The 1,153,433-nt window shown below is 47.5% G+C and overlaps 16 protein-coding genes, 2 long non-coding RNA genes and 2 pseudogenes across 47 annotated transcripts; 8 read left to right on the top strand and 12 right to left on the bottom strand.

Moving 5' to 3' along the window:
* Nucleotides 1–79,328: 79,328 nt before the first annotated feature.
* LOC134380464 (uncharacterized) lies at nucleotides 79,329–87,126 on the bottom strand. Its single transcript, XR_010023880.1, has 3 exons — nucleotides 86,978–87,126; nucleotides 80,895–81,046; nucleotides 79,329–80,445 (listed from the first exon to the last, which is right to left on the bottom strand). It is a non-coding gene; the product is annotated as an uncharacterized LOC134380464 (long non-coding RNA).
* A 16,585-nt stretch (nucleotides 87,127–103,711) lies between these two features.
* Nucleotides 103,712–123,784, top strand: KDM8 (lysine demethylase 8). Of its 4 annotated transcripts, none has more exons than XM_063100552.1 (9): nucleotides 103,741–103,826; nucleotides 110,411–110,582; nucleotides 111,010–111,539; nucleotides 113,673–113,839; nucleotides 114,955–115,087; nucleotides 115,496–115,540; nucleotides 120,788–120,937; nucleotides 121,830–121,922; nucleotides 122,010–123,784. In XM_063100552.1, the coding sequence occupies exons 3-9, from the start codon at nucleotides 111,042–111,044 to the stop codon at nucleotides 122,172–122,174; spliced, it is 1,251 nt and encodes a 416-aa protein (XP_062956622.1). In that variant the 5' UTR covers nucleotides 103,741–103,826; nucleotides 110,411–110,582; nucleotides 111,010–111,041; the 3' UTR covers nucleotides 122,175–123,784. The 4 variants fall into 4 exon arrangements, with proteins under 4 accessions (XP_062956621.1, XP_062956624.1, XP_062956622.1 ...); XM_063100553.1 differs by having other exon boundaries at nucleotides 110,411–110,590; XM_063100551.1 differs by lacking the exon at nucleotides 110,411–110,582 and having other exon boundaries at nucleotides 103,712–103,826.
* Nucleotides 123,785–128,923: 5,139 nt separating this feature from the next.
* On the bottom strand, nucleotides 128,924–161,190 carry NSMCE1 (NSE1 homolog, SMC5-SMC6 complex component). Of its 4 annotated transcripts, XM_063100316.1 has the most exons (9): nucleotides 160,919–161,126; nucleotides 157,343–157,397; nucleotides 153,721–153,867; nucleotides 137,558–137,679; nucleotides 136,471–136,548; nucleotides 135,141–135,287; nucleotides 130,328–130,444; nucleotides 129,417–129,537; nucleotides 128,924–129,159 (listed from the first exon to the last, which is right to left on the bottom strand). In XM_063100316.1, exons 2-9 carry the CDS (start codon nucleotides 157,383–157,385, stop codon nucleotides 129,080–129,082), a joined length of 855 nt encoding a protein of 284 aa, XP_062956386.1. In that variant the 5' UTR covers nucleotides 157,386–157,397; nucleotides 160,919–161,126; the 3' UTR covers nucleotides 128,924–129,079. The 4 variants fall into 4 exon arrangements, with proteins under 4 accessions (XP_062956386.1, XP_062956385.1, XP_062956387.1 ...); XM_063100315.1 differs by lacking the exons at nucleotides 157,343–157,397; nucleotides 160,919–161,126 and adding an exon at nucleotides 161,133–161,190; XM_063100317.1 differs by lacking the exon at nucleotides 157,343–157,397.
* Nucleotides 161,191–182,066: 20,876 nt separating this feature from the next.
* On the top strand, nucleotides 182,067–182,637 carry LOC134381174 (large ribosomal subunit protein eL14-like; annotated as a pseudogene).
* A 24,600-nt stretch (nucleotides 182,638–207,237) lies between these two features.
* Nucleotides 207,238–243,947, top strand: IL4R (interleukin 4 receptor). 3 transcript variants are annotated; one of them, XM_063099737.1, is made up of 10 exons: nucleotides 207,238–207,344; nucleotides 224,663–224,750; nucleotides 225,926–226,064; nucleotides 227,542–227,693; nucleotides 228,829–228,980; nucleotides 234,177–234,333; nucleotides 236,984–237,083; nucleotides 239,062–239,140; nucleotides 240,484–240,533; nucleotides 241,356–243,947. In XM_063099737.1, the coding sequence occupies exons 2-10, from the start codon at nucleotides 224,681–224,683 to the stop codon at nucleotides 242,926–242,928; spliced, it is 2,472 nt and encodes an 823-aa protein (XP_062955807.1). In that variant the 5' UTR covers nucleotides 207,238–207,344; nucleotides 224,663–224,680; the 3' UTR covers nucleotides 242,929–243,947. The 3 variants fall into 3 exon arrangements, with proteins under 3 accessions (XP_062955807.1, XP_062955808.1, XP_062955809.1); XM_063099738.1 differs by having other exon boundaries at nucleotides 224,660–224,750; XM_063099739.1 differs by lacking the exon at nucleotides 207,238–207,344 and adding an exon at nucleotides 207,701–207,720.
* A 26,934-nt stretch (nucleotides 243,948–270,881) lies between these two features.
* Nucleotides 270,882–303,939, top strand: IL21R (interleukin 21 receptor). The gene is made up of 9 exons (XM_063101309.1): nucleotides 270,882–270,930; nucleotides 290,055–290,113; nucleotides 293,298–293,400; nucleotides 295,512–295,711; nucleotides 298,849–299,003; nucleotides 299,828–300,005; nucleotides 300,467–300,569; nucleotides 301,160–301,238; nucleotides 303,220–303,939. Exons 2-9 carry the CDS (start codon nucleotides 290,068–290,070, stop codon nucleotides 303,937–303,939), a joined length of 1,584 nt encoding a protein of 527 aa, XP_062957379.1. The 5' UTR covers nucleotides 270,882–270,930; nucleotides 290,055–290,067.
* An 8,836-nt stretch (nucleotides 303,940–312,775) lies between these two features.
* GTF3C1 (general transcription factor IIIC subunit 1) lies at nucleotides 312,776–394,224 on the bottom strand. Its single transcript, XM_063099730.1, is given in 39 exon segments — nucleotides 312,776–313,893; nucleotides 314,743–314,935; nucleotides 316,104–316,155; nucleotides 316,895–317,384; nucleotides 318,766–319,046; nucleotides 323,099–323,358; nucleotides 324,110–324,394; nucleotides 325,468–325,640; nucleotides 330,553–330,646; nucleotides 331,405–331,467; nucleotides 333,537–333,649; nucleotides 335,560–335,641; nucleotides 337,891–338,033; nucleotides 339,403–339,560; nucleotides 341,318–341,506; nucleotides 341,645–341,726; nucleotides 342,171–342,306; nucleotides 342,714–342,855; nucleotides 345,634–345,811; nucleotides 345,927–346,023; nucleotides 346,465–346,562; nucleotides 347,688–347,833; nucleotides 348,113–348,391; nucleotides 349,820–350,004; nucleotides 350,785–350,888; nucleotides 353,462–353,615; nucleotides 354,795–354,922; nucleotides 357,511–357,731; nucleotides 358,266–358,578; nucleotides 359,663–359,778; nucleotides 361,948–362,115; nucleotides 377,626–377,749; nucleotides 382,628–382,724; nucleotides 385,789–385,932; nucleotides 386,202–386,242; nucleotides 386,244–386,356; nucleotides 386,359–386,378; nucleotides 390,729–390,938; nucleotides 393,994–394,224. Coding segments are annotated over 39 exon segments (6,330 nt in total). The 5' UTR covers nucleotides 394,215–394,224; the 3' UTR covers nucleotides 312,776–313,656.
* A 267-nt stretch (nucleotides 394,225–394,491) lies between these two features.
* KATNIP (katanin interacting protein) lies at nucleotides 394,492–575,210 on the top strand. The gene is made up of 28 exons (XM_063100158.1): nucleotides 394,492–394,505; nucleotides 412,038–412,093; nucleotides 441,215–441,291; nucleotides 449,339–449,508; nucleotides 451,167–451,264; nucleotides 468,647–468,778; nucleotides 488,571–488,838; nucleotides 496,644–496,775; nucleotides 508,450–508,622; nucleotides 509,212–509,277; nucleotides 510,616–510,722; nucleotides 512,323–512,425; nucleotides 516,141–516,356; nucleotides 527,390–527,527; nucleotides 541,854–542,733; nucleotides 549,167–549,892; nucleotides 550,655–550,860; nucleotides 552,758–552,836; nucleotides 557,923–558,100; nucleotides 562,418–562,583; nucleotides 566,406–566,563; nucleotides 568,172–568,236; nucleotides 569,355–569,465; nucleotides 571,259–571,398; nucleotides 573,216–573,317; nucleotides 573,803–573,963; nucleotides 574,052–574,140; nucleotides 574,634–575,210. Exons 1-28 carry the CDS (start codon nucleotides 394,499–394,501, stop codon nucleotides 574,687–574,689), a joined length of 4,860 nt encoding a protein of 1,619 aa, XP_062956228.1. The 5' UTR covers nucleotides 394,492–394,498; the 3' UTR covers nucleotides 574,690–575,210.
* Nucleotides 575,211–584,868: 9,658 nt separating this feature from the next.
* On the bottom strand, nucleotides 584,869–801,722 carry GSG1L (GSG1 like). 3 transcript variants are annotated; one of them, XM_063101198.1, is made up of 7 exons: nucleotides 801,380–801,722; nucleotides 731,805–731,852; nucleotides 671,217–671,369; nucleotides 627,966–628,077; nucleotides 614,951–615,118; nucleotides 599,919–599,989; nucleotides 584,869–584,966 (listed from the first exon to the last, which is right to left on the bottom strand). In XM_063101198.1, exons 1-7 carry the CDS (start codon nucleotides 801,720–801,722, stop codon nucleotides 584,869–584,871), a joined length of 993 nt encoding a protein of 330 aa, XP_062957268.1. The 3 variants fall into 3 exon arrangements, with proteins under 3 accessions (XP_062957268.1, XP_062957270.1, XP_062957269.1); XM_063101200.1 differs by lacking the exon at nucleotides 671,217–671,369; XM_063101199.1 differs by lacking the exon at nucleotides 731,805–731,852.
* Nucleotides 801,723–829,336: 27,614 nt separating this feature from the next.
* XPO6 (exportin 6) lies at nucleotides 829,337–938,432 on the bottom strand. Of its 7 annotated transcripts, none has more exons than XM_063100332.1 (24): nucleotides 938,308–938,432; nucleotides 907,145–907,235; nucleotides 903,741–903,853; nucleotides 902,349–902,546; nucleotides 897,119–897,278; nucleotides 894,470–894,547; nucleotides 885,269–885,722; nucleotides 881,833–881,959; nucleotides 876,520–876,629; nucleotides 863,647–863,755; nucleotides 862,122–862,214; nucleotides 860,943–861,012; nucleotides 854,232–854,391; nucleotides 850,502–850,594; nucleotides 846,781–846,925; nucleotides 845,123–845,269; nucleotides 843,909–844,098; nucleotides 839,561–839,716; nucleotides 838,321–838,435; nucleotides 837,980–838,151; nucleotides 836,050–836,211; nucleotides 833,130–833,228; nucleotides 832,669–832,959; nucleotides 829,337–830,044 (listed from the first exon to the last, which is right to left on the bottom strand). In XM_063100332.1, the coding sequence occupies exons 1-24, from the start codon at nucleotides 938,308–938,310 to the stop codon at nucleotides 829,943–829,945; spliced, it is 3,438 nt and encodes a 1,145-aa protein (XP_062956402.1). In that variant the 5' UTR covers nucleotides 938,311–938,432; the 3' UTR covers nucleotides 829,337–829,942. The 7 variants fall into 7 exon arrangements, 5 of the variants coding, with proteins under 5 accessions (XP_062956402.1, XP_062956405.1, XP_062956404.1 ...); XM_063100335.1 differs by having other exon boundaries at nucleotides 832,729–832,959; XM_063100334.1 differs by having other exon boundaries at nucleotides 862,122–862,211.
* On the bottom strand, nucleotides 841,518–843,817 carry LOC134380085 (EKC/KEOPS complex subunit TPRKB-like; annotated as a pseudogene).
* Nucleotides 938,433–967,053: 28,621 nt separating the features above from the next.
* Nucleotides 967,054–1,021,599, top strand: SBK1 (SH3 domain binding kinase 1). Its single transcript, XM_063100846.1, has 4 exons — nucleotides 967,054–967,831; nucleotides 1,015,384–1,015,616; nucleotides 1,017,061–1,017,263; nucleotides 1,018,004–1,021,599. Exons 1-4 carry the CDS (start codon nucleotides 967,737–967,739, stop codon nucleotides 1,018,817–1,018,819), a joined length of 1,347 nt encoding a protein of 448 aa, XP_062956916.1. The 5' UTR covers nucleotides 967,054–967,736; the 3' UTR covers nucleotides 1,018,820–1,021,599.
* Nucleotides 1,021,600–1,057,831: 36,232 nt separating this feature from the next.
* On the bottom strand, nucleotides 1,057,832–1,062,350 carry LAT (linker for activation of T cells). 2 transcript variants are annotated; one of them, XM_063098963.1, is made up of 13 exons: nucleotides 1,062,274–1,062,323; nucleotides 1,062,054–1,062,096; nucleotides 1,061,659–1,061,761; nucleotides 1,061,482–1,061,509; nucleotides 1,061,344–1,061,378; nucleotides 1,061,004–1,061,091; nucleotides 1,060,795–1,060,859; nucleotides 1,060,522–1,060,702; nucleotides 1,060,356–1,060,450; nucleotides 1,058,701–1,058,763; nucleotides 1,058,491–1,058,553; nucleotides 1,058,313–1,058,406; nucleotides 1,057,832–1,058,123 (listed from the first exon to the last, which is right to left on the bottom strand). In XM_063098963.1, the coding sequence occupies exons 1-12, from the start codon at nucleotides 1,062,321–1,062,323 to the stop codon at nucleotides 1,058,318–1,058,320; spliced, it is 903 nt and encodes a 300-aa protein (XP_062955033.1). In that variant the 3' UTR covers nucleotides 1,057,832–1,058,123; nucleotides 1,058,313–1,058,317. The 2 variants fall into 2 exon arrangements, with proteins under 2 accessions (XP_062955033.1, XP_062955034.1); XM_063098964.1 differs by lacking the exon at nucleotides 1,062,054–1,062,096 and having other exon boundaries at nucleotides 1,062,274–1,062,350.
* A 296-nt stretch (nucleotides 1,062,351–1,062,646) lies between these two features.
* SPNS1 (SPNS lysolipid transporter 1, lysophospholipid) lies at nucleotides 1,062,647–1,070,733 on the bottom strand. 2 transcript variants are annotated; one of them, XM_063098961.1, is made up of 13 exons: nucleotides 1,070,612–1,070,733; nucleotides 1,070,065–1,070,356; nucleotides 1,069,899–1,069,964; nucleotides 1,067,845–1,067,981; nucleotides 1,066,559–1,066,710; nucleotides 1,066,397–1,066,463; nucleotides 1,065,478–1,065,623; nucleotides 1,065,019–1,065,174; nucleotides 1,064,509–1,064,698; nucleotides 1,064,096–1,064,161; nucleotides 1,063,759–1,063,857; nucleotides 1,063,239–1,063,410; nucleotides 1,062,647–1,062,986 (listed from the first exon to the last, which is right to left on the bottom strand). In XM_063098961.1, exons 1-13 carry the CDS (start codon nucleotides 1,070,672–1,070,674, stop codon nucleotides 1,062,892–1,062,894), a joined length of 1,701 nt encoding a protein of 566 aa, XP_062955031.1. In that variant the 5' UTR covers nucleotides 1,070,675–1,070,733; the 3' UTR covers nucleotides 1,062,647–1,062,891. The 2 variants fall into 2 exon arrangements, with proteins under 2 accessions (XP_062955031.1, XP_062955032.1); XM_063098962.1 differs by having other exon boundaries at nucleotides 1,070,065–1,070,273; nucleotides 1,070,612–1,070,669.
* Nucleotides 1,070,734–1,077,044: 6,311 nt separating this feature from the next.
* On the bottom strand, nucleotides 1,077,045–1,088,129 carry NFATC2IP (nuclear factor of activated T cells 2 interacting protein). The gene is made up of 8 exons (XM_063100125.1): nucleotides 1,087,728–1,088,129; nucleotides 1,086,926–1,086,998; nucleotides 1,085,335–1,085,452; nucleotides 1,084,267–1,084,341; nucleotides 1,083,987–1,084,173; nucleotides 1,082,876–1,083,020; nucleotides 1,082,633–1,082,742; nucleotides 1,077,045–1,079,045 (listed from the first exon to the last, which is right to left on the bottom strand). The coding sequence occupies exons 1-8, from the start codon at nucleotides 1,088,100–1,088,102 to the stop codon at nucleotides 1,078,887–1,078,889; spliced, it is 1,242 nt and encodes a 413-aa protein (XP_062956195.1). The 5' UTR covers nucleotides 1,088,103–1,088,129; the 3' UTR covers nucleotides 1,077,045–1,078,886.
* A 6,615-nt stretch (nucleotides 1,088,130–1,094,744) lies between these two features.
* Nucleotides 1,094,745–1,100,966, bottom strand: CD19 (CD19 molecule). The gene is made up of 15 exons (XM_063100473.1): nucleotides 1,100,879–1,100,966; nucleotides 1,100,378–1,100,644; nucleotides 1,099,843–1,100,049; nucleotides 1,099,414–1,099,707; nucleotides 1,098,260–1,098,370; nucleotides 1,097,931–1,097,979; nucleotides 1,097,550–1,097,638; nucleotides 1,096,998–1,097,111; nucleotides 1,096,662–1,096,763; nucleotides 1,096,513–1,096,581; nucleotides 1,096,352–1,096,405; nucleotides 1,096,211–1,096,267; nucleotides 1,095,272–1,095,364; nucleotides 1,095,069–1,095,175; nucleotides 1,094,745–1,094,909 (listed from the first exon to the last, which is right to left on the bottom strand). Exons 1-14 carry the CDS (start codon nucleotides 1,100,964–1,100,966, stop codon nucleotides 1,095,084–1,095,086), a joined length of 1,686 nt encoding a protein of 561 aa, XP_062956543.1. The 3' UTR covers nucleotides 1,094,745–1,094,909; nucleotides 1,095,069–1,095,083.
* A 4,144-nt stretch (nucleotides 1,100,967–1,105,110) lies between these two features.
* Nucleotides 1,105,111–1,117,051, top strand: RABEP2 (rabaptin, RAB GTPase binding effector protein 2). Of its 4 annotated transcripts, XM_063099067.1 has the most exons (13): nucleotides 1,105,111–1,105,752; nucleotides 1,106,238–1,106,447; nucleotides 1,109,168–1,109,325; nucleotides 1,111,398–1,111,508; nucleotides 1,111,595–1,111,945; nucleotides 1,112,776–1,112,871; nucleotides 1,112,946–1,113,044; nucleotides 1,113,858–1,114,013; nucleotides 1,115,124–1,115,301; nucleotides 1,115,445–1,115,456; nucleotides 1,115,545–1,115,600; nucleotides 1,115,853–1,115,969; nucleotides 1,116,398–1,117,051. In XM_063099067.1, exons 1-13 carry the CDS (start codon nucleotides 1,105,695–1,105,697, stop codon nucleotides 1,116,497–1,116,499), a joined length of 1,704 nt encoding a protein of 567 aa, XP_062955137.1. In that variant the 5' UTR covers nucleotides 1,105,111–1,105,694; the 3' UTR covers nucleotides 1,116,500–1,117,051. The 4 variants fall into 4 exon arrangements, with proteins under 4 accessions (XP_062955137.1, XP_062955138.1, XP_062955140.1 ...); XM_063099068.1 differs by lacking the exon at nucleotides 1,115,445–1,115,456; XM_063099070.1 differs by lacking the exons at nucleotides 1,115,853–1,115,969; nucleotides 1,116,398–1,117,051 and having other exon boundaries at nucleotides 1,115,558–1,115,577.
* On the bottom strand, nucleotides 1,117,008–1,132,468 carry ATP2A1 (ATPase sarcoplasmic/endoplasmic reticulum Ca2+ transporting 1). 2 transcript variants are annotated; one of them, XM_063099063.1, is made up of 23 exons: nucleotides 1,132,200–1,132,468; nucleotides 1,131,869–1,131,886; nucleotides 1,131,407–1,131,489; nucleotides 1,129,889–1,129,993; nucleotides 1,129,016–1,129,154; nucleotides 1,127,063–1,127,143; nucleotides 1,126,089–1,126,174; nucleotides 1,125,639–1,125,936; nucleotides 1,125,286–1,125,452; nucleotides 1,123,362–1,123,450; nucleotides 1,122,987–1,123,089; nucleotides 1,122,625–1,122,756; nucleotides 1,121,138–1,121,263; nucleotides 1,120,792–1,121,010; nucleotides 1,119,708–1,120,043; nucleotides 1,119,344–1,119,564; nucleotides 1,119,040–1,119,242; nucleotides 1,118,766–1,118,851; nucleotides 1,118,547–1,118,680; nucleotides 1,118,297–1,118,414; nucleotides 1,118,039–1,118,156; nucleotides 1,117,722–1,117,765; nucleotides 1,117,008–1,117,293 (listed from the first exon to the last, which is right to left on the bottom strand). In XM_063099063.1, exons 1-22 carry the CDS (start codon nucleotides 1,132,315–1,132,317, stop codon nucleotides 1,117,761–1,117,763), a joined length of 2,985 nt encoding a protein of 994 aa, XP_062955133.1. In that variant the 5' UTR covers nucleotides 1,132,318–1,132,468; the 3' UTR covers nucleotides 1,117,008–1,117,293; nucleotides 1,117,722–1,117,760. The 2 variants fall into 2 exon arrangements, with proteins under 2 accessions (XP_062955133.1, XP_062955132.1); XM_063099062.1 differs by lacking the exon at nucleotides 1,117,722–1,117,765.
* LOC134379832 (uncharacterized) lies at nucleotides 1,131,101–1,138,549 on the top strand. Of its 6 annotated transcripts, XR_010023840.1 has the most exons (6): nucleotides 1,131,101–1,131,506; nucleotides 1,131,881–1,131,968; nucleotides 1,135,870–1,136,349; nucleotides 1,137,272–1,137,346; nucleotides 1,137,919–1,138,125; nucleotides 1,138,212–1,138,547. It is a non-coding gene; the product is annotated as an uncharacterized LOC134379832 (long non-coding RNA). The 6 variants fall into 6 exon arrangements; XR_010023838.1 differs by having other exon boundaries at nucleotides 1,137,919–1,138,549; XR_010023836.1 differs by lacking the exons at nucleotides 1,137,272–1,137,346; nucleotides 1,137,919–1,138,125; nucleotides 1,138,212–1,138,547 and having other exon boundaries at nucleotides 1,131,101–1,131,448; nucleotides 1,135,870–1,136,494.
* SH2B1 (SH2B adaptor protein 1) lies at nucleotides 1,137,070–1,145,089 on the bottom strand. 3 transcript variants are annotated; one of them, XM_063099066.1, is made up of 11 exons: nucleotides 1,145,009–1,145,089; nucleotides 1,143,361–1,143,757; nucleotides 1,141,983–1,143,007; nucleotides 1,141,608–1,141,709; nucleotides 1,141,249–1,141,340; nucleotides 1,140,962–1,141,137; nucleotides 1,138,653–1,138,856; nucleotides 1,138,237–1,138,448; nucleotides 1,137,934–1,138,105; nucleotides 1,137,369–1,137,468; nucleotides 1,137,070–1,137,188 (listed from the first exon to the last, which is right to left on the bottom strand). In XM_063099066.1, exons 3-11 carry the CDS (start codon nucleotides 1,142,916–1,142,918, stop codon nucleotides 1,137,170–1,137,172), a joined length of 2,013 nt encoding a protein of 670 aa, XP_062955136.1. In that variant the 5' UTR covers nucleotides 1,142,919–1,143,007; nucleotides 1,143,361–1,143,757; nucleotides 1,145,009–1,145,089; the 3' UTR covers nucleotides 1,137,070–1,137,169. The 3 variants fall into 3 exon arrangements, with proteins under 3 accessions (XP_062955136.1, XP_062955134.1, XP_062955135.1); XM_063099064.1 differs by having other exon boundaries at nucleotides 1,137,099–1,137,188; nucleotides 1,137,881–1,138,105; XM_063099065.1 differs by lacking the exon at nucleotides 1,143,361–1,143,757 and having other exon boundaries at nucleotides 1,137,099–1,137,188; nucleotides 1,137,881–1,138,105; nucleotides 1,145,009–1,145,087.
* Nucleotides 1,145,090–1,153,433: the final 8,344 nt, after the last annotated feature.

The following is a 1,153,433-nucleotide window of genomic DNA, read 5'->3' as shown; positions in this document are numbered from 1 at the left end:
CAGGCATTACGTAGCCGACTGCTCCTGCTAGAAGCTGAGCGACCTCAGGCCTGTTACTTACCCTTTCTGTCCCCAGTTTCCTCATCTGAAAATGAGATGACAGATAGCACCTGCTTTAGCCCCACACGTGTGGTCCCAAGCATGTGATAGGAAGCCCTCAACATGATTCTCATGACCCCACCACCTGGTGTTGGTGCCCTCATGTGGCACCTTAAGTTTGGGCCAGACTTAGTGACCGGCTTCTATCAAATAGAGAATATGGCAAAAACGATAGGATGTCACTTCTGAGATTAGGTTACAAACGCATATGACTTCCATTTTACTATCACCATTTTTCTCTCTGGAGCTGTTGCTCTTGGAGGAGGAAGTCACCATGGTGTGGGCTGTCCTATGGAGAGGTCCATGTGGCAAGGAACTGATGTCTCCAGCTGACCACCAGCAAGGCCCTGAGCCCTGCCCTCAGCCAGAGGAGTGAGCCCATGGTAACTGCAGCCTCGGGAGAGACCCTCAACCCGAGGACCCCATGAATATGCACCAAATCGTTATGTAGCAATTAACACCTGGTATAGATCTTGATACCTGGAAGTGGGGTGACGCCATCTTGCAAAAAATATGCAAAATGTGAGAATGCCTTTGGAAGCAGGCAAGAGGAGAGGCTGGAAGGACATTAAGGCGTGTGTCGGAGAGGTCATACAGAGACCTACAACTCACTCCTCCTCACACCTATTTTGTAGAAGAAGGAACTGATCCCTATAGAGATGCTGGCTGGCCCAAGATCACTCAGCAAGACAGTCTTGGAACTCCTGGGCCCTATCTAGGGCTCTGCCTCCCTGGGCGTGTTTCCTGCTCTCCACACTGCTAAACAAGACAAGAGCATTGCGGAGCTTTCTGTCACTGTCTGACAAGAATCTCCCTTTCTCAATAACACGTTCCTCGTTTACTTTAGAGCCCTCACCCTCAGGACCCTCACGGTCCAGATTTCAGTACAGTCTGTCCAAGTCAATTTCGCCTCTCTCCCTGGGTGAGGCTGTGTCTCCCACATTCCCCAGGGGGAATGGGAGGGGGGCCTCTGTGGGTCTGGCTCAATTTCCTGTGGATAATCACCGTTATCCAACCCTGAATCCCTGCACTGCCCATCACCATCAGGACAGTGAGTTCACAGGATTCTTGCCCCACTCCCCCTCCTGGAAAATGCTTAGGCCAAAGAAATTAGGGGCAGGCTTTAAAAGTTGCTGGAATACTGAAATAACAAAAGTAGGGAGCCCTGGATACATCTCCCCAACAGCAAGATGTGAAGAAACTAGATCAGCGATAGAAAGATGAATTGATAATCCTCACAGCCTTAACCTCACGTGACCCTCCTGCTCAAAGATATCCCTTCATGACCTCCCTCTTCCTTGGGCCACCTCCGCCTCAAGTCAGCCAGTATTTTTCAGCAGTAATATTGGGGAGCAGTAGAAGAAGAAGAGTTCTTGGAGTTAGCCAGAGGCCAAATCAGGTAGGGTCGTATGAGCCATAGTAAGGAGTTTGGATTTTATTCTAGGCACCATGGGAAGCCATTAGAGGCATCTGAGCAAAGGAGTGTCCTGATTTGACTTGGATTTTTAAAGCACAATTCTTTCTGTTGGGTGGTAAATAGACCATATAGGCAGGATCAGAGAGACTAGTTAGGATCCTACTTCAGTGGTTCACATGAACCAAGAGTGAGAGAGGACTGGTCCACCCAGAAGATGCTCAGCAGACAAGATCATAGACCCAAGCATCTTGCTTTCTCTATGCATCCATTAGCTACTGCCCTAATATTGCCGTGCAGCAAGCCCCACCAAAAATCAATGGATTCAAACAATAATCAATCTTTTCTTCTCTAGCTCACGGGGATGTAGGTTGGCTGGGGCAGCTCTGCTCCATGAGACACACGCTGAGATCCAGGCTACAGGTGGTCAGTGCCTACCTGAGGAAGTTTGTCCATAGCATAGATTAGGAGCCCCCAGAGAGGCCAGCAGAAATGCATGCCGCCTCTTAAGGCCTGAATGCAGAACCCCCACACCATCACCTCAGACTACCCTCCGTTGACCAAAACACGTCCATGACCAAGCCTGGCGTCTGAGCTGGGGTGTCGATATTTTCTTAACAACTATCTAATCCACCGTGGTGCCTGGGTGCCCCTCGATCCTTAGCTGCTCTCTGTGGCCCTCATTCTTTGTTCCTGCCCTGAGTAGTCCCTTCCTGAGCCAACCACTCCCTTCCTGCTCAGTGGTAATCAAAGTTAACACTTGTTAAGTGTTCACCATGTGTTCAGTGATTTCCATATGTTACCTCCTTTAGTCCTCACAATTCTGGGAGGTACACTTGCTTTTCTCCATTTTATAGATGAGGAAACTGAAGGTCAGGGAGGTGACATCATTTATCGAAGATAATCCAGGTAGTATCGGAGCCAGGATTTGAACCCAGAAAAGCCACCTCCACGGTCTGGGGGATATTAACCAGCTACACTCTTGTGCTTCCTCAGACCTAATGCACAATTTTAGGATGGAGTTCCCACTTCTAAGGATCCAGAATCCACATGCTGTGAACAGTGAGAAGCTAGTACTATTAAAAATAAATCTAGGGGACAGTGGCCTATAGGATGTTGGCACCAAAGGAGGCAAAGGGGTCTCTTTCCAGGACCACCATGTTTGTCAACTCCACGTCATGCTCTCTGCCACCTGCCTCTCCAAATAATCACAGGTGATCCACAGCCAGGGATAATTACGTCAACAGTGTTCGTGAGGAGGATCCTGCCTCATGATTATAGTCAACAGTGTTCATTTTCTGAGTACCGTAATCTGTTATGTTGACCAAAAAAACAGCCTGTTGAGTGTTACAAGCCTATTTTGCAGATGCAGTTAATTCCTTGAGCATTAAATTGTCTTTTCCTAATTGTCCACATGGATGCCCAGGCAGAAGGAGAAAGGGACAGAATGCAAAGGCTGTTAATGTCACTTTTATGCCCATGATGAGCTGTGCTGGTGGGAGACTCAAAGCTGTCCAGAGGCTGCAGTAGAAACCAGATTTGTGTCCACCGATACTTCACTCAGTCTGAGGACATTCCCCAGGGCCTCCCACATGCATGCTTGTGTCCACTGTGGTACCGTGGGATGGAGCAACTTACCTACATGTGTTTCCTGAGGCTCCCGAGGCATCCGCAGGGAGATGCCAGATCCCAGGGCTGTGGCATGCTCCTCCAAGCCTCAGGTCTTCCGGTTGTGGGCATATTTCCAGTCAAGGCTGTGAGCCAGGCCTGACCACTTTGGCAGCACCATCTCACCAGCAGATGGAGTCTTGCTGGTCCAGGCTGAGTATCAAATGTGCCTATGGAAGACCTTGACAGCTACACCCACAGGGCCCCAGCCTCTCCCAACCCTGGCCTGGTTCACCCAGCAGTGCTTCTCTCTGAATTACTGCCTAGGCTTCCCTTCTGCCACCTTCTTGGCCATTCCCTGACCTTCTCAACTTAGCTACACCCTGAGCCACTCATGGTCACCAAAACCAGCAAGGCTGGTCCAGCCTACAAGCCCCCCTCCTCTCGAAAACTGCCCCTCCACCCATCGCCATGTTATACCACATGACCCTGACACACACACACCCATAAGCTGATAAAAGTAGGTCAATCACACCCTATTTCTGTATTCATATGGACTCCTGATTGCAATTCAAAGTGCTTAAGCAAAATTAGAATGTAATCGTTCATGTAAGTGAAAAATCCAGGAGGAAAGAGCTTCAGGCACAGCTGGACCCAGATGCTCAGAAAAAAATGCTACTGAGACTCTGTCCTGGCTCTGCCTGCATCTGTGCTGGCTTTATTCTTCAGTGGCATGCATGACTCCTAGCAGCTCTAGGATGACATCCTGCCCCCTTTGCAACTCAGGACAAAAAGAATGCTTTCCTTCCAAAATTCCCAGCAAAAGCCCCAAGGTGAGGACCTTACTTAATTTATGGAACCGTCCTGGAAAAAAAAAAAAATCCCGTGGCCAGGTGCTAGAATATGCTGATTGATGCTGCCTGGATCACAGGTTCATTTCTACAGCTGGAGGTGGGAGGAGGGGAGGATCCTGCCTCAACTACATGGATTCAGTGGTGAAAGGTGGGAGAAGGCATTCTCCAAAGGAAAACCAAGGATCTGCTACTAGAAGCAGGTAAATGGATGCAGACAGACCCTAACAGACTTTCTGCACCACCTCCTGGGAGTTGGGATGCAATATTTTTCAACGTGGGCTTGTCACATGAGTGGAGACATTGGATAAGAATCTGCAAGACAATGATGTGTGTAGAAAGGCAGAGAAAGCCTGTCTGCAGAGCAAGAAAAATCAAGTAGAATGTACAGAGTAAAGAGACAAAGAGCAAAAGTTCTCCCCAGATCACTGAACATTTTCAACTTTCTGGTCTCTTGTGAAGCCAGACTCGGATGACATACCCATTAACTCCAGGAGGGCAGAGATCGTGTCCAGCATCTGCTTTCTTTGGGAAGCAATGTCTGCATTCCCCTTTATGAAGCCACTTCCTCCTCTCCCAGTTCATGTGGTTCAGTGCAGGCTGACCCCACTTCTCCCCACCAAACCCAGTGGAGGGCACATGACCCAGGCCTGGCCAATCAGCTCCTCCCAAGTTCTCCCTGGCCAGTGATTGGTCCAGAGACCAGTGAACGAACAAAGCCAACAAGACTCCATTTTCAGGACCTTTGTCTGAACTTCTGGGACAAAGAAGATCTTTCCCCAGGACTAATCAAATGACAGCTCATGTGATCCTAGAGTTGCTGAAAGCCATGATAGAGCCTGAGGACAGGAGCAGAGGAAAGAGGCAATGAAAGATAGAGACATATTCTGAAGACACTGTTTAAGCCTCTGGATCCAGCTATGCCTGAAGGCAGACTCCACCCTGTGGAGTTTTGACTGCGTGAAGCAATAAATTCCCTTCTTTTGCTTAAGCAAGTTAAAGTCGGAATTTCTGTCACTTGTGATTCAGAAAGTCCTGATTAATAGACTCTCCCTCAAGCCATTTTCCCCACTTCATTGCTACTGTTCACTTAGTCATCCATAGGAGGCAGATTGAAATCAGAACGAGTAGTAGGAGCCTGAGCAGGGTGTCTCTCTCCTGAGCCTCAGTACCAGGCCCCTGATACATCTGTCTGCCAGATCCAACCTCCCCTATCTGAGTCAAGTCCCACTGAGTGGCACGTGCCCCAGCAGCTTTGTCCCCACACAGGTGGGTGTTAGAGTCAAATCTCCCATCAAGATACAGGTGCAAAGCCTCCCTTGGCTTCACACCACAAACCAAGGACCCCACCCTCCCTTGACTCCATACCCAAGCTTCTTTCGCTACCAATTGCACCATGAATCAGACTGAAGTTCAGACCCCACAGCACTGCCAGATTCCTCCTTGTCTCTCTAGATAGATTATAGAAGGATACTGGTCCTGAGTCTTCCTCCTGCTGGTGCCTCATGCTGCCATTTTGTGGACAACTTGGGTTATGGTCTGCCTGACTTACAGATTCAACAGTCTCCTGGATTCTGCTCCTACTACATCCCTCCCACCAGAGTAGAGCTCCTGGAACCCAAGGTTGTTAGATTACACCATAGGTGTTTATTGTACCCTTTGTGAAGTAGCAAGATGCATGTGGTACAAGGGACACAGGCTGAAGGCAGACAGATCTGGGACCACAGACAAGTCGCTTGTCCTCTCTGAGACTTAATTCCCTCACTTGTGAGGTAGAGGGGATGATGCCTGTCTCATAGGAAACTGTAAGAAATGGGTGAGAGGCAGGTGCCTCACACAGAGCCTGGCACAGAGTAAGCCCTGAATAAATATGTGTTGCGTGAAAGGAAGGAAGGAAAGAAGAGAGGGAGGGTGGGAGGGAGAGCAGGAGCCAGCCTAACACTCGGAATACTGCAGATGTTGTATATTTCCTCACCATTCCCTCCCGCCGTATCTCCCACTTTGCATGCGAACAACCCAGCCACTCTGTGCAATTTCCCAGGTTTTGTCCTCCTGTCCAGCCCTGACTCCACACCCTGAACCTCCCACCAGCCCTGTCATGGATCACCCTGTGGTCACACACCCCAGTCCACCTACTTGAGCCACAGCTGCTTTGCTGCCAAGGAGAATGGGAAACACCCAGCCAAATGGCTGTGAGCCACGAAAGCCCCAGAGACAATCTTGCAGATGCAGTTTAGCCTCCATGCCCACAGGCTTCCTTGTCCGCCCTGGAAATCTGGGGCCGGTCAACGGCACATGCTTCCCAACACATCCCTTGAGCATTACCCACTCAAGACATCAGACAGTAGGAGCAGGTGCTTCTGTTTACAGAACACCTATTTTGTGCCAGGTTGCCAACTGTTGTAAACTCAGTCCAGCCAACAGGTGCATTTTGCTTGGTCTGAAAGGTGTTTAAATATTTGAATAATTCACCAACATTTAAGTGTCAGAAAAATCTCATTTTAAAATATCTTTCAACAATCTAAAGATCTGGATTCACGCTCCCACATAACTGGGTAGCATCAGGCTCCTTTGACCAGTGTGGGCTCCCATTTGCCACAGTCTCCACCAAACTGGCCCCTTCAGGCATTTAGGTGTAGGATTTCTGATATAATAATAATAAATTCCAGATATTTACATTATCTGTACAAATTAGGAAGGAAGAAATAAAACTCTCTCTATTTGCAAGTGACATGATTAAATGCGTAGAAAATTCCAAGGAACCTACCCACATACACACACACACACAACTCCTAGAACTAATATGTGAGTTCAGCAAGGTTATAGGATACATGATCAACACACAAAGATCAATTGTACTTCTATATACTAGCAATGACAAGAGTAAACTGAAATTAAAAACATAATACCATTTACAATTGTTCAGAAAAATGAAATACTTAGGAATGAATCTAGCAAAATATCTCAGGGTTTGTACGCTGAAAACTACAAAATGTTGATGAAAGAAATCAAAGAAGATCAAAATAAGTGAGAAACATACCATGTTCATGGACTGGAAGACTCAACATAGTAGAAATGTCAATTTCCCCCAAACTAATATACAGGTTTAAAAAAATCCCTATCATGAGTCCAGCAAGACATTTGTAGATATAGACAAGCTTACTCTAAAATTTATATGGAAAGGCGAAAGAACTAGGATATCTAAAACAGTCTTGAAAAACAGTAAAGTGGGAGAAATCTTTGAAGTTTTGAAGACTTACTATAGAGCTACAGTAATCAAGAGAGTGTGGTATAGGCAGAAGGATAGACACAGATCAGTGGAACAGAACAGAAAACCCAGCAATTTCCACCCACAAGTATGGTCAACTTGTGTTTGACAGAGGTGCGAAGACAGTTCACTGGAGGAAGGATGGTCCTTTCAACAAATGATGCTGAAGTATTTGGACATCCATAGGAAAAAATAATAGTAATAAAATTCTATGAGAGAAAGGAGTTCACTCTGTTTTGTTCACAGTTCCATCCCAGGCACCTACAACAGTACCTGGCACTTCAAAAGTGCTTGATAAATATTTGTTGACTAGTTATAAAAGCTACCATTTTCTAGCACTGTCTGTGTCCCAGGCACTATTTAAATGCTTGACTCAGCTAACATTTTTAAATTTTTATTTATAATTAGCATATTCATTCTTACAGATCGTGATATTTCTTTATGCCCTTTGCATGAAATATCACTTCCCAAACCCCATCTTTCCCTCCCGCCATCTCTAGAATCCTTAGGTTTGTTCTCTCCTTCTGAAAGTTTAACTTATTGTTAACAACCCAATGGAATGGGTGCTGCCATTATCTCCACATGATAGAAGGGAAATTGGAAGCATAGAGAGGTCAGATCACTTGCCCAACATCTCACAGCATATAAGAGGTAGAGCCAATAAAGGATATATAGGATCTAATCCTTCAATCAATCCTTTGGGTGGGTACGTGGCCCCCTTTCCACTGATGAAGAAACTCAAGTTCAGAGGGACTGCGTGAATTTCTGAAGCCCCACAGCTAGCAGGGGCAGAGCCAAAGATCCATCAAGAATCTGTCTGACCCAGGACACCTGCCACTTCTTTCCACAGCTTCTGTGGGTGTGGTTCCCAGGCTAACACTAGCCTCAGCAAACACTAGCCTTTCCCTTATTCATTCAGAGTCTGCTTGGCATATGTGGCTTAAATATCGGGTCTCCCAGCAGGGAGTAGTTCACTGAGCCAGCTCATTTATTCATTAATTTGTTTTCCATATTTCCAAACAGAAAGTGGCCATTGCAGGCAAGGCAAATCGATATTGCGCTGGGTGATTCATCTTCATTCTGGCCACATCCCCACACCCTCCTGGGTGCTTCTCACCCAGGCTCCTAGTGATGGGTTCCTGGACGCTGACGAATAGGATTCTTGGAGGCAGCTACGCCAAGTTAACAGATTAAATCATTAATATCTGCATCGGTCATTTTTACGAGCCTCCCTTACCCCGACCTCCTCACCACCCTGGTGTTGAGTACGTTGTTAGTGATGCAGGTGGACACAGTGAGGATGAAATTGCCACTTCTGAGATTTTATTGGCTGCAAGCTTCAAGATATTGATTTTTTTTCCTTCTTTTCTAAAATCATATATTGCCCAGAGTTGCAGAATTATTGAGATGGGGGCCGAATACAGACTTGCTGATTCCACTAGCACCATTTGCCAGAGGGTTTTCTTGTTTTCCTGGAAAGCACGGAATGGTGGTTTCCTGAAATTCATTTTATAGTTACAGTTTAGAATTGAGCCTTACTATTTGCCAATTAAGCATCATACAAACCATACTTATTTAGGCCTCCCAGCAACCCAAAGAGGTGGGAATTAGCACTGGCTCTTTCACTGATGTTCTGAGATTTCCCCAAGATTACAGGGAGCTTGAACTCAGGTGTGGCTAACTCCAGAGACTGTGCTGCTGATGCACTACCTGCACTGCCCAGCTACCCCTCATGAGTTCTGAGACAGGAACAGGTAGAAAGATAACAGATGTTGGGTGTTGTGGACTGAATGTTTGTGTCCCCCAGAATTCATACGCTGAAGCCCTAACCCCCCATGTGATGGTATTTTGTTGGTGGCAAGCTTCGAAATATTGATTTTTTTTTTCTGCTTTTCTAAAATCAGGTATATTGCCTACAGTTGCAGAAATTATTGAAACTGAGATTTTTGAGGCCTTTGGGAGGTAATTAAGTTTAGATGAGTTCATGAGAGTGGGGTGCCCGTGATGGAATTAGTGTCCTTATAAGAAGACGAAGAAACCAGAGTATTCTCTCTCTGCCATGTGAAGACACAGAGAGAAGGTGGCCATCTGCAAGGCAGGAACAACGATGCTAACACACTGATCTTGGACTTCCTGTCTTCCAAAACTGTGAGAGACAATTGTCTGTTGTTTAAGCCACCCAGTCTATGGCACTTTGTTACAGCAGCCCAAGCAGACTAAGACATCAGGAGCATCACCATTTCCTGGAGAAGGGTTGCAGGTCAGCCCAAGGAGGCAGGGATGAGTAGGACCAGGTGCTAGAAACCTGAGCACAGTGTGGATCTGCACACACTTACACCTTCTTTGCCTACAGACATTTCCACAGATCTGAACTTCCCCACCCTTCCAAGCAGGAGAGAATTGAATGTATTTCTTCTTAAGTTCCAGAAGGTCTACCTTTATCTCTAAAGGAGCAATAACAAATATTTAAAGCTGTGTGGGCCACACAGTCTCTGTCACAAATACTCAACTCTACCATTGTAGCACTAAAGTGACCACAAAGCATAGGTGAATGAATAGGCATGACTATGTTCTGGTAAGACTTTATTTACAAAAGCAGGCAGCAGGCTAGACATGGTCTACATATCCTCCTGTCCTAGAGGATGAGACTTTAGGAGCAAGTTTTAATGGTTTCTGAGTCAGTGATGCTGACCTGTCTTGCACCACTCAGTGTGGCCATAGCGTAGGACATGTTTACCCAGGGAGGGGAGAAACAAGGTGCACACTGCAAGTGCAGATGAGATGCAAAACCTCTTCCATGGAGTGGGAGTCAGACTGGAGTTGCCCAGGGAAACACAGCAGAAAGTGAGTCTAAGAATAATAAATGATAAAAGTAAAAGCAAAAATCCTTATAGTGGTCTACAAGGCCCACCCCACTCCCTCTCTGATCTTCTACTGCAATGGCCTTCTGCCTCTTCCTCAAACATCCAAGTTTGCTCTCCCCTTGGAGTCTCTGTACCTCCTCTTCCCTCTGCCTGGACCCAAATCCAGTGGGCTAGCCTGCCAGAAGATGAGAGACCACATGGTGCACAGACAAACTGTCCCAACTGAGGCCATCCTAGACCAGCTAGGTCCCAGGCAATGCACCAGCTGACTGTGAATGACTCCAGTCCAAATTAGCCAAACCTGGCCCTGATCAGTGGAACAATCTAACCAGATTTCAGCCTCATGAGAAATAATAAGTCTTCATCTTGGAGTTCTTTCTTACACAGCAATAACTGACAGATATAAGAGGCTGTGCTACCAACTTGCTATATGACTATAATACATTTACTCAATCTGAAAATTCATCGTCAGGAAAACAAGAGAGGCAGAATAAGTTTAGCCCTTCCCTCACGTGATGTTTCAGCAATATTTGGCACTTTTTCCATACCCCCTTTTTCCAATACTTTTCTTTCCCTTGGCTTTTGTGCAGTTGCATGGCTCTCCGCTCACTTCTCCAGCTGTTCTGTTTCTTCTGCAGAATCGTTCTCCCATGCTGGCCATGAAACACTGAAGTTACTCAAGGCTTGGATCTCAGCCCTCATCTGCCCTCATTATACATCTCCCCAGGTAACCTCGTTCACATGCATGGTTTCACTGGCCTGATCCAGGGCACACTAGTCAATAAGGGGGAGAGGAATTGTCATGGTTTGGCTTAAACCAGTTATGGTCCATGGCTTGGGCCTGGGCAAGAAACTCAGCCTGAGCACAAAATGGAGCTAGACATTGAAGGGAAAAAGGGAAAATGACTTAGGTGGGCAGTTCACGGTGAATGCCACACAGAAATGAAGATCTCTTTCTTAACCTCTCCATCTAACAGTTCCTTACCCCACACCTAATCCCTTACTGAGTCCTGCGTATTTTACTTCCTTTACATCTCTCAAATCCATTTTGTTGTTGATGTTCATGGTCAAGGATGAGCTGCAGGCATATTTATGCTTTCAAAGCCCCCAAATGATTCTAATAAGCAACCAGAGCTGAGAGCACAGCCCTAATCCAACAGGATAGCTTAGCGTTCTGCACAGTCCCCACGTTGTCCCTCACCCCTGTGCCCATCCATCCCCACTCCTGCAACACCTCCCCCTCTCCCTGCTTCACATGAAAAACACCGATTTGTTCCTTAAAACTCAGCTCCATGGAACCTTCTCTGTCCCCAGCTTCCCAGTCTGAGTTAGGAGCTTTCTCTTGAGTTCTCACAGTCACCTTTGCTGAACACTATCAGCACATTTATCACGCTGAATGTCAACTGTTTGTACCACTTCAAATAAGTGGTGACTTGGTGGTGGTGACTTTGTGATGGTGACTGTGGGGGGTGGGGGGTCTTTCATCACTACAACACCAAGGCCTAGCACAGTGGTCTCCCATTAGATGACTCAATACATGTTTGTTGAATGAATGATCCTCACTCCTCTCTGGCCATGAGGGTAGAAACTTTGTTGTCTTTTCGCTTCTCTAGTTTGATGCCAGTGAACATAGTAAGTACTCGATAAATATTTGTTGGCTGAATTAATAAATGTAAGACATGAGAGACGACCATCCCCTTTGTCCTCATTTTTACAGGAGCGCGCTAGGGAGCAGAGACAAATCAACTTGAACTTCCTACAGTTTTGCTAAAATGGAATTTGCCAAAGACGCCCTGAAAAATGGATTTAATTAGGCCCGTTAATAGGAGAGTCATTGGTGGCTAAGATTTAAAGTTGGGGCTGGAAAAGGTATCAATAATTTTACCATTTTAAATTACATAGGAGGTTATTTCTCACTCTCGCCTTAATTATAAGAATGCATCTCGATGAAACCTCAGCTTTGGAGGGAAACAAAACCAAAGATAGAGGCAAAACCTGATATTTCATTGAAATGGAGCATCAGAGGTATCACAGCACAAACCCAGCTGGCTCAGCCAGGTGCGCCCACCGTGGGGGAGAAGGGGATTAGTGGCACTGCACAGCCAGATCTCATTATGTTAACTATTGTCAGTACAACACAACGTGGCTTTTAATTGCAAGAAACATCCAGGAGAGGGAAAGGTGCTGTGGTCTCTAATGATGGAATGAAATTCTGCACAGGTTTTCAGAGCCCTGTGGATCGCTTGCATTCCCCTGTCCCATTAGGCAGTTTTAGAGATTCAAGTTCTAATTGGTTCCACAATCAGATCCTGGAAGGGACACACCCTTAGTTTTCAGCTCACCGCTATCAGAAATACTCAGCTGCCCCCAAATTATGGGGCCATGTAAAAGCAGCTTCATTGGGGATTCTAGCTTCCTTCTGATATGAGGAGACTCCAATATCCCTTGGGGTGCAGTCTCTTCTCTGGGGACCCAGAAAGTGAGTCTTGATGTATAATGGGGCATCATTCACTCTAAAAATCTTTATTGAATGTCACCATGTGACACTGCATGGTCTAGGCAAGGCCAGGACCAGGGCGAGACAAGTGAAGCACTCACCTCAGGGGCCAAAATTTCAGGAAGTGCCAAAAAAACAACTAACCAAGATCAATATTTTAATACAATGTTATTAAAAATAAAAATTAATCCAAAAATATCCATGAGGAACAAAATATCAAAATTTTCACTAAGGACGGGCTCCAAGCCTGCACCTGTGGGACCTGCCTCCCATTGCCCCTGTCCCAGCCAGGGTTCCGGGCACTGGGATTCAGCAGTGAACCGAGCCAAAGCCCTCCCTTGTGTGAATTCTAGGGCGGGTGGGGGACAATGAACAAAATAGCTGAGTAAAGTACGTAGGGATGGTGAAGTGTGTCGTGGAGAGAAAGCAGAAACGGGAGGAATTCCATAATCACTGTCTCAAAACTCCCTCCCCAGCCCAGACTTTCAGCCACTTGGTATAGCAGAAAGAACTCGGACTCCGGGTCAGTCCAAGGGCAGATCCTGGCCCCACTGCCCATTTGCGCTGCGTCTTAGGGAAAGTCCCTCACTCTCCAGGCTTCATGCTCGCACTCTACAATCAGAGGAATGCAAATACGAAAGTTATAATGAAGAATGATGTGACATAGGATATATATAAACAAAACATTAAATAACATTAGTGAGCAGTCACTGCACACATGGAGCCCGATGCTAAACTTACTACGTGCATCCCTCATTTAACCCTCGTGTCATCCAGGGAGGGGGTATTTCTACCACGTGTTTCTACATGAGACTTGAGATTAAACATCTTGCCCACCGTCCCATGCCAGTAAATAGGGAGAATGAGCTTTTGAGGTCCTTCAGCCCAAGTTCCCAGCCATAATGCTCTACACCTCAAACCAAAGCAAGGTTCTGCCACTAAGTGACCTTGAGCAAGTCTCTGGAACCTTCTGAGCCTTGTCATCCTCATCTGCAAAATGGGGATAATAACCTGGTTCCCCACCCCGACCCCCAGGACCCTATGTGGCATATATTAGGGGCCCCTCTTGCCCCTGCACCTGCTCCTGCCCTGACACCTGCCCTGGGTGGCAACCCCAGTCTCCAGGTCGATGGGGCAGTGCAGCAGGTGAAGTCCAAATGCAGCCCATTTCGTATTTTCCTGACAGCCTATTTCATGGATCACAGAGACCCAAGTACAGCTGCTTATTCAACGGAGGAAAATATGAATTCATTTTCATTCCTTAATACCCGATGTGACCTATTCTATGTTGATCTCTCCTTTCCGAGGCTGCAGCCCTTCCCGTGGACTTTCAATTTGGCCAGAGAGAGAGAACATACCATAATGACAGAATGTCCTGCCTGGAGAATGCTGGGAGCCGAATCACAGCCGTGCTGGTAATAAGTCCAAATGAAAGATATTATGTCACCTCGTTTGAATTAAACAGATGAACTATAGTCCTAGACCATTAAAAATGAACCAATCTGCTGGACGGCTTCCAAGTGCTCAGTGCTGAATGCCCCAAAAAGGTGCTAGGCTCCAGCGGGGTTTTATATCCTCATTTTCTGCCAATAATTTCTCCTCTCTGCGAGCATGGAGGAAGAATTTGATGCAAAGGCCGCTCACGCTCCATGACTCCGGGCCAGCCTAGCCCCAGCTGGCCAGGCAGGGAGTCTATACTAATTGAGAAGCTCCAGGGGGCCACAGAGCCGGCAGCCAAGTGTGTCTGGGGACTGGGTGACAATTAACTTCCCCCGGCAGTGTCTTCTCCTCTGAGAAGCACCCCAGCCACACCCCAGAAGCCCCAGAGGGGGGCACAGTTGACTGCATTGTCTCCCCTTACAAATGAGGAAACTGAGGCTCCAGAAACCAGGACAGTTGGGGTCACACCACTGAGTCCACCGTGCCCAGGTGCCAAAAACACAGGGCCCTTTGAGTTCAACTTCCCTATCCCTATCTCAAGATGCCCTTCTCTCTGAGCATCCAGATCCCAGGCACCTTCACCCCACCTTCCACAACACGAGTGGCCTCTCCCTCAATCTGCCGCCCACTTGCCTCATGGCCCAGCCCTGCTTCCCTCTCTGAGAACCTCTTTCTCCATCTGCAAGCCTTGAATTCAGGGGGGCACTCTCAGATTTAGACTGGACTGGGAGTCACCAAACCCAGGTCGAATCCCAGGTCTGCTGCTTACAAACAGTGCAGCTTTAGGAAAACTCTTTCCCCTCACCTGAGCCTCAGTTTCCTCATCTGCAAATTGGGACTTGAGAAGCAAGGGCTGTTCTTCACAGGTCCCTCTGTCCCTAACACTCACCGCATGTCCAGAATCCCATCCAACACGCATTTGACATCCTTCCAACTTGAGGACTTAGCACCAAGGTAAGATATAACTCTGCTTTCTCATTTAATCCACCCCAAAAATGAACAAATCTAGTTTGCCTTATATTGACGATAAAAAGAATAAAACAAAACAGAATAATGGTAACTAAGCCTACTGAACTTTCCCTAACTTTCCGAATGTGAAGCACATGGCTCTAAGTGCTTGACATTCATTCATTCAGCAAAACTTTATGGAACGCTAGAGCCTCTTCTGAGCACCAGGAACTCAGCTGTGGCAAAATACACACTCTCTGATCTCAAGGATATCAACAGCTAACATTCACTAGCCCCATTTTACAGAGGAGGACACTGAGGCTGAGAGGACTTGAATAACTTGCTCGGATAGCGCAGCTGGTAGGAGGCTGAGCCCAGAATCTACACAATTGGTGGCAAAGCCCTCTGGGGTCAGAGACACTTGAAACCGCCCTCCCCTCCCCCCCCCAGGACCCACCACCAAGGACAGAGCTCCACTTGTCACATTCTCCTTAATGCCCCCTACTGGCTTTCCTTCATTCCCTGTCTCGCTGCCCATCTTCCTGCCTGGGCTTCCTGGAATTACCTCCCAAATACACTACTGGTGCCCAATTCCGTGGCTTAAGATCTGCTTTTGATGGAACACAAACTGAGACAGAAAAATTAGGTAATGTGCCCAAGGTCATGCAGCTGACAGTGGCAGATCCTGGACTTGAACTCGGACATCGGGCTTCATATACCATGTGCTAGTTACTTTGCTCTACAGTTCTCACTCTTGATCATGCTCCTCCACGCTCCCCAGGCAGCTTCTCCCACCTCCTCCCTTCCAGCGTTCGCATGAGGAGCCCACAGTGAAGAGCACAAGGCAATTATTTGACCACAGATCACAGGAAGCAGCGTGACGAGCCCTGGACAGAGGGGATGGGCACATGGCTGGTGGCACTCAGTCCTCGGAGAGGCTCACCCCCTTTTCAGCCACCCTAGCCTCCTCCCAGCTCCTGCGCCCCCAACCCCTCATCTCACCCAGCTGGGTTAACTCTGTGACCTCATCCTCAGCTGAAGCCAAACATTCTGAAATGGCCTTGTTTTATGATCCAATAACACAGGCAACAGATATCCCTGTGATTCTTCCCAGCCCTGGGCTCTACCTCACAGAGACAGACACAAGATGAGGCCTGAGGGATGGGGAGGTCTGCTATACGTGTTATGTGCAATTAAAACCGAAGCTTGCACAGTCAGTTTGGGGGGAGCTTCTCAGAAATCCTCGGGGAAATGTCATTTAATGGAGACACCTAAAGGGATCTTTATTACAGGAGGAAAAAGGAAAATAACCTGAATGCCCATCGATAGAACGGGTTAACTATGACATTCATCAACAGAATACAGTAGTGAAAATGAATGTGAGTTACACATACAAGCACACATGAACCTCACAAATGTAACACTGAACATAAGCAAGTTGTAGGAGGTCACATGACGAATGTCAGTTATATCAAAATCAATAGCACGCAAACTATTCCATGTCTGTTTAGGGACACGTCTCTTTATACTTGAAGTATAAAAATGAGCATGACAATGAGCATGCAGTCAGTATTGCCGTGGCAGATGCGATGTGGACAGTGAAGAGGCCTGGGCTCTACCAGTAATGCCTAATTTCTTGAATTGAGTGATGAGCACATGACTGTTCACTTTATGGTCCCCTCCCCCCAACCTTTTTTTTTTTTTTTTTTTTTTTTTTTTTTGGTGTGCTTTAGGTAATAAAAAAAAGTGGAACAAAAAAATCAATCATGTGGCTACCCAGAGGAAGAATTACCTTTCTTCCTGGACGGATCACTCCTCCAGGCCCTGGCAGAACTGGTTCTCTCTGAAGAAGGCATAGAGCCCCAGGTCCTGATCACAGGCACCCACGTCCACCCCTAGAGTCCACCTGTTCTTGCTCCAATGCCAAGGGGACCTGAATGGGGGGTACCCTCTTGGCCCACAGAAGTGCCTCCCACTACCCACAGGACAAGCCTTGTCTTGCAGCCCAGTCGAGCAGTTAGGAGCATAGGCTTCAGGGTAAATAGAGCTGGATTATGAGCTGTGTGACCTCAGGCAAGTTGCCAAACCTGTCTGTTCCTTGCTTATCCTGCAGAATGCAGATGCCAATAAGAGCCACTTCATAAAGCTACTGTAAGGATGAAATGAGGTAGTAGTGCGTGCGAGCATTTGGCACAGTGCCCGGCACGCAGCTGGCCCTCCATAAATGGTCACTCTACTGCTCCAACTGCAGTACAGGGAGGAACCCCCAAGCTGGGAGTTGGCCCCAAGTTCCAGTGCCAGCCCTGTGCAGACCTGCTGTGCAGGACCCTGTCTTCTAAGGGGCACTCACCCCCCGCATGTGCTCAGGGACTCTCTAAAGTGAACAAGGTCCTCGCCCAGACTGGGACTTGACAATAGAGACGCCCAGGAAGATATGAAGGCGTCCGTCTCAGCCTGGCAGGGCAGGCTCTAGGATAAGAGTGCTCTGTGTGGAGAACCTGGGAGGGAAGGTACCCCCAGTGGGTGATGCTGAGGGCAAGTGGGTTTTGTGGTTTTCAAAAAAGTACATATATATGTACATGTATGTGTATATATGTGCTCATATGTGTATTCATGTATGTTTACTTATATATTCACATATATGCTTGTGTATATATGCACATACGCTTATGCATGCATTCATTTATATATGCACAAACATTACATATACTCTGTTGTAAAGCAGAGGGCCCTGTTAGAGTTGGGCAACACCGCCACGTGACGGAGCCTACAGGGGCAGACCCTGTCCTGGGCACTTCCTGTCAGTCTCACAGCATCCCTCCAAGGAGTGACATTATCAACGTTACTACTCCATTTCCCAGGTGGGGAAGCTAAGGTTCATAGAGGTTACATTGATGACAGAATGTCACCTTGTGGTGGTCACAGGAATTGAGCCACAGCATGCCAGACTCCAGAGTCCTTGATCTAGCTGGTGTCACACGATGGAGAGGGGCCGTGACACTATCTACCGAGCACTGTCTCAACCCTATCTGCCCTCACTCCCTCCCCACGCCCGCCGCGCCCGTTGCGTTTTCTCTGCAGCACTTCTCACTACCTGAAGTCTGTTCTTGGTCTGTGTCCCCACTCTAGATGAGGTCCCTATAGGAGAGGCTTGTCTGTTTTCTTCATAGCTGTCTTTCCAGGGTCTAGCAGGGGGCTTCCCATTTGCTTATTCTCAGCTCATGTTTGTGGAGCATTTAATCCTCCCCACCCATCCGTGGTGGTGGAAGGAAATGGAGAAACCGAGGCTGGCACCCTAGTCAGTCTCACTCCCTAATTGCCAGGTGCATGCCACCCCACAGAGTCCAAGAAGGGGCTGTGCTGTTTCTAGAAGGCAGTCCAGCCCCTGACTCTGAGGCTCCTCAACCCCACAGCTAGCCATGAGCCTCCTCTTCCTCTCATCCCCCATCCAACCCCTGCAAATCATGAAGCTGTCTCTAAAATATATCCAGACTCCTACCACTTCCTCATCTCGACAGCGGCTCCCTGATCCAAGCCGTCCCATCACAGCCAGGATCATTTTGCCTACCACCAAGGGCGTCCTGTCTGTCTCTCCCCTGCCAGCCTTAGTGAGGACATAGGGCTGTGGGGATAGGAAGTCAGATAGCTATGATAATGCTCCTGCCCAGAAGGATCAGAATTCCTGGAGCCAAAGAGACTCCTCCCTGTACAGCAGAGAGAAGCTGATTGGCCCCAGGTGATGAAGAAGGAATTCGTAATAAAAAGAACAGTGATAATTAGCAATGATGTGCTGATGACTGTCAAGGGGCTGGCAGCTCTCTTCAAGGAGAGATCCCCCACCCTGCATCCCAAATAGAGCAGCTAGCCTCTCCAGACCTATTAGGGTCAGGCTCAACACCACTGTCTCCCAAATGCTAAATCAAGGGTTGCATCGAATATTTATGCTTCTCGATTTGGGGGGAATCGTGGATACCCTTGAGAATTTGATGAAAGCTACCTTAAGGGAAAGAAAGTGTGTACCATGTATAGCTCACTGCAAATTTTGCATACAATTTTAATGAATTCTCAAAGTTTTAAAAACCCATCCATGAAGTCTTTAGGGGTCAATGAATATCTTCATTCCATCAGCCACTCAATAAGCATCTATCAAGTGTCTGCTCATAAGTGGCACGTGGGGGCTTTTCATCTACAGCATCATCAGAGTTGCATATCAGAAGCACCTAGAGAAAGTGCACGTGGCAGCGCTTCTGTTCCAGCACAGCAGTTCTCAATGCCAGCTGCACATTGGAATCACCTGGAAATTAGAATTCTGTTGCCCACGCCTCATCCCAGACTAATTAACTCAGAACCTCTGGGGGTGCAGGGCACGGGACTCAGGTATCCCTGGGTGATTCCTGTGGACAGCCAAGGGCAAGAACCATGGTCCTAGGAGGTTGTGATGCACGCCCCAGGACAGAGCATTGATTCATTCATTCACGCAGTGTCTGATGAGCTTCTGCTACGGGCCAGACACTGTGCTGACCATTGGGGGTATAGCAGAGAATAAGAAATCAAAATTTTTGCCCTCAAGTTTACGTTCTGACAGAGGGAACTGGCAATAAATAACCAATGCATAATTCATTAACATCACAGTGAGCATAAATTAGGAAGTGGCATGAAGAATACTACGGGGATCTTCTTGGGGAGGTCAGGGGAAGTGCCTGAGGAAGGGACACCTCAGCTGAAGCCTGGAGGATGAGGGGCCAAAGGAAGAGCATTGTGGGTGGTGGAAACAGCCAGTGTAAAGGCCCTGCAGCAGGTACGAGCTCAGAAAAAGAAAGAGACCAGCGTGACTGGGCGTCCGAGGGGAGGAAGGGGTAAGGCGTGCTGTGGGACGAGGCTGGGGCCTTGGAGATCTGGCCAGGAATTTATGTTCAACGGCTGCCTATGACATTCTCTCCCGTCCTCACAACCCCCTCAGCAAGGAGACAGAGGCTCAGAAGGTGAAGACACACAGGTCATAAGTCAGTGGCTCAGCTGCGCCAGGTCTCCTGGCCTGCTCCTGGAAAGCAGAGGCCACAAGCCCCTCGGAAAGGTGGTGCTCACCCCCTCTAGCCATGAGCTCCTTTTCTGCCTGACCCCCGCCCTCCAGGGCAGGCCACTGAGGTCACAGGAGCCAGGACAGCATTGTTCTCCCTCCTGGCCCCACCCCCCACCCCTGCCTCACAGACCCCATCACCATGGGAACCGAGCCAGCCAATCAGAACACTCAGCCTCCGAAGAGCGACCTTATAAATCGAGTCACCTCTCCCTGGACAGGCCACAACCAACATCCAGAGGCCTCCCAGGCCTCCTCCTCCTGGACACATCAATTCAGCTGCCCTCCATTTTCCTTGAGGGAGAAAAAGGGGAGTCTTCTGCCTGCAATGCTCAGGAGCAAGCGCCAAGCCCACAGTCACTGGATCTAGAGTGCCAATCACACACACAGCCACACCATGCAGGCGCCACTCAGGAGCCCGTGAAACTGTCCTGTAGTAACCAGGGGAGCACCCGGAGCAGCGAGAGCCATGTGCAGAGCCATTCACAGCCCGAGCTGGAGGAAAGCAGTAACACCAGCCTGCTGAGCAGCGGGTACGCGGGGGACGAAGACAGCAGCCAGCTCAGCTTGGTGGGCAGCAGGCGCGTCTCGAGGTTGAACAGAAGGCCCAACACCCAGGGCGGCAGGACCCAGACTCGACTGCGGTACACTGCCCCCTCTTCAAGCCACCTAAAGCGCCGGCCAGCCAGCCAAGCCCACAGCGCCAAGCAGACTGGAGGGGAAAAGTGAGACCAGCCTGGCGGGCAGTGGTGTCAGCAGCCTCACTAGCATCACCTTCCTCAGCCCGGGCAGCAGCATGCTGACCTTCCAGGTGAGCAGCGGGCTGCTCACTCCCACAGGCAGCCTTCCCTCCAGCCAGCACGGCAGCTGCCAGAGCATCCAGGTGGACGGCACCATGCCAGGTGCACTGAGCAGCAGCACCAATCTTCAGGAGGACAAGACTGGGGGCAACGTGAAAAACAGCAACCAAGTCGCCGAGGGTGAGCAACCTGCCCCGAAGTGCTGCCTGCATGAGAAGTCTCCCCGGCAAACAGGTCATCCCTAAAAACCACAGCTGTGAGGGCCCAGTAAACCCAGACTTCACCCAGAGCAGTTACTGTCAAAACAGGTAGGAAAGGTCTTTAAAAAAGTACACAATGACTGTGTCAAAAGCCATCGATAGGTGGTCCCATCTGTAGTAACAACTGTCAGCAGGCGGGTCGCAGGTGGCAAGAACTGTTGTTGCTGAGACCATCTATACTGAGAATCAGAAGTCAGTGTTGAGACCACCGACGCTGAGCACCATTGTTGATAGAAAGAGCTGTATCAAGAGGCATCAGTGCTGGGACCACCTGTGTCTAAACCGCCAGTGGTAGGAACTTCAGTACTGTGAACCTCAGTGATGAGCCATTCGTAACGTGTTCCATCCAAGGCAAAACCACCTGTGGTGAGTGCAATGATGGTGGGACCACCTGCACCAGAACTCATCAGCGGTGACAACGGTTGTCAGTGGCAAGTGCTGACTATAGCAAGAACCGTCAAAAACCATCCTAAGTGATGGACGCTGTCTACAACCAACGCCAACCATGATGAGCTCAGAAGAGACCAGCACCAATCATGGTGGGGACTGTCCACGTGGAGAGCCATCTGGATTGAGCCTTTGCTCGCTACTGAGCTCCATAGCACATGCAGTCCGTGGCAGATGCTGCCCACAGGAGCACCTCCATGACTCTTGGGACCCCCAGTGGCACAGCCCACAGTGACTGCCACCAGGAAAGGACCATGGCCATGAGTGCCACCAACCCACAGGGAGCAGCACCTAGAGGGAACACCTGTGGGGGCTGTGTCAAGGGAGCCCCGTCCTGAACAGCAGCATGCAAGGGAGGTTTTTTATGCTTCCTATCCGAGCACTATTCCTGGGCAGCTTCAGCCCAGAGTCTTCCCAGGAGCAAAGGCTCCCTGACATCCCACTCATGCCTCTATGCAGATCAGAGGAGGAAAAGAGACAAGGAAGGAGGCCTGGAATCGTCCTTTGTTCAGATGGCAGGACATTGCCAGATAAATGCTAGATGGTGACAGATTCCAACCCTGCCGGGTATGGCTGCCATGGGAAAGCTCTGGGCCATTTAGTGACCATCATCTAGGTGGGTGGGAGGGCTGAGGTCTCTACCCCTCCCCTTCTCAGGATAGTAAAGCCCCTCCCTGGGCTGACCTCACAATGAGCAGGTCCGCAAAGGAGAGGAGACCAGAAACAGTCATGCAGACACCCATCAGGTACCAGAAGGAAAGTGAGAGCCACCAAGACAATAAAAGGTGTCTGGAGAGGCCACACGTGTGTGTCTGTGAGTGCATTCCTGGCTGATGCTGGGTGGGGGCTGCGGGCGGTGGAGAAACGTACAAAAAGCCTTGGAGAGAGTAAGGCTTAGTGACCACCTCTAAGCTGGCCATCTGGGGCAACTTTCAGAGCCTCAGTTTCCTCACCTGGAAACTGGGGACAGTAGCCCCTGTTTCATACATAGAATGGTTATATGGATTACATGAAAATGTATATTAATGAGTAATGGATGCCAAAGTGATGGGTACTAAATAAATGCTTCCTTCCCTTTCCTTGCTTATCTGTAAAATGGTTTCTGTCTTGCTTCACTCAGGCACATGAAGGACAGTTACTGCTAATAGAAAAAGATATTGACATCCCACCCAAAAAAAAAAAAAAAAAAGAAAGGATGGAGCTGTAGCATTTGCCACATAGCATCTCTCCTAGGAGGCAAGATGTTTTGGCAGAGGGTTTTGACAGGTTTGAGGAAGGGGGTGACTGGTTCTGGTGGGAGGGCACCACATGTCTGGTTTGGTGACTCTCCTCTTCTGAGCATGAGCACCCCTTTTGAGCACATTCTCCCCACTTTCCTCCAGGCAGTGTCACTCAGCAGGTCCTGAGTACCCATGAGCCAGGCAGACAAGAGAAGGGCTTCCCGCCCCTGCCCAAGTGTCTTAGTCCTTTCAGGCTGCAATAACAAAATACCATAGACTGGGTGGCTTACCAGCAACAGAGATGTATTGCTCACATTTCTGGAGCTGCAAAGTCCCAGATCAAGATGCCAGCAGATTTGGTGTCCGGTGGGGGCCCACTTGTCATAGACGGCCGTCTTGGCAATGTAACCTCAGATGGTGGGAGGGGTGAAGGAGCTCTCAGGGGCCTCTTTTATACAGTCACTAATCCCATTCATGAGGGCTCCACCCATGTGCCCTAATCACCTGGCAAAGACCCCACGTCCTAATACCATCACACTGGGGGAATAGGTTTCAACCCATGAATTTTACGGGAACACAAACACTCAGTCCACAGCACCAAGTTGAGTCTCTGTCTTCTGCAGTATGGCTCTGGGGGAAGGCTGGCCACCTCATCTCCCCTCCCGGGCTTCATCATCCCCCTAGACCAATGGTCCTCAGCTCTGGCTGCATGTTAGAATCACCTGGGGATGTTGGGAAAATGCAGGTGCTCAGTCTACCCCCAGCAACTTGGACTGGGCACCAGGACCTTTTAAAGTTCCCCAGGTGATGGTAATGTTCAGGCACAATTGGGAAATCCACTGCCCTGGATCCCAACCTCCTATCAACCATTTTCAACCCTTGGGGTCAAAACCTGACACCTGCTGGGGCCAGGAAGGGACACAGGGAGTGGGGTTGTGGCTTTTGCAGAGCATGTGTCCTATCTGAAGAGAAACCAGGACTCTGAATTCTGTGAAAAATCTCTTGATTTTTAAATGTTGGTCACAAATTCAAAGGCTTTAAAAAACACCACCAGGCAAATGAAAACATTTCTGGAGGCAGGATCAGGCCCATACACCCAAGTCTTCTGCTTCTATAGTTTTTTAGTTTTTTCCTTTTGGGGGGCACAGGGTATGGCTGGCCAGTACAGGGATTCAAACCCTTGACCTTGGTGATACTACACTGTGCTCTACCCAACTGAGTTCACCAGCCAGCCTCTTCTGCTTCTAAACAGAGACTAGAGCATATTTCTGAAACAAAAATCTGCTTCTATTCCTCAACTGCTTAAAAACTTGTGATGTTTTCCCACTGTCCAAAGCCTCCAGCATGGCATTCAAGGCTCTTCACAAACTGACCCAGATATGTTTTCCCTACCTCCTCCCACTTCCTCCTAAAACTCTGCATACCAACTCAGACCTGAGGTCAAGCCTGTGCCTCTGCACGTGCCATTCCCTCTGCTGGCATAACTTACATGCAGTGAAATTCACTCTTCCTCGTGTACACTTCTATGGTTTTTGACAAACACACAAACACACACACACACACACACACAGGTATCCACCACCACAGTCAGAGTACCAAATAGTTCCATCACCTCCAAAAGTCCCCTCATCCCCCTTTGTAGTCAACCCCTCCTCCCACCCCAGCAACGACTGACCAGTTTTCTGTCCCTACAGTTTTCCAGAATGTCATCTACATGGAAACATACAGCAGGCAGCCTCTTGAGTCTAGCTTCTTTCCCTTAATATAATGCATTTGTGACTCACCCGTGTCATTCATGTTTATTGCTGAGTGTGTGCCATAGTGAATCGGTTCCCTGATGGGAAGGCATTTGGACTGGTTTTTATATAAGCATGAGTTTTTCATTTCATTTGGATAAACACCTAGGAGTGGGATTGTTGAGTGGTGTGGTAAGTGCGTTTCACTTTATAAGAAACTGCCCAATCATTTTCTAAAGGTAGCCCGCACTTTGTATTTGTCAGAGTTTGGGTTTTCTGTTTTAACCACAGAGGAGCTAGTTTGTATCAGTCTCCCACTATTAATTCCATTTTACATAAGGAGAAACTGAGGCACAGAAAGGCTAACTGTGTAAGTAAGTGGCAGGGCTGAAATTTGAACCCAGGCAGTCTGGCCCCAGGCTCCGTGTTCCTCTACCATTAACATCTCTACCTTTTCTCTGTGCTTTGGACACTTTGGCCCCCAGGATACCCAGGCGGCAGGCCAAACCCATACACAGAGCCTGCAGTCAGCAGTTTGTCATCTAAGTGTGTGCCTCTCACTGCCTGGTGCCTGAGAGTGCACGCGTCCACCTCCCTGAGGGGAGGTGCTACTCCCCACCCTTCTCTGTACCCTTGATGCCTGCTTCTGTGTCGGCAGCATCAGTGATTACAGAATGAATGAATGAGTGGGCTCAGGATAAATGGCTGAATTGGAGGAAGAGAGCTGGGCCTTGCAAGGCCTGCTCTCTGGTGACTGCAACCCACTGTCCAAAAACAAATGTGGCTCAGGATCCAAAGTTAAAATAATGCTGGTGTGCAGGCCTGCAGCCCCCAGGACCGCTTCCTCCTTCCCTCACTGTGTGCCCGCAGATATGTCTCAGCCTGGCTCTCCCACCCAAGCACTGGGGATCCAGAAAGCACTTGAAGTGAGGACCATTTTTCAAGCCAGTTCAGTGATTTTTTTCTTTCCTGCCCACTAGCATGGCGTTCGGGGTGGCAGCAAGGTTGGAATGATGGGTTGGCTGCAGGCACTGGCTCCTGAATTATTAACTAGGCTGGGGAGAGAGTTGCTTACACATGCTGTCCATTCAGCGGGCTGCAGCAGCCCATAGACTTCAAACAGGCCTAGAGCAGGTAGGCAGGAAGGGGAGGGATCTGGTCGGTGGCCCTCACTCACTTAATGAATCAGAGACCTCTCTTTCCAAGTGCTCCTTGGCCTCCATCCTCTAGCCAGGAAGGATGCACACAGCATCTTCACCCTGCAGTGCCTGTTTCTGTTGGGTTTGGGCTCCTGACCTTTACTCTTCTCCCCACTGCAAAACCAGTGGATGAAATAGATTGAGTGTCCCAATTATGACTCCTTCTGAGCCGGGAGCTTGCTGGGCACACTGGATTCTCGCTCAGCGGCTCATCATGGGCAGGGAGGGGGCAGGAGGGGTCTTAGGTTGGGTGCCCTAGGAGCAGAACCTGAGTAGGGATGCTTGTGAGAGCTATTGAGGGGTGTGCCCAGGAGAAGTGAAGTGAGGGAAGCAGGATGGGGGAGAAGGCAGTGCTGGGGTCTCAGCTGGAGACAGGGTTCATCCTGACCCCATGGGGAGCTCTGGAGTGTGAATTGCACCACAGAGCTTGTCCCACCCTCAGTCAAAGGGGGCCAGCCTTTCAGGCCCCCATACCCTGGGTAGGGGGAATATAACCTCCTGGGTGAAATGTCTCACATCCAGCCAAGAGCGATTTTGCGGGGGCAGGTATGAGCCACTAGCAGAAACCCTATGGGCACTGCAAGGTGGTATGGTGGCTCCACAAAGTGATTAGAGGCCATCTCCTTCCAGTTCTCCATTCCATCATCCGTAGGATGAGGCCCCCAGCCTCATGGCCCACGATGGTGCCTAAGCTCCATCCAACACATCTGCTTTCAAGGAAAGCATAGAGAGAAGAGAATAAAGTCTTGATTCTTTTTTTTGTTTTGTTTTAGAGAGAGACTTCCTAAGAGTCCCACACAACAGAGCTACATCTAGTTATAAGGGAGATGAGAAAAGTTGGTCTTTGTTCCAGGAAACAGTGTGTAGGAATAAAAGTTGGCATTCTGTTACTAATAACAGAATCTAAGCATTGTAAAGGAATGGATACTGAGGTAGGCAATTATAGTGTCTGCTATAGAGACTGCTCCAATCCATTCTCCCCACAGCAGCTTAAAGGGACCTTTTTACCCTCTAATAAAATCACCATTTTGCTTAAGAACCTTTGGGGTAGCTGGAAAAAATGGCTGCAGTACTTAGCAACTCCTCCCATGAAGAGGAGAAGTCTATTTCCCCACACCCTGAATCTGGGCTGAGCTTGCGATTTGCTGGGACCAATAAAAAGTGGCAGGAGTGATGCTCTGCAGTTCTGAGACCTTGCAGCCTCTGCGCTCACACTCTTCCAGCTCTGTAACCACCATATGAACAAGACTGGGCTATGGTTTAATAATGAAAAACCACATGGAAAAAGTCCCTAGTCCCCCCAGCCATCCCTGTCAAGGTCATCACAAACCAGCCAGCCTCAGATGACCCACCAGCTGCACACACACACACAGACAAGCCCAGCTCAGATCAGCTGAGCCTAACCCAGACCAGAAGAACCACCAACTGAGCCCAACCAAACTGCTGAGCCACAGGTTGCTAAGCTTAATACAAGGTGGTTGTTTTAAGCCACTATGTTCTGAGCTAATTTGTTACATGGCTAAAGCTAACTGATAACACTGTCATAAATTTCTGTTGCTCTCAGGTTAAATAAAAGAAAATTCTTACCATGACCACCAAGGGCCTGGCCTTTGCAGACCATTCTGACCTCATCACAAACCACATTCCCCTCGCTCTCTGTGACAACTTCATTTCCTCAGACCTGCTTATCCCAGAACCTCAGCACCAGTGGTTCCCTGCCTAGAATATGCTCCACTCTCTTCACATAGTCACTTCTGCTCGCCCTTCAGAACCCATCTCACACGCCACTTTACTGGGGAAGGTTTTCCTGGCCCCCTGGCTAGATCCTGTATGCATGCTCGGGGCACCTTGTTCCTCTCTTTGACAGCCCTTAATTATAGTTGTACCTTTACACTTATTGGTGTGATTCTTTGATTAAAATCTGCCTCTCTCATGAATTTTTACCTCCATCATGGCAGGGACTGTGTCTATCTTGCCCATGATTTTGTTCCCAGAACCTAGAACAGTGCCTTTCCACAGTAGGTGCATCACTGTGTCCCCAGCATCTAGAAACAAGCCATGCACACAGTAGGTGCACAGTAAACACTCTTGAATGAAGGAATTGAATCTAAGCATTGTAAAGGGCTATCTCCAATAGAAAATAGTCAACCTTGATTGGAATGTTAGTTCTTAAAACACAAAAGGTGCTCAAATAAGAGCCTTAAAAGTGTTGAAATTACCATGCACATGTACACACCCCAAGTTTGGCAACTTAATGATGTCCAAAGGTCATAAAAGTCACTGTTGACTGACTTACCCCTTGGGCTCACTGTGAGTCCCTAGGGCCACCTGCTCTCCCCAATGGATGCCAGTGGTGGTTTATGAGAATCCACCTAGCATCTCTTTCTTTCTGATGAAAATCCTTCACGTACATGTCACATTAACCAAGAAGAGCACAAAATGGCCTCATTTTTGGTCCTGGAATTCACAGTGGTCAACAGAATAGACTTTGGGATCAGAATCCCTGGGCGAGAGTTCAGGATTGGACACACACACCCACTGTGTATCTTGGAGCATATGTCATAACTAACTTTTCTAATCCTCAATGTCATTATTTGTAAACAGGGATGATAATAGTACCTTCTAGGCCATGAGGAATAAACAGAATCCTTTGTGCAAAGCACTTTTCTCAATGCACATAGTAGGCCCCAGATCAACAGCAGCCTTTGTGGGGTTTTTTGTTTTTGATTTTTGGTGGCTGGCTGGTGTGGGGATCTGAACCCTCAACCTTAGTGTTATAACACTGAGCTCAACCAACTGAGCTAGCCGGTCAGCCCATCAGCAGCCTTTGTTACAGTGGATCCCGGACTGGCATGGCCCTCCTCAGAGGCAGCTCACACACAGCTCAGGTTGTTTACTCATACTGTTTACGTGTCTTTCTGCCCTGCCCAGCCCCAGTCCCCTAGCTCAGGGCCTGGTACAAAGTGGCTGGTGATAAATGTTGAATAAAGACATGAGAACTTGAAGAGGAATGAAGGAACTCAGCTCATTCACTCATTCAGCATCCCCTGGGTGCATAGCCCTGTGTGCTAGGTGGCAGAGAACAAAATGAGAATTAGACACCATTTCTGCCCTCAAGTTGCTTATAGCCTGGGCCAGAAGTTCAAAATCATTAGTCCACAGGAGATTTCACTTAAAGATCCAAACTGCCAGCTGCCTGAGATCTGGAGACCCTGGTCCTATACCCACCTGGCAATAAGCATCTGGAGCTGAGTTCCCTCTGCCCCAAATGTTTGCTTGGCCTGAGAGCTGCAATCCCAGTCTAGAGGGAGAGGTAGACGGGTGGACAGTGCAGTAACAGGAGCAGGGCAGCTCCGTGGAGGGCAGGAGCACAGAGCAGAGGCCCCTCCCCCAACCTGGGCTGGAAGGGGAAGGCAGGGAAGGAAGGAGACAGGCTTTGTTTCCATACTGGACACACACGGTGACAATAAGCAGGTCAGTCCCCTTCCCTGGACTTTAGTTTTTCCCAGAGGTGCATGAGGGGGTTCTAGCAGATCAATAGTTTTTAAACATTTTTTAAAAGCAGCTGAAACCATCCACCCACCTCCACTACAAGTAAAAACAGGCACACACACAGAAGCAGAGTTGCCTAGGGGAAGTGTGGGGCAGTGGGTAGGTCCCAAGCCAATTTGTCCCCTTCATGGAGGACATTCCCCATTCTCCACATTTGTCCCTCTCATGGAGGCCTGGGCCACCTCCTTGAACCACAGGGGTCTGAGAAAAACAATTGGAAAAGATGGTTCTGCCACTTGGTATTCTGAAGCCATGTTCCATCAGTCCTGACTGAGACTTGAACCCAGGGACTGCAAACACCAGTGCCCAGGCCCAACAGGTAACACAAGTGAGTGGGGACACAGCAGATATACTCAGAAAGCATTTTCAGTTGTCCTCTTTCTACCCAGACCCATTGCGTTTGTATATCAAACCCTTAATTATTCTTTATTTCCATCAAGAAATATGCACTCTCCCATTTGTCATCAATAAGTGGCCCTCCTGGTTCACCTTTTGATGGAGATGTAGCCATCAAGAAATAGTTCCTTTTCCTCCTTGCTTTGTAGAAGAAAAATGGTGGTACAAGAATGGTAAAGCTGCCACCAGCCTCAGGATGGGGAGGCAATGGGGAGTAGTGGAGACTGGGGTAAACTGGCACATGTGGGCCATGTCCAAGGAGCAGCTACCACCCAGAACCAGTCAATGGCTGCCTTACAGGAAGTTGCTACCAGTGTTGCCATGTGTGATATTTTAAGAAAATCAGAAGTCCAGACATTTTATGAGAAATCTCCTGATTTTTAAATACTGATGATTATTTTAGTCTGCTCAGGCTACCATAAACAAACAGCTCATGCTGTTTAGACAGGGTAGTTGAAACAACAGAAATTTATTTTCTCACAGTTCTGAGGCAAGTCCAATATCAAGATGCCAGCAGCTGGTCTCTGATGCGGCCTCTCTTTTCTGGCTTGCAGACGGCCACCTTCTTGCTGTGTCCTCAGATGGCGGGGGTGGGGGGAGAGAGAGAGAGTTCACTGATGTCTCTTCTTAGAAGGGCACTAATCTCATCACAAGGGCTCTACCCTCGTAACCTCATCTAAATCTAATTACCTCCCAAAGTCCCCATCTCCAAATACCATCAAATTGGGGGTTAGAACTTCAACAAACCAATTTAAGAGAACACAATTCAGCTCATAGAAATGATTATTTCTAATTTTTTATTCTAAACAAAACACTGTTCCAAAAAATTATGTTCATAGGTCTAGATTTATCCCAGGGCCACCAATTTGAGGCCACGTACTCTAATAAGTCTGGCCTGTGAAGACAGTTCCCCTTGGAGACTGGCTGCCCTCCTACCTCCAACTTGGCAGGATCAGGTTTGAGCTCACAGCTCGTCAAAAGAGGTGAGTGGAGGGTCCTTCTTGGAAGCCCCACACACACTCCCTCCTGCCCCCCACAGAAAATAGATGTAATGGATAAATAGAAACATGAAGGTAGCTTCAGATTGGATGGACTTTAGAAATATTAAGCCTTCAATGGCTCCCAGTTGCCCTCAGGGCAAAGTCCAAATGCAGATGCCTTACTTGACTTTAAGCCTTCCAGGATCTAGCCTCTTATTCTGCCCCTCCAATACATGCCCTGGAACCCGTACAGTCCCCACAAACGCACCTTTTTTCTCTCTCTTCTGGGGCTCTTTACACACTGTTCTCTCCACTCGAAGCACCCACCTTCTCTCTTTTCCTACCCATCTCTCTCCGTAGGACTCAATTCACATGTCCCTTCCACCAGAAAGCCTTCCCTGAACACACCTTGGGCTGAATTTAGGAATCCATTCCCTGCACTCTCACCATAACTTCTGCTTCTCTCTGTCTTTGTCCTTGTCACCCTGGATTATAATTGTCTATTTCCCGCACAGTTTTCTCCACTGCAGGGACAATATCCCCAGTGCTTAGCACAGACTAGGCACACAGTAAGTGTATGCTAAAGAAAGGAAGAAGAAAGGTCTGGATATAGAATGGGCTGCCGTCCTACCGACACTTTGGGGTATAGTTCTCCCTGGAAACCGAGGCCTCAGTGCCTGCACAAGTTTCTTTCCTTTGCTTGGATCTCAAAAGTTATGGTCAGTTCAAAGGTGGCAGGACTCCTACTCGAGAGGGACTGAATTTATCAATGACCACACAGCAGCATGCAGGCAAGACAGTGACAAAAAGTCAGATCGGAACTCTTCTGCGTTGCTTGCTCTTACTATTTCCCTGACGCCCCTTCCCTTCCAGGGGGTCAGAAAAAGTCGAGGTGACAGAGGTGGTGGCAGTGGTGGGGAGGACAGACACAGAAGGAATTTTCTCTTCGAGGTCTTCATGAGCATTGGCCCCATGAATTATTCATCAGGAAATCAGCTTGAGGTACTGTCTTAGTCTTAATTTTCAATTCCCCTAAATGCTGGCCAACTCTCTGCTGAAAACCTCTCAATTATTCATGTTTCTAAAACAATATTTGTTTTCTCTGCATCTAGCAACAAGTCGGGGCCTCATAGCTAGTTATCCTGCCCTGAAATTCCCAGAGAGAGCCTTGACTTGCTGAGGAGGCATTTCAAAGGGGCCAGGGGTATGCTAGGCTGCAACAGCAGCCAGAGCAAAAACAGCCCATGTGGACACAGATACTTAAAGGTTTCCCTGCTATCAGGAACTCCCAGGACAGAAGAAACCATAAGAATAGCAAAAGCAGTTACCACGTATTTCTCTCTTACGTGCCAAGCATGAGGCTAAAGACTTCAGTTTTGCTTATTTAATTCTTACAAAATCTCCGTGGGATAAGATTTATCATTCCCATTTTACAGCTGAGAACAGGGAGACTCAGCAAGGCCCAATCTTTGACCACGGTTCCACAGCTCACACGTGAGAACAGGGCTTGGACTCAATTCCATATGACCCCATGGCCAGTACATTCTCCACCATGACCTGGTGGTGCTGCCTGTGATTTTAGATGTGAAGCAGATACAAGGAAGAACTTTCTGGAAGCATACTGTATTACTCTCAAAGGGCATTTGGAGCAAGGCATTGTTGGAAGAGAGATGTGAATGAGACAGAATCTAGAGGTGGGGGCAGTGGACCTCAGGAAGCCAGAGTCCCTAGGAGGGACCGCTCTCCTTTAGGATGATGCAACCTAGACCATCCCAGGTTAGGGGAAGGGTAGAAGACAGTTTCCTTAAACCATGATAAAGGCAGTTGTCTGTGTGCCACCTTTAACACTCAGATGCAATCATGGACAAAGGGCACGGTGGTGGTGTGACAGCTGGCAGCATAAAAGGACCCGGGCTTCAGAGTGGGCCAGCCTAGGAGAGCACCCAGCTGAGCCATCTCTGAGCCAGTCCCTTAATCTCTCTCTCACTTTGCCATCTCTGTGCAATGGGGGATGCCAGCCCTCCCCCACAGGATCGTTGTGTGACACGTGGGATGAGCCGGGTACACAGTGAGAGACCGGCAAATGCCAGCCTCCTTTCCCTTCCCTCAGCTGAGTGAGAGGCTGACATTTTCAAAAAGACTTGCTAATGAATAAGAGGAAGGCCAGCAAGGAAACAAACAGCAAATGTAATTCTTTCTCAAGGCTCTTTGGTTGCAAGGGTAAAAATCCACTCAAAACATCTGAGGCAGAAGGAAGAAGAGGCCTAGAAAAACGAGTCGCTTGTTGCAGGGACAGCACATGTCTCGCAGCACACAGGGTGGGACCAGCCGAGCCTCGTAGGGCGAAGCCAGAGCTGTGGCTCTTGGTGTCTCCATGTCTCGATCTCTTTCTCTGCAACTTCAGTGCCTTGTTTTCCTGTATCTGCCTTCCACTCCACACTGCAGACTGGCTTTCCCTGCTTCTCTGTGCAGGGAGATGAACATCTCATGGCTCCCTGGTTTTTGTGTATTTTTAGCAGCCGGCCAGTCTGGGGATCCAAGCCCTTGACCCTGGTGTTATAACACGGTGCTCTAAACAACTAAGCTAACCAGCCAGTTCTCCTCCCACTGCCCACCCACTTTTTAAGTCCTTCTCATGTGCTCAGCTGCCTAAGCCACATCATTCCAAAGTCTGATTGGCCCAGCTTATTGTCAAATATGCATCCCGAGCCAATCAGGTGGGCTGTGGGTGGGACCACTAACTACCAACTCGGCTGCAGGACTCCCTCTAGGGAGAGATGACTGACTGCTCAGGTGTGGTAGGCAGCCTCCAGAATGGCCCCAATGACGACACCTCCTCATGTCCTCCATCCCCCTTGAATGTGGGCTGGGCCCAATAACACTTTTAATGAGTAGGACATTGCAAAACTGATGGGATGCCTCTTCCAAGATTAGGTTAGAGAAGGCGCTGGCTTCCCTCTGCTGGCCTTCTCCTGCCTCTCTTGCTTTTTCCACGTGCTCACTTCTTGACAGAAGCCACCTGCCATGTTGTCAGCTTCGTGTGAAGAGGCCCACCTGGCAAGAAACTATTGTGTCCAGTCAGCAGACCTGAGGCCTGCCAGTAGCAATGTGAGAGACCTTGGAAGTGGGTCCTTCCAGAATTGAGCGTGAGATGACCTTGGCTCTGGCTAATATCTTGATTGCAGCCTTAGGAAAGACTCTACGTAAGAGGGCCCCACTAAGCCACACCCAGATTTCTGACCCACAGAAACTGAGATAAAATATGTTGCTTTAAGCCAGCAAGTTTGGGGGTAATTTGTTTTGCAGCAATAAATAATACATTGGGGAGAGGGATTATAGTCTTGGCAGACACCAGAAAAGGTTTCTCCTTCTTTCAATAAATGCAACAGTAAGCTTTCCACAACTGGAAGTCAGACTCCCTGGAACAAACTCACAAGGCCTTCTGCTGTTTCACCCTAACTTGGGAATCCCTGCTGCCTGAGTGGGAATTAGTGCATAATAGCAGTCCTCAGGGGGAAAGGGAGAGAGTCCCAGTCACGTTCCTTGGGTTTACAAGGGCAAATCATCCCTGGGAACTGCAGTATTAAAAATACATTGTGAGTCATCAGGGGAATGCAACTTAAAACCACAATGAGAATCCACTACACTCCCACCAGAATGGCTAAAATTAAAAGGACTGATGTTAACAAATGATGGCGAGGCTATGCAGAAATGATGTGTCTCATACACTGCTACTGTGAGTGTGAAATAGTTCATCCACTTGCAAAAATTGTTTGGCAGTATCTGTCAAAGCTAAATATAACCCTGCCCTTTAACCCAGCAATTCCACTCCCGGGTATGTACGTAAGAGAAATGATCGCTCATTTCCACCAAAAAAAATACATGAAAATGTTCATAGATGCCCCAAACTAGAAACAATCCAAATATCCACCAAAAGTAAAATAGATAAATTGTGGTATACAATGGAATATTGCATAGCAATGAAAAAATAATGAGCTACTGCCACACACAACTACACAGATGAATATCTCCAGTATAACATTTAGCAAAAGAAGCCATATACGAAAGGGTACATACTATATAATTCTGTTTACATAAAAACTTAGTAGTGATAGAGAACATAATATGGATTGTCACCGACATAACATATGAAAAGAAGCCATACACAAAAGGGTACATACTATATGATTCCATTTGCATAAAAACTTATCAGTGGTGGTAGAGACCATAATATGGGTTGTCTCAGGGGAGTGTCGATGGGAAGAGTGCACAAGGGAGCCTCCTGGGGTGTTGTAAATGTTCTATGTCTTTTTTTGGTGGTGATTGTATCTAAAAAATCATCAGGCTGAACATTTAAGATTTGTGCCTTTTCCTATATGTTATTCCTCAATAAAAAAGAAGAAAAAGTTGATTACCATAACACATAGAAGTATGGAATCAATTACATAACCACCCAACCCTATCAACCACACAGTCACCTCTGTCTGAACTAGAGATAAGCCTGGGATGGGAGGATGGGTGGGTGGATGGGTGGATGGGTGGGTGGATAGATGCATTATATATGCATATGTATACCTGTTTTACATAGAGGGGGAGAGGTCAAATGTGAATCGCCCAGAGGACTACCAAGTGGAGATGTCAGAACACATGGCTCTCCTGCTATCTTAGACTGGGTGCCCTGGAGACAGATTCTCGGACAGGGGATTGGTGAGACCTATGGGGAGAGTTCTCAGGAGATGCTCCGTATGGAAGTGAGGAAGACAGGAAGGCAGATTTGGCCGAGGGGAAAGCTGACCTGCAGTGTGGTTGCAACTGAGGCTGCTGCTGTCCCACATTAAGCCCTGGAGCTAGATGGCTCTTCAGAGTAGCTCTGAATCAAGGCAAAGAGACCAGGCCATTGTATCCCCCACCAGCCCTTCACTGGCCACCACTGCTGCTGGGAGGGCAGATCCCTAGGCAAAGCAGTTCCCTGTACGAGGACAGTTCCTAGTGAGCAGGGCTGCTGTGAGGTGCAGCCGTGACTCGTCAGCAGCTTACAGACCCAGCAGCTGAGAGTGCCAGCCCTGAAGAAGTGCTTTGGGCAAAGCCCCTGCCCTGTTTCCAGTCAGTGTCCCATTCTGGCTCCGTGGAGGGCCAGGGCTGTGAGAATCAGATGGTCTCCAGCTCTCCCTCCCTCACCTGTGTCGGGGAGGCACTGAGGACATGGCATGGTCCTCGCTCTCCCGCTGTCTGCTCTGCCTGCTCTTCCCACGAAAACAGCTCCTTCTAATGTATTTTTTATAAAAAGAGCTGGGTTTTCCTTTGATGCAAACACTTGAAGCAATTAGAGCTGCTTGTTACCACAATTCCTGTTTAGTAGCTGATGTCTGGAGCAATGGGGCAGGTGTCATCAGCACAAGCAGAAGCACAAAAGCCCATTGCAGGAGCTTCCAGGGCCAGGGGCTGCCTCCCAACACTGGACAAGTTTACTCTAGTGAGGGTCTCTCCCATCCTATATCCGATTCGTTAGCAAATCTCACTGGGTCCACCTTCACAGTAAATCCAGGATTCACTTTCTCACCACTTCCTCTACCACCCTGGTCCAAGCCACCAGCACCTCTCACCTGACCCACTGCAGCTGCCTCTTTGCTGGTCTTCCTGCTTCTCCCCGACCCTTGCCTCTCTACAGTGTCATCTCAGCACAGCAGCCAGACTGAGATGTTCAAACCTAAGTCAGATTATGTCCCTCCTCTGCTCAAAATCCTGCCCATGGCTCTCACCCCACAGAAAAAGTCCATCCAATGGCCTTTTTGAGCTCATTTCTACTTCCCTCCCCCTCGCTCATTCTGCTTCCAGTACATTCACCTTCTCCAAACTCACCACGCACACTCCTGCCCCAGGACCCTGGCACATCCTGCCACTTCCCCTCACACCTGCTGTTCCCTCTGCTCTTCTCATGGCCAGCTCCTTCTCCAGCTCAATGTTGCCTCCTCGGACAGGCCTTCCCTGACCTTCCTGCTTCTAAGTTACTGTCACTTCATTTCCTTCACAACCCATTGGACATTCCGAAATTACCTCCTGCCTGCCTGTTGGGTGCAGTCAAAGTGATGGAGGCTCAGCAGGGGTGCGGTTTGGAGGCAGGGAAGTCCCTGGAGACAACCTCAGGCTCAGAGCAACAGTGTCCTCTTGCAGGACACTTAGAACTGCATAGAAAATCAACTTGCCAAATGACCAATTTACCAGGTAATTGATTCACTAAATATTTGTTTCTATCCTACTTTTATGAAATTTCAGTAATTTGTGTTGCAAAATCATCTTGGCATTCTTGGAGGATTTTTTTTTTTTTTTTTTGAAGTTTGAGTCTCACTGTAGCCAGAGGGAGGGGATATCCCTGAACCAGCCCCACATGCCTGCCTCCCACCCTCGGAACAGCTGGGAATGTATCCCAAGGCCTCCTTTCACACGGCTGCTATGCCACAGCCCTCGGGCAGGGAATGGGAAGGGATAGCCTCCTGACCAGGACTCGCGCAGCTGGATTCACCACAAACACGTGCTCCTGGGCCAGAGGGCATTGCCACACCAGGCTGGGTCATTTCAAAGGCCGCATGAACCAGGGCCGGGATTCAGGTGAGGAAGGTGAGGCATCTGCCTCGAGTATAATATTTAGGGGGCTCAAAAAACCTCAAAAACATTTTAATGCCATGTTTTTAAAAATCAAAATTAATGCAAAGAGTTGTGATGAACAAAATAAAAACATTTTTTTTAAAGAGACAGGATCAGTAACAGTGCTGGGTTGAGCCACAGTGCAGCACAAGAAAAAAGGGAAAGTCAGTAAAACTGATCCTGTCTGTATCTGCAATGCTTGTATTGTTCACTTGGGTTTTTCTGCATGAATTTTTATTTTTAAAACTATTGCATTAAAATATTATTTATTGACTTATGCTTCCAGGAAGATGAAGTAAACACACTTCTCCCTATTATGCCCATTAAGTTAGGCTACAAAACCTGGCCATTGTATATAAAATCATCATTAGATTCTTCAGGGCAGAGAGAAGACGACAGAATGGCTAAATTTATTAGGACCCAAGAAATATTGCAGTGGTGAGTTTTCTGGGTTTTCTTTTTGCCTCATTTATCCCAGACTTGAAGCTAAAGAAGCCAGAAATCCAGAAACATCATCAGGCACAGACAAAAAAAAAACCCCAACAAAAGCTAGTTCTTTCTCGTGAAAGAAGTAGGAAAGGGGCAGCCTAGCAAGGCAGAACATTTTTTGACAGCAGCCACTCTACTCCAGACACACATCACAGAAAAGCGCTGTGCCCTGCCCCCATCCATTCCAGCGAAGGCTGAGTGGGAAGCCTGGACTAGCACCCCCACCAGGCTGTAACAAGGCCCCCACCCCTCTCCCAGGGTATGAGAGAAGGTTGAATAGGGAACTTTTATCCCCAAACAGTGGTAAAGAGCCCTCATCATCCACGGTATCAATGGAGACCACATGGAGAATCTAGACTTCCATCAGACAATAATGAGGCACCTATCACTGTCCCTGAGTGAGAATCACACTTCTGTCCTGTGAGAATGAGGCTGCCATGCCCATGGTGCCATTAAAGGCCAAGTGTGGAGTAAAGATGAGGCACTCCTACCCCTCCCAGCCAGGGAGTTCTGTAAGTGGAGGCCTAGTGAGTTGCTGGACTCCTGCCCCTGCCCAGCAGTAACAAGGACCCCCTCCCCTGTTGAGAGTCAACAGAGGTCAAGTGGGGAACCTAGACTGTTGCCCCACCTGGAAATAGTGAGGTGGGACCCTATCTCCTGCTGGAGTAGTGTCAAGGAAGCCAGCTAAAACAGAAGGTTTAAGTAAGATACAGGGTCTCATAATACACTGCAAAAATGTTCAGGTTTCAATAAAAAAATCACTCATCATACCAAGAACTAGGAAGATCTCAAATTGAATGAAAAAAAGATTATCAACAGATGTCAACCCTGATATGACAGAACTATTAGAATTACTTGACAAAGAAAGTCCTGACAAAGGGCTGAAAAATCATTCAAAGATTTTAAAGGAGCCATCATAAAAGAATTACAAACACACTTGAAACAGGAATAAATAGAAAGTCTAAGCAAATAAACAAAGTCTTAGCAAAGATACAGAAGATATAAAAGAGAACCACCTGGAAATTTTAGAACTAAAAAAATATAATAAATGAAATTAAGGAACTCAATGGATAGGTTCAACCATAGAAAGGGGAGGACAGAGGAAAGAATGAACTTTAAGATAAAATAATATAAATTACCTAATCTGAGGAACAGAGAGAAAACATACTTAAAAAACCTAAACAGAGCTTCAAGGACCTTTGTGTCTGCAACAAAAGATACAACACTAGAGATCCAGAAGAAGAGGAGAAAGGGAATGTGGCTGAAAAAAATCACTCAAAGATGTAAGGGTAGAAAACTTCCCAGATTTAGCAAAATACATAAACCTACAGATTCAACAAACTCAGCAATCCCCAAACAGAAAAAAAAAAAAAAAGAAGAATAAAAGAAATCCACACAAAAACACATCATAGGCAACTTCTAAAAACTACAGAAAAAATTTTTGGAAGTGGTGAGAGAAACAATACCTATGGGGATAAACAATTTCAATGACATTGGATTTCTCATTAGAATCCATGAAGGCCAGAAGGAAATAGCACATTTTTCTAGTGCTATAAGAAAAAAACTGTCAACTCAAAATTCTATGTCTGAAATTTTATAGCATAATAGCCTTCAGGGATGAAGGAAAATCAAGATTCTCACGTGAAGGAAAACTAAGATAATTTGTCACCAGCTGACCTACTTTGAAAGAATAACTAAAAGTAGTTCTCTAAACAGAAAGGAAATGATAAGAGGAGGAAACTTGGAACATTGGGAAGGAAAAAAGAAATAGAAAGAATAAAGATACGGATAAATGCAATATGTTTTTCTTCTCCTCTTGAGTTTTCTAAACTATGTTTGATGGTTGATTCAAAAATTATAATTAAATAAAATTATAATGTGTTAATAATAATTAAACACAACATTTGATGTGTTTCTAAATGTAAGTAGAAGAATATTGATGGCAATTATATTGTAAAGGGGATGGATGAAGGAATGAAACAGGAGAAAAGTTTTCTGTACCGCACTTGAACTGGTGAAATATTTACACCAGTAGACTGTTATAAATATGTGTGTATAATGTAATACCCAGGTCAATCACTAAAAGAGCCTTACAAAGAAATATACTCAAAAACACTACAGATAAATAAAAATGGAATTCTAAAAATTGTTCCAGTAATCCAGAGGAAGGCAGAAAATAGCAAATAAAAAACAGGGAGAACAAATATTAAAATAAAATGGCAGGGGGCTGGCCAATTAGCTCAGTTGATAGACTGTGGTGTTAATAACACCAAGGTCAAGGGTTCAGATCCCCATACCCACGAGCCACCAAAATATTAACTAAATAATAAATAAAATGGCAGACTTAAGCCCTAATATTCAAATAATTAAATTTGATGTAAGTAGTCTAAATACATCAATTAAAAGGCAGAGATTGGCAAAGTGACCCAACTATATGCTCACTACAAAAACTCTCCTCAAATATGATAATATAGGTAGGTTGAAAGTAAAAGGATGAATAAATATGTATCCTGCAAGCATTAATCAAAAAAGCAAGATTTATTAATATCAGACAAAACAGACTTCAGAGCAAAAATAATTACCAGAGACAGAAAGGAACACTATATGAACCTCAAAGGTCAGTCTACCAGGAAGACATAACAATCCTATACATGCAAACAACCGAGCTACAAAATACGTGCAGCAAAAATTGCTAAGAACCAAAAGGAGAAATAGACAAATACACAATCATAGATGTAGGCATCAACACCCTCTCTTAACAATTAATAAAACAACAGGTCAGAAAATCAGCCAAGACATAAATGAACTCAACAATGCCATTAACCAACAGGACTGACATTTGTAGAAAACTCCACCCAACATCAGCAGAATATACATTCTAAGTGCCCACAAAATATATTCCCAAATAGACTATATCCTATCCCATAAAACAAACCTTAATCATTTCAAACAAATTTAAATCATACAGTGTTCTCTGACTGCAGTGGAATCAAATTAGAAATCAATAACAGAAAAAAAACAATAAAATCTCCAAATATTTGGAAACTAAACAAACTTCTAAAAAATTGTGGGTCAAAAAGGAAATCTCAAAGGAAATTTTAAAATACATTGAATGGAATGAAAATACAGTATAACAGAATTTGTGGGCATAGCTAAAGCAGTGTTAAAAGGGATATCTGTAGCACTAAATGCTGACATGAGAAAAGAGTAAAACTCTCAAATAATAATCTAAGCCACCATCTCAAGAACTTAGGGAAAAAAAGAGCAAAATAAACCCAAAGGAAGCAGAAGAAAGGTAAGAATAAAAATCAATAAAATTGAAAACAAAAATAATAGAGAAAATCAATTAAACAAAAAGGTGGTTCTTTGAAAAGATCAGTAAAATTGACAAACTTCTAGGAAGGCTAACAAAACAAAAAGAGAAAAGACACAAATTGCCAACTTCAGGGCTGAAACAAAGATATCATACAGTCCCCACAGATATCAACATGATGATAACAAAGGAATACTACAAACAACTCTACATGCACAAATTTGACAGCTTAAATTAAGTGAACCAATTTCTTGAAAAGCACAAAGTACCAGAACTCACCCAATACAAAATATGTAATTTGACACATGTACAATCAACTGTTTCAATTTTTAAAAAATTAATTAATTTTTAAAAAATAAGGAAGCTCAATGTAAATATCATTATCTCAAAAAAAAAGAAATAGGTAATTTGAATAACCCTGTAACTATTAAGAAAATTAAATTTGTAATTTAAAAACTCTCAAGAAAATAAGTCTCCAAGCCCAGATGATTTCACTGGAGAATTCACTCTCACCACTCTTATGCAACATAGTGCTAAAATGTATGAGTACAGCAAGTGCATTTAGGCAAGAAAATGAAACGAAAGGCATGTACATCAGAAAGGAAGAAATAAAATAGTCCCTATTTGCAGATGACATGAGTATACAAAATCCCAAAGAATCTACAAAAGAAAAACTAGAACTAATAAGTTCATCAAGTTTTCAGGACGCAGGAAAATATATAAAAGTCTATTGCATTTCTGTATACAATTTGAGTAAACTTCATTCAAAATGCTTGGGGCCAGAAGTGTGTTGGATTTCAGATATTTCTGGATTTGGGAATATTTGCAGCGCTTAATGGTTGAGCATCCCTACTCTGGAAATTCTAACTCTGAAATGTTCCTTTCACCATCATGTCAGTGCTCAAAAGTTTCAGATTTCAGATCATTTCAGATTTCGGATTTTCAGATTAGGGATGCTCAATCTGTACTAGCAATAAACACATGGACACCAAAATTAAAAATAGAATACCACGAAAATCAGCTACATTGTATATTGATAAATTTAAATAAATAAATAAAAATAAATTTAAAAATAAAAAATAATGATAATGCAAAATACAATACCATTTGCAGTTGCCTTCCCCTCAAACAATGAAATACGTAGGTATAAATCTAACAAAACACATATAGTACTTTTGTGCTAAAAACTACAAATCTTCTTACTCGCCATAGTCCTGGTCTTGGTATAAACTGCCCTAGACTCTATTTAAGATCTTCTGATGCTGGTAAATTGACCATTAGAAGGATGACTGATTCTCGGTGAATCATTTTTGGCACTTTGGCTTTGTATGAATTGACCTACACTCCTTGATGCTGAGGGGTAGAGGAAAAGGCTGGTGGTATAAGTAAGGACTGGATATTAACAGCCCTCAGAAGCCATTTTAAGGAAGGTGGACTCTCTCCTCAGAAGGGAAGTACATTAATTTGCTGGGGCTGCCATCACAAAGTACCACAGAGTGGGTGGCTTTAACAACAGAAATGTATTTTCTCACAGTTCTGGAGGCAGGAAGTCTGAGATCCAGATGGCAACAGGGTTAGTGTTTCCCGAGGCCCCTCTCCTTGGCTTGTTGAAATCTGTCTTCTCACTGTTTCCTCACATGGTCTGCCCTCTGTGGGTCTCTGTGTCCTAATCTTCCCTTCTTATGAGGACACCAGCCATAGTGGATTAGGGATGACCCCGGTGACCTCATTTTAACTTAACCTCCAAATACAGTCACTTTCTGAGGTACTGGAGGTTAGGACTTCAACGTATGCATTTGGGGGGACACAATTCAGCCCATAACAGGGAGTTATTAAAGGGCCGAAGCACGGGGCTGGTGAGATGGGTCACCGTGCTGTTCTTTGCTGTCCTCTGGCTTCGGTGTGGAACCCGCAGAAGGTGAAAGAGGAGGTGGAGATGCTGTTACTGCCTCTCAGGTAAAAGAAGATGGGGGTCTGTGCTGGGGCAGAAGCCTAGCAAGTGGAGAGAAATTTACAAGTTCAAGGGTGTCTTAGCCAAGGCTCCCCTAAAAGCAGACCACAAGCAAGGGCTTGGATGCAGGTAATTTATTTGGGAAGTGGCATGAGGAAGCACAGCGAGGAAGTAGGAAAAATGAGACAGGGAGGGGAGATAAGCCAATAGAAACCTATTCCAAAGAACAGGTTACCCCTGTGGGCACCTGGGGCTCCATGCCACTGGAGACCGACGGAGAAACCAAATAGAAGTGCTCGCTGGAGACAGAATTGGTCCACTGAAGGACAGGGAGCCTGAGAAATTCATCTACCAACTTCCACCCCACATCAGTTGAAGGGAGCCCCCAGGAGCGTGAGCTCTCCCACACTCTGGATTGTGTGTACACACAGCTGAGTGACTTTAGAGTCTTTGGAGCAGCACCATCTTCTACAACTTTCTGCAAGGATGGAAATGTTCTGAAACCGTGCTGTCCGATACAATCACCACCAGCCACAAGTGGCTACTCAGCATGTGGAATGTGGCCAGTGCAACTGGGGAACTGAATTTTAAATTTTATTTCATTTTACTCACTTAAATTTATACAGTCATAAGTGGTGGTGGCTACCACATTGTGCAGCACAGCTTTGGAGAAAGCAAAGCAGAGACCTCACAGTGCACTGTGATATGGCACGAAAGCAGGCAAGCTGAGGGGGCGGGAAGCCATGTGTCTGCCACAAAGAGGAGGAGAATCAACACGACTTGGTATTTAATTGGATATGGGGGTGAGCGGCTCCAGGTAGGGTGTCTTTGTCTGTTTTGTGACACTATAATAAAGATACCTGAAACTAGGTGATTTATAAAGAATGGGAAGTTGTTTTCTCACAGTTCTGGAGGCTGGGAGGTCCAAGATTAAGGCACTGGCAGGTTCAGTTGTCTTGTGGGAGCTGCTCTCCGCTTCCAAGATGGCACCTCCATGGTGCATCGTCTGGAGGGGAGGAATGCTGTGTCCTCACAAGGCAGAAGGTAAAAGTGATAAAGTCACCCGTCAAGTTTATAAGGGCACCTAATCCCATTCATGAGGGCTCTATCCCCATGGCTTAATGACCTCCTGAAGTCCCCCTCTCTTAATACCGTTACGCTGACAATTAAGTTTCAACATGAATTTTGGAGGGGACACAAACATTCAAACCATAGTGTAGGGTGTGCTACGGATGGCCAAAGATTATGCAGGTAATGTCTACAGGGTCTGAGCTAATGAGTGCCATAGGGCACATGTTAGCCCCTTATGCCCACTGTTAGAAGGGGCCAGAGAAGCAGCAAATGGTCCTCTCACTGCTCTTCCAAGCAAGGCTAAGCCTCTGCCACAAATAGCAGCATAGCTGATCGTGTAGGAGGGGAGTTTAAGGGGAGAAGTACTAGTATATTTGGTGTCTCTCACTGATATTTCATAGTGCTTTAAAAGTGAACATAATTAAAAGTATTTCTTCCAGAAAAGCAAAACTAGGTCCACACCAAAAGAAAGTGATGTGGGTAGACCAGTGTTGATGATAGACTTGGCAGTACCCTTGCAGTTTTTCATCCCCACACATTATAATTTTTTCTTGATAGTTAGACATACTCTGTTGTTGTTCAATGTGACTCCTTTGAAACTCTTGCCAGTAACCCAATTAAACAGTTAGGTAAGAATATTAATGGCACATTGCTGTCTATTTGGCCCTAATGAGGTTTATAAGAAATGCATTTCCCAGACCAAAAAAGGCTCAAAAAGTGGAAATTGCTGGTGACTTGGCTCTCCTTGGCCCCAGCCACTAGCCCCTGGCAAGCCATCCCTAAGAAAGAGGCTCTAGCTAAACCAAGATGCCAGACCGAGAGCAAGGAGATGGAAAACTGCCTTGTTTTCCCCAAGTGGAATAAACAGTCCTTGGGTCTGCTTGAGCTACCATAACAAAATACTACAGATTGAGTAGCTTAAACAACAGAAATTCATTTTCTTACAGTTCTGGAGGTTGGAAGTCCATGATCAAAGTGCCTGAAAATTCAGTTTCTGGTGAGGACTCTCTCCCTGCCTTACAGACAGCCACCTTCTTGCTATGTCCTCAAATAGCCCTTCCTCTGCGTTCATGAGGAAAAAGAGAGAGCTCTCTGGTGTCTCTTCCTCTTCCTATAAGGACACCAGGCTTAGATTAGGAACCTACCCTCTGACCTCATTTAACTTTAATTATCTCCTTAAAGAACCTATCTCCAAATACAGTCACATGGGAGGTTAGGATTTCAACATATAAATTTGGGGTTGGGAGGGAAGTGGACACATTTCAGTCTATAACAGGATGGTTGAAGACAAATGGCTCAGATACACCACCAGCTGGGACAAGCAAGAGAGCAAAAGGGATCTTAGTCACCTCGGCTTAGAAGGGTGCATCTGTAGACTGGCCTTGGGTAGTATAGTGGCCAGAGGATCCCAAGTCATACCACTAATGCTTCTTGAGCACCTACTGTATGCCAGACATTGAGCCAGGTGCTGCAGCCACAGTGGCGAGCAGGAGGAGCTTCCTGCTCTTGGAGTCTAGTACATCCGAGAGAAAGTGCAGGAAACCATGAGAACACATCAGTGCATCACCAGTCCTGACTTGGAGAGCCCTAGAAGGTGTCTGCAAGGAAGCAACATTTAAGCTGAAAGCCAAAACATAATCATGAATTTTCCAGGTGAAGGAAGTGAGTATGGAGGTGAAGTGTTCCCAGCAACGGGGACAAAATCTATGCAAAGACCTTGAGTTAAGAGAGCATGGCACATCGAAGAACAGAAAGTTCGTCATGTCTAGGGCAAGTCTATTCCTTCCCAGCCCACCACAGCTCAGGGCTTCACAGGCTTCCACCCCACAGGTCAGCTGCTGGGTCTCGCTAAGATTCTCACTGACAAAAGGTTCAGGCTTTATTTTCTAAAATTCTCTCTGGCCCTGAGAGGATAAGAAAATGTGGTGAGCAGTGTCCTTTCACATCAGGGAGGCAGGTGGGATCTCACCAGAGAGGACCTTACTAGTCTGAACCTGGGTAGGTGGCCTCTTAAGTCTAGTAGTGACTCCCAAAATACCTGCTTCGAGAGACCAGGTGCAGTCAGGCAATTGGCTTTTATCAAGCAAGTTAAGAGGCAGCACTTTTGACATGACCACATCTTCGGGCAGCACCCCAGAACCCCAGGACACAGCCCCCAGATCAGTACCATGAATGAAAACTGGGCACTGGAGCCAGAAAGACCGAGATCTGAGTCCTGGTTCTGGCTCTTCTGGCAGTGGGACCTTGGAACATTGCTGATCTCTCTGAGTCTCAGTTGCCCCATCTACAAAGTGGGAATTCATTTCACAATAAATATTGTCTGCCTACTATGTGACAGATACTATGAGGGGTGTTGATGATATAGTAATAAACCCAATAGATATGGCCACTGCCATCAGATCACTTACAGTCTAGGAGGGGAGACACACAGTCAACAAATAGATAATGATAAAATGTGCCTGGCTTATGGGCAGAGCTCAAAAAATACTCACTTTATCACCATCTGCTATGTGATGAGGATGAAAACATGTATCTCACAGGATGCTATAAAGATTGAGGTGTATGTGTGGCAGCTCAGACGGAGTAGACCCATTATAAATGGTGGTTATCGAGATGACAAACACACCATCCCAGGTAACTGAGCTCCAGGTGCCTGACACTTGGCCACCTTCTGTGGGGATAGACTGAGGAAGTGGCTTGCAGCTTCCAAAAGCTCATGCTCTGCAGGCAGCTGCTACCACCCAGGATGGTGTAGGCCAGCTTACTCTTTACTCTCAGACATCTCTGGTCCAGAAATAGTCCCTCTGGAAAAATGACTGGATTGAACTAAACTAGGTAAAAATTCTTCATTGAATTCTAGTGGGCAGAGAATATGCAAACACAAACAGCAAAAACAACTCAATACAGGAGCAAAACAGCCCAATAGCAAAATGGACAAGGTATATAAACAGGTAGCTCACAATAAAGACTAACAACCAATATGAGAAGATCATGGGAATAAAAATTAAATGAGAACCCTGTCAGTCCTATCACATGGTCAAACAATGTACAGATTGAAGGTGTCCCAGGTTGATGGAAATTAAAAAATGGTAGATTTGGAGAGGGCAATTTGACAATGTCCATTAAAATTTGAAATGAGGATACTCTTTTAGCCACTGCTAAGTGAGTATCCTAGAGAAATAGTCATATACAGCCCATAAAGGCAAAAGCTTCCAGATCCACAAAGTCCTCCAGATGGCTGTACTTCCTAGGAATCAGCACCATGATGGCAGCGGAGAAAAGCATAGGACAGACCCAAGGGGACCTGAGGACAGAATCAGCACCGTCTGGTCTTTCTCTCTGACAAAACCTTGGCCATTACAGGTGTAGAGTGAAGAAGGACCAAAGGAAGACCCTTTGTCTTCCTCAAATTGTAGCTCTAGAAAGGTCTTCACACATATCCAATCCAACCTCTTTGCTTTGCATATAAGGAAACTGAGCTCAGTAAAAGTTAAAGCAGGAATGAAGCAAGAATCCATATCTCCTGACAGACTCCAGTCTTGTTCATAGAACCCAGCACAGTTCTTGATACACGTAGTTGAAGCTCAATAAATATTTGTTTAATTAATTTTTAATTGATCTAATTTATTTCAACTAAATGACTAAACTCTCCGTGCCTTTAAACTGAAGAAAGAGAAAAGGAAATGATCACATCTACAGGTAGGTATGGAGAGCATTCCAGAGTTAAGGAAAGAGCTGGTTCACAGGCAGAAATGGGAAAGCAGAGCTGAGAAGCAGCCCCAGCCGGTTTGGAAGCCACTCGCCTTTGCAGAAAGTCACTCCTTTGTGGCATCTTGACTGTTCCTTATGCGGCTGCCCTGACCTCTCTCTACGCCTGGCTTCTTCTGTGACTCAGGTGTCCAACATGGCAGCTCCGACCCTGAATTTACTTGACATTCAAGTCCAATTGGGAATTTCCCTGAGTCGTAGTTAAAATTCCACGGGAGAATCTGATTGGCCAAGCCCATCACTGCACACAAGTGATAGGTGGTGGGCCATATAGAGAGGCTGTCCTCGGGTCACATGGCCACTGCTGGTCTAATCAGCAATGGCAGGGAAAGGAGAAACACCTGTCACAGATGATGGCAAGGGCTGTAAAGAGGGAAGTTTCCCACAGAAGGGGGTGGACGGCAGGTGAAAATTAGCATCTCTCATCCTCTTAGTCTCTATTCTCCTTAGAGCAACTGCCTCCTGGGATCTGAGCAAGAGGGTCAGGAGTGTGGTGGTCAGCATGACTGTCTTTTAGAATACATATCTCAAGCCAAAAGAATGAACATGACAATAATTAAGAGTATTGGCTGTAGAGTCATTCAGACAGCAATGTAATCCTTCATCTGACACAATAGCTGTGTGTACTTGGGCAGGTTACTAAACCTCTCTGAGCCTTCATGTCCTCAGCTGCATAGTGTAATTGATGGTAGAACCTACCCCATGGATCAAATGTGAAGGAGCATGATGTAAAGTGTTAGCACTGTGCCTAGAACAAAGTAAATGTTCAATACATGTCAATTTGTTCTTCTGAACAGAGAGCCCTCATCCACAGATACCAGACCATAGCCTTTGAGCACCTAGATGCAGCCGTGCCTGAGGTTGTTTGCCCTGGACTTTTTGTATAAATAAATAAACTTCCTTTTGTTCGCACAAGCCTGTTTTAACTTGCAGCCAAAGAGTGTTCTTACAAAAACACTTTCAAAAAGTTACTCTCACTTACTTGCTTTCAGATTAGTTTCCTTGCACAGGAAAAGAAAGCAGCAGATACATAGCTAGTCACTGGGAATTGCACTAACCCAGAGTCTGTCTCATCTGTGCTTCTGATCACAAGCTGAATGTGCCATAACAAGATATGCATGTGGATGCCATTTGCCATGTGGGTCAGAGTGGGAGGTTGAGAACCACTGGTTTAGAACAAGTGTGTGGATCTGGTGACACCCTCTCTTGGGAATGAGATGACACATTGGAAATCCACCAACTCAAACCTGCCTCCTCTTACCCAGACCAAAACACAGCCCCTAACGGTATAAGTACCAAATTCTCCCCATACCTCTCTCTCTCTCTCCACCCCCCCCCCCCAGACTGAGACCCTGGGCATTTCTGACAGTGCCAGTCAATAGGCGAGATTGGGATACCAGCTCAGGCCATCTGGATTCCCCAGGGTGAATAGCACTTTGTTCTTCTACGGGCCATTCTACTATTCATTTAATTACTCATTCTGCTTCCCACTGCACACCTCCTCTGTACCAAGCTCTGTGTTGGGCACAGGGGACACAGATGAATGACTTCCATCCTGAAGAATGAAAGCTGACAGTCAAACAGAGAAATCAGCCATGAGTATAAGCAGCACTGCATGATGCAGCAGGTGCCAGAGGAGGAAAACAGATACATATCTACACTTTCAAAAGTAAATACCAGGACTCCCAGTCTCACGAGTACAGTCACATTCATGGGGACATGATCAAGGATGCGGAGACCTTGAGGGAAGGGGTATGGCCAGGGATGGGTGCAGACAAGGACCTGGTTGGAAATGGGGATGTAGTCAGGAGTGGGAATGTGGTCAATGTGAAAGTCATTCGGGTTGTTCAGAAATATTCAGTCTCTCCTCCTTCTGGTTATGTGGTAGGATTGATCACATTTCCTTTTACATTAGATGTGGTCATGTGACTTGATTTAGCCATGATGTATAAGAAGAAATGATATGTCGCTTTTGAGTGGGCAACTTATGATGCCCCAGATGGTAGAGTCTCTGTCCACCAGGGTCCCTGAGTGATGAAGAATTGAACAGAGCCCCCATCAGACCTAGGAGGGACATGGAGCATGAGTGGGAAGGAAGCCCTTGTGGCTATAAGTGACTGAGACTGAGCTGTGGGGTTGCTTGTTACTGCCGCAGAACATGGTCTGCCCTGACTGATAAAGTCTGAATGGGGATGAGATGGGGGACATCACTTGAGAAGGGATGGGGAAGAGAAACGACCCAGACTCAGTAGCTCCTTCCCCTTTCCTTTTTGTTCCCCAAGCCTGTCCCTGCAGACACAGTTGCTGTCTGAGCCACAGCCACTTCCAGGCCCTTGACACTAAGGAAGACAGACAGGAAAAGACACCCATTATCTTCATCTTCATTCCAAAAATTTCACTTGATTTCCCTGGAAGGGGCCTGGGGAGCTCTCTCTCTCTTTCTCTTTATTACATTCTGAAGATTCCTCATTCCCTCTGTAGAGCCAGCGTTAATCCTGAGCTCTATCAGCTCCACCAAGCAGCCATAAACCGGGAGCTGTCACAAAGAGAATCCACAGAGAAGGAAGTCAAAGCCAGATTCTTGGGTGCAGAAGGGGCCTCTGAGAACACAGTTCCCAGGATGATGCCAGCTCTTCCCCACCAGCAGGCTCTCCAGGGAGTCCAGGCCCCCCCCGCCGAAGCAGCTAAACATGGCAAACTCTGCCTCCCAGGATCCACAGGGACCATATTTCAGCAAATCTAAGATGCCATTGATTGTAGGGTGCATCTTTATACACCACTAAGAAAGAAAAAACACTGCCAATTAAACCAAGACATGATGCTTTATTATCACTTAGAATTTTTATTATATATGTATTGAAAAGACTTCCCTAGACTTGTTTAGACATAGATTTTTATCATATATCACTACTGTGTGTATATAAAATAGGAAATATCAGCAAAATAAATTGGTCAAGGTATTGTAAAACATCTTCATGTCCAGAGTTTGACTCTTGTGAATGAATCTCTTTTCAACTCTGAGTCATTGATGTTTGTGTTTTTCACACAATAACATAAAAAGTGTAGAGGATGCAACGTTACTTAAAAGAGTGTTCTGCCGTTGCCTCTGAGGTTTATTTCAAGCAGACACTCATTCTTCAAGTTTGGATGCTGGCATTTTTTTTTTTTTTTAATCTTGCCTAAAGATATAAGACAAAGACAATTGTATCACACGAACAGCAGGCCAACAACGATTGTGAGGTGCCATTGATTATAAGATTAAATCTGATTTCAGAAATGCTAAAATGGGGAAGTGGGGGGTAGTGGGTCCTTGAACCAATGGAACCTGCACTCATCTTCCCTGATTCTGCTTCTAATGCAATAGATAAAAGTCTGTGGTCAGAAAGGTCTGAGTTCCTCAACCACACCACTTCCTAGCTGTGTGATGCATGAGTCAAGGGAGGCTGGGCTCTGCTGCAGTAACCAACAATCCCAAAATTCAAGTGGCTTACCACGATAAAAGTTATTTGTCTTCATGCAAGTCTGCTGCAGGTCAGGGCAACTTGGCAACACAGCCCGGTCCTCCAGGTGCTAACTCCTTGGAACTAGTGTTTCTACCACCTCAACCAAGCCTCACCCACCAACACCAGGGTGGGAGGAGAGAACGGCTGGATAATTACAAAAGGGCTCTTCCCTGATTCACCCCAGAAGTGACCTAGTCACTTCCACCCACGTTTCATTGCCAGAGCTAGTTGCATGGCCCTGCCTAGCAGCAAGGGGCTGGAAAATGTACTTCTCTGTGTGCTCAGAAAGGAAAGAAGACCAAAATATTCATGCCAAGAGTCAAGTCTAGCACAGTGACCTTAAACAATTTGCTAAACCTCTCAATCTTCATTTCTTGTGAAAAGGAAAGTCCTGTCTGTACCTATTTCATTGGGCTGCCTGGCATATTTTAAGTGCTCAATGAACACTGGCTGTAATGTTTCATAACCTCCTAAAGTCACACAGAACACCCTTGCTGCTTCCCACTAGGAAAGGACTATTCGGGCTCCCACTTCCTCCCTGGAGGTATCTCTTCTCTTAGATGAAAGAGTCCCACCTCCCCCATCTGCTTCTCAAGACCCTCATAAGAATAAATCACTCCCTCTATGTGTGTCTGATATCTCACAGCCCTATTTCTCCAAACATTTGCTGTGTGACCCTCATCAAGTTCTAGCCCTCTCTGGGCCTCAGCTTGCTCATCTGTAAAATAGAGTCTCAGCAGAGCTCCCCACCTCTAATGTGCCAGAGGCCAGGAGGGAACATCAGGGAGTGACTTGGGCCAGGAGAGTCTGTCATGAACTGGAAAAGGCTCACACCATTGTCTGAAGAGAGACGGTCACTCGTCCCACTAGTGCCAGGTCCATATTGCCAGAGTTTTGTTCTTTCAAAAGAAGATGAAAATCCCCATTTTTGTGTGCAATCTACCAGTTTTTGTTTTGTTTTGTTTTTAATGTTGACAGCTACTTCTTAGGAAAAACAATTAATTCTATGCATACCAAACAAAATGTGTCCGTGCAGGAGGTGTGGCCAGCTTACAAGCTCTGGTGACACCTCGGGTGTGTGAGAAGCCAGAGCTAGGACATTTCCCCTTTTAATAAATGATCCTAGGGCCAGGACCTTACTGTTTCCCTTTCAGGAGAGGAGATGCCAACACCCAGAAGCAGTCTCACCCAGAAGGGTCACTGGACATCAGGGCGTAGGGGATAGGGGTGTATGTGGGGGGAGGGGTCGAATTTGTAGGTGACCACGTCAGCTGGTTTGATCAAAAGCAAGACCTAACAGCAAAAACTTACACCAGCGCCTACTCCAGGCCAGGCTCCAGACACTCAGAGAAGAATCAGACCTAAGACCAGCAGTTGGGGAGCTCCCACACAGCTGAGAAGACAGGCGGGAAACTGCCAGCTGCAAGAGAGACTGCGGGGGGCAGTAGAGGAATACCGATTGCCTGGGGAGTGTGGCCAGGGAAGGGGCATCAGCGCAGGGTCTGAGGAGTGAGGTGCTTTCCAGGCATCTGTAAAGCACGCCAGGCAGGGGGCCCCCTGTGCAGAGGAGTGCCTGGGGTGTGAGTGTACTTGGCATTGATGCAGGAGTCTCCCAGATGTGTAGGGGAGTGGGAGGAGGGCAGAACGGCGAGTGGGCACAGGGCAGTTAAGTCCCCACTCCCCTACCTCCCCCCAGCCCGCTCGCCTGGCACAGAGCCTGGCACTAGTTGTCATCAGTCAAAAACGAGGCTGGCTGTGCCCTCCAGCCCCGAGCATCGGGCTCTCGTCGTTGGGCCACGCCTTGAGTGAGATCCACCCGCAGCAGCCCTGTGAGGCTGGGCCTGGTCTCCTCCTTTGCCGAAAGGGCGACGCAGACACTTTAACCCCCTGCCAGAGACACTAGGCTGGCGGTGGAGTTTGCAATTCGTCCGACTCCAGAATCCAGAAGCAAGGACGGGAGGGAGGGAAGAAAAAGGGATGGAAGGAAGGAGGGAGGGAGGGAGAGAGGAAGTTGGCGGGATGGATGGATGGATGGACAGAAGAATGGATGGGTGGTGGGTGGCGGCGGAAAGGAAGAGGGAGGAATGAATGGAGGAAGAGGGGGAAGAGAAGGGGGAAATGACGGGAGAGAGGGAGGGAAAGGAGGAGGGGTGAAGGAAGAAAGGATGAATGAATGAATGAACTACTGAAGAGACGAAAGAGGGGAGGAGGGAGGTGCATGAGCCTCTGCCCTGGGAGAGCTCCGGTCCCGGGGACCACGGGACGTGGTCTGCGTCCGTGACTCCGCGCGGGCGGCGTCCGCGGAGCCTTGCTGCCCCCTAGCGCCGGCGGCGGCGGCGGGACCCGGCGCGACCGTGCCTCCCGGGGCCGCGCGTTCCCCAGCAACCCGCCCGGACGCCGCCTCCCCGGCTGCCGCGGCGCCGCGCCCGCTGCAAACTTCAGCAGCGCCTCCCGGGGCTGTCTCTTCCCTCCTCCGTGAAAAAGGATAACGAGGTGGGGTTGGGCAAGGAAATGGTTTAAGTTCATTTAAACTGTGTCTGCCGCGGGCATCAATCCAAGAAAGGTTGTCCGCTTTTTTTTGAAGTCCCGTTTGCAGCATTGATAGAAGCTCTCTGCTGCAGCCCAGCGGCCACTGATAGAGCCTGGGAAGTCCAGGTGGAGAAGCCGCTTAGAGAGGGTCCCCGCGGTGCAACTGGACCGAGGCTTGGCCGCTGGGATCGCTGGGGACAAGGGCGCAGCTGATACTGACTGAGGGCTTCCTCTTTGTCATGCACTTTTCATAGGCGGACTCATCTTATCCGCTGGAAGCCGTGAAGTGGGCAATATTTATCCCCACTTCGCAGATAGGAAACCGAGGCCCAGAGAGTTAAGGGCACACAGCCAGTAAGGGGCGATGCGGAAGTTTTAAGCTTTTAAGGCCCAGCCAGAACCCGCAGGCTTCAGGGCTCCACCATACCGCTAAAAGTGGATGCTATGGTCCTCCCAGCCTACAAATAATGACGCTGGGGCCCCCAAGAGGCCACTTGTCTACAATCTGCTCCCCGGACCCCCCATCCCACCCTCTCAGTGAGACGTTCCCTTGAACTACAGGAGCCAACCTCAAACAGCTGCCAGGGAGTTGGGGGAGCCAGCCCCCAAAGTGGCCCGAGGGTGCAGTCCCTGCCAGCATCCCTAACAGCCGCAACCATATGCAGAGCCCTGGGGTCAGAGAGGCTCAGAGCCCACACAATCCCTCCCACCTGTCTCCCACCACTCTCCTCCACATCAGGAGGCACAGCACTGACACACAAGGCCTCTTGTCACCCAACAACTCAGTCATACATTCAACGATGTTTGTGGAATGTCCACTAGATGCCAGGCACTATGTCAGTGAGGAAATGGTGGTGAGTGTGGTACTTAGTGATAAAGACAGGCAAATGCACAGGATGATTTTGGATGTTAATAAGTACTGAAAAATAAATAAAATGAGATGATGCACTAAAAAGTGACTGGGATGGGGGCCACCATTACCATCACTCTTATCTAAATCCACCTTTACAATTGCACCTGTTGCATTCTGGGGTATGTGACTATGTCTGCATCTGTCTCTCCCACCAGATGTGACAGCTCAAAGGCAAAGCCTGTCCCTGCCCCCCTACCCTCAGGGCCTGGTGCCCAGCAGCATCAAGCGGAAGAGAACAGAGTTGATCTGGTATTTGCTAAGGGAGCCCTGAGATGGCTGAGGAGTCTCCCTCAAGGTATTTGAACTTTGCACTGCTTTCGGGAAGGAGGATCACAGTGATAGTCAAAGTACTCTGAGCCCTTGCCCTGCTCAGGCATCTGCATGCCTCATCTCCACCAATCCTTGCAACAGGCCTTTGAAGTAGATACTATTAGTAATCCATTTTGCAGATATGAAAACCAAGGTCACACCTCCATTAAAGGAGAGGCAAGATTTGAATGAAGACAGCCTGGTTTCAGCACCCATGCTTCTAACCATGCACTCCACAATCTGCTACCCAGCGGACCTTACACTCAGTGGGAAATGTTTTAGGAAAGAGAGAGGGGTGGGGTCTGTTACTCTGAGCAAGTCACTTCCCCTCTCTGAGCCTCCATTTCCTCAGGTCTGCAAAACAGGGTGAAACAGGACACCTATCCTGGCTGGGTTGTTCATTGAGGAGAGTAAATAAGATAATGCGAGTAACTTGGCCACCCAGCAAGAAGCCTGGAGTTCAGGAATGGGTTGTTGAATTAAAGAATGAGTAAATGAATGAGTCTCATAAATGTTAGTCCCCTTCCTTGTCTCCCAACTTTTTATTCTTGTTTGTTTGTTTGTTTGTTTGTTTGGCATCTGGTGGGTAGGGGGATCCAAAACCTTGACCTTGGTATTATAACACAGCTCTAACCAACTGAGCTAACTGGACAGCCCAGCCCCTATTCTTTAATAATGAAATAAAGAAAGGAAAATCTCCTGGGTTTCTGCATCTGCCCACATTCCCACATGCCACAGATGGCCATGTGTTTCCACTAGGTAGTCCCAAACAACAAGTGCTCATCAACAATGTGATTGCAGCCTGTCTCTTGAGCAGAGCTCATCAGGCAGTACAAGCACAAGCTTGTGGCTGAAGACTAAGTCAAGAGATCCCACCTGTCATTCTATACAGGGTGTCCTTGAATCAGACAGACCCAGATCCAAATCCCCACCTGCCACCTACTTGAAGTGTGACCTTGGGCAGATACTTAACCTCTCTGATTCCTGAATCTTTCCCCTATAAAGAATACACCTGCCATGAGGGTTTTCCTAAGGATTTGGTCCAAATCCCCTTTCTCCGTGAGGCGGGGAAGGTGGGAAAGGGGCAAGTCCAGAGGGTGAATGTTTCACATGCATATGGCTGTGTGCTTCCTGAACTGCCAGTGAGGTTGACATTGAGCTGTCCTTCTGTCCTCTTCCTCACGCTCCTTTGCCACGTGGCCGTACTCCACCCCATGCCCAATCCACCCATCATCGCCCACCTGAACAACTTGAACAGCCTCCAAACTGCCACGCCCCTCCTTACACAACCCCCTCTCCAGACAGCAGCCAAAGAGGTAATCGTAATTCCAGATCAGAGCCCTCCCCAGCTGAAATCCTCCAGCAGCTTCTCATCAAACTTAGGAAAAAATGCACGCTGCTACCACCGCTTACCCCAAGGTGCCAGATAATCCCTGTTTGTCCTCCAGCTCCCTCTCCAGCCTCCTCCACCCTGTCCAGTGCTCAGACTTGACCTGTATCTAGAGGCTGACCTTCAGGGACTGCATCAACCTTTGCCCTCTGCCCTCTAGCTTCTGGTTGAGTTCGACCAATAAGAGGTGCCCGCAGGAAATCAGCGGGTGGGTGGCGAGGCAGGTGGAGGTATTACAGCCCCAGCTTCCCTTCTGCTTGGCCAAGCATGGCGGTGGCTGGGTCCCTCTGATGAAAGCTGCAGGCATCTCCTGGCCCCATCAGCACAAGGGGTGGTAACAAGGGTCCCCTGCTGCTGGTCCTAGGGTACTTCATCACCCCTTACTAGTTTCCCTCAACCCCATGCACATCTCCGTAAAGAGTCCTTTCACTAAAATTTCATCAGTTACCTCCTCTGTGTGTGCTGTCAGTTTCCTGCCTGGACAGCGACTGCCACTAAGACCCTCGTGATCTAGCCCCTGCCTGGCTTTCCATCCATCCTCCTCTCACACAATTCTCACTCTTTCACAACATTATGGCTACACCTGGCTCCTTTCTGTCTCTCAAACACACCAAGCCTGTGGCCTCCTTGGTGCCCCTGCACATGCTGTTCCACCTAGCCTGGGACTCTGTTTCCAGATCTCAGCCCAAATGTTACTCTCCAGGGAGGCTTCCCCAATCCTGGCATGAGGGCAGGGCAGTCACACACATTAATCCATCTCCTTCATTTGACTTATGCTAGTCCAAAATTAGTCTCCTTATTTATTTATTTGTTGGCTTTTTGTGTATGTGTGTCTGTAATTCCACCTATAATAATTTTAGTTCCACAGGTGCAGTCTTTTTGTTTACTAGTCTCTTTGTTCACTGCTATAGCCCCAGCAGCTAGTACAGTGCCTGGACCATAGACAGTCTCGGTAAGTGTTTGTGGAATTAATACATGAGCTTTGTGTTCACTTTGACAGAGAGACCAAGGACACCCACTCTGGAGCTCTTGAAGTTAGAGGGAGCACTTGGGTATCTTTTCCAGGACCTGAGCATGACTTCGTTGCCTCAAACCCCTCCACATGTCCTCTCAGGACCCAGAACTCTTATAGTTCAGTACCATTCCCAGGTGTGCCTCATGAGAAGAGGCTGGGCATTGAGTGATGAGCCTCCACTCAGGAGTCAGGCACATCTGCTATGCCCCTCACCCCTCTATACCTCAATTTCACCACCAATTAAAAAGGAAACACAAATGGCACCTAACATACAGGGGTCATCATGAGGAGCAATGAGATCAGGTGCATTAGGCGGCCAGCACTGCCCTGCCGCCATGCCAGGATTGGGGAAGAAGAAGAATTCAAAGAGAAGCAAAAAGAATGGGATGCTGTTGAGTCCCTAAGAAAGCGGCCCAGGGTCCTCCCCATGCAGGCTGAGCCCCAGGTAGGGGCGGTAGGCACACCTGTGCTGCCACTCCTGGGTGGGGGCCCAGGCTGACACAGCTGAGAAAGGCTTATGGAGATGTCCAGGCACAAGCTGACAGGAGCAGGGGCATGAGCCCCAGGCACACAAGAGCAATGTGGGCATGGTGAAGGGCCTCAGGAAGGCTCAGGAAGGTTCACCAGCTTCCCAGAGGCATCTTGCTGAACTTAGAATGGGGCACCCTCCTGATTCCAGTGCACCCAGGAGTTGGCACACAGGGGAGGCAAGAAGCATCCCTCAACTGTACAGAGCCATACCTGCCGCCACAGCAGCCTGTATGGCCTGACATTCAAGGTCACTGAGAAGCTCCGTGGATCGTGGGTTTCCCCTCCCCTACACCTTGACCCTCTGCAGAACTTACAACTCCAAGGGAAGAAGAAATCCTAAATTGATTGAGATTTGTTTTCCCCACCGCCCAGGAGGATGGGCTCAAATCAAAAGCTATGATGAACTAAATGAATGAAGAGAGTAATATTTCTTGCACACCTGAGTTGTAGACTGAGACTATTTTCTACAACATGGCACGTGGCCAGGACTCTCCGTAGGGCAGTGTCTTCCTTGCAACTTGAAGGAGTCTCGAGAGGTCCTGGCCCTCCGAAGGGCTGTCCTGGGTCAGGGGCAATTCTGCAAGACTCTGGATGGGGAAGAGTGGAGACAGCCTGGGGCGGAATGTTTTCTGATTCATCACAAGAAGACGAGTGTTGTCTGACTGATCACAAGGGGAAGCTCCTCACAGATGGAGCTACCCAGTGATGAAGGGACCACTTTGAGAGGAAGTGAGTTTCCTGTCCCTGCAGGTATGCAAGTGATACTATTAGAGGGAGGTACGGGGAGGTAACTCCTACCTGGGGATGTGGCCTGACTAATATAACATGGGGGCCCCTTTGAAGCTTAAGAGACTAGAGTCTACAAGCAATGCCCAGGGTGATGGTGGGTGAACCAACTCATGGAGTTAGCTGAATGCATGGGGAAGGGAGGAGAGGAGGAGAAGAAAGAGGAATAGGAGAAGGATAAAAAGGAGAAGAAAAAGAAAAAGAAAGTAAGGGTCTAGATGGGAAGGTGGTGTAATTCTAGAAGTCCAATACTGATGAAGAGCTCTTCAGAGATAGTATTCCCCAAGTGTGGCCACATGTCCACAATAGTCAGAACAGCCCAAGCTCTGCTGCAGTAACAAGTGAACTCTGAAATCTCAGTGCCTTGACACAATAAGTTTATTTCTCACTCATGCAAAGTCTGGATGTCCCTGTGGCTATGATATTTAGAACAGATGGCCTCCAAGCAAGAGGGACATGGAGGAAGTCCATCAGCACTTAACTGCTGTGGCCAAAAACTGATACACATCACTTCCACTCACAGGCCATTGTTCAGAAGTAGTCACATGATCTTAACCATCTGCAAAGAAAGCAGAGAAGTTTAGAGAAGAAAATATTTGGAGAGCACTAATTCTTTCTACCATTGACACCGACCCATAATGGAAGGCAATTTTAAATGGTACCGAGACCATTTTTGGTGAAAATAGTTACAGCATTAAGTAATGTTGAATTGCATAATGAGAAAATTGTTGCCAGATCAATTATCTCAAAAGCCTTGTAATTATGAGAAAGTTTAATCTTGGTGATAATACTCATGTGCGTTTAACACCTCTCTAACACTTTAACACCACTAGTCTCCTTTCTCAATAAATAAAGAGCTGGCCTCAGATTCAGAGCCTTCAAGAGAAAAAGGAATATTTTACTAAGCTTAGAAAACACTATTTTTTCCCATCACATTCATTTTTGTGCTTATTTCCTATATATGGCAAATGATACCAATTTTCCGTGTAGGATGGCAAAATATAGTTTCCTCATAAATAATTTTTTTTTAATTTGAGTCTGAAAAAGAAGATTAAGTTAGTAATAGTATAGGTGGTACCTGAATATGGCCAAAAATGTTGAAGATGGATTGAAGTCTGGAAAATTCTGCTCCAAGTCAAACTTTACAGCATACATATTTGGGGGGGAGAGTTGTTCAATATTTAATTGACAAAAAAAAGATTGTGTATATTCAAGATGTACAACATGATGATTTGATACACATATGTGCTGTGTCATGGTTACTACAACCAAATTAATTAACATATCCATCACCATCCATGCTGTACCTTAGTTCCCCAGAACTTGTTCATCTTATAACTGAATGTTTGTATCCTCTGACCAGCATCTCCCCATATCCCCCATGCCCCAGCCCCTGGTAACCACTGTTCTAGTGTCTACTCCTATTAATTCAACTTTTTTAGATTCCACATAGAAGTGAAGTATTTGTCTTTCTGTGTCTACTTATTTCACTTAGCATAATATCCACCAGGTTCATTCATGTTCTCACAAATGGCAGGATTTCCTTCTTTTTTATGGCTGAATAATATTCCATTGTGCATATACACATATGTATATATGTATGTATATACATACGTACACATGTATATACATACATACACATGTATATAACATTTTCTTTATCATTTATCTGTTGATGGACACTTTGGTTGATTCCATATCTTGGTTACTGTGAATAATGCTGCAATGTACATGAAGGTGCAGACATCTCTCTGAGATACTGATTTCATTTCCTTTGTATACATATCTAGAAGTGGATTGCTGGATCATATGATAGTTGTGTTTTTAATTTTTGAGGAACCTCTGTACTGTTTTCTATAATGGCTGTACCAATTTATATTCCCACCAACAGTGTACGAGGGTTCTCTTTTCTTCACGCCCCTGCCCAACACTTGTCAACTCTTGTTGTTTTGATAACAGCCATTCTAACAGGTGTGAGGTCATATCTCATTGTGGTTTTGATTTGTCTTTCCCTGATGATTAGTGACATTGAGCACCTTTTCATACATGTGTCGGCCATTTGTATGTCTTCTCTGGAAAAATGTTTATCAGGTCCTTTGCCCATTTTTAATAGGGTTATTTGGGGAATTTTTTGCTATTGATTTGTGTGAGTTCCTTATATTTTTTAGATATTAACCACTTATTAGATATGTGGTTCACAAATATTTTTTCCCATTCCATACATTGCCTGTTTATGTTGTTGATTGTTTCCTTTGCTGTGCAGAAGCTTTTTAGTTTGATGTAGTCCCTCTTGTTTATATTGGCTTTTGTTTCAGCTTTTCCTTTGACTATTTGTGCTTTTGGTGTCATTTCCAAAAAATCATTGCCAAGACCTATGTCAAGGAGCTTTTTCTCTATATTTTTTCTAAGAGTTTTATGATTTCAGATCTTACATTTAAGTCCATGGGACTCTGCTGGGGCTGAGTCTGTCCTGGGTCCCTGATAAACACATGACCCATGCCTGGCCAATCAGAGCACTCCATCTCGCTGGATACAGTGATTGACTCAGTGATAAGCATGTGACCTAAAAATGATCCAATAAGATTCTCTCTCCCAAGAATTTGAATCTTGAATGAAGTGCACAGGATGGAGAATGATTACAGCTAATTCATCCTGATGGTGAATCTGTGAGGACAGCACTGCCCAGGGCCTGCCAACGAGTCCCCCAAGCTGGCCTGGCAGTTTGGCAGCTCCTCCAGCACTCTGAGCCCCCCACATCCTCGCAATAAAGCCTGTGTTTTCTTCATGTGTTGCTTTCTCTCGCTTGCAACCACAGAATGGACTTTGTTGGATTAAGCCATGGAGATACCTGGGTTTATTTGCTACAGCAGCAAAGCCTATCATATCCTGACTAACATACCCCATATTCTAGTGTTAAGGTTGCGTTCCTCACACACATCTCTAGATGTGAGATGGAGAGAGCAGGCATCCTTTATTCCCTAAAATAGGGAGGGGATGAGACTCTCAGGACAACTTTTTGTAAAGCTATCTTCCTCCCAAATTCTTTATCCCCCTCTTCCTTCTCAATTCTTTTGTATTTCTAAAGTAGGTAGAAGGGGATTGGAAGTTGTGGTACATGTTTCCAACTATCTTGTGAAAATCTGCATACAGTGATTGGCACCTCACTTTGAAATGTCACATCTACCTTATCTTGGTGCCTCATTGAAACTTCCATTTTAACATCCTGTTACACAAAACTGTTCCACATATAAGACTGAATAATATTAATTAGACTTTCAGGAGTTAAGTTGTGCAAGGCAAATAATTCTCATCACCTTTAATCCTCACAGCAACTCTGACAGACGAGTTGCTTTTGTTATGATCCCATTTTACAGATGAGGAAACTGTGGGTTGTGAGAGGTCAGTGACCTGCCCAAAGACACACACTAGGAAGTAGCAGAATAGGGATTTCAACCCACGCTGGGTGGGCATCAAAGTCTCTGCTGTGAAGACACATAACCCTTCCTACCCTGAGCTTCTTCAGTAACAAAGTCAGAAGGCTGAGATCGTTACCTGTCTATCTGCTGGTCAGCAGCAGTTGTGATAATCCCAATATCTGTACCCAGCTACACATCACTGAAGCTGGTGACAGCACTACCTCCATGTTTGTCAGGCATCCAGCACATAGTAGATACACGATAATGTCAGCACCCCCTTCCATCCACAGGAATATTAACTTTGTAACTGACCTGGTGACTTTCCTTTCAAGGAGCCCCAATCTCTCTGGCAGATCCAGCAGATATATCCAGGGTGTCTTAGGATTTACACCTCTCCCGCCCCATCTCATTTCCATGGCTGTCCCTTAAGAACCACCACACACACACACACACACACACACACACACACATACCCCCATTTTACACTTTACTCCCCTTGGAAAGATCTATTCCTGTTCCTCCCCTCCCAGCCACTGCCCAACACCGCTATCCACCCCAGCGCTCACTCCAGATATATTATTCATGGGGAACTCATTTGTCCCTAACGCAGATGTAAGATGTAATTCCCCGAGAATTCAAATGTAATTTAAAGTTATTTTCCAATATCTAATTTGCCTTTTATTTATTTAAGGCAATATTTCAGCGGGAGCCTCCCAGCCAAAGTGCCAGGGTTTGTTTACAGTGCCAGGCCCAGCAACGGCAGGAAGCCACGCGCCCCAGACACAGACATTACCGATTAAAAAAGTAATTACAACATTGAGCACAGCCTTAAATAAAAGAGAGAATGCAGGAGACAGGAGGGGAAGCAAAAACATAAACTGGGAACAATGCAGTTTTCCCCAGACGTTTTGTAATATTTGCAGCCTGCCTGGAACTGGCGCCCTGCCCTGGCTGCATCAGATGCAAGCAAAAGCATTCAGCAAGGAGGGACAGGGTGGCTGTGCCCTGTAAAGAGGTGGAAAGAAGTTTCTAATTATCAGAGATCATCCTTCTGCCTGTATGCTTTTTTGTTAACATCTACCTCTAGTGAGAGCCCTCTTGCACCAGTTCTTAGGGGATGAAGTACCCATAGTATACTATATTATGACACGTGACCAAAACCCAACCCCACTCAAACTAACTTAACTAGAAAGTGGGTATGTTCTGGCTCATGAAAGACCATCAGTAGTTCTCGCTTCAGGCACAGTTGGATCCAGGTGCTCAACATGATGCAGAACTCTCTGTCTCTATCTCTTGGCTCTGCTTTCCACAAAGTTGACCTCATTGTCAGTCAGATTCTCTCCACCTGCTGACTAAGGTAGAAGCCAAGCAGCTTCAAGCTTACATTCTACCAGCTTATCATTCACATCAGAAAGGGAGAGCTTCTTTTCCCATGGTTCTACCAAAAATCTCAAGTCAGCCTCTCATTGGCCCTACTTGGGTCATGTGCTGATCCTTGAAGAGTTTCAGTTCACTGATTGGCTAGCCTGGGTAAGATTCCCACCTACTGAGAACAGAGATTGGACCTGTCTCACCTAAACTGAGACTGAGAGTGTGGTAGAGGTGATTCCCCAAAAGAAAATTGGGGTTCTGTTGAGAGTTGAAGGAGCAACAGGACACTTCACAGGCAAACACAACTGATTTCAACCACAGATATGAACAAATTCTATCTTTTTTAACATTTGTGCTTTCTCTACATTATATCCAGACCACATTTTTAGACTTGGGAGTGTAGCAGGGTACTCTACGCTCCATTGTTGGGAATATAATAGGACTGTCCCATGGAATAACAAACTTGTGGATTTCTTCCTCAATTTTATTCTTAAAAATCTGCCAACTACAGCATAGCATGACTGGGAACTGATGACATTTTGTAATCACTGAGGGTAGCCCACCTCAGGAAGGGTACAAAGCAAGTGGCCCAGGATTTTCTTCAAGATGGATATGACAAGAGCTTTCAGGTTTGCATAAGTCAAATAATTGCTATCTAATTGTCTAACAATTAGGTCACAGTGGAGGCAAGAAGTAGCAGTAATGAGGCTGTGAGGGAGTCAGGATCCCCAGTTTGCAAACAGCCTATCTTGGGACTTCTCAGCCTTCATAATCCCCAATTCCTTTAATAAATCCCCTCTCATATATTTATATTCATATCCTATTGGTTTTGTCTCTCTGGAAAACCCTGATGCACTAGACATTCTCCAGGAAGGAAGCTCCCTGCTCAACAGGGCTGGCAGGGTCTTATCCTCACCCCGACTCTCCTGAGACATCACTGAATCCACCCTTCACTTCCCAAGAAATGAAGTCTGTGCACCCTCCAGGGCCCTCAAAGGGACCCCCCAGCTCTGCTAGCTGGGTCCACCCAAGAGGAGAGCTGTCTGGGATAAGATTGTGATGCCAGGTGATTCAGAGGAGAAAAGAGAGACAAAGAGATGGACAGACAGAAAGACAGTGACACAGAACAGAGAGAGAAACAGGAAAGAGGGGAGAATAAGGAGGGAGAGGAGAGAAAGGGGGGTGTAGAGGGAAAAGTCAAGGGGGGAATGAATAGGAAGCAAGAAGGAAGGAAGCAGGGTGGGAAAGGGGGTCGCAGAGGATGAGGAGAGAGGGGAGGAGGAGAGAGGGGTGTAAACATAACATAATTTTTGTGGAAAATTTAAAGTTTTTTCTTAAATATATTCAGTTCCTAATCTGTACCCATGTCTGTATCAAACATTGCAAAGATAAAGTGCGGACTCTCAAGCCCCTAAATTCACAATTGTAAAATGACGCATAATCAGTGCTCTGAGGTGGAGGACCCGGATTCCCCCAGACACGTCAGGTTAGTCTTCGTGGAGCTGTAGGTGGGGTCCCAAGAGCGAGGAACAATTTTCCATGTGGAAAGGGGAGGAAAGGCATTCCAGACAAAGGGAACAGCACACACAGGTCAGGACTGTAAGAGAGTGTGGATCATCCGGGAATAGCAAGGAGCTATTTAAGGCTGCAGGAAGGAACAGGAGAGGGCTAGAAACAAGGCAGGGCTGGATCCCACTAGAGACTGGATTTCATCTTGAAGACCAGTGCTTAAAACTGTCATTGAAGGATTCCTGAGTTTTCTGATTTACACTTAGAGATTTATGAGCGCTCAGCAAGAACTTATTAAATTTTGGTATGTTTGCCAAATACTAGCACATTCCAGATCATCTCCCTGACAATCAGCATAGAATCCAGACAAGATTTTTATTTGTGATCACTTTGGGGTCTAGCAGTATTGTTTTCATTGTCCCAGGACAAGGAGAAAAATAAAAGGGATAGACTTGATACCTACATGATTTGGGCTATCGATTGGAGGTTCTCCCCCACTCCCATTCCCATTGTAACTGTTGAAGGTGGGAAATCCTATCACGGTCATTGAAAGGTGGGGCCTTGAAGAGGTGATTAGATTGTGGGACCATGCCATAGTGAATGGATTAATAATGGAAGTCAGGGACGTGGTTCTGAGGGCTTTAAAAGAAGAGCACATGAGAGTCTCTCCCTCTCTGCTCTGCCATGTCTGCAATGTGAGACCCCTGCGTCACTGTTACCACCACCAAGACCCTCAACAGATGTGTTGCCTGAACTGTGGACTTCTCAGTCGAGAAAACTGTAAGCAATAAATTCCGTTTTCTTACAAAGTACCCAGTTCCAGGTATTTCTGTTATAAGCAGCAGAAATAGACTAATACAATTTGTTTGTGCCGATAAACAATGTTATGGCTTGCAGTGCCATTAAAGGTTCTAAGGGAGGAAAAGGGTAGGAGAACTGAGTCTCCACACCACCCAAAGCAAAAAAGACAGTCAAGCCTAAACCAACCTGTGCCAGAGCAGCAACTCATTGAGAGTAACTGGCAGTTTTGTGTCAGCAAAACAGCATCATCTATCATATTCAATAAGTAATACTAATTTGAATTTTATTACATTCATCCATTTAGTTTCTAATTTGTTTTAGTCTTATAGTCGTTTATGAACTTCTTTTGTCATTGATACTAAAACATAATTTTTTTCACATTTTAACTCTGAAATTGGGACGCATCTTAAAACCTCTAGCCTCTCTCAGTTACACCTGACAGCACTTTTTCCCGCTTGATGCTACATAAAATAATAATGCATCTTACAATTGATGGTATTTTAAATTCAGTGAAGTATAGTTTACGCAAAATAAATTGATAACTAGTTTTGTTTGTAAATAACTAAGTAACGTTAAAATTTAAGATGTTTAGGTTAATACAGGGGTCTGTAGGTTTTTCATAGGAACAGTTTATGTACTAATCGATGAGGTGATGATGACAACGAGGTGACAAGAAGTTTCCATCCAGAAGTGACATGGTCAGATTTCCACATCAGAAAGATGCTCTAGCACTATGTTGGGTAGAAATAGAGACATGAGTTTTGCAGTAGATCAAGTGAGAAATTGTCAGGACCTGGACTGAGGAAGTACTCGTATAAAGACAAGGACATAATTTGAAGAGATATGCAGGATTTAGTGATGGATTAGATGTGTGTGGGAGGGCAAGGATGTGTGGAGAAGGAAACAGGGGAAAGGCGAATCCAAGTATGGCACTGGGTTTCTGGATGGAAGTGGGTAGCAAGGTACAGAAAGGTAATGAAGGTTGAGAAGGCGTGGTTATGGCCATAATGAGAGTGACAGTGATACCAGTGTTGAAGGCTGTGGTGATGGTGGTGATGATGGGTGTTGGTGATGATGGTGATGGTGGGTGGTGGCGATGATGGAAGGGGTGATGGTGGAGGTGATAATGACAGTGGTAATGGTGTGATAGTGGTAAAACCGGCTTGAGTAGTGATAAAGGTACTGGTGGTAGTGGTGGTGGTAATTCGTGGTAGTGGTAGTTATAATGGTGATTAATATAGCAGAATTATCATCATAATATATTTTTTTATTGTTTTGTTTTATTTTTATTGGTTATGAATATTCATGGGGTACAAAGCAAATTGTCACTAATCGTGCCTAAGATGTTAAGGCCAGATCCATACTGGCAGCATGACTATTACCACAAATTGTGATTATACCCCATGTCCCCGACCCAATTATCCCCTCAATTATCCCCGACCTCCCTCCCCAGCCCCCTCTCCCCCACTCCACTTTGTATTCCTAGGTATGTTCTCTCCCTCTGCAAGTCCAACTCACCACTGTGGTCTTTCTTTCCTTCCTTCTTTCTCTCTTGGCTCCCACTTATGAATGAGTATGTGTGGTATTTATCCCTCTGTGCTTTGCTTATTTCACTCAACATAAGTTTCTCCAGGCTCATCCATGTTGTTGCAAATGGGAGAATTTCATTCTTTTTTATGGCAGACTAGTATTCCATGGTGTATATATACCACAGTTTCCTTATCCAATCATCCATTGATGGACATTTAGGTTGGTTCCATATCTTGGCTATTGTGAACAGGGCTGCGATGAACATAGGAATGCAGATGTTCCTTTGACATGATGATTTCCTTTCCTTTGGGTATATACCCAGAAGTGGGACTGCTGGATCATATGGAGGACCTATCTGTACTTGTCTGAGAAACCTCCATACTGTTTTCCACAGGGGTTGTACTACTTTACAGTCCCACCAGCAGTGTAGGAGCATTCCCTTCTCTCCACACCCTCGCCAGTACTTGTTATTCTCATTCTTTTTGACTATAGCCAGTCTAACTGGGGTGAGATGATATCGCAGTGTGGTTTTAATTTGCATTTCCCTTATGACTAGTGATCATCGTAATATTTTAACCAGGAGGCCTAGAAGTAACAATGGCCACACTGGGGGTTGGCCCCACCAGCTGCCCCACCTTGACAATAAGCACCTACTAGGGAAGATCTTACCTTCTGCAGGTCTTGTCCAAGAAGTGAGTGTCACTCCTCTTTCTTCCTATCATGACTGAAGGTATCACTCTCACTCTCTAATCACACAATGGGAAGTAAATTATCAGTAAATGCTGGAACCAATGGATCCCCCCCACAGCAGGGAATATCCATTATTTACCCATAAAAATATTTCAAGGATTATTAGCATGTGAACTGTGATTAATTAAATTCACAAAAATTGTTTCTGATGCATGCAAATGAGGTGGTTCCTGCTAGGTGAGACTGAGGCTTAGCTCTCCTGTGGCTGGAGGAGACAATTGCAGGGAGTTACTCAACTCATCTCCTACTTCAGAAACTTTGGAAAAGATAAGGCTATAGGGTCCATCTCAAATGTGGTTCTGCTCTCAGCTCTTCCAGACATATCTTTCTAGGTTGGGTCTACACAGTTAAGGGGATAAGTCTGGATGGTGGTGTCCCTATTTGGGAATTTATTCACACCCATGAGCCCTGATGGGGTCTGAAGGTCATGGAGCTTGTGGGAACTAGATGGGACAAAATCAGCTCTCGGTCCACTCTGAATATTGAGCCCAGGAAGGGGCCAAGACTAGCTCAAAGTTACGTTGACTACTTTCCAGCACTTTCTGTATTCCATCCTAAATTTCTACAGGGTTTTCATGAGGTCAACAAGAGCATGGATTGCACACCCAGAAGAAGCCGGACCAGAATTTATGACCAGAAGAAAGGGGCAAAGGAAGGTGGAGGGACTAGATTGGGTTGTAGTGACCTCTGGGACCTGAAGGGTTTGTTCACTCTCTCTGTGTTTTAAGTCTCCAAAGATCCACCTGGCTGAATCCCCAGGAGTTTCAGTTATGTAAGGACATGTCCAGGTCTCCAGTGCCCACCCTGGTGTAGACATGGTACTCAACAAGAGCTGTACTTCCTACAGCCTCTCCAGCCTCCTGCGAGCTCCCTTCTGTCATTTGCTACCCTGATACCTCCAGCCCCATCTCCACCCTGAACTCCATATACAACTGTCCACTGGTCATTTATACCTGGAGATCCCTTGGGTCCCTTGGGTTCAACCAACCTCATAATCTCTCCACCACCATCTTCAGTTTCTCTTCTTGTATCTCTACCTTGGCTCCCCTATCCACTCGGTTGTCCAAGTGCTATTCTTGACCCCTCCCTTCTCTTTCCCCACAGTCGATCACCACGTTCTGTTGATTCGGCCTGTTGGTTCAACATCTCTGCATTCTGACAACGCCTCCCTCTTTCCACTTCTGCCATCTCACTTCAGCCAATGTCCTCTCCAGCTCGCATGGACACAGTGGCTTCCTAACTGGTCTCCTGCCTCCACATTTACCTCCTTCTGTTAACCCTTCATAACAACCTCCAGGGTCATCTCCTGGGATGGCTAATTTTATGTGTCAACTTGACTGGGCTAAGAGATGTCCAGCTAGCTGGTAAAACATGATTTCCAAGTGTTTCTGGAAGAGATCAGAATTTGAATCAGTAGCCTGAGTAAAGAAGACTCACCCTCATCAACATAGGTGGGCATTGTCCAATCCATTGAGGGCCCAGATAGAACAAAAAGGAGGTGGAAGGGTGAATTTCCTCTCTCTCCTTGAGCCATGATATCCATCCTCTCCTGCTTCAGACATGGGAGCTTCCTGATTCTAGCACATTTGCACTCTGGCCTTTATACCACCACCCCTCCTCTTCGCCACCAGCTCTTGGTCCTTTGGCCTCGGAATGAATTACACCACCAGCTTTCCTGGTTTTCCAGCCTGCAGACAGATATCATGGAGGACTTCTCTGCCTCCCTAATCACATGGACCAATTCCCCAAGTAAATCTCTTCTTCTATATCTGTATACAAACGCTCCTCAACCTGCGGTGGGGTTATGTCTGATACACCCATCGTAAGTTGAAAATATCATTAAGTCAAAAATGTATCTAATACACCTGACTTACCAAACATCCCAGCTTAGCCCAGTCTGCTCAGAACACTTACATTAGCCTTCAGTTGAGCAAAATCATCTAACGCAAAGCCTGTTATATAAGGAAGTGTTGAGTCTCTCACTTAGTTTACTGAATGCTGTACCCAAAGTGAAAATCAGGATGGTTGGCTGGGTACTTGAGGTATGGTTTCTACTGAATGCCCATCCTTCTTGCACCATTGCAAAGTGAAAAATCAATTCAAACCATCGTAAGTCGGGGCCTGTCTGTATTGGTTCTCTTTCTCTGATACATCTCCCATCACAGAACAGTGATCACGGTTTATGATCTCTCTCTTCTTTTAAAGCCCCTATTAAGTAAAGAAAAACCTCACTCCCCAGCCTGAGATTTGAGACTAATCACAAGTGACTGCTGCCTCTTGTCCAGCTCCATCCCTCACCCTCTGCTCCCCTCACTTCGATATCTTCAGCCACTTCCACCCCTCCGAGCCTCTTGGCAGGTCACGCCCTCCCTGTCCTGTCCAGCAATACTGTCCCTCTTGACACCCAGCTTTCATGGTGGTCCAGGCAGCACCACTTCCTCCTCGAGCCCCTGCAGTGCTCTGCCGCCCCTTCTTTGGTAGTGTTCACCATGTCCATGTCCCCGTGGCTCATGCGGCCTTCCCCCCCACCCCCATTATACCAGGAGCAGCGTGACGTGCCTTGTGGAGTGGAGAGAGCACAGGCTTGGAGACACACCGGTTGGGTTTTAAAAACCCTTCTCTGTCTCCAGCCATCTCAGGGATCTTGGCACATTACTGTATTCCTCCTTCCTTCGGTGGGCATTTACTGAGCACCTGCTACATACCATCCCCATGTTGGGGGAGGTAGGAGCACATACACACAAATAAGACCCATCTTTGCTAAACTTTGAACCATGGGGTTCTCACCTAAACCCACTTCCCAGAGTTGAAATGAGGTCTCCCAAAGTGGGGATGGGTGGGGTGAGACCCGTCCTGCCCGAGGTCCCCAAACCAGCAATCACATGCACCCTGCAATCTGCGCCTCTCCCAGACTATGGTCTTACGGCTCCTTCCTTCTCTCCTAACTCCAGGACCTGAAACCTGAGAGGCCGTGAGTCCAGTCTTTGTTTCTCCCAACCCCAACAGTGCCCACCTCAGCCAGACACCAGGCTGGACCCAGGCCCACCTGCCCCTCTCGAGTTGTCTAGAGAGGGGAAGGACTGTGTGTGTCTGGATAGAAGCCCCAGCCAGGTATGCACCTCAGAAACACACCCTCCTCCTGCTGGGCCCCGCTCACATCCAGAAGCAACTTACACTCAGCACACACCTGCCACAGGCCAGACACTCTGCTGTGCATTTCTACACGCGTCCCTGTAAGGTACGGCATTGCTCAGGTTCTACAGGAATAGATTGACCACACCTTGAGGACGCCACTGTGTCAGGTGCATTCAACAAGGCATGCAAACTCTCCAGACAGTTCTGTGTCAGAGGACACAGGCCCAAACACCCCATCCCGTGGACTGCATAACAAGATGAGGGCCAGATAGTTTCGCTCCCCCCAGACATGTCCTTAATAATTGAGGGTGGCCTTTGGCCCAGTGTCCTACTGCCTGGCTGCCAATCCTAGTCCTCTGCACCATTTCTCCAAGAGGCTAGTAAAACTATTTTGAGTGAGGCCCTCTGGAAGTTTTCAGATGCAACTCCCCTGCAGAAAGGGGAGAGGGTAGGATCAAGAGAAGGAAACAGAAAGACTGAGGCCCAAAGTCAGGACAAAAGAGTCAGGGAGAACAAGAGCTGGGGCCAGGACAGGTCCACAGAGATGTAACTGTCCCTAAGGCCACGGAGTTGCTCAACAGGTCCACTGGGACCTCAAGACATCCTGACTCAGCTCCCACCCCAGGAGGCCTTGAAGATCAGGACACCAGGAACCACCAGACTGGGAGGAACCCCCTTGTGACAGCCTCAGACAGCCGCAGGGCTCTGTGGAGAGGGAGAATTGACGAGTTAGGATTGCAGCGGCCCCAGAATAACCACAGGGACGCCTAATAGTTAACAGAACGGGAAGGAACGAGGCAGAATGACAGCAGGAAAACATTCGGATCTCCTTTGCGTCTAGACCACTTACTCCCTGAGCAATTTTTTTTTTTTTTTTTTTTTTTTTTTTTTAGCATCTGGCCTGCTCAGGGATCTGAACCCCTTGACCTTGGTGTTATAACACCATGGTCTAACCAGGCAACCCACTCTGTGAGTCTTCTTCCTAGACTGGCATTCTCCGGCTTCTTTTGTCCTCCTGGTATGCAACCAATTTCTTTAAAAGATCCGACCTCTGCTATTTCCCCAAGTCTTTCCTGCCCGTAAAGTTTTGGAGTCCTCTTATGAAGACCTAGCCATATTAGCACATAAATAACATTCAGGTAACCTGGGGTCTTCCCATACTCAGTGTTGAAGTTGCACTTGACTGAGCTGGTGTCATGGAGCGGGTGATGGTTCCAAAACCTGGTGGGTTGTCTGAATCACCTGGGGATATGTTTTTCTACTATTAACAAAAAAAAAGGTTTACATAAGAGATGTATATGGTACTAAATTGAAGCAACATCAAAGGACATAGAGTCTAAAGGTAAATTTCCCACCTAACTCAGCAGCCACCCTGTTCCCATTTCCAATCCCCACAGTAGCAATTTTAGGGGGATCCCTCTACAGAGAGTCACATATATACAAGTGTACATGAATATATCCCCCAACTTCTGATCCTCGAGTGCAGACACACTTAATAAATATTCATTGCTTTTTTCACTTAATATTTATTGGAAACTATGCCATAATAACATGTGTAAATCTGTCTCATAATTTTTTTTTTTTTTTTGTCTTTTTCGTGACCGGCACTCAGCCAGTGAGTGCACCAGCCATTCCTATATAGGATCCGAACCCGCGGCGGGAGCGTCGCTGCGCTCCCAGCGCCGCACTCTCTCGAGTGCGCCACGGGCTCGGCCCTGTCTCATAACTTTTAACAGTTATGGATGTATTATAATTTATCTAATGGTCCCCCTCGGACAGACCTTTGGTAAGTTATTAAACATCATGCCTGATCCTCACAGCAGTCTCTTGAGATGCGTGTTATTCCTTCATACCACCTAAAATGATTAAAACAGGAGTCCTCAATCCCAGCTTCCCCGTACTCACCCAGGGACCCAGGCTGCCCCTCAGAGGGTATAGTCCAAGTGATGGACTTTCTACATCCTGTCTGGCCTCAGCTGCTGTGTGAGCTGCTCAGAGCCTGTGGAAGGCATGGTCAGGCTTTGCAGTAATCCTTCCATCCATTTTAATTTTGCAATAAAGTCGCTATTCTCGCCTGCTGCTGCTACCTCTAGGCTATTTCTCAGGATGTTTACCTTTATGGCGTTCCTCTGCCTCTTTTCCTGGGGGTTGTATTTGACTCCCCCCCCAGAAGATCTGGAGACAGACCCACTGCAGCAACAGTGACAGGGTAGTTCACACTCTGGGACCCTGGAAGGGCTGGCCTTCCCAATGGGGACTGGTGTCCTCTGGTTCAGATTGTGATTTGGAGCCAGACACAAATGCAGAGAAAGACACAGAGAAGAGTAGAGAGAACAGACAGTGAGAGAGAGAGAGAGAGAAGAGAAAGGGGAGACAGAGAGCTGCAACCCTATCCCCAACTATACGAAGATGGCTTGTATGAATTGTCTCAAGACCATTTCCATCAGGCAAACACATAAGTAAATTATGTATTAAGACAATGCTATCAACAGAAATTGCTACTATCATTGAGTGCCTACTGGATGCCAAAGGAAACATAGACGTCATCTCTGGTTCTTTCTGAAACCCTACAAGGAGGTATTATTGTGGGGGAACTATGACCCAGAGAAGTAAATGCCTTGGTTCAAGTGCATCAGTCAGTGCAGGCTAGGTTATGCTGTGGTAACAAGCAATCCCAAAAATTTCACTGGCATAAAACAACAGAGAGCAGATTAGCCCTCACTCAAGCTTCATGCCCATCAACGGTTGGCAATGACTCTGCCCCTGTCACCTCCTTTCATGGAAACTGTACTCCACCACCAAGATAACCCCAAAGGCATCAAAGGACCTATTCTGCAATGATGTGCTGATGTTTAATAACAGTTCTCTGGGAGAAAACAATGTGTGTGTGCATGTTACCAATTTTACTGGTATAAAGTAGTTGATTCTATCAGCTACTAGTCTTTATACCTCTTCTGGCAAGGCCCACTGCCCATCTCAGAGTGAGGCTAAGGAGAGACTTGGAGCTGGGCCTGGGACCCAAAACCATGCAGGTCTGCAGGGCAGGGAGGAGCAGCCAGCAGGAATCATGATCGGGGATGGAGTGCTCAGACTGGCCAGGCCTGGGTCTCATGCCCATCTCTGGGCTGTACATCCCCAAGGCCAAGCTCAATGCCTAGTGAAGACTAGGCACTCACTAAATACCTGGTGATTGTTTCAGTTTTAGTGGCTTAAAACAACAATCACTTTCTTTAGCTTTAATAGGTTTGCTGGGCTGGCGCACTGGGGTTGGGTGGTCTCAGGGGGCTCACTCACAGGTGAGCAGGCTGGTTCTGGGAGCAACAGCTGGGCCAGCTTGAATGTGCTCCATGGGGTCTCTCATCACCCAGCAGGCTAGGCAGGCCTCTTCATAAAGAGATCTAGCAGCAGCAAGGAAAAACCAGCCTCAACATGCAAGGGCTTTTCCAGCCTCTGCTAGCATTGTGTCTGCTAACATCACATTGGCCAAAGGCTATCCCATAGCCAAGCTGAAATTTAAAATCTGAAAAACTAGACTTCTTGATGGGAGAAACATATTGCAAAGAGACCTACAAACAGGCATAGGAAGAATGCATGCCCGTTTTTGCAGCAGTCTACCACAGTGATTGAGTGCATGAGTAGGTGAACGAATACAAAGGAAGAAAGGAACCAACAAAAAGGTCAAGACCAAATTGAGCCCCTGAATTCCAACCGACCCCAGAACCTCTTACATTCCTCTGTCCATGGCAAGGGGCTGGGGGTAGAGCAAAGCCCGCAGATGAGATCTGGAGGGTGTAAAAAGGACAGCAGGAGCTAGGACCCAGGTGAGTCTGTGTGCTCAGCTGAACCTGGGTCTCTGGCAAATGCTGCTCCCCACAGCCCAGGCCCAGCTAGGCCAGAGAGGAGAAGCATGCTGGTGTGGTCAGCAAGCCCCTCTTCCCCAGGAGCCACACTGCCTGCCTCTTGCCTGAAACATCCCTCTGCCCACCTGGAGCATTTTTCCAAATCCCCATTGTGCCCCATGTGATGCACGACGCTGGGGAGTGTAATTGCTGTAGTGATTACCTACAGCCATTACATTAAGTTTTAAAATGTTCCCTTCAAATTGAACAATGTTTTTTCAAAGTCAACAGCTGGTTCACAGCTTGAATGCAACCGTTAGGATAAATTAAATAAAAAGGGTAATAAAATCACAGTCTAAATTTAATTTCTGAAGAGTGCATAGGCTCGAAAAAAAGAAAGCATTTTAAAATGCCTTTAAAATATAGCCAGAAAAAAAATAAAATAAAATAAAATAAAATATAGCCAGAAAAGCGGAAGTTAATTCTCTCCCTGTTTTTGTCAGCTAACGGACACACTGGTGCAATTAACTCCATAATTGTCCTGGTGTAGACAAAGCCCTGAGGTCACTCCCAGGGTTCTGCTATACAGGCTTCAGGTCCATGTGGGAAGGGGTTTTCTTACAGGGGGCTTGTATATGCAGACATTTCCACAAAGCTCAGTAAAGAGTTTGCATCCCTTGAAGCAAAATAACAAGGAAGGTGATGTCCGAGGCCAGCCTTCATCCCATCACATCTTCCTGTTGCCTGCAGCTACCTGGAGCCATCTCTCTGGCAGGAAGGTGAGATGTCAGGATGGTAGGGGCTCCTTTGCACTTGCTTATACACAAGTTGCAAAATTCAGCAATCGAAACCCTTTGTCTCAAAGGCAACTTATTTTGTGATCCATCTAAAGAGACCCATCCAGCCCTTCCCCCAGGCAACCCCACCTTCCAAGCTTTGGAGTCAGCTTGGAGTTGAACTCCACAGCTGACTCCCCACAGAGCCAGGCTCTGGCACAGGTGCCCAGGAGACTGCAGTGCACCAACAGATGGAAATCCCCACCTGAAGGAGACTGTGTGCTAGTAGGGGAGACAAACAACAAACAAGATCAGGAAGCAATTTGTAGAGAACGGGAGAAGATAATCAGTGATTTGGGGAAAATAAAATAGGGAAAGGGGATAAGGAATGGTGGTGTAATTTTTGTATCAAGTGTTTGGGAAGGCCCCACTGAGAAGGGGGGGGGGTGGAGTAAAAACCTGAAGGAGGGAAGGGAGACAGCCATGTGGATATCTGGGTGAAGAGTGTCCAGGGAAAGGAAATGTGCAAAGGCCCTGAGGTGGGAATGCACCTGGAAGCGGCCCAGGAACAGCTAGGAGGCCAGAGTGCCTGGAGCACAGAGAGACCAGCAGGAGATAAAGTCAGAGTGCTACAGGGGATTATAAGAAGATCCAATTCACCGGCCTAATTCATATATTCAATTAGTATTTACTGAGTGCTTAATTTGCATCACACAGAGGGTCATTGTGAGGATTAAATCAGATAAAGCAACGGTGGTTCCTGGCACAGAGTAACAGCTCAATAAATGTTAACTATTAAAGGTGGACTCCCCGGTATCCTGGAAAGGTGGAGGCATAGACAGTGCTCAGTAGAACCTGGGTTCCGGATCTGTTTTCTCGCTCTGGGGGAGGAGGCAGCCTCAATGCCAGCAAATCTGTTAGAGCCCAAAGTTGTCAATGTCCCTTTAATAATAGAAGTGCTCAAGTTATTAGGGTAAGTTCTCCCCAGCTGTCAGTCCAAGCATGTGAGGTCTAGGCCACAGCAAGAACTCTGCTGTTCTCTCGGCTCTGGAAGGATTGTAACTACATAGAGAGAGGCACAGGAAGCTGACCCCCATGGAAGGAGCCAGGGGGATATCATGGCATATAGACAGAACTTCCTCCTACTCTAACCACCTTCGTGCAGCTCTGGCTAAAGAATGGGCAACTTATACAGGGGTGTGCATGTGTGTGTATGGACTCCCCTCTCCATATCTGTAGCCCACTTGTGATGCTGCAATCACAAGAGGTCTTCAAAAAGTTCATAGAAGATGTGTGCAATGAAAAAACTATTCACCAAAATTTTCTTTTGCACCAAAATAAACTCACACTAACTTGTTATAACATGTCTGAACAGGATCTAGTTGGTGGCTCTAAAAAGGATAAGACAGTTTGAAATCAGCCCCTATCCGAGCAACATGGATTCTGCTAAAATTGTAGCAAGAACAAACATCAAATTTATGGAGAAGCTTGGGAAGAAGAATGGTGAAATCATTGATCCTTTATGAAAAGTTTATGGGGACAATGCCCCAAAGAAATCAGCAGTTTACAAATGGATAACTCATTTTAAGAAGGGAGGAGACAATGTTGAAGATGAAGGCTGCAGCAGCAGACCATCCACATCAATTCACAAGGAAAAATTAATCTTGTTCATGCCCTAATTGAAGAGGATGAATGTTAACAGCAGAAACAGTAGCCAACGCCATAAACATCACAATTGGTTCAGCTTACACAACTCTTACTGAAAAATTACAATTGAGCAAACTTCCTGTTCAATGGGTGCCAGAACTCTTGCATCCAGATCAGCTGCAGACAAGAGCAGAGCTTTCCATGAAAATTTTAAGCAAGTGGGATCAAGATCCTGAAGCATTTCTTCAAAGGATTTTAACAGGAGATGACACATGGCTTTACCAGTACAATCCTGAAGACAAAGCACAATCAAAGCCATGGCTACCAAGAGGTGGAAGTGCTCCTGTCAAAGCCAAAGTGGACCCATCAAAAGCAAAGGTCACAGCAACAATATTTTAGGATGCTCAAGGCATTTTGCTTGTTGACTTTCTGCAGGGCCAAGGAATGATAACATCTGCTTATAACAAGAGTGTTTTGAGAAAGGATTAGTGGGAAAATGCCCAGGAGAGCTTCACCAGAGACTCCTTCTCCACCACAACAATGCTCCTGCTCATTCCTCTCATCAAACAAGGACAATTTTGTGAGTTTTAATGGTAAATCATTAGGCATTCACCTTCCAGTCCTGATTTGGCTCCTTCTGACTTCTTTTTGTTTCCTAATCTTGAAAAATCTTTAAAAGGCACCCACTTTTCAGTTAATAATGTAAAAAAGACTGGATTGACATGGTTAAATTCACAGGACCCTCAGTTCTTTAGTGATGGACTAAATGGCTGTTATCATTACTTACAAAAGCATCTTGAACTTGATGGAGCTTATGTTGAGAAATAAAGTTTATATTTTTAATATTTTATTTTAATTCCATTTTTCCACGAACTTTTGAAGTCCCCTGGTATTTACCTTTATTTCCCTTGTCATCACCCAGCCTGGGCACCCATTCCACTCACTACCCAGGTCGGCCACCAGGGGGCGCCCAAGGCTCCCCTTTCTCCACCTCACAACATCTTGAACCACAGACCTAGGGGCTGCATGTGTGGTACAAAAAGGGTTAAAATCTTCGTGTTCCATAAATGTCCCACATCCCCACCCCACACACACCTCCTCCATCTTCCATTCCTTCTCAATTGTCACTCTTGAAAGTCCTGGTACCAGGACTGGTGTCATAAGAGATCAGCTGGGCTCTCCTGCTTTTTAGGAAGTTCCACCTGAGAAGGCCTGGGGTGGGTCGCAAACACTGGGACAAATGCTTTCTTATTCCACTACTGTCCCTTGAGGTTGTCCTTCACCTAAGATAGGACCTACAACAAAAAGTCACAGATGCATTCCTCCTTTGAGATTCGGGGCAGATGAGACTCGGTGCTGTTCCCTCTCTCTTAGGCTATGGTGTAGAAAACATTGTCCAGGAAAGCTCTTCTCAAACTTCTCAATGCACATGAACCCCTTGGGGATGTCGTTAAAATGCAAACTCTGGCTCGGCAGCTCTGGCATTTCTTACAAGCTCCTGAGTGCTACCCATGCAGCTGGGCTGCAGACTGCACTTTGAGTGGTAAGTGGGGGCTTATGAGCAATCTCCACCCTAGTGGTGGCCAGACTATTCCCTTTCTCTCCATCTAGACAGATACCAATTATGCATGAAGAACCATTTATAAGAAACAGAACATTTGAAACAACCCAAGTATCCATGTACAGAAGACCAGTTAACTAAACTAATATATTCATACAATGGGCAGTGTATCAAATGTTGACCAAGGAAGCCCTCAGGTATAGAGTTTGCCCCCTTCTGTTGTGCAAATACTACCACCGTGGCCCATTCCAGCCACCTACATGAAGTTGATCAGCCCAAAAAATATCTGAACGCTTAACAATCAGTTCTTCAGAACCAGTACAAGCTGATTCCAGCACATCCCACTATGCAGTTGTAAAAGATATTGATAATAATGAGGAAGCTCTCTGTGTACTGATATGGAAAGATCTCCAGAATATACTGTTAGTGGAAAAAAGCAAGATACAGAACCATATGTATAGTTCGCTACCTTTTGTTTGATAAAGGAGGGAGAATGCGCACACACACACACACACACACACACACACACACGTGCACCCACACACACACACCTGATTGTTGTATTTGGATAAAGAACCACTAGAAGGATACACAGAAAATTCTAAATGTAGCCATCTGAGGAGGGAGGGAGAACACAGTGAACAAGGTTAGGAAAGGGAAGGTACATTTGTTTTGGTTTTTTAACTATATAAATACAATGTCATATCTACTCGAAAAATTAAATTAAAAAAGAAAGCAAATCCGAAACGCAATCAAGTGACTTTGGCATTCTTATGGGGGCCACAGGTATAAACTGCTTCAGAACTCTTGAGGTGCAAGATATGTTCCATTTCTGGGCTGGCTGGTTAGCTCAGTTGGTTAGAGCGAGTCTTATAACACCACGGTCATGGGTTTATGGCCAGCCACCATAAAAAAATAATAATAAAGATATGACTCATTTCTTTACTTTTCTAAATCAAGTCATACCTTTTCATGTAGACAGTAAGTTCAACAATGATCAATTTCAGAGTCCTCTCCTCTCTGTGGATCTTATAAATATCCCAGGATTTGGTCCAAAATTAGAAAGGATTCAGTGTTCAGTTCGTGTGGTCACCGTCTGCACAGTTTCTGCTTGAGGTTATTGAGTACAGGGTCAAGAACAGACTCTACAGCTTGCTGCCTGAATTCAAATCCTGGCTGTGCCACTCACTGGCTGAGCGACCTTGGGTAAGTTGCTATACTTCTCTGTGCCTCGGTTTCCTCATCTGTAAAATGGGAGTAATAACAAAACCAATGACTTAGTGTATTGAACACAGTGAGACTAGCGCCTGGCACTCAGTGAACAGCTGATAAATGTTTGCTACTGATATTGTCATCATGATGCATAAGGCCCCTGCCAATAACTGCCCCTTAGGACGGGTGACAGATGACACTTAAGCGTCCTCTCCACTGATGCAGGCCTGTTTCAGGCACCACGGACAACATTCCCAAGGCTTCAGGATTGAGAGTCCAGCTTCCACAGCCCTCACAGAGCCACTCCTACTGAAAACCTGCTCTTTGCAAATAAGCCCACCCACATCACCACCACCCTCACCTCTGCCTCCCAGACAAGCTAGCTAAATTCTCTTCCATGGACCTCAAACATCCAACATTCTTACCACCCACATCAGAGTCCCCTACAGTGCCTCCTTAAAATGCAGGGTCCTGGGCCCACCTCAGAATCTAGATGGCAGGACCCTGGAGTTTGTATTTTCAGCCAGCTCCTTGGGTAATTCTTTTGCACACTGGAACTTGAAAACCTCTGCGTTTATAGCAAGGTCCTAGGGAAATGGGAGAAAAGATTTCTTTCATTCCTTTCTGATCAGCCTAAAGCAGAGAAAAAAAAGGAAAAAAGACACCAATTAATTTTTCTATAATTCACGCTGGCTGCTCCCTAGAATAACTTTGAACCAGCTCTAATTTTGTTAAATTAATATGTTCCTCAAAGTTGGTACTTTACTTTTAATATAAAATGATTATGATCAACCTCACCTCTGATTGCAGGCCCCACCACAAATTGGGAGGCCAGTGCTAGGATGTGAACTTTTCAACCCTCAGAAACCTTCCTGCCTACCCAGCCTTGTCCAGAACCCCAAAACAGTGCATCCCATTTTACGTAAATTTGCATTATGTGACTTAGAAATCGGGCTATTTAAAAATATTAATAAAGACACCGTATGCTCAAATTTTGAAATAATGCAGATCTTGCTTTACATTTATCCCTCTGGGGAATTTATTCTTCAATAATGCATAGCTTCAGGAATGAATCCTTTGCATAAATCTGATAAAAGCTGATCTGTTCAATGGGGAGAGGTGAGGGGGACCCACCAGTTAACCCTCTCTTCCCCTCCCTCTAAAGCCCCCAAGCCTCCCACCAGTACCTGCAGCCCGGGTGCTGTTTTGGTGCTCATTTAGATTTTCAGCTAAGATTTCTCGAACTAGCCAGTCTGCTAAATTCATTCAAATCTGTTAAGCACCTTCTGTGTACCTGTACTGTAATGTGGGTACATCATGGTAAGCAAGATGGGCAAGTTCCTTTACATGGGGCTCTAGTCACCCCAACAACCTGAGAAGCCAGTACTACTATATTCCTGTTTTGAGATGAGGAAACTGAGGCTCAGTCTAAGGTCAGAATGAGATCACGTGTGTACAATAAGCACTGGGAGGGGAGTGATGCTCACGTCTCATTGGCCAGGCCTGCATCATGTAACCTCCTAGCTGCGAGGAGCTTGGGGAGGTATCAGCTGAGCACCCCACTGATTTCCTCCCTTCCCCACTCCATAAAAAACATACATTCATTGGAGTCTGATATCAGAAGGGGAAATGGATATTCAGTCAGTAACCTAGAGTGTCTGCCGCAGAGAGGACGCTAGAGGACGGGACTTAAAGATTGAGTGGGAATGTTCCAATTGGACAAGGGTGTGGGAAAAGATAAAAGACCAGCACAGTTGAAAGTTCAGAGGCAGGAGAAGGCGTCTGCTGTCCTTGGAGACCCTGAGAAGGAGGAGGGGTGGCTGGAGACTGCTGGCAGACCACAGGACAGATGGAAGATCTGGCTCTCAGGCAGATTCTACGAGAAAACACGGCCAGAACCTCCCATTCCCAGCAGGCAGGGCCCCAGATGGGCAGGAAAAGGGGTCTGTGCTTCTCACCCCACAGGCACAGACCTTATAATGGACGCTACCCCATGTGGATGTGTTTCGAGCTCCCCATGGATTAAGCCTCCTATGCAGAAGGGCATGGGATTTCTCCCTCAAAAAAGTCTGTATTCTGTGAAACATACTTTGCTTCTGCAAAACTGACCCCAAGGCTTTCTTGTTATTCTCACTTTGAATTCTGTATGTATTTATTTAGAGCCCAGTCTGCAACTGCAGATAAAGAGAAACGGCAGGCTGCACTGGGATCCTGGTGCTTGGGGTGAGTGAAGCAGTTCCATTCCCTGCCTGGTACTTCACAGACGCTGCATAAATGATCATCTAACCCTCGGCTCTCCAGGCTACTTCCCTGATTAGCAGTAGTGACTCAGATTATCTGCTTTTACAAAAATTTTGGCTTCAAGAGTCCAATCTTTCCATTAGAAGTATTTATGGGATCGCCCAAAGGGTTCTTGCAGGGACTCACAAATATATCTGAGCCCACTGGGAGCAGCTGCTACCTTGCCAGGCACCCCCCACCACCCCAGACCTCCCGGCATCACTGCTGTGAGATGCTCTGTGGTGGGGAGGAAAACTGATTTTTTTTTTTTTTAATTCACTGTGTTACAGTGGCCTCATATCAGAGCCACTCGGGTGCAGTGTACTCCAGAGTTTGGTGAAACAGCTCTTTCTGTCTTTACCTTCTCTCCCATCCTGGACTGAGACCGGCTCCCACAGGGAGGGACCACCAAAAAGATCTGAGTGGCCTCTTTGGTTTCCACGGTAATAATCTTCCTGACTATGGCAGACCCTTGAGGACATCTGCCCAGCTCACAGTGAGTTCTCCTTCCCAGCAGAAATATGTGTACCTGGTAACTGAACTCCTTGGACGCAGTGATGGAAGCAGCATGGGAAACTGACCCAAGTCAGGCCAACCAGAACTCTTTCTCACAAGAATTTGGTGCTGGGGCCATGAGACATGGGGTCTGTTTCTGCGATGGCTGGAACTCATAAACTTGGGGGCTGTGATGTATACCCCATGTAAACAGAAAATCTGAGAAAGCACATCTGTGCGATTGGCAAGAGAAACAGAGATACGAGGTAGAAAGTAGCATGTTCGCACCTGTCCACTCCCCAGCTCCAGGCCTTTCTTAAGTCTCAGTGACATTCCTGCCCTGAACTGTCATATGACACCTCCATATTGTCTACGCTAGTCAGGGCTTTTGGTTGCCAGCAACCGACTCCACCATGGCTGGTTTAGATAACAAAGGCGTTTATCAAATGATATTCGCTGAGTCTCCAGAAGAGCCGGAGAATCAAGCTTGGAGCCCACAAAGCCAGGAACAATCCCCAAACAGAGCAAGAATGTTACAACCAGGACTGTAGAGCTACCACTCAGGCTGCCAGGCCTTTCCTCACACTGCCCCTGAGAGCTTGGTCCTGCACCCGATGACAAGAGAAGCTGCAAGATTGCACTCCTGCCTTCTACCGTGAGCAGACAGGGATCATTAGGAAGGAGATTTCCCAAAGGTGTTCAAAAGAAACCACATGGCACTACAAATGTCTGCTGTATCACCGTAGTAAAGATTTTCTTTTTACTGCTCTGTGTGGCTGCTACAGGGTGTTAATTTAAACCGCCCCAGCTCTGACCACAGGAGCACGCAGTGTAAGTCAGGCTTCTTACCAGGGCCGGGAATAGGGAGAGACAAAGGGAGTGCTCAGAACGCAAAACTTATGGAGGCCCTCACTCTCAGGCTCATCAAGTGCAGGGTGGCACCTGAGAGTGAGGGCCTCCTTACATGTCGTGCCCAGGCTGCCTCGCTTGTCTTACCCTTCTCCAGGCCCCACTTCTTGCTGCTCTTTTTTTTTTTTTAATTTTTATTATTTATTATCAGCATATTCATTATTGAAAATCATAACTTTTCTTTGTGCCCTTTACCCAACCTATCACTTCCCAAACCCCCTCCCCCCCATCTCTAATATCCTTAGGTTTGTTCTCTCCTTCTGAAACTTCAATGAATTGTTGTTGTCTTTTCTTTCCTTCTTTCCTTCCTTCCTTCTTTGCATCCACTTATGAGTGAGAACATGTGGTATTTCTCTTTCCTTGTCTGATTTATTACATTTAACATAATTTTCTCCATACTCATCCATGTTGCTGCAAATGGCAGGATTTCATTCTTTTTTACGGCTGAGTAGTATTCCATTGAGTATATATACCACATTTTCCTTATCCAGTCATCCGACAATGGACATTTATGTTGGTTCCAACTCTTGGCTATTGTAAATAGAGCCGTGGAACATGGGAGTGCAGGTGTCCCTTTGACATGATGATTTCCATTCGTTTGGGTATACAACCAGCAGTGGGATTACTAGATCATATGGTAGCTCTATCTACAGTTGTTTGAGGAACTCCATACTGTTTTCCATAATGGCTGTGCTAATTTACAGTCCCACCAACAGAGCAGGAGGCTTCCCCTTTCTCTGCATCCTCACTAGCATTTGCTATTCTCTGTCTTTTTAATAATGGCCAGTCTAACTGGAGTGAGATGATATCTCAGTGTGGTTTCAATTTGCTTTTTTCTGATGGCTGGTGATGCTGAGCATTTTTTCATGTACCTGTTGGCCATTTGTATGTCTTCCTTCTCTTGAAGCGGTTTGCTCTCCGGATATTTCTCAGTCCTCATGCAAACACGGGTGGGTGGCCCACCCCTGCCAGCCTTCCTGGCACATCCCAACATATTGGAATCCACCTAGAATCCATTGGAGTCCCTGTTACCTTTGTTTGATTGATGGATTAATTAATGACAAAACCAGGAAGCACTGCTTGCACACTGCCCTGTGCCAAGCACTCGGGTATTTAATCACCACCACAGCTCTATAAGGTAGTCACCATGATTATCCCCATTTTACAACTTCTGAGGCACAGAGAGGTTAAGGGGCTTGCCCAAGGTCACACAGCTGGTAAGTAGCAGAAACAAGACTTGTACCCAAATCTCCCCACTGCCTCTGTCAAGCCCCTTCAAGGAAAGCAGCTGCCTGGCCATGAGAGCCACAGAATAGTGGAAATAATAATTATTAACTCACTGAAGTCCTGTTAAAATGACCATGTGACTATTGAATCCTCAGTCCCTAAGTCTGCTAATTACTGTTGTAATTAGTAGCCTTAGTGTTAGTGCTAGTACTATTCCTATTACCATGACCGTGACGATGGAGCAATTACTCTGGGCTGACTTTAGGTGGAAGATCTCACGTAACTCTCAGTACAAACAGAACAGGTAGATGGTATTATTATCCCTATTTTACATATAAGGAAACTGAAGCAGCAAAAAGTTAAGTAAGTTGCCCACATTCACACAGCTGGGAAGTAATAGAGTACACCAGCACACAGTAGGAGGTGGAGTGCAGGGGGCCGCGGGAGGGGCAGGGGGCTGAGAAGAGCCAACCAAGCATATTGAGTCCACCAATCTCAGCCTCTTGCAATGGACAGAAATCTGCCTCCTCCTGACCGGTCATTTGGGGCCAGACCCCCAGCTCAGCACCTCTTTCTTCTCTGTGGCCCAGTTGGAAGGATAAAATGTTTTCCTTGGAATTCCCACCCAGTCCTCCAAAGACAACAGCCTTCCAGAGGCCTGACACAACCTTGGCAATGGGAAGCAGATTTTTTTGACCTTCTGCTTTTAGCCAAGTGACATTTAACTAAGGTTCATAAAACCCACCTAACATGATAATAATCACATCACCACATTGACTCTGGGAAGCATTAAAGCCCATGTCGAGTTGGTTAAAGACAGGCATGAAGAGGCCTGGAAAGGAATGGGAGAGGGAAAAAGATTCCCTCTGGTAACCCCAGGACAAAGCCAACGAGGAATCTGCAGGTTGGGCTGGGCTGTGGGACAAATGGAAGGGAAGAAGGAGCTGGGCTCTAGGGCAGGTTTTGGTATCAGTGGACTCACGCTGATTTCTCACCCCATATAGCTCCTAGATCCAGTAACCTAACCCAATATAGCTCACCCAGTATAGCTTCCCTTCACCCAATGCAGCTCCTAGATCCAGGCAAGAGGAGCCCCACACCTTAAAGGATGCTGCCCAGCTCTCCCCAACCACCACGTTCTGCACAGGACCCAAAAGAGGCAGAGAAGTCCTAATGCAAACCAGGGCTTCCATGTCACTACAAAGAGTCATTTCCAGGGCCGGAGGACAAAGTGTATTTCATCTAATAGTGTTGTTAGCTTGATTTATAACATCAAAATATTGGACATAGGGTATGCGGATCTCCATTTATGCTCTTACCCCGGGCCTGCCAAGAGTGGGTTAGGGGACTGTTGGTCACCCTAGGCTCAGGGCAATGACCCTGAAGCCAGACCACCTGGATCTGAATCCCAGCTCTGCCACTGACCAACTGTGGGATCATGAGCAATTTACTTAGACCTTTTGCCTCGATTTCCCCATCTGTAAAATGAAAATAATAACGCTACCAACCTCATAGCATTGTGGTGGGCATTTAATTGAGTTAAAATTTGTGAAGCGCTTAGCACTGTGCCTGGCACTTGGTCAATGTTCTGTCAAATAAATAAATAACCCCCTACCCCATCCTGCTGCCGCGGACCCCAGCCTCTCCCCTCACCTCGAGGGAAACGCCAAACGAATCCACGAAGTTGTAAGCTCATAGCTTTTCTTTTCTCTCTGAAAGTAATAGCCCCGAGGTGGCAGTTACTGCCTCTTGCCGGTCCTACAAAGCGACCTGTTCAAATGCCAACTGCTGCATGTCATCCGAGCTGGTGGAAAGTTGTTCCACCTGGTAATAGCCCAGAAATGATGACGCTGCGCTGTTCTACATGAAACAACAGGCCGGGGCGATTTGTAAGCTTTGGCACCTGCCACTCTCGGCAGAGCAGATGGCAGAGATAAAAATCCAAGGCCAGTCAGGCTGATGAAGAGCCTACCTTCATTCCACCAGCACTTCCACGAGACGGTCCTCAGCTGAGATTGAAATGCAGCGACCCATCCTGAGGTGCCCTCCTGCTCTCAAAGGACACAGGGGTTGGTCTCTTCTGTCTTGCTGCTCAGCTCCTGATGATTGAAAATAGAGGGGCGAGACCCAGGAAGGGGCTAAAGGTCAACCTCTGCCCCAGCCCACTCTAAAGGCCTCCTCCAAATTAGACATCCTGGACCCCTTCACTCCTTAAGTAAAGAGGGGATATTAATTGGTCCATTCTGAATGAAAGTCAGTATCACAGACCAGTGGTTCTCAAGCCTGGCTACATATTAAAATGACGAAGGAGGGCTGGCAAGTTAGCCCAGTTGGTTAGCACACCACCTTGTTATACCAAGGTCAAGGGTTTAGATCCCAGTACCTGTCAGCTGCCAAAAATAAAGTAAAATGACCAGGGAGGTTTTTATAAAATACTTGTGCTCTGAGCTCACTCCATATAAATGAATCAGACCTTCTTAGGATGGGGACCTGACATTGCTCAATTTTAAAAGCTCCCCAGGTGACTCAAATGTGCAGTCATGAGTAAGAACCCCAGACTTAGATTTTGATTCACGTGTTGAGTGCCTGTTTGGGCCAGGCCGTAGTATCTCATTTTACCCTCACAAATAACCTGGTAAGATAGGTTTCACCATCTTGGCATTAAAATAAACCAAGGCTCAGAGAGAAGTGACTTGCCCAGGGCCACACAGCTAAAAGTGGCAGCAAAGGTCTTCAAACCCCATCTCTGGGCTCCAGGCCCAGTCTCTACCCACTGTCGCCTCTAATATAGCTTCCTGTTCCTGGATTATGGGGAGCCTGATTGACAATGTTCCCCTTGCTGCTCTTAGGTTTTTCCATCTGCCTTTCCCCTCTTCTTCCACAGGAGGCCAGGAAGCATTGTGAGTAGGAGCCAGGAGGCCCAGGATTGAGTGCCAGCCAGTCCAGCAGTTTAGCAACTGTCTTAATGACATCTCCTTCTGAGGTTTAAATGGCATTCGTGCCTGCAAATAGCCCAAGCAGAGGCTACCACGAGATCAGCAAATCCCATTTCCTGTTTCCCAGGGGTACACAGACCACATCTCCCAGCCTCCCTCACAGTTCAGTGTGATCATGTGACTGAGTTCTGGCCAGTGGAAGTGAGAAGAGGTGATGTCATCACTTCCAGACCCCACCCAGTGAAGCCTCTCAGAGGAGCTCTCTTTCTTTGCCAGGGGATCCCTGTTCCTTGCCTGTAAAAGGGCAGCGATGAGGGTCACGTGCATATGGTAAGGACTGAATGACAATACGTGTAAAGCACGCAGTGAATGCTGTGAGAGTGTGAGCTGTTACTGTTACTCCTCCACCTGAGAGAGGAGGCAGGTAGGCACCCCCACCTCCCTCCCACCTTACCCACTCTTCCCACTGTTTATGTCACCTCTGCAAGGTCAGGGATGTGCTTGTGGTTGGACTTGGCTTCACAGGAAAGGCAAAGGGAGTGGGCAGTGGTGAGGAGCTCGGGCAGGTGGACCCATGTCCCAACCCCAGCTCTGCCCCTCAAGGGTTGTGTTACCCTGAGCAGATTAACCTCTTCGGCCTCTTTTTTTCCTTCTTCAAAAAAAGAGATGATAGACCCCAGATAATAAGATTGTGAAAACTAATTAAGATGATTCTCTAAAAATGAGTGTTTCTCAAAGAGCAGCTTCTAAGTCACCTGGAAACTTGAAATGCAGATTCTTGGGCCCCACCCCAGACCTGCTGAGCTGGAGATCCTGAGGCTGGGCCCAGCGATCTGTGTGTTACAGCCCTTCGGGTGGTGCCGATGCGCCTCAAGTGTGAGACTACACACGGCTGCTATGATGGGCTGTCCACTGTGTGATAAGCCCTCCTAAAAATGGTACTTTGTGCCTTTGTGGGGGATGAGCTGGACCCTGAAGAATGAGTAATGTATGGGACAGCTTTGCATCTCATCCACAAACAAGTTGCTCAAGAAATACGTCACTTTTTAAAATGTTCTGGAGGGCCAGCCCGTGGCTCACTTGGGAGAGTGTGGTGCTGATAACACCAAGGCCACGGGTTCGGATCCCTATATAGGGATGGCCGGTTAGCTCACTGGGTGAGTGTGGTGCTGATAACACCAAGTCAAGGGTTAAGATCCCCTTATCGGTCATCTTTATAAAAAATAAATAAATAAATAAAAAATAAAAATGTTCTGGAACCCACTGAATCTCTGACTCTTACCTTCCATTTTGTTGTGCTGGCATCAAAGTGAACTTCTGTCCTTCTTGACTTTTCTATTCCTGTCTGGTGTTGGGCCTTGGCACTTGGGTTTCCCCGTATATTGGGCTGTTACCATCGGTTTTGGGGGGAGTGGGTCCTCTATCCACCTGCGTGACCAGTAGGATCCCCATCCTTCCTGTCCACACGACCCCATCCGAAGCAGAAGCTCTCTGCTGCTCTCATAGCACAGTGGGGACCCAGAACCACCACTGAACCAGGACACTCAGGACAGGCCTCTCTGAGGAGGTGACGTTTGAGCTGTAACCTGAAGGATAAAAGAGCCAGCCACAGAACCAACCATTGAGCAGGCATTCCAAGAAGAGGAAACAGTAAGTGTAAAGGCCCCAAGGTATGTTCAAAGGACACAAGAGGCCCAGCACAGCGAGTTGGGGGAGAGGACGGCGGGTGAGGCAGGAGGCGACCGGCAATAGTAGGGGTTAGGATTTTGTGCCACTTGGAGAGTAGTGAGCAAGCATAAGGCATGATCTGATTGACAGTTTTATGAGATCCCTCTGGCTGCTCTGTGCAGGACAAACTGTAGGGGGCACAAGAGTGGCAGCTGGGACCCCCACCCACACCAGGAGCTGTTGTCGTCTGGAAGGAAGTGATGGTGGTTAGCCTCCTGGTCTTAGGGCCAGGCGGCTGATGGAGGAACTGGGGACCAGTGCTTTGATGCAAAGCATATTTTGGAAGTGCTGTTGGTTGGACTTGCTGGCAGTGGGCATGGAAAAAAAAGGATTAGTGATGACTGCTTGTTTTTTGCCTGAACATTGTTGAGTATCAGTTTGGGTCATTCAGTCAATCAAGAAGTATTTATTGAATGCCTACTGTGTGCCAGGCACTGGGGTAGGTCCTGGGGAGCCAGAAAGATCAGGAATACAGGGTTGGTGTCCTCAGGGGACCAACCTAAGTGACTTGGGCTTTCTGTGACCCCCAAGTTGCAGATAGGGAGAGTAAAAACGGGCAATGTGTTCCCCCAAATGAAAAATGCATGCATTGATTCAGCGAGCATTTACTGAGCACCTATTATGTATGTGCCATGTACACTTCAACAGGGAGCAAAACAGACAAGGTCTCTGCCATCGCAAAGCCTCTATGGAGCAGACAGAAAATAACCATTTTAAAAAATGTATATATGTTAGAAAGGTTGCAAGTGATAGGGAGAAAAGTAAAACAGAGGGAGAGAGGAGGTGCCATAATGTGACTGTATATGTCCCTCCAAAATTCATATGGTGAAACCTAATCACCAAGGGGACGGTGTTAAAAGGTGGGCCCATGGGAGGTGATCAGGGCATGAGGGCACCGCAAGAATGGGATTAATGCCTTACGAGAGAGGCTTCAGAGCGCTGCCTGGCTCTTCAATCTCTGCTGCTGTGTGAGGACACAATGAGGAGGCACCATCTGGAAGCAGAGAGCAGCCCCCACCAGGCACCGAATCTGTCAGCACCTTGATCTTGGACTCCCCAGCCTCCAGAACTGTGAGAAAATAACTTTTATTATTTATAAATTGCCCAGTCAGTGGTATTTTATTACGGCAGCTCAAAGGGACTGAGACAGGAGGGGATGCTGGCATTGGAGAAGGAGGTGACAATGTGAAATAGTAGATTATGACAAGTGATGTCTGAACACAGGTTTGAAGGAGGTGAGGGAATGAGCCCAGTGGAGATCGGAGACAGGGGGCAGCGGGGACAGAGCCTCAGAGGCCCTGAGGAGGGGAGCACCTGGCACGTTCTAGGAGCACCAGGAGCCAGTGTGGCTGGAGCAGACCGAGGGAGGCAGACTGAGAGCAGTGGGAGGTGAGGGTAGAGGAGTAGCTGGGGCCACATTGGCAGGGCCATGTGGACCACAGTGAGGACTTTGGATTTCACCCTGAGTGCAGTGGGAACTCATCAGAGGCTCCAACTCACCAAGGTCCACTCCCCTCAGCTACCCCACTGCCCCCACACACACACCCATCATCCCCCTTGAATCACAGGGAGGGCCAGACACAGTGACCCGCTCTCACAAGCTCTTCCGGCTCACCCCGTTTGTCCGCCATCTCTCTGGGGCTAGCAGTGTATGGGATTTACAAGTCCCTCCCCGGGATTGTGTATTTGGGGGCATCTGTTCCATTTTTATTGCTTCTGGCTGGGGCTTTGGTGCTCCTTCACAGATCAAATCACCGCCTCCCTTCCCTGCTAATTCAAACAGCTGGTTACCACTCACCAATTCCCCCACTCTAATTGCCAAGGGAAGAATTATAAATAAATGTGTACAAGCAAACAGATGCTGTCGTTTAAAAAAATCGATCCATCTAGCAAAAATGCCCCACTTAGGACTGAAGTGGCATACTGCAGAGCACGTGTCTCAATGGCATTTTAATCAAATCAGAAAAAAACGATGGCAGAGCTCACTAATAGATTCCAAAGGAGCAAATGGACAAGGACAGAGGGAGGGAAGAAAGGACAGGAACCCACTCTGTGGCTCCAACATCTAGGACCCCAGAGCCACAGGAAAGAGGCAAGGCTCCCTCTCTGCTGGGCACCTGCTTCTCACCTTTCTCCTTCTTCCAACCTTCCCCCACCTCTTCAACCTGTTTTTGACATCAAGTCATTCACACTCATTCATTATCTTTTCAGTAGTCTCAGAAGGAGTTAGGGTTAGGGTTAGAAACCTAACTCCAAGGCAAAGTGCTGCTTCTGCTACTTGCTGTCCTGTGCACACAGCTAGACCACATCTCCCAGCCTTCCTCATGGTCAGGAATGTACCAAGAGGCCAATGGAATGGGAACAAAAGTGACCATTGCCAGGCCTGGCCCATAAAACCTCTCACAGGTGGTCTGCCATGATCTTTCCCCATCCATAGGCAGAAGAAGGAGGACTTTGAGGCCCCTACAAGGGTTGAAGCCTCAGGTGGAAAAATCATAGGTCCCTGAATGACCACATGGAGCATAGCCTCCCATGCATCTATGTCGGGATACAATGGGAGAGAAAAATAACTTTAATATGTCAGGCCACTGAAATGTGGGGGCAATTTGTTACTGCAGGGATTCTACTCACACACACAATTAGTTCCAGAATTCATTTGTTCATTCATTATTTATTTATCAACTGAGCTCGTAGCAAAGATAGTATCTAATTATCTCCTTCAGACATCACAACGTTTCTTTCAGCTGGTGAAAGGAATGGCATGAGCCCATTCTTCAGATGGAGAAACTGAGGTTCAGAAAGGTGAAGTAACCTGCTGAAAGACACATGGCTGATGATAACAACAGCTTTCCTTTCCTAAACATGTGTTATGTGCCAAACTTTGTGCTACATGCCTCGTATGCCCTATCTTCTTTACTTCTCACAAAAATTCTCATGAGGTAGGTACTGTTATCCCTATTTTGCAGATGAGGAAACTGAGGCTTAGAGAGATTAATTCACTTGCTCAAGAGACAGAGGGGGAGAGAGAAGGGAAGGGGAGGCGTGGGAAGAATAAATGGAAGCAGTAGAATTCAAACTAGAAAGCTAATACTATTTGTTTGAATCCCAAGGACGAGTCTCTAATAATAAGATAACCACATTGCATCTTAAAATGCCAAATTACTTCTAATCAGGCCACCCTTAGAGAACTGGGAAGCTACACACACACACACACACACACACACACACACACACACACACACACATGCACGCATGCATTCACTCTCACTCCATAAAGGTTAAAACCATTACATCAAAATAAAACATATGGCCACCCAAATCTGCATTTATTAAATCTAATTGGAAGAGACACAGTCAAGTGCATGAATATTTTAGTAGTTTCCAACATGCAAATCACCATGCCAAGACCCAATTACTCGTTCACCAGCACATGCCTGGCTTTGGGTGTGTTTTTCTTGGAATGACACTCCATTCTTCTGCTCTTGGCTGTGGCGTTTGGGTGGTCTTTAATTTTGAGTCACTGTCATTTGCTTCTGCTTTAAAGAGCACCCCATGAACAGAAAGACTTGAAACATTCCTTCTCACCAGGTTTATACCCTTGATTATTGTCTGGGGACCACTATAGGCAAAGGCAAGCTATTTGGCTCTAAAATCAAATAGAAAATTGAGAACTTTTAATGTAATGTAATCTCTGACTAATAAGCTATAATGAAGAGATTTTGGTGATTGTTGTTTAAGCCATAGGATGTACAGTGAACAAATGGGCCTTAACAGAGATTTATTTCTGGCCATTTCCAGTAAAGGCCAGAGTTCCCATGCAGACAGTGAGATGAGAACATGGTGGTGGTATTTTCCCAAATGTTGGTCATTAGGGTCCTTGCCTTCAGGATTTTCACCATCCCTGAGTATCACCCAGCAAATTATGCATTTTTCTAGCAAATATTTATGATATTTTTCTTTGAATCAACTCACTTTTTTTTTCTTTTTTGGTAAATTTTGCATCATTATGTACATGAAAATCCAGTATCATTTGCTCTTTTTAAAAAATGTATCAGTCAGGAGAGGTTAGGCAATGCAGCCATAACAACTAATCCCAAGTGTTCAAAGGTTTAACACAACAAACATTGCATATCCAGTGTGGGCTGGTGGAGGGCTCTGCTCTCTCAGTCTGTCAGAGACTTGGGTAGAGAGCAGCAATGTCATCTTAGAGCATGTGGCCTCCTTGGTCACTGAACAGGAGATGAGAGAGCTGGAGGACAGCTCACTGGGTTTTAAATCTTTCACCCAGAGCCCACTGGCCAAGAATAGTCACATGGCCCTTCCTAACTGCAAGGGGACCAGGGGACGTAGCGGTGCGCATGCATATGGGGAAGCAGCAAATGTCTCTGCTGCAGAGGGTGGCTGCAAGAGCAAATAAAACAATAGGATTAAATTCTACCTTGAATGCTGTGCTGTAAGAATGCTCTCAGCCAGAACACTAAAAAAGAAATTAGCAAGTGTTATAACCCTGTTAAAGACATTTATAGCATCAAGCTGAAACTTACTCCTTGACTCCAATGAAAGGATTAGGAGAGAATTGAAAAGGAAATGACTTTCTCACCATGTGACTCCATGTTATTTAATGTTGGTTCCTGTATCAACTAAAACCATCTTCAGGAAATACCAAACCCGAAAGAGTGTCTCTGAAGCAATACAGAAACCAGACAGGGATGAAAGGTGTGTTAAGTAAAACACGAATCCTTGAGTGGGCAATGACATCTCTGGCACGACAGAAGGCATTTTCCAAAGATGATGACAACAACATATCCCATTGCACAAACTCTTACAATGTGACAAAGACCTTTACCAAGAGGTGGGGAGGTGGTCTGTGTTCTCTCGCTTGATTCTTTCTGAGTGGGCTTGTGATTATGGCAGAAGAGAACTCCATGACTTCGAAGGCTGTGTTTAAAAAGGTCATTTACCCCAGCAGCAACGAGCACATCTGGCACCCAGATCTTGGTTTCTAATACCATTCTTCAGTAAAAGGAACCAGGCTTCTTGGAGAAAAGACTGATTCTAGGACTGATGCAAGAAATATACATGATGAGCCTGGAGCATCTTATAGCTCCAAAAAGTAAACAAGTGCTCAGGCACACATACCCAGGAACCAACCCAAAAGACCTCCCAATGGCCAATGCTGGAAAGATTCAAGCAACAGAATAGAATAGTATTAGATTATAACTCAAAGTGTGAAATAAATAACCATGAGTCAATACTGATATTAATAAATGATTGCATAAATAAATAGGGGAGAAGAGAGAAATTGTCATGCAGAAGAATTCCAAACAATTGGTTAGATACTCCACCTTTGTGGAAGTGGAGCATGATTTCCTACTCCTCAAGCATGGTTGCCCATAGTGACTTCCTACCAAAGATATGGTATGGAAAAGGGGACAAAGAGTGATTTTATAGTGGAGAAACCCAACAGACATTACCTCTGCCAAGCAATCAAGATTAACATCAACGGAGATAAGTCATGTTGATAGTATGTGTCCTTGATTTGATGTGATAAGAAGGGCACTCCACCCAAAATCCCATAACCCCAGCCTCATCATGAGGAAAACATAAGAAAAGTCCCAAATGAGGCACATTCTACAAAATACCTCACTAGTACTCAAAATCATTAAGGTCATGAAAAACAAGGAAAGTATGAGAAACTGTCACAGCCAAGAGAAGTCTAAAGAGACATGACAACTAAATGTAATGGGGTTGCATTTACATCCAGGGTAAATGGGATGGGATCCTGGAACAGAAAAAGGACATTAGGTAAAAACTAAGGAAATCTGAACAAAGTGTGGGCTTTAGTTATAAAAAGGTATCAATATTGGTTCATTCATTGAGACAGCTTTCCCATATTACAAAAGATATTAATAACACAGAAACGAAGTGTGGGGTATATGGGAACTCTCTGTATCTTTGCAATTTTTCTATAAATCTAAAGCTATTCTAAAATTAATTTTTTAATTTTTAAAAAAGTCATATGGCTTCTGCCTCGTACTCTCTTTCTTGGGGCATAAACCTTGGGTGCCCTGAGCTGACATGTAGAAGTCTAGCTCCCTGAAGCCATTCTATTGGAGAGATCCCAGGGGACACTCCACAGAGAGAGAGAGAGAGAGAGAGAGAGAGAGAGAGAGAGGCCCAAGGAGCCCCAGCTATTCCATATTCCAGCTCCCAGATGTTTGAGTCTTCCTGGCCCAGCTGCCAGACATGTGTGTGAGGGGGCCTATAGGATGCATTCAGTGCCTGGGTTTGTTTCCAGCTGCCCCAGCTGACACCAAGTGAAAATAAACAAGCCGTCTCCACTAAGCCCTACTCAAATTATTGCTCAAAATTAATGTTATTTTAAGTCACTAGATGTTGTGCTGGTTTGTTACACAGCATCAGATAAATGGAACAACCGGACAGCAAAATCAGTGATTGATGATTGATTGATTTCTTCTACGCCTATGCATTAACCTCTGCTAGGCAACAAAGAGAGTCACAGGATGTGGTCCCTGCCCTTGAAGAACTTCCAGTGGAAGAAACTGAGCTCCATGAGCATGAGAACAAGTGATAACAATACCGGATTCGAACAAAGCGATGAACACAGTATTTTAGAAACACTTAGAAAAGAGCAAATGACTCGGGATCTTGAGGATATGAGAAGAGTGGAGCGATCAGGCGTTTATTGAGGACCTCATATATACACAGTTCTAAATGTGTTACAACATTTATCAGAATTAATCCTCCCAATTAACCCTATGATGTCATTATTATGACCATTTTAGAGATGAGGAAACTGAGGCACAGAAAAGTGAAGAGATTGCTCAGGGTCTGCCAAGTGGCAGAGGTGGGATTTGAAAGATCTGCCCAGTTATCCCATGTATAAAATGAGGGTACTGTATAAGATGAGCTCCACACCCTTTCTGCCTCTGAGGCTTGTGGTATGGGAGTGTGGGTTCTGCCCACCCAGCAGCCATTCCCCATCTTCTGGTAGCAACACCCCAGTTCTTGTGAGCAGAACTGCCCAACCTCCACTCTCAGTTAAGGATGGACACATACCCAGTCTTGGCCGGTCACAGCATTACAAACACCATACACAGCAAACGGCTCAAGCACGTACATGTGACTTATGCCAAGCCCGTGGCAGTCTTCTCAGGGACTTTAGCTACAACTCTTGGGAAATAGGTGCTCTATTCCTCCTTGGGTTGCTAAAATGGAGTTTCCAGGGACCACCATCAGAAGAGAGTCTACCTGGGAATAAAGTCAGTTCAGAGGAAAAGAGTCCAAGAGATGATGCAAAAGTGGCTGAGATGTGACAACATCACCTGAGCACCTCGATCCAGCCTTGCCTGAAGCCAGACCAATCCCTGGGATTTTCTGTCACGTGATTTGATAAATTTCTGCTTCCTTGCTTATGATCATTTGAGTTGGATTTCCATAATTTATAACCGAAAGATTCCTAACACCATTCAGTGATGATGACATGTACTAGGGTTTATGTCTTTGTTTTTATTCTCCCGATTAATGGTAAACTCCCAGAGGGCCTAAAATGTGCCTTTTTGTCTTTGTAGCTTCTCTACATCCCCACCAGTGTCTAACAGTGCCTGGCACACAGCAGGACTTGGGGAAATGTTTGTGGAATTCCACTGATAGGCATCATTGATCACTTTGACCCTAAGCTTCTCCGGTTCCATCCTTAGATAAAAGCCTTCTGAGGGGCCTTAGCTTTGGTCCGATTCCTACAGAACACGAGGCTCTAAGTTTTTTTCAGGCATGGTTAGGGCATGAGAGCATGTCAACGCAAGAGTTCTGGAGAGCACCAGCTTTGAAATCACACATATCAGGGGCTGTATCTTTTCCCATGTCTTATTATCTGTGTGGCCTTGGGCAGGTTACTGCCTGAGCTTCATTGCTCTCATCTTTAAAATGGACTTGTTACTACCCATATCTCTAGGACCACCCAAAGATAAAATTAGACATTGTATTTAAAACACCCAGCTCTTGGGAAATATTCAAGAAATGGCAACTATTTCTACTGCAGCAAACCATCATCATCATAATCATAATGATAGTGATTATGATGTTAAAGGTCCCTTCCAGTCCCCATGGAAAATCAGCTAAGCTCTTTGTCCCTATCTGCCCCTCTCGCTGATGACGGCCTCTCATGGTGGTCACAGGATGAGGACAGGACATATCATTCCACCCTTCCTTCTACTGCATTGTCAAAGGTATCAACACACCAGGTTGGGCACAGCTCCCAGAAACCTCCTGCAGCTGGCAACACAGGGCAAAGAGGCAGCCAGGCTGAGATGTCTTTGCAGTAGCATCCAGTGAGGAGGGGATGGGAATGCTCTGTGAGAAGCAGAGGCCAGGCTGCTCCCCATCAAGACAGCGCAGAGCTTCGAGCTTCCTCCCTCCCCTGCTCTCATTCTGGACTGAAATTCCCAGAGAAAGAGCAGTAGTCTCCAAAATCCCAGGCCCGTGAAGGTTTTCAGGATCCTGGTGTGCACTGGAGATATAAAAAGCACAAGGCTGGGCCTGGGGTCAGCCCAACTCGGTTATGCCTGCGGGGCAGTCTGCAGGGATGACCACAAGCCTCCCTCGCCATCTCCCGGACCTTTGCCACATGCCCACTCCCACACCACAGATCTTTGAATTCTTCCCAAGCTTCTCCCATTCACAAACTTTCTTTGCAACTTTTGCCATCTTCTGCCAACCCCTAATATGACTTGTTACGCCTCTTTATTCTAAGAGGCATTTTTTTTCACATCTTAACATCAAATTGGGGTGCATCTGCAGACAATACCATCATGCAATTGCTGTAGACCAGGTGGCAGTTGTGACACAATCATCATTGCCTGCACATGCACAAACTTGGGTGAAATTCCTGATGGAATGAGTGGACGACAGAAACCTCCCAGTTTTCCCTCCACATGGAGGAAGATGCCTCCCACAGGCCCCCGTGTACCATGGGCAGGAGCACCCACATTTTGGGGAACTTTGCTTCAAGTCACACCATAGTCTCTCCTGCCTCCTCCTCTGCAGACGGGCTATTTCCTCTGCCTGGACCAATCCCCTCCCTGTGGCAAGGTATCTGAATTACCCCTTTTCCAGTTACTTGTTGCTGTGCTATCCTAAAACTTAGTAGCATACCATAACTATTATCTCATGCTTGTAGACTCTGTGGGTTTGGAAATGGCATGGCAGAGACAGCTTGTCTCTGCTCCATGATGTCAAGGGCTCAGCTGGGAGGTTGCATATGAATGGGAGCTGGGATCTTCTGAAGGCCTGGGATGGTCAGAGTTCTTAGTTGGCAACTCCAGGCTCCTTGAATGCTCCAGCAAACAAAACAGAAGCTCACTGCTTTCTGTAACCGAGCTTCAGATGTCCCACTGTGCCATTTCTGCCATATTCCTTTGGTCCAAGGGTCACAAGCCTCCCAAACTTGAGAAGAGGAACACAGAATTGTCAAAGAGTTTGTGGCCAAGTTTCAAAACTGCCATGCCCCTCCTCATCTTTGATCAGAACCCGTGATATGTGCTTGTGTTCTCTATATCACCTACCATGACACCCCTCATACTTATTGCTATTTATTACTCCTGTAATAAACACTCTGTGTCTGGCTTCCCCTCTAGACTGTGAGCTCCTAATTCCTAACTCAGATCACATCCCTTTTCTGCCCAAAACTCTCCAAGGACTCCCCATTTCACCCACAGTAGAAGCCTAACTCCTAACAAAGGCCGGCAAAGCTCTCCATGATTTAGCCCCCAGTTATTTTTTGCCCTTGTCTGCTCCTACTTCCCTCCCCCACTCAGACCCCAGCAGCCTCTGTGCTGTACCTTTAAAAGCCCAGCACACTTGCTGTTCCCTCTGCCTGGAACTCTCTTCCTGCAGATGACCACGTGATTCAGTCTCACTTCCTTCAGGTCACTGCTCCGGTGTCACCTATCAGAGAGGTTTGGAGCATCCTGTGTACCCACCCCACACACTTCTGACACCATTGTTCTGCCTCCCCTGCTTCATTTATAATATATATAACTTTTTAATTTTCTGTTTCCCAGCACCAGAACATGGGGAGGTATCTGTCTGTTTTCTGCAATCACACCAAAACTTGCTGTAATTCCTCACCCTCCCTCTATCCAAGCCTCTTGCAATGTAACTGAACATCCCTCCCATCAGGCAGTGGATTCTGTCCTTACCCCTGGAGTCTCACTAGCCTTGTGACTTGTTTTGGCCAATAGAATGTACTTGATTTAACCAAGAGAAGTGATGTGCTTCTTATGGTAATAGACAACTGATACAAGCACTCAGCCCAATGCCCGGCAAGGAACACATGCTCAGTAACTGCAGCACAAATGAATCAACGAGTGAGAAAAATGAAAACATCCACCGTATTGGTCATTTAATAATGACCAAGCACACAAGCACAATGCTTGACAAATACCTGTTGAATGAATGAGTAGGGAGTGGCAGGTCTTATTATGGAGAGGAAGGAATCAAATAACACCCTTTGTCTTTCAAGGGCTTAGAATAGCTCCTGGGGTGCACTGGGGGAGAGAAGGCAGTAGCATTTCTCTCTCAAGGAGCTAATGTCTGAGCCTGTCTTGACCAGGAGCTCTGGGCTGGCCATGGCTGTGTAACTGCTCTGTGTAACAACACAGAGAAGTACTGACATAGGTCTTGCAACAAGCAGCACAGAGGACCCAGCCCCAGCTATGAGGCTCAGGGCTTGACCCTCAGCTTTATACAGCTGCCTGAACCCTCTAACACCTCTAACCCCACCTCTCCAGATGTCTGTAAGCCCCATGGCTGTGTTTCTCCACATGTGGTTGTCATCTACCTCTGAGTTTTCTGGAAAGCTAGTGAAAATGCAGAATCCTGGGCCTGACCCCAGAACTACTGAATGGGAATCTCCAGAAGAGGTGTCCAAGAACCTGCATTTTAAGAGGTTCCTTATAGGGCTGCCTGGTTGGCTCAGTTGGTTAGAGCGCAGCCTTCTAACACCAAGCTCACGGGTTTGGATCCCCGTACCAGCCAGCTGCCAAAAAACCGAAACAAAAAAAAAGAGTTTCCACGCTGTCCCTGGGTCCTTGCACACATAACAGCAGGGACAACCTCTGCCATTACCAGCAGGTGAATGGGGGATGGAATGAATGGATTCTGGGACAGACAGGAGATTGAGGTGTTTAGCTGTTGTATCTAATCCTCACTGCCTTCTTGGGAGGTAGGTAATCACAGCCATCTCATGAAGAAGGACACTGAGGACCTTAGAGAGACAGCAAGTATCCCAGGCTGCCTAACTTCACGTCAGGAGCTTTTCACTTGCACCTCAGGGGAACCCACACAATACCAGTCTTTTGTTCCAAGTCTTCACACATGGTCATTTAAGGCTCACTAGCTCCCGGCTGAGGCAGTGAAGGTCACCTGTGGAAGTGGAACAAGTGAGTGGCCAGCCCTAAAGCACACGGGGGAAGAGCCAGGATGTGGGAGGTTTTCACACCCATCTTTAAGCAACTGGAGTAAATTAAACGTCTCTTTCATGGCCAAGCTAAATGCTTTTCAAATTTGGAGTTTTGTTTGTATATGTATATTTTAAATAAATTTGATAATTAAGCTACAAATGTTCCCAGCACACTTGGATGTATTTAAATTACAAGCTTCTGATCAAATGGAGAAAGATCACAAATTGGGCATAAATGATGCCTATCGCTTGTTCAGAGCCTTTCGCAGCACTCAGATGGGTCTGTCAGCTTAATGGCTCACTTCAAGGCTGCCAGGAATGTGGGGTGTGGGGGTTGGCACTGAGACAACAGGAAGTGAAACCCCCTGGTGCAAACCGTGGTTCTTTTCTTTCAAAATATTTCACCTGCACCTGTAATTCATCTCAACAAGCCAGTTTTGAAAACATAAAAAAGCTGGCAAAAGGGGTATTTTTCTCTTCCTGGCTGACAGCACTCCATACTCTCTGTTAACAGCCAGAACCTCATTCTTTATCATTGCAGAAGAGGGCTTCTGGAATCAGGGGGTCCTGGGTTCAAACTCCTCTGGCCCTTGCTGTAGGGGCCGTCTGGGCAACTTGGGGCCTAGTGCGCACCCTACTGCAGTCTCTGTATAGTAACTGCCACCTACTATCAAATAAAGCACAGATTCAGGCATAGTAAAGATAGACTTTTGATACAGGGGGAGGGAGACTGCTACAATAGAGAGAATGCTGTAACCAAAAGGTCTGTAAGCCTCTAGTGAGTTCAGCTAAAATAGCTTTTCCTTTATAGGAAGGAGAAGACAAGGCTAGAAAGAACTAAGAAATGAGATGAAAAGGTGGCATAATGGGATAGTAAATCAGAGACTAGTTTACCCTGAAGCCAGCCTACCCCAGAGGCTCTGCTGGCTCAGGCTGAAGGTGGGCCAAAGTTCAGGGGTCTGGAGGAACGAGAGAAGCTTGACCAAAGTTTGGTTAACAAGCATTTCATTTCAGTCGATAGTGGGACAAGCCATTCAGCTAGTCACTTATGGGACAAAGAATGGGAATTTGGAGGTCTGTGTCTTGTCCTGGGTAAACATGGGGAGCATCCATGAGTCTTACCTAAGTCCTGTGGGGAAAGGTGGGTCTTTACAGTAAGCTGTTTTCCAGAACACAAAAGGGTGAAATTTCTTTTACCTTCACTGTCCCTGTTTTCCAGGAGCACAGGGCACAGGTAAAATCAAAACTGTCACCACTCAAAAGAAACAACCTATTGTGGCAAATAAGCACGTGGTCTCTGGACCCGTGACTGCCGGGCTCAAACACCTGCATCCTAGTGAGCCTGGTGGGTTATGAGACCTTTCTGTGCTTCGCGTCTTCTCTCCCTAAACTGGGAGTAATCGTTATAATAGTTGCTATGATTTTAATATTTTTAAAGTGCTTTTTTTTTTTTTTTTTTTTTTTTTTTTGGTGATAGCGCAGTACCTAAAATCCACTGATCTGTTGAACTGGCTTTGAGCAAGCCTGTTTCCTCACCTGTAAATAAGACACAATAATCCCCACCTCATGGGACTGTTGAGAGGATTAAGTGAGATTGCAGAGTCTAAGGGGCCCAGACAGTGCCTGACACATCCCTGGTGACCGTAAATGAATTTCCTTCCCTTTTCTACTCAGACTCCAAACCCAGTGTGAGCAGAATTTTGTACTGCCCAGTTCAATGCTGTAGAAGACCCGCGTCCTCAGATACCACAGGGAAACTGTGCTCGAAAAACAAAACTCCGGGCGATCCCCACATCATTCACATCAAGGTGGAGGTGACAGAAGGGTGTCCCCTGCCCATTTGCCTGCTGCCAGTACTGAAACCCACGCTTTCCTGAACAGGACGTGGATGCAGCACTGGTTTGTGGTTTCACATTCTGGATCTGTGACTTTCCAAAAGTACAAGTATGTGGCCACTTTATCTCACTCGGCCTCAGTTTACCTGTCTGTAAAATGGGGAGATCAAATCATCCTAGCTGTAGGGCTTAGATAACATGGTGGATGTGAAAGTGCTCTGTACGATGTTGCTATCGTAGCAGATAAGGAGCCGACGTTACCCCCAGTGAAGCAAGGAAGTGAAAAAAAAGCCAAAGCCTTCGCGGTCGCCTCGGTCCTCGGGTCTTTTAAGCCAGGGGGCGGAGCCACGGCATCGATCACTCGGCGCTCCTCTAGACGCTCCATCGGGATCAGACGAGTGGGGAGTGATCGATGCTCCCAGTGCCAGCCTGCTCGGACGAGAGAGCCGGACTGCTCGGACCACACGGAGCAAGTCGCCGCCAGTCCCGGCACGACTCAACACCGTCCAGACGTAGGAGAGGTTAGTTTGAACAACTCCAGAGCGCGGGGATCTCTAGCTTCGTAGAAATAAAGAGGGATCGGCCTGGAGGGCAGGACCGCGCAGACGTCACACTGAGGGGCGAAGCGAGAGAACGGCTCCGCGCGTGCGCCCGTGCTAAGCCCCCTCCCGTGACTCTAGAGGGCGCATGCGCCCTGAGAACCCAGTTTAGTGAGGCTCTCCCCCTCTCTGCCAGATAGGAGAAAAGCTCCGCGCGTGCCTAGTGCTCTCCTAGGGCAATCGCTTTGCGCATGCGTGAGTTTGGTTCTGCGCCATGCTGTTTTCCGCCTGGGCGTTTTTTGGTGTCGCGTCGATGCAACGCTAGTGCGCTTGCGCGATATTCTGTTTTCCGTGGTGTGCTTGTGGACCGGCCTCTTGGCCTTTGTCGTGGGCCTGCAGCTAGGGTGATTGGAAACGTTTGAGCCATCAGTCCTGATTATGAGCCTTGAGAAATGAAGCCCCGGGGAAGGCGCGGTGAGGGAAAGGGGCCACACCCACAGCCCGAGACCCAAACCTGAAACCATCTGGCCTTTAGAGAGCCAGAGGTGCCCTCGTGCCTCTGAATGAAGCTGTACGGAAAGTTTTACAAAGGTCATGCTTTTGCACAGTTTCGGAGGAATACTGCAGCAATAAAATTGAGCCAATTACTGTCCAGGCAGCCTGTTCCCGGAAAGCCAGGTAGAGGCTGGTATGTCCTGGAAGCCCCCTTTGGAAGGCTTTCTCATGATCATCATGGGGCTCTCAGGGTGACTGTTTCATCTGGCCAACCTGAGACCATCTAAGAATCACGGCGACGTTTTCCAAGAGCACATTTCACCCAGCCCACTTGAAGACTACTCTGGGAGATGCTTTAAAGGGGCTGATTTTTAGAAAGAGTTTAAGAATTTTGGAATGGCTGCACAGTGGCTTCCTGGAAAGCTGTGTTGTATAGCCATCAGGAACCCACTTGGGCTTTTTACTAACAGCCAACCAAAGGCCAGATTGCATAGTGAACTCTGGTTTGTGAATTTATGAAATCGGGACCTGATCCCTTTAGGGCTCCATTATACAGCCCATACTTGGTTCCTTTGTGTTTCATGTGACCAACAAGAAGCCTTTTAAGGCTCATCTTTGGCTGATTGATAAAGCCAAGACAAAAACCGTTGTGACGGGTCACCTCATACAACCTTTATCTTACTCTTTTTCCAAGAAGTTTTATACACCATCAGACAAGCCTATATGTAATGAGCTTTTAGGGGCTGAACTACTAAGTCCAAGGGGGAAAGTCTTATGCAACCCCTACCTCACCTTCCCTCTGAAAGTTGTCCCATGTCACGAGGCCAATACGTGAGGCACTCTGGAAGGCCAGTTTACAAAGCCGGGACACAAGACCACTTAGGCTTTTTCTGTAACTAACATCCTCTGCCCCTTCAAAAAAAAAAAAAAGACTTCTATTAGCAACAAGAGGTCTTTTAAGGCCAATACCTGTTAAGCTCTGGAAGAACAACTTGTAAGGTCAAAATACAAGATACAAAGCCACTCAAGCTTTTTCACTCTGTGTGGGTGACCGTATGTGTCAGTTTGCCTGGAATAACCCCAGTTTTTTACTTGTCTACGTATAAATATTGATAGCATTCTGGTTTGGATAACAAATTATATAATTAACCCACCTATAGCTGACCATTGGAAGGCTGTTGATACAGCTCACAGTAAACCCTTTTATGTGAGCTCTGGGAGGCCAGTTTAAAGGCCAGTCTGTGATACCACGCTGAAGACTTCCACACGTTACACTTGATTCCCTCTTCTGGAAGGCTATTTGTTTGATACAACCTTTTGTAAAAGGCAATTCAGTGAGGAGTTCCAGGAAGCTAATCAATAAAGCCAGGCCACAGGGCTTACTCAGGCTGGTCCCTTCTGGAAAACTGCTTGATATAACTATCAAGCCTTTTTATCAGACCAGTATGTGGGAATGCTGGAAGGCTGATGTGTAAAGCCTGGACCTAAGGCCTTTCAGAAAGGCAGTTTCATGTAGCCTGAAGCTGACCTACACTGGCTGTTCATCTCAAATGGTTGGTTATGTGAAGGCTGCTTCTTATAGCCCACATGAGGCCAGCTCCTCTGGAAGATTGTTTGTAGACTGTTCCATGCAGCCACACTGAGGCTTAATCCTGTAAGGCCATTTCACACAGGTAACAGGAGCCAACAGGAGGTTGCTCCCTGGAGGGTCAATTGATAAAACAAATACAACACTTCCCTGGCACTAAAGAAACCATGGAAGATCGGTTCATAAAACTAAGACATCTGATTTCACCTGCCCACAGACGAGCCCCAGTCAATAAGGATTCGAGTTTTTAAAATGGGTCACAAGTCCACTTTGGTTTTACATCCCAGCATATGGCACCTCTCCCGAAGGCTGTTTGATATGGCAACTGTTTAAAAGGCCAAATTGCGAGAGGTTCTGGGGAGCCTGTGGAACCAGACTGTAAGACTGATAGGGCCAGCACGTCACTTCACCATGGAAAGTTTCTTCATGCTGCCAACATAAGGCCCTCTAGGAAGCTCATGTTCAAGATCAATCATGAGGGCTTTGGGGAGCCATGTCAAGTGGCTCATACAGAGACAATCTGAAAAGCCATTTTGAAAACCAAGACACATAGGGCTGTCCTAAAGCTCCCACTCTGGAAGACTCATGAAGTGTCGATATAAGTATCTGTGAAGGCCTTTTTATAAGGCCATTCACTGAGAAGCTCTGCATTTTAAAAAAAAAAAAAAGGCTTATTTTATGTGGCCAAGAGGAGACTGTTTTGTACTGAGGCTCTCTTTCCCAGAAAGCTGTCTCACATAATCTTCAACATGAGGTCCTGTCCAAGGCCAATGTGCAAAGTAGCACATAGGCCACTTTAGGAGGCCATTTATGAGACCAAACATTAGGTCACCTTGGGAGGACGGGTTACAAAGCGCACATGAAACCACCTTGAAAAGCTTGCTTTGCAAGGGCTACATGAGCCTCAGGAGGGGCCATTTCATAAGATCACCCTGGGATGCCAGCTTACAAAGTCCATAATCTACATCCCAGGGGACTGGTTAATAGCCCATTTGAAACCCTCTGGAAGACCATTTTATAACACCACTGAGAGACCAGTTTACAGAGCTGGTACATAGTCCCCAGTGGAAGCCATTTTTACAGTAAGGCACATAAGTGGTTTCCTGGGAGGCCTTTTCATAGCCTTTCTGAGAAGCCAGGATATGAGGCCTGTGAGGTCTTTTAGATATGCAAGATGAGGCTTCTTGATGTTGCTTTATGAGACTCTTATGTAAGACACTTGAGCGATGAGCCATGAGGCCACCAAGGAGGCCAGCTGATGGGTCCCATGTGCTGTCTTGCACAGGGTAGTGGATAAGATCATGTTGGAAGGTTGGACTGTGAAACTCTCTAAGAAGGCTGTTAGTGAGACAAGACATTTATGAACCTTCTAGGAGGCTAGAGATAGAAACCATCCTGGCATGTTGGGGCCAGGCCATGGGGGCTCTCTGAGTCCCATCACCCATTGAGTGGACAGGGAAGGATATCTACTGTGAACCAGGAGCTGAACTAGGCCCTGCAGATAGAAAGGGCCAAAAATCTAATGCAGTGCTCAGTCCTGAAGCTGATGAGTATTCTGGGTAGACACTGCCACATACTGTTTTGGACAAACTGCTTAACTGCTCAAATCTCGCTTTATTCATCTGTAAAATCTCACATCGTAGGATTGCAAAAGATGTTAGATGATGTACAGAAAGCATATGGCATTGGCATGGCACATAGGAAAGGAAACCAAGATTGACCGGAAGTTAAGCCCTGTTTCTGCACAAGTGATTAACCATAGGGCTTTGGGCAAGTCATGTCATTTTTTTGTGGCCTTAGTTTCCACATCAGCAAAGTGGGAGGGTGGGAAAATTGTAGGGGAAATGGTCAAAGCCCTGTCCACCTCACAGCACTGTGAGGAACAAGTAAAATTAGAGGGGAAGCGTTGGTTTGGAAACCATGATCTAGGCTGAGAACTGAGAACAACTCTAAAGTATTACTGTTATTTTAGGAAAGGCCCAGGAAGGGGTACTTCAAAACCAATAACAAGTTAGAAAGTGTGAAGTGATAGGGTTTTCCCATCTGTGGAATGGGGATAGTAATTTCTTCCTCGCAGAGTTTTCTCAAGAATCGAGTAACCCAGGTGCCCAGCTTCCTGAAATGCTGGTGTATGACTGTGTGGTCCAGATCCTTCATCTATGAGGTCATGGATTTTGGAGCCAGACTGCCTAAGTTTAAAATCTCCGCTGCACCACTTTACTAGCTGAATTGCTTTGGGCAAGTTGGTTTACTTCCCGGCTTCAGGTTCCTTATCTGTAAAATGGGGGCAATCATCCTTTCTTAGGGTCACTGTAAGAACAAAGCAGTGTATAAAGTGCCAAGAGCATTACTGGCTTCTAGTAAATGTTTTATAAGTATGTCAACTGCTTTGTGGGCTCATTGGGGGGTCAAATGAGGTAATCCATGAAATACTCTCCATTCTCTGCCTGCTGTTATTGTTATTCCTGAGCTGGGGGTGGAATGAACTGAAGTGCAGCCCAAGGAGAGAGATGGGGATGTCTAGATCCCTTCAGGGACCATATCTCTAGCGTTCTGTAGATGTCTTTGCCTCCCTATCTGCTCTCCATACACATTAGAGCTAATGGAAGTTGTGTGTTCTCCTCTTCTTTTGTATGAATTACTGAGTCCCAGAGTGTCCAGTAAGTCTGGATAGGTATATTTATTACATCTATTGCTGCATAACAAATCACCATAAATTTCATGGCTTAAGACAACATACACGTATTAACTCAGTTTCCATGGACCAGGAGTGTGGGTGTGGCTTAACTAGGTCCCCTGCATCATGATCTCTTGCCAGGCTGCAATCATGAGTTGATCAGGGCTATGTGCTCATCTGAAGGCTCAGCTGGACAAGGATCTAAACTCCCGTAGTTGCTGGCAGAATCGAGTTCCTGGAGGGCTGCTGGACTGAGGGCCCCAGCCCTCGCTTGTGTGATGGCTCTAGGCCACCCTCAAGTCTTTGCCGTGTGGTGTCTCCAGCATTGCCGCTTATGTGCCAGCTGCGAAGGCAGTGGAAGTTCTGCTAACAAGATGTAAGTTACAAGCTCATGTCATCTAATCACAGACATGGCATCCCAGCACCTTTGCCCTATTCTGTTGGTTAAAAACAGGTTGTATTCTTTTACTGCTGCTGAAACAAAGTACCACAAACTTGGTGGCTTAAAATGTTGCAAATTTATTGTCTTACAGGTTGTATGTTAGAAGTTGGACACCGGTCTTGCTGGGCTAAAATCAAGGTCTCTACAATGCTGCATTCCCTTCTGGAGGCTCTAGGGGAGAATCCATTTCCTTGCCATTTTGGGCCTCTAGAGGCCACCTGCATTGCTTGGCTTGTAACTGCCTTCCTCTGTCTTCAACGCTAGCTTGCAGTGCTGCATAGCTCTGGCCACACTTCCACAATCACATGTCCTTCTGACTCTGACTTTAGCTGGGAAAGATTCTTCTAAGGACTCGTGTTAAATTGGGCCCATGCAGATAATCCAGGATAATCTTCCCATCTCAAGCCTTGTTCTTAATCACATCTACAAAGTTCCTTTTGCCACGTTAGGTAACATATTCATGGGTTCTGGGGATTAGGATATGGACATCTTTGGGGAGCCATTATTAGAAATAATAATAATAGACAGAAGTCGCTGTCTTAGGGCAGGCTAACTGTTGTAACAAGCGTCATTGACATTTTAGTGGCTATACACAATACAAGTTTATTTTTTGCCCATGAAGCATTCCAGCATGGATATTCCTCGTTGGATGGCAGCTCTTCTCCAGTGAGGAGAAGCTTCCTTCCGTCTGTGGCTCTCCTCCCCTAGAGCCTCAGAGTTCTTCACTTACAGCCAGTGGGTAGGGAAAGTGTGTGGAGGACCAGGTAGGAAGTGTTTCTGGGCCAGCCTGGAAGTGGCCTACATCATGGCCATTCACATTAGCTGGAACTCAGCGTGATCACATCTGATTGCAAGTGAGACTGGGAAATGCAGTCTAACTGTGTGTCCAGAAAGAAGACAAAGGATTTTGGAAAGCATAGAGCAGGGGTTGGCAAACTACATCTGGCCCACCATCTGCTTTTGTAAATAAAGTTTTATTGGAACACAGCCATGCCCATTTGTTTACATATGGTACATGGCTGCTTTCATGCTACAATGGCAGAGTAGTAGCAACAGTGACTGTATGCCTAAAATATTTGCTATCTGACCTTTACAGAAAAAGTTTGCTGGCCCCTAGCATAGAGCATTATCTGCAAAAAGCACGATGGTCTCTATCTCTTAGTGTCAAATAAGATAGGGGATGGAACAACTGTTAGGATAATACCTAGAACATAGCAGCACAAATAGAGAACTGTAATTGTTTGTGAGCAGTGGAGCTTATTCATATATTAGTATTTATCCTAAGGACTGGCTGCCATCCATAAATGATGCCCAGGCTGATGCCACCAAAAGCACCAACTGTGATGTTTTTCCTTTCTGTATAGGTTTTATGCATTTCCAAGTTTCTTCCTGAGAAGTTAAAATGTCATTCCTTCAATACCTTTATTGAGTGCCTTCTATGATCCAGACTCTGCTTTTAGGATCTTGAGAAATGTAGAGAAATGAGCCATGTTCTTGCCCTGGAAGAGCTCACAGTCTAGCGTTGGAGAGACACATGTAAGCAGGTATTTGTAGTACACGTGACAAGTGCTCTAAGAGAAGCTCGAGGACTGTGGGGATGCAAAACACTGTAAGAGTCTTGGCAGGCTTTACATAGGGGATCATTTAAGATGGGCCTTAAAGGTTGGGTAGGAGTTTGCCAGGCAGAGGAAGGCCATTGGAGGCATTCCAGACAAGGGCAACCCACATTCCTCTCTGAACAAGCATTTATCCAGTGCTCACTGAGTGTCAGGTGTTGTGCCAGGCCCTGAAGATATAGCAGTGACCCCAGATGTGGGGGCCCCTGCCCTTGCAGCGCTTGTGCCTAGCAGAGACCGTTGTTGAGAACTCACTGTTACAGATAAGATGTGGGAAGCTGTGGGAAGCTGTGGGAGGACACAAAGGATCTGCATGGTCTCTAACCCATGTCTCCTCCTGCCCCCAGGCACTTCAGTGACTGAGCTAGTGGCAGGCCAGATGGCAGAAGGCACCAGCTGTCTTGGAGACCCCCCTGCGGGAGCAGGTGCTCTCTGGGAGACCCTCAGTGCACTCCTGCCACACACTAAAGAAGAACTGAAGTTGGACCTCAGCGACAGCATAGAGAGGAGCGTAGTGACGTTGCTGCAGCAAGCCACCGAGCTCTTCTATGAGGGCAGGAGGGATGAGTGTCTGCAGACGAGTGAGGTGATCCTGGACTACTCTTGGGAGAAGCTCAACACGGGGACATGGCGGGACGTGGACAAAGACTGGCGACGGGTCTACGCCTTTGGCTGCCTGCTAAAAGCCGTCTGTCTGTGCAAGGCACCTGGGGATGCCACCACCCTGGCTGCAGCCCTGAGGGTGTGTGACCTGGGCCTGCTGATGGGGGCGGCCATCCTTGGGGACATCCTCATTAAAGTCGCTGCTATCCTCCAGACACACCTCTCTGGAAAAAGGCCCGCCCAAGGCGTGGCCCAGGAGCAGCCCAGCACAAAGGTATCTGGGTGAGATTGTCCCAGCTGCACTAACAGTCCAACAGCCCTGCTTTTCTAGAAGTATTGAGGCGGCTCTCCTCTGTGGGAGGCCTCATGGCAGGCAGCCTCTCTGGCTGAAAATAGCATCTCCATTGATTTGAGGAGTGGAGCAGCCCAAGAGCTGCGGCCAGCAGTAGCTTGTTTCTTTCAGCTTCCTGTTGGTTGGCATGTTGAAGTGTCACTCACCTTTCTGGCTGTTCCATCTCTGTGCTGCTGAGTTTGGATGAGATGCTACAAGTAGCTGACTCCTTTTCACAGGACCAGTCTGTCCTGCCCCTGTGCCCCCGCATGTGTTGTGACTGGCCTTTCAGTGCCTGTGCCAAGGAGCATATGCCTGCCAGGCACAGAGCATGGTTTCCTCAGGAGGCTTCAAATCCCAGTGTCAGCACACAGACCTCACCTACACCCTCCAGGCAGGTCAGGTACCTCCTATGAGCGTCAGTTTCCTCATCTGTAAAATGGCAGCTAGAGTACCAACCCCCAGATAAGACTGAGACTGTACTGGATACTGGGTAGTGGAATTATGGGGTGTTTCTGGCATTTTTCTAAATGCTCTCCTGTGTTTTTGGAATTTCCTACAGTGAGTATTATTTTTATGTAAGAAAAATGAGAATGGATGTCATTAAACACACATGCGTGTAACCAAACCAAAACGAAATACTCCAAACAGGGAAGAGAAATTCTCAGCAAATCTGTCAGAGAGTGAATATCTCTACTATGTAAGGAATATCACAAATCAATAGGAAAAAAAACTTGAGCTCCAGGAGGTAGAGGACCAGAAACACGAGCAGGCTGTTCACAAGAAGGAAATAGATCTATTAAACAAATGTGGAAAAATGTTCACCCTCACCTCTTGTTAAAAAATGAGAGAAAGATGCAAATAGCAGAAACAGTGAGGTGGTCGTTTTGGATGTTAAATTAATGAATGAGGTTTTACATGATACCTAGTATTGCCAAGTACTGTGGGGCCAAGGACATGGAGTGTGGGTTGACATTTTAGAGGGCAGGATAGACATGCAGAGTGAAGGACAGAGATATCTGTCCCCTTTAACCCAGGGATCGCCATCCCCCCCCCACCAAGTCCATCCCAAGGGAATACAGAGGTGGCTCCAATGCCCAAGGTGGTCCTTTTGGTGTGGGGCAGTGTACATAGCAAAAGGGCGAGAGCTCAGGCTCTAGAGTTAACCTGCCTGGGGTCCCATTCCCATGCCAGTACCCACTGTCTGTGACTTGGGCAATTGTCAACTGTCTCAGCCTCTCGGTGCCTCCTCGTTCACTTGCCTGTAAGATGGGGTTTGCCCAGCATCTTTATTGAGCACCAGCCATGGCCCAGATGTGCCAGGGCTGAGCATCTGGCACTGAATGGCCCTGCCCCTGCCCTCCCGGAGCATACGTTCTAGGAGGGCTGAAGAAGAGTTTCTTCTGCGGGGGGTGCTGCTTGATGACAGAGTATTTGAAAGGCACAGCCTCTCTCAGAGGACTGTGACAGCATAGAGAGTGTGGAGCTGACACGCACCGGGCGGGGGTCCTGGGCACCTCAAATGTGTGATCTTTTCTCCCAGTGGTTTCACAGATGAGGAAACTGAGGCTTAGGGACAGTAAGTAACTTGCTCAGGTCACCCACTCAGGAAATGGTCAGGTAAGTTATGATGCTTCTCACATAAGAAATGGTGAGCACTGGGTGGCCACATAGAAGCTGCTTTAGATAAATGATTGGATGGAAGAAGCAGGGTCGCTTGTGCATCACATCTGTTGCCACCAGTGGTTCAGAGATGTGTGTGTCGGTGGGAAAGGAATAGATGGGAATGAAGGTGCTGGAGTTTGGGATCGTAACTTCTTTATTGCAGAATTCCTGTGAAAGTACTATATTATGTTTACAATTGAGCAAATATATTTAATGAAATGATCAAGAAGAAAAACCTTGACTTCATGAGGAGCAAATAGTCATAGCAGTGATACTAATACATGCCATCTGTTTTCATTGTTGTTAATGACACCTAAGTTGTCCTACCACTGATGCAAATTCCTACCAATATACCTCGGATTTTGACCTTCAAAGGTTGTTGCCATTTTGTTTTCTTTTGATTTTAAACAGAAAGCAAGGACGGACCATGTTGTGATTCCAGAAGTGAAGTTAGAAAGAACAGTCCCACGGCTTCACCGTCCATCCCTCCAGTATTTCAGGGAGCATTTTTTGGTTCCAGAGAGGCCTGTGATCTTGGAAGGCGTGGCTGATCACTGGCCGTGCTTGAGGAAGTGGAGGTGGGTGGTTGCTGAAGGACGCTGAGGTCCCTCTTCCCATTTCACCCTCCAGGACTCCCTGAATTCCTCCTCCCATCCTCCAAGTCAGTACAGCCTGCAGACTCTTCCCTACCAGCCCCAGGACTGATTGCCTAGGGGTTAAACAAGAACTAAAAGTAAGGTGCTCTGAAATTATGCCAAAGGTTATGAGATTCTTACCTTCCACAGCTCGCTTGCCCTGAGCAATTTTTTAAGGAGCACCTAAGTGGCTTGCTTATGATGAGTCTATTATGCAATTCTTCAGGATTGTAGGACCTTCTCAGGGCCCTGAGGCTAAGCGTAGGAATAATTCCTCCTGCTCAGCGCTGCTCTGTGGTCTCTAGTCTTGTCTGCTTCTAGTTCCTCCTCAGATTCATAGTGCCAAGATGAGATCAGGCAGCTAGAGAGAGGCCATAATGCCTCAGTTGTGCACAACTGAGGAACTGAGGCAGTATATCTCAGGGAAAGTTGACCAAGTCAGCCTGTTTTGTAGTAGCTTTGAAAAGGGAGTGGTTCTCACTAAGGCTTGTGCATGGAGCCATCGGCACAGAGGACATTCATTCTGTTTTACCAGGTGCCAGGACAGGCTCTTGCCGTGTTTTATCCCATTTTATCCTCCCTGGTTCCCATGAAACAGGCACTTTCAGCACCGAACAGGGGCTCAGAAAGGTTAAGTAACTTGCTGATGGTCCCCTGGTCTATAACTGAGGAGACCTGGACCAGTCGCAGGCCACCAGCATTCAGAGTCCAGGTACATCACTACTGCCCACCATTTGTTCAAAGCTTAGTGAGAAGATGAGCAAAGAGAGAAGTTAGGAGGCTCTTGGCAAGCAGGAAAATAGAACAACCCAGCAAACCAGAGTTATTGGATCTGTCTGCAAAGCTGCATGGCACTGTGTATTAGCTGTGTGACCTTGGGAGAGTACCCTCACCTCTCTGTGCCTGAGTTTCCTCAGCAGTAAAGTGCAGGATAATGGTAGCCTCTGCCTCATGAGGTTTTGGGAGGATCAAGGAATAAAAGGGACCACACATAAAGCACACTTAGCACCATGCCTGACAAATGTCAGTAATGATGACAATGCACATGTTTCTAATAGTTTGGAGTATATCCGAGAGATTGCTGGCTGCCGAACAGTCCCAGTGGAAGTTGGTTCCAGGTACACAGACGAGGAGTGGTCCCAGACACTCATGACAGTCAACGAGTTCATCAGCAGATACATCGTGGGCGAGGTATGTCATTGGGACTCCTTTTCCCTGATACTTAAAAGGGAGAGAACACAGTCCATTTGGGCAGCTCGCCTCCATGAGCTGCAGTGGGGGGTTCTGAAAGAGTCAGTTTGTGAGAGTCTGTGGTCAGCACGCTGCCCAGAGCAAGGAAGGCAGGCAGCTTAGCCGCAGCAAGGCATATGAGACATAAGACATGAGGGATTCATTTAAGCTGCTTTTACTTCCTAGGGGTGGGAGGGTACAATTCAGTGTTTTTTAGTATATATTAATAAGACAGATTGTGCAACAATCACCACTATCTAGTTCCAAAATGTTTTCATCACCCCCAAAGAGACCCTGTACTCATTAGTAATCATTTTCCATTCCCACATCTCCCATCCTGACAACCGCTATTCTGCTCCTGTGGACTAGTCAAGGGACATCGGGTACCTTGCTCAGCACCAACTCTTTGACCAGGTGAGTCTGAGACCTGTCACCTCACCTTCTCTCCTCCCTTCCTGGGCTCTGATGCGAGAATGTGGGGAGGAGTACACCATGCTCACCTGCCACCCCTGATGCCCTTCCCTACAGTGAGCACAGGAGACCTCCTGTGGCCACCCTGTCCCCTCCTCACCACTGCACAGTATGAGAGCAGGCAAGGCAGGCCACCAGCATTGGGGTGGTCCCTAAGGGTGGGGATACTGAGAAGTCCAGGTGTGGTCAGGAACTGGCCCCAGAGAGCCAGGCGAGGACACAGGCTCCGAAAGGCCATGAAAGGGCTAAAGGCCGCTTCCTCTAACAGCTCTCTGGGCATGCCCGCATACTGTCCTTACCATATCTCAAGTGTCCCCAACGCCTGGGCCTGCCTGGGGGCTTCTAGGTGCTCAGCCCTGACCGGCTGGATGGAAGACCCTCAGGATAGACTTGCTGAAGACTGGGAGAGGAGGTGGGACTTGGCTGGAGCTGACATGGTCGAGCAGGAGCTCCCAAGGCCAGAGGCAGGAGGACATTCCCAGCGAGAAGCATCCCACGCATGGAGGCACGGGCAGCGAGGCACAGAAGGCCAGCCGAGAGGGTTTGCTTAGAAGAGAGGAGGCAGAAGCCAAAGAGGAGGCCTGGGGCCAAATCGTAGGGGCCTTGAAGGCCAGGCCAAAAACTCATATCTTATCTGTTAGGTGGAGAAGAGCCCTGGGAGGCTTTTGAGCAAAGGGTCCCACAAGAGCCTAGCAGGAGAGCTGGGGCAGTTGCGAGGGAGGGTGCTCAGGGGACAGGAGTGCTGCCCTGGCTCTTTCTCCCCCGGATAGGCCCGTTAGGGACAGACCACAGTAAAACTCCAGAGTCTGCCTCTCCCAGTGCAGCCTCCAACCCAGCGCTGGCATCCCCAGGAGCCCTTAGAAACGCAATGTCGACCCCAGGCCCACCCCAGACCGGCTGCATCAGAATCGACCTGCCACTTGAGGCCCAGTGGCTGGGCACACGGCGAGGTGTGGGACACAGTGCTCACCAAGGGGTCATGGGAGCTCGGGGCTGCCTGGTCAGGGCGCAGTGAGGAAGTCAGAGCACATAATTATATACAGAACCACCTCTGTGTTGGAAAGAACGGGAGGAAATAGCACAGAAGAGTCATGGTGGTGGTGGGTGGCAAGATGGTGAGTGGGTTTTTCCTTCTCTTTTCTGTAGTTTCCCAATCACCTATGAGTATATGTAGTCACCATAATGGGAAAAAAATAGACTTTATTTTTAAATGTAGACAAAACAAGAGAACAAAGCAAAGTGTACCAGAAATCAGATTGTGTTTGCCATTTTCACAGCTGTCTAGTTAAGATGCTGGAGAAGAGGAGGGCTCATCCTGGGGGGCTTTCTGTCCCACCTGCTCCAGCCCCCACTCACTCCTCTAGGGCCTTGACCAAGGCGCACATGGGAACTGCCACAGGGCCCTGAGATTCTTTGTGACAGAGTCACTTCCCTGCCCCAGTGGACCTAAAAATCAAAACACACTAGATGGTGATGAGTGCCCCAGAGAAAATAAAAGGGTGGCCTTGTAGCAGGTGGCAGGGGAAGAGAGAGGGTACCTTAGATCGGGTGGCCAGGGAAGGGCTCTTGAGAAGGTGACATTTGAACAGTGGCCCGAAAGCTGAGCAGTAGCCAGCTGTGTGGGGAGATGAGAGAAGGGTTGTGCCAGCTTGGGGGAGCAGCAAGTTCAAATGTGGGAAGACGGGCGTGAGCCTTCATGGTCAAGGGCAGACAAGCTCAGCATGACTGGAGCATCTGCATGGGGGAGGGAGGAGGGACTGGGTGATGAGGCCAGTGTTCCTGGTGTGGCAGGAGATGTTGGACGGGTATCAGCATTCAAAGGGTCGCTGGCCACCATTGAGAGCTGAGCTGGGGTGGGCAGAAGCAGGGAGGCCAGTTAGGCTGTCGCACAGGTCCAGGGAGAGGTAGTGCCCAGCATGTGGGGAGGTTTGTGTGAACTGCTGGCACCTGGACTTGGGCGCAGGTGTGGGGATTGAGGCAACAGGAGCAGTCAGGGAAGGCTACTAGATTTGGGACCCAAAAAACTCGATAGATGAAGCTGGGGAATGCAGGAGGGACTTCACTGGTGTGGTCACAGCCAGGCCTGACGCTCCTCATGGTAGGCACAGCTGAAATGCTTAAGGAGGCAGCACATGGCAAGATTCAAAGACAGGGCCAGGACATGTGCCCCAAACAGGAAAACCGGAGTCTGTCAGGGTTAGCATCACAGCCGGGGGGAAGCCAGGGCCCCACCTCTGCAGACTCTGAGGTGCAGCCGTGTCTACTTCTGAGGCCAGATCCACTTGGAGCTGTGCCAGATTCAAGGGGCCTCCATGTCTGAAGTTGAAGTGGGTAGGGTTGAGTGGGTGGACTGTGTTCTTTTCCCAGGCCTCCCTGTATTAGGACTTGTAAATCCTGCCTCCTCTGTGATCCCGAGAGACCAGTCTCTCCGCTGACCCCAGGCATACTGGGGCACAGCCTCCCTGGGGACAGTCAGCCATGGGCAGGGACCCTCAATGCTACCGTTAAGCTTAGCTCCCCGTCCTGGAGCAGCCATTTCATATCTCACTAGAACAAGAGGACGTATATTTAGCAGCAGAAGCCGGAGCTCTCAGTCCCTTTACGATAAACCAGGACTTTGAAGATGTTTCAGCCAGTCACGGGCCTCCTGCTCTTCAGAGCTCTCAGTGAGAAGTCTGAGCTGCCCTCATCCCTGGGGCCATCAGCAGTGTGGCACAGCCTGCTTTCTGGGACCTTCTCTGCCTACAGGAAGCTCAGTGGCTCCCACCAAATTCTTGCCCAAGAATCTGTTCCTGACTTTCTTCCCACGGACTCTGCGTTTTGGAAGATTTTGGAAACCATTTTAGGCCTGTCTTCAATTATCAGTCACATCCTGGGAGCATTTGTTCTCTTGGGGTCTCTGAATCCTCAGCCAGTGATTCTGATCACATGATCTGGTCAGCCAGTCACCCTTCACAAATCCCGATGGTGTCATCAGGAGCAAATCAGAGTCTGTGCTCAGCATTCCGCAGGGCCAGGTCTGGTGTCACCCCAGCCAGAAGCAACAGTGATGTGAGAGCCCAGGTTCTGAGAGGACTTTGGAGTCTTACTGGTAGCTGAAGGACCCCCCAGTTTGTGAACTTCTACGTTAGTCCAAAGCAACAGACACAGCCGCATTTCTTCATCTCTACACAGGTGACTGGAGACAGACTTAGAGTACAGAACGAGCCATCTGGGCCCAGGCTCCCTGCAGGGAGAACGTTCCAGCCTTTTTAGGTGGCCCTTGGATTCTTGGCCAGTGACCTGAAGTGACAGTAACTGCTCCAGAAGGAATGGCAAGCATCTGCCTGCATGTGCCCCTTGGGCTGGAAGGCTCACTTTCTGAAAAGACCTGAGTCCCCCAGGCATTCCTATTTTCATACTTCTCAAGCTTGAAAAACACTACTGGGTCCAACCAGGGTCTTGGGAAGGATCCAGGTGCCTTGGGGGCACGGGCTGGCGGCCACCCTGGAGGGTTCAGTCCTGGAGGTCACCACGGTTCCTGCTGAGGGTCTGGCCAGGAAGTGCTTCAGTCACAGCAAGTGCTTTCTGCACTCCAAGACCCTAGTTCTTTCCAGAGGAAGCTGAGCCCCGCCCACCTAAACCTCCAGGGTTGCCTGATGTGTGGGCAGGTGGCTCTGTCTGCAGCTTTGGGGACTTGTGCCATGCTCACTGCACTGTGCAGATCCAGGAGCACACACCCAGGTGGTGTCTTTGCCCAGCCCCTGTTTCTGCCCAGTGTAGAAACAAATGCTCTGTGCCCACCCTGAGCTTGCAGGGTAGGACGCCAAGAACCCACGCCTTTGTAGGTATTCTCTCACAAAGATGTCAGAGTGCCTCGCTGCCCAAGAGAGGGCGCGTGGGCATAAGCAAACACTAGGGGGACAGTGATCGCTGTTTCCCCACACCCTCTCAGCACGTTTTCATCACCGCCAACCCCTGAGGGCCACCTCGTCCCTCTGTGGCCCTCAAGAGGTGGCCCGCATGTCATGGCCTCTTGAGGCCCCCTTAGCTCTTCCTCAAAGAGGCTCACTCCTCAGCAAGGAGCCCAGCTGTGCCTCACAGACACACCTGCACCTCCGCATCTCTGCACAGGTGACTTGAGGCAGACTCTTAGAGTGCAGAACGTGGCATCTGGGCAGGTTCCCCGCTGGGAGAACGTTCCAGCCTTTCTAGGTGGGTCTCTTCTACCTGGGTCACACTGAGCTCTGAAAACTTCTAACATTACCACGTTGCTGTCTTAATAGCTTTACCACTTGATGTCTCCAGCAGCCCTGCCTGAAAGTGTTCCTTTTACCACATCCTCGCCACCGCTGGGGCTTATCATAATCTTCAATCTTTGCTTATTTGATTGATTAGTGGGAAATGATGACTCATTGTTGACTTAATTTGGGTTTATTTGCTAATATGATGGAAACCCTTATATCTAATTCATTTCTATATGTTATCTGTTTTTTTCCTTTATTTGTGTAATTTATGTATTGAGAACTTAGTGCTTTCTTTATTAATTTGTATAACCTCTGTATATTAACCCCTCATTCACCACAGTTAGTTCAAATAAGTTTCCTGATTTGTTGGTCTTTATAGTAATTAATTTAGTTAAAACGTACCAATTGTGATTTCTTTACCATTAGTAAATTTTGGAAAATCTTCCCCTCCAGAGATTTGATAAATATTCAATCCCATTTTCTTTTTTTTCTTTAATTTGATTTTTTAAATTTTTTTAATATTTAACTCTTTAGAAAATGGCAAGCTGGTTTATTCTTAAGTACAAAGCACTGGGATCAGGTTTTGTTTTTGTTTTTGTTTTTGTTTTTTGTGACCGGTAAGGGGATCGCAGCCCTTGGTTTGGTGTCGCCCGCACCACACTCAGCCAGTGAGCGCACCGGCCATGCCTATATAGGACCCGAACCCGCAGCACCGCGCTCTCCTGAGTGAGACACGGGGTCGGCCCTGGGATCAGGTTTTTAAAAAGGAAACAAATATGAAAATAAAATTACAACTCTTTCCTCTTAATTATTTTTTTTTTTAATTATTTCTTAAACCCCTAGCCATTACAATATGGATATAGTAGTGGCGTGCATGTGACTCTTCGCTAGACAGTGCGTTGGCCTCTGGGCTACTGTGTCCCAGGCCTGGCTTTACCTTCCATGTCTGCCCTGACACCCACAGATCCCAGAGTTGAAGCAGGACATCAGTATCCCGGATTACTGCAGCCTGGGCGACGGGGAGGAAGATGAGATCACCATTAATGCCTGGTTTGGTCCCCAAGGAACCGTCTCCCCACTTCATCAGGACCCCCAGCAAAACTTCCTAGCCCAGGTTGGAGTTGCTGCTGGGACAGTGGTCTTGCCCATCCTCCCAACCCAGCCACGTGGCCTGGCCACATTATCTACCTTTAAACACCAGGCTTTTCAAAAGAGAAACAAGAATTTCTGTAAGGGATGCGGACAAAAATGAGAACAGATGTGGGACCAGGCCCGAGGGTGTGCCCTCCCCAGTCGGGCTGCTTCCAGCAGTGGTTCCTCCTGGACTGGGTTCATCCTATGAGATCCCAGGGCAGAGGAGTGTCCTCAGGGGATGGAGCCCAGGCTGCCCTCTGCCTGCCCTCTGCCAGCCAGCCATCCAAACCAGGATGGCTTTTACCTGAGACCCGGGCAGAGGAGCATGTGTGTTAACTGCAGGGGGATGGCTGTTTGTCCGCTGTCATAGGACACCTTCTTCTAGCCCAGTGGACCAGTCCAAATAGGAAATACAGGTAGAGGCTAAGAGCTGGGGTTTGGGAACTAGACTGCCTGGCAGGAACACCAGCTGTCTGTCACCTGTCAGCTTTGTGAACCTGGGCAGTTCATTTAACCTCTCTATGCTTCAGTTTCCTCACCTATATAATGGGGGTGAAGATACACCACCTCAGAGGGTTGTCATGGGGATTAAATGAGTTAACGCACAGAAAGCACTTACACAGTGCCTGGCACATTCATGTGCTTAATTACTGTCAGCTACGATAATGGAGTTACTGATTCACAATATATTTGGAGGAAAAACGCACTTGGAGTTCTCAGCACGTGTGTGGTGGGAAGGGCAGGCCAGGCACAGGGAACAACATGAGAGGCACAGAGAGATGAGGGGGCTGTCGGGTCCTGGGACTACAGGGCCAGCGTGGGCAGCTACAGGAGGTGAATCCACCAACCAACTGAGGGGTCTCTCTTCCCAGGTGATTGGCAGGAAATATATCCGCCTGTATTCCCCCCAGGACTCGGAGGCTTTATATCCTCATGACTCGCACCTTCTTCATAACACAAGCCAGGTGGGAACTCGGGGACCCAGTGTGACGTGGCCTATCCTCCCCCACTGTGCCTGGGGACCAGCAAATGATGTCTTCTGCTTTCTTCAGGTTGATGTGGAGAATCCTGACTTAGAGAAGTTCCCCAGGTTTGCCGAGGCTCCATTCCTGTCCTGCATCCTGTCTCCTGGAGAGATCCTGTTTATCCCAGTGAAGTACTGGCATTATGTGCGCGCTCTGGATTTGAGTTTCTCAGTCAGCTTCTGGTGGTCATAGCCGGGTTGAAAGGGCCCAAATCACAAACGGCAGTCAGCGATTTGCCCACTTGCTGCTCTGTGCCTAGCCTGCCACCAGGTCCTGTGATCCAGAGACAAGCAGGACTGAGCCTGTGTCCTGAGGAAGCCTCTGCTGCCCAGTGGCAGCCCTGGGCGATGAGCGTGGGCACTGGGCAGACAGAGCAGAAGAGCCCAGGAAGGGCACACAGAATGAGTGTGGCAGCCTGCACCAAGGCTTGCAGCATCTGAGGCCTAACGTGGTGGGAGACAGGCAGGTGGCGTGTGCCCATCAGCAGTATAGCATGGCTCTGCGGGCAGCTCCTGGATCCACACCAGCCCCAGTGCTCAACTGCTGTGTGACTTAGGCCAGGACACCGTGCGCATGTGCAGGCAGCAGGGCTGCTGTCACTGATCTCGGTAACTCCAGTCATTGCAGACCTCCTTGTCATGCCTGGGCCCATGGGACACCACAGCCTGCAGACTAGAGGGGGGCAGTGGCCATGCTCAGGATCCCAGAGCACTGTGGGGCAATGGGAGGTGTCCTTGTCACAGAAGTGTAACCTGCCTGCAGAGAAGAGTGCAGATCTTCCATCACCAGGATGAGGAAGCCCCCCTCCTATGCCCTCTGGTCACCACCCACCCCAGGACTAACTACTATCCAGGGGAGGGCTGGAGGCCAGGGAGAGCCCCAGGCTTCAGGCTTTCTGTAATCATTGGTTTGTTATGTTTATGTTTTGGCCAATAAAACTTTCTCCAGCCCTCTGACTGAAGATGGGCAGGCCTGTCCCAGCAGCTGCCACCACAAAACTCCCCTCTCCCATTTCTGGGAGAATCCCAAATTGGTGGATATTTCTATAGTATTGTCTGGATTTTGACAACATTTATCACACCTGTGACCATGAGGTAAAGAGGTAATCATTCCAAATCAGTCACAAAACAAATTTAAAAAGTTAATAAACCTAAAAAAAAAAAAAAAAACATTACGACTCACTAATATGCAAAGATATGTCCATTAAAACAAAGGTCCCTACTAAATTAGCGAAGATGTTTCCAGTGTTGACAAGGGTGGGTCTCCTGCTGGTGGCAGTTCAAGTTGGCAGAATTTTAGTAAAAACCAAGAACTTGAATGTTCGTGCACACCTCTGGGTCTAATGATCCCATCATTAGGAATCCACCCCCAGGAAACCACAGAAAGATGGTCAGGGATATATGTACAGGGGTGACCATCATGGCATTATTAGTCGTAGCAAGAAACTGGAGTGCTGGCAAGTTAGCTCAGTTGGTTACAGCACCACCTTGTAACACCAAGGTCAAGGGTTCAGATCTCCCTACAGACCAGCCACAAAAAAAAAAAAAAAAGGAGTCATGCTGGATTGGGTGGGTAAGAAATGGCCCATCAACACAATGGAATATTATTCGGCCATTAAACAGACTTTTTTAAGGTCATGAAGAAATGCTTTTTAAGGTCATGTTGAGTGAAATGCATGATGTTCCTAACTCAGGTACTGATGGTTGTACATACACATACGCGTGTGTGTGCATGTGTGACCACACGTGTGCATGTGCACATCCCAAAGGAAAGGCTCCTAATAAACTGGTGTTTCTAGCCCAGTGGTAGACTATGGAGATTAATTTCTTTAAATATTTCTTTAAAATTTCAGATTTTCTCAATAATGTAAGTAACCTGAAAAAAAAATGTAATTTTATTTTTTAAATTATTTGTTAAACGAAATTTCCTTGCTGCTTTTTGCGCGACAGCCAGCATAGGAGCTGCCAGAGAGAGCCCAGGATGCGCGCCATCATCAGGGAGCACTCAGGGGAGATGACATGTTCGTGGTGATCAGTCCTGAGTGTGGGACATCCTGCCGGAGGGTGAAGCCTGGTGAGATGGTCCCACAAAGGAGCGGAAAAGGTGGGATCAAGAAGTAGAGGCCAGAGCTGGATCTGGAAGGATACGTTGGAATTGCCAAGGAGACAGGGAGTGGGCTGGAGGCAGAGGGATGTGCACAGTGAGCGGGGGCCACAGGAGCCCGGGGTGGGATGAGGGAGTGAGATGAGATGCGATCACAGGTACAGTGAGAGTCCAGATTGTGTGGGCCCTGAGTGCTGGATGGCTGGTACTCACCTGTTGTGGCAGAAACCCAACAAAATACAAAAAATACAGATGCACTGGCCCCCACAGCAGGGGAGATGCTGGGGTGCTCCTGGAACTGCAGGAGCAGCTGTGGGAGGAAGCCCTGCTTCAGGCCTCCCACCTGGCCAGTCTCCCCACCGGCTGCCTCATCCCTGATCATCTCAGTTTGGTTTCATTCCTTCCCCTTTTGAAACGAGACCTTCTCCCCAGGGGGAAGAGATGGCCCAGGCAGGCTCAACTCCATGCACTTCCAGCACCATGATCTACAGGCTCAGCTGCTTGTCCTTCAGTCCAAATCAAGAAGCCCCAGGGAAGATTCTGGTTGGCCCGGCCTGGGACCTGTGCCCAACCCTGGTGTGGTCCCTGGAGCCAAGGGGATGGTTGACCTGCTTGGCTGGGCTTGGCTCCCACACTTGCGCTAGGGCAGTGAGGAGGGGAGAGGGATAGGGAAGCTATCGTGTCCTCTGGAACCAGGCGGAGGGATTCGAACTCTATCGTGTAGGTCCTGGGGGAGCGGCTCAGAGCTTTGAGCAGGATGTGCATTCTAGAAAGCTGGCTGTGGGCAGGGAGGAGGACGTGCAGCCATGAGCCCTGCAGGGGGCTGTGGTACTAATCCAGTGAGTGAGCCAGGGGAGGGGCGTGGACAGGGAGGAGGGGGCAAACACAAGAGCCATTTCACAAGCGGAGTCGTCAAGGCTCCATGGTCAGCCACTTGCAAGATCATTTATCCCCCGCCCTGGTATTAATAGTTATTTACCCAATTTTTCATATGAAGCATTTACACCAAACATCCACGGCGCTGATGGTAGTGAGGCATAAGATAGGAATGTCACCATGCTAGCACGTTTGCCACTGGTAAGGAATGGCACTGCCCGGCCCTTCCCCAGCTGCAGAGGGGAGGCTGAGCAGCTCCCCTCCTGCCAGCGGCCCAGCCTTTACAATCCCATCTATTCCCCTCGCAGGCCCTGCTTCTGCCCTGAGCCACTGCAGAAGGAGCGTTGTTCTTCTGTAATGCAGGGTGGCTCTAAACTTAGGCACTGGCTGTGACAACTGATTAGCAGCATGATATCAAGGCCTGGCTGCCTCAAGCAGATGTCCCTTGTCAGATGTGAAAACCATGGAAGATGAAATCTGTCTGCCCCGTGGGCAAGGTGCCAGTGCTCCTAGTGATCCCACTGCAGGGCTGGCTTAGTGCGCTGAGGAGTGTGGAATCTGGAGTTGGCTGGGAATCAAAGCGCCAACACTGCTCACGGGACAAGGGAGAGGCGTGAGCACAGGGACACCGCCACCCACACACCCAAGAGGTGGAGGGCTGCTCAGTGCCACAGTCCTGCACTAGACACAACACTGAGCCAGATGAGGTCCTGCCCTTGTAAGGCCGGGAGCCGGGCCCCATGATGAGATCAAAATAAAATGAGAGTGCCGTGAAGGCAACAGAATGGGGTAACAGGACATGGTGATTGTGGATGGGTTGGTGGGGACATGATTTTTTGATAGTTGACATTTGAATAGAAAGAAGCTGGAATGGCCAGGAATCCAGAATGAGCCATGAGATCTGAGCTGGAGCTCCCCATGGCAGGGAGACAACCCCAAGGCAGGATAACCTCAGCCTGGAGGAGAAAGAGGAAGGAGTCCTTGCAGCTGGAGTGGTGGGGGCGGGGAGGATGGCAGGGGCTGAGCCTGGTGTGACTGGTGTGATGCTGCTGCAGTGTGGACAAGGCCTGGATGGGGGACACCGAGAACCCAAAGAGCAGAGTCGCACAGGTCCAGTCAGCACTTCCTAGAAGGACAGGTCAGGGGCGCCACGGGAGGGCAGGCATGGAAGGGAAGGTGGGCGGGACAGGCCTTGGATGCCCAACAACGAGGAATGCTGATGCCCGGGGTGTGACGTTCATCAGAAGCGGGTTGGAGGCAGGAGACACTAGTAGTAGCAGGAGGGCCAGTGTCCCCAGCAGCAAGGTGCTCAGAGGCTTTCTGGGTCACCAAGGACTCACTGAGGACTCATCTGAACTGTACGATTGTGTCCTCTTGACCACCAGAACCATGCAACTGAGCAGAAAAGCAGGAAGCCGGCTGATGGAGTTTGGATGTGTTGTCCGCTCCAAAAGTCATGGAAGTTTGATCCCCAATGTGGCAGTGTTGGAAACTGATTGAGTCATGGGGGCGGATCCCTCATGAATGGATTAATGCCTTCCCTGCGGGAGGGGGGATTAAGAGTGAGTTCTCACTCTATTAGTTCCCGCGAGAGCTTGTTGCTTAAAAAGACCCTGGCACCTTCTCTCTCTCTCTTGCTTCCTCTCTCCATGTGATCTGCTTGTACCCACCGGCTGCCTGCCACTTTCCGCCATGAGTAGAAGCAGCCTGAGGCCCGTGCCAGATGCAACTGTCCCAGAATCGTAAGCCAAATAAACCTCTTTTCCTTATAAATTACCCAGTCTCAGGTATTTCTCTTATAGCAACACAAAAACGGACTAATACACCAGCTGTCCCACACTGCCTGCCCCTGGCCATGCTATCTGCTGGCTGGCTCCTCACCCCTTGGCACCCTTTCTCCCTCTGGAACAGCAAGCACCTTGATGGCACTTGGGAGCACTACCTTTCCCCCGGGGAGTGCAGTCTTGGAGGGCTATAAATCAAGGGCCACTCCCGGGAGCTGCACTGAGGGCCTGTTGGGAGGATGAACGAAAGGCTGGAGCCGACTTCTTGCAGCAGCAGTCCTTCTTGTGACCAACTGTTCAGAACCGCTCTTTTCTTTTTTTTTTTTTTTTCTTTTTTTTTTTATTTTTTTAAAAGATGACCGGTAAGGGGATCTTAACCCTTGACTTGGTGTTGTCAGCACCACGCTCAGCCAGTGAGCGAACCGGCCATCCCTATATGGGATCCGAACCCGGGGCCTTGGTGTTATCAGCACCGCACTCTCCCGAGTGAGCCACGGGCCGGCCCAAGAACCGCTCTTTTCTAAACTGGTTCTGCCTTCCTATCATTTCAGCAAGCTGTCTTGTCCTCTTTTCTGGTTAAGCCAGCAGGGGCTGGCTTCTGTTGCTTGCCTGACACACCTACAAAGCTCCCCACCAAGTCCAGGGTCCATTATCAGTGGGCATGAGGATTCTGGACTTGGATCTGGTCCAGCAGGTGGCATTCATTCACCATGTCTTACATACCCGCCTCACACTAGGTCAATGGAGGTGAACAAGGCAGAGTGTCCCTGCCTGCATGGGTGGAGGCCACCCCACTAATTCGGTGCTCACAGTTCAGCGACCCCTGCCTGGCAATAGCATCTTCACCTTGATCAGGGAGAACCCCCTCCTCACTCAGCCATGTGTCTTGGGAGGGACTGACCTAGCCCTGGCTCACAGATGAGTGAGCCTTGATTGTCTAATGCCAGTTGGATTATCCCATCCCACCTCCATAAGTATCTGGCACTATGAGCCAGGAGGATGTTTGCTGGGGCATGGGGAGCCATGAGACGAGACCCATCCTCTTCCTCCTGACATGGGCATGAGTATGTGAGGGCTGGAATATGGCAGCCGCTTTGCTACCATGAGGAAAGTGGCTGGAATGTCTGGGAAACCACCTTGTAGGCACTAAGCATGAGGCCAGCTCAATGTGGAAACAAAAATATGAATACTTGGTGACATCATTGGAACCACTAGCACAAGCCTCTCCTGAAGGACCCCTCTAGCCAAGTCCTTCCTTGTTTGAGCCAGTTTGAGTTGGCTTTTCTGTCACAACTGAAGGGTCCTGACTGATACTGGAGTGGAAGAGAGGCAGGGAGACAGGGAAACCCAGTGTGGCAAGGGTGACAACCAAGGACATGCAGGGAGGGGGACTGGGTGCTGCAGTTGTGAGAGGCTGACCAGGGACTACGGAGTGGGCAGATGCCAGCCAGGAAAGGCAGGAAACAGGACAGGAGAGTATGCAGGCAGAGGGGACTCTGTGCACAGAGGCAGCAGCAGTGTAAGAAACGCTGCACCCTGGACAGTGGGGGAGGGAGGGGCACTGAGAGACGAACAGCCCTTGCCGTGGGTCACATGATCCTGCTAGAGCAGTGGCAGCCATCAAAGGGTCTTCAGCAGAGGCATGGCATACTGACTCACTTAGTGGGAGAGATGGTGCAGGGAGCAACTGTTGCAGGCATGGGTGAGGGCCTGGGCTGGGGAGCAGCCGTGGGGCTGGAGGGCCATTTGGCAGGTGGGCTAGACAGGACTTGGTGACAACTGGCTGCAGGGGGGCCAGGAAGGTGGAAGCACCTAGCCCGACTCTCAGCTCCCAGCTGGAGCAGCTGGCTGGGCAGAGCTGCCTACCACATGCCCACTCAGGCCAGCTGCACCTTGCACCAGAGGAAGAGCCAGACTGTGGGGAGTTGGGAAGGCCAAGGTTCAAGTCCAGGTTCAGGGCCAGCCAAGTCCTGACGAAACAACTGACCAAAGCTAGGACTGAAGGCAAAGCCACCCTGAGCTGCCCTGGCGGTGGAAACTCTGGAACAGTGTGGTCATGCAGGAGCACTCTGCCAGCTGCAGCAGCGAGTTACCATCTGAACTTCAGGAAAGAAGGAAAGGCCACCCGCAAAACCCCACACGCACAGGCTCAAGAACACAGACTGAGACTGCAGCAACTCCTTTGAATACTTTTATTCCAAACCTGCCACTAACAAACATAAAGAGCAAGGGAGGTGGCTCATGTGCGGCCTGAAACGCTGACGAGTCTCATCCAGACTGGGTGGCATCGCTCAGGTCACAGAAGGCGGCGAGCCCTTCAGCAGGACACATCAGCTAATGCTGCCTGGACCGCAAGGACTTTTTGTTCAACTTGGAGATACCAGCCTCCCTCTCCTTCTCAGGGTCAAAGACTTCTGCACACAGAAAAGGCCAGAAAGAAACAGTGTATGGCAGGGGCTGGTTGCACAGTAACGCCAGCTCAAGGCTACAGCTACGCCTGCCTGTGTCTGCAACATCCATCACTGAGAACCCTCCTCCCCAGGCTGTGAGGAAGGCAGAATGAGCCCCAATCCACAGGGGAACAAATGCACCATCTAAGAGGGCTTTCTCAGTGCCAGGTCCTGTGTTCCACTAGCCCAGTGCCTCCCGTGAGCGCCCAGGGACCACGAACCTGGTATCTCATGGGGCCAGTAATCATTACAGTGCGGGCAGTGTGGCTCAGGATTCGACTGGAAATACTTGGCCACGCAAGGTAAGTGCATCCTGATCCCACAGGTTTCGCAGCTTTGACCCTGAAACAAGAAAGGCCGATGACTGTGGAGCTCATACATACCCTGGTGTTTCACAAACCTTCAGGGAAGCTGCAAGAAAAATGGCCAGCAACCTAAATAGATTTATCTTCCAGGCCACAAGTTGATACTGATGATAATCCCTAAAGTCCTTAGTGCAGTGGGTTTTTCTAAAGACTTCAGGACCAATTAGCGCAGGTGGAAGAGGCTGAACCTGTACAGACCAAGCCCAGCATAGCCGCTGTCAGATTCTGCAGTGGGGTGGAGACAGCACGGCTTTTGAAGGTGGCTTGGCCATGTGGATCAGGAGCTTTAAAAAAAAAGACACGTGCATTCTTTGTCCCAGAAATTCCTCTTCTGGGAATTCAACCCAAGGAAATAATCACCAGGTGCCCAAGGGTATATGTGCAAAGAGGCCTATCACAGCATAGTTTATAATTGCAAAAGATGAAAATTAAAAAGAAGGAAAACAAATGTCTAGCACTAGTTCCATGGTTGTAGGGCCCTGTGATGCATACAGTGTAAAACAGACTTCAAAAAACAATGATCAACACAGGAACAGTTCACCACCAAACTGCCAATACAGGTCACACGAAAGACTTGTGAGAGCCTTTCTGGAGAAAAATAGAGTAAGGACGAGCCCTCAGACTACAGCAGAGGCACCGGGGAGAAGAGGGTGCCCTAGTGTGGCAGGAGCAGGGGGGGTTGCATGTAATGGCAGTTCCAGCAGTGGAGGCAGATGAGAATTCTGGAAGGCACCGCGCTTACCATGCAGCCAGCCCCCCAACCGCACCTGGATGAGGAGTCTGTGGCAGATATTGCACATCTTCGTGGCGTCGGGATAGGTCTCCCAGATGTACTGCTCCATCTCCAAGATGGCCCGGCCATGCAGGGTGAACTCCCCTTCCTTCTGCAGGGACAGAAGAGAGGTGGCCGTCCTCAGCCAGGCCCCTCAGCACCTCTGTTCGCTCTGCAGTCCCACAGCCCGGAGCCCAGGAAAGCACAAGGATCTGGAGGACACTCCTCACCACTGCACGCTGTCACCAACCCCCTTGGCAGTGCCTCCAACAAGGAAAACTGAGGCAAGGACCTAAAAGGCAATGGAGGTGAGGCTCCCCCGCCCCTGCCTTTCCTCAGTCCCTTCTCTCACAGGCAGCGAGCGCTGCGTCTACAGAGCAGCCCCCTGCAGGGGAGGACATGGATGCGGCACAAGGGTCAATCTCCCCATGGGGCAGGTCCGCCGCTTACACTTCCCCCCAGCCGCCCCCACCCACACCCCAAAAGCAGCAGATCAGCACCTCCCAGCACTACTGCCTGGGGCCTCTGCTGGGACCATCCAAGATCACTTCTGGCCACATCACTTTACAGACGAAGCTGGAAGGAGTCCAGAGAGGGCAGGGACAGACCCCAAATCACAGGGTGGGCAGGGGAGCCTCCAGGAGAAGCCGTGCACGGTTCACATGCCACGCGGCCTGAACACCCTGGCAAAGCCAGGAAGCTTGTAAATGATGCGGCCACCCTGGCTGGCCCTACTGCCACGTCGCAGGAAAGAGGCAGGACTGACAGAGACCCAGCACGGAGACAAAGGTCACAGAACCCGAGTAGGCTGACTTTACGTATCACAGTCAACGAACGGACTGGGAATGTGAACCTTTAACCATTTTTGTTACTGTCTAATCCTCTCCCCTGGTGGGAACAGGGAGGTGCCAGTGTAGGGGGGTCAGGGTCCTGGGCAAAGGCACACTGAATAGCGTGTGGCGGGTGGGCTGGGGGAGCTAGATGGCTCAGGCCTTGCCAGGAGATGGCACCACTGAAGACAGAAAGAAGCCTGCCGAGTTACCCTGGGTGCTCATTCACTTTCTGTTATTTTCTCATTTTTACAAGTAAGAGCTGTTACTCCTATTTCTGACAGACAACCCCCCACCTCGTTCCCACCTCCGTGCTCACTGTGGAGTGGGGGGGGCAGGGGCTGCATATGTGAAACCTGGGCTTGAGATCAAGGTGAAAGCCAGGGGTGTGCATTTACTCAGGGCCAAGTGACCACCTGGAAGGAGACAGGGGCGAGTGGCTGTGCAGCCAGGGAGGCAGGACAGCTGACTGCAGGAAGCAGGGTGGCAGCCTGGCTGGATTTCAGAAGTGGAGGAAGGTGGTGTGTGAGGCACTAGTGCCCTGCACCGCAGCTGTCATAGGGCACACAGGGGCCTTGTGCCCTTCAAGTGCTGTGGGCTTGGGGACGTGACCAGCTCCCCAGCTGTCCTCCATCCTGTGGCTATTACCTTCTCACAAGCTCCCAAATCCGTAATGGTGCTTCATATCCACAGCCACCACCCTAATCCACTATCACTTCCTCCTGAGTGCTCCCTCTGAGCCTACTCTTGCCCCTCTGTAACCCACTCTCCACTGGCAACATGAGCTCTACAAAACAAGCCTGGCCCTGTCGCTTCTTCCCACCCTTCAGGGCTTCCCACCACCTAAAGCTGAAGGGCCAGATCCCTGCTATGCCATCTCCCGGGCTCACCCTGTCCACTCTGCCCGCAGTCCGCGTGCTCTGACCGCTCTGGCCTTAGTTCCTTGGCCTCGCCCTCCATCCACAGGCCCTTTGCACAGGCTCAGGATCCTCCCCAGCCCCAACTCCAGTTAACTTCCCCCCAGCCTTCCCCCAGGGTCACTTCCTCAGCTGAGGCTGGTTCCTGTGCTTCCTCTTCTTCATCTGTAACTCCACGTCACTGAGGCAACCGACTGATCTCGAGCTCCCTTCCCAGAACATGAGCCCCATGACAGCAGCGACCAAGTCCAGGTTTGCTCATTCTTGTGTCCCTAGCACCTGGTGTGGGGTCCCATGCTGGATCGCTTGCATCAATCCCAAGGAGGAATGCCCCACGCTCTGATGAACAAGTTCAAGTTCATACTCAGGCTCGAGTGGCATTAAACTCCTACTATGTGCCTGCAACTGCACCCAATGCTTTTTGTTGTTGACCCTACTCAGTCTCTGTGGGCCCATCAGGGGGAGAAGGAGGGGCAGGTGGGGTGCCCTAGCCTGCCAAAGACAACCACAACTCAAGTCATGTCCAGGCCCCACAACAACATTTCCAGGCTGGGACTCTGCACAGGGCAGCAGTGTCCAGGATGTGCGGAGAGCAGCTGGTCAGTGGACACCATGCTCCTGTTGTCCGACTTTCTCTCAGAGGCCCACCCACTGATCCGACCCCCTCCACTCAGGGCCTTTGCACACACGCCTCAGCACCTCCACACCAGGACAGTCTTGCATAGGGCACAGGGCTCGCCAAACATGGAGCAAGCCTCCCATCACAATGATGACAAAGTGTCCCTGGGGTGATGCATCCACCTGATATGACCTTGGTTAGCGGGCACCAAGCTACTTCTGCGGGAAGTCCCATTTCTGAGAGGCCAAGGATCAGACCCTGAAACATAGCCCTTCTGATCAAGGTGCTGCCCTCAGGGAGGCTTGTCAGTGGCCAGCTTGCACCCCACCCCGCAATCCCTCAGCTGTTCCTCCAAACTGCCACAGACTTCACAGCAACCGTCACTAGGCCGACCGGTTCAGAAAGCATTTGCCCCTCAGAGAAAACAGCTGGGAGCAATCAATCAATGTCCTCACTCTCAGCAAACACAGTCCCAGAGATGAGAGGCCACCAGCCAGGGGCAGTGGAGGAACCTGGAGGTGTTCCTCCCCACCAAGTCTGTTGCTTCGTCCCTGTTGCAAGGGCGATAGAGGGCCAGATGTCAGCAAGAGGAGTCCTCCAAGTGCTGTCCTGACTTCTGCAGTGCTCCCTCCCCTCCCTCAGCAGCCCACAGAGCCTCCTGGTCCTCCCTCCCATGAGAGCTGAAAGCCACTCTGAGGAAGGCAGGACCAGCACGGAGGACAGGGGCTGACATGCTGCTATGGGCGTAGCTGACTATGCGCACACTTGTGGGTACAAAGCAAGGTGCAGAGCGCTGTGAACGGGGATGCCAGCATGCTGAGTGCCAGGCAGTGGGACAACACATGACTTCAGTGGGTTTCTCTATGACATCAATATTTCCTAATCTGCCCATCATGAGCAAGTATTTCTTGTATCTTTTTTTATAAGTTTTAAATAAACTGTTCCACTGGAACTTCATTCTCCTGTCCAGTCATCCATTCAGCAAGCAATTACCGAGTGCCTTAGGGGCCAGGCACTACATTCTGCACTAGGAGCGATGGTGAAGAGGTTGTAACCCCTGCCCTTAAAAAGCAGGGCCCGAAGAGAGTGCACCACAAGGAAGAACTGTCACTTATAACCTGCGCCACCTGAGAACGTCTCCTATTGCCAAATACACCCCAGAGAGGAAGAAAAACTGTGACGAAGCAACTGATGGGGAGCTGCAGTCACCAAACTGGGGCCTGAACTTGGCTCTGCCACTCAGGGTGTCGGACACCCACGCGACCACTGAGCTGCAGTGTGCAGCTAAAACCTGAGCAAATGGACCCGCCACAGGGCCGTGGGAAGACTCCAGGGCCTGATGCACATGGATGTGCCCAGCAGATCCAGGCACTCACCAGGAGCCCCCCTCCCTGCCCTCACCTCCCCACCACCACCCCTCCCTGTGACCTTTCTGCCCTTTCCTCCCATCAGGTACCCCAGGAACTGAATTCGAGTCAGATTAGTAGGGGTGGCCCACTATTCACAGAAATCAGTAACTCAGAACTCAAAGGCTCCCAAAACTCCTGGAGCCCAAAAATGACAACCTGAGGCCAGCTCTCCCGGAAAAGGAAGTGAAGGATGGCTTCAGCCACAAGCAACAACCTCCGGCCACAGGTCTGACCACTAAGTCAGGAAGACGAGGGCCGATGTGAGCACATCCTGAACAGGCACGGGCACTCGCGGGCCAGAGCTGTGGTCAACTGGGCAAACACCGAGCTGTCAGGCCCGCACTTCTTGGAAACAGTGGTGTCGCTTGTGGAAAAAGAACTGAAGCATTTGTTCTGCTCCAATCAGGAGAACTAAACATGGGGGCTGGGGACAGTATCTAGAAACTGAATCTGCAGTCTGGTCCTTTCCCAGATTTCCACAGCTCCTCTTTAAAAGTCTGTCTCTGCTCCTTAAGGGCCTCTGGCTAAGTGAAAGAACCAGGAGCATGGCCCTGAATAATGTAACGTTGACAATAACACCACCAATAATAATGGCAACTTCTTTGTGAGCCCATTCCAGGGCCAGGCAGCCCGGCACTAAGCATGTCACTGCCCTGTCTCGTTCCTCCTCTTCACACCCCCATGAGGTGGAAACTGTCACTCCCCTCTCAGAGAAGGGAACAAATATGAGGTCACCTGGCCGAGGAGTCAGACCCAGGTCAGACTCCAGAGCTGTGATGTTAACCACTGAACCAGCGGCTTGATCCTGGAGCCCAAAGGTCTGGTGCAATTCCTAGCTTGGCCACTTCTGCCTGGGCACATGAACAACTCATGCAACTAAACCAGAGGAGGGTACCCAAATCCTCCTCACAGGGCCACCAAGCACACTCGAGTAGTAAGGGGCCCAAGAGGGCCTGGATCCACAGACATCAGGTAGATACAAATATGGTTCTGGAGGACTGAGCCAAGCTGGGGAAACCAACAGACGCGGTACCTCGATCAGCCATTTGTTTTGCACAAACTTCTGCAGCACCTGCTCAGCCTCCTTCTTCCTCATCTTCTTGCCTTTAAGTTGATCGACCAGGTTCAAAATGTTTGTGGAAGATGCAAAGCCAGTTTCCGAGTCAATAATCAGTTCCAACTGGAAGAAACAGCAGGTAGCACGTTCATCTATTAAATCAGCAAAAACAGCTTTTAAGTGGTAATAGCAGTTCCAGCAGGGATGCAGTAAAACTACTCGTATCACAGGCAGAACTGTGCACTGGTACGATACTTCATGGAAACAGTTCAATAATATGCATCAAAGTCAAAGTGACTCAAAGGTCACTCCTGTCATGTCATCCTAAATAAATAATCTTAATGTCCAAAATTCAAGAAGAGTCAGGTCACCTCTCTTGCCCCCCGCCCCTCCTCCCTAAAGGCAGAGAAGCTGAGAAAAGAATGACTGTATCAGTGAGGGGCACCTCTCCTTACTCAAAGGTGGGTGGGCCATCAAGGCAGGCCTCAGTGGCAGACTAGAGCCAGGGAGGGCGGGCCAGGCTGGCCCAGGAAAGGGGAAGGCTCGGGAGCTGCAGAGGCCATGTGGACCCAGGGCCAGGCAAGCTCACCTAAAACTTCTGCCCAAGACAGGGTGGAGCCACTGGGGAAGATGGGCTTCCTGCACACACACAAGTTTGTGTCGCTCATCTTAGAGCCTGGTGCTCAACGTCGGCTGCTCACAGGCCCAGGAGAAGATTTATAAGTAACCACTCCAGGACCTGGTCCTCAGAGCTCTGGACTGGACAAATCTTGAGTGAGGAACGAGTGTCTGAATTATTCCTAAGCTCCCCAGTCGTTATCACAGCATCCAGGGCTGAGCAAATGGCTCCGCAGCCTGGTAGAGCAGTGCCCCTCCAATGTGAACTTGCAAATGACTCAGTGGACACCCTGTTAAAATGCAGATTTGGATTCAACCATCTGGGGTGCAGACCGGGATCTGGCCTAACAAGCTCCTGGACGATGCTGCCGCTGTTCCTAACGGCACTTTGAGCGACAGGTAGGAACGCTTGTTACCACCCATGAGGCCCTGCTCCTGCTCATCCTATAGGGCTCACACCTGGTCCAGCCCTTCTTTCCCAGGCAGTCATGGTGGCCTCCCCAGCAAACACCTGGCGGCTGTAATTCTGGATGCAGTACTCAGTGACACCTCCCTGCAAAGGGCTTTCTCGGGCAGCAGTGGTGGCCTGTGTCCCCCCAGTGACCCTTAAAGACTGCAGTTTAATGATGGAGACAGAAGTTTCCCATAGGAAGCCCAGCCAACAGGCAATGGGAATTACTATACTTACAGCCTTTCTAAACAGATCCAGTTCATTCTCCGCAAAATCCGTTGCCATTTTGGAAACTGAAGTTGTAGCAAGATTCACCTAAAAACAAGTCAGCATGAGGGTCAGGCTGTGCCCCTCCACTTGTTAGGCAATTCTTTTCTGGCTCTCACTCTGCCCCATCTCCCTCTCTAGCCAGTCACTGAGTTCCTGTGTGCAGGCGCTGCCGGCCACAGAGACAGATTTGTAACCAGTCTTATATGACAGACCTTCATCTTTAGCTCAGCCAACATGCCTGGCTCTCAGAGATTTTAGAACTCCAAAGGTTGTGCAGTACTCTCAAACTCAGAGATATCCTGGAAACTTATCTGCATGTTAACGGAGCTTCCAATACACAGGGCACCAAGAAGTCTGGTACTAAAAAAATCTGCTTTCCTACCTTGTCTCACCCAGCATTCCTACAGTTATTTGACTGCATAACACTTTTTCCATGGAATAGTTTTGGAAACACCCCAGACTAGGGTAGGGTGTTCCTCTCTGGGTTGGGCCTGGCTGGGAGGGGCCTGATGTCCACCGACCAGCCTGTGGTGCTCCCTGGCCACAGATGGGGCATTTCAGCCCCCACCTTTGTATTTCATCTCGTTCTCTAGCTGCGAGGGTAAACGGAAGACAACAGGGCCCAAGAGGCCTCAGTCCCTAATGTTCCCACACACTTTTCACAGCCTCTGTGTCTTATTCCAAATGAAAAACCATTTTCTCCCTTTATTCCTAACACTCCATACATGTGGGGTGGCCTCTCTGCAGAGAACTGTCTCAAAGTAAAATCAAAACAAAGTGCACACAGGCCACCAGGGTTCAGGCAGGGGCTCCTGTGGGCACACGTGGAACTCTGAGGCTGAGGGCCCAGGCTCTGGTCTGGACACCCCCAATCTGAGCCCAGAGGACAGGCTGGATCAGTGGGGCTGGCCACTTTGTTTCCTTCTCGCCCTCACCTCAGGGACCTTGTCGCAGCAGGGAGCACTTGGGCTCTTCACAGATGGGGCATTTGTCCAGGGCGGGCTCTGTTCTATTTCTTCACAAATGCCACCAGAGGGCTCTGTCCCACACTCACCAGTGCATAAAAGGGTCTCCCGTCATCCTCTGTGACTCCTTTCTTTATCTCAATATATAAGGACTCCAGGACACTGTTAATGTTGTTGATGAAGTCCTCCAACTTCTCCACAGTAGCATTGCCTGGAAACAAACAGGCAAAAAAAAACCGGGGCAGTTCATCAAAAAAGGGTAGCTTATTTCAATCATTCTGTCACACCTGAACACATGGGACAGCAAAGCCAGAAACTGGTGAAGGCCCTCTTGGGCAAATGCCAGCAGCACATGGCTTCTTTCTTCCTGGCATACTTGAGGGCAGGCAGACAACAGGCAGAGGGTGCTGAGAGGCAGAAAGGCCTCACGATGGTACAGACTGCTGGGCCTACCATGGTCTTCCAGCCCTTGCTCACTCACAGCCCCGCCACCTCCCAATCACTTCCCCAGGCAGAACCTGCAGAGAGCTCCCATGGCACGCAACTTCACCCCAACTCCTCCACCGTGGCCCCAGCCTCTGTCCCCGCACTCCCTACACATCTTAGGTAGATTTTTATCCCTTTCTCCCTTTATTCGACATACATTTATCCAGCACTAACAAGCCAGGCCCTGTGCTGGGCACTGGGGTGTAACTGAAGAACTACCAGGGTAGGAAGAGCGGCTCACAGTGAGCAGTCACCACAGCAGAGGCCTGGCTTATAAATGCTTGTTCTGAGTGCCTTTCATACAGCAATTAATTGATCCTCCCGACAGCCCTCCAAGTTAGATACTAGCATCCTCTTCCAAGTGCAGTTGAAGAAAGAGGCTGAGACGCAGAGAGGTGAACTGACTTGCCCAGAGTCACACACCCAGCTGGGCAGAGCCAACGATGAGCCCAGAAAGTCTGGCTGGGACCTGTACCTTAGTGTACCTCACACTGTCACTGCCAGCAGGAGGCTCACAGCCCAGAGACCACTGTCTGGGGCCATCAGTCTGGGAAGGAGGTACCTACAGATCCCAGTACTATAGGGGCCACGGGTGACTGGACATCTGTTAGCCAGGGAAGGCAGCAGGGCCAGCAGGGCAGATGAGGCTGTGGGGAAGAGGAGCTGAACCACCAGGGCCCTGCGGACCAAGGAGGGGTGGCCCTTCTCCCGCAAGCAGCAGGGGCCTCTCCACATTGGAAGCAGAACAGGGATAGGGTCAGCTTTGGGTCTCAGAATTCGCCTTTTGTACCGTGAAACTACTTAAACCTAGAGTATGGATTACTGCTCTCACTTATTAAAATAATTAATTTCAAAAGATTCATGTCTTAGAAAATCACTCTGGAAAAAAACCACAGGGAAAAAACAGACATTAGGATACCATTTAAATTTAAAACAATAATAGAACCAACACAGCAACACTGCAGGAAAAAGGCATGGCCAAGGCTAGGAGGATGGGCCACCATGGGCACCAGAGTGCATCTGTTTGACTTCCCACAGAGAGAGGGTATTTCTAAGCCACTCACATAACAAAAGATCAATCCAGTTTAAAAAGATAAACAATCACGCTGGTAGCAGTGGAGGGCATGGCTATGTAGAGGAGCTCCAAGACGAAGCTCAAAGCTCTACCAAAGGGGCAGATGGGGGCCCAGAAAAGCTAATGGTAAAGACCAAGGCAGTTACACTAATATGCCATCACAGCGGGGATCTAATCTTCCATTTCAAGTAATGCTGTTCTAGTTTGAAAAAAGCAATGTAATAATGGTCACCAGGGGTGCTGAGAGGAAGTGGGTGGCAGCAGCATGGAAGTGGTGGACTAACAGGTACAAAACCATGCTATCTACACTAAGCGAATCATCATGCAGTATATGCATGTATCAAACAACGTACTGTACCCCACAAATATGTAAAAGTAAATGTTAAAATATTTTGAATAAAAAAAATAAATTTTTTAAAAGCAATTTAAATAAAAAGTAATGATAAATAGGTGGAACGAAGACATGATAAAATCATGCAGGAAGTATGACAATGAGATCTGGCCTTGGCTGCTGGAAAACTGTGACCAGGGAGTGAGGCACCATCCCATTTCCTGCCCCTGCCTCTGCTCACGTGGCCTTCCTTTCTGAAACGCCCTCCCTCCTTCCCACTCTCACTTCTGCCTACTCCTTTCTAGAACCTGTGCACATGGCCCTTTTGTTCCATGAGACGTTCTCTCCTGCCCTGATGTACAGAGCTTCAGTGCTTTCTTCTCCTGCACCACCTGGAGCATCTCCTCACAGGTGGGTGAGCCTGGCTGTCCTGCATGTACCTGTGCATTTCTACCCAGAGCACCCAACTCTGAGGAACTCAGGGCAAGGTAACCAGACAGTCAGAGCTGTCTCTCACTGCCTGAGTGGTAGGATCCTTTGTGCCAGGGGCCACCCTGGCCACCCAATGTGACACAGTGGCAAGTCCTACCTCCCTCTCAAAGTGACGATTCACATTTTCCACTGAAGAGGACCCTCCTGGGTGTCATTCAGAAAAGTGTACTCTGTGGGCAGATCAAAGGCATTCTAATATATTGGACTTTCCAAATACCCCATCTGCCCAAAGATGAGCCAGCAGCCCTCTCTGCCCTTTCCCCTCTCCCCACCACCTCTGGTTTGGTGTCCAGCTTCGTTTTTCAGAAACACGAATGTTTTCACTGTCACTTCACTATAGAGGGAGGGAGAGAGATGGCCACTTCCCCCGCAGTCCTGGCTGGCGCCCGAGGCCAGTGCCAGCTCCGTTGCTCCCACTCTCTCGGCTCGTCACCTCTCCTTCCACGCAAGCTTTGCACGTCAGGGCCGCGCTCTTCCTGACTGTTGACCCTGCGAACGTTTCTCACAGAGGCCCCTGTGCCATAACAGAACTTTCTTAGTCACTGCCTGAGAATAAACGTCAACACCCCCAGCCCCTCAACTGGTGTTCCTTTTGGCGGCGGCAGAGGCAGAACGATGCATGGGCTCCAGCCCAGTCCTGCCCTCCCCTCTCTGTGGGACCCTGGCCAGCCTCTCCCCCTTCCTCTCACCGCTAAGGCCACACACCATCTTACCTCTAACCCCACACACATCTAGAACACTCTTCCCTCCAGCCCTCTCTCTCCCACCGCCCGCCCCCCGCAAGTATCCACCCACCGATCCTCCCATACAGGCCTTCCCTGACTGGACCAGATGCGCCCCAGCTCAGCACTCTCATAGCTCTCAAGCACCTCCTTGCTCAACACGCTTGGCCCCAGGCACCACGTCTGGCCACCCCACGACAGGAGTCATCTGGTAATGTCCAACTGCCTACCAGCCATTTCCTTCCCTAACTTTTTCTTAAAATTGTCTTGCCCTTATACTTGTGATTTTGGTGGGAGAATAATTCCAGGTACCCATATCCAGAGAACCAGAAAGCAGGAAGCTGAAGGAGTGGGAGCTTATGAAAGCCAGGAGTGGACACAGAGCTCATGTCAGCCAATCAGACACACTTTCAACCTGAGCAAGGGACAAAGGGCCACTTGCAGGGGCTCCAGGGTAGCAGCTACAGAGGGAAGGTGGCTGTGGCCACGAGGTGCTGCTGTGCTGCCCATTCGTCCCCTGCCTGGCCCCTACTGCCAACCAGCCCTGTGTGTCCCTCTCCTTACAGCATCCCAACACACTCCTTTCTAAGTCACCCAGAAGCAGGGTCCGTTGCTTGCTACCAAGATCCCTAACATGTCCGCTGAGTATCAAGGTTATGCCAGAGCTGTTCTTGCCAACCTCAAGTCTTCAGACCAACTAGTGTTCACTGCTCAGCCCCCACTCTCACCCTGATCATGGTGCCCACGGACTAAAGGCCTGCCTGAGGATCCTTCCAGCCAAATATTCTATGAGTCCATGGTCATGACAAATGCATGAGCTAAAGACCGTATCACATGATTCTGAGGCAACTATTTCCAGTCTTGGAATACCACTTTGAGAGATTTAAGAGAGCTACTTAATAACCCTGCTCCTCTCTTCAGAATCCAGAACGAATTGAGAAAAGAAGACACAGGCTTGGGTAACTATCCAAGTATCAGGTTTTGGAGGTAGAGCTGGATCAAAGGCTGGTTGTCTGGACACCTCCGACCTATGGTCAGCAATATGGAATGGGCAGCTGTAGGAGAGAGGAGCAAGGCCCTGGCCCACCACAGCTGCCTCTTCTCAGAGAGCACAGAGATGCCCTCCCAGGCACACTCAGCACCATGTCTGAACCACGCAAGGTCAAACCAACAAGGGTCTTCAAAAAACTCATGGAAAAATTCATATCTTTTTTTTTTTTTTTTTGGCAGCCGGCCAGTGAAGGGATCCGAACCCTGTATTATCTTTTAATTCTATTTTTCCACACACTTTCTGAGGCACACTCATATAATAACTTAGGTGCCACCAGTGTTTCCTCCACTTGTAAGCAGGGTGTGTCTGTATTTCTCATGAGCTGTGGTTGCTATTGTTAGGCTGAAAACAAGGGGCCTGCCAATGTGGGACCGTAATTCACCTTATTACATGCCAGGCACTATTCATTAGCCTGGTTCATTTCATCATTACAGTAACAGGAGACACAGGGAGTCAGGCCGAGGCAACATCCATCATGCCCTCAGCCAAGACAGGAGGAGTAGCCCTGACCACTGCGCCAGGTCCCCTCAGGGTCGGCTGACATGGCCACAGGAGGAGCCAAGGAAAGGCAAAGACTCAGGAGAGGATGGAGCCACTCTTTCTTCAGCAGGAATTTCCTGGCTGTGGGGCAATTAAAAAACGGGACTCTGGGCAGTTGACAAGCCAGGGCAGCACTGAACAAAACAGGACATTGCTCCTCTAAGGAGGGGGGCTGGCTCAATTCATTTTAAGTGGCTGTTTTTTCTGGCTAAGTCTATGCATATTTTCTCCTTTTCTTTTAAAATTAAGTTTTTAATTTAACTTTACCGATGTACCACGTCGTGCTAAATCAGGGTCCCTGCTTCCCAGAGGCTCCCAGAACCTAGGACTCACTGTGCCCTTGGGCCACAGGCAGTCAGGAAGTCTGCTGCACCAACTTCTGACCAACAAACAGTTTTGTTCTAAACTAGGTACCAACAATAGAAAATGCTATTTTTAGGCAGAGGAAATAACAGCAAAAAACAAGACCCCAGGGGCCCAAACCACTGATGGGCTTACTTGCCCATGACAGCCCTTTCATCTGCGGGGGTGGGCCAGGCCCCATCAGACACAAGCCTGTGCAGAACTGGCCCCAAGAGAGCAGAACCCTGGCCTAGGACAAAGGGAAGGCAGGCATGCAGGACACTGGGCCAAACAGATGTGTGAGGAGCCACAGGGTTTCACCTCTCAGCCTGCAGCTCTCATCAGTTACCTGGGGAAAATGACTTAACCCTGAGACAAGCAGTGCCAAGTACAGGACTGCCAAGTGGCACCTGCAGAGCATGGGAGTGAACAGTGCTGGCAACAGCAGGGAGGGAAGAAGAGCCGTCTTCTACGTGGCAAGTGACTACCAGACAAATCATTGTCGACACTGGTACATCCATTCACAAGTGCTACAGTAATGCTCCTTGTTCTCAGCAGACCTTCTTGGACCACCAAGGCAAGTAGGAAAGAATCACTGCCTCTGTTTTTCAAAAGAGGACACGAAGGGTCAGAGAGGGGAAGGACTTACCAAGATCACAGGGCCAGAAAGTGACAAAGTCTGGACCATAAACCAGACAGATGTCTGGACATTAGTTTGATGAGATGACAAAAGGACTTTAACATTCATTTAAAAAGAAAATTCTTACTTATATATGCAATGATGTCTAAGAACTACATGGAAATAATATGGGGGCAAGTATGGATAAAACAAGACTGGTCATGAGTTTACCATCATTTGAACTGGGTAATGGGTACATGGGGCTTCCCTGTACTACTGAACTTTCCTCTGTCTTTGACTTTTTCCATAATCAAAAGTTAAGAAAATACTCCTGTGCTCAAAAACCTCATAACTTGACTCCTTAACCCTCAGGAGAAGAAATCGAAAAAGACAACAATGAGCGTCCTGTGACAAGGTGGACGAGCTCAGGGCTCTCTGGTGGTACAGAGGGAACAGGCTTTTTGTAACAGATTGTTTCAAAATCTATTGTTCAGAGATCTGTTTCCAAGCATGCAGATATCATTTTTTTAAAAATCCAAGAGATCATTTCAATTAGAGAGTCTACTCTTTAGCCTCACTCAAATCACAGTGCATAAAACTCATTTTCTAGTACTCAGCATGGTTCCTGCATCTTGGCCACATGCATTAAGTGCCTAAAACCCATGACAGTACTGCTGGAGTGTGCTGGGGACACACTTGCTGTCCCTACGCATACAGTGAACCCACCTGGCCAGAGGCCTATTGGTACGTACTCCAGCCAGCAACAGAGGATGCTGAGTTGTTCACTGTGACAGCAAATGTTTGTCATGGTAAAGTTCTGAACTGCGGCGTGAATCATAACAGAAAACATAAGCCTCTCTCAGCAGAACTGTACGGTCAATGCTGTTAATATGCATTTCATTTTAATTGCGCCCTTTGAAAACGGGGGGTCCACCTACCCTTGAGATGAGTGACGGCTTTGACACCTTCTGTGGCATTCTGTCCCCACCCCCACCAACCACAGCAGCCCTCAAGGAGCTCAAGGGGATAGAAGAAGAGGCTTCCTGGCCGCCCAGCCCAGCTGAAACCAGAGCAGCTCTGCTTCATCCCTGCTGTGTAAGCTTGCCCCCCTCACATCTCATCTGAGCGAGACCTGCTGGAACTGAAAAAGCAGATGCCTGCAGAGGCCAGGCAGGAAGTGCAGCTGTGGACACCGGGGTGCAGTGGGAACAGGAAAGCACACATTCCATCAGAAAAGGCAGGGCTACTCTGTCCAGCCAAGTGCACGTCTTCAGGTTTCTATGAAAAATCTTAGTGTTTTTTGTTTTATTTTGTTTTAACATGGTAACTAATTTTTTAAAATTAGAGACACTGCAGGGCACACAAACCATGCCTGTAAGCTAGATTCTGCTGACATTCTGCCAGTTTTCAAGTGAACCCTATGACACAGTAACTGACAAAGCCACTCTGTTCCCAACACACCAGATCAATGGTCATTTCTCCCACGGGCTGGACTGTGGACAAGTCAAAGGAATGGACTGCGTTGTACTTGCTCTTTGAGAGACTGGATATACAGACAATGGCCAGACCATTTGAAAAAGCAAAACTCTGACCCACAGTCTACAGCAACCAGCCCAGGAAGCCAGCCTACTTGATAAGCCAGATTTGCAGACATTAGACCATGATCTCTAGCAACCAGTCTAGAAAGCCAGAAATAACACCTGTAATAATTGGCTCAAAATGACCAGGACTTGATTAACAACTGACAACTTCCCTAATTTTGGTACCTGCTTCCAACTTAGGACCAACCAACCAGAGAAAGCCAAATATGCCCCCTTAACCAACCATGCAGGATGCCCACTTTGAGTGAGCCACCTCCACCTTCCCCTGGCCACCAGCCTCCACTCAGGGCACACCTGAAGCCTCCACTTTACTCCAAAGCTCCCCACTCCTCTGCCTGCTTTTGAGTCTCTGCCAAACAGAAGTGATGGTAGCTGACTCTCCTGCTAGAGCAAGCCCTGAATAAACAGACTTTGCTATTCTCACTGCGTGGTCTTCATTTGCTTTGTACGTGCGTGCAGGACTCAGTTCAGGGCCCGTTCCCCGCAGGGGTTAGGAGGGTATGAATGCAGTCATGTGTTCTTTCAGGGACATGACTCTGGTTTGCCATTTTCATGCCAGCCACTTTCCCCACAATTTACTACAGTCCTCCTCTGAGCCCCGACCACCTCACACCTGGGTATGTGACAGCCTCCTATGGTCTCCCAGTGTCCCCTCTAGCCCCCTCCATATCCTCCACATGCAGCCTGAGTAGAGCCAGAGCCTGGCACCCTCACCTGGAACCCACCAGTGGCCCCGTCATCCTGACACCCACTCCTGTGTGACCTGACCCCCACCCCGTCTCCCGCTACACTCCAATCACTCTGGCCTTCTGTCACTCCCCCCGCACAAAGCTCCTCCCCATTTCAGCCCCCTCACCCAGGCTTCCTTCCACTTGGAAAGCTTCTCCCCAGATCTGTGCAGGGCTGCCCCCCAACACCCAGGCATCACCACAAATGGCACCTCCATAGGAATGCCTGACTGGAAACCTCAGCCAAAGCCACACCCCAGGCCTGTTCTACCACCTGACTTACCTACCGTACCTTCTTCACAGCTCTCAGCACCTCCCTGAGGCATTGCCCTTCCAGTACAAAACTCAGTCCCAAACAAACAACGTTCGCACTTGGGAGAGCAGAGAGCGCACAGCAGTCCCAGCCCAGCAAGCCCATGCTGGCTGGGTGGAGCTGTCCAGCCTGGATCCTGCTCTGCACAAAGTCATCAAGAGCAGGCGGGACCTGGACACAGCTAGTCCAGCAACAGCCAGACATGTTTTTCTTGCAGCTACAACGCTCCCTGAACCCAAGATTTCCGTGTATGCACACAGCGGTCTGCTGTAAATTCTGTATGTTGAAAAATTCATAGACTCACGTTAGATGTTACTTTTCACTTTTCAGTCATGATCACAGACTTAATCCCCCTTGATTACCGGAAAGGCAAGTGGCTTTGACAGTGGTAAGCCTATTAACTGTTCATCATGGCCAAAGGGGAGAAACGTACAATGAAGTCATTAAAAATAGAAGACAATGTGTTGGGAGCCAGCTTCTAGTTAACACCAAGTGCTCCTGGGGAAGAAAAGCTGCTTACAAACATGACTACAGACACAGGATGGATCCTAAGCTGAGACACTGGCATCAATGTGACTCACCATTAATGCACGTTGCCTACTGATGTTCATGCAGCCGGAAACATGCACAAAGACTATGAGGCTAATATAGTCATGTAAATCAGCATGCTAAAAACAAACCTGGGATGAGGGCAGATAAAAGACTTGACAAAAACTGAAAATTTTAATCAAAAACAGTGTTCCTATGCTACTCTGTTCACTAATCTACTTTTGGCCCATACATTTCAGCTAACTGGTTTTTGCCTAAACTTCACGTTATTTATTCTGTTGACTGGAACAATTTCACATCTTAATTTTTTAAATTTAAAAATTTTAGATATTTTACCTAACTCGTCCTTAGAACAATAGATTATTTAAAACCCTACGAAAATTAACATAAAACAATATAGCATAATTAAATACAACATGTTAGCGCTGGAGAATATAGAACAGTACCTCACAACAATACAGCAACCATTTAAGTAGGAATGATTTTAGGGAGGAAATCAATGAATGCTAAAACTAGTGGGTAAAAGTGGGATGAGGAATGAGATATTTACCTTGCCTCAAAGAACCTCCCTGCAAATTACTTATTAATCACACAGGAAAAAGAGAGTAACTTCACACTAGGGGAACCTGGCAGACTCTATCTTAATCAATATTGCATACCACATGATAGATGTGGAGAACACAACACCACTTCTATATTATTTCTACCAAATTTAAAGGCATAACCTGAATCTAATCAGGAAGAATCTTCAAACCTAAACTGAGGAACATTCTACAACTAGCACATGTGGCTACTGAACACTTAAAATGTGGCCAGTCCAAATTAAGATATGCTATAAGTGTAAAATACACCCTGGATTTCAAAGACATAATATAAAAAAAAGTAAAGCATTTCATTACTAACTTTTGATATTGATAACACGTTGAAATATTATTTTGAACATTAATTTCATCTGTTTCTTTTTACCTGTAATCTTCAAAACTGCCACATTCATAAAAATGAAGGAAACACAGAGAAGTTACTCCTGATTTGAGGAGCCTAAAGAGATGCAATAACTAAATGTGACATATTACCCTAGGGTGGGTTCTTTGCTAAAAAGACAGAAATGGGACAACTGGAGAAACTTGAATGGTATCTGTGGATTAGATAGTAGTGATGTATCAATGTTAATTTCCTGATTTTAATGGTGGTACTATGGTTACTTAGGAGAAAGTCCTTGCTAGAAGAAAACACACCCTAAAGAATTCAGGGGTGACAGGACTTATTAAATCGGTCACTTAAATTGTAATTTACAATTATAATTAAATTGGTAACTTACTGAATCAAAGAGTAAAAAATAAACTATTCTTGCAGTTTTCCAATGAGTTCGGAATTATTTCAAAATAAAAAGTAAATTTAAAAAGCAACCCTAGGATCTCTAGGCAAGGAAGCCCCTCCATGAACCTGGTGCAAATTCAGAAGACAGCATTTAGTAGTGATGAGGGCCCAGAGCCAGTGTAAGAACTGGCTGGGCAGCACATCAAACTTCTGGAAGCTCTGCTTCCTGGATGAACAACTTGGTTCTAGACCTGATGATTCCCTGAAAAAACTTCTGGTTCACCAACTTGTTCAACCAAAAAACTGGAAAACCAGCCCCAAAACATCTTAACAAGGCAAATAACTTAGAAGAAACTGCTTCCACGCAACTGTGGGCTGTGGCCACTTTCTGCTTCTGCTCAGTAAACGCACATGAAAATGAAACACGAGTAGAGCTTCCAAATGAGAGTCAGGCTCAGGTTTGGGAACACCCTTAAACCCCGTGCTGGGCAACACAACACAACTCACTGTGGTAGTCAACACCATTCTATAAAAAAATCAGCAGGCTTGAGCCTTGGGCCACTTGGGAAAGCTTCAGAGTTCAGGATTCCATGTTTGTCTTGTTTTTAGGAAAATAAACTAAAGAAACTTTCCATAACCACTTACCAACCCTCTTCTGCATCAAACTTCAAGGAAAGTGCTTCTCCAGGTAAACCCTGGCCATAGGACAGTGAGGAGACATTTCCTAGATGCTGCGTCTGTTCTCCAAGAGTCCCATGCAGGCAACACGGGGCCTTACCAGACCAAGAAAGTGAGCTGTTTTGTAAGAGTGATCATCTCCCAATGCGTCACCACTTATTGGGCACTTACAGGCCACTAAGCACAGGCCACACATTACATTCCTCATCTTTACACATAACTCTGAGTGGCAAATATCTCTAGCCCCACTTTACAGCTAGGGAAACTGACACTCCAAGGTTTAGTGACTTGCTATTACCAAGTAGCAAAGTGGGTTTAAATTCAGATTTTTTTTTAACACCTTTGTTGAGATATAAGTGACATGTAATAAACTACACATATTTAAAGTGTACAAATATTACTAAGTTTTGACATATATACCCATGAAATCATCACTGCAATCAAGATAATAAACATGTCCATCACCCCCAAAAGTTTCCTCTTGCCTCTTTGTTATCCCTCTCCCACCCTTCCCTACACCACCCCCAGGCAACCTCTGAACTACTTTCTGTCACTATAACCAAGTATGAATTATCCAGAATTTTACATGGATTCATATAACAGATACTCTCTTTTTCCTGGGTTCTTCCCCTCAGTATAATCACTCCGAGATTCATTCATATTCTGGCATGTAGCAATAGTTTATTCCTTTTTTACTCCTAAGTAATATCCCATTACATGGATATACCACAGCTCGTTTATCCCTTCACCTCTGGATGGACAATTAGGTGTTTACCGTTTGGGGCCATTACAAGTAAAGCCATTCTGAATATTTCTGTGCATGCCTTGGTGTGGACACATATGAGGTTATTTCAAAAAGTTCATGGAAAAACAGAATTAAAAGAAAATACGAATCTTTCCATAAACTTTTTGAACTACTCTAGTATCTTCATGTCTCTTGACATGTATCATATGAAAATGCCAGTGTTTTCCTAAATGGCTACACCATTTTACACTCCCAACAGTCACGAGTGTTCCAGCTCCTCCATGTTCTCATCAATGTTTAGCATGTACAGTCTTTTCAATTTTAGACATTCTAATATGTATGCGGTGGTACCTCACTGTGGTTCTAGTTTGCATTTCCCTAACATCTAATGATGTTGGATATCTCTTCATGTGCTTATCTGCCACTCATATAACTTATCTGAAGTGTCTGTTCAGATCTTTTGCCCATTTTTTATTGGGTTGTATGTTTTCTTATTCTTGAGCATTGACAGTTCTCTATGTATTCTAGATACAAATCATTTATCAAATAAATGATTTGCAAATATTTTCTCCTGGAATTATGCTTGTCTTTCCATTCTCTAAACAGTATATTTTAAAGAGTATAAGTTTTTAACTTTGAAGTCCAATTTATCCACTTGTTCTCGTATGGATCAAACTTTGGTGTTAGATCCAAGAAATCTTTGCCTAACCCTAGGTCATAAAGATTTTCTCCTATGTTTTCTTTTGTAAGTTTTATAGTTTTAGGTTTCATATTTAGGTCTATCATTAGTTTTGAGTTAATTTTTGTGTATGGTGCAAAGTGTGGCTCAAGGTTCATTTTTTGAATATGGATACCCAATTATTCCAGCACCATTTGTGGGAATGACTATTTTCATTGAATTGCCTTTACAAGTGATTAATATGGGTGATAGGAGCATCTTTTGTTCTAGTGAGGCAACTCTTAGCAGGACCCTAGATAGCTTGAGCATCAAGGCTGGTCACCAGAAAGACTAAGCCTCTATTAGAAGCTTGGAACTTTCAGCCCCACTCCCCAACCTCTGGGGAGAAGAGAGGGAATAAAGATCGACTTAATCACCAGTGGCCATGACTGATCAATTACGTTTATGTAATGAAACCTCCATGAAAACCCCTAGACAATAGGATTCGGAGGGCTTCCAGGTTGTTGGAAACACGGGGGTGCTGGAAGGGAAGAGTGCCTGGAGAGGGCTTGGAAACTCCATGCAACTCCCACCTTCCATATCTTGCCCTAAGCATCTCTTCTACATGGCTGTTGCTGGGTTGTATCCTTTATAATAAATCAGTAAACATAAGTGAAGTGTTCTCCTGAATCCTGTGAGTCGTTCCAGCAAATTATGAAACCTGAGGAGAGGGCTGTGGGAACCCCTCAATTATAGCCAGTCAGTCAGAAGTACAGGTGGCCTGGGATTTGCAACTGGCATCTGAAGTGGGGATCAGTCTTGTGGGACCGATAGAAATGGGATCTACTGCTAATTCAAGGGAGACAGTGTCAGAATTGAATTCAATTTTTGGACACCCAGTCGGTGTCTGGAGAACTGGAGAAGTGGTATTGGAAGATACTATGTATTTTGCATCAAGAGTTTAAAAAAAGAAAAAAAAAACCTCATTGCCTGCCTCTCAAGAGATCACTGTCCTTCACTGACTAATATCCAGTGTTTCATATATTTCGTCCACTTTTGGATTGTTTCAGGCAGGATGGTGTATTGGTCCCTGTTACTCCATCTTGGCCAAAAGTGGAAATCCTCAAACCCAAGTCTTCTGAACCACCCTCCCTAGGCCTCCCGTGCCTACTTCCATCAAGAAGGCTTATGCTGGAGTCATCTGACTCCTTGTCTGTGTGACTCATGAAAGCCAAGGTGAGACAAACACTGTGTGTCACCAGCCCCCAGCACAGAGGCCTGGCTCACAAGAGATTCTCAGGAAGCTTTGCTAGATAAATGAACACAAGCATGGACCCAAGCCCTGGTTCAAAATCTAAGGCTCTCTAAAAATTCAGGTTCCCAGAGCTATCTGAAAGGCTAGACCCAAGGCTTTGCTCTGAGTCTTCAGAACAAAATCTAAATACTAGCCAGGAGAACTGGGGAACTTGTTTCCCCCTAACAATGGTAAAGAAGAGAGCGAGAACAAAAGTCCAGAATAAGTGGTGCTTTGATAAACTGCACAAACACCCTAAGTTATTAGAATAACTTACAGTTTCAATTATTCCTTTGTTTCGTAAATTTCTTAGAAGCTAAATATTTTTCCATTTGGTACAAGGGGACTTTCCTGGGCATCTCTTCATAAGACAGGAGATTAATAATACTGGGTCTTGTTAGTATTTACTTAATTTTAGATCATTTCTTTCCATCATTCCTTGTTTGAAAATCTCTCTAATAATAAGAATGCTCAGAAACAAGTTTTATTTTGTTAGTTTTTTAAATGAAGGATAGGAGAATACAGACTATAGCCATACCCAGTTCACCCTAGCCAGAACCATATCTAGGTACAAAGAAATGGAACATTAATTCCTAAACACATTCTATAGGACTTTCCTGAATTAGGTCATAACAATTTTAAAGGTCAAATAAAGGCAAAAATACTTTCATTCTTAGTACTCAGGTATCATATGGCTCCTTGCAATGAGCTAAGAAACTTCCCCATCAACACTGACGTTCACATTCAGGACTTATTTGAGAAACTAAAAGAGAGAAGGAATGAATTGTCAGGTAGATACAAGATGAAGGCAAGCATTCTTATGCTCATCTCTGGAGGATATTATGGGGAGGATTTAAAGTCCTGTTGTGCTTTTTAAAGAACAAGTAAAGCTAGCTTGACAGATGTAATATTCCCTTTCCATAAAGGAATCCCCCACCAAAGATCCCTATCCAGTACAGCTCAGGCAGTTACATCAGATATACTTTTATCAGGAGGATAGTTCTCAAACACAGCACTAATTGTGTTACTCTCCTGCCTCAAATATTTCAAGAGGTCTGCACTGTCCACGGGATTAGGTAAAAAACCATGACTCTGGTGTACTGGGTTCTTCATGATCTGTAAACCAACACACCAAAACACTTACTCTCTTCCCACACATCACACGTTCTCGTTAAGGGGGTTTCCCAAGTTATGTTATTAAGAGGTCAACCAAGTTTGGATACATAGGGTTAAACATAATTAAACAGGTTTTTTTAGAGAGGACCCTTCCAAGCCTCTAACTTATTCCTGTGCCACATCAAGCTTCCAGAATTCCCCATGGAATGCCTCAGTGGACCACTGCCCTGTAGAACCTTAAGTTGCAGCCACTTCAAGCTCTGCCTCTTCTCTAGCATGCCATCTTCTTTCATCCTTCCTTCTTCTGCACATCTTGAAAGATTATTTGTTCCGATACACACTGTCTCTCCTTCTTATCCCCTTTCACCCCTCAGCCCCTGGGACCTGGGTTCTAACTCTGTCACACTGCAGAAACGGCAGCTCTCTAAATGTGGCACCTTTTCTTGGGTTCCTTCACTCGTGCACTTTGTGCCCCCACCCCCATGCCCCTCCCCACTCCTCTTGGCTCGGCTCCCCTCTTACGTTATTTTTCCCATTTTTCTTTTGAAAAGGAAAAAATACAGAGAGATAGACAAAAATGCAGACTAGAAACCAAACACCTGCATTCCCATGAATCAGAAGGGCAACCATTAGATTATGCTAATAACATCATGTTTGCTTCAAGTCTTCTTTTTAATAAAAGAACACAACAGGACAAAAATGCAGTGTCCTTTGATTTCTACTGACAACCCACTGCCCCCTCCCCAAAGACAAAGACCTCCCAAGGGTGCTGCATATCCTCCCCATCCACTTTTATACTTTTACAAGCAGACGTATTGATAAGCAATGGAAAGCATTTTGTACTTTACAAAATCTTAACACAATGAAATCATACAAGAAGTATAACTTACCAACTTTTCACTCAGTAAGATCCAGTCAACAAGACCTACCCATACTGACACTCAACATGATCTACCAATATTGATTCTAGTGATCTGGCAACACTGATCCTCTTGCTTCCACTGCTAGCTTAGTTACTGAGAACTGAGCACGCACGGAGCCCTGCCTCCAAGTGCTTCACACATATTACCTTATTAACTCCTCCCAGTGACCCGCTGAGAAGATGCTCCAATTGCCTACAGCTGGCACATAGCAGGGATGGCAGTCTCTCCAAGTTTGTGCCCTTAACCACTGTACTAAGCTGCCCTGATACTCTGTTACTATCAATAGCCAACTGAGCACATTCCCTGTGCCAGGTATTTTGTATGTATCATGTCTCTTAATTTTCTCAACCACCCTATGTGTTAAGTACAATCACTATTCCATTTAGAAATAAGGAAATTGAGGCTGGGGCTGGTACTGGAGACTTGGTGAGAACCATGACTATCGAGCTTCAGAGTCCAAGTCTTTATCCACTGGGCTAAATGTCTGATTCACTTGGGAAAAGAAAAAAAAAAGCAGAAGGTGAGAATAGAAAGATGGGCTGGTGTAAGACTGTGAAGAGATCTGAATGCTCAAGAATACCTGTTAACTTGTCACATGGTATTATACCAATATCACCAGTCCCTGATCAACACAGTGCCAGAGCATCCTGGGAACAGGGAAATGACACTTACGGTCATGGACCTCATAGCAGTGCTTCTGCAGGCGCTTAACATCCCGCTCCTCCAGCACACCATGAGTCATCAGCAGCTGGAGGAATCGCCGGTGGACATCAGTCATGATGCCCATTCTTCTCGCACTGCTCTGCATGTATGAAGGAACTGAAAAAGAAGCCAGTGAGATCTAGTCATCTCCAAGCATGCCAAAAGCAACATCCTAGGTCATGTGCTAATTTACATTAACAAATATAAATGTGTTATCATTTTAAAAATTAAGTTCCTCATGCTGATGACTACAAGAGAGAAAAGAATAAGAGTCACAGGCTAGGCAAAAAAATTAGTACAGGGCAGTGGTGAAGTGTGGATTCTGGAGCCAGAATGCGTGGGTTCACAGCCTGGCTCCACCACTCATTGGGTGTGTGAAACTGGGCAACTTAGTCTCCATGCGCTTCAGTTTCTGATCTGCAAAGTGGGAATAACGACAGAAACGTCTTCCATAGAACTGCTACAAGAATTAAATGAGTTAATATATGTAACAGCCTGGTAACACAGTAAGCACTAAAGAAGTGTGAGCTATTTTTACTATCACACAATTCTGGGCCTTACCCTTGGCTCAGCCACTTAGCAGATTTAGAAATTTAGCTGTAGCCCCATTTTCTCACTATAAAATTATAATAATGTTCACTGCTTAGAGGATTGCTAGTAAACAATAAATGTTAGTTTCCTTCTCCTCTTCCAAACCTCTAATAAGACAACTGTCACAGTAGGACTGCAACTATTTTAAAAATCTCCTGCTCTCTAATAAAACAGAATCTTTCCACAAACCACAAAGGTCAGAGCCGATAAAAGTATTACACAAGCCTTGATCAAAACACCTGCTCCTGCCACAGAGAAGCACCACCCCAGCACAGGGCCAAAGAGTGTAGATCTGGAACTAGACATGGCACCAAGACCAGTGTTTGCCAGAACTGCCTGATCTTAAGGATCACCTAAACTGAGTACTAAAAATACAAATTCCTGGCTCCTTTCCTGAAGGTTCTGACTGCACCGGTGCCTGGAATTCTGGAGTGTTGCCATGATCTGACAAGAAATTTGCTTTTATCTTAGGCAGATATAACATGGAAACATTTTTAGCTAACATGCTCAATTTCCCTAAGGCTCACTCTTTTCATCATAACTATCTTAATGGCATAAGATGAAGTTTAAATGAGATATGTCTACCAAAGGCCTGCCAAGACCTTAACACCTGAGAGACACACAGAAGTGCTAGTTAATGTTCTTTTTTAACAGCATCATCAACTGGACCTCAGAGCTAGGAAGATGCACTATCTCATGACCAGTTTCTCTGACTGCCTGCTACAGACATCCTCAAGAAGATCTCACCAGCACCTCCACCTCAACAAATCCTAAATCAGACTCATCCTCTCTTTCCACTGTCCTCAGCCCTTGTCATCATGAGTCTTCCTCTTGGTAAATCATCTGGTTTGGATGGTGCAGTCCACACAGTCAAATTAACCACACACCTGCACCTCCAACTCTGGTCCTCTTCTCCCTAAATCTCACATCCACACAGTCACCAAGTTTATTTCCTATCACTAGGGTTGGGTACCTTCATTCACTCATTCCACTTTTATGTACTGAGCACCCCCTTATTTGCCTGTAGTTGTTCTGGGCATAGAGACAGAATATGCTGGGCTAAGGAATTTGGACTTTCATCCTGGAAACTTTAGAGACTAAGGCTCTACAAACTAAGGGTCTTGAAGCAAGAAGATAGTATAGCAAGAAGATGATATCTTTAGAAATATCTCCTTTGGCACTGTGTAGGTGATCTAGAGAAGGAAAGAAATGAGAGGCAAAGAGTCTAGTAAGCCGTCTACCGAACAGATCCAGAAAAAGCAGACAAGAGTACCACCAAGGCTTGCCAGTAAGGACAAATGACAAAGATCACAGCCATCATGATCCCCATCAAGTCTCAAGCAGGATAAATCTAAAAATACCTACCAAGGCACATCATAGTAAAAGTACAAAATATCAAAGGTTAAAAGCAACCAAACCAAAGGTCAGAATACCTTCAAAAGAGCAACAATTAGACTGATAGCTGACTCACAAAAGCAACAATGGAAGTCAGTTACAGTGAGAAAAATTCTTCCACACGCCGGGAGGGTGTGTCTCTCAACTGAGAACTCTATACTCAGCTAAAGACTGAGGGTGAAATATAAACATTTCCAAACAACAAAAAACTGAAAGAGTAAGTGACAGGCAGACCCTCATGAAAGGAAATTCCAAAGCATATACTTCAGGAAGAAAGAAAGTGATACCAGTTGGAAGGTTTAAAATGCAGGACAGAATAAAGAGCAAAGAAACTGGTAAATATGTGGGTAAATTCAAGTCATTTTATGACTGTATAAACAGTATAAAGAGTATTTTTGAGATTTTTTAAAAATTAAAACACACAAAAATAATAGCATATAAGTTGGGAGGCAAGTGACCACTGAAATTGGTGTTCTAACATCCTTATGATGGTTGGGAGGAGAATTGGACATTAATAAATTTTACTCTTGCATTTTACAATTTCTAGAGTAACCACATTAGAAAAACAAAAATGCAGTATATAATTTCCAAATAAGTTAAAAAAAAAAAATGTAATGAGGAAAAATAATCACTTAACCCTAAAGAAGGAACCAAAGGAGAGAAGGAAAAAAACAGAGAATAGGCAGAACAATCATAAAGAGTAAATTAGAAGAAATCAACCCAATTAGTTTAGTAATAATGATTAATGGAAATAGACTAAATGTTCCAATTTGAAGACAAGCACTGTTAGATCAGATTTTTAAATCTGTCAAATGATAATGAATAAAATCTAGCTATACATTGTGAGTTAGTCCTAAAACGTAAGAACTCCAAAAATGTAAAAGTGTATAAAAAGATATATTCTGCAAACTAACAAAAAGAGAGCTGGCGTAACTTTAATAATATGAGACAAAATAGGCTTTAAGGCAAAAAGGACTACTAGAGATAAAGAGGGTCATCGCAACATTATAAAAAGGTTTAATTCCCAAGAAGATCTAGCAATTTAAAATGTGCAGGCACCTATTAATAGAGCCTCAAAGTAGTTAAGGCAAAATTGTCAGAAATACAAAGATAAACATACAAATTCACAACCATAGTAGGAAATTTTAACACACCCCTCTCATTAATTGATGAAGTGAACAAAAAATCTATAAGTTTAAAAAAGACGTGTACAACACAAGTAAAAAGCTTAATCTGATGGACGTGCATAAAACACAGTACCCAACAGCTGAACAATACAGAACCTTCAAGCATACCAAGAATAATTATGCAAATTGCCGAATAATGACCAGAAAGCAAGTCTTAGCAAAATTTAAAGGATGGGTCTCGTACAGACCACGTTCTCTGACTATAATGCAATAAATTTGGAAACCAGTAACAAAAAGATAACTAGAAAATTCCATTTGCTTAGAATTTAAGAAATATACTTCTAAATAATCTATCATTAAAGAGGAATTATTAATAGAAATTAGAAAATATTTCGAACTAAACAATAAAACATTACACATAAAAACTGGCAGGAAGCAAATAAAGCAATAGAGGAAAATGAATAGCCTTAAATGCTTACATTTTTGTAAAAAGGGGGTGCAGCAAATTAATGAGTTAGGCATCCATCTAAAAAACTATAAAAAGAACAGCAAGTTAAACCCAAAGAAAGTTAAAGGAAGAAAATAACAGAGAGCAGAAACTAATAAAATAGAAAATAAGCATATATCGAAGGAGATCAACAAAACCAACATTATTCTTTGAAAAAACTTAGTAAAAGTGAAAAACCTCTGACAAGATTTTCCAAAAGATGAGAAAACATACAAATAAATAGCATTTGGAATGAAAAATGGAAATTAATTGCAGATGGCACAAATATTTTTTAAAGATATCATACACAATTTATAACAATTAATCTGAAGTTTTAAATATGTACAAAGTCATAGGAAATTCATCCAAAACTGATGACAGAATTATTTGGAAACCTATACAGTCCTATAACCATAAATGACATTTTATAGGGAATCCATCTTCTCACAAAGAAAACTTCAGGTCTCGATGAATTTATCAAGAAGTCCTACCCAAACATTCTAGTAACAAATAAATTCAAATGTTACATGAACTCTTCCAAAGCCTGAAAAAGAGCAAATCCTCCCTAACTCATCTGATTAGGCTAACATAACTTGGGCTCTGAAACCTAACAAGGACTTCAAAAGATAGGAAAATCACAGGCCATTATCTTTCCTGAACATAGCTGCAATAGTCCTAAGCAAAATGTTAACAAACCAAATCCAGCAATGTAAAAAGAATATTATGTTGTCATTCAGTTGAGTTTATTCCAGCAGACTTAACATTTGGAAATCAATCAATATGAGTCACCACGTTAATAGAATAAAGGAAAAAGCACATGATCATCTTAATAGATGCAGAAAACAGTTGATAAAATTCAACATTTATTTATATAAAAAACTTAACAAATTTGGGATAGAAGGAAACTTCTTTTATCTAATAAATGACATGTACAAAAAAACTACAGCAATATAATACTTAAAGATGAAACGTTGAAAGCAATCACTTTAAAAACCGAACTGTTCCAATGTAATTGAATCAATGCAATTCCAACCAAAATCCCAACTGGTTTTTTGTGTGTGACTCTGCATGTTTTGACAAGATGATTCTCAATTTTACATTAGAAAACATAAAGGCAAATTGTCAAAGACATTCTTGGAGAAGATAAAGGTGGGAAGACTTTTCCTGCCTGATACTAAGACTTACTATAAAGCCAGAGTAATGAATATAGTGTGGTACTGATACAGGGATGGACAAATAAGACCAAGGAGACAGAACAGAGAACTCGGAAACAGAAAGGTACACATATGTGGCTATGTCGAGAGAAATGGATATGTCAGAGAAATGGAACTTCAGATCAAAGCAAACTCTTCCATAAAAGGTGCCAAGACATCTAATAACCCATTAATTAAAAAAAAAAAAAAATGACCCCACACTATACACAAAAATCAATTCTAGACGGTTAAGGTCATGAGAAAAAAACTATAAAACTTTTTTTTTTTTTTTGCCAGCTGGCCAGTACAGTGAAAACTATAAAACTTTTAGACAGCAATATAGGAGAATGTCTTTATGACCCTAAAAGATACATAAAATACAAATCATAAAGGAATTATATTAATAAATTTGACTTTGTTAAAATTAAGAACTTTTGTTCGCGAAAAACAGGGGGGGGTGCCGGAGGCTACAAACTGGAAGGTATCTGAAACACATATAAGCTGCAAAAGATTCATAATCACAACATATAAAGAATTCCTACATGTGAAGATGGGAAAGACAATTGTAAGAAAAAAATGAGCAACAAAAATTTTACAAAAAGAGGATGTACAAAAGGTTAATGAAGACATTTAAAAGATGCTTAATGTCAATGTTATCGGGCACACGGGTATTAAAACCACAGTGAAAGATCTTACCCACTACCAGATAGGCAAAAATTTTGAGGAATGGCTAAGGTTGTAACTTTTATCCACTGTGGGTAGAGTATAAATTCTTATAACCACTTCAGATAAAAATTTGATACTACTGGCTAATTTGCATATCCCCAGAAAGCCACTGTTAGGTATATACCTTTCAGAAATTTCCACATTACCCCAGGAAATACATTTCTAGGAGCACAAGTCTAGCAACAGTATAAATGCTTATCCCCTGAAGAACAGCTACATAAAGCAAGTATAATCACCCCATGAAATTTAAAACAGAAGTGAAGATGAAGTAGAGCTACTCACATCAACATGGATGCTTCTCAAAAACATATTATGTGCAAAAAGCAAGTCACACAAAATATACATTAGGATCTCATTTATATAAAATCCAAAACCCAGCAAAACCATATATTGCATTCATTAGAGATACACAAATAGATCGTAAAAAGTACAAAGAAAAACAAGGCAATGAGTAACACAATATTCAAGGCAGTGGTTATCTTTGCGGAGACAAGAAAAGGATGCAATGGGGGCCCAGGGGCTCTGGGGCTCTAATGTTCTATTTCTTAACTTGGTGGTGGGGACATGGGTGTTCATTATATTTTTGTTCTCCAAACTTAACTTCCACACGATTTATTGGTACATTACATCTCATATTAAGAAAAGAAAGAAAAAGCTGAAAATGTTAAACAGCCAAAATAAATGTTAATGAGAAGAATGAGGTATAGAACAGGATCCAATGATATAATCTGGGAAAAGAGGATGAGAAAGTGGAAGTGGAAGAGATACATAAATATAGACATGTTTGTTTATGCATATTACATCAGCTGTCTCTATGAAGAAGGACTGCATGGGGGCGGTTAACCATACGCGTGTTACCTACGCAAATAATTTTATTTTATTTTTCGCAAATAATTTTAAAATACGAATATCTGTGGAATTAATAAATCTCAGTCACACCATTTGTGCCATGTGCTAGACATAGAGTTTGCTTCACGGGCACGACCTTATTTAATCCTCAAAGGGAAAGCATTACTGACCCCACTAAAAGGGCACAAAGTGACACAGTAATGGACACAGGAATGGCGATTTTTTAAAAAGCACAGTTCCTGTTCCCAAGGCACTCCCAGTCCAGGTCAGCAAGAGACACAAGTGACCAATAACGTTAAGATACAGGTCCCTTACCTGCAAGTCTCAAATCTGTAAAGGTTTGAATACCAAAACTTTTTCCTTAAGTTTGAAAACTTGTCCTGACCTAAAGAGAGGCTATTTATGGCTGTTGTTTATTGACGTTGTGTAAATATGCATATATTTAGCTGCGAAAATCGTAACGTACTTGATTACAAAACGCTGCTCAGGACCCCGCCGAGGGTGTAACAGCATGCACCATCTCACCTTTCCAAAATCCGAGAAATTCTAGCCTCAGGGCTTTAACATAAGCGTCTGTGGACTTGTACAAAGTAATCAGCTCTGTGCACAAAATAGTGAGCACAGAGGGCGGCGTGATAAACTGAGAGGGTGGTCAGCCAAGGCCGGACTTCCCCTAGATCTAATTACAGTATGCACAGAATTTTGTATTTTGTTTCTTTCACCTAACAACACGATTAAAAGTATTTTTTCCACCTAATATTACGATTTTAAAATGTTTGTGTTGAACAGAGTCTACTTGCCTCTGCTGCCCTTCTCTGGGCCTCAGTTTCCCCACCAGCACAGGAGACGTACCAAGACCCGGCCGCTAGTTTCTCAGCACAGGGGTGCCGAGCCCGGGACCTGACACCCACTGCCTTTGTCACCCAATCCTTTCTTCCATCCTTCCCCTCGCCTTTCCGGACGTCCCTCTTCCTTCCCGGCCAGTCTCCCGCCCCCGCGCTCCAAATTACCCACCACGACACCCAAGCACAGCCCAAACAGATGAAGCCCGCTGTGACCGGAAGGGGGACTGGGGTCCACCTCCGAGGCGGGGCCAACGCGAGTACGGCGCTCCCATTGGTGGCATCCAGATTCTCCCCGCCCACTGGTGGCGCACTTCCGGTGATCCCGCCGACTTGTTTCCGTGGTGTTTCGGGATCAGCGTGTTGGGTGTCGAGCTGCGCGGCTTTCTGCGCAGCCCTCGTTGCACACGGAGAGGGACTTCCGCTGGTCGCGCTCCGCCTCCAGCACCACAGAGGCTCCCCCAGGGCAAAGAGGGAGAACAGGGGTCGTACAGCCCGTGCTCCCTTTAGTAGCCGCCATTCCGCAGGCACCAGCTAGTGCCTAGTCCCGGGCCTCAGTTTCCCCATCTGTGAAACTGACAGTGTGCTCGTGGTCAGAAGTGAGGCTCTGTCGTCATACAGCCTGAGCTAGAATCCTGGCACTGCCTCTGGCACTGCCTCTTACTAGTTGCCGCAGCTTGGCCGAGTCACTGAGCTTCTCTGAGCTTCAGTTTCTTTTTCCGTTTAGGTGGGGATAATAATAGTGTTTGTGAGATAATGCATAGCAAATGCTCCGCATAGCACTTGAAAAATGTCACACGGGAGTGCTGATAAAATGTTGACTATTATCTCACCTAGGGATTGAAGTAAATGAAGTCATTAATGGAAGTGAGTGGACTGCGTTGGGTCTCCAAGGCACTCATTTTACAAACATTTGTAACAATAGCTCAAATCCCTACTTGGCTGCTTAACACCCCTGTGATCTTGGACAAGCTCAGTCTCTCTGGACTCAGGGTTCCTCATCTGCGTGAGTGGGGAAACAGGAGAGTGTAGTTGTTAAACAGAGAGTGTAGATCTGCAACTGGATGGTCACAATTGCATCCTCATCCTTAAGCTCAAAATCTCTGAGACCTAGGACAAAATACTTAATCGTTCAGCCTCCAGCCTCGGTTGGCTCATCTATAAAGCAGAGATAACAGTAGCACCTTGTTGATAAGAGTTGTGAAGGTTAACCACAAGCCACATGAAGAGTGGCTGACACATAGGAAGTCTTCAGTAAGTGTGAGCTACCATTACTGATAAAACACTTCATAAACTGTTTTATGGACAGTCAAATAAGAGGAGAAAACAGCCCTAAGGAGGAGCATACATGTTTTGTTTGCCCTGCATAGTTCTGTAAAATTTTCAATTCGCTACCGATGTTTAAAGTTGAGGCGTTTCACATAAAACCTTGGATTTTGAAAAATGGGGGAATTTGGCAACCGTGGGCCAACATTCTCCCATAGCAGCACTTGTTTAGAGCTTGGGAGAAACTATCCCCTTTTTGTAATGAAGTGTGTGCTTTCCTGGTGTGCAGAGAGAAAAAAGCTGAGGACTGAGATAGAAAACACTGGGAACACTGACATTTTGGGATCAAAGGGCCAAGAAAGGAGGCAGAAAGAGAAGAAAGATATTTAAGACTGAGTGGTGTCAGAGGCACATAGGTAGGAGAGACTTTTGAGAAGCAGGATGTGGTCAGAATTGTCAATGACGTGCCACTGACTTAGAAATTGATGACCAACAAGAGCAACCTCAATAGAGAGGGGAGGAAGCTAGGTCAGACTCCAAGAGCGAAGAATAGAAGTTGAGGAAGCAGAGGAGTGCTGACCACCTTTTGAGGAAGTGTGGTTTAGGAAGGGAAGACTGGAAGACTCTAGAGCAGAGGGAATAATCAGTAGAATATAAATAGACAAGAGAGGATGGGGTCAAGGGCATAGGGAAACAGGATTAGTCTTACACTAGAGAGGAAGACAGACACTTCTGAAACAGGAGGAAAGGAGGTGAAATGGCTAAATAAAGGCTCATCCCTGATTTTTTTCTGTTTTGTCCATAAAGTAGCAAACAGTATCATTCTGCTGAATAAACATGAAGAGATGCTAGGGGATTTGAGAGGAGAGGTCAAAAGGTTTGGAACAGATGTCGAGGGGGATGCAAAAATGAGGTTCCAGATAAGGTTGACACCATAAATGTGTAGAGATGACAGTTGATTATCTGATCCCCTCCCTCAATCTCTCATCTCCATCCCAGGGGCCTTAGAACAGCAGCTCAGTTTGGATCCGTCCTGGAGTGGGCCTTGGTTGCGCATCTGCAACTGCCTCTAGAAGGCAGGCAACTGGAGGAGGTTGCATTGAAATGACCCACCATGATATGGGCAGGCAGAAATAAGAGGAAGAAAAGCACTTACAAGTTGGAATGGAAGGAGTACAGCAACCAGAGGTCTCAATGAGGTGGATCCAGTTCAGTATGAAAGTGGTAAGGACTGGAGTTCACACAGGGTGACAATCCTGCCCCTGTGTGACTCTACCCTCAGAAGACAACACATTGTCTAGTGGTGCAGAAGAGAAACCCCATCAGTGCCATGTCTAGTGGAGCCATGAGAGTAGGACTGCCATGGAGACCACAGAATTGTGGCAGTATCAGCTTGCAATGCCAGTCTGCAAGAGCTGAAGCATCACCTGAGACCAGGAACGCCGTAGAAGTGGAGCTGCGTGTGGACTTGGGGACCCAACTCCCACACCAGCATGCAGAGGATGTCGAACATCAAGATACATGATTTGCCAGCTTTGAGAATTAATGCCTGCCCTGCTGGGTTTTGGACTTGTTTGGGACCTGTTACCCCTTTCTCTTGGCCTACTTCTCCCTTTTTGAATGGGAATATGTACCCTGTGCTTGTCCTACCATTGTATCTTGGAAGCAGATAACTTGTTTTAGATTTCACAGATGGGAATTTGAACAACTTCGGACTTTTGAGTTGAAACAAGTTAAAAGTTTGGTGACGAAATGAATGTATTTGTATGTGAAAAGGACATGTTTTAGGGGTCAGGGGCAGAATGCTGTAGATTGGATGCCCCACCAACCTCATTGAACCTTAAATCCCCACTGTAACTATTGAGGGTGGGAAATCCTATTACGGTAATTGAAAGGCAGGGTCTTGAAGAGGTGATTCGATTGTAGGACTATGACTTAGTGAATGGATTAATAATGGTGGTCAGGGGCGTGGCTCTCAGGGCTTTAAAAGGGGAGTAAGTGAGGAACTATCTGCTCTCTCTGCTCTGCCATTTTGTAATGTGACACCCTGCCATTACTGTTGCCACCACCAAGGCCTTCACCAAATGTGTTCCCTGGACTTTCGACTCCCAGTCTTTGTAACTGTAAGCAGTAAATTTTGTTTTCTTTATAAATCACCCAGTTCTGGGTATTTTGTTATAAGCAACAGAAATGGACTAATACAAGTGGGTTCAGTCAGTGTTTATTAGAACCTATGATGTGCCAGACATTGGACTATCTGCTGTGCTCCTGGACAACTCTGACAGTTCGATTGTTCTTCTGAAAGTTGACCCTAAAATGTCTGAGAGCTACATGTACATAAATTTCTTGTACATAAGGGAGGTGGCCGAGGCCTTGGCTAGATGGGAAGCTAGGGGTCAAATAATACGCTAAGGGCGTTCATCTTTTGCCTGAAGACCATAGAAGCTATCAGAGAGGGAGTGATGAAATCAGGTTTCTATTTCAGACAAAAACCTTCGATATATCTATCCTTTTCAGACATGCTTAGAACAGTTACAGAAATTGACTTTGTACTGGGCCGCAAAGGAAGCTTCAATAAATTCCAAAGAATCTATACGCCACGCTCACAAACCACAATACAGTAAAATTAAAGATCAACAACAAAAAGAGAGCCAAAAGGAAACCCATACATTACATAGAATCCACCTTAAATTAGTAACTGCAGTTGTTTCTGAGGAAGGGGCCAGGAAGTCAGGATGAACTTTTGTGTGTGTGATGTGCATCTATTACTTACGAAAAATAAATTAAACATTATAAGCATACATTGAGTTTTGTTTCTTAAGCTGGGTGATGAGTGCAGAAGTGTGTACACAGGTGTTCATTATTGTAGGGAAAGTGAAGATAACCCTACAATTATATTAATTGTATTCCTTTTTGTATGTTGAAAGATTTTGTCATACATTTTTAAAATATAAAGAACATATATTTGGAAACTGAAAAATACAGATAAAAAATAAAACCAACATGGGCTTTACAAAATATTTACAAATGAATGACAAAGCCTGGCATAATAAAACTTGGGGGATCCAACTAAAACTAAAAACTGAAACAAAAAAAATGTATAGGAGCTAATCCAATTTAAGAGGTAGAAAAATAACAACTAAAGAAACCCAGAGAAAGCAGAAGTAAGGAAATAATAATGAAAAAGGAGAAATGAGTAAAACAGAAAAAAGAAAATGAAGTTGATTATAGAAACCAAGAACTGGTATTCTGCTATAGACGAATAAAATAGATAAACTTCTTACAAGATTGAGAAAACGACACAAATAAACAACATTATAAATGGCAAAGAGGGCACACCAGAGAGAGTAAAAATGTTAGAAAGCATAAGAGTACAGCATGAACAACTGTATGCCCATACATTTGAAATATTAAAGAGGTAATTTTTGACCAAAAAAAAGTAATTCTAATAGGAAGAGTGAAAATATGGGGGGGAGCATATTTTTTAAAAAAATTAAGTGCATAACAATAAATGGAGAAGAGAATGGAAGAGGGGAGACTAGAGACCAGATTTTGCCATAGCCCCAGGTCATACCCTCTTCATGATGGTCCTTATATCTGTATACTCACATAATTTTTGTACTCATGACATTTTATGTTTGATTCAGTGTAGATGATGAGTATGAAACAAAGCTGTAACCAGCAAGACCCCTATATTTGAGTCTCCTCTAGGGCTGGAGCAAATCTCAGCCTTAGAGGAGGTTTGCAAGACAAACTACAAATTTGCTGACTGAATTCCTAGAAATAGGAGTACTCTTGCTTAACAATAAAGTTAAGCATGAGGCCAGCCAGACATGCATTTCTCTGAGTTCTCTTTCTTCTGTCATAGTCACTAGATATTTTGCTCCTTGGCCACAGGGCAGGATAATATTATTTACATAAATATCTAGCTGTTTTCCAGAACACCTGCAGCTATGGCCTTGCCGAGAAGCATGTACTACCCAGACCCTGAGAAGCCAATGTCTACTCAAGACCCTGAGGAGACATTAATTAAGCTATGCTGACTTCACTGCAAAGCCAATCAAAATCCTGCATGAACCCCTAGACCCTTACCCCAAAATTTGCCCTATAAATGCTTATGATTCTAAGCATAAGCATCTTCAGGGAGTTTAGGTCTCTACAGCATTAGATGGCCTGTTCTCCTTGGTTGGCACCCTGCAATAAATGCCAATCTTTCCCACTAAAAATCTTGGTGTGCAGAATCGTTAGCTGGGCTGCACACAGGCAGACAAACTCCATTCAGTTGAGTAATAGGTACAAACTGGTGAAGCAGAAAGGGAAAATGATCCCCATCTACTCATCACTCTGCTTAGAGGTGGTGAGAGCCCCCAAAGGACAACTTTTAAAATGATTCCTAAGTTTAAAGCCAGAATCCAACAGAATCAGATTGAGAAATGTGCACACAGCTAGAGGCAGCGTAGACTGTGCAATCTTCCTGCAGGGTAATTTGGCTCTGCTTGTCAAGAGCTCAGACATGGCCCTGTTCTTTACCCAGCAATTTCACTTCTTAGAATCGATCTGGGGAAATAATCAGAGACACACACAAAAGTTAATGTACAAGGAAGTACATCATAGCCTTAATTCTATCAGGGAAAAATGGAAACAGCTTAAATGTCTCCAAATGGTTAAAAAGAGAAGGGTGGGAATAAGTAAAAATTTTGTGTAATATTATGGAGCCTAAAAATCATGTTTTCAAAAAATACTTGATGTCAGAAAAAAATTCAGAATATTTTGAGAGAAGACTAGAAAAACACACACCAAAATATCAATTTGATCAAGGGGATTATAGGTAAAATTTTTGTTGTTACTTTCTTATATTTTCAAACTTCTCTCCAAGAGCATGTCTTATTTCATAATCAAAAGAAATATTATTTTTCAAAATAATTGAGTCTATGTGATCATAAAGATTTTAGGTATGAGGAAATTGATACTCTCTATGTATACACACACATATGAATACAATATACACATACACAATATACACATATGTGAATAAATACAATATACAAGTATACACATATACATTTATTGTATATAAATACAATACACACATATACATACATATTAATACAATATACACATATACGATACTGCATTATAACGTTTCAGTCAATGACAGATCACATATACAGTGGCATCCCATAAGATTATAATGGTTATACCATATAGCCTAGGTGTGTAATAGGCTATACCACCTCGATTTGTGTGAGCACACTCTATGTTGTTCACACAATGACAAAATTGCTTAACAACACATTTCTCAGAACATATCCCCATTGTTAAGCAACTCATGATTGTACACGTATATAACAAGAATATAGTTACAACCATATATATCCAGAATCATCTGATAATTATTATACATAAACCAATTTTTCTTATAACTAGATCATCCCTTCAAGCATCAACATTTTAAAGTTTTTTCTATTTTGTATTAATAATTCTAAAATATATACTTGTCTGCTGTCTTCAGCACAAAATGACTTTTCTTGATGAGTACAGGGATGTCTTTGAGGACAGTTAATACATCTAATGCTTTTTGCCTTTACAAGGAATACCCCAAGACTACCATGAGTTTTTAATTCTAAGTCAGTTTTTCATAATATTTCTGTCTCCTTCCCTCCGTCAGGCTACCAGCAGTCCTAATTTCTTCTTATAGGTGCCTTCTTTTAACAGCCTCTGGCCTGAGCAAACGAATGGCCAGTCTTGTTAGAAAAGTGGCCAAAAAATAAAGCTAAAAATCAGTGAAGTGCACAAGTTTTATTTTTTTTAGTTAATTTTCGAGGGGGTGGCAGGCCAGTACAGGGATCCAAACCCTTGACAATGTTATAACACCATGCTCTAACCAAATGAGTAATTGGCCAGCCCAATACAATAATCAAATCCTCTTTTTCCATTTCTTTTTTTTTTTTTTTTTTTTGGCATCTGGCCAGGATCTGAACCCTTGATCTGAGTGCACAAGTTTTAGTGGCTAGAATTTGTTATACCTGTTTTTGCTCCTCAAACCTCTGTTTTGCCTGCTTCTGTGTTCTTGTTTTCTAAAAAGATAGTGAAGTTACCTGAGAAGTGATTTCCAGATAAGATGCAAGGTGATAGTGACTTCCTAACCTACATAAAGAAAACTGATCAGAGGCTGAATTCAGGGTAAGCTCATTGAAACCCCAAATCTAGGCTTTTGAAGGGTTCCTGAATCACAGTGGCTATTCCTATCACACAACGAGTTGTCTACACTTGCTCTGCCTAGGGTGGCCTGTGAACCAGTAGCATCATTATTACCTGGGAGCTTGAGAGACTCTAACAAGATGAGTCTGAGGATCCACTTTGACCTACTAAAGCATAATCTGCATCTTAACAAGATCCCCAGAATCAAACACACGTGAACGTTTGAGAATCGCTGACCTGTAACATACTTAATCCGTTCACATATCCTACATCCCATGCTCTTAAAGGTCATTCCCCCAAAAAATCTCTTTCTTTTTTTCTCACTGAAAGTAGGTTGTAAATCCTTTCCCCTTCACAGGTGTTTCTTTTAAAATGGATACTAGTGGAGAATTCACTCTTCTCTAAGGTTCTTTTTCATTGGTCCATCAGCTTCCTGGGGCCCTTATTTTCCGATTTAGAAATAATTCATTCCTTCGAGAACAAAATATAAATAGTTCCAAATTGCTCCTTTTGTCTACAAAAAGATGCTAGACACCACGATTGGGGTGGGTATGGTTGGGGGATGAAAAAGTAAAAATCTTACATATAGTGTCTGTCACAAATTAAGAGCTCAGTGAATATTGTTACTGTTCTGATTCTTCTAAGTATTTTACTCTTTGGCATTTAATAAACTTTTTTGAAGTTATGACTATATCATGATTGAAAATGTCCATATAGTGTATATGCCACCTTTATAAAAATAGAGATGTAATCTATTATAAGATAACTGAAATTAAAATTATAATAAGATTGAAAACATACATTTATTACATATATGCACCATCATCATAAAGAGAGAAGTGAAGTCATATTTTTAAATCTCTTTTCATTAAAACTCACTTGAAAACAGATTAGGAAACCACAACTGAAAAAAAAGTATCTAGTTGACACATCGAAGTTTTCATTTTCATTCAGTTTTTGCATTCATCCTAACAAATATTTATCGGGAGGCTTATAAGCATACAATAGTGTGGTAGTATGCAAAGATGATGTCAGCTGATAAGAAAAAATAAGATTGATGCACATTAGTTAAGACTAATCAAGAAAGAAACTGCTAAGTGCTGTTACAGTTTATCAATTAAGCTGTGTTAGGTCTAAGAAACTTTCTCTGGATAATTTAAGCAATGTGAGTTTATTAGAAGGATATTGAGTATACATTATTTAGGATAGGATTGTGCTGCTGTAACAAACATCCCCAAATCATTATTTCTAGGTCATGCTACATATCCCATATGGGTCAGCAGGAAGCTCTGCCCTACACTCACACAGAGACCTAGACCAGTGGAGGTCCCACCATCTTGTAGCTGCACCACCTACACCACAAAGCCTCACTGGTGACCACAGCAGGGGAAGAGTGAGACTGGAGGGTTGCACAGGGGTTTTGAACTGCCTCAGCCTGAAAGTGACATGAGTCATTTCTACCACAATGTCATTGGTCAGAACTAGTCACATTGTCTTCCCTAGCTGCAGGGGGCTGGGAAATGTAGGGAGATGTTTGAAATGTAAGGAACAGGCAGAATCATTAGTGAGCACTACTGTCTCTGCTACAGGGTGGTTCATAAACTAAAGGGAAAAGCTGAAGATCAAATCTTGGGCAGAACATGCATCAGAGAAGCTCGGGAGACCTGGCCAGCAGCAGCTGATGGAGGTCTGGTCAGGCTGTCCTGAATTTTCAGCTCTCTCACCCTTCTCAGGATTTGCATTGGAGAGAGAGAGAGAGAGAGCAGCTGATTGACTCAGTCAGATTCTCGGTCCCACCTGGGATGGAGGTAAGGGGACAACTTGATTGACAGTTCCACTGAGAAGGGGAGGGATTGTTCATCCAAACAAAATTGGTATGCTGTTACAATAAGAAAGGGAGGGTGGGCTGGCCAGTTAGCTCACTTGGTTAGAACATGATGCTGATAACACTGAGGTCACGAGTTCAGATCCCATCACTGGCCAGCTGCCAAAAAATTAAATAAATAAATAAAGGGAGGGTGAATCCATGGTGGGCAAAAACCCACACCTGCTCCAGGACTGGTCCAAATACCCAATGTTCAGAGTTGATAGATGGAGAAAGTTTTAGAGAAGAGGTGGCATTCAACATGAGCTTCGAAGGATGGGATAAATTCAATGAGGATAAATTCTGCAGAAAGTGGCAATCATTTGCAAGAAAGAGAAAGCTAATGGGTTTGACTAGAAGACGTGATTTGCAGTTACTTTTTCACTCCAGTTTATCTAGCCTGTCTTCACTCCACACGGCATCGACTCAGGGGACACCAGAGGGTGGGGACTGGTTGGAATGGCTCAAATTTTGTCATGACTTTGGAGCCTCGTTCCTCTGGGTTGGTCACACCATCATTTCCTCTGCATTCTATGAGTTAAATATTTCAGAGGACCAGTTAAATATTTCAGAGGGGGCTACACAAGAACATGAACACTGAGAGGTGGGCTTCTTTGGGGCCATCTTTGGAGACCAGCGACTGCAGAGATTGACCTGCACTTAGTTAGCTCCTGAGCTCCCACCCCAGCTCCAGCATAGGTGTGTGTTGAGAAGTGGGCAATGCTGGGGGAAAGGTAAGTTGGGAGCTAGGTTGTGCAGGCCATTCAATGCCAGTCCAGAGCTCCAGCTACTGAAACATAAATGAAAATGTTATGGTAGTGGGGGGCGGGAGGGACAGAAGGTCTTTCTCTTCATGGGTCTCTTTCCAAACTCCCCCGATATGTCTTACTGGCCGGAACTGAATCAGGTGGGCCCCCCTTGCAGCAAAAGAGCCTGGGAGAGAATCTGTTACAGGGGAATGGGATTGCTGCTATTGGCTTGATCAACTGTGGTTTATTCTCTAGGCATGCCTAGGTCACGCAGCCTGAATGAAGCGGCAGGGAGGAAGGGGTATAATGATACTGGGTCAGCTACATACAGAGGCTGCCACAAGCCACAAAAAGCAGAGAAACCAGCTGTGAGGATGTTGCTACAGTTCAGGTGAGAGGAACTTAGGGCTGGACCAGGGCAGAAGCAGTGGAGAGGGGGATCCAGCCAGATGTGCAGATAAATCCAGAAATGGAGTGGCCTGACCATGGCAGCTTATGACTGTCTTTCATGAGAGACAATGGGAAACAGACAGAAAGAAGTCGAAGATGACAACATCACATCCGGCTTGCTTAATTGCCTGGTGACACCCTTCACTGAGGCTGAGAATGCAGAAGGAGAAATGAGCTTGGAGAGAGACAATGGCTTTGCCTTAGGTGCTTTGAGTTTGAGGGCTCCAAGAGACAGCTCAAGGGAAGAGCCCCAGGGTGTGGGTCATGAAACACCAGGACATGGGAGAAAGGGCAGGGCTGGGTATAGATAGGGACTGGGAATGACCAACACAGAGTTGGGGCCCACCATGCTATCAAATTACGACTCTACTTGTACAAGGTCTGGAAGAACAGAACATACATCTGATGACTCAGAGGTTCCTTCTGGGAAGAGAAATGAGTGGAGAGGAAGTGGGAGGCAAGAAGAGGTGGGTAGATCCAGCAGAAAACATTCACTGATGTTATATACTTATTGCACTATGGAAGTTTTGATAAGTGGTCACGTATCCAAGAAGGGATAAGTAAGTTTATAAGTGAATGGAACAAGGAGAATGCTAGAGGAAAAGGAAGAAGACAAGGTGAATGATTTCATTTAGAGGGCAGGATGAGAAGGAAAAGAAAAGGCAAATTAGGGAGGTCAGGAGAAACCAGGAGAGTCTGTACTGAATCTTGTAAATCAAATGAAGAGAACATTTCACAAAGAATGGTGGCTGCAGAGAGGAAAGCAAATGAGAACTTGAAAGAGAAGGCCTTCGTGCTTGGTGATTGATTGCTATCCCTAAAAGCATGGTGACTGGTCCAGGAGGAGAAGAGACTGGAAGGGACAAATCGGAGCATGGGAAGTGAACTATAGTCACACACACAGTGTGGCAACATAAAGAGAGAGATCATGGCAGCTCAAGAAAACACTGGGGCAGAGAAGCAATATTTCTTGGCTACAGCAGACCAGTCATACCCTTATCCTTAAAATGTATTATAACACCATTCCTCACTTTTTAGCTTATTTTCAGCCTGCAAAACAAGATATGTTAAAAGTATCACATAAACCCACAGAAGGCTCACACCAAGTTATGCCGGCAACATACTGCAGCACCCCAGGAACGGTAGTAGTTGTGGTAAAAATATGTTGTGCATGTGTCTTTCCCACGAAATTTTTTCTAGCCACAAAATTAACCAGAAACTAGAGAAGCAAAACCCATCCCCCCTTTTCTCAGCAACACCCAGAAACAGAGTCTCTAGCATAAGCGAATAAGTAACATACCAAAACTAAGTTAGAAATACTGACAAAATGTCATGGTTAGATGATACGTGGTGGTTTCTTTACCGGCCCACAGCAGACTGAAAACCATGTGACAGTGTAGATTAGAGTGCCCCAGAGTAAATGGACAAGGCTGTGTGATAAGACTGAGCAGAAACACAGTCCGAAGATTTCAGATTATTCACTAGTTAGTGTTTTGTCTTTCCCTGTCTCCTTTCTCTTCCTTTTGCACTTTCTTTTTCCATGTATGCACCCCATTTTCCATGAATAGACTGCAGAACTGGCCAGGAGGCCAAGCATGTGCTAGATGATCAAGAAACACTGCCCATCTATGACCTCAGTTAGCAGCCAGCTCTTGTGTCTGGGTGGGAGAGTGGGGGGCTGGGGAGTAAGGGGCACTCATGGAAAGCCCACTTGACTGGGCCTCACGAGTCCAGGATTTCCATCTGGCACTGTCCCTTTCTATCAACAGTTAATGAATGTAAATTTCTGTAATAATGTATTTAACAGAATACTTTCAGATGCTAATTCCAGAATACCCAACTAACAGTAGCCTTCATAATACAGACATTTCAGATCTAATTTAACAAAGTGTGCCAAGGTAGGAGATTCCAGCATTGGGCCAGCAACTCAATAATGTCACAAAGGCCCCTGCCCTGACATATTCAGCGTGTCAACTTTTACCTTTAGCTCTGCCCTCATGGTCACAAGAAGGCTGCCACAGCTCCAAGCATCTCCTCCCTCCATGACAATGTCCAGAGTCTCTCACTCTTTTTGTTAGAGAGGAAAATCTTTCCCAGAAGCCTCTTGTGCACTTCTGTTCAAGTCCCATTGCCCAAGTTTGGGTCACATGCCCATGCCCCAACTGCAAGGGAGGCTGGGAAAGTGAGCACCTTGTATTTTCAGCCTCTATATTGAAAAAAAGAATCTGTAATGACTGCTTTATAGGCAATCAGATATCTACTACAAGTAATAGTAGGAATAAAAATTAATAATAGCAGCTAACATGAATTGTGCTATTAATACATGTCAGGCACTGTTCTAAGGGATTAACATGCATTGTCTTGGTTCATCCCAACAGTACTGTGATGGGATTGGTATTATTGATGTTCCCATTTTATAGGCAAGGAAACTGAGGCTCAGAGAGGTTTAAAAACATGCCCCCAGGCCCACAGTTAAAAAGCTCACTTTTGGGGAGAAAATATTTGCAAACCATGCATCCAACAAAAGATTAATATCCAGAATCTACAAGGACTCAAACAACTTGATAGTAAAAACAAACAAGCAAACAAACAAAAAACACCCAATTTAAAACATAGGCAAAGGCACTGAATAATCATGTCTCAATGAAAGATATACAAATGGCCAACAGACACATGAAAAAACGCTTGACATCACTAAGCATCAGGCAAATGCAAATGAAAACCATGTTGAGATGTGATCTCACCCCAGTTAGACTGGCTGTCACCAAAAACACAGAGAATAACAAATGCTGGTGAGGATGTGGAGAAAGGGGAACCTCCTACATGGCTGTTGGGACTGTAAAATGGTGCAGCCATTATAGAAAACGGTATGGAAGTTCCTCAAACAACTGCAGATGGAACTGCCATATGACCCAGCAATCCCATTGCTTGGTATATATTCAAAGGAATGGAAATCATCATGTCAAAGGAATACCTGCACTCCCATGTTTATCGCAGCTCTATTTACAATAGACAAGAGTTAGAACCAACCTAAATGTCCATCATTGGACGACTGGATAAGAAAAATATGGTGTATTTGCACAATGGAATACTACTCTGCTGTAAAAAAGAATGAAATTCTGCCATTCACAGCAAGATGGATGAACTTAGAGAAAATTATGTTAAGTGAAATAAGCCAGGCACAGAAAGAGAAACACCACATGTCCTCAGTCATAAGTAGGAGCTAGAAAATAAACAAATAAATTAAAAGTAGAAAGAAAGATACAACAATCACAGTAATGCATTGAACTTTCAAAAGGAGAGAACAGAACTGAGGTTACCAGAGGTCGGGGGGTGGGCAGTAAGGGAGAAATTGGTAAAGGGCCACAAAAACAATTACATTGTATAATGTTGAATGTACTAATTATCCTGATTTGAGCATCACATGTTGCACACAAGTATTGATATTCAACTCTGTAGCCTACAGATATGTACTATTGAAACTATGTTTCAATAAAAAAATTAAAAATGAATGAATTAATTTAAAAAAGAAAGCCCACTCTTGGCCTTTTGGAGACTAAGGTCAGTGAAATAATCTTTGACCTCAAAAGACTCACAGTTCAGAGGAAGGTCCCAGTGGAGAAATAGTCATTGCAACTGGTGAGGTAAGAGGAGGAGAAACAGGGCATAGTGAGAGGAGGTCTGGCCTCAGTGTCCTTCATCCCCTCCCCTAGGCAAGCCGGGCCAACATCATGTTTCCAGTGAAACTTCCCAGGGCAGAGGGGAACAGAGGAAAGGGCCTGGAAAAGATGGGCAGAAACAGGGTCCCCAGCTGCGAAAAGGGTTGGGGGAATTTTGAAGTGTGTGACAATGCCATGCTGCCTCAAAGTGCCCCAGGAGGTGACAGGACTCTCACAGGAATGATTGCATGATGCTATGAGGGAGATTGCACTCCAGGGTGTGAAGCTACCCACGCACTCGTGCCCTCCCTGCCAAGAAGCCACGAGGACACCCACCCTCCAGCGGCCAGGCAGACTTGGACGATACCACGCAGGGGTGCCTTTTTCAGATCGGAGCTGAAAGGGCCTTCCCAAAATGAAATGTCTGCACTGCACATGAGGTCCCCACCCCCACCCTCTGTTTCACTCTGGAGGCATGGAGAGAGTCCAGCCAGCCACTCAAAGGAATTTATTATACTTCAGGGCCTGAGGGCTTGTCATCAGACTTAATTTTATTTGAAACAACACATTCCTATGGTGTTTCATATATTCAGAGAGAAAGCCAGCCCAACTTTAGAGCTGCGTGCACAGATCAGTGGAAATGCAGAAAGAGGAATCACTGCATCCATCATAAGAAGAAGGAATTCAGGGAAGATGAGGTGCAGTTTAAGCAGGGTACTGAAGGATAAACAGGGGTTCACCAGGGAGAGAAAAGAGGGAAAAGGTCTACACCAAGGCGAAGAGGTACGAAACACATTGCTCCTGTTTAGAGCTGTGAGTATCCTGAGCGTTGGGTAAATAACACAGATGTCAGGAGGTCGGGCAGGAAAGAAGACACCGGGGTGTTATCTTGAGCTCCAAGACCTTGCGCAGGGAAGACCAGCTCTTAAAAAGGCAGAAATAGGTCTACATGAGAGCTTTCCAAACAAAGTAACATAACAATTCCTCATACATGAACCCCTTTATACACTGAAAGTCCCTGTAACTCCAATATCTAAATTGGATATAATACATTTTCCCCCAACTGCAATTGTCTTGGATGCAGAAAACATCTTGTGATTTTACTAATAAATTAAATTAAGTCTGACCCCGTGTCGCCCGAGACAAGGTTGGTGAGAAAGTTCATTTCTGTCATTATGGAGAACCCTCCCACCCAGGCAGTCGAGTGGAGATCCAGGGTCTGGTCAGTCCTGGCTTGAGGAGGTCCCTGCGATTCTCTGTCATCTCCCAAAGCTGGACACAGGATTTTTTCTCTGGAGAAGCTGCTCTCCCAGGGTGCAGATCCCCCAGACATCAGGCAGCTATGTCCCTCTGAGGTCCTCCCTCAGGTGATAGGAAGGTGCAGGTCCCAGCTACTCCCCGGGACCTCCAACTATCCTTGGTCCCACAGCAGGTATCAACCCAGCTCAGGCCACTGACTGGGAGGTCCCAACCTCCCCAGCCTCTCTCAGATTAAAGTTCAAATGCCGTAATCTGGTCTAAAGCAGTGTTTTTCAAATTGAAGGTCATAGGCCATCAATAGTTTATAAAATCAATTTATTGGGTTATGACCTGCAATGCTTTAATTACTATATTTATTATTAACTATTATTTAAGATTTGAAGGGTAAAATTACCATTTTCTATTTGTTTGTTTACATGCATACATTGATTTTTATCAGCCACCAAACATCTTTCTGATGTTTTTTTCCCAAACGTCAGATTAGAAACATGATCAAACATACCAAAAATTTGAAAGAATTGTTCAGTGAATACCCATATTCCCACCATCTAGATTCCACCATTAATATATATAGTTTTTCTTAGATTAAGGTATATACTTTATATATAATAAGATTTACCCTTTTTAGTGTACAGTTCCATGGGTTTTCACAAACACAGATGAGTTGTCACAATCACAATACAGAACAGTTCACTCGACCCAAAAATTTCTCCCATACCCCTCTGCAGATGACTGTCCTTCCTGTCCCTCACCCCTGGCGACCACTGGTCTGTTTTCTATCCCTGTAGTTTGTAACATAAACAGAATCACACAGTATGTAGCATTTTGAGTCTGGCTTCTCTCATAATGCATAAAGCATTTAGGACTCATGTGTGGTGTTGTGTGTATCAGAAAATCATTCCTTTTTACTGCTGAGTAGTATTCCACTGTGTGGATGTACCACAGTTTCTTTATCCATTCATCAACTGAGGGACATCTGGGTTGTTTCCATTATTTAGCAATTATATAAAAACTCACTACAACATTTGCACACAGGTTTTCGTGTAATCCTAAGTTTTTACTTCTCTAGGGTAAATACCTAGGAGTAGGAAGGTGGTCATATTTTACCATATGTTTTATTTTGTAAGAAACTGTCAGGCTGTTTTCCAAACCACTGTATCATTTGCATTTCCATCAGCAAGGTATGAAAATCCCAGTTGTTCCAATCCCCACCATCATTGCTATTGTTGGTATCTTTTTTAATTATAGAAACTCTAATGTGTGCAGTGGTTTTAATATCTCATTGTGGTTTTAATTTGCAATTCCCTAATGACTAATGATATTGAGCATCTTTTCATGTGCTTATTTGCTATATGTCTATATTTATATGTCTGTATTTATATATTTTTCCCAGTTTTACAAATTAAGTTTTTGTTTTCTTATGATTGAGTTTTGAAAGTTGTTTATATATTCTGGATACACATCCTTTATTAGATATCTAATTTGAAAATATTTTCTCACAATATGTGGCTTATCTTTTAATTTTCTTAATAGTGTCATTTGAAGATCAGAAGTGTTTAATTTTGGTGAAGGGTGATCATGCTTTAGGTGGCATATCTACATTAACATTGTAAATACCTTTATTGAGATATAATTCATGAACCATACAATTCGCCCACTTAAAGTGTACAATTCAATGGCTTTAGTATATTCAGTAAATATGCAAACATATGCAAACATAAATATAAATATACAAACATCACACAATCAATTTAACTGTCAGTCTCCTACTCTCCCATTCTTAGCCCCAGCCCTAGTCAACCGCTGATCTACTTTGTCTCTATAGATTTGCCTGTTCTGGACATTTCATATAAATCTGATCGTACAATATATGACTCTTTGTTACTGGCCTCTTTCACTTAACATAATGTTTTTAAGATTCATCCACATTGCAGCTTGTATCAGTATTTCATTTCTTTTTATTGCCAAATAATACCTCTCGCATGGATATACCACATTTTATTTTTCCATTAGCAGTTGATGAGCATTTGGGTCATTTACACCTCTTGCCTATTATGATTAATGCTGCTATGACCATTTGTATATAAGTCTTTGTGTGGACACATGTTTTCATTTTTCTTGGTTCTATACCTAGGAGTGAAGTTGCTCGGTCATATGGTAACTATATGTTTAACCATTTGAGGAACAGCCAAACTATTTTCCAAAGTGGTGGCACCATTTTATGTCCCCACCAGCAATGTAAGAGTTTTCCTATTTCTCTGTGTCAACACTTGTTACTGTCTGTCTTTTTAATTCTCACCATCCTAGTGGGTGTGAAGTGACATCTCTTTGTGGCTTTGACTTGCATGTCCCTGATGATGTTCAGCATCTTTTATTGCTTTTTGTCCACTTTCATATCTTCTTTGCAAAAATTTTCTCCCTTTCTGTAGATTTTTTTTTTCAGTTTCATAATGGTGTTCTTTAAAGCACAAGAACTTTTAAATTTGATGTTGTCCAGTTATCTATTTTTTTCTTTTGTTGCTTTTGTGGTCTTTTGTGTCATAGCTAAGAAACCATTGCCTTCTCCAAGGTCAGGGAGCCTTATGCCTATGTTTTCTTCTAAGAGTTTATAATTTTATAGTTTAGCTCTTACATTTAAGTACTTGATCCATTCTGAGTTAATTTTACAAACGGTGTGAGGTAAGAATCCAACTTCATTTTTTTGCGTGGGTATCAATGCAACTTCATTCTCTTTTGCATGTGGATATCTAGTCGTCCTAGCACCATTTAGCTAGTCTTTCCTCATTGAATTGTCTTGATATAGATTAGTATTTTATTAAATTTGCTCTATCACATATCTATCAATCTCCCCATTTCTCTGTCCATCCACCAATCTATGCTATTTTTTGATGCCTTTCTACAAGAAAGTTGCAGATACCAGAACACTTCTTCCTAACATTTCAGCATGCATATCATTAGAGTTCAATATTTGTCCACAGTTCTTTTTTTTATGTGAAATTTACATATAATGAAATGCACAAATCTTAAGTGTACCATTAGATGAGTTTTGACAAAATGCATTCATCTATTAGATGCAAATCCCTGACAAGATATAGAACATCAACACTGCCCCCAGAAAGCTCTCTCGTGTACATTTATTTTGACAAATGCATGTGCTTGTGCAAACACCGTCCTCACCAAGATATAAAACATTTCCATCTCTTCAGAAAGTTTTCTTTACTTCTTTTCAGTCAACATTGCCCTACCCTGTCCACACCTCAGGCAGCCACTGATCTCATTTCTATCACTATAGATTAATTTTGCCTGTTACAGCATTTTATGTAAATGAAATTATATAATATATACTATTTTGTAATCCTGACTAACATTTGCAAAACAAAATAGAACAGAATAGAAAATACCAGAATGAATAGCCTGTTGCAGGATGAAATACTGCTTCGGATATCTTTGTTTCAGATAAATAGATGACAGATACTGTGTGTGTGTGTGTGTGATTGTACTGAGCCATAAGCTCTCCTGGATCAGGACCTGGTGTTTCTTTTCCACCTGTCTTGTCGCTCTCCCTCCCCTCAGCTCATATCAATCACCCCAGCGTTTCCCCTGGGTCAGTCTCCCCATCTCATTCCACCCACCTAGGAACTGGGGAACTCCTACTCATCCATCAGATGCCTGCTTGGTTGGCCCTTCTTCTAGAAAACCTTCTCTGTTCCCACGCTTCCCTCTCAGTACCGGTACCATGTGGTACTCTAATTACTTGGTCACTCTCTCCTCCAGCTGACCACAAGCTATGTAGGGACAGAGGCCATGTTTTGTTCACATTTGCAGTCCCCAGTTCCTAGGATGTGATGGCACATGACAGACTTCAATACATGTTCACTGAATGAATGAATAACAGGGTTAGAAATAAACCAGCCTGATCGTTTTCCAAGGCCTCACTCCTAGTTATCTTATTGTCCCTCACTTCTCTGACTGCTTAACCATCATGTCATGGTTTATAAGCTTCACTCACCCCAAGACCTACCTTACTTAGCCTTTCAATTTTCCTCTCTCCAGCCCCAATACTGGTGCTTTCATCGTTGTTATTTCCTCCCAATCATAGCTGAGGTAGATAATTGTCATCACGCGGAGACATCACATCCTTATATTTGTGACCTTTGTCCCAGAAACTTCCCCCATCTTGCCAAAGTGGCATTAATTCTGTGACTGTGGATATGGGAGAAGACTGAGTGTGTGTGTGTGTGTGTGTACACACCTCTGTGTAGGGGGGATACATTCTTATTACAACGTATTTGTTTAATTGCAAATTTTATGTTAGCAGTATGTCAGGTCCTGTATCCTCTTTCTGCAGAGGGTCACAATTTCTGTCTTACTGAAATAAATTTGTGATAAAACAGCTCTCCCTCCAAAAAGCAAATGGGCTTTAAGGAACAAATGCCAGGGCCAGTGAAGGGAAGAGACTAAAGGTTTAGAGGTTTCAATGTCATGTCCTTCAACTCAGCAATTTCATTTCTCCTTTCCTAAGGAGATAAACAAGTGCACAAAGATAAATGCTCAAGTTTGTTTCTCACGAGAGGAAACATGGGAAACCACCTTAATCTCTATCAATAAGAGGTTGGTCAAACATCCATACAGTGAAATCATATGCTGCCAGTAAATGAGTGATTATATCAGCGGTTGGCAAATTTCTTCCCTAAAGGGCCAAAAAGTAAGTATTTTAGGCCGTACAGCCTCTTGCATATGCTATGGGAGCAAACTCAGCCCTGCTAAATTCTAAGGCAGCCATAGATGATTTGTATGTGAATGGGTGTGGCTGTTTTTATATAAAACTCTATTCATCATTGTTTTTTATAGAACCACTTAGAAATGCAAAACCATTCTTTTCTTGTGGGCTGTGCAAAAACAAGCAGTGGGACAGCCAGATTTGGCCTGGGGCTGTAGTTTGTGGACCACTGATCTAGACTAGCAGACATGGAAAGACGGATTACTTGTCGGGGTTTCACTTAACGCTTACCACTTAATTTGCACAGGGTAAGTCTGTTTATATAAATGGGGTGTGTGTGTGCACATGGAGAGAGGTTCACCAAAATGTCACCAGTGGTGACCTCTGAGATTTCAGATGATTTTACTTTATTTTGTATACCTTTCTGTATGGCTTCACTGTCTAACTGAGTATTGTCAGTTGCCCACTGCTAATAGAATGCTTCCACCAGTCCCCAGTGGCATGCAGTGGCTTGTGTTGATGGCTCCCCCTGCAGTGGTCAGCCAGGTGGCTCTGCTCACCTTGGCTGTGTTCTTACACAGGCTGGTGGCTGGCTGCTCTAGACAATTGAGGAGACCTTGCTCTACATGTCTCTTGTCCTCCCACGGGCCAGCCCAGCCTGGAGACGTTCTCATGGCAATGGCAGAAGTGCAGACCTGTCCAGTCATAGAAGCTAATTTTAAGCTTCAGCCCTAATCACATCTGCTAACATCCCGTTGGCCAAAACAAGTCATATAGCTGAGCTCAGAGCCAAAGTGAGAGGACACTTGTAAGTTACATGGCAAAGGGCACAGATTCAGGAGGAGACATCATCTAATCTCCTACAAATATGTTATCTTGATAGAAAAATCAGGCACAAGCAGGTGGGCCTTCTCCCTTTTTGCCAAACACCATCAACATGGTGCTTAGGCACTTTGTGGAGGTTGGCCGGGTGGCATACGTCTCCTTTGGGCCTCATGCCAGAAAGCTGGTCACGATCATAGATGTTATTGATCAGAACAGGGCTTTGGTCAATGGACCTTGCACTCGGTGCCCACCAGAAGTGTGTGCGACAAGCCTGGCAGAAGGCTGATATCAGTACAAAATGGGCAGCCACAAGATGGGCCAAGAAGATTGAAGCCAGAGAAAGGAAGGCCAAAATGACGGACTGTGATTATTATCAAGTTGCAAAGGCAAAGAAAATGGAGAATGGAATAGAAAGAATGAGGTAAAGAAGCTTCAAAAGGCAGTACTCTTGAAAGCTTCTCCCAAATAAGCACCTGCTGCCAAGGGAGCTACTGCTACTACTTTAGCAGCTGCTGCTAAAGTTCCCCAAAAATGGTGACACTGCGGGTGAGAAGCCTCCACCCCTGAAGCTTCCTGCCTAGAGAGCCACAGCCCAGAAAGCAGCACCTCCTCTGAAAGCGAAGGGTCAAAATGCTCCAGCTCAGAAAGCACCTGCTCGAAAGGCATCTGGCAAGAAAGCATAAGAGGCTATTGTAAAAGTAACAAAGATTCTTTCTGACATATTTTAAAAAAGAAAGAAAAATCAGTAAAGCTGGCTTTAAGCAGATGGCTGTCTGAACACCAGTCCTGCCTCCTCCAGGTGGTACAGGTGATAGACACCTATGGAAAAGACAGGTGACTCTAACTTGGCAGCCCCAGAAAAACCTCAGAGGGTCTCTTTGTCTCCGATTGGGTCACATGGCTATCTCTGACCCAATCAGCAAGGCAGAGTGACCATGGTGTTCTGATTGGCACCCCTGAATCACCTGCCCACTTTTGGAGCCACGGGTGGAGTCTATTCTATCTGATTTATGGACTGAGAGCTGGGGAGGGGTGGTTCACGGGAGGCCTGTCAAGGATGTTACAGGAGATGGCTGACTCAGATTATATATATCCCCAGAAGTGGACCTTGAGACGTGGATTGAAGTACAAGTAGTTTACTAGTGAGGTGACCCCAGTGGCACCAGTGAGGGGGTAGGGAAGTGAAAAGAAGAGGCAAGGAAGCCTATACAGGTGTGTTAATGAGCAGATTGATGCTGGGGGAACTGGGACCTCTGGGAGACGATGTTGGGCATGCCTCAGAGGTGTCCCCCACACATTCCCTGAGAAGTGAGGAAAACATGATGTTTATCCACCAGATCCAACCCATCATTGTCTGAGAGTTGCTCCTGAGGGCAGAAATTCTCTGGCCTTTCTGGCCTACCCTCTACATAGGCCAAGCAGGCTCCTGTGGCTGAAGAGTGGCCTTGGGCAGAGTGTCACGGGTGCTCACAGCAAGCAGAATGGTAAGTTCCCAGGGAATGTGGGCAGGGCATCGACAGTATCTACTATAGTGTGAAAAACAGGTCACAGAGCTAACCATGTGCTATGATATGAGCTTGGTTTGGTCTGGATCCTGCCCTCAAGGCAAGGAAGCCCATAGGTGCAGGCTCTGGATAGAAAATCCCAAAGAGAAGGTATAGCAGAGATGTCAAAGGCCCAGGCTATGGAGCAGGAGACATATGGGGTGCATCCATCCATCCATTCGTCCATCTGTCCATTCATCCATCCATCCATTCATTCACTCATCAATCCATCTATCCATCCATCCATCCATCCATCCATTCATTCATCCATTCACTCACCAATCCATTCAGTCATGCATCCATTCATTCACCAAACATTTATAAGCGCTTAAGTATTTAATGCCCTCTATAGATGCTGGGCATACAAGGCAATTGTTCCCAGCTGTATCTCTCACAATGCCTGGAGCATAGTAGGTGCTTAATAAATACTGGTTCAAGGAATAAATGGATAAGATGGACAAAGTCACTGCCCTCAAAAAGCTCACTGTCTAACAGAGAAAAAAAACAATTAAAATTACAATATACCGTAACACCTATCCAAGGTGCTATGGCAAACAGCAGAGAGGGACTCTGTCTGGGAAGTTCAAGAAGGTTCTGCTCAGGAGGTGACAGGCCTTCAGGGAGAAGGGGGTTTCATCAGGCTAGAAAAGGAAGGAAATGTACAGCCAGCCTAGGGGACAGTGTGAACAATGGCACAGAGGTGGAAAGGAAATTAATACTATTAATCACTTACTGTGGGCCAGAAATTTTATTTTTGCCTTTAGGTTCTCAGAAAGGATTATAATTTATCCACGATGAAATCGTGGCATGCCTAGAATCCTTCTGCCTCTTGCTCTCCCTCCTGCTGGGCCTCAACTCTCATTTAAATTATTGCGACACCCCCCAACCAGCCAACAGCCGTGTCTCCCGCTAATTCACCACCATGCAGCTTTCAGAGGGATCATTCTAAATCCAAGCATAAGCCTCTCAGTCCTTGGTTTGGAACCCTTCGATGGCTCCACGTCCCCCAAAGGCTGTGTTCCAGATCTTTCGTAATATGGCCCTGAGCTGCGCTGCTTGCTCTCCCCCTCCAACCCTTGCTCACGCTGCTCTTTCTGCCCTGGAAGCCCATCTCCCCTCTGCCCCCACAACAATGCCACCATACTTCCAGCTGCAGCTTGACTCTTCACAGATGCCTTTGAGACCCATTTCAGACAACTCTCCCCCCACTTCCTGTTTATACTACAGTTTTATCCTCAATCACAGTCTGGTTGTGTCCAACTTGACAACTGTTTCTTGAGCCCTCACTGTTATGAGCTACAGATCAGTGACACAAATGAGGCAGGTTCTCTACCCCTGGGGAGCCCACTTTCTTCTGGGAGAGTCTTTGGAGAGACCTGAGGTTAAGTTACCCTTTATAGTTCTAAAATCTGTTACCTTTAACAGCAGGAATTCTAATCTGGGGACTATTTTTACTCTCCAGAGTACATTTGGCAATGTCTGGAGGCATTTGGTTTACACTGGGGGGATGCTCCTGCAGTCTAGTGGGTAGAGGCCAAGGATTCTGTCAAACATCCTACAATGCACAGAAAGTCCTCCATGACAAAGAATAATAACTGAGCTCATAAAGTCGAAATACTAAGGTTGAACAATCCTGCTTTAACTTTTCAGCAACGGGGAGCTACAGAAGGATTTTCAACCAAAAGTCAGAATTCAACTTTGTCGACTCTGACAGCTAAGTCAGTGGGGGCCTAGAGGGAAGCAGGACTGGTGACTCATGAACTATTATTTTTTCCTTACTCCTGAAAATAAGTGAGATAAAAAGCAGGAGTCCATTGTTCTTCATTCAGAAACAATAACGTCTGTGTGAATTCCTCCCAGATGGCAAATCACATCTATTGCAACACAAAGTAAACATGTAATGCCTGCTGGGTTCCTGGAAGAAGTGTCTCTCTTCTGAGAAAGTATGCTCACTCAACACTCACCAATTACGGGCTCGTGAACACATTTCTTATCCTCTCTGTGCATATTTCCTCAGCTGTAAAATGAAGCTCATAATAGTGCCTACTTCTTAGATTTTCTGTGAGAATGAATTAATATATGACAAGAGCCTACAACAGAGCCTGGCACATGGTAAGTGTTATATAAGTGCTAGCTCTAAACATCATCCTTTCATCCCATGATCATCACCACCAACACCACCATCATCACCACCATCAGTATCATCATCATCACCACCACCACCATCAACATCACCATCATCATCATCATCACCATCACCACCACCATCAACATCACCATCATCATCATCATCACCACCACCACCATCAACATCACCATCATCATCATCATCACCACCACCACCACCAGCACCACCATCACCATCATCACCACCATGACCACCATCACCATCATCATCACCATGACCACCATCACCATCATCATCACCACCACCAGCACCACCATCACCATCATCACCACCATGACCACCATCACCATCATCATCACCACCACCAGCTCCACCATCACCATCATCACCACCACCACCATCATCATCACCACCACCACCATCAACATCACCATCATGACCATCATCACCACCACCACCACCAGCACCACCATCACCATCATCACCACCATGACCACCATCACCATCATCACCACCACCAGCACCACCATCACCATCATCACCACCACCACTGTTGTCATCCACATCATCATTTCTTTTAGAGAAAGCCTTTTTGTTGAACCTGCCTTACCTAAGGTAATAGAGATATGACTGGTTGTCACTCTGCCCCAACGTTGGTAGCAAAAGGTATCAACCCTTAGCTTCTTAGACACAATCTCCTCATTATGTCCACAGAGCTTGACTCAGGGTGGTTGGAAAATCCTTCTGTCTTCACTCAACAAAACCAAGTGAGCCATTCCAGTTTGGAAGTCCCAGACGGCTCCAACACTCAGAATAATACCATTGGATCTGTTCTATTAAGCTGCAAAATAACAAAAATCAACAGAAGCATAAACAGAGGTTAAATTTTTTTCTATTACATGGAACCTGGAGATGAGCCATGGCTGGTGTGGTTCAGCTACTCAAAGATGTCAGGGCTCCCATGTCTGGAAAGTTCTTTACCTTACAAGAATTCTAGATATTGGCTGTTGCTGGGGTCGGTCCAGTTGTTCACAGATGTCAGGGCTCCCACACTGCCAGCCTTCCCTCATGGCGGCAAGATGTTTCACAGCAGGAAGACTTCTTCTATCCAGAAAGCCGACATTTTCCCAGAAGCACCCCTTACACACACAAGCTTCCATTTGTGTTTCCTTGGCAGAAATTGGTCATTCAGCTACTCCTAGCACAAGGGAGGCTGAAAAGCTGTAACAGAACTGTCATGATTGGCCAAACGAATCATGATCCATTGCCTCACGTGGGACACATTGCTGCCCCCAAACAAAATCTGAGTTCTGTTGGCAAGGAAGACTGTGTGAGGTAAGTATTGTAGGTATCCCAGCAGTTCAAGGTACTATGGCACCATAACTTAATGGCATTTATTTTGCTCATAAATCCGCAATCTGGCAGGACTTAGTGGGGACAGCTGTCTCTGCTCTCCTTGGCATCAGCTTAAAACAACAACATTTATTTTGCTCGTGATTTTGCAATTTGGTCAGAGTTCAGTGGGCTCAGCTCATCTCTATCCCTTGGTGTCAGCTGGATGACTCCAGAGCTGGGAGCTGGAGTCATCTGAAGGCTCGTCTGCTCACATTTTTGGACCTGGGCTGGAGAGTCCCAAACAGCAGGGACTCTTCCTCAGGCTTCTCTCTCTATTCTCTGTGTGGTCTCTCCAGCACAGTGGCTTTGGGGTACCTGGACTCCTCACATGTTAACTCAGGAACCCCAAGGTGTGAGGAAAGAGAAAGAGAGAGAGAGAGAGAGAGAGAGAGAATTCCAGACAGACACTGTATCTTCTAAAAAGTCTTAACTGACCAAATAGACAACTGTTTATTTAAAGTAATGACAGCAACAACGAATTGGGTGATTATAACATACGGACAAGTGAAACAAAGCCAGCAAAGGTATAGGAACTGGGAGAGAGGAGCTAGGAATGCTTTGTTATAAAGTATCTGCATGACAAGGCCGGCCCGTGGCTCACTCGGTAGAGTGCGGTGCTGATAAAGTATCTGCATGACCCATGACACAGTACAGTGTTATTGGAAAGTGGATTTACATTAGGTGGTAAATGTATATTGCAAACTCTGCAAGAACCACTGACATTTTTTGAAAGAACTATAATTGATATTCTAAGAGAGGAGAGAAAATTGAATCATATAAAATGTTCAATTAAAACCAGAGAAGGCAGGAAAAGAGAAGACGTTTTTTTAAAAAAAAGAAACAAAACAAGTACGATGAATAGAAAACAATTCCCAACACGGTAGATATTAACCCTGTTGTATCAATAATCACTTTAAATGTGAATGGTCAAAATATACCAGCTAAAAGACAGAACTTTCAGAGTGGATTAAAAACAAGACCCAATTATAAGTTGTCTATAAGAAACTCTAAATATAAAGACACACTTAGATTAAAAGTAACAGGATGGAGATATACCATGCTAATACTAATCAAAAGGAAGCTAAAGTAGCTATAATAATTTCAGGGAAAGCATATTCGGAACAAGGAATATTAGTAGGGAGGGAGATAGATCCTAAGATGGCGGTGGCTGCGGCAGTTGGCGCTGAGTAGCTGAGATGGAAAAGGCGGCCACTGGGCCTTAGGCAGTCGGGAAACTTGTGGACCTTCCTCTTGCCATCTCTTAAGGGAGGACCGCTGCTGGTGGCTGGTCGTGGGGGCTGACCACCACTTTGCCCTTGGCAAGAGAGGCTGCCTCATTTACAGGCAACAGCTTTGAAGTGTGGAGCAGGAAAAGAACTGTTTCTTAGCTGCAGCGGCCAGCTGCCCTATTCAGGATTCGAGGTTTCAGGCCGGCATAAAAGAAGATTCCTGGGAGTGCCCGAGCCGCACCGCAGGACTGAGTGAGCAGCCCAAGGCGGCAGCGGCCGAGGACGGGGACGGCGACTATGTGGAGGCAGAGAGGGAGCTGCCCGGCCCGGCCCAGCCCTGTGAGTGACCCCCGGCCCGGCCCTGCTCGGGGGGCGGACGCCTGCCCGGCTTCCGCCTGCTCCACCAGGCCACTTACCGCCCCGGGGCTGCCTCCATTTTCTCAGGTGGTGGTGGCTCCGCCCAGCTCAGCCAGGCCTGTCCTCCTCGCCCTGCTTGGCTCCTCACTGAGACTTCCCACTTGCTTACCATGGCGCGGGGCTTCCCAGGGCTTGCCGGCCGGCCTCCCCTCCCACTCCCTCTGTGGTTTTCTGGTGGGGCTGGTGGCGTGGGGCATCCCCAGCCAGTGTTGGGAGGGCAAGGCAGTACGGGCTGGGCCGACTGTCACTCCACTGCACCCTGGGCTCCAGCTCCCGGTAAACTTCCTGTTACCGGGAGGGAGATACCATTTCTGTGGCCACCAGTTCGGAAAAACGCCTAACCAATTTCTGGTTAGGAACAATGTGGTTGGAGCATTCCCGAGTTTGCTTGAACCTGCCGGGGAGCTGACTGTGGGCAGGCACCAGAGTCGGTCCACGCCGGGGGTATTCAAAGGTGAACCGTGTGCTGTGGGCTCCTCCCCCGAGGAGCTCACACTCTGGTGTGGGAGATAAGACAAGTACACAAATAACCGCGATACCAGGAGGAAGGTGATAAGTTGCAAGAAAGATCTACACAGTGCTACAAAGGCACCCAGAGCAACCGGTCATCTGCGCCTAGCAGAAACCTGGTAGACTTCCTGGGCGAGGCGGTGCCGAGCAGGGTCTTGAAGGCCCGGCTGATAGACGAGGGTTGCAGAAGACACGCCCCAGCCCAGCCCAGTGCGCACAAAGCAGGGAGACATCTGGCTAGGGAGGCAGAGACTCGGAAGAAAACACTAACCCTGTGGGCCGCCACTGCGAGATCCAGCAGCCCAGCCTGGTGCGCACAGAGTGGGGAGACGTCCAGCTAGGGAGGCGGAGACTCGACAGAAACCACACACCCTGTGGGGCCACCACTGCGTGATCCAGCAGCCCAGGCCGGAGTGCACAGAACAGGGAGAAGTCCTGCACGGGAAGTGGAAGTTCAGCAGAGACCCCACACCCTGCAGGACCGCCCAGTGATCCAGCAGCCCAGCAGAGTCCAAGCTGACCAGAGAGGTGGCTTCCCGGAGAGGCTCAAGACCCGAGGCAACAACACACACACAAGGCACGAGAGGCCAACTGAGCAGTCACAGCGGTAGCCATACCAAATTGGCAAGCACAGCAACATCTTAGTTAGTCAATAGTCTCAAACCTGTGACACCCCCGCCACAATGAATAAACATCAAAAAAAAGATACCAGAAATACAAAAAATTGAGAAAGTACACCACCAAAAGTTAATAAATCTCAAACTCTAGATCTTATAAAACAAGAAGCCCTTGAAATGACTGACAAGGAATTTCGAGTGATAATTCTAAGGAAACTGAATGAGATACAAGAAAACTCAGCTAGACATCATGATGAAACAAGGAAAAGCATACAGGACCTGAAAGAGGAAATGTACAAGGAAATCAATGTCCTGAAAAAAACTGTAGCAGAACTTGCCAAACTGAAGAAGTTATTCAGCGAAATAAAAAACACAACGGAGAGTTTAACCAGCAGGCTTGTCGAAGTTGAAGAGAGAACCTCTGAACTTGAAGATGGGCTGTTTGAAATAACACAAGCAGACAAAAAAAAAAAGAAAAAAGAATCAAAGACATTGAAGAAAATCTGAAAGAGATATCAGACAACCTTAAGCACTCAAATATCCGAGTCATGGGTATTCCAGAAGGGGAGGAAAAAGGAGATTGCATTGAAAACATATTCAACAAAATAGTGGCAGAAAACTTCCCAGGTATAGGAAAAATCACAGATCTTCGGATCCAGGAAGCTCAACGATCTCCAAACGTATTCAACCCAAAAAGGCCTTCTCCAAGACATGTTATAGTCAAATTGGCAAAACTTAGAGACAAAGAGAGAATCTTAAAAGCTGCAAGAGAGAAGCGTCAAATCACCTACAAGGGAGCCCCAATCAGAATAGCATCAGACTTTTCATCACAAACCCTAAAAGCTAGAAAGGAATGGGATGATATATTCAAAATACTAAAAGACAAAGATTACCAGCCAAGAATACTCTACCCTGCAAGGCTATCCTTCCGAAATGAAGGGCAAATAGTATATTTCTCAGACAAACAAAAACTGCGGGAGTTCACTACCACACGACCACCCTTACAAGAAATCCTCAAGGGAGTACTGGGTTTGGTTCCTGAAAAATAGCTACCACTGCCATAAAAACCCAAGAAAAATCAAAACCCGGTAGTATAATAAAAATGGCATTCATGAAGAGAAAACAAACAAACAAAAATGCTACCTACAACCTAAGGAACCAACAAACACAGAAACCAAACAGTAAATCAGAAAGCAAGGAACAAAAGACACCTAAGACAACCAAACAACCAATAAAATGCTAGGAATAAATCAACAACTTTCAATAACAACTCTTAATGTAAAAGGCTTAAATTCCCCAATCAAAAGACACAGACTGGCTGACTGGATCAAAAAGGAGGACCCAACTATATGCTGCCTACAAGAGACCCACCTCACCCATAAAGATTCACACAGACTAAGAGTGAAAGGATGGAAAAAGATTTACCATGCAAACAGAAAAAAAAAACCAGCTGGAGTAGCTATTCTTATATCTGACAAAATAGACTTTAAACAAAAAACCATAAAAAGAGACAATGAGGGACACTACTTAATGATAAAAGGACTGATGCATCAAGAAGACATAACAATCATAAATATGTACGCACCCAATGTTGGAGCAGCCAGATTTATAAAACAAACTCTATTAGACCTAAAGAAGGAAATAGACACTAATACCATAATAGCAGGGGACCTGAACACCCCACTGTCAATATTAGACAGATCATCTAGGCAAAGAATCAGTAGAGAAACACAAGATCTAAACAAGACTCTAGACCAGTTGGAATTGGCAAATATCTACAGAACATTCCATCCAACAACCTCAGAATATTCATTCTTCTCATCAGCACATGGATCATTCTCCAGGATAGATCACATATTAGGTCACAAATCAAGTCTCAATAAATTCAAAAAAATTGGAATTATCCCATGTATCTTCTCAGACCTCAATGGATTAAAACTAGAAATTAATAACAAATGAAACTCTGGAAACTATACAAACACATGGAAATTAAACAGCATTCTACTTAATGACATATGGGTCCAAGAAGAAATCAAGCAGGAAATCAAAAAAATTATTGAAACTAATGAAAATAATGATACATCATACCAAAACCTGTGGGATACTGCAAAAGCAGTATTAAGGGGGAAATTTATTGCATTAAATGCTCACATCAGAAGAATGTAAAGATGGCAAGTGAACAACCTAACACTTCACCTTAAAGAACTAGAAAAACAAGAACAATCCAAACCTAAAGTAAGCAGACGGAAAGAAATCATTAAGATCAGAGCAAAACTGAATGAAATTGAAACCAAAAAAACAATACAAAAGATCAATGAATCAATAAGTTGGTTTTCTGAAAAGATAAATAAAATTGACAAACAATTAGCATGGCTAACAAAAAAAAGAAGAGAGAAGATTCAAATAACAAAAATTAGAAATGAAAAAGGCAATATTACAAATCATTCATCTGAAATACAAGGAATCATTCGAGACTTTCCTTTAAGAACAGGAACTAGACAAGGATGCCCACTCTCACCACTCCTATTCAACATAGTGTTGGAAGTACTAGCCAGAGTAATCAGAGAAGAGAAGGAAATAAAGGGCATCCAGATTGGAAAAGATGAAGTCAAACTGTCCCTGTTTGCAGATGACATGATCCTATACATCGAACAGCCTTAAACCTCTACAAAAAAACTCTTGGAATTGATAAATGATTTCAGTACAGTAGCAGGATACAAAATCAACACACAAAAATCAGTAGCATTTCTTTTCTCCAATAGTGACCATGCAGAAAGAGAAATCAAGAAAGCCTGCCCATTTACAATAGCCATCAAAAAAATAAAATACTTAGGAATTGAGTTAACCAAGGAGGTGAAAAATCTCTATAATGAGAACTACAAACCACTGCAGAGAGAAATTGGAGAGGATACAAGAAGATGGAAAGATATCCCATGCTCTTGGATTGGAAGAATCAACATAGTGAAAATGTCCATACTACCCAAAGTGATATACAAATTCAATGCAATCCCCATCAAAATTCCAAAGACATTTTTCTCAGAAATGGAAAGAACTATCCAGACATTTATATGGAATAATAAAAGACCACGCATAGCCAAAGCAATGCTGAGCAAAAAAAATAAAGCTGGAGGCATAACACTACCTGACTTTAAGCTATACTACAAAGCTATAATAACCAAAACAGTATGGTACTGGCATAAAAACAGACACACTGATCAATGGAATAGAATAGAGAACCGTGAAATCAACCCACACACTTACTGCCATCTGATCTTTGACAAAGGCACCAAACCTCTTCACTGGGGAAGGGACTGCCTCTTCAGCAAATGGTGCTGTGATAACTGGATATCCATATGCAGGAGAATGAAACTAGACCCATACCTCTCACCATATACTAAAATCAACTCAAAATGGATTAAGGATTTAAATATACACCCTGAAACAATAAAACTTCTTAAAGAAAACATAGCAGAAACACTTCAGGAAATAGGACTGGACACAGACTTCATGAATACGACCCCAAAGGCATGGGCAACCAAAGGAAAAATAAACAAATGGGATTATATCAAACTAAAAAGCTTCTGCACAGCAAAAGAAACAATTAACAGAGTTAAAAGACAACCAACAGAGTGGGAGAAAATATTTGCAAAATATACATCTGACAAATGATTAATATCCAGAATATAAAAGGAACTCAAACAACTTTACAAGAAAAAAACAAGCCACCCAATTAAAAAATGGGCAAAAGAGCTAAGTAGGCATTTCTCTAAGGAAGATATACAAATGGCCAACAGACATATGAAAAAATGCTCAACATCACTCAGCATCTGGGAAATGCAAATCAAAACCACACTGAGATACCATCTCACCCCAGTTAGGATGGCTAAAATCCAAAAGACTCTGAACGATAAATGCTGGCGAGGTTGCGGAGAAAAAGGAACTCTCATACATTGTCGGTGGGACTGCAAAATGGTGCAGCCTCTATGGAAAATGGTATGGAGGTTCCTCAAACAATTGCAGATAGATCTACCATACGACCCAGCTATCCCACTGCTGGGAATATACCCAGAGGAATGGAAATCATCAAGTCGAAGGTATACCTGTTCCCCAATGTTCATCGCAGCACTCTTTACTATAGTCAAGAGTTGGAACCAGCCCAAATGTCCATCATCGGATGAGTGGATACAGAAAATGTGGTACATCTACACAATGGAATACTACTCAGCTATAAAAACAAATGAAATACTGCCATTTGCAACAACATGGATGGACCTTGAGAGAATTATATTGAGTGAAACGAGTCAGGCACAGAAAGAGAAACACCACATATTCTCACTTATTGGTGGGAGCTAAAAATTAATATATAAATTCACACACACACACACAGAAAGCAAACTGGGGGGTGGGGGAAGAAGATATAACAACTACAATTACTTGAAGTTGATACAACAAGCGAACAGAAAGGACATTGTTGTGGGGGGAAGAAGGAGAGGGAGGAGGGAGGTAGGTTTTGGTAAGGGGCAACAATAATCAACCACAATGTATATCGACAATGTAAAATTTTTTTTAAAAAAAGGAATATTAGTAGGGATAAAAGAGGTCTTTTTACATAACAATGAAGGGGTCAATTCTCCAAGGAGACATAAATAATAACCCTTAATGTGTACCTTACAATGAAGGGTCAAAATATGTGAAGCAAAAACTGATAGAACTACAAGGAGAAATAGACAAATCCATGATAATTTTTTTCCCTTGTATATACCACATTTTCCCACTATTATTTAGATAATTATATTATTGGATAATAATAATATTGAAAGTTGGAGACTTCAACACCTCTCTTTCAGTAATTGACAGATCCAGCAGGCGGTATATCAGTAAGGACGTAGTTGAGTCCTTACAGCACTGTCAATCAAGTGACTCTAATTGACATTTATAAGGTACTTTATCCAACAACTGCAGAATTCACATTCTTCTCCACCTCTCATAAAACATTCACCAAGACAGACCACATTCTGGTTCATAAAACAAAGCTTAACAAGTTAAAAAAAATTAGAACCCATACAAAGTATGCTCTCAGACCACAATGAGATTACGCTAGAAAACAATAACAGGAAGTCAGCTGGAAAATCCCAAAATTTCCGGATATTTTAAAAAACACTTCTACTTAACTGTATGAATGAGTGGGAAAACACACACTGTTTTTCCTCTGATCTCACAGCACAACAAACAACACAGAAGACCAACTTTTGATTCCTGTGATCAAACATGTGGGGACTTCTCCCCACGGGCAAACAAGCCAGCAATTCACCAGTGGATACCCACTGGGTGCCCTCTAATTCAATTCAATTCCAACACTATCCACCTACAGATAGTGTCAAATCCCACAGAGTGAGGACTCAGTCCTCAAGACTGCCCCCCACTTCATATGCCCGTCATAAGTCCAGGCCTCTGGAACTTCTAACCAAAAGGCAGCTATAAATTAGGGTCGCCAGGACACCTTCCTTGGGTTGGCTGAGTTTGTTTGAGCGGCTCGCAGAACTCAGGGAAGCAGGAACTTAACGTTTACTGGTTCGTTATAAAGGATATCACAAAGGATACAGATGAAGAGATGTATAGAGAGAAGCATGGGGGAAAGGATATGGAACTCCCATGCCCTCCCCGGGCATCCCACCCTCCAGGAACCTTCCGGTGTTCAGCTATCCAGAAGCTCTCTGAACCCAGGCCTCTTGGGTTTTTATGGAGGCTTCATTATGTAGGCATGATTGATTAAATCACTGACAACCAATGATCAACTTAACCTCCAGTCCCTCTCCCCTCCCTGAAGGTTGGGGGGTCGGACCAAAAATCCTGCCTTGGTCTTTCCTGTGACCAGCCCCCATCCTGAAGCTACTTAGGGACTGCCAGCCATCATTCACATATGAAATGGCTCTTATCACTTTGGAGAGTATAAGGATTTTAGGTGTTTCGTGTCAGGAGACGGGGACCAAATACATATTTTCACAATATCACAATAACACATGGATCAAAGAAGAAATCACAGGAGAAATTTAAAAAATATCTTTAACTAAATGAAAACGAAAATATAGCCTATCAAAGTTTGTGAGATACAGCAGAAGCAGTGTTCAGAGGGAAATGCATTGAATGTATATATTAGAAAGAAAGATCTAAAATCAATATTCTAAGTTTCTGTCTAGGAGACTAGAAAAAGAAGAGCAATATAAACCTAAAATAAGCAAAAGAAAATAAATAATAAAAAATAGAGCGCAAATCAATAGAATTAATAATAGAAAATCAATTGAGAAAAATAAGCAAAACCAAAGATGGTTCTTTGAAAAGATCAGTGAAACTAGGCTAATCAAGAAAAAAAGGGGGGGGGGGAGCCATTGCAGTACACTGAGCTCCACAGAGACAGCGCAGGACAAGTGAGAGGGGATGGGCACTGGGCAGTTATGTGCCTCTCTGGGGAAAAATAACTAAACTTGGGCAAAGGATATCTTAAGAAGCCAAGAGGCAAAATGACATCATGTGCATCCTTTGTGCAAAGTTGCCACGAGGAGCACAAGTACCCCGATGCTTCAGTCAACTTAAGAAGTGCTCAGGAGTTGGAAGACCATGTCTGCTAAAAAGAAAGAAAAATTTGAAAACGCAGCAAAGGCAGACAAGGTCTATTGTAAAAACGAAAGGAAAACCTATATCCCTCCTAAAGGGGAAGCAAAAAACAAGTTCAAGGAACCCAATGCACCCAAGAGGCCTCCTTCTGCCTTTTTCTTGTTCTGTTCTGAGTACCGCTCCCAAATCAAAGAACATCCTGGCCTATCCACTGGCGATGTTGACAAGAAACTGGGAAAGATGTGGAACTGCACTGCTCTAGATGGCAAGCAGCTTTATGCAGAGAAGGTTGCTGAGCCACAAGAAATATATGAAAAGAATATTGCTGCATACCAAGCTAAAGGAAAGCCTGATGCAGTGAAAAAGGGACTTGTCAAGGCTGAAAAAAACTGAAAAAGAAGGAAGAGGAGGAAGATGAGGAGGAGGAAGATGACGATGATGAATAAGTTGGTTCTAGCAGTTTCTTTTTGGATATAAAACATTTAACACCCCTGTACACAACTCATTCCTTTTAAAGAAGAAAATTGAAATGTAAGACTGTGTAAGATTTGTTTTTAAATTGAACAGCATCTCTTTTGTATAGTTAACACACTACTTAATGTATCTTTAGATAGCCCTGTCATGATGGTATTTTCATGATGGTATTTCATACTTGCCTGGTACAGTATGGGGGTTGTAAATTGGCATGGAAATTTAAAGCAGGTTCTTGCTGGTGCATAGCACAAAATAGATATACATGGGCATGGTAGTTTTTCTTTTTTTTATCTTCAGTTGTCTCTGATGCAGCTTATATGAAATAATTACTGTTCTATTAACTGAATACCAGTCTGTAATTACAAAAAAAAAAAAAACCTGCAGCTGTTTTGTTGACATTCTGAATGCTTCTAAGTAAATACAATTTTTTTGTTAAAAAAAAAAAGAGAGAGGACACAAATTAATAATATCAGACAGAAAAAGGACAATAAAGAAATATTATGAACAAATCTATGCCTACAAATTTGATAACCTAAACGAAATAGACTGCTTCAAAGACACAAACTACCAAAATTCACAAAGGAAAAATAATAATCAGAATTTTCTTATATTTATTAAAGAAATGGAATCAATAATTAATAATCTTCCAAAAAAGAAAGGTCTAGATGTTTTTTTTTTCCTTTTTTAAAAAATTGAAACATATTGATTATACATATTTGTGGGGCACAGAGCTGAATTTTAGCTCTAGATCCTATAGAACAGGAAATCTTTGAAATGACTGACAAGGAATTTCAAGCAACAATTCTAAGGAAATTAAATGAGATACAAGAAAACTCAGTTAGACAACACAGAAATGGGAAAAATATACAGGACCTGAAAGAAGAAATGTACAAAGAAATCAATGCCTTGAAAAAGAATGTAGCAGAGCTTGTGGAGCTGAAGGATTCATTCAACAAAATAAAAAACACAACAGAGAGTCTAACCAGCAGGCTAGAACAGCAGAAGAGAGAATTTCTGACCTTGAAGACAGGCTGTTTGAATTAACACAGGTGGACCAGAAAAAAGAAAAAAAGAATTTTTAAAATTGAAGAAAATCTAATAGAGATAACAGACAAACTTACGTGCTCAAATATCTGAATCATAGGTATTCCAGAAGGGGAGGAAAAAGGAAATGGCACTGAAACCATATTCAGTGAAATAATAGCAGAAAACTTCCCAGGTATAGAGAAAGTCACAGATCTTCAGATTCAGGAGGCCCAAAGATTACCAAATATATTCAATCCAGAAAGGTCCTCTCTAAGACACGTTATAGTCAAACTGGCAAAACTCAAAGACAAAGAGACAATCTTAAAAGCTGCAAGAGAGAAGCAGCAAGTCACCTATAAGGGAGCCCCAATCAGAATAACATCAGACTTTTGATCAGAAACCCTAAAAGCCAGAAAAGAATGGGATGATATCTTCAAAATACTAAAGTAAAAAAATTGCCAGCAGAGAATACTTTACCCAGCAAGGCTATCTCTCCAAAATGAAGGACAAATAGTATATTTCTCAGACAAACAAAAACTGTGTGAGTTCAATACCACATGACCAGCCTTACAAGAAATTCTCAAGGGATCACTAGGTTTGATACATGAAAAACCATCACTGCCATGAACACTCAAGAAAGAATAAAACCTACCAGTAAAACAAAAATGCTAAAAATAAAAAGAAAAAATAGTTTATCTACCACCCCAAGAAACCAACTAACACAGAAGACAAACAGAAAATCGGAAAGAAAGGAACAAAATATACTTAAGACATCAAACAAAAATCAGTAAAATGCTAGGAGTAAATCAACACCTTTCAATAATAACTCTAATGTAAAGGGATTAAATTTCCCACTCAAAAGACACAGACTGACTGACTGGATTAAAAAGATGGACCCAACACTATGCTGCCTTTAAGAAACTCACCTCACCTGTAAAGACACACATAGACTAAGAATGAAACAACAGAAAAAGATATACCATGCAAATAGAAATGAAAAAAACAAGCTGGAGTAGCTATTCTTATACAGATAAAATAGACTTTAAGCCAAAAACCATAAAAAGAGATAAATAAGGCCACAATATAATGATAAAAGTATCTATCCATCAAGAGACATAACAATCATGAATATATATGCACCTAACATCAGAGCATCCAAATTTATAAAGCAAACACTATTAGATCTAAAGCATGAGATAGACACTAACACCATAATAGCAGGGGACCTGAACACCCCACTCTCAACATTGGACAGATCATCTAGATCTGGATTGGCAAAATATTGGACAGGCAAAAAATCAATAGAGAAACACAAGATTTAAACAACACTTTAGACCAATTGGACTTGGCAGATATTTACAGAGCATTCCATCCAACAACCTCAGAATATTCATTCTTCTCATCAGCACATGGAACATTCTACAGGATAGACCACATGGTAGGTCACAAATCAAGTCTCAACAAATTCAAAAATTGGAATTATTCCATCTATTTTTTCGGATCACAATGGATTAAAATTAGAAATCAATAACAAACAAAACTCTGGAAACTATACAAATACATGGAAATTAAACAGCATTCTACTTAATGACATATGGGACCAAGAAGAAATTAAACAGGAAATCAAAAAATTTCTTGAATGTAATGAAAATAATGACACATCATACCAAGCCCTGTGGGATACTGCAAAAGCAGTACTAAGGGAGAAATTTATCACATTAAATGCTTACTTCCGAAGAATGGAAAGAGGGCAAGTAAACAACCTAACCTTAAAGAACTAGAAAAACAAGAACAATCCAAACCCAAAGTTAGTAGATGGAAAGAAATAATTAAGATCAGAGCAGAACTAAATGAAATAGAAACCACAAAAAATGATACAAAAGATCAATGAAACAAAAAGTTGGCTTTTTGAAAATATAAATAAAATTGGCAAACCTTTATTTAGCAAGGCTAACTAAGAAAAGAGAAGACCCAAATAAAAAAATTAGAAATGAAAAAGGTGATATTACAACTGATACCTCAGAAATACAAGGAATCATTAGAGACTACTATAAACAACTATATGTCAACAAGTTTGAAAATCTGGAGGAAATGGATAAATTTCTGGACACATACAAACTACCAAAACTGAGCCAAGAAGATATAGAAAATCTGAATAAAGCAATAATAATAAAAGAAATTGAAGCTGTTATCAGAAGGTTCCCAACAAAGAAAAGCCCAGGACCAGATGGGTTTGCTGCAGAGTTCTACCAGACCTTCAAAGAGGAACTGATACCAATTCTCTACAAACTATTCCAAAAGATTGAAACGGAGACCATTCTCCCAAACTCATTCTATGAGGCAAACATCACCCTGAGACCAACACCAGACAAAGATACATCAAAAATAGAAAATTACAGGCCAATATCCCTGATGAATATAGATGCAAAAAGCCTCAATAAAATACTAACAGAATACAGCAACACATACACAAAATTATCCACCACAATCAAGTGGGATTCATCCCAGGGATGCAAGGTTGGTTCGACATATGCAAATCAATAAATGTGGTACACCACATCGATAAAAGCAAAGACAAAAACCATATGATCATCTCTATAGATGCTGAAAAAGCATTTGACAAAATTCAACATTCTTTCATGACAAAGACCCTCTATAAGTTAGGTATAGATGGAAAGTATCTCAACACAAAGCCATACATGATAAGCCCATTGCCAATATCATCCTGAATGGTGGGGAAAAGCTAAAAGCTTTTCACTTAAAAGCAGGAACTAGACAAGGATGCCCACTCTCACCACTCCTATTCAACATAGTGTTGGAAATACTAGCTGGAGCAATCAGAGAAAAAAAAGGAAATAAAGGGCATCCAGATTGGAAAAGATGAAGTCAAACTGTCCCTGTTTGTGGGTGATATGATCTTATATATTGAACAGTCTAAAGCCTCTACAGAAAAACTCTTAGAGTTGATAAATGATTTCAGCAAAGTTGCAGGATACAAAATCAACACCCAAAAATCAGTAAACATGTAGAAAAAGAAATCAAGAAAGCTAGCCCATTTACAATAGCCACCAAAAAAATAAAATACTTAGAAATAAAGGTAACCAAGGATGTGAAAAGTCTCTACAAAGAGAGTTACAAACTACTGTTGAGAGAAATTAAAGAGGACACAGGAAGATGGAAAGATATCCCATGCTCTTGGATCGGAAGAATTAACATTGTGAAAATGTCCATGTTACCCAAAGTGATCTACAAATTCAATGCAATCCCCATCAAAATTCCAAAGACATTTTTCTCAGAAATGGAAAAAACTATTCAGACATTTATATGGAATAATGAAAGACCACACATAGCCAAAGCAATCCTGAGCAAAAAAATAAAGATGGAGGCATAACACTACCTGAGTTTGAACTATACTACAAAGCTATAATAACCAAAGCAGTATGGTACTGGCATATAAACAGACACACTGATAAATGGAATAGAATAAATAAATAAATAAATCCATACACCTACAGCCATCTGATCTTTGACAAAGGCACCAAGTTTACACACTGGGGAAGAGACTGCCTCCTCAACAAATGGTGCTGGGAAAACTGGATATTCATATGTAAGAGAATGAAACTAGGCCTGTACCTCTCACCATAAACCAAAATTATGTAAAAATGGATTAAAGTATTAAATATTACATCCTGAAACAATAAAACTCCTTAAAGAAAACATAGGGGAAACACTCCAGAAAGCAGGAGTGGGTACAGCCTTCATGAATATACCCCAAAAGCACAGGCAACCAAAGAAAAAATAAACAAATGGGATTATATCAAACTAAAGAGCTTCTGCACAGTAAAAGAAACAATTAACAGAGTTAAAAGACAACCAACAGAGTGGGAGAAAATATTTGCAAAATATACGTCTGACAAAGGATTAATATCCAGAATATACAAGAAACTCAAACAACATTACAGCAAAAAACCAAATAACCCAATTTAAAAATAGGCAAAGGAGCTGAATAGGTATTTTTCAAAGGAAGATACACAAATGGCCAATAGACACATGAAGAAATGCTCAACATCACTCAGCATTCGGGAAATGCAAATCAAAACTGCTTTGAGATGTCATCTCACTCCAGTTAGGATGGCTAATATCCAAAAGACTGAGAATGATAAATGCTGACGAGGTTGTGGAGAAAAAGGAACTCTCATACACTGTTGGTGGAATTGCAAAATGGTGCATGCTTTATGGAAAATGGTATGGAGTTTCCTCAAACAATTACAGATAGATCTACTTTATGACCCAGCTATTCCACTGCTGGGAATATATCCAGAGGAATGGAAATCATCATGCCAAAGGGATACCTATACTCCAGTGTTTTTTGCAGCACTATTTACAATAGCCAAGAGTTGGAACCAGCCCAAATGTCCATCATCAGATGAGTGGATAAGGAAACTGTGGCATAACTACACAGTGGAATACTACTCTGTCATAAAAAAAGAATGAAATACTACCATTTGCAACAACACAGATGGAATTAGAGTAAATTATATTCAGTGAAACAAGTCAGGCACAGAAAGAGAAATACCACATGTTCTCACTTATTTGTGGGAGCTAAAAATAAATAAATATACAAACAAGGGGGAGAAGTAGACACAACAATCACAACAATTTCTTGAACTTGTTAAGATGAGTGAACAGATATGATGTTGTGGGGGGGAGAGGAGAGAGCAGGGGTGAAAGAAGAATGGGTAAAGGGACATGAAAATCAGCTACAATGTATATTGAGAAGTTAAAATAAAAATAAGTAAATAAATAATAGTAATAAAATTAATAATATAATAATAATAAGGAAAGAACAGACAAATAGATAATGGATTACAACAGAGAGCCCACAAATATACCAATGCAAATATAGTGAACTGATCTTTGACAAAGGAGCAAAGGCAATTCAACAGGAAAATGGTAGTCTTTTCAAGAAATGGTGCTGGAAGAACTGGACATTAATATGCAAAGGAAAAAAAGTTAATTTAGACACAGACCTTACACCTTTTACAAAAAAATAACTGAAAATGGATCATAGACCTAAATGTAATATGCAAAACTATAAAACTTCTAGAAGATACCATAGGATAAAATCTTGAATCTAGGTGACCTTGGGTTTGGCAATGAGCTTTGAGATACAACACCAAAAACATGATCCATAAAAGAAAAAAATTGATAACTTGGACTTCATTAAAATTTAAAACTTCTACTTTGCCAAAGACAATGTTCAGAGAATGAAAAAATCAGCCACAGACATGGAGAAGATCTTTGAAAAACACGTCTGATAAAGAGTTTGTACCCAAAGTATACAATGAATTTTTAAAGCTCAACAATAAGAAGACAACCCAATTTAAAAATGGGCAAAAGATATCAATAGACAACAAATAAAGATGTACAGATGGCAAAAAAGCATATGGAAAAGTATGAACATCATATCTCATTAAGGAATTGCAAATTAAAACAACAATGAGATACCACTACACACCTACTAGAGTGGCTAAAATCCAAAAGACTGACCACACCAAATGCTGACAGGAATGAGGAAACAGTAACCCTAGTTCATTGCTAATGGAAATGCAAAATAGTGTCCTCCAATAGCCACACTGGAGGATAGTTTGGCAGTTTTTTACAGTGCTAAACCTACCCTTACCACCTGATCTAGTAATCATGCTCCTTGATATTTACCCAATTGCATTGAAAACCTATGATCACACAAAAACTTGCACATGAGTGTTTATAGCAGCTTTATTCATAATTGCCCAAAACTGGAAGCAACCAAGATGTCTTTCAATAGGGGTGTGGATAAACTAGTACATCTGTACAGGAGCGCATTGTTTCGCAACAAAAAGAAATCAGCTATCAAGCCACAAAAAGTCATGGAGGAACCTTAAAAGCATGAGGCTAAGTGAAAGAAGTCAGTCTTAAGAGGCTACGAACTTTCTGATTCCAACTATATGACATTCTGAAAAAGGCAAAACTATGGAGACAGTAAAAAGATCAGTGGTTTCCAGGGTTCATGATGAATAGGTGGAAAACAGGGGATTTTTAGGGAGGTGAAATGATTCTTCATGTTGTTCTGTCTGTGGATCCATGATATTATGCATTTGTGAAGACCCTCAGAACTGCACAAGGGAAAGAGCAAGACAATGTAAACTATGGACTTTAGTTAATAATAATGTATTAGTATCAGTTCATTAATTGTAACAAATGCACCACACTAACACAAAATGTTAATAATGGGAAATTGTGTACAGGGGAGGGGAACATATAGGAACTCTGTACATCTGCTCAATTTTTCCATAAAGCTACAACTGTTCTAAAAAATTAAATCTATTTTTTTTTCTTTTTCTTGTTTCTTTTGTTTTTCTTTTCTATCTTTTTTTTGTGTGTGTGTGTGTATTCTTAGCAAGTCACTATTTTTTTAAAAACTGAAAGATAGGCTTGAAAACAAGTAAGTGTGTTGTGATGTAATGTGAGTTGAGCTTATAATGAGGCAAGACCTGGGAAGCCCCTGGACGAAGGGACAGGGTTTTTATTCTTCTGGGGACACAGAGCAGCCACAGACAAAGTTTGGACGAGCAGGACAGGACTTGAATACTGGAACTTCATTTGTGAGAAGATAAGCTTCCCATTTAGTATTTGTCTTGGACCTCGGGACAATACCCTGTTTTCTTTAACATTTGATTTTGACTTAATTTCAGACATACAGAAAAGTTGCAAGAATAGCACAAAGAATTCCCATAGTCCTCCTCCCCGCAATTTCCCAAACCTCTCCATTTCTGACCACATCTGCTCTGTCCTTTCCTGTCTTCTCAGTGCTGTTTCATGCCCATTTCACAACCAAGCAAACAGCCGGAGGGATCGGGCTCTGACTTCGCTCTCTCTCATCTTCATTCTGGTAAGAACAGCGATGACTGTTCATTGAACACCTAATACATGCCAGGCATTGTTCTAAGCACTTTTATATGTGCCTCATTATTTCACTCTCATGGAGCCTTACAGAGTGGGACTATTATTATCTCCACACTACCAAGGAAGCTGAGGCACAGCGAGGGGGATCCTTGAAGTCACATGGTCAATAAGTAGCAGAGTTGGCACGCACATGTAGGCAGTCTGGCGACCAGCGAGAAAAGAACAAAGGAGGACTTGAAGACTTGGAAAACAGGACGGGGGCCCAGTTTGGGTCAGAAGGGGATACAGTCCAAGCCGATCATTCCCAAAGGACTTCAAAGGTAGATTTTTGCTGTTGTCTCAGGATGAGATTGGGCACAGACTTAGAGACACAAAGGCCAGGCAATGGAAGATTTTGTCTTTACAAGGGGCAGCTTGCAGGGCTGAATTCCAAACTGTGTGCGTTTAGATATCAACCATGTGGGAGTGTGTGGATGTGTGAGTAATGAGTGTGAGACAGTGTGAGTGTGTCTGGGAGTGAAAGTCACACCCTAGCTGGAGAATTTCCTCTCCTCTTGAAACCCAAGCTTCCCAGCAGCCCTTCCTGAGGCCCTCGCTGCCCAGGGTGCATCTGGGCTGTCCCCATCACTCATCCTGCTTAGGTCCATTTACCTGTCAGTGCCCCAGCCAGCTCCCCAGGCTACAAAGCAGGGGATGGTCTATCTATTTCTCACTCTCTGCAGCCCCAGCCCAGGACCTGGCACATGGAGGCGTCAATAAATAGATGCTGAGTGATGGGTTTTTCCACACCCCGTGCCACTTCTCACCTCTAAGTGTTTGCTCATACGGTCTCCTCCACCTGAATGCCTCTCCCTTTTCCCTCTCTTTTTCTCACTGATCCTTGGAGGCACCAGTCAGAGGCCACCTCCTCCAGGAAGCCATCCCTGACTCCCAGGACACTTGGCGGTTGTCTTGAGCATTTTGTTGTAAGATCTCAGAGGGCAGGGCCTGTGTCTGTTTCATGTATTCACCTCTGCATCCTCAGCATTTGTCACAGGGTGAGGCACACAGTAGGGCCAAGACATGAAAGCATGTAAAGACTAATTAAACACTATGCCACCTCCCCTAGGAAGCCAATCCTTACCCATCAGGGCCTGGCTCACCCTCCACCACAGCACTTGATCCCACTGGGCTGTCCTTGGCTCCAAGAAGTTTGCCTGCACCGCCAGACTGAGAGCTCCTTGAGGACAGGATGGGGTCAAATTACTCTCTGGGTAACCCCCGGCCCCCAGCCTGAATCTACCCATCTCCCACCTTACGTCCTTCCGCTCACCCCTCACTCAAGGCTCCACAGCCACTCTGGTGTCAGGCAATCCTCCTGCATGCTGGTTTCCACCCCAGGGCCTCTGCATATGCTGCTTCCTCTCCCTAAACTAGTCTTCTCCCCAGATCCTCATCCGGTTCTCAGCTGAAACATCCCCTCCTCAGACAGGCCTCCCTGACCACCTGTCCCACTGGCCTAATAAGATCTCTGTTTTACTTTCTTCTTGGGGCCTCTCTTACCTGAAATACTTTGTTTAGTGTTTTTACCTACCATCTGGCTCCATCAGGGCTTTTATGGTGTACAGGGGTTAGTGGTCTGTGGAGCCTGGGTTCAAATCCCAGCTCCATCGCTTACCTGCTGTGTACTTCTGAGCAAGTTTCTTAACTGCTCTGCCCCTCAGTTTTCCCATCTGTAAAACCGGCGATAGTAGTATAGCTCCCTCATAAGGGTAGTTGTGAGGATTAAATGAGTTGATCTATGCAGTGCCTTAGCACAGGGCCTGACAGACTGTACCAGCTGTTGATTGAAGGGTTGTTTTGCTATCTAAATATTTCTGGAGTAGGCGCTCAGTAAACGTTAATTGAAAGCATGAACAAACATTGGCACTTAGAAGTTGGGCTTTCGTGAAGGGGGGGATTGAGTCGCCCAGCCCCCTAACCCCAAAGGCAACTGCCTTCTCTGCAGAGTGACGGGAGGGGCCCTGGCAGGAAGGGAAGGAAGAGGGGGTGCAGGGATAGGCAGGAGCCGAATCCGGGAGGCCTGAGCAGGGGTTGGCATTTTATTCTAGAACAAGGGGAACTACTGCGGAGTTCTCCACGGGTGCGCGACCTCAGGCTGCTGCGTGGGAGAGGGAGCGCAACGGGGTCGTGGCGGGGTGCTGGGGTCGCGGCGGGGTGCTGGGGTCGCTCCTAGGAGAGGAGGGCGGCTTTGCCTGTAGGGACGGTGGGGACAGTGACAGGGGCGGAGAATCGGGTCCCCCGAGCCGGCCGGGCAAGAGGCTGGGCGTGCCACCGGGGAGGGGCGGGGCGCGACGGCGCATGCAACTCCGCGGGGCACCGGGGCGGGGCGCAGGAAGCGGGGGCGGACCCTGTCCAGCGCCCAGGAAAGCCCCGCGCCGCGCGGGCCAGCGCCGGGACGCCAGAGGGGTCCCCACTTCCCGCTCGGACGGCGAATGGAGCAGGGGCGCTCAGGTAGGACCTGGCGTCGGCGCGGAGCTCGGGGGATCGCCCCGGGCACGCTGCGGCCGTCCGGAAGGGCTCGGCCGCCGGCGGGACCCCAGGCGGCGGGGACCTCGGGGACCGCCGCGAGCTCGCGCCGGGAACGCCCGCCCGCTGGGGCCAGCGCGGGGCCGCGAGCCTGCTCCTCCCTGCGCGCGCCCGGTTCTGTCCATGTCACCGAGGGAGGCCTGCACCTGGGTGCTCGGGCCTCAGCGCACCCCCATAACTCGTGCTGGCCCTGAGACCTCAGCGCGGACGGCCTGTCGGGGGCGTAGGAACGTAGCCCCATGTGGGGCCGCTCAATCCCCTTTTCTGGAAAGTCACTCCCTCCCCCGCGCTCGGAAAGTTGGTGAGGATTGGGGAGGGTGAACGAGTGGGGAAACTTCTGAGAACTGTACAGCTGGGCACTCGGTCAAGGAAACTGAGGGAACATGGCTTTTCCTACCTTTGGTCCCTTTCTCCAAATATTGGATGGACCCAATAACAAATTGGATGGATCGTTTACTGGGACATGTATTGTGCAAGCTCTGTCCCGAACATTGAAAGTATTCAGAGTTAAACCTCGAAGTAGGCTTTCCGTGGTCAGCGCTATGTATCATGCCATTTTACAGATGTGGACGCCCAGGCACAGGCACCGCCCCCCTGGAAAGTCAGGGAGCAGGTTTCAAACCCAGGCGGCCTGACATCGGAGCCAGCTGCTCTCCACCTCTCAGCAGTTTGTCAAACCACATAACCGGGTTCTCCAAAGGGTTTGCTTAAAATGCAGACTACCAGGCCCATTCTCTGAAATTCAGTTAAACCATGTATCTTATTTCTTAGAATTTGGCAAGACAGGAGACCAGTAGTTTGCCTGCTGCTTGGCGGAATGTCCCAGGCCAGCACTAACCTGCTTGTATCCTAATCTCTGCCCTTCCCGAGCCCTCTGCCAGGTGTGACCATCTGCAGATCTTCCCTTAGGTGTAGTCTTTCAAGAGCCCAGTGCATTTGGGGGACATCAGTGCCTTCATTAAAATCGTAAATCTCATGGGGAAACTGAGTCTCAGGTGTAGGTTTGGGCGGGATGTCCCGCACAGTAAGGGGATTTCGGAGTCCTGCAGAGGCTTTCTTAGAACTGGGCTAGCCCAAACCCACGAATGGGAGGTAACCGGCTAAGCCATTCATTCATTCACTAGCGTTCGTTGAGCTCCTGCTGGGCTCTCCAAGCTGTGTAGGCACTGGTGTTTGTCCTCAAAGAGCCACCCCTCTGGAGACTGAGACGTGGCTGGGAGAAGTAAAGAAGGAGGGATACACCAGGGGCTGCTGCAGAAGCACCAGCAGGGGGTGATCAACTCTTCACAGGGCAATGGGACAGGCTTCACAGAGCGGGGACCCCAGAGCCAGCCTTGGAAGTGGAGTAGCGGGGTTTGGCAGGTGCAGGGTGGGAGGTAAGGGTGTGCTGAGCAGTGGACCCAGCTGACAAAGGCTGAGGTATGAAAGGGCACGGTGTATGGAGCATGAGAGGTGACGTGAAGCCAGAAAGGGATGGAAAGGTGGCCCAGGCTGCGTTGTGGAAGGCCTTGCATGCCGTGCTGAGGAGCATAGGCCTGTGTATTTTCTCTTTGCCTGAGCCATGACAATCAGAGAGCAGATTCCTGGGCTTCACTCTAGACCTCTGCACCTGAATCTGGAAAGGACACTGCTAATGAGTCGTCCCCATTACAACACACCCAGTTACCAGCAGGTCTGGGATAACCTGAGAGTTTCCTGATTCTGGGAAGTGACTCAGTGACTGGTATGTTTTGTACATCACAATCTCAGGGTTGCAGAAAGCCAAGACGGGTGGGGAGGCCATCCCCTAAAGCATTCACAATTTCCTGGTGCTCAGAGTTAGAAAAGGAGTTGAAATGAAGTGTCAGGAAAGAAGTGAAGGAAAGAACCTTTTCTAAACCACTCCCCTCCCTGCCATCCACCGCCCCATCAGGGAAGATGAGGAGAGTGTTTGGGATTAGATGTTTCCCTCCATCCTAGACTGCCCTCACCTGGGAGTAGGGCAGGGGCCCCTCACATTGCTTCCTCACGTTTGTAAAACTGGGCTCTCGTGAGAGTTAATGACATCGTGTTTTATAAGTTATTTGGCACAATTTCCAACACATGGTAGGGGCACAATAAATGCTTATGTCTGTTGCTACCTCTCAAGTAGTATAGCTTGGAGGTAAGAGCGTGGAGTCTGGCACCAGATTGCCAGATTCAGATGATGACTTTGCTACTTACTGTGACTAACTCCTCAGGACCTCAGTTTCCCCATTTGTAAAATTATAGTGACTACTTTGTATCATCATAGCAATGATTAAATGAGTTCACATTAGTCGAGCATCCAGAACAGTGCCTGGCACATAGTAAACACTACGTATTTGTTAAACAAATCTTTATTGTTGCCTCCCATGAACCCCACTGGATGGGATTTAATCTACCCATTTTGCAGGTGAGAAAACTGAGACCCGGAGATGTGTGCAGTGGCCTTGCCTAAGGTCCCACATCTGAGAGTGACAGAAGGAGGAATCTGATCCTGTTTTCCTTCCCAGCCTGTATTCTGTCCTACTGTGCCAGCTTGCTGGGGTGGCCAAGAAGGATGTATTTCTGCGCGTTCCTCATGGCCAGCACTGTGGAAATGTGCCCAGCCGTGTTTGGCCAGACTTCCGTCAGCTGGGCTAGAAGATATGCCAGAGGCTTGCCTAGGTGTTGCTCAGACGTGCCCTTGCTGGAGTGTGCATGAGACTGCAGAGGCTTGAGGGCCCCAGAACCTTTGACCTTCTTGTTACCAATACCACACTCTAACCAACTGTTCTAACCAATGAGCCCACCAAGAGATCCAACATTAGATTGGCCATTTTCCCATCACTTTGTTGTGTCTTCCAGCAAATTGTTCTGCCTCTGGGAGCCTGTGGCAGAGAGGAGAGTACAGGCTTGAAGACAGGGGCCCCAGGTTCAAATCTTGCTTGCTGCTTCCTTGCTGTGTGATCTGGAGGAAGTTGCTTAACCTCTCTGAGCCCCCCTTTGCTTGTCATGGCTGTTTGAGGGGAGAATGTTCATGAGAGTGGGTATTTGGGGGGTTTTCATATTGTTATGGACACCCTGCCCATATAAGGGGCTCAGTGATTGCTGTTTCTCTCCCCATTTAGTACAGAGTCACTTCTCTGTATCCAGCAACTGGCTTTCCCATTCATTTCTTCTGCAAGTATGTATTGAGCAATTTATGTGCCAGTCTCTGCACAAGTGCTAGTGTCTACAAAGTCCTTGCTCTCCTGGGGTCTAGATTCTAGTTGAGAAGACAGGCAATATACAAACAAATCCGAATACGTGCAGATCTATAATCCTTATCTGTAATTTTGAAATCTGCAAGCTCTGAACTGAAAGTTTCCATAACTCATTTGGAAGCAAAATATGACCTGAACTAAACGTGAGGCTCTTTAGAGTCTTTATCCTCCTTGGTGTGAATGCTGGAAGTCTTGCCACAGAGATAATAATACTGTTGATCACGGAGTGCTACTCCAGACGCTGCGGGTATGTTGCATGGTATTTTATACAAGGAGACCTTTCTACAACCTGAGTAATTATGAATTCCGAAATATGTCTGGTCCCCAGGGTTTCACAGGAGGGAATGTGGACCTGCAGCGTCCTGTCAGGTAGAGACAATGCTAGGAAGAAAAAGTTAGCGAGGCTGGAATCAGGGAGAGCCTCTCTGAGGAGGTGATATTTGAAAGAGACAAGTGGCAGAGGCTTGGGGAAGAACAGGCCAGGTGGAGGGACCCACAGATGGAAGACCCCATTTCCGGGTCCAGCCTGCTGTTCGCCCCTTTCTGTGAGTACACAGTTCTGTTGAAATGCATCCGTTCTTGCCTTTCCAAGAAGTGGTGACATCGCTGAGGTTTCAAGTTTGTCTCTGACTCATGTCTATCTAGGCTCCCCACCGGGCCTCCTCACCTCTTCTCTGTTGCTTAAGAAATCCGGGCTTTGCGTTAAAGCAAGCCTGGGTGCTGTGACCTCCTGGCTGAGGACATCCCCATCTGGGCCTGCACTGGGAGAGGGAAGAAGTATCTCCTGGGGATGGGAGGAGGAGTTGGGCTATTCAAGGGTTTGGTGGAACTGAGTTCTTGGAGAGGAGGGGCTGGAGCTCTAGTCTAAGAGCCTCCAGCCTACAGAGCCAGATGACAAAGTTAAAAGTAACAGGCGCTTACGTGCAGCACTGGGCTAGGCCCTTACACCCACTTAGCAAATGCGCCAGTGGCTGGGGACTTAGTATCGCATGACCCTGAAGTCAGGGCCCTCGTGGAGCCAACAATCTAGCGGGGGAAATGACTCCAAGGAAGTGGCTTTTGAGCTGAGACCTGAAGGAACCTGGACATGTGCATATCCAGGGAAAGAACAATCCAGGCAAAAGGAGCAGAAGGTGCAAAGGCCCTGAGGTAGGAGAAGGCTTGGTGCATTTGACCCACAGCGAGGAAGCTGATGTGGTCGGATGGAATCTAGTGATAGAGAGAGGTGGAAATGGAGGTCAGAGAGGTAAGCAGGAGCCACATACCTGCATTAATGCATTTGACTGTGTGATAACCCTACAGATGAAGTAACAGAGGCACAGAGAGATTCAGTGACTTGTCCAGGGTTGCACAGCTAGAAGGTGGCAGAGCAGAGCTGTGAACCTGGCAGCTCCAGAGTCCTCACCACTGTGTCCAAACACAATGAAACTATGCTAAACGCTGAAGGCCCACCTACCACTTAGATACTTTTTTACATTGTTGGTGTGCTCAGTGCCATCAGTCTGCCCAGCGACCCCATGAGTGTGGTCAGGCCAGGATTGGTTCCTCTAAGCCCAGCTCTGTGGATGATACAATTATTTTACAGGTGGTTTTATGAATGAGCACCTTCCTCAGTGTCGCAGACAGTGAGGAAACACCAAAGCAGAGGGGGAGTGGAGGGGAATAAGACCCAACTCTACATAGGTCACTGTGCTCGGTGGAGGCACATAGATGAGAGCATGTCCTCACCATTTCCCTGAGGGAGAAACTGAGGCTCAGGGTGGAGACTTCCCAGGTTGACACGGCTCATAAGCAACAGAGTCTGAATTCAAACCCAGGGCAGCAGACCCAGAAGCCTATGCCTTTAACCACTGTTGTGAGTTATCCAGCCCAAGGAGTAGAGTTTAAAAGAACTAAATCTCTTGGTTGGAAACAAGGGAGCACAGTCACTGAGAACCACTTTGGAGAACTCAGGGGAGGCCTACGGTTTTCCTGAAGCAGCCAGGGATGTGGTCTGCCTTTTCAAAAGAGGAAAGAGAATTTCTCTGGGGAAGAGAGACACCAGATCTCCGGGCTGGGCAGCTCTCCAAGCCTGCAGAGCCATAGCTTCCTGACACTCTTGCTCTTCTAGAAGCTGCATTTCCACAGCTAAGTAGCTCTAACTAGAGAAACTATTTCTTGAGAGTTAGCCAAATTAGTTTTCCAGGAGCTTCCACTTTCTGGCTGTAGTTCTGCCCTTTGGAGGAAGCAACCATCTCCCTTCAACCCCAGCCCAATATTTCTCTTATTGTGTACAACTATTTATTTCAGACATTCTCCCTAACTCAGGGAATTGTAAGTTCAATCAGGCTTTGGACATGATTCAACTGGTCAGAATCCCACATAAAGCATGCTGCCTCCCCTAAAGCCAGCCCACTCAGACAGGAAGGAGACTTATCACCTCCTTGGATCTGGAGTCCATATCTCTGTTGATGCAACCGGCAAGCATACTTTGCTGCAGCCATATATCTCTTGGAGCTTGTATTGATCTTATCAGCTAAAACCTCCATGTCTCTCTTCTACATGAGTTGCTATCAAAGTTTCTTCCAATTCTGAGTTTCCTTGTTTGAGGCTAATAGTTGTTTTTGTTCTTTCTTGTTTTCTAATAAATCTAACTTCATGCTAAATGGCTATAATTTTTTCTTTGACTACTGCTTTGGCTTCCTTCCATAAGTCTTGTTGCACAATGTCATTCACTGCTAAAATAGTTTATAATTTCCATTTTGATTTCTATTTTTAAAGTGTTATGTGCTCAAAAGTGTCCTTAAAAGTGTTATGTGCTTTTTAAATTTTTTGAGGTGGATGGAACTTTTTAAAGTTATCTTTTTATTGGTAGCTTCTAAATTTGGCCATTATGGTCATTATGGTCAATATATGTGGCTTCTGTGCTATCAAAGGTGGAGAGTTTGTTGAGATCTTCTTTGTAGGATTTTCTGGCCATTTTTTCCTCTTGTATTTGAAAAGGATGTATATTTTCTGTTGGGTGTAAAGTTCTAGAAATATATCTATTAGATCAAGCTTGCTAATGATATTATTCATATTTTCTGTGTTCTTATGTCCATTTCTCTATCTAGTTTATCTTTTACTATAATGGAAGGTTTGTTCATTTCTCCCATGTTTCTATCAGGGTTTTTTTTGCTTTATTGTGAAGCTATATTGTTAGGTGCATAGCCATATGAATAGAATAGAGGTTCGTGATTTTTATACCTTCTTGGTGAATTGCTCCTTTTATCAGTACGGAACAGCTACCTTTCTCCCTTCTGATACCTTGATGTCTTGAATTCTAGTTGGCATTAGTATTACCATATTTATTATCTTTATTTGTATTTTTCTTGACTAATTTCCCTGCTCCTTATTTTCTTTGTTCAACCCTAAAGTCTTAGGACTTTTCTTGGACCCCAGTCTGGTAGCCAGATGAGTTTTAGCACAACAACAACAAAACTTGTATTCCAGACTCTGCTCTGTAACCATAATCTTGAGCAAGTCATTTTTCCTGTTTGGTCCTGCCTTTTCCTTACAGTTTTTGTGAAAATAAATGTGATAATGAATATAAACGGCATTGCAGATGCTCGTGGACAAACGGTCCCCAACTTACGATGGTTCAACTTAACAATTTTTTTTTTTTTTTTTTTGTCGTTTTTTCGTGACCGGCACTCAGCCAGTGAGTGCACCAGTCATTCTATATAGGATCCGAACCCGCGGTGGGAGCGTTGCCGCGCTCCCAGCGCAGCACTCTACCAAGTGCGCCACGGGCTCGGCCCAACTTAACAATTTTTTGATTTTACGATTGTGTGAAAGCAATACACATTCACTAGAAACCGTACTTCTAGTACCCATGTGACTCTCTGTTTTTCACTTTCAATAAGTTCAGTACTTTATTATAAAATAGGCTTTGTGTTAGATGATTTTGCCTAACTGTAGGATAATGTGAGTGTCTGAGCACCTTTGAGGTAGGCTGGGGCATGGTGTTTGGTAGGCTAGGTGTATTAAATGCATTTTTGACTTAGGATATTTTCAACTTGCAATGGGTTTATCGGGACATAACGAGGAGCTTGTGTACATGTATTAGTCATTGGCAGTGAGAATGACATGTGCAAAGGCCCGGAGGCGGGAGGTGTCCGGTGAGGGTGAGTGTGGGATGGGGCAGCCAATGACTTCACTGTAGCCCCCGCTGGTTGGCTGCCTCCCCCTGTCACCATGAGACATATACAGTCCCTACCCTAGAGGAACTTTCAGTCTGGAAAAGGAAAATCTAGACTGGCACAGCTCACTATTAACGAGAATGAAAAGGATGTTGAGACAGAGGATTGTGAGATGGGCTAAGGAAAGAGCAGGGCTGGACCAGGAGTGTCCTGAGAGGCATTCTGGAGAAGATGGCATCGGAGGAGGGCACCGAGAGGCAGAGGGAATGGCCCACGGGAAGCGGGAAGGTGGGGAAGTCTGTGGCACGTTGGGGACTGGTGGGGCAGGGGGGAGGAGTGTGGGGTTTGTAAAGACTGCCCTTGGGCCCCTCTCCCTCTCCCGGTGCCCAGGAAGGCAGGGGCTTGCAGAAAATATGGAATCCTCTTTGGTACCATGATGCCAAAGAGCATCAGCAACACGAAGGCGGGTCATGGGGCATCTCCAGCCCAGCTCCCCTCTCATCACCATGACAACCAGCACCCCATACTGAGCAGGCAGTAATAGGGACAGAAAGTCAGCAATGGTTTGAAAAGGCAGACTTTCACCTTTGGAAGTGCTGGTGCTTGGGACGGGTGTGGGGTCCCATCTCTTGCCCCATTTCCTCTTGTTGGGATCTCCTGGCAGCTCAGGACACTCAGCCCCCACCCCAGAGGATGCCAGGTGGTGACCATAAGCCAGATGGGGACCACACATGTGGGACTTCAGGTCCATAGTGTGTGTTTCCAATATTGAATTATTTTCCAACATTCAAAAATTAGGATAACACATGTAAAAAGCTGGATTTCTAGCTTCTTTTAAAAACTCAAAAGACCTAGAAACACCCTGGCCTTCATTTACACGTGGTAAAAAAGCAGCTGGAGCAGAGTGGCAGTGTCCTTTAGGACTGGGCATGTGTTTTCTACTTGTCCGCTCTGTTTTCATCGAGGTCACGCGTCTGAATCCTCTTATATATTTGAGTTTACTCTGGAAGAGGTGGCTCTCTGTGGGCAGGTAAGTAGAGCGTAGGTCGCCCCTCGTAGAGGCTGGGGGAACTGAAGTTTCATCAGCAGTGGACATAAGGGCCTTTGGAGATCCCACCAGCCTGCGGGTGGGTGGTCTGAAGTCTTTGTTAACTACATCATAGACTAGATTGCAGACTTTGCCCTCTTCCTTCCCCCTTACCTTTTTTCCTTACCTGTTATTGCAACATATGTGCAGTCAGGTGCACAGACAAGTGTAAAGATTCATGTATTTTCGGAAAATGAACTTATGCATGTAACCCAATCAGGAAACAAAGCATGGCCAGCCCCCCAGAAGGTCTTTCTGCCACCTTCAGCCACACATAGTATTCTCTAAGGACACTCTCCTGACTTCTAACCCCAGGATCAATTTGTCTCCTTTTGAACTTTATGTAAATGAATCACATGGTATTGCTCTTTTGAGCCCACCTTCCTTCACTCAGCTTGTACCTGTGAGACCCGTCCCATCCGTACCATCATGGAAGGTGTCCTCGGCTCAGAGTCTCAAAGAGTTTTCTCGGTTCTCAAAGATGAGGCTTTGCCACCCACCCCATCAGCACTGTCCTAGGCTTCTCCTGCCCAGCCATGGCCTCTGTGCCTCCTCGCAACCACCCGGTGAGGCAAGTGGTCCCATTCCCATTTTGCAGATGAAGAGACTGAGGCCCTGAGAGGACCCCAGCTTGTCAAGCTCTCCCAGCTAGTCAGAGTGGAGCCTGCACTTAGGCCTGAGTTATGCTTCTGTGTCTTAGATGCTCTAGGGTCCCTGCATACATACATGGCCTTCCATGTCTGTGTGTCACTGCCTGTCTAGGATCAATACAGGGTGAGACAGCAAGAACTCCATGGAGAGCACCTTCCCCTCCCACACCTTTCACAGACAGAGAATGAACAGCAAGCTTTTATCTGTGCCAAATGTGGCCAGCTTTGGGTTTGCCCACAGAGCAAAGTCCTGGTCACTGTTGCAATGAGTTTACTGATAAGGGCTGGGCCAACAGTGACAGAGGCTGAATTCTGTCTGGGCCAGTTCCTGCCTTGTCACCTTGGATAGTTTCTGAACTGCTCTGAGCCTCAGTTTCCCTCTTTGTGCAGGAGGAATGTTTGACCACATCTTCCACACTGGGCTTGCTGGGAAGAGCAAACAGAAAAGTGTATAGCAAGAGCAAGTTCATGGCCACTTCCTTTGGCCAGTCCTTTGGAGTCCACTATACTGAGGACTCCAAAGCCAGAAGGCCTGGGTTCAAATCCCGGCCCCACTGTTTACTAGCTGTGCATCCTTAGGTAGGTTCCTGAACGTCTCTGAGCTTCACTTTCCCCATCCAACAGGGATGATATTAACTGTAGCTGCTATGCTCCTCAGGCTTGTGTCAGGGTTAGATGAGTCAGTGAGGGTCAAATGCTCCTGTGTAAGCTGAGTCTGCTGGGTGAAGCTGCATGCAGTTGGGGAGGGGTGGAACCCCAGGGCAGAATGGCATGACCTCTAATGGCTGGGGGACTTCCAGAGGAGGCCCACTGGGAGCCATGACTGTCACCAAGCAGCCGGAATCTAATCAGTGTCCTGGTATGAGAGGCCACTGTGTGCTCCCAGGGCAGGGAGTAATAATCATGGTAATACCCCAATTTCCAGCTCTCTCTGGGGTGGCTAAGATCTGTGCCGGCATTAGTTGTATTTAAGAGGACTCCAAGGCAGAATTGGTCAGTGTTTATCCAGCAGGTGATAGGTGGGAAATTCCAGTTCTTGGAGCTGTGTCCCTGCCTCCCTTGGGGATGGCTGACCAGGCCTCCCTGCACACAGCAGGGGAATTTATTAAGTCATTTTTCCATTCGGCAAATATTTATGGAACCCCTACTGTGTGCCAGGCTCTGGGGGGATGGCAGTGAGCAGGGAGACACAGCCTCTGACCTTGTGGGAGCTGGCATTCCCATGGGGACTTGGACAATAAACAGACGACGCCTGAGTATGTAATATGCTGCAAGCAGTCAGTGCTGTGCAGAGAAATAAATCAAGAGGGAGTGCAGAGAGAGGCAGGTTGGCTGCTGCTCCTGAGCACATGGCATCTGGACACAAGCTCCTCAGACTCCGTCTCTTCCCTTGGGCCTCTGGAATCTTCTTTCGTAGCTGGCACATAGTAGGTGCTCAGAAAACATCTGCAACAAGAACACATGAGGGTGTGAGCAAGTGGGTGAGGCCCGATGAGTGCACAGGAGGTGCACAGGAGGCTGGTGGGCTCTGTTGGCTGAGGTTGCAGATTCTTGCTCCTGGAGGCAGCAGAACCAACCTGTCACCACCCGTCCCCGTGACTAGCCGGGTGGGGGTGGCGCAGGCAGAGACCAGGCCATTTTGGGGCCCTGGCCTGGCCTGCCTCACTATCCGGGGTGGGGCTGCTGACGTGGCTGTGGGTTCTGGGAACTCCAGTTCTGGGAAGGCTGCTGCCCCAGGGAGAAGTATGTCCCTGGCCTCCTGCCAGGCCAGCCCAGCTGTCCTGAAGGCCAGAGCAAGCTCCAGGCCGGCTTCAGATAGTGGAGTTTCATGGGTCGTTGGCTCAGGAGGCCACCCGCAGCCCCGCCTCTCCCGGATCCCTCCCACAGGCCACTTGTCTCGGGACTGACTGAATCCTGTCTGCAGAACCAGCCCCTTCATTTTGGCTGGGTTTTCAGCCAAGAGAGAAGAACAGGAGACCTGTACACCATGCTAGGCTTGGGAAGAGCCCGGCTCAGTCATTTCAGGACTGTGGCTGGCTTCTGACATTTCAAGACTCACCACTTCACTCCCACAAAACTGAAAAAAAAAAAAAGTGAGTTAAGTTTGCTTTTCTGCCAGCAGGCAAGTTTTCCCAGTCTGGGTGCTCCTGCTTGCTTCCCGGCTCAGGCTTCCACCGACTTTGCCTCCTTCCCAATTCCATGACCTTGGCCTTGTCCTCTGCCCTCTCTGGGCCTCAATTTTCCTCTGGCCAATGAGTCTCCTCTGGCCAAAGTCCCAAGGTTTGGGGAACTGCATTTCAAGAGGCAGCAAACAGTGGTTAAACACCTGGATTCTGGGGTGAGACTGCCTGGGTCCAAATCCTAGCTGTGTGACCACAGGCAACTGCTCTGACCTCCCTGTGTCTCGGTCCTCATCTGTAAAATAGTGATATTAATGGCACCGACCTCATAGGGTCATTGTGTAAGCACATAGAACAGTGCCAGGCACATAATAAGCCCTGTATATGGAATTATTGTGGGCAAAATTTGGTTCATGGTCTGTATTTGAAAATGATTATTTTATTTGTTATTGCTGAATTTTAACCACTCATTCGTTTAATAGATGTTTACTGAGCACCTGTGATGTACGCGTCAGGCACTGTTTTGGGTACTGGGGACGAAGCAATAACCAGGGCAGATGTAAAGTGCCCTCGTGGGTTTGCATCCCACTTGGGGGAGGGGAAAGATAAATAATACATATATAGACAAATATATGACATAAATTACAGGTTATCTTTTACACTCCCAACTTCACAAACTAGCAGCACATTGAGAATAGCTATTTTACATCTTCCGACATAGACTAATACTTCTTTTGTCAACCACTTATGTCCTTTGCTTAGTTTTCTTAAAGGGGTGTTCGTCTTGTTGATCTGTAAGATCTTTTTATATATTAAGTTTTCATCATGTAGATTGCCACCTTTTTCTAGTGTCTTGCTTGCTTTCTCTATTTTTTGGATCTAGAAAAGTTTAAAACATTTTTGCAGCCAAATCTTTCTATCTTTGCCATCTGCATCCTGAAATAAAATAAACATTCACACATGTAACCTTACTAATATGACTAGAGGTGGTGATAAGTACTATGACAGAAATAAACAGAGTGCTATGATAAGAAGGCACAGGGAGGGCCCTCATTAGCTGGCAGAGTGGTCAGAGAAGGCCTCTGAAATGTTTCTGGAGCAAAGGCTGAGAGGGAGGAAGGGGCTGGGAGTGTGTCCCAGTGCAGGGAAGGCTTGTGGGGGAGGGACGGGGAGAGTAGGGACTGTAGAGGGGTAGCAGTGGCCGGATCATCACGGGGCTTGGATTTTTTTTTTTTTTCCATTTTCTTAAATTAAACTTTTTATTTTCCTATATTTATAGATTCACATGCAGTCCTAAGAAATAATACAGAGAGATCCCCTATACTGTTTCCCTCAAAGGTCATATCCTACAAATCTATAGCACAGTATCACAACCAGGATGTTGACATTGATACACTCCACTGATACATTACCTTGGAATATCATTCCCATTTCCCCTGAGTTGCTGTAGACATTGCAGTGTGCACATATTCAGCTCTGTGCAATTTCATGACATGCAGAGGTTTGTGTATCGCCACCACAGTTCCGTCATCGCCAGGATCCTTGTGCTGACCTTTTATAGCCACAACCAACTCCCTTCCTGCCCCCACCCCGCCTTGCCCTGTGGCAACCACTAATCTGTTTTCCATTTCGACAATTTTGTGATTTCAAGAACGTTACATAACTGGAGTTAACTCCATAAATGGAGTTACCCTTTTGGGATTGGCTTTTGTCACCGGGGGTCTGGATTTTATTCTGAAACACAGATGCTCCCTCTTTGATGAGCCCTGGACCCCTTGGGGATCTGTAGCCCCTGGTGAAGAAGCCCTTCAGGAGCTGGAGGCCGTTGAGTGGCAGGGGCAGGCAGCTCATGGCCTCGTTTCCGATTTAAAAATGACTCTGGCTGCAGCATGAAGGGACAGGGTTACCCAGGTCGGCAGGGACAGCTAACTGCCACACCCCCAAGCTTCTCTCAGCCCCAGAATGGGTTTTTGAAAAATGTGCCATGCCTCTGCTCAAAGACTGTCAAAAGCTGCTCATTGCCTAGAGGAGGAGCCTTTGATGTGGAGTCTTCACTTGAGCTTTGGGGGAGCTGTGAACCCCTAAAATGGAATGCAAAATTAAATATGTGCACTTTGCTAGAAGGAAGGTTTGGAGTTTACATCAGATGCTCAGATGGGCCAGTGATCCCCCAACATTAAAGACTCTGGATCCTAGGCAGAGATGGTGGTTAGGAGCCCAGGCTCTGGAGCCTGAGTGCTGGGTTCAGATCCCAAGACTATCACAGCTGTGCAACCCCAGGTAAATCACTTAACCTTTCTGTGCCTTGGTTTTCTCATCTGAAAAATGGGGGAAAACTGTTTCATAGGGCTGTTTTGAGTATTAAACGAATTAATATATGTCAAATGATTAAAAGGAAACTCGGCACATGGTAAATGGTGTGTTCACTGAGTGAGTGATGAGGCTGCAGGATGTATGAGGTCTGGGTATTTTTGGCAGACTTTCTAGGCCCTCTGGGATTGGGTGTCATCACAGCAGTATTCCTTCCAAAGAGATGTGCACGTGCAGTTGGGCACCATTACATCCCCTATCCTGGATGTCAGACCTTTGTTAATGTGACCTCAGGTGGCTTTTTTTTTTTTTTAAGCTGCTGCCTCACCATTGGCTCGAAGGGAGATTGCAGACAATAAAATCCCCGGGTCTTTGCTGCTGCTCAGTCAGGCTCTCTGGTCCTGTGGTTTATTGATGTTTGAGATTGACAAGCAGGATAGCCAGCTCTTCCCGGCTCATTTCATTTCATCTTGTTGGGTTCAGCCCGTGCTTCTAGGAGAAGTTGAAAGAACTGATATATTGGAATGCGCCTTGGGCTCAGAAGCAGACAGACCTGGGTTCTGATTCTAGCTCTGCCCCCTTGCCAGCCGTGGGATCTGGCAGGCAAGTTACTTGACCTCTCTGGCCTCAGTTTCCTTAGCTGGTAAGTGGGAATGACAACATGTCTTGCAAGACTCTTGGGCAGATTTGATAAAGTAGATTTCAGAAGCACTTAGTAAAGTGTCCAGCACAACATATGTGCTGGACAAGCAGGATTTTGTTTGCACAAAGTCTTGGATCAACATAAGGAAGCTGTTTCCAATAGTTAAGCTCTGCTCAACCATGACTGGGAGTGAGTGCCCCATCCATGCTGGAGTGCAAGCAGAAATTGCTAGGCAACATGTCAGAGATGGAGTATTTGCAGGGCATCCTTCTCCAGGTTGGCAGTTGAGCTAAGCAGGTGGCCCCTGAGACCCCTTCCAACTCTACCACGTCAGAAATCCTATGATTTGGAGTGCAAACTTGAAATTATCTCTTCTTGCCACATGCTTGACTGTGATCACCTGGCAAGTATTCTTTCTAATTCCTCACTCATCTGCATCTTTGTCCTTTGTTTCCTCTGGTGTGCATGTGGGCTCTTCTCTCACTGCATCTGTGCCATAGTTTCCCGTGAAATGCAGCACCTACACGTCCCTGAGAAGCTAGCTGGTGTGCGTGTGTGTGCGCACGGATGTATGCCTATGCGCGTATGTCTGATCAAAGATAACAATCCTGACAGTGTGATGTGATATTTAATTAGACCCAGACTGGGTTGCTTGATTACCACATCCGCCTTTGGAGTATGTTACCATGAAAGTCTTTCTGCTGCATGACCTTGGACAGGCATCTTGGCCTCTCTTTTTCTCTTATTCACAGTTGGGGCTAAAGTGACACTTTTGCCATCTCTGCCACAGGATACTGTGGGCACCTATGAACTTGTGAGAGTGAAAGTTACCAGAACTTTGCAGAGGAAACCAGCACCTGGGACCCCCCACCCACTCCCACCCCTCCTTGAGCTTCTGTGCAACTCTCAGCAAGGAAGCCGAGTTGGTCTTTGAGTGGATACTGAGTCTCCTTCCAGGAAGAGCTTTCCAGCTTATGCTGAGCCCATGAGGGGCCCCACATCAGGTCCAAAATGAATTTATTCAACAGTTACCAAGCACATGCTATATGCCAGATACTGTCGTAGATACTAGGGACTCAGCGGTGACCAAGACGAGTCCTGGCCCCGGAATGACAATTAAAAAGGAATAGTTCTCTCACACTCTCCTTGTCTTTGGCACCCATGACTCTTTCTGCAGAGAATAGACAAGGTCCCTTGTAGCCTGTCCCTCAATTTAGGTTTGGCTGATGTTTCCATGTGCCTTCTGCGTTTTTGGCAGGAACTTCGGCAAAGTGGGGCACTATCCTCAGGGTGCTGTGTCAGAGAGCTCGTGACATTGGGTTGTTCTGTTCCTGGTGGTTGGCTTTGCTCTGATCCTTTGGTAAAGATGGTGTCTGCCAGGTTTCTGAACTATAAAGTTCATTAGTAAGTATTTCGACTCATTAATTAGCAATAATTCACATGAGTTGTTTCAGGGAGATACTTTGAGGATGTCATGGCAAAATAGAGCTTTCCCTTCTCTTGCATGTATTGACCTATCTCACTACAGACTCCTGGACTTTAACTCCAAGGGCTACAACTGGTTACTATAGTCTTTATTTTGATACTCAAATTGTGCCCATTTTGGGCAGTTCAAGCCAGTTCCTGTGTCTTTTTGACATGTCCCCGTTATTCTCTGAGCACTTCCTTACTCTCTGGAATAAGAACTCCAGGCTTATCTGGTACTTTCCGCTGTCCTGGAGTCAGCCATTTCTCTAAGGAGCTCTGGTTCCTTTTGGTGTAGAATAGTATTTAGAGGTTTCGCCCTGGGCAGTAGGATGGCATGATGATCAGGTGCAGTGAATGGTCCTGGGCTGGGTCTTGGGTTTATAAAGGGCATTATTGAAGCAATTAGCAAAATGTCAATAGGGCCTGTGGACTAGATGGCAGTAATACATCAGTGTTAATTTCCTGGTTTTCATGGTTGTGCTTACGTAGGAGAATGTCCTTGTTTTTCTGAAATACACACTGAAGTATTAGGGGTTAATCTATTCATTACGGAGATAGGTGTGTGTTTATGTGTCACTTATTCAGACGGTCCCTGACATGGATTCAGCTTAGGATTTTTCAACTTTACAATGGGTTTATCGGGACATAACATGATGGGTTTCAACTTACCATATTTTCAATCGACAGTGATGAGTTTATCGGGACATGACTCCATTGTGAATCAAGGAGTATCTGTAAATATATGAGAGATAGAGTGAGCAAGAATATGAAAAGGAGGAAGGGAGGGTCCCTCCAGGTAGAGGGCATGTGAAAGGGACGGCATGGAGGTGGGAATGAGTTTGGTGTGTTTGGGGAGCAGCAGGAAATGAAGTGTGGGGGCAGGGGGTGATGCACAGGTGCTGGGGCACAGGTGGCATGGGAGGTGGGGCCCAGCTGCTTCTAGTGGGCCTGAGTCATTGGAGAGCTTCCAGCAGGGGCCCCAGGCCCCTGATGTGGTGCTGAGAGCGCTCACTGCACCCAGACACTGCACAGTGCACCAGGCACAGCACCTCCTTCTCTGCAGCACAACTGCAAGGGTAATCTCGGGGTCATTCCCATGCCCCAGCAGAGGAAGCCAGAGCTCTGAAAGATGGAGAAACTATCATAACAGCACACAGGTACTAACTAGCAGAATAAGGACTAGGAGCTACCTTTTCGAATAGGACTCCAAGAAAGAGACCCAAGCAGGGAGCAGGGACACGCCCTCTTAGCATTGCTGGGGAATGTAACTGGTGCATTGCTTTATTTGACATTATATGTCAGGAGTGTTGGGGGAAAAGTGCACACTTCCAGCTCCATGGGATTCTGCTTCTGAGCATTTTCCTGAATGAGATCAACTGGTGCTATGGTCTAAACGGGTCCCCTGCTAAATTCATATGTTGAAACTTAATCCCCACCATGATGGTATTAAGAGCTGGGGCCTTTGGGGAGATGACTAAGTCATGAGGGCTCCACCATCATGAATGGGATTCGTGTCCTTATAAAAGAGGTCAGCACTAACCTATTCGCTTTCTCTCAGCAGGTATCTTGGCATCTCCCAATGGGGTGGCTTTGCTCCGGGCTCCTGTTCCCTGTGAGCTGCCTGATCCTGATGTGGGTTTCAGGCTCTGGTAAGTCACCACATCTCAATAATTTATTTATTGACTATTAACTGTGTGCCAGGGCCCTGGGATATGTCAAAACAAAGGTCCCTGGCCTTGCAGAGATGACATCTTAGTGGGAGGAGATAGCCAGTGACAAACGGTCCTTATTGAATTTACTAAAGATTGTTAGAAAGTGCAGAGCGGAGAAAGGACCAGGGCAGAAGCTGGAGGCTGGAAGGGAGGGCATGGGAGCTTGGACCAGTGGAGGAGATGAGAGGCTTCTGGATCCATCTGGAAGGTAGATTTGGGGACGGAGTGGAGTTCAGGTGAGAGAGAGAAGTGTCAGGGATGAGTCCATGATTTCTGACCTGAGCAATTGGGAAGGACATGGTTGTCATTTCTGAGATGCAGAAGGCTGCGTGAGGAGCAGGTGTCTTGGGGCAGGGAGTGGGGAGTTCTTTTTGGGCATGGGATGCACTTGGGAACATTTATTCCATATCTAGGGCCTCTCCTTAACATGATAAGTCCTTTATCCGTCAGACACATGCAAGTCGATGTCAGCTGTGATGGGGATGGCATGAGAGCTAGAGGGTGCCTGAGGGTCAGGAGCTGGATGGTCTCGAGCCAGGGTGGTAGCTCTCAGAGCAGTCCCCACAGAGCCACTGACTGGCTGGGAGGGGGCTGAAAGGATTGATACCCCCTACATTTCCTCCTGCCCTTCCATTTCCTTTCTTCTGTTGGCCAAACCTGACCGGAAGCCAGAGGAAAAGACCACCTGAGTGATGAAGACCCAGGGTGTCAGCCTCCTGAGCATAGAGTGGGCAGAGAGCGGGGGGAGTTAATGGGGGGCAGGAGGACAGCAGCACGCCCCCAGCTCATACTGCCACATGCAGATGCTCGTTGTGCTGGAGTGGCTCTCCTCAAACTGCTATTTATTTTTTCTTTACTTTGGCCAAGGGCAAGTAGTTGAGTTTGCGCAAGATACAGATGCATTTGGTTGATCCCCCTCTGATGGGTTCTGCACCCAGCTGGGAAGCTCCAGGATCCCTGTGGGAATTGGCTTGTGACTTTGCTAGGGACCATGGTTTCCTTGTGTTATGCTGGTCCCCCTAGTCCTGTCTGGGCTAGTTTCCCATTTGCCTCGGTGCGTGTGTCCTCCTGGCCTGTTCCCAGCTGCTCAGAGTGTCCCTGTGTCTCCCCAGGGAGCATTAAAGTCCTGCATGAGCCCACCTGCTTCTCGGACTACTTCAACATTTCCACGTGCGAGTGGAAGATGGACCGTCCCACCAACTGCAATGCCGAGCTCCGCCTGTTTTACCAGCTGGATTTTGTGATCTCCGAGTAAGCCTGCAATGGAGCTGGGGTTCAGGGAGGCTGTGGCCAAAGGGTTTGCCCCAGGAGCTAGCCTGGTCCAGGTGGTGCACTGGAGTGCATGGTACCGATGCAGTTTGCTGTGGCTTATTGGACCTGGTGCTGGAGGTGAGGCCACGTCACAGGGGGCAGCAGTGTGTGAGATACAGTGGAGCACATTGTCACAGTGGTACAGGGATATGGCTGGAAGATTGGAGTAGACAAGCACTTCTCAAACTTTTTGGTCTCAGGACCCTTTTGCACACTTAAAAATGTAGCTTACATCAATCAATATTCACCAAATTAGAAATTAAAACTGAGAAATAGTAAATCACAACATGCAAGCACACATTCAACAAGCCATCAGAGCAATGACGTCTTCACACACCGTGTAGCCTCTGGAAAACTCCACTGTGCGCTTGGGAGAGGAAGAGTGAAAAGACAAATAACCTCTCTGTATTACTGTGAAAATCATTTGACCTAGCGGACCCCCAGACCACACTTTGAGAACCGCTGGACTAGACCACTGTTAGGGGTACAGTGTTAGCAGTGGAGTTCATTGTGATGATGGGTGGACCAAACAGGGTATGTTGTTCCAGGTGGTTCACTGGGCTCTTCCATAGGACACAGGGTGCTCTATTATTGTGGGTACATAGGATACACAGTCGTGGGGCACACCGGGTACACTAACAGAGGTGGTATTCCACTCTTCCACAATTACACTAGGCCGAGGGGCTGTGCTTTTGTACATTGGCTTAGACAAGGAATTTGCAAACTATGGTCCCTGGGCCAAATCCAGCCCACTGTCTATTTTTGCAAATAAACTTTTATTGGAGCACAGCCATGCTCACTCATTTACCTAGTGTGTGTGGCTGCTTTTGTGCTACATCAGCAGAATTGAGTAGTTGCGACACAAACCGTATGGCCCTCTAAGCCCAAGATATTTACTGTCTGACCTTTTAAAGAAAAAGTCGGGTTGTGTCTGGCCTAGCCTGGGAGATGCGGGGTTGGCTGTTTTAGGTGGCACATTGGGACCCTGCTGCTGTGCACAGGGCGCATGCCTACAGGCAGCACACCAAAGCATGCTATGGTCTGCTGTACACTGGGGTACATAAACTATGCTACACAAAGGTGCACTGGGACATGCACATATGTTGTTAGAAAGTCTTTAATGCCACAGATTAATCCCTTTCCCTGGTTTTCAGGGATGAGCTAGGTCCTGGGAGCAGGGCCTGCAGCCAGGGGGGCAAGAGGAGAGTCCACGGTGCATGTGGTGAGGGCTGTGGCTAGCAAGGGCAGCAACGCTAGTACATTGTCCCCACCACACCCAAGCCCCCAGATCTGTTCCTCATGGCAGCACAATCAGGAAGCTGGAAGAGCAGTGGTTCCTTGAGGCAGGTCCTGGGGACAGCTGTGGGTCTCAGCCAGCCTACACATGACCATCCTAACCCAGCCCCCATACCTGCAGAAACCACACGTGTGTCCCTGAGAACAGTGAAGGCACAGCATGTGTGTGCAATATGATCATAGATGACTTGGTTGGAGCAGACATCTATACGCTGGACCTGTGGGCCGGGCAGCAGCTGCTATGGAGAGGCTCCTTCAGTCCCAGCAACCATGGTGAGTGGGGCGGGGTGGACAGGACGGGAGTGCAGGTGTTCCCACAGGTGGCTGGGCTCTGGGGCAGGGGACATGGGGTCCAAGCCACAGAGGAAGCCACCTACATTTTCCCAAACCTGATGGGGTTTCTGCCCCTTTCTGGGGCTGGGCTCCATAACACATCAGGCTCCCTTCAGCTCAGCTGTTTTCATCCCCTGAATTTAAGTACCCAGGAAGGTGTGTTGAGATGAAGCATATCTGATATCAGGCTGCAGATCAAAAAGTGAGTTGGAAATAGTCCTTGCACCCTCTGTTGCCTGGTCAGCTGACGCTTCTTCAGGTGGTCTGGACCGTTGCAGGCTGGCCTTATCCTGGTACCTGGGGTCCCTCCAGGTGTCCCCCCAGGAGCTTGCTGGGGGATAGTGATGGGAGTTTAAAATGCCACTCATTGCTGTGTGACTTCAGGCAAGTCACATTGCCTCTCTGAGCCTCAATTTCCAGAAGAGAGTTATTTATCCTCACTTTGCAGTTAATTAAACTGTAATTCAGAGAAGGCAAGTAACGTGCCTCAGGTCACACAGTGACTCAGCAGCAGAGGCAGTACTCAGAGCCAGGTCTCTCACAGAGCTCCCAGTCTTCACTACTCCGTCAGTGATTCCTAAAGGCCTGCTCATACCACTGGTGGCTGGGAGTTATTTAAATTGACCCTTGAATGAACTTTAATTTTAACATTTGCGTATTGATTTTAATGCATATTATATACTGATCTCATGGGTATGATTGCTTTGAAAGCAATTAAGTTTTAAAACAGATGAATCAAAATAAAAATCTCAGTATAGTGCATAGATGTGGCCAAAAGTGTGAAGGACGAAAGGGAAAAGCTGAAGTTTGGGTTACTTTGGCTCATACATTTTGCATTTGCTGTAGAAAAGTAGTTAATAAACACTAAAGCTCTACGTAAAATGTTAGTGACATTATCATCAGCATTATGATTGTCATTCTCTGTTACGGCTCTAAAGGCGTGTGGTACCCTGTAAGTGTTCTAAGGCGGTGCTGTCAACTAAATCTACATGGCTGGGGATCTGCAGGCTGGGGCCAGGCTGTGCCCCCTTGTCGCCTGGACAAGCCCCTCATGCAGGCCCCGTTTCTCCTGCAGTGAAACCCAGGGCTCCAGGAAACCTCACAGTTCACACCAGTGTCTCTGACACGTTGCTCCTGACATGGAGCAACCCGTACCCTCCTGGAAGCATGCTATACAACGACCTCACCTACCTGGTCAACATTTCACGTGAAAACGACCCCGCAGATGTGAGTACACCCTGTGGGGCTTCTCCGTGACCTCCTGGGAACAGGATGGGTGGGCAGAGACTGGGACTCCGGAGCCAGGAGCCTGGGAGGCAGCCCTGGGATTGAACAGCAAATCTGGGGACCTAGAAATACAGCTTCTCACCTGACCCTACCCTGGGCGAGTCCCTTCATTTCCTGGATTCCCGATTCCCAGTGTGCAGACGAGGGGACCTATTTCTGCTCACCACTTCTGGAAGGGCTCTGGGACACATCTGTGTTTCCCAAAGGAGAGTGGGGGGACACATGAGGTTGTAGGTGGCGCATTGACAACACACCTCAAAAACTTGAATCCCAAAGCAAGATGGTCACCCAACATCAGTCGCCCTCGATGCCAGCTGGTGCAGGAGGAAGTCTTGGTGGAGCTGATTTATTAACCCCTCTTTTAATGGAGAGAGAGGAGGCTGCAAACTTAGAACTTTCCCCAAGGAAACTAGCTGAGCCGTGGTCTCTGCCATTGCTCCATTCTCCTTGAATTCACTCATATGTGATTCTCTCAGCGGGTGGCCCTTGCTTTCCATTCGCAGTGGTGGTAGTGGCTCTTTTTAAGTACACGTACTGACATCTTTAAAACGAGAGAGTCAATTACTCAATTGGTTAGAATGTGGTGCTGATAGCTCCAAGATCAAGGGTTCAGATCCCCGCACTGGCCAGCCATCAAAAAAAAGAAAAGGAAAAAAAATAAAAAGTATAAAAAGGGGTAGTTGTTCTACAGGAAACTATCAAGCAAGCAATAGCAGGTGTCTACACAATGGGTGGCGTGGCCCCTCTACTTTAGTTGCAGGTGGGGGGAAGGTCATTTCCTGCCACCCGTGTTTTCCCCCCACACCACTTTCGTCACGTTCCCACTGGAGGGACATCTGGACTCCATGGACACCAGTGTTCCACCAACCCAGGTTTCAATACCTGCTCTGCCACTTGCCAGTTGTTTGATCTTGGGCATGTCACGTAACCTCTTTGTGACTCACTTTCCTAATCTGTAACATGGGGATAAGAGTACCCACCCCATAGGACTGCTGAGAACATGAAATATGTGCAGACAAGCTGCCCTGTTTGGCATACAGTATGTCACTTGTAAATGTCATCCTCATTTTCTCCTGGGTGCCCCAGGCCTTGGAAATTCCCTGCTGTCTTGCTGTCCCACACACTGGTCTATAATCCTCTCCTTCAGGTTTGTGAGGGCCTGCTCTGTGTCATACCTTGTGTTCCAGCACCCAGGCTGGCCTGGCCTTGGTTGGCGGGGGGGCAGGCACCAGTCACTTTGAGCCCCCACGCTGGCTTCTGGCACTGCTTCCTCTCTTCCTGGCCAAGCCAGAGAGGTGGCTGGGTGTTGATTTAATATTTCTCAGGTCTGGTTTCCTCCTTGACACTGGGCCAGGGTGTGGGGATGGAGCAGGAATGGGGCAACTGGGCTCACACAGTGAAGGCTAGAGAGTGGTGGTGGGGGGTGGAGAAGGGGGCGGTATACAGATAATAGGTTTGCTTCTGTCAGTAAATCTCCCCATGTCCTGGCCTGTGCAAGGCCTACTGAGTGTCCAGGGGATGGTCTAGAGGGTAGAGAGGGGTATGATCTATACAGTCCAAAGACATGTTATTTGCTTATTTCTAGAGCTACCTTCAGGTGTAGCTGGATCCAGTTTCCGGGAATCTGTCTATCTCTTGGCCCTGCTTTATTGTGTTGGCTTCATTATTATGCAGGCCCTTCCCTCATGTAGTGGCAAATGTGCCCCTCGCAGCTCCAAGTCTCATCCCAAAGCCATAGTGGGAAAGTTTTTTTCCCTGATAGTCCCTGTGAAAGTCCTGGACTGATGCTCATTGGCCTGGCTTGGATCACGTGCCAGTCTCCGAGTCAGTCACTGGTTGTGGGAGGGAAGAGAGTGCTGGTGGAGTGCTCTGATTGGTCAGGGGTGAGTGACATGCCCACCTCTGGAGCTGCAGGTGGAGTCCAGATGGAGTGAAAATGAGAGAGGGGTGGGTGGCTCCCCAAAGTAAACTCGGGCAGGGGAAGCAGGGACTGGGCTGGCTGAAGTGCCAGCCAGGTTTAGGAGCTGGCGCCAGACTCCAGCCATGGGACTGAATTGGTCAGCATGCCTGGGCTACCGCTTAGTGGGCATGAAGGTGCACAGGGCTACCCCAGGTCTCAGGACGCCAGGTCTGAAGTAGAAAGATGAAGTCCAGCTTCTCTTCGCTCCCTTCCCAAGGACAGAGCTCAGCCTAAAGCACTTAGTCGTTGGCCAGAGCCGGTCCCCTCTAACCAATCAAAGATCAGGGAATGGGATTTCCATGACTGGCTTAGACCAATGAGGATTAACCCTGGAGCCAGGGATGTGTTTACCTTCCCTGAGCAGTGGGTACCTGAACCTAGTGGCACAGATGCTGGGTGGGCGTCCAGCCATGTCTGCTCCAATATTGCAGACCCCAGCTGTGTCTCGGACCACATGGGATAAATTCTACAAAGACATATTAGGAACTTGCTATGGAATTTTAGGGATGGATCTACTCATTCCTCTGGATGATTCTGAGGCAAGGCTCTATAATGGAGAGGGGGTTTGGGCCTGGGCATTGAAGGATGTATAGGAGTTTTCTAGATAGGGAAGAAAGAGAAGGGTACACCAGACAGACAGAGGGAACCACATGAGAAAAGGTCTGGAGGTCTGAAAATTTGTGGAATGTTTGAGGATTGTGAAAATGTGGGATCTGGAATGTGGGAGGGTATACAGTGAAAACACAGAGAATGAGTTCACAAGTCCATACAGGGCCTTGAATGCTGTGCTCACGAAGATAATGGTTACCATCTTCTGTGTGCCTGTTATGTGCCAGGCACAACCCACTGTCATCAGTGTAAAAGCCCTGCAGGTGGGAAGGTGTCTTTGTGACTCCATTTTAGAGCTGAGAAAGCTGAGGCTTGCTGAGGTGAACTGGCTTGCCCAGGGTCAGATAGCTGGAAAGGGTATTGCTGGGATGGGACTCCAGAGCCTGAGCTGTTTCTCCTGCCCTGGGTATTTCTCCCAGAGGTGGTTTCCTGAACACCTGGCCTTCTTGTTAAAAAACAAACCAGCCACAAGCAATTCTTGGAAACTCTGATTTCTCTTTTGTTTCTTGGCAAAACATCTCCCAGTTCCCTGCTCCTTTCCAGGATGTGAGATTCCTTTGGTGACATAAATCAGCTGTTGCTTCTTGCTGATTCATGTTTAGAAAGAAAGAAAGACTGAAAGGGAGTGAGAATGTTCCTTCCCTCCCCTGATCTTTCCCCGGCTCACACCTCATCCTCAGCTCCACCGTAGTCCCCAGCTGCCCTTAGTTCTCCAGCAACCTGCTGAGGCTTTGCTTCTTTGTTGTGAAAATCTCGCTTTGGCTCACTGTGCACCAAATCACTTCCCCAGACATGCTTCCAACCCACAAGCAGAAACAGAGCTGTCAGGAGCTGGGAAGAGGCTGCTGGGCCTGAGGACGAGGACGGGGTCCAGCAAAGGGTGTGATCCTCGGGTGGAGTGGGGAGTTACCGGCAGAGGATTTGGGCCCGTCCATTGTCATCAGAATCTGTCATGAATGCAGCTTTTACTGCATTTTTCAATTTTTAAAGCTTTTTATTTTTTGGTACAAGGATACTTCAAAAAGTTTGCAGAAAAATAGAATTAAAATGAATACTAATTTTCCATGAACTTTTTGAAGTATCCTCATAAAAATAATGTTTACATGAAATAATAATTCGAATGGTACAAAAGGACTTGGAATGGAAATATATTTCTGTCCTGACACCCATATCCAGTTCCTCTGTCCAGAGACTGACCGCCATTTGCCCATCTCTTGACAGGAGGAAAAGGAAGGCAAGAGCCAAGCAGACAGGGGGCTTGGAGGCAGGTGTATCCTTCCAGAGAGGGTTTATGCCCACACACGCCGATGTGTGTGTGTTCTTTCATCACTGTCTTCGTTTTCCCTTGCTGCATGATAATGTTGCCACAAACTTAGCAGCTCTAAGCAGCACACATTTATTATCTCACAGCTTCTGTGGGCCAGGAGTCTGGGTACAGCTTAGCTAGGTCCTCTGCTTTCGAGTCTCCCAAGGCTGTAAGTGAGGTGTTGCCTGGAGCTGAGGTTTCATTTGAGGCTCAACCAGGGAAGGACTGTTTCCAAGCTCATATGATATAGGTGGTATTTGGTTTCTTGTGGGCTGTTGGACTGAGAGCCTCAGTTTCTTGCTGGCTGTGGATTGTAGGCCACCCTAAGTTCCTTCCCTTAGGGCCTTTTTAGAGCCATTGGGGCAGAGAGAGTTGCCTAGCAAGTTGGACATTAAGCTCTTAGGTAATGTAATCTCAGACGTGCAGTCTCCTACTCATCCCATCACCATTGCCGTATTCCACTGGTTAGACACAAGTCCTGGGTCCCACCCACACTCATAAAGACAGAGGACCCAAGGATGTGATTCAAGATGGGTTTCATGTGAGTGATCTTAGAGTCTGTCTGCCATGATCACTGTGGCTTCTCCTTTTTTAAAAGAAATGTCAAAGGCAGTAGACAACCCATACTAATCTGCATCTTACCCTGTTCGCTTAACAATAGATCTTAGAGGTCCCTTCCCAGCATGGGCTAGATTGGGCAGGGTCTTGGGCTTGACCAAGGAGATGCCAGGGAGCCCATGAAGGACAGAGAGGGATGCATTGACCCTATCAGTGCTTCAGAAAGGCCACTCTGTGCTTTCTGTGTACTGGCCCTTTTCTTGGTGCTTACCTATATTAACCCATTTAATCCTCACAACAACCCTGGGAGGTAGGCGCTTTTATTACTCTCATTTTGCAGAAGAGGACATTGAGGTCCAGAGAGGTTATGTCACTTACTTTAGGTCACACAGCCAGAAAGTGGTAGTGGGGACTCTTGCCTTTGTTTTACAGATGAGGAAACTAAAACTTAGAAAGGTTAATTGACTTGCCTGAGTCACATAATATGGCTAATTAGTGGAGGAGCCTATGCCATAACCCATCACTTTCTACTCTGGTCACTGTTGTGGAGGGGGCAAGCAATGGCCTGAATAGGTAGAACAACCAAATACCAAGGCTGGTGACTCTTAAACATCATGAGGTCAGCTAAGGACAGCAACTAGGGTGGGAATGGGAGCCCCCCTCCCCCCAGCTGGTGTACTAACATCTCTCTTTTCCCTCCCAGTTCAAAATCTATAATGTGACCTACAGAGAACCCACCCTCCGCCTCCCAGCCAGCACCCTAAAGTCTGGAGTTTTCTACGTGGCGCAGGTGAAGGCCCTGTCTCAGAGATATGAAAGCACCTGGAGCGAGTGGAGCCCCAGTGCCAGGTGGCACAACTGTAGGTATTGGGAGTCCTGAGCCATTAGAATCTCTGCTTCCCACTTTTACTCTGTGACCAGACACTTCCCCAGGACAAGTCTCTGGGTTTTCATATTATAGGATGCCTCTAACAGCGAGTAACAGGATTATCAATCGACATGGTGTATTGGTCAGAGAAGGTAGTCCAGGCTGCAGTAACAAATAAGCCCACAATTTCCATGGCTTAACACTATAGAAATGTATTTCTTGCTCATGTAACAGTCTAATGTGAATGTGGCTAGTTTGTGGATGGTTTGTGGAAATTTGGTGACGGGGGCTCTGTGCATCTCATGCCTCCACCATTTTCTAGGACAAAGACCCTTAACTTTTTTAGTGCCCTGGACCCCTTTTGCAGTCTGGTGAAGCCTATGGACCTCATCTCAGAATAATATTTTTTAATACATGAAATAAAATGCGTAGGATCACAAGGGAAACTAATCGTATTGACATGTAGATTTAAAAATATTTTAAGTGCTTTTTTCTAGGAGTATATGTGCTTCTTTATTAACATATTAAATAACAAGATCTAGGAGTGGATCTCAGAAATACTGTAATTTCAAAGTAGATGAACAAAGTGCAGCTGTAATGTGATATGAGAAAAGCTGGATTTTTGTTGGGGACAGAATCACGGATGCTGCTACCCCTGTGGTTTGCTCCCTCCTTCCTTAATGGGAGGAAATGCTAGATGTTGGGTGTTTGTGAAAATAAAGATGTAGTTTCTTTCCCATCCAAGTTCCCAGACCTTGAATTCTGTCTGCAGCCATGTTGGAGGTCCGTGGACCCCAAGTTAAGAACCCCTGCTTAAGGGCAAGCAGAAGGGGAATGAGACTATGAAGACCTGCCACTCTTAAGAGCCTTAGCCCAGAAGTGACCTGCATCATTTCCTCCCAAACTCTATTGGCAAAACTGGTCACATGGCTACATGTAGCTGCAAGGGAGGCTGGGAAATGTAGTCCCTCACGTGGTAGCCATATCCTAGAAACAGCTCCTTACAACTCTATGACACAGGGCTTTTGCACTGGAAATATTGAATGATCTCACATAAAGTGAAGTCTTACACATGAACCTTCCCAGCTTTATATAGCCACTGAGTGATGTCACTCCAGAGTCTTTCCTAAGGCTGTCCTTAACATGGTGGCATTTATTGCCACCTCATGGCCCCAAGTTGGCTGCTGTATACACCCTCATTCAAAGCAGGAAGGAAAAGAAAGGCTGCCTTTAGGAGCGTAGCTTGTGCATCTCTCTTTTTAATCAGGAAGGAAAAACCTTTCCAGAAGCATCCCTCGCAGACTTCTCCTTACATCTCATTGGCTAGGACTCTGTCATGTGTCACCTCCTAGTTGCAAGGGAGGCTCGGAACTCCAGTGTCTGGATCAGGGAGCAGAATAATCATGATTGGCCCAAGCCTCAGGGTAGGCACATGGCTGCCTGGCAGGGGAGAGAGGAGAGAGCTGCTGGGCAGGGCAGGCTGCCTCAGTCAACTTCTGTATGATAGGTGGAGTAAGGGTTGCCGGGAAAATCCGGTGAAAGGAGGATTCTTCACAATACTGGGCATAGTGACCCCTGGCCGTTACCCTGACCCTACCAACCATATGTCCCTGTCGTCATTGCTCATCTAGTACCAAGGATATCTGCTGACCCACCTGTCTCCTGCTCTGGGTTGTGAGCTCCACACATGTCATCTACTCTGTGTCTGTGTCTCCAGTGCCCATTACAGAGCCAGGCACACAGTGCAGCCAGGCACTTAGTGTGTGAGAAGGTTCTAATTGATTAGATTCTACCATGGACCTGGGGAATGGAAGAGAAATACCTTGCATGGAACAGAGACGATGTGCTGGACACTCATTAATCATTTCAACAAATATCTATTGAGTTCCTACTGTGTGGCTAATCCTGTGCCAGACCCTGGGGAATCGCAGTGAGCAATGCGGACGGAAGTTCCCGCTCTTGTGGAGCTGACGTTCTGGAGGGGAGAGAATGTATAAACACGTGGACAGAGAACTAAATCAGATAGGTCCAGGTGACAGTCAGTGCTGGGAAAAAAATAAAGCAGGGAAAGAGGATGGAGTGATGGAGGGGCAACCTTAGAGAGGGCGTCTGGAGAACTTTCCAGAGGAGGTGACAACGAAGTGAATGAGAAGCAGCCAACCCTGTCAAGATGATGACCACAGATGCTTACAGACGGGCTGCACTATTCTGAGTGCGTTATATATTAAATTGTGTAATCCTCACAACAGCCCTGTGGAATATGTACTGTTATTAACCCCATTGTACAGATGAGCACACTGAGGCACAGAGAGGGTAAGGGACCTGTCCTGGGTCACTTGGCAAGGATGTGACAGAGTCAGGCCTCAAACTGCAGCGGTCCAGCTTCTGAGTTGGTACATTTGACCTCTTTGCTTCTGGAAAGAGAGAGCAGCAAGTTCAAGATATTGAGGTGGCACTGAGCTTTGGAGGAGCAGGGGACAGTGAGGGGCCAGTGTGGCGAGGGCTCCATGTGCAAGAGGGAGAGTAAGGGGAGATGAGGTGGGAGGGGCTGTCCATGGCCAGATCATGAAGGGTCTGGGAGCAGGGTCCCCAGGCTGTACGGTGGCCCTGTGCAGGCTCATGGCTTCCGCTCTCACCTGCAGCCTACACGTGGCCCTTGAAGCAGCGCCTCCTGGTGGGTGTCAGCATCTCCTGCATCATCATCCTGGTCATCTGCCTGTCCTGCTATTTCAGCATCGTCAAGTAAGTCCTGGGCTTCGGCACGGGATGCTGCCAGCCAGCACCTCTGCAGTGTGGAGTGGGAGGGAATGCCCTGTTGGATCTGTCCACTCGCAGTCCTTTATTCAGTGATTCATATTTATTGAGCAGCTACTATGTACCAAACACTGAGACTACAGCTGAGAACAACCGACCGGGACCCTGTGTTCCTAAAGCATGCATCCTAGTGGGGAGACAGGAAGTGCCATGTCAACCAGTAAGAGATGATTTTCAACAGTGACCCGTGCTCTGAAGGAAATAGACCAAGGCAAAGGGAGGAATGTTCTGGGGTGCTCTTTGGATTGGAGGCCAGGGCAAGGCTCTCGGGGGCGGGGGGGTTTGAGCTGGGACCTGGCTGGGGAGAATGAGCAGGGGGAGGTTTGGGGGAAGGGAATGGAGTGTCCCCTTATCACCTTGGGTGCCTTGGGTATGAGCCAGGCACTTGGGGGCACATGGCAGGAGCCAGAGGAACCTGAGACAATTGCCCTGATGGGGTCAGAAGACCTGGGTTCAAATCCTGGTCTTGGCACATGTTAGCTGATGACTGACAAGTTGCTGAAGCCCCCTGAGCCTCAGCCCATCCTTTGCAGGTTGAGAGTAACTGTGAGAACATGTTTCATCAGCCGTAAGAGGCCAATCACAGTGAAGGGTGGGAGAGGGCTGAGAGGTGGTAGAAGGAGCCTTGTTCCTGGTGGGTTCTAGCCCTTGGAATCATGGTATCCCAAAGCCTCAGTCTTCCCATCTCTGGAATGGGACTAGCAAGCCCTGCCTCACCGAATCAAGATCAGAGGTGGCTGAGGATTGACATGAGCAGAGTGTCCACCCTGGGCCGAGCACATACTAGGTATGCAGGAATGCAGGTTCCCCTCCACGTCAGGAATGCAGGTCCCCCTCCACATCTTCTCACTGATACCTCAGAGTGACCCCAGGCTGTTCTTCTCACCTGCTCTGAGCCTCAGTTTTCCCATTTCCTGTCCTTCCCATCCCCTCTCCCTACATCCCAGCCCTCCAGCCTCCTTGCGGTTCTTTGAATGCACCAGGCATGGTCCTGCCTCAGGGCCTTTGCATGTGCTGTGCTCTTGCCTGGAAAGCCCTTTCTCCAGACTTGCCAGAGCTACCCCACTGCCCTCAGTCCCTGCTCACAAATCAGCCCCTCAGAGAGGCCTTCCCTGGTCCCCCTGTTCTTCTCTATCCTTTATCTTCTTTATTTTTATTCATGGCACTGTCACCATGAATGAGTAATGTTGTAGAATTGTCTCTGTATCTCTTCACTGTCCGTCTGCCCCTTCTCTACGTCAGCTCCATGAGGGCAGGGATCTTTGTCTTGTTCACTTTCATGGCCCCACGGCCTGACACAGTGAGTGGGACATAGTAGGTGCTGAGTAAATACATGTTGACTGAAAAAGTAGGCAGAGGCTGATCCAGAAATGGTCTGAGGATCTTCCCTCCCAGTGCTGATGTGCTGCAGCTCCAGGCAGACCCAGGAAGAAAGAAGGATCTATTTCTCTGTGGGTCCCCCAGCCTCTTGGACCATCCCAGGGCTCTCCCTGGCAACTGGCCCTGGGCCTCCCCAGAGGGGATTGTTGAGGGGAACCCAGAGCTCTGTCTCTGCAGCTGAGTCTCTCCTAATTCCCTGTGGGCTTGTTCCCACTGGGGACCAAGGTGGCTTCATCAGGAACTCCCCTCTGGATAGCAGAATGCTGGCTGGCCTGTGAACCCGGCTCTGGCCCCTACCAGCTGTCACTTCACATCATTGGGCCTCAGCTTCCTCCCCTGTAGAATGGTGTTCGCAGTAGAATCCATTTCACCAGTTTAGGGTGCAGATTCAGTGGTTTGACACCCGAAAACTAATCAGCCTGGTCTCTGACACCTGTTAAGTATCAGTAACTATGACCGTATCTATGGGAGGAGCACTAACCTGTCAATGATTAGGAGACCAGCACCTTTTTCTGTTGTTTTTTAGGATTAAGAAGGAGTGGTGGGACCGGATTCCCACCCCAGCCCACAGCCCCATCATGGCCATTGTCATCCAGGACTCTCAGGTAGGAGAGTGTGAGGGCTGCGGGTGTCAGGAGACGAGGTTCAGATATCTGGGATGTGAAGGATATTCGCTGGCTTTTGGGACAGCAAATGCACAGTCAGGAAGGTCTCAGGGCCAGTTGGTTCAGCAGGTTAATGTCATGATTAGGAGCCCAGAGGCTTTCACTCCCCTCCCCATGGCTTCTATGGCTACTGTTGCAGCCTGGGACAGGATGCACTGGGGATGGTCTCTTGTTTTTTCTCTCCTTTCCTGGGGAGGTGCCTGCACCACAGCAGGAGGCCAGAAGGAGAGGGAGAGGGTGTGTCTTCCTCTCAAGAGTGGGAAACCGCCCCCGAAGCCCCAGCAAATCTCTCCTCCAGTCTCATTGGCTTGAATTGCGTCCCATGCTCTTTACTAAACCAGTCCCCAGGAAGGGAGCGGGAATGCCAAGACAGCCATGTGGATGGGTGGGAGGGTCTCGCCTGAGCAGCATCACGGCTGTCTAGGAGGGGGTTTGGGGACACAGGCCCTGTCTAAATGAGAACATTTGAGGGTCCTTGATCTTCCAGGCCTCTCTAGCAGGCTCTGGAACCCAGTGATGCTGACTTCAAATCCTGGCTCTGCCACTTACCTGCAGCCTGGTCTGGAGCACATTGTTTAATGTCTCTGAGCCTCAGTTTCCTCATGTGGGCTATAACGGGGTTCACCTGTTAGGGCTGATGTTGAATTCACTGAGGTGATACATCTCAAGTGTGTTACAGAGTCCTGTACATACTAAGAGCATTTGTGCATTTTAGATTTTGCAACATAACAAATTGCCCCCAGATTTAGAGGGTTTTAGCCGGTGCTTCCGCAGGTCTGCAATTTGGGCTGAACTGGCAGTCCCTGTGGCCTCACCCACAGGTGTGGCAGTCACTGGGGCAGTGGAGGTGACTGAGCCGTGTGCCTCTCAGCCTGCAGCAGGCTGGCTCAGACATATGCACAGAGTGACCCAGCTAGTTCTCAAGGGTGGAAAGTCACAGGGCCTCTTGAGTCGTCGGCCCAGCACTGGCATGGTGTCACTTTCACCACATTCCACTGGTCAAAGCAAGTCCCACAGCCAGGTTAGATTCCAGGGGTAGAGGAGCTGCAGAGCACTGTGGCCATTTTTGTCATTGACCACAGTCACTGTTACTATTAGGACAGTCTCATTAATTCCTAGGACACTGAGGCTCAGAGAGCATAAGTGACCTGTCTGGACCTCAGACCTGTGTCATGTTAAGACTCACACCCTTTCCACGGCAAATGTTTCCTGAGCATTGCTGTTTGCGGGGCTAGGCTGGAAAGCCACTCCTCTCTGTTTCATGCGCTGTCTCTCTATTTTAGGTGTCACTGTGGAAGAGGCAGTCCCAAGCCCAGGAACCAGCCAAGTGCCCGTATGTATCTGAACTTGGGTCATACCTGTGTGGATTTGGAAGGTGATAGAACTGGAGCGGTGGGCCCACTTTGATAGTAGGGTCACACGCCCACCCCATCTGCCTTCTCTTCCCTGGCACTTGGCAGTTGTCCCTGTGATATTAGGCTTTGAGGGGTGGCAGGAGGAAGGGTGGCCTGGGTAGGAGGGCTGCTGGCCAAGCCCCCAGAGTTTCACTGGTGGGTCAGGCACAAGTTGAGCACCCTTGGGAGTGCCCAACCTGGCCTGAGCTAGGCAGATGCAGTTAACAACCAGGGCAGCTGTGCCAGTTGTTAAAATATTGACCTAATTGAATATTCACTGGCAAATAGCTACTATCCCAAACACTCAAATATGCCGCCACGTCTCTAGCCTCCTGGACCTACCTATAATTCAGTGAGTAGAGGGTTTATACCTGGCACAGCAGGGGCTCCAGGACCCTGCCTCAGCCTTGGGACCCCACATCCATTCTAATTGGTCATGGCTTATGGTAAGATGTCACTTTTAAATATCATCATCCCTGATCAAGACATTTCCTTGTTCAATGTACTGAGTTTATATTAGGAACCAGCCCATATGCTGGGCTTCAGACATCCCAAAGACAGACACAGGCCCTGCCTTCAAGGAATTCCCAGTCTAGAAGTGAAGACAGACTGATATATGATTGATGATAAAAGTCAGGAAGCATGTCTGCAATAGACAGACATCAGTACAGGGTGATTTCAAGCTGGGTTTTGAAGCATGAATAGGAGTTTTTCAAGTATAGAAACTGAACGGTGACCAAACTTTTTTTTTGCTTTTGCAGACACTGGAAGACTTGCCTTACCAAGCTGCTGCCTTGTTTGCTGGGGCACGACATGAAAAGGGGCGAGGATCCCCCTACAGCTGCCAGAAATGGGCCTTTTAAGACCACTGGAAAATCAGCATGGCACCCTGTGGAGGTCAGCAGGACAGTCCTCTGGCCAGAGATCATCAGTGTGGAGCGGTGCGTGGAGTTGTTGGAGGTGCCGGTGGAGAGCGAGGAGGAAATGGAGGAAGATAAAGGAAGCTTCTGCGCATCCCCAGAGAGCAGCGGGAGCACCTTCCAGGAGGGCAGGGAGGGCATTGTGGCCCGGATGACAGAGAGCCTGTTCCTAGACCTGCTCGGGGGTGCAGCTGGGGGCTTTTGCCAGCAGGGCATGAGGAAGTCGTGTCTTCTTCCACCTTCAGGAAGCATGAGTGCTGAGATGCTCTGGGCTGAGTGCCCAAGTGCAAGGCCCAAGGAGGCATGTTCCCAGGGCATGGAACAGCCTTCCAGACTGGAGCCCAATCCTGCGGCCAGCTGGAGCCAGGGCCCAGCCACCTTGGTTTGCACAGAGATGCCCGTCATCACCACAGACAACCCCGCCTACCGCAGCTTCAGCACCTTCCCGAACCAGTCCCCAAGTCCCGGAGAGTTTGACCCAGACCTGCAGCTGGCCGAATGCCTGGAGGAAGTGTACCCCAACACCCCCTGTGCCCCCCAGCCCTCTGAGCTGACCACAGAGCCCCAGCCTGAGCCAGAAACCTGGGAGCAGATCCTCCGCCAGAGTGTCCTCCAGCACAGGGTGGCCACGGCCCCCGCCTCAGCCCCCGCCAGCAGCTATCGGGAGTTCGTACACACGCTAAAGCACAGCAGCACCCAGGATAGTGGGGTGGCAGGCTGCGAATCTTCCGGAGAGGCTGGGTACAAGGCCTTCTTGAGTCCGCTTGCCAGCAGCACTGTGTCCCCAGGGACATCTGGACTTGGGGCCAGCAGTGGTGATGGGGGCTATAAGCCCTTCCAGAGCCTCATTCCTAGCTGCTCCAGGGACCCTGCCCCAGTCCCCGTCTCCCTGTTCACCTTTGGACTGGATGTGGAGCCACCCCACAGCCCTCAGCACTCACCCCTCCCAAGCAGCTCCCCAGAGCACCTCAATCTGGAGCTGGCAGTAAAGGGGGAGGACAGGCAGAAGCCCCCGTTTGCCCCAGAACAGGTCACAGACCCCCTCAGGGATGACCTGGGCAGCGGCATCGTCTACTCAGCCCTCACCTGCCACCTGTGTGGCCACCTGAAGCAGTGTCATGGCCAGGAGGAGGGTGGCCAGGCCCATGTCATGGCTAGCCCCTGCTGTGGCTGCTGTTGTGGAGACAGGTCCTCACCCCCGAGGAGCCCCCTCAGGGCCCCGGACCCCTTTCCAGGTGGGGTTCCACTAGAGGCCAGCCTCTCTCCAGCTCTCTTGGTACCCTTGGGCATCTCAGAGGAGAGTAAGTCCTCACTGTCCTTCCAACCTGCCCCCAGCAATGCTCAGAGCTCAAGTCAGACTCCCAAAATAGTGGACCTGGTCTCCACAGTACCCACGTGTACGAGGGTCTCCTAGGTACATGTCCTCTCGTTGCTGAGGTCTACAGGTGAGGTCGGGGGCTTATCCATGCCTGGGAAATGCCTCCTTCTGGAAGGCAGCCAGACTGGCAGATTTCCAAGATATTCAGAGAACTGTGGTATGAAGGTGTGAAGGTGGACCTACACTGGGGCTACGGAGACTGGACTCCTCCCCCCAGCACTGGCCTGGGCTCGCCACATCTCATGGGATTTGGAGGCAGCCATGCCCCATGGCAGGCACCTGCAAGGATCCCAAGGTCCTGGGACACCTCAGCTTGTGAATGAGTTGTTGGCCACCCCATCCCCCACTTTCTCCAGCATACTGTCCCGTCATACCTGCCCGAAGTGTGTTATGTTCACCAAGTCATTGTTGCCCAGTCTCACACCAGCCTCCATCTCACTGAATTGGCAGCTGGGCCTGGAAACTAATAAAGCTAACCAGGAAATGACTTGGGAGGCCTGGGGAAATAGCTGAGAAATGGACATTCAGGGAGGGTGGTCATTTGCCCAGAGGTGCCCATTCATTTAGTAGAGCTTCCTTGGGTTGATGCTGGAGGCAGAATCTGGGCAGTCATGGGGTGCTTGGTCAAGAGGGAGCAACAGGGAAGGACATGAAAAATTGCGCTAACCAAAGCAGTGACATTTGCTGCCAGGCACCCACATACGGCTGTAAGGCTGCAGGCTTCTGTTAAACATGAGATCCCCAGAACAAACAAGCCCAGCTGACTTGTGGCCAGTCTCAGTGGACACTTGCTGGAAGCCACTGCGAAACCATAGGGGAAGGGCTCATATTCCGTGCTCAGCCAGGGCTGGGCGACCCAGACAGCAGACAGCAGCACCATTTACCCTGCACGTTGGGCCAGACCTTGGGTGCTGGGAAAGCATGGACCTTGGTTTTGTAATGCTTGTTTGTATGTGTCTTGATTGTTGTATCACCTGGTATCTGTTTGCTGAGGAGGGTGGAACAGGAGGGGGTGGAGTTTTGCATAAATAAAGGTTCTTTCTCTTTCTTTTTCATTTATTAAACACACATACTGCCAGGCAACATTGTGATGGCCTTATCCCTATCACTCATTGACGCCTCCCCTCAAAAGGAACCAGGGCACAACAGTAACTTGCTGTCTCTGGTTTCCCCAAGACAAGGATTCAAGAGCAATTAGTTGATTTAGGAGGTGATCCCGGGAGACTCTGCAAGGGGCATGGGGAAGTGTCAGTGAGAAAAGGGCAGGACACAGCAAAGGTGTATTATCAGATTGCCAGGTGGGCAACTGCCCCTTTATCCTGCCCCCAGGAACTCTGGAAGACCATGCAAAGTGCATGCCTACAGCTGTCCCTGAAAGGGGAGGGAACTGAGGGCCTCTAGCTCCCATCTGTCATTGGTTGAGGGTGGCTACTGGGGGCATGTTGAGCTGCTCCAGGAAAAATATCCTCAGACTGGGAGTTGGAGGTGTTTGAGGAGACTTTGGCACATCGAAGAGATATGGGTGGGGCGACAGTGGCTGCTGGGCTTTGTCGAGGTCACACAGATAGCTAGTGGCAAGCCCATAGCTGAGTCCAGACAGTGTCTCCATCACCCAGGCACTCTGTAGATGATTCGTGCTTGGTATCCCAGGCTGACCGAGTGATAAAGCGAGCCTCAGATGGGCAGGCAGGGGACCTTGACCCCCTACATCTGGGACCACTCTGTGTCTGTTGAGTAGCTGCCCTGACTCCCACACTTGAAAGGCATGTCTGTTTTGTGGTTCCTTCCGGCTCTGGCATTCTGCATAATGTACTGGAAGGGATGGGGAGCTCACTACCTCACATGCACCCTGATGTTTGTTAGAAATACACCCTTGACACTGAGCCCAAATCTATTCCTTTAGCTGCCCAGATCACCACCCCTCACACACAGTTTACGGATGGCAAAACATAGTTAGTTCTAAGGAGGAAAAGGGATTTGCCCAAGGTCACACAGTGAATGGCAGGGCCTGAACTAGACTTCGGGACTCTGCTTAAGAGCTTTTTGTAATAAAATATAACAATTTAAAATAAAAATAGCTATTTATTCAGTAACAAGCAATATGCTAAGTACTGTATGGCCACGGCGTCATGTATGTCTCCGAACAGCTCTAGTAAGCAAGTTCAGTTATTCCTCCAATTTTACAGATGAGGAAGCAGGGCCAGAGAGGTTGAGGATTAGCGTCGGGCCACACAGCCAGGCAATCCTGTAGTCAAGATTTGAACCCAGGTCTGACTGCAGAGCTCCCAGCCACCATGATATGCCATCTCACGTATGACATGTCAGCTCTAACCCACTTTGCCTGAGCACTGTCTCAGTAAATCAAATTTAAAAATTAAGCAGCAAACAGGGAAGATGTGTTTGTGTGAGTGATGGAGAGGCGGTTGGACCGGGAGCCCAACACAGCATTGAGGCCGGATTTGTTCTCTCCCCAGGATCTTATGAGAAAGAAACCCAAGTTTTCAGCTGAGGCTCATACTACTGACCTGGCTGGACTTTGGGAAGTCACCTAGACAGAGACACCTCCCACCTCCTTTAAACCCACCCTCCCAGGCTCAGGAGAAAGACCGGCCATTCTTCCTGCTTCCCCAGCTTACTGCAGGGCAGCAGGATACAGAGGCAGGGAAGCCACACACCCCACCAATATTTACTGAGCACCTGCTGTGTGCCAGGCACTGTGTTGGGCGCTGAGGACACACCTGTGGGAGAGACAAGGAGGGTCCCTTCCCTCCTGTCAGTGGGGGAGACAGGCCTTAAACAGACAAAAGGTGCAAACACTGAAGGGTGCTATGAAGAAAGCGAATCAGGATCTGAGACAGGAGGATCTAACAGGTGCTCAGGGACATCTTCGAGGAGGTGACATTGGAGCTGAGCCCTCAATGACTGGAAGGAGTCTGCTGGGACTGGGGGAAGAGCATTCTGCACCTTAGCCCCATCCACTGAGAAACCTGGTCCAGTAGAAACCAGTCTCTCCTCCACCTCCCCAGTCCCGAAGTATAACCCGCCCATCATCAGGAGCCAATGAGGGAAAGTGGTGCCACCAGAAGCGTTCCTCAACAGGACTCCCTCCCACCTTGCAGAAGCAGAGGACTAACGTTCCTCCTGGCAACAGCAACTGGAGTGGTTTAATCCTCATTACTGATATTCTCACTCTGGAGTGAAGTGACTCCCACCAGGAATGATCTGATTTACATGGAGAACGGATGGCTGCCAGGGTCTTCCTTGACAAACTCGGCCTCCCATGCACTAGTCTCCACTTCTCCGGTTCTGCTGTCGTCTGAGTGTGTCTTCCAAAGTTCGTGTGCTGGAAACTTAATCCCCAATGTAACAGAGTTGAGAGGTGCGAGCTGCAAAACGTGATTAGGTCATGAGGGCTCTGTCCTCATGGATGGATTAAAGCTGTTATTGCTGGAATAGCATCTATAGTTCTCTCTCTCTCTCTCTCTCTCTCTCGCTCGCTCACTCTCTCTCTCTCACCATGTGATGCCTTCTCCCATGCTGTGATGCAGCAAGAATGCCCTTACCAGATGCAGCCCCTTGATCTTGAACTTCCCAGCCTCCAGAACCATGAGCCAAGTAAATTTAGATTCATTATAAATTACCCAGTCTGTGGTATTGCATTACAACAGCACAAAACAGACTAAGACAGGTTCTCTGTGCCATGTCTTTAGTTTTGTCTCTGTGCCTGTGCTTTAGTAAACTAGGAAAGATAATAAAATCTGCATTATAGGGTTTTCCTGAAGATAGTCCTTATTAGCATCATCTTCATTCTCTCTTGGGTTTCCTCCAACCTGGCTGAGGTACAGGGGGCAAGAGAAAAAAGATACAAACAGCTTAGAAATCTAGAACTCTCAGGCCTGGCCACTGTTCTGGACTTCCTCCACGCCTCCCTGGCATGGTCTATGATGGCTCCTGACTTCTTTGGTTATTACTCTTGACATGAGAGCTCCCCCAGCCTGTGCCTCCCTCAGTCCCCAGACTCTCTGGCTTTTGCCTGCCCCTTCCTGGGCATTTCCTGGCAGCAGACCTAGCGATTCACTCTTCGTCCACGTATTTAGTGAGCAACTTCTCCCTAAGAGGCAATTGGTAAAGCCAAAAATTTCTCAGATTATAAGTATGAATTAAAGTTTTATTTTAAATTTGCAGAAAGGGAATCAGAAAAAAAGAGAGAACACTGGTTCAAAGACCAATCTTAGGAAGGGATTTTATACTTAGGCAAATGAATGTCTAAGTGAGCTCAGTTGGTTAAAGTGCAGTGTTACACCACCAAGGTCGAGGGTTCAGATCCCACTACCCACCAACTGCCAAAAAAAAAAAAAAAAAAAGAATATCTAGAATAGCTCTGTCCAACAGAACTTTTTGCTATGATGGAAATTTTTATGTTTTTTGATAAGATAGCTACTAGCACTTGAAACAACTGAGCAACTGAATTTTACTTAATTGTAGTTAATGAACATTTACATTTATTTGAATTATTTATTAACGTTTAAACTTTACTCCGATATATTTTTATCAATTGCCTCGGCATGGAGAGCAGAGGGAAAGATCTAGAAAGATGGAAGAAGAAAGGAGAAGAGGAACAGACTGCACCAAAAGTTTGCCCCCAAAGCCACAGAAGGGTAGGGGGGGAACCTGGTGGATCAGGTGGGCACAAGGACCCCGCTGGAAGTAGGCTGGGGAGGGCCTGGGGCAGAGGGAGATCCACCCTAGGCGTGCAGGACCAGAGGTGCAGAGGGCAGCAAGGGATGCCCCCTGGATAGCAGCGCCAGAGTGGGCAGGGAGTGGCCCGAACCCCTGAGGAAGGCCTCAGGAGACCCCAGGAGACCTCCACAGGCTTTAATTACGGGGTCCCCCTCCCTGATACCGCACCCCCTCAGTCCCACTTTTACAAAGATGCGGGGAGAGATGGGAGTGCATCTGTCTTATTATTATTTTTTTTTTTAACAAAAGCTGTTTATTGCATTTTTCTGATTACTAAATTGGCACGAGCAGACCTTGGATTCAGAGAAAACCTAAAGGTACAAAGAGGAAAGTGAAAAACCACCGGAAATCCCATCCCCCGCCCCGGCACCTGGCACCATGTGGGCGGTCACAAAATGAATGTTTGTTTTTGAAGGAGCATCCTGTTGAAGAACCTTTCTGACATCATTTTCCCATGAAGCTTATTAATTAAAACACAAAACAAAGCAAAGCAAAACAAAAAAAACAGACAAAACCCCAGCAAGTTTTTGAGGCCCTCCGCGAGGGAGGCATGTCGTCATTGGAATCTCACCGCAGCCCGATGACGCTGCGTAGGACTTGCCCTTGACGTCCCACGACCGCGCACAGGTGGATTTGAACCTGACCCCTAACCACCCTTGCCTACTATTTGCTCACCATCTTTTAAAGCTCAGAACAGTGAGACTCCACGGAGCTAGGGCTCCGCATTCACCCTGGCTGGTCCGATCCTGCCTTTGCCAATTCAGAGCTGTGTGACGGTGGGCAAGTTACTTGACCTCTCCGGGCCTCAGTTTCCTCCCCGATGAAAGACGGATGAGAGAAGTACCCTGCACCCCACGGTGGACTGAGGAGCAGATGACGTGATAGGTGAAGTCCAGGCGACGCTCAGCTGCTCTTGTGTTAACTTGCCTAAGTGGCGGTAACAAAATCCCACCCCTTTCCTGGATGTTTATTGACAAGCCAAGGGCACCGACCAGTGGAAGGGGCAGGGGAGGAGGAGGTCAGTTCCTTGGTCCCTGCTGCCCCCTGGTGGCCTCCACCGGCCTCCATCCTCTCTTGTTAAAGCAGGTGTGGGGCGGGGCTGGCTCCATGGCGGTGCCACCAGCACAGAAACACCTGGCCCCATACTTGGAAGGGCGACTGTCCTTGGAATGTAGTGCTCTGATGTCCCCATCTTGAGATTCTTAATAAATTTACCCTTGAATTTGTGTTTGGTAGGAGAGTTCAATGGAACCAGTAAGCATGTGCCAAGGGCTCAGAGCCTTGGTTCGCACATGGTCCCATCTCCTGCCACCTGCCCGCTTCCTTGGGACAGGTTCTCAGCTACCTGCTGCCCCACCCCCTGCACACCAGGCTCTATTCAGCCTCCCCCTGTCTCCTCCCTGCATGACTGCTGCTGCCTTGTGCCCCTGGAGGGGGCCTGGGCGCAGGTGCAGGAAGGGTCAGGGTCAGTTGCTTGCCTCATGGGGTTTTGGGGTGGAGCAGAGTGGCACCGTCCCTGCCCCACGTACCTCTGCTGGGTGCCAGAGGCCACAACACAGCCAAGGTGAGCCTCCGGCCCACGCTCCATCCAGGTACTAAGAGTCACCATTTGCATTCTTAACCCTTTTGGAACAAGAAGGCCTGCATTTTTATTTTACTCTATGCCCCTCAAATGATGTCGCCAATGCTTCTCTCCAAGCTTGAGCCCTCCTCTCCCTCAGAACCCTAAAGCACTGTCACTCCCCTGTGTCTTGTGCCTCAGCTGCTTCCTTCTGCTGGCTTCTCCCCACCAGCACGCCCATCTGTTCAACTCCTTCCCTCTTCAAACTGCCAGGGGTTCCCTCCACCCAGCCCCCTCCTACGCCCTCTCTTTCTCCTTCCCTCCCCAGCTTTTGGTGCTGTCTCCTCCCTCCGTCTCCACTTCCTCCCATGCACCCACTCCTCCACACTCTGCACAGACTGGCTCTGCCACCAAACTGCTTTCACTGAGGCCAGCCCGCCAGAGCAAGGTCTCAGTTTCAGTGGGTACCTTTCTGCAGCATTAGCCTCTCCCTCGTTCCTGAAACTCTGCCCCTCTCGGTTCTCTGGCTTTTGGCTGCTTGCTCCTGCTCAGTCTCCTTTCCGGGGTCTTCTCCTCTGCCCACCCTTAAACACTAGGATTCCTTACGGCCCATCTTAGGCCCCGGCCTTCCCCCGCCCTTCCTCTCTTTCCATGGAGTTAACTCCAATCTTTACTACATCCAGACTGGAGTTTCATGGGGCAGGCACTGTGTAGCCAGCACAGGGCCTGGCACGTACATCATGCTCAATAAACATTTGTTGAGTGAATGAATAAGTAAGTGAACGAATGATGTCTTCTATATATATATCTCCCCAGCCCAGATATCTTGCTTGAACTCCAGAGCCATATATCCAACTGCTAGTGGGCCTATTTTAATTTCCACATCTCTCGCCCACGCATTTCACATGCCCTAGCGAGTACACACATCACTATCTAATGTGGCATATATTATCATATATTATGTATATTATTAACTCCTTCATTTCTTATCTCTTATCAGCCTCCCACGTCTCCCCTACTAGAAGATAGACTCCGTGGGGCCAAAGATTTTTGGTTCACTGATGTATCCCAGGGCCAAGAACAGTGTCTGGTACACAGTAGGTGCTCAATAAATACTTTTTGGACAAATAAATGGATCTCTACACAGATGTTCCTACATCTCAGACTCAGTGCATCCAAAACAGCTCTTTATCATCCTCTCCAAATCTCCTCCTTCTGATTCCTGGTCTCAGTGGCTAAAGCTATCGAGTGGGCGTCACCCAGGCTGCCTCTGTCCTTCCTCCCTGCAGACATTCAGGCAATGACCCTCCTCTCAGGCTCCTTTGTTCAGCCATGTCGGCCTGCTCATTTGTATCACCTGGACTTATGCTAATAGCATTTTCTCAAACACTGTGCACCAGGATCAGGGCCATTTTTGTGACTGTGTCCCTCCCCTGCTCACAATGGGACTCATACCCTTGGGGTCCCTAAGGTGGTTTTAGGAGGCATGTGGGCATGGCGTGAAAGCGTATTCAACTGAAAACGCGATTCCTGTGTCAGTCCTCTTTCTTCTCTTCTGACTGCCCCTCCACAGGCTCCAGCATCCAGCTAGAATTTAATAACTTGGTTTTGGTTTCATTGTGTTTGTTTTCACAGTTCCCTTCTATTTATGGGAAAGGGAGTTGGTTTTCCTTTTGTGATGGTGACAGTGTTTCTTTTGAAAAGAAAGTTATTTTAAAACCAGTAAATTAATATGAAGAAAAAGTTTAGTAGACAGAGGTGGAGAAGAAACGTAAATATTGCAGAAATGTGGCAGTGTGCACAGGGTTGAGAGTCTGGGAAACACCGGTCGGCAGGCCAGGGTCCAAACCTCTTTGCAACCTGAGCCCAATTCCCTCACTTCTCATCTATTCAGACACCATGACCTGACCACACCTAGACATTATGGCCTGACCTCCCCTGGACGCTATGACCCAGCCACCCCTAAATGTTATGACCTGACCACCTCTAGATACCATCACCTGGCGCCACCCCTAAACATTATAACCTGATCACCCCTCGACACCATGACCTGCCACCAGACCACACCATGCAATTTCAAACCCTGACGTCTTTACTTATGCACCTCCCTCTACCAAGCATGTCCTCCCCCACTGATCCATCAGCCACCTTCATCCTCTTCCAGAGGGACCCTGAGGCCTGCCCAGCATCTACTCCACCTTCTTCTGATAACAGCGCCTGGTCTTCCTTGAGGGACAATCTCTCCCTACTCCTGGTTCATGTAGCTTCCATGCCAGCTTTCCAAGAGAGCACATGACTCTGGCTTGGCCAATGACAGCATTCCTTCCCCAGTCTATACAGTGGTTGGTTTGGGGACAGGCATGTGATTAAAACTGACCAATGAGAGCATTTCCCAGGCTCGTCATTAGGAAAAAAGAAAAGGATGTTTTCTCTTCTTTTTGTTTTATAAGCTGGTAGATTACAAGCCTCGACTTCTAAGAGCTCCCTCTTCATTTATTTATTTATTTTTTTGCCACCACTGAGGCTCATTAAATGTGTTTGAGAGTAAGAATGAAGCCAACATGGAAGAAAGCAGATCCCAGGGGTGGAGCCTTCCAACCTGCAGAAATCATTTGAGCACCTTGATCCATCCATGCCTGAAGCTATTCCCTAAGTGTTTTAAATGTTATTTTGACAATGATCGAATAAAACCATTTCAAAAAAGTCAGTTCTGTCACTTGCAACTACAAGGCTCCTGGTTGAAACATAAGCTTATTTCTTATTGAGATGAAATTCATATAACATAACTTTACCATTTTAAGCATTTAAAATATATAATTCAGTGGGTCTTACTATATTCACAATGTTGTACACACATCACCACTATGTAATTCTGGAACATTTCTATCACTATCCCCCATCCAAAAAACCTCTGATCCATTAGTAATCACTCCCCATCTCCCCATCCTCCATTCCCTGGCAACCACAATGAAACGTCACCTTTTCAGGCCCAGTGGCAGTGGGCCTTTCCCTGTGAGCCCTTCTCTAAATACAGGGCAGAACTGTTCTCTTCTTTGTGTAACGCATCCCTCTTTTATCACTTACTGTGAATGTCAATTTTATTTTTTATTCTTAATAAGGGAATATTTCAAACATACAGAACATCGCTATTCATGTGTACCTCCTGCTAAGAATCCTTGATAGCAGGGACCATGATCTATTTCTTCTTCTGTCCCCCAATCCCCAGCCCAGGGCCTGGCCCAGATGAGGTGTTCAGTAAAAATAAAATAAGACAGGACAACAAATGAGCAAAGGCTCACTCCAAACATACCAGTCCTGGGCTGGACCAAGACATAAAGATGATGACCAATGTTTGTTGACCAGCTGATCGATATCCTTGGTAAACATATCCACAATGGACAATACTGTTGTCTTTGTGTGTGAAGGGCTGTGGGGGCAGGGGCAAGGGACTTTAGCTGAACCTATCACTTCCTACACTCTGACATTTAATTAAACCCAGAACTAAACTTACGGCTGCTTGCTGTATCTGGGTACCCCTGAAAATTTCCCCAAGCCACACCTCCTGCAGAAGCTTAGCGATAGCATAGCTGGAGGCAGAGTGGCCCAGTGAGCACATGGACTTAACTTCTCTCTGTCTCAGTTGTTCCATCTGCGCAATGGAGCTAAAAATATTAAATACCCCACAGGATCATTTGAGGATTAAATGAGTGAATACTTGTAAAACATGTGGGTTCATTTAAGAAGTCTACTAAACAGGATGCTTTTACGGAGTTAACTCAGAGGTGCATGAGATTTCTAAGCCATCCCACAAGCTATTTCCTCTGCTTGGAAATAACTCTTTTCTATCCCCACTTGTTACCTTTCAGCTTTGATGCCACCTCCTCCAGGAAGTCCTCTGGCTCCCCGGGCTTTGATTAGGTGGCTGTCTTCTGTGCTCTTCAGCACCTGTGTGTCCCATCAGCACAGGCTGTGATGGTCTCAGACACCTCCAAGTGCCTAGTACCTGGCACAGTTAATGAAAGAACAAATCAGAACATGCATGGAAAGAGGAACAAGCAAGTTTTGTTCTTGTCTTTGGCCTTTCTAACTAGGACTCTTCGCCCTGTCCCAGGCACTGAAGCTCTGGCTCAGTCCTTCCCTTGTCTATGGGAAGAGAAGCTTATGCCCCCTAGAGCTAACTGTGCTCATCGTTAGTTCCATGGTCCCTGGCATCATGTTGGTAGCTTGAAATTGGCTGTAATGGGAGTATTTATGCCACGGGAAGCAGCAAACACCACATATCAGATTTTTTTGTTTGTTGATTGTTGGCTTACCAGCACACCGCCAGTTGTGATTTGGCGGGCCACAAGAATGGTCCTTTTGATCTGACCAAGGCACACTTTCCCAGTGCCAGGTTTTATGTGAGCAGCTCCCTCTGCCTCGGTCACCCTTTCCCTGCCCAGCTAAACACAGCTCCCTCATGGCCCATGACCTCTTATAGGACAAGCCCCGTGCTTACACATCCCCCTCTGTCCCCACCGTGTGAGCTGCAGCTGTCAGTAAATGCTTGTTGACTGACTGACGGACAGTTCTTGATAAATATTTTTGTGAGAGTTTGACCTTTCCTCATGTGAATGCAGGGAAACCACAGCAGCCTGAACTTTCAGTAAAGCAGAGCCTCTTTGAGGAAGGGAGTCTTTGCAGAAACTTACCACCGCTGCCTGGAAGCCGAGTCATTGCAGCCCAGCCTCCCTGTGTGTGCAGCCTGTTGGAAGGCCCAGATGTCTCTGGGCCATGACTCCCTCAGTTGCAAGATGGGGGAAGAGGAGGTTGGTGACTTAGGACAGTGGCTCTGGATAAGGTGGGGGCCCCTGAGAGGGACGGGGGGGTGCCAAGGGGCTTGCACACATATGCACACACATGAGCACACGTAGGGGCGTACATGTGTCTGCAAATGCATGTGGCATTTGTTACTTGAATCATGGTCTGGTCTTGGGGGAATTGATGGAGGTTCAGGGTCCTCAGGCTACAAGGAATGCTGAAAATAATGCTGCTCTCTGTCCCCTGTACCTCATCCACCCTGCCAAGGGCCCAGGTTGTGCCATGTGGCTTCTGCAAAGAGGTATATACTTATGTGTGTGCATGTAAGCACGAAGAGTATGGTGTTCACACAACGACCTAATGCATGTGACAGATTTAGCTCTGCATCTGATGCATAGCAAGCACTCAATAACTGAGAGCTTTCTGTCTGATTTGGCCATTGGGCATACCTGTGCCCTCTGCCACCAACTAGATTACATGCTCTGGGAGGGTAGGAACTCTATTTTCTTTACTGCTATATCCCCAGCACCAAGCACAATGCCTGGCACACAGTAGGTGCTCAATAAATATTTGTTCATATGCAAGTGTGCACACGATGATGTGTGTGTACTTATATATGTGTGGACTTGGGTGGGAGGGGGATTCTGCATGCTTGTTATGCAAGCATGTTAACAAGGACATGCGTGTCTGTGTGTGAACTGCTGACAGAGCAAGTGTGCATGAGTGGAGTGAACCGTCGCTGGCCTGCTGACCAGGCATGTGAATCTCATGCTACACAGGAACCTGTCTGCGTGCTTGGGTCATATGTGCACATAGGTACGTGAGCAAGGGTGGGATCTCATGTGCCGATTTGCACATATATGTCTGTGAGATGGGTTCATAGGTACACAAGGGGCCTTGTGTGGGCATTTGTGAGAAAGATCATAATGTAGTGGTGAACAGCTCAGGCTCTGGAGCCAAGCTATCCAGGTTCGACCCCAATTTCATGTCTTCTTATCTGTGTGATCACAGACAAGTTACTTAAATTCCTTGTGCCTCGGTTTCTTCATCTGTGAGATAGGCCAATAATAATATCTGCCTCCTGAAGCTACTTGGGGGAATAAGTAAGACACTAGCATCTGGTGCACAGTAAGTGCTCGATACATGCTACCTGTTGCTGTTGTCATTTGTGTGTTGTACATGACTATATATATGTGTCTGTGTCCCCCAAAATACACCCACCCCCTTACCCCAGCCCTGGAGAGTTGGGGCCTAAGATTAGGATATGGTTTACAGAAAGAGAATCAGCCTCTTCGTCCAACACGATTGGGATGAGGTGAGGGGAGGGAAAGAGTCCCTGTGAAACTCTCTGTTCTAAGCGTCACACCTCCTTCTTCTTGGCCGTCTTTCCTCCCCACTCCTCAAAGAGAAACTGGTCTTTCCTTGGCCACCTGACTCCATCCTCCTGGTCTGGACAGGCCGGTCTTTGCCAGGCCAGCTCTCTGGGCTTTGGGGAGGCAGAAATGAGAGGCTGGGTAAGGAGCTCACTCCGAGGTAGAAAGTGGTCCCAGGATGTGCCCATGGGGAATCCATTGGGGGAGGTCTGCTGGGCCAGGTTCTTGCTCAAATGCCCGTAAAACTGAAAGAGCCAGGTGCCTTTGAGGGTCTAAAAGAGCTGAAGTGCTAGCAAGGAAATCATGCCTCAGGAGGTGGTAGAGGAGACAGGCACCCACAAGAGTGATTCAGGAGGACCCCCCAGGCCCTGGGAGGGGCTGAGGGGCAGGAAGTGACCTTTGAGGTTGCCTAACTCAGAATGGTCATTCATCCACTGATTCACTAAGATCACATTTCTTGAGTCCCAACACTATCCTAGGCCCTGGAGGATACAAGCCCCGGTCCCTGCCTGCATGGAGCTCGAGGTCAAGTACACAAGCAACACCAGTGCAGTGTGGTGGAGACATGATGGGGGAAGTATGGGCCTGGAGGACCAGCTACTCACCCAGACTTGAGGAATCAGGGAAAGCTTCCTGTAAGAGGTGACACCTAAGTTGAAATCTGAAGGATGAGAACTAGTTTTCCAGGAGATGGCTGGGGAAAGAGTGCCCTGGGGGAAGGGCATAGCACATACAAAGGCCTGGAGGAAAGAGCCCACCCTGGCTGGAGCACACCACAAGAGGGGGCTGGGATGGGAGCTGAAACCAGGGGAAAGCGGAGCTTCATGAAGCACACAGGAGTGGAGACTGAAAGGGTTGTCGTCTGTAGGTCAACCTGACTCAGGGTGGGCAGGGGCAATTTGGTTTCCTGGGGTGAGTGCAAAGTGGGTGTGGAGGAGAGCCGACTTGTGGAGAGGAAGGCCTTGAAACGGCCATCTGTTCATTCATTCAACAAGCATTTAGTGAGCACCTGCTGTGTGCCAGGCATGGCAGTGAACAGAACAAATTCCCTGCGCTCATGAAGCTGACTATCTACTGTGGGAGACAGAGAGCTGAGTGGCACCCGTGAACATGCAGTGGCCTTGAGCACTGTGCAGAACAGGCAGGCAGGGGCAGGGCCAAGGTGCGGAGCAGGTGGCAGGGAAGGCCTCACTGAGGGGGGCACCTTTTGAACACAAGCCTGAGTGCAGTAAGGGAGTGGGCCACACGGACATCTGGAGGGACAGGGAGAAGGGGAGTGTTCCAGGTGCAGGGAACAGCCAGCGCAAAGGCCCTGAGGAGGGGACAGTGTGGTGGAGCAGAGAGTGCAGGGTGAGAGGAGACAGATTTGGAGGTGACAGGGCCAGCCACAGAGGGCCTTCCCAGCCACAGGAAGCACTCAGGGTTTATTCTGCCAACGATGGGAAGGCTTTAGAGGGTTCAGCACGTGGAGGTGACATGATCTGATTTTTGTTTTAAAATGATCTCTCTGGCTGCAGTGAGGAGAAGGGAGTGTTTTTGGAAGGGGAGGCCCAAATGTAGAAGTTAGAAAACCGACTGCTGGGACTGTCCAGATGAGGAATGCTAGGCTTGGAGCAGGTGGCTGTGGCCATGGTTTCTGGGCGTGTTCTGAAGGTAGAATCAACAGGAATTGCTGACAGGTGGGGTTAGGGTGGTGAGACTGCTGCTACGGTCCTGGGGACCCAGTCCCGCATCAGCTCACTCTGCGGCCTGGTCCAGGGGCAGGTGGAATGACAATCTCCAGAGAGCACAGTCCCAACCTCTGCTGTTTGCTGGGCTGCAGCTCTCGATCTCAGGCACAGTGACCTAACCACATCAGCAGAATCCTCCTGTAGTGTGGGTATTCCCACCCCCATCTGGCAGGTGGGGATGTAGAGGCTCAGAGAGAAGAGGGGCCTTGGCCAGTGTCATGCAGCCCTAAAGGTGAGGTTAGCGCTGCCCACGTCCCCTGCAGGATTCTGGATCCAGTGTTCCTCCCGCAACAACACGAAATCAGTGGTTCTCAACCTGGAGGTAGTTTTGCCATTCAGGGGACACTTGGCAATGTCTGGAGACACTCCTGGCTGTCACAGTTAGGGGAGGGAAGTGCTACTGGAATCCAGTAGGCAGAGGCCACAGATGCTGCTAAATAACCTGCAGCACACAGGACCGCCCCCCACAACAGAGAATGTTCTTGCCCCGATGTCCACTGCACTGAGGATAAGCCCTGCTCAATGTTCTACTGAAGGGCTGGAAACACTGTCGCCCCACAGCCTCCCCAACCCTCCAGGGCCTTCTCAGAGACCCCCGAGGGGGTTGGTAGCCCCTCCCTGAAAGGGGAGCAAGCCTGTGCTGGGGTGGCAGCAGGCAGCCAACAGCTGTGGTGGCAGTCGCCCTGTGACAAGTGCCAGTTCCTGGAAAATTGAGCTTGGCGTCGTCTGTGGCTTTTCTTCTCCTTTTCAGTCAGCCTGTGCATCTGGGCCATGGCCCTCCATGTGCAGACAGTCTCCAAGAGTCTTACAGGCCTCCAGCCCAGTTGGGTGGTTGTGTAGCTCGGTCTCATCTCTCCCCTCCTGAGAACTTTCCATGGCTCCCACCACCCATAGGATGGGTCCTGGTCCTGCCCCTCTGCAGGGAAATGCCTTCAGGCTCTGGGCACAGCCTTCCCTCTAAGCTATGGCCTCACCACTTCCCCCTTGTTCTTGTGGCCTCCTCTGTCCCCTCCACCCACACCAGGGCCCACATTCCACAAATAGGCAGTGCCGTCACACTCCCACATCTCTGGCTCACCAAAGAACTGACTTTGGTCTCAGCCAATCTTCTCTGTGGTGTTCCCTTCCTCTTTTAGCTGGCTCTGATCTTTATAATTTCCTTTCTCTTTCTTTCTTCTGGGTTTATTTTGTTGTCATTATCCAACTTCTTTTGAGGGATGTTTGAAACATTGATGTTTTGCTTTTCTTCTTTTCTATTTCATGAATTTTAAGGCTACACATTTTCCTCTAAGTATTGTTTTAGCTGCAACCCACAAGTGTGGATGTATATTTTTTCTATCATTCAATTCAACATATTTTCTAATTTTTCCATTCTGATTTTTCTCACTGTCCCTTGGGTGACTTAGGAGTGTATTTCTTGGTTTCCCCATCCACGTTTTTGGAATGTTTTGGATGCCCTCTCTATCTTTTCAACACAATGAACTGTTCTTTGACCTTCCAAATCCAATTCAAGTGAGCCCTCCCCCAGGCAGCCCTCCTGGGACACTCCCTCCACACCACTGCAGGCATAATGAGTGGTCACCTCATTTCTGCACTCATTGTGCTTTGTACAGACAACCATTATAGCACATTCAGGTCATACAGTAATGTCTGTCAAGATCCTTCTAGTTTCAAGTAAGAGAAACCTGATCCAAACTGGCTGAAGACAAAAGAAAACTTTTCGTCTCATTTAGCTAAAAAGTCCTGGCTTTCAGGTACAGCTGATCCGGGTCTCTTGGGTCACTTCCTCCATGCTGACTTTATTCTGAGTTGGGTTCTCTCATCGTGGCTGCAAGAGATCTACAGAAGCTCCAGAAAGCACATTTCTCAGCTCCAAGTCTTTGCCCCAATGATCCTGTCTAAAGGCTCATGGAGTCTCATTGGTTCAGACTGGGTCAATTAATGTGGCCTGGGGAATACAGTGAATTGGCTTAAGCCAGGGTCATGTGCTGTCCTGGGGGAAGGGACTGAGAGTGAAGCAGGTGATAATATCCCAGAAAAAATCAGGATGCAATTACCACAAGAAGGGTAAATCAGAGCTGGAAAGAAAAAAACAAAACAAAACAAAACAAAAAGGGCAATGTCACTATTATTGATAATAACAGTAGTAACAACAACAGCGACTATAAGTAACTCTTATATTTACCACATGCCACTCACCCAGGTGCTTTACTTTTAGTCCTGTGTGTCCACCTTCCCACTGGACTTGAGGGTTTGACAGTGAAAAGATCTATTCTGTTAACTGAGAAAAATTTGCAGATAGCAGGGAAGGGAGATGATTGGCAATTCCTCCTCGACCTTAAGACCCTAATCAGCTTGCTCCGATCCCTGCCCCCACCTCTGACCTTGGAGGCCAGCACCTCCAAGCCAGGGCTCAGCCCTGGGATCCCCTGGAATAACCTTGCCGAGGAGCTGATCAGCACAGCTGCTGCAGAAACTCTTAATCCACATGGGCTACTATAACCAAATGCCACAGACTAGGGGGCTTAAACAACAGACACTTATTTCTGGAGACTGGGAAGTCCACAATCAAGGTGCCAGCTGGTTTGCTGTCTGGTGAGGGCTCTCTTCCTGGCTTACAGACAGCTGCCTTCTTGCTGTGAGAAAAATTGAGAGCAAGTTCACCAGTATGTTTTTTTATAAGGACACTAACCCTATCGGATCAAGGCTCAACCTTTCTGAGCTCATTTAACCCTAATTACTTCCTTAGAGGCCTCATCTCCAAATACAGCCACATTGGGTGCTAGGGCTTTGTATTAGTCCATTTCTGTTATTTATAACAAAATACTTGGAAGTGGGTAATTGATAAGAAAATGAAATTTATTGCTTACAGTTTCTGAGATGGGGACGTCCAAAGTCCAAGGAACACAGCTAGTGAAGGCCTTGGTGGTGATGGTACCACAGGAATCTCACACGGCAGAAAATGGTAGAAACAGAGAGAGCAGAGAGAGAGAGAGAGAATCCTCCTTTCCTTTTAAAGCCCTCAGAACCAGTCCCAACCACCATTTTTAATCCATTCACTACTGCATGGTCTGACAATCCAATCACCTCTTCAAGGCTCCACATTTCAATTACGATAATAGGATTTCCCACCCTCTTAACAATCACAGTGGGACCAAGTTTCTAATACATGAAACTTGGGGGACACAGTTCAAGCTTCAGTGAGTTTGGGGGGACATAATTCAATCCACTATAGGTTTCAACACATGAATTGTGGGGGACAAGCCAAAAACATTCAGTCCACAACCCTGTCCTTCCATTGTAAGCCCTCCTGCACCACATGACACAGAAGGAATCTTCACAGCCCTGTGGTCCAACCACACACTCAGTCACTCCAGTCATACACCACACCTTGGCTTGTGTACCTCCAGGGACAGGAAGCTCACCAGCTACTCCAATGAGGCAACTCTGGCTGCACTGGTCTGGACCCAAAGGCCAGCTCTGATGGACACACCCTGAGTCTTCTCTCTCCAAGCCACTCGCTCATGGTTTTCAGACCCCTCCACCTTCTCAACTGCAGACCTCAGGTGTGGCCAGTGCAGTGAGGCTCACCTCCCTTGTTCTGGGCAGCACACCTCTATTAATGCAGCCTCAGGATGTTTCACATTTCTCTTAGCCATGACATGCTTTTGACTTTGGGAAAATCCCCCAAGCATTTTCCACATGACATGTTGCTTCAGTGGTTCTAATCCTCATACATGTGTGATTGACCATTTGACCTGAAGTAAAGGACATTGCCCCTGTCCTTGGTCAGTGTCTTCGGAGGACCACTATTTACATCTCTACAGTTTGTGAATGCCATCTCTTCTTGCTGTGCCCTTTCCCCAGCACACCAATATTTCTGACCTTCCTTTATTTATTTCCAAAATGAAAAGAGCTTTATTATTTTTCCCAGATTCTAGAAGTAATATATCATTTAAAAAATCAGACAGTACAGGGCTGGCCCTGTGGCTCACTCAGGAGAGTGCGGCGCTGGTAGCGCCAAGGCCGCTGGTTCGGATCCTATATAGGGATGGCCGGTGCGCTCACTGGCTGAGCGTGGTGCGGACCACACTGTGCTGAGGGTTGCGATCCCCTTACCAGTCAAAAAAAAAAAAAAAGGTAGAAAAAAAATCAGGCAGTACATAAAAGTATGAAAAATTAAAAATGAAAATTCTCACCACCCAGACATGGCCCTATTAACACTTGGTGCTAGACATCCCAGGTTCAAATCCTGCCTCTGCCACTTACTACCTGTATGACTATGGGCAAGTTACCCAGTCTCCTGCACCTCTGTTTTCTCGTGTTGAAAATGAAGATATTAAATTAAAAGGTGTTATGATAGCGTAGCACAGTACTTGCTAGATGGCAAGTTCTTTAAAATGTAAACAATTCTGTATTTTTGTTATTAGTAATTGTATTATTAGTCAGAGTTCTGGGAGTGGTCTATCAGCTGGGCACACTGCTATCCAGAATTACACTACAGTTCTGACACAAGGAAGAAGGCAGGATGGAGGCTGGGGACAACTAGTAGTCACTGCCATTGCCCTGCACCAGAGATTGGAGCCTCACCCTTGACCTCTCAGCTCTATACACCTGCTGTGTATTAGAAAGTCTGTGTATTAGAAACAATACCCACTGGGACAGTGTTAAGAGGGTGGAAATCCTGTAACAGTAATTGATAAGTGGGGCCTTGGAGAGGTGATTGTATTGTGAGGGCTATGCCCTTATGGATGGATTGATCCCTTCTTAGAACAATGGGAGTGGTTCTACTGGCTTTGGAAGGAGAGTGAATGAGGATCTTAGTCTCTCTCTCTGCTCTGCCATCCACCATGTGGCACGCTGAATCGCTGAATAGCCACGAACAAGAATAAAGCTCTCACCAGATGTATTCCCTGGACTTTGGACTTCCCACCCTCCAAAACTGTAAGCAATAAATATTGTTTATTTACCAAATACCTGATTTCAGTTATTTATGCAATAAGCAATGAACTAGACTAATATAACACCTAAACATTCTTACTGCAAACACCTGCAACTCTCTGCCCAAGGGCTTATTTTTGGCTGCAGGTGCACACAATTGACAAGCTGGAAGTGCCAGAGAGTATGTACCTTTGGAAGCAGCACTCACCTAATGACAGATGAGTCTTAAAGAAGAAATACCCTGGCTTTCTTGTTTCTCCTTTGGGGCAATTTGGAGGCATATTCTATACCATCTTCCAGGAGTCCCCCATTGGGTTAAGCCCCAGTGCCCACAGCACGAACCTGCTCCTTAAATCGCCCTTTCTTGCCTTCCTCCCCTCCCCTTCTCGCTTCCCCACGCCCCTCCAAGTGTTTCCCAGGATTACCTCCCAAATCTACTACTTGCATTTGTATCCTTCTCTTATAATTTGCTTCTGAGGGAACCCACCAAAGATGCAATTCACGTACCAAACAATGATTGATATGATCAGTGGCTGGGGGATCTAATCAGCCTGCTAGAGAACCTAATTTGGGAAAGAAATGTATGAAATTTTAATATATTGTTATCATCTGCTCAAATGATATCCCTACTGGTCCAGAGCCTGAAACAAACCAGGATGAGACTTTGAAGCAGGATAATCATATTCCCTCTGTTACTCATAACTGAGGATACTACTTATTAGTTTTTCCTCTATAAGCTATTGCTCTTGAAATAAACCCATCATATCAGGGTAACTGAGTGTAAAGGGTTTCCCAGTTTCAGCCACATGTTGCGCACAATCCTGCCCTCCTGTCATGACCCTCTAGACATCTCTTCCTTTGTGGTTTGTTCCCAGTGAAATGTCCCCCATACTTTCTTGGCTCTGACCCTCAGCAGGACATTTGGTCCATCAGAGGAGCCCCACAACATTGAACCTCAAAAAGGAATGGATGAGTTAATACCACTGAACTACACACTTAAAAATGGTTACAGTGGTAAATGTCATGTCATACATATTTTATCACAATAAAAATAATTAATTGAAAAAGGAATCGATGAGGAAGGGGGTTGTCTGAGAGAAATTTTAAAAGATATAAATAAATGGAGAGAGTGTCCAAGTCCATGGATTGGAAGACTCAATATTTTTAGGGTGGTAAATCTCCCCAAGTTAATCTATACATTCAACACAATCCTGTCAAAATCCCAGCAAAAAAAAGTTCAGGGTCAAAGGGCTTCACTGGTGAATTTTACTGAACTTTATTTTTTTCTGGGCACCATTAAATTTTATTTAAAAAAATTTAAATTCCCTGAATTTTACTGAACATTTAAAGTAGAATTAACATCAATCTTTCTCAAACTCCTCCACAAAATAGAAGAGGAGGAAACACTTCCTAACTCATCCTGTGATACCAGATACAGCCAAGGACACCACAAGAAAAGAAAACTATAAACCAATATTCCTTACAAATATAGAGACAAAAATCCCCAACAAAATGCCAGCAAGCTGAATTCTACAGCATGTTAAAAAGATGATACATCATGACCAAACAGGATTTATCCCAGGGATGCAAGGATGATTCAATATAAGAAAATTAATTGATACAGTACACAGCATTAGAACAATGAAGGAAAAATACTCACGCGTTCATCTCAACTGATGCAGAAAAGCATTGGACAAAATTTAACATCATTCCAGGAAAAAAAGCACTCAGCAAACTAGGAATAAAAAGGGAACTTCCTCAACAAGATACAGCTTATATATGAAAAACCAACAGCTAACATAAACTCAGTGAGTGAAAGACTAAAAACTTTCCTCCAAAGATTAGGAACAAGGATACCCACTGTATTAGTCCATTTTGTGTTGCTATAACAGAATACATGGAACTGGGTGATTTACAAAGAAAAACTAAATTTATTGCTTACAGTTTCTGAGGCTGGGAAGTCCAAAGTCCATCTGGTGGTGATGACAGTGACCCAGGGGCCTCACATTGCAAGATGGTGGAAGCAGAGAGAGAGCAGAGCAGAGTGAGAGAGAGAGGGACAGACTCTCCTCTTCTTTTAAAGCCCTCAGAACCATGCCCCTGACCACCATTTTTAATCCATTCACTACTGCACAGTCCTACAATCCAATCACCTCTTCAAGGCTCCACCTTTCAATTACCATAATAGGATATCCCACCTTCTTAACAGTCACAGTGGGGGCTAAGTTTCTAATACATAATATTTGGGGGACAAAATTCAAGCTTCAATGAGTTTTGGGGGGACATAATTCAACCCATTACATTCTGCCCCTGGCCCTCCAAAACTCATGTCTTTTCACATGCAAATACACTTATTTCATCCCCCAAATCTTAACTTGTTTCAACTCAAATGTCCAAAGTCTTATCTGTGAAATCAATAAAAGTTATCTACTTCCAAAATACAATACTCCTATGGTACATACTCCCATTCCAAAAGGAAAAAATAGGCCAAAAGAAAGGGGTAACAGGTCCCAAACAAGTCTGAAACCCATCAGGACTTGTATTGAATCTTAAAGCTGGTGAATCTTGTAACTTGACTCCGTGTTCAACATCCTCTGCACACTGGTGTGGGGGTTGGGTCCCCAAGTCTTCAGGCAGCTCCATTTCTATGGCTTTCCTGGTCTCAAGTGATGCCTTAGCTCTTGCAGGCTGGCATTGCACCCCAGTAACTCCAGAGGTCTGGGGTCTCCATGGTGGTCCCACTCTTATGGCTCTACTAGACACGGTGCTGACGGGATTTCTCTGCTGCAACTCTGACCCCACATTTCTGCTTGGTGTTGCTCTAGTGAAATTTGTCTGTAGTGACTCTGCCCCTGCAACAGATATCTTCCTGGGCCCCCATATTTTTCCATACATCTTCTGAAATTGGGTGGAGTCTCCCAAGCCTCCACAGTTCTGGCATTCTGTGAGCCTGGAGACTTAATACCATGTGGACACCAGCAAGGCTTCTAGCTTGTGTCTTCTAAAGCTTCAGGTCCACATCTGGGACTAATTTTGCCATGGCTGGAGCAGCCAAAGCAGCTGGGATGCTGGTGCTGGAAGCAGCTTCCCAAGGTGGTCCTGAGAAGTGAGCCTATGGAGGGTGCCTCAGTCCTGTTCCCCAAGACCCTTTTGTCTCCCTAGGTCTTTGGGCCTGAAATGGAAGAGCTAGCCCCAGAGGTTTCTGCAATGCCTTCAGGGCCTTTTCCCCCTTCTCTTGATAATCCCTTTCCTTTGTATTAATCTTCTTAGCACCACTGGATTTTTCTTCTGAAGATGCTCTCTTCTTCTCTACCACATGGCCAGGCTGCAAATTTTCCAAATCTTTACACTCTGCTTCCCTTTTAAATTCTGGATTTATGTCATGCCTTTGCCACCATAACTCAGAGTAGGCTGTTACAAGCAGCCATGCAGCTTCCTTAATGCTTTGCTGCTTAGGAATTTCTTTGGCCAAATGCTCTGGTTCACAACTCCTAAGTTCCAATTTCCACAAAGTACTAGGGCATGGACACAATGCAGCCAAGCTCTTTGCCAGTTCACAGCAAGGATGATCTTTGCCCCAGTTTCCAATAAACTCCTTATTTCTATCAGAGACCTCCTTAGAATGGTCTTTACAGTCCATATTTCTATCAGCATTCTGCTCATCACCACGTTACCAGTCTCTAAGACATTCTAAACTTCCCCTGGTTTTCTTGTCCTCTAAACTTCCACCAGCATCCAAGCTTTTCTAGCCTGTTCCTCCAAATTTCTCCAGCCTCTCCTCAACACCCAGTTCCAAAGCAGTTTCCACATTTTCAAGTATTTGTTATAAGCAATACCCCACTCCCAGTACCAATTTTCTGTATTAGTCCATTTTGTGTTGCTATAACAGAATACATGGAACTGGGTGATTTATAATGAAAAACTAAATTTATTGCTTACAGTTTCTGAGGCTGGGAAGTCCAAAGTCCATCTGGTGGTGACGACAGTGACCCAGGGGCCTCACATTGCAAGATGGTGGAAGCAGAGAGAGAGCAGAGCAGAGTGAGAGAGAGGGACAGACTCTCCTCTTCTTTTAAAGCCCTCAGAACCATGCCCCTGGCCACCATTTTTAATCCATTCACTACTGCACAGTCCTACAATCCAATCATCTCTTCAAGGCTCCACCTTTCAATTACCATAATAGGATATCCCACCTTCTTAACAGTCACAGTGGGGGCTAAGTTTCTAATACATAATATTTGGGGGACAAAATTCAAGCTTCAATGAGTTTTGGGGGGACATAATTCAATCCACTACACCCATTTTCACCACTGATATTCAACATTATACTGAAAGTTTTAATCATAACAGCTCAGTAAGAAAATTAATAAATAAAAGGCATCCAAACCAGAAAGGAAGAAGTAAAATTACCTTTATTTACAGATGACATGATCCTATGTATAGAAAATCCTAAAGACTCCACAAATAAGTTGTTAGAGCTAAGAAACAAATTTGGCAAAGTGGCAGGGTACATGATCAACACACAAAAATCAACTGTTTCTATACACTAGCAATGAATAACCCAAAAAAAGAAATTAAGAAAACAATTCCATTACAATAGCATCAAAAAAGGATAAAATACTTAGGAATATATTTAACCAAAGAGGCACAAGATTTGCACACTGAAAACCACAAAACACTGCTAAAAAATTTTTTTAAGTACCTAAATAAATTTTTTAAATTCCATGTTTATGTAATGGAAGACTTAACATTGTTAAAATGGCAATACTCCTCAAAGCAATCTATAGATCTAATGCAATCCCTATCATAATCCTAATGGCATTTTCTTAAAAAGTGGAAAAGTTGATCCTAAAAATCATGAGGAATTGCAAGGAACCAGAATAGCCAAAACAATCTTAAAAAAGAACAACAAAGTTGGAGGAGTCAAATTCCCAATTTCAAAACTTACAACAGAGATACAGTGATCAAAACAATGTTATACTAGTACAAGAATGAACATAAAGATTAATGGAATTGTACTGAGAGTCCAGAAATAAGCCTATGCATTTTTAGTCAATTGATTTTTGATAAGAATGCCTAGACCACTCAATGGGGAAAGAATAGTCTTTCCAATTAACAGCACTGGGACAACAGGATAGCCACATACAAAAGAGTAAAGTTGGACCCTTCACACCGTTCACAAAAATTAATGCAAAATAGCTCAAAGACCTAAATATAAAAGCTAACACAATGAAACCCTTAGAAAAAAACATAGGGGCATATCTCTGTGTCCTTAGATTTGGCAATGACTTCTTAGATATGACACCAAAAGCACGAACAACTACAAGAAAAAATGAGAGATAAAATGTACTTCATAACAATTAAAAACTTTTTTTGCATTGAAGCACACTATCAAGAAAATGAAAAGACCACCCACAGAAAGGGAGAATATATTTGCAAATCATACATATGATAAAGGTCTAGTATCCAGAATATGTAAAGAACTATTACAACTCAACCACAAATGACAAGCAACCAAATTTAAAAATTAGCAAACTACTTGAAAAAACATTTCTCCCAAGATATACAAGTGACTGTGAAACACATGACAAGATGTTCAACATCATTAATCATTAGGGAAATGCAAAGAAAAACCACAATGAGATACCACTTCACAGACGGTAGGAAGGCTATAATAAAAAAATAAATAATAGAAAGTAAGAATTGGCAGGGATGTAGAGAAATTGGAACTCTCATACACAGTACAACTGCTGTAGAAAAGTTTGTTGGTTCCTCAGTAAGTTAAACGTAAAATTACCATATGACCCAGCAATTCTGCTCCTGGTTATATACCCAAAAGATCTGAAAATGTGTTTCTGCACAAAGACTCGCATGCAAGTGTTTTTAGCACTTTTATCTATAATAAAGAAAAAAGTGAGCATAATCCAAATGACCATTCAGCAACAAAAATGAATGCAGTGCTAATGCATGCTACAGCATGGTTGAGCCTTAACCACACTACACTGAATAAAAGTAGACACAGAAGACAACATATTGTATGACTCAATTGATAGGAAATGTCCAGAAAGAAAAAGGAAAATCAGTAGAGACAGAAAGCGGATTAGTGCAGCTAGGAGTGGGAATGGGGATTGGACTGTAAACAGGCACAAGGAGTCTTTCTGGAGTGATGGAAATGTTTTAAAGTTAGATCGTGGTGATGGTTGCACAATTCAATAAATTTACAAAAAATTGTTGAATTGTACATTTACAGTAGCTGGATTTTATGTTGTGTAAAGTACAGCTAAATAAAGCTGTTAAAATAAAAATAAAAAAGAGGAAATGGGTTGAGGGAGGTGTTGTCTCAATTATTATTTTCCCAGGAGGCCCTTTGGCTGACATGCAAATGTGAACACTTCCTTCTCACTGAGCAGCTCTGAATACCAGGGGGTGTTGGGAGGGCCTCAGAGATCCTATTACAACCTCCTTCCAAAACTATGGGGGCCACACGTATGAGACATTTATAGACCCAGTGAGACCACCCCGAGGGACCCTTCCCTGAACACACTTTATTTCTATCCAGAAGAAGTGGAGTGAGTTATCAAGAAAGTGGGCTTTGGAGCCCGAATTACTGAGTTCAGATCCCAGTTCTGCAACTCACCAGCTGTGTATCCTTGGATAAGTCACTTAACCTCTCGGTTTCCTCACCTATAAACAGGGAAAATGATGATGATCACGATGATGACTATCTTCTCAAGTTATTCTGAAGTTTAAGTGATATGATGCATCTTAAAAGTCCTCAAAACCCTGGTGCAGAGTGAGTTCTCAGTAAATATTAGCTTTCTTTACTATTATTCCCTCTCTTGATCTTCAAAATGCCACTGACTCCAGTGCATGGTATCAGAAAATTCACCCTGAAGATCAAGAGAAAGAAAAAGCAAAACTGGCTTCCTTCCAAGATTTGTTCTTTAGAGAACACAAGATATTTTGGCAGTCAGGAGGAGAAGCTTTAGAGGGCAAACATCCTTCAAATCGGCCACAGGGGAATTTATACCAAGTTCCTCAAAAGGAGCTAGAAAAAAAAAAAAAAGAAAGAAAGAAATAGTGAGATGCTGTCTCTTTTTCTCTGCAGCGGTCATGTGGGTCAGCTCCAAGTTGTTTCTCAAAAATTAGTCAGTTGGGGGCCGGCCCATGGCTCACTCGGGAGAGTGTGGTGCTGATAACACCAAGGCCCCGGGTTCGGATCCCATATACGGATGGCCGGTTCGCTCACTGGCTGAGCGTGGTGCTGACAACACCAAGTCAAGGGTTAAAATCCCCTTACCGGTCATCTTTAAAAAAAAAAAAAAAATTAGTCAGTTGGGAGAGATAGCATGTGTGTTTGAGCCGATCTGTGTCATCAAAACAGCACAGAATTGCCCCCACCCACCCTGGTAACATTTCATCCTGTTTTGGGCTCATTTTCACAGACTGGTGCAAGCTTAGGAATCAAACACACTGAAATTCAAATCCCAGCTTTGACACTTCTTATGTGACATTTTGCCCCTTTAGGCTTCAGTCTCTCCATCTGTACAATGGGACTAGCCTAGTCTGCCTCACAGGGTTTGTGGGACAAAATGAGATCACGTAGGTGCCTGAGTAAGGCAGGGTGGTGGTAGCCATCCTCTTGCTCTTCTTCTTTTGAGGCTGCTGGGCTTTTGCTTGCTAAATTTTGTCCCCTGGTTTCTTAAATGTCTGCCAGAGACATCTGACCCTCTCCTGGGCCCCTGGCTTGTCTCCTGAGAATTTCTTTTCCCTATTTTCTTCTTGAGTTCTCATGTGTTGATGGCAGCCCTCTCCCTCGGGCCAGGCGTTCCCACTTGACAGATGGGGAAAGAGAGACATTCAAAGAGGTGGTGTGACATGCCTGAGGGCTTCTCTTCTCAAGGGCGTGGAGACGGAGTCCTGCTCCCTGCCGCACTGCAGCAGGAGGCTGGATCCAACGGAAGCGGGGCGAGAGAGGTCTGGATCCGGCCACAGCAGGGAGTCCCACGCTCAGACCCCGCTGGCAGGCAGCCTCGTGAAAGAGGACAGTGGGCCAGTTTGCAAACTCTGGATGAGGGGCTTCGTGGGACCCTGGGCAAGTCTCTGTCCCTAGGGTCCCAGTCCACTCTCTGCATGGAGGGGTTGGACTCGGCCACCGGGGCCTCGGGGGCCAGTTGTACCAGGTCTGCACAGCTCTGCTCCGAGGAGCCCACATTTGTTTCCACATCTGTGAGAAGGGGTGGCTCACAGCCACAGCCTGCCTCACGGGTCACAGCCGTGAGGCCTGTGGGATGATATCACCTGTCCCCAGGAGACAGATATCACCCTGGCGGCCCCCAATGACTTCCTAGCGGGTGACCTTTGCGGAACGGTGGACGCCCGCAGGCGCCGGCCCCTCCCACCCTGCCCCCTCCCCGGGGGAGGAGCCCAGCGCGCGGTGGGCGGGGCCGCGGGCCTCACCACATCCTCCTCCCCGCCCCGCACACGCGGGCGGCCGGCAGACCCGAGGGCCCCTGTCTGCCCCGGGACCATGGGCTCGGGGCGGGCTGTCTGCCTGCTCCTCCCTGAGGGTGCCTGACAGCCACGTGCTGTCTGTGTGTCCGTCGGTCTGTCTTCCTGCCCGTCTGTCATTCCTGCCCGCAACCTCCTTCTTCTGTCTGCTGCTCCCTCTGTGTGGGCCACCTGCCCGGCTGTCCGTCAATCTGGCAACAGGTCTTATGACTGTCAGGTTGGTGACTCGGGGCAGGTTGTGGATTCCTACCCCCAGACCCCTGCCTGCTTTCTCGGACCTTCATCTCCCACCCCACGACGAGCCCAGCTGCCACCCCCCGGAGCCCACCAGATTGCCCCAAACCCGCGGGATGGATTTCTGAGGGAGAGGCTGAAACCGCAGGTAACTCGACCTCAGTGGCTTCATGGTGGGAGGACTCTAAGGAGTCCTGTGCCCAGGTCACAGTTGGGGACACTGAGGCATGGATGGTCATGCAGTGAGGCCAGGCAGAGTTGGGGCTGGAGTCTCTTGTTCAGCCAAGCTCAGGATGACTGGAGTTCTTTTCTGTGGGTCTGCAGGAGCCCTGGGGCGGTGGAAGCTGGGGTATGGCTGAGATGACCCCATGAGTTGTCTGTAGAAACCAGCCTCCAAAAAGCAGGGGGTGGGGAAGGAAAGCCAGTTCTAGGCCAAACATGACGTGACAATCACCTAGTTCTGGGCAGCTGAGCCAGGCAGGGGTGGGCCTGGGTGCAGAATCTGACCCTTCTATAGGGCCTGTTTGGGGGAAGGGGCATCAACTTTGTGCCAACTTCTGTGTTTTATCACCTTTATTCAATCTAATCCTCCAAAACAAGGGTTTTTGTGCCCATTTCACAGATGAGGAAATGAGGCTCCGGGAGGTAAGGTGGTTTTCCCTAGGTGACTCAGCTAGGATGTGGCAGGGTGAGCACCTCAGCTTTCCCATGAAGCTCAGGGCATGGGTCAGATGTCGGGAGGCAAACCCGGCTGTGTGTGCGCATGGAGGAGGGGCATGGGGAAGCTAGTGGGGGCTGAGCCTGGGGAGTGGGAAAGTGAGAAACAGGCAGACACATTTTGGGGGGAGGAGCCAGGGAGTGACCACCTGGAGTTGGAACCAAGGACTTGCTGGAGGAGACATTAAAAAGTCATGAGGCTGCTCACAGGAGGACATCTGTGCTCCCCTGGGGGGAGGGCAGGGGTTTCAGGAGCACATAGTGGGTTGGGGAAAACCTGTTGGGTCAAGATCTGGCCATGCTACTTCCTAGCTGGGGGAAGTTGGGCAAGCCTCTCTTCTTCCAGCCTTGTGGAGCCTCAATTTTCTCATCTGTAAAATGGGGACAAAGATAGCTCCACACCATGGGACTGTTTGTGAGGATTCAAGAGTATGCATGATAGTGTGAAAGCTGTGATCGCAGATGACCCTTTCCCTTTTAGGAAGGGAGTTGGCATCCTGAGAAAGCTTGAGCCTGTGGAGGGGAAGGACTGGACTCCAGGAGCAGTGGGAGGTGCAGGAACACACTCAGGAAACTGAGATCCTGCTTCCCCAAGCCCCTGGGCTCTCGTCCTCCCAGCACCAGCATTCACCATGTTGTAGGCACTTGAGGATCTCCCATAATCCTCCCAGTGCCAGGTGAGGCTGGCAGCTTCATTCAGCCCATTTCACAGATGACAAGACTGAGGCTCAGTGAGCAGCCTTGCCCTAGGGTAACTGTGACCGGGAGATGCAGAACTGGGATTGGACCCCAGCATGTGTGACAGCAAGGCCGCGCTCTGCTGAGCAGGATAACATAAAAAACAAGACTCCTAGTCCTGGGCCATCTTCTGAGAAGGGGCATCAGATCAGCTTGGCTGGACATCCAGGGGGGGCAGCCCCCAGAGGAGAAGCTCTGGTCACCCATTCCCCATGGTGGGTTCAGTAGAAGCCCTGGTCCTGCCCTCTCTACCCTGACAGGTGTCTGGATCCTTACCCACCCCCACAGGGGAGATATGTTAGGAGGTGGCCAAAATCCAGGCCCAGGAGAGGTGGGGCATGCCCGAGGCTCTGCAGGCTCCCACCGCTCAAGGCCCAGAGGGGCTGACTTCAGGCCAAGAGAAGGGGGAGGTGGGAGTTGGAGCCTGTAAGGCGCTTGTGGGCGCTGGGATGGGGGGTGCACCGGAGAGGAGGCTAGTTCAAGAGAAGATGGAAAGGAGGAAAGCAGGCCATGAGAAGCTTTGGGAGGCACAGCTTCTCTGCAGCATCAGGACAGCCCTGGTGCTGATGAATAAATGAATGAAAGGAAGGTGGGGCGCTCCTTCCCTCCACAGCCAGGGAGGGGAGCCAGCGCCTTCAGCCTCCCTGACCGGGGGACCCCCCAGTTGAGCAGAGAAGGTCATTCCTTCCTGCAGGGATTCTGAGCACCTCCCAGGGGTCAGGAACCTTCCTAGGACTTGACGGCTCAGTGGTGCACAGATAGACAAAGTCAGTGCGAGGATGAGGGGACAGAGCTGAGCAGTGACCCACAGATAGCTCACAAGGGACAGTAGCTGACAGGTTTTACTTTAAATGTTATGGGTAATAATCGTTTTCTTACTAGCTAGGATGCTCAAGACCTCAAGAGATGAAAGCTCTTACAATGATTCCATTCCCCCCTTTCACAGATGAAGAAACTAAGGCTCAGAGAGGAGGGAGATTTTCCAAGGTCCCCTAGGGAGTCATTTAGAAGGGGAGGGAAGACAGCCGTGAAGACAGGGGAACCAACACTTCTTTGAGGAAGAGGGTCCTCTCACCCTCACTGCCCACATGCTCTTCCTTCCCTGACCTCCAGTGACCCCCAAAACCCTGACGGGGAAGGGGAAGGGGGAGCTGGGAGAGACCACCTCCCCTACAGCTCACAGGTGCCACCACCCCCACTCCCTGCCCTGGCCCCAGGCCAAAGGGACTTTTCATGACAGCTCAAATGTGAGCTCTGAGTAAACTCGGAACTTCTGAAACGACCTGAGAATATTCCCCAGGGTGGGGGCAGGGGCCCCACTGAAGGCCCCCGAGTGCTCAGGACATCTGCATTATGGACCCAGCCGACTGGTCCCTGTGGCCCTCAGGAAGGATGCAGCAACCTGAATTGTCCCCAGGGAGGTGTGGCAAGTGCGCTGATCCTTCCACACTGTGTGACCACAGACAAGGCTCTGGGCCTATCTGGGCTCTATTTCCTCATCTACCAAGTGGGCTTGATGGTGTAGACCAGGGCTAAGGCCTGCCAGCTTTCTCCAATATGAATTAGTAGCACTCAGTCTACTCCGGCCAGGGCCAGAGCAGGCTGGTGGGGGCCTACTGGGAATGGAGAAGACAGAGTTGCCAGCCCGGCCCCAGCTCCCTACCTCGTGGCCTCAAGCAGTCATGGGTCCAAGCGTCCTTCCTCTCTCTGCTTTACAACCAGCCCCTGCTGGCCTGGGGGAAATGGGACTAGAGTACGGTATGGCTACAGAAGCAGAGAGAGGGTGCACAGTGTGGGCAAGGTTGCCCAGGATGCTACACTTGATCTTAGCCAAAAGGCCGAGAAGCGATGGAGGTTGCCCAGGATGATAGAGACCACAGGGAGGCAGAGGTTGTACAGGAGTGGAGAGGATGCCAGGACTGAGGCACGCTCCTCAGTGAGGAGAGGTTGCACAGGACAGAAGAAGTTCCAGGAGGGAAAGGTTGTTCAGGCTAATAGAGGCTGCACGGACAGAGATTTGCTGCCGGGCTGGGAGAGACAGGCTGAGAGGTTGCACAGCCTCAGAGGTTGCATGGGCTGGAGAACAGCAGGCCCTTTGCCTCATGTTCAGCTCCTACCAACTAAGCTATAAGCCCAAGATCCCTGGCGTACCTGACCTAAGACACCCAAACCCTTTCCACTAACACACAAGAAAGAAATGTGAAAAGCAGCTCACATTAACCAGACACCTATGGTGTGCCCAGCCCCTGCCTCACACTCCACAGCCAGGCTGGGGCCACTGCCCCCATTCTACAGATGAGGAAAGCTGAGGCTCAGAGAAAGGAAGAGAGGCGGCTGAGATCCCACTGTGAGTTAGCGGCAGAGCCTCCTTTCTGATCCAGGCCCCTGGGGCTAGTTCCTCCACAGTTTGAGAACTCCACTTGGGTGAGAACTCGCTGTGTGACCCTGGGCAATCCACCACCCCTCTCTGAAAGTTTCCTGTTACTAATCTGATGACAGCAGTCACAATCTCTCAGACTCTGGGAGCTGAGGGTGTTGCCTGAGGGGTCAGGGGAGTCCCTGGGGACAGTGACGAAGCTGATGGGGAAACCAAGACCTCTCAGGGGCTGCCTCAGGGCCGGCTTCTTGTATTAGTAGATACATCAATTCTTAGCCCATTCATTCATTCATTCATTCATTCATTCACCATTCTTCTTACTTGTTGCAGACCTACTGTGTTCCAGGCTCCATTATATGCTCTAGAGATACTGTGTTGAACAAAACAAGGAAATTACCCAACCTCTGGGAGCTTATGCTCCAGGACAGACACAGGTCATAAACACAAAAACAAGGACATTTACTAAATGAATCCTAATATTACAATTGCTGTGAAGGAGACAAACAAGGGGACATGTGGCACAGAGAACTTCAGAGGAGACTCTTTTCATACAAACTGGATGGCCTCTTGAAAGAGGCAACATTGAAGTTGAAACCTGAGAGTAAGAAAGCAGAGAAGCTGAGGGACAGTGTTGCTAGGCAGAGGCAATGGCAAGTGCAAAGGTCCGGAGGTGAGGAAATGTTGGAGCTGTGCAGATTTTATTCTCATCAAGTATATAAGGCCCTCAATGCTCTGAATTTAAGAAAAAGGAATCAGAAAGAATAAGATTTAACCTTGGAATGTACAGTCGACATAGGTTTTAATATTGAGGGTCATCTTCACAATCCGTTATCATAGAAAGCATTCTCTTTCACTTAGTCATTCATGTAACAAGTGTTTTGAGCATTAACTATGTGTTAGGCACTGGTTAATTACTGAGCATGCAGCAGTAACCAAGAAACACCTGGTCCCGGCCTAGATGTTGCTCATAACGTAGGTGAAAACACCGTGACCTATGTGCTCTGGTGGAGGGATGGACCCCAGAGGAAAGAGTGACTCACACTCCTTGGAGAGGTTAAAGATTGTCAGTGAAGGTGACGTTGAACTGGATTGTGAAGATTGAGTAGGAGGCTGACAGGCAGCCAAGGAGGGTAGAGGGTTCCAGTAGCTGAAACAGCACGTGCAGAGACGTGGAAGCCAGATGAACGGGCATGTCGGTGAAGCTGTTAGCAATCTGGGGTGCCTGGAGGCCAGGATGAATGCTGGGGACAGATTTCAAAATATCTTGATGCCAGGCTAAGGAATTTGGGCAATGGAGAGACATGGAATGACACGTTTGGAGGGAGGACTGGGTTGGAAGGCCACAGCTGGAAGCAGCAATGTCAGGGAGAAGGACCAGGTGGGCAGAAGTCCTTGAAGACCCGGGACAATGTGGGAGCTCTTTCTTCTGCGTTCCCTCTTGGAAAGCCCCTCAGTCCTGACACTTCCCCTTCTGGTGACCTGTCGGCTCTTATTTCTGGCACTTCTGGGGAGTCCCTCTTTACCCACCTCATTTCTTCTTGTTCACTGTGGGAAAGAGGCCATTTTACTTTTGCCACACCCCTCACCTTTAACTTTCAACTCCCACTCCCCACCTGGGTCCCACTGGAGATCATGACTGACTTGAAGAGCTGAACTATCTCATTCCTGAATCATCAGTGAGGGAAGGAAGACACAGGGAAACCAAGAACTTGGGTTCTTTCCAGTTTGAGGAGGTTATAAGCAATGCTGCTAAGAACACACTGGTACATGTTGGGTTGTACACACATATGCACACATTTCTCTTTGGTACATAACCTAAATATGAAAGTGCTGGGTTTCCTGTTCAGCAGAAGTGTTCCAAAGTGGTTCTATCAATTTACTCTCTCATCCAGAATGTTGAGTAGAGATGGAGAATTTAGTTATCCCATCCTTTCCAACATGAAATTGTCTTTTTCAATATATATTTAATCTTCCCTCTCCCCCCATTTTGGTTTCTTTTCTCTTAATGGAAACTTTTAATGAATAAAAATTCTTAATGTTTGAAGTCCAGTGGTTTTCTTTATGGTTAGAGTTTTCTGTGTGTTGCTTAAGAATTGTTGCCTGCACTGAGGTCATAAAAATATGATCCCATGTTTTTGTCTAGATGACTTAATGTTTTATTTTCACATTTAAGTCTGCAGTCTATCTGGAATTTACTTTCCTGTATGGTGTAAGGTAGGGGGGGGGCTAGGTTTATTATTTCCATATGAATATCTGATTAATATACCATTGGTTTTTAATATCATGCTTTTTCCATTGCTTTGCAATTGTGGCTGTTTTGAAAAGCAAGTGGTTATATATGTGAGTCTATTTCTGGAGTCTTTATTCTTTTCCATTGGCCTATTTGTTTTATCTTGCAACAATGCCATACTTTCTCAATTACATTATAAGTCCTAACATTCTTCTCAAAATTGTCTAAACTATTTTTAGCCTTTTGTATTTCTATATAAATTTTAGAAATATCTTATCAATTTCTACCAAAGAAAATCCTGTTGGGAATTTTTTTTTCCTTGAACCTTGGGGTTTTATTGAAACTTCAGTTCAATTTTGAGAGAATTGACATCTTTAAAATGTTCAATTTGCCAATCCATGAACATAGTATGTTCCTTCACTTACTTAAATTTTCGTTAATTTATCTTACTAATGTTTGTAGATTTTTGTGTAGAAGCCTGGCACATCTTTCATTCAAGTCATTCCTGGGTATGTGATTTTGTGATACTAATTTAAATTGCATAATTTTTAAATTTTATGTTTGTTCTTAATGTATAGAAATATAATTTTTAAAATGCTTTCTAACTTTATTAACACACTTTTTCAAACTGGAGTTCCAGATGTAGGAAGAAATAGCTGCCAAACCTAGCCCACTTCACTGATCACAAGTCAGGGGCTTTCTGCCCTTGCTTTTGTAATGTTCATAGATCTCTGCTAATCACGTGAGAGAGGGTCTTGTGGTGCTAGGCAGAGTGTCCCAGACTTGGATTTTATTAAATAGAAATTTTTTTACCCTCAACAATTTTTAAGTGTGCAGTCCAGTACTGCATTGTTAACTATATGCACGTGGTTATACAACAGATCTCTAGAACTCTTTCATCTTGCTTTAGTGAAACTATACCCATTGAACAACAACTCCCCATTTCTCTCTCTCCCTAGTCCCTGGAAACCACCATTCTACTTTCTGTTTCTATGAGTTTGATTACTTCAGATATATCATATAAGTGGAATCATGCAGTATTTGTCTTTTTGTAATTGGCTTATTTCATTTAGCATAATGTCCTCGAGGTTCACCCATGTTGTAGCATATGACAGCATTTCCTTCTTTTTAAAACTGAATAATATTCCATTATATTTTTATACCACATTTTCTTTATCCATTCATCTGTTGATGAATTTAGGTTATTTGTACATCTTGGCTATTGTAAATAATGCTGCAGTGAACATGGCTGTGCAAATATTTCTTTGAGATGTTTCTTTCCATTCTTTTGGGTGTATACCTGGTGTTTCTCTTTTTAATTTTCTAAAAATTAAAAAACAATTTTTTTTGCATCATTTTACAGGCCTACCAAAAGTGCACTAGGGTTCCAATTTTTCCACTTCCTCACCAACACTTATTTTCTGTGTGTGTGTGCGTGTGTGTGTATTTGTGTGTAATCTTTAGATTTTTCTGCTTATAAGATCATGCCATCTGCAAATAGAGATGATTTTACTTCTTCCTTTCCAATTTAGATGTCTTTTATTTCTTTTTCTTGCCTAATTGCTCTGAAATTGCTCTGACTAGGACTTCCATTTATTATGTTAACAAAGTGGCAAGAGTGGACACCCTTGCCTTGTTCCTATCTTAGAGGAAATGTTTTCAGTTTTTCACTGTTGAGCATGTAAGCTGTGAGTTTTTCATTTGTGACTTTTATTATGTTGAGGCAATTTGTTTCTATTTCTAGTTTGCTGAGTGTTTTAATCATGAAAGGGTACTGAATTTTGTTAAATACTTTTTCTGCATCAGTTGAGATATTAGATAATTTTTGTCCTTTGTTCTGTGAATTTGGTGTATTACATTTACTAATTTTCATAATTCAAACCATCCTTGCATTCCAGGGATAAATCCCACTGGGCCACAGTGTATAATCCTTTTAATGTGTTGTTAAATTCAGTTTGCTTGTATTTTGTTGAGAATTTTTGCATCAATTTTCATCTGGGGTGTTGGTCTTTAGTTTTCTCACATCTTTGTCTGGCTTTGGTACTGAGGCTTCATAAAATGAGTTTGGAAGTACTCCCTTCTCTTCAGTTTTTTGGAAGAGTTAAAGGATTAATATTAATTCTCTAAACATTTGGTAGAATTCTCTAATGAAGCTATCCAGTCCTGAGCTTTTTTGTTGTTGCTGAGAGGTTCTTGATTACTGATTCAATCTCTTTGCTAGTTATAGGTCTATTTAGATTTTTCATTTATTCATAATTTAGTTTTTTTCCTTCCCTTCTGCCCGTAATTTAGTTTTGATATGTTGTATTTTTCAGGAATTTATCTATTTCTTTGAGGTTATCTAATTTGTTGACATATAATTGTTCATAGTAGACTCTTATCCTTTTTATTTCTTTAACATCAGTTGTAAGGTCTCCTCTTTCATTTCTGATTTTAGTTATTTGAATATTCTCTCTTTTTTTCCTAGTCTAACTAAGGGCTGGTCAATTTTTGTTAATCTTGAGAAATACAATAGGTTTTTTATATTGATCTCATCTTTAGTTTCCTTGTTTAACAATTACAATTCCAATAATTTATCTATTGAGCATTTTGGATTATTCTAAGTACTCAATCCTTATACTATTTCAATCCTTATAGTTTTCTAATCTTTATAAATTTATTTTTCTTGCCTTATTGCTTTGATTAGGACCTCTAGTACAACAAGACATTCCTGTTTATTTTCTGCCCTCAGGAAGAAAATGTTCAATATTTCAGCATTAATGATAATGTTGGCTGTGTATGTATGTGTGTGTGTGTGTGTGTGTGTGATCCTTACCAGATTAAAGATGATTTCTCTATTCCTGGTTTTCTGACAGGTTTTAAAAATCATGAGTGAATGTAGCAATTTATTAAATGTCTTTTCTGAACCTATTAAATAATCATATACATTTTCTTCTTTATTCTGTTAATATGGTAAAATAGATCACTGATTTTCAAATGTCAAACTAACCTTACATTCCTGAAGTAAACCAATATAAGAATAATGTGTTATCTGTTTTTTAATATATCACTAGATTTGATTTGTTAGTATTTTGTTTAGGATTTTTTGCATCTTATTTATGAGAAAGATTGACCTTTAATTTTACTTTCTTTTAAGGTAAAGTTTTGGCATGAAGGTTGTCTACAATTCCAGTAGTTACTTCATTTACACTTAATAAAGTGCTGATGTGTTTGGGATTAAGTCTATCATCTTTCTATTTGTTTGTTTTTTCATTTGTTTGTCCCATCTATGCTTTGTTCCTTTTTTCTTCTTCTTTTTTTTTTTTTAAGATGACTGGTAAGGGGATCTTAACCCTTGACTTGGTGTTGTCAGCACCACGCTCACCCAGTGAGCAACCGGCCGTCCTTATATAGGGATCCGAACCCGTGGCCTTGGTGTTATCAGCACCACACTCTCCCAAGTGAGCCACGGGCCAGCCCTCCTTTTTTCTTCTTCTTTGTCCTATTTTTTAGAAGAATCAACGTTAAAAAAGCATTACTCTATGTTTTCTATCAGTTTGTTGTAATTTCTCTTTATTTTGAAGTTTATAAGCAGAAGATTAACTTTTTAAAATTTTTTATTGTAAACATTTATAACATAAGAATTGCTGTTTTAAACATTTTAAAATATACAATTGCATGGAATTAATTATATTCACAATGCTGTACAACCACTACCTCTGTTTCCAAAATAATTTCTTTTACAATTCTTTTCATGTTTATTTTAGAGATTACAACGTGCGTGCTTGGTTTTTTCAAACTCTGCTTTAATTTAGTACTTTTATCACTTCACAGGCAATATAATAGCTTTTAACTTTTTTCACCTCTTCTTATCTTTAGGGTATCATAGTCATGTATTTTAATTCAACATACAGTTTAATGTCACGAGACATTATAACAAGTATTTTGAGCAATTAATATTAATTCATATTTATAATACTCTCTGTTGCTCCTCATTCCTTCCTACAGTACCCTGATTCCCATTTGGAATTACTTTTTGTTGCTTGCCCCCAAAAATCACTTTAGTATGTATTTTGATGCACATCTATCAGTGACAAATTCCCTCATTTTTTAAATTTTTTGTCTGAAAAATTCTTTATTTTGCCTTCATTAAAAATATCTATCATTAAAGTATAATTTATATATCTTAAGATGGATTATTTTAAAATATATAATTCAGTGGTTTCTAGTGTATTCACAAATTCACGCAAACATCAACACTGTCTAACTCCAGAACATTTTCATCACACCAAGAAAGAAATTCTACACCCATTATTAGTCACTGCCCCATTCCCCTCTCTCACTCCCAGCCTCAACTCCTGACAACCACTAACCTACTTTCTGTCTCCATGGATTTGCCTATACTGGACATTTCATAAAAATACAATCATACAATATGTAGTCATTATCCATGTTGTAGCATGTATCAGTAGTTTATTTCCTTTTTATGGCTAAATAATATTCTACGGCTAAATAATATTCCATTGTATGGATACACAAGATTTTTTTTATCCATTCACCAATTGATAGAAATTTGGGTTGCTCCCAATTTTTAGCTATTACAAATAATGCTAAGATAAACATTTGGGTACAGGTTTATTTGTTTATTTATTTTTGACATGTGTCTTCAGTTCCTTTCACTATATACCTAGGAGTGGAATTGCTTGGTCATGTGGTAACACTGTATTTAACTTTTTGAGAAATTGCAAAACAGTTTTCCATAGTAGGTGTACCATTTTACATTCCCACCAGCAATGTATAAAGGTTAAATTTCTCCACTTCCTCACTCACACTTGTTGTTGTTGTTGTTATCACCATCCTAGTGGGCTCGAAGTGGTTTGCACTTCTCTGATGACTAATGATAGCATCTTTTCATGTGTTTACTTGTCATTTGTGTATCTTATTTGGAGAAAAGTCTACTCAAATGTTTTGCCCATGTGTTAGTCCATTTCTGTTGCTTATGACAAAATACCTGAAAGTGGGCAATGTATAAGAAAACAAAATTTATTGCTTACAGTTTTGGAGGCTGGGAAGTCTAAAGTCCAGGGAACACATCTGGTAAGGGCATTGTCCTGGTGGTGACTACAGCAACTCGGGGTATCATATTGTGAGATGGCAGAGGCAGAGAGAGAGACACTCATGTACTCTTCCTTTTAAAGCCCTCAGAACCAAGTCCCTGACCACCGTTACTAATCTATTCACTAGAGCATGGTCCTCACAATCTAATCACCTCTTCAAGGCACCATGTTTTAATTATCGTAATAGGATTTCCCATCCTCAACAGTTACAGTGGGGATTAAGCATCAGTGACCCTTGGTGGGGCCATTCAATCAACTGCAGCCCATTTTTAAACTGGGTTATTTGTCTTTTATATCTTGAGTTGCACGTGTTCTTTATATATTCAGAATACTAGACCTTTAACAAATACATGATTGGCAGATACTTTTTCCCATGCTGTATGTTGTCTTTTCACTTTCTTGATAGTATCTATTGAAGCATAAACATTTTAAATTTTTATATACTCCAATATATCTATTTTTTTTCTTTGTTGTTTATTTGTGTTTTTGGTGTCATAATTAAGAAACATGACTAACATAAGTTCATAAAGATTTACATTTTAAGAGTTTAATAGTTTTACCATTTACATGTAGGTCTTTGATCCATTTTGAATTAATTTTTGTATGTGGTTTGAAGAACGTGTATTGATTAGTGTAGCTTTGTAGTAGACTCTGAAATTGTAAAGTGTGGGTCCTCCAACTGTGTTCTTCTTCTGCAATATTGTTTTGGCTGTTGTGGGCCATTATATTTCCCTATGAATTTTAGGATAAGATTGTTAGTTTCTACAACTATGGAATTTTCATAGATCCCTTTATCATATTGACCTTGACTTCATTTTTTTAAAGGTATATATGCTAGATGTAAAATTCTAAGTTGGCTTTTTAAAATTTCAGTTTTTAAATATGTTGTTCTATTGTCTTCCTTTTTCCATCATTTCTGTTGAATAGTCAGCTGACAGTCTTATTGTTTCTTCTTGAAAGTAAAACATCTTTTTTCTCTGTATACTTTAAGAATATCTTCATCAGGCCAGCCCCGTGGCTCACTCGAGAGAGTGTGGTACTGATAACACCAAGGCCACAGGTTCAGATCCTATATAGGGATGGCCAGTGCACTCACTGGCTGAGCGTGGTGCAGACAACACCAAGCCAAGGGCTGCGATTCCCTTACTGGTCAAAAAAAGAAGAAAAAAAAAGAATATCTTCATCTTTCATTTTTTAAAATAGTTTTTCTATGATGTGCCTAGATGTGTTTTTCATTGTACTTATTCTTTTTGGAGTTTGTAGACCTTTTTGAATCAGTGGTTTAAATGTCATTTATTGGTTTGGAAAAATTCTTAACCAGTATCTCTACTATTGCATCTGAATTGTTCTCTCTCTCTTCTTTTTCTTAACTCCAAATACATGTATGTTAAATCTTTTCACAATGTCTCATACGTCTCTCTTGCTCTTTTCTATGTTCTTGAACTTTTTTTTCTCTGCATGCTTCAACATGGGTATTTTCGATTGACCAATCTTCCAGTTCACTAATTCTTTCTTCTAATGTTTTTAATCTGTTGCTAAATCCATCTCTTCAGTTCTTATAAATTTTTCTTATTGTATTTTTCAGTTCTAAGATTTCTACTTTTTAAGTAGATTTCCTATTTGTGGTAGAATTGTTGAACATACTAGTCACAGTTATTTTATTTTATTTTTAAAATAATTTTACCAAAACATTTATTGTACATATGTACAAAGTTATATTTCAATACATGTATATATTGCGGGATGGTTATTCAGGGTAATCAGCCTATTCATCATGGTAAAACTTAACCATTTCTTTGTGATGTGCACATTTAATTTCCTGTTCTGTTCTAGTCTTTTGGTTACATGCAGTAAATCATTATTATTGATTATAGATTTCTGGGCCAACTGTACACAGTAGGGCTTATTTTCCCTATCTCACAGTACTTTTGTGCCCATTTATCTGCCTTTCACTATCCCTCCTCCCCTCTCCCTTTTCCCACTTCTAACAACCATACTTCTTCTCTCTCCTTTTAACAGTTCGATTTATTATTATTTATTTGTTTTTTTGTTTTTTGTTTGCTTTGTTTTGTTTTGTTCTCTTTTTTCAGCTTCTACATATAAATGAAGACATGCAGTATTTCTCTTTCTGTGCCTGGCTTATTTCACTTAACATAATGTTCTCCGAGCTCATCGGTGTTGCTGTGAATGGCAGAATTTCATTTATTTTTAGGGCTGAGTAGTACTCCACTGCATATATGTACTATATTTTCTTTATCCAATAATCTATCAATGGACATTTAGGTTAGTTCCATATCTTGGCTATTGTGAACAGAGCTGCAGTGAACAGTGCAGGTATCCCTTCAACATGATGCTTTCCAGTCTTTTGGGTATATGCCCAGTAGTGGGATTGCTGGATCGTATGTTAGTTCTGTCTGTAGTTGTTTGAAAAACCTCTATCCTGTTTTCCGTAATGGCTGCACCAATTTACAGTCCCACCAACAGTGTATAAGGGTTCCCCTTTCTCCACATCCTTGCCAGCATTTGTTATTTTCTGTCTTTTTGATAATAAGCTTTCTAACCTAGGTGAGATGATGTATCATTGAGGTTTTGATATGCATTTCTCTGATGATTAGTGATGCTGAGCATTTTTTTCATATACCTGTTGGCCATTTGTATGTCTTCTTTTGAGAAATGTCTATTGAGTTCCATTTCCCATTTTATAATTGGGTTATTTCTTTTTTTACTATTGAGTTGTTTGAGTTTCTTGTATAGTCTGAAAATTAGCCCCTCCATTCTGGAGGTTGTTTCTTTGCTCTGTTGATTGTTTCCTTTGCTGTGCAGAAGCCTTTTAGTTTGATAAAACCTCACTTGTTTATTTTTACTTTTGTCATCTGTACTTTTGAGGTCTCATTCATAAAATCTTTGCTTCATTCTATGTCCTGGAGCATTTCCCCTGTGTTTTCCTCTAGACGTTTTATAGTTTCAGGTCTTATTTTTAAGTCTTTAATCCATTTTGAGTTGATTTTTGTATATGGTGAGAAAGAAGGGTCTAGTTTCATTCTTTTTTAAAAAATTTATCAATATACAATGTAGTTGATTTTCATGTCCCTTTACCAATTCCTCCTTTTCCCCCCTCCCTCTGCCCCTAGTTTCATTCTTCTACACAGGAAGATCCAGTTTTCCTAGCACAATTTATTGAAGAGGCTATCCTTTCCTCAGTATATGTTTTTAGCACCTTTATCAAAGATCAATTGACCATAAGTTTGTGGGCTTTCTATTCTGTTCCATTGCTCCAAGTGTCTGTTTTTATGCCAGTACCATGCTGTTGGGTAGTATAGCTTTGTAAAATAATTTGAAGTCAGGTAATGTAATGCCTCCTGCTTTACTTTTTGCTCAGGATTGCTTTGGCTATTGAGGTCTTTTGTTATTGCATATGACCATTAGGATTGTTTTATCTATTTCTGTGAAGAACGTCATTGGTAATTTGATAAGGATCATGTTCAATCTGTGGATTGCTTTAGGTAGTATGGACATTTTCACAACATTTATGCTGCCAATCCAGGAGCATGGAATGTCTTTCCATTTTTTGTGTGTCCTCTCTAATTTCTTCCATCAATGTTTTGTAGTTTTCATTGTAGAGATCTTTCACTTCCTTGGTTAGATTTATTCATAGTTATTTTAAGTCATGTCTGACAATGCCATTTTCTGACTCACATATGTGTCTGATTCCTGTTGTCTTTTTTACTCTTAGTCATTGATCATTTGATACTGTTTTCTGGTCTGCCTTGTAATTTTAATTGAATGCTGGACATTGTATATAAAAAATAGAGACACTTTGGATGAAGCTACTTTTCTTCCAGATAAGTTTTAGTTTTCTTCCAGATAAGTTTTAGTTTTCTTCTAGCAGACATACAGCTTATAGGCCGATCACCTTGATGGAGCCAAGACTGAACTATTTCTGATTTTTTCTTATTTCAAAGGCATAGCTTTCCCTGAACAACTGGGTACTTACCAGGGTTCATCTTTCTTTCCAGGCCCTCAACTGCAGTTCTTCCCTCAGCATTGTGAAACTGTCAAAATCTCTTCTCAGCTTTTTAGCCTGCCAGCAAGTGCTTTCTGCTAGGTTGCTTGGCATGCAACTCATTTTCATTTACGTGGCAAATGATTTGAGGGGAAATTACATGTAAAATTTCAATGCATTTTCCTTTTGTCAAGTATTATAGACATATAGTTTTTGTTTTGTTTTGTTTTGTTTTCCTGCATAGTAGTTGTTCTCAGCAGGAGGATTAGTCTGCTACCAGCTGTTCCATCATACCCAGAGTGGAAGTCCTCCCTCCACATTTTATTTTACAGAACTAAGATTCACTTATACTTTAAATGTTATGAAATAGTTTGGTCATACAAAAGGGCATAAGGAATAGTATAATCAATACCCACAGTAGCTTAAACACTTTACCAAGTTCAGACTCCTGAACACCCCTCTTTCTCATAGCCCCTCCTTTTCTACATTATTCAAAATTTGATGTTTATCATCCCCATGAATTTCTTTATACTTTTATGACACATGTATGTTCACCTAAACAATATGTAGAATTGTTTTACGTGGCTTTAAGTGTACCATTGATGGTGTTATTATGCATGTTTTTCTCTAACTTTCTTTTCACTCCACATTTTGTTTGTGAGAGTCATTTGCTTCGTTGTGTGTAGCTGTAAATGAATCATTTTTACATTGAGTGATTATATCACAATTTATTTTTCCATTCTGATGATGATGGATATTCCAATTTTTCACTATTGAAATCAATGCTACTGTAAACATTTCTGTCTATGCCTCCTGTATGCATGCGAAGAGTTTCTTTAGTAGTGTACATAGGAGTAAAACTGCTGGGTCTTAGGGAAGGCACTTGCTCATGTTTATTAGGTCATGACAAGTTATTTTCCAGATCAGTTGTATTAATTTACATTTACACTAGCTGTGAATGAGAGTTCCCATTATACCAGATCCTCAGCAAAATGTGATGTTGTCAGAGTTTTAGTTTTTGTCAGTCTGATAAAATTAAAATGGTATGTCATTGTGGTTTTTATTTGCATTTCTCTGTTAACTGTGAAGTTAAGCAGTTTTTGTTCTCCATAGCACTTACTTCAATCTAATTTCCTACCCCCAAACCTCTCCACTTCCCCAGAATCTCCTGAAATTTGGCCAACTCTTAGTCTGAGTTACCGCAACCCTAGAATAACTTCTCAGCACTGGTGGATCAACACTTCTACAGGGCTTCACGTGCAGTGATGCATTTAGTGCTCACAACAAACCTGCAGCAAAGACTCATGACCTGCATTTTATAGATGAGAAAACAGAAACTCAGAGGGGTTAGGTAACTTGCCCAGGGACAAACAGGTGGGACCTGGTAGACTGCAAGTCAGGTGCTCTTCCCTTCTCTGTAGGAGACTGCAGGGCCGTGAAAACTGAGTTTAAAGGATGGGAGGGGGAAAGGTGTTCAAGGAGAGGACTCAGCTGGTGCAAAGGCAGAGCCACGTGAGGACCCTGGGGGGGGCCAGGGATCTGGTGACTAATTCAGGGCAGGTGGCCAGTAATAGCAGGACCCCAGCACCCTCGGAGAGCACTTTACAGTTCACAAAGCACCATCACATCTGCTTTCTTACAGACTTCTTAACTGCCAGGTGCAGTGGGCATGATTGTGCCCATTTTAGAGATGGTAACTGACAAGAGCTACTATTTGCTCCAAGATCCTCTGACTTCAAATTCTGGGCCCTTTTCTCTGCTCTTCCTTATCAGGTATCTTTGGTGGCAAGCAACAAAAATATAATTCAACACGGTTGAGCAAAATAGGTGTTTTGTGGTTCATGTACATGAAAAGTCCAGGTGTAGACATCAGGTGTGTCTGGATCCAGGTCCTCAAATGATGCCATGGTGACTCTGGATCTGCGTTGCTCAGTATTGACATCATTTTCAGGCATGCTCTCTCTAAGAGATGACAAAAGTGGCTACAACCTTCCAGCAGATATCAAAAAAGGACCTCTTTGCTAGAATTCTAGAAAAAGATCCCAGACTGCTCTCATTGGCCTTGCCTGGGCTGATGTCCATCCCTGACCCAATCACTGTGGTGAGGTAGACGGGGTGCTTCGATTGGCCAAGCCCAGGTCAGGTGCCCATTCAGTGGAGCAGGGGGTGGAGTCAGCTCTACCCAAACCACCTAGAGGGAGCTCCAGTTTGAGGAGCTCTTCCTAAGCAGGGGGAAGAGACACCAGGCAGGCAGAAGCAGCAGGTGCCCCCTCTACATCCCTAGGAGTCTGAGATTTTTGCAGAGCTAAGGAATTTGGAAGGATGAGGAATCTTGAATCTGGTCAAAAGAGTTTGTACTTTCTCATGTGGTCGAGATGGAGCCATCGGGGAGTGACCTGGACAGAGCTATGCCAGGTCTTGTGCTGGGGCTGGGATCATAGATGTGGGCACAGTGAGGGAGCAGACGTAAGTTAACACCCTGTGATCAAAGGTCACATCTTCCAAGTGTGATAACAAGACTCCTGCAGGGCTTGGGGCCACATGAGATCAGTGTTCCTTAAAGCAGGTTTAAATGGTATCTGCCCCAACATTATTTTATTTTAATAGTGATGTCACTCATTTTAGAGTATGTTAGAAAAAAAATACACAATTGTGGATGTTATTGCTTAGGATAAGGTTGGAGTTAAATTTTTAAGTGAGTTTATTCATTTTTTTTTTTTTTTTTTTTTGTCTTTTTTGTGACCGGTACTCAGCCAGTGAGTGCACTGGCCTTTCCTATATAGGATCCGAACCCGCGGCGGGAGCGTCGCCGCGCTCCCAGCGCCGCACTCTCCTGAGTGCGCCACGGGCTCGGCCTTGGTGAGTTTATTCATTAAAAAATACATCAAGTAAGTAATAGTATAGACAATGTACCAATATGGCCAAAATTTTGAAAGTGAGAAATTTTGGAACTTCTTGGCTAGATCATTCTGGGATCCTTCCGTTTCTGATGCTCTAAATTCTATATCAATCATGGCTGTTTATTGAGTGTTTATGTCTCAGGGACCATGCTCAGGGCTTTCTGCAAATCACCTCCTTGAATTCTCACAAGAACCCTGGAAGCAGGCTTTGCTATCTCCACTTTGCAAGGCTCAGAGGGGTCAAGGGACTGGCCCGGAGCCCCACGGCTGGTAATGTGAGCCTCTCTGGCCCCACAGCCTGTGCCCTTCACTGCTGCTTCTTTGGTACTTTGTTGGGAGGGGGAGTCAGACAGAGCAATAAGGCCAGAGTAGGATTTAGAGAATTCCAGTAGGAAGAGGGTCTTCCCATTAGGGGGTCAGCGATGGTGTCTGGAAAAAGCCAGGCATGTGACTTGGTCACTGCATGTCTCATCCTTTTAGGCTCCAGTCCCATCTACATCCCTCTCTGGGGGGAACCACTCTGGGTGGGAGCCTGGGCAGGTGGACCCACTGGCCTCTGGATGGCACCTCCCCAAGCAAACACAGGGCTGGCAGGTACAATGGGGAAAGTGCTATTTGGAGCCTGGCATTGCCAGCCTGGAGGTCACTCTGTGCTCCACAGTGGGCTAACCTGAGCTATATGATGGAGTAAGAAGCCACATTATTGGTCTAACCTTACCCTAAGTATTCAGTAGGGGTCTTCTTTGTGGGCTAATCTTGGATTTGTTATTCAGTAAGAAGCCAATTCATTGGGCTAATGTCACTATGGGTGTTTCCTGGGAAGGAGGACTCAAGATTGCTGCTTGGCGGACAACACGTTCTAAACTAGTTCTTCCTTCCTTCCCTCCCTCTTTCTTTTTTAGGTGGATAAGTGTGTATGTTTGATTTCACAACCAACTCTACATCAATAGGCTTAGCAAAGACAAATGAGCAGCAGTCTCTCCCTCTCTAGCTTCACCCCTTATTTGCGACTGTGTTAAGGGGACAAGAAGAAGTGGGGAGACAGGGTGAATCAGCCGAGGCAGGAATCCCTGGGGTCATCCATGGGGCCCTCAGACTCTTATTTTTTTGAGACAGATACGAGAATTGAAGGGGAGGGAGGGGATGAGAGGGGGGCCACTCAGACCCCTGGCCCCTGGGCCAGACTCACCCCCGCAGTGCGTCTCTTGCAGGCTCCGAGTCAGCATGCTGTGCTGGGTCGCGCCCCTGCTCCTGCTGATGCTCCAGGGTGGTAAGTAGCAGCCCCATTGTCTGCAGGTGGGGAGGGGGCCCTGTCTCCCCCCGACAAAGCTAAGCAGGGGCCGGGCTGGCCTTGTGGGCTCCAGGACATGGCTAGAGGCCACAGACCCAGGATCTATGGCATCTGTTCCACTGAGGCTGATTCAGATCGAGTAGACAGAACCCAGACAACCGAAGAGCTCTGTTAGCCAGAAGTGGTACGCTTGAGTCTCTGACACAGCTCACAGCCTTGGGTCTTCAAGTCTCACTGGGCAGGATGAGGGACTTTATTCTTCATTTCCACTGCTCTCTGCCTGGGCTGGCCCCCAAGCCTCAGAGTGAGGAATTCCTGTCTTTGATCTAACCTCAGTTTCACCTTATGTAATGACTCCCCTTAGAGATGTTTTTCAAAAGTCACTGGATTCTCAGCGGGCACTGGTGCTCCCCAAGGTTGAGGGGAGGGGAGACAGAGAGAGACAAAAGGAGCCACAGCTGGGAAGACAGCCCCTGGAGGACCAGAAGGTGGTGCATCAGAGGGAGAGATGTGACCAGAGCTGGGAAGGCCAGGGGTCTGACTGAGGGGGCGCTGCCCAAGGCTAAGAGATCTGGGAGGCCTTCCTGGAGGAGGGGCCATGCAGGGCTGGGATGCAGCATGCGGGCTTGCACGGAGGCTGGCCTGGTGCAGGGAGGAACTCAGCTACTGCTCTGCTGACTCATGGCATTTTTCTCTGGTTTTTACCAAAAGACCCAGCACTTCAAATAGCTCCTTCAGGAAACAGATGTCAGCCTTTTATTTTCCCTGTCTATGTGGCGAGCACGCTCGTCTGGGCTCTAAAAAGCCTTTGGGTCACCCGCCATGGCTCCATCCCCCATAGGAGCAAATAACATGCCCTTGCTGTATACTGAGCCCAGAGCACCATCTCGTTCCATTCTCCCGACAGCCTCGTGTTGCAATGATGCCTGGTTTTCAGTTGAGGAAACTGAGGCTTAAAGAGGATAAGGGATAGAACCAAAGCCACCCTGCTGAGTGGTGGCAGAGCTAGGATCTGTTCCTAACTCTCATGGTCTTAGCCTGTTTGTGCTGCTATAGCAAAATACCTGAGACTGGGTAACTTATAAATAGTAGAAATTTATTTCTCACAATTCTAGAGGCTGGAAAGTCCAAGATCAAGGTGCCAGCTGATTTGGTGTCTGGTGAGGGCCTGGTCTCTGCTTCCAAGAGATGCCTTGAACTCTGAGTCCTCACCCAGTGGAAGGGACAGAAGGACAAAAGGGGATGAATGCTGGTTCCCTCCAGCCCGTTTTTAAGGGTGCTAGTCCCACCCATGAGGGGAGCTTAGTCACCTCCTAAAGGCCACACCTCTTAATACAATCACATTGGCAATTAAGTGCCAACATATGAATTTCGGGGGCACATCCATTCAAACCATAGCATGATCTTCACCACCATGCTTTGCTGCTATTTACTGAGTGACCGCCATGTGCAGGCAGCGTGGGCTGCAAAGGCATGATCTCTGCCAAACACCTCAACAGTCCCCAAGTTAGGCCACCAGTATCACAAATAGGTCACAGAGCAAGGGAAGGCACCGTCACTTTTGTGCCTCTCATTGCTTCCTGCATACCTTAATATCCCTGGGCATGGGATGGCCCTGGGTTCTCTGCCCGGTAGTCAGGTACTCATTGGCTCTTTTGCTCTCTCTGGTCCCTGTAGCTACCTCCATGCCAGTTCTGTTTTACTTACTGTTGTGTCCTCAGTGTTTTTTCCCAAGTTTGGGAACAAACCCTGTCCCTTGGAAGCCTTGAGCCTAGCTAGGAATGGCAGCCCCTCTCCAAGTTACTGGAGCCCTGAGAGAGAACCAGGATATAAATCCAGAGAAGATACAGCCACTAGGAGACTCCTGCAGCCCTGGAGTTGGGTTCTACCCAAATCAGTCCTCTTTTCTCCACAAAGTGCTTGAACTAGCCTCTGTGCCCCACTGACAGGTCCCGTGTGCCTCCCCGGTGAAATCCCCCTCTCCTCCCAAGATTCATTTCCTTGACTCAGACCCCTTGGTAGTGGCTGCCTGGAGAGCCGTGTTGAGAAGGATTCTGAGGCCACATGCAGGGGAGAGAGTGCTGCGATTGATTAGCAATGTCTGCCATGTGTGTGGATGTGAACAGCCAGCACAGACTAGGTTTTGCCTTCCCTGGGGCAGTGTCAGCAGCCCAGAGCAGGAGAGACAAGAGGCGTGGTCTGCACTCAGAGCCTCAGTTTTCTCATCTGTACAGTGGGTGTGGGAGTGAACTCAAGGACATTTCCAGCAACAGTGTTCTTGGCTCCAAATATCAGTTCTGATCTAGAGTGAGACCCAGGAAGGGAACCTCCCACCTACCCGTGGGTCTTCATTAGTCAGGGAAAAATAGGAAAAAGCCAGCGAAAAAGGGGAACTAGGTTCTAGTAAGTAGTGGGGGAAACAAGTGAAACAAAACTAGAAATTAGTAAGTTTATTTTGTCACACATTTAACAAAATATACAAGATGGTTGCACCTATATTTTAGAACAGAGTGAGGCAATTAATTTCTTCCAACAAAATTGCCTGACAGGGCAATGAATGCATCGGTAACTTCTTGGTGGCAGTGGTGTCATTTTGGGCAGTGGGATAATACAGACTTTTTGCAAAAGTATTCAAGGGCTTTTCAGTTTTCTCAAGTTCAAGTCCTGTATCACAGAGGGTCTGTGTCCTGGCAGATCAACTGCTGAAAAGCCAAGGGTGCCTCCTTTTCAGGGCTTTAGGCATTTCCAGCATTCACTGGCTTCATGAGCTCCTGCCCTCTTGTGGGAGGTGCGAGTTTGTACTGGCTCTGTCGCCCTGTCTGGGGAGACTGGACAGGAGGGACACTGCCCTGGTGGCCGGACACGGGGATGGAAGAGGGTGCTGAGGTGGGCACCAGCATAGTCTATTATATTTCGCACAAGAAGTGTCTTGTCTCCATGGCCAGCCTTGAGCCTTTGGGGCTCAAACAGGGAATTCCCAGGTGGCAAGGACACTGGTGCCCCAGGCCTACACCTCAGCAGCCCCTGGGTCCCCATATTCATCCCAGCCCTGGGACCCCTGCCCACATTCATCCTTCAGCCCTTGAGGGGTTGAGTGGGGAGCCCTGCAGCCCCTGGCCAGTCATGCCTCCCCCAACAAGGCCTCTCTCCCCTGACCCTCCAGGCTGGGGCTGCCCAGATCTCGTCTGCTACACCGATTACCTCCAGACAATCACCTGCATCCTGGAGATGTGGACCCTCCATCCCAGCACATTCACACTTACCTGGTAAGTGGCTGGGGTTTGCCAGCCCAGGGACACTACTCAGGGTGCCTGGGGGAGCTGTGGTAGGTCAGGACCGCAGGGACCACAGACTGAGTTGGATGACTGTGTGCCCAGCAGGTAGTTTAGCAATGAAAGGAATAGCGGCCACTTTCTAGGGGCTCTCTCAGCAATGTCACCATGAGAAAGGCTCTGTGCACTGGGAACTACTGTGCCCACCTTAAAGATGCCCACCTGAGGCTCACAGGACTTGCTCTGCACATAGTCAGGAGGCTGTGGTGCTGCTCTGTCTACCTCCAAAAGTCACACTCTTTTCCACACAGCCCTGGCTGTGGTTATGTGACCCTGGGATGATCTGTCTCCCACATGATTTTTCAAGTACAGTCATGCACCTGCTATGTGCTTTGCATAAATAATCACTTCCAACGCTCATGATTATTACTCCCATTTTCTAAATGAGAACACTGAGGTTCAGAGAAGTTAAGCGACTTGACCAAGGTCACACAGCCAGTGAATGGTGGACCTGAGATTCAAACTCAAGCTGACCAGTCCCAAAATCCATGGGTCCCTATTAGTCCATATACAGTTCAGGACAAAGGACAGGTGCCCTTCATTCTTTTGTCTGTGATTCATTCATTCATTCATTCATTCATTCATTCATTCATTCATTCATTCATTCAAAACACGTGTCAAGTTCATGCCTGACGCTGTTGTAGGCACTAGAGAGCAGGACTCAAGGCTGGCAAGGCCCCAGATGTCTTGGAGCTGATGTACCATGGTGGGGCAGTGGCTGGGGGTGACAGATGATAAACACAAAACAACAAACAGGATGCTTTTGAAAACAGAGTGCTGTAAAGAACAGGGAACTGGACCTCGGGGTAGAGAACGAGTAACACAGGGAGGCCTATTTCAGCAAGGTGGTCAGGGCAGGGCTTGCAGGATGAGGAGGCAGCCAATGAGCTGGGGAAAGGCCTTCCAGGCAGAGGGTGCTGCAGGTGCAAAGGCCGGGAATTGGGAAGAGCCGGCGAGTCTGAGAAATAGGGAGGAGCTGGGGGAGGCAGAGGGAGACAAGAAGGCGGGAGGTAGCAGGTCCACATTTTATTATATGGGGGGTGAGAAGCCACTAGAGGGTTTCAGGCAGGAGATGACAGGGAGTTTTTATAGGTCCCCCTGGCTGCTGTGCAAGAGGGATAGGCTTCAGGGAGGGCATGCTAGGCAGGGACACCTCCAGCAGCCGTTATAGTGGTCCTCTCTGGAAGCTTGGAGATCATTTGTTTAGCAAAAGATTCTGCGCCCTCAAACTGAGCAGAGAGCTCAATCCATGCATCCATATTGGCCCTGGAGGATGGTCATGTTCAGAGCCTGAACATGCAGGTTGAGAAGTAAATAGCTGGTGAACTCCTATACATACTTCAAAACCCATCACTTCTGTCCAGTGGAAGTTAAAAAGCCAGAGCATTTCTCCCAACTCCATCCCACCAGCTTCCCTGGAAGTTCACCCAGAGCAGGGCATGAGGTTCATTTGGCTCTTACCTAGGCCCTCAGCACAGGCCCAGATATTAGGTATTCAGTGGATGCTGGACAGAAAGAGGGAGGGAAGGAGACCCAAAATGCTCAGCCCCTTCCTGTTCGACAGCAATCCTGTTGTTAGAACTGTGAAGGACATGGGCCAGCCCATGGCTCACTCGGGAGAGTGTGGTGCTGATAACACCAAGGCCACAGGTTTGGATCACTATGTAGGGATGGCCGGTTAGCTCACTAGGGAGAGCGTGGTGCTGACAACACCAAGTCAAGGGTTAAGATCCCCTTACTGGTCAACTTAAAAAAAAAAAAAAAACTGTCAGGGACAGATTTAGGCTTGGTCCAAGGAAGAATGGCCCAAATTTCCAAAGTTGAGAGCTGCTGCCCTAAATGAGGTAGTGAGTCCCTGGTCCCTTGGAGGTGTGCAAGCCAAGCCCAGACGCAGTCCAGCAGGGTTGCTGCTGGGGAGGGTTGGACCAGATGAGCCCCAGCCCCACCTCAAGTCCCTCCCAGCCCCAGAGTTGGGGCTTCTGTCCTGGCCCTGAGCACTTAGCCCCAGTGGCCCCCAGCCATGACCCAATGCTCTGTCCTTGAAGGGAAGACCCGTACGGAGAACTGGAGGACGAGGTCACTTCCTGCAGCCTCCACAGGTCCACCCACAATGCCACACACGCTAAGTACACGTGCCACATGGATGTGTTCCGCTTCATGGCTGACGACATTTTCAGTGTCAACATGACAGACCGGTCTGGCAACCACTCCCAGGAGTGTGGCAGCTTTGTCCTGGCTGAGAGCAGTAAGTACCCCTGGGACCCCAGGCTGGGAGAACCCAGGAGAGGGCTGGGTCCCACACTCCTAGCCCTCTGGGCCAGCTCTACCCGCTTCATCAAAACTGACCTGATCAATGACCTCACCAGAGTTCTGCTTTTTAGATGCACTACTTTTTACTAAAATGTGATGGGTTGATATTAGGTTTGGGCTTTAACCCCAAAGGAGGCATAGGTGTGGAAAGGAGCTGGGCTGGGACCCAGGACATCTGGGCTTCTGTTCCTGTTCAGCCCCTGTCTGCCTGTGTGACCCTAGACAAAGCACACCTCCCTTAGGGACTGTTTCCCCATCTGTAGAGTGAAGACCCTTTAAACACTGACCCTCTAGGATTCTGTCCCCATGGTGAAGCACAAGGAAAACCTCCTGAGTTTCCTCCCCTTTGTTAGCCCCAGTGAGGTCCGGACTGTGCCCCCAGGCTGGAGGGAGTGAGGGGCACAGGAGTGGGTGGGCCCAGACCAGGCTGGGGTGGGGGAAGGGCCCAGGAGGCAGCTTTGGCTTGGGGGTAGGGAGGGGAGTGTGAGCCCAAAGTGGCCCCAGAGGAGAACACAGACTGCAAAGGGAATTCTGCCCTTGGAAGGCCCAGCCCCTGGGATCTGGGAGTCTCTGTCCCTAGACTTCCAGTGGGGTCGAGCGAATAGCAGGCATCTGTGATTCACACTCTGGGGCCCATGTTTGCTCCCCTTTGCTGAGTGGGTGTCACACCACAGAGGGTGTGACAAAGCTTCACACACACACAGACACATTCCTAGGCTCATCAGCTCAGAGTTCCCCCAAATCACACACACGCAGACACTCACACATACAGCCTCAGATGAAGTCACAGATATCCCTCCAGCCCCCAGCCTACACAGCCTGACACAGAAGCCCACATTGTCACACACGTGCACACGCAAACACACACAAAGCCACGTGGATCTGGGCATGGTGAGGTCACCAACACACACGTGCCCTCTGCCCCTCTGAGAGAGCTGGGGCGGGCAGCAAGCCCACCATGCACCCCACTCCACCCCACCCCCATCCCCCACAACCCCTCAGCAGCAGAGAAGAGGTCAGGGTGGGGAAGGCTGCGGGGTGGCTCTGAGCACGGTTTCCCTCTGGCCCCTCCCTCCTTGCCAGGGTCTGAGGCCAGCCCCAGCCCAGCTGGGGCAGGAAGTGATTGTGTGCCCCCACCCTTGGTGGACCCTTCCTCCTACTGGGTCCTGGACCCCCCTGGGCTGGGCAGCCCCCATTGACGACCTCTAGGCTGTACAGACATCTCCTGAGCATCTACAGGGCAGTTCTCTGATCTGCACCACCCAGCCCAGGCCTTGACCTGCCCCGGGGAAGAGAACACAGGGGTTAGGAACTGTTTGGGTCAAAAAGATCCCATTACTGAAACAGCAACAAATATTGTACAGCATTCACCATGGGTGCCCCATAAAATGTGCACCTTCTCCAAGCTCAGGCTGTGGCTAGAGGCCCTAGCATGTGTCTCAGAATTGCAAGCAGCATCAGAGTTCCTTTCTGGGAACCCCAAAAGTTTCATTTGTTCATTTTTTTTAAATTTATTTTTTAATCTTAATTTTTTATTATTTATTTATTTTTATTTTTTGGCAGATCGTTTCAGGGATCCGAACCTTTGACTTTTGTGCTACAATGAATTTATTTTTTAATTGAAATGTATTGATTGTACATATTTATGGGGTACAGAGTTATGTTTTAATACATGCATATAATGTATAAAGATCAAACCAGGGTTATTATCATATTCATCATTGCAAATCTCTATCATTTCTTTGTGATGAGAGCATTTGAGCTCCTCTCTTCTAGTCATTTCAGAACATTTAATAAATTATTGTTAATTATAGAAGCCTGGCACTACTGTAGACCACTAGAAATTATTTTCCCTGTCTAGCTGTAACTTTGTATCCGTTACATTCATTTGTTAACTTGACGAATATTTATTGAGAGCCCACTGGATGCCAAGCTCTGTTCTAGGAGCTGCGGCCACAGACTTAACCAAGAAGACAGAAACCTCTACCCTAAGGAGCTAAAGCCCAGAGAGGGAGACAGATGGTAAATGAAATCAGAGTGAAATGTGTAGAATGTTAGACGGTGGCAGATAGAAAACGGAGCAGATGGGTGGGTGCACAGGGCGGGGGCCTACAAGTCTCTCTTAGGCCAATAGAACATTTCTCATTTGGTGCCCCTGGAGCTACTGCCTTCTGCTACTTAGCTTGGTCCCCAGAAATCTGAAGGCCCAGGAGATAGGAACTAGTAACATTTAAAAGAGAGGAAATTAAGGCACATAACTTGTCATGTCCTGCTCAAGTTCATAAAACAAATCTGGATGCAGCAAACTCAACCACTGGCTTGGACCCTGGCCCGGGGGCACCCAGGAGGCTTGGTGTGGCCCAGAGTGCAGCTCCTGCACTTGTGAGAAGGAGTCTGAAAGATGAGGAAACCCAAACCGAACTCCCAGGGCCACTGTGGAGTGTTGATCTGCCCAGTGCCGAGCAGCAGGGTAGGCTCTGGGTTACTGGGAGCCTTCACCAGTAACAAAGCAGAGAGTTCCCGGGGAAGCCAGGGTTAAGACAAAAATGATAGCATCATTTATTGGAAATGACTGGACCCGGCAACATGTTGTTCAGAAAGTTTTTGGTATTGTAGCTAACATTAAAACTTGAGAGATTTTACACATTAAGCTGGATTTGCAGGGTTTTTTTTTTTTTTTTTTTTTTTTTTTTCCTTCCTAGAAAACTTAGAAGATCCGACCGCCCTGGTTTGCGTTCCCACTCGGCCAGGGTGGGCTGGCCTGAGCCGTGGCCAGGCCCCTGTAGCTTGGGAACGCTCTTTAGTTTTCTACAACCCCCAAATCCACTTTGCCCATTTCTGTTACCTGCCAGCCCCTGAGTTTGCAATCCTGATCGGGTAGGAATCTCTTCTTTTTCAGATGAATAAGCTGAGGCCCAGAGACAGCCTAAAGTCGCTCAAGGCTGCTAATCCCGATCTCATAAGTGAGGGTCAGGGGTGGGGGTAGGGAGGGCCACTTCCTCCTGCCGCCACATCTCTCTCACCTGCAGCAGAATCTCACTTCGTTTTATCTTTCTGGGTTTTTCTTCAAAGTCAAGCCAGCTCCCCCTTTCAATGTGACTGTGACCTTCTCGGGACTTTATAATGTCTCCTGGCGCTCTGATTATGAAGACCCTGCTTTCTACGCACTGAGGGGCAAGCTTCAGTATGAGCTGCAGTACAGGAACCGGGGAGACCCCTGGGCTCTGGTGAGGAAGGCGGAGGATCCGTGGGTGCCCAGCTTTGGGGGGGGGAGGGGGCAGGAGTGCAGGAGAGTCCAGATGGGAGAGGCGGATTTGAGAGTCAGGTGAGCATCATGATTCAGGGCCAGAAATGGAAGCAAGAACACAGTCACAATAGAGGAAGCGTCAGGAATGGGGCAACCTGGAGCCTTCCCACTTGGCTGACCATAGCTGGAGAATTCCAGAAATATCAACAATTAAAAACATCTAGTGTCAGAAGACCCTTTGTTTCAAATGGGAAGGCTTTGAGAAGTGTCCTTTACTTAGAGGGTCCACTGTTGGAGAGTTCCAGAGTGGGCAGTATTTAGAACAGTCACAGCTGAAGAGTTCTAAAATTATCTGTCCTTTAGAACGGTCCCAGTTGAAGATTTTCATAGATAATATAGATTGTCCCAGTGGAAGACTTCCAGAGATATCCATTGCTAAGTTGTGTTCAGTTGAATACTTCCAGAAATGCCCACTTATGGAGAATGTCAGTATGTCAACTGAGACATTTGTCAACATGTCAATTGAGAATGTCTTCAACTGTTGAAGAATTCCAAAAGTGTCCATTGTCTTCAAGACCATTGCCACTCCTAGGACATTCCCAGTCCCAGCAGGGAGGGTCCACTGCCAGGACTGTGAGGGGACAGGTTGGGATCAAAGAGAAGCAAAATGAAGTGTGTATCACAGGCATGGGCCTGATTCTTGCAGGAGGAGGAAAGACACCACTGTGTCTAGAGGGGTTCTGCTGGAGGCAGGGGCTGGCCTGGTTGAACCCTGACCCGAGCATCCTCTCCCTGTACTGGCAGAGTCCGAGCAGAAAGTTGATCTCGGTGGACTCAAGAAGTGTCTCCCTTCTGCCCTTGGAGTTCCGCAAAGACTCGAGCTATGAGCTGCAGATACGGGCGAGTCCCCAGCCTGGCTCCTCCTTCCAGGGCACCTGGAGCGAGTGGAGTGACCCGGTCATCTTTCAGACTCAGCCAGAGGGTAGGTGTGAAGCTGGGCTGGAGATCCCACTCCTGGTACCAAATCTTGTTCTCCCCAGTCACCACCCTAGCCTGAGATTTCTGGCATGGCTGGGAGGTACCCGTTCAGTTGCTCGTCCCCAAATGTAGCCATACAATGACATTTCTGGAGCTCTACCTTGCTAGGCTCAGTGTTGGGTGCCAACTGCTTCTTCTGTTAGAGCATTTGATCCTCCAGACTGTGAAGAGGGAGTCATTATCCCCATTTTGCAAATGAGGAAACTGAGGCTCAGAGAGATGAAGTCACTTTTCTGGGGTCCAGGGTGGGAACAGCATTTGAACCAAGATCCATCTCACTTGAAGGCACTTGCCACATTCCCACCCCCTTCTATTCCACCCCAGATCTGTTTCCCACCACCCCCAACCCACGTGGCATCTGGTAGAGGTTGGTTCTGTTTAACCCATTGTTTGTGTCCTACCCAGAGTTAAAGGAGGGCTGGGACCTGCGCCTCCTGCTGCTTCTTGTCCTGGTTGTCATGGTCCCCACCCTAGTCTTCTTGGGCCTGAAGATCCACCTGCCTTGGAGGTGAGCTGGGGAATCAGGGAGGCATGGAAGGGGTCAGCCTGGGCCACAGCCCCTCTATAACCCACCCAGGGTTGTAGTACACACGTGTCACCATGACAGCAATGACCGTGATGGCAATAACGACCAGCTAACGTTTACTGTGTGCCAGGTGCTGTGCGGACCACTCATGTCACCCTCAGAGCAGCCCCACAAGCTTGATACACCACAGTTACATTTTACAAATGGGGAAACAGAGCACAGAGTGGTCAAGGAACTCTCTCAAAGTCACACAGCTATGCAGTGGAGGAGTGTGGAACTGGCTCTGGGCCCGTCGTCGAGGAAGAAGTTGAGGCTCAGAAGGGGCAGCATTTGCCCAGCACACGATAGGCAGCCAAGCTCATAACCTCCATGTGTCTTTAGGGGCCTGTGAGGGGGACTCGCTGCTCCCATTTTACAGATGTGGAAACTGAGGTCCAGGGAGGGAATGGAGGTGTTCGGGCTGTATGTTGTGAGGCGCTGAGTTCCCTGGAGGATGAAGCTGGGGAGCGTCTGCGTGGGAGGCCAGGCTGCAGCTGGGTGGCATGGGGGCCTCACCCCTCTCTCCCTCTCAGGCTGTGGAGGAAGGTGTGGGTGCCCAGCCCCGAGCAGTTCTTCCTGCCCCTGTATGAGGGCCACCACGGAGACTTCAAGGTGAGTACCCCCGCCCCCGATGAGCCTCTCTTCAGGAACCCTACTCCACTCTCATCCCGGGACCCCCAGCATCCCCCTGCAGGTCCCCAGCATCCAGATCCCAGCCTGGACTCCAGATGCAGTTTCCCCACCTGCAAAGTGCACACAATAATTCCGGTGCTGCAGAATTTAATAAGAATTAAATGAGATCATGCAGCCTTTCCCAGCCCATGGAGACAAATTGGGGGAGCCAGGTGATTCCTTAAGGCACCAATTTGCCCCCTGGTCCTTTCTTTGATGTCCTTGATCTGGGGTGGAAAGAGGGAGCAGCTTCTGGGAAGGGTCTGGCCCCACCTGCAAAATACACCAACCCCCTGCCATCCTCAAGCTCACTGCCACCCACTGGCACCCACAGGGTTATCTGTGCGTCACCTACCCAGCAGAGAGGATGTGGTGATGGGGTGGGAGGGACAGCCCCGCCGGCTCCAGCTGAGTCTGGAAGTCAGGCAATGTGGACCAGTGCACCAGTTGGACTCCTGCCGTCTGCCTGGTGCTGTGCTGAGCTCCTCTCCTTGACACAGTGGCCCCCAGGGGACACTGGAGGAGATGGAGGCTCAGAGAGGGGTGGCAGAGGAACCTGTGCTCCAGCCCACATGAGACTCACCCTCTCCTCATTCCTGAAGCTCAAAGATCACCGCTGTTCTGTGTTAATTTTACCAACACTCCTGCAGCACTTGCTGTATGCCAGGCACTCTGCTAGAAGTGGCACACCCATAGCTCATCTAATCCTCACCACAACCCAATGGGGGAGGGGGTGCTGTTATTAGGCCCATTTTACAGATGAGGAAACTGAGGTACAGAGAGGGTAAGTAACTGGCTCACGGCCATACAGCTGAGAAGTGACTTCAAATCAGTGGTGGTGGCCACACCACAGTTGTGAGATGAGTTTTCTGAGAGGGATAGGCTTCTCTTAGTCAGAAGACAGGGAGATTCCCATTCTCAGGGGCTTTCTGTGCTGATCAGGTGAAGACTTGTGTCATGAGTGGGACGCCTGGCAAGTGAGGGGAGGAAGGTCTTCAAAGCATAAGGATCACCTCAGTCCAGCATCATCCCACAGCCTTTATTTACAAAGTACACAAAGGCCACTCTTTCATTTAGTTAATAAACATTTACTGAGTGCCTACTGTGTGCCAGTCATTGGGGATACAGCCGTGAACAGAGGAGACAGGCTTCTGCCCTGGCCAAGTGTCCACCTTAGTGGGACACACAAACAAGAGAATGCTGGGTTTGGGGGATTTTTTTTTTTTTTTTTTTTTTTGTGGTAATACATAATATAATGTAAAATTTTCTTTTCTTTAATGCAAATCTTTTTTGTTGGTGGTTATGAATATTCATGAGATACAAAGCTGATTCTCACCATTCGTGCCCATGAGGTGATGGCCAGATCCATACTGGCAGCATGCCCATTACCACAAACTGCAGTTACACCCTATGTCCCCCACCCAGTTATCCCCAACCTCCCTCGCCATCCCATTTTCCCCCATTCCACTTTCTATCCCTAGGTTTGCTCTCTCCCTCAGCAAGTCTGAGAGAATGCTGGGTTTTGAGAAATGTTGTGGAGGAAGTAAAACGGGGGATAGGGTAGGGGCTCTGTCACTCACACCTCAGGCCCTTCTGATCCCAGGGCCCCGTGACTGGGGCCCTTGTCCAGGCCATGGGGCCACACCGTTTATCTGAGCAGGGAGGCTTTTGAGGGCAGCAACTCCCTTCTATAGCTGAGGACACTGAGGCCTAGGGTGGGGAAGGGACAGTGGTGGGGACCCCCACTGGACAGGGCACACCATGGTCCTGATTCCTCGCTCTATCTTCTGGTGTTGGTCTCTCTGCCTTTCTTGCAGTCTCTGTCTCATCTTAAGTCTCTGTGGCTGTCTCTGTCTTTGTGTGTTTATACCCCCACCTTACCTGGTCCCATACCACGATTTTCTCTCTTTCTCTCTCACAGAAATGGGTGGGTGCACCCTTCACTGCCTCCAGCCTGGAGCTGAGGCCCTGCAGCCCAGGGAAGCCATCCACCCTGGAGACGCACAACTACCGCCTGCCACAGAGTATGACCAAGGGGCTGGAGCCCACCGAGCCACCAGGGCCAGCAGATCTGGTAGAGTCTGACGGGGTGCTGGAACCCGGCTCAGCTTACAACGAGGAGGGGGACAGGCCGTACGGCCTGGTATCCATTGACACAGTGACTGTGGTGGATGCGGAGGGACCATGCACCTGTCCCTGCAGCTGTGGGGACGATGGCTACCCATCTCTGAATCTGGACACCAGTCTGGAGCCTGGCCCGGGCCCAGAGGATCCACTCTTCGGCACGGGGACCACAGTCCTGTCCTGCGGCTGTGTCTCGGAGGGGGGCATTGGGCTGGGAGGCCCCCTGGGCAGCCTCCTCGATAGGCTAAAGTTGTCCCTTGCGGATGAGGAGAGCTGGGCTGCGGGGCCCTCCTGGGGTGGCGGGCTGCCAGGAGGGGCCTCCGAGAGTGAGGCAGGCTCACCCCCAGCCGGCCTGGACATGGACACGTTTGACAGCGGCTTTGCGGGCTCTGACTGCGGCAGTCCTGTGGAGTGTGACTTCGCCAGCCCCAGGGACGAAGGGCCTCCCAGGAGCTACCTCCGCCAGTGGGTGATCATGGCTCCCCCACCTGCGGGACCTGGGCCCCAGGCCAGCTAGTGAGGTTGACCACCCATCCAGACCTGGCCATGCTACTGGGCCACGAGCCAGGGACAGGAGCACCTGGACTGTGAGGCGAAGAGGCCCACAGCCTTGGTCTCCCTGGGGTGGCCTGTGACCCTGATGTTTACAGTGTATGCGTGCACACATGCGTGTGCATGTGAGGCTCAGGCACACACTGGTGTGTGCACATGTATGAGCTTTGCATGTTCCTGTGGACCCGGGAGCATGTCCATGGTTATGACATGTGTTCTCCTGCCACACAGCTGTTTGTGCCTACATGAGCTCACCCATGTGCACAAGTGTGAGCAGCAAGTGTGCCTGTGTACACAGACGGCCTCCTTCCCACCCTTCCAGGTACATGGGGGTGGCCGCCAGTCACATGCTGAGAACTGGTCCCCAGCCCCAGGTCCTGCCTCCAGGAGCCGCAAGAAGTCCATACTGTTCCTTGTCACCTCTCAGAGAAGGGGAAGGGGACAGTGAGCCCACAGTGACCCTAGGGGTGGGGAGATTTTGGGGGCTCATGGAGGTAGGTCTGACATCAGAAGACTCTGATGTCTCTTGGCTGTGCCACCTGGGGCGGATCACTTCCCCTCTCTGGGCTAGAGTTTCTTTGAACAGTGAGGACAGCAGGACCTACCTTGGGGGGAAATTGGTGAGGCCACCCACATACAATGTGCAGCCCAGAGCAGACCCCCAATATATGTTGGCTTCCTTCCTTCTGCGGCCAGGACCAGGGCTTGCGCTGGAGGTGGGTGGGGTGAGAAAAACAGCCCACAGCGACAGCCTGGGCGCCCCTGGGGCTGTCCCACCCTGCAGAAGGCCACTCAGGGGGTTTCCAGGCTTAAAATCAGTCAGTCTTGTGTCTTAGAAACTGCCCCCATCAACCAAGAGTTCTCTTCCTGGCTTCTCTTGCCCATTTTTTAAAAATTCCCTTTACTTACCCAAGAAATATTTATTGAACACCAAGTACATGCCAGGTGCTGGGGGCATACAGAGTGACCCTCCGTGCAGGTGGGTGGGGCAGGAGGAAGAATAGGCAGGAATGATGCAGCCCCTCCCAGCCCCCGAATCCTGCACTGCCCACACCCACACAATCCTGGCAACTTATTTATGATCCAGGGGAATTAGGGGCAGGCCAAGTGCTTGTCAGTGATTTCTCAGAGAGCCTATTGAAATGTGAATTCAGCAACTAAGAAAATATTCTCAGCAACGATTTGAAGGCACCTCACTGAATGTCAGTTTAGTATAGGAAGGAGCTAGATGTGGGTGCAAGGTACTGCCTAGAGTGGGTGATTTTTTTTTCTTTTTTAAGAACATCCATTGTTTTCCCTCCAAGCGTGCCCACCTCAGAAGTGGCTTGCCTTTTTCAAGATCAAGCAGGGTTACAGCTGTGGACAATCTGATTCAGCTCAGGCTCCCCCAAGGGGAACCCCCCACCCTGGCCTGGACCCACCTAGGCTGTCCCTTTCCCCAAGGCCAGACTGCAGTGTGGTGCCTGAGGACACAGCTCCGGCTTGGCTCTCTTTGGAGCAGGGTGGGTTCACTCCTGCTGGAAGCAGTCCTGCTGGAAGCTTCTCTGGGACTCAGCTGTAGAATGGGGTGGATGGGAATGTTGCTGAGGGAATGCCTGAGAGTCCTCAGTGCCTGGCATGAGGCTGGAAAGTTCTAGAACACTGATGGCTTTCCTAATGGGCCTATTAATGTGGTATCAGGGTGTATGAGACCCAGATGGGAACATGAGGGTAAAACCACAGCTCCTGCACCTGTGAGCTGCCCCACCATCCCCCTCAGCACCCTGGAGGTGCTTGGGCCAATGTGTGCTGTGGTTTTCACACCTTCTTGTGGGCAACGGGTTTCAGGCACCACCTGAGCCGCAGGCTCCTGGGGGACCAGCTCAGCTCTCCTGCACACAGCTGGAGTGGAGCACCCAGAGACAGGCCAGGCCTGGGGGCTCTGGCAGACATGGCTCCTCACCGACTCCATCTCTGCAGGGCACTCAGCTCATAAACACGGGAACAAAAGGTTGAAGACAAGGGCTGGCCCACCTGGGAGGATGGACCAGTATGGAGGTGGGTGGACGGAGGGCAGATGGATAAGTGGATGGATGGAAAGATGGTAAGAAGCCTGAAGGAAGAACGATTGGATGGATGGATAGATCAGCAGATGCTGGAGACAAAGACGATAGATCGAGCACCCTTGTCTATTTTGTTCCCCTGCTTTATCCCCAGCCTGACACACAGTAGGCACTCAATAAAGCCTGAGTTGTAACGTTTGCTGATTTCCACAGTGTAAAGACTCCTGCCACGGCCAGTGTCAAGCTCCGGCTTGATGACTCTAAACACAGAGCTGGAGAGAGATGCACACAGTGAACTCTCCTAGCTGGTGTGAGTCAGCCCAGCCCATGATTCATGGGAGCCCCGAGGGACATCACCAGGGGCAGGGCTCTGCAGGAGGGAGTTGGTGGTTGTTGGACTCTGAAAAAGGAGTAGGAGTTGTTAGGTGCCAGCTATTGCAGGCAGAAGGAAGAGCTTGGGCAAAGGCTTGGAGGTGTGGCCAAGGACCAGGAAGCAGGGTGGAAGGTGGCTTCTTGTCACTCAAAGTCCAGTCCAGAACTGCTAGTGACCCTCTCTTAAGAAGGAGGAGGGGTCCCTGTAAGCTCTGAGGGGACAGGGTTATCCATTTGACAGATGAAGGCACGGGATGGGCCAGTGATCTGCCTGAGGTCACACACTGAGTGGTCAGTCAGATGCACTCTGGTCTCCTGACCGCGATTCCAGCTCTTCCTCGCCTTGCTCTGCTGGAAGGGACCTCGGTCAAGAGGTAAGAAACACTTAGCGAACACCTGTGGGTGCCTGCTGCTTTTGTCTATGCAGCAGCCTTGTGGGTATGGCTGACCCCAGCTCTGGAAGTCGCTACATGACCCAGGCCTGACCAATAGAGCATCCCATCCCCCCAGCCACTGTACAGTTCAGGGACAGACATGCAACCCAGTCCAGCCCATGCTCTCTTTCTGCTGGGATTGCTGAGCTGTAGGGAAGGACCAAGCCTGGAGTTGCTAGAGGGCACCAGGTGGGAACAGCTAGCCTGAGATGAAGCACACAGTTGATGGAGACATTCCTGGTGATATTTCTTGAGCTCCTGGATCCAGCCACACCTCAACCCACATTACCTCTGGACTTTTTAGGTACACGAGTATGGAAGTCATTGTGTTATTCACCAAATATTCCCAGCTCTTCACCGACTGGGCACATGGCAGGATTACACTTCCTGGCCCCTGTGGTCACATGCAGCCACATGACCAGCACTGGCCAATGACTAGTGAGCAGAAATGGTCAATCTCACTTCTGAACAGATCATGTCACTGACAGCTGCAATGCCCCCTGGAGTGTTTCCTCTCTGCCACAGTGACCAGCGATGATTGAGGTGGTGGCTGCTCTGTCAGCCTGGGCCCTCAAGTGAGGAGATGCGGACCAGGGCTTCCAGTTCATGCACGATGGGCATGTATTGTGAGCAAGAATCCATCCTTAGTGGCTCTGAACTGCTAAGACCAGGGCTACATGTTACTGCAGCATAACCAGCCTATCCAGACTGAATCAGTGAGCTGATCAGTTTCCTTTCTTGATTTGAGCTGGTTTGAGGTGGGAAACATATTCCTGGTGATATCTCTTGAGCTCCTGGATCCAGCCACACTTGAACTTACATTTGCCCTGGAGTTTTTAGGTCTGTCACATGCAGCAGAAAGTGTTCCAGCATCATTATAACACCATCCCTGTGATGAGGATGGGAGGCAGGACCAGAGGACCAGACTCCCAAGCTTGTCATCAATGACCTGGGCAAGGCGTTTGCTGTCTCTGAGCCTTAGTTTCCTCTTTTGTAAAGTGTGGACAGGAATCAGCCGGTCAGCTGGTTCTGGGGGTGGGGGCAGGAACAGACACACCCACCCCCCAGTTAGCTATGGACTTCCTTCTTTCTGCTATCACCCAGCTGGCTCTGGGTCAGAGGAGAAGAGGGCTGTGCTCCCCGCCCTTCCCGACCTCCTCCCCAGAGAGATCACGGCTGCTTCATCCAGATGCCCCAAAGCTTTCCTGGACCTCTGCCAGGACTTAGAGAACCCCAAACTCTAGCTCCCAACCATCAACAGCTACTGTGAGGTCTCAGCTGTGATGCTGCCTGGGCGCCCTGGACGCTGTGACATGGGAAGGAGGCAGAGGGTGCAAGTCATTTGACCCCCGGGGAAACAGAGGCACAGGGAGAGGCTTCTTTTGGCCCCCTTGTTGGAGGGGAACCCTCATCCTCCCTCCTATGCAGGATGCAGTTTGCCTGGGCCTGGATGCCGGCCCGTCCAAGCCCTGGATGCACCTTCGGAAATCAGGGATGGGACCTCCGGGAAGGCGCAGCAGTGACCAGGTGCACCTTCCTTCTGGGAGCCCATTCTGCCAACAGGAAAGGCATAGGAGACGCAAACTCGACAGTTAAAACAACGGGTGGGGTCCTCCGCAGTTAAGGCACATCCATACAGGCGTGGAAAACGAGGCTGGAGTGAAGTCTTTCCTCAGATGTCACCTGCTTGGTGGGACTCACCTGGGTCAGGCCCCTTATTCAAAGCTGCAACACCCCCTGACCTAGTTTCATTTTTTTTCCATCACACTTACTCTAACATACACCTTTTACTCATTTATCATATTTACTGTCTATCCCCACAAGAGCAGGGATTCAAGTCACTGCTATGTCTCAGAGCCTAGCATAGTGCCAGGCACAGAGCAGGTGCTCAAAGATATTGAATGTACAAGTAAACAAACAAATCAACCAATCAATCAATCAATCAATGGCAGAGTAGTGACTGACAAAGAAGCGGGCAGAGGAGGGAACCATCTGCTCCCAGACCTGGAAGTGCCACAGAAAGGGACGTGAAACAGGACAGGGGCCTCCTTGGAAGTCTGTGCATGAGGACAGAGACACCCTGCCCTGCCCATTGCTAAGACCATGGGGTAGCTATGGGTTTCCTTCCATCCAAAATGTCAACAAATTTGGAAGGTTTCTCTTTCAAAAATTGATGTCCCTAGATAAGAAACCTTCATACTCTGCTCTTTCAGTGTTCTCCCAGCACAGTGCAGCTTCTCATCCCATAACCCCAAAGCAAATGCCACCACCGGAAAGTGGTGTTGGGGGAGGGTGGACAGCCTGGGCCGAATGCCTGAAGATCCACTTACTAGCTTCCAGCTTTGTGGAGATTATTTTACCTCCTTGTGCCTCAGTTTCCTAATACATGAAATGGGTACACTGATCAGACACATACTTCTTAGGGCTGTTATGAGACCAGGAGTTAACAGTGTGCCCAGAATAGCGTCTGGCACACTGCAAGTGCCCAGAAAATGTTATGTTACCATATTATCATGTTTATGGACAAGTCACCTCCAGCTCCTGTCAGCTTGCACTGTTCTCACCCTTAAACTCAATGTGAACAGACAAAGAGACAAACATTAGGATATCAAGATGAGCAATCAGGAAACAAGATCACAGGCTGCTGCTGCCACCTGCTGATCAGCACTGGGACCGGCAGGTGCTGACTGAAGGTGGAGCTCTCCAGCTATCTGCAGTCTGGGGAAGGGACTGGCATGTGCGTCGGCCAGGGTCTTATAAGGGGACCCCAGACAATCATCACAGCAATGTTCTGTGGTAGGGAATATGGGAAATGAGGACAGAAAGTGAATAGGCAGGTTCTTTTCTTAAATTTGACATGGGCTGACTTCTGCCCTTGGGCGAAGTGGAACTGCATTTGTCGCTGGGAGGTGGGGATGGAGCTCCCAGTAAGCAGGAGAGCACATGTATACACACACGCACATACACACACACACAGACCTACATACACGGATACATGCAGATACATACACACACATAAATACAAATACGCACGACACACATATACACACGCACATTTGGTAAACCCCTGGCAGAAGTGGGTCAAGGGCACAAGGGACAGATAGGTGGTCAGGGGAAGCCAGAGGGCAGGAAATCCCCCAGCTGAGGAATCAAGTCTGGAAGGGAGCAAGGGGGACTCAGGAGATGGCTGGAGGCAGCAGACTGAGCCTGCTCTGAGAAGAGCAGGGAGAAGAGCCAGAGGCTGAGCCCCAGAAAGCAGCCCCAAGGACGCTCCATGAAGCAGGGTCTGCATGGGAGGAAACCCGGCATCAGCTCAAATACTCCCCAGTAGGGAAAAGAGTGAATAAATTCAGGGCAGCAATACTGGAGAGCACTCTGCAGGTGTAGGAGGCAGCTGTCCACACGCTGACAGACGTTCAAGGGAGTCGCTGAGTGAAAGAGCGAGCTGCACTTGATGGCATAGCTCATATAAAAACAGCATCACAGGCTCATGTCTCCCAGGAATGCACAGATATGTATGTAAAGGCAGAGAAAGGGTCTGGGAGGGCCCCTGAAGGAGAGGGGTCCCGAAGGCTTTAGCTGTATCTGTAATGTTGTACATGTTTAAAAGAGAATGAATTCACCTATTGCTTATCTAAGGAAAAAGGACAAAGAATTGAATACAGAGGGTGAGACTGCGGAGGGGTGGGGAAACTGAGGACACAAAGCCAAGGGTGAGCGAGCCCGGGATCCCAACCCTGTGTGGGTGACCAGCCAGCTGTGAGATGTGCCCATCTGGGCTCAGTGCCCCTCCCACCTCCCTGAGTGAGAAGTGATAGGTGGGGTATGACCTAGACTGTGACCTAGCACTGCTCTGGAAGCTGCGAGGGGCAGTAGAGCCATTTTTGCCTTGTCATAGCGTTTATTTGGTAGTTAGTGCTTAACATTTTCTAAATTTGAGTTTCTTCACAGCCTGGGTATGCACATTTTAGTTTTCCAGTTGCCACCACTCCCTAATTGATGGAGTTTGGATGTGGTGTCGCTCCAAAACTCATGTGGAAATTTGATCTCCAATGTGGCAGTGTTGGAAACTGATTGAGTCATGGGGGCGGATCCCTCATGAATGGATTAATGCTCTCCCTGGGGGTGGGGGGAGTAATGAGTGAGTTCTTGCTCTATTAGTTCCCACGAGAGCTTGTTGCTTAAAAAGACCCTGGCACCTTCTCTCTCGCTCTCTTGCTTCCTCTCTCCATATGATCTGCTTGTACCTGCCGGCAGCCTGCCGCTTTTCCATCATGAGTAGAAGCATCCTGAGGCCCGTTCCAGATGCAGCTGTCCCAGAATCGTAAGCCAAATAAACTTCTTTCCTTTATAAATTACCCAGTCTCAGGTATTTCTGTTATAGCAACACAAAACGGACTAAAACACTAATGTTTAACACCTACCTCTCATTTATGTCACCTGCCTGGCCCCTGGAGCCATCTCAGTTCACAACTTCTGGTCTGCACTGTGGTTTCTGGAGACCTTTGTGCAGAGCTTAGAAGGGAAGAGAGCTACCTCAGATGGACAGATGGAACGTGGAGAGATGGATGGATGGACAGGTGGGTGGATGGACTAGTGGGTAGGTGAATGGATGAATGGATGGACAGGTGGGTGGGTGGATGGACAGATGGATGGACGGATGGACAGATGGATGGATGGATAGGTGGGTGGGTGGACAGGTGGATGGATGGATGTGGGGTTGATGGGTAGAGGGAGGGAGGGAAAGAGCAGATCATCCTCAGGCAGAATGGCTGAGGGAATGTGGAGTGGCATCACAGAAGCCCCCTCTCTCTGCTTGAGAGCCAAACCCCTCACCCCTATGCCCCGTCTCAAATACGTGCTCAGACTGTCCCTCATTTAGGAGGCAAAGGGAAGGAAATAAACAGCCAAACCCTACTATGTGCACTTGGTTCCTTCAGCCCACCTGGCCCTTCCTCAGGGAGGATATCCTGCCCCCATCTTCCAGATGGGAAAACTAAGGCTGAGTTGTGAATGTCAGGACCAGTATTTAAAGAAACAGCTGCTGGATTCCCAAACCTATCTTTCTCCCATCACATAGTGCACTGCCTAATAACGAGCTTTCATACAGTATTTTCTGTTCATCAAGCAGATCACAACCAATATTCTACTTAATCTCCTCAAGTAATCCGTAGAAAACTATTTTTTAATACTTGAGTGAATATGAAAAGAGGAGAAAAAATGATGCCAAGACTTGACTAGGCTTGGCTGTGCTGGGGTTCACCCTCTAGACTCCAATCCCCAAGACCTCACCCAGCCCCTCCTTACCCGGATGTCTGGCCAGGAGTGACCAGGGCCCTGGTCCTGGTAGAGGGAGGACGGAAAACCCAGGGTTGAAAGTTGGGCCAGGTCAGAGGTCACAAGTCAAATGTCCTGAGGGGCGTTGTGAGAAAAGCTGTGGGTGGGACCCTGGTGAAGGGGAGGCTTGTCCCACCTGCAGGGAGCAGCCTGCACTCAGCACTTCCAGTGTGGCATGCAGGAAGGTTAAGACCACCATTGCTAGAACTTTCCATTTTTCAAGAGAAGACAGAAATGTGAAACCTCCAAATATTTTAGATGTTGGGAACTGAAAAAAAAAAATTCAACCTCTTTGAGCTAAAGAGAACTCCAAGGGGCCAAGTGCATCCCGCACACCTGCAACCTCTGTGATCTCTGTGACCTGTGGACAGCACTGGCCATGCAGAACCGGCTGCGGGCTGGGAGCTGATCTGTGAAAGTGGTGGGCTTTTAAGGGTGAGGAGGTGATGAGGGGCTGCGCAGCCCCTCTCCATCCCAAAGACCACTGCTCACCCCAGCGCCTTCCCACTTTTTTTGGTTTTCCTGGGAATGGCCATTCCCAGCGGTGCCACAGCTGGGAGCAGGGAGTCCCCCAGGGGTCAGCAATTCTTTAGGAAACACAAAACTGGATGCCTTTTACTTCACTTTAATAAAAAATAAATAAATACATGCTAGGGGGATGTTTTCCTTAAATGAGGAAAGAGGGTAAAAGAAAATGAAACAAAATCAAAACCTACAGGGACCCCTCACTTCTAGCTGGCAGGAAATCACCAGCCAGAGCCGAGAGAGAAGGGCAGGCGCGAGAGAAGAGCGCCTCTCTTACAAGGCTAAGAAGGGGACTTCTGGGCAGCTCAATCCCAGCCTCCGGGGGCAGGACACCCTGCCTGGAGAGGAGGCGCAGTCTCTGCTGGGCCCTGCCACAGGGCACACCCTCACTCTCCATGGCAAGCCTCCCATGTGGCCCTTCTGCTCGGGGCACTCAGGGAGGCAGAGGGAGTCTGCCGTGGGGCTGGGGTCTGGAATGTGAGGTGTGCAGGGTGAGGTGAAGGCCAGCGGACCCCACTGGCCCATGGATGATGACTGAGGTCCACACATTAGGCTCATGCCTGGGAAGGCAGCCACCCCTTGGAAGCCCCTGGGAGACAGATAAGCCCCCCAGGGCCTTTCAAACCACCACCACCCGGGATCCAAAACCAAGCCCTGAAGCAATGTGTGAGAGGCCGTGGGAGGAGGAAGCAGAGGGGACCAAAGTCGCCTGGCAGCTGTGCCACCACGTCCCAGCCCAGCTGGAAGAGGAAACACCAAGTCTGGGTGCAATGAGCAGGGTCCCAAGGGCAGCCCTGGAAGAGAATGGGCCAGAGTTCCAGGACAGTGGGGACAACTGTCAGACTCTGGCTAGAGCAACCACCCCCTGCTGCAGGAGGCTCAGCAGTGGGGCACCAGTTGGGTCTGCAGACCAGCAGGCGGGCATGGCATGGCAGGCGGTGGCTGGGAATGGAGGTGGTAACCACAGCCACCCTATAAGTGGATCCACTTGTTCCAGTTGACCTCATGGGGGAACACGCGGCCCAGCCGGAGGGTGCAGTCCAGCGTGGGCTCATAGAACACCAGGGGGCTCTCGCTCTGGCTGGAGGCTGCCTCCGCCTCTTCCATCACGGGCTTAGAGAAGAGCGAGGCGGCTGGTTTGGAGAAGAGTGAGGCGGCTGCAGGCTTTCTCAGCAGGCGCTTCTGGATGCAGCCAAGGAACTCCAGGCCCTGCAGGAGACAGACAGACACTCAGGTTTCAGGGCGCGCCACCCTCCCTTGTCTGTGCATTCATCCTTCCAGCATCTGCGGAACAGGCAGCTGCTTCCCAGAGCAGGGGACATCTGAAGCTGGCCTTGAGAGATGAGTAGGGATTTACCAGGACAGTTTAGGCAAAAGGCCGGGACAGCAGAGGGAACAGCATGAGCAGCATTTACATAGTGGTTGGGGCCAGGGGCTTTCCATGGGCCCAAACTGGCTTCCAGATGGGGCTGTTTGGCCTCTATGTGCTTTAACATTCAGGAAACTTTGCACTGAACTTCAAGTTTCCACCTTCACTAGGAGGTGGAGCCCCAGGCACACTGGGCCACGGGAGCGCAGGGAAGCCATTGCCTGAGCTGGGGCACAGCTGCCCTCTCTTGGGAAGCGGTGGGCATAGGGTCTGCATCACAGACACATAGGGTCTGCCAGGCTGCTGTGGGCTTGTGAGCTTGTGAGCTTGTGAGTCCTGGTAAAGAGGAAGTGTCAGAGACAAGAGTCCCAAGAATGCCCATCCTGTGTGGGCAACAGCACAGAGCTGGTGAGGGCCACTGTGAGGGGCAGCCCGAGGGGAGGAGCCCTGGGCAGGGCTGGAGGCAGAGGGGAAAGTGTGCAGGGGCCACAGTTCGACTGGCAGGACATGACTTCATGGGGGCCTCAGATGCACTTGGCAGAGCCTCCCTGCCAAGGGTAGGGAAAGGGCTGAAGGTCAGTGTGAGGTGGGGATACCCACAGCAGAAGGCTCCTCGGGGGGTTGGCCACATGCCTGTGGGCAAAGCCTGCAGGCAGCAGCCACCAACCCTCCATCCCCAACAGGCGCACCTGGAGCAGCTCGAGCACGGCGACAGGCTGCAGGACGCCCTGGTAGTGCTGCAGCAGGCAGCTCTCGGGCACACCAGGCCTGGTCATGATGTGGTACAGCACAGCCTCCATCATGCCCTTGCACACCGGCGTGTTCAGCTGGCCGTCCACCACGCGCCACGGGCGGCCCACGAAGCGGACACTCTCGCAGTCCCTACAGGGCAGGCAGTTGGCATCAGGGCTCGGTGGAGAAGGGAGGGACAGCTTGTTCACAGACAGGACACTGAGGCTCAGAGGGCTGAGAGCCTGGCCCAGGTCACAGGGCTGCTCTCTGCCCATCCTTCTCCCCTCCTGTCTGGACAGAGTGGAGCCATGATGTGGAGACCTGCTCGGACTCAGCCATAACCAAGGCCATGATGAGTCAATGACCCTCACGTCACTCTACACCACCAGGAGTAGGACAAAAGTTAGGGCTCATGGATTTTCCAGGCCCACCAGCCCCAGAGGCCAGTTCTGCCTCCCCTTGGCCAAGCTCAAAGAAGTCTCACCCAGAAACTCTGCTTCTGTGCTGTGTGGAGGCTTCCAGACACACTTTCCTTTGGACAAAGCTTTCTGCTACTAAACCAGGGACTGATCTGCCACACAGAACCCAGGTGGGGGACAGACCTGACTGGCTGGTCACTTGACTCTGGCCGCTGTGGCTGGGCCCTGGGAGGGCCACGCCTGGGCTCTCAGGAGCCAGGACACAGGGCAGCTGAGCATGGTGGTGGGAGTCACCCCCCACCAGAAGGGCTTCTGTGGACCTCGAGTGTGGAGAGGGCCACCAAGGTGGCTCTCCTGGCTCTGGAGGGCACGGCCCTCCTGATATCCGTGCACCTGCCCTCATGTCACCTCTTAACTCCAGGGACAGTCATCCTGGGAGGTAAGGTGCAAATCCCAACAGTGGAAGCTGCCCTGGCTGGCAGGTGGGAGCTCTGGGTTAATCTGGCCACAGCTGGCTGGCCATGTGACCTTGGGCAGGGCTCTCTTAGGGACCCTTCCCCTTCTGAACAATGGGGAGGGGGATCCATGCAGACCATGAGGAGGCCCCAGAGACGCACATGGGAAAGCTCCGCTCGTGATTCTCAGCAATGGCCAGTCTGCTAGCACGGCTCTTGTTTCTAGACCCTGCACACGTCCAGCACGTCTGACCCTCGCCCACTACATTCTTCCCAGTGTCCTGCTGAGAACCAGTGTGCTAGGCAGACTGCCTCAGCCGGCATCTCCGTGAGAGAACCTCATGCTAATCACTGACAGTCACCCGGTGCCCCATCTGGGAACCCTGAGGACAGGTGCCCCACAGTCCTGCCCCGCCCCAGGTCCCTGAGCCAGATCATACTCACCTTTCCTGGGCTGCTTGGGAGAGGCTGCCAGCCACAGAACTCTCTGTAAACCCTGACAAAAGCGGAGAAGTAGGAGATGTAAAATGTAGGAGGAGCCCACCCCTTCCTCCCCATTCCTTCCAGGAGGTATTGGTGGGCCAGCACGGGCTGGCACACACAGGCTCTAGGGACGGAGCAGTGAGCAGGGCACTAGGACCCCTCTCCTCACAGGCATCCCTGCTCGTGGTGGCTGGGCTGTGGAGGCTGAAGCCAGAGCACTCCACAGCAGCATGCAAGCATACAGGCTTGCTCTCAGGCCCCGAGGACCCCCACACCAGAGGGAACCAGTGAACACCTCATTTTCCAACCAGAAGCCCTGACTACAGAGCATATGTATAAATCTCTTAGGGAAAATGCCCCAAAGCAAACAAAAACACAGGAAACACATGACTGATGACTACAAGTAAGACTGATGCGGCAGGGGAAGAGCATGTTTCAGGACATGTGTGTCCCAAGTCCCTACAGGGCCGAGGCCCCAGACACCTCAGCACACACAGCTCCCCAGAACCACTGCATGCCTGCCCCGTACTTCACAGATCTCCGCAGGGGTTTGGGAAAGAGTCTGCCCTCTAGCAGGAATACATTTATAAGATCTGCTTCCCCCTCAGGGTTTAGGCCATGAAAAGCTGAAATGAAGCCCCTCTTGTGGCCAGCGCAGGTTCCCACTCTCAGAGTAAGGTGTGGGGCCAATCAGGTCTGAGGACAGAGAACAGGCGGGGTGGGGAAAGGTGATGAAGGGGACAGATCGGTACCTCTGGGGTCTTCAGAGACTTCTGGGAGCTGCTCTTGGCCTGAGGAGCTGGGTACCCTGACACCCTCTTGGTCCTCCTTCCCAGCGCCCCCTGCAGCTGTGTCTGCAGGAGCCAAGGGCGCAGCCGGGGCTTGGCTCTCTGCGCCCTCCTCTGCTCTGGGCCTCAGGGTGGGGCCCGAGCGCAAGTCCTGGAGTGTGGGCTTCTTTGCGGGGGGCTTCTGGGCACTCTCAGCGTCAGGCTGCCCGCTCTGGCTGAAGCGCCTCTTGGCACTCCGGGGACCCTGAAAAGCCAGTGCCTGCTCCACAGGGGGACCATCCTTGCTGGAAGGCCCCTCCGGGGGTCTGGCCTGGGTGTCCTCTCTTTGAGCATCAGCATCCTCTTTGCCTTTTAGCCGCACCAAGTGCAGGAGCCAGGGATGGGCAGAGGCCATGGTCACCAGACGAATGGTGTTGCCACCAACTTCCAGCACCTGGTGTCGCTCCAGGAGGTCCTGGGAAGAGTAGGAGACACACAAGGTCTGTCTGGGAACCCAGGATGGTCAGGTTTGCTCACTGGTGATGCATGGAGTTGTCTCCCCTGCCTGGTGTGGTGAGTGTCCTAAGCAGATAGCAAGCCCGGTTTCATCAGGACAAGGCCTGGTTTCTAGCCCAGGGTTGCCACCACCTAGCTTGTGACCCTGGGCAGTGTCTGTCCCTCCCCAGCCTCAGCATGGCTACTTATAAAACTAGTCAGCTGCATGAGCCTTGTGCAACCCTGCTGCACCCTCCAAGCTGACGGGACATCACAAGCTTCCCTCTGCCTGGCCAAGGCCCTCCCATGGGACCCAACTCCCCATGTCCTTCCACAAAAGCCGTTCTACTCCCATGTGAGTGACAAGAACCCCTCTCATCTTTATACCACACCTGCTTCCAATGGCCTGGCTCCTATCCAGGGGGAGCACAGGGGTTACTGTCACCTGTCTTTTTATTTTTACATAAACCCCCCACAACTCAGGGTTTAAGGAATTTTCCCCAGTTGACAGCCTGGAGCCAGGACTCACTTCCAGGTGTGTGGGTCTGAGGGGTTTTGCTGAGGGCCTTACCATCTGGGCCCTGGGTGGGGCCGGCCAGCATGGCCTTGGGGAAAGCCCCATCCCTCTCTGAACCTTGGCTCCCCTCCCAGGGCTACAGATGCACCCAGAGTCTATGAACAATTAAACACCATGTGCACAGTATTTCCTGCACTCATAACGACTCGTTTGATAATGTGGCTTCCATCTGAATCTGGGGAAATGAGAGGTGGATGGTTTCCCAGAACAGCCCTGTCCTCTGGGGCTCGCAGCCCTTGGAGTCAGCAAGGCCCAAGCCAGCCGCTCCTCCCTCAGGAACAGTGCAAGGCAGATGCCTCCACATGCCACTAACAACTGACACGATGACTGACACCTACCAACCACTGACATGCCCAGGAGGACACGTCAGGTCCCAGGGGATGTAGCTTTAAAGTCCCAGTGTTATTACATCATTGGGCTCAAGGATATGACTCAGTGGGACCAGGCAGGTCAAGTGGTGAGTAAAGCCAAGCAGGTGCAGGATGTCAGGGAGGGTGGGGATAGCGAGAGCCGGGAGGACAGGCCCGGTCTGGGGCTTGGGGGCAGCCACTGCTGGGCTCTAGCTATGAGTGCTGAAGGAACAGGGCTTGCTGTGGCCAGATCTTCTAACATTCAGGACGGGCTGGATTTTAGGTAAAATATTGTGATTTGTACATGTTGACAACTAATTCAATTTTGTCATAACACACTATAATGTGACCCACGGCAAGCCCATCTGCAGTGTGCATCTGGCCTGTGGGGTGCAACTTCTGCTTCGGAGGTATCAGGCTGACTCATGGCTCACCTGGATATAGTCTGTGAACTTCCTGGTGCGCTCACCACCTGTCTTCTCAAAGGCACAGAACTGTCTACTCAGCTCCTCCCTGTCAATCCCAAAGCAACCCGTGGCTGCCACGGCCCCCCAGATCTCCAAGGCTGCAGACACGTCTTCAGGTTTATACCCAGACAGCTCCACCTGGTGGACAAAATCTTCCCAGCGGCAGGTGTTTTCCTGGGGGTCTATCAGCCTGGTGAATGTGTCAGGGAGACAGGAGGTTCCCACCTTGAGCTCTTCCAGAGGAGTGCCTGCGAAGACCAGGAGGAAGAGCAGAGTCAGCCCCACAGAAGCCCCTCCCCAGACCAAGACACACGTGATACTGAGGCAGGACACACTCCAGTGTCAACTCCCTGCTCCCTGAACTGCCACAGGGGTCACCTTCTGGGTGGATAAGTTGGGCCCCTGGCAGTCAGGTTCCTAGTACTTGTCCCGGGGTCCCTGACTGCCCCTGACTGGACAGGATGCCCCCTGGCTGGTATGATTCTCCTGCTCAAGATGTAAGGTTAAGGGCACAGGGACAGGGAACTGGAATCTGAAAAACATACACCCCAGAGCTCTGGAGGTGAGGCCCTTGACTCTGGCTGTCCTGGTCCCATCCCTTCCTGATGCTCACGTATTCACTGCTCCTTAGACCCCACGAGATACCCAGGGCCCTTCTAACACAGTCCTATGTTTGCCCAGGCTAGCCAGGGCTGGCTTCTGGTGCTTCCTATAAGAGGTGTCTCTGCTAAGACCACATCAGTAGGTTATCACTACATTTTTGCCCAATCCAACCTCCAGACAAAGCAAAGAATTCTAACTATGGTTACAAAACTAATGGTAAACACCATTGATGTCAATGATGTCCACAGAAAGGACAATCAACCAGAGTTAGAAAAGAGCAGGAAGGAGGAAGAGAAGCGCAAGGAAGGGGAGGAGCCTGAGGATTCTCATTTCATGTGGTGGGAGCAAAGACTGCCTGAAATGGAGGGTGGGAGAAACGGAGGGTTGAGGACATTATTTAATGTGTCAAATGTAATCAACAGATGAACTAAAAAAGGGTCAAAATTGGAAGTAAAGGAGACGAGAGATCATGCTTGTGAACAGAATACTCATCTTTCACAGTGATGGGTCAAAAGATAGTAATTAAAAATGTCATAAAAGTGTGTGACTTAGAGTTGTGCAGATAGCCAGAAGACTAAACACAGGAACAGTGAAAAGTTGCCTGTGGAGAGCAGGCCAGGGTGGGGAGGAGACTGCAGCTTTTCCTGATTATCCTCTCTGGTTGGCTGTGTGTAATTGCACCCTGATGCATGACCTTGATTAAAAGACAGAAAGAGAAGCACAAACCAAACCCAAAATAAGAGAATGCAAATAATAAAAATCAGAGCAGAAATAAATGAAATTGAGACTAAAAATACTATACAAAAAATCAATCAAACAAAAAGTTGATTTTTTGAAAAGATGAAATTGACAAACCATTATCTAGACTAACCAAGAAAAAAAAAGAAAGACTCAAATAAAGTCAGAAATACAAAAGGAGACATTACAATGGATACCTCCAAAATACAAAGGATTACTAGAGATGATTGTGAGCAATTTCACATTTATATGCCAATAAATGTGAAAACCTAGAGGAAATGGGTAAATTCCTGGACAAACATGACCTACTAACACCAAACCAAGAAGAAACAGAAAACCTGAGCTGATCAATAACAAGCAATGAGATTGAAGCAGTAATAAAAAGTCTCCCAACTAAGAAAACCCCAGGACCAGATAGCTTTACTGCTGAATTCCACCAAACATTTAAAGAACTAATACCAATACTTCTTAAACTACTTCAAAAAGTTGAAGTAGTCAGAATTCTTCCAAACTCATAGTACAAGGCCAGCATTACCCTGACACCAAAACCAAGCAAGGACACAACAAAAATAGAAAACTACAGGCGAATATCCCTAATGAACATAGATGCAGAAATACTCAATAAAATACTAGCAAACTGAATCCAATGGCACATCAAAAAAATTATACACCCTGATCAAGCAGGATTTATCCCACGCATGTAGGGATGGTTCAACATATATGCAAATCAATAAATGTAATACATCTCATCAACAGAATGAAAGAAAAAAACCATATGATCATCTCAATAGACAGAAAAAGCACTTGATAAAATTCAACATCACTTCATGATAAATATTCAACAAATTAGGAATAGAAGGAAAGTATCATAATACAATAAAGGCTATACATGACAAGCCCACAGCTACTGAATGGAGAAAAGGTGAACGCTTTTCCCCTAAGAACTAGGATAAGAGAAGGATGCCTGCTTTCACCACTGTTATTGAACATAGTACTGGAAGTCCTAGCTGGAGCAATTAGGCAAGAGAAAGAAATAAGAGGCATCAAAATTGGAAAGAAGGAAGTCAAACTGTACCTGTTTGCAGATGACATGATTTTACATAGAGAGAAACCTAAAGATTCTACCAAAAAACTGCTAGGCCTGATAAACAATTCAGTAAAGTTGCAGGATACAAAATCATTGTACAAAAATCAATAACATTTCTATACACCAACAACAAGCAGACAAAGAAATCAAGAAAGCAATCCCATTTACAATAGCACAACAACAGGAAATACCTAGAAATAAATTTAACCAAGGAGGTGAAAGATCTCTATAAAGAAAACTATAAAACACTGATTAAATAAATTAAAGAAGACACACCCAAAAAATGGGTTCATGGACTGGAAGAATCAATATGGTCAAAATGACCACACTACCCAAAGCAATCTACAGATTCAATGCAATCCCCATCAAACTACCAATGACATACTTCACAGAAACAGAAAAAACAACTCAAAAATTTATACGGAAACACAAAGGACCCCTAATAGCCTAAGCAATCCTGAGCAAAAAGAACCTGGCTTCAAAATATACTACAAAGCCATAGTAATCAAAACAGCATGGCACTGGCACAAAAACAGTAACATAGACCAATGGAACACAATAGAGAATCTAGAGATAAATTCACTTACCTAGAGCCAACTGTTTTTTGACAAAGGAGCCAAAAATGTACACTGGGGAAAGGACAGTCTCTTCAATAAATGGTGCTGGGAAAATTGTACATCCATAAGCAGAAGAATGAAACTAGAACTCTGTCTCTCAAAATATACCAATATCAACTCAAAATGGGTTAAGGACTTAAATGTATGACCTGAAACTATAAAACTTCTAGAAGAAGACAGAGGGGAAATGTTCAGGACATAGGACTGTGCAAAGATTTTATGAATAAGACTTCTAAAGCACAGACAACAAAAGAAAAAATAAACAAATGGGATTATACCAAACTAAAAAGCTTCTCCACAGCAAAGGAAACAACAGAGTGAAGAGACAATCTGCAGAATGGGCGAAAGTATTTGCAAACTGTTTGTCCAACAAGGGATTAATATCCAGCATATACAAAGAACTCAAACAACTCAACAGTAAAAAAACTCAAATAATCCAATTAAAAGATGGGCAAATGAGCTGAAAAGACATTTCTCAAAGGAAGACAAACAAATGGTCAACAGGTATATGAAAAAATGCTTGACATCACTAATCATCAGAGAAATGCTAATCAAAACCACAATGAGATATCATCTCACCTCCATTATAATGGCTATTATTAAAAAGACAGAAAATAACAAATGCTGGCAAGGATGTGGAGAAAGAAGAACTCACACATTGTTGGTGGGAATGGGAATTAGTATAGGCATTATGGAAAACAGTCAGGTTTCTCAAAACACTAGACTACGGAATGCAAGAACTATCATACAATCCCACTACTGACTAAGAATCTATCCGAAGGAATATTAACACGTCAAAGGGATATCTGCACTCCCATGTTTACTGTAGCTGTATTCACAATACCCAAGATTTGGAACCAACCTAAATGTCCATCAGTGAAAAACTGGATAAAGAAAATGTGGTACATACACACTGGAATGCTACTCAGCCATAAAAATGAATAAAATTCTGCCATTTGCAGTAATTTGCAGCAACACGGATGAGCTTAAAGAAAATTATGTTAAGTGAAATAAGCCAGGCACAGAAACAGGAATACAATATGTTCTCACTCATACGTGGAAGCTAAAACAGTTATCTCATAGAAGTAGAGAGTAGAATAGTGGTTACTAGAGACTAGTACACTCCTTGGCTTGGCTGCCAGGACGGGAGTGTTTTTCTGTGTCAGCTGTGGCTATGCACCTGGCCTCTGGTCTGGGTCACGGATGGGCCTGAGGGTCTTCCCCACTCCCCCCAGCTGCAGTGGGGAGCACTCACCAGTGGGCCCTAGCTGGGTGGGCGCGGGAGTTTGGCGCAGCCGGAACTTCACCTGGCAGGAGTTGATCACGATGTTGTCATTGGGGTTGAGGTTGCGGGTGCTGACGATGCCGGGGCAGTAGTAGCCCCTCATCAGCAGGAAGTTGGTGTGGGAGGCCTGGCGGGCTTTCACCTCGATGTTGCGGCGCTTGCCCCCTGCCCCTTCATCCAAGTCTTCCTCTTCCTCCTCCTCATCATCCAAGGCCCCATCCTTCCCCATGCTAGAAGAGAAGGGGGACCTAGCTGACTACACACAGGCCCAGGCGTCTCTGCTCCGCTCGGGGCCTCTATGGCTCAGCCTCGGCAGTGGCTGGAGATAGCTGTGGCCATCCCTGGTAGCGGCTGTGCCTCATCATGTGAAGGATGGCGTGGACTGCTGCTCCAGACTCCTGCTCCTCATCATCTCCCATGCACATGCTGACCCCTCTGCTCACACCCATGTCTCTGCAAGGGCTGTTCCATCACCTGGAAAACCTTCCCAATACCTTCTCTGTCCAAGAAATACCTCCCCCTTCGCCCTGGACTCCCAACTCAGCTACAATGCCCTCAAGGAACCTCGGACAACCCTACCTCCTCCTCTTACCTCTTCCTGCCATGCTGCCCTGTGTGCTTCTGTCTGGCAGTCCCACAGTACCTGAGAGGTCCCAGCAGACTATGTGGACATTGTACTGTAATTCCTAATTGCCAGTCTATGAAGCCCTGTCCCCATGAGTACCTAAAGCCACCACTACACCTTGTTTGCCTTTGTCTGCCAAATGCCTGGCACAGTGCCAGACACAACTGAGAGAAACTTAATACATGTTGTTGAGTGAATAAAGAACAGCTGACTGAGCAAATAAAATTGCAAATACCACAGCCATGAGGAGACATGATGATGCCTTAGTTTCCATGAACACGCTCAAACCCAAACTGCTGTCAGAGCAGCATGCGTGGTGGCCCAGCATCCCAGCTGCTGCTGATGCTGGCTCTTACCTTTTAATGACCTCATTCTCCACCATCGAACTGTCCACCACGATGATCTGCTCTGGGATCCTGACATCCACGGAAATAAGGCCCAGGGAGAAAAGGGTCAGGGCGGCCACACAGTGTCCTCCAGGACCGTCCAAAGAAAATGCCACCAGGTCCTTTGTGGAGTCATTATCCTGGCCTTTGAAAGAAAAATTATCAGGCTGGTCCAACTTGCCGGCAGCTCGGATTCTGTCAAAGAACTGGAATGATTCTGTGCAGACGGTGCTCGGAAATCTCCATGTAAAAATCCTGCACAGACAGAGAAACAAAGTAAGTTCCTGACTGGGGACAGGCTGTTGGGAGCCTTCATTAGGACGGGCACTGCTGTGTCCTCCCCACTCGCCTGAGCACCTTCAAGGCGGGGTCCTGTCCCTTACCTGACCGAGGAGGCCCTCCCCAGTGCTCTGCCCTCACAGCAGGCATGATAATCAGACTGGGGACTATGCGTGTGCTTTCTGCAATAATAATCTTTACACAAAACCAGCCTGATCTCATACAGAGATGAGAGGACACACAGGTTTTCTATCTCATTATCTCCATAAGGTGACTGCAGAGTCAAGCCATGACCCTGCAGCAATGGTCAGAGAGAAGGGACCCAAGAGGTCTTCTTGATCTGCTGGCCACCCGCCTTCAGTCACAGATGAGGACACGCAGTCCAGAGAAGTGGCTTAAGGTCAAACAGCCTTGTTCAACTTGGACCCATGTCTTCTGCCACATCCACTTCCCAGAGGACAAAGGGGCCTGCTGCCATGTGTCTTCTGTTGCCATGTCCACTTCCCAGAGGACAAAGGGCCATTAGGGGTGAGGGTTTAGGAAGGAGGAAGTGCCTGGAGTCCTTGGTACAGGGGTGGGGTGAAAGAACCAAAAGAAGACCCAGAGTGTTGGTTTCAGTATCCCTCAGGAAGATGCTTCTCTGAAGGCACCTCCACGCCCCAGGCCCCCACAGGCTGCAAGAGCCTGCAAAGCAGGAGGCTTGAGGGGCCTCTGAGCTGTGAAGATGAGGGACTGAGGCTATGCCCAACCAGGAGGGTGACTTCTAACTGGACCAGTTGTTAAATCCCAACTGATTTTACCCCATCCGACAAGAGAAAGGGAAACACACTAGCTGCAAAAATAGTAATTCCTCTAACCCAAATGCTGCCAGCGTCCCCCTTACTCCCACCAAAGGCAGTGGACAGGTGCTGAGGAAACCCCTTCCCAGATGCTGCACGTTGCACAGGAGGCTGCAAGAGGCCCAGGCCTCCCAGCCTCTGATGGAGATGGAGGTCCCGTGGCTCAGCCTCTCATCTTGGCTGGCTGAGGGCTCCTGAGTGGGAGCTCACCTGTAGTAGGTCTGGGATAACTGGTAGGACATTGGCACGAAGGGCACAGCCCGGTTTTTCTTTGGGCCCAGCGTGTGGTTGACCCGACGCCGGTTGACCAAGCTCCTTTGCTGGCACTCCATGAAGGCCTTCACCAGGATCTGATCCTTGTACTCCTGGTAGAGGCGGAAAGTCTGCAACACAGAACATTGTGGGTGAGCAAGGGCCTCCAGCCAGCCAGAGGAAGGAGCTGGACATGTGGATGCAGAAAAGCTGGGGCCAATCACTTACAAAGGAAGGAAGTGATCAGGGACACAGTGGGGAGCCTGGAGCTGATGTAGTATGCGTGCGTGTGTGAGTGCATGCACGTGTGTAGAAAGGCAATAATCCCAACTCGCAGACCATCAGTGCCACCATCATGCCACACCTCCAGAGGCCACAGAGAAAATCAGGCAGCTGGAGAAAACAGAAGTCCTTGCCCCCAAGCCTGTTTCTTTCTTTTTTTTTTTTTTTTTTTGCGGACATGTGAGTCAGCGCAAAACCAGCTCTGACACCACCTTGTCCCTGAGCCTCTCACCAACCCGTTTGGACGTCCCTGAATGTGTCTGGCTCACACCATCCACACTGTCCCCATCTAGTCCATGCCACCACTTCTCACCACAGTCGCCAGCTAGCTGGTTTCCCTATGTCTCCCTGTGCCACCTCCCCCAGCTGCAGGCCATTCTCCACATCAGCCACAGTAATCCCTTTGTGCCTAAATCAGACTACATGCTCCATCCCTGCTTTGAAGGCCCCAGTGGCTTCCTTTGTAGGTGGAACAACATCCAGTCCTTACTGTGATGGACAAGAGCCCTGTGAGTGGGACCTGTGCCCCACTCGGGTCTCGCCTCCGACAACTCCACCCCTGTCACCAGCCTCCAGCCTCCTGGGCCTTCTCACTTTTCTTCCTGAAAATCCAAGGCATTCCCACCTGCCCCCCATCTGTGCATGGCTGACTCCTTCTGAACAGTCAGGTGTCAGCTCAAATGTTTCTCTCCAACAGCAGATCCTTCACTACCCCGCTCCTCTGCGGTCACGTGTACTACATTATCCTGCTTTCTTTTCTCTGAGGCAGCTGCCTCTCCCTGAGAAGATCTTGTTTGTTTATTCATTGTCTGGAAGTCCCAGGAGCACACACAGCACCTGGTGCCCAGCAGGGAGCCCCGGTGAAGGTGGTGTCCGGCCCCAAAGCTCAGCAGCTCTCTGCGGGCCAGGCCATGGTGACTTCATGGCTCAGCCAGCTGAGTCTCACGCACGGACTTGGGCCCCACCTGGAGAAAGAGCCACTTAAAGCACAGCAGGGCTGGCTGGTCTGTTGCTCTGAGTTAATGAAAAGGGCTGGCTCCACCAACCCACAGATCCTGAACATTTAGCATGCCAGCCTGAGTTCCTGCTAGCCTGTCTCCTCAAAAGTGCTGTCATGGTCTAAGAATTTTAGGCTTGGAAGTTTCCCTGATGGCACTGCCCCTGGGACCTCCTAGTGACAGAAGGAACTGAGGCACACGGTATTTAAGAGCTCCTCTGAGGCCACACAGCTAGGCAGGGTAAACCAGGACAGCACAGCAACCTTCTGGCAGAGGGACGGAGGGGTGGGGAGCCAGGGTGGTGTCAGTCAGGGGTCCGGGAAGCACAGGAGTGTTCTGGGAGCTTGCCAGCCCAGGCCCACACAACCTTGCTTTCTCTAGACAGCACTTGTCTAGACAGTCCTGGGTGTGCAGACTGGCAGGCCCTGCAGGAAAACGCGCTGCACAGGACAGAGGGGAGGAAGTCGGAGTGGGGACATGGCTGTGATGTCATCTGTCCTTCCCCCCAGAGGACAGCAGTAGAAGCTGAGTCCAGTGCTGGGGCAAGCCTTCTGTGACTTTTTCCCTTTCCCTCCTTTGGAAGACAATTGCTGTATGGGCATACTCCCCATGCAATTCTGCTGGCACAGGAGCGCTGAGAGCACTGTGGTGAGTGGGAGAGCGTGGCCGCCCACTCAGATCCCCAAGGGGCCGGGGGCCACACTGCCTGCACGCTCATGCCCTCCACCCACTTCCTTGCCCCACATTTCCTTGGCCTGTAGGGGGTGCTGCTGGGATCCCACATGGGGCTCTGACACCATCGCTAATGACCCTCCAGTCCCCACTGAGGAAGAGTCCTGCTTCCTGCTGGGGGAGGAGAGGCCGGGCAGGCCGGTGGTCTTTCTCATGGGACTTCTTACTCTCCTGGGGTGGAGGGAGCCACTAGCCCTTGGCCACCCCCCATCAGAGCCTGTACACCACCTGGAGACCAACTGCAGGAGAAAAAACAGCACCTGAGATCAGGGACAAGGCCTGTCTGGAGCACAGGAGCATGGCTTTTGCTATTAATGGGTTGTAAAACTAGAGTCCCTTCCCTGGGCTCAGCTCTTCTCAGTTGAGGGGTGGTGGAAAGGATTCCTGAGGTCTCGCCCAGCTCTGACCCATTATTGAGCAGGAGCAGGAGAACTGGAAGGTCCACTCCACAGCCACCAATGACATCAGAAATTTGGATTCTTATGTGCAATGTTGGCAGTAAATTTTTAAAAAATTTTTTTGTTTTGTTTATTTTCTCTTTAAACAAGTGTGGGCCAACAAAACAAATCCAAGGGGCCAGAAGTGATGTGTGGGCTACCTGGGACTAGTTTCCTCCTCTATTCATTCTTGTTCCCTGCAAGTCCAGGCGCAAGCAGGGCTTCACTCTTGTAGAATATACTATAAAGCATATGTACCTCACAGAGCCTGGTTTTCCAAAGTCTTGCAGTTTCAAATATTAACCTTGTGGAGGACTGGAAATTTTCTTCAGGCTATAAATCTCTGGTATAAGATAAAGATTTGTGGCACAGCAGGTTGCTGGCTCAAGGACAGACTAGTTATTGATTGTTATGTAAAGATACTGAGAAATTGATGTAAGAAGGAATGTTTGCTAAGATCAAGCTTTTGTTAATTGCCTTACTGGAAAGTCATCTGGCTTGTTTCACTGAAAGTTACCAGTCTGTATTGTTAAATTATAACCCCACCTATGTCTCTTCCTGTAACTTGCTGCTCTGGAAAGTAAATGCAGGAAGAGAACCCCAATTCGGGGTTAATTTCCTAAGGAAGGGTTGCCTCTTGCTGGAGGGTCCCAGGGAAGTTACCCACTTCGGGGCTTCTCACTGCTCAGAAGATATGGGCTCTGAGTAATCCCTTGTGTCTCGGTCACCCAGGGGAAGTGGGGTGACAAATCAATGGGGGGCGAAGCAACACAAAGCAACACACTCTCTGTGTGCAATATGCGGGGGCAGCGGCGTGGCACTGAGACCAGCCTCCCACTCGCAAATGTACACACAAGAAAATAAAACACAGGCTTCAAGGGCCCAACCAAGTATATGGAAACATTTATCGGGCCTTTGATCTGATGGTCTCAAATGTCCCTGCAAGAGTCACATGCACATCAGGAGATCAAATGAACACTCAGTCTCAATTTGCAGAGGCCTCACATGGCAGTAGACCAACTAGGGCCAGGGTGCTGCTCTGAAGCAAGGCATTCACACCTGGCCACATGTTTGCTTTAAACAGCTCCATTTCCTCCATCCTCCCAGCCTCCCTAGTGGCCAAAGAAACAAGTACAGGCCAAGGAGGTATTTGCAGCATCCCCCGTGCATCTACACAGTGTTTCCCCAAGGGTGGTCGGTGGACCCCCAGCATCAGTACGGCAACGCTTGTTAGGGCCCCCGTGTTGACTCCCGACTCAACCCCTCTACTCTGAGGGTGGGGGTTGGGGGGCCGCAGGCTAAGAGAGTTCTCCAGTTGACTCAGAGTTGCCCTTAAAGTTTGGGACCCCGCCCGTCTACATTCATCAGTGGGATTTGAAAATATCATCCCTTCGTTTTCTTTTTTTCTCACATTCTAAACAGGGTTGATTTGTAATGTAAGCCAAAGGAGATTTTTAGGTATAGAGATTAAGCACAAAAGTGAATAGTCTCCCACTTGAAAGTCACTAAAACTAAGGGAGAATGAAGAACGCCCTGGGCAGCACTGGCTTGGGGAGGAGGCCCCTCTCAGCACCTCTTTGTTGGGGTCTTGTGATGACTGAGCTGTGTGACCTCGGGCCCATCTTTTAACTTCTCTGAATCTCAAGGTTCCATATTCGTACAAAGTAGTAAGACCACTGACCTCCCAGGCTCCATGTGGAGTTAAATGGGATTTGCTTCCCTCCCTTCCACCCTCCCACAGCACAGTAAAGCAGCAGCACAGCTCAGGAGATGTTACAACTCATTGCCCGCAGACAGGCAGCTTTGAAACAAAACATCCTGGCACGGTAAGTTATGACTTGAGAAGACAAGCAGTACAGTTCAATCCCTTTCTCAGTTCCTCTGCCACTCTGCCCAATTTGCCACTTTTCCTCTTCTGCCTAGTTTCCTGTCTTTAACATTAGACTTAAAACCTCAGCCCTGGAAGAGATTTTGGAGGCCACTGGATCCTGCTCCCACACTTGAAACATGAAGGATACGGGGAGATGCTGGGCAGGGGGTACAAAGCTTCAGTTACACAAGATGAACAGGTTCTAATAGGAGATCTAATGTACAGCATGAATACGACAAGTAACAAAACTACTGTGTACTGATTCTTTTTTTTTTTTTTTTTTGGCAGTTGGCCAGTTCCAGGATCTGAACTTGTGACCTCGGTGTTACAAGGCTGCACTTTAACCAACTGAGCTAACCGGCCAGCCCTGTACTGTGTACTTAAAATGTTCTAAGAGGGTAGATCTTGAGTGTTCTTGCCATTAAAAAAAAAAAAACATAAAAAAAAGGTATTATATGAGATGACAGATATGCTAATTACCTTAATTGTGATGATTAATTTACAACGTATACATATAACCAATCATCTAGCTATAAACTGTAAACATGTAAAATAAAAATAAAACAACAAAAAAATAAAGATGAAAGAAGGGAGAGCCAGAGTCTTGGGAAGAAGGGACCCCCAGAGACCCTGCAGGTGAGAAGAGCAGGAGAAAACACTTTCCCAGATCCAGCCTCTGAAGGGCCCCACGTCCCACCTGTGCTGCTGGGAAGCTCATTCCCACCTGAAATGACTGACAGGACTCCATCTGACTGTCCGAGAGAGCCAGCGTGCTCTGGATCAGGTTCTGGAGCACCAGAAAGTGGATGTCATCCTCGCTGAAAAAGAAACAGGGCGGCGGCAGGACCACATGAGGCTGTGGCCACAGGGCACCACTCATTACGGAGGGAAGTTCTCAGTAAAAACCAAAGCTTTCAATCTCACGGAAGTGACATGAATGCCAAAACTATTCACAAAACAAAATAAGCAATGGTGTCTAGACTTTACTACCTGTTTAATTTTTGCAGGAAAAAAGTTTCCATCTAGCAGGTAAGGAGGGGTCTCAATAACCTGGAACAGGATTTATGATAACTAACAAATGTACTTAGTACTTACATTTTCTTTCCTTCTAATTCTAACCAAGCTTTTCTCCAAAGAGGATAGGTTTCTCACTAAATACAGAGCTAAAATCAAACTGAATATTGATTACCCAAGATGGAAAAAAAAAAAAAGCTGAGTTTTCTAACCAGAGTTTTGCCTGGAAAGCTCGTGGGCTGAGAGTTGAAACAATTTCCCTAGCCCACCTTAAGGCTAGGCCAGTAATATTCAAGGTTAGGGATCAGCAAACTTTGTCTATAAAGGGCCAGATAATAAATATTTTAGTCGTTGTGAGCTATGCGGACTCTGTTGCAACTACTCAGCTCTGATGTTCTAACATGAAAGCAGCATAGATAACACAGCATGGCTGTGTTCCAATAAAACTTTATTTACAAAAACAGGTGGTGGGCCAGATTTGGCCCTAGACTGCCCCTGTGCTGGGCTGTAGGCAACCAGATCAAGTAGCTGAGGAAAAGGTACTCTGTATATTAGTACTTGCCTATTAAGTTCATCCTCTTTCCTGATTTGATTTTTTTCATCTCCAATTGCCAAAACTCGGTATCTGTGCAAGAAACAAAAGGAGCATGTCAGTGAAACACAGCAGATCTTCTCTAACTGAGCTGATGCTTGCTCAAGATGGCCATTTACTGGTTAAAATGTTGAGGAAAACGTTAAAACTCACCAAATGTCAAACACTGTATTATGCAAATTAAAATGAGAATATACCATGTTCTTCCCATCACATGAACCTGTCATAAAAATGAGGGCTGAGAAAATGAGAAATGTTCACACACTGGCAATTATGAAGCAACATGGGAAAATGTGAATTGCCAAGGAGCCCCTGTTCATTGTTAAGGGAGCAGGATATAAAACTGTGGGCTAATTTCAATGAAAAAGACAAGCACAAGAAAGAAGACTGGAAGAAAATACCCAAACATAATCTAAAAAAGTTGATCTTAGAGGAACAGAGAGTAGAAAGGCGGTTACCAGCGGCTGGGGGAGAGGGGAAGATGTTGATCAGAGGGTACAATGTCTCAGTTAGACTGGAGAAATAAGTTGCAGTGATCTATGCACTGCACAGTGACCACAGTTAATACAATGTGTTGTATATTTCAAAACTGTTAAAGTAATAGATTTTTAACATTCTCGTCACAAAAAAATAAGTTGGTGAAGTGATGGATATGTTCATTGGCTTGATTTCATCTTTCTACAATGTGTACATAACAAACATCAGTACCCCATAAATATAAACAATTATTATTTGTCAATTAAAAAATAAATCACGATAAAGAAAATACTCAAAAGAGAATAGCTATATTAGGTGCTGGAATTACAGATTATTTCCCCATCTCTTTTTCAAGTTTCATTTAATATCTTTTTACTGTGTTCATGCCAAGCAAATAAATATAAAAATAAATCATAGAACTGACTTTTTAAAAACCTGGCCACTTGTAAGACATTCTACAAAGCTTAAGTAAAAATTCATCTTCAAGACAGAAAATTTTTCCTAAAATTTAGTGCCAAGAAAAAGCAACTTTTCAGAAAAGCAGGTGAACTCTTTTGAGCCAAGCAGGGAAAAATACAGAACCATTTTCTATTTTGCTTCACCTGCAAGAATGCTCAGGATCAAAATTAGCATTAAACTGTTAGGACTGTGACTTTTTCTTTCTTCTAAATGGTTCTTGAGCTCTCCTTTAAAAATCTTTATTTTAACTGTCTTCTTTGATGGCTCAAAGTTGCCTCACAACTTTGCTGAAAATATGTCGGGATATAAATTACAAATAGGTAAACAGACCACTAGCCAACATTTAAGAGTGAACATAAATCATGCCATTTGGGAATTCTGGGAACAAAACAAAACCCGAAAAATAGCCCAAGGGTATCAACTCAGCAAATGACCACAAATCGCTCCTTAGGCCTGGCACACAAATCATTTGTTGAATGAAAGAATGAGATCTCCAATTGAGATGCAGAGAGCAAAGGTATTATATGGTTCACTAATAGGAAACGACAGATCGATGACACCTCTTTTAGGAAGAAATTCAGAAACACAGTGGCTAGAAGTACTTTCTAGATGAGAGAGTAGAGAGAAGGGATTCACATTTCGATGATGCCAAGGAAACAGGCCTCGTTCACAGAACTTAGGATTTTAAAATTTCACAGAGTTCTGTGTTCAAACCCAGATATAGTCTTTTCCAGATGTTAAGTGGTTATGCTGGGAAGAGCAGGGGCTCTGGAGTCAGACCCACCCAAGGTCAAATCTTGGCCCTGTTGCTTACAATCCCCACAACCATGGGCACATTACTTACATTCATACACAAGGTGAGAGATCTCAGCAGGAAGTTCACCAACCAGGCAAGGAAACCTAAATTAAGCCAGCAGCAGGGAGAAGGAACGCGAGTGCCCAGTGGGGTAGCAAGGTCCCTTCCCTGTGTTCAAGTCACCCGTGAGAGGAGGAACATCAGATGTCCAGAAACGAGAGACAGGGGGGTGAGCTGCCAGGCGGAATGCAAGCAGGCGGGTGGGGTGTGATTCGCAGGCTGCTGATAGGGAGACACCCGGCAGTCCTGGCTGTTGACCTTTTCCTCTTGCTCTGGGAGGATCACACAGAACCATCCAGAAGCACCTTACCTGGCAAACAGCTCCTGGAGTGTGTCTGGGATTTCAAAGTTGGGATTCTTTAGGGCTGAACTGAACTTCTCTTTAAGCTTCTCCACGAATTCTTTAAACTCCTTGGCACAAACCTTTCAACAGGAGAGAATGAGATATTAACCCTTTCTTTCCCTAAAGGGAGATTTTGCCAAGATGCACCAAGAAACATCTTGTAACAAACTCCCGCAGCAGTTCCATCCATCCAAGAAACTCTGACAGCACTATCTCCTCTGCCTTTTCTGTCTCCCCAAGTCCACAGAGGTCATCCACGACCTGAGAAGGCCAGCTGTAGAGGAGGCAATAGACACTCACCACTAGGCTCAGGAATCTGGAGCACCGGGTGCCAAATAACAGGCTGACGGCCCTCTCAGCACATGGCTGGCTCTCTCTCCCAAGCCCCAGACAGGGAGACACCAAGAAGTCCAGCCCAGTCCCTGGAATGCCTACCAGGTACCTCCAGACAGCAGGCCATGCTCCCCTCCTCTGCTCCCAGGTCTGGTTCTCCCCAGTTCACCTGGGTGAGTCAGCGTCCTTTCCCTTCCCTAGCCCTACACTCAACAGGTGGACCCCAAATCAGTCCCCTCCTCTATACCACACTGCAACTATCTCAATCCAGACCAGATCTGATAAGCACACTAATCCTGTTCACCCTGTGTCCAATGCGCCAGGATAAATTCCTGCTCCTCCCCTTGTACCATGGTTGTGCAGGACACAGCCCCTGCTGCACCTGGCTGCAGCCCTAACCCTTAACCACAGGGCACCATGCTCCCTCTTCTCTCCTGCCCCTGCCTCAGCTGGCCCTGTGGCTTTCGAGTCTCATCCAGAGCTGAAAACTTTGCAAAGCCCTCTGTGGCAGATAGTTGTGGGTCGCCTATTCTGTTTATCCTCGTTCTTTCTTAGAGGTGGAGCTGGCCCCGATTTAGTTTGGGGAGACAGGATGCCCAGCCTCTTGGGATGAATCACGATTGTCTAAGCCACTCATGGCAACCTTGGTCCCTTGTGCTGGATAACTGTTTCCCAGCCATCTGCCAGGGGCTTCTGGAAAAGGCTGTCCCTGATACGAGGGTCTGTGGGCCCAGTGCAGTCTCTCTCTCACTTCTTCCTGCCCTGAGACTGTGTTGCACTGGAACCTGAGCACTAGTAGTCAACTTGTAACCAAGGGGTGACTGGCGAAAGGATGGAAAGCTGACCGCTAAGGACAGACAGAGAAGTGACAGATGAGTCTGGGAACCTAATGACATCTCTGCTTTGCTGCACCCGGGACTGCCTAGCTCCAGTCTGCCTGACATATGGGAAAACGGAAGCCCTAAGCCTCTGTGAGGCTGAGTGTTTGTGTCATTTGCATCCAACAGCATTCCTGACTCTCCTTCCCTGACCTTAGCGGTCTGTGCCTACCACCCTCCGGGAGCTGGCTGTGCTGCTCTGTCACGGCCATCAACTTCTCTGCCTGTCCCATTCGTCTGTGGCTCCCTCAAGGCAAGGCTGCATCTCCTTCCCATGGCCTTGCCTGGCACAGGCCTGACACTCAGGAAGCAGAGTCCAGTGCCAGCTCAACGAGCAAAGCGGGAGCAGCTCTGAGCAACAGATCAGAGAAGTCTGGGTCACCAAAGACAGCTTTGTTCCTTGCCAGCCACTGCCCCGGCCCCACCTGCACAGAGAACTCAGGAAGAAAACTCCTGCCCTATCTGCAGGCTGTCCAGGAAGTCCAGCTGTTAGTAATTTCTGAAGAGCTGTCCCAATTTCTTAACAAAATAGGCGCAAGGCACAGCAGCATTTCAAAGCAGTACATCAACTTCTAATGATCTCTAAAAACTGATGCTTGGGACCAGATCAAACGAAGTCCAAAGCCCAAGAATTTACAAGTTGATATCCCAAATGAGCAGCAAAATAACCCCTGTCTATAAGGCTGGCAGAGGCACCACGGGACCCAGAGGACCAGACCAGAACCTAGAAACTCTGCCGCCAGAGCAGGCTGAGACCTACCTACACTACACGGGCCTACCTTTGGGTCTTCATAGTCACATTTTCGATTCATGAAATCTCCAACAAGGGCTTTATCCTGGTACACCTCGGCAAGGCACACCCTGCAGAAAAAGGAAACAAAATGAGGTCTGGAAATTGCAATGTCTGTTCATGATCATGTCTGTTCAGAACCATCAAAATAGAACTCCTCTAACATTTATGGCCTTGACTAACCATGAAACAGGATTTACTTATATACCTGCTGTGCAATTCTATCTTTTAAAAATGGAAGACCTGGGGTCAGCCAGACCTGATTCACATCAGGCCTGTTCATGCTCGCACAGGACACCTTGGCTTCTCTGAGCTTCCATCCTCATGGGTAAACTGAGAACAGTAACTCCCACCTGGCCCTCACAGGATTTGGCCAAGACCAAATGAAATGACCTATGTGAACGCATGATGTAAATCTGAAGGTATTATACAGGCATTGGTGTTCATTATTACTAAGAGGTCTAGTCTTCCCCAAAACAGGGGATTTGCCCACTCCATCAGTTTTCACGTCTCTGTGACATAAAAAGAGCCAGACTTGCCAAAAAGGAAATGGAGGAGAAGACGGCCAGCATCATAAACAGCCTGCTGGGTAGAGATTGTCATCCCAAGGAGGAGAGAGAAGGGTTAGGGAGAAATTGGTTAACAGACACAAGGAATGATTACATTTTGTGATGATGAACATGCTAATTATACTGATTTGATCATCACACATTGTACACAGGTATAGATACAACTCTGTACCCCACAAACATGTATAATCAATTATGTTTCAATTAAAAAAAGAGAGAGAGAGATTGTCATTCCATTTTAGCTTGGTAAGGTAAGGGACCCCTAGATTACACCCATACCAAGGGCTGGGGCAGGCAGGACAGATGTGGTTATTACAGGGATTATCCTCCTGTTTCATCATGTGGACAAATGCTCCATCTCAGGCCCACGGCTCTGGAGACCTGCGACAAGGACTGAGTCCCAGGCCTGCTAACTCTGGGGTCCCTCCTGTTCTAATGCCCCAGGCTGCTGCTGGGGGAGAGGAAGAGCATCACTCAGGGGCAGGAAGCCCAGTTCCAGATCTCACTTCACCACCAACTCAGACTCTCTCTCTGGGTGTTCGCATTTCTGAAAAACAGAGTTGGGACCAGGTGATCAGAGCCCTTTCAGATAGAGAAGTCTAAGACTCTACACAGGGCAAAGTGGCTTCACTCAGGAAGGCCCCTTGTTATATCAAACTTGGTGGTTCTCTACTGGGGCAATGTTGCCCTGCAGCAGGCATCAGGAGACATTTTCAGTTGTCACAATGGAAAGGGGAGGTGCTACTGACATGCAGTGTGTGAAGTCTAAACAACCTGCACTTCCCAGGACGCCCCCACCACAGAGTGATCCAGCCCAAAATGTCAGTAGTGGCGAGGCTGAGGAACCCTGTCTAGAGCTGAGTTTTCTCCATGATCCAGGGCTGGGCTGATTTCTCTCTAGTCTGGCTGGCGGCAGGCAGCCTGTGGCCAGAATCAATTCACAGCCAAGCTCTCTTACTGACTTGTGGCATGAATGAACAGCTGGTGGAGGCAGTTCTTCCCAGCCCTATTCTATCTCCCCTCTTGGCCCCACTCTCATGCTGGCTGCAACACTTGGGCACCTCCCCACACCACTCTGATGCTCTCCAGTCCTCTCCACTCAAGCCATCCTTGTGCAGTGGGGTGTAAAAGTCTGATGGGGCTGGCCGTGGCTTTATGGCCTTGGCCCTGTGAGAAGGAGATAACAAACCACAAGGCAGATGCTTTGTGACTCCCAGGCAGTTGCTATCACACACATCCTGGACCATGGCTGGAAACAGCTAGGGACACCCAGCTCTGCTGAGGACATGGCAGGGTGTGTTTTGTCCAGTGATCCAGGTCCTGTCTAGCTTCTTCCTGGAGTGAGCTATGTGAAGGGCCACTAATCCATAATCTCTCAAGAGCAGTTCTGCATGCTAAAAACAGCAACGAAGGTCAGCCTGGGTTCTGCCTCCAGCACATGCTGGTCACGTGGTGGTCAGCGGCCATCCAGCCTGCCTCTTCTCCACTTCACTGCAGACAAGCAGAACAGCAAGGGTGCTCTGACGTCCACATAATACCATGAGTGTGTAAGCACACAGAATCATGCCCGGCCCTCGGAAAATCAAGGACAGTTTCACTAACAAACCCCAATACTTGCACAGCTCACTGGACAACTCAGTGTGCTCTGCATTTTACACCGGATTCTTAAGAAACGGAAGAAGAATAAAGAATGAACTAGAAGCACTGGAATGACCATGTCCTGGAGTGATGAAATTTCAAATATGGCTTACTTATAGTTCAGATAGGCTTGTGGGTTTTTGATTATGTAGCGAGCTCTTCGTCCGACCGAATGAGATGTTTTATCCAAAGATTCTTCGAAGGTAGCATGCAGGATGTCCCGCACAACCTGCCAGGGGACAAATGGACCCTTCACCTGGATCAAACACAGAGCCAAGATGGAAAATCAGCATCCTCAGAGTCTAAGCTATGGGGAACTAATGTGAAGGAAGGGGGCAAAAATGTGCTCTGTGAAAGCTCCTTCCTCAGCAAATACTCCAAACTGTCACCTCACATTCTACTCAGTCATATTAACTGGGCACTCACTACACACAAGGCACTGAGTGAGGTCCTGGGCAGAGAAGACCCTCAGTGCCCAGTGGGAAAAGAGCATCTTTTGGCAAGTACTATAACAGGTGCCCAGAGGGTGTCCGGTAGCACTGACCAGAAGGGCAATATGTTAGGAGATATGTAAGTATATAAAGTATGTTTACTTAGAGGGTGTAACATCTTAACTATACATTACATGTGCTCAGAAACATTCTGTACATGCATTCTGTACATTGTATGTTTCACTAGTAGAAACAGAAGGTACTAAATGAGCAGCCTCAAGAGAATGCACAGGAAGGCAGAGCGAGATATGGAAGAGAATAGAGGACATGTTATTCTCTTATAACCCCAAGAACGGCAACCCTAGAGGACGGTGCCCATTATAGCACATGGAGCGGAGCATCCACCAGCACTGAACCGCGCAGGACCCTCCTGGCTCCTCCAGCTGCACTGAGGGTGGGGCAGAGGGAGGACACCCCTCCCATCAGTGCTGCAATGAAAAAGCCACTGTAGATGCAGGGGACAGAAATTAGGGACAGCAACATGTCGCCTTTCAGGTCCCTCCTTGGAGAAGGGGTTGGGTTGGAATTCAGGAGAGGACTGAGAAGTGAGAGGACATGGGACAAATGGTCAAGAAGAGGGACCTAATGAGCCTGAGGCTGACAGCGTCTTGGGCCCAGGACCCCTCACTGGGTTTCTCCTGGCTGGCACAGTTGTGACCAGGACACTCAACCAGCTCTTATGGAACTGTCTCAAGGGACCCTGGACTGGACGATGGAGAGTTCATTCTCCTGGTGGCTTCTATGTCAACCCTGATTGCTCTCCCCACACCTTGCTGCAAACTGAGAAGGTCAGGACAGCACAAAGTAGCAGGAACATATAGATGAGGAATCACTGAGGTGCTTTGGGGAATGGTGAAGAGATGAACTCTGGCTCGGGCTACAGAAACGTCTTGGAGCCAGGCAAAAATTTATATGTATCTAAATGAGGCCTGAAAAGAAATGTGCAAAAACAGGAGTGGTGGTCATTGGTGGTCATTTGCAGGATTCTGGGAGACGCTCTTCCCAAGGGCCAGGCAGAGCAGATGAGATGAGCTGTCTCAGGGCCATGGGCTTCCTACAAGGTGGTGACAGGAGAGGGAGACCCGAGAGAGGGGCAGGCAGATGCTGGGGAGCAGCCAGCACTGGGGCCTGTACCTTGGCGTTGAGGACATTGCTGGCAATCCGGCAGAGCATGAGCAGCCCATCCTCCTGCATGGACCAGGTGACACGCCGCCGCGTCATCCTCTGCAGTGCGCTCTGGTCAGCCTCATCATGGTAGCGCAGCTTTTTGCTTTTTGCTTCTGTGAGCTCTTCTACAAACACCAGGGGGAGAGGAGGGAAAGCCTCTAACAACAGGTTTGGAGCTGTCACTCTAGAGGGTGGAAGGGCCCCTCCACAGCTGGTAAGATTTGACCAACAATATCGGTTATTGGAGTCTCATTGAGCCTGCAGTCATACAAACTAATCACAAAAGATTCAGCCCTGCCTGACAGATTTACTTACTTACTTACTTATTTTTTACCCCTTTCAGCATTTCTCTTTGGTCAGATTTCACGGTGACAGGCTGGGCGGCCTGAATGGAGCCTCTACTTAGTTATCTGCCAGTCTCCAATCTCGTCCACCATGACACTAAGTCCTTTGAAGGCACCTTGCACAGATGCTTACAGAATATGCTCTGGGCATGTTTATCAAACAAGCAGGACCATTGACTGTGAAGTCACTGGGCCCCCACTACACCCTTGCTCTGTGACCTCAGGGGCATTGTGTAAACTCTAGTGCACCCTGAGGACAACAAGGTCTATACTCCCAGGCTGTGTCCACCTAGTATCGTGCCTGGCACAGAGTAGCTACTAAATAAATACTAGCGATCACTAGCATGATGGAATAGTCACTATGTGCCAAGCACTCTTATAAGCTTTTTACATACATGAACTTATAATTAGAATATTTTATGATAACTGTATGAGGTAGACATAATTATTATTACTATTTAATAGTCAAGGAATCTAAATCAGCAAGATATGGTGACTTGCCCATGTCCCATAAGTTAGCCAGTGGCAGGTGCAGGATCTGAACCTTGAGCTCTCAGCCACAGGTTTTCCAAGGTCCCCTTCCCTTGAGGGAAACATTAACAGCATTTCGCAGGACAGACACAATAAGCTACTCGCAATTCCAGAAGACTGCTTGTTTAGAGAGTGTTTTCCGATATAAGACAGAAGAAAAGTGGAGCAAGGAAATGTGGATTCAAAGTGAAACCACCACTACTTTTTGCCTTGTGATAAATGCAGATCTCTGTGAGCCAAATTAGTTATACACATATCTGCAATAGGCTAATCCAAGGGGGCCATTTCAACTGATGGAATGCTATTGGTTATGAATACCAGCCAAATAAACCACCAAAAACAGATTCATGTTTGAACATTCTGATTTTATCTAAAATAGCTATAACCATCAGATCTTTGTTAAAATACATGGACCACTTAGTTGATATAAAAGTGGTCTAAAAATAGATACTGGTCTCCTTACCACCTGCCTTCTGCTGTAAATCCTGCCCAGATGAAGAACTCAAATGGCAACCTGAAAGTCACCAGCCATGACAGGTGACTTCAGGCCTGGAGAGGTTCTTCAGGCTCACGTCCCAGCTTTCCTCCAATTTAAAAATACAACACTTTGAACTTTGGCCTGATTAGCATAAATGCAGATATTAAAGGGTAAACAAAAAGAACAACAGGATTTTGGCTAGTTGTGAAGAAGATTTCGTTAAGGTTTTTTCAGTTGAGGTGAAATTAGAAATCTGAACTCAGAGAGTTATTAAAGTAAAAGGCTCCACCTAAATACAAAGACAGAGAAAGCAGGGGGAAGCATGTGAGATTCAAGGACCTCTCAGTCTGCCAGATGGATTTGAAAGATAAAATGACCATCACACAGAGCAAGTGCCACAAATCGAGGGGAAAGGGAAAGCAACATCTAAGGGCAGAGCTCAGGCCCAGATGGAGCGAGATCTTTGCACATCTCTGAGCCGGAAAGTACAAAGGCACGGCGCAATAAACACAAAGAACCATGACATAACCTTTTTTCTTTCTCTTCGTCTTCTTTCCAGGCTCCTTCCTCAGCCGTTTCCGCTTCTGGCCTTTCCCACCCCTCACTCTCCGGCTTCTGTCCAGTGTGGGCTCTCGGTCAACCTCAACCTGCTCTTCCCTGTTAGCATAGAGTTCGGAGCCTGCTCTTGCTTCTCCCCAGATGTTCAACCTGCCATTGCCTAGAAACAATAACAGGAGGTAACAGTTTCAGGATGAGCTCTGCAAAGGCCAGAAAAGCCAAACTGAATGTACGGGGGTTGTTTTGGCCCTGAATTGGTGCCATGTTGATTTCTGGGGTGAACGCCCAGCACACTTACCTCCAGCACTGAGAGGCAATGGGCGCTTGGACAAAAACGTCTGGAGCCTCACTGTGAGCCCATTCTCTGAGACGGTGTTCTCCTGAAAGACATGTACAGCCTTAGAATAAAGTATGAGCTTCCACAAACCTCTGGGGCCCAGAGCACCAAACACACTAACACACGGAGTCTCTGAGGGAGCCCAGGACTGTGCACAGTGACTGCCAAGAGCTGGCCCCAGCTGCCTTGGAGGGCAGAGTCTCCTGCCCAGGTGCTTTATCAGTTCACGTGCACTCCCACCAGGAGGCCTGCATCACCCAGACTTTCCATTCCTTCTTTTAAAAGGAATACCTGTCCATGTCACAGAATATGCTAGAACCTGCTGGATCTAGGCCAGGCAGATATTTAAGGGGCCTGATGCACCTACAGTACAAATGGACATCAATATTTGCATCTCTGGTCAACTTTGGTTTTACTAACTTAGAAACCAGGAAGGGATAGGAGGAGCGAAGAGTGGTCTGGTGTGGGTGCCCACCTGAGAACTGACCTTTTTGGATTTTCTGATGATATAGCTAGTCCAGATCCAGTTGCGCTTTAGGTGTCCATAGAAACTAGAATCGAGGCCTGCAGCTCCCAGCCCATCGCCGGGGATCAAGCCTTCATCCACGACCTCCCGGCTCCCCCTGCAGGATGGGAAAAGAACAGAAAAGAGCCCTCCTCAATAACTGAAGAGAGGGCTCATGGTGTGTGGGGTAGGGGGTATCTACATATACCCAACTTTTACCTTCCCAGAAAAACACCTGACAGGTAGAAGTGAAGAATTTGGGGCCCCAGTGTTAGCAGGTTGCCACTTTTATAAGTCAAAAATCCAGATTTTTATATAAAATTCCCAACTTTTGAATTTTGACAACTGATCATGTGGGCTATGTAAAGTATGTCTAGGGCCAGATTTGGCCCAGGGCCACCAATCTGCAGCCTCTGCCCCCAAGAGGTGAGCCCTTCGGTCTGACATCCTAAGCCAGACAGGGAGGGCCGGGGCGTCGGGGCAGGATCACCGCAGCCCTGCCCACGGCCACGCTTGGGGACGCACGTGGTGTACTCCATCATGGCACACTTGCGCTCCAGGTTGTGCCTGTCCATGGCGCTCTCCTGCTCCTTCTGCAGACTGCCCTCCTCATCACTGCCCTGGTCTGAGTTGTCATTCTTCCTGATGCGCGGGCAGCGCACCACACCTGGAAAACCAAACATGGGCTCAGCTGACCACCCCTTTTTGTTGGGCTCCAGCAGGCTATGGTACGCTGCTGGGTGGTGAGGAAAGAGTGAGTCCCCAGTCCGTGAAAAGGCTCCTCTAACCAGATGAGGGGGTCTGCAATTGGTAGAACCTCTTCACACAAAACTCCTTAAAAAGGGATTCAGCAGGAGCAGAGCAAAGCTAGAACACTGGTGGGTGAACCTCAGAGAAGGGTCAGCACTCAGGCTGAACCTGTTGAGGACAGATGCAGGCATCCAGAGAGCCCAATAGGCTTGGGGCGTCCACAAGCACAGAAAACCAAGCCTTCCTTCCTGGGGCTGGGCGGTGTGGGGGCCCTAGGAAAATGGAAAGCTCCCTGGAGCTGCTGTGTGCTAGCACGGCAGAAACAATGAGCAGAGAGGACTGTACTTGTGGTCAGGGCAGGAAAGATGAGAACAGACAGCTGAGACAGCGTCAGTTTCCCCAGGCCTCACTCAGCTCCAGGAGCAGCTAGATGCTGCCTGTGTGCTCCAGAGGTGCACTAACGTAGAGGAGAAATTACCTTCAGTTATTTTTCAATAACGAAAAAAAAAAACTACATTTCCTCTAAGTTAATGCAAAATCCAACTGAAACCACTGCTCAAGCAGGTGAGGGAGGGTTACGACAGTGTGCAGACTGGCCAAGCCCATCTCACACTGTGCTCAGGTGGAGGCCTTGGCTTGACAGCGTGGCCGCTGGGGCAGGGGCTGTGGGGAGTACATGCCCACAACTCTCGGCCTGAACTGTACATAACATACCTCGTCCAAGCTTCACCTCAGCCCCTAGGGTGGTGGCAGCGTGCTCAGTTTAGAAATAAAGAATCTAAGGCTCAGGCAGATTACGAACAGCCTGCCCAAGGTCATCCATTTGAAAGAATGGCTGAAACTGAGAGGACTTAAGGCAATGCTTCTCATGGTCAAATAAGAGCTGCCCACCAAGCTTCTTGTTAGAAATGCAGAATCCCTGCCCAGTAATCGGCATTGTAACATGCTCCTCAGGTGACTCGTATGCATGCTAGTGTGGGCAGCACCTGCTTTAAAAGATGGTTATGTCTTATTATATAATGCTTTCCCCCAGTCCTGGGGACAGAACTTCTCTGACTGCTGAATAAAGGGACAATCGATGCCTGAGTAATGGACTCAATAAGCCTCCAACACTTCCACTCAGGAGCACTAATAGGGATGGAAATTCACCATCAGGCCTGAAAAAACTTTGGTGCGAATTACATGCTGGTTCACAAATTTTTATCTAGACATAAAATGCGGGGGAATTAGAGCACTTTTAAAATCTAAAGTGGTAAAAGCCTAGCTCGCTACTGAATGCCGGAGGATTCTGTAACACATACTGTTCTAAAATTTGTCTGGACTCATTAACATTTCTAAATATAAGTGCTCATTACGCTGTTAGCATTAAATGTTGTACCAAATAACTATGACTCCTGCTCTGCAAAAATCAAAGTATAATACTGATTTTCCAGCTCTGTGACAGAGGAACAGAGTATGACTCCTCTCCAGGAGCAAATTGAAAGAGCTATCCTTTTCCTCCTGGTAGAGGTGGCAAGAAATGACCAGATGCAGAATGGCTTAGAGGAAACACAGCACTGGAGGGGAGGCTCTATCGCCTTCCAGACATCCCTGCATTCATTGGATAAACATTTTTGGATGTCAAGTGTATACCGGGCTCTTTGCGACACCCTGGGGATGGAAGCCAAATTTCCTGTGCTCAAGAAACTCACAGAACAAAATGAGATGATAACAATAAAGAGCTGGAAAGGCTTTCTAGGAGAGGGGATGCTTGAAATATGAGTGGCCATCTGTGAGGTGAACACAGGCGGGAGGGACGTTCCAGAGATAGGAAGGGACAGAGCAAAGGCCTCACCCAAGGCCCAGCTCAGCCAACCCATCAGCAAGCCTGGGCAGCTCTTCCTCCAAAACACATCCAAATCCCGCCTCCCTCTTTGCTGTCAGCAGCAGAAGTCTCTTATGGACATAAGTTATGGTCCGTGACCAGTCTCCCTACTTCCACCCTTGTGCCCCTCAGTTCATTCTCCACACAGCAGCCAGAGTGAGCTTTTAAGAGTATGAGTGATATCGGCACTCCTTGCTGACAACCATCCCATGGCTTCTTGCTGTGCCTGGAATAAACCCAAACTCTTTGCTGTGTCCTGCCCACTTCTCCACTCCTGGCTGCCACCCTCCTCCCACCCATGCCAGCCTATGCACGTGCCGTTGCCCTGCCTGGAACGCCGTTCCCAGCCCTGGGCCTCATCCTGTAGGACTCAGCTCAAATGTCTCCTACTTGGAAAGGCTGTTCCTGAGCATCCCATTCAAATGCCCCTGGACTCAACACCACCCTGTGTGCCACCTGCATAGCACTCATCACCCTGGGGCTCTCTTGTGAACTGTGTCTCCTGAGGAAAGGGATGGGGTGTGTCCTCACTGTGCATGGTGAGGCACAGGAAACAACACGCAGCAGGTGTTCAGTAAATACCCATGCAATGAACAAATGAATAGAGAAAAAACGAAGCTGCTTGGGCTCAATCGGGTGGGGGGACTGGGAGCCTTCCACATTTAGGGTCCACTTCTCTCCTCTCTAAGGGAGCCCTAGGGATGTTCCAGGCCTCTGGGGAGCAGTCTGAAAACCATCAGCTAGGCAATTTCTAGTGTATTCTAGTTCTAAATGTCAGTTGTCACACAGAAAGGAGGGAAAACGGTGAGGCCTAGCAATGACAGACAGTACCTAGTGGGGTATTGAGGCAGACACACTGCAGATCAAACCAGTAGCTTTCCACATTCTGCATGGAGTTCAGGACATAGAGACGCCTTTCAAAGGGCCGGCTGCTATGGGCTAGGTTGTAATGTGGGTCGCAGATGGTGGTGTCGACAATGACTGCATTTTTCTTCAAGAAAATAAAGACCTGCAGGAGACACCAGATGGGGAGAGACAAGCACCCCAGAATCAGCGTCGGGTTAAGCTGTCCAAAACTGTGTTTAACAATCAGGACCACCTCTGTTTGGGCTTGAAGATATTACCTGATCTTTATCCTGAAACTTTTCTGTGGGACCAAACTGCAGAAGCCCCATGTAGCACAGCCTCTGAAGGCTCTCCAGCACCGAAAAAATGTAGCGTCTGGAAAACAGAGGAGGCGAAAGGTTCCCATCACACATGCTCTCAGCTGGAGGCAGGGGTGAGGATGTGACTCCTCTTTTCTGCCTGGTGGTACTTGTGCCATACTGAGGCCCAGACCACCCTTCCCAACACCTAATCAGGCAATGGAGTGTTGATGCTATACTTGGGGCTTGATGTGGAAAGTAAAAGTAACAAAAGAGAAAAAAACCACTCCAATACCTGCAGTCCTTACTGGCAAATTTTGCTTTAAAAGAACTTTGAAATCAAGTAATAAATCTACCAGCCCACACTTCATTGGTGGCTGAATTCAAGAGAAGCTTCAGTCTCTACAGCCTGGAAGGCAGAAACCTTTTCCTCGTCCTGGTGAATAATTCTGCAGAACCCTAATTTAAGGGCTTCACTGGACCCTAGGCCACTTTGTATCAGTTTCAATGACCTCACCTCTTATACAGAAGCTGCTGCCGGATGGGCCTGGGGAGAAAGCGGATCAGCGTGTGCTTCCTCACTGGGTCATTCAGGAAGTCCTCCAGGTTGTCCACCTAAAGAGGTCATTTTCAGGTTCAGCTCACCCTGAAGGTCAGGGCGAACTTTTAGAATTGTGAAAAAATACTCACTGCTGTTTTCCTGACTGCAATCTCCCTGGCCCTGCCTAAAGGCCCCCCAAGCCTCCCACATCTCTGCCTTCAGTCTTGTCACCCCTCCCTTCCAGCCCCTGGGCTGCACTGCCACAGGAAATACACAAGTGCCCTCATATGCTACCAGTGGGCATATGAATTGCTAAAACATTTCCAGGGACATTATGGGAATATACTTATTTATATTAAATAAAAAAGATAAAGAACACTCATTTCCTTTGAAGCTGGTGATCCTCCTTACGTAACTACCCTAAGGAAAAAATGTTGGAGTGAACCACATATATGTCTATCAAAAGGTATTCATCAATATGTCATGTGTAATAGCAAAAAATTGGAATTTAAATGTCCAAATATAGAAAATATTATTGGTTAAGTAAATCAGAATTCACATACAAGAAGGAATACTATGAATCTACTTAACATCAAGGTAAAAAAGTCAGTGATGTGGAAAATATGATATACTGTCCAGTGGAAAGAACAGATAATAAAAGAGTAAGAATAGCCTCAATTCAGTTTTTTTTTTAAAAGGGAGGTCACACACACACGTGTACACAAATATGGCATAATAAAATAGACTAGAAGACAATGTACCAAAAAATTAGCATTAATTATCTCTCTGGATGATGAGATTATGCAAAATCTCCACTTTCTCCCTTTTTTTTATATATTTGCCAAATTTCTAAAAACATATTTTATTGTTGTACCATAATTATTTGTCTTTCTATCTGCCTGTCTACCTACCCACCTACCTATTGATAGATCTACTTGAAGAACAAGTCTTTGAAGTATTCATCTTTGACCGACCATCCATCCATCCATCCAATCTGTCATTTAACCTAATCTATTATCTAATCAAATCCAATCCAATCTGCTCTATCTAGAAGAACACACCCTTAAACTATTTTCTCTTGACTGACCATCCTTTTGTCCATCCATCCATCTATCTGGGCAACTCCAAGTTTTGAAGTATTTTCCCCTGACCAGGTGAGTAAAGAGACCAGCCCCCAGGACATGTGATGACCCCAGTACCTTGTAGCTAACTTGCACAACCTGGATGAAGATGGAGAGGGGTAGACAGAGGAGAATGTCGCTGACAAGAGCCCAGCCATGGCCAAAGTCCCTGTGGACTGGGACAGGAGGGACAAAGCGCATCCACGAGGCTTCATCCACATATACTAGAAAGAAAACCAGAATCACTTCCAGAAGACAGAATGCAGCCATAAAGGTGACATCAGTTCCCAGTAGACCTTGGTTCCCTGAGCACAAACTCAGGCAAAACCCTTCTTGTCAGTCAGGAAGAAAGAGACAGGAAGCCAGGAGGCTCAGGAAGTTTGGATATGTTTTCAGGGTACTGGGTGGGGACCGGGCCAGTGCAGACAAAGAGAATAAGGAACAGTTGTGTTTCTGCCTGAATCCCAGCCTGCCCCAGGTGTAGGCATGGCAGGACATCTCACCTGTCTCCGTGGTGAGCTCCACTTCAGCCTCCCGGGTGACACCGTTTTGGCTGTCTCTGGCTGGAGCTTCAAAGGGGGCCTCCGTGTCACCTGCAGAGGAGGAAGGCTGGGCCGCTGCCCTGCCTGGCTCCTGCCTGCTTGCTCTTCTCTCACTGCTGAGGCCTGGCTTCTCCATGGAGCTGGAAGGGTGCCCGTAGATCAGGTACCACAGGAACGTGTGCACCATTCGCAGGCGAGGCATTTTGGGCAGAAACCCTAGAGAACGCCCAAGTCCAGGAACTAAGGCAAGAAAGGGGGAGGGTGGTGTTGAAAAGCCCCAGATTGAATTCAGTTCAACTCATTCAAAAACTATCAAGTGCCACTATGTCCTGGGTGCCAGGGAGACAGCAAGTATTCTTACTCTCTTAGAACTTACTTTCTAGTGAATAGGGATGGACAATAATAAAATGGAAATAGCTGGGACAGAAAACAGAGCAAGCAGGGATGGGGGAGGGCTGTAATTCTAGACAAAGGCCAAGAAAGGCCTCACTGGGGAGAGGTACTGGAGTGAAGTCCTCAGGTAAGCGAGGGAGCAGGTCATGCAGACACCCGGAGACGTGCATCCCAGGCAAATGCAAGGTGCCCGAGGTGGCAGTATGCCGGGTACATCCAAGGAAGGGCTTGGAGGCTGGAGACACAGGGTGGAGCAAGGAAGGAGGAGAGTGCAGGAGATGGGGCCGGAGTGTGATGGAGAAAGGAACCACCATGGCCTGAGAGGCCACTGGTGAGGACTTATGGTGTGATAGAAACTGTGCCAAATATTCCAAAGTCTTGGTTCTTTTAAAGTAGGTTATTTCAGTGACAGAGGACAGGTGTGAGGCAAGGTAGACAGAGTAACAGGGTAGAGGACAAGTGACCAGAAGGCCCATCGAGGAACACACTCGCTGCCTTGGGTCTCCTCACATGCAGGTGCTGTTCGGCTGCACATCCATGTGCCCCTGCTTCTCCTTCATCTGTGCTTTCTAACTGGGAAACCTCAAGAGTAAAGGCCACGCTGTGTGACTAGAGCCTTCAGAAAGGGAAGTCACAACAACTCCCTCTCCCTTGGAATCTCCCTCTCACTTTGAATCCCTGCCGTGTCCCACACCAGACACTACTTGACAGAGTCTGTGCCTGGCAAGTCAGGTCACTCCTTCCTGCCCCTGTACGCACGCTGTAGCCGAGCAGGAGCAGAGCACCCCAGTGACAAGGCCCTGGCCATCTGCACTTGCTCAGCACCAGTTTACAGCAGGGCAGCTCGGTGGGGAAGGAGGCAGGAGGCAACACTGTTAGAGACCTGACTCTGGGAAAATCATATGAGTGCTCAGATCCATCAATGACTGTACTGCCAGAGGGTTTGCGGGGTTTATAGAATGTTCCAGCCCAAGGATATTCAGCAGAAGGAATTCACCTTTCTTCACATTGGGATCTAGCACAATTTCAGCTGAGTTGAAATTTCAGCTAAGTTTCTCAACAGCATTGTAAGGTATGCTGGGCAAGAATTATCTGCATTTTGCAGACAGGGAAACTGATGCTGGCAGAAGTTATGTGACCAGCCCAACACGATCGAGCAGTAATTCAGACCTTATTCTTTTGACTACAGCTCAGAGCTCAAATGGAGGATGTCAAACATCATCATGCAAACAACAAATGAAATACAGTCAAACATGGCAAGAGGCGGCTTTTTACCTATGACGGGGTGATAGTTTTTAAGCTGGGTTATGCCCATTTTCTTGTTGGTTTTTTTAATCCGTCCACTTTCTGGTTTAGAGGAAGCATTTGGGTTAGAGTCTCCTGATCTGCTCGGGCCCTCTTTTCCTTGACTTTCTTCTTCTGCTTCCCCTGGGGGCACTGGAGGCTGGGAAACTTTAACCCTGCAGTTCAAACACAAGAAGCAATAATAAGTTGAGAAAACCAGGGGCCTGGAGAAAGGACAGGGTCTCTCCGCATGCATCACATGAAGCCACTGGGCCCTGGGGTTTCAAACTCAACTGCCCATAGGAGCCAGACAGATGAAGCAGATAATGTCAGGTCACTAACCTTTGGGGATGGTGGGGGCTGTTGGGGACCTGGAGAGGACACCTCCACCCACAGGGCAGCTACTGCCTTGTGAGTAAGGGAACCCATTGCGCTAGGTCTTGTGATGCTTTCATAAAAGCCAGAAATAGGAATTTTATGAAGAATTAATTAGCAACGGATTCAAAGTATGTATAACTAATATACAGCAGACTACACGAATAAGCATCTGCCAGCCACATCTGCCCTCTGCCCACCCATGGGCCACCTCTAGTCTAGATCCAGCTAAGACATTCTCCCACCCCAGAGTTTTTTCTCAGTTTTTTAAGACCATTAGATGGCTTATGAACAAAATTAGAGAAGATCTCAGGAAGGTCTTCTGAGCCATTATGAGACTGAGTGAGTTTCATACGCAGAGGGCCTATGATTACCAGTATCCTGTTCACATTCTATCAGATCAGAATTAAGAACATTAGGATTCTTTCTCTTAAAGAATCCAGAAATTTATCCTTGTTTAGACTAAGTGATCATAAGCCACAACCTCTAAACCAGTGAATCCACTGATCTCACACAAATGTACATAAAGGGCTTCTGTGAACATTGCTTCTGGCTGGGACACACAGGTCACTGCCACTTACCTATTGGCTGTGCTGGAATTGGAGATCCGGAAGCGAACCTGCTCAATGGCACTTCTCACAAGAGGGTCGTTCTGGTCCATGGACGGGTGCACGACCAAATCTACCTGCAGAGAGAGGCCCGAGTGTTCCACAGGGTGGGGGAAGAGCCAGGGGAGACTTGGCTCTACAGCTCCATTCCTTAGTGGGATATCCATCATACTTGTTTTCATTCACATTTCCAAACACAATTACACGATTGAAGCAAAATGTGTTGCTAAACAGTTTGCTGTTCCAGCTACTGGCATCAAAATCCCTCCAGTGACCAAGCAATCAAGCTCTACCGCCAGTGATTTGGCTGCTTTGCTCAGGTGAGGGATTCTAGCCTGGACACAGCCACTGCCTGCTGTCCCTTCACAGGGCTGCCACAGCCCACTGGTTCCTGCTGCTACCTGGTGGGACTGCTCCTGATGCCCCGCTCTAGCTATCTGACCATTTCCCACAGTGACTTGTGAATCCTGAGAGCTTCCACCTGGAAAAGGTAAGCGGCTTTCACTAATCTCCCTTCGCCGGGAGTGCCACATGGGACTCCTGCCAGGCACACTTCTGCACAAACTGGCAGAGGATTTAGAGCTGCTTTTGTTGTTTTACCTTTTCCAAAGTTCTGAAGCTTAACAGTTATCATTTCATTAGAGATACAGGATAAAAAATGCAAACTGTGTGCAAGGAAAGAACATGGACGCCTGGCAGAGAAAGGTGGAGTTGAGCAGAGCAGGGTGAGTGACAGCCGTGCCATGAATGGTGAGGTGCAGTGGCCCAGACAGCCTAGAGCCAGGATGTTTGCTGGTCTGTGTCACTGGCAGGAGAGAGCAGGGTGAGGTTCTGTGTGTCAACTGTGATAACAGCTTCATGCCAGAAATGGACTCAGATGGGTTTGGTAACAGGGAACGGGCAGCAACGCCTAGACGGGGACTCTAAAGCTGCACTTGGCTCGGTCTCTGCCAGTCCTCATTTGTGAAGTGGGGACTCCCCCTCCTACATGGCCAACTTCTCTGTGACGTGTGAGGTTCAGATGAAATAGGTGACATCTCAGAGAATTTAAATGCACAGTACAGATGCACAGTGTTCATATCTCCCCACTTGCCACAGCCAATAGCCCAGCGAACTTCCCAAAGGCCCAGTGGTCAGGGCAGGACGCAGAAGCAAAGGCAGAAGACTGACGTGCGCGCATCAACTCCAACCCCCCTGGCTCCAGCCAACGTGGCTCCAACAGACCAAAGGCTGCCAGCAGCACATGTTCTGGGTGCCAGAGAAAGTCCTGTTGAGAACTTACGCCTGTTCTAGAGGCACACGTACAATATTGCGGCAATTTCCAGCTGGGAAAACAGGCTACTGCAGTGGTACCCTGTGGCAAGAGGCCCCCCACCACTGGGCACTTCCACTTCGAGGTTATGTGAAACCCAGTGTTCACCAGCTGTGCTCGTCCCTCAGCCCAGCCCCTCGCCTGCCCCCTCTGGTACAGCCTGGTGGAAGAAGAGCCCAACCCCCTCAGCAGCACAGCTGATACCTATGCCAGACTGCCCCTTCCCATTCCTAAACTGGGCAAGGTTTCCCTGCCCTCAATTACTGCACTAAGAGGGCTGTAAGACTGAAAGACCCACTCTTTGAAGATCAGCAGAAATCAGAGGTGCTGTTGCTGATGCGCTGCAGGTTTTCTTGTCCTTCAGTGAGAGAGGTTGGCACAGGGACCTACTGCTATGGCTCTTGGGCACGAGTGGCAGGCTGGCTAGGGAGGGAGGGGTAGGGTCAAGGGGACTTTATTATTTTACTTAAGAAAGATTTACAGCAGATGTAGAAACTGATGAGAGCGTCAACTTGGCACAGTAGACACTGTTTCTTTGTACAGCTCTGTATTTTTCAAATTTCTCAAAAAACAAGATATAGTAAAACAAAGCAGAAATGACCTTGCCACCCTATTTTTTTAAAAAAATTATCAAAGTAGAGCTTTCTTAAGGCAGAGATTGAAAATGAAATCAGGAAGAAAAGGTCAGGAAATTAAAAGTGCTGTCCCACAGAACCAGTCCCTGTGGCCCCAATGCCCAGCTGCGCTATCGCAAATTACTCTGACCCTGAAAAATTTATGCCTCAGAACATGTGCAACGCTGCTGAGCTACAGTTGCTATGGGAATGCCCCAGACATTAAATTTTACAGAAACAGATAAATTGAGACAGCAGAGATGTACTGTTTCCCATCTGAAAACCCCAGCAGCGCATCCTAATTAAGTGGCCGCCATCGTTTCCTTTGGGATACGTTTCCTCGGCTGTCCATGGAGAATGCTCTTGCTGCTTGGTCTAAATTCTCCACCTTCTAAATGTTGTTGAATTTCTCCCAGTGCGACTGTGCTGAACTTCGAGATGCCTCCACTCTCTTCCTCTCTCTCAAGGCTGGCTGCGGGGCCGGGCACCTGCCCTGGGCTCACTGCTGCACTAAGACCCAAGCAAGATGTCGCTCTTTTCTGCTTCCAGCTTCCACATAAAGTTGGGATAAACCCTGTTCCCCAAATTAGGAGGCATAATGGGAAATCCCAAGTCACTGGCAACAAAGGAACAACCAAGATACAACGATGACCAGAGGAGTCAGACAAGGAAACTCTCAACAGCCTGAGGCTGCCTTTGTGGGCACCAGCATAGCCCCACTTACCTTCTTCTTGATACCATCCTGGATGACTGTCGTCCGATAGAGTCTCAAGAGCCCTTCCTCAGACAGGTTGCGCACCAAGCGGACGATGGACTTCTTGCAGCACTTGGTGGACACACCCTCTTGCTTCTCCTGATCCATGATCATCTTCTGAATCCTGGGCATCACAAAGTAAGCAGTTAATGTCCCCAACCTCAACATGGGAGACCTTTCTCAACACAGGCAATGGAGACAGGCCTACTGGGATCCACCAGGAATGAGGGAGGAAGTAGAGGGGGTGTCCACCCACCCTGGAATGGCTGACTTCCTGAGATCTTAAAGATCCTCTCCTTCTGGTAAATGAGTGAGCAACAGACAAGCCACCAAGCCCAGCAGCTCCTCATGCTGAGCCTTTCAGCAGCAACTAAAGAGATTACATGATTCATGGCAACAGCAGCAGGGAAACAGAGCACCATGATGAATAGCTGTCTTTAGTAGGTCTACATGCTGACCAAACACCCAGCCAAGGAATATCCCAGTCTACCACGGTCTACCATCAGATCTGAAGCTCTTTTTGTTTCCTTTCTTGATACCTCTCACTCTCTAGATCTTACTGAGTAACTATGGTGATATTTCTCAAGCACTGATCATAGAACAGCAGGACCAGAAAGGACATTAGATACACCTAACTAAACCTCTCACTGAACAGAAGAGAGGATCAAGGTGACAGTATCTGCAGATGGTCCCCACCCCCTACCCAGCCCTGGTTATAGAGACAGGGTCTGAAGAAGAGCCCATGTCCCAGACTGGAGGGTAAGGCTCCTTCTCATTGAGTGGCTTTCCCTGGGTGCCTCAGAAGCCCGAAGATACCACCCCAGGAGGTAGTGATAATGGTGAGTTACAAGCACCAAATCAGAGCTCAGAGTCTCAATTCCATTCCAAACACAGAAGCTCTATTTGTGTCTCATGATTTTTTCTTCTAGAAGATTCTGTTTGAACAAAAGGCTCCACAGAGGACTAAAAACAAAATTTACAGGTGATGTTACTGCCTAAGTTTCTTCTTCACCCTTGCGTACCAACAGTTCTCCGGTGAGCAGAAGGGCAAGCGCACCCCCGCATGGCTTCCAGTGCTAGCTCCCCACTTCTCTCCCAGGCTAGCATATCACCACTTTCCAGTGTCTACTCTTTTCAAGTAACAAGAACAATCTCTACATCCTTTCTCCCACAAAGGGATGCCACAAGATTCTATACAGTAGACCAGAGATGTGAGTGCCTCTAGTCATTTCTGTGGCTTGTGATGACTAACTGGTAGGAGAATTATTATCAGTGCATGACAGACAGACAGACCACTCCTTACGTGAATAAGCTCTCAATTAAGCGGAGGTTGGTGACAGCTTCAATGATGAGATTCCTGCGTTTCAGCAGCCGGTAAGTTTTGTCCTGGCTGGGGCCATGCTTCCCAGTCTTCTGGGAGCTGCTACTCTCCTAGAGCAGAGACCAAAAGCACAGGATACAAAGGGCTCAGCAAGGCTCGGGGGCCAGACACCACCCCTGAGGCACACCTTCCCTCTTTCAGGAATTTCTACTCCCATCTCTCAAAAAGGAAAGTTAGAAAGTCTGTTCCCCTACACAGGATTCCTCTGCCCTACCACTTCAGTGCTTTGAGATAGTAGAGGATCCTGGGAAACTTTATGAGGATCAGCTGGTTTCTGAACAGAAACTAGAGGCATCGACTACAGCAACTCCTAAAAAAGCAGAAAGCATCCCCAATGTTCACTTCTTCCACATGGCATGGAAGAAACTGACATACTGAGGAAGGACTACGTGCCAGTTACTCGATTAGGCATTTTTCATCAAAAACTCTGAGCAACATTATTATTACATATCGTTCCTATTCACAGAAGAGGAAACTAGGACTCAGTGAGGCTGAATAACTGTCCAGAGTTAACCCAGAGCATGAACACATGCTAGCACAGGGCTCCTAACTCCAACCCCAGGAAGCCACGGGAGTCTCCCTGGGAAACGTGATGTGACGCAGAGGCAGGCTTCTGACCTCAGAACAGAATTTCCCAAGGAAAGAGGACGATGGGGAGTGAGAAACAAAGGGGAGGGCAGATCTGAGCTTCCTCCTTCATCCCTGCCAGAATGCCCACTTCTCTCTCATGTCTATTTCCTTTCTTCCATGAGCTCAAAATAAACTTGCTCCTTCTGCCCTTGGATCAAAATATGTTAAAGCTCAAATGGGAACCCCACATGGAAAGGCAATCCTAACTCCAGCACATTCCTTGCAGATCACCGGGCATAAGTTAGTGCCATCCAGTGGCCCGGGACATGTTTTCTTGCTGCCTCCTCACTTGCAGTAGCACTTTGACAAAATGGGAACACATCCAAGGAGGTTCCTTGGTGATGGCATCAGGACAGCCAGACCCTGGCACACTCCCCTGCCAACAATGGGAGCTCCAGGTGAGGCACAGTTCCTTCATGAAGAGAGAAGGGGTGGGGGGGAAAGATTCAAAGATTCAGTAAGGGTCCCAAGAGTGGCAGAAAGACCTCTGTTCTGCCTCACGTTTGGAGAAAAGCTGCTGAGTGCCTCCAAGTAGCAGCTGACGCCACTCCTCTCTGCAAAGGCACAAAAGAGGGACGCAATGCTGACATCACTCTGGGAACAGATTTCTATCAGCCCCAAAGAGAAAGAGCCAAGCTAGGAAACAAACAGCAGGAATTCTAGGCCTGGAGGGAGTGACTGCTGGAGTCGCGTGGACCCGACGAGAAGGTGCAAAGGGGGTGCAGGGGGAGGGAGGCCAGCAAAATCCTCGAGGACAGGCTGGGATCTGCCGCTGGCAGACCCGGGTCCTCAGTTAGTGACAATACCAATCATGACCACCAACAAACAGGAAAGTACTGAAAGGGTCTAGAAAATCCACCTGTGCCCCATCACATCTGCTACAGGGACATTACCAAAGCCCAGGCTTCCATTCCAGAAATGGAGAAGCAGCCAGAGCAGGGACTCCACACACACACGGGTTCCATTCCTCACTTTGTTATTCACTGAGCAGGCAAGTTACTCGATCCCTAGGGACCTCGCTTCCTCCTCACAGATCACAGCTAGTGTCTATCTCCCAGGGCTGTTGTGAAACCTGAATGAAACTGCAGCAAGATAATCAAAAGCCACCCCCAATCACAAGTCCATTCCGTGATAGGTGCCTCATCCTTTGCTCTGTGCTTCCAAAGTACAGGAGGTGTCACTGGTGGCAAAAGTGCCACTGAGGAACTTTTAGGTGACAAAGGACATGGCATTAGGTGAACTGAATCATATGAGAAAGGCGTTCCTATATCAATTGTCCCTTAATCCTTCTAAGTATACTGATGGAAAAAGTATTGGTTTGATTCTACCGCATCTTAAAGCCTTGACATACAACAGTATCTGGCCAGAATGTACTAATATAGTTTTGTTTTTATTGTATCTACTTCATGATAACCTTCTTTATATGGCAAATGATATTGGTCTTTCATCTAAAGCAGGGTTTCTCAACCTTGGCAGTGTTGACATTCTGGGCTGGATACTTCTCTGTTGTGAGGGGCTGTACTGTGTATTAAGGGATGTTTAACAGCATCCTGGCCTCTACCTCCCAATGCCAGTAACATCTCCCTCCCTAAGTTGTGACAATCAAAAATTTGTCTCCAGACATTGCCAAATGTCCCTGGTGGGGCGGGAGGACAAACCGGCCCAGGGTGAGAACCACTGATCAAAGTCAGCCATACAAATTTTCCCTCTAAAATAACCGAAGAGATAAGAGTAAGTTGCTGGAAAGTAAAACACCAGGTAAATAACAGTGCAGGTGACTTCTGCGCAGGACACAGGCTGTGTGAAGGGGGTATGCAGATGAGCAATGCCTGCTCCCCCTGCCGCACCTAGCCACTGCCTGGCACAGAGCTGGCACTCAGCAGGCAGCACTCACACTGTGCCTGATTCTGCTGTGATTGTGTGACTCAAGCACAGACATGAAAAGGCTGATATCCACCCACTACAGGCTCCTTCTCGGAGACAACGCTTTCCCTGTGCGAGCACTGACCTTTGGGTTTTCCAGCCGGACCTCCTCGATCACGGCTATGTCACCACTGCCACTCTCCACACAGTGGGAGCCAAAGGACATGTTGGGGTCTGAGGAACTGCTGGTGTCCAGGAAGCTGTCCACACCACTGACGGAGCCCCGGCAAGCTTTCTCCTCAGCAGCTCCTGGGTGGGAAGACGGCTGCTTCTTCAGCGGGTGCAGGTTGAGGACTTTCCACCCACCTGTGGAGGACAGCAGAGGTAGATGAATCAAGGGGAGAGCGAGAGACACCTTCGCTTGGCAGTGCACCAGACCCACACAACCAAAGGGTTCCATTTAGAGTCTGCTTTAAGACTAGGACAGTGGACCAAGCAAGATGTTCAGTGCCCCCTGTCTGGGCAATACCAGATTGCAAATTTGTCATTAGTACCACCCTCCACACACGTTTTTAAAAAAGTCTTCTATTCCAATAAATAAATAAAAACAAAAATAAAAATAAATTTTCTATAACTAAACTAAAAACCTGAGGGATTCTTAAACAGATTGTTGGAGTGAAGGGGAGAGAGAAAGCTTATGAAATTTCATCCCTTTAATAGTAAAAACACAACTAAACCAACAAAACGTGCACCAAGGAGAAGTGACCTGCAAGCAGCCAGCACACAGGTTGTAGGATCATCCCCTCAAACCCGTGAGTATGTGACGCAAGTGACACCATCAAGCCCCAATCTCTTCCTGAACCCACCTGCCCTTGCCCCGCCCGCCATGGTGTCCCCTACCCTTGGTCGGCGTGGAGTGATGAGGCTGCGCCCAGGGCCCCAGGCTCGCAGAAGAGCGCACATCCCCTGCGGGCCCTCTGCCCTTCCGCTTGCCACCGCCACCGCCCTCCTCCTCGCTGTCTGACTCAGAAAGGAAGGCGTCTTCGCCTTCGGGCAGGAGCGACTCCTCTTGCACGGAGGCCAGGCTCACAGTGGTCAGGAGCTCGCTCCGGGCTTTCTCTCTTTCGTACTGCCGGCTCAGGTCGCTCTCCTCTGCAAACACACAGGAGATGTACTTGGTGGTCCGCTGCCGACCTTCGTCTTCCATGAACCCCTAGAGGAAATGACATGTTTATCACACTCACAAAAGACCATTATGCCCATGGACATTCAGGTGCCCTGTGGTCTGTGACGTCTATTTCTTATTCTGGCTTTACCTCTTTCTCACTGCCTGGGCCCCAGGTCAGGAGCCACTGAGGCACCCTCCTGGGTCTTCCTGTCTCCCCACCCTCAGGCCCTGCTTCTGCAGTCTGTAGTTTTCTCAAGTGCAACCCTGCGATGGTAAGCTCCTCAGGAGCAGGGCCTTCATTTGGTCTTCCGGACAGCCTCAGTGCCTGGCACAGGGCTTGGCCCACAAAAATGAGCCAGTAAGCAGTGTTTGTTACACAAAATTCAACAGGTGCCACAGACTGGATAGTCAGGGCCTGGAGGGCACCAGCTCCACTAGCCAATGCCATGGACCCTGAGGGATGGGCTGTCACCAATTCAGGCCAATTTTATCTTCTAGAACAGGGGACGGAGGCTCTTCCTAAGACCCTTAATGAGAGAAACAGTAACATCTATGTACTAACCTCATGCCAGGGATGGTGCTACATGCTCTGCGGTCATTAGCTCAACTCTAATACTGCCTTCCAGCAAAATGGCCAAACGCGGGCAAGGAGAAAGTGACACACCCAGGGCTGAAATGGCAGGTGTCTGAATTGCAGAAGAGGAGCACCACACAGGCGTAGTAGTCAGCCACCTTGGTATCCCAGCAGCCAGGCAAGTGACACAAATGAACGGGAGAGCCCAGAGGGAATGGGGAGCCCTGGAGAGCACTGCTTGGTGGATGGGGATGGACAGACACCAGCTGGCCTCAGCTGACTGTCACACACAGGAGGGAGCTCCGGGTGTGGCCACATTGCCTTCTGACCTGTCAATACTGACCACTCACTCAGTTTTTAAAAAGTGAAAACAAAAACGCAGTGAGGAGAAGACCTAGCATGCCCGTGGACTGCATTCAGCCCCTGGGCAGCCATCTATCCATCTCCTCGATGCAGATGGCGGGAGATCCAGCCTTCTGTCCCAGCCGTTCCTCCAACATCACGCCGTGTGCACAGCCAAAGAAAATGAACTGGGAGGATGGCTCAGAAGGTTACCTTGACAACTTTGAATCTTTGAAGAAGCCGACACAGCATCCTTGCTTCCAGCTTTCCCACATTCATAGCCACTCGGATTTCAGCCTGGGAGATTCCTTTCGTGCCTCTGCGCTCAACTGTGAGAAACAATACACATGAACCCCAATCCTACACAGGAGCTGCTCTGCACAAGTCCATCCCTGCCTCCCTTTTGAAGCACAGACATTTCAATGCAGTGAAACAAACAGATAGAAGGAAATACATGCCTTTTGTCTCCCTTCTTCTCCCAAAACTCTGAACAATCTATACTATACGAATAACCATATTAATAGCTTTTTTTGAATTGCTTACTGTCTGACTCCTCCATGTTAAAATACTAAATGTGAAATGATCTACAGATGATCTAGTAAGTTCCAGGAATATCATGTTTCCCCAGCAGCAGAAAATTAGCCCTTTCACATAAATGAACTTTTTCAGATAAATGAAATTGATCCCTTTAAAAAGCATCAAAATAATTTTTAATTAAGAACTTTTTTAAATGTGTACTTTTAATTTTCCTGTCTTTCTTGGTAGACAAAGGTATTAAGGACACCAACTATTGCATTGTCCTTTAACAGTCCTGCAAGCAGGGACTATGGGAGGAAATAATGCAATTCAGCCCCACAGTAAATGACCAGCAGATGACTGTGCCAATTATTTGCTCTGTATAGCTGGTCAGCTCCTGCCCTGCCACAAGCTCTGCTTCTCAGTACTGCTATTCTATTTGCCTCTAAGAGGCCCTTTTAAATGCACTCTGCTAATCTGGGACTGAGAACTCCAGGAAGGAGCCCGGTTGGGGGTGGGAGGTGGACAGGGAGTCCCACCAGTAAAACACATGAACTATAGGGCAGACTTGGTGGCAAAGCTCTTTGTTCAGAAATATTTTCCCCTTTATTTCCTGATGCATCTGCATACTTGAGGCCACCAGGTAAAATCAATCTGGACAGAGGAGGTTTTGCTATATGGAACCTGTATAAAAATAAACATCAGAATGAAAAGAGATGACTAGGGTGTGTTCCTATATTGAACTAGCAACATGCTAAAAGTGGGGATGAAAGGGTTAAGGGCAGCTTTTCCCAAACTGTGTTCTGAGGAACCCATCTGAGAGATGTTAGGACAACTGCCAAGGAGCCCTCCAGAAAGCCGACTTGCCAGTGTGGCTTCTGACCTGCTGCTGAGTCAGACTCCTGCAGCCACTTCATCTTCTCTGTACTGCTCCCCACAGGACCCTGAGGCCACACACCTACGGCACAGAGTCACTGCTGTCCTACAGAAATTTTAGGAGATCGAGGGGATGAGTGAAGAATGGGAGTTTTTCTGCTCCTTCCTTACTAGAATTCCCAGCCTGGGTGACTCCAGACCTATCTTAGAAATCACACCTTCGAGTAATAATATTAATGGCTGTGGGGTTTTGTTGTTTTGTTTTGTTTTTTGAGTACTTTCTACGTACCAAACATTTTAATCCTACGTCATTTATCCTCACAATGAGCTAGTGTGGGTATTATCCACATGTGATGGTTAAATTTGTATGTCAACTTGACTGGATTAAGAGATACCTAGATAACTGGTAATGCATTATTTCTTGGTGTGTCTGGATATTTCCAGAGAAGATTGGCATGTGAGTTGGTAGGACTGAATGGGGAAGATCTGCGCTCAGTGCGGGCGAGCACCACCCGATAGGCTGGGGGACTGGATAGAATAAAAAGGGAGAGGAAAGGGGAATTTGTCCTCTCTCTCTTCTGGAGCTGGAACACCCTTCTTCTCCTGCTATTGGACATAAGGACCCCAGGCTCTCTGGACTTTGGGCTCCGGGACTGGCACCAGAGGCTCCCCTGTAGCTGAGGACTTCAGATTTGGAGCCACACTACAGCTCTGCTTCCCAGGTTCTCCACTGGCAGATGCCCATCATGGGACTTTTCAGCCAGCATAATCATGTGAGCCAATTATCCTAATAACTCCTCTCCCATGTCTACCTCTTGTATATATCCTATTGGTTCTGTCTCTCTGGAGAACCCTGACTAATACACCTCATTTTATAGATGCGGGAACTGAGGCTCAGAAACCTTGCTAAAGTCATACCATTAAGTGGCACAGCAAGGATTCAAACTCACATCCGATCCCAAAGCCTAAACCCTTCAAGGGAACCACAGTGCTTCTGGCTGCATTACATTCTCAACAGCAGAGCCCTCTCTTGCCACATGGGCAAGACATTTCTTGACTCCAGTGCTCAGGAACCACATCTGAGCTGGTGTGAGAACAGGACTTACTGAGCTCGTAGGTCTGCGTGAGCATATCTCGCTCATACACAATGTCCACTGGAGGCACCGCCTTGGAGATGACTTCCTCGTCGTCATCATCATCTTGGTCGTGGTCATCTTCAACCTTCCGTTTAAACTCCTTCAGCAGCTTGAGGCAGCGAACCATGACGTCGGTCCCTGTGATGAATAAAAAGTGCTGCATGGAGGAGGTGAGGGGATTTGAACTGTCACAGCAGAGGTCCCGAGAAAGGCCGTACACATCATGTCTGGAACAGTTAAAAACTGCATGTCTTGGGGCACAAGATCTGAAAATTTACTCTGTAAAATGACTTCTTGTTTTCAAAAGGATGAGTGAACAAAGAAATGCAAATGAAACAAATGCCAAGTGCCGTGTTCGTCCTACGGAGTACACAGTCACCCTCTCCTGCTGGACATCAGCTCCGTGACAACAGATGACACACCTGTCTCTTCATGGTCTCTGCCCAGCACCCAGAAGAGGGCCACACTTGGGAGGCAGTCAAGCAGTATTTATTGAAAGAATGAAAAACATCTTTTTCCTTTTACCTAATACCCACGGCCAATAAGGAGTGCCAGTGGCATAAACGAGTTCCATAACCCTTCCAGAGCATTTCAAGAGGCCTTTGCAGTGGTTCTGAGGCGGGAATTTATTCTAAGAAAACAATTCAAAATGAGGCAATGGCTACCAGCGTAACAGGTGCATTTTAGCACTCCACAGCCCCAGCTCTTATGAGTGATCTAAAACTCAGCTATGGGGGACTAAGTGGTGATGTATCCCAAACTGCCACACTCACTGTGCTTGCAATGGTATGATAGGGGAAAAAAATAACAAGCTTGTACCTATGGCCATAACAAGAGAATATATAAATAAGGACTAGAAAAGTAAAAGAAAAAACAAAAACATCTTGATTCTTTCCATGTGCTAACTCTTTTGATCCTAACAACCTAGAAGATGGATGAAGTCACTGAGATACAGATGGGTTAAGTAACTTGCCCAAGCTCCCAACAGCTTGTCAATGATAGGGGCAAAGTCACTCAGGCAGGGAACACTTAGATATCCTATGATATACGACAGTATGGGAGGCAGAATCACGGACCCTCAAAGATGCCCAGGCCCAGATCCCTCCAACCTGAGAATATGTTGCCTTACACAGCAAAAGAGAATTTGCAGAAATGATTAAGTTAGGATTGTTTTTTTCTTTTTTTTCTTTTTTTTAAATCTCTGTTGTGGTAAAGTTAAGGATTTTTAGATGAGATTGCCCTGGATTATCCAGGAGGGTCCAACGTAATATTAAGAGTCCTTATCAAAGGGAAACAGGAACATCAGAGTGAGAGACGGGAAGATGCTACACTGCTAGCTTACAACAGAGGAAGTGACCCTGAGCCAAGCAATGCAGGTGGCATCTAGAAATTAGGAAAGGCCAGGGAATGGAACTTGAGCCTCCAGAAGGAACACAGCCCTGCCAACATCTTGATTTTACCCCAGTGAAACTCATCTCATATAATAATAAACATGTGTGAGATCACTAAGTTTGTAGCAATTTGTTACAGTAGCAGGAATAATACGGGCTGTGTCTCCACCAGCTTTTGTCAGCATGCCAATGGGCAGAATCCCTGGGCACTACGGCGAGGGGTGGGGACACTAAAGCTGGTCTCTGCAACCAGCCCGTTGTACAGGAGCCATGGTCACTGAGGACCCTGCCGTGAGGTATGAAGCACGCACCCGAGAGCACAAGGACTGACGTCTAAGGAAGGTAAGATCCAACCACCCCCGCATGGGCAGGGGACTCTCATGGGGCTAGAGCACATGGCTTGCTGATGAAGTTCTTGGGGCCCTGAACTCATCAAGGCCGTGCCCTCAGAGGAGACCCTCTGGGAGGGCTGGCCTGGGGCAAACGGTAGGCAGAAGTGTGGGTGGCCTCAGTGGTCCTCAGGCCCTAGCCTGATGCTGGTCCCCTCCATGCCTCACAGAGACAGGAACCCCAGTGCACGATACTTCATCAGAAGAAACATCAAGCCCTGGCCACTTTGTCCCTTGCTCCAGACCCCTGCCCCACCCTCTCCTGCTATTGTCTCTCCATCTGAATAGGGGAAAACCACCTGAAGGCTCGAGTGCCTGGGATCGGGGTACCGCCAGGCTCCCTTTGGGATTTCCTTCCACCAGCACTTCTGGCAGCTGGCAGCTAACACACCCAGCTCGCGGACAGACACTGACCACCACGCCATTCTCCATCCCACCTTCCTCTCTGTCCTCTAGTGAAGCCCCTACAGATCCCACCCCACCCATCTCACCCCTATAGTGGTGCTCACAAGAGCACCCTATTGCTCCTGATGATGACACTGCCACCACCTACCAACCAAGAACTCCCTATGTCCCAGACGCTGTCCTAAGGTCTCCTCCACATGTCTTGAATGAGTTGCTCCTCATCTCGGCCTTAGGAAGCAGGTGCTGTCATCCCCAGTCCCCACATGAGAGCACCGAGGAGCTAAGGAACTTGTCCAAACTCCTACCCCTGAGCAAGTAAGGAGCTGGGATCTACCAGGAAGTCTGGCTCAAGAGCCCAGGCTCTAACCCTCAGGTGACATATGCCCCTAATTCAAAGACATCGATGTGACAGAACAGCTGAGTGATCCGGTGCCAGGAACGCTGGCTTCTGCCTGAGCAGCGGCACAGGACATCATTAAGGGAGACAGGCCCAGACATTCTCAGCCAACAGCCCAGCATTATTTCTTCCACTCCTTTTTAACTTCCTTAAGGGGCAATTAGCCAGGAGAAGATACATAGAACAGCCCTCAAAGTAAACGCAGCTGAAGGAGGAGAATGTCACTAGTGCACTCATGGACTCACGGGCAGAAAGGGAAATCCTCTCAGCCTTCAAAGATTCTGATCTTCTCACCGCCAGTCGGTTCAATGGTCTCACCTCTATGACTGCAGCACCTGGCACCTATCCCATCAAAGCCTTCCCCAGTGGCACGGTGGTCTCCTCTACCGACAGCCAGGTTGGGGGCTCGGAGAGACCATAAGGATAAACTTGAGCTCCAGGGCCAGGCAGCCAGGGATTTGCATCTCAGCTCTACAACTTCCTACTTCTGTGACTTTGGGGAAATTACTCTCTGTCTTCCAATCAGTAAAATGGGATGACAATGTTCTCTACCTATATGGAGGGTGGCATGTAGCAATCCCTCAACACTAACACCCAGTACCTGCCATGAGCCAGGCACTGTACCATGGCCGTAATATGAATTAACCCTTCAAATCTCACAATCCCGAAGCAGGCAGGCCCCCATGAGCTCCATTCACAGATGCAGAAGCTGAGGCACAGAGAGGTTAAGTGACTTGTTCAAAGTGATGGAACTATAAAGTGGCAGAGCTAGCATGTAAGCCCAGGCTCTCTGCCTCCAGAGTTGATGGTGTCTACCAACACAGAGCAGTTCTTCTGAATTGTATCACCAGCACCTAGACAGGGTGGAGGCATAACAGACATTAGTGGCATTAAAGATGGTTGGTCCCTTATTACTATAGGAAGAAGCCCAAAGCTGGCCTCTGGGTACGGGAACTTACCCCTGCTCTGGTTCTGAGCACAGGATTCAGGAAGGCCATTGGCCAGGGAAGGCTAAGGGTGATATCCGAGGACTATCAGCTATTCCCTACAATCACGCTGGGCATCGTTAGTCCCAGACTGACAAGGAGCACATGATCTGGAGGAGGTGCTGTGGGCGGGCCTGCTCAGGCACATCAGAGGCTGGCTTAGTGCAAGGCTGCTGTGCTTCCAGAAAGTCCAGAGTGACTCATCTAGATGGCTACTAGCAAGGTTTCAGGCCATGGGGTTTGCAGCTCTGCCTGTGCCACAGAGCTTAGCTGATTTCTCTGCTGTGAATCCCAACCACACTAACTTTCTTCTGTATCCATCAGACAAGTAAGGCCTGCTTTCTTTACCCAAGCTGTGTCTGTATCTGCTTTCTCAACACACATGCAAACATCTCCCTTTTCCCATGCCATGCCATGTACATCTTTACTTTGGAGACCTTGTGTTAGAAAAGCAATATAGGGCTGGCTGATTCGCTCAGTTGATTAAAGTGCGGTAATATAACACCAAGGTCAAGGATTCAAATCCCTGTATTGGCCGGCCACAAAAAAAAAAACAAAAAAAAGGCACATAGCAGGGTGGTTAAGAACCTGGACTCTCCTGCCATGGAGCTGGGTGCAAGCCCCGCCTGTGTTGGGTGAGCATGGGCAAGTCTCAACTGTCTTGCCTGTAAACTAGGGCTAAGGGCAAGGTCGAGCCACGTAGAACTATGGGGAGAACTGTAAGAGACAAGGCAGGTGAAGGATGGACATGGTGCTTCCTGAGTCAAGGTTTCACCAGCACTTTACACATTCCCAGAGTTCCAGAGTTTCACCAGCCTCAGAATTTCAACTGTTACTATTAAAATCCCTTCAGCTCCTACTTGCCTTTTTTAAGAAGCCTGTTTCAGACTTGTGTTCACCTAAAGCCAAAGGAAAAGGGGCCAGAGCGAGCCCCCTTAAGCACACATGCACCAGGGTGGATGGGCCCGCCACTCCATTTGAGCTGTTACCTCAATTACCAGCAACTTCCCTGGGAGTAATCGGGACCTGTTAATGGCACCCACTGATCCCTGGATGCAGGGCTTTCTTTCCAGGAACAAAAGGCAGGAGATACAACCAGCCAGATAACTGCACGTGCTCACAGCACAAGGAGCTGCGGGCATTTTAAAGAGGTGGTGCGCCAATGCCAGCAGTTCAACACAAAGGAATCACGCAGTTCTTTTGTGTCAAAGAGTCAGGACAGGCCTAATTTAGACATTCTGAAGACCCAGAAAGGAAGAAGGCAAGGAACGAATCCTTCCTAGTATGAGGCAGGCGTTGTGCTAGGTGAGTTCAGTGCTATTCTACTTACTCATTATGTGGATTCTGCATGCGATCACTGCCATTTCAAGAAAGAGAAACCCGAGACTCAGAGGGGTCATGGGATCTAACCGCTGTCTCCTACACGAGACTACCTCGCTGGACTGGAATTTCAAATTTCTATCACTGTAGAGAGCAACTGAGAAGTGGAGCCAAGAGCCCGTGTTTCTCACGTCTTTCATGAAGAGCTCTCTGGCTTTCTAGCAGAATGGTGCACTTCACCACAATTAACCTGATAACCCGGAAAGTACAAAAGCAAGATGGGCACAAATGAGCCCAGAGCAGGTCTCCTCTTTAAAGGTTACAGGCAAAGGAAAAGTCTTACTGGTGAGCCAGGCAAATGTCATGTAAATTCAGTGTTAACCGTCCTCTCCCAACACACACACCCACCTCTGATGGAGGATGGGCTGGTCAGTGCTGGGAGTCATTCAGGTAGTGTGGGAAACTGAACCGGCAGGTGAGGTACCTGCCACAGATGACTGCAGAGAGACTTGCCCAGGCTGAAAGCCCTGCACCCAGGGCGGCAGCGGAACGAAGGAGGAGGCACTGTGGACCACGCTCCCAGGGTGACGGCACAAGTGGAAAGTATGGGCTCCAGAGTCAGCCTGTCTGGTGGGACCTGCCACCAGCTGTATAACCTTGGCTAAGTGGTATGTCCTCTATGCCTCAGTTTCCTCAGCTGTAAAATGGGGACAAGAATCGTATCTTCCTCACAGAGCATTTATACAGGGACTGGCATATAAGTAGTGCTCAGTAAATGCTCACTATTAGTCATTACCACAACCTTGGGAAAACACAGCTTTTGAGGATCAAGTGTCATACCCGGTCACTTGGGCTGAAAATGTCAGGGGATTGCTTGGAGCCTTTAATTCAATTTGAATCCACAGCGTTCCTTCTGTACCAGGCCCATCACACATACAGATGAATCAGATGGGTTTCCTGTCCCTGAAGGTCACATCTGAGATAGAGGCAGGTGGTGCAGGGAGCACAATGGGCTCAGTCTCCACACAAGCCTGGGTGTGAGTTCTGGCTCTTCCATGGGGAAGCTTCTTATCTCTCTGAGCCTCAAGTTCCTCATTGAAAAACCAGGACTAACACTAACAGCATGTCCAGAACAAGCTGGTAGGAAGGGCGAAATGACTGAATGCACACAAGGTGCTCGTGCATCACACCTGAAATGCTCTGGCCAGGTGACCTCTGGAAGGGACAACACTGAGAAATATGCTACAATGCCTTCAGGGCTCTACTTCAAGCATGAACAAAGCTGGGAAATGAGAAAGCGGTAGGATGAGGAGGTGATATTGGGGTGGGATATTAAAGGATAAAGAATTGTCTGACAAGGCAGAATGGGACTGGCATCTAGGCAGAAGGCACAGTATGAGCCAAGGCGCAGAGGTGGAAAAGGACAAGCTCACTGTTGAAGTGGCAGGAGAGGGGCAGGAATGAAGGTGAGAAAGAAGAAAAAGGTAGATTGCAGAAGGTGTGTGCCAGGAAAAGGATAGTTTGTTTTTTATCATGTAGGTGTGATGTTTAGGACTGACTCAAAGCTGTTTCTGTGGCGGATGCAAAAGATGGCTTGGAGGGAAGGAGCCCTAGCAGGGACTCTAAATCTGTAGACTCTCGGGCCCCTACTGTTGGAGTAAGCAGGAATGAAGCTGTTTGGGGACCTAAAATCCCATGGGCTGTAGGTAAATTTTAAGAGGACACAGTTTTTTTCTTTGCACGCACTTCTCTGAGTTCCCCTTTCCCCACAGTTATTTGATATTTTGAACCTTGGCTACAGGGGCAAGATGTCATTATTTACATGAATGTAAAGTTGTTGTCCAGCAAGCCTGAAGCTGCAGACCTGCACGTACTACTCAGACCCTGAGGTAACAGCGAGGATGGGAGCAGAGACCAGACGGAGCCTTGGTGAGACCTTGCACCTGGCTCCTTGCACGGAGCTCCCGCAGCTCACATCCTCCTCCCTCCTGCTTTTCATTTCCCTTTCAATCCCCTCTTTAAAAACCCCTCAGTAAATCTGAATCTTGGAAATGACTTTAGTTTGGCCATTTGCCTTCAGGTTTACTGGAGAGATGGGTGAGTCCGACACCTTCCCTCAGGTCACCAGTATTCTTGAATAAAAGCTAATTTCCATTTTCACCAATATTTGACTTTTGAGTGGTCTGCTTTTGTCTGGGGGCAGGCAGCTGCACCTGTGCCAGGTAACACTAGGAGCTGTCACAGGCTGGTTCTACCTTTAGCCCCATCCCCTGGCTCAGGCCCCAGGCACTCACCTACCCAACTTCTATTTTCTCCTGAGTCCAGCCCAGTCACTCATGGGAGGCAGCAGAAGGGACTGATTGATGGCTAGGCTCAAGAGTCACACTTTCTGTGTTCAAGTCCCTGCACCTGCACTTACCAGCTCTGTGAGTTTAGGCAAGGGATTTGTGCCTTCCCTTCTTATCAGTGAAATGAAAGAGAAGTGCAGATGAGATGGTTAGCAGGACTGGAATAAAAGAAAAGACACTTAGCACAGAGCCTGGCATATTGTCTTGATGTTTTCCCCCTTCCCTGCTCCAAAGCTGACCACAAAATGGGAAAAAAATATGGTATTATCTCACCCAGTTCCTTCCTCTTTTTAAGGTCCTTAAACAAGCCGAGAGGTTAAGGGTTTTTTTTACTAATTGCATAAGGAAATAAAGTTATTGACAATAACACACATGGGGGCTTACAAGGGTTTAGGAATTCTTGGTGTAGAGTTTCAGAGCCATCATTAAAAACCCAGTGCAAATAGCACCTCCCTGAACCCTTGGGGTGGGTTAGTGACTGACTGGTTTCAGTCCCCAAAGTTCTTGAAGTGTGACCAAGAGATGAGAAGGGCTGGGTGTAAATTGTGCGCTGCCAAGCAGAATGACAACAGCAAACCTTCCTAAGGGCTCTGTGCCGGGCTCTGTACTGGCCCCCATATCTGTTGCTAGCTGGTCACCCTGTATGGGCATTCAAGTGCTCCCAGGAGCATTCCCTCCTCCCCCCAAAGCAATCAGCTGGCTACACCCTAGACAGATCCTGAAGGAAAATCTCAGGGGCCCCTCCCTCAGCATATGGTCCGTCCTCAGTCCTAAGTCTGAGGCACGTCTGTGGTTGTCTGCCCCAGTCTGACTCTCTGCAATCTTTCCCCAGTCCTTATGCCCCTTCCACCTGCCCCAGCTCTTTCCAAAGTAGTTTGGGCAGCACGTTTTCCTGCTGAGGGAGGTCGATGGCTCCTGCTGTCCCCAGGATTGAGTTAGAGCTGCAGGGGAGGGGAGAGGACCATTCCTGACAGAGGGAGAGGTGCCTATGCCCCTGCAGAAGTTACTCAGGCCCAGGAATTCACACTCTTGGGGATTTTAACCCCCTTCTTTTAAGCCCTCACTTTTAATAGTTTTTGCCATATTAAAATGTGTTTGCTTCTTTTATTTATCTTAATTATTAATTACGGTAGTTACTATTCATTTTTTTCACTAGTATCCTTTAATCACTTTTGTTGCTTTTAACTTAAACCTTGCTTATTTTTAATTATTTTTAATCAGATGGAAAAAACATAGTATATACAGGGTTTAGTACTATTCATGATTTCAGGCGTCCACTGTGGGTCTTGGAACGTATTCCCTATGGATAAGGGGGGACTAGTGTATTCACAGGTCTGTGTACCCATCACCAATTTTAGGACATTTTCATCACCTCAGACCCTTTAGCTATCATTCCTCTATCCCCTCACCCCTGCCCTAAGCACTGACTAATCTACGTCTAGATTTCCCTATCCAGGACTTTCCTATAAACGTAATGGCCTTTTGTGACTGGCCATTTTTGCTCCATTGAATGGTCTTGGCAACCTTGCAGAAGACCAGCTGACCATCAATGTATGTGTTTATTTCTGGCCTCTCAATTCTTTCCTTTTTTTTTAAAAGATGACCGGTAAGGGGATCTTAACCCTTGACTTGGTGTTGTCAGCACCATGCTCACCCAGTGAGCAACCGGCCATCCCTATATGGGATCCGAACCCGTGGCCTTGGTGTTATCAGCACCACACTCTCCCGAGTGAGCCACGGGCCGGCCCCTGGCCTCTCAATTCTATTCCATTCATCTATATGTCTATCCTTATGGCAGGACCACACTGTCTTGATTACTGTTCGTTTGTAATAAGCTTTGAAAGTAGGAAGTGTGAGTTCTCCTATATCATTCTTCTTTTTCAGAGTTATTTTAGCTTTCTGGGTCCCTTGCAATTCCCTGTGAACTTTAGGACTGGCCTGTCAATTTCTACAAAGAAGTCAGCTGGGATTCTGATAGGGATTGTGTTGAATCAGTTGACTAGTTTGGAGAGTGTTACCATCTTAACAATGATCCATGAACAAGAGATGATTTTCCATTTACTTAGACATTAAATTTCTTTCAACAACGTTTTGTAGCTTTCAGAGTATACATTTTGCACTTCTTTTGTTAAATTTATTCCTAAATTATTGTAAGCAGATTTGTTTTCTTAATTTCATTTTCAGATTATTCATTACAAGTGTATAGAAATACAACAGATTTTTGTAATCTTGTGTCCTGAAATCTTGTTGAACTTATTAAGTCACAGGGGCAACAGCCATGGGGAGAGTCCACATCATAAACAGTGGAGCACAGATACTTTACCACCCCTTCCCCTTCAATGTTGGCCTCATCTTGTCACCAAACCTGGAAAACCCACTCAAGTGACCACCCCAGTCTAGCTTCCAACCACATAGTTTTCTGAAGGACGGCAAAATTAACTTCTATTTCTCTTCCTTCCATTTCTCAGCACAATTTAATAAACACAGGATGACTAGTAAATACTTGAAGAAAATAATCTAAATTTGCAAAACATCATTTCAGGGAGACTGTTTTTATTACCAAGGTTTTTTGTTTTTTGCAAAACAGATCATTGTGGCTTTCTGTCCAGTGAAATTTGCACTTGAAATATGTCTAAGTCCAAACTATTTAAGGAATTTTAGAAGTAACTCATACATATCCAGGCACATTTGTAAATTTACATGAAATAATACATCATCTTTATTTATTAAGTCTTCTCTACTCCATAATGCCTTAGAAGGAAGGTTTTATGTTAATTTTGCAAACCAGAATGACAAAGCTCAAGGCAAAAAACTCCTGAAAACTGTGCATTCAGCTGTTGCTTGCACACGGAAAGTCACTAAAGTTCCATTTAATTAGATGAAATTTGTTAAACATTAACTTAGCGCTTATTCTGTTCCAAGCCGACACTGCACAGGCATTAAGGACATTAAGGGTATGGCCATCACTCTTGACTAGCTCATGACCTAGCTGGAAAAAAGCCACACAGATAATAACTGAGATGGATGTGCCAGGCAAAGTGCAGGAAAGGCTGGTGACATGCCCTGGTTTCAAGCCTGAGCAGCAGAGAAGCTGGGTGACAATGTGGGGAGAGACTACCCTGGGAGGGAGAAGAGCCTCCTGCAATCAGAGCAGGCTCAGAGTGCATGCATGTGTGCGTGGGTGTGACAGTCTAAACATTCTAATTTTCATCTAGGGTGCCTGTCCTCTTATCCCTGCACAAGGAGCCAAAGCTACCACTACCGGTGCTCTGAGTCATGCTGACCTTTCTTTTAGGAAGTCCTCCCAGCCCCAGGCCTCAAGAGAACTAGGACTGCTCACTGTGGGACAGGTCCTGTGGGAGGACATACCTTCAAGGGTCAGGCAGATGACATACAAGAATGAAGCAGGCTGCAGGTTAGATGGTGGCAAGCAGGGTGTCCTTGGTGAATGGGGGAAGGCAAGCCCCATCAAAAGGGTGCAGCCCCTCTCTGCCTACCATGTTGCTACTAATGAAATAAAGCTCCATGTTGCCTATTTTATTTTTACAGAGAACCTGAAAGTGAGACTTTTTAGGTGAAAATCAGTGATTATTAAATGGCAACAACTAATTCAATGAAAACAAACACTATGAGCCAAGCAAGATACATTGCTAGATGGGACCTACATGCCACCAGCGTGTGGGCCCTGCTCTTGCTGCAGGAACCCTAAGCATTTTAAATTGTTGAGCCTTACCCTTTTCCACTTGAGAAACTGTTTTAGAAACTCCATGCTCCACTGAAAACTCGAGCCCCTGCCATTTACCCTGCTCGCTTCTTGGGCCCGCCCCCTATGAGATAACAGCAGTCTCACACCCCTCCCCCAGGGGCCAGAGGCAAATTAGGCTCCTAAAGTGACCCACGGACTGTGTCCCACAGTCAGCCAATCCAAATTAGCAGGACAGCATCCCTCATTTACATAAGAGGACTTAAACGAGAACCTAGGAGGGAGGAGGGCAGGAATTAGGCTATATGAGGGGGTCATTTCCCTTGTTCTGGGAGACACTGGCTTGGGAGTTTTCTGCCCTCCAGTGCTCTCCTTGCTTGCAAGCAATAAAGCGCTGTAATACTGAACAAAGAGCTGCAACACTAAATAAAGAGCTAAAAAAAACTACAACACTGACGCCAGTCTTGAATTCTTCTGTGTGTTCGCCCCACAACACTCTGTGTACACTGCCACCTGTAAGCCTCACAACACCCTGGAAAGTGGGTACTATTACCCAGGATAATTCAGAGGAGGAAACTGAGGTATAGAAAAGTCAAATAATAACTTGCTGAAGGCCACCCCACCAGAAAGTGATGGAATAAGAATTCTAATCCAGGACTTCTTACTTCGAAGTCCAGTCAGGTATCTGTTAGCTTCAAATGGTTAGTTTGAATTTCCAGGGATCTCACGCCTGGGAGAAGCCTTTATCCATGGTTGCCTGCCCAGCAAAGAAGGTTCTTTAAGGAACTAAGTTTCTCCTTAATTTCTCTTTACTTTAAAGATAAAATTACTCCAGTCTGTTTATTTTTAACACTTTTCCAGCAGATCCACAGTCCATGAGTATTTTAAGCATTCAGATCAGACTTCCAAGTCCAATACTGAGGAATCCCCTAACAGTTAAATTCCTCAGGCCACCTCTGAGTTCTGCGAACCTTTTCTTCCTTGCCACAGGACCCAGCAATCCTTTCTAACTTCCTCTCTACTTAAAGGCTGATGCCACCCCCTCTTTACCTTGAGGAGTTCCAGTCATTTGATCACTCGCACATTTAGTCAGCAATGAGGAATGTGTTAAGAACAAGGGACTTGAAGATGAAGTTCTGCTCTAGGAGGGCTTCCCTACCTCCCAGCTGCTCCTCTCTTTGTTAATATACCTGCAGTATTGTAATTGTCTGTGTGTTACCATCTTCTCAGACTTTTCTCAGCAGTGATTCCATTAACTAAGCTAGATAATAAAGGAAGAAGCCAAGATCCCTCAGACTGGCGGTCTGTACTCTCCTGACAAATGTGGCTGCCTACTTCCACAGGGCACGGAGCTAAGTGCTGGGGGCAAGGGGAAGTCCTCCTTCAGCACACATTCCACAGAGATGTGTTAATGAAGCCACTCTCCGTGCTTATTTCCTATGCCCACAGTCAAGCACACAGTCCCTAAGCACTTTTTTCTTGTACACCTTTTGTTTGTCCTTAGAATTAATAACTTCACTCTTTCCTATTTGGTTGGTTTTCTACACGCCTATAACTAATTCATGCTCAGACTCTCTCATTCACACGCCCTCAGCAACCCGTCACTTGCATGGACTTCCACCACTCTGGAGCCCTCGCCCATCCACTCATCAGAACTGGCTGCTCTTTGGGCCTGTCGTCCTGTTGTATCACTTCACAACAGCCCCAAGTTTTCCTTCACCTGCCCCTGCTTCCTGGACGCCACGCTTTCCTGCCTCTTGGTTAGTTCTGTCATTTGATGGTGTACATCTACCAGGAGCTCCCTAATAGGAACATGGAGATAAACTGTTTGAGTGTGGACATGTGTGAACTCATCCTTATTCTCAGTGCTGATTGATGGTGAAGCTGGACAAAGGACTCCAGACTGAAAGTCTGTTTCCTTCAAAATTTTGACAGTGCTGGTACCATGTCTTCCAGCTTCAGTTACCATTGGGAAGTCTGAGGTGTCCTCTCCGGAGGGTCTTTATCCCCACATTTCTGAAATCTCGGGATGCTGCATCTCGGCATGGGTTTCTTTATGTTCATTATGCTAGGAACCCAGTAGGTCTTTTGATCTGGAAACTTATGTCCTTCGGATCTGGGCAAGTTCCTTGTGTCATTTCTCCTAATCTCCTCCTCTCCAATCAATCCTCTGTGTACATGCGTTTACCTCCTTCTCTGGAACCCTTGTTACGTGGACATTGGACCTTTTAAGCTCGGGCTATTAATTTCAACTCCCATTTTCCATCTCTTTTGAATTTTGTTCTTTCTGGGAGATTTTCTCAACTTTATCTTACAATCTCCCATTCTATAAATCTTTAATTGTAATAGTCATATTTCTTTTATTCTTTTATTTCTAAGAGCTCTTTTTAATTTTCTGCATGTTGCTTCTTTGCAGCCTATGCTCTGGTTGCATGGATATAGTATCTACTCTTTTCTGAGGACTCTTTTTTTACTTTTAAGTTTTCTTCTGCTCCCTGCTGTTTCTGTTTCCTAGGTTTGTTTGTTTCTCTTACATTAATGCTAGAGTTTCCCTCAAATATTTGATGAAGCATTAAAATGCTGCCCAATGTTTTAGAGGGTGGGCAAGAGGAAGGAAAAGGTTGCCACCATGTGGGCTCCAGTAAAGGGAGAGACAGCAGGGACAACTATTTTGTTGGGAAACCCCCAAATTTCAGTATCTGGAGGACTTTTCTCTTGGACTGGTCAGTTTCTTCAGAATAGAAGCCTCCAGCTTCTGGTCTAGAGGAATGTAAGTCTGGCTGTCAGTGTTCTAGGAGACAAATAGTTCTAGGAGCCCATTTCTCTTTTAAGAAGCTACAGAATGATGTTCCCTATCAAGTGACAGACTAGATCAAGAGACAGCCAAGTTGGGAAAGGCAGCTGAGAGGAGTCTCATCTTTTAATGATTATCGCATATATTCCATTTCCAGCACAGCACCCTGTCCCCAGCCTGTTCTCAGGTCTGTGAGTTCGAAAACCCTCTGGTGCATGGTCCCTTGAGATAACTCCAGACCTCTGTCTGTGGAAAGAAGCATCTTATCTGGCTATGCAAAGTAGGGGAGGGGACCTGGGGTGCAACTTCTTTCACACAGAGTATCAACGAATCTTTTTGTCTCTAGCCCCATTGCTATGGTTTGAACGTTTGTCTCCTCCAAAGTTCATGTTGCAATGCAAACTCCATTACAACAGTACTAAGAGGGTGGGAAATCCTAATATGGTATTTGAAAGGTAGGGCCTTTAAGAGGTGACTGGATCTTGAGGGCAGAGCAACTCAAGATTAATCCATTCACAGATTAATGAGTTAATGGATTAATGGATTTTCACAGGAGTAGACTGGTGGCTTTATAAGGAGATGAAGAAGCATTTTAGCACACACTCTTGCCCTTAAGCCATGTGATTCCCTGTGCCACTTTGGGAATCTGCAGAGAGTTCCCACCAGGAAGAAGGTTCCCACCAGATGCACCTCTGGGACCTTAGACTTCCCAGCCTCCACAACTGTAAAAAATAAATTTCTTTTCTCTATAAATTACCCAGTTTCAGATATTGCTATAAGTAACAGAAAACTAAGACACTCCCCACACGTGTGCTTTCAAAGGTGCCTGGAATCTCCAATTTTTTAGGTTTTTTTCGAGTTCTGAGGTGTCAATTCTTGGCTATCACCCTTCATAGGCATTTAGTTTTCCCAGTCTACTCAGTTGGTTACCATGTGTCCATCTTCCCTTGAGCATCAAAATGCTGTTGACGGCTCCCTACAGTCATTTCCTGTCTTATTCTCTTTGTGCTTGTGGGTTTATTCTTTTTATATCCCTTATCATCACTGTGGTGAAGTTTGGGTGGAGTGCAGATAAATGCATGTACTTCGACTGTCATCACTGACCCTCAGCTTTTAAAATGATTTTGGTTGGGTCGGCCCCTGGCTCACCTGGGAGAGTGTGGTGCTTATAACACCAAGGCCACGGGTTCGGATCCCTATATAGGATGGCCAGTCAGCTCACTTGGGAGAGTGTGGTGCTGACAACACCAAGTCAAGAGTTAAGATCCCCTTATCGGTCATCTTTTTAAAAAAATAAAATAAAAATAAAACAAAAATGATTTTGGTTAATCAGGAGGGCTAAACAGCATGGGACAAAAATCAAGAATAGAGAAAAATAAAGACTATAGAAGGTTTTAAAGGTTTATAGTCTATCGTCCTTGGTTTACCTTTCTTAGAAGGTTCAAATCCCACCTCTGCCACATACTGATTGCTTAACCTTATGTAAGTTATTCAGCATCTCTTAACTTTAATTTTCTTACAGTGGTGATAAACCACCTACCTTATAGGACTAGATGACAAGATCATGAAACACAGAGCAAGTACTTAAAAAAGACTGACTAAAGAATGAACAGTGGCTTAGTGTAAAACGGAAAACATGAACTTGTTTTTTGGACACCATGAATCTGAGATGTTGGGGGATACCCACATAGAAATGTCTACTGAGAGTTAGAAGTGCTTTTGTTCAGCAAACATTTTCTGGCCACTCTTTACAGAGAAGGTCCTGAGCGAGGGACTGAGGAATAAAGAGTTAAATAAATATGTGAAATCATCACACTGCAAGGCAGAACGTGATCATAGAGAAAGGCTTAGGAGGGAAAAGTGAAAGCCGCCAGCCGGCCAGCCAAGGGAACAGAAGCCGAAACTCTGCCTTTACCTTTCTTTGTCTTACAAGGTCCACATTCAGGGTGAATGTCTTGTAAGGGGATGGAGACCACCTTGGCTAGACCGGCGTTCAGCATGTACTGGTACAGACGCTTAAAGGTCCTTTCACACAGCCCCTGCCAAAACATAGTTTAAAAGCTACTGTTAGGTGCAAGCAAGATGTTTGGAACTACGAAGGAGTCATGTAAACAAACACAAGTTCGGGACTTGAGTTAATTGATTATCTTAAATGGGGAAATGCTGGAGGTACTAACAAAGGAAGATTGCCAAGTTCCATTGTCATAGGAACAAAATAGGGTCCTGAGCAGTATGTAAGTGATTGTACCTCTTGATCACAAGAGGGGGAAAGAGATTTACCTAAAGAGATACTGAAAGGGTACATATAGAGCTGAGAATGAAGCAGGTGGAGGTAGAGATAAAAGGAGACTTTTCACTTGACACCTTTTCATATTGATTTTTTAGCAAGTGAAGGTATTAATTATTAACACACACACACACACCTTCCACAGGCAGTGGAACAAACAGGAAAAAATTAGATTTAAAAAAAAGTTTTGGGGGCTGGCTGGTTAGCTCAGTTGGTTAGGGCATAGTGCTGATAACACCAAGGTCCAGGGTTTGATCCCTGTATAAGCCAGCCTCCAAAAAAAAAAAAAAAAAAAAAAATTATAACATTATTTAAAATGTGGTCCATCTGTGAAGTTCCAACACGATGCTGATGAGTACATCCATCCTATCACTCTTATTTCTGCAAGGCTGATACGACCAAAATAATCCTAATCACATCCTTGCCACAAGGGATACCGATGGGCAGCCTCATGTGCAGGCCATGCTTTTTCATCTACATTTTTTTTTTTTTTTTTTTTTTACTTACTTGTCAACATTGAAAAGTGAGAGATTTCATATTTAAAAAAAACCAGATTCCAGCTTCTCCTGAAAAACTGAGATCTGGCTACTAATGCCAGGATCACAGCTCCTCACAGCCAGTGTCAGGTACTTCCCTGCATGTCTCCAGGGTATCGATGCCTTCCTGTTCCCTATTAGATCTTTGGACAATAAAACTGAAGGTCAGTTGCCATTTATCATCATTTTTGTGCTGCTTTTCTCTAAAGGTAGTTAAGAGGAAAGCTAATTTCTTAAATCTATACTGCTATCACAGGATTTTTACACATGGCCCATTTCGCTCATTTACACCGCCCTCCTAGCCACTGCCACCATCTGATTCTGCAACCCTGGAGCGGTGAGGCAAGTCACTGCTGGTCTCGTTTATGGACAGGAGGTACTCGTGACTAAGAGCTATTTGTTGAGTCTTACAGGTTTCCTCTTACACTCTGGGGGAGAGATAAGGAGCAAATGTCTGTGGGCTGCTGCTACCACATATGTGTGAGCAACTCTCAGACGAGCCAGCACTCTGGCCATTGGGTGGCAGAACATATGGCTATCAAAAAAATACAGATGACTCCCATACGGCTCATTCGAACCCACTGGCTGGAAAATGGCACCTATCATTAATCTAGCCACGCCCCCAGCACCATGGAAAGACCCCATGGAAACTCATCCATCAAACCCCATATGGTACTGAGCCCTGGACCATCCCAAGTGAAGGAGGAGGATGTAGTCCTGCTTTCTGGGGACTTGATAACACCAAGGTCCAGGGTTTGATATCTGTACAAGCCAGCGTCCAAAAAAAAAAAAAAAAAAAAAATTATAACATTAAAATATGGTCTATCTGTGAAGTTCCAACACAATGCTGATGAGTACATCCATCCTATCACTCTTATTTTTGCAAGGCTGATACAACCAAAATAATCCTAATCACATTCTTGCTGCAAGGGATACCAATGGGCAGCCTCATGTGCAGGCCATGCTTTTTCATCTACATTATTATTATTATTTTTTACTTTGTTTATTATTATTATTATATATATAAATATATATATTTATATATTATATATATTATAAATATATATATTTATATATTTATAATATATATATAAATATATATATTTATAATATATATAAATATATATATTTATAATATATATAAATATATTTATATGTTATTTATATAATTATTTATATAATTATTATTATTATTTTTTTTTTAGCCTTCAAAGACTCACACAATCTGCCGAGCAAAAAGAAAAAGGAGCAATAGGAACCCCCTCAACCCCTCGCTGTGAAAAGACAGCATCCATATTCATGTCATCAACCTCATCTACAGGCTAATTATTCACCAAATCCTGCTCACCTCGCCCTGACCCCTATTTCCAGCTGCCAACTAGACATCAGGGGAACGTCCCAGAAGATCTTCATACAATAAATCGTAAAATCAAATTTGTCATCTGCCTCATCACCCAAATTTGTTCCTCTTTCTGTACTCTGTACTTTGTTCCAACTTTCATTCAGTAAATATTTACTAGATGTCTCCTGGGGACAGGCACTGTCCCATAGCGGGGACTCTGGCAGAGAGCACACAGACATGCAGTCTGCCTGTGCGAGCTGCGGCCACTCGAGCCCAAACACGGGCTTCATCTTAAGAGCCATCTTCTTCATTCACCTCTGCATCCTGCCTCAGTCACTCACCAGGTCCTGTTAGTTTGTCCTCCAACAATTCAAGCCCTCATTGTCATCTGCCCAGCCAATCTTCTTCCCTCCCTCAGTTCATCTTCCTAACACCCCTCTCTTCCTGTAGCTTCTCCACTTGTACGCCATCACTAGCAGTTCACAAGTTTAAAGGCTGACGTCTCAACTGCTCAGGTGGGCACTCAGGACCTTTCTGAAGCAGCCCCAACTTGCCTTTCTGGCCACATCTCCAGCACATTGCCACCACTATCCTCTGGATTACTGCCGACCTTTCAACACATCCCACAACCTCCCACAACTCCACGGCGTTGCTCGAGCTGCTGCCCTTTGCCTGGATACCATTTCCTCAGTCACCTTGCAGCAAGCTCAGCTTGACCCCAACTTGCTCTATAAAGCTTCCCAGCACGGAAAATGTGGTACATCTACACAATGGAATACTACTCAGCTATAAAAAAGAATGAAATACTGCCATTTGCAACAACATGGATGGACCTTGAGAGAATTATATTAAGTGAAACAAGTCAGGCACAGAAAGAGAAATACCACATGTTCTCACTTATTGGTGGGAGCTAAAAATTAATATATAAATTCACACACACACACACACACACACACACACACAAAAACCGGGGGGGGGGGAAGAAGATATAACAACCACAATTATTTGAAGTTGATACGACAAGCAAACAGAAAGGACATTGTTGGGGGGGAGGGGGGAGGGAGAAGGGAGGGAGGTTTTGGTGATGGGGAGCAATAATCAGCTACAATGTATATAGACAAAATAAAATTATAAATAAATAAATAAATAAATAAATAAATAAATAATAATAAAGCTTCCCAGCTCGCTAACGAAAGCACACCTGTCCTTCCACCGAGCTCAGATGCATTCTTCACATGCCTGACCCTCCCACTGGACAGCTCCATGACAGTTTGAGACCTGCCACTCTCGTTAACTTTTGTCACCTTCGTGTGGAACACAGTTCAATTCAAAGGAGATACTCACTGAAGTATCTCCTAAATCAATAAATGAAAGAATGTCCTGTCACAGTCAAATCTTGCTGCTTACATGGCCCACAGTGCTGATGGGAGACCAGACTAGCCCTGTCTCCCTGCCCCAAGTGACCTGAGTGGGCTGGGCAAGTAATATGAACGAACAAAGCGGCCAGATATTTGTTCATTAAGCATGGAAGAATTCTCTTTATTTCTACTAGGGTCTCCCGGGAGAGGCTTTCTCAGTCTGCCTTTTATTTTCCACCTTTGATAGAGACTCAGATATAGAGAAACATTTCTCTCTTACCACAAACAGCAGTGCACACATATGACAAATGACAGACTCTGCCTTGGTTTCTGAGAGAAGACAGGAAGTGGGGGACAGAGGGGCTGGCAAGAGCTCCAGCTAGCTGCTGTCATGAGACTGCAGGCCCAGGCTGACCAGAGCTTCTGATTTTGCAAGGGAAACCTAGATTTTTATGTGAAATCTCAATTTAAAAAAAAATGCTAGGTCTGGCTGGCTGGTTAGCTCACTTAGGAGAGCATGGTGCTGGCACCAAAGTCACAGGTTCAGAATCCCATACCAACCAGCCACCAAAAAAAAAAAAAGAGAGAGAAAAGAAGAAATGCTAGGTCAAATGTATTTAACAGGCCAAGTCTGACCCACAAGCCTTCAGTTTGTAACCTCTGCTTTATAGGGATGTGGGCATGAAATATACATCCAGCAATGGGAAGGATATTGCCTCCTCCTCTGAACAAAGAGATCAGAGACTAGAGCATCACCAGTGCAGCACAGGTGGCTGTGATGAGACTGTAGACCATATCCCTTTGGGGACTAATTACTAGTACCCAAAAAACTTGACTTCACATTTTAAGTTTTAAGTGCTATGGTTTAACCTAGGGCAATCTTATTTTCCTCCTATTTCCAGTGCTGGCTTTTTCTAACTTCCACTGAAGGCTGCTCGGATCAGACTGGATACAGTGTCCTTCCACGCTTTCTTCACTTTATCTCTGCCTCTACTCCTGTGCCCAAAGACAGAGCAGGCCAATAATTGCTTTTCTCCACATGTCGTCTCACCTCCTTCTCACTACAGTCACTCTGTTATTTCAGTAGAAACCACTGGGAACAAAATTACAAGCTTCATTACGTAGGTATATCTAAATGCCAAGATCTGCCATTTCATATGAACTTTGATAGCAGGTCCTAGAACAACCCCAGGGGAAAATAGAAGTCAGTCAAGACCAAGAATTTAAACGAAGGACTGAGCAGTTTCTCATTCTGTAAAACAAAGGAAAATCCCACTTGTTTCAAGTCCATAACAGGGCTCTGGGTTGCAATTTGTTAATCTACAACTGCCAAAGATCTCCCAGCCGCAGTACAGATCCAATTCTGCCCAGCACATGAAAGCCCCCAGGCTTACCAGTTCTTCTCGCAGCTTTGCTAGTGTCTCCATCTGCTTACTCCGCGTGCTCAGCACAACTGAAAGCTTCTCCATGAGGATGTCATATTTGCTCCTCCTGCAAGAAACACCAACCAGTTCATTTTTTCAAATCTATTGCTAAAGACTGCCAGTTTTTTATCAGCACCATGCTCTAACCAACTAAGCTAACTGGCCAGCCCTCTGCCTGTTTTTTAAAGATAACTAGGCAACCAGCCAGCCATCAGAAAAAAAAAGAAAGATAACAAAGCAGTACTCGGGCCGGCCTGTGGCTCACTCGGGAGAGTGCAGTGCTCATAACACCAAGGCCATGGGTTCGGATCCTATATAGGGATGGCCGGTTTGCTCACTGGGTGAGCGTGGTGCTGACAACACCAAGTCAAGGGTTAAGATCCCCTTACCGGTCATCTTTTAAAAAAAAAAAAAAAAACAAGGCAGTACTTAACTGACAACACAGCAAATACAGAACCTTAGTCTTAGGTCTCAAAGATCATCCAGCCCAACTCCCACATTTTGCAGCTAGAGAGACTGTGTCTCTGAGCAGCTCAGTCACATATCCAAGGTCATCTGACTAGTGGCAGTATACAGACTATACTGTAGGGCTAAAACTTTAATGATTCTTTTAAATGCCTTACATTTTTATAATAGTTTAAAATTTAGGAAGCATCTCATATATTTCTTCATAAATCACTCGGTGAAAAAGGATGGGGGCTATTTCATAAAGAAGTTAACAGGCTTATCCAAAATTCAGACCCAACAAGATCTAGGTCTTCTTCCTCTGAATCCAGTACTCTCTCTACCTAGTGACACCTCTCTGATTCTGAAGCCCTGGTTTCTATCTCTAACTTCACTGGCCTGACTGATCCCACCTTCCATCTCATTTCCGCTGTGACGTGGAAGTCGTGATAAATACTTCCAAGCTAATGGCCACCAAAAGAAGCTACTAAAAAGAGCTGAGGCCTCTTGGCTGTGTGTTGAGGGGAGGCTGGGAGATGGGCACAGGGAGGATCTGTGCAGCCAGCTGAGCTGGACAAGGACAGCTTGGCTTGACCCACAGTCTGGGTGAAGGATAACACACGTATGGGATCCCAAAACTGCACACACTTCTCCATGTGTACTGCCTTTCAATGAATGAAAGAAGAAATGAAGTGCCAGAGATTTACTGCATATGAGCTACCATGTATAGGAAGCACTGTGTCATGGCCATCTTACACAAGAGGAAAAAGTGGTTCAAAGAGGTCAAGTGACCGTGTTCAAGTAAGAGAAAAAGACTGAAATACAGATCTTGACTTAATCCATTGTTCTCTCACCTACTCTATGGCTGCCATGCTATGTTCTTTGTAGATCAGTGGCTACACACCAGTTATGAGTTTAGTGATACAGTTAATTTAACTAATGGACAGTAGGACTAATTAAAATGTCAATTCCGGAAAACATGACTCTCTCCAATATGGTATTTCCAAAACATAGGTTAAAGGACAAATTAGGAGGTCAGGGCATTTTGACAGTGTACAGGTTTGAAGACCAATCACGACTACAAGACATTTGACAGGAGTACAGAGGTGAGTTTCACTCCTGGAAATCCAGTCAATAGACAGACAATCTACACACATGTATCAAGCACTTTCTCTAGGCCAAGCCACATGCAATGTAGTAGGCACAGTAAACTTTAAACTTACACTTAATACTCAGTGTTTACTCCCTTTCCTTTTAGAGAGTGCACCTGCCACTGGGGCAAAGAGCAGGGACTCTGCCAACTGGCCAGGGGAGAATAACAGAATCCAGGGAAGGGTATGCCCACCTGCCCCCAACTATCCCTGCGTACTGCCCACTCCACTAGAGTGCTAGTAGCCAAGCACTTGGGGGCTCAAAGCTTACTCAAACAAGGGCTGCTTTTCTTAGGTCCTGCATCTGCTTGACCTTTCCCAATCTGGCTTTCACCCCTCCCACAAGCATGGGGCTATCGCATATAGGCTGAGACCTCTGCAGGGTGGTGGAACATTTCTTTCCCCCATTCCTTTCTCTTTATTTTTGGGTGGCTGGCCAGTACAGGGATCCAGACCCTTGACCTTGGTGTTATCAATACTGCACTCTAACCAATTGAGCTAACTGGCCAGCTCCCTCTTGCCCCATTCCTACCCCAGGTAATTAGTCACCCCAATAGCAAGGATTAAAGAGTCAGAGATAACCTACTCACTCCCAGAGACTCCCTGCTCCTCAGAAGGGAATGTGCATATTTTACCAGCTTGCTGTATTGTGTTGACTGTGTCACCCAGCTAGAATGCCAACATCAAGCACTGTAATCATTTAGCAGAACCTCACCATCTCTTCCACGTAAGTTGACTAATAAGGTTGTGTGATGCAAAAACATCGGATTTGAAATTGACGTAATTCAACCACATCTATGCCACCATAACAAATCAAATTTGACTTATTTACTTTTATTTTTACACCCCCCCAAAATTTCACCAAATGTTAACAGTTCCAATTGTCAGGCTGTGGGGTTATAAGTACTTTTTTGCCTTTCTTGTCTGTATAATTTCCAGGTTTTCTAAATGAACAGGACTTATTTTCATCAAAAACAGATAATATCTTTTTAAAAAAGCGATAATCATATTCTGATTTGGCCTTATGTTTTTGGTTTTTTTTGTATTTGTTAATTGTTTATCAAGAGGAAACTATTCCTTAGCCCACATAGTCATGTTTTGTAGATCAGGAACACAGGTCAGTGACAAACTTCAATGAAACTCTATCCAGAGAAATTCTTTGCATTCCAAAACCACTTTGCACTTTGAAAGATATCAGCCTTCCTCATCTCCTCAAAATCTTTCAAGGAATCATAATCTCTGTAGAAATCTGCATATGCCTTCTTTCCTGGTTCAGCCACAGCAAATTTACAGAGAGCTGCAAGCCTCAGGGACACAATGAATGCTCCACCAATATCAGATTGCAGATGCCTGGCTAGATGGCCGTACATCTGAGGTTCAGAGAAAGCACCGGAAGCCATCGTAGTTATTGTCCCTTGGCACCAACATCCTTCTTGGCTGATGGAGAAATGACCTGGCCTCTATGATTTTTAAAAGCAGGATACACATGGCTGCACTATAAAAGGAACCGAATGCTTTGTTCTCTACAAACCATACCTGTCCACATGAAACCGGTTCAGGAGGAGGAGAATCGAGTGCTGCTGGGCACCAGTAGGTAATCGGATCACATGAGACTGCATTGTAATGAGCCCGTTTTTGTTTAAAATTTTCCTGTGATAGTGAAGCTTTCCGGCATCAACCCTGAAGGAGAAAAAGAGTGTGGGCCGTGTCACATTGCTCTGTTGGCAGCTTCAGCCCTGCAACGTACAGTCTCTCACTTGAATGTAAACATCAGAGACACACACCTCCCATCCAGTCAACCTCAGGGAATAGTCACTGTGGGAGAATGGCCTTGGAAAGAAAAGCCATGCCTCATGGAAGAGAAGTCAGCAGGCCCCTACATTTGGGCTGCAGGGTGCAATGACCAGTGAGCCAGTGATTTAAAGCAGAGAGCATATGCTCCCCCTTACTTGAAAGCAGTGCTGTGAAGGTCTCGCTGCAGTTCCCCTTGCCACCGGGATCGGCCTAATCGCTCCAAGATGCAGTAGGAGAAGTCAGGAAGCTTCAGGTCAGGGTCCCCCTCTGAGCCTATCAAGGCCCTGTAACGCATGGCCTGGGAGGCAACGATGATCAGTTTCTTCCCCCACCTGCAAATTGGGAACAACCACATGAAAAAATAAGTTTAATTGATTTCAAGAAAATTGAAATATGAAAAAGTAGAACCTTTCAGAATCATCATTTTCTGCTGCTTCTCAGGAGTTCACAATACCCACAAAAGCTAAGCAAGTTTTCAGCGTCTTAGAACAGCACAGCGTGCTGAATGAACAGAGCCGAGCTTGTTACTTCCTTGCTTGAAGCCATCCCAGGGCTTACTGAGGCTCTCATACCCATCCCAACTCCTGTCGTGACCTGAGAGTCCCTCCCAGCCTCAGTGATTTCACCTTCCATGACTCTGCTCCTCCCCCACGATGGTGTCCCAGTTCCTAAAACAAGCCTCAGAGTCATTGCCCTGGCTGCTTCCTCTGTCCAGCTTTCTTCTCCTGAAGGTGACCAATTTCTTCTCATTACTCAGGTCACAGCCCACTGTCAACAAGTCAGGTGTTCCAGAACATGCTAACTAGAGTTCCAGCCCTGCCGCAACCATCCCCATATCCTTCATAGCACTGAGCATTCTCAGAAACAGCCATATTTTTTTGCTGACATCCTTGCCTCCCTCATTCACATGTAAGTTCTGTAAGAGCAGGCACTTTGTCAACTTGCTCCCCAGACATCCTCAGTGCCTAGAATAATCTGAGTGCATAGAGGGGCCATGCATATATTTGTTAAGTGAATGAACTAACCTAGTGCTCTGGACTGATAAAACAAACTGCAAAGTCAAAAACATTGAACTGTGTAATCAGTGGACCTGCAGTCCAATTTTGACCTTGAATAAATCACTAGTTATTTCTGCTGACTTGACTGTGTGAAAAATAATGCCTGAAAAAGAAGCCAAAAACACTTCCTAGTAAGGTATGTCAAGATGCCCCAAGTGAGAAGGCTCATCTCCTTGCTGAGGCCTACCAGTCTTCACTGTGCAGCCCTCACCTCTTATGGTTGAGATTCCACCAGAATGCTCGCCTGCTACATTCTGCTGATGCCTTGAGCCCACTGACAGCTCCATTCGTGCACACTCAGGGTCCAAGCCCTGGCCCAGAGTGAAGAGATCCCACAAGGATGGGCTGGCAGAGAACCCATCCCTCACTCATGCCTTGGCCTCAATGGGAGGACCTCCCTTTTGTAATGAAGGAGTCCCCAAGGGTCCCCGCATAAGCACCCACAAGCTACCAATCCCTCTCATCTGCAGCCAACGCCTGCTCTCCCCAGCCGTGTTGTTTACAAGCTCCTGGTCACTAGGTCTATCTCAGTCTGACAGTTTTGCTTCCTCCTGCCCATAGCAGACGACTTTACTTCTACCACCCAGCAGGCAAAAAGAAAAAAGAAGCTGCCTTTGTTTTATCTGCACTTCCTTTACATTGTTTGTAACCTATAGTTAGTGTTCTGTGTAAGTCACAGAAGTCTGTAGTCTATCTTCAAAAGGAATCTTGGAAAAGAGTTCACTTTATGTGTCTGAATGACACAAACTTAGGACCTACCACCTCTTTTCTCAAAATAGGCTCATTAAGTTAAATTAAAAGAGGTCAGTTGGGAAAAAAAATTTGAAAACAGGACAAGGATTTGCTGCTTTATTTTATGGCTCAGATTAGTTTGCTGTTCTGTACTATCATAATTCCAATGTTTCTGTTAATTATTGTCAATTAGCTGTCTCACTAACTCTTGCCAGTTCTAATTTTCTGACTGTGGTCATCATTATAGGTTCTCAAACAACAATAAAGTACTGTGCAAATTACCAGGATACCAAGATAAATAAAAATTATACCCACCTTCAAGGAGCTCACAGTTTACTAAAAAACAAGAAAATGAACAATTCCACTATGAGGTGCTAACTTCCCTGACTTAGAGAAGCTCTGGTTGTTGAGGCTGTGAAATAGTATATATGAGAAGCCCCAGTTGAAAGCTATGTGTATGTAAACAGAGCATGTGCGTGGTAATTAGGAAAACCTCTCAAGGAGGTGATTCTTGAGTTAGCAGGAAGCTGGGTAGGTGAGAAGCAGAGGGCGAGGAAGTAGAACCTGCCTGGCTGCAGAGGTGCGGAGGCACATGCCTGCTCTGGGGGGCAGGTGTACAGTGTGGCAGACACTGGTACTTGGCCATGAGCTGGGAAGCAGAAAGATGGGAAGCTCCACGGGTCAGCTGAGGCCATATCCTGAACAGCTTGGTGATGTCACACTGAGAGTTCAGATTCCACACACAGGTCAGGGTTACAACTTCAAACCCGACAGTCAGCAGTCAACATGTATTTCTAGGAGCTGACTTTCTGCCAACATATTGTAGACATGAGAGATACAGCAGGAAATGAGATGGACAGAGTCCCTACCCTCAAGGAGTTTATAGTCTGGTGAGAAAAGGTGACATAAGTAAACACTTAAAACCATTTTGGGTACCAAAAAGAGTAATATGATGGTGCCTGGGCAATGGGGAACACTTTGAGACATTAGGCTGAAGCTTGAGTGATGAAAAGAAAGTGGTGATGTGAAGATCTAAGAGCAGAACTTTCTAAGCAGAAGGAGCAGCATGTACCATTGCCTTGAGACAGAAAGGAGCCCGGCGTGTTCCGGCTGAAGCACAGGGCAGGGTGGAGAGGTGGAGGGAACCGAGGTCAGAGAGCTGGGTCGGCAGGGGCTAGGTGGTAAAGAGCCTTCTAGGCCACAGTCAGGAGGGCAGGGAGCACACCAAAGGAAATCGCAGGATATGCGGAACCAGGTGGAACATGGCTCAGCTGAAGGGGGCTCTGGCCTATATTGTAAAATAAAAATCAGTCCCAGTGTGGCTAGATGTTGTGATTTTCTGAAAGAAGCTAGATATCCAGGTTTTTAAATATTAGCAATGAAATAACATTAAAAACAAAATACACCACCATGCCAGGCAAACAAAGCTTGTCTGTGGGCAGATCTGGCCCATCTGAAACCTCTGCCTTGAGTGACGAGGGCACTATCCATCACGTTTCCATCTAGGAAGAAACCCTCCATGCACTTGTGAAGTTAAAAAGAGGAGAGACAGCAGCAAGGGAGAAAGGAAACTACTGCATTACTTTCAGGCCAAAGGGGGTTGGAGAAGAATTGAGAAGGCCAAGTCAACAGGACTTGGTGGCCAATTAAATGTAGAAGTCAGGGTGAGAAGGGCCCTAGCAGGGTCCCAAGTCCACAGCTTGGAGAGCCAGATGCATGGGAATACCCCTAGCCAGAATAAAGAAATGAGAGAGAAGAAAAGGCAGAAAAGGCAGGTTTGGGGCTAAGGAGAGTGGTGATCACACTGAGTATAAGGGCAGGTTACTGAAATAATACACATGGCACTTGGGAGAGAGGCTTGGGGGACAGCAGAGCCCTTGGGAGCAGCTGATGTTTAAGGGGTGAAAGGAAGTAGGGGAGTCCACAAAGCTGGTGAGGACCTGCGAGGAAAGCAGAAAAACAACATAAGGCAGGAAGCCATGGGGACAAAGGCTTCAAGTGTCCCTAATGGTATAGTCAGGTCAAGGAGACTACGGGCCTAACAGTGTCCACTAGCTTGTCAGTCAGGATCTTAGAGGCCAAAATTGTGGTGAAGTGATAGAGTCAGGAACGAGTGAAGGGGAGGGGAAGAGGTAGAAACGGTGAGACCAGAGTTTATTGCAAGAAGCACAACTGCAGGGACAGAGGTCGCTAGTTACAGGGCACGCTAGGTCAAGAGAATGTTCTGTTGTAAGAGGGGCGATCTGTGTTAAAGTGCTGAGCAGAAAGCACCAGCAGACAGGCAGAAGTTGAAAATCAAGGAGAAAGAGAGCTAACTCTTTGATGTAGGAAGGAACATGAGGTATAGGGAGCTGGGCTGGGGGGAGGGGAGAAAAGAAGGGAGAGAAGCATCCAGATCACAGCCTTAGAGAGGGCTACCTGTCTAAGGAAAGGGGAAAGACGTGGAAAACTCTCGAAGTCTTGGAAGTGGAGGGAAAAGGTGGAAGTTAGGAGAGTTCACTGCCCTGTAAAGTAGGAAGAGAGGTGGGAATGGGGTTAGGAGCTTGAGAATAATGACAATTTGGATTAGCCACTCTGGGAAACTGGGACACTGATTGAGGACTCGCAAAAGGAGGGCTGGGGAGCATAGGGCCCCTCTAGGACCAGAAAACAAAAGGCACCATCCAAACGTTAGCTACCTGCCATACCCAACTGTGCTAGGACCATGGACAGAAAGGAAGGGGAAAGGCAGGACCTCTGACCTCAATTGGCCCAACAGGAGCGAGTGAAGGAGGCCGAGAAGTGGCCTAGTGCAGGGCTGGTGAACTCTGATAGACATGGAGGCTGCAGGCCAGACCCCTGACTTCAAAGCTCTCGGATTCCCAGGAATTTCTGATGGTACAAATCAGTTACCTGTCAAAGGCTTCTACCATCGTACAACGAGGCTGCAAAGACTTGGTCCTGATGTCACTGGTAATGTTTTTCCTCTCCTTAAAGTACCGGCATGAGCCCTGGATGCCATCCTTATTCTCTAGGATCATATGAATGGGGTAGACATCCTCCAAAGAGACCGGGTCCCTCCTGGACTCCAAAATGCCAGTTTCCAAGTCAATTTCTTCATACCTAAGGGGGAGAGCACAAATATCAAACCCCAACTCAGCTTCAGAAACTATGCATGGTTCGGTGGCATGTTTTTTGAACAACTTCCAGCAGAGATCAGAGAGAAGAAGTGAGATGTCGCGATCTCCCTGCCTCACAAATGCAGATTGTTTTGACAAGCAGGTTCCTACTTTCTACCCTGAAAAAAAACAGACTTTTCCAGGATCCCCCAAACTACCCAGAGGCTGGGTGCTGGGACCAAAACCACCTTACAAGACCAACTCATGGCCTTTTCCCCTCCAAACTGGGTGCCAAGTCTCTACCACCAAGTTTGGACTGAATCATTCAAGTCTTTCCTCCTTTAAGATGTCAACTTTCCATCTCTCTTTAGTTATCTCTCCACTAGCTATCATCATTTTTATGGTTTTAATTATCACCACACGTTGACAATTCTCAGCTTTGAATCCTCAGTTCTGTCTTTTTCCCCAAACATCAATCCAGTGTCTTTAACAGTCTATCAAACACCTCACTTTCCATGAGATCAAAACCAAAGTTATGACTGCCTCTTCCCACCTCCAATAAAATCCCTCCTTGGCACAACAGTCTCCCAGTAGCCTCTTCTCAACACCATGGAGACATCCCTGACCTGTGTTTCTTCTATAATCTGGTAGCCAAGTTTCTCAAGTTTTCCTTTGAAATCTCACTCACATCCCACATATCTAGTTGAGGCTAGATCATGTATAAGTTTTCCCACCCTTTTCTTCTTTGCTCCCTCTATGACCTTTGCACAATTTAACCCTCCATTGTCAAATCACATCTTCTCCCTAGCTTCCAGGACATCGCTCTGGCCTCACTGTCCAACCACACCTTCCCAGTCTCCTTTCATCTAACCTGAAATGTAGGTGCACCTCAGGGCTATGTCTAAGGGCCTCCAATCACACGCCACACTCTCTTCAAGGGATAATCTGAGCCAACAGCTTTAATTACCAACTATATGCTACATGGGATGACTCACAAACGTGCAGCCCATCCCTCCTTCTGGCTTGCTTTCACTCCCACACAGGCAGATGTTTACCAAACAGAACCTTCATTTGGACAACCCTAAAGAACCTCAAACTCAATGCATCTCCACACATATTCTCAGCCACTTCTGCTCTTCTGTGTCCCTGCCTCAGGGAAAGACATCAGGGTTCACTCAGATTTCCAAACAGCAGGTGCCAGAGGACATCACCCTTGATTTCTACCTTCCCTACACCCCACATCCAATCAGTCATCAAATCCTCTTGATTCTTCTGTCTGATACAAGGGTGCTTCAAAAAGTTCATGGTAAAGGGGGCCGGCCCATGGCTCACTTGGGAGAGTGTGGTGCTGATAACACCAAGGCCACGGGTTCAGATCCCTATATAAGGATGGCCGGTTAGATCACTTGGGAGAGCATGGTGCTGACAACACCAAGTCAAGGGTTGAGATCCCCTTACCGGTCATCTTTTTTTAAAAAAGTACATGGCAAGATTCACATTATCTTTTCATTATATTTTTCTATGACTTTTTGAGGTACCCTGTGGGTCTTGATTCCATCTTCTCCTCTTCTTTCCCCCACCCATTATGATAAGCCAGACCATGGCTGATTGTCTGTGACTGGATTACTACAAATTTCTTTACTTCACTCTTTGCCTATAGTCTGACCCCCCACCCCTCAATGGCTTCCGACTGTTTAAAGGATAAACTCTTTGAGTGGATTAAATGATCATTGATTACTTCTCCAGTCCAATTTGATTACGGGCAGAGTGGATCAAGGACTGAGACCTCCTGGATTCAAATTGTGGGTCTTTCCTTGCTAACTGATGACCTTGAGCAAGTCACTTAACCCCCAAAATGCAGATAATAATACCCACTTTTAAGGTTACTGTAAAATTTAAATAATATGCTATATGTAAGGATCTTACTGCAGTCCCAGCTAACAATGTAAGTGTCAACAACTATTCTTCGCCCCTACCTCCAATTCCACACTTCAGCCAAACTTAACTATTTCTTTTCCTTCATACTTTCACATTTGTTGTTCTCTCTCCAGAGTACTCTTTGCAACTGGCCACTTAAATCCAATCTTTAAGTCTTGTCGTGAACATTATTACTTCTGGGAACATCCCCTGATCCTCACAATATGGCTTAAGAGCACAGACTCTGGAGAAAGACAGCCTGGGTTCAAATCAATGTTTAGTCACTTGTTATCCCCATAACCTTGGACAGGTTGCTTAACCTCTCTCCATGACTCAGTTTCTTCCTCTGTAAAATGGGGAAGATAACTGCACCTACCTCATAGGATCACTGTGAGGATCAAGTGAATTCAATATCCTGAAGCTCCTCGAACAGGATCTTAGAATAGTACCTAGCCCATAGTAAGCACTCAATAAATGTCAGCTACTAGTATTATTGCTAAGCTTGCTCCTATGCAGATCACTAGCTGCCTTAGGCTCTCTAGTCTGGCACTGAATAAGTGCTCCATAAAGGTCTGTTGACGTCAACTGCTGTCTCCAGTCTTTTTTTTTTTTGGCAGCTGGCCAGTACGGGGATCTGAACCCCTGACCTTGGTGTTATCAGCACCACATTCTCCCAAGTAAACTAACTAGCCAGCCCTTCCAGTGTTTTGTTTTTCGTGTGTGTGTTTTGTTGGCAGTTAGCTCGTACAGGGATTGAACCCTGGACCCCGGTGTTATCAGCACCGCGTTCTAACCAACCGAGCTAACCCTCCAGTCCCTTAACTTTTTCCAGTCTTGATCTGAACTGCCTTCCTGTTCCAACCCTATCCTTCACTTTAAAGGAAATACTCTTTGAAGCCGGAAGAATATTCCCCCATTCACGCTCACCACAGCCCCCCAACACACACACGGACATATTGGGCCATCACCAGATGACCCCCAACTGCATCAGACCCCTGGGCCCTGCCAGGCCTGAGGTTCTCCAAATCAGCCTCACCACCGCGCCCGCCCATCAGGCTCCCGGTCCTCCACTCCTTCCCCCCGCCCCCGCCCAGCTCCATAAGACCCCGGGCTCTGTGCCCACGCGCGGCCAGGCCGCTGACCGGTCCTGCAGCTGGAGATCCGGTCGCTCCCGAGGCTCCTCATAGAAGCTGATGCCCGGGTGCGTGGCAAGGACCCGCCACAGAAACTCCTGCGTGTAGGGCTCTAAAGGAAGAGGGAAGGGCGGCACTCGAGTCTCCAGGCGGCTCCACAGCGCAGGCAGACACAGGCCATCGAGCCCTTCCAGGGCCACTTCGTCCAACAACGACTCCAACGCGTCCATTGCTATTTCAGTCGGCAGCGCCCAGGGCGCCTGCGCACCACACTGCGGAGCCCCCCCCACCGTCCAGCGCGCCTGCGCAGAACGATCGGCGACCCAAGGAGGCTGGTCCTACTCGGAGATCGGAGGAGGAGTTCTGGCGCGCCGGCGTGACGTCACTCCATTGGGGGCGGGCTCAGTAAGTGGAGCTTCACCGCCATTGGCCCGGAACTCCGTAGTAACCAGGGGAACTGCAAACAGTGTAGGGCCGCTTCCGGTTCGAGCGCCCGGAACCGCCGCCTTTAGGGATGGACGGTGAGTGTCCGTGTGCCCCTCCGGGAGGTCGGGGAGTTATTCTCCCATCCTTTCTGAGCCCTCCCTGCGTAGAATCCTAGGCCATAAACCCCTGGACCCTCACGGCGGGACCAAAAGTGGCCTCCAGTCTGAAGGAAAGGGAGGCTTAGTGGTCCGGGATGGGAGAAGAGGCTGGGAGAGTGGTCAGTGGAATGGCCACTGTGCCGAGCTGTGGTTGTGTAGGAACCCGGTACTGGCGGGGATCTCAGCAAAGGGATTTAGGGTGGGGAAGGACAAGTAGAGGTCTGAGGAGCATCTTGTGGGTCCTGGAATGTGGAACTGTAGGATGTGGGAGTTGGTATGGAGGTAAGCGTGATCGTGGGGAGTGCAGTCGTCAGCTACTGGGGAGTTGGTATAGGGTTTGGGGGGAGATTAAGGAATACTTCCTGTGCTTTTGTGTTAATAATATTAAACCACATTAACAGAGTACTATCAAGTGCCGACTCTGTAAGCACAGTCAGGCAACACATAGCTAAGCTTCAACAGCCCTTTGAGGTCAGTGTTATCCCATTTTACAGATTAGGAAACAGACACAGAGAAGTTAAGTAACTTGTCCAAAGCCAAACAGCTAGCAAGTGGCAGAGTGTGTGAGGAACTCAGACACTCTGTCTCTGGAGCTGAATTATGGAGTCTGAGATTTGGAAAGGTTTTTAGGGGCCATTCATTCCAGAAGTTGCAAATCCAAAAGTTTGCAGGGGCAAGTTTAGTGGGCTGGATTGGGGCTGTAACTGAAAATCAGTTCCCCTGGGAAGCTTCTCACTCAGTTCCAGCCAGTTGTCTTCATGGGGCCCTTCTCAAAATACCGTAACAGCCAAGCAGTCTGTAGGCCAGAGGCAGTCTGTGGGCCACCATTTAGGCACGGATCCCTGATTAGAATCATAGCATTGACAATTGGAAGCAATCTAAAAATAGGCTACTCTGATATCTCACTTTGTGGATGGGAAGACTGATGTCTAGTGAGACTGGTAGGGTCTGTGCTAGAATTCAGACCATTTTTCTTACTATACCACTGTCCCTCACTTCTGGGGAATTTGTTCCTGGGAAATTTGCATTTCTTTGATATTCGCTGACTGCAGTATGGAAAAAATGTTTCTAATTGAACATTCTGTCCTGTGCTTAAAAGCTGTCTTTGCCCTTTCTACTTCAGAGGTACTATATAATGTCTTTTACCAGTTTGTCCTATGGAAAGGTCAATGTAATACTGTTGTATAACAACAGTTTTCAAACCTGTGGGCCTCAGGACACCTCTATGCTCTTATCTCAAAAGAGCTTTGTTTATATTATATATTATATCTATGATATTTACCATACCAGAAGTTAAAACTGAGAAAATCTTCAAACGTTAATCAATTTATTTAAAAATAACAACAATAAACTTATTACTAATAAACATAAATATTTTAAATGAAAAACAGCTATACTTCCCTCCCTCAGCAGGAAGAGTGGCATTGTTTTACATTTTCTCAAATCTCTTCGATATCTGACTTAATAGAAAACAGCTAGACTCTGGTTTCTGCTTCAGCATCCAAATTGTTTGTTATGCTGTTTGGGCTGATGTATATGAAAAAATTCTGGCCTCTCACAGCTATATTATTAGAACAGGGAGGAGTGTTTTAATTGCCTTTTCAGATAACTGTAGACGCTCTTCTTTGATACCTTACTAAAACTTAGCAAGTGGCAGTTTCTTAAAGGTTAATCACAATGTGGCATCTGAAACCATATTGGTGAATTTCTGTACTCTGTTACATTAAAATCCATTGATCTATCTTACCCTTTGATTGACTGCTTTACCCATATATGATTTTATAACATCCGTCATTGGTCATTTGGAAAGTGTTGGTTCACTGAGTTAGGCAAATCTTCCAAATGTTGACATTAGACATGTCATTACATAACATCAAAAAAAAATCACATTCGTTAATATCACCACCTATCTCATTTTTTTAAAAAAAAGTTTAAGTGTTAGGAAGCTATTAAACTCAAGGTAATGGAAACAAGTTTTTCACTTGTTTTCACTTGAAAGCTTGAATTTTATCATTGGTAACAAATACTGTCAGTTGTTTCCTTGAAGTGACAGCCTCACTTCATTTGTATTTGAGAAAATGTCCGCTTAATACCCAAGTCTGAATATCATAATTTGTCTGTTAATTGTTCATTCAAATAAAAATTGCATTCTTTACAAAATGCAGTTAGTTCAGCTGCCAACTCAAATAATCGCTCAAGTATTTTCTGAGATTAACTATAGTTTTTGGCTTATAGCAGAAGTGCTTTATGTGTACCTCCCATTTTTTCACATAGGTGATTAAAAATATGTGTACTCATGGGTTGAGATTTACTAAAATTAATTTTTACTCTTTCATCAAGACAGTCTTAAGTGAATATGACTTTTTGTTTGTTTTACCATGAGTATGTGGCAGTAAAGAATATAATGGCTACCCGGACAGTTTGGCACCACTGCCTTGATTCAGGCTACAAGCAGTTTATCCACTGTTGCTTTGTGTCATTAGTACAAATGTCAACACAGTAAAAAGTCTTAGAATTATGATAAAAATAGTTTTGTCTTTGTGGACCCGTCCTCCTCCCAAGATCTGTGGAACACACTTTGAGAAACACTGCTATAGACCATTTTCAAGAAGCCTGCTTTGTCACTTCTAACTGTTATCATCTCTGTGCTCCTAGGACACTATGATGGCCCAGTAGAGGAATTTGGTCATTTTCAGATTGGTTACAAAAACAAAAAATTTATTCTAAGAAAGTATTTACCCTAAGACTAGATTTAACATTCAAAGAATCCCATTTTCCATTACAATTTTTAAAACTTTGACTTACACATAGTTGTATAGACACATATCTATTGGGAAAAGTGAAGCATACCTTAATGAATTGTGATTCCAGCCAGGTAGATAAGCCAAGCCTAGGCTTATTAGAAAAACATTTACTCCTTAAACTCACTAAAGCTTAAATGTCTAGCAAGTATCCCCAAACTGGACTATAGGTTAGCTTATTCTGCATGTCCAAATCACCATAGCTTTTCACAACATTTTCCCTGGCTCATTGGTTTTGACTTTGGGCAGGTCCTATCTGTCTCTGATACAGCGTGTGTAATGCTCTTAGGTTCTGGGGGTCATATAGCCCTGGATTTGAATCTCAGCTGTGTACTTTGACCTTGCTGAGCCTCAGTTTTCCTGTCAGTAAAATGAAGATGATGATGAAGTCAACCTTGTTTTGCAGATTCAATGAAATAATGCATGAAAGCACTTAACACCAAGTTTGGTATATAAAAAAAAACATCCCTCCAGGGTAGCTGATGCTATCATTATCTGCAAATGGTCAGACTTCTTCCACACTGCTGACAGGAGAGGGAGGCACTTCTGATGAAGCTCTCTAGCAAATAATAATCTTTGTAATTAGTTCACTCTTTATTTAAAAGAAAACCCGACTTTTGACATTTTTTATTTACATGAGGCAATTTGACAGTGTGTGAGTCTTCTGAGTGACTCATTAGGAAAATGTTCACCTTTGTGTTAAAGTCAGATTTTCCCCAGTGCTTTTAAAATACAAGATGGTTTATGGGGGGAAAAAAACTACTCAGTTTTTGAGGAACATAATAATTAGACAAAAGTTCAGCACATCAATATAATTAGAAAGAATTGGAAAGCTACTCATTTGCTTTTGCTCCCGCCAGAACAAATATTCAACATTTCCCCTGTTTACGCTGTTCATTTGCTTAGCACACTTTCCCAAAGAATTAATAATGCCAAGATGAAATTTAGCCTTGCTTGTCCAAATAATCCCAAACTGCAAAACGGGTGATGGTTGAATTAGTGAGATTTTGCTGCAAATACACTGTTAGCATGTCTGCTGTCTTCTATCCTTGCGTGGTGCTCCTGGTGATTTGTCTGTTTTTCTTACTACTTAAACCATGCAAAAAAATAATAATAAAATAAAACAAAACGAAGTAAGCATTCAGCAGGCAAAACGAATGGTGTGTTATATTGTCTTTGTGTCTGTTCTCTCTTCTTGTTTGTTCCCATCCTTCTATCTGATTCATTTCTTTTGTCATGATTTTTTTTAGCATTCATTTCACCCTGTCACTTTAGCTTACAGGAACTTGGCATACTATGTTTTGCTTATTTTTCCTTATGGCATTTGTTCAGTGATTCAACATTTCAGTGCCTTCTATGCACTGGAGTCCAGAGATTCCAAAATGAGTAGCATTGAATCCACGTGAAGGGTATATGAAAGTTTGTTGTACTATTCTCGAAACTTTTCTATAGAGTTAATTTTTTTAAAATATATAAGGTAAAAAAAATTTGACCTTTGAAAAACAGGTAGCAAATTTGAACACAAATTCTTTACATCAGACCACAGGCATGTTTATTTGGCCCACAATATTTGGTTTTTTAAATTTTTGAATTAGTCGCCAACATTGAAAAATTGGCAGATTTCTCATAAATATCTGATTATGGTGTTTTCTTGAAAATATCAGTAAAGTCAGCCTGTTAAAACCAAAACAGAATTCTGCAGGGGAACAATCCCTCACAGCTGGAGCAAAGTGGAGACTGCCCCCTTTTGAAGGGAGCTGCCCTTTTCAGTTGGACACAGCACCTACCTGACTGGCTCCCCTCATTGCATCTGTTACCTGCTGGGACCCCATAAGCATTTGAAGTTACCATCCTGCTCTAGTAGTAACTTGCACAGTTTTGAAAATTCCCATGGACTTCATTGTGTGCCATACTATGCTATACTATCTGAAAAAAAAGGGAATCTATTCTTTGCCCTAAAGAACATAGTCTGGTGAGAAAGCCAGACATAAACAGATAACTACAATCCAACATGGGAAGTCCCTAGAAGACAACATTTGTAAAGATCCTCCCCTTTCCCAAAGCGCTCTGGCAGCCTGCCTGACTGTATGCCCATTTACATACATATAGTCTGTGGCTGCTTTCATGCTACAGTGCAGAGTTGGCTAGTTGTGGCAGAGAAGCCACAAAGCCTAAAATATTTACTGTCTGGCCCTTTACAGGACAAGTTTGCTGACTGCTGCCATAGAGGATCCAATTTAATTCTTGGGACAGTTCAATATAATATTCACCACGAATGTGCCCATTCTACACCATACATATAGCTAGTAGATAGCAGAGCCAGGACTCAGCCAAATAAAGTCTACACTCTGTAGTATGTCATTAAGGACCTGTCTCAACCCTGTCCCTGCCAGTATGGGCCATGTTCTCACACCTGGAGAGTGAGTCTGTGGGCAAGGCCTGCCCACTGGGCTGGTAGAAGAATAAGCAGTTAGTAAAGACGAAGGCCCTGCGATTGCTCCTCTATTTCCAACTAGAAGAGGGCTTCGGAGGAACAATATGGTTGGGTGGAAGGAGGAGTTGAGGCTGTTCACAGAGCACTTTGTGTGACCATTGATGTCCCGGGGGTTTGCACAGCTGGACACTTGCAGCCTTAACAATTGCCCTGTGGGCCTGTCACCTGTAACTGCAGCATTTTTCTGGGGAGGTGGTTCTCCTCCCCTTCTCCTGCCCTGTGGCTATTCTGCTGCTCTCCAGATTTATCTTTAGACCCTTACCCACCCACTCTCATGCCCAGAGATTTTATACTAGGCTACACTGGGTCTGTAGATATATCTTTCCATACTAAAAGATAGTGATTTCACATATGTACCTGGGCTTTTCAGTCTCCCGGTAAACAGCTTGCTTTGGCTCTGCTGGGCCTGTCATCACACCTTGCTTTGCCCAGTTCTCCAGCACTGAACAGTGGCCACCCCCTTGAGCTTAGACATGCACTGATAGTTTGACCCCTTCTGGCTGATGGTGCCAGTCTTCAAGTGCTTATTTCTTGCATCAAGCTTATTGGCCTCCCCTGCAGGCATCTGAGATTTTGGCCCCTGCCCAAGCCCCTTGCTGTAAAGTGCAGTGACCAGCACCACATGCAGAATGAACTCCTCCCCTGTGGTGGGATGCTGTGGCTCCCCGTGCATCATGCTGTGTCACAGGTATTAGGCTCTGTTCCTTTCTCCCTCTCTGAGAGTAGAGACCCACTCTTGTTCTTTTGTGTGTCCAACACCTGGCATGAGGACTGGCACAGGGAGATCCCATGAGTGTTTGCTGGGTTGGCATTGTAACCAGGAAAGAGATTAACTGATTTGTCCCCTAGTGAATGTCTGGCCAGTCTCCATAAAGCAGACAGAGAAAAGGCCCTTGTAGCCAAGCCTCCAGGCCATGCTTCCCAAGACCTTGGCTGGTTCCTTTTTCTCTAGTGGACAAGTGATGGTTCCCCCAGACACTGTCCTTTGGAATAGTTTAACCCAGTCCTAATAATATGCTCTGTCCTAGCTACCATTCATACCCCACAGTCTCTCCCCCTACTTTTTAGTTAGCACTCCTATCCTCCGCCCATTTCCTATCCCCGTGTAGTCTTTCATTCCCAGCTCCTCCCTCACTTTGAAGACTGTTGCTACCTTTACCACAATTAGCTGCTGGATTCTCTGACTTAACTTTCCCATTCCTGAAGGACATGTTATGGGTGAATGCTGCCCCTAGCAGGAAGTTGGAGCACCATAGTCTGATCACTTGGAGGGACCACCACACTTTTCTAAACTCTACATGAACTTGTATTGCATTGTGTGTGTTTGTGTGCTTGTGTGTGTCCTTTCCAAAGAGTTTCAAACTATTTAAACACTTTATGACCCCACCTAAAATCACAAAAGGTTAGAGCTGGAAGGGACTTGACAGATCTAGTTCAGGGTCCTATTTTGGGGACTCTGAGGTATCTCAGAACTCTGAGGTTCCCATGTAAGGGTCACAAATTTAGAGACCTGAAGGAGCAGGTGAAATTAAGTGACTGCTGTGACCAGGGTTTATTTCATTGTGCTGCTTATGTCAGTTTCTTTCAACACCTAAATTTACTTAGTATACTCAGGAATATTCTTCAGTTTCATAAAGAAAACTGTTGTCTACTAATTTCTTGAAGCACGTGGCCTGCTTCATCTCTCCATCATCTGTAAAATAGAGAAAATAATTGTACTACCGCCTAGAGTTGTTGTGATAATTAAATGCATTAGTAGATGCAAAGCCCTTAGATCCAGCGTGGCCCACAATAAGTGCATATGGAAATGTTAGCTGTAATGATGATGGTGATGGTGGTGGTGGTGATGGTGATGATTCTCACTTGCTGGAGAAGTGGACACATGAACCTTCACTTTCATCTTTACTATAGGGAAAAAGCTCTTAGACCTGCTGGTGGATGGCACCTCGGACTTGATCTCAGTGTCAGGGAGACAACTGGGAGAGGTGGAGCGGGAACCAGAGGGCACCACACCACCTGGCAAGCTGCTGACCTCAGCTCCAACAACTGTTGCCAGGCAGGAATGCAGGACCTGCATTGCCAGATATTTCAGTTTTTCAAGAGAATCCAGAACTCAGGATTTAAAAATGTGAAATCTCCCAAGCTTTAAATGTTGGCTGAAAAAAAAATTTTTTTAACATTATGGACACCAGACAAATGTCTGTGGGCTGGATTCAGCCAGTGAGCAACTTTGGATCTAGTCCTATCACTGTCATTTATCAGGCACAGTAAAGTTCAGTGCCTGCTGATAAGCAGCCCAGGAGTGGGAGGACAAGGCCCAGACCTGTTGCAGCCCAGTACCCCCACCACTCTCACTCACCCTGGTCACTTCTTTGAAGTTCTGCCTCTTGTCTCCTTTGAGATGCAGATTTCATTTTAAGCCTGCAGAAGGAAACCATGACAAACCAGGCAGAGGATTAGACTCTCCTTCTCTTCCTCTCTTTGTGTCATTGCTCACTATCCCAAGCCTTCCTGATTCTGGAAAGAATGGAAGGAGCAGAGCTTGTGGAGTGGGACTGAGGGGGTTCAAATTCTGACTCCTTACCAGCCATGTGACCTTGGAGGAGTTCATTTTACTTCATCTCTCACCACCTAGACTCTTAAATTGCAAAGTGGAGATCAATAATAGGACCTTGCCATAGGGCTACTCTGAGAATCAAATTCATCTACCTAAAGCCCTTATAGGGCTGGCAGGTTAGCCCAGTTTGTTAGAGCACAGTGTTGTAACCCTGAGGCCATGGTTTCAGATCCTCCTACTGGCCAGCCACCAAAATAAAATAAAATAAAGTCCTTAGAATGGTGCCTCGTGCTTAGTAAGCTCTCGGTAAAAATTGTCTATCCGTAGAAGGAACACATCTTTTTCCTTAGGATTCTGGGGGATCTCATGCATGATTTCCCATATTTTTCAAGGCAATTTGGCAGATCATTTTGGGGGGATACAAATACTCAAAAGGCACTTTGGTTTGGATACACACACACACACACACACACACACACACACATTTGCATAAATGCTAAGTCCTCACTTGTATTCTGTGGGGAGCTGGGTTGGGTGGATGGGGCTGGGTTGAAGTGTGGAGTGGGAATGGGTTTAGGAGCTTGTGTGACGGATAGAGAGAGAGACCAAAATACATTTCCCTCTGGAAGCATGTTGTCACATAAGCCACTGTTAGGTTACAGAAGTGCGGCATTTACTTTTCTTTACGATTTCAAATGGAAAGAAATCAATATTTTCAATTATCTCCAATGTGGTATCAAACTTACTTTGTCATATTTCATTTCACCGTCCCAGAAGGAGCAGGGGAAAAGGATCAGGGAAGCACATTGAGAAGATGAAGTCTTTACTGCAGTTCATAATCATGCCTCCTGTCCCTTCTGGCATTGTCCATTCAGACATGTGGTCATTCCCTCATTCATTGATTCCAGAAGTGTCTACTGATACCTGTTCCATTCAAGGCACTGTTCCAGGTGTGGAAATTCAGTGGTAACAAAGTCAGACAGTGGCCACCTATTTCACAGAGCTGATATTTAGTGGAGGAGACGGACCACAAATACGTTAATGAGAAAAAGATCAGATCAGTGCTATGCAGAAGATTAAAGTAGGGGGCACCGGGGGCTAATTCACTCTGAGGAGGTAGGTCCCTTTAAGCTGAAATCTGACTGATCCAAGGAGATGAGTGCTCCAGAAAGAGGGAAAGGAGAGGGCAAGGCCCTGTAGCAGGAAGGACAAGAAAGACTAGTGGGACTGCAGGAGCTGAGCTTGCAGGGCTGTGGCGGGGAGGTCCAAGATGCTACATGGGTCAGGTTGCACAGAGCCTGGGCAGCCAGGGCAAGGGGTTTGGATTCTCTTCTATACACAAGGGAAAACATTAGAGGGTGAAGCAGCTGAATGATAAGTACTTATTTTTATATGGATGCCAAGGAAATATGTAGGCAAGAGTGGAGGCAGGGAGATCTATTAGGTGGCTGTTGGAAAAGTCCAGGGAGAGATGATGGGGGCTTGGTGGGTGATGGACAGATTCAGGATATATTTGAGAGCAAGAGTTCAGTAGAACTCACTGATATCCACAAATAATCAGCAGTTTGTGGGGGAGAGAACTAATAACTGCTAAGTACCTACCATATCCAGGGCACTGTTCTAAGTGTTTCACGCGTACTCTCTTAACCCTGACAATAGACTTAAATGGAATTGGGACTAATAGGACTCCCAAAGAGGTCGTGAGTGGCTGAGCCAGACAGGCTGACCCAGAGTGTACCCTGTTAGCCTCTGCACAGCATTGTCCCCAGGCTCTCATCTAATTATGAAGCCAGCCAAAGAATGCATGGCTAAGCATTTCTAGACCAAGGAAATGCACGTAACGGTGCTCGGGTTATAAATAACCATTTCTAGCTACCAGCTGCTCTTTGGGTTTGGAAAGGAAAAGAGGATCTTAGCATGACTTGTTTATCTCAGGTAATTTGGCTGTAAACTGGGCCCTGGGAATTTGAGTTATACAGAAAATGCAAAGAAAGAGTGACAGGGATATTGTTTCAGGCTTTCAGAAGACATAACTTAAATGCCAGCATCATCCTGGAGGCTCACATGGGAAATGAAGAGGAGAAGGTATCATAGAGCCAGAGTTTACCTGGCTTCCAAACAGTCCTGCTCTTTGTCTAATAGATTTTGGTTATTTTGGTGGGGTGTCCCTAAAGAAGTGCCTCAAAAAGAGTCCATAGCATCAAGAGAAACAAGTAATGGGAAGAGCCAGAGATTTTCCAGTCTTCTGCATAGTTATGTATTAGGTTGGAAACTAGAGGCCTGTTTGATTGAGCCTGTACAGAGCTTTAACATTTTTTTAATTACTTGTCAATATTTAAAAATTAGGAACTTTTTCATAAGACTGGATTTACAACTTCTCTGGGAAAATTTAATCCAGCAAAACAGGGCCCACATTCATCTGGAGCTGAGCAGCGATTCCTCCGTTAGGCTGGGCAGCTGCTCTCCAGGCTGCCCTGTCCCCACCCTGTTGCCTTCCTCTGCCATTTTACATGTATCTTTGAGAATGATATAGGAAGAAACCAGAATCAAGGTTTGGGAAGCATTCAGGAAGTCAGAATGGGGCTGAGGGTGCATGGGGGTGGATCTGGCAGTGGATCTGGAGGTACTACCATTACTGGACTTGAAGAAGGACATGCAGACAGGCAACAGAGCATCCTAAGCACTGGGTAGCACCAGACTGACTGGTTTCTAATCCAAGTTCTTCCCCTTCCTTGCTGTGTGACCTTGGGTAAGTTGCTTTGCCTCTCTGAGCCACGCAGCATTGTTGTTGCACAGGGTAGGAAATCCCAAGAGCTATCACCTGTGGAGAAACTCAACAGTGGCAGGTGCTCAGTAAGCACTAGTGAAAACTGACCCCAGGCGAAACCATGATTTCCAGACCACCCATCTGGACAGGCCTCAACTTTCCTTTATTTACTTTTTCCTTTTGCATCTTCCTTTCTTATCTTCTCTAGCCATTTCATAAAAAATTTGCCCTTAAATACATGGTCAGGTCACCAATATCCTACTGGTTTAGCTAAGAAACTGTTGTTTCAATTTCCAGAAACTATATTTTGTTGTCATTTCATTCTTATCTTTCACACATTACTGATCGATCTTATAAAAGATGGCAGTTTGTCCTCTGGAAATATCGTGTTCTCTTTCTGGCAAGCTTTGGAGTCCTGAGGTTCAAGCAGGCTACTCCATCTCCCTCCGATAGACCGCCCCCCGCCCACCCGCCCCTTGTTGGGCCTCAGATGGAAAAGTCTACAGCATTTCCGGTTATATTGTGTTTTTTAAAAAATTTAAATCAGCCTTTGGACATTTAATATTTTAAGTTTACTTTAGTTTTTCGAATAGGAAATAGATCCAAATAAATCCTTCAAAAACAAAAACAATATAAAAAAGTATACATTGAAAAGTCACTTGTGCACTCCAGGTGGTTCTTTACTCAGAACCAATATGAGTGTATATTCCTATTTTTACTCTTTCTTAGGGAGAAGGTTACATACTGTACACTTTCTGCCCATTGATTTTTTTTTTTTTTGGCGGGTAGCCAAAGGGTTCAGGGAACTGAACCCTTGACATTGATGTTACGAGGCTATGCTCTAACCAACTGAGCTAATCAGCTAGCCCTTTATTTTTGTACTTAAAATATGGCCATTATTTAAGGACATATAAGGAGTGGAATATAAGCAGCTTGCTCCTTCTTTCTTCCAGCTTTGTGGTGTTCCATTCCATTATGTGGATTCACCATATTTATTCAGTAGTTCCCTACTTATGGGTTTATAGGTTATTTCTAATATTTGCTGTTACACATTATGATACAGTGCATATGTTTGTTTCCTGTCTGTGGAGGGTTTTTTCACAGCAGACTCCTAATAGTGATATTGCTAGCTCAAAGGAAAATGCATTCGTGTTTTTGAGAATGTTGCCAAAATACCCTCCAAAGGGCTGCACTCCTCCCAGCAATGCCATTTCCCAGACAGATCTTGCCAAGAGTGTGTTGTTAGGTTAGAGTGCGGTGCTGATAACATCAAGGTCCAGGGTCTGATCCCTATGCTGGCCAGCTAAAAAAACAAGAATATATTGTTAAACCCCTGGGCTTTTGCCAACCTGACAGATGAGAGAAAATGTTACCTCAGTGGGATATTTGTCATGTAAACTAAATTATGTAGCTATATGCAATGAATGCAACGTGAGCCCCCATATTTGGACAACAGAAGAAATAAGTTGACCCTCATTTTAGTAACCTACTGGAAGTACCATCACTCCACTGGGAGAAACAAGAAACAAGTTCTTTTTTTTTTTTTTTTAAAGATGACTGGTAAGGCCACGCTCTCCCAAATGAGCTAACCAGCCATCCCTATATAGAGATCCGAACCCGTGGCCTTGGTATTATCAGCACCACACTCTCCCAAGTGAGCCAGAGGCCGGCTCTGAAACAAGTTCTTTATTCAAAACTCCTTTGTGATGGGGAGGTCCCTGCCCAGGCTTTCTTTGCCTGCAGGATTCCCTTTGAATCATCTTTATTCCTCAAAGCCCAATGCTTCCTGCCAAGGCTGAGCATTTCACCTGAGTAGATGGGAGTGTCTGATGTCAAGCCTGCCTCTTCATGTTTGGCATTGTACACCCCTTGCCATATTCTAGATTTTCTCAGTAAGCCATGTGGCTGGAAGGGAGATCCATTTTCATTGGGGAGTCATTTTCTTCTAATCCCCTTATTAATTGCTCTGGGAGTCCAAAGCACATTAGAAACTTGCATCACAGAAGAGGTCCTTAACTCAAACTCTATCTACAGTACATTCTTGTACTGTCTTTGTTCTTATACTGGTCTTTAACGACCTGGCTGAGGGACAGAGTAGCCTCGCGGTTAGGAGTGCAGGTTCTGAAGCTCAATTGCCCACATTCAAATCAAGTCTCCTCTTCTCACTAGCTGTGTGATGTTGGGCAAGTTTCCTAACCTCTTTGGCTCTCAGTGCCCTCATCTGACAAGTGGGATAATTATAGTACCTATTTCATAGGAGTAAATGAGTAGTAAATGAGTTGTTATGTGTACCTAGCCTGGAGCCCAGTGCTTGGCACATAGTAAACCCTAACTAGAGGTTAGATCTCATGGTAGTGGTGGTGATGATAATGATGGTGGTGATGGTGGTGATGACAGTGATGGTGGTGATGGCTGGCCATTAGGATCACACTGAGCCCTGCCACTTATGAGCTACATTTTTGTGACCTTGAGCAAGCAGTTTAATCCCTCACCTTGAGTTTGTTTGTTTCTCATTTCTTCACTGGTTTGTACCAATGGGAATAGCACTGTTCATCTAAAGCAAGAGTCAAGGGCCGGCCCATGGCTCACATGGGAGAGTGTTGTGCTGATAATACCAAGGCCACGGGTTCAGATCCCTATATAGGGATGGCCAGTTAGCTCACTTGGGAGAGCGTGGTGCTGACAACACCAAGTCAAGGGTTAAGATCCCCTTACCAGTCATCTTTTTTTTTTAAAAAAAGCAAGAGTCAGCAAACTGTAGCCTGTGGGCAAAATCTGGCCTGCTGCTTGTTTTTGTAAATAAAGTTTTTTTGGAACACAGGCACACCCCATTTCTTTACTTACTGTCTATGGCTGCTTTGGGGCTACAATGGCAGAATTGAGTAGTTGTACCGAGACCTTATGGTCTTATGACCTTATGGCCTACATAGTCAAAAATATTTCCTATCTGGCCCTTTACAGAAAAAGTTTGCTGACCCTTAGTATAAAGGAGTGGTTGTGAAGATGCGGGAGGTGAAGCCCAAACACAGAAGGTGGCTGCAGAGTAGGTGTCTGGTACAGTGGAGCTTCAACAACCAAGCATTTAACTTTCCTGAATTCGTTCCCTGTCTCTTGCCTCCACCCCCACCACTCTCCTCCCACCTGAAAAGGTAAAATAGCAGGAGTAATCACAATATGAGTAGTTTAATAAGGAGTACCATAAAATTATATTTTGCATATCTATTTTTATCATGTACTACACATTTCCATATGCACCAAAGTTACACACGCTTATTAGTCTACAGCAATGGATATAAAAAGCTGTGTCCTGTGGACAGTACTTTATAGGAGTTTTAAGGCTCTTTTTTTTTTTTTTTCTTTAAAAAGATGACTGGTAAGAGGATCTTAACCCTTGACTTGGTGTTGTCAGCACCACGCTCATCCAGTGAGCCAACCAGCCATCCCTGTACGGGATCCAAACCTGTGGTCTTGGTGTTAGCAGCAAACTCTCCCGAGTGAACCACGGGCCAGCCCTTAAGGCTCTTTTTCAAGGATAACTTTGGCACTGATTTTCGTTGCCTGATGACTTCTGAAACTAACAGCCAAGGAAGATGTGACTCCCTTCTAAATGGTAGTGATGAATATTATCTGCATCTGCAGCAAAGTAAAACTGAAGTGTCAGAATCTGCTAACCATTGAAAGCAAATCCTGGGCCGAGCCCGTGGCGCACTTGGTAGAGTGCTGCGCTGGGAGCACGGCGACGCTCCCGCCGCAGGTTCGGATCCTATATAGGACTGACCGGTGCACTCACTGGCTGAGTGCCGGTCATGAAAAAACGACAAAAAAAAAAGTAAATCCTAAGCACAGATAAAACCCTTTCTGAAAGCGTAAATGGGAGAATAGTATTATATTTACAAAAATTCAATGCATTCACTTCTATTTTTCTTTTCCCCAGGCACACATCTATTCTATAAAGTGAAGTGCACATGTATCATTTACATTCGGCCTTATTTATTGCTTCATAGCTGAAGCAGGCAGGTCACCTTGCAAAATGCAGAGGAACACCCCCTTAATTTTGCAAGCGGCATATATTGATATTAATGTCACCTTCTTCCACTTCCTTCCCCGAGTTGTTGTGAGAATAAATGAGATATAGATAGGAAGATACTGAGAGAAGCTAAGTGCTGTAGACAGGAGCAGTGTACTCTGGTTACAGCACTTCCATCCTTGGCAAGAAAGTGCTGTCTCTGCATCAGGCTACCTGGAGGAGAGAGAGGCTCAGTGGTGTGACAACTGGGCCAACCAGTTTTCTAGGGAGTTTAGATAAAAAATGCTCATCATTAGGGCAAATTATCTTCATTGGAAAACAAGCAAATTATTTTCCAATTTAATGAGTAAAGAAGCTTCTAATTAACTCTGGTAGAGAGATTTGCTTTCAAATTTCAGTAGTTAAGCTCTGTATTAATATTTTGTTTTTATGATCCACCTTAATTTTCTTTAACTGTTCTTATTGGTGTAACAGAATTTTATAGATGAAAAGCAAACCTAGAGATGATTCAACCTAACTCTCATTAAAAAAAAAAAAAAAAATAGGAGGAAACTATGGCCCAGAGAGATCTCATGACTTATCCAAGGTCCCATAGCTAGTCAGCTGTCCATCAGGACCAGGTCCCCAGGAGATGTGTGACCAGCGAAAGAAGGGCCGCAGCTTGTCCCTGGGGTCTGCCATGTTCACCCTGGACCAGCTCTGCTTCTGCCTGCTCCTGCTCTGGCTCGGGGAGGGGCCCTGCTGACATCTCTCTTTTCCCAGTGCTGCTTCCACTGCTAGAACACTCTTGTCTGTCAGCAACCCTGGTCTCTGACATGCTTAGTCCCTTCTGGATCTAGGTCTGGCTCCTGGCTCCTGGCTCCTGGCTCTGCTTTGTGTACCTGACTCCCTGGTATATCATCGTCTCTGGCCAGCCTTGGCACCCCCTGGAAATCCTCCAACTGACAGCCAGAACATGTGGTTGAGGGTCTCTGGGCATATCCACTGTAGCTTCTGCCCCAGAGCTTCAGGGACCAGGAGGTCATGACAAAACTGGCCCAACAACCAGATCTCCTGATCCCTAAATCCTAGGCTCTTTTTGTTTGTTTTGTGGTTTTTTTTTTTTTTTAATTGATAAGCTTTATTTTTTAGAGCTTTCAGAAAAATTGAGCAGAAAGTACAGAGAGTTCCCATATACCCCCTGTCCCCATATACTACCTCCCCCACTGTCAACACCCCACTCTACAGTGGTACATTATCCTGGGCTTTTTTTCATCCCTAAATCCTGGGTTCCTTGTCCTGAGGTAAAAAACACACACACACACACACACACACAGAAAATAGTTCTAAGCAGACGCTATGGAGCACGAAGGCTCACATCACTTCATTCTGTCCTGGCTTCCTGTTCTCCTCTGTTAGTCTGCCCCAAGGCAGATGGCCAGTGACTACTCAGCATCAAAGCTCATGCAAGGGATAGCCCTGCCCTGCCCCTCTGTCTCTCTCAGAACCAATTTGAAATTCCCAGAGCTCGAAGTCTGTTTGGCCACAGCTGGGTCAGGGGTCTCTTCCTAGCACCGCATGCTGAGGTTTGGGGCAGAGGATTATGTACAGTCATGGCTGCCCAGGGACCCCACCCAGTAGACAGGAAGGAGAGGAAGAGAGAAGGCGGCAATTTAGGGTATCATTACGAGCTGAGCAGATGACCCAAAAGATATCTCCTGTACCATGATACTGTGCAATTCCATGGTCTCCTATAAATTCTCCAGGCACCTCTTTTCTAAATCTTTTTATATAGTGGACCCAGAGTTTGACCTTTGCCAGAGGTACATCCTCGGGCCTCTGCTCTTCCCTGTATTCTCATTTTTTTGGAAAGAGCATCATTCCTTCAGTTTTATCTCCAGCTGTGACCTCCCTCCAGCCCCCTACTCATATGTAGACCCACTAGAAGCAGCCACATCCAAAGATAAACCTCTTTCCTCTGAGACTTGGTCCCCATCTCTTGCCTCTCACTAAGCTGTCACCAAGCCTTTTTGCTCCTGCTTTCTGACTGCTCTTACTTAATAGAACATGTGGTTGTGGCTTTCTCCCAAATAGCCACTCAGGAGTGAAGTTGGACAGTTTGGAGGATACACTGAGAACATGCAGTGATTCCTATTTTGTATTTTAAAACCAAAGCAATTTACTAATTTTTCATCAAGGATTCCTTTTAAAATGGACACTTCCATAAAAGTTGTGAAAACTGCATTTGGAACAGGATATTTAAAACATTATGATGTCGCTCTGTTGGATGAATGCATACCTTTAAATGTTAGTCTTTTGAGTTTTCTGGGAAAAGCAATAATTCTCTCTGAAATTGCCCATTATGTGAAATGCAGGTGCTTATCACTAATTCACATCTGCACCGTCACCTGTGTGGTGAGTTTGGAGGTTTGGTGTAGCGCATTGATATGCACTCATCAAAGGTTATGTGTATGTGCACAGTAGAAGGCATTTTTGTGGGAGGCATTTTATATAATTCCAAACAATTTAATAGAAGTGTATTTTGACTGGGAAAACTACAGTCCATCAGCCCTTTAAGAGAGCAGATAATGTTCCAGATTAAAGGGCTGGAGTTTTGTTCATTATAGTCAAATAACGTGAGTGTGTGAATTACCATTTTTCTTGCCACTGGTCTATTTCACAAGCATGCCATTTTCCCATTATAATAGTAGGCTACATTTTCTTAAAATCATTTGATTGTGATTGGTCCTGTCTATTCAGTTTGCAAATAAAAAGCTTTCATGGTTATAAACTAGCTCTCCTAAAACAGCCTTAATCTCTGGTTCTGCTTTTGAATTGCTATAGGTCAGACTCTGCGAAAGACTGAGAGAAGCCGGTCCTGCTCACGGGAGAAAAAGGAGGTAAATGTGTCCCTGATGAGGGCTGCTGGGAGGCCACTCTATTTGAAAGGACCTGAGGGATAGGGTGGTGAATCAGTATTCCTGGATCACCTACTCTTTTCTCTGAATCCCAAGCTGGATCTCGGACTAAATGATAGTTGGCAACTAGATTTATCAACCCAGTGTCACTTGTGATCATTTCTTACTGAATGTATCAGTCAGCTTCGTCTGTGTTGCAAATCACTCCAAATTTTAGTGGCTTAAAATAGCACCCATGCATTTAGTTCCCAATTCCATGGGTCAGCAGTTTGGGCTGGGCTTACCTAGGCAGTTCTGCTGACAAGCCAGCTCTGCTGATCTCATGCATCTGCAGTTGATTGCTGGGTCACCTGGGGCCAGCTGAGTGTCAGGTGCCTCAGTTCTCCTCTACATGTTCTCTCATCCTCCAGCAAGCTAGCCAGTTTGTTCGTAGGGTGCTTCAGGGGTTCTAGAGTATGAGAGTGGCAGCTGCAGGACCTCTTGAGTTCCAGGCTCACAACTGGCATGGTGTCACTTCTGCCACTTTCTACCGTTCAGAGCAAGTCACAAGGTCGGCTCAGATTCAAGGGGTGGGGAAACAGGCCTCACTTCTCCATGGGAAAAGCTACAAAATACTGTGGATTCCTGAAATCCACCCCACTGAGCCTACCTGCTCTGTGCCAGGCACCAGGGGGACTGGGACTAAGGATGAGTGAGGCACAGTCCTCAGTCTCAGGTGTGCACTGTAGAGTTGGAAGAGAGATTCAGGAAGATTACTACAATAGTGTGAGAAGTGCCATCATAGAAGGACAGAGAAAGTGGGGTTTGAATGCAGAAACCAAGTCACCAAGCTGCCAGCAGTATCAAGACAGGCTTTGCAGAAAAAGGGATGTGCAGGCTGCCTCTTGAAGGATGAGTAGTAGTTTTCCAGGTCAAGTAAACACTGTGGTCAAAGAGAGTCATGGATAAAGAGAGTTGCAAGATCATGGTGGGAGGTGATAGCGAGGACCCATAGGCTATCGCAGGGCCCTTTTATCAAGTGCTAAGCTCCTAGGAGTTTAAATTGGAGTCTTGTTTTGTGGCAATGGTTGCAGGGGTGTGGGGGCATGAAGGGGTGTGGCTCATGACCAATCTCAACTGATCCTGAAATGCATCAGCACTTATGTACTGGCACTTTTGACTGTAAAGTGACATAATTCCAGGGATGAAAGGGCATTTGCCAGGCTCAGCTGGGCACAGGGGCTCAAAAATGGCAACAAGACTTGGCCTTTCTCTTTCCATGTCCTGACTTTCCCAGCCAGCTCTGAGCAGGTCAGTTGGGGTTGCTCCACAAAGGGCCTCTTGTGCTTCACTGAACTTCCACCCTCTGTCCTGTTGTCACCCTTCTCAGCTGTCACCCGAACAGCCAGTGTGGGTACTGTTCTTTCTTCAGTTGACCTCCCTGGGATGAGGGCTGGGAGATAACTTAGGAACTTTGATGCTGCTGAAAAGATCTAAATGCGGGTCCAAGTGGGCAATCTAGAGGCTGAGCTGGGGTGGATTTCCCACTTCCTCTGGTAAGTACTTTTTCTGAAGGCAGGAGCAGGTGCCCATCTTCCCACAGAGTTCTCCCAGAGGCCTTCGGGTGGAAGAGCGAGAACAGGAGTGAGCACAAGCCCTCAGCCCTCCCTCTTTATGTGACCAAGGGCAGAGACCAGCCCCCAAGCCAAATAGCAGTATCCCATTTATCCATGTTTAGAAATTAGCTGGAGGGCCAGCCTGTGGCTCACTTGGGAGAACGTGGTACTGATAACACAGAGGCCGTGGATTCGGATCCCTATATAGGGATGGCCAGTTAGCTCACTTCAGAGAATGTGGTGCTGACAACACCAAGTCAAGGGTTAAGATCCCCTTACTGGTCATCTTTTTTTTTTTTTTAAATAAAAGAAAAGAAATTAGCTGGGAATTTTTGTGATTGTTGTGTCTTCTTGCCCCCCCCCCTTGTTTATTTGTTAAGACAAGTGAACAGATATGATGTGGGGGGAGGGGAGAGAGGGAGGAGGGAAGAGAAAAGGGTAAAGGGTCATGAAAATTGACTACAATGTATATTGAGAAATTTAAAAAAAATAAATTAGCTGGGAAGTGACAAAGAAGGGCTGTGGGGAACTAGTTCAGATTCTCTTTTATTCTCTCTCTCTCCCCTTGTCATCAGGACTCCCCTAATTACTACTTTCCAGCTACTCCCATCATGCCAGTTGCCTGAGAGCATTCTAGACCATTCCTCTTTGGAAAAGTGCTTGAAGTGAGAGAAAACAGAGAGTGAGGCTGTTTATCACAATACCCAGGTTTAACCCTGAAAGATACTTAAGATGCTTTCAGGCCCTCTGAAAGATGAGGGTGCTGACTCCCTTAGAGCTTTCGCATGGTTAGAAAAGAAAAAGAAAAAGAGTAGGAGGCTGCCAGGACTCTCATGTGATACATCATAACACGTCTTTTCCTCTGACCTCCTCTTTCTGCGTCCCTCCCGCTCTTGTCTGTGAAATCCTGATCTCCTGGCAGTCTGCCTTGTGCAGGATGCCAGCTACAGATCAAGCTATGTCACCATGAAAGCCAAGGAGAAGACGAGCTGTCTCTTTCCCAGAGCTGGTTGGAACACGAAACCAGGGATGCACGTCGCATTCCTTCAGTGGTGAGGCTGTGTGGTCCGGCTCACTCTCTGGCAGGTGAACATGCAGTTTCCACACCATGTCGGGACTTGGCACTTCTCCACGTGGTCGTGGGACAGTACAGCAAAGGGAAGGTGAGGCTGCTCTCAATGAGCTTGCCAGGCCAAGTTCAGCCCAAAGATGTGCTGTATCTGGCCCATACCCTATTACAATTTTTTTTTTTAATTGGGTGTCTATATTTAAGCATTGGGAGATTTCTCCTAAAAATGCAAACTTCTGACTTCTTTGGAAGAATGGAGAATGACAACCCTGACTCCTTTTTTTCTTTTTCTTTTTTCTTTTTATTTCGGTGGCCAGTTAGGGTATCCAAACCTTTGACCTTGGCGTTATCAGCACTATACTGAGTCCTTATTCTTATAAGACGGTAATGGGTAATGGCTGTTATTAGTACGGCTGCCTCCTGCCCACAGCAGCCTGGTAGTGATCAGGTGTGCAGCCACCACATTTGGCTTGCTGGGCCCTGAGTGCTTTACATCAGTGGTTCATAAACTGCTGCACATTAGATGCACCTGGGAACTTTTTAGTATCCCAGCATCCAGGCCTCTTTCTAGACCGGTTGAGTCAGAATCTCTGGGGTTGCACCCCCAGGCATCAGAATGTTTTAATCCCCCAAAGCAGTCCAATGTGCAGCCGTGGGGGAGAACTGTGGACAGTGCTTCGCCTGTGCTAAGTGTCCCTGGCTCTTGACCCAGGTGCTGGCTTGGCCCCCATGGCTCATCAGTCTCCACCCCTCTCACAGATACTACTAGGCACAAATCAAAGAAGAGAATGATGAATATCCAGGGGGTGCCTGGAAGAGGTGGCCTGAACTGAGGCACTGGAAGGGTTACAGTCATCTCTGAAAAGTGTAGCTTTGATGTAGGCTTGAAGTCAGTAGATACTTTCACTTCAGCTGGTAAAAATATTCTCAGCCTTGTCTCTAGCAAGTATTCATGGTTCCTGCCTGTAGAGATTATATAGTGTTTGTGGCCCTTGATTTTGAATTATTAATGATTGTGAAATTGTGGTCATTGTAGTTTACTTAAAAATCATTAGGAAGTAAATTTGTCATACCGTATTTTTTTTTTTTTTTTGGAAAGAAAATTACAGAGGATGAAGAAATTTTTATTCATCACCTAGTCCAACCCTCCAGCGTCCATGCTGGTGCCCAGGGCACTCTGGGGCTCAGGGGCATGGCACTGGGGACACATCCTCCTACTATACAGAGCCACAGCAGCCCTGGTGACTCTATGGATGAGACCCACCATGTGCTGTGAGGACTTTAGTTCAGGTCCTGGAGTCAAGCAGCTCTGCCTCAAATCCCAGCCATGCAACCTTGGACAAGTCTCATGACCCCTCTGCCCTCATCTGATAATGCCTGCTTTGGTACAGATCAAAGGCAGCAGTGTATCAAATTACCTAGCACAGTGTTTGACCCACAGTTAGTGTTCCACAAGTGTTAGTCATCACATCATGCAGTGTATCTAGCGTTTAACAGAGACTAACCAGGAGAAGGCAGAACAGTTGCACCTCTTACTGAAGGGGCCTCCCTCCCTCCAGCTGGACTACAGCTGATTCCTGTCTTCCAGCTTCCTGGCTGTGTGTCCCCGGGCAAGTGGGCCCCAGGTGGGTCAGCCCCCAGGCCCCTATTCTTAACCACTCTGGAGCCTCCTGTAACAATGGATGCCATCTTTTGCAGTTGATTGGAGATTCCAACAAATGCTTTGAACAACACTGTCCTCTGCTGAACTCACTTTGTAAAGGATTGCAAAAGTCATCTAACTCACCCAACTAGAAAATATGAAGCCTTCCCTTTGCACACACACACTGTATAAGTAAGGGTTCTCCAGAGAAAGAGAACCAATAAGATGGATAGATAAGTAGATAGATGGATGGATGGATGACAGGGGATTTATTAGGGGAATTGGCTCACATGATTATAGAGGCTGAGAAGTCTCACAACAAGCCGTCTGCAAGTTGGAGACACTAGGATGCCAGTAGTTGTCCCAATCCAAGTCCAAAAGCCTCAGAACCAGGGAAGTCAATGGTGTACTTCTCTATTTGATGCTGAAGGCCTGAGAGCCTGCATGTAGGGTGGGGTGGGCGGCATTGGTTTAAGTCCTGGAGTCTCAAGACCAGAGAGCCTGGAGTTCTGATGGCCAAGGGCAGGAGGAGAAGGGTGTGTCCCAGCTCCAGAAGAGAAAAAGACCAATCTGCCTTTTCTCTATTTTTATTCTATCCAGGCCCCCAGCCAAACGGCTGGTGCCACCTAAATAGAGCATGTATCTTCCTCACTTAGTCCACTCAGACTCACATGCCAGTCCCCTCTGGAAACACTGTCACAGACACACCCCAAAATAATGCTTTATCAGTTCTCTGGGTGTTCCTTAATCCAGTCAAGTTGACACCTAAAATTAGCCATCACACACACACATGTACACACATGCAGCTTCCTGCTATTAGCAGAGACTTGGTACAAGATTAGAGACTTTCTTCATTGTTCCCAAGCAAAGGAAGAGATAAGGGTCTCAAGGGAACACAGTAAAAGAGGCAGTCCAGGATCCAGGTTGTCTCCAGGGATGAGGTTATTCTGGACAACCCTCCCTGTCACTTCAGTGTGTTATCATGAACACGCTTCCATGCCCCTCCAGGTCTCTGCACTTTGAGGCTATCTTGCTGCTCCTCTCTATGACCTGCTCCTTCTCCAGAATTCCAGTTTGGAGGCCAGAGAGAGTGTCTGATTGGCCTGGCTAATCAATACTCAAAAGTATTTGGGAGATAAAATGCTCCTGACACCAGCCATCAGTTACTGTAATCAATTTCTTTTTTTTTTTTTTTTTTAAAGATGACTGGTAAGGGGGTCTTAACCCTTGACTTGGTGTTGTCAGCACCATGCTCTCCAAGTGAGCTAACCGGCCATACCTATATAGGGAACCAAACCCGTGGCCTTGTTATCAGCACAACACTCTCCCAAGTGAGCCCCAGGCCAGCCCTTGTAATCAATTTCTTAGGTGTCTTGCCAGAAATATTCTACACCTAGGCAACTGTGCAGAACATAGAATATATCTCCTCTACCCATCCACCCCTTCCCTTATTTAACATGATAGCACGTGATGTGCATTGTTTTATTCCTGGCTTGTTTTGTTTTTCCACTTAACATCCTGTCTTGAGGAGCATTCCAAAGCAAGACATGTGGACAGATCTCATTCTTTTTATGGCTGCGTGGTACTCCATTGTGGAAGTACAGGAATGTAATCCTTTATTCAAAACCCTGGGGCCAAATATATTTCATTTTTTTAGAGCTAGAAAATAATACCCCAGTAGGGCCTAGAGAAGCACCTATAATCAATATTTATATAATAAGTCATGTGGCACTTAATGACGGGGATACATTCTAAAAAATGCATCATGAGGCAGTTTCGTCATTGTGCAAACATCATAGAGTATATTTACACAGACCTAGATGGCATAGCCTACTACGTACCTAGGCTATATGGTGTAGCCATTATAATCTTATGGGACCATCGTTGTATATGTGGTCCATCATTGACCAAAATGTCGTTATGTGGCACATAACAGTATGTGCAATAAAATATGAATATTCACACTAAATGGGATAAATAAAGGCTATACATTTCATGTCAGTTCAGATCACATTTTGCTACTAAATAATTGCATAAATGTATTACTAGTCTTTTGCTACTATGAGAATACTCCACAGAATATTCTGGAGCAGACATTTCTGTGCATGCGTGCAGGATTAGCCAAAGGTTAAATTCTTTTTTTTTTTTTCTTTCACATTTACTGGTCTATTATGAAGGATAAAACAAAGGATACAGATGAACAGCAGAATGAAGAGATGGCAAGGGACAGGGGTTGCGGAGCTTCCATGCCCTCTCTGGGTGTGCCACCCTCCCATCACCTCCATATGTTCAACAGCCTGGAAGCTCCCAAAGACTAAATTCTTAAAAGTAGAATTGATGGATCAAAGGGTATGTGCTTGATTTAAATTAACGTTTCCAATTCATGTCCTAACCGTACGTGAGAGGGACAGAGCTTTTTCTTCCAGGCCATCTCACAGAATGCTGGCCAGACTTAAGTGTGGCCGTCCTTGGCTGAGGTAGCCACATGAGAGCCATTCATGGGACATCCCTATAGTTCCCTAGTCCACGTGTCTCATACAGGGTGCCGGCAGGGCTGTTACTTGAGAAGGAATTGTGGCATGTTCAGTGCCTCGAATTTGGAAAGACATCCCACATGGCCCTGTGCTCAGAGCACCTGTCTTGGCTGATTGCAGGAGGCTGGTAGGACTGGTGACTCCTACTGTAAGTTCCAGACTCCACTAGCAAGCAAATAGTAGACACCCTTCCTTGGTTCAGTTCTCAGTGTTCCTGCAATTTCAGCCTTCTGGGGAATCAAGAGCTGCCATATTTACAGATCTCAATTGCTTTGTTTAAAATCTTTTTTAAAAAGGAAGAAAGGAAAAAGAAAATGTAAGCCAATGGTGCTGCATTTCCAAGAGCTGCAGCTGACATTCCAAATCTGCACTTTTACCGGAATGAAACCTTTTAGTTCATATTTCTGGGCAGAGAAGAGCTAAATCTATTTTAGACCCAACTGCCAAGTGCATTCCCAGTTGTGGAATTATTGTTGTCAGTCTTTCTGCTTCTTGAGGTCTTGGTCTCTGCAGCTTTGAGAACTTGGAGACTGGAGCCCCTGGTGACATTGACAACTGATTTATGCAGGTCAAGTAAGTTCCACAGCAGGATTAGCAGCAGTGCAGCAAGGTAGTTGAGCCTGTGAACCCTGGAACCAAACAGCCTGGATTTCTGGGCTAGTTCCACCACTCAGGCAAGTGACTTACCCTCTCTGTGACTCGACTTCCCCTTCTGTAAGGTAGGGGTAAAATAAAACCTGCTTCATAGAGTTGTGGTAAGGATTCAGTGAGTTCACACATGTAAAGTGCTTAGAATGTGTCTGGCACATACTAGGAACTCAATAAGTGTTGAGAACTGCAGGGGCGAAGTAGCCTGTTTAAAAAGCTAATCCCTTCATCTTCAGAGGTGGAGGAGAAATCTTGCCAAGAAAGAGGAGGACACGGATTGGGCCAGGGTTCCTCACCGTTTGGTGCAATCGAAGAATAGCCCGTAATCTTTCCCCTTCAGAGCGACCTTGCATCTGAATCCCCAGCCTGCCCCAAGACCCCTGCAATCAGGCTGAGAGCTGCAGGAGATGTGTCCACAAACACAGCACCCAGAACCCAAGTTTAACAACAGCAAGGCCAAGACTCAAGCCTTGAAAAGCAAAGAGAATCAATTTCTGATAAAATGCCAGGAAAGAGATTGACATGTCTAAAATCTTCCTGGTATCAGCTTAGCTTCCAGCACAAGATTAAACTCTAGGAAAAAAAAAACATCAGAGAGCTGCAATTTGTGACCAGAAAGAGATAATGTTGACAGCTTCCCTTCCCGAGTCTGTTTTGGATAAGCAGTGTGCCCTTCAACAGAGCATCATCAACATTTTCTGTATTCTCAGATCTCAGGCATGAAATTGCCTTTAAAGTGTCTGTCTCCCTTTATCTCTTCCCTCCACCCCCCAAAATCACTTTATGAAATATGGAGTATGATTAGAAAAGAGAATGGTACTATCTAAGAGAAGGAGCTTCCTGGAAGTGACTCAAGAAAAGTATGTCTCCAGAGTAAAAACTGCCCCATAAGAACTGTCCCCCAGCCTGGTGACACCTCTGGAGGAGCAGGGCAAGGGCCATGAAAGTGCCAGACCATGTGAGCTCTAGTCCTGGCTGCCAGCACTCACCGTGAGCATACTAGCTCCTCGCAGTCTGGGCCTCTGAGTCCTCTGTGGACCCCCAAGTTTGACAAGAGCCAGTGGTTCTGGGACTTCAACTTTGTTAAGGTCAAAGTCCATGTCTCTCAGACTCTGGTCAAGTGATAGAAGCTCTCCTCAAACAAGCTGCAGCAAAAAATGGAATTTGGTGGCTCACCTTGCTGAAAAGTTCAGGCATGGACAGCATCAGGCATTTCTGGATCCAGGTACTCTGATTCAGTCCCTCTTGACTCTGCCTTTCCCCATGGTGGGTCCGTTCTTCAGCATGCTGGTCCCTTTCTGTGGAAAGAGGCTACCAGCAGCCCCAGGCTTACAGCATAGAGGCCAGATAGCATAGGGGGAAAAGCACAGGCCCTAGAGCCAGACGGCCTGGGGAGGGGTTCTGGCTCTTCACTTACTCAGGCAACTTACCCACCTCTGAGCCTCGGTATCTTCACATGTGGAATGGGGTGAGTAGCAGCACCCACCTCATCGGGTCGCCAGAGCTGCCTAGAACAGTGCCTGACACATAGTAAGCCCCGAGTAAGTGGCAGGTGCCTCCTCTTCCTCCTCTCCCCCTTCTCCTTCCTGCCAGCAACCACAGCGAAAAAGGGAACACCTCTCCAAGAGTAACAGTCCAGTCAGCTCCCCAAACTGAGACGCACCAGCCCATCTAGGGTTGTGCACCCATCCTGGAGAGATGCGTGGGGTGGGGTCAATCCCATGTTAAACACATGGATGGAAGGGATGCTTTTCCAAAGGAAAATCAGGATACTGGTGCCAGAAAAAGAGGAAAAGGATAGACGGTGAGCAAAAACCAACAGCTGTTCACTGCATGGCCACTGTGTAGTGGGAGTGAAACTGACAGAGTGATTGTTAAAGGTCGATTTCGCGTCCATCATCTTACTCACTCTTGCAATACCTTGGTGAGTATGCAATATTACCCTCATCTTGCCTGTAAGGAAATCTAGGCTCAGAGCAGTGAGACGACCTGCCCTAGGTAACACAGCAATACAGGGCTGGGCTGATACCTGTGTTCTGAGCACCGTGGTAGAATGGCAATAGTATGCCCCTTTCCCTCCTCTGTCTCAGGAGCCTGCTGCCAGTTCATAGCTACACAGGAGGACCCCGTACTCCTGTGACCACAGGGCTGGGCAGCTGAATAAGAAGGCAGAGACAGCACCTGCCAGATAGATGTGAGCCTCAGTTTCCTCACCTACAAATGGAGATGGTCTCATACTCACCTCCCCCAATTCAATGCAATTAGCAATGACTGGATTCCAAGTAGAGGCAACTGAAGAGATTATGTGCCCCCCCCCCACTATATAATTCAAAACAAAACCATAAAATAAGTGTACAGAACTTCAACAAAGTTCTGGACTTCTTTTTCCAGGATGACTACTTTGACACTTTTTTTTCTTTTTAAATATAGAAACTTAAACTCTTTCAAAAAATATTCCTTGAGCCACTCATGCTTTGTTGATGCCCTGGAAGATGTTTGGCGCAAAAGAGATGGAATGGCAGAGTGGTCCAGGGCAGGACGGGGGTCTGAGTTGGACCGGCTAGGTGTGCTTCCTGGCTCCACCACTTAATAGCTATGTTTCTTTGGCAAGTTACATAATCTCTGTGTGCCCCAGTTTCCTCACCTGTAGAATGGAGCTGAAAATATAGTACTGCCTCACGGAGTTGTTGAGAGAATTAAAAGAATAAGACGTGCAGTACTTAGAGCCATACCTGTAAGTGCTGTTGGAGTTTTGCTGTTATCATTCATTGACTCTCTCTACTGGGTCCTGTCCACTCCATGTACCATCAGCTGGGGTGGCTGGCGTTGGGGCAGGGCTGGTGTAGTTCACACCTGCAGGCACCCACTGCAGTGGGGCTTGCTTTAGACATTTTTAATTCCTTTCTGATTCCAGAACTAATGCATACTGATTGCAGAGAAATTAGAAAATACAGAAAAATTATTATTTTTAAAAGTATTCATTATCGTACCACCTAGATAATAACTATTACAGATGCTCCTCGACTTACAATTGGGTTATATCCCAATAAACCCATCATAACTTGAAAATATCATGTTGAAAATGCATTTAATACACCTAATCTACTGATCATCATAGCTTAGCCTAGTCTTCGCTAACATGCCCAGAACACTTATATCAGCCTACATTTGGCAAACCCATCTAACACAAAGCCTATTTTTAAATAAAATGTTGAGTATTTCATGTAATTTATTGAATACTGTACTAAAAGTGAAAAACAGAATGGTTGTCTGGGTATTCAAAGTACAATTTCTACTGAAAGCATATGGCTTTCATATTCAAGTCGAAAAACTTGGTAAGTTGGTGATAGAGTTTGGATATGTTGTCCCTGCCAAAGCTCATGTTGAAATTTGATCCCCAACGTGGCAGTATTGGGAGTTGTTTAGTTCATGGAGAGTGGATCTCATGAATACATTAATGCCCTGAGGGGAGGAAGGGGGTAGTGAGTGAGTTCTCGCTCTGTTAGTTCCTGCGAGAACTGGATTTTTTTAAAAGAACCCTGGCACCTCTCCTCTCTCTCTCTTTCTTCCTCTCACCATGTGATCTTTCACCTGCTTGCTGTCTGCCACTTTCTGCCATGAGTAGAAGCAGCCTGAGGCCTGCGTTAGATGCAGGGGTCCCAGAATTGTGAACCAAATAAACCTCTTTTCTTTATAAATTACCCAGTTTCAGGTATTCTATTACAAAAACAGACTAATACCGTTGGAGAGTATCTGTTTTTATATTTCCTTCTACCTTTTTTCTGTGCAACTATATATACGAGGGTACTTCAAAAAGTTCATGAAAAAATAGAATCTAAAGATAATATGAATCTTTCCATGAACTTTTTGAAGTACCCTCATATTTCAGAATTAGGTTCATACTAAGGGGCAATTAAATATGCCCACCTTCCATTATTCTTATAAAATTTTTTGTTTATGGAGGTAGAACTTATGTACAGTAAAGTGCATAATCTGAAGTGTATGGTTTTATGAAATTTTATATATGAATACACCTGTGTTAACTCTACCCACATCAAACATTAAAACATTCCTAGGACCCCAGGAAGCCTTCACATATCCCCTCCTAGTTAATATACTTCTCTAATGGTAACTACTATCTTGATTCTAACAGCATAGATAAGTTTTGCCTGTTTGAACTTCATGTAAATGGAATCACAGAATAAGTACTTTTTGTGTCTTATTTTTTTGCTAAATGTATCTGTGAGATTCATCCATGTTTTTGAATGTATCAGCAGTTCATTCTTTATCTCGGTGGTATAGACTTTCAATTATTCTTAGAAAAAATTATAAAATAATTTGAATTCATTATCATCACTAAAAAATTTTCAAGTTTGCACATTAAATAAAAATCCCCCTTCAAATTAACCACTGTAATCAATTGGATGTTTATCTTTGTAGAGCTTTTTCTATTTGAACAACTCTATTCATTGTTTCAGTCAGAAGTGCATTTGGCTGCAAATAACAGAAAATGCAATTAACAGTGGCCTAAACTAGGGGTCAGCAATTTTTTTCTATAAAGGTCCAGATAATAAATATTTTAGCCTTTGTGGGTTACACCATTGTACTAGTCCACTTTTATGTTGCTATAACACAATACCTGAGACTGGGTGATTTATAAAGAAAAGAGGTTTATTTTGCCCAGGATTCTGGGGCAGCTGCATCTGGCACAGGCCTCATGCTGCTTCCACTGATGTCTACAAGTGGAAGGGGAGCCAGAGTGTGCAAGGGTGTCACATGTGAAGAGAGGAAGCAAGAGACAGGGAGGGAGGCACCATGCTCTTTTTGAAAACCAGCTCTTGCAGGAACTGATAGAGTGAGAACTCACCCCCAAGGAAGGGCTTTAATCTATTCACAAGGGATTCACCCCCATGACCCAAATACCTCCCACTAGGTCCTACCTCCTAACAGGACCACAATATGGATTAAATTCCAGCATGAGTTTTGGTGGGGACAGATATCCAAACGATAACAGTCTCTGTCACAACTACTTAACCGTGCCATTGAGCACAAAAGCAGCCATAGTCAATATCTAAATGAATGAGTGTGGCTGTGTTCCAATAAAACTTTACTGATGGAAACAGGTGGCTGGCCTGATTTGGCCTGTGACTGTAATTTTCTGACCCTTAGCCTAAATAATAAGGATTTGTTTGTCTCCCGTGGCAAGAAATCTGGAAATAGCCTCATGAGAAAAACACAATTTACACTTCCACCAAAAATATTTGTGAAAGTCTGTCTCTCTAAAACCTTGCCAATAGTGAATATTAATAGCCTTTTATATTTTTGTCAGTCCTCTTTGTCCTTATTCCTGTGTTTTCAGTAAATGCCTCAGCCTTATCTTCTAATCACTAATTTTCTCTATATCTGTATTCTGCCCTTCAGCATCTTTTGTTTTTTTTCATTTTGATGATTAAATCTTTTATTTGTGATTTCTAATTAGTTCTTTTCCATAATAGGCTGTTCTTGTTTGATGGATGCAATGTCTTCTCTTCTCCCTCTAATAATATTAAATATATTCCAGATGTCTCTGCTTGCATTGTTATCTCTGTTTCTTTGGTTGTTATTTCTTATATTTATTAAATTGGCTCCTCTCTTTCATGGTGTTGGTTTGCCTGGAATGTTTGGTGATTTGTAGAGACGTGCCCTTCTGTGTACTATGATTTCCTGTTTCTTCTCTGTAGATGCTGTTTTTTGTTTGGTTTTGTTTTTTATCTCTAGTTTCCGCTAGTGATTGTGGGCAGAGGGGCAGAATTCTGCAAGATGTGTGATTCTAATAGTTTGTCTTCTGAGCACAGGGTCTCCCTTTTCCTTCTGGCTATATCCTGTCCTTCTGTCTCACAACCCGCAGTCATAGCTAGCAACCCACCGTCACAGCTCCTGAAGGTTGGGTGGATCAAAGGGCCACCTCCTGCTATCCCCATGGGAGTTCTCAGTCAATTCTGACCCTTGGCCTGGAGCCTTCTCCTCTCTCTCCCTGGAGAATGTGCTGCCTCTGGGTTTGGAGCAGCCCAGGACAACCTTCTCCTTTTGCGGCAGTCCTTCCTCGCTTCAATTTTGGCCTCAGTTTCTTTTCATTAATCCAGTTCTGCCTGCTATCCATTTCTCAGGGATTTCTCAACATTTTTAATCTGCCAGTGACACCCTCTTTATTTTTCCATGCTGTCATGGAGTTGAAATGATGTCATTTCTGTGAACTTGGGTAGGAGAGGCTGATGTGTATACTCACTCTTGGTCTCCCAGCTTGATTCATTCTCAGGGTAACTTCCTGTTAGGGTGTTCACCTTCCTGATCATTGTCATCTAGACAAGTTCATATTTCTCTAAAAATGCATCATCTTGGAACCAAATGGAATATTCCATCTATGAACTGATCAGTGCAGAATGCAGGGGTGGAGTGCATTTTCTAATAAGAACTGGGCTTAAATGATATATCTGCTCTATACTACCTTGATCAAGTCTTTTCACCTCTTTAAGCCTCAACATCCTTCCCTGTCACGTGGGATAGTGACAATAATAGCTGCCTCATAGGGTCAACGAGAGCGTCAGTTGAAACAGCGGATGCCAAATGTTCAGCATGGGCCTGGCACACAGTAGGTGCTGAAACATGTTAGTGCCCTTCCTCTCTCTTAGTCCAAGCATATATTTCTAATACACTCATTGTGTGTGCTGTGGCAGTGGTAGTTTTTGGCAACCACACCATACTGTTAGCTCATACTGAGCCCATCAGCCAAAAGCCCTGTTTTCTGTCTCATGGACTTTTTTGAAGCTACTCTTCCCTCCCATGGCCTCCCCCTGTATAGGACCTTTGCCTTGGCAGTGACGTGTTCTATCAAGCTGTACTTGATCCATCTCTAGCCGGTAGAAATTGACCTGAACCCAGATGCCGTCATCCAGTTTATTCCATGTGCCTCCCATCTGAATTCATCCACAGACTTAATAAACAGACTTCAACAGCCAGATCCAGCTATTGATAAAATTATGACCTGGGATAGGATCAAGGACAGAAGCCCATGGCATGCACCCTTCCCCAGAAGAGTAATTTAGATGACTGGGCAAGATGATTAATTTGTCCAGTTCCTGTAATAGGATGTCCTTGTGGCTTGATTATGATAATATTAGCAACCATGTATTGGTTTTTCATATATTGCTTTTATTTCTTCTAGCAGCTCTGCAAAGTAAGTATTTGTATTACTTAGACTTGGTTAAAAAAAATAAACTCAATCTAGTTTTAGCAGATGGGGAACTATATTACCTCCTCACGAGGCTCTGAAGAGGGCATGCTTCCCAGAAGCCAAGGACTAGGATGTACCTGGGTGTCAAGATCAGATGAACCCCTCTCGGGTCCCAGGAAGTCCTCTTGCTACAGCATTTATTTCTCTCTGCTTCTGTGTTGTTCTTTTCGCTTGGAGCAAACCAGCTTTCTGTCTTTCTCACCCCACCAGCAACTCCTGAGTTCACTTACCCCTTTCAGCAGAGTAGCCAGATGCTCCCTAAACCTTTTAATCCAAATTCCCCAGGAAGATTGGCCCCTTGGTTCAGGTGCCTGTTCCTGGTCTAGCCACCTGCGGTCAACAGTAGGGCCACACTGTCCCAACACAGCTTCTAGGAATCTCAGTGTTGTAACCTTGTGGCTCATGGGGCAGGGTGACATCCAGAGCCCAGCTGCACAATGTACAAATAAAAGTGAGGCCCAAAGTGACACAGCTAATAAGGAAAATAACCAGGGCTTGATCCCAATTTTGTGCTACTGAAGCTCACCGTTGCTAATGCTCTGCTCCTTACGCTGGGCCATCTCTCCCAGGGTGGCTTCGGTTGTGGTGTTGGTGAGGGCTGGCCAGTGACTCAGGCCAGGAAGCCCAGGGACCCACCATGTGTCATCACCATGGTCCAGTACCCCACCAGGGCTCTGAGATTTTGGGCTGGTTTGCTCTTTTCTTTGGCAACTCTGCAGTCACCTCTGTCCTAGCCATCTCAGGATTCACAGTTTCACGGAGGGACCTGACACTTTGGATTCCAATACAGCTAGGTTCAAATGCTAGCTCTGCCATTTATGACTGGGTGACTCTCTGTGCATCAGTTTCCTTAACTGTAAAATGAGCATAATAACTACTTTATCAGTTGTCACAATGATTCAATGAGATAATAAGTGTAAACCATTCAGCATAAAAAATTACTCAACACAGAGCATTCAGTACTCTAAATAGTAGCAGTTTATTTACTATAAAACAGTGAGGAAAGTACAGGAGTCCAGGAGAGGAAGCCTTTAATTCAGCCAACATGGCAGGGATTGGAGGTGGATTGGCCAGGGCTTCAAGGAGGAAGTGACACTGAAGCTTGAATAATGGATTGGAGGATTAGGGTAGGGACACAGCAGTTAAGAACAGAGGTGGGTACATGAGCATCTACAGGTGTTTGAGGACCAGCATGTAGTTCACTGCTATAGAAGCAGAGGATAGGCATTAGGAGCACACGGGCATTGCTGAGGCTGCCAGTGTAGACTGGGACCCAACAGAGAAGACTTTGTGTGATCATTCATTCATTCATTCGGTTGGCAAATATTTTTCAAGTACCTGCTGTGGCAGGCACTAGCCTGGGCCCTGAAGACCCAGCAGTGAACAACACAGACCCGAATCCACACCTTCATGGAGTGTATGTCCTAGTGGTCAGAGGCAGACACTAAACAAATAAATAAAATATAAAGGGTGTCAGAGAAAAAAATAAAGCAAGGAAGGGGCCTGGGAGGGCAGGGAGGGTGGTTACACTGAGGATGTGTGCAGAGAATAAAGGAAGTGAGAGGCAGCCTCACAGATTTCTAACAAAGCATTCAGCAGAAGGAACAGAAAGGGCAAAAGCCCTGGGGCAGGGGACATCTGTTAGAGGGACTTGTGGCTGTGTGTAATGGCTTGGGCTTTTACTCAGAGGAAAGTGAGAGCCATGGGATCATTGTGAGCAGAGGAAGCCATGATCTGACAGCTTTTAACAAGATGTGCTCCCCAGCTATGTACAGAGAATAGGCCGTGGGTCAAGTGCAGAAGCAGGGAGACCAGGCAGGGGCTGCTGCAGAAACCGTGGCAGATGATGCTGGGTTGGACTGGGGGTTGCAGTGGTGGTGCAGAGAAGGCGCCGGATCCTGGGTATTGTGAAGGCAGAGCCAGCTGGATTTGTTGTTGGATCAGGTAAGGGTGGGAGAGAGAATCAAAACAAGGAGGACTTTAAGTCTTGGTCTGAGCAATCAGAAAGATGGATTTGTCATCTCCTGAGATGGGAAAGAGAGTGAGAGCGGACTTTAGGGGGAACATCAGGAATTCAGATAAAAACCTGTGAAGACCTTGAGTAAGCAGCTGGATATGAGAATCTGGAGTTCAGGGGTGGAAAGCCGTGTTAAGCTGAGTCTGTTTGGAGTATGGGACCATTGATGATTTTTTTCCTTTTTTGAGGAGGGAGGGAGGGTGGGCTGAGGTCATTAGTTATGCAAGTAATACATGAAAACATCTTCCTTTAAAAAATTTTTTTAGGGCTGGCCAGTTAGCTCAGTTGGTTACAGTGCAGTATTATAACACCAAGGTCACAGGTTCAGATCTCTGCACTGGCCAGCCACCAAGAAAAAACCCTTCTTTTAAACCTTCTACATAGAAATCCCTTTGCTAATTCCTACCCTCCCTAATCCTAGTCTTTCCCTCCTAGAGCAACTGTTGCCATGAGCCTGCCAGGCATCCTTCCAGACCTTTCTCTATGCATTTGTATACCTGAACAATATGTCCTGGCGATCCATCCTTGGTGTAATCTCTCTTTTTTTTTTTTTTAAACCTGTTGCATAGTATTCCATGGTATGGACAGACTGCGGGGTATTTAGCCATTCCCTAGCTGGAGGACATTAGGGTTTCCAACAAGCATTTTGTACATTCCTCAGGCACCTGTGTGAGTCTTCATCTGGGCCAGATTCCAATTGAATGGCTGGGTCTGAGTAGGTCAAGGCTGTGCAGGATTTTGTTTTGATTCGTTTTAGTGGAGACTGCCTTATTGCTCCTCAAAGCTCCTCTGTCAGCCTACTCGCCCGGCCATGGTAGGTTTTCAATGAAGGAAGCCACAGAGCTCTGTGTTTTAGCACAAAACACAGTGGATTGCCTATGGGTCAGAAGGAGTAAGAGTAGGCCAAGAGCCTGTGGAATTTGTGAGCCATCATTCCACTCCTAAAAGCATGCATTTGGAGAGGACACACACTACTCTGGGGGCTGAGGAGACTCTCCCAATCCCCTCCTTCCCTCCTGAAATAGAGCCGCACTAGTGAAAAGCCATCTCTCCCTCGGTCTGCATGCCCGGCTTCCTCCCTAAGCCAGCTGCTATTCCTAGACCACCTCGCCAGCTTGAAGTCATACCCTCTTGACAAACACACCAGTACAGACATTATAAAAATTGTTTTTATTACAATAGACTGAAGCCTCTGTCATTGGGTCCCTTATTCCCTGTTTATGTTCCAGATCCTGCCTTCTGCCACCAACCTGATACCATTCTTTGCCTGTCATCTGCGACAATGCTTTTAAGGGTTGGTGCACAACAAAGGTTGTGATTGTCACCAGCCTGGCACCCATTCTGAGAGTATGACAGCAACCCCTGTCCCAGATGCAGACCAAATACTACACCCACTGCTCTCCCCAGAAAGAGTTTAGCTCGGCCGCTTCCTCCATGGGCAAAGGAAAGATTCATCCTTAGAAAAAGTTAGGTCATCTTTTCTTTGCACGAATTCAGGTGGGTGTTAACTGTGTGGTATAAAGTGCCTTCCTAGTCAGCTCAGGGAGCTGAGTTCAGATCTCACCATAGTTAGAAACACGTATTTGTTTCTAAGCAGCATCATCTTGATCACTAACATTCATTGAGCATTATTATATGCCTGACAGTATTCTCAGCATTTTATATTTATATAGTGGATGATTTTAATCATCATCCTATTTTTTTTTCTTGCAACTTAAAATTTGAGATATAATTCACACAACACAAAATTCACCATTTTAAGGTGCACAATTAAGTGCTGTTCAGGATATTCACAATGGTGTGCAACCCTCACCACTGTCTCATTTCTACAACATTTACTTCACCCCCAATGGAAACCCTGTACCTATCAGCAGTCACTTCCAATCACTCCATTTCCTCATTCCCTGGCAACTGCTCATCTCCTTTCTGCGTCAATGGATTTGCCTCTTCTGGACATTTCAAATCAATGGGATCATGCACTGTGTGGCCCTGTTAGCTGGTGTCTTTCACTTACTTCCAAGGGCCACCCATGCTGTAGCCAGTGTCAGTACTTCCTTCCTGTGACTGAATATCCCATTGTATAGATATAACACACCCTGTTTGTCCTTTCCTCAGTTGGTAGACAGTTGGGTTGCCTCCTCTTTTTGACTGTTGTGAATAATGCAGCTTGGCATCATTACAGCTTTGATGATGCAACTCCCATTTCCCAGTCCCACAGCCTGGCCGGCATTCTTACCCAGGCGGGCTCTGCTATTCAGGTTCCTAACCACCCCGCTTGGCTGCTCAGCCGGAGACCCAGGAGTTAAGCGCTTTACGTCATACACCTGCATGGTGACCACATTTCAGAATTAAAAAACTGGACCCTGGGACCACAGGAATTAATTATACTTTTGGGATTTGGATCTGGCCTATTTGAATTCAGGAATGTTGTGGCAAATACTGGCTGAGCTGGGATTTTCTGTTTAGTTCAAAGTGTATTTCTCAAGGGCCTTGGATTTAGAAAGCCTCAGCCGTGTCCTGGGAGCTCATGGTCAAGAGGAAAGATGTGCTGTCTTAGGTTCTCCAGGAAGCAGACTCTGAGGAGGAGATGTATGTGCAGGAGGTTTACTGGGGAGGGCTCTCAGGAACGACACCCATGAGGGATGCTGGCAGCAGGGTTGGGTGGACGGAGGAAGTGGCCTGTGATGCAGGCCTGGGGGATGGATAGCCCTTCAGAAATGTCCCCACTTGAGTTAAGGAGCCAGAGTCTTTGTACCCTTGTCCGCAACCAGTATCAGAGAGTGGGCGTAACCTTGGGCAATACCCCCAGCAGCTGGGGCACGAGCAAGCAACCTGGCCCTGTGGCACAGTGTCCCCGACATATGCCATATCCACAGGAGGTCTGTGCAAATGCTTTGGAATAATAGCTAAGGGAGGGCAGGACCCAACCTGGGGGCAGTGAGCAAGTCAGCACCATCCCTGCCCTCATGGGTCTGACATCCTGAGGGGGGAGAACACAGACAAACGAACAAGGAGAAGCTTTCAGAGAGTGAGCAGTGCTGCCAGGGTGAGGAGGGGACACTGGGCCAAACATGCTCCCTCGAGCAAGTGGGAAATGTCCTAGACTGGGGAAACAGGAAGGGCCATGACCTTGAGGAGGAAGGGGCTTGGCTTCTCAGAAGCTACCAGAAGGGCTAAGTGGCTATTGGGATGGGGGTGAGAAAACGGAAATGATGTCGGGGAGGGTATTGGGCCCAGATGACATTCATCTCTGTCTCTAGCCCTTCATAAGGTGCCTGACCCATAGGAGAAGCTCAAGGAGTATTTGTAGGGTAAGTAGGAAGGCGGCGCACTCCCCTCTTTAGGGATACGTATTGTCCTGGTGATGGACGCGCCCCATAGGGAGGTCCATTCCCTTAGAAGGAAAAGTTTTCTGATGCAAATCGGGTGGATGGAGGCAGAGACAGGCAGGGAAAAATTCTCCTGGCCACCCCTCTCCTCTCACAAGGCCAAGTAGCCAGTCACGTGGGACTGAGGCTCTGACAGATAAACATGGCCCTAAATCAGTGTCACTGACAGCAGCCTGGGAGGACAAACCAGCAGCAGTGCCTCTTCCTCCTTAGCTGTCAGAGGCTGTTCACCCCTCCCAGGCCCAAGCCCCTCCCTGCTGTCCTGAGGAGTGGGGCAGCCAGGCGAGGAGGGGGCACAGCCTCAGCCTTCCCACCTGCAGGCCCTTTGGGAAGCTTCTGAACCCCTCTCAGCCCTCCTCGACTCAAGACTCACTTAAAGCCAAGGAGAGATAATGTCAGTTCTGCCCCAAGCCCCCCTGCAACTTCCTGGATGCCTGGGTAAGGCTGGAGTCCTCACCACCCACCTCTGTCCACTTGTCCCCTGCCACCTCCTCGCACTCCCCTGCCTTACCTCCTCTGCTCCAGCCATGCCGGCCTCTGAGCTCTTCCTCAGACATACCCAGCACTTCCACCTCACTGCCTCTGGACAGCCCACCTGCTGCTCCTGCCACCTGGGAGCCCCCTTTGTCCACATACCCCTAGGGATTGCTTCTTGCATGGCCTCCAGGTCTCTCCTTGAAGGTCACCTCACCAGAGAGGCCTTCTCTGACCCCCCCTGATGACCTAGTCCCCCTCTCTCCCCACTCCCTCTGCCCCTTCCCTGCCTCCTATTCCTCACAGCACTTCTCACCATTTGTATATCACATACTATATGTTTTACTTTTTTTTTTTGTCTCTCCTTTCACTAGAATGTGAACCCCATGGTACCAGAGACTTTGTTGTGCTCACTGCTGTGGCTACAGTGCCCAGATCGGTGCCTGGCCAGAGTAGGTGTTCAATAAATATTGAATGAACGCATGCATTTGTACAATGAAGCCAGCACCCACCTCACAGGGTCATGTGAATGTGGACGTTCTGACACTGTGTTTCCCAGCATGTGGTTTGCTTACCTCCTTGTAGGTGGCGCATAAACATTTCCTGTTTTAGCAGGTCTGTGTTTATGTCTACAGTTACCTTCTATTTGTGGCAAGCGATAATGATTTCCATCTATGGTACTCACATGAAGATTTCTTTTCAAAGTAAACTCATTCAGGATTTAAAAAGTCTTCTATATTTGCCAGCCTAAAAGATAGTTTATAACACACGCTGCAATTTTACAAAAATACCAAAAACTTTTCTGAGACTTAAAAGAAATGCTAATTATTTTCTATCAGATATGTACTGGAAATGATTTTTTTATAAAAATACGTACAGCTTACTGTGTCCTGGAGTCTAGGAGGAAACCCTAGATTCTAGATCTGCAATGATATTCTATAAACTCTGAAACTAAGTATAAAATCTAAAAGTATGTGTTGGTACAAAGCAGGTAGGGTAGTAATAAAAGTAAGTCTGAGATTTTCAAAAATAACCCATACTCTTCCTTCATCTATGTGATGTGTGCATAATGTGTAATATTTTGTCAGGACATGAGAAACTCAAATGTTTGCTGCAGTTTTTTGTTTCGTTTCTTTCCACCTCTAGGGGGTAGTATCAGCTATTGCTTTACATCTTTGTTGCTTGGCTTCCGTTTGCAACATGGGCACATTGATTGCAGAGAATTTGTTGTTCTTTTTTTGAGGACGGCACTACATCTGATAGGTTAACAAGTGCAAACTATGCTTTTTCATTCAACTACTATGCACTAAGGACTTACTACACAACGCTGGGACACAACAGAGTCACTGGGACAACAGAGCTGGCACTCGGGGTGGGTTTTGAAGGAAGAGTAGGAGTTTTGTTCTGTAAAATACACTTGGGTTGTCTTTTATTGTGGGCTTGGGGCCACTAGAAACATTCATTAGGGTGTCACTTAATCCTCTACCAAATGCTTCTCTGAGCCCTTGGACAGGGCACGGACTTTGGATTCAGATACCACTGAGTATTAGGTTATTACTGTACCACCCAGAACACACTCAGGTGTAAATCTCTCTCACACACACACTCACTTCAAACCAGCTTGGGTAAAGAAAGGAATGTATTATTAGTTCATGTGACTGAAAAGTCCAAGATAGTGTCGGCTTCAGGCATGGCTGGATACAGGGGTTAACTGCTGTTAAAAGTATCTGGTTTCTACCTGGTCTTTCTCTCACTGCCCTCAGTTCTGCTGCCTCTATGTTGGTGTCACTCTTGGACAAGTTTCTCCATGGAATATATGGATGCTCATAATGGTAAACCTAAAAAGTTGATTTCAAAAATGACTCCCTTTCCTCCCTAGTAGCCCTCAACTCATATCAGCTAATAAATAGTTCCAGGGGAAGAGAGGTAGGGACTTTTCCAGGAGATTCAACCAATCCCTGCATTGAGTCTGTTGGCTTAGCTTGTGACACATGCCTCACCCTGAGCTGTCACCTGGCCAGGGAGGTGGAATGTAGCAGCCAGGCCCGGGTCATGTGCTGGCCCTTGCGGGGCAGGGATGTTGTTTCCACACACGCCACATGGATTGAGTGGAGAAGAGGTGTCTTCCCAAAGGAAAATCAAGGTGATGTAACCAAAAGACAATAAAAACAACATCCTTATCTCCACTTAGAGGCTTTGTGACCTTCAGGCAATTTGCTTCAGTTTTTAAAGCCCCAGTTTCCTCCTCTATAAAATGGGGATAATGATCCTAGAGCATAGGATTATTGCAGGAATTAAATAAGAACCCACAGAGAGCATAATAAACGTTGGTTAAGGTGGCCTGCATAGATAGGCCCCAGTAACCTGGAGCCTTCACCTGTCACTCATACATTGTCCCTCGGTTAAGATGGGAGGAGGCAGTGGGGGATCGAGTGGCTCCAGACACAGTTCCTTCATACCCTCATTATTAACTCATTCTGTTACTGTTCTTCTCTACTGGCACCTGACGCCTGCTGGATTAGATCCCCATCATTCTTAAGCCCTGGAAACCAACATAACGCTCTCAGCTGCTCATTAATGCAGCACAGGATTTGGGACTCACTAAATCAGCCCTGTCTAGGAGAATTCCAATATTCTGGCATCAGAGCAATAGTTGATCCCTGAAATATGGACTCTGTCGAATGCCTTTAAGTATACCTGATTCTTGGCATTTCTTTCCAATTTCAGGGTTTTTTTTCCCCAGAGAGAATTAATAATATGGCCATTGATAAAATTCCACCCTTTCTATGGGACCAGCATTAGGGATAAAGATGATAAGGATAACAGTAATGACAATGAGACTTTGCTTTCGTGTCACATCCAAACTCCTTAGACCCTTCGCTGTACATAACTCACACCTCCTCAGCACCTGTCACTCTAGCCAAACTCAGCTTTTTCAGGCCCCCGGACCTTTGCGCATGCTGGTCCTGCTATTTGGAATGCCCTTCCCTTTTTTTGTTGCCCAGGTGACATTTCAAGTTTCAAATCCCAGCTTAAATGTCTCATGTATTCATTCACTCAATCAGTATTTATTGAGGACCCCGTGTGTGCCAGGCACTGTTGCATGGGCTTGGCATGCACAGTGAACCAAACAGACAAAGGTCTCTGCCTTCATAGAGTTTTCATTTGAGTGCACAGTCAGCCTGATAAGTGAAAGGCATAATGAATAAGGTAAATTAGAGTGTGAGTGGGGAGACTACTGGAAGGGGGGGGGGTGTTGTGCACAGCTTGCAAGTTTAAATAGCGTGGTCAGGGAAGACCTAACTGAGAAGGGAAGATTTGGGCCGAATCTGGCAGGAGGCAAGTAATCTGGACATTTTCCTGGTAGAAGAGCATTCCAGGTGGAAGCAACAGTGGGTTGAAGGATTGAGGTGGGAACGCAGTGGGTGTTGATGATACTGGAGTGAGGAGGAGGAGTGGGTTGGTGGGAGGTGAATTAGATCTGGGAGTCGAGGGCCAGTGTGGGCCTCGAGGCTGCTGGGAGGGTCTTGTCCTTCACTCGCAAAGGCTCAGGAGCCCAGTGGAGTCCTGAGCACAGAAACGACATGATTCTACTTATCCTTCAAGTCCCCTGGCTGCAGCAGGGAAAACAGGCTGCAGGGATGAAGGCAGGAGCAGGAGCAGGAGAGCACTTCTCCCCCAACCCCAGCATGGGGTTGGGGGAGAAGTGCTCAGATTTGGATATATAGTTGTTTTCGTGTGAAGCTGATGAATTAGATGTGTGGTGGGAGAGGGAACGAGGCTTTGAAAATGACTGCAAGGATTGGGGACCAGCTATGCCCTCACAGGCCTTCCTGGTCCTCTCATTCAGACCCCTGGCATTACATTTTGTATATTTTGTTATAATTATTTGTCTCCTTTTTTGGGTCCCAGGTGCCCTTGGTAGTCTGATGAAAGTCATGGACTCTCTTCCCAGAAAAATACCCTTATGCATCCATTTGAATGAGTGTCCGCAGAACCCCCAGTGGGGACCCCTGGACAGTGTGTGGTTCCTTGACCAGTTGTAGTTGCAGCCTAACATTGCACAACAGCAGGGGCACTGTTCACACCACACACAGTGTGAAGAAAGGCTGTGCAGCAGCTGAGAACAGTTTATACAGACAAGCCAGTATGTGAATACACACCGTATCAGAACTCTTGTTAAACCCCACTTGCACATGTAAGGGGGCCGACCACACAGAAAGCACATAACTGTTTGCTGAAAAGCAATAATGATAAACTTGGCATTTTGCAGGGTTCTCACACCTTTACTGGGCACTTTAGGTTTTCATATCTCCATTTTATACACAAGGACCTAAAGCCTCAGCCAAATGAAGTATGCTGTGCCAGGGGGAGGCAGTGTTGGCTTCTGACCAGGGTTGTGGTGAGGGTTAACCTGGTGAGGCACAAAAGGGGTTAGAGTAGTGCCCGGCCCATAGGAAGAGCTTAGTCAGCTGAAGCAGTTACCACCACAGAGCTGGACGGTGGTGAAGCTCGTGGTGGAGCCCAGGACTCCAGCCTCACATGCCATGTTTCTTCTCCCTCCTCATGCTGTGGATTTGCCCTCCAGGAAGTTATAATTGACTGGGGAATCAAGAAGAAGAACAAGAAAGATAAGGATCCTAAATTACTTGCACTTTTATCCTAGTTAATCTTTATAGCAGCCCTGGGAGTTAGACCTTATTATATGCCCTTTTTACAGATGAGGAAACTGAGGCTCAGAGGAAGCCAATAGCAGAGTTGAGGGCTCACCCCCAAGTCTCCAAATACCCAGATAATTAGTGAGCAGTAAGTATATATAGTTAAATGCTAACAGTTCAGCACTTAATTATATAGTATTTTGCACTGTATTGTATATAATTTAATACCAATTGCAGGGTTTCAGAAGGATCCAAAGTGAGTGGGCATGAGAATGGCAAGGGAGGGCTTCATAGGGACTTTGGGAACTGAGCTGGGCCTCGAAAGTCTTTGAGTGGAGGCTGGAGGAGGTTGGGTGGAATCTGGAACAAGGAATAGAATGATTAAGGCATCAGGTTAGAAGTGAGCATGGAGTGGGAATGTGGAGGGTTAGGAGAGTGCTATTTCAGGAGTGGAGTTCTGGGGCTGGCCAGTTGCTCAGCTGGTTAGAGCATGGCCTTGTAACACCAAGGTCAAGGGTTCGGTTCTGCATATCAGACAGATGCAGAAAAAAAAAAAAAAGGAGTTGTATAAATGCAGATGTAACTCATGTTCATTGAGAACTTCATAAGTGCCAGGAACTGTGCTAAGTCATTTCCACGGTTGTTGCGTCCAGGCCACATTTAACCCTTTATAGAAGAAAGGAAAGTCCAAGCAGGCAGGTACTGTCATTGCCCCCCTTTTACACATAAAGAAACTAAGTGGCAGTATTGTGACCTGGAACCAGGCCTGGACTCCACAGCTCATGTTCTTCCCAGCCCAAGCTCAGAGACAATCTGATTGGAGCTGGGGTATCGTGAGGAGTGGCAAGTCCTGCGCCTTGCTACTCAAAGTGTGGTCCATGGGCATTACCCAGGAGCTCGTTAGAAGTGCAGACTTGGGCCCCTCGAGTCCTACTGAGTCAGAATCTGCATCACCACAGTTCCCAGGTGATCTGTGTACACATCAGCTTTTGAGAAGCACGGGGCCAGTGAGAAGTAGGGCTGGATGGATGCCCATGGTCTTCAAGTCTTTCTATGACCTCCCTCCTGGCAGAGGAAAAGAGTCACATTCCTCAGAGGGCTTGAGGTGAGAGCCCAGGGTGGCCCAGCACAAGCTACAATCTCTTTGAAGTTCCACATTTCATCTAAAATGTCATCAAATGTTTCATTCCACAGCATAATATACCAGTGGTCATTTTAATATTTCAAAATAGTTATGTAAATTGCCATGGAGTAGGACCGCTTTCCGGGAAGATGCATGGGATAGGTCCTTGTATCTTAAATGGGGTACTAATAACCACTTCAAGGGCTGCTGTGAAGATCAAAACAGAATCATGTATATGGAAATGCTGCATAAACCATTAGCACAATACACATGTTGTTATTCTGGAAGGAACCAAGAATCCTCCCCAGACCCAGTATTCTGCAAACCAGCTCCCCCAAGGGCTGAGATCTCATGTGCTTCCCCGGCACCAGGGTGAGGCAGGGCTCAGTCCCAGGGGAGGACAGAGTAACCTCTGGGCATCTCAGGAAGCCAGGGAAATAAGAGAATAGGGAAAGCTATTGTTAGTTTGTCTTCTTAATCTCTTATAATTTTATAATATCACCCTTTCTTATTATTGCTTACTTCCTGATGGGTCAAATTAGGTAGTCAAAATCCCCAGTAAAACCCAGAGGTTTCAGAGACATCAGGATAGGAGAGAAGATCAGGGCACTGCAGCCTGTTCCCAAGTGGGTCTAGAGAGAGGGGAATCAGGAAGGAAAAGTAGGGGTGACAGGGGAAGAGGTAAGCATGTGGCAACCACCTGGGATCCTAAGGGGGAAAGGAAGAGAAAGGGGAGTGGGCTGCCAGTCCTGGACTAGGAGTGACTGCCTGGGCTCCCCATCCAGAGGGCCCCATTTCCTTGTAATTGGAGGAAGAAGTGAAGGCAGAGGGAGAGACCCAAGACAGGTCAGACAGACAGACAGACAGACTGACCCTGACTATCCACAACTGAGAGAAAGCGAGGAAGGGTAGCCCGAGGAGGCACAGGCAGAAGGCTGTGAGGAAGGAGAGGCTCATTCAGAACTGCAGGCACCAAGGAAGAGAATCTGGGGAGGGAGGGAGGGGTGGTCAGCAGGTCCCCATGGCCCAGAGCTTTTGAAAGGTTGAAGAGGAGAAGAGCTATTATTTTTAATTAAGATGGTCCCAGGTCACCCTTGAGTAGGGTTCTGGTAGAATAATGGGGTTAAAGCCAGATTTTAAGAAGTTAAGAGAATGATGGAGATTCTTTTTTTCTCTCTTGTCTTCCCATGATAATCATTAGGATTCCCACACAAATTGCATTTCTCTTACAAATGTCCTACTTGCCATTTAAAAATTAATCTCTGTAACTTGCTGTAACTTGTGACCAGTACGAACCAAGTTGATACTGTATCTCTAATCCATTCCTTGGCAAAAAGTTATTTAAGAAACAGCAAATCACAAAGCATTGTTTGTAGTATGCTCCCATTTTTGTTTCAAAGAATATGTGTGTCTGTGTTTGTAGATATGTATCTAGGTACATTATGAACAAAGAAACACATCCAGAGGATTATAAATCAAATTATAATAGGGGTTTTACTGGTAGATGCATATGTCACTTTAAATATGTGCCGTTTATTATACATCAATTGTTCCTCCATAAAGCTGCACTAAATTATGATAGGGATTATCTCTATGGTCAGGTTATGGTATATTACTTAAAATTTTTTTTAGCTGGAGATCACAGAAACTCAGCTGAAACTTCTAAAGCAATAATGGAATTGTCCAGATACTTCTTCAGGGATGGGTGGATCCAGGGACTGAAATTACATCATTAGAAACTTGTTTCTCTTTGTCTCTTGAATCTGCTGTCTTTTCATTATTATTGTTATTATTATCATTATCATCATCATCATCATAATCACCACTATTTGGAGGCTGGCCGGTAGAGGGATGCAAACCCTTGACCTTGGTGTTATCACTGATGTCTTTTTTATCAGCTTCACTCTCTGGCAGTTCTAGGCCTTCATCTCATAGGCTCAGCACCCCAGTGGAAAGAGAGCATCTCTTCCCCAAGTGTATCGGCAAAGCCCCAGGGCTGACTTGGGTCCTGGCCGATCCCCAAACCAGTGAATCACTGTGGCTGGGAGAAGCACTATGTTGATTGGCAAGGCCAAGGCCATGTGACCCAAGAGGAGAAAAAAGGAACTTTCAAGGGCTTCTAAGGAAACGGGTGAACCAAAAGAAAGGGCTGAGTGGTCCCCACAGGAAGCCCAGAGCCCTGTTGCCAAAAGAGGAGGCACAGAAGCATGAATGTCCCTTCCAGAGGGGCTTCAGCTTCACTCGCTGGGTCACACATTTCCATAATGGCCGTATTGTTTATAATAGACAAGCATTTCTCCTGCAGCGGCAAGGGCAAAACAAGATCCCCTTTTAGATTTGGGTTGAATCTGATTATGACAGTTGAGATAACTAAATAATGGGTGTTGAGAAAACAGTAAAGCCCTAATCTTGTCAGAGCTCTTGATTTTACAGGCCACAGGAGGATGAGCAGTAGCAAGACTGGGGAATCAACCTTCTCCTTTGTGTAGATTATTAAAGTTGTGTGTGTCTAACAGACAGTCTCTGGGGCTCTGGGTCACCAGAGTGACGCGCCCAGGGAGCTGGGCCTTCGTCAAGGTCAGCCTCCACCTCCTGGCCTCCTGTGCTGGCGTGTGCAGCACCCTGGCTCTCAGCAAATGCTTCTCTGCATTCCTATGTCACACTGCTCTGTTTCTTCATTTCAGGGTTACACTAAGGACATGGTGACAGACTTTGATGAGAAACATGATGAGTATTTAATATTGCTTCAGCAGAGGAACCGGTAAGATGAAGCCGCTCAATGGTAGTCCTTAATATCAGCCAAATACAAATCGGTTTAGATTTATTAACAGCATGCAGGCCCTGTTTCACATAGAAATGGGATGCAGAGCCACCCTCCACTTGGAGGCTTAGGATATCATCTGCAGTCCCGGCTCCTATTTCTCCATTCACTGGTTTAATTGCATCTTTTGATTGAGCTGTAGCAAACTGTTCGATGTGTAAGTCACGCCTCTTGCCTCCCTGCTTCTGTTCTGGGAGAAGGTAGGATTGTCATGAAAAGCTCATATTCGGCAGGGCCTGCGCAGTAGTCACCTGGATAGCCCTGTCTCCGATCTTACAGGCTTTGACAGTCCCCTGAAATCTGAGCCTATAATCATGTTATGTTATGTAAAGATGCAGTCATTTTACATTTGTGTTTGAAGTCGGTCTATATGTCATTTGAGGTTAAGACACATTTTGTCTCTGAAGTGCAGGTTCTTGAAAAAACCTGCAGAAGGTGCAATGTTTAGTGATCAAGTTCAAAGCAGCATGGTCTGGTTTGAAAGAGGTATCATCTCCTAGGTTCCTTTGTAAGGCTGAGGAAGCTCATTTTCGGCTCACTGTGGTTTGTCTTCAGGCCTCAAACCTTGCGGTAAGCTGGATTTGCAAACTCAGGTGCTTGGAGAGGCCAGGCAGTGAATGAAACCAGCTCAGTGGGGACAGAGGGCACTTAGAACTTCTTCTCATATCTATTGTTTGTGGGATCACAGGCCCCAGGGTCCAGATCCTCCAAGTTTGCCAGAGAAGCTGGAAATCTGGATTTGTGTTGGGAAATTGCCTGTGTTTTAAAATATTGGTAATGAATTCAAATTAAAGTACAAAACAAAGAACACTGTAGACGCACAAAACTCATCTGCAAGAGGGGAAGGAAAGGAGAGGGTACTAACTTGGGCCTTTGTATTATGGGAGTGGGCTTAGGGTCTTGCAGACAAGAGTCTGTGGGGGTATCATCCTGACTGTGGATTCTCCCTTCCTCTGACTAACTGGATTCCTGGTGGCATGTTGCATGGGACAAGTTTTTATGTACAGCATAGTCCCATGCATTGTAGGAGTTTAGTATCTCTGCCTACCAGCCTCTTTACTAAATTTCATTAAGACCCCCATTGTCTGTGACAACACCCTCCCACATTTCCAGATACCCTCTAGCGAGGCAGCACCTCCCTCATGGAGAACTTCTGAATAGATAAACTCTCCAGGACCAGCTAGAAGGGCCAGGACCATGTCCTCTGTGCCAAGCCACTCTGCACTGTGCTCCATTCCTCCCCACATCGACCTCACACTAGAATAGCAAAAGGCTTATGCTGATTAGACCAACATGGGTTTTCATTATCATTAATGCCCAAAAGCAGGATGTTTTTATTCAGTTTCTGGCAGGCTGATGGTGCCACCAAACATCTGAGTGATCTTTTAGTCATCCACGTGTGAGTTGTCTGGGGAGAGAACGCGTCATAGTTCCTTATGAGCAAATTGTTTCTCATTAATTGGGGGATCAGTATGTGTGCGATCAAAGAGGTACCAGTGATTGCATGTATGAGAATTTCCAGAGACAAGGTTGCAGCACTGAGGCAATTAAAAAATATATCTAAACTGAGTTGCTGTAAAATTTGGGTGGACATGTCATCACCAAGAGGGAGCTGTCTTGATGATGGGAAATTTGAAGGTAGAGCTGGAAAGAAACACCTTCAAACGGGGAGACCTGTGAGGAACAGAATGCTCCCAGGCTAAAGTCTGGTCAAGATTCAAAGGCACCTTTTTTCAGAGTGCCAGCCACCTGCCAGGCCCCTCGCCCATCATTTCATTTAATCTGCACACTCCCAGTGAGGCAGAGAGAGTTTTTGCACCCATTTTACAGGCAAGGAAGCGGAGATCCAGACCAGTGAGCAACTGGCCCAAGGTCCCACAGCCTGGAAGGTGGAGCTGGGCTGTGCTCTATTTACATTTTATTTGATGTTGTCATAAATAATCAAGAGGAAAGAAACCTACCAGGGTTGCCACTGGCCCTAAATTCACTAAGGAGTGCTTTTGTGGGAATAAGCTGTAATTTACTTGGAAACCTGGTTATGTGACCAGTTAGAAAACCAGCCTCTGAGCTTGACACTGGGCATCGAGAGAGATGAAAACTCCTCTGGGTCGCCTGTCACTCAAGAGGGGGTGTGCAGTCTTTGGAGTGAGTTCTTAGCAGAAATCTGCCCAGAACACAGCTGTCCATAAGGTGCTGGGTGATGCTGTTCGTAATACATTCAGCAGGATTTCATCTTATTATCACTGGTGCAAAGGGGAACATTGTGTGGAGGAAGACAGGCTTTGTCAGTTAGTGCTCCTTTGCTTTTAAGGGACAGAAGCCCAAGGCAAATGGGCTTAAGCAACTAGGAAATGTATCAGTTTATGGAATTAAGAAACCCAGCATGATACTCTGGCTTTAGGCATAGCTGGATCCAGGAGCTTAAATGATGTCACTGAATCAGCCATTCTCCATCTCTCACCTCTGTTTCCCCATATTGGAATCATTCTCAGGCAGGTACTGCCCTCATGATGACCAGGACAGCCCCTACTCACATCCTACCTCAAATGGAAGAGAGCATTTCTTTCCTAGTACTTCTCCAAAAGTGCTGAAGAGGGCGCTCACTGACCTGGCTCGGACCCCATTCCCATCCCAAGCCAATCCCTCCCTGTGTTTGATGAGGTGGTATAGTCCTACTGGCCACTTGGCCACCCCACTAAATTGGGCAGTGCAGAAGTCCCCCCAGGCCACATGGAGTAAGAGAAGGAATGAGCCATTCCCAAAGGAAGTTTGAAGAGCCCTGTTTGGGAGAGGGGGGAGAGTTGCCAAGCAGGCAGAAAGAACAGGTGGCACTGCAGAGTGCTCGCCCTTGCAGAACTCCCTGGGTAGTTGCAGGGTGAGCACAAAGCCACCTCTAACTATGCCAGAAGAAGCAGAAAGTGATCATGTGCTCCAAGAAAGAACTAGGGAAGGGAGGAGAGGGGGAGACTCTGGAGACTTGACAGTGCTGCTTCACCCCTGCACAAACCCTCCCTCCACCTCCCACTGGACTCTTAGGGATGCTGGTCACTCAGCCTCATGAAAGACATAATCACTCCCAACAAAGTTTGCAGAAGAGCAAGCAGAGCCATCAAAGGGCTGAGACACGAGGACCAACTGAAAACATTAGGGCCCTTGCATCTGAAGAGATGGCAGCAGGGAGGGGCTGTAACATAAACTTCTAGACTGGAGGGTGGATGCAGATCTGTTCATTGGGTCGAAGAAAGCAGCAACAGGACATTGTTTGGTCCTCAGAAAGGCTGTTTGGGGGAAACTTAGAGCAAAACATGCCCCAGGAGGAGATCCAGGCAGAAAAAGGAAGGAGAGGACCAGCATCACTGGGGGCCTCACATGGGCTGGTCTCTGAACCGGGGCTTTCATCCCATATCCCATCTTGTCCTCAGGACAGCCCGTGGTGGTATAGGCATTCCTAGTCTTATTTTACAGAAAGGAAACAGGCCCCAGGGAGGTTTAGGGACTTGCCCAAGGTCTTGCAAGCTGGGGAAATGGCAGAGCCTCCAGTACTGAGCTCCTGTAGCCTCTCAGGTTCTGGTAAATGAAATGACAGAATCTCTTTATCCCTCAAGGCTGGACTCAAAGGCCACTGCCTCCAAGCATCCCCCAGCTGTGAGCCATTGCTCCCTCCTCTGAGCTCCCCTTGCTCAGAGCCCCTGTTGCATGGTGCCTCGTGTTGGGGGCAAGAAACAGCAGAACGGTGTAGGTGGGGCCACAGGCTCTGGAGCCCCATGGACCGGCATGCAAGTCCTAGCTCGGCTGCTTCCTTGTCTCTCTGGCCTTGGGCAAGTTCATCTATAAAACAGGCCCATGATAGAACCTAAATCCCAGGGCCACTGAAGGATGTTGTAAGACAAGGTACTTGAAAGCCCACAGAAAGCCCACCGTCCAAGACTGCACTCCTCCTCTTCCTCTTCCTCCTCCTTCTCCTCCTCTTCCTCCTCCTCCTCCTCCTCTTCCTCCTCCTCCTCCTCCTCTTCCTCCTCCTCTTCCTCCTCTTCCTCCTCTTCCTTCTCTTCCTCCTCCTCTTCCTCTTCTTCCTCCTCTTCCTCCTCCTCCTCCTCCTCTTCCTCCTCTTCCTCCTCCTCCTCCTCCTCATCCTCTTCTGCCCCAGCTGGCACCCAGATAATCCTTGAATGGCCTAGAGGATACCTCATTTGACCCTTGGGATAACCGAGGTATGGAGGAACCATGTGGCTAGCTCACAGTCCCACAGCAGCCACATGGCTCAGTCCTAAGCCCAGTCACAGTAAGGCCACTGTCCTATGGGCAACAAACACACTTGCTCACCCTTTGTACTCACTAAGTCCTCACCATCTACGTCCCTGCTTTGGTGGCCCATGAGGAGAAGAGTCCCCCAACCACACCAGCCTCAACCGCGTCAGGTGCCCAGTCACACTCCCCCATGACAACCTGCTCTTAACTTGCCATCTCTCCTCTTCCTTACCTGGGCAAAAGAGCTCTTTGTACAGGTGACCCCAAAAGTCAGTACAAGGATAAGATGGAAATGATGGCTGTGATGTGCATCAGGTAAATGGCAGGTGCAAGCATTAGGACATTCAGCCTGTCCCCTGCTAGACCTTGAGTTCCCTGGGGCCCCTTGTTCCAGAAATAGGCATGGAGAGCATTCCTCATTGTTCTTCACATGCAACAGGCACCGTGGCCGACAGGACAATGCCTGTGCCCAGGAGTCAGTTTCCAGTGGGGAGGGAGGGAAGATAGACAGATACACAGATAAATCCACAACATAACATCAGGCAGTGAGACATGCATCATGAAAAAAACAAAACCTGCCAGAGAATGGAGGGTGGCGGGGCCGCAGGTGGGCAGGGCTCAGTTTTACATAGGGCAGGAACTGAATCTGATTTATCTGAATCCTCTGCACCTAGGACAGCTTTTTATGCAAAGTAGGCTATTGATTAAAAAAATAACACTTTTCTTTGAAGCCACCCAAATATTACTGACACGCTCAGCTGCAGTAGGGGAGTTCCTTTAGCAATTCCTTTCCCAGCTGGAATAATTATGTCCCAGTTTATCAGTTTCATAAATCCACTTTTTCTTAAATCATTCTGCTTAAGGAGAGGTACACGCGGAGTGCCAGCCTGATCCTGGGTACCGGGTGCCATAGCCATTAACATGGCATCAGGAGACAGGGAGGGCAGGATCTAGGGGAGAAGCTGAGGCAGGCTCTGTGCCTGGGTGATCAGATTCCTGCCCTGCTCTGCTCTGCTGTGGGGCCTCCCGGGACCCTGGCTCTGCTTTCTCCCCGGGGACTGCTGAGACCCACAGCATTCTTGATTGTTGGCTCTGGCGAGCATAGCTATTGCTGTGTTTGGAAAATCGTCTCTTAGTTACTTGTGTTTTCCTTCTGTTTTACGTTGTTGCCCAACAATCAGGCATCTCCCAGGCTTCCAAGGCTGGCAAGAGATAAGCAGTCTGTAATAAATGTTGCTGCCATGATTATTGAAAGGATGGATGTATCAGCTGCTAAAGAAACACTTAAAAAGCAAACAAAGAAATCAGCCATAATGCCATTGCCTTCCCTTGACAGCCAATTTCAGTTTTACATTTATCACCTTCCACTCTGGGTCCACACACACAATGTTTTCAGCTTAGCACGTACCACATGTACACAGGGTTTGTTTTGTTTTTTTTTTTTAAAAAAGATGACTGGTAAGGGGATCTTAACCCTTAGCTTGGTGTTGTCAGCACCACGCTCAGCCAGTGAACTAACCGGCCATCCCTATATAGGATCTGAACCCATGGCCTTGGTGTTATCAGCACTGCACTCTCCCGAGTGAGCCATGGGCCGGCCCTTGCACAGTTTTTACTTTGCTTTTCTCACTCCCGCTGAACACATCACAAACAAACCCCAATGACTCTACAGTCTTCATAATCACAGCAACTACATAATATCCCAGCTTCCATTTCCCCAGGCAAAAACCAAGCATAGGGCATTTTCTATACAGTTATATTAATTCCAAGAAGGTTCTGTGAGCTACCAACAAGATCTAAGATTGCCAGTTTCAACCTCATCTTTCTAGCTTTAGACGTTGTTGTTGCTGTGGTAAAGACTCTGGAGCCAAATTGCCTAAATTTGTATCTAGCCCTGCCACAAACTAGTTGTGTGATCTAGGGCAAGTTACTTACCCTCTCTGTGCCTCAGTTTCCTTACCTATTAAATGAGGATAGTAAACGTAATTACCCTATGGGGTTGTGAAGATGAATGTTCTAATACGGTTGATCTCTTTACTCTCAGGTTCTGTATCTGTGGATTTGTCTACTCGCTAGAATGTATCCAGAATCCCACAATTAATACTTGTGCTTTTGTGGTCATTCACGGACATATGCAGAGTGGAGCAAAATTTTGGTCACCTGACACATTCCTAGCTGAGGTGGAACAATGCAACACTGCCTTCTCGCTTCAGTTCCCCTACTGTAAAAAGTGTCCTTGTTGCAGTATATGTAGTGGCATGGTTTTTGCATTTTTGTGCTTTTTGTTGGTGATTTTGCTGTTTAAACCGGCTCCCAGACATAGTGCAGAAATGGCATATGGTATTCCTAAGTGCAAGAGGGCTGCAGTGTGCCTTAAGATGAAAATGTGCATGTTAGATGCATAGTGCAGAAATGGCATACGGTATTCCTAAGTGCAAGAGGGCTGCAGTGTGCCTTAAGATGAAAATGCACATGTTAGATGCGCTTTGTTAGGCCTGAGTTAGAGTGCTGTTGGCCGTGAGTTCAGTGTGAATAATCAATACGGTAATGAGGCATCTTTAAACAGAAACACACATAGAACAAGGCTATGTGTTCATTGGTTAATGAAAATGTTGTGACCAGAGACTCGCAGGAACCTAATCCTATATTTCCCCTAGGAGCAGTGGTTCAGTATTAGCTAGTTCAATGTTCATGGTGACTTTCTGGAAAATAGCTATCTGAATAACGAGAATTGACTGTGTATGTATTTAGAACAGAGTTTGGCGCCTAGTACAGACCTTTTATGTAATTACTGTTATTTTTAAAAATTTAAATTCTGCTAATTTGGTAGGTAGGTACTTAGTTACTAAAGAAGATGCACCTCCGTTGCCATGTTGGTTGGTTGTCTTTATAAATCTAGTTGATGTGGGGGTACGTGAAGGTTTTTATAAAGACACTGGAGAGGCTTGTGTCAAACAGAAGCAGTTCTGGAGGGGGCTGAAGGGACAGTGCACACAGTTTGTGGCAGTGCACCATCAAGAGTGGGGAAGGGACCCAGATTGAGGTGTGAGGTTGGGCTTTAGTGAAAGCTGAATTAGGACCTGGTCACGCTCATGTGAAGACCCTTCTAGCCAAAGGCTGTGATAGCATTATCATTAATCTTAAACAAACACCTGCATTGATACATTTTTTAACTGCATCAGAATACGAAATGATGGCATTTGAAATATCAAAGGTATGTTTGAGAAGACATATTTACTGAAGCAAAACATGAGTCCACCCATCTGATGATTTTATGATTTGTAGATATGGTTATGTTATATGAAACCTCTCTCACAGAGCTTTAGACCCCGAAACACTTTTCGTTACAGACACAGGGTTGCTCTCCACACAAAGTAAAATTGCATAAAATTGGGACCGTCTCTGGAAACCTGCATAGTAGCAGTGTGTGCATGCCTCCTTTCCACCCTGGCCACTGCAGGGAAGGGACCCTGTGCATTCATTTTTGCTGACATACATTTGAGCCTCAGAACGAGAGCAGAAACTTCCTTGCAGGATCCAAAACAGTCTCCCCCTTGCTGCTTCTCCATGTGCGTAATGGGCCTCTTATGGGCTGTTTGTAGACAAACAGCTGGGCACATGCCACCCAGCCTCTGATTAGAGCTGCTTCGCTATCGGAACAGCAGTTCACTCCTGGCTTGGGGGTGGCGGTAGCCCAGACTCTTCCATGATGAGGAGCAAGTGATCATTTGTCTTCCAGGATATTAAAGCATTTGAAAGCCAAGGACCCTATGCAATTGAGACTGGAGCACTTAGAGCAAGGTTTCTCCGTCTATGTCAATGGGGCCAATTCTGAGCTGAAGACGTCACCACGGAAAGCCATTCCATCTGACTTCTCCAGAAGTGCCTCTCACGCTGAGGGGACACACGGTGAGCACAGGCCCTTCCAGGCCAAGCAATAGCTCTGCTAATTAAAATTAATTAGGGACTGTGGAACCACATCCTGTGTACACGAACTCACCAGGAGATAACTAGTTATTGTATGCCCACTTAACCAGAAAGAGAGAGCATGAGAGTTCTAAAAAGAAATACAAGGGGACTTCAAAACATTCATGGAAAGATTCATATTATCTTTTACTTCTATCTTTCCACAAACTTTTTGAAGTGCCCTTGTACTTTTTTATTCTAGTCTTGGCCTCCACTTGCCCAGAGCAAAGGTGGCCAGAGCAGTTCATTCCTAGCTTTTACGTTTCCTGGGTCCCAAGTATCAGCAATTTAAGGATATGTTTGGGGTAATTTTGATTATACTCAATTTTCACTTGATATGTCTTAATTTTAGTATCTAACCCCTGTGTAATATTTAATTCCACCATGCATTTCTGCATTGTTAATCCATACCATGCCTACTTTACACAGATTTCATGTGCCTTATGAGAAAAGCACAGGAAGCATGTGAATGTAAAGAAAAGCATCCACCCCAAGTTCTGGCCCAATTTTAGCTCCAGAATGATGCAGTAGTTGAATGAATGAAGTGACAGAGCAGGTGGAGTCAGCTCCTAATTTGGCCGTGTTACTCTGAGGAAGCCACTCTGTGCCTTTGTTTGCTCATCTTTGAAATGGCACCAATGAAGGTGACTGTACCCAGGGTGCCAGAGTGCCCTTCAAGACAGGCTGCTTTGTCTGAGAGGCCAGTGTGCTACTGAGTTTCAAGAAGAGGGCTTAAAAAGAGACCAAGCTGGATTTGAAAGTACAGCTTTGAAATCAAGAGGCCATTGAGACCTGTCTGACCCTCAGTTTCCTGTTCTGTAAAATGGGAATAATTATACCCACCTTGCAGGCTTGCCAGGAAGATTAAGTGACTTACATGTAAAGTGTCTGACACATAACAACCTGGATTTGCGTTATTCTAAGTCATTGCCTAACAGGTCTGGTAAGGTTCCCAAGCCATTCGTACACAAGTAAGAGTCAAAACAACAATAAAGAGATAGAGGAAAAAGTGATGTCCCAAAATATTCCCCTAGGAGAGCCACTGATGTTCATCAGGGAGTTAGCAGGAGCTTCCTAGCCCCCAGGGCAAAGAGAGAAACCAGTGGCTCTCCTACATTTCCCGGTGGACGAGGCAGGGCAGACCTGCTGCTAGTTAGTAGAATTAGGCCTTTCCTGGTCCAGGTTTCAAGGAAGAGCAGATAACAGGATTCTCTGTACTTGGAGTACATTCATTCATTTAACAAATATCTCTCCTCTGCCCTCTTTTACAGAAATGGTGACATATTGTATGTTTCCTGTACCTTGCTTCTATATTTTGGAGATTGTTCTTTGTATGTATAGATCTTCCTGATTTGTCTGTACACTATACACATTATTCCATAGTGTGGATGTTCTGTGACTTATTTACCCATTCCCTTTTTGCTGAGCTTTTAGCTTGTTTTCCGTTGTCTTGCTGCTACAAACAGCACTGCAGTGAATGTCCTCATACTCAAGACTTTGGACACAATGACATGCATTTTAGATATAAGTTACAAAGCAACCCATCAGTCTGAGCTTGTCATCAGCACCTCACCGGCCTCCTTCCCTCGTCTCTGGTGCAGATTGCGGACAAAGGACCCTGTTTCGAGAAGCCGAAGAAGCCTTAAGACGCAATTCACGGACAGCCCCCATCAAAGTCCAGCGCCGAGGATGGCACCAGGTCTGGAAACCCAAGACAGAGTCCAGACTATGTATGGTCCCAGCTCACACTTCAGAATTGGGAGTGTGGGGTGTTGTGGGAAGAGAAACATAGTCAGCATTTAAAGTCCTGGGGGCAGTAGGTGAGTCTGGCTGGGCACTGTAGCGATGCCCTTTCTGCACGTGGATCTGGCCTCTGGAGAGCCCGCTCTCTGCTGCATGGTCCTCCCTTCTGGATGGGCCACCCTAGCCCAACCGGGAGTGTAGGAAGGTCAGACTCTCAGCTCCATAATGATGATTTGTTCAAACAGCCATTTTTTTATTGAGTACCCGCTATGTGCCAGGCATGGTCTTAGATGCCAGGGAAACAGTTGGTGAGTGCAACAAAGTCCCCACCCCACAGAACTGAGACGCCAGTGTGAGTGGCTGCTGACATGTTTTGAGCACCCACCCCAGGGACCAGGCATGGGCTTGGCTCCTCTGTGACTCTGCTCCTCTGTCCTCACAGCAGACCTTGGGGCAAGTTCCAATGCCATCCTCTTTTTAGGGAGCTGAGGAGATGGATGCTTAGAAAAGTTCATGGGCTTTCCAAGGTCAACAGCTGAGAAGTGGCAGAATCAAGACACAAACCCAGACCTGTCACTGCAAGCTCTGTGTCCTTGCCCACACAGATTCTGTAGTTACTGATACCTTATCTGGGCTCAGTGGGTCTCCCTGGGAAGGTTTTAAAATACGGATGCTCCCACCTGCAGAGATTCTGACTTGGTGAGACTTACGCAGTGGTTTGTTGTTGTTATTATTGTCATTGTTAATCTTGTGTTCACCAGGATTGGGAACTACTGCTGAAAGAAAGCAAGCCAAAACACTGGGTACTGATCAGGTTTATTAAAGAAAAGGAATCCATGGGGCTGCACTCAAAATGGAGAGCAGTAGCCGGGGCTGCCCTCAAAGTGGAGAGCAGCACCAGGCATCTGGATGGGAGAGCTTATATAGGTGCCAGGGCTGGCTGATGCAATTGGGAGGAGCATTACACCAGTGTGGAAGCTCCACCTGGCTGATGCAACTGGGGTGGAAAATTGTGCCAGTGTGGAAGCCAAAAAGGGTTTCTATTTCACAGAAGTCACGAGGCTTCTCATAAGGAAAAGAGGGTGGGGGCTGGCAGCCGTTTTGTACTTGACCTTGCCTAAAATGGCACTGGTTATGTTCAAAACCTATCATTCCCGCCTTTTAAGTATAAGGAGAGGGGAAAAGGGACAGAGGTCTCTTTCTTCTGAAGCTATTTCCTGCTGAGAATGGACAGAGATCTTCGAAAAGAAGGAAAAATTATGTGGTGGGGTGTTGGTTTTGTGTTGGGAGGCTGTATTCTTCCAGGGAAGGGCCGCTGATTCTGAGGGGCTGATATCCTCCTCCCATGGAGTTCAGTGACCTTTTGGTTGGTAAAGGCTTGCATACATTCGTGCAAGGAATTAGAGAAACACCAAAAGAGACAGGGACCAAAGAGTAGGATGAGTCCCAGCACAGTTAGGCGTCTTAGTAGGGGCATAAGCCAGGGTAGCCAAGGGGTTAAAAGCTGGGGCTACCCCCAAGGTGTATTTGTGTCTTGTAACTCTTTGCATCAGAGATCAATGCTTGCTTTTAGATGTTTTAAGCTGTTTTGGATCACCCTGGACTCATTTACATAATAACAGAATTCCTCCCCCAAGAAGAGGCAGGTGCCTCCCTTCTTGGCTGTAAGGAGATCAAGAGCCCAACGGTTCTGTAAAGCGACTGTCGCGAGCGAGGTGACCTGTCGCTGGAAGGAGGAGATGCTATCTATCACTTGATTCATGTCTTGATTTAGTTCTTCCGAGAGTTTTTGATAGAATTGAGAGGTGGTAGCAAGGCCCGCTACGCCAGTCCCAGTTGCAATAAGGATCCCTGCCCCAATTAAAAGGGTAGAATTAGTGCCCTACAGGAGCGGGGGGCACTTCCTGAGAGGGGGACCAAAGTTAGTCCCAGTCCCATCTCCATCTCTCCATCTGTCAGGACGGTGATGTCAGGGACAAGCCAAACGAATATGCAAGAAATCACGTTAGGGTGCAGGCAATGGGATAACATAGTTTTACAGAGGAAATATATCCCAATTTTAGGGCATGAATGAGGAGTGGGTAAGTGAGTGGTAGCGCTACAATGGCTGGCAGTAGTGTTGGTGGTGTTAGTAAGGCAGAGTGTGGGCAGGCCCTGCACAATGCTGACAGTCCCCAATGAGATGAAATTTGTGGAAACGTTACAGGCTGCATCAACAGGGAGGGGGGTGACCACAAAAAGTTTCTCACAAAGTGGGAGATAGAGCCAGCATGTAGGGGAGGTGGAAAGTGTGGAAGTGTTGGAAGTTAAAAAGAGGTATGTTAGATTTAGGAGTTGCTCAACAGGTGATGGTGGTAGAGTGATAGGGGAAGATAGTGTGAGGGATGTTAAATTGAGCGTGGGTGGCCTGGGAATATAGAAATATTAAAAATGCTGATAAGGCCACCAGGGTTCCGCCCCTTCCCATCAAGCCGGAGTCTAGCGCACTGAACTCCATCGGGAATGGGAAGAGTCTGGTATGTTTAACTTAATGGGAGTACAGGTTCCCTTACCACAAATGGCCGAAGCAGGAAGGCGCTGGAGCCAAGACTGACTATATCCCATGTAGGCCATGGGGCAGGACCAGTAGGGACAGTAATATTGGGAGGAGTCTATGCAGCTAGATGGTTGGCGGTATTTAAAGCGGAGTTACTTGTGTTCGGTCATATAAGACCATTCCCAGTCAAGGAACCCATAAGAATCAGTGAGGAATGCCAAGGAAGTTGGGCCGCTGCTTATGGCCGAGCATGTGTCAAACTGGATGGAGACGGATGAGTCTCTCAGGGACCAGTCTGACTCATTGAGGACTGTCCCGTCAGCCCTGTGGACCTGGAACCTCCATATTACAGGTGGGTTGGAGCATTGAGATAGGAGAAAAAACAGCGGAAGGATACAGAGGGTCAGGGAGCCAAAAGAATACATAGTAGGGAAAAGGAATAGAGGGTAACCATGTCAGGGGTATAGTCGCAAAGGGCGCCCTGCCAGGCTAATTCAGTTACCCATGCAAGGATGTCGTCAACACTGGAGGTGGCGGGTGAGACCAATCTTGGAGCAGCTTTTGTATGAACAACATGCAGCGGGCCTGCAAGAGTGAAAGGATTTGGGGCCGCATAATGGGGTGGGGGGAAATGTGGAGAAAGAAATCTAAAGCCTTTTCACAATTATGTTGTATAAAAGGATAAGTTAAGTTTGGGAGAGGAAGAGCTGGGGCTGTGAGGAGAGCAGTTTTTAATTACTGGAAAGGAAAATGAATGGGCTTTGTGGGATATTAAAGTACTAGAGGTTGGAAGAGGCTCAGATAAGTCCTGAGCTAAGGCCTGGCTTAAAAGTGGGGCTATCCTGAAATCCCAGAGGCAGTACTGTCCAGGTGAGTTGTTGGGAACGACACGTATCAGGGTCAGTCCAAGTGAAGGCAAACAAGTTTTGACAGGTGGGGTGTAAGGGGATGGAAAAGAAAGCATTTTTGATGGAAGGTGAAGAGGTGTCCCATACCATAGGATTAACTTTGTTTGGGGGAAAGGGGCGGGTAGAGGTCTTAGGGGCCAGGTCTGGGGCAGCCTGTAGCAGGAATATTATAGTTGGAGTTAAAGTGTTTGGGGTAAGAGGAGCCCTGAGTTTGGAAAGAATGTCCCGTTCCAGTAAGGGGGTTGGGCATTGAGGCATTATTAAAAATTTCTGTGTGAATTGGGTGTGATGTAGGGTGCAGGAAAGGGGTTGAGTGAGCCGTGGGTGGTATTCTCATCCCGTGACCCCCTACTATTGTGATATAGGATGGTATTGTTTGTCCTGCATATTCAGGAAGGGTAAAATAAGTGGCCCCTGTACCGATGACAAAAGAGATCGGCTTACCTGCTACAAGGCAAGTTACCCTGGGCTCATACGTGGTGATCTCTGTGCAGGCCTCGGGCCCTGGACATCGTCAGTCCTCCTCCTGAGCAAAACCAGGAAGCTCCAGTAGGGATGGCTGTGAAGCCAAAGGCTGTGGGTTGGGGACTAGGCCACTCCCTTTCTAGCGAGTGGGGCAGTCAACCCCCCCAATGATTTGGCTGCAGTGAGGACAGGGCCCAGGACGGGGCCTGGGGTTAGGACAGACCCATGCCCAGTGGCCTGGTTGACTGCATTTGAAGCAGTTCCCAGGTGGCTTGCCCCTAGAGGCAGCCAGCTTTGGAGTATGTGAATCCAGGATAGTATTAGCCAGGAGCTGGTATTTGGCCTGAGCTCTTTTGTATCGATCCTTCTTCTCTTCCTCCCTATTGTTAAAGACCTTGAAAGTAGCATTGAGGAGGTCTTGCTGGGTTGTATTTGGACCATCCTCAAGTTTTTTAGCTTTTTTCAAATATCAGGGGCTGATTGGGTAATAAAGTTAGAGTGTAAGAGAACCATGCCTGCAGGGGAGTTTGGGTCTATATGTGTGTATTTATGTAAAGCCTCAGAGAGATGGTTTAGGAACTCACTGGGATTTTCGGTGAATGTCTTTGTGATTTCTCTAAGCTTGTCATAATTGACTGACTTGTGAGTAGCCTTTTGGAGACTGTGAAGTAGGTGTGTGATCATATTATCCCGGAGGTCCTGGTCCCTGTGGCCAGCCTGGTAGTTCCAATTTGGGTCCATGCGAGGGATGGCAATGGCTTCCACAGGCTGCCTATTATTTTGGGCATGTACCTCATCTGCCTGCTGTTGGGCAGTTACCCAGACCTGCTCCCTGTCTTCAAGGGACAGATATGTGTCTGGGTCGGATTGAAAGGATCCCAGTCATTTTTCAATTTGGGAAAGGTCTGAAAGAGAAAAAGAGACATGGACTCAGACAATTCCCTCCATCCCAGCCACTTCATATCAGGGGTATAAAGGAGCCAGAGTTGAGGCAGGGTTGTCATCTGACAAAGGGGAAGAAGGAGAGGGGTTGGGTGGTTGAGGATGAGTGTCTTGAGACCAGGTATGGGGAGGAGAGGGAAGAGGTAAAGGGGCTGGTGAAAGATTTGGAGCATAAGGAGGTGGTCGGGGAGCAGAGTGGTCTGATGGATCAAAAGATTGATTCATTCCCGGAAGGGGAGGTTGGGCATGAGCTAGGAGAATTTGAGATGTAGGACAGTTTTGACAAAGAGAAGGACATGATTGGATATAGAAGAAGGCTTGAACATAAGGAATCTCTCCAGCTTTGCTGTTCCGGTGACAAAAGTTGCGGTGACAAAAGTTGTCTAAATCTCTAAGAGTTGCCAAATCGAAAGTGCCATTTTCTGACCATTGGGATCCATTGTCTAGTTTGTATTTAGGCCAAACCTGATTGCAGTAGAAAATGAGGCGTTTGCGCTTAATATCTCCCTGAAGGCCAAGAGATTGGCCAGGAAACAGCCCAGAGGTGTAGATCCTGGAGGTTTGGATTGTGAGGATCCCATGTGAAGGGTGAGAAAGGAAACGAGCAGTCCTAGTAGAAGAGTGTCAACAAAGAGCATACTCGTTGTTGTGCACCTTCCTTTGCAAGAGGACCCACCAGCTAGAGGAGTGTCCTCCAATAGCCAGGGCAAGAGAGGAGTTCCCTCAGCCAGGTGCCTGGTCTTCAGGAAGTAGACAGTAGTTGTAGAATGTAGTCAGGGGAACCCATAGAAGTAGGATGGACCCACTGACTCACCCTGAATTGAGGCCAATGTTGGATGTGTTGGTCTTCAAACAGCAAGAGGAGAGAGTCCCGGAGGTACCTGGTTTGGCAGGTCCAGGTAGGGTGGCTGGGAGCCAATCAACCCAAGAGGGGATCAGCCAAGGGTCCTGGCCAGGACCCTTCCCGGGTTTCGGCATCAAAATGAAAGAAAGCGAGCCAAAAGGCCGGGTACTGATCAAGCTTTATTAAAGAAAAGGAATCTGCCGGGCTGCACTCAAAATGGAGAGCAGCAGCCAGGGCTGCCCTCAAAGTGGACAGCAGCACCAGGCATTGGGGTGGGAAAGCTTATATAGGCTGTAGGGTGCCAGAGCTGGCTGATGCAATTGAGGAGGGAGCATTACACTAGTGCGGAAGCTCCACCTGGCTGATGCAACCGGGGTGGAAAATTGCACCTATGCAGAAGCCAAAAAGGGTTTCTATTTCACAGATGTCACGAGGCTTCTCGTAAGGAAAAGAGGGCAGGGGCTGGCAAGGCCATTTTGTGCTTGGCCTTGCCTAAAATGGCACTGGTTATGTTCAAAATGTATCAACTGCCAGATAACATTTACACCATACCAAATGTATAAGTCTACAGTAAATTCTCATGTATGTTTTATCAGCACAGCTGGTCTTTACAGTAACCCTAAATGTCCTCAATGTGTTGCTGAAGAAGTTGAGGCCCAGAGAGGCAAGGTGACTTGTTTAGAGCCACACAGCTACTAAAGGAAAAGGGTAGGATGGGATTTAAACCCTGGACCTGTGACTCCAAACCCAGGGGTCTTTCCACTTCCCCACAGGGAAAGTACCCCCACAGACTTTTCAAGTCTGTGATTGAATGGAAGGGGGCTCCTGCCAGCTAACTCCTTATCTCTGTGCTGATGGGCAAGGCTTACACCCTGGAGGCCTCCTTCTGTCCCCAGCAGTGAATGTTAATTTCTTGTTAATGAGGCCTTTCTCCACTTCTCACTTAAGACAGTTCTCCTAGTTGTTTTGAGTGCCTTCTATTACCAGGAGCCATATTTGTGTCTTAGACTGTGACTTAATGGCTAGCCCCAGACTCTTGTGCAATTTAAAAGACTTGGCCTAGGATTAATTAGCATCCCTCCTTGGTCTCTCCTGTGGTCCACACTTCACAGGGCCTAATCATGGCTAATTTCCTGGCTTCCTGATGCCACGAGGGCCATGATTGTCATTCTGCGCTGTCTCAGTCAGGGGTCAGTCAGTGCCTAACAACAAAGACCACTCTGGCTATTTTAAGCAGAAGGAATGCAGGGAGTCAGGTGTCTAGGAAATCCATGGGCTGGCCTGAGGAGTGAGCTCTGGGGTGGGCCTCCAGGAATGTGCCCAGAAAGCACAGTCACTTAGCTCTGGCCTGCCAGGAGAGCTGCCACCAAGGACACAGTTGGGAAGATAGGGATTAGCACCAGGAACGCATCACCTTAACCATGACCCAAGAAGCAGGAAGCCGCTGCCACAACTGTTGGCCTCAGCAGCCTGTGCCTGCTAGAAAACACTGCAAAGAAAGACCCTGCCCCATAGCCTGGCAAGCAGCATGGGATGTTGTTGGAAACCCTGCCACCTCCACAACTGTGCTCAGCACAGAAACAGCCACATCCCCTCCTCCCTTCATGTCACCCACTTTTCCTGTCTCATGTGAGGCCACCTGACTGGCTGAACCTAAATTGTACCCAGAACCCCAGCCACACACACACACACACACACACACACACACACACACACACACACACACACACACACACACACACACACACACACACACACACACACACACACACACACACACACACACACAGAGTCCTGTGGGCATCACCTCTTAGAGGTATAGAGGGGAGCACTCAGAAGTGGTGAGTGTGCTACAAGGCACGCCATGGAAGAAATCGTCCATTAATTTAACAGAAACCAATTGGCACCAGCCAGGCACTGTGTGAGGCTCTGGGGTTAAATCCAAGGCAGCTTACTTCCTGCCCTTAAAGTTCCTGCTGTGAAGACAAGGGGACTGCTTAGCTGGGAGGAGACTGCTTCACATGTGTGGGGCCAGCCTGGTGGAGTCCAAAAGTTAACAACTTGAAGCCTTGGGTCAAACTTGCCCTGACATAATGTTTTTTGGACTCACACAGTTTGAAAAAGACTTTTAGTCATTTGCCAACATTTAAATTTAAGAAAAAATTATATATAAAATATCTAGATTCCTACTTCCCTGGAAAGATCTGGTCCCCATGCTGGGCCATCCTCCTCCCATTGGGCAGCCAGCAGCAGGAGCCGAGTGGTGGCTGCCCCCTTTAGACAGGGCACAAGCCCTCCCATTTGCCACAGTCCCCACCAGTCCCTTAGAGCCCCAATGCTGAGGCTGGGTGGTAGCTGCAGTTTATCATCGTGCTGGGGCTGCTGTTTCTCCTGCACCATATTTTTATTCCCCTCCTGGATCATTGGGGCATTTGAATCTGTGGCCCCTCAAGAGTGGAAGGGACTGGGCTTTGGTCTGCTTCCTAGCTGTGTGTCCTGGAGCTGGTAATGTAACCTCTCTGAGCTTTGGTTTCATCGTCAATAAAACCTCCCAGGGCAGCATGTATTACAGGGGGTCCATCAGCAGGGGCTGTCTGCTGCTTCAGCTGGGAGCACTTGGCGGCAAGTGATGGACAAGCCAGAGAAGTAGTTAAGAGCATAGATTCTGGGACCCAGCAGCCTGGGTTCAAAGCCTTGGCTCCACTGCTTACCATTGGTACAGACCTAGATAAGTTACTTACCCTCTCGGTGCCTGCTTCCTCATCCGGCTCTCTCGGTGCCTGCTTCCTCCTCCAGCACATGGTGTTGATAAGGGTACCTACCTCATAGGGTAGTTTCTAAGGACTGGATGAGCTTGTTTTGTATGGCACAGAAGAGGCAGTCCATAAATAGCACTGGCCATTGTGATCAGTGGAGGGGCAGGTGGTGAGGGTGACTTGGCTTGGAGATCTCAGAGCTCTTCCCTCTAGTGTTTTCCTTATTCAGGCCTTCATTCATTCTTGGAACATTTATTGAGCACCTACTAAATTTTGGACACATCAGTGCTGAGGTCAGTGAGCGAGGCAGGCTGGGTTTATGGGGAGTGGGTGGGGAGGCAGAGGACCAGAAGCAAGCAGGCCAGTCAATCAACACGTGCTCTGAAGGAGACAGCCACAGCGTGAGGCAGACTGTGTCTGGGGAAGAGTCACTTCAGCTAGGAGGGCAGGGAAGGCGGCCATCTGATTCACAGGGAACCACATCTGAACCCAGACCTGGGTTATTAGCTGGAGCCAGCCCCTGGGAAGATGTGCGAGGAGAGTGTCCCAGGTGGAGAGCACAGGGAGAGCAAAGGCAATGGGAAGGGGCTGAGAAGAGGCAGGGGTGGCCACTGCACAGGGAATAGGGGCTGGATCATACAGGGCTTAGGAGACTGCCAGAAAGAGTATGGATTTCACCAGCTGCTGTGTGCAGAAAGGACTGCCCACAAGGGCAGGTGGCTGCGGGAGGCCCAAGTGCAGGCTTTAAGGCAGGCTTCTTTCTCTCTACCAGCCTCCTGCCGCCCCCCACTGTGACTTCTGTTCCTTGTCCCTTACCTTCTGACTCATAACTTCAGCGTTCACCTGACTCACCGTACTCCTCCATTGTACAGCTTTTCCTCTCAGCATTCCTTAGTTGAAATTTTCCCATGGCGCACTCGGTAGCGTGCTGCGCTAGCAGCGCGCTGCGCTAGCAGCGCGGCGACGCTCCCGCCGCGGGTTCGGATCCTATATAGGAATGGCCGGTGCACTCACTGGCTGAGTGCCGGTCACGAAAAAGACAAAAAAAAAAAAAAAAAAGAAAAAAAAAAGAAATTTTCCCAGGGAGAGACCATCTGAATCTCCCAGGCTGTTCTGGACTGCAAGCTGGTTGGCCTGGACCAGGTGCCTGCTCCTGCCTCCCACGGCTGTGACTGGAGTTGGGGGCTGGGTCACCTCATGCAAATCCCACCTGTGCTGCAGCTGTGCCTTAGGCAAGAGCTGTGGATCCTGTAGCTTCTCATCAAGGAAGGTGTAATGGGACAGTAAATTCACTCGCTAACCACATTATTATTACTGCCATGTGGAAGAGGGAGTGGATTGGTTTCCTTTGGCCCCAAGAAGCAGAGTTAAGTTGAAAGTTTCTCTGGTAGAAAGCCCATAGAGACAGAGTTTGGGGTCCATAGGACAGAGAGGAAGACGGTCTCTCTATACTAACACTTGGATGGGCTCTGCCATCCTTGGAGGCTGCCAGGGGTGGGAAGAGTGGTCAAGGTAGCAAAGTTGTCAATGGCCAGTTCTCAGAAGCCACCCCATCAGCAGAGGGAGCACAGCCCTCTCCCAGTCTTGGGGTTTCTCCCATACAGTAGTGCCCAGCAGGAGGGACTGGCGGGGCCACACAGTCACCTTGTGTATTCATGCTGGGTGTGGCCAGCTCAGCAAGGGACACAGTGGCCACGGTGCCCAGCGAGAACTGCAGTCACAGCCTTGCTCACAGCCAGCACGGCACCATCTCCTTCCCTCCCCGTCCTCTGCACTCTCCCACTGGCTGGCTTGCCAAACTTCCTGTGTTTCCCTGAAACTCTCTTGAGCCACGCGTCCCATTTCCACTGACCAGGCCCTACACATTCCCTTCTCCCAGTAAAATAGATTTCCCTTATGTCTCTTCTTATTGTTGTCTTGCCCAGCAATAAAGAAGCACCCCCGACAGAGGGGTTGCCTCAGTGTACAGGCCTGAGGATCCGTCAGCCACATAGTCACAGGGTCATCCAAACGCTGGCCGAAAGGCTATAAAACCCTGTCAAGACTGCTTCTGGAGGCTCAGGGAGGGTGACAGCAACAGCAATGCTGGGTTTCTGAGCTGCCATCCCTGGTGGAATGGGCTGGTGTTGATATATATGGGCTCTGGTTCATACTGTCCTTTTTTCCCACCACACCTAGGCCTTAGATCTTTATGCTGCTACCAGTGCATTAAGATTTATGGCTTTCTCAGCCTTGTAATACTTGGGTGGACAGCGGCCTAATCAACAGAGCCGTCGTTTACCAAAATGCTGTCAGATTTGATGAACGTCATCTGCTCTCAGCATTAAATTGGTGGTGAAGGGATTGACCTTCCAGCAATTTACTGTGGGGTGGGCTTTTCCTAAAGGTCTTGAAAGCAAGTTCATTGTGATTTTTGAAGCGGAGGCTTTGCTCTCATTCAGCTGCCATATCCGGTATCCTATTGTGGCTTAGGCAGCTGCAGCACCTTCAGGAAAGCTCAAAAGTGAAGATGGGCAGTGTCGGGGGCCCTTTCCTTTGTTTATACTCTTTCTGAGTCTGAAGCCCCTGCAGTGAGGACAGTAAATGAAACTACCCATAAAGCAGCAGCCTTTGCAGTGACCTTACACAGCACGCACTGTCAGAGTGTCAATCGCTATTGTTTGTAAGAGATCAGACAAATCTGGGAAGAGCACATCAGGTGAGGTCAACCTGCTCCACACCCCAGACCTGCTTTGTCAGGATTTTCAGAGCGCTCCTGCTCTAGAGGGAGCCATTTACATGGCACACCCCTGCACAGCCAGAAGGGCAGCCCTCACCTTGCTTTTTTCTACCTGACAAAAAGCTTTCACAAGCACCTCTAAGAACGCTTTGCTACGCGGGGCAGCAGGTACATGCAGATAACTCTGGGCCTGTACTGGGCTGAGTATGAAATGAGCCAGCTTGAGCTGGCAAACGTGGGTGTCTGGGTATCGGGGCTTTTCAGTCCTCCTGTGTATGAGTGATACTGCACAGGTCTACCCAGGTCTTGGGCTGCAGGTAGGCAGGGAAGCAGCCACTTGGAAACACCCACTCCAGGTAATAACAGCCAGGAGCACAGGCATCATCCCATGCAAGGGCGTGAAGGTGGGAGGCAGGGAGCATGCGCAGCCTAGGGGCTGGACAGGAACATGCCAGCCTGGGTACGGTGGCAGAGGAGCCTCCCTGGGGCTGGGGGCGGAGAGCAGGCCAGATGGAGGGACTATTTATTCCCCTCTCTGCCACCCACTCAGCATTAGAAACTCTTTCTGGACCACACTAACTTTGTCACAAGTTGCTTCATAAATGCATTCTTACATGTTGTGTGCCCTGCGAACTCCTTGAGGGCAGGGCATTGGTTTTTAATTTTGGGGGATTCTCGCCTTGTTTCTGGAACCTCGTATGCAGCCAGTGCTCAGTAAGGACTTGCTGATTAAGTGTCAACTGGAAATGTGAAATCTTGGCAAAGCGAGTGGAGGTGCTAAGCTGCTGGGAAGGGGAGATGGGAAAACCTCAGAAGAGGAAGACCCGCCTGGGCTCTCTCCTGCTAGAATGCTGCAACTCTTTCTTACATCTTTTGGTTCAAATCAGGGGCCTGCAGAGTTGTATTCATCCTGACTTACTTGCTCCCTTACATTCAGGCACGGCTTGGCCCAGGAGCTCAATGTAGCAGGACTCGTTCTCCATCTCCCAACTCTGCTTGGCCCTTGTGCCCCATATGGTGCCCAGACAGTCACCAGCAGCTCCCCGCTTACATGCCGTTTGCTATTACATCTCTTCAGCTCCCCTAAACCAATTGCACAATTATTGTGGGCCAAGGCGATGTCATGCTCTGATTGGCCAGACCTCGGTCCCATGCCCCATCCACCCCGGATGGGGGGACTCAGTTCCACCTAAACCACTTGAATTGGGGACATGGAGAGGGGAGGATTTTCCAAAAGAAAATTAGGGTGTTTTTACCAGAAGACAGGGGAATGCATACTGGACAGCACAAACAAGGTGTCCACCATGAAGCCTCAAAGATCTCCTGATCTTGTGCTATTCACATTTTAATGTGTGTATAAATCACCTGGGGTCTTATTAAAACTCAGGTTCTGATTTCTAGGGCTGAGATGGGGTCTGGAATTTTGCATTTCTCACAAATTCTGGGACAGGCCAATGCTGCTGGTCCATGGACCACACTTGGAGTAGCAAGGCCGTAGTCTAGGCCCTTCCCTTTCTAAATAAAGGACCAGAGACCCATAGAGGGGCCAAGTGCACCCCAGACCCCAGCTGGTGCTGCGTAGTCAGCTCCTCCTCAGGCCTGGTGCCCAGCGGTCCTCCCCTGAGCTGTCTCCCTCCCTGCTCTGTCACATCAGCTCCTCCCCAGCTGTAAGGCCTCCTAGCATCTGGACGTTGTTGCTGAGTGGTTCCTGTGGAGGAGGGCGGAGTGCACTCTCCCCGCAGGTACCATGGAAAACCCATCTCAGAGGGGAACTTCCGAGCCTTCACAGCTTTGTCCAGGCCTAGGCAAGAAAGACTCCAGGAATCTCCTAGCCTGGAGGCCCCCAGTTTTATTGTGTTCCATGTGGCGCTTTCCCTCCATAGACCCCACCACTGACACTCACACATGCTCCTCCGAGAGCACAAGTTGACAGAGCCCAGGAGGAAGCCGTGCCACATGGAACCGGAGCCCAGGGCAGTGAGGCAGAGGGTGGAGAGCGAGGCAGTGGGTGGGGTGGGGTAAGGTAGACGGGATGTGCAGTCCCAGAAACAGCACGGGGCACCCAGAGCCCAGGTAGGGCCTCACAACGTGACCCAATGTCCTTTAGGAGCAATGTGTCCATAGCACTTCCCTCTGCACCCCATCCTCCTCCCCATTCTCTCAGGAAGACTCCTTAGCTTCCTTTTTTCAGCCCCTTAAACTCTCTCTCTATTTTTCTCAAATGCTCTATAGCTCAGCCTCTGCCTCCCTTTTTGTGTGTTAGATATTCTCAGGAAATTCTCTAATCCCCCTGTTCTCTCCAAAGGCCACTGTAGCCCAGACGGCTCTTTTATTCGTCATATGCCTGCTGAGGGCAGCATAGCGTGGTGATTCAGAACAGGGTTGGTGGGCAAACTATAGCCCTCAGGCCAAATCCAGCCTCAGCCTGTTTTTGTAAATAAAGTGTTGTTAGAATACAGCCACACCTATTTAGGCATTGGCTGTGGCTGCTTTCTTGTGACAGAGACCAAATGGCGTGCAAAGCCTAAAATATTTACTCTCTGGCCCTTTACAGGAAATGTTAGCCCATCCCTGGTTTACAGTCAAGCCTCTGATTAGGCTTCCTAGCCTTGGGCAAGTGGCTTGCGTCCTTGAGCCTCGGTTTCCTCCTGGGATTGTTATAAGAACTAAATGAGTGAGTGCACCTGAAGCTCCTGGAGTGGCACCTATTCTGCATTAAGTGACATGGCACCCAGTGTGAAAGTGCTGACAGGGGGGCAGGGTACAGGGCAGTGTGAACTTGGACCAGAAAGGAATTCTGTCCTAAGTTACTGAGAGTCCTGTAGGGCAATAAGTCTCCCACGTGATTTTCTTCATCATCATGACAGTGGCTACATTTATTAATAAGCACGTGGGGCTGTTGAATCTTACAGGGGGTGAAAGGTTCTAACTCCAGTGCATAAGGGGAAATGTGTGGCCTAAATTACCCTTGAGTATCCCTGAGCTGGGCCAGAGTCAGTACACGTGACCCTGTGTCCTCTTCCATCTTTCAGTGGCTGGGCCCAGTCTAGGGCGAGGCAAGCGAGGCACCTTGTGCATAATGTCTCAGGAGGCCTCCTGCTCAGATTTGTGCCCCTGCAGGTCGAGAGAGGCTACCCAGCCCCAGCCCTGCTCAGAATCCAGTACAGCCACCCTTACCTCCAGCCTTGGAACAGGTGGCAGTTGCCCAAGTGACTACCAGATGGTGTAGGTGACTTGCTTTTAGGGGCCACATTGAATGAAACATACACCCGAGGGGAGGTCTGGCCACCTGTGTAGAGTTGACACCGTGTCAGCAGGTGCAGCCCCACTGTGCTGTGTGCCAGAGCCCCACGCCTGGGGCTCAGCCTGCATCCCTGATGGCATCCTTGCCACAGCTCTATGATGCAGGTGTTCTGAGTGCTGTCTTAATAGATGTGGAAACTGGTGCTCAGGGAGGTTGGGTGACTTGCCCGAGGTTGGGTGACTTGCCCGAGGTCATGCAGGGAATAAGCCTCAGAGTTCCAGGAATCAAACCAGTCTGCCTGAGTTAGAACCCTTGCCCTTCACTTCGCATGAGCAGCTGTAATATAACCACAAAAATGGCAAGTGCCTGAAGGAGGGCTGTCAGCTGGGATTGAGTTCAGCTGCAGGTAACAGCAGCTGGACCACTATGGCTCATCAACTGCTTTTGATGTTTTTTTCTCTCTCATGAACAAGGCATTTGGAGGCAAGAGCTGGTAGGACGGGTGGACGATGATGCTACCAGAAACCCAGGCTCCTCTTTTTCCATTGGGCCATCCTTAGTGTGGGGCTTTCTTCCTTATGCTCACAGGATGGCTGCTCTAACATCCCATCCGCATTCCAATCAGGAAGAAGGGTCCTGTATCCACTGAGTCTGTCCTGATTACCAGGAAGACAGGAGTTTTCTCAGAAGCTCCACTCTGTAGACTTCACCTGCTGCATTGTCACACCTGGATCACATGGCCATCCCTAGCTGCAAGGGCCTTGTATTAGTCCACTTTTGTATTGCTATAACAGAATACCTGAGACTGGGTAATTTATAAGGAAAAGAGGTTTATTTGGCTTACGATTCTGAGACAGCTGCATCTGGCACAGGCTTCAGACTGCTTCTACACACAGTGGAAAATGGCAGGACAGCCAGTGGGTATAAGCAGATCACATGGCAAGAGGAAGTAAAAGAGAGAGAGGTCGGTGCCAGGGTCCTATAAACAACCAGCTCTTGCAGGAACTAATAAAGTGAGAACTCACTCACTATCCCCATGCCCCAGGGAGAACATTAATCCATTCATGAGGGTTCCACACCCATGACTCAGCTCCCAACACTACCACATTGGGGATCAGATTTCCACATGAGTTTTGCCGGGGACAACACATCCGGACTCTATCAGGCCTCCAGCAATGTGACCATCTTCGAGGGACATGTGTCTGCCTTAGCAGAATCAGGCAGCAGACAGATACTGGGTAGGCAGAGAGCAGTGTCTCCAAAGCAAGGTAGGGTTTGGATACATGGAGAAGACTTGGAAGAGTGGCATTAAGATTGGGAGAACAGCACAAGCAAATGCATAGAGGTGGGAGAGTTTAGGAAACAGGTGACAGTCAAGACTCTGTCACAAGTAACATAAATCCTATTCACATTAGCTTAAGCAAAAAGAAAGTTTCAGTAGGGTTTGCTTCAGGTGCAGCTGGATCCAGGCATTCTAAACAAATCCATCAGGACACTGCTTCAGCCTCTTAGCTGTGTTTCTGTGCTAGGGCCAGAGTGATCCCCAGCAGCTGCTGGAAGACTTCCCTTTAGCTCAGCATCCCTGTAGGAAGACAGCACCTCTTCCCCCAACTCTAACAGGATTCCAACAGAAATCCCAGTGCTGTTTTCCTTGGCTGCCTTAGGTCCATTTTAGTCTCTGAACCAGCTGGCCAGGGCATGTTGTAAGGGGTGGAATGGGCTGATTGGCCAGGCCTGCCTCACATTCCCACCCTTGGGCCACACATGGGTTGAGAAGGAGGGAGGAAAGAGGGGGACAAGCCCCAGAGAAAAACAAGGGAGGCATTTCCTAAAGGTCAGGGCATGGATGCTGGACTGACAAAGCTGCAGACCCTTGGGGCCCAGGAAGCAGTTGTTTGGCCGAATTGTCAGGTGTGTGGAAAGAGGTTGAGGCCAGACTGTAGGGAACTTTGCATGCCAGGTGTATGGGTTAAGGTACAGGTTTGGCTGCTCTGACAGGGAGACCCAAATAACAATGGAGGGACAACAAGAAAGCTGATGTCTCTCTAATGGGAGAAGTCACGCTTATGCCAAGACATCATCGAGTAGCCCAGGCAGCCAGTTTTGTTGCTCCTCCATCCTCCAGATATGGCCTTCCTCCCCATAGCGCCAGGCAGCTCCACCCCACCCCCATGTTCCAGCTGGCGGGAAAGGGAGCGGGGCAAGGGAAGGCTAGCCCCTTCCCTTTAAGAGCACAACCTGGAAGATGCAGCACACCTCCCTGCCTCCTGGCCTCACCTCGTTAGCCAGAGTGTGTTCACGTGGTCCCTCCTCGCTGCAGAGAAGGCTGGGAATGCCACATGCACATCTGGATCTCCATACAAGAGAGGAAGGGAGAATGGCCCCTGAGGGACAGCCTGCAGTCTGCCACACTAGGCCAAGAGTTTGTTTCCAAACAAGTAGTTTGTTTCCAAGGAGAATGGTCCAAGAAATGCAAGAAGAAAGAGAGGCCCCACTACACAAAGTTTCTGCAGTCTGAAAAGCTCGGGAAGTGTTTCATTCTGTATTTCATTTTAGGATATCCACAGTGTGTATCTGTGCAGGCCAGGGATCATAAAGCCCTTTTTGAGAGGTTGAACACCTGCTAAAATTCTACTGATAAATAATTTCAAGGCAAAAGTGATTTAAACAAATTGTCCTGAGCACACTTTGGGCAGTAGGAAGCAGTAGAGACTTTAGAGCAGAGATGGCGTAGTCCATCCAGCACGGGCCTTACAGGACGGACATTGGACCAGCGTTCATCATAGCATGACCACCCTTGCATGCAGGCATACCACCAGCAGAATCTAATTCCTGCACCCACCCCTCCAGTGCTAGTCCTTGCCCCAGAGGAATAAAGATGTTTATTCCACCACATCTGAAAAGGTCTGAATTTTTGTTTCTAGAAATCTGTGCAGATCAGAACAGAAGCTGGCCCACGGCTCCACATCGGACCTCCTCTGGACTATTCTGAAGATTTTGAGCTGTGTGGGGATGAGACTGTCGAGGCAAAGGACTCTTCTGGGGATCGTCCACAGGTAGGAATTGGCCTCAACCTTATGCTTGGGGCTCCTGAAGGACAATGAGGCTCAGTGCAATGATGGCACTTGGTGGCTTTTAGAGGCACTTTCTTACCATTATTTACCCCATCCTCCACTCACCCCTGCATTACTTCACTCCTGTGTTCATTTCACACAATAAGCAAAAAGCATGTGCTAAACGCCCTGTGTCCCAAGGTTGGGAAGGCTGGTGTTTGACCTGACAGAGTCAATAGCATCTTATCTGTCTACAGCGAGAACCAGTAGAGAGGTGGGGGCAGAGCACAGCAGTAACAGAGGAGGGGAATATCCAGGAAGTCTTCCCAGAGGGGTAACATTTTCCCTGGGTCCTAAAAGCTGGGGAAGTTTGGGGAGCAAGGAGGTGAGGCCAGAGCTGATAGCCTGCCTGCATGTGTATATGTGCACCTGCTAAATATTTTGAATATTACCCCTTTGGGCAGCAGAAACCATGCAAGTAAACACCCACACACCCATGTGGCTGTAGCTCAAAGTTCAAGTCAGTGCAGCAGCTGATGAGTTGACAATGGGGCGTTTTACATCCCTTTCTCAAATTGCCATTTTATTTTTAAAATCCTGTGACCTGCAATAGCACAGCCCTGTCTTTCCTTCAACAGTCATCTGTCAGGAACCTACTACTGAGCATTGGCTCTGCCCTGGGTGCCAGAGATACAGAAATGAGCAAAATGGATAAGGTGCCATTCTCAAGCAACTTATATTCCAGAGGGGAGACAAACAATAAAGAAAAAAGTGAGAAATAAATGATGAGAACATTCCAGGCATCGATAAGTTAGTTCTCTAAAGAAATCAGAAGAGGGAGAAGGGACCGTTGGCTGGGGTGGAGAGGGGAGGAAGGCCTCTCTCAAGCAGGATGTTTTGGTTGAAACTTGATGGACAACAGGAGCGGCTTGGCACAGAGCACTGGGAAAAGCGTTCCAGGGAGAGGAAGCAGCAAGCATGGATGGCATCAGGCTGGGTTTGCTCAAGGAGCCCCATGCAGGCACGGCATGAATGGGGACCGCAGAATGAAGTGAGGTTGGAGCGGTGGCAGGCACAACAGGTGGTGCCTGTCAGGCCTGGGCCAGGGGGAGGTGGAGAGCCAGAGTGTATTCCAAGTGTGTTGCTTTCATAATTAAAATGAGTAGATCTCCATGGTTATGCACTAGCAAAATTATCAGGAGGTGGCAGGACAAAGTCAAGTTAGTAAGCCAGACGCTGCCCCCTTTGCCAGAGCGGCACATGTTCAGCTCTGGGCCCAGGCTGCAGATTTGATAGCCTCACCACAAGGGCAGTCTTGCTTCGGCGTGTCACTTCTGCACCAAAGACTGCTTTTATGAAATGAAAATGACCCATGAAGGAGGTGGGACTGTTGTCCAAAAAAATGTTCCTCTGATTTTTGCTGCATGTTTGAATTTCCTTATTTGCTCATAAGGAAAGGACAGGTAAGGAACAAGGACACACTTTGTTTCACATCCTGGTTGCAAAAGGTCTGAGAGTAAATTGGAAATTTTTGTCTTCCTGCAAAAAGAAAAAAATCCTTTTCTGTGGAATGGCCCAATGACCTGGCTTTTCTACCCAGTCCATAAAAGTTGGATTAAACAGTAGGCAAAAATGTGGACTTTATTGCCTTTAAAACCCACTTTGCTTCTGAATCAACCAAAGGATCCCCTGCTCAGGATCAGACTATGCAAAACAGGCATCAGTTTCTCTTATTTTGGGAGGCTGGTTTTTAGCCAAGTTTAATCGGTTACAGGCAGCCTTGCCCCATGTCACAGAATGTGTGTCTGCCCTTCAAGCAAGAGGTCATGGTAGTTTGTCTCTGGCCAAGCTTTTGGCCCCTCTTGTCAACTGAACGTACAGTCCTCCTTTGCCAGCTCCCCAGCTCCTTGCAACACAAGGCAGCAGCGTCCTCCACGAGCTATTAAGTCCCGTTAGTGTTCCTTTGTGCACGCGCTCTGAATTGGTGTGGCTGCTGCTCCACTGGCACTTAATTTCCTCCACTGTGAGTGCTTGATTGTGTTTCTTTCTGTCCTTTTCTCCCCCATCTTGAGGGGAGCACTCGCAAGGCTTCACAGTCAATTTCCCCTGGAGTTATTTTCCTGCTGAGTTAAAGAGTGAAATAGCACTGCCAGTTTTCGGCAAAGGCAGAAGCCTGAAGAGACACAGTCTGAGCAGGGAGAGAGAAAAAGTGCATGGTGATATAGACTGAGCCATCTCACACTGTTTGCAAGTGCAGCCTGCAATGAAGCAAGAGGAAGTGCAAGTCACACACCTACCTTCCACCTGACCTTCACTGCTGAAACACACCAGTCTTTTGCCTTCAGTCATATCCTCAGTAAACTTCAGTTTCTGGGTGGCTCCGAGTTCACAGACTGGCATGCAGCAGAAGTGTTCCCTGGCCTCCACCCCGCTGACTTGCACTGGGCTGTCAAAAAATGTGAATTGCTAGCCTACATTTAAGCATCAGGAGATTCCATGTGAAAATCTGAATTTGGGGCTTCTCTTGAAAAATCGGAAGATGTGGAGACCACATTCTTACAGGACAGCAGTGACTAGAGCTGAGGAGCTGCTGTCCCCCTAGATAGGTGTGTGCTCCAGAGTGCCACAGTCCCCACCACACAGTGCCAGACACTGACGACAACACAGAAGATAACAAGTATATAATATGTCAGGAGGTGGTGAGTCTTACAAGAAAAGTAGAGCAGAGTGAAGGGATAGAGGAAGATGGCAGGGACTACAATTTTACATGGGGGGGCTGGGGTAAGACCCCAAGGAAGTGAGGAAGTGAGCCACGCAGAGAAGAGCTTCCAGGCACAGGGAGTAGCAGGTGCAGAGGTCCTGAGGAGGGAAGCCAGCAAGGCCAGTGGCGCTGGAGGGAGGGAATGCGGGATGAGGAAGAGGAAGGGGGTCAGAAGAGCAGCCATGGTCAGATTGCATGGGGATCGAGGGCCTTGGTAAAGATTTGAGATGCTCCTTAAGTCAGATGGGAAGCCATCATAGGATTTTGAGCAGTTTTCCAATTCTGGTGAAAGGAGAGCACCTCTTTCCAGAGAGTTCCACCAAAGTGCCAGATCTTGGTCATGCTGGCTTTCCTAGGGACATGGGCTGTGTGCTGCAATGGGTGATATGGTTTCCATGTAAATGATCTCAGCTCCATTTAAGTATCAGAAATGAAACAAAGTGTACATTTCTAAAATATATATATTAAAATTCCTTATTTTCCCAGTAATGCATGATCAATATAAAAAAAATCAAACGGTACAAAGAAAATAAAAGTCCTTTCACAATCCCACTGCCCCAGAGATAATTACTATGAGTAGGTAGGTACGTAACCATCCAGACTGAGAGTGGAATATATCTTGAGCCCAACAGGAGACAGTTGGTTCATCTGAATGTTCTAGTCCTCTCCTATTCCAATGAGTGATGTTCCCAAGTTGGGTTATCTTATAAATCCCTGAGAGCATAATAGATGACAGGAAGAGTTGACCACCCTGATATCTTCTAGAATGCCCTCTGAGTTTTTCTGTCCATTGTGTAAATCCCATAGTGGGACAAATTGGGTATCTTCCCACAATTACAATTTAATGTCTTAAAGTTATCATTGTTACTGATACATATAAACCATTAAAGGCCATCCTTGGCCAAGCACCCGCAGTGGAACAGTCCGCCCACACCCCACACACAGCAGGACTCTGCAGCACTCCCCTTTAGTCATTCTTCATTAATTTCAATGATGAGACTTAAAAAAATGAGGGATCACTTTGGGGACAGTCCTATTGCTTGCATACTTCTGCTATTTGGGAGTACCATATGAATAACTTTTGAACGAGTGCCTTTTTCGTTATTTTAGCATAAATGGGATTATACCATCCATACTATTTGATAATCCCACTTTTTTTTGCTCAAAAACCTACCATGGCCATCTTTCCATGCCAATTCACTCAACCAGTGTATAGCCCAGTGGTTCAGAGCGCTGTTTGGGAGTTGGCAGCCTGAGTTTGAATCCTGGTCCATTTACAAGCTGCCTGTCTGCAATGGTGTTGATACACAGAGATGAGTGTGATCAGAGCAGGGGGTGATTTAGTGAGGAGAGAGACAGGAGGCAGGAAGACCAAGTAGAACAAGGCCCCAGCACGTCCACAGGGATGGTACATTGCTTTTACAATGCCCAGTTCTCTGTGTTTGTCCCTTGGATACTAGGTCTCCCATCAGCACTGTACCTCACAATTTTAATTTTTCCCTTCTGAATGCTCATGAACACCCTGATCCTCCAAGCAATGCAGACAAGAAACAGATGCTCTTAACTATTCAGGATGTCATGGTAAGATCAACTTTCAGCATCCTAACCATGAAGGGCCAGGGTCTTTTTCATAGCCAAGCAGCTAGGCCGTAAGATGGGCCCCATGACAGATTCTATGAAAACAACCAGATTAACAACAGGATTCAGCTTTAAGAAAAATATCTCTGGCCCACCCACCAGAAGATTTAAAGCAACACACGAGAGTTTTGACTTAATGGCATTATCTTTTTAAATGATAGTAAGAGCTCACATTAAATTAGCACTTACTGTGTGCTATGTATCATGTTGAGTATGTGACATCCATCACAATAACCCTGGGAGTCAAGTGCTAGGTATTTTCATTCCCACATTATAGTCTGAGAAAACTGAGGAATAGAGAAATGATGTCACTCACCCAGGACTCAGAGAAGCCCACTCTGGCAGCCCAGGCCCCACAACTCCTTGTTCTTTGGAATTAACAGACACAGGCTGGGAATCAGGCTGACCTGTTTTTGCTTCAGACTGTACCACCGTCCGTTGTGAATATTATCAATGTCATGCCTGGGAGCAAAGTGTTCAGAAGTGGTCATCCATCAGTTATGCTTAATAGTGTTTTAAACAATGATAGAACCTCTCCTTAGCCAGATATCTCCCTGGTGAACCCATTGCTGAGAACATGGATGAAAAATGGCTTTCAAAAATGAAATCCAATCAGGCCACAACCAGACAAACCCAAATTGAGGGACAGTTTGCAAAACAACTGTCCTGGAGTACACAAAGATGTCTGTGGCAGGAGAGGCAAAGAAAGCTGGGGGATTGTTGGAGATTCAGGGAGGGTAGAGATATATCACAATTATGCAAGTGAGACCCTCAGGGTGGAGGAAGGAATTACTGAATTTAAAGATAGATTTGGGAAATTAAAGAAATTTGGAAATGGACTGTATTGTGTTAGATAATAATATTGTATCTATGTTAAATTTCCTGAGTTCAGTAATTATATTGTGGCCATGTAAGAGAATGTCCTTGTTCTCAGGAGACACATGCTGAAGTGTGCAGGCATGAGGGATTGTAATGTCAACAACTAGTGGGTAAATAGGTCCAAATAAAGGATGTGTGTATACATGTTGAGAAGGAGAAAGTGGGAGGAGAGAGAGAGAAATGTGGCAAAACATTAGCAATTGGTGAATATAGGTGAAGGATATCTGGGTGTCCGTTATACTCTCCTAATAAATTTTCTGTAGGTTTCAGTTTTTCAAAATAAAAAGTAGTTTTTAAAAAGCTAGCACATTAAAGAGGAGATGAGCTTCTTTGATAGAACTAAGCATCAGCAAAAGAAGAAAAAGAGAAAAGAAAAAAAAGAGAGAGACATACTTAAAAAAACATAGCAGGATTGTATCAATGTGAATTCCTGATTGTGATGTTGAACTGTACTTAGGCAAACTGCTACCATTAGGGGAAACCAGGTGAAGGTACATGAGACCTCTGCATCATTCCTTACAATGGCATGTGAGACCTACAATTAGCTCAAAATAAAGACTAAAAATAAATAAAAAAACAAATGCCCAAATTCTACCACTCAGAGGTTCTGATTCTGATTCCAGGTTTGGGCTCAGCAAAGATTCCCTTTTGTAAGCTCCCCACATGACTGTAATTTGCAGCAAATGTTTGAGAACCACAGTTACAAGGAAAAGATAGAGATATGGTTCTCAAAATTTGATATGCACAAGAATCACTTAGGATATTTGTTTAAAATGCATATTTTAGGCCTCATTTTTAAGCTAACAGAATTTGTATATAGGAGGTAGCACATTTTTTAACAAAAAAAAGACTCCCAGTGATTCTGAGCCAGAGGCCTAAAGATTAGAGTCCACCTCAAACGGAACGTTTTTTTGGATACTTTGGTCTTTGTAGCTTGGATTTGGGGACTCTAAAATGAAAGAAGTTTTAAAGGCAAAGTTAAAAGCCCTTGTTCATCATACAAAATTGAGCTGAAAAGTAAAAAAAGAACAACAAAAATCCACAGAGGTTCACTAAAGCTGGAAAGGTACAGAATGAGAGATGAAGGGGGATTTCTGCCCTTCTCTTCAAAACCGTATCCTGCACTTCTGGAAACTTGGGTGGGAGAAGATGTCACTTAAAAAAATAATAGATGAAAGATACAAAGTCTTAATAGCTCTTGACAATATCTCCTGTATTACGTGTCATTTTCTATCCAAGATATTGACCATTAATGTCAATAAAAGACTAAATTATGTTCAAAAGACTCTTTTCAGGAGACGAGGAAGTCTTAATATATTTTAGAAATATTTTCATATAAAATAATTTATTTAGGCTTTTGACTATTTAAAGAAGCGAATTTTAGATAAATAGAAAATTAATTTTGTGTTATTATATTAAGACATTATTATGTCGTGAAAATGAATCCAGAGAAGATAGAGGCAGGTAAGATAGGCTTTCTTGTTAGTTATCACTTGAAAAACCCTGCTAAAATTCAGGGCAAGGGTAGAAATACAATGATGAATGGGAGGGGTGTGATTGAAAGGGATGGCTCAGACTGGTGACCAAAAGGGCCAGCTTCCACTCCCAGATGGGTTTTGCTGGTGGCTTGATGGTGTTCTGCCATGGTCATCATTGTGGCCGTTTTATTTTGAATTAGATAACTCTTATTCTGAGCATGCCCCCTCCAGCATGCCCTGATCCCCATTCCCTGTTGTGTGACACTGTGACTCACCTTGATGTATGACGTTATGTCTTCTGAAGATGTTGGAGTTTGTGACTTCTGTTTTAGAGAGCAGAAAGAACAAGTGACTGGGACTCAACAAGCCTAGGCTTTTCCATAAACTCTCTGTATCAGTCCGTTTTCTGTTGCTTATGACAAAATACCTGAAACTGGGTAATTTATGAAGAAATGAAATGTATTTCTTATAGTTTCAGAGGCTGGGAAGTCTGTGGCCCAGGGGGCACATCTGGCAAGGGCCTTCTTCTACAACAATGCGGGGCATCACATGGCAAGAGTTGCAAGAGCAGGAGAGCTAGCCTTCCCTCTCCCTCTCCTTATACAGCCATCAGAACCACACTCACAATAATTCATTACTGCAGGACACGGTCCCATCAGTCCAATCACCTCTTAAAAGCCCCACCTTTCAAATACCACAATTGGATTTCTCACCCTCTTAATACTATTACAATGAGGGTCAAGTTTTCAATACATGAATTTTGGGGAAACACATTTAACCTATAGCATTCTCTGTGGGGCCTTGGCTAAGTCACGCACTCTTGGATACCCCATTTTCTCCTCTGACAAGAAAAGGTGAATTAAATATTTCCTGTGCCTGCCGGCTCTAGAATTGTAAATCCTAAGTGGAATTTTAAGGGAAAACCCTGGTCCCTTATAATAAAATACATTGGAGTAAAACATGCATAATCGTTTGTGGAGCTCCCGCTCATCCAGGGACGATTTCTACAGGTCATTTGCAAGGTAAATATTTAGGGCTTTAAAACACCCTTTGCCATCCCAGATCTAAGCTTCATGGTAGTAGACATGTGCTCTGTCTCGTCACCTGCTATGTCTCTGGCCCCTAGAAAAGTGCCTGGTAAAGGGTTAGTTTGCAAATAAATTGAGTGAATTGAATAATTAAATGAGTGAATGAATGAGCCAGTGGTACAGATGATCAGGCACTCTGGCCAGTCACACAAGCTGAGCGCAGTCATCACATCACTAAGTTGTAGTTACAGAGACAGTATTTCCCAAACTATGAATCAGCACACATAATCTGACAAAGAAGTTTTGTGCTGCTTGGGGTAGAAAAGTCAGTTTGGAAGATGTAGTTTGGATCCTGAAATATTGGGATTTCTGACACATGGTGTTAATTTAAAAGAATAGTTTAAATCACATGAGTGAGGCAGGTGGGTATAACAAACACTTGGCCTTAGAGTAGGGGCATAGTAGTGAGTGGTGGGGACTGTGGTGGACAGTCTTAGTGGACTGCCATCATGCGGAAATACAGGCCAGGGGTGCTAGGCTTTCTAGGTTTAAGATAAGCCAGATATCTGGGTTTCTTTGTGTTTGATTTCTCCCAGTTTTTAAAATTTATATTTATTTTTGTGGGCTACAGTGTGTTGTTTCATTACATGCATATACTGCACAGTGATTCACTTAGGATAGATAGCATAGTTTTGTACCCATTAGTACACCACTTCTCCTCCTCCCCACCCCTCTTCCCAATTTTTTTTGTTGGAAACTAATTCACAGTTCTCTAGGGACTGAACAAAATATACCTTCTGGCCAGGTTTAGCCTTTAGACCACCAACTTGCAACTTCCAGTTTAGACAATGAAAGCTGAATCCGTTCCTGACAAGAGAGGAGGAAGAAGTCTTTCTCCTTCCCACCAGCACCTAAGTTAGCCCCTGTGCTACCCAGAACCATCAGAGGTACCCAGGGGTGCCCAGCTGGACGGCTCAGACCAAAGGACAATGGCCCTGGGCAGGTGGGTCAGACAGCACAAGGCCACCTGAGCAGGAATACTTCAGTTACGAGCATGAATGAATCATTCATATGGAACGATGCTGAGTGAGCACTAAGGCCCATGAAAGGCAGGTGCAGAAGTGAGAGATAGAGCAACCCCTTCCCCCAACAGGTGTTTCTGCAAGTGAATATACCAGACGGAAACTGACTTATTAAAGCATCTTTTTCAATCTTAAAGAAAATAAAGAATGGCCTCTGAATCAATATTAGAATAACTTTTTTATTTCTTGCAGTTATATGCTACTTAGAATTTCTTAGGTATTTTCACATTATTTTTGTATAACTTAATATAACACCTAAAATATGAGTGCTCTCTTATTACGTAAGATTCATACAATTCAGAAGTAAACTGAGTATAATATGAAAAGCTCCCTCCACCTACCCACCCAAACCATCCCCAGCTTTTAGTTTTGTTGAGCATGTAAGCTTGATTTATTGAGTCATCTATTCATTCACTTACTCATTTATTTACCGTTTTACCTTCAGTTCATTTCTGCTTTTATCTTATCAAGTCCTGCCCTAAACTTTTTGGTGTAATTTATTGCTTTGGTTCTCCCCCACCTCCACCCCTATAACATGATTCCTTAAGTTAAATGTTTAATTTGTTTATTTGCAGTCTTGTTTTCTAATATATCAATTTGAAGGCTATAAATTTTCCTCTGAATACTGCTTTGTCCTCATCCCACAGATTTCATTATGTAGTGCTTTTATTGTCATTCATTTCTAATTAGTTTTAGGGTTTTTTATCCTTTTCATTTTGAGGAGTTTTTCCAGATGTTCTAAGTAAATAGTGTTTGTTTTCAGTTTTTTGCTATCCTTTTGTGTTAATTTCTAATTTTACTACATTATGGTTAAAGAATGGCTTTTTTGATTTCTGGTTTTTTGGAAGTTACTGTGGTTTTTTTGTTGTTTATTTTTTGGGTTTTTTTGTAGCCTACTGGATGGTTCATATGAATGCTGTATGGTATTCAAAAAAATAATTCTCTTTTTGGTATAAAGTTTTCAATATATCTATTAAATCAATGTGTTAAGTGTGATTCTTAAGGTATGGTCCCAGACCACCTATATCAGGATCACCTGGGCTGCTTATTAAATATAGTAAATCTCATACCACACTCAAAGATGCAGAATTGGATCTGGAGGGGGGTATGGAATGCTCAGAATCTGTATTTCTCTTCTTTTTTAGGATTTTTCATTTTTAATAAGTCTCCCTGGAAATTATTATTCTCATTAGCAAACCACTGCAATAGATCTCTATTTATTTTTTGTCTGTTCAGGTTGTTTTCTGTGAACTTGTTGATTTTTCCTTATATTTCTGTTTTTGCCTTGTATATTTCAAATCTCTGTCACTTTTTGCATATAGAGTCAAGATGGTTTTTGATGGAGTGTAACTTTTATCTGTATGAATATTTCAGTATCACTGTCTTCATCCCATTTAAAGCGTTAGGCAGGCCTTTTCAAACTGAAGGCTGGTGTCTTTAATTATCACTAGAAAATTCTCACTGTTATTATTATTATTACTATTGTTATTCTCTTCCATTGTTTCTCTTCTATCTTCTGGAGCTTCAATTGAACAAATGTTGGTCCATATCTACCCTTCAAGTCTCTTAATTTTTCTTTGTACTTTTTGTCATTTTGTACTCTTTTCTTGTAAAATCACTTGCTTAACTTTCCAGCACACTTAAGTAGTTCATCTTTTTAAAATGTTAATGATAAAATTAAAACTTTTAAGATCTCTAGTTATTTCTTTTTCATGGGAGAAATTATCCTCTTAAGTCTCTTCAGGAATGTTAATTTTCTATATTTTAAAGTATTCCTCTATTTGTTCTACAAAAGGTCTTCCAAAAGTTCATGGAAAACTTAGTATTATCTTTTAATTCTTTTTTTTTCATGAACTTTTTGAAGTACCCTCATATTTAACTCTCTTCCACTGGCTGTTAGTTCTTTTGTTAATTAAATTTGGTGCCTGTCTTTTAGAGTGTTGATTTCTCCCAAATGTTTGGTCATTCTTGACTTTCTGCTCATCTTTGTCTTTGAGAGTCCCACTGCCTCTTCCTGATCTGTTTGTTGTAGCCTGACCTGGTGATTGTAGAGATGGGCCACAGCACACTCCTGGAAACTGTGGATCTTGGTTTCTCTTCGAGGTGTGGGAGCTCCCAGCCTGCCTTGGGGATGGTGACCTCTGGGGTATTGCATTGCCTTCTCGCCCCTGTGCCCACATTCCCGGCTTCAGCCTGTGCATGGGTGAGCATCTCTGCTGCCTCTTAATATCACTGGGGAGGGGCTGCAGCCCTAAAAGCAGCCCTCCAGTGAATTCCCCAGTACTTCCTCTTACTTAATCTTGACTCTGGACTCAGCTACATACACACAAACACCCACACATATCCACTTCGCTCCTTCTGTAGAAAATTTTATTGCCATGTTTTGGTCTGCAGTTTCCTCTGCTTTTAGTTCTTTATAGATGCAATCTCTGCTCTCTATCTTTCAGTAATACCTCAAAACATCTAGTCAGCCACTGGCATTCTTTCATTTTGTTGTCTAACCTGCCTATCCAATTTCTTATCTATCAATCCTTCAGCCAGCCCCCTGCTCTGGGCAGGCTCAGGGGAAGAAAGCTCAGACAGGATGGGGCTGAGGCGTCTGCTCAGGGGCCTCACAGCCAGGAGGTGGCCGTGCAGCCTCCCATACCCGTCTGCTTCCTGAGTCCGTGTACTTTCTGTTATATCACTCTTTCCTTAAAAAAACAATTGTTTTGTTTTTCCCTTCAATGATGGACTTTAGAGATTGAGCTCCAGACTACCTCATAAATGCATTTAGCTTTGAATGAAAATTAGCGAAAGAAAATCGAAGGTTGGATGGTAGCAGTAAGAAAGCATCAGAAACTAAAAACATTGCGCAGGTATTCGAACCACATGTATAACTCAAATTTTCCTAGCCATAGTTCCATCAGAATTGACATAGGGAATGTGATTTTTAAAATACATGAAGTGGACCCTAAAGTTAGGGCACAAGCCATTTTATTTGGGCAGTTTGTGATCTAAGAACCCTTGGGCTTGAGGTGTGTACTGGCAAGCCTTAGGTTTGGGTTTTTGGCACTCATTACCCTCCTAATCTCTTATAGAATGGCTTTGTTGACAGATTATAAATTCCATGAGAAAGGGAATTCTATCTTGTTCATCACCCTATCCCTGGCACCCGACAGTCAGATATATTCAACAAAAAGTATCTGTTGACTAAATGAATGAATGAAAAGAGGAAGAAATTAGTCACCTAACCCTTCTGTACAGGGTAAAATTCTTTATGGACCAGGCAGGTTAATATGAGTATGTAAAATGCCTCGTATAGGGCAATAGAAGCTCACAGGAATTATCACAATTAACGATGCATAACAGACTAAAATGCATTCAAATCCCAATTTTATAAAACTGCCGATCAGATGAGAGACATTACTGGGGACATTAGGAGAGTGGCCTTTCCAGCTGCACATCCATGACCTCTACCCCAAAGACTGCTGCTTCCTCTTGAGGACTGTCTTAAATGTCCATGTGGCTTCATGGTCTAAACCTGCAGGCTTCTTGTAGGCAAATTCAGCAGTGTCTGAGAATTTAAAAAGAATATGCTGTCATCACAATTTTAGATTTTCTGTAAAAACTAGAACTCTATTGAAGTGATCACAAAACACTGATTCATAGCTGCTGTCTCATTTTGTCCCTTCAGCAACCTTGTGAAATGGGTCAGAGCATATTTTCCCACAGTAGAGGTAGGGGCTAGGGACTCAGCAGTTCACCTGGGAACAAGGGACAGCTGGGATCGGTCCAAGAACATGGCCCAGAATTTAGACCCAGCTCATTCCCCTTTCTAAGTATAGTTAGAGGTTTAATGCTTCACGCACTAAGGCTTTACACATTTACACACTTTAACACATTTAGTAGCCTTAAGGCAGCTTTGCGTCTAAAGTTCTTACTGGCAGGTTTTGTCAATTCCATGCACGTCATCGGATGATCCCTGAGCGCCTGACTTTCATCCTGCTCCAGAGACCACTTGCTTCCAAGTTGGTACCAGGCAGGGAATAAACATGCTCATGTGGTTAAGAACCTGGACTCTAGAGTCAGACTGTTATTCGTCCACACCCTGGCTCTGCCATTACTAGCCCTTGGGCTTGTTCTAAGTGCTCTGAGCCTGTAACATGTGGAGACCCACCTCACTGGGGTGTTTAGAGGCTGAAATGCGATAAGGTGCCTCAAGAGGGTAGTTTGTTGCCTGATATAACTGTTATTGTTGTTATCGATGTTATAGTTATTGTTGCTAGTGTTGCAAAAATCTCATGTTTGACAGTCGCCTGCTCTTTTCTTAGCCCAACAGAAAGAGGAAGAACGGGCGTGTAAGGCACTAATCCACTGGCCATCAGACCCCTGCTGCCTTGAGTCAGTGGTTCTAGCAGCCCCCTTGAAGTCTTTAATTACATCAGCATCCATCCCCTGCCTCCTCCCCAGCTCTCACTGAGGAGGCCAATTAGTTTGCAGCCCCCATCACGTGCTCTCCACCTGCGGTGGTAGCAGCCTGGTCTCCATGAAGAGGGCTTTCTGTTGAAAGGGCTTGAACTTATCATTTTGAACACTGAGCACTGAGATTGAATGTAACAAGGTTTTAAAGCCAAGCTATAAAGTAAGAAATTTCTGGATAACAACTTCAAAGCACCTGGTGGATCCCACGGCATGGCATGCCTTTGAAGTGTCAGCAGATTGGCTTTCAAAGCAACCAACCCAAGGTCCTCATCTTTCTAGATGGAGAGGTTTTCAACAGCTTTCTCAAGGGAATGTTGCCTCTTAGTTCATCTCCCCTTTGCCCCTGGAACAGATGGTTTTAGATCATGTGAGCCTTATAAGGTCTTCGGTTCCTAAAGTTTACTCACAAACCCAGCACAAGCAAATGTATTCTTCTCCTTTGTGAAGATGGTACCAGCCATATGCAATATGGGCTTCATTTTTATGTATATTTTGTGGCATTTAAATTTGCATTAATTTAACAGAAGAAAAACTGAATGAAAACAGGAGGAATTATTGAAATTTAAATTTCTTTATCACAAAAAAATATTATTTCTTAAAGTATCCATCAGTTTAATACATTATGAAATAATATTAAGAGGTTGGGGTTACCATCTTTTTAAACTCTATATTTCCATTTGAGATGGATTTGAGTTGACTGCCTACTATGGAAAATGAGGCCAGGGATGCACCTACACTGTCTGCTCTCTGCTGGTTTTTGTAAGCTAAGCGAAGGGTCGAGGGTTGTAATGTTGTGTTCTGGTCCATAACCATTCTGAACAGATGCCTAGGATTTATTCAGTCTTTGAATGGCATCAGCATCCACCATTAGACCTTACAGCTTCTCCATGTCTGTATTTTTATTTTGATCTCTCCCTTCGTTGTCAGGATTTTGTCACCTGGGAGGTTTTGTATGAGAAGGGCTCCTGGGTTTCTTACTGTTTGAGACGCTGGGTGTGTTGCTTTTCAGTCTGGACCTCTTGACTGGATACACTACTCTGGAGGCAGACAGATGCTCCTTCATGGTCCTCCAGCCTGGAGGGCTGCTGCTCACCACTTTCCAAGTCACTTTTTGGAAACTAGATGTGCTCCAGGGATAGGGATGAGTGATTTTTCAACAATTGGCTGTCCAGGGTCCTCTGCACCGCCGTTACCTGCCACTCCTATGGGGAGTGTATTCATTTTCAGGAGTAAGGGGCAGGATTTAAACATAAATGTAAATATGTAATTTTTTTCCAATTGCACAATTGGATACATGCTAAAAATCAATCAATCAGTCAAAGCAGAAAATGAAAGTCCCCATATTATTACTCTCAGAGAAAAGACTCAATAGTTTGGTGTTTGTTTTTGTATACATGTAAACATGTGTAGAAACTAATAATTATTTTTTAAATTGGGTTCATACTATATGTACATTTTTTGGCATTCTTTTTCTTAAGTGTATATCTTGATATCTTTCTGAGGAAGTACACAAGATCTATTTGTCCTTTGTATGGGTTCCCTGCAGCTCCGTGGACACCTGCTCTGTTAGTTATTTAATCCATCTCTTATTGATGGACATTTGGATCATTCTCTATTATAAAGGATGCCTCAATGATCTTTGTATACTTAAGTTTGAAGGATAAGTTCCTGGGAGGGCTGGGTCAAAGGGTATGCATATTGTTAATCCCTAGTCAGCCATTTCTGTCATTGCTGCCTCCCAGATTCGCCTCAAGGCCATCTCCCTGTCCCCACCTCTGTGACCACCTGCCTCCTTCACTTGCTACTGTGGCTGCTCATCCTGTTTCCGCCCTTGCCCTGCCTCTCAAAATCCATCTGGTATCCGAGAGCCATAGTGATCTTGAGAAACAGCAATCGGATGCTGTGGTATCTCTGCCCTTCAGTGGCTTCCCATCGTGCATAAAACAAAATCCAGTCTCTTTCCTAAAGCCTACAAAGCCCTGACCCTTCCTACCTCCCCTGCCGTTTAGCCCTTTCTGCCTCCCGCTCTTCGCCTCTGCTGTTGCTACCACCTGACACACGAGGCCACTCACTATGTTGCTCTCACCACTCGGCCTTCCCTGGCCACCTTTCTTTGGGGCACCCTCAGCCCAGTCAACGCTGTCCCCTCATCCAGACAGGGGCTTCTGTTCGCAGTCCTGGCCACATCTGCAATGCCCCTATTCGTCTTTCCTTATGCACTGCCTGTCTGTCACCCCTTCCACACCGGACGCTCCAGTCGCTGTTACCGCAGCCTGTAGCTCATGCGCATGCCTGAGTGCACTAATGTGTGGTGGTTTGCCATATTGTACTGCCCACTGGCTAGGCCATGACAGGATGCAAGAGAGTCTGTTCTGCGTGTGGATGATCTCGAAGGATCACGAGAATTGCTGAGGGCAGAGGTTGCAGTTTTGCCCATCACTTAGTCACTGTGAGATGTTGGACCACCTCACAAACTCTAGGCCTCAGTTCTCAAATTTCAGGACCCCAGACATTCAGCCACTTAAAATATGGGGTTGCAACATTGTGAAGGTAATGAAGAGGCTGGGAGAGCCTGCTCAGCTGACCATGGGTTTTGAGAGTCCTAATGCCCCGTCCAAATTCTTCCTAGAACTAGCTGTGATCAGTGGCTCCACTCGGCCTCAACATCAGTGGGACAGTTATGGGCCCCAAGACTGACTGGAGTTTCCTGGACAGGGACAGCAGTCTCACAGCTAGTCAGCACCCATTTTATCTTTTCAATCCACAGTGCTGGGCAAGAACACTGAGGGTGCAGAGAGAGGGACTGTCCACTGCTTTCTCACCAGCCTTGCCCCCAGCCTTGTAGAATATAACTTAAGACAACCTCACCTGAGAATGGGGGTTGAGCCCAGAGCATGAGCCAATAGGCTATCCTGTTTTGACCAAATTCAGGTAATACCAGGTTTTTACTCCACCTATGTGTGTTACAGCATCATTGTGAGGATCAAATGAGAGAAAGAGCTGAAAATGTTTTATAGAGTACAGGGCGTTATTCTACTGTAAAGGATTGCTAATCTTAAAATCACTGAAATCGCTGTTAAGTCTCAGGCCACCCAGCAACTCATGCTTTCGTGGAGAGGAGCAATAAATCTGCTGACCCTCCAGCTGCCCACCACAATCAAACTGTGAAGACATGAGCCATGACCTCAGTCTCGTTTCCATGAAAGTTGCATGGACCATCTGAATACACTCAATTAGAAGACCATGTGTTATCTTTTTAAGTGCCAGTGGTGAATACAAATTTGCTTTAACACAGGCTTTCTCAGCTTCAGCACTATTGATATTTTGGCTAGATAATTCTTTGTTGTGGGACACTCTAGCATGTTTAGTGGCGTCCCTGGTGTCCACCTAATAGATGCCAATAGCACTCCCCACCCCCCGGTTGTGACCAAAAATATCTCCAGTCATTGCCAATTGTCCTCTGAGGGTTGGGGGCAAAATCATCCCCAGTTCAGACTACTGCTTTAATAAAACAATTTTGAGAGGCAGAGATTTGTTAACCCATTTTTATAGATGTCAAAATGCAGCTCAGAGGATTTAAGTAACTTGCTAAGGGTCACATCACTAATGCCACCTCCAAGGTATGTGAGTGTACCTCACTTCTGCTCACAGCCACCACCCAGTCAATGATATAATTTATTTAGTCATTCAGCAGATATTTATCAGGCACCTAGTGTGTGCCAGGGAGTGTTCTAGTTGCTCAATAAATATCACTGATAGTTGGTATTGAGGGGATGGGAGGGAGACAGCTATAAAAGATAGATGGCTATATTAGTTTCCTATGTCTGCTGTGCAACACAAACTTAATGGCTTATCTTATAATTCTGGAGGTCAGAAATCTAAAATCAGTTCCATTGGTCTAAAATCAAGGCATTTGCAGGCCTGCATTCCTTCTGGAGGCTCTAGAGGAGAATCCATATCCTTGCCTGTTCTAGGTTCTAGAGGCTACCTACATTTCTTGGTTTATGTCCCCTTCCTCCTTCTTCAAAGCCAGCACTGTAGCATCTTCCTCCTCCCTGACCTCTGCTTTCATCCTTATGTTTTCTCTTTCTGAATCTGATCTTCCTGCCTCCTTCATATAAGAACCCCTGTGATTACATTGGGCCCACCTGGATAATCAAGAATAATCTCCCCATCTCAAGATCCTTAACTTAATCACATCTGCAAAGTCCTTTTGCCATGGAAGGTAACATATTCACAGGTCCTGAGGATTAGGATGTAGACATCTTTGGAAGGCATTTATTCAGCCTACAAAAATCCCCCAAAGATTCATGTCCATCCCACATGCAAAATACATTCATCCCATTCCAAGGTTCCTAAAAGTCTCAACCCATTATAGTATCAACTCAAGTCCAAAATATTATCTGTAGTTTTATCAGCTCAAAACTCCCAAATCTCATCATCTAAATAATCTAAATTAACTATGTATGGGTGGGACTCTGGATATGATCCATTTTGGGAAAAATTCCTTTCCATTTGTGGACCTGTGAACCTAGAAAGCAAATTATTTGCTCCCAAATACAATGGTGGGTCAGGCATGGGATGACAGTTATAGACATTCCCATTTAAAAAGGGGAAATTAAAGAAAAAAAAAAAAGGAATCACCAAACCCAGGCAATTTAACAACCCAATGGGCAAACTTCAGTAGATTTCAAGACCTGGAAATAATTCTCTGTGGTTTGGATCTCCTTTTTCAGAAAGGATAACATGTGTTTGCAGATGAGTAGTTATGAGTCTGTAGAATTTTGGGAAGCCTAGCAGCCTGCTTTCATTTCATCCTTTCTCCCATTCAGTACAAGCTGGTAGTGTTTCTGCTGGTATGACATTTTCGAAACCCATGTGTGACTCCTGTGTATGTCTTTAGGATTCACTCTATTAGACAAGAGGCTCCTCTACAAATCTTTCCTGGATAATCCTATCCCTATTCCTGGCTTCTGCTGAGATGTCTAAGGGGATCTGTGAGTCACCTGTCTAGTCTCTTCATAGAGTCCGTTGTGTGATTGAGTACTCTGAACTTTGGCTCTTTCTGAGATACCAGAAAACAGGTTGTCCAGCCACACTCTTGGTTTCCTCTCCAGGACACACTTTCCTGACAGTGAGTCTCCTAATTTTAGCATCTTTTGCAATCTGGTTAGGCTGAGAATTTCCCAAATCGTCAAGTCCTGGTTCCTTTTTACTTAACAGTTCTTCCCTCAGTCTCTTTTCTCTCACATTTTACTCTAAGCAGCATGAAGAAACCAGACTGAATCTTCAACACCTTGCTTGGAAATCTTCTGAGCTAAATATCCAAGTTTATCTTTTATAAGCTCTGCTTGCCACGTAACTGTAGGACACAAGTCAGCTAAGATTCGGCTACTGCATGACAGGATTCCCTCTCCTTAAGTTTCCAGTTACATGTGACTCGTTTCCTGAGCCCTCACCATTATTGTCTCTATTTCCATTATTGGTCTGTTTATGATGATTTCTCTAAGATGATAAAAGTTTCCTATACAGTGTTCTCACTTCCTCCTGAGCGCTCGCTGGTTCACAGGTTCTGGGGATTAGGACGTGAATACATTTGGGGAACCATTATTCAGCCTACCACACAGCTATTATGTTTATTAGTCAATCATTAAACCTTTATTGATTGCTTCTCATTTTCTCAGAACTATGTCGTGTACTACAAGGGCTACAGGGTAGCATAGCTAGGCTGACCAAACATACTGGTTTGTCTGGATAGTTCAGTTTGTACTCTGTCCCCTTTTTCCCTTTCAGAAGTATCCTTGTTTAGATGATACATTTTCTGGTCACTTTAACTATAGATCTTAATGCTCAGCCTTAAGGAATCTACAATCTCAGGGAGACAAAAGAAACAGATGAAAAAATCATCAAGCAGTAAATGCTAAATGTTTTGACATTTAAGCTAACCACCCAACAATACACAGGACAGCCCCCAACAACTATCCGCCAGACATTTTACCATCTGGAATTTTAGGGTTATTTGGAGGCTTTTGAGATTTCATATTCACAGTGTGGTCCCTGGACAAGCAACATCAGGACCGCCTTATTAGAAATGCAAATTCTCAGGCCCCATCCCAGACCCACTGAATCGGAAGATCTGGGGGTGGAACTCCACAATCTGTTTTAACAAGCCCCAGAACCATGTCATCTGTTACACACACACGCACGCACATGCATTTTTAGTGGCATCTCAGGGACACAGACACCACAATCAGTGCTGTAAATACTGCTCTGTCCAGAGAGTTGCTTGTCTTTCCCCATCCTTTGTTTTCTCGTCTTCTAGGAGTGGCAACACATGGGCTGAGATGATATTGTCAAATGTTAGTTTGGTGGGAATAATTCTTTGGTTCAAATGATCTATTTTCAAATAAGTTCTTCTCAAAGTCCCATATTTTATTTTTCATCTCTCTTCTTGGCTTTTGGCAGGAGCTAAGAAAAAGCCTGGAACAAAGTATAAATCTGCAAAGGAAACAAAAGGATTGTTCCAGTGATGAGTATGACTCTATCGAAGAAGACGTACTCTCTGAGCCCGAAGCTGAGGACCAGGTGCTGATGGGCCACCCCAGAGATGACCCCCCTCTTTCCAGTGGGGACTCAGTGCAGAAGGATGTTCCCAAGGACCAGGAGACAGAAGGACGCCCTCCCCAGGGCCCAGACACTCTTGTGGTGCTGGAATTTAACCCCGTTTCCAAAAGTGAGCTCTGTCTTTTGTGACATTTCTTTGCCTTTGGTGTCTCTGGATCTAATAGTAGGACTTATACCTCCAGCAGTACTTTGAATTCAGCTTTATGTAGACCATCTCATAGGCCAGGAGGTATATCAGTCAGGTCTCTGTTGATTGCAAGAGGCAAAGGCTTCCAAATGAACCTGAAATTCCAGATGGTAAATGTCTGGCAGATAATTGTTGGGGGCTGTCCTGTGTACTGTTGGATGTTTAGCAGCATCTACTTGCCAACTGGCTAATGCAGAGTAGCTTAAACAAAAGGGACTATTTATTGGCCTGGATAACTGAAAAGTCCAGAGCTGTAGCAGGACTCATTTACCTTCCTTCCCTTCCCTCCCCTTCCCTCTTCTTCCTTCCCCTTCTCTTCCCTTCTCTCCCCTTTTCTCTCCTTCTCTCTCTTCTCCTTCCCTTCTTCCTCTCATCCCTGCTTTCCTTTGTGTGGATTCCATTCTTAGGTAGGCTTTCCAAGAGATCGGATGGGCTTTGCAACTCCATCAGAAAGTGAATTTTTCTTTCCTAAAAGCTCCATCAAAAGTCCCAGGCCTGGCTGTCAACCCACAATGGGTCACATGTTATCTCTGAACTAATCACCATGGCTCTGATTGGCCAGGTCCAGTCAATCAGACTAAGAGGTGTGGTTATCACTACCCAACCACATGGACTGACAGTGCATTACAGGTAGTTTCCAAAGGAAAATCAAGGTGACTCTGGAGCAGGAGCAAGGATGCTGGGCAGGCAGAAACAGCAGCTGTCCACTGGAGGAGGTTTTTCAGAAAAGATCCTACAAAGGCTGGCTGGTTAGCTCAGTTGGTTAAAGCACAGCCTTGTAGGTTCAGATCCCCATATCGGCCAGCTGCCAAAAAAAAGAGAGAGAGAGAGAAAGTACAGTGAGCAACCCAATTGGTGGGGACAGGGAGGAGAGAGGAGGAGGTAGGGAGAGGCCTAATGGCAAGAGCCCTTATCCCCGGACTCAGGCTGGCTTCACCTCTGTCTGCTCCTCTCTTTCTATCCCAAGTGCATCCTCAAAGCTGGCTATGCCAGCTAAGAGAAGACCATAGTTTCTGAACCAGAGCGAACCTAAGGAAAGGGAAATGAGGGATTGTTTGAAATCAGGCAGTGTGTTAGTTGCTAGGACTGCCATAACAAGGTACCACAAACTGGGTGGCTTAAGCAACAGAAATTTATTGTCTCCTAGTTCTGGAGGGTGGATGTCTAAGATCAAGGGTGAGTTTCTTCTGAGGCCTCTTTCCTTGGCTTATAGGTGGCCCTCTTCTCCCCATGTCCTGTCATGGTCTTCTCTCTGTGTATGTCTGTGTCCTAGTCTCTTCTTATAGGATACCAGTCAGATTGGATTAGGGCCCACCCTAATGACCTTATTTTAACTTAATTACCTCTTTATAGACCCTGTTAAATACAATCACTTCCTGTGGGTTAGGACTCAAAATATAAATTTGGGGGGGAGGGTGGTGGGACACAATTCAGTCCATAACAGGCAGCCCTGGGAAAATACACACCCAGCGGCTGACGTCTCCATAGAAGACAACATTTGCCCGTCAGACGTGCTCTCGCCATGTTCTCTCCAGCACCAAACCCCTGCTCGGGCAGTTCCCTCTGCCTAGATTACACATGCTCTTTCCTCTCCGCTCTGAACCCTGAACCCTGAATGCTGGCTCCCTGCTTTTCCCTCATGACTCCACTCAGAGATTGCTTCCTGCACAAAGCCTTCCGGTGCTCCCCCCACAGCCAGATAGGTCAGGCCTCCTCTGTGCTCCCACAGTGTCCTCAGGACACTGGTCTCACTGACCCGAGCTGTCTTTCTCCCCATGGCCTGTGACGCTCTGCTGGACACAAGCCAGCGTCCCCAGCTTGCAGCCCACACCTGGCGCATTGCAGCTGCTCAGGAAGCCTCTGTCAAGTAAATGAAGGTGTCCACCCTCCTGCTAGAGCATCACGCAGGAAGGGCGATGTTTGATCCTTCTGTGCGAGACCCACTGGGACTGCACTGCTGCAGGGGATTTTCTCCCAGAGGCATCATGGGCAGGAGGGGGCTCCGAGGAAGCTGACCAAGCCCCTGACCTAGAAATGGGGGGCATTACAGTGATTTCCAGGTCTGAAGGCCCAGGCCACACAAAGACTATTGACTCCAGGCACAGTTCAGGAGTGATACTTGGGCATAAAGTGAGCAGAGAAAACTTGAATTTCTCACCATTTTACATTTTTTAACAATTGGATTGCTTGGCAGACCCCATGTTGACTGCAGTGACATCTGCCATGGGCAGGGGCTGTCCAGGCTTTGAATGTACACAGGGGCTGTGGTGCGTTCTGTCCACTGTCACTGCCCCTGTCCCTTTCATCTGTGGCCTCTGGAGGCTTCTTCAGCCCCAGCAGGAGACAGGATTCTGCAGAGAGGAGCAGGCGAGAGGCTAAGGGGCCTGCTGTATGGTCTCCTAGTCTCCAGCATGGGACTGGAGTTTCTAACAAATGTTGCACATTTACTCAAGAACAGCTGGCAATAGCCTGAAAAGATGTGTATGGCTCTGGGCTGTTCATTCATTCATTCTTGGGCACATATCACGCCCCAAGCACTGTACTAGGACGAGACAAGCCCAGTCCCTTTTCCTAAGGCACTCACATTCTAGCAGAGAAATCAGACAATAAGCACATAAATGCACATATCATAATAATTGCCAACACTTACTGAGTTTTTATTAACATGTGCCAAATGCTATTCCAAAGGCCTTACCTAGAGACCCTCATTTAATCCTCACCACAACCCCAAGGAAAATACTACCATTGTACCTATTTTTCAGATGGGTAAACTGAGGCATGGAGCGGTCAAGTAACTTGCCCAAGTTCACAGTTAGGAAGGGGAAGAGCTGGGATCAAAATTTCAGCAGTATGAGACCAGAGCCTGAGCTCTAACCACTAGCCTGACTAAAGAAACCAGGTAAAGTTACAAAGTAATAGCTGGGTATTGGGGAGCCAGGAAGTAACCCACTCATTTTCCCTCCAAACTTGTTATAAACAAAGAGAGGCAGGCCTCAGACTCTGATAGAAGAAGAGCCAGTTATCACCTTTACACCCAATGACAGCAGGAATGGAGGCCATTCAGTGTTGTTGCTCTGACAGGGATAGGCCCCCACCCTGATGCTGGCCAAGCTGGACTGCTGCTGGCATGGGCGTCAGCTGGTGGAGGGGGCCATGCCTTCTGGGCTGGAAGGAGGAAGAGAGGAGTTGGGCTGAGCCTTGTGGCTCCCTGCCCCCGTGTCTCCAATCCGACTCGTCCTCCTGCAAATAAAGGGCCACGAGTGAACAGCACAGGGAAGGGCAGAAGTCATTTCTTCAGTAACTGGAAAGGAGAGGGCCAAGTTCATGGGTCAGGTTGGGAATTGAGAGAGGAGGAGGGACTGGTACCTGATAGTCCTAAAAGCTGTGAAGAGTATAAAACAGAGGCTGGTGGGGGGTGGGAGTTGGGGCCACTTTAGCCAGAGTATTCAGGGAAGCCTTCTCAGAGGAGGTGATGTTTAAGCTGAGACAGGAATGGGACAACCGAGCCATAGGCACAGCCATAGGCACAGGGAGCAGCAAGCACACAGGGCCTGAAGAGAAAGAGCTTGTTTTGCCAAGGACAGGAAAAGGGCCAGCATGGCTGGAGCCAAGTGAGCAAGGAGAGAGGGGTACGAGATGAGCTCAGTGGTGGTTCTGAGCCACTTTCCATGAAGACCCCATGGCTCTAGGGTTGCACCAGGAGTCTGCATACTTAGGTACCCTGGAACATATCCTTATATAGACTTTTGATGGCCAAAGCAAACCTCCCGGCCAGTTTCTGGAGAACCGTCTAATGGAGAGGAGGGGGCAAGTAGCTGGGGAATAAAATAGTTGAGGGCTGGGCTTGGAGACAGACAGGCCTGACCAGATCCTGTTCACATCACTTCCTAGCTCTTTGCGCTTGGACCAGTGAACCTCAGAGCCTTCCCATGTAATGGGACGTATCAGTTTTCTGTCACTGCTGTAACAAATTACCACAAACTTGGTGGCGTAAGACAACACAGATTTCTTATCTTACAGTTCAGTAGGTCAGTAGTCCAACATGAGTCTCACTGGGCTAAAATCAGTGTCAGCGTGGTACAAGGGACCACTCAGCTCCTGGCTCAGGCTCCCCAAAATTGACACTGAACTCAGAAGTCCGGCTGCCTGCCCCCAGACAAAAGGAAACCACTCAAAAATCAGATGTTGGCAAAAATGGAAGTCAGCTTTTATTCAGGAATACTGGTGACCTGAGGAGAGATGTTGGGCTAACCCATCTCTCTGGTAAACCTGAAGGAGAGTGGCCAGACTGAAGCCATCTCAAAGCCTCAGGTTTACTGAGGGGGCTTTAAAGAGGGGGATGAGGAAATGGAACATGGGAAGAGAAAAGCAGGAGGGAGGGGCATGAGGAGCAGTGAAAGGTTCATGGAAGGTCTCAGGTACAAGGTCTCTCTGAGGCCTCGTCTGGTTTTGTTCTCATCTTTGCTGTTATCTCAGGTTCTGGGTAGTACGTGCAAGTCTGCAACTTCAGGCTGGCTGGAAAACAACTTTACATTCATGTAAATAATGTCATCTTGCCCCATAACCAAGATTCAAAATATCAGATAACCATGGGAAAAGAGGGAACTCAGAGAAATGCATGCCAACAAAAACACTATCTTTTAAAAATATTTTAGAACCCGTGTGGTTTTAGGTCCCAGGCTTTAGTCCTGTTCACTCCAATAAGCAGGCCTGTGTTCCTTCTGGAGGCTCTCAGGAAAATTCTGTTTTCTTGCTTTTTCCAGCTTCCAGAAGCCACCCACATTCCTTGGCTCATGGCCCCTTCCTCAAAGGAAGCCAGCCTTCAAAGCCAGCAAGTTTGCATCTCTCTGTGCTTTGCTTCTGCAGTCACATCTCCCTCTGACCCTCCTCTCCTGCCTCCCTCCACCACTTCCACTTGTGTGTGTGTGTGTGTGTGTGTGTGTGTGTGTGTGTGTGTGTGTGTGTGTGAGCATGTGTGTGTTACTGTGGTAACATATATATGGATTAGTCTGTTTTCTGTTGCTTGTAAGAGACTACGTGCAACTGGGAAATGTATAAAGAAATAGAATTTATTTCTTACAGTTTTGGAGGCTGGGAAGTCCATGGTCCAGGGGACACATCTGGTGAGGTCCTTCCTCTGGGTGGGAACACTATATGGCGTCCCGTGGCAATGCAGGGTATCACAGGGCAAAAGAATGGCCTGAGCAAGAGAGAGCTAATCTTCTCACTTGTCCTCCTTATAAAGCCATCAGAACCACAACCATCACTCCATCACTCCATGAGTGGATCAATCCATTCACAAAGGCACAGCCCTCACAATCTAATCACCGCTTAAAGGCTCTGCCTTTTACATACCATAATCAGATTTCCCACACTTTTAACACCATTACAATGGGGGTCAAGCTTCAATGAGTTTTGGGGGGACATTCAATCCACAGCATACATTTAACATAAAATTTACCATTTTAACCATTTTTCATGGTACAATTCATTGTCATTAAGAACATTCATATTGTTACATAATCATTACTACTGTCCATCTCCAGAAGTCTTTCATCATCCCAATTTGAAACTTTGTCCCTCTTCCACTTTTAAGGACCCTTGTTTTTACATTGGGTCCACCCGAATAATCCAAGATAATCTCCCTATTTTAAGGTTAGCTGACTAGCAGTGTTAATTCCCCTTTGCCTTGTAATTTAACATATTCACAGGGCTGAGGATTAGGGCTTTAACATCCTTGGGGATCACTGTTCTGCCTACCTTATAGGAGTGTCTACCCCCAGGATAGCTGGGGGAGCAGATGAGGCCAAGTGTGCCCAGGACATACCCCAGAGCCTGGGCACTCAGGAGGCTGAACTGAATCATGGCTGTCACTCTATGCATCATATTCTCAGCCCTTGGGAAGTCCAGGGTCATCTGCCCCTCTCCATTCTCTGTCTTGTCCCATTGACCTGTGATTGACATAGTTCTCTGTCACACACTGGGCTGCCCTTGGGCCCTGGGTATCCAGCCAACCAGGGAGCAACTACTTCAGAAAATGGTGGAGAAATGTCTGTCTGTGACAGAGTCAAGAGGAGATGGCAGAAAGGGTAGTGAGAGTTGGTCAGACCCTACACAGGTCCCCACACCTACCTTGAGCTCCCAAGAATCACAGGGGGCCCTTGGTTCTGGGACTCCCCTTCCTGTGGGCCACCACAGGCCCCAGGATCTCCTCTGCTGGGACTCCCCTCCCATTGCACTTTAGCAGGCACTTCCCAGGTGTTCTTCCTTCCCAGGCCAGGAGGTCCCCAAGTGCAGGCACCAGAGGGCTCTCCCTGCCTGAAGGCTCTCTGTTCCATTTCCCCACCTGCCTCGCTGCCAGCGGGGCTGCTTTTCCACCTGGTCATCTTGAATGCATCCTTCCTGTGCTTGTAAACCTTTGCTGGCTCCAACACCCTGGAGCTAACTTTGCCAAACTCTAGCCATTTGTCACCCTTCTTCACAGGTTTTTGCCATATTCACAAACCACCTGTACTATGTTTTTTTCTTTTATTTTTATTTTTTTTCCACTTGTACTATTTTTAACTGGTATTTAAACCAGTCACCTTCCTTCCTTCCTTCTATTCTCTCTCTCTTTCTCCTCCTCCCCCTGCTTTCTCCTTCTTTCTCCCTTTCTCTTTCTTTTCTTTCATAATTCTAGGATTGTTCTAAGCAGTAATATTCATGAAATCAAGGATTTGAAATGCTAGATACATATTTTTTCTATTCATATTGAGATATATAATTGCTTTAAAAACATTTGCCTCCCCTTCCCAATAAATAAATAACTTAGACCATCAGATGAGGTAAAAAACGAAACAAAACAAACCGTTTGCCCGGCAAATGGAGGCAAATTGCCAGCATCTGGAGGCATCCCCTGTGCTGCCAGGGTGCAGGTGCCCCACTGACCTGAGGAGGAAGTTAGGCTCTAGAGCCTGGCCTGCAGGCCCTTACCCTACGGCTCTGCTCCCCGGCCCATCACTAGCCCTCACCTCCACACCTGCCACCTCAAGCCCTCGCCGCCTTCACACACACACATGCTGCCCATGTCTGGAATGCCCCCATCCTGGTGCCCCTGGCAACTCCTTAGTCATCTATAAGGACCCTCTTCACCGTCACCTCCCCACACACCTGCCAACCACACCATCAGGGCACATGCTTCTCCATGGGGACCAGGCCCTTCTGTGCAAGCCCTGCTCTCTTATCTGCTCAGCCGGCCTTTTCCTCAACTCGGCTGTGAGCTCCCAGAGGGCAGTGAGTGTGCTTTGCTGTACTCCTTCCTCTCCAAGTTGTCCTTTGTGGCACCATTACTAATGTACCATGCTGTACCCCACTGATAGTGAGGCTTGTCTCTGTTTAGAAATGTTCTCCCCTACCCCCCCCCAGCAACTGGCCAGTACAGGGATCAAACCCTGGACCTTGATGTTATCAGCATCACACTGTAACCAACTGAGCTGACCAGCCAGCTCCAGAAATGTTAAAATTTGAAAACCTTTGTGTGTCCCAGAATATTTCATTTATTTACCAAAATGTGGTGCTGGGCACACAGCACTGTCAGCAATCCCAAGCTAGCAAGGGAGCTGGCACAGGGTAATTCAATAAATATTTGTGAAGTAAATAAGTGAATGAATAATAAACAAATGCTTGAACAAATGCCCCAATTCTGCTTGCTCTCAGTGTCTGACAGGTAAACACTTGTTTTCCTACAGGTAATAAAAGGGAAAGGAATTTGTCGGCTAAACGGAAGGACAATGCTGAGGTCTTTATTCCCAGCAAACCTGAGCCAAACCTGAATCCCCAGCCACCTGCTGTGCTCCCCAACCAGGAGAGGGCATGCTCAAGTAAGAGTTCCGGGGGCCCCTGAGCACAGGAGTGGTCTGGGGCTCAGTCACTCTCATGGGGTGCCATGATGGGAGGTCTCACTTCATTATGCTCCTCACTGAGGGCTGAGCTGACCGATAGCAAATGTATTAGTCAGGGTTCTCCAGAGAAACAGAACCAATATATATGTATATATAGAGAAAGAGATTATTATAGGGAATTGGCTCATGCACTTATGGAGGCCGGCAAGCCCAATCTGCAGGGTGGGTCAGTAGACTGGAGACCCAGGAGGAGCCAACGTGCCACTTCAAAGGCCATCTTACAGGAAGAGTCTATGTTGCTGATGAAGTGTGATGGGGAATTCTCTTTCCAGGGAAGCGTCCATCTTTCTGTTCTAAAGGCTTTCAATTGATTGGGTGAGGCCCACTCACTTTGTGGAAGACAGTCTGCTTTGCTCTACTGATTAATATGTTAATCTCATGTAAAATGCCCTTTAGAAACACCCAGGATAATGTTTGACCAAATATCTGGGTTCTTCAGTCAAGTCAACACATAAAATTAGCCATCAGAGCTACTTTCTGATTCTACAACCAAACTGTAGTTATAACTGAAATTTCTTTTATTTTTGTTTTTACTTTTAATTTGCTTACTTTATATGGATAATAATACATGCAGATGGCACAAAATTCTAAAGGTGCAAAAGAGTTTATGGTGAAGAGTCTGTTTCTCTTCCAATGAAATGAAAGGTTATGTTTATTGAGCATTTGCTATGAGCCAGCCACCATTGCAGGGTTTTTACTTCTGTCATCTTGTATAATACTTATGATAACCTTTTAAGGTAGGTTTCGTGATTGTGCCCATTTCACAGATGAGGAACCAAGGCAAGGTGCAGGTGATTCACACAGCTGGAAAGCGGCAGCTGAGACTTTGCAGCAGGGGCTGCTGTGACTTGGTTTAGATCAGGTGGAACATGGCCTGTCAGGAGCCAGTGGATGTGAGGTGACCAGGGAAGAGGGCAGGTTGTGAGGATAGAGAGGGTGGAGGCTCGGTCTCTGAGTGTTACCGGTGGATGGATTCTGGACAGTCACTAGGCTTGCTGAGGAGGCAGTTGTAGGAATAAGACTAGTTGTGATTTTTTATCCTGAACAACCTAGGGTGAGAAACTGGGCATTGAGGAGCCTGCAGTGATGGGGCGGGGGAGCTGGGACCTGACAGTGATGTGGGGCACTGGCTTATCACGTGGCTCGGGTAAGTTTTGAGTCTGCACCACAAGCAGAGGAGACTCAGGCAAGCCAGGTCCCCAGAGCTGTAATCTGTGTGTGGACAAGCCGCATAGTGCTGAGACCTCTGTAGTAGTTCTCTGATCTTCATCCTGCAGCCAAAGAGAGCCTGCATCCCACTACAAGGAGCCAGAATCCGCTGGGGCAGAGTTAGCATCAAACCATTTCCTAGAGACTTCTTGGAGAAACCCAGAGCCTGGAAAGAAACCTGTCTGGGGCCCAAGGAAATTGGAGGTGGGAAGCAACCACTGCTGGCCCATTAAGTTCTCTGAGCTGATAGGATCACAGAGGTGTCACATTGTAAATAGACAATGGAGGAATGATCTGTGGGGGTCAAGAGCAAGATACAAAATGTTAGATGTCAGAAAAATCTGGCGAATTTTGGCTCTTATCAGCTTTAGTCAGGTGAGGAGCTGGGGAGAGAGAGGAGAAGGAGCCCTGGGATAAGAGAAAGGCCAGGTCTGCTCTCAGAGCTCAACAGCAGGTGAGGGCTGTGGGTGGCCATCCCATGTGGTGGTGTTTCTTCTACACCCCCGGATCACCCTGCTGACTGCTGCTCAAGTCAATAGGCCTCCAAAAAAAATTAAAGTGGCTTTACAGAAGTTCCTCCAAAACAAGTTGTTAAAAAAAATGAAACCCAGGGTAGAGCCGCTGGGCATGAAAACTCCAGAGCCCCTGGTAGGGTAGGAGTGGCACACTGTTGGTCATGCACACTTCCCAGACACCTTCCTGAGTTAACTTGGACTCCTCTCTTTCATGTATGTGCCACAATCAGTATTTTTTTCATATCCATGTAATAAAATTAAGAGCCGACACTTACAAAGCACTGAATTGGCTCCCAGGCTGTGTTAAGCACTGCATATGTAATCTTGCATTTGATCATCCAAACAACACCATGCAGTAGGTACTGCCATTATCAACACAATTGCACAGAGGAAACCAAGGCACAGAGAGGCTAGGGAATCTGTTCAAGGTCACACAGCCAGTAAGTGGTGAAGCCAGTATGTGAGAACCTGGGCTGCAGAATCTCTGCCCTAAACTACACCGTACAGCCCTCATGTGCTAACTGTCATTTTCTTAACACATACCCACTTCAGCCTAGTCCTAAGCAATAACATGCCTGAAAATCATAGGCTTGAGTCACTTGGTATGTTTGTTCTAATGTGCATTAATATAAATATATTACTATCAATATTTTTTTAAAGTTAAACCATGTAGCAACTAAAATCATCTTGTATCCTGTATAATTTTCCTAGGGTTGCCATAACAAAGTCCCACAATCTGAGTGGCTTAATCAACAGAAATGTATTGTCTCACAGTTCCTGAGGCTAGAATCCAAGATCAAGGTGTTGGCAGGGCCTCCTCCGGAGGCACTGGGGAAGGATCTGTTCCAGGCCTCACACTAGCTTGGCTGTGGCAGCTTAAGTGCAGTCTTTACATGGCATTCTCCCTGTGTGGTTGTCTGTCTTCATGTTCAAATTTGCCTTTTTTACAAAGATACCAGTTCTATTGGATTAAGGCCCTAATGATGTCATCTTAATTCAATCATCTGCAAAGACACTATTTCTAAATAATGTCATATTCACAGGTACTAGGGGTTAGGACTTCAACACCCTTTTACGAGACATGATTCAACCCATAACACAGATCTTTATGTATAACACATTAAGAGCTAGAGCTTAACTAACTAACTTATAATCTGACTTTCTCCAAAAAGTTCTGACATGGTCTAACAAATGACATATAGCGTGTAGTGCATGACTTTAAAAACTATGGGAGGAAATGAGGTGAAGAGAAAACAAGAGTAGGAAAATAAGAAGCCGGGGTGAACAAACAAATACCTACAGTGATCACAGAGTGGCTCTGAGTGTCTTGGCCACCATGGCAGAGAAGCATGCATTCATATAAAAATTGTGTGTCACTGGGCCCATCTGATAAAAATGGTGTTTCTTCCTGGTATTTGTTTCTTAGAGCAATTCGTTCCCTCATACTCTTAAAGAGGATACTGTTTGAGGTGGTAGAATCCTCATTTTGAACAGGTTTGGAGCTCAGGTTTTATCTGTTCAATATACATGGCTCCTACATAAGCCAAACTTGAAGAAGGAGTTCTGTGGCTAAGAGGAAAGTTGAAAACCCCAGCACTGTCACTACCCTCACATTGAAATGGGATTACAGTGGGACCACATCTCACCCAGGTGTTTGGCTCTAAAAACAGCAAAAAGCACAGGGGGCCAGAGCTACCCTTAGAAATCCCTCAAATTGATGATAACATGAGCTTATATGGCTATATACAGATGACCCCATACAGGTATATCATCTCTCAGTAATCCCAAGAGAGTCAGTCTCTCCATCAGTGTGGGAAAAAAGTCATAGCTTCTTGGTTGAGCCCCAGATAAAGCAGTTGGTTTTGTTTAGGGTCTGGGTTATAGGAAAAATGTGTTTTTAAGCACTGGCATCATGCTGTGGGCACTGGAATGTTGACACCACAGAGGCATTCTACTTCCTGAGATTCTACCTCCTGAGAGGACAGTAGAATCACAAACCAGCTCGCCCTCCTCCAGGCAAAACCTGGCACATAGACTGCCTACCTGCTATTCTTTTGGGGGCTTTGGGGGGGTGGGCAGTGACAGTGGCTGGCTAGTATGGGATTCTAAACCCTTTTACCTTGGTATTGTAACACCATGCTGCTCTAACCAATACTTGCTTTACTTTGTGTATGGAAGGGGGGCTGTATTTTTTGGTGCATACAAAATTAGACTTTTTATATCTTCCTGGTGAATTGAACCTTTTATCATTATGTGTTGTCTGTCTTTTGCTCTAATAATGCTTTTTGCCTTAAAGTCTACTTTGTCTAATACAGAGCTATTCCAGCTTTCTTTTGGTAAGTGTTTACTTGTATCTTTTTTCATTCTTTTGCTTTCAGACTTTCTGCATTTTTATATTAAGGTTTATCTCTTGTAAGCAGCATGTAATTGGTTTTTATTTTTATCCTCTAACAATCCATGTGTTTTAATGGGAGCATTTAGTCCATTTACATTTAATGTAATTGCTAGTATATGTGAATTTAAATCTACTCTCTTATTGTTGGCTTTTTATTTGTTCCACCTGTTTTATGTTCCTCTTTCTCTCCTTTCTTGCCCTTTTTTAAACTGATTGTTTTGTATTATTCCTCTTTTTTCCTCTCTATTAGTTTGTTAGTTATGCATTCTTTAATTATTCTTTTAGTCATTACCAGACATTACAACATGCATTCTTGACTTATCAGAGTCTACTTTAAATTAGAAAGCTTACCACTTCCCATTCAGTGAAAGAGCCTTACAACTTTGTTACTCCATTTACTTCCCTACCAACTTAAATGCTATTCCCATGAATTTTAATTCTCTCTAGGTTTTAAACCCCACTAGGCATTAATATTATTATTATTTTATACAGTGAATAGTAATTTAGATTTTCCCTTTTTGTTAACCTTTCTACACCCTTCACTCCTGGCTATTTCCAGGCTACCCTCACTCTCAAACTGTAGCCCCTGAGTCTGTCGAAAGCTCTGTCCCACTTCTCAACCTTGGGGCAGCTCTTATGGGAATCAGCAGAATCTTGAGGGGAAAGTCTTTACAGATGTTTGGTTCATCCCTGGGTTTCTTTCTCCTGTCTGCTCTTGGTCCTGTACTTCTTCACATCCTTGTTCACTCTCCATGCCCTCAAACAGATTTCTTTTTTTCAAAAAGAGTTTTATACTGTTTGTTGCAGGTTTTCTAGTTGCACTCCAGGAGGGGTTGGTCCATATTAGCTAGTCCACCATTCCAGAAGAATAACCTATTGCCTGTACCCTTTAAAGAGTCATTTCTCCCCTTGCCCTTTTTTATTTATTTTTATTTTTTGGCCAAGCCCATAAAATTGGATTTGTGTCAGAAATGTTCATATAATGCAACTCCATGACAGCTTCATTCCTCTCTATCACTGTAATCATCCCTAGTTCTAATGAAAAGGCCTCATGTCCTGTGTTACTGTAGTCTCTATCCATAAGCCTTCCAAGAAACTAATGTAATCTCCTCCCAGAGGCCCATTGTCTTTCTGAGGGTGAGAGAACATTAGTCTTTAATGCAGAAAGTTTACTGTCCATGTTGTCAGAGTGCTCTAAGGAAGTAATATATCTGAACCACTTTTCCCAGACAAGCTGCAAACCACAGAAATAAAGTAATACCCCTCAATGTGAGTGAATTAGAGGAAGGACCCTGACAGCCCTATAGTTAGTGTTTCTGACAGGAAAACCTGCAGCAGAAAGACCATTCTGCCAAAGTCCAGAGTCTCATAGTATATTAGTCAGTGTTCATTAATAACAGGTGACAGAAATCCAAATTGGCTTAAGCAACAAAGGGAAATGTACTGCTCACAGATATAAAACTTCCAGGATTGTAGATTTGGCCTCAGGAATGGTGAGATCCAGGTACTCAGGTGATATCATAGAAAGCTATCTCTTCATTACTTAGCTCTACTCTCCTCTAGCCCAGTGGTTCTCAAACTTGAATGTGTATCAGAATTACTTGCAAAGGCAATTAAAGCACAGAACACTGGGCCCCAGTCCCAGAGTTTCTGACTCAGTGGGTCTGGGATGGAGCCTAAGCATTTTAATTCCTAACAGGTTCCCAGGTGATCCTGATGTTTCTGGTCCAGGGACCACACTTTGAGAACCACATTTCTAGTCACTATCAGGTAGGCATTTCACTGGGGCCCGGAGGTGGCCACAGTGGCTCCAGGCTCCCTTTTACCTGCTTTGTAGCCCCAGGGGAGAGAGACTGCTCCTTTCCTAGTTCCAGTGAGAGTCCAACACCAGCTCTCCTCTGAACCAGTTTCCAGTCTCTGTGGTCAGACAGCGATAGTTCTCCCAGTAACCCAGGCTGGGCTGAGAGTATGGTCAAATCTGCCCAAAAGACTCAGAAGAGTGGGGAAGGGGTGTTTCCCCTAGGGAAGCCATGAGTGCTGTGAAAGTCACCATGCTGGGAAGACAGAACAACAGCTGTTCCTTTCATATAAAAGTCAACCACACAAGACATTTTGCTACAGATTCTTCAGAGGCAGGTGGGGAGCAACGCACTAGAACACCCAAGAGGAAAGAGCAGAAGTCATTTAGACAGGGGGCCTTGATTGCCTTCCTTGAAAATCATGTGCATTCCTGTGCTATAGAAAAGGCAGCAGCAGGAGGGTGAGTGTTGAGGTTACAGAGAACACCTGCCACGGAGAGGCCCCAGCACAGGCTTTAGAGATGAGAAGAACACAGGCCTTGACAAGCCATGTGTGTCAGCTGTTAACTACTGCCTAGCAATCCACCCCAAAATGCAGTGGCATAAAGCAGCAGCTCTTTTATTATTGTTCCTGAGTTCGGGTGGACTGGGAGGTTCTATAATGAGCTAGTGGTGGCCAGGCTGGGTGTTCTCAGACGGCCTCACTCATGTCTGGCAGGGTAATTTGGCCTGAGGACCTCAGCCGGGACAACTCAGCTCTGTTCCATATGGTCTTACTATCCAGCACTGGTGGTCTCAGGGCAGCAAGTGAAGACAAGCCCCAGGGCATGAGTGCTTTTGTAGACTACTTGGTCATGATTGCGAACGTCCTGTTGGCCAAATAAAGTCATCAGCCCAAGCTCACCTAGAGAAATAGACTCCACCTCTTGATGGAAACGCTGCAGAGTCATACTGCAAAATCATATGTGGCCCACATACAGGGGTGGGAGGAATTTGTGGCCATTTGTTGCAATCTCCCGCCCCACTGGCAGCAGGGAGCCTGAAGATGCTGAGCCATCTTGCAATGAGTGGAAGAATTGGTGTGCTCAGGTCTAGATTGTTGTCCCAGCGTGCACTCCCCCTCTCCCACTTGGATTTTACAGGTAAGTGTGGACATCTCAAGACAAAACAGGGCTAAGTCAGCTGTTTCCCCGGATCTTTCGCCACACAGCATAGTGTACACTTTCTAGGCCAAGTCACGCATGTGACAACAGGGGGAAGGGGACAGGGTACACGTTGGAAATTGGAGCACTTCTGCCCTATCTAAAGGGAGCACCACTGCCCAACCTCTATCGGTGGTGGCCATGTGCGAATGCCAGTCCAGGGCTGCCAGAATGTATGACTTTTCAAGACGTGCCAGGAATCCCACTTTTCAGGTGGATTTCCTCTTTTTTTAAAGCTTGGCATCTATTTTCAATTTTTTTATTTTTTAAAGTAAAAGTTACACACCACATGTCCGTAGGCAGGTTTCAGCCTCCGGGCTGCTGGTTTATGATTGCCGTGCAGACACTTGTTCTCAGATTTAATATGTGCAATGTCAGTGGATTCTCAGGTGACCTCCAAGGCCCCTTTCATGGAGTAAAGGGTAATTTTACAGAGACTCTAAATTTGAGCTTTTTGAGTTGCAGTTGGTGAATGGGAGCAAGTCACCGGTTGGTGAGCCGACCGACAGCCTTGTAGCCTCGCATCTTCTTTGTGACATGTGTTGCATTCATGGTAAATCTCCTGAACTGATACATTATATGTTTCCCTGTAAGAGAGAAAAAAGCCAAGCACCAGTGAATCGGAGAGAAAGCAAAGTGATCAGAAGAGGGATGATTCTCAACTAGGAAAGAACAGTTTGGGATAAATTAAAATGTGCAATTTGGCTTTTGCTGGTGGCACAAATTTACTGTGTGAATAAATCCACCATTCTCTAGACCTATGGTGAGAATAAATCCACCATGATATGGTGTTCAGGCCAGCAGTCCCCCAAGTGAGCGATGAGAGCTTCAAAAAGAGTTAAAAGGCGGCTCCCTCGCGTGGTGTGAGTTTATGTGTAGCAGATGCCAGCCGGTCAGTGGGAATGGGACTCGGGAGAACTTGGGCACCATGTGCAGGTGTTTCTGGGAAGCCACAGTGGGGAAAGCTCTGGTGGTGGAGCTGCAGAGTTGACCTACACTTGGAGAAAGAGTGATTTCATTTTTAAAAGCATCTTCTTAGCATAATATGGCTCAAAGGGCACAGGCAGCACCCATCAATGATCACGTTGCCAGAGCATTCCCTTGCAAATGAAAGACGCTTGGGGCAAAAGGGTTTGTGCAGACAAAACTGTCCTTTTCCACGAAGAAGTGAGTGTAGGGCTGTGGTGGCCAAGGCTACATGCTGGGCTTCCTAGTTATCTCGGAGGGGCTGGGAGGGCAGGGGGGTGTGCTGTTCCTCCCCAGCCCCAGACCACTGGGGCAAAAGAGGAAAGGCCTCTTACCCACTTATTGGCAATAAAAGATAAGGTTCAGCACACAGCTGTTTTTAGACTGATTTTATAAGTGCTGTATGCAGAAGGTGGCAAAGGAGCTAATGAGTTCCAGGTTCTGCTTGTCCTAGCACTGCCCAAGCCTTCTGCCAATGCTGGCATTTGTACCCCCAAATGCCAGGGTGCTGGCACATTTGTTTAGCTTTGCATGCATTCTTGTCCCTTATTTGTAGAATCATCTATAGGCTCTGAACGGGGCTTGAGTTTTTCAGCTGTGCTTTAAATGATGGAGGGAGCTCTATGCTTTAGTGATATCCACAAATACTGAAATTTGTGAGGTTTGGAGTTGAAGTCGTTTCTCATCCACTCATTCGACAAAAGTCATAATGCTAGGTGCCAGGGATGTAATAGTAAATATGACGGCCATGACCTCATGAAGAGCTGAGGCCTGCGGGGCTTATGTGGCACCAGGGCCCCATGAGAACTGGGCCACAGCTCTCTTCCCTTGTGCCCACCATTCTTCCTCTTGCTCCCCCATTCCAGTCCCCTTGCCATTCTTATGTGCTGAGCTCTGCCCACCTCAAGGCCTTGGCATCTGCTATTCCCTCCACCTAGAACAGCCACTCACTGCCTTCAGGTCTCCACTGAGATACCCTCTTTCCTGACCCTGCATCTGAAATGACAGTGCATTCCCTCCCGTCACATCTGACCCTTTACCCTGCACACATGCCCGATCCACATCTGCCTCTGCCTGGGACTATGAGGTCTATGAGGGCAGGGCTGTGCCCATTCCACCCGCCTCTGTACCCCACACCCAGGGCAGTGTCTTGCTCAACCAGAGATGCTCACAGTGTAGTGCAGGTCAAGAGTCTGTGTGTTAAACGCCTTTTGCCTGGCCAGTAACCCACTTCTGCTTCAGGGGCAGGGTATGTCTGTACTTCAAGTTTTCCAGCTCCAGCTTCAGTGTGACTTGAGACCACATCCTTTAGTTCCCATTGCTCCTTGCTTCCTGTGTTCCCAGCTACTTCAGGGACCTGATCACTTTTGCACTGAGGGAGGAGGATCCCAGCATGGTCCTCCTGACCCTCGTACCCACCCATGTTTCCATAACAATAAGGAAGCTCCTTCTGTCTCTCATATTCTCTGCCCAAGTTCGTTCTTCCTTCTCAGCCTTCCAGTTGCAGAGCAGGCCAGGTAATCGATGAGAGGGCAAATGAGGAAGGGCACCTGCATCCCCAGCCACTCTCCTGGGCCCCTGGTAGAAACTGGCATTCCCTAATTTTTGCTTAGCTTTTCCAAAGAAACCCATAGTCCCCAGCAACCCAGTACCTGGCTGTACTGGAAGCCAGCCCCATAGAGCTTCTGTGTGTTTCTTGCCCTCTCCTGCCAATGCCATTGTCAACGTTGCTACTTTGAACACTCATTCAGACGCAACATGCAGATGGGAACATGGCAGGAGAGTCATGAGGGCGGGGTTGTAGTTTCCCCGATCACTGTTGTATCCTCAGTGCCAAGAACAGAGCCTGGTGCAGTGATGCTCAACAAATATTTGCCCAGGGGATGAAATCCAGTAGGTAAAAGCCTCTTTAAGCATCCCAATAGAAATATAAACATAAATGATTGAAAATATGTTACAGTGACCCCCCCCCACCACCACCACCACCACCATGTGTCCAAATACCTAATCTTGGCAATAACCAATTTATGGCCAATTTCACTTACTGTGTACCCATTTCCCAGATTATTATGAAGCAAATCCAATTGTTCATATAATTTTATCTGTAGGTATTTTAGTATTCTTTTCTTTCTGTAGTTGCTTGGTACTCCATGGGGTGGAGGTATCATAATTTATTTTATTCAACCCATCTTTTTGCATATCAATTTATATTTTTATAAAACCAAGTTTCCATTCACGGGAACTTCCAGAATCAGCTGCCACTTTGCAATACTTTTTTTCTTAAATTGGGATGCAATTTTTTTTTTTTTTTTTTTTTTTAAAGATGACCGGTAAGGGGATCTTAACCCTTGACTTGGTGTTGTCAGCACCACGCTCAGCCAGTGAGCGAACCGGCCATCCGTATATGGGATCCGAACCCGGGGCCTTGGTGTTATCAGCACCGCACTCTCCCGAGTGAGCCACGGGCCGGCCCGGGATGCAATTATTTTGCAATACTTATTCCCCATGCACAAACAAAACAGAACAAAAGCAAAAATATTACAAAATACCCCTCTCTTTCCATGATAGCATATACTATTCCTTATATGTACTTTCTTAGAGGGTTAATTTTTTTATAGCTTTTTATTTTGATACAATTTCAAACTTAAAAAGATGCAACGATAGTACTAATGACATTTCTTTTTTTTTTTTTTTTTTTCGTGACCGGCGCTCAGCCAGGGAGTGCACCGGTCATTCTTATATAGGATCCGAACCTGCGGGCGGGAGCGCCGCCGCGCTGCTAGCGCAGCACGCTACCGAGTGCGCCACGGGCTCAGCCCCGTACTAATGACATTTCTATATACCCTTCTCCCAGATAGCCAGACGCACCTGTTGTTAACATCTTGCCCCTTGCTTCATCTTCCACCTGTATATATATATGTATGAATGTGTATGTAAGATAATTATATATTCTATATATAAAGCATATATATGTATACACATATGTGTATGCCCTCTATAAATTATGTAAATATAGATACAGAGAGATGTGTGTGCATATATATATATATATATATATTATTATTTTTAACTATTAGAGATTAAGTGCAGACGTCATTTCCCTTCACCTCTGACTCCTGCAGTGTGTGTTCCTAAGAACAAGGACATGCATTGTACATGGCCACAGTACGCGTATGGAATTCAGGGTATTTAGCATAATGTGATACTATGATCTAAGCTGCTGGCTCTATTTGAATTTCTCCAGTTGCCACAACAATGTTCTTCGCAGCAGTTTTTCTCACCCAGCATCCAGCCCCAGAGCCTCTACTGCATTCAGTTGCCATGTTTGCCGAGTCTCCTTTAATTTGGAACAGTTCTCCACTCTTTCCTTGTCTTTCATGACCTTGACATTTTGGGAGAGTACAGGCCAGTTGATTTATGGTACATTATTCAATTTGGATCTTGTAGATTTTGAGCTGCACTCTGAGAGCACAATCTCAAGGAGCACCCTCCTGTTTTCTGCCCCAGGACCGGGAAGCCGGCGCGAGAGGCCCCTCTCTGCAACGCGCAAACCCGTGTACGAGGCTGAGGACCGACAGGAAGATGCCTCGGCCGTACTCCGAGCCATCCATGTGGAGAATGCAGCCCTGCAGAGGGCCATGCTCAGCAGGAAAGCTGAACCACCTGCCAGCCCACTGCAGGTGTGCTCCCAGGTGGGGGAGGGAACTGCAGAGGATGCTGGGGCTCCGCAGGGACCAGGCAGCATCTGAGCAGCCACTGAAAAGAGCACATGGGAGAGTGAGGTGTACAGGTATCCCTAACCTCAGACTCATCTGCGTTTCCACTGCTCACTGACCTGCCAAGGTTCCCATTCCTTCCACCTTCTTTCAGCTTTTTGTTGATTTCAGAAAGCCTAAGCTAGGTGTGAATCTGATTTCCCTGCAAACTCTGGATACCTTAGACCAGGATTGCAAACTGGAGGGTCGGTGAAAGAATGACATGAACAGCAAACTCTGGCTTCCCTGGAAGGGTTTTATTTCTGAGAGCATAAGCCTTTAGGCTTACGCAGTCCTCACCACCACTCCCTACTGTCCTACCACGGCCCATCTCCCTTATTCATGAAACCTTCCTGGCCCCACAATTTGAGTTTGTGCCTGTTGCCTTCAGCTCTGAGCAGCAAACAGGAGGATAAAAAGAGTCCCTGCCCCTCTCTGTGCTCTCATCTGTCAGTGAAGAGTATACAGTAGATGGCTTTGTTTCAACTTACATCACGTGACTACGTCTTTCCAGGATGTGGAGGGACCACCAGCAAGACCGTGGACCAGTGTGCTGAAGGAGAAGGAAGAGACCCTCGAGGTCAGTGAAAAGCTGAGATGGACAGCAGAGTCACACCTGTGCACAAAGCAAGTGATGATCTCCAGGGCACTTTCCTTCCCACGGTCCCAGCTGGTTCTCACCATGCACCCTGAGCACCAGCGTCATTCTGCCCATTTCCCAGATGGGGCGACTGGGGCAAGAGTGTCCCAAGGTTACGAGTTGAAGCCAGAACTTACTTGGGCCTGCTGACTCCAATTCCTTGTGACGTTTCTGTTTCCTGACAAGACAACACAAAACTGATCTTAGTATCTAAATAAATAAATTATATCTGTTGAGGTCCATTAGGCGTATCTCAGCAAAGATGGCCCCAGTGAATAAGGACATGATTAGTAAAACACCCAGGAATGTCTTTGTTAGATTGTACACATGTCCGTGCTGTGTGCTCAGAACATAGACATGGCTGCGACGGGAATGCTCCTGGCCTCATGGAACTTACAGGCAACAGCAAACAAAACCGTAGATGAACAGGGTCACTGGAGAGAGGGATGACAGTCAAAGCTGCTCGGGGCAAGAGAGTGGCAGGGTGCAGGGTGAAGGATAGTCCCATGTGAGCTGAGCCCTGCCAATAAGGAGCCAACCACCAGGAGCAGCATTCCAGGTGGAAGGAACAGGGAACAGGCTTTGAGGTGGGAATGAGCCTGGCTTAATCAAGGAGCAGGAAGAAGCCCTACATGTGTGGGGCAGAGGGGAGGGGGAGAGGGAAGGAAGAGAGAGCATCCGAGTGTGACAGGGTTGCGGGCAGGTCAGCACCCAGAGCACCGTGGTGGTTTTCTTTCTGCATCACTCCTGCTTGTCCTATTAGTCCCCATCAATCTCGAGCCATCGCCAGCCCATATTTCTGACGGACCTGCAATACTGCCCACCCTATGGTCCAGGATTTCTGGATGACCTGACCCCTGACCCACAGAGCTGCCAACAGCTACAGTCATCTGCAGATAGACAGCAGGGCACACTCCTAGTATAAGATAAATGAAAAAGAAGGGGGAACGACTTAGAGGATTAAAGATGAAAGGGCCTAATGATGTTACTGGAATTCTCCATGGGGTCTGGTTACTTTGTAGCAAACAACAGGTTCAGTTGACAAGGTGAAAGATTTTAATAAGAGAAATTTTTCAATAACTCATTATAGAGATTGTTTCCTAGACTTTTGCAGATCATCAGAAACTGAGATTGTATAAGGGTCTAGATCTAATCAGCCCCCAGGCAGATGCTGTCACCCTGGGACTAAGAAGTGTGTGCCTCTGACCATGGCCCTGCTGTGTCTTGGGCCAGGAGCATTGCCTCAGACATCTGTTTAATAAGCTTTTCCATCCTCAGCTTCGTTCCATCAGCCCAGTGACCACCACTCAGAAGCCGTCCCAGGCAGCAGGGGGAGCCCAAGCCATCAACCAAGCCATCGACAGAACAAGCCTTTTGGGAAGCAGGTACTTACCAAGGCTGATTCAAAACCAAAAGCAAAACCAGAAAACCCATAGCAGTGTGGCCACAAGGACCTTATTAGATTTTTCTTTGCTTTTCCTACGTTATTTCAGACCATTTTAAACTGCTCCTTTAGACTGTACCGTCTCTTGCCCCCTTCAGCCTTAAAGCACAAAGTTCACTTTCAGGCAAATGACTCTTGGCTTGTTCAGTTCGGTCCCAACCTATATAAAATTCCAGCCTTCTCAACGTTTCCACTCGAGTGTCCCACACGGCACAGGGGGTGAACTTGTTCCCCAGCTGGCCTGGGTGGTGAGAGGGGCCCAGAGCAGTGTCCTTTGAATCTCCTTTGCTCTATCAAGTTTGTTCTAATGGAGCATTCTGTTCTGTTAACATGTAGCATCAGTTATGGTAACCGTCAAGTTTTATTATCAAAATAAAGGCTTCCCTCTGGTCTTCAGGCAAAATTATCTCCAGAAAGATGTGCCAGGTTGAGCCAGTAGTTTTAAGCTTGCCTTGGCACGTAGGTGCACTCCCAGGGCCACCGTGGAGAGCAGTGCATGTTGTGGACTGTGCAAAGTGGCTGGCTAATGGGTGAGAGGGGCCAAAATCCAGCCTGCATGCCAGTCACTAAGCTGAGGCCCTGAACTGGGACTGCGGCCACCTGGAAAGGGGGGGCGCTTTTTCTCTGCAGGAAGGAGGGATTTACTGGGCAAGCTGTGTGCCTTCCAGGTCAGCATCCACCTGGAGGGAGCTCTTTTTATGACTTTTAGAAAAACTGAATAGGCTTACAGCAGTGCTATCCATTCCTCTAGAAGTTTGCAGACCCTGGATGCAAAGCATGCTGTATACCTTGTGGCCATAGACAAGAACTTTCCATTTCCGCTGCATGTGACAAGGCCACAGGGTTGGTTTACATCCATTACAGTTTTATTTACAGACAGCACGCACATCACCAAATGCTCCTTTCTTCCTCATCATCAAAATCCTTTGTGCTTCAGGGTCTTGGGGGTACTCAGCCTTAAACAACACGTGTGGGCATGTTTACAAATGACTAAGGCACCGGCTGCTGGGTGTGGAATACCTGTGTGCTCAGAAATAGGAGGAGCAGGCAGATCTCTAGACCATGGGCGGCAAACTGTTTCCATAAAGAGCCACATAGTAGATACTTCAGGCTTTGAGGTTGTTTTTGTTGTTTGTTTGTTTTAACAATCCATTAAAAACATAAAAACCAGTCTTAGCTTGCAGGCCCTACAAAAACAGGCTGTGGGCTGGATTTGATCTGCAGCCCTTAGCTCAACTGACCCCCGCCCTTGACTCTTTGCAAGTTCTCAGTCAGCATAGGGAGGTCAGCTGGCCGTCCTGTCCTAAGCAGTGTTTCTCCAACCACACTGTGGTTTCATCACTAATTGTACAGCTGTTTATAAAGAGAAAACCGCCTGGGTGCCTGCCTGTGTCTTTGAACTGTACACAGGGTGCATGGTTTCTTCTCAAATTGTTACTTCTCTCCTTGGTAGAAGAGTCAGCGTGGTACCTTTGATGGGAATGTTCTCTTTCGTGTATCATTTGTTACTACCCATTTGCTAAAACAAAATCCCATTTCAGACAACAGCAGAAGCTTCTGAAAGTCCTCCCGGCCATTGAAAGTGACTCTGCCCTTCTCAGTGGGGTTGTTTCACCAACTGAGGAGCGAGTACCAGACCCAGAGGTGAGAGCCTCAACTTGCATTCAGTGTCTTGCCTGAAAGCTGAGGGTGGGAGGGCCCTTCGGAGCCATCATTGCAAGTTGGTGGGGATTTCTCAAACAGTGGGCAGCCTAGAGTTTTTCTGCCCAAGTCTCTACCTCCTCTCCTCCCCAGCATACAGACAGACCTATGATGCAGGAAGCAGAAACAGAGAAAGAAAGATGTGGGCCAGAAGTTACAGCAGAGAGAAGCCTGTCCGTACAAGAGGAAATATAAGTAGCATCTAAGTCCATAGGAAAATGTCCAACATTGCTGGTAATCAAGAAATGCAAACGAGAGCAACCTAAACATCCCATTTGATATTGAGTTAACAAATTATTTTTAATGATAACTTCTTGTGTTGGCAAGGTTAATTGCTGGCGGCCGTACAAGTGGGTGGAAACACTGTTGGAAAACGGAACTGCTTGACTCAGGAAGAGCCTTAGAAATACTTATGTCTCCAGCCCAACAATCTCTCTTTCTTACCTGAGGGAAATCACTCAACTGAAATAAAAAGCTATAGGCACAAAGATGTCTATTGCAGAATTATTGGACGTAGGGAAAAATAAGAAAAAAAAAATAACCTAACTGTCTCATAATAATGGAGTCAATCAAGAAAGTATGACATATGAACATAGTGCGGTAATATAAAAAGACAGAAACTATTACTATGAATATTATGCAGACAGAAAACTTTTAGGGTATAAACCCAGCATCATCGAGTCCAATATAACTGCAACGACCATACAAAGATGTGGCTGTGTAAACATGTTGACGGACCTGGGATGTAAATTACAAAAGGAAACAGTGGCATAAGGATGGGAGGACAACAGTGATTCTTTTTTCTTATGTGCCAAAAGGTGTGTGTCCCAGCACATCCTTCTTGCAACTATTTTTACCCAAGCCTTTCTTATGCTAATTTGGTACAGTGGACACCATTCTTACAATCAGCCAGTGAGGACTTAATATGACGTCCTCCCAAAGCCACGTGTAAAACTCAGATGATAGCAGACCAGGGTTCCACCCTTGAGTCTGGCACCATCCTTTAGAGGTCATGGACTTAGACAAGCCTCTTAAGCTCTCTGGTTCTGTCCATCAAATAGGGTCAATAATACACACCCTATGGGCCACTGGAAGAGTGAAATAGGAAAGGTGTGCAAGGGCATGGGACTCAGTGCCTGGCAAACAGCAGGGAGGAACTGGTGCATATCAGCTGACAGTTCACCGTCTAGAAAAATCAAAGCTTTGCTCCCCTGCATGGAATAGTTGCCTTCTCAGCTGTGAAGATTCTTCATGTGATGAAACTTCAGCCACATTAAAACGAAGCTAGATTGATTAAGTCTCTTATATTATAGGAGACAGAAAATCCAGGACAAAATGAATTCTGTAACAGGAGAAAAATTACAGAATCTTGTCATTGAAAATGCTACAGGTGGGGCCGGGGACCACAGCTTGATTCAGTGGCTCACACCGTGTCTTTCCACTTTCTGCACAGTGTCAGCTGCATCTTGAGCCCAGACCCAGCTCTGCTCTCTCCCCCGGCCTCTAAATAGCTAGAGGAGCTCCTACTTCTCACCCTCAGACCCTTGGACCTGCTGTCAGGAGAGAAGAGCAGTCCTCCCTACACAAATTTGAGATTGGCGTGCTTGCACAGACCCAGCTGGGGGGTGGTCTGACACTGAGCCACTCCCTTCTGGTGGCACAGGGAACAGGACACACTGATTCCTTGGACCAGTCAGGCTCCTCCTTGGAATGGGAAAAGTTCGGTCCTCCTATACCTTGAGGCTGAGAAAAGAGAAAGGGTGGCTTCCTCAAAGGAAAATTCCGTGGTCTCGGTGAGAGAGGGGGCAAGGAATGCAGGGTCCAGGGGCTTCCCAAGCAGCGTTCCCATCAGACCCCCAGAGGGATCCTAAATCAAGCAATACAGAAAGCAGGAGTAGCCCTCTAACTACAATGCTGACAAGTTATGACAAATCCTTAGTTAATAGACCTTTCAGCTTCTTCACTTAGAAACTCAGCCCAGGAACTTGCACATTTAGATTGCATTAGGCAGGAGACCCGCGGCCCCTCTGCGAGGCACCTGCCTCCCCTGACCCTCCTCCCTACCCCCAGAAAATGGGAACAGTGCAGCTTCTTCACACCTTCCAGAAGTTCACCTGGCCCTTGAACGCTCCTCACAAGTGCAAGCTCATTAAGCTCCCAATCCTACTCCCCGCCCAGTTCAGCTAGGCCAGTTTAGGTGTATCACAGTCCTGCAAGCCTGAGACTCAGGCCCCAAGTAGCGGAGAGCTTGGCCAGGGCCCCGCTCAATGGCAGTAGAGGAGGCGGTGGAAGCAGTTACGGCTGTGGGCTCCGTGGGCCGAACTAATTAAAACAGACCCTGCGTTCCTTCCGGAGCCATGAACTGACCTCTGCCTCCTCCCAACTCCTGTTCCCTCCACGTGGCAATCAAAGCTCATCCGAACACACGCTGGGAGCAATAGCACGTCTCACTGGCTATTAATTAACAAAATAAGTGGGGAACAGTTGCTGTTCATTTGCTCAGCTCCCTGCCCACAGAACCATTGCAGATTACCAGTGCTAATTAACAGAGGCCATGTGCTCGCAGGGAATGCACCATTTTATGAGGGACTGATCCGAGGCGACCAGTGCTGCAGTCGGGCCCATGAAGGCCTGAGGAAGTCATTCCACAGGGTAGCTGCTTATCAATGGCACTCACTCAGACTCAGAGCAGACAGCCTGCCCAGAAAGGAGGCAGGCACTGAAGTTGATGGAGGAAAGAAACAGAAAGAAGTGGACACCTACAGAGTGCACACAGGGTCAGGTCTCACAAGAGGGCCTTCTCAGGGGTGGCTGTCTTGCTTAACCTCTGTGACAGCATTATCGTGTAGGTGGTGTCATCTCATATCTCCCTGCCAGGCCTAGAGTTGCAAGTGATTTGTCCAGGGGGCTTTTGTTACCTCCTGTATTGGTCTGCTGCGACTGTTAAAACAAAATACCAACGACTGTGGGGCTTAAATAACAGATTTATCTTCTCACAGTTTTGGAGGCTGGAAGTCCAAGATCAAGGTCTTGGCAGGGTTGGATTCTTCTGAGGCCTCTCCTTGGCTTCTCCCTGTTTCCCCATGTGGTCTTTTGTTCTGTGTGTATACATTTCTGGTATGTCTCTCTGTGTCAAATTTCCTCTTATAAGGACACTAGTCAGATTGGATTAAGGCCCACCCTCACAGCCTTATTTTAATTTGACCACCTCTTTTAAAGTCCCTATCTCCAAATACAATCACATTCTGAGATACTGGGGGGTTAGGTCTTCAACAGATTAATTTTGGGGGACACAGTTCAGCAGGTTTCATGACGTGCCACTGGGACATGAAAACTTACTGGGTAGTAGAGGGGGGAGGCATGTTCAGGAAGAATCCGATGCTTTTTAACATTTTTATTTATTTGCAAACTCTTAAACAGAATACTTGCTAAGTGCCAGGGTACACAGTAACTATATTTTAAACTCTTTGCAAATGTGAGCTCACTTAATCTTCATAATAACCATAGGTAGTGGGTGATAGTATTGTTCTCATCGTCCAGATGGAGAAACTGAGACCCCGGTATGTTGAATAACTTGCTGAAGGCCACCAGCAGTGGTAGCACTGAATCCAAGCCTGTCATGTTTTAATCCTTGGGTGTTACTTTCCTCTTCTTTAAGGACAAATGGAGAATGAGAGTGGAAGAGATCAAAGACGCTGTCTACGTGACCATGGAAATCCTGTCCAACTGGGGCAATGCATCATGGGTGGGTCTCACAGAAATTGAGTTCTTTGACCTTAATAACACAAAGCTTTACGTGTCGCCTCATGACGTGGACATCCGGAACACGGACACACCCGGGGAGCTGGGCCACCTCATCAACAGGAACTTAGTGGTAAGTGCAGGGGACACTGAACTGGTTCTTTGCTACATATTTCAATGAGTTTCCTCTATGCAGCATAAGTCTGTGACAAGGTCCAGGTGCAGGGTGGGAGACCAGTCATTCATCCAGGCAAAGTGGGCAGGAGCCTGAAGGAGTGGTGCCCAAGGAAGCCTCCAAATCGTCTCTCCCAAAGCTTTTTTTCCCAGGCCCCTGCTCTGTGGGGGTCTTTTAGAGGAGCCAGTTCACCCCCCTTTTATCCACCTTGCAGTTTACCACAGTCACCACCAAAAAAAACTCAGGACCTCAGAGGTCATTAAGGTCAGTGCCCTTGTTTTGTAGATGAAGAATCTAAGACTTGGAGAAGGGCATGGACTTGGCCAAGGTCACATGGCTGGAAGGTGGTGGAGCCAAATTAGCCTCCCATGGCCTGGCCCAGAGCCTATGCCCACATCCCCTCAGGGTCCTGCTTCCCTAGGCCGTGAGGTGCACACCCAACAAACATTGTTGTAAGTTGAACACAAGAGACTATGAGCTAAGCTGAGACACCAGCCACATAGTCTTTACTCTGCTGTGATCCAGCATCATTCACAATTATCTCCGGGAGGGATCTGAGAACCTGGGAACGAGCTTGCCTCTGGGCCAGGGATGGGGCGGGGGGGACAGGAGAAGGGGCAATAGGAAGACTTTTCCTCAGGTGCCCCTTCTGTGCCTTTTAAATTTCCTGCCATGTTCACTTATTATCTATTCCAAAAAACAAATTATTAATTTTTTTTAAAGCATTGAAAATGAAAACAGCTACCACATGTTTAGTTCTTGCATTGAGACAGGCACAGTGACAGGTGCTTTGTACATATAACCTTATTTATTCCTAACTGAACAGGCTCGAGAAGCATAAAGATCCGGGTTCCAAGCTTACCACTGGGCTGGCTGGTTAGCTCACTGGGTTAGAGCATGGTGCTAATAACACCAAAGTCAAGGGTTCAGATCCCCCTACTGGCCAGCTGCCCCACCCCCCAAAAAAGCTTACCACTTACACCTTCATGACCATGGGCAACTCAGCTAACCTCTACTTTAATTTCCTCATCTGTAAAATGGTGATAATAATAATACTTATCTTGACTCAATGTTGTAAGGATCAAATATAAATACAAAGAGTTTGGCACCTTCATAAGGGCTCCAAAACATCCGCAGTTATTGTTTTCACTGTTATTATTAATAATAGTAATAACACCACTAAGAAACAGATATTATTATTCCCATTTTAAAGAAGAGGAGAAAAGAAGGGTGTGTTTAAAATCCCCAGTTCTAGAGACCCAGGTTCTGGTCTTGACTCTGTGGCCTTGGGCAACTTATCTACCTTCTCTGAGAGTCAGTTTTTCTGCCCCCTATAAAATGAGAGATGGGGGACAGATAATCTGTTATGATTCTTAGATTGCCAGCAACAGAAACTGAGCCTGGCTCCCTTTAGCATATTTTTTAAAAAGAAATTTGGTTCAAGTTATTGTCACTCAGGCCAGAAGAAGACAGCCTCATGGTCATGTTGGGGCTCACAGTAGCATCCTGGGATGCCTGAGCACCAAAGGTCTAGTCTTTTCTTGGGGACAGGGAGATGAAAAGGAGGGCATTCTGCTACAAAGATTCTTCTCTCGGACTTGAGGTTCTGGAAAATTGAGCTGTCCTCCTCAGAGACTTTACTGAATTGGCCTTGGGGTAGAGTGATCACCTTTCATAGCATCAGAATTCATGATTAACATATGTCCTTACACTGGATTCTTGGTTGTGGGAAACTATCAGAAAATGGAAGAAAATGAGAAGGGGAGATGGAGAAAAAGATAAAGCTTCACACAGTTAATACAACAAACATATACGCAGATATTTTGGAAAGTGTTGGTTGGGTGGTTTGTTGGTTGCTTACTTGCTTGGTCCTCTCATTCCCCTGCTGGAGATATCTAGTCCCAGGAGAGGAAGGCTGAGGGACCAACCTGTTCAGGAGGGCAGGGCACCTTGATGTCAATTCCACCAAGACACCCCAACAGAGCAGGGAGGGATTCTCTCTAAAGAAAGTCAGGATTGTGACTAAGAAAGCAGGATAAATGCTAGATAACCAAGAAATGACAGCTGTGCACAGGGCTGGGCTGGGTGGGTCAGAGCCCCCTTCCAGATCAGCAGCTCTGTAACCCTAACCTTTTGGATGCTCTGCATCCTGCTGCAAGTTGGGGGACTCCGATGCTTTCTGCCGGGGCTGGAACCAGCCTTGCCACCCCTCCCCCATCACGCTTGTGCAGAAAGCAGTGACATTTTGGAAGCCTGCTGCACAGAACAGACCACACCAAGGCAATAAAAAGCATCATTGCAGTTGATGGGACCAATTCTGACCATTAGTACAAGCTGATAAACTTTTGCCATGAGTTGGCAGTGAGTACTTTGGCTTTGGTTTGGGTGGGTTTGGGGTTTTCATTTAATGGCCCTGGGGTTGGGACATGAGGCAGCTGTGTCACCCTGGGCCACTGGATCTCTGGGCCCAGCTGCAGGCAGGCTGCATTCCCCCCATGTCCCTGGGGTCTCCCTGATGGTGGTCCTGTGTATCAGGTTTGGGATCACCAGAACACGCTGCCCATCAGAGCTATCCACTATGCCTGATGTGTGCCAGGCACCCCTGATATGTCACCTTGTTTAACCCTTGCATCAGCCTTGGGATGACGCTCCCATTTTATAAATAAGAAGACCAAGTCTCAGGGAAGATGAGTGGCGATGGCTGGTGGAGCCCAGTTGACAGCTGAGCGCAGGTACCTGGAGTGGAGGCTGGGTTCAAAAGAGAAGGTACTTCAGTGGAGGTGAATTGGGAGCGTGCCCCAGGCTCCGTGCAAACCCTCCTCCCTTCTGTGCCCCCACCAGCTCTCCCCCAGGCCGCACCCTGGCTCATAGTATAAACATGACTCCAGATTTTACACCCGGCCCTGCCTGCTCCTCTGAGTTGATGACATGAATGTCAACTTCCTGCTTGACATTTCCTCTTGGATTTCTACTAGCCATCTCAGACTTCACAGATCTAAAACCTAAGTTTTGATTCCCCCTACCCACCTCACACTTCCTCCTCCTCCCGTATTTCTTTGCTCAGTAAATAGCATTGCTGTCTGCTCAGCTGCCCAAGCCCCTCTCTTAGGGTCTTCCTTCACTGACCCACCCCGTCTCCACCACCCTCCAGCACACCAGCACATCACGTTGCTGCTACCTTCCAGGTAGAGCCAAAACCTGGCCCCTCTCTCCATCTCCACTGGTACTCCCCACGTTCAATCTTCTTTCTTCTCTCAGACTGTTAAACAGCTGCCTTTCTTATTTTCTCCTTCTATTCTTGTCCCATCTATTTCATTTTCCACTCTGCATCCAAAGTTATCTTTTAAAAATATCAGCTTGTGGGGCCGGCCCGTGGCTCACTTGGGAGAGTGAGGGGCTGATAACACCGCGGCCACAGGTTCAGATCCCTATATATAGGGAGGGCTGGTTAGCTCACTTCAGAGAGCATGGTGCTCACAACACCAACACCAACACCAAGACCCTTACTGGTCATCTTTAAAAAAAAAAAAAAATCAGCTTGTGCCCTTCCCGTATTTAGAACCCCTGCCATGTCTTCTTACGCTTAGAAATAAACCTCAGATGCCTCACCATGGCCTGGAGGCTCACTGTGAACAGGACTTCAGCCACCTCTGCCCCCTCCTTGTGCTTCTGCCTCCCATGCAGGGCACCAGCAGCCGCAGGCCTGCCTTCTGCCCTTCCAACCCCCCAAGCTCATTCTCACCTCTCCAGAATGCCCTTCCTCCATATTTTTGGGTGGCTTTTCCACACTCAAATTTCAGCTCAAATATCACTTTCTCAGGAAGACTTCCCCTGACCCAACAATCTGGAGAAGTTCTGTCCTCTCCTGTCTCAGTCGCCTTCATGTCATCATTTTTCACTTTCTTCAGAGAACATCTCATTATGGGAAATGATCTCACTCACGTGTTTATTATCTGTCTCCCACATTAAGCTCAAAGTTCTTGTCTGTCCTATTCACACTATATCCCCAGTAGATGAAAGTGTGCAAATACATAGTTTTTAACTGCTTATTTGGAAATAGTGATGGACTTGCAGGAAATTATAAGAAAAGTAGAGAGAATAGAACAACAGAGAGAATCAGTGAAACCAGAAGTTGTTTCTTTGAAAGAATGAATAAAATTAACAACCTTTAGCTAGACTGATCAAGAAAAAAAAAGAGAGAAGATTTAAATTATTAAAATTAGGAATGATAGAGGGGATATTACTACCAACCTTACAGAAATAAAAAGGATTATAAGGGGAAATGAACGTAAGAAACAAATCTGTTCACAATAACATCAAAGGAATAAAATACTTAGGAATAAATTTAACAAAAGAAGTGTAAATTTTATACTCTGAAAACTACAAAATGACATTGTTGAAAGAAATTTAAGATCTAAGTAAATGGAAAAAGATCCCGTGTTCATGGATCAGGAGACTTAACATTGTTAAGATGGCAATACTCACCAAACTGATCTACAGATTCAACCCAATCCCTACCAGAATCTCAGCTGACTTCTTTGTAGAAATTGACAGGAAATTGCAAGGGACCCAGAAAGCTAAAACAACTCTGAAAAAGAAGAATGAAGTGGGAAGACTCACACTTCCCACTTTCAAAGCTTACTACCAACCTGCAGTGGTCAAGACTGTGTGGTACTGGTGTAAGGATAGTCCTATAAATCATTGGAATAGTATTTAGAGTCCAGAAATAAACCCATACATCCATGGTTAATTGATTTCAACAGGGACGCCAAGACCATTCAATGGAGAAAGAATAGTCTTTCAATTAGTGGTATTGGGACAAATGGATACAAAACCAACTCAGTGGATCAAAGACATAAATGTAAAAGCTAAAACTGTCAAACTCTTAGAAGATAACATAGGTATAAATCTTCATAGCCTTGAACTTGTCAGTGTAGCCTCAGCTATGACATCCACAGCACAAGCAACAAAAGAAAAAATAGATAAATCAGACTTCATCAAAATTGAAAATATTTTTTGCTTCAAAGGACACTATCAAGAAAGTAAAAAGACAACCTACAAAGTGTGAAAAAATATTTGCAAGTTGTATATCTGATAAGGGTCTAGTATCTAGAATACAAAAAGAAAAGAACTCTTAAACTCAACAACAAAGGTGAGCAACCTAAGTAAAATAGGACCAGAGGACTTTAAATAGACATTTCTCCAAGAAGATATACAGATGGCTAACAAGCACATGAAAAGATGCTCAGCATCGTTAGTCATGAGGGAAATGCAAATCAGAACCACATTGAGATACCACTTCCTACCCACTAGGATGGCTGTAATTTTTTTTAAAAAAATAGAAAGCAAGTGTTAGTCAGCATGTGGGGAAACTGGAACCCTCATACTTTGCTGGTGGGAATGTAGAAGTAAGATGGTACAGCCACTGTAGAAACAGTATGGCAGTTCCTCAAAAATTTACATGTAGAGTTACCCTATGTCCCAGCAATTCTGCTCCTAAGTACATCCCCAAGAGAACTGAAAATTTATGTTCATTAAAAAAAAAAAACTTACACATGAATGTTCATAGCAGCATTATTCATAATAGCTTAAAGGTGGAAACAACCCAGATGTCCATCAACTGATTAATGGATAAAGAAAAATTGGTATATCCATACAATGGAATATTATTCAGCCATAAAAAAGGAATGAAATACAGTATTGATATATACTACAACATGGATGAACCTTGAAAACCTAATGCTAAGTGAAAAAAGCCAGACACAGAAGGCCACATATTATATGATTTAATTTATATTAAATGTCCAGAACAGGTAAATCCATAGAGACAGAAAGTAGATTCATTGTTGCTTGAGGTGGCAGGGAGGCAGAAATGGTGAGTGACTGCTGAGTATGGGGTTTCTTTTGAGGATGGTGAAAATGTGCTAGAAAAAGATAGCAGTGATGGTTTCACAGCCTTGTGAATATACTAAAAAAACACTGAATTATACATTTTAAAATGATCAATTTTATGGTATGCAAATTATATCTCTATTTTAAAAAAGACAGAGGTCTCATGTGCCTTTGCCCAGCTTCCTCCAATGGTAAATCCTATGTAACTAGTATATTATCAAAACCAGGACCTGGACACTGGTGTAATGTGCAGACCTTCATACTCATTTGGGCGTGAGTATGTGTATGTGGATCTATGTGATTTTATCACATGTGGATTTGTGTAACCACTACATCAAGATGCAGACCAGTTCCATCAGTACAGGGAATCCCCTTGGGCTCCCTCTATAGCCACACCTCCCCGTGCCCATCCCTAGCTGGCAGCCCCCAGTCTGCTCTCTGTTTCTATACTTTTTGTCATTTCAAGAATGCTACATAAATGGAATCATACAGTATGTAACGTTTTGAGATTGGCTTTTTTCACTCAGCATAATGCCCTTGACATCCTTCCATAGTGTTGTATATGACAATAATTTGTTCCTTTTTAATTCAGTGATTTATTAGTAAGTTGGAGCTACTTCTGAGGGCTTTCTGGAACCTCCCTGCAAGTGGGTGGATCTGTGTTAACACTGAATAGAAAAGTACCTTTGGTGTAGAGGTTAGAAAGTTTCCACCTCAGAGAGGCCTAACCATCCATTCTAAAGTAGCTGTCCATTGACCATTAATAATTCTCTCTTATCTTCTTCATAGAAGTTATCCCTGCTTGATTTTTTTTTTTTTTTTTTCTGGAAGTTTTACTCATTTGCCTTCCTTGCTAGCACAGAACTGCTGGGACCTGGTAGGTCAAGTTCACCTGCACATCCCCCACATATGTCTCTGAGTCTGCCCCGCAGAAGGGACTTGGTATTTGTCTGGCGAGTGCACACAGATGCTGTCAGTGCCTGCCCATACCCCCTGCCCTCCCACTTCGATGCCTGCTGGCTGCTCTGCCAACTACCAGCACTGATATTTCTCTTTTCCAGCCCCCAAGCCCACTTTGCCTCCCATGCAAGAGGCCCAAATGAGGAGTGGGGGTGGGGGTGGGGTGCTGTTGAAGCCCCCAGGAGCAGCCCTCGGCCAACACTGATGGGAGTAAGGGTATAAATCCCTAGTGCCCTCTTCCCATGGGTGAGTTACTCTGAGGGCTTCTGCTCACTGGCTCCCAGCTTTACTGGTGGGATTAAGTCCCAGTTGCCCAGGAGCAGCTGGCTTGATAACACACCTTTGTGGTCTGGCTTCCCTCCCCTATCTCCCTTCCCCACTCTACTACTGGTGTTTCCTTCACTGTCTGAATAAACCACGTGCACTGGATCCTTGCCTCAGGGTCTGTTTCTGGGAGAATCTGAATGGAGACAGAATGAATTAGTGAATTAAAAATCTAGGTTCAGTAGTAGAAACACTTCAGGATGCAGGACTGGGCAAAGACTTTATGAATAAGACCCCAAAAGCAGAGGCAAAAAGAAGAAATAAGCAAATGGGATTATATGAAAATTAAAAAGCTTCTGCACAGCCAAAGAAGCAATTAACAGAGTGAAAAGACAAAAAATGGAATGGGAGAAAATATTTGCAAACAAATAAAGGATTAATAACCAGAATACACAAAGAACTCAAATAACAGTAAGAAAACAAGTAACCTAATTAAAAAGTGCGCAAAGGAGCTGAGTAGGCATTTCTCAAAGGAAGACATACAAATGGCCAACAGACACATGAAAAAATGCTCAACATCACTAATCATCAGGGAAATGCAAATCAAAACCACATTGAGATGTCATCTCACCCAAGTTTGACTGGTCATTATCAGAAAGAGAATAACAAATGCTGACGAGGATGTGGAGAAAGGAGAACCCTCCTACACTGTTGGTGGGACTGTAAATTAGTGTAGCCACTGTGGAAAACAGTATGGAGGTTCCTCAAACAAGTATAGATAGAACTGCCATATGGTCCAGCAATCCCATTGCTGGGTATATGCCCAAAGGAATGAAAATCATCGTGTTGAAGGGATACCTGCACTCCCATATTTATTGCAGCTTTATTTACAATAGCCAAGAGTTGGAACCACCCTAAATGTCCATTGACAGATGACTGGATAAGGCAAATGTGGTATATATACTCAATGGAATATTTCTGTGCCATAAAAAAGAATGAAATTCTGCCATTCACAGCATCATGGATGAACTTAGACAAAATTATGTTAAGTGAAATAAGCCAGGCACAGAAAGAGAAATACCACACATTGTCCCTCATAAGTGGGAGAAGGAAGGAAGGAAAAGAAAGAATCACAATAATACACTGAACTTAAAAAAAAAAAAGAGAACAGAACTGTGGTTATTAGAAGTAGGAAAGGGGGAGGGGGGGTTAGCGAGAAATTAGTTAAGGGTCACAAAGATTGATTACATTTTGTAAACATGAGTATATACTAATTGTCTTGATTTGATCACCACGTTTTGTTACACCTGTATTGATATTCAAATCTGTACCCTACAAATATATATAATCAATTATATTTCAATAAAAAAAAATATGAAAAGAATAATTTTTAAAAAATGTAGGTTCAAATCCTCACTCCACCATGTGCGTTAAGCAGCCCTGGGCAGCTCACGTGCCTTGTTGAGCTCTGGTCTTCTATCCGTGATGCGGGTGCTGTAGCAATGCCCACAGCCTGGGGTTTTGAGAGGACCGAGTGGAAGAACAACAGCCTGAAAGTGCCCTGGTTCTTGTTCTGCTGTCTCCATTACTGCCCGTGATGGGGCAGGAGGGAGCCACAGATACGCTGCTGCTGCCGGCTGGCCTGCTACCTGGAGCTCTGCCCAGCAGGCATCAGGTCAGCCCTCACATCTGCCTTGTTCTCTTCTGTCTGTGCAGAGGAAACATCAGAAGGCTCAGCTGCTAATGAGGCCGGAGTTATCCGCAGGTTAACGTTCTTTGGCTTTGAACACCACGATTCCCACTTAGCCCTCCTGTTATTCCTCCTGCTGACAGAAATGTGAAGGGAAATCAATTACAGCCCCCTTCCCTGCGATGAAGGGTCAGACTTCAGTCTCCTGCTTTGTCAAGCAGCCACAGTGACCCATTTTTGGCCCCCCCGCTCAGTAAACGAATGAGTCTTACCCGCAGGATTTGGGGATGTGGCTTCTTGACCCCTTGCAGCTGCCCAGAGCACTAAAAGTTCTTGCAGCGCTTGAGAAACTTGCCAGAATAAGTGAAAACCCCTTGAACTCATCTCTCCCCCTCAACAAAAGCAACCTCGTCCCTCCTGAAAGGCACCATTGTCACTGCAACAAGCCCTCTTTATTCTCCCCCGCAGCTGGTGCCTGGGCCTCCAGTCTCCTGGGTGTGGACAAAACCCCAGAGTTGGCCAATCTCCTCCTTCTCTGGCTCTGTCAAGTCACAGGCACATTCCTGGTGATGAAGCCTGATGAGATATTCTCAGATACAGGGAGAGGCTCCTTTTAGATAAAAGGGACAACTCAACCAGTGTCCGACATGCAGTGGTTGCTTGTTTGGCAGAAGGGACTTGCTACAACTGCTCAGCCTCTGAGCAAGAACCCCAAATTCAGGGGAGTGGGGGGTGCAGAACATTAGGGAGGGGTGGGGACTGTGGAGCACTGGAGGGTATCTGCACTGGCTACAAGGGCAGTGCATTTGGCTCCGGCAAACAGGGACCCTGAGCTGCCATGTCCTCCAAATCTGCGGAGAAGCCAGAAATCTGACTCTTGAGGGGAATTTCCCCATTTTTAAGTGGTGGCAATGAATTGTCTTTTTTTCTTTTCTTTTTTTTTCTTTTACAACAGTTCATGAACCAAACAAAATACCTCTGCAAGGAAATCCAGCTTACAGTCTCTTGTCTGATGTTTCAATGAAAGAACAGATATTAGGAAGTACATCTCATTTATCCATTAATTTAGTCATTCAATCTATAAAGAATTTTTGGCATTTATCCTGTGCCAAGGAGCTATGCTGAATGCTAAGGGTTCTGTAATGAATTAGACACGGCCCCTTCCCAGAAGGAGCTCCCAGCTGAGTGGGGGCATGACATGACATGAAAACAATTGTGGGACATGAAGGTCAGCGCCAGCCTCAGGTGCTGCAAGGAACCAACGGCGCCTGGAGGAGAGAGTAATTGTGTCGGGAGAAGGGGTGACAGTGGGGCTATATCATATCATAGCTGAATTTCCCAGGTGAGGAGGGCAGGAGAGAATTTCTAACAGAGGCCCAGCCTGTGCAAAAGTGCAAGGGTCGAGCCAGCATGGAGTTTTGGGAGCAGCTGTGAGTTTTGTTTTGATGGAGAGAAGAGATGGGAGAAGAGGTGGCTGGAGACTTCCCTGGTTTGGCTCTTGCCATCTGAATCTAAAGCACTCTTGACATGAAATGTTGGTGTAAACGAAAATGACAGCAAGACCCCCTCCATCCTGCCCCTCCAGCCTTCCAAAGCAGCTTTGGCTGCCTCACCAGCAGGCGGAAACTGCAAACTGAGGCCTGGAGGCCTGGAAGCCCTGAAAGGGAACAGAAGAAATCCCAAGGCTCCATGCCATGGCCCTGTCCCAACAAACGCCTAAGCCAGTTTCTTTCTTTCCTTCCTATTTTAAATTTTAAAAATTCAACAGGGTTTTACAAAAGAAAATCAAAGCTTCTGTTTGCCAGGTTAATCAAACAGTGCAAGCGCTGGCCCTTTTCCCATCCTTCTCTCTAGCGTCCCTCCCCACCCCCAGCATTCTCCTCGAAGCCGATTAAGTTGATTAAAATAAAGCCCGCTGCATTTTAAATTCTTCCTGGTTGGCAGATCAGAGGGGCCCATGTAGCAGCTTTGGGGGGGGGGGGGGCCGGGGTCAGTAGCCTGCTATTAAGTGCAATCCAGACAGGGTGAGATCTCAGGCCCCACCCTGGATTATGTAGAGAAGGTGTCCTGACTTCCTGCCCCAGCCCTCTCCTGGGTTTCATTAGCCAAAGTCACTGCCATTTTACTTTCAGGGGTGGGGGCGGGCAGAAATGTGCCTAATGACTTCCTCTTGCTGGCCTTTCAGAGCAAGAAAGACCCCTCTTTGTGGACCTGCCCCTTCCACCCGCCGCTCCAGCTCTTTTTTGTTATCCGCAACACCAGACAGCTGCGCGACTTCGGTCTGGCCAAGGTCAGGGTTTGGAATTACTGGACGACTGATGGCGTAAGTAACAGGCTCTGATTCCTCGCTGGGCTCTTTGGTGGTGAAAGCACCTAATAGTTTGCCAATAGCTTTATTCCTAAAGCTGCAGAATGGGTACACAGAGGCCATGCTGCCCTTCCTCAGGGTGCAGCAAGAGCCTGGGGGGATTCCCCTCCGAATTTGTCACAGCCACCATGAACACAGCTTCCACCTCCTAAGGTTGGGGAAATGATATTAGGCCACCCTTTGGGGCAACTGGAAAAATATGAACTGAGACTCAGTTTTACAGATAAGGAAACAGAGACACAGAGAGGTTATGTAACTTGTCCCAGGTCACACCCTACAGTCTGTCTCCATGGCCACCAGGGAGGTCTGATCCTGTTTCTCTGCTGCTTAAAACCCTAAGAGGCTCCCCTTAACCCATAGGATCAAGGTCAAACCCCTAGTGTGACATCAGAGCCTCGTAATCCCCATGGGCCAGGCCCTGCCTCTCTTCTGTCAATTCTTGTCCGTGTCTTACACTGTCCCCTATGGTAGTCACACCTTTAGTCCCTGGCCCCTCCCATTTTGCTGAATTCAGAATGCCGGTCTCTGCCTCATATTCCTGGAAAACACAGACGTCACTTTCTCAGGAAGCCAACCCTGCCACTTGCAGGGCTTCTGGACATATGCTCCATCACCCTCTGCACTGAGGTTTATACCTCCCTCCCCCACAGTGTCTCCACCACTGCCCTGTTCAAAGGAAAAATGAATGGTCAATGAATGAATGAATGAGCTCATGTTCCAATAACCCATAGCACTTGTGTTATCCTTTTGGATATTCAGATGAGAGCCTGAGGGTAAGAGAGGCTAAGTTGCACAAGACCACATAGCTGAGTAGAGACAGAGCTGGAAATCTAGTCCACAGTAGTCAGTCCCTCCTCCCTCCCTACTTTTTCCTGCTAGTTCTCCCCCCTGCACACCCTAGTCCAGCCGTCCATCTACCTAACGAGCATGTCCCAAGCGCCTGTCAACTGCTAGGCACTGCAGATCTGGAAACTAATGTGGCAGACAGTCCCAGCCGGCTCTGTTATGCACAGTGCTGCCCAGAGAAGTAATAGAAAGCTTTCTCTGATTTCTGTTTTTTGAGTTTTTTTTGAACACTTGAGTTTAAATTTGAGAAAAAGAAGTCCAAGCCACTGGAATAAGTGAGGATGTTTGTGTGAGCATGTCAGCCCTCCTTACCACTTGCCACCCCTGGCCCCTTGTGTGCTCAGAGGCTGACCTTCAGGCCCCACACAGCCACAGCACTCTGCGAGCATCTAGCACCATGTCCCCTCATTCCAGGCCCCATTCAGCACTTCCTGGCAGGTGATCATCATCAGCACCTTCTGCTGCAGTGGGTAATGAAACAGTGCTGGCTGCCCGAGCCCATGCCCTGCAGCTTGGCCCTGTTGTATATATCAGGCCAAGGCAAGCAGGTTTTATGTGCTGGATTACAAAGAAGGTAAGTTTCATCCATTTTGGCCCAGCCTTCCCTGTGTGTATAGAATAAAAAAAAGGAGCAGGGTCTTAAGAGTCTCACAGGAACATAGGGCATCATTGCGGGTGTTTGGGGAGCTGCTGGCTGCGGGATTAGAGAGCCGAGGTCTTTCCACTCACAGGGTAGGGTGTGGAGGACTGCAGTCCCTGCCAGGACCCGCTTATGTAACACACACCCATCTGTTGCCAGAATTTACCGGGGGCAGGAAAGCGCTAACAAATACAGCTGCAGGTTGGTTTGATTGAATATTCTCCAGAGAATGCTATTACTGTGTGTTTTAGAGGAGATAAAATGAGAGTTTATAGGAAATATAGCTCGGCCTGTAGACATGGCTTGTTAATACAGTGTTTTGTGTATGGGAATCCGAGGAAGAAAAGTTAAATGTGGGGAGCTAATCCAGCCAATGTTCTAAATAAGAACATTAGAAAAGAAGGCACTAGATAAAGGGGAGTCTTTTTTTATTAGGAAATATGCTTCCTGTTAAATCCTCAGACTAATGTTTATGGGCTTCTTTTCCCCTCGTTAGATGGTGTGGTAAGTGTGAGCCGGCCAAGGGGAGAGGGACTGGAGAAGGACAGTGAGGACGTGGAGGCCACACCCATCCACAGCAGAGCACACAGGCATCACACAGATGCCCCTACCCATGGCAGTTGCCATTTATCCAAGGCCATGGGTACCAGGCACACAGGGGCACTCAGTGGGCACTCAGTAAATACTTGCTGCGTGAACGAATAACTGAGCAAGTGTATCATCTCAGTTAACCTCCAGCACTCCTACAGGCTGGGTGGTAGTGTCCCCCTCTTGTAGAAGGTGAAACCAGGGCTTAGAATAGTGATTGGAAATGGCTGTCTGGAGTGCTGTCTTTTTTTTTTTTAAAAGATGACCAGTAAGGGGATCTTAACCCTTGACTTGGTGTTGTCAGCACCACACTCAATCAGTGAGCTAACCAGCCATCCCTACATAGGATCCGAACCCAGGGCCTCAGTGTTCTCAGCACCACACTCTCCCAAGTGAGCCATGGGCCGGCCCTTGGAGTGCTGTCTTGAGAAAGATCTGGAACCTTCCTTCTGGTTCGTCAAGGAAGAGCTGCCGTGATTGGCCAGCAAGGCTTGCCTTAGGCTCAGGACAAGGACGTGGTGACACGTTTGCCCCATCTTTTGATGTTCCCCAGATTAAGTGACTTGCCTGGCTAGTGGTTCTAAGGGATGGCACTGGGAGGGGATGTACTGTCTGTTGGTTTTTCTCTGGTTTTTCTCAGCACTGCTTCCCCTGCAGTGACATCTGTTGGGATGAAGGAACCAATAGTCTCCCTTCTTTAGTAGGTAATAACCCATCCAAAAAGTGGGCTTCCAGCGGCTCCCCATGGTTCATCTGTTCTCCTTTATAACAATCATGTTAGATATCTACTGCAGGGTACCCCCCCTCCACCCCGCCAGTAAAGACAAGCACGCCATCACCATCTTCACTCGTAACAGCACCATGCAAATGCCAGTTCCTGGTCACAATTGTGAGAGAGACGGCAGTGAGCGTCCAGGCAGGACAAACACCCTGCGCATATTTCATACCCAGAAATGGTGCTCATTAAGCAGACTTTGAATGAGTAAATGAATGTATGTATGTTACATTTCCCCATTGGTGTATTTCTGTGACATGTGGTCTAGCCAACACCACCCTCTAGAACTTTCTTTGGTGATAGAAATGTGCTACATCTGGCTTGTCCAGTACAGTTGCCAGTAGATGCAGGTGGCTGTGGAAAACTTGAATGTGGCTGGTGTAACTAAGAAACTGCATTTTAAGTTTTATTTCATTTCAATTAATTTTAATTTTAAGGTAAGGAGCCTGTGTGGCTGGTGACTGCGTATTGGGCTGCATAGGTCTTGGCATTCAGGGTGCAGTGGTAAGCAAACTGACAAGGCCTCGCCCATACAGCCCTGTCCCTTCTGGCAGGGAAGGGACAATAAGCAACAATACAAATGGATGGCATCATCTCAGGTGGTGCTAATTATTCTGAAGACAATAAAATAGGGCAGCAAGCAAGAGGCATGGGGAGGAGGGGAGCAGAGCTGCTCTGAACAAGGGGGTCAGAGGCCTTCCCTGACCAAATGGTGGTGGCAGCAGCAGTAGCCTGTGGCATCTGTGGGAAGAGTGTTCCTGGCAGGGGGCACAGCAAGAGCAAAGGTCCTGCGACAACAACATGCCTGGCCAGAGCCAGGTGGCTGGAGCCTGGTGTACAAAGGAGTTTAAGGGGATGTCCCAGGGGGAGTTAGGTACCAGTGCAGGTAGGCTTGGCAGGTTTGGACTTTATTAGGAGAGAGGCAGAATAGACAGGTGGTCAGAGAAAGGGTGCAGAGCCAGCCCACCTGGGGCAAGTCCATGTGGCCTTGGTCAAGTCACTCGAAGTTTCTATGCCTTGGTTTCATCTGAAGAATAGGGTAAATATTGTTCAGTAAATCCATGTAAAGTGCTCTAAACGATTCCTGGCTTTTACACCCTCTATGCCAGTGTTAGCTACTAATGCCATTACTGGAGGGTTTTGGGTAGGGGTGACGTGATCTGCTTGAGGAGTTTAAAAGACCACTCTGGCTGCTGTTTGGAGACTGGATCAGAGGGAAGGGGGCCAGAAAGGAGACTCAAGGCACAGTGTAGCTAAGGACAGTGGTGGCTCGGATGACGGTGGAGGGGCTCATGGGGTGCACCGTGGGTAGATTCTATCCATCCCATGACAGTATCTGCATTCTCAGCAATGCCTTTTTATAGGAGGAAATTTTCAAATGAATATGAGTGAAGAGATTAGCTCAATAATGACCCATGAATCCATCACCAGCTTCAGTAATTACCACCATCCTGCCATTCTTGTTTCATCTGTCCCCCACCCTTTGAAAGTGAATTGTAACAATCATACCATTTCACTCATAAATAATTCAGTATGCATCTCTAACAAATAAGGAGTTTTGTTTGTTTGTTTGTTTGTTGTATATAACCCCAATGCCACTATCATGCCTGACAGTAATTAATTATTATGCTCTAATACCCACTCCATATTTAAATATCCCTAATTGTCTCAAAATTGTTTTTTTACACTTGGTTTGTTTGGATGAGGGTACAAACCAAGACCAAACATGGCAATGACTTTGAAGTCAAGGCTGTAACCTTCATTTGGTAAGCTGAGTCTGCATAACTGAGAATCTGCCCCATGGAACTGAGTCACAGTACCACAGTCTGGGCACCCCTGGGCCTGGGAGGCATGGTGGAAAGGGGACTGACCCCATTTCATGGGAGGCTTCTGAGGTGTTGACCTCAGGCTGAGTCTAAGGCACTATTCACTGGTGCTCTCTGGTGGGTGGACGCAGTAGCTGAAATCTGGGCAGAGTCCACACACAGGTAGACATAGACATGGTATCCATGAGAGTCCCAAGAGGCTCCAGTTTGAAGCAGGGGAAGGAGAGGTGAGCAGGGAATTCAGCCGTTGGAAAGAGGGACCCAGCAAGAAGGTTGGGGCTCAGAGCCAGACTCTACTCCCAGCAAGAATGAGAGTACTTGTAGAATCAGGATGGAATCTGAGGTCCATGCTGTGCAGGCCAGAGGGGCAGGCTGCACCTGGGCTGGACAGATGCCCAAGCAGGGGAGAAATGCTCACCCATGTGCACATGCTGGCCTAGGGCAGCAGATAAGTCCCAGACCCCCTGGGGTAGGACTCCCCACCTGCCTCCTGCCAGCCTTAGCCAGGACTGATTCAGTAGCTAAACCTGTTGATTGAAGTTCTCAGGAGCGGGGCTAGTGTATCAGCCAGGATTCTCTTGGTAACAAAAGACAGGAAACCCAGTCAAAACTGAGTTAGACACAAAAGAGAATTCTTTGGCTCATGAAACAAGCGAGTCTGGGGTGGCTGGCTTTAGGTATGGCAGAATCCAGGAGTTCACATGATGTCTTCAGGAGTCTGCCTCTTTCCATCACCCAATGTCTGTTCTCGTCTGTGTTGGCTTCATCCTCAGTTTCCAAATGGTAGCCCCTGATGACATCAGATTCACTGTTTATTTCAGCAGTCCTTGCAGAAAGAAGCTGTCCCCATGAAAGCTCGGATCTAGCACCCGCTGGCCTGGATCTGCATTGCTACCTGGGGTGGGCCCACATTATCCACATGACGTGAGATAAGAGGAAGGCTGGATTCTCAGTGGAAAATTGAGGTGCTATCAACAAAAGCAAGGAAAATCACCAGGGAAGGTAGAAAATGATACACAAACTAGGTCCTTTTTCTTTTTCCCTAACAGCATAGGAGTCAAATGATGTTAAATGTATCCATCAGCTCCCAACCTAAACCTTCCTTGAGACTTAACTCCTGATCCAAGCATCAGTCCTGGCCACTAGCTACTTTTTCTTAGCCTTTCTGCCTGGGAATGCACTGATACTCCAACTGGGCGCACCCACACCCCGGCCCGTCCGCCCTACTGTGCAATACCCCTCCACTTCCTCGGCTGCCTGCAGCAGCACCTGGCTGCCACCTTTGAGCTCTTCCCCTCTCTGCCCCTCACTGTCTGTCTTCTCCAGGTCCTCCCACTTCTACTTCCAAAACCTGTCTGCTTCCCAGGCCTTGCTCTTCTGCCTGCAGCCCTGGCCTCCCCTCCCCTCACTCATCTCATCAGCAGATCGCTCACACCCAGGCACCAACCTAGGCTGGGAGTCACATACTCATGGCCTGCCCCTGTGAGCTCAGGGGCAGGCAGGGGATGCCCAGGGGATCTGCAGCGAACCACAGTTCAGTGGGACCACGCAGTGATGGAATGAGCTCAGGCCTTTGAGGGGTGGGGAAGGCAGGCCCTCACACCTGCAGGACGCTTTGGGGAACCAGCCACTGTCCACTGCCATCACATGCTTCCAAGGACATCCTGGGCAGAAGGCGAGACACAGAGGCTGTACACTGGCACACCAAATGCAGCTCATGGATGCACTTCAGCTGGCTCGCACAGTGTTTTGTAAATTCTTTGTATTAATTGCCAACATTTAAAAATTGGGAGGTTTTGCATGAAAATATGGATTTTTGACTTTTCTTGAGAAACTGGAAGATCTAGCGATACCGGCTCACACCTGGAAGCTTTGGTGGAACTGAGTCACAGTACCACAGTCCGCACTACTCCTGCTTATCTCCCTGACACAGTGATACAGTTGTCCTCACACCATGTCACCTCTCTCATCTGCGGTACTTTCCTGGACCCTGGATGCATTTGCATTGGTGGCCTCCTCCAGTCCCAGAAACAGAATCTGGCTCTCTGGTTCTTCCATCCTTACGCAAATTTTATCTCCCTCTGGCCCCCATAAAACTCTTCTCTGCTCTGTGCCCTAGCTCCTGCCATTCTCAGGGCCTGGAATGCCCAGCCCTTCTGTTACAAACTCTGCCTTTCGAAACATCAAGATTCCATTTAAGCCTCTCCTTACACACAATCCTCCCTCACCTCTAGCCTGCTCTAAGCCCCTTCTGGTGGTTTCCAGCCACAACCTTCCAGGCACCAAGTGCATGCTTTACCGAGGGTGTTCTTTAGTGTCCTGAGCCTCAGATATCACAAACCAGTGCCCCCTGGCCAAATTCACCTTGCAGATGTATTCCATTTGGCCCTCAGTGTTTTACAGCTTATGAGTCATTTGACATCATTTGGAAATTTGCTTTTAATGAGCTGGCAACATTCTCTCTATGGCATCTACTGGCTGCAGCTGAGGGGCCCCTGCTCCTCCGGACTGGTGGGCGTGCATTCTGCAGCTCACAGACCCCCATGGCTGAGCACTGCAAGCATTCGAGTTTGCGACCCCTTAATCTACAGCTAGTCCTGAATTCCTCAAGGAGAGGCGCCTTGCTTCCTTCCTTTGCCTCCCGCACAGGCCAGGACCCTGATGGACCCCCACATGGTAATGGTTGGATTGAATAAAATGGCAAGAATAGCCCAGACCTAGTGGAGTCTTGATCGTTGGTAGCAAGAGTAGTTCTAGGTCCCACCCAGAGTGGGTGGCATTTCTCCTATGCCTGCCACTAACCTCAGCCAGGAACAGGAGATTGCTGCACGAGGCCTTTCAGGGGCAGGGTGTCTCCGGGCCATGCTAACCCCAGGCAGCCAGCCTTGACAGGTGCATACAACTGGGTGGTAGACTGGGAACAGACATGCTGCAAGCTCGTGTTTCTTGAGCACATAGTACGTAGCAGACAGTGTTCAAAGCACATTACGTCTATCAGCTCAGTTATTACCCACGGCAAACCCATGAGGTGGGCACTGAAGTTCCCAGCTCCGCTGTGCAGCTGGAGAAACAGGCACAGAAAAGCAGTGAGACTTCCTGGTGATCACATGACTGCTAGGCAGTCTGGTGTCTACTACATGTTCTGCCTTTCAACAGAGACCATGGTCACCGCCTGGAGGGCAGCCGTTCCTCAGCACATTAGCATTGGCCCAGTGTTGCCAGATGACTGAGATTTTCAAGAGAGGCCAGAAATGCACATTGTTATGTGAAAGTTCCCAATTTTTAAATATTATCATCAACTAATTCTGAGATTTTTAAATGCTCTCTGGACCAAACTAGCATGGGTACAGCCACAGGGCCACCAGTTTGTGATCTAATCTGTCAGGTCCCATCCATGTTCACCGTTCTCTGAGTCCGTGATGTTCGGTGGGACACAGCGTGGTCTGCCCAGAGCCTGGTACGTAGTAGGTGCTTATAAATGGCACAGTGTCCCACCATCTTCTTCTGCCCCCTCAAGGAAATTAAGTTTTCACATTCACAAAGAATGGTTTTCATTGGTCTTCCTTCCAAAGGACATGTAAAAAGCCATTGAGGAATCCTCCCCAGTGAAACCAGAACTCTTTGTAACTTCTCAAGTTTAGGCACTCAAGGGAAGGGGCAAGTTTAGTCCCCAGAGCTAGGCCTCAAGATGGATAGGGATAGGCCCATTCCCTGTCCTTGGACATCTTGTAGTAGGTACAGGGGGATAGGTTGCAAACCCACCTCTGAGAGCCGAGAGGGAGATGCTTGACTCAACTGGAGTTGGAGAGGAAGGAGAAATGGGGAGGAGGGAGGGATGGGGAGGAGGGGAGACAGGGAGGGCCCAAGGCTTCCTGGAGGAGTAGACCAGGAAGTTGAGCCAGGTCCTGAAGCCTGGGGGTTGGCTCTCTGGGCAGCAGCAACTCACTCCCCAAATCCCCCCATGCCACGATAAACCTATGCCTGGGGTAGAAGCAGTGAGTCTAGGAGGCAAACCCCCTTTCAATCACCCCAGAGCCCCCAGCTTCTTCCTGTTGTGGAGCCAGCATTTCTGGGCAGAGAGAGCAGGGAAGGAGAGCAGCTCATGTTCTCTCTGTGTGGTGGGGACACTGTGTGTCCCAGCCAGTGACAGAACTGCCAGCGTGTGGGGCCTTCACTGTGGGCCCCAGGGCTGTGCATGAGTGAAGTCCAGCCAGGGCACATCTGGTACAACTCCAGTGCATGTCCAGGCTGAGGAACGATTTGCTCTCATGGACCCGCCCAGCATTTTGCATTTAGGCCTGGCCAATGCTTTGCTCCAAGTGTTTTCCTTCAGGTCATGTCGGCTGTGCTGAAGGCAGGGGTTCGTCTCTGGGAAAAGTGATTTGAGAGTGCCAAAGCCCATGCACTGCTTAGGTGGTTGTGGTGGAACCACACCGCCGTTAATCTTTGCTGAGCAGTCTGTGTGTTCATTGGAAGAGACGTGTCATCTGCACCAGGGCCAGGGAGGAGAGTGGCCTTGCTGAGCTAATTGAATTACTTAGATTGAAATAATATTAATATTGTTGGATTAAAGATGTGTTACAGTCTCAACCCGGTTACAGTCTCGTCAACTATAAAGGAGGATAGAGGCAGAGTGTGGGCTGGGGGGTCCTCCCATCCGCCACACACCCACCATGGAGTTTCAGTGTCCTTTTGAGAATCCATTGCGAAAGGGATTGAGGCAGCATTGACAGAAGGTATGACAATACCTATAGTTAAAAGAGGAAAAAAATATTCCAAGGAAACAAGAAAGACACACACAAATGGTTCTAAAGGTTAAGTTCGTCGGGAAGATGGAGTTTCACCCTGGACTTCCTGGGAGTTGGGCAATGGAGGGAAGAGCTGGGAGTTAAAGCCCTGGTTTCTGGAAGGAGGAAGCAGCTGGTTCTATAGGAGCAAGAGGGTTTTTCCCCTGGATCCACTCCTTTTTTTTTTTGGAGGCTGGCTGGTAGAGGGATGGAACCTTGGACCTTGGTGTTATCAGCACCACGCTCTAACCAACTGAACTGATCATTCCTAAAGATGTCCTTTATCCAGAGCTTTACTGAGGGGACAATGAAGGATCTGGGACTGCAAAATCCTCCACCCTGTTTTCTCCACGTACAGATGTGGATCTTATACAGCTTCTAAGCAGCATACCCCTTGAGGTGTAATGACGCTTACCTCGATATGCATGTAAATTCATAGAGAAAAGCCTGGAAGGTTGTGAGCATTCACCCATATACATATGCACACACCACCAAGTGGAAGAGGGGCCAGGTTGGGGGTAGGAGACAGCTGGTCCACGGGGACTTGTTTAAAAAATAAAAATGGAGGCTCAGAGTTCTGCCTGGTGCAGGTGATTCTGCCAGTGTCCAGGCCAGCATGGGCCAAGCCTGAAGGCCTTCTTGGGGTCTAGGGAGGTGGCAGGTATGACCTCAGGCATGCCAGCCAGAGCCGCTCTCCACACACCAGCTGTGTGACCTCAGGGAAGGCGTGCGCCTCAGTTTCTCCCTTGCAGAGTTGCTCCGAGGACTACATGGGACCATGCTGCTTTTTATTTTTTAAGCTTAAAATACCCAGAGAAGTTACTAATTCTTGTTCCCTACCAAGTATCCCATCCTGGTGATCCTTGGGCCAAATCTGCCTGTAGACAGGGCTTGTTTGCCCTGCAGAATGCTGGAAACATGTCAGATCTAAGCATCATCAGGCAGGGTATGAGCCCCCCTTCCTCACACTCCCACCCCCACCCCACTGCGTGTGGTTTCCGCCCCAGCCCACTCCTCTCTCCCACCTGCCAGACCCCTGTGGGCACTGGAGTTTGCACCCCTGCCTCGGCATGCCTCTTTCTCGCAGTCCCCTCTCAGCCAGACTTCTTGGAGCAAGCCGGGCAGCAGACAGCCAGAGGACAGAGGGGCTCTAGGCTGTTAATGGGAGGTAGGTGAACACATTTTGGAAGGCAGATGTCCCCTTAGGGCAGCAATGAGGCCCACCTCATGACCATGCTGGACTGGTAGGCCGCCCCACCACTTCTTTAAATGAGGTGTTTGTGTCTCGCCAGATGTTTCCATGGCGGTAATTTTGTGGAACTAGTCATTGAAAGCTGCCCGTGCTGACCTTCTCAAATAGCTCTTTCCTGATTGATTCACAGCATGCACTTGCTCTGTGCCTTCACTGAGCAGGGAGCACATCCATATAAACATGTAAAAGAGTTCTTTGAGAATCGACTTTCCTGACAGTCGGCAAATAGTAGCCTGCTGTCATGCAATTGGATGATTGAAACGCAGTTCCTTTGGTGAAGTGCAGACTGGGCGGTTCTGGTGCTGGATTGCAACGGAAACCTCCTTAATTCAGCCATCCAGAAATTTAGTTAGAGCTTACTCATCTAGCTTTCAGGAAGGCTAAGGGGGGATAGTAAGTATAGGTGGGCACCTCTGGGGTCTCAGATCTCATATCCCAAGAGCAGATCAGAAGACAAAGCAAGATGGAAAATGAGCTGGGGTAAAACCGGCAGGCCGCCATTCTGCTGCTCAGGTTTGTTCTTAGAACGCTGTTAGGGAGCAGCGCTGCCCTGGGAGAGAAGTACTGTGTTCATTCATTCATTCATTCCAAAGTCATCGTTGAGGGCCTGCTATGCACCAGGCCCTTGGACAAGATTGGCAGGGCCTCTGCTGTCTGGCAGCTTCACTTTGAGTTGGAGAGACAATAAATACTTTATAAAACTGAAAAACAAGACCATTTCAAAGGCAATAAAACAGGGCAAACGGATAGAGAGGGGACTGGGTGGGGCGGGTGCTGCTTTCGAGTATGTGGCGAGGGAGGGTCTCTGAAGACTAGAAGGATCAGGGCCGCAGGTATCAGGGGCAGAACATCCCAGGCGAGTGCACAGTTCTGGAGGCGGGAAAGTGCTTGCAGCACCCAGGAGCAGAGTGAGCGAGGGGGCCGTGCCAGGGGTGAGGTCAGACAGGTGGGCAGAGGTGGGGTCACACGGGCCTCGGGGCCCCTGAAGGGAGTCGGGATTTATTGTCAGTGTAGTGGGAAGTCATTGGGAGGTTTTAGGCAGGAGACTGCCATGATCTGATTTCAGTTGTTAAAAAAGGACTCTGGCTGCTGAATGTGAGGCGGGAGATGACAGTCTGGAGGGAAACAGAGAGACCAGTTAGGAGGTGACAGTGGTGTCTCCAGCAGAGATGATGGTGGCCTGGGCTCAGGATGTAGCAGTGCATTTGGGGAGAAGAGGTCAGATTCAGGGTGTCTTTTGTAGACAGAGCTGAGGACTCGCTGACAGGTTAGATCTGTGTGTAAGAGAGTGAGAGGAAACTTGGGGACGCCTACGTTTTTGGCAACTGGTTGAATAGGGGAACCATTTTTAAAATGGGAGAAGACTGGGTTTGGGGCAAATGAGTTAAGAATTCTGTTTGGGGCTTGTTAAGGTTGAGATGCCTGTTAGATATCTAGGAGGAGAGGTCAAGCAGTCACTCGGGATTGGTGGAGAGATTGCTGGAGATTAAAATAATCCGGAGCCATCAACATAAGGGTGGTATTTAGAGCCTCTGGCCTGGGTGAGACCACCTAGTGAGTGAGTGCAGAAACATCAGGAGGCCCAGGATTGAACCCTGGAGCAGCCCAGCGTTTGAGGCCCAGCTGAAGAGCAAGGAGCCAGCCAGGTGGAGGAAACCAGGTGAGTGCAGAGGAAATCAATCAAGGAGGGGAGTGGCTGCATGCGGGTACTACAGAGCAGCTTCACTGCCTGAGGACCCTGTGACTTACTGTCTGAACCAGGCCACTTTTGAGAGTGAAGAGAGGGCTCTGTTAGTGATTACACCAGGACAACAGGTATAAATCGGAATCGTCCCAGACAGGACAGTCCATCACCCCAGTCACTGGTGTCCCTGGCAAGTTGGGTTCCATGCTGAAATGGAGGCAGGAGCCCTTTGGAGGGAGTCAGGAGGTAATGTGAGGAAGGAAAGCAGTGACAGCAACTCTGAGTGTCTCCAAGGGTGACGGGCAAGTCACAGGGCACCCCCACGAGGGATTATTCCTTGGCAATGAAAAGGAAGAAAACTATAGATTCACACACATGGATGACTCTCCAAGTGATTATGCTGAGTGAAAGAAGCCAGGCAAAAAACAGTACATACCACATGGTTCCTTCTATGTAAAAGTTCTAGAAAAGCAAACAGTGTATAGTGATGGAAAGCAGATATGTGGTTGCCTGGGGCCGGGGATGGAGGGGCAGGAGGGATTACAAAGGGGTGCAGGGAACCTCAGGGGTGATGGGCATGTTCAATATCTCAAGTGTGGAGATGGTTTCATGGGAGTATACACATACTGAATCTTATCAAGTCGTACACTTTAAATCTGTACAGTTTATTGTATGAGGTGTGTATTATAATCCTCAATAAAGCTGTAAAAAATGAGACTTTTGCTATAAAGGGGACGGGACAAGTAAGACAGCAGCAGGAGAAGGTGTGCTTTTATTTTAAGCATGAACACAGAAGTGCTGAATACCTGCATGATCTAGGGGCTCACGTGTTGGGGAAAGAAGGAAACAGGAAAGCTAGACCAGGACCCTTCTGTGAAGGCGACTGTCTGTCATGCTGAGGGGTGGGAATTCATCCATCAGCCTGGATTCTCCACCTACTTGTAGGAAGGAGTACTTGTTAGAAGTGCAGAGATTCTCTAGAGACCGTCATCGAGCCAGGGGCCCTGGTGCCCAAACCGCATCCCCATGGCTCACCTCTGACCACAGCTGCAGCCAATCGTGCTGACAGAGTTCTGCCTCGGCTGCTGGCCAGGCTTTCTGCCACAGGAGCAAGCTCAGCTGGTACACGTGTGCGTGGGGGTGTCAGTGCCCTTGGGGCAAGCTTCAAGACAAGTGGAAAATGCCCAACCTCCCAGTCTTTGGAGGGACACTTCTGAGGTGCATGCTGTGGGTTCCCAGCGGAATGGAGCCCCAGTTGCCCAAAGCAGTGACCAGCTCAAAAAATACTGGGGTTCTCTCCTGCCCTCTATTACTCCCCCACTCCATCTGGGTATCATCTGCCAAGTAAGCTACTTGCACCCAAGTCCTCGTCTTAGGCTTCATTTCCCGGGCACCCAGAATATGACACCAAGGAGCCCAGGGAGTCTGCATTGTATGTGCACACTAAGCTTTTCTGATGCAGATGGCCCAGGAACCGAACTTTAAAGAACGCTGCTATAGGCAAAGAAGAAACATGGAGGATTTCACAAAGGGCAGATTTGCTCTTGTAGAAAATTAACTCTGGTGGCAATGTGAATCTGAGGTTGAAGTAGCAAGAGACAGGAAGCAGGGAGACCAATTAGTGGACTATTACAAGTGTCCCAACAGGAGGGTATGACGATAAAGGCAGCAATCAAGCCTGTCCCTTTGTGAATGTCCTTTGATTTACAGAGTATGTAACAGAAATGAGACCGAGCCTTATTTAATGTCTCCAGTGCTGTAGTTTTATAAACCTCACATTTCTGGCATTTCACATTTCTCCCTTTTGGTATCTTCTACGTACAAAATTTGATACATCAATCTGATGCCACCCATCTTCATTTTGCTGAATTTTGTGTTTTCAGGATCTTGATATTGCTGCCAAGAATGTGAAGCTTTATGTCAACGAAACCCTCATCTTTGATGGCAAGTTAGACAAAGGCGGTGGAGAGGCCCTGGCTGAGCAGAGCATCCCAGTAGACCTGAAGATCGAGAAAAATGAGAGAATAGAGAGTGTTGTGAATGCTCACTCGGAAGAAAGTGGAGATGGCCACAGGATGGCTGGCACGGGTGTGGATGAGGATCCCAGTGTCAGCTGCTCGCAGCCAGCTGAAGCATTAGTGGACATGAAAGTTTCTTCACAGGGAAACCTACTTGGTGAGAGGATGGATCCTGATAATTGCATGAAAGACAGTTTGTCCAAGTTAGAGGAAGATTTAAGATTGTTGGCAGCCCCTGTCTCAATGGGTGACGTGCCCGGTACTCCTCCCGCCTCCCCACCTGTGAAATGCCCTCCTCGTGATGAGGAGCCGTCTCTGATCCAACAACTGGAAAACCTCACAGGCAGAAAAATCTCTGAGCCACCAGGGAAAACCCCATCCTGGTTACAACTTCCTCCCACGAGGCAAGGCAGGAGGCCAGGAGGCGGGAAGCCGAAACCCCTCTGGCTGAGTCCTGAGAAGCCGCTGGACTGGAAAGGCAGGCTCCCATCAGATGATGTCATCGCTGAGGGGCCTGGAGAGACTGAGGCCAGGGAGAAAGGCTCCTGGCGTGAGCAAGGGCGAGTGGCCAGCTGGAATGTCATCACCAGTGACAGACCCCAGAGGGTAACCCCCAAAGACTACAGTGATGACTTAAACATCTTTAACTGGCCCCCCAACAGGGAGCACCCTGCTAGTGGGAGGAGGGGCACGAGAAAGGATGCTGTCAGCAGTAGTCATGGTGACGACCAGCCAGCCAGCAGAGGTAAGCTCCAAGAAGCAAGGCTGACTCGGGGACCATCATCCCTGTGCCATGATGCCATTTAGCTCCCTGAACCTCAGTTTCCTTATTCACAAAGCCAGGGGGGTGTTCTTATACAGGGGTCACAAATTCACTGTCTCAGGGGCTAGAGAGGTGACATATATGAGTAAAATGGGCAAGACACACTTTACATGTTAAACTCATAGATGTGTTTGTCATTGCCACCAAGATATGTCCCTTTGCCCATATTTGTCACAATACATGGCTTTTCCAATGTAGACTTCCTTCTCTCACTTTTGATAGAGACATTGATATCTAGTTACTTTGCTTTATCCTTAATGGTACTGTTATAACACAATTACCCTTGAACCAGTTTGTGTAAAAAAAGAAAAGAAAAATAACACGGGCATGGTGATGAGTAGCAGGTGACACTTGCCTGAGTGTCAGAAGATGATAGAGAGTGGTGAGAACTGTGGCAAAGCATAGAGCACAAGCCCTTCAAATGGGGGGCTGCTGCTCCCTCAATCTTCTTGTCGGCATTCAGGAAGGTGAGTCTAACGCACCAGACCGACCCTTCCCTTTTTTCAAGAGAAGCCGAAAGTATGGAATATTCCTACTTTTTACATTGGCAACCTATTGAGATTACTTTCTAACCACTCTGTGTGTCCAAAAAAGAAGGTATGTCTGTTGGCAGGACTCACCAGGAGAGCTTTGTGCAGTTTGTAGTAGATGATCTCTAAGGGCATTCCCAATTCTGAAAGGAGGGCGTGTCAAGGGCTGGGATTCTATGTATTTGTGCGCAGATTCAGCTCCTGGGATGGAGTGCAGCATAGCAGCTAGGCGTCAACCCATTTGAGTCCAAATTCTACTGCATACAGGTCGGGCGCCTCTAGCCAGGCACTCCCCTCTCTGAGCCTCAGCATCTTCTTCTGTGAAATGGGAATGATGCCGCCCTTCCTTCTCAGTGTTGCAAGGAATGAATGAGTCGATGGTTTCAAAATGTAACAATCTGGGCTGGCCCATGGCTCACTCGGGAGAGTGTGGTGCTGATAACACCAAGGCCACGGAGTCGGATTCCATATAGGGATGGCCAGTTGGCTCACTGGGTGAGCGTGGTGCTGACAACACCAAGTCAAGGGTTAAGATCCCCTTACCGGTCATCTTTTAAAAAAAAAAAAAAAATGTAACAGTCTGGCATGTGATGAGTGCTCAGTGAGTGGTGGCTGTTATTTCTGCACTAGCTTGCACCACCTTTACCAGCCACAGAGCACTCAGACCTACCAGGCCAGGCTCACCTCTAGATCCTCTGAACTTAATCCCACCCCTCACTGCATGAGAGCACATGCCCTGGAGTCAGACTGCCTGGGCGTGTATCCTGGCTCCATCACCTCCAACCCACACCTTGGGCAGATTCTGAAAGCCCCCTGAGTTTCCTCATCTGTAAAATGACACTAATAATACTCATAGGGGTGCTGGGAGGATCAAGTGGAATCATACATGTGCAGCATGTGGCACGGGTCCTGGCACATCGGTGCACCCAACAGATGTCAGCTGCTGCTGTCACTCATCATCAGCAGCAGCAGCAGCCCCCTCCCCCCAGACCTGCAATTCTGCCTCTTGGTGATGTATCTGTATGCAAAGGTGATGCTTGTAATTTTTAATGAATCAAATCAGCATCTACTCTTAGTGAGTGTCCAGTAGGCAGACCCCTGATGTATCACTTAAAACACAAAGCAAGTGCCTCAGACTCTGAGTGCCTTCCCGTACAGAGCTGCGCCCTTTGCTTCCTTCCCCAGGTGAACACACTTATGCTGCTCACCCCTGCCAAGATTTAGCTCTGAGCCCTGGTGTCAGGGAGGAGAGCAGCTTGGAAGGGCAGAATCCAGAAGCTCTTCTAGGGCAGGTGCCTGGCTCACAGCAGGTACCCTGCAGTGTGAGAGGGATGCCAGTAAGAAGGTGCTGTGATGGCTAACTCTGCAGTAAGCCAGGGACATTACCTAAATGACCTCTTAGCCTCACGATAGCCTCACTTTACAGCTATAGAAAATGCAAGGTGTAAGTAACTTTCCTGGGGTCATGCAGCCAGTAAGGGGTAGAGTAGGATTTGAACCCAGGTATGCCCGCTCCAACATCCATGCTTCGAACCACTCCCCTACAGTGCTGCATTACCATAGCTGTCATCAGCTGCCCATCCCAGGAGAACCAGGCAATTCCGAGCTCCCTGGTAAACAGACACACAGAGCCACTGGGAGTTCCCAGGTGACAAGCATTGTTCTGACTTGCCCAAGTTTGGAAGACTTTGTCTCACTTTAATTTCTTTCCAGGCATTTCAGTGCTTGGCTCAATGATACATTAGGAACTGAGCCCTTAAGATTTAATACTTGTTAAGGTGCTCATGCTAAAATGGAAAGTTGCTTAGAAATTTTAAATTATCCGTTACCTAGAGCCAAATCCCACAGCCATGCCCTTCGGAAAAGGTGCAGGCCAGGCTCTCCAGCATTGCTTGTAGAGGGAATGACTGCCCGAGTTCGTCTCTGGGGTTGGAACTGTGCAGTCACCATAGACAGAGCCTGGGAATCCTTCTGTCCAACAGAATTTCTCATTAAACAACAACTGCATTTCAGATAGGTCTTCATCAGGAGTCAGTTGGCTATAGATGAATGAAATCACATCAGCCCAGTTTGAACAGTAAATGGGGATAGAGCGGTGTTATTTGGAGAATGCTCAGAGAGCTCCTTGACCCCATTGGCAGGACATGTAGCCACTCGCCACGGGAGACTGGAGCAAAGAACCAGAAAGCTGATGGGAACCAAGGAAGCTTCTCCCTGTCTCTCCAGGGCTGCTGGCCCTGCCTCTGCTTCTCTGGGGGTCTACTTTCCCTAACTCTCCTCATGAGATCAGCTTCCTTTGCTGTATTCACAGGGCAGGAAATGACCTCACAGCCCTAGAGTGACTATGTCCTGGCTCTAGCTCCAGCAACCAATTCCAAAGTCTCAGGGGAGAAGCTGATTAGTCTACTTGGATCAAGTGTCCCGTCTTTGTCCAATAAGCAATGGCCAAAGGGGAGTTCACTAGACTAAACATGGCTGGTTATATCTCTCTACGTAATTTTTAATTTCCTGTTTTTAATAGGAATTAACGCATACCTTATGATGGTTCAGTTAATTTTTTAAACTTAAGTTCAGAGCTTCATAGTTCATTTTAGTCTCAACCCAGCAGTGTTGTGGAATCTTTGATCCTGTCATCTCATATCAGTGGTCCCTCCCAGACTGTGTTGACTGCAGATTGAAGCAGCAGCTTTCCGCTGTCCATTCAGACTATGGATAGGAGCATTGGCCATGACAGGACAAAGCACGGATCCCAGCAGCTCCCTGATTCCCAAGGGGGAGCAAGTAGTGTGTTTTCCTGCAGATGGAGAGAGATGGGCTCCCAGCCCACTATCACATCAGAGAGGTTTGGGAGAAAGTCTGCAGTTCCTGGCTTTTTAAAGCCAGAATGTACAACTCAGGGAGAACAGGTTAGAAATCAGGGTGGAATGAAAGAAGAGTCCCTGGCTTGTTTGTGCAGCCAGGCAGAGAAACAGGGGCTGAGTCCCTGACACATGACACTTGGTGCTGTCTCCTCAGTCCACTTGCAAATGAACGCAGGCCATTCATTTCAGTCCGTGGAAATCAAATCACATAAACTGAAGTCATGACACTCCGCATGGGAAGTTCCTCTGCCAGATGTTAAGGCTTGTACCTGGGAGAAGAAGATGGAAGAACTTCTGGGATCTTTTTTAATGGCAAGTGAAAAGGAGGAGAGGCCAGAGGACAGGTGCAGGAGGACTGACAGGTGGAGGGGGAGTCCCTCGGCCTCCAGGCCTCATCCCAGGGGGCACAGATTGGGGGTGTCAGGAGCCCCTCCCTTTACTGGCAAACATCTATTGAGGACTTCCATGCACCAGGTGCCATGCTAGGCACTGGGACATGGCAGGGAGCAAAAATGAGGTGGCAGAAAAGGCCTTTCCAAAGAGGCGGGTGACAAGAAAAGCCAGCTGAGTGGGCACCTGGAGGAAGAGCATTCCTGGCAGAGGGCACAGCAAGGGCAGAGGCCCTGAGGCCTGAAGGGACTTGGTGTGTCCATGGAACACAAGGGCCAGTGTGGCTGGGGCCTAGTAATCGTGGGGAGGAAGTGGGAGGTGAGGTTACAGAAGGCAGCAGGGGCCACACTCAGGGTCCTGTGGGCATGGTGACAGTTAGGTTGTCTTTATTCTCAGCATATGAGAGACAATGCCAATTAGAGGGGTCGATGACAAACTCCATTTTAGGCACATGGAGATTAAAGTGATGGAGTGGACATGTCTGGACCTTCCAAAAAGTTGCTGGAATTGGAAGACGGTGCCCAGGAGAGAGAAGCCAGAACTTGACATATAAAGTTAAGAAAGGTCTGCATGGGGGCCAGGTGCTAGATGAGGGCAGAGGAGGATGGCAGTGTCAGGAGAGGACCGGATGCAGCCGAGGCCTGGGCCTCGGGACACTCCCAGACACTGGGTGTGGGAGGATGGCACTGGTGAGGTAGAAAGAGAGTTTCTGTCAGCAGGGTAGGCAGGGAACCAGGGAGGTATAGTGTCTCCTAAGCCAGTGCAAGAGGGAACACTAAATGGCAGAGGTTGGCCTGGGGTGTCAGGCACACAGTGAGGACCGAGAACAGATTGGGAGTCATTGCTCACTTGGAGAAAGCCATTTCAGTGGAGGGTCGTGGGAACTGTAGGATTCTTATGAATGCAAAACACAGAAAGCCACCAGGGGGTTGACTTCAGGCACAGCTGGATCCAGGAGCTCAAATGATGTCATCAGGACTCTGTCTGTCTCTTGGCTCATGTTCCCCGTGTTGGCTTCATTCTCAGGCAGGTGCTTTCCACAGTGTAGTAAAATAGCCCCTGGCAGCTCCATACCTATATCCCACCAGCTTAGTACCGCCAGTTTAAATAGCCCCACTTTGAGCCCAGCTCGAAGGACGCCATCAGCATTAGCCCAATCCAGGTGGCCTGAATGTGGGGGGATCCCCAAAGGAAAATCAGCACACTGTTCCCAAGAGAAGGGGAAGGGGAGTTTGGGTGGGCAAAACAGTAACACTTCCAAGAGGTAGCAGGGGCTAAGAGAGGCCAGCAGGGATGGGAGGCAGAGCATCTGAGGACAAGAGGGAGAAAATTGGACCATGGTCGCAGGGAGCCACAGGAGCAGACCACTGCCTTTCTCTTCCTTCTCTTCTGGGTGGGAGAGATTTATGTGCATCTGCAGGCAGAGAGAGGGGAAGGTGCCAGTGGGAAGGAGTGATTGAAGATTCTGGAGAGGGAGTTAATTGATGGAGCCAAACCCCTGGGAGACAGGCAGAAAATACAGGGCAGAGCCCAGTGCATACAAAAGGAGGACAAATAGAATGTCAGGGTCATCGCTGCTGTTTTCCCAGAGTGACACCTTACCTGGCAGTTAGCCTGGCATGGCTGTGAGGGCAGCCACTGCTTATGCCCACACTCGGCTTTTATAGTCTACAAGGAGGAGAGCAGAGCCTGCAGAGCCATCTTTCTGAGGGCTGGGCCCGCGATCTTGATGTGCTTGGGACACAGGCTTTGGCATGTGCAGAATAAATTCCTTACCTTGTAATACAACTGGCTGGCTTGCTTTTCTTAATAGCATTTTTTTTTCCTTGATTAAAATAAAATTAATACATATAGGGAACTTTGAAGATAAAGTTACAAAGAAGAAAATAAAAGTCCTTCCTGTTTACCACCCAGAAACAATCACTATTAACACACTGGTGCATGTTGCCCATACCAGGATATTGCTACATCTAAAATTGCATTATCTGGCTTTTTTTCATTTAACATTCTTCTATGAGCCTTCCACCTGCCATTAAACAGTCTTAGAGAACCACTCTAGAGTCACGTGACTGTGACAGCCTCAAGCGGTGCCCCCCATGTTCCTGGTTTAGAGCTCAGGCAGCAGCATTGCCCCCATCGTGTGAATTTCTGAATCAGAGAAGGGCTTCGGGTAAAGTTTCTAACACAACTACATAGTCTTCTTTTGATTTGCATGGTAGTTGCGTTCTTAGAAAATTCGACATCTATTAAAAATTCTTTGTTTTTTGTAAAACAATCAGGTTCTAGACTTGGGTGATCATAAATCATTTTTTACCAACCTGAATGTTCAGTAGGACAGTCAAAATTTGGATAGGACAGGAGACCGTGCTCTGTGTGCCAGGACTGTCCCATGAAGTGCAGGATGTCAGCATCCCTGGCCCCATCCGTCAAGAGCCAATAGGGCCTCCCAGGGAGAGACAGCTGAGAGCAACCCCAGCAGTTTCTAGAACACCCTCCTGGAGGGTGACCCTACTCAGCTGAGAGCCACTGGGTCGGACTGTCTCTAAGGGTTTCCTCCTGTGTCCTTTCTTCCAGAAGACACCTGGGCCACCAGGATGCCACCGCTTTCGAGGTGGCACAGTGAGCAGGAGCACATGCTGCACGAGTCATGGAACTCCCTCAGTGCCTTTGACCGCTCCCAGCGGGGACGCATCTCCAACACAGAGTTCCAGGGTGACATCCTGGACGAGTTCCTGCAGCAGCAGAAGAGTAGCCGGCACAGCAACCTGCCACCATCCTGGAAGGAGGAGAAGCCAGAGCCGTGGGAAGGGCAGGACAGCTGCTCTGCAGAGACAGACAATGGGAGCGACTTTAAAATCCCCGTCTTGCCATATGGACAGCACCTGGTCATTAACATCAAGTCTACATGGGGGGACAGGCACTATGTAGGCCTTAATGGAATAGAAATATTCAGTTCCAAGGGAGAGCCAGTGCAAATTTCAAGCATTAAAGCAGACCCCCCGGACATCAATATTTTACCCGCCTATGGGAAAGACCCCCGCGTGGTCACCAACCTCATTGATGGGGTGAACAGGACCCAGGATGACATGCACGTCTGGCTGGCCCCCTTCACGCCAGGCAAGTCCCACTCCATCTCCATTGACTTCAAGCACTCTTGCCAAGTCGCCCTGATCAGAATTTGGAATTACAATAAATCTCGGATACATTCCTTCCGCGGCGTGAAGGACATCACGATGCTGCTGGACACACAGTGCATCTTTGACGGAGAAATCGCCAAGGCCTCGGGAACCCTGACGGGAGGTACAGTATGTCTGTAATCTATTTCTTGCCGAGGTTCTGCAGAACAAAACAAACCCACTGGCTAGCCAAGGACAGATAAACTTGGTCCACTTCTCACCCCTTGCAGCACAGGTGTGCTAGAGCTGAGCACGTTTCAACTCCACTAAGTACCTGCCTTAGTCAGTTCCCCAGAACCTAAGTCTGAGAAACGGGATTCTTTGGAGGGAGTGCTTTCAGGAGAAACCTGGGGCAGCCAGGAGTGCAAGGATATGGTTTCAGGTAGAGCTCAGCCTCAGCCTGATCCCAGGGGAGCTCTGGAGCATAAATTGCAGGGTCTGTCCTGCCTTAAGGCAAAGGAGCAGGGCTTTGGAGCCCCATGGGCCAGCCAGTCATTGGAATCAGGGACCCCAGGTTGGGGGTGTAACTCCCATACCATTCTAGGCAAAGAACCCCATAAAAAAGATCAGCAGGGATTAGGGGGGGTGGGTGTGGGACCAACAGCATCCACTACAGTGCTTCACCCACACTAAAGAAATGTTACTTGTTCGGTGACAGAGCACAGTGATTCTCATTAGATAGGTCCCTTAATCAGATCTATGCGGTTCTTACAGTATGTGAATCCCACTGGCAAATATGTAAAGAATGAGGCTCACTTACCCAAATCCACAGCTGCTTGTGGTTTGGGAATGCAGAGCACAAAGGTTGATGGGTTTAGGTTCTTGGTTTGTGAATCTCTGGGATTGGAGTTAGTTGACCCTTCTGTCTTCCCGGTAACCCATTCAGCCCCCGAGCATTTTGGAGACACGATCCTATTCACGACTGATGATGATATTCTCGAGGCCATATTCTGTTCTGATGAGACCTTCGACATTGACGTGGACAGCCCGTGCAGCCTGCAGTATGAGGAGACGCTGAGGAGGCCCAGCACAGCCGATGGCGACGGGGATGAGCGACCCTTCACCCAGGCCAGCTACTGGACCGATGACCGGGTAGGACTGGAGCTGGGGCTGGAGTGTACCCCCCATAGATTTCTTTTCGTAACTCCAAGTAGCACAGGAAGGATTAAGACAGATATGCTTTAAGCTGCTGTGCTACTGTTTTGACATTTCCCACTTTTCTACTTCATTTTTTGTCCAGTGTGTCATATTTCATTCTCTAGTTATTTTTTATTTTTTATTTTTTTTTAACCGAAGTGAAGAAAGTATTCAAATTTTAATCAAAGCCAGGAGAAATCAGCTCTGTGTCATCTCTGTAATTTAGACGGTGGCAGTTTCAGGGGGATTTTTGCTTTGGGTTGCATTTTGATCACTCGCTGTTGTTTTTGACAGAAGGATTAGAAATGCTTTTAATAGGCAGACTTACAATTAAAATAACGGTGATCATAGCCAGCGATGGTTTCTTGAGCGTGATCCATGCATGGTGCTGAGTGTCACTGTGTTTAACCCTCATGACGACACTTTGAGCAGAGGCTATTAATACTCCCATTTAGGAAACTGAGGCTCACACAGGCAAAGTGACTCGCCCAAGGACACATCATGAAAGAGTAACAAGGCCAGAACTTGAATGCAGGACTCCAAAGTTTATTCTTTAAATTGAGAAACAAATTTTTGAAAAATGAAAGATGACTCTCATGGCAAAGGAAATCCAAGTCAAGGACCAAAAATCATGGTGAAGAGACCCCCAAGGTCTCCAGGAATGTTCCTGAGGACATAAGGAGAAAGAGGAGATGGTTAAAGAGAGAGGGGCAGAGGGATGGGAACAAGCCATAGGAGAAAAGGCTGGGCCTCGGGAAGGTCATGGCCAAGGCAGGGAGGCAACGTGGCGTGTAGACCCCACAGTGTTCACTGGGGACTGCACAGCGTTGGGGCAACAGGCGGGGAGTGGGGAGCCCAGTCTGCTGGAGTGTGTGTGCCCCTCCATGCTTCTAAGGAAAGCAGCTGCCACTTCGCTCAGACAAAAATTGCTAGTCCCTAGTTGCTGGTTCTGATTTTTCAAAAGAAGCCAGAACTCTGGATTTTTATGTAAAATCCGCCAATTTTAAAATGTTGGAAATTCTTCAAATGTTTTCAGACCTTCTGTGGGCCACAAAACACACTTTGGTCTGTTCTTGACCCATGAGTCTCCAGTTGGGAGTTGACCGTAAGGTCTTTTATTTGCCCAGCATTTTCCAGATGCTGAAGGTCCTTGTGAGGGACGCCGGCTGGACCCAGCCCTGTGAGGGTCAGGGAGGGATCCCAACCGATCTCCTTGAAGACAAGCAGCTCGCTACCTTCTGCATCGCAGCTTTCCCATCTGTGAAGTTGTGAAGGCAGGAAAATCACATGCAGGGTTGACACAAGAGACCCAAGAAGTGGGACATGCAGCCCACTGTGACTGTCCATGGACCAGGGCTGCTTCATCCTGCCTGACAGTGGGAATTGCCTGGGGAGCTTTAAAAATGCAGATCCCCCCACTCCTGCCCCAAGATTCTGATTCAGTGAACAGCCAAGGTTGGGAACCACTCTCTATGGTTCCAGTTCTTCCTCCCTCCCTCCCTCCCTTCCTCCCTCCTTCCTGCCCTCCTCCCTCCCTTCCTTCCTCCAGCTCACTAGATAAACATTTCTGGGGTTCTTCCCTGTTCAAAAAACTCTAAACACTGTAGCTGTTAGTAACAGGCTCTTCTCCTGCCAGTAAGAGCTGCTGGCAAGGACGCAGGCACCCACTGGTTTCTGGACCTGCCCATGTCACCTGTCACAGAGCTTCCCACAAAAGCACAAAAATGCAAGAAAAGACACAGGGATTTGCCTGAGCATGGGTTGGGCAGCGGTATCTGGAAAAACAGCCAGCTGTGTGGGTATCGCTAGAACCACCTCCTTTCCCTCTGCTTCTTCTCCAACCGGTATGCAGGTGCCAGAGCTAGAGCTGCCACCCACTTCCCCTGTCCCTGAAGTCACCACACCAGAGCCAGGCATCTACCATGGAATCTGTGAGTACCCTCTCCTGGGGCAGTGTAGGTGGAAGGAGGACCTTCAGGGGTTGGGGGGAGTTGTGGCCACTTGGGACAGGGTTTCCTCGGACAGCCGGGCAGGTTGTACACTGTACAGAGACAGCAGTTACGGGGTAAATGGGGGATGAAACCAGACTGCACTCAGTTCCTGAGCCCACGCACTTCAGAGAAGGGTGCTTCTTTGCAATTTGTGCTCCCGGAGGGACATGTTTGCATTTTGCATGCAGACACCCTGTGTGTTGGCTGTAGCCCTGTCCCAGAAGGCTGCAGTGGGAGACAGAGGAGCCCCAAGGCACTGTCAGTGCAGTGATTGGAATTGTCTCTTCAAAGTCAACGTTGAAGCAAGCGCAGGAGCAAGGAAACCCGCATCCTCCCTGCCCCAGGGGTGGGTGTGTGGGGCAGTAGGAATATGGGTACCAGGCTTTCTGACTTCCTCAGAAGTTGGAAATCCAGGTTTTTATGTAAAATCTCCAGAATCTTAAATGTTGTTGGCTAATGTTACAATGTTTCAAAATACCATGTGAGCCACGTAAAACACATGCTGTGTGTCTGGCCAGCAGCTGCCAGTTCGTGACCTGAGTCAGTCCCACCTGGGTTTCCTCCCTTCTCTTCCCATTCACCTTCCAGCCAGCTCCTCTTTTTAGTCCATGCATGTCCATGCCCACAAGGGCACCTTTGCCCTCCCAGGGGCTCCCCAAGCCCGAGGTCACGACTGACTGTGGCCTCATCGCTCTGTACCCTGTAAACAAGTCTCCATGGGCCGCTCCTGCAGTCCCCTTTCCTGCTCTTTCTCACCCCCTGTGCATGTCCTACTTCCATTTTGTCTTCTGAAAACAAGAGATGTGGTACTGTCATGCTCCTTCCCCCAGCCCACCCCTGGAGCTAACAGCCCAAACAGCATGGACTGAGCTTAGGGAGTTCTCCAGCAGAGGTCAGCGAGCTGCAGCCAGGAGATAGCAGGCAGGTGGGAGTGCTGGCTGGGCAGAAGCCCCTGTCCCCTTCATCTAATGATTTCCCCAAAGAGGCTGTCTGTAAGTGTCTTTCCCACTGAACCAGTTCCTGACCTTTCTCATAGATGTTATTTCAGTGCCTTTGGGAATTTTGCCCTAGAGTAGAGCTCAGAGACCTTTTTACGGCAAGGAAAGCATAATTCTTCTGCTTCTCTTCTTAGCAAGAAGGCAGAAGAGCCTCTTGACCAAGCCCCCTCTGATCTGTGTTGGGGTCTGTGACTTCTGAATCTTGCCACTCTGACCCTTTGGGTTTTTTCTCACTGTATCCAAAATCCTAAATGGGCTTCACCAGTCTGTGCAAATGGAGAGAGCTTTAATAAAGCAATCCAGGGGAATACGTTGGGGTTGGTAAATATGGCCAATCCTATTAAGGTTTTGAAAGAGGATATATGACTTGCTAATTTGCAGATGACACTAATTTTGGAAGTTTTGCAAATATCAGCAGCAATGAATAGGAAAGGAGCTGAGAGGGTTGAAACATGAGAGAGAAGTAAAATTAATTTCCATTTGGATAAATACTAATTGATGCACCAGAGGAAACTGAATAAGGAATGTAGATATTAGCTCAAAAAGGAGAGTCATCACTTTCAGAGTAGCCCCAAATTCCATGGAATTGCAGTGCATCTGGCCAGGCAAACAAAGAGATCACAAGCTTAGGGGAGTTCAGGTCACTGTCTCATGTTTTCACAAGGGAAGGTGGCATTCCTCCTTCACACTGATCCTCAGACAAATCCACTTCCTCCTCCCCCTCCAGGCCTTCTCCATCTCAGGAACAGGACCCACAGCCACAATGACACTTGGGTCAAACACTTCTCTTTCCCCCCCTTCCATGTCCAGGCCTTCGAGAATCCTGGCAATGCTATTTCCAAAACAGATCCTGAATCTGTCCACTTCTCCCCCATCTTCACCACTACTGCCTTTGTTCAGACCATTATTACTGCAACAGCTTCCTCCCTGGTCTCCCTAGAGAGTCAGCTGAAGCGGGCTTTCTAAGATGCAAATCAGGTCATGTCACCCCCCTGCTTAAATACACAACCTGCCAGGAGCTTCCCATTGCAAAGAGAGGAAAATGCAAGTTTCTTGATGTGATCTAGCCCCTGCCTAACTTTCTAATCACGTTTTCCTCTACTCTTGCCCTTGGCCACTTGGTCCCAACTATGGGTCACATTTGTTCTCCTCTCAGCCTAGAATGTTCTTCTTCCAGAAATGCAAAAGCATGGCAGACTCCTTCTCAATTCCCAGATCTCAGCCTAGATGTTACCTCATCAGGGAGGCCCTCCCGGGCCACTCCCGTTCCTACTCAGTCACTCCCTATCCCATTGCTGTTTTAGTTTTTTCATAATATTCATCACTCTGTGGAACTACAGTATTTATTTATCTGTTATATGTTTACTGACTGTCTTTGCTAGAACGAAAGCTCCTTGAGTTCAGAGATTTTGCTGTGTTCCTTATCCCTACCTCTCCAATGCCAGAAACAGGGTCTGGTACATAGTAGATGATCAGAAAATTTTGCTACCATTGACTATGAATTTGGTAAAACCCAATAGTTTTATTTTGCCTCATTCACTTGCAGATACCTACTGAACACCTACTTTTCAATGGATCACGTGTTCAAATTTTTTTGAAAAACCTTCATTAAGTATTTATTTGTCAGACACTGTTCTGGGCTCTGGGGATAAATCTGTGAACAAAACCAGTAGAGTCCTGTCCTCAGGGAGCTTCCATCATAGTGGGGGAGACTGATGGAAACAAATAAGCAAATAAATGTAGAATACACTGTCAGGTAGTATTAAGTGTTATAAACAAAAAATCAAGCAGGGTAAGGGTGTAAAGAGTGAAGGAGGGGGTGCTACTTCAGCTCAAATTATTAGGGAAGCCCCTCAGGAGATGATATTTAAGCATAGGCTCATGATGAGAAGAAATGTGTCAGTTTTTGCTGCTGAACAAACCAACACAAATTTTATTTATTTATTTTTTATTTTTATTTTTTTTTAAAGATGACTGGTAAGGGGATCTTAACCCTTGACTTGGTGTTGTCAGCACCACGCTCACCCAGTGAGCTAACCGGCCATCCCTATATAGGATCTGAACCCGTGGCCTTGGTGTTATCAGCACCACACTCTCCCAAGTGAGCCACGGGCTGGCCCTAAATTTTAGCAGCTTAACACAACTACCATCGAGTCATGATTGGCTCATAAGCCAGTGGTATGGCTGGATCGTTTTTCTCACCTAGGCCAGGTCCTGTGTCCAATCCACTGGCAGCTTGAACCACAGCTGAACGATCCAGGACGTCTTTGCCCAGGTGTCCAGCAGTCAGGAGGCTGTTGTCTGAGTAGCAGGCAACTGGTTCACAGAGCTCCTTCCCTAGATGCAGAAAAGAGAAGTCCGGCCCACATGCACACATGCTGGACCTCTGCCTGCATCACATCTGCTTCTGCCCCAGTGTTCAGAGCAAATCACATGGTCCAGAAATAGACTCCACCTCTGGAGGGAATAAGTGGCAAAAGCACATTGCAGAGAGGCAAGGACACTGGTGGGAGGCATTGGTAGCCATTTTGCATGCTTCCAATGCCATGAGAAGCTGATGAGCTGGTTCCATGCTGGCCCCACGCCTCTTCACCTGCCCCCAAGATGCCCAGAGCTACCTTGGCACCATGAAGAGCAGAAAGATCTGAGGACTGAGTTACAAAGAGCATATAGGGAGATGACAGAGGCATAGAAGAAGAAAACAAACTCCAAGGAGGCAGTGACTTGGCCGCAAAGAAGTGCTTTAACCTCTCCCAACTTCCAGTTCCTCATCTGAGCTGAAATGGGGCAGGAGATGATGTCCAGGCTTCCTTCTTCCAGTTCTACAGTGCTGGCATTGTGTGAAAATTGCAAAGGCTGAATATTTTGAACTCAGCCACCTGAAAGGGTGCTAAAATAGGCAACAGATTCTCCAAGGGCAGAAGAGTTCACTGGGCTTGGTCCTGCTCCAGTGGGAGAAGTTCCAGCCAAGTACCCGACAGGGCTTGACCAAGGGATTCATTCAGTCTAAGATTTCTGGGCAAACAAGTGACTCACCTGGACTGTTTTTCCCAGGGCCACAAAAGGTCACTTCTAAATGGTCTCTGATGGAGCAGGGGTGAGATCAGGGGCAAAGGCTGGAGGTGTCGCAATAGGCATAGGTCACTCCCTTAACCCTGAATCCACGTGAATCTTTATAATAGTGGCCAATTTGCATAAGATGTCAGTTTCCAAAGTTGGGGCTTACTGATGTCACTGCCTTCATTTTGTTACCTGTTTAATCATTCCGTCTGTACTGAGCTCCTACTATGTGCTAGGCACCTTGCCAGGCTCTGAGGACACAGTGGTATAGAAGAAGAGATGGAGTTTCTTCCTTAGGGAGTTAACCATCTGACACAGCAGATGGATGTTTACCAAATAATCACAAGGTCACAGTGGTGACCGGGGCTTGGAAGGGGAAGTGCACAGTGACATGGCCTGCTGTAATGGAGGGCTGGTCTGGTCAGAGAAGTCAGGAGGGCTTCCCTGAGGAAGAGGGCTGGGATCTAAAGGCTGAACACGAGTTAACCAGGCCATGTGAGCTCCAGAGGGTAGAAACGGCATGTGCAACGGTCCTGGGTGGGAGAGAAGAAAATAAATATGAGTAGCTGAAAGACAGTCTGGTAGGGGTGAGGGTCCCTGTTGCACGATGAGGCTGGAGAAGTAGGCAGAAGCCAGATGGGGAAGGCCTCATAGGCCAAAAAGCGTGGGAAGGCACGCAGGGGTGTTAAGTGTGGGGTGGGCAACATGATCTGATAAGTGGAGGGCCATGTGCAGGTTTAAATGACACTAGCCCATTCAGCCTACAGACATTTCCTGAGCACCAGCAGTGGCCTGGGCCCAAGGGCCATCAAGAGGAATGGTGCAGAGCCCACCCTCAAAGCACTTTGGTTGAGTCTGGGCCCAGCTGGTAGAATGCAGAGGCTGAAAATCACGCCTCTTCCATCTCCATCTAACATACCTCCTCTGGCGCCTCTAGTGTTGACAGGCCGCTTTTCATACTGCTGCAGGCCTTCAACTGAACTTCACCGCCTCCTGGGGAGACCTGCACTACCTAGGGCTCACTGGCCTGGAAGTGGTGGGCAAGGAGGGACAGGCACTGCCAATCCAACTACACCAGATCTCCGCCTCCCCCAGAGACTTAAATGACCTCCCTGAGTACATCGAAGACTGCCGGACCCTGGACAAGTAAGTGTTCATAGCAGCTTAACTTTCATGACAGCAGGGTTTCGGGGACCCTGTCCTTCTTCTTCAGACACAAACATCAGAGGGCATCCCATATGTCACCTCCTCCCGGCCACCCTGTGAGGTCATGTGGTCAAGGGAAACCGAGGCTCAGGAAAGGGAGGTGACCCTCCCAGGGCCACAGCTGCAGGTGGTAGGCAGGATTCAAAGCCAGGTGCTCGTGCTTCCAGATGCAGCGTGGTTTGTGTTTTCTCCAGCGAGCCTAGTGCCTCACACACAGCAGCTGTCTGCAAACCTCTGCAGCAGACAGCTCCGTGTTCATGCATGAGTGACCCACTCTTGGTAGGTGATTGCTGAGGACGTCTCCGCAAGCATCTGCAGCTTTACTTTCCTCTGCACCTGTCAAATTTCATAAGACAAGGTTGGGTCAAGTCCATAAGGGGACGCTGTAACCCACAGAGTGACGCTCACCCCTGCTGTAGACAGCCTGGGGCCTGGGCACTGCCTGGAGGTGTGAATGAGAGGAGTCTGGGGGAATCAGGGGGATGGGAGTTCAAATCCCACCTGTGCCCCAAGCCATCTGTTAAGGGAGGGTCTTAACCTCTCCAATAGTAACAGTAATGATAATAGCAGTAGCTGATATTATAACTGCCATTTTTGAACACTTATTGAATGCCAGGCACTGAACCGTGCTGAGCAGGTTACAAATATTCATCCATTTAAGCCTCAAACAGCACTATGAGGAAAGTACTGTTATCATTCCTACTTTACAGATGAGGGAACTGAGATGCAGAAAGGTTAAAAACTGGCCAAAGGTCACCCAAATGAGTTAAGTGGCACAGTCATGATTTGAACACAGGCCTGTGGGCTACCAGCATCCATGCACTTAACCTCTAGGTTATACTGTCTACCTGCCTTGGTCTCCTCTCACTAGAATGGGGATGATAATTCCCATGGCTGGGGTTGGGAGGGGGTTGTCATGTTGCAGGTGTGCCCCCTGCCCTGGCCCAGAGCATGTGCGGGGCCAGCAATAGGCTCCTCCCTGCTTTCCTTTAAGGTGGCCCTTATCCCCTGCTGTTGCTGGCTGCTGATGGGCAGCTCTGACCTCCACATCCCACAAGTCCCTCTCCTGAGTACTTGGACTTGGAACCCGTGGGCCTGGCTCCTGGTCAGCTCCAGAAGTGATGAGCACACGGCCCAGCTTGCTCATCCATTACACCCAGTTGCCACCCCTCTGCCCAGATCATCTGGCAGCAAATCCCAGTCCTGACAGCACTTGCTCTCTAAATATTTCTCTAAACAATAAGGACTTTTAAAAGAAAACTAATCTCAGTGCAAATATAATACTTTAAAAAGTTAATGATTCTTTGAATTGCCAGATATTCAGCAGGTTCATATTTCCTTTACAGTCCCCCAGCCACTCACCCACTCTGCTTTTTTTTTGTTTGTTCTCTTGAATTGAGATCCAGATATGACCCATGCATTGTGATTGGTTGATGTGTCTCTTAAGCCTCCTGTAATCTCTAGGTGCCCTTCCTTCTGGTTCCATTTTTCTTGTAAATTATTTGTCAAAGAAACCAGGATTTTTGCCTGTGGAGTTTGGATTTTGCTGGTTGCATCTCTATGGTATTATTTAACCTGTTCCTCAGTCCCCTGTATTTCTGAGAAATTGTTCATTTAGATTAGAGGCCTGATCAGATTGAACTTTGACCACTGGGGCAAGATGACGCACGCAAGTGGCCCTCTGGGCACATGTAATATCTGGTGGTCAGGCGTTTTGTGACACTTGGAGCCAGTCATGCTCAGTGCCTAGATCTATTAATCCGTTAGGGGCTACAAAATGGTGACAGCCCTGTCATACTTTTCCTAATTTATTTGCCAACACTACTGCAATAAAGAGAGAATTTCCCTCAATTATTTGGTTACTCTGTGACACAATTCAAATAGCCTAAATGCTTGATTCTCCCCCCAACGCTTTTTTTTTTTTTTCAGTTTTCAAAACAAGAAACTTTCTCGGACATCTTCTAAAACATTCATCTGTTTGTTTTTGAGTATCATTATAAACTCATGGATTTAAACATACTGTATTTGAAGAGTTTCAGTCCATTACAATTTTTATCCTTATTAATGCTCAAACGGCCCCCTCATGAATACTGGAAGCTCCTGCATCCTTTTAAAATAGTCATGTCTGACTGCTTTCTTGCTTTCTGATGGAACTGGATGTTCTGGGATCATCTTGTATATTTCTTGTCCCAGTCCTGGAGTTAGCCATTTCTCCAAGAAGCTCTGGTTCCTTCTAATGGGAAATGGTGTTTAGAAACCATAATCTAGCCACTAGGCATGCTTAACTAGTGGGTTTGCTATGAAGGCAGCCCCATTTCTAGGGCAGAAAGGTAACTGCTTTTGCAAGGAAGTAGAAGGTTCCTTAGTGGTAGTCCACAGTCAGCTTAGTTTCACAAACACCCCAGTGTTGAATTGCTGAATTACCTCAGTTTTAAGATGCCAGCAATTGTGAGACACACCATCCATCAATTTGATAACAGCCTTTTACAGAAAAAAGAAACGTCACCTCCTTGGATGAACACTTAGATTGTAAGATTTATTCCAGACCCAAAACTTTAAAATGTAAGAGGGGAAAAAATGTTTATTTTAAAATCTAGAAAACGTGGCAGCAGGCTGAGTTTCTCCCCATACAGCAGCCTCATGGTCACCAGGAATCCAGGGGTGTGGAGCTGGAGAGGCTCAGGAAAAAGGAAAGGAGACAGGAGGGGGTTGCCCAAGAGGCTGACCACTAGTCCCCTGAGGGGCAATGCCAGACACATGGGCCAGAGCCACAAGGACAAGGATCTGGGGTCTGAGTAAAGGCATGCTGGACAGTCCAGGGCAGCCAGACACAGGGCCCCTGTCTCCTTGGGACAAATACGGCAGAGTTGAGGAGGATGAGTCATGCAGGATGTCCGAAGCAGGGGAACAGAAACTGGCAAGGATGGGAGTACAGGGGGCTGAGGTGACGCGTTCAGAACAGTAGCTGAGAAGAGCACAGGGTGCTGGGGGCGCCCTCTGATGACTAGGGGCTCCCCAGACTGCCCAGATCATGTGGTTATAGAGCATTGTCTGACCAGACCAGCTCCTATAGAGTCACTTGCCCCTTCTTGTCCTTGTCCCAAGCTGAGAGCAGCCGAGTTTACCCTGGAGCTCTAGTATCTTTCTCCCCCAGCATGAGAAGGAAGAGATACACTGCTTTCAAAATGTACGATAAAGTCAATACAGCAATTTTACAGAAAACTTATAAAATAGAGAAAAATATTCACCTCTCATCATTACATTTGCATAGTCTCTCCTAGTTCTTGTCTTCATTTTACAGCATCGTCATCAGTGTCCCTGCCATCCTGGAGCCTACCTTTTCCATGTTACTGCAGTGTCTTAGTCTCTTTTCTGCTGCTCTTACAGAATACTTGAGACTGGGTAATTTATAAAAAATAGAGGTTTATTTAGCTTATGGTCCTGGAGGCTGGGAAGTCCAAGAGCATGGCGCTGGCATCTGGCAAGGGCCTTCTGCATTGGGACATGACGGGAGACCTCACATGGTGAGACAGAGCAGGAGTGCTAGCTTGGGTCTCTCTTCCTTTTCTTATAAAGCCACTAATGCCATCATGGGGACCACCCTCATGACCACATCTGATCCTAATTACCTACCAAAGCCTCCACCTCCAAATAGCATCAACGTATGAATTTGGGGATTAAGTTTCCAACACATGAACTTTTGAGGACACATTCAAAGCATAGCATACATCCTCATGATTATCATGTGAACTACTGTACAGATTTACTTAACCATTTCCCTGTTTTGAGATCTTTTAGATTATCGCTTTTTTTTTTTGTTTGTTTGTTTGTTTTGCCAGTATAAATAACACTAATGAATATCTTTGTGCAGATAGCCCTTCCAACATGTTGAATAAATTTTCCTTAGGGGAAAAAAAAATCCCAGAAGTGAGATCACTGGATTAAAGGATTCTGAAAAATAACACATTTACCACCTTTTTTTTTTTAAGCCTGATGATTGCTTCAACGTACCTGTAACAGCACAGGCTGGTTTTTTGGGGGGTTTTTTTGTTTTTTTTAATTTTGTCAGATTTCATAGATGAGAGATGACTCCTCACTGTTGTTCTGATTAGTCACAGCTCCCCCTACTGAGCCTGGTCCAGCAGGCTAGTGCAGGCAGGGGGCCGCAGCGGGGAGGAGTGGATGGGAGACCCAGCATGGTCTCTCCCATGCCCACTGGGCTGCCGCCACATTGCTGCTCCATCCCACGGTGCACAGGTTAATCGACGGAGCCAACATCACCATGGAGGATGAGCACATGTGGCTGATACCCTTCTCTCCGGGGCTGGACCACGTGGTCACCATCCGCTTCGACAGAGCCGAAAGCATCGCAGGCCTGCGCTTCTGGAACTACAATAAATCTCTCGAGGACACCTATCGAGGGGTAAGCTGGGGAACAGCAGCCGTGCTCAGTCCACTGTCAGGGAAACAGCACCTTGATGAATGGCTGGCATGGCTGCCAGAGAGGAGCATAAATCCTCCAGAACTTTCCAAATGGAGTCGGGTGGGGGGTATATATCCAGGGAGAGAGCGAACTGCCGTTTCCTTCTGCAAACAGCAAATGCAGACTAAAGAGCCCAGGGCAGCCTCGGAACACTGCAGAGCCTTGTTTCTTCTGGTGCTGGGGGGGGCCTCAGCAAGCCCTCCCCGCAATATGCAGTGGTCAGTTACATCCCTGATGTCCACCGAGCGCTTGGGTGGCCAGCCTGTGCTGATGGCTTCACATGTGCTCAGCATCTCACTAGACTCTCATCCCAGCCTCTGGGATACAGGTGTTATTGCCCCCTCTAGCAGGGTTTGGGTTTTTTTTAATTTAAAATTTTTTAATTGACAAATGAAAAGTGTATATATTATGGCATACAACATGATGTTTTGTTTTGTTTTTTAATAGGCATTTTTAAAGCATTTTTTATTGAAACATGGTTGTACATATCTGTGAGGTACAGAGTTGAATATCAATACTCGTGTGTAATATATGATGCTCAATACAGGACAATTAGTATATTCAACATTAGACAATGTAATCGTTTTTGGTGGCCCTTTACCAATTTCTCCCTTACCCTCCTTCCTCCCCCTTTCCCATCACTGGTAACCTCAGTTCTGCTCTCTCCTTTTGAAATTTCAGTGTGTTATTGTGATTGTTGTATCTTTCTTTTTTTATTTATTTGTTTCTTTTTTTAGCTCCCACTTATGAGTGAGGACACGTGGATTTCTCTTTCTGTGCCTGGCTTATTTCACTTAACATAATTTTCTCTAAGTTCATCCATGTTGCTGTGAACGGCAGAATTTCATTTTATTTTATGGCTGGTAGTATTCCACTGAGTATATATACCACATTTTCCTTATCCAGTGATGGACATTTGGGCTGGTTCCAACTCCTGGCTGTTGTAAATAGAGCTGCGGTGAACATGGGAGTGCAGGTATCCCTTCGACATGATGATTTCCATTCCTTAAGCTGAGGTTCAGAAAGGTTCAGTCACTTGCCCAATGTCACACAGCTAGAGTCCCCATGCAGGTCTGCCAGACTTGGAGCCCACACTCTTCCTCTCCACACTACGTTCTTCTCTTGCTGGGTGTAAAAAAGCAGGAGGGCTTCCAAGCACGGCCTCTGTGGGAATGAGAAAAAGTGTATCAGAAGTGGCCCTTCCTGCAGCTGGCCAGAGAGCTTAGTTGGTTAGAGCACAGTGTTCTAACTCCAAGGTCAAGGGTTCAGATCCCCACATCAGCCAGCCAACAAAAATAAAGAAGAAAAAAAAGTGGCCCTTCCCATGGGCTTTTCTGACCTTGGGTGGCAACAAGTGAATAAACATTTGTTCCCTCCCATCACCTGAAAGGGATGATAAAGTCACCTAAAATAGAGCAAGCCTAATGTCAGCAGGGCCTGAGTCTGAATCTCAGCTGGCCACGTGGCCTTCTGCAAGTGACCAGCTTTCCCTGGGCTTGTTTCCTCATCTGTAAAATGAGGAGGGGGATGATACCTGCCTCAGGAGGGGTGGCATCACCTTTGCCCCATAAAAGTGACAAAATCAGGACTGTCCTCAGGTCCTGGAACCCCCAGATCCAGACTCCCCACCATGTACCATGCCAGGGAGTCTCTCCTATGGCACCTACAGGGTCCGAAGAATTGTGCTGCGTTTACTACAGTGGGCTCAGCTCCTGATGTGGCAGGAGCTGAGCCAGCCATGCACTCTGGAGCCAGGGTTCCTTGAGTGGGCAGTTTACAAATCTTCCCAGAGCTGCCTGTGTCTTTTTAAGTGCTCTCCCAGGCTCAGCACATTGAAAAAGTCAGATATATTGGCATTATAAAAACAGCCTTCTTCAAGTTGTGCATTCGGCCTTTAAATTCCCTTGAGCAAATCCCAGTCTTTCCAGTTGAGCTTCCATGACCCAGATGTACCATCTGGAAACACTGGGCTCAAAGTCCCTTCTTCACAGATCTGCCTCCCACCAGCCTCAGTGCTGGTGACAAGTGGCCACGATGGGATGAGGGAAGTGGGGGGAAAGGCACGTAGCCTGGACAGGCACATCCCCAAGTGCAGTGTGGTGGGCACTATGACTTATGCCCACACCCCAGAGGCCCTGCTGAGCACCCTGGTTATAGGCCCCTGGCATGTGGTTGGAAGCCAGGGCCTGGGAGATGGGGCTTCAGATGCCTTCAGTGGTCCCTGGGGCAAATTGCTTAGCCTCTCTGAATTCTAGTTTCCTTGGCTGTAAGATGGAGGTGGTAATAGAAGCCACCTCCAAGGGAATGTACAGAGGACAGATGGCCAGCTCTGCCTGGGAAAGTGAGGGATGCTTCCTGGAGGAGGTGTTGGCCCTGGAGGATGGATAGGGGCTCCTGGGCCCCTGCTTTGCTCTATTACTGCACTTCACTTTCAGGTGACTCTGTCCACAGGACAGACCCTGGCAACTCCAGGCTTCCATCCTGCAAGCTCCAAGACCACCAGAAGAAAGAACTCGCCTTTCAAGGCCACCCAGCAAACCCCAGGAGTTATGCTAACTGTTCTGGTCAGGTCACAAGCCCAGCTCTGGGGCGTGGTGGGCATCAGCCTTGAAGAAAGCAGAAGGGGGAGATAGAGAGACAGAGGCCAAGACCTAGTAACAGCCACACCTGGAGCCAGTGACCCTGTTCTTTTCAGTTTTTGTGCCCTGAGAGGGACTGACACAGAGGGTCTCCCAAAGTGTGAAGGAACAGAGGGCTGGGGGGCACATGAGTTACCTCTGAGACCCAGGGCGGGGCCCCTTCCTTCCTTCCTTCTGCAGGAGGACTCCCTGCTTCTCCCGAAGGGGAGATCCCACCAGTTTGATTGCAGCTGCTAACCACATTGGTAACCATGAAGGTGGGGTAAGGTGTTGAGGAGAAGCTGATTCCAGAGGCTGTAGTCAGAGAGAGGGTACTAGCTGTCGCTCCTCTCTGCCCATCTTTGCCCCCCATAGCCACCTCAGACTCTGCCATTAGGGCTTTGATATTTACTGGTAGATTCTGGTCATCTGGCTGGAGAACTCTGACCTAGACCAGGAGGACACATTGGCCCAAATCCATATGAATTCAGCAAGCTCTTAGTAAGCACCTACAAGTTCCAGGCACTAAGACAGATATAGAGATGGTCCATCTTGGGTCTCTGCCATCAAGAGAGACCCAGAAAGCACTGAGGGTACTGCTTAGGTGGCAACCATTTTGTGCCAGACACTATTTTGAGTGCTTTACGTAAGTTAACTCATTACTGTGCCCTTTAACAGATGAGGAAATTGAGCCATAGGGAAGTTAAGCAATTTGCACAGCTACTAGCGTTGGATGTGGGAGCACCTGAGTCCATGCCCTTGATCTCCACATCATACCACCTCAAGCCACTGCAACTGGTGAGGTGGGTGGGGCCTGGGCCAACTCGTGGGACACCCCTGAAACTTGTGATCAGGAGACTGGATGTGCATGTCTGCTGCAGCAGGGCCCTCGCCTGTCTTGTCCCCTACAAACTGCCCAGGCATGGCACAGCGCCTGATGTGGCGTGGGGGTGACACTGGGCAGTGGAGCCCAGCCAGGTGGCTCTGGTCTGGGAGAAATGCCAGACCAAGCCATTTCTCAAGCCCAGAGAAGGGCTCTCCATGGAAAGTGCCCACAGCCGGCAGCACCCGTCCCAGCAGCACACGCCACTCCCCTCTGCACTGGCTGCTTCTCTGCAGCCATGTTATTTCTCGTGTTTGCCAGGCCAAAATCGTCCACGTCTCCCTGGATGGCTTGTGCGTCTCTCCCCCGGAGGGCTTTCTCATCCGGAAAGGGCCGGGCAACTGCCACTTTGATTTCGCTCAAGAAATCCTCTTCGTGGACTACCTACAGGCTCGACTGCTGCCCCAGCCAGCCAGGAGGTGAGGGGGAGTGAGCATCGCGAATGTCCCCTCCCATCCACGGGCCCGCTTGCTTTGCGCATCACTCTGAAGTGTATGCCTAAAAGGTTTTGAAATGATGATCAAACACATCGCTTTTCAACTTGGTCATTTTCTAAAGCTCAGCCAAGCCTCTCCACAAGCCTGTGGGATATACCCGCCTTGTCTGGGGATGTTTGGGTTTTTCACAGTCTGGAGTACTTAAGATTTTAAATGCTTCGTTGCGCTTCCTGCTGGGAAAAGAGGCTACAGACTGCCTCGATTCCAGAAATGCCCGCTGGCTGGTTCAGGGAAGGGCCTTCTTCTCCTGTTTCTGTGTTCCTGATTTAGAAAGATTCAAAGAGAAAAACAGAGCCTAACATTGCATGGATTCACTGGGATTTCTTGGCCCCAGTCTCAGGTGCATTAAGTTCATAACAATTTGTAAATGCCACGTTAAGTTTATTCATTTAAACCCCCTGATGTCCAAATGCCAGAGGGTAAGCTCTGGAAATAAAATGAATTTCCCTCCACTGTAGCCGAGATCGCTTCTTGGCCCAGTCACTGGGAACAGTCACTTAATCGTAACATGGCCCTTGAAACTGAAGAAAGCCAGGCTAGGGCTGGGGGCACTGACTGTGGAACAGGAGAGAAGCCCAGCGGGGAGGACAGGAGAGGAGGAGAAAGCCCTCCCTCCTGAGGCCTGCTCTGTGCCAGGGGCTTCGCATTCGTCCTTCGGGAATCCTCCAACAGCCCTTTGAAGTCGGGATTGTTGTGCCCATCTTACAGATGTGGGAACTGAGGCCCTGGCTGGTGGAGCCCCTTGCTTGGGATCATGAAGCTAACACCTTCAGGGCCCCCCACCTTTCACTGTCCTCCCCTCTCCCTTCCCTCCTCCCACCCGGCTCCACACTCCAGCCACTCTGGCTGTTTTTGGGGACAAACACCAGCTTCCCAGCCCCTTCCCCCTTGGGACCTTCACTCTGCTGTTCCTCTGCTCAGAAGGCCTGGCTCTGACTCTTCCCACAGCTGCCTCCTCCAAGAGGCCTTCCCAGACCACCCACCTGAGATCGCCTGCCCCCACCCGCTCACTCTGCCCATCCAATTTACTGGACCTTACCTTGGCTTGTCATGGTTCTCAGCACAACATGGACTCTCCTTGTCCGTGGGAGGCAGCAGAGTAGGGTGATCACAAGAGTGGGCAGTGGGACCAGACAAGCCTGTGTCACATCCCAGTTTCACCACCCCCCAGCCACGTGGCTGTGAGCCAGTGATTTCACTTCTCTGTGTTCTGGTTTCCTCATCCACAACCCAGGGATCTAAAAGTGCGCACCTCCTAGGGTTGTCCTGAGGAATAAAAGAGCCCGTACAGGGCAGCCCTGAGAACCTGCACAGCCTCATGCTGGCCTTGGCCATGACTGTCATCTGGGCTCTGAGTCTCCCCCAGCAGAGCAGGAATGTCATGTGAGCAGGGGCCCCATCTCTTTCCCAGCTGCGTCCCAGGGAGTGCTACACTGCCATGTTTCTTCAAGTCTCTCGGCTGGGGAATCGCTGAGCAGTGCTTCTGGGCCGTCGTGATCTTCTTCACAGTGCTGTTTTGTGTTTTCTCAGGCTCTACCCGAGCAGCCTGGAGTGCGCAAGCATGGACTATGAGGCACCAGTGATGCCATGTGGCTGTATCCTTCTCTCCCAGCCCACCAGCACACCCAGGCCAGAGCAGTATCTCCGAGGCAGCTGGAGCACCATGCAGGGAAACTGAGGCAGAGAATGGGAGGAGTCCCGGATCCTCAGACACACGGGGTGCTGCGGGACTGGGGCAGCAATGCTATTCCAGATTCCACCTCCTGGCAGGCTGAGGTCACAGGGGTAGCACCCAGGGCTCTAGCTGGGAGGGGCTGGAGAAGCTGAAACGGACCCCAGGGATTAGACTGGGGCTATGCACAAGCCAGGAGGGGGAGGTAAGATAACGTGGCCCAGCACTGATCTCAGTGTGATGCCTCTGTTAACTCAGTCCGCACAGCAGCCCCATGCATCCCCATTTCACTGCTAAAAAAACCGAGGCACAGAGAGGCTAAGTAACTTGCCCAAAGCTACACAGCTGGGAAAGGGGTAGGGGCGGGTTGGTGAACCCAGTCATCCTAGCTATGAAGCCCACTGTCTAGCTAGCCTGTTCTCCTGGAGGGATGGCCTCTGGCTCTGACCATGCCTGAGAGCCACTCCTTGGAGTGCTGGGAGTGAGCAGGGGACAGGGCTGCGGAAGGCTCGATGCCCGGTTGTGCGTGTGGAACGGAGTCAGCAGTGGCAGGTCACCAGCCACGGCCTGTCCCTCCTGAGGCTGTAAAGCTCATGCGTCCCCCCTCCTAACTCCGCATACTGGAAAGGGATAGAGAAGGGCACAGGTATTCTGTTCCTGTCATTTTACAACCAGGGAAACTGGGGCATGAGACAGGGGAACGATTTGTTCAGCATCATACAATGAGTTTGCAACACAAATGTCTCTCCATCCTGCCAGCTCCCTAGAGAGCACCCTCCTCTCCTATCCTGTCTCCTGGGGCCTGGAGAAGGGTTTTGAATTCTTAAAACACACATACACATGCACATAGTTTAAATTAAAGAAAGTTTGATGCCATATTTGATGCTATATTTTGATAGGCTTTAGTCTCATTGAGAGAAAAAGAATGTTTTCTCTCTTTCATCAATATAATCCTCCCCAAAAAACTCCCCATTATCTTTGTCAGTGTTTTACTTTGTTCTCCAGAAAATCAAGGCTTCTCTTCCTTAATAACAAATCCAGTCATTTTCCAGTTTCAGCTCCTGACCAGCTGGGGTGACCCCTATTACATCGGCCTCACGGGCCTGGAGCTGTATGACAAGCGGGGAGAAAAGATCCCATTGTCGGAAAACAGTATCCTTTCCAGGACAGGAGGGCTCTGTCTGGACTGGAGGGAGCATGGGAGGGTCCTACAGAGGGTTAGAAAAAAGCCTTGCATGTGGAGGAAAATGTCTCTCTAGGAGCCAGTGCCCAGGATTTAAAATGCCACTGGGCTTAGATGCTGGCCTTGGGGGAGGGCAAAGCACAGAGCTACCAAGGCATCAGTAGCAGGAATCCCACAAGCCCAGAGGCCTGTGGTCGAGTGAATGAGCAAAGGCTGCCCACTACGGCCCCCCTCTCAGAGAGCCACAGGCACTTTGGAGTTCTAAAGGCTCTGACAAGGTCTGCAGGGAGAGACCTATTGTACTGCGTTCAAGTCACAATGTCCTGAATTTATTAATCATGGAATCCCTTTGCTCATGGTATGCGTACACCAGAATTTGCAAACTGTGAGCCCAGTGGGTTTTTTAATTTTGTAAATTAATTGCTAATATTTTTAAAAGTCAGGAGGTTTCACATGAAAGCCCCAATCTCCAGCTTCTCTTGAGAACTTGGCACCACGAGGCCCCTGGTGAGGCATAGCGATGATGGCTGGCCCTGGTATCCGCTGCCCTCTTCCCCAAGCACGTCCTTCCAGTTTGCCTCTGTCCCCACTCCTTCCCGTTGTTATCTGCCAGGCCCCTAAAACATACTGTGATTGTTCTGAGGGCTCGCTCTGTGCCAGTCGCTGTGGCAGGGCTTGTCACGGGCACCTCACTTGCCTTCACAGCAGTCTTATGAGGTGAGTACTGCTGTAATTCCCATTTTACAGATGAGGAGTCTGAGACACAGAGAAGCTGCGTTACTTGTCTAAGGTCACACAGCCAGAGTCTGGCTCCAGACACCACCTCTTGACCACTGAGCTATCTTGCCTCTCTTTTGTGTAACGTGCCTGACCCCTCTAGGCTCTCGAGTCTGTGATCCCTGACCCACCACAGTTAGGGAAATGTCAGAGCAGGTCAAACTCCAAACCTGCACTTTTCTGCTTCCCCTGGTCACACATACACGCGCACACGTGCAGTTTAAAGAAACTTTGATGCCATGTGTATTTTGATAGACTTGTCACATGGTTCCTCATTTGACCTCACAAAAAAATTTGCCTTTTCAGCTGAAATCCATGATTCTCGATGTTTTTGATCATTCTTAGGGATTCTTTGGATGTACAAGGCCCCACTGATTTTATCAACAGGACTCACATCTGGCGTCCTCCAAGATCCTCACATCAGTGTTGGGACATAGAAGTTTTTATACCCATTTTACAGATGAGGAAACAAGTTCAGAGATGTCATGTGACTTGCCCAAGCTCTCACAGGTCCTAATGGCTAAGCCAGAGCTGGAGCCTGGGTTCTGCCAGTCGGCTGAGTAGCAATAGCTGGGTCTGGCTGCCCCCAGTCCCCTGCCCATGGCCATGGGGACTTGCATGCCAAAGCAGAAGCCAGCCATCACCCTGTTCCCTTCCAAAAGAAGCCCCCTGCAGTTTGCCCTCCACTCTCCCGAGCAGCAGTGAAATTTTTGTTCCTGAAACCCCTCGTTTCAACGAGTCCTCTGTTGTTTCCTCCCCTTCATATTTGAAACTGGCCACCCCTCCCACACACACATGCCCCCCCCACACACACCCTCATTTCCACAGAATATGCCTAATTTAGCTGTCACATCTCCCACTGCCCGCCAGCTCAGGTGTCCCCCTGAGCCATGCCATCAGTGTGATAGAGGCTGGCAGCCCCCAGAGTGGCACACTGTGCCGAGCACATGGCTTTTTGGTTATGGCAGCTTAGACACCTCCTCAGATATCGCCGCCTTCCCTGACAGCGTGAACTCCCTGGAGGGCGTGTGCGGGGACGTCCGCACCCCTGACAAGCTCATCGACCAAGTGAATGACACCAGCGATGGCAGACACATGTGGCTGGCTCCCATCTTGCCAGGCCTGGTGGGTTCCAGGGGCAGCAGGCAGGGGACTTTCTGTCCCTGGTCTCAGTGACACATCCTTCTTCCAGGCCAAGTTCATCTCAAAGAAGTCACAGGGCTTGGGAGCCATGAGAAAGGTTTAGGTCCTTGCTAATATGCCTGATGGGTCAGCTCTTCTGGGCCAGCAATTCCTTCTCTGCGCTCTGGGGGTGGTTATTCTAGGGGACAGCAGGGGGACATGGGAATCTGAAGCCAGGAAGCCCAGTGCAGCAGGCACGAGGGCTTGGGATGTGCTGGTCCCCATGAGTATCCCTCTCTGGTCCTCTTTCTACCTCTGCTGTCCTCTGTGGTCTACTCTGCCCCCTTGCTCCCCACCCCCACCTCTCTCCATGCTCACTGTTTCTGCCCCTTCCTCGTGTCACCAAGCACTTGACCCCAGCTTGGCCCCCAGTCTGCCTGCTCAGCTCTTCCGACAGCTGACTCAGTTTCCCAGATCTCAAGCCCTGCACTGGACCCTGCTTATCTTTGTGCTGCAAGTCCCCATGGCGAGCCTAGAGGTGGCCGTCACCACCTGGGCCTGAGTGACTGTGGTGGGGAGAGAGCAGAGAGGCCCAGGGATGGGGACAGGTTGGCTTAGCCCCCCTGCAGCCCCTCACCAGGGGCCGGATGCCTGGGTAGAGATGCACAGAGGGGCCTGGGGCAGCAACCTGACATTGACATCTCCCTTTTCCACCCATGTGACTGAGTGGGAGATAAGGGGGACATTTTCTTCAAGTCACCTTCAGAAGGGTCAGCATGAACAGTTCTACGATTGATATTTTCCAAAGGCCACCCCCGACCTGGGTCCCCCATGAGTGTCTCTCAGTTTCTCTGAGCCAAGGCTGTCCCCTTCGCCCTTGCTCCACAGCGCATGGAGGAAGCACAGCACTTAGGCTGGCTGCGGACTACTGGCCCGCGGGCAGGCATTAGCCACTGTCATTGGGAGGCCTTTGGGTGTGGGCAGTTTCTCCAGCCATAAGATGCAACCATTTGCATCTGCTTGAGCCCCATGGGCAGCTGAGTTTGAGGACCCCATCCTGACCTTTCTGTTCCCATGGTACACCCAGAAGCTGCCCCCCTCCACCCCCTGCATCCCACCCCCAGCCCAGCTCGCTCTTGGGGCATGCCGAGGTGGCCACAGGCTGAGAACCAGGACCTGGGGCAGGCATGAATGCGTATTTCTTCACTCGATCCCACAAGGGACCCCTCATATCTTAGAGTCCTTTGTTAGGGTGGGGAAGTGGGGAGGCTGGCTGAGGCTGTCGGGTCCTGCTCTACTGACTGGATTCTGCCCCTGATCTGCACAACCCCCTCTACACTCCCCCAGCAGAGGTTCGAAGATATAGGCTGAAAACTACCCAGCAGGGCCCGTGGGCCCCTCTGTTTTGCTTTTCATTTATGATTCAGGGAAAGGACAGACCAGAGTCAGGGCCATGCCAAGTGCCTGGGGGCAGTGTTCCTCCACTCTAGAGTTGGGGGCTGACCCTTTGGCCCATGGAGCCCCAGACTGTTTCTATGCCTGGCCTGGGGGAAGGCCAGGATGTTTCCAGTTCTCCACTGGTATTTAAATGAAGGCCATGCCAGACCCAAGGAAACAAGCCTTCAAGAGCCAGCTCAGCAGTTTGTTGCAAACGCAGGCACACGTGAGCTGACTCAAGATGGGCTCCAGGAGATGAAAGGCGGTGGAGCTCCAGGCTGGCCAACATGGGGCCTGTCCCCTGCCCATGCCTGGCACCCCCACCCAGCCAAGCGCCTCTGTTTCCAAACATGCCAGTTTTAATTAGCTCCGCTCTCTGACAGGTGAACCGGGTTTATGTGATTTTCGATCTGCCTACCACGGTGTCAATGATCAAACTGTGGAATTACGCGAAAACACCCCATCGTGGGGTGAAGGAGTTTGGCGTAAGTACTTATTAGCTGGGTTTTTTGAGATAATTATGCTCGTTGGTAATTAGGCCGCTGGCAATTATCATTTGTCGCAGTTTGATTTACTTCTCTCTATTGCAAAGTGAGACACAAATGCCTGGTCCTCAGATGCAGGGAAATTTGCCACCAGCCGTGAATTCAAAACCTCCTCGAGTGATTGGGGAGGCCGCTCTGGGATGGGAGAATGGAGACCCTGGGGTCCAGAGACCCACGTCTGCCTCTCCGCTCTGCCACTGTGCTAACGGTGTTTAAGTGCTGGAGCCTCAGCATCCTTGTGGGTACCGTGGGGCTGGCAGCAGGTGCCTTTCCCAATGGTTGTGAAGATCTGAAATCCACGCAGGCTGGGCACTTGGTGTGACACCCACCTTCTGGAGAAAGCCGTGGCTCAGAGCAATGACAGGCTTTGCCCAAGTCAATGGGGTGTGGGGGAGTCCATCAGCCCCTCACCTGTGTCTGTCCAGCTCCTGGTGGATGACTTGCTTGTGTACAACGGGATCCTGGCCATGGTGAGCCACCTGGTAGGGGGCATCCTGCCCACGTGTGAGCCCACGGTGCCCTACCACACCATCCTCTTCACCGAGGACAGGGACATCTGTCACCAGGAGAAGCACACCACCATCAGGTGCGTCTCTGGCCCAACCTAACAAGGATGGATGGCAGGGATACCAGCCTGAGCCTGATCGAATCTTCTGTCTCGTCCCTCCCCACAGTAATCAAGTGGAGGATCAGGATGTCCAGATGATGAATGAAAGCCAAATCATAACCAACTCAAAAAGGAAGCAGAGCACCATTGACCCAGGTCAGTGTCGTTTCTCTGCCCAGAGTATCCCAGCCCGGGCATGTGGTCTGAATGGAGGAGGGACAGGCAGCCTCACCTGCCTGCTCTCGCCCCTGCCTGCCTACAGATCCTCCCCTGCAGGGGGCTGCGGAGGGGCCAATGGGGGCAAAATCTTGGGAGTGGCACGTGACCTTCCTGCCACAGATACCTGTAAACCAAGGGCTGAGGGACAGAGGGCAGAGCCAACCAAGGGCAGAAGCCCTGTGCACGGGAGACTAGTAGAGGAGGCCAAGGCGAGGGCTTCCCAGAGGAGGTGGTGTCGGAGCTGGATCCAGAAGGATGTGCGTGTGTGCCAGGCCACATGGGCAAAGGCCTCAAGGGGTGGCATGGCGGAGCCCGCACCAGGCAGGGGCTGTTCTCTAGGGCCGTGAGCAGCAACCCAGGAAGTTTGGATTTCACCCCTCAAAGATTCGAGGCTTAGTAACTCCTGTCCCTCTGTGCTCTGCCTTGACAGCCTTACGTCCCAAAACTTGCATAAGTGAGGAGACAGCTAGACGGTGGCGGTGCTGACTGGTGAAGGAGGGAGAGCTGGCCCTGCCAGCCAGTGTGGGGTTCTGTCACTGGCCTTCTCAGCAACTATGTCCCCCCGCCCCAAGTCCTCAGTGTTGGCCAGCCAGGACCACCAGAGCTGGAAGAGAACCGCAGAGTGGACGGAGCCCACTAAGGAGGGGGGACATGGGGGATGACACCCTGGAAACTACAGGAGGGACAGACTAGGAGGCCAGGGCATGTGTGGCCTCCAGCAGTCCCCTGCAGTTCTGAGCTGACTGCAGGGAGCCCGGGACCACTCAAGCCTGGCTGACCCTAACTCAGGCCAGGACAGTGAAGTGCACTGGGGAGGCCTCTCTTCCAGCCTCCTCAGGGCCCAGAGCATGGCTAAGCAGGGCGGGGGAAGCCCAGGCCTCCAACGCCAATGTGCCAGGGGTACACTGCAGGGGACTCTGCCTTCACAGGCCCACAGAGAGGTGGCCAACACCCTCCTGACCCCTGCATGTTTCTGCCCATTTGGGGACTGGCAGAGCTGTCTGAGGAGGTGGGATTGTTTCCTGGACCCAGGACTGCCTCCACCCTCTCACTCCCCAGCTGAGGAGGGGGGCCCCCTCACAGGAGCCAGTCCTGTAGTCCTGCTGAAGGAAGGCAGTAAGCTGGACCCACCCACCGTCCACTCTGGCATGCCAGGCCATCATGTCTACAGTGCTGCCTGGCCCAGAGAGGGTGGGCAGCCCAGCAGTCTGGCAGCGTCAGACCCCAGAGGGCCAGCAGAATCCACCCAGATGCTCTCTGGACACAGGCATGGGGGTGTGCATCGGGGGGGCGGGTGGCAGAGGATACCCACCACCCTCGAGCCCCAGACATCCCCCACCGCCCCTTCCACTTGAACCTTGGAGGAGGGTGGCTCTCACCGCAATGCCCCGCCACTCCCCCACCACTCCCCCAGGCCAGGTGGCGGGTTTGCTTGCTTTTGCCCATGCCTGTGCCCTTGGAGTCAGGCAGCGAGGCTCTTGTGGCCCAGGCGCGGGCCCCTGCTCCCTCCCTCAGCCGCTTCCCAGAGAGCTGGAAATGTGCCTTGCCCCCCAGCCAAGTGGAGCCCAGAACGCATCTATTTCCATCTATGTAACAAGCTCAGATCAGGGACCTAATTGGTTTCCCAGTGGTGGGTAATTTCTCGTTCCAAATATTAATCCGTTGTTTTCCTGGCGCCTGGCCCAGCCCGCTGCAGTACTGTACTCGAAGTACGTTCCTATGCAACGAGGGCCCAGCAAATACTTTTATGAGCTTTGCAACCTCTGCCGAGCAGCTATGCAAATGCGCTTTCCATTTGGAGCACGGGGCTGATGTGAAGATAAGAATTGTTTCTCCCGGAGAAGATCCATCATCTCTGTAGCTCCCAAGCCCCTGGCTCCTCTGCTCGGCTCCCAGATATGGGAGCACCTCCTGGGCCTCTGGGCTCCCAGGAGAGCTGCCACCTGGGGTAGTAAGGGCTGATCAAACCAGCTCTGAGGACCAAAGCCAGTGCCACTGCTTTAAAGAGAGCCCAGCTACCCATTCCTGCCCAAGGCGTGAGTACAGGTCAGATTTGCTGAGGAGATTGCACAAACGCTATGCACGCCCTCCCAGAACCTCAGTTGATGTTTATAGTAATTGTGTGTACTGTGCAGTTTGGGCGGGGGGGTGGGATGCTGTAAAGCATTAACTCTAAAATAAATTTCTATTTTTTTCTCTTGCAAAATCAATAAAAGATGTTATTAAGACTAGAGTCTGACGCATTGGATTTGGGGTCAGATGGAGGGAGCCCATGCTGCCTTCAAGGCCTGAGTCCGAGTCCACTGGAGGCTGGCTGAGCTACACGGGCAAGTGCCGTCTGAGCTTTCTTGTCCCCACCTGCAAATGGGGTATGATCCTGGCCTGGCATACTCGATGGCATTATCATGCTGTGGAAACAGATAACAGTAGCCCATACATATATAGTGGTTATTACAAGCCTGGCTGTAATTCATTTGATCCACATAACAACCCTGTGGGGTAGGCACTGTTATTATCTTCATTTTACAGAGAAGGGAGCGGAGACACAGAGAGGTTGTGTAACTTTCCCAGGACACACAGCTTCAGAAGCTATTAGTCATGGCACAAATCCTGAGGGAGCTGAGGTGGGGGTGACGATCCTGTGGGTCTTTGGCCCTGGGGTCTCCCTTCCCCAAGTGTGGGTCCTGGAACGCCAGCCCCAGACACCTGATCGCTGGGCCTCCCTCCTGCTCCCATGCGCCTGCTTCCAACAGGGGAGAGCGTTGGAGGCTCTTGGCTTCTGGGAAAAGCAGCCCTGGAGTGGGAAGAAGGTTCAGTTGAGGAGGGGTCTAAACTGCAGCTCAGGTGCCAACAATAGCAGTGGCACCAGGTATGAGGGTCCTTTGGAAACCTCTCCTCCCTATACTGTCCCGGTGAGAGGAGAGCCCCCTCTGTCCAGCCAGGAGACGCCTGACCCCAAGCATGGAGGGAGAATGGAAGGGCCTCTGGCTGGTCACTCCTGCCCCCTGTGTCCCTCTGAGTTCCTACAAAGACAGAGGGGCCTGCTCTGCCCAGCTGCCTGGTGCTGGAGAGCAATCACCCACCGTCCCTACCTGCCTGCCTCCATGGAGGTATCTCTGGGCCACCCTGGAGACCCTCAAGGGCAAGCAGGCCCTTCAAGCCCCTGTCTGTGGGGATGGAAGAACACAGGGATGTACCCACATCTCAGCCTCATGATGAGCCTCTCCAGCCACCAGCCAGAGCCCAGAGCTGAGCCCGTGATCAGGGCTGTGGTCAACTGGGCAGCTCAGCTCCAATGAAGAGAAGCCAAACATCCAGGGTTTTCTCTACTTTAAATGGGTAGTCTAACTTTTAAATGTTGGCTCAACTTAAAGAAAAAGCAAACGTCCACTGAGTGAGCCAGATAAAACCTGCCCACAGGCAGGCTCTGGTTGGCTCACAAGTCCTGCGTGGCCTGCCCTCCATCCCAGCCCTCCCCCACTGAACATCAAACATCAACCTCAACATCAGCATGAACATCTGCCTGAACATCAGCTTCAACATCAGCCCACCCTCCCTTCCTGCCCCCTCCCAACCCCAGGGTTCAGTGAATGCCTCCTTCCCTCTCCTGTGAGGTAAAAGGAGAAGGGATCGTTCCTGGCCCCTCGGCCCCCATGTGGGCAGAAAGACAGCATCAGTCAAGTGTCCCTTTGGGTCCTGGAGGTGGCAGCCACCCTTCAGCCCCTGTGGGTGAACAGAGACCTCCACATCCTGCTGCTTCCTGTTCCATGCAACCCTCCCCCCAACCCTGGGGCATAAATTACCCCAAGGCTGCAGTGGGCTGGGGCTTGCTGGCACCCAGGTGTGTGTCGTTGAGTCAATCTCGGCTGCAGCTGACAGGAGGGTTCAGGAAGAGCAGGCATGGACTCTCAGGGGAATCCCCCCTCAGGCCTCTGTCCCTCGGGGACCTGCCTTCTCTGTCCAGCAGTGGAAAGGACCTGCTTCGCTTTCTTCAGGGTTAGGTAGTTTATCTGCAGACAGTTCAGCACTGCCACCACTGCCTCAGAAGGCCTCAGAAGGCCCCCCAGAGCCTGCCAGAGCAGGTTCTACAGCCAGGCCAGTGGGAGCTGCCCCACCCCCAAGATGTGCCAAGATGTCGTGGGTCCCTCCCCAGGCCTCACCTCCCACCTCACCTGGACCCAGGACCATCCCTTTCCGAGGCCTCCAGGCCCCACATGGCTCTGGGTGAATCAGCCTGCTAGGTTTGGCTGACTGTGCCAGTCTAGATGATGTTTAAGTTTTCAAAATTATTTGCCTTCATTTACTACCAGGTTTCATATCAAAATTCAGATTCCCTGCTTCTCTGGAAGGATGGGAAGATCTGGTCCCACATTCCCAGCTGTCCTCTCCAGATCACCACAGTCCCCACCAGCCCCTTTTGTCCCTCCCTTGGCTGCCGCCCTCACTTGCATAATCTTCACAGCACCTGGTCATGTGAGTTTGCAACCCCTGAGATTGGGGCAGGGAGCAGGGGGGACTCGAGGATAGAGCTATGGGGCCCAGCCCCCCCATGATGATGTCCCGGCCACCCAGGCAGGCAGAGCGCTCTCCTGGCCCTGGGACTCCAGCCTCATGTGTCCCATCAGGCAACAGGGCCAGGTGGGGGTGGAAAAGGCAAGGGGATCCGCCTCCATCCAACATGTTGTGTGTGTCCCCAAGTGCCCTGGGAGTGTCTGCCTGACTGTGCTGACTGTGGCGTGTCCTGGATCTCCATGTGCCAGGTGGCATTCATGAGACCACTTCCAATCTCCCAGCTTCCCTGGGAAGCTGCTCTATCACAGCCCCTGCCAAAGGGGTGGCCTCGGGGAGCCATATTTTGTAATAACAACAACAAAAATACATACATACATACAATACATACTAAGCCCTCACCCTGTGCAAATGCTCTGGGGTTCATCACTGCAGGCACATATTGGTGATGTCACTGAGAACTTAGCTGCAGCTACCGTTCTCCCCAGCACGCCAGTGATGGCACGCAGTGGTCCTGGGGTTGGCTGGCCTGGGTTCAAGTCCAGCCTCCAGCACTTCCTGGCTATGCGACCTTGGCAAGTGACATTACTACACCTTGGTGCCTGGGCTTCCTAACCCAGGCTCAGGGGCAGCAGCAGTACCTGCACCATGGAGTTGTGATGGTCGTCAGTGAGCTCCAGCCCTCCTGAGAGGGGAGACACGTGCTACACTTAATGATTACACCCATTTTACAGGTGTGTAAACTAAGCCTAGGTTAGAGAGTGACCCTGGGGCCAGGATGTCATTCCTGGGCCTGGCTCTTCACCAGAGCAACAGGCCACCACCTTCCACCCAACCCCTCCCAGCCTCAACCGATTAGCCCACAAAAGGCACTGGCCTTAGAGCAGCCGACCCATTGGTGGAGCAGAAATGGATGTCCCGCCCCTCCTGGGTCAACCCTTTCCCCTGCTCTGATTCACTCCGCTGCCCTGGCAATGGAGTCTCCTCCAGAGCTCGCCTCCTCTCCCTAACCCACCCTGCCTGCACCTCCCATCCATACACACACCCGGAAGTTCCCAGGAGGGCCAGGAGGGCAACAGGAGAATGGGCACACAGACCACAGAACTCCCAGGCAGAGGCCCCTCCCTGCCCCACACCCCAGCCAGTCCTGGCAGCTGCCCACTCCCCTGCCAGGCCTGTGGCCACCAGCCCTGCCACCAGCCTCCCTTAAGGCAGAAGCTCAGACAGTGGCAGTCCAGGATGAAATGGGAACCAAGAAGCAATTACCAGGGTAAGGGGAGCTTGGCCATGCTGGGGACAGGGCAGGGGTCCCACGCACTGATTTCCTGTGTGTCCATGCAGTAAATCCCCACGCAGAGGAGATTGGATTTTCCTCATGACTGATGGTCCCGCTGAGCTGAGTTTGTCCTCAATTCCACAGACAGCTCAGGCCGAGGCAGGCGTTGCACTGGTGCACTGGAGTGGCTGGTCACTGCCCCACAGCCCCTGGCGAGGGATCTGAAGTGATCTTTTTGTTACTTAGGATTATTTGCATAAGCTGTTTCTTCCACTGGAATGTACATTCCATGAGGTGAGGATGATGGCTTTCTTGCCCACGGTGGCAGCTCCCGTGCCCAGATCAGTCCCTGGCATTCGCAAATCCCTTGGTAGCTAGTTCCTGATGAACAAGGCCCACAGCAGCGCTGCAGTGGTCTCAGTTCTAGCTCCACAGCCCCAGGTCCTGCCTTCTGTCCCCACTTCAGCCCCCTAGCAGCAGCTCTTCCCAGGGGATGAGCCGCCCCCAGTGTGCTTTGTCCTCGGGCCTGGCTGCGCGGACGAATACCCATGAATCAAGCTGACGTTTCCATTACCCAAGGGAGAGGAGCGTGTGGCCAGGACAGGCTGGCGTTGGCGGGGGCAGCGGGGACGACTGCTCATTACAGACAGCCAACAGCCAAGGAGGACGTCAGCCCAGCTACTCCCGGGCCTGGGCCTGCCCATCAGCCCGGCCAGGTCCCTCTGCACCTGAGGAGCAAATGAGAGAGCAACGAGCACGTGCAGAGGGTGTGTGCACAGGGCCAACAGGAGCACGGGCACAGCTGAGCACACTGTAAACACAGGTAGCACATAGGTACGTACGAAGTGCTGACTCGTGCTCATGCAATGGCAGCGTCAGCGGGCGGTCAGCACCTTTGGCCAAGGTCAGCCTGATGTTCGTGTGTATGAGTGACTGGGCCATGGTCAGGTTGGCATGTACACACGAGCCCGGGCGTGTGGATACAGAGATGACAATGCCTGCACCCAGTGAGAACGGCTTTACGTATGGTCAAGACTGAAAGGCTCCCCCCAAAGTCATCACCATTCCATCAGTGGCTAGAATGTGTCCCCTTCGTGCACGGATGGCTGGCTGGAAAAGCTGCTTGCAGGGACGGCAGGGGGTGCCTCTTCTTCCCCATCCAGGCCTCTGCGTGCTCACCCAGGCACCCCCTGCCTTCATACCGACTGGTGCCTCCCTCCCCCCAAATTCAGGCCCACAGTGGCATTTGCTCCCTGCATGAATGTAACCCTGGAAGTAACTCTCCATGACCCGCTGGGATTACTCACCTGGCCTGCCAGGAAGTTCTTCTTTTTATCTAACCAGCAGCCTTCTTGCTCCATGAGACTGGAAAGGAGTTAGTTCTCTGTCCTCACCCAGGAGGTGACCAAGAGGAGAAAGGAAGACTTGAAGCCCAAGTAGCCGTGATCTCCCTACCTCTTTCCCTTCCCTCGTGACAATGGCCCTCCCAAAGCTGTCCACATACCATAATCACATACCACTTACATGATTATTTATTTAATATTTTTCTTTAAGCCAACTCTTTCTTTTTACTTAAATGCTTATTTTGGTTTCATCCTAAGCAATAATGTCTGTGAAATCATAGCACTAATGTGCCCATTATACATTTTTTTCTAATACACATTTACATAAACACAACTATTAAAATAGATTAAAATTTTGCCCATGTGTCAACTAAAATCATCTCCTGGACCTCCTGTGGTCCACTCACCAACTTCAGGATGCCAGGAGGGAATAAAGTGCTCCAAGATAGATGTCTGGTGGCCTGGGCCAGATTCCTATCTCGACACAACCCTGCCCAGCCTCTTGCAGGAAGCCGAAGCCCGAACTCCTTGTCCTGACATTCAAGGCCTTTGTAACTGGGCCCCAATCTCCCTCCAGGCCCCTCTCCAGGCCCACACAGAAGGTCCTCAGTATTTACTGGATGAATGAAAAATGAATTAGCGAGTCACTCACTTGATTAATCAATGCATGAATGAATGAGCACACACCTCCACTGGAGAAGCAGGGGCTGTCCCCCGGGCACCTGAGACTCGAGACATCTGAACCTGAAGTCTCCACCTCATCCCCCACTCTTGACCTCATAATCTGAGTCACTACAAAGTGCCACATCAGCTCATCCAAGACCTGCTGATTTTCCCTCCTACGACCCCAGCCCTAGAGCCACTTTCCTAAGCCAGTTACTTCGAGTGTGGCAGGATGAAGAAGGGAGAGGTGTGTCCACATCTATTCTCTGCCCAGAGCTGCGGTGATCTGCCTACAATGCACACTGGGCGCATCTCGCTCTCTTAAAGGCATCCGGCTGCCCACCGCCCCCAGGATACACTCTGCGCTTCCTAACAAGGCTTCAAGTCCCTCGTGGTCTGGCTCCACCAGCCCCTGCAGCCTGATTTTCCACCCGCTCCTGCCCTCCCTTCTCTCCACACCTGCCATCTGGACTATTCGTAAGTCCTATAATGTACTTCCCCCTGTTATACTCTTGCCTACCTGACACCTCGACAACCTCCATGTCTTGGCTAAAATGTCATTTTCCCAAAGAAGCCTCCCCTGACTACCACTCCCCCCACCCCCCAGCAGGTGCTGCCTTTGGGATCCCACAGCCCTCACTTCCCCTCACTGTCATGACAATAAACAACAGCAAAGCATTCACTGTGTCAGGCTCTGTTCCAAATGCTCACATACATTAGCTTGTGTAATCCTCACAACAGCTTTAAGAGGTAGGCATAATAATTATCCCCACGTAATGGATGAGGAAACTGAGGCACAGAGGGGTCAAGTAACTTGCCCAAGATCACAAGTCAAGGAGGTGGAATCTGAACCCAGGCAGTCTGGCCCCAGAGCCAGGCACCACAGCACTTCACACACTGAACTATTATTTATTGTCTGTCTGTCATCTGTCCTGCCCATCTGTGAGCTCCATGACAACAGACTCCTCCTCTGAATACTTCAGTATCCTGTCTCAAGTGCCTACCACAGGGGCACAACGAGTCATATCAGCAGACAGATAGATTGATCACAGATGGATGGTTGAATAAGGAGGATGGGTGGTGAACGGATGATGGATGTCTGATACAAGGAAGGATGGCAGGTGATGGATGGATGAATGAAGGAAGTATGTATGTACACATGATGGATGGATGGATGGACAGATGATGGATGGATGGATGGATGGACAGATGATGGATGGATGGATGGACGGATGATGGATGGATGGATGGATGGACAGATGATGGATGGATGGATAGACGGATGATGGATGGATGAAGGAAGGATGTATGTTTGTACAGATGATGGATGGATGATGGATGGATGAATGAAGGAAGTATGTATGTACACATGATGGATGGATGGATGGACAGATGATGGATGGATGGATGGACAGATGATGGATGGATGAATGAAGGAAGTATGTATGTACACATGATGGAGGGATGGATGGATGGACAGATGATGGATGGATGGATGGATGGACGGATGATGGATGGATGGATGGACGGATGATGGATGGATGATGGATGGATGAATGAAGGATGTATGTATGTACAGATGATGGATGGACAGACGATGGATAGATGGATGGACAGATGATGGATGGATGATGGATGGATGAAGGATGTATAGATGGATGGATGTTGGATGGATGATGAATTAATGGATAAATGGTGGATGGATGAATGGATGGATGGATAAATGGTGGATGAATGAATGTATGATGGATGGATGGATGGATTAAGGATAGATTGATGATGGAGGATTGGATCACTGGATGATGGATGACGGACGGATGAGTGAAGGAGAAAAACATGTTCTACTTGGGGGAAAGCTCTAGAAATCCTTCTGGGAAGGGATGAGGCCTCTTGGGAGATGATTGAACTTGGAGTCAGAAGTCCTGGTTCAAACTCCAGCTCTGTCATTTGCTAGCTCTGTAATCTTAGGGAAATTACTCCATCTCTATGACCCTATATTCCCTTATTTTTAAAATAAGAATGTTTCCCCAGGCATTCTACATAGAGGTGTAAAGGAGCCCTAGGATTTTATGAAAAGGTGGCCTAGACACAAGGTAAAGAGTCCCCATGGGGGTCAGGGTGGCATGACATTGCTAAGCTCTTGGCTTCTTCACCCCCCAGCTTAGGGCCTTGATCTGAGGGCCCGTCTCTTGCCCAGCCCACATATCCTGCCTGGCCCCTGCCTTGCCCACCCTCTGGAACCCCAGGCAGCCCTGCCAGCCTCTATCCATCCTGCCCTGCCCCCAGGCCCAGCCTGGGTCCAGGCTCCACCCATCCCAGCCCTCATGTCTGGCCCTGACCTCAGCACACTCGGAGGGGCTGGGGGCGATGCGGGGGCAGCCACAGGCCCTGCTTCCACACAGCGCAAGAAAACAGGTTCAACAAGCATTTATTGAGCCCCTGCTGTGTGCCTGCCCTGTGACCCCCTGTAGTGCCAGCACAGCTGCCCCTCCTTCAGGAAGCCCTTCTCCCTGCCCCCACAGGGCACTGCCCCTCTGGGCACCTCCTTAGCCTCCTGGCTGGTGTGTGGGTGCCCCGGCACTCAGTGCCAGTGTCCATGTCTTCTCTGGCATCCCAGCCGCACCCAGCAGGGCTCTGCATGTCATGGTGGCAAGAGTTAGGGCTGCTGTCCCAAAGTCACTCTGTGTAGTCCTGCGCATTCCCTCCGGCCACCCTGGCCCCATCTCCAGGGCCCTGGACCCAGGCAGCAGTGGGCAGGCCGGCTGAGTTCACAGCACACAGGCCAGGTTTCCGGGGGCACTGGTCTAGTGTTCTTGTGGCTGTGAGGTGGTGATGGCGACGGCCTGAGATCCAGGGGCTAGGATGGGGTCTCGGTCACACCCAGTGCCCCAGGACCCAGCACTGGCGGTTCAGCTCTGGCACCTCCTGGACAGAGCTCCGGGGCCAGGAATCCCCCATGTGTGGCTGGTGTCCTGCCAAGAGACAAGGTGGTCAGTGCTGAAGCCACCTTCCTCCCTCGCACCTTATCTACCCACCTACCCCCACCCACCGGCACATCCATTACCAGGCCTTCTACCTGTCCTCCCATCTGTCTATCAACCCACCCACTCCTCCATCAACCACCCGCCCACCGCTAGTGCAACAACACATCTGTAAGCTCATCATACATCTGCCAGTATTTGCTGCCATCCAGTCACCAACCCACCAATAGACCCACCACTCTACTCACAGACTCTTCCCACCCACAACCCACCCACAGCCCCAAAACCCACTCACGTACCTCCCACCTGTCAACACACCAGCACACCCCCCATTGTACCCAGCCATCCTCTTGCCATCCCAGTAACACACCCACCAACTCACCTTTCCACATATGCATTACCTGTAACCCAGAACATCCCCATATCTGCCCACTTACCCAGGCTCCAACCTTCTGCCCCCTAAGTCAACAACACACCCACCCACCGCAATAGCCACCCACCACCCACACACTCACCCATCTCACACTGAGCCATCCACCTACTCATTCCATCTACCCACCCACTTTTCCTCTACCTTTCCCTTTCACCACCCACCTCTCCATCCACCCACCCATCCATCCATCCATCCATCCCCCCACCCCCCACCCATCCACCCGTCCATCCGTCCACCTACCTGTCCATCCACCTGTCCGTTCATCCATCCACCCACCCATCCCACATGGAGCCATCCACCCACTCATACTATCTACCCACCCACTTTCCCTCCACCCTTTCCTTTCACCACCCACCCACCCATCCACTCACCCCCCAGCTAGGTCTCCCTGAGCTCCCCTGGGGGCCTACACATGTTCAAGGAGCCATGGGAGAGTCAGGAGAAGAGAGATGACACCCTGGCCCCTTAGTCCTTACCGGTCCCCAGGAACGTGAGCATGTGCATGGGTTATGCAAAGGCAACTCTGAGCAGCTCCCTGTGTGTCCAAGCGATGGGCAGAGGCTCTGCCACCCTCCACTCCTCCCCCACACCTGCCACCGTCCCTGCTCATAATGGCCTGGGCAAGGGGAGGAGCGGGGAGGCTCCTTATCCAGTGTCCTCACTCTTGTGCGTTTTTCTTCATTCTCAGACGATCACTCCCCTGTCCTCCCTCAAGTGCCTCTTCAAAGTCTTTCTAACATGCTAGAGCCATTCCCATCTCACGCCGTGGCCTGCCTAAAATGTCCTCGTACCTACGGTCAGGTCAGACCCTCCCGACCCAGCTCAAGCCTCACCTCCTACAGGAAGCCTCCCCGGCCCTCAGGGATCTCCCTCATCCTACAGCGCCCGCCCTGAGCGGCGCACTCTGCCAGCTTCACCCCCATTAGACCCTGAGCCCAGGAGAGCAATGAGTACACCCGTGGTAGAATCTCCACGGCGGCTCAGCGGAGCCAGAGAGAGAAAGAGGAAAACCAAGGGAGGAGAAGACCTGCAGGGTGGGTGCAGATGGGAGTGAAGGGCAGGAGGAAGAGACGCAGCACTCACTGAGCATTTAGAGCTGCACACACTGTTCTAGTCTTACGACAATCCCATGAGGCAGGTTCTACCCATTTCACAGATGAGGAAGATGAGGCTCAGCCAGGACAAGTAGCATTTTAGGATTCACAGCTACAGTGGAGCTGGATGAAATTAATTTCTTCCTGATTCCAAACTTTAGCATTCAAAGAAAGACATCCCATGTCATTTTGTTTTCCTACTCTGATGCTCAGACCTACTTGTCATACTTTAGGGTCAATAGGCTCTTTGTAAAAAGCCAGTCGAGGTGGGAATTCCTTGTGAACCAGGCTCCTGCTTGCACACCTCTAAGGATGGGGGGCTCATGGCTCTTTCTCCACCTCAAAGCAGCTCTGACTGTTGGAAGATTCTTCCTAATGACAGAGGCTGGGAGGGAAGAGACAGAGGGAGACAGATGTGCCAACGGTGGGGGGAGGGATGAATTTTTGTTTTTGCTTTGGCTTTTTTCCCTTCTATTTTTGATATTCTTTAATATTAGTGGTTTGCAAAATTTACCATATTTTTTTAAAGGGGTAGGAAAGTTTTTTGCAAACATTTTGGAATCATTGGGCCACAGGGGAAAAAAAGAATTTGCTTTGGCCCCAGTCACTGAAACAGTTGCATTCTTTGGAAGTGTTTGCTGCCAGGATAAAGGTGTTTGGGATTTCTTTTTTATCTAGAAGCAAATATTTGATGCATGGAAAGGTTTGATTGTTTTTCTAAATGAGTATTTAGAAGCGATTGTAGCTGTTCTGACAGTTGCCAACAGCAGAACCGTGGAGAGTTTATTGGAACAGAAAGAAAGCGATTGTGTATTTTTTTAAGAAAAACAGGGGCCGCAATCCCTATCCTTTCTTCAGTTAAAATCAGGCTGTGTGTCCCCTGGATCCGGAGGCCAAGTTCCTGAGGATAGGGACGCTCCTTCTTTTCTCCGGCCTCCCAGGAGGAGCTTGGGGCCCAGAGCCATGTACAGTGTGTTGGGGGAGGATTCACAGTGTGATTGGGGAATCCCAACTCAAATGTCTTCTGGTCCCCAGCAAAGCACGTGAGCAGGTGCCCTGGCCAGAGGCAGCATCCCCTCAGCTCCCACCAGCCACAGTTACCACAGGGAACGTGCAAAACAAACATCTGGATTTCAGAATCAAACCTCCTGGCTTTTAAATAATGACAATAAAGATTTTTTTAAAGGTGTTTTTTTGGTGGCTGGTTGGTACAGGGATGGAACCCTTGGACCTTGGTGTTATCAGCACCATGCTCTAACCACTGAGATAACCCGCCAGCCCTTTAAAATATTTTAAATAATCTGTGGGCCACATAATGCCGCTCAGGCCGAGCTCAGCCCATGGGAAGACACTTTGTCACCTCTGCCTGTCCCCATCCTGTGTCTCTGTTCCATTGTTTTGCAGTTCTGGTCACTTGGCCAGGAGCACCCTTCCCTGCTCCCCTCTGCCTGTTGAGTGCCTACTCTTCTTTCAAATGCCCCCTCCTCTGGGAAGCAGTCCACGGCCCCATCTTTGTGCCCTGCAGCACACACATGTCTTCTCTCCCTCTTCTTGTCACTTTGTGTTGTAATAGCCAGTTCAACGTGGGCCTCCCTAGATACCCGGGGGATAGGGGACATCTATGCAGGTGGGGACTGGGTTTGCTTCACCCTGAAGCCCTCATCCCCCAGTACCTGGCCTGGCACAGAGCAAGTCCTGGGCCTTCATCTTTTTTTTTTTTTACAAATGAAGAAAGCTTGGGAGAGGAGGATGAGGTAATTCCTGAGCTTGAGGGTGAACCTCACCCGTCCTTCTGCTCTGAGATTCTGTACATTATGAAGAGGCTCTTTGTCCAACCTCTCCTCCTGTGCATGCAGGCTCAGGGGGAAAACTGTACTTCAGTCTAACAGTCAAATCTAGGCTCCACCGCTTGCAAGCCGAGCAATTTTTTTTTAAAGCTGTGTGGCTTTTGACAAGGAGCTTCACCTCTCTGAGCCTGCAAGAGAATGTGAGATGCAAAGGAGTCAGTACGAAGGCCCATGCATAGAAGCCCTTCATTATCCAGTCTCAGACACTGGGTGGATGTGGAAATAACCTAATGCAGCACTAGACGGGGGTTGCATTCAACAGCCTCTCTTCACAGATGAGGAAACTGAGGCCCGTGGGTGGGAAGAAATTTGCCCGAGGTCCCACTCAGAGGGTTGGGAGCAGGTACTTGGTTTTAAATTCCCTTCAAACCCTCCAGTCTTAGCAGAGTATTCAACATGTAAGAGGTTCTCAAAATATGTGGTTTATCTTCATATTTAACCCAGATATCAAAACATGAACATATTTAACATCTGATTTCTTCCCATCCTAACTTGCCAATGGGAAGTCACTGTCTGGAACCCTCTTCAAGCACCAAGATCCCAGGGATCAGCTCCTGGCCCTGCCGAATTGAATTATATCACACTTACTGTTCCAAAATAGATTCACTGGGTTGGAAGGCTCTTTCAGAGCAAGGATGCCAGTGCCACCACAAATGCACAGATGGGGAAACTGAGGCACTTAGATGGGAACTGACATGCCCAAGGTCACACCGCAGCTGGTAGAGTGAGAGCAGGACAGTCTCCAGAGTGGCCAGGTGGCTGGTATTGGTGTTTCTGACCCCAAAGAAGCCCATTTTGGTCCCTTTACAAGGAAGCTGCTTCTGCCAACTCAACTGCCTGCTATCCAAGGTGCTGAACGCCTCTCCCTAGGACTCTCAGGCCCATCCAGAGTGTCTGGCTGCCCAACCTTGAACTCTGCCCTCTAGAAAGGGATGGGATGTGGAGAGTGATGGGGAAATGGATCAAGGCTGGCATGGAAATGTCTGGCTTTGGAGACCTGCCTGCTAGTGACACCATAATCCCTCTTCTATTGCCCAAAACGTCACCACCTCAATGGGGGCACACTGATGCCTCTCCAAGTCAACCCTGCTCTGTGGATCTCTGCCATGAGGGGGCTTCAGAGATGCCATCGTATTTGGAAATATCTATTTACTTGTTTCCTCCCCATCTCCCCTGCCAGGCTGTACATCACACGAGGACAGAGACCAGCTCTGTGTTTATTCACGCCTGCATCCCAGCACCTAGCACGACTCCAGGCACAGTGTTGAGAGTACGTACCTGTTGAATGAATAAACAATGGAGGGTTTGGGGAGGAGGACGTTTGTGTGGGGCCCATGTGGAGGGAAGATCAGGTCTCTGGTCTACCTTGGGGCAGGTTGAATGGGAGCTCCATTCTCCTCTTTACTAGATCCATCTTCTGGGGACCCCATATTTCAGGGCCATAATATTCCCTTTGTCTCTTTCTCACACTTAGGATCAGGCTGAGTCCTCTTCACCTGCCACCTCTCCCCAGAGCCACCAATTCCTTGGTTCCTCTATTAAACACGTGTTGGGCATGCACTGTGGGTGCCGGATCTACAGACATGAGTGAGATGCAGTGCTGTCCTCTGTGTGCTCACAGTCTAGTGAGGATGACAGACACCTGCATGAAGAGATGGTAAGAGCAAACATGACTGCAGCTCTTACGTGTGCCAGGAGCCATTCCGTGTGACTCACGTACACTGGCTCATTGTGCCGCCTAAAATACAAGCTAGGTGCCATTATGATCCCCATTTTACAGATGAGGAAACTGAGGCCCAGATAGCTTAAGTCATTTGTCCAAGGTCTCGCTGCTGGGATTTGAAGCCAAACAGCCTCGCTCCAGAGCTTGGGCCGTAACCACCAAAACCTTCTGACTCACAGACAAGAGCACCAGGACAGTAAAACACGGAGATAAACACACACACCTCTGCCAGGGGGTAGGTAGGGGCTGGCTGCCCCCAGACATTTCCCAGACATTTGAGCTGGTAGGGTTTGTCCCTCATAGGGTTTGTTTTTTGACCAGTGGAGGAAGGGCATTTCAGGCAGAAGGAACAGGGTGTGAAATAGATTCTTGGCAGGCAAATGAGGCCTTCAGAAGGTGTGAAAACCTAGCGGTCTTGTGGTTGGGGGAAGGCAAGCAGCAGCATGGCCAGAAGACGGGGCACGTGGGGCTGGGGGTGGGGACTGGAGGCTGAGGTTGCACATAGTGCTGGTGCCAGGAGCAGAAGGGCCCAGTCCCCCTAAGGAGCACAGAGTTCATTCTGTACTTCAGGGTTTTTGCCTTATTGCCAGACTGATCTGATCCACACGCTTGTCCTGCGCCAAACTGAGGAACTGGGCTCTCTAGGGAAACCTGCATTTTAACACCTGCCCCAAGTGTTTCTTAGGATCAGCATGACTGGGGTACTCCTGCCTTGGACAAATATGGGTACAAAGAAGAAGAATTGCATAGCTTTAGCTTGTAGACAGACAGGCTTGTGACCCAGGACAAGGGACTGTGTCTCGGAACCTGAGTATCTTCACCTGTAGAACAGAAATACTCAGAGCACCTGTCACGTGGGGACTGAGTGAGTTGAATTGTTCACAGATGTGTACTGGTGACCTACTGTGTGCCAGGCACTGGAGCTGTCACAGTGGAGGTGGCCACAAGGTCCGTGTCCTCGTGACATTTTCATTCTAGTTTCGGGGAGACTGGAAATGAACAAGTTAGCAAAGAAGGGTTTGGAGAGTGAAGAGTAACCGAAAGAAGAATGCAGCAGAGAGCGGATGGCGAGAGACGCCCCTGTGGGAACGTGTGGGTGGGGGGCATGGTGCCTGATGCCCGCCAGGGACGTTTCCACAGCCGGCTCTGGAGCTCCGAGGGACTGGGGAAGACGTGATCGGGTTTCTGTCTTAGAAGGACGAATTGGAGGAATTGGCCCAAAAAGCAGCAATTTCTGTCTAGAAGTTGCTGAATAGCCCAAGCAAGTGACAAAATGCAGACTCACTCTTGGCAGTAGCCAAGGGACACATATTGGCCTAGGGCCGAGTGCTACTTGGAATTTGGTCTGTGCACCAGCAGCATCGGCATCCCTGGGAAATTGTTAGAAATGCAGAATCCCAGGTCCCACCCCACACCTGCTGAACCAGGAACCCTGAGGGTGGGGCCCTGGTGTCCTTTAACTAGCCCTCCACATGATTCTGATGCTAATGCTGGCTTAGATCTCTCCACCTCCAATGCCAGGGGCTCAGATATCTCCAAGCTGTGTACCCGTCTGCGCTCCCAGCAAATTGGCACTGGTATTTATTTCAGAAATATTGTCTGTTTCCATTTTAATAAAGGAAGCAACTCGAGCAGTACTATATTGGATTTGACTTTGATCTAATAAAAATGCCAAGTTGCTCTGGGCCCAGAAAAAGTCTTCCTTCAAATTCCCTCTGCTATTTTGGGGACAGCAGCGACAGAGACCCATCTAGATGGAGCTCCCAGAAGCCACCTCTGTACCCAGCGAGTGACAGCGTCTCGCCGAGCCCAGCCTTACAGACACACCTGGCAAAATCAAAAGCTTGTCTTGGGTATTGAACTTGACAGCTGCAATCAGCTATAAACCCCAGTCGCCCCAGAAAGGAAGATGCAGACACCTGGACCATACGGCAGCATCACCTCCATCAAATGTCACTTCTGATGTGCTCCTGAGCGAGCTCGTGGCACTGCAAAGCCCCAAAGGCAGGTTTCAAAAGCAAACTCTTTCCTCAGGGGAAAAAAAAACTGTGGCAGAATCTATATCACAGTAGCCCAGAAAAAATAGCAACTTTGGGGGCAGTTAAGAGAGCCAAAAGTTTATGTAACTGTTTATGTAAAAGTGGCTGCTCAGATGAGAGGTGGGGGGAGAAAGTTGGAGGTTTAGAGCCAACAATTGAGCACCTACTACGTGCCACATGCTGTTCTAGGCTCTTGGGACATGCTGTTCTAGGGCCCTTGTCACAGTGGATGTGGCCACATAAACAAAATAGACACTGTCTGTTCTCATGGAACTTAGTGGAGAGAGACAACAAAACAAAAACCAGGTGCAGAAATATCAAAAATCACTTCAGAGAAGAACAAGTGCTGGGAGGAGGAGAGACCGTGGTGACATGAGGGCCACTGGCAAGTTGGTGCCAATCAAGGAAAGCTCCTTGGAGGATGTGGCCTTTCAGCAGAGACTTAAAGATGAGACGAAGTCAGCCATGCAAAGATTTAGAGGGAGAGCATTTGGGCGGAGAGAGCGGCGAGTGCAGAGGCCTCACGAAGGGAGTGAGTTTTGCATGTTCAATAAAGAGGAAGTCCAGGTGGCTGGAGAAGCACGAGAGAGAGGGAGGCTGCTGTGGATTGACTGAATTGTGTCCCCAAAGTTCATATATTAGAAGTTTAGTCCCCACCATAACTGTTGAGGGTGGGAAATCCTATTATGGTCATTGAAAGGTGTGGCCTTGAACAGGTGATTACATTGTAGGATGGTGCTCTAGTGAATGGATTAAAAATGGTGGTCAGCAGGCCGACCCCGTGGCGCACTCGGGAGAGTGCGGTGCTGGGAGCGCAGCGACGCTCCCGCCGCGGTTTCAGATCCTATATAGGAACGGCCGGTGTGCTCACTGGCTGAGTGCCGGTCATGAAAAAGACAAAAAAAAAAAAAAAAAAAAAAGGTGGTCAGGGACGTGGTTTTAAAAGGAGAGCACATGAGAGGTTAGTCTCTCTCTGCTCTGCCATTTTCTGCCATGCGAGACTCCTGGGTCACTGTCCCCACCACCAAGGCCTTCACCAAATATGTTCCCTGGACTTTGGACTTCCCAGCATTTGAAACTGTAAGCAGCAAATTTTGTTTTCTTTATAAATCACCCAGTTCTGGGTATTTTGTTATAAGCAACAGAAACAGACTAATACAGAAAATCAGTACCAGAGAAGTAGGGTGTTGCTTACAACAAATACCTGAAAATGTGAAAGTTGCTTTGGAACTGGGTAATGGGCAAAGGCTGGAGGAATTTGGAGGAATAGTCTAGAAAAAGCCTAGTTGCTAGTGGGAGTTTAGAGGACAAGAAAACCAGGGAAAGGTTGGGATGTCTGAGAGACTAGTTACATGGTGGCAAGCAGAATGCAGATAGAAATACAGACAGTAAAGGCCATTCTGAGAAGATCTTAGATGTAAATGAGAACGGACTTACTAGACACTGGGGCAAAGATCACCCTTGCTATGAACTGGCAGGGAATGTGGCTGCATTCTGTTCATGCCCAGAAGTTTTACAGAATGTGGAACTTCCAGGTGCTGACCCAGAGTATTTGGTAGAAGAAATTTCTAAGCAGCAAAGTATTCAGGAAGCTGCATGGCTACTTGCAGCAGCCTACACTGAGTTATGGCAGCAAAGGCATGACATAAAGCCAGAATTTTCAGCCCAGCCATGTGGTAGAGAAGCGGAGAGCATTTTCAGGAGAAAAATGCAATGGTGCTAAGATTTGTACAAAAGAAAGGGATTGTCAAGAGAAGAGGAAAAGGCCCTGAAGGCATTGCAGAAGCCTCTGGGGCCCACCCTTCCATTTCAGGCCCAAAGGTTTAGGGAGAAGCAATGGTCTTGGGGAACAGGCCTGAGGTGCCTTCCATGGGCTTGCTGCCCAGGACCACCTCAGGAAACTGCTTCCAGTACCAGCACCCCAGCTGCTTTGGCTGCGCCAGCAGTGGCTAAATTGGCCTGAGGTGTGGCTGGACCTGTAGCTTTGGAAAATACAAGCCAGAAGGCTTGGCAGCTTCCACGTGTTGTTAGGTCTGCAAGCTTGCAGAATGCCAGAGCTGGGAAGGCTTGGGAGCCTCCACTCCAATTTCAAAGGATGTATGGAAAAGCCTGGCGGCCCAGAAAGAGATCTGTCACAGGCCAGAGTCACCACAAAGAGTCTTCATTAGAACAATGCTGAGCAGAAATGTGGGGTCGGAGTTGCAGAAGAGAAACCTCATCAGTGCCATGTTTAGTGGAGCTGTGAGAGCAGGACCACCATGGAGACCCCAGACCTGTGGAACTACCAGCGTGCATTGCCAGCTTGTGAGAGCTAAGGCATCACCTGCGACCAGGAAAGCCATAGGAGCAGAGCTGCCTAAGGACTTGGTGACCCAACCCCCACACTGTCATGCCGAGGAGGTCGAACATGGAGTCAAGGTACATGTTTCTCCAGCTTTGAGATTTAATGCCTGCCCTGATAGGTTTCAGACTTGTTTGGGACATTTTACCCCTTTCTTTTGGCCTATTTCTCCCTTTTTGAGTGGGAATATGTACCCTATGCTTGTTCCACCATTGTATCTTGGAAGTAGATAACTTGTTTTGAATTCACAGACGGGACTTTGAACTTTGGACTTTTGACTTGAAACAAGACCTTGGGGACAAAACGAATGTATTTACCTGTGAGAAGGACATGAACTTTGGGGGCCAGAGGCGGAATGGTGTGGATTGATTGAATTGTGTCCCCGAAGTTCATAAATTAGAAGCTTAATTCCCACTGTAACTGTTAAGTGTGGGAAATCCTGTTATGGTAATGAAAGGCAGGGCCTTGAAGAGGTGATTGGATTGTAGGACCGTGCCTTAGTGAATGGATTAATAATGGTGGTCAGGGGCGTGGTTCTGAGGGCTTTAAAAGGAGAGTGCATGAGAGGTGAATCTCTCTCTGCTCCTCCGTTTCTGCCATTTGAGACCCCTAGTCTCCACCAAGGCCTTCACCAGCTGTGTTCCCTGGACTGTGGACTTCTCAGCCTCTGAAACTGCAAGCAATAAATTTCTTTTCTTTATAAATCACCCAGTTCTGGGTATTTTGTTATAAGCAGCAGAAATGGACTAATACAGAGGGAGAGTAGGAGGAGATAAGGTCAGGGGCCTGCCGCCACCCCACCCCAAGCAGGAGTGGCCTCAATCCCAGGGTGAGGGGAAAGATCTAAATGCCAATCTGAGTTGATGTGCCTTTCAGCTCCTCAGTTTCTCCATCTACATGAGAAGAAGGATCCCTGCTTCTCAGGGTGGATCAGCCATCAAATGAGAAGGCAGGAGGCGCTCAGCACAGACCCACACACGTAAGTGTTTAATAATGCGGGCTCCCGACAGCCCTCCTCCCCCGTCCCTCCTGCCGACAAGTCAGCCCCATCGCAAGATCAAGCAGCTGCTCCTTGAAGAAATATTGCAAACTTGTCCAGGCCTTTCCAAAATATTTTCTTCACCAAAAATCCACCAGCAGCTAAGAGGCCAAATTCTGGTAATGGTATCATTTTCCTAGTCCATCTGACCAGCTGCTCCTCCAGACCCCAAGGTCTGTGAGTTCTGAGGCCGGCCCCCATGCTCAGCACCCTGCTGGGGACCTGGCAGTGCACCCACTGACTGACACAGGGCAGCTCACCCCAGACTGGCAGGGTTCAAATCCCAGCTCAGCTGTGCAATGTTGGGTAAGCCACAGTCTTAACCTCCCTGGGCCTCAATTTCCCTGTCTGTAAAATGGGGCTGTACTTAGGATTAAATGAGTGGATGAGTGCAATGTCCTCAGAACATATACAACAAGGAAGGGTGAGATATTATGACCACAGCTGGTGGGACTGAGTCCTTCTGGTCGGCTGCTTTCATAATCATCACTACGGCTGTTGAGTTCCTACCAAGTTGGATCACCCTTTGCTAAGACCCTTCCCCTCCCTCCCTCTCCTGCCCCACCTTCGCCTGAGCTGGAGGAGGTACCACCCTCTGTCATCCCGGTACATGCCCTGATCCCGTTACTGCCCTGGCCACACAACACAGCTGTGGCTTGGGGCTGTCTCCTCAGTGGGACTGGGAGCTCGCCAGGTCCAGTAACATGCCTTATTCATCTCCGTGTCTCCAAAATTCAGAGAAGCCTCTTTAGTAGAGATTTGTTAAATGAACAAATAAATGGCTTCTGGACAGTCTCAGAAGCAGCCTACTTTAGGGTAACTGAAGCAACGGGATCCTTCATGCTAGCATTCCTGCCCCCATTCCTAGCTCCCTCCTTCAGCTCTGACAACAGATGGGGACATGGGAGTCCCTAGCACTTCTGTTGGCCCCTGGAAGAGATGGCCCTGCCTGCTGATGCTGGGTGGCCTGATAAAAGGCACACATGGCAGAAGGGTTGTGGGATGTGAGGATCTTTTCTTTCCAGAGAAGCCAGGATTTGAAAAACTCTAGGGGTAGCTGACAGCTTTTCACAGCCCCTTCCCCACCAGCTTCTACGGCCCCCCTGAGCCCCTGGGGTTGCTTTACTGTCTCCCCCCCGCACCCCACACTGTTCCCGATAATTCCATGAGTCCCTCGGGTTCAGCTATCCTAATTCCCATCCCATCCTGCTGCCCTTTTAAGCTCCCCTCCATCTACCCAGCTGCCTCCAGGATGTGCCCATGAGCCTCTCAAACACCACACAGACAAGGCATCATGGTGCTTCACAAACGCTCCCTCCCAGATCCTTCCATCAACGCCCCCACACCCTGGACTGCTCCAGCAGAAATTCCATGCGTATCCCAGCATCCCACGTTCCTCCCCCCAACCCCAATGCCTCACTCGAATCACTCCAAGCTGATGCTGTGGGGCTCCTTTACCCCACCCCATGGCAGCACACACTGCCGACCCCAACTGCACAAGGAGGGCTTTCTCCACAGGCCCCATGCCCTCTGCCCATGGCCTGGGCCAGAAGTGCCAGAGAACTCATGCACCCCCACCGCCACCCCCAGCAGCCCTCAAACCATGACCCAGGAGAGTTCCTGTCCTATCTGTGGGATGACTCAGAGCTCCATGCTGGTTGCCCGAGTCCCCCAGTGGGGCCCACAGTGGTGACTGGCTGGACACTTGCCGGTCACTGGCCATCCCCCTTCCCTGCTCCTGCTTGTGTTTGCTGCCATCACCTAAATAAAGTGCTTGCTGTTGAAGCCCCGTCTCGGGGGTCTGCTCCCAGGGGAACCCAAACTAAGACACTGAAAATTCTCCCAGCAAAGAGTTCTTGAATCCCTCCAGTTTTATCTCCGTTGCCAGTTTGGGCCACCACAGTGTCTCCCAGGAATGACTCCACAGTAAAAGTTCTGTGACTCTCCGAGGTCCCAAGCTGGTCTTCTGGCCTCTCCTCCTGCTTCCTTCTGTAACTTTTCCCACATTGCAGAGATATGTACACCAACAGAGAGATGACAGATAGATAGATGCAGATGATAGGTATAGGTGATGGATAGATACAGATGATAGGTACAGATAGATGACTGACAGACAGATAGATGAGAGAGACAGGTCATCTGGGCATGTCTCTTCCCTGCTTAAAATGCCCGGGCCCCACTGCAGACTCAGCCCCTTCTGCCCCCGGCACAGCGACCTCCTCCCAAGGTGCCCTCACCTCACTCTCCAGCCCATGCCCCGCTCTCCCGCTGCCCCTCCTGCCCTGGCCCCGCTGGCCCCGTGGCTGTCGCACGGACGCTGTACGCTCCTTCCTGCTTCCGGACTCCGCACGCCCAGGCCTCTGCCTGGAAGGCTGTCTGCGCGCTGATTCCTTCCTAGCCTTGACGTCCCAGCTCCAGTGGCTCCGCAGAGAGGTGACTCTAATGTAGCCTCCCCATTTCCTCCTTGTCATGCCCGGAGCACCGTCTGCACCTGAGATTGTCTTGTTCTCACAGGAGGCCACTCACTGATTCTCCCCCCAGGACCTAGCACAGGGCAGGCATACAGCAGGTGCTCAATCAATACTTGTTGAGGGGACGAAAGGTGGAATCGCCCATGGGCGGTGGACCTATCCTGTGCGTCTGACGACTTCCATGAGGAAACGCTGCGTGGGAGGTCAGCTGGCTGCCAGGGCTGCGGTGAGGGCGTTTGCAGTTTCCCCTGACCCCAGGTGCTGTCACTTGATTCCAGGGCTTGCTTGTGGGGCCAGACTGGCTCCCCTTGACTGTTTCCATTCTCAGGCCTCAGAGGTCTGACCTTTTCCCCCACCCAGTGCCCAGATCCCCCTGAGACAAGCTCCGGGGCTTCTGTCCACCCTGCAGGGAGCCTTTATTAGTCCCAAACAGGGGAGCTGATAAAGTTCCAGAACATGCCAGGGTTCTCAGCCCTTATCCCTACTGGGCACTTCCCGAACCCCCCTCGGATTCTGTTACCCTGAGGCAGGATGTCCGCAGCCACCTCCATCCCCTGGCTCCTGACTCCTTCCTCTAAGAAGCCCTCACTGGCATGAAACCAGGATGTGTGAGCCCGGCAGCCACTTCAGTGCCACCCCTGTTCCTCAAGCAGGGAACTGGAATTTGGCCACCTTCCTGGGCCGATGCCTCCCACAGGAGGCCCCTTCCCTCAGAGGGAAGATGCCCTCTCCTCTCCAGCCAGGCCTGCTCCCAAGCTCCTGGGCTGGCTGCCGCCTCCTCCCCCCAGCACGGCGTTTCTCCTTCGGTTTCCATGATCATGGGACTTGGAGGCAGACAGACCTCCGCTTAAATCTCTGCTGTCTTAGTTTGGATTCCCCGGAGGGGACTGTGAGATAAGAATTTGAGTGTGGATGATTAAGGAGGTGCAGGGAAACGCGGCAGAGAGAGGAACGTGGCACAGGGAAGGCAGGAAGGTGTCCGCCATCCGATCACCACTGACTCTTCATCCTGCGGGGAAACTGCAAAACGCCCACTCAGGGGATCCCACCCTGGGACGAGGGAACTGGGGTGTCTGCACACCAACTTCCCCAGCACTTCAGCCTTTGGTTGGAGGCGGTAGGGAGGCCCCCAGGCACAGAGATGCACATACAGATGGAAGTCACTGGGGCTTCCTAACAGGTCTGGGAGATACACACAGGGCATGGACAGTGTCTGCTGTAACTCCTCTGCCATGTACCAACTACGCTGTGTGACCTCAGGCAAGTTACTCCACCTCTCTGAGCCTTAATTTCCTCCTCTGCAAAATGTAGATAGCAGTCCTGGCAGTGGGGGTTGGGGCAGAAGAATATGAGCTCAGGCATGAAAAGCCCTCAGTGCAGGGTGGGATGGGCAGGGAACGCCTGGTGGGCATTTAGCAGGCACAGCTGAGATTTGACCGTTTCACCTTAATCTTCCATGGACTCTTTCCTTTGCTATCTTCAGCAAGGTCCTTTCTCTCCTTTCACCCCCCCCCTCTGCTTTCTGGCCCCAACATTTGTTTTCCTAATGGATGCCCTAGATTCTGTCTTATGATGTCCCCCACAGTGAGACATATGAAGTCAATGCGTTCTAGCTGTCAAGAGCATCCACGGCTCAAACAAATCTTGTCCACTGTCCCCTCCCTGACTTAACTCATTCTGCCCAGAACTGTTCTCCCTTGGGCCAATGGCTAAGGCAGCCTGCACATGGGCTGCGGCTTCCCACGCCAGCTTCCCTCTTCCTTTTTGAGCATTTCAACACCACCATGAGGGCTACGGCTGCTGCATGCAGAGGATTTGCCACGCTGAGACACCAGCCTCAGTTTCCCCATCAGTGGCGTGTCTGTGGGAGACGTAGGGGTGCAAGGGGAGGCTGGCCTGGCTCATCTCCAGGGGGTCCTCGTACTCCGATGGCAGCAGGCAGATGAAGCCACTTACGGGTCGGGTATCTCTCGTGGCGGCAGTCTAAGCGAAGGTCTTCCTCCTCAATCCCATCCCCCTTCTCGATCCTGGAAAGAAAAAAGCAAAACCCAAAAACCTGCATAAGAGCGAGCAGGATGAGCGGGCAGAGACCCAGGACCTAAACATATGCAGCCCACCCCCCGTTTCTCGGAGAACATTCCCCAAAGTGACTTTCCTCCCGCCGTGCATGGGATCTTTCCACAACCCTGTGAGATGGGCGTCATTACTCCCATTTTATTGATGAGGAAACTGAGGTGTTTGGAGGTGATGTGACCAACCCAGTGCCACACGGCTAATCATTTAGAGGCAGGATAGGGATGCAAACCTGTTGTTCTCACAAAAAGATGAACCTACGTGCAAATGGTGTATTACAAAAGAATGTGTACAGTTTGATTTGTTTTAAAAAATTATATACTGATATGCACAAAAATTATTTGGCAGAACATGTACCAAAAGGTTAGTAGTAATCATCCCTACCTCACAAAAATGCAGGTGATTAAATCTGAAGCCTTCTTTTTGCTCAACCCTATTTTCTGATTTGGGGGCAATGAACTTTTATTAGCTACAGAACATTTCTTCACTAAATTATAACACTTTCTAAAGACAATTCTACATACAAATAAAGCCCTGGCCTTCCGACCTCTGGCACAGAGCTCTCTCCCACCAACAACCGCCAGAGTTTCTCAGGTGGCGTTTCTGTCTCCTCTGGCATCTCAGGGTCACCGCAGCCCCAGAGGGGGCAGTCTCCATGGGGTGGCAGGACCTGCAGAGAGGAGGCAGTGCGCCGTGACACAGCCCCACGTCGGCAGCCTCCCCCCACCGCACGGATGGCTGGGCCAGAGCGTGGGGCGCCTTGTTCCCTCACTGCACCTCCATTTGTAACCCAAATAAATTCCAGAGCTCCACACAGCCCAGTCCAAATGTGCATCACATTTACAGAAACACAATCTAGTCCCCCCACAACAGAACAATTCCAGTCGTTATTGTCCCTTCTGAAGAACACGGAAGGTTATTCCATCTTATACCTACGGCCACACATCTGACATCTTTCCTCTGTTCCTCTCTGCCTTTCGCCTGCCTTGCAGCTATCCTGAAACCCTTCTCACCTCGTGCCTCATTTCAGTGTTTTCCCAAACGCTCTCAAGGGCCCCGACAGGGCATCTCCCCTTCCTTCTCCCGCCCTCTCTTTCCTCTGCTGTCCTCTCTTCTCTCACACAAGCGCGTCTCAGTCCTTTCCAAAGCCCCTGCCCCATCTCTGTCCTCTGATTCTTCCATCACTCGGTTTAAACTAAACTCAGTTTATTTCTTCCACTATATTCTCACAACACACTCTGACATCACATGTGTGGGGGTTTCTCCACCAACAGCAAACAACCAATTCTGTAGCGAACGCCAGCTGGGCATCCTCTAATTTAACTCAGTCCTGATACTATTTACCTGGAGATAGCATCAGATCCCACAGGGTGAGGGCCAGCTCTAAGACAGACAGAAACGTAGAAGAAGATCAGAGTCCTGCCTTGGGGAGCCAGGAACCGTGGACAGAAACCAGTAAGTACATATACCATAATATCACAACCTCTTACTCCTAGTTGCTCAGCCAGAAGCTTGGGGCTGGATGAGGAGACAAGGGGAATGACAAGCATTGATCTTTTTGATTCCCTGAGATCATTCATTCATTCACTCATTCACTTATTCACCAGGAACTTCCTAAGGACCTACTCTGTGTGGTTTGCACCAGATGCTGTACATAGAACAGAACGGTCGATTTCATAGTCTGCCCTCTGAGAGCTTCCCGCCTAGCAGGGAAGACAAACACGCCCATGAGTTAGAAAATGACAGGCATCGAATAACCACCCAAGTACTGTCCATGCCGTCTGAACCAAGGGGCCAGGCCTGTGCTTCCCTGGGAACAAACTCTGGACACAGTTTCTGTTTACAAATATCTTCTATGGCCTGGGTGGCCCCAGATGACAAAACAAAGGCCTGTTTGTTGATGCTATAGGAAGGCAAATTTTAGTTCAATATAAGGGAGGATGTCCTCTTTACTTTTTGTCTCTTAATTCTTTGTTATTTTCTTGGTAACATAAGCTTGTTCGAAAAACAAAAATTTCAACACCATAGAGAAAGCAAAAGTCTCCTATAATCACATCTCCAAGTAGTGGGACCATCACTATTAGTAGTGTGGTGTTTATCTTTGCAGGACTAATACTCTTTTCATACATAAATAGCCTCCAATTAAACATACTGTTTTATAACCTGAGTTTTCTTTTTCCACTTACCGAGCAATTTCCAACATCTTTCCATATGAGTACACCTAGATCTCACTCATCTTTTTTCTCCTAGTTATATATGAAAAAATAACTAACATTCAATACTGTATTGATAGACATTTGGCTGTTTTCTAATTTTTTCACTCTTCCAAATAATGGTGCATGTCTGTCTAGTCAGGCGGTGAGTTCCCCATCACCTGAGGTACTCAAGACTGGAGTATCATGAAGCTGTAATAGGATTCAAACATTGGATGGGAGGCTAGAACAGCTAACTGAGCCCCATCCTCGCCTGCGTGCCACCTGCCCAGACATATCCGGCGCCTTTGGGTCAGCAGATGCCAGTCCTACTATGTAAAGAGTTCCCACATCTTCCTGCATTTCACAGCCTTAACCTTGAACCTATTCCTTGATCTGCCCCAAGCTCCCAATTCTCCCACCTTCTATATTGAGATTCACCTCCTCCATCAAGCCTCATGCTGGCTGCCTCCTTGGTCTCTGCTGGGAGCTCAGTCCTGGGAAGTGGGGCCCAGTAAGCAAAGGGGCTGGAGTCTAAAGAGAGAAGCCCCAAGTTCACAGCTAACAAATCATATCACACCCACCAATCAGTGAGCAACTGTGTGGGCCAGGCCTTGTGCAGAGAGTCCCCTGCCCTTGGAGCTCAAGCCTGTCTTACACATAGACAAATAATTATGGCTTCATGTGCTAAAGTTTGGAGCTAGAAGTATGTTAAGGAGGTTGGCAGAGTGAATAACTGTCTAGTCCAGGGGTTGGCGATCTTTGTCTATAAAGGTCTGGGAAGTAACTCTTTGAGGCTTTGAAGCCAGATGGTCTCTGTCATGATGACTCTGCCTTTGCCGTGTGAAAGCAGCGCAGACAATACCACACAGATGGGCCTGGCTGTTTGTAGATCTTTGTTTACAATGGCAGGTGGTGGGCGGGATTGGCATGCAGGAGGTGGCATATTAACCCCTGGTGGTGCCCAGCGCTTCTGAAAGTGGTTGCCCATTGAAGTCACCAAGGGAGCTTTAAATCACTCCAGGCAGCTGTAATGTGCAGCCAGGGTTGAGATTCACTGGTGCAGGGACCAACAGAGGCTGCTTGGGAGGTGACGCTTGAGCTGCATCATGAGAACACAGGACCTGCTCCACTTCCCAGACAGGGAGTTGAGCTCCAAGCCACCTCTGCCCGTCTTTCTATGATACTGTGTTGCCATTTTAGAAAGAGCTGGTTTCCTTGCACAAACTCAGTCCTCTCCATGATTCAACAATGAAAATGCCAGATCTGTAGGGTCTGCAGGGTCTTGGCAGCTGTCCGGGGCATGGCTAAGGCTTGACAGTGGTGGGGCCTCTCTTCTGCAGCCTCCTCCAGGGCCAAAGGTCCCCAATAGCAGGGCTCCCTGGCAGGAGACACACAGAGGAAAAGGGAGGCTTTGGGCACGATGGGACCTTGGGCCCTGGAGAGAGGAGGCATCGTGGCCGAGCTCAGCCCTGCCACTCTCGGGCAGCATGACCCTGTGGGACTCACAGGCTGCTGTAAGTCCCAGTTTCCTTATGGGCACAATGGGCCTGATAGTGGTAGTAGAAGTCATGACAGTAAAGACCATCACTGCTGCCTCCCTGGCTGTGGTAAGTACGGAAGCCCAGGACCTGGCACAGAGTAAGGGCTCAGAACATTTCAGCTACTGCTATTTTAAAACTTGCTTAATAGTCTGTCTTCCCCAATGCATTTTCAACTCAGGGAGAAGAAGGATGGAGTTGACTCATGCTCTACTTGCAGCCTCAGCGTCGAGCGCGGTGCTAGGCACGAAGCATCTCAAGCAATGCAAGAAAGGAAGGAAGCGAGAAAGAGGGTAGGAGGTGGCCAAGGAAATGAGGGAAAACAGTCCGGAGCCAAGAACAGCCACACGGGAGGCAGCCGGCCATCAGGGATGCAGAGCTCCACGTTGCAAAGGAGCAACAGCCAATGTCAACAGCAAATGACAACTCCCTTTGATTTGAGCTGTAATTTCCTGCAGGAAATAGTGTGTGCTTCTGAATATGGTTCGCTTTTTTTTTTTTTAATGGTGGTGTAAGAAATTACCCACAAATCTAAATAAGTGCCTTGAAGAGATAATGGGGGTGCTTGGTGTGACAGGTTCAGAACGGGAGTCAGGAGTGACAGTGCCCCAGTGGGTCACATCCCTCCTCTGGGTCTCGGGCTCCTCCTCTGTGAGGGATTAGAGTGGGGGCTCCACCACTTACCAACCACTGGAGCCCGGACACGTCCCTTATCCTCCCCAAATCTTGATTTCCTCATCTGATACATGGGTATATAACGTACCTACCTCTTAGGGTTGCTGCGAGGATTAAACAAAATAATAAATGTAAAGCTCAGTCTGTTTAGAGTCTGGAGAACATGGCTCAGCACTTGCTATTATGACCACCCTTGTCATAGCTGTCATTACTATTGTCATCGTCACCATCCTCACCGCTGGGGCCTCGATGGTTCTGTCGCTCTGTGGCTCCACGTCCAGCTCTGCCTCACAGCTCCAAGCATGGACGACATTACTTGAACATATTAACCAGACCCTCCCAACAACAGGCCCCTTTCTTCCCTTCCGTCATTTACACCTGTCGCTGCTGGTACCTCAGGAAAGGGAGATTTCCAAAGAAGCAGAGAAAAGACTTCGAAGTATCAAAAACCTCTAGATTCAAGGCGGACAGAACCCACAGGAGGTCACAGCACAAGCATCTGCCTCAGAAGTTGTAGAGTCTCTCCAAATTGGGGACACAGAGATTCAGAACAGAAGATGAGTCTGATTTGGTGCTGTGGTGCCCAGAAAAGGGAATGAGTCCTATGGAAAGATGACAATAACAGAGGCACCTGCTCAGACATTACCAGCATCTGTCCCATTTTACAGATGTGAGAATTAAAGCTAAGAGAGATTCACAACTTGCCCAAAGTTTAGTGGTGTGTGGTCAATGCTCATGCCTCAGACTACAATAGAAAAAAGAGCCCAATTCGCACTGTTGATGACATCCCTGGAGTAATTACTCTCACCGTGACTGACTTGAAGCTACCATGGTGACATCCCTGAACAGGGATCCAGGGAGAGATTTGCACAGTCGGCTCTCGCAAGCCAGTCCGGATGGGCTCCACCCCTGCAGCAGGCTAGTGGCAGGGCAGGGCTGGGACTTGAACTCCGGTGTATGGGTCCCTGGACCTCTGCAGACTCCCGTCAAGCAGGAGACTTGCAATCAGGACCCCCCAGATGCACCTGCATTGTGAGGTCTTAGTGGAAAGTGGGGCTGGGACCACCCAGAACTGCAGCAGAAGTGCCAGCAGCTATCTGGGATGACTGCACCATCACACAGTCACTGCCCCAATAACCCACCTGGAAGCTGAGGCCGGGTGCTTGCGCTTTCAGAGAGAAGAGAAGGATGCAGGCAAGTCATGGGAGCTGGGAGCCTTGGAGGACACTGAGGGGGGCTTCAGGGTGGGCCAGACCGAGGTCTCTTCAGGAGGTCTTGCAGCACCTGCAGGCCTAATTAATTCCAGGGCAGCCAGGGGCATGGGCAGGGCACCCACCAGGCCTTATCTCTGCTATGTGGGGTGGGTGCCAGGCGCCCCAGGGTCTCTCCCACACAGTGCTCCCATTCCTGCACATTCTCCACCCCATGTGGCCCCATCTGTGCCATCATCAAAGCCAGCCTGTCTCTCCCTGGCCCCAGGGTAGCTCTGTTTCCCGAATCTCCAGCCACTGCCTGAACTGACAATCTGTACACTGTGCTTCCCAAACTATCCACCTGTTATAAAGGGCTAGGTTTTTTTCACCTTAATTTTCAATTTACCTTGTACCAATTCTTTGGTAATTAATAAAAATGAAATGGAAAAAAGTACATACAAAAGGCAAGCCTGGGTATCCCAGCAATGTCGACATAATATGAAAGTTTCCAAACGCTTATCTCAATTTCTGCCCTTATATCTTCGAGGACATTTGCAAATAAGCATCAGTCCAGGGACCACACTTTGAGTAGCTCTGATCTGTAGGACCCTTCTTTCTCCAGTGTCCTCTGCAGACCACATGCCCCTGCTGACCCCATGACCAGGGCTGTATCTGCTGTGTCCTCCAGCACAGCACTTGCCAAACTTCAAGGTGCCCAGATATCACCTGAGGAGTTTGTTAAAATGCACATTTTGGTTCAGCGGGTCTGGAGCAGGGCCTGAGATTCTGCATGTCTCACAGGCTCCCAGGTGAAGCCAATGCAGTTGGGCCTAGATCCCACTTGAGGAGCCAGGCTTTGGAGGTGTGTGGGGCTCCATGAAGCCCAGGACTCCAGTCCCCTCGCCATAGTCCTGGTGACAAATGGACACCATCAAGGAGCAAGCTATAGAGAAGGTTGGGCATGAGAGTCTCCCACCTCTCAATCTTCCTCCGGCTGGCTGATGTTTGGGAGAAAAAGCGGGAGTTCAGGGAGAGGACATTCCTCCCAGATGTTCCTTCCAGATGTTCCTCCCCATCCTTCGATCATTTTCCACTTCAAAGACTGTCCTGTGCTTGCTGCCTTCTTTGCAGAATGGTGTTGGTCAGTGATCTAATTGTGTGACTGTGCGAGGGCCCTGCAATCTCCTGCCGGTGCCACCTCTAATTTCTGGGCACAATGATCCTCTCTAGAATAAACAGCGATTTCAAAGGATCCCCAACAAAGAGCGACAAAGCACAAGGTGTTGCCAAGAAGTAATATTCAAGCAGGGAAAACCGTGAGTGAGATGGAGCTGTGCTCAAACAGTCTCAGAGGTTAAACAGCTAAGAAGCTGTCACAGAGGACAAAGAACATGTTGAGTTTTAAATGATCAATTTAAAATGGAATGAAGAATGGAATTAAAAGGAATTTTGGCAAATAAATGACCACAGGTAGTAAAATTATGATTCCATAGCATCATGTCAAAAGGGCCATTCCTAGACAGGGGAAAATAAATGAGATTTTTTAAAGAATCTTTTTTTTTTCTTTTTCCATTTTTTGAGTAATATAATCATAATACAAAACATTTGGAAAACAACAGAGAAGTTAAAGCTATCCACAGCGTCAATGCCCTGGCGCAGTATCTCTGGCTAGTTTATGGTTTTGTCTCCTGCTTCTTTAATACTGGATATTAGAACAAGACTTCCAGATATTAACACCTTGAGATTATTTTTAGAATTGCATGGGTTAAAAATTATTACTTGCAAATACAAATAATCACTAGCATTTGCAGCACCCCTACTCCAAGCCCCCATCCCCACCTTGGACAGCCTCTAAGGGGTTCCTCCAGTCTCAAGGGCCCCACTGATGATGTGAAAACCTCTAGATTTGTTTTGTCTCAGAAGAGGAGAGAGAACAGAGGAGCAGAGTCACCGAGGTGGAGACGCCCAAGGCATGAGGCTGCTCAGTGTGGCCAGGGGGACACTGGGGAAATGTTGGGGAGCGCTGCAACAGAGAGCTGCAGAGGCAGGGGAATGACCTGGCTGGGGAGCTGCAGGGGTCCAGCGAGGTTCAGAAGTTACTGCTAGGAATGGGGTCTTTGTCCTGGAGGCCATGGGAAGTCACTCCAGTGTTTCAGACGGAAAGATGGGGGCAGTTACTCTGATACATTGGCATATTGAAGCAGCATTCAGGCTGCTGGGGAGAACAGATTCGAGGAGGCAAAAATGGATGTGCACAGACCACACAGGAGACTGCCGGATTCCCCCAGGTAAGTGCTGGTGCAGCCTTGGACTAGGACAATGGGAGGGGAGACAGAGAGAAGAGGATGAACTGTGGGGAGAATCGCTGGGCTTGTGACGAACAGACATGGGGGTGGTGAGGATAAAGGGGGCCCATCAGGACTTGCAGATTTCTGGGTTGCACAAGCAGGGCCACTTACAGAGAGAGACGCCAAATAGAACTGGGTTTGGGGGTGAATATCATGATGAGTCTTGGGTGTGTTGATGTGAGGTGACTTTGAGACTCCAGAGTGGAAACACCAAGGGGACAACTGGATATGGCATTGAGCGGGTAGAGGGGACTCAGATCGTGGGAGTCCTTGGCCACTCAGCCCCTGAAGATGACATCGGATGAGAAGGGAAGAGAGCTAGAGCTGGATCCAGCAGCACCAGCAGTTCACAGACTGGAGGAGAGAGGGGACAGCCCTGCAAGGAACCCAGGAGTTGGAGAGGGGCTCGGGGGAGCTGAGGGAAAGCAGTTCACGAGGCAGCGTGCACAGTGTCAGCCGCTGGGGACTGTCCCATGGAGTGAGGGGTGGGAGCCAGGTTGGAGTGGGTTGTGCCATGAGTGGGAGGCGAGGTCGTGGGCAGAAGCTCTTCGCAAAGTTCCCCCACGACAGACAGGAGAGAGAGAAAACGGCAGCTGGTGGGCCGTGGGGCCAAAGTGCTCACCCCAAGCCTGTCCCTGATCTGTGTGAAGAGCCGGGGTGGAAGGGCTGAGGTCGGTCCCCTCGCTGTGCAGAAATGACTTATATTCACACACAGTCTCCCCCAGATCCAGGGTCTGGCTGCTCTGTGTCGACCGCAGAGCCCCGTGAGCGCTGGCATCAAGGACAGGGCTTTAGGACAGTTTCTACTCCATCTTTTCTCTACTTGGGAGGTAAATTGATTCCAGTGAGAGTCAAATAGCTGCTACCACCAGTCCCCTACCCCAAACAGTGTGGGAGGACCAGAGAAAGCAGAGACCCAGGCTCAACTCCCATTCATTACTTACTCTCACATCACACACCACCCCTCCCGGCTCTTGCTCATGCTGTTTCCTGCATCTGAAATACCCTCCCTCACCCACTGCTGATCTGTCTGGTAAATGCTTCACAGGTCGTAAAACATTTGGCTCAAGGGTCTCTTCTGTGAAGCCTTTTCTATCCTCTACCTCCCACTGGGGCGGGACTGACACCTCCTGCCTGGAGTCACCTCCAGGAGACCCCGTCGGGTCACCCACAGCACTATGCCGGGCTCAATAAACTGTGAGCAGGGGGGGCTGCAAACTCAAACGCCTCAGCCCATCACTGCCCTGCAGAAACACAGGCCCAGTGTGGCCAGATCCTCTGCTTTTTCATGAGAAACCAAAAACCTTGATTTTTTAGCATGAAATCTCCTGATTTTTAAAACTCAGCCACAATTTAAGAATTTTAAAACCACCATGGAAGCCAGACAAAGTATATCTTCACACAGGATTCTCTGAGGGCTGCCAGTTTGCAAGGTGCTATATGCCCCTTTCTTAGGCAGGAAATATGTCTTATTTGCCCTGTAGGCCTCTGGGAGGGAGAGGGGTAAGGGAGAGGGGACCCCTAGCTTTGGGTCAGAAACTTAATCGCATCATCTCACATAATCTTCACCACAAAACTGAGAGGTAGACATCGGCTCATTTTCCAGCCAGGAAAACCGAAGCTCTGAAAGATGAAGAAACTTACCTGGAGATTCACAGCTAGTAAATTGCTGAGTTAATTCCAACCCTGTCTATTTCTTCATGTTATCCACAAGGGCTAAATGCCTGAACAGGCCAGGCACTAGAACCGTGCCTGCAACAGGAAGCACTGTATAACTTTCTACAATACTTAACGATATAATTAATTATTACTAATAATTAATCCTATAACTTATTGAGCCTCGGTGGTTCTAGGTGCTGGGGACGGAGTGGAAACCAAGAAAGAAAAGCGGCCTGCTCTCGGGGAGTGCACGTGGGAAGGAGGCAGACATAAACAAACAAGTAAATAGATAAGTCATTTCAGAGAGTCCTCAGTGCTGCAGAGAGAGGTGCAGGGAGAGCGGGGGAAAAGGAGGCAGCCGGGAGGAGCGGGAGCAGCCCTGCCAGGAAGCTCTGGGGCCTCTGCTCGCCCCCACGCTGCCGCTTCCCCAGTGAGGCGGGATGTTTGTCGGCTAAATTCCCTCCGGAGTCCAATCCAACAGGTCTCATTTTCTTCCACACATTGTTAAGCCAGATATGAACATTAAGTATTCAAGAAAGCCCCGATCTGCAAATATTTACCTCTCATTCAGCAGCTTCCGGGCCCTCCCCTCGAGAGGCCCTATTAAGACACCCTCCTTGGGGACAACAGGCAGGGTGACACTGGGAGGGTTTAATTCCAGAGGTTTCTCAGAGCTGGGACAGGTGAGGCTGCTCGGGGTGAGGGGGTGTAGGCTCTCTCTCCCCCCAAACCCAGCACATGTGCATACTGGCCCCTCCACGTGAGCACGCGCACACGGGCACACACACATGCACGGCACACGCACACACCTTTCTTCCGCACACGCCCACATTGCAAAAGCCCTGAGAACCATTTAGGATGTGCCCAACCATGCCTCAGACCTGCAAAAGGCTCTTGCAGAGAAAAACCCAACAGGACCTGTGTGGGAGTAGGGGTAGGGGTGGTGCAGTTCAAGCCCTTCCTGTCCACCAGCCCCCATAGATCACCACCTTGTCCCCAGTCCCCAGGAGGACAGCATGAGGGGCATGGATGAGGTGGGACACACATATACCTCTCCCGCTAATAGGAGTGGGGGAGCAGGGAGACCATGCGCCCTGTCCGTTGGCATGCATCATCTCAGACCCCCAATCACCAGCTCACCTGCCCTCACACTGTGAGCTGCTCAGCCGTGGGACTCCCTCACCACCCCCAGGTGCCCAGGTCCCACGTCAGTGCTGGGCAGAGGCTACTGAACTGACCAAGCCTGAGAGGCTGCACAGCACAGTGACTGACTGTGGCCTGGGTTCAACTCCCTGCTCTGGCACTTAACAGCTGTGTGACCTTGGAGTGGCTTCACTTCACTTCTCTGTGCCTCAATTTGCATCTGTAAAATGGGGACAACTGTAATACCTATACCTCATAGGGCTGTTGTAGAAAGGAACTGAGTCACACCTAAGGCTTTTAGGTGAGTGCCTGATGCAGGGTAAGACACAATAACATGATTACTAGCAGTACCTCTAAAACACCATTGCCATCTCTGTCCTAAGCAAGAGTCTGGCAAGGACATCTGTAGAAGAAGAGATAGGAACTCACACACACGAAGCCTGCCATGTGCCAGGCACTGTATCCAGCATGTCATGTGGGTTATCAAATTTGAGCCTTCCTGAGACACTGAGAGCTCTGGACTCTCCCATGATGAGTCATAGGAAACCGGACCAAAGAAACTCAATGCCTTACCCTCAGTCACACAGCAGTGAAGGGATAGACCTGGAAAACTCACTTAGGTCTGGGGGCCTCTAAACTCCTGCCCTTTCTGTAGTACCTGCTGCCCCCTGGCAAGTAGGAAACGGGGACAAGTGGGGCCATAGACCTCCTTCCCTCATGTCCCTGGCTGTGGTTTCAGAGACGCTTGCCACTGCAAGAGCTGAGCTACCCAACAAACCTGTGCATGGATCTATGTGCTCTGAGCTCTTTGTAGGGAAGACACACACACACACACACACAAAAAAAAACAGCCCAGCTAAGCTGAAATGCTCTCCTTGGAGGGGAAAGGAAATAAAATTTGATGAACCTCTGCATAATGTTCAAGTTATGAATGTGCAAAATGCCTCTGTGCATATGCTGGGAAGCGTTCGTCTTGGGCCCTGAGCTGTGAGGGACTGCTGGAACTGGGGCACCAGCAAACAGCAGCTTCTCGCTGATGGGGCGCGGAGAGACCTGTCTTCTGCCTCAGCAAAACAAGGTGCGCTGTACCCTCAGATGCCCCAGAAGGTAGATCTCCCATAGCTGAGGTGACAGCTGGCTACAGTGTTATGGGGCAGTCTCAGCCATCAGGCTGCATATGTACCTGCAATAGCCATGTACTGAATACCTGCTCTGGACCCCATGTCGTGCAGGACCTTACCACCTTTCACAGCCTTGGGCAAGGTGAGCCCAGGTGCCAGGTTAGCCAGACCTCCCCAGACACCACTGACTACTCCTGGGACTTCGGCATGGGGGCACTAGGACGCTGAATCAGTGAGGTGATGGGTCACTGGGGCTGAAAGGGCCTGAAGAGCTCCAAAGAACGGAATCCAGTCAATCACCAAAAAGCCTCCAATGAGCCCCTATCAGGTGCCCGGCACAATTCCAGGTGCTCGGATACAGTGGGGACGAGACAGCAAAGGCCTCTGTCACGGGGCTCACTTTCTACAAACTGGCAAACAAATAAACTTATAAAGGAATGTCAGGTTGTGGCAGGTGCTATGAAGAAACAGTAAAGGGACCAAGAGTGACCAGGACAGGGTGGGGGTGTGTGTGCAAATTTAGATCAAGTGACTAGGGAAAGCCTCATGGAACAGGTGACAGCTGAGCTGAGGCCCAAGTGAGCCAGCCAGGTGGCTCAGGCAGGTACAAAGGCCCTGAGGTGTGGATGAGCTCGGAGTGTTCAGGGACAGAAAGGAGGCCCACGTGGCAGAGGAAAGCCTGTGCCAGTCTGAGGGAGGCGTCTTTAGCAGTCAGAGTGGGGCTCCATAGGGACCCCATGGCCCACCATGCCACTCCTCTGTCTGAAGCACTCCCCTGTGCCCCATGGACAGTCCAGCTCCTCCGGGCTGCCAGCCCCCAGCCTCCTGCGTCTTTCTTCCTCCTCATACTCTGACTGTCATGGCCCTGAGGCCCTTCCAGTTCCTGCCTCTGCAAGGCATTCCTGTGTGTCAGCTCCCCCAGAAGTGAACTCTGTGACAAGGATTTGGGGACAGGCAGTTTATTTGGGATGTGATCCCAGGACATATGGGCAGGGGAGAGAGGAAGGGAGACAGGAAAGGGAAAGAGCCAGTAAGGGGGTGTTAATGGCAGGTTCCTGCAGAGCGCCCCTGTAGTTCAGTCCCGCTGGAGACCCCGGGGGGCGGGGGGGGTCAGGACAGAGCTTGGCCCAGCACTGGCTCACCCAAGGGTGGGAAGCTGGGGTCTTCATCCACCAACTCTAGACAGCATCAGCCTCCTGCACGTTCTGGTAAGCCCCACACGTTGGACAAAGCAGACTCCAGGGTCAGAGACAGCCCTCACACTGAGAGTCACACATACTTGCAGCAAGAAGCCCCCAGCTGCACGCGAACCATGAGTGCCAAGCAGGTCTGTCCAGGGCATCACAGCACCTGCGTGGACTCGAGTGGCTGCCTAGGTCTGATCCTGGCTCTACCTCTTCCATCTGGGTGGCCTGATCTTTGTGGGCATTGCCAGCTCTGACTTTCTTCAATCGGGAGCTCAACTCCACCTCCATCACTGTGCAACCTTACATAAGCATCTTAACTCTTCTGAGCCTCTGTTTTTCTTATCTGTAAAATGAGACTAATAGTACTAATTACATAGAGAGGTCTTGGGGATGAAATGAATGCCTGGGGCACAGGGCCCAGTACAAGCTAGCCCACCACAAATGGCAGTCATGATGGTTGACTCCGGCCTATGGCTACCATTCTCTCTCTCTCAAGAGGAGAAGCTGGGAGCATGGGGACCCCAGGCCCAGATCTGCTATTCTTGGGCGCTACAGGTACAGGGGCCCAGGCAGGACAAGCTGGAGTATGGCTGGGACATGAGTCAGAGCAGCTCTGTCCATCTCTGCTGCTACCAACGGAGCTCAGAGAGCAGCATAGTGTGTGATGGTGTGAGCCTGCCACACACACAGATGCATCTGCTCTAGGGATGTGGGATGTGCTGAGAAAGGCAGCCCCCTCTCAGCCCAAAAGAGACTAGAGCAGCTAATGGATTGGAGGTTGGCACTAAACTGGGGAGTGGTCATGGTAGTTGTCCATAGGAGTGGCTCTGGATGGAGCCAGGAGGACAGCAGTAGAGAGTGGGGTGGATACAGCAAACCATTGAACTCACTCCCTGCAGGGAAGGTGCAGAAATCCCAGGTTTCAGGCTGCTGATGCTCTAAATGGCTCCATCAGAAGGTGTCTGGGAGGAGTTCTGCCTAAGAGTTTCTCCAGATTCTGAAATCCTGACATCCATCCAGAGAGCCATCTGCCTGTCTGTCCTTCCACTTACCCCTCCTTCCCTCCCTCCCTCTATCCATCCATCCATCCATCCATCCATCCATCCATCCATCCATCCATTAATGTACCCACCTACTCACCCATCCCTCTGCCTATCTACTTACCCACCCAATCATTCATCCATCTGTTCGCCTATCCATCCATCCACTCATTCATCCACCCATCCATTCTTTCACCTGTTCATCCATCCATCCATCTATCCATCCATCCATTCACCCACCCATCCATCCATCCACCTATCCATTCATCCATCCATCCATTCACCTATCCATCCATCTATCCATCTACTCATTCATCCATCTGCCCACCATTTATTGTCACCTCCTCTGTTCCCAGATGGACTCTGAAGACTCAGGTGATCAGATGTAGTCCCTAGCCTCGAGGAGCCATCCTCCTCCAGCAGCCATCACCAGTCCCACTGCTGAGTCCCCTTTTCACTCAGTGCTGTGACAGAGCTCAAGAAGGAAACCTTGGTTCAGCCTCTTTATCATGGTTCTAAGTATCATGAGGGCAAATGGCAAACACTTGATTCCCTTCTGGGTTTCTCACACTCTGATCACATAAGCCCAAGGCAACCTCATGCCCATAAAATACCAAAGTGTCCCAGAAATTCCAACACAGCGGGGTCCAAACTCTGCCTCACCCAGCCTGCCCCCTCCACCCTACAGCCCCCCAGAACACCTCTCACTCCATCAGACCACTCACTACAGTTTTTGCCTAGGGCCTGTGGCCACTGAGTCAGGACTTGGGCTTCAGATTCCCAGTGGGGGCCAGAGTTAACCCCATGTGCACTGACCTCTCCCGGAAGTACTTGATGGCCTCAGGGTCTATGAAGGTCGGCTCCTCCCGGTAGCCCTGCTCAAAGACCTTGCGCTTGTGCCGGAACTCAATGACCGTCTTGGTGTAGGAGTTGAGCGTGGTGACAGAGGCTGCCATGCAGCAGGTAAAGGAGCCCCACGCGAGGCTGCCAAGAGATCAGGAGAGAGATGCCGTGGTGAGGGTGGACAGGGGGCAGGAAATCCTCCCCCCACCAAATGTTCATTCATCCCTGCACGGCTGCCTCCTCTGGGCCAGACCCTGAGCAGGTACTGCCTTGGAGAAGAATAAGACTTGGTTCCTGACCCATTCACAGTCTGGTCTGGGAGACAGGGAATTATCTGTACATTGTGATGCAGACATGACTGTGTTCATCCACTCACCGATGGATGAATGGATAGATGAGTGGATGAACGGATTCATTATCAGGAGGCAAAAAGAGAGCAAGTCCAAGGGGGCTGGTATCGGGGAACATTACCCAAAACAGAGCAATGCTTATTCTGGGTGTGGCCAGATGAGTGGGAATTGGCCAGGGGATAGGACATTCCAGGAGAAGGGAATAGTGGTTATAAAGGCATGGAAGAATGAGAGTCAGGAGCATTCCACAAGCCATGGGAGGTTTGGGATGCTGGAGTGAGGATGCATGAGGAGAAAAGTTGGAGTTGATGATAAAGGAGGAAATAGGGACCCTCTATCCTAAAAGCTTGTGTTTCATGAATGTTAAATTACTTGTGACCCTGGGCAAGATGCCTAACTCCTCTGCCTCATATTCCTCACATCCATTTTAATAAATATAACATTACCTCAGTGTTTTTGCAAGGATCAAAGGAGATGGTCCATTAAAACCATCTTAGAATAGTGTCTGGCACATAGTAGGTACTCAAGAAAGGTAGCTATCATTATTATAACGACTATTATTAACATTCCTATTACCCACTTCCACGAGAGCACTTCAAAAGATTCATATTTTCTTTCAATTCTATTTTTCCACAAACTTTTTTTAAGTACCCTCATATATGATTTGGTTTGCAAGCTCTCCCCACTGAGAAACTAAGTTATAACAACCTGCTTAGCTCTCTGCTTCACACTTTCCCTCTACATCTGGGACTCTTGGCTGCCCTCACCTGATGTGTATGCTGAGCCTTGCCCAAAGCTGGAGAATCTGTCCTATCCATATCTGTAAGGAAGGGAAAGGAGGGGGTGGAGCTAGGACACTTGGCTAGCCAAGTTCCAGTTCTAGATATGTCTGATGCTGTGCATTCATGTTTAGTACCAGGAGTGGGGTTACTTGCCTGGCTCCAGTTATACCTGGCCTGGTTTCTGGGTCTCTGTCCCCCAATCTTGGCCTTTATAACTGCTTTCCTCCAAAGCAAGGGATCAGTTTTGCTGTTCTAACTCTGCACTGCCTGTCAGCTCCAGGTCCCTACTGCTGCCAGCCCACCCAGCTGGTCTCTGGCCATTGCCACTCCTGTATTCCCCATGGTCAGTACCACCCACCTCCTGCACCTGCTGCTCTTTCTTTTCAATCTCAGTTCACCCCAGAAGAAAGCAAGGGAAAATCTGAGGATTCAGCCTTTCTCAAATGAATCTTTAATAATCACCTGTTTCCTTTTATGCCAAACCTATTAATAGATTCCTCTGATTCTTTCGTGGTACAGAACTACTTTAGATCTTTCAGAAGTGCTGAGTATCTGTAATAAATAGTTTTGGGGTGTTAGCCTAGCCCATCAAAAAACTTCCTTGTCCACCAAAAGGTCCAGCATGTGACCCACCCCTCTATTCAAAAGTGACCAGACAAGAGCTGAACATCTGACAAAAGCTGGTCCAATCAGATACTCTCTCCTGAGCAATGAAGCTGAAGATACTAGTTCAATCTGGGATGTCTCCGTACAAGCATGATGGGAACTTAGAGTATGAGGGTAGAGAATGGAGATGCAGGCTTTTTCTGGGACTCCATGGGTATGTTGGTTTTGCTTGACCAGCATCCATTTTTCTTTCTGGTAACAGCACCCAATTCTGCAAATGGGTTGTTTCTCCCCCCTACTCAAGCCATGTGGTTTGTGTGGGGCTGGCCCTACCCCCAGCCTTTCAGTGTGAGCACATGACCTGGGCCTGGCCAATGAGAGTGCTGCTTCCCTCCAGTCATAGTCATTGGTTCAGGGGTGGGCATCTGACCCAAGTCAGGCTCAGGAGATACAATCCCAGGACTTTAGCAGAAGCTACTGGGAGACAGGGCTCATCTTTCTTCTGGGATGATAGGCTGGTGGGATTTGAGCCAGGAGCATGGTGTTGTAACACCAAGATCAAGGGTTCAGATCTCCATACCAGCCAGCCACCAAAAATTAATTAATTAATTAATTAATTAAAATCATACAAATATGTATGTTCAGGATTGGATTTTTCACTCAGTGTAGTTCTCTGGAGAATCATCCAATTGTTGCATGTATTAACAGTTTGTTCCTTTAGATTGTTGAATAATACTCCTGCTAGCAATGTATGAGTTTCTCTGAATCTTCACCAGTGTTTGGTAGTGTCACTTTTTTGTTTCAGCTATTTTGATAAATATGTGGTAATATCTCATTGTAGCATTAATTTGCATTTCTCTAACAACTAATGGTGTTAAACAACTTTACATTTGCTTATTTGTTATCTATATATCCTCAGCAAAATGTCAGTTCATAATTTTTGCCCACTTTCTGTTTTGTTGTTGTTTACTGCTGAGTTTTGAGAGCTCATTATATATCCTATATATTAGTCCTTTATCAGATATGTGGTTTTCAAATATTTTCTCCTAGTCTGTATCTTGTCTTTTCAACCTCTTAGCAGGGTCTTTCGCAGAGCAAAAGTTTTTAATTTTGATGAAATCCAATTGATCAATTTTTCCTTTTAAGCTTTGATGTCAAGTTTAAGACCTTTTACCCAGCCCTGGATCCCCAAAGATTAACTCCTATTTTCTTTTTCTTTTTTAAAAAAATTTTTTATTTGCTTTCATCTTTTTTTTCTAAAAGTTCCATAGTTTTACATTTTATATTTAAGTCTGTGATCCACTTTGAATTCATTTTGTAAAAGGTATGAAATTTAGATCAAGGATTTTTTTTTTTTTTTTTTTTTTTTTTTTGCCTATGAATGTTGGAGTGGGAGCTTTTATTACTGATTTGAAACATTTTCTCTTTTCTAAAGTAAATATTCAGTACTATAAATTTCCCTCTCAGTTCTGCTTTTTCTGTGTCCCACAAATTTTGATACGTCATATTTTCATTTTCTTCAGTTCAATGCATTCTTAAATCTTCCTTGAGACTTCCTCTATAACCCATGGATTAATTAAAAGTATATTGTTTAGTTCCTAAGTGTTTGGAAGTTTTCCCATTATCTTGGTTTGATTTTATTGTGGCTAGAGAACACACTCTATATGATTTCAATTTTTAATAATTTGTTGAATTTTGTTCTATGGTCCAGGATATGGTCTATCTTGGTATATGTGTATGAACATTTAGAAAGAATGTGTATTGTACTATTATTGGATGGAGTCTTCTATAAGTGTCAGTTAGATCCTACTGGTTGATGGTGTTGTTGAGTTCTCCTAAATCTTTGTTGATTTTCTGTTTAGTGTTCTATTAATTTTTGAGAGAAGTCTGTTGAAATCTCTAAGTATAATTGTGGATTTGCCTATTTCTCCTTTCAGTTACATTAATTTTTCCTTCACAGATTTTGCAGCTGTGTTGTTTGGTGCATACACATTTAGGATTGCTATGTCTTCTTGGTGGACTGACCCTTTTATCATTATTTAATGTCCATCACTGGTAGTTTTCTTTGCTCTGAGTCTACTTTATTTAATATTAATACAGCTAGTCCTTCTTTCTTTTGATTAATGTTTGCATGATATATGTTTTCCATCCTTTTACTTTCAACCTAGCTATCTCATTATATTTGAAGTGAGTTTCTTGTAGACAGCATATAGTTGGGTCATGTTTTCTAAATCCACTCTGCCAATCTCTGACTTAATGGTGTATTTAGAACACATACATTTAATGTGATTATTGATATATTATAGCTTAAGCCTACCACCTTATTTTGTTTTGTTTTCTGTTTATTCTGTTTTTTGTTTCTCTTTTTTTTTTCTTGCTTTCCTATGGGTTACTTGAACATTTTTAATAATTCCATTTTTACTTATCTATAGTGATTTTGAGTGTATCTCTATTTATAGTTTTTTTAATGGTTCCTCAAGGTCTAACCTTATATATACATAACTAATCAGTCTACTTGTGTTGACATTTACCATTTTGAGTGAAGCATAGAAATCTCAGCTCCCTTTATGTTCCTTTACCTTCCCCCATTTATAATATAATTTTCTTAAAGATTTCCTCTATATACGTTTAGAACCACAGAAGATCATATCAACCATCAAACATAACTTAGAAAATTGAAGAGGAGAAGTACAATTTCTCTTTTCATTTTTCTTTCTTCCTGCCTGATGTTCAAAATTTTCTTCTTTTTATGTATTTTCTGTTTGGAGAACTTCCTATAGCCACTCTTTTAGGGAGAGTCTGCTGGCAGTAAAATTTTTTAGTTTTCCTTCATCTGAGGATGTCTTGATTTCCTCTTTGTTCCCAAGGTACATTTTTGCTACATGTAGACTTCTGAGTTGACAGTTCTTTACTTTCAGCACTTGAAAAATGTGCCACCTTCATCTAGCTCCATGGTTTCTGATGCAAAATTCACTGTCATTTGTATTATAGTTAAGGCGTTGTTTTTCTCTCACTGCTTCCAAGATTTTTTCTTTGACTTTAGTTTTTAAAAGTTTGACTATGTTGTGTCTTAGTATGGATTTCTTTGGGTTTATACTATTTGGAGACTCATGCAACTTTATGACTCTGTAGGTTTATGTCTTTTACAAAATTGGGGATTTTTTTTTTTTTCCAGCCATTTCTTTGAGTACTTTTTTTAGCCCTAACTACTTTCTCCTTTCATGCTGGGACACCAATGTTAGATCTTTTGGTATAATCCCAGAGTTCCTTGAGGCTGTATTCATTTTGTTTTGTTTTGTTTAAGTTTATTTTCTCTCTGTTATTTAGATTGGGTAATTTCTATTGTCCTGTCTTCAAGTTCACAGATTCTTTCATCCGTCCCCTACATTCTGCTGTTGAGTTTTCTATTTTGGTTATTGTATTTTTCAGTTCTAAAATTTACATTTGATTTTTCTTTGTATCTTCTACTTCTTTCCTGAGCCTTTCTACTTTTTCAGTGGTGTTTGTAATTGCTCAAGGAAGCATTTTTATAATGATTGTTTTAAAATCTTTATCAGATAATTCTAACTTTTCTGTCACTTTAGTATTGGGATCTATTGTTTATTTTCTTCCATTCGAGTTGAGATCTTCCTGGTCCTTGGTGTGGTAAGTGATTTTAATTGCAACCTAGACATATAAGACTCTGGCTCTTGTTTAAACCTTCTGCTTTAGCTGGTTTTCTTTGACACCATTCTGGCAAGGGAAAGGGGAGCACTGCCTGGTTACTTCCAGGTAGGGGTGGAAGTCCTAGTATCCCACTGGGCCATCAATGACACTCAAGGTGGAGAGGGTTCCTGGTTATTGCCAGTCAGGGATGGGAGTTCTGGCTCCCCACCAGGCCTCTGCTGATATCGTGCTGGCTAGGAGGGGCAGGAGTGCCTCATTACTGCTCCCCAAGTTGCCTCCACTGGCACTATGGGGAGGGGAGATGGTCTCATTACCACTGGGCAGTGGCAAAAGTCCTGACTCTCCAATATTCTCTTCTGACACATCCCAGCAGGGAAGGGGAGGGGCACCTTGTCCCTGCCTGGTGGAGGTAGAAGTCCTCACTCCCCATGTGGTCTCCACTGCACTCAGGGGTAGGAGGGGCTTCTTACTGTCCAGTGGGAATGAAAGTCCCAGCTCCCTCCTCTGCCACCACCCCAGCAAGAGGAGAGGTTGGGGCACCTTGTCAAAGCCTGGTGAGGTGAAAATCTAAACTCCCCGGTCCCTTGCTGGCATAGGTGGGAGTGAAGCAACAGATTTTTCTCTTTAAATGTGAGTGGAGTAGAGCAGTTATTGTTAAAAGTTTTCTGTCTTAGTGAGCAGACCCTTCCCTGGTCTTTTGACTAGAGAACACAGACTTTTGTTGGGGATGTTTCTGTTTTTGTTTCCCTTTCTGTGCCTTTTGGCATTTCTGGGTTGCTGCTTTCTTCAGCTCCAAATCTGGGATATATGACACACAAAAAACTCACCAATGTGTTGTTCTCTGGTCCCTAGCCAGCTACTGTCTTCTCTCCACCTTGCAGAGTCTTTGTATGCCTATTTGTTTACGATGTCCAAGGATTTTAGTTGTACTGCACAGGAAGAATAGGGAGAAGTATGTCTATTCCTTCTTCCCAGAAGTGGAAGTCTTTAGTTTTGTTTTTCATCATCTCCTCTTACACACCAGAATGTCAGCTTCATGAAAATGGGAGCCTTGTTTGGCTCCCTGCTCGACCTCAGCACCTAGAACACTGTCTGGCATGTAGTAGGTGCTCAATAAATATTTGCAAAATGAATGAGTGAGTGAATAAATACAGATAAAATAAAAACAGGTTGAAAGTGTGGGGAGGGGCTTGGGGCTATATCCATGAGTCTCACCTCCCTATTCCTCTCACCCCAGGCCCCTAAGGCATCTGCAGAGGGCACAGTTTGAAAACTTTGGGGCTGGAACATCTGCTGGTATTTCCAGCTGGCATGACTGAGCTGGCACAGTGAGCTACGTGGGTAGCTGGCCTGGTTTTTGGAGCCAAGAGCAGAATGGACACGGTGGGAAGGAAAGGGGAAGGATGGCTGTCAGCCTAATCTCTGTCCTCTGGGAGCTGCAGGAACGGGGGCAGTTTTGGAGATGCATGGTCATCGCCACCTTGCAATCTACTCCAGGCCATGGCCAGTGGGAAGATTGTAACTGATCACTAAGGGAAGCCGCCCTCAGCCACCTGCAGGCCAGAAGGCACAGATTCACTGTGCAGGGCAGAGAGAGGCACGGATGGGCAATCTGGGTCCCCTTCAGAGCCCAAGAGCTGATGGGACCAGGAACTGAATGACCATGAGTCCCTCCATGGCCAGCAGGGCACTCTTGGGCATCCAAACAATTTTCCCACCCCTGGTCTTAGAGAAAAGGAGGCCAGAGCCACCTCTCGGGGGAGACAAGTAGGAGCAGCTTCCTGCTAACCACACAGCCTCTCGGCTGGGACTCCAGCAAACACACCCTCTCCTGTGGCCTTTGGGGCCAAGGCTCTTCTAGGGTCACAGAAGCAGACCCACTCCCCTAAGGGATCAGCTGCTGAAATGCCTCTGTGGGGAGGGCAGGGGTAGCCTGGGATCCCTAGAGAGGGAAGAGGCTGCCTGCTGTTTCCACAGGGACATGGAGACTGGAAAGGAGGAGAAGGCAGCAGGGAGGCCACCATATTCCACAGAGACGGAGCCCCAGAAGCAGAGGCGCCACCAGGACAGGAAGAAGAACCCTTCTGGGACCCAGCCCAACTTGCCACTCTTGCTGTGTGACCTGGGCCAAATTGCTAAAACTCTCTGGGTCTTCCAGCTTTTATAATCCACAACTTCACGATGTTCCGCTCCCTTTAGTCTGCAGAGTGAACACTCAGGATGGGGTGTCACTGTGCGTGCTGGGGTAGGAGCGGCCCTTTCCCCCTCCCTCTCCATTTTGATCAAATGCAAAATAGAAGCAGGAGGTGTTTGTCCAGGACCAGCTTTCCACTCGCTGCCATCACCAGGAAAGCTGGCATGTTGACATTCTGTGCAGGGGTCACCAACTCAAACTCCTGCAGCATCAGGGACATGACTGCATGAGGACAGCATGGGTAAGTGTAAGGCAGTAGGGAGTGGTGGGGACTGGGGTAAGCTGGAGCGCATATGCCCCATCTAAAGGTGCAGTCACTACTCAGCTTTAGCGACCTGATGACAGGTGGCAATGCTGTTTAGGCACAGAGAGATCTTCCAATGGTTAAAACAAACCAGAAACCTGGATTTTTATGTAAAAGTTTTACCTTTTTAGATGTTTAAAACAAATATGAGCTTTAAAAAAAAAATCCAGAGGCTGGGTTCAGCCCTGAGCTGCAAGCAATTTGCAGCCTCTGAAGCTAATTGTGTGACTTTTGGCCCCAGACTTTCCCCTTTCTGAGCGTGTCACCTAGTCCCTGAAGTGGGGATGATGACTCCTCCCCTGGGGGTCAATGGCAGGACTGGCCAGCCCAGAGCTAGTCAAGTACCACCCACTGTGCCTGGCACAAAGTAGGGTTGACCAACCTTAATCTTATCCTGCCCCACCAACCCCCACCCCCTCCAAAACAAGCAGTTGTCTGGGCACGTTGTCATTGTCGCAGGTAGACCTGGAGAGAACTGAGATATAGAGTGAGAAAAGGAGGGGCTGGAGGGCCGAAGGGCCCAGGGCTCAGAGCAGGGATGGGTTTCAAAGCACAGAGAGTCAAAGGCTGGCCGGTTAGCTCACTTGGAAAAGTGCGGTGTTATAACACCAAGGTCAAGGGTTCAGATCCTCACACCGGCCAGCTGCCAAAAATGAAAAAGTCAGGGAAGGGAGTGGAACTGGAGGAAATGAGGAAATCCTGGGAATGGACATGAGCAGCACACACAGGACCTTGGAGACTGGGAGAGCAAAGGCCAGGGTGCTCGCACACCCATCCAATGTCATCCTCCTGGACACTTGGGTCACATGCCTCTCAACCAGTGAGAGTGGCACTACCACAGGCTCAATGCCACATTATCACTTATACTCACTGCCATGTATGGAGCACTTGTTGTGTATCAAGCCCTCTAAGAGCTTAGTCACCAAGACGCCCCCCTCGCATGGATATGTATCAATGATCACCCCAGAATCTGCCACTAGCTGGGGACCCTCATAGAGCTTCACTCTGTCTGGGATAGGGATATCCATTAGTGCTAGGGTGCCAGTGGGCACTGTGTCACCATGCCCAGGGCCCTGCTTATCCCCACATAACCCTCACAGCAACCCCATTCAACACGCACAATTATTACCCCTGTCTGGAGAGGACCAGGCTGAGGCTCGGCAAGGTTGGGCCACTTGCCTTTAGCAGCTGCTGTTCATCGAGCACACACTCTGTGCCCCACAGGTATGTCACTTGCTCTTGACCGACAGAACACAGCACCAGTGTCACGGTGTGACTTCTGAGGCAAGGTCATACAAAAGCCCCGGAGCTCCCAGCTGGGTCTCATAATGCTTGCTCCCAGACACTCTCCACGCTGGGAGAAGCCAGCCTGACTGCCCGCATGGGGAGGACCCACCTTGGATGCCCACCCAGTCATGCCCAGCTGACTCCAGCCCCAGTGGGCATCGACTGAAGCTTCCTGGAGGAACTCAAGAAAGGACCACCCAGCTGAGCCCCATCAGCCCATCAAACCATAGGATAATAATAAAGGTTAGTTTAAGCCACTAGCGTTTGGGTGATGTCCTACTTATCAGTAGAGAACTGGAACACTACTCACGAGAGCCCCATGAGGCATGGGCTATTCCCATTTTACAGCTGAGTGTGCTGAGGCATGGAGGGGGAGGTGATTTGGCCAAGGTCCACAGCTGCCAAGGGTCAGAGTCAGGATCTGAGCCCAAGCTGTCCGATTTCAGAGTCCACACCCTCACCCCGCGCCCAGCACACTACCATAGCAGTCCAGCAGCGAGCGTCAGGGTGGGATTCGAACCCGGGCTGCTGACTCTTAACCATGGGGACCTCAACATCTTGCAAAGGTGTCCCTTTCAGGAGCCCTTGAGCCCCCCGTGTCCCCACAGCCTTGTCTTCTTCCCCACTGGGCTGGAAGACAGAGGTTGGCACTGGCTCCCCTGGGAACTGGTCTCCTCTCCACTGCCTGGGATGGGAGCAGGGGAGGCTCTGGAGCTGGAATTTTGACGAATGGCCTAACACATATTAAGCAAGAGAGATGATGTGGTGCAGTCCTGGAGAGGCCCCACATGAGGGGGATGAAAAACGGGGTGATCCCTCTCGCCAGCCTCAGTGATAGGGAGAGATGGATCAGCCCTAACAGTGGCCACACGCTGGGCCCCATTTGTTAATAAGTCCAGTGGGAATTCGGTGTCCCTTGGGAAGCCAGTCCCATGGGAGCAGAGGAACAGGACAGGAGGCCTGGCTTCTAGGGAAAGAATGCCTTGCAGCCAACACCGGTGGGCTCACTCCAGATGCTGGCGCCAGAGTGGAAAGCCAGGGGGTTCTGGTAGGAGGGGCCTGGAGGGAAGAGGTGGTTCAGAATCTTGCTTCGTAGGGCTGAGGGACCCAGGGCAAGTGACCCAATCTTTCTGAGCCTCAGTTTCCATGCAGCACAGGGTTATTGCATGTGTCAAGTGTCATATAGGTAGTAGCAATATAGGAAGAGCTGATGTTGACAGAGCACTCACCACGTGCCAAACACTGGGCTCAGCACACCCTTGAATTCTTATCACACCCGTCATGTCAGAGAGGCGGGAGCATGGGCTCCAGAGCCAGACTGCCTGGGTTCGAATCCCAGCTCTGCCACTCACAGGCTGGATTACCTCGGGCAGTTACCTGAGTTCTCTGCACCTCCGGGAAGTATCTACCTCATAGCACTGTGGTGATTCCTGATACATCAGTGCCCAGTTGATGTAGGAGATGGTTACACACACACTCAACACTCTCAAATGCGAGTGCCCTTCCTTTGTGCCCTTCTCTAGTTCAGGGTGACTGCTTCCCAGGTCATGGTCTCTGGAACAAACTGCTCCAGGTGTAGGGTTGGGTAAACGGGGCCTGAACCTTAGCTGGTTTCTCTAGGATTGTTCTGCGTACAGGAATCAAGGCTAGTGTTAAAGGGTCAAGGTCCCTTTAAAGCAAATGCCTTTGGCTTCAAGGGGATGGAGTCAAACAGAGAGTGGGAAGGGGCAGAGATGCAACAGGAGTCCCCACGGTCTGAAGTGGGGTCTTTCATAATCATACCTCCCAGCTCCTTTCCAACCAGCCTTCCCCAAATACCCTCTCACCTCTGAGTCTTTGCACCTGCCACCCCCCACCTAGTGTACTGTCTTATTCCCTCCTCTCCCATTTGCCTGACAAAATTCTTCCTGGGGACCCTCCCCACCAAAAGCTGGGTGAGTGGACCTTTCTCTGTGCTCCCACAGCTGTCTGCCCCCTGCCCCCCATCACAGCATGGTTCAGAGTATAGCGCATTCGCTTGTCTCAAGCTCCTGTTACAACACATATAGCCAGCACCTAGAAGAATGGCTGTCCTGAGTAATTGCTTGGTAAATATGTGTTCAATGACTGAATGGATAAATGGTCCCCAGCCACCAGGACCGGACCTGGACAACTGGTGTCATTGTCTTTCTAGCACGCACTCTCTCTTCTGATAACAGCCCACTCCACATCACCACCAATTTTCCATTGGGGGACCTCTCCCTCTCTCTCCATCCAAGGGTTTGGATGGGACGAACTCCACTCTTGGGACCAGGTGACTCAGGCCAGACCAATTGCAGCATTCCAGTCTGTCCAGCATCTAAATCATTGTTTCGGGATGGTCACATGACTTAAGCTAAGCCAATGCAAGTCACAACCAGGATTTTAGCTGGACATATTAGAAAGAAAGCCCATGTCTCTGCAGGTCTTGCTACATTTGTAAGATGTAAGCCTAGAACTGCATGTGGTGACCATCTTTGATACCTATCACTTGGGTAGCAAAGCTGCTTGAGAATGAAGCCAACACAGAGGGAACAAGGACAGGAAAGGGAGAGAGGATGACTGAGTCCCAGAGGAAATCACCTGATCACCTGGATCCAGCTGTGCCTGAAGCAGACTTTGTGGTAGCTCACCCAGCATCCATTCCACCCACTCACCATTTGAGAGTTTTTGACTCATTCTTAGCTCCAGAGGTGGGCCCAGCTGAGCTGAGCCAGTAAGCTCATGACATTCCCCCACTGTGGTCATGATTAAGGGGGGAAAAAGCCCATCAGAGGGAAGCTTGGGATTTTAGTCTATGTTGAAGAAAAAAGCCCTTTCTCCCCTTTATGTGAAGGAGGAAGAACCAGCCTCAGGAGGCGCTTTCTCACCATCAAGGGGGAAGCCAGCCCAGGGCCAGAGTCAGCATGTGGAGGGTCATGCTCAGATGGTCACAGAGGAAGGGAACTCAGTCCTGATGACGTCAGCGACGCTGGATGGAACGCACCCCGAAGTCCACGTCCCGGCTGCGCTGCCCGTCCCCACGCACCAGTGCATCTCCTTCTTGCTTAGACTGATGTGGGCGCTTTTTTCTGTTACAACCCAGACGCCCTCTCTGATCGCCCTGGGCTTCTCAGTTACATGAACTAATACACACCTCCTGTTTACGGAAGCTTGGGATCCTATGGCTTGCAAGCAAAAGAATCCCGACTAATTCTGCCTTTCTTGCACACACCACATTCTGAGGTGTGTTCCCTGCATCAGGCCTCTCCCTGGGGTCCTCCTACCCCATCGAACCACCCAGAACCCTCCACGGCTCGCCTGACTCCAGGTCTTGCCAGCTGTTATCTCCACCTTCCAGAGCAGACATCTAAGGAAGGGGTCGGCAGAGGGCCAGAGAATGAATATTCTAGACTTTGTAGTGTGAAAGCAGCCGTAAATAATTCACACACAATGAGTGAGGCTGTGTTCCAAGAAAACTCTACTTATGGACACCGAAATTTGAATTCCATGTAATTTTCACATGTCACAACATATTATTCCTCTTTTGATTTGTTTTCAAGCATTTAAAAATGTAAAAACCATCCTTAGCTTGACGACTGTATAAAAACAGGTGGTGGGCCGGGTTTTGCTCCAGGGCCATAGTTTGCCAACCACTGCTCTAGGTTCCCAAACGCCTTTGGACTGCAGGCTATCCCCGCTTCTTCTGCCCCCCACAACTGGGCTGAGCTGCTGTTGACCCAGCATGCCTCAGGGGTCTGGCACCTGAGGTGCTTTTGCCCTGAAGTCAAAAGCCACTTACCAGAAGGACCACCCGTAGTCCCAGGAATGGGGCCTCCAGTCTTCAGGGCCGAGGCTCACGGTGACCTGGAACACCTGCGTGTACATCATGTGGGCAACCATTCCCAGGAGGCCTGTGGGGCAGGGAGCAGAACTAGGCATCAGGAAGCAAGCAGGGGCCTTATCCCCACACCCCTACAGCCTGCTCATGCTGGGGGAGAACATGAACCCCCCGGGGAAGGGAGGTCAGCAGGAACAGAGCAAGGGAGGCTAGAGGAGGTGGTTTTCTAAGCCAGGCAAAGAAGCTTGAGTTGGGGCCAGAGGGCAAAGTGGATCCCTGGAGAAATTTAAGCAAAGGAGACGCAGGGTTAGATCTGGGTATAGATCAGCAATTTTTTCCATAAAGGGCCAGATAAGTAAATGTTTTAGCTTCTATGGGTCATATAATGTCTGTTGCAACTACTCACCTCTGCTGCTGTAGCACAAAAGCGTAGACGATGTGTAAATGAATGAGCATAACTATGTTCCAATAAAACTTTATTTACAAAAGCAGACATTGGCCTGGATTTAACCCAGGAGCCGTAGTTTGCTGATACTTGTGTTAGAAGGTCATTTGGGATAAGCAGCCTAGAGAGTGTTTTACAAACTGCAGGTCTTCACTCATTAGATTGGTGAGTCATGAAATCAGCTTCACAGATTTTTAATGCAACCAGCATCAAAAAATAAAAAAAAAAGGAATGGAAATCATCAAATGTAGCAGGGATAAATATTATCCTGTGAAACTTCTCAGATCTGTAAGTGGGTGTGTGTGTGTAGTGATTGTAACATGCAATTTTTTTCTGGGGCTTATGAGCCCACCGGCTTGGGGAACTTTGATCTCCAGCGATCTGAATGTGAATCCTCTTCCACCACTGTTTCCCGTGTGGCCCTGGGGAAGGCCCTTCACCCCTCCAAGCCTCAAATCTTTCCATCTAAAGAAGAGGATTATGACAAGTATGGAGAAGAGTCAATGAAATGACACAGCCACCAGGATACAGTAAACCAGGGACACTTCTCTGTGGGGAGGGGTGTGTGGACTGTGGCATCTGGAACCCTCCTGGGCACCACAGTGTGTGGCTAACTGGCAAGGACCTAACCTTAACAAGGAGTCGTACAGTATCAACAAGAAGGGGAGGGGTAGATGATAAGAGGAAGAAAGGAAAACAGCAATGCTTGTGCACCTACTGTATGCCAAGCCCTTGGTCAGACTTTCTCACCTCCATTATTATCTCTTTTAATCTTCATGTCAGCCCTCTGAAATAAGTATGATGATTTGGGCCATGGACCATTGTTCAGGTTGCCCACTGCACATCTCCACAGGGCGCCATTCATGTCATGGTCTATATGCACACTGCTCCCTGGAGCTGAGGCAGAGCCACACCTGCAAGGCAGGGTAGCCCTGACTATGATTCCCTTCCACAGGTGAGAAAATAGATGCCTGGAGTGGTCAAGTCTGTCCAAGGTCACACAGGGAGCAGACTTAGCTGTGACTGGAGCCCAGGTCCAAATGCCCGTAAAGCCAGGGCTCTTACCATGCTGCCTAGAAAGCATCTGTCCCTGCTGTCACTGCTCCAGTCACCCTTCCCCCATTCCTGAAGAGGAAGACAGGAGGAAAGATGGAGATGAGGAGAGGAGAAGTGGAGATAAGAAAAGATAGAAGCAAAGAGGGGGCCAGGCTCTGAGTCCTAGAAGCTCACCTGGGGAGATGGGGTGGGGACATCCTGTGTGCCAGTGTGTCACGATGAATCTTTACCAGCTGGTACCCCAAAAAGAAATCAAAAAAAGGAAAAGGAAAAATGCCCTAATTTGCAGAGTTTGTCAATTTCCTTCCAATCACTTGACCCCAGGCCTGACCAAGACAGACGACTCAGAGGTCGTCTGTGTCCCTGGGCCAATGTCAGCTCACGTGAACATGTCCCACTGCTCTCTGACTTCAGAGGGGGGCTGCTCTTCTGGGCTGGGGGGAGTTCTCAGGTCTGGATTCCAGGGAAGGAGGGTGATTATGACAGGTGCTGAGTCCCCCTCAGGAGCTCCTTAAAGTACTCACCCAACTCCTCCCCAATACTAATGTTATTAAACATTAAAAATTTGGCCCCATTGCATGGTGAAAAATGACACCTCAACATTGCTTTAAGTTTTCATTTCCCTTATTACTAGTGAGTTTGGGCATTTTTTCACATGTGTATTAACCATTTCTATTTCTTCTTTTATGAATGTGCTGTTTGTATTATTTTTCAATTATCTTTTTTAAAAAAATATTTTTCCTTATCCATTGGTAGGAATTCTTTGTGTATTTGAGATACTAATCCTGTCTGTTGCATAGATTGCAAATAGTTTACTGCTTGTCTTTTCCCACATACAGCACATCTTTTTTAAAAAATTAATAAACTATATTTTACAGCACTTTTAGGTTTACAGAAAGATTAAGTGGAAAGTAGAAAGAGTTCCCATATACTCTTCTCCCCACAGTTTCACCTATGTTGAGCCAATATTGATACATTATTACTAACTGAAGTCCATAGTTTAGAGTTCATTCTTTGTGCTTTACATTCTACGGGTTTTGACACATGTATAGTGACAAATGTATCTGCCATTACGTACAGAATAGCTTCATGGCCTAAAAATCCCATGTGCTCCATGTGTTCATTCTTTTCTCCCCACCCCTCCCAAACCTCTGGCAACCACTGATCTTTCTACCATCGCCATGGTTTTGCCTTTTCCAGAATGTCATATAGTTGGAATCATACATCATGTAGTCTTTTCACAGAGGCGTCTTTCACTTAGCAGTGTGCATTTAAAGTTTCTTAGTGTCTTTTCATGGCTTGATAGCTCATTTCTTTTTGTCACTGAATAATATTCCATTGTATGGACATAACACAGTTTATTTACCCATTCACCTACTGAAAGACATCTTGGTTGCTTCCAACTTTTAGTGATTATAAATAAAGTTCTTCGATCATACATTTTTATATTTGATACACTCAAATTTATCAGTCTTTTTCTTTTTGGTTTTTGCTTCCTGTGTCTACTTTAAGGAAACCAACACCATTAACACAGTCTTCTATATTTTTCTAACATACCTGTAGATATTTATGTTACTCCATCTGGAATTATATTGGTAAATGGTGTGAAGTAAGGATCTAACTTCATTTTTTCTCAGTGAGTAGGTAATTGCTTTGAATCCTTATAAAATGGTCCATTCTTTCCCCACTGATGTTAAATGACAACTTTATACCATACACCAAGCCTCACATATACATGGATCTATCTCCTAACTCGTCATTCTGTCCTACTGATCTCTCTCTCTCTGTTCCTACATCAATGTCACACTGTTTTAATCATTATGACTTTACAGTAGAGTCTGTTACCTAGAAGGACAAGTCTCTCCTCTGTACTCCTGCCCAGGGCTCATTCCCTCTGGAATTGCTGCCCTGCCCAGAAGCTGTGCCCACTCTGCAGAGCCTCAACCCCTTCCTCAGCATCTGCCAGTCCCTTTTCAGAAGCTGGGTCTTGCTCTCCAAACCCTCAGCTGTTGCAACCTCTTCAGTGTCTTCCTCACTATGCCAGTCCAGATGCTCTTCAAATTATTTGACCTCTCAGTGCCTTGGTTTCCTCCTCTATAAAACGGGGACAGTAGTAGACAAAGGAAATTTCAATGAACATCCACTAATGAAGGAAAACATTCATGAGAACAACCAGTAGGGGCATAACAGTATTTTAATACAAAATCTCCCAGGTGGACTCAGCCTGTTGGCAGAATAATTAATTTTCCAAATTCTTAGTTTAGAAAAGCATTGATTCCTAATTGAATTCCATTTATCCCCAAATATGAAAGGCCATGCTTTAAGAAAATTCAATCAATGAAAATTACAACTCACTCAAAGATACCTTGGTGAGACTCTCTGATTACATTTTCAAGATTCTGCTTCAAAAATCTGACCCTCACCCATGTTTCCAGAAACATATCTGTTATAAATCAAGGTCCACCCATAGTATCTGTCCCACCAACCCTCAGCAGAAGGAATCATTTTCAACTCATCTGAATTAAAAAGTGACTTTCTGCTGCGTTACCACAACTCCTAAATTATCAGTAACTAAATGAATGAGACTTTCCTGCCGCTATTACTTCCTGGTTTGGACTCACACCAGGAAACTCACGCTGTAAATCTCTCCTCTGTGGTTTCTGGAATATCCCAACTCCTGACACCATAGATGGAATTCCCAACTTGTGTGGTGAGGTGGGTGTGGTTCCTTCCTGCCTCTGGGGGACCTTGGAGAGCACTGGGGGTGGGGAGATGTTGGCCAAGGGGCCAGAGCTGGTCTGGGAGTGATGCCACCCAGAATCTAGAGCAGGAAATGCTGCCATGACTCTTTGCCCTGCCTCCACTGGATGGATGGAGAAATGACCTCTGCGGTCAAGTCCAGGGGGCTGGTGTGGGGTCACAATGAAGAGACAATGTCAAGAGGGTCAGAATATGAGCCTGGAGGAAAGCAAGAAAAAGCAAAGTTAAGAGTCCAGCTTTCGGCACTGTCACTTACCAGCCGTGTGACTTCAGGTAGGCTGCCTTTTTTGCCTCAGTTTCCTCACCTGTCATACAGGGATAATAATAGTACCTATCTCATAGATTGGTATGAGGATTAAGTGGCTTACCTGAGTGTACTTCAAAAAGTTCATGGAAATATTTATATTATCTTTCATTTTTATTTTTCCACGAATTTCTTGAAATTCCCTTGTTTTTGTAAAGCATTTAGAACAGCACTTGCACATCGCAAGCCCTAGGTAAGTGTTTCTTGAGTGAATGAATGAAAGACTGCACATCTGAGACTCCCTGTATAGGCCCCCTAGACTGCACATTAGTCCAGGGACTAGATCAGTTTTGCTCTTCACTGGATCCCCAGCACTTAGCCCAGTGTCTGGCATGCAGTAAGTGTTTGATTTGTGCTTGTTGAGTGAATACATGACCACTGATCACAAGGCACTTGGGGGTGTCAGGCTGGCTGGTATTAAGGTCTAGGATCTAGGATATGGAAATGAGTTAGGACAGGGCCAGATTTTAAAACTTTGGAAATCAAGTTGTCTACATGAGCAAATGTCAGAGTTGTCATTTATTCATTTATCATTCATTAATTCAATTAGCCAACGAATATTTATCAAAGGCTTCTCATGCACCAGACACCATTGGAGGCAGGGGGGGAGACTGGAATAGACGGGTAAATGCCCTGCTCCCAAGTCTCTCAGGTTCTACTGGACAGAGTAAGACAATTAGCACATTAACACAAAAGTGCAGGGTCGTGAAAAGTCACTTACCCAAAATAAGGCTAAGTGCTGGAGAGTGGGGGGCTGAGGGGTGTCTGGGAGGGCCTCTCTGAGGAGGTGACATTTAAGCAGAGGCTTGAAAGGGGAGATGGAAGCAGCCACCTGGAGGTCTGGGGAGGAGCATTCCAGAAGGAGGCAGCAGCTGATGCAAAGGAGAAAGGGAGAGCAGCCTCTGCAGCAGTGAGAGGAAGAGAGGCGGGTTTCACATGGGGCAGAAAGGCAGGTGGGGCAGGTCATACAGGACCTTGAAGGCCACAGTGCAGAGCTGGGCTTTTATTCTCAGCATGAAGGGAAGTCAGTAGAGGGCTGTAAGCAGGGGTCTACTTTATGTTTTAAGAAGATCATTCTGGTTACATACGATTCCGGAGGGAGGGCAGAAGGACCCCAGTTGAGAGGCCATCACAAGGGACCGGGCGGAGCTGGTGTGGCTAGGACTACAGCTGTAGGCAGCTCTGGGGCAAATTTTGAAGGTGGAGTCAACAGGACTTGCTGATGGCAGGGAGTGGGTGGTGAAGGCCACCTTGGGCCTAGGCTGACCTCAAGAGCTCTGGTTTGAGCAACTGGACAGATAATGGTGCCATTTACTAAGATGAAGAAGAAGAAGGGAGAAAGAAGTTTGTGGGTGAGGAGAATCCTATTTGGGCAACATTGGCTTAAAATGCCTATTTTATATCCAAGCAGAGATATCAAGAGAACAGTTACATGTACAGTTCTGAGGTCAGGGAGTCGACAGAGCTGGAGATGCAAACGTGTGAGTCGTTGGCATGTGGATGATAAATAATCCCATGTACCTAGAAGAGCTCACCTGGAGAGAGATTGTAGGAAGAAGAGAGAAGGGTCCCGGGATGTAGCCCCGGGGCGACCCAACCTCCAGTGCACAGTAGGAGGGGCCAGCAAAGGAAGCCGAGGAGGAAGCCCAGGGCCAGGAGACGAACCTGTTTCAAGAAGGAAGTGACCAGTAGGTCAAAGATGAAGACTGAGAAGTGACCCTCGGATTTGCCAACATGGAGGTCATCAGTGATCTTGACAGGCTCAGACTCAATGCACTCTGGGGACAGATGCTCAACTGGGATGGGTTGAGAAGAGGAGAGAGAGTGATAGCAAATGCTTTAGAAGGAGAAGCAGAAAAATGTGGTGATTGCTGGGGAGGGCCTGTGGCTCGGGAGGAGACTTTAAAGATGGGGGGTAGTGTTTCCACATCTACCCAGAGCGATCTAGTGGAGAGGAGAGATAGATGGTGCAGAGAAGTGAGAGGGCAATTGTAGGAGCAAGGCCCAGGGAAGGTGGGAGAAAGTTCTAGAACACAGGGGGACTGGCTTTTGCTGGGAGTTGGAATGCCTCGCCCTAGCGAGCAGTGGAAGGTGAGCCAGCAAGTGAGATTTGCGCTGCTTGGCAGACAGGGAAAGAGGCCGGCAGTGGGGCAGGAGGTTCAAGGAGCCAGGAGAAGGTGTGAATAGTCTTTTCAGGCATAGACACCCTGTGGAAGTGCCTGTGGCTCGCAGGTAGTGTTGCGTGCCCTGTGGGGTCTGTGCTCATGAATTTAGAGTGAGCCCAGGCCATGCAGCTGCCGGGTTCAGGTGGAGAAGGAGAAGTCAGCCTGGCGACACCCTGAGCCCGGAGAACACATAGAGTGCCCACCCGGATGCTCCAAACCACCTTTGGCTCCATCCCTGGGGGGGGGGGGGGCGTGAATGGCTGCTTCCTGGGTGTCCTGCAAAGTGTGGCAGACCAGGCCCAGGTGAGCCCTCTGAGCAAACACCCTCCAGCCTGTGGACACCACCTGGGTGCAGGTACAGAGCAATGATGGCCACCTGAACTCCAGGACTCTGCTTGCATCCGGCCCAGCTCTCTTTTGCAGGGTTTGGACATTCTATGTGAACGTCATACTCCATTTCATTGAGATATCAGGGAGGTGGCTGATTAATTCACTTATAATAGGTTTTCTTATTAAAGATGCTGTCTAAGTCATTAGTGAGAACACCAGGGAGCATTTATGTCTAAATAAATCTTGTATCTGTTGGACACTGGTCTTGACTTGCCAGCATCCCCTGAGTGTCAAGTCAAGTCAGGGACGAGAGACTCAGAGGTGCTGGTGGGGACCTCAAGGGAAGCTGAAACCAGATGAGATGGGCAGGAGTAGCAAAGGCAGCTCCTGCTACAGCAGCCTGGCATACCACTGGTCACTGGGCATGCACTGAGCACCTGCTATGCACCAGAATTTTCTTCTAGGAGGGGGGAATATGACAGGGACAAGTGGCCTGCCCTTCCGATGCTCCCGTGGATGGGAAAGACAGAACACACATACTGGGCACTATCTTGTGTCAGGACAGCCAAGGGGGAAGGTCAGGGGTCTGTGGGGTGGGGAGGTCAGAAAAGGCTCCGAGAGGAGGTGTCCTCCAAGCTGAGAGTTGAAGAATGAGCGGGAGCAGGGAGGTGTCACGGGCAGTGGGACCAGCTCACACAGGAGCTCACAGGTGAGCACCACATGCCCCCTCTGGCTGCTGGGTGGAGAACAGATGGGAGGAAGCTGGGGCAAGAGTCCAGGGAGGTGCAGCTGTGGTCCTCCCAGCCGAGAGGATGGGTCTAGTCGGCCAAGCTGCTGAGATGCAGGACCTGGGTGGGCACGGGGTGGCAGGCGGGGGTAGCCACAGAGTGCCTGGCACTGCCCAGACGGATCACTTCCCAGCAAGCCCTTGAGCACTGGAGGGCCCTGCTTTGGGAACGGGGAGGGACTGGGGGAAACTGGAAGCAACTGGGAGGGGCTATTGGGACTGACCCAGTTATCATCAGCCCTGAAATATCTTCCCAAAGAAAGAAAACTTTGAGATCCTAAAGGCCGGTATTTCATGAGACCAGTCAGCTGAGGGGCAGATGGAAAAATAGATCCTTTACCTACACGTATCTAAAATATCCAGATGTTGGTCATGACAGAGATCAAAGGCTGACTTTTGTCCATGCCCTTCGGCCTGGGGAGGGACCCACGCTGCACTTAAAACCATCCCCAAGAAGCTGAGCGATGCTATGTTTAAAGCTTGCCCAGACCTATTTTTAAAGTGCAAGCTATTTTTAGACACTCTCCCGAGAACCCACAGCCTCTCTGGGTAGCATATTTCAGAGTTTAGAAAGTTCCTCCTTACACATAACCTAAATCTTTCCAGCTCCAATTTAAGCTAATTTCTTGCTCTGATCTCTGAGGACAAGGGGGGTGAGCTGTTTGGCATCTGCTTTGAGAGGAGCCTTTCAGGAGCTCAGCAATTACCAAGGCACCCCCCCCCCACCACCTTGTCTTATCTGCATAGATCACTCCAATTTCTCTGCCCTTTCTCCAAAGGTCTCATTTTAGATTACTGGAGTCATTAGCATCTCTCTTGTTTGGATTCTGCCTTTTAAAGTGAAGTGGCCCAAATCAGAGGTGGCATTTAATAGTGACCTTCCAATTTCAAGTAATGGGTTTACTGAATTCCCACCAGCCTTGTCCCCTCCACCAGCCACCCCCTCCCCAGCCCTGAGGTGATGTATGGGCTCAGACCTCTGGTGGGGTCCCAGAAGGAGTCCAGCGGCCACACCCCAGGTCCCAGTGGATCTCGGGGTAGCCCAGGGCAAACTGGTGATGGGATGGATTTTGATATTAAGGGATATGTCCCCACCCCCAGCACTCCCTGCTACCCTCATTTGGGTAACTAGATATTAAACATCCATGGCCTCAAGGCACAGCTGTCACAGAAGACTGCGAAAAAAAGAGCCAAACTCTGGCTTTGGGGATTTCAAAAGCCTACGTCCAGGTGTTTGAAGAAAAAGGCTTGGAAGAATGCATAATCAAGCAGAGCCAGTGTCTCCTCCCTCTGCACGTGGAGACCAGGTAAAGTTGCCTGCCCTTGGGTGAGGGGGAGGGAGTGGGGGGGGCGGTGGGTCCCAAGAATGAATGAACTAAAGTACATTGACATGAGCATCACCCCCGAAGGGCCAACAGCCTCCACTTCAAGCCGCTTCCATTACATGCCCCGGGGAGCCCCAGGGAAGTGAAGTTGGTACCCACAAAGGGTCCTTTCCCAGTCCAGCACACACCCTGGAGTAGGTAGGGCCGTGTGCTCGTTTCCTTGAGGGCTGTTCAGAAAGGGTGATGTCCACCTGTGTCCACCTGTGTCCTTGGCCCCCCGTATGCCTCTTTGCATGGACTAAGCCCTGTTATGATGGCCTCAGATGCCAAGTGCCCCAAGACGGAGGGTGGTCCTCTCGCCCAGGGGACAATGGTAGGGGGACGCGGAGAAAGTTCCCTGGCCTGTGCTCAGTGGGAAGGAGTAAACCAGCTGGAGATCTTGCACAGAGATCAGGACAGAAGTGAAAATCCCCCTCGGGTGCACACGCCCTAAGTCATTATCCTGCCCCTCTCCTCCTGCCTTCTCCCACATTTTTACCCCAGAAATTCACACACCATTCTGCCCAAGCTGTGGACATTGGCTGCCTCTATGGGGAAGGACCCCTGACCCTGGGCGTGATACTGGGCACCTTGTCTGTGGTGGCTACCTCCTCAGCAGCTCCAGCCAGTCCCAGCCTCTAGACCTGCTGCCACAGGAGATCCTGTGGCTTCTCCCGGGGCCCAGGAGGGTGGGGACAAGGGCAGCACAGACACCCTGTCAGGCATTGTTAACTCCTTCTTGGCACTCCACGTGCCCCACTAGACCAGCATGGCTGGGAGTTAGGGACCCATATATTCAGCACCCAAGCCAGGACACTCCTGAGAGTGAAAGAGGACACTATTAAAAATCAGCCTGGGACTGGTTGGTAGCTCAGTTGGTTAGGCGTGGTGTTATAACACCAAGGTCAAGGGTTCAGATCCCCATAGAGGCCAGCTGCAAAAAGAAGAAAAAAGAATCACCCTGGCGTAAGAGTTGTGCAGGGAACTCCGCAACAATGATAGAATAAATGAACTGGGGACTGGGCTCCAATCTGCCAGGGGTCTTTCCACTTGGGGATGTCCCTGCCTTTACCAAGAGATTTCCCTCTGCCGTGTACTTTTACACCCGCTGCTTCTGTGATCCACACAGCAGGCCTTTTAGGTGTCCACAGGTGAGAATAAAAGTGGCTGGGAAGAGGTTAAGTGCCTGGAGGGCTGTGGAGAGTCCAGGAGCGGAGGCCACACCTCTTCTTGCCCCGGTGTTCATTCATTCATTCCACTTGCAGCTCTGGAGCCTCCGCTACAAGCCAAGCACTGTGCTTTGGCTGGAGGTGAATGGGGCAGATGTAGCCCCCCGCCTGCTGTAGTGGGGGAGACAGATACCAGCGGGAAATAACCGTCATGGGCACGAGAGTCAGGAGATGGAGGTACAGGAGCATCAAAGCAACATCAGGGGGTCCTCTGTTCTGGGGGTCAGGGAAGGCCTCCCCAAAGGTGGGATATTTCTTTTAGGCTGAGCCTAAAAGATGAGGAGGAGCTAACCAGGTCAGAGCTGCCCAAAGAGTGGGGCACACTCCTCTGGGTGCTCAAGCTTATTTTAGAGCAGGATTTCTGAACCTCAGCTCTACTGACATTTGCAGACAGATAACCCTCTGTTGCGGAGGGCCTGTCGTGAGCATGGCAGGGTAGGTATCAACATCCCTGACCTCTGCCCACTAGATGCCAGGAATATCCACCCTCCCCCGCCCCCCACCCCCCACCCCAGTCGTAACAACCAGAAATATCTTCAAACATTGCCAACTGACCTTCGGGGGAGGGGGGTGGGGGGTGGGGACAGCATTGCTGTGGTGGAGACCACTGTTTTACATGCTCCATGAACATTTTTACAATGGCCGTGTTTTTTTTACAGTTCCTTTCTGTTTATTGCAAATGGTACTGGCTTTTCATTTCCGGTAGGGATCTGAAGTTTGCTCTCTGAATAAATTTAAGTTTCAAGAAAAGTGAGTGATTTAGAGAAAAATGCTAAGTAAATAATGGCACCTGTGGCATGCGGACGTGGCAGTAGTCATGGGTGAGGGGGATGCAGACAGCTGGGTCTGGGGATGAGGGGGGTGGGGAGGCTGAGGCGGGTCCCATGGTATATGGGGGTGGGCTCTGGAAGTGCGACACACACGTGTGATGTGCCTGGGAGTCTCTCCGGGAGGTGCCATCCAGGTGTGCACAACCTTTCTCTCCACGTTTAAGGCCAGCTTCCCTGCAGCCTGGGAACAGATTGTGTCTCTTTGGTTGGGCACCGGAGGAAGGGGTTGGCTTAACTTTTGGGGCCCATGTGGTGGGAAAGATAAGAATCTTCAAGCACTAGGGAGGAGCACACTCTCTGAGGCAAGATGCTCGACTTAGGAAAGGCATGAGGGGAGGGGGGCTGGCCGGTTGGTTAGAGCACAGCCTTATAACCCCAAGGTCACAGGTTCAGATCCCCAAGGTCATGGGTTCAGATCCCCATACTGGCTGGGTGGTGGGAGAGATGTTTTTCTGGGTCATCAAATGTTTGAATAGGAACGGCATGGGGGCGCTGAAATCCACGGGGGTGGACAGCACCCAGGGCTAGCCCACGTCACTTTCCTCCTGGGGCAGGAGCTCAGGGGGACACTGGGAAGCCTGCCAATCCCTGGGTCTTTTTCTCTCTTTCTGCCTCTATCTCTTTCTCTGCTTCCCTCAGTCCCTCTGTCTTGTCATTGTCTCTCATCCTCTGGCTGTCTCTGTTCTGTGTCTGTCTCTCCCTATCTCTCTCCCTGTTTTGCCCTGTCTCTCTGTTCTTTTCTTTTCTTTTTTTTTTGGCAGCTGGACCTTGATGTTATCAGCACCATGCTCTGACTGAGCTAACCAGCTCGCCCCTCTCTGTCTTTGACTCTCACTCTCTGTCTGGTTTTTTCCTCTCTTCTCTCTCTCCTCAGAATGCCTACTTAAATTCACCCAACTTACAAGCAGGAATATTCATCTCCATGGTGGGGCTGCCTCCTTCCTCCCATTTTGCCCATGAGGGACCCTGACCTGCACACAGACACTTGGGACAGGTTTGGGACTGGAATTTCAGGACCCCCATCCCATCCCCTGCCAGCTCACCTTCTGCCTCAGCACAGAGCTGAGCCCTTCCTAAGAAGCCTAGAGAACATTCCTCCCAATGCTACCCTTCCATCCCTCTGGTCGCATGAGCTGAAATGCAAATCCTACTCTTCAGGCCAGTTAGGTTTTAAGTGTTCTGAGCTCCCACACTTCCCTGTAGCAATGCTGTGATACTATCCAATTAGTTTCACTGCCCAGGGAGCTGCCTGCACACTAAGAAAATCATGGGATGAGCGGCCACCTTGCTGCAAAACCTCCAGAGAGCCCAAAATGACAGCCCTTCCGTTCCTCAGGCACTTTACAGTTTGTAAAGCACTTTATCCTGCATCCTGTGTGATCCTTGCCTTATCCTAGGAAGGCTACATTTGGTTACACCTTATTTGACAGTGGAAGAGAGAAGCTCAGAGAGGTAAAACAACCAACCCAGGATAACACAGCATGGAAGTAGGAGTGTATTTGAGTTCAGGTCTGCCCAACTCCAAGTGCAAATGTTTCATCATTCCATCATAACCTCTTTCAGTCACTCATTCATTCAACAAATATTTCTTAAGCATTTGCTGTATGCCAGGCTTTCTTCATGGTTCAGGAAATAAAGGAGTGTATGAGACAGACAAGGTCCCTGCCCTTGTGGAGCTGATATTCATATGAAGAAAGATAGAAAATAAACACAAACATATTTAACAATCCAGAGTTTAATATGCTGTGAAGGATAAGATGAGGATGTGAAAGAGAATGATTGGGGTTAGTTTTGATGGAAGTTGGGATGGGCCTCCCTGGGAAGGTGACATTTAAGCTGAAACCCGAAAAATATGAGGATCTGGGAGAAAAGAGGCCCAGGCAGGGAGAAATGTGAGACACAAAAGAACGTGGTGTGCCATGGGTTAAATGTGTCCCCCAAAGGTTCATGTATTGGAAACTTAATCCCCACTGTAACAGTGTTAAGAAAGTGGGAAATCCTATTATGGTAACTGAAAGGTGGGGCCTTTAAGAGGTGATTAGATTGTGGGGACTGTACCCTTGTGAATGAAATAACCCATTGATGGTTTAATGGGTGGTCATGGGAGTGGTTCTGATGGCTTTAAAAGGAGAGAAAGTGAGGATTGTTCCCTCTCGCTCGGGCCATTTGTTGAGTGATACTCTGAGTTGCCATAGAGCCACCACCAAGAACAAAGCCTTCATCAGATGTGTTTCCTGAACTTTAGACTTCCCAGCCTCTGAAACTCTAAGAAATAAATTTTATTTCTTTATAAATTACCCAGTTTCTGGTATTGTTATAAGCAACAGGAAACAGACTATAATACATGGTGTATTCACAGTTTCAGACCTGGGGCAGGGAACAGGTGAGGCAGTTGAAAGACAGGTGGGAGGTGGGGATTGTTGCTGCGAAGAGCTGCTGGAAGATCTTGAGGACATGGGAAGGGTGGGCAGCCACTGTCACCTTATCTCATCTGGAAGCCCACACTGGCTCTGTGAGCCTCTCTGCAGGCCCCAGATGTTCTCCTGACTTCTGGCTCCAGGGAGTTCACAGAGGGGCCCAGACACCAATGGATTGCAGACTCTCTGTGCTGGGACAGGATCCAAGATGCAAAGCCTTCAAGATGGGGACCCAGGCCACACATGGCCAGAGTGGGGGGGAGGACACAGCTGGAGTCAGGAAGTGCCATGAGCTTGGAGGGGTGCCCAGGGCCCCCAGCAGTCCAGGGTGTCTCTCTTGCCTCACTGCTGGGCCTGGGCATCACCGTCTGTTCCTGCCAGGGCTGGTCTCTAAGACTACCAGCTCTACCCATCTGTCACATTCCTTGGATGGCCACAAGAGATTAAGGCTTGGCTCCTTTTGTGAGCTGCTGAGGAGCAGAAGCAAGTGAGGGGGAAGGTCCCAGAGTGAGGAGAGGCTCTAAGCAGACCCTGGGTGGGCATCCCCATTTGCTGCCTGGGTCTCTCCCCAACAGACCACTCAGTAGCTGTGGTGGGAGGCAGGACAGTACAGACTCTGGAGTCACAATGCCTGAGTCCAAATCCTACCTCCAGCACTGTGTGACCTGGGCAGTGCTGTTAAATGCTATGTGCCTCAGTTTACCCATCTAGTTACGAGGATGAGCCATGAGTACACAGAACAGAGCCTGGAGCATAGTTCTACAAGTAGTTGCTGCTCTACAAGTGTTGGCTGGTGAGCTGGTTGCTGCCCGTGCCCTGCTGCCTGACTTGCTAGCTCCTGGTGCACTCCTCCACCAGTTAGATTGGACTTCCCAGGATGTTGATACATCCTGGACAGAGTCTGAGTTCTCCCCATCTCTCTCAACCATGCTATTTTCCTGCTGGTTCCCTTAATACCTCAGTCCCCAGCCCCCACCTGCCATTCTTAGCTTACACCTCTCCCCACCCAGACCAAAGAGCAGAGCCCCCCCTCCCTCTGTGTGTCCAGGTCAACTTATAATACACTTATTGACATCTCTGCTCAGCCATGACTTGTCCCAGTAACAAGGATTCAGGAATTATATGTATGTCCATGGGGAGCAGGTGGCCAGAAAGTGTGATAAGCAAATCTGAAAGATTGTGCAGAGGGAGCTCTGAGAGAATGCAAAGTGGGGTGCCCCCCCAAACTTGGGGGAAGGAGGAAGCCCTCACAGGTGGCATCTGGACTGCATGGTGAATAATACAAAGCTAACTTCAAGGAGTACTTGACAATGCACACCAGACAGGAATTCTACACGCACCATCGCATTGATTCTACATGGTAACTTTGAGGGGGTAATACTATTATCTCTGTTTAACAGATAAGGAGAGTGAGGCTCACAATGGGCTAGCTCCAGAGTGAGCACCCTTGAACACTTCTCTGCTGCCTCTTGATGGCTCAGGTTCTCCAAATAAATGGCACCATCACTGCCTTCCCATTCAACTGGAACCTCAGGAAAACATGTATGACTAAGCATGATGACAAGAAAAATGGAAATCTGGCTGGGGATGGTTGAGGGACAGAGAGCTATCAAAGCCTGAGGCTGCAAGGGACAGAGTCCCAGAGAGATCTGAGATTAGGAGGATCAGGTCAAATGTGGACCCCAGGAGTGGCATTGGGTAGTGACCCAGACCTTGCCTGCCCAGGAAGTCTCAGAGCTCCAGGTCTCTGCAGGCCTGGTAGTGTACATGGACAGTATATGGTTTGGCTTTATCCAGACAGAGAAAAATGAGGGACAGCAGCCTGTCCTTCCAGCCTGCTCCCTGGACACCCCCATCACACCTGCCCAGACCCTACTGGCCATTAAGTTTGAAATACTGGCCTGACTGGCCTATTGTCTCTGGATAACAAGCAATTTCTATCTGGCTATCCATCAGGGGAAAGACTACTGGGTTGGAGTGAGACACTCCTGGGTTTGAATCTCAATTCTGCAGCTCCCCAGCTGTGTGTCTATGGACAAGTCACTTAACACCTCTGAGCTCTCATTTCCTCATCTGAAAAGTGGGAATAATGCTTAGTCACATCCACTCATACAACCAATAAAAGGGTACTTCAAAAAGTTCATGGAAAAATAGAATTAGAAGATTATATGAATCTTTCCATGAATTTTCTGAAGTACCCTCATATATATACTGAGCAGCTATTATATGCCAGATATTGTTCTAAATCTTGGGGACACAGTGGAGAGCAGACAGAGACAGTCCCTGTCCTCATGGAGGTGACATTCAAGTGTGGGAAACAGATAATAAACACATAATTTCAAGAAAGAGACAGAATGAGGAGATAGAGAGTAGCTGAGAGAACTACTTCAGATTACGTTTCCAAAGAAGGGCTCTCTGGGAAGAGATTTCAAAGCTGGAACCTGAAGGAGAAGGAGGAGTCATACAAAAAACCTGGGAAGAGTCCCAGGCAGAGGGAAGAGCAATTTCAAAGGCCCTGAGATGAAAAGGAGTTGTCATGTCAAAGAACTGAAAGAAGGTCAGTGTGGATGGAGCCTGGGGATCAAGGGGATGGGGGTGATGGGAGGGTGAGCAGGAAGGTGGAGATGGACCAGTTCAGAGAAAGGGATTGGAATTCTATCAGAACACAGTGAAGCCGATGGAAGGTTTTATTCAGGGGAGTGGCACATCCCCATTTAGATCCACATTATGCATAAAAGCACAGGGCATCAGGTAGGTGCTCTATAAATGTTGATCGGCTCTCATGTAGCTTCCATCCCAGTAGGTCTCAGAGCCCTGGGCCTCTGCAGGCCTTGTAATATCACATGGGCAGTGTGTAGCTTGGCTTCATCCAGAAGGGGCAGAACAAGGGGGCAACAGCCCTTCCTTCCAGGCAAGGTGTTCTCTTTCTCTGTCCTCTGGTAGATCTGCCAGCCAACCACCTTTCCAAAGACAAAAGGCGGGTGCTATGGTTTGAATGTGTCCCCTAAAGTTCATGTGTTAGAAACTGAATCCCTAGTGCAACAGTGCTGGGAGGTGGGGCCCGATAGGAGGTATTTAGGTCAGGGGGCTTTGCCCTCTGATTAATGGATTAATGTTGTTATTACAGGAGTGGGTTTGCAATAACAGCAAGTTGGTGCTCTCTTGCTCTCTCCCACACTCTCTGGATATGTGATGCCTTCTGCCATGTTATGATGCAGCAAGAACACTCTCACCAGATGTGACCCCTCAATCTTGGACTTCTCAGCCTCCAGAACCATGAGCCAGATAAATTTCTGTTCATTACAAATTACCCAGACTGTGGTATTCTGTTACAGCAGCATAAAATGGACTAAGTGAGTAAATGAAAATCCACCCATTTCTCAAAATAGCCATCAGGGAGTTTCCAAATCCTGAGAAAAACACATGAACAATACTGTTTGTAAGGAGACTTTTCCCAGTGTGGAGGATTTCCATCAGGGAAGTGTCCTCTGCGGGGTTCTTAGCCTTCCCAACCATCTGAAGCAGCAGAGCAGCCATCTGGAGGGAGGGGGCCAGGGACAGAGGGAAGATAGGAGCCCAGGGAGACAGCAGCAGCTCTTTAGTGTGAAATGGCCAGGATGGGACACCAGGCCCAGGCAGGGACCATGGGAGTCAAGGGCATAGAGGACCCTCAGAGAGATCCAGCAGGAGTGTCAACTCTTTGGGGAGGAATTTGGCAATGGCTGTCAAAACTGAAAATGCACTTTCCTTTTAACCCAGCAATTCCACCTCTAGAAATTTATCTTCAGACACATTTGCATATGTGGGCAAAGATTTATGGACAAGGTTATTCACTACAGCAAAGGATTCAAAATGCCCTAAAAGTCTACTAACAGGGAACTAATAGATTAAAGTGATGGCAGTGGAAATCTACATCTTCCTCCCTGACCTCACCTCTTGTCCCTCTTCCTGTCTCTCACTCATCTCCAGCCAGTCTGGCCTCCTCGTTCTCTCCAACACCCCAGCCATATTCCTGCCTCAGGGCCTTTGCAACTTGAGCCATTCTTCCCCCCAGAAATGCAAGGCCACAATGGTGAAGCTAGAGACCCTCAAGCCCAGAGGAGCCGGTGGCCTATAGGTCTTGATTAGCTCAGAGGTGACCCAACTGAATGGTTCCCCTTAATTGCCATAGTCAATAGGATAGGGCAGAGGTGACAGGGTGCATGTGATTATGTTACATAAGATTGTGACACCTCTCTTGCAAGGAGACTCTGTCTCCCTAGTGGCTATGTTGGGGGCTCACATGGCAGGGAACCCAAGGACATCTCCAGAAGCTCAGGGTGGTCTCCAGCCCACAACCAGAAAGAAACTGAAGCTCTGAAAGGAAACACAAGGAAGTGAAATCTGCCACTCACCCTGTGAGTTGAAGCAAGCGCTTCCCCAGATCAGCTCCGGGGGAGAACGTGACAATACATCTCCAGCCACCACCTTGATGCTGTCTTTCTAAGCACCAACCTAAGCCAGGCCAGGATAATAAATGTGTGTTGTTCCAAGTTGCTGAGTTTGTGGCAATAATGTTACACAACAATAGATAACTAATACACAAGTAAATATTTAGCAAATATAGCTGTGGGCCCTGGGCCAGGCAAGATGGTTGTTGTCTTCCTAGGTCTGCCAGGGAGCCACGTTCATGGACCGACCCAGGCCATGCACATGGTCTTGACACCTAACTACATTGCCTGAGATTAGTCCCCTCAAACCTGACCCCTAGCCTGGCTTCAGCCAGTTTCTCTTTACCAGCACCTACCCTCCCCCCACACACAGACACACACAACCCACAGAATGATAAAGAGCTTTGGGGAGGAGAGAGGGAGGTTTTGGTGATGGGCAACAATAATCAGCCACAATGTATATCGACAAAATAAAATTTTTTTTAAAAAATGATATAGAGCTTTGAAAACAGAGCAAGCTGGCATCAAGTCCTGGCTCCAGCATGTTTGTTTATGTTCTCTATGTGTGGGCTTGAAGTAAAAGTGAATTCTCTAAGGTTTTGGGGGGAGTAGGAGGCTGGGGCAATAGCACTCTCTATATACTTAATCATTCAAGCTTGTTAATTGTATTGTTCAAGTCTTCAGTAGCTCAGCTAACTTTTTTATCATTTCTCCTTCAGTTTCTGAGATGTGTGTGTGTGCTAAAACTCTCTACCATTGTTGAATTATCTATTTCTTCCTGAGGCTCTGTCAGTTACTGCTTGATGTATTTTCAATTTTGTTGTTAGGTAAACATATGCTTATGATGGATACATTTTTTCTCATTTTGTTGTTCTTTTTACCCATCTATAATTTCCTTACTTATCCTTTATTTTTTTTATCTTAAATTCAATTTAATCAGATAAGAAAACTGTTAACCCAGCTTTCATTGGTTCATATTTTCCACATACATCTTTTTTCATTCTTTTCTACCTTTCTACCTTTTTTTTTTTTTTTTGTCGATATACAATGTGATTGATTACTGTGGCCCATCACCAAAACCTCCCTCCCTCCCACCCAACAATGTCCTTTCTGTTTGCTTGTCATATCGACTTCAAGTAATTGTGGTTGTTATATCTTCTTCCCCCCCCCAGTTTTTTTTTTTTTTTGTGTGTGTGTGTGTGTGTGTGTGTGTGTGAATTATATATTAATTTTTAGCTCCCTCCAATAAGTGAGAACATGTGGTATTTCTCTTTCTGTGCCTGACTTGTTTCACTTAATATAATTCTCTCAAGGTCCATCCATGTTGTTGCAAATGGCAGTATTTCATTCGTTTTTATAGCTGAGTAGTATTCCATTGTGTAGATGTACCACATTTTCCGTATCCACTCATCCGATGATGGACATTTGGGCTGGTTCCAACTCTTGGCTATTGTAAAGAGTGCTGTGATGAACATTGGGGAACAGGTATACCTTCAACTTGATGATTTCCATTCCTCTGGGTATATTCCCAACAGTGGGATAGCTGGGTCGTATGGTAGATCTATCTGCAATTGTTTGAGGAACCTCCATACCATTTTCCATAGAGGCTGCACCATTTTGCAGTCCCACCAACAATGTATGAGAGTTCCTTTTTCTCCGCAACCTCGCCAGCACTTATCGTTCAGAGTCTTTTGGATTTTAGCCATCCAAACTGGGGTTAGATGGTATCTCAGTGTGGTTTTGATTTGCATTTCCCGGATGCTGAGTGATGTTGAGCATTTTTTCATATGTCTGTTGGCCATTTGTATATCTTCCTTAGAGAAATGCCTACTTAGCTCTTTTGCCCATTTTTTAATTGGGTTGCTTGTTTTTTTCTTGTAAAGTTGTTTGAGTTCCTTATATATTCTGGATATTAATCCTTTGTCAGATGTATATTTTGAAAATATGTTCTCCCACTCTGTTGGTTGTCTTTTAACTCTTTTAATTGTTTCTTTTGCTGTGCAGAAGCTTTTTAGTTTGATATAATCCCATTTGTTTATTTTTCCTTTGGTCGCCCGTGCTTTTGGGGTCATATTCATGAAGTCTGTGTCCAGTCCTATTTCCTGGAGTGTTTCTCCTATGTTTTCTTTAAGAAGTTTTATTGTTTCAGGGTGTATATTTAAATCCTTAATCCATTTTGAGTTGATTTTAGTATATGGTGAGAAGTATGGATCTAGTTTCATTCTCGTGCATATGGATATCCAGTTATCCCAGCACCATTTGCTGAAGAGGCAGTCCCTTCCCCAGTGAATAGGCTTGGTGCCTTTGTCAAAGATCAGATGGCAGTAAGTGTGTGGGTTGATTTCTGGATTCTCTATTCTATTCCATTGATCAGTGTGTCTGTTTTTATGCCAGTACCATACTGTTTTGGTTATTATAGCTTTGTAGTATAGCTTAAAGTCAGGTAGTGTTATGCCTCCAGCTTTATTTTTTTTGCTCAGCATTGCTTTGGCTATGCGTGGTCTTTTATTATTCCATATAAATGTCTGGATAGTTCTTTCCATTTCTGAGAAAAATATCTTTGGAATTTTGATGGGGATTGCATTGAATTTGTATATCACTTTGGGTAATATGGACATTTTCACTATGTTGATTCTTCCAATCCAAGAGCATGGGATATCTTTCCATCTTCTTGTATCCTCTCTAATTTCTCTCAGCAGTGGTTTGTAGTTCTCATTATAGAGATTTTTCACATCCTTGGTTAACTCAATTCCTAAGTATTTTATTTTTTTGGTGGCTATTGTAAATGGGCAGGCTTTCTTGATTTCTCATTCTGCATGGTCACTATTGGAGAAAAGAAATGCTACTGATTTTTGTGTGTTGATTTTGTATCCTGCTACTGTGCTGAAATCATTTATCAATTCCAACAGTTTTTTTGTAGAGGTTTTAGGCTGTTCAATATATAGGATCATGTCATCTGCAAACAGGGACAGTTTGACTTCATCTTTTCCAATCTGGATGCCCTTTATTTCCTTCTCTTCTCTGATTGCTCTGGCTAGTACTTCCAACACTATGTTGAATAGGAGTGGTGAGAGTGGGCATCCTTGTCTAGTGCCTGTTCTTAAAGGAAAAGCTTTCAGCTTTTCCCCATTCAGGATGATATTGGCAGTGGGTTTGGCATATATGGCTTTAATTATGTTGAGATACTTTCCCTCTATACCTAACTTATAGAGGGTCTTTGTCATGAATGAGTGCTGAACTTTATCAAATGCTTTTTCAGCATCTATAGAGATGATCATATGGTCCTTGTGTTTGAGTTTATTAATATGGTGTATCACATTTATTGATTTGCATATGTTGAACCAACCTTGCATCCCTGGGATGAATCCCACTTGATCGTGGTGAATAATTTTATGTATGTGTTGCTGTATTCTGTTTGCTTGTATTTTAGTGAGGATTTTTGCATCTATATTCATCAAGGATATCGGCCTGTAGTTTTCTTTTTTGGTTATATCTTTACCTGGTTTTGGTATCAGGATGATGTTTGCTTCATAGAATGAGTTTGGGAGATTTGCGTCTGTTTCAATCTTTTGGAATAGCTTGTAAAGAATCGGTGTCAATTCCTCTTTGAATGTTTGGTAAAATTCTGCTGTGAATCCATCTGGTCCTGGGTTTTTCTTTGTTGGGAGCCTTCTGATAACAGCTTCAATCTCCTTTATTGTTATTGGTCTGTTCAAATTTTCTACGTCTTCATGGTTCAGTTTTGTGAGCTTGTGTGTCCAGAAATTTATCCATTTCCTCCAGATTTTCAAATTTGTTGGCGTATAGTTGTTTATAGTAGTCTCGAATGATTCCTTGTATTTCAGATGAATCAGTTGTAATATCGCCTTTTTCATTTCTGATTTTTGTTATTTGAATCTTCTCTCTTCTTTTTTTTTTGTTAGCCATGCTAATGGTTTGTCAATTTTATTTATCTTTTCAAAAAACCAACCTTTTGATTCATTGATCTTTTGTATTGTTTTTGGGGTTTCAATTTCATTCAGTTCTGCTCTGATCTTAATGATTTCTTTCCGTCTGCTAACTTTAGGTTTAGATTGTTCTTGTTTTTCTAGTTCTTTAGGTGAAGTGTTAGGTTGTTCACTTGCCATCTTTCCATTCTTCTGAGGTGAGCATTTAATGCAATAAATTTCCCCCCTAATACTGCTTTTGCAGTATCCCACAGGTTTTGGTATGATGTATCATTATTTTCATTAGTTTCAATAAATTTTTTGATTTCCTGCTTGATTTCTTCTTGGACCCATATGTCATTAAGTAGAATGCTGTTTAATTTCCATGTGTTTGTATAGTTTCCAGAGTTTCGTTTGTTATTGATTTCTAGTTTTAATCCATTGTGGTCTGGGAAAATACATGGGATAATTCCAATTTTTTTGAATTTGTTGAGACTTGATTTGTGACCTATTATGTGATCTATCCTGGAGAATGATCCATGTGCTGATGAGAAGAATGAATATTCTGAGGTTGTTGGATGGAATGTTCTGTAGATATCTGCCAAGTCCAATTGGTCTAGGGTATTGTTTAGATCTTGTGTTTCTCTGCTGATTCTTTGCCTAGATGATCTGTCCCATATTGACAGTGGGGTGTTCAGGTCCCCTGCTATTATGGTATTAGTGTCTATTTCCTTCCTTAGGTCTAATAGGGTTTGTTTTATAAATTTGGCTGCTCCGACATTGGGTGCATACATATTTATGATTGTTATGTCTTCTTGATGCATCAGTCCTTTTATCATTATGTAGTGTCCCTCATTGTCTCTTTTTATGGTTTTTAGTTTAAAGTCTATTTTGTCCGATATAAGAATAGCTACTCCAGCTCATTTTTCTTTTCTGCTTGCATGGTAAATCTTTTTCCATCCTTTCACTCTTAGTCTATGTGAATCTTTATGGGTGAGGTGGGTCTCTTGAAGGCAGCATATAGTTAGGTCCTCCTTTTTAATCCAGTCATCCAGTCTGTGTCTTTTGATTGGGGAATTTAAACCTTTTACATTAAGAGTTGTTATTGAAAGGTGTTGATTTATTCCTAGCATTTTATTGGTTGTTTGGTTGTCTTAGGTGTCTTTTGTTCCTTGCTCACTGATTTACTGTTTATTTTTTGTGTTTGTTGGTTCCTTAGGTTGTAGATAGCGTTTTTGTTTGTTTGATTTCTCTTCATGAATGCCATTTTTATTATACTACCGGGTTTTGATTTTTCTTGGATCTTTATGGCAGTGGTAGTTATTTTTCAGGAACCAAACCAAGTACTCCCTTGAGAATTTCTTGTAAGGGTGGTCGTGTGGTAGTGAACTCCTGCAGTTTTTGTTTGTCTGAGAAATATACTATTTGCCCTTCATTTCAGAACGATAGCCTTGCAGGGTAGAGTATTCTTGGCTGGCAATCTTTGTCTTTTAGTATTTTGAAAATATCATCCCATTCCTTTCTAGCTTTTAGGGTTTGCGATGAAAAGTCTGATGTTAGCCTGATTGGGGTTCCCTTATAGGTGATTTGACGCTTCTCTCTTGCAGCTTTTAAGATTCTCTCTTTGTCTTTGAGTTTTGCCAATTTGACTATAACATGTCTTGGAGAAGACCTTTTTGGGTTGAATACGTTTGGAGATCGTTGAGCTTCCTGGATCTGAAGATCTGTGATTTTTCCTATACCTGGGAAGTTTTCTGCCACTATTTTGTTGAATATGTTTTCAATGCAATCTCCTTTTTCCTCCCCTTCTGGAATACCCATGACTCGGATATTTGAGCGCTTAAGGTTGTCTGATATCTCTCTCAGATTTTCTTCAATGTCTTTGATTCTTTTTTCTTTTTTTTTGTCTGCTTGTGTTATTTCAAACAGCCCATCTTCAAGTTCAGAGGTTCTCTCTTCAACTTCCGTAAGCCTGCTGGTTAAACTCTCCATTGTGTTTTTTTATTTCACTGAATAACTTCTTCAGTTCAGCAAGTTCTGCTACATTTTTTTCAGGACATTGATTTCCTTGTACATTTCCTCTTTCAGGTCCTGTATACTTTTCCTCGTTTCATCATGATGCCTAGCTGAGTTTTCTTGTATATCATTCAGTTTCCTTAGAATTATCACTCGAAATTCCTTGTCAGTCATATCAAGGGCTTCTTGTTCTATAGGATCTAGAGTTTGAGATTTATTAACTTTTGGTGGTGTACTTTCTTGATTTTTTGTATTTCTGGTATCTTTTTTTTTGATGTTTATTCATTGTGGCAGGGGGTTTCACAGTCCACAGGTTTGACACTATTGACTGACTAAGGTGTTGCTGTGGTTGCCTATTTGGTATGGCTACCTCCGTGACAGCTCAGTTGGCCTCTAGTGTCTTGTGTGTGTGGTTCCCACGGGTCTTGGGCCTCTCCTGGGAGCCACCTCTCTAGTCAGCTTGAACTCTGCTTGGCTGCTGGATCACAGGACGGTACCGCAGGGTGTGTGGTCTCTGCTGAGCTTGTGCTTCTTGTGCCCGACTTCTCCTTGTTCCTTGAGCTCTGGCCCGGGCTGCTGGGATGCACCGCGGTGCCGCAGAGCGTGTGGGCTCTGGAAAGCTTCCCTTTCCCCTACAGGATGTCTCCCTGCTCTGTGAGTGCTAGGCCAGGCTTGGGATGGAGCCGGGTGGCGGAAGTGAAGCCTTCCTGCTGGATCACGCCGTGGCGGCCCTATAGGGTGTGTGTTTTCTGCCGAGTCTCTGCCTCCCTAGCCAGACGTCTCCCAGCTCTGTGCGCACTGGGCTGGGCTGGGAATGGAGCCAGGTGGCTGCAGTAAAGCCTACCTGTTGGATCACGCAGTGGCAGCCCTGCAGGGTGTGTGTTTTCTGCTGAGTCTCCGCCTCCCTAGCCGGATGTCTCCCAGCTCTGTGCACAATGGGCGGGGCTGGGAATGGAGCAGGGTGGCCACAGTGAAGCCTACCTGCTGGATCTCACAGTGGCGGCCCGCAGGGTTTGTGATTTCTGCCGAGTCTCCGCCTCCCTAGCCAGACGTCTCCCAGCTCTGTGCACACTGGGCTGGGCTGCTGGATCTCACAGTGGCAGCCCCGCAGGGTTTGTGATTTCTGCCGTCTCCGAATCTCCGCCTCCCTATCCAGACGTCTCTTGCTCTGAGCGCACTGGGCTGGGCTGCTGGATCACGCAGTGGCGGCCCTGCAGGGTGTGTGTCTCCTGCCAAGCCTCCACCCCCCTAGCCGGATGTCTCCCAGCTCTGTGCACACTGGGCTGGGGTGGGAATGGAGCCAGGTGGCAGCAGTGAAGCCTACCTGCTGGATCTCGCAGTGGCGGCCCCACAGGATGTGTCTACCTTTCTACCTTTTAAAGTATGCTTTTTATGTTGTTGGATCTGGTTTTGATTTCCACAACCCAAAAGCTCTGACTTTTAATTGGTGAATTTAACCCAGTTACAGTGATTGTAATTTGGATTTATTTCTACTTACTAATTGTGCCACCAATATCCCAGAGGCACAGTCTGGCAAGGCAACAAGGGGGCCCAGGCCCATAAGCCTGAATCAGCTCAGGGGAATATCATGGTTTTGAAGTGACAGCCAAAAGAGAGCCCAAGCTCCTCATACTGGAGCGGGAGAAATAGGGCCAACAACTCCACCAATCTACCCTGCACAGAGGACCCACCGTACTTTGTGGCTAAGCCCATCCCAGCGTGTTAGAACTCTTACAGTCACAAGTGGTGGCAACACAGCTCAAACTGGATTTAAAAATGGTAGCAATATATTAATTCGTGCAGCTGAAGGGTCCAGGGGACATCTGGCATCAGATACAGCAAGAACCAGGTGCTCAAATGATGAGGTATAGAATCTGCCTCTTCCTCTCCCAAACTCTGCTTTCCTCAGGCAGGTTCCCTTCATATGGTGGACCCACCAGCTCCAAGCTTACATCCTCCCATCTTAAAAAAGAGAATTTCTGGTGTCTCAGCAGTTGCTACAAGCATCCTAGAGCTGAAACACATTGCCTGGTTTGTGTCACATGCTCATCCCTGAACCTGACGCTTTGATTGGCCAGGCCAAGGGGCCACCCCTGCAGTGGCAGTGGGGTGTGGTCAAAATGGCCTGAGAGTGGAAAAGAGATGGTTTCCAAAGGACAATCTTGGTGTTTGAAGCTGAAGAAGGAGAAAAGAATTCTAGAAAGACAAAACCATAGCAAGCTACTATGCACATTATAAGATGGAGACACTCAGAGGCTGATGCCACACGGCCCTTCAAGGCCTCCCTCCTAGAAAGCCACATCCCCGTGGTTCTCAGCAAAGTCTCCGAAAGCCAAGGTCATCAACCAGACTTAATCTTCTCAAAGGCAGCTGCCCCTCCCCTCTTCCCATCTGCAGCCACCACCAAGAAAAGTGTTGAGAGATGAAATCACAAAATGATTTAGAAAAATATGGCTCTTCTCCAGATTAAATGTCTCAGCCCCTTGGACCACAAGACAACTAAAAACCAGGAATGAGACCAAAAAGGCTTTGACACAGCAAAATGGAGGTCACAAAGCCCTTGTGTGGACTCTCGGGAAAGCTTTGAACCTCTGCCCGCAATGCTGAGGACCCAACTCTGCTCTCCAAGGCTACATTCTGGCCACCAGGAAGGAGCCCAGCCCATGGCTCCTGAGACCCGATGGCCCCACACACTCCCACACACTTAGCTCCTGCCCACACCCAGCTCCAGCCCAGCAAGCTCCTGGCCCCCCTTGCTTCCTCCTTACCTAAATCCCATTCTGCTCCAGCTGCACCAGGCTCTGACCCTTCATCATCCCACTCCTGACCTGGACCTTGGAGTGTGTTTTCCTAAATTGGATTCATTCAAGACAGAATCATCCACAGGCTGTTTTGGCTTTAGACTCTCCTGATCTCCTCGGGAAGTGTCCCCTGATCAGCATCATCTGGGATCTATCCCTGGCTATTCTGTCTGTTTGACTGGGAGTGCTACAGGCCTTCAGACCCCTGGGGGACTCAGACAACTTTACATGGTGGGAACTTGAGGTGGAAGTGGCTGCTCTGGATAAATGTCAACAGCAGGGCTTAGACACCTCTCTCTCCCTCTCTGTCTCTGTCTGCCTCTTTCTCTCCCTCCCTCTACCTCTCTCTATCTCTGTTTGTGCTCGAACCCCTGACAACAAATGCACTTTCTTATCTCCCCAAGTCTCTCTCTAGTTCTGACTTCCTGTGTCTCTCTCTTTATTTTCCTCCTGTTTGTCTCTGTATGTCTCTCTCTGCCCCGCTCTGTCTTTTTCTCTATCTCTGTCTCTATGTCCTTTCACACACAGACATATCCTCCCCTCTCTGTGTCTGATCTTGTCTGTGCCTTCCTCCCCCATTACATGAGCCACATACATTGTCACTGTAATACTTTGGTTTCACCACATATCATGAAAGTCTCAGAACTGTCATGATATTACTGGGTCTGTTATAGTCATCATCCTGAGGCCAACCACATACCAGGTTCTGTGCTAAGCACTTTATTTGTGCTCACTCCTTAAATCCTCACAAACCCTCATGTGATAGGTATGACTATTTCCCTATTTTTTAGAAGGGGTATCTGAGGCTCAGGGAAGATGGATAGCTTGACCAAAGGCACACAGCCAGTGGTAAGGCCAGGGTCCACGCCCGGGCGATCTGCCCTTCACCCCTACCCAGTGCAGCATCTCACCTTCACTTTCCCAGACCTACAGTGGAGCCCCTGTTAGTATCCAGCCCCCACCCCAAGAATGAGCTCAGGATGACACATGCAGCTCATGCCAACCCGCCTCCATTCCCCACAAGGGGCCCACCCTGGCCCAGGGACAGAGGAGAAAGCTGCCTATTTGAGGGGGCAGAAAGATTCAGATGTCTCCCCACCCACCGCCCACCACACACAGCACCGTGTATTACACTAAGGAAGGTTGCTGTTGCACCCATGTGTTCAACAAGCATTTACAGAGGCCAACTCTGTGCCAGATACCAGGGATATAGGAATGACCAAGAGAGACCAAGTCCCACCTGAAGTTCACATTACAGTGAGGAGAGGCAGGAATAAATGTGTACTCAGAACAATACACAAGCTCATTTCAGAGCATGGTAAGCGATGCAGTGTCTAAGAGGGTAGGCACTGCATGGCTCTAGGCCAGCTCTCCCACTCACAGCTGTGTGACTTTAGGTATGTTAGTTAACTCCTCTGGACCTCCTTTTCCTCATCTCTAAAATGGGAATTAGATGCCCAAGGAAAGTGTCTTGTACATTGGTGATGAGGGGAGAACCCCAGGGAGGCCTGGATCAGTCACAGGCAGAGCAAACTAGCGGGCCCCACCCATGAGCTGTCCTAGCAGTTCCTGGAGTTAGATTCTCCCCATTTAACCCTTACCCACTAAGTGTAGGAGACTCAGAAGTTCAGCCTTTCCCCTGCAACAGGGCTGTGGCCTCAGTTTCCCTGCTTGGTTCCCTACCCAAGCCATTCACCCGCAGCTGGATCCTGTGTCTGTACTGCCCTCTTCTGGCCAATCAGAAAAGGGTACATACAGCATGCCCATCCTGAGACCTCTGGCTGCCCCGCCCACCAGCTTGGTCTTCTCCTGAGGCCACGCCCCTCAGCCCCTGCCACTTCCTGGCCATGCCCCTCAAAGTCCTGCCTTCTGGTTGGGTCAGTGCCTGAGCCTCCCCAAGCCTGTCCCAACCTTCTTGCATTTCCCCAGACACCAGGCCCCTGAGCTCCCAGCATCCCTTGTTACCCCTCTCCACTAAGTCCTTTAAAACTGCTGGAAACCAGCAATTCCACCACAACGGGTTTTACTTTCAAGTTTTATTAAACTTGTTAAAATTCTTACCTCTTCCCACCTCCTCAAAGCCCAATTTCTGCCTCACCCTGTGCCTGGGGCCAGGCTCATTTGCATGAGAGGCCTGACGGCCTCAGCCCCAGTCCTTGCTTCCACGAGCATGCAGAGGATGTGACAGAATTTAAATCACAGAAGACTGACCTCAGCGGGCCATCAACAGGACGCAGCCAGCCCCTCAGCCCTGCCTCCTGAAGACTCACTGGCTGCCCCCAGCTGACAGGTCCTTATTCTCTTCTGGAATCTTCAGACTCCTCTGCAGGACCCTGACTTGCTTATAACATTCCCCCTCATTCATCCAACTAACATTTATTAAGCATCCTCTATATGCAAAGCATTGGGCCAGCCACCCGGGATCCAGCCATGAATATGGCACGGCCATTCCCCGGAGGCTAATGAGGAGAATGACATAAACAGTGAAGTAAAATCAATTATTACAACTACTAAAATAGAAATACATACAGCCACAGACTAAAACTGGCAGCCCACGGGCTGAATCCAACCGGCAGATGTTGGCTAGAGCTGTAAAAAATGAGGAATTTTTTGCCCAACATTTAAAAATCTGGAGGATTTCCATTAAAATATGGGAGTTGTAGCTTCTCTTGTAAAAATCAGAAACTCTGGCAACACTGGGTGCACATTTCCCCCCGGCAGCCCTCCTCCCGAGCTGGGCTGGGCACCAGGCCCCACAAGCCCCACTGTGCCCATTGTCACCCCTGCCTATCCATCACCCATTGCAGTCACCCACATTCCTTCCAGGCCTCTGAAGGCATTTGAGTTTCAACCCTGAAAGGGGCCTGAATGAGACAAGAGGCCAGTTTTACCTGGGCTTGGGGGAAGCTTAAAAGAGGAGGGGGGCTTGGAGCTGGGTGTGGAAAGACCAAGAAGGCGGGGGAGGAGGAGAGAGAGGCCAGGGGGAAAGCTGTGGCCAACAGTGGGGAGCTGGGCTCAGCCGCCCAGTCCTGCCAGAGCTCAGGGTCACTAGCTCTGATGGGGCTCCTGACTTCCTGACTTAGCACCATCCCAGTTGTCTTTCTGATCTGGAATCTGCCCAGGACAGGTAAGAACAAGGTTACAGGCAAGTGCAGCCCATGGAGGCATATGAGACATTAAAAGGAGGGTCCCCAAAGCTCTGGGGGGGGGGGCACTAGTGGGGGAGGGGGTTTCAAGGAGAGCCAATGACCCTCCCTTATAGGGTTAACTTTGATAAAGGGTCTGGTATACAGTAGGGGCTCAGTAAATGTTGGCCTCTGCTTCTGTTTTCTCCGTGTCTCCCTACTCCCCCTTTCCCTCTCCCTCCCACTTCCCTCCCTCCAGCTCTCCTTCTGTCTGTCTCCATCTGTCTCTGTCTGTCTGTCTCTCCCCCAGGGGTCTGTGCATCCTCCTCCGCTTTCTCCCATCTCCTGCTCCACCTCTTTCCCTCCCAGGAGCCCCTCACCCCCCTATCCTCCCTGCAGCCTCCCTCCTAGCCCTGCAGAGACCGAGATATGACGATGAAGTATTTCCCGCTGGAAGTCCTGCCTCAAACTTCGCCCACTGTGCTCCCCCAGTGTGCTGGACCTCAGGGGACGACCCCCCTTTCCCCACCACAGTCACAACCTAGGCATCTGCATCCTCGATGGCTCCTCCAGGTTATGGGTCCCCAAGTCCTGTCAAGTCTGCATCTTCACCCACGTCCCTCTGCTCTGCTCTCCCTGCCGCCCTTTCCTTGTGACCAGACACCTGCTGTGACCTCCCAGCAGGCTGCCCGGAGCTGTGTGGGCCCTTCCTCTACCCCAAGAACATCCTTTCTGAAACTCACCCTGACCTTGTCACTTAGCGGTTCCCCAAGGCTTCCTAGTCTGAAGCCATGCTACCATCCAAGGCCACCACAATCTGACCCACTTTCCACTTCCCCACCCCCAACCCAGAGCTCTTATATGGGACTCCGTGTCCAGCCATTTCAGGTGTCACCTGCCCTGACATGGCCCACTGAAAACTGAGTTGTCATGACCTGGGAGGGGGTGCTACTGACATCTAGCACTAAACCCCCTAGAATGCACAGGACAGTGCCCCCATGACGGAGAGTGATCCTGCCCAAAATATCAATAGTGCTGAGGTTGAGAAAACCTGGTCTGGGGAATCAGGGGCACAGATAAGTAAACAGATTAATACATATGTTCTTTTATCCACTCAACAAATATGTATCGAATGCCTGCCACGTTTTAGGCACAGCTCAGAAAGCGGTAAGTGCCATTAAGAAAAACAAAGCAGAAGGGAATGGAAGGAGAGTGGGGGAGGGGAAGGGGGGAGTCCAGGCAGGAGAGCAGGAAGCCAAAGGGCTCAGACAGGGACAAGCTCTGAGCCTCTGAGGAACAGCCAGGAAGGGCTTGAGTGGCAGGGAGGTAACCTTCCAGAGGAAGGCAAAGGCCACAGTTTTGTAGTCATGGTAAAGAGTTTGAATTTTATTCTGCAAATGTAACATTTGATAAATACCAACTAGAAATGACAAAAACAGACTTTCTAACAAATCCTTAAAATGGTCAAATTAGGCAAAGTGAGAAGAGACTTCTATAGATTCTTAAATCTCTAAAGGGGCTGGAATTTTCTTATCACACAGTGCTGTACAGGTGATCTGTATCAACTTCAGGCCAATCTTAGCATGCAAATTGATCATTACAATGGGAGTGGCAGAGTAATATTTTGAGATGTTAATTTATGTTTGCTGTTATTTTTCCCCTGTATTTTCCCTCTTTCCTTTCCTTTCCTTTCATTCAACAGATAAGAGACTCCGGACTTCCCTGCCCCAGAGGTTTTGCTGTAAAGGGTGAAGCAAAACCTATCTGCAGAATACTTCCCTTCCTGGCTTCCAGTTTCAAAAGCCTTAATTTATTAAGGAGATTATGCCAGGGGCCTCTGAGAGCAGAAGGGAAAGAGTTAGTTTGTCTTTTAACCCTCAGGACGAAAAGAGATTGGATTTTCCTTGGCTGTGGCTGGAGAGGGAGCTGAGGATCTGGGGTGTTTTGTTGGCTGGCACAATGGTTTAAAACATTTTAAATTAAAAAGTTAAACATAGAGCTACCATGTAATCCAGCGAGTCCTCTCCTAGGTTTATACCCAAGAGAAATGAAAACATATGTCCACACACATACTTGTATATGAATGTTAATAGCAGCATTAATTCATAACAGCCAAAAGGTGGAAACAACCAAAGTGTCCATCCACTAATGAATGGACAAAGAAAATGTGGTCTGTCCCTGCAACAGAATACCACATTATTCAGCCATAAAAAGGAATGAAACACTGACACATGCTACAGCACGGTTCAGCCTTGAAAACATTACGCTAAGTGAAAGAAGCCAGTCGTAAAAGACCATATCTTATATGATTCCATTTACATAAAATGTCTAGAATAGGCAAATCTATGGAGATAGAAGGTAGGTTAGCAGTTGCTTAGAGCTGGGGGTGGGGTGGGAAATGGGGAGTGACTAGTAGGTACAGGGTTTCCTTTTGGGGTGATAGAAATGTTTTAAAATTAGACTGGTGATGGTTTACTAAAAATCATTAAATTATATACTTCAAACAGGCAAACTTTATGATATGTAAATTATACCTCAATAAAGCTGTTTACAAAATATTTTGGATTAAAAATCAGATTTTCCATAAAAACCCAGATTTTAGCTTTCCTTGAATGCTGTGCATATTTCTCCATGGCAACAATGCTCTGCTGACGAGGAGGCCCTCCCAAGTTTGCCACGACCCCCACATTGGCTGTCCTGTCACATCTGGACAGCTTTTCTCATTTATGTCACCTACATGGTCCCTGCGGGCACTGGACATGAGACTCCCCAGTCTGGAGAGACCAGACCACAGGTGCTTGTGAGGAAAATGGAAACAGTCTGGTCAGGCTCCCTCGCCTCATATCCAGCTGAGCACGACTCAGCATATCCATTGTAAATACATTAACTACACATGTGTGCCCATGTGTTCCTTGGTTATCTGATTCTAGTATAAAAGACAACAGCTCTGATCCACTGGGGAGCTGAGTCCTCATCCAAATAAAGCATGTCAACCTTGCCAACGGCTCCCAGGATCTTTTTCCAATTACCTAGCTCGCGACCTGGATATGAGGGGTCTGTAACCCACTCTGCACAGAACGGGTTTGAGGGGTCCGTGACCCACCCTGACAGTGCTGAAGCTACCAGCCCCGTTCTCCCATCTCAGGTCTGGCCCTCACAGCAGAGAGCCCTGGGGACCAGAAGGGACCATGGGGAGGGCCGTAGACATTCAGCATAACCTGCATGAACCAGCCTAGCAGTGAAGCACATGAACTTTGAAGCCAGAAATGCCACTTTGTCTTTGCTTCAGTTTCTCAGCCATAAGGTGGGGACAATAATAGCACCTGCCATCCTAGGGTTGGACAGAGGTAACATGCCTAGCCATATAGGTGCTCAATAAATGTCAGCTATTGACTCCATAATTTTTTTGTCTGCAATTCCAAATTTCCAAAAGTCCTGAAATCCAAAAGCTTTCTCATAACTCATTTGGCTGTGAAACCTGACTTGGCCTGCACTCCATTACAAAATAATCCTGACCTGGACTAGAACTTTGGGGGGCCTGCCTGGGACCAGGAGGCTTGGATCTGGGGACCAGACCCCACTCCCACTTCCCGGCAAACTGTGCCAGTGCCTGGGAGCCAGCATGGGGACCCGAGGCACGGAGAAGGGGACTGGACCCTCCTCTCACAACCAGGCACATCATGCCAGCACCTCGGGGCCTGCCCAGTGACTCAAGGCAAGCAGAAGGGGACCGGATCTCTGTCCCACAATCAGGCACACCATGCCAGCACCTCAGAGCCCTCCTGGGGACCTGAGGTATGGAGAAGGGAATCAGACCTCTCTCCCACAACCAGGCACATGTAGCCAGCACCTTGGGTCCTGCCCAGTGACCCAAGGTATGGAGCCGGGGACCAGACCCTCCTCCCACAACCAGGCACACCATGCCAGCACCTCGGGGCCTGCCCAGGTACCCAGGGCATGGAGAAGGGGACCGGACCTCTCTCCCACAACCAGGCACACCATGCCAGTGCCTCAGGACCCACCCGGGGCATGGAGACGGGAACTGGACCCTCCTCCCACAACCAGGCATGCCACACCAGTGCCTCGGGGCCCACCCAGAGACCCGGGGCAGGAAGAAGGGGACCAGACCACCCTCCCTCAACCAGGCACACCGTGCCAGCGCCTGGAGGCCTGCCCAGTGACCTGAGGCAAGGAGAAGGGGACTGGACACACCTCCCACAACCTGGCACATGGCATCAGCAACTTGGGGCCTGCCCAGGGACCAGAGACATGGAGAAGGGGACCAGATACACCCCACAACCAGGCATACTGCCAGTGCCAAGGAGCATACCAGAAACAGCACCTCCATGTAGGTGGCCCACAGCAGCTTCCGTAATAATGATGGCCGCCACGAAAGTGACTAGACACCACAAGCACCACGCAAATGGTCCACCAACCACTAGAGTGCATTTACACATGGAGAGTCACTAGCAGAGTCAAAGAAAAGAAGAGGATGTCTCTTTCCACCAAGCCCATTTCAGAGTGACAGAAGCAGCATCTGCTCTATGATAATATTGGGGGACCCGATCACATCTCTCAGCATTGGACAGATCATCTAGGCAACAATTTAACAGAGTAACCATGATTCTTTCAGAAGGAGAGAAGAAATCTAGGGTAATTAGAGGGGGGAGGGGGGAATAGAGGAAGGGGAGAGATTGGACAAGGGGCATAAAGAATAATTGCGACTTGTAACAATATATATGCTAGTAATATTGATTTGATCAACATATCTCAATTTTCAACCCCCAAAATATGTCTAATCGACTGATTCAGTAAATAAAATAAAATTTAAAAATAAACAAATAAGAAAATAATCCTGACCTGAACAGATATGAGGCTATTTACTATATTTATCCCCCACCCCCACCCCCACCGCACCAGCATGTATATCCATGTGTTTTACTGCAGAAATGTGAATGTGTTTGATTACAGGTGCTGCCCCAGCCCCTGCTGTGGAGTTATGTAACAGATGGTCTATGTATTATGGTACCTTCCAAAATTTGAAAAGTTCTGAATTCTGGAACACTTCTAGCCCCAAGGGTTTCAGATCAGGGACTGTGACCTGTATGATGAAGATGATAATGACAAAGACTAAAACCTGTCCTGTCTTTGCCTGACATTGCATAAGACTACAGAATTGTGGCACACCCCAGGCAAAGGCAGTAGTGAGAAAGCCCCCCAAAATTCTGAAGATAAATCAGGGGGATGGGAGCTTAGAATTAAAATTAGGGTCCTCTCCAGACACAAAAGAGCAGCAGCGTTCCTTGCACACCTGGGTTCATGGGATGAGAATTGCACTGGCCACATTAGCTTTAGAGGAAGGACTTTGGAGAGATTCAGCTTGGTCCACTACCTCATGGGCAAAGGAGGGGGTGAAATGGGATGCTTCACCCATTTGGTTCAGAGGGGCAGAACCAAAACTCACAGGGACCCCGCACAGGAGTCCAGGCCAAGCAGACCCAGCCAATGCTAAAGGCATTCGTCCCAAGTTAGGAAAGATTGCCCTCCCTCAACAGTTGTCAATGGCTCCAGGCTGCCCAAACAAAACACAGCGGGGAATGGTGACAGCTCAGCTGAAGATATAGGCTTCTGTGTGCCCCCCCCGCCCCCCCCCCGCCAGATGTCCTATTGTATATTGAAGAATTTGACTGGCCTTTGTCCCTGGTTCCTGGGACTCTAAATCCTCAGAATCTCCTGAGTAATAGGAGTGTCTTTGTTATTCATGAGCCCCTTGGATCACACAGGGGTTTATGCTAATGGGATGACTCCAGATGGGGGCTGGTGGTCACCAGAAAGATCAACCATGTGATTACAGGACTGGGACTCTGAGCCAGCCTGACTTCAGGAGCAGGGAGGCTAGAGATTTGAATCAACTACATGGCCAATGATTCAATCACTCATGCTTCCATTATAAAATCCCAATAAAAACTCTGGACACTGAGGCACAAGAGAGCTTCCTGGCTGGTGAACACATGATGTGCCAGGAAGGTGAGGTGCCCTGATTTCACAAGGAGAGGGCACAGGAGCTCTTCATTTGGACCTTCCAGACCTTGCCCTATGCATCTCTTCATCTGACTGGTCCTGACTTGTATCCTTTATCAAACTATAATCCTAAGAATACTGACTCCCTGAGTTCCATAAGTCATTCTAGTGAATTACCGAACCTTAGGATGGGAACCCTGAATTTGTAGCCAGTTGGTCAGAAGTGAGGATGCCCTGAAAACCCCTGAACTTGTGGCTGGCATCTGAAGTGGGGGCAGCTTTGTTGGGGACCGTGCACTTCATCCCACAGAGTCTGATGCCCCTCTTGGCGGCCAGCATCAGCATTGCATGGCAGTACACCAGCTGGTGTCAGAAGACTTCTCTACGTCCTTGGCCCACACACAAGGCCACCTGCAGCTTTGGCTAGGCAGTTCCCAGGCAAGTTGATAGCTTCTTCCAAAACTTGCTTTCTTAGGTGGGGAAGGCTGGATATTGTGGAGAGTTAATGACCCTAATTAATGGCAAATGGGAGCTGGTGAATAAATATCAGCACTCCATCACCCCTTGAATGAGCGGTTCTGAGGGTGTTCTACACCACCTCCAGGCAGGACTGCCCCTGATGGCCCACAGGGGTCACCTACTCACCAATACCCCCTTCATTGGCTTTCCTCCCCTCTGGCCTACTTCTCCACTCCCCCCCACCCCCACACTTCCTGGGATCACCTACTACGTAAACTATTTGTACTCACCTCTTCATCTTAGGGTCTGCTTTGGAGGAACCCAAATTAAGACTTCTGCCATTTCTAGGGCTCCCAGTCCTTTAGCTCCACCTCTGACCCTCTGATAATTGCCGAATTTGACAACCCATTTGGACATGTAGTCAGCCAGTTCCTTTGGGTAACCATTTGCCCACCACTGCGTACGAATCCTGCTTGGTACATGACTAAGCCCACACCATGGGCATGCCAAGTGGCCCGGACGTGGCTAATCCGAGTATTTTATCCTCTGGCATGGTGATTGGCTCAGAAATGAGTCTAAAAACCTAATGGGTCTAATTAAAGTCCTCCTCAGAATTTTGCAGGAACTGTTGGAAAGGAGCTCTCCCTACCTCTGGAAGCTTATATAAGCCAAAATCTGGTTGTAACCATCCATCCTTCTCTCCACATGGACAGAGGCTGACTGAGAGTGATGCTAACACAGAAGAAGGCAGCTTAGAGATGCAGATAGATTCCTAATGACATGATCACCTGGATGCAGCTGTGCCTGAAGCCTAACCACTCTGCACTTTTCAATTACAAGAAACAACAGATTTCTACCACTGCCACCCTTTTATAAGCTAATTTGATTGGGTTCTTGTCACTTGGAACCAGAAGAAACTTTAATAATATGTAAATACTCACATCTCTGACTTAGACCCTCTGCATTTTTAGACACAAAAGTACTTGCCCTCTAAGCTATGGGCAAGAGACCTGGTTGGCCAGGGCAGGGGGACTGAACAGAGGGGGATAGGTTGGGGGATTCTTCCAGCATAGGCTAGGGTGGCAGGCATGGCTAGTGGAAGTAAAGTCTCAAGAAACTTGTCCTGAAATATTTTGTGGTGGTTTACAGTTAGAAGCATAAATACAGTAAAACCACAAGTCACCACAATAACAGTAAGTGCCAAGAAAAATCCAACACATGCAGTGACAGGTGGGATGGGAAGGAAACTTCACTCGGGGGGACAATGCTGGGACTGGACACAGAACTTAGACCCCAGCGTCCTGGGAGCCCCTGATGGCAAAGCCAAGGAGCAGGCCCTGGGAGAGGCACTCGCCCGCCTCACAGTCCAGTTCTCAAGGACATGTGTGTTTGCAGGACAGTGACATCCGCATGCATTGTCCTGGCCTCCAGGTCCCCAAACCCCTGTCCAAAGTACATCACTAGTGTCCACCCTGCAGGCCATGAAGGAGCTTCCTCAACTCGCACCTCATTCTTCAAATGGTGCCCAAAGTCCAGATTCCAAAGAGTTACCTTGTCCTTGCTAATTTTTGTCTTATCGTAAATTTTCATTTTGTCGTTACATAACTAAATAGACTCTTGCTGGCTGCTCCACGAGGCTGATTATTTCCCGGAAATGGACAGATTTCCCTTTGTGCCTATGCAGTTTTTACTAAAAGCTCACAGTTAGTTGGACTGTGCAGGAATTTTCCAAATGACTTTCTTATTTTCCTAAGTACATCAGCCTCATTTTTTGGAGGAGCTGGGGACAAACAGCAATCTTCGCAGCCTGCTCTCACAGCCCTTACGGGACTATGACCCTGGTCACTGGGGGACGAGAAGGTGGCCCAGGGAGCCCTGTCTTCTCCAGCATCTCTCGACTGAAGTCGCAAAAACAGGGCAGTGGGGACGCTGGCAGCTGAGGCAGCCCCCGGCCTGGAAATAGTCTTGCTCAGTCCTGAGAGCCCTAGAAAAGCCATGGCCCAGTTCAGGGCCACATTACAACTTTCATGGGTTCTCAGCACTTTCGCCTTTATGAGTCTATTCCTCCATAAAAGAAATATTAAAAATTACATTTTATGACTGTAATGGTATAAAGACAAATATAATCCAGTCTGGATTCATTCTATATTTTCATTACTACATTCATATTTTTCTTCTGACTTTAAAAGATGTCAAAATTAAAAAACATTTTGGGGCTGGCCAGTGAGCTCAATTGGTTAGAGCGTAGCCTTGTAACACCAAGGTCATGGGTTTGGATTCCTGTACCAGCCAGCCATCAAAAAATCAAAAACTCAAAACATTTCATGGGTTCCTAGAAGTACGGTGAGCCCTAGGTGCCTGTGCCTGCTGGAGAAGTGAGCCCTGGGCCGGTGGCCTGACAATTGCCACCCCCACCTCCACCACCCGTCAGCCCTCAGGGGCCAGCCTCGCACACAGCCACTTCTGCCAGAGACACTGCATTGGGAAGACAGCCCTGCTGGCTGGGGTTGGAACACCACTTCTCCCTCTACTGAAGATTTCAAGCCCCACCAGCTGGGCCCCATCCCTTGGGTCCTGGCCTACTGCTGGAATAAGAAGAAGAAAAAGCTGAAGTCTAGGTGCTAAGCTCTGCTCAGAGCACTTCAACTTGGCAGGCCCTAGGATTCAACAACTTACAAGTACGTGACCGCAGGTAAGTCAGTTTTCTCATCTGTAGAATGGACATAATGTTAGTCCCTTCCTGTCAAGGACACCATGACGAGTAAGGATATTAGTACATGGGGAAAGCTGACTCCAGGGCCAGTGCATGGTAGCATCTGTTAAAGAAAAAACTGTCCACTTTAGCCAAAGATGGAAGGAAGACTTTATTTAAGAGGGACCCCTGCAATGGGAGTTTCGCAGTAGGGGAGAAAGATAGGGCTCAATTCTGAACACAAGGACAGGTGGAGATTTACAGCCAGGGAGCAGGGCAGGGTCAGTGGATGGAAAAATCACTATGAGGAGACATCAGAGGTCGGGGGTTCTGGTTAAGTCCATCTTTGCTGAAGGCAGGCCAGAGCGATAACACATCGAGGGGGATGTGTGAGGGATGAGGAATTTGATCAGATATCAAAGGTGGCGGGTTTTCACTAACCTGACTCAGGAGGACCCTTGCTAAAACTGGACTAAGAGTCGAGGACAGAGCCCACGGTCAGAGCCTGGTCGGAAACAGGACTCAGGGGAACCTGATTCAAATTGGGACAAAGGAGAGTCTTTGTCAATCTCAGTCAATGTTGGCTATTGTGACTGATCATAACCAATTGGTAAGTATAATAATTAATTATAAAAATTGGCTTGAGCCGAGGGGCTGCTCCAAACTCTGCTTTCTTCTCTACCCTAGAGCTCACTGACTTGGGCTGAGCTGGTCCAGCAGATGTCAGAACCCAACCTCTCCCCAGATGGACTCGGTTACCAGCCTCTGCCCAGCCCTGTCTACCCCTTGCCCTGTTCTCCAGGGGTCCCCTAAAGGCCAGCTTCCCATTTCTTCCTGGCCAGGAAGGTTAGACACCTGGCTCTTTGCAGCCGCCTAGAAGTTCATCTTGTGTCATGTCTCTGGAGTGCATTTATCTCCCACCAGGCACTAATACAACATACTTTCTCTCCACCACTTGCTACTCTGGTCTATTACATCATCTGGCTGCTACTTACTTCTCAGTTACTGTTTTCTGAGGATTTAAAAGTCTTCTCCCTCCCGCCTGGTCACTCCTGCAGTGTGACCCTGTGAAAAGAGCACGGGGCTTTGAAGCCAGCAGGAGCCAGGTTTAATCCCAGATCCACAATTGACCAGCTGTGTGACCTTGGGCAAGTCAATTAACCTCCCTGAGCCCTGGATTGTTTATCTGCCAGGAATTATGGAGGCAATCTTATTTTCTTTAGCAGTGGGACTCCCCACTAAGAGGAAACCTGGATGTTTGGGTTTTTTGAGGGGTATGAACTTCAGTAAGCCCTTGGAGGTGGAGGGAAGAGTCTCCCACCTCCCACCCTGCAAGGAGGCTGCTTGCAGAACTGGAGATGGCTGCCTTGGGCTAACAACCAACCCATGTTTTGTGACTCAAGAAAGCAAGTAGAAGGGGAGGGCCAGATGCTTATGATAATGGAGGGGATTCTTTAATGCCTGGTGGAGGGAAGAAAAGGAGGGGAGATGAAACCACTGACAAAGGAGAGAGCAGCCTCAATGCCCCACGCACACCACACCCACCCTGTTCAAAATGGACTGGTCATGTGCCCCCCACCCCACCCCCAGCTCTCCTCCTGCTTTCCCCATCTTGGTGGGAAAGGACAGAGAGGGGTCACCCGGATCGGAGACTCTGGCCATCTGGACCTATAGGCCCCTTCTCAGAATAACAATTTCAGCTGCATAAAATAAAATATATAGGATTACAGAGGAAATGAATTATACTGAAATACAGATAGCAAAATATCCAAACAAATTTGTTGTACGGGAATATATGGGCTTTTTCGTTAACATATTAAACAATAAGATTCAGCTCTAATAATACTTTTGAAGGAGTGAGTTTCAAGATATGGGCAACTATAGTGTGTTATGAAGAGTATGAGTTACTACTGGTGACTATGTCACAGTCCTGCCCCCACTACTGCTGTTTGTTGAAGGAAATGCTAAATGACAGTTACAAGTTAAAGAAACAGAGATGTAATTTTTCCTCCATTCAGGTTCACGGATCCCCTGAATTTGGTGGACTCAAGCTAGAAACTGGATCTTGACTTTGTTTTCCCTAACCACCCACTCCCACCCACCTCCCCTACCCAGTTCCCAAGCCCTGCTGACTTTACCTCCTGCATGGTAGGCGGGGGGTCTACACTCTCTCATGCCCACTGCTACTCCACTGGGTCGAGGACTCATGGTTTCTCACCCTGATCGCACAGCAGCCTCCTGGCTGGCTTCCCCACCTCCATTCCTGCTCCATTCCAAACCCAGAGAGATCATCCCCAAATGCAAAACTACCCACGTTGCCCCTTGCTCCAAATTCTTCAGTGGCTCCCTATTGCCTTCATGGTAAAAGCTAAAGACCTTTGCAAAGCCCCCTCACCCAGCTCTCCAGCCTCATCTCTCAGCATCCTGCTGGCCACACTCTCTGCCTTCCTGCCATTCTGAACTACGTGAAGCTCCCACAGTACCCCACCTCACGAGGCCTTCGCCCCTGCTGTTCCCTCCACCTGGAACGCCCTCCCCAAGTTGTCCACCAAACAAACTCTGACTTATTTTCCAGGTCTCAGCTCAAATGCTGCCTTCCCCATGCCCCACCCATCCCTACTCCCTGGGCAAACATGGGTGCCCCTCCTCAGGACTCCCGCCCCACACCTGGTGCAGAGAGGTCAACATGCCAGGTTACAATCATTTGACCAGTCTGTCTCGCTACAGGATTGCAAACTCGGTGAGGGCAAGGACTGAGTCTTTCTCCTTCGACTCCTCCAAACCTGATCTAGAACCCGATGCCCAGTAGGCCTTCGATGAATGTCGGTTGAGCAAACGAATAAAAGATGAAGGAAAGTATAAACAGATCCTCAGTCCTAGAGAGCTGGGGATGCGGTGAGTGGGGGCCAAAACCAACACCATGTTATGACAATTGGTTTTTTTCTCTTTTCTTTACTATTGCAGTTAGATTTCCCATGTCCTGGGAATGACAGGCCATGCGTGTTTTGATCTATGGAGTGTGCTTTGATTCCTTCAATTCGGCTCTCTGTTCTCTAAGGGATCCCTCTGGCATATGCACCTACCTCAATTAGGGGGTGATTATTTCCCTTACCAAAAGGCTCATCGTCTCAGTTTCATTAAATAGAGAGCTCTTCCAATGCGTGAAGAATAGGATTAGATTTATAGAAATTCAATTTACATTTGGCTTTTTAGGAACAGATGTCTTACACAGCCAAGCCACCACTCTATCTGTCAGGCCTCCTGAAGTTATAGTTTATGGGCTTCCTCTCCTCCTTCTAGCACACTCCTCGCTTAACCCCCAGTGACCTGGATCTGTTGAGACTACTCTGGGCACCTGGCCATCTAACCCGACAGCCTTTCTTGGCGCCCTCTATCTCCATCTCTCTCAGTTATATGATTCTGTTGACCATCTCATTCTTCCTAAAATCCTCAGAATCCTTGGCTCTGTGCCCATTGCCCACAATCTCTGCCCACCCCACATGCTCTTGAGCTTTCAGATGTGTCCTATCACTCAACTTCCTACTTGGCATCTCCGCATGCAGGTCTCTAACATAGCTCAAGCAGAGAAGTGACATGCCCTCCACCAAATTGGCTCCTCTTTTATTCCCCTGTGAAAGGTACCTCCGTCCCCCCATTCTGCACCACCACCTGCCTCTCCCTCGTGCCACAAATCCATCCCCACACCGTGTGTCCTAAAGATATCTCAAGTTCATCCACTTCTCTCTCCCACACATATTAAGCTCCATGAGGGCTGGAACTGTCTGCTTTTTTCATGACTATAACCCACCCCAGTACTTGGCACACTGCCTGGCACAGGACAGACCCTCAGTAATTCGTGTCGGATGGGTGACTAAGTGAGTGGACATTTTTACAAATGGTAAAAATGAGGTTCAGAGAAAAGTGATTTGCTCACAGTCTCCCAGGGGGTACAATCAGGACTGGTTTCCCCTCTGCTCCGAGCACTTGGGTTAGGTGTGCTCTGGCTCTGTGGACTGGGACCAGCCATGCCTTTGGCTGCTGGCCTGAGGCCTTACCTGAGAGCACCGTGAAGACGGCTGCAAAGGCATTGAGCTTGAGCCCGTCGATGACATTGCTGGAGTGGAACAGCTCGAGACACATGAGGCTGAAGCCAACCACCAGCAGGAGTATGTAGAGCACCTCGGAGACCACCGATAGCCACAGGACCCCTGTGCAGCAGAGGCAGGAAGGTCATGAGATGAGGGGCCACTAAGGGGGACTCTCCCCGTGTCCATTCCTCCCCCCACCCATTGTGGGTAGCAAGTTGTTTTAGAATAGACCTCGGTCCTAGGCTGGGTCCTGACTGATGCAAGGCAATGATGGCTGCCCGTCCTCCTCACCAGGGTTAGCTCGAGCCCAAGCCTAAGTCAGCCAGAGCAGGGCATTCTCTGGGTGGCCATTATTGGCCCAGAGCTGCATGCGACCTGTAAGTGGGCCCCTTCAGATTGGAGGGAAGGACTCATCCTGTGCTGGACGAGAGGCTTGCTTTCTCTTTCTCATCTGTTAGACAACTGTTGCTGGAGCCATCTTATGGCCAAGAGGCACCAGCTTAGGACAAAGCTGATACGTAGTTGCTGAGCAGAGCCATGGAAAGATGACATCGTGGGGCCAATCGCCAGCCCTGAGGGCTATCCCATGCTGGACTTTTCACATGAGACAAATTTCCCTATTGTTAAGCCACTTAGTGTGAGTTTCTCTGTTACCTGCAGCTATAAGTATCCCAACTCACATGCATCACGCTTGCCCTCAGAAAACACCTGCACTTTTATCTGACCTGTACCCTACCCCACTTTTTCCTGGAAACCACTATTGCTACTCCCATGACTTCAACCTGTGGGCTCTCCCTGGAGCCACCATGTTCTGGTGTGGTCTTGTCTTCCTGGATACAGCTGATTGATCCAATATGATCATCTGACCTAGAATTGACCAGTCAAAGCCCTTCTCTGGGATTCTGAGCATGGAACCACTGAAGTAGACCTGTAGAGAGAAGCTCAGAGCATTCTGACCATGTGAGCACCTGGTTCCAGCCATTCCTGAAGGCCACCTGCACCCCTGCCCTTCCAGTGGTTTTGCTGTTCAAACTTTCCTTGTATTCCCTGAAATAGCATAGCTCTCTCTTTTCCTAAATTGGTCCAAATTGGGTTACTATTATTGGCCACCTGGTTTAGGGGCATCTTTTGTTTTTCCTTCTCCACACTATTATCTCCTCCTCTTCCTACCTGCTTTTTATTTGGGGATCCCCTTTCTCTTTCAGGCTGTGTGATTCTGTTGCGGCTGGCCAACATCCTGGCTCCGGGTTTGGGCACATGACTCATATTTAGCCTATCAGAGCTCCATGTCCTGCCAAGTCATTGCTTCAGGAATGAACCTCTTCATGCCTCAGTTTATTCGTCTATAAAATGGGGATAATAACAATTATAGTATTGTGGTGCTGTGAGGATTCAATTACATAGCAATGTAAAGAGTTTGAGCTCAAACCGTGTGTGCTATTACAGTCGTTATATGGGAGGAATGTGGTGGAGACAGATCCAGTGGTGACCAGAAATGGAGCCCAGCAGCTCTTGACTGAGGTCAAGGCTAGAGACATGGCATTGTGGGGCACATGGGATTTCTGAGAAAAAGGGTGGGGAATAGAAGATGGAACTAGAAACACATCTGCATGATTTGCCTTCTAAGCTACACTTGCCACATGGTTCAGCAAGGCCCATACTGTAGAGAAGGGACTGTGGACCAGGCCTGGCCAGTCCAAGATGGACTCATGACCCAAGTCAGTTCAATGAGAGTCAGCCACTGAGGTTTTGCTTTCCACTAAGTTTGAGACTGGAAAGATGGAAAGATGGAACTGACTGAATCATCAATGGCCATGACCTTCCTGAGAGTGAAGACAATGCCATAGAACGCAGGGCCAAGAGATGGAGAAAGATTGTGTCCTGATGACACAGAATAAGCCCCTAGATCCAGCCATGCCTGAAGCTGCCTATCCTTTGTTCTTTCAATCATATGAACCAATTAATTCCTTGTCTTGCTCAAGCCAGCTTGAGGTAGTAATTTCTATCCTTTACAACTAAGAGTCCTCATCTGCAGCTTTTCTGTTCTCTGAAGCTGTTAAACATGTCCTTTCCCACCTCTCTGCCTTTGTACAAGTTGTTCCTTTCACCTGGAAGATGCCGGGAATATCCAATAAATACTGTTTATCAAATAAACCAAATAAACAGCAACTTTTGAGTCCCTATCTGCTCCCTGATAAAGAACCCAGATCCTGAAACACCCACTATCATGCCTAGGACAACAGGACGGTTAGAGGCTTGGAAAACTTTTCTTTTTTTTTTCTTTTGCTACAAAAATATCATATCTCCTGGGCAATCCCTTGGATTTCTGTAACAGAATAATGTGTTCTTGGGAGCCTGGATGTTGTTAAAACACCCCCTGGCACCACACACTCATAGCCTCTGAGGCCCTTTGCTGGCCCAAGGCCCACCAAGCAGCAAGAAGAAGGAGGAAATCCAGGGAGAGCTGAGCCACACCAGGAGGGTGGCCGCCCCCAGGGCTTTCATCCCCAACCCAGCAGCCTCCACCTTGGAGCTGCTGCTGCTCCACACCCTGCAGGCACTGGCAGGGCCACCCCTCACCATGGAGCAGCTAGAAGCTCGCTGACTCAGCTGCCTCCCCCACACCACCCCCTCCTCCAGGCCCTGCCCACCTGGGCCCGGGGCCAGGCCTCCCCTCCTGTCTGCCTCACAGCAGGGCCCAGCTCTGCTCTTTCAGAAGTGATAGAAGGCTGGCTGGGCCTGGGGGCTGGGATGCTCCAGAAGAGAGTTAACCATGGAGAACCAGGCCCTGGGGCCTCAGACGCTTGCTGGCGTTCTGCCTCTGATTCCTGCTAGATCGCTAGATGTATTCCCCTATCTTCTCACCAGGCTCACATCTGTCTGAAAGTTGCAGCCCACCCAAGCCAAGGGGATTAATAACGATAACAGTTATTGTTGTGGTGGTAGTAATAGTAGCAACAAGTGTCACAATACGGGCCAAGAGTAACGGGGTTATTATTACATGCCAAGTCATAAGGGACAATATTGGTGTCCCACCTCAGCTCGCTTTTTAGAGTTTCTGTCTTTGGAGGATTATCCTAGGGCAGCTCAGCCCATTTTGCCCACCTTTGTGCAGAAAGCAGCTGGGAATTTACTTTTCCCTCTCTGTGCTGTCGTCAGCCAGTGGCTCTGGATGGAACAACAATGAGACCCATGCTGCAAAGCCACCAAGGGCTAGACTGGCCTGACATCTTCCCCTTACTTTCCCTCCTCCCTATTCCCTGACCAGTCTCCCCTGGGAGCATCTCCTTTATAAATGACTTGCACGTGAGTCCTCCTCGCAGGGCTGCCTCTGGGGAATTCTGACCTGACACAAGGATCCACATGAATTATCTACCAAATCCTCCTAACAACCCTGCAAGGCAGTGATGTGTCACCCATTTTACAGATGAGAAAACTGTGGTTCTAAGGGATTATCTGGATTCAAACACAGACCCCTCTGACTCTGACTATCATGGATAGAGAGGTTGTAACCAGGATAGAGTGGCCACTTTGAAATCATATTCTCCTGCTCTTAGCAGGTTGCAGTAGCCTCTCTGGGTGTGTGTGGTGGGGTGGGGGGTACAGACAGGGACAGGGAGGGAAGGTCAGGATTCCCTAGTCAAGGCTCTCATTCTCCAGCATCCCAAGCAGTTCCTGAACCAGGAGTCCTGGAAGAGGATGGCCACTGAATAGATGGAGTGGGCTTTGGTTCTCAGCCATCCCAAGTCCAGCTGACCACCAGCTGTGAGGAGAAAGGAGACCAGAGGGCAGAGAAGACAGTCTTGAGGCCTCTTGGAAGCCAGACTGGGGAGGCTGGGCTTGGCCCGTGTTCAGAGGCAAGTGAGGACATGCTGAAGGGTCTTAGCAAGGGAACACCACATGTTGGGAGGAGAGCAGAGAAGGAAGGAAGGGAAACGTGTGCATAGGGCCACCTTCCAGAAGATTCAGCCAAGCCCATGTAAGAGACAGTAGCCTTGGGCCATGGCCACGATGGGGATGAGGACAAGTGGCAAACTTGACAGCCCCTGAGCAGTGGACTCAGTGGTCTGCAGACCTACTGTGGGTCACATGTGTCCCCCAAACGTTCATGTATTGGAAATTCAATCCCCGTTGTAACAGTGTTAAGAGGGTGGGAAATTCTGTTAGGGTATTTGAAAGGTGGGCCCTTTAGGAGGTGATTAGATTGTGAGGACTGTGCCCTTGTGAGTGGATTAATCCATTCATGGAGTGATGGGTGTGGCTCTGATGGCTTTACAAGGAGGGCGAGTGAGCAAGCCAGCTGTCTCGTGCCCAGCCCACTCTTGCCATGTTGATAAGCTGGTCACCACAGGACTCTGTAGAGTTCCCACCAAGAAGAAGGCCCTCACCATATGTGTTCCCTATATCTTGAACTTCCCAGCCTCCAAACTTTAAGAAATAAATTTCATTTCTTTACAAGTTACCCAGTTTCAGGTGTTACGTTATAAGGAACAGAAAGAGACTAATACAAGACCTATGAACATGGCAGCAAAAGAGAAGGAGGAGGCCAGAGTGCCACCATGTTTCTGGCTTGGCCACCTAAGCAGATGGTGACATTCTTCACTGAGAATGAGACAATGCTAAGGCAGGAAGTCGATGAGGCCACTTCTGGATGTGCAGAGTCCACGTGAGCTGCAGGACATCAGCAGGGACATCCAGGAGGCAGCTGGAGCTTGGACAGATGTGGGGCATTGGCCAGGCGTAGACGCTCACCACATATCTGTTGTGACTATCAAGATGGTAGCTGCAGGTGGCACGGGAGCCGATGAAAGCATGTGGGGCAAAAGAGAACTGGGCACCAGGTGGGATGCAAGGGGATAGCACTGCAATGCAAGGGGAGAGCGCAGGGGGCTGTGAAGGCGTGTCAGACACGGTGGGTGCCCCTCACTCTGCCCCCCCAGCAGCAGCTCCCACCAATGCCTGATGTGAGATGGTGAATAAGTCCCCTGAGGTGGGTGACACAGGGGTGTGGTCTACACATCTGTGTTTCCCACCAGGAGAGGGGGTGCTTAAAGTGGTGTTGAGTCACAGCATGGAGTTGGCTGAACCAACAAGTGCAAAAGCTAGTCACTTTCCTGTGACTGTTTTAATTCTTAGGACCTCAATCAACAGAGTCTCTGTGTGCTGCTAATGTGTCGTTAACACCCTCCTAACACTTATCAGTTCTTGAAACAAAGACGAGGCAGGTCTCGGGCTCAGAATGTTGGTAGTTCCCAAGCAGAACTGAGTAACAACGTGACCGTTACCCCCTGTGCTGGTAATTCTCCAGGGGTCCCTTCTCACTCCTGTCCCCACCAGGAGGCTGCCTCCTTGAAATGGCGTCACCAGGCTCCCCAGCCCTCCCACCACGTTCAGCCAATGGGAGGTACCAGTTGGAGATCAGAGGCAGGAGGAGTGAGAAGTCAGGGTGTTTCTTCCCTGTTCCCTCCCTGTCTTGAGCCACATCTCTGGGGACCTCGTCTTCCTGACCTCCTGCCATGACTATAGCTCCCATGATTCACCCTCGCAGCTTTGGCTCTCACCGGCTCCAGAACATTGTTCCATCCCATTCCTCCTTCAGCCCAAGGGTAGTTACAGCTCCCCACTCTTGCTAGCCTTTGGGGGCCTCAGATTCTCTTAACCCTTCCCATGCCTCTGTAAGGAGTTACTTCACTAAAGTATCTTCATTTGAACTGTTTGCAGGACTCTGTTCTCTGCAAGGACCCTCACTGACACATCTTCTTTTATGGCAAGGGATCCTAGTTTCCAATTAGAGTAGTGATCTAAGCCAGTGGTCTCAGTGTGGTTCCTGATCTGCAGCATCAGGATCACCTGGGAACTTGCGGGACGGATTCTTAGGCCCCAGCCCAGAGCTACTGAATCAGAAACCCCAAGAATGGGACCCACTCTGTGTTTTAATGGGCCCTCCAGCAGATGCTCCTGCACACTCAAATTTGAGAATCACTGATCTAGTTCCCTTTTAAATGTACATATAAGTTAACCAAGGAGGTGAAAAATCTCTATAATGAGAACTACAAACCACTGCTGAGAGAAATTAGAGAGGATACAAGAAGATGGAAAGATATCCCATGCTCTTGGATTGGAAGAATCAACATAGTGAAAATGTCCATACTACCCAAAGTGATATACAGATTCAATGCAATCCCCATCAAAATTCCAAAGACATTTTTCTCAGAAATGGAAAAAACTATCCAGTCATTTATATGGAACAATAAAAGACCACGCATAGCCAAAGCAATGCTGAGCAAAAAAAATAAAGCTGGAGGCATAACACTACCTGACTTTAAGCTATACTACAAAGCTATAATAACCAAAACAGTATGGTACTGGCATAAAAACAGACACACTGACCAATGGAATAGAATAGAGAATCCAGAAATCAACCCACACACTTACTGCCATCTGATCTTTGACAAAGGCACCAAGCCTATTCACTGCGGAAGGGACTGCCTCTTCAGCAAATGGTGCTGGGATAACTGGATATCCATATGCAGGAGAATGAAACTAGATCCATACCTCTCACCGTATATTAAAATCAACTCAAAATGGATTAAGGATTTAAATATACACCCTGAAACAATAAAATTTCTTAAAGAAAACATAGGAGAAACACTTCAGGAAATAGGACTGGACACAGACTTCATGAATATGACCCCAAAAGCACGGGCAACCAAAGGAAAAATAAACAAATGGGATTATATCAAACTAAAAAGCTTCTGCACAGCAAAAGAAACAATTAACAGAGTTAAAAGACAACCAACAGAGTGGGAGAAAATATTTTCAAAATATACATCTGACAAAGGATTAATATCCAGAATATAGAAGGAACTCAAACAACTTTACAAGAAGAAAACAAGCAACCCAATTAAAAAATGGGCAAAAGAGCTAAGTAGGCATTTCTCTAAGGAAGATATACAAATGGCCAACAGACATATGAAAAAATGCTCAACATCACTCAGCATCCGAGAAATGCAAATCAAAACCACATTGAGATACCATCTAACCCCAGTTAGGATGGCTAAAATCCAAAAGACCCTGAACGATAAATGCTGGCGAGGTTGCGGAGAAAAAGGAACTCTCATACATTGCTGGTGGGACTGCAAAATGGTGCAGCCTCTATGGAAAATGGTATGGAGGTTCCTCAAACAATTGCGGATAGATCTACCATACGACCCAGCTATCCCACTGCTGGGAATATACCCAGAGGAATGGAAATCATCAAGTCGAAGGTATACCTGTTCCCCAATGTTCATCGCAGCACTCTTTACAGTAGCCAAGAGTTGGAACCAGCCCAAATGTCCATCATCAGATGAGTGGATACGGAAAATGTGGTACATCTACACAATGGAATACTACTCAGCTATAAAAACGAATGAAATACTGCCATTTGCAACAACATGGATGGACCTTGAGAGAATTATATTAAGTGAAACAAGTCAGGCACAGAAAGAGAAATACCACATGTTCTCACTTATTGGTGGGAGCTAAAAATTAATATATAAATTCACACACACACACACACAAAACCGGGGGGGGGGAGAAGATATAACAACCACAATTATTTGAAGTTGATACGACAAGCAAACAGAAAGGACATTGTTGGGGGGGAGGGGGGAGGGAGGAGGGAGGGAGGTTTTGGTGATGGGGAGCAATAATCAGCCACAATGTATATCGACAAAATAAAATTTAAAAAATAAATAAATAAATAAATAAAATAAAATAAAATAAAATAAAAAATAAATGTACATATAAAAAAGTAAGTCACCTTAAGGAAAACTGAGTCAATGCTAGAACAGTAGGTATTGGTGGTACGGGAATAAACAATAGGGAATCATTACTCAGTGCCTGGCCCGCAATAAATGTTCACTATTATGATTACTGCTATAGAATGCACGCACATGTGCAAATAGAAGTCAGAAAAGACAGAGGCTGGCAGGGCTGGCTGGGTCCTGCCTTGGTGACGTTGGGAAAAGGCTTCATAATCATGGAGATGATTGTCCCAAGTCTCTGAAACTCACCGCTAATGGCTCGATTTGCAGAGCAGGTGACCTCCAGGGGCAGAAGAAATGAAATGATTTCTCACCAGGTGTGGGGCCCGTAGGGTGACAGCTAATCCTGTTAGCTGCACTTTTTGTCTATTTAAAAAACAGCTTTGTGGTGCCAACTCTGACCCTTCATTGATGGAATTGATGGGTTTGCAAGAACGATTTCCTTCGCCCTGGATCCCTCCCTCCCTGGGATAGCTTCCAGAGCCAGCTCCTGGGTCGGGTGGAGAAACATACATGGGAACCATGTCTTGGCTGTGTGACCTTGAGCGGGGGCCTGACCCTTCTGTCCCTCAGCTTTCTCAATTGAAAAATGGGTGTAATAGAAAGTTAGGTATGACTATTCCTTGCTAATAAGAATAATTATTAGCAATTACAGTGATTATCAGAGGTGGTGAATCAGCACAAGGCCAGCCCACCCAGGTGACTCCCAGCTCAGATAGGCCAGCTGAGATATGTCCCCAATGAACCTCAGTTTTCTCGCCTGTAAATTGGGGATAAATAGTATACCCAGCTCGTGGGCTGGTGTGAGGATTCAGTCAAGTGCTTATGACAGTGCCTGGCTCATCGAAAGTGCTCATTACCTATTACTGTAGTTGTTTTTATTCTTAATGTGACGTAGCCAAGGAGGACTGGGAAGCCTGGAACAAGTGCATATCCGCCACTGGACAAATAAAACCTCGACGGGGATCAGAGAGGAAGGTTGCAAAGTCATATGAAATCGCAAGATGCAACAGCATTTCAAGAGAAAACATTTTTTTTCTCAAAAAAAATCCATCAGTTTAATACATCAAATCAATAAGTCGTGGCACAGTGGCCACTGGCTGTGAGTGGGTGACAGGCCCCCTGATACTGAGCATGTTAAATCATGTAAATGACACAGGCCGGACCTCTGAGGCTGGCAGTGGCTCAATGACAGCTGCTGTTTGCAAAATGTCAATACTAGAAGCCCAGAGGCAGGGATGCGCCAGGCTGGGAGGAGAAGGCCAGAGGCCCCGGGGAGCCTTAGGGAGGGACTCCATTCTGCAGATGAGCAATCCCAGGCCCAGGGAGGCTCTCGGACTTGCCCATGTCACAAAGCAAGTCGGGAGCAGAGTGAGGGTCAGAAGCCCCTTCCAGCCCCCTGGGCTGCTCGCCGTTGTATGACTGGGGAATGGGCTGGCTCTATAAGGGCACGGGGATTGAGGTCTGGGGACAAAAGGCTGTCTGGAAAAGGGAGCTGTAGCTACACCGCATGTCAGCAGGCCCAAGTTCGAACCCTGACACTGCAGATCTCTGAAAGTCCCCTTAGCCATGGTGGGCCTCAGTTTCCCTCTCGGTAAAGCAAGTGGATTCTCAAACGAGCTGCCGACAGGCCAAATCCAGCCCCTCAGAAATGTCTTGTTTGGCCCACACGATATTTTAAAAATATCTGAATTCATTATCAACATTTAAAAATAGGGACTTCACATAAAAAATCCAGATTTCTGGATTCATTTGCAAAACAGTACATGTGGCAATATCAGACCTGCGTCCCCACATGACCATGGGGTGAGCAGAGGCTGCCTCCCTCACAGGGCATACATTTCCAGGTCAGCACAGACCCCACCCAGCCCACTTTGACCCTCCATGCTGGTTCTTGCCTGGCTTTCATGTGCATTTGCGTGTATATACCCCCATATGGCAGGGTCTAGTCATTCTATCCCTGACACTCTACAACAATGCAACATTTTAATACCCTGCATGGTCCTCAACATCTGCATGCAAGGGTGAAACATCTAGCAAACTCTCCATTATCCAGCTTTCCCAGGGACCAGGGGTTCCAGCAAACACCACGCATCCCATACACGAGGATGGCAATTTTCAGAGTTCGATGAAGAACATGGATCTGAGAGCTATTCCCGAGACTCATCTCGTCCATACAGCCCTGCATCATTTCCACAAAGGCCCAGAGAGGGCGAGTGAGTTGCCTAAGGTCACAAAGCTTGAAATTTTCCTGACCACCCCATCCCCCATTGTGACCCCCAGACAGATGTCAGCAAAAAAGAAAGCTTCTCCACCACTTCCATGTGGATACCTCACTGTGGTGGGAAGAGCTTGGACTTGGGGTCAAGCAGGTTTGGATTCGACCTTGGCCCTTACGTAACCACTCTGAGCCTCAGTCTCTTCATCTGTAATATGCAGTCAACACTACCAATCTCACAGGTTTCCTGGGGAAGTTAATCGAAATAATGGCAGCAAATCACCCAGTCTACTTTTTGGCACATAGTAGGTCCTCAGTAACTGCTTGCATATCAAGCTGAGGAGCTGGGCCCAGAGAAACAAAGACTTTCTCCTCCACACTCATGACTGAACAAACTAGTTTATCATTGGAACCGCATTTGACAATGCCATCTTGCCCCCTGAGTTCCACAAGACTCCAGTCCCTGTCAATTCAGAAACGTCTCTGGCAGACATGCCCTTTAGAAATGGCTCTGTTGCAATCTGGAGACAGTCACTGAGCATTTGAGACGTGTCATGGTGCCCTTGGTCTTCAGCATCAGACTGTAATGATTTTTCTTCCTCTTCAGGATCCAGACCTGACTTTGGTGAAAATAAGCTCTGGACCACATGGGCTGGGGCGCCTGGAGGTTGGTAGGGGAAGCGTAGTGGTAAGAACATAGAAGTCCAAGGTTGAGTTCTGGCCCCAAAGGCTCCCCTGTCCCCATCCCCCATGCCAGGTTATCTCAGGCAAGTCCTCGCATCTCCCTGAGCCTCCCTTTTCCCATCTCCAAAATGGGGCTGCTGTGCAGACAAAGGAACTGAGACATGGTTGGTCAGAAGTTGCAAACTGGCCTGAAGATGGGTTTTTGAGACTTTTGTTTGTTTTGTTCCCTCCCCCACCCTCTCCTCCTCATCCTCCCCCGCACTTTCTGTCTCTCTCACTAGCTCTCTTTCTCTCTTTGCACGTGTGTAGCAGTTTTTAAAATTTGAATTAGATGCCACACCAATATTTTAAAATGGAAAAATCACACAAAAATCTAGATTCTTTGAAAATCTGGCAGGTCAGGGCCATATTCCCACATGAAGACAGTAGCTGAGCTGAGTGGTGGCCGCTGCCTTTAGCGGGGACAGGTGCTCTCTAGTTTGCCACAGTCCCCACCCCTCCCTGCTATTTGACCACAAAGGTTGAGGGCTGCAGCCCAAGGAACAACCCAATCGATCACAGGGATGGGCAGGGTTTAGGGAGAAGGCTGGCATGGGATGCCTGGAAATGCTACCACGGGTTCCTACTCTAGTTGCCACCTGCTGCCACTCTCAAAAACATGACTGTGAACATAATATTGGGCTGGTCACTGCGGAGGGGAGAAAAGAAGTAAAATGCTTACCTGCTGTGAGGTGGTAGTGTACCCCTCTGGTCAGTCCAACTCTGCTACTGACTTGCTGTGTGCCCTTGGGAGAGTTACCTCCCCTCTCTGAGCCTCAGTTTCCTCATAAGCTTCAGAGAGGGTTGTGAGGATTAAATGGGACATGTAAAGGAAAAAACTCATCTGTCTCAAGACTGACAGCCAGGCTGAGTGGATCATGGGGAGAGTCTGTCCAACTGGGTGATGTGGATCCAACATTTACCGAGGATCCCAAGGCCAGGCAGGCTCTGGCCTCTGCCCTCTTCCTCCCTGTACCCTCCTGGCTGAACACATGGTCCCCTGGGCCTGATGGTATTCTGACTCACTCTCTTATCCTGACCACTAAAGCAAAGGCCCCTCATCCTAATCCCACCTGAAAAATAGCAGTCACTGCACCAAACAATTTCCGTACCTGAACTCTGTGTCAGGGACTATGAGGGATGCAGAGGGGAACAGGACTTGGATCCGGCCCTCTGGGAACCCCAAATTGAGCCTGAGGGGCGAGACACCCCAAGGCAAACATGTTATCTATCACTCAAGGAATGCCCAGCCCCCTGACAAATAGAAACTCATTTCATCTGCACAGCTACCCCATGAGTTAGGTGCTGTTATTATCTCCACATTATAGAGGAGAGGAAACTGAGGACAGAGAGGTTAAGTGCCCAGCCAAGGGCCACAGTTGGTAAGTGGCAGAGCTGTACTCACAGCCCAGCCAACCCAGCTGCCACTGCACAGCCAGCCCAGCTGGGGGGACTGGCTGCTTTCTTCCAACAAGCATTCGAGGTAGGGGTATGGACTCCATCTTACAGGCGAGGACGCTGAGGCACAGAGAAGGAAAGTGATTTGCCCAAAGCCCCACAGCATGGGTGAGGGGAGCCCAGGTCTGCATGTGCCTCCGTTCCCCAGCTCTCTGCAGGTTTTCTGGGCTACAAAGCCCTTTGGCATCTGGTGAAGCCTACAGGTGGGTCCTTTCTCCAAATAACGTTTGCAAATGCATGAAACAAACATACATAGAATTGCAAAGGAAATCAATTATATCAAAGTGGTGTTATCCACATATTTTTTAAAAATCAGATTGTAGTATTAATATACACACTTCTTATTAATGTGTGAAATAACAAGGTCGAGATGAGTCTAATAAATTCCGTAACTTCAAAGTAGCGAGGAGGGAAGCAACATTGCGGGATATCTGCAAGCCTTCTAAGGTGCAGGAAAAGTCTGTGATTTCCGTTGGTGACAAAGTCCCAGGTCTGGCTAGGCCTGCTGAGGTTTGCTGCCTTCGTGCATCATGGAGGGAAATACTAACTGCCAATTAGAGGCTAGACGAGAGTAAAGATGTAAAATCTTGCCACCCAAGTTCTTGGATCCTCAGAATTCTGTCCACTGACCACTTGGGAATGTCCAGATTAAGAATCTCTGCTAAAGCAGCGGTTCTCAAATTTGTAGGTGCTTGTTAAAATGCAGATTCCCAGGCTGGTCCCTAAGACTCCTGATGCTGCAGGGGTGGGGGAGGCTGGGATGTGCATTTTGAGCAGGCACCCCAGGTGGTTCCAGTGCATGGGCCATGGCATGAGGTGTGTCTTAAAAATGCAAGAAAGATTGAGTGTCTCTCCTGCTGCAACTTCTGGTGACTTCCCATTACACTTGGAATAAACCCAACTCCCCACCTTGGCTTTTGAGGTTCCAGTGGATCATCAGGCCACTGCCCAGCCTCTGGCATCCTCTCGCCCACCACATTCCAGCCATACTGGAAGTTCCCTTCTACTAAAGCCACCTTAGGGCCTTTGCACTTGCTCTGCCTTCCACCCAGAAGGCTCTTCCCCCAGCGTTGCTGGGCTGGCTGCTTCCCAGCTCAGATTCCGCCTACCTTTCCCTCTAGAGAAGCCTCTCCCCCATCACACGCAGTCTCTTTCTGTCCCTCACCCTCCTGCACTCCCCCTGCCTGCATCATTGTTTGAATGGCGTTATTTACTGGTTTGCCTATGTCTGGGCCTCTCCCCTCTAGAGTGAGTGTTCCATGCAGGCCGGATCCTGCCCAGTGCTGTCTCCTGGAACAGTGCATGGCCCTGGCACCAGAGGAGCTCGGCAAATACTTGCTGAATGAATGAATGAAGAAAGGACACCAGCCAAGAGGAAAAGGAACCAGCAGCCTGCTCTAGTAGCAGAGGCCCGGGGAAGAAACGACTTCAAGGTGGGGGTGCCACTGTCATGAACGCCACCGAAAGGTCAAAGAGAACAGGGAGGAGAGGTGAGAAAAGGTCACAGGCTTCGGTGATTCGGACCTCTCTGGTCTCTGGTGTCATTTGAGGAGAGGGAGGCAGATTCTCCAGAGAGGCCGATGCCAAGGGGAACATGACTTCAGGGGGTGGGGTGGGAGTGGATGGGAAGGTGGGCAGTGCAGACCCCACGGTACTGACTGACGAAGATAAAGCCCAAGCGTTAGAGTGGGGCAGGGAGGAGGGAGGGCAGCTGGCATGGGCTTGGCCATCTGGACTCACTGACTCACTCGTTCATTCATTTTCAGCGGGTGGGGGGTGGCAGGAGCAGAGCGCCCCAGAGCCAGGCAGGGTGATTCAAACCCCACTTCCTCCACTCACCAGCCGGGTAATCTGGGCAAGTTATTTAAATCTGCTGGGCTCAGTCTCCTCGTCTGTGAAATGGATGATAACCATGCCCACTCAAGGGTTGTAGTGAGCACTCAGTGGCCTGTGTGGGAACGGTACCCACGTGTGCCGGTATGGGTAATGCTCAGCTCCCCTCTTGCCACTCGGTGGCCAGCTGCGCTGGAGCCTGAAGGCAGCGGTCAAAGGCAGCTCTCAGCCAGACCCCGGGGACAAGGAGACAGACAGCAAAGCAGTGACGGCTGTCCGTGAGCCAGGGGAGCAGAAGGAACCAGCCCAGCCCAGGCTGGGCAGTCCCAGGGGTTTCTGGAGCAGATGCCACCTCCAATGGGTCTTGGAGGACAAGAAGGGGTCCAGGAAACAGGAACCAGACTTGGAGTGGAAGCAAAGAGCTGGCGTGGCTGCATCCAGAGGCCAAACCAGGAAGACCTGGGAGGTGGCAAAGGAGGCCACTTTATCCCTAGGGGGGTGACATGATCAGATCCAGATGTCCAGAAGTTCATGCTGGACACTACGCTGAGAGAGGATGGAGCGGCCTGGAGGCAACACCGTCCTGTGGGGAGACCACTGTGGGATCCCTGAAAGCAGTGGCCATCACCTGAATGGTGGAAACCGAGGCCCAGCAGGTGGGCAAGATGGAACGCACCCGGGAGGCAGCAGCAGAAGTCTCACCCCTGTGGATTCCAGGTCTGATGTGTGTCCCTCGAGGACAAGCACCTAAGGGGGCTACAGAACTCCAACTGACTCCCTCAACCCTCATTCCCACGACTCCATCAGGGCCTATCCACAGAGCATGACAGGGCTGAAGGGGGCCCGGCTGCTGAGACACCCCCCTCCTTTGGGTGGCCTCAAAACTGGAATGAGCCACCAGGAGTCAGGGGCTTGGAGGACAGTGCACAGCATCCTGTCAGGGTTCAAGTCTCCTCCAACCTCCTACACTCCCAGATTTGGAAGTCCCAGCCCCAGGAGGGCCCCAGGCAAGCCAGAGACACCCTGCATCCTCCAAGAAGCCACTCAGAGTGTACACTCTGGCTGGCTCAGCATCCGTTCACCTGTTGGTGTCAGCAGCCACCTGTGCAATGAACTTTAACCACCCTCACCTCTAACCTCCTCTCCTGTCCCCTTCGCCCTTGCTCACTTCCTTCCAGTCACACTGGCCACCTTGCTGTTCCTTAAATGCACCAGACATGCTCTCGCCTCAGGGCCTTTGCGCTGACTGTTCCCTCTGCCTGAAATGCTCTTCCCTGGGTCTCTCCCACCTTCTCTAGGTTTTGCCTAAATATCGCATCTCAGTGATGTCTTTCTGGATCCCACTACTTAAAGTTGTCATTATCCCTTATTTTTTTCCATAGCATATGTCACCATTCAGCAGCCAAAGGGATCTTTCTAGAATGTAAATCAAACCGCCCCTCCTGAAAGCCCTCCAACGCTCCAATGGTTTCCCATTATACTCAAAATAAAATCCAAGTTCCTTCCAGAATGCAGTGATCTGGCCCTCACCCCCCTCTCCAGGCTTATCTCCCTCCTCCCCAGGCTCTTTCCATCCACAGAGGTACAAAAATCATTCCCACCTTTCCCACCTTCAGTGGAAACATGGGTACAAGAAATCTCTTACTTTCCTCCTTAAGAGAAGGCACCAGCACAGCAATAAACAGCAGCTGACACTGCTTCTATGTCAAGAAGACAACAGGGACAGCAGCAACCGCGGCCACCCAGGGAGAGGGGAGAGGCCACAGCTCGGCTCCAGCCAGACAGTGGGAATGGGGCCCAGGGTTGCCAGACCTGCAGACTTCCCAAAAGAAGCCAAAAATCCTGATTTTTATGTGAAATCTCCCCATTTTGAAACATCAACAACGAACTCAAATGTTTCCAAACGCCACGTGAGTCCAGTAAAGATATCTACACAGCGGCAGGGCCCCAACACCAGTTTATGACCCTTCGCAGAACTCAGAAATCCATTCATAATCGAGACCGTTCCACTTCGTTTTTCAGATGGTGAACATTCATTCACCTCAGAGAGGGAATGAGGCTTGAACAAGGTCACACAGCTCCTGGCAGAGCTTGGGCTCCAACCCAGGACTCCTGACTCTCAACAGCAGGTATCACTCTTACTCCTGCTGCATACTTGGCTGCACCAAGCAGAGGGGAGACGCTATTCAGGTTCACATCAGCTTCTGGAAGACGTGGACAGAATAATGAAAAAAAGTTCGTGGGCAGAAATCTTCAGGGCTTATCTGCAAGGGTGCATCAAGGGCTGTTCTAGCACAAAGGATGGACTTCTTCTGTCTGAGGACATTTGTCTTGGCGGGGGTGGGGAGCAGTAAGACATGATTCTGTCTGAGTCCATCTTGCACTTAGAATCTTCATTTTATTACCCTGGAACCAGACAGCATCCTCCCCACCATCCCCCAACCTTGACCAAAAGGATCTGAGCTTTATCATTCTGGCAGAGGAGTCTAAAAATATCTAGACTCACCAACTTCAGGAGTTTATTCTCTCATCTGGGAGGCACCCACAAAGCTTTTGCCAATATAAATGGCATTTCCTTTGGTATTTTAAAAGATCAGAGAATTCAAGGGAATACGCAAGAGGGACAGGGCCTTTGAGATCATAGTTTCCAAATGCCTCCTGTTTTGGGTTAGGGGAAAAAAAAGTTTTTTAAGGAGGTGCACAAGGTTAGGTTTGCAGATAGTTCACAAAAGAGGAAACCAACCTAGTTAAAATCATATGGGAAAATAGATTTAACCTCACTAGTAATAAAATTTAAATTAAAACACCCATGAGATAGCACTCATAGCTGGCATATTAAGCACAAATTTTTCAAATAAGAGCTTCTGGTGGAAGGTGGTAATGGGAAAGTGGGTTTTCCTTGCAGAAACAATCACTTCTCAGAGGCCATGTGATCTCATTTTCCAGGCTTCCTTGCAGATAAGGAAGGCTGGGTGACGTGGCACCATGTCCTGAGCAGAAATAACATGTGTCACTTTGGAGACAATGCATGGAAAAGCTGGTGGTTGACCTCTCTGGTTCTCACCTCCCCCACCTTCCAGGGGGTCTGGGGAGGCCACATGTTGAGACGTTAGTGAGTCCATCAGCCTAGCTCCCTAAGAGACCCAGTTTGCTACACCTGGGGCCCTCTGCACCCAGATATTCCCTCTGGAATGTTCTTTCCTCCTATCCTCACATGGCTGGCTCTTTCTCTCCATTCAGACCTCAGTTTGAATGTCAGCTCCTCAGAGAGGATCCAGAAAGGTCCCAACCTACCCACCTATCCAACGTTCCCCTCCCCTGGACACTCTGCACTCAGACATCTAGTTTGTCTTCCTAGCAGCTTTCCTGTCTTGAAATGATCACATCTCTGCTTCAGTTTCCTCATCTGTGAAATGGGCAGTCGGACCTAACAATTCCAAAGGGCCCTTCCCTCTCTGACTTGACTTCCTAGACCCTGATGGATACTGACACCCTGTCTCCACCACCACCACAAATCCCCCTCCTGTGGCCTGGGCCAGCCCAGCTTCTCTTCTGGAAATAGAACCCACTTTTCCTTCCAGGACCTCTGGTCCCCCATTCTTGGCCCTTGTGGTGTATTGGGGCAGCCCTCTCCTCCCAGCTCTGGAGCCTGGATCATCAGAGTCCACAGTGATTGGTTCAGGGATGGGCATGTAACTCACGCTGGGCCAATCAGAGCCAGTCCTGGGACCTTGCTGAAACATCTGGCACGTTCCACTGGGGCCTGCTAAACTGGGGAGGCTGGAAACTGGAGTTGTTTCCAGGGGCATCTGCCAGCACATAGCCCTCCTGAGAAATAAAGCCGACACAGGAAAGCCAAGCTGAGAGACAGAGAGGCTGCCCCCTAAGAGCATTGTTGGAGCACCTGGATCCAGCTGTTCCTGAACCCTTGAGTTTCCTGAGCCAGTAAATTCCTCCTTAGGCTCAGCCTATTTGAAATGAGTTTTCTGTCTCTTGCAGCCAAAACAGCCTTTCACCTTCACTGTCCCTGTAAGGGTATCTGTCACAGCCCCAGAATGCTTGCTTATTGGTTAGTGTCCCTTCGGGGCTATGAGCTCCCTGAGGCCCAGGACAGGGCCCCCGGCCCCTCCACTGCCCTGCACAGCCCTGGCTGAGTGACCAGAGAAGACAGAAAGCTCCGCAGCTCTGGGGCCTTAATTGGGGAGCTGCTCTGTCAGTCCCGAAAGCTTCAGACTCTGTGATAGGAGCAATTAACCTTTCTGCAGAGGCCAAGGCCAATTAAACCCCGGGGGCCATCTGTGCTATCTGTGTAACAGACCAAGCGCCTCCGCCTGACTGTGTTGGCTTTTATAGGACAATTGTACCATAATCAATCTCTTCTATCCCCACTGCTGCTGCCCCGGTCCAGGCCTGTGTCCTTCCTTGTGTTGTGACAACTCCTAACACCTTCCCACTTCTTGCTGGCTTGCTCGAGTCCATCCCATGAAAATTCGTCTCCCATGACCTCTGCAAATTCACCTGCAGCTTCCCCCCACCCCACCCTTCAGCTCCCCTAAACTCCCTATGCAATCAATTGCAAGCATAGCCCCCGGCTCTCCATCCCTCCTAGTATCTGCGCCTTCCGCAGGGCCCTCCCGCTCTGACTTCGGCCTCTGACTGAGGCCAGTGAAATGTTAGCAGCTGACCCAAGCACACTGTCACCACAAGGACACACCTGGGCTAACCCACTGGAGGATGTGGGACTCAGAAAACAGACCGAGTCCTAATCATCCCAGTTTGGCCAGCCTAGGCCAGCCACAGTCAGCAGCATCATCTAGCCAATTGCCCAGACATCTGTGCATAAACGCTGGTTCTTGCACACCTCTGAGGGCTGAGGTTGGTGTGCAACATGACTGTGGCAATAGGCAAGTGACACATCTTACCATTCCCCCAAATACCTGGAGTCTTTGCAAATGCTCTTCCACCCGCCTGGCATGCCCTTCCTGTCCCCACTTTGGTCTGTGCCTCAGTCTGTTTTGTGTTGTTATAATAGAACACCTGAGATTGGGTAATTTGTAAAGAACAGGAATGTATTTTAACAGTTCTGGAGGCTGGGAAGTCCAAGATCAAAGCACCAGCATCTGGTGAGGCCCTTCTTACTGCATCCTCACATGGCAGAAGGCGGAAGTGTGAGAGACAGCACACCTGCTTCCACAAACCCTTTTTATAGTAGCATTAGTCCATTCGTTAAGCACCTCCCAAAAGGACCCACTCCCAACACTGTTGCACTGGAGATTAAGCTTCCAATGCTTGAACTGTTGTGTGAAGCACTTTTTTTTTTTTTTTTTTTTTTTGCAGCTAGCTTGTTCAGAGATCCAAACCCATGACCTTGGTGTTACAAGGTTGTGCTCTAACCAACCGAGCTAACCAGCTAGACCAATACTTGAATTTTTTGGAGGGGACAAAAACATTCAAACCACAGGGGTCTGCCTGGCCAATTCCTATACATCCTTCAATACCCATCAGAGTATCTCATCCAACTGAGGCCTTCGGGAACTTCCTCTTCTCACCCCATCCCATGGTAGATGCTCACTTCCCTGTGCTGGCGCAGCACCTCTGTGTTAAAACAGGCTGGGGTTGGACAGTATGGTTCAAGTCCTACCACCATCACTTGGGGCTCAGTGAGCGCACCAGCCATCCCTATATAGGATCCAAACCTGCGGCCTCGGCGCTACCAGCACCGCACTCTCCCGAGTGAGCCACGGGGCCGGCCCAACATCTAACCTTTTTAAACCTCAGTTTCCTCACCTGAAAGTAGGGACAATGATAACATCTCCTACTTCCTAGAAAACGCATGGGAGGGGCTTTATGCAGTGTCTGGCACACAGTAGGTGCTCCATACATTCAGCTCTTATTCTTGTTACTCTGGTGCTTATCTCACTGTAATGCAATTATTTTCCTCTCCTATGAGACTTTGGGCCCCAGAGGTCAGGACCCACACCTTGTTCACCAGGACTTGCCTGGGGCCAGGCCCAGGGAGGGCAATCCTAATGGATGGATGGAAGAAGTAAAGGACCTGGCTGAACACCCAGCATGTCTGTGCACTGCACCGAGCTCTCTGTAAGCCGCTGCTGCCAACTCTCTGAAGAGGGCATTAACAGTCCCTCTGCATTGCCAAGGAAAGCAAGGTCCAGGGAAGCAGTGTAACTTGCCCATGAGCACAGAGCAATTAAGGAGAGTACATCCTTCCATGACCCTCCTGGTCTGGTCCATATCTGGGACCAGGACAAACGTTGTAATATACAAGGGAAATAGATGGTTCCTTTCAGAAGAAATACTGCTACTAATAAAAGCTGTCTTTATAAAGCATTTACTATATTAATGGTGCTGTTCCAATCGATTACCTATTTCAACTGATTTATTCTTCACAAAAACCTCTGTGAGGTATGCACTACGATTATCCCCATTTTGCAGTCAAGAAAACTGAGGCACAGAAGGTTTATTGACATGCTCAAGGTCACAAAGCTAGTAAATGGCAGAATCAGGATCTGAACCAGGCCACTTGGTGCCATGGAGCTTTCTAGGCCCTGAGGCTGAAGGGCTGTTGCAGAGGACAGCATCCAAGGGGCTGAGGGGGCGTCCCAGCACAGCTTCAGCCCGGGGCTACTGCTCTGTTCTGGGCTCAGCCTGGCACCTCCACCAGGCTCAGTCCTGCCCCTTCTTGGGACCCACTAGCATCTGAGTTCTGGCATCAGCCTCATTGCAGGGGAACAGCCAATGCTCCATGTTCCTCAGTCTTTCCATCATAGACACTCAAACACATACAGGTACACATAACTGGTCAGCTTGCTTCACACAAATGGGAGCTGCCTCAGTCTCCCCAAGAACTCCAATTCCCTGCCCTGAGTCCCAGTCAAGGGCTGAGGCCCTGACACTCTCTATAGACACTGCCCACTCCCCCCAGCAGCTGCCAGACCTTGCTACCCCACCAGCCTGAATGGACTCCCTCAGAGTGTCTTGGCGGCCAGAAGCAAGCCGACCATTTGTGTAGTCCAGCACCGTGTGGCCCTCTTTCCTCTCTAGCCTCGTCTCCTCTTATTCTCCTTCCTCTCTTTACTCAAGGCTCACTGGTCTCCTTGCTGTTCTTTGAACATACCAGGCACTGTCCTGCCTCAGGGCCTTTGCACCTGTTGTTTCTGCTGTTTAGAATATTCTCCCCCAGACATCCTCATGGCTTGCTCCTCCACCTCCTTCGAATCTTTGCTCAAGTGTCACCTTCTCAGTGAGGCCCACTACCCCCACCATCTAAATGCAAACCCCCTCTCACTTCCTGCTATTCTTGATCCCCTCACGCCACTTTACTTTTCTTCACATGTATCACCAATGAATAACACCATGTGATCGATGACTTAATTTTTTTGAATTTTTGTTTCTCTCTTCAAGAGTGTAAGCTCCTTGGAGGCAGGGATTTTTGTTTCTTTTATACACCACTGTACCCTAGCATCTTGAACCATGCCTGGCACATACTTAGTAGGCATTCAATAATATTTGTTAAATAAATGAATGATTAGCTTGTCAGCTTTGAATTCAAGCTATAAGGCCATTGGCCACATGCCGTGGGGGGTCAGGCTGGAGCGTGGGCAGTTCCCACAAACCCTACCAGGGCCTGACCCCACCACTGTCCTGCCATCCCATACACCCAAGCTCCCAGCATGCCTCAGGGCCACGCCCACCAAGGTAAGACAAGTAAGTGGCCTCAAGACTAAAGCTCTGGTTGTTGGTGGGTAAGTTAAAATAGTCAATGACAACATTAAGATTAAAAATTAGTAGGGTAAAGTAGGTGTTGGAGAGAATATGGAGCAACAGGAATTCTTGTCCCATGATGGAAGCATGGATCAATGCCACCAATCTAGAGACCAATTTAGATTTACTAAGTTTAGTTGAAGATGTTTGTGTCCTAAGAAACAATAGGTTTAAAGAAATTCTTGTACCATAATACAGGTTCAAGAATGTTTATACAGCACAGTCTGAAATGGAAAAAATTCTGGAAACAACCAAATGGCCATCAACAGTAGAATGGATAAATATATTCACACCATGGAATACTATGTGGCTATGAAAAAAGAAATGGATTATGGCTACATACATCAGCATGGATGAATCTTCAGACTACAATGTAAAGAAGTTAACATTGCATATACATGTGCCATGTTACGTTAACATGATAGCATATGTACCACAATCCAGTTTATCCAAAGTTCAGAAATAAGCAACAGTATAAAATATATTTAGAGAGAAAAACGTGTGGCAAAATTAAACTTATTTTCATAAATATTCTTTTGTATCTATTCCAATATTCAGTAAAGTCAGTTTTCTACAAGGAAAACAATGATTTGGGTAGGCTAGAACAGGGACTGGCAAACTGTGGCCAATAGGCCAAGTCTAGGCTATCTCTTGTTTTTGTCAATAAAGTTTTATTGCAATACTGACAAAGTTTTACTGGAACACAGCCATGTCCATTCATTTACATGTCATCTATGGCTGCTTTCATACTATAGTAGCAGAGTTAAATAACTGCAACGGAGACCTTTATATGGCTCATAAAGCCAGCATTTACTATCTAGATATTTACTGGCTGGCCCTTTTTTTAAAAAAAAATTGCCAACCTCTGGGCTAAGGCAATGAGCCAAACTCACAGACTGAAATTAATCATTTAAATTTTTTCTACTTATTTTTTAATTTAAAAGTGATGCATGCACCAGCCCAGCAACAACCACCGAGCCACCACAGGAAGTGCCCTAGGCTCTCCCCAGCTGGGGCAGTTGGGGGGCCTCAGGCCTCTGCCATGCCCCCCCCAACACCCACAGCCGGTCAACGACAACGACTGAACTGCATCAGGAAGAGCTCCAGGTTCCCGAGCTGGGGTGGTGGGGACGAGGGCTTTTGCCACACCCCCCTGACATGTGCACCCAGCGCAGCAATGACTAAGCCACCACTGAAAGCCCCCCAGTCTCCCCTGTGGGCATGAGGGGGGTGCCACAGGCCTCAATCCCACCCCTTTTCCTTCTTCCTTCTTCCACCACATTTCCTTCCCCTTTTCCCTCTCCTCCTCCCTCCCAACTGCTCCACACCATAGAATGTACATACATCATAGAATGTAAAAAAAAAATTTATAAATTTTTTTAAAATAAAATAAAATAAAAGTGATACATGCTCATTGTGAAGAATTTTTAAAATATAAAAACATGAAAAAATAATTTTCCATATAAGGCCACCACCCAAGAATAACCATTGGAAAAATTTAGGGCTATTTCCTTCCAGTTTTTTTAACGCATGTGAGGTTTCCCCTGCCACCCTATCACCTGGAACATGCTGATTATGCAATTTTGTACCCCATTGCTTTCACTTAATATCATTTCAGGAGCTTTTTTCGGTTTAGCTTAATAACATTCCATTTCTGCTATTATAAGTAATGATGCAATTAGCATCCTTGTCCACACGTCTTTGTTGACAATATGAAATATTATATAGTTGTCCAAAATGAATTCTTCAAGGAATTTTTAATGATATAGAGATTGTCATGGCCTCATTATTTATACTAGCAAAGAGACTGCAATCATTATGAATGTCCTGGCAGCAAGAGAATTGTTATATGAACTTGGTACATCACTGGATGGCATATTCTGTAGCTTTTAAGTGTGATGATCATGAGGAATGGAAAAACAGTTATCTTTCTGAGCCTCAGTTTCCTGATCTGCAAAGTGAGAATAATGCCTTCCAGAGTTGTTTTAGGAGGATTTTTGAAAGCGTCCAGCACAAATGAGCCTGGCATATAGGCTGCATTCCCTGTGCTAGAGCTATTATTATTAAAAAATAATAATATATCAACTGGGGATGGGGGACAGTAAGGATACAACCAGACTCATAGGTCAGTCCTGCATCCTACCAGCTGCTAAATATTTTGGAGATTGCCCCTGGCTACCCCCACACCTAAGTAAAAATAACAAGTGTCTGGAAAGAGCCCCAGACGAATAGCAAGTGCCACTCTCCTGCATCAGTTTTGGAGCCCTGTGATTACTGTTCCCATATAATTTGTGTGATAATTGAAGGGCTGTGATCTCCAAAGGGGCTGTGATGAGAATCTACCTGCAACCAAAAAGGAGCAAATGGCTCTTGACTGCAGATGCAACTAAGCCACAACAAAGCAGGTATTGATCGGAGCTGAGGCAGGGCCCAGGCTGAGCGATGGGTCAACTGTGGTGGGGGATGGAGGAGCAGAGGTATCATTTCCCCATGCATGCACATGCCTGCATGTATGTGTGCCTGCACACACACACACACATACACACACACACACACACCATATGGGTTTTGAAAACTCATCGGGAAATAGGGAGAGAGGTGCAGGGTGGGGTTTGAACAGCCAAGGGAGTCTGGTGATTTAGGGGGAGTTTGCCAGACTTCTATTTCAGTTATAAAAGAAATATTGGAAAGCAAAGAAATCCATGAACAGCAGAAGGCTTTGTGGGGCCATAAATAAAGATTGGGCTGACAGGGCAGGCCACAGAGCAAACGAATCCCAGAAGAGAGTCAGCCTGACTGCCTGGGCTCACAGCTCACAGCCCTCATTCACATGCTCACTCCACAAACATGAGCACCTACTATGTGCTGGGTGCTGTTCAAGGTGCTGGGGACATAGCTATGAATGACAAATGAGTCTGCTCTCTTGGGGAGATGGAAAATAAACAAGCTTCCAAAAGTCAGTGGGATCACATAAGACAGTGACAGCCACAGTAGAGTGGTTGACGGCACAGACTCTGGAGCTGGACAGCTTCAGTTCAAATCCCACCTCTGCAATTTACTATGTGGTGACCTTGTGCAAGTCATTGAACCCCTTTGCAGTGAATGTTTCTGGTGCCCTATCCAGTTCCCCTTTGCAGCAGGTGCATGACCCCCTGGCCGCCATGGCCGAGCCACTCAAGGTTCACATTGTCCCCTTCTGCAGAAAATCAACCTTGGCTAAACTGGAGCCACCTCGCCTGAAAGGTTACATTCATCCTCTCTAATCCTGGAAGCAGCCAGTGAGGAAGAAAGGCCATCCCCCTTTGGCTGAAGGTAGAACCAACTCTGTGGAATAATTCACACTCCAGAGCTCCAGAGAATCAGTCTCTGGGGAGACTTCATCCTTGCTTAGCCCTTTCCCAGACTTATCACGCTTCCCTCACCCCCTTTTCCTGAAAGCATCTCTTCAAAAAATCGGGGGAACCAAATCCCTGTCTTGGGCTCCATTTCCAGGGAACCCAGCGTAAGAGGCTCATTCTTCATTGGTAAAATGGGGCTACTTCCCCAATGGGGCTGTTAAAGATTAAATGAATTAATATATTTCTATACATGCTTAGAACCGTGTGTGGCACATTATAAGTGTTATTTAAGCATTGATCATTATTATTACTGTAAAAATAGAATTGTTTCATGCAAGAAAAAGTGTCTAGAAAGGGGCTACATTAGTTAAGAGTGTCCGGGGAAGGTGTGCTTGAGAGGTGACATCTGAGCTAACTCCTGAGTGACAGGAAGGAGTCAGCTAAGTGGAGAGCTGGGCAAAGAGAAATCCACGCACAGCAAGTGCAAAGGTCCTGAGGTAGGAACAAGCTTGCTTTGTGCTCTGTACCTACAACAGAAAAGACTGTGGCTGGCATGTCAGAGGGCTTTAAGTAAGGGTGTAGCCTAGTTTAATTTGCATTTGCAGTAGACCACTCTGGCTGCTGGGCTGAGAATGCATTTGTTGGCTTAACAAATATTTCCTAGTGGTCTGTTTTGTGCAAGGCAACATAACGGATATTTTGAAGAATTTAAAGGTAAACCTCACACTGTCTCTGACCTCAAGGAGCTCAAATCCAGAAGGGGCAGTGAGCCTGGACATCAGGACTCCATGATCTAGAATGTGCTGTGTGCTGATAGAGAGGGGCAGGCGAAAGCTGAAGGAGCTCAGAAGACAGGAAGAGGGTAGGTGGGGAAGGAGAGACTTTGTTGAGGACATTTAAGAAGTTCAAGTAACCCAGAGCACAGGATGCCTTAATCTGAGGCCAGAGAGAGAAAGTAAAGCCAGATTGTGAAAATCTTGGGTGCCAGGTGAGAATCTGGACATTCCTCTCAAGGCAGTGGGGAATTATTCACAGTTTTAGAGAGATGTGTATTAAACCATCTTTTCCTTTGCCTGATGAATGTAGAATTTGTATTAGGTCTCTCTTGGTTGCAAGGGAAAAAAATACCACCCAAACAGGCTTAAACAGAAGAATATTGTATCAGCCAAAAAGTATAAAAACAGATCTAGCTTCAGGTATGGCTGGAGTCGGGACTCAGTCCTTTTCTATCTTTTGGCTCCACTTTCCAGTTTGTGGCTTGGATCTCAGGCTCCATGCAATGGTAAGAAAGCAGCTGGAAGCCAGGCCAGTTCTCAGGGGGCAAAAACATCTCTGATATGTAGCAAATACTTCTAGTATGGCTGATTTTGAGGTACAATCTGATGATGTCACTGAACGCCAAGTTGAGAAGAAATGTACAAAATCAGCTCTCAAGGCCATAGGATACAGCCCCGGCACACCTAGACCCATATCCTACTGCCTTCAACTCCACTGGACACATTCTGAGGTTGTGGCAAATATTTCGTGACATCTCACAACCTCTGATTTGGTCATGGATCCATCTCTCCACCAATCGCCATGGCTGAGGGGCTGTGGTGCTTCAGTTGCCTTGGCCATGGTCTCCTGCCTCATCCTCAGTCCCAAAGTGCACGGCCTGAGCATAGGAAGGAACTGGAGTATGATCACCAGAAGAAGCAATGTTAGGTGGGAGGCAAATGCAACAGATTATTTTCCTATTACAGTGGTGTGAGAATTGAATAAGAAAATAAATATGAAAAGTCTTTGTAAACTGGGAAGCCCTGAACAGGCTCTCTAACTGGCTGGGCATTTTTACTCTTGGTCTGGTTCTCCAAGCTGCTGATACATCAGACTTAAAGTACCACCAAGTGCTATAGGAGACACCTCCGGGAGCACGTGGCTTTGAGAGGAATGATACACCATTTCCTTTTTCTTACCCAGGGCCGACATTGCTAATGGATCGTGGCACCCTCCACCGGGCCTGGGAGCTGCCTCACCAACCTTCTCCTCATAGCCATCCAGGAAGTCACAACCAATCGAACAGAGAAGGGATAGAAGATTACATCTTCTTGATCTCAAACTAGTCCAATTCCATCATGAGCCAGAGTACAAACAGGCCCAGAGAGGGGTACAACGTGCCCATTTCACTGAGCAAGTTATTGGCAGAGCCTGGGATACTCTGAATCTTCCAACTCCCCATCAAACCTGTTAATATCCAAGATGGCTCAATATGGAGGAACGAGTCAGGAGCAAAGAAAGTTCCAGGGTGTGGAGAATGGCTTCCCACTGCTGTTAGAATAAACTCAAAATTCCCTACTATGGCCTTCAAAGCTGTCCACGCTCTGGTCCCTGCCTTCCTCTCCGACTCCATCTCCTCCCACTCTCCCCTCACGCTCCATGCCCCAATCATTCTGTCTTTCTGTTCCTCAAAACATGCCAAGCTCAGTCCTACCTCACAGCCTTTGGATCTCACCAAGGGGTGACAAAGTCATTCACCAGCAACATCCCTCCAGGGTAGCCCTCAAGCCCAGGAGAAGGAGAGCTCTAAGTTTTCAGTAAGTGCAGCAGAACTTCTAGCCTTCTAGACTCTACTACCCATCATGGCAGCCAAGAAGGTGGAAAACTCTGGTTGGCCAGGCGCCTGGATCCCATGCCCACCCTGGAGAGAAAGTCAGCTTCACCCTAACCATGCAGACTGAGAACGATGGAGGGGTGGTTGCCCAATGGAGAAATTACTTAGGGAAGGGGAATGGGCTCCACATTGCACCCTAGTTGATAATATGAGTCCATGTCATTTGATTTTCACCTGGAAAGAGGAACATGGGAGACAGGATGTTCAGAAAAACCCAGATCTTTCGATGCTTCTTTATTTTCCCAGGAGCAAGGACAGAGGATGCAGAGGTGAGTGGACTTATCCCATCTCTCCAGATGAAGGTCCATTCTACCCCATCTGTAATGGTATGTTCAGGGGAGCTGAATTGGGAAAAGACTGAGGAGTCTTGACGGAGAGGAAGGGACCTTATGGCTTGGTCAGAAAGTCTTTAAGTCATATCGAGGCCCTACATTGCTTACCTCCTGTGTAGCCATTGTACTTCAAGAAGACAGAAAAAAAGATCTCTTATTGTCTCATTTTAAGCTATCCCCAAGTCCTGAATAGCCAGAACTCACATCCACGTTCTGAAAACATCCAGACTTAGTTGTGCATGATCCATTAGCAATGTCTGCCATGGGCAGAGGAGTGGGGAACAGTCGTGCGCCTTCTGTGGGTTTGCCGACCCTAGTCTGTGGACTTTTTGGACTCTAGCGTGGCTGCCTGAGGCCCAAAAGATCTCCACCTGGACCTGAGCTGTCAGCACACCAGGCTGACTTAATTAAAGTGAGCAGAATTACTAAGTCATTATTTAACAATGTCAAGAGTTTCCAGGAGTCACCGGGAGGCAGGCACCACCTCCGGGAGAAAGCCGTGCTATCTGTCTTCTGCTCTGCTGCACGGCCCTCTCCTTTTTATCATCTTCCCTGCTGCAAGTGTTTTCTCCATTTGCTATCTGATCTCGCAAAATGGGAGCAAGACATGTTTTGCTCAGGAAAATGCAGAGCAGCCCAAGGAGCGTGGGCTGGCCACTGGGTACAGCAGCTACGCTGGGAAGTCGCTGTTCATCACCACACACGCCTGTCACCCTCCCAGCCGGCAGCCTGTAGGAGCCCTGTGATGGGCTGAAAGGCCCTCAGGGAACCTGTAATTAAATCCCAGAAGATTGCCAATTCTCCGGCTGGGGAGGGAAGAAAAGAGCAAAGCGCAGCAGGCGTGTCCAGACGGGACTGAGCAGAGACAAGCAGCCGGGGACAGAGGCAGCTTCGCCTGCAGCGGCCAAGAGTGGCAGTGTGGGGAGCTGGGGCTATGTTTAGTCACAGGGAATGAGGGGCCAGATGGAAGCAGGTGATTTCTGGCCAGGCCCAGGCTGAGAAGGGTTGGAAACTTTTCTATTCTGTCAGATTGAAAGAAATCAACCTAGGTCCCTACCCATTCTAAAAATCTATTGCCCATCAGTCCACCTGGTGAGTAAACATTTGCTGTGAGCAGAGCCACTTTCAAAGCATAGATCCCATTGTATCACTCCCCTGCTCCCAACTCAGGCCTGATGGTCAGGTGGTTTGCATCTGTGCAGCCACTCCAGTGGTTCAAATATTGAAACACTTTCATGCCAGTTCATACCAGTAAGTAGCTGCTATCTTGAGCACCTCCTCCCGGGAGTCCCTTTGTACTGTCCCCACAACATACACACTGCTCCCTTCCCCCTAAGACCCTTGGGTTTCCTTTCCAAAACATGGTCCAGCACCATGGCCAGCATCTATTCTGATGGTTGATGCCTGTGTGTTGGCAGATTTTGAATATCACTCTTACTACTATATAAAGTTCATAGCCTTTCATCTGGCATGTCTTTCTAAATGTCACCCTTACTAACTTCTCCAGCCTCTCTCAAAAAAACAACTACCATGAAGGCCAGCTATATGAATTCCCTCCCATTCTCCAAACAAGACACGCAAGGCAGTTCTCCCTACCTGGATATCCCTCTCCCTCATCTGTCCTCCAAAACTCCTTCTGATCCTTCAAAAGCCTTCTCAGTTGTGCCCCAGTTCACATAACTGGGCTTCCTGCACAGTCGGAGAACTGGCTTGAGAGCCTGGATACTGCCCTATGTATAGCCAGATTTCTGTTTTGGCTTCTTTTCCGGGTTCCCGTTTTAGTGATGTGTCTTAGGCTGCAGCCCTCTCCCAAGATGAGGACCCTGCATTGATTGTACCTGTCACCCACCATTTGGGGGCTGCAGCAAGAGACAGGGAGAGAGACTAAGGCATCGGGATGTCACAATTTCTAATAACTCAAGCCAGCCCCCAAAAGACCACCATGGGAGGTTTTCCTACCTTCTCAAGTCCAATATATACTCCAATCTTCAATGCTGATGAACAGGACATAATAACAAATTCATCAACATTTCATTGATTTACCCTTGTTGTGACTGTGCCCATACACACCTCCTTATCCATCGCCCACACCAACAATGACTGACTTCTCTTTTCTCTGCACCATCCTGGTCCCTCCATCTTTCCTATGGCCACAAGAATGTCAAAACTACAGCTTCTCCCTCTTTATCATACTGTGCCGCCAAGTCTTTTGCTTCCCAAGATATTTGTCTAGATCTGCTGATCCAGTGTATTCTATGCCTCCCAACAAAACATAACTACAAAATATTTCCCCACATGTCTAGCCATATAATCATACTTCTTTTACATGCCTGCAACCAAATATATTTTATGTACTTACTATTTAACTCAGTGAGTTTCCCTACTCGATGTTAATAGATCATCCCTCTAATCAATATTACCAGGCACCTCTGTGGGAAGATGGGACTATCTGGTGCAGGTGCTGGCCTGGATTCTCAGTCCCTGGGGATCCCTCTCCCTTTCCTTTCCCTTTGTTTACTCTGCGGTCTTTTCCCCCCTGACCCAAGTCTTCAGCACTGCCCTGTGGACAGCTCCCCGGTACCTTGTGCCCGAGTGTTAAGAGGCCAGTGATGGATGGCACTCAATCCTATGCACCAGCCCTCTCCCCAAACACACACAGGTGGAGGCATCCCAGGTGGATGCTCTTGGACCCCCTCTTACCCCCAATCCTCCACACCTACTTCAACATATCATCATTTAAACAAACTATTTGCACAGATTGGACAAGTTGAACCAGTATTTATGGCTGCCTAAATTGGGAGATGGGCTAGGCATGATCGCCAAGCTTTGCCCTGCTACCCTTGGCCAGGAACAGCATCCATGTGGCACTCAGCACCCCAAAGCCATCTGGGTGACTGTGGCTGAGCTGCATTCTCTGCCCCTGTGTCTCCAGAAGGCTCCAGGCTCCCCCTGGGTGAGGGCCATCTTTCAGTCCCACATTCCTGACATGCTCTGTCAGAGCCCTGCCCTCAGGGAATTTTTGGTCTAGTGGAAAAGCAGACTTCACGAGAAATCCATGGTGCATGCCGTGCTACAGAAAGTGCCATTAAGACCAATTACAAATAGCAGGTGGAAGCCATTTTTTCAGATACACTCAGAGAGGGTGTACCATAGTAATTAAGGGCATAAACTCTGGAGCCTGCTCTGTGACTTTGGATAAGTTACCTAACCTCTCTGGGCCTCAGTACCCTCAAAGTAAAATGGGAATAATAAGAGTACTTACCTCATAGGGTTTGTGAGGATTCATTCAGTTTAATATTAAATTTAATATTTATAAGTATAATATTTACATCTACAAAGTGCTTGAATCAGTAAAAGTAAAATTATATATACAAATATACATAAACATATATAAGTGTATATAATGTATATATTCACAATATATAAATATATATAGTATTATATGTTTACTATATACTATATATAATTATTGAACCACATAGTAAATAGTGTATATCATATAGTATATCACCATGGACTATACTTTATAGAGTATGTGTATTTAATGTAATATATATGCATGTATCTGTGTATGTATGAGGGGAGAAATGAATAAATTTACTACCCTAACACAGCTATTATCATTTAAAAAATTATTTTCTTCTGATCTTTTTTTCATCTGCATACATTTTTACATTATGTCAGACCTACAGCTTTATGTCTTGAGTTTTTTTGTGTAAACAATGTCATAAACATTGTTTCATGTGACTACACAACCTTAGAGTTCCTTTTTTATGGCTATATAATATCCCAATGAGTAGATAGACCTGAATCAAGTCAGTTATTGCCCTTGTATCTGCTAGTGTGCTTTAGGCTGCAAGTAACAGGAAGCCCTGGCTCGATTCCCTTAAACAATAAGGGATTTTTTTTATCTCACATAAAAGAAACCTTGGAAGAAAAGTATCTCTGGGTCTCTGGGATTGATTAACTTAGCAGCTCAACAATACCATCATGGATAAGGACATTTTCATATTTATGCTCTGTCATCCTAAGGGTGATGGATGGTGGGTTGGCCTTAAATTTGACCCTTACCATCAGAATATCACTGCAGCAATCTGGGATGAATTGGAAGAAGTCTCACTCTTATATCTCCTCTTAAGAGTGAGAAAAGCTTTCCACAGTCCCCCAGCAGAACTGGGTCACACACCTACTTCTCAACTAATCACTGTCGAGGGGACAGGATAACCATGATGACTTAAGACACTCAGGATTCACTCCTGGGCTGTGGATTTAGGGTCACATTCTCCAAGAGTGGATAGCTGAACAAAACCAAATTCCTTTTGGAAGAAAGAGAGTAGGGTAAACAAATACTGGAGAGACAGCTGCCAGTATCTGTCTTGTTCCTAGTTTGGACATTTCTCTCACATCCAACTTGGAGGTGCAATTAATCCTGAGTAAAAGAATAAAAAATTCGTAAAAGGAGATGGCATTTGATCCGGGCTTTAAAGGATGTGTAAATGTCAACAGTGGGAGGAGCCAGATCGCAGGTTGAAGTCCCAGCGTGAGCACCGTCAGAGAGGTGGTAAGTTATGAGGCATTTTCCAGAAAAAAATAAGTGTCCCTGGGAAGTTGGGGTATTGAGGGGGGTGGAAGTGAGGAGGGGTGGAGGGTGAGGCTCGACTGGGGACAAATTGAGGGAAGTGTTTAAATGCTGATGGAAGGAGGCTGGACCCACAGTTTTGTGGCCTTTGAGAAGCCACTGAAGACTTCAGAGAAGAAAAGAGATGCAGAAAACCTGAGCTTTGGGGGAGAGAAAAAAACCTAGCTGTGCACACAGAATGCACAGCAGGGGAGAAGGTGAAGGGAGACCAGGTAGGAACACGGCACAGTCACCTAAGGGCGGGACCTTGGGCTTATCCCACAGCAGCACTCCTGAGAAGGAGGTGAAGGATTCCCCTGTTCCAGGAAGGTGGGCTCCACGGGACCAGTGGTTGCCTTTCTGTTAGGGCAGTAGCCAAGGGGCAGGGGGTGACAATGTGAGCAATGGCGTCATTAACCAAGCCAGCAAAGAAGAGAAGACAGGATCTCCCAAGAATAGGGCCCTGCCTGGGGCATGCATAGAGTCTTAGGTTTCCAGGCACAGGGCCAGCACCTCTCACGGTGACAGCAGAGAGCAGTCCAGGAGATTCAAACAAAAATGCATTTATGCCAACATCAGGGGGAAGGGAAAAAATCAGCTGAGACCAATGGTGTGCATGCTGAAGTTTGGGAAGCACGCTCCACGAAAGTTTTTGTACCTTAGTTGGGGTGGGGCTTCCAACTGGATTTCAAAAAAATAGCCTTCATGAATACAAGACAATAAAAAGCAAAGACGAAGCCTTATCTACTGCTAGTGTCCCACCTTCTCCAAGGAAAGGCACTGGACATTAGATGCTGAGTGTGCAAAGCCATCCCCGAGGGGCTCCACAGCCCCCTGGCCACAAGCCAGTCTGGACTCAGTCCTGGCTCTACAAAATGAGAGGGGGTGGGCTATCCATTTATTCATTCCTTCTCATATTCATTCATTTATCCACAAACATTTGCCAAGTATCTTCTGTGCCAGGCACTGGGCTAGGAATGGAACCATGGTCAAAGCAGTCATGGTCACTGCCCTGGCAGAGCTCATGGTCATTCCAGTGGAGGATGCAGACAGGGGCAAGATGGTGGATAAAATGCTGGGATAAGGAATCCCAGGTAATGAGCAATGAACTGGAGACGTGACATCTGGGGTGAAGACTGAAGGGTAAGAGGGCATCACCTAAGTGGAAGTAGCATGGAGGACTGACATCAGTTAAGTGCCCACTTGGAGGGAGGCATTTAATTACACACAATTTAATTATCATAACCACACTGTGAGCTGGGTATTGGTATATCCCCATTTTTCAGACGAGGAAACTGAGGCTCAGAGGGTTAAGGAACATGCTCAGAGGTTGATGCCAGAACCCAAGCTCTTAACTTCCACACTGAGCCACCACCCTTGTCCAACCCTCCCTCCATCTTTGCTCAACCTTCCAATGGGTCTCCCATGCCCACTTGGACCCCCCTTCAGTCTATTCTCCATATGGCAGCCAGAAGGATCTTTTGAAAATACGCATCTGACCTTGCCACCTCCCACCAGAATCCTTCGATGGCTTTCCTTACTGTTCACTGTGGACTCCAAGTCCCTGTGCGGTCTGGCCCCTCCCAAGGTTCCACAATCATTCACTCTCTCTGTGCTCCAGCCACACTGGACTTCTCCCAGACCCCCGCCCCCAAGTGCTATCCTCCTTCACACCACAGGGCCTTTGCATATTTTTCTCTGTCTGGAACACTCTTCCCCACCTGCGATTCTGCCAAGCTCCCACCTTAGTTGGCTTACGCCCATCCCTCAGTTCCCAGCCTAGCCATCTCCTCCAGGATCTCCCCCCTGACTTGCCAATCAAAGCAAAATTAATTCGTCATACACAGTTATCGATCATCCATTCATTAGACCAGTGATTCTCAACCCTGACCACACATTGGAATCATCTGGTGAGAGTTGAAAGAACACTAATGCCCATACCTCAGCCCAAATCCAAGTCAGAATCTCCTGGGAGAAGTCGGGGGTGGGGATGGCCTGGCATCAGTATTTCTTAAAATCTCCCCAGGTGATTCCAATGTGCAGCCACAGTTGAGAATCGGTGCTTTATCAAGACTTTCTCGATGCTAAAGTCATTCCTGGGATTATTTCATTCAGGTCTGTCTCCCCCACTAGACTATAAGCCCCACGAGAGCCAGGAGCTTTCCCCCTGCAGACTTCACAGTCCCTGAGAAGGTAAGCACTCAACACTCACTGGGCAAGTGCGGATAACGCAACAGCCAGCATTTACTAGCAGGTGCCAGGCCCGTGGACTCCACACATACTGTCTTGCTTCATCCTCATAAAAACCCTATCAGGTAGGAATTCCTATTAGCCCCCTTTGACAGATGGGATAACTGAGGCTCAGGAGGTCCCGCAGTATAGATTCCAGCCCCCATCCATCTGACTCCAGGACCCGCCTTGCAGATCTTTCTCCCCAACTCCTCAGGACACTGTAAAAATAGTATCCCTGAAAAGTCCCCCTCTGAGCAGCTCTCTTATGTGTTTGGCTTCGTCCTTCCCAGTCTCTTGGCCACTCCAAGATGGCCCAGTTCTAAGGAAAACAAAATCCTCGTGAGTGGAAAGAGGCCTCACACCAGGGAGAGGCCTCTAATTGGATTCCATTCAGCAGAGCACCAGCTGCCTGCTGACATTCGGCTGGTGGCAGCCGGCACGGTGAGAGCTATGGTCAGAGGGTTGCCAAGCTGCCTGGTCCTCAGCTGGCCCAGGAACAGGGAGTTTAACCTTGGTGGCACTGATGCCCGTCAGAGGCCAGACTCTGCTGAGAGCTGTCCTGATCTCCATCCCAGGAGACCAGACACTAGCCGGAGCTTGGTAAAGCCAGAGGTTTGCTAAGGGGGTTAAAGACTGGTGATGGGTTTCTGTCTCTGTTAGCTTTCCTCCTTATGAACTAGGAGTCTGAAAACTCTTTCTTAATCACAGAAAGACAATGGACAGAGTTTATGACGGGATGCAGGCCCAGGAGAGCAGCAGTCCTCAGCCCTGGCTGCATATAAGAATTCCCAGTGGAGCTTTTAAAAATGAATGATGCCTCAGACCTACTGCATGTGAATTTGCTGAGGTGGGGCCCAGGTCCCTGTCCTTCTTCACATCTCTCCAGGTGATGCCAGACTCAAGAGCCACTGTATTAGGGGATAAAAGACTCCTGGAGGTGACAGAGAGTGACATCACATTTGTGGGGTGGACTCACCCAGTCCCTTCTCCCTTCTGGTATCACCTGACTAGTTTTCCTGAGGGAACCCCCCCACCTCCACTCCCTGTGGTTTGAGCCTGGTTCTGCTCCTGACCCCAGGAATGGTCACACAACCTAGGGTTGGCTAGTCAGAGTTTGAATCTTCCTAATGACAGTGATTAATTCAGGAAGGACATGGAACCCAAGTCAGCCCAGTGAGAATCAGCCCTGGAGCTCCTGTGAGTGCTGCTGAGGAAAAGCTCTCTTCCCTCTGGGACTGTTATGTATGGACCCTCCAGCTGTCCTCTTGCCACCACCTGGAGAGAGTCTGCCTGAGAATGAAGCCATAATCCAGGAACTGAAAAGCCAAGATCTGGAAAGAGACAGAGTCCAGTGATGTAGTTTGAGTCCTGGATCCAGCCATGCCTGAAGGTTGATTTCAGTTACCTGGGCCCATACCTTCCCTTTTTCCTTTCAGCCTGTCTGAGCTGTGTTTCTGTTACATGTGGTTTTTTAAAGTCCTCACTGATGCAGTTGTTACTAGTATGTCTGCTCCACTGGTGAGCTGAGTCTGTGGGCCACATTCCATCCCAGAAGGCCCAGGACACCCAGCATAGAGTGGCAGTACAGGACCCCAGCTCTCTGCCCTCTCTCCTCCACTACACCACCTTCCTTACCACTGTCTTCCTCTCCTGCTTACATGGGTCTCCTACAGCCAGATGACACCCAGAAAAGACCCTGCGCAGGCAGCCGAGCCACTGCAGAGCCCTGTCTCCCCTGTGTGTGCAGTACTTACCCGATCCCTACTGTGTGTGTGTTAGAGTCGGAGACTGGGTTTGAGCCCAGCTCTACCTCTTAGCCAGGGCTGGGGTTTACATGCCTATGAGAATGAGGGTCTCCTCAAATTTTTGTACCCTAGGTCCTTCCTAGCTGCTGAGTGACTTAGGGCAGGTCAAATAACCCTGCTGGGCCTCCACTTCCCCATTTATTAACCATAATACTTTTACAGAGCACCTGCTCGGTGGCTGGCAGGTGCTGCTCTAATCAGCTTTCCTGTGACGTCTCACTGATCCCACATGGGTGGTCCCTTCACTTCCTTTGGGTCTTTACTCAAATGACACCTTCCCAGCAAGGCCCTCCTGGACCACCCTGTTTCCAGTTGCAACCCCCCCACTTTGTTTTCCTTGTCCACACTCAACACCATCCAACATACTCTGCATGTCACGTGTCCATGTGCTGTCTGACTCCCCCATAGGAGTGTAAGCTCCAAGGAGGCAGGATCCCTTTTCTTATATTCACGGACATATCCCCGGGGGCCTAGCACAGTGCCCAGCACACAGTAGGTGCTCAATAAGCATATGTTGACTGAATGGATGGATGCAATCCTCACAAACAACCAGTCAGGGAAATCCTATTATCACCCCTACGGTGACATCATTATCCCTGTAAATTCAATGTGCAGGAAGTCCCAAGCACATAGTGGGTCTTTGATCAAGGAGGTCCAGAAATGCCCCTTTCTTGATCTGCAGAACAAAATGAGCAAGAAGAGCTTGGAGGTGCCTTGGCCAGATGTCTTTCTAATCATGATAAAGCCGATAATTTGACATCTGCTTCTTCATTTGGGTTCTTTGTGGGGCCAATCGAGGGGACAAGAGGTTTCCCATCTCAGAGCTGCTAATGAAGGTTAAATAATTAATGCCCAGGACAGAGCAGCTGCTCCTGGACTCCTTCCCAGCTGAAATCTCTTGCCCGTGCCCTCAGACGTCCTGCTCTGACCTCAAACCCACCGCGGCCACACGCCAATCTCCACGTGCTGCCTCCAGCCCCGTCCCAGCCCCGCTTCCCAGGGGAAAGCACAGAGCAAAGGATATGAAGAGACAGTTTCCAGAAGCAGAAACCCAAGCCTGGGAGCACATGAAGAGAAACTCAGATGCACCACTAATCAGAGAAATGCAAATCAAGGTGACGAGACGTCTCTTTATGCTTCGTGCTGATTAGAAAGGCAAACACTGGAAAGCTGGATAATGCCCAGTGTAGGTCTGGATGCAGGAGCATGGGAACCTCCGACAGTGATGGCGTTAACTTGCAAATTAGTGTAATCTACCCTATGACTCTGCTGCTCTGCTTCTAGACGTGCACCCCAAGGGTGTTCTCGCACAGGTCCTTGAGAGGATAGGCCTGAGGATGTTCTTTGCAGCATCATTTGTGGTGACAGGGAGTTGGCAGCAACCTCGGTGTCCATTGCTAGGAGAACAGACAGACACGTGTAGGAGATGCTTAGCCCAGAGCACCCAGCAGGTGTTGGGTTAGGTAAAGACACAGTCTCATGATGGATCTTAAACACATCATGCTTAATGGAAAACTTAAGAAACAGAATGACATCTATAACACATACTGAGATCAACTGGATTACTGCTCAGCAAACATTCACATCCCTCCCTCTTGAGGAAGAACCTACTTCCCCATCCTACTAACTTTGTACTATGTGACTTGTTTCATCTGGTGAAATACGAGCAGAAGTGATCGGGTACCATTCCCCAGCCAAGGCTTAAGAGGCATCACAGAGTTCTGCTCAGCCCTCGTGCATCTCTGCCGTGAGAATATTCTCAGTAGATGGTGGCCCCAGAATGAGAAGAAGTCTAAACCCAAGCCACAGCCTGGACCCAAGCCCAGTCATCCAGCCTGCAGCAGTCACAACCCACAGTTTGCAGACCCACAAGTAAGAAAAATAATGCTTGGTTTTGAAAGCCACTCACTGGGGGTTTCAGTGATTTGTTTTACGGCCTTATTGCAGAAACAGCTGATTAATGCACGTACGAAGGGTCTTCAAAAAGTTCATGGAAAGATTCTTATTACCTTTCAATTCCATTTTTTTAAAGAATTTTTTGAAGTATCCTTGTACTATTTACATAAATCTAAAATACTTCCAAAAGCGACACATTTGTAAGAACACCTACAAACATAAATACTTTAGACAGAATTGGCTGCTGGCCAGGATGGAAGGGAGGGGAGTGGGTGGAGGGAATGGGGAAAAGGAGCAATCAGTTAATTAATTAATTGGAGATTTGCGTAGACAGTGCAGGACCATTGCTTTGATCTGAGCAGCAATTAGCTCACTCCGTTCCCCTGAGTTTCTGCCTCACCAAAAACAAGTCCGTGAGGGCAGGACCCTAGAAAGAGTACTGGGGAGATACAGAGTTGGTACTGAATAAATATTTGTTGAGCCAGTGAGTAAGACAAAAAAAATTCTCTGAAGTCTTTTTCGACTCTCAGGACCCCAGAACCACCTTTCTGGAAGGAACATTGAGGCTATCTTGTCAGAATGCAAAACTCAAATGCCCAGAGGTCTTTGTCATCTACGGGGGTCTTTGTCACCTCTACCTCACAGCCTGTGAGAGGTTCAGAAACAGCCCTGAGGTCCCACATCCCACCCCAGATCTGCTGGAGCCCGAAGCCCCTCTTCTGAGCCCAGCCTACTCTGCTCCCTCCGCTGGGAGCATGAAGGGCTCCGAGTTGAGCTGAATTAAATGTTCCTCACCAGCTTGGCCAGTTTATTTGTGAGCTTCAGTCCTAAAGGGACGTTGATGAGAACTCCACGGGAATAATGAGAGAGCAGAGAGACAAGGGGCACGGTGGCTGGAAAGGCAGACAGCCTTCCCCGGAGCAGTGGAGACAGGTTCATTTGTGAGGGCCACGGCCCCTTGATGGCTCCCTACTGCTCATTTCATTCTAAATAAACCCATGAGGGATGAAAGTCATCATGGGGCAGGAAGTGGAAAAAGGCTTAAAAAGTGAGCTAGGAATTTCATTTCCAAGGAATGGAGGAACGGGAGGTTAAGGAAATCCAAGCAGAATGGCACCGCCATCAAGCCAACACCCTGGGTTTGAATCCTGATGCCACCACTTCATAGCTGTGCGAGTGTGAGGAACATGCTTAGCCTCTCTGAGCCTCAGTTTTCCCATCTGCAAAATGGGGATAAAAGTAGCACCTATTTCATGGGGTTGTGGGCAGAGGTCAGTGAGACAATCAGATGGTCTGTGTCCGGTGCCTGGCTCCAAGCAGGCTCCACAACGTCGTCGTAGCACAGAGATGTGCTGGGTAGCTGTGGGTGTCCAGCATCCTGCTGGCAGGCAAGGCAGGGCCCTCGTGGAGCTCTGGGTCTTGAGAAGAGAGCGAGACAGACAACAAGCAAACACATAAAACAAGACCATCTCCGGGATGTGCAGAGGTGATAATGCAGGGTGCCGTGAGAGGGAGAGTCTGTTCTGGACGGACAGTCAGGGAAGGTTTCTCCAAGGAGCTGATATTGAGGCGAGACCTGAAGCCGAGAAGGAACCCACCATGGGATACGTCGCTATCCACAGGGAGAGGAAGAGCTCCCACTTCCACCAGCAGACAGTGTCACCTGCCCTGGAGCGGCTGCTGAGGGAGGCCCTGCAGCTACCCTCCCCAGCTTGTCACACTCTGGTGGGAGCGGAGGGCTGCAGAGTCGACAATGGGGGCCCTGCTTGGGTTTTTATGTCCGAGACCAACTTGTGTCTGTGACACAAGCCCTGACTTTAGGCTCTTTGCACCCTGAATTTGTGGGATATTTAGTCAAAATTGTAAATGAGCACTTAGCACCAGGCTCTCAGCCACATGCCAGAGACAGACGTGAAGAAGACCTGCATCTCAGGTTGTCCAGGGGCTCCCCAGGGTGCTGGTGGCCACCGTTCTTCACCAGCACCACCCCTCTGCCTGGGGGTAGCTGTGAATCAGTTTTCAGAGTTCAAACCAGATCATGCCACCTCACATCCTATGTTTGTCCTTGGGTGGCTTCCAGGATATGGCCCAAGCTCCTGGACGTGACATCTGAGGCTTATTGCACCAGCCGCTCCTCCCTGCCCCTGCTCCTCAATGTCTGGCTAGGCCACCAGCATCTGTCCTCTGCACACCGCCCCTCCCACCTTAAATGCCTTTCCCTACCTTGACTACTGAGCTTGCAAGACGCATGGCATGTGACACACCTGGCAACCCAATCCCACCCCACCACCCCCAAGCGCGGTAAGGTGCAGCTCTGGAACCCACAGGACAACTGTATCAGAATCTAAGACCCCTCCTCAGGCTGCAGGGAATCGATCTCACCCCTCAGGATCCCGCCTGACCTTCACCCAGCCTGCCCAGAGCACTGAGCATTTCACATGCCCAGACCCACAGCAACCAGATAAGGAGCGGAGGAGGCAGTGCTAATACTCCCAGAAAACTGACTGGGACTGATCCTGCTCACTATATGAATAACAGCACTGGGGCTCAGAGAGGGCAAAGTCACCTGGAGTGCAAATCAAAGCCAGGATTCAAACCCAGATCTTGGGTTCATCTTTCTTGGGCAAGAAAGAGGATAATTTAAATTGAAGAGTGCAGCAGGCAACAGGCAAGGCAGAACCACAGTCCAAATGGAGCCAAGTTCGTGCACTTCCTGAAGTTGATCCAGCCTCCCAGCACGAACAAGCATGGGCTGGGATATTGGGACCCTCCACACGGATTGACGGGCTCTTGGTGGTGTGCAGTGAGGACTTGGGGGGAACTAGTGAGGAGCCCAGCACCTGACAGCAGGTACTGGCTTTCCAATTTCAAAAAGAGAAAGAAACTAGAATCTGCAGACTAAAGGGTGGCAGACACTCAGCTGAGATTCGGAGCTACCTTCATGGGACAGTTGTGAAGACATGAGCTGAGACCTTCCCACTCCTTCCTTGAACTCTTTGTCCTCCCCTCCCTGTAGTCATTTCTGCAGGGGAAGACAGCACAATGGACAGCAGAGGGACAGCTCGCAGGCCTCAAGGACAGGACTTTTGAATTGCAAGAGTCTGGGCTTTTAAGGTCAAAAGCCACAGTTTTCACTGTAAACCATATATTTAGAAGAAGAGCTGAAGGTCCAGGCTCCCTCTCTTGCCCCTCTCTCCCACATGCCATACTAAATAAAGCTCCCCTGTCCTGGCAGACAGAGGAAAGAAGTCAGAGGGTATGACAGAGACTTACATGGGATAGCAAAATCTATTTCCTTTTCCTCATGGGCACACAGAGGAACTACGTTGCCCAATGTCCCTTGAGGTTGGGTACAGCCATGTGACAGTTTTGGCCAATGGAATGCGGGTGGAAAGGAAGTGAGCCATGTCCAAGCCTGGATCATAGGGACCTTCCACACCACCCTCTACTTGCTCTCTTTACCCAGCCACTGGCTGAATGGAGAGGACTCCAAAGCCCAGAGCAGAGTGAAGTCACTGAAGGGAAGGAGCCTGGATCCCAGGGACTCCTTCACTGGACTCGCTGTGAACAGAAAGTCAACTTTTATCATGCAGAGCCCCTGAGATGTGGGAGTTTGTTTGTTATAGCAGCTAGTATTACTAATACAAGGGAAGAAAGAAGGTATAGGTGCTGGATTGGATCAGGGAAGTGGCTGCTGCACCCTCCCCCAACACACACACACATGCACGTGTGCACGCACACACACACTAGCCTTCCTGTAAAGGAATAACAGACTTTAGGAAATCTTAAAGCATAGAAGACCACCCCATCTTCCAAGGATAGACAAAAGAGAGTAACAAAACTCAAGAGTTATCCTGCACCCAGCACAGTGCAGGAGCAAATGAATGCTTGCAATGGGTTTCCAAACAAATGGGCCTGGGAAAGCTTTGGAGTACTTTTTAAGAGGCCAAAAGTGGTGTGGATACAGCTGGAGAATCATCAGAGTTATTGAGGCTTTGAGATCAGATCAAGAAGGACCCAGTAGGACCTACAAAGATCAACCCATATTTCCCCAGTGCCTGACACATGTTAAGAGCTCAACAAGTGTTTATAGGGTAGATGGATGGATGGATGCATGCATGGATGGATGGATGGATGGACGGACGGACGGATGGGTGGGTGGATGGATGGACGAATGGACGGATGGACGGATGGACGGAAGGACGGACAGATGGATGAATGGGTGGTGGGTGGATGGATGGGTGGATAGATAGATGGATTGATAGGTATATGGCTAAGTCCTGGGTGTGCTTATGCCCTTATTTGTCTGTGTGCCAGATACTGTTCTAAGTATTGGAAATACAGGAATGAACAAAGCAGACACAAATCCCTTCCCTTGGTGGTGACTCCAGCCACCACATTATTATTTGTATTACCACAGTTAAGCCTCACTACAACCCTGCCAGGCAGATGCTATTATTATCCCCATTTTACAGATAAGTAAACTGAGGTCCGACAAGATTTTTAAATAACTTCTCCCAAATTACATAGTTGGAAAGTGGAAGAGGTGGGTTTTGAACCCAGGCAGTCTGGCTCAAGAGCCCTATAAGTTTAACCATTAGTACATTTTTTAATTGGATGAGTTCACACCAAAAGAAAAATCCAGATCCCAGGTCTTTTGGCTACATCTGGCATATCTGGGCCCACATGTCTGCATGGCAACAACTGGCAGGAGCTGTGTAGCAGCTGCCCCCATCAGGTAAGGCATGCACACTCCAGATCAAGCTCCACTATTTACTAAGCACCTACTATGAGCCTGACTGTTACTAGGCCCGAGACCCACCCACCCACTTCTTCCATCCAAGTATCCTTCCTGTGTCCTGCGAGTATTTAGTTTGTGACCCCTGGAAGAAATCCGTGGTCATTACTGTCTATCAATTGAATGAGGGTCAGCCACCCAGCAGTTCTGGGAGGTCAATGGCAACCATGGGATGTGCAGCAGGGCCAATCCCACATAGGGTCTGGGTAGGGCCCACAGCTGGGGAAACCATGGAACTCCCATGGGGAACAAGAAGCAAGTAGTAATGGGGTGAGGTGACAAAGCCAGGCAGGGCTGTCCCTCAGCACTTCCTCCCTGGCATCCACATAATGGATGCTTGAGACATAACTAAAAATACTGGTAAAAATACTGGTGTTCATGAACTCAGGGTAGGACTCAGATTTCTTAAATAGGACAGAAAAAGCACTAATCCTAAAGAAAAGGGTGGATAAAGTTAGCAGCTTTAAAATTAAGAATTTCTTTGGACCTTTATCTTACATCATATACAAAAATTAACTCAAAATGGATCAAAGACCTAAACAAAAGAGCTAAAAGTATAAAACTCTTAGAAGAAAACATAGAGGAAAAGCTTCATGATATTAGATTTGGTGATGATTTCTTGAACTCAAAAGCACAGGCAACAAAAGAAAAAAATAGATAAATTGAACCATATCAAAATTAAAACTTGTGCATCAAAGGACCCCATCAAGAGAGTGAAAAGGCAATGCACAGAATGGGATAAAATATTTGCAAATCATATGTCTGATAAGGGGTTAACATCCAGAATATAGAAAGAACTCCTCCTATAATTCAACAAAAAAAAAGTCTAGTCTGGTTAAAAAATGGGCAAAGGACTTGAATAGACATTTCTCCAAAGATATACGAATGGCCAAAAAGCACATGAAAAGATGCTCAACATCACTAATCATTAGGGAAATGCAAATCCAAACCAAAATATGATACCACTTCATACCTATTAGGATAGGAAGGAAGGAAGGAAGGAAGGAAGGGAGGGAGGGAGGGAGGGAGGGAGGGAGGGAGGGAGGGAGGGAGGGAGGGAGGGAGGAAGGAAGGAAGATAATAAGTGTAGGTCAGGTTGCAGAGAAATTGGAACACTCATGCTTTGTCGGTGGAAATGTAAAATGGTGCAGCCATTGTGGAAATGGCTGTTCCTCAAAAAATTAAACATAGAATTACCATGTGGTCAAGTAATCCCACTTCTGGGTACATATGCAAAAGAATTTAAAGCAGGCACTCATACAAGTATTTGTGCACCATACTCATAGCAGCATTATTTGCAATAGCCAAAACAACCCAAATGTCCCTCAACAGATGAATGGATAAACAAAATGTGGTACATCCATACAATGGAATATTACTCAGCCTTAAAAAGGAATGAAATTCTGACACATGCTACAACATGGATGAACCTTGAAAACATAATGTTAAGTAAATAAACCAGACACAAAAGGTCAAATATTGATGATTCCACTTATAGGAGGTACCAAAAGTATTAAAAGTCAAATTCATAGAGACAGAAGTAGAATGATAGTTGCCAGGGGGCTGAAGGAAGGGAGAAATGGGGAGTTACTGTTTGATGGGTACAGAGTTCAGTTTGGAGAATTCTGGAGACGGAAGGTGGTGATGGTGGCACACAATGTGAATGTCTTTAAATGCCACTAACTGTACACTTAAAAATGGTTAAAATAGTTTTATGTTGTGTATATTTTACCATGATTTTAAAAAATTAAGAATTGTTCATCAAAAGACATCTGAGAAGAGGCAGCAGGCCACAGAAGTGGGAAAAGGTATTTGCAACACATATAAGCAACAGGGGATTATAATATGTAAAACTCCTATGAATCAATAAGAAAAAGATGAACAATCTAATACAAACATAGGCAAAAGATGTGAACAGGCACTTCATGCAAGAGAAAAATCCAAATAGCCATAAACATGAAAAGATACTCAACCTCATTAGTAATCAGGGAAATGCAAATTGAAAACCACAATACGATACCATTTCTCACCTATCAGATTAGCAAAATCTATAAATCTGATAATGCCAACTATTGTTAAGGAGAGTGATAGGACTTTTCATATCCCACTAGTGGGAGTATAAATTAGCATACCCACTTTAGAAAATGGGATGATTTTACTTAGTAAAGTTGAGGATACTCAAAGTCAAACCAGCAATTCCACTTCTGGGTAAACATTAGACCAGTGCTTCTTATAATGGACCATTCATCAGAATTACCCAGAGGGCTTGCTGAACCCAGATTGCAGGCCCCAGACCCAGAGTTTCTAGTTCAGAAGATCTGTAGTGGGCCTGAGAATTTTCACTTCCCTTTTTTTTATTCAAAGAGAAGGGAGCTTATGCATGAGGGAGATAGCTATAGGGAAGCTAGCTCCCCAAGGGGAGCTGTTCAGGATCCTTGATGGGGCAAGGGATGCAGGCCAGAATCATCATTCTGTGCCTCTGGATGTGGTCCATTCTGCTCCTCCTTGGTTGCAGCATGGGTGCATGCTCAGTTAGGGCTTTGGTCTTTGTGCCTGAGAATTTTCATTTCTAATAAGCTTCCAGGTAGTGTTGATGCTGTTGATCTGGGGACCACACTTGAAGAACCAGCAGCATTATTCATAATAAAAAACTGAAAATGACCCAAATATCCATTAAGAGTAGAATGAACAAATAGAAGGTGGTACAGTCATACAATGGAATACTATACAGCAATGAAAATGAGCAAACTACAATTACATGATCAACATAGTGTTGAGCAAAAAAAGCCAGACACGCAAAAAAAGTATACTGTATGATCCCACTTAGGTAGAAAATTCAAAATCAAGCAAATCTACAGTGTTCAGGTTTGCATACTTGGTGGTAAAATTATAAAGCAGAGTCAGCTAACTTCTTCTGTCAAGGCTCAGAGAGTAAATATTTCATGTTGTGCAGGCCAGATGGTCTCTGTCACAACCACTCAACTCTGCCATTGTAGCAAGAATGCAACTGTAGACAAAACATAAAGGAATGGTTGTGTCTGTGTTCCAATAAAACTTTATTTACAAAAAGGGGCAATGGGCCATTGCCTTGGGTTGAATGTCCCCCCAAAACTTAGTCCCCACTGTGACAATATTAAGAGGGTGGGAAATCCTATTATGGTAATTGAAAGGTGGGGCCTTGATGAGGTGATTAGATTGTAGGACCACGCCTAGTGAATGGATTAATAATGGTGGCCAGGGGCGTGGTTCTGAGGGCTTTAAAAGAAGAGCACATGAGAGGTTCTCTCTCTCTATTCTGCCATTTTCTGTCATGTGAGACCCCTGGTCACTGTTGCCACCACCAAGGCCTTCACCAGGGGTGTTCTCTGGACTTTGGACTTCCCAGCGTCAGAAATTGCAAGCAATAAATTTCATTTTCTTTATAAATTACCTAGTTCCAAGTATTTTGTTATAGGCAACAGAAACAGACTAATTTAGCCATAGTTTGCTGACCTCTGCTATAAAGCTAAGCAAGACAGTGATGACCCTCCTCTGGGGCAAAGGAGTTGGTAGTGGTTAGGAAGGTACAGAAGGAGGACTTCTGGGGGGCTGGCAATGACCTTTTTTTTTTTTTTACCTGAGTGGTAAGAAAGTATTTGCTTTACAATAATTCGTTAAGCTATATATTTATGTTATGTACTTTTCTGAATTATACTTTGTTTCCCTATTTTAAAAAGGTTTAAAAAATAAGTAAATATTAAATAGATCAACAAAATATGGTCTACTCATACAACAAAAATATTACTTGGCAGTAAAAAGAAATGAAGTACAGACGGTCCCCAACTTACAATGGTTCAACACTATTTTTCAAGTTTATGATGTTGCCAAAGTGATACACATTCCGTAAAAACCATACTTTGCATTTTGAATTTTTACTCAAAATTCTTTATAATAACTGTATTACAAAACTGGTTTTGTGTTAGGTGATTCTACCCAACTAGGCTAATGTAAGTGTTCTGAGCACGTTTAAGGTAAGCTATGCTAAGCCATGATGTTCCTTAGGTTAGGCGATTGAATTCATTTCCAACTTATGATATTTTGAACTGAAGATGGATTTATCAGGACGTAGCCCCATCATAAGTTGCAGATCATCTGTACTGACACATGCAACAACATAGGTGAACCTTGAAAACATTACACTAAGTGAAAGAAACCACATGCAAAAATCTTCATATGATAGGATTCCATTTATACATGTCCATAATCGGCAAATCTATAGAGACAGGAAGTCAATCAGGGCTGCTTCGGTCTGTGGGGATGGGAGGGTTGAGGGGTGATGGCTAAATGAAAAGGGGCTCCTTTTGGGGGGTGATTTAAATGTTCAAAAGTCAATAGTGGCGATGTTTGCACAACTCTGTGAATATATGAAAAACCATTGAACTGTATAATTTAAGTGGGCAAATTGTATAAGAAGTGAATTTTATCTCAATAAAGCTGTTACCAAAATAACTTTTAAAATTTCAAACTAATGAATAAAATCTATGGCCTCTGCCCTCACCCCTAGAGATGGCCAGGAAGGGGCATGTGTGATAAGACCACCCAGACAGACACTGGCTTTGCAGAACCTGCTTGTCCTTCTCCTGCTGCAGAAGCCCCCAACCCTCCACATCGGGCCCTTTCTCAGGCAAACCCGTGCTGAAATCAGAGTCCAAGAGGCCAGAGATTCTGCAGACAAGCAGGGGCCAGCACATCCCTGCCAAGACATGTAGGACATTTTTTTTTTTTTTTTAAAGATGACCGGTAAGGGGATCTTAACCCTTGACTTGGTGTTGTCAGCACCATGCTCTCCCAAGTAAGTTAACCGGCCGTCCCTATATAGGGATCTGAACCCTTGGCCTTGGTGTTATCAGCACCACATTCTCCCAAGTGAGCCACGGGCCAGCCATCATGTAGGATATTTTAAATGCAAAATCAAATTTTAAGTGAGAGCCCAGGAGACACAAAGGCTTGTGGGAGTCAGGCTGGCTCCAGGAACCAATTCCTGCAAAGCCAGTTCCTGGGCAGCCAATCTGGGATGGGGCTTCAGTCCTCCAGGAACATTCCCTTTGAAAGGGCCTCTCTCTCAAATTTCTAGTTCCCAGTGGCTTCGCGGCATGGGTGGAGGTCTCTGGGGCTCGGGCCCCTCCAAGAAATGGGGTCCTGACTCCAAGACACAGACTAGAGGCAGCATGTTTGGAGGTTCTGTGTTACATCCCAGACTTCGCCGTGCCTCCAGGGAGCCTGGCAGATGGCCGCGAATTAAGAGGCTGCAGGAGCCAGCAGATGGGATGCATGAGGAGCAGGGGTTGCCTGGGACCCCCTCAGCTGCCACCTCCCTCCTGCTCCACGCAGGCCCCAATAGCTGTGAGCCAATGGGCCACCTAGCGGGTCAGAAGACACAACAAAGCAGACAAAGAACTTCCTGGGCCTGAGGAGTGGAAGAGGGACCAGAGGGCACCAGGTAGGTACAAAGAGACATGAGGTGTGGCAGAAAAAGCACAGGACACATGGGATGCACTCTGCTGTCTGACCTCAGGCAAGTGGCTCAACTTCTCTGAGTCAGCTGCCTAGCAACTCTGCTGTAAAACAGAAATAATAGTACCTACCCCAAAGAGCTGTCGAAAGGATTAAATGAAGCAAGGGGTGTGAAAGTATCTGGCAGTGAATAGAATTCTGTGCATTATTCAATGGTTAGTTGAATGTTAGTTGAATAGAAATAAACACAAATTGGGTTATTTTCCAAGTTAGTTTTCCAGCTGGGGAAACACAGCAGAATATTCAAGCTGGCATTTATTGAGCCAGACCCTGTGCTAACTCTTCACACGGCTTATCACATCTGTTCTCAGAAGAATCCCACAGAGTGGATGTGATTATCCTCATTTTACAGATGAAGAGATCGAGGCATAAAGAGCATGAGTAGCACACTTGCGGTCCCGCAGCTAGTAAGGCAGAGTCGGAATTTGAATCCAGAGCCCGTGCTCTTTAACACCGCCCTCAGAAGCTCTGCCTCTAAATCCCAGCTCTGCCACTATCTGGACCTTCAGCAACTGTCTCAACCTCTCTGAGCCTCAGCTTTCTGATCTGAAAAACGAAGAGACGAATAACACCTACTTTGTGGGCTAAGAAGATCAAATGAGATAATATGCCTGAAAAGGGTAGGTATGCACTAGGTGCCAACGAGTATTCACTGTATGTGTCAGGGCTAGGCCGAGGGAGGCTGCCTCGGAGTCAGGACCCCACTTCTCAGGAACTAGCATGCAGGAGGCATCCATACTATATACCCAGTCCATGGCAGCCATGGAGTTTTATCTCGGGGCCTCAGTTTCCTCATCTGTAAAATGGAGCAAGTGAGACACCCCTCTCTGAGACCTCTCCATCCTGACAATCTGTGCACGAGGGTCAGACTCCTTTCTGGGAACTGGTAGCATCCCAAGAAGAAGGCAGAGGAAGGTGCCTGAGGGGCGGGGACCTTGGAGAATCTCAAGTGTCTGTCACGTGGTATGACAGACAGTTCCTTTTTCCTCCCCAGCCCCATCTGCCTACACCAACCCCGTCCTTACCTCTCACTAGATCTTACTCACATAGAGCCAGTAAGTGGCATGGTGAGACACAAGGACCCTGAAGGTCCGCTGCCCAGGTACAAACCTGCCCCTGCCTCTTATGACCCACACAATAGCGGGCAAGGTGACTTAACTTCTCTGGGCTCCAGTTTCCCCATCCATAAAACGGTAGAACAACAGTACAAACCTCTTTGAGTTGTTGGGGAATCAGGTGGTCCTGGCGTGTTGCTAAAACAGGAATAAGTTTTCGGTATTATTATTATTTATTTTAAAGCATCTTGGAAAAAAACAAACTGGTGCAGTGAAACCATGAATTGACAGATATTATTGCTCATAAGGAGGTTAAAACAATCAGACTTTTTAAGTGAATCAATAGAAAGAGAAATAATAAGTAAATAATAATATCAGGGGTGGGTATACATGGGCCAAATCAGGAAGGTGTGTAAAGTGGAAAAGCAAGGCATTTGTGGAAAAATTATTAAGAATTTGAGGACAGGGAGCATACAGCATTAAACCAAGCATAGGGCCCTGCTGCCCACCGGGCCCTGTGTGACAGCCCTATGTGATGGTCACATGCCCATGAAGCAGACCCTGATTCTATATCTTAACAGCTGTATGGGTTACACGGATATATGCGTTTCTTTAAACTCATTGAACTGTACATTTAAAACCTGTGCATGTCACTGTTTGTAAATTATGCCCATGAAATTCTATCGCTTAAAAAAAAGAAAACATGACAAAATAGGGTTACACGTTCCCAGGACATCACAGGCAGTATGGTTCAGCATGAGGTGCAAGTACAGATTTATTTGTATAAGGAATGTTGTCTTCTTTTAACTCTATCTGTGTATCCCTGGCACCCGCGTACAGTTGCACAGGTTATTCACTGCCCAACCCTATGCCCAACCCACAGTGCAAATCCTGACCCCCAGAGCTGCATGGTAATTTCTCACACCAAAGTATGATAAGGCCACAGAGCCATTTAGAAATTTAAATTACCACTGTTTACCCTTAATGGTCTTCTCACCAAGGAAACACTGTTTCCAATTATGAAACATGAAAGCTGGTCACTGTTTGGGGTTAATATGATGCTCTTCAAGAGAGTGAGCAGGCGAGACTGCCCAAATACCTAATTACCTGAAAGATAATCTTGAATAATTGGAATTAGAGCAACTAAAGCAATTATTAGTTGTTGTGATCTCTGGGAGCAATCCTCTGCCAGGCTGAGGGATTTAATCACCTTTAATAAGAGCACATAATTAGAGGAATCCAGAATTTCAGAAAAGAAAGTGGCAGAAGTAGCACTTCAGAATTAGGGAGGTGGGAGGGTGGTGTATGACACTCGAGCAGCGAGGCTTGAGGGATGGCCAGGAAGGAAGAGTGGGATGAGGAGAACAGGAGGGACGCTGCGTTAAAAACCTCAGGAGCCTGGAGGATTAGCCTGACTCTCACCTACACCTGCTGTGTGACCTTGAGCAAGGCACTTAACCTCTCTGGGCTCTCCCTTCCTTCTATGCTTCAGTCATTCAACAAATGTCCTCCACTGAGTACCTGCCATGTGCCTGGCACTGAGGACACTCAGTCTCACCCCTGAGCCCAGGCTGCACCAGGAATGACTTGCCCTGATGCCCCTGATGCATGAGGAAGAATTCCACTCCTCCTTCAAGACCCCTCCCTCACGGTGCTTCTCCACACAGCCTTCCCAGATTGTTCTCATTCCTTCCACAGACAGATTGTCACTCTGTCCTCTTGTCTGTCTCCCCCACTAGAAGGTGAGTTCCTCAAGAGCAGAGGCTATGGGGTCTCCTCACTGCACCAGCTCCTGGCACACAACCTGGCACCAAGGGATGCTGACCACTGGCCCGAGACAAGGTAAACAAAGATCACTGCAGCTATTCCTGAAAGCCCGGCCTCTGAGAGTTAAATGGCATCAGGTTAGCCAGCCTCTGTTGTGAGTTTACTGAGAATGGTGAGGAAATGATCTTGTGAAGGAAGATTCAGAGTTCCACGGATGGACCAGGGCCATTCATTCAGACTGTTGATGATTCCCACCCTGGGCCAGAAGGTTGAGAGCATTATCTTGATATTATCTGGGAATGGCAGGTGAGAGGGAGTAGTGGATGTTCTCCTGCCTCTGCGTCTTGAAATGTCTGTTTCATCAGGATGGAAAAAACCAGATCTCCCATTTGCTGAGCCCTGGATCACAGGTATGTACCTAGTCACTTGGGAGCACACAGTAATCGATGCACTCTGGGTGAGGGTGGGCTTCACAGAGACAGGACCTTTGGGTTGGCTCGTGAAGGCTGATGGAGAGTTCCCCAGACAGTCAGGGTTGAAAGACCGCCCCGGATTAATGCATGGCACAAGGATGCGCTGGCCACCCGGCGTGTTCCAGCTGCAGCCAGCAAGCTGACTCGTTTTTCGCTCTGATGTCAGAGTTTGGGCAGCTGTGGAAGCGGGTACCCCTCTCCCATCCCTCATCAGCATGTTCTGATCTATGCACGCTTCGGTGCTATGACATAAATCAATAACATGCACTAAATAAATTAAGTGAGCAGCAGAATTGTAAATCGATTTCAGGCAGAGAACAGAGAGGTTGAGGGGACCAACAAGAGACTATTATAGGAACTGAAGTGAGAAATGACTCACGCAAGACTCAGGACTGTGGCCACGGAGACTTCCACATTGTTACACATCCCTGAAATATTAAACAAATGAAATCTACAAGCTTTGGAGATTGTTTCACAAAAATTGCTGGCTGGTGGCTGTCAGAAGTCCCAGCACACTGGAAAACATGGGCAGGGAGCAGAGATGATTTAAAATAAGCTCAGCCCAGGTGGATCAGAGGAGACCAAGGCTTCAGGAGTCAGATTTTGGTTTCTAAACCCAAACGGGCCACCCAGTATCTATAACATGGCCCTTGTTTGTTCATTCGTTCGTTCCTTCCTTCCTTCCATCATTCAACAAACCTTTACTAAACTCTTGGTCTGTGCCAACCATCTGGGGCATGGGAGCCACAGAGAAAGATGAGATACAGTGCCTGTCCTCAAGGAGTGTCCAGCCTGGTGGAGTCACCTCAGGACAGTGTGATGGGTGCTAATTGGACCTGTCACTGCAGCTGGGTAACTCTGGGGGTTCAAAGGTGGCTTTTCGGAAGGGGTCATGTCTTAGCTGGGTTTTGAAGAATGAATAAGAGTTTGCAAAGCAAACAAGAGGTGGTAAAGGCAGGTCGGGTGGAGGGAAGGCACAGAGGCATGAAAGAATATTGGAGACTCTGGGGAAAATGTACATGAGCAGGGGTCTGATATAACTGATTATTTAGAGTTCAGTGTGGGAAATATTTCTTTCCTTTTTAATGAAGTATAGCGCACATATAGAGCAGTGCATGTATCGTAAGCATACAGCTTGATGAATTTTCATGAACTGAACACATGTGTGTAACTAGCACCCAGATCAAGAGACAGAACACTGCCAGCAGCCAGAGCCCTCTGTGAGCTCCGTCACAATTTCTCTTTAAGGGCAGCCACTGTCCTGACTTCTAACAACACAGATGCATTTTGCCTGTTTTCCAGTTTTATAAAATGGAATCTTATCATATGTATTCTTTTGAATCTCACTTCTGCTCAACATCCATGTTGCTGTGAGCAGCTGTATATTGTTCTTTTTCGTGGCTGTATACTATTCTACTGTGTGTCGATGGGCATTGAGGAATAGATTTTAAGCAGCACAGCCTGAAGTCTGAGAGGCCAGCTAAGAGATTCTTGCCAAAAGCCAGGAAAGATGTGATGAGAAGCTGAACTCCTGGCAGTGGAGAGAGAAAAGGACAGATGCAAAAGATATTCAGTAGGCAAAAGAAATTAAACTTGTCAAATAATTGAATTTGGAGAGGGAAGAGTTGAGAATGACTTTCTGGTCCTTGGCTTTGGAGACAGAGAAGATGTTGGTGAAAACAGGACAATAATGAAGAAGGAAGAGAACTAGTGATTTCCATTGTGGACAAGCTGAGTTTGTGGTACCTGGGAGCACACAGGAGGAGGTGCCCAGCACGCAGTTGGAGGCAGAGTCTAGAGGTCAGGAGGGAGATCTGGGTCTGGGAAGTTAAAAGTGGGATTGCACATGGGGGCTGAACGAAAGGCTTACCTCTGCTCTCTTTCCACACCACCAGGAATTACAGTAGAGGAATGAGAAAGGCATAATTCCATAGGACAAAGGATAGGAGAGGAGACGACAACAGATAAAATATGGCAACAACATTTTAAAAGCTGGGAAGTTCATGGATAGATAGGAGAAAGCTGAAAGTTGACCACCTGCATGGAGAAAGCTGGTGGGAAGAAAACCTCAGAGGGTCCCTGGAATTGGAGGCACCAGGCCTGGGTGAGTTCCACGCTGAAAACCAAGAATTAAATAAAAGTATACATTTGGGACACTGGGATGCCCCCCAGCATCCTTCCCCTACATCATACACAGAATGGTTGAGGCTGGGTTAATACACTGGAGACAGGAGGGTTCCTCTTTGAGAAACTGATCAGACCACGAGGAAAACCCTAGTGAAGGTGGGTATTGGTTGACCAGATAGACTTTTGAGCTGAGGGGTTCATAGTTCAGATAATTGGGAAGTCCATTGGCCAGTATCCTCCTCCAACTGCACCTAGAACTTCCAAATAGCATGTTGGTACCTCACTCTTAAATATGAACATCGGTTACTTGAGGAAAACATAAAATATAAAAGACAGAGGTCAAAATTAAAATAAGCAAAAGAACCTGAAAGAAGCAGGGACATTAGAGGGAATAGAAGAGAACCGTGAAAAAAATTAATATCCTCAGAGAAATATGAGAAGATATTGTATCCATAAAACAAAGGCAGGAGACTATAAAAAGGAACATTCAGATAACAAGGAAAAGCTCTTAACATTAAAAATACAACTGCAGAGATTTAAAAAATGGAATGGCTGAAAGATAAAAGTTGAGTTAATATCTCAGGATTAAATAAAAAGCCAAATAAAATGAAAATAGAAAATTAAAATAAATAAGAGCAGAAAATAAGATGTTAAAAGCTTCCTTCCAGTTAGGGAAAAAATGAGGTCACACAAAAGAATCAGAATGGCACTGAAGTTCTCAACAACACTGGAAGCTAGAAGGGGGCAACCAATACTTCCCAAATTTTGTGGGAAAATTATTACCAACCTAGAATTTTATACCCAGCCCAACATTCAGTCAAGTGTGACTAAGGAGTTAGGACAACATTTGGTGTTCAACATCTCAATCAACCTTGCTCTCTTTCTCAGGAAGCTACTGGAAGATATTTTCCCCCCAAATGAGGAAGTAAACCAAAAGGAAGACTACCTGGGATCCAGGAAGCAGAGGATCCAACATGAGAGAAGAGAGGAAATTCCAAAATAATGGTACAGAGGGCTCCAGAATAGCAGCCCTAGACAATCACTGGGCCAGACTGGGGCTGCAGGTCGAAAGGCTCCATAGGAAAAGTTAGGAAGGAAGGAGGGAGGGAACCTTATGAGTACCTGGTTGTCTTTCAAGATATTAAGAGAATATTTACACATTTGCAAAACATCTAAAGATGAATTTACAACAGAAAACTAAACAAATGAAAAAATGAGGAGATTATTCACTCTAAGAGAGAAAAGTTATATACGAGAGGAAATGTAATCATCGCATATTAATTACATGGCTCAGGTGTGACATAATAATGTCAACAAATGACTTAACCAAATGACTTAACCCAAAGTTGTGACATGACTCTATTGGGAAGATCAAGAGAGGGAAAGAATGTTGGAGGTGCTGTGTTTAAATTAATATTTAAAAGTGAATAATCAACAAATAGCAAATAAGCATGTTATTTTAAAATACAGAAGTAAATGCCAGGATAATGAGCTAAAAGATATGAAAGTGGTTGCCTTTGGGGACTGGAAAAAGGGAGTGGGGCGGGGACCCTGCTTTACAGCAGGTTGGTCAGAAGCACAGGCCACTACCTGAGGCTTGCAACTGGCAGCTGAAGCGAGGGGCAGTCTTGGGGACTGAACTCTTAACCTGTGGGATCTGATGCTACCACCAGGTAGACAGTGTCAGAATTGAATCAAATCAGAGATCGCCCAGCTGGTATCGAAAGTGCTGTGTTGAGGGGAGTGTGATATCAGGAAAAACACTTCGGTTTTTCCTATCCTTAATAGCACGTTTAAAATCAATATTCGTTTTTCATTCATTCAGCAGGCATTTTGGAGCACTGATCAGTGCCAGGCATTGCTCTGGGCACTGTAAATAAAACCCCTACCCTCATGGAGCTGACAGTCCATTGGGAGAGACAATCATTAATCAAATAGCCAGTGGAAAAATCAGGTGATTTCAGGTACAAATAAGTGATGTGAAGACAAACAAGTGAAGGAGTGGAGAGGAACTTGGGGGCAGGCAGGGCACCAAAGAGGATGTTCAAGGAAGAATATGTGACATTTGTACCAAAACCTGAATGATGGGAAGGGACCAACTGTGCAGAGAACTGAAGGAACCGCAAAAGCCCTGAGGCGCACGCTAGCTTGGCTGAACCAAGGAACAGCGAGGATTTGGGAGAGCTGGAGTGTGGTGAGAGGAGAACAGGGTGCAGGGCCAGGTCATGCAGGACCTTGTGGGCCACAGTGAGGACGCTGACTTGTACCCAAGTGAGATGGGTGCCATGCGAAGGTTTTAAATAAGAGAGTCACGTGATATGATTTAGGCTTCAAAAAGATAATTGGGGATTCTGTATTTGTCTGTTTTCTGTTGCTTATAACAGAATACCTGAAACTGGATAATTTATAAGAAAAGAGGTTTATTTCTTACAGTTTTGGAGGCTGGGAAGTTCAAGGTCCGGGGGATACATCTGGTGAGGGCCTTCTTGGTGGTGACTCTCTACAGTGACACAGGCTGTCACAGGGCAAGAATTTCAGGAACAAGAGAGAGCCACCCTGCTCACTCGCCCTTCCTATAAAGCCATCAGAACCACGCCCATGACCACACATCAAACCATCACTTACTACTCTGTGAATGGATCAATCCATTGACAAGGGCACGGTTCTCATGATCCAGTCACCTCTTAAAGGCCTCACTGTCTACCACCATAATGTGGGTTAAGTTCCAACATGAGCTTGAGGGGACATTCAAACCACAGCAGATAGCAAGTGAATCGGGGGACAGAAACAAAAGGAGACCAGCAGTTAAGAGACTGTGTAATGAATTCAGATGAAAAATCGTGATTTAGGCTAGCAAAAAACAAAAAAGATATTCCCCACATGAAACACAAAACCAGAATGGTCAGGCAAACTAAAAAACATACATGCCATGGTAAGATGCACAGAGGACAGGCAAATATTTTGCCAGGGGAGAGGGTGGGTGAGACGGGGCAAGACAGTATCAGAGAAAATGGCAAAAAGAAGGTGGCATTTGAGAAGGCCTTGAAAGTGTGCACACGGCCTGCCAGGCGAGAGGGGGTTAGGCGGGAAGGAAAGCTCTGGCCCAACTCAGCTCAGAGGTCCTGGTGAGGGAGGAAAGGGGCACCCGCGGATCTCAGAAGGCCAGGCGTCCAAGAGCCAGACTGCTCAGGTTCCAGTCCCAGCTCTGCTGCTTCCTAACTGTGTGACCTCTCTGTGCCTCAGTTTCCTCATCTGTAGAATGGGGGTGACATGAGCCAATGTGTGAAAGGTCCTCAAAAATAGTGCCTGGCACATGGTAAGCACCGCCTGAAGGCCAGTTAGTGTTAGGGTTGTGATTATCATCATATTTGGCAGACCCATAAGACACCAGGAGGGAGGTCACAGAGGGAGCAGTACCGGGGCCAGAATCTGGGAGAAAAGAGTCTTCCCAGTGAGAACACACCTGGGCACAAACATCCACCTCAATCTCCCCACGTGGCTCAAACATGCCACCCATCTCTGCCCCAAGCATTCCTCATCTGAGAAATGAAGACTCGAGCATGGTGAAGAGCCGGTGAGCGGGTGGATGGATCTGCGCATGCCACCTTCCTGCAGGTGCCCAGGAGAAGGCCACATGGGCTGCTGCGGACCAAACCCTGCTGACCCCAAGAGAGAGCTAACATGTTTGCGAGGCAGCAAGTACACAAAAAGCGTTCTGCACTCAGTGACAAAGCCAGCCCACCCGGCCTCCTTGTAAACATTTTATATATGCAGCCAGAAGGTCCTTGGAGTGGCCACCAAGCACTAAAAGTAAAATCACAAGGCCAGTAAAACATCAAGATACAACCTCCCTGGGGCCTTGGTCCCCATTTTTAAAAAAGGGCAGGAATAAAGGCCCAATGCCTCCTGCGAGGGGCATGAGCAACCCACTCACACAGACACACAATCCACGCATGCTCACACTTGAACATATCTATGCACATGTAACATGGGCACACAGGGCACCTACACTCTCGCATGTACACAGACCTGTACACGCCTCCAGGCCCAGGCTCACACGGCTCATCCACAGGCATGCACAGCATGCACACAAGCACTGGAGCACCTGCTCGTGCATACGCACACTCAGCCACACACACACATGTGTGCACATGTGTGCTTGTGCACACATAGGCCCTGCTTCCCAGAAGGCAGATTTGGAGCAGAGTTGGCCCAGGAGTTCCAAGGCCTTGGGGATTAGGGGATGTGCCTCCTAGACAGCTACAGTACACTGGAGGGGTATGGAGCTGGGGCCTGGCTTAAAACCCAGCTCCACCCCTGGCGAGAGGTGACTTCATCTCTCTAAGCCTCAGTTTCCTCATCTGTCAAGTGGGAGTGAGAACAACCCCCTTCCTTGCGAGGTTGTGGGGAGCTTTCTCAGTTAAGGCAAGTGCTTGGCACAGTGCCCGGCACAAAGTAACTGCCAATAAATATCAGCCATTCATTTGTAATATTAGTAGTAGCATGTCCTGGTGATCTCAGTTTGGAAGCTGTGACCTGAGTCATGCAGCCAAATGCTTCAGGAATAACAACTAAACTGGACCCAGCCCTCAGGAAATCAAGGAAACAGAGGAGACAGTCCCTACTGCAGAAAGCTTGCTCGGGGGTCCTGGCTTCTTCCTGGGGCTGAAGTCCCAGTAGGTTCCCTGTCACTTGCCCCTCAGCCTCACCAGCCAGTGACACAGGAACATCATTAGCCTCATGACACATTATGACCCCCTGGTCCCCCACTGCCTCTGCCAATGACCTGGAAGGAGAACCACAAGCTCGGTCTCACCAGCAGGGGGTATGGGGGCCCACATCCCAGACTTAAGAATTCCCCCTGAGCCAAGGACCCCAACTCCCCCCAACTCTTATAAACTGTTTCAACTCCCCCCATGTTGAAACAGTTTATAAGACTGGATTCCTGCCTTGGTTTCCCCTCCCCTGACTCTCAGGCCCAGAACACTCTCTTAATCTCTGGGCTGTTTGAAGAGACCTGCATGCCTGTTTCTCTCTTGGCAGCCTTTCTCCTGGGTGGCAGCAGGTAGACAGGGAAGGAGGTGGCCAGGCTCCCCTGTGTCTCTGTGGCAGGCTATCCACCAGTATCTATTCTCATTTTTCCATAATAACAAAAATTCTGACTTGTAGCTGAACACAGTGTTGCCCGGGATAAAGACCATGTTTCCCAGCCCCTCACAGCTGAGTGTGGTCATGTGATAACTTCTGGGAACCTCAGAGTTGACATGGAACCTTCGCCCTGTCTTCTTTACCCTTCCTCCATCCTGCTGCCTGGAATGCAGATGTGATAGCTGGCACACTAGCTGCCATCTTAGACCAAGATGTGATAGCTGGCACACTAGCTGCCATCTTAGACCATGAGACAGAGGCCAAGGGACGACGGACAGCCACCCTGAATTACCTACTTTCAAACTTTTATAAAAGAGATAAATAAATTTCGCCACTGAGCCAGTTCTTTTGGGTCACTACTACTTGCAGCTAAACCTACCTGGCTGCTCTCCCCCTCGGCTGAGCCATGACCTGCTCCTGATCATCGTATTACTGCCTTGCATGGCTCTGAGCACTGTGGGCTCAGAGTCTCTGCTACTGGACCCTGCACACAAATGAGACCTCTCTGGATGGCAGCATCCAATCAGTCTGGCCCCACACACCTGAGAGACAACAGAGACTAGCCACCTGGCTTCCCTCCCCCGAGGTCAAATCCTGCAGCTGGAGGCAATCCCCCAGCACTGGTCTTGCCTGAGCCCACATCCACCCACCCATCATACCTCCCCCAAAGTCCCAGCATGCACTGGACATAATGGAAGGGCAGTGACTCTCAGGACTGCCCCACCAGGCGGGGAGGGCCAATGGTCCTCCCCCACCTGCCTCTCCCATTTAACGGAGCGTTCAAGAAACCCAGAGCTTGGCAACAGGACGTCTGGCTTCCAGACCACGTCGCCCAGGAAGGCTGGAGGAGGAACTCTCACAGGGCTGTGGGAAGCCACCTGGGCAGGGACAATGACCCCAGAGAGGGTGGGGCTGGCACCCCTGAGCTGGACCATACTCACCTTTCTCTGACGCTGGGGCCAGGTCAATGAAGCTGCGACATTTTTCACCTTTGAAAAGAAAAGAAGGGTGTAAGAATGTGAGAGCACATGTGGGATTCAGGCTTTCGCCTATCCCCTCCCTGAGCCCTGGAGCAAGCACGTGCCTCTAACCCTTGCTCCTAGAAACCCCATGTCCCAGGAGTGTGGAGGACAACCCTGCCACCCCTCTCACCTCCTGATCCAATCCACCCAGTCCTGTCACTTCCACCTCCTCCATAGCCCTCAGGTCCCTTTCTCTGACCTCCACCCCAGTCTGGCTCCTCCTCACTGGTCTCCTCAGGCCTCTAGTCTGGCCTCTCTCCAATCCATCATCCACCCTGCAGCCAGAGGGGTACTTTGCAAACACACAGCTCTGATCATGTCCAACACATGTCATGCATGCTCCTGCTTGAAACCCTTTGAATTCCCAAAGGAGAAAGCCCACATTCCCACATGTGCCTAAGACTGGCCTCCACCAGCCTGTCCACCCACACTCCCCATCTTGCTCCCCTCCCCCACCCCCCTCGGCTGCTTGTACTCCCCACGCTCCCTCCCACCATGAGGGCTTTGCACATGCTGTTCCCCCTGCCTGGAACATACACCCCCTTTTATAACACTCCCAGCACCTTGGCCTTCTACGGGGCTCCCAGTCACCATTAGGAGTCTACCTCTGCATGTGTGATGCTTGTGTGGAAGTTTATTAATGTCTGTATGCCCCAACAATCTGCAAGCCCCATGAGGGTGGGGGCCACGTCTCCAGTGCATCCCCAGCTCAGAAATGGCAACTCCATCCTCCCGGGTGCTCAGGCCAAAACCATGGCATCATGCTTGGCTTCTCTCTTTCTCTCGCCCTACCCTGCCCCATCTGATCTGGGACTTTAGCTCCCACTATATCTAGGATCCGACCACTTCTCACCACCTCTGCTGGTCCCAGCCACCACTATCTGCCCCCGGATTACTGCAGTAGCCTCTGCATTGGTCCCTCTGTGCATTCTTCCCTCGGTTAGCTGGGTGGTTTACCCTTCCACTCCCTTATCACTTTCTTCAAATGTTACCTTCTCAGGAAGGCCTTTCTATTTAATCTATTTAAAACTCCAAACGTCCCCTCCCCCACACTCCTCCCTCTCTTCCCACTGTATCACTAATACCTAGAATAGTACCTGGTACACAGTGAGCACTCAATAAACATTTATTGAAGGAGCATGTGAACAAATGAGCAAACAGATGATCTAGCGAACAAAAGAATGAATGAATGAATGAATGAATGCCTTCCATGTAAACTTTATAAGAAATTTCAGCTCTTCAGTCCTTCCTCCTGGTCCTCCTTGATGCCAGGCACTGTGCTTGCCACTGAGGACACAGTGATGTTCAAGGCCTGGCCCAGCCTTCGACCCTTTTTTCACGAAAGGAGGGAGAGCCCACTGGACCCTGCTCACAGACACATTTTGTTGGGCTCACACAAGATCGTAAAAATAGGAAAATGTTGCCTACCAATCCAGATTTCTCATTTCCTCTTGAAGAATCAGAAGATCTGGCCGTTCTGGGCCCACAATCCCACACAGCAACAAGCAAATGGGACGGGCAGATGTTCTTCCTTTAGATGAGGCTGTGCTCTAGTTTGCCACAGTCCCCACCACTCCCTGTCACTTTACCCCCAGCCTCATTTCAACCACCCAGATGGCCCTGGAGACATTAGACTGGATGACAGTTTGGGTGAGTTTGCAACCCTCGGTTTAAGAATTTTACTGCTGATCCCAGCAAGGAGATAAATTGGGTCAAAATGGAACCAATGTGGGTTGGAAGATGAAAAAGATCTGGAATTTTCCAGCATTCTCACCTCTTGTATGCATGGAGCCTCCTAAGTTCTTCCCTGAGAAGGTCCCTTGAAGCCCCTTTGGACTCCTGAGCCTCCTGCCAGCCCCACATAAATGCAAAGGCCAAGACGGAGGCAGCAGAGGGAGATGAGGCTAAGAAGGAAAGCAGGGGCCAGATCACAAAGGGTCTTCAGTGCTGAGCCAAGGAGGTGCCTCTTTACTTATTTAGGACACTCCTTCCAAAGAATTTCGAGGCCACAGGTGAGTGGATGCCACTCCTCTGGTTTCAGCCTGTTTGCTCTACCCCTGTGTACTACTCTGAGATGCAGGAGCCTCGCCCTCCGCTACAGATGGAGACAGTAAGGTTCAGGGCAGCAGACTGACCAGCCCAGGTCACACAGCAAGTTAGTGGTGCCGAGATCGTAACGATGTTTGCTGATGGCCAACGATTGAAAGGGAGGATTTAAAAAAAACAAAAGGAGAACAACGAAAAAAAACAAAAACAAAAACGAAAAGAAAAGAGGCAATAGGTGTTGTGCTAGAGTGGGCATATTATGAATGAATTGTTTTAAACTTTCTTTAATGTTATAATGTTTCTCAAGAGCTGGAGGGGGTGGAATTTAATGTCCAAATTCAGATCAGCACCCAGGGCCACATTAAGACTTTGGTGGGCCCCTTCCTAAATAGAAAAAAAAAAAAAAAAAATTAAAAACTACCATTCACAACCACATTGGTAGAAAGATGACCAGATTAAGTATTAAACTTTTTTTCACCTAGGAGTTTTTTTTTTTTTTTTTCTTTCGGTTTTAAAAGAAATTAAAACATTTTCATGGGCTCATGAAAGTATTGTAGGCTCTGGGTGCTATGCCTCCTGGGCCTGGGGAAGACCTCAGCTCTCTTGCACCAGGCTCCTGGCTCCCACCACCAACTGGGCTCTCAGTAATATTTCAAATTTATTGCTAGGCATTTTGCCTTATCTTTTCTTTAACAGTTTTCTTTAGATATAATTCACATGCCATACATTTCATCCACTTAAAGTATACAATTCATTGGTTTTTAGTATATTCTTAATGTATTCAAAAGGTTGTGTGACCTTCACCACAATCAAGTTTAGAGCATTTTCATCACCCCCCGCCCCCCGCAGAAAACCCTCGATGCCCATTAGCAGTTATTCCCCATTTCCCAAAACTTTCCCAGCCCTAGGCAACACCTAATCTATGTTCAGTCTCTATAGATCTGGCTAGTCTGGGGATTTCGTGTAAGTGGGATCACACAATGTATGGTCTTTTGTGACTGGCTTCTTCCTCTTAGCATGTTTTCAAAGATCGTCATGTCGTAGCATGTATCTGGACTTCATTTTTTTATTAAACAATAATATTCCCTTGTATGGATTTACCACATTTTACTTATCCATTCATCAGTCAGTAGACATTTGGGTTTTTTCCACTTTTTGGCTGTTTATGAACATTCATGCACAAGTTTTGGTGTGGACAAGTTCTCATTTCTCTTGGGTATTACCTTAGGAGTGGAATTGCTGGGCTGTATGTTAATTCTATGTTTTACCTTTTGAGAAACTGTTAAACTGTTTTCCAAAGCAGCTGCACCATTTTACATGACCACCTGCAATGCATGAGGGTTACAGTTTCGCCATATCTTCACCAACACTTGTTTTTGTTTGTCTTTTTTCATTATAAGTATTCTTGCAGGTATCTTATTGTAGTTTTGATTTGCATTTCCCTAATGACGAATGATGTTGGACATCTTTTCATGTGCTTTTAAGCTACTCGTACATCTTCTTTGGAGAAATGTCCATTCAGACTTTTACTCATTTTTTAATTGAGTTAGTTGTCTTTTTATTATTGAGTTGAAAGAGTTGTTTATATATTCTGCATACAAACTCCTCATCAAACATCTAATTTGCAAACATTTTCTCCCATTCTGTGGCTTGTTTTTCCACTCTCTTGATGGTGTCCTTTGAAGTGCAAGAGTTTCAAGTTTAATGAAGTCCAATTTATCTATTTTTTTCCTTTGTTATTTGTGCTTTTGGTGTTGTATCTAAGAAGCCTTTACCTAACCCAAGACCATAAAGATTTACTCCTATTCTTTCTCCTAAGAGTTTCGCAATTTTAACTCCCCCATTTAGGTATACTATCCACTTAAAGTTGACTAATGTGTATGGTGCATAAAAGGGGATATCCAGTCATCCCAGCACCATTTGTTGAAAGACTGCTCTTTCTCCATTGAATTGCCTTGGAACTCTTATCAAAAATTAATTGACTGTAAGTGTGAGGGCTTATTTTACACTCTCAATTCCATTCCATTGATTTCTATGTTTATCCTTAAACAGTACTACACTCTCTTGATTACTGTGGCTTTGTAGTTAGTTTTAAAATTGGGAAGCATGGATTCTACAACTCTGACTTTCATTTTTAATATTATGTTGGCTATTCTGGGTCTCTTGCATTTCCACAGGGATTTTAGGACCAACTTGTTCGTTTCTGCAAAAAAAATCAAGTTGGAACTTTGATAGGGATTGTATTGAATCTGTAGATCAATTTGGGAAGGATTGCCATCTTAACAATATTAAGTCTTCCAATAAATGAACATGGGATGTCTTTCCATTTGCTAAGATCTATTTTCATTCCTTTCAACAATGTTCTGTAGTTTTCACTTCTTTTGTTAAATTTATTCCTAAGTATTTTATTCTTTTTGATGTTATTATAAATGGAATTATTTTTCTTGAGAGAATTATATTAAGTGAAACAAGTCAGGCACAGAAAGAGAAATACCACATGTTCTCACTTATTGGAGGGAGCTAAAAATTAATATATAAATTCACACACACACATACACACACACACACAAACCGGGGGGGGGGGGAAGAAGATATAACAACCACAATTATTTGAAGTTGATACAACAAGCAAACAGAAAGGACATTGTCGGGGGGGGGGGGAGGGGGGGAGGGAGAAGGGAGGGAGGTTTTGGTGATGGGAAGCAATAATCAGCTACAATGTATATCGACAAAATAAAATTTAAAAAAAAAAAAAATAAATGGAATTATTTTCTAAATTTCATTGTTGGATTGTTCATTGCTAGTATATAGAAATATGATTAATTTTGTATATTGATCTTGTACCCTGCAATTTTGCTGAATTAATTTATTAATTCTAATAGTTTTTAGTAGAGTCTTGGGATTTGCTACACACAAGATCATGTCATACACAAATGGAGATAGTTTCATTTCCTCCTTTCCAATCTCAATCTCTTTTGTTTCTTTTTCTTGCCTAGTTGCTCTGGCTAAAATCTCCAATATAATGTTAAGTAGAAGTGGCAAGAGAGGACATCCTTGTCTTGTTCCTGATCTTAGGGGGAAGCATCCATTCCTGTACCATTAAGTTTATTATTAGCTGCGGGTTTTTCATATATGCACTCTATCAGGTTGAGACCATTCTCTTCTATTTCTAGTCCTTGAGTGGTTTTATTGTGAAAAGGCAATTGCTTTCTCTTTAACCCCACACAACCTGTAATGTATCTCTGAGAATCCCCACTTAAGAGACAAGCAAACTTGGACTCTGAACTTTCAGTGACTTTCCCAAGACCACACAGCTGGTAAGTGATGGAGCAGGACTCAGCCCAGTCCATATATTCCAAACTCCATGCCCTAGAACCTTCCCAGCTATTTTTTTTTCCCATTTGCTATGTCAGAATTTCCTGCTACAGCCAGTTGTTCCCACTGTGTACAACTCCTGGGTCCTAAAAGGAATCATCTGGGAACATACCTCCATGCAGACAGGGAAAATCCATGAGGGGCTAAATAAACTGATTCACACATCTATTTCTGCTACACGGACAAGGCTGAACAAAAGCTGTTTGAGCAGAGATAGTCAAACTTAGCCCACACTGCCTATGCAGGGCAAAGCTGAGGTTAAAGGAAAAATCATAGAGATGGTATGAGGAAGACAGGATCCTTCAAAGGTCAAAAGTCTAAGAGCTGAAATCCAAACACAGGAGAGACATTTTTCTCCAAACCCTTAGTCTCCATGATAGATTAACTAAACATTAATGAGAAAGATACCAAACCACATCATATTGGTGTGCTGCTTTTAGAAGTGACCCTTAAAACACTAGCATCATTTAATTGTCAATTACGATTGTTTACATGTCTGATTAAAGGATTATGTTGGGTATAAAACTGAAGACAAGGGCACTTATATCCCAATCACACATGCTTCAGACTGAGGCTGGGCAGTTAGATCTCAGAGCTGTGGCGTATTGCCACCACCTGGTGGCAGCATACCTTTCATGAACCGTGGCACTTAAAAGCTGGGAGGGATCCTAAAGGTCATCCAATTCAAGAGGTTCTCAGCCCTGGGAAGCCCAGGCCCCACCCACAGAGATGCTGATTTACTTGGTTGGGGTGGGTCCTAAATGTCGTAGGGTTTTAAAAGCTCCCCAGGTGATTCCAGTTGCATCCAGGGTGAGACTCACACTACAATCTGTCTTATAAAAAATGTATTTTCAACATTAGAAAGACAATAGTGAGTCATCTGAGTGACAAGGGCTCAAGCTACTGCTCTGGACACTCCTTCCAGCAACAGCACTTATGGGGTAGGATAGTACAGTGGTCAGGGGTATGAGCTCTGATTCAGCAGAGCTGAGCTCAAATGCCAACTCTGTCACCTCCTGCCATGTGATTCCTGTCTTTCTGTGCCTTGATGTCCTTGCTGGTAAAATGGGCCAAGCGCCTGGAGGGGTCCTGGGAAGACTCAGCATGGGCACAGTGCCTGGGACACAGGGGTGCCTAGGAGGTGGCAGTTCTCATCATTATCACTGCTGCCCACACCTGGGTCAGAGGAAACATTGGACATAGTCCTCTGCAGTCCAATGGAGAGGAGACAAGGGTGACACTCGGATGCCATCAAAGACCAGCACATGGAACAGGGGGTGCATTTGTTCAGAGCAGAAACTCTAGGGCCAGGCCGCCTGTATTCAGCCTGGCTCCATCACTTCGTAGATGTGTGACATGGTGCCTCAGTTTCCCTACCTATAAGAAGTGAAAGTCACCAGTGCTGGTGCTTCTATAGTGTATATCACAGGGTGGACCAGTAGGTGCTGGTGTCAACCACCACGTGGTACAGCTGGGACTAGTCAGAGGGCAGGAGTCCAGACCACTGGGGGGTGATGTCATCCTGCTTCAGGGCAGGGACAGCAGAGGGATCTTGTGCAGAAGGGAGGGGGGCCAGAAGACTGACCCCAGGGTAAAAGTGGTTTGGGGAGCCATGAGCAGCAGGGTCCCACAGCACCCTAAGCAGATGTCGGTGTCTTCAAGGAAATGGCCTGGAAAAGCTGGACTTTGGGGTCCAAGGTCACAGGCTAAACAAGAATCCTGCAACCCAGTAAGGGTCCCATGGCCCCCACGGAAACCATTGGTAGTGGGGAGGGGAAGGTCAGGTGAAGACCAGACGGTTCTCCCAAAAGGTCTGAAAACTTCCTATGACCCGGGGGCTGAGAGGGAACCTCAATTATGTGGAGACTGACTTTCTCACTGCCTTGGAGAGCAGAAACTCGGGCTCCTATTCTACCAGGTCTAGAGAAATAAGCTAATGGGATGTTTCTTGCCTAAACAAAGTGCACATTCATACCCACTGCAGTCTTAGAAGGAAACTTCCTGTGTGGGGTCCTCACCACCATGCCTTGCCCTGAGGCCAGGGGCCCCCAGACAGGACTTGAAACCCAGCCTCAACACGAGGCCACTAACTCAAGAGGTCTCAGTGGCCAGAATAAATGACACAAGCCTGTGGGGACTGGAGAGCTGGGGGAGGGCATGCCCTGATAAACGGATATGAAGCGGCTGACACGTGGGCCAGGCGGGGTCCTGGGAGGGAACAGACGGCACTCTCCACGGGGTTCACTGAAGACTGCTGGGTGGAGGGACCATTTAGAGAAGTGTGGACAGGATCGGGGGCTAGCGGCAGTGGGGCGCCCTCACCACCCAGGTCTGAAGGGGCAGGGGAGGGAGAGGGAAGCTTCCTCTGCAAAGGAAGAGCTGTAGCCACACTTCAGCCAGCATCAGAACTGGAAATTCTGGGAGGGCACCCAGGAATCTGCCTTTCTAACAACTCCCAGGGGATGCTGGTCTGGGAAGCACACTTTGAGAACCTTAGAGGACCTTACAGGAAGGTAGTCGCCGTCCAAACATCAAGAGGAGAGAGCAAGGCAAGGGGAGGGAAGCACCCTGACGTTTCTGTCCTTCCACCTTCAGATTCCCAGTTGGTGCCTCCAATGGGCGATAACCAACGAGAAAGCAGAGGGCACTGGAGTCCAGGTGATTCCACCTGCACAGGTATCTCCCGAGGCACAGAGGAGCAGGGCAGGGAACAGACGTGGAGTGGTGATCGGAAAACAGCTCACACACCACCCTACCTAGGGTGGTCCTCACCCCTCTACACCCATCACCCACGTCCCCTCACCTGCTACAGGACTTAACACGATCACAATCTGAAATTATCCTGCTTATGCCTTTGTTTACTTGTTTACTCTCTGGGTCCTCTACAGAATGCACAATGGACTTTTCCTCTGCTTTGGGCTCTATTTGCATGTGAATATGTGTGGGCCATGGGCATGACCACATTCTAGACCAGGCTATAGGCTGCACGCCCTGAAATCATGCAGAATTCTCTCTCTCACTCTTTCCCCTCCTCAACTCCTAAGAATCAAAATCACAATGTCAAGTAGTGATATCTGGGGGTGTTTGAATTAATTTTGATCCCTAAAAATATACTTCTCCTAAGTTACTAATGTCAATGTTTCATATTCATGCAATCATATTCCACCAACCTTTATTGAGCACCTACTATGTGCCAGTCCATGTTCTAGGTGCTGGGAACATAGCAGGGGACCACAGAGACAAAGTCCCTGCCCTCAGGGAGTATCTGTTCTAATGTTAACATATATGTATCAGCAACTCTTTGGAATCCTCTCACCGAAGGAGGGAGCTCCCTGGCTCTTCTAACTAATACCCAGACAATGTCTCTGCAACGTGGAGGCCACATTGTTTTCAGCAGCAAATAGAAGTTTCCTTTGTGTCTTTGTTGTTGTGTCCTCATAGCCTGGAACAGTGATCGGTGCTGCAGACATGATCATGGAATGAATAAATGAATAGCATTTCATAAATTGCCTTTATCAAGAATTCCACCAAAGGGAAGCTTACTCTGCAGAATCTGTATGGTGTGGCCACCGCACCTGGAGGCAAAGGTGAGACTGAGCGTTGAATCTTGGAGCCATGCTAATAAGAGGCAAACAGAAAGGCGGTGTCTACACTATCCAGGAAGGAGGTGGTAGCTCCAAGGCCAGCCACTGAGCACCACATGGCGGAGGGCTTGGAGATCGGGAGACCCCCAACATCTTCAAACACTGCCCTTCCCCCCCAGCCCCATTCCCTGCTGTTTCGCCTTCAATGGATCAGATTTACCTCTCTACCTTTCCCACCTCCACGCCCTGGTTCTTGCTACTCCCTTCATCTCCACACCTCCTCCCCTCCGTTTCTCCAAATCTGAACCATCCCCAGCCTTCGAGATCCAGCTCCAATGTCCACCCCACCCCTGCCATGAAGCCTGCCTGTTTACAAACCAGTGTCCCATCCCAAAGAGATGCCTCCCTGAATTTCTACCACGTTTTACTGCAATATCTCTCGTTATAGTGTCACGTTCTACCTTGGGTGCGTCTCAGCCCCTTTGTTTGGCCCCTGGGGGCTCTAGTGTTAGATCTCCCCTCCAGCAGCAGAGGTGAGGGTTTGTCACACTGCCTGAGATCCAGGGCCCGATGACCCCAAGGAGAGTCCAGGACAAGTACCATACAGAAGACTTCACACACATCACAACAATTGTCTGAGGTCAGTACCCACCCCCATTTTACAGATGAGGAAACTGAGGCTCACAGAGGTGAAGCACTGTACCCAAGGCTACACAGCCAGTAGGTGGCAGAATCAGGATCTGGACATAGGCCTGTGTCTTTCCAAAGTTCTTTCCATCCTGCAGGGACCCAAAGCATTCGATGGCCAGACCAGGCAGTCTCTGAAATACCTTTTTAAAACATTTTATTAGGGGAAATTTCTATCTTTCACAAAAGTAGAGAGACTAGCACAAAAAGCCTGTGTCCCCGCCCCCAGCTTCAGTAAGTGTCAGCTCACGGCCAGTCTTGCCTCATCCGCCCCAGCACCGTGGGGTTACTCTGAAACAAAGCCCAGAAGCTGGACCTGAAATGTCTTTTGGAAGGGCCTGCTCATCTGTTCAGAAAAGATACATGGAAAGTCACTCCTTCCTAGACCCCATGGCATCACTTTCTGGGGATGTTGGCTTTTTACAGCGTGGGGATAAAACACACAGCCCAAGAGGCCGCAACCTCCCTCACTGCTCGCCCCTCAGACCCTGTCTCTAGGGGGCCTGCCTGAGCAGAGGTCCAGGAGTGGGGACTCAGAAGTTGCCCTCGATGCAGTGGCTTGATATTGTCAGTGAGTGCCTTTTTCTGCGACCGAGAGGAGTGCCTGGCAGGGGCCCTCGGCAGAGATGAGGCTTCCAGGAATCCACTGCAAGCAGCAGCCCTGCTCTGGCCACCACCAGGCCGGATTCCAGGAAATTCACCCAAGGCCGCCCTTGTCTGGGCCTGGTCTAGTTTTGAAAGAAGCTCAGGTATGGAGGTGGCCAGGGAGGCGGGGAGCACCAGGGTCAACAGGAGGCCGGGCAGGGTGTGCTCCTGGTTAAAAGCCTGGGCTCACAGACCTGAGATCAGACACCCACACTGCCATCTGCCACTCGTGGGGCTGTGGGTAAATAACTGTTTTTTATTTGTTTGGTTGGGGTATGGGTTTTGGGGGGGCTTTTTTGCCAGTAAAGGTTGATCATTCCAGCCTCTTGGGGCTGCTGTGAGGCTAAATGAGGTCCTGGGTATAAAACATGATGTCTTCAGTTAGGATTTTTTTTTCTTTTTTTGGTGGCTGGCCATCAGGGGATCTGAACCCCTGACCTTGGCATTCTAACACTGCGCTTTAACCAGCTGGATAACAGGCCAGCCTTCAGTTATGATTTACGTCAGACACCATCTGCAAAGGGAGCACCCTGATGTTCTGCTACCCACCCCCAAAGTCATTTGTCACAGGTCTCAAGCCTCCCTCCATGATAGGAGGGTGCTCTAAGGCAAATGGAGGCCGCAGGATGTGAGTTCAAATCCATCCTCCACCTCCTCCTAGCCACGTGACCTCAGCAAGTGGCTTCACCTCTCCAAAGCTTTTCCTCACTTGCCAAATGGAAGTCATGGGAGCCTCTGCCTTCCAGGATTGCAAAAAGGGTTAACACAGGAGAGAGTGTGTGAAAACACCTGCCCCAAGTTTGGCTTGCTAAGTGAGAGCCACTTTTTATTCCTCCCCTGGATCCTAGGTTAGAGACATGGTTCACTCCTCCCAGGAGGGCCTGGGGGTCTTCCCCAACAAAGGCAAGAGGCTGTAATTCTGCAACTTCAGCCTGAGCAGGTGGAGGGCAGCTGGCAGGGCCACCAGCAGAATCAAGGGAAGTGGCCAGAGGCAGATGCCCAATACTGGCAGAAGGTGTGCATAACGTTGCAGGTCGGCCGAGTTGCCCTTGGCACAGACACGCAGGAGCCCAGGTCTTGTTGGCAGTGGAGATGCAGGAGGGGCACCAGGGAGGCCAGCATCCTTGGCTGGATCCCCAGATCCTGGGTTTGAGGATCATGACTTAGTTCCCTACCTCACCAGATGGTGTAGCTGAGGTTTCTGTGGAGTGGGTGGTGGAGAGAGGATGGGGAAGGCAGGGGTAACAGAGTCAGCCAACAATGACATCTGCTAACACACACAGTACACGTACTTGGTGCCAGGTCCCGTCCTAAGTGCCTCCCGTGTGCCCTTTCACTGACCTTCACAACAGCCCTAGGAGGCAGGTCCCACAACCACCTCCATTTTATAGATGAAGAAACTGAGGCACAGGAAGGTTGTCTAACATCCCACAGCCAGCGGTGAGGTCAGGATTCAAATCGAGACAGTTCAGCACAGAGCCTATGTTTTGGCCATGACACTGTACTGCCTCTCAGCAGAGTAGGCTGGTTCTAGAGAAATCTGTTCTTCCTAAGAGAAGTCCCAGATGCCTTATGAAGAGGACTCCACACATGGCAGGAGGAATCAGCAGCCTTCTGGATGGGCTGCTTTTCGAGACACCCAGCACAGGAGATCCAAATCTGGCTGGTTCTGAGTTTGACTCTGATTCCGAGACCAGATTCCACAAGGAGCCCAGCTTCTGGGCAGGTACACAGTTAGTTTTCTCTGTAGTAGGCGCTTTCGACTTGCTGGGAGGTCAGAGAAGAATTAGTCCTGGTTCTCCACAAATGTGGCTGATGAGAAACCATTATAACTGTCTGGCAGGGGCAAAAGTTCACACACCTTCGCTGGTTGGATTCAAGGAATTCAGCTCTGGGAGCTGGGAGAAAAGAAAAATGCCAACAGATCTTGCATGAAGCTTCTCCTCTCACTATCCAGGCTGGCGGCAGAGCCTTGGCAAGCGCTTCCTTGGAATTCTCCGGAGGCTGCTGCCAGTTCAACTGACAGGGCAGCAGATGGCACACACTTATCTGCTGATGATATTTTGATTTATTTATCTCTTACAGATGGTACCAGCCTTGATTTCTGGCGGGAGTCCAAAACATGGGTCAACTTTCTGGGGATAATCATTTCTACGAGCGGATGAAAGGCTGAAGACTAAAACCCTGCCTGGCATTGTGACCACCTCACCGTGGTCTCCAGACATACCTTGCTTGGGCATTTGGGGCACTGGGGGTAAACCAAAAGGAAGAATTTGTTCTAAACAATCTTAAAGCTGATGAACCTAAAAGCTTATCTAAAATTAACGAGTGGTTCATTTTAAGAGCTTTGAGCTCACAGAGTCCTGAGTTCAAGCCCCAGCTTTGCCACTTACGAGGTCTGTGACCCAGGGCCAGACTCTCTGAGTCTCAGTTTCTTCATCTGTAAAATGGGTATAACTGTCACCTCTACCACATAAGATGTGACAGAAAGAGCAAGTTATCCACCAAAAATGCGCTACAGCTTCTGTAGCCCAGCCAGGTACATTTCCCAGCATGCCCTACATCCAGTGGGGACATGTGACGGGTAGTGGGTGCGTCTTGTCTTTCCTCTACCTCATTCAGGTCCCCAGGAAATGGCAGAGCCACAATATGGAAGTTGCCTGGTCCCCAAATCACTATACAGAGAACTGCCACCCAGCAGGACCTCCTGTACTGAAGTGTTACATGAGCAAGAAATAAACTTCTGTGTTAATCCGCTGTCATTCCAGGGTTTATTTGTTACAGCAGCTAGTGTTGCCCTATCCATAGGCTAGCTGGGGATCAAATGAGATTATATGAGGGTACTTCAAAAAGTTCATGGAAAAATAGCATTAAAAGATAATATGAATCTTTCCATGAACTTTTTTATTTTTTATTTTTTTGGCAGCTGGCTGGCTGGTACAGGGACCCAAACCCATGATCTTGGTGTTATAAGGCTGCGCTCTAACCAACTGAGCTAACCAGCCAGCCCTCCATGAACTTTTTGAGGTAATCTCATACATGCGAGGCACCTGCTATATGACAATTCACTATCATCATGTTTTAAGGAATCCTGACAAATAAAGGATATTGTGGATTTTTTAATATCATACCATATGCTGGGTTTGGTCTAAAGCAAGGCAAATCTTTTTTTCCCTCTACCTCAGTCTTACTTCTGCCCTTTCTTGCTACTGTAAGGAGGGTGTTGAGTGGCTTCAGTTCTGTTATTATTATTCCCATTTTATGGATGAAGAGACTGAGGCACAGGGAGTTTAAGTGCCATAGCCAAAGGCATCAAGATAGTAAGTGGTGGACCCAGGATTCCCACCCAGGCACCCTACCTCCAGAGCCCCCACTCTTAATCACGTTTGGAGGGTGAAACTTGTAGGAAGGATTTGGTTTGTTCTTTTTGACTCCAGGGAGCAGAACTGAACCCAATGGACCCGAGGAGCAAGACTCTGCCCAACACAACCAAAGAATGGTCCAGCCCCACCTATGTGGCATTATGTTTTCCAGTGTTGAAAGGGTAACAGAGGCTGGACCACCACTTGGAGACATCTCCAGGACACTCAAGCAGCCAGTGGAGGATCGGGCTGGGCCAGTGTTTCCTCAGATCCCTCAGGTGGCTCAGGATGGGGGGACATGGTGTTAAATTACACTGCATTATGTCACGGGAAACGCTTCTCCCTCCCAATTCCCTTCCAATCCTTCAGATTACTTCCAGGAGAAAATTTCAGTTTTGTGCTAACCTGTCTTTAACATCACTCTAATACTTGCTAATCTATTTTAAAAAGAGAGAAAAGGCCAAAAAATCCAGCTAGAATTTGACAGCACTGTTTTTAATGCTCACACATGCATACACACATACACACGTGTGTGTGTGTGTATTTCTATTTTTGGCAAGTTGTACTACTTTTCCATTTCCAATTGTGATATAAAGCTCCACTTTTAAATTCATTTATGTAAGAAAAATTTGAGCTAATGTGAAGTAAAAAAAATCATAGTAGAACCGGGGTATGTGGCTAGGAACAAATTTATAAAGGTGATATAAAAAATTCTGCACTTCTAGGCTCACTCCATGCCAAGAGCTCGCAGGGCAACCACAGTGCACAGAACTGGTAACACCATTCATATCGTGGTTTATACGAACTCCAATCCCTAGAGTTGTGCAGCACACAGCCTGTGCAGCTGTACGCAGCAGCCGTGAATATTTTTAGAGTAACAAATATCCCAAACATACAAGGGAAGAGAGATAATATTCTGGCAGACTACCCTAAAATTGGCAGCCAAAGTTCCTCACTCCAAATTATGCGATTTTCTGTTCATGATCCTCCTATGGCATCCTCATGCTCAGGGGGCCACCAGGCAGCCAAGCAGCACTGGTGCCCAGCCTGGCCTCTGGAGGAGGAATGGAAGAAACAGGCACAGGGTTCTCCTCCAGGGAGACTCACAAGCATAACCCCAGCAAGGCTGCAGGAAGATGAATAGCAAGGGAGATGCACGTTCAAGTATAAAGGCAGCAGGCCTATGCTCTCCTACATGAAAGCACGTGGAGAACAGAGTTTCTATGAGCCATTCTAGAAAAAGCTAGCTGACACTGAAATCCAGTTCACCAGGGGAAGAGTCAAAACAAACCCAAGAATGGAGAAGTCACAGTTACAACACCATGGTGAGTAAAGACTATGTAAACACACGACCAAAATGCAACAATTGGAGATAGGAGCTGCAACACCTTACTATCTTAAAAATCATACAAACATCAAAAATCAAAGGGTCAGAGGCAGTACGAACACTAGTCATCACGTATTTCTTAGAAGGGGTCTAGTACCAGAAACACCTTGTTTAAAGACTACAGTGACACTCCTCTCCCTATCCACACCCACCTCCAAAAAAACACAATGTTAATTATCTACCAAGGTCAAAAGGATGGAGCAGAGGAGAATGGAGATTGGAATTCAGGCCTGACGTGCAAACACTGAAGTAGGCTCACTTGGCCTCAAGGACCCCAGCCCCAACATGGCTCTCTCACCCAGGACCACTGAGGAAGGACCTCTTATGTCCTAGGAATTCCCATGCTGATTAAAAAAAAAACACACACACACAAGGGTTGGCCAGTTAGCCCAGCTGGTAGAGCATGGTGCTGATAACACCAAAGTCAAGGGCTCAGATCCCCTTACCAGCTGGTCAAACATACACATACACACATAAACACACACACACACATTCATCTTTCTCCAGGTCCACGGCCTCAGTCTCTCCCCTGTCTCCCTGCATCCTCACTGTCAGCCACAGGGACCTTTACAGAGCCCAGATCTGAATCTGCTCACGAACCCACACTGGCCTTCACTTCCTACCAAAATCGTCGCATCCTCAGACATGTATGAAAAACGCAGGCTCCGAAAGAAGCGTATTCTCTGTGACCCAACAACATCATTTCTTGGAATTCATCTTAGAGACATTCACATGTGCAAAATAACACAAGGTCAAGGTCACTCACTGCAGCATTATTTGAATGGCAAGGGACTGGAAATAACCTAAATTCCCATTAGTTAAATAGGAAATGTACATCCAATTTATGAAAGATTCACACCCATTACAATGAGCAGGGCGGCTCCCTCTCTCTCAAAATTTTAATATTATATCTTAGGATGTTAATATTAATATTTATACAGAATACTAATACTACATGAAAAAGTGAGTGCCCTACTGAAGTTCAAGACTACCTGCTCATACAGAATAAGTCCAAACAACTCCACCTGCCCCTTCTTCTGCCCAGTGTGGTCTCCTGACATTCTCCATCAGATAGTGTTTGTTTTCTATTGCTGCTACAAAAATTTACTGCAAACATAATGGCTTAAACAATACAACATTTTTATCTCATAATTCCATAGGTCAGAAGTCCCCCATGGGTCTCACTGGAGGCTCCAGAGAAGATTCCACTTTCTTGCCTTTTCTAGTTCCCATGGCTGCCCACATTCCCTGACTCGTGGCTCCCTTCCTCCATTCTTGAAACCAGCCATGTCCAATCTCTCTTCTTGCATAGACACACCTCTGTCTCGGACTACAGCTGGGAAAGGTTCTCCACTTATAAGGACTTAGGTAATTAGGTTGGGCCCCTCTGGATAATCCAGGATAACCTCCCCATCTCAAAACCCTTGATGTAATCACATCTGAAAAAGTCTCTTTCACCGTGTAAGGTAACACGTTCCCAGGTTACAGGGTTTTATGATGTGGACATCTTTGAAAGGGAGGGGACATTACTTTGCCTACGAGATACCCCAGACTCTGGCTACCAAAGCATTTATCACATCTCATCAAGCACAAGACCTCTTGACTCTGTACCCGTCCCTCTGCCTGAAATGCTCTTTCTCACCTGCCCAATTCCTACTCAGACCTTCAAGACTGAACTCAGAAGCCCTCTCCTCCATGAAGCCCTCCCTGATTCCCCCAGGCAGAATTAGTGACATTGCTAGCACTTTGAAAAGACCCCTCCCTCCATATGACACTTGTCACTTGGCATTTGAATTATCCGTCTACTTGTACATCTCTCAGTAGACTGCAAAAAATTTAAGAGTCAAAACTGACTTATTCAACCACACATAACCACCATTCATAACAATGCCTCATACATAGGAGGGTTTAGTAAACACTGACAGAATGAATGACTATTCGATTTTACCGCAGAGTGCATGATATAATATGTAATCCAAAATATGATTTTAGGTGTCTGCTATTGTTGTTAGTCCACATGCTTGGTCCATGATGAGAGCTCAATAAATATTTTATCAAACACTTTCTATATGCCAGACATTTTGCTAAGCTCTTATAAGCTCTGCCTCTCTCGTTTAATTTTTCACAGTAAGTCTCAAAGAAGTACTACTGTATTCATTTGGGTAGTTAATACTAGCTGCTGTTACAAATGCATCAAAATCTTAAAGGTTTCTTCATCAGCTGCCAATCCTGCATGGCTCCCATCCATGCAGTGACTCAGGGACCCAGGTTCCTTCTACAGCGTAGCTGCACTGCATGCAGGAGAGAAGGTACAGGGAGGGTATACTGTATACTTATATCACTTCCACTCGTGTGCCATTGGGCCAGATGAGTCACATGGCCAATCCACATGCAAAGGAGGCTGGGAAATGCAGAGGAGCTAGTGGATATTGACAAGCACAGCAGTCACAGCCATAATTACTATCTTCCTCATTTTAAGGCTGAAGAAATGGAAGTTCAGAGGAATGGAGACATTGCCCAAGATCTTTCAGCCATCGTGTACAGGAGTCAAATTCAAACACAGGTCTCTCTTCCTGCAGAGACGAAGCTCTTAACCATGCCTGTTCACATTTGCACGTCCCAGGTGCTCAAAACTTAGGCCACCACTGGGTCCTTGCTGAGTGGCAGGAAGAACGTCCCCAAGATGGGATGTTTCCTCTGGACAATCCCCCAGCAGATAATTCACAAAGAGATAATCAGGAGTTGGCTGGGTCTCACGTCTCGTGATCTAATTGCTTAGCCCTGCCTGTGTCGATTTATTCATAAGCATCTAAATGATGACCCGAGGCAGATGTTACGTGCTGATTTTCCCCTCCAGACTGTTGCAAGAGGGGAAACAAAACCTATTTTTTTAAGCGAGCATCAGATGAAACTTGAACAAAACCAATAACTCTTTCAGGAAGAGCAGCTCTCTAAGCTTCCCACAGACACTCTCAGAGTGTCATTTCTGGGGTTTATTTGGCAGTTGTTTACTGTCTGGAAAGAAATATCGCTCCTTCCTGTATGTTTCTCCTCTCCTCCTCCCTGCAACCTTCCCCAACAGAGTTAGCCCTTTGCCCTCATAGTTTAAAATTGTAATAAAAAAATTTCCCCTAGCCCCCCTGTTGCTTTGCCCAGAATCAATCTAGATCCAGTGCCCTCTCTCCAAACAATTCCATTCTTTTCTGCCTGTTCCTCAGTTCCCAGCGTCAGCATCTCTATGCTAAGAAAATTGCAGTTACAAATCAATCCTTGATTATTCAGAGCTGATTATTCAGGGCGTGGATTGTCCAGGCGTCTGCTTCCCCCTCCCTCCATGGGCTTCCTACTACTCGCCAGCACCTCCACCAGCAGGAAAGAAAGGAAAAGTTTGCCAAATCCAATGCATCATAATCAGTTGCTGGTTAGCCATTTCTGTCTGGACAAGAAGGCGACTGGGACTCGACTTCACCTGTTCCTGCTACCTTTTCCCCATTAGCACAGATAATTCAGCGTTTACCATAACCTTCCCAGGAAGGAGAGAAGAGGCACCACCAACACCAGCCTGGGTCTTTCATCCCCAGGGCTGCTCCCACCAGCCTGTGACGTCTGTGTGCTTGACAACAGCATGTGCGCACATGCGAGCATGTGCGTGTGTGTGCACGAGATACCCGATGTTGTCAGCTACAGCGTACAGCTTGATGGCAGGGGCTGTCTCTTTACAGCATGAAATATTTCGAGAGACCATTGTGTATTAGATAAATGCATATCAAATCAATACAATGAATTTGAAAAAAACGAAGCAGGGAGAGACAGAAGGGAGGCAACTCATTCTCATGTGAAAGAGTCTCCTCTGCCAGCTTGCTCAGGATGGGGCTTGTTTTCAGACAAGAGGCCCTCCCCCAGGCCAACCCCCCCCCATCTTAGAGCATCTGAACTATGGTCCCTTACTGAAGGCATAGGACAAGTGGGGATCCTTCTGGGGAGGCGATCCCAAGCCCACAAGTCACTGGCCCAGTGGATAGAATGTGTATTGGCCCAGAAGGGGGCCCAAGGTTGGCCAGGTGGAACTCAGATGCCCCTGCCACACTCACTCCTGCAGCCTGGCAGTCTTTGGAACTGTCTCCTGCAGGGTCAGAGCAGCCCATGGGCACAAGGAGGGATCCTGAATGTGGAGAATGTAAAGGGGTCTTTGACGCTCTTCCAGCCAACCTGGCGGAACTCCAGACAATCTGACTCTGGGCCCTCTCACCTCGTTTTTGCATTCAATCAACAAATATTCATTAAGTACCTACTATGTGTCAGACACTGCAGGAAGCACTGAGCATTCAGTGGTGAACAAGCCATGAAGTTTTCATTGCAGCAGGGGAGACAGTGAACAAGTAAACAAATACATATACAACAGATTCTATGACAGAGTGACATGGTGGGCGAGGCTTCTTTGATGGGCTGGTCAGGGTCTCTTCTCTGATGAAAGAACATTCCAGCTGATGAAGACAAGTTAGCCATGGAAAGATGCAGAGGGAGAGCATTCCAGGCAGGGGGCACTTCAAGTACAAAGGCCCTGGGGCAGGACTGAGCTTGGAGTGCTGGAGGATGGCAGAGAGGCTGCAGGGCCTGGGGCTGAGTGGGTCACAGGGCCAGCAGCCAGGGGAGAAGCAGGAGGAGCAGGCAGGGCCAGGCAACCAGAAGGAGCTATGCTGCAGCTCTGTGAAGCCACCCGAGGGATCCAAGCAGAAGAGCACTGTGCTCTGATCTGCATTTTAAAAAGCTCTATCCAGAGGTTGGGAGGTTACAAAGACAGAACCCACTCCCACGAGCTTAAGCATGGAAGATTGTTAACATGAAAAGATACAACAGCTGAACCTGTTGAACCCAGGAGAAGGGACAACAGGGAGAGGGGAACCATCCAGAGCCAGGGCACCTCTTTCTGGTTGTCTCAGCTCCAAGGCCTCTCTTCTCAGCCCCTCTTTGCTCCTCTGAACACAGGCCTCTCACGCACTCCGGCACCTGCTTGGTATCCAGCCCCACAAAGCTTGACCCTTCTCTAAAGTCCTCCAAATTCCCAGGACAGAGAAGCTGATTGGCACAGCTCAGGTCAGGTGATCAGTTCTGGTGGCCAATCAGCACAGCCAGGAAGGGCCTGGCCACCCAGGCAAACAAGGCTGCCAGTGCGGCCAGGACTATAGGTGGGGAAGCTCCCTGAGAAGGAGGACTGGGCTGGGCAGGCTCCTCCCAAGTGTCCACTCCCTGCTCCCCAGAATTCCCTCTGGCAGCCTTCCTTGACTTCCTCCATTCCTGTCTCCATCTCAGTCCCCACTCCCAACTCAACAGAGGGACCAGGGGCTGCCCAGAGCACCCAAGCTCCTTGGAGCTTAGGGAGTGGGCAGTTTCCCACTCAAGCCAGCAGGGACGCCAGAAGCAGGGGCAAGAAAGGGGGAAGGCCAAATCCAAAAGATCGAGGCCGAGGTCTGGAAGACAGGAAGACTGTTCTAAAGACCCTGAAGCCAGGAACCAGGAGCAGAAAAACAAGAGTCAGTGTGGCAGGGTCACCCTGGTGGAACAGCTACTGATGCCCCTGGTGGGCAGCCAGGCTGGCAGCCACTCAGCCTGAGGCTCTGTGTGCCCAGCAGGGTCGAGGGGGAATGACAGACCCCACAGTGGTGGGTGGGGGGCTCTCTCAGTTTGCAGGGCCAGGAAGAGGGAAGGAGGGAGACACAAAGACAGAGGAAGGGCAAGAGTGAGTGAGAAAAAGAGAGGGAAAGAGAAAGATCAGGATGGAGTACGGCAGAGACAAAGAGACCAAAAAAGAAAGAGACAGAGACAAAAGTCAAGAGAAAAAGAGTCAGAAAGCCTGAGAGAGAGAGGTGCCTGCATTTAAATCCAGCTGCCACAGCTAACAATGACTTACCTGTACTGGTGTGCTACGGCCGCCATAACAAAGTACCACAAAATAGGCAGCTTAAAGAACAGACATTTACTGTCTCTGTTCTGGAGGATGGAGGTCTGGCGGGGCTGGTTCCTTCTGAGGTGCATGAGGGGAGAATCTGTTCCAGGCCGTCTTCGTGTTCACACGGCATTCTCCCTGTATGTGTTTGTGAATCCAAATTTTCCCATTTTATAAGGACTCCAGTCGAATTGAATAGGGCCCCTGTAAAGGTCCGATTTCCAAATAAGGCCGCATTCTGAGAAACCAGGGTAACACTTCAACATATGAATGGGGGGGGGGGCGCCACAATTCATCCCATCACATTACTTAACTTCTCCATGCCTCAGTTTCTTCCCCAATAAAATGGGCATAATAATGGTACCTTCCTTGGAGAATCATTCTGAGGACTCATTGAGCCACCAGACACAAAGCCTGCCATGTAAGAAAGGCTTAGTAAGTGCTAGTTACATTATAACTATTGTTATCATCAGAACCTGTAAATCTGTTACTTTTCATGACAAGAGACTTTGCAAATGTGATTAGGGTTGAGGACCTAGAGATGGGGAGATTATCCTGGGTTATCCAAGTGGACCCAGTGTAACATGAATGCTTAAAGGCAGAGAACCTTTTCCGGCTGTGATAATAGAGGATCAGAGAGACCCAACATGACCGAGATACAACCCACTGTTGCTGGCTTTGAAGACGGGGGAGGGAGGTCACAAGCCAAGGACCTCTAAAAGCTAAGAACAACCCTCAGTTTATAGCCAGCAAGAGAACGGGGACCTCTGCAACCTGGAGGAACTGAATTCTGCCACAATCAATAAACAGAAACAGATTCTCCCCTGGAGATTCCAGAAAGCACAGCCTGCCAACACCTTGATTTTAGGCGGGTGAGATTGTGCTGGACTTGTGAACTGCAGAACTGTAAAATAATAAATCTGAGTTGTTTTAAGTCGCTCAGACTGTGGTCATTTGTCACAGCAGCCACAGGAAACTAATACATTCTGAAGACACCAGTCAAATGGGAGTGGATGATCTGGTCGACCAAGCCCTCCAGTTGGAGACCAGGCTGACGTCAGCACCCTCAAGGGGCAGTGAGCGCTCTAGCAACCACAGAGAAGTCTGCCCACCTGCAGGACCCCTCAGGAATAGGGGTGAGACCAACACACTGGCCTTTGAAACTGGCACAGCCTCTGAAGGTGGACAGAAAAGCCAAGGGATATCTTTGCCCAATCAGGGAGACACCTGAGGGCCTTCCCAAAAGATAAGGGAGCCCCAGGCCCCACACCATAGATTCGTCCACTGCTCCAGAGAGGACCCTGATTGTGGCAAGCTGAATAGTACCACCCCCCACCATGTCCACATCCTAATCCCCAGAATCTGTGATATGTTAGCTAACATGGCAAAAGGGACTTTGCAGATGTGATTAAGTTAAGGATCTTAAGTTGGGAAGATTATCCTGGATTATCCAGGTGGACCCAAGGTAATCACAAGTGTCCTTCTCAGAGGGAGGCAGGAGGGTCGAAGTTGGTGGACAGGGAGAGGGGGGAGAAGATGTGATAAAGCAGCAGAGGTTGAGTGATGTGCTTTGAAGGTGGAGGAGGGGCCATGAGGTGGGGAATACAGTTGGCCCCCCTCGAAGCTGGAAAAGGCAAGGAAACACATTCTTCCTGGAAGCCTCTAGAAGGAACCTAGCACTGCTGACACCTTGATTTCAGACTTCTGACCTCCAGAACTGTAAGAGAGTAAATTGGTGTTGTTGCAAGCCACTGAGCTTGTGGTCACTAGAGGTCCTTGGCCATGACTGGTTTCATTGCCTGCTACCACCGTCCCTTGCCTGGACACTACAGCAGCCTTCTGAGGCCTCCCTGACTCCTTTCTCACTGCGTCCATCTGTTCCAACCCAGCCACCAGGGAGACCTTCTAGAAAAGTAACTCAGATCGTATCACATCCCTGCCTGCCCTCCAAGTACTTCTCATCACACTTAAAATAAAACCCAAGTCCTCACGGTGGCCTACAGGGCCCTTGACCAGTGGCTCTCACCCTCACTGCACATTCCAGTCCCCTGGGGAGCTTTTTAAGAGAACCTATGCCGGGCCGGCCCATGGCTCACTTGGGAGAGTGCGGTGCTGATAACACCAAGGCCACAGGTTCGGATCCCATAAAGGGATGGCCAGTTAGCTCACTGGGTGAGCATGGTGCTGACAACACCAAGTCAAGGGTTAAGATCCCCTTACCGGTCATCTTTTTATAAAAAAAAAAAAAAAAAAAAAGAACCTATGCCCAGGAGGTTAGATCCAGGTATCAGTGCTTGTTTAACTCCCCAGGTGCCAGGTCTGAGCACAGGTGCCCCATATGAGGTACCCTTCCTATGTCCTTCCTGCGCCCCTGCCCCATCACTGTGCCCTAGACCATGTGGCTTCCTCGCACCTCCCCACACATGTCCAGCAATGTCCAGGCTCAGACACTTCACCTGCTTGCCTGTCACCACAGATAGCTTCGGGGCTCACTCCCTGAAAGAGGCCTTGCTGACCCCCACATTATAAAAGAGCACCCGTCCATGACCTTGCTGTCTTTGTGTCAGCGGCACAATGACTCACACCTGACTGCAGGAGCAGGTGCATTTCTGTACACTCCTTATCAGTCTCCCCGCTAGACCACCAGCTCCGCAAGGGCGAGGTCTCTGTCTCATTCACCCCCAGTTCCCCAGCACCGAGGACAGTGCCCACGCTCCACAAGGGCACAGGCTCAGTATGTATCTGTCCAATGAGCAAACGAATGCTCTGCCATTTCCCCAGTCTCTGGTCCCATCAGGGAAAGCTCACCATGGCAGCAAACTCAGAAGGTGAGTGTCCTGACATGCACGTGTGTACACGCACATGCACACACATGCACATAAGGTTGTATGTCAGCTGCCAACAGGGGAGACTGCAGGGGAGAGGCAAGCGGCTCTGCGTGAGACAGGCAGAAGCATCGGGAACTCCTTGGGAAACCCAGGTGGAAGGAGGAGGGGCCAACCAGATGACTGACGCGTGACAGAACCTGCACTGTGCGATGGCACCTCCCACGGATCTTCAGCAAAGTCAGCCAAATCCTCAAATGCTCCTTGAAAGGGATTTGTCACTATGGAAACCCAAGAAGAGACAGCATCTCATCTGGAAACTAACCCCACTCGGGAGTGGAGTCAGCCGTGAGAAACTGGACCCCGAATGCAGAGGAGACCTCTGGGGAATTTGGAAATCGTAAGGAGGGCCAGGAGCCCCGAGACCATGCCCTCTGTCAGGGATTGTGCTGAAATGTACCCGGGGTGAGGGGGAAGGCTCTGCCAGGCTGAACATGCTCACTCCTTGATGCGGACTCCTTGTAAGAGTGGGCCCCTAGGAGAACGAATGGCAGCCATTTGGAAAAGAACCTCACCCCAATTTCCAACAGGGTTCCTGGGGAGTCTGAGGATTTTGAAGGCAGAGGGTCTAGCTGGAACTGCATCCACTGGGATAGAGGGAGGAAGGCTGGCTTTTGGCATGAGGCTTGAGCTGAGCCTGTCCCAAGCCAGTACTGCCTGGTGCCAGCCACAACCTGAACGGGACCCCCAGCTCAGCAGCCTGCAAGACATCCTCTACCCGAGGTGGGGACCGTGAACTCACATGCTCGGGGACTAGGAGGGTGACAAAACTGAGCAAAGGGGATGAGATAGGAGGATTGATGGCAATGGCCACATTGCTTCAATGATTGGAGACACAAAAGGGAGTGGTGGGGACTGCGAAGAACTGGAGCCCATCCAAAAGTGGCAGACAAGACTCAGCTTGAGACCGTTGTGGCCGTAAGTGACCTAGTACTGCCAGAGAAGCCAAGAGAAGACAGAGCCCTGACTTTTATGTGGAATCTCCTGATTTCTCAAGTTTGAAGTGAGAAGAAATACTATAGGCCCCAAGATGCACCCCCCTGCTCCTGAGGGGGCTGGAATCCGGCCCTGGCAGTGGCCATCTCAGACCACATGGACAAGGGCAGCACCTTGGGGATGGCAGAGCATCTAGAAGGATCCTGGGCCCTGATGTGGAGCTCAGATGTCTGACTCGTTCAGACTTTTATGTGAGAGAGGAAAACGCTGCTCTCTGGTTTAAGCCACTGTTATTTTGGGTGTTTGGCTCAGCAGTCGGACTTAAATCCTAACTAATACAGTTGGCCACAAATTCCCTTTTAAGATACTGTGTAAGCCCAGCCAACTCTGTCAGCCTAAAAGGAACCTACTGGATCATGTCGCTCCCCTGCTTAGGAACCCCTGAGAGTTCCCATCAGCTCAACTAAGTCCAAACTCCCCGAAATCCCAAAATGGGAGCTTCACAACCAGCCTGCTCTGGTCTCATCTTTCACGCTCCCACACAGTCGCTATAGCTACTCCAAACTACCCACAGTTTCTGAGCCTCCAAGGTCACCGCCTCCTCCAGGCAGCCACCCCCTCCCTCAGACTGAGTCAGTCACGCCCTCCTCTGCCCTCCCATCACCCCCTAAACACACCTTATTCAAACCCTATTTTAGCACACATCATGTGGTATTCTGATTGCATTAAGCTGTGAAAGCAAGGACTCAGGAGACAGGCAGGCTGAAATCCCAGAGCCCAAACTCATGCGCGGTATGCTCTCAGGCCAGTTACTCAACCTCTCTGAACCTCAGTTTCCTCGTCTATGAACTGGTGACAGCACTGGTTAACATTTAACAAATACAGACAGAATGCCTATTGCGCCAGGCATTCCTCTAGGTGCCGAGCATGCAAAAATGCCCCCGTCATCATGAAGCTGACAAGCTCAGTGTGGAAATGGACCTGAAATAAAATCTTATACCAAAAAAGTTACTTCAATGTGGTTGCAATAAAATTTACAAAGGAGAAATACATGTGTGGATAACAGGGGATCCAACCTAGTCTGGGAGAGGGGGTCAGAGGAAGTTTCCTTGAGGAGGTGACATTTATGAAAAGATACATGAGTCAAGTAGGAGCTGGCTAGGCAAGGGAAGAAGAGAGCTGGGGGGGTGGGGGGAGATCCAGAAAGAAGAGATAGCATATGCAAAGGCCCTGAGGCAGGAACCCAAAAGGATAATGAGAATGATGTCCGCGGGCACAGCAGCTATGCCTTTGGGTCTCCAGGGCCCAGAACAGTGCTCGGCACATAGTAAATGTCACTGCACGAGTTGATCTTCCAAATGAGTGTGATCCTGTTCAGAGCCTACCACCCTCTGATTCAACGACCATATTACCATGTGCTGGTTCCACATGTGCCAAGTGCCAACCATGTACCAGGTGCTGCTCTGGATGTGGAGGAAGCTGTGAAGATGAGCCAGTCCTGAGTCCTGCTCTCGGCCTTTCCATCCCAAGCCAGGAAATGCGAACATGTTGTCCCCTAACACCAGGTTAAGGCATCAGCGTCAGTCCACCCAAACCTGTTTCCCTTCCTCGATGGTACTGAAGGCTCCCAGGCCTCCCAGGCAGGAGGCACAGCCGTGCAAAGCTCTTGCCAATGGCTGGTGAGAAAACAGTCCAGGTCAGGGCTGAAGACAACAGGCAGGCCTCCCTGACACTCTCTCCAGTTTCCTGAGTGGCCCAGCTTCAGCCATGCAGACAAGGGATGCCCAAGGGGTGCAGAGCAATGACTGGGGAGGAATCTGGGTCCTGGAATGACTGGCAGGGGCAGAGCTGCCCCACCAGCCAGGACTGTTACCTAAGAGAGAAATAGCTGCTCTGGTCTTCGAGCCTCCCTACTGCAGGGTCTCTTTGTTACTGCAGCATCACTTTGCCCTGACTAATCCAGGGCCTGAGAAAGGACAGGGACCTAAGAGTTTGGAGTAGGAAGTAGCCATTTGGTGCTGCAGGAATCAAAGAAGGCTTCCTAGAGGAAGCTGTTAAAGAGGATGAGGCCAATCCCTGCGTGCAGACATGGGGATGCCTGGATGCTATTGTCATGGGAAGACAGTAAACACAGAACCACACATGTGTGCTTCCAGCGCTTTACACGTGTGGCTGATTTTGGAGAGAAAACAGCTGGAAAAATAGAGACTAGGTCAAGGACTAGCCTGCGCAGAAGGGAAGGGAGGGCTGGCTTTAATTTTCCCTGTGTTGCGCTACTGGCCAGTTCTCTCTCTTGGCAACGAATACCTGTTACATTACAATAAAACTTTTTGTATTTCTAGTGCAAGTTAGAAATGTGCTTGTCCTGCCCTCTCACAAAAGCTGCTCTAAGTACTTACCTGGACAGTGTCCTGCCCTGGCCAGCTCGTGAGCTTCGAGAGGAGATGCTGGTGTAAGCACTAGTCCTGTGTCCCGTGTGGAATTCAGGTGCAGCCAGGACACAGACCACTGTCAGTGTTGTAGGACTCAGTTTCCAATGAGTTAAGCTGGAGCTCAGTGGTTTCCCAGAGACAAAGCTTTAGAGGCAGGGAGTGCACCCTCCTTACCTGGGCCAGAAGCCGGGAAATTTGACCTTATAGGGCCAGGACATGGCTAACCAATGAAGGCCTGGGCAATGTCCTATGAAAGCTGGGGTGGGTCCTTATCTCCTGGTGGCACCAGGGATGAATAGTGACTCAGGAGGGGGAGCTTATCCACACAAAAAGTGGCCAGATGATTCACAGCTGCTGCGATTACTCTTCAGATCTGTTCTGTCCTTAGTCACAAAGGAGATGCTGAGGCAGCTTGGCTGGCAGTGGCTAACTTGAACTCACTGTATTGCAGAGCCTCTTTGTTACAGAAGCGCAGCTTAATCCTGACTGATGCTCAGCAAAGGGACGGGGATCCAGGAACTCAGAGCAGGAAGAGGCCATGGACATAGGAAATGGATAATTTTCATGATTCTAGAACAGGGGCCAGAAAACTTTTTCCGTAAAGAGCCGGATAATAAATATCTTAGGCTTCGTGGGCCATACAGTCCCTGTCACGATGACTCAACTCTGACGTCGTCACAAAGAAGCAGCCATAGATAATACATAAACAAATGGGCATGGCTGTGTGCCAATAAAACTTTCTTTACAAGAGCGGGCAGTGGGCACAACAATGTGAATATACTTAATGCTACAATCTATACACTTACAAATGGTTAAGATGGTAAATTTTATGTTATTTTATACACAATTAAAATTTTTTTTTTAAAAGCTGGATTTGGCCCCCAGGCTATAGTTTGCCAACCCCTGTTCTAGAATATCAGAGCTGAAGAGACCTTTCAAGGGCACAGTCTGTCCTGCTAAGGCAGGTTCCTTTGACACTGGCTACCCGTTCATGATAGGTTAGTAAGGTAAAGATGTTGAAATAATGAGTAAATGTGTCCATACATGATTTTTCCCAGCACGTGAATATTTTTTAATAGTTAGGAACAAGCACAATTAAAGAAATATCCTTCTCAGGATTTAAAAAACTTAAGAAAAAAGCCAGAATCTACAGAAGTGCTTTCCCTTGGTACCAGTGGTGGCTGCGTTGGCGGCTCCAAGACCTCTGTGCAGTCAAGTCCCGGGGCTATGTGACCTGGGGACATGACAAGCTTAGATGAAGAAGCTACAGTCCTTCCTGCCTCTCCTGAAACAACGTACAGATGGCTAAGGCTCGTTATCAATCACATTTTTTATGTGGGTAGAAATGGTCCCAATTAAAAGCAAATGCCCTCACGGACCTACGTCTCAAAGAAGGAAGCAGGGTTTAAGGCTGAAATGTTTGATCGACTGTGTGGCTGGGTGCAAATGTCCCTGGGGGTTTGCCTGTGCTCAGATTTCATTAGAAATGTTATTGATTTTGGTGGCGCTCTGCTTGCAAGCTTCCCTTGTTTTGGCGCCATCTACCCCAACTCAACTTTTCTGATAAGCTTCGTTCTCATTAGCACACGATTTTACAGGTCACAAGGTTTTAGAGGAATGCATATATGGAACAATAGCAGTAACGTCTGTAACTTTCTGCAACCCCACCACACTACTGTGCAGATGAGAGCTACTAGTAACAGTAGCTGCTAACATTTATTGAGCCCTTACTGCATGCTGGCATTGTGCTAAATGATACATACACCCCGTGTCCTCACAATAACCTGGTATTATCATCCCCATTTTAATAGAAGAAGAAATGGAGGCTCGAAGAGGTTAAGAGATCTGTCCAAGATCTGTAATTAGAGCCAGGAGAGGGCCCTCTCACCTCCTTTCAAATCCTCTTGCCTGTCCCATCATGTCCACAACGTCCTCATCTCCCTGCAATGTGAAGGTCTGAGAATCATGGAATTTGCCTTTACCTTTAGAGTTGATTATTCAAAATGCATAGAAGCGACGACAGAAATTGGATGCTGACCTTCAAGAAAAGTTCCCACTGTCTTGCAGGCAAATTGAATCAAGTGCAGTTTTGACAACTGAGAATATCAAATTGTTTTTTTTCCCATTTGTAGAAAGTCCAAAATCAGTAAAACCCAAAGATAAAGGCCAAGGGTGAGAAAACAGCCTTATTTCAGGATCCCAAGGTCATTCTGGGGTGATCATTTAAAGAAGTATGGGTGCTGATGTTTAATGGCAAATGGGACAGGGCATCTTCAAAGGTCAGAAGTCAACTTTGCATGGACAGACATGCCCAGAACCAAATGTCAGTGAGCATACGAGCAAGAGGAGAACTCAGTCACTACTGGTGGGGGTATAAATTGGGGCAACCACTTTGGAAAGCTGCTTGGTTCTTTGCTTCTTTTCCTAATGAAGACAACATGTGCATCCCTATGATCCAGCAACTCTATTAAAAGGAATATGCCCAGAGCCACTCTTGCCCACGTGCACCCTGAGACATTGACAAGACGGGGCACAGCAGCCTTGTTAGTGGTGGCAAAAAGAACTGAAAGTGTCCCAAATGTCTGTCAACCACAAAATAAAAACATAACCTGCAAGCTAATCACATAACAAAAAACCATACAGCAGTGAAGGTGACAGAACCAGCCCTGCCTGCATCGATGTGCATGCACTCAAAAACACAGCACACAACACGTGGGACAAAAGCAGCAGGTTACAAAAAATGCATATAGCATGCTTCCTCTTATATCAACCTCAAGGACAGACAAAATGAAACATCATATTGTTTGGGAATACATGGGTGGTCAAGCTATAAAGAATGGTGGAAAATGATTAACACAAAATTAAGAACAGTGGTTAGCTGTGGGGAGAGGGGGCACGTGCAGTTGGGAGAGACTCACAAGAAGTGTCTAAGATTTGGTAATGTTCTGATCCTTAACTTAGGGGGTGAGTATGTGGGTATTTTATTATTATTCTCTAGACTATATGGATAAGTTTTAAACATTCCTTTGCATAACTGATATATTTCACATTTATTTTTTTATTTTTATTTTTTTGAGATGGAAAAAATAGAAAATGGTCCTATGGGTAAGATAGAGCCAGAATAGCCAAATTTAAGCCCTTATAGGTATTTAAGGGGAACCCAATTTTCTACCCTCAGAGAGGATGCTCAAACACTCCTTATAACCTTAGGAATGCAGCTTTGGGCTGGAAAAAAAAATAACCTAACTAGCAGTGGCTTAAATAATAAAGGCACTCAATTATCTCTCACAACAAGAAAGCTGGTTAAGGGTTGATCCAGTCACTCAGTTATGTCAGGAATCTAGGTCTGCAATTCTTGGAGACTTCTCCTAGAGGCACAAGATAGCTGCTGCAGCTCCAGACATCACATCCTCATCCAATCATGTAAGTGAAAGGTTTCACTCATATGCCCATATCCTTCCATCAGAAGGAAAACATTTCCCAAAAAGTTGCCAGCAGAGTCCTGTTTACATCTCACTGGCCAGAACTGGGCTGCTTAACCACTGCTAGCTGCAAGGGAGGCTGGGAAAGTATCTGCCCTTTTCAGCCTCTTTGTCAGATGGATGAGGAAGGATAACAAGAAAGGAAAGGAAATGTCCATTGGGCAGGAAACCACAATGCTTGTCACAACCCACCCCCACCCCTGGGCAAGTTAAGTACATCTGTCCCACTATTGATGCCCTCAGATCTGTCAAATGACCCAGGTCTCCCCTCATGTGGAAACTGGAGCCCATTCCACACTGCCCCAAATGAACTGTTGAGTGTGTCTGTTTCCTCCATGAGATGCTTGAGGTGTGTGTCTGTTTCCTCCAATTCAGATGCTCTGAATTGCCTCTGATCTCCAGCCCCCAGCTCATGACCTGAGACAGAATGATCAGCCTTATATCTCCAATCAATGGACAATCTCAGAAGAACAAGTCAGCAAATGCTCCCCGTTGTCACACTCTGGACCAGCTGCACTCTGGTGTATGATAGGACCTCCATGCCAGAGGCTTAGAGAAAAGGGAGACACTGTTCAGAGCAGCCACTAGCCACTATACACACTGGCTGTAAATCAACTGGACAACTTGAGCATCAAAGACCCAAAGGCTTGCTGTGATAGTGAGCCATGGTAGCAAAACACGGAGAGAAGAAAGCAGAAATTCAGGCAACGCTGAACCACAGTCTTGCAGACAGTGATTAACTGTCACTTAGAAGACAATGGCCCTTGAGACAGGTCACATGCTCTCCTGTTTGCCACAGTCCCTACCACTCCCTATTGCTTCTCCAACACTGAGGCCAAGGGTCAACACTATCTACAATCATGCTCACAAGGTTGTTCTTACCCTTGACACTTCCCACTCTTGGGTTACCTGTCTGGCCTTGTAGGCACTTGAGTTTTGAATCCTTGAACTAAAGCGCTGGACGGTCAAGTTTCTTGTTCTGTGGTGAAAGTAACAAGTCTACTCTCACTTCAATGCCTTCGTTCACTGAGGCATTGATGTGGTGAGCGATTGAAGTCAAAGATGCGATGCCTGTTCCCATAGAGATTAAAATCAGTCCTTCTGTCTTGCTGGGCATTGGCGACTCTGTCCACCCAGTGAAGCAGACGTGCACAATGGCCACGCGGGGTGCCATCTCTGAGCAGCAGCTCAAGCGCAGCTCTGGCGGTTCCTTCAAAGCACTGCTTTTCATGATCATCATTACATGGGGTGTCATTCCAGGAAACCTGAGAACCGATCTATGATTACAAAATTAGGAAGTGAAATAAAACCCAGAAGAATGCACAGAAGGGATGCATTTGGCAGAGTTTCTGAAATAATGATGATAACTCATGTTTGTCTGAAGCTCACCACGCTCAGGCCATTGTTCTAAGTACTTATACACAGATTAATTCACTTAATCCTCACAAAAGCCCATGGAGGTAGGGACTACTGTCCCTTTTTCAGAGGGGATGTGCTAGCCAGCCTCTGCATGAGCCTGGCCTCCTGGCCTGCGTGCCCTTGTTCAGTCCCCTCTCACACTGAATTGGGAATGACTTTTGTGACCAGTAGACTACTGCAGAAGTGACAGTGTAAGACTTCCAAGGCTGGATAACAAAAAGCATCAGCGCTTCTGGCTTGGTCTTCTGCATTTCTTACTCTGGGAGAAGCCAGCCACCACGTTGGGGGGACACTCAAGCAGTCCTGTGGTGAGGCTCGTGTGGAGAGGAACCAACTGGCCAGCCCCAACTTGGCAGCCATGTGACGAGCCACCATAAGGGATTCTCCAGCCCCAGTCATGGCCTAAAATGAGACGGAAGCCTCATGAGAGACCCCAACCCAGAACTACCCATCAAACTGCTCCCAAGTTCCTGACCCACAGAAACAGTCAGGGATAAGCAACAATTATGGTTGGAAGCCACAAAGTTTTGGAGTGATTTGTCAAGCAGCAATAGATAACTAACAATAGGCATTAAAGCTCAGGAAGGAAGACAGAAACTGAGTAATTTGCCCAAGACAACTGACAAATAGTGGATCTAAATCCAGGCCACTCATTCCAGAGCTGCTAACCACTGCACTATCCTGCCCCTCTTACTGCTTCTGAAAGAGATTCAGTTTGTGTTTACCTGTGCTCATCTCCCTTTAATTGAGTGCCTTCTCCGTGCTCCAGGCTTTACATACAGTAATGCATTTCATGCCCGCAATGACTCTGGCAAACGGGTCTGATTTTCTCCATTTTATTTTATCTCCGTTTTAGTCTTTCTATTAAAATTTAATCAGCCACATAATGTATCAATACAGTTCTCCTTTAGAAAAATTCAAATAGTAGATAAGACCCCTAAGTCTCCTCAGAACACATCCGTCCCTACATCCAGGCCCTTCTCCCAAACTCACATCATCACTTGGGGGTACCTTTCCAGAACTTTTTTCAGAATAATTTACATTCATATGTATGTCTCCAAAAAGACTACCTAGCAGAGCAACCACAGAGCTAAGTCTCATAAAACGATGTTGAGCAAGACATCAGTCACAACAGAATACACTGCGATTCCTTTAATGTAAATACAAAAAAAAGAAAAACAGGCAAAATTATACTATTTAATGTGTTTAGGGTTGTAGGCTTAGGTGGCAAAATTATAAAGTGAATCAAGGAATTGACCACCATAAACACCAGGACAGTGGGTACTTCTCAGGGTAAGAGTAGGGTACTGGCAGGTGTGGACGGGGACTTTCTAGGGTGGTGGCAATGTTCTATTTTTGACTTCAGAGATGATCATATGAAGTCCGATGTGTGATAAATCATTAAGCGGGACATCTTTGCTTGTGCACCTTTCTGTATACATATTATAATTCTCAATGTTAAAAGGCTTTTGTTTAAGAAAATATAAAATATTGTTCTCTACTTTTGTTTTATACCAAAATTATCATTCTGTCTTTCTATCATTTACGTATTTTTCTAAACACTTCTTTTTTTTCACTTGACAATAAGTCTGTCCATTTGCCACCTATAGATTTTGTTCATTCTTTTTCACAGTAGCAGCATATTCTACAGAGAGAATATTCCACAATTTAGCCATCCCCCTACCAATGAACATTCCATTTGTTTCCCATTTTTCCATGTTTTGAACAAGACTGCAATGTATATCCTTATGTACGTGTGTGTATGTCTAGCTCTGTCCTCAAAAGTTGGAGTGGCTGGGGCAAAGGGTATGAACATTTATGGTTGTAATAAACATTGCCAAAATGTCGTCCACTGTGGCCGCACCAGGTGTTTTCACACCAGCATTATATGGAGATCCCCACGCTCCTATATCTTTACCACCTTGTGGTATCATCAGAGTGTTCAAACTTTTTGCCCTCTTGGGGAAGATGTCCATTTCGCAGATGAAAAAACTGAGGTTCAGAGACCTTAAGCGATTTGTCTTAGAACACATAGCAAGAAAGTGGGAGCAAGAGGACTTGAATTCAGATCTTTTACCTCCAAACCCAAGCTCTTGCCAAGATATGAGTTTTTGCTGCTTAAATACATGCTCCAGATATATACCATACATACCCCCTACCGTGGGGCTGGAGGCAACTTGATGTCCTCAGGGTTCACAACCAGGTGAGGCCAGCTCTGGGGCTGGTAGAGATCCCAAGAGGCAGGTAGACCACCACCTCCATGAAAATCATCGAGGAAATTAGCTCAAAATGGAATCGACAAGGTGCTGCTGCCGACTGTGACTGTAAATTAGATAAACTTGCATCTGACACAATGCATTTAGAGCAGGGGCACCGCCGGGTTTTCAGCTGCTCCCAAGCAATGAGCCACTGGGAGCGAGAAATGAAACAATCTATGAAGCTACAAAATGCAATAATGAATGATAACAGGCCCCGGAACAGCAGGGGAGAATTATCGGAAAATCAGCTAAGAGCCCATCAGAAGGGAGGCCCGAGCTGCTGACGGCAGGGGACGGAGGACTGCAGCCAAGAGGGCAGGACTTGCAGCCAGAGAGGCCTGGTGTGAAGTGGCTCCCACACTTGATGGCCGGGTGACATTATTTTTTAATTTTTATTGAATCAAAACTGATTATACATATTTTGGGGGTTCAACATTGAGATATGTTGATCAAATCAATATTACTAGCATATATATTGTTACAAATCATAATTATTCTTTATGTTCCTTGTCCAATCCCTCCCCATCCCCTTTTCCTACCCCCTTCCCCCTCTAATTACCCTAGATTTCTTCTCTCCCTCTGAAAGGATAATGGTTACTCTGTTGATTTGCTGCCCAAGTGGTCTGTCCAATGCTGAGAGGCATGATCAGGTCCCCCAATATTATCATAGAGCAGATACCTCTTCTGTCACTCTGAAATGGGCTTTGTGGAGAGAGACATACTCCTCCTTTCTTTATCTCTGCTGGTGACTCTTCTTGTGTCAATGCACTCCAGTGGCTGGCGGACCATCTGCGTGGCGGTTATGGCGTCTAGCCGCATTTGCAGAGCCATGGTTATCGTGGTGGCTGTGGTGGGCCACCCACATGGAGGAGATGATTTTGGCATGCTCTTTGGTGCTGGCAGTGTGCCTGGTTGTGGGGAATGTCTGATCCCCGGCTCCATGCCTGGAGTCTCCAGGCAGGCCCCGAGGCACTGGCGTGGTGTGTCTGGTTGTGGCAGGGGAGTCCGGTCCCCAGCTCCAAGCCTCATGTCCCTTGGTGGGCCCCAAAGCGCTGGTGGTGTGCCTGGACCACAACTAATTTTTTGTCCTTTGCTTACTTCTAAAATGGGGGAACTTCCTGTGGGAACCAGTACTTGAGCTCTGTGGTTGAGCTAAATTGCTGCTTTGCTATTGTTTCCATAGGGAAAACTTTCTGTGCAGTTCAGGGTTTAATGGTTGACCTTATAGGTACTTCTGGCTCTCCAGAGACACCATACACCTTGGTGCTGGTGGTGTGCCTGGCTGTGGAGAGTGTCTGATCCCTGGCTCCATACTCCAGGTCCCTGGGCAGGACCCGAGGCGCTGGCGAGGTGTGCCTGGTTGTGGAAGGGGGCGTCCAGTCCCTGATCCATACCCCAGGACCCCAGGTGGGCCCCAAGGTGCTGGCAAGGTGTGCCTGGTTGCAGGAGGGGAGTCCGGTCCCCTTCTCTATGCCCTGGGTCCCCAGGCGGGCCCCAAGGCACTGGCCCTGTCTGTGGGAGTGGGGGTCTGGTCCTTGGCTCCATACCCTGAGACCCTGGGTGGGCCTCGAGGCACTGGTGCAGTGTGTCGGGTTGTGGGAGGAGGGTCTGGTCCCCTTCTCCATGCTCCGGGTCCCCAAGCTGACCCCAAGGTGCTGGCACAGTGTGCCTGGTTGTGGGAGTGGGGTCTGGTCCCCTTGTCCATGCCCCAGGTCCCTGGGCGGGTCCTGCCTGGGTGACATTAAACAAGTTTCTGGAGCTCTTGGAAACTCAGTTTCCTTCACTATAAAATAGGAGTGAAAACAGAATGTACCTACCTCTTAGTGCTGTTGTGAGGACTGAAGGAGATATTGCCTAGACAGGGCCCAGGGCCGCCAAGCACAGCTGTTCAGGTTGTGCATAAACAGGGACGCTTGGCTAAGGCGGAGCAGGGCTACAGGCGAGCCTCTCCTCCATGCCCAGAGTGGGAGCTTTCTCAAATTTACCAAAGCTCCCCCCACATGCTTCAGCAGCCCTGAAAGCGAATAGTAGGTGCTCAGTAAATGGGAATGTTGTGATCATGGCAGTCTGATTTCCCACCCAGAGGCTCAGGCTATTCTAACTGCTGCTGTAACAAGAGCTCATCTGCAGAGTCAAGAGAAAGCACCAACCAGGGTCCTGGAAGCAAACTTGCAGGACCGAGCAGACTGATCACAGCTCAGCAGCCTGCATGAGCACAGCTGGGGGCTCCAGGAAGGGCAAGTGAACCAGGAGTTGCCGTGTCCTGTGCCTGCCAAGGAGAGGCACGCAGCAAGCCATGTCAGCAGGAAAGGGAGGTGAGGAAGCCACAGTGCAGGCCAGCCTGCAGACAGGGTCCAGGACATTAAGGAGGACATGAGCCGCACCTCCAAAGGGCTGCCCTCAAACCTACGTATGGTTTCCCCGTCTTTGCTAATGCTGTTCTTTCTGCCTAAAATGCTGTCTGCTGAATCCACCCCACCAACCTCCCAAGGCCAGCTCAAATGCCACACTTGCTCCAGAAAACCCCCAGGGTTCCCGAGGCCCCCACGCCTCCTGGCCCAGAAGGGGTAACTGTATCTTAATCATGTCTGTAACCCTTCTCCACACCAGCAGCTAGACACCATTGGCTTTCAATGTATGCCAGATAAATTAATGTGTAAATGAGAGAAAGAGAGCTGGGCCTTTGCCTTGGAAGAGTGGGGAACTCATCCCCTGCCTGTCCTTTTATAATTAGGACTGGTAAGGTCTGAGGTCAGAGAACAGTACGTTGGGACAGGAGAGGGCTGACAGTTGGGTGCAACACTCCTGTCATTCTGATGTCCCCAGGGATTACAACAGGAGTAAAATGTGACCCACAGCCAAGGCAGAGAAATGCCATGGCAGGCGCTGGATGGGGGATAGTGAGCTTGGGGAAGAATGCTCCCTGCTACAAAAAGAATCTTTAGAGTTCTTCACCCATGCTGGACCACCTGCACAGTGAGGACCACATTTTTAGAGCACGGTCATTTTTATAGAAACAATCAGACAAGCACATTGCTCCAGGTCTAAGGCCAGCCAATACTCAGCCAAGCCAAGCTCCCAGGTCATCCTGTGCCTGGGCCTGCCAGAGCCCTGGTCCTGCTCCACTTGATTGCCTGTTCACCCATCTCTCTCCCCATGAGCTGCAAGCACCTTGAGGGCAGGGATGGGGTCTTGCGAGATCTTGCAGTTCCAGCACCCAGCAAATCACAGGAGCTCAGTAAATGTTTATGACTGAATGAATGGCAGCAAGCTTAAGAGAAATCAGGAGAGGAGCCCTTCGGAAATGTCCTGAACTCTTCTAGTCCAGCCTGAGTGCTCTTCAGTGGGGTCTGATTCTAACACAGATTTGCCACACACTATTGTGGGACCTCAGCAGAAGTCCAAAGTTAACTAGAGCAGGAAGCAGGATGGGCCTGGGGAGTGGGGGGAGAGGATCAGGGCACGTGTGAATTGTCTTTTGCTGCCACAAGAGTCCTAAAATCTCTGCAACTTTCAATACCAAACGTTTATTTCTTGTTTTGTTCCAGGAGGGCAGCAGGTTGGATGCAGCTCAGCCAGGCTCTGCCAGGCTCAGCTGCACTGGGCTCCAGGGATCTTCTTGTTCCAGGGCCAGGCAGAAGGAAGAGCCACTATCAGTGGTGTTGTGTCCTCATGACAGGGAAGAGCCTCACCATGCTCAGATGTGATGTAGGTCACATCTGCTCACATTTCAATGGTCAAAGCAAGTCATGTGACCAAATCCAGAGTAGGGAGGACATGAATCATTGTGAACAAATAATACCATTTATCACTGTATATGTTTGTCCCTCCAGCCTCCCCTCTCCTCCATTCTGGAGACATATTCCACGTGCGTTGGGCACATTTAACCATCTCCACCACTGAGGTAGACACAGGACAGAGGCCAGCCAATCAGAGCACTACATTCATACCCCACAGCCCATGGTGATTGGCTCAGGAATAAACATACAATATAAACCAGCCAATGAGAGCCTTCCCTGAGCCTTTTCTGCCAGAGTTGTGGGAAAGGAGCTCTCTCCCCTCCAGGGTAACAGGCAGGTGGGGTTTGGAGTGCAGGGCTTTCCATATGGAAATCCATATGGTGGCAATGATGGAAATGAGGAACTGGATTTTAAATTTTATGTGGGGTTTAATTTAAATTTTATTTGATTTTCATTCACTTACATTTTAAGCTAATAGGCACATGTGGCTGGAGGCTACAATATTGAATGAAACATACAGTTTATCTAAGAAATAAAAGAGCCTTTGGTGATATTTTTGGGCCCCTGTGTCCAGTAGAATTGACACCACCTAGACTTTGTAGTTTATAAGAGCACATACTTTTCTGTTCCTTGCTTAAGTTAGGGTTTCCATCGTTAGAAGCAGAAGGAGGCTCAGCTAATGCCATCAGCAGCAGAATCACTTCTATTTATTTTGCCTGACTATGTGCCAGACATTTGGCTGATCACTGTACACATGTCATTTCATTCATCTTTCCAAATAAGCCTATAAGGAACTTGGGAGCCAGACTACCTGGGCTTCAATCCCACCTGCACCCATTATTGGCTGTGGGGCTTTGGGCAAGGTACTGTATTTCTGGCTACCTCAGTTTCCTTATCTGTCCAATAGGGGGAAGAGGGTAGTCCCTACCTCACAAGGCTGTGAAGTCCAAGTGAGTTATTACAGGTGAGGTGCCTAGAACAGAGCCAGGCATGCCTAAATGCTCCCTGGTGTTGACTATTTTTATCATTTTCATCCCGATCCTGCAGGTGAAAAAACTGGGGCTCGCAGAGGGTAGGTCACTTGCAAAGTGGCAAAGGTAAGAGGTGACAAAGCCAGGACTCGAACACAGGAACATGATTCTAGAGTGTAAACCCTACTTCTGCATTATTCTGTTTGTAGCTTTTAAACTCTATCCACAGTAATGATAAGACTGATTTTAATGAGACTTAGCATTCATTATATGACTAAGAATTTAAATCCCGGGCAGCTCTGCTTCAGAGACCAAGCTTTTAACTCTCAGAGAAAGAAAATTATTTCCTTTTTAATGGTCCTCCTGTCCTTCTATTAATATCAAGGAGAAAGTCTCCAGCTTGGTGCTGATACGTCTTTAATGCCTCTCTAGCACTTGCTAACTTCTCTTTTGAACAAAGAGAGCCAGCCCCAGGGTCAGAGCAGACCACACTATTTAGAGAGGATTTAACATGCCCTATGCCTAACCTCTGTGCTACATGCCCCAGGCAGAGGCAGGAACTGCCTCTCTCAAGAGGTGCTATGGCTCCCGTAGCCAGAAAAGCAGTGGCTAGAGAGAGGAGGCCTCAGCTTCAGGGAGCTCTCAGAGCCTGCAGTGGTGACCAACAGCCAGGCAGGGTCTCATTCCTGGCCCATATATGTTTTGGAGGGCAATGGATGGCAGGGCTCCAAGGGACCAGCCTTCCATGACACCACCAGAGTGTCGCACAGTCTACACACCAGCTGATGGCAGATCTTCACCCTGCGGAGAGCGGAGGTGCAGAAGGCGCCTCGCCTCTGCATGGGATTAGGAGCCAAAGCCAGTATCTGAGAACCTTCTCCACCAGGTCCAAGGGGAGAGTCCTTGAGCTGTTCCCTGCCCTCTCAGGCCTCAGCTTCCTCATCTGAGAAACAGAGATAACAACACCCATCCCCAAAGAATGGTCCCAAGAAATGAATGAGACCACACACGAGAAAGTGCTGCGTAAAGCAGGGAACACATGTGAGCCGTTGCCAATTTTGTTATCTGGGTACAATCACGTTATTCATAAGTGGAGTCATCAGCATAAAGTAAACTGCTGACACTAGAGTGAGATGGGGTCACCTGTATCTTTCTGAGTGATCTTAGTTTTCGTGTCTGCCTTCCTCACTCTATTTTGCTCTGTGGGGCAGGGAGTTTCTTATCCATCTGGGTAACCCACTGCCTAAGGCAGTGCCCGGCACAGCAGAGGCACCAACGCACATGTGTTGAATGGATGATGGATATATGGAAAGCTGGGTGTGTGGATGTACAGCTGCACGGTGGGAGGGGGAGGGAGGGCGGATGTTGGGAGAGTGGATGGATGGATTGTGGATGGATGAATGGATGGGCGGTGATAGACGGATGGAAGGATGATGGGCTCATGGACGATGGATGGATAATGGATGGATGAACGGATGGATAATGGAAGGGAGAAGAAATCCCAATGTGGCTTAGGACACAACCCTTGGCTGAGTCAGAATCTTATTCTGGTACCTGACACCAACTACACAAAACTCTCAAACCACAAGGAGAGAGAGTGTGTGCGCTGATTGGTTGTGCAGTCCCGAGGGAGAACTTGGCAGCGAATGCAGGTTGTGCAGGAGAAAAAGGTGAAACAAGAATGTACTTTAAAAACAACTTCAGGAGTATGCTCTCTGGCAGCTGACATTCTCCCCCATCTCCTACACCAGCTCCAGGCGAGCAAGGCTCATGCTCAGGTGAGGCCCATCAAGGTGAACAATCCTCTCAGAAGGCATCATGTGCCGTTCAACACTGAGCAGGCCCAAGGGGCACTGATTGGTCTCAGAAGAATGTTTAAGAATGGCTGGGAAGGAGAGCCTTCCAGCTAACTGGCCATCCCCTGAGTTTTCAGTTACCTGGAATGGCTCATCCTCCAGGCAGCCTACTCATCATGGGTTAGTCTCAGAGCTTGTCTGCCTCACCGTAGGTCTCTTGGGGCCTCACTGAGCAGAGGTGGTGACAGGGCAGCCACTTCTCCATCAGCAGGTAGTTACGTGGCATAGTCTGGTTTGCAGCCCTCTCCCTACCTAACCTCACTAATGGGAGCACAAAGAAGTGGCCGACCCTGTCTACCAGGGGCCAGGAAATCTTATCAAGTGAGCAGCGTTTGCCTGAGTTAAGGCTGGAAGGATGTGGAGGAGACCACCCAGAGACTTCTCAGGGTCTCAGGGTGGCTTGCAGAGTGCAGTCCACGCTGTTCTGGGGCTCACCCTCTTGCAGACTGTGCGCTCACTGATGAACAGATAATCATGACAGCGTGTGGGCAGAGGTGCCTTCAGCTTCTCTGCGAGCTGTGGAGACATGGAACAGGGTGTGGCGAGGCTTGCTGGGTCCTGGGGAGGAGCTGGATGAAATGCCACTGTTGGAAGGAGCCTCAAACAACCTTGAGAGAAGAGGAGGAGGAATTTTCCAGGAGGACTACATGGTGGCCATTTGAGAAGTGTACCACTTGTAAAAGGCAGGGAGGCATGAAGAAGCTTCTGGAAGAAAGGTGGGATGAGTGTTTGGCTGTGGCCCTGCCTGCCAGCCTCTGTGCTCCCCTCCTCTGGTAGCAGCACCTGGATTTTCCTTTGGGAACCACATGATCAGCCCATGGGGCTCTTTTGAGGGGACCTACCTCCTGCTCCAGAGGGTAGCAGACGGCCCAGGCCTACCCTCGCAGACAGCCACATCTCTCATGCTCCAATGATACACTTAGGGGTGGACCCAAACCTGGCCGATGAGTGTCCTCACTGGGACTCGTACTGGTGCTACATTGGGGGGTTATAAACGTGGAGCTGTTGGGAGTCACCTCAGGAAGAGGGCTGCCAGAGTGAAACCTAAAAGGATGCAGAATTCTGAAAGAGACATGGAAAAAATAGAAACAGAAAGAGGGACAAAGAGAGACTCAGAAAGAGAGAGAGAGAGATGCTGAAATCTGTTGACATCATATGAACACCTGGATCAAGCTGAGCCTGAAGCCACACTACTTTTTCTTCACAGGAGCCAATGAAAATTCGCCTCTTTGCTTATTCTGGTTTGAGTCGATTCTGTCACTTGCAACCCAACAAGTTTCCTAAGTCATTTTTATATCCCAATGCCCATATCAAGATCTCAGGCCCATGTGGGAATGGGATGGGGATTTGGATAGGATGGGATGGAATTCAGCTTGGCCCATTATGGTAGGGGGAGGGGGAGGAAGGGAGGGATGTCGGGAAAGTGGATGGATGGATTGTGGATGGATGAAAGTTGGATGGATGACTGGACGGATAACCTCACTCTGCCATGTGGAGACAATGAACATTATTACTCATGGTCACCTATTAACTTTCACAAAGCGGGGTGTCCAAGAGCTTGAGGCCCCTCTAGGTTGTAAACAGATATACCCATCTGTCCATTTATGAGAGGCTTGGCTGTAGGGGTGATCTGTAATTTCCTGCCTGCTTTAAGATCCTGGACTCTCTGCAGCAAGCTGAGGCACAAGCTCAGTTCTGACCCAGCATGCAGACAGCACTCCGTAAATATCCACTAGATGAATTAGTTAATGCTACCCCGTGTAAACGTTAACGTAAATCCAAGATTCACTTTCTAGATGTGCGTGGCAGAAGGCGATCTCCGTGCCAAGTGCCAGAGACCAGCCACTCCAAGGACAGCGTGCATTTTCTAATTCCATGCCTTGATGTCAGAGGGGGGAAAAATATGTATGTCCTGGGGCTTTTTGAGCTTCGACAAAGAATTATAACCCCACTGGAAAGGAAAATAATCTGGAAGTGGAGAAAATTAGACATATAATGAAAAAGCAACCAGAATTCATTACAGTAAGATCACAAGGGAGCCGTATCTCTTGGGTATTTGAGAGACACAGAAGAGTAGAGACAGCTCTGGCTCTTTACTGGAAGGTTCCTGTCCAGTGAGCACCTCTGACTTTCAAGGCAGACATAACTAGAGCTGCATGAACATGACAGGAAAACCAAAAAGGCTTTTTTTCTTAATTTGGGTATCCACCAGACTTTGGTTCTCACCCCAGATTAGGTAAAGCCACTAAAACGAATAAGAAAGCCTCTAGAATCCAAATACAAGCAGACACACAGTTTCCTTAAACTCACTATAGGCCATGCTTGCTTTTGGAGATTAGAAAATTACAAAAGAAATAACAAAAATGAGCAGCATGCAGTAGGCAGTTAGGGCAAAATAGATTCCCATGCCGACGTGTACACTAAGTGCTCCCTCAGTCACCTCTGCCCATCCTGGGGCTGTTGGCTTCCAAATTAAATCTCTCTCCAACCTGAATCATGCTTCTGAACTCTGGGACATGTTTTGTGGTCCCCTGTCCACCCAGCATTGCCTCTAGGCTGTCATGCAGACAGAACGAATGTAACCTGGCCCTTCCCACTAACAATCAAAAACAAAAACCTGTTCCCACCTCAGTCTTCTCCATCTCAGTAGTGGACACAACTGTCTGTTCGTGCTAAAAATCTAGCAGATGTCATCATTCCACATCCAGTTCATCAGCAGATCCTGTTGGCTCTACCTTCAATCTAGATCTTGTATGCCTCCAGTTCTCTCCATCAGCACCTCTGTTCAAGCCACCAGCACGTCTGTTAACCACCTGTGAAGCCTCCTGTGTCTGCCTCTATCCAGTATCCTCCACTCAGCAACCAGAATGCTCTTTTGTTAAATGCAAATCATATCCTATCACCTCCCTGCTTAAAAGCCCTCAAAGGCACCCCAGCATACTTAGAGTAAAGTCCAGATTTTATACCATAGCCAACGAGGCTCTGCATGACCAGGTTCCTCTCAATCCACCAACCCCTCTTATTCTGCAACAGCCCGACTTGGAGTTCTTTGAACACATCAATTGATTCCTGCCCCAGGGCCTTTGCACTGGCTGCCCCTTCTTCCTGGACATCTCTTCCTCGCACTCTTACCATCCTCCAGGTAACTCAAATGTCACTTCCTCAGAGACACCTTCTCCATCATCCCCATCCAAAGGAGATCCACTCCCCATCTGCACCCACAATGGCAGAACAGTGGGCCGAGTGTGACATCATTTATAAAAAGTGGATGTAGATGAATTCTGGAAAAATGCTACCAGTGGTTGCCCAGGGGAGGAAGTTGGTGGTTGGGAACAGGGAGACATTTTCCTGTGCATTGTTTTCTGCCTTGGAATTTTAAACCATGTCCATATATTATTATTCCAAAAAATTTGAATTAAACCAAATAAGAGAAGAAGGAAAGGAGGGAGAGAAGAGAAAAGAGAGAAAGAGGGAAAAGGAGGGGACAAGAGAGAGAGAGGGGGAGAAATACCCCCGGGAAATTGCCCTAAGGAAATAATTCAACAAACAAAAATGTCCTATTCAAGAAAATAATCATTGTGGTATTAAACTACAAGGAAACAAAAAATAAAATAAAATAAATGTCCAGCAACACAGGAATGACTCAGGAAGCAGTGTTTTGTGAATAGCATGGAGTAGTACAGAGACATTAATGATGATTGTTATTAAGACTGCAGAAATGTGCAGAAATGTTTATGATGATAATTAATGAAAAAGCAGACCATAAAAGAGTATATTAAGAAGAGAAAATAGTGTAGTGGAAAGTGGAAAACTGTTGAAGAGAGAAGGTCCACAGCTCCCGTCACCTTCCCAAGGGAGTCCACAACACAAAAAAATGTTGGTGCTGTCCCAGCTCTACGATATCAGCCCATTGCGGAGATCAGAGGCTCAGGCTCCTGGGGTCCCCATGCAGGACTAGGGGTGGCAATGAAGACAGCTGAGAGGCCGAGGTTAGGGTTTGGGGAGACCTTAGCTGAGTGAAACTGGCCAGGGTTTCTCAGCCTCAGCACTGTTGACCTTTGGGGCTGGATCACTCTCTGTTGGGGACTGTCCTGCTCACTGTAGTATATTTAACAGCACCCCTGGCCTCTCCCCACTAGATGCCAGTAGCAGTCCCCATCTCCAGTCATGACAAAGAAAAGTATCTCCAGATATTGTCAACTGTCCCCTGGGGACCAAAATCTCCCCAGCTATGAACTCCTATACTGGGTGAATGACTTAACTTTTCCAATGGCCAGTTTCCCCCTCTGTACAATGGGGGCAGGAGGAGTGCCTGGCACATGGATAAATTCTCTCCCCTCCCCACATACACACTAATTACAGCTATATTTTTTTTTAAGTGTATGTATTTTAAATGGTTTCAAAGTGCCTTTTGAATTAAAATAAAATAGGTGAGATCCTTCTCTCATGGGAGTCTCAAGTGCTAGCTTTCCAGTGGCACATCTCAGTGACAACCCTTACTTGCCGTCTACTCGTCCCTCGACATTTACTGCTTGGATTTTACAGCACACGTGTGCCCACTCACAAGGGTGAGCAGTGGGGGCTTTACAGGGCCATGTTCAGTTAATAAAATATTGGGAAGCACTTTGCAACTTTAAGTGCTATATCATGAGATAGCCCCAATTCCCACACAGGGTTCTTTGTAGTGTAATGGTAGCCCCAATAATAAATTGCTTTAAAGTCTTATTCAAAGTTTTCCAGAGCCTGAAAATGTCAGCTCCAGAATTAGAGATCTCCTCATCCTGGAAAGTCTGAGCTCCCCCCACCCAAGGGACCGTGATCTGTCTGAAGTTTCAAGCTTGTAATGGATAAAGCTGGGATGACAGTGGTTCTCCTGGTTTACTGGGCCACCTCCATGCCACCAGACCACACTCCCTCCAAAAAACACCAGTCATCAGTGTAGTTTTCGTTTGGGTCAGCTAGCTGGGTACTTCTAACCAAGAGCTGAGCATCTGAGTGGGCTCCACTATTTGGAATTAGCAGGAGTGAGGTGGAGTGGGTGGTTTAGGGGAAGAAAAAAAAACACAGCTTGAAAAAAGTTATTCTTCCTCCACGTCCACCCACCTGCAAACTCCCCATATCATCTGTGGGATGACAAGGTCTGGGATTGCATCATCTCTCAAGTGGGCAACATGCACAAAATGCTCTCAAGGTTCCCTATAGCCCAGAGTAGACTCAGCCTGACTCCCTGCCAAATGGCCATCCAGGCAGGCACCACTTACATAACCCCGTGTTAGAAAACTCACTACCACTTCCCAGCACCACCTGCATGCCCCCAGCACTTGCCAGTCCCCAAAATTCCACAAATGCCCTGCTTCATGCTGCTGTGACTCCTCCATTGGGGCTTTCCCTGGCCCCAGCATGTGCCCAGCCAGCACCCAGCACAGGTGGGAAATTAACAACACCCTCAACCAATGACCAATGGGAGTTGGTGCAGGGGACCTTGTTCCTCAAAGTGTCCCAGTGTCCTCCGATGGGATCCCACCAGGACTCCCTGGAATCCCCTCCCAAATAAACTGCTCAAATACAGATCTTCAAATCCTAGTTTCCGGCTCGGCTTCCTGGGTGTAGCTGAGAAGCCCAGTCTGGTCCTAGCTGAGCTTCCTCTATTAGGTCTCCCCATCACTGCCTCCCTCTGATGATGACTCTGGGGTCACATAAGACAAATCAGGACCCTTTCCCCCACAGAAGTCTTTCACACATTTCTAGGCAGCTCCCACGTGCCCCCAGACCACTCCCGCACCCATTCTTTTCTTTACTGGCCTTAAAATGCTTCTTTCCGCAGCTGAACTCCCCCACCCTCTTAACTAAACTTCCCACGTGTATGAGAGGCATGTACTGGTTTATACTCCCTAGAAGAGCCTGCACTCCATGAGGGCAGAATTTGTCTGCACCTTTCTTAATTCTTAGAACCACAAGCTGTTAGTGGATGAATAAGACACAGCCTCAATTTCCACATGGGTAAGTCGCCCCCCTGGTTCCTCTCCAGAAGACCCACTTCAGTTCATTAATGCCCCTTTTAATCAAGGTCACTCAAAACTCAACCCAAAAGCTTCAGGTGTGCCCCTGCTATGGCAGAGAACAGAGAGACCACCACCTCTTCACGCTACCTATCATGTTTCTATTGATGTAACCCAAGGTCATGTTCTGGTTTTTGGAAACCATTTTTCACTGTTAATACAAAATAACAGTGACAGCAACAGCAACAATAACAATAACAATATAAAAGCCCATATAGATCTTTATTACATGCCAGGCGCTCTTCTCATATCAAATGCACAGTTGACCAAAACCCTGCCTAGTCTCTCACATGTTGCTGGACCCGCCCATTAAATCCTGTCAGTTTGCTCTTTGGACCCAAGTGCTACACTGTACGTTTTTCCATCTAATGTTTCCCTCGGTGGGATGCAACCACCTCCAGCCTCTCCCCACCCCTCTGCATCCCGAGCCCTCCCCTGACTGTCTGATATCTGTATATTTGATCAAAGTGGCCCCATTCCCTCTTGCAGATCTTGGATTAAGTGAGTCCGCATCAGCACCAAGGAGAGCTCCCCGCCGCCACCTTGAGACCTCTCTGCACTAGGTACAATTATTATCCCACTTTACAGATGAGGAGCTGAGGAATGGAGCATTTGAGTATCTTGTGGTTCCACATCCAGTAAACTTGAGCTGACACCTGAGCCCAGGCAGGTTGGCCCCAGCCCCAGCACATGGCACTGCTCCAGCTGCCACCGCGAGGGTCTAGTCCTCAAGATCTCTTACTAAATTCACAAATAAAATCCAGTGAAGGCACGCATGGATCTAAGGTGAGAGGACATCGTGAACCTCATCGGTTTGGTTTTCGTTTTGTTTTGTTGTAACCAAGCATTTCAATTACTGTAATTCTGGGTTCCTGAGATCCATTTTAACAATATAGCAAGTTAGGCCACATTCTGAGTACTTGAGAGCCCTTCTCCACTGCTGGTGGAATTTGATCCCCCCAACAGCCATGCAAGTGGAAAACTTTTATCTTCATTTTACAGATTAGAAAACTGAGGCTTCCAGAGGCTGACTTATCCGAGATCACACTCAGAAAGGGGTAGAGGTGGAACTCGAACCTACAGCACTAGAGTACAGATTCCACAAGGCTACCCCTCTCAAAGGCCCAAGTCAGAAAGAGTCGGGGTACAGGAAAGTGGGACTGTGTGTGTGCAGCGTACACATCTGCGCAGGAGTGGAATCAGCTCTACGGAAAGAAGGGGGAAAGTCTGTCTCCATGGTTACGCTGAACCTGAACAAAACATCATACACAGATTACCGTAGCCTTGAGCACTGCCACTTGGCGTCCCGGCAACAGCCTGAGAGAGCCGACTGCCAGGCCTCCCAACCTGCCTGCCTGCTTCTGAGAGCCTTATTTTTCATTATTCCCATTATTAGACCTGGCACTTTTTAACAGCTCAATGTTTTCTAATTATTTACAGGTTCACCTTCACAGCACCCCATGAGATAATGATCCGGCTGCACATTTCTGTAATATTCTGCCCGCCTCCAAAAACTCAAATTGAGTTACCAAGATTATCTCATTGATCCACCCACTTAAGGCTTTGTCATATCTTTAGAAAGCAGTGTGCATTGTTTTCATTTACATACAGGGACACCAAGGCACAGACAGGTCAAGGCTGCTGTCTAGGATTTGACCAAAAATCAGTGTGGGGGCCACAGAAAGCACTCTGGGTTCTATTTCTTTCCCTACCCCTAGAAAGGGGAGAATAAATGGGTTTCATCTCATTGCCAATCGTACTTGATAATGGCTACTGGTCAGCTGTGTTAAGAAGGATTCTGAGGTAGTGTCTGAGGTTTGCAGGAAAAAGCAATGTGATCAGTTAAGGATGTCGACCATGGGTGAGGAAGGGGGTGGTGCTGGCACAATGCCGTGCATCTTCCATTCCTTCCTATGACAATAGTAAATGTCCCCATAAGGTCTCATGTTTGTTCTTAACCAGGAGCAATTTTGTCCCCACCCTCCACCCTCCACCCCGGAGGAGATATTTGGCAATGCCTGGAAACATTGCTGATTGTCATGATGGAGGGAAGGGCTACTGGCATCTAGCTGGTAGAGGCCATGGAGTCTTCTAAAACCCCATATTGCACAGAACAACCCCCACAGCAGAGGATGATCCAGTCCAAGATGTCAACAGTGCTGGGGTGGAGAAACCCTCAGCAGACCACCACACACACACACACACACACACGCACATTTGGACTTCTGTCCATGGTCCTCAGCAGGTCAGAAGTCAACATGAGTAGCTTACCTTAATACATCCAAACACAAAATTCCTGATTTTCTCCCTAAAACTGTTCCTCCCTGTTTTTCTTTATATCAGCAAATGGTATCACCTGCCAGGCCAAAAACCTAGGGCTCCTCCCTTACTCCTTCCTTCTTTCGTTGGTCTTATCATCAAGGCCTGTCAGGTATTCCTGCAAGACAATTCTCAAGCCCATCAGCCCTCTCCACACCCATCACCAGGGCTCCAGACACTGTTATCCTTGAATGGACCTGAAGCCACCTCCTCACCTGACCCCAGCCAGGTCCCTCCCTCCAGTTCCCTGCCCCCACTCTCAGGGCCTTGCACTTGCCATTCCCTCCACCTGATACTCTCACCCCAGACCTTCACAAGGAGGCTCCTTTTTGACATTCAGGCTTAAGAGAAACATCACCTCCCCAGAAAGGCCTCCCTGCACTGACCACCCAAACCAGAGTAGCTCCTCAGCCACTCTCCAGCCCTCACCATCTTTTCTTTCACTGTAATTCTCCCTCTCTAAAACCATCTTATGTGTTTGTTTGTGGCCTCACCTCTCCCCTAAAATAATTAAGAATTCACAAGAGTAGAGACCTTGTCTTGTTCAGCACTGTATTCTCAGTGTCAAGAAATAGTAGTGAGTGCCTGGCACACAGTACGCACCCAAAAAAATTCCAATAAATGAATGAATGAAACGTCAAAGACAGATGCGCTTCCAGCATCCTAAGAGACCCCGGGAGATGAAGACAGACTCACAGCACCCCCAAACCTGAGAAGCTTCTCTCCACTGGGCTCTGGCCCTTCGACATGTGGGCAGGTAGGGGGACTTGCAAGTGGCTCCCAGACTCCCACTTTCCAGTCAGGGCCATGCTGACCAACCACCCAACATCTCCTAGAAGCAGTGCTGACCTAGAAGCCATGCTGACCAACCACCCAACATCTCCCAGAACAGCCAAACTCTGTTTCCCCACCCAGTGTCCCCATCCGGACCACCTCTCTGAATTCCAAGTGCCTTATTCAGACTTCACAGTAGCAAATGTGTACTACAGGCTGACCCGTGCCACTCATCCTGCTGGGGACTTGCCTCTTTTGATCCTCTCAACCTCATGACGGCCCCTAAGATGTTTGTTTTTATCTCCATTGTATTGATGGATAAAATGAGGCCCCCTCAGTCTGAGTCATTTACTCAAGATCATGCAGAGCTAGTAATGGAAGAATTCCTCACAGGGCAAAGACCCAGTGTTATGCATCTTTAATCTCCAGTACCCATCAGGATAAAGACTCTCTATTGGGCATAACATAAGGTACATCCAGAGCTTACTAATGGTCATGAGTGAATGAATGATCCAATGAAGGAATTAATGGCCGCACTTCCAACTCACATCTTCTTGATTCTAAATCCAGTGGACATGCCCATCACACTCTCCCTCCTCATTACCAAAACCTACTCTCAACAGGTCTCTCCAGGCCTAGCATTCACTCATGAATGGGGGGCGTTCTCTTTGATCCTTCTCAGTTTTTACCTGGTTGCTGTGAGATCCCTCCTCTCAAATCTTAAATGCTACTGTGGTTGGCATTTAGATTACTCACTCTTTGCAACTCAACATGCAGTGTGTCCTTGTCCATTCATTTAGACTCCTCAGCCACGTACCCTCACTGGGCCTCACAGAATTTTCTGAGGAGACTAGGACTGCTCACTCCCTGGCTTCCATCCATTCAACATCTTGAGTTGCAAGTAAAACTGGACAGAGAAGGGAAGAAATATAGGAATGTGTACATCAGGAATTACAACTTTCCATTAGCCATTTCTGTTAAGAAAGGGACTACAGAGTACTCGAATAACACAATGATAATTCCTTTTTTCCATACTTAAACCACCGGGTGGTGAAAGAGGGAGATGCTACCTCCAGCTAGCAAAGTCACAAAATGAAAGAAATAAAATAAATAAATGAAACAAATAAATGAAGAGAACTTCCTACACCCAAAGATAAGGAAAAAGAGGGAAAATAATCCCAAATAGGACCTAAAAATTCTGCAACCTAAAAAGAGAAGCGATATGTTCAAGGTAAAGAATAAAGGCAGATCTTTGAAATGTACTGATTACAGGAAACACAAAATCATTCATGAAAGCCCGTGTTTGTGTCCCTAGGAAAATATAAACTCTAACCAGGACTTGGCAGATTGGAAGATAAGACAACAGATTTAGTTAAGGAGAGCTGCCAGAAAGGCAGTCTAGGTGAAATAGAAGCCAAATGAGGAAAGGAAGGACTGTAAAGGAACTAAAAATGCAAAAGCAGAATTAAAATACACATTTGAAACAGCAAAGAGCAGACTCGATCCTACAGAAAATTGGATCAACAATGTGGAGTGTTAGTGACACGAGGCTCCAGAAACTTAATTCACTGCCAAAGAGGAGGTATTTTGATGTGAGTCAGGGACATAATTAGGCACAACTCAAGGGGCAGAGAGACTTTTTCTCTCTTGTGTGTGTCTTCTCCTCTGAGCTGGAATGGGAACTAGGGCCTGGCACTTTCCCTTGCTTTGGTGGGGGCACTATCTTTCCCGTCCTTGAAGCCCAAATGGAAATCAGGCTGGAGCACAGGGGAGGGAGCAAGAGTGAGGGCCCCAGTCCAGGCAAAGGCATCCTCAAAGCTAGTCTAGCATAGTCTAGCTCTGGTCACCAGCACGTAAAGCATAAAGGACTTGAGGCTTGGAGTCTTCTCTCCTGAACATTCAGAGATCCCAACAGCTAGAGAATGAACTTTCTGAACTATGTTGGAATGCAAAAGAATGAAACAAAAAGAACATTAAAATTATTAGAGAGAACATGATAGACATAGAGGTCAGAGAAGAGAAATTAATTCCATAAATAAGTGGTGTCCCTGAAGAAGAGCCTGGATGATGGACGGTATGAAATACCCATAGTAGGAAATGGAATAGTAGGAATAATTTAAAGTATATAACCCAGGGGCAACTGGTTAGCTCAATTGGTTAGAGCATAATGTTGTTAACACCAAGGTCAAAGATTCAGATCCCCATACCGTGGCCAGCTACCAAAAAAAAAAAAAAAAAACACTAGATGTCAGAAGCCATGGAGTGATGCCTACAGATGTTGAGGGGAAAGGTTCAAACCTGTGGATTCTCTGCCCTGCCGCACCGCAATCCATAGACAAATTCCACAGAGAGATATTCTCAGGTAAGCAAGAGCTAAGAAGATCACTGTGGATGTTGAGTATGAAGTCCACCCCCCCACATGGCTCCCTGCTCCCTCCCCCATCTCACCTCACTCTGCTCCTTCCCACCCCCTCACCTCCCCACCCCCACTCTACCCTCCCCACCCTAACCCACATTCTATTCCAGCCACACCAGCCTTCTCTCCATTCTACCAACTCACCAAGCTCTTTCCCTATGCAAAGACTTTGTATGTGCCATGCCTGGATGCTGTTTCCTCTCAGCCTCCAAGTCTCACTTAAATATCACCTCCTCAGAGGGGGATGGGTTTGCTTCCTTGTGTAATGTTCACACACGTGAACACACGTGTGTACACACATGCACACACATAAACACAAACACAGGACTGGAAGTCCCACAAGGGCAGGAACCCAGCCATCCCCATCACCACTGCATCTAGTATCCAGCAAGGGATCTGGCACTTAGCTGGTGGCCAGCACATAGGCCATCATGTCTAGTGCTCAAAGCCAACCAAGATATGCATGAAAACAGGGAGAAAGTTTACTAAAGGCACTTGCAATTAGCAATGAAACCAGTTAAGCACGGAATTAAGTTGCAATTATTATTACAAATATGAGTAGAAGATAGTTCAAAAGCAGCTCATTTTCTCATCCTACCAGGGAAAATATAATATGTGATGTTTTGTTCTTCATAATTATTAGACAAACAGAAATACAAGTATTAAAAACAGAATTAACATCAGTACGTAGGCTTTTAAAATCATCACTAAAGAGAAAAGAAACAAAACCCAACCCATATAGTAAAAGATAAAAAATAAAGACAATGTTTAAAGAAAAAGGAATTAAGAATTGAAAGCGTTCAACTAAAAAAAAAAAAAAAAGGTGAGACCAAATGTATTTATTATAGAAACAAATGTTATTTGGTAAAGACCAAAAGAAGAAAATCTAACTTGACTGTTCTTGCCACACTTGCACCCAACAAAAAGACATGGGAAAGTTAAAATAGAAAGGCTAGTAAGAAGTGTGTCAAGGGAATACAAACTAAAGAATGCAGGAATGGCAATATTAAAATATGAAAAAATAGAATTCAAACAAAAAAGCACTCGCTGAGGGAAAGTAGTCATTTCATCTTGACAAAAGATAAAATCTACAATTCTACAATGAAAATATAACTGTCATGAATCTTTTTGTGGTGAATAACATAGAGTCGAACTTTATAAAAACAAAAACTACCAGAAATTCAAGTAAAAATGGAAAGAATCCTATTGAAGAGAAAGATTTTGACCTACCTCATCCAGCTTTTGGCAGAACAAGAGAGCAAAGATAAACAAATACCAATATAGAGTCCTTAAATAATGCTATCTATAAAGCTGTTTCAAATGACACACAGGGAATCTACCTGCTTTTTCAAATAAAACATTTACCAAAAAAAATTACAAAGTAGAAATTGCACAGGCTACCTTCTCCATCATTCAGTAAAATGAGAAATTAATGACAAAAGTTTAAGCAAATAAGACAAGGCACTAGAAAATTGTTAAATGCTCCACTAAATTATTTTTGGATCAATGAAATAACAAAAGCAAAACTTCAGAACTTTCAGAAGCAAAATTGAAATTACAGAATCTTTAGAAAATTACTTCATAGAAAGCACTGTGTTTTAAAACTCACAGGATGTGGCCAAAGCAGTGATCAGAGGCAAACTCATAGCATTAAATTCATTCATTTTTTTTAACTATAAAAATAGTTTTTAACTCAAAAACTTTAAAACACTAACAAACCTCAGAAGAGCAGGCCAAAAGAAAACAATGATGTAAACAAATAGAATTGATAAAGTACAAGAGTACTGGTTCTTTTAAAAAAAAGAGGTGGGAGAAATAAAACGGCCAAGCTGGCAAGACATGGACTGAAATAAAAGAAGGGAACTGAGGCAAATGACAAGAGCCTGGGGTCTAAGGATATGAAATCTCAGTATAGATCCCGTGTAAAGATTTCAAGCCACAGTATTGACAACACTAAGGTCAAGGGTTCAATCCCCACACAGGCCAGTGGCCAAAAAAAAAAAGACTTCAAGCCAGCCTGCTCTCTCTCGAGTGTCCAAAAAGCAATTTTCACCAGGGCCCCTATCACCCTCAGCACACTTGAGCAAGACAAATCAAGAGAAAGAGAAAGAAAACACAAATACATTGGATGAGAAGTGAGGATAGGAAATTCATCAGAGAGAAGCTTTTTCTGGGCTGGCCCATAGCTCACTTGGGAGAGTGTGGTGCTGATAACACCAAGGCCATGGGTTCAGATCCCTATATAGGGATGGCTGGTTAGCTCACTTCGGGGAGCATGGTGCTGACAGCACCAAGTCAGGGGTTAAGATCCCCTTACCAGTCATCTTCAAAAGAAAAAAAAAAGAGAGAGAGAGGCTTTTTCTTTTAATCAGAAGAAAATACTATGCTACATTTTATGTGAATACATTGGAAATTCTTGATGAAGGAGGAATTTTCTGAGAAAACACAACTCATCAAAAATTGACTCAAGAAGTAGAAAACCAAAGAACTAATCACTAAGGACGAACTGAATCTGCCTAGAAAGCATTCCCTTTTCCGCCCAGACCTCTGCAAGACTGCCCCTCTGGTCATTCAGGTCTCAGTTCCAATGTCACCCTAAGAAGTTTCCCTGGCACCCTATCGAGAGCTCCACCCTCAAGAGCTGCCTCACGACCGTTTCATGGCACTGATGTCTACATGAAATTATTGATTTATCTATGTTTTAATTTATTTATTTTCTCTCTCCACTGGAGTGGAAGCTCCCTGTGGGCAGGGACTTCATTTATCCAGTTCACCAAGTATTCCTGGTGCCTAGCAGAGGACCTGGCACAAAGTAGGTGCTTAATAAATGTGATGAATGAATGAATGAAGACCAGAGGAGACATTCCAGCTTCCAGAAAATCCTTCCAAATAATCTCTTCTTGCAAAGGACAAATCTTTAAAGATGGAGATAAGTATCCTAGAAAATACTTTGAGACTATAGGCCTCAAAATTCTACTCCATAACCATCAGAGGAAAAATTTAAACCAGGCTTGAAAAGTCACAGAGATGTCACTTATGCAATCAAGAGCCTGTTAGCCTCACTGCTCAGAGGTGCCTGACAGCTGCCCTGACCCCCTGAGTTCCAGGGGTCGTTCTTGGCCTGAATCTGGTGCTATTTAAGCCACAATCTCTGATAAATCTGTTCTCATCGTCTGTCCCCTTCTCGAATGTCAGCTCCATGAAGATGAGGGTTTTGCCTGTTTGGTCCACCACTGAATCCACAGTGGCCCCAGCAGGGGCTCAACAAATATAGGATAAATGTACAAATGAATAAACAACCTCTTGTCTGTCAACCACCTGAGATTTAAAAAAAAAAAAAAAAAAAAAAAAAACTCATCTGTCTTGTTTCCTGCTATAATCCCCTGCACCTAGACAAAATCTAGCACATAGTAGGTATTCATTAAATGAAAGAAAGAATGAAGGAAAACTTGAAGCCTTCCATTCTGAGTAATTCGAACTGTTCATTTCCTACCAGTCCCAGGAAATTGAGCTTTTTTTTTTTTTTTTTTGAGAGGTGGGGGCATTTTTTAAATAACAGTTACTCTGAAAAACAGGGAACAAATCATAAAACTGAAGGTCAAGATCTTGCAGATCCTTAAGAGATGATCAAGGGTCCATGACTAGAAAGCAGGGCTGAGGGAAAATGCTCCGGGTTCCAGCACCAGCTCTGTGCACGACTGGAGGATGGTTTTGAAAAGGGCCTTTCCCTGAAGAGATTTGAGTTTCCTTGTTCGTAAAACAAAGAGTTGATGCAGATAGCGATTCTCAAGGCGTGGGTTGCACATCACTGAGGCATTGAGGTAGATCCAGCAATTGTCAGCATGTCAGGTGGGGAGAAGTTTTATGGAAAAAAAAATCAAGCCACGTTGTGGAATGAGGGTACCAGGGGGTAGGAGCTGCAATTGTAAATGGGGTGACCAGGGAAGACCTCACTCACAAGGGAACATTTTAGCAAAGTGAGGGAGTGGAAATCCAGGGAAAGGATTTCAAGCCAAGGGAACTGCCAGCACAAAGGCCCTGAGGCAGAACCACTCAGCAGACTGTAGGGGACAAGTGGAAGCAGGAAGACCAGGGAGGGGGGGTGCTGGAGTTGTCCAGGCAAGAGGTGGTGCAGGCTCAGACCAGGTTGGCAGAGGAGATGGTGACAGATGGTTGGACTCTGGATGTGTTTTGAAAAAGAGCCAATGGGATTTGCTGGTGGATCAAATGTGTGTGTGTATGTGTGTGTGTCTGTGTGTGTGTTTGTGTGCACGGAAGCGCGTGTGTGAGAGAGAGAGAGAGTGTTTCAAAGATGACTCTGAGGGCCGGCCCGTGGCTCACTCGGGAGAGCGTGGTGCTGACAACACCAAGCCAAGGGTGAAGATCCTCTTACCGGTCATCTTTTAAAAAAAAAAAAAAAAAAAAAAAAAAGATGACTCTGAGGTTTTTGCCTGAGAAATTGGAAAGAGGGCTCGTCATTTTTAGAGCTGGGGCTCAGAGAGGGGCAGGGCTAGGGATGTGGGTGTCGTTTGCACTGTCCCCAGCTCTCCGCTTTCTAGGCACATGGCAGGATTGCAATTCTCCAGTCCCTGAGGAGGGCGAGTGTGGCCATGTGACTTGAGTGGGCCAATGAAATGCAAACAGGATACAACATGCCACTTCTAGGCAAGAGCTCACCCCGCTTTCTTGCCTCGACAGCCATGGAAACCCAGAGATGAAGCCTCCTTTGCCTGGGTGCCCAATGAGGACGACATGAAACAGAGCCCCCAGCTGACCCACAATGAGCAGTAGTGTAAGCAAGACATAAACCACGGCCGTCTGAAACCTCCCAGATCTGCAGATTGTCACGGCAGCATAACCGAGCCCATCCAGGCCGGCAAGGGTGGAGCAGAAGACGGTTGGTTGGGGCTTGTAAGTCTGAGAGGCCTGCCAGACCCCCAGGCAGAGAGTTCAACTGAGCAAGAGTCCAATTTCATGGCCCCCCCCCCACCCCGCCCAACTATGACCTGGGGAGAGTCTTCCTCCTTCTTTGCTTCTCCCAGGACCACTCAGGAGATCTCTCACAAGGGGGGGCTCAGGCAAAGTGGGGCCATGTGAGAGAAGGCTGAGGACAGCTGATGTGGCTGGTGGCATCCAAGCGGATGGAGGAAGAGCAGGGACTTCAGTCTCCCCTTCCCTCTTCTAGAACTGGACCTCCATAGAGAGAGGGAGAGAGGCCAGAGAGAAGGGGAGACCTGCAGACGTGAACAGGAAGAGTGGAGGCCCCACCAGAATCCGGCGGGAACTTGTCCAGAAGCTGCTGCCCCATTCTGAGCCTACTTAGAAGGGGAGCAACTAATAAAAATAGCGCAGTTTTCCCAAGGTGTCTTATTATCCTAGTCATACTTCACGTAAGTTGTATTGTTATTGTCATTATTGTTATCATTGGGGCCATTCGGAGAGGGGCCAGTGAGCTGGGATGGACTCAAGCCCCCCTGCAACACTGACCTGTCCCCTGTACTCAACAGGGGAGAACAGAGGGAGGAGGAGCTGGGAGGAGAGAGACTAGGGAGGGGCGGGCCCAGCAGCCCTACCTTCCCCGCCTGCCTGGATGGTGTGCAGCCCCTCCCAAGGACTGAGGCCTCAAAGGGCAGCCCCTGGGCAGACCCGCCTCCCCTCCCAGAAGGGACCCCTCCAGCCAAGGACATGGAGGCAGCCCCTCCTGGAAAAGAGCAAGACGGGAAGGGGCCATGTGCACTCCTCCCGCCTCCCCTGAGCTGTCTCAGGCTCCCCTCACTCACTGATCCCCTCTCCAGATCCCTGGATGTGCAGGTGTGCATGTGTGTGTGCGCGTGTGTGTGCATGCCTATGTGCGTTTGTGCATGCCTGTGTGTGCACATGTATGTGTGTGTGCATGTGTAGTGCGTGTGTATGTGTGTGCATGTATATGCCTGGGTGCCTTGCATGTGTGCATGTGTTAAATGTGCATGTGTGTACATGGCTGTGTGCACGTGCATGCACATGTGTGTGTGCGTGTGCGGGTGTGTGCACCTTGCATGTGTGCATGTGTGCTCATGTATGTGTGTGTGTTGCATGTACATGTGTGCATGGCTTGTGTGCGTATGTTGCATGTGCATGTGTGTGCATGGCTGCATGTGCATGTGTTGCATGTGCATGTGTGTGCATGGCTGCATGTGCACACATGTGTGTGCATGTATGCCCTGAATGCATGTGTGTGGACATGTGTGCCTGTGCATGCATGTGTGTGCACGTGTGAGTGTGTGCATGTGTGCACATTTTATGTGTGTGCCTTTCATGTGTGCGTGTGTGCACACACATCTGTCTGTTCTCTCTCTGTATGCCTCTCCTTTTGTCTTTCTATTTCTGTCTCTGTTTCTCTCTGTATCTCTGTCCACGTGTGTCCCTGTGTTTGTGCCTCTGTCCTCTGTCCTCTCGTCTCTCTCTGTACCTCTGTCTCTCTCTGTCTCTCTCACCCCCTTTCACCATCTCACTTTCTGGCCCCCTCCATCCCCATCTCAGTTTTTCTCTGTGTCCCTCTCTCCCTCTGTATCTCGGTCACCCCTCACAACAGCTCTGTCTCCTTCTCTCCCCTCCCCGTGGGGGGACTGGGACTCAGGATGAGGCTGCCACAGCCACAGCCCTCACCTAGGTCCTGCCCCTGCCCAGGCTCTAGCCTAAACACACCACAGCCCTATTGCCAGATGCTGAGTGCCCCCCACCCCCGTGCCCACCATCAGGGATGAGGGGCAACCCCTGGAAGGGGACCTGCATCCTACAGCTAAGCTTGGGGCCAGGCGCTCTCCCACACCTCACCAAGATCACCACCGAGCTAGAATCCAAGGACAGAGCTAGTATCATTGTATTATTTTGGGGGATCAAAGGGCTATTTTTGGACAGAGATTCTGGCCTTGTAGTTATAGTAGATAGAAAACCACCAGGAGCCACAGGAAGAAACGAGTCCAAGAGCTTGGTTCTACTATTACCCCACCTTTCAGAGAAGGACATTAAGCCACGTTTCCTCTGACAACCCAGGAGAGTCTTGAAACACTCCAGCTTTCTCTATTCTAAACCACTGTCCCCACCAGCATGCCCTCCCAGGCCACACCTTCCTCAGGACCCTTAGGAACCTGCCCCAGCCTTGGTTCAGGGTTGGGTCAGGGCCCTCCTGCCTCATCTCCGACCAGAACCCAGGAGTCCCAGAGCCCCAGGCTGCACCCAGGAGGTGTCTGCCCTGGTCTGTTTGGTCCTGCCGTGCCTCCTACTGCCACCTTCTCCCCTCACCCCCAGCCTGGCCCTCCTGGCATCCTTCAAGGTTTACATCTTAACACTGTTCTTAATTCAGTTTTGAGCATTTTCAAGGTGACTTTCACTTCTGTAAGTAACCAAAGACCTCCTGGTGTAGTGAGACACCAGTATCAGCTCTCCCACCCAAAGAGATCCTGCCACTTACTAAGGGCCCTTGCATGTGGGTCCTGGGAACACCACAGTGGAGAAGTTAAATGTGGCCTCTGCTCTGCTCTCAAGTTGCTCACTTTAGGACGAGAGATACAAATCGTGAATCACTCAGACATACTCAAGCCAGGTAACTTCAGCAAGGGGTCCATGCTGTGAAGAACAGAGTGGACAGTAGCCAGGGCTGGCCTTGGGCAGGGCCTGCAGACGTGGAGCGGAGCTGAGACAAAAAACACAAGTCTTCCATGTACAGAGGAACCAGCAAGAGCAAGCACCCTGAGGCGGGACATGAGCCCAGCGGGCAGGGAGGCCCGCGTGGTGGAGCCGAGGTGGTCCCAGAAGAGGTCAGAGAAGTCGGCAGGGGCAAGACAAAGAGAAGAGCACTGACTGGCACCTACCCATGTCCAGCCCTGCCCCAAACTCTGTGCAAGCCCACGCCCGTCCTGCCCAATCTAGGGGCACCATGAGAGGGCTGCACCAGAACACTGATGCCCATGCCTGGCTGCACTGCAAACCCCCAGTAGAGATGGTCAGAAATACAGATTCCAGGGCCTCGCCAGACCCACCAAGTAAAAGCCCTGGGCATCTAGACAATTCCGTGGTATGGCCAAGTTTGGGGAACACCAGATGGATCAGAGCTTCTTAACCTGGGGTGGTCTTCAGTGATGGGCCTTAGGAAAATGTAGGCCAAATTGCATGTTTAGGGGGATGCAGTGGCCTGGAACGATGGCCCATGGCCTCACCCTATCATCACAGAGCCACACAGCACCAAACAGCTAAGAACACAGCCACAGTGACTTAGCTAGAATGAATCAGGCCGGGGATGGAAGATGTGGCCACAAACCCTCAGTTTCCAGATTTGTCCTTGGTGTGCAAGTGGGGGCATTGGTTCTGACCTGACCAGCACCTGTTGTCCCTGTGCAGGGCCCAGCCCTGATCCTGAGGTACCACTGTGGCAGAGTGACTGTTTTAACAGCCCCAGTTCTGCACCGTCCCCTGTATCCAGGTCCCCGGCTGTAGTAGCTTGGCTGTGACCTCCCACAAACGCCAAGCTCAGCGTGTGACTCACTTTGGCCAACAGGATAGAAGCAAGTGGGACGTAATGGGAGACTTGGAAAGTGCACAACTCAGCTTGCTCCGGCTTCTACATTTCTGACACCACCATGAGAAGGTGGCCAGGCTGGCCTGTTGAAGAATGACAGACACATAGCCCAGTCTCCTCCCCCGCTCCAGCCAACAGCCAGAGACCTCCACACCTGCAAGTGACCCAGCCCAGCCTGACCTCAATCCCTGATCCACAGACTCCTGAGTTGAATAAGATTCACAGTTGTTGTTACACAGTAGGACATGACAAGAGCTGACAGATACACCCCTTTCCACTCTCAGGCCACATGGTGTAGATGGAGTTGCCCTCACCCCCAGTCCAGGGTGGGCATGTGACCAAGGCCCAGTCTTTCAGCACAATCCACCCCAGAGCCCCAGTGATTGGCTCACAGGTGGGGACCTAACCTAGGTTGATCCAATGGGAACCAGTTCTGAGACTTTTGTGTCAGCCTTGGGGAGGAAGATCTCTCTTTCCTACTGAAGTTAAGGAGAGATAGAAAGAGGCTACTACATGGGGAGGGTCCCCTGTGAATGAAGATAACCCAGAGAAAGGCAGAGCCAAGTGCTAGAAAGAGATCAATTCCCAGCAACTTTGCTCAATCCAGCCATCCCACACCCTGGACTTTTCTATGATGAGACCTTCTCTGCTGAAGCCCATTTCAATAGTTTCCCTGGCTTGCGGTGAGTCTGGACTCCTGATGGACAGGGTTGACTCCTTTAGGTATTTCTGCCCACAACCCAGTCTCGAAGTCCTGCTCCATCTACCCACAGGCTCGGGTTCTGCAGTCCCACATCCCGGCTCTCAGCACAGAGCAAACAGGACAGCCACAGCCACCTGCTCCACACTGTCCAATCAGATTCTCTCTCAAGACCATGAACCAAGAGACATGGATGGGGGCTGGGAACCAAATCCTGTTGATAGCAAACCTCTGGCCTAGGACATGCAAACTGCAGGGCAAGGGGCTACCCCACCTTGGAAGGGTTTGATTTTGGCCTGCAGACCAGGTTTCTTTTTTTTAATTGAATTAGTTGCAAAATGTTAACAATCATGAGATTTCACATAAAAATTTAGAGTTTTGACACAAATGGGCAGCTTTGAACCACGTGGGCCCCCATCCTGCAATGACGTTGTCTGGAGCCAAGCAGTAGCTGCCCTATCCCCCAGTCCCCACCATTCTCTCTTCACGCTGCCCTCCTGGGCCTCCAGCCTGCCCCACAAGACACTGGCCGGTGGCTGTGGACCCAACTGAAGGCCCATCAACTCCGCCTCCAGGAGCCCGAATGGCCCTGGCTCTGACCACTGAGGGCCAGGGATTGCCCCTTTACCTGGACTCTATGCACAGCAGCGTCCTTATAAACTCCCCTTTTTTCTTATCTGGGGTGGCGTCTGTTTTTGTCACTTGAGATCAAGAGCTTAACCACCACAGCCTTGCAGGCAGCTCAGAGGCCAGAGGTCGCAGCATCCCTGCAAGATGGGTCTGAGTGTGACACCCCAGAATTTAAACACAGGGGGATGACCGTGAGCTATTCCAGCTCCTTATGGTGTCCTACTAAACACCTCTTCTCGGGAGCATGACAAGAGAGGGAGGAGGGAAGAAAGAACGTCTGATAAGCCCCTGGGAATGCTGGTCACAGAGTGCAGAGCCCTGGCCTCCCGCTGCACGCAGACGCCCTGATGTTCCCCAAACCCAGTGCAGTCAACAGTATTCACTGAACCTTACTAGGGGCCAGCTTGTCTAGGTTCTGGGATGTAGCATGATGTGAGATGGACCAAGTCCTGTCCTCGAGGAGCTGGCATCCTAGCAGGGGAGAGAGACAATAAAGATAAATGAGCATGACATGTAGTGGGTAGGAGAGCAGTTAGAGATTGGGGGACACAAGGTGGGAGGGTGAGGTGCTGGGGGCGGGGAGGCTGCTGGTTTAAACAGGGTGGTCCAGAAAGGCCTTGCTGACAAAAGGACTTTGAGCAGAGACCTGCCTGAGAAGGAAGGGGCCTTGTAGAATTTGGGACAAGCGTCCCCAGACAGAGGGTACAGCAAGTGCAAAGGTCCTGGGGCAGGGGCATCTAGCCCTGTTCAAGGACCAGTAAGGAGGCTGCTGTGGATAAGACAGAGCAACTGTGGGGAGGAATGGGAGGGGAGAGGCTAGGGAAGGAACAGGACAAATCCCAGCAGGCCGTGCAGGCACTGGAAGGCATTGGCTGACTCTGAACAAAGTGGACTGCACTGGAGGGTCCTTAGCAGGGGACAGGGTGATCTGGCTTGGATTCAACAGGAGCCCTCTGGCTGCTGGGTGGAGCACAGACACGGGGGCCCAGGCCAGGTGCAGGGGCCCAGTGAAGAGCTGCTGCCCTAGCCCAGGGGAGAGGGGCTGGGGCTCAGGCCAGTGTGGGCTGCATTCTGAGTAAGAGCTGGCAGCCTTGCCAACAGACCAGGTGTGGGGGGTAGGAGAAAGAGGCATTGGGAGGACTCTGAGGTCTGGGGCCTAAGCCCCAAAGGGGTGGCAATTCCTATAAACAGTGAGAGGCAGAATGAGGGAGACGGACTGTGGACTCCCCTAAGGCAGCTCCACTTCCATAGGAACCTGGGTCCATGCAGACAGATCTGCCAGGTTTTGGGAAAAGCCAGAAATTCAGACATTTTTGTGAAGTGTCTTGATGTTCAAATGTTGGCACCTTATTCAAAATCACTGTAAATACTGTAGGGCCAAACAAAACAGACATACTGTTCAGATCTGACCCATGGGCCACCTGTTTGCAGCCTCTGACACGAGGGTCAGACTACAGCAAGTGCCATTTACAGAGCACTTGCCATGCGGCATTATCTGGTTGAACCCCAGTGATAATATCATGGGACGAATGGTACCATCCTCATGCCCCAGCCAAGGAAACTGAGGCCCAGAGAGGCCGAACAGCAGGTGAGTGGCGGCATGGGGACTGGAACCCAGACTGTCTGACCTTGAAGCCCATGGTCACAAGGATGGTGCTCTGTCCCCTCTATCATCCAGACAAAAAACAAAACAAAACCCTCATTTTACACGTGAGAATAGAAAAAGACTACAAAGAAAGGGACTACGACTTATCCAAAGCCACTCAGCAAGTTGGCATCTGAGCCCGGACTCGAACAAAGGGCTTGTGACTCAGATGCAGTGCTCTTCCCAATGAGGTCGGTAGCAGGAGCCCAGGGAACTTGAACAAACTAGGCTGGAGACGCGGGTGCGGTGTGACACAGCAGGCAAGAGCCAGGCTTCGGAGCCTCCTGCCTGAGTGCACATCCCAGCTCTGCCACTCGCTAGCTGTGCGACCTTGGACAAGGCAGCTGACCTCTATGTGCCTCAGTTTGCTCATCTAGGAAATGGGGTAAGCATGGCACCTACCCGATAGGGCTATTTCAGACAGGAAAGGAGTTAACGCTCGTGGAGGGCTTAGAGCAACACCTTTCCAAGTCTGAATCTTTGCCCATCAGGTGCCCCCAACATGAAGCCCGTCCAATGTTACACTGACATACCCCCAAGCTGTAGAAACTTCCCAGCTGGGTACATCACAGGGAACTGGGCAGAAGATCTGGGGTTTCTATAGGAAAGAAGGGGAGGTAGGGTAGGGAAGGTATGGGGGGAGGCTAGCTTGGGGTTCCCCCCTCCTGAGCGAGAACGGCTCTCGCCCACACACACGTGTGCATACAGGAGGGGGGTGCATAGTGGGCACTTCAGTGGAAAGGGAGGGGCCGCCAGCCTCAGCCTGGGGTAAGAACTGTATGCCAAGAGCAACAGCAATAAAACCCACCAGCATTCATGCTACAAACATTTATTGAGCACCGACTGTGTGCCAGGGTTCTAAGCACTGGAGAACCAGCAGCAAACACTGCAGTTAAAATCCCATCCCCACCTCCGTGGAGCTGGTGGACAATACACAAACCAAACACATAATACTGAGGTAAGGCCAACGGTGGTAAGCACTGGGAGAACCATTAAACAGGAAACATGTGGCAGGGGGGGCAATTCTGAATCAGGTGGTGGGAGAGAGCTGAGAACAGACTTAGAGAAGGTGCGAGAAATGGTCTCACATGGGTCTGAGGAGAGAGCTTTCCAAGCAGAGGGAGCAGCCAGTGCAAAGGCCCTGATACCACAGGGTGCCAGGTGTGCTGGAGGCCGGTGTGGCAGGGGATGGAGCCTGCACGAGAGGAGCTCAGAGAGGCAGCGTAGCAGGGAGGGCAGAGGGCTGCCATCACCTCACGTGGGACCTTGGCTTTGACTCTGAGTGAGACGAGGGCCACAAAGGATGTTGTGCAAGGGAGGGGAGGATCTGATGAAGCCCCAACACCCAGTGGAGAATGTATGGGGGTGGGGGGAGTAATGGCAGACATGGGGAGGCCACAGGAGAGATGTGGGTCGCTCAGACCCGGGTGGTGGCAGCGGCACAGGGCTGGTGGCTGAGACGTGCTCACACCTAGCTGGCTCTAAACACTCCCTGCACCGTTTCGCTGGGTCCTTGCACCCCGGGCAGGTGCTAGCTGCTCTGATCCCCATCTGCAGGGTAGCGAGCAGGGCTCTTGCCCAAGGCCATGCTGCTAATAAGAGGCAGGGCCCAGCCCCATTCTACAGGGGACAGAGGTGTTCAGAAAGTGCTCCTTTCCCGGGGTGGTGGGGCCAACGCGGTATGGGGCACAGGGACTTCAGCCTTGGGTCACACGTGCATCTTCCAGCTTCATCACCCACACCCACCCCATGGCCTGGTCCTGCACCTTTTCCTGGGACTCGTCTCTCCTCCTCTGTCTCCAGCTCCACCTCCCTCCAGCAGACCCCACCATCCCATCATCTTCCCAAGCCATCCATTCCTCAGCTCAGCACAGGCAGGATGAAGTCCAACGCTTGGTCCAACACCTTGGAATGTCACCTGTCTCCCCCATCAGCGAAGCTCCCACCTGCCACACCATCTGCCCCACCCGCAGACCTCCACTCTTCCCTCTGCCCCACTCAAACCCTCCCCAGCATCTAAACCAGAAGAGAAACCCAACTTGCGTGAAGGGCTTGGGGGATTCTGTGTCGAGGCCATGCTTCCCTTGCTGTTTGCAAAAGGACGCGGGTGCTCCTTGGAGGAAGGGAGAAAAGCTTTCTTTGTGCCGGGTCTGTTGAAAGTGTGTCTGTTTAGAACAGGCTGCAGTTTTCTTTGTGAACGCTGCCGATTTTAGTGTGGGAAAAGGGGCTTATTAGATTTCCCTGTGGCTGCCCAGAGTGGGAAGAGGTCTTTCTGAAGCACAGAAAGAAATGACCAAACAGGCGTTTGAGAAGAAGGTGCCTTTTGGCAGCTGTTTCTCACAGAGAGGTTAGGGTTGCTTGGTCGGTGTTGTCACTGGGGCGCATGTCAAATGCAGAGAGGGAAAGAAACCTTTGCCTGTAGTTTCACAAGGGGGAGGAAAGGAAGTTCGTTCTTGATGTTGGGGGAGGGGATCAGGATTTTGTTTGCGGGTTGTTGGGGTGGTTTTTTTTTTCCTCTTCAAGTAAAAAAATAAAATGGTCACAGAACCTAGAAGAAAGGTTATCATAGCAACAAAACTTTGAGGCCAGGTACTTCCTAACACCCTTTCAGGACTGCAACGGTGGAGAAGACAGGATTTGGGTATTGTGGGATCAGCCACAGAAAACACCCCCACTGGCTCAGATCTCTCAAATTTCTCACCAGCACTGACAAGCCAATAACTATCTTCCAAGTTCCCAAGGAGGAAAGTTGTGATGTTCTGGGAGGAGTGATCACTACCTAACAGTAACCAAGAGAAAACTGCAGGTTTGTTTTACTTACCCAACAAATTAACCATTCAGGTTTTTACCAACAGGGGACTGAGAGTGAGGGTCTCATGCCGAGCCCCCCAAAATACCCCCTCTCTGACACCCCAATGCACCACTCTCCTCCCCAATCCCTTGACCATGACTTCCTTCTGCCCCTGAGAGACAATTCAGGCTCCCTCGCCTCATCTGAAAAGCGGGCACCCTAGAAAGTGACTGCCTCAAAGGTGGTGGCCAGGATTCAACAAGATTCGGCAGGGGAGAACTTTTAACGGGGCCTGGTGCATGCGGAGGGCTCAATCAAGGTTAGCTAACATCGTTTTAAAATCTTTTCCAGTTAATAATTTTTTTAAATACTCAGGCTTAAGCAAATCAAGCCCTGAGTGAGCTACAGGGAAATAACCGTGACCTTCAGGGAGCGGACAAGAGAGACCTCAAACAATTAGGCGGCTCAGCTGACCAGCGCGGGCCAAGACGCGCTCCACACAGTTAAGGACAGGACAAGTCTGGCTGCCAGAGACGCAGCATGTCTTTTCAACTGTGTGCATAAAGGAAGGGAGCAAAGAGGCTGGGTTTCTACATGATGGAGAAACTTGGTGAGAGGCAGAGGTGGTATGTCCCCAGGGCAGGGTCTCCTGAACCTTGGAAGCATCTTGAACTTGGAGAAAGATGTGTGGGGACCTCTGCCCCAAAGGGTGCAGATGTTCCTGACAACAAGGTGTTATGAGGACTCCATATGGGAGGTTCAGGCTGAGCTGTGTGGAAGGTGGGGAATTTCAGCCAAGATGCCTTTTGGGGTTAATTATTATTATTATTATTGTTATTATTATTACATCCCACAGTAAAAATTCGAGTCCTGAGCGCACACCAGAAGTGAGTCTGATGGGGTGAAACCAGTGAAGGGCTGTACCCTATTCAAACACCGGGCATCTTTGACAAACGGCCAGTGTGGCTCACTTGGAGCCACAGAAGAGTTTGGTTCAGGCACCCCCAGAAGTGAGACAGAGCAGACAGCACCACAGGAAACCTCTGGATCATCGTCCCAAGGCCCCATCCAACATTCATCCTGCAAATATCTATTGAGGACCTACTATGTATTAGGCACTACCCAGAGGCGGGGGAGGCAGCAGTGAGCAAGACAACAGAGTGACATCCTATGGGGACAGGGGACAATAAGCCAGTGACCAAAGCCAGGCCCCAGAAGCCTTCAGGTTGGGCCAAGTGTGACGAGGGAGATAAAGGCAGTATGAGAATCAAAGGCGGGAAGACCCTGCCTCCAAAGGGGGTCACAAGGTCTTCTATCCAGAGGGCCCTGCCTTGGAAGGCAGGTCCCAGGGTCCCTGGAGCTGAGGAGCAGCTGGCCAGGAGGAGATGTGGGGAAGGTGTTCCAGGCAGAGGCAGCAGCCAAGGCCAAGGCCTGGAGCTCCTCATCAGGTCAAGTCAACACCTTCCCTCTGTCCTTTAAACCAGTTGGGCCAGTGGCTTATTCAGGGCAAATGGCTGGTGTCCACTCCCACTACCCGAGTATACACACATATGCCGGTCCATACTGAGAAGCTATGCAAACACCCAGGTGTTCTAACCTTGCGGAAAAAGGTCAATTCACTCAGGAGTGTCAATTGAGTCCCCACAGGAGGGTCCCCACAGCTGGACTCCGGGCAACAACACCTCAGAGGCACCAGGTCCTGTGGGCCAGCACCACCCCCTTCCTGGGACAACCGGCTGTTCTCTGAGCCCTGCCATAGCCTTGGCGACATTCACTCCAGCCCTGGCTGCCTCCCGAGGGCAACGGAAGGGGTATGAGGTCTGTCTTCTAAAAAGTCAGCCCCCACCCCAATTCTGATCGGAACCTTGTGCTAAGCTAAGCCCTCCCGGACTCCCCCACCAGGAGTTCGGGCAGCTGCTCATTTTGCACGGGTCGCATCCTCTCCCGGGAGAGGGTCAGGACAAGAAGGCTCCCTGGCTCTGGCAGTCGGGGAGCCTCTGACGGGGGTCCGGCTTCCAGGGCACCCACGAGACTCCTCCCACTCCCCACTCCCGTGCTTAGCCCCGTCTTGGACGTTTAGCGCGGGCTGGAGGTGGGGGTAGAAGGATGATCCCTCGGCTCTGTAGACCTGCGGTGGGAGGGGCGGCCCATAGCAACAGTCCTTGCACCACCCCCACCCCCAGAGGCGCGGCGGGGTGGGGGGGGTACCTAGTGCCCCGCGAGAGAAAGAGGAAGAGGGGCGAGCGTGGAGATGAGTTCAGGTGCCCAAAGGAGCGCGCGCCCCTCCGACCCGCCGCTGGGGTGGGCGCCCGAGGACACGCACCTCCCCGGGGCTCAGCGACGTCCCCAAAGCCGCCGGCGTTCACGAGGGGCAGGAGCTCTGCCCCGAACCTTTACATGGCGGGGCGTCCCGAACGCCCCACATCCCGGCTCCCGGACCTTGCAGACGCGCGGACCATCCCCCCAGCGCTGCGGGGCGCTGGCCTCGGCGTCGCGGCGTCCTGCTTGTCCGCCTGCCGGGAGTTGGGACGCGGGTTCGGGGCCGCGCAGCCCGGGGGAAGCCGGAGCCGAGCCCGCCGGCGCCGCCGCTCACTCACCGAGCCCGCCGAGCTCCTCCTCGCACGAGTACCAGATGCCGGTGTGGAAATTCCTGAAGAGGAAGCGGTCGTCTCCGGTCTCCCAGCTGTAGAGCGCGCCGCCAGGGGGGCCGTGCCCCGCGGTGGCGGCGGCCGCGGCGGCGGGGGCGGCGGTGCCGTTGGCCGTGGCGTTGGCGCCCGAGTTGGGGCAGTTGGCGCGCCCGCCCTGGCCGCAGCCGGGCTTGGGCACCCGCTGCGTGCCCTGGCACCAGTACGTGGTGAGGAAGGCGGTGGTGGCGAAGAGCAGCGCCAGCAGGTTCAGGGCCACGGCCAGGAGCGCTCGGCCGCGGCGGCTCGTCTTCATGCCGCCCGCGCCGCCGGGACCGCACCACCGGGGAGCTCCGCGCGCGAAGTTGGCAGCCGGCGCCCCGCGTCAGCAGCCGCTGCCCGCCGCGCCCCGGGGCTCGGGCGCCTGCGATCGGCGGCGGCGGCGGACGCGGCGCGGGCCCATGGCCCTCCCTCCCCGGGGTGGGGGCGCAGCGCGGGGAGCGCGGGGGGCGGGCGGCGGCGGAGGAGCGGCTCCGGCGCGCCCGGAGCCCGGAGCGCGAGTGCACCTCGGCGAGGAGCCGCCGGCGCCTGGCAGCGGCAGCCACGACGCAGGGACGCGCGCCCTTCTGTGGGGAGACACCTGCCGGCGGCCGGCGACACTGTTCCGGCGCCCGCCCGCAAGGGGAGAGGGGGCGCCCCACGCCGGACGCGGGAAGGAGACTGGGAGAGAAGGGACGCCCCCAGGAGAGACCTGCATCTGGGTGGAGGGTCTGAGAAGCAAGAGAATCCTAAGCAAGGTGCTCGCAGAGAACGGTCCCCACGGAGACGTGCGGCAACAAAGCCGGCCGGAAAGGAGCATCTAACAAGAGACCCAGAGACAAGGGCAGAGCTGCTGGGGCTCCCCACTAGGGACATGGACCAGTAGAACTCTCCCCGGAAAGGGGCCTCCGAAAGGAATTCTCCAAAGAGTACGAGCTTCAGAGCCTGCAGGGCTTCCCACAGCCAAGGAGTGCAGGACCTGCTGGGAGGGAGGCCTCACGATGGACCTGGAGTTGCAGTCTGATCAGGAGGGGTGCCCTACAGGGGCTGTCAGCCTGGAATCTTTAAGGTCGGGGTGGGGGCTGAGTGGTCAAGCATACTGACTTTGGTGTCAGGCAAATCTGGGGCTTGGCCAGCTGTGTGGCTTTGAACAAGTCACTTACCCTCTCTGAGCCTCGATTTCCATATGTATAAGAAGGCTAGGAATATACCTCGACATATATTACATTGGGCCATTGTAATGAGATCATGCCTGTAAAAAGCATTTGGCACTTAACAGGCACTCAATAAATGCTAGCCACTACTATTAACATCTGAATCAAGATCAGTCGACCAAATTTGGACAAACCTTGTCGGGATCTCCGGTGCAAAGTGGGGTTGTCCCACTTTGAGCGCCCAAGTCCCCACCTCTGCTCTAAGATGACCACATGCCCTGAAATTCCTTTGCACTACACAATGCATAGTGCCCAGATGCCCGGGGTGGGCAACAATTAATTGCATGCTGATTGCAGGAGCTAATTTGAATTCTGCCCAAGCTGAAAACTGCTCCAACAACCATCAGCGTTCCGAGTGGCAGGCCTCTCAGAATTCAAGGTTAACGGATTATGAATTGCCTCACTCCTGTGGGTGAGACTGTGCTCGCTGTCTGCTGCTGCTACTCTGCCTGGGGGTAGGTGAGAGTAAAGCATTGTGGGCAATGTCCCTGGCAGGAACTGGCATGAAGGATGGCCAGGGGTCTCCAGACTTGCTCATTAGAGTCCTTTTCTGGCCCTGGGCAAGGGGTTCCCAAACTATTTTGAGGAGAGGACCTCCATGTAGTAATGTTGGCATTCAGGGTCTTGGTTGACAGGAAATATATCATAGCCAAACAGCTACAAGGAATCTAGCAGCACTTCTAAGCGGACAGGCAATATTCTTTATGGGGGTGTCTGTACACATTTGCAAGCCAGTGCCCTTGGTGTGTGCTTGACATGGTCCTTCTCTGGGCTCGAGACTATGGTTGAGGGCATGTGGGCAGGACTCAGTGACCTACAGTCCAGGAATCCTGTCCTGGGCATTCAAAGCCAGGAGGGCCCAAGTGAAATATGTCTCAGGGGCCACACTCTCTTAAGAAACACGCAGAGGAAGCACAGAGGGGTTTGTAATGTCTAATGTCCATCTAAGACATTCATCCACTCACCAAGCATCTACTGTGTGCTCGGCAGTTGAGGGAAAAGAGAATCCAAGCAACATTAAGAACATCGCAGAGTGTGCAAGTGTTAAGGGCCAGGGAGAAAAACAAAGCAGGAATGATAGAGGTGGGGATAGCTTGCAGGAAGCCTTCACTGAGAAGGTGACATTGGAGCAAAGACTTGCAGGTGAGGCAGTGAGCCATGAGGATATCGGGGAAAGACTGTTCCATGCAGAGCGATGGCCAGTGCAAAGGCCCTGAGGTAGGAGCCTGCAGAGGATCCAGGCAGAGGGTAGATACGTCTGTCCTAGGATATAGCAGGACCACTGTGGCTGCTGTGTGAAAGAAGGTAGAAACAGAAACATCAGTTAGGGGCTGCTAAACCATGCCAGGGGCTGAGACCAGGGTGGTGGCTGTGGCAGTGGAGGTGCTGGGTTGGTTTGGGCTGTGACAGAAATACAAGACTTCGAGGTATTTGGCAGGAGCTCCTGCAAGGGCACGGTGGCCATTTGTTGAGATCTGAGGGGTGCCGGGATAAGCAAGAGTCCTGGCTGACTAAGCAAGAGTGCTGGCCTTACACTTGAATTGAAGATGGGTGAAGCTTGCACTACTGGAGGGAGCCACTCCATGCATCCACACACCAGCACTGACATGAATCCAAGCTCATCAGTGAGCACCTTGGATAGGATGGGTATATTTATCCCAAACAGGGACACAGTTGGAATTATCTTGGGAGTGGACAGGGCTTGGTGGGGTATGGGATTTGCTTAGGAGGCCAGACATTGGGCCCAAGGCCATGGTCCCCTCCTCTTTAGCCCACTGCCATGGGCCAAGGCCTCACATGTCTCCTGATGTCTGTCCCCAGATGCCCCATCACCCCTGTAGTTTCTCACATCTCCTCTGATCTTCTCTGTCAGCGAGTCACTCTGAATGGTGATGCCTGTGTCTTCACCTGTCCCCCAACAGGCCTAGGGGCCTCTCCCGGTCACCTGCAGTGGCAGCCTGCGGGCCACATTGGCCCGCAAGCATGTTCGTTTGGCCCAGACAGAGTTGGCCTCCACAGCGTGTTAAATTTTCATGATTGCCAACATTCAAGAATCATGAGATTTCACATAAAAATCTAGATTTTCATCTTCTCTTGCAAGATCAAACCACCCGCCAACACTGGGCTTGTGTTTCTGCCTGGCAACCACTGGCAAATGTCCCTGTACAGGGGTATAAGGGATCACAATCCCAGTGGGCTCTGCCAGCGCTAAGGGTACCTGTTGGGCCCCTGGGGGCATTTGAATTTGAGAACCTAGAATCAAGGCCCAAAACATTTCTGATAAAACCAATCTATGGTGCTAAAAGCCAGGATGACATTTCCCTGAGGAGGTGGAATAGAGACTGGGAGGGACCCTGAGGGGACCACTGGGGGCCAGTCACACAGGTATGTTCAGTTTATAAAAACTCATGGAGCCAGTCGGGAATTGTGCACTTTTTCACATTCAACAAAATTTAGCAGAAAAAAATTGTTGCTATTAATAATGAAATTCATACTCTTCAGGAAATACAACTACACTTTGAAGAGACGTGTCCCAAATGCATTCCATTTTTTGACTCTTAAGAGCTTCTGGGCTTCCTAAGTCACTTCCTGCTTCCTAAACCTTCAAGTTAGAGCTTGGGAAAATGGAGCATCCTGTCTCCAGTCCTCCTAATTATAGCAGGAGATTAGCCAATTTCCAATTACTGGGGAGGTGTTGACTCCCAAGGTATCTAAGCCTAATGTCTACTTGACTCCCCTGGTTAAGACGCAGCTCCAGGGTTTCGGGGGAAGTGCTGGTGTGTTTCCCAGGCTGCTGGCTGCTCTGGGCCAGCATTCCTGGAGGAGCTTCTTGCAATCAAAGAAGTCTCAGGGGGTAGATTCTCCAGAGAAGAAAGGAAATGGCTTCATTAGAAAGTGATCAGCATGTTCTTTGAAGAAAGTGTCTCAGTGCTTCCGGCTATTCAGCTATTCCAGCAGTATATATATATCAGGCCCCTTCTCTGAGCCAGGCATTAGGTGGACAAGACAGACCAGGTCCACACCTTCGTGGGGCTGGCGTTCTAGATGGGGAGGCACTACTGAACGAGGAAGCACCTAGTAAATTCCATCGTTGCAGATGGTGATATGTGCAGGGGAGAAAAGAACAGAGGAGCAACTGGGCACCTCTCCAAGGAGGGTCGTTAGAACTAGGAAGAGTTAGAAGATGGCCCAGATTGTGAGTGGGAAGTTCTGAATTTTAATCCTGCTGGTACTTCTTCACACCAGTTCCTGAACCTCTCTCTCAGAGCCTCAGTTTTCTCATCTGTAAAATGGGGCGGGGGAGGGACGGAATAACAACATGCACTGAGTGTCCTCACCATGGAAGTTTTCCACACATTGCCCCCCATCTCTCGTTACTCTCAACTTCCAAGGGGTTACTTGGACCCATTTTAAAGATGAGGAAACTGAGGCTGCTTGGAGAGGTTCCCATCAATTGCCCAGCACCAGTCCTGTCTGACCCAAGTGTGGGGCACTTAAAGAGAAATGGCTTGGAGTGCTGGGGACTGGGGGGGCTCCTAGCCCACAGCCTTAAAGACCAGCCCGAGAGCCGTGATTTTATTTAGCTTGGAGATGCACTAGGAGGCTCATGCGTGGTCCACACCAAGTACTGAAGCCTGCTCTGAGCAATGAGAAGGAATCTCAACTCACCACCACCACCCCCCACTGCGTTCACAGAGAACTGAGCCAAAACCCCACCAACGCAAGCCCACAGTATATCCACTCAAAATGTTTTCATTTTGTTTGTGATACAGCAACCTGAGAATTAGCCTTGACTCTGACATCCAGGGCAGGAGGAGAATGGGTGACAGGTCAGGGAAGATTTCGGTGGGATGGAGCAGTAACAAATCATGGTGAAAAAAGAGTTACTCCTCAAGTCAGGGTCTGTGAACATTGATTTGGCACTGACTGCATGTCAGGCACTTCAGCCAAAGGGATATAATTAAACCCTTATGGAATTCTTACTAGAGCACATCTGAAGAAACTTCTTGAGTCTCAAGAAGTAGCAAGGCAAAGGTCAGGGTCTAGGGTCACCCTGGCTCCTCTCAACCTGTCATGGCCCATCTCTCTGTCACTCACCTTCAGATGAATTAAGTGTTCTTGTGAAAGCCACACAGCTCAAAATGAGCCTCGGGGGGTCACTGACTCTCCTCCTTGTTAAACACGCTAAGTCCTCGGGGTCTGCAGCTGGTTTGTTTTACTCCGGTCCTGAGGAGGGATGACAAGGAAGGTTGGGGGGGGAAACAGATATTTTAAGGTATCTCTCCTCGACTGGTCTTTCTAGGGCTGTTTTTCTGGTTGAGTTTTCAAGGCTGTTGTTTGCTTCCCTCTGCTGCCCCCTAGGGGCTAAGAGAGGGGCCGCCAGTATTGCTCACCTGGACCAAGGAGAGAGTCCGGGGAGGGGCCTGGGATGCAATTAACTCATTAACAGCAGAGGTCTCCAACTGAGTGGAAGTATTTATAAATGCCGTAATGATGTACAAATATATTATGAACAGTATTTAAAGAATATATATAAAAACTAGAATTTTTTAAAGAAGGACTATAGATTAAATAAACCCTATTTTTAAATATTTTTATTGAACTTACTAATAGTACAACAAACTTTTGGCTTTCACTTAAGCATTCTTGAATTTTTTACTGATAGCAATGCAATAGGATACACTTACTTTTTGAAAAGCACGGGTTAACGCTAGATGCTGCAGTGATTCACGGGTCTCTCCTTCTACATAGGGCAATTTCTATACTTGGTTTGAGTGGCTCTTAGAGTCGAAAGCAGTGCCTCACAAAGATCTGTAAATCCAAATGGAAAGAGTGTCTCATGACTGTGATTTCTAAATATTGATACTCATATTTTAATCCCATTTACCAAATAGGGGACTATCTTTGGTGAAATTTGGCTAATCTACATCCATCTTCCCTGATATCCATCATTTAGGCTTGCAAATAAATCAGAAGGTTGGTATTTGTGGATTTTTAACAAACGGATTCAAAACTCCCTAAAAGTTTTCTTTTGGAAGATTTTGAAATTGGCTAGAATTTTCGGTTTTCCAGTTCTTGAAGTGTGCAGACTTGGAGAGATTTTTTTTATTTTTTATTTTTTTTTTAATTTTATTTTGTCGATATACATTGTGGCTGATTATTGCTCCCCATCACCAAAACCTCCCTCCCTTCTCCCTCCCCCCCTCCCCCCCAACAATGTCCTTTCTGTTTGCTTGTTGTATCAACTTCAAATAATTGTGGTTGTTATATCTTCTTCCCCCCCTCCGGTTTTTGTGTGTGTGTGTGTGTGTGTGTGTGTGTGTGTGTGTGTGTGTGTGTGTGTGTGTGTGTGTGTGTGTGTGTGTGTGTGTGTGTGGACTTGGAGAGATTTTAACAGGAATCATACTGTCATTGTTTTTTGGCCATGAAAACTCATAACATGGACACATTTCTAAACATCTGCTCTGTCCAAATTTCAAAACGTTCTTTCCGAAATGTGAGTTTCTCTCAAAAAGCAGTTACATTCTCATTCATTGTTTAAAAATCACCTTCTTCTTAAAGGAACGCATTAGGTGCTTTGTTTTGGGGGAGGCAAATAACCGACAGTCATGCGTCAACCCCACAAAAGGCCAGCAAATGCAAGCAGCTCTCTTCCCATAAAAGAAACACGAAACTCATCTTCAGGCTCAGCAGCTGTTTTGAGTCACTCACCATCTCAAACAAAGTACTTAATGAAGAGTCTTCTATGGAAAGGTCTTATTTTTAGTCATAGTCATAGTATAAACAATAAATATAATATAGAAAGTATTGACTCGGCGTCAGGCACTGTTGTAATCAGATTCATACATATTAATTCATTACCTCCATGAACAGCACTGTGAAGTAGGTATGATTGCAGTTCTCTTTGACAGATGAAGAAACCGAGGCACAGATGTGGTATAACTGGGAGAGGTCAACTGGAAAGTGTTTTTAGAACATTTTTGTTGTGACTGTGGCAGATGGTGCAGCCAAAGAGGAGACCGTTGATGGGCAGAGGGGCAGGCCCCAATCAGAGAACACAGGTGCCCTTGAACTTGGAAACCAGAGCTTCTCTCACCACCCAGGAGGCACCGTGAGTTTCCAGCAGATTTGGGTCCAGGCCTGTGATCATGCCACAGGCCACAAGGGACACTCACATCCCAAGCTCTGCCGGAAGGTGAGGGGCCCAGAGCTCAGTGGAAAAAGATAAATTCTTGCTTTTGCTGGGTGCAGCCTTATCCTCCCCAGGTTTATGATCAAAACATATCTTCTGGAGCCCTTCATCCTCACCACACAAATTATCCCTTAACCAGTGTAGATATTCACACACACGCACCTGCCTGACACATCTTTTATTGGTTTAGTCTCCCAAATAAAGCAAAAAGAAAGACAATTTATTGAACATCAATTAAGTGCCATACAGTATACCCAGTGTTCTATACATATGACTTTATTTACTCCTTGCAACAGCTCTATAAGTAAGATAGGTGCTCCTATATACCCATTTTATAGATGAGAAAATAGAGGCTAAAAGAGAAGTGACCTGCCCAAGGTCAGGGGCAGGGCAAGGGTTTGACCCCTGGTGAGTTACTCCAATCTCAGCCATTGCCTCTGGAAAGGGCCTCCCCAGGAACCCTCTGAGTGGTCAACCCCATTCTGTGTGCTGGGAGTTTTAACCAGAAAAGAAATCTATTAAGTTAGAAGAGGGTTTCATTAACATCGGTGAAGTCAGGGAAGGCATGGAGACGCAGAAATAGGAGGAGCCGGAGATAGTCACCCCTAGCTCCCCATGAGTGAGGTAGGCCAAGCACCCAGCAGGGGTGCCACCAGTGGGAGGGACACAGCATTCCCTGCGTTAAGGATGTTATCCAGAGAAAATCTGTCTCCTGACCAGCACCCTGGAGAAAACTTATCTACGCTGCCTGGGAAGGGGCTTGGCTGGGTTGCACAGGAGGGGGTGGATCTGGGCTGTAAATCAAAGGAGCTGTTCCAAGTCTTCAAACTCAGGAGTGTTCTGGGTACAAGTAGCCTCTGTGTTTCACTCTAAAGTGGTCAGCATCAATGGAGCAGGGGAACTAGGTGGCTGTGACTTGGTAGGACCTCTCCTGTCTACCTGGTTCCTCGGCCATGGTAGAAGGAGGAGCCTGTCTTCTTGGTGGCTTGGAGAAGCACAGTGGGGTCTTGTCGCTACTGTGGCCTTTCTGCCTCGCCCGCTCTAGCTCTGGTGCTCGCCGGGATCGTCGGGGGGGGACACAGAAGGAGCAACGACAACATCACTGAGGCAAGTGGCTGAGCAGGTCACGTCGCTGGCCTCAGGTCTGCATCCCTTCTGTATCTGTGCCGCGCCCATTGTCCTGTAGCTGCAGGGCCCTTCCGCCACAATGGGCCTGCTTCCCTGCCTCTGGACTTGGGCCTGGCCATGTGACTTGCCCTGTCAATCACATGAGGTAGAGATGCTGACGGGTCAGTTCCCAGTTGAGGCCTCGAGGTCCTAAGTGTTTCCACTCGCACTTCTGCCATCCCCATGATAAGGACACCACCCCAGTGGGTCTGCTGGTCCCAGGAGCAGGACCTTGATGAACAGCCCCCCACCGACCTCCAGCTGTGTGACCAACCCCAGCCAAGAGCTTCCCCTCCAGTTCCAGCCCAGGCCAGTCAACGAATCAACCCACAGGTCCACAAATATAAGTGAGTGTTGTTTTAAGAGGGCTTATGGGGTCATTTGTTAGGTAGCATTCTCATTCTCGGAGCAAAAGCTAACTGATACACTGGCATCTGTGTTCTACTCATTTCTCTCACACTTCCAGCCTCCAAGCCCTTCCCTGCTGACTGGTGTGTGGTGTGTCCTAAAAGAAGAAAGAATCAGGGATTGCTGGGGATCCCAGCATCACTTAGCAAGGCCAGGTCATCAGAATATGGGAGGAAGTGAACTGGAGGCATGTCCCTGTTAGAACCCCAGGGCGTCTCTGAAAACAATGTAGAAATGGCCAACACATATCCCAGAGGCGGTAACCAAATACAACCTTCATGACAGGGAAGGGGGAAGAAAGAGGAGGGGACCCCCAAGGACCTAAGGCCACGCTAATTGGTGAGCTTGGTGTCTTCCTCAGTAAATAGCAGAACAGGCAAGAGTATGGATTCGAGCCAAACCATGTGTTTGAGTCCTGGTTCTACCACCGATTGCTATGTACACCCAGCCAATTTATCCTCCCGTGCCTCAGTTTCTCCATCTGTAGAATGGAGATAATAATAGCCTCTACCTCATAGGGTTATTGTGAAAATTAAATGAGCAGCATATGAAATTCTTCGAGCCATACCTGACTCACAGAAAATGCAATATGAGTATTTGTCAAGGGGTTCATGTTGAGATGATGACATGGAACATGTTTGGGACTTCCTGGAACAATGCAAGTGCTCAGTAAATATGGATTCCTCTCTCCTGGTATATTTGTTGTGTATTACTGAGTAACAGATTACCTCAAACATAGCAGCTTAAAACAGCAATAAAGCCTCATTATCTCAGTTCCTCTGGATCATAATTTTGGGATTGGCCTGGCAGGGTGGTTCTGTCTCAGGGCTTCTCATGAGGTTGCAGCCAAGGTATAGGATAGCTGGGCTGCCATTTCTGAAGGCCGCCTGGGGCTGGCCACTGGCAGGAAGCATCAGATTCCTGCCACACTAGCCTCTCTGTGGGGCTGCTTGAGTGTCCTCACAGCATGGCTGCTGGCTTCCCCCAGCGTGAGTGACCTTAGAGAAAGCAAGGGGAAATCTGCAATGCCTGTTATATCCTTGATAAGATGTTGATAATAATAATAACATTAGTTGAACATATAGGATGGTGGATGTCACACACTGTCATTTCCATAATATTCTTTGGGTCACACAAGTCAGTATTATCCAAATTGGGAGAGGACTGAGAGGTGGGAAGGACAGGAGGCAGGGATCACTGGGGTCATCATAGAGGCTGCTTGTCACAGCTGCTCTACATACCAACACCAGTCCATAGCAAACTAACTCCTCTGCAAGATTTTTACCTTTTGGGAATTTTTTACCACTTGAGAGCCATCTTCTTCCCTTCCTTTCTCTCCTGCCTTCTTCCTTCCTTCCTTTCTTTTTAACAGCTTTTCTTCTGATGCAGAGAATACAAAAAAGTATAAAGAATTTTTAAGTTGCCCTCAATTTTCACAATTATTTGATATTCATTTCAGTGGATAATTCAGTATTTTAATGTAAAATTCTATGTATATTTTATAAAACTTTAATTACACTCCATACTAAGTTTTAATCATGAAATAATATCATGAACACAACCCAATGTCATTAGATGTTAATAATAATAGTAGCCATTAATTAAACATTTAGGAATGTTCCAGGCACTCTATTGAGCTCTTTACATATTTCATTTAAGTTTCACAAAAGTCCTGTGAGTAAGCGCCGTAGTTATACAGATGAAGAAACTGAGGCTCAGAGAAGTTACATAACTAGTCTCGTATCATGCAGGAAATCAAGCAACACAGTCAAGACTTCAGTTCTGATCTGATGGCCTCTGTTGTATCCTAACGGCTGCAGAGCATTTCACTGTGTGGATGTCCTAAAATTTACTTTTAGAATCTCCTGCTATTGGGTAATTAGGTTATTCATAACTTTTCAATAGAAACAATGATCTAATGCACATCCTTTATCATACTGTATTGTCTACACAGGTTCCAACTTCTTTTTAAAAATCTATAAATACATCCCTGCATATACTCGTGCCACACCTTGGAGGAAGGTGTGTCACTTAGGGCTGGCTTAAACCACTTAAAGGGCAGTCACTGGCTTGTATATTTGAAAAGGTCAGGAGGAGATCTTGCTTTAGGTTATCGCTTGATCCAGCAGCGCAAAGATGTCAAGGACATGGGTCTTCCCCAGCCTTCCAGTTTACTTTTGTCAGTGTTAGTATCATCCCTTCCTCCTCTGGCTCCACATGGAGGGTTCATGTGGGACAAATGGCTGCCTTGATCCCTGACCTCACATCCTCACACCACACCATCTCTTTCTCAGACACTGGGGAAGTTTCTCTTTCTCGGAAGCCCCAGCAAATGTTTTCTGATGTCTCACTGTGAACAGGGAGAATGGGATGTTCTGATTGGCTTACACTAGTCAAGACCCACCCTGGGAGCTGTGCATGGGGTCAGTCCCCCCAAATGTCATGGCTGAGGCTGAACCAGAGGTTGCTATAATGGTTGTCTGTTGCTGTGTAACAAACTTCCAAAACTTAGTGACTTAAAGTGACAGTTACTATTCCTCATGATTCTATGGGTTGGAATTTGGGCAGTCCCGCTCCTCTCTCCTGGGATCACTCATGGGTTGCAGTCTTCTGATGGCACAGCCGGGGCCATCGGGTCACTCATGGATCTGGCAGCTGGTGCTGGCTGCTGGTTGTGGTGCCTCAGCTCTCCTCCATGCGAGCCCTCACCCTCTGGGAACGTAGAGGGGCTCTTTTCTTTCATGGAAGTTTTGGAATCTAAGAAGGCGAAGACAGAGCTTCAAGGCATCTGCAGCTCTCTCCTTATCAGTCACATGGAGTCACTTCCACCACATTCTATTGGGCAAAGCAATTCGGCCCAGATTTAGGGGGCGGGAAAAATCATTTCTACCTCTTGATGTGATATAATCCATCAGCATGTTGCAAAGGGCTGGTAGAGTGGAAGGGATCGTTGTGGTTGCCTCTGTAAACGATCTCCCCCAGGTGACTAGGGCAGATCTGGACAGCCAAAATGACCAATGACCACACAAGAGGGCAGGAGACAATGGCAGAGAGGCGTTCCCAGAGGTGGCTCTTTCTGCCCATGGATGACCTGGCAAGTCTCAGTGGCAATGCTCTGAAGACAGCACTTGCATCAACCCCAGGAGTGTTCCCGGTACCAATACTCAGAGACAATCATTGAGATGAGGGCAGGAGGTGCTGGAGTTACATATCTCCCTTACTAAATTGAGTCATGAAACTTTTATTAAGGGATATAGTTTGTCAACGCCAAGAAAACAAGGCAATCTGGCAGATTCATTAAGAGCAAATCCTTCTCTCCTAGTGCAGTCACCGATTCTGATGGAATTGTGAAATGAGAGGGGAAGAGAGAGGGGATTTGCAGAAGGGCCATCAAATCTGCCAAGCGCATGCAAAGTGCTTTCCCGGGTCCCTGAGGATGCAGGCTCAGAGCCATATCCACTCTCCCAAGCCTTCTTCATAGAAGGGCGCATCTTCGCAAATGTGAGTGACAGCCACTTTCATCCAACATGGGAGTGTGTGCCCAGCCACTTCTCCATCAGCCAAGAAAGAGGGTCCCATGTGGCTTTGTCCCTCCAGGAACCTGAATATCACCTTCCTGCTCCCTGTGACTGAAGGCAACAGGGACCACTAGTTATCCTGGCTGTTGGTCCAGCAAGATGGCCTGGCTGGGCTGGGCTAGACCAGACGGTGGTGGGGTGTGGTGGGGTGGGGAAGGCATGGTCTAGCAGGAGATGGTTAAAACTGAGATGTATTCGTTAGCTACAGGGTGTTGGGTGTGGGAGAGGGTCCTGAGGTTTATAGTAGCAGTAGTAGTAGTAGTAGTAATCAGATCATAACCGTAATCATGAAAATCCTAATATTGCCACTGTCCTCAAGGAGGGGACCAAGTAGTAGCGTTAATACTTTCTTCAGTACATGTGTGTTTACACACCACATGTAATATGGTCACCACATCCATTTTCTGAAACATCAGTATTTCCAAAGAGGCTGGTGAGTAGTGTTTTAGAATCTTCTTTTATACATATGAGTTTAAACACTTTACTACATGTGTTACACTCTGGTCACGAACTGAATTCTCTGAAATAACACTCTTCTTAAAGTGATGAGCACTTTCCGAATCTGGACTGGGGCCCAAATCTGGCTGGAGAGAGACCATCTGAGCCTCTCCCCTCCCCCCAGCAAATGAGGAAACCCAGAGCCACCACTTAAAAGATAGCTGGGAGGTCACCCACACCCAGGTGCCATTGGTCAGGCGACTTATTCCCTTTGAACCATCTGTAAAAGTGGCATAACTATATTCAGTTAGCATGTGGAAAATTCCTAGTTATGACTTCTTTTTTTAATTATCGGAGCTAAGATTTTAAATCAGGAGATTTCATACAAATGATTGGGCTCTCCAGCTTCTCAGGAACAATCTAAAAATCTCCCTGCACTGGGCTTGTCTTCCCACGTGGCAGAATTGGCTAGAGCTGAGTGATTGCTTTAGATAGGAGATGGTGTCCCCCTTTTGCCACAGTCCCCACCATGCCCTGTTGTCCCACATCAGACCAACTTTGCTCATTTACATTCCCAGCCTGGTCCCAGCGGGCACTGGAGTTTGCCTCCTCTGCACTAGAGTTTTGGCCTGCTGTCCTCCAGGGCTCCACCCAGATCCTTTTCCCAGGATCCACCCTCACTAAGCCTATGTCTCCTCCATTACCAGCACCATGGCACTGACAGCACAGAAGACCTGGAGCCACCTCCCCAGCCAGATACGTGAGTGACCTCACAGCCCTGAAGTGTACTCCCTGCCCCCTCCGGCAGAAGATCTTGGGGTAAGTCATCTGCCTTAAGCAGTTTACACGGTTCCTATTTTAATTCTCTTAATTCTTGGGGAGTTTAGTTTGCTTTTTTGTAATAAATGGCTTCATCACAGTCTCCGGGCTACTTGACTGGAGCATCCAGCTGCCGCCTCTAATGATCCTTCAACCCTTCAACAAACACTCATGGAGCATCTGCTACAGGCAGTTGCAAAATATGGTCCTCAGGCCAAATCCCGCCCACCACCTGCTTTTGTTCAACCCACAAGCTAAGAATGGCTTTTACATTTGTAAAGCACTGAAAAAAGTCAAAATAAGAATCATATTTTGTGACACATGAAAGTTACATGAAATTCTCATTTCAGTGTCCATAAATAAAGTTTCACCGGAACATGGCCACGTCCATCTGTTCCATATTATCTGTGGCTGCCCTCACGCTCCAGCGGCAGAGTTGGGTGGTTGCAACAGAGACATCAGCTGCAAAGCCTCAGCCATTTTCTATCTGGCCCTTTCCAGAGAAAGTTAGCTGCCCCCCATCCCCCACTGCATTCCAGGTCCTGTTCTGGGTGTTGGAGACACAGGGTATATTCCCTTCCTAGGGCTGCCATAACAAATTCCCACAAACATGGTGACTTAGAACAACAGAAATATATTCTCTCACAGTTGAGGCCAGAAGTCAGAAGTCAAAGTGTCAGCAGGGCCGCAGTCCCTCTGGAGACTCTAGGTGGGAATCCTTCCCTTTCTCTTCCAGCTTTTGGTGGCCGCATCTCTCCGATCTCTGCCTCCATCTGCTCCTCTATGTGTGTCTTATGAGAACACTTGTCATCAGATTTAGGGCCCACTGGATAATCCAGGATGATCCCAACTCGAGATCCTTCACTTAATTACATCTGCAAAGACCCTTTTTCCAAATAATGTCACATTCACAGATTCTGGAATGTATACATATCTTTTGAAGAGGGCCACCATGCAAACTACTACAAGTGGTTTCTTGCCTTCTAGAAGTTTCTATGTGTTTGAAGGGAGGTGAATGACAACCCCTCCACTCAAAAAAATAAGTGCATAAATAAGAGGTCAAGTGCTGATAAGAGCTCTGGAGAAAACTAAATCAGAGTGAGGAAGGAGATGTGGGGACGAGGTTGCTGCTCTTGCGCCCTTGAGTACAGACCCAGGGACAGTGAGGGACTGAGCATGCAGGGAGGTGAGGGGGCCGTGGCACATCTGGGGTACAGAGGACAGCAAGTGCAGAGGTAAAAGTGTTAGAATGTTGGCTCCTGTGAGGAGCAGCAAGGAGACCCGTGTGTCTGGAGGGGACTTGGGGATTTGGGGACGTAGGGACTGCTGGTTAAGGGGCTACCCCATTGCAGGTCCGAAACCGCATAATAAGAACTAATTCCTACTAGGGCTCCTTCTACGTACCAACGCTTAATGTGGACAATCTCATCTAATCCCCTCAACAACCCTAACTTGGAACTATTATGATTAACCTCCTTTGAAAAAATAGGTTTGTGGTATTGTGATATAATAAATATATGTTTGGTCTCTTTCCCCAATTCTTGACTTAAACCCTTGCAGATGGGGCACTAGGAGAATCTTTTGTTCTAATATTTGGTCTTTGACCCTGGTTCCTGACACAGAGCTTCTAAATCCCTCAGAATTTCCTGGGTGATAGGAACATCTTTTGATCTAATAAGGGGACTCTTAGTGGGTTCCTGGTTAGCCTCAGGATGGGGACTGGTTGCCACAGGAGCCAACCCCGTGATTAGAGAGTTGGAACTCTCAGCCCCACCCCCAACCTCCAGGGAGGGGAGAGGGGCTGAAAGTTAAGTTAATCACCAATGGGCAGGGATTTAATCAATCATGCCTATGTAATAAAATTCAAAAGGACCGGCTTTGGAAGGGATTCTTGTTGCTGAACACGTGGAGGTGCCTGGAGGGTGGCATGCCCCTGAGAAGGCACAGAAGCTCTGAGCCCTTCCCACTTGACTGATCCCAAGCATCTCTTCCGTCTGGCCGCTCATCTGTATCCTTTGTAACGTCCTTTACAATAAATGGGTAAATGTAAGTAAAGCGTTTCCCTGAGTTCTGTGAGCTGTTCTAGCAAATTTATCAAATCTGAAGAGGGGGTCGTAAGAACCCCCAGTTTATGGCCAGGTGGTCAGCAATACAGGTCACAACCTGGGGCTTGGGATTGGCATTGGAAGTGGGGGCAGCCCATGGAACTGAGCCCGCAACCTGTGAAATCTAACACTAACTTCAGGTAAAGGATCAGACTTGAGTTAAATTAGAGGACACCCAGCTGGTATTCACTGCAGAATTGACTGCTGGGGAGAAATCCCCACACATTTTGGACACAGAGGTGTGTTCAGTATGAGAGTAGAGAGAAAAAAGTTTGTTTTGCCTTCGGAAGGTTGTTTATACTTATCATGTTGATAATATCAAAATGCTTATTATTATTTTCATAAGGAAACTGAGGTAACAGGTGCAAGGTTACTTGGCGAGTAGGCCGCAGAGCTGGGATCTCCCCCAGCAGTCCCCGCCCCACTTCCTCACAGTGCTCCCACAGGGGGCCTTCATGAAAAGAAAGGAGGACGGTTGGGGTGAACAGAAATTAAGCCTGGCCCAGGCTGAAGAACAAAGCAGTTTTCTGCAACAGCAGGAGGCTTTGGGGGAGCTCAGGAGGGTCCAGCTATTGTCCTGTTTTGACTTTCAAGGAGATCAATTATCCCAGAAAACAGTCTCCACAATCAGAGATCCAGCAAGCAACTGGCAAACCTGTAGTGAACAATCCGTGTCAGGCTGGCCAGCGCTGGCAAACACCCTCTGGGCCACTGCCCTGTCTGCAGCTCCCAGTGTGGGGCCAGAGGGGCTGGCCTGAGTTTGGGGTGGGGGGCATGGAAGCCCAAGCAAAGTCTGCCGAGAGGAAGGGCTGAGACCTCTTCCAAACAGGGCCAAGACACCGGTCCCCACCTGGGCCACGCTGGGGGGTTGGGAGGTGCTGGGTTGTACTGCTGGTGTTCTTCAATTATTGTTTGAAATTCATATCAAAATAATACATGTACATATGTAAATCGTGAAATATCTAATACTCACCCACTCACTAAATTCTAGCCATACTAACCTCCCTTCTGTTCCCTAACACACCCAGCTGGTTCCTGCCTCAGGGCCTTTGCACTGCTGTTGCTGCTGCCTGAAGAGCTCTCCTATTTTCTCATCAGGTCTCAGCTCCAGATCACCTCTGCAGAGGTCCTCCCTGACCATTCGCCCAAAGGTGCCCACTCCCTGTTACTGTGTGTGTATCCCATCACTAGCATGGTCTCCTACACCTGGCACAATCTGAAATGACCATGTTTGGTTGCTCATTTACTGTCTGCTCTGTCACCTCCATTAGGATGCCAGCTACGTGAGAGAACGACCAGGCCGTCCTGCTCTCTGTTGAGTCCCGTGTGCCTAGAGTAAAGCCTGGGATGTAGTTGATTCTCACCAAATGTTTATTGGAGGAAGAAATGAAGAAGGATGGGAGGGGCAGGCAGCCACAGCCATGCATGCCCACCTCTTTTCTTACTCTGCTGCAAACAGAGCCCAATCCTTATCCATGAGACCGACCCTAGTACAGCAGCTGCTGTTCTGGAGAAGTGGAGAAGGTAAGCCCCTGAATAGCTTTTTCCAGAAGCCCCTGCCGGTCTCAGCACAGACACCATGAGGTGGCCAGAGAGGGCTGCTCTCTCCCCCACATGGCTGAGAATCCACAGCGTCTGGCCCAGATGTAGCAGAACATGGTGACAAAGAGCAGAGCTCTGACATCAGACACATTTACATTGGGATCCTGGATCCATCACCATGACCTTCGGCAGGCCACTTACCAACTCTGAACTGTAGTCATCTCATCTGCAGAGTGGGGACGATCTTGCTGATGCTGTGGAAGTTAAGGTAATATTCAGGGCTGGCAGGTTAACTCAGTTGATTAGAGCACGGTGTTATAACACCAAGGTCAAGGGTTCAAATCCAAGTTACTAGCCAGCCTTCCTCCCTGCCCCAAAAAAGGTAATATTCAGGTAACAGGTCTTCCAGTGGGATTTTTTTCCTGTTTTATCCCTGCTTGACAGCTAGGGCCCAAAGCTGAGGACAGAAGTTGTCAGGTATTCCACATTCTACAGACAGGGCGATTGGGTGAGAACGGCATAAAATACCAGGGATAGAGTGAGAAGGGGAAACCAGCGTCCTGTCGCTGGCTGAGTGGAGAACCCACAGGCCCCCCTGGCACCCCTACAAGAGAGAAGCACAGGCAGAGGGCGTCCTCGAAGCCTGGGGAAGTAATGCATTTTGTTTCCAGTCCCTTTCCCCCATCGTGGGATAGAAGATGGAGTGTGTATCTTCTAACTCCAGCCATGATAACACTGCAGACAGAGAGCCACAAAACCTCAACACATGCGACCACACACTCTGTTTAGCTCAGGAACCCACAGCTGACTGGACTTGGATGGTGTAGAATGCACTTGGCTGGGACAGCTCTGCTCACGTCGACTCAGCTGCTCACCTGTCTTGGGGTCATCTTGGGTTGGTGGTCTGGGCTGGCCTGGGCTGAGGTGGCTCAGCTCTTCCCAGGTGTCCTTCATCCTCTTCCTGGGGCCAGTGGGAGAGTGCAGGAACATTTTCTTCCCATGAATGTGGCAAAGGTGCCAGGGGACAAGGACAAGGCCTCTGAAGCTCTACTCAGAACTGACTCACCATCTTGCTTACCCTCCTCTGCTGGTCAAAGCCAGCCATATGGCCAAACTCAAAGTCAAGGGGCAGGGGAAAATTCCCTCCTCATTAGTGAGAGGAGCTGCAAGTCGCAGGCTCTCCCAGACTGTGAGTACATGCACGTGTTTATATGTGTGTGCAAGTGTCAAAGTCACAAGCTGCGTCCCAGGGTGGCAGCCATGTAGAACAGGGCAGAAGCTCTGGAGGTAGAAGGTGGCCACAGAGACAGCCCAGGAGAGCCCCATAGTCCACTGACCTCCCTAGACTGCCCACCCCAAGACTTCCAGGACCAGCACTGCGGGTTCAAATGGGCCCCAGACTCATCAGACCATCTGGCCACCATGCAGCCCTGGGCTAACATTCCTTCTCTGCCTGAATGCTGTGCAAGTATGCCTCTGAAAGCAAGAACAATCCACCTCTCACAGCTGCCAGTGTCTGGGAATGCATAAGGGACTTGGGGGACGCCAAGAGATAAAGTGCTGGGGACACAGCCTAGGTCAGTCTCAACTCTTGATACCTGCCTCACCTGGCCCGTGGGTTGGACACGTCTCCTTCCTTTCCAGACCAAGAATCAGCTGAAACCCAATCGCCCTGAAGCCGGGCTGCTGGCACAATGGGTTACACCACAGAGTCAGTTTATTGAGTAACTTGCAACCCAGGCTCAAAGCTAAACACTCTACATCCATCATCTCACATGATCCTTCCACAACCCTGGGAGGAACTGGTACTCAGTGCACTTTAGACAACTGCTGAGCATAAGTGACTGGCCCAAGGTCACGCAGCAGGGCTGACTGATGTGTGCTCAGAAGCACAAGACAGAGGTCAGCCCACATGAGTGGAGCATACCTTTTCTGAAGTATAAAAACTAATTCTATGGCTTAGTATGGTTATTATTTTGAATTACTTTGGGGTGGGGCTTTGTCTGGTGTTTAGGGTCTGGCCCTGCAGTTAGTAAGCAACAGCATGTGAATTTGAACCCGGATCTGCCTGGGTCTGGCTTTCAACCGAGGCCTAGTCAGTGAGACGCCCACCTCTCTGGCTGCCTCAGTACCTCCAGGGGGCCTGGGATTGGGAGACAGAAAACCTGGGATGAAGTTCCCAGGAAGGCCCAGGCAAGCTCCCTCATGTGGGTACCCACTATAACCTGAGGCTGGGGTGGCCTGGGTGGTGGGTCTGGCTGTAGGAATCGTAGGGATCCAGAAGCACTTGTGTGGCCATCTAGTGGGCATAGGTCACACATGTGGCTGCCCACTAGTTTCAATAGCCTTCACGTAGGGGTCATTCTCATGTTGTGAGATCCACCCTCTAGCGTAGCAGTCAATACTCCCACGCTGGCCTCCCTAGTGGCAGACACAGCTCCACTACCAGATACACCTATGTGGGATTCCAATCTGAGAGAGAGCACAGTCAGAGGACATCAAGACTTTAGAGGCAGGTAGGAGGACTGACCCTACCCAGAAGTTAATCCTCTTGGTTCTCCCCAGCCTGGATAGTCAGCCACAAGGCTCCTGTTCCTTCAAAGATCTGCAGATGCAAATCCAAGACTGACCCCAAAACCGCCCTTGGGAGGCTGGAAGAGTGGACAGGGGAGCGGACTAGACCTGAGGGAGCCACATGGAGAGGAGCACACGTCAGCATCCAAGGACCAGCAGCCATCACCCGACTGTCACGGATCACCATGCACAAGCTGCTGGATAGAAGACTGGCAAGTGAGGACAGACCCCTCAGGAGCCACAGTGGTAGATCTTCTCATTGGTAACATGGGCAACAGTTGGCATGTTGCCCAACGACTGACCAGCAGGACCAATGGCCATCTGTTCCCTGAGCTCTGGCCCTGCCCCCCTGAAGTCACTTCTAGTTGCTGACTCCCTTCTCAATAGCCATGCAGGGCAGGGGGAGCTGGACCCTGGTGGGTAGTGGAGGCTAGAAAAGAAAGGCCTACACCCCCCAGGGGCAGGTCTCCCAGCAGGAGGGATAAAGTCTGGTTCCAATGGCAGGGAAAGAAAGCAGAGGCTCAAGAGCCCCGGTACCCCCAGGCCTGCTGCAGGCACCAGGCGCACAGCTTCTGCAGCTTCTGCCTCCTCTATCCGCCCACCTCCTCCACCCCAACAGGAAGGATGGGGGGACTGGGCTGCCCTGCTCAGCCCCTTCCTGCTGAGGCTGCTCCACCATGCTGGCTACGAGCCCTCCCCACCAACCCCAGCCCCTAGGCAACCTTCTACCCCTGTGCCCTGCGGGGGCTGCAGAGGAGCACAGGGAGTCAGCAGACCCCACAATACACTTTCCACACCCAGAACACCTTTGCAGGCCTTACCTGTAGTGGCACCAAGCAGCACCTGGGCCATGAGCCCATTCACTCAAATTATGTACTCTGCTGACAGAGAAGGTGGAGGCTTGAGGCACCAATGACAATTTTAGTTACTCTTTCACCCTACCGTGTCTTGGTGGGGGCTGTAAAGACCAGGCGTTACAGCGGCTGGGGGTGTGGCCTGCAGATGGACTGAGTCCATTTTGGATATTCAGTCCTGACTTGAGGAACTAAAGTCCAAAACAAGGGCCAGAGGTCCTCCCCGAGCTCCATAAAGATACATAAGCTGCCTCCCCTGAAGCCATCTTGGAAAGAGAAGGAGGAATGAGGGGAAGGGAGGCCTATTGAGATGTAACTAACATTTTCAATAGGGAGTTTGACAAAGCCACCAAAAACAGCTACACAGATTGTTCATTGTCCAAAGAGACCTGGCTGAAGGGACAAGGGTGGCCGAAGTCTTGTCCACCCTTCACTCACCTGACCCAGAATTCTATCTGCCTGGGGGAAGAGGTGCCTTTTGAAATCTGCACAAAGCCTGTCTGAAGTTTGAACTTTAGCTGAATATTTTATCCAGAAAAGGCTGTTTTAAATCTGCAGAGAATGAGTTGTGTTTAATTGGCAAATTTTTAAAAAATATATTTTTCCTGCTATCTGCTTTCCAGATGAGATCAGTTATAGAAACAGGTAAATTTTGTGCGCATCTTAGTCGAAGCAGAGTAGAGTACATTTTGTCAACCACCCTAAACACGCACACGCACGCACACGAGTTATGTAAATCACCTGGCCTCTAGCCCATCCTCCCCCTCCTTTATAGAGGGCAGGACCTATGTGTTATCCATGCTTCATGCCTAGCTCTTGAGCCAGGACCTGTCACAGAGCAGAGCCTCTGAACATGTCTGGTAACAACTGAAAACGAGTGATGTGCAGGTGACAGTAGTCCCTGAGCTGAGGGTGGGAGGACAAGGTCACCCATGCTGCACTACCACCAAAGGGAAGCCACAGCCCTTGTCCACAGAGAAAGCCAAAGACCTCACACTCAGGGACAGAGCAGAGCGCCCCACGTGGGTCACCTGCAAACTAGATTCTGAAACAGCTCTCAAAGCCACCAGGGAAAGAAGAACCAACAAGGTACGGAGCCCTCCTATGCACCAGGATGTAAGCTAGCCCCTTATGCCCTGAGAGGAGACGTGGCCCAGGAAGGGAATGGGACAGAACCCCACAGTCACCGTGAATCTGGGGCCCAAAGAGACCCAGACTCCGTGCTCTCCACTTCCTGTTCTCCCCGCAGCCAGGCACAGGCTCTGGGACTCATCCAGCAGCGCTGCAATACAGGCCTTCCGACAGGCAGGTAAAGAAGTCTGAGTGGCCCCAGCACCTTCAGCTGGGAACAGCAGCAAGGGCAGAATCTGGAATCCAACATGTCTGATTTGAATTCCCACCCCACCACTTTCCAGCCGTGTGACTGTGGGCACGCCATATAACCTCTGGGCCTCGATGTCCTTCTGATTCAATGGGAAAAGTGACAAAATGTCCAGTCTCCTTCAGTCATCAAAATGTGACATTTATGCGTAACTGACATGAACAGGGAGAGGCTTCCCAGGCCCCTAAACTCTGAGGAGCACGCAGTGGCCTTGGTGTCCCCAGTGTAGGTGAGGGGAGGCTGACTTGAGAAAGCACTTGGCACAGCACAAAGAAAGTGGGCTCTGGGACCAGACCTGAAAGTGGACCCCAGCTTCTCCAGACTGTGTGGCCTTGGACCTCGATTTCTCTGAGCCTCAATTTCCTCATGGGTAAGCATTTGCTCTGAAGGCAGGAAATCCTAGTGGTGGTGGGGTGGGCGCCTGCAGAAGGCAAAGCCAGGCTGGTCTTCTCCTGCAGAGGGGTGGGGTCAAACCATTTTTGGAAATGCCACAGTACAGAGCATTAACCTAATAAAAGCCCCCAGAGCCTCATTCGGGCTCCTCATCCCTCCCAGGCAGGCTCAGGGAGGGAAGATTAAGATGCTGTGCACATCCTTCCAGAGTGTGAGTCACTTCTACTCCAGTGCCCTTCAGAGGCTAGAAGCAAGGTCACCGCAGCTCCCAGAGTGAGAAATTGGCGACTCCAGGAAGCCCATCAGCGTGGCACACAGGGACTCAGCAGGGCAGAGGTGGGCCTGGGCTGCAGCCTCTGGGTCTCAGGCTCCACCTCTGCAAACGGGATTATGTCACCCTCAGGGCTCCGAGAATGACTTCAGTATTTGTCTCTGGCCTCAGTCCTCTAGAATAGCTCCAGACACTGGTGTGGATCAGAGACAGTGTTCCAGATTACTTCCCACAATGTTCTCCAGAGGCCTCTTCTACCTGACTGGTCCCAGTCCACAGCTCAGGCTGAAACAGCCTCAGACAGCTGAGGTCTCTAGGGATCATGAGACCCACCAAACGGTGTGGTGTGTGGAGGCCTTGTGGAGGCCTAGGGGGTGGGGGGCAGCAGACCCTACCACACATGTAACATGATCGTATTCCCACTGAAAGACAGAGGTGTTTGGATAGATACATAAATCTAAGGAAAGGTCTGTCTGGAAGGCCACCCATTGAAATGGTATTAAATGTCTTACAGAAGTCTTACTATTTCCTCCTTTTTGTTCATCTGCAAAGAACATGTATTATTTCTATGATAAAGAGAAGAGGGAGAAAAAAAAACTAAGCTGCTTTTTAAAGAGAAAATCTACCTGTTGCTAAAATGCCCACCTATTTCAGGCCTGTGGAACTCCGGTGTTTGATTTACATAATCAGTTTTCCAACACACCTGCTGGTTCGGGGTTCTGGCCCAGTGAAAGTTTTCAATGCCTTCAGAGTCCCCTGGGGGCTCAGAGCTGCTCTGGCCAGCACCAGGCAAGGCTCTATCCAGAGGTTGCATAACCACATGTGCTATCAACCCTGCCACTCCACCAACTCCAAGGACCTGAGCCAATTAATTAACAAGGCGTTTAAAAGATGTTTTCAATGATACAGTCAGGGAAGAGCGGGAAGGGGAGTCCTTTAGCTAAAGGAATTTTTCACTGGAGAGCCTTTCACTCAAGTGCTTTTCCCTAAGGAGCCCTGAAAGGTAAGGCCAAGGCGTTCTGCGCAGAATCCAAGGACATGGTCGCGTTCTGTTGAAAGTTAGAAGATTCTGTGTGACTCCAAGCTTCTTCCCATTTGGAGAAATGTGAAACATCTTCACGCACTCGACATTTTCTGGGCACCTGCTCTAAGCCAGGCTTTATGTGGAGTATTAGGGACACAGGCCCATCCCCTGCTTTCACGTTCTCAGATTGGTGGAAACACCATGGCACCAGTGACAAGAGGAGACAGTGAGAAGGGGTGCTCAGGAGAGCTTGAGAGCAGCCTGAGAAGGCGGCTCTGGGGGCAGGACGTAGGGAGTTGGACAGGAAAATCAGCTTGGCCTGAGAGGAGGCGACGGGAAGACCTCAGCTTTCCCCAGGAGCTGACCTCAGAGACAAGCCCACATGGTCTAACCCCACTCACCAACATGCTCGATGCACAGAAAATAACACTGTCCATCACCTATTTGTCTCCATGCCAGGCCCAGTTCAGAGTTGACTCCCCTGATGAGTCAGGTTGCTGCACTTTAAGTGGAAAGGAATGCTGGTGGGACTTTGTCTTCTCTCATATTCAGTGACACAATGAGCCTCCCTGAGCCAGGCACTTTCCCATGACTAGGGAAGCAGAAGTCTCAGTTTACACCCCATGTCCCAGAATTATTTATCATAATGGCTCTTGTTACTCAATACATCCTGGTTTGGGAGGAAATATAATCACGCTCTCACTACCCCATCGAAGCTTCACGGCAATCTTGAGTGTCTTCAGTTGGCTCTGCCCGCTTGAAGACCTGTCACAACTTGTGCTCTGTCGCTCTTCCTTAAGAAAACCCCACCCCGCCCCACCCACCTGCCCATTGGAGCCTTCCTCCACATGCTCCTGGGACTTGCCCAGATGACCACCACCTGCAGTGAAACCTTGCCTGATCCTCAGTCCCACCTGTTCCCTCTAGAATCCTCCATCCATCTTCTGGGTTCCTCTCCCTCCACCAATCAGCGCTTACCTGTCATTCTGCAACGGTTTTTGCCTGTCTCCCCACTGATCTGTGAATTCCTCAGGGGCACAGACTGTATCTTATTAATCTCCAAGTCCTTCACCTGCAGCCGTGTTAAATTAATGAGTGGCCATCAATCACGGTTCTTCTGCCAAGGCCCAAGGAGCCATCCAGAGCTATCAGCTCCTTTCCGCTCCCTGGTCTCAGCTGCCCTGCAGAGGTCTCACAATGGGAGGGGCACTGGGATAATGATGTTGCTCTGGAGTGGGCAGGAGGCCTGGTTAGGTCCTGCACTAACCAGTTAGAATTTTGAATCTCCAAGATCCACAAAACCAGGGGTTGATACAGTCAGCTGGCCCTCATGGAGCCTTATTGCTCAGACATTTTGCAACTCCAGAGTTTAACTTTTATCCTTCAGAATAGAAATGGGGCCCCAACAACATCCTTCAAAGCCTCAAAAACATTTGACCCAGCAATGCCATGTATAGGAATTTAACCTATGCAAACAATGAGACAAGCACAAAGATTTATGTACAAGGATGTTCACAGCAGCATTGCTCATAATAAAGAAAATTTTTAAACACATTAAGGTATATCCATATGATGAAATACCACCTGCCATTAAAAGTCATGTTTCATATATATTTACACATTGCTATGGGTCAAATGTGTCCCCCAATAGTTCATGTGTTGGAAACAATCTCCATTGCAACAGTGTTAAGAGGGTGGGAAATCCAATTACAGTATTTGAAAGGTGGGGCCTTTTATAAAAGGTAATTAAATTGTGAGGACCGTGCCCTAGTGAATGGATTGAAGCATTCATGCAGTAATGGGTTGATGGTTTAATGTGAGGCCATGGGCATGGTTCAGATGGCTTTCCAAGGACAGGAGCGAAGCATGTTAGCTATCTTGCTCAGCCCATTCTTGCCAAGTAACACCCCCCGTTGCTGTAGAGAATTACCAAGAAGGCCCTCACCAGATGTCTCCCCTAGACTTTGGACTTCCCAGCCTCTGAAACTAAAAAAATAAGTCTCTTTTCTTTAGAAATTACCCAGTTTCAGGTGTTCTGTTTTAAGCAACAGAAAACAGACTAATACATATACAGAGAAATGTGAAAAGAAGAAACACCAAAATATAACAGTGGTTTTCTCTGGGCGGTGGGATTAGATGACTTTATTTTTTAGAGTTTTCTTCATATTTCACATATTCTACAACAAACATTTTACAGTCAGGAGAAACTAAATGCTGTTGAAGAAAAAATTCAACTTTCCACTTCATGAGGCCAATGGTAGGCAGTAGAGGAAAAGCTGGGAATTGTGAAGACAAAGCCTTCAGCAGATCTCTTCCCAAAGCCAGTGGCTGTACCTCTGGCAGATGTAAATGCCATAAACCAGAAGAAAAGCAGGATGTGGGCACCAGAATGGAGACAGGACAGCCTCCTTGCATGCAAAAGCACAGGGAAAGCAGCCCGACTTGTTGAGAACCGCCCCCCCCTGCCTTGTTCAGAACCCCCACCTAGACTAACCTAAAGGCTCCCTCTTGCCCTCTCTCCTTTCCCTACCCCCTTCCTCAGAACACAAAGACAATTTCTGGGTGTGTCTAGGGCCTAAGAACTCATCCAATTCCACCCGTGCTTCTTAAGGCCTGTTCTATGCCAGGCCCTATGTGGGGCACTGCATACAAGAATCAGATGAGAGATCTTTCTGACCTTCCTCCCAGGGAGGAGAGATCCTTTCACCTGGCCTCTGCTTGCACACCTCCAAGAACTGGGAGCTCACTACCACCCACACAGCAGGGGCCATGCCCATCAGTCTTGGAACAAACATCCTCCACCCTAGCCCACCTTACTCCCCATGTCCTTTCCTCTACTATCCCAAGTCTTGCCTGTGCTCTTCTGTTCAAGGGAGGGATTCACAGGCGACAAATCCCATACCCTCACCTCCTCCTTCTCCAGGAATACTAAGAGCCCTTTCACAATTTCAAGCACAGACAGCACTCGCGGCCTTCCCCAGCAGACAAGTGAGGTGGTATTTATAACCTAGGAATAACTGGATGTTAATTCCTTTCTGCAGAAGAGCAATTGGTGTTCCAATTCCCTCCTCTCTGAAGTGGGCTACCTGCAGCTGGGAGGCTGTGATTGACATGGAGCAAGGGGCTGCCATATACACGTGTACACACACACCCCTCAAACTGGCCCAGCACCCCCACCGAAGTGATCCTTAGAAAGGCCACAGAAATAGAAGTCATCAGCCCACAGCTCCCTTCTTCCCTCCTTTCAACAAGCCAGCACCCACCCTCACTTACAGGTGAGCAAACCTCTGCCAGGTGTTGTGTTCCTCATTACAATTTACCCAAGTCCTGCCTGTCCAGTCATTGTGACACCTAAAGCAGGAGGAGCTGCTGACTTGACATTCTGGAAGATTTGAGGACAAGTGCCCTTTCCACACATGAATGGCTAGACCAGGCTCCAGCTCTCAGACATGCAAAAAAGCCCTGAGTCTCACCCACCCACAGCCCTCACACAGCCACCCCTCTCCCTCCTTCTCCTCCCCTCTTCCCTTCTACAACCTCTATTCTCTTGGCCGCTGTGCTGGCCGGGCATCTTGGGAGGTGGAGGAACTGGAGCCCACTCTTACCCTGCTGAGGAGCAGGAGAGGCCCCACTGCATGGGCTCTGTAAATCAGGCTGTCAGGGAGACCAACTCTCCAACCCTCTTTGAGTTCAAGAAATGAGGACCCTGATTCTTCACACGGCTTAATGGAGATGTTGTCTAGAAGAGAGAGAGTGGGACACAGCCAGACTCTACACAAGCCAGTCCTCCCCCAATATGCTCTCCCAAGGCACAAACACAGCCTTGAGTTCCCTCATGCCTCATGTCCCTTTCTCCCACCAGGATAGGCCCCCTCACCTGGATGCTGGCCCTAAGGAGGCTCTGAATGGATAGAAGCTCCCTCACCAGTGTTTATATAACAACAACATAAGCATTTTATTTTTTCATTAAGCTTCTTAGTTTCTTAGTATCACAATGGAATGATGAGAAAACAAGAACAAAACATGAGTCTTTGCAAATCTCTGACAAACAGCAGAGACTTCAAGGCAATCAGGGCAGGGGAGGCTCAACAGAAGCGCCAAACAGTTCCTACACCGTGTCTCTCTTGGCTGGATGGGCCAAGGAGTGGAATGGTGAGAAGGTGGCACTGTTGTAAGCTGTCCTTGGCATTTCTGCCCCACGACTGACATGTGTGTGATCTGCATGGACCACCCCACGGGATTTCCCAGTGCCTCCCTGGTACCTGGCCACATGACCCTCCGCCTGCTCTAAACACCCTGGGACCTCCATCTAGTGCTGACATGGGCCCTGAAGCCAACTCTGCTGGTGGTGGCAGGAGACAAGGGTGGAGGAGGGACAGAGGCAGGCAATGCTGCTGAGGGTGTGAAAATCCAAGGAGTAGCCGAGACTTGTCTGAGAGACATCTGTGGTGGAAGATGGAGGTGGTGCAGGTGGCAGCGGCAGAAGTTTGTGTCCCTCAGGTGGCAAGCAGGCCGAAGAGGCATGCAGGGCCGAGCCTAGAGCTTCACAGTGCCAGGGGGCAGGCTGTCATTGCAGAGTCTGTAGTAGCGCAGGTCGTTGACCAGCCTGTGCACATTCTGGGTGAACGAGGGCAGGTCCTGGAAGGCAGGGGCACAGCTGCAGCCCAGCCCCGCACAGGCCCACCTGCCCCACCCATCATCCCAGATCACCCACCCTCCAGATCCCCCAGCTACATCCGTCCAGAGTGTGCTTTGGAGCTATGCGAACATTTTACAAAACTCAAAACCTCTACTCATTCTTGCACTGCATGTTAGCAGAGGCTCTGTGCAAGGCACTGTGGGAGAAAGAGAATAATGGGGAATGCTTCTTTAGGGCTTACCATATGCCAGGCATTGTGGCAAGCAACTCACGGACGTTAGCTCATTGAGCACTCACCATAGCCCTAGGACACAGATACTATTAGAACTACTACTCTGGGGATGAAGAAGATGAAGGAAAGAGAGATGAAGAGACACGCCCCAGGTTACATAGACGGCGAGGGAAGGAAGGTCCAGACTGGACTTGGCACACTCGCTCCTGAGCCTGGGCTCCTGAACACTGGCAGGGCTGGCGATTCAGTCCTCTCCCGCACCACAGTCAGTTGAGGTGACGGCATTTACACTCAGCCATGTCTGCACATTCCTTCCCACCCAGGACTCCAGGCAGCCCCCACCAATCAAGAGTGACACCCGAGCAGGAGCACACATGCCACCCTATGCCTACCCTGCTGGAAGCAGCACGAATCATGTAAAGTAACCATACTATAAAGCAAGGGAGCCCGTCGCAGTTTAAACCCTGAACTCTAGCATGTGCCATATGAGACCTTCCCTTCTTTACCGTGAGATTACTGAATGCCTACTGTGTAGGTCCAGATGGGGAGTAAATAACGTATACACAAAGCTCTGTCACAGAGTGGGCTGGATCCCTGCCCTGGCTGCTGGTGCCAAGGTGATCCCTTCATAAACCCCAGGTGACAAGACGAGGTTCAGAAAACAGCTGAGGTTACCTGCAGTTCTCTCCACTCCACCTCTGACACTGTTCCTCTTTCAGAGAGGCTGCTCAGGCACCTCCTGCTTCCTGGCCCCAGCTGGCAAGGTCAGCGCCTCTGCTCCAGGCTCTCTACCCGCCTTTGGCCCACCAGGCTTTGGGGAGTGTGTGCAGGCTCTGGAGCCAGAACACCCAGGCCTGAGTCTTGCTTCCTGGCTCTCCCACTTCCAGGTTCTGTAACTGCCAACTAACAGCTGATCTCCTGAGCCTGGGTTATCTGTGAAATGGGGTTAATAACAGTACCTACACTTCAGAAGGTTGTGGGATGCCTAAAAAAGGTGGAGCATGTAAAGCACGTGGCACAATGTGGTCAACAGAGGGAGCTGTATCACCTGTCTTCCCTGAAGGCAGGGTCTGTGTCCCACACCCGGCCTGAGAGGCAGCAGCTGCAAACACAGAGTGAGTGAGTGAATGAAATTTTCATCCGCTCATCCTCAAGAAAACCAACCAAGGGGTGTCTTTTAAATCAGTGGCTCTCAAACGCCAAATAAGAATTTCCTGGGTGGAACATTTCTCTATTTTTAATAAGCATACCAGGTGTTTTTGACGTATAACTAGATTTGGAAGCCACTGCTTTAAATCAAGATGACTGATAGCCACATCATTAGAAACTGATAACTAAAAATTAGGATTTGGCCTCTAGGAAAAAGAAGAAAAAAAAATATCCACCTGGCTGAAGAAGCCTAGAAGAGAACAACATAGATTCCAAGGAAAGAAAGACTCTAAGACAAAGGAAAATACAATCTGAACCTAAGAAAATACAGTCCTGACATATACCACAAATGAGAAAAGTGAGGAATAAGTAAAGTTTGCTCCAGCAAGAGCAACACGTAAATCTAAACACTGAAGTAGAACCATGAACAAGTGCTCAATACAGGAGTCATGTTAAGAACACCAAGAGGATGTGGGAGAAAGAGAAAATTTCTCCTCTTAATTTCATCAAGTGTGAGGTGGAGAAAGAAGAAAAATACTTTTCCAAAGGAAAAGTTCCAATAAGGGACTATCAGGCCAGGAACAGAGACTCAGACATCCGAAACAAGAAAAGGAGGGCAGGAAGCTCCCAGGAAGGTGGCCCCAGGACAGGAGAGACAGGGCACACTGGGCGCAGATAGTAACAATGACTTCACATGCATCCAGGGCCATCAGCACCCAGAGCTCCCACCTGAGCTACCACACAGGCCTGGCCTTCCCAGGGCGGGCAGCAGTGTCGTAAGAGGGTAAGGACGATGTGGGCTCCTACTAAGCTGAGCTGGGGTTGGGCTGTGCTGCGAAGAACCCAGGGCAGCCCAAGGAACGGGGTCCCATCTCTTACCCTGGGGACCCAGAGAAGCAGCGGCCAAGCACCCATCTTCTTGGCCCATCTTCAAGTTTGGCCAAAGACCGACAAATGTGGCTTCTACCACCCTTCGGTGCTGACCCTGCAGGGGATCAGCCCCACAAGGACACGCGGCAGGGCTGGTCAGAGGCGTGTTCTGACAGGTGGGGCAAGCACAAAGAAGCTGACAAACCAGACGGTCTGCTGGGCCTCACTGGCTAAGAACCCATATGCTGCAGAAGCCAAGACTGGAAGAGCATGTGCCCGCCACTCCTGCCACAGCACTGCATCACCCAGGCACTGCCCAGGCTGCCCACACCCACAGGCCCTGAGTGCCCGGGGCAGCCTGCCCCTCCTCACCAAATAGGCGCAGGCTCGAGTGCTTGCCCTCCCTGCAGCCCAGCCTCTTGCTGTCCTCACCCGATCCATCTTGAAATTCCGACCCAGAACGTTTTTCTGGTTGGCATCCACACCATCACAGCTGGTCAGAAACTCTGGGAGGAAGGCTGCAAAGAAGCCATCGAAGTCTACAGAGGCCATGTTGTAAATGGCGATGCCGATTTCCTCCTGCAGAAGGTCGTGGGACTTGTGAACCAGCACCTGGAGCAGCACATTCACAAACTGGAACAGCATGGTGGTCCGGAAGATCTTCTGCAGGTGGACAGAGACCAGTGAGTGGCGGCCACGAGGGCTCTGGCCCCAAAGCTATTCCAGGTCCCAGCCTACCTCCCGCCACGCTCTCCAGCAAGTGACCTGAGGAATGAGACTCGGCCTGTGCCGCCTCTGATGAAGGAGTCTTTCCCAGAGGGATGGGCACTTACCTTATGGTACAGCTTCTGCTTGCTATTGAGGGTTTCCAAATAGAAGAGATTTTGTTTAAAAAGGTGGATGTCAGGCTGGAGAAAGGACTGTCCAAAAGCCTAGGAAATACCACCATTTCAGAAGTAGCATTCACACTCCCTCAGACCAAGCCCCCCTGGGGCATCTACCCTATGCCATAAGAACTGGCACTCCACCAGTGGCTTGTCGATTCCTCTGACCCATCTGCTCAGATCTCTGCAATGCTCCTTAGCTCCCACAGTGGGCCTCCCCTCTTATTCTGGTCTCATCTTGCACCTTTTGTAACAAACCTCTAGAAACCCTTCGTGGGACCTCTCTGAAGCAAGCAGCTCACAACTCTAGTAAAATCTCTCAGCTATCTTAGCAGACTCCAAAGCCCGCCTGCCTCCCCTGAAACCAACTAATTCCCTCCACAAGCCCTCCCTCTCCTTGGCATCCCAGGCTCATAAGCCACAAATCCTTTGAGGCTCCTTCACAACCAGCTGCCTCTGCCTGGGGGTTAAGCAAGAGCAAATTTCTAAACTGCTTTGGAATTTTAAAATTCCTGGGGTGTAAAGGTTACTAGTTCAGGGGCAAAAAGAAACATACCCCTTCCCCCCCAAAAAACCCAAAGTGCCCTGCTCTGACAGAAAGTGACCATGGGGGAAGTGGGGAAGTTGGTGGTCTACAGGAAACCTTTCTAGAATAAGCAGTGACTGTTCTGTCATTCTGTCCCTGGCCCTAAGCTATGAGAAGGGGATCTTGTAATCCCTGATGCAGTGACTGGATCTCTGTCATGACCAACAGTTTCCACTTATTTAAAGTTGGTGATGGAGTTTAGATGTGTTGTCCCCTCCAAAACTCATGTGGAAATTTGATCCCCAATGTGGCAGTGTTGGAAACTGATTGAGTCATGGGGGGCGGATCCCTTATGAATGGAATGGATTAATGCTCTCCCTGGGGGAGGGGGGATTAATGAGTGAGTTCTTGCTCTATTAGTTCCCGCGAGAGCTCATTGCTTAAAAAGACCCTGGCACCTTGTCTCTATTGCTTCCTGTCGCCATGTGATCTGCTTGTACCCAGCGGCTGCCTGCCACTTTCAGCCATGAGTAGAAGCAGCCTGAGGCCCATGTCAGATGCAGCTGTCCCAGAATAGTAAGCCAAATAAACCTCTCTTCTTTATAAATTACCCAGTCTCAGGTAATTCTGTTATAGCAACACAAAACAGACTAAAACAGTTGGATTTACTGAAGTATAACACAGAGTAAAACTTTTGAGATTGGCACTGTAAGAACTATGATCAACACACAGAGCTGTGCCACCCCCATCACAATCAAGACGGGACACTTCCATCTCCCCAAGACATTCCCTCAGGCCCTCTTTGTAGCAATCCTCTCCCCCCTACTCCTAGGCAACCACTGCTCATTCTCTGTCCCTATAGTTTTGCCTTCTCCAGAATGTCACATAATGGAATAGAATCTTAAGGCATGGAGCCTTTTGGATAGGGCTTCTTTCACCTAGGATCATATATTTGAAATTCATCTATGTTGTTGCTTGTACCAACAACTTATTCCTTTTTACTGTTAAGTCTATTGTATGCACGTACCAGCTTATTTATCCATTCTCCCACTGATGGATATTGGTATTGTTTTCTGTTTGGGGCAATTATGCAAAATGCCACTATAAACATTTATGTAGATAAATTATGTACATAGGTTGTGTGAACATATGCTTTCATTAATCTTGGGTAACATCCTTAGAAGTGGGATTGCTAGCTCTTATAGTAACTATATATTCATATCTAACTTCATAAGAAACTACCAAACTGCGAAACTATTTTTCATAGTGGCTTTTACTAGCCCTGAGGGGGATCAGGCATCAGTCTGCCAAAAAAAAAGTCTTAAAAGCAAGGACAAAGTTTAGAGAAAGATGGGAGGGGAACAAATATTTGAACCCTGCAAACCCAAGCCCGTGGTGGGCACTGGGGATGGAAAAAACCAGGGTAGGTCATGTGCTTTCAAGAGAGGAATTTCCACACAGGAGAGTGTATGTGCACGTGTGTGCTTATGCCCACATGCATGTTATATGTTGGTGGAGAGCTGAAGGGAGGGAGGTAGAAATTTCCCTGGCTTTCCCAGGAAGAAGAGCATGCACTGAAAAAAATAAATAAATAAATAAAGAGAAGACTCTACTTAGAATAAAAAGTTATACATCTGAGTGCAGAACACAAGAGAGCACCTGAAAGCAGCCACCAAGCAGTCTGGCTATCCCGACAAGCGGATGCCGTCCAGCCTTCCACAGCAAGGTGTGCTTAGCGCCCCTCCCCCAGACAGCTTACTCTGTCAGACACAACAGTCACACTTGATCCGAAAACAAGTACTAACTCACAGGGCGCAGCTCCTCCCAATATGGTATGAGCCAGATTGATCTTTAAAAAATGCAGATCGCTGGGCCCCTCCAGGAGAGACTCCTTATTCAGTCAGTTTCCTGTTAAGGAGGGCCCCAGGTTATTCTGATTCAGGCAGTCTCTTTACACTTGGGGAAACACTGCTTGCTATAAGGTAAAGGAAACTGACATTTATCAACCATCTACATGTGCCACGTACTTTGTGTATGTTATCTCATTTAACTTCACAACAAACCCATGAGGCAGTATTAGCCCCACTTTAGAGATGAAGACACTGAGGCTCCAGGAAATGAATTAACTTCAGAGAATACTAAGAAATAGAGCTGAGCTTCAGACCCAAGACTGTGGGGGCTTCAAAGACAGTACTTGTTGCAGTGGCCAGGTTACAGCAAATGGGACTATATGCCAGAGAGGCAAACCAAGGGACAGACAGGCCAATGGACCCAGGCAGTGTCCAGAATGAGGCTTGTTCGTTCTCAGAGCCTATGGCACCCTCGTCACCTCTTCCACATTACCTGCATGATGGCACTGAACTGGGGCTCATTCTCCATCTGCTCCTCGGCAATCCCCCTCTGAACACTGGCCAGGACAGTGGACTTGAAGAAGTACCTCCAGTTGTGATGGAGTGACCGGAAAAGGAGTTCGAACAGCTCAGCCTTCACGTCAGGGGAGGGGCGCTATGGAGACACACACAGACACTCTAACTTCTCCTTCCTGCAGCTTGGGGAACCTCTGTCAGCCTAGGCCCCTACCAAGAAAGAAGACCCAGAGATGCCTGGTAACAGCAGGCAGAATGTCAGCATTCCAACCACACTCTTGTCACTTCCTGTGCAGAACTCATCGAGGCCCCTGGGAGTCAACACTTCACACCAGGAGCACTTCACGTGAGTGCAGAATGCATGGGTCAGTGCCACAGGACACTTTTTCTCATGGATTCGCTCAGCTTTTTACACTAGGAAAAAAGGCTACTAAGTGGCATAACAATTAGGAATATGGATTTTCTGTTCCAAAAACAGCTGATTTATCTGTCATATCTTCTTGGTTACGTTGTCCCTTTTCCCAGAATAAAAAACACTGTCCCAGCTAACCCGCTGGTCTTAAGCAACCTCTGAGGCTAAAGACAAACAAGAGGCCTTAAAAAGCAGATCTGCTCTCTACAGAAAAGGGAAGTTTAAAGAGCACTTAGAAACCACAGAAAGAAGTGTTAAAGAGAACCTCTGGGAGGAGGCAGGGCACTGCACTAATTGCCCTCCGGGCCAGTCTCCAGTTTCGCTAGCAGCCAGGATTGAGTGGAGCTGGAGACAAGAAGGGGGCAAGCCCAGCAATCTTTTCTACCTTCACCAAAAGTCTCCAAATCACTGGAGAACATGCAGGTCACATTATTCCAGATATCCCTGAAGAATTTAAAATTATAAGGCCCAGATATGTTTAAGTCAGGCTTTATTAAATTGACACCAGAGGTCACAAGCTTCCATGGCAGGAAGCTTTATAAGCCCCAACTGTATTTCATGATGCAAAGCAACTGGCTTTCTTTTGGTCTTAGTTTGAACAGTTAAAAAGGTTAGCTCTCAAAAAAAAAAAAAGTTAGCTCTTATTTACATAACCATTACTATAAAATTTAAGTTAAATCTATACTTACTCTGGATCTTGTCATGCTGAATGCCTGTTTTCTAACAAGAACAAAGTGCTTTCCTATGGCACTGAAAGGTTTACTTGAATGGTTCCAAGAACTTGCCTTGTATCCCTGAGATTGTGAATGTTTTTAATAGGAAAGTACAGTCGCCCCTTGATATCCATGGGGGGGTTGGTCCCAGGACCTCCCACAGATACCAAAGTCTGCAGATGTGCAAATCTCTGATATAAAATGGCATAGTATCTGCATAAAACCCATGTACATCCTCTTATATACTTTAAATCATCTCTAGATTACTTACAGTACCTAACCCAATGTAAATGCTGTGTATACATAGTTGTTATACTGTATTGTTTGGGGAAAGTCTGTGCATGCTCAGAACAGATTCAATTTTTTTTCCTCAATATTTTCAATCTATAGTTGGCTGAATCCATGGATGTGGAACACACAGATACAGAGGGGCTGAGTATACATTTGTTATAATGTTTGCTGTAGAAAACTATATAGTCACTTAAAATTATAAATTGTTTGCCAAAGGAGATTGCTTATCCCTACCAACCAACCTTGTGATGATTAACCTGTTATACTTACACTAAACTAGTTCTAATTAAGTTGACCAATATAAAAAGACTGTGCTGTACCAAACTAAAGGCATTCTTTCTTGGAAAAAACATTTTACAAGACTATTAAATTAAATAACAAATGAACTTTGAAACACAATATATTTAATACATTTTCCTCGATATTTCATTCCCTCCCCAATCCTGAGACGGAAGACAGCACGGGGGACCACCCTACAAAGCCCCTCTTACCTCAGCAATGATGGGATACACCTGCTCCATGCATAGGGAGATGATGCTGGGGAGGAACGGTTTGAACACCTGGCCAGGCTCCTGGACCACCACCTGCAGGATCTTCAGGAACTTCTCCACCACCCGGCAGCCAGTGCTGCCTTCGTGGAGAATGCTCTCAGCCAACTGTTCTCTACAGACAAGAGAAAACCACACAATAACCAAAGAAATGTTTCTTCAGGCACCAGCATTAAACATTTGTGACAAGTAGAGAAAAGGAGTAAAAAGTCCCACGCTTTGCAGCCAGGCTCCATTATTTCTCCCTTGAATCAGAAAACCACGGACAGCAGGTTTGTGGTTACCTGGTAAACATATTGAGGAAAGTCTGTATGATCTGTTCAGTGAAAGGCACGCCCATCTGTACTCTAAGGCCTCGAAACAGAGTGAGGAAGAAGCTCAGCATCTCATCAGTCACATCTAAATAAAGGGACAAAGCAAATGATCACAGGTATGCACACAGGGATAAAGAGAAGCCCTTGACTTGACGGAGTTCTTTTGCAATCTGCACTATCATCTCTAAGGCTTCCTGGTGGAAGAAATTTCTATAACACTATTAAAGCCAATGACTGAAAGAGCAAAATGATTAAGGACATGCTGTGAAAATAGCCCTGGTACAGGGAGCCTTTGCCTAACGGCTTGCCATAGGAAACGGAGGTTGTCTTGAAGCCTCCCTCATTGCCCAGCAGCCGGCAACAGCCGAAGTTTTCTTAGCAGATGGATCATTTTGAGTTCACACTGATCAAACTCTTCAAATGGGTCAACACCTAAGTACTTTAGCCATTTCTCTCTCTGACCAATAATTCCAGCAGTTGGGTCAAAGTGGCTAAAAGTAGATAATGAGGGTGTATTCAGGTTGTGTGGCCTTGGTCCATTAAAGGATTAATTGCAGAAAATACTGGTTACATTTAGTGCAGTTCCACTTACAGATCTCAAGAATCATCTCGTATAGTACGTTCTTGCTCTAACCGCACACAATCTGCTTGCAAGCAGCAATTGATGTCTATTTGCTGAGAAGTCCTTGATATTTCTCTCATAAGACTGACAAGACTACTATAAATGCCTTCATGAGAGCCCGGCAAGTACACCACAGAGCTAGAGAGAGCCTCTTGCAGTGACAGGGACAGAGCAGGGTGAGGGGAACGATCTCAGCAAAACTCACCTTGCCACGTAAGTAGATAAGTAGCACTAATCTGAAACCATTCTCCAGCCTCTCTTGTATGAAGCCCCCCTTACTCTCGCATCGACTTATGTTCCATACTGGGGAAAGGCAAATGAAAGGTAGGCAATAGGCCTCAAGTGACTTGCGCCACCTGACACAGGTGCGAAGGCCCATACTGAGGGCTCTGCTCACTTTTCCATGGGGCTTTGGCCCCAGACACCCCAAATAAACATTACTGCCCTCTGCCTCCAGCATCGGGGTTCCCTCAATGAGAAAGTCAAGGGCTGCACTGCACCAACTTCCAGTGTGCTCTATGGATCTAAGCAGTTACTCTGGCTATTATTAGTACCACCCACCAGGAAGGCCCCTGGGCCAGCACCTACCTGACTGATGAATAAAAGCTGGAAAGAGGGCCAGGGAGACCTGAACGGATTCCTGCAGTGACTGGTAGCAGATCTGTCTGGACTTGGTAGACTCCCCAGAAATACTCTCCACGATATCTTCTAGGACACTAAGTGTCTGGTGGATAATCATTTTGGCTGCAAATCAAATTAAGCTGCAGGTTATGACTTGTCTGAGGATAAAGCATGGTAAAAAGGAATACAAGGGAAGGGGAAGAAACTTGCAAAGGTATCAAGAAGACAATCACACAGCAGTCTTGCTAAAGGAATACAGTCTCTCCTGATAACGTTGCAAATTTTTATCTCTATATCCCTCTCTTTTTTTTTTTTTCCTTACTGCCAGGATTCAGGTTACCTGCCTGCTTGCTTGCTCAGGTTTTTGCCTCTATTTTACCTCTACCCACCAGCAACAAATCCACAGAAAAGAAGAGATGAAATATAGCCCCAATTTAGGTGCCCTGGACTTAATGAAAAGTACATGATGGTGAATAGACAGGTCAGAAAATAATAAGTGTCACAAGGTAATTACTATAGGCAAGAATGAATGCATGCTGACCAAACCTTCTCCATCAACTATAGATACTGCTCTAGCCTGGTAATACACACAAGCATATGCCATGCACATGTAACAATGCTGAGGTCAGGAACAGATTGCCTGATCAATCCTTGGCCTATTAGACCTGGAGCCTAAGAATATAATCACTGTCATTACAATGCATTACATTATTTGTTATCGACAATATGTAATTCTAAGAACACCCTAGTGTATGAGTTCACTTTATGATGCCATACAGCACCCAGAAAACAGAATCAGTGGCCAGCAAAAGGGCAGGAGTTCAGAGAAACCTGGATACGAACTACAGATAGTCTGTAAATGACTATATACCATGGGCAGGATCCCTGTCAGCACACCAGGGACAGCCAACAGGCCCACCTCTGCAGGGTTAACATGAGGATCAGAGACACAGTTCAGAACCATTCAGGCAATATGCCTGGTATTTAAGAAGGTCCAGGACAGGGGCACTCTCAGCACTCCCCAGCACATAGGCGGTCACAGAGCTTCCCACCAGCCTCCCCAAGGAGACCTCCCCATGGCCCAGCCTAAGCCTGGCACACTCAACCCTGGCGACCTCCAGAGGCTGATCCACGGGTGGGCTGAGAGAGCCACCCTCCACCTGGCAACATCTCCGGACCATTCTGAGCCCCTGAGCTCACCTGCCTCTGTGGGGCTAAAGCAGCACCCAGGGAAGGAAAGAAAAAAGAAGACAAGCTTAGGAGGTGGGTATAATCAGGTTTGAGCCCTAACTCTAGCTAGATTCTGGGTCTCAGTTTCCTCATCTGAAAATGTGGAGAGAGTGGATAAATAACATCATCTCACTCATAGGACTAAGGATGAAAGAAGACAGTGGCCCTTCCCAGGCGTGGTCCACTAGAGGCTGGTCACGGTGATGCTGGAAAGTAAATGAAAGGCACACCCACACTACTCACTAAGGAGCCACCCACAACTACAAGCATGTGGACTATTACCAAGGCAGGAAACCACACTTAGGGTAGACATTTCCCCACGAATACACAAGGCACAGAGGAAGCAGTCTTGGGGTAGAAACTAACAGAGGCAAGAGAATAAAACCTGACCTCTGACATTTAAGAAAACTGAAATCAAAACCAAGATTTATAAAAGCGTATAAGTAAAAAACTGAAATACTACAAGTATGTAATCATAGAGAATGGGTACATAAACTATGGTACTCCCACAGGATAGGATGTTATAAAACCACTCAAAAATAGGTTTTCAGGAAGAAAGAGGCCTGTGGCAAAGTGGTGCAGAGCACAGGATTCTGGAGCCTTTCAGACCCACGTTTGACTCCTGAACCCACCACTTTCTCTATGACCCTGAGCAACTTAAACCTACCAGGCCTTGAGGGAGAAAGGTACCTTTCTAGCGGACAGACTGGAAGATGCTGCCTGAGACACGTGACCACATCAAACATCAGTAATGGGACAAAAGAAGTGATGCAACAGGAAGTACACACATCATTATAGCAAAAACATGAAAATGGCCAGACACAACAGTATTATGGGGCATTCTACAAGAAACAGGCCTGGACTCTTCAATAATGCCAGTATCATGAAAGACAAAAAATTGGGGGTGCACTTCTACAGTAAAGGAGACTAAAGAGAGGTGACAACCAAATATAAAGCACGATCCTTGATTATATCCTGAATTTTTAAAAAGCAAAAAGGGACATTTCGGTAATAGAGAAAGATTTTAATATGGTCTATGTATTAAATCACATTACTGTAACAATGTGTAGCATCTTTGTTGTGTTAATGATGTTTTGGTTATGTAAGAGAATATACTGTTCTATATAAAGATGAAGGTTAAGCATTCAGATAAAGTGTCAACATGTGCAATTTACTTTAAATGACTCAGTTTTTAAAAAGGGTGTTTTGGGGGGAAGAAAGCACAAATGTGGCAAAGCATTAATAATTTGTGAATCTGGGTGAAAGATATACAGTTATTCATTTTCTTATTCTTTCAACTATTCCATAGGTTTAAAATTTTTTCTAAGTACAAAGTTGGAATAGGAAACAGAAAATTTTCCAAAGCTTCATTTCATCACTGTGGAATGAGGATAAGATACATCTCATAGGGTTATAGAGCAAAGACTAAGAGTTCTCAACCCACTGCCTGACACATAGTGAACTTTCAACAAATGTCAACCATGTTTTTAATTATGTTCACTAAGGAAATCTATTCATGCTGTTAGCACATAGTTCTGACACATGCTCACCCCCTCTGAAGTTAAGCCATGGCCATGCAGCTTGCTCTGGCCAATAAAACGTGAGTGGAAGTGACAAGTGTCACTTTAAGAACGAATACACAGTTTGCCATGTTCCCTTCCGAGTGTAAGCACATACTGAAATAGAGCCTGCATCAGCCTGGATCCTTACATGACTGCCCCACCCACCTTGACCCAACTGGACATGTAGTATGAGCAAAAATAATTTTTTTCCTTGCATTAAGTCACTAAGCTTTTGGGGTTGTTTGTTACCACAGAGCATATCCTAGCCTATGCTGACTGATAAAATTACCATGTAGGATAAAAGGAAGAAAAAAAGACCATTAAACTTTATAAAACATGATTACAAAATAGCTGGAGGGCAAGTTACCTAATCATACCTTAGTTTCCTCACGGACAAAATCAGGATAATTAATAGTACTTAACTAATAAGGTTGATGTGAGAGTTAAATGAATTGCTGAATTTTGAAAAATATTTAGAACCAGGTTCAAACACCAGACTTTGAAAGTTTGTGCTGGCACGGCCAGATTTGACGATGAATATATAAAATCGCCAAAGCAAGAGCCTAGGACACAGTATGCCCTCAATATGTCAGCTACTCTTATCCAACTGTATAACTATAAAATTCATTTAAAAATAGAAAGATGATAACAAAGCATAGTTAAAATGGTTACTCTCTAAAATATTAAAACTGGTGAGATTTAGGAGTTTTCTTTTCCTTCTTCATACTATTCTAATATTTTTGTACAATGAGCATATTAATCTTCCTGATTATAAAAGTATTATTTTAAAAAAGAATGCTGAGTATTTACTACTCTTTTTGACATTTCACAAAGCATTTTTATTGGCATTCTATAAATGACACGATCTGATAACGTTCCATTATTTTCTTATTGTGAAAACAGACTGTATTTTAAAAATATTTCTGTAATACTTGTTATTTCAGGAAGATTGTTCAGAGAAATCTGAAACCTTATACTTGAACTAGAATTCTCCTGATTCATATTTTCTCCCTCTTTAATATAAACAATCAAATTTCTAGTGCCATTTGTGAAGATATCAAGCTCTTTCAATATCTCTGAAATATCTGTATTTATAAAAAGGCTAAAGCCAACCTCAGAAGAATTCTTAAATTCGTCTTCCAGTGTGTAGAGGTGAACTGCTTTGTTTGCTTATATAAGGTTCTAAGATGGATCAATAATCACTGTGGGATTTATTTTGCCGATGGAAGGCACCATCAATAGTGTCTTCCATGGACGTTTTTCTTAGGTCTCCAGCATTTTTTACATTTTAAATAAGAGACGAGGCAGTCTGCATTCAGGAAACAGGTACAGCTGATGTGTTAACTGAATTCTATAGACAAGTGGGATTCTACTACCTGAATGTGACTTTGATTAGCAGCTGTGTGACTATGGACAAATGAATTCACCTCATGAGCCTCAGGTGTAAATTTCATCTGCCACAAAGGAAGGACAGTACCTGCCCTATGTATCTTCCTGGGTTGTCCCTACCTAGGATCACTTACTGTCATCTAGTGGCATCTTTCTCTGTGGGGAGACAGCATTGGGTTTCAGGTTGCGATAGTCTCGGGAGAGTGCAGAGATGAGGCTGGCATGATTGATGGAGCGCACAGGCCATTGCTGCTCATTTTCTGGTAGGTTTGGCCACGGAAGCAGCAAGATGTTAGAGAGGGCTCGGCACACCAACACCTGAGCCTAGAAGAGACCCCAAAGGCATTCATCAGTGGTCAAAGAGCAGAGCACATCAGAGGTCAAAGAGCAACAGGCAGCAGAGTGCCATACCTGGCATAGCCTTTGGCACCCACTGCATACTTTGGGCTCAGGCCCCAGGCTCCTTTCTTATAACCTGGGTGGGGCCTTTGGTCCAACTCTCAGGCAACCCAGGAGGAAAAAGAAATGAAGCAATAACACCAAGTCGGGGTACAGCACAACCCAAGGCCAGCCTCCATAATCATTCCTGGTGCTCTCACTTCCCCTCTAATCTGGTCCTTGAAGCATTACAGAGGGACAAATCACATTGCAGACACTGAATGTGTCCCTCAGCTACTGGCTTCTGACTTCCTCTTAGGAGAATCTCTTATAAATCCACATGGCCTCGGCACCAAGTCAGAAACAACACATTCACATCCAGGTGCTGTTAAGTACCTGCTTAACTCCCCTCCTAAGCCACCCATTTTTTTGTTTGTTTTTAAACTTCTAGCCTGAGCCTCCTAGGAGGATTCTAAAAGAATACACTTGCTTGGAGATTCTCAACCCTAAAAAAAACCAAATACATTACAAGAAAAAAAAACAACAAAACCCAGACTGGTTTGACCCCAAAAGAATGCAAAGAAGACTCACAACACTGGCAAAAGTACAGCAAAACCTCTCTGCATATTGTGAGAAGCTTTTTCATGTCTAAATCAGTACACCAGCTATTTGTATTCTTGTAAAAGGCATTATAAAAAGTACTGAGGCTGGCTGGTTAGCTCAGTTGATTAGAATGCAGTGCTATTACACCAAGGTCAAGGGTTTGGATCTCTGTCCAGCTGTCAAAAAACCAAAACAAACAAGAGAATCACTGAGGCTGTGTTACTGTCGTACAAGTTAGAAATACGTCTATGTTAGCATGGCCTGTAAGCGCTCTGAGTATAAAAACAAAGGCCAGACTCCTCTTCCTCGACTTCCCCAGGTTTGAGCCATACAGCTATAGGGATCCCAGGGGAGCCTTGGGCCTCACCTTATCAACAAGTCGCTGGGCAGAGGCATCAGTGATTCTGTTGAACACTTTCTGCACTGCAGGGATGCTGATCAGAAAGACGGGCCGCACAGTGGTGGCCAGTGAGACCAGTAAGTGGCACGCAGATAGCAGCAACTTGTCTTGTACCTAGAAAGGGAAGAGGACATGTCAGCTCACTACATACCTTGTGAGACTGATATTAGAAGAACTCTGGTAAGGCAGCCACAAGCTAAATATCCTCTTGACTGCCAAATTATACCAGCTAGGCTCTGTCTCAAAAATTGTTCCTATGATGACTCTCAGCAATCTTCTTTGTCATGTCCACAGTGCCTGCTGCGTATCAAGCGAGCATCACCTACTCCAGTTCCTCCTTCACCGTCACTGGCATCCTTGAACTCAGTCACTCCTCACATGGCAAACTCCTCAGCACATCATCCAAGCCCTACCCTTCAAACAACTTGGAATTCTTCATCTTACTCCTCTTGCTCCAACTAAGCCAAGATTTCTCTCAGCCCCACTTTTCTGCACTTCATCAACCACGCCAGTCTCTCCCACTTCTTTCACCTCAAAATGCCTCTCAAAAACATGGTTCAAATACATTGTCACTTTCAGATGAGCAAAAGAGAAAAAGACTGCAGTGAAAAGAGGATACCAAAGAGTCAGGGCATGTAGGATTACTTAAGAAAGAAATATTACAATAATTTCCTAGAGCTACAAAGGATTAACCTTTAACCCCATAACCTCCACTTATTCTAAGGAAATTACCTAGAAGGGTAAAGCTACATTCACCAATACACGCATTTCAGAATTATTTGCAATGATTTTTTTTTTTAAATGGAGGAGGCCTAAAAGTCCAGCAATGGCTAGGTAAATTATGGAACATACTCCTTATAGGATATTATAATCTTTTACAAATTATGATTAAAAACACAACATAAATTTATGGAAAACAATACACTGTTAAAAGCGGTACAAAATGCTATGTACGATTAAACTACAAAAAATATGCTCTATTACTATAAACTGGTAGTCTTCTTGGAGGACAACTTGACAGAATCCATTAAATTTTTCATGGATATAACCTTTGATTCAGTAATTCTACTCCCAGGAACCCATTCTACAGAAAGATAGGCATAAAAGGAACTCACTTCCATAAACAGGAAAATTATAATACATCCCTAGAAAAGTACAGCAACTGGGCAGTTTTGAAAAACTGAAGTTGCTTTACATATGTAAAGGAAGCCATGGCATATCGTTAGCTAGAAATGTAGCTACTTGTGACTATCTATAAACTATTACTCATGTATGTAAAAATACAGAAAAAAGTCTGGAAAGATATACAAGCAACTGCTGACACTGCTCACCTTGGGAAGGAAAGTATTTTGGAGAAAGAAATTGAAGACTACCACAACTTTTTAGTCTGTACAATTTGAACAATATTTTACTTTTTCACAATGAGCATGTATTCATGTGGGACCTAGAGAACTAAAAAAAGTTATATTTGAATGTAGGTGGACTACAACTAAAAAGGAATATGAACAAACACAGTTGGATCACGGCGGTGAGAAGTACGGCTCTGCATCCATGGTATTCTGATTTTATAGTAAATGGGGATAAGGACAGAAGGACAGATAGAGTTAAATAAAAAGTGTCACGACCTTGGTGCTGATGAGAGGTGTGATCGCATCTGCAGCAGTAGAGACGAGTGTCACAAACTGCTGTGTGCTGTGCCGGGGTGCCTCGCTGCAGTACTGCGCTAGCCAGTGAGAATACGCCTGGAGAGCAGCCAGGGACTGAGCATGCCTGCCGAAAGGAGAGAGGCAGTTTTACAAGAAGAAGTGAAAATACATTGTTAGCATTAAGCTTCTTTCCACAGGAGATAAGAGTTCCATCGGCTGCATTTGCTGTTCCGGTACATGGGTGACAGCAAGGAAATCATTCACCTGCTCACACAGGCCCTAAACACTAAAATACTCATCAACTAAACATTGCCACCACTGCCTAGACATAGAAAGCAGTTAGTAAATGCTTATCAGATCCAAGTCAATCTTTCTGTGACACACACGAATTCGCCTGAGAGAACTATAAAAACAGAATCAAAGAACTTAAGTGATATGTGTTGACTTTAGAACTGGTAAAATATTTCACATCCATAGCTGCAGACTAAGGTGTAGAAAACTACCAGGTATCACAGCTTTGTAAATAAAGCTTTGACATGAGTCTCGAATTTAAGCTTCCATCACACTCTGCATTCTCACTGGCTAGAGGATAGCTAAGGTGGCAAAGAGTGTGTCTGGATTCTGCAAAGGCTGTACTGCATCACAGTGCAAAACACACATCAAAAAGCTCACAATTCATCAAAGATAAAAAACAATAAATCTTTTTTTTGGTAAACAATAAATCTTAAGGTCTCAGAGCTTCAAAATACCAGACCTTCTCAGTGTAATTTCTCCCCGTCCTGTAGTCATTAAGAAGAGATCTGTGGGCTGATACTGTGAGATGGTATAAACTGTTGTCCATGGCTTCCGCTCCCATTGAGGGTCCTGCCTCAATCATTATGACACTGGTGCTGCAAACTGATGATTTTTCTAATTCTATCTTTCCTTTTCTGTTTGTTAGTTGGCATTCTTCTACAGAGCTTTGCCTCTCCTCATCTTTTTTTTTTCAGTCACTACAGATGGCATGGTGCTGAGCATTTGATGTAAATATGCACACGTGCCCAGGTGTTTCTTGGTTATTGTCTAATGTAATTGCATATGTGTGCCCAGGTGTCTTGGGTTATCGGACTTAAGTACAAAGGATGAACAGCTCTGATCCACAGTGCCCTTGGGACACCCTAGGAGGCCACTAGGGCAGCTGCTGCTAGCCACCTGAGCTTGCATCTGAATAAAGCCTATTAATTTTTTACCCATGGCTCCCAGGATCTTTTCCTATTACCTAGCTCGTGGACCTGCAGGTGAGGGGTTTCTGACCCAGTCTGCACAATGGGTTTGTAGGGTCTGTGAGCCCTAGCAATACAATTGTCTAGTAGCAATACACATGGATTCTTTTTATTCAACATGGTATAATCCAATATTATCCTTACTCTTTTCAGATAATCAAATTGTCAGGTTTGATCAGGAAAAACTCAAGCCAGCCCCTGCGTCCTTTTCATGGGGTCCCAACATTCACTGAGCACTTCCTTGCTTGCTAACTCAACAAGATTGTCCAGGATCACCCTCCCCCAGACTTGGAGCATCTCTCCAGGGAGTTCTGGTTCTTTTTAGTGGAAGACGTATTTTTAGAAACCAAGACGTGGGTACAAGTGGTAGCACTACTACTGGAGTGTTATTGCTTCTAGAACCTTCCTGTGGACAGAGCTAGGATACAGGCAGACATCACTTTAAAATCAAACTTAGCATAAAGGAATACAGGGCGAATTGACATCCTCTTGATATGATGCAAGAGGATAGGCACAGTACTGCCTATGTAGTTACCTTGCTAAAAATGTTTATCCTTAATCAAATACAGGAGAAATAACTAGACAAATCCAGATTGTAGAATATTCTTTAAAAAAAAAAAGGAAAAAAAATTAAGGTTGGAATCTCCTAAAGGTTAGTCGCCCTCTCACATATACATGCACATGCACACACACGCGCACAATTGAGGAAACTTTTCTAGATTATAGGAGACAAATTTAACGTGTGGTTCATGATTAGTTAGACCTTAGATTAAAAAAAAAGAAAAAGATATAAAGGACATTCCTGGGACAACTGGAGAAATCTGAACATGGACTATATATCACATGATATTACTACGTCCATTCCGTAATGAACACAATGGTACTACATTGTTAGGTAGGAGAATGAATGACTTTATTCCTAGGAGAGGTGTGCTGAAAGGCTCATGGTCAAGTGACATGTCTGCAGTTTACTTTCAAATGGTTCAGCAAAACAATGTATGTGTGTGGGTGGGAACACAGAGAGACAGAGCAAGAGAACAGAAGCACATGTGCAAATATTGACAATTAATTACTCTAGGCTAAAGGTATAACAATGTTTCTTCTACTATTTTCCCCATTTTCTACAGGTTTGATCTTTTTCAAAATAAGAAGTTGGGTAAGCAAAGAGACTAAGTACTCTAAAGTAAGAAAATATAGACACTGAGAGCTGAGATTCACAGTGACCAGGCAGTTATTTTATATTTAGAATCCGTTAATGATTTTACCCTTTACTTAAGTTCTAAGTACCAAAGCTAAGGAAGAAAGACATCAAAGTCATCCTTTGAAGTCTAAGAATTTCAGTCAATCTAGCACATTTGTAGAGCTCCTCAAGGCTGAAAGGAGGAGCTCTAAAACTCCTTGAAACTGTGTATAAGTTATGTTTATGAGCAAATTGGTGTCTTTTTCAGGAGAAGCTTCATAGCTTTCTCTAAATTCTCAGTGGAAAGCAATATTTAAAAATTGTAAGTAAGAGTCTCTTTCCATCATTTATCTAAATTGCAACTCAAGAACACTCCAGAAGAGGAGTCAGAAGGCTTTTTCTTTAAAAACCAGAGTGTAAATATTTTAGGGCCTGCAGGCCACACACTGTCATAACTATTCAACTCTGCAAAAGCAGCCATAGATAATATATATAAATGAATGGGCATGGCTGTGTTCTAATAAAACTGTATTTACAAAAGCAGCCAGTGAGCTGGACTTAGCACAGGCCATAGTTTGCCAACCCCTGCTCTAGTCTATAGCAAGCCTTCTGGGCAGTGTAATCTCTGGGATACAGCCCTATCTCCAGTCCCTACCCTCCATCTCTTCCATATGTCACTTTCCCTAATGGCATCCCATGTCTACAGAGTTTCTCAAAATGTGGTCCCCAGATGTCCTGCTTCAAAATAACCTGAGGTTCTTACTTAATATGCAAATACCTGAGCCTTATGCCATTCTGCTAAAATTAGAATCTCTAAGAGACTGTGTTCACCAATAATTCTTCTGTACCCTACTGTTTCAGTCAATGGTCTACAGGCTAAAATTCATGGCTTTCAAGGTGTTTCCATGTTAGTCCCAACATACCTATCTAGCCTCATCTCCCTTCCACCACACAGACTGCTCATCACCTACCAACTGCGTGACTTTGTTCTTAGCCAGAAAGAATAGTTTCTTTCCTCTTGAAGTGCCTACTCCATATTCCCTCTACCCCGGGCTCTCCTCTTCCTGATGAATTTCACTTATTCCAACCATCCTGACCCCAGACATACAATCAATATTTCTCTTTCTAGGTCTGGAATTTAACAGTTTTCCCCCTATTCACAGCAGCCGTGACTGTTCCTTTTTCTCTTATAAACTCACATGGAGATGGGGGACAAGGTCTTTCCTAAGAATGCACAAACACCAAACTCTATACTTACACATCAATGAGGTCAGGTTTCAATACTGATGGCACAGCAGTTTCAATGTTGTACAATTTTATCTGAGATCCATACAGAGTGACTTTGACCAGCCTGTTGGCAAAAAGCAGGCAATAAAGAACATTCAGTTTATGGACTAAACAGAGAAAATGGACAAAGTACCAACAAAGATCCCGAGGACAGAATTTTTTTCATACAAAAAAAAAAAAATCAAGACCAGACCTCTTTAATTTTATCCCAAGAAAATAATCTGTGATGTACATAAAGATTTATACACAAGGATACTAACCAAAGTGTTATCTATAGTGTCAACAGTTTTGAAAACAATATAAAAAACCAACACAGAGGATATAATACAATGTAATACAGTGTGAGCATTCCTAATCCAAAAATCCAAAATCTGAAATGTTCAAAAATACAAAACTTTTTGAGTGCCGATGTGACAAACAAAATGCTCATTGGAGCACTTTGATTTCAGATTATCAGATTAGGAATGTGCAACCAGTATAATATACAGTAAAAACCATGCTTAAAAGAATATTTAGTAACAAATATTCAAGATATGAAAAGGCTATAAAACATGTACATACAGAATATATCCTGATTTTGTTCTTAAAACGGATATCTGTTAACAGAAGAAAGGCTGGAAGAATTTTCACCAGAATATGCTTATTGCTACCACTTACTTTGGGGGTAAGACATAGTGGGTAGATTATGGATGATTTTTTTTCCCCTCGACTTTTCTATATTTCCAAATTGTCTAAAATAAATATATGCTTTTATAAATGAGGAGAATAAAAAATATTTTTAAAAAAGGAGACCTGTTCTTTTATCAGTTTATCTAAGTAGGTTGACAGAGACCTTTCTATAAAATTTATAATGATAAAACCATCTTAGCTTTTACTTAAAACCATTTTTAAAAGGAAATGTTTCAGACAGATAGATATAAATAAAACACAGCAAAATGTCCTCTGTAGAATCTAGGTGGTGGGTATATGGGTAATCCCTGTATAACTGAACTTCTCTGAAGATTTTAAAATGTTTATGATAAAACTTTGGGGGAGGTGATGAGAGGATGAAATGTTTATAGAATAAAATGAGGTGTTTTTACGTTCAATTCATTCAGAAGCAAGCTTTTGAGCTTACTGATTGCTCAAGGGCTCACTGAATACAAGTGAACATTCAATACAGTAACAGCCAGCTCTATGAGAAAATGGGAAATGCCTCTCTCATTAAAGAGGACATGCCTTTCTAAGTGAAGGGGAAAAAATCCAAGACCTGGCTAAGTTCTCTCTGTACCTACTCTGTATGGAAACCTGGGAGCCGATCAAAGCAGATGCCAGGGAGGACACTGTTTTTCTCAAGCATGACAATCAACTGGGGAACTTGTTACAAATGCAAACTGCCTGGTCCCACCCCACGGACTGATTCCGGAGGTGTGAAGAGGGGTCTGAAAATCAGCATCTCTGTAAAGCATCCAGGACCTCTTACGCATGGGGAACCACACTCTGAAAAATGCTCCTCTCTGATAGGAAGGAGAAAGCAGGACTTTATGCCAAACAGAAAACCACAGGCTCGAGCCACAAATTGTTCCAGGTTGGGAAGCTGTCAGGAAGGGTCACTTCCAGTCAGTCATGAAAGTAAGGGTAAAATAGCCAAGGGTCCTTAAAGTCCTGAGAAATCCTGGTGATAACTTGGAATCAAACCAGTTACAATCAGTAAGCAACATACCAATGAGCACCTGGTGTTCAACTGTTTAAATCCTGTTCTACAATAAAAATGGACATCTAAGTGTATCTTTTAATATTTCTATGTTCAGCAGTTTTAATTTTAGGTTTGTTTCATGTAGCCTGTAAGTAAAAATACTGCTAATCACATTGGCTGTTAAGAACATGTAGTCATAACAAAAGCCTTCTCTCCTACTTTATTCTAAATGAAGACAAAATAGCAACTATCTTTACATGCTAAGCTTGCAAAGCACTAAGCTTGCAAACCTAAGCAGTGCAGGTACTTCAAAAAGTTCATGCAGGCTGCCCAGTTAGCTCAGTTGGTTAGAGTGCAGCCTTATAACACCAAGGTCATAGGTTCAGATCACCGTACTGGCCAGCCACAAAAAAAAAAAAAAAAAAAGAGTTCATGGAAAAACGGAATTAAAAGATAATACTAATCTTTCCACGAACTTTTTGAAGACTCCTCTTATATTGTAAGGACCTATAAAATGATGATTCAGGATCTCTGATACGTCACCTCACTATAAAGATGAGATGATTGACAGACATATTATACTGCTTAAGAGAGTAAATTCAAATAATGGACATCTCATCTATGGATTTCAGACAGAAAGTCTTGTCCTATCCCTACTGAACACCAGTGCAGATGAAGAAGAGGAAAAACAGACTCTGGAAGAAGAAACGCTGTAGTTGGGAAAGAGCACAGCACGTGGACTCAGAAAACTGCTAAAATCCATTCGCCCCTCTCATGAGAATGAAAACTGAGTAAAGGTACTTCACATCTCTAAGTGACAATTCACTCTATGAAAACATAGCAATACCTGTCTCTCAAACTATAGAATGAAGTGAAATAAAATGTGCAAAAGCACTTTTGAAAATGTCCTACTATTGTATGCTGCTCTTATTATTAACACTAATCTGGCTTTTAAGGGATTTAACATTCTTCATTATCTCTTTTAAGCTAAGATGTAACAGTTAAAGAAAAACCTGGTATGCATGTAACTAGGCTTGGTTTTCCCCACTGTGTGTTACCAGTGACATGGCTACTAGGCCAATGGAAGCATCAGGTGTCGTGGCTTTGACCCACATTTACCCAGGTTTGATCCAATTCAATTTACCAGTTACCCTGAAATGATCTAAATTTCCCAACACTTACATCTGACTTTTTTAAGTGTACAACGTGTACAGGGGGGTAGTGGGTGGACTGGGTATAATGAAATGTTCCTCAACCAATGCAGCTATAAACCCTAGGTGGGACCCAAGGGGAAGAACTGATAAAAGGAGCCTAGTGGTGAAAGGCTAGGAACCACCACTCAGGCCTGGCTTAGAGGCTGTCCAGCTTTATAACTCCTCAGGACCTAATGGGATGGGACAAACCACACAAAGCCCCACCTCCGGCATCTGGCTGCCCACTTGGATATTGGCATCATTTTCTTAACTGTAGGGCTTTCTTTTTTTTTTTTTTTTTTTTGTCTTTTTCGTGACCGGCACTCAGCCAGTGAGTGCACTGGCCATTCCTATATAGGATCCGAACCTGCGGCGGGAGAGTCGCTGCGCTCCCAGCACCGCACTCTCCCGAGTGCGCCACGGGCTCGGCCCACTGTAGGGCTTTCTTAATGCCTCTTTATTCTTTGAGGAAATACAAAGATTGACTATACCTGGTTCCTTCTGACTCTAATACTGTCTTTACGTCTACATACAAGATCTTCAGTGAAACAACAGCTTATATTTATTGGCATGGCTACGCGCTGAGCTAAGTGCCTTACTGCATTTAATTCTCACAATAAAGCTATAAGAAACTACTTCCACACCAGTTTACAGATGAGGGACCTAAAGTTCGGAGAGGTTATGTAATTTGTGCTGTATCAGCCTGTACGTGGCAGAGCCTAGATTTACCTGGCACCAGAGCAGAAACTACATGACATGATTTGCCCCTCACATAAGAAGGCACAACTGAGCTCAAAAGAAGGAATGGCTCCACGATGTGACCACCAGCCTACCTCTCCACGACTGTGAGGGCGTCACTGAACCGTGCAGCAAACACGTCCCCAATAAAGTACTCGGCTAACCGGCCCACAGCCTGCAGCAGGGAGCTCAAGTCTCTCAGAGAACAGTGCAGCCGCCGACAGTCATTCTCCGCCGTGATGTTCAACCTGTGTCCTGGAACACAACACCTCAGTTTTTCACAGGAAGAACACGCTATAGTTACTACAGATAACAGCTCCAGACAAAACACACATAGCAAAACTAATTCTCAAAACAAAGCAAGGCACAGTCTGCGTCCCAGTACTGAGCAGGGAACTGAGCGCACCCTCCACCTAATGCCATACCCACATGTGCTCCAGGGGCAAGGAGGGACGGACAGCCTGGGTTGTGCTCACGTGGACTGAGCACCTGATCCTCTTCCTCTCGATCCTGTAAGGTACTGATATCCCTGTTTTTACATGTGAGGAAGCACACTCAGGAAGGGCCAGTAACTTGCCCCACATTGCTCATATTTTGGGGACAGAGCTGGTATTCTAAGCTAAGTCTACATGGTTCCAAGCCTGCTGCCTTTTGCACATGGTCCTGTTTCAGAATGACATCTCCATGGGCTGACAGGTTTGATTCACCCCTGCTAACAGAATGGGGTGCATTCTGCATTCCACCCCAGGAAGGTTTTTAGGTAGCACAGTATGGAATAAAGGACACAGGACTTGGATTCAGGAAGACACAGATTCCCTGCCTCTTCCTGGCTCGATGCCTCAATGAACCCTCCTAAGTCTCAGTTTCCTCATTTTTAAAGTGGGAAAAAAATGCTACTATTTCACTCACTATTGTAAGGTCTAATTCAGGATGCATTAAAAACCCTGAAAACTATAGAGCATTATTCAATGTTTGTAATTATGACATATAACAAAGTGCTAGTGATTTTCTAAGGCCTGAAATTTTCTTACTTTAATATAATTTCTTCAAGCTGAGCAAGGAGGATGCTAAGACGAAGGTCACAAACATTTGCATTTCAGTCACCTCCCTGTCTTTGGATCCCTCTCCCCACAAATGTCCACAAAAGACAGTAAGAATTTTCAGACCAGAAGAGAGACCTCCAAATCTGATCAAGTCCTCTTCGTTCAAGCAGCAGGGGTGAGGGTGGGGCAGTAACAGTAAGACCACTGCCCTAAATACTTTTCACACCTGCTCCCTCCCTCTGTCACTTCAGGTCTTTACTATCTGTTAGGAGTCAAGAGCAACCCTCCTCCCATGGTGCTCCACAACCGCCTTACCAGAATCAAGCCAACACATATAGCTCCCCTTACACAAGATGTTAAACCCTTCTGAGACTCTCTCCTGCTAAAAGGGGAATGCCCAAACCCTTCAGTATCAATCCTTAGGTTCTCACAGCCTCACTTCCTTCTTCTATTCCACTATGGCATCTGGACCCACTGATAACTCCCCAGGACCATGTCTCTGCATCTCTGCAGACACTGTTTTTTCTGCTTGGACTGCCCTTCATCTCATCCTCTGCCCACCCAAGCCCTACAAGCTCGTACAAATCCTCCAGACTCAAACAGGCATCATCTCTGAGACCTTCCCTCCCTCCTGCTCCTCCTGCATCCCTCCATGGCATTCTGTGCTCGTGAGGAGATAAACTAACGGTTTACAAGTCCATCTGCTTACTGACTATGAAATCCCTCGTGGTGTAGGGCTATGTCCAACAGCCAGAACAGAGCCTGGTCCACAGTCAGTGACCATAAACGTCTGAAGGATTTGGATATGAGAGAACAGACATCAAACTAGAGCAGGACAGGGAGTCCCAAGGAGCTTAACTTCCTTGTGCTGTCCTTGGGACTATTCAGTTTTATTATTTAAAGGTGAATACAGATAAGCAGCAGCTGGGAGAGGAAACCAGCACGGGTGAACACCTATGAGAAAGGGCAGATGAAGAGGCAGGCTTACTGCCTCGATCCCACACCAACTTCCTAGTGGTACGGCCTACCACAGTGCCTGTGACAGCCCCCAAAGGAAGACAGGAACCCGCAACAGGGGTCACTTGGGCACTGTCACAGTAGGTCACATCCCGAGAAGCAGGAAAACAAAAGAAGGGGCCACTCAAATAAGGACCCTACAAGGAGAGCCAGAGACAAAAGCCTCCTTCGACCTACCCCACATCACCTGCTTCCTCCTCCCCTCAGATAGCAGTGCCTTGGTGCAGAACACAGGATTCTCGGCCTACAGGCAGCCCTGTGGGGCTGTTGGGTGGGTGGCTAAGGAGAGTGCACCAGCTCCTCCAGCCAGAGAAGAGGATGACCACCCCACACCCCAGCCAGAAGAGTGCACAGAACAAACAAAACCAAGAGGTGTCTTTCGTCTGGCTTGGTCATGTGAGAGGGAACACTGCCTTCACGGGCCACAGAATGAGCCAACGCTAATCTCCCAGTTCACAAAAGTACCATAAGCACATAATCACACACTTTCTGAATGGCAATGGGATTTTCAGAGTTACAGCTATACAACGAACTTAGGGCCAACTTCTAAAACCTGTTGCTCCTTTGCACACCAACCACACATTAGGGCTCTGTGGGAAATAAACGCTTAAGACGAATACACCCTGGAATTGGGTATGGGGAAGATAGGCCCAAAAAGAGGTAAGGCAGGCTTTTCCTTTGAAGAGCAATGAGGAAAGGTTACTGTATCAGCATCAGTAGCCCCTCACTGTCCCTGTACGGTCCCACCTTCATCTTCAGTTCCACCTCACACCAAGCTCTGCCCTCATCTCTAGGTTTCAACTTATTCATTGTACTTAATACTTTGAACTAGGTACTCTTAGGAACACCTAAAAACTAGGTTCCTACACATTTTAAGCATATAAGGGAAACATTCTGTTTCTCTTTTACAAAATAAACCAAACCACCTTAAATCAACTTTCCATTTGAGTAAGGACCCTTAGGGGACAGTTCCTAGGCAGCTTAGAAGTTATCATAACCAAGCCTTCCACCCTTTGCCTTTGCCTGGCATTTCCCCTGCACCCTCTTCCTCCCATTTCCCATCACTCCCTTCTGAGAATCCCTGACATCTGATCACTCCCCTCTAAACCTGCCCTAATCGGCCTAGAATGGAAGACGGCTGTGTGTGTGTGTGTGTGTTTAATTATTGGTTTGAACCATACAAGTGATGATATTTAACCACTTCTGACCTAACAAAACTGCAGTTCCACACAGTTCAACTTAATACATGTGTACCATCAAAGGTTCGCGTTAATCAAAATTGTGGCTGGTTCTTTCTGTTCTGTCTGCAAGGCAAACAAACAGACAGGCAGGAGTACCTCAAATCAAATTCTCCACCCATCCCCCTCAAGCCTAGACCACCACCACCAAATCATGCGAGGCACCAACTAAACTGAGGGCAGGCCAGAGTCCCACTGAGAAAAGGTGTTCTAAACCACCGACATTTCCTTCTATTTGGCTAAAGCTTAGATTTCCCCCAATAGCACAGAACATCTTCAAAGTACAACCTTAGATGAGAATATTGCTACATACAGGCTTAGAGGCACCAAATACCATGTCCTATCTTCCATAAACCAAATCATCTTGAAACTGTCTAGATGTGCTCTAAGCTACATCCAAAGAACAGCTCCTTGGCAAATCTCTACCCTGGGGAAAAAAAATATTAATGTTAAGCATAATTTAATCTTCTCTTTTGGGGGCACGAAGAAGATGGAGATGTGAAAATTAGCATTTGAGATATTCCATTCCGAGATGACAAACAAACCATAAATGACCTACCCCAAGCAAAACAAAGAATACAAGTCTAAAACTCTTATTTATTGTAGATGAAACCATCTCTTAGAGGCAGGAAAGCTTCCATGGTGCTGTGGTTTGAATGTCCCCCTACACTCATGTTGGAACTTAACCCCCAATATGGTAAGATGGGGCCTTTGAGAAGTGATTTGAGCATTAGGACTGTGCCCTGGTGAATGGATTAATCCATCCATGGATTAATGAGTTAATGAATGAGCAGACTGTGACAAGAGGAGTACTGGTGGCTTTATAAGGAGACCAAGAGAGTATGTTAGAGGTCTCTTGCTTAGCCCTCGCCATGTGATTGCCTGTGTCGCCATGGGACTCAAGAATTCACCAAGATGCTCCCCCTGAACCCTGGACTTCCCAGTCTCCAAAACTGTAAGAAATAAATTTCATTTTCTTACAAATTATCCAGTTTCAAGTATTCTAAGCCAACAGAAAATGGACAAATACACACAGCTAACCAGAAAGGTTAAAGGGGTTACTTAGAGGAGAAATACTGCCTCAATGAGGGAAGCCAAACACAAAATGGATACTTTAGGGCACGTAAGGACATAACTGCCATATAGAGGGAACAATGACCAGTAAGAGGGTTTCTTAAGCTGGAAACAGGACAGACAGGGGCAAGAGAGGTAAATAGCACTGAAGTGACACATGCTTTGGTTTGGTCTGTACTGAGGAGGTGGAAGCAAGAAGATCAGCAGTAGTAGAGAAAACAGTAAGAAGCACACAGAAGCTTCTGAATGTGAATGCTCCAATAAAATCAAAAGTGGGGGGCCTTCTGCGCTGTGTAACAACCCTGTAGGTTACACTACTGGCCAAAACGTATACTCTATTGCCATAAATGATCACAGCACCAGAAGAGCACGAGAATTGTGGCAGACTCCCCCCTACACAGATTCCAGAGGAGACCCAAGAATTAAAGGCAGGGCCAGAAGGTAAATGAACATGAAAGGAGGGGCCATAACCTACTTGGTGAAATAACATCATTTCTGTTGAGAGACAGTAAGGCTGACTTATGGAGGTTATTTGAGGGGGTAAATAGTCTTGGGAACCAGGGAACAAAATGTACTGAGTTTCAATTTTTTAATAACCTTTGCACTGGAAACTTGGCTTTTGAGCCACCAAGGCATGGGGGACTGCTTTGTCATGGATAAGAGAGCTCATTTTAAAACAGGAAATAAGTATTTCTCTGGCCTGAGAGGTTGTACCACTCAAGTATGCACCAAGGATCAGTGCTGAAAAGGAGATTTATAAATGATCTGCAAGAGCTAAGCATTATGTGAAATTGCCAATAAATGATCTTCAATCAGAGCAGGTATACGATATCTTGTTTGGGGAAAAATAAATAAGATTATCCTTCTAGGATAAGCACAGAGTTATCGGTTATATCTCAGAGAAAGGATTTAAGAAGACTCACTGCATATTTTCACCTGAAGACAGACACAACATAATGTAAAAAAGTCAACTACAACACTGAACAGGAAACTTAAGGGTCAATGGGGGAGGGGGTACATGCTTGGTTTTTTAAGTAGATCAAGAATAATGTCTTCAGAGTTCTGAGTACATTCTGATTTGAATAGTGGCCCTGAGAGAGAGACGACCTGGGCCCGATTATTCCCAAGAATGGATTCTGGAAACATTTGTGGCACTCAACTGTCAACTGATTTTCATTAGTGTCGACAGCACATTTTACAGGCATGTTTGTTTTGAAAAGTGTCTTTTTAAAGTTCTGTATAAGCTGTTATTACCCTGTCAACAAAGCCAGGGCCCGTACTTGGGACATGTCAAGTCCCCTCAACCTCTTGGGGCCCACTGGACTATTTGGAAGCTAATACAGTCATGCAAACAAGCCATCACAGGCCACCAAGAAGCGCAGCCTCAGAAAGAGCCTCCTGGGGAGGCACTGCCGTGAATAACAAGCTTGTCCAGGAGATAGGCTGTAGTCTGGGCAGCTCTGCACTAGGCTGAAACAGAACCACACAGCATAGGGGCTGCAGGCCAGGGCTGGGCGGAACTCCTGTCCGGAAAACACTGAAGAGGAGCAGAGTGAATGGTGCATAGGACATGATGGGGCAGGAGGGACACGCGTGCTTTTAAGTTACTGGCATTTTCAGCTGGCAAAAATGAATGCCAGATCTTAGGTATTCAACTTTTTATCATTCGCCATTATACCATCTTGGGACTAGCACTAACAAGCTATGTGACCTGGGTAAATTAACATCTCTGAACATCAATTTCCTCTTCTGTAAAATAGGGCAGCTAGTAATAGTACTTTTACATCACAGGACTAAATAAGTTAATAACACAGTGCCTGGCATGTAACGAGTGCTCTATAAATGGAAGCCATTATTATTATTATTAACAAAATAGCAAAAAGATGCTAACCCTAGACACCAAGCAAAGGAAGCCTGTAAATGGCAGCCAAAACCCTTTCCAACTAGTCAGAGCCTCCTGTGGGCCATTTACAAATGGAGAGCTAACAATTGCTAGCTATCAGTGTGTTCCACCACAATTCTGCCTGCTCTGGAGCTGCTCCTATGTCCTTCTGATTCTAAAAACCAGAAAAGAAGAAAGAGCACATCACAGAAAAGTCCAAGGCCATTTTCCTTCTTGTGTATTTGCTGGTTTAAAGGACATAAGAAAATATTCTAGGGTTTTTAATAAGTCCTATCTCTTTGCTCCAAATTAGCTTCTTTCCCAAACACTTCTTTGGAATATATTGTCATAACTGCATCTTTTACCTTCCCTACGATTTGTTTTTATCATGAGTCTTTTTTAATTTTTCCCTGTTTAGAAGTAGGGAGTGACGAAGGAGGAGGAGGCTACAATGGAGAAATCATGTTCTGACAGCAGAAGCAGCAATAACGAAATATCAGTCCGATTTTTTTTTGAATGTTTGGTTAGATTAAGAAATAAAAACCAGTTTACCTGACTCTGAAGTAACTATGAACTGCTGCAATCCCAAATAAACTTCTAAATTGTCTTGAAGAACTGGGAACTGAAACAAAGAAACAAAGATTTAAAAAAAAAACAAAAAAACCCCATAAATGCTAGTTTTAAAAGCATTTTAACACTAAAATATTACAAGTACCTATGGGGAGAGGGGCATGATCAAAAACTTTTATCTGAGAATGTTTACATGCAGCTAAGAGGTAGCTCCCCTTCAGTGCTCCCCTCCACAATAATTTCTACAACTGGAAACCACCAATTAATATACAGAATAAGAAAGAAAACGACATTATCCGTTTGATTTTTTTTTTAAAGCAAAGCAAAGGATGCTAGGATATGACCAGTATGTTCCTAATAGAGGACATCAAGCCCCAAAATGATCTACACCTTCTAAATCTCTGAGACAGGGCCATATCTCCCTTCAAATCCAATCCATACCCTTGAGAGAAATATCAGATATGCCTTATTAAAGTGCATGGCAAAGCGAAAAGACAGGCCAAATTATTTCAAAGTCAGTTTCCTTTGCTCATGTAGCCAACAGGAATTCATAACCAGAGCTGTATCTTTCTTTCTAAAGCTGCTACACTCATCACTAAAATAAAAACAAGACTTAAATGTGACAGGCCCCTACAAAAGACAGATGGCAAAGTAAAATGGCACTTTCCATGAGAGAACAAAGGATACAGTTGAGTTTGTATAATGTAAAAGCTGACCCCAATAAATTATCCATCAGTCCTTACAACTAAAGATTCCAGCACATAAATAGAGGCAGAAAGAGCTGGCAATTTGCCGAGTGACCTTTACAAAAGCTAGCTTCTCAGCAACATAACTTTTATAAAAAACATCTCCTCTGCTTAGCCTGGTCCCTTCCAAGATACTGATGAAGACATTAAGACATTAGTAAAATTCATATTATATCCAAGAATAAACAGGGCTTCCAAAAATTAAAATATTTTGTGTAAATGTTAACATTTGTTAAATTTAAGAGTGGGTTATGGTAATAAGTACTCTGTTAAAAATATACACACACACGTGCACACACACACACACACAAATTTAGAGAGAGAGAAATGGAAGGAGATACATGTGAGAAAAAAGCCATGCTCTATGTCCAGGGAAATAATGAGACTCTTCATTGCCCTTCAAATGGTGAGTTACCAGTGTTGAGAAGGCGTGTGTGGGAAGGAGCTCCATCACTTTGGCCACTACCTCCAAGCTCTGGCGTAAGTACCGCTGCCACTCTGTCTGCTGCTGTGAGGGGAACACAAAAGAATCAGCTCTCCCAGAAAGGCAGAATCCTGTCATTTTCATTGTTGATCTCTCCTTTGCCTCAAGTCCACTCTTAGACATAAAATTTTGAAGAAATGGAAAATGATGAAACCAGGTTATCTGATACTTTAAAAAGGCCAAGCTAGAATTTATTTTTAATCCAATGAATAAATTTCATAAAAAGCTGTCTCCTCAGAAAGCAAATGATCCACGTAGAACAACCTACCTCTCCCCACTGGGGTCATAGGAATAGAGATAAAAGAGCCAGTTGTGAAATGCTTGAGTCCCCGTTACATCACCCCACCTATAGGAACTGGTCACTTATCACCTTCTGATTACTATGTTTCTACACATATAAGTGCTCAATCAATGCCACTCAAAGTATGGCCCACAGACAGGCAGCACCAGCATCCCATGGGGGCCTGTCAGAAATGCAAATTCTGTGGCTCCATCCCAGCCCTTCAGAACCAGAATCTGTTTTAACAAGCTACTCTAGTGATCCTTATCCATGCTAAAGTTTAAGAAGTACTGGCCTCAATGATACAGCTAATAAGAAGTGAAACTAAAGTTGACCAAGCACCTACCACGTACCAGGCATGCAACCAGTCCTTCCACATGTGCTGCCTCATGTAACTGTCAACACAAGTCAGTAAGACACATCATTCCCCTTTTGGGAGATGAGGAAATTAAGGCTCAGAGAGATTGAATACCCAGACCTCCATCTCCTCCACGCCCAAGGATGCAGAAATTCAAATCCAGGGCCAACTGGTTCCAAGCATAGGGCTCTTCCTAACCCAAACATGGCTACCCTCAAGGTCTTGACCATGCCACAGTCACTCTTATTTTGAGAATGACCGCAATTACGTGAAAATTTTAAAGTGCCTGGTGGTTAAGAAAAAGGAATAGTAGTGTTGTGTTCTTAAAGACACTTTCCTTATCGATGTTGGGCACACCAGCATCAATAAATTCAGGATAGATTTTTAAGAAATATCAGTTTACATAATATAAACAAAACAGACTTCCTTTCATGCTAGCCTTGTCTTTTATATATCTCTTTAACTATTTCCACCAGTATCAAGCTAGCTGTTGTTTCCCAGAGTAGGTAGGGGTGCAAGGCAGGGGAAAGAAGAAGGATACAGAGCTCTCACTAAACCACTTTTCACCTTACATATGGTTTCTCTACTTACATCTCTAGTCCATCTAGGTAAAAATGCCTGTAAAACATTTTTTACAGTTAATGAGCCCAAAGAGACCAGCAGGAGAGAAAAAATTTCAAATGTACAACTTAAATTGTAAGACTACTCTGGCTTAAAAACAGTCTCCGGAGCAAAGGGCCAACCAGTTTCAAGTCTCCATTCTCACTCACATTACAATATGACAAAGATTAAAAGTCAACTCCGGGTATGCCACTTACATCATCATCCAGAGTTTCATCGTCCAACTCCTCCAACTGGGCCTGGTTGTATCTGAACTGGATTCGATTCAACACCTCTGTAAGCAAGAGCACCAGGGCGTCTTCGTACCTGTGTGGTAGGGAGAAATTCAACATCAGGTGAAAGGAAGCTTTTAGCCAACGATTTCAGAAAAGGCTCCAGCACTATAAAGGAAATGGTGTCTCTGCTGGATTACCACAAATTCCTGATGCTGGACTTCCAGTCAAGATGGCAGAACAGATGGTCCCCAGCGTCACTCTCTCCCACAAATCTATGAATTTACAACTATAAAAATGTAACATCAGCTAAGCTGGGGCTGCTGGAGCTCAGGTGAGGAGGAGGAGAGACCTATGGAACTCATGAAGGCGGGAGAAACCATGAAGACAGAAAGAAAAAACTGCACTCAGCGTTTCAGGCCGTGGCTGCTTTAATGCTGGAGCACATAGAGCAGGAGCTGGCAGAAGCCACAGCTGTGCCCTTTAGCTGGAATTACTTGGAGGTAGCAGGGGAGAAGAGGACTTTGGTGGCCCCCAGGACAGCAAGACCACTAACAGGGTTTCCGTGGACCCACACAGGACTGAGGAGCCAGAACAGCTGAAAAAGGGGAGCCACTCAGAGGCAAGTGAGTCATCAGAAGGGACCAGCGCAGGGACCATCCCATGGGAAGTATTTGGAGTACGGGCGGCCGGAGAGATGGGCCCACTGGGAGAACACTGGGACACAGAAAGGAGAGCCCCCCAATTAGCACAGGAGTACTCAGAGGAGACTGGTCGGGAATGCAGAATTGCATGGGGTGCAGTTTAATGATAAGATTCAGGCCCAGATCAGAGTTTCTACACAACCCAGGTGCACCAAGTATCTGGAGAGCCAGAAGTACCTATAAGGTCAACCATTAAACCCTGAGCTGCACAAAAAGTCTTCCCTAGGGAACAGCAGCAAAGCGGCAATTTACCTCAACCACACAGCTCAAGTACTAGTTCCCACAGGAAGCTCCCCTGTTTCAGAAGCAAGCAAAGGACAAAAACTTAGTTCCAGCCCAGGCACACCATGAATGTCTTGGGGCCCACTGGGGTACATGAGGCATGGAGTCAGGGGCAGGACCTTTGCCCACAACCACCCATACCACCAGCACCTCAGGCCCCCACCTGGGAACCCGAGAATTGGAGCCAAGGACCAGACCCCACTCCCACATACAGGCACATCACTGATGCCTAGGGGCTGGCCCAGAGACCCAGGGCTGGCAGCCAGGGACCAGACCTCCTTCCCAAAACCAAGCATGCTGTGACAGTGCCTCAGGGCCCCACCTGGGGGCCGAAGGCATGGAGGAGACCGGACCCCCCTCCTACAACCAGGCTCACCACACCAACACTTCAGGGACGGTCAGGGGACCTGGGGCATGGAGAAGGGGACTGGACCCCCCTCCCACAACCAGGCTCACCACACCAGCACCTCAGGGCCTGCCAAGGACACGGCGTAAGGAGCTGGGACTGGACCGACCCTCCTACAACCAGGCATGCCAGGTCAGTGTATCAGGGCCCACCCAGGGGCCTGAGGCATGGAGAAGGGGACCGAACCTCCCTCCCACAACCAGGCACACTGTGCCAGTGCCTTGGGGCCTGCCCGGGGATCCAGGATATGGAGAAGGGGACTGGACCCCCCCTCCCACAACCAGGCACACTGCGCCAGCGCTTCAGGGCCCACTTAGGGACCTGGGGGAAGGAGAGGGGACCGGACTACCCTCCTACAACAAGGCACACCACGCCAGTGCCTTGGGGCCTGCACTAGGACCCAGGGCATGGAGAAGGGGACTGGACCTGCCTCCCACAAAGAGGCACCCCATGCCAGTGCCTTGGGGCCAGCACAGGGACCCGGGATATGGAGCCGGGGACCGGAACCCCCTCCCACAACCAGGCACCCTGTGCCAGTGCCCTAGGGCCCACAAGGGGACCCAGGCCCCGCTCCCACAACCAGGCACCCTGTGCCAGCTCCTCAGGGCCTGCCCTGGGACCTGGGGCCTGAAGAGGGGGACCAGACCCCCTGCCCACAACCAGGCACACCATACCAGCACCTCAGGGCCTGCCCAGGGACTTGAGGTATGGAGAAGGGGACTGGACCCTCCTCCCACAACCAGGCACCCCATGCCAGTGTCTCAGGGCCTGCCTAGGGACCCAGGGCAAGAAGCTGGGGACCAGAACCCCCCCCCCAACCAGGCACTCTGGGACAGTGCATCAGGGCCCTGCCCAGGGGCCCAAAGCATGGAGAAGGGGACCGGAACTCCCCTCCTACAACCAGGCACCCTGTGCCAGCACCTCGGGACCCCCTCAGGGATCCGGGGCATGGAGAAGGGGACTGGACCCCCCCTCCCACAACCAGGCCCACCATGCCAGTGCCTTGGGACCCACTCGGCGACCCAGGGCATGGAACTGAGAATCAGACACTCTCCACAACCAGGCACACTGCCAGCACCACAGAGCAGACCAAAAACATCTCCTCCATGTGGGTGGCCCACCACAGCTACCACGATAACCATGGCTGCCGCGAAGGCAGTCAGATGCCACAACCACCACATAGATGGTCCGCCAGCCACTGGAGTGAGCTGACACAAGGAGAGTCACCAGCAGAGATAAAGAAAGAAGGATGTCTGTCTCCACAGAGCCCATTTCATAGTGACGGAAGAGACATCTGCTCTATGATAGTATTGGGGGACCTGATCATGCCTCTCAACACTGGACAGATCATTTGGGCAGCAAATCAACAGAATAACCATTATTCTTTCAGAGGGAGAGAAGAAATCTAGGGTAATTAGAAGGGGTAAGGGGGAGAGAAAGAGGAATGAGGAGGGATTGGACAAGGGGCATAAAGAATAATTATAATTCATAACAATATATCTGCTAGTAATATTGATTTGATCAACATATCTCAATGTTGAAACTCCAAAATATGTATAATCAATTTTGATTCAATAAAAATTAAAATTTAAAAAAAATGTAGACACACACACACAAATTAAATAAATAAGTAAACAAAATGAAGCAAGTTTTCCAAAATCCACTGCCTTGGCATAAGTTTCATGAAGTCCATGTCAACACCTTGTTCTTAAGATAAACAATGTATGGGTTGTAACTGCTGATTTACTGATCAATGTATATAACCTGCCAGTTCTGAATAAGCCACTTAGATGTTGTTAAGAATAGCTGAAGCACAAAGCTTCTACTTCAGGTTGCATGTACACACTTTTGGTTCCCATGTTGAATCAATACCAATGCCTGTGACTGGAACTCTCCCTCTCCCCATTTTTTGAAACTCCCTTATAAAATGCTTTTGCTTGTAGTAGACTTTGGCACACTCACTTTCCGACTCTGTTGGGTTGTGTTTCCCAGGTCAATCCTCAAGTTGGGCTTTCAGTAACCCTGTATAAAATTATTTCTGTTTTGACAGCCTTGAGTTTGGCCCACAGGACCATGGAAATTTAAGATGTTGATAATGGGGAAAGCCATAGGTGGAATATGTCGGAACTCTCTCTACTGTCTTCTCATTATTTCTGTAAATCTAAAACTGTTCTAAAAAAGCCTACTTAAAAAAACCTAACCAAAAAAAATAATTAAAAAAATAAATAAATTCCTGATGCTTAGTCTATGGGTCGGCAAGTGTGAGTGGAACAACAGCAGGGATATTTATTTACTTAACTATGTAGCTGGCACCATAGATCTTCTTGATGAATTGGCCCTTTTATCATTATATGATATCCTTCTTTGTCTCTGGTAACAATTTTTGTCTTCAAGTCTGTTTTGTCTGATATTAGTATAGCTACCCCAGCTCTCTTTTGGTTATTGTATGAAATATCTTTTTCATCCTTTTATTTTCAACCTATTTATGTCTGAATCTAAAGTGAGTCTCTTATAGACAATATGTAGTTGAGTGATGTTTTCTGAAATCCATTCTGCCCATCTCTGCCTTTTAATTGGAGAATTTAATCCATTACATTTAATGTAATTACTGATAAGGAAGGCTATACTGCCATTTTGCTATTTTTTTATGTCTTATCTTACATTCCTCAATTCCTCTATTATTGCCTTCTTTTGCGTTAGTTATTTTCTAGTGTAGTATTTTAAATTCCTTGTCATTTCTTTCACTATAAATTTTTGAGTTATTTTCTTAGTGGCTGTCCTGAAGATTATGGATAGTATATATAAGAGTACTTCAAAAGTTCATGGAAAGGGCCAGCCCCGTGGCGCAGTCGGGAGAGAGCGGCACTGGGAACGCAGCAGTGCTCCCGCCGCGGGTTCGGATCCTGTATAGGGATGGCCGGTGCGCTGAGTGGTGCGGCCGGTCACAAAAAAGACAAAATAATAATAATAATAAATAAATAAAATAAATAAATAGAATTAAAAAAAAAAAAAAGTTCATGGAAAGATCTGTTTTGTTTTTCAATTCTATATTTTCATAAACTTTTAGAAGTACCCTTGAATAAATACCAGCTAATTCAATGACTTAATGTTTTTAACAGCTGTGAGAAGTAGGTGGTATCATCAATAGTTTTCTGATGATGAAAAACAGTTAACAGAAATTAAATCAATTGCCCAAGGTCACAAAGCTAGCTATTTTGAACACAGGGCTCCCTCATTCAAAATCCCATGTTCTCTCGGTACATAAACCATCAATGGGCTTCGAGCCTGCTCCACCCAACCCTAAAACCTAATCATTAATCACTTTTAAGAAGACTTAGAAACTAAAAGAAGAAATAGAAAAAGCCTGAGGAAACTCTGATCCTTTTGGTCTGTGTCTAATAATATCTCTCAAAGAAATGCTTGGAGCCCTAGGTTTGAATATTTCCCACATGTGATATAAACCTAACTCAGAAGATACCAAGGTATGTGCAATAGTTGTTACAAGGGCCAACAGATCACTTGTTTTCAAGAATAAATTAGGTTGTCCTGAAAAACTTTTAAGACAAGTTAAGGGACTATTTCCAGTCATAAAGCAAACCACTATATTAGTTAGTAATTTCCCAGTGCCAATCTACTTGCCATACTTTGTAACGCTGGGGCTAAAGCTATGCAAAGCATATTTCTCCCTGCCCTGTTAGGCTCTGCCAACAGGGACACTGGAGGAAGACTGGAAGGCAGAAGGAGGGACGAAGGGAGTTCATTCTTCCTGTGGACTTGCTATCCCAGCAGTGTTGCCCCAGCAGTGGTCAACAGGCAGCAGCGACTGATTTCAGTTTCTAGCTTCATTCCACGTTCCCAGAACCAGCCTTATCATGCACCCTCAGAGGTACCAACGCAGCCAGGGTACACCATCTCCTCAAAGGAATGAGTCCCAGCTCCTTAGGGTCCCTCCTCTGAGCTCATGTGGCAGCTGCGTGGGGACCTCTCTTCGGAGATCTGAGAGGGAGCTGCATAGAGCCTGTCCCTTCAGCCTTCTAGATTTTGGTAACCCCACCCTCTTTCCTTTGTACCCCTAGCCTTAGGGGCGGAGCTGCTTCCTGCATTTACTATCTGTGTTATCCAGTGTTCCTTTTTTGCTTTTCCAGTTCTCTAAAATTAAATCAATTTCCTACACTGAATTCTCTGTTAATTAAGTATGGTTTCTGTTTTCCTGATGGGACCCTAACTTATACACCACCCAATCTAATTCAGGTGAGTACTAGAGCAACAAGATAACCAAAGCTAAAAGGTTTACAATGCCAACATCAAATATAGTCTATTTAGTCTAAGAGTTACAACCCATGTGATATAAGACTGTGTAGAGACAATCTATAGATCACTTACAACTCCTCTTGAACCAACCCATTTCAGAGGCTGGTGGGCACAACAGCTCATTTCCTAATTAGAGACAGAGACACTGCACCCCACCCATCCCCATCCCCAATAATCAGTCTCCCACTGTAAATGACATAGCAACCTAACAAACACAAGTCCCAGACTAGACTGGCAACGGAGCATGGTCCAGGTAAGAATCCTAGCAGCGAAAATTACTAATAAAATTGGCAACATCTGTGGGGAAAGTCACCCAATAGAGTCAAAATCCCACTTCAGTAGACTCCACAGAAAGGTAAGATCATTAGGCCTGGAGCTTATATTTGCCATTTGCTCAGGACATAAATTCCTAAATTTACAGAAGTTTCATGCTATAAATTATGACTGAATAAAACATTTTCACAATTTTGCTTAAAAAAAAAAAAAAAAAAAAACTACATCAGACCAGAAGGCAGAACAGAGGACAAATGAATTCTGTCTTCTATAAATTATCTTGCTGAACTAAAAGGGAATTTAGAAACTTTGTATACAAAGGATAACCCTAAATCAGACTTAAAATCCTTACTGGCAGTTAGCAATTCTAGATGCAAAAAAACCCATTATCACTTAGAAAATTAAACACAACCAGTCACCAGGCTAAAGCACATACAGATAATTGATCTTCCATTGTGTTTGGTGTGGGGTGAGAGAAGTACTCATCTATGGTTATGGCAGAGATTCTGGTTGCCTACCCAATACCTATCCTCCCCTTCTTCCCTAGTAAGAGAACAACGGGCATGGAGGCCAAATGAAAGACTACATTTCCCAGCCTCCTTTGTAGATAGGGGTGGTCAGTGAGATATTAAAAGAAGTCATTGGGTGGGGCTTTCGGGAAATCTCTCCCGCTTCTCATTCCTGCTGCCTAATTGTGGGCGTGAGGTCTGTAGCATCCATCCAGCCCCCACCTTTAACCATAAGGTGACTGTGGAGATGGAAGCCATGCATGTGGCTGGTAGAAAAACAGGTACAGGATCCAAAAAATCACTTGATATACAAAGATCAAAGAGAGACTGACCATTTCTCAAGGGAAAGACAATCAACAGATGTTAACCTCAAGACAACACAGAGGTTGGAATCATCAGTGACTTTAAAGCAGCTATTGTAACAATCCTCCATGAGGGTCTTCAGATGGAAGATGTTATAGACTGAACTGTGACCCTTTCCCATCCCACCCTGTCCAAATTTATATGTTGAAGCCCTGACCCTCAATGTGACTCAATGTATGTGGAGACTGGGCCCATAAAGAGGGTTAAGCAAGGTAATAAGGGTAGGACCTTAATCCAACAGGACCGGTGTCGTCCTAAGAAGAGGAAGAGACACAAGAGCTCTCTCTCCATGCATGCAAAGTAGACTGGCCACATGAGCACATGGCAAGAAGGTTGTCTGCAAGCCACCAAGAAAACTCTCACCAGAGACTGAATCTGCCAGCACTCTGATCTGGGGCTTTAAGCTTTCACAACTGAGAAAATAAATTTCTTTTGTTTAAGCCACCCAGACTGTGGTATTGTGTTATGGCAGTGCAAGCTGACTAATATATGAGGGTACTTCAAAAAGTTTGTAGAAAAAATTGAATTAAAAGATAATACAAACCTTTCCATGAACTTTTTTAAGACCCCTTGTAGAAGGTAAATGATATGAGAAACACACCTGGAACTTCAATAATGAAAGAAAAACAAGAGAAGTGGCAAATACCTGGGTAAATACAACAGACTATTTCCTCTTAAAATCTCTAAAATATGGGTGACGGATAAAAGAAAAAATTAGAACACTGTCTGAGGGAGTTTTCTAAGTATGCAGATGTAAAACCTACAGCAACCTTAATATAAAAGAGGGAGAGTAAAGGAATCTATATGGTGGTAAGAGTTCTATACTGCACTTGTGGTAAAATTATGTAATACCCCAGAGCAACCACTAAAAATAACCATATAAAGAGATATAGTCTGTTAAATAAAATTTGTGGGAGGCCACTGATTTGGATTGCGCTCCTGCACTAAGCGTTAACAGACCAAACTAATATGGAGATTACAACTACAGTAGTCGAGCTTTAGTTAATTGTAGGAGGCTCAATAACCAATTAGCCAGTGACCTGCACTGCACTTCTGTTTCCTATAAATTCTGTCAGTTTACATTATTGGTTGTAGTTCTCTGAACCTGCTCTGGTTCAGAGGGATGACTGATTCACAAGTTGGTTTTGTTTTGTTTTTCTTTGCTCAAATAAACTCAGTTAAAATTTAAACGTGAAGGGCCAGCCAGTGGCTCACTTGGGAGAGCAAGTGAGCATGGTGCTGACAACAAGTCAAGGGTTAAGATCCCCTTTTAAAAAGGTCATCTTTAAAAAAAAAAACAAATTTAAACTTGAGTGTTTAATTTGTTAAATATATATTAAAGCATACATATTAAATATTAATTATATTATATATATTACATATTATATATTATATATAATTATATATTAAATAGAATAACTTGTTAAATAGATATATTAAAAAGGAAAGCTAAATGTATATGCCACTAACATCAGTCTCAAAATAAATGAAGCAAAACCTGACAGAACTGAAAGGAGACGCAGACAAATCCACAATTACCTTGGAGAATTCACCTCTCTCTGAGTAACTGATAGAACAAGTAGGATAAAGAAGACAGGTACAAGACTAACAATCAATGGACCTAACTGACATTTAGAGAACATGCCACCCAACAACAGCAGAATACACATTTTCTTCAAGTGCACAACAAACAATCTCCAAAAAGACTGGGTCACAAGACAAACCCTAATAAATTTAAAAGTATTGAAATCACACAAACTATGTTCACAGTTCATAATAAAACAATAACAAACAGATATGTGGAGAATAACCAAATATTTAAAAATTAAACAACAAAGAGGGAATCTCAAGAGAAATTAGAAAATATTTTCAATCAAATGAAAATGCAAAATATTAAAATTTGATAGGTAAAGTTAAAGTGGTGCTTTGAGGGAAATTTATAGCATTAAATGCTTTTATACACAATGGAGATAAACCTACAGACCTCACAAGGTCTGAGAGTTAAATAAAATTACACATGTTAAAGGCAACTACATAGTAGGTGTTCAATAAATATAAGATAAATAAAAGAACAAATTAACCAAGAAATGAATAAACATGCAGGCATTAAATAGACGATATTCCAAGTTGGAAAAGGCTGAAGCATAATCCTGGATAGCTTTTTCAACTCAATGAAATAACTAAGCCCCCATTCATTTGCTCTCTGGGGCAGTCAACAGCATGAATTTCCTTTGGCAGGAGCTAGAAAGCTACTGGTGCTGTCATCTAAACCTAGTTAACACCTTTTATTAACTGCACCAAAATATCATGTGTAACAACGACACTTCCTCTTTATTAGGAAGAATAATCCACTCCAAAAAGAGAGCAGCAATTTTTCTCACGCTCATCCTGTTTACAGTCCTATCTAATGTCACCCAGAATCCCTGTGCTAGTCTGTGGCCAGCATGTGTCAGTACTTTTGTGGCATAGGGGTTCACAGGACATGACTCAATAACTTTAGGTTGCCTTACACAATCAGGTTTCCTCATCTTCCTGTAAAAATAAGTTTGTATACAGGTGCCTGCCTTCACACTGACAAGCACAAAGAGAAGAGAATGAGGAAGGGGAAGAGAAACAGTACTCATTTACTCAGCTCCTACTGTCAGCCGAGCTGCTTTACACACAATGACTCACTGCATTTTAAGTGCAAATGAGGAAAAGGAGAGTGAAAATCAGGCCCTTCCCAACTGCCACCTGAAAGTGGCAATCAGGACAATCTACCCCATCAGCAATTTTGCTCAGCAGGGTATATTACAGAACATTTATCCCATTAACATTGGGACTCAAGTTCTCCAAAGTTCCCATCAGCTCTGATCAAGAAACTCTTGAACATTCTCATTGAGTAAGGAACATGCAAGAGCTCCAATTTCCAAGCTCCTAAGACCAAAAATAAATCCATGTACATTTGTGCTTCTAAATTTGTAGCCTACATGCCTACCACTTTGTTGTGATGAATGATGCAAAACCTTTAAACCACAAGGGACAGGAACTGCATGCTGCTTCTGTGACTTAACCACACCTACATTTCCCATTTAAGACACCAAGAAAACATTTTTGACTACTTCCTGCAAGATCAAGTTGCTTCTGAAATTCTGGCTTAAGCCACAAATGTGATTCCAAAAGCACCCCATCTTCTCTCAGATGTATTTTTTCAACTGAAAAACATTTGACACATTTACATGCTCTTAGTTAAAATAAATGTGGTAATCACCAGTAGCCAGTGCTCTTTATCAGCTGCTCCTGCAAAATAGCACATCTCTGATATACTAGGTTCTCTCATAACCTAGAGCAGTGATTGCCAAACTTTCAAAATTTTCATTTAAAAGATTTTGAGCACATACTTGTAAAAAAGCACAATGCAAGTGGTGGCAGGAAAAAATATACTATAAACTGAAGTTCAAATGTTTTCGTTCCTGGTACACCCTTCTTTGTAGTCTACTGCCCTAGGCCACTAGGGGGTGTCTGACAGTACAAGCAGTACCCCAGATGGTGGTTACTATTTAACTGCATAAACCACAGACCTGCTTTGAGGGTTTTGTTTTTTTCATTTTTTAAAAGCATGAAAGTGATACTGTGTGTATGTTTAAAAAAAAAAGTCATGAAAAATTAGAAAGCCTCATTTACTTAGAAAGGATGACTACCAAATGATCAATGAGAAAAATTCCTAAGTGGTTAGCCAGAACCACTGACAACTGATATCAGATGACAGATGCCTGGGCAGGCAGGCCAACATCTGCAAGTGTGCTAAAGGCCTTTAGACTGTCCAAGAGCCCTGTCACTTAACTCCATGGTCATCGTCACAGGAAAATGGCAGTAACAGCTTCCATTCCTTATTGTTGTTATCATTGTGACCATTTATTGAGTGACTAATTATCTAGAAACTGTACCAGGTTTTCATATACATAATTTCCTTGAATCCTAACCATCCTACAAGAAAAATTAGTATGTCCATCTTGCAAGAGGAAATATGATCAGCATATAACTTGACCAAAAGTAACACTGCTACCATGAAGCAGAAAAGGAATTTCAACTCTGCACACCACTACTCCTTCTACTGGTAAAATAATCTCCACGTCTTTAATAGTAACAATCTGCTAGTGTATATTTTCTCAACGGAACCATATTCTTCTCACCTCCCACTTGTACTGTGCTCTCCTTAGTTTATTCTCTCAACAGCCTGAGAAATGAAGAAGTATCTACCACTAATACAGAAAAATCAGGCACAGTCCTAGAAGCAAAGGACATGCCTGTTCAGCATACGAGAAAGCTATTTTGGCAGAAGTACCTTCTCTTTGAAGAATCTCATTCAAAAACACAATTAGTTAAAGTTGGCAACTTCACCAAAAAAAGGATCTACTCTTGAGTAATAAGGTTTCTGACACATGAATGTACTACTGATATCCACAATGGACCTGACACAGTAGCAACCTGGAAGCTATTCTGCAATCATAAAGATAATGTTTCAAAACAAAAGAACAAATGTTTAAACTTGAAATGCAAATATTTTGTTTAGAATTGTAAAAACTCATAAAACCTCAACAATGAAAAGGATTTTATAGGTCCAGTCCAACCTCTCTTCCTAGGCAGTTTCTCCTCTCCAACTCCTCCATTTGCACATTTGTGGAGAAAAGGTGTTCACTAACACCACCACCAATCACTGGTACCATTTACTGAGCACTTACAACGTGCCAACTGTTCTAAATACGTTAGTTTATTATTTCATCTAAGATCTCAACAACTATTATCATCATCCCCATTTTACAAATGAGTAAACACAAGTTTCCAGATGCTAAGTAACTTCCCAAGAACACCCCAGTGGGAACTACAAAACCAGGATCCAAACATAGGTCTGCCTGACTCCCAGCCATGGCTTCCACACTAGAGAATTTCCTTCATCCATAACCAAACTGACTAAAATCTGCATACTCTCTTAAGTAGTGTGATGAAAGTACCTAGGGCTAGATCACGTAGTTTGTAATCTCATATCATAATTGTACATGTGTACTAGGAAATGCAAGAATCAGGTTTAGTTTAATTGGAAACTAATCCTGCAATGTAAAATACAGATTTTTGCCTTCTTCATAACTGCCTGTTCATTATGTGACAAATACAGCCACATACTGAAAATATGATGGACACGAGTATTTCTGCTAAGAAAATATTTCACTTTCCCCATATATGGATCCTGCTACTATTTTCCTAGCATGCTGAATTTCCAGCTTCCCCTCCTTTTCTCCCCACCCAGTGGCATTAAGATCATATTGAACAGGACACATACTTTCTGCCTGTAAGCAACCAAAAATGAGCTTGAGAAACATATAGGGGAAACACAAACCTTTCCCCATCTTCTGTTTTTAAAAATAAAATAAAAAGCAAAAAAGCTATTATCTCTGGATGTGAGATTACAGACAACTTATCTTCTTTATATTTTTCTCTATCTTTTCCTAGTTGTAAAAACAAATTATTATTTTTTCATGACAGGTATTTACTAATTTATTTAGGAAATTTTCAGTCACCTACAAAACAAGTAAGAACATAACAAACCTCAAGTTACTCTCAAATAACTTCAACACCAATTATCAACACAGGGCCAGCCCTTTGTCTTCTATATACCAACCCACTCCGTTCCACCCACAGTGGGTTATTTTAAAGCAAATCCCAGATGTCATATCATTTCATCCAATAAATGCTTTAGTTTGTATCTCTAAAATAAGGACCTTTAAAAAAATTAAAAAACACCACAAAAGCATTATCACATCTAAAAAATTAACAATACATAATTTTTAATCAGAAAAAAATGTTTTAAGAAAATAAAGTACTTAAAAGGAAAAAAGAAGAAAATGCTCAATGGCATTTCTGTCTAAACAGCTTACATGACTCAATCTCACTGATGTGGTCAGCTGCATGGTTGTCCCTTTTGGCCACAAGAATAACTGACAAAAATGACTACTTCAATGTTTTGGGGGTTTACCTGTTGAGCACTGCTTCCTTGTCTCCCAGACGACTTTTAATTTTACTTGTCAGATAGTCCAAAAAGAGCGTCCAGATATCCAAACAAGAGAAGTAACCTTCATGAGTAGGCTATGATACAAAAGAAATTCAGACAATGAAATTATTTAATGCAACTAATTCCTTAGCAACACACACACCAGTGCTTACTTCCATCAGAATGTAAAGCCATTTAACTACAACTGGTGGCTTTTAGTTCATCTTCACCATTGGGCCCTATTGAACCTAACAAGACAAGGGTACCATGGGATGCATCATTAGGGAGATACTGTGCAACACAGACTTGAGTTACAAAACAAGCCAAGTAAAAACCTATCTTAAAATCTGAGACTGTGGTGGAGAAAGCTTTTCGGATCAACCAATTCAAATCTGTTTGAGAGAGAAAGAAATTGAGATCCAGAGATATGAGGTGTTCAAGGTCAGGGGTAGGAGCAGGTCCCTTTACCTCCAGCCAATGCTCTTTCCACTACAAACTATTACAAAACCAAAAATAAGTTACAGTGGCTCCAAAGGTGACACGTTTACGCACTGAATGTAAGGAAAGTAACATTTGCAGTCTTCCTATATATACAGATTGAAAATGAGCTCATTTAGAGCCTGACGCTCAGGGCATTACTCCATTTGCAAAAGTAGGAGTGTCAAACTGGTTAACAGCAACCTCTAACCAGGTGTGATAAGCACAATGAGGGAAGAAAATAGTAAAGCTTTGCAGGGTCCTAGTTCCTGGACCATTGCACTGGTTAACTTTCTCAAGAGCCTTGAGATTTTATTTCATGCAAAATCCAGGCACTGTACTCTCCAACATCTAGGCCTTCACCTACACATTCAGGTTTAACTTGTGGCCCCCAATCCCTGAGATATCCCCTCAAATTCTCATTACCTACAAGAACACTTTGGTTTTGCTAGTGACTGCCTCATTGAACTTGTCTATTTGGTGGCAAGATCAGATCTAGAAAAAAATAACACCATCACCTTCATGGATCAATTTCCTTCCATTTCTGATCCACAAGGAAACCCAGAAGTTTACAAGGGTATTTAAGGAATTTGCTCAAGGAACAACTAACATTGGGTGGTAACAGGCAGTGGGAGTTCTGTACTCAAGCTGAAGTCTGAGACAGAAAAACTAACTTAAAAAAGCAGGTAGGCCCCAATCTCACAACCCAAAGGGTATCCCAGGAACTAGATTTCTACAGCTCAGTCAGGACCACTGACAGGACCACTGACAAGACCAACTACAGAAAACAGAAGGACCATATCCTGTCTCCACTTCATACTTAGCAAAATCCAGGATATCCATGATATGTAATGAACCAGGAGAATAACCAGGAAAAGCAATTAATAAGCCATGTGAAAATATGGGTAGTCAGTGGATAAGCCACTAGATTTGCACATCTAGATGTAGTCTAGTCCTGGCTTTGCCTTGCTGAGTTTCCCTTTAAGTAAGTCATCCCATCATTCTTCCTGGTTTGAAAATACACAGCAGCCCCCTCAAAAGAACATAACTGATCAGATGCATGTGCAAGTGCTTTTGAGAAAAACCACCACATAATAAATCCAAGTTTTCTGGCTACATCAAAGTACTTTACAATCATACATGTCATCCTCATGCCTTTGAGTTGAGGATTTACCATATGGCTCAAGACTGGGGGAAAAAATGGTGAGCAGACATACCCTCTGCGTGACTGAAACCCAACCACCCACCATCCATGCCTGCAGCCCCACTACGAGGCCTTGAGCACTGCCCACAGTCTGCCTGTGATCTGGCCTTTCACAATCACTGTGAACACAGGTGGTTAACATCATAAAAATGATAGACTGACTCCATTTTTGAAGTCATCTAACTTTTCAGAACCCTCGCAGACCCATTTTAAAAATGTACCTGTACTCAGATTTATTTTTCAGATTCCAGGGCTAACTGATCACTGAAAATTTTGACAGGTTTCTTTAAGAAATAATGATACCACACTCTTGCCTCCTGTTTGGAGTATTTAGTTTTCATTCGCATTGGTCTATTTGATCTTTACAATAGTCTTGGAAAATGGACAGATATTTTCCTTCTTCCCATTTTACAGATATAGAAACCAAGACTCAGAAGTAAAGTCCCCTGCCCAAGACAAGACAATTAAGGAACAGAATCAGAACTAGAATGTGGATCTTAAGTCTCCCAGTCAAGAGCACTTTCCCTCAGTCCATACTATCTCAGGCACTGTTTCAGTAAGAAGGGGTGACATGAAAAACACAAGATGAAGAACGAATTAGCAAGGATACAGTAAGACTAGGGGCATAAAGACAGAAATCACAGGCTTGTTAAAATACTTGAAGAGACTCAGCAAGCAAGGTCACTGCAGAGGAAAACACCTGGTGAGCACTAGCAGATAGAAGGACTGGGGGCAGGACACAGGTTAAAGAAAAAGGAGAAATGGATAAAGATACTAGCATCTTCCTTTGTCTTATTACTATTCTTTCAAAATACATTTATCGGTATTAAAATTTCTATGAATTTTAGAAAGAAAAGGCAAAAACATTGAGTACACTCATAAAAACACCTAGGCAAGAAAGAGAAAAGAGATATTTTCCCCTTTACATCTGTATAAAATACAGATGTAAAGTTTAAAATAAGGCTAAAAAAATTAAGCTATGATAAAGTAAGATCACACTGTTAATAAATAGTTGAGAACTTAAAGGTCTGCAGAGCTCTTTAATTTCTTGCACCAGGCTCTGATTCTGGAGTGCACCCTGCCATCTTTACTCTGCTCTGCCTCTCCAGCAAAGGGCTGCCTACCCCACAGTAAACTGGGACAGAGCACCTTCCAGGTTCCTGTCCCTCTTGCCTGACACTCAGAATCTGATTCTGTCTGGACCTCAAGAACTCCTGTTCCCCAAACTGGCAAGCCTGGGTCCAGAAAGGAAGGTCTTCACATAGGCAGCCAGGAGAGCAAAGAAGAACTAGGCTGACAATGACCTCCAGGTATAGGGGGAGAACAAAGAAGCTTGTTATTTGCTTCAGGACAACATGTCTATTTCTTTTCCCAGTATAAAAATATTATATATATATATATATATATATATAAAACCACCACTTTCAGCTCAATGGGAAACTAACACACATGAGTTTGGTTAAAGGATCATAAAAGATAAACACTGGGAAAGATGTTGAAGATGGCCATTGCCGTCTATCTACTTAGGCAAGGAAACTGAAATCCAAGGAAATTAAAAAGACCTGTCCATGGACACAGACTAACAGAAATAATCAGAGCTCAAACACAGAACTTTTGGGTACAAGTCCAAAGAAACACGCATAGGACAGGAATACTTCAAAACACTTTTTTTTTTTTTTTAAGCTTTCTTTCACACCACATATACTAAAAGATCCCACTTTACATAGGGAGTAACATTTCAAGACATTTTCATTCCATCTTCCCAAATAAGCCCCTTCTTTCTCACCTCAGCACTGGCTCCTTATCACTTTCATCTCTGCTACACTTATCCTGAGATATCTATTTAATACACACTCAACGTCCTCTCAAATCCTACTTTTTCCTGGTGGTCTTTAAGATTTCTCTGAATCTGTCTCAAAAGGTTCCCACCTCTGATGCTTCTCTCCTATACCCTCGCTCTCGCACAGTCTCTTCTATTCCTCCCTAGGCCTGCTGAGCTCAGTCTATTTTCCTTCTTGCTCTGCACACACTGGCCCCTCTCTGACACAATGACACTTTTTCACAGTTTGGTCCTCCTCCTCTGCCTGTGTCCCAGCCCGCAGGAACAGTTCACCCTTACCCCTGGGTTTTATTTTCACCTGCAAAGTCCCTCTTTGAGAAAGGCTAGTTTTCACACCAAACCCTTGCTCCAAATCCCCTATAATACAACCACCACCACCCCAGCCTAGAGCCTTGCCTCTCCTCTAGCATCATTAAGCTACAACATTAGTGGTTTTAAAAGGAAAGAAGTCTGCTTTTAAAATCAGATGCCCTCACCGATCCGACATTTTCATCCCTGGTATGTACCAACAGAAAAAGTGACCTGTGTACATCCAAAAGCATGTAAAAGAATGTTCGCTGCAACATGATTCATGATCACTAAGAACTGGAAGCAGCCAAATTAGTAGTAGAATGGATTTTCAGACAATGACTTACATTATACTTAATTATACTTACATTATACTTCTAACACAATAAAAATGAACGAACTATTGCTATATACAACACGAATGAATCTCATAAACATAATGTCAGACAAAAAAAGCCAGATAAGACAAATACACATTACTTGCTTTCATTCAGAGAAGTTCTACAACAGGCAAAACTAATCTGTGGTATTAAGATCAGGACTGGGGTTTCTTCTGCGGAGAAGGGAAGAAAACTGATTGGGAAGGAACAGGACAGAATTTATGGGGTGTTAACAATGTTCTATTTTCCAGTTTAGGTGGTAGCTACACGGGTGTGTTCAGTTTGGGGAAAAATCACCGAGCTGTACACATATGATTTACGTACTTTTCTGTAGGAGTGTCATACTTCAAAAAAAAAAGCTTATTTTAAAAACACACACAAACAGGCAAAAGGGATAGGGTATGATAGAAATGTCTACGACTGGACTGTGGTGAAAGCTGCACAGCTCTACCAATTCACTGAACATCACTGAACTCTACAATTACAATGAGTAAATTTCATGGTATGTAAAATTATACCTCAATAAAGCTGTTAAAAAAATATGTGTGTAAATATGTGTGCATATATATATATATAAATATATAAATATAAAAATACTGGGTCACTAGAATGTAAGCTCAATACAGGCAAGGACTTTGCTTGTAAAGGTTATATGCCTAGCTCCTGAAATACAATAGGAACTCAAAAAATATTTGTTGAATGGGGGAAAAAATTGGACACCACCAAAACTTAACTCTTGAGAGCTTCACTATATGTAATCTTCTTGTGGGAAGTTTTAGTGAAATACAGAATAAAACTAATAGCCCCAATTTCAGACTTTGTATTTTGCCTCTCTACCAGTTAAGAGCAGAGACTGTGGGTTCAAATCCTGGCTCAACTACTTACTAGTTGTGTGACACTGAGCAAGCCACTCTTTGTGCCTCAGTGTTTTTTTATCTGTAAAATGGTGATGATAATAATAATCGTACCTACCTTATAGGGTTGTTACTCTTCAGATAGTAAGCACTATATAAATGTTTGGGAAATAAAATTAAAATAAAGAAGGTCTTTCTCTTGCAAATCAAGGTAGACCTTTTCTTTGGAAGGAAAGGATGCTTTTGGTGCTTTACCTGATGAAATGTGTACTTGAACAAAAGCGTCAAAAATTCCACCACAGGGAACTGGGAGTAGGACTCGATTCTTCTTAGGTGAACACTCACAAAGAGCCGCAGAAAGTCAGTAAACTTCTCAATGTAGCTAAATGAGACAAGACAAAAGGTGACGATAAGAAACCCCACCACCTCTTTAGAAGAGAACTTAAATTCAATCCAAAATTCTTTCAGTACAGAACTATACAGATTTATAATATATTTTCAGTTAAAAATATAAAGGCCTGCAACAATTACCTACAGGACAGGCAACCCTTCATTCCATTACCACCTGAAACATAGCAGAAAAGTAACTTTAATCCTCAGACACTGTCCACTAAAGCTTCTTACAAGCTACTGCTCTCAAATTTCCTAACTCATTAGTGTAACGACCCAATTAAAGTGGAAGGAAATGGTGTTAAAAAGCTGATGGGCAGATCATTGTGTCATTTCAATCTGTCAAGTTTAGAAGGCTGGTTTTCTTAACTAGGAGGCCACAATATTAAAATAAATTGTGTTAGAGATACCAAAACAAGACTATACAAAGGGCATGGCATCCAGGTAAGGTATCTTCAGGCTTACAAACTAATATTCATTTTTCCCCCCTCTGACTACTTGTGCTAATTAAACACATCCCAATCCATGCTAAAAGTAATTTCAAATATAAGGGAAGAAGGCTGGTAGAGCTGGACAAGCCTCAGGGACAATTTAGTCTGACACATTCATTTTACAGATGAGGCCCAGAGATAAAGCAACAGGCCAAGGTCACTGAGCCAGCTCATGGCAGAACGGGACTATCACCCACTCCCAACCCAGTGCTCTTTCTTTTCACATCACTGTGAACCTCCAATTCATTTGTATTCACAAAATCATTTCACGGAAGAGTGTGGGTCACAGCTGCAAGGATAAGAGATTTTTGTTACTAAATACACAGCACTTCATCACTCTCACATTTCAGAAACTGTCATTTTTAAGCCCCTAAATACCAAAAGGTGATTAGAAAATGAGATGGACACACCTCCATAAATCAAAAGACCAACAAAAAAGGCAAAGACATACTAGGCCTTAGCTGAAAATTAAATAATAGCTAAAAGCAATTCTGAAACACATAACTGCAAAAAGCTATTTTTTAAAGCAGATATATGTGAAATAATAAAGTGAGAGAAGACAACTACTTCTCAAAAAAGCAAAATTGGCCCAGAAATAAAAATGTCTTATAGTGCTCCTGGGACCTATCTCCCTGAGGGTGGCCAACCTGCCTGTCTGACCTCTATATAGCTGGCACACAGACATGAGAGTTTATTTGCAGCTTTTTAAAAAATACATTATTTTTTTTTCATAAGCAGAATGGCTGTCTCTGTGGATCATGAGGCCAAATACTTTAAAAATAGTATGGCACTAAAATCAATTGTTTTTAGAGAAATAAAAGTACAAAGAGACTTCTCTCTGATACCTTCAATCACTAATACTCAAGAATAGGAAGTCCTCATAACTCACTCAGCTTAATTATTACATTAAATTTTTTACATGGATAGTCAAAGTCATCAACCAGTTTACTGCCCATTACGAAGGTGCACTCAATTCTCTACCACCCATAAAGAACAAAAAGAAGTCATGGGTAAGATATAAAGCAATCTCAATTTTATTTTCATCTCCAACCCAATTTTAGAAAACTGCAAACAAGGCTATTCAGTAGCTAAAACTATAGATTTTATCTCACCTCATTTTCTTTCCCTTGCCCACCTTCTGGTACAGGTGCTAATGAACAGTAGAAAGTTAGAAAAAAGGCAGTACAGGAGAAGAGAAGCCAAGGACCTGGTTGGTTAAGCAGCTCCTAAACAACTGAGAATGGACTGAGCTGTTTAGAATTAGTGGTAAGGGACCCCAGAGCCAGGAAGCAAGCACACAGTATTATTTTGTCACCTTTCTGCTTCCAGGCACCTCTCAGCTTTCACAGGGCAATAGGAAGCATAGAATTAAAATATAAAACCAAGAGCACAAAAGTTACATGTAACAAACTCAGTACATAGATCATCCATGACGACATTTCTGTACCATCTGATGTAAGCCATAACAAAGTGTCTGTGGCTACATTATACTTAAAGTAAAAGTCAAAACAACTGACATGTGATGGTTAGTAAAGGAGCTAGATTTTTTTTTTAACACGTGAAGATAATACAGCCTTTCTTAACCAAAGCTAGAAAGAATATAAAATTGTATGAATACTGATGCCTTTGAATTCATATAGAAAACTATTACCAAATAATGAAAAAAAAGAAACATATTATTGTATCAGATTATAAGTTCTTTTGTGATTATGCAAAATAATGTCACGCAAAGTCTGTTTACAATGAACCAAACCAAAATAATCTTATGTATCAATTTTTTAACTTTAGAAAAACTTAATAAAACTGCTCAATTTAAAAAGCACTAAAATGTTCTTAACTTTAGGCACTTGACTTTATATTCTGCTGCTTACTCTAAGGAAAAAGAAATAGCTTAACTCTGTATAGCTTAATAACAAAAGACAATCCAAAGAAAATTGATTAACAACATTTGCTGCCAAGCAATCTATAAATATTTACTAATTCAATATAATTTATCTGCTCTGAAGTTTCTGATCAATATGATTGTTCATAATATAAGTTTCAAATTCCCTCTTGTTTTTGTACAGCAGTAGCATCATGTTAATGAAAGTTGTAAGATATAAATGATATCATTTGCCAGGGAAATAAATAATGAGACCCTATCTCAGAGTACTGTGATGGAGTCATCTTTTAGAGTAAATTAAGGGAAAAAAAAAAAAGGCTAGGTAATTATAGGCCCCATTCAAGAGGACAATAACAAAGAAACACAGGTGTGTGTCACATAACCTATGCCCACATTAACATCTCCTATCCTTCAATGAAAACTTGCCATTTTGTGTAAAATTCACAACAATAACAACATTCCTATACACTGCAAGACTTGGGAAAAGTCAAACAGTAATAACTAACAAACAACACCAAGTGAGAAAGGGCGATTATAACTCCTGTACCTCCATGGACCTCTTCTGTTCTTGGCTACGCATGAGCAGCTGTCTCAGCTCCTGCCCCACCTCAGACCTGCAGGCAAATAGTGAGGAAGAGGGGGGAAGAGGGAGGAAAAGGAGTGGAAGGGACAGGAGATGGATGGGGGAAAAAAAGGACAACAAATCTACACAATCCACAATCACTTTTATAACTCAACTCATTTCCCTTAACCCCCCTATCCCCTCCAGCTAACCTTAAACTTACTGGTACACACCTACCTTTCCGTTCCTCACCAGGAGCCCCATGTTCTGAAATCAAAGAGGATTACAGAAACTATGCGACACAGCATGATAAACAACCAAGGCCCTTTCTCAGGGCACAACCAACTCCACACCTGTTTTCATTACCTCTCGTCAAGCTCTTCTAGCCTGCTCTTCACTGTGTGAGCATTGTTATCCTTGGTGATTTTCTGCAGGAGGTAGAAAGTCTGCTGGAACATACGCAGTAAATACTCCTCAAATTCCATAGGCACACAGTTCTTTGACATGAGTTCATTGATGCAGGACATGGCCAGGACCCCAAGCCGGCCGCGCTCCTGACCCAAGACACAGTTCTGGCTGCTGCCGTTAACTGAAGCCATCTTTCTGGCCCGGATGTCACAGCCAAAGCGTGCAAAGTGGAAGATGGTGGTAAGGAGGGATGGGGTGATGCTGGCAGACAGAGGAATCCAACTGAAGAGATGGGCCAGGCACTCCAAGGCCAGGGAACAGATATACTCACTCTCCACATCAAGGATGGGGATTGGCTGATTCAACAGTTTGGCAGAACTAGGACTTTGCAACAGGTTACTCAGTAAGTCACCTGAAAATAAAAAAGGCTTTTAAGATACCCCCATCAAGGCTTTTATAAACCACTGTAAGTAATTCTCCTTCCAAAAAAAAAACCACGTCAGTTTAGTTACCTATGAAGTCAAAAAATAAAATACGCTCAATGTTAAATACTGATTATAAAAAGTTAACGGTATAGCAAAATAAGATAATGAAGTCTGTACTTGTACACTGCTGGTGGGAGTATGAACTAGTGCAGCCATTATGGAAAATAGGATGGAGGTCCTGAAAAAATTAAAAACAGAACTACCATTTGATCCAGCAATCCCACTACTGGGTATATACCCACAGGAAATGAAGTTAGTATATCAAAGAGATATCTGCACTCCCATGTTTACTGCAGCACAATTTACAATAACCAAGATATGGAATCGACCTAAGCATCGAACAACAGATTAATGGATTAAAAAATGTGGTATATATACACAATGGAATACTATTCACCCATAAAAAAAGAATAAAATCCTGTTATTTGCAGCAACATGGATGGACTTGGAGGACATTATGTTAAGTGAAGTAAGCCAGGCACAGAAAGACAAATACCACATGACCTCACTCATCTGTGGAATCTAAAAAAAAAAAAAAAATTGATATTATAGAGACAGAGAGTAGAACAGTGGTTACCAGAAACTGAGAAAGGGAGTCGGGAGGAGAGAAAACAGGGAGAGGTTGGCCAATGGGTACAAAATTACGATTAGATAGGGGGAATAAATTGTAGTGTTCTATTGCACAGTAGGCCAACTACTGTTAACAGTTAGGTTTTCTACATTACGTAATAGCTAGAGCAGAGGCTTTTTGAATGTTTTCACCACAAAGAAATGACAAATGCATGAGGCGATTGATTCATTAACTATGCTGACCCAATAATTATACAACGTATATATGTATCAAAAAATCAGACTGTACCCCATAAGTACATATAATTATAATGTGTCAATTATAACTAAAAAATAAAACTAAAACTTAAATTTTAAAAATTAAATTTTTTAAAAAGATAACATTCTGATTCTTGGAGGGAAAAAATCTAGATACAATCTTCAGTGTTTTGACTTAAGTTTAGTCTTAGTGAGTTTGTAGAGTAGCAGTTTCCCAGGAGACAAGTAGTCTGGACAAGGACGGGGCTATCCTCTGGTTGTAAAACCCCATACCCACCCACGTTTTTCTTTTCATTCTACATCCCCCCAAAATCATGACCTTGTTTTGACCTTGTTTTTTGAAAAAAGAATACATTACCATTAAATAAATAAAAACTCACTAATACCACATATAAAACTAAACACCAAGTGAATTAAAGATAAAACTTTAAAGTTCATGGAAGAAAATATAAAAGTATCTCAAATATAGGGAAAGGTGGGAAAAGACATACCAAAACACAAACCTTAACAAAAAATACTAATGCATTTATTAACATCAAAATTAAGTGTTTCTAATCAGGGAAGAACACTGAGAAAGTTACCAGGCAGATAACAGACTATGAGAAGATATTCATAATTTCTAACACCAAAAAAGAGTAAAATCTAAAATATACAAGAAAAATGCTGCCCATCCAAAGTACAACCCCAATATAAACCAAAATATAAAGGCGGTGGCTATAAACAGACAATTTTTAGAAGAAGAAACTCAAGAGGGCAACCAGCACATAGAGAGAAATCAAATTCATCAGTAATCAGAAAATGCAAATTAAAAGGAGACTGAGGAAAATTTAAATGTTGAGGGCAAGGGATGGATACATGAACATTCACGTGGCACTGACAGAAGGGACAGCCATTCTGAAGAGGAACCTGGCACTCTGGAGTCCTCTTAAATATTCAAACACCCTGTCACCTAACCTTTCCCCTCCGAGTATGCTCCCAAAGCAACCAGGTCTAAGAGGAGACAGGTAGGGGTTTATGTGGGTGGTGAGGCAGAGGCCATGTGGGCTCCTCACTGGGAGGAGAAGACACAAAACGCCAAGAAGCCTATCATATCACGCAGTAAGCAGACCCCACACACTAAATGCACAGGGCAACAGCATGGACAGACCTTAAAAAGATAGTGTTGAATAAAAAGTAAGAAAAAGCATTCTAGTATCACCACACCATTTACACATACTAAAATACATGAACACAAAATAGTAGGTTTTTACAAGAACATATTATCAAAAATACACTGGATACACATTGTATACATTAAAACAGCCACTCATCTCATCTCAGTCTTTTGGCTATGATCAAGTGTGTAAAATGGCTGTTCGCTGTGGGGAAGGGAAACAGGAAGAGAATGGGGATGAAGGGAATAAATAAAAAATAATGAGGTTATTATTATGTAAACCAATGATATTAAAGTGCTATGAACTGGGCAGTATAATTAAGTTAACTATTTGCACTTGTGGTTTCAGGTTTTAAAATCTAAGCATTACTATCAAACAGCAGTTCTCAAAATTTGATCTAGAGATCCCTGAAGGTCCCCAAGATCTTTCAGGGGGACCACAAATTCACAATTTTTTTTTTTTTTTTTAAAGATGACCGGTAAGGGGATCTTAACCCTTGACTTGGTATTGCCAGCACCATGCTCTCCCAAGTGAGCAACCAGCCATCCCTACATAGGGATCCAAACCCATGGCCTTGGTGTTATCAGCACCACATTCTCCCAAGTGAGCCACGGGCCGGCCCTAATTCACTATTCTTAAAAGAATGCTAAAACGTTATTTTCCTTTCTCACTTTCATTATCTCACAAGTGTACAGTGGAGTTTTTCCACAGGCTACATTACATGGGATATTGCAACAGATAGAATGCAGGAACTACTTTCATTAAGACACATATAAAAGAGATTTGCAAAAACGGGTAACTGCCACTTTTTCCAATAAATTTTTCTTTTTCACTTTGGAAAATATAGATATTTATTAAAATATATTATCTCTTAATATGTAGTAGGTTTAGCATGGCTATTTTAAAATAAACTAATATTTGTAAATTTTCACAGTTTCAGTATCAGTATATGTAGCCCCCAAAGCTTTTTTGAGGACCTCAATAACTTTTAAGACCAAAAATTTGAGAACCACTGGGCTACTCAACGTGGGTCTGTAGACTGGCACCAGCAGCATACTCTCAGAGCTGGTCAGAAATACAAATGATCAGGCCCTGACCAGGTCCCATCCCACACCTACTGAAGCAGAACCTGAAGGTGTGGGGCATGTTCTTACAAGCTCTCCATGTGATTCTCATGCTTGCTTAATTTTTTAAAGCACTGGGCTAAACAAGTCACACAAAATGAAATGGAAAAAAAGCTGTAAAGTTATTTAGGAGAAGAAAGGAGAAGAAAAACATTTAAAACTATAACAAGAAGAAAACTTTCCTAAAATAAAAATGTGACTCTACAAAATGAAAGGGCTTATCCTGTCCAAAAAAAAAAAAAAAAATGAAAAAGAGGGATCAATATTAAGAATTTTAGGCATGAGGAAGGAATGCAGGCAGAAAAAGCACATATACAAAGGAGAAAACACTTTAATTCAGACTTCTCCACAATAACAACCGAAAGCCAGAAGACAGTGCACTGTGCAGTGTCTACAAGTTCTGAGTGAAGTGTGACTTTACCTAAAGTTCTCCTTTGGGTATAAAGGAAGGTGACATTTCCTCAAGCAAACAAAAACTTCTTCCTTAGAGGTATCTTTTAAAAATTATCTCTTGTGGAAAAAGCACCTCAAGGTCAGCAATGCCTTCAGTTGAATACCTTTTGTTAAATAAAACTAAAATTTGTTTTTATTAAAAAAAATATATGACATTTTGTCTTTTTATCCAATCTATCCTACATATATATATGTAGGATACACACCATGACTGCCATTCTAGAAAGATATATGCACAAGGACAAAGGCTGAGTAGGATCATGCAGAGGTAAAAACTGATTAGATGGATATGGATGACCTGTTATTTTTTCTCAAAAACAAAAAATGGTTTTAATGTTGTTTCTCAATAAAAATGATCCTAGTCAAATTTAAATATTTCAAGGTATTTGTAAAGCTAAGTGACTATGCCACTTGTCTGGTTAGGGCCATTGTTGTGCCAATTGTATGGCTAGGCATTGTCTGACTCCTACTGACATAGCCAATTGTATTGCTAAGGCTATTGTATTGTTAAAGTAATTCATAACTAAAGCCAAAATGTTTCATTATTTTAGTTATACTAAGTTTCCATTTGTATTGTCAGGGCTAGGGCTCACACCCTTTTTTAAACCTATTGTACAGACTGGGTCACCAGATCCCTCACATGCCTGACTGGGTCACCAGAACCCTCACATCCAAGCTAGGTAATGGGGAAAGATCCCGGGAGCTGTTGGCAGATGACATGGGCTCAATCAGCAGTGGTGGCAGTGGTCTCCCGGAAGGTCCCAGGGGCCCTGGCAGCAACAGCTTACAGCAATAGCCTCCAGCAGCAGTAGCAGCCTCCCCGTGCCCCACCCCTGGGGGCATCCTGGAGGCAAGAGGAGCCATAGATCAGACCTACTCATCCTTTAGACTTAAAGTCCATAACCCAGAACACCTGGGTGCACATGCGCAATTACATAAGACAATAACCAAGGAACACCTGGGCGTACATACATATTTACATCAACTGCTCAGCAAGATTCTGAACACTTGAGGGGCCCTGATCTTTTTCCTTCACTTTCCCTACAGTTTTTCAAAAATTAGATTCTAATCAAAGTGGAAGGAATGACCAGAACAGAGAACCTGCTTCATGCTGCAGTACTTCCAATGCATACTTAACAGAGCTTTACCAAACTCTCTATGTAAGAGGGTGCCTTGATTATAAACATCTGGGTTTATAGCACACTTGTAATGGGCTTTCATGAAAAGATCCCCTCAGTTTGTTTTTTTTAATTATTGAAATTCCATGTTTTCTATTCAGTTCTACATTTACTAACTCAGGTTTTCCCAACCTCAGCACTACTGAAATTGTGGGCTAGTTAATTCTTTGAGTGCCCTATGTACTATAGGATATTTAGCAGCATCCCTGACCTCCACTCACTACATGCTAGTAGCAATCCTCCATTTGTGTTAACCAAAAATTTCTCCAGACCTTGCCAAATATCTCCTGTGGGGCAAATCACCCTAGCTGAGAACCACCACCCTAACTGTAACCTCTGTTGCATAAAATGGGAAAACCTCTTCAGAAGGCCTTCGGAGGAGAAAATGAGGTCACGGAAGTTGTGAATGACCCTCCCAAGTGCCACCTTTCTGCAAGTGGCTTATAAGGGATACATGAAAAAATTTGCAAATGCACAAAGATATGCAATTGGGAAAAAGTTTGGGAGAAGGTAGGAAGGTATATCTTGGTCTCAATTCATGCTCTCTAATATATCCTCACCCTGAAAAACTTTTCATGATCAGTGTATCTACAGATCTATATTTCAAACTACATACCATGTGGATGAGAAAGATATAGTCCCTTAATTTTTATTGCAGAATGAACAAAGCTAACTGAGAACTCCAGTAGTATGTACATAATTTCATTCTGTATACTTTTTCTCCCATTTGTCCAAGCACAAACAAATGAGGATGAGGAGAGACTAAGGAAGAGGCGGAGGCTGCACAAGCACAGCAGGAAGGAACAAGATGCCAGGTGGAGGGCACCATCCACATCTTCCCTCATTTACCCTCAGAGGCAGCTATTCTTTTACAGCCGAGCTCATCAATGGTCAGAGAAGGTATAAAGGGTCTGCTCAAAGTCACAGAGTAAGTAGCAGGGCCAAGACTCAAAACTCAGAGACGGAGGGCCAGCCCATGGCTCACTTGGGAGAGTGTAGTGCTGATAACACCAAGGCCACGGGTTCGGATCCCTATACAGGGATGACCAGTTAGCTCACTTGGGAGAGCATGGTGCAAACACACAACACCAAGTCAAGGGTTAAGATCCCCTTACCGGTCATCTTTAAAACAAAAAACAAACAAACAAACAAAAACTCGGAGATGGAGGAGGTAGGTGGAAGTGGTGAGAGTATCTAAGACAAAAAGTTAGGACAAAGACCCTGCACCTAGAATTAGAATGCTGGGTTCATGTCCCTGCTCTACCACTTGCTGGCAATGGGACCTCCAGCAAGTTACTCTCCATGAACCCCTGTTTGCGTGTTTGCAAATAAGAGAAAACCATCAGATCTGCTCCCCAGCAGCCTGGTCTAGTGACGTGAGTGACCACTACTGCAGTGGGTTTAGGAGACAAGGCAACAAGGTGGGGAACTATTCTGGGAAACAAAACACACACCCCTTTCAAACCTTTGTCTACATCTAGACTGTTATAGTAGTCGTTGCAGGGATTGGTCTCTGGACTTTGGTCTGTGGAAGTGATTAGACAGAAAACCGTATTTTAAAAAAGTGTGTGGGAAAAGAGACCAAAGCCTAAGAGGACTACCAAATTGGATGGGGAGTTGCACAGGAATGCAGGCAGGGCAGGGAGAGTCAAGTCGGGACTACTAATGGGGTGTGCTAAGGAATTAGTTTTATTTATTCACTGGGCCCTAAGGTTTCTCAGAATGAATTTCCTCTAACAAAACCAAGCTTATAATCAAGAAAGCCAAACAATTCTCTAGAGGTCTACTGCTTAACTTGATGTCTTACATGCACAAAGACAGTTTAGCAAAAGCATCAAAATAAATGTTAATTAAATCATCAGCACTGTCAAAATAATGGAGCAATAATGGATTTCACTTACAATTATCATAAAGAGAAAAAAAATGGTAAAAGATGAACACGCATTTTTTTTTTTTTTTTTTTTTTTGAAGGGGAAGTATACCAGTTTAAAAGCTTACTTAATTCCCTGGGACTGCCATAGTCTCAATTTATTTTGCTTTTTCTCAAATACTAAAATTCAAGATTTCAATAAATTTTAATAGTGTCTGAGAGGTAATTCTCAAGAAGCAGCCACCATATTTTTAAGTTTTGTTACATGGAAATGTAAGTTAGTTCATATTTTATTTCACCTAACTTCATAAATAAAACCTAAGCAACATATAAAAGAAGTAAGCATATATTTTTGTTTTGTATTACCTCATATTCCCCAATCTGGCCCCAAGGAAAATACAGTCTATAAAAGTATAAACTGAATTAGCTCTGAACATAAACCTGAATGAAGCCAACTAAAACAGTTTTTGGTACAGAAAAATTATCTCCGAAAAACAAATACATTTTACTGTAGTAAACTGTTGCTGCTACCTTAAACTGGATGACGAGCTAGTATTCAACTATCTGAAAACAAATCCAACTCAAAAGAACTAATCTTTGCAAACTATATGTAAACAAGAGGACAAATTTAAAGACTAGCCAAAATGCAGGATGCTCCATGGTGTTCATTCACCCATAAAATCAAATATGCATTTTTTGCCAATTTTTCTTTAATCATTCGAACATTGCAGAATATAAATTTGTTGAGCCATCTCAAATACCCACATTAAGAATGACAGTTTGCCACCAAGTACAAATAAAGTTCAATTTGCTGTGTGCTTTTAATATACTCTGGAACTCTATAACAGTTTTTACTCTAAGTAGAATGATAAATGCTTAACAGTTTTTAATCCATATACGACAAATGGAATTTGGAAAAAATTAGTATACTATGAGTGGCCCTCAAAACTTCATAATATACTTTCAATTCTACAGTAACTCTACAAGAACTTCAACATCTACACATTAATAACAAGCTATAAGAAACAGCTTGGGCTTAGAGATATCTGATTTCAACAGCCCATTTCCTTGGGGTGACGGAGAAAGATGTGGAAATATTTCTCATTAGCCACATCAACCTTTACAGTAGAGGAAGAAATATGTGCCAATTCACAGGATGTTCTCTACTTGAAAAGCATCTGTGATCGTTTAGTGTAAACAGAAGCATTTAGAAACTAAAATTTCCTGCTCAGATACAATTTCCTCTTTCCATCAATCCTTGAAAGTAGTCATTTTCAGATGAACTGCATTCTGACTTTTGAAACAGATATTACTGTAAATGTGAACAATAACTAACAACCAGCAAACTATTTAATAACCACTGCAAATATGCCCAGGATTTATCAAATTATTCTTAACCAATGTAAATTCAATGCTGGCTACTGCACACTGTGCCCCCCCCTACCCAATCTTTCACAGCCAGAATGACTTTGCCCTTAGTCCAGTGAAGAAAGCACTCTACATTCCTCTCCTTCAGGCTGCTGCCCCCCTCCTGCGACCCCGCGCAGAATGACAAAGCAGCGCTGTCAAGCCCCCACCCCCAGGCTCATACCAACCTCAGCACAAGGAATACAGCCATGAAATTTGAGAAAAAGAGAGGAACGAACTTGGAGGGACAGCAATTGTTAAGTCTGAAGGGGATGGAGGTGGATGACAGAAGCTCAAAGGTGACAACTTCATGACAGGAAAGAAAGAAGCAAAATGTGTTGTTCAAAATGTTATATTAGAAAGTACTCACAAGAAACAGTAGAAAGCTTGCTACTCAGAAACATGGGCAGAAAGGCCAAAAACAAATTAAGGAAGAATCAGCATCTGAATCTGGCATTAATAAGCTACTGGCCATATCCTGCTCAGGCCCCCAGCTGCATTTAAAAAGAGTGTGGGAGCTGGTCGGTTGGCTCAGTTAGAGCGTGGTGCTGATAACACCAAGGTCCAGGGTTTGATCTCTGTTCCAGATGCCAAATTACTTAATCAATTAATGAAAATTAAATAAAAAGAGGAGTGCCGCAGGTGCTGGGCAGACCATACCACTTTCTCCTGAGGTCGGGGATGGTGGTGGAGTGGCGGCGGTAACACTGTGTTTGTCCCAGACAGTCTCCAAGATACCTACCAAGAAAGGAGAAACTGAGTTTGAGAAATAAAGTCCAGCATGTGAAAATCAGATTTAGAAAAACAATTTATAGATGCCTTTGATCAAACATCAGTTGAAACATCCCTCTTTCCCCCATGTCTCCCTCTAGCTCATGGGTGTACCTCTTCACTCACTTCCAGCCACCTCTAAAACATGCTGCTATCCAAACTCGGACGGTTGCTACTGCCTCACCCAGGCCTTGTAATGTGGCTTCTCCCCACTATTTCCACCAATACTGCTCTTGGCCAAGGTCACCTGGTTGCTACGTCCATTCAGTGGCCATGACAATCCTTACCATCTTTGACCACCCTGGTATTCCACACCACTGCCCAAATCCTTCTCTGACCCTGTGGTGCCACTCTCTCTGGTTCCTTTGAACTCAATTCTGTCTCCTTCACCAGGATGTCCATCCTCTGCCCATTGATCACTTAAGAACACATCCTTCTCCAGGCTCCCCTGTTGGCCTTCCTCTCACTTCACCCTCCCTGCTGCAGTGACTCAACTACTACCATGGCTTCAACAAAGCATATTCTGAAGCCTCTTAAGTTCTCTCTTTTGGCCCAAAACTCATCCTGACTACATATACCAAGCTCTATGTCACATGACAGGGATTTTGAAAACAGTAATGGCATTCATAAACTGGCATATCCAACTGCCTCCTGGACAACACCACTTGGATATCCCAGGCTCAACTTTCCTTCCTCCATAAACCTGCCACTAGCCTCTGATGTTGCTCACCCTGTAAACGGTACCACCCCATTAATCTTGACATGTGGCTTTTGCTCACCCTATGTGGTCTCGTCTATTCCAGCTTCCGCCCACCCCACACACAAAACTTCATCATGCTGAACTGTTTGCTGTCACTTCCACATGTATCCTTCTTCTGTTTCTTGACCTCTGACCCGCTCCCTCTCCCAATTCCAACTTGACTTTTCCATCACACTAAATGCTACCTGTCTGTCTCTAAGAATGCCATTCAGCTTTCCCTCCTCCATGAAGTCCTATTGCCTGCTCAGTTTTGCCTGCACATAAAACATACCTCTATTATTGCTCTTACAACACTGTTTTCTGTCTGTCTACTTGTCTCTCCCCCACAAGTGTAAATTAACTAGAGGGCAGAAACTGTGTTTTATTCCTCTTTGTATCCCCTACAGAACCTGTCACATCGGATAAAGGCTTTTGAAAATATTTTATTTTCAAAATATCTAGTATTACAGCATGGATAAATCCTGAAAACATAATACTAAGTGAAAGAAGCCAGGCACCAAATGTCACATATTATATGATTCCATCTTCATGAAAGTCCAGCATAAGTAAATTCAAATAGACAGAAAGTAGATTAGTGGTTGTCAGGGGTCAAGAGGGACAGGAGAATGGAGAGTGACTGCTATTGGGTACAGGGTTTCTTTTTGGGATGATAAAAATATTCTGGAATTAGATAGTGGTGATGATTGTACAACATTGTGAATAAACTAAAAATCACTGAATCGTTGAACTTCAAAATGGTAAATTTTGTGGTATATGAGTTGTATCTCAATTTTAAAAACAGTTAATGGGCTGCTAGGCACAGCAGGACATGGAGGTATAAAACATGGTCCCTAACTCTAGAAATTTAACATCTGGTTGGGTCAATTAGTGTGCCTTGAATGAATAAGTGCTCTGAGGTTTGTGTTTCCCCCTGGGTATTTGGGGAAGGATGGGGAGGAGCGGAGGAGGAGCAAATGACAAGTTCACTTTCGCTCAGTCATTCTTTCAACTAATTTTAAGTGCCCACTACATGCCAAGCACTAAACTAGACACACTAAAAAAAAAAAAAAGTTCCTAGACGTCCAAGAAGAAATCTAGGTAGAGGAGCTGGAGATAAAAACACTTGTTTTCACTATACCATCCCTTCCAGCAGCGCGCTGGCAGGCCTCGCAGGGAGGTGCTGCACATGTGCCTCCAAACAAGCAGGCTCAAACAGCAGCGTAGCAGTCATGGCCCTCAGGACTCAGGGTAACTCTCTTATCTTCCTGTCTCACTTTGTGGTTTGCTTTCTGTTTATTCTTACCCTTCACAAATTGTCATGAGGCTGTAATCAAACAGATCAGATGAAATGCTACACATAACTACAACCTAGTGAACAGGGGACAGATTCCACACTTTGACTCACTTCCCTAAACAAAATGACAAATTTTCACAACTTTTTTACTCTTACAACTTCTCCTAATCTTGAATTCAAATTCTTTTAAATAAAATGCTTACTACCCACCTTACTTAAAATGCAATAATCAGTATTTCAATCACATTCCTGTGATTTGGACTATACCTCATTAATCACAGTTATAGTGAGGAACAGTTAGTGAAAGACTACAAGGAAAATAAGTTACAAACCCATTTTGGGGTCCTACTGTGTGCTAGACACTGGGCTATAGGTGCTGGGAAAACAGCACTACATTCTTTCCAATTTTAGTCTTGGGAACAGCTCAAACATGCTGAGTGCCAAGGCCTGAGCTCAGGGCATCTCCAGGCAGGCCTCCGCCTCTTGGCACCACCACACTGCTCACCTGTCAGCAGCCCGAGCACTGTCTGCACCTGGTCCAGCAGCAGCTTCCGCAACTCCTCCTTCCGAGCCACACTGAGATCCTCACGAGGACAAGCCAGCTCTTCAGAAGTTGTCTTCAACATGATCAGCCCGAGGGGGGTTGTCACAGGGGACTGGATCAACTGCCGGGAAAAGTTAAGTTCTCAGCAGAGTGTCACACTAATAACGTACAAAGAGGACTCAGTAACATTAAACCTGTGAAGTATCTCTTTGTGTGTTTAATCTTATATCAACAAGCTACATAAATAAATCAACACTGCAGAAAAATGACTTAAGAGTACATTTATGTAGCTTTTCTTAACCACTCAAAATACATTCTTCTTTAAGGACAAAATTCTAATACCGTGGACTTTGAAACAGCTAGAAAACAATGTTCTTTTATACCTAACATGACAGTTTTTATACATGTCCAGATTCCCAACAGAGCCTTGGTTACTTTGCCCAATAACTTATGTTTTGTGTGTGTGTGTGTGTGTGTGTGTGTGTGTGTGTGTGTGTGTGTGTGTGTGTGTGTGTGTGTGTTTAAAATATGTGTAAATCAATTTGTGATATCTTTTCAACATTCAGGTATTAAATCAACTTTACATTTCTAAGCTTTATATGCTTCAGAAAAGTTCAAGATTAAACATGCAGCAGAGGAAGCAACATGCATACACATCATTAAACTATGACTATGGTTATGATTTTGCAAATACCTATGTAGCAAATTAAGTTAATATTCTCTCTACCATAAGAAAGTTTAAACAAGAGACAGAAAAAAAGGTACACCTTCAACACCATAACATTACTTATATCTTCCTAGTCATTTTTGCAAAATTCAAAGCATTACTGTTACATTTATTTTTTAGTTTCCAGAAATAATAAAAGTAGAAGAGTTGATACTAAAAGTCTGTTGAGTTTATGCTACAATCTGTAAAAAAGCAAACAATTTAAGGAATACTTCACCTTTTTTTTGAATCATAATTAACTTTAAATGTAGCACATTTTCTGATACAAAGAAGTTTTTTACTCACTCAAGTTACAAGATACAAGCTTTAGGGAAGGAGAGGACGCTCAGGAACTGCACCCACACAGACCACACAGTCTTCACTTCAATACACACAGGACACTTTCCTTTCCCTTAAAAACAGCTCTTCCCATCAAAGACCAAGGAAAACCAAAGGGAAAGTACTCAATCATGGGAACTTAAGGTAAATTTAACTGCCTTCAGAAGCAGCACTATGTAAAACCAGCAGCAATGAATGGTATGTTAAAAATGTTCTCTATAAAATCAGTTCTCTTGAACACTAAAACTTCATGTACATCCTCCAAAATTTTTCTATTTTCTACAAATACGAACTATTCCTAAAATCAACTTAAATTCAGATAATGCAATAGAGGAGGAATAAGAAATCCATCTTCTACCAATATTTCTTTACATAATAAAGTAGAATTCACCCTTCACAAGCATCTCTTCCCATTTGGAGTCCTTTGGATTATCAATCCATATTCTAAAAGATTTCGATTACTTCCCCCTTCTCATTTCTTTCTTTATCTTCTACCTCTTTTGTCTCTATTTTCCCCCAAGCTTACTCTCTCAGCAGGGAATAATTCATTTTGCCAAATATTCCATCTGGCAATATACACTTTCTCATAGATATGAAATGCTTCTGTGCTCCCCAGAAATAAAAAATTCCTACTATATGGAAAATGTATCTTAAAGCTCTCCTTTCTCTCATCATTCAGGGGAAGGGGAGAAAGTCAAGAAAGAAGCCAGATGAAAAAAAGAAAGTTTCTTTACTTGAAGGAAGAAGCTGATAAAATGGGTAATTTTTCTTCTCATTAACGTTGTATCCAGAAAGCTTTTTATTAAACAGTGTTTCCCTTTACAAACATCTTCACATATATAATTTAAGCTCATAACACTGGTAATCTCTGCAATTATTTTTACTGACAACAACCACTTTTAGACTGAAGATCAAGCTCAGGTTTCTAGTGTAAACTTCTGAAAAGGTTCAAGGGTTTTTATTACACAACCCAACCAGAGAAGAAAAGCAATTCTTTCCTGTGCTGCTTGCCCCTTAATTACCTGGCCCCAAGCACAATGTAACCACAGGTTTGGCTCAGCAGATGTGTGTGCTAGTGCATGTGTGGGGGAGGTAGGGAGAATAGGGGTCAGTTTCGATTTCAATCACTTCCTTCAGTGTCCTAGAAATGGGTACAACCAACCCACAGAACTGTAAGTATCTTCTGGGGCCCCAAATCAACTCTGTCTGCTTCATACGGTGGTCACCACAATTATAAATTGTAGAGATGTGCAGCCAACTGTCACAGACTTAAAAAAAAAAAAATTATGAGGGCCGGCCCATGGCTCACTTGGGAGAGTGTAGTGCTCATAACTCCAAGGCCACAGGTTCAGATCCCTATATAGGGATGGCCGGTTAGCACACTTGGGAGAGCGTGGTGCTGACAACACCAAGTCAAGGGTTAAGATCCCCTTACCGGTCATCTTTTTAAAATTAAAAGAAAAAAAAAAAAAAATCATGCATCCCAGACTGCAATCAGACCATGACAGAACTGAGCCAAAAAACCTTTCAGATGGAATTCAAAGTATCATGTGAAGGTGAAATTAATTCCAGAACCAGTTTTGTCTTGTTTGCCAATACCCGAAGAAAAGGTTTACTTTATTTTCATTATCAGAAATATCAGCAATTGAACACTGATCACTCTTGATATATCTTACATGCCACTGACTGTTTCACACGGATAAATAAGAAGCAGGATATAATACAACTGGAAAGGATTTTAAAGACTGTTTATCCCAACCCTCTCATTCTACAAAAAAGGAAATGGAGGCTCAGGTAAATGGCAGGAGTTGCTAAAATCAAAGCTGATATTACACAGAGACGGATGCAGAACCCAAACCTGCTGCCTCCCAGTCCAGTGCTCTTCCCTCTAGGTAGTGTTTCAAAGCCATGAAGGCTGCATGAGGTTCACGAAGTCATTTTGAAGGGAGTGGAAAGACGGAAGCAGTGGTGAACAGAGGAAGACAACTAGCCTTTTTAAACTTCCATGAGCACTTCACCTGAAAATGCTCTTCCAAATTTTTGTTATAAATAATTATGCTTTAAGGACAGACAAGAAATGTTTTGTTCTTCATCAAATGAAGTGATCCCAACTGGGTAGAAATATGGCTCCCCCTCACCTGCTGCTACAGGACTGTGGCTCTCCATCTCATGTTCCCTTGCTCCTTCTCACAGAACATCCGCTAACCAACCCAGGAATGAACTCACTCAGCACTCCCCACCAGCCCATTCTCGGTCTTTTCATCTCCAGTGGGCTTACCTGGCTCTCTCTCCCAGAGACCATGGAGAGTTACCACAACTGTCCTCAACCCGGAGTGAAGGCAAATGAATCAGAGAGAGCCAGGAAAACCTCTCTCACCTCATCCCCCATTGCTCCAGGCTCACTGGCCTCCTAGCCATTCCTCAGGTTTTTTGCACCCGCTGTTCCCTCTGCCCAAACACTGTTCCCATAAATACCCACATGGCTCATTCCATCACTTCCACACAGGTTTCTACTCAAATGTCTGTCCCCCAGAAATGCCTTCCATGAGAATTCCATCTAAATAACACCCCCTGGTAGTTTTTTCCTTTTTTCCCTTTACCCTGGATTTAGTTTTCTTCCTAATACTTACAACTATCTCGAAGTATTCATTTGCTTACTCTTTGCTGTTGCCCCTCCTCGAGGTTATAACTCCATGAAGGCGGGTACTTGTATTTGTTCATTACTTAGTCAGCACATGGCTGGGGTTCAACAAATAGTTTACTGAATGAAGGCATGAATCTCCTTTGCAGTATCAATCCAATAAATCTCTAGATAAAAGAATCACTATACAAAACAGAATGAAGAATTTTGGTGCCACTTTGAGAGGCAATCTAAGAGAAGCAATATGGATGCTGAAATTTTTTTTAACTGCAGCATGATTCAAGTGGTTTGTAGGGAGAGCAAGCAGAATGTTAGAAAATAATATTATTCTGGAAAATACTGAACCTACAGTCACTGACACTGTAATCAATTTTTTAAAGAGTTTTATTTCTTGTTGGTAACACTAAAATCAAAGGTTTGGACCCCATACCGGTCAGCCTCCCCAAAAAAGAAAGAAAGAAAAAGAATTTCTATGTACTATACATAATATCCATTTCCTGCATATGCAAGAATACCTCAATAACATGAAAATGTTTCCAACTTGATCACAAGATTCAAATAAGCAACAGCATCTCCCTCGTCCCACCTATTCCCTGATGACATCCAAATCCTGACCTATAACCAGACCTCTCTCCTGAACCCCAGATCCACATTTTCTAATATCTCACTAGATATCACATGGAAGGAACACACAAATCTTAAATCACTTTCTGCCAAACTGAATTCACCATCTTCTGTCCAAACCCATTCCCCTTCCTTTATCCCTGGCCTGGGAAATCTATTTGAGTCAGAAACCTGGAAGTCGTTCTGGATTCCTCCCTTCTCTGACCCCTACCATCTGGTCACTGGCCAAAGGCTCTTGACTTGATCCTCTAAGTACCTTGCCTCTGCCCACCAGGCAGTAATTATCAGATGCTCTTCATCATGCACAGACTTCTCCAAGGGCAACCTTACTGGTCTCCATGCCCTCTGCAATCCAGACTGCAGCTAGAGTCATTATTCCAACATAAAAGCTTGCTGGTCAGGCCCTTCCCCGTCAATCTAGCTTCTTACTCTACCACTTTACCATCTCACACCTCATCACCAGCACTGAGTGTAACTGCAGTGCCACTACCATGCTCTGCATATACTTCCTCTACAGTAAGTATCACGTTGTTGGATAACCACTGTTTGCACAGCTATTTCCCACTAAATTCTGAAACTACTGAAGGCCTCATCCCTGTACCCCCAACACCTGGTGCAGTACCTTACAGGCTCTCAAATACTTTCTGAACAGAATTTCATAAAATTAACAAAGCAAATGGGTTTTTCCCCCCCTCTTTCTCTATTGCACAAAGGTACATGTCTCAAGAAAACAAAGTTAAGTGAATGGAATAATCTGTCCTACAATAACCTCGCTACTGCAGTCCGAAATGCTAATCATAAAACTCCTCTTCAAGACAAGGAAATAATCACTTCTACAAACAAACTATTTATAAAATAAAGATTCCTTAGTATAGCCTTACCTGTAAAATGTTAGTAAAAAAGTCATGGTAGAACATGGGCCAATCTTGACGTCCAATATCAACAATAACTTTGCAGAGTTTGTTTCGGATAAAGTAAGGTAAGGTTTTATGGTGAGCCAAAAGAAGTTTGGGCAGGCAGCTACGGATTTCCATCTTATCCTGAGATGGGACCCCCAGCCACATTTTATTGATCAGGTTCTGAAAAACAATTATACATCTTTTTTTTTTTTTTGGCATTTTTACAATATTTAGTGCATTGAATTATTTAAGTCTCTCATATACACACACACACACACACACACACACACACACACACACACACACACATACTTTTTTACAAAGATCCTGTATACCTCTTCTCGTTTTGTTCCTAAGTAGCTTACAAGTGGTTTTTTAATTTTTTTTTTCATTGTACATGTTTATAGGGCACAATTTGTTGTTTCAATACATGTATAATGATCCAAACAATAGTTAGCATTTATCATTATTTCTTTGTGGTTACAACATTCAAGATCCTCTTTTCTGGCTATCTTGAAATATACAATACAATATTATTAATTATTGTCACCCTAGAGCAAATATACATCTTTTAAGTTAATAATCTATACACAAAAATAACTGGATTTCATCCTACAGTTAGCTATGTCACCTCAATAAACAAGGAACCCTTTTTTATATAAAAATTTAGGGCAATTTGGAAATAAGAGTAATAAAAATATTCAAATCCTATGACATAATCCCATTTTGTATCAAGATCTGCTAAACAATTTAACAGAAACAAAAAGCTATACATGCAAAAACTTTCTATTACCCTATTGTCTCTAAAGGCCACCAAAAAATTTATGCCAAACCACTTTAATGTTCAAAAAAACAAGAGAATAACTTGGTAAGTAATGGCACAACCACTTATGGGAATGTAATATAAAGGTAAGTGGGGGAAAAAAGCAGAATACAAAACGACACAAGCAATATAACTATAATTAGTTTTTGGGTTTTTTTAAATTATGCACAGAAGACAAGGATTAGAAGAGAATTGATATTAATAAACATTTTTGTGGCTGGGATGATGGTATTATGGGCATCATCATTCCTCCCAAAATGTTTTTATTTTTCTCTTTTAAATGACAAAAGGGAGGGAAAAGTTACATGTTACCACAAACGACCTACCTACTTAAGTCTACCATCCACCTTACCTTTCTGGTGTGGGAGATGGAAAGGTGCCCCAGAACACCAGACATCTAGATAAAGGCAGTATGTGAGAAGAAGTCCCTGGGCCTAGTTACCACTGTTTCCCAGCCACCTGTACATTAAAGCTAAAGGCTAGTGCCAATGACGTGGCAATTCGACTACAAAATACTTCTCAGAAAAGAATAAAATTTTCTGACAACTTACCTCAAAAACCGTTAAACTGTACATCATTACATAGTCATTCCTTGTGCTGGAGAGAAAATATAGGCAGAATCTCCATGCTCCTATCTGCTGGGCAAAGTTATTAAGAAGCTCTTCTGGAAAAGTTAAATAGCAACAAAAAAAGGCTATGAAAATACATGAAATTAATACAAGGCTGGGCTATCTTATTTTTATTTTAAACATGTCTCTCTCTATATAATGTAAATGATGTCAAAACTAAACACAAAACCCAGCTGATTCTTCAAGATAGAAAGATCATGCAATATTTTTCTGACTCTGAGGTGACCATCAACACTGACAGAGTTTTCAGCCATCTAAAAGCCAATAACTTTGCCATGGATACTTTTTGAGTCAGAGAAACTTCCCTTATTAAAGTTCTTATTTAAGTTAATGTGTGGATGGAAAGCTGTAAGATTATCATTCACTTCACCTTCTTAACTCATGTCCTCTAGGGCATAAGCTGTACAGTCATTGCCACATAATGACGTTTCAGTCAATGACAAGACCGCATCTGTGATGGTGATCTCATTAGATGACAACGGCTATACCACATATAGCCTAGGTACCACATAGGTTTGTATAAGTACTTTGTATGATGCTCGCACAACAACAAAATCGCCTAACACCACATTTCTCAGGACATATCTGTCATTAAATGAGACACGATTGTACATGGGTACTTCAAAAAGTTTGTGGAAAAATGGAATTAAAAGATAATACAAATCTTTCTGTGAACTTTTTGAAGACCTCTCATATATATCTCACCACTCCTCTATGAATCCTCAGTAAAGTCTACATTGTTCACACACATACAAAATGATGGCTACAGAAGCAGAAAAATAAAAGATTAAGAATAACCTTACAAAGACAGGATTTTTAAAGAGAATTCAAGATGGTTAACTCTTTCATTTGGGTTTATTTTATCTTAAAATACCACCCAAGAAAATCTGTAAGTAAGAGTAATAATCATGAGAGTTGCCAAGAGCTGCCCTGTCCACAAATCAGTTAGAAATGGTTTTCCTCCTCCTCGGGCTGCTGACAGCCTCAGCTAAAACCCACAAGCACTGTCTATCACTATGTTTCTGGACACCCTGCCCCCTAGTCACTTCAACCTGCTGTGCTGGTCATGAAATATGATCCGAAAAGGGTAAAAACAGAAAGGCCAAAAACCCTTGAGAGAGTCTAGGAAACCATGGAAAAGCAGAATGCATAGCAGCTCTGTCTGCTAGCTCCCTGCAACTTAGGCTAAATGCAACAAAGCAATCTCATTAAAAATTCCATAAACGAGGCTGATGGCCTATTCTAATAATTAAGCAAAAGTTTCCCTAAATCCCAGAAGTGAAGTCAAAGCAGGCTGAAAATGAGAACTCTGGGCTCTGTTCTAGATGCTGCCACTAATTCACTGAGTCTGAGCCCAAGCGAGTCATTGCTCCTCCTTGATGCTTCCATTTCCACTGTGAAAATGACCAGATGGTCTCTTGAAGTCCCTGCTAACAGCTCTATCAATCTCTAGAGCACCACTAACCTTTGCTGGAGGGTAGGTGATGCCCTTTTAAGAAAAGACCTCCCTCCTTTTTCCCACCTAGCTAGGACAAGCCTAGTTTATCATAAGACAACAGAATAGAAGCAAGAAGTGGTTCTAGGCCACGCACTCAAATAATGCTACAAAGACAAGGTACAAAGAGAACTGAACTGAGACACGCCCATTGTACAGAACCAAACCCCTGGGTTGCCCTTAGCCTGCATTTAAATTAGACATTCGTAGCATCTGTTTATTTAAAGCTATTTTAAAGTCAGATTAAAATACAAACATGTTCAGAAGGTTCCATTTTTAATTCATGAACACACAAGGTGAGCAATATTTGATTTGCAAACCAAAAATTAAGAGAAAAACCAAAAGCATTTCAATTATAAGCTTTAAAAAAAAAGACTCCGAAGAAATTAGTGTTAGAATATAGCAGACTAATTTAAGGGAAAGATCTTCCACCTCCTTTGGTAAAAATCACCACTGATATTTCTACTCTAAGTATAATGTACTTTAGTAGCATAAAACTAACAAGGGAATCACTCTGGGAGCAGGAGGACGGTCAGCCCACCGGAGTGATAAGACAAAATCTAGGGAAGCAAGCGGAGTGGGTCTTCCAGTCCCAACACGCCTGATCATCCATTGGGCTCAGCTTCTGTCAGTGATCCTGTTTATAAATGCTCTGGTTCTCTACAGTGCACTGTCTAGGTATGTAGGGGACAAGGCCAAAAGACCAAGCTTAAAATTAAAAGAGATAATGGGCTGGCTGGTTAACTCAGCTGGTTAGAGCACAGTGTTATAACACCAAGATCAATGGTTCAAATTCCCACACCAGCCAGCTGCCAAAAAAGTAAAACATAAAAATATATTTTTTTTAAATTAAAAGAGATAAGAAGTTAGCATCTACAGGAACTAACGTGATGCTTAAAGGATGCAGGGGGAAATGGGATATAGCCTAAGGTCTGCTGGCCACCTGGAAATCTGGACCCTAACCAAACTTTGGACCAGAGGCAGAATCAGCTAAAATATTTAACTGACCAACATGATTTAGAGAAGCCATAGGAGACAAAAAACAGCCAAAAAAAAGACCTCCAAGCAGGCAGAAGTCATGAATTTAAGGTTAGTACAGAGCAGTCAGACATCCAAAGGAAAAGCCTTTAAGTCTGAATAGAGAAAAGCATTTTTCATTCTCAAGTTCAGGGGTGAGGACTTAGAGGGAAAAAATACTGCTCGAGGACCATAGTGCAGCACATCTCTGAGGCAGAGATCTGACACTTGAATACACTTTCTACCTTACGGTATGAAGAATATTGTGTGGATAAATGTAAGATTCAAAAGCAGGTTCTAGAAAGTGCTGAGGTCCCCAGAAGACCTGAAGTGATTATACCTACATCTCTCTGTTGAAGTCTTTATTCATCAAAACTTGCAGAATGGGAAAGAAAATAGTGGAGAAAAAAAAAAAAAAAGCTAGAAGCCCCCAAAAGCAATAGCAGTTATTGCACTAGATTGGTTCTGAGAATTAGATTCGGTTCAGATCAGAACTCCACACACTGAACCACGTTCATTTTGACACTTTCATGAGTTTTTTTCAATTAACAGACAAAGGCTTCTTATAAAAGCTCAGAGGGCTGAAATTAAGATCAAAACAGGAGAGGGGTTTTCCACCTGACCAAAAGAAAGAAAATCCACCACTATGCTCTTATGGCTGGGTTTGCAGACCTCACCAGCCACCAACCAGCAGAACTTGAGCAAGAAGAGCAAGAATTCAAGGGGAAAACATGCAGTCTCGGCCAGTGAAGGCTACCAACTCCTTCCTCCCCACTGGGGTAAATGACTCTTTCCAGCTCAACACCTCACTTACCTATCTCACGTTTTCTTTCATTGGTCGTACAATCGTGGAAAAACTCTGTCATCAGACTTTCCAATGCCCTGAGGGAGGCTTCTTCAGACGCCTAACAAAGGAATTTGAAAAACATCAGTAAACTGCATCTTCCATTCTACTGTTTCTCAGTTCCTCCAGGTCACATTCAACAGCAAGAGCAATTTACTTCCTCAAAACAACTTGGTTCAACATTCTTCAAATACATCGTATAAGCCAGCAAAACTGAAGGGAATTTCCCAGCTGACTCAGAACCCAAAGTTTTAGTATCCTCTATAAATTAAAGCTACTGTGCAGTCAATTTCCAATTACATGTGCTAAGGAAAAGAAAACAATTCAAAATTCAATTCTAGAAACATGCTGAAAGCAAATTAACAACACTGGCCCTGCCTGAATAGGCAAAGTGAAGAGATTAGAGGAGAAGGCTAAGGTTCCTTACAGACTATCCGTCCACAATACACTGGCCCATGTCTGAACAATAAGCCATATTTTGATTCAGAGCAACTGTACCAAACTGCTATATGGATTCTTGGGGTTTTCTGAAGGCACTTCAGGAGTCATGCATACAGTCAACTCTCACTCTCACATGAGCAGCCAACAGAGATCAAGGTGTAGCTAAGAACCAAGCTGAGCAGGGACTCAAAATTAGACAGCACCTCCAAACCACAAACCCACAGAGAGAACCAGGTTCTCAGCAGAACTGCTCAGGTTGAGAATGAGAGGAGAGGGGGCCCAAGGCCTCCAATGTTTATCCACTCCCTCTTCCATATACAGCCCTATAAAACCCACTTCGTTTTCTCTCACTGAAGTAGGGGGACGTCAGTTGCAGCAAGGAGCTAGAGTCACCACTCCTTCACACAACCTGTCTGCAAAAAGGTGAGCATGCCCAGACCGTTTCTGAATCATCACGGGCATTAATCTACCCCAGAAATAATCAAGAACCATGTGCAGCTCTGATTTTTTAATGCTCTCTTAATTCTTTTCTTCCTATCCACCTCCCTTCCCCATATCTTCTCCATTACCCCCATAGTGAGAGTTGACTATAAAAACTGCATTTTAAAGCACGCAGTCCACACTTAAATGTGTTACATATCAATCAGAGTCCTCCACCTGGTAAGTTTGCTGTGCTGATGACTGAGGAACTTTGGCCACCTCTGTCGATAAACCAGCTCTTCTTAGGACTGGTACCAACTATAAAAGCTGAATCAAGCTTGCAGAAGCCCATCTACATCGATCAACACCTGCAAGTACACTACACAGAACATGAGGGCCACATTCAAGCAGTGCCAGGCACAGCTGTCCTTCCCCATACTGCGGTCATACCATGAAGGCTATGCAACACAACTGAACTCTGATATCTTGAGTGATAACTTACTGTACAATACTTTTAGCACTTGTGAGTTTAAGGACTTTCTTGTCTGGATTTTATATTTATGATAAAGATTAGCCCTCTACTCCTCTTTCAATCCTCTATATCAGTTTAATTAAAAAATACTCTTGGCTTGCAAGCCAGGCTGTTTTATTAAAAACTAACTATACAATTTCTTTCAAATGCAGAAATAAACTGGGAAGTGAGGCTAAAATAAGACTGCAATCTTTTTAAATCTGTTTTAAGTATCTGTGTTGATCAAAACAGCGTCACTGTTCTCACTGACTGACTTTATAACTATATGCTATAAATTCAAATTTCTAAAATGAATCGGTCTGTTCATAAAATGAGTTTGTTGTACAATTTCACTTGAATAAAGGATTTGCTATTTAAAATTAAAAGCCTGAGTAAAATTTAGAAGAATCAAGGAAAATAGCATGTTAAAGTACTCACTGCCAAAAAAAAATAAAAATAAACATAAATCAAGAAATATTTGTTGAACTAAAATTAGCTATTTAGTTAAAATAAATCAATACTTCTTCTACAGCCAAAATGATTCCTGAAAACTAAGGACAGGATCTTCAAATCACACATCTCCACAACCTTTTCTTGTGTTGAGTCATTTTAAAGAAAATCCTGGAAAAAATCTGAGCTCAGAAGATCCAGGCAATCAACCACCAAAGTTTATTTCGCACTGGTTCTTGAGGCAGAGGTTTGTGAACTTAATGATTACTGGCAAGTTCCTGCCAATCTCCCAAAAAAATCTAACTCTATCTCCATTCCCAGTCCCATCTACCCCACACTCCCTGCCCCAGACCAAGACACTAAGGTTCCTGCAGAAAATGGAAACACAAAAGTACCCATAAGAATCAAAGATGGATGGGAACATCAAATGATGGTTACTTAAAAAAGGGAAATTTCAAAATCTAATCCAGTGGCATCACCAGGTGTTTCTCAACAAGAACAAATAATATGCTGTTTGCATTTTCAGTAACTTCCGTAATTGCAATACTAGTACCTGCCTCACAGCATGTTATCAGGCTCAAATGAGGTGATCCATGCAAAACTGCTAAATAAACTGTAAGCAATTATCTTTTTCATAGTTATGACTGCTCTCATTTTTATTTGGTCTTAGATACCAAATGAAATCAGACCAAAGCAAAACAACATTAGTGGTCAGGCTTAGTTTGAAACTAGAGACTCATGCCCTTGGGCCTAAGGGCTTTGCCCCAAACATTTCCAGCAGGGCTTTTCAGACTTGATTTCAAAATGAAACTCTGTAAATTTACAGGGGGTAAAAAAAGAGGCTAAGACTTTGCCAGGGTTATACACTCTGAACAGAGGTAGAATGACAAAGGATATGTACAAGACCTGCAAATGGTTGAAGGATACTGTAGAATTCTCCCTGCCCCCTTTGGCAAGGCCACTGAAACCCTGCCAACTTCAAGCAAGTGGTGAATCCAGAATCCCGAATGAGGTTTGTTAAGGTATTAACGGCAAAAAGCGTGGGGGGAGGGAGACTAGCTCTCCAGTGAGCTCAGTTGGTTAGTGCATGGCCTTAACACCAAGGTCAAGGGTTCAGTTCCCCCTACCAGCCAGCCACCAAAAAAAAAAAAAAAAAAAGGAATTAATGACAAGTGAAGAAGTGGCAATACTCCACACAGACTACAGTTTTAAGTAAAGGGACAAAGAACATAAAACAAGAACTAAGTGCCATGTGTAGGAGAGAAGGCTTTAGTTCCCAAAGGCTGTTCAAACTTTATCTCCCATACTGCATTGACTAATTTATGAAGAATCCATCTTGTGCATGGGATTTAAACCTCAGACCTTTAAGAACTAAGTAAAGATAAGTTTAGTTTAAAACTGGGACAAAAAAAATTACAGTTGGATTATAAAGTATGAAAAGTAAAATAAAGCTTCTAGAAAATAAGAAGATATCTTCATGACCTTCATAGGAAAAAAATTCTTAAATGAGGCACATAAAGCAGTAAACATAAAGAAAAAGATTGATAAATTGGAATGTTCATCAGATGGCATAATGGACAGAGTGTAAAAGAAAGCCACAAAATAACAGAAGTTATTTGCAATATGGATAACTGACAGAGAATTCATGTCCGAGTATGAAATATCTTCTACAAATCAATAAGGAAAACATAAACAACAGTTTTTTTGGACAGGCTTCCTTATAAAAGGGTACTCAAAAGGCCTATAAAAAAGTACCTAACCTCATTAGTCATCAGGGAAACACAAATTAAAAACAAGATAGCACTCCACATCCACAAGAACAGCTAAAATTAAAAAGACTGACAGTAACGAGGGTTGACAAGGATGCTAAGCAACTGAAATATGTATATACTACTGAAAGCATAAACTGGTACAACCATTGTTAAATAAAAATTATAGAGGCCACTGTTTTGGACTAAGTTCTTGTATCAGGTCCCAAAAGACCGGACTAAAAATCAAAATGGAGTCAGCCCTGTTAAATTCCATGTAACTTAGGCTGTGGTCTGACCTTCTGAGAAGTCAGGAGAAGGGAGCAACCAATTTCCCAGTTTTATCTTCTTTATGTATCATAATAAAGCTCCCTCTGCTTTAATCCTTACACAGAAGAGATAGCCTGAAGTAAATGACGTTATTTTTCTATTGTTCTGTCTTCCTGTTCCCAAAGGAAAGTAACTTTGAAATGATTCTTTGTTTCTGCTTTCTTTAGCCTTTTTCTGTCTATAAAACCAACCTCCTCTGCGTGGCTCATTGGAACACTTATTCTATTTTATGGAATAATGTGTTACCTGATTCCAGAAAAACAATAAAGTCAATTGAGATCTTCAAGTAAATTTGTTATAATTTTGTTCTTTGACACCACTTTGGAAACTGTTTAGCAGCTAAACATATACATATCTTATGACCCTGCAATCCTACTACTTGATATATACCCAAAAGAAATTTGTACCTATATACCAAAAGAAATGAATACAAATGTTCACAGCACCGTTATACATTATATTCAAAATGTCAAAAAACCCACATGTCCATCACCACTGGAATGGATAAATAAATTGTGATTTATTTGTACAAGAGAACAGTATAAGACAATGAGGATGAATATTGCTACATGTAACAACATGGATGAATCTCACAAACACAATGCTGAGTGAAAGAGGTCAAAACCCATCATTCTATTATTAATTTTATATTAATCTTTTAAAACATACAAAACTAATTCATATTGTTATAATCAGAATAGTGGTTACCTTTGGGAAACAGGGATTCTAGGATTACAGTAATATTCTATTTCTTGATCTAAGTGTTAGTTTAGTTACCAAAGGATGATCAATTCACCTTACGATTTATGCACTTCTCTAAGTATGAGGGTACTTCACAAGGCCGGTGGAAAAACAGAACTAAAAGATACTATGAATCTTTCCATGAACTTTTTGAAGTACCTTCATACATATACTCCAATTTTTAAAGCAATGTTATACCTATTTTTTAAATTCAGGTTGGTATTTTCAGACCCTGAGTTTAGAAACTGTTTTTTCTCTACTGGCGTGACCATTCAGAGTAATGTGGGGACAAGGTAAGAGCCTGAGTGTGAGACTTCTGGACTCCTAGGAATTGTCACCTATTTGTCTTCACAGCAGCCAGGGTGGCAACACAAGGTATTACAACCCCATAAGTCTATCCTTCCCCAAGGGTTACTTGGCTCACCTCAATAGCAAATGGCATATAGACTTAATTAAAATCCTGGGGCAGGATGATAAATTAAGCTTGGCTCAGAATATACTCTTGGAGAGCTATGTATATATCTAAAACAAACCAAAGTTTTCTATTCCAAAAACAGTTAAAATCTGCAAAGTTGATATGCTTTCAACTAGGCCTGCCTTGACTTTATCTGCTCCTTTTATTGTGCTGCTCATGAATCGGTTCAGAAACCTATGCTACTGACTCATTTATTAGGGGACTACTAAATCAAGCAACACTCATAATCACCTAATAAATTAAAAGATAAACTTAAAGGATCTCATCATTTGAAATCTTCTTAGACTCTTCCCCATATTCTCTAAGCCCACAGATGTCATCAGGACTGCTGATTCTTGCTTCACACTATTTCTTAGATTTGGGCCTTTTCCCTCACAGCTATTTCTACCTATCCCTGATCACTTCCTGTGTAGGTTACTATAATTTCTTTCACCTGGTTGTCTTGATGCCAACTTTTCCAATTCCAATCCAATCTGTACTTCACCACCAGATATTCTCCTAAATGTAGATTTTGTGCCCCAATTATTCTAAACCTAGCTTTACAGAGTATTTAAATCTTGACCAACTGAGAAACTTGGCTATTTGTTTCACAAACGAACGAAATACTCACTAAATAACTGATACTGCCTAAATTAAGCCCCTCAGATACAAAGATGAGTAAGATGGTCCCTGACTTAAAACAACTGGAGATGGTCTAGGGGAAGAGAGGGTAGAAGCTATGAATAAAAAAGTAGAATATGCTGGTTTACATCCTATGTATAAACATATATATGTGTACTATGTTTAAACATACATAAACACATATAAATATATATACTATACATACATATATATTATATACTATGTATAAGTAGTGGCCTATGTATAAACGGCTTCAGGAGCCCAAAAAGAGTAGTACTTAACTGAGGGAAAGATTCAAGAAGTGATGAAATATTTTGGATTTTGAAGAATGCAGTGCTTACTAGGAGGAAAAGAAGAAAGTAAGCATGCCTGAGTCAACATTACTCACCACAGGAAGCCAGCACTCCAGTCTCTACATTCATGGTCTTATAAGCAAATTTCTAGTCCCATCCTGCATTTATCTGCTCCTGGGTATGCAATTTACAGTTCAACCTTTATGAAATTTCTTACCAAGTTTATAGTGTGGATCCCTTCTTTGTTTTCATCTTTCGCCTTTGTCTTGCTATCAGTACCACCAAGTTTTGCCCATGATACTGTTCTCTGGACATTTCAGAATGGCATATTAGTTGAAGAATGCAGGCTCTGGGGTCAGGTGCCCCAGGTTCAAATCCAAAACCTCAACCTTGACCTAGTTACTTAACCTGTCATTTTTTCTTCCTGTGCATAATTGGGGGATAGTAAGAGTACCTAATATGCTGGGTTGTTCCGAGGATTAAATAAAACAATCTACACAAAGCTGTAGTAAACACAATGTCAGGCAAAAAGGCTGAAAGTCACAGCTGTCACTGTTAACACTTCATAGATACTAGGCTTCTCTCTCTAACCAGAACATAAGTTGTCTGGAAAGAAACCCTGCCTAATGTTTGTATTTTCCACAACATCCAGCATGGGCTGGTATACTCAAATATTTTACAGGCCAAATTCAGGAGAGTAACAGGAACAAAAAGACTGTTGGTATCACCTTCAGTTTCTGAGGAATACTGGTAATTCTTCCAAATTTAAGATACATGTGACTTTGTTTAAATTTCTCCCTTTAAAGGGGGCTCAAACCATAATGACCTTTGCTCACAAACTGACTCAATCTGTTTTTAAAAATAAGAGACTATTAATAATTTATCTAAAAAAACAGAGACTGAAAGTGGGTAATATGGTGCTTTGTCCCTAAGATAAGGCAATGGCTGATGGTTTTCTCCAGCCCCAATTAAATCCATGGCCTCTAAAACAACCCCCTCTGCAGCATAACATTTGCACAAAATTGGTACTGAGAAAAAGTGACTAATTATTAAAGAAGGTTTTGTTTGTTTTTGTTGTTTTGTTTCTGTAGGAAGCTGGCTGGTACAGGGATCAAACTCTGGATCTTGGTGTTATGAGCACCCTGATCTAACCAACTGAACTAACCAGCCAGCCCTGAAGAAGCTTTTATGAAACATTTTGCTACCTTTTCCAAGAGATACATTTTGTATATCCTACTAAAAGATGAATCATATGGACCTCTACTATACTCAGGTTCTGACCTCCTTGATACTAAACCTAAACAAATGAGAACTAACATCCCAGAGTACCTTCAAATATTCCTGTGGCATGTCTAGAACAACTTTATTAGAAAGAAGGTTTCTGAGAAGTGATTCTATACTAGCTGCTGACCAGGATTTAAAAGTATGCAAAACATACCTGGTATGTTAAAACAGATGCCATTAGCAAAGAAATTCAATCTCATATAAACTTTCTCTGAAAGCTAACAGAATTATCATAGATGTCTACGCTCTCAAATGAACTCATTCTTCCCTACACCCTTCACCACCGCAAAGAAAACAGACTGGAAAGAAATCTCTTTAGCCTGTAGGCCTGCATATAATTATGAGATGAAATACAAAGCTTAAACGAACACACATGAGACTTGATGTGAGTGGCATCCACCTAGCCCCCTCCTGAAGTCACTCAGCTCAAGAAGCTAGAAAGCAGGATAGCACGCCCAGGAAGCCCCAGCCAGGGGCATTCAGAGCCCATCTTCCTCCCATCTCTCCAGCCACTGCTCTTTTATGCCTCAACCTGCAGATACATTCCTTTTAAAAAACCAAACTCAACACATCATATGGAAGTATTAATCCACTGTATTTCTCTAAAAGTAAATTGGTCAAACCAGTTGACCCTCTGAAGTCTGGAAGTCAGAAGTACAGTAACAGAAACCAAGAGGCACTGAAGGAGTCACTCGAGGACTTGCAAGCCAGGTCTCCGATCCTCAGTCTACCCACACCCATGGTGAGGTTTCCTCAGCCTGTTTGTGGTAAGGGGTAGGGCAAGGGGAGACAAGGGATGCAAATATACATTGAAGTAATTAACTCTAAAATTATGTACAAAAGCTGCAGGAAAAAGTATCTTCTATGGGCAGCATGTTACAGGAAAGTGGAGGCTGGGCAGACGCAATCCCGACCAGATGCGATCCTGACTAATAGTTGTCCATTTCCCTCAGAAGGGCTTCTTGCTATCTTACCTACAGCTTAAATCTCAATGATATGTGCCCTACGCGAATGACTATAGACAAAACTTTGCACAGTATCTTCAGGAAGACATCCAGGCAAGCACGGAGCCAGCGGAGATGCCCAGGGGTCCTGAGAGGGGAGCGGAGATCTTAGAATATACTTCTTAGCCACATATGTTTCTTTGGGGTGTGTGACTTATCTGCTCATGTCCTTCACCAAATTTCTGCTTAGATTTTTCTAATTCATTTTTAAGAGTTCTTTTTGCAAAAGAAAAAAAAAGGCAAAAAAAAAATCTTAATGAATATACTTAATATTTGATTAAAACATACACTTTGGCTACATCTAAACAATTTTAGTCATTAAAAGGCACTTTTCTGCTTTCATCTAAAACTACCAAAAAGTTGATCGATGCCATTCCTTCAGTATTTCTTATGTTTGCACAAAATGCCCAGTCAGATTCTGTCTCTGCCATGAGCAAAAGGAATCTGAATACTGCTAAGGACCATGAGTTAGAAGCAGGATGACTGCCAGGCGTCTGGGCCAGAAAACTCAACTCGTCCCACTTTGGTAGTGATAAGGTTGAGGTGGCATATTCTGTCCCCATGGGAACCAATCAGAGGAAACATCTTTATACACAGAGGACAGTATGTTTTATGCTGAGAAAACCTATCCATGTACTACTGGACAGTACATAAAAACAGGAGTCACCAATGGACAGCATCCTGTACTGGAGAGGAAAAAATGCTATATACAAGGCATAATTGGGCCAACTGACAAAACTGGAAAATAGATAGCAGATTACATAAAAAGTACCAAATCAATGTTAAATTAATTGAAATTGATAACTACACTGTGGTTATGTAAGAGAATATCCCTATTAGGAAATATACTATATAGGGCAATAGCCACAACACAGGAAACTTACTCTTAAATGGTTCAGAAGGGCTGGCCAGTTAGCTCAATTGGTTACAGCATGGTGCTGCTAACACTGAGGTCCATGGTTCAATCCCTGTACTGCTAGCCACCAAAAAAAAAAAAATTTTTTTTTAAATATTACATGTGTGAATGTGTATGTATTTATGTGCATATGTACACACAGAGAAAAAGACAAGTGCAAATAATAAAGCAAACAGAGCAAAATGCAAATAGGTAAGCTTTGGGTAAAGGGTATTAGAGTGTTCTTTGTACTACTCATTCCTTGCAATCCTGTCAGTTTGAAACTATTTCCAAACAAAATGTTTTTTAAAATCTCATCTGTTAGAATAGTACCCTCCACCTTGCTCCTTACTGCTCCAAGCTGGCTGGGCAAACAGGAAAGAGAAAGTGAGAAAATGGTACAATAAGAAGGAGATTACTTTATTCTCTCAGATGCCAGGTTAATTTTTACCCACTGTTTCTGAAAAGAAAAAAAAAAATTAAAAATTTTGCATCTACTGGCTGGGCAACAACCATATCCACTAGGAGCTAAAACACATACATTTTATATACTTATTTATTTACATTCTAGTCAGAAGGCTTTAACTAGACAGCCAAAAAAGTAAATAATAAAAATAGTTATTTTGCAAGAAACTGTCTAAAATAAATGAATAATGCAGCCAAGAATAGGCTCTTTTTTTGCAATCCAATCTGCTTATCTTTCCCAGGTACATATCCCAGAGGATGAATGTTTATATCTGCAGGCCCAATCAATTAAACTCGAAAGATACTTACTGAGCCCATTAACACAAGGCATGCTACCAAGAAATCCTACAACAGGATCAGAGAATCTTAAGACAGAAACAAACAAACCCAAGAGAACAGCAAGTCCAACCTCGTTTTACAGATGAGGAAAATAAAGCTCAGAGAGTAGTATCTCACCCAAAGTTGGCTAGTTATTGGTCAAGACAGAGCAGGCCACCAGAGCTCTTTCCCGGTGACAATTCCTCTACCCCTTAAGGAAGCTAGAGAAGTTCTGCTCCAAGGGTTTTACGGATGATGAATGATCTGGCATTACCTTGCATTGGATGAAATCAGATAATGAATGAGTGTGAGGTTAACAGACCACTACAAAAGCATGCTGCAAATCTAAAATCTAAAATTACTATTAATACTACCACTCATATATAAATAATTTCATTTACGCTGCTGTTACCACCTGTACTTCATCATGAATTATTCCCAGACAGATCTGACACTTTAAATAAGAGTAAAAATAACATTTGTTTGACTTTGGCAAAAATCTGCAGACTTTACTACAGACCGTTGGGAACTGGCACAGCATAATCACTTCCTTTCTGTCCTCCAGGTTCTATGCAGTTGCTATATAGTCTCAAGTAACCAAGTGCAGATCAAAGTCTAACGTCCTCTTAGTTACTGACAAAGCTGCAAAGGCTTCTCCTTCTCATTCTGAATTGGCCTTACACCCTCAGCCTAGGGAGAAAGGCTGGTTCTAGCCACAACAGGAAGGCAGGACACAGCTGAGGACGCGCTTCTCTTGAGCGTAAGCACTGAGAGCCTTCAAGCTCAAAGCTGGGCAGTGTTCTGATGCAGTGACCTCACACCTGGTAGACGGGCACCAGTCAGATAAATCACTCCAGTGGAAAGGAAGAAATAAGAGGGTGGGGACAGGGCCCAGAAGAATGTACTCCAATACTACTTCCACCTGGGGTATAGATAACAATCCTCTAAATGTACACCAGAGCAAGAATGACGGGACACAAAAAGGGTGCCCTTTACACAAGCAATGAGAAAACTAACAGGCTTCATGGGAACCAGTGCTACCTGTGAGACAGGTACACAGCCACTGCATGGCAGACAGAGAAAACACCAGGTTAGAACCCAGTTCTGGCTGCACTGCCTTGTAACTTTGGGCAAATCCTACAACCTACTGGAGCCTCCTTGCTATTAAATGCAATCAGGTGTGTATACTGTGTGTTAATTATAAAGCACAATGTAAGTGCTGGCTAATATAATCATCTCTCCTTTGCTACAAGTTTCTCCTACACGAACTCAATATGGATGTGCTTTTATAAAGGCAAACTCCCTAAGCTTTAAGCTGTCACCAGTTTGTCTCTCTGAACATACCCAGTGCCACTTTAATACTTTACTTCATGGTCAGTCACATCTATGGAAGGCTCTCAAAGTATCATCACCCATTGCCAAAGGGTGCTTAGGTATCCCACACAATATAGATAATGACGCACATGGGAGCAGCTGCTGGGGGACCTTTACTGGCATTCTATTAGGCAGGAAGTGTGAGTGTGCTGCACACACACCGATCTGTGTTTAGCAGGAAGTGAGTCTTCCTGAGGGGAGGGGTGTTTCCAAGTGTTCCTCCCATCACCACAGAGAATTACTAGCTACAAAGAGAGAAGACACCGCACAGCAACTCTCTAACCAGGAACTCCCGCATGCTCCAGGTTCCACACAGTACCACCAGCTGATGTGATTTTGCTCAGTTTTAGTTTCACTAGTGTACTTCATAATCAAAACTATGATTTTAAAAAAGCTTAACTTATACAATATGGAAAACTATACTATAATATTGGACCTATACATGTTTCTCTTCCTCTATCCCCCAGGCAATTCAGCATTAAAAAGGCAAGATGGTGGTAGTGGCTGAGGTGGCAGCAGCAAGCAGCAGGAAAGCAGATGGCAGTTTTTGGCGGGTGGGAGGGAGATACACAGGAGAAAGGACACAGGTACTAAGCTCCTGTCCAATATACAACCCTGCGTACAACCCTGAATAATGAAGAGATGACACTAAATGCAGTTTTCCATCAGCCTCCAATCCCACACAGCAAGCTTAAGTAGCTTGGGAGAGGAACATGAACCACTCTACCACAGTTCTCAACCAACCCTGCTAGAATATGGGGGGAAGGGAAGGGAAGAGAGGTGTGCTGCTTTTGATTAAGTCTGTACCCCAGCTCTGCCTCCTTCACCATGGGCACAAGCACAAAGCGAAGCATGACTGCAGATCCCACACCTCTCCATCCAACCCTTCCACCCAACAGGTAGCTAGCTACTCCCCGTCCTGGGAATGCCTTAACATGAATTGAAGAGTGCAGGCCCTGGAGTTGCAGAGATGCAGATCTGCATCTGACTGCAACTGCACTTCTTACTTATCTGCCTGACCTTGAGCAAACTGCTTAACCGCTCTAAGCTCAGGTTTCTTCACTTGCAAAATGAACTTAGAACAGCACTCCCTCTCACCAGGTAGTTGTGAGAATTAAATGACATAATATATGTAAATCCCTTAGCACCCTTAACCAGAAATGAGCAAAATTATTTCACTATATATTTCACTTGGTGACTCAATAAGCTTTAAAAAAAAAAAAAAGGAAGAAACCAAATAAAAACCCCACATAACAAGCCAACTAAGTGCTCAAAAGAATCTTAAGAATGCCAAATGCCTTCACTTTGATTTTCATACAGATCACATACTGGAGCTGCAAAGAATGTAAGAATGACACCACATGTCCCTCCAGGCTTCCACTTGTGTTTGAGACAGTGAGAGTTTGGAACTAGATCCATTTTTCTAGCAGCAAAAGCTGTTTTGCTGTTGTGGGTTTTTTGCTTGTTTTTCTTTTTTTGTTTCTTTTTGGGGTTTGTTTGTTTGTTTGTTTTACAGAAATGTTGCATAGAAGCCAACAATATCAAACAGACTCAAATCAGAGACTCTGCTTAATTAATAAGGGTGGAGGAGGGGTTCCCAAATGCCTGTATTCCCAAACCCAGCACCTGTGATACTTCCCAAAAATCCTATGGGCCTACAGAGCACAGAACACCCCTGCACTAAAATACCTCTGCACTAAAGACCTTCCAGCTTCATGATTCGGGTTCTATCAAGTCTACAAAGTCTTCTTCAGGTAATAAATGGTTGCTAAAAGACTGGTTTGTGAATTCTCTCTCAGTTATCTCAATTGTAAGCCCCATCACCACCACCACACAGGGTTTTTGCCATCTGATCATGAGGTGATCAAACCACCATCATCTGGCCCCAACTAACTCTTGAGATTTACTGTCCCCACACTCCCTCTATCCAGTCCCCCATCCATCCTCTGGTTCCACCAGACCCAAATTCTCATTCCCCCCGCCCCACACTTAACAGTTCAATGTCTTCACACATGCCATTTTCTCTGTCTAGAGTGCTCCTGATTCCTCGAAAATGTCATCACCTCCATGAAGCCTACTATAGTTCCCCCCAAGCAGTTCCAGTCATTCCTTCCAGGTTCCTTAACATTACACTGAACACAATGAACTGAAATTATCTTTCACTTTCATACAACCCTGGCAAGTACATAAACTGGTGCCACCTTAATAGAAGACAACTTAGCAATATCTACCAAATTTTTAAACACACAGACCACTCAGCAATTATACTTTTGGTGATTTTTTCCTCCAAAGTTTAGGTGTAAAAGGATCTTCATGTCAACACTGTTTATAAAAGATTGGGAACAACCTAAAGATCTTCACCAAAGCAGGGTTGATTAAAAAATGTACATCTATACCATGGAATACTATGCAACTATGAAAAACAGTGAAGTTATATGTACATATATATAAGGAACTATGCCCAATATACATTAATTTTTTTAAAAGGCACAAAAACAGCATGACAGTATGCTACCCATAGTGAAGGCAGAGTGAGGAATAGGAAAATACATATGTTATAATGCCAAGGTCAAGGGTTCAGATCCCCATACAGGGCAGCTGCCAAAAAAAAAAGGAAAACAAAAATATGTATGCACACTCTCATATACATGTACACACACACACACAAAATGTATGTGGTTGCCTCTAGAGAAGGGAATGAGATTCTGGACACAGGGTAAAGGAAGGTGGCTAACTTTTCTCTGTACACTCTCTTCTATCATTTAAATTTTGTACAATGCGCACTTGTTGAAAAAAAATAACAGAGAAAGCAAGAGAACAACTAGAGAAAAAAAATTACCTGCTAATATGCAGGTATCCCCAGTAGCCTGGGAGTAGACAGGCAGAAACTACTTCCTAATTCATCTGTGTTGTCAGGGTCTAGCACACAGTTGGCACTTAATAAGTGTTTGTTGCAAGAAAACTCTCATATTATAATTGAGGCTGTAAACAAGTTATTCAAAGGTGATAACTTAACAAGCTAACATCTTCTTAGCGATTAATACATACCAGGCACTGTCCTATGGACCAGACATCATTAATCCTTTAATCCTCATGACAAACCCATTGTATGGATGAGAAAACAGGCCCAGAGAGATGAATCACTTGCCCCCATCACATATTTGGTTAAGTGGCAGATCCAGGATTCAAACCCAGTTCCCAAACCTGTCTTCATTTTTTTGGAGGCTGGCCAGTACAGGGATTGAACCCTGGAACTTGGTGTTATCAGCACCATACTCTAACCAACTAAGCCAACCAGCCAGCATGCTCTTAAATATAAGGTTATACTGTTCTTCAGATACCTAGGAATGTACTGAAATCACTCAACACTAACGTGTGCTCCTTACTGAATGCTTGCTGCAAACATCTCCTGTCCTTTACTGCTTAGTCATAAAAACCATCAATATAAAATGTGCTAGGGCTAGCTAAGCATGGTGCTGATAAAACCAAGGTCAAGGGTTCAGATCCCCTTACCAGCCAGCTGCCAAAACCAAAACCAAAAAAAAAAAAAAAAAAGTGCTAGGCAACCACCTACTAGGGGACTGAGGTATTGATGACCCAAAATTGATCCTTGGCTTTGCTGATCACATCCTCCTTCCTCATCCCATCCCCCCACCCCAGGAGATCAGGCTCTGGGGAAATAGTTAACAGACTAATCAAAACAAGACACCAACTCATCCCTTTTCCTCCTAAATTTACCACAGAAGTGGTATTTTGTTCAACAAATAAAATTCTCCATCTATACCAAGCATCCATCTCAGTGGCTAATCAAGCTCTGATGGCCTCATTCCCATTTTGGAAAAAAATCTACCAGAAAAATGAAAACTACTCACCTAAAAACACATTTCCCTACCATCCACAGGGATCCCAGTGAAAACATCAAACACTGAGAAACAGACACCCAGGGACCCTCTCGCAAAAATTCATTAATTTCCTCAAGTCTTAGGTAGTAGAGACTGTCACTAACAAATGTATTCATTCCTTTTCAAGCTGGCTATTTTTTGATGACACAGAGTGAAACATCTTACCTGCAAGTTCGCCAAACTGCACTTCAAATCAAGGTTAATGTCTAAAAGTTTGTGTATTCCCAGCCATGGAATGTGCTATTTCACTGGTTTTCACTCTCCAAACACCAAATTTTTCCTATCTTTGTCCCTATGTTAGGCTTCAAGGTCTATAGCCCTCTGTCCATTGACAATAACTATAAACTATTTCTTCCTAATGGCTGGAACGTGGGTCATCCTGACCAATTAAATATGCTAAATTTAATTCAAGACTGCTGCCACATAGTCAATTTTCAAACTATAATGCATAGATTAAATTCAAACCTTAATTTTATTCATACTTTTTTATACTTGAAAAGATATTAAGGTTAGCTCAGTTGGTTAGAGCACAGTGTTGTTACTTTTTTGTCTGGGGGCAGCTGGCCAGTAAAGAGATCAAACCCTGAACCTTGGTGTTACCAGCACCACGCTCTACCACCGACTGAACTAACCCACCACTTCTAGAGCACAGTGCTGTAACACCAAGGTCAAGGGTTCGGATTACTATGTCAACCAACAGCCATAAATAAATAAATAAGTAAATAAATGATATTAAGGGGGCCATATGATTTCATTTATATGAGATATCCAGAATAAGCATATCCAGGGCTGCCAGTTAGCTTAGTTGGTTAGAATACAGTGTTACAACACCAAGGTCAAGCATTCCTACCTCCTTTCCAGCCAGCAACCAAAAATAGAAGAAACAAAACAAAATAAGCATACTCATAGAGACAAAGCAGATTTGTGGGGGAAATGGGGAGTGACTGATTAATGGATATGGGGTTTCCTTTGGAGCAATGAAAAAGCTCTAAAACTAGACAGTGGTGATGGTTTGCACAACATGGTGAATGTACTTAATATCACTGAATTGTACACTTTAAAATGGCAAGTTATAGGCTGGCCAGTTAGCTCTGTTGGTTAGAGCATGGTACTGATAACACCAAGGTCAAGGGTTCAGATCCCCAAACCAGCCAGCCAAGAAAAAAAAGGGGGGGGGGGTTTATGTTACGTGTACTTTAATACAGTAAAAAAAAAAAAAAAAAAAAGTAACCAACTTAAGACTGGGAAAAATAAAAATATGTTAAGGCACCATTTCTAACAGATTAACTATAAGGGATACTTAAGTAAATATAGTGAGTAAAGTAGCATAATGAATCTGTCTCCTATAAACACACAAAAATAAAACTTGGTGATAACTTTTTGTACACACACATAAAGATATTGAGGAACAATAACGAGAAGCCATTTTTAACCTATGTAATTAGCAATAATTTTCTTAAGATTACCCAGTGCTGCTGAGTACATTTATCTACAGTTGGTAGAAGGTATAAACTGGTATAACCTTTCTAAAAAACATGTGATGAAGTGCCTTAAAAATGTTCATACTAAATCTAAAACTATTCTAAAATAAAAGACCTAGGGAAAAAAATCTTCATACCCTTGGGCCTTTCTGGGAATCTATTCTGAGGCAATTTTCTAAACTACAGAAAAAGCTTTTTGCAAAGACATTAATCACATATTATTTACCATGGCAAAAAAAAATGGAACAATCTAACTGCCTAAGAATCCATGAAATGCAATATTATACAGCCATTGTAAATATTTATGAAGTATTTAATGACTTGGAAAACCACTTATGCTATAACGTTCAGTGAAAAAGGCAGAAGAAGTACATTTACAGTGTGATCTCAACCGTATTTTAAAAGTCAGTAGAAAAAAAGACTAGAAGGAAGTAAACCAAAAATTATTAGAGGTTCAATCAGACGGTGGTAATTTCTTGGTTTTTTTTAATAGTTATTGAATATTCTACAGAGTTCAAAGTACTTTTTACCATCAGAATAATAATAACTAAGTCAAATCAAGAGGCAGCAGAGAAGATTTTGAGATTCTATAGCAGTATCTGTATGTACTTTAAAAGCCAAACAGTACTAGAATAAAGAAGGCACAGAAACTGAGCTAAATGATTGGTAACAATGCTGAACGGCTAGGCTATCGCAGTTTCTATTTTCTTTTAATAAGCCCCTACGGGAGAAGTGTATACAGAAACTCCCTGTACTATTTTTGCAACTCTTCTGTAAGTCTAATATTATCTCAAAATAAGATGTTTAAAATAAATAAATCCTTGATAGATCACTTAGTTTGTCTTTCTCTAAAAACAGAATCCAGAATGTAGATGAATAATTTTCTAGGCAATAATAAAGCATATGGCTCCTTTCCTCATGAATTAAATCAGTGCCTTTCCTGAAGCCCCCTTCACAGAAATCACCTGTGCTGCCTAAGTGAAGCCTTGTTCTTCAGCATTTCAAAGCTGCCATCTCCACAAACTGACCTGAACACACTAAGCTGTTTCACCCTTTCATGTGTATCTGTGGCTCCATCTGCCCAAAATGCCCTTCTGCTTCCTATTTCCCCAACTCCCCCAAACTAGGGACTTCTTACTTCTGCTTTGAAACCCAACTTAGTCATCACCTCCCTTGGGAAGTCTTTCCCAATACAACCCTCCCATCTCCAATTTAGCCAGGCATGTTTGTTTGTTTTTTTAAGTAGAGTTGTACCTCTCACAAGGTTCTATTTCTGCACTTATCCCTTATCATTGTAATCATTTACTGACATGCACATCTCCTCATCCAGGGTTAGAAACTTCCAGCAATTATACACATCCAGGGTTAGAAACTTCCAGAAATTATACACTTTCTATTCCCACTTTCCTATCCTTACGTTCAATAGCTGTAGACTAGATGAATTTCCAATTATTTTGCAATCCTGTTGCAAGCAATCTCCCAAACTGACGAACAACGCTTCCTCCTGTTCTTGACTTACCTACCACTTTAGTAAGGAATTACAAATTACACACATTCCCTTGCATAGATTCACACAAGTGTCTTTTCAACTTTCTCTAAATAATCAGCAATTTTTGTAATGACCCAGCACTCACCCAGTTTTAGGAATTGCTTTCAGCTAGGCCCACTCACTAGCCAGCTAAGTGACTTGCTCCAGACAACTGAAAGCAACACAAGTCTTATCTTTTCCAAAATAATAAATTATTTAACAAAGCCTTTAAAGGTTAATGACAAATAGTCAAAAACACAAATGTGAAATATCAAGGGTCTACTGAGTATCCCAATAAAAACTGCCTACTCAAAATTCTCACTTTCAATCTGTTTGCTATTGAGGTGTAAAGGGGAGGGTTCTATACTATTTCTCAAAATGTTTCCCATACTTCTTTAAAGCCTTTTCAAAAGCCTTCAAGTTTTTTCTCTTCATAAGAAGTCTCATTTACAAATGTACCAGGATGTGATTTTTCAGCACTTGTCAGTAAAGGATCCTGTTCACACAGTTATGAACTGGGGCTGGCCCATTAGCTCACTCAGTTGGTTATGCATGGTACTCATAACACCAAGATCAAGGGTTCAGATCCTCATACTGGCCAGCTGCCAAAAAACAAAAAGAATTATGAACCAGCCATTCCACAATAAAATGAGATGAGGCCACACTATGCTCCTCAAACATAACATATGTGCCTGAACTTTTAATTGTCTTGTGAAGATTGGGGCAAACAGTTATAATTGACTGATAGACTATATACTGAATTTTAAACAATAAATGTTTATGGTTTTCAGGATTTCCAGGAATTTTCAGTTTTACATACAGCTACTATGACCTACAGCCCCAGGACAGGTGCCTTCCTTTAATCAGAGATTTCTCTGCAGTTAAGGGAATTTCTGTGGAAAATTAGAAAAACCGTAAGCATGACTGGTAGAATGACTAAAAAAAAGCTTTTATGACAGTCATAAAAGCATGACTTTTATGAAGCTACTTCACAATAGCCTTTAACATTCTAAATTCACACTCTGGCTCATAAACCCAACTAACAGAACCAGCAACAAACGATTACCAGGAAATCACTTCACCTTCAGCTTCAAGAAAGCTCCACAACTTTCTGGCAACAGAATTCCTTTCCTACAATTAAGCCTGTATTTCTAAAAGTTTCTTATATTGTTATGACAAATAAACATGAAGCCACACAGGGGAGAATATACATCTTCATTACATGGATCATTAGACAAAAAGTAAATGTGTGATGGCTTAGAAAACTATCAGATTGGGCTGGACAATTAGCTCAGTTGGTTAGAGCACAGCCTTGTAACACTTGGGTCAAGGGTTTGGATTCTTGTGTCAGCCAGCTGCCAAAAAAAAGAAAAACTATCAGATTATATAATCCCATCACCAAGACTATCATTTTATTCAAGGCCACAATATTTGTACACATGAAATGTTAGTGCTCTTATTCTGACTAAAATCAGCAGCATGAGATTCATACTGCTCAACTTAATGTGCAGGCTACTCCAAACCTGATCAATTTCATCAACATTCTAAAATTATTCAGTCAAATTACTTTTTTTTTTTTTAAAGTGTTGGCTGACCCAGCAGGAAAATGTACAAAAATCAGGAGATAAGAATGATCAGCTGACACAGGAAAAAAAAAAAAAATACATATGGCAATAGATCATCAAAAGATGTTCCACTTTATTCATGACTAAAGGACTGCATATGTCATTCCTGAGGTGCCATTTCTACCTTTCACATTAAAAAGTTTTTAACAGTGTTATCCACAAGGTGGGGAAACAGGAATTATCCCACTAGTGAAGAGTTAATTTAAACCAATACAACCTTTCTGGTGGACTAGCACTATCTATCAAAATTTTTAAATGCACTTACCACTTGCCCCACAATTCCACTTCTCGAAATTTATCCACAAACTCACAAAGAATGCAAATATATATCCCAATTTGTTTGTTGTAGTACTGATGATAGTAACAAAAAGCACTGGAAATCTAAACCAACATTAGGGAACTAGGTAAATACATTAAGGCAGGCACACCATATTCCAGGGCAAATTGATAAAGACGGATCCACACTAATAGATATTCTGACTGAGCACTGAACTTCAAAAACGTAGACTTCTCCCAACAACCAGGCAGAAAAGGCAAGTTAGTTAGCTCTGAGGTACGGGGAGAGTGGCTAATCACACTTTTCCACACAAAATCATTCACTGGCAAAAAGCAATGAAGAAATGTCTACAGAATTCTTAGGAAAAAAATGTATGACCCATGAGTATTATGCCCAGCCAGGTTACCATTTATGGATAAAGACAACACACAGACTTCTTTTCTAAATATGAAATAATTCAGGGAATTTAGCAATCATGAATTCTTCTGAAAAAAAATTATCAGCTAATCAATGTTAAATGGACTAGAAGGATCAACAGAACACTCAATCCCAGATGGTAGAACAATGTCTACAAAATCAGAGGAAAAGAGAGTATAACCCAAGAATGTTATACCTAGCCAAGATGTCCTTCAAAACATTAAAGGCAGACAGACATTTTTAATTCACCAAATAAGGCACTCTATAAAAATGGACAATAAAATGCAGCCAGGGCCGGCCCATAGCTCACTTGGGAGAGTGTGCTGCTGATAACACCAAGACCACGGGTTCAGATCCCCTTACCAGTCATCTTTAAAAAAATAAAATAAAATGCAGCCAACACGGAGATAAATCAAAAAATACAATATGGAAAAACCGTAGTTAAAAAGAATGAGTAAGCCTGGCTGGTTAGCTCAGTTGGTTAGAGTGCAGCCTTATAACACCAAGGTCATTGCTTCAGATCCCCATACCAGCCAGATACACCCCCCCAAAAAAGAACCAGTGGGGGGAGGAAAAGGGATGGACTAACTGGTACAAACTATGCTACCTACCCTAAGTGAGTCATTATGCAGTATATGCATGTACTGAAACAACACACTGTACCCCATAAAAATAAATAAAATTGGAAGAAAAAAAAAAGAACCAGTGGGGAACACTGAATCCTTTCAAATACAAAATACTAAATACTGAGGAAACTATGGTTATAAAACATACTATAGATGCTCTAAGCCACTGATAAAGTACATTAAAAGTGAGGAAAGGGAAGTGGAAGGAGTGCAAACTTTTTTATTTTTCCTATTACGAAGTTCACTGATACTGCCTAGAACTTAAATATGCAATAAATATTAATAAAAAATGATGCCATCTTTTTAAATGTTTTTGATAATCTTTTTCCTTAACCTACAGGGATTTATCAGGAGCTAATAATTACTGAGACAAAGACTTATTTGAATTTGACAATTCCTTTCAGTTTCACTTATTTCTTTTTCTGCTATTAAGTTCAAGTGAGATGGACAGACCTCAAGGGAATTATGCTTAGTGAAAAAAGTCAATCTCAAAAAGTTACATACTCAGATTACATTGACATAAAATTCTCGACATGACAAAACTACAGAGACAGAGAGCAAATTAGTAGTTGCTAGGAGAGAGAGAGGGGCCATAAATACCAAGAGGCAGTAGCATGAGAGGGTTCTTTTGTGATGATGGACAGTTCTGTACCTTGATTGTGGCGGTACTTACACGAATCAACACATGCATAGAACCACACACACACAAATGAATGCAGGTTTTTAAACGTTGAAAACTCAGTAAATTCTCTAATCTAGTCAATAATTGACATGCACCAATGTCAATTTCCTGGTTTAGATATTGCACACGGCTATATAAGATGTTACCACTGAAGGACTCTGGGTGAAGGGTACAGAGGACGCTCTGTACCAGTTTTGCAACTTCCTGTGAGTATATTATTTCTAAAGTCTTCAAAAATGTGATAAACTGATTTTTCTTTCATTTTAAAACTAGCATGATCAAAAACAATCAGCACAGTCACTTTTAAAATAAAAGTACTTATTTTAAGTATCCATTCCCCTTATCCACACACACACACACACACACACACACACACACACACAAAAGTATATATGTGTGTGTACTGGAATGTTTATAAAATGATAATCAGTTTAGGGAAGTAGGGTAGTAGCGTAGCAGGATCTGGAGTGATTTTTTTTTTTTTTTTGGCCATGTTCTTTGTACCTTTTGATACTTTCTCTTTTTAATGAGCACACTTCACTTTTATAAAAATTATCCAGTTGTTGCTTTAAAAAAAAAAAAGGACCTCCCACATGTGATTATTAGCCAGTTTAGAAACAAATGATTTTTCTTCCAGCTTCGTACAGTTCACAAAGTACCTTTACCTTTTCAGGGAGCCCTACACCAGAGATCTTTTTCATTATAATCTTCATATAAAATGGCAGCAGGCTGCTGTAATGTAAATGAACCTACTGTATATGCTAAGCCTAAAGGGCTTACCTGAACTGAAATTCAAAAAAAATCAAGCAGCTTTGCTTTCTGTTATGTCCTATAATATGGACCAGCTACCACTGTGCCCTCAAAAGCCACACTTTTTCTATTCAATCACATTATAGGATATGCAGAGAGAACTATTTTTCTGCCTTATTGTCATCAAACTTTTACCATCTCATCCTTGCTACTATTAGGCAAATGTTTGCAAGTTTTACAGTTAGCTGGCTAGACGCACTGTTTTTCCTGGGATAATACACCCAGTTAGGCTACATTTTATGTAATTATGCCTGGTATATGTAAATGGGCTTATGAAGAACCTAGTGATCAACAAAAAACATAGGCTTTGGAGTTGGAACCTTGGGTCTGAATCAACTCGCTATGTAATTTTGGACAAGCTACTTAACATTACTGTCCCTGAGCCTCAGTGTCCTTATCAACTGTAAAATGGGAAGATAATACCTACCTTGCAGGGTAGCTGTGAGAGATTAAATGAGGTACGGTCTGCAGTACACATTAGGGTCCCTGAACAGTGGCTAGCACAGAGTGTAACTATGAAACATACACAGGCCTTTCTTCTTCTCCCTCTAAATCCATTTCCCTTCTTTCCCATTAGCCTTTTTCACCTCTTACTTCTCTGCTTTGTGGCTCTTCTCAGTTGGTTTCCACAACTACCTTATCTCACCCAGCCCAGCAGTTATTCCCCAGCGGTTCTCCCAGTAGCAATCAATTATTATTCCGCAGTTCTCCCAGTAGCGATCAGTTTTGGGGGGCTTCCCAGTAAGCACACCATCTACATGGCATTTTTTCTAACAACTCCCTTGCTTACCTGCTGCCCACCTCCACCAGCCCAGGAAAAATATACAGTTGTGTGAGCTTGCTGGTTGCATGGATTTTGGAAAAACAGGGTGTTTATTATATTCATAATCTATTTCAATCTTAACACTCTCCAATTACTGCTACTATCATTTACTAACCTCAAGGACCCACCTTGACCTTCTTGGGTTTGCTTTCACACATGATTCTTTCATTACCCAAATATCTGCTGAATGCTTACTAGGTGCTGGAGATGCAAAGAGGGGTAAGACTCACTCTGATATGCACTCTTAAAGAGAAAAAAACTAATCCTCCCCCCAACCACCAGCTTGGAGCAGGAGAGATGAAAGAGGGAGCAGGAAAGGAGGCAAGAGTTTTACAATATGCTGTTCAAACTTCAGAACTGTTTGACACATTACAAGAATGTAGTCTTGTAATTCTTACATAATAAAAACAAATCCAACAACAACAACAAAAAAAACAAAACACCTAACTATAATCAAAGAAGATATATGTTAAACCAGTGGCTGGAAAGCCTCAAAGAGTGATGTTTATGGTGACCCTGAAACGGTAGGTAAGTCTCACCTGCAAAAATGAAGAAAAGGACATTCAGGCAGGGGGAACAGCATGAGCAAAGGCAGAGAAGCATGAAAGTGTACAGACTGCTCTGGGAATGACAAATGGCTTGCTGTGGCTAGAGAACAAGGTATAATTTGGTAAGTCTTTAGAAGATACTCCAAATATATCACTTTAAGTATTTAATAAATCATCTTCATCCCTACTGAGAGATCTAAAAGAAGTGAAACTTGGGGCCGGCCCGTGGCTCACTCGGTAGAGTGCGGTGCTGATAACACCAAGGCCACGGGTTCGGATCCTATATAGGGATGGCCGGTTTGCTCACTGGCTGAGCGTGGTGCTGACAACACCAAAGTCAAGGGTTGAGATCCCCTTACCGGTCATCTTTCAAAAAAAAAATAAATAAATAAATAAAAAAAAATAAAAGAAGTGAAACTGTCTGAAAATCCAGGGCCCGTGTGCTTTCCACTACTCTACCATGATGAAAGCTGGGTCTCTGACAACGGGAACCCTCTGCTCTCAATGATTTGTGGTCAAGTGACATGATCACATTTGAGCTCTATGAGGTAGCTCTGGCAGGAGTACAGAAGAAGGACTAATGGAGGGTGAACCTGGAAGCTGGAGTACAGTCAAGACACCAATAGTCAGAGCAAGAGGCCATGACAGCCTGACCAAGCAGAGGGAAAGGAAAAGACCAGGGCCAGGACACAAATGTTAGCAGCAGCATCAAGAGGTCTGGAAGTGGGGGGCTGAAGGAGAAGAGGAAGTTAAAGATGACTCAGTTTATTGTTTGAGTGTCTGGTGGAGAAGGTCATTAACAGAACTAGGGCATGGGGAAGGAAGCACTAATCCGAGGGGAAGATGATAGATTTGGTTTAGACATGTTTAATTTCATGTCTACAGGAAGGCTGGAGAGGAAGGTTTAGTTCTCACTGGTACATACCCAAAGACACAAGAAAGATCTAGGGAGACTAAACCACAAGAGTAATATCATGGAAGCCAAGGGAACCAAGAAAAATAGTGTTTCAAGATAAAAAAAAAAAAAGGAGACCAGTGGCTGCCAAAGGCCACAAGGAGAAATCAGATGGTATAAGGACTGAAAATAGGATACTTATATTGGATTCAGCATACAGAGGTTATTGGTGATTTTGAAAAGTGGTAAAGACAAAAAGTCAGTCTACAATGAGTTGTAGAATGAATGACTGGGGGAAGGGGGAGTGGGAGATTGAAAAAGTAGAGACAGAGTAACAGCTACACTTTCAGTAATGCCTGCCCTCTTCACCCCAGCCTGTGCTATCACATCTTCCATGACTTGGACATATGTGCTGACAATCCAACTACCTAAAATCTTTAACATCCTTGTCCTGCCCGGTGCCAATTACTTTCCTCTCAACACAGGAGCAACTGCCCACCTACCTACAGACATACCCAAATCCCATATTTTATCAGCACATGGCCTGTCTCCTGTCATTTCTTCCATTACTACCAAATCCAAATCACCAATTAATTAAAACTTCCCACTATTCCCAGTCACCAGGTTAAAGGCTTCTGAAATCAGCTTGAGTTTTCCATTTTCTTCATCCCTTAACTCTGGAATCAGTTAAAGTTTTAAGGGATGACTCTCTTGCTCAAGTCCTCCTCTCCACTCCAAACTCCACATCCAAGAACAGGCCTTGGTCATATCCATACAGGGATGATGTCATATTGGGTTTCCCACACCAATCTAACCTGCATACAACCAGATGGACTGAAAAACCATACAAAAAACAAAGCCAAATTCCCTAGGGTAGTATTGGAGATCTTCCATAATCTAGCCATAAACTACCTTCATACCCTTCTCTCCAGCCACCTCTTCACAAAAACCTCCACCATGGCCAACCCAGTCTATTTTTTTTTAACGTTACACATTTAATTACACTCTTCTCTTCTAAAATATCCTCTCTGCAACTCCTATTCATCCTAGGGAAACGAGCTTACTCTCTCTCTCTAAATCCGCCTGCAAATACCCAGGACTTCCACAGCATTCCTACTACAATTTAACTGTCTACTATGCTGGGAATTGTTCTAGACTCTTGGGATACATTACTGAACAAAACAGAGACTCCTAGCTTTGTGGAACTAGTATTTTAGCAGGAGACAACAAAAAATAGACTTCATAAATAACATTAAGTATATAAAATGTTAAAACATTATAAATGCTACAAAAAAACAGTAAAGCAGGACGTGAGAGAGTGGGGGTTCTGAAGTAAGATTATTATTTTAAATAGGGTGCAAAGGGTGGGCATCATTGGGAAGATGACTCTTGAGAAGGGTGAAGGTTTCGTCACACAGATTCCTAGGGGAAAGCACCATCCAAGCATACGCAACAGCCAGGCCAAAGCACTCAACAAATGTTTATTCCTTCCTTCGATCTCACTTGACACCTACTATTTTCTATTATCTTTATTTATACATATCTGATCTTTGTAACTATCTGCAAACAACTTTTACTTGGAAGGCCCTTTTTTTCCTTGTCCAACCGTCTGTCTGTTATCCTTCAGACTCAAATATCCCCTCCTGGGAAGCTTTCCCTGACTCTTCTCAGCCAATCGCCCTCAGATTCACATCAATGCATTCTTTGCACCAATACGCCTTTGTACCAATACATTCTCCTACTGTCACCCTTATCACAGTCTCTTGTACTTAAGAGAATATGTGTCTTACCTTTCCCACTAAACTGACTCCTAGAAGGCAGGGGCAATATTACCCTGAAAGTGTAACAGTTATAAGTACTGACTGTGGAGCTAGAATGCCTGGGTTTGAATTCTAGTTTCACCACTTGGGTGCAGTGGGACCCTGGGAAGTTGCCTAACTGCTCAGTGCCTTGTATGATGTCATCTCATAAAATGGGAAATAAAAATAGCCTTTACCTCCTGGTGCTGTTTGTAAGAACAAATAGGTTAATATATATAAAATGCCTGGTATACACTAAGCCATATACATATTAACTATAATATAGTTATATTGTAGCCACATCACCCACTAGGGTTTTAAGCTTCATAGTAAGAAGTCAATAAATTTCATGAAGAAATAAATTGAGACACTAAAAACCTCTGGCTTGGGCAAGTCTATGGCTCACTCAGGAGAGTGTGGTGCTGATAATACTAAGTCAAGGGTTAAGATCCTCTTACCAGTCATCTTTAAAAAAAAAAAAAAAAAAACCCTCTGGGTTTTACCTCTTATACCACATTTTACTTCTCTATACCCACATTAATATATACTTTTATTTGTTTACTCTATCAGATAATTTCATCATTTGAACCATGTCACGTTCTAATTTTTTCAAAAGCTGTTAAAGTCATTTCTTGATATTTAACTGTCTCCCCAAATAATCTCTAATGATGTGACTGACATACAGAAACTCTGGGTACTGCTGAACCTTTCCCTGCCACCTTCCTACACTACTGTGGCTTCCTCACACCTGCCATAGCATGGCACACAATGCAACACTGTGGATGAACTACTTGAGGACATGCCGTGTGAGTGGCCAGATTTAAGGTCTGATTTTGCCTCCATTACAGGGACCACTCACGGTAGGTGACATTAAAAAATAAGAAACCTTTGTAACCAATGCAATTTCTTTTTTTACTTTTTTGGGGGGAGGGTTTTTTTTTTTTAATTTTTTTTAATGCAATTTCTAAGCAACTAAAAAAAGAAATGCTAATTTTAGCAAGGACTCAATTATGCACAAAATTTCCATATTAATATTAAGTAACAACTTTTCAAAGTAGTGAGAACCTCTAACATGTTACACCATCTAAGAACTCACTGGGGCTGGCCAGTTAGTTTAGTTGGTTAGAGAACAGCCTTATAATATCAAGGTCATGGATTCAGAACCCTGTACCAGCCAGTTGTCAAAAAAAACCACAACTCACGGGAATTCAACCAAAAAAGATGGTTTAATCAAATGTAGAATACAACTAGCTGTTCTAGTAATTCTTTTTCTTTTTTTTTTTTTTGGTGGCTGGCTGGTATGAGGATCAAACCCTGGACCTCAGTGTTATCAGCACCACTCTAACCACTTAGGTAACCAGCCAGCCCTATGTTCTAGTAATTCTGTACTGCAACTACAAATCTTTTTTAACTGGTTTAAAAGTGCAGGTCAAAATTCCTCTTCCTAGAGGGTCAGTTTAAAGAAAATTCCCCACACTCCCTATGCCCCACTGCTATCTATCTCGAATCAAACAAAACATAGTTGGATGACTCTCCTGATCATCTTTCCCATGAGGCGGCACAATGTACTGCAAAGAGCACAGGCTTTGGAGTAGGGCATCCTGGGTTCAAATGTCAGTGCCACCACTTGTTTAATCGGTATTCCAGAGCAGGTCTGTTAATCTCCCCCTCTGGAAGTAACAGCAATAACGTAACCTAGCAGGGTTTGTTGAGGTTAACTGATACTAAATGACTAAAAAAAAAGCAGTAAGTGAAAAATAGCTGGCATATGAAAGATACTTAATAAATGGTAGTTTATAACATGTTACACCATTCTTAAACATTATTACAGTTGAAGTTAAAGAAAAGGATATTAAAAAGGCTCAAACTCATGAAGATAGTCTTAAAAGTAAAAATATAAAAGTCAGTTAGAAATGGAGAGCAATAAAGTTCTTGGAATAAATAGAGCTGTGAGCCCAGGGGAAAGACCCTGCCTCCTGTAAGATGAAAACCAGGCAATGGCTTCCCTGCCTTTGGGGGACAAGGCCTGCCCCACCAAAGCCCCTGACCCTAGTATACTACAAATGAACCACTGGTGTCAGTGATGCTAAAAGGATGTGCTGAGACAATCCCGTTTTCCTCACATCCACTGTGGCCACCCACTGTGAGAGGAGGAACCTGTCTATCTTGTTCATTTGTACATTCCCCAGGGCCTGGCATACAGTGGCTACTTAAAATTCATTGAAAGATCTGTACACCCATATTCATAGCAGCATTACTCACAATAGCCAAAAGGTGGAAGCAACCCAGGTATCCACTGATGGATGAATGGATAAACAAAATGTGGTCCATACACACAACGGAATTCAGCCTTAAAAAAGAAGGAAACTCTGACACATGCTAGAACATGGATGAACCTTAAAGACATTATGCTAAGTGAAATAAGCCAGTCGCAAAGGACAAATACTGTATGATTCCACTTACACAAGGTACCTACAGTAGACAAATTCATAGAAACAGAAAGTAAAATGGTGGCTGCCAAGCCTGGAGGAGATAGGGCTGAAGAAAGAGGAGAATAGGAATTAGTGTTTAGCGGGTACAAAGTTTCAGTTTTGAGAAAAAAAACTTCTGGAGATGGACGGTAGTGATGGTTGCACAATGACGTGAATGTACTTAATACCACTGAACTGCACACTTAAAAATGGTTAAAATGATAACTTTTATGTTATATATATTTTACCAAAATTTAAAAAATAAATTGAAAGAAAAAGTGAAGGAAGGAATGAGTACTACTTTCATCAATCTCTAAATGTGATATATACCTCATACCTTTGGATTATTCTTTAGAGAATTCCTATCTCCACACTTCATAGATGAGGAAATTGGAGGTCGAAAAGTTTAACTGATCTGCCACTGTGTATAGTGCATGTTTGTGTGTGTGTGTATATATACACTGTATACACACACTATACAGTGCTGCTCGGCATTAGTGTTGTATTTTATCCAGTTGGTTGTAAGCCCCATGAGGACAAGGGCTATGCCTTACATCCTCTTTTTATACCCAGAACCTAACACACCACATACGGGACCCTTGAATGTTCTAAAAATCCCACTGACTTGAACATCTGTATCACAGATGATGTAACCACGCCCCTTCCTCTACACCAATGACTTGGGTGGCCTTGTCTAGGACAGTTCTCCTTTGAGGTGCTCAAAAACAGTCTGGGTGAATAAACCACTCACCACAGGCTTACTATGTGCCGTGAACTGAGGCAGGTAAAGAGTTTCAGACAATTTCATCTTTGAGAGATGAGTCTACAGCAATAAATAGATAAGCTCTGAAACAATTACAATAACAAAAAGACAAACATTTAAAAAAAAGATGTGAATACTCAAATCTAAGGAGAGTAGTGAATCTAAGGGAGTAGTGAGAGTATCTAAGAGTCTGGAAAATGTGGAAGGTATCTTCAGAAGAGGAGGTTTCTGTGCTGGATCTGAAAGGATGCATGGTTTTCCAGGCACCACCTGGAAAAAGACCAGAGCATGTAGCAGAAAGAACAATAGCCTGGGTGTCAAAAGGATACGACCATTCCTGACTTTGCCACCTCTGCAAATCCCTCTGTTTCCCCATATATAAACCTACAGCTGGAAGAAGAAATGTTCTTCAAGAATTCGTCCAGGGCCGGCCCGTGACTCACTCAGGAGAGTGTAGTGCTGATAACGCCAAGGCCATGGGTTCGGATCCCATATAGGGATGGCCGGTTAGTTCACTGGGTGAGCGTGGTGCTGACAACACCAAGTCAAAGGTTAAGATCCCCTTACTGGTCATCTTTAAAAAGAAAGAAAGAAAGAAAAAGAATTCGTCCCAGCTCTGTAAGTGTGCTGTATATAATAGGAGCTCCAAGTCAGACTGCCTAGGTTCTAATCTTGCCTCTGTCACTTAAGAGTCACTTGACCTTGAGCTAGGTAATTAACTGCTCTGTGCCTCAGTCTCCCCACTTCAGAACAGAGGGCTGGTGTGATCATCAAATAGTACACGTCAATCACTCAGCACAGGAACCGGCACACAGTAAGCTCTCATTAAATAAACGATAGTTACTGCCACGATATGATGGATGCATTAAGAGAGGCAAACACCAGATGCAACGGTTGTGCCTGCTGCGCTTCCAGGGCCCTCCCAGCCCTGAGACATCCCGGGGGGATGGGAGCCAGAGCCCAGGCTGCACACCCTGCACGCATGTGTCACCGGCCAGGCTCGGCACGCGCCTCTCCCCGCCCCGAGGAGAGAAGCGATGGCTCAGCAGCCCGGGGCCCACTCCCACCCCTCCAGCCGGGCACCCGGAGAGGAAGGGGGGCTCCGACCCTACTTACCATGCTGGCTGGGGAGGGGGCGGCTCAGGTGAGCTGGCTCTCGGGCTTCAGACTCGTCCCGCTCGCACAGTTCAGGTCATGGTCCCGGCAGGCTCGGGAAGTCCCCCGCCCATGCAAAGACAACCCCTTCCCCACCCGAGACCCGCGGGGACTCTCTAAAAAGAGCACGGCTCCCTGGCCCACCTCATCGGGGGCCCCCAGGACAGTTCACCCAGACCCACCCGCCCCTCCCCAAGGAAACTGAAAAAGCAGGAAATGGGGCTCGGAAGTCTGCGGAGGGCAGCGACTCGGGGCCCCCCCGCCCGGGCCCGACCCCCGCGGGGGAGGCTACGGGCCCAGGCAGGGGCTCCCCCGCCTCCGCGGACAGAGGCGGCGGTGGGCCCGGCCCCGAAGCTGAAGGGGCAGAGGCTGAAGGGGCCTCGGCGGTTCGGCGCGGCCCCGGAGGCCGGCTCAGAGGAGAGACCCGACGGCCCGCGCTGTCCCCGCCGCCTCAGCCCACACGGCCACCGCCGCAGCCCCCCGGAGCATCCCTGCGCACGCCCGCCCCGAAGCCGTCCGCTCGCGCCGCGCAGCCGCCCCCGACCAACAGCCCCAACGCGCCGGAAGTGGCGAGCGCCGGGCCGCCCTACGGCGCGGCTGCGGTGCTGGAACCGGACCAATCCGGAATCGGGCGTGGGGCGGGGCCGCACCTGACGGCTCCCGCTGGCCCCGCCTCACTTGGCCCCGCCCCCCGCGCCCCCCGCCCGTCTGTCCACGCCGGCCGGCGACCATTTTGGTAAAGGAGTCGGGTCTGCCATTTTAGTAAAGGCGCGGTTTCTCTTTCGTTTGGTTTGCTCATTCATTATGCAAAATCTTTATTGAGTATCTTTTACGCGGCAAGCACGGCGCTAGAAGTTTGGCGCTCACAGGCCTTGCCTTCCTAGAGCTTACCTTCTCCTACTGGTCCTAATTGGCCTAGCTTTGCCATGGCCCGGGCGTTGCTGTGGGTGCCAGGACTAGAGGGATTAAAAAAGAAAATGGCTGTAGTCCCTGCGCTGGAGGGAGATGAGTAACAAGTAAAGAGCAAACTAATAAATTAATCGCAAAAACAAGTAGTGCTGTGAGTGTTATGAACAAAACACTCAGGGGGCTGTTAAATAAAAATAGGAGGCCAGGTTTCTGCACTAGACTCCAAAGACCCAGACTAAAAATCGAAGTGGGGTCTCCCTTGCTGAATTCCCCCTCACCAAACCGAAATTAAGTTGTAGTCAGAGTTTCTAAAAATCTGGAGAGATAACAGCCAATTTCCCAAACAGGCCAGTTTAAATTTTCAAGAGGCATGATAATGAAGTTTTCTCTTCTTTAAGCCCCTACACAGAAAGAATAGCCGGAAGTAACCGGATGTTAAATAATCAGTTATTTTTCTATTGTTCTTCTCCCTGTCCCTACTTTACAAGGAAAGTAACTTTGAAATGACCAATTCGCATTTTGTTCTTTGTTTCTGCTTTCTTCGGTCCTTTTTTTTTTTTTTTTTTTCCTGTGTATGAAGTCAACCTCTTTTGCTCAGGTCATTGGAACGCATTCTATTTCATGGAATGACATGTTGCCAGAATCACAAAAAAGCCAAGTGAGATATTTAAATTTGTAGTGATTTTGTGCTTTGACCGGCTAAGAGAAAATGAAGGAGAGGGATGGAAATGTAAACTGAGACCTAAATGATAAAGTCAGTTGTGGGAAGCGTGTTCACAGCCAAGGGAATGGCAACTGCAAAGGTTCTGAGAGTGCAAAGAATGTGGTGGATTCCTATTCATACCCTCTAACTCACTTTACTTGTGAAAATGCTGATTTTAAGAAAGAGTCAGGAAACAATCCCAAGTGGCTGAGATTGAGCCCTAAGATGTGCCTACTGCATAAATTGGAGGAAATCTGTATAACCCAGTGGCTCTCAAACTTGAGCATGAATCAGAATCACCTGGAGAGTCTGTTAAACATGGATGAGGGTAGGGGTAGCTGTGCGCACTCCCAGAATTTCTAATTCAGTAGTTCTGGGGTGGGGCCTAATAATTTGCATTTCCAACAACCCAAGTGACACTACAGGTCCAAAGACTACATTTGGACAACCACTGATAAAACTCATCACCACAGAAATCAACAGCTTTCATTTATTCTTTTATCGGTATTTACTGTTGCCCACTAAGTGACAACCACCGTTCCAAGGGTTCCATGCTGAGGAAAACTGACATACTTACACCCTTATGGAATTTAGAGACGAACTGTTTTAAAAGTATTATACAATAATTAATCAGTTATAATTATGATAAGAGCAACGAAGGAAATTATATATTAACATAGTCAAGGGATCTAAACTAATCTGGGAGATTGAGAAGGGGAAGAAGTCAGGAAGTGACATTTATTTAAGCTGTGGCTTGAAACGAGTCGGAGTTTACAAGCCAAAGAGAGGGGACGTAGAGCATTCTAGAAAGTAGAAACAGCATGTACAAGAGAAGCCATCTCAATAGATAATCAGATGAATTAGGACTGAAACCAAGTCACTTGTCCTTTCTTGGCTCAGTTTAGTGGGATAAGCAAAAGCTTTGAGATGAGACACATTTGGAGTGGAATCCAACTCTCAAATTCACTAGCGGAGGTATCTTAGCAAGTGACTGTTAAAGTCTTGGTTTCTTCACTGTGCAAGCGGATGAAATAACTGTGACTCAAAGAAATTCAGCTGTGACTCAAAGGTATGCCTTTGGTTCACATAACTTCTGTAACTGGATTTCCAGAGATAGGTCAGCTTCAGGCTTGCTGTGTTGAAAGGCCTGCAGCCACTCTTCTAGGATTTTTTTTGCCTCTGCTGTCCTCCATGTATCAGGCTTGTCCTTGAGATGGCTGCCAAGAACAGCCAGGGCAAGAAAGAGCACCCTATCTCATGTCCTTTCTCATGGCAATAAGCCTTCTCCTACTGGTCCTAATTGGCCTAGGCCTGCCCATCCCTGATCTAGCCATTGTGAAGGAGGATGGAATTGCTATGATTAGCTCAGAGAATTCTCTCCTGGAGTTGCTTTCAATTCCTCAGAATAAACTGGGTGTTGTGCAGTCATCACATGTCCATCATACCTCTACTCCCAGACTGGAATGAAGATTTAATGTACATAAAGCCCCTGGCACATAAGGTACATAATAAGTCACAGCTGTCATTAATTTTACTCCAGGGACTTTATCCAAGTCAACTAAATAATATTTTGTTATTAATATTAATCTCAAGCCTATCTTATTCCAAAAAAAAGATTTAAGGCTGCTATTACTTTTTGTTGGCACTGCAGGGATGGTCCCTATCCATTTCCTTCTGCCATTTCTATTCTTACTGCCCTGTTCTCATTTATTTAGTTATTCATTCAACAGTCAATGAGTTAGTATCAACCTGGTTCCAGGCCTTTTGCTAAAAACTAACAACTCCCAAAAGGAATAAGATACAAGAAAATTGTTCACTGTCTTGGGTCAGTAAAAGCCACCCAAACAATATAGCACAGTGAGACGGGTGCTGTAATAGAGATGTGTACACGGCCAGCTGCCCAAAAAAACAAAACAGATATATGTACAAGCTTTCTAAGCATACAAGGATTTGGGAAGGGAACAACTAGGTATACGGGGGCAGAGGAGTCAGTTGGAAGGCTGCACAAAGATGGTAACCTTTGGCTTGGGTCTTTTTTTTTTTTCAGCAGGTGAGTTGTTACACACTCCTTAGCAGATTCCGACTTCCATAACTACCATCCTGGGTTGGGTCTTGCTGGATGAGTAGAAGTTCACCTGGCTGCTACAGAGTCCTCACTCCTTTTCCCACTCCAAGCTGTCTTCCACTGTGGTGGGACTCTTTCCATTTCAAGTGACAAGGTTGGGACTCTGCCATAAAGAAAAAAAGGGAATATATTGTCTCATGTAAAAGAGCCATCGAAAGGGTTGGGTGGATTTTAGACATGGTGGATTCAGGGTCTGAAATGATATCACAGAACTTGGTTTCTCGCCATGTGTTGGTTCTGCTTCCTTGATTGGAAGTCCTTTATCTATATGGTGGACCCTGGCATATCCAGGCTTTATCTTCTCCTACACTGAAGCCTGGTAGAGGGGAGAGCATGTCTATTCTACAAATGTCCCAGGAAAATAATCCCATTGGTTTTGACTGATTGGATCACATGCCCACTCCTGAACCAATCAGTGTGGCCAGAGGAGTGTGATGCTCTGATTGGCTGGACCTGGGTCACATGCTCCACCCCAGCTCCAGAATAGCTCTTTCAATGGCCAAGAGCTCTCTGAGCCCCCCACAGCTGTGGGAGGCTACAGGAGCTTGGAGAATTCACCTGTTTTGCAAATGAGGAAATGTTGTTTTCTCAACAGGCATGAGAGTAGCAGTGTCACTTAATATGGATTTAATGAAAGAAGGAAAAAAGGGTGAGAGTCTGGCAGCCCCTGTGGATGATGGGAACACACTCTGCTTAGTCTGGCATTCAAGGCCGTTGAAACTCTCTAGCCACAGACTCTCTGGGTTGAGTCTTTACTTGTCTTCTTACATAGCTGTTTTGCCTTGAGCAAATCATTTAAACTCTTTTTAACCTCAGTTTCCTCATCTATAAAATGGGAATAATACTAGTGCCTACTTGGCTGGGTAGGTACCTGGATCAGTCAGGATCTATCAGGAAACTCCAATTAGAATATGAAGAATTGACAGGGGGTTATTTTACAAGGGCAGGGTATATGGAAACCCACAAAGGATAATGCAATACCCCAGGTGGTTTCAACCCATCTTTCTATCTCCTTTCCTTGTACGAGCCCACCATGCTAGACTCTTCATGGCTCCTGGAAACAGCATGTTCTGTCCTGTCTCTGAGCCTGTGCACATGTTGTTTCACCATTTGGAATGTTCTTTTCCTCATCCCTTTCCCTTCCTTTCAAATTTCTACTCATCCTGAAGACCCAACTCAAATGTCTCCTACTAGGTGACATCCTTGTGTGGAGTAAATGGCTGTTTACAAACATGCATTAACATAATTAATGGAGAAATTCTGCTTGAAGACTTCCTTAATTGCAACATACAGCAGAAATATCCAACAGGAATTATCCATGGGTACAGCATACAGTGGGAGAGACTTCTAAGGCTCAGTCATATCTGCCTCTCCTCTCTTCAAGTGCAGGTAAAGATTACACTTCCCCGCTCTTTGCTGTTGGGCAGGACAATTCAGACAGGGTGTAAGTGACATGTGTCACTTCTGGGCCAGAGCATTTCCTGGCCTGTGGAAGTCTGCCATGGTGAACCCTGAGATATCATGCTGAGATAGGGGCATCATGAGATGGAGTGACTACATGGTGCAGGACCCCTCATTGACCCACCCCAGACCAGCAGAATGAGCAATAAGTAAATTCTTATGTTTTGAGGCACTGAGATTTTGGAGTGGTTTATTATTGTCTGTGTGTGTGTGAGAGAGAGAGAGAGAGAGAGATCCATTTATATGAAATGTCCAGAACTGGTAAATCCACAGAGACAGAAAGTAGATTAGTGGTTGTCAAGTAGGGAGGGAAGAGGGGAGAGGAGAGTGATTGCTTAATGGGGTGATAAAAACGTTTTGGAACTTGATAGAGGCAGTGCCTGTACAGTATACTAAGTGCCATTGAATTGTTCACTTTAAAATTGTTGATTTTAGATTATGTGGTGGTTTATTACTGCAGCATAACCTGCCCTATCCCGACTGGTGCACATGACCACTTATGGTAACTGGTCTACAAAGATAGGCTCTCACTGAAAAATGTCTCTCAGTTTGCACATCCTTGTGGCCTTGAATCTGAATTGGCTCTTTGAATTCATCTTTGAGCAATGAGATGGAATGGAATGTAGCATGACTTCCAAGGTTAGATCGTAAAAGGCTTCACAGCTTTTGCCTCAGTCTTGGGCTATTCCCTCTGGGGCAAGCCAGCCACCATGTATGAAGTCTGATTGCTTGAGAATGCCATACTGTGAGAAAGTTCTGGCTAGCCAAGTGGAAAGACCAGGTGAAGAAAGAGATCACTGCCTGACCAGCTTCCATCCGTTACACCTAGCTCAGCTGAGGAACAGACGTGTGAGTGAAGAGGACATCTTGGGCAGTTGAACTCCGTCATGACTTCCGAAGACCTCAGCCCCACCCCCTCTCTAATTGCAACCACATGAGAGACCCTAAGTGAGAACCACCCAGCTAAGCCCAGTCAACCTTCAGAACTGTGAAAGACACTAATACATTGTTTTAAGTCGTTAAGTTTTGAGGAGGTTTGTCACCCAGCACGATATAACCAGAATATTACAGTGAGGGTCTGCCTTCGAGGGAAATAATAAGGATCCATGACAAATTCTTTCCTGTAGGACCATGAAAAATCAGGTATCCATATCCCCAATAAACCAACTGATGGGCAACCGTGTGACATTGAGACCTGGCTCATCATCTGTTGACTGTGTCCCTGAAGCACAGAAAGTGCCTGAGGCTCGTGTTCTTTGAGACCACCCTCCACCCAACCCCAAGACATACCCATGTCTCACAACAGCTTCAGTGAGCCCCAGGCAACTTTGAGACTATGAGACCCCTTGGCTTGAACCCAACCTCCCATCTTCACTTTTACCTAGTTGTTAGAATAGATGGATTTCTGTTGACATGGGAAATTTTGCAAGAAATTGTTAAGTGATAAATTAGGGCATATGTATGATGAATAGAAAAAAATCTGTGAAATTGCAATACCTCAGTTCTGAACAGTGTATTTTTATCTAAATTACTTCCCAAATGAGATCTAAATTTAGGAATTTCAGTGTATTATTGAACAATCAGTACTTTTTTAATGGCAAATGAAAATGGTAAGAATAATAAAAGATCACAAATGAATCCCAAAATATGGTGTGATGAAAGAGAAGAAGAGCCCTGGTTGGTGGACAAATGGATACAAATATGTGCAAAATACCTCTATTTTATATGCAGATTAGAACTAATATAAAATAAATGTACAACACAGAAAAATTAAAAGGACAACTTATTATGAAGCAGATGATGAAAAAATAAAACTGAGGCTGTAATGACAGAAGATATGAAAAGACTCATTAATACTTTTACTTTAATAATCTACAGAAGGAAAAAGAAAAAGAAAAAGACTCATTAAATGATCTGGCTACAAAGTCTTATCATTATTATTATTATTTATTTATTTATTTATTTTGGTGGCTGGTTGATGCAGGGATCAAAACCCTTGACCTTGGTATTACAAAATCACGCTCTAAGCAATTGAGCTAACCAGCCAGCTCAAAAGTCTTAAACACAGTCTTAAAATACAGGTGCAACCCAGATGTCAGTTGTCCCTTCATCCTCTGGCTCCTGTGTGCTCTGTTTTTTGCCCAGTATCAACCTGGATGCAAAACTTGGGATATCTTTAAGTTTCCCAAAACAACCCACTCATCCCAAAGCAGTGTTTCCAATGTGATACTACTAGCCTTGTGGGAGAGACGTCTCACCATGTTGGAGTAATCCTGGTCACCGAGTCAGTAGTGAGCATGCACTGCTACCACCCCTATCAGTCACTGTGACAAGTAAAATCCACAGGTTTCCAATGCTCCTGGGAGCAGTACCACCCTCAGCTGAAAACCCCTGCACCCAAGCAATCGGGACCATCTTTACTGAAGATTTCATAAGGGTACAAAACAGAGAACTTACATCACATACCATATAGCAAACAAACTAAAACCGTTTGTTCCCACTTCCTGCTTTTTTCCACAATCTTTCATCAGCTGGACTGCTTGCTACTAGATCGCTTTTTTCCTGAGCCCGTCATCTCTCATAATGCCTGGCTGTCTAGTTCATCTTTCCTCCCTCCAGAATTTTACTCCAAATCTCAAGTTTCTCCACTGTTATGCAGAGATGGAACTCGACATTGATCTAGATGCTACCCCCTGTTTGCATATCCACCACACTCATCGTGTGCACAGCAAAGCAGAGGGCTCTCACCCTTACAGAACCCACCATCCTTAGAAGGTGGGTGAGCCACTCTCTCTGGTTACCTGAATACACCTTAAAATCTCATTCCTCCACCCCAAGTGCCATAGCACCTGCACTTGCTCTGGAGAATTTTGATGAGTGACGTTATCTCCCTCCTGTTATACAGAAAGAAAATAGATGATGCAGGGGACATCTGTTTTTTTCCTATCCCTTCTTCTGTTAACCCCAATTTTCCTTTGAAGGACCATGCCTCCTCCACACTCAGTTCTTGAAGTTTGGGTGGGGCTGTCCCCACCCCTTGGTGTCAGAGGTGAGCCTGTGCGCCCAACTAATATGGTTTCCATTCTTTTACTAAGGAAACCAATGCTGTAAAAATAACCTTACGCATATACATGCATAAGTGTGCAGATGTCTATAGGAAAAAATCTCAAAAGTGGAATGGCTGCATCAAAGCATAAATGCCTTTGTGTTTCTGATGGATTGTGCAAAATCATCCTCCATAGGAGTTGTGCATTCCTACCAGCAACACAAAGTATCCACTTCCACACAGACTGGCTAACAGGAAATATCGTCAAACTTCTGGATTTCTGCCAATCTGAGAGGTGAAAAATAGTATGTCAGTGTCATCACAATTTTTTTGTGGATTGTCTGTTTATGTACTTTTTTTCTACTGAGTTTTTAGGCTCTTTTGTCTAGATTTCTAGAAATTCTTTATGTAATAGGGGCATTAACTATTTGTGATATGATTTGCAAAATTTTTCTCAGATTGTTATTTGTCTTTTGATTTTGCTTATGGGTTTTTTTTTCCTCCATGGAGAACTTTTTATTTGTTAATTTTTTTGGCAGCTGGCCCATACAAGGATCAAACCCTGGATGTTGGTGTTATCAGCATGGTGCTCTAACCAACTGAGCTAACTGGCCAGCCCTTAATTAAGTTGAATTGATCAGTCTTTTATGGCTTCTGGATTTCTGGTTAGAAAGGATGTGCCTGTGCCAAAATTATAAAGAAATTTGCCCAGAAGAAGGTTCCCACCAAATGGGTCCCCTAGACTGGACTTCCTAGCCTCCAAAACTACATTCAGGAAGAAGCTATCTGCCTTCTGCTGCAGGCTGTTGTAGAGTCTTCCAAGGAGTCTGGAACCATGGCCACCATCTTGGACCCAGAGGGCTCCCCATCTCTTAAATGAAGAAGTTGGACCAGGTGAGTCCATCGGTGCCCCTAGATTCTAGGCACAATGTGCCAGCCTCAGGTGCCAAGGGTGCACAAAGAAAAGAAAGAAGCCCACGGTTCTCCTGGAGGCAGATACAGAAACAAGGATTTGAAGAAGGTGGGTAACTTTCTCAAGGTGGGCTTGATTGATTCAACACCAAATTTGGCTGAAATGAAGTCCACAGCTCTTTATCAACACCCAAAGTCTACGAAGGAGCCAGGCAGATTGTATTAATTCATTTCTGTTGCTTATAACAAAATACCTGGACCTGGGTAATTTATAAGAAAACAAAAATTATTGCTTACAGTCTCAGAGGTTGGGAAGTCCAAAGTCCAGGGAACTCATCAGATGAGGGTCTTTTTGGTAGTAACAGTGACCCAGGGTCTCACATGGCAGAAAATCATGGAGCAAAGAAGAGAAACTCTCACGAGCTCTCCTTTTAAAGCCCTCAGAACCACACCCATGAACTAGGGCATGACCCTTACAATCCAATCACCTCCCTAAGGCTCCACCTTTCAATCATCACAATAGGATTTCCCACCCTATCAACACTGTCAGAGTGGGGGCCAAGTTTTCAATACCTGGAACTTTGGGGGATAGAACTTAAGCTTCAATGAGTTTGGGAGGGACATTCAATCCACAGCACAGATCAAGCTGCATTTGTCCCCAAGAATTGCACCGACTAGCAGCCCCTGAGTGATTGCTGCAGAGGAGTCCTCTCCAGAGGCCACTGGAGCTGGAATGCACAGCCATGAAGGGCCAGTCCTTTCTTCCCTCTGACAGCTGCGTGCAGTATAGAAGAGCCTGTGAATCACAGTCTGGGGCTAATGACGTCTATGCCCACCTCTTTCAGAGAGGGAAATGAAACCTACCAGCATGTCGGGATGCCTTTGAGGGCACCAGAAACTCCCTTTCCCACCCGCTATCTCTAGCATGTCCAAAATCCCCAGTGAGGACCCTCTTTTGGTCTAAGCCTTGCCCTCTAAGAAATCTTCTTTTAAAATATATACAAATAAATAAAGGAAAGAAGGAAGGAATTTGCCCATTCAAGTACTTTCATAGCTCTTTTTTTTAACAGGTAAATCTTTCATCTACTTGGAGTCTATTTTGATATACAGTGTGAGATATGAATCCAAACTGTTATTTTGAGACAGGAGAAGCCAAACCCAACCCAGGGACAGTTTAATATAATTTAGTTCCCAGAAAGATGCCAGGCCAGTTGCCAGGACATGGTGCGTGAAACAAAAGAAGTCCCAAAACTGGCCAAGTTTAAACTCCAGCACAGCAGGAGGCAACACCATGTCTCAGCGGGGGTGATGGAAAGAAGAAGAATCAGACAGCAAGTCCATGGTCCCAGCCAGCAGAGGGACAAAGAAACCCAGAGAAGGGACTGGGAATCTGCTTCCACACTCCAAACTAAGCCTGCCCACGACCTGACCTTTGGGAAATCCTGTGACTCCAGGCCTCCTGAACCTCAAGGTCACCATTACTCCAAACCCTGCTAACCTGATATATGGAGCCAAGTGAGAGAGAGTCCTTACTCTCAAAAAGTTCTTATTCTTAAAGGGGAGTCACGTGTACCAGCCACCAATCCTAATAAAATACCAAAAGCAGAATAAAGGTCAAAGAACCATATGCAATAAATTCTGACTAGGAGGGCTTCAGGTAGGAGGTGATACCAATTTGAGTTGGACCTTAAAGAACTGGAGAGCTTCTAACAGATGGATAACCATTTTTTATTGCAATACATTAATTGTATAGATCATTTTAGGGAGAAGTGATGTCTTTGGGCTGTTGACTTTTCTCTTGCAGGAATAAGTCTACCATTCCGTGAGGTCTAGTCTTTTTTCACATCATTCAGCAGCACTTTAAAGTTCCCTTCATATAGATTTTATGCATTTCTTATTAAGTCTATTCCTAGATCTTTTATCTTTTGTGTTGCTATTTAAATGGGGTCACCACTTCCATTACGTTCTCTAAACGGTTGATGTTGGTATAAATTGGGAAGCTATTGATTTCCTTATTTTAATTTCAGACCCAGCTAACTAACTGAATATTTTTATTGTTTGTTTTGTAACAGATTCACGTGGGTTTCCAGGTATAAAACTATATCATCTGCAAATCAAGTTGATTTTACTTTCTAGAAATTTTAATTTCTAGTCATCTCTAGAAAAAGTCCACTTTCTAGAAATCACATGCTTCAGCCCCACACACTCAGTGAGGAGGAAGAGAGAAATTTGCATTAACTGTAGTAACTCGTGGCCTTTTTATATATTCTTCCCTCTGCCACCCCTATCTCTCTTTACACAGTACATCCCTATTACTCTTCAAGCTCCAGCTCAGATGTCACTTCCTCTGGGACGCTCTCCTTGACCTCTCAGTCCAAGCAGTCCATTGTACCATGTTTGTGGGAGCATGTGATTAGAATGGGCTTCCCCATGCTGCAAGCTCTCAGAGGGAAGGTAGTGTGCTTACTTTTGGGAGCCTTTTTTTCAGCCTGCCTGACATCCATCACCCGTTCAATTTCCTTCTGAGGTTTTCCTCCTCTCATTAAAAACCATTAGTGGGGATTGAAATCAAAGGCCTGCTATCCTCTAGCCAATGGGAGGGGTATAGATCAAAACTATAGGTCCAGATGGACCTTCCCTCCCAGGAATCTTAATATTGAGAAAAAGAGACTAAAATGGCTGGACTATGGGTCTACAAGCAGCGCTCACGCTATGTGACCAGTTCTCCTTCCCAGCCTCTGGAGCTGCCCATTGACAAGCTCCTATTGCCTCCATGAGCAATGCATTTCCTTCCAAGAAATCTACTTTTGCTTAAGTTGGCCATAGTTGATGTCTGGGTAGGCTGTGCTGCTGTAACAAACAACCTAAAATCCCAGTAACTTAACACAGTAAAAGTTTACTTCTTGTTTACGTGACAGTGAGCTGGCAGTGGGGCTCTGCTCTACAGTCATTCAAGGTTCCAGGCCTTTTACATCTTGGGTCTCAACCTTCTTGTAGGTCCTTGGAGTCCTTCATTAAATCTTCTCCTGAAGAAGTTTTAGGAGAAAGGTCTGGAAGTGACATATATCATTTCTGCCCAAATTCCACTGGCCAGAACTTAGTCATATGGCCCCATCCAACTGCAGGAGAGGCTAAGAAATGTGGTCTAGCTGTGCACCAGAAGAAAAAAGAAATGGGGTTTGTGGTAATTGCTCACAACCAACCAAAATGTACTGTAACTGATACATTCACTGCTGTATTTTCAGCCACTAGCCCATGCCAGATACAGATTGTACACTCAGTAAATATTTATTGAATGAACAAATAAGTGAATGACATGTTGCTGTGGTCTGAATGTTTGTGCCCCACCCCCAGATTCGTATGTTGAAACCATCAGCAATGTGATGCTATTAGGAGGTGGGGCCTTTGGGAAGTGATTAGGTCATGGGAGTGGAGCCCTCATGAATGGAATTAGTGTTCCTACAAAAGAGGTCCCAGAGAGCTGCCTTGCCCCTTACACCCTGTGAGGACACAGCTAGAAAGTGCCATCTGTGAACCAGAAACCAGTCTCTCACCATACTGTATCTTAAAGCACATTGATCTAGGACTTCCCAGCCTCTGGAACTGTGAGCAATACATTTCTGTCATTCATAATCTACTCACTTTATGATCTTTTGCTATTGTAACCTGAATGGACTAAGATACGTGTTATATTGTTCAGTCTTCATGACAACTCTCATAAGGCTCAGAATGGTTAAGTAACTTGCTGAAGGTCATCCAGCTAGTAAGTGGCAGATTCAGGATCCAAAGCCAGTGTTCCATCCATCATCCCATGCTGCCTCCCTAAAGTTCCATCTGTGTGCTGATCCCTGTGCTAAGAGCTATGAGGGAAAGTTAAATCAATAAGAGCCGGCCCCTGGCCTGGAGGAGTTCACATCAAAAAAGAAAAGTTGAAGAGCAGCCCAAATTTGCCTGGACTTAAAGGCCAGCTCAGGACAATAACAGATGAGATGAAACGTACTTTGGTGCCAAATGCACTGCACAGACGGGGTGGAAAGCAGAGAGATGCACTTTGGGCTAAACCCAATGGTCTGCGAAATCCTCAGAGACAAGGCAGAGCACAAACATCAGGATAAGCTATGTATGCATAAATTCTCCCAGGGACACTTTGGATTCAGGCTCTGGTCAATCAGTGCATTGCAATGGATCTGACAGCAGGCAATTTGGGCTTTAGTTCCCAGCCCAGCTGCCTAAAAACCACAATGTGTGTCACAAGCTGAAATTCTCAAGACATTTTTAGTTTTTTAGTTTAGTTTGCTTTTAGTGAGAGAAAAGCAACCCTGGATGTTCCAGACTGTCATCTTCTCAGGATTAAGTCCAAAAGAAAGAAGCTTTTCTTTCTAAATTGTTCTGGAAGGGGTCTTAGGAATTATTCTGGTTGGCTTGGCTTTGGCCATCATTTTTGAGCTGGCTGGAATCTGCTTTGAAGTCCTGGATCTATACAGTACATATGTTCCACACAACGACCATACCTGCACTCTGTCATCCCTCCATTTCTAGGCCTTGGTGACCTCAGCTGAGGGAGGATGTGGAAGGGAGGAACTTCTCCTCAAAGAAAAGGAGCCCTCAGCCTGGCAACTCCCCTTGGAGGAACCTGTCCAGTTCATGATGACTGTCTTATTCCCTTCAGGCTGCTATAACAAAATACTTAGACTGGGCAATTTGTAAACAACAGAAATTTATTGCTCACAGTTCTGGAGGTTGGGAAGTCCAAGATCAAGGTGCCAGCTGATTCAGTGTCTGCTGAGGTCCCATTCGCCATAGATGGCATCTTGTTGCTGTGTCCTCACATGGGGGAAGGGGCAAACAGTCTCCTTCAAACTGCTTTCATAAGGGCACTATTCCTATTCATGAGGGTGAATATCTCATGACCTAGCCACCTCTCTAAAGTCCCACCTCTTAATACCATCACTATGGGGGTTAGGTTTCAACACATGAATTTTGAAGGGACACAAACATTCAGACCATCGAAATACATGCCCTGTAGAAGACCTCTAGTAGACAGGTCTGGATTTCCCTCAAATGCTCGGTTTCTGAGGCCTCTGCTGCTCAGAAAGGGGACTAATGAGATGTGGTGGGTCCCCAGGTTGACAATAGTTGGAGAACTATCTTCATCCTCTACCTGCCTGAGGGACCAAGATTTCCACTCAGTACTCCCTGAGCAGCAGTACCTTACCACATAGCTCATTCTAAAAATAGAGCCTGGCACAGGCACCACCAGGACAGGACTGGTGGACAGACCTGGGCTGAGCAGATGGAGGGGTGGTTAGGAACTGTCTTGAATCCATGTGGTTCAGAATTCAAGATGCCTTTCACTGTCTAGGAATAGTTTCTGACAACAGAGTAGAAACCACTTGTGCTGATTTAGTTATATTCATTAGGAATGCTTTTGGCAGGAAGTAACAAAGACTTAAAAATGGGGATTTATTCTTCTTGCTTCACACTATTTAAGAGATATTGTATACACTCAGCTGCTCACTGGTGCCATGGCATCTACGATTCTCCTAGCCTTGCCCTCACGGTGGCAAGATGACTGCTGTAGCTCCAGACATTTTGTTCTCATTCCAGCCTCTTCCTGACAGCTTTCCTGTAAACCTTGAACAGCATTCTGCTCCCATATTATTGATCAGAACTGGAAAATAGCACGTCTCTAAACTGTGAGAGAGGCTGGCTGGTTAGCTCACTTGATTAGAGCATGGTACAGATAACACCAAGGTCAAGAGCTCAGACCCCCATACTGGCCAGCTGCCTAAATAAATAAATAAAGTGCAAGAGGCTGGGAAAGGAAACATTTAGCTTTCTAGACTGTACAGTGGCAGTAGCAAGAGAGAAGAGGGTGAGGAATGCCAAGTATAGGAAAGTTGATTGCAAATATGGCACGATATTTTTTGAGACATTCACTTATGTTCTTTTTAATTTCCTGATTTTTTTTTTCTTTTTTCTTCCCTGCTGTTAAGCTAAAACCTGTTCTTGTCATTTCAGGAGAGAAATTTGAGGGTAGAAAAAAAGCCATGAGTCTTTGGCTTTTGCGTCCCAATAGCTTAAGTCATTATTAGAGAAACATAAAGGCCAAAAGTAGAGCTTGCCACCTTTAGATCAGGACTGTTCCGCTGGGATAGGGGAAAAAGAGAGGCAGAGGGGGGCTAAAAGAAAAAAAAAAGAGAGAGAGAGAGCTTGGAAAATCTCAGAGGGAGAAGCTCTGAACCCTGCTTCTTATGGAAGGAGGAGTGAGACCCCAGAGAGAGGTTTGAGAAGCCCAAAAGCAGATGGAAAGAATGCTTCACAAAGCACCCTGGTTTCCCAGTGGGCACAGGAGCAGCAGAATGATCTCTGAGCCTTGCACATGGCCCAGAAGAGGCCAAAGGAGCTGCACAGACAGAAAGAAGATGGCCTGTGTGAGCTGGAGGCCAAGGAACACACAGACAGCTGAGGGATGATGTCTCAAGCACACCTGCATGGACAGAGGACTTCAGGACAGACACTGCCCACCAGAGCTTTGCACTTCAAAACCCACCTGGGAACTAGACACATTTGCACAGAGAGGTGGAAGTGCCATCCTAGCTTGCTATAGAAATTAGGCTAAGTTATGAAAGAGGTGAAGAAAGTTTTTTATGCACCTGGAGTATGTGATCTGACATCATAGTCTGCGGTGGAGGCAGCTGGTTGCCTCCCCATGCATGCATTCTCCCCCTCTGCCTTAGGAATGAACCCTTAATTTCAGCCGAGCACATTTCCCAGCCTCCCTTGCAGCTAGGTGTCATCATGTGACTAAGCTCTGGCCAATGTGATGCAAGCAGAACTGCTCTGTGGGACTTGCAGAAAGTTGCCTTAAAAAGGAGGAACTCAGGCTTTGTCCCTTCTTCCTTGTCACTGGCTGGAATGAGGCAGCTCTAGCAGCCATCTTGGCCCAAGAGGTGAAAGAGAAAGTGGACCATGAGTCTCCATGACTCATGATGGCCATACTTTCTTGGACTGCCCACTTCCAGACTTATTTGACATGAATGGGAAATATACTGTATTAGTTTGCTAGTAGCTGCCGTAACACCATGGACTGGGTGGCTTCACAACAGAAATTTATTTTTTGACAATTCTGGAGGCTGGAAGTTTGAAATCAAGATGTCAACAGTGTTGGTTTCTTCTGAGGCCTCTCTGCTTGGCTTGTGGATGGCCGTCTTCTCCCTGTGCCTTCACCTGGTCTCCCCTTTGTGAGTCTCTGTCTTAATCTCCTCTTCTTAGGACACCAGTTAGACACTAATGACCTTATTCTAGTTTAATTACTTCTTTTAATACCTTATCTCTAAATACAGTCACTATTTATTTATTTTTTTTTTTTTTTTGGCAGCTGCCAGTATAAGGATGCAAACCCTTGACCTTGGTGTTACAAGGTGGTGCTCTAACCATCTGAGCTAACTGGCCGACCCTGCAATCACATTCTGAGGTACTAGGCGTTAGGACTTCAACATACGAATTCTGGGACGGTGGGGGGTGGACACATGTCAGCTCATATCATGCACTTGCCAGCAGCAGTCAGGCCTATCTTGCAGTGCAGCTCTGGGTAAATAACCCCCTGCCATTTCTGAGCCTCAGTTTCCTCTTTTGTGAACAAAGGGACTTAACATGCCAATGGCTGCTGTAGTGCACTTTGCTTCTCAAAGCTCCTTCTGGGGCTGCTTTTTATCTAAATTTAGGGCCAATATGTCCCCATTGTGGGCTTGGTGGAGCTGAAGAAGGGTGTGAGTAGACCCAAAGTAATGTCTCCAGGCCTGCAGCTCCCTCCCCCGGCTTTGCTCAAGGTCTCCTTTCCTCTCCTGCCCTGAGGCTCCTGGAATGGCTCAGGCCCTCCACTGACCACTGACTATCCTCTCAGGGTGCACTTAGAGGGGTTGTGCACAAGGCCTGTTCAGAGACTAGCATCTGCCCGGTGGCCCTGAGCCCAGCCTGCCCTGGACCTCGGCGAAGTGACAAGAGTTACACAGGTGCTTTTCATGGTTAGCTTGAGAACCCCCATTTTATGGATGGAGAAACTGAGGCAAATACCTACACTTACACCTGGGCCTTGAATCCTACCCCCTCCCTCCCACCTTTTCCGGAACTTTTCTATGTTTTCAATCACTTTCTCTCAATTGGATCTATCCCGTTATCTTTTTTAAAAGTAAACAATTCACATGGTTAAAAATAAACTAAGCTGGCCAGTAGGCTCAGTTGGTTAGAGCGCAGCCTTATAACACTAAGGTCATGGGTTTGGATCCCCGTACTGGCCAGTTGCCAAAATAAAAATAAAAATAAAAAAATAAACAAAAATAAAATTACATTTGCCATCCCTGTTCCCCATTCTCCCTGCACTCCAACCCCTCTGTGATAAGCACTTTATACTTTTTTCCCTAGAGTTTTTATGCAAGTACAAATATAGTTCCCATCTCCCCCAGGTCTTACACAAACAATTGCACACTAAATATATTCTTCTGCCCTTGCTTTTTTCACTTAAGAGTATATCCTAGCAATCTTTTCATTACAGCACATAAAAACTTTATTATTTGGTAATAGCAAAATATTCCATTTTGTGGATGCACCATAATTTATTTAATCAGTCCCCTGTTGATGGCCTCTTAGGCTATTTCCAGAAAAAAGTCAACAATGCCAACCAACACACACACACATACACATACAAATATATTTTCCTCCATAGCTCTATAGCATAACTTCCCAGAAGTGAGACTGATGAGTCAAAAGATAAATGCATTTGTAATTTGGATAGATAATGCCAAATCGCCCATCATAGGAATTGTACCAATTCGACCGAGCCATAGAATGTACACAAGACCCTATGTCACTTTCACTTCACTAGAGTCAAAAGAAAAAGGACAAACCAGGGAAACATGTTTGCAATTCATATCAAAGGTGAAGGGTTATTCTGCCTCATATTTAGAATTCTTGAAATTAACAAGGGAAACATCAATGACCAAGTAGAAAAATGGGTAAAAAACATAAAAAATGTCTCTAAAGAAAAATTTCCCCTAAACCCATGAAAAGATACCAAGTTCATTCATAATAAGACAAATGCATATCAAACCCATACTGAGAGGCTATTTTTCACCTATCAAAGAGCAGCAAAAAAATTCAAAAGTTTGGTGATTCATCAATACGTATATATTTCCAAGTTCTTCCTTCTTAAAAAAAAGAATAAAGTGACTCTCCCAAGTCCCCTCTAGGCACTACTTTATTTCTCTTCTCCCCAACTGAACTTCTAGAAAGAACGATATAACGTCATTGCCTCCTTGCACACCTACCCAAAACACACTGCCAAGGCAGGGGTTCTCAACCAGGGATGATTTTGCCCTCTAGGGACATTAGGCAATGTCTGGAAACAATTTGATTGTCACAACTGGGGGAGGGGATGCTACTAGTGAGTACAGGCCAGCGCTGCTGCTAAACATCCTACGAGGCACAAGACAGCCCCCCACGCCGCAGAATTATCCAGCTCAAGTGCCAACAGCACAGAGGTGGAGAAACTCTGCGTTAAGATGACCTCTCACATCAAAATTAAATCCAGTTGACTTCTTTTGAGTTGTCTTCTATTCTGGCCCCACAACAGTGTTAAGCACTGCTAATCCTCCCTCCCTCTTGTAAAGCCAACTTCTGAGACTTCTGTGACACTGGCTTTGCTCCTCCATTTCCTTTGTGGGCTCATCCCCCTCCATGTGGTAATTCAATGTTGCAGTTCCTCGAAGCTGGGTCCTAGGCCTTCTTTCCCTCACTCCACATTGACCTTAGTTCATCCCGCCCACAGCCTTGATTTTGATTGCCATCTCTACTCCAGTGATTCCCACAGTTATATCCACAGCCCAAACCTCCCTTGGAGCTGCAGTTCTATGCACCTCATTTCCTGCTCCACGACTCCACCTGGACATTTCCAAGGTCGCTGGGGCCTGCCCATAAGGCCAGGTTTGCCTTCTTGATCCTCCAAACTCAAGCCTCTGTTGTTGTTCCCTACGTCAGTGGCAAAACCATCAGTCTAGATCCGCAAGCCTAGAAGTCATCCCCAACACATCCTTCTTCCTCAACCCTGTCTCAAGCCACACCAGGTCCTGGGATTGATTCTCTAAACAGCTTTGTTTCTTTCTCTTTTTTTTTAGATATACTTTTAAAATTATTATTTAGTTTATTTATTTATTTTTGGCAGCTGGCCAGTATGGGGATCCAAACCCTTGACCTTGGTGTTATAACATTGCGCTCTAACCAACTGAGCTAACAGGCCAGCCCTTAGAAAGCTATTTAGAGGGGCTGGCCTGTTAGCTCAGTTGGTTAGAGTGTGATGTTATAACCCTGAAGTCAAGGGTTTGGATCCCGATACCAGCCAGCGGCCAAGAAGATAAAGTAAAATAATTAGAAAACGAGCTTTCTAATTAATCTTTGCCCCACTCCCACTGCTAACAATGTGACGGTAGCCTGGACCACTGACTATCTCCATCTCCTGCATGGTTCTCCTTCACCACTCTGCCCTCTCCCCTGCCCCCTCCAGAAACCAGAGGGATCTTTTCAAATCACAAATCTGATCAAGGGCTGGCTGGAAACTCAGTTGGTTAGAGCACAGTGTCGTAACACCAAGGGCAAGGTCAAGAGTTCAGATCCCTGAACTAGCCAGCAGCCAAAAAAATATAACTAATTTCTAAAAAAACTAAAACAAAACAAATCTGATCGGGTCTCTCCCTTGCCGTCATTGGCCTCTGCTTGCTCTTAGGATCAGATCAAAACCTTTAACCTGTTGGCATGGCCTGGTCCCTGCAGGCCTTATCTCACTGCTATACAGAGTATCCCTGCCCTCAGGGACACTTTGCCCAGATGACTTTGGAGGGTCCTTCCCACTTAAGCAATTCTGCAATTCAGGCCCCTCGTCATTTATAGCCCTTAGACTCTTGAGTGACACAGAACTGAAGGAACTGAGTGGCAAGCTAAGTTGCAATTGGGAAAAGACAACAAAGAAAAAGGAAGTGCCAAGACCTTTCAGTAATGAGAGAACTTGGATATCTTTCCTACGTGCTTATTGGCTGTTTCTATTTCTTTATTGCCAGTTCACATTCTCTGCTCTTTTTCCTATTGAGTTCATGGTCCTTTCTTCCTGATTTGCAAGAGCTAACTTTGTATTATGGGTGTTATCCTTTATCTGTCCTTTGTATTATACACTTTAAAAATAGTTTGCCATTTGTTTTTATTTTGTTTAGGGTAGTTTTTGCTGTATAGACCATTTTTAATTTTTTTGTAGTCACATTTATGATATCTAAACTTGGTTTTTCATCTGGAAAAGCCTTTCCTACTGAGATTATTTTTTAAAATTTATTCTAATTCTTTTATAGTTTTATTTTTGACTTTGAAATCTCTGATCCATCTGCTGTTTCCAAGGCTTTAAAGAGTGAGGTATCCAATGAGTGAGAATTCAGCTTTATATTTTGCCAAAGACTATTGAGTACCCCACCTTTCCTCACTAATTTTTTTTTTTTTCTTTTTTTTGGCAGCTGGCTGGTACAGGGACCCAAACCCTTGACCTTGGTTCCTTGCCAATTTGAAATGCTTCTTTGTCGGGTATTAAGCTCAAACCTACCCCTTCTACACTGGTCTACACTGGGCTTTCTGCAAACCACCTTCCCCTTGGTTCAGCAGCTCTGTGGTAGATCCTGTCCACAGGGGATGCTAGAGGTAGACTGCAAGGCTGGAGTAGTGGGGAGGATTTAGGAGTCCTTCCTGTTCCTGTGACTCTGGGAGCAATGGCAATGCTAGGGGGTGGACTAGAGGGCTTTAGTCCTCCAACCACTGCCCCCCTGCAAATAATCATATGGTAAGTTAAACAGCATGCTTGCCCTCCAGTGCTGCCTCACATCAAACTCCCCAGTCCTCCTCTTTCTCTTCCAATCCAATTGCTGTCCTAAAGATGTCTGCAGAGACATCCTGGAACTGACCATACTGGGTTCAGAAGACTTGTTCTCACAGGTCCAAGACCCACCTTGCTATCTACACACAGCTCACCCAGCCCAACCTTCTCTTTGAGCTCACCCAAGTGTACTCACCCAAAGCTAAGATAGCATTTCCAGACCTCTCTCTCTCCTGGTTCCTCCTGCCTGCCACACACCTCTCCAAGAGAAATGTCCAGACCTGGGGTCCGAGTCCCCTCTTGTTAGGGACTGACCCCACTGGGCTGGGAATCTGGCTTCCTCTATGAGGCCATCGGCTTCTTCAGATGTGGCCAGTGCCATAGGAGGTAGTTCTTTGGGCAGCTCCATTACAATATGGTGTCACACAACAGAAACTGCTCTCTTGCTGGCATCAGATGCAACAGCTGCTTGCATGCAGGGGAGGATTTGTACTTACTTTTTATGGGCCCCCAAGGACAGACTTAGGACAAAGGAGGTGGACTTAGCACAAAGGTGGAAGACTCAGGAAGCCCTTCGCATTGCCTGCAGCTGTCATGGGAGGTAGTGAGTTCCCTGTCCCCTTTCCTTTACCTAGAATGCTCTTCCCATAAGTATTAACATAGCTCTCCATTCATCTCCTTCAGGTCTATGCCACTCAAGTGTCACTTTGTCAGTGAGGCCATCTGCAACCACTTTATCCCTCTTCCTTGCTCCACCTCCACTAGCACTTATCATCATATGTTTTGATTAATTTATCTTGTGTATTACCCACCACTAGAATATAAGCCTCACAAGGTCAGGGACTTAATATATGTTTTGTTCATTACTGAATCCTCTGTGTCTAGAACATGAGCACACATAGAAGGCATTATTAGTAACATTTATATATATTTGCGGGGGGAGTGGAGAAATGGCTGGCAAGTATGGGGGTTGAACCCTGAACTTCGGTGTTATCAGCACTATGCTCTAATCAACTGAGCTAACTGGCCAGCCCCCCATTCTGTGCCCTTAATTCTGCACTACATTATGGTTACAAGATGCTTATTGCAGCATTTTATGTAACAGAAGGCTGGAAACAACCTGATTTCCCATCAGTGGGGGAGTAGTTAAATAAATTACAATATTAGGCATCCTGTAACAGCCTATAAAAGCAGCCTATAAACAAATTAAGTAGCTTATATGGAACAACCTCCAAGATATTGTTGAGTGAAAATAGTGAGATGCCTAACAGTGCACTTCATGTGTTCTTATCTGTAAAAATAATAAACAAACAGGATGGCCATTTACACAAAGGCTGGCTGTGCAGAGAAATGTTCTGGAAGGATATTCTAGAAACTATTGACAAGGCAAAGGGAAACCTGGGAGTTTCTAGTAAGAGGAAGCCTTTGCTTTCCATTTTGTATCATTGGGATTTGGAATTGTGCGCGTGATTTTCTTTTTTTCAGCAGCATAAGTCTTCCACATAGTTTAAAATTCAAAGATACAGGCTGGCCAGTTAGTTCAGTTGGTTAGAGCACGGTGTTGATAACACTAAGGTCCAGGATTCAATCCCTATACTGGCCAGCCAACAAAAAATTAAAATAAAAAATAAATCAAATAAAATAAAACTCAAAGATACAGAACTTACAGCAAAAATTAGTAGCCCTCTACCCCACCACTCTGCTCTCAGCTCTTCTCTTCCTAAAGACAATGTATTCAACTCTTTTAGCTGTTCCTTCTGTTTGCTGTTCTCTTTCTAAGTCAGGGTCTCTCACACCTTAAGGAATATGCAAATCACCTGGGATCTTGTTAAATACAGGTTTTGATTCAGCAGGTCTGGGGCAGGTTCAAAAATTCTGCATTTCTCATAACCTCCCAGGAATGCTGATGGTTCTGGCCCATGAATCATTCTTTGAATGGCAAGATTCTAAATAACATGTGAATACGTTATTTCTTGATTTTTGTTTTTGATTTTACTTCCTATTATAGAAAATGAAAATTTAGTTCTCTTATACCCTTGTTCCCCTCTCCCACACACATGCATCCTGTCCACATCCTCCCAATATGGTTATATGATGGTATTTCAAAAACTTCATAAAAAGATTAGTATTATCTTTTAATTCAATTTTTCCATGAAATTTTTGAAGTATCCTTGCATACCCTTTTTGGTTAAAATAATTTTTAGTATTTATATTATTATGCCTTTTAGATAATATTCACAGCTCAGCCACATAATATACTATGATTACATTTCCTTTCTTGTGCAACTTTTTGTTTTCCCTGGAGTTAATTATTGCTTCATTTTTTCATTTCACTTTTGTTAATGCATTCACACACCTTTCTGAAAAAGCTGAAAATCTCTTCCTAGTAGATTCAAACACATCAGATAATCTACATCTTGGAGCTTCTGTCCTCCTGGTCCAATATAGACTGGTTGCTCCATATATTTTCTCAAATAAAAAGATCAAAAAATGGATTAGTAAACAGAGTTTGTGTCATGACACAGGGAGGAGGTTTCAGAGTCTTGGCAATGAATTAGACCCTCATGACTGCTAATTGTATCCTATTCTTTCTTCCTCCTTTCAGCAATATTCCACCTCCGACCCAGTTTTTAGCAATGCATGTAGCTGTGCACCAAGAGACTGAACTCCCCAGTCTCCCTTGCAGCTGGGGACAAACTATTTGCTAACAGAAAATGAATGGAAGTAAGGAGCGCCACTTCGGCATCACTCTGTTTTTCTTGAGGACTAAAACATGGTCCTCATATATGGTCCTCATAAGCCTCATAAGGCAAAAGGACTACCAACCTCTGGACTGCTACCTGAGAAACAAAATTCCATTTTGTGATAAAGAAAACTTGGATAAATCTGGGTCGGGATGTGCTATAAATCACAAACTCCTTCTGGGAAGACATTGACATTCTCGACAAAATGCTTAAGCAACATTCTGATAAACTTTAATTCAAGTAAGATCTCTTCTAGGAAACTAGCTTTCTATCCACTCAGCTGTCAGTCAGTCAGGGCTCTAACAATCTGGAATCAGACTTTTTTTTTCTTATGCTTGGTCGAACAACAAATATTTAACCATTCTCTTTCCTAGAAAAGGTAAAGGGTCTTTCTAACCAGCATGGTCAGAAAGCCTGTTCCCTCATGGAAAACCTGAAATAACACTTTGGCATATGCTCCTAGTTTAATTTGTTAGAAATTTAATTCATTTGAGCCACTGTAATGTGGGACCTCTGTTACAGCAGCTTAGCTGAACCCTAATAGAAAGAGAAGGGCCATCTCCCAACCCCCAAACTGGGTAGTGAATTCCCAGAAAGTGGAACCCTTTCTTCTCTGCTCCTGGCTGGGCCCCAACACGGACTGCCCAGCACTTGGCCTGTGTTGGACTGTGCACCCAGTTACTACTGAATTTGAATTTGAAATGGAAGCTAATGGTGTCCATATTTGCTTCTCCATCAGACTATGAGCAAATTAGATTCTATTCCAGGGGGTCACTCAGGTCTTTAGTGAGGGATTTTGAAAAACACCAGCCATACTTGGGTATAGCAAAGGGGAAGGTGTTTTTTCCAAGCTTCAAAGGCCCCTAGCAGAGAAAACCACCCCAGGGGATGAAATGGGACCTGAAACTGATCAGTCACTTGGTGCTAGCTTTCTTCCTAAGCATTATATATGCTCTGGCTCATATAATTCTGCCAGTGATCCCACAAGGTGCATATTTGGAGGAAATCTCAGTAGCTTTTGCCTGCCCAGCATCCATGGCAAAAGGGAATAAAGATATGGACAAAAAAACAAGGTAGGGGCCCTACATGGCCAAGAATAAAAATGTGCCATCGATTAATTCAGTCTTTTGCGCACCTGAGTCCAAAATGGAAAGTCAGGGGGTGTGAGGGAGCATAGAGCTTAAGTGTCGGAGAGGGTCTCAAGCCAGGTCTGCCCCACTGTGGAGCCCACACCCCAAAAGCTCATTGTCCAATCTGGGATTGGGCCTGGTGTTCACTGGGGCCTGGGTGGGGAACGGGAAGGGGTCAGGCTGGGTCCTGGCTGGACAGGGCAGGTGAGGCCCGACAGTCACTATTTTCAAAGTCCCAAGACCTAGTTCCAGAGGACCGTGGCCATCAGACAGCCCCTCTAGATGGCCCGAACATTTCTAGCTAGCCAGGGATTGGCCCTGTGTCCATCAGGAAAGGCCTGTGTCCATCTGGAAGCAGGCAGGGCCTCTCCAAGGTTGAAATATCTCAGGCATCTTCCCTTTTTGAAGGCTTGTGTTTTGGAAACATTGAGAAATACCAAAAACAGCATTACAAAGACTAAAGTGTATCTTAAATGTTTATACTTGCCTAACTAACACTTCACACACACACACACACACACACACAAATAGAGTGCAAGAGAGTTGTTCCATTCACAAGCTAATTACCAGATTCATAAAGGACATTGACTCAGGGCACCACTGGGTGATCGAGGATGGGATGTGGTCTGAGATGGGACCTGCTCTTAATGATGTCTGATGAATGGCTCAGCTCTCAATCCTGTTGAGAAATTGTCATGCCTGAATGTATAATGTCACAAAGAGATAACAACAGAAGTCTACATTTAAGGCTCTTCAGGAATGTGAGACCCAGGCAAGATTCCCCTCACATCCCAAGACAGTTCTGTGAGGCGGGCCTGAGCACAGGAGGATGAGCAGAGCTGATCCTGAGCGGAGGGCAGGGGAAGGCTTCCCCAGACCCCAACATGCCAGGGCCAAGGGCTGCAGACCTGACTCCAGCCCCCAAAAGCTGGTGGGGCATCCCCTGCTGGCATGTGTCTGGCCCATAGGTCTGATGCAGGGGCTGGGAAAGGCCAGGAAGAGCCACCATCCGTCTTGGAGGGGTGACAAATGGCTGAGATTTAAGGACTCAGACCCTCAGAGATGTTTGGGGCAGAGTTTGGAGCTGCCTGGTGATTCTAATCCTCCCTCCCCAGGCTGGAGTCAGAAGAGAATGCAGGGTGGGAGAAGGAAAGGGGAGTCTCAGACTCTTGTGAACTGGATCTGAGCCTCCACCGCACACCCCCAGCCACAGAGCCAGGCCCAGCCACCCAAACAGGAGACAGACAGAGCTTCACAGCCACTAAGAATTAAAACCTATTGATTTTCCCCATTAGCCAGAGAACGCCATCAGAGTGCATTAAAACCAGGCAAAGCAGCATCTTGAATAATTAACATCTGCAAATGACAACCCCTTGGGGCTTGGAAGAGGGGGAAAGGGTGCCTAGAGGCCTGGGGCACCCTGACCCCTTCTGACCCCCACCTCAGGGAGCCATAGCCTGAGCTACCTTCTCTTTCCCTCCCCCACCCTTCCTCTTGTCCCCTCTCATTTCCTGTCCTCTCCTCAAAGAGACACCAAGTCTGCATAGCCAATGACTCAAGCGGATGCTGCAGCAGGGAGGACAGAGTACTGAGTCAAGAGTCAGGGGTGCTGGCTCTGCTGTGTGACCTCGGGGGCACTGCTGCCCCTTTCTGGGCTCATTCTTATTCCCTGTGCAGTGTAGGGATTGGACCAGCTGGCCTCTAGCTGGGTCTATGTCTATGGTTCCAAAAAGGTACAGTGATTGGTCCAAAGTCACATAGCAAGTCTGTAGCAAATCCTGTACTAGAGCCTGGGGCCCCTAGGTCACCTCCCCCAACCCAGTCAATGGGGCCCCTTTATGCCAGTTGGGGAAAAAGAGCTCCCCCTTTGGGCAGACCAATTCGAAAAATGCACCCTCTGAAAGCACGCCCTCTGAACAGACCAATAAGGATAAGGCATGCTTCTGGGTGGACCAATCAGAAAAACGCACCTCCCCCCTCCCCAATGCTGTCACAGTTCAAAAGTGCAAGGCTTGGCAGAGCAGAGGCAGGCTGGATATCTGCCCCCATCCACCATCTGCCAAGTTGTCCTCGTGCAGTGAGTGTGGCCTGAACAACTGCACGCGGCGGCTCTGTTCTCAGCCCACACCTTTTTAAACCAAGGAGGCCTAGACCTGTTCTTCCAGCCAGTGGAGTTCAGTTCAACATATACAGACAGTTCCATCCAAGCCTCTCAGCACCCCACCCCCACCACACTCCTCCACTCCTCAGCTGACCCAACTTCCCACTTCATCTTCCTCCCACCCATCCTTCCTCTTCAGAGCCCTGGGCGGGGCAGCTCTGGGGTAAATACCTCCTGTGCCTCTGACCATGTCACCTTGGGCTTCTTCCTCCATCCGTTTCACGCCTCTGCGCCTTGCATGCTCTGTCCTCTCTGCCGATGATGCCAATCTCTTGAGCCCCTGCCACGCCCTACTCACTCTTGGAGGCCTGGCTCTAAGCTCTTCTCCTCTGCTCCTCACTCTCCCTCAAACACCAGCCTGTTCTTGCCTCTGGGCTTTTGCACTTGCTGACCCTCTTCATGGAACGTTCTCCCTTCAGATCTTCTGGCTGGTTCCTGCTCCTCCTCCTGCAGGTCGAAGCTCCAATGTCACCTCTTTAGGATGTCTTCCCTGAACACCCTAGCTAACTGCCTACCCATCAGTCTCTCTCAGATTTCTGTTTTGTTTTTTTCATAGCACTTCCACAGTCTGAATTTCTTTTTTCTTTGTTTATCAGGCTGCCGGGGCCACTGGGAATGGAAAGTGGCTGTGCTCGTTGTCAATTGCAAAGGAGGCGAGTGGGGCTGATGCCCAGCCTGGGTCCACACTGCAAGCCGGTGCTCTGGGGCTGCACCTGCCTGCAGCGGAGCACCTTTTCTAATTCACACAGTGGCACCATATAGATGAGCTCAGCCCCACTGGCCTACTGCAGGGACACACAAACACTCAAGGCAGAAATAGTGTCTGCCCTCTCCACTGCTGTGTGCCCGCACCCAGCACAGTGCCCAGCACATAGCAGGTGCTCAATTTTAAAAAATTATTTTTCTTTCTTTTTGGTGGCTGGCTGGTATGGGGATCCAAACTCTTGACCTCAGTGTTATAACACCATGTTCTAATCAACTGAGCTAACCAGCCAGCCCAAACATTTTTTTGCAAGCAAACAATTCTACTCTGATTCCGCCACTCTCACCCTCCTCCTGCACTCCTCAATAGAATGAGGTGCTGCGTCTGAACCATCTCTGGTTCCCACTGAGACCATCCACAGAACTGGGCACAGACTTGGCGATAGTGACTGTTACAGGAATGCAGAGGGACCAGGTGACTTGAGGGATGGATATGTGTGTTGGGGAGCCCTGGGGATGCTCCATGAAGGTCAGACCCTGCCCATCCCAGGAGTGCTGCCCCGAGACCCAGTCCCATCCAGCTTCCTGGGGGTGCATGTGGAGGGCTCAGGTGGCCAGGGCACTCTGACCAAGACCTGGGTGCCCAGCGCCACACAGAGACTCGTGGGCAGGAGGTGGCACCAAGGGTCCCACTGAGGCAGCCAGGCTCAGGGTGGGGGCGAGACTGAGGCCCTGCCCTTCCCTCCACTCCCCGTGTCCACTTTGCCAGGCGGCCCCACCCCACCTGCCAGCCCTGTCGGCCTCCCCAGCTCTGGCAGGGAAGGAGTTAACCTCCAGGCTTCTCAGCGTGAATGTGGAGCTATTAATACCCACAGCCCAGCCAGTCTGCCAGAGCAGCCACTGGAGTCGGAGGGAGCAGAGAGCGGAGCCTCCACTCGAGCAGAGCCAGGACCGGGACTCCAGGGGTCAGAACTTTTCTTGGGGACAGCGCAAGCACTGTGCCACCTCACCTGGCCCTCACCCACCTTTCAGCCTCAGGTCCCAAACCTCTGTCCTGGAGGCCACTTGTGCCAACGACCCCAGCAGAGGAGAACAAACTTTCTTAGGGTTACTACCTCTGTGGCCATGCTGGCTGGATAGGGAGAAGCAGACGGCTGGACAGACTGAAGGACAGAAGGACAGATCATCTGCGAGCCTGTCCTCTCAGTCCTGCCTCTGACAGACAGCAGCAGAGGGGCCTAGGCTCCACGAGGGGCAGTGAGGGGCCCTGCCGGACCTCTGTCCCCCAGCAGCCACCTCTGAGCACAGGAGGCTGAGAGCTGCTTCCCAAGGCCCAGCCTGTGACTGGAAGCTGAGTGGGTCAGGGCAGGAGACCCCATCAGACAGAGCCACTGGCTCTTCCACCCACCGAGGCGACGGGCAACCTGAGCGAAAAGGCACAAGTGGTGGGTGGGCAGGTGTGGGGCCCGAAGGCCGGCAGGCTGCTGACCCTGGAATGCTCTGGCTCGGGGACCCCTGCCCAGGCCAGGGACAATGCTGCTGAAGCCACCACTGGCCACCCCTGCCCCATCCTGGAGCTGCCTCCGGCCTGGCCCATGGGCTGTGGAGCCGACGACATGCCAGCCTTCTGCTTCGTCTGCTTCCACAGGGAGGAGGAGGAGGAGCTGCTGGAAGAGGTACCGCTGCAGAGGTCAGTGCCCATGAGTGGGCAGCGGGTGGGCAGGGCGAAGGCACAGCGATCCACCTGGGACCCCTCTGGGCCTGGTAGCCCCACTTCCAACTCTCTTTGTCTGTCCACTGCTCACCGCCCACTGCCACCTTCCTGATTCAGACTCAGATCTCTCACCTGGTTGTCACAGTCTACTCCCTAGCTCTCCCACCCTGGCACCTGAGTGACTTTCCTGTCCTCTCCTATTGTGATCATGTCCCATCCCTGCTCAGAGCCCTACGTGGCTCCCTGGCTCCCACAGGATGAAGGCAACACTCAGGTGGGCATGCAAGGCCTGCATGATCCAGGCTGACATCTCCCACCTCATCTCACTCTGTTCCCCTCTATTCACCTCCAGTGAGACTCTGCCCAGACTTCCCTTCCCTTGGCTCCCTCCATCCAGGCCCAGCAACAATGCTGCCTCCTCCAGGAAGCCTTCCTGGAAGCCCCTGACTCACCCTGATCTGAGAGCCACCTTTCCTTCCTGCACTGCACAGGCACCTAACAGGTGTTCAGTCTTTCTTGAATTAATAAGTGAAAATATGTTGTGTGTGTATGTGTGTGTGTGTGTGTGCACGTGCATGTGTAAAGGAGAGAGAGAAAGAGAGAATAAAGGCTTGTGCAGCTCTGTGATTAGGTATTTGGGGGTGAGTGTGTGTGATTGTGAGTGCGTGTACGTGTTTGTGGGAGCAGGTGTGAGTTCTATGTACTTATGTGGGGAGAGGGGTTATGTGCAGAGCCCAGTGGGGGGTCACGCCCTGGGACCACTATTGCTTTTGCCAGCTCTCCCCACCCCCACCTGCAGGGAACCCAGGCTCCAGCCAAATGCATTACCCAAGCTGTGGCCACGGGCTCCAGGAATGGACAGACAATCTGCAGGAGAGCCAGGGGTCACCTCTGCTCCAGCCCAGCCCGCCCACGCCTCCATCACCGCCTGAGTCAGCACAACTAAGTGGGGAGAAGGGCAGGCTCGGGGCCAAGCCAGGTGTCCCCACAAGGCCCGCCAGGATGGGAGGGTAGGGAGTGGGCTCCTGCAGCCTGGGCCAGGTTCCTCCTTGACCGTCTCTGTTGGACCCTGGGTCTGTAATTTCCCCTCTGTGAGCCTCTGTCTCCTTATCTGTGAAATGGGAGGAAGTTCCCCACCGTGGTTGTTGGGTTACCATTCCACACACTGACTGGGCAGCCACAGAGTGCCAGGGTCGCAGCATGCTAGGAGAGGCAGAGGAGGAGACAGGTCAGTTCGGTGCAGAACGACAGGAGCCTTGACGGGCCTGGGTGCACAGTGCCCAGGGAGCCAGGTGGAAAGACAGACTACCTCTGCCTGCAGGAGCTAGAGGAGATCCCCCTACCCAAGTCTCTCTGGAAGAGCAAGTGCTCTCCCCAGAGGTGACAAAAGCTGAGGAAAGGGCACTGCAGGAAGCGGGAATGGCAAGAGCAAAGGCTCGGTGGCTTGAAGAGGAAATCGCGTGGGGATGATGGAGGTGAGGCTGGCAGGGATGGCAGGGGCCAAGTCACAAAGGGCTGTGACTGCCGAGCCAAGGACTTGATCCACAGGCAACGGGCTAGCAGTGGGGAGGGTGACACAAGACGGGAGCAAGTGAGGAGGCACGGTGAAGTCACAGGTGCCGAAGAGCTTCGTGAACCCCAAAGCAACAGACGTGTGACAGAACCACTGTTTCCATAGTGGGAGCTCAAAATGCCTATTGGATGAATTAATGGACAAATGAACATGACATGGAGAGACGGGGCATCAGAATCATCCAAGCTGATTGTTAAAAACACACACTCCCAGCGTCTGCCTTGGAGACTTTGCAGCCTCAGGTCTTAGAGCGGATGGCTGTGTAATATTAACCAGTCCCCCCAGGTGAGCAACTTGAGCAAACCAGCATTTGAAAAACTCCAGACTAGGGCTGGCCGGTTAGCTCAACTGATTAGAACACAGTGTTATAACACCAAGGGCAAGGGTTCCCCCCCCTCACAAAAAAAAAAGAAAAGAAAAGAAAGAAAGAATAGGGAAACACTCCAGAATGAGGGGCTGGCTGGTTAGCCCAGCAGGTTAGAGCATGAAGCTGATAACACCAAGGTCAAGGGCTCAATCCCTGTACCTGCCAGCTGCAAAAAAAAAAAGAAAGAAAGAAAAACTCCAGAATGAGACAGTCACAGGACATAGGGTCAGGCAGCCGTGAGATTCTGCCTCTCCACTCCCTCCATCTCCCACCTCCAACTTTAGGGACCCCTCTGCTGGGGATATCCCTCTGCCTCCTGCCCTGGGGGTGTAGTGGCTTGTGTTTGTGGGAGCTGCTCTCCTTTCTAGCTAGTGGGCTCTGGCCCTTTAAGGCCTGGGGAGGGGACACCGCCAGGCTGGGCAGACACAGTGACCACAGGTGCCAGGTGGTGAGGCTAAAAATACTGAGTGATGTGGATGCCTGGGCTGCAGGAGCCAGGCAGAGTTGGCTGAGAGGTGGGGGAGGCTCTGGAGTGTCTGCTGCTGGAGGAGGGGCAGTGGGGCCGTGAGTCTGGTGGGGTCAGCTTGGGGGCCTAGAGGAGTCTGTGAGTGACCTCCCGCAACCGCCCACCACCCCACATCTCCCAGCCTTCCTTCAGCACCTGGAAGGCGCCAGGATTCCCTCCTGAACAGCCAGCTGCCGTGTTTAGCAGCCCAGAAACAGGCTGATTCTCTGCTTCCTGCTGCCGTGTCAGCCTGGGGAAGTCATTTCTTCCCTTTGGGCCTCTGTAAAATTAGAGAGTTGGGCTTTCTTGGACATGTTGAGGGACAGAAAGGCAATGAGGGGTGCAGACAACCAGTTCACTTATTTTTGGATTCAACACGCCTTCCCTAAGGCCTCCTGGGGACTGGATGCTGAGGTCACAGAGATGAACATGGCACAAGCACTTCCCTGGAAGGGCTCACAGCCTAGTGAGGACAGAACAGCGCACACCTCAACATGTAGAGCAAGGTGCTAAAACAGGCGTGAGCACTGCGTCCTTGGCTTCTGCTGTGGGACGATGCATTTGATGAAAATTTGTCAGCAAAATTGTCACCCACGTTTTTGTTCACCACCACCTACAAATGGCGTTTTGATGTATTAATTAAGGTGAGGCAAGGTGTTATAACAAATAAGCCTGGAAACCTCAGTGGCTTGACACAGGAGAGCCTGTGTCCTGCTCATGCAGACTACTGGGGGTGGGGAGACTCTGCTCCACTCAGTCTTTCAGGGTCCCAGTCTCCTCCCATCTTGTGACTTGGTCGTCCCAGGGCCTCAGAATCCACTGCTGGATCCTCGGCATCCAGCTGGCAGACCAAGAAGAAAGGGAGTGGAGATCCCACATGGGTTTTCTTCACTCTACTCACATGCATTGGCCAGAACAGTTCACTGCAAGGGAATCTGGGAATGTAGTGCAATGTGACAACCTCATGGGATCATTGTGAAAATGAAATAATTCGGTATACACAAAAGTGCCTGGCACATAATGGGTGTCCAGTGCGTTTGTTCATTCATTCACTCACTCAGCAAATTTTGTTGAGCCTTCAGTGGGCTGGCACTAGGAACTGGGCTGCTAAAATACCCTTGCTGCTTTTCTGGGTTTATATCTAATGAGGGAGTCAGACAACACAAATCAACAAAGAAATATGATCATCAAAACTCAAAGCCCACTATTAAGGGAATAAACAAGGACGGTGGAGGAAACACCCACTGTGCATAAGGTCAACAGGGAAGGTAGGGACATTTCATCTGAGACCTAGAAAAGGAGAAGGAGCTGGCGTGGGAAGAGTCAGGGTAAGAGCGCTCCAGGCAAAGACAACAGAGAGCGCAAATGGACTGAGGCAGGGGAGGTGTGGTGAGTGTGAGGAATGGTCAGGTAGCTAAGACCGAGCAGGTGATGGGGACAGTGACATGGGTGAGGAGGGAGAGAAGGGAATGGGCCAGATCACATAGGCCTTGTCGGCTGTGAGGAGAATGGATTTTGTTCTAGGTGGAATTGGGAAGGCTTTGGAAGCTTTTAAGTCGAGGAAGTGACATAATCTGATTGACATCTTAAGCAACCCCCTGCTCTGGGGAGAATCAAGGGCCACTGGGCCAAAGTGGATACAGGACACCAGCGTGGATGTCATGGTGGTGATGCCGGGGGAGAGGGGGAGGGAGCCTGGACCAAGGTGGGCCTTGGAGATAGGGGAAGTAAACACCTTCTAAACACACTTAGGAGACAGAATCTGCAAATATTCTGATGGGTAGAGGAGGAAGGGAATCGGGGTGAATGTGGGATTTGGGGGCCGGATATGTACTTGGAAGATGGAAAGACTCAAGGGAGGGAAGAGGTTTGGTGAGAAATGCAAGAATCCTGCCACAGATACTTTCCATTTGAGAAGCCTGTAAGATGTCCAAGAAGTCCACTTGATCATGAGGGTGCGGAGCTCAGGGAGGAGTCCCTTGGCTGGCAATAGAGTATCAGAGTCCTCAGCAAAAAGATGGCATGCAAGCCACATGGTCATGGTGGAGAGAGAGGAGAGAAGAGGCACCAGGCTCCAGCCCTGAGGAATGCCACAATTTTGAGATCACATAGAGGAGAAGCCAACAAGGGTAGTAGAGAAGGAGCAGCTGGTAAAGTAGGAGGAAAACCAGGGCATGTGCAGTCACAGAAACCAGAGAAGAGTGTCTCATGGAGGAGAGAGGGAGCAGTCAGCTGGCTTCAAAGATGCTAAGCAGTCAAGGAAAACGAGAACAAATTTAGCAACATAGAAGTCAAAAGTAGGCTGACCGGTTAGCTCAGTTGGTTAGAGTGTGGTGTTATAACACCAAGGTTAAGGGTTTGGATCTCCATACTGGCCAGCTGCCAAAAAAAAAGTCAAAAGTGAATTTAATAAGAATGTGTCATAAAGAGGTGGAGACTGAGCAAGTTTGAGTGGAGAACTCTGGATAAAGACGGTAGATTGAACATATACACATAACTTCTCTGTGTCTGAACCCCATTAAAGGGATAGTGAGTGGATTTTTTAAAGGTATGTGTACTAGTCTTTTATTGCTTCTGTAACAAATTACCACAAACTTAATGCCCAATACCAAGAAAATTTATTATCTTACAGTTCTTTTTTTTTTTTTTTTTTTTTTTTTTTAAAAAGATGACCGGTAAGGGGATCTTGACCCTTGACTTGGTGTTGTGAGCACCACGCTCAGCCAGTGAGCGAACTGGCCATCCGTATATGGGATCCGAACCCGGGGCCTTGGTGTTCTCAGCACCGCACTCTCCCGAGTGAGCCACGGGCCGGCCCCTTACAGTTCTATATGTCAGAAACGATACAGGTCTCACTGAGCTAAAATCAAAGTGTTGATAGGACTGCTCTAGAGAGCTCTTTCTGGAAGAGCTTTCTGGAAGCTCAAGGAAAGAATCCATTTCCTTGACTTTTCCAGCTTCCAGAAGTTGCCTGCATCCCCCTGGCCCATGGCCTCCTCCCTCCAGCAAGGCCTCATCTCTCTGACCACAGCTGGAAAAGGCTTTAATGATTCATGCAATTAATTGGGCTCACCTGAGCAATCCAGAACGGTCTCCCCATCTCAAGGTCCTTACCCTTAATCACATTTGCAAAGTCCCTTTTGCCATGTAAGGTAACATAGTCACAGGTTCTGGGGGTTATAACATGGACATTTGCCAGGGGTGGGACATTATGAATCAGCGAGAACTAATCAATCAAAAAAGGAGAACATAGCAACAGCATTTTGGAGTCTGGAAGGCAGAGGAACGTGTGCCTGATGAAGCTGCACGCAAAGTGAACCCTAAACTGGGAGTGGGACAAGCCAAGGAGCAACCACAATTTACCCCACAAAACCCCGCAAAGGCACCGGTATCAATAGACTAAATATCTCTCTGGAAATGGGGTAAAGCTGGAACTGAAACAGGAGGGTTGTTTTACGAAGGGCTCTAATCCTCAGTACCTTTCCCCACCCCGTGCTACTGGGCACCTGCCTCTCCCCCACCGCAACAAGGACTGGAGGTTTATTCTCCAGAGAGGGTACACAGAGGTCTCTGAACTGGGGGGCAACAGGCTCTGATGAGCGGGGAATTCTATACCAACCAGAGGGATTAAGTGAATGCTCCATCCTGAACATGGGAAGCCCTGGCCCCCACCCCCCTCCCCAGCCCTTCCTCCCTGTCTTGGCTCCTGGAACAGTGCAGTCAGACCTCAGCTCTCCAGAAGGCCCGGGAGACTCCAGAGGCCGCTCCCTTCAGTCTCTGAGTATATTAAGGACGGGTGTTTTGTCATCACTGTTGCTGTTTCCTCTTTGTTTTGATTTTCTTCTTCCTGCGTAGTTTCTGTGTCCTCCACATTGCTTTTATTCTGTTTGTATGAGTTCTATCTTTTATCATAGAGTCTGAGAAGCCAAGAAAAGAATACCTTCAGATGTCGGCCTCGGGGATTTCCCAATGAAACAGCCCAACCAAAATTTTCTTTTTTTAAAAAAAAATATAACCAGTAAGGGGATCTTAACCCTTGACTTGGTGTTGTCAGCGCCATGCTCTCCCAAGTGAGCTAACCGGCCATCCCTATATAGGGATCTGAACCCGTGGCCTTGGTTTCATCAACACCACACTCTCCCAAGTGAGCCATGGGCCGGCCCTCAAAATTATCTATATGAGGGTACTTCAAAAAGTTCATGGAAAATTCATATAATTTTTTTTTTTTTGAGACTGGCCACTATGGGGATCCGAACCCATGACTTTGAGATTATAAGGCTGTACTGCAACCAACGGAGCTAAGCAGTCAGCCCCTGTATTATCTTTTAATTTTATTTTTCCACAAACTTTCTGAAGTACCCTCATATTGAATCTTGAATCAATGGGCCACCCTGTCCCCCCACAAGCAGAGGGCTTCTCAGCAGCTTGCTTTTATAACTTTGTAATTATAAAAAAATTTATAATTTTGATTTTTTTGGTGTCTGGCCAGTACAGGGATCAAACCCTGGACCTTGGTGCTGTCAGCACCCTGCTCAAACCAACTGAGCTAACCAGCCAGCCCTTTTATTTGTCCCCCAGAAAGTCAATACCTCCCACCACCACACACACATAACAGGCAACCACTGTTGTGATTTCCATTGGCTTTCAAAACCTCTTAAATATGAGCAGATAACCAAGGATCATAAACATTCAAGAAAATCCTCTAATACGAGAGGCAGAACCAAAACAAACCGGAAAACAGAATTTGGAAGAAACAGAATATGCAGGGAAAAGAAAACTTGAATCTATTATTGCTATATTCAGAGATTTAAGAAAATATACTGCAACTATGAAATAAAAAGTGGCTGCCATTTTGGGGGAGAAGAACCCTTTGAGAATAAACAAACAAAATGAAAAAGTTCTTGGAAATTAAGAATATCATAACAAAAATGGAAAACTTATTTCGAAAGATTACAACGGGGATCAGCCTGCAGGCCAAATTCAGCCTGTCACCTATTTTTTAAATAAAGTTTTATTGGAATACAACTAGACCCATTAGTTTGTATTGTCTATGGCTGCTTACACACTGGCAAAGTTGAGTATTTATGACAGAGACCATCTGGCCTACAAAGCCTCAAATACTTATTATTGGGCCCTTTATAGAAAAAGTTTGTTGACCCCTGGGTTAGAAGATAAAGTTGAGGAAATTTTCCAAGAAGTACAGTGTCTTAGTCCATTCAGGCTGTTGTAACAAAATACCATAAACTGGGTGGCTTATAAACAACAGAAATTTATTTTCCACAGTTCTGGAGGCTGGGAAGTCCAAGATTCAGGCATCAGCAGGTTTGGTGTCTGGTGACGGCACTCTTCCTAGATGGTTGTCTTTTCACTATAACTTCACATGGCTCAAGGGACAAGGGTCCTTCTGGGGCCTCTTTATAAGGGCTCTAATTCCATTCATGAGGGCTCTGATTCATGACGTAATCTCCTCCCAAAGGTCCCACTTGCTAATACCATCACTTTGGGAGTTAGGATTTCAACATATGAATTTGGGGGGGGACACAAACATTCAGACTATAGCATAGAGCAAGAAGATAATGATATATGTGTCAGGTTGGGTTGTCCAGTGAACAGAAGCCAACACAAGATTGGGTGGGAAGAGTCTTCAGACCATGATGTAAATCTGATACCTGTGAAAAGGGAAAGAAGAAAATAGACCTAGACAGAAAGAGGCTCAGTCTTTGTTGCAGATATAACAAATGCTTGGCCAATCCGGTAGGGAGCCCCAGAGCAAAGACTGTGCATTAGAGGAGACTCACATTGGGCAGAAATGGCCAGAGCTTAGTGTCCCTGCTGTGCTCAGTCATCGGCTAGGGCTGCCCAAGCAGACCTTGGTCTTGGTTCAAATGTGGTGGCAGATCTTGAAAACATTGAACTTGCAGGCTGTCAGCCAACTGCACTCCTCAAAGCTGAATAGCAAGTTCTTGAAGGGAAAACCAAGCAGGGTACCACAATGTGGAAAATAGGAAAGAGAGGGTAAGAAGATTAGGCGACCAGTGCCGGAGTCTAACACCTCAACAAAGGAGTTCCAGAAAGAGAGAACTGAGAAAACAGAAGAGAAGAAATAGTCAATGTTTCAAATATTTCTCTGAACTAAAGGCTCTGAGTTTCCAGATTGAAAGACCTCACTGAATGGCTGCCCAAAGGATAAAAATAGACCCGTGCCAAGGCCAATCACCACTAAATTTCAAAACACAGGGACAGCTGGCCAGTTAGCTCAGTTGGTTGGAGCACAGTGTTGATAACACCAAGGTACAGGGCTCAATCGCTGTTACCAGCCAGCTACAAAAAAAAAAAAAAAAAGTCAAAACACGGGGACAAAAAGAAAATTTTACAAAATGCTACAAAATATCGAGAACCTTAATGGCATCAGACTTCTCAACAATAATCCTGGAGACCAGAATACAACGGAGCTATGTTTACAAAAGTATGAAAAAGAATTTTTTTTCAGCCTAGAATTCTATACCTAGTCAAATCATTAAAAAGTGAGAGTAGAAAAAAATATAGATTTTCAGAGTTGCAAGAGCTCAAAAATTTTAACTCCTATGCTCCCTTTTTGAAGAAAGCTACTGGAGGATGTGTTCCACTAAGACAAGGGGGTAGACCAAGTAAAACAAGAAAGAGTGAGCCCTGGCCTCCAGAAAGCAGGGGATCCAACATGAGGGAGAGGTGAAGGGACTCTCCCAGATGATGGCAAAGGGAGATCGCAAAGCAGCCTGTCTGGACAGGAGGCCTAGAGAGCAGGCAGCTCACACCGAAACAAGTCAAAAGGTTCTAGAAGAGATTTCTTCAAGGAGATGAAATTGATAGAATACATCATGTCTTTGAACTTTTGAGAGATTTACTCAACCAAGAGAGTATGTAGGTTGAATTAGACATAAAAATATAGGAAAACAAGCACCCTGGCCCCCCACAAAAGTTATTAAACCCAGCAAAACAAAACTTTTGCACAGAAAAGGAAAAGAAATTTGAAATTAAAAACTTTCATTCTGCAAAAGACACTGCCAAGAGAATGAGAAGACAAGCCATGGAATGGGAGAAAGTATTTGCAAAAGACATCTGATAAAGGACTGTTATCAAAAGTATACAAATAACTCTTAAAAACTCAATAATAAGAAAATGAACAACCCAATTAAAAATGGACAGCAGGCCTGCAAGGACTTGCTCTTTATTTTGGACACCTTCTTGCTTTCAGTTTGTGGCCACCCTCCCCCTTTCTCCTCCCAGTGGTTAGTATGTGGGAAACCCATCTCAGCTTCTGGGACCCAATCATCTTGAACCAAGAACGAACATCTGGGCTCTGCTCTGATGGTGGGATCTGAGGCCTTTCCCTACCCAGTCTGGCGCCTGCCCCACATTGTACCAGACCCTGGCCTCCTGGACTCCTCCTCCTTCCCTTCATTTCCCCTTTCTGTCCTTCCTTCAGGTCACTCAGTCCTGTATTGTATTCAGCACCACAGAAACCTCAGTGTTTGTCCTCTGCTGGGTTTGGGGGACACAAGGAAACCTTAGGAGTGTGGGGGAAGGCTATTCTTATCTAGAGTGTCCTCCCAGGCCAGAGGGCTGCCATCCTGTCCACAGACACCCCTGAAAGAGGAAGTCCCTTTGGGGTGGGGAGGTGAGGACATCATCTGGACATAGGCTGGGAGTGGGGGGGGGGGCTTCTATTTTTTTTGGTAACATGTTAGGAGTTAATGTTGCAAAGCATAGTTTACATCTTCACCTTCTGAAGACACTTGGATTTGGGACCGATGTATCTGTGACAAGCATGCCGGGAGGGTCAGGAGCCATCACATCAGGGCTAGACTCTTCACACCCACCATTCTCCCATGGGGATCCGAGACCTGACACACAAAGCAACAGCCTGCCCAAGCCCCTCTGTTTATCCTCTATCCTTCCAAGGTAGGTTCGTAGCAACACAGCCTTTGGGCAGCAAACATCAGAAGTCCTGTGTGCCTCAGCCCTGTAAAGGGGCAGTGTTCTCTTCCTGCCCTCTCCTGAACCTGGGAGCAAATGCCCTACTGGTAGAGGAGGACCAACCAGCCCTGCCCCAGCCTGGACCCCAGGGGCTCAGAGACAGGTGCCGGGTCCCATGTCAAAGCTGTTAAATGTTTTTGTTTTGTTCCATTGTAGCTCTTTATCCCCTTTCCTGATTATTGAATTTACAAAAGGAAGTAAGCTGCTCAGAAGGCCCTAGAAGTGGGAAAGAGGGCAAGAAAGATGACTAGCTAGGGAAGGTGGAGGGGTTGTTTTTTGCTGAAAGCCTGGGTAGGGCTGGCTGGTTAGCTCAGATGGTTAGAGCGCAGCCTTGTAACACCAAAGTCACCGGTTCAGATCCCTGTAAGAGCCAGCTGCCAAAAAACCAAAACAAAAAAACCCCCCCAAACCCTGGGTACAGTGTTCTGAATTATCTGGAACCCTCCTGAATGGGACCCCAGAGTATCTCCTGTGTTGGAGGGTCCCTGGATTTTCCCCAGCCCCCACCCTCTCCTCCTTCAGCCATGTGGATGGCATAGGCGGAGAAGATGGCACTTACAGCCCATTTCTCAGTGGAGAGGAAAACTTCTCATCTGGCTTTGTAGAGAAAGTTCCACCTTATGCTCATAGAGCATTATCCTTACAATGTGCTAGGATGTCAAATTTAAAAGGACAGAAAAAAATGTAAAATACTTGAATGAGCTTGTATTATAATATTATTGAGAGTACCTGCTTTCCAGGCTGGAGTGATTCATTCATTACTCCAGTCCTGCTATAGTCCTTTGTAATTTGTGCTAATTATGCTTTTCTTTTTAATACAAAAGAAAAAAGGCTAAAAATAAAAACTTAAAAAGGCAAAAAAAAAGGACAAAAGATTGGAAGAGACACCAAAGATGAAATTCAGATGGCAAATAAACATGAAATAAACATATGAGATAAACATATGAAAGATGCTCAAAATCATATGTCATTAGGAAATAGCAAATTAAAGCCACTGAGATATCACGACACACTTATTAGGATGACTAAAATCCAAAGCACTGACAACACCAAATGCTGGCAAGGATGCAGAGCAACGGGAAGTCTCATTCGTTGCTGGTGGGAATGCAACATGGTACAGCCACTTTGGAAGACAGTCTGGCAGTTTCTTACAAAGTTAAACATAGTCTTTCAATGATCCAGCAACAGCATTCCTTGGTATTTACCCAAATGAGTTGAAAACTTATGTCCGCACAAAAACCTGCACATGAATATTTGTTTATTTGTTCTGTTTTGTTTAATTGTGGTAAGAACACTTAAACTGAGATCTACCCTTCGAATGCATGTTTAAGTATACAATGCATTATTGTTGACCACAGGTGCTATGCTGTATGGCAGGTCTCCAGAGCTTGTTCATCTTTTTGGACTCCAACTTTATGACCATTGATTAGTAACTCCCCATTTTCTGCTCTTCCTAGCCCAGGCAACCGTTGAACCAAATTCTATGGATTTGACTATTTTAGATATCTCCTGTAAATGGAGTCAAGTGGTACTTGTCTTTCTGTGTGGACTTATTTTACTTAGCCCAATGTTCTCAAGGCTCATCCATGTTGTTGTATGTTTCAGAATTTCCTTCTTTTTAAGGCTGAATAGTATGCCATTGTATGTATGTACCATATTTTCTTTACCCATTCATCTGCTGATGGACATTTGGGTTGTTTTCATATCTTGGCTGTTGTGAATAGTGTTGCAATGAAAACAGGAGTGTAATATCCCTTTGAGATCCTGATTTCAATTATTTTGGATAAATACCCAGAAGTGGAATTGCCAGATTGTATGGTAGTTCTATTTTTAATTTTTTGAGGAACCTCCATATTGTATTCCATAGTGGCTATACCATTTTGAATTCCCACAAACAATGTGCAAGGGTTCTAATTTCTCCATGGTCTTGCCAACAGTTGTCTTTTTTTTTTTGATGATAGTCATTCTAAGAGGTGTGAAATGACATGTCGTTGTGGTTATGATTTGCATTTCCCTGATGATTAGTGACATTGAGCATTTTTTTTATATACCTGTTAGCCATTCATATGTCCTTTTTGGAGAAATGTCTATGCAAGTCCTTAGCTCATTTTTAATCAAGCTATTAGTTTTTTTGCTATTGAGGTGTAGGAGTTCCTTGTATATATTGGAGATTAACCCCTATACTAGTCCGTTTCTGTTGCTTTTTTTCTTTCTTTTTTAAAGATGACCTGTAAGGGGATCTTAACCCTTGACTTAGTGTTGTCAGCACCACGCTCACCCATTGAGCTAACCAGCCATCCCTATACGGGATCTAAACCCATGGCCTTGGTGTTATCAGCACAACACTCTCCCAAGTGAGCCACAGGCCGGCCCCATTTCTGTTGCTTATAACAGAATACTTGAAACTGGGTAATTTACGAAGAAATGAAATTTATTTCTTAGTTTTGGAGGCTGGGAAGACCAACATCCAGGGAACACATCTAGTAAGGGCCTTCTTCCTGGGGGGCTGACCCTCTACAGCAACTCAGGGCATGGTAAGAATGGGCTGAGCAAGAGAGAGTTAACCTTCTCACTTGGCTCTCCCTATAAAGCCATCATAGCCACGCCCATGACTCCATGAATGGATCAATCCATAATCACTTCTTAAAGGCCCCAACTTTCAAATACCATAATTGGATTTCCCACCCTCTTAACACTGTTACAATGGAGATCAAGCTTCGATGAGTTTGGGGGGACATTCAATCCACAGTAACCCCTTATCAGCTATATGGTTTACAAATATTTTTTCCCATTCCTTAGGTTGTCTTTTCACTCTGCTGATTGTTTCCTTTGCTGTGCAAAAGATCTTTAGTTTGATGTAATCCCCCTTGTCTATTTTTGGTTTTGTCATCTGTGCTTTTGGTGTCATATCTGTATGTGAATGTTAATTTGTAATTGTCAAAACTTGGGGGTCGGCCCCATGGCTCACTCGGGAGAGCGCAGTGCTGTAGTGTCGAGGCCGTGGGTTCGGATCCTATATAGGGATGGCCAGTGCACTCACTGGCTAAGCGCGGTGCGGACCACACTGTGCCGAGGGTTGCGATCCCCATACCGGTAAAAAAAAAAAAAAAAAAAAGACTTGGAAGCAAACACAATGTCCTTGGATAGTATATTCATACAATGGAATGTTATTCAGTGATAATAGAAATGAGCTATCAAGCCATGAAAAGACATGGAGGAAACTTAAATGCATGTTTCTAAGCTTAAGAAGCCAGTCTGAAAAGTACTGTATGACTTCAACTAGTTGACATTCTGGAAAAGCCAAAACTACAGAGGCAGTAAAAAGATCACTGGTTGCCAGGAGCTCGGGGGAGAAAGGAAGGGATGAATAGGTGGAGCACAGTGGGTTTTTAGAAAGGTGGGAAATGAAAAGCAGGAGGGAGGAGGATGTGAGCGGTGGGGGCTCCGTGCAAGGAGCCAGGTGCAAGGTCCCGCCAAGGCTCCATCTGGTTTCTGTTTCCATCCTCACTGTTACCTTAGGGTGCTGCTGGAGGGGTGGAATCAGCTTAACTTTGTTGATGTCTTCCTTGGTTTCCCAGGGTCTGGCTAGTACGTGCAAGTCTGCAGCTCCAGGTTGGCTGGAAAACAACTTTAGATTTATGTAAATAATGTCATCTTGCCCTATAACCAAGGTTCAAAACATCAAATAACCATGGGAAAAGAGGGAATTCAGAGAAATGCATGCCAAGAAAAAAACTGTGTCCTTTAAAATCTTTTAGAGCCCATGTGATTTTAGGTCCCAACATGGCTTCAGTCCTGCTCACTCCAACAGTATCCCATCCAGCTGTTTTCTCAGTGAAGCAGGAGCTGTGGTTTGGGGAGAGAGGATTGGTAGCACAGGTTAGACACGCAGGAATCTTGGGCCTCGCCACAATCCCTGGGAGATTCACAGGCAGGCTCAAGTGTGAAAAGCACTGGTGGCAGAGTGGTTGTGGGGCGGAGATGAGTTCCCAGGGAAGCTGCCAGCCTGGTGTGCACTCTCCCCAGTGACGCAGGCAGGGAGAGGGTTGTGCGTGGCGCTGGGCCAGGCGGGTGCTGCGACAGGAGAGGTGGGCACAGGAGGGGGGCGTGTTCCAGGGAGCAGTTCTGGTGACACTGCGTGGAGCCCAGGCGAGGCGAGGTGGACATCAGGGGCAGGAGGCTGCTGGGTAGTGACAAGAAAGTGATGCAGCCAGTGATCTCAATGATGACAAGTGATGGAGAGGATGCAGGGGAGGAGCAGGGAGGAGAGTGACTGAAATAGAGATCTCAGGATGGGGGAGGTGTGGGGTAATTACCAGGTCGGGGGCTCGGGCCTGGGAGCGGTGGCCAAAGGGAGTGGAGCGGTTTGAAGGTGACAGGAGGATTTCACGGAACTGAGAGGTCAGGTGCAGAGATCTCCTTTGTCCTCCAAGCCTAAAGATGGTGAGAGAGGAGATTCATTTGCTCTGGGGTGTGGCCTGGGCATGGGGACTTTTGAAAGTTCCGCAGTAGATTAGAATGTGCAGCACAATGTGTCAGACCCAGGTTCTGACAGCACACAAGGGAGCAACCAGAAGGTACCCTGGGACTGGCACAGCCAGAGGAGCCTGAGCCTGGGAAAAGGCCCATGAATGGACCTGCTGGATAGGGGCTGCAGGTCCTGGGTGGCAGATGAGCAGAAGATGGAAACTTCGTGGTGTTCTCCTAGAGAAGCAGATACTAAACGTGTATGTTGAGAGAGACAGACACAGAGACACAGAGAGAGGGATAGAGAGAGCGCGCCCAGCGTTGGTCCCTGGGTTCGTCCTGCACTGTGGCAGTACTACCACTAGAGGGCGCGCCACGCTCACATAGGAGGGACTGACCCAGCAGGTGGCCGATTCCGCGGGATTGACCTCTCTTTCTGACAACTTCTGCGTTCAAAGTTCAGATTTTGCAGCCACACACGCCTGGGTCTAACTCCAGGAGTGCTACTTCCTGGTGGTGTGACCGTGGCCAGGTTACCCAGAGGCTCCGTGACCCAATTTCATCTGCCGCAAAAGGGACTCAGCCACGGTTGCGACCTTCTGAGATTGTCCCCAGGCTGAATGAGGTCACACGTGTGAAACAGCGCCACGGCGGGAACCGCTGACCCGACAGTCGATGGAGGAGGCTTGCCGCGGCCTCTGTCGCCCTCTGCTTCTCCTGCATCCCCTCGGCCCAGCCAGATCCAGGGAGAGAGCCCGAGACTTAGGGGTGGGCGAGAGCAGGGGGAGGGACAGGTCTCTAGGAGAGGGAAAAGGGAGCCCAGGCACCTCCACTCTTGCTCAGTCTCACCGGTTCCCCTGTCTGGGAGCAAACTTCACCCTGTGGCTTACTCCTGGCCATGATCTCACCCACTGCCCCCCAGGCCTTCCCTCCTCCTCCCTGATTGCCCTTGATTAGAAACCACATCATCCCTGGGGCAATGTGGGACTCAGAGGGTTGCCCCTTCCCAGCCTTCTTCTAACTGCCCCTCACCCCGGCATCTGCCCCAGACCAGCCAAGTGCTGCCCTGTCCAGCCAGACCCCAGGAGTGGCTGTGTTCCCAGGTTTGCGGCTGGCAGACCTCAGAGACCCCGGGTGTACCCGTCTGTCCTAACCTTGGTCCCACAGAAGGGCATAACCTGCCCTCGCTTTTAAAAATGATTTGCCAATAGTTAAAAATCAGGACATTACATCCTAAGATCCAGATCTCCAACATCTTGAAAAATTGGAAGCTCTGAGAACCTCAGTCCACATGCCCACGTGGCAACACTGGGCCTCAGCGGAGGGAAGACCACCCAGACATGCAGGCCAGGGCTCTCCAGTTTACCACTGTCCCTGCCCAGGCCGTGTGCCCTGTTCACCGTTTCCTCCTGGCTCCTGCGAGCGTCTTGGTCTGACTGTGACCCCGTTCAGGGAGAACTGTGCCTATGTAGGTGTGTGTTTACTTTCTGCATTGCAGCCGCTGGTCCAGGGCAGGCAGGAATGCATAGGTGGAGGGGTGGGGTGCCCCAGAAACAAGAGTAGACCCTCAGTGGCAAGGAGTCCTGGCGGCCAGGCTGGAAGAGAGCTACTGGGTGTCCTCACCTGTCCCAGGGAACTTGTGGCCCAAGCGCCCAGAGTAAAGCCTTGGAAGTGGCCCTGACTCCTGTCACCCCCACCCTGCACCTCCACCATCATCCAGTTCATCAGCAGATCCTGTTGGCGGTGCATCCAAATAGATCCAAGGTCCAGCTACTTCTCACCACCTGCTGGTGACTGTCTTTTCTCCCCTGGCCTGGTGCAGTAGCCTCCACCCTGGTCTCCCTGTTCTCCCCACAGCAGCCAGAGGGAACACACCCCATCCCTCTACTCACACCCTCCCAATGACTCCCACCTTGCTCAGAGTCAAAGACAAAGGCCTTACCATGGCCCTGAAGGAACTGTCTCCTCCTGTCTCCTCCCACACCTCCCCAGCCACATGGGCCTCCTCATTGTTCCTGGACAGCCCAAGCACACTCCAGCCCCAGGGCCTTTGCACTGGCCGTTCTTTCTGCCTGGCTCCCCGTATCTGTACGGCTCGGTCCCTCACTTCCTTCAAGTTTCTGCTCAAATGTCTCCTTCCCCATAAGGACTTCCCTGCTTTATGTCTTCCCTCACTGGTCCACTGAAGCGTAGTCATGTACTTATCCATCCTGTTTGTGGTCTTCTCCCCTCATTAGAATGGAGGGTCCTTGAGGGCAGAGATTTTTCTCTTTTGTTCATTACAGGCAGTGCTAACACACAGCAGGCACTCAGTTGATATTTGGCAATTGAATGAATGAATGAACAAGTGAGTGAAACGAGGGCAATAGCAGAGCCAAGCATGTAGGGTGGCCGTGAGGATGCAGTTGGATTGTGTGGGTCATTCAGGGCCGGCTTAGCGGGCACATGACCAGCACAGAGGCCCAGGGCCCCGCACCTGGGGTTTAATGCTCTGTGGTCAGTGTCTTGAAATTCTTACTAATTTCCTCTTTGAACTCGTAAGTAAAGTCTGACGGGACAGGGGACTCGAGCCTCTGCCTCACCCCATGAGCGATCGCCCCCACCACCACCCCGGGCTGGGTTCTCAGCCCCCTCCCCATCCCTGCCAATCACATCCTGCTGCCCTTTGCCCCGCCAGGGGTGCAGGTGTGGGGAAGATCCTTGGGGAGGATCCTTGTTGGGCAAGCAGCAAAGTGGCCCTTGCACCTGTGATGGTCTGCACTTGCCCTGCCAGTGTCCCCAAGGGAGGATGGCATTAAATAGGAAGTAAAAACATCATGACAAGCTGAGAGAGACCTCAGGAGAGAGGAAAACACTTTTCTTCTGCTTTCTGAACAAGAGGCCGCGCATTTGCATTTCTCCGGGCTCTGCATCTGGCCCTGGTGTCATGTCCTTACACCTCCCAAACGTCAAGCGCTCACCCATGCGAGCTGTTGCTGTTATCTAGGACCCCACAATGAGGGAGGAATGGGGCAAGCAAGAGAAGGCCCTCAGGCTCCTGGGACAGCTGGCAGCCTTCAAGGTGACTGGCACCAGACCTGGAAGGGAACATTTGCTCGCCTTTCCCACAGCCCTGCATCCGAGGTCTGCACTGTGAGCAGCAGGCTGAGAATGAGCCAGGGCAGACCCTTCCTCTCTGGACCTCAGTTGTCACATCAGTGGACTGGGACGAGAGCTACAGGCCTCTCTTCCACCGTGACAGTGGGTGTGTGTCTTTGTAAACTGAAACACGGAGAAAGTGTGGGTGGCAGCCATGATTCCCATCACAGGGATTGTTGTGGTTGCTCTAAAGGGTCCCACAGCCAGGGCTCAATTTCTACCCTTGTCCCCTGAAATGTTCAAAGAGATCCAGCTTTAACTCCCAAGGGATCGGTGACAAGGGACCAGGCCTTGGGCATGACTCCAGGCCCAGATGCTGATATCCATGACCCTAGTGAGGGCTTCAGACCCTGACGGTAACTTCAAACCAGACCCTGGGGGCAGCTGCAGGTCTTGGTAGTGGCCTCAGTGGCCTCAAAACCCATTAGTAGCTGCAGACCTTGGTGGGGGCCTCAGACAGATCCAGGTGACACCTGGCATCTCATTCCCCTTCCCTCCATCCTGGCTAAGCCCCCATCTCTCCCCAGCCACTAGAATTCAAGCCATTCTCCAGAAGCCACTTAATTAGCCAAGCTCATTAACTCCCACAAGGCTTCTCCTCCCCTCCTAATTAACTGACTTAATTAGGGCTTGGAGGCCCAGCTCCACCCAGCCCCCTCAACCTCCTACCCCTGCTCCCTCCTCCAGGCCCACCCCCAACCAAGCCTCCACCAGGCTGGGAATGGAGCAGCACCCAGGCCACCACCCTGTGTCCCTCCCCCCAGACCTAGGACGCCAGGACAGTGCCCCTCCCAGGCAGCAGCACCCAGGCAGGAATGCAAATGGGGATGTGGGGGGGAGAAGGATGGAAATGGTGTAAAATGGAATCAGTTGGGAGGAGCAGGTGAGATGGCAGGGGACAGATGGGTGGGGCGGTAAAATGGTTAGAGCCTGGATTCTGGAGCCTGCGTGGGTTCACGTGCAGCTAGTGTGTGAATTTCAGCAAACACCTCAACCTCTCTGGGTCCCTGACATATAGCGATGGTGCCCACACCGTAGGCTTGTTGTGAGGTTTAAATGAGTTAATATGTGTAAAACGTTTAGAACCCAGCCTGACACAAATCTGTGCTTGTTAAAGAGGTTGGTGGTCATGAACAGAGGCTGCCTGAGGGAGAGGTGCTAAAGGAGGGGAGGGGACATCAGGGGGCACTGTCCCTCATGGTCAGGGAAACCCCAAGCAGACTGGGGGGGGGCAGAAATAGACTGGGCTGGGGAAGGGGACTGCTGCCTAGAGGGAGCCCTTGGCCTGGGAGAGGTTAAAGGGACAGGAAGTAGGCAAGGACTTAGGACAGGGTGTTCCGTTACTCCTCCAGGGGTGGAAAAGACTGGCTTTGTCAGTTCAGGACCTCGGCTCTCTGTGCCTCAGTTTTCCCATGTGGGGGAAGGCTCTAGCCTTGTGAAAGAACCTGGCATATCCTAGATACCTAATCCAAGGCTAGACTCATCCCTGAGAAGGGAGGTAACTGGAAAAGCATTTAGAGGGAGGTACTTGGTGGCCCTCCACCTCCCCGGGGACCCAGGGAAAGAAAGTGGACTATGCAGGCAGCAGGCAGGATGTAGGCTAGACATCAGGCAGGACTTACGGGAGTTCAGGAGTGCACAGTTTCAAAGGCGGGAAAGAGAAAGAGTGTGTTCAAGTTGCTAGGCGGGCTGTGGGGTGAGGAGTCCAGTCAGCACCCACAGCTGATGGGGGGGGGCCCTGAGTGCTGGAAGGGCCCACGGCCCGCTTATGTCCTGCTCACCCTTCAGATCTCAGTGCAGCCATTACTTCCTCCAGGAGGTCCCCGACTTCTATCTCTGCTTTGTACCCTGATCTCGGTCAGAATTTTACGTTTATTGGTGTGATTAGTGTAGTGTCGCCCCCACCAGACTGCAAGCTCCTGAAGGCAAGGACTGTACTGTTTAGCCTGCCTTTTATCCCAGTGCCTTCACATTGTAGGTGCCCAGCACAAGGATGAATGAGTGAATGAATGAATGAATGAATGAATGAGCGCCTTGGCCCAGAAGTTCCTGGAGCTTAGAGGGAAAGGGACCCCTTATTGCAGCCCAGGAAGCTGCCATACCTGCTCAACTACAAACCCACTCGGATCCTCGCATGACCCCAAGAATAGCCATCTTCAGGGCACAGGAGTTGGATTCTAAGGATTTGAAACTCCTGCTCCTGGGCAGGCCGAAGTTCCTTGGAGAACCCCATTGCATAACCTGGGAAGCTGAGAAAATAGCAAATGAAGAAACAGCGGTTGTGCAGGACAGGAGAAGGCATGTTTAACCTACCCCTGTAGAAACCCACATTTACACACAGTGTAGAGAGGTTGGGGTTGTAACTGACAGAGACCCAAGTTCAACTGACTTAAGCACAAAAAGGACTTTTTTGGGTCACATAAGTGGAAAGTCCAGAGTCTTCAGGCATAGCTAGATCAAGAGGCTCAAACAATGACAAGGATTCTGCCTCTCTGCACATCTTGGCTCTGCTGTCTGTGTTGGCTTCATGCTCCGGAAGGTTCTCACTGGTTTCAGTGCCATGGAGAGAGAGCACCTATCCTATTGGCCTGGCTTTGGGCACAGATCCATCTTAGAAACAATCACTGTGGCCAGGGGGTGTTACACACTGATTGGTGGGGACTGGGTCACAAGACCACCCCTAGAGTTGAACAAGTGAGCCCCGCCTACCATCAGAACCCCTAATGAGCAGGGAAGGGTATGCCAGGAACATGGATTCCCAAAGGAAAATTGGAGTTCTGTTACCAGAAGATGGGGGACAGATGATGGACAACAGAGGTTTGCTCCACTTGAAATATGTGGGCATCATGCCAGCCCCTGGGCACTGTAATAAATGCGTTTGTGGCAACATTGGGATTGCCCACCCCCCCATATCTCTTCGGCCCCTTCCCACCTTCTCCTTTCCATCACTCTTTTCCAGAGGGTCTTCTCTGGCTCCAGCCAGCTCTGCTCACCTCCCCAGCATCCCTGCTATCCCCCACCCACACCCCAGCAGCTGTCACCAACGACCAACAGGAAGTGGGGTATAAATGCCTTGCATGGGTAACTCTGAGAAGCTGTCCTACACTGCCCCTGAGAGTGCCCCAGGGGCTAAACTCCAGCTGCCCCCAGTGGCAATTTGCTTGATAACACCTCCCTTGTCCCTGCCTTCCTGTCTTGCTTCTCCATTCCCCTGCCTGGGGTCACCGAAATAAACTACTTGCTCTTGAGTCTTCATCTCAGGATCTGTTTCTGGGAAACTCAAATTAGGACATCGCTGAAGCCAGACGGCTAGGGATGTGTACTAGACAGCACTTATCTCCTGCCAAATGTCATATTCCCGGGAATGGCTTTGGTGACCCATCCCCGTGGAAGAAGGTGGGACTGAAGCAGTTCTGAGAACCTGCTGGGTTCTGAGGATTCCAGAGGATGCTCCCTGCTCCCCCACAAGAAGCATGCGCAGGACTTATCAGATCCTCACCCCGCAACTTCCTGGAGAAACAGCCACAACCCAGCCCTAAGGAGCACAGGCGTTGAGAAGCATCATGGAGTCTTGGGGGTTGGGGACCAGGGAAGCCAAAAGTACCACCCATTTCTCATGGGCCTCAGAGTGTGATAGGTGAGGTCATTTTACTTAGTTCTTGGACCCGGATTTAGAAAACAGCACATAGTTATTTCTTTTTCTTCCTTCTTCTCCTCCTCCTCCTTCTTTTTGTTAAGACCCCGTTTAAATATACTTCTGGGCTGGCCAGTTAACTCAGTTGGTTAGAGCGTGGTGCAGGTAATACCAAGGTCCAGGGTTCGATCCCTGTACTTGCCAGCCACCAAAAAGGGGGGGGGAAAAAGACAAAAACACTTCCACTAAGTCAGGCTCAGAAAAATAAATACCACATGTTCTCATTCATATGTGGGATCTAAAGAAAGTTGAGTTTATAGAAGTAGAGAGTAGAATCTCTCCCTCTCTCTGCTCTGCATCTTCTGCCATGTGAGACCCCTGCGTTGCTGTAAAGCCACCACCAGAGAAGTCTCAGCAGATGTGTTCCCTGGACTTTGGACTTCCCAGCCTCTAAAACTAGTTCCAAGAACAGATGTCTGGAGGCTAACCATGGGCACCAGCAAGGAATCAAAATCCTGAAGTACCCTAAGATAACAGAACAGAAATCAGAGGAAGCCTTGGCAAGAGCATGCACCTGGCTCCTTACACATCCTCCTCTTGCTTTTCATTCCCCACTTCCTTAAAAAACCCGTTGGTAAATCTGAGGCTTTGGGATGGGTTAGCCTAACATCTCTTTCACACTGCCAGTCCCGAATAAAGCTTCCTTTTCTTTCCACCAAAAAAAAAAAGGAGGGGGGGAGAGAAAGGAAAGAAAGAAAGAAAAGAGAAGTAAGAGTAGAATTGTGGTTATTAGAGGATGGGAAGGGGTGAGGGATGGGGATTGGGAGAGATTGGTTAAGGGATACAAAATTACAGCTAGATAAAAAAATGATTTGGAGTGGTCTACAGCAGTGCCAGGTGTCTATAACTAAGGATAATTTATCGTATATTCTCAAATGGCTAGAAGAGAGGAGCTCAAATGGTCTCATCACAAAGAAATGACAAATGTTTGCAATGATGAATACGCTAATTATCTGGATGTGATCATCATGTATCACATACATGTATTGAAATATGACTCTGTACCCCATAAATATGCATGATCAATGCATGTCAATGAAAAATAATTTCTTAAAATGAAAATTTTAAAAACACACTGAATAATTTGTAATTATTTTGAAAATAAGTGAAAAAAATTACAGAGAAGTGTAAACCTACACATACTCACAGCTAGAATCAATGTTAACATTTTATCATATTCGTGGCAGATACTTTTAATGCAATGAAACACAACATGACAGATAAAGATGAATTCCCATCCCCTCGCCCTCCACCCCCAGTCCCATTTTGTGGATTCCATCCCCAGGGGCAGCCGCTCTCCCGCTTTCGGAGCTGTTCTCACATGGGCTGGCACACTTTCAGCGGCAAGGAAGAGAATTCCCGAATCAAAGCAGCTCGGAGCACAACTCAGCAGCTCTGCGATATCACAAAGAAGCAGGTTCCTTCCCTGGGCACTCCCATCACGCTGTGTTTCGCATCATCAGTGGTATCCTGCTGGCCGCGGTCACAGCATTTCCACGCGGGGGGTGGGAAGCTCATCACACTCTTGCCAGAACACTGCGATTCTCACTTCAGAATATATTTTCCAAAAAGGTATAGAGAGTCGAAGATCCATCGCCTCCAGCTGCTGCACATCCCGGGCTGCCACGCTGTCTTCTTTCTGATCCGTCTTTCTGATCCATCCCGGGTTCTGATGGACCTCTCAGTTTCCCTTATCAGCTATAACTTGACCTGTGTCCTTCACAGCAGGATGCTCGTGCTCCCGGCTGTCAGCGGCTTCTGTAGCTTTGCCCAAAGTGTCATCATCCTCAGCATCCTAAACCTGACCAGCTCTTTGAGCTACTCAGTGGCCAATGCCACCAGGGTCCCTGACCAATCATGCTGTGTGAGCCAGTCACCAGTGCCAATGTTCTAGGTATGATGGAGTATATGCAGGGGAGGGGGTTTGTCGTGTGCACCAAAACCATCATAACGCAGATGAACAAGCCAGGAACACGTTCCCTCTGTCATGACTGGGGACAAGAACAACAGAAAGTATCACAGAACACACTGGGGAAATCCCCAAATGCCATATTTTTCCCCAGTACAGATACTATCAATATGACCAATACAAGATCCCTTTCAGTACAGTTAGTAGAGTTACCAAAATCACACAGTTCGAAATGTTATGACATATAACAGGAGAAGAACCTTGTGATTCCTTCCCTGTTCCCCACAACAGTAGCAGAAACTTCAGACACATCTGTGAGTATAAAATGCAGCCAAAGGGAAGGTGCATAATAATCAGAAGTCCCTAGGGTCCCTGGCATCCCATGTTTCCTTGTGCAGGACAAAGACATGCCATCATTGAAGAGGGTTGTGGGCTCTGGGCAGAGGAAATCTAAATGGAGTTCTCTGTTTTCCAATGTTTCTTCTGCGTTGCTATGGAAATCGTGGCCAAGTTTTATCTTTGTGTTCTGCTATCCAAATTACACCCTTCAAGACCCTCTCTGGAAAGGTAACGTTGTTGTTTACACACACCTTTAAGATGGCGAGAGTGGTTTATCCCTAGATGTCAAGAAAAAAAGGACTATAGCACTACAAACAGCCCCTTTAGTTCTCCTTTTCAGATTTGTTGTGTTGGTTCCATCCTCTGAGAAGCAGGCCAAGATGGTGTCAGTTGTGCAAGCGATTTATTGGGGAAAATGCTTAGGAGGAAGAAACAAGGAGGGAGCCAGAGGAGGCTGGGAGAGCCATCAGACTGCAATAGATCCACACTTGAAAGGTGGGATAGGAGAGTCTTAGACTGCAGTGCGGTTGTATTAGTCTGTTTCTGTTGCTTATAACAAAATATCTGGAACTGAGTAATTTACAAGAAAACAAAATTTGTTGCTTACAGTTTCAGAGGCTGGGAAGTCCAAAGCCCAGGGAACACATCTGGTGAGATGACTCTACAGTGTCACATGGTGAGAATGGGGGAGCAGAGAGAGACTCTCATTTGCTCTTCTCTTAAAGCCCTCAGAACCATGCATGGGCCATTTAATCCATTCACTACTGCACAGTCCTACAATCTAATAAACTCTTCAAGGCCCCACCTTTCAGCTACCATAATAGGATTTTCCACTCTCAACAGTTACAGTGGGGATTAAGCTTTGGGGGGACATTCAACCCAAGACAGTGGTATTAACAAAGTTTCCACAAAACCAAGGGGGAGTCCTTGATCCAAAGCTGCCCATTAGAGGAGTCCTGTGTCCCCAAGGAACAGGCACACCTTACTGGAGCCTCCTTTGTGAATCATAGATGGGTTTCACAGCTGCTGCCCTGAAGTCAGAGGTCTGAGCAGTTTGGGTCACATTCATGGCCACCACATTCCAGCCCTTTCAATGCACAGCTCTTCTGTGGATCCTGTGAGCCTGTCTTTCTAAGGGGAAACTGTAAAGCTCACTAGTGGAGCAAACTGCCGCCCCTCCCCCCTGCCCATTGCTGCAGTTATCTTGGGGCCATAATAGGTATTCATCCTTTCCTCCCTCCATTATCCTTTCTAAATTATCCACACCCTCGACTAATACCTTGGCAGGTCGTGGTGGGTTACCTAGTGGTGTGACCTAACCCTCCAGTTCTGAGGGCTCCAAACTCTGGGTTATCATAACCAATGGATCACAGGATTCCACATGTATTTCCCCCTGTTCCCACTCTGTAAAGCAGCACTGCCTTCTTCTGCTGACCAGGGTCCGTTACTGCTGCCAGGATGGTAACTCCTCTTGCCTGCTCAACCCAGACACATGAAGTCCAAAGCTTCCTGGCAGTGGCTATAGTATAAATTTACTGGGACCCTTGCTGTGTCCCCTAGCAAGAGTGTACTCTCTTTTGGGATCAGGACTTCCCACCCTGCAGAGCTGAGGTGGGGGGTGGAGGGGTGGGGTGGACTTGATTACCCACAATGCGTGTTGGCAAACCTTTACTACTGTTGAGGAATCAGGGAAAGTTTCTGCAGAAGGTGACCTCGAACTGGGAAACTTGATAACCATGGCTGGCAGCATTTCAAGGCCAGTTTCTACCCCTGCCCCTCTTTAGGCCTCAGTTTCCTCATCTGTAAAAAAAAGAAAGTGTTCTCTAAGCTGTAATGTTCTGGGGCTCAGAAGGACATTCCCTTCCTGTCTCTCCAGTCACCCTCTACTGTGTGTCAGTAACTCAAACATCTCCATTGGTTTGTTAGGGTCACTAAGACCTCACTTAGAGAGGATTAGAACAAAGTTAGGGCAAAATTTGAAACTTCTGTACATTGGCAGGACAAGGAGGGATGGAGAAGGGTAGCATAGGAGCCGAGGGAGAACTTCCCATTTAAACCCCTGAAAGTGCACTGAAATCAACTGAGAAACACAGATTAATAGAAAAATGAGGCATAACAATTTTATTATTTTAACATGGTTGGGGGTAACGCATGGGGGAATCACAAGAGAGTAATTGCCCAATAACCTAGTGGGGTGCAGAAGCTTATACACCGTTCTTCATAGAGGAAGGGGAGATGGGCAGTGCAGACAGTTCTTTTGAGGGACAGCAAACGGTTGAATGAGATTTGAATGAGCCTATGAAAAGGTCTGTCTGGGTGTGGTGCCCTCCCAGTCTCTCCAGTTCCTCTGGGGATGTTCTTTCCAGGTTATTTGATGAGATGCCTAGGGATGGGATCTTACGATAAGTGCAGTTTTTTGAAAAGAAGCTTTCTTAGATAAGGAAATTCCAGAGAAATTCCCTCCCTGGAGATGACAAGGCAAGAGTAGAGGGATCTTGATTCTGAGGCTCATTTCTGAGGTCTTTTAATTTTCAAAGCTCTCAGCATGCCAAAGAGTCATATGAGGGGGAATAGGTTTCTGCATTGCAACAATAGACATAGCAGAGTTGTCTTGGAGGATACCTTGTTTGGATACCTCTTCCTTAACAAAGAAGAGGGGAAAGATGCTCTAGACAGAGGAAACCAAGGAAACCAAAGCATGGAGGTATGAGAAAGTAGATGTTCTAGAACAGTGTGGCCGAGTCAAGGCTGAATGGAGAAGAGAGGTCCTCAATAGGGGATTGGTAAGCGAGCTCCAAATGCTGGCTGTTGAGGAGAATTGAACCCTTGACCTTGGTGTTACAAGGCTGTGCTCTAACCAACTGAGAATGAGCCAGCTTCTCCAAGTGTTTTGAATGCCAGGATAAGGAGGTCAGACTTTACCCTGGAGGTAACAGAGAGTCTTCGGCTATTTTATGTAGGGGAGCAACCCAATCCAACTTGTATTTCACAGAGCTCATGGTCACAAAGGACCTGGATTCTAGGAAAAAAATGCCTAGATAGGGGCAGGAAGGAGACAAGTTAGGAACTGAAGCAATATTCTCAATAGCAGAGGTTGCAAACTGATAGCCCATTGGCTGGATTTGTCCCCAAAGTATTTGGCCCATCCAATATTTTTGAATTTTGGAATTAGTTTCAAGCATTTAAAAGTTGGAAGATTTTATGTTAGAATATGGATTTCCTGCTTCTCTTGAAATATCAGGCTTGGGTCAGCCCATGACTCACTTGGGAGAGCGTGGTGCTGACAACACCAAGTCAAGGGTTAAGATCCCTTTACCGGTCATCTTTTAAAAAAAGAAAGAAAGAAATGTCATCAGGCCACACACGGCCTCCTTCCACCATTCCCTGTCACCTTACACCTGACCCCAGTCACTAATTTATGAGATCTATAGGTACTTGAGTTTGCAATCCCCAGCTCTAAAATCTCTAGAAACAGAGTGATAGGGAAGAGTATGCTGGGTTGAGAAAACAGCCTGATCAAAGACTTAGAAGAAATAGGGAAGGTGCCAGGTGTGTTGGGGACTTTCTCATTACGGAAAGAGTATCCTGCAAGGATGAGGCTTAGAGAGAGATAGGGCCTGAAAGGATGAGCTGTCCCTATCTCATCTCTGTCCTCATCCAAGCCACCGATTTCCGGTTATCAAACAGACAATGCTCTTTCACACCCAGGTCCTTTACACGTGCTAACTCTGTCTGCAGTCTCCTTTCTTCCTTTCTATCCGGCGAGCAAGGTGCACCCCAACTGCGTTCCTTAACTAGTCACTGCCCGTTTACAGCAGGGGTCGCAAACGCGAGCAGAGCTAGACATGGCCTCTGGGGCCCCTCTTTACGACCTCTTCCCCGAAGTAGACTGTTAGTTCTGAGGACTCGCTCGACATAGGACGGATGATGGATGGGCGGGCAGACAGGTGGACGGATGGATGAATGAATGGATGAATGCATATCCGATTGCAGAGCTTGGATTCGTTTTCCCTCCTTCCAACAGACGTAGTCTCCGCCCCTCAAGCACAGACTGGGACAGTCTGGGGCAGTCTGGTCCCTCAGGGGCTAGGAAGCTGGACCAGGTGACCCTCTCAGACTCCCCCGAGTCCTCTCTAACCTCGTTCTCGCCCCCTCGTGGGCTCTGACCTAGAAAAGACGGGGGTGGGGGGATAGAGAGGAAGCCCACGGGCGCTAGGACCCAGAGCGGCCGGAAGACGGGTGGGGTCGCCGCGAGCCGCTCCCTGTGAGCTGGGGGAATCTGCGCCCCGCGCGCGGCGGGCGGACGCAGCGGGAGGGAGAGCGCGCGCCGGGGAGTGCGCTTGCGCGTGCGCGAGGGCGCGCGCCGAGCGGGGCGGACAAAGGGGCGGGCGGCGGCGCGCGAGCCGGAGGGCGGAGCCGCGGGCCGGGCGGGCAGGTGCGCGCGGGCCGGAGGGCGGAGCCGCGATGCCGCGATGGAGCGCAGCCCGGGCGGGCGCCGGGGCCGGGGCCCGAGCACCAGGCGGAGAGCGAGACGGAGCCGCAGCCAGAGCCCGGGCCAGGCCGGGGTCCGGGACCGCAGGGCCGGGCTGCTCGTAGCGGCGGCGACGGAGCCCCCCAGCGGCTGAGGGGCTAACTCCTAGCTCCTGTCGGTGTCCGGGACCCAGCAAGCCCCGGCAGCCGGGGAGCTCGGGGATCCCCCCATACATCCAGGATCCAGCGATCCCCAGGAAAGCGGGGGGCCCTCCAGATCCAGCACAGAGCGACTCCCCAGTCGGAGAAAGCGTAGACTTCCTCTGTATTCAGAAGACAGCGACCCCCCTAGGTACGGTGAAGACTCCCCCTCTTCTATCTGGGCCCCCCAAGACCTGAAACGCAGTGCCCCCCGTCCGGGATTGCGGAAAACCCCTCCCAAGAGCCTGGCCATTGCAACTCCACACCTCAAGACACGAAGACCCAGCTCAGAACGCCCCTAGATCAGGGGATCCTGACCCCCCCGCCCAACTCCGGTACACAGAAATTCTACATCAAGGGACCCAAGGACAGCAAGAGATACCCTCACCAGCAAGAAGCCTCGGGGGCCATCCCCCCAAAGCTGCAGGACCCGGGTGACTGAGCCCCTTGCGGCGCCCTTCGCATCCCGGCCCATGATCGTGGAGCCCTGAGCCCCCCGGGCCGGGCTGACGAAGACCGAGACGGCGCCCAGGCCCCCTGCCGCGACGTCCCCGCGGCCCCAGCCCAGGTAAGCTGGGCCCAGGTGAGGGGCGGCAGGTGAGTGGCCACCGAGGTCCCTATAGCCCTGCAGGTGGGAAAGGAAGTATTGAGTGCGCGCTCCCCCTCCCCAGCGTCGCCATGGAGCTGAGGCTGAAGGACGTCTCTTTGTGTCTCGCTTGGAGGAGCCGCCCCCTCCTCCTCTCCCTTCCCCCATTCCACACCCTAGCCCTGAGGTTTGGACGCAGCTCCCCGGCCTCACGGGGGAGTGGCGGTGGAGCCCCTTGTGCCATGGAGAGGGGGGAAGTGGGTGGAGAGTCCCCCCAAAACACTGTGAGCCTGGAGTGTTGGACCCAAGCTCCTTGGAGTATATATACCCCTCCCCCCGAGGCCAGGCTGAGTTCTCAAGTGAAGTCCTCCCTGGGAGAAGATGTGGGGGTGTCCACAGGTGAGGGGGCCTGCAGTATGTGGTCCTGGATGATGACTGGGGCTTTGGGTGTGTGTCCTTGTCAGTGAGAGGGCAGGGAAGGGGTGTGTTTGAGAGAGTGGGTGGGAATCCCTTGTTTTCTCTGTGACTTCACCACCCCCCACCCAGGCCACAGTGGGGTCTTCACCCAAGTCACACTTTGTGCTCCCTGCCAGACAGGAGGAAGCACCCCCCACACACTCCCACCCCCAGTGACGTGCTAGTTTCTTGGGAGGGGAGGTAGTCTAGATGAAAAAGCCATTTCAGGTCAGGGCATTATTCTGTCTCCATATGTCCCAGGGACAGCAAACCCAAGACTTTGCCTTCTCCTCCTGACCTCCAAAATGGCCAGGACCAAACCTAGGGTTGGGTCATTGTGTCCTAGACAACCAATGGGCAAGTTCAAGTTCTGGCTTTAGCTTTCTGGGCAATATAGAAAGCAGAACCCCAGCCTGGCCCTCGGTGAGGTCCTGAACCCCATGCAGCTCTTAGGGAAGCTGAGAGCCCCTGGGAGATGTTATACCCTGAAATACCAGCGATCCTGAGGAGGGGCTGGACCCTGCGGAGGAAGCATACTCTGGGCTGCTGGAATTTCCCCCAGTCTCTTCTCTCTGAGCCCTCTGCAGGCAAGCAGTGATGCTGAGCCCATTTGATAGGTGAGCAAACTAAGGCTCAGGAAGGCAGGACCCTGGGTGCAGGTAGCCCACCAGTAGTTCCTTTGTTCATTGATTCATTCAACAAACCTTTAGCTAGTGTCTTTGATGTGCCACGCACTGGCATCAGGGTCTTTTTTCCCCAGTTCATCCTGATCCCATTTCCTGATCTCTCCTGATCATCAGACCTCTGAGCTGTTCTTAATTTGCTCAGGCCACACTTGGACCAGTTGAGGTGGACATGGTCAGGTCCAGCTGACCAGTTCTTGATTCCACACCTGAAGCACCTGATTCCCATCCTGCTGCAGACTTAGGCGCCCTGACCCTGGGCAGTTGATTCCTCTTCTCTCCCCTTCCCACCACCAAGTGCCCCCACCCGCACCTGCTGCTGGCATTGGCCCAAGGGTAGGGAGGTGGCCAGCGGGAGAGGAGGGTAGCAGGCACTTCAGGCCAGACCTCTGGCAGCCCCTCCTTCAAATTCAAGGATACCTGAGGCAGCTATCCTTAGCACAGGCTGTGGAAGAGCCAGTTGCCCTGAAGACTGAGTGACCTTGGGCAAACATGTGGCATTTCCCAGAGATAGTGACAGAGAGCAGGCCAATCACTCTGCAGCCTGCAGGGCAGATTTTGATCGAATTTGGGCCATGAGAAGCATCCAGGTGTGTCCTACCCATCTCTGAAGGAATTCATTTCTACCAGTGGGTTCCCAGGGCCTTGTCACACACCCCACAGGCATGGGAGTGGAACCAGAGCCTAAAAAGCAGAGATTTGAGTCACCGTGACCATTGAGAGAAAACCACTGAGAGGCCAGAGACAGACAGGAAGTAAGACCTCCCCTCCTCCCTAACCTGCTGTGGCTCCCCACTGAGTCCAGAATAAAGTAGCTCAACAGTCACAGCCCCCTGCAGTCTGGCCCTAAACCATCTCTCAGGCAGCATCTCCCACTCCTCAGTCACCTCCTCTACTCCTGGCTCTCTCTTCTGTGTCCTTTAATTCTCTCTCTCCATCATGTGCTATTCCCTGACCTGAAAACCCACCACTTGGATGGCTCAGGAGCAGCTTTCTGCCTCCACCTCCCCTTCTGATCTGACCTGAGTTGGCACCTAGTAGAGAGCTGAACTTGATTAGCTGATGGAGACAGTGGCGTGTGTCTACATGGGCTGCGACAGTTTGTCCACATCTAGACTCTGAGCTCCCAGAGACAGGACCCAGGTCTGTCATGTCCACACCACATCAGCATTGTCTAAACCCAAGCCCATCACATTGTACGGCACATGTAAGATACAGCTCCCAGACACACTTCACTGATTTTACATGTTTGCATTTGTTATCAGTGCTAAAACAAAAATAAAAATAAACCTGGGAGATTTCACATACAAATACTGATTTTTGGATCCTCTTGAAAAATCAGATGATATTATAACCCCAGGCCAGAGCTGAAGAATGACCACCTTCTTTACACAGGGCACAGGCCCTCCAGCTCGCCCCAGGCCACACCTGGCCTATTCACTCACTTATGTGACCTGCTGGCCCCTGCTGCTGGCATCTGGATTTGCAGCCCAGGGTGGAGGCCAGAAAAATGTTTGCTCAGCAGGTGACCTTTGTCTGTGTGTGTGTTTGTGTGTGTGTTCTGCACTTACAGGTGTGCCCTGCCTCCCCTATGGCCAAGCTAGACCATGCACAGAGCAGTGTCCATGCAGTATCTTTATAGCTAAGTGCTAAAGTGAGCCTGAATTAATCCAGCCTGTACTGCTTCCCACTCTTGGCCTCATCTTGAGCCACACTCCTGTGCTAGAGGCGTTCAGACCCCCAAAACCTGTTTTCACTGTCCCACTTGCCCGGGAGCAAAAGTCTAGGCTCTGGCCTTGCTGAGGATTCTTAGGGGAAGGCTGCTGTCTAGGCCTTAGTTTACCCATCTGTCCAGAAAATAATTGGACTAAGGCTTCTTTCAGCTGTACGCTTCCTCCTTGTTCTAACTTTCTAGGACTGAGTCCAAGCTCAGGCAGAGGGGTGGGGGCAGAGGTCAGGCAGAGGGGTGGGGGCCTAGACACAGGAGTCACTTGGAAGTATCAATATTCCCTAAACATTAATGAAACTGATGAGTGTTGCCAAGTAGCTGGGCCCAGGGCCAGGGATCAAGGGCCAGAACTTGGGTCCAGCCACTGGGCATGACCCTGGAAAGGAATATGCCATCTTCGCGGACAAAGGTCTACAGCAGCCTGCAGTCAGAAGAGATGGCAGAACGCCATGGTTGAAAGCACAGGCTCTGGACTGTGCCTGGGTTTGAATCTCATTTAGATAGTATGTGACCTTCAGCAAGTGACTTAACATCTCCAGGCCTCAGTTTACTTATCTATAAATAGGGATAATTCCTACCTCATAGGGTTGTCGAGGGGATTACATGAGCTAAAACATGAAAGGTGCCTAGGGACAGGGATTGCCACATAAAAAGTGCCAGTAACTACTGGCTCTTAGTAAAGGGGTGTTGGCAAGCGGGTGCCTAAGCCTCGGCGGTTACACTTCCTAGGGAGCTGGTCTAGGGAGGCGTAGGACTTTTGGTACCATCCCCAAGAATGGGAAGAAGTCTTTGAGAGGCAGTAGTGCATAGTGCTTAAGAGCATGGAGCTTGCCCCTGCTCCGGTAGGGGTAAGGGTGGAGTGGGGTTCAAGGTCGAGAGGCTGTAAGGACCCTTCCTCAGCCTTGTCCTGGAGCTCTGACTGAGGGGTATCTGGGATCTGGGTGGCCTGGCTGTGGTTTGGATTTTTTTTTTTTTTTTTGTATGGCGGCTGGCTGGTAAGGGGATTTGAACCCTGGAACTTGGTGTTATAACCCCATACTCTAACCAGCTGAGCTAACCAGCCCCAGGAGCTGTATTTAGGCCCTCTTCATTCTCAACTTCTGCTTTCCAGGGGAGGCGCATGCTGAACTCTCTGCTGGAGTGATTTTTGGGTGACGGGCCCCAGGCCAGAGCCAGGACTAGCATCTCTTCCAGGCCCCAAGTTTTCCCCAAACCACCCACTACCCCTGTCCCAACCCCTTGCTCCGCCTTCCAGGTCTCAGGAAGCAGCTGCAGCTATGTCTGGAAGGGCCAATTAAAGTCCCCTCTTCTCTCTCCCTGCTATAGTTTGGCCACTCCTGACCACCACTCGGGGAACCATGTAATGTCACAGTTGGAAAGAAGCAGTGGTTTTTCAATGTCACACTCTCCATGCCAGGCACTGGACATCATTTTCTCATTTAGGCCTGAGAACAGCACTACATTAACCCCAGAGCAGAGATTTGAGACCGGCTCTGTGGGCCACCAAAGACTTGTGTGAAACTGTCATCAGACTGGGTTGAATCCCACCTCTACCATTCACCAGCTGCATGACCTTAAACAAGTCAGTTATCCTCTGTACCTCAGTTTCTTCTGATGTAGAATGGGGGTAATAATAGCTCCAACTTCCTGAAGTGTTTGTGAGGATTAAATGAATCTGCTACTGGTAAAGCACTTTTAGCTATGCCTGCTGCTTAAGTGTTTGCTCTTAGCATTTCTATCACACCCTGCTGGTGTATGCAAATGAACTGATCCAAGGCCTGGGACCCGCTGTGACTTCCCACTGCACTAACACTCCTTCCATGCAGCTTTAGTCAGGCACAGGAGGGGCTAAGAACCACCAGCTGCCTCTGGGCATTGGGATGGCCCTGGGGGGCGGAGCAGACAGGACAGAGCCACTGAACAACTCCTGCCCCCCACTGCCTCCAGGGCAGCTTCCCTAGCTCTGTTAGGGCCCCCTACCATAGCAGGAAGGGGCTTACCTGCCCCTGAGCATGGGGCTTCTGGCTCTGAGCCAGGGTTTAAGGCCTTGCAGGGAAGAGACCTTGCCACCCTGGGAGCTCTGGTACTCGCCAGCCCTGACCCCAGGTGTCTCCAGGAGGGGCAGTAGAGGGGCAGTAGGGCCACAGTTAACACAGCTTAGTGGTAAAAACACAACCTCAACCCAGCTGTGTGATCTTGGGCAAGGTGCTTAACTCTCTGTGCCTCAGATCCCTCACTCATTAAAAAGGAGGATGATAGTAGTACCTGCCTTGTAAGTCGTTGTGAGAATTGAGTGGATGAATGTCAGTAAAGTGCTGCAAGTGGCCTCTAGTATCCACAGTGGTTTGCTGTTAATGTTAGTTCCCTCAAAAACCCTGAGCAGGAAGGGAATCTTAGCCCCACTTTTACAGATGAAAAAAACAGAGGCTCAGGGGTGAAGGTATTTACTCCAGGTTCCATATCTGGGATTCAGGAAGGATTCTGCCCACCTTTCTACCATTCACACACAGTCCACAAGGCAAGGCCAGCCGAAGGACCCAACAGGACACTAAACTCCAGCACATTCCCAAATGTATCATTTAGCTTTCCTGCCCTGGGCCTCTGCTCACATAGGGCCACACCAGGCAAGAGCTGCAGCGGGAGGAATCTGCAGCTCTGGCCCAGGGGCCTCCCTCAGAAGCCTCTAAGACTTCCCTCCTGGCTTCCTCAACCCCCTGCATGGACAGTGGCGGACCGCTGCCTGGGCTGGCCTCAGAGTCTCTGAGTGCTCAGCCCAGGTCAGGTTCCCGCTGTCTCTCTTCACCTTCCAGGGACTGACACTTAGGTGAGCTTCAGGAAGGGTTTGCTCAGGTCTGGGGTTTGAAGTGCATCTCACTCAGAGTGAAAGCCAGGTCCCTGCTGTGGCTTCCAAGGCTACCCCCTTCTCACCTCTGCCCTTGTCTCCTCTGCCCCTCATGTCCTGCCCCTCACCCCCTTACCCACCACTCAGCAGCCATGGTCAGTGGGGGGATCTGAACCCATGACCTTGGCATTACCAGCATCACACTCTCCCAAGTGAGCTAACCAGCCAGCCCATCTTACCTATCTTTATCATTGTCTGCCTCCATGCTCTCAGTGGCTGGCTGGTTAGCTCACTTGGGAGAGTGTGATGCTGATGAGTGTAGTGCTGGTAACACCGAGGTCAAGGGTTCAGATCCCCTTACCGGCCAGCAGCAAAGAACCAAAAAAAAAAAAAGAAAGAAAGAAAAGATTATAAGCTCCTTGAGTGCAGGGCTGTTTGTTTGGTTCACAAATATTTTCCAGATCCAAGAACAGTGCCAAGCACATGGTAGGTGCTCAACAAATATTTACTGAATGTTCTGGAGCCAGACAGATCATCTCTAAGTCACTGCTAATCTGTGTGACCCTGGATATGTCACTTCATCTTCCCTTCTCAGTCTGTTTCCTGACCTGTAAAAGATATAATAGGAATAGTAGTAGCCGCTTCTTTGGCTGGCCGGTTAGCCCAGTTGGGTAGAGCGCAGTGTTGTACCACCAAGGTCAAGAGTTCGGATCCCCATACTGGCCATCCACCAAAAAAAATAAAGCAGCTTCTCCTGAGATTGTTGTGAGGTTTATGAGTCCATATATATAAAGTACTTATGCTTTAAGTGGTTCATAAGGGTGGGCTATTACTGATAATAGTTTAACCTGACCGTTATTATCCTCACGTCACTGATGAGGACACAGAGGCCCAGGGAGAGCAGGGGCCTTACCCAAAGCTTTGTGGCCTGCAAAGGTGGTGCATGCCTGAATCTAGGCTCACCCAGCCATCTCTCCAGCAGCCACCACTCGTCCACTGGTGGGCACCCAGCTGAGGGCGCTGGCCAGTCAGCTGGCTGTGGGTGACCACTGGTCACAGCCCTCCACTCTTGTTGATACCTCTGAGCACTGGGCCACCCCCCTCACCCAGGCAACAAGGCTGAGCAAACACCCCAGAGGTCAACTTGGGCCCTGAGCCCTCAGGTGGCTGGGAGGGTGAGGCCCAGGGCTCCAGCCTCCCACAGGGCTTTGCTGGGAGGGCCAGGAGAGGCAAGAGCTGTTTCAGCTCTGGGCACCAGCTGCAGGCAGGCGGCGTCATGGGCTATTAATAGCCTCCAAGGATGTACCCGGGGGAAGGGGCAGCCTGCACGCCAGCTGGGAGGGGGAGACTGAGGCCGAGACCGGTGTGGGGAGCCCCAGGCTGCCCCTGGTAGGGAGGGCAGCAAGGGAGAACATTTGTTTCCAGTTTCTGCAGCTTGATCTTAGGAAAGTCCCAGCTCTTCCTCTCAGTTTCCTCATCTGGGAAATAGGGGAGGTGGGTTGGATGATCTCCATAGTCCCCACTGGCTTGAGCCAATTCAGGGGCTGAGATTTAATAAAGCCAAAATGACATCCGTTTACAGACCTGAAAACCAAGGCACAGTGAGAGTGTGGCCTCACCCACACTGACCTGCAGAGCCAACAACAGAACCAAGGACCTAGGCCTCTCTGGGGGTGTAGCTCAGGAGTAGAGCATTTGACTGCAAGGACCTAGGCCTCTCTGTCCAGCAAATTCTCACTAAGCATCTGCTCTGTGCCAAGTACTTTAAGAAACGTCCATGTAATTCTTACAGAAGTCTGCCATATTAAATGGATATTCTCAGGGTCGGCCCGTGGCTCACTCGGGAGAGTGTGGTGCTGATAACACCAAGGCCATGGGTTCGGATCCCATATAGGGATGGCCAGTTAGCTCACTGGGTGAGCGTGGTGCTGACACCACCAAGTCAAGGCTTAAGATCCCCTTACCGGTCATCTTTTAAACAAAAAAAAGGACATTCTCAGCCCCATTTTACTGATGGGCAGAATGAGGCGTAGGAAGGCGGCACCTCCTCCCCAAGGTCACATAGCCAAGGAGGGTTGGAGCCAGGATTTGCACCCTAAAGGGGGTTTGAGAATTTTTTCTTCCTCCACCTCCTTTTCTTTTCTTTTCTTTTCTTTTCTTTTTTTTTTTTTTTTTGTGGCTGGCCAGTATGGGAACCCTTGACCTTGGTGTTGTAACACCACACTCTAACCAATTGAGCTAACCAGCCAGCCTCTCCTTTTGAACCAGAATGGAATGTTTTGTGGGGTCTGTCTTTGTGTGAGAGGACTGAGGGGAGGGAGAGGCTTTCTCTAGAGTCTTATGGGCTCCTAGGGGCCTTGACCCCTGCTGTTGTACATAGAAAGATGCATGTGCTGCACGGGGACATTTTTCAGGGGAGAGGGTCTTGAACCTCATGGTGACCCAAGAAGGAATAAGAACCACTAAATTAGCTTATTTCATAGATTAGAAAACTGGAGAGAAGGAGGGACTGTTCAGGGCTCCCTGGAAACCATGGCAGAGGCCAGAGCCTTTCCAAGAACCTCGTGAGCCTTGTTCTGGGGCCGGAGGGCCTGGCTCTGAGTGTCAAGGGGGCTCCCATATGCCCCCTGATTCCTGAGCCTGGGCTGGCCTGCTATGGGAGTTCAGGACTAGGTAGTCATTCTCCTCTGGCCCCTCAGGGGATACCAGCCCTCATGCCAGGTGGTGGGCACAGGCACGACTTCCCCAGGTGCTACCCTCTGACATTGTCTGGTCCCCAACCACACCTGCTTCCTTTTACTCCGTAGACCCAACAAGATTGTACCTAGTAAAAGGTTTCCCTGCCACCCCACCTCTATTCACTCATTTTCTACTCATCTCCCCAGAGATTCATTTGTTCATTCACTCAACAAATATTATTAAGTGCCTACAGGGGCATACAGCAGTGAACAAGACCAGACAACAAAGTCTCTGCCCTCCAGATGCTTAAGTTCTAGTGCGAAAGAGACAGTCACAAGAGATATCGTAAGTGGGTAAATTATATAATACATTAGAAAGTGATACATTCTACTGGGGGAAAATGGAACAGGGTACAGGGGGCTGGGGGTTCAGTAGGGCTGCCCTGGTTGAGAAAGGGTCATCTTAGCAGAACCTGGAGGAAAGGAGCCATGTGGATATCGGGGAGGAGCTGTCCAGGTGGAGGGAACAGCCCGCAGGCAGGGAGCTGTGGGTTCAGGGCACAGCAGGGAGACTAGGGTGTTGAGGGGTGGAGGAGACAGGTCAGAGGGGTAAACCAAAGGCCACTGCAAGGACTTGGGAACAGATGGGAGCCCATGGAGGGGGCTGAGCTGGGGAATAATGCAATGTTCCCTGGCTGCTGTGTCAGCCTGTGGGATCTGGGAACCAGTCTAGAAGTTCCTGTGGCAGCTGAGAGGTGATGGTGGCTCAGACCAGTGGGAGTGAGTGGTGGGTGCTCTGAGTGGTGGGGTAGGTGCTGAGGTGGTCAGGCACCTTTATGAATGTCTGGTGTTGATTCTAGGATACGTTTATGCACCTATAAGCAAACAAGAAAGCTATTCTTATTTTCCCCCACTTCAAGGTAGCCATACTAAATATCTGGGACTGTCCATTCTCATCCCAAAGTGACACTGAAGCCCAGAGAGGGCGAGGGAGCTGGTGGCAGCTGCTGGTCCACCAAGAAGCAGCCCTCTCCTACATGGCTGGGGGAGGGCCAGTGGCACAGCTCTCTCTACAGAAATTCCAAATGCTCTCACCCTTTAAGCCAGCACCGTATTCTAGAATTTATCATAAAGACCCACATGTCCACTGCAAAATGACTTATGTACAAGGCTATTCATTGTTTATAGTAGTAGCAAAATGTTGGCCACTACCCCAGTGTCTATCAGTAGGGGTTTGGTTAAATAAATGGTGGTGTCCATATGTGTCTTTCCAGCCCTAGGGGCCTGAGTTCCAATCCTGCAGCAGCTCCTCCATGCCACACTCCCATCCTCTTGGGCCTCCCCTGACCTTGCACTTAGTGCTGGGCTGGCCTGGATGCTGTCCACGCCTGTGGTGCTGAAGACAGTGGGGCTGGAGGGAGGCCTAGGGCTGTGAATCAGAAACCAAGAGTAGAGAAGGGCAGTTCAGGTTTCAATTCCTGGCTCTGCCACTCACAAGCTGAGTGGCTTTGGGCAAGTTGTTTTACCCCTGTGAGCCTCAGTGTCCTTATCTGTAAAATGAAGTTGCTGTAAAGATTCAATAGCAGCAGCAATTGAGAAGGTAAATGGAAATTTTTACTATATTGTTTTAGAAATAGGGAAGCATAGTGGTTAAGCTTTGGACATCAGAGTGGTGATGTCTGGATTTGAATCTTGGCTCTGCAATTTACTGGATGGATGATCTTGATCAACTGGCATGACTGCTCTGTGCCTCAGTTTCCTCATCTGTAAATTGGGGTTAATAATAGTCCCCATGTCACAGGACGTTGTGAGGATTAGCTGAATTCATTTACATGAGGCACTTGGCACATGTCGGGGGTTCCCTAAGTTGTAGCTGTTTATCATCACTTTCCTCCCCGTCATTAACATCATCAATCTCTTCATGGCACCTCCAGCCTCTGTTCACAGTGACTTGTGTTAGTCACAGCCACTCTAATCTGTGCTGTGCTTGGGGCTGGGGCTGGGGCTGGTGGAGGGAGATGCACCTTGCCCTGCAATGCCCTGGCTTCCAGCCCAGCCCTGCACTGCCTTTCTATATGACTGTGAGCCCATCACTGTTCGCTTCTGGCCATCAGTCTCTGCTTCTGTAAATTGGGGCTAATGACACTCTTCACGCAGTCCCCTGGGAAAACAGCTATGCCTACAGGGTCACATTCAGGAAAGCCAAGATATAAAAAGTTCCAGCTTCCCAAACACGTAAAGAATTATTCACCCAGCATTTGTCACACACTGGCTAAGTGCCGGGAATAGCAAGATGATTAAGGCATGGGGCTTGCTTTCAAGGAGCTCTTGAGTTTCTTGCTGGGTTATTAATCCCCTTCAAGGCCCATTCAGGTGTCACTTCCTCCTGGAAGTCGCCCTGATGCCCATTGCCAGGGCCCTCCTTGGGAATGCTGGAGCACTGACCATTGCCTTCCTGGCCTCGTGATTACCTGTGTCTGCATTTTATCTGCCTTGCTGAGTTGTATGTAGGCTCATGCCCTCTGTCTGACGCATCGCTCTAACCTACCCGCCCCTGCCAACACTCAGCACAGTGCCTGGGCCTGAGTAGGTGTACTTGTCTGGAATCTTTAGGTTGCAGGTTACATAAACTCAACTCAAACCAGCTTAATTAAGCCAAAAAGGAAATGTATTGATTCATGAGACAAAAGTTAGGGAGTATAATTGGCTTTAGGCGTGCCTGGACCCAGGGCTCCAAGTCATCAGAAATCTCTGCATCTTTCAGCTCTGCTTATGCCTTTGTGGCCTCATTTTCAGGCAGCCTCCCCCCTCGTGGTGGCAAAACTGGTTCCCACCAGCTCCAGACCTGTGTCCTCCGGCTTTGTAGCCCCAGGGGAAAGGGTACCTCTGTCCTGAGAGCTGTAGAAAAAGTCCTCGGGCTGGATCTCAGTGGGTCATCCTGGGTCACATGTTCATCTGAACCAGTCACAGTGACCTGGCAGATGGGATGGATCCACTGGTTGGCCAGGCCTGGGTCAGGCCCGCCCCTAAGGCCAGGGTGGAGACCCCTACTGAACCACATGGGCAGAGAAAGGGGCTGTTACCCAAAGAAAGGGAAATTGATGCTGAGCAGGAAAAACACCACACGCCCATACAAGAAACCACTGAAAATGTGGGAGCAAGGCAAGCACTGGTCAAACCTGGTCTTCAGACAATTTGATGTCATGTATAAGAAGGATCGGAGGGAGGAACCTGGAGGCAGGAGGAGGGGACTACGGAGGTGCAGAGAGTTGTCTCAGTCACGCAGGCTAAGGGAATGCAGCTCCAGCCCCCTCGCTTTACAGAGAAGCAACACAAAGCAGGTGAGAAAGGTCACAGGGGCTCCCTGTCCCCCTCAGTGCCTGAAATCCCACCATATGGCTGCTTTCTCATGGGGATTTTTAATACTGCTACTAACCCAGAGAAGTGAGGCGACCCACCCAGGAACAATCTACAGGTCAGTGGCCTCCTTCCAGGCCAGGGCTTTGTTAAGGATACCCTTGGAGGTTGCCCATGTGAGGGGCATAGCACAGGTCCAGCGGCCTAAGGGAGGGCACCTGGGCGTGGGGACAGAGAACCTCAGAGTGAGAATCAGAAAGGCCTGGCTGGTATCACTTGGTCCAACCTCACCCCCCCACTGATTCCCCAGCAGATGGGCATCCAGCCTCTGCTTCTACATCCCCATTGAGGGAGAACACACTTCCAGGCTGCGTCTTATTGTGAGTTGCTGTCTGCCTGGGTCTGCCTTCAGGAGTCTTACAGGACACAGTGCATAGGGCACACAATCTAAAGCCTTAGAGCCTGAGTTCAAATCTCAGCTCTGCTCAGTGCTGGCTCCTGATCAGGTCACTTAGCCTGTCTGTGCCTCAGTTACATTTCTTAGTCCATTTTGTGCTCCTACAACAGAATAACACAGACTGGGTCATTAGTAATGAATAGAAATTTATTTCTCCCAGTTCTGGAGGCTGGGAAGTCCAAGATCAAGGTGCTGGCCTCTGGTGAAGGCCTTTGTGCCACATCATCTCATGGCAGAAGGCGGAAGGGCAGGAGAGCGTGCTAGTATGTGCGCGCAAAAGAGATAGACAGGCCAAAAGGAGGCCGAACTCATCCTTTTATAAGGAACCCAATCGCATGATAACAGCATTAATCCATTCATGAGGGCAGATCCCTGGTGTCGTAGTCACCTTTTAAAGGTCCTACCTCTTCATACTGTTACAATGGCAATTAAATCTCAACACGAGTTTTGGAGAAAACATTAAAGCCATAGCAGTGTCCCTTTCTGTAAAATGAGAATAGTAATAGTAGCACCTCCCAGGGTTGTGATTATTATGTGATCTAACCCACAGTGGTTAGCACTACACCTGGCATTTGGTAAATGCCCAATAAACATTTGCCATTATTATTATTCTCCCACAAGACAGGAAAGAACAGACCCTCTTACCTTTACAGGCTGGTCACCCCATCCGCTCCTATAACTGCATTCTTGTTGTCTGGTCTCCAGTGTTAGCACCATGCACACTCCAGGCAGTGGAACACACTGAGGTTCCAATCTCAACTCTTTTGCTTACTTGCTACATAACCTTTGAATCAGGGTAGGGCTGGCTGCTGAAACAAAGACACCCTCATGTCTCAGCAGCCCAGGTTCCCTTCTGGCTCACAACAGTGCAGAGTGGGCCGTCCTCAGCAGCAGGAGGCCCTGCACACCATGATTTGGGGACCCAGGCTCCTCCTCTCTGGTGGCCCCACCATCTTTCAGGGTTTTGGAGTCCTCTGCATCAAGCCTGCACAGAAGAGGAGGGAATAGAGGAACCTCCCTCAGTTGTTAGAAGCCCCAGGCAGGCAGGGACACGCTTCTGCTGCTCACATTCCAGTGGGGAAAGCCAGTCATGGGGCTGCCCTGGATGCAAAGGAGGTCAAGGCCTGTGGTTCCCTGCCGGACAGCCACTTTCCAGCAGCGACTTTGTTGTATAGAAGAGGAAACACACATTTTTGATGGACAGTTGGCTTTCTTTGCCATAGCCATAGGCAAATCCTCACCTCTTGGGCCTCTGTTTTTCATCTGTAAAATAGAAAGCATCACCCAATTGTGGTGATGGTTGTGCAGCTCTGTACATTTACTGAAATCATTGAACTGTACTTTACAATGGATGAATTTTGTGGTATATAAATTATAGCTAATTGAGCTTTTTTTTTTTTTAAATAGGAAGCATCTTGCCTTCTTCTCATGGGGACTTAGTAGAATTTTGTCAAGCTGGTGGCACTGTGTGTGTGTGTGTGTGTGTGTGTGTGTGTGTGTGTGTGTGGTGGGGAATGAGGATTCCAGTGTAGGTCTGGGTCGGGTGATGAGCTGGGTGTAGTTTCATAAGGGCAGCACCCAGCTCAAGCTGCCCACCAACAGGAAATGGTATGCAGTTCGGTTTTGCTTCTTGCTTGGGAAGCCCCCCACCACCACCATTGTGGCCCTCCCAGCAGTGGCAGAACTACAGCTGCTGCCAAGAATACTAGGGGACCCCCCCCCACCTGCCCTGGGCAACACAGATGGGAGTTGGAGGGCCTCCTTCAGGGCCAGGGAGGACACACCCTTGAGGGGCAAGGCGTGTGGAGTCTCCTGGGACAGCACCGTCAGCTCGAGTGGGGGTAGATGCGATGCTGACTACACGGTGTGAGCCACGGTCAGCAGAGGCCTCCCCTGCCTGGTGCTGGAAAGTTCACAGCCATCAAGTCCACAGCTGCTCCTTCAAGTGGATGCAGAGACGTGGTGATAAAATACCTGGAGGACAGAGTTCCCACTGAAGCCGGACGGATATGCCTCTGACTCTTACGACCACTCAGTGAGGTGGATGTGTCTTACTTCACTCTCTGGGCCTCAAGTTCTCATCTGAACAATGGAGCTGATGTGGGTGGGCAGGGGATGGTTGTGAAGGTCAGATGAGCTCACGCGTGGGAAGCCCCTAGGCTAGTGCCTGGCACCCAGGCAGCTCTCAGCAGGCGCTGAGTGAAGAAGGTGTGGTATCCTTGGCTGGAACTGTGTCCTCTTCTGGGCCTCAGTTTCCCCTCCTGGCTACCAAGGGATCAGGTGAGAGGTTGCCCACATGCTGATGTGGGAAAACATAGCAGTTGAAAGTGCCAGCTTTGGAGCCAATCCCAGCACTAGCCGTGAACTTGGGCAGGTTATTTAGTCTCTCTGTGCCTCATTTTCTTCATCTCTAAGGTGGGGGTAATAGTAATACCTACCTCGTAGGGTTGAGAGGATTAGACAAGATAGTCCTTTGAACAGGGCCTGGCGTGTAGTAAGTAATGTGGACGCGTTAGTGCCATTATCATGATTATTATTTTCATCATATGGATGTGGAAGCCCAGAGAAGTGGCGTGACTTGCTCAAGGTCACCCAGCTAAAAAGTGGCGCACGTTAGGATCAAGGCCAAGCCTGCCGAGCCTCAAGGCCTGTGCTGTTTCCATCGCTCCCCACTGCGCCTCTTAAGTCACATGCGTCGTAAGTGGGTCAGAGGCAGCATGTACCTGGGGGATGACACAGCAGCAGGGACAGGTGTGGATTAATTCCTTGTCTTCTGCTGACACCTTGTGGAGAATAAGCCTGAAAAGAGAGGGAGGGGGGGAAGGAGGGAGGGGGCAGTGGGAGGACCCTGAAACTGGACCCTATGAACCAAGGAAGGGGATGAGAGAGAGGGTTGAACATGATCGAGCCCCTGCCCCTGGGGAGCTCTTGGCCTGTTGATGGGACAGAGAGGAACACAGCTGAGACCACCCCAAGATACTCAGTGGGGGCTCTGAGAGCATAACACACAGACCCTGTCCGAATCGCAGTGCTCAGCTAGGGCAGCAAGGCAGGCTTCCTGGAGGAGTGGGACTTGCAGATGAGACAAGAGGGTGTCTGGCAGGGGGAAGTGTAGCAGGCAGTAGAGATTGGTCAGGAATGGTGGAAGAGACTGAATAGGGGACACTAAAGCTGTAGAGAGGCAGTGCAGGGTAGTGGTCAGCAGCATGGCTGGACTTGAGGGTATGGGGGCACACGGGGGGCCCAAACCCACCCTACTGTGGCTGTGCCCCTGACCCAGCCCACTACCTACCTACCCAGGGCAACTCTGAGGCCCAAGGGGCAGGGATGAGCCAACTCCCACCAGTCCCTGGGCATGGGAGGAAGGAGAGTGGGGAGGATGGCTCACAGCTGCCAGTCAAGCTCCCAGGGGATGCAGAAACCGCCTGAAGTGACCTGGTAGGGCCGAAGCCTGATGTGGGAGGATTGCACATGTGTGCACACGTGTGCCTGCACACATGCGGCCGCCCACCTCTGCAGCCCTGGGGGAGTCCACGCATCAGAAGAAGCAGGTCAGGAGAGCAGCCCAGTGGCCCTCCTGGTGGGGGGTGGAGAGTTCAAGGCAAAGGGACTGTGTACTCCCCAGAGCCCCTCAGGGACAGCCCCACACTCTCCACAGGAAGGACCCAAGGACATGCTGGCCCGAGGGTGCTCATGCAGACACAGCCTTCTCTCTTCTTGTGGCATCACAGCAGATTGCCTCGGTGTTCCCACACGGGGTCCTCATCACCCAGGCGGTGGGTAGGCCTTGGCAGGGATTGGCAGAGGAGATCCCGTCCAGCCCTGCACCCACAGAAAGACGGCCACAGAGAGGTATCGCTCCACGTCAGCCCAGTTGGCAGCTGCAGCAAAGAGAGCCCAGTACCATCCAGCCAAGTGGGGACTACAGGAAGATTTAGTGACAGGTGTTGTGCCAAGTTTATCCAACCCACTGAGGGCAGAAAGGAAGGGAAGCAGGACTGGGTTTCCATGGGCCTGGCACCATTCCCGCCTCCCGGGGGGGAGGGGTTGTGAAATGGGCTAGTCCAGGCTACAGACTAGGCTCTCCCAGGGCAGTCATGTGGCATTTCAGAGTCTCTGGCATACATTCACATCGAAAAGAGAGGCAGGAGCCGGGGGTGGGCAGGTTCTGTTAGAACAGGATCGGAGAGCTGGTTCGTGAATGGAGCAGAAGGGGGCCCGGGGAGGGGATGAAGGGAGGGGCAGTTTCCTAAGGGAGCAGAAGGTGGGAGCCAAGGCTTTGGGGGAGGGAGGGGAGGAGGGCTCCCTGCCCCCCAGCCAGCTGAGAGGACTGTGCAGATGGAGCTCCGTTTGTGGCTGGGTGGGAGGCCAGGAAGTTCCCTCCTGATGTCCCTCCTCTCCCTGAGAAGTGGGAGGCTGGGTCGTGCTGAGAGAGAAGGGGAAGGCAGAGAGAGGGGAGAGGCTCTGGGCCTGGAAGGGAGTGCTGGCCATGGTGAGGGTGCTGGGCCCTTGGGGAGCTCCCCTGTCTTCATGCCTGAGAATTTATTTAATCCTCATGATGACCCATAGAAAAGAGAGACCATTCTAGTCCCTTCATAGATGAAGAAACTGAGGCATGGAGATGAAGTAACCAGCCAGCAAGTGATGGAGCTGGGGTTTGAACCCAGGCTGTCTGGCTCCTGTCTGAGCCTTCTCTCAGATGGTGGTCTCTCAGGGAGTGGGGGACTGCAGGGCAGGCTGGGGATGCTGGGAGAGGGGGGAGGTCAGAGGGGGGTGCACCGGGAGGCAGGCTCCCCGGGCTGGCACAGACACGTATGCACACCTGCATGCCCGCCTGGACAAGGCTCATCTCCCCTCTACCCTCCTCCATTCCACAGATAGGAAATGAAGATCCCAGAGTGGTTGCAAGACAGGGGTGGGCGGGGCTGGGAACTTATAAAGGGACAAAAGGAGATATTGGGGACGATATGTTCGTTACCTCGATCACAGTGATGGTTTCATGAACAGACATATGTCAGAACTCATCAAATTGTACGCTTTAAATATGTGTGGTTTATTGTACATCAAATATACCTCAATAAAACTGTAGAAAAATAAAGTGAAATAAAATTTGAAAAGAAAGACATGAGAACCCCCTGGATAGGGAGAGTTAGCGCACTGGCACCACTTAGAGCTTTCAAGAGCCAGATCTCCTGCTCCCAGCCCTGGCCCCCACCCTCGTACCTCTCTGCTCCCCCAACACCTACAGGTAGACTCAAGGACACCTGTCTATTTGGAGACAAATTCAGTAGCTATGAGGGGTGCGTCCAGGCAGACCACCCCCGCTTGTGTGGACACTGAAGGGGTTGGTCCAGCTGTCAATGAGGAGGGGAGGGCTGCGTCTTTGTGGCACAGGTGCTCCGTCCTATGTCTGGGGTGGGGGCTGAGACCGCAGCTGTGCTATGGTACCTGAGTGGGACTGTATGGTCATCTGTGGTGGGGAGGCATTAGAAGGCTGTGTCACCGTGCGGCTGTACACGTGGTGGTGTCAGCATGTGGCCATACCTGCAGTCTCTGCCCTCAGTCCCCCATTCCCTACCTTATTTTTATTTTCTCAACAGCCCATATTGCCTTTGATCATACATAATTCATGTGATCACCATGTCATCGTCCATCTCCCCTGGGATGTAAGCCCCTTGAGGGCAGGAATTCTGAAGTGTCTGTTCAGTGCTCTGTCCCCAGGGTTTAGAAGAACACCTGGCAAACAGCAGGTGCTTCATCAATGCTCGTGAATGGGAACACTCCTGTGAACTCAGTGTGTGGCTGTGCCTTCGTGCAACATAAATACATGTGCCTTGCCTGACACTGTGGATGACAGCAGGAGACGTGCAAGGGGCTGGGACAGTGCTGGTTCAGGCCTGACCCCCGAAGCTTTGGGGAAGGCAACAAAGATGCTTCTCGCCCCGTTGTGGTCATCTTGGGCCTGGCATCTGGGCCCCGCTGCAAGTTTCCTGGGCACTGGGGAGGCAGGAGGTGGACAGAGGAGGGGACCATGGCCTGATGTCATACACACCCCCAACAGGGAGAAGATGAGTGTGGGCTGCCCAGAGCCTGAGCCGCCCCACTCCCTGCCCTGCTGTGGGCCAGGGACTGCCCCTGGGCCGGGTGCTGGTGTGCCCCTTCTCACTGAAGACATGCAGGCACTGACCCTCCGCACGCTGGCCGCTAGCGACGTCACCAAGCACTACGAGCTGGTCCGAGAGCTGGGTAAAGGCACCTATGGAAAGGTTGACCTGGTGGCCCACAAGGGCACAGGTGAGTGTCTGCAGGGTGACAGGATTTTAAGAGCGGGGTGGGGGAACATGGTTGGGGAACATGGTTGGCATTCCAGATTGGCTCTCTGGTGCTTTCGGGGGGGGCCAGGAGGCTAGCAAGGAGGCTGAGTCAGTGGCCCAGGTGGAGAGGGTGGGGCCTAAAGAGGCCCAGGCAGGCAGGGACTGGGCAGATGGGACAAGGGAAGAATTTGGGGCCAAATGGAGTGCCCAGACTGGAGGGGGCTGCTTTGGGGTCATCTGAAGTGCCCTTGCAACACCCAAGGGGATGCACCCAGGGACCTCTGGAGCTCTGGAGAGAGAGCAGGGCTGGTGGTTATATATTGGTGATAGCTGACCCTAGGGAAGTGGACAGAGAGCTGTGGGGGGGTCCTCAGGAACAGGGCAGCACACTTAAAGGGTGCTTGGAGATGAACCTGTGAGATCAGTATGGCCATCTTCATTTCTCAGATGAGGACACCAAGACCCATACAGGTTCAGTCACCTAGCCAAGGTCATGCAGGTACAGAGAGTTTGAACTAGGATGAGACCCAGTAGTCAGCTCTAGAAACTTCTTGCTTAGCCACTGAGCTGGGTGCCTCCCTTACACTGCAGGCTCACAGTGGTGCCCACCCTGCCAGTTGGGCGGGGCTGTGTTAGCTCCCACAGCTGCGCCCCCTTGGGGTGGGGGACTCCGTGCCAACTGAGGGCAGCAGGAGGAACACTGGCCATGGGGTCACCTGAGATTTGCTACCTGCTTGCTGTGTGACCCTGGGCAAGGGACTTAACCTCTCTGCCTCAGTTTCCTCTTCTGTAAAATAGGGTAACGTTAGTGTCCGCCCCATAGGGTCATTATGAAGCATGAGTTGTGAGTGGGAAGTGCAGAAGGCAGGGCCTGCGATGTGTGAGTGCCCTGTGGACACACGCATGTGCATCACACAGCTCGCACAGGTGGGTACAGACGCCTGCCCAAGCACAGAGGTGGGGGCGTGGGCCTCGCAGCGTCTCCTTTCTTCTTATCCATCCATCCATGTAACCAACATCTGCTGAGCACCTACTGTGTGCCACACTCTGAAGACACAGCAGGAAACAAGACAGAGGTTCCTGGGCTGGGGGAGACAGACAAGATAAACAAGTGTATAGTGTGGCAGGAGAAAATGAGAGCAGGCAGAGGAGGCACCAGGTCCTCCCCACTGCCCACCTCATCATGGAGGCTACAGACGGGTTGTAGAAGACGCTGGTGGGTCTCGCTTTGCTGCATGGCCTTTGTCAAGTCCCTTCCCCTCTCTGGGTCTGTTTCCCATCTGTAAGATGAGGGCAGTCATGCTGGCCGGGGGCTCCATCGTGCTTTGTCGCTGGGACAGGCCATGCAGACAGGCATGGGTATGTGTCAGGTGCAGGGACGCAGGGGGCGGGGGCTTCACCACCATTGCTGTTGCCCCTGTCAGGCACGAAAATGGCCCTGAAGTTTGTGAACAAGAGCAAAACCAAGCTGAAGAACTTCCTGCGGGAGGTGAGCATCACCAACAGCCTCTCCTCCAGCCCCTTCATCATCAAGGTCTTCGATGTGGTCTTTGAGACGGAGGACTGCTACGTCTTCGCCCAGGAGTATGCGCCCGCTGGGGACCTGTTTGACATCATCCCTCCCCAGGTACTTGGGATGGTGGCATAGGGAGGGGAGATGGTCTTTGGGGTCCCCAGAATGTGAGAGTGGGGAAGAAGTCAGACCATTTAATCAGCAAGTATTTATTGAGCGCCTACTGTATGTCTGTCACTGTTTGGGGGCTGGGGATGCACAGTGAAGACAACAAAGGTCGTGCCCTGGTTCTATTGGGGACACTCCACAGTCAGCCAGATAATGACAGATTGAGATAAGCGCTCTTCAGGAACAGCTGGAGTGACAGGGTACAGTTCAACAGCACCCTCCTCGAGCTGCCCAGAGGCGTCAGGTCCACCTGGGAAGGCGGCTTCAGAGGAGGGACCCTGGAACCTGGAGAGCGGGGGAAGAAGGAGAGGATACCAGGCATTAGGTTTGAATCTGCTCTGCCACTTGGTAGCTAAGTGACAAGACCTCCCAGAGCCTCAATGTCCCTATAGGGAAAATGGGCACAGTAGCTAGCCACCAACTTTGAGGGTCTGATGAGACTGTGCAGGAAGGGGGTTGCTGCAGTTGTTGGGGAAAGGATTGCAGGAGAAAACTGCCTGGCCGGGGGAGCAGGAGGGGTGCCCGGGTGGGATGGGCAGCGGAGAGCGGCTGGCACCGGTATCGGGGGCAGGGTGGGCCACGCAGAGCACGTGGTGGGGCCTGGACTGGGTAGGACCTGGGGAGGGGCGGTGGGGCGTGGGCGAGCACGTTGGCCCTGAGCTCGGCTCTGCCCTGGGCTGCCATAGGTGGGGCTCCCCGAAGACACGGTGAAGCGCTGCGTGCAGCAGCTGGGCCTGGCGCTGGACTTCATGCACGGGCGGCAGCTGGTGCACCGCGACATCAAGCCGGAGAACGTGCTGCTGTTTGACCGTGAGTGCCGCCGCGTGAAGCTGGCCGACTTCGGTATGACGCGCCGCGTGGGCTGCCGCGTGAAGCGTGTCAGCGGCACGATCCCCTACACGGCGCCTGAGGTGTGCCAGGCGGGCCGCGCCGACGGGCTGGCGGTGGACACAGGCGTGGACGTGTGGGCCTTCGGCGTGCTCATCTTCTGCGTGCTCACCGGCAACTTCCCGTGGGAGGCAGCCTCGGGCGCCGACGCCTTCTTCGAGGAGTTCGTGCGCTGGCAGCGCGGCCGCCTGCCCGGGCTGCCGTCGCAGTGGCGCCGCTTCACCGAGCCGGCGCTGCGCATGTTCCAGCGGCTGCTGGCACTAGAGCCCGAGCGCCGGGGCCCAGCCAAGGAGGTGTTCCGCTTCCTCAAGCACGAGCTCACGTCCGAGCTGCGGCGCCGGCCCTCGCACCGCGGCGCACGCCGGCCACCCGGGGACCGCCCGCCCGCAGCTGGGCCGCTGCGCCTCGAGGCGCCTGGGCCGCTCAAGCGGACGGTGCTGACCGAGAGCAGCAGCAGTGGCTCCCGGCCCGCGCCCCCTGCCATTGGGCCACCGCCCGGGCCCGGGCCCGAGGCTGCCCTGCCCCCCGCAGGGCCCACTGGCAGGACCGACGGCCGCCCGGACAAGAGCAAAGGGCAGGTGGTGCTGGCCACGGCCATCGAGATCTGCGTCTGAGCCGCCCCCGCCGCCCGCGGGCCAGGGCGCCGAGCACGCTGCCAGGCAGGGGCGTGGGGAGCCACCCCAGGCCGCTCCGAGCCGCTGGTTGCCCGTGGCGACGGGAGAGAGAAGCGGCGGACTCGGCAGGACACGGGCCGGTGACTAGCCACCAAAAGACCTCGCACGGCCCGGGGGCGTACCGGGGCGGGACCCGGAGGAGCCACGCCCACAGACCCAAGCGTTCAGAGCCCCTGTCCCCCCACACCAGGAGCAAGGGAGCTTGCGGGCCAGACCCCACACCTCCCTGAGTCCTGCAACACCACTAGTTGCTCCTGGCCCTTCCCACATCATCCCACAGTTCCACCTCAGGCCCTGACCTCCTGGCCACCCCACTCTGCCCCCTCCCCACCCTGGGCACAGAAGGGAACTTAAGTGTTGGGCAGAGAAGGAGCTTAAGGCCCCTGGGCACTGGCTGGGATGAAGACTATGAGCTGAGAGCAGCTGTGTCCTGCCCCTTTCCTGGGAACTGGAGGGGAGGCGCCAAGCCCCTGGAAAATGTGGCAAACGTCTGGATGTCACTTAAGTGTGTGTGTGCAGGCACAGGCCCCAAGAATCTAGTGACTCCCTCACGCCCCTGTTCCACTGGTGAGGACACACAGCCAAGAAGGGAAGAAACCTGCCTCTGGCCACGCAGCCACCGAAATGCAGAGCAGTAGACCTCCCCTCTCCCAACACCCCCCCCCCCCACACACACACACAAGGGATTGTCCTGACAAATCCTGGGGACGGAAGGGCTCCCGGGGCAGGGGTCTCAGCTGCCCCTGCATCCTTAGGACAGGGCCCAACTCCCCTGCCAGGTGCACCTTCCCCAGGCCCAGGGGCCTCTCCCAGGTCCTCCCATTCCTCGCTGTGCCAGCCCAGACTCAGTGGCCTGGGCTTCAGGCAGGCGGCCAGGTAATTTGCACCAGGAATTTCTCCTGGGTTTCTCTTGGTGTCAAACTTGTCAACCTCCAAGACTCAGGCTGACCCAGTCTCCCAAGTTGCTGGTCTGGAGTACGCAGGGGTAGCAGTTTCCTCTGCAGGTGTGAGAATGGGGGCTGTGGAAGTGTGTGAATAGGTGTGTGCTGTATAGAGTGCACACATGTGAGTGTAGCCATGTGCCCCAGTGACTCCACCCGCCCTCCACGCCGCCCAGGCTTCTCTCCAGGCAGCTGTCCAAGGGCTGCGGGCCTGTGTGTCACACACCCCTCAGGGAACCGGGCGGGGAGGCACCTGCAGGTTGATACAGGCCTCCAGGCAGCAAAACCGAGAGGAGAGGAACCCAGCCTGGCCCAGCATCCCCTCATAACCCCCCTCCCCCTCCTGGAGGTCTGGGACCCTGCAATAACCTTGACATGGTCGAGGCTACTCCCTCTGCCTGGCAGTGCCCATCCACCATCCTGGGCCGCCCCTGCCAGGCTCCCTTCTGGATTCTGGGGCATTTGAGGAGCTCCTTCATGGGCCAGGCTGCCTAGGGGGGTACCAATCACCTTCCGGCCTGGAGCCCCCGCCTCTCCAGCCACCCCTCACTCCCACTGCGCAAAAGGGCTATAGGTCTCCCTGCCCTGCCCAGGTCCAGTTTACAAACAGCATGTGGTCGCCCCAGGGCCTGGCCCCACTCTCCTCGTGTGCCCACTCCTCTCAAGACCCCACCTCCCCACTGGGCACGGGGCCCTCCACACGCCAGGTAAGTAGCCAACCCCTCCTCCCACCATGGGCCATGTCTCCGAGATGGCCCCCATCACTGCCCCCAGCCCACCTGGAGCCCAGCCGGGCCCACCTCTCCCAGCCTCGACTTCTCTTGCCTTAGGCCTCTCGACATCCTGATCTCCTGCAATAACAAGGAAGCGAGATTCCACAGTAGTCCCTCACCTTAGTTCTCTCTCTCTCTCTCTCTCTCTCTCTCTCTCAAGATCCTGTCTGGGAGCTTTCTCCCTTGTCGTAGTAGTAGGATGGTAGCGTTGGGAAGGGACCGTAGTTATGTAGCCTGGCCCCCCTCGTTTTCAGAGGCATTGAGGGGCAGCGACCAACCTGACACCAAAGCGGGACTGGAATCAGGTCAAGGCTCTGCTGCTGCTGCCGCCACCTCTGCTGGTCGGGTTGGGACCCTTTGCCCCTTAGGAGAGGTGTTGGTCACAGATGTTTACCTCAGTTTATGTCACTGTTGAAGAAACAAAAAATAATAGCAAAAAATAACACGTAGTCATGAAGTCTTAGAAGACAGAAAAACTCACATACAAGAATATCTCTCCCCTAGCGATTCTTCTGTGAAGGTACTGTGTGTGTGTGTGTATGTGTGCGTGTGTGCGTGTGTGTCTGTCCCATTACAGGCAGGCTGGGTCATGCTGACCTCTGTCCCAGCCCCCGTGTCCCCCACACTGCCCCGTCCTTCGGTGCTTCCCAGAGGCCCCTCTGAGCTGGCCTGTGGGGTGTGGGGGGCCCCTGAGGCGGGACATAGGGCCACAGGTCAGCTAGAGGGTCTCCCACCAGGCCCACCAAGCAGGGCCCTGAGGCTGCCTCACACTCTCTGAACCCACGCTATGACCGGTAGGAAAGTCTTGGTGGTGGGATCAGCTCGGGGCCTGGGGCAGGGGCGTAAGTGGAATCCCGCCCCAGAACCTCAGATCCTCATGTCTTGCCGCCCCCCACCCCATATGTTTGTAAATACTCTGGCATCCTTTGGCCCTGAGAAGGTTTTTAAATGTGTTATTTACTTCTTTAATCATGACAATTGCTATAAAATAAAATTAGAAAAATTACCACTGGGTGGCTGTCTTGTCTCAGTTTTGGGGTGGGGAGGGCAGTGGGAGGGGGCACACAGGGGCTCTGGGAACTGAAAACTTGATCTTTTTTTTTACATGTTTAGATAGAAAATTATTTCCTCAACATACAAGCGAAGGAAAACATCACAAATTGAATTTAAAGTCAATTGATAAGGAACAAATTTAACACACACAGACTGACATTCTTAATGCACAAAGAACTCTTAAAAATGAATTAGAAAAATCTTAACAGAAATTAGGTGAAGGACATGAGCAGATAAGTCACTACCCCAAAGAGACACATGTGGCTAATAAATACATTCTAAGATGTTCTTGCGGGCGGGGGGGGCAGCGGCCCATGGCCCCATGTCAGGTTTCTAGGTATGCTCCGTTGCTTGCCTGGATGCAGGCCGGGCAAAACTTGACCTTGATTGATGCCTCTACAGTGAGATCTGCAGAGTCTTAGGGCAGCTGCTCCAGGCCTCCTGCAACCTCTCAGGCTTCGAGTAGGTCCAAGCCAGGGCTCGAGGGTGAAGGGAACAAGGACCCGGGTTCTGGAGGAAGTGGCAGGGAGTTGTCCCTGGCCTGGAGTCCAGCTGTGGCTTGGAGCCCTTTGGACTAAGCAGGAAGTAAATACAAAGCCCAGAGGAACAGGGTAGGCCGAGTCATCCAGTCACCACTCAGCAAATATTTACTGAGCACCCTCTGCGTACCAGGCTTCCTGCCAGGGACAGGATACAGCAGTGAGCAGGACAGATAGGGCCCTGCCCTCAGACAACAATGGAGAGAGACATTACCCGAGTAGAAGGTGTGCAACTGGGCAGCTTATCAAGTGCAGAGTCATGGGAGTCTCCCTGAAGACAGGATTCCAGTCTCTGGGCATCAGCTGTAGGAGGGGCGAGAGGAAGAGGACTGACTGGCAGGTGCCAACTCACGTGACAGGCAAAGTGGAAGTTCTGAAGCAGGGAGGCTTGGGGCGGGCCGGAGGGGGTTTCAGGATTCAGCATTCATTCAAACAAATATTTATTGATTACCCACTTGCGCCAGCAGAGCAGTTGTGTTGGCTCTGCCTTCCAGTAGAGGTATAGCCAGACCAGCCATGCCTGCCACTTACCAGCCTGCCTCCATGCACCTCCCTCCCCTGGCTTATGGCAAGAGCCCCCCACTGGTCTCCCAACCCCCTCAGGCTCTTCTTGGCACAGTGATCAGTGATTCTTTTCATAGGTAAGATCTGTCACTCTGTTCAGAACCCTACAATAGCTTCCTGCTCCACCCAGAATCAAAGCTGAAGAGTGGCCTCCAAGGTCCCCTTATGGTCTGGCCTCGTTACCCTCCAACCTCACCCCTACTCCTCTCCCCTGTACTGCCTGCCACCACACTGGCCTCTCAGCCAAGCACATGCCACCTCGGGGCCTTTGCCTGAGCCTTGGACCCCAGATCTCCCCAGGGCTCCCTCCCACCCTCACCTTCAGGTCCTTGCTCAAATGTCAAAGGATCAGCGTAAACTTCCCGAGCATGCTATATGGAGCAGACGCCCCCTCTCCCTGCTCTGCTGTACACCGAGCACTGATCGCCACTTGCAATACCATATGTCTGTCATGCGTCTCAACCCGTTAGAACGTAAGTTCCGTAAGCGCAGAGACAATGTTGGGCAGACTGCTACTCCCCACCACCCCTCACCTAGTACAGGGCCTGGCACTGGGCACTCCATAAGAATTTGTCAAATGGATGAATGAACACCCAGTGCTATCTTAAGGGCCGAGGATACAGCAATGAACAAGGCAACAATCCCTATCCCATCCCGAGACTCACTTTCTGTAGAGGAAAACAGACATTGAATGGGTTGCATAATTACTTATGAAATATGGGCGGGGGGCGGAGAAAAAGAGAGAGGGGACAAAAGAAGAGAGAGAAGAAAAAAAAACCACCCTGACCAAATCAGAGGGGGGACGACTCCTACCCAAGAATGTGATGGAGGATGTGTTATAGAAAAACGTCCGCCACTTCTCTGCAATGACAAGGATGGATGCCTGAGGGCACTGGCCCTTTACTTAACAGAATCCCTTAATGGACTGTTAAGGGATGGAGGAAATCTACCAATGCAAACAGCACCACTGGCTCCGCCCCCAGCTTGGGTACAAATGTCCCCTTAAGACTCCCAATGTGTGGAGAATGTCACAACTTACCACTAGGCAGCCTTGGCTTTCTGCTGCTGTGGCTTCCGTCTCCGCCACTCACTCGACATCTCTGTTGGTTTTTTTTCTGGGCGGCTGGCTGGTATGGGGATCCGAACCCTTGATCTTGTTACCAACACCATGCTCTAACCAAGTGAGCTAACCGGCCAGCCCAATGGCATCACTGCTGAACTCGACTGGGCAGTCTCATGCATCCTCTGGGTGATAAAGCCATTGTCCTGCCATGCCAATGGCTTGGCCAGAAGGGTTTCCAATCTCCCCCCACACTGCATCAGAATCAGACCAACTGCTGGAGCCCCACAGGTCCTTTCATTTAACCTCGGTCACCTACCCTTGATCACAGCGAGTTTCTTCTTGAGGGCGCATAGTGTCCTTTCCTGCCCATAGTCTTCAGTCTAGGCTAACTCAGTCCATTGAAAAGATTCCAGTAGTGCTGACCTTCAGAAAGAAAGGGGATTGCAGTCTTTTTTTTTTTTTTTTTTTTTTTTACAAATAGGTAAATAGTTTATCTTGATTCATAGGAGTCGGCATCTCCACCTGGTACGTGGGACATCAAAAATATAGGCAAACCCCATGGCCACCCAGGAGTCCCCGCTCCTCTGCTTTTTCCCCTCCACCCATGAGCCCTCTTCCACCATCCTGTGTTCTCGACCCTTCCTCTCCTCACAAGGAGCTTCTCTCCTTTCCTCACAGCCTTTAGTAGAAGCACAGCAAACAGAAGATGTCACTTCTGTTTGCAAAGACCCTTTCCATTGTCTGGAGTCCCCACCTGTCCTTCCCTCCCTCAGCTACCATGTGGCCCTGCCTATCCCAGCAGGCACACTCTACTAAACCACCTTTGTGCCCTTCGTACCTTTTCTCATGTAGCCTTGCGACAACCTGGTGAGGATGGCATTATCATCCCCACTTCACAGGTGAGAAGACTGAGGCTCAGAGAGGTCAAGTGACCTGTATACAGCACTCAGCTGGTACCTAACAGGCATGGGATTGAACCCCCAGCCTTCCTGACCCCAAGTGTGTGTTCTGAACCAGCAGGTGTAGACTGCTCAGGGGTGGATGCGGTGTCCCATGACTACCAGGCTCCTGTAGACCACTGGGCTGCTTCTTTCCTTCCACCCTCTGCCCACACTCCAGAAGCACTCAGCCTGAGCCAATAACCATGGCAGGGCTTATGATGGCTCTGACAACACAGGAGCCCTCTGAGGGGCCAGCCTGTGGGTGTTCGCAGAATCCAGAGCCTACTCTTCTCCTTTGGAAGGGCTCCTCTGCACCAGGACCATGGCTCCCGTGGCCCCAGAGCCCTGACTCCCAACTGTCAGCACCAGTGATCATATTCAGGGGCTAAGCCCTGGCACTTCCCAGGTCTGCCAGAGGCCGAGATTGCCTTCCTAAGAAACACTTCACCTGTCCCTGAGCCCAGGGCCTTGTCCTGTTGCCAGTGTCTTCATAGTTCAGATTCCTGAAACTATGGAGGGGTTGGCACACTGGTCCTTCCAGCTGAGTTCTGTGAGAAAGGTGATGCCTTTTCCATTAAATACTAGACCCTCAAGTCCTTTGCCCATTAAAGGATTAGAAGAACTCCAAAAACTTCAGGTGGCCTCTGATCCAACCCAGGTACTCCAGCTGTCTCCTGTGATAGAGCAGTTTGCTTTCCATCCCAGGCAAAGGGCCGGGTGGGGTCAAACCTTGGAGACAAGGGCATGGAGAGTTTCAGAGGTTGGGAAGTCTCAAGTCCAGGGAACACATGTGGTGAGGGTCTTCTTTAGTGGTGGCTTTGCAGCAATGCAGGGGTCTCACATGGCAGAAAGTGACAGAGCAGAGAGCTATAGTCTTGATTTCTTTTTTCCCCAAGATGCTTCTTGAGCCCTATGCAAATTTCCCCAACTCCTCACCAGTGACAGCTAAGCCAAGGCAGGGATATCAGAAGGAGCCATCTCAAGGATTCCAGTAAGCCCTTCATGATGCTCAGTAGATGCCTACCCAACTTACATTTACATCACAGGGAGAGTCCCCTACTGCATCTCTCTCTCAAAAATGTCAAACATATACCCCACCTAGTGTCTGGTTTAGGATGGAAATGTGGGTGTAAGAAAAGTAATTTAGAGGTATTTACTGGCATCTGGGGGGAAGAGAATGTTCACCACCCAGCATTGGGTTAGTGGAGCTTTAGGACAATGGAAGAATTCATGGGTTTCCATTTGGAGCCAAAGAAGGCCAGTGTCTCCAGAGACCAAGAGCACACAGGGACAGCCAAGAAGCAGGCTGGACATGGCCTGACTCAGGAGACAGTGAACCCCACCTTGGGAATCCTCAGAAAGATCATGGAGGGGGCTTGGTTTTCCATAGTGTGTGGTAAGGGGGCTCAAGTCATTTGATTTCAATGTTAAAGGAAAATGGCAGGGGGTGATTGTAGAAGGTGGAGGATTTGAGGTTATAGTTTATTACAACTGCAATAAGGACCACGCGATACTAAGAATAATATAAGATATAGTGACATCTGCTGTTTTTGCCTATTCAGCATCCACTCCCACCTCTATGGGTGACAGCATCCCAAGTTTCCTTTATGGACCAGCCTTTCCATGTTCTGGATCCACATGGTTCAGGTGAAATTGACTCCACCCCTTCGCTCCAGGTCTGGCCCATCACCATCTTCCTGAGCCACATACAACCCAAATTATTTTCTACCCCTATTAGGGAAAAAAAAAGTGTTCTCTTTTAATCGGAGTTGCTAAGCATGTGGAATGTAACCCTGGACCTGCTGGTGGCCGTCTTTGCCACCACTTGGGGAGATTCTGGCCAAGCATGAAGCCTCCGCAGAGTAAATAAAGACATGAGGAAAGATGAAGTCTGATGACATTATTTGAGCATAAGGATCCATGGCTGAAGTTAGATCTAAGTGCCTTTTTCAGTTACATGAACCAATATATTCTTGCAAGTCCATTTGAATTTGGTGCCTGTCACTTGCAAATAAAGGAGTTCTGAGCGGTACCCAAAAAAACCTAATCAGTAAGATCCCTGAGTCATCAGTGTCTACGGGCCCTGTCCTGTAACAGCTCCTGAGCAACACAAGTAATCTTGATCCCTGGAAGACACTGAGCCTCCTCTGTGACTCGATGCGCACCACTGAGGCTAAGATTACTGATATATCCATCAGGGCTCCTTTGGTCCCGGATAACTGATAAAACCAGCCCAAACTGCTTGGTTGGTTCTCACTGGATCCTGTATCTATCCCTGATCCAATCACCACGGCCTGGGCAATGTAGTTCTCTGACTGGCTGAGGCCTTTGTCACATGCTGCACCCAAAGTAACTGGCTGAGAGGGAGTACCCTCCAGAGGGAGATCAGGTAAGGGTTATCAGAAAGGTGTGGTAGATGCATCATTTGGCCCCAGCTCTTCACCCTTCCCTGTACCTGCCCTTTGCCATCTAACTGCAATGCCCTCCAATCATTACAGGAACAAACATGTGACTTAGGTGTGATGTAATTAGAGGCTTGAAATGGGGTTTGTGCATTGTTGCTTTCAGTCTTCTCTTTTTTGGTGGCTGGCCGGTATGGGGATCCGAACCCTTGACCTTGGTGTTACAAGGCTGTGCACTAGCCAACTGAGCTAACCAGCCAGCCTGCTTCTGTTTCTTACTTTCTGCATTGTCATGAGACCACGCCTGGGCTAGTCCATTGCAGTTTGGCAGCTATATGGAGCAGAGCCGAGTTAACCCAGTCATCCTAGCTGAAGCCAGTCTAGATCTGTAAATCAGCCAGATGACCTCCAGACATGGGAATAAACCCAGCCATGATCAGTATCCTAACCAACTTCCAGCTGACTCTGGACTCCTGAGCTATAAACAAAAGCTATAGGCAAAAGCTGATACAAAGAATAACAGCTGAAAGATCTTATGGACTTTGTAAAGTTGTCCTGGCTTTTGTGTTTATTCCCCCCAGTTTCCTGTCTCTTTGATTATCAGATGCTGCTTTGACACCCATGACCCACCTAAATTGCCATCACTATGGGCCGGCCCGTGGCTCACTCGGGAGAGTGCGGTGCTGATAACACCAAGGCCACGGGTTTGGATCCCATATACGGATGGCCGGTTCGCTCACTGGCTGAGCGTGGTGCTGACAACACCAAATCAAGGGTTAAGATCCCCTTACCGGTCATCTTTTAAAAAAAATAAAATAAAATAAATAATAATAAAAAATAAATTGCCATCACTAAAGTGCATCCTGATGTCACTTGACTTTTAGCAAAGGGGACTGCAAGACACATGTTAGGAACCTATTACTGCCTTAGCTTTAGTGAAGTCATGGGAGATATCAGCCCTAACATCTCTCATGGCTCCCACATAAAGTTCTCATGAAAACTCTCTTTTTGGGCTAAAGGTGGAGGTGCAGGAGAGAAACTTGACTTCTATGAAGTAACTGGTTTATTCCTTCTCCATGGACAGGGATAGAACTATCTTTGTATTTTTCCATGTTTTCCTTTATTCCTTATCTATATACATATGTATTTTAAGAACTGGACAGTGTTGCAACAGACATTTTTAAGAACAGCCCTGCCCTTCCCCTGGTGGGGACAGGGGCCTACTGCCACGTCCCCACCAGCCATAGCTGATTGCTTTAGGAGTGGTCCCAAGCCATCCCAAGCTGGGTCAATTATAGCCTCTCTCCCAGAAGTTTAGGATTGAGATTGAGAAGCCAATCAGTGTATGCTCAAATTAAAAATATGAGAATTTAGAAGCTGTGGGGACAGCTATGTTTAGTTGAGAGCCTGGAGGAGCGGAGAGAGTCAGTGTGTTACTTAAGGTCATGCTGGCTACTGTCACAGACAAATCCCCAAATCTGTGTGGCTTAGCATCACAGTCTAAGGCTGGTCTTACACATGGTGATTCACGGTTCCCTGTCTTGTGGCTTAGCTCTCCCCTCTGGCCTCAGCTGATGGATGGCAAACAATACAGAGAGGGGAGAAGATATATCCACTTTCTCAACTATCTCAGTCCCTGAAGTGGGACCACATCATTTCCACTCACATTCATTGGCAAGAACTAGTCACACGACCACACTTAACTGAAAGGGAGCTGGGAAATACGTGCCCTGGTAAAGAAGGAACCTGGTTCCTTTGCCACAGTAGGATGGGGGCGGGGGGCGGGCAGAGAGGAGAGAGAGAGAGAGACCTGATGAGTACAGGACAGGAAGAGATGACCATGAAGTGCCTGGCTGAGTACTTGTCAATTTTCTGATTCCAAATTCCCACCCTCATGGGGCCTGGCTTCCTATACTTGAATTTCATGATATATTCTGGACCTTCATAATATATCTACTTTTTGCCTTTAATTGGGAGTGGTTTTATGTCACTTACAACTGAAAGGAACCCAAGACACATGTCTACCATTTTGTATCTTGCTCTTTCCCCGCACTTCATATTGTCTCATAAACATTTTCTAGTGGCTGTAGAGTCTACCTCATAACTATCATGTTAATGACTTGATGATATCCTGCTTAGTGGTTGTCCCCTAATTTACTTAACCATCTTCTTACTGTTAACTACTTGAGTTACTTCTAATTTTTAAAAAGACTCTGCAGTGAAATTCTCCGTCATTTTACCTTTGGATTATCTCTTTAGGATAAATTCCCAAAACTACAATTTCTAGGTCAATTGGCACGAACATTTTCATGATTCTTGTTAGAGTTGCTGAATTGCTTTTCACAGAGTTGTACCTGCTTTTTAGAGGGCAATCTGTCCATTGTATTTAAAAATGCCTAAAAATGCATAATTGGGTCACATGAAAATCCTGGGTCTTATGAGATACCAGAAAACTGAGGTGAGGCTAAGGTCTTTGGAACATGAGGGTCACATGTCTGTCTCTGGGTCCTGCTGCCCTGGAATGATTCAGAGATGCCCACTCTGCCAACTGCAGACCTGATGTCCTACGGCCATGCCCCATCTGGGGTCCAGGTCCTTCTCTCCTCCTAGTCTCAGAAGATGCCCCAACTGTCCCTGCCTTCATCTGCTTCCCCTCCTATCCCTGGGGCAATCTGAAGTGACAGGTGTCCATCCTAAGATGGCAATGGGGAAAGAGGAGTGTTTCTTTCTTAATGGCTCGCCCATGGCACCGGTCATGCCCTGACCCCCCCAGGACCCAGCCATGAAGCTCCATGGGGTCCTGGACCCAAAGGACTCAGAGGGGTCTCTGAGCCCTGCTGGCTGCAGCCAGAAGTTTGTCAGAGGACTCAGGCTCACCACTCCTTAGCATCACCCACCTGGAGAGTTTTTAAAATACTTTAGGATAGACAGACAGGGTATGACCACAAGAAGACAACTCAGAAAATACAGAATATGAGGTGTTCTACAGAACATCTGACCGAGTCTCTTCCAAAAGTAAATATTGGCTGACCTGTTAGCTTAGTTGTTTAGAGTGTGGTGTTATAACACCACGGTCAAGGATTTGGATCCCCTTACCAGCCAGCTGCCAAAAAAAAAAAAAAGTCCAAAAGTAAACATCATAGAGGCAAGAAAAGGTGGAGGACTGTTCTATCAGGTCTTCTCAAACAGGAGCATAGGGCCGGCCCGTGGCTCACTCGGGAGAGTGCGGTGCTGATAACACCAAGGCCCCGGGTTCGGATCCCATATACGGATGGCCGGTTCGCTCACTGGCTGAGCGTGGTGTTGACAACACCAAGTTAAGGGTTAAGATCCCCTTACCGGTCATCTTTTAAAACAAAAAACAAAAAAACAAGAGCATAAATAAGAATCACCTGGCTTGTTAAAACGCAGATTTCTGGGCCCGCCTCCAGAGTTGCATTCAAGAAGTTCAGAATGGGGCCTGCGAAGTTGCATTTCTAACAAGTTCCCAGGTGATAGTGATGCTGCTAGTTCCAAATCAACTGCGGGTACCTGTTCTAGTCTAGAAGAGTCTAAAAGGACACAATAACCAACTGCAGTGTACAAACCTTATTGGGTCCTGATTTGGAAATTAAACATCTGTAAAATGCATTTGGGGAAAAATTGGGTTCATTTGAATGTGGACTCAGTATTAGAGAATTACTGTTAATTTTCTTGGTATGATGATGCCATGTGACTATGGGAATGTCTTTGTTTTTAGAAGATTCATGCTGAAGTATTTAGGAGTTAAGGGTCATGATATCTACAACTAATTTTTTTTTTTTTTTTTTTTGGTGGCTGGCCACTACAAGGATCTGAACCCACTGTGCTCTAACCAATTGAGCTCATCGGCCAGCCTTACAACCAACTTTTAAATGTTTCAGCAAACTACACACATGCACAAAGACAAAGCAAATAGGACAAGATGGTCATTATTGAATCTCAGCGATGGCGATATGAGTGACCATTATACCATTCTTTCAACTTTTCTGTGTTTGAACATTTTAGAAATGAACACCTGGGGGGAGGGAGGGGCAAGTCACCTGGCTGCAGCGCGACTGAGCAAGCGGGAAGCCACCGTGCAGTGTAGTGGACCCAATCACATCAGCCCCTCTGGGTTGCATTCAGGACTTCGGATTCTGTCCTGAGAGCATGAGCAAGCCCTTGAAGGTTTTAGGCTAAGTGTGACATGATCTGAGCTTTTTCCCCCAATTTATAGCTTTTTAGAAAATATTTTCCTTTTGAAGCTTGGCAAAATGTATGACATAGGAAATGGCTCATGGCCAAGCACCAGAGAACTGCTACTGTCTGCAGCAGGAAAGGATAATTACCAAATTAAAAACCAGAAGCTGCATCTGTGCCAATAGCTGATCGTTGTGAAGAAACCTAGATTTTTTTTGGTTCCCAAAAGCCGTGTGAAAATAAAAACTCATCATTATTTACAAATAATAATCATACTACAGATGCTGAAGCACTACCCAGACCAATTAAATCAGATTCCTTGGCATCTGGTCAAAGATCCCCAGATGATTCTTACCTGCAGCTGGACAGCCTGCAGTCCTGGTGACGAGTTCCAGCAGGCCAGTGATGGACCAGCTCCCAGAGGCCCGAGCACAAGGTCGCCCTTGGGAAGCATGCAAGCACTAAACTGCAAGGTCATCTCGTCATACCCTGGACTTCTCCCAAGTACAGCCAGACCCTGGCTCCGGAGGACCCAGGTCAAAGAAATCTACCCTCTCAAGATTTCAGGACCGCTTACTCTTTCTTTCGCACTTGATTGACTTCTCTAATTATTATCAATGATTCTTTACATGCATTGCAAAGAATTTTTTAAAAAGTAAAGAAAGAAAGTAAAAGTCACTAAATCCCACTACCCTGAAATCACCACCATTTCATTTGGTGACCACCCTTCAAGTATTTCTTTGTGAGAACAGACAGACGCAAACATGTGGAGATGGGCATAAGGGGGTCAGAACACGGGGGCACAACTTGTCACGGGCAGTTCCCTTTTTCCCTTGGCTTACTTCCCACCCTCTTCCTCTCCTCCGTTCCATCCCTCCCTACGTGTATTAGTCCGTTTCTGTTGCTTATGACAAAATACATGGAACTGGGCAATTTATAAGAAAACAAAATTTATCACTTACCATTTCTGAGGCTGGGAAGTCCAAAGTCCAGGGAACACATCTGGTGAAGGCTTTCTTTGGTGGTGACTTCAGTGACGGCAGGGTGTAGAGCTAGAGGTGGGTCTGGTGCTCACAGACCCCTCAAGCCCGTTCACAAGCCCTTCACACGCAGGTCTATGAGCTAGGTAACTGGCAAAAAGGTCCTTGGAACCTTGGCTGAAGAAGGAATAGTCTTTATTCAGCACACACGCCTCTAGGCAGTACAAAGGAGAAACTCAGAAACCCAACTGCTACCAGCAAAGTCCAAAGAAAAACTGAGCAGCTGCCAGCAGAGTAAACATGCTCTATTTTTAGACACAGGCTCTGACAGCCAGACTGCTTCACAAACTGAAGAACACACAAGATCAATAACTAAAAAGATGCATTGGTGCACATGCACACTAACTCCACCCACACACAACTTGTTTACAAGAAATGTGCTGCTGGGTCCCCCAACCAGACCTGAACCAAAGGAGCCTGACTAAATTATCCTATTTTTCCTACACAGGGTATCACATTGCCACATGGCAGAGCAGAGAGGGCAGAGAGAGAAAAGAGACTAACCTCCTCATTCACTCTCTTTTTAAAGCCCATTTAAAAATAAGCCTTTTTTTTTTTCTGACCGGTAAGGGAATCACAACCCTCAGCACGGTGTGGTCTGCACCATGCTCTCAGCCAGTGAGTGCACCAGCCATCCCTATACAGGATCCGAACCCGCGGCCCCGGCGCTACTAGCGCCGCACTCTCCTGAGTGACCCACGGGGCCGGCCCCAAAATAAGCCTTTTTAAAAATAAAATACTTTATTTTATTTTTGTTTATTTATTAATATTATTTTTTTTACCTTCTAAGATGTTGTTGCAGAGCAGTTGGGGGGAGGGGGAGAGGGGAAGGAGGAAGGAATTAGGGTGGGAGAAGGAAGAAGGAGGGGGGTGTGGTTGAGGTCCATGGCACCCCCCTCATTCCTGCAAGGGAGACAAGCGGGCTTCCAGCAGTGGCTTGGCTGCTGCTGGGCTGGATGTGGATGTCAGGGGTGTGTGGCTGAAGCCCTCTGCCCTCCACCACCCTGGGTCAGGAGACCAGGGGGCTTCAGGTCCTTTTAGGTGTTATAGGTGTTCTTTGGTGATGTAAGATCTTTACTAGTTAGTATCAAACTTTGTCTCTGGTTGTGGGTATTTTGTTTTCTCTTTCAGTTTTGTGTTGGATTATTCACTGTTCCCACCACTTAAACTCAGCACTGGAACTAATTTGTTGTCCTTTGCTTACTTCTAAAATGGAGGAACTTCCTGTGGGGACCAGCACTTGAGCTCTGTGGTTGAGCTAAATTGCTGCTTTGCTGCTGATTCCCTGAGGAAGGCTTTTTGTGCAGCTCAGGGTTTAATTGTTGACCTTGTATATACTTCTGCGTCTTGTGTGTTCTGGTGCACCTGTGTTGAGTGGAAACTCTGGTCTAGGCCTGAGTCTTTTCAGCAAACTGCTCCCCCTGTAGTTCTATACTCCTGACCAGTGTCCACTGAGTGGTCCTGTGCTGATTGGGGGGCAGATCAGCTGTCCTTGCTTTGCCCCAGTGTTTCCCTGGTGAGCCTGTCTCCCCCACCGCCTGTGCTCCATACACTTCCCACGGGACAGGCCCTGTGCCGGTCCCTTGCAATGACTCACTGGCCTCTGAGTGGCTCCTTTTTTTCAGTTGTTGTGACTCCTTGCTCCTGTGTGGGTCCACAAGAATTCTGTTAGTGGTCTTGCTGGCCTGAGGGCCACCAAGGCCCTCTTCTCCCCTGCTGCGTCCAGGCAACTTCATCTGAAGGGCACAGCTGTGGCTTTTGCCAGCTCATGCTCTGTGCTCACCAGCTCCAGCCTGGAAGCAGCCAGGGCTTGAGATGGTTGAAGCAGTTTTTTCCTTCTCTCATCATAGCTTCTCCTATTTTCATGAACTCCATAAGTCTCTCCTCTTCCCTCGAGCTCTAGCTTGGCTGTCGTTGCTTTTTAATAGCTGTAAATTGGTTGATATGTGGGAGAGAGTCACACTGGGGGCCATCTATTCCACCATCTTGACCGGAAGCCCCGACCACCATTTTTAATCCATTCACTACTTCAGGGTCCTACAATCCAATCACCTCTTCAAGGCTCCACCTTTCAATTACCATAATAGGATCTCCCACCCTCTTAACATTGTCACAGTGAGGGTCAAGTTTTGGGGGGACACTCCATCCAAGGCCCTACATGACCAAAGCTAACACATTTTCTGTTCTCATTGATCATAACCCAGCACATATATGCATATAAAGGGGGTTATTTTTTGTTTTAAAAAACTGGAATCCTATTATTCATATTTCTCTCCATCTTGCTTTCTTCATTTAAGAGCACTTGATGGAATCCTGCCAAGGCAACTGGGATTGATCTCTCTAGTTCGTTCAGTCTTGTTGCTGCATAGAGTTCCCCCATGTGGACTCTCCCCAGATAGTTCAACCATCTCCTCTTAGGTAGACTGTCACTTTGTTTCCAGTTTCTGTGACAGCAAACCCTGCTACAATGCTCATCCTTTAAAAACTCATTGATGGGCGGGCCAGTGAGCTCAGTTGGTTAGAGCGTGGTGCTGACAACACCAAGGTCCAGGGTTAGATCCCTGTACTGGCCAGTCTCCAAGAACAATAAAAAAAAACTCATTCATAGGAGGAGAGGGAAGGAGGTCAAAAAAAACTTGTTGGTTAAAAAAAAAGTACAAATAAGTATTTTAAAATTAAAAAATGAACTTATTGAGGCAGAGAAAATTTTGAAAAAATAATGACTGAAAACTTGCTAAATTTGATGAAAAACTTTAATCCATCCAAGAATCTTATTGATTATTATGACACATAAACTCTACTCCAAGCTAAGCCATGTAGTAAATTGTAATATTCTTTCCTTTCTGCACAACTTTTTGTTTTCTGAAGGTTAGTAATTTTCTTTTTTTATTTGCCTAGGATATTCTATGTACTTGTTATTAACTCAACCCCAAACTCTCCACCAGTTGCGTAAATCGTTTCTCAAGATGCTCAGTTGGATCAGGTGGTTTACAAATTTCATCTTCCAGGAAGTCTCAGCTGGAACCTCCTGCACTGCTCCAATATGGGCTGACTGCTCCCAGACCTATTGCATGGTTGTCATCCTGGGGTCTGTCCCATCTCATCCTTTCCCTGAGGACCTTCTGTTCCTATATGACGTTATGTTTCTCTTACTTGGTTTACTCTCTTCTGGCGGAGCATATCCTCCTGTAGTTGCCCAGCAAATAAATGGTGCAGAAAAAGTAAATTTTGGGGGAACTTGTGAAAAAATTTTTGTTGGCGTTGCAAGATTGATTCTAAAATTCTCACTAGAGTTTGCATTTCCACCAGTAATATATGAGGGTGTGCTTCCCCCAAACCCCAGCAGCTCTTTTGTTTTTGCTTCCCTGATGGGTATAAAGTGCTGTCTCATGGGTCCTTTAATTGGTGTTTCCCTGATTACTGCTGAGGTCAGGCATCTTTTATTTATTTATTTGCCACTTGGATTTGCTCCCCTGTGAATTGCCTTTCCACACCCTTTGCCATCTTTCTTTTGAGCTGTTTGCCTTTTGCTGTCTGTCCACAAGGACCATCTGCTCAGCGCTGGTGCACACCATTCCCCAGCCATAGGTGCAAATACAGGTTGTCCTTTAACTCTGCTTAAGGTATCTTCCCAAATTTTTTCTTCCAATATTAACATAGATCTTTCTAAAATATTTGGGTGTTCTCTAGGCTTCTTTTCTTCGTTTAAAAATTTTCCCTAGGCTGTACATATAGTTTCTTCTAGTTTCCTAAGCTTTCTTCTAAGACTTTCATTAAGCCTTTATTTCATCTGTGATTTACTTTTGTATATGGTATGAGGTATTGACCCAATTTAATTTCTTTATTTCTTCCAAATGCATAGCCAGTTGGGCTAGCACAGCACCTATTACTAAATAAACTGTCCTCTTCTGACTGAATTGTATGGTGACTGGTAGGTATGGGGATTTGAACCCTGGACCTTGGTGTCATCAACACCATGACCTAACCAACTGAGCTAACCTGCCGGTCCTATTCTGATGGAATTGAAGTTCCACTTTTGTCATGATTTAAATCCCCATAGGTACTGGGATCCATTTCTGGGTTTTCTATTTGGTTCCCTTGGTTGCAGACTTTTGACATTTTCCATGCGAAGTTTAATATAGTGTCATCTAATTTTTAAAAGGCCCCCATTGTTATTTTCACCGGATTGCATTTGGAGACATTCATTTTTTTTAATGTTTTGTCTTCCCATTTTCTTTTTTTTTTTTTTCTTATATAGTCATGATTTATTGGCTTATATCCCTGTCTTCTCATTTTCTGTTGTCAGTCTCTTACTGTCTTTCACATTTTTTTCTCAATAGAGAACCCGCACCTTCCCTGTTAAATGTATTCCCTAATAATATGAATATAAATGAAATATTTTCCTTTTTCCACTTCTAGCCAATGATTTCTTACAATACCAAACTATCCTGTCTCTTCTTTTTCAATAGTATTTCTTTTTTTTTTTTTTAAAGATGATCGGTAAGGGGATCTTAACCCTTGACTTGGTGTTGTCAGCACCACGCTCTCCCAAGTGAGCGAACCGGCCATCATAGGGATCTGAACCCGTGGCCTTGGTGTTATCAGCACCACACTCTCCCAAGTGAGCCACAGGCCAGCCCAATAGTATTTCATTTTTTAAGTTCTGTCATATTTGATAGAACCTCCCAAACACTGTTTTGTTTTGGTTTTAAAGAAATGTCTTAGGGGCCAGCCCGTGGCTCACTCGGGAGAGTGCGGTGCTGATAACACCAAGGCCACGGGTTCGGATCCCTATGATGGCCGGTTCGCTCACTTGGGAGAGCGTGGTGCTGACAACACCAAGTCAAGGGTTAAGATCCCCTTACCGGTCATCTTTTGGAAAAAAAAAAAAAAAAGGAAATCTCTTTAGTGTTTAGAGTAATGTTTGCTGTTAGGTTTTGGCCAAAAAAACCTTCATCCTATTTAAGTAGATTATTTTTACTCCCTTTTCTTAGTGGTTTTTTTGTTTTGTTTTGTTTTTTTGGTGGCTGGCCAGTACATGGATCAAACCCTGGACCTTGGTGTTATCAAGCCTAGTGTTTTGGTTTTTTAGAAAAAGCTGTTGAATCTTCCAACTGACTTCTCAACATCAATTGATATAATCTCAGTGTTACACTCCTTTAATGTGATATAGACAATTATGTTGATCAATTACTTTATTATTACTGAAATAAACTCTGTTTGCTCCAGCTGTGTTATTCTTTTGATATACAATCGTATTTTATTTAGTAACATTTAATTTAGAATGTTTACATCCAAATCATAGGGAAATTGGCCGTGGATTTCCTCTTCCTGTCTTGGCTTTTGTTTCTGTTCTTGTTGTAATTTGTTTGTTGGTTTTATGTTTATCAGATTTTTTGTTTGTTTGTTTTGATTTTTTTGGTATCTGGCCAGTAGGGGGGTCTGACCCTGCTATTATCAGCACCACACTCTAACCAGCAGAGCTAACCAGCCAGCCCTGTACATCAGATTTTTATATTAAGTTCATGCTGCCTTCATAAAATAATTCAGAGAGTTTCCATGTTTTTCCATGACCTAGAATAGTTTACGTGACATTGAAATTACCTTTATTTTTATCACTTGCAACTATCTGAAGATTAGCTAAATTGATCTTTGAAATCATCAGGGTCTGGCGCCTTTATAAACAACTTTATACATACAAAAAACGTGAGTAACATAAACGTTAAGTCAGGAGACACAGAATGAAGACTTAAGATCCAATCTAAGGCACATTTATAACTTACCTGTCTGTGTCACCGAGGTTCAGCTTAGCTAAAAGGACAAGGGAAAGGGTGACAACCACTGCCTTTTCCTAACACCTGATTGCTGGTGTTGATGGCCTGACTTTGTCAGCTCATGTCACTTGCAAGGACATGAGACCCTGCAATGCAATTCATGGTTTTTCTCTCCTCTCCTCTTCTTTTCTTCTTTGTAATAAAAACATGCCCACATTTAAACTCCTGTCCTTGCATTGACTGGGTAAGCAAAGGAGAGATGGGCTCTGGAGGGGGATGGAGAGATGAGGGTTTGAAGACCAGCTCTGTCCGCCGTTTGGCCCTGGACGACTCAGGCACCTGGGTGGAGCTGGTTTTCTCAGTTGTAAAATTGGCTTGTGTGGAATTTAAATAAGCTAAAGGCCACAGAGCAGATACTCCATAAACATGTTTCCTCCTGTCCCCTGCCACCTACCCCTAACAGAAGAGTGAGGTGCTTTATGGTGTGAGCAAGGGAGAGCCACTGCAGGTCTTTGAGGTGAGGAGTCCCCAAGATCCAGTAAAGCATAACAGGACGGTGTAGTAGATTGAATTATGTTCCACTAAAACTCACTAAAGCTTGAATTGTGTACCCCAAGTTTTATGTTTTAGAAACTAAGCCCCACTGTGACTGTTAAGAGGGTGGGAGATCCTATTGTGGTAATTCAAGGTGGAGCCTTGAAGAGGTGATTGGATTATAGGACCAAGCAGTGGTGAATGGATGGTCAGGGGTGTGGTTCTGAGGGCTTTAAAAGGAGAGGAGAGTGTGTCCTTTGCTCTCTCTGTTCTCTCCGCTTCCATCATCTTGCAATGTGAGACCCTTGGGTCACTGTTGCCACCACCAGATGGACTTTAGACTGCCTAGCCTCAGAAACTATAAGCAATAAATTTCATTTTCTTTATAAATCCCCAGTTCAGTGTACTTTGTTATAAGCAACAAAAACAGATTAATACAGATGGGTTTAGTGCTGAGATGTGGATTTAGCTGGGGTGTGGATGTGGGATGGGGAAACTGAGGCACAGAGGGGAGATGTTACTTGCCCAAGGTCACACAGTCACAAAGTAACAGTGCTAGAACTGGAACTCAGGTCTTTCTGACTTCTGGCCTCCTAGTCACAGTCTACCCTCCGGCTCCTGGGTCTGGGAGACACTGTGGCCTTCCACAGCCCACTGCACCACCTGCTTTCTGAGAAGGATGTGCATCACCCCCAGTCCTGGCACCTTCCGTCCCTGCCCCCGCATGAGTCACCCCCCAGAGCCAGAGTGAAAGAACCCACCTCCCTGGGGGAGGCCTTCATGTGAGTGCATTTCAGGTTCCCATCTTAGTCACCACTTCTCTTGGTTCCCACCCCTCCCCCGGCTGCAGGGAGCCACCTGTGACACCACCAGTGAGCTCCGGCCCAACGTGCTGTGGGGTTGGCAGTGGGCTCGCAAAGAAGGGCCTTAGGCCTGATCCTGAGGTGTCAGCAGGGTGGCTGGGGGGACACGAGCTCCTACAATCATCACTGACTCCCTTCACTCTGAGAAAGCAGAGACTTGCTAGGCGCATGCTGCTCAATACTAGAAACAGCCGACCCTTCCAGGCTCTGCTCTGAGCACTTTGCATCTATTAAGACATTTAATCCTCATAAAAGCCCATAGGTACCATTGTCCCTATTTTTTAGATGGGGCAATTGAGGCTCAGAGAGTGGAAGTGTCTTGCATGAGATCACAGAGCCAGCAAAAGACAGAGCTGGGAGTCAAACTCAGGCTGGAGTCAGTGCACAGACTCACTGCAGATCCTGCCCCCTCCCCTGTGTGCGGACCCTGCCCCTGCTCTGTGTCTGTTGCTCCAGCACCAGCACTGTCCCGCAGGCCGGGAAAGGCTGGGTCCTCCCTGGGTCTTGTTCTGCCCTTGAGCCTGGCCCAGCCAGAGCCCCCAGGAATAGTGAGCAGGGGCCACCTCTGGGGAAGGGGTGGGCAGGCACCAGCTGCCCAGCAGGGTGAGCTCGAGGCCAGGTGCCGTGCCCCACAGCCATCTGCAGCCCCCCCACAGTGCAGGTTTATAAGCAGCTCCTTTTGCTTGGAACAGCCTCGCCCTGCTCTCCACTGGACCAGTCCCTTCTGTACAACTTGGGGATGGGGCATCACCTCCTCAGGGAAGCCCTCCAGAATGTGCTTCCATAGAGCTCTCTCCAGGGTGTAAATCGCAAATTTGCCACTTGCGTGTAGTGACTACAGGCAAATTACTGAGTGTCTGAGCCTCAGTTTACGCATCTACAAAACGATGCCAATGACATCTGAAGGGGTTGTCGTGAGGATGAAGACAGAAGCTGGGCGATGTGCTCATAGCAGGGTCCAGCCCCTGGGAAACCCTCAGTAAACTCGGTTTTTAAAGCATCAATCACACTGGCTTGTCACTCTTTGTGCCTTTCTCTCCCTCCGGACCCAGAGCTCTGCAAGAGCAGAAGCAGGGTCTTGTTTCCATGCTTGTCCCCAGCACCCAGCACGGGGCCTTCTCCAGAGGACATCTCAACACACGTCCTGTTTATTGAATGAGAGACCAGGGGTCCGGCCTGGAACTGCGGCACAGGCCGGGCTGGAGCGACAGCTGCGCAGGGAAGCAGTTGGGACCAACATGGAGGATGTCAGGAAAATGCCGCCACAGTCACCCTGATCGCCACTGCGGCAACAAGACCCCACCCTCGCTGAATGGTCAGGCTGGCCCAAGCCTTCCTGGGTGTGTGACCTTGGGCACGTCACTTCACTTCTCTGCCTCTCAGTGCCCTGTTGGCCTAATGGGGTTAACAATAGTCCTACCTCCAAGGTCTGTCACGAGGACTAACTGAATTGATTTGTAAAGCACTTACACAGTCAGCACCGTGTGAGTGTTGGTTAAATAGCAACAAGTGGAAAAAAAAAAGGAGCTGTGTCCCCTTTGCAGGTCGGCCTTTCTTCCCACATTCCAACTGCTCTCACTCCCTGCACCTGGTGACTTCAGGGTCTGGTCATAAGGAGCACTTGTCCGGCACCTCCCTCTGCATGTCATACCCTGGTTGTCCGAGTCACCCTCTAGGCCCTGTTCACAGCCAAGCCCCATCCCAGCATCTGGGGACTCTTGTCCCAAACCACGCCAGGCACTCGACACAGCAAGTAGGCAGGTCCACAGAATCCGGGAGCAGAGCAAAACAGTGTAAACTTGTTTTCCAACCATAGTTTTCTTGACTCTGACCCCCACCACCTCTGACAACACAATCCAGATATGCTGGGTAAATTCAGTGCAAGCTGGTGATTTCTCAGTCCCATTGAAGATTCCGAGTCCCAGGTGTTTTCTGATGACCATCATGATGTTCTCTCTTCCCCTTCGCTTGCCTCTGGGACAGCCCTTGGACCCCAGGCCACGCTGGGGGGAGCCCGCTAATGTGGTTGGTGACAGGGGGCTGGGGGAGCAAGTTTGGACTGAGCTGGGTCTGGCTGGCGCCCCGCCCCACCCCCCGCAGGAGCTTTGTGGTCTCCCTTTCAGCCTGGAGGCTTTCCTCTTCGTTCTTGCTGTTGCTGAGGCTCCTCAAGCCTCCCATTTGATGCCTTGTTGGAACCAGCCCTCAGCTACAAGGTCATGTCCTCCCAGCTACCTTCTGTGTGATCAGAGCCTGCGGAAACTCCTGGAAGACTTCTGCACCATGCGCGGGCCATGGGACACTCCATCACCATCCAGAAACGCCGTCCCCTCCCCCCCAGCCTTGTCCGTGAGGAAGCGTGTCCCAATATTGCACTGTATTTTTATTTGCCAAATCTGGCAGCCCAACACACAGAGCTGGATATATCTATGAAGACCCGACCCAGCAAACTCCAGCTAGGAAGGGGATTGCTGGTCTCCCTTTCCCCAAATACCCCAAACTCCTTGGGGGACCCTTCTGTATTTCCTTCCCTTCCCTCTGCCCTCCCCCATCTGGTTTGGCCCCAAGGAGAGGAAGGGAGGAGAAACCCCATTCTGCACTTGGCCCACCCTCCTGGGTCCTGTGTGTCTCACACCTGGCACCCGGGCCTTTGAACTGGCAGTTTGGGCCCTTGATCTTCATTCCCAGCTGTTCTTGTGGGGGGTGGTAGGAAATAGAACACCTTGCTTGATGTCTCAAGTTACTAGCCACCATAAATCCATACTCCATGCCAAACTTCAAGACACACGTCTTCTCCTTTGAGTCCCAAGACAACGTGCCCATTTCACAGATGAGGACACTGAGGCTCAGAGAGATGAAAGCCTCACGCCAGGTCACACTGTTGGTGAGTGGTAGACCAGGGAGGGGGTCTCTTTCCAGGGTGCTGGGGCTGCCCAGAGAGGCCACAATCTTCTCAGAGACTTGGGGTCCCTACAGCAGCTCAGCAGGGCTGAAGGGGCGGGGCTGAGCTGTGGAGGCTCCAGGTCCCTCAACCCCTGTGGTCTTCTCACACGGAAGCCGGAGCCGCAGCTGCCTGGTGAAGCCTCATTTCACCTCCGCGGCTGGTGTGGCCTCATGTGACATTTTCTCTTTGGGGATCAGCCACAGTTGTGCTGGGCTGTTGGAAAGGGAAGAAGAGAAAGCCCCCTCTTGCCCATGAGAACACAGAGTTCTGAGTGCTGGAAACGGCTGGGCCCGTGCACATGGTACTTGGGAATAGGTGGAGCCAGGCCACCAGTCACCAAGGTCCTGGGCAAGTCATTCTGTGGCCCCAAGCCTCAGTTTCCTCATCCAAAAAATGGGGTCAAGGGCCGAGCCCGTGGCGCACTCGGGAGAGTGAGGCGCTAGGAGCGCAGCGACACTCCCGCTGCGGGTTCGGATCCTATATAGGAATGGCCGGTGCGCTCACTGGCTGAGTGCCGGTCACGAAAAAGACAAAAATAAAAATGTAAAAAAAAATGATTAAAATGACCAATTTAAAAAAAAAAAAAAAAATGGGGTCAAGGGGCCAGCCCGTGGCTCACTCGGGAGAGTGTAGTGCTGATAACACCAAGGCCATGAGTTCGGATCCCATACAGGGATGGCCGGTTAGCTCACTGGCTGAGCGTGGTGCTGACAACACTGAGTCAAGGGTTAAGATCCCCTTACTGGTCATCTTTTAAAAAAAACAAAAAATGGGATCAACAATACTTTCTACTTCACAGGGCTGAAAGAAGGATTAAAAATGACCTTAAATAATACAAATAAATGACTCTCACTTATTTAGTGTGTACCAGGTGCCAGACTGCTCCAGGCACTTTACAGAATAAATTATTGAACTCTCCCAGCCACCCTGTGAGGTAGGGACTATTATTATCCCCACTTTGTAGATGAGGAAATGAGGCAGAGAGATAAAGTCACTTGCTCAAGGTCACGTGGCTACTGGAGTTAGTATTCTGTAAACCGCCATGGCTCATATGTAAAACACACAGCACAGAAGTTCTCCATAAATCAGGTGTCACCAACTGAAGTGGCCCATGAATAAGCAGCCTTTAGCAGAATGGGCCAGAAAATCCAGAAATAGGCCAAGGGAATTTAGTATAGGATATGGCACCTTTTAAGGTTAGTAAGGAAAATACAGATTGTTCAGTACATTGGCATTGGGACAAGGTTTAGCCATCCAAAAAAAATAGTAATAAGGTTGCTCCATAACTCACACCTTACACCAGGATAAATTATATTGAAGATTCAAATGTAAGCAATAAAACAGCGACAACAGTGAATCATGTCAGAATTTTTTTTTTTTTTTGGCAGCCGGCCAGTGCAGGATCAAACCCTGGACCTTGCTGTTATCAGCACCATGCTCGAACCAACTGAGCTAACCGGCTGGTCTGTTCTTTAAATCTCAGAATGGGAAAGGCCTAACAAAACCTAGAAGTCATAAAATAAAAGAATGGTAAACTCAAGTACGTAAAAAGAAAAAACTTCTCATGGCAAAAGCCCCAATGAGTAGAAACGATTTTTAACAAGTAGCACAGGCGGGTCCACTTTGTGAAGCTTCATTAAGCGGTACACTTCTGATTGTATTCTATGCATGCATGTTTGCACTTCGGAAATAGGTTTTCTTGTTTTTTAAAAGATGACCAGTAAGGGGATCTTAACCCTTCCACGCTCTCCCAAGTGAGCTAACCGGCCATCCCTATATAGGAATCCAAACCTGTGGCCTTGGTGTTACCAGCACCACACTCTCCCAAGTGAGCCACGGGCCGGCCCCTCAGAAATAGTTTTTTTGAAAAAGGTAAGTGGGCTGGCCAATTAGCTCAGCTGGTTAGAGCGTGGTCCTGGTAACACTAAGGTCAAGGGTTCAGATCCCCTTACCAGCCAGACACCAAAAAGAAAAAAAAAAAAAAAGGGGGGTCAGTGACAAACAGAGAAACTGTATTTTCTCCCCATGAAACAAGTAAGAAAAAGCATAACTACCCAGCAAAATGGCAATGGGTGTGAACAGATAGATCACAGACAAGGAAACGTAAATGACTCTGAAACTTATGAAAAGATGCCCATCTATCTTCATAATAAGAGAAATGCAAATTAAAACTGCCTTAAGACTCCAATTTTTACCTGACAGTTTGGTTAACAATTAAAGAGCTTGATAGTGCTCTGAGTTGACCAGGGCCTGGGGAGCAGGCACTGTGGGCCACTGCTGTGGGAGTGTCAACTGGTCCCCTCTCCGAAGGGGAATTTGGCAATATCTATCAAAATCACACATGCACATTCACTTTGACCAAGTGACTCCTCTTCTAGGGATTCGTTATTCAGAGATACTCCCACGTATGCTAAATGACTTGAGCATGAGATTATTCATTGCAGTTTTTTGTTTTTTGTTTTTTGATAAACTATCTATCACTTGAGAACTAGTTAATATCCATCTGCATAATGGCATGCTATGTAGCTATAAAAAAAAATGAGCAAGGTTTTGGGATAATGATACCAAACAATGTCCAAGATATATCATCACATGAAAAAAGTAAGAGGGACTGGCTGGTTAGCTCAGCTGGTTAGAGCATAGCCTTGTAACACCAAGATCAGGGGTTCTAATCCCCATACCAGCCAGCGGCCAAAAAGAAAAAAGAAAGATACTAACGAGATATAGAATTATACCATTTATGGGGCTGCCCAGTTGCTCAGATGGTTAGAGCAAGGTGTTACAACACCAAGATGCAGGATTGGGTCCAAATACCAGCCAGCAGCCAAAAAGAAAAAATTACACCATTTGTATAAAAAAGGAAGGGTGGAGAATGTGCATAAACATATTTTTGCTTATAGATGGGTGGAAAATCTTTGGGTGACTGCTATCACCAGCTGTGTCTTGGGATGGAGATTCGATAGCTGGTGATGGGGTGAGAGGGAGATTTTTCCATGTATAACTTTTAATACCTTTGGAATTTTGAACCACAGGAATACACTGCTTATTTTTTTTTTAAATACAGTAAGTTTTCATTTTAAAACTTTGAAAATAAAATAAAACAGGGCAGGCACTATTCAGCTCTGGCCATTTGTTGTCCAGTGCTACCAGATTGCTCACATTTTCAGGAGAAGGTGGGACTGGAATTTCTACATGGAAATTGCGTCTGCTCTTACTGCCAGCAGCAGCAGGGAGTTACAGAACTCTGTGTTTGAGGTTGCAATGTGCTTAGGTAAAAGGATACAGTTCCTAGCCTCCCTTGCAGTTAGGAGTGGCTAGTGAAATCTAAACCGTAGTCTCTCTACATGGAGATTTATCAAATTCCTCCAATGGGGGCTTTAAGTTGGGGGAGGGGTTTCAGTTTGCCCCGCCCCCTTCTCCTTCCTCCAGGCAGAACACACATGTGAGCCCAGCAGCCCCACTGTGATTCTGAGGCTGGGACTAGAGCTAAGGATGGTGACACAGAAATGTAGAAGAATGCTGCGGAGCTAGCACACCTCCCTGGACAGGAGGCCATTCACCACAATGTCCAATGAGATAGTGGACATTGTAGATTTATATGTGTATCGTGACAATTTTCTAGAACACAGCAGTGGAATGTTTTATTTGGACAAAATCAACATATTACAACAATTTTCCAACAGGTGGAAATAAAGTCTTTGGAGAATGGGGCACCTTTTCTAATTTGCACAAATAACCACCTGCCTCCCTCCAGTCTTCTTCTTTTTTTTTCTTTCTTTTTTAACACTCAAGAGGATTAGACTATTATTTTGCCTGAGCTACTATGGTCAGGTCTCTGTTGCTTATAGTGAAAATTTAATTCTATATCAAAACATCACATTGTATCCCACAAATGTATACAATTATAATGTGTCAATTAAAAACTCAATTTTTGAAAAATCTAATTCTGATACAGCAACTAATTTTTAAAAGCTAAATAGAAAAACTTATTCTAAAATTCATATGGAATCTCAAAGGACCCCTGAATAGCCAAAACAATCTTGAAAACGAAGAACAAAGAAGATACACACTTTCTGATTTCAGAATTTATTACAAAGCTCTAGTAGTCAAAACAGTGTGGTACTGGCATAAAGAAAACACATCTGGCTGGTTAGCTCTGCTGGTTAGGGCACAGCCTTGTAACACCAAGGTCAAGGATTCGGATCCCATACCAGCCAGATGCAAAAAAAAAAAAAAAAAAAAAAAAGACAGACATAAAGAACAATGGAATAGAATAGAGAGCCCAGAAATAAACCCTCACATATAAGGAAAATTGATTTTTGACAAGGGTTTCAAGACCACTCAATGGAGAAAGGACAGTCTCTCCAATAAATGGTGCTGGGAAAACTGGATATCTACACACAAAAGAATGGAGTTGGACTCTTACCTGACACTATATACAAAAATTAACTCAAAATGCATTAAAGACCTAATTATAAGGCCTAAAACTATAAAACTCCTAGAAAAAAACATGGTGGAAAAACTTCATGTCATTGAATTTAGCAATGAATTCTCAGATATGAAACTGAGAAAGACACAGGCAACAAAAGCAGAAATAGATAAATGGGGCAACATCAAACTTAAAATCTTCTGTGCCTCAAAGGACACAATCAACAGAGAGAAAAGGCAACCTATGAAATGGGAGAAAATATTTGCAAATCATGTGTCTCATAAGGGATTCCTATCTAGAATATATAAAGAACTCTTATAACTCAACCAAAAAAACCGCCAAATAACCCAATTTAAAAATGGAAAAAGGACTCGAATAGACACTTCTCCAAAGATGATATATGCTTTGGCCAACAAGCATCCGAAAAGATGCTTAATACCACTAATCGTTAGAAAAATGCAAATCAAAACCACAGTGAGATACAATACCATTAGGATGGCTATTATCAAAAAACAAAAAATAAGCATTGTGAAGGTTTAGAGAAATTGGAAACCTTGAGCACTGTTGGTGGAAATGTAAAATTTTGCAGCTATTATGGAAAACAGTGTGGCAGTTCATCAAAAAATTAAAAAGAGCACCAGCCAGCCACCAAAAAAATTAAAAAATAAAAAATAAAACTACTACATGATCCAGCAATCCCCCTTCTGGATACGGATCCCAAAGAATTAAAGGCATGATCTCCAAGAGATGTCTGCACTCCCGCGTTCATAGCAGCATGATTCACAAGAGCCAAAAGGCGGAAGAAACTCAATGTCCATTGATGAATGAATAGATCAACAAAATATGGTATATCCATGTGATGGGATATTATTCAGCCTTAAAAAGGAAGAAAATCCTGTTACACGCTACAACACGGATGAACCTTGAGGGCATTATGCTAAATGAAATAAGCCAGTCACACAAAGACAAGAAACAGAAAGTAGAAGGGGAGTTGCCAGTGGGTGGTGGAAGGGACATGGGGAACAGTTTAATGGTAGGGAGTTTTAGTTTTGCTAGATGAAAAGGTTCTGGAGCTCTGTTGCACAACGATGCGAATATGCTTCGCGTTACTGAACTGTACACTTACGAATGGCTAAGATGGTAAATTTTGTTATGCGGTTATTTACCACAATTTTTAAAAAAATTCAACACTTCTGTGGGCCACCAGTTTACAACGTCCCCTTTAAATAGTTCTTACCCTGCGCTGGGCACGCACCACGTGTTAGGGCTGGAAGGACGGTGGGGAACTTGTCATTTGGGGGCTCACATGCTTGCCTTAAGCTCTTTTTTTATTCATGCATTCAACAGTACTTGTGCGCCTACTCTGTGCCAAGCTCGATGCTGGGACCTGGAATTTAATTTTTTTTCTTTTTTGTCAAGTGGCCAGATCCAAATCTGTGAAAGGTTCTGGAATGACAGAGATGAACAGGGAGTTCACAGTCTGGAGGGCAACAGACAAGAAACACTGAATACAGTAGGGTAATGGGTGCAGGGTGACCAGGAGGGGGACAAGATTACATGGAGTGGACGGTGAGGGCCTTTCCAAGGAGGGGCAATTTCAGCTGGGATCTGAATGACTGAGGAGGGGGCTCTGTGAAGATATGGGGACAGCATTCCAGGCAGAAGGAACAGCAAATACAAAGGCCCAGAGGCCATAAGGAGCTTGGTGTGACTCAGGGAGCAAGTGGGAGGTGGTGGCCGAAATCCTGCCGTCAGCCCTAAACGCATGAAACAAGTAAAAAGCAATCTTTTTTTTTTTTTTTGGCAGCTGGCCAGTACAGGGATCAAACCAAAAGCAACCTTTATCAGCATAAACTGGTTATGTGAATTCAAATGCATCGCTATCTTTTATGACAAAAATATATGTATATATGAAGACAAAGCACAAATGTAAAAAAAAATAATTAAAAAAAAATTATCACAACAAACTTTTCTCCTAGAGAAAGACTGGATCAACAGAAATCCCCCAAAACCTCATGTGTTTCTCAGTACATCAAATGTCTGCTGGGCCGGCCTGTGGCTCACTCGGGAGAGTGTGGTGCTGATAACACCAAGGCCCCGGGTTCGGATCCCATACAGGGATGGCCGGTTCGCTCACTGGCTGAGCGTGGTGCTGACAACACCAAGTCAAGGGTTAAGATCCCCTTACCGGTCATCTTTAAAAAAAAAAAAAAAAAAAAAAAAAAATGTCTGCTGAATCCCTGAATTAGCTCCTGGGGATGATTTGAAAGCCACTGATCTGATGTGACTTCATCACCACACGCAGCACATGGGTGCACTGAGGTCCAGAGTGGGGAAGGGGTTCTGGGCAAGGCAGGGCACACAACAGGGGGTAGGCCAGCAGGTCGGGGTGTGGAGGCCTGGGAGGAGGGTCCCACAGCCCATGGTCCCTTCTTATGTGGGAGAAGCCCCAATTGTGGGGTCCTGCAGGGACCTGGACCCCACTTCCTTTATGGGGGGAAGCCCCTCCTGGACCCCCAGGCAGCCTGGGCATGGGTATGGGGCCTGGGCTGGGCCAACGGTGGGTAACCAAAGAGGGAAGGATGGTTACATGTCAAGCCAGTGACCTGATGGCAGGGCTGGGGTGTCTGGGCATGACAACAGCAGCCACCTGCTCAGCAGGACCACCCCCCACCCCCCACCCCCTGCTTCCTGCTGGTTTCCAAGCCTGCTTCCCCTCCCCCATGGTCCTCTGTGCCCGGCTCCTCCTCCAGCGGATCTCTTCGGCATCCAACAGCCCCAGGTGGTTTCCGCTGTTGCCACCAGAAGCTCTGAAGGACCTGGAAGGTCTCCCAGGCTCCAGTGCCCCCACAGCCAGCCCTGCAGCCCCTGCGATGGCTGCACTGATCTCAGCTCTGCCACTGGCTGGCCACGTGGTCTCAGGGAGGCGATTGTGGGCTCTGCCAGGCTGGGGTTGGAATATGGCAGAGCCAGAAAAGGGCTCTCAGTCACCGACAGGCTCTGGGTTTTCTAAAATTCAATTCTTCGGAGTCTACATTCACAATGTTACTATATCCACAGCTGCCTGTACCCAATGTTCTTATTAGTTTTCTTTAAAACGACTTACTTTTAAAACTTAAATTCACTTAAAAGGCAACTATGTTTCGCACCTCTACATGGAAAACCAGTGTTGCTTGCCCTAAGAAAAAGGAAAGCCTAAAAAACAAATCCCACAAAATCGAAACAAATTATTAAATTCTATACAGCTGCCTGCACAGGGCACTGAGCTAGAGGCTTCCTCCCTCTTTGTAAAAAGGGCGATTAGCAAGTGTTTAAGTGCTGCTAAATAGTAGCACACGAAAGAGACCTTCTTAGCAACCATAATCAAAATTGAGATGTGAACGACTTTCCCTCCCCAGGACTTAAGGTGAATTCACGCTGCCTCTGTTTAAAATGGGCACGCATCCAGACAGCCCAGACTTTGGCAATGAGCACTCTAATCTGATCAGAGTCGTGTCATGGTGAGGGTTCCTAGCTGTGTGACCTTGGGCAGGTCACTCAACTTCTCTGTGCCCTCGTTTCCACATCTTTAAGACAGAGTTGATAACAGCGGCCACCCCGAGGGTTGTTGTGAAGACTAAAGCGGTGAAAGTTAGCAAGGGCCTGTCACAGAGTCAGTGCCACCAAGCATCTGTTAAATGAATGGGATGACTGGGGTGTGGGGAGGGGAAGGGACGGGCTCGTCTCCCCATGCCAGGCTGGAGCCCTTCTCTTCTCAGCTGCTGCCCGCCCCTGCTGGCCTCACCCTCAGACACCCTCTGGAGTCATCCCCCTGTGTGTGTCTCCCTCCTGCCCCTCATTGCCCAGGCCCTTGCTCTGGTAGGCCGCTTGGTTTCATCTCATGCCAGCCCTGAGGGAGGCTGGTTCCCTCAGGCCCAGCTCACAGAGGGTGGGACCGCAGCCAACAGAGGTGGCCTGATCTCTCTGCGATCCCTCTGCCTGGGCGGGGAGGAGGGCGCAGTGGATTCTGGGCTGGCGTCCCCACCCCCACCAGCTCCCCACGCATTATCTCTAGGCGGCAGCAGCTGAGCCTCCCAGTATCTCTCTGATCCCCCAAATTTCCGGTTCCCCAAAGACAACTCAGGATGTGGGGAGGGAGGGGCAGGGAGAGGAGGAGGGAGACAGAGAACAAGAGGGAGATCACAGAGAGACATAGAGCCATGGAGAGACAAGTGGAAGACAGAGTATCCACGACAGAGAGAGAGAGAGAGAGAGAGAGAGAGAGAGAGAGAGAGAGAGATTCCAAGACAAAGAGTGAGCATTAACAGGCAGATAGATGGAAAGACAAAGGAAGAGAGAAAAACAGACAAGAGACAGAGACAGAGGGAAAGACTCAGAAAGGGAAGGGGTGACCTGAAGACACACAGAGATGAAGGGAGACAGAGGCAGAGGCGGAGAGACCGAGAACAAGATGAAAATGAAAGCATCAAGTGGGATAGGAAGAGGGGGCTTGGGGTGCAGGGTGCTGGGGGGGATCTGAAAACAGAATGAAAACCGGTGAGCTTGAGAGGCATGTGGGAGAGGGTGAGAAATGCTCAGAGGCCCACCAGGTACACGAGGAGGGAGGCAGACAGGGACACAGACCCCCAGTACGTAGGCAGAGGGGTCTCCAGCAGAGGAGGCCAGAGACCCCATGTCTCCCACTTTTCCGGGGCTCCAGCCCCGACAGGGCCACAGATGCTCCAAGCATCCACCTCTCTGGGCTTATGTAACTCTTGTGTCCTTGAGGACTGGACGGGGCTTAGACCCAGCCCTGGAGCTGCAGTGAGAAGTCTGGTAGGGTAGGTGGCCTCCGCTGCCCACCACACTCCAGACGGGCCTGGGGAGGGACATGGTGGGCCAGGAAGATGCAGGCCATGCCCTGGATTGCTCAGGGAGGGAGGGCCACTGCCCTGCTGGGTCTGGCCCCCTGCACCCTCTGAACCTCCGTTTCTTCGTTTGTAAAAGGGTGGTAATGAGAACTCTCTCAAGGGCCGAGCCACACATGCACGTGGCAGGCGCCTAAGATGAGCCCTTGCTGATGAAGGCTGGCGCTCCGGCAGCATCCTGTCTAGATGAGTCAGGACTCTGTCGTTTGCAAATGACAGAAACCCAGCTGAGTGAAGCTGGACCAGGCCAAAGAAGGGTGTTCATTAACTCCTGGAGGACCTTGGGCCTCCAGCCCCCCAGACACTCTCATGGGAGCCTGCCTGACTCCCTCACCTCCCAACGGACACTGCCTTCTCTCTTGCCAGGCAAGGTGGTCCCTGGCAGCTCCACATCCCCCCTGTTGAGTGGTCCCAGCAGAAGAAGAGAGCCTCATTCTCACAGTTCTAGCAAAAGTCCCTGTGCAAAGCAGAATCTACCCTCTGTGGGATTTCTCTTTTGGTTAGTCATTTTGTTCCCTCCTTTTGCACCAACTTTGAACAAGTACACAGCCTTCCCCACCCCACCCAAGGAAGCTGCACTTCCGTAAGTCACTGGAATTTGCTGTGTGACCTTAAGCAAATTGTTTAACCTCTCTGAGACTGTTTTCTTTTCTACCTAATGGGGCTCCTCACACCAGAGGTGTTGTGAGACTCAGTGTGATAGTGAGCAAGGCACACAGAAATAAAAGCATCGCAGCAGCCACCCTCCCTTCTACCAGCAGTAGTCTCTAATTTTCTTTGGGTACATTTCCCATTTCCAGTCCCTTAGAGCTGGGGGTGGAGTATCAGATGTGGGCGGGCCTAAACCCGGCAGTTCTTCTGGCCAGCGATTGCTTCAGAGGGGTCATGTGTCCCAAGCTAGTCCAGTCAGAGTAAGTTTAGGGCTTTTGCTAGAAATGCTGGGACATTTCACCCTCCAGGATGGGAACCTGAAAGGCTATGGTCCCTGGAGCTGCCAGAACCATAACGTGACCACGCAGGGAGAGACTGTGCGAACTGGAGTCAATAAAGAAAGGAGAGCAGAGCACTGGAGAGAAGCTGGACATGGATTCTGATGTTCAGGCCTCTGACTCCAGCCATGCCTAAACCCTTCCAGCCTTTTCAGCAAAAAGGATCCCGTCCTGTTACTTTCAGGGACACCCTCTGGGGCCTGGTACCCTGGAATGAGAAGGGGATTTTTTTGGCAGCTGGCTGGTAAGGGGATCCAAACCCTTGACCTTGGTGTTACCAGCACGACAGTCTCCCAAGTGAGCTAACTGGCCAGTCCCCAAAATGAGAAGGTTTTAAAACTTAAGTCCAGCATTCTCAAAGTTCCCCAAATTCCTCCAGAAATCTAGTGTCAGAGTTGGTACTAAAACTTAAGTCTCCGGATTTGTATTCCATCAAATGCAGTCCTCTTTTTGGAATTAGACAATTAAAATTATCATCTCTGAGACCAAGGAAACCAAATATATAAAACAAAAGTCTGGAAGCACAGAGATTTTCCTGAGGGGACTGAGGAGGGAGATAGGCCCTGAGAGGGGGTTGAGGCGAGTGTGTGTAAGCCCGTGTGAATAGGAGACAGAGGTTACCTGCTGTAAGGTGAATCAGGCTGTGTTGGGGGAAAGGTTCATCCAGGTGTCTCTGAGGGGCAGTTGGAGGAGGTACAGGAGGAGAAAAAGTGAATCTGGAATTTTCCTACATGGGCCACCAGGGATGCATCACTAGCTCAGGATGGCCTGATAGTGGGTGGGATTTTATGGAAATAGTAGCTATGGTTATCATTTAGGAGTCTTTTTGCTGCAAGTGGCAGAAAGCCTGGTTCGAGTTGGCCTAAGGGGTTTGATTTGTTCTTTGAGGGGTAATGGCTTTGGACACCTTGGATCCAGGTGCTTAGACATGTCATCAGGACTCAGTTTTCTGTTTTTGACTCTGCACTCCTCTGTGCCCCCTTGGGCTGTTCTCAGGCAGGTGATGTCCAGGTGGAAGCCTGCAGGCTTCTCTCATCAGCTTGACAACCTGAGTAAAGAGCTGTCCTTTCCCACTAGTGCCACCAAAAGTCTCAGGAACATGTCTGATTGGCTTGCAATGGCTCATAGGGCCCTATAACTGCCTAGTTGGATTTTGGGGAGGAGGTGGGGGCTGGCCAGTACTGGGATCTGAACTGTGACCTTGACATTCCCAGCACCACCCTCTCCCAAGTGAGTTAACCAGCCAGCCAGCAACCAGTTATTGAGGTCAGGGAGTGAGGTAAAATGATCAGCTGGTCCTGGGTCACCTGCACACCTGAGAAGCTGGCCCCACCTGAGGCACATAAACATTTCCACGGGAAATCCGGATGACGTCATTGGAAGGAGGAACCAATGCTTGAAAGGCAAAAACAAAATATGTCCTCTACGGATGTCAGAGGTGGTCTGCACAACACTGACAGTAACATGTTTTAAAGGTTCTGAAGTCAAATAAATTTGGGAAATACTAGGTTAGGCAAAGAGAACTAGAGATACTCATTGCAGGATTTCTCAGAGCCGTTACCTTATTCATGAGCATTTTGGTGGTAGAGAGAGAATGCCGCTTTTCCCAAACTCTTCTGACTGCAGAAGCCTTTCTCGACAAGCTTCTCTCAGGACTAATGGCACACACGAGGCATTTGGGGAAAGCTACCCTGAACACCACAAAGAGCCCAAACTATGGCGGCAGTCACTGTCACCACCTTGTCCGTAGGCCACCTGCCCACCGGTTAGGGCATGCTGGCATGTCTCCACGGCCACATCTGCCTTCCTCTGCCCAGGGGCAGAGGGAGCTGTTACCGCCTGATGGCTTTTAGAAGCATCCAGATATCTATCCCAGCAATTCCAGAAAACGCTCTCTCTCTCTCTCACTTGTCACTAAATCTACTTTTTCTCCAACACCAGAATTCAAGAAAAGTCTATTTCTGCTCCCCAGCTTCCATCTGTAGGGATTCTGCCCACTGACCACCCTGATGTGCTAAGGAACCACAGCCCCATAGACGCCAGTGCACTGACTTCTCTGTCCATCCCGCCTGGGTCATCGACTGTGAAAGCAAAGCCACATCCTCTTTCTTGGTCCAAGAAACACAAGTGGGAAGATGCTCAGTGCCTCAAGAAATGCCCCCCCGCCCCAGCCACCAAGGCAAGGATCAGCATCACCCAGGGCCCCCCTCATGCCTCACAGCCCATGGCCACCCTATCACTGTGTCCTTTGACTTTGTGTCCCAAACATCTCCTAACTCTACCACTTCTCCCCATTGCCCCTGCCATGTCCTTGGACTAGACCCCCAGCATTGCTACGTGGATTACTCCAACACCTTCCTTGGGGTCTCCCTGCCCTCACCGTCCATCCCCTCCCTCCATCAACCAAGCCAGAGACACTTGTATTTGCTAAAACACAAATCTGATCATGTCATTCTCTGCTCCAAAGCCTCCAGGGGGCAGGCCCTGGATCTCAGGGTAAAGTTTTCCTGCCTGTTCAGCCCCACCCTCTACCCATTCTCACCTCTCTGTGCCTTCTCCAGTCCCAAATATGGAATTTCTCTCAGTTCCTCAGACACACCTTGGGGCCTTTGCACATGCTGTTCCTAAGGCCTCGAGCCCTATATGCAACTTGTCCACTTGGCACAAACCAAACGGTGACTGCTGTTCACTGTTCCCTAAAGCAGCTTATGCCCTACTGTCCTGCTCCCACCCACTCCCTCCTTGGGCCTTGATGTTTCTTAATTATTATAAAATCAGTCAGATTTGCAAGCACGTAAAGAATAATGTATAAAACATCTGTATACACCCCTCCCCATTTAAGAATAAGATACTAGGCTGGCCAGTTAGCTCAAGTGGTTAGAGTGCAGTATTGTAACACCAAGGTCAAGGGTTTGGATCCCTTACGGGCCAGCTACATGCACAAAAAATAGATACTGTACATTTCACTGAGGGCTTCCTTGAACTCCTCCCCAATCTCATTCCCGCCACCCACCCCAAGGTCACCACTGTCCTGAGTTTGGCACTGTTCACTCTTATGCCTATCTTGATGCCCTCCGGTGACAGGTGTCTTAAGCTGTTCCCACCTGTCGCCATTACAATGCTGCCCAGAGCCAGCTTGTACCTGTCTCCTTAGTCCATGTGCTCCAGTTGGTCAGGGTGTATACCCAGGAATTTTCTAGGCAAAGGGACACACACATCTGCAGCTTTACTACATGTTGCTAGATTGGTTGTGACAATGCACCTTGTTGGTAAACTGTCTTTGTCCCTCACTCAGGCACAAAGTTGCTTCTGCCCATTTTTTTTTTTTTTTTTTTTGGCAGCTGGCCAGTGTGGGGATCTGAACCCTTGACCTTAGTGTGATAACACCATGCTCTAACCAACTGAGTTGTCCATTTCTATTTTCCCCAAATAAGAGGATTTAACACCAGCATTGATGTCCAGGCCATCCAATCTCCTCTCCAGACCCTCCTGCCCCCAACTTCTCCAACTGGGCTGCTTCTACGCTTCCCCAATCAGGGCAGCCAGCACTTTGGACAATAACCAGAACAAGGAGACAGTGGTCAGAGTCGAAGTGCGACTCTGTGGACCAACAGCCACAGATCTAATCCCAGATTTACCTCTTCAGCTGTGTCTTTGGGCAAGTGACTTGACCTCTCCGAACCTGTTTCCTCACCTGCAAAATGGAATACTAACCATATGATGATAAACGAGATAAGCATGGACATGCAGCAGACGCTCCATCAGGAAAGCTGCTATTGCTACCTTTGAAGTCCCCAGAACTGCCAACAACTTTGTGTGTCAGTCAGACTACTTTGGTTGTAGGGATAGAAACCCCAAGTCAGGCTGGGTTGAAGACAAGTTGTAATTTATTGGCCCACATAGCTGGGAAGTCTGAGCGAGGTCTTGCTTCGGGTGTGACTAGATCCAGGAGTTGCAATGACACCATCAGGGATCTGGTCCCATCCATCCCCGGCCATTCTCTCCTCCACGTTGGCTTCCTTCTTAGGTAGGCTCTCCAAGGGGTAGGTCCAGGACAGCAGCCTTCCAACTTAATAACTGCTGTGAACAAAAAAAGCTTCTCCTCCCCAACACCGCCTGCCGCAGTCCCAGGGCTGCTCCTAACTGGCCCGGGGTTTGGTCACATCCTATCTCTGAGCCAGAGATGGCCATGGCCCAGGTCTGGATCATGCGCTCACCACCTCCTGAAGTGGAGGGTGGTTCACCCATCTCCAAAATCACGTGGAATGAGATTGGGAAGGGAGCAGATCCTGGAGGAAATCTGAGGTAAAATTCCCCAAATCAGAGGAAATGGATCCCAGCCAGTAAAAACAATAGGTACCCACCAGACCCTCGCTATGCAAGGTGTGGCTCATGGATCAGCAGCATTAGAATCACACGGTAGCTCCGTGGAAATGCATCCCAGACTTGCAGATTCTGCGCTGCAGCAAGATCTGCAGGACTCATTTGCACGTCAGAGCTTGGAAAGTGCTGCGCTGCACATGAACTTTTTTAGTTGCTTCCACAATGTTTAAGTTCTGTTTTATTGAGAAGTACAACAGGTAAAAACTAAGAGAGTCCTTTGAGGTCATCAGGTCCAGACCCTGGACCTAAGGACGGAGAAGCTGAGGGCCACTGGGGAAGGGTCTTGCTGTCCACATCTGCTCCCTGCCCAGGGCTCCCCAGCCTTGCTCTGTCATCAGTCATCATCGCGGCCAGCGGCTGCCACACGAGCTCATGGGGAGGCGCACTCCAGAAGTGCCCACTGGGTCAGAAGGTGAGAGTGTCCTGGCCATCGTCGGCTGTCCCTCACAGCACCTGGCCAGGACCATCAGGAGCATCGCGCCCCTGTGGAGGATGGAGACCCAGACATACACACAGACATATCCAGATGTTCTCTGACCCACAGACTCGCACACGCGCGCGCACACACACTCAACACAGACACACGCAGGCCCTCAGACCCAGCCCCACCCTCACCCTGACTCTGACCCACTGGCCCCCCCAAAGCCAAGAGGATGACAGACTACACTGGCCTTTATTCTATTACAAAGAGTAGGGCTGGGGCCAGAGTAGCTCATTCTCAGGCTGCGTCAGAAGGTGCAGAGTGTTGGGGGACACAGACTGGACCCCAAAGTGACAATAAGTTAGGAGAAATTCTCAGGCTGTTGTCAGGCTGGAGCCAGGGGAGGGCGCCGGGGGGACCCCCAGAGCCACTTCCTCTGCCCAGCTCAGCCCTCCCATGCGAGGCTGGATCCAGGACACTCCTCACACTGAAACACAACAGGGTGGGGGAGAGGGGGAAGGGTTTGGGGTCAGGAGGTGGGTGGGGATCAGCAGCGTACCCGGAGTCGGAGAGGACAGGCCCGAGGTGGCAGGAAGGGGTCAGGAAGGGGCTCCTCGAGGGCGGGACAAGAGCCCACAGGTCCAGGGCAGGGCTGGGGGCGGGGAGGGCCTCTCACCAGCCTCAGTTAAGCTCTTGCATGTTCTCGTAATCTGGAGCTCCCCCTTCCTCCTCCTCCTCCTCATCTTCCACCTCCTGGGAACTCGGGGTGGCTGTGGGGGAAGGGAGGTTGGGCTCCGGGCTGCAAGCCACCCCCCAAGGCCGCTCCCCCTCTCTGCCCCGCCTCCCCCACACACCAGGCTTGGTCCTGGCTGCCGGCTGCAGTTCCTGGGACACATTCACGTACTCCCGGCTCCCATCTGTGGGGGCAGGGAGAAGGGGGACAGGCCACAGTGAGGGTGGGAAAGTGAGAGGACCCCAGCAGAGAGAGGGGATCATGGGCAGCCCTGGGGTGGGGTGAGGCCACACTGAGGGGGACGGACACCGGGGGAACGCCAGTCACTTACCCAGAGATGCTTCTGCACTGTCCTCACTCTCGGGAACGTTCACGTAGTCCTCACCGAACGCCACTGCAGGAGAGCACCGGAGCCGGCCCCCAGCATGGTTACCAGAGGCCCTCAGCCACAGATCCCCAGAGATCCCCCACCTCAGATGGCCAGGGCCCCCCGAGTCTCCCAACACAGCCACCTGCAGTCAGCCCCACAGGGATGCAGAGAGGGCATACCAGACTAGCAATGCCAGTGGCCTGGATAGGGACGAGGCCCACTTGACCAGAACTAATCAGAGTGGGTGGAACCATGGGAGGGCAGGGGGTCAGCAGGCCCCAGCATGGCCCCCAGGGGGACAGCTGGGATGAAGAACAGCTTAGAGAGGGGGCAGCTTGGTGGCATGGGCAGAGGGGTATGACATGCTCGGCCCAGCTGGCTGCTCCTCCTCACCGGGGCCTGTGCTGCCCCTGCTCCCCACCCCATGCCCATCCTACTCCCATCTGAGCCCCTTTGTGGCATGTGTCACCATCCATGTTAATTTGGTTTTTCCGTGTGTTGCCTTGTTTCTCCATGAGGACATGGACAAGGAGGGCTCTGGAGCCAGACCACCCAGGTTTAAATCCCAGTTCCAGCACTAACTGACCATGTAACCTCAGATGAGTTACCTAACCTCTCTGTGCCTTGGTTTCCCCATCTGTAAAATACCATTAGGAACGGTACCCACCTTTTAGTCGTAAGGATTAAAGCAGTGAATAGTAAATTAAGGTCTGTCGTATGGTAAGTGCTGCCCAGCATCTTTTAAATAATAAACGCTGCCATTGTATACAGAGGACAGAAGAGGCACAGGAGGGGAGAGGGTGGGATCCAGAGCACCTGGGGTTGTAGGGTTTAAGTTAATGCATGTAAAGCTCTCAGTAGGGCAAGTGCAGGCCCTCAATAAATGTCAGATACTTTACCATTACAGTCTGCCTCGCTAACTGGTGTATCTCTAGCACTGGCCCAGCAGGGGCACCCAGTAAATGTCAAATGAATGAATGAATGAAGAAAGCACTTGGACAGTCTGGAGCGCAGGAGAGAGGTGGCAAAGTGGGAATCTGCATGGGAATTGAAGCCAGGGCATGGAAGTGATAGTCCCAGGCAAGTACATAAAGAGAGAGGAGAGTAACGGAAGACTGGAGACCACCAGACACTGAGGAAAGGCCCGGAGGATGAGGCAGCGCAGGATGAGACCCGAAGGGAGAAAATTAGCTCAAAGGAGACCGAGACAATGCAGGAAGCAGAAGAAAACTTCCGCACACGCAAAAAGACAACCTCTCGTTAATATTCTTAGGATTTACAAGAGGAAATGGCCTCCATGAAACAAGAATAGGAGGCCATAAAAAAGGAACATTCAAGACCGAGAGAGCTTTTGGATAGGACAAAGGAAATTTATTGAAGAATAAAATCAAGGAACTCTCCCAGACAATAAAAAGAAGGCAAAGTGATAGTTCAGAGGAAAGGGTAAGAAAATCAGAAGATCAGGGCAGGAAGTCCAGTATCTGAAGGGCAGGAGTTCTTCTAGAAAGAACGGAGAACACAGAAGAGGAGCAGTCATCAAGGAATTAACACTAGAAGGAAGACCGAGGGCCTGGGGCACGTGGGGGGAAGGTGGGCTGCTCAGAAACGCGACTCACTGGAGAAGGCGCTGTCTCGGAGGCCAGGGTTGCTGGGCCCAGGAGCAGATGGGACAGTAGTGCTGGTGGCCGGGGTGTTGTCGGGTAGCACCACCCTGAAAGGAAGTAACAGGCATTAAGCGAGGACGCCCCGGCCTCAGCCACCACCTCCCACCCCGCTGCGCACAGGTAGCTCTCGTTGTGATAGTCTTCCTCATCATCGTCCTCATCCGCGTCCTCACAGGCTGGCTCTGGGGGTAACGATGCAGGGGTCAGCATGGCCGGGGACATGCCCCGGCCTCCCCACCCAGCCTGGGCACCCAGGTTCCCAGACACACCCTCGTTCTCGTAGCTTGCCACGCTGTTGGCTTCAGAGAGAGAGGGAGAGGGAGACTGATTCAGCTCAGGCTGGGCCAACCTTCTGCCCAGCCCCAGCCACTGCCCCCCTCTCCGCACTTACTGCCATCTGAATCCCGCCGGGAAGGTGGCATCCGGTGGGAGCCCCCAGGGGGCTGTGGGGATCTCCTGGGAGTCAAAGGTCAGGGGTCATGTCTGGTCTGGGGTAGGTCTCTGGGGGCAAGAGGGGTTGCAACAGGGAAAGAGGCCCCCAACCCAAGAAAGTGAGGGGCAGAGTGGGATTTGGAGGGAAGGGATTGAGGGGCTACTCACGGGATGGGGAGCAGGTCCGGCTGGCTCAGGGGAGGGCAGGAGATAACGGGTGGATAGGACATGGCAGGTGGCCAGGGGGCAAGCGTGTCTGAGAACACAGAACCAAGCCCCAGACATAACATCCCCCACCCTCATCAAGGCCTCAAAGGCAGACCAGCCCCCTGAAACCCCTGTGCTCTGGACAGGCCTAGAGGCTCCCATCCCCCCACATCCCAGCTCTGGTCAAGGCCATGTGGGCAGCCCCCGGGAACAGGGGGCTGCTGCACAAAGGCACAGGCTCGCTCACACACCAGGGACCACCTCACCTATGCTCGGGGTAGGGAACCCTCCATGTACTCACGAGGTGGTTTGATCAAGATGCTCCTTGGGTATGTACTGGCAAGAAAGACATGGTTTGGGTGCGGGTCCAGGAGAGGCCCAGCCCCAGCCCCGCCATGGGGTATGGAGAGCGACAAACAGGTGGACAGGGCAGACTCACCTATCTGAGGACGCACTGTCATAGGAGCCTGGAGAGGAGAGGGCCAGTGAGGCAGGGATGGGGTGCTGAGGGGGAGGACGTGGGAGCCCAGGGGCTCAGAGTCCCTGGGAGCAGGACAGAGGTAGGGACAGAAAGATGGACTACGGGACTAGGGCATGGGAGAGGACCCCCACTCACCTGGCAGTTTGCGGCAACGCACACACAGGGCCATCAGCAGCACGGTCAGGAGAGGCAGCAGCAGGAGGCCCAGCACGCAGGGGACCAGGACAGCCACCTCCATCTGCAGGACAGAGTGGGGCCAGGCCCGGCTGCACCTGCAGGCCCTCAGGGCAGAGCCACAGCAGGGCGATGGCCAGGCCTGTGGGTGCAGGGCTGAGAGGGCACCACGCTGGGAGCCCAGTGGGAGGCAGCTGCACCCTTGTTGGGGGGTCCCTGGATCCCCCCCTTGCTGGGCTGAGTGGGGGTCAGTGCTGGCTCTGGAAGCCCCTTGATCCCAGGACAGTCAGGCCAGGGCCTGGCTGGGGTCTGAGGCCCCAGCCACCCCCTGCGCAGTCCCTGCGCCCCAGCCGTACCTGCCCCTCGGTTCGTGCCCGCCTCTCCTCCGCGCCCACCCGCCTGCGGCAGGAAGCTGTGGTGAGCGCCCGGCGAGGGCAGGAAATCATCGGGCTCCTCGCCGGCTGCACCGCCCCCTTCCCACCCCCATCCAGCCAGTGGGGAGGTAGGGGAGGCCTGAGGAGTCCCCCCAGGCTCTCAAGAAGGGTCTGCTGGTCTCCAGGACGAGGGGCAACTCACACAGGGGAGAGGAAGAGTCCCGCAGGCCAGCCACAGCCACGGACCCACATCCATGGGCTGGGGAGGCAACCGGCAGGGAGGCCCCGACAGCAGGAACTCTGAGGTGTGGAGGGCAGTGCCCACCCCTCCTCATCCAGGCCTGCATGCCAAGAGGGGGGGATCAGGGGTGTGACTCACAGTCACACCGAGCCAGCTCACTAAGGAAAGCAGTCCTCCCTCTCCGTCACCCAGCCCAGAAGGACAGGGACTCACCGAGGCCCCACAGGAGTGACCCAGCAGTCTCCAGGAGCCCTGGGGCTGGGATGGGGCATCTCCTGCAGTCCAGAGGTCAGAGGTCACTAGCACCCAGAGAAAGACTCAAGCAGGCAGGTGGTGTCTGGCTACAAATTTTATTCTGTTACAAATAGCACCGAGCCCCAAGGGCTGCCCTAGTGGACGGGGATCCCCCTCCCAGACCCCACCTCCTCCCCTGGGCTGCCCATGTAGTGTCTGGGAGCTGGAACATGGCCCAGGGTCCCTCCTGGAAGCTGGGCCAGACCAAGGGTTAGGCCCGGGCACCCAATGGGCTGGGACCAGGGCCAGCTGCAGTAGACGTGCAAACAGGCGAGCGAATGCCCCTCAGATGAGCACACTGGACACGGGGACCCGGGTGGAGCGGCCCTGCTGGGGCACCACAATGCGGTCATCTGTGGGCTCTGCCTCATGCAACAGACCTGTGAGGAGAGGGGTTAGAGCCAGGGCTGATGGACAGAGACAGACACAATGCCAGAGACGGGCACACAGGCAGTGGAAAGTGACAGGGCAGCAGCAGAGATCCACTGGGGCTGTGGACGCAGGCAGGCAGCAGCCTGCTGGACAGGCAGACCCGAGGCTGAGTGAGGAGACAGCTGTAGACTGAGGGGTGCTAGGTGCACAGGACTGGGCAGACAGATGGATGGACAGACAGGCAGCAGGCCCTAACTGACCCTGCACGTGCAGCTGGGCCCGCCGGCGATCGCCCTCAATGAAGATGGCAGTGCCCAGGAAGGCTGCCCCACCCAGTGCTCCGACGAAGGCGCAGAGCATGAGCGAGAACTGCAAGGCCCGGAACTCGGACAAGAAGGATGGGGGCCAGCTCCGGCGGAGGCGGTCAGAGATCTGCGGGGAGAGGAGAGAGGAAGCCAGGAGACGGAGTCAAAGAGAGGCCCAGGGAGAGGGAACCCCTGAACTGCAGGAAAAAGAAGAAACACAGAGCCTGGGAAAGTAAAGGCAGGTTGGACCACCAGGGTGAGGTCCATGGCTCACTGGCAGAAATCTTCAAAGACAAAGTCCTTCCTGTCCAGCTGAGGATCTGAGGTGAGAGGCACCTGGTACAGAGGGCACGGACGCCTAACTGGGGCCAAACTTTCTGATCGGCCCAGCCTCAGGCCACCGGGCATTGGCTGGTGCTGGGAGTGCAGGGTCCCCCACTCCCTACCCCCATCCCAGCCAAGGGGTAGTACTCACCAGGCCAATGAGGTAGGGGCTCCCAGCGTCACCCAGCAGGTGGGACAGCACAATCTGGAAGGCCTCAGCAGTGGAACGTCGAGTGGGGATCACCACGTACTGCGGTTGGGGGGAGTGGGAGTTCAGCGGGGTCTCTCCAGGGTCAGGAGGCAAAGAGCAGGATGGTGCCAAGGCTCAGCCTTGACTAGAGGCCCTCACGGTGGGACTCAGAAGTCAGTCCAGGGCTGGGTTTTGAAGAAGGGATAAAGGCCACAATTCCGAGCAAGGGAAGTCTCCTGATCCCAATCCCTGCTCCCATGAGCCTCTGGGCTAACCCTGGAGCTGCCCAGCCACTCACCAGCAGAATGTCAGCCACAATGGCCCAGTTCATGGACAGCAGTGTCTCCCCAATAAAGATGAAAATCTGGGGGATGGGAGGGGTGGGGGGGTCTCATCACAATGCAAGCAGACACATGGAGGGTTTCCCATGCACCAGGCTCACCTACTAACTCATTTAACCCTCACCACACCCCTGAGACAGGTGCTACTATTATTCCCATTTTACAGATGACAAAACTGAGCAGAGAGGTTGAGCTGCTTGCCCTATGTCACACAGCAGGCAAGGGCCAGAGCCATATTCAAAACCAGGCTTCCACCTTGAGTCGGCTCTGACTCTAGTTGCTATGCTGGCTGATCCCAGTCCTGCCCCCATGCACTGTTCCTCCACCCGGGACCCAGAACCCCCACCTTGACACCCGACTGGCTACTCACATAGGTGGCCACGATGCTACCATGGGCGCAGGCAAGGGCCAGGAAGAGAAAGGGTGCAGAGCCCAGGAGGCCAGCGGCACAGACCAGTGGGTCAGCCCGGGGGTTGGAGCGGCGGAGGCGGCGGCTGATCTCCACACCCAGTCCCACACCCAGGACCCCCGTCAGGCAGGTGATGAGCCCGAAGATTAGACTGGGGTGGGGAAAGGGACATGGGGGCTAGTCCTGCCTTCAAAGCCCCCAGCCTGGCCCCCATGGCCCAAAGAGGAAGATGGTCCATCCAGCTATCCTCACGACCCAGGTCTACCCAGGCCCAGCAGCCCATGGTTTGCAAAGCCCTGGAGGCCGATGTTATCCCATCACCTATTTTCCAGACTACGAGACAGACTCTGCAAGAGGATGTAGCTCGGGGAATCAGGATTCAAAGTTTCCTTGCCTGAGTCTGAATTGTAGATTCTCATCACTCCACACCCTGCCACCTGCAGGCTACCCAGACCAGCCCTATCTGGGTACCTGTCAGAGGAAGAGCACGAGTCTCCAGGAAGGCAGGGTGGGGTCTCCCCCAAGACCACACGGGAGCGCAGCAGGAATGCAGGAGCCCACAGAGCCAGGGAGCCCGTGACAAAAGCCACAGCAGTGAAGCCAAGGGAAGACAGGATGAAACTAGGACTGCAGAGAGTTGGGAGGGAAGAAGTCAGACTCCACTGAAGTGTGGAGGGAGGAGGAGAACTCTCTTTTCCCTTCCTGGCTTAAGGTCATACTGCATGTGGAGGCTGTCCTTGGTGCCCAGGATCAGGGATCTGGGCCTGTAATTTAGGCAGCTGCCACAAGGGAACAGTAGTGACTAAATTACTGGCCTTGGGCTGTGGCCAGCAGGCAGAAAACAAAGACTACACCCACTTAAATCTCAAACCAGATGTCAGGGCCACCCTGGGGGCCTCAGATGTCAGACTAGGATAGGACTAAACTCACTTTCTTGCCAGAGCCCTCAGATCTGCCCACCACGAGGTGGGGTTCAGGGGTGGTGAATCTGAGCGACGCTCCACAGCTCCCCTCGGTGGCTCCTGTACTACCAGGAACAGCAGCAGAACAGCCACCACGCCTAGACCTGGTGTCACCTGGGGAAAGAGTGGGCTTCAGGGCAGGCACAGGCAGGGACGCACTCAACCCCTGGGGCTGGGGGAGAGTGAGGGCCCCGAGACTCAGGTAAGTATCTACTCGAGGAAGCTGAACCTGCAGTTTGGGGGAGAAAGGCGTCACTAGGGGCCACCTGATTTTTGGAAGCCTAACTACCTCCTCTTTGGTAACAGCACCCTAATTTTCTTTTGGAAAACCAATGCCCCTACTTCTCTCAAGCCACATGGTTCAAATAGGATCCCAGTCTTGGCCAATGACAGTAATGTTAACCATCCCAGCCTCAGCAATGGATTCCATGGTTGGCATGTGACCCACATTCACCGAATCTGACCCCCTCCCAGGACTATTACTGCTTAACGATCCAAGGTGCCGAAGTTTCTAAATGGAAAAGTAATCATTTGGAGCTCCCACATGCTTGAGAACGAAGTTAACACAGAGGAAAGTAAAGCTGAGAAGAGGATGATCAAATTCCTGTGACAGACGCAAGCCCTGGATCCACTTTACCTGAAGCTCACCCTGGGACTTTGCATTATGAAAGCCAGTACCTCCCTTTTGGAGGTTTACAGTTTTACAATGGGCTTCGATCATCTGCAAGCAAGAGTTCTGTCTAGCACATGGCTTCATGGTGGGGGCAGCCAGGCTTCCTGCAGGCTCAGCAGAGTGAGGGCTGCCTCAAAAAAGAGGTATCTGGTGCTAGGAAGCGAGGACCAGTGACAGTGATGCTGACCTTCCCCCAGGCCATGACCAGACTCACCCTCAAAGCCCAGTGCCAGTCCCCTGCCATGTCCTTCACTTTGGAACCTGCAATGTAACCCAGACCACTGGGGGAGGAGGAGGGACAAGAGAGGGGACAGAAGTCAGTCCAGTCCCCCATGCCAGGCCCTTTTGCCTCCCCACTAAGCCCAAGGCCGCTCACCTGCCCACCGGAATAGCAAAGTAGAATACACTGAGCATCCGACTGCGCTGGTCTGCCACGAAGAGGTCAGCAATGAGAGTGGGTGCGATGGTAGAGTAACTGGCCTCCCCGACCCCTACCAGGCCTCGGGTCAGGAGGAGCAGCCAGAAACGCTGGAGAACGAGACATGGGAGAGGTGGCACCCTGCCTTGCAGCCAGGCTCCCAGTCTACCTCCCCAGCTGGCTCCAGAAAGGCAGCAGGGATGGCTGGAGAGGCCTGGGTTTTTGAATCAGACAGACCTGGGCATGAATCCTGGCTCTACCACTGACTAGCTGTGACTTTGGGAAAGTAACTTAACCTCTCTGAGCCTCAGTTTCATCATCTGGAAAAGGGGAATAATGGCCACTTGTCCACATAGCTACTGTGAGGAATGGATAATAAAAGGTCTATTACCTTTTACCCAGAAGGTGCAAAGTAAATCCTACTTTATCTACCTTGCCCACTCCACCTACACACCCCATTGGTAAATAATGATCTTAGGTGGGGAGTTTGTCTACCAAAGAAACCTGAAGCTAAGGACGGGGTATGATCACGGACAGTACGTAGGGCTTGGGGCTGAGTTCCGGGGCAGAGTGAGAACAACTGAAGGACACTTCAAAGGAGCAAAGAAGCAACAGCCAGGGAGGCAGGAGAGAGACCAGGAGAGCGTGGTGCCCCAGAAGTTAAAATAGAGTTTCAGGAAGGAGGAAGTGGGTCAATAGCGCCAGAGTTCCCAAGAAGCAAGAAGAGGACTAGGAAGTCATAGCTGCAGTTAGCAAGTGGGACGTCACTGCTGACTTAGGTAAGAGAAGGTTCAATGGCGTGGTGGGAGTCGAGGTTGGCAGCAGTGCTTGAGGGTGAGCAGGAGGGGAGGAAGTGCAGGCCAAGTGAGAGCGCCCACCCCCCACCCACGGCTGCTCATTCCCCCACACTGGCACCAGGGGTCTTTCAGGAAGTCTGACCAGGAAGGGGAGGAGGGAGAGAGGGCAGTCTGGGTAAGGTTTTCGGTAGAGAAACGCGAATGTTTAGGTATGGAGTGGAAGGAGTCAATGGTCAGAGGAAGAGGAGATGATGGACAGAAGGAAGAAGATAAAGGGAGAGGATGGGGTGGGCAGGTTAACTCAGGCAAGGAGGGGTACAGGATGGCATGGACCGAGGAAACTGCAGAAGTCCCCTCGGCCTAGTCAGAAAGGACTCCAAGGAGCAGCAGCAAAGATTGATGGAGAAATGAAAGGGGCCAGAAGCAGGAGCCAGCTTGGGGCCTCACCTCTCTGGGGATGAAGGATGACCCCAGTGTCACCAAGGACCAGAAGGCAATGCCCCCGCACATGAGATACTTCCGATTGTACCTGTCACCCAGGTAGCCAAACACAGGTGCCAACACCATGTAACTGGAGATGAACACTGGGGAGAAGCAGAGAGTCACAGCCTGGCCCCAGCACCCCCCAGCCTCTACCCTCCCACCCCCACCCCACCTGGGGGCACGGGGAGCAGGAATGACTAAAGGGTAAGAGATCCCCACCCTTCTCACACTGCCTTCACACCATCCCCACATCCCAACCCTGAAACCCATCAGAGCTTCCTGCCAGAGGGATGGTCCTGCCCCAACTTCAACATCTTTCCAAACCTTCCGATGTAGAATGGATGGTCCAGCTGACTTGTCACTTCCTCCCACCCACCAAGAACACAGTCTGAACTCCTAACCATGGCCCACAGTGCCATCTCTGATCTAGCCCCTCCCTACTTCTCTGACCTCGTGGCCATTCTCCTTCACTTTCTCTCTCTGCATCCCAATGGCCCAGTTGCTATGGTCAGTATCATCTTAGGGGTTTGGGCACCTGCTGTCCCATCTGGTACATTCTCTCCTCTTCCCTGAGCTTCACGGAGCTCAGCTCCCTCAGGTGCCAGCTCAAATGCCCTCCCAGACCAGCACACATCCAGTCCCTGTCTATCACACTTACTCTGTTTTCTTTTACAAAACACTTATCCCTATGGAAAATGGTCTCTTTTTAGTTCGGGGGTTTTACTGACAATTGCCCCCTCATGCACAGTAGAATGTCACCTCTGTCAAGGCAAGGGCCTTGCCTCTATAGGCCATAATTGTGCTTCTATCACTGAACACACAGCCTAACACAAAATAGGTACTCAATAAACATGTATTGAATGAAAAAGTGAATAAACGGAGCTGCCTAGAAAGATTTGCTTCTTCTCTAAGGCAAGAACTTTTCAGAGGTGGTCAGACTTTGACCTGTGATCCCATTCTCATTTCTCCAGACTTCACTTCAAATACCTCCAGTTCCTCATTAGCCTGGAGTGGAGGAAAGAACACTGCGAGACCTGGTTTCAAATTCCTGTTCTGCCTCTAACTTCTTGTGTGACCCTGGGCAAGTCTTAACTCCTCTCCAAGCCTCAGTTTCTTTAAAACATAGATAACACGATCTATTTCCTCTATAAAATAGGAATAACAACACTATTCCTTGGCTGATGGAAGGATTAGAAGACAATGTGCATAAAAGGTCTTGGCAAAGTCCTGTGGATGTTATCACCACTTCCTCTAGGGCCTGGCACATAGTAGGCGCTCAGAAACGTTTGAGAAATGAATGAAGGAGGGAAGGAAGGAAAAGAGGACTTGGCTCTGGCTTTGCCTCTCCCGTAAGCCCTAAAGTTCTGAACAAGTAAAACTCACCTCTCCCCATTCCAGACACCCTTTCCTGCCGTTATTTACTGAGTGCCTACCACGTGCCAAACACTGCACTAGGCACTTCACGGGCATTACTTCATTTAATCCTCACATCAGTCGTAAAAGATGATCTGTGTTATTACTAGTTCCATCCTCTAGCCAGGAAAATGAGGCTTAGAGAGGTTCAGTGCCTTGCCCACCATCACACAGTTAAGTTTTTTTTTTTTTTTTTTTTAAAAGATGACCGGTAAGGGGATCTTAACCCTTGACTTGGTGTTGTCAGCACCACGCTCAGCCAGTGAGCGAACCGGCCATCCCTATATGGGATCCGAACCCGGGGCCTTAGTGTTATCAGCACCGCACTCTCCCGAGTGAGCCACGGGCCGGCCCACACACAGTTAAGTTTAAAAGCTGAGATTTAAACTCAAGTTTGTCTTAACCACTAAACTAAACTGACTCTATCTTTAAATGTGGTGTCCTAGCTGAACAGGACAGCCCCAGAGCAAAATCAGGGCCATCACCTCCCCTAGCGCTGGCCACTAACCCCCCACATTAATGAGACCCCGGACAGGACAGCATGTGGTCCCAGCTGGGGTAGAAAAAAGAGAGCTGTTTTGTGACCAGAAGGGGCTCCCACTCACCTGTCTGGATGAGTCCTGAGCTGCTGTCTCCGATGCTGAAGAACTGCTCGATGTCGGGAAGAACGCCTGGGAGGAAGAAGACTCAGGATAGAGCCGGCGAGGCAGCGCCACCCGAGACCTCGCTCCCTTCCCCTTGTCTACCTTCCTCCCAGAAGTCAGTACCTACCGGCCACCGTGAAGCGGTCCATGTAGTTCAGGAGGTTGATGTAGCACAGCACGGCCACTATAAGTGCCGAATGGCCCGCAGACAAGCCCGTGATGCGCTGCAGCCCCTCCTGGTCCGGGACCTCAGGCTCCCCGGACTTCGGGTTCCCCATGGTCCCTGGCACCCCCGGGATGCCGGGCACCGGCCCGTCGCCCGGGTCATCCGCCTGGCTGAGGAAGGGCGTGGTATCGGACCCGGCCATGGTCCCGGGGGACCGCGCCCGCCCGCGCTCCGGTCGCACTGACGATCCCACCTGCGAGGGGAGGAGGCTGGAGAAAGGAGGATGGAGGGAACCCAGGCCAGGGAACTGCGCCCAGAGGTGGGTAGGAGCTTTCCCCGAAGCACGAAGCATGGCTGGGGAGGGACCCGGGCCCTCCCCATCCCAGCAAACACACCGCGCGGAGGGGACGTCCGGGACTCAGATGATGTCCGGGACAGGGGCGGGTTGAGGAGCCGGATGCCCCTCCCACGTTGAGGCCGCCCCTCACCCAGGCAGGCGCCCGCTTACTCGCTGTCGCTCAGCCTCGGCGCTGGACCACGGCGGCCGCCATGTTGCCTGAGAGCGAGTCATGTGACGCCGGAGCCGAGGTCGAGGGGTCGCCTCGCGCAAGCCTTCGGCACGTGACCGGCGCTTCCCTACGGAAGCAATCTCTGGCGGTTCCCCAGGCTCCCGCGGCACGTGACCGCCGGCCGGTCGCCCTGGCAACCAGGGACCTGGTCGCAGACCTCGTACACTGAAGCCGCGGCTGGCCAGGCGCCGTGGCAACGCGGCGGCTCGTTCCCGCCGGGCGTCCCCGTGACTTGGCGGAGTCGCTTAAGCTTTCCGAACCTCAGGGCCTTATCTGGAACTCCCACTTGGCATCCTCCTGGATCAAACGAGATAATGGGATTTCGAACTGTTCTGGAAATGGTAAATATCTCTAGAAATGCCGACGACCAGTTCTCGCTCTCGGTGATCATTGATTGTCGCTTTCTCACAGTGGCTGATTGGTGGCTTCACACAAGCTCAATAAATGTTAAATGAATGCAGGTGGAGCAGCGGCCCCCTTTCCTCCCGTTCGGTTCCCCAACCCAGCTAGCCTCGGAAGCCCCTGCGCCCTCACTGGGGACACTTGAACATCTACTGAAGGCAGCGACCCGCTCGCCCTGCTGGAGATGTCCTTCCTCCAGCCGAGCCTGGAGCCCTTCCCCCGCCCCCCCCCCCGCGGTGGTCTCGTGCGGGGCAGGCAGGGACTCCGCGCCTAAGGACACTTTCCGAGCTGCAGGACTGGGGTCAAAGTCAGACCACAGAGCCCTGGCCCCAGAGGATAGCGTGGAGTGGTTCTTTACTGCCCCCATAGTCTCCAAGCTACATCTAATAAACATACTCTCTAAGTAAAATTAGTATAGTTTTACGCACATGCTCTTTCAAGACCCAGACCTCTAAGTCCCTCTACTGAAATTCTGAACTCTCACGGAGAGAGCATGCGGCCCCCAAGACGCCTTATTAGAAACTATTTTGAGTCCTGAATACCCGTCATTGGGGTTGCCCCAGGAGATACCTCGTTTCAGAACCTTAATCTTGGTCTCCCCTGGTGGACAGGAACTTCAGATTGTAGTCATTTAATTCCCTCAACATCAAAAAATTAATTTTTCAATAAAATACTACTGAGTAGTATTTCAATAAAATACTGCTTCTATGAAGTGCTTGGCATTTTGCCAAGTGCCATGCGAAAACACTTAGCCTCTTCTTTCATGGAGATTATCTAGAGGAGACAAATATCAGTACACATGTAAACTGCACCTGTAGGGGCTGGCTGGTCAGGTCAGTGGTTAGAACATGGCGCTGATAAAACCAAGGTCCAGGGTTCAATCCCTGTACCAGCCAGCTGCTCCCCACCAAAAAAAATTTTTTTGCACCTGTGAAATGATAAAGTAAACCACAAATTGGAAGAAAATATTTGCAAAACATATTTGCTGAAGGACTGTATCAAGATATATATATATAAATAACTCTTAAAACTCAATAGGCTGCTGGTGAGCTCAGTTGGTTAGAGTTGTGCTGATAATACCAAGTTCCAGGGTTCAATCCCTGCACCGGCTAGCTGCCAAAAAAAATAAAAATAAACCAAACCTCAATAATACGACAAAATCAATTTTAAAAATGGGCAAAAGACTTGAGAAGACATTTCATGAAAGAAGACATATGAATGGCTAACAAAGATATGATATCATTAGTCATTATGGAAAATACAAATTAAAACCACAATAAGATATCACTATATGAGAATAGCTAAAAAAAGTTTCTTAAAAGTGACAATACCAGGGGCCGGCCTGTGGCTCACTCGGGAGAGTGCGGTGCTGATAACACCAAGGCCACGGGTTCAGATCCCATATAGGGATGGCCGGTTTGCTCACTGGGTGAGCGTGGTGCTGACAACACCAAGTCAAGGTTAAGATCCCCTTACCGGTCATCTTTAAAAATAAAAAAAAAAAGTGACAATACCAAGTACTGGTAATGATGTGGAGCAACTGGAACCCTCATACAATGTTAGTAGAAATGCAAATGATACAGCCACTGTGGAAAACACTTTGGCAATTTCTTTAAAAATTAAATAGACACTTTTTTTTTTTTTTAAAGATGACCGGTAAGGGGATCTTAACCCTTGGCTTGGTGTTGTCAGCACCACACTCACCCAGTGAGCTAACCGGCCATCCCTATATAGGATCCGAACCTGTGGCCTTGGTGTTATCAGCACCACACTCTCCTGAGTGAGCCACGGGCCGGCCCTAAATATACACTTTTCATATGACCCAGCGATTCCAGTCCTAGCTATCCACCGACGAGAAATGAAAACACATCCAAACAAAACCCTGTGTATGAATGTTTATAGAAGCATTATTCATAATAGTAAAAAAAATTTTTTTTAATCAGGAAAAAAACCTCATCTATCAACAGATGAATAGTATATACCATGGAAAACTACTTAGAAAAAGGAATGAATTACTGGTACAGTATGGATAAATCTCAAAAACATGCTAAGTGAAAGAAGCCAGACACAAAAATTGTATACACAAAATATTGTATACTATATTATTCCATGTATATGAAAATCTAGAAAAGGCAAAGGTAACAGAAGCAGATAAGTGGTTGCCTAGGGCCAAGGGAAAGAGGAGGAAAATTTTGCACAACTGTATGTCTACTAAAACTTACTGAATTGTATGCTTAAAATGAGCAAATGTTTAGGCATGTAAATTAGACTCTAATAAGTTAAAAAAAACAAAAAACTTATAGTCCAAATACAATACCACTAGATATTAATGAAAATAAAGCTTTCTGGTTATCAAAGAAAATATTTTAACACTAATTGGTTTTGCCGAAAGGGAAAAAAATGTTCAGCTCTTCTCTGAGTATACAGGTACTTTTTAATTTCATAGATCTCTTTTTTAAAAAAAAAAAAATTCATAGAACTCTCGATTACAATTCCTTTAAGGGCTACTTTAAGGTCTGATAAAGAAATATGGTATAATCAGTTGAAACAGGAGTCCAATTTCTGCTCTATATGTTTTGGAAGTTGTGGTTCATGAAATCTAAATACACATGAAATTTCTCAAAAAAAAAAAGTTCACCTGTGACAAGTGCCACCAAAAGAGAAGTTCCACATATGGGTATTTTAAAGACCTGATAAGAGGAGGACGTGAGGGTCGGCCCATAGCTCACTTGGGAGAGTGTGGTGCTGATAACACTAAGGCCACAGGTTCAGATCCCATATAGGGATGGCCGGCTGCTCACTGGGTGAGCGTGGTGCTGACAACAGCAAGGGTTAAGATCCCCTTACCGGTCATCTTTAAAAAAAAAAAAAAAAAAAAAAAAGAGGAAGCCGTGATCTGGTCGGGGAGGTTGAAAACTTCTCTGATTATGTGGTCCTTGAGCTCAGATGAGGAGGAAAAGATTGCATTTGAGATTTGCTCTGGCTGCAACCCAGAAGGCGTACTAGAGGGAGCCAGAGGGGATGCGGAGCAACTGTAAGGCGGCTGTGGCATTAGACGAGGCTGTAGGCAGTGGTGCCTTGGACCAGGATGGGATGGAGAGGGACAGAAGTGAGCAGATTTGAGAGTGTGCTGGGGCAGTTGGGTTGGTTTAGTGTTGGAGTTGGAGTCGGGGATGAATGAGTATCAAGAGGGAAACTTCTCTGGCTTGTGCAATGAGATGGATGGTAGTGAGATTCTTTGAGACGGGGCTTGATCATTCATTTGACAAACATTTGTTAGCTAACTGCAGACACTGAGCTGGAGATCTCCAAGAAGAACAAGATAAAGTGTCCTCAGGGAGCTTACAGTCCAGCAGGGGAGCAAAGAGGATGGTGTGCTGAGCTAATCCCCTGCTCCCCACTTGGGACACACAAGAGCTGTGACCAATCCTATGAGAGGCTTTATAGAGGAATCGACCCCTGTGTTGGAGGGGTGGGGAGATGGGAGGTTTTTAAAGTACTGTATACAGAAAAAAGGCAAAATAAAATCCTGCTGCACCCAGAGTGGTCAGCAATGTCACATCACCTGGGAGCTTCTTAGAATTGTGACATCTCAGCCCCACCGCAGAGCTGCTGATCCCCTGATGATTCTGTGCTTGTAAAAATCTAAGAATCACCAGTCTCCTCAAGAATGCTTAGTCCTGGGCTGGCCAGTTAGCTCAGTTGGTTAGCACAACCTTGTAACAAACACCAAGGTCAAGGGATCGGATCCCTGTGCCGGCCGGCTGCCAAAAAAGAAAGAATAATAAAAAAAGAATTCTCAGTCCTATGTCAGGCCCGTGTGTGTTTACACCTGGCTCTGCAGTGGGTGGCAGTGTGGTCTGGAGCAGGTCAATGAATCTTTCTAAGCTTGTTTCTCTTTTGTAAGAAGGGAATAATAACACCAGCTACCTCATAGGATGGCCCTGAGGATGAATGAGATTATGAAAAGTGCCAAGCTTGGCATATGGCACTGAGTAAAGGCTCACTAAAGTTTCGAAGGTCTCTAACCAGGACAATTTTAGAAAGATTACTCAACACAAGTCTTTTAGACACGTGAAGAGATGAACGATCTCTCTCAACATAGAAGAAATGCAAAATCTTTTACAATAAGTAGTCCCTCCCATACCCTCCCTAGACTAAGTGCTGGGGATGACGTGAGGAAAATGGAATCTTCCAGCTCTTGCTAATGGACTTATAAAGAGGTCCAGCCACTCTGGTTAGCAAGCTAACAGTATTCGAGAGAAGCTGAGTAGGTGCGTATTCAACTAGTGACTAGTGATTCCGCTCCTGGATATAAATCTCAGAAAAATCTCACCGGGGGTTAGAACTGGGTGTAGTTACAAGCAACAGAAATCCTAAAGTAACAGTGTATTTAAGCAAGACAATTTCCTCTTTCATGAAGAAGCCCAGAGGTCTGCAGTGCCGGGCTGGTCAGGCACTATGTGGAGGCTGAGACGCAGGCTCCTTCTCTTGCTGTCCTGCCCCACGTGGCTTCCATTCTGGAGGTACACTCATGTCAACGAGGCTGTTCCTATCACCAGGCAGGAAGCAAGCAAAGGAGGGGCACACACTGCCCCCTATGGACACTTCCTAGAGGTGACACCTCTCTTCCACTTACACCCCAGGAGCCTGAATTGGCACTTGGCCACATCTAGCTGCCCAGAGGCTGGGAAGTACAGGCTGGTATCCCACATCTGAAATGCTTTCAACCAGAAGTGTTACAGATTTTGGATTTTTTCAGATTTTAGCATATTTGCGTATACATAATGAGATTCTTTGGGATGGGATCCAAGTCTAAACACAAAATTCATTTGTTTCATATATGCTTTATTCAACTAGCCTAAAGGTAATTTTATACATTATTTTTAATAATTTTGTGCATGAAATAAAGTTTGTGTAGAGCTGGCTAGTTAGCTCAGTTGATTAGAGAGCGGTGTTGATAACACCAAGGTCAAGAGTTCAGATCCCTGTACTAGCCAGCCGCCAAAAAAAAAAAAAGTTTACATACATTGAACCATCAGAAAGAAGGTGTGGAATTTTCCACTTATGGCTTCATGTTGACACTCATAAAGATTCAGATTTTGGAGCACTTTGGGTTTTGAATTTTTGGTATTAGAGATACTAAACGTACACCATCTTTATTCTGTGTCTCTGTGTTTCACTAAAAACCATGGGTTCTAATACCCTGGAAGGAGAAAGTACGGATATGAGGGGATAACTAATGGTCTCTGTCACCAAGGACCTTAGTGGGGGTGACGTGAGGGCCACAAAGACAGGAATACTCAAGTATGTACAAGTTGAATGTATTCCCATTTATTCTGTTGAGACTGAATACATAATTGAAATGTTTTCAAACTTATTAATGGACATAAATGATCTGATAAAAATGGAGAGCTATACCATATCATAGATTATTTAAATATTATAAAATTCAAGGGAATGCTACTTTCCAAAAAAAAAGCTTTTTAAGAAGTTGACATGCTTTTGCTAAAATTATACCATGTATCAGTGGAAGATTAATGGCTTTATTAGTAGACAGTACTGAGAAAACTGCCTCATTATATGGTAAACCATAAAACTTAGATTCATATATAACAATGCATTTCAAATAGTTTTAAAATTATGTTGATACTTAGCAACCAGTACAGCCTGGCATCAGCGAATCAGAACGAGTGTGTGTGACCACTCGGAACAGATGCCAGCCAAGGCACCACAACAGGGGTATGGGCTGGACTTCAGCCCTATTTAGTGGCCTCAGTATGAAAAACAAAAAACAGTGAGCTAACGGAAGAAAATGTAAAATATCTTAACTATTTTTAAAGAAGAAATCAAGAGCAACAAACTTTATGACATAACAGTTAATTCATCTACATTAAAATTTAAAATATCAAAAAAAACATAAAAAAAAGAAATGAAAAAAAAGAGCAAAAGAAAAAAAAAACAGGAAAAAGAGAATTAAGAATGTCTGTTTAGTGAAGGATACCCCTAGAGACAAAGTACCATTTTGAGAGTTACTGGCAATTGCCCAGGAATACAAGCAACTCCTGAGAATAAACCAATAAAGACAGGAAGCCCCTATGAGAAAATGAGCAATTCACAGAAAGAGAAACCAGAAAGGCTGACAGGTATGTGAAAATTTTCCCAGAATTAATGGTGATCAGATGAATGTACATTAAAGCACAGTGCCACTTTATACCCATCAGAATGGCAAAAATTAGAAAGTTGGGCAATCCCAGGCACTGGTGAGGATGAGAAATGGGAAGCCTCAAGTGGAAGAGTCAATCAACATTCCAAAGAAAAATCTGGAAAACCACAGAGAAATTAATGTGTATGACTCATAATCTCATCCTGGGTACTTGTGTCAGAGAATTTCACACCAGTACAGAAGGGGACACATAAAAGAATGTTTATCATGGCCTTGTATCCGGTGCTGAGGAGTTGGAGGCACCAGGTGTCCACCTCTTAAGGCCAACGTCTAAGTAAAATGCAATTGATGCCACCGTGGGGCACCACGCAGCAGTTCCAAGTAATGGCGCAGGTCTAGAACTAGCAACGGGGCCAGATCTTACACATAGTGAGTGAAAACAGTGTAAGATCTATTGCACACTATCGCTCATGTACAGTAAAAGCATATTCACACTGGAAACATTGCATCTTCCACGGATACATTCATATACAAAGACATGGAATAAAATATTTGATTGTGTGCTTATGGGAAAAGACAGTGTGAAGAAAGGGGGAAAAACCATAAAACCGTAGAATCCTTGCATGGGACTGCATTCCCGAGATCCAAAACAGAACGGCTGAATGTGCTCAGTTATGTCTTAGGTGTATGCACCAGGAAGTGTGTACCAGAGAGTGTGGTTATAAAGGGTCCTCGGGGTGAGGAAGACTCCCAGGGCTGAGAACCCACTACCTTTATCCTTCAACAGAGTGTCCCAGTTGTCTGCCTATGCGTAAGCTAATGTGTGTGTGAGCTTGATCATTTACGTTCCTGCCAGCCAGGGAACCACACCAGTGTATGTGCCTCGAGCGAACTTCACTCCCAACCCCCAAATGATGCAAAAAAAACCAAAACAAAACAAAACAAAAAAAACCCTAAAAACAAAAACATTTTTTCGGATCCATACTGGCCTGCCACAAAAACAAACAAAAAACCAACCCCCAGGGGCCGGCCCGTGGCTCACTTGGGAGAGTGCGGTGCTGATAGCACCAGGGCCACGGGTTCGGATCCCATATACGGATGGCCGGTTCGCTCACTGGCTGAGCGTGGTGCTGCCAACACCAACTCAAGGGTTAAGATCCCCTTACCGGTCATCTTTTTAAAAAAAAAAAAAAAAAAAAACCAACCCCCAAATGAGACTAAGGCCACTACTGGTCCTAGGCACGGCATAATTCCCAGGCCTGGAAGCCCATACCCAACTCTTATCTATTTCAAGTCGCTCTTTAAACACAAGCAAAGCTTCACAGAACAGAAATTTCATTGAGGAAAGGGTGATGATGGAGGTGGAAGGGAGTGGGGAATGGGACACACCTTTTCCATGTCAAAGGGGCTGCAAAACCCAGCCATGTGGATGGAGCCACAGGCCACCCAGGGCAGCAACAACCACCACGCCAAGTAGTTAATGGCTTGAAACCAGGATCAACAGAAGAGGGGATCAAAGGTCACTCCTTCATTTTGCTTCAGTTTAAAGATAAGTTCTAGCTTAGCATCTGCTAGCCTTTATGAGGCAAAAAAGGGGAGACATTCTCCCCAAGTCCAGGCTGGGCCTCCAAACAGGGAGTGGGGTTTCAGCCCCAGACCTCAATGAGGTCCCCAGATTCCATGCCCAGATCAGCCGGCAGCTCCTTGCCTGAGAGCTTTGTCCCATCAAAGAAGAAGGAGAGTTTGTGTCCTGAGAGTCCCATGGCCTCCTCATAGCGGGTCATGAGTGTCTTGAGAGGAGAATCCTGGATGGAGGGGAAAAAGATGGGTGTAAGGATTGGAAAGGAGGGGCTGGCCAGTTCCTATAGGGAAGGACAGACGACTTGGGACAGGGAGGACACGGGGCCAAATCAGTGAAGTCACAGCCCACAGTGGAGAAGGTGAGTGGACGAAGAAGCCAGCATAGCTGGGTCCCTCTCTGGGAACCGGGACAAGTCCCTTCCTCCCTCTGGGCCATATGTTCCTCAGGTAGAAAGTGGGGGCCACAGAGCTCAAGACTTGGAGGTGTGGGCTCTGGGTTAGGCAAGGTCCCCAAGCCCAGTCGCCTCACCCACAAAATGGAAATATGTATCACAATGGTTAAGAGAGCCCAGATTCTAGAAGGAGGATGATCCGAGCTGGAGGCCAGGTTCTCCCCTTACTGGGTGTGTGACTTAGATAAGTGTTATGGGTTGAATTGCGTCTCCCAGAAAAGATACCTTGTGGTCCTAACTCCTGGTTATTTGGAAATAGGGCCTTTGCAGATGTTATCAGGACAATGTTGCACTCGATTAGGATAGGCACTAATGCAGTGTCCTTATAAAAGAGACACAAAGACACATGGGGAAATGCCATGTGATGACAGAGGCAGACTGGAGTGATGGCGGCTGCAAGCCAAGGAATGCCAAGGATTGCCGGCCACCATCAGAAGCTAGAAAGAGACAAGGAAGGATCCTACTCAGAGTCTCAGAGGGACGATGACCCTGCTGACACTTTGATTTCAGATTTCTAGCTTCTAGAACTGAGAGAGAATAAATTTCTGTTGTTTTAAGCCACGTGGTTTGTGGTACTTTCTTACAGTAGCCATAATACAGAAGTGGGGTGCTACTGTAATAAATGCCTAAAATGTGCTGTGGCTTTGAAATGGACAGAGGCTGGAAGAATCTGGGGGTGCATGCTAGAAAATGCCTAGATTGCCTGGAAGAGACTGTCCGTAGAAATATAGACATTAAGGCAATTCTGACGAGGGCTCACAAAGAAGAGAGCTGCAGAGAAAGCTTCTATCATCTTAAGTGAATACACATGGGCGGGCTGGTTGGTTGGCTCGGTTGGTTAGAGCACGGTGTTGTAACACCAAGGTGAAGGGTTCAGATCCCTGTACGAGCCAGCCACCAAAAAAAAAAGAGAGAGAGAGAAGACATACTGTCACAAACAGAAGGCTGCTAGAAATATGAACATTAAAGATGCTTCTGGGTCTGGCTGGTTAGCTAACTTGGTTAGAATATGGTGCTGATAATTCTGAAGTTACAGGTTCAGATCCCTGTACTGTCCAGCCACCAAAAAATAAAAAAATAAAGGTGCTTCAGGTTAGGTCTCTGACAGAAATGAGGAATGTCTTATCGGCAACTGGAATAAAGGTGATCCTTGTTATAAAGTGGCAGAGAACTTGGCTGAATTATGTTCTACTGCTCGGTGGCAGAAAACAGAACTTGTTAGTGATGAACTTCGATGTCTAGCTGAGATTTCCAGGTAACATGGGAAGTGTGGCCTGATTTCTCTTTGCTGTTATTGTAAAATGCAAGAGGAAGAAATAAGTGAAGGAAGGACGTTAAGCAAAAAGGAGCCAGCACTTGGTGATCTGGAACATTCTCAGCCTATCCAGATAGTATGCTCTGGAAACAGGGCCAAGAGTGTAGCTAGACAACCATTTGCTAAGGAGATTAGACATGTGATTTATGGGTCCAATCAACCATCTCAGCAGAAGTTAGAAATTCATCTGTACAGAACCCTTGTATCTAATGATGCAAATCTTCTTGATAGCCACAGAAGACCAACAAGATTTTCAAGAATTTTATACCAGTAGAAACACGGTCCACCTGGACTGAAAAGAACAGAGACAGGATGAAACGAAGGAAAAATGACTCAGAGCAGAGTTAACAAAACCTCCCTGGGACAAGAAAATAGGGCCACCACCTTGATGGGCAGAGAGGACAGAGCATATAGCCCTAGAGGATTATTCTTAAGCCTTGAAATCTAATGGAATTTGTCCTGCTGGGATTTGGACTTGCTTGGGCACTGTGATTCCTTTTTTCCTTCTGATTTCTCCCTTTTGGAACTGGGAATGTCTATCTTATGCCTGTTCCATTGTTGTATTTTGGAAGCAGATAACTTGTTTTCTAGATTTTACAGGTCTGCAGACAGAGCAGAATTTTGTCTCAGGATGCTATACTGAGTCTCACCTATAACTGATTTAGATGATTTAGAAGATAAGATTGGGGCCGGCCCGTGGCTCACTCGGGAGTGCGGTGCTGATAACACCAAGGGCCCAGGTTCAGATCCCATATAGGGATGGCCGGTTCGCTCACTGGCTGAGCATGGTGCTAACAACACCAACACAAGGGTTAAGATCCCCTTACCAGTCATCTTTTAAAAAAAAAAAAAAGAAGAAGATTGGAACTTTTTGAGTTGATTATATTTAGATGAGATTTTGGACTTAAAGTTGATGCTGGAATGGGTCGAGACTTTTACAGATGTTGGAATGGGATGAATATTTTCTCATATTATATATGAGAAGGACATGAATTTTGAGGGACTAGAGGGCAGACTGTTATGGCTAGAATTGTGTCCGTCCAATAAGATACCTTGTGGTCCTAATCCCTGGTAAATGTGCGTGTGACCTCATTTGGAATTAAGGCCTTTGCAGATGTAATCAAGTTGAGAGCATACTTGATTAGGGTGGATGCTAATCCTATATGACTTATGTCCTTACGAGAAAACAGAGACACGGAGACACACAGGGAGAATACCATGTGATGATAGAGGTGGAGACTGTGGTAATATAGCTGTAAGCCAAGGAAGTCTGGCCACCTTCAGAAGCTAGAAAGAGGCAAGGAAAGAATCTACCCAGAGTCTTAGTGGGAGCATGGCTTGACACCTTGACCTTGGACTTCTAGCCTCCAGAACTACAAGAGAACAGATTCTGTTGTTTAAGCAACCCAGTTTGTGGTGTTTGTCACAGCTGCCATAAGAAACAGCAAGCTACTCTATCTCTCTAGACCTCAGCTTTCCTATTTGTTAAATGAGGGTAATAACAGTGCCTTCCCACATAAGACTGTTGTAAAATTAAATATTATCCTGAATGTGAAGTAACTAACCTCAGCACGGGGATTGGCACTTAGAAGAGTGGCTTTAGGTGCCTGGCCAATTAGCTCACTTGGTTAGAGCACAGTGTTATAACACCAAGGTCTAGGGTTCAGATCCCCAGTACCAGCCAGCCTTCAAACAAATAAATAAATGAATAACATTGCACGAGACACTATTAAAAAAAAAAGAAGTGTGGCTTTGTTATTTTAATGGGTTGCATTGGTTACTGTCCAAGGGTCCTTTCCATTTTAACCAGAACATGGAGTCAGGACACCGAGGGGACACATGGACTAGAGATGAGGTTCCCAGCAGAAGTGGGGAGGGAGGGTGAACAGTGGGCTTTTTCTGCTATGTAGGAGGTTGGAACCCAAGAAGACAGAGGGCAGTTTCCCCAGCGAGTCGGGCTTAGGAGGAATCCATCCTCCATTAACTGACAACAAGAGGTGGCAGAGGGAGGGGGAAGAGCATGGACAGCCACGTCCCCACTCACCTGAGACAGCGAGACCTCCAGCATCTGGTGTTTCTCTCTCCCCTGTACCCGGAGCTGGAGCTGTTGGGACGTCTCTGTGGCCTCCGAAGAACTTGCTAGCACCACACAGTCTGTGGGAGGCAGGATCGGGAAGCTTGGCCTAAGTTGGGGGTTGGAAGCTGGGCCCATTCTGGACCTTTACCCACATCCCCTTCCCGTGACAAAAGCCTCTTCAAGGCCCCACCTCCCTGCCTTCCCTCTCACCAATGATGTCGGCCACTCCAAGCTTTAGGGTCCTGGGGGTGGCAGTAGGGGACAGCTCTGTCTCTCCAAAGAGCAATAGGATCCTGCTTGGGGACACCCCCAGATGGGTGGCCATGTGGTCCACCACGCTCTGTAGGGGCTCCGACTGGGGATGGGGACAGAGATAAAGGAGACCCTCCTGACTTGATACTCCCCACCCCACCCCCACCACCCCAAACACAAGTCCTGGCCCTAGCTACTTGCTGACCTCCTCAGCTGTGAGTTTCATCATATTTATCTGGCCAGGTACAAAATAAAATCATGTTAGTAAGGGGTTCAGGCAAGTAACAGAGAAATGAAGTGGCCACGGGTTAGGAGGAAAAGGGAATGGTGGGGCTGCAGCAGACCGGAGCTTACACACCCCAAATCAAAACGGCCGGCTGTCACGCAGCTCCAGCTGATTGGCACCATGCGGGACCATGGGCCAGTGTGACTACACCTTCCTATTTTTAAGAGAAACCAGAAATTGAGACTTTTGTAGGAAATCACCCATTGCAAACGTTGGCAACAAACTCATATACTCTAAGAGCACTCCACAGGGCAAAGGAAGCAGGTGCACTGTTGATAAGGCCATGGGCTGCCTCTGCTTAGCTGCTTGGCTGAAGCAAGGTTAGTGCTCAATAAATGGTCACTTCTGTCATCATTCCTGGTGTTGAACCAGAGCCATCCGTACGAAATACCAGCCTTCACCAGGAAGCTGGAGGAGCTCAGGGTGATTGAGTGACACCTGCTGTGTACAGTGCAGCAAGAGCAAGTGCTAGAGGGAAGCAGGGGAGGAAAGCAGGAGGGGCTCACCCTGATGAGGGATACCAAAAAAAGTTTCCTCAAAGACAGGATGCTCCATAGAGCCTTGAAGAATGGGTCACAGATGTGCCAGAAAGAGAACAGAGAGTGAGAAAAAATACAGAGGCAAGTGCCCCAGTATGAAGGGCTGAAAGAGGGGTGGGCAGCTCCAGAAAGCAGGAGGGGCAAAGGAAGACAGGTCCCTTCTGCCAGTGCAACCCTGCAGGCCGCCATAGTCCCGCCAAAGGCAGCTCCAGGGTCCTTTTCCCACGCGTCCTCAGGCACTTACCATTCTAACGGGCAATCTGACCAGGTCAGCCCGGCACCGGATTTTGAGCGGGAAGAGTCGGGGGCTCGCTGGGAGGAGGGGCCCCTCCACTAGGACCACCTCATCCTCTTGGCTCTGGTGGTCTTGACCCTGGTGCTGCTGGGGGCTCAGGCAGGAACGGAGGTTTTGGAGGCGCCTGTTCACCTCCCTGGGGTGCAGACAGCACTTTGGGTCAGCAGGGGTTGGCCACCCTCCCAAATTGCCCCACTCCACCCCAGCCAGAGCCCTTTTCCCTTGGCACCTTAACTTCCGCAGTGCCCGGGTATGCTTCCTGCTTTTGGTCCTGGAGGGAGGTGGGGGCAAAGGAGAGGTTCTCCTGTAGGGAGAAGAGAAGAGCAGGTTGAAAGCGAGGCAGAGACCCCAACCCCATGCCTTGCTTCACAGACTATGGTCACCCAGGAACCAGAGGGGGAGCTACAGAATAACAGGGGGCACTTTCCAGTAACACTCATGTTACTGGAAGACGGGTAGGTAAGGGACAGGGAAACCTGAGAAATCATTTTTCTATTTACCTGGCCCCAATATTGGGAACATGCCCGAACCTGTGGCCTTGGTGTTATCAGCACCGCACTCTACCGAGTGAGCCACGGGCCGGCCCATGCCTCACTTTTAAGATAAGTCAAGAGCTGGCTGGTTAGCTCAGCTGGTTAGAGTGCAACCTTGTAACACCAAGGTCAAGGGTTTGGTTCCCCTTACTGTTCAGCCAGCCACCAAAAAAAAAAAAAAAGTCACTTCCCAGGTAAATGTCTGATAACATCCAACAGACACCAAGCACTTACTACATATCAAAAGTTTTTTTTTTTTTTAAAGATGACCGGTAAGGGGATCTTAACCCTTGACTTGGTGGTGTCAGCACCACGCTCACCCAATGAGCTAAACGGTCATCCCTATATGGGATCTGAACCCGTGGCCTTGGTTTTATCAGCACCACACTCTCCTGAGTGAGCCACAGGCCGGCCCCTACATATAAAAAGTTAACTCCTATCTACGTGACAATCCTAACAGTACCACTGCTATCTCCGCCTTACAGAAGAGAAAAAGAGAAGCACAGAGAAGACAGGGCAGGGTGCTGGGGGGTGTGAGCTCACCCGTCACCCCTGCATTCCCATGAGTGGTCCTGAAGGGTCTGCTGTAATCCTCCAGGGTAGGCCACCTCTTCTCCCAAGAGCTTCCTCCCCACCGAACCTCAAGACTCCTTCCATCCCTTTTCCTTACCCTTTCAGGAGCCACACAAGAGTCCCACCTGCCTCAGCTTACCCCTCTGACTCCCTTCCTGCTCCTAGAGCCCGAGTGCCCTGGCCGCACTCACAGAAACACCTTTTCCTTCTCTTCTTCTTTGTCCTTACTCCTCAGCCTCTTCTTCCAGGGAGAGTCTGGAAATGGGGGATCTTCGTGGTGGACACGGCTAGGATCTGCCGTATCCTCCTCTGTGGGCAGAGGAGAAAGTGGGAGAGGGTTACCCAAGAGAGGGCAGGGGGTCAGAAAGGAAGAGACTACAGAGCCCCTGCATGTGGGACCATGAAGTAACACTGGGAAAGTGCTCAAGGGACATGATTGTTGTTTAATATTTTTCTTTACATCACTCATTTTAACTTAAATTTCTTATGAACCAGAACCAGGTAGTATTCTAGAATATAGAAGCTTTTTTCCATCTGCTTGCCACCAATAAAAGATCATCATAAACCATAAAAGTAAATACTGTGAAAATAAAGCAATGGTAAACACTCGATCAGTGGTTCTCAACCAGGGGCCATTTTGCCTCCCAGGGGGACATGTGGCAATGTCTGGAGACAATTTTGGTTGTCACAATGCAGAGGGGGAGGGGTTGGGGTGTGCTACTGGCATCTAGTGGATAGAGGTCAGGATGCTGCTAATCTTTCTACAATGCACAGGACAGCCCCTGACAACACAGGATTTCCCAGTCCAAAATGTCAGTAATGCTGAGGTTCAGAAATCCTCTCCTAGCTAAATATGGTAGCTGCCAGAGGCCTGAGATTCTGCATTTCTAACAAGCTCCCACAGGATAAGCCCAACACTTCTGAGCCCACATTTTGTGTAGCAAGAATGGAGGTACCTTTTACATAGCACTTCTGTGTTCGAGAAACTGTCCTAATCTACGTACAGTACATAGCCAAGAGACAGCCCTATATATTTGCTTTAATTAATTCTCACCAAATCCTTTGACATAAGTCCACTATAATCCCCATTTTCCTTATGAGAAAAGTAAAGCATTGAGAGATAAGTAACTTGCCCAACGTCACACAGCTAGTAAGGGGAGAGGTGGGATTCAAAGCCAGGCCAGATGGCTCCTAAGTCTGCTCTTAATCACTCTACCAAACTCCCTCGTGGTACAGAAGTCTTGGTCCAAGGTCTGCATTTGCCCACGGAATTCCTTCCTTATTAGACTTGACTCCTATTCACTGCTGTTGGGGGGGTTTGCAAAAATCACATCACTGGGGGAGGACAAAGACTGGCCAGCCCTGATAAGAGTCAAAGAACACCCTGCTGCCTCTACAGTGTTCCTACTGAACTTGTTGCATATGTAACGAGATGTCACAGATTCTCAGCACCTCCCCCTCCCATACCCCTCAGGATTACAGAATCAGAATCTCCGGGGGTGGTGCCTGGAAATCTGTAAATTAACTCACTCTTAGGCCTATTAGAGTTGGGAGAAGGATGATCTGACAGCACTTCCTAAGTCGGCTCCTGTGCCTTCTGGTTAACAATCCAACTCTTTTCAGGACTGGAGCCTTATCCTAGCTAGGACCCCGGAGTCCCCTCTCCTAAGCGCTTCCCCCTCTCCTTCCTCAGGAGACAAGTGACTGCAGGAATGTAAACTCCAGGAAGTGTTCTCAGAGAAGCCAGCGCTGGGCTTCCTCTCCCTGGAAGCCCTCCCTTACCTTCCTCGGCTCCTGGGGGGTAGAGTTTCAGGAGGGATAGGTCATCTGGGATGAGGTGGAGACTGCTTTTCACCTGCAAGGACAAAAAGTGGGAGGATCAGTCCCAAGTTGCCCCTCTTCGAAAGGGAAATCTGGGGATGATTCTTCCCGACACCCAGCTCTCAAGTCCTCTCTAAGGACATGGATACCATGGCTCTCTCCCAGGAACCCAGGAGTCCAGCTTTCCCAGGATCTAAAATTGTAGTACCCTTCCACTCTAAAGATCCAGGTTTAGTTCTCCTTTTTAACTAGGTGTTAGCCATCCCTCTACCCTAGACTCCGAGGGAATCCCAGCCCCCTAGCTCAACCTACCGCCTGGGGACTCCAGTCTCTGAAACTCCATGGACCCCAGCTCCCAATACTCCACCTCCCTGGCTTCCTTATCTATGGGCCCAGACCTCAAAATCCAACACGCCCCAAATCCCAGTCCCAGATCCTTCAGCCCTTCTCTGAACCCTCAGGGACCTCAGCCCCTCAGCCTCCCTATGCCCCCAAGACTACAGCTTCCGGGAATCCCAAACTCCCATCATACCCCAAACCCCTTCACCTCCCCAGTCTGCAGAAGCCCCAGGAGCCCTGCACCTCTCGGTCTCCAACACCCTAGCTCCTGGCTTCCGTTTAGCCGCCCAAGACCAACCCCAGAACCCTAGCCTCAGCACTCCCTAAACAGAGCTGCTCCCCGAACCCCTGGCCCCTCTCTGGTCGCCCAAGCCCCCGGCCCTTCAGCCCTTCGGCGCTGGAGCTCCCGGGGACCTGGCTGCACCTTCCCGGAGTACACCGGAACCACCGGTGCCTCCCCTGGATCCAGCAACAGCCGCCGTCGCCGCCTGACCGCGGCCGGCGGGGCTTCTGTGGGCCTTGCGTCCGCCCCTTCGCTGTCGCTGTCGCTGTCGTCCCGGGGCGCGGCCGGCACGGGGAGGTTGGGGGTAGGGACCGCAACCGGGTCCGCAGCAGTGCGCGGGGTTGCGACCTCTAGGACATCCTCATCGCTATCGCTGACCAAGTCCACCAGCACCGAGTCCACAGTGCGCCGGGCTGGAGACCGCTGGGAGCGAGGACGCCGGCCCCGGCCGCCTCGGGCCCCCCGGGTTCCTCTGCGGACGCCGCCGCCCCGGGGCGTCGGGCCCGGCTCCGCCATGGCACACACTCGGCCGCCACACAAGTCCGCCTCTACTCGCCTCGCCCGGCCCCCGCAGCGACTTCTTCCGTTCATTGGGCGAACAACCTGCTAGTCAGCACCTCTCCCCGCCCACACGCCCTGGATCCACCTCCCCTCCTTCTCATTGGTCATCGCACCCGCCCATCACGCACCCACCTCTGAAACCTAGACGCCAAAGATTTCCAATCACCTCGGCGCAATCAGCGTGGTTTTCGATCCCGTCTGGCTCACCCATTGGCCGGGCTTCCTCTATGCTAACAAACCTCTTCCGGACCCGGATTGAGGAGAACCATCTTCCTGGTTGGTGAAACGAGGCATTCTGGGAGTTGTAGTCCTCGAGACCTAAACCTACGCCCCGAAGGACCGGGCACTGGGAATTGCTTCTAGTAACTGCAGAGTTGGGCCGCCCTGTGGCTTACTCGGGAGAGAGCCGAGCTGATAGCGCGGAGGCCGCGGATTCGGATCCTATATAGGGATGGCTGGTGCACTCACTGGCTGAGCGTAGTGCAGATGGCACCAAGCCAAGGGTTACGATCCCCTTATTGGTAAAAAAAAAAAAAAAGAAACTTTAGAGTTGGGCCTGAGACTTCACGGTTGAGCCATCTTTGTGAAATGCAAACAAAGATCAAGGAAGTTGTCTGTCTCCCTGGTCCCCCGGGAGGGTAAAAGCCTAACTTCCGTGGGCACCTTGCCTGCTCCAATATGCAAAACTAAATATGAGAGGTTTGTTTCTGCCCCCACCCACACACACCATAAAAGCCAATTAGCTAAAGCAGTGGTCTCCCCAATCACCACGATAAAGTTAGAATGAACTATGTTTGATAAAAGTGTTGTTAAGCCCTCTTACTTGAGGACTAGTTATTGTTTATCTTGAAAACATGAGATATGGGTTTTCAAAATGTAACTTGAAAGCACGATTCTGATGACGTAGAAATAAACGAACTCAGTTTATCCCATTTATACTCTTGCAACATGCTTCCGACACCAGATGTGTGTGGGTTTTCCCCCACACATCAAGCAAGCAATCAGTTCTGCAGCAGTTACCAGCTAGATGTCCTCTAATTCAATTCAGTTCTGACACTCTGTACCTGGAGATAGCATCTGAGCCCACAGGTTGAGGGAGCAGCCCCACAAGACTGCCCCCAACTTCAGAAGCCAATCACAAGTTGTTATGTATACTTCTGTCCAATTGGCTATAAATTGGGGTTTCCACAATCTCCACGCTGGGTTTGATTAATTTGAGAGGACGGCTCACAGAACTCAAGGACACCCTTAAGTTTTCTAGCTTATTATAGAGGATATCACAAAGGATACAGATGAAAAGATGCACAAGATGAGATATGGGGGAAGGGGCATGGAGCTTCCATGACATCCCCAGGTGTTCCACCTCAAGGAACCACATGTTCAGCTTCAGAAGCTTCCTGAACCCTATCCTTTTCGAGTTTTACGTAGGCTTCATTACATAGGCATGATTGATTACATCATTGGCCATTTGTGATCAACTTAACCTTCAACCCCTCTCCCCACCCCAGGGATGGGAATGAGGCTCTAAATTCCAACCCTCTAATCCTTCCTTGGTCTTTCCAATGAGCAGCCCCCTTCCTGAAGTGTCTTGAAGTTGACTGCCAGCCATCACTAGCATAGACAAGACCTGTATTACTTTAGAAATTCAAAGGATTTTAAGTGTTGCATGCCAGGAAACAGGCACAAAGACTAAATATACATTTCACAACCTCACAGTGATAATGGTTTGTGCCTGCTTGCCTATACAAAAGGGTGAGATTTCTTTCCGTTTTTGTAGTCTTTTAGCAATTGCCTGTGATGCGTATCACATTCTAGTTTAATGCTTATTCAGTAATAAGACTTTTTTTTTTTTTTTTTTTTTTGTCTTAGAAGATGACCGGTAAGGGGATCTTAACCCTTGACTTGGTGTTGTCAGCACCACGCTCTCCCGGGTGAGCCACGGGCCGACCCAGTAATAAGACTGTTTTCTCCCTCTGCTACCTTTGTGGAGATGTTTTCTGGGTTGGAAGATTTTATTTTTTAATTATATTTCCCTTCCACACTCGCCAACAGCTCACACAAACAGTATCACATACCTCAGACTACATAATCTCCATACATCTAAGGTGTCCACAACTCCTGCACAACATACATCCCAACACAAACCAAACAAACCCCTTCAACACTTCACACCTCCCATTTTGTCTCCAACTGCATAAACCTCTGACACCTCACACTGGACATCCAATACGACACTTCACAAACAGGATACCCACACAACACATACCCAATACCACATACCTCTTTCACACACAATGTTCACATAACTTCTACCTCACACATCCATCCAGAACAGCATCTTGACCACCACTCACATCCCATTCCATTAACCTCCACTGCCACAGCTATACTAATGTCCCCCAACTAGGTCAGATCCTACAAGCTGACTCAGCCCTGGCCAAGACTGCAGGCACACAATGCCCAGCAGGTGGTACTGTTTTCCAGGGAACAAAGGCTCCTGGATTCAGCACGCACTCCATGGACTTCCCAGCCCCAGGAGACCTTCAGCCCCTCTTCAAAACCAGGCTGGAGGCAAAGAGTTTGCACCAAAGGCCCTTCTGACAGCCTTGGGTCCTGCCTGGGAGGCCACTGCCAACTAAGGAAGCAGAGGGAGACCCTAAGGACCTGAAACTTCCCTTATGTCTCCTTTTCCCCAAGCCTTGCTCAAGAGCTGAAAGTGTTCCAGGCCCTGCCAAAAAACCATCCTTCTTGTCGTGGAAAAGGAAGTTGAGAAGCCTTGGAGTGTGGCTTCTCCCTGGGCAGATCTCTATGCAATACCCTTGGTGCCTTCTGGCTCCTGGCACACAGTAGGCCTTAATAAGTGCCAAATAGTAATAACTGATGTTTGAGCACTTACAAGTTCATGTGCTGGAAACTTAATCTTCATTGTTAACAGTGTTAAGAGGGTGGGAAATCCGATTATGGTATTTGAAAGGTGGAGCCTTTAAGAGGTGATTGAGGGTTGGCCAGTTAGCTCACTTGGTTAGAATGTGGTGCTGATAACACCAGGGTCCAGAGTTTGAGCTCTGTGCCGACCAGCCACTAAAAAAAAAAAAAAAAAAAAAGAGGTGATTGGATCATGAGGACTATGCTCTCATGAATGGATTCATGAGTGGAAGTAATGAGTTATCATGGGTGTGGACTGGCAGCTTTTTAAGGAGAGCACATGGGAGAGCTCTTCCCATCCTCACCATATGATACCCTGCTTTACAGGGTACAGAGCCCCCACCAAGAAGAAAGCCCCCACCGGATGTGCCCCCTGGACCATGGACTTCCCAGCCTCCAAAACCGTAAGAAATAAATTTCATTTTCTGTATACATTACCCAGTTTCAGGTATCCTGTTATAAGTGACAGAAAAGGGGCTAATACACTATGCCACTGTCATGCACTTCACATGTCACTTAGGACTCATTAAGAGGGGCTGGCTGGTCAGCTCAGTTGGTTAGAGCATGGTGCTGATAACACCAAGGTCCAGGGTTCAATCCCTGTATTGGCCAGCTGCCAAAAAAAAAAAAAAAGACTCATTAAGGGAGCTATAATTATTACCCCTATTTTACAGACCAGGAAACTGCAGCACAAAGAGCTTGAGTCACATAGCTAGAAAGGGGTAGAACTGGGATTCAAACCCAGATGGTCTGATTCCAGAGCACTGGGCTGGAGTAAGCACAACTCTGTTCCAAACTCGGCTTCCCCAGACTCCCCTGGGAGGCAGAGCCCACAGGGGTGTCTCCATCCTCTGCACCCTGAACGCAGGAAGTGCCCCTCGGAGTACTTCCCACGACCCTTCACTCCTCCTCCTTCCCTTCCCCACTTGTCTCCTGGGCTCCCGATCTTTGCCATCCCCTGGCTGGGTACCAGGGGCACAGAGAAGACTCAGACATGGATCCAGCCTCAGGATGGCAGGATGTTTTTATCAGGAGTCACACTCTCAAATGCTTCAGGCACAGGCAGGAAACTGAAATGAATGAAGCAGGCTGGGCCAAAGGTGATGGGAAAGGGCAGGGATGATGGCAACGTGGAGAGCTCATTTTAGCTAAAAGGTAAGGTGGGGATTGTGGCAATATGAAGAACTAGGTGGGGGGATGAATGATGAGCCAGGCCTGGGTTGTTGTTGATTTTTTTTGTTTTGTTTTGTTTTTTTGAGATGCAGAGACTTGTATTCAAGATGGAAGCCTAAGGAGGTTCATATCCCAAGCCCCAAACACATACTAAGCAAAATATAATGAGTGTTGCTTTCTTTTTTAAAAAAATAAATAGCTGAGCTCAAAAGCAAGACAGAATCTTCTTGGTGCCAGAAATAAATAAGGATATCAAAGCCACAATTAGGGGAGTGGGGGAATGTTTGAAGTCAAATAAACCACAGGGATGCTGGCATCCCTATGACTGGAGTTTTAACACCCACATGGGGACAGAGGTCAAGGCTGAGGCCCTAGGAACAGCAGGGAGCTGAAACTGAGCTCCACGCACAAAGCTGGAAGCTAAAAAGAGGCTGTCTCTTCTGGGAACAAAAGATGGAGGGAAAAAACCTATCCCCAGGTCCTGGCATGCAATATGGAAGCAAGCCACCCAACAGTCAGCAGATGGAAAAAGCCATCAGGGGTAATCAGAATCCCAAGGCTTATCAAAGTAAGGACTTGGACTCAGACCAATCCTCTGGTGCAAAACCTGCTCTGAGAAACTCATGAATAAAATGGTCAGAAACCTGTGTAGCCTGTAAGACTGTGGCAGAAGCCAAAGCAAGCTGGCCCCAGGGGGAATCAGTGTGGCTCAGGGAACCCATGGGACTCCCACAGGCAGGAGAAACACAAAGAAGTCAAAGAAATTTTCCATAGTGACACCATGATGCCATGGAGGGATTCACACCATTGTACAGAGAATAGTATCAGGCCCCTGCCCTAGTGCTGTTATAATTGGGGAAACTAAGGGTCAGAGAAGTTGTTACACTAGGTCAATTAGCAATTCAAGTATTTAACTTCTCTGTGTCTTAGCACTCTTGGCTCTAAGATGACAATTTTAGTGGACCTTCCTCATTGGATTGGTATAAAGGGAAAACGAGATGCTACATGTAAAGCACTTAGAATGATGTTAGTACAGATAAAGTAAGTTTAAATGTTCAGAGATAAAGAAGGAATCTCTAAAACAAAAAACAGGATATATGGAGAAAGAATTGGTGCATAGTTTTAACACCAAGGTCAAGAGTTCGGATCCCCGTACTGGGCAGCCACCCCCAAAAAAGAAATTCTAGAAATAAAAATGTAGATATCAAAAAATTCTAGTTTATCCTATAGGGAGTGTTGAAATTTCTCGAGGAGAGACTGAGCTTCAAATGCCAGTTCTGGATTTCAGAAGACCACACGACGGGCTGGCCAGTTAGCTCAGTTGGTTATCGCACAGCCTTATAACACCAAGGTCACAAGCTTAGATTCTCTTACTGGCCAGCTGCCAAAAAAACAAAGACCACGGGAGCTGGAGATACTGGTAGCAGGGAAACCAAGCAGAAGACATCAGGAACAGGAGTGACCAGGTCCACCTTTTCCTGAGACAAGAATTTGGATGTGGTGGAGCTAGCTACATAATGGTTCCAGGGACTGAAGACCTAGCTCTGAAATTCTTTGTTATGGCTTATACCAGGAGCAGGCACAGTCTGTATCAGGTAGTAAGGCGTGGTGACTATATCTGTAGCCAGATTGTTGGATACATATCCAGCTCTGTGAAGTGCTGGCTGTGTGACCATAGACATGTTAGTCTCTCTGATGCTCAGTTTCCCATCTACAATACTGCATCTAGAAGGGAAAGTGTCAAGACTGAGGATAGGCTCAGAATTAGATTTTCAGAATTTTTAAAAATTTTTTATTTTGGTGGCTGGCCAGTATGGGGATCCAAACCCTTGACCTTGGTGTTATAACACTGCACTTTGACCAACTGAGCTAACTGCATTTTCAGAATTTAAGTCCTGACCCCACCGTTTATTAACTAGGCAAGCCTTGGGCATGTTATTCAACTTCTCTGCCTTGGTCTCCTTGTCTATGGTGATAATAATAGTATACCTACCTCAAAGAGTTGTTTGTGAAGATAAAACGAGTTAATATTATAGATATATATAATATATACATAAAATACTTGAATACAATCCTGGAACATAATAAGTGGTCAACAACCTTGCAAGGTTGTTGTAAGGATTAAATGAGTTAATTGATGTTAGTGCTTAGAATATAGAAGATAATAAATAAATACTCAGTGATGACAGACGATGTTTTCTAAGCAGACTGTCAATTTCCGGACTCTTTCTTCCTCACTGGACACCTAGCATACAACTGTCGAATAAACAATAAATGGGAATGGGGCTGGTGGTGAGGAATCGGGTGGGTGGCAGACCGGGCCACAGAAGGAAAAAGCCCTGTTGCAGGCAGAATGCAGCTCTCCCTCCTCCACAGGACTCAGGAGGGGACAGAAGTGTACCCGTCCTCTCCTTTCCTTCCTCTCTCACACAAAGTCACCACTTCATAGGATTGGAAGAGCTCATTGAGTTTATTTGGGGAACGCAAAGGGGCTGAAAGTTTCACTTGCATGTACACACACACACACACACACACACACACACACACACACACACACACGCGCGCGCGTCCCGAGCAACGTTGCTCTGAAGTTGACACCGTCTGCTTGGAGTCCCCAGATTTTCGGAGTCAGGTGTTGATCTCAGGGGTCTGAGGAAGCCCAGGCTATTTAGAAAAAATGGTTATGGGGAGGGGTCCAGGAGCCCTCCTCTACCCACCAGGCCCTGGAAGCCCTGTCCCCTCTCCTTCCCTGAGAGTCAGCAGCCCACTGCCATCCCTGCTGATTCCCTCCTTCCCCTCCCCTAGAGGCAGTTCCCAACTCACCTGGTCAGCTGTGGGTCACCTGGTGCTCCAGGTTCCTACATGGCCCCCTCCTCCCCATGCTGGCTCTGGCCCATCAGGATTATCCATGTTCTCGTAAGAGTCTGCATCTGGAATGGGAAGGAGTAAACATAGGTAGGGCTGGAAGTAGGCCGGGAGGGGATATAGGCCCAGGCGACAACAGGGACAACGGCAGAAGCACCCACCTTCCTCATGATTCAGACCAGGCTGGCCCCGAAGGGAGCGGAGCTGGGGGGCTGCGTACAGCATCCCTCTCATGTCCTCATAGGACTGGGACCCTGCTTGGGCATGGAATGGAGAATTAGAGGCCCAGGAGCCATGGTGGGGGCTCGGGGAAGGTGGAGAGCCTGAGGGGCAGAGGAAGGTGGGAGGCTTGACCCCTGGTGTGCTAGGAAGGAGTGATTAGGTCAGCATAAGGTTCAGGCCCTAGTTAGTTGTAGGGTCAGGGTTAGGTATGGGTTAGATTATGATCACAATCAGAGAAAGGGTCAAGAACATAACCAGAGGTCTGGCCGATTGGCTCAATTGGTTAGAGTGCGGTGTTAACACCAAGGTCAAGGGTTCAGATCCCCAAACCGGTCAGCTGCCGGGGGGTGGGGAACAGATCTGGAAGGAGTCAGAGTTGTGAGGAAGTTGAAGAGAAAGCCAGGGTCAAAGCTGAAATCTGTGGGCCAGCCCATGGCTCACTAGGGAGAGTGTGGTGCCGATAACACCAAGGCCACGGGTTCCGATCCTATATAGGGATGGCCATTTGGCTCACTGGCTGAACGTTGTGCTGACAACACCAAATCAAGGGTTAAGATACCATTACTGGTCATCTTTAAAAAAAAAAAAAAAAAAAAAAAAAGCTGAAATTTGCAATGGGGCTGGGGTAAGGAGGAGGTCCAAGTCCAGATTGGAATTGGATTGGGATCCGTGTTGATGTTCATGGTTAGGGATGGTGTAAATACTGGGAGGTCAGGACTGGGGATAAGGGTCAGTGTTGAGGTTAGAGTTAGGAATCAAATCTAAGGTCAGGGTTGGGCTTGGGTTTGGGGTGATAGGTCAAGGTTGGGCCTGATGTCAGAGGTGAGGCCCAGTCAGCTGAAGCTGGGCAAGGGAGGCTGGTCCCAAGCATCTCTCACCAAGGGAGACTGCTTCCCGGCTGGGATCCCAGGCAGACCCGTGGGGGCTCAGGAAGTCTGGAGAAGCAAGACGGAAGTCAGTAATCCTCCTGGCCTCCAGGCCTCCCCCCAGCCCCCAGGAATGTGACCGTCCTCACACACCAGTGGTCCTGGCTGCTGGCTGCAGCTCCTCATCCTCGTTCTCATAAGACTCAGCTGCTGCAGAAGAAAGACAACTCCAGGGACCACTGCCACTGGCTAGGGGCTCCACAGTGCCGTGGGTCCCCCCAAGCCTCTGGGGCCCCACAAGGACCCCAAGTTACCGTTGGAAAAGGAGTCTTCATCCTCAGGACCCAAGGGCCCGTCCTCGGGGTTCTCATAGCCGCTGCCATCTGGTGGAGAAGGAGGGCATCCAGCCAGGGTCCACAGCCCAGCGCAGAAGAGGTGGGGGAGGCATGGGGAACAGCCTTACCCTGAGAGAGTTGGTCCTGCCCAAGGGTGGAGTCATTCTCATAGAACTCGGAGCCCTCCTCGCTGTCCGGCTCTTCATAGGCCTCGCCTTCTTCCTCTGGGCCTGGGGGTTTGGGGACGTGGTGGGGAACCGAGTCACAGCCCCCTTCCTCCAGGACCCAGCCCACGATTCCTGCCACAGACCGCTCCAACACCCTCCAAGTGGGCTGGCCGGTTAGCTCAGTTTGTTAGAGCGTGGCGTTGATAACACCAAGGTCAGAGTTCAGATCCCCTTACCGGCCAGCTACCAAAACAAACACCTTCCACGTGAGGAACACCGCCTCTCCCCTCCATTCACCCTGTCCCCGCGGGCTCCGCGACTCCGCGGTTCCTGGCTCCTGGACGTCGCGGCGCGATTTTCCGTAGGACGGGGCGGCGCCCCCCAGGCCTGCAGCCCAGCGCTGGGCGCGTCCTGGCGAGGGGCGTAGTAGGATGGGGTCAGAAGAGGGGGGGCGTCAGGGCCAAGCGTCCGCGCGTGGGCAGGGGGAGAGGACGCTCGAGGCTCTGCGGAAGGACTCTGGGTCTAGGCACCCAGCCCTGAAGCACGGAGGCGGGATCTAAGTCTAGGGGCGTGGCCTCAGGTTCTGGGGCTGGGTTCCACTCTCCAACTGGACTTCTGGCTCAGCGCCCTGGGGGCGGGGCCATGAGCCCTGGAGGCGGGGCTCGGCTCTATGGGCGGGCTCACGTGCAGGCGGGTCTCCGCACCCCGGGAGTGGAGCTCAGAATTCGGAAAGGCTTGGAGCTCAGGGAATTGGAGGAAGGAGGACAATTGGGTGGAGCCCTAGCTCTGGGGCGGAGCAATAGGCTGGAGGGGCGGGCCTAGGTCTGACTGCCTGGCTGTGCCTCTTACCCGTGCCGGAGGTGGGCGAAGGAAGGGATAGCACGTTCCCGTACTGGGTATTTGCCCCGTTTCCTGGGGGAGGCGTCACTTTGAAGAACCTGGCAGGAGAAGGGGAGGTGCACGTTGAGGCCAGGCCCGGAAGGGACGATGGACACATTTAAGATTCAGGCCAGGCCCTCAGAGGTTAAAAGTGGTCACTTGATGTTGGGGCAGCCTACAGAGGGGTCTGGGATCACTCCAATGAGGTGGCTTTGGAGCTGGGTTTTGAGGTTAGATAGTATTTCAACTGGTGGAGATGGAGCAAAGACACCCTGGGCAGAGGAAACAGTATGTGCAAAGCATAAAGAGAAAGCATGGGATGGGGCCATGGGGGTGCACTTGCTGCATTACCTCCTCGTGGGGTCAGTCATTCGCTTTCTTTTCCTCCTCAGGATCAGGGCTGGTGGGAGTTAAGGAGAGTGATCAGAGGAGGGACTGCTTAGCAGGTTGAAGACTTGGGGCTGCTGGGAGGTCATTTGGGTCAATAGAGGAGATAGAGGTTCAAATTCTAAGGGGCTTGGGAAGTTTGAGGGGAGTGGAGGAGGAGTGGGGGAACAGGGTTCTGGGGTCTGGGGGGGCGGTAGAAGGGGAGAAAGATGCCCGTCAAACTGGCCGGTGTGGGCTTATCCTGAGGAAGATGGGTTAGAGTTTGGACAGACTGGCTGGGGGACATGACTCACCTCTTCGAATCTGAAGAAAGCCCACCAGGGAACCCAGGCAGATGATCAAATAAACCAAAGTCACAACTGGGACCTTCCAGCCACCAATCTTCAGTAGCCAGTGCCATAGTGCTAGGGGGAAGGGGCTATGAGATGAGGACCTCAGGCTGGCATCTTACTTCCCAACCTCAAGACCGCAAAGGACTATAAGTCTGAGGGACAAGGGCAAGACACAGACTTGAGGTCCCAAGCTATGAGGAGGGCTCTCCTCTCTCCCTCTAAGGAGCCACGTCCCAGGAGGTCAGGGACTGTGCCACAGAGCCTGACACAGGACATGAGGCAGTATCTATTGAGCAAACCATGAATAAACTATGGGTACAGTCAGAGGCAATATTAAGATTAAGGGCAGCATAATGATAAGCTTCCTGCTGCAGTGAAGGGCAGAGTTGAGTTCCCAAGACTAGAGGTGGGATTCAGCACATTGCTGAGATCAAGTTGGGAATGAAGGTGAGGCCGAATTAGAGAATTGTGGTTAGGATAGCATGGTAGAATTGTATTAAGGAGATAGAATGGGCAGAACATTGTGACCAATTTGATGGTTGTGATGAGAAAGAGGAAGGATGCCCAGGTTCCTAGCTTGAGCAGGTGGGTAGATAGTGGTGTCCCCCACTTACACAGGGCCACCGTGTGTAAGACTAAACTTGGGGAAGCTGTTCAGTTTGATTTCATATGTGTTGAGCTTGAGGTGTCCATGGGACATCAAATGGCAATTCCAGGAAATGGCTGGGAATGGGGGGGGTGGCTTTGGAGCCTGGAGTAGAGTCATCGAGACATGGTGACCCAAGCGGCCATGGGAGTAAAGTTGAGTAAAGGAGGTCAAACAGGAAGGGCATGTAGACAGGGATGAGAAGAGGACCAAGGCTCCAACAGTGAGGAGCAGGAGAGGAAAGAAGACTTGGTAAAGTGATGGGAAGGAGCAACCAGTGGTAGGAAAAGATCCAGAAAAGTAGTGTCCCAGAAGCAAGGAAGGAAAGAGTTGGAGTCAGCGTTCAGAGTAGAATTGGGGTTTGGGATGAGGCTGGTACTAGTCCTCAGGTTAGGGGTCCAAGACTGACAGGCTTCCAGTTTTTCCCAGTAGCCCCACACAGATGCTCCACAGCTGGGAGAAACTTTACCTGGCCAGGCAGTGACCTTCACATGTATCTCCATGGTCAGGTTGCCACGGTGACAATAATAAGTACCAGCATCTTGAGCTGTGGCTTGGGGCAGCACCAGAAGGGTCCCTTCCTGGCGGATCCTCAGGACCCACAACTCTCTGACCGGGGTGTCCTCTCTCAGGTCTAGGCTCAGCAATGAGATGTTAGGCTTCTTGGGATGCACATGGGTCCAGGAGAGGGGGCCTCTGGCCACAGAGGCAGGGGGCACCCCACAGGACAGCCAGAGTGTGGAGCCAGGGGAAACAGTAAGGTCTGGAGCAGGGAGAGACAAAGCTAAGAAAGCCTAATTCTTGGGGTCTTATTCCCCCAAAACCCTCCAGTTTCCAGTCACCACCCCCGTGCCTGGACCTCCCACTTCCTGGCATCTCCCCAGCACTGTCACCTTACCTTGGTTGTTGAGGCTCTGGTTCAGACTGCCCATAGGTAGGGCACATTCAGGCTCTGTCTCCCACATCTCAGGGTGGTCTTTATCCCACACATACAACTGGGAGCTGGAGGGGTGCCCAGAAGAGGGGTTGGGGCCCCCTGAGGACCTGTTCCCCAGGACACAGCCTGGGTCATTTAGTTCTGAGGCATTCCACCGGAACAGCTCCCCTGGGGAGAGACCCAGAATCAGATGCAGAGACATCCAGGAAAAGGAGAGAGATAGAGACCCAGCAAGGCAGAGACAAAGACTCAGAGAGAGAGAGAGAGAGAGAGAGAGAGAGAGAGAAAATAACTCAGAGTGAAGAGAGTGGAGACAGAGTTGGAGAGCAGCTCCATGCCAAAGCCACTGGGCCACAGGAGTCTGCCCACCTGCAGTAGCTCCTTGTCTGTCCCTCTGGGCCCCTCCAGCTCCAGTTTGGCCACCACACCTCCTCTGTCCACAGTGGACCTCCCTCTTCTCATCCAGCCCCCCAGCCCAGCCCGACCTGGCCCTCACCGCTGCCTTTCACGCTGACTGTCCAGCCAGGCTGCCAGGCCTTCTCAGAGGGGGGCCCCGGCTGGCACAGGTAGAATCCTCCCATCTGGTCTGAGATGTTGAAGATGAGCAGTCCGATGCCCAAGGGTCCCACCTGGATGCCCAGGCCTGGTAACCCCAGGGTCAGCTCTAAGAAGGGAGATGACTTGGAGCCCCGATACCAGGCCAGCTGCCCAGGGGGACTGTCTGAGGGACCCTGGAGGCACGGCAGCACAGCATCGCTTCCCTCTGTGGAGAGAGAGAAGGGGGGAGCCCCCAGCCCCCCACTCTTCACACTAGTCATAAAGCAAAGGACCCCATAAGCTGAGAGTGGATGTGCCCTCAGAGTCCTTCCAGCCCCTCCCTGAGTTTTATAAATAAGAAAATGGAGGCTCAGAGAGGGTAAGTTACTCAGCCGGGGGCGCCCAGCCAGAACCCAGCTTTCCAGCTGCGACTCCTTCCCTCTCTGCCCTTGGGACATACCTTCTGCCTTCACCAGCAGTGATTCCTGGGGCCTGACTCCCACGGGGATAAGGAAGAGGAGGAAGAGGAGGAGGAGAGGAGGTGGCATGGTGACCAGACTCCCCGGGGCACGCAGCTCCGCCGCGCGGGGGATGCTGGGCCAGGCGGGGGCCTGCTGGGCACTGAAGCATAGGTGACTGTGGGGGCGGGCAGGCAGTCCCCTGGAGAGGAAGGGGGTGGTCACACCTCAGGCTGTCTTCTCCGGGCACCCCTGGAGACCTGCAAAACTTGCATCCTCTCTGTTACACTGTCTTACTTTCCTCCCAGCACTTACCACCGTGTGAAATGATCTTGTGTGTGTGTGTACTCGTGAACTCTGCTTCCTTCACCAGCATGTAAGCCCCTTGAAGCCCAGACTTTGTCCCGTTCACCACTATACATGACTATATGCACAGTGCCCTAGAACAGTGCCTGACATAGAGTAGGTGCCTGATTAACTTTTGTTGAGGTGGTGGATTCAGCCTTAGGGGCTCCCTCCTCTTTCCTCCTTCCAACCACAGGCTCTGAGTCCATTTCCCTTCACACACACCTCATTCATTCATTCATTCAGCAAACATTTCTAGGGCCTCCTTCCACCTCCATACAAGCTCCCCATCAACATACTTTGGTGGGGTCGTGAGTTTAAATCCTCCACCTCCACCATTTGACTAAATTTCTTCATCACTCTATGCCTCAGTTTGGGGATAATAATAGTACGATAAAAATATTGTTTGTGGCTGGCCGGTTAGCTCAGTTGGTTAGAGCGTGGTGCTAATAACACCAAGATCCAGGGTTCAATCCTTGTACTGGTCAGCTCCAAAAAAAAAAATAGTTGTGTGTGTGTGTGTGTGTGTGTGTGTGTGTGTGTATATATATATATATGGAGAGAGAGAGAGAGAGAGAGATTGTACAGACTAAACAGGACAATTACGTATAGCATTTTTATTATTTTTTTTTTGTCTTTTTTTTTTTTTTTTTCGTGACCGGCACTCAGCCAGTGAGTGCACCGGTCAGTCCTATATAGGATCCGAACCCGCGGCGGGAGCGTCGCCGCGCTGCCAGCGCAGCACTCTACCAAGTGCGCCACGGGCTCGGCCCACGTATAGCATTTTTAGCCCACCGCCCAGCACATAGTAGGCTCTCAATTAATGAGAGACAGTATCAATGAATGGCTTACTGCTTAAGCCAGACTGCCTGGGTTCAAAACCATGAGCAAGTTTCTTTATCCATAAATTGGGAGTAATAAGAGAACCCACCCCTTAGATTGTTCTGAGGATAAATTAATCAATATCTATAGAGCTGGGAGGGGGCTCAGCAGCTGTTTGGGGAAAGCAGGAGCCACTGTAGCTCCTTTGCATCGGTCCTTAGGAATGACTGATGACTAATGCCCCTTTCTTGCCCAGTTCTTCCCCAGGAAGCCCCTCTTCAGTTATGGAAGATACCCATTTAGAAATGGGGAAATTGAGGCCCTGAGAGGGGTAGGGCGTTGCCCAAGGTCACACATTGAGTGGTACCGTGAGCACTAGGACCTGAATCAGGAGTCCTGACTCCTCAATCTGTCCTTCTGCCCCGCACTTCTCTCTCTCTCTGTCTATATTTTTGAGTCTTTCAATGCTGCAGGCACTCAAGGAAAGGGTCCAGGGACCCAAGAGACCTGCTTTTTCAGTTGCCAATTCCCAGGCCTGTCTCTCTGGACCATGGCTTCCTGTTTGCCCTGGGCAAACCCCAGGGGACCTTACAGGTGGCAGGTGCCCACTTCCCTTTGGGGGAGTTGGGAGGGAGGGCTGGGAGGGGGCAGAGTGGGGCATTGGGGAATGGAGAGCGTGAATAGCAGGACCCTCATCTGCCTTTCATTCAGCAAAATCTCTCCAAGCCCCTTCATTAGCTTCCCAGCTTGCTAGAGCATGTCATCCCCTACTTAAAATAGTCCAGTTGTTTTTCATCTACCTAAAATAAAAACTTCAAATCACAGGCTACAAAGGCCTGAGTGATGCTGCTCCTGCCCACATTTCCCACTTCATCCCTGCCCCATAGTACTCTTCGTCAGTCTGCTCCACATGCCAAACGCTTTCCCACCCTCAGGCCCTTCGCACTCTTCTTCCTGGACCTCTGCTCTGCTCTTTGCTCGTTTGCTGGCTCTTTTCATCACTCGGGTCTCAGTTCAATGCTACTTCCTCAGAGAGGCCTTCCCTGGCCCCAGGTACTTTTTTGATCTCATGCCTGTTTTATTTCCTTCCCTGCACTTGCCCCGATCTCGAATTATGCTTGTTTATTTCATCTGCCTCCTGCACCGGATGTTCACTCTTTGAGAATGGGGATCTTTACTATCCCCAGATGTACACTAGCGTCTAGTAGGTGCTCAATAAGAATTTGTTGAATAAAGGAGGGAAAGAAGTTAGGAAAAGTGAAAGAAAACTTCCTTTTCTCTTCCCCCACATGCAGTTAGTCACCAAGGCTAGTCCACCTTATATCCTAGATATTTCTAGAATCAACTCTTCCTCTCTTTGGATCCTTCCTTCACAGCCAGAACCAATTCAACAGCCTCTATCCTGGGTTCCCTGTCCCCTATGTCTTTTGCTCCCCATCTACACTCCACATATCAAGAGAGCTTCTTTGACATTAGTCATGTGCTTCCCCTGCTCAACAGCCTTCAATGGCTCCCAGGGTCTGCAGGATAAAATCTAAGCCTGATAGCTTCCGGTATGGCTCTCCCCAAACTGACTGGAGTCTTATTTCTAGTCATCATTTCACCCCCTTCTCCAGAAACCCTGCCACATACACAAGGAGTCTGGACTTAATTCTGAGGACAAGAAGCTCTTGGGGATTTACAAGCCAGGAGTTGACCTGATCAGTATTTTCCACAACTCCCCCTGGTTGCAAAGTGGAGGATAGATTGGAGAGAGGCCAGAGACTAGTAAGGAAAAGTGCTTATTCATTCATTCATTCACCAAATATTTATTTACCAGGCACTCTGCTAGGGGCTAGGGAAACAGTGAGGGACAGAAAGACAGAGTTCCTAATCTCATGGAGCTTTGATATGAGTTTTGGGGCCAAGGAGGGGAAAAGAGGACAGGTAATAAACAAATTAAGCAATAAAGAATTTCAGATGGTGAGAAGTGCTTGGATGTGACATAATGGTGGGCAGGAGATGGAGGTGGCTACTTTAGACGAGGTGGTCAAGGAAGGCCTTACTGAGGAGGTGACAAAAAGACCTAAGGTGGGGAAAAGTTTGCTGTGTCCACATAAGCACATGTTCAGTTTTTTTTTTTTCAAAAAGATGACCGGTAAGGGGATCTTAACCCTTGACTTGGTGTTGTCAGCACCACGCTCTCCCAAGTGAGCTAACCAGCCATGCCTACATGGGATCCAAACCCATGGCCTTGGTGTTATCAGCACCACACTCTCCCGCGTGAGCCGTGGGCCGGCCCCACATGTTCAGTTTTGTTAGAAACTGCCCTACTCTTTTTCCACAGTGGCTGTACCATTTCCCTTTCCCATCAGCGATACGTGAGAAACCCAGTTTCTCCATATACTGACCAGCATTAGGTGTTACCACTCTTTTATTTTAGCCATTCTGACAGGTGGGTAGTGACATCTCATTGGGGCTATAATTTGCGTTTCCCTAATGACTAGTGATGTTGGAAATCTTTTCATGCACATATTTGCCACCTGTGACATCAGGAAGATGTCTGTTAGCCTCCTTTGCCCATTTTCAAGCTGGATAAGTAGGTTTTAAGCAGGGATGAGACATGATCTATGTTTTACAAAGATCACTCCAGCTGCTTCGGGGAGCATTAACCAAAGGGGCCAAGAGTCGACACTTGGGGAACAGTTAGGAGGCATTGTGGAAGTTCAGGAGAGAGAGAATGTGAGTGGCACTGGGTGTTAGCGCTGGAGATAAAGAAAAAGGGACACGTTCTGGAATACTGGCATTGGAGGTAGAGTTTACAGGACTTGCAGGAGGGCACGAAAACTCAAGGACTTCCAGGTTTCTGGAGTGTCCTTTATAGAGGGAGAAACAGGTTTAGGGAAGGGGAATCAAGGCTCTAGACATAAGTTTGGATTACCTGTCACCGACCAGGGTGGAGGTCACAGAGCTTGACTACGGCAGAGGCGGAGGGGAGGAGAGGGAGGATTTAAGAGGCACTGGGAGGGGGAGAGGGGGATTATCCGGACGCGGTGACTGGTTGAATATCAAAATGGGGGTGGGGACATGGAAGTTTCGGACTTCTACGACTGACTACGTGGGGACTCAGCGGCGCCCAGAAAAATGAAGCCGACCCAGCCCTACCCCGAGGGACGCTCTGCAAGGGCGGAGGTGCTGGGAGGGCCCGGCCACCAGCCGCTGTAACGTGAGCCAGGCTCCGGCGGAAGGGCGGCCAGGGCTGATCACAGGCTGGCTCGGGACGGGGAGAGAGGGGCAGAGCGCACTTCGTCCTCCCCGGCTGAGGCCGCCGGCGTCGCGGAGGAGGTGGAATTGGAGCAGAGCCTCCAAGGTCACGGAGAGACGCCAGAAAAGGCCTTTGAAGAAAGAACCTCCTCGGGGTTTGAAGGGCAGGTGTCCTCAAGATCTGAGAAGCCCAGGAAAGAAGGGAGGGGGGCGGGGCCCGGGGCTGGGGCTCGGTGTCGACTCGGGAATCTTCGGCCGAGGCTCGGCAATCCCCCTACCTCCCCCTCGGGCCCCTAGCCCGGGACCCATCCGGAAACAGCCGAGCGGATCCGGAAATAGCCGAGAGGACCCGGAAGCTGTGAGCGCCTACACCCGGGAGTTCGGGAATCCGGCGTTTGCGCTGAAGCGATGGCGGCAGCTGCGCCGGCGGCTGCGGGCGAGGGCGGGCGGCGGCGGCCGGGGACCGGTACGTGAGGGCGCGCCCATGCACGCGGGGGCGGTGAGGCCGGGGGCGGGGCCGAGCTCGGCAGCCGGCGGATGGGGGATGGAGGGGAAGACTGGAGAAAGGGGCAGGGCTACGCCGCTGGAGAGGGGGCGGGGCCTGGAGTCGCTGGCGAAGGGGGCGTGGTTTGGCGATGCAAGGGGTTGGGTCAGTGACAGGTGAGAGGCGGAGCCCAGTGAGGGGAGGGGCGGGGCCATCAGAAGGGCGTGGTCACCCAGAGAAAAGGGGATTGGGGGAACCGCGGAACCGGGGAGAGGCGGACTATAGGCGGCACAAGGCGGAGCGAGGTGGGACGGGGGCGGGGCCAGGTGAGCGGGGCGGGGCCAGGTGAAGGTAGTGGGACCTTGGCCGCAGTAATAGGTTGCAGGACTTGCTGATTTGGTAGGAGGCCTGGGGTGTTGGGAATTAGGGAAATGATGGGAAGAGAGGTTGATCCCTGTCCCCCACAGCGCTGGACCCCCAGCCCCAGCACGGGGAAAAGGTTGAGGCCGAGTCGGGTGAGCTCGGCCGGCTTCGAGCTGAACTGGCAGGCGCCCTGGCGGAGATGGAGACCATGAAGGCTGTGGCGGAGGTGAGCGAGAGCACGAAGGCCGAGGCTGTGGCTGCCGTGCAGCGACAGTGCCAAGAGGAGGTGGCCTCCCTGCAGGCCATCCTGAAAGGTGAGACAGGGCTCCCCAGACTCCGCATCAGCCCATAACGGGGAGTGCATGATAAAGTAAGGGGTCAGAGGCTGGCCGGTTAGCTCGGTTGGTTAGAACGCAGTGTTGTGACACCGAGATCAATGGTTCGGATCCCTGGGCCGTCCAGCCGCCAAAAAAAAGGAGGGGGGTCAGGGGGCACAGATACGGTGTGGGTGGGTTAGCAGTGCACGCCTAGAAGAGGGCACGCCTGTGGAAGGGGTGCCCTTTTCTAATTTGCATAGAGGCGGTACATGCGATACCCAGCTCTGCCAGTCACAGCTAAGTTTAGCCGCCAGCTTCTACTTGTTTCCTTGCCCCTGTCATTTCTTGTCCCTCACTGATGACTGATCAACCCTGAAGATGAGCGAGAAACGTCTCGGTTCACCGGACGTGCCTCATTTCGCTCTGGGCCTCTGGGCTACAGACTCAGCCCTGGGCCTAGTCTCTGTGAGTCTAATCCTCTGGTTTCCTTCCTCCCCAGGCACCCCTACATTTCCCCTCCACCCCACCCACACACATGCACCTACTGCCCTCCCTCCACCTCACATCCTCAGTTCTTGGGAAGCACCAGCTCCCCTGGCCCCAGATCCCCCAATTTCTTTTCCTATTTTCTTCTCCCCGCTCCTGTAGTAAAAGACCAGAGTCTCTGAAACAGATGTCGGACCTGCCCCCACTCCTCTGCCTCCACTGCCCCTTCTGTGGTGGGGCTCTAGTCTACTCTCTCCCAGACTATTGCCACAGCCTTCTCACAGATCACCCTCTGTAGTCTGGCCTTGACGTTGGCTTCCCATCCTCATCCCACCTTGCCATTTCCCTTGGTAACAGCTGCTCCCGGCTCCAGACTTCTCCAGGGGTTGTATTTACCACAAATTCAGGCTTCCACATACGAGTACAGTATAGTCATATCCTCATATGACTTACCCTGCTATTAATATTTTATTTAAATAGATCCACTTTTTAAAAGATTACATATATTTATTGAAGGAAACTTCTTCTTCTTTTTTTTTTTTTTTTTGTCTTTTTCGTGACCGGCACTCAGCCAGTGAGTGCACCAGCCATTCCTATATAGGATCCGAACCCACGGCGGTAGCATCGCTGCACTCCCAGTGCCGCACTCTCCCAAATGCGCCACAGGCTCGGCCCTTAAAGGAAACTTCTTATCTCTACTACTTAAGAAAAACTAGGTGTGTCCTAAATAACAATAGCTAACATTTATTGAGCATTTACTATATGCAGGCACTGAGCTAAGTGCTTTATGAATAATTCATCTTCGTAATAAACTATGAGTTAGGAGCTGTTATCCATTTCCATTTTACAGAAGCAGCTTTGAGGCCTAGAGAGGTTAAATAACTGGCCCAAGTTCACACAGCCAGAAAGCGGCAGAATTTTTGGACAGTTTGGCAGCTGAACCTTTACTTCTAACGTTAGTACATGTTAAGATAAATTAATATGTATGCAAATAAAAAAAAGACCACGTTCTACCAAAAATAAAAAATGTCTATGTTCCACCCAACATCACCTCTGCCTCCTGCTGACCAAACCTCTTGGTGTGGCATTCATGGCCGTGGGAGCCACCCACCTCCTCCCTCTCTAGCATCTTTCCTCATGCGGCTTCACTCTTCCAGCATGCCACCATGCCCAGAATCGCCAGCCACTTTCCCTGTGCTTGTGCTGGTCCTGTTACCTAATGTGTCCTTTCCCTCCTTCATCACCTGCCAGTGTCCTCTCCTGGCCAGGCGGGCAGAGTGAGGGCTCTTTCCTCTGGGATCCAGCCACGAGGCCAGGCTGGTCCTCCTATAGCTCGTCTCCACTGCATCACGACTGTTGCCATGGCTGCCTTTCTCACTATCCTGTAAGCTCCTGCTGGCAGCCTTTGTGTCTGATTAATTTCTGTATTCCCAGAGCCCAGCTAAGAGTCTGGTCCAGAGTAAATATTTATTACTATTTGCATTAGTCTGTTTGTATGTTGCTATAACAAAATACCTGAGATTGGGTAATTTATAAAGAAAAAAGGTGTTATTGGTGTCACAATTCTGGGACAGCCACATCTGGTGTGGGCCTCAGGCTGCTTCTGCTCTTGGCAGAAAGGGGCAGGCAGCCAGTGGATGCAAGCAGATCACATGGCAAGAGAAGAAGCAAGAGAGAGAGAAAGCAGGGGATGTGCCATGGTCCATTAAACAAACAGCTCTTGTGGGAACTAATAGAGCGAGAACACACTCACTACCCACATCCCCAGGGAGAGCATCAGTCTGTTTATGAGGGACCCATCCCCATGAACCAAACACCTCCCAACACTCCCAACAATTGGGGATCAGATTTCAACATGGACTTTGGTGTGGGGACAACATATCCAAACTAAATCGCTCTTATTAAGTATTGATTATTACTGGTATATGTTAATAGGAATAGATATCATGTCTTTAGCATTTATTGTGTGCCGGGGAGAGGACTGAACACCTTACTTACATCATCTCACCTAGCCCGGGGGTTATTGGTAGTATCCCCAGTCTGCAGCTGAGGACACTGCTGCATAGAAAGGCTGAGAGATTGTCCGGCTCCGTCTCTGCAGAGCCCATGGGTAGCTACTGTGGTAGACTGCCTCGCAGAAAGAGCCAGTGTGCCAAGAGCCCCTGCCCGGCCACAGGCAGGGCCAGTGCGCTGACCCTCCTCCCTCTCCTTTGCCCTCCCTGCCCCGCCAGACTCCATTAACAGCTACGAAGCCCAGATCGCTGCCTTGAAGCAGGAGCGGCAGCAGCAGCAGCAGGACTGCGAGGAGAAGGAGCGGGAGCTGGGCTGCCTGAAGCAGCTGCTGGCCCGGGCCCACCCCCTGGACTCCTTGGAGAAGCAGATGGAAAAGGTTGGGGTTGGGATGGTCTCCCCCTCCCCCTGGGGTTTGGAAAGATGTTGAAGATTGACGTCCCATTCCCCGGTCTGGGCACAGGGCACCCTTACAGTTCCAGGTGCAGCACAGAGCTATCATGTATTGTTAAGGACTTGGCTCCATGCTCAGTAGGCTCCTGGCTTCTCCCTTACTAGTGGGGTAACCAAGTTCATTCACATCCAATATTAAGGTAAATCATGTGGAGGGAAAGGAACTAACACTTAAGGATATTTCTCATGTGCTAGGCACCATGCTAAGTGCTTGACAGACTCCGTTTCCCCAATCTGTCCCCCGTAAGGGAGGTCCATTCGATCGATTTATGCACATAAAAAGGAGTGGAATTGGGATTTAAAAATCTAGGCAGTCTGGTTCTAAAGTTTTTGTTCTTAATCTCTATGGTATATCACCTCCTTTATTACTGTTATTAACAATAATGGGAAACACATATTTCCAAATGCTTCATCTCTCAAAGCAAATTTACATCGTTACCTCATTTGATTATGCTTATTTGAGATAGGTAATTAATACCTCATTTCATGCATGAGGAAACTGAGGCTCATGGAGGTAGAGTAAATCACCTGGTTAGAAAGACAGAGATCAGAACAGGAGCCCAGGAAAGGAAGGCTTCCAACCCACAGCTTCCCAGCAGAGGCTGCCACTTGCATCCAGAGTGTTCCTCAGGGAACACTTGCACAGGGTGGGGATAAAGGGGAGGGCTCTGTTCGATGGGAGCCCTTTGGTACAGCAGAGGGAGCAGCAGGTCTGCAGACAGATCCCAGCCCTGGCCCCACTGCATTCAGCCGCCACCCGTCTGTCGTGTGCAGAGCGCATGTTCCAGGATGGCAGGCAGGACTGAAGGGGTTTGGTTTGGCCACACAGGCTTACTGTGCCTGTTACAACTGTTCACATGAGAGATCTGGAGGGTCAAGCTGAGGTTATTGGAGACGTTTTTGAGTGATTCAACAGGTAGAAATGGCATGAAATGGAAGAGGGTGGTGACGGAGATGGGGATGACTGGCACATTTTTGCCTCGAACAACTGGGTGGACAGCAGGGCTGTTCTTGCTGACCTTGTGCTTGTGGCAGGAGGACCAGTGTCAGTGAGTTGGTTCAGTTTTGGCTGTATGACATTCCAAACAGAGATATCCAGAGGCTCTTAGCTGTGCAAGTTCAGCAGGATTGCAAGCTTGAAAAGAGGGGGAAAAGAAATGGTCAGCCTCATGGTGGCGATGGGAGTGTGTGTGGGAGGACATGTCAGTTAGAATGAAGTTTGGCTGCATGTGATTGGAAACCCAAATTAACAGTGGCTTAAATAAGATAGAAGTTTGTTTTTCTTAAAGTCCAGAGGTAGACATTCCAGGAATGGTGTAGCAGTTCAACAAGTCATTAGGACCCCAGATTCCTCCTATATGGCTGTTTTGCCATAGGTAGCAGATTGCCTCATGATCCAAGATGACTGCATGAGGGTCAGCCATCATGTCTGCATTCCAACCAGTAAGAAGGAGGAAGAAAGAAAAGCACACCTTGTACCTTTAAGGAGTTGTCCTGGAAGTTGCACGTGGCACATCTGCCTACATCTCATTAGCTGGAACTTAGTCACATGGTCATGTTTAGTTGCAAGGAAGCTAAGACATGTAGATGGTATTCTAGAATTTAGGCCACGTGCCCAACTAAACATGAGTTTCTATGACAAAAGAAAAATGGATGTTGGTGAAGAAAGATGTGGTGAGTAAGGAAGGTGGCCGTGACCTTGCACCCTTTGCCTTATGCCCTGGGGCAAGTCATGTGAGCTCTCAGAGCCTCTGTGTTCTCATTTCTAAAATGGGAGTGCCGGTTAGCTCAGGTAGAGCACCACCTTGTAACACCAAGTTCAAGGGTTTGGATCCCTGTACCGGCCAGCCACCAAAATAAAAAATAAAATGGGGGTGGACAGTTCCTTCTAGGGAGGATTTGAAGAGCTGATGTGCTTGGAGAGAAAGTGGCAGACAGACCTGAGGGGTCCAGCTGTCAGAGGGGGGACTGTGGCTGCCCATCACCCCCTGCCTCCAGGCCCATGAGGACTCAGAGAAACTGCGAGAGATCGTGCTGCCCATGGAGCAGGAGATCGAGGAGCTGAAGGCAAAACTGCAGAGGGCAGAGGAGCTGATTCAAGAGATCCAGGTGAGGGGGTGGCCGAGGGATGCTGAGGGAAGAAGGGACGCCACAAGGCCCCAGCCCCCCAGCCTCTTCTCTGCCCCTTTCCCTAGAGACATCCCCGGCAGCTCCCTTCACTTCACGGCTCCACAGAGTTGCTGTCCGTGTCCCGGGACCCCTCTCCCCCACTGGAGCCTGCAGAGGAGCTGAGTGGAGATGGGGGTGCAGCGGCTGAGGCCTTCGCCCGCAACTGTGATGACAGCGCCTCCATCTCCTCCTTCTCCCTCGGCGGTGGGGTCAGCAGCAGCGCCTGCCTGCCCCGTAGCCGCCAGGGCCTGAGCCCTGAGCAGGAAGAGACAGCCTCTCTGGTGTCCACGGGCACCCTGGTCCCTGAGGGCATCTACCTGCCCCCACCGGGTTACCAGCTTGTCCCAGACAACCAGTGGGAGCAGCTGCAAACGGAGGTGAGTGGAATGGATAGAGTGGCTGTGTGCTGCTGTCCCTCCCTTCACCAGATGCTTATTGAGAACCCGCTGTGTCCAGGCCCTGAACCTGGAGCTGGGGTCCTTATGGAAGGAGAGAAGCCCCCTCCTAGTGAAGGGAGGCAGACAGAATGCATGAGCACACGTAAGATAAAGTCGTGGGGAGAGATGCCCAGAAACGACTGAAGAGGCTAATGGGATAGAGACTGGCAAGCTAAGGGTGGAGCTGAGACCCAGGTGGTGGGAGGAGGGGCTCTTAGAGATCTGGGGCAGCGGGAGATGCAAATTCAGAGACCCTGAGGATGGATAGACCATGGTGTGACTGAGGAACAGGAAGCCCACCAAAGGGAAGAGGAGATGCAGTTGGGAAGGGAGGCAGGCTCACAGGAGAGATCTGGTCTCGCAGGCCGGCTGTGGAGTTTGCATTTTACACCAGGAGGTGTGGGAAGCGTCTGCCGCAGACTTTTGCAAGCTGGCTTGGGCCTCTGTGTGAGGATGGACTGTGGTGGGGCAGGGCAGCAGGAGACGCTGAGTGGCTGGCGGGGGCTGCAGTTTAAGAGAAGGTGGTGACTAGGATGGAGATGACAGCAGAGATGGGAGAAGTCGGTGGATTTGGAATCTACTGTGGAGGGAGATGGGCAGGGCTGCTGATGGGCTGGGCTTGGGGAATGGAGGGACGAGAACAGTCTGCTCCTGGGCTTCTGGACTGTGTGGACAATGGCGCTGCCCATCCCTGCAGAGGGTGGCATGAGAGATGTGATGGAGGGAAGCCCCCCCTTGGAGAGAGACACTGAGGACAGGGTCTGTGGCAGGGTCGGCAGCTGCAGAAGGACCTGGAGAATGTCAGCCGTGAGCGGGACGAGCTACAGGAGGGCCTCAGGCGGAGCAATGAGGACTGTGCCAAGCAGGTGGGTCCCAGTCCCTACAAGAACTGCCACCTACGGCTCCCCCTGACTCACCCCCACCCTCCTCCTACCCACAGATGCAGGTGCTCCTGGCCCAGGTCCAGAACTCAGAGCAGCTGCTGCGGACCCTGCAAGGGACTGTGAGCCAGGCCCAGGAGCGGGTTCAGTTGCAGATGGTGCGTCCTGGGAGGCACTAGGGCAGGGGGCAGATGAGTCTGACAGTAGATGGCTGGGGCAGTGGGGCACACGTGGGAAGCTGGGGCACTTGTCCTGCCCCCCAGCTGCTCTGGCCTCACCCTGAAGTTGGTGCCAGGGAGGTAGAAGGGTTTCAGGGGCAGACAGCCCCGTGGCCAGAGCAGGATCCCTGTAGTGACACAGAGCTGGGTGATCTCGAGCTGACCCTGCCAACTTGGGGCCTCCTCCTCGCCATCCGTACAGCTAAGATAATGGGACCTCATTTGTCGAGCCATGAGGATTTAAAGCAAATCAGATACTTACCAAGACAAGTGAGGAGGCAGGAATGATTGGATCGGGCCAGGTGTAAGCCAGGCAGGAGCAGGAGGCAGTCTGGCAGTCAGAGGCCTGGGCAGAGGGGCTGCTGCTCCTTAGTGCCCTATTGTTGCCTGGGAGTGCTGGCTTGATGCTGCCAGATTGTCTGACTTTTCAAAAGAAGCCAGAAATGTGGATATTTGTGTATTGGCTCCCAGTTTTTAAAGTTGCCAGTTACTTTAAGGTTTAAAAAAATGGGCCAAATGAAATACCCGGCATGGGCTATGGCTGCTAGCATGTGCCCTCCTAGTCGGCGGGGAGAGTGTCTAAGGAGAGTGGTGGCCACAGACGTTCAATAGAGGATGTTTCTTCCTTTCTGGGAAGATGAGGGTCAGGGGCTTTCTGGCTGTTAGTCTTCGAGGAGGGCTCAAGGTTTGGGTTCACAGGGACTGGAGACGCCCTGTCCCCCTCACAGCCTCGTACTAACTGTCTGTCCCCAGGCAGAGCTGGCCATGTCCCACAAGTGCCTGCACCATGAAGTGAAGCGGCTGAATGAGGAAAACCAAGGGCTCCGAGCTGAGCAGGTGCCATCGTCAGCCCCCCAGGGTCTGGAGCAGGATGAGGGTGAGGAGCAGTCGCTGCCCAGCTCAGTGCCGGTAAGGAAAGTGTCAGTCCTCCCACTCCAAGCAAAGCAGTGCACTGGCCTGGACCACAGGTCTGGGGACAGAGCCAGGTTACAGTGTATCAGCTGTGTCGCCTTTGGCCAACTCAATTTGACTTCTCTAAGGTTCAGTTTCCTCATCTGAAAAATGGGACCATACCCCCTTTCCAGCGTTGACATAAAGAGAAAGTGAGTTAAATGAATGCTTGAAATGAAGGAAGCAGTAATTTGGTTTATCTGCTGTTTTTAAGTGACATGAGATCCACAAGATTGAATTCATCGTCATCTTTGGTTCCTAACAAGCTGACATCATTGATCTATACATGGCCTTTGCTGACTTTATTAATAATTAGTAAAAGTAGTTTGTTTATTAGAAATATAACGATCACTTGGGAACCCCTTCCTCCCCTGAGAACTATAAGTTACGTCTACTTCTGTGCACCCCCCGTGTTCCTTGACCCTGTTTCACTTTCTTGCCCTTTTTTGGCAAAATGTTCATTACATAAGCAATGGAGTGTTTAACTTCAGTTGTTTTTGAACTTTTTTTTTTTTTTCTAAAAGATGACTGGTAAGGGGATCTTAACCCTTGACTTGGTGTTGTCAGCACCACACTCTCCCTAGTGAGCCAACCGGCCATCCCTATATAGGAATCCGAACCCGTGGCCTTGGTGTCATCAGCACCACACTCTCCCAAGTGAGCCAGGGGCTTGCCCTGTTTTTGAACTTTTTTTTACTTTATTTTTTGGTGGCCGGCTGGTGCGGGGATCTGAACCCTCGACCTTGTGTTACAACACTGCTCTCTAACCAACTGAGCTAACAGGCCAGCCCTGTTTTTGAGCTTTATAAAAGGGCGTCTTGCTCTAGCTAATCTTCTGCAACTTCCACTCAGCACCGTTCTGGAGAGTTCCCTACGTTGTGTGCTGTGGCTGTTGCTCGCTCATTTCACTGCTGTGCCACAGCATTTGGGTTCTTTCCTGTTTTCACAGTATCCTTCCTTCCTTCCTTCCATTCCCCTTCCTCCCCACAATCCCCATCTGGCTGGTGGCCCCCGGTGGCTCCTGCTCTCCTGCTCCCGTGCACAGCAGGTGGCTTGTGTCCCTTCCAGGAGCTACAGCAGCTGGTGCGACACACACGACAGGAGGCATGGGCCCGGCAGCAGACCCAGGAGCATGAGGCCGAGCGCCTGCGGATCGAGATCGTGACACTGCGGGAGGCGCTGGAGGAGGAGATGGCGGCCAGGGTCAGCCTGGAGGGGCAGCTGAGGCTGCAGCGGGAGGAGACAGGTGAGGCAGGAGGAGATGAGTTGCCCACCCCACTCCCAGGACGCCTGGCCTCCCCATGGGGGACGCTCTGGGCCCTGTGCGGGCACAGGCAGGAAGGAACAGAGCAGGTGCTGGCCTTGACCTCTTTCTTTCCTTCCATACAGAGGTGTTAGAGGGTGAGTACAGGCTGCACCCTGCGGGAGGGAAGGCAAGGGTGAGGGGGAGAGGGTGTGGGCCTGATGGCTTGCCCATGCTGACTTCCAGCCTCCCTGTGCAGCCTGAAGACAGAGATGGAGCGGGTCCAGCAGGAGCAGAGCAAGGTGAGGCAGGCCTCAGGCTGGCTGGGATGGAGAGGGACGGGCGGGTGCAGAAGACCTTAACCAGGCCCTCCCATCCTTCACATCTCCCTCAGGCCAGACAGCAGGAAGCCCCAAGGCAACCACCAGGCTCAAGTGGGACAGGGGAGGTCAGAGTCGGGGGGGGGTGTAAAGGGGGCCCCCGTGTCCGAATATCTCGTGGCTTTGGCCTGGCACCCTCCCAAGCAGGACCCGCTCAGCATCCCGTTCCTGCAGGCCCAACTCACAGACCTCCTCTCAGAGCAGAGGGCTAAGGTGCTGCGGCTGCAGGCTGAGCTGGAGACCAGTGAACAGGTGCAGCGGGATTTTGTACGACTGTCCCAGGCTCTGCAGGTATGGCGTGTCCCCTCCCCACCAGGCTGGCATGACTTTGGGCCACTTTTCCTGGGTCTTGCAAGGACAGACCCCAATTGGGGGAGTCCTTACCTCCTTCTGGCCTGGTCTGCCTCCCCAAGCCATTGCTCCACAGATGCTGAAACTCTTGTGTGTGCCTCTTGGTCACATGAAGCCCTTAGCACAGGGTCAGCATGTGGCCGTGCGGAGCATCTGGGATGTCAGCCCCAACCATGGCTAGCACCCCTACACTTCCTCAGGCTGCACTCTCAGGACCCATCCCTTCCCCTGACACCGATTTCACTGTAGGTTGGGGGAGGTGGCCCCTGAGCACACTGGTCCTGGGTACTGCCCTTGGGACTGGCAGGTGGACTAGGGGCTATGTGTCCCCACCAAGGGCTGTCTGCGTCCCTTGCCCGGCCCCACAGGTGCGCCTGGAGCAGATCCGCCAGGCAGAGACTCTGCAGCAGGTGCGCAGCATCATGGATGAGGCACCCCTGAGGGACATCAGGGACATCAAGGATACCTGAGGAGCCAGGACATGAACCCTCCAACTCTGGTCCCTGGGGAACACTGCCCTTCTCCCCTCCAGAACTGTGAGGCCTGGGCTTTGGGGGGGGGGGTCTCAGGATGGAGTCTTCACCCTCCCCCTACCTGGGGTTGATCTGATCAGGCCACTGAGGCCCTGTCTCCCAGCATGTCCTCCCAGGGGTGGCTAGGCCATCTGCTCTCAGTGATGACATCTGGGTGAGGGTCCAATCCCCTCCTGGACCAAAGGTGCGGGCTCAGCCCTACAGCTTTCTGGCTGCCATGCTGCCTCTTGCCTGGCCCCCAGCCAGCCAACAGCCACGTCTGTCACCGCCTGTCCCCCTCCCCAAGGTGCAGCTGAGCCTGTGGTGCTGGGAGCCCCTGTCAGCCAGCCAGTCCCCCACACGTGCCCTGGGACAGGCAGCTGCTTTCTGGACTGCATGACACTAAGATGCTTGTCCACAGGGCCCAACCCGGGCCCCAAGATGTGCATGGAGGCGAGGCCGGCCAGACTTTTCTGTCATTTATTTTCAATAAATAAGCAGCTCAGTTCAGTCGGTCGCCTTGTCCCTGCAAGCCCCATGGGGTTGGGAAGGGGGAGGATTTACAAGGGTCAAGGGAGGGTGAGTTGCCGAAGGGGAAGAAATGAAGGGGTCATTGTATTTATAAACAGAAACATGTTGGGCAGTAGGGGGTTCGGGGGGGTCTGTGCCACAGCTCTGGCTGAAGATGCGTCACTATCAAGGTAGGGAAGAAGGGGCAAAAGGACATTACTTCCTTCTTTCATCTTCTGGATCTGGAAGGAGAAAGGGAAGGGATGAAGCAGGGGGTGGGGTGGGGGCAGGAAAAGAGCCCCCCACGTGGCCATCTCCCGGCAAACTCACCTGGAGGGTCACCCCAGTCCCATTCCTCCCTATCATACTCACCTGTGTCCCCAGAGCCACCCCCCCCACCACTGCAGCCCTGGTAGCAGAGACAGCCCAGCGCCCAGCCAGCGCGGCACAGCGCAGCCCAGCAGGCACTGGTGCCCAGAGGACCTGACAGTGGGGCTGACGCCCCCACAGTGGGGGCAGCAGCTCCCACCACGGGGAAGCGTGACAGTGGCAGCAGTGGCAGTGGCTCTGCGTGGAGCTGCGAGTGCAAGTGACCGCAGATGCAGAGGGGGCAGGGGGCAGGCGGCGGGGGCACAGCAGCTGGGGTGAGGACAAGAAGGGAGGGAGATACCTGTGACACGGGTTCAAAGAGATGGAGGAGGGAAAACAGTTATCCTACAGCCAGAGAGGACAGAGAGACACCGTCATCAAGGAGGGCGGCGGCACGGAGGGCCAGGAGGGCTGAGGAGGTGGCGGGGCTGGCCTGGAGGACATGGCCCCCGCAGGCGCACAGGGGCTGGGGAAGGGCCTGGGTGCTCCCCAGTGGGCGCTGGTCCTGCAGGGCCAAGAGCGCACCCTCCTGGAAAGGAAGTGGGTGGGGCTGCGCGGCGCAGAGGGGAGGGCTGTGCTGGGGCTGGGCTCACAGGTGGGCGCAGGCGCGCTCCTTACCCTCCAGGTAGTTACGAGCAACGAACTTGAGGATCTCGTCGAGCCCGATGACTGGAAGTGAGATCTTGAGGACCATGAGCCACTGGGTGAAGTCCAGGGCCCGGAGCTTGAAGATCATCTGGGGGCGGGGGGAGGAGCAGCGGCACCATCAGGAGCAGGTGGGGGGAGCCAGGGGGCCGGCACTGCCCCTGCCTGGTCCCACCATCCTCCCCTTGTCAGCCCCTCCACTGGGTCCTGGGGTGGCAGAAGAAGGCTCACCGGCAGGGGGTCGACATAGAGGATGAGGAAGTGGAGGGACATAGAGAGGCAGATGGAGCCCAGCAGCCAGATGTTCACCCAGGGTGGCATCCGCACCAGGGACTGGTTCTCAGACAGGCTGTGGTCCAAGGCCAGCAGAGCCCAGGGTGGGAGACACAAGGAGAAAGACACGGTGAGGAGAGAGGTGGAAGCAGGGGAAGTGGGGACAAAGGCAGTGGGGAGAAGGCAGCAGGGACAGGGGCAGGCCCACCTGTTGAGAGCATTGCACATCTCAATGGTAACCAGCACAGACAAGGCCATGGTCATGGGCTCGGGGGCCTCAAAGACCTCACATTCCACACCCTCAAAGTGAGGGTGGTCCTCGGTGCACTGCATGAAGTGCGTCTGCAAGGGAAAGGACAGGAGACTGAGGTCCCATGGAAGCCTCTGTGCCACCCTCCTGGTCCCCTCCTCTCCATCCTGCCCCTACCAGCTGGCTGTAGGTGACATGAGGCCCGTCCTCTGCATACATGAACCACCAGGCAGCCGCTCCCACAGTGGCTGCACCCACGTATCCTGTATTGGAGAGAAAACAGGAGTCGGTGGTCAGGGCTGGCAGACAGGAGGCACCAAGAAGGCGTCACATGGCCATGGACGATGGTTGAGGAAAAGGCCTCTGGCACGGCTATGCTGCAGGAGCTGGTGTCCCAGAGAGGGGCTTAGTCCTGAGCACTGGGAAGGATTGTGGGGTCCCATCTGCTCACCCCCAATTGCCATGTAGCGGAAGAAGAGCCAGCCACTGATGAGGGGCTCCTTGGGGCTCCGGGGGGGCCGGTCCATGATGTCCAGGTCTGGTGGGTTGAAGCCCAGGGCTGTGGCCGGGAGCCCGTCAGTCACCAGGTTCACCCACAGCAGCTGCACGGGGATCAAGGCCTCGGGCAGCCCCAATGCTGCTGTCAGGAAGATGCTGTGGGAAGGAGGAGTCACATGTCTGTCCTGCCTCCCAGACCTGTGTTTCCCCCACCCAGCCCCAGTCCCTCCTGGGTGCCCCTCCCCCCGGTAGCTCACCAGACCACCTCGCCCACGTTGGAGGAGATGAGGTAGCGGATGAACTGCTTCATGTTGTTGTAGATGGCGCGGCCCTCCTCCACGGCCGCCACGATGGTGGAGAAGTTGTCATCAGCCAGCACCATCTCAGAGGCTGTCTTGGCCACGGCTGTGCCAGATCCCATGGCAATGCCGATCTCAGCCTTCTTGAGGGCAGGGGCATCATTAACACCATCACCTGTCTGAGGGAGGGGAGGAGGAGCAGGTGAGGCTCAGGGCACCTTCCACCACTTCTCCATGCATGTGTCCCCAGCTCCCCGAGAGGACCATCTGAGTGGACACTGGAAGAGCGCCCCAGGCCTGGGCTGCCTTTTGGACTTCTCACCATGGCTGTGATCTCGTCGAAGGACTGCAGGTACTCCACGATCTTCGACTTATGGGAGGGCTCCACACGGGCAAAGCAGCAGGCGCGTCGGCAGGCTTCCCGCTGCTCTGCCAGGGGCAGGTCGTCAAACTCACGGCCAGTGTAGGCACGGTCTGTCACCTCGTCTTCCTCCCCAAAGATGCCAATTCGTCGGCAGATGGCAATGGCTGTGCCCTTGTTGTCCCCAGTGATCATGATGACTCGGATCCCGGCGTCGCGGCACAACTGGATGGAGCCTGTGACCTCCTTGCGGGGTGGGTCCAACATGCCCACCACACCAACAAATGTCAGGTCCACCTGGGGAGACAGAGCAGAGAGTGACAGATCAGGGAGGGACTGGGAAACTGAGCCAGAGAGGGAACATCAGGGAACTGGGGGACAGCCTGAGCCCTGGGCTGGCAGCCTCAGCGCCTGCTGTTCAGACCTCAGCAGGGCTCAGAAGCTCAGGGTCAGGAAATGTTTCTCATTCCTATTTGTACCTGTAGGTCCTGGTGGTGCCAGGCCTGTTGCAGGTGCCAGATCATGTCTTTCATAGAAAGAGCATGATTTGGAAGTGAGGGCAGTGGATTCTGCTTTTGGCAGTGCCACCACTTGGTCCACAACTTTGAGCGAATCCCTGTTACCTCCCGGGCCATGATGTCCCCCCTATAAAATGGAGGGAGTGGACTTTGGTGCTGTTCAGAGTGCCAGTCCACTACAAGTAAGGAGCTTGTGCCAAAAAGCGGACCAACTGCCTCAAGACAGCCTTACTTTGGAAGACACATCAGCTGAACCCCACAGTGTGCTGAGTGACACTGACTGCCATTCTGGTGCAAGCACCTCACCTCATCGTGGACCAGTCCACAGATTACACTTAAAGTAGCACCAGACTAGATAATTCCTAAGGGTCTTTCAAATGCTGAATTTCTATGACCCGTACTACAGAACCATTGATCTGACTGATGAGGTAGGAAATGACAAGGGTGCTGGAGGGCTTGAGGGGCAGAATACTGGAAATCTGACTCTTCACCCACTCCAGGACAGGGGGAGGCATCCACCTGCTCACCTCGTACTCTATGAACCTGGCAGAGTCATCCAGGACCATTTCCTCTCGCTTGGGGGGAGTGTCCCGGGTGGCCAGGGCCAGGCAGCGCAGGGTGTCCCGGCCAGTGCCCCACTCCTTGATCACTGACAGGATCTTCTCCTTCACTGGCACTGTCAGTGGCACCCGGGTAGTGCCAACTCGCACGTAGTTACAGCGGTCAATGACCCCCTCCGGGGCACCCTAGGAGACCAGAACAGCATTCAGAGACCACTGCCTTCCACCCAGGGCACAGTGAGAGGAGGCAGGGATAGGAGAGAGACCCAGGATTATGAAGAAGAGGAGTCTGAGGCACATTCTGATTTCTGACCTTGATAAACATCTTGTTGCCCACAGCAGCCCGGGAAGATTTGGCTGGGGAGCAAAAGACAGACATGGACTTTCTGTCTCGGGAGAACTCCAGGGTAAATTCCTTCTTCATTAGCTGGCGGATGACCTGGGAGAGAGGAGACAGGGAGATGCATACCAGACCCTTTTAAATAGTCAAAAAGGATCTGGAGATCACAGTAGACCACCAGCTGAGGCCGAGAGTGAAGCTGGGTCTGGTAGCTACAGCACATAGGGAGAGAATTCCAAGGCTAATGCTGCCACTGTGCTTCTGCGTCCAACTTAAAGCACAACAGACGGCTGGCTGGTAAGCTCACTTCGGAGAGCATGACGCTGGTAACACCAAGGTCACAGGTTTGGATCCCCATACTGGACAGCCACCAAGAAAACAACAAAAACAAAAAAGGCACAGTGGAAACAGGATGGACTGGTGTGGCACTATCCAATGGAACTTTTAATTGATGATAGAAACTGCTTCAACCCACTGTCCAATATGGTGCAATTGAGTGATGGCTATGGAGCACTGGAAATGTGGCTAGAGTGACTGAAGAACTGAATCTTTACTGTAATTTGAATTTATCGGAATGTAACTTACTATATGTGTTGTTGGACAGTGTAGGCCTAGCACCTGGCACACAGTAATAAGCACTCCATAAAAAGCACTCCATAAAAATGAATGAGAGCTTTTCTTAACCAAACGCATCATGGATGTTTCTCCACAAAATAAAACATATATAAAATTACAAAAATAAATAAATAAAAATAAATCTGTTTGCATTATCATATTAAGTTTAAAATTATTTCTGTATTAATAGATAAATATTTAGTTTGCTTTCACTTTTTTTGTTATATTAAGTAAAGCCGCAATGAGCATCTTTGCATATATAAAAAAAAAGAAAAGAAAGAATAAGAAATGTGAAAAATATAATACCCCACAGGAACTCACTCTAGACTTTCGGCAGATATTACCAGCAAGGACTCAGAGTGACAGTACCAGAACTGGCCTTGTTCATCTGGACAGGGAAAGTCTTCCCTGCAGGTGCGACAGCCATAATTCACAAATGCTAAATCAGGACTTGGGAGAAGATGGAAACAAGGGTGCTTCTAGAGACAAAGGGAGAACAGTTGAAATCGGGGCTGTCCCAGGATGGGTCACTTGAGGCTTGTGTGTCCGGCTCTGTCCATTTCAGCTCAGGGCACAACAGGAAGAAGTGATCCTAAAGTCATCAAGGGCATTGCGGCCAGGCAGCAGAAGGTGCGGCATAACTCCAGGGGTGGCAGGTCCCACCCAAAATCAGCCCGGCCAAGGAGAGCTGTGGTGAATGCCATCTGCCTGTGCTGGTTGAGATCCCAGCTTGGGGCACAAGGCCCCACCCAGCCCGACTGGGGGCCTCTGCCTCCTGAGTTTGCTTGAGCCCTAGTCTGTGTGACGTGGGGTGAAGGCCCCATGGGAGGGGTGCCCAGACTCACCGAGTTGCAGGCGTTGGCCCTCTCCACCTTGGAGAGGTTTCTCACATCAGTGTTGAACACATTCATCTTCTCCACCAGGGTGGTGAGCGCTGTCTCGGTGGCCTCGCCAACCTTCTCATAAACACCTTTGGACTGAGACGGGTAGAGGAGGAAGAAATCAGTGCCCTGGGCTCCCACCTCTCACATCCACCTTCACCTGGAGCAAGAAGGGAGCAGTCCATTCACTTCCCTTGTGCCCCGGGCAGAGGACTTGGCACACCAGGCCACCTGCCTATGACCCTTCTTCCTGGGCTGCGAGGAGGCCCAGACTCTGAGCCAACTGGAAGGGGAAGGAAGGACTGCTTTGGGGGTGGGGAGGTTACCTCATTGAAGTCCAAGGAAGAGTCATTGCAGAGGGCACAGATGGTGGCCAACTCCACCAGCCCATCATACTGCCCTGCCCGGACTGGCTTATCATTCTTCAAGCTGGCAGCAGGATGGGGAGGAAGAAGGGAAGGAGACAGTAGAGAAGAGAAGAATGGGAATGAGACACAGAGAGAGCACAGGGAGATCAGACAGCGGGGATCAGGACGGACAGCTGGGGAGATGGCAATGAACTTGGAGATCGGATGGGAGAGAGAACAAGGTTGGGGAAGGAAGTGGAGAGAGAAAGGAAAACAAAACTAGAGGGAGGCCTGGGGTGAGAGGTGGTGGGTGGGGAATGTGAGGAGCTGGGGAGAAGAGTTCCAGTGACTTACACCTCTCCCTCTGGAGCGTAAGTGGAACCAGTGATGGAGAACTCATTCAGCAGGCAGATGTCCCCGTCCACCTTGTCGATGATAAACATCTGCAGGGGGAGAAGGGCATGCACAGAGATGTCCACATCTCCCTATCCCCAAAAGCGCTGATGGAGACCCAGGCTCCTGGCCTTACTCTCCCTGGCTCTCTAAGCAGAACTGAGCTTCCGAGCGTCTCCCTCCCTCTTGCCTTCCTCATTCCTCCCTGCACCCCCTCTTCCCACCATGACTTTGCAATCATTCTCCATGGTGTGTGTCTGTGGCCTTAAAACGAAAGTTACTGCAGGCCATTCTGTGGCTTCATTAGATCAGGGAATAAAATAAGACGTGGACAATAAAGTGTGGTTGGGGGCTGCGGCTAATGGCCAACCTGTTAGCACCTGGCCCATCTCCAGCTCCAGCCACTTGTAGCTAGATCTTCTAGTTTTGCAGGAAGAGCTAGAAATTCAGATGATTTTCCTATGAAATCTCTTGACTTTCAAATGTGGATAATTGATGCATTTTTATGAGACACGACAGAAGGCGAGTTGCACAAGCCTGTGGTCTCGCTCTAAAGCCTGTGTTAGATGGATGCAGAGGATGCAATGCCCAGAGGGCAGTAGCCTACCCTGAGCTCAGAGCAGGCACAAAAGGGATTGGGCTTTTCATTCTCAAGAAGAGAAATGGTTAAGCCGTGTTCCAAGACAAAGAGATTCTGTGGTCAAACAAACTTGAGAAACTCTGGGCTAAACAAAGTGGAATCCATCTTCTCTACAGTCAGCCTTTGCCAAGGCTTCCAAATGCCAACAGGCTTGTGGGTCTCCCTGGGGCCAGGGCATGGCCTTTCTTGCCCTGATCTGACCACAGAGCCCTCACTTCTCAGAACAGCAGTTTATATTTTGAGGACATACTATTCCACAGAACTCTGTTTAGGGCAGGGGTTCTTTGCCTGGGGTCCATGGAGTCCATCCATGAACTTAGATGGTCAAAAAGACCACACATTTTTTTTTCTCTATCTGACATTTAGCATCCTTCCAGTTACGAATGTAGTCAATGGACCACATTAGTATTAGCAAAGCTTGTGACTTTACCACCAATATAATCACAGGTACTTCCCTATCACATTACTGTTGCTGCAGGTCTCTCAAAACAGCATAATTTACATTCATCACAGCTTCAACATTATGATAGTTCTTAGACCCACTGCCAGAACACTCTATCTAATGCATTCATAAACAAGCATATATACTACCAAGTTACAAATCTGTTTTTAAAATATTTTGGTAACTGTATTTAAATCATTGGTTTCCTCTGAAATCTATGTATTTTTTGCTATGTATTTTAAAAATGAAATCTTATATATGTTTTATTTATTTAAAATATTATACTGAGAAGGGGTCCAACTGCCAAAGGGTCTGAGGCACAGAAAAGATTAACAGCCCTGGGTTAGGGAATGCTATTCAAGATTAGTGTGGCTGGGCTCACCAGGCCCTGTCCTGGAGTGACCATTCTGGAGGGCATCTGCTGCACAGGCAGGTGCTCTGGGGCCACACAGACTTGGGTTTGAAACTCAACTCTGCTACTTATTATTAATTGTGCATCTTTGGGCAAGTCATTGAATCTCCAGACCCTCTGTTTCCTCTGAAAGATGGGGTTAATGAGATATCCCCCTGGATGGGTTGTCGTGGAGAATTAGGAATGACACATAGCAGTGTCTGGCTGGGGCAGAAGGGTCCTCTCTGGTCCCTTTCATAGCCAGCAGGATGGCACCCTGTCTACCTTTTGAGCATTTCCCAGGCCAAAATGAGAAGCTGCCAGTGATGAAGAGATAATCCATCTTTGGAGGGCTTGTTTCACCCCCATAGGCAGCTTTCTGACTGGAAGTGTTGCCCACCCTGCTCCTGACCTTGCAAACAGACATCTGGTTGGTGGTGAGGGTGCCTGTCTTGTCGGAACAGATTACAGAGGTGCAGCCCAGGGTCTCGACAGAGGGCAAGCTCCTCACAATGGCATTCTTCTTTGCCATCCGGCGGGTGCCCAAGGCCAGGCAGGTGGTGATGACAGCGGGAAGACCTGTGGGGAGGAAGGTGAGGGGGTGAGGAAACAATCTAAGGGGAGGGAAGAAGACCTAGTATGGTCAGCTAAATAACAGCCCCCAAAGATATCAGGTCCTAATCCCTGGATCCTGTAAATGTTACCTTAACAAAAAAGGTCTTTGCAGATGAGCTTAGCAAATGGGAGAAAGAGAGCTGCCATTACCTTCAGGGATTGCAGCCACAGCCAGGGCCACAGCAATCTTAAAGTAGTAGATGGCACCGCGGATCCAGGAGCCCCCATGGACAGGATCGTTGAAATGGCCAATGTTGATGAGCCAGACAGCCACACAGATGAGGGAGATGACTTTGGAAAGCTGCTCCCCAAACTCATCCAGCTTCTGCTGCAGAGGGGTCTTGTCCTGTTCTGTGGCAGCCATTTGGTCACGGATCTTCCCAATCTCAGTGCTCACGCCAGTGGTGGCCACAATGCCCAAGGCCTTGCCAGCTGCAATGTTGGTGCCCTGGGGAGATATAGAGAAGTCAAGAGATCAGGCGAAAGGTGACCCTCACACTACATCCCATGCCGAGGGCCTCACTCTTCTCACACTGCCATGTTTCTCCCAAACTGGGGCCTCTGGCTTGAGCACATGACAGCTGGCTTTGGATTGCTCACCGAGAAAAGCATGTTCTTCTTGTCTTGGTTGACAGCTCGGGGGTCAGGAACAGGGTCTGTGTGCTTGATGACAGACACAGACTCGCCTGTGGAGAAGGGGCCAAGGGTTTTCAGATGACATCACGGCCTTCTCCTAGATTTCTGCCCCTAACTCCTTCCCTGCTCTGCAGGACAGGGCCTGGTAAGGACCAAGCAACCATCCTGGAGAAAGTCTGTGCTCTGAAATGAGCCTCTGGAGGCAAGTGGGAAGTCAACTACACTTAGAGTGAAAAGACCTTGACCCAAGCCTCAGCCTGACCCCTTACAAGGTGCATGATTTGATCACCTAACCTCCATTTGCTCCTCTGTAAAATGGGGACAATAACGTGTTCACTTCAGAACAATGTCTTGGTGAACACTGAATACGCTGATGTGTGTGAAACTGCACTGTCAGCCACAGAGCACGTCCTGGGAGGGATCTGGCCTCCCTTTCCCTAACAGCAGGGCTCAGATAATCATCCTGGGCCAGCCCAGTCTTGCCTCCTAGGAACACGGGGAATGTTTGCTGGCTTTTCACCCTCTCCTTCCCAGTGGATAAACAGAAGTGGCTGTGGACTGAAGTATCCAAACCCTCCATCTTGTCCTAGGACCTTACGGTTCCTCACTTGAGGACTGTTGAGGATGTCGAAGGAGACAGGACAGTTCTCTGGGTGTAGTACGTTCCTGTGCCCATATGGAAGGGGTGGGACGCTGGCCATGTGGTGACTGGGCACAAACGTCCGGCCCTCTACCGTGACCCCTTGTGTTTCAGGCTTGTGACAGAGTGAACAAACTTGAGCAATGCTGACGTTGCTCCTCAGGAGCCAGGAGGAGGCCTGTCGCTGGGTGTCTCTTTTATCCACCTGGAATCTCATCCCTGACTGTCCACCCAGCTCCTCCCTCAGTCCATCATCTTCCCACACCCCTTGATGCACGCTCCCACCCAGGCAGCAGACCTGTCAGGATGGACTGGTCGACCCGCAGCGTGGTGGATTTGATGGAGAGGATGCGGATGTCTGCAGGGACTTTGTCCCCCACTGTGGAGAGAATAGAGTGAGGTCAGTTGAGAATAGATTTTTCTTCCTTCCTGAGAAAAACCCAATCTTTGTCTGACTTTCTCCCCTCATCCATCCTTCAGGTCTCAGGGAGGCCATGGGAGCTGCGGGCCCACCCCAGGCTTGCACTAGGCCCTTGGCATGTGCTCCTACAGCCCCTGCAAGTGCCCCCCATGGTAACACCCATTCCTACCATCCCCCTTGCTGAAGGCTTCTCTTTCCACCTCTGTGAGCCCCATGAAGGGAGGGTTTGGCATACTGCCTGGCACATAGTATGTGCTCAGTAAATGCTGAAAGACTAAAGGGAAAATTAGGGATATCCAGCTGTACGATGAGAGACTAAAACAGAATGGGAGACGGTGAAAGAGAGAGGGAGACAAGAGTGAGAAAGGTAAGGAGGGAAAGGCAAGAAAAGAACACAGAGAAAGCAGGGTGAGCCAGACAGAAGCAGAGTCAGGGTAAGAGCATAAAGTGGACAGCCAGGGAAGGCAGGAGAAACAGGAGAAAATATAGGAATCGAGAAAATCAGGGTCAACCAATAGAAAAAGTGGGGCAAGAAGCAGGAGAGCAGTGAATAGAGGGAGGAGGAAGGAGGGAGAAAGGAAGGTGCGGGAGGGGCGCAGGTGGGTGCTGGAGCGGAGCACACCCCACAAACCTGGCGCCAAGCACCTGAGGGAAGGCAGTGGAGTGAGCGAGCCGGGGAGATGGCAGGGAGAGAGGGGCAGGAGGAATCACACACTGGAGAGCTGGGAAAAATGGAGGAAGATGCACAGGCAGAGTCGGCCAGCCCGCAGAAGCCACCTGGGGGGGCTTGAAGAGGTGGGCATCCCGCCAGACTCAGAGACCTTTGCAGGAGGCTGAACACCTCCCAGGGCCCCTGCCTGGTTCCATCCTGGTCCCCTGGATGGTGCTAGGGACAGGATTTGACTGCTTTCTTTTCCTTCAGTTTCTAAGGTCCCTCCTCCTGTGCCAGAGGAAGTGGACGAGGAGGGAGGAGGTTGGTGATAGATTTGGGCGGGACACCCTGTCACCCAAGCCCAAGGGATATTTATAGATATTCATGGCGCTGACTCCAAACTGTCACTGCAGCAGGATGGCCCTGCAATGGGGCACCAGGGACTTTGACACATCCTCCCTCCCTCTCCTCGAGCTTCCAGGGTGGTGACTTGGGTGTCTGGTGGAGGGAAGGAGGCCTAGAAAGATCCATCCCCCCCGCCAGGGGCCTGGAGCTGTGGGAAGGCCTCGCAGGGCAAATATAAAAACCGCTGAAGGGGGCAGAATCCCAGTAATCTTAGCCACCCGGCCCCCACCCCTCCCTTGTCAGGCATTAAGTGTCCCTCACCGGAGGGCGGGGCTCCTCCTTGAGCTCCCTCCTCTCAGGTCTCGTGCTCTTTGCTGGGGCCTGAGTTTCCCTTACATGGTCGGGGGCTTGAGCCTTCAGCCCTCCTCCTCTCTTCTATCCTCACTCCTTCCCCTCTGAGAGGCCTCAAGGGCACTGAGAGGTCAAGACTGAAAGCTGACCAAGCTTGAGGGTGGGTGGAAGGAGAGGGAGGCCAGGCCTCAGGAGGGGGTGGAGATGGGGCCATTGGCAGACACTGGGTTCCACCTGTTGCTTGCAAGTGCTGGGTAAGAGGAGGGGGAGCAGGGGTCTGCCTGCAGCTTCAGGGACAGGACTGGCTGTTCCTGCTGAGATTCCGGCATGCCCTGGGGTGACCTCCTGAGGAGTCGGGGAAGGAGAAGTAAAGCCTCCACCATCCTCCTGGACACTAGGCTCAGGGGCTGACCAGCTCTCACCTTCTTATTGGCCTTGGACACAAGACCTCCCATCCTGGACCACCCATTCCCATTACTTACCGGCCACCTCCACAATGTCCCCAGGGACAATGTCTCGAGCCTTGATCCTTTGCACTGACTTGCGGTCAGCCCGGTAGACCTTCCCCATCTCAGGTTCATATTCCTTCAGAGCCTCAATGGCATTCTCTGCATTACGCTCCTGAAGGGATGGGGCAGAGGGGAGGAGGGTCATCAGAGGGAGGAAGGTCATGGAAGGAAAGGGGACTGGTCAGGGAAGACTGGGGTGAGGAGAAGGAAGGCAGGTAGAGAGGGAGGGGCAGAGGCCAGGATCCTGGGGGAAATAGGGACACCACAGAGGAGGAAGGGTGATGCAGTCCGGCTCCCAACAGAGGCAAGTAGACAAAACCCCACATGAGGGCAGGTTGTGTATGTGTGTGTGTGTGTGTTGAGGAAGCTGTAACCTACAATTGAAAACAGGTAAGAGGGCTTGGGGGAGAGAAGAAAGGAGAACCAAAGAGAATCAGAAAGCAGGGGACAGGAAAAGTAGAGGGTGGTAAGGTAAGAGGAAGACGGAAATCAAACTAGCATTTTTTGAATTCCTATATATACCAAGCACGGTGAGGTCCTTTTAGACTCATCTTGTTTAATTTCATGGTGAGTCTGAGAGACAGGATTATTAGCCCCATTTTATGGATTAGGAAACTGAGGCTCAGAGAGATGAAGGAACTTGCTCAAGGTCATACAGCCAGCAAGCGACAGTTGTTCCCAGTCTCCTACCTCTTCCCAACACTCCAGCCTCTTTCCAAGCTGGCCAATAGGACCAGAGGAAAAGGCAAGCCCAGGGGAAGTGAAGGAGGAGGTGGAGACCGGAGGGAGGGTTGGCTTCAAGTTCAGTGTCGGGACAGGAAGAAGTAAGGAGGGGTCAAAGCTAACCTGCCAAACCCCCACGATGGCGTTGGCAATGAGGATCAAGAGGATGACAAAGGGTTCCACAAAAGCAGTGACAGTCTCTTCACCTTCCTCAAACCACGCCAGCACCTGGGGAGCAGGGGAAAGGAGAATGACAAGTAATTTTACCCCCAAGTGGGTAAAGAAAGGAAGAGGAAGGATCCTAAGGACCGCTGCAGAGGCGAGACCACGTGCAGGAGCTAGCAGGGGAGGGCGTCCTGGGGGCACTGCAGCCCCACATCTGTTAGAGGTTCTGCACGCTCAGAGGCTCACAGCACGCACACCCTTCCACTGTCCTTACTCTGCAGGAATAGGCGGGCACAGGCATGCACAACGTGGGGATTAACTGGGAAAGCTTTCAGGTTTCCCTGACTGCGTTGTTGGCTTGTAAGTGAAGCTCGGGGAACACCCAGGCCAACTACCCTCACTGCCGCATACATCCCACAGGAGCCAAAACCCGCTAGGAAAAACCCTGTAGTCCTCGCAGGTGCCTGGCCCACCCGCGGCCCTCCCCCACAGCGACGCAGGGAAGCTCCAATTTCACGAGGGAGCAGGAGCGGGGGATAGGGTTACCGGGCCTCCTGTACACACCCCGCCCCAGCTGTTGCCACTGCCAGGCAACAGCTACAAGCAAATGTCAAGGAGCAAATCTGAGAAGGGAGAAGGGAGGCCTTGCCAGCTTGTGATACTCAGGGGCGGACAGGGCCTCCGTTAAGGAGACCAAGGGACAGGGAGACTTTTTTGCCTCCCGGGTCTTGTCTTCCCGCAGGCCTAAGAGGTTAAGAAAGAAACTCCGCAATGCAGGATGGTCTGCCGGGATGGCGGATGCGAGAGTCACCTGCGGGGGGTTGCGGGAACTGAAGGGCCCAGGGCAGGAGAGGTAGCGGGGCCCCGAGGAGGGAGGCGGTGGGGAACCGAAGAAGGGGCAGGGGTAAGTTGGGCCGGGCAGGTAAGGAGCGACATCCCGATCTCCGGCCAGGATTGGGGGCGTGGCGAAGCCCGGGGGCAGGCGAGGGGTCCGGGCCCTCGGGAGCCTTCCGCGTCTGCCCCACACCTCCCCCCGCAGCTCTTTCCCGCCTCCGCGAGCGAGTCTTCCTCTCGACCAATCAGCGTCGGGGTGCCGGGGAGGGCGGGGCAGGGGCGCCAGAAGGCTCGGGGATTGGTGGAGCGCGCGCCCGGGGCATGCTGGGAGTGGTGGTGGCCCTGGAGCCGCGGCCCGCGGTGGAGCCGGACAGGGAGCCCCGCGCTTGGGGGGTAACCCGAGCCCTCGAAGCCCGTGAAGCTGCGAGGGCGGCTTAGCTTCAGTGCTTTGGCTGAGAACACCCTTAAAGCTTAAAATAAAACTTGCCTGCGGGGTGCGGAGGACAGAGGAGGACGCGAACCAGCGCCCACCCCCGATCTCTGGTCTGTAAAATAGGATGCTCAGCGCTGGGACTACAGGACCCGGCGGCCGGTCCCTCCACCCACGTCCCCAGCCAGCCCCAGATGCCCTCCCACACTTACAAAGGAAATGCAGGCGGCCAGGAGAAGGATCCGCACCAGCAGGTCTTCAAACTGCTCTATCACCAACTCCCACAGGGACTTCCCTGAGGGAAGAGGCAAGGTCGGGGGGCCCCGGGGTTAAGGTCTATAGGATGAAGGTCTGGGACTAGGAGCGCAGCTGGGGCCCAGGGACTGGAGCACCCTGAATTCCGGATGGGACCGGGACGATTCTAGGGTGATGGGCAGGCAGCTGAGAAGGGCTGAGGGAACTCGGCCAGGCGCCCCTAAACAGGCTCCTCAAAGCGGTGGGCTGTTGTTGAAGGACTGGATGCCTCAAGGAGAAAGTCTCTGGAGACTTTGCTCCCGGCTAGACTCTAACCTTTGGGGAGGGGTATTTGCCCAAAGAGTCTAAGAAGAAGGCAGGGAGAAGGGAGTGGAGCACAGAGGGGAGGAAGCGAGACCTCAGGGATTCCAGTAACTTACCTTCCTCAGCAGGGAGCTCTATCCAGGGGAAAAGAAGAAAAGGACATGTTCATTTGGGGTTCAGCCTCATGCTGCCCACACCCCGGATTTTGTGGCTAAGGTAAGAGAATCAGGGCACCAAAAGGGCATCTGAGGTTCATCAAGGTCATCCCATAAAACCTCCCAAAACTCTGGATCTCAGGGACCCTATTTTCTCAGTACCCTCTTTCCCCCTGCAATCAGTAGACCCGGCCCAGCTCTTCCCTAAGATACCTTGGAGGGAGAAATTCCTGTGTGTGTGTGTTGGGGGTGCAGGAGGGTGTTACCAGCCCCTCCTCCGAGGGATACTTACCATTGGGGCCGTATTTCTCCAGATGCCGTTTAACTTGGTCCGGGGAGAGGCCCGTGGTCTCACTCACCCCAAAATAGGCCAGACAGTCCTCTGTGGTCTTGGCATGTGCGGCCTCCATTGTGCTCCCTTCCCGGGGGCCAGGGGCGGTGTGTTCCTTCTGGGGGGTTCTCCCGTTTGGGGGTCTTCCTCAGTGTGTTCACCTGCCTGTCTGCCTGGGATTCTTCCTTTTCCTCTCCTGCCCCCCCCCCCAATTTTTTCTTCCCTCCACGAAGCTCTGACCCCCCGTCCCACTTGCAGCACCGGCACCCCCCCCCCCCAGCCCCCAGCTGGTCCTTATGAGGGAGTGGGGGGGGCAGGCTCCCCCCTCCCCCAGATCAAGGATTGGCTGGCTGAGACTCCAGCAGGAGGGGTCAAGAGAGAGAGATATTTCTGCTGACAGAGGGGGAACAGTAGGGCTGCAGCCTGAGATGTCACTCATGAGGGAAGCAAAGGTGGCCCCAGCCCCAGGGAAGGGGGGGCAGGGAGAGACTTCACTTTCAGACATCCGTTACAGACCCCTTCCCCAATTGCGTCGACTTCCCCAGTTGCACTGAGTTTCCTGTTCCAAACTCATCCCCCCAGCCCTCTTCCACTCTGCTTTCACTTTCCTCGCACCCCTCTTCCCATCTCCCCTGCCGTGAATCTGTTTCCATTTCCACAGTCTCCTTCTTCCTCACCTACTTTGCTGAGAGAGCAACAGAGCTACTGTAAGCCTTCAGGGGACTGAAGAGGGAAGGAACACCTTTTGGGGGCCAGAGGAAGTGGCTCCAGAGAGACAAGAGGAAGTAGGGAGGGGAGAGGGTCAAGGGGACAGGGCAGAATATGGTAACCCTACCCTTGGGAGGGGTTGCTGCAGCCATCAACAAGGGATTTAGTGTCCAGGCCCTGGTGAGCAGAGCCAGGACTGCCTGTCTCTCCCCTAAACTGCCCCCTCCCCCCCATCGCTCTAAGCCTCTGGGAACATAGCCTGCAGGGCCCCCCCACCCCTGACAGGGAATCCCCCCCCCCAGGAAAATGGGACACCCAAGCAGCCGGGTAACCCGAGGCTACAGAATGTGCTGATGGCAGAGGGGGAGGGATAACTGTTTCAGTATTGAGGCAGGGGCCACCCCAAGTCATGGAATGAGGGTCAGCTCACTCCACACTGCACTGTCTTTAACCCAAGGGTTTTACATGGCAGACCCTAGAGGTATGTGGTCCTCATTCCACTCAGGCCCTGATGTGCCTGTCCTCAAGAGGGAATGAGCACCAGACCTGTGTTGTGTGCTCAGGAGCTGGGCATGCCCCACTGAAAGAGGCGTCCAGGAAAGGGGACCTGGGGGAGTGGATCAGCAGAGGCTCCAAACCAAAGGAATGGGGAGGGGGCAGATTCCTGAGGGCAGGTCCAGGGGAAATGAGGACAGAACAGAGAGGGGCCACCAGGGGCAGAGGGAAGTCTGAGGAGCAGTGGAGAAAAGGGACAGCAGGGAGCTGGCTAGCAGCAGCCAGGTGGGTGGGGACCCTGGGGCTGGGTGCAAAGCCATAAGTTGTTGCAGAGCGGCTGGCCTTGGTGTCAGCTTCCTCAGAGAAGCAGCTGCTCTGAGTTGCCCCTCCCCATCGTGCTCCAGGATGGGGGCGTCTTTGGGTTATCACCAGGGCAGCTGCTAGAGGAGCAGACAGGATTGTGGGGTGTGGGCAGGGGAGGAAGGAAGACAGAGGAGAGGTTCGATGACAGTAATGGTGAAAGGTCAGTGAGGGGAAGGAGTCTTGTGACCCTGGGCTCAAGTCCTTCCTCTCCCAGGCCTCAGTTTCCTGAAATGAACAAAGAGTATGGACTGCTGAAAGGGTTCTAAAGGCTGCTTCCCACTCTGGGGCTCAGGTTCCTAAGCAGAGGATGGCGGGGCAAAGGAAAGGGAAGCCCCCATTTTTGGGGAGGAGGATGGCCAGCAGGGGTGGGTGGAACTGAAGGATTTAGCCTCCCAGACTCTCTTCCTCTGCCTGGGCTTGGGGGAGGGGCAGCTTCCTGGGTGAGTTGAGGACAAGGTGCTCTTTCCCTCCCCCTTTCACAGTCCCACCAAACTCTCCCCTGAAGCAGAATCCTGCTGTGACCTGGGGTGGGAGAGATTTGGGGGAACTTAGACAATGGGTGTGAGTGCTAGGGGTCCCATCAACAGGTACTTCCACCTGGCCCAGCACCCACCGTCTCAGGCCAGAGTCAAGCTCAGCACCGCCAAGCCTTTTGGCACTGGTTGGCCTCTCCCCGCCAACACCTGGAGGAGTGACAGGGGCCACTGTCTTACAGCAGCAGGAATGCCCAAACATGGAGAAGGGGAAACAGGAGAGATGGGTAGCTTCAAGGGAGCTGAGAGCATGAGGCTGAGGAAAGGCAGTAGGCTTTACAGGACAGGCCTGCCAGTGGGGCCTTTAAGGTTATCTGTTTCTACCTCCCCTACTTCCCAGAGGGGAAAACTGAAGCCACCCACTAAGAGTTGCAAAGGGGTTACCCCAAGGGAGGCTGCAGGTGTACCCTGGGATGGAGGTGGTGGAGCGAGGAGGCACTCTTGGGTCCATTCCCACTGAGGGTCTCCAAGCCCAGGGCTAAAAGGTGTTCTTCCTCCCACACTGAGGGCTGAAGCTGAGCATAGGAGAGGCCTGGTTCTGAAGGACATGGAAACAGTCTGGCCAATCCCTGACCAGTTCCAAGCCTTACGGCTTAGAGGGAAATAGTCTCTCAGGCTTCTCTGGCCAAGACATGCCAGTCTGGGGAGTGGGCGGGTGTCCTCGTACCCTTCCCCCACCCCATCTTTGGAAGGCAAGTCCCTGAAGCCTGGCAGGGTTTGGGGGAGGGGAAGCCTCAGAACACCAGTTGCTGCAAGATTAGGAGGATCAGGCCCTGCTTACCCAGGGGCGCCACAGCCTTCGCTCACCATCTCACTGAGAACACAGCACCCAGATCTGCAAAGCACCCCACCCCCTTTTCAAGGCCAATTCTATCTCTAGTCTCCTGAGGCCAAGGTTTGGGGGAGCCCCAGGGATGAGACAAAACAGAGGGCCAGCAGGCTTCCCCCAGCTAGCCCCCAGCCTGGGTGGCCTGTGAGCCCAGCTGTCTCCTGTCCATCTCCCAACAGGACACAAGGCCCAGAATAGCAAGGTCATGAGCATGGGTAGGGCCTCTTGGAGGCAGAGGCTGAGGGGCATGAGAGTGTTGGCTCCACTCTGCTGGGAGGAAGAGAGAGGAAGAATGGTAAGAGGCAGAGGTGGATGGAGGAGACGGGAGAGAGCCAAGCACAAGAGGTGGGATTCTTCAGACCTTGTGCCCTTCCTGTTGGCACCCACCACCCCCAGAGCTGGGAAGCGCAGGATGACAGGTCCAAGTTAAGGATAATGCAGTGCCTGTGTTAAACTGGGGGTGGAGGGGGGTGGGGGGTGGGGAGGGAGGGAAGGAGGTTGCATATGCAAATGCCCACAGGGCCAGGCACTTCAGGTGAGTAGGGTGAGCTGGTGGGGATGGAGCAGTGTGGAAGATGGAGCTTCTGATTTGCAAGAGAAGCCAATGATCTGAATTTTTAAGTGAAACTCAAATGGAAACATTATCTAGGCCAAACAGATCCTGTCAGCAGCTCTGACTTAGGTGAAACCTCTCATTTTACAGATAAGGATACCAAGGCCCAGAGTGGCTGCACCTTTCCTGGGTCACACAGCAAATGAGGCAAAGCCAGGACTGGAAGCCAGTGCTCTGTTACCCATCCTCCAGCCTGGCTCTGAGAAGGGGGGCAGTCAGCCTGTCCTTGGGCCCCTCTGCAGCCAGACACTGTGACTACCACGTTAAACCTCTCCCAGCACAGCCACGGAGCTCCCACCCCACCCCTGCGATCTGTCTGCTTTCTCCCTAGAGCAGGAAGCTTTAAGAATTCAGAGCAGGAAGGGCCCTTGGAGATGATCAATCCTGCCATTCGCTGTCCTGTCGCATCAAGAGAACTTGCTGGAGACCCCAAGAAGCACTGTTTAGCTGTGCACATACTGCTTAGCAAGCAGGACAGCCCACAGTGATGGCCCGAAAGCACAAGACTGGAGAGCGACAGGGACCCAACCTGGGCCAGCTCTGGCCTCTCAGCTCGAGCTCACACACTTGGTGAGCTGCCTTCCTGTGTGCCTGCCCAGTCCCCACTGCAAACACTGGCCATCACAATGGAACTGAGAGAAACCCTTGTATTTATTTATGCTTCTCCATTTTGTTTAAAACAACAACAACAACCTTAATATAACTGACAGCCCTTTCCCCTCACCCTTCCTTGGGCTGGGGGGTGGTTAATGGGGAAACGGCCCCCCAGGCGTGGGGCTGACCGTAAGAGCCCCTCAGGGAGGTAATGGAGCCCAAATCCCCTGCCCAGGGGAAGGGGCACCTGTAGTGTATGAACAGGGGAGTTAACAGAACTCTTGAACTTCTGCTTGTACCAGCATATGTGCCCTTGGCCAACAAGGGTCAGAAAGCATGTGGGGAGGGGATTCCTACCTCTCCTCTATGTCCCTACTCAGCCCAATCCCATCACCTGAGGGCTGGGGAGCAAAAAGAGTGGCAAAAGGGTGGGGTGTCTCATACGAAGGAGTACTGATTATTAATGGCTCTGGGATGGCCCCCTTCTTCTCCGTCGCCCCCCAGTGGTAACTGCTGGAGCTGCACCATTGGGGTCACCCCCATGTCCCCTCCAGATCCAGCGCCTCCCTGGGCCTCCATGCCTGGTGCTATGGCCTCTTCCAATTCAGCCATGGGGACCAGCTCAACCACGGGGACCAGCTCTTCCTGGACCCCTCCACTGCCCGCTTTCTCTTTCTCTTGCCTCTCTTTGGCTGCTGCGGCTGTTGCTGCCGCCACTTCTGGTGCCCCCGACGCCTCTTCTGCCCCAGGATGTGGGGGATCTGTCCATGAAGGGGGTTCAGGGGGCTGGGGTGGGTCATGGGAGGTGTTCGGTTCTGGATGGGAATGGTAAGAAGACAGACTGATTGTGGAGGGAGGCAAGCTCTCACAGTGGACTCCCCTTCGCTCATCCCCCCAGGAGCCATGTGCTATCTTTCCCACATCCCATCTCCTAAGCAACCCCCCATCCATGGAAGATGGATCATGGGCGGCGGTGAGAGGAGGACCACACTTACACACAGTCACTCGCTCCGAAGGGCATGAGGGTGGAGGAGGCATCGGGGTAGCATCGATCTCCCTCGCACACCCCTGCATGGCTCCCAGCCTGCTCCCGGCCTGGGGGTGGGGGTGGGGCAACGTGGGGACAGATGGGATGTTGGGATGGAGGAAAGGGAGAGATCAGACAGGGACATCAGACATCAAGGGAGGGGGGAAGAGGATCAGACCGAGCATCCCCAAGAAGGGCAGGCCCAAGGCAAGGTTGTGATGAAGGGTGAAGACAAGGCTGGGGAGGATGGGTCCAGGAGACAGACAGCTGATGGAACAGAGGGTTCTGATGGAATGGGATGCACCAGCCCAATTCTCAGCTGCTTCCCGGCCCCAGCAAGGAGCCCTCTGCCTCCCTACATCCTATCAGCGTGCCTTGTTCCCTTCCAAACCCCCACACGTGGGCACCTCTCTCCCCTACTCTCCCCTACAAAGCCGCTCCTCCTCACAGCCCCCCGCCCCGTCTTTCTGGCACACACACCTCACTTCTTGGGTGCACGGGCACCTCCTCCCCTGCAGACCTGCTCTGCTCACCCTGCTGTCGCTGGGAGGATGGGACATAGCTGACAAGGACAACATCACTGGAGCCTCCAGACTCCAGAGGGATGGGGTGCACCCGGAAATGCTCAAGCATATCGAAAATGGACTGGAACCACAGGTGCTGGACCCGGCACTGCCCCTCCTCGTTCAGTGACAAACGCAGGTGCTGAGGGCAGGACAAGAACGGTGAGGCGGGAGCTGGAGTCCTCACTGGTTACAAAATCCTCCTCCCCTGGACAGCACTGTCCCCCATTCACCCACTCTTTGCACAGAACAGAGCCTTTTCCTGTCACTCACCTTGGCCTTGCCCTGGAAGTTGAAGGTGAGGACGTATTCACCCCGCCTTGTCTCACTCTGACGTACCAGGAAGACACCGTGGGAGCCGATGCCTCCTGTCAGCACTAACTGGGCAGCCTTGAGTCGAGAGAGCATCCCGTGGAACCACGGATATCCTGAGAGGGGCTGGTCCCCCTCACCTCCCTCTGACTCCCCCTGGAACAGGAATGACCCTTCAGGAAGGAGAGAGGGAGGGAAACCGGGGTGTCAGGGAAGCCTCCCCCATCCTGGGAGAAAAGCCTTGTTTTCCCCTCAAGGTGTCTCCCCCCTCACAAATCATCTTCCTCCCCCTAGGCCAGATTCCTGAGGATCCTAAGATGGGAGTTTCAGGAAGACAGGCAACTGGGCCTGGAGACACACACTCACACCTCTGGTACCTGTGGCTGTTTCCGGAGTGTCCAGGGAAGGGTAGGGGGCTGAGAGGGGATGAACTGTGCCTGCTGGGGGTCCCTCTTCAATGGGGATGCGGGGGGGTAACTCTGGGGGAAGCAGTTCCATTGAGTCAAAATGGGATGCAGCAATGGAGGTGGAACTGGGGGAGATGGATGCCGAGGGACGGTCTGAGAGGCCCCCGTATGCCCCTGGAAAAAAATGGAAGGGCAAAGTTGAGAACTCAAGAAGCTCCTCTTCTGAAGGGCTGGTCTCCTGGGCCCATTTCCCCACCAGCAGTCCTTCCTGTGTGTGATGACGGAGCCAGCTGGTCGACCTTCTGGACATCTCTGCAGGCAGAGACTCCCGATGGCTTTCACCAGAAGCTCCTTACATTTCTTGCACTGCTGGGGGACTGCAGAGTTGTTATTGTAAGGGGTCCTAGAATTCAAACGTGCCTATGTCTTTTCTAAATCAACAGCTGAAAGACTGTGGCAGAGATGCGGGTAGAACCCCTCACATATTTTGATGTTAAAAAAGGAGTCCTTTTTTGGACTACAGGACAAAGCTGCCAACTCTAAGACATCAATGATCCTCAACATAAATCAACTTGATCTTCAACTTAACTTGCATTCGTTGTATACCCTCCACGTTAGCCCAATTAACTCATCCAATTTTTCCAGATATCCTGGGCCCTCCCACCTCAGGTCTCTGCTCTCACCATCTGCCTCCTTCAAGCCGTGATCTTTTCTGTCACCTCCTCTGCGCAGCAGTCCCTGTCTCTTTCACCTTCCCATTTTCTTTCTCCTCTGAGCTCCCAAGATGCTTCCCATTTGTGCTGCTCAGAGGACATTAAGCATAGACTCTGTTTGGGGGACCTGCTTTTTTCTTTTTCTTCTTGGCTGCTGGCCGGTAAGGGAATCCGAACCCTTGACCTTGGTGTTTTATTTATTTATTTATTTATTATTATTTTTTTTTGTCGTTTTTTTTTTTTTTGTGACCGGCACTCAGCCAGTGAGTGCACCGGTCATTCCTATATCGGATCCGAACCCGCGGCGGGAGCGTCGCCACGCTCCCAGCACTGCACTCTCCCTAGTGCGCCACGGGCTCGGCCCAACCTTGGTGTTTTAAAACCACACTCCAACCAAGTGAGCTAACCAGCCAGCCCTGGTAGGGGACCTGCTTTTTATAAGAAGTAAAGTCTTATCAACCCAGCTAGACTGTGAGCCCATGCAGGGCAAGGAGCTCATCTCAGATATCTCTGAGTTCCCCCATCCTGCCCCAGGGCCTAGCACAGGGCCTGGTATGCACTAGGGCCAGTCAAGTGGCAGGCCTGAGTCTCCATGAATGTCGTCCACAGTCAGTGCTCAGAGGACAGGCACACGTGCAGTGCAGAGAGCACTGGCCTGGGAATCAGGTTGGTGTAGTTCCCATCTTTGTCAGTGATTCTCAGATGACCTCAGAAAAGTCATTTCCTCTCCCTGGTCATAGCTGCCTGAGATCTGATGACTTGTTAGGTTCATTCTAACTCTAAGTTTCTATGAGTCATTTGTCCATTCGCTGAGTACAACCTGTGTGCTAGGCACTGTGGAGCTGAAACTCAGAGTGGAAGATCAGGAGAAGAGGGTGTAGTGGAGGCTGAATACACAAAGGCAAGCTGGGGCCAGCAGACATATGTCTTCGTGTGTATATGTGTGTGGGTACGGGGCAGGGGGGGTCAGGCCAAAAAGCACAGAATGAAAAGAAAATGTGGTGCCATCAGCGTATACACAGAAAAAAAAACAAAGATTTCTATAAAGTGTCCCAGAAGCTTCAGGAAGGGAACCATTATCTCCAGCCAGAGTGGCGGCCTGCAGGAGACTTATGGAAAAAGTAACAAGGCTGGCCATAGAAGGTTGGATAGGAGTTTGCTTGGGGCCTGTGTGGGGTGGTGATGGTGATGGTTCTAAATGACAAACTGTGTGGGGCCGGCCCGTGGCTCACTCAGGAGAGTGCGGTGCTGGTAACACTAAGGCCACGGGTTCGGATCCCATATAGGGATGTCCGGTTTGCTCACTGGCTGAACGTGGTGCTGACAACACCAAGTCAAGGGTTAAGATCCCCTTACCGGTCATCTTTAAAAAAAAAAAAAAAAACTGTGGCTTGAGAGCGCTCAGCATGTTCAGGGACAAATGATACTTATCATTTGGTGGGGGTAGGGCAGCCAGGGACCAAGAATGGGGTGCACATGGTCCGGAGAGAGGCTGTGGGGTCTGTGAGCAGGGGGCTCTGTGTGGCAGGCTTGGAGACTCCCAGCTCCCTCAGGCTCCACCCTTACCCTGCGACAGGCGGTCGTTGCTCTCACTGGGGCCCAGCATCAGATCCTGGCTGGGCAGACTCTCTGAGTGATTCAGACAGGGCAGTTCCAGGATGTCTGTGTTCTCCCTTGCAAGGAACGAAGTCCCAGGGGCCAGAGGGAGAGTCATGGGGCGGGGACTGGTAACAGGGCAGGGTCTGCAGAGACAGGGAAAATGGTGCTGGGAGGAAAGTCACCAGGTGAGAGGCAGAGGCTGCTCCCCACCCCCATCATCAAGTCCCTTCAGTGACAGAAGTCAGGCTCCTCACCCTGGGCTCAGGCATTCCTGGATGTCAGACACCCAGGCCTTCACGTGTAGAGCATCAGCTGTCTCCAAGATATACTCCGAGGGGCCTTCTACCTATGGAGATAAGGGGAGGGTCTCAGACAGGTCACGGGTCAGGGAGGAGTCCTAGGTCATGTCCAGCTCCCAAGGCCTTAATCCACCCCCAATGAGAACAAGAACATCTCCCCTTCTCCCCCTCTTCCAGAGAAGCCACAGCCAGGGACACATTCTCAAGGCACTTGACACATGTGTACCTCCTGCCAATGTCACTTGCTTAAATGTGCTGAGAGCTTTCTCCCCAACATACGCATTCCAAGGGAGTGGGGAGCTCAGAGCTCCTACCTTAACCACGAACGTGTTCTCTCTGTCAGGCATCTCCAGGGCTGTGGTCGTCCGGACATCTGTGATGGTACAGCAGGGAATGCTGAGTCGGGGCCGAGAAGCCTGGGTTGGGAGAGGGAATGAGATCTAGGTTTTTGGTGTGCAGAGACTATCTTTCCCTCTACATCCTAGGGGAGTTAGACAAAAGGTAATAACACTGCTTTCTCAGTCCTGCCCACAGCTACTAACATACAGCCAGGAGCTAGCTTTAAAAACAAAACATAAGCGAAGCTATGTGTGTGAGCAGTAAACCCCATGGCTTATCAGTAGGGCTGAGTTACCGCTCTGGTCGTTCTATCACTTGCTCCCAGTCACCCACCCTCCCCTGGGCCTCACCTTGGGTGGTACAAAGAACTCCAGACGACTTCCTCCTCCTCCTTCTCCTTCGCTTCGAAGCAGTAAGCGACACTTCTGCCACTGAGGCTGCCCTCCTACCCCTGAGCTAGGCCCAGCTGCCCCACCTCCCCGGCCCACTCCAGCTGGGTCAGGGGCTGCCTCTTCAGCCCCCATGAAACTCAGCACCTCCTCCCTCTGGACCATCCCTGTGCCGTCCTTCAGGGTCCCCCCTCCCCGACTTAGTCTCAGCTTCTCAAAACGGTGAGTCCATCTTTCCCCAGAGGACATTCCATCACTAACCAGTCCCCTACCAATGGTCCCAGCCCCGCCAGAGGAATTAGAGTTGCTGTTTCCACCTAAGACTGGTGGCCCTGATGAGGTCTCCAGGGGCCCAGCTGGGGAGGGAGGGTCAACGGTCCCCCGCCACTGCAGAATGCCACGGACCGAACCTCGGACAGAGCGACCCACTGAGCGGAGGGAGAAGCGTTTCTTTAGCTTCGGCTTTGAGGAGGTCGTAGAAGAAGAGACTGAGGAAGGGAGGGGGCCGGCCAGGTCCTCAGATGATCGAGAAGGGCCCAGCACAGCCAGGGGCCCACCCACCCTGCAGCTCTCAAGGGACAGGTCTTGTGGCGAGACGTCCACACCAGGACTCAGGGGAGCCAGGATGGGTGGTGAGAGGGAGCCAGAGGCCCTGGCCACCTCAGCCTCAAAGTGCTGCAGGAAGAGCTCGGCAAAACGGCGGGAGAAGGCAGCCTCAGCCCCAGGCCCCGCGTATTGGGGATGGGAGGCCAGGTAGAGGCGAAAACGGCGGGCAAAATCCAGGGCGGCAGCCCGGGCGTGGGACTCGCAGAACTCCCGCCAACTTGGGGGAGGGGGTGGTAGCAGCGGGGCGGGGGAGGGGGAGGCCCCATCCTCCGGGGAAGGGGCACCATTCATGATGGTCCCCAGGAGGCAGAGAGGGGGAGCCTGTGGGGAGGGGCAGCAAAGAGGGACACGGCCAGAAGACGCGGGGTGTGCGGCAGCAGCTGCAAAAGGAAGAGAGAGGCACAGACACGGGGTCACTGCTGAGGTGGGACCAGGAACAGAGTCCCACCCCCAGCCAGCGACTCCCTACTCTGGTTTAGACTCCTAGGAAAGCAATGGGGAAGAGAACCAACCTGCCTCCTTTCCCTCGCCCAGACCCTCACACCCCCTAAACCACAGTCAACTGGCTCCCCAATGTCGAGCCTGTCCTGCTGCCTTTGCGACCACTTTCCCAGGAGCAACAGAGGGCTGTGGAGCACTTTCCTCCAAAAAGGAATCCTTTCCAAATCACCTCTCTTCTCTAAGACGGATCCTTCCCATGTGCCATTCTAAAGGCTTCCATTGGTTATCTTACCTTTCCCTGGGAGAGGTTTTAATAACCTCTCTAATAGATGAGGAAACCGAAGCTCAGAAAAGTTTCAGAACTCCAAGTCTACTGTTTTTCCCACTGCATGGTCCTTGTCCCCGGGAAGTGGCTGGACCAGCCTCAGCCATAGCTCCTTACCGCCCCTGCTCTCAGGGCGCCAGAGGGGAGCTGGGACTATAGAGCTTAGAGACCCTGCCTCATGCATCCTCTGGTCCAGCTCGAAGGAGGGAGGTTACTCATTAGGGAGGGTGGATGGATGAACGATTGAAACAGCAATTGTCTCGAAAGCTGACCTGAGTCCAGCACCCAAGCACTGTGTGAAGGATGCTTGGAATGGCTACAGCCCGCTTCTTTGGTGCCAGTTCAGTCTGGGGCCCAGAGGTAGCTGCACCAGAGGAGAGACTAGGGGTTGGGTCAGGGCAAGTCCGGGCTGGCCACAACGTAAATAAAACATAACAGGGGGCCTCAGAATTTTTCACCTCCCTCTTCCCTCCCCGGGAGTGTGTCCTAAAGACTGGTTAGCATAGTGATTAAGGCCGTGGGTTCTGGAGTAAGGCTTGGGCTGAAACCCTAGCTCAGCCACCTACTAGCTGCGTGATCTTGAAAAAATTAAACATCCTCGCCGAGCCTCAGTTTTCATATCTGTCAAACAGAGATAATGATCCCTACTCCCTAGAATTGTTGGGAGAATTAAATGGAATGGAACGTGTCAGTGCTTAATACAAAGTAAGCACACAATAAATGACTACTATTATTACTAGCTTTATGGGGGGAAACAATATTTTGGTTCCAGCTTTCTGAAAGAAAAATTAGAGAAAGGAAGAGCCTTCCCAAGGTCCGGGCGTGGAATTTACAACCCACGGCTCTTTTGTGAGTGCTCCTCCCCCATGCTATACTGGAAGGTGACGGCCCAGAACTGGGGCGAGGGCAGCTCAGGAAAGTCTCCCCAAACCCTCAGCGACCTCATACTCCTGTTCAAACCCACAGCCAGCTATAGGTGGGCAGCTCCTCCCTTTCTTCCTTGGCCTAGGCCCTACACACTCAGATGGCCCCAACCATAGGGACAATTCCAAACCAACGAGAAGCAGCCAGGAGATGCGGGAGTCATGGAGCACAGGGGAACCGAGCCAAGAGGTGCAGATTCAGCAGAGCCCAATCTCCAGCCAGAGGCCACCTCAGCTCACACAGGCCCACCCAACCCTCTGCACCACAGGCAGACCCAGCCCCCTTCAGGCCCGCTGACCCTGCGGCTTCTGAGCTGGTGACTCAATTTCTCTTCCGCCAAGCAGGACTCAGACACACTTCCCCGGTGCACCTGCCTCTTGGCTCAGTTCTGTTATTTCCCGAAGGGCAGGTGGCGGAGGGTGCAAGCTCCGTTCCTGGCTCGGACCCTCTAGACCCGGTGGTCAATCCACTCCGACCCGACCCTACTCCCTGGACACCCCCCACCCGCCCATTCCCCGGGGCCGCAGCCTCTTGGGGACCAGCCCTGTCTGCTGCTCTCTCGGGGGCCGAGTGCCCCTCCTGCTCCCGGCCCCACACCCCCACCCCCACCCAAGGCTCCTCTCAGGGGCCGAAGCCGGGTCACGGAGAGGGAAGAGGCACTTGAAGAGGGGGGTTCCGGTTCCGGTCCCACCTGCATCTCGGTCCCCGCGGTTAGCTCCGGCGGCGGAGGCAGCTCCCGCACCCTGCACCCCCCTCCTCCGCAACGGGCGCTCGGCACCGTTCTGCGCAAGCGCCGGGACCCCTTTTTCCCGTCGCCGAAGGAAGCGACCATAGAGAAGAGCGGCGAGAGGGAAAGGCACCTTAATACTCACTTCCGCCATCCTCCTGCTCAGCGCTGACGCTTCGAGGGCTGAGAGTGCGTAAATCTCGCAGGGCTTCAGTGACTTCTCCAGTTGCACCTAAAAGGGACCTCAGAGGCAGCCCTGAGAAGGGGTTAGATCCCACCAGAGCGTCCTCCCGGAGGAAATTCGGGACAAAGGAGAGAAGTCAACCATAGAGAAGCCACCTTAGGGGATAGAGTCCCGAGGCCTTGCTGAAGGCTAGAGTAGCCGCCGAGTACCGGAAACCAGCGAGATGATAAGTCTTTTCGAAGGGCCCTCTGCAGCCTAGAGCGCCCAGGCCGGCTGCGGAGGGGGACGTGGATACTGCCCCCAAGGAGCGGGGCGAGGGAAGAAGCGGGTGACCTTGGGGAGGCCCCGCGAGGAGGCGGAGCCTGAACTTACGACCTTGGTTTTTCTGAGGAAAGGGGCAGGCGGTCGAGGAGGTTCTACTTCTGAGACGGGAAATAAAAATGGGGGGCAGAAATAATGAAGTCAGGTTTGGACGTGCCTGTGGGACATTAGGAGGTAGTTGGACATACAGCTTGGAGCTCAGAGACATCAGGCCACTTAGAGAAATTAAGACCCATTAAGGTAGAAGGTAGTAGAAATTATGAGAACAATGAGAGCCTCCATCAATCCAGTCTGTCACTGACCCAGCTCCAGCTGGCCTAAACAGTAAGGAAACAGTTCATATAATTAAAAGTCTAGAGTGGATCCAGCTTGTTCAGGAACAGATGAATACAGGGACCAAAAGATATCGGGAACCTGTGGTTCATTTCTGGTTCAGCCTTCCTCACGCGTTTGGCTTCACTCCCAGGCAGGCTTTCCTCTCTAGTGGCAAGATGGCTTTCCATAGCTCCAAACTTGTCCTAAAAGCTTAGAAACTCTTGTAGAAGGAAGGTCTCTCTTTTCTGAGATTCTCAATAAAATTTCCAAAACTGACTAGCTGATTGGATCAAGTGCCCATTCTGGAACACATAGGCAAGTAACCCAAGAAATGGAGATTTCTCCATTAGAAATAAGAATGTGTTCAGGGGCTGGCTGGTTAGCTCAGTTAGTTAAAACACAGTATTATAATACCAAGGCAATAAATAAATAAATTAATAAATAAAAGACTGTGTTCAAGGCTGAGGCTGCCAGATGGAGTTGGAAAAACCTGTTGTGGAAGGGCAAGTTCTGGCCTAGGCAGTGTTAGTCCCCAGCTTTAACCAAACTAACATCAGCTTGCAGAGGTCTTTACTAAGGTCTTCATCATCAGTGTTGTCCATCCCTCTTTTCAGTTAGAGGAAGATGTCAGTGAAAAGGACCCTATTCCTGTGATCCCACCCCTTACCCTTTCTCTGTAGGTGGCCCATCATTGTCTGGGAAAGGGAGACACAGTTGAATATGGAAAGACAAGAGGCTGGTAACTATGAGGTAGGTTTGGAAGTGTGTCTAAGCTGTCCAATAAAACTTTCTGTGATGACTGACATGTTCTTTATCAGCACTACCCAATATTGTAGCCACTAGCCACATGTGGCTATTAAGCTCTTGAAATGTAACTAGTGTGACTAAGGAACTGAATTTTTTTTTTTTTTTTTTTTTGTCTTTTTCGTGACCGGTACTCAGGCAGTGAATGCACCGGCCATTCCTATATAGGATCCGAACCCGCGGCAGGAGCGTCGCCGCGCTCCCAAGCGCTGCACTCTCCCGAGTGCACCACGGGCTCGGCCCAAGGAACTGAAATTTTAATTGTAATTAATTTAAGTTAAAACAGCCACATGTGACTAATGGCTATTCTATTAGTACAGTCCTTGGACTACTAGGTGGAGCTGTCCAGCAGAGATTCTGAGCTGCACAAAGTAGTTTGGTGGTGATCAGACATGAATAGTGGTTGAAGCCATGGACATGAATGAGATTGGCCAGGTAATATATGTAAAGAGAAGAGGGCCTAGGGCCTAGTTCTGGAGAACAATGAACATTTAACAAGTAGATAAAGAAAGGAAAGTAGAAAGTGCTGTGATGACGTCTTGGGTCGGGTTTCCCAGAAACACCTTGAGATGAGAATTTGCGGGCAAGTGATGTAATAAGAAAGCGCTACTAGGAGAAACCACTGAGGGAGTAGGAGAAGTAGGAGAGAGGAGAGAAAGCCAAGCAGGTGCATGATGTCAGGCAGAGAGTAGGTCAGTTTGATCCTACGGGGAGCCCTGGATATAAGATGCCAGAAATTTGTACAGAAACATGGGAGCTAAGCCTTTCATACACTACCTCCCTCAGCCATTGACCAAGGGCTACCCCTGGGAGATGTCAATTCTCAGGCACGTCCATCAAGGCAAAAGTTCTAACCATTGGAAGAGAAACCACATAACAAAGACCAGTGAATGTAGGAATATAGGATGTCTTGTGTTTCAGGGGAAATGGGCTAACACGCAAATGATAAAAAGTGATCCATGGCGGGGGTGGGGGGTGATCAGGGCTGTGCACTGCCATTGTCTCCTCTAGAAGACATCGATAACTAAGACATTGCTGAGTGACCTTGGCGAGTAATTTTATTTAGGGAAGTGGTGGTAGCAGATGCCAAATGGTAGTGGTTTGAGGATGAGTGAACGGAAGGTAAAGAAGAGGGAGGAATGTGGAGAGCTGTTCTACAGAGTTTGGCTGAAAAGGAGAGATATGGAGGTTTGTAGTTTGAAAAGGTGCAAAGGTTTGCTTGTTTGTTTATATCGTGAGGGAGACCTGATTATGCTGAAAGTCTAAGAGGAAAGCAGCCAGTAGAGAGGATGATCATTGAAGGAGCGAGTTCTGGGAAAGGAGGGAAGAGATGATATCAAGGGCCCAGGTTAAGCCAAGTATTAATACAAGGGGGAAAAACAGTCTTCCTCAGGAACAAGGGATGTAACAAGTAATAGAAACTCCAATTTAAGCTAGTTTAAGCATAAAAACTATTTTCATGGCTCAAAGAATTGAAAAATCAGAGATAGAATGACTTCAGGCATGGCCGGAGCCAGAGACTCAATGTCACTTTGTTTTGCTTTGTTTTGTTTTAATGATGACCAGTAAGGGGATCTTAACCCTTGACTTGGTGTTGTCAGCACCACACTCACCCAGTGAGCTAACCAGCCATCCCTATATGGGATCCGAATCCGTGGCCTTGTTATTATCAGCACCACACTCTCCCGAGTGAGCCACGGGCCGGCCCTCAATGTCACTTTGAACTTGGATGCAGTCTCTTTTAGCTCTGCTTTCCTCTGGACTGTCTTCAGGCAGGTTGTCCCCTCATAGGTAGCAAGATGGCTACCAGCAGCTCCAAGCCTCATTCTAACAGTTAGATGACCCTCACAGAAAAAGATTGTAGCTTTCCCAGTAGTTCCAGCAAATGAAATAGGGTTAAGTCTCATCAGCTCAGCTTGAGTCACCCAATGATCATTTGTTATATAATAATTTGTTTGATCTTTGTCTTGGGTTCATGGCATAGACCTTCTAAACACCTGGAATTTCCTGAGTGATAGAAATGTCTGGTGTTCATGAGTCCCTTAGATCACACCTGGCTTCTTGCTAATGAGGTGACTCGTGGCAGGCTTCCAGATAGCTTCTGGATGGGGGCTGGTCACAAGGAAGATCAACCTTGTGATTAGAGGGTTGGGATTTTGAGCCAGCCCGACCTCCAGGGAGGAGAAGAGGCCTGGAGATTGAGATTAATCACATGGCCAATGATTTAATCAATCATGCCTAAATAATGAAGCCCCAGTAGAAACTCTGGTCAGTGAAGCTCAATAGGTGTCCTGGTCAGGACCTGTCCATGGCTCACTTGGGAGAGTGTGGTGCTGATAACACCAAGTCAAGGGTTAAGATCCCCTTACCGGTCATCTTTAAAAAAATAAATAAATAAATAAGTGTCCTGGCTGGTGAACACATGATGTGCTGGGAGGGTGACATGCCCTGATTTCACAGGGAGCGAGCACAGGGACTGTGCATTTGGACCCTCCCAGAACTTGTTCTATGTGTCTTTCCATTTGACTCATCCTGATTTGTATTCTTTTTTTTTTTTTTTTTTTTTTTTTTTTTTGTCGTATTCGTGACCGGCACTCAGCCAGTGAGTGCACCGGTCATTCCTATATAGGATCCGAACCCGCGGCGGGAGCGTCGCCGCGCTCCCAGCGCAGCACTCTACCAAGTGCGCCACGGGCTCGGCCCATGATTTGTATTCTTTATAATAAAACTGCAGTCCCAAGTATAGTGCTTTCCTGCATTCTGTGAGTCATTCTTGCGAATTACTGAACCTGAGTGGGGGAAGTGTGGCCTCCTCTAGGAAGCCATGCATGGCTGACCCCTCTAGGCCACCTCTCAAGTGCCTTTTATTTTGTAGCTTTTGTGTGCCACTCACAAAGTGTTTCTAATTGGGTATGTCTGGTTACATCTTAGTGACACGGGTGTGATCAGAGCTTTATGTTTGGAAAGGCACCTGGGGCCATGATGTGGGCTGGGGTGGAAGGCGGGAGGCCCGGAGCAGGGAGGAAGTTGGCGCAGTAGTCCAGGACAGGGCTGATGCCAGCCTGGCCAGGGCAGTTCAGTAGGGATGGTGCCAAGGGGAATATCCAGAGAGATTTCTGAGGAGGCATTGCCAGGCTGGCTGGTGGAGAAGAGTGAGGGATGCCCCTGAGCTTCCAGTAAGGGTTTGTTGAGTGGCACTTAGGGAGGACAAAGCTCCAGGACCTAGTCCTGAATTTGCCACTTAAGTTGTTGGCCAGCCCTTATTTCAGTGACACCAGACCCCACCCTTCTTTTAGAAGTTTTAAAGCTACAAGAAATCTTAGAGATCACGTAGTCTAACCTCCAGCCCCAATTTATAGATAACAAAACTGAGGCCCAAGAAGTTACAGTGATTCATTTTTATTTATGAAACAAATGCGAGTACAAAATTTTCTTTCAATTGAAAACATCAGGGAACTTAATAAGCCCAACACAAATGCTGAACTGAAATGATTCAACAAGTAATTCCTTCAACAAACCCTTACTCACCTCTTAGGTGTGGGTAAAACATAAGTTCTTACTGTCATGAGCTGGAGAGAAGAGAAAACACAACTAAACTAATAAGATAATTTTGGTTATTTAGGTGCTATGAAAAAAATCAATGACAATTGATATGATGAGAGGGTGACTTAGGAGCTACCTAATACGTGACATCTGAGGTGGGACCTGAATGACAAGAATGAACACGCCATGGAGAAAGCTGCAGGGAAGAGCATTCCAGGGAGAGGGAAGAAGGTCTGCAGAGGTCCCAAGGTAGAAACAGTCATGGGATGTTTGCAAAATAGATGGATGGCCAGTGTAGCTGGAGGGAAGTGTTAAAGGCAAGTTGTACTAGGTGGGCTCAAAGACGTGGGCAGGGGCCAGATCGTGCAGGCCTTGTGGGCCATGGGGAGGAATTGGGATGAGTGGGATTTGTTTGTTTGTTTTTTTAAAAGATGACTGTTAAGGGGATCTTAACCCTTGACTTGGTGTTGTCAGTACCACACTCACCCAGTGAGCCAACAGGCTATCCCTATATAGGGATCCGAACCCGTGGCCTTGGTATTATCAGCACCACACTTTCCCGAGTGAGCCATGGGCCGGCCCGGATGAGTGTTTTTTGTAACAGTATTGTTGAGATAAAATTCACCTACCACTTACCACCACTGAGGTACTATTCACCCATTTTTTGGTTTTGTTTTCTGTTTTTTTGGCTGCTGGCTGGTACAGGGATGGAACCCCGGACCGTGGTGTTATCAGCACCACACTCTAACCAACTGAGTGTTAGAACCGGCCAGCCTCAAATTCACTCATTAAAGTAGGAGCTTACATTTTATTCTGAGTGTAATGAGGAGTCATTGAGGATGAGTTTCTGATCTACATTTTTTTTTTTAAATAAAGATGACCAGTAAGGGGATCTTAACCCTTGACTTGGTGTTGTCAGCACCACGCTCAGCCAATGAGCCAACCAGCCATCCCTATATAGGGATCCAAACCCGTGGCCTTGGTGTTATCAGCACCACACTCTCCCAAGTGAGCCATGGGCCAGTCCCTGATCTATATTTTTTTTTGTCGTTTTTTCGTGACCGGCACTCAGCCAGTGAGTGCACCGGTCATTCCTATATAGGATCCGAACCCGCGGCAGGAGCGTCGCCACGCTCCCAGCGCAGCACTCTACCGAGTGCGCCACGGGCTCGGCCCCCTGATCTATATTTTAAAGAATGATCTGACTGCTGTATGGAGAATGGATTTGACAGGTGCTGGGGAATAAGAGAAGCTGGGTAGTTCTTGAGGTAACCTAGATGAGAGATGATTCCAGATTGAACCAGTGTCGACATTTGGGGTACAGTGTGGAGAGAGAACCAGCAGGACTGCGTAATGGGTTAGGTGTGGGAGTGAGGGGAAGGGAGAGGGGCAGTGCCCTTTATTCAGATGTAGAGGGAGAATGTGGGAGGAAATGAAGAGTCCTGTTTTGGGCATGTTAGTGTGTAACCACAGTGCTGGCCCCTTCAGTTTGGAAGGCTTATTTATTAATAGTTCAAGTGCAAACATTCATGGAAGCCTGTTGTGGCCAGGCACAGAGGATACAGACACAAATAAATGAAGGCCAGTCTCGGCCCTACTCAGATCACTGTCTCAGACAAGTAAAACCAAGAAACATGTCTTGGTACCAAGTGCTGTAAGAGAGAGCATCTGTTAGGATGTACTTGGCTGACAGTTTGATTTAAACAATAAGGAGATTCATCATCTCACACCACAAGGAGCCCAGTCCTCTGAGATGCTCTTCGCCTTGCCCTCCTCTGGGTTTTGGCCTTGTCTGGGAGTAAGATGAGAATAGTAATTCCAGGTTTCCCATCCAGACTCAGCAATATCCAGAGTTGGAAGGATGTTCGTCTCTTCGGTGTCTCCTTAAGAGTGAGGAACCTTTCCTGGAAGCCCCCCACAAGCGGATCTCCTCTTACCAGTCATTAACTCCAAAGGAGTCACATACCCATCCCTAAACAGAACCCCTAGCCAGGAGAACTGGACCACCAGAATTGGACTAGACCTGTTAGGATTTCTTCCTGGAACTGGGGAAAGAGCCACCCTAAACAAAATCAGGTCCCTACCTGTAGAAAGATGGAAAAATGTCCGTTAAATAGGAGCTCAGAGTGTCTGCTACACAACAGAATAAACACTGCTGGGGGAGTTGGAAGGCCATTTGATTTCAAGAGCATCTTTTTAAAGAGTTCAAGATTCTGCACAAAGAACTTTTCTTTCTTTAACTGTGATCACATAAATGTCTGAAAGAAAGAAAATCTCTCTCCTTCTCCAAGCAAATTCACAGACTCCAAAGTCACAAATTGTTTTTGACTTCTTTTGTCTCCTCCCCTCGACCCCCGCCCCCCCACCACACACCTTCTACACATGCTATTTTTCTGCAATAGTCAGCCTTCCTTCTTCATTTAACACTGCTCACAAGTGTTTTCACAGGTGGCTGGCTCCCCTAGTCTCTGCAACTCTGAACTAGCCCATTAACATTTCATCTAGTGGCTATGCCAAAGTTCATGCTACCATATCCACACACTGGACACTATCCTCTTTCCACACTTTCATTGAGATATTGGTCATAAGTATGGCTGGTCATCTTTTTTTTTTTTAAAAGATCTCAATTGGCTTTATTGCGATTCTGGAATGGGGCAACACATTACTCCACAGAATAGAACAAGTGTTCCAATGAACCATACAGAGGAGATTGATTTTATATACAGAAAAGAGGCTGGCCAATGAGCTCAGTTGGTTAGAATACAGTGTTATAACAGAAAGGTCAAGGGTTGGGATCCCTGAACTGGCTAGCATCCAAAAAAAGAAAAAAAAAAGGCAAAACAGTGGCCTCCTATAATTTTTATTTAACAATTCCCCCTTTGGCCAGGCCCTCACCTAGATGAGAGTGTGACCAAAACTTAGGGCATTAGCACAACTCTCAGTTACCATCATTCTGGGTTCTCAGTCTCAGCATACCATTCATAGCTTTTTTTTTTTTTTTTTTCAAAGATGACCGGTAAGGGGATCTTAACCCTTGACTTGGTGTTGTCAGCACCAAGCTCACCCAGTGAGCAAACCGGCCATCCCTATATGGGATCCGAACCCGTGGCCTTGGTGTTATCAGCACCACACTCTCCTGAGTGAGCCACAGGCCGGCCCATACCATTCATAGCTTAAGGTGTCTTCATAACCATGCATTTTGGTTTTTGGCCAGACATCATT

Source organism: Cynocephalus volans, chromosome 6 (assembly GCF_027409185.1).
Source record: "Cynocephalus volans isolate mCynVol1 chromosome 6, mCynVol1.pri, whole genome shotgun sequence".
Classification (NCBI taxonomy): Eukaryota; Metazoa; Chordata; class Mammalia; order Dermoptera; family Cynocephalidae; genus Cynocephalus; species Cynocephalus volans.
Note: the sequence above shows the minus strand (reverse complement) of the source record. Positions and strands in the feature narration are given on the sequence as shown.

Bases quoted from the DNA above. Each gene is read 5' to 3' on its own strand.
- KDM8 (XM_063100551.1), top strand. From the start codon at position 103,718: ATGCTCCCAGTGCCAGCCTGCTCGGACGAGAGAGCCGGACTGCTCGGA. The intron at 103,827-111,009 runs GTTAGTTTGAAC...TCCTGCCCCCAG, and splicing joins ACCGTCCAGACGTAGGAGAG to GCACTTCAGTGACTGAGCTA. The intron at 115,088-115,495 runs GTATGTCATTGG...CCTGTGGACTAG, and splicing joins GCAGATACATCGTGGGCGAG to TCAAGGGACATCGGGTACCT.
- NSMCE1 (XM_063100316.1), bottom strand. From the start codon at position 157,385: ATGCCTAACTCATTAATTTGCTGCACCCCCTTTTTACAAAAAT. The intron at 130,445-135,140 runs GTACCGCGTCTG...CTGTCCCTGCAG, and splicing joins AAAACAAATGGCTGATCGAG to AAGGAAGGGGAGTTCACCCT. The intron at 129,160-129,416 runs GTTCGTGGTCCC...TTCTGTGTGCAG, and splicing joins CTGGCCCCATGAGATACCAG to AAGTCTTTGACCCTGAGAAG.
- IL4R (XM_063099737.1), top strand. From the start codon at position 224,681: ATGGGGTGGCTTTGCTCCGGGCTCCTGTTCCCTGTGAGCTGCCTGATC. The intron at 227,694-228,828 runs GTGAGTGGGGCG...TTTCTCCTGCAG, and splicing joins CTTCAGTCCCAGCAACCATG to TGAAACCCAGGGCTCCAGGA. The intron at 240,534-241,355 runs GTATGTATCTGA...TTGCTTTTGCAG, and splicing joins CAGGAACCAGCCAAGTGCCC to ACACTGGAAGACTTGCCTTA.
- IL21R (XM_063101309.1), top strand. From the start codon at position 290,068: ATGCTGTGCTGGGTCGCGCCCCTGCTCCTGCTGATGCTCCAGGGTG. The intron at 300,006-300,466 runs GTAGGTGTGAAG...TGTCCTACCCAG, and splicing joins CTTTCAGACTCAGCCAGAGG to AGTTAAAGGAGGGCTGGGAC. The intron at 300,570-301,159 runs GTGAGCTGGGGA...TCTCCCTCTCAG, and splicing joins AAGATCCACCTGCCTTGGAG to GCTGTGGAGGAAGGTGTGGG.
- KATNIP (XM_063100158.1), top strand. The intron at 512,426-516,140 runs GTGAGAGCCTCA...CTCTTCTTTAAG, and splicing joins AGCGAGTACCAGACCCAGAG to GACAAATGGAGAATGAGAGT. The intron at 527,528-541,853 runs GTAAGTAACAGG...TTGTGTTTTCAG, and splicing joins ATTACTGGACGACTGATGGC to GATCTTGATATTGCTGCCAA.
- GSG1L (XM_063101198.1), bottom strand. From the start codon at position 801,722: ATGAAGACGAGCCGCCGCGGCCGAGCGCTCCTGGCCGTGGCCCTGAAC. The intron at 628,078-671,216 runs GTAAGGCCTCAG...CCTGCCCCACAG, and splicing joins CGTCTTCACGGTGCTCTCAG to GCCTCCTGGGAATGGTTGCC. The intron at 584,967-599,918 runs GTAAGTGGCTTC...GTCTCTTGGCAG, and splicing joins CCACGAGAGATACCCGACCC to GACACCAGCCACACATGGGG.
- XPO6 (XM_063100332.1), bottom strand. The intron at 902,547-903,740 runs GTAAGTTGTCAG...ATTGTTTTTCAG, and splicing joins ACAGTTTAACGGTTTTTGAG to AACCTGATCAATAAAATGTG. The intron at 863,756-876,519 runs GTAAACCCCCAA...CCTACCACACAG, and splicing joins AAGGAAGCAGTGCTCAACAG to GTACGAAGACGCCCTGGTGC.
- SBK1 (XM_063100846.1), top strand. From the start codon at position 967,737: ATGGGCTGTGGAGCCGACGACATGCCAGCCTTCTGCTTCGTCTGCTTC. The intron at 1,015,617-1,017,060 runs GTGAGTGTCTGC...TGCCCCTGTCAG, and splicing joins GGTGGCCCACAAGGGCACAG to GCACGAAAATGGCCCTGAAG. The intron at 1,017,264-1,018,003 runs GTACTTGGGATG...GGGCTGCCATAG, and splicing joins TTGACATCATCCCTCCCCAG to GTGGGGCTCCCCGAAGACAC.
- LAT (XM_063098963.1), bottom strand. From the start codon at position 1,062,323: ATGTGGGTCCGTGGCTGTGGCTGGCCTGCGGGACTCTTCCTCTCCCCT. The intron at 1,061,762-1,062,053 runs GTACGGCTGGGG...TCTGTCCTGCAG, and splicing joins GGGCACGAACCGAGGGGCAG to ATGGAGGTGGCTGTCCTGGT. The intron at 1,058,764-1,060,355 runs GTGAGTCGCGTT...GCTCTCCTGCAG, and splicing joins CCGAGACAGCGCCTTCTCCA to TGGCGTTCGGTGAGGACTAC.
- SPNS1 (XM_063098961.1), bottom strand. From the start codon at position 1,070,674: ATGACTCGCTCTCAGGCAACATGGCGGCCGCCGTGGTCCAGCGCCGAG. The intron at 1,066,711-1,067,844 runs GTGAGGCCCCAA...CTCGTTCTCCAG, and splicing joins CATCCTTCATCCCCAGAGAG to CGTTTCTGGCTGCTCCTCCT. The intron at 1,064,162-1,064,508 runs GTGAGTAGCCAG...CCCATCCCCCAG, and splicing joins GTAGCATCGTGGCCACCTAT to ATTTTCATCTTTATTGGGGA.
- NFATC2IP (XM_063100125.1), bottom strand. From the start codon at position 1,088,102: ATGGCGGAGCCGGGCCCGACGCCCCGGGGCGGCGGCGTCCGCAGAGGA. The intron at 1,086,999-1,087,727 runs GTGCAGCCAGGT...TTGTCCTTGCAG, and splicing joins TTCCGGTGTACTCCGGGAAG to GTGAAAAGCAGTCTCCACCT. The intron at 1,084,342-1,085,334 runs GTGAGTGCGGCC...TTCTCCCTACAG, and splicing joins GAGAAGGAAAAGGTGTTTCT to GAGAACCTCTCCTTTGCCCC.
- CD19 (XM_063100473.1), bottom strand. From the start codon at position 1,100,966: ATGCCACCTCCTCTCCTCCTCCTCTTCCTCCTCTTCCTTATCCCCGTG. The intron at 1,100,050-1,100,377 runs GTGAGGGCCAGG...GTCTCTCCCCAG, and splicing joins AGTCAGCGTGAAAGGCAGCG to GGGAGCTGTTCCGGTGGAAT. The intron at 1,096,268-1,096,351 runs GTGTGTGAGGAC...TTGCTTCTCCAG, and splicing joins GCCAGCAGCCAGGACCACTG to ACTTCCTGAGCCCCCACGGG.
- RABEP2 (XM_063099067.1), top strand. From the start codon at position 1,105,695: ATGGCGGCAGCTGCGCCGGCGGCTGCGGGCGAGGGCGGGCGGCGGCGG. The intron at 1,109,326-1,111,397 runs GTTGGGGTTGGG...CCCTGCCTCCAG, and splicing joins TGGAGAAGCAGATGGAAAAG to GCCCATGAGGACTCAGAGAA. The intron at 1,114,014-1,115,123 runs GTAAGGAAAGTG...TGTCCCTTCCAG, and splicing joins CGCTGCCCAGCTCAGTGCCG to GAGCTACAGCAGCTGGTGCG.
- ATP2A1 (XM_063099062.1), bottom strand. From the start codon at position 1,132,317: ATGGAGGCCGCACATGCCAAGACCACAGAGGACTGTCTGGCCTATTTT. The intron at 1,125,453-1,125,638 runs GTAATGGCAGCT...TCCTCCCCACAG, and splicing joins TGTGGCTGCAATCCCTGAAG to GTCTTCCCGCTGTCATCACC. The intron at 1,121,011-1,121,137 runs GTCAGAAATCAG...CTGGTCTCCTAG, and splicing joins GCAACAAGATGTTTATCAAG to GGTGCCCCGGAGGGGGTCAT.
- SH2B1 (XM_063099064.1), bottom strand. From the start codon at position 1,142,918: ATGAATGGTGCCCCTTCCCCGGAGGATGGGGCCTCCCCCTCCCCCGCC. The intron at 1,138,449-1,138,652 runs GTACCAGAGGTG...TCCTTCCTGAAG, and splicing joins CACTCCGGAAACAGCCACAG to GGTCATTCCTGTTCCAGGGG. The intron at 1,138,106-1,138,236 runs GTGAGTGACAGG...TCCTGCCCTCAG, and splicing joins ACTTCCAGGGCAAGGCCAAG to CACCTGCGTTTGTCACTGAA.